Below are 1,024,763 nucleotides of genomic sequence, written 5' to 3'. Positions count from 1 at the left end.
AGGCACAGAGTTCGCCGGCACGGCGGGCAGAGGTGATGGCCTCAAGAAAAGCGGTTTTCCAAGTCAGTAGTCTCAAGTCCGCTGTGGCCATTGGCTCAAAGGGCCTGGATTGGAGAGCGGACAGTACCGCCTCCAAGCTCCAAGCCGGCGCCGGTACCGACACAAGTTGGCACATCCCTTAAGGAACCCCGTCACCAAGGGATCCCTAAAAAAGGAAGCCCTCCCCCCAAATTGGTACTCGGCACAAATGGCAGACAAATAGCACTTGATGGATGCGAGGCACAGCCCCTCATCCAAAAGCGCCATCAGAAACTCCAGCACCACTGGAGTGGACACCTGAGCAGGAGACAAGCCCTTTCGATCAAGGAAGAGGCTAAACCTCCTCCATTTCAGGGCGTAGGACCGCTGGGTGGAAGGTTTCCTCGCAGCCAGGATCACCGTCCTCACCGCCTCCGGCAGGGCAGTTAGGGCTGTATCCTCCAGGCCACCAGCGGCAGGCTCTCGATGTCCGGGTGGAGAATCCGTCCGTCCTGGATCGACAGCAGGTCTGGGCGGGGATCGAGGCGGAGGAAGCATCTCCTGGAGAGATGGAGGAGGGATGCGAACCAAGGCTGTCTCGGCCACCACGGGGTGATCAGGATCGCATGCGAATGGTCCGTTGTCATCTTGGACACTACCCTGATGATGAGAGGGAACGGAGGGAAGGCGTAGAGGAGCTCTCCCGTCCAAAGGAAGGCGAAGGCGTCTCTGAGGGATCTGTCCATTCGCTTCCTGGAGCAGAACTGGGGACAGTGGCTGTTCCATGTGGTCGCGAAGAGGTCGATCCGGGGAGTTCCCCACCGGTCGAAGAGGTCGCTGACCATCTCGGGATGGAGCCTCCACTCGTGGCACACCGACGGAGATCTGCTGAGGCGATCTGCCAACTCGTTGTCCTCTCCGGGAAGATGAATCGCCTGGAGGAGGACCTGTCGCTGGATGCACCAATCCCAGATGCGGAGAGTGAGGTCGAGCAGGGTCCTGGATCTGGTGCCTTCCTGTTTGTTGATGTAGTACATCACGGTGGTGTTGTCCGTCCTCAGGAGGACCACCTTGCCTGCGACAGCGGATTCGAATGTGTTGATGTGGAGAAGCTTGTCCTGGGCAGACCACTTGTCCTTGATGACCAGGTCGAGCAGGTGGGCGCCCCATCCCTCCAGGGAAGCATCTGTTGTCAGAGTCAGTTGGGGCTGCGGTTGATGAAAGGGCATCCCCGTGCACATGTTGCGACAGTCCAGCCACCATCTCAGGGAAGCCGCTACCGGTCTCGGTACCGTGAGCCACTTGGACGGGGGGTCCTCCATCGGGGAGAAAACTGAGAGGAACCAGGACTGCAGAGGTCGAAGACGAAGCCTTGACCATGGCGTCACAAACGTCATCGATGCCATGTGGCCCAGGGCGACTTGGACATCTCTGGCCCTCACCCTTCTGTGGGAGATGCAGGGCTTGATCGATGTCACCAGTGCCTGGAAACGGTCTGGAGGGAGAAAGGCGGAGCATGTTTCAGAGTCGAGGATGGCTCCGATGAACTTGACCTGCCTGGACGGCATGAAGTGGGATTTCTCTCGGTTGATGACCAGTCCGAGAGAGTCCAAAAGGTGCAAGGCGAATGAGACTGCTTCCTGCAACTCTACCTGCGATTCGGCGGCAAACAACGAGTCGTCCAGATAAGGGAAGACCATGAAACCTTTCTGATGGAGGTATGCCACCACCGGTGCCATGCACTTCGTAAAGACCCTTGGAGCCGTGGCAAGGCCAAAGGGGAGCACGTTGTAGTGGTACGAGGCAGCGCCCACGGCGAAGGCGAGGAATCTCCGGTGGGACTCCCGGATCCCGATGTGGAAATAAGTGTCCTTCAGGTTGACGGTTGCAAACCACAGGCCCTGGTGGAGCAGAGGCAGAATGGAGGCCAAGGTTACCATTCGGAAGCGACGGTATTCGAGGAACAAGTTAAGTTGTCTCAAGTCCAGGATGGGCCTGATGCCACCATCCGCCTTCGGTACCGTAAAGTACCTGGAGAAAAAGGCCCTAGAACATTGGTCGGGCGGTAAAGGGGAGATTGCCCCCTTTTCAAGCAGGGTGCGCACTTTGTCGAGAGGGGTGTCCGAGGGGAGGGTGGACATAAAGGCTCCGGTCGTAGGGAGCTCTTGGAACTTGAGGGCATATCCCCTACGGATGATGTTGAGAACCCACGAGTCCGATGTTATTGAGGCCCAGGTGTTAACAAAAGGCCTCAAGATGTCCAAAAAGAAGAGGGGCGAAGGAGAGATGAAGCGAGCTGCGTCCCTTCAGGCTCTCTTCTTCCCCTGGTCGGTATCCTGCCGACGGGACTTGCGGTACCGAGGTGGGAAGTTGCGACGGCCAGACGAGGAGGAGGAAGACTGTGAGGGGTAACGGCGCCTCTGGGAGCCCTGCTGCTGAGGCTGCTGGTCTTGTGGGAAAGAGCCCTGGGACTGACCTTGCGGTGGCCAAGGACAATTCCTCCTTCTGAAGGGTGAGATGGAAGTCGACGACATCCCGTGTTTTTTCGCCGCCGCCTTCATTCTGAACTTGCGGTTCAGACGCTCGTCGGTGTCGGCGTGGAAGAGGCCGGTACCGTCCAGGGGCATGTCCTCGATCGCCGATTTGATGTTGGCATTGAGGTCCGACCCCCTCAGCCAAGCATGCCGGCACAGAGCCATCGATGCTGCCATGGCTCGTCCCACACAGTCGGCGACATTCCTGGATGCGGTGATGAGCCAGCTTCCAATCGAGTGGGCCTCATCGCGGATCTCAACCAGGCGGCGTTGGACCTCGTCTGGGACATCGGGGACGATGGGCGAGATCCCTTCCATCAAGGCCTGGATGTAAGCCCCCATACAGGCGTTGTAGTTTATGGCCTTAACGATGAGGGCAGCTGAAGAGTAGGCCTTTTTAGCGAGGCCATCGATCTTTTTGGCCTCTCGATCCGCTGGGGAAGTCGCCTGCTTCGGTACGAAGGTCTGTTGGGCCCCCTCGACAATCGCCGAGTTTTCCTTGGGTTGGTCGGTCAGCCATGGGCAACTCGGCAGGGAGATCCGGTACAGCATCTCGACCTTCCGGGAGGACGCGGTGAGCGAAGCTGGAGCATCCCATGACCTCTGGACAATGGATTGCAGAGATGGCAGCATAGGGATGCAGGGTGGCGTAGGGACTCGACCGAGGACTCGGCGCTCCACAGGATCACGAGCCTCCTCCTCGGGAGGGGAAAGCTCGATGTCCAAGGTTCGGCACATCTTAATGATGTGCTCGCTGAAGGAGCGGACATCATCAGTCGGAGATGAAGGGCCCGGATGATGCATCCCCTGAGGTGAAGGCGGGTCGGATGGGTCCTCATCCTTGTCCGACGGTTCCCGCGATGGCTGCAAGGGATCCCGGTCGGAGTCAGAAGTCACGGGGATGTCTGGGACCTTGGCTCGGGATGGAGAGCGAGCTGGAATCCGAGGGACCACTGGCTCCAAAGGCTGGCGACGGGGCTCTGAAGGCGTGCGACAAGGTACAGAAGTCGAAGCCACTGCATGGGAGGAAGAGGGTTTGTCTCCCTGGAAAGCCACCGGGCGCAGGTTCAGCCTCGTGAACTCCCTGAAGGCCGTCTCCTTTGGGACCGACATGTAGTACCTTTGGGTTTCGGTATCAAAGAACATGTCAGTGTCCGGCTCCTGCGGCTCGTCCATGTCAGAACCAGGCTCAACCTCCTCAACATCAGAGTGGAAGGAGAGAGGGGACGGCTCCCTCCGGGGAGAAGCTGGAGCGTTATCACCGATGGCAGAGGGGTCTTGTGCCGGCGGTAGTGGTGTGACCAGCACGGCGGCCGCGTGCGAAGAGGCAGAGGTCTCCGGGTGCGAGGGGGCTGACCCCGAGGCCTTCTTAGAAGGGGAGCATTGCTTATGTGGGGCACGCTCCTTTGCCTTGGGCTGGCGCTCTGACCCGGTGTGGTCCTTGGTGGACTTGGACCTCTTGGGTGCGGGAGCATCGGCTGCCTCCTTATGACGCCTCTTCTTGGAAGATCTCGGCGTCTCAGCCCGTTCTTCGGGGGGGAAGAAGGGGTTGTCCGGCAGGTCATGCAGGACAGCAGCTGACTTGGAGTGGGCCTTGGCCGGCTTAACCTTCTCCGTTGGTGCGGCCTTCCCAGAAGAAGATGCCTCCGTCTCGGGCAACTTGGATGCGTGCCGGGATGCCTTCGATGCCGCCTTGGAGGATGGAGGCGAAGCAAGCCGGACCTCCGCCTCCACGCGCTCCTTTGCGCGCGAGCCCTCCGGGGATGGCTTCCTCCCGGATCTATCCTTGGGCTCGGAACCCTCAGTCCCCGGGGTCCTCTGGGGGCGCTTGGAGGGTTCGTCGGTGACACTGGGTCTCGGGGGACCACGGGTCACATCGGAGGTGGTGGGAGATCGTGTCCCGGCCGGGACAGACACCACACTCGAAACACTAGCCCGGGATGACGACGCAGGTGGCGCGATCGGAGGAACCGACGACGAGCGGGGATGTCCCTCTTGAACCTTGCCCAAGGCAATAGCCGAAGTCAACCGGGACTCACGGTTTTTCCTGGCCTGGGAAGACAGAGACTTGCAGAGAGGGCAGGCTCTGGCATCGTGGTCCTTGCATCCTTCCAAAGTCGACACGTTGAGGGGAGAATCCACAAGCGAAGTCAAACAAGCCGAGAAGTCCGAAGTTACCGGGGCGGGAGAAAGAGAATGGTCAAACACAGTCAGAGGTCAAAAACGAAAGTGATTCCAAGCAAGCAAGAGCAAGCGAAAGTTCCTTGAAGCAGCTAGCGCGGTGGAAAAAAGGAACTGGGGAAAAGAGCGGGAAGGCAGGGGCCTTATAACGGGTGGGCGGAGTTACCGCCAAAAAGTTTCTATATGTTGCAAAGTAAACTTTGCCCAGTGATTCCAGAAGGTTCTGAGCAGCACTGCGCAGGCGCAGTAAAACCCATTTGTATGATTCGCAGAGACCACGAAGAAGAATAATAATTTATTATTATCTTGCCACAGCCCCACCCGCACGGGGCACATGAGAATGACGCGCAGGCATCTGTGCACCCAAACAGCCCTCGCCGGAAGCGGCGGCTTCTTTTTAGGGAGAGTGTTGGTGCTGTGTGGTGTGGTTGGTACAGTGCCGACGAGGAGTAAAGACAGGTGACATGGAGCCGCCCGTCTGTATCCCCCCATTGTCTGTTTTCTACTCACTGTCAATGGAGTTTATGGATATATCCCAGGTCTGCCGTTTCTCTTTCCAGTCTCCCTTTCAGTTTGCTTCTATTTTATTTTTTGTTCTTTTATTTTTTGTTCAGGGCTTGCTGTTCTGAAGTTCAGGATGGAATATCCAGGAAGGCTGGAATGTTCTAAAACTGATGATTGTGAATTCTTTCTTAATTTCTGATTTATCTCCATTATGACATTTACATTAAATTGCTATTTAAATTAAGTTAAATGACTTCACTAAAAGCCTTGGCAGAATGAAGCTGAAAAAATGTCATCCATATTGTTCCCACCCCATATTCTTGTTCTGAGCTTGGGAAAGAAGGAAACAGCTACATTATTTTTTGAAAGCCCTATTTCTCATCCACACAAATAAAACCACTTCTGTTGCTTCTCCTATCATCTCTTATAATCTCATCTCTTCCCCCTCCTATGTTTAAATTACTGGTTTTTGCATGGATTCCAGCAAAGGTCTCAGGTTGAAGAGCTTCAAAATTGAGTTTCTGAGGCAGATAAGGGTGTCGGAAGTACTATCTGGATATACCTTTCTGTGGACCATGTTAATTTGAATAACACCTGCACTTGATGACCATCATCTCTGATGTCACTTCCCATGACTCAGGACTGGTGGATAAATGGCTTGTCATCATGGCTGACAGTGACCCCTTGTTGTCCATTTACTATTTAAATACCACATTGTGCATTTTCTCAGGACTCAATATCCCAACAGTGCCTTTAGTAGCAATTGATATAAAATCTTCTAATCTTGATATTAACTAAATTACTACACCCAAGTAATGAACTAAAGTCTTGTGACCTAAACATTGTAATTCCTCAGCTCTAAGGGACTAACAAAAAGTAAGAAGTAGTTTTGCAAAAATCTTACAGATCTAGGATTTGAATAATGAAACAGTTGGGAAACATAACTTTAATTGTATCTTTACTATTTTTTCTCATTTAATAATTAATTTATTAGTAATGTACTTCTGGAATCAGTAAGATTAATGCTGAAATTACAAAATGCTGAAATTACAAAAGTTAACTCTAGTATAAAAATTAAATTGCCCCTTTCCATTAGAACATTTCCAAATAAATTTATAATTTAACTGATATATCTGTAACATTTTGTGGGCATATCCCTCATGTCAAGTGTTATCCAAAAAGTTTGGGATCCCAGTAGGGCACCCACAAATTAATATAATTTATGGGAATTTTAATAGCTCAAATAAAAGTACAGCTTGGCTGGGGCAACATTCAGCTTGGGATCTTTCCCTTTGTGTATCAGTTCCAAACCACACAAAACTCCAGAGGCAATTCCAAATAAAGTTTCTAAGTTTTATTAGAGAAGTAATCAAAACTCACACACAATCTGACACACGCACACAAGAACTAACGAAACAAAGGTGGGAGAAGGTGAAAAGTGAAGGCCTTACTAAGGGTAATACTGTACCAATCCTGAAGCATAGCTGCAACTGAGAGGTGTCCGGAATGGAGATGGCTAAATAGCTGTGATGATAAGTGGGGTGGCTGGCTTATTGAAGAATCTAGCAGAAGTCAAACAGGTTCTGTCCTGCTTCAGACTAGACCAAATTGCTATACTCAAAATCACATTTCGGGGCAAAATTCTTGAGATAAATGGATTACCTCAATGATAAATGATTTTCCTGGAAGAGAAGAATAGGGTGATATACCTTAATGACTGAACAATTGGTGTAAATGTTCTCAGACAAAAAGAATTTAATTCCCAAGAGGAAACTCTCTTTCCCTGGGAACTACAAGCAATCTCCCAGTCCAGCTCACTATCACCTTCTCCATATTCTAGGGATTATGCTGATTCTGATCTTCAGAGATCCCATTATGGGTGAGTGCCTTTAGGCTTCTCCCAGTCTCTACTATCCAGTTCGACCTGGCATAGCTGGTTTCCTGTGCTGGGGAGCTGCTGCTCGGGCCACTTGCCTAAAACATCCCTTATGATATTAAATTGATATCAGGATAACAGGGAGGTGAAGGGGAACTGGTTCTTGGGTTACAAAAGAATAATCTAATGTTCATTTTCAAATCCTTCTCTAATAATTTCAAGCATCAAATTAGGCTTTTTCACTACTGGAGCTGATGAGCTGTATACTATGATCTTTCCTCTTTCCTAGATAGTTTCAAAAGTATGTATTTCCATTCATTGTATATTGGGCATGTGGCATTTTGTGTCTAAATGTGTATTGCTGTGTCATGGCCAATCCAATACTCTCCTCATCACCTGTCAGGGCCCAAAATATCCAGTACTGTATTTTGGCACTGTAAGCAGGAAATCACATAGTTCCTCTATCTGTTCCTGGTAACAAACATGCAACAAGAACAGATTAAAGAAGAAACCATTTCTTCCCTGTCATCACTCCCACCTGAGGCAAATGCCTCACTCTATTTATTGGTAGGCATACCTGGACTTTTTATTTACTCCCATTCTGTATAGCCCCTCATTCTCTAGACATTCCACTGGAGCTCATCAGAATCTGTTGTAGAGTTTGAGCCCTGATTGATGTTACTTGCCAATGTCTAAACTTGATTGCATCACTATTCACTTCCAGCTGTGCTGTTCAGATCTACTTGTCAGCCTCTACCCTATTTCCTTCCAATTCAGGGGATCTTCTCCCCCCCCCCCACCTCCTATTCAGGTGTTATTCAAATTAAAAAAAAGAATGCAGAATGGAGCATGGGAAGATAGTCGTTGTATGCTTTCAAGTTGTTCCCAACTTATGACTACCCTAAGGCCATGGAATTTTCTTGGCAAGATTTGTTCAAGTTTGTCATTGCCTTCCTTTGAAGCTGAGAGAGTATGACTTGCCCAAGGTCATTTAGTCAGTTTCGTGACTGAACTGGAAATCAAACCCTAGTCTCCAGGATCATAACACGAAAACCACTATGCCACGCTGGCTCTTGTGGGAAGATAACAACCACTTCTGAAATAGAGGTGATACCTGTTAATGAGGCTGTTTTATCTGAAATGAAATACTGGAGTTATATTAGCTCAGTCCTGTGACCAGACACAGCCTTATCTATGGCTTCTATGTATTATGAAAGGGTGGAAAAGTGCGGCCTGCCAACCACTGTTGGGTTGCAGTTCCCATAAGTCTTTTCTAGAATGGTGAATGATGCTTTTAGTTATATTCCAGTAACCCTGACTGGAATTCTCCATCTTTCATCAGAACATTGATTCCTGTGTACAATTTCTTATATTTTACTTTATCATTTTTCTTTGAAAAAACTACTTTGTTCAATAAAAGCTTCATCACGAAAATTAGTTATGTTTAAAGTTTCACCTATTTCTTCCTTGGGAAAGGAAAGGGTAGTGGAATCTATATATCTGGAATTTTGCATCTGGTTATAACAACAGTTTGACTATCATTTTTAAAGTAACCAATAAGGGTTTGCCTTCCGTGAGTACTTATGTGCTTATCTTTGGAGAGTAGAAAGAAAATTAACTAAGGATGCAGTAAGATCACCCGTACCCTAACTGAGTACAGTATATGTAACTGAAACAATGGCATCAATAGGGTTGGTGCAGTAAATCATGGTGTCACCTCCTCCTCCCATTTCACACCATACAGAATTTTTAGTATTGCTTTTTTGCACTAATGTTACTCCTAAATTGAATGTAATGCTAATAGTTGTGACATATACAACTAGCAAAATTAAAATTATACCTTCAAATTACAATATCATATGCACAACCTAAATGTATTTACACATGCATAGTGAAGATTTGGTTAAAATATAATGTTTTAAAAGAAAATGTAAAAAGAATTAAAAAATTAATTTAAAAAATTAAAAATTTTGAAATTTGAAATTTTAATTTTAAAAAATTCTGGGGCCTCTCCTTTCTCCTCCCACTGAGCTTCACCCCAGTCCCACCATATCTTAAAAATTTGAAAGGGAAGCAGACACAGCCTGTTTCTGCCAAAAGACAGATGTTTGAGAACAGTGGTGTCACCCCCCCCCCTTTTAGGATGTCATCTGGTGCAGACTGCACACACACACACACACACACACACACACACACACACACAGTGATGCCACTGGCCTGAAATAAGAGTCTCTCAGCAACCATTGCATCACAATTAATGCCTGATCTATCTTTATCCTTAATTTCCTAGTTAAACATTTAATTTGCAAATGATCAATCTTCTTAATCTACTATATGGCAATGAGGGAAAAGCTCTGAGGTTTTTGTTTTGTATTCTTAGCTGATAAGTGGGAAATTCCCACCATTGCTTGACTAGTCACTTTCTCTTAGGTGAGAATCTTCCATTCACTTGTGGTGCTCCCTGTGTTGTGGGAATGACATAATTGTGAATATAAGAGAAAATGAAAATTATTCTTAAATTTGAGCAAGATAAAAAGGAGTGAACTCATAAAACCACTATTGCCAGCATGCATGTTTAAGCTTACGAAATTAATTTTCAAAGGGATCTTGTAGCACCTTTGAGACTAACTGAGCAAAATAAAGGAGCTGGTAGCATAAGCTTTCATAGGCTTAAATCTAGCTTCTCAGATACAAGAAATTGGTTGCAATGCTCTCTCATTAATTTTATTCAGTGAAATGTCAGCATCAGGAGTTACATTTATTGTATAGTTATCAATTATATCTGGACTTTCTGGGTAGAGGGAGTTGTAAACGTTACAGGGAATAGAGGTTTAATCCTTCCCTTCAAGGCATAATCCTGATTTAAAAAACAACTCCCCTGCCATTTTCTGTGGCACTAGGGTCTAAGGGGAAGAAAAAGACCTCAATGCCCTCGGTTTTGTAAATCCCAGCTTGGAGGAAAGAGAAGGTATAAATAAAATGATGGACTGCTGGGTTTGCTGCATTGAAAACATTTTGGGAGAGGTACTGTATATACTGAAGGGAGGATTCAGCCCTGGCGTTATTATTTTTTCTGCCAGTATGAGTTTTAAACAATAAAAGAATCAATTATTTGATTTGTTCCTGTTTTCCTTTATATCAGTGGTTCCCAAACTTTGGTCATCCAGGTGTTTTGGACTTCAACTCCCAGAAGCCCCAGCCAGCTTGACCAACTGTCTGGAATTCTGGGAGCCGGAGTCCAAAACATCGGTAGAACCTAAGTGTTGGAATCATTATTTTACATCAGGGGTCGGCAACCTCCGGCCCGTGGGCCAGATGCGGCCCGCGGGCGCCTTTCTGCCGGCCCCCGGTCCCTCCTGCCACCAAAATCGCCGCCGATTTCGGCCTCTCCGGCCGCCATTTTGCCCTTCAAAATGGCAGCGAAGTCTCGCGCGACCGCCGCCGTTTTGAAGGGCAAAATGGCGGCGCCCATTAGGAGGCCCGATGCGGCCTCCGGAGCCCTGAAACGGGGCTCCAGCAGCAGCACCGGGCCTCTGGGAGGTCCGATGCGGCCTCCAGAGCCCTGAAACGGGGCTCCAGCAGCAGCACCGGGCCTCTGGAAGGCCTGATGCGGCCTCCGGAGCCCTGAATCGGGGCTCCAGGAGCCGCACCGGGCCTTCAAATGGGCGCTGCCCACCTCCCTCCTGGCTCCCTCCTTCCTCCTATAAATGGAGGGGCGGGGGGAAGGAGGAGGAGGCAGAGAGAGAGAGAGGGAGGGAGAGGGAGGGGAGGAGAGAGAGAGAAAGGGTGGGAGGGAGAGGAAAGAGGGTTGGAGGGGAGGAGAGAGAGAGAAAGGGTGGGAGGGAGAGGAAAGAGGGAGGGAGGGGAGGAGAGAGAGAGAGAGAGAAAGGGTGGGAGGGAGAGGAGAGGGAGGGAGGAAGGGAGAGAAAGAAAGTGGTTTGAGACAGTGGCATGCGTTTTTTGCTGTTTTGTGGCCTTGCCTAGTCGCTTCCATTCTTGCAAATATTGCTATTATTGTTGTTGTTGTTATCCTTTGGTATTCTCTTTGCAAAATCCCCCCACATGGACTTGCTTGCTCTTTTCTGGGTTGAGACAGTGGCATGCGTTTTTTGCTGTTTTGTGGCCTTGCCTAGTCGCTTCCATTCTTGCAAATATTGCTATTATTATTGTTGTTGTTATCCTTTGGTATTCTCTTTGCAAAATCCCCCCACATGGACTTGCTTGCTCTTTTCTGGGTTGAGACAGTGTGCATGCATTTTTCCTGTGTTACGGCATTGCCGGCCCTAGTAGCTTCTAGCAAATATTATTATTATTATGTGGCTCCGCCCCGGAGGGTGGAAACTCCACCCCTGACATGTGGCTCCTCCCCCAGATAGTGGAAGCTCCGCCCTGGCATGTGGCTCCGCCCCAGATGGTGGAAGCTCCACCCCCATGTGTGGCTCCACCCCCGGAGGGTGGAAGCTCCACCCCCCGGCTTTGGCCCCCCAGTTGTCCGAGGGACAGCAACCCGGCCCCCGGCTCAAAAAGGTTGCCTACCCTTGCTTTACATGGTACCCCTGTTCAACATATGCTTATGTGGAGATACAGGATATACAATATATAGTGATGGAACTGGTGTATTGTAGTGCTTGCTGTTTTTTGTGACAGCCCAAAGATGAGGTGCTATTTAAATGCTTTTTTAAAAAGGGTGTTTAAAATTTTTATCCAGTATATTTGGAGAAAGGTAAGAGCAGGTAATTCTTAAGTCATTATTTAGTTTTCCATCTGTTACCATTGTAAAGCTGGATCTGAACACATGGAACAAAATCAGTTTCCAGCCTGTTGTATAGCTACCCCAGTCTTTGATACATCTACCATGCAATATACTCTTTGGCTCAGGAGGTTAAAAGTTATTAACTGAAAATCAATTGAAATATTAAAAAAGTGGAGGGAGGAAAAAAAGGCTATTTGCCGCAGTATACAGTTCACTCCTTAGAAATAGCTTCTCCCTGCACTGCAGGAAAATATACCTGCAACATTTGAAGAAAACCAGATGAATAAAAAAAATGTAATACAATTTGTAAATGCCCTAGAAGCCTGTAAATATGTTCAGATGATAAGAATTCATGTAGCTAAACACTCTAGTTACAGAAGATTAGAGTTACCAAGCAGATATACTGAATGGCATTACATGAAGCTGGGTAAATGTGTAGGTAACTGAGAACAACTAGTAAGGAAGATCAAGGAAGAAATAAAAAGGCAGGTTTACTGTTGAACATAAAGAAAAAAATAAGGACCACAGAGAATCTACATAAATTCAACCTAGACGATATAAAAATAGAAATAGTAAAAGAATTCTCATACCTAGGATCAACCACTGATAGGTATGGGGACTACAACCAAGAAATCAGAAGATGACTAGGAATGTGAAGGGCAGCTATGAAGGAACTAGAAAAAAATCCTAAAATGCAAAGGTATACAACTGAGCACAAAAATTAGAATCATGCAAACCATTGTATTCCCTGTTACTATGTATGGATGTGAGAGCTTGACAGCTAAGAAAGAAGATAGGAAGATAATTAATTTGAGATGTGGTGCTGGAGGAGAGTGCTGAGGATCATGTGGATAGCCAAAAAGACAAACTAATGGATCCTAGAGCAAACTAAGCCAGAAATCTCCCTCAAAGCCAAGATGACAAAACTGAGGCTGTCATACTTGGGACGCATCATGAGAAGGCCCAACTCATTGGGAAAAACCAATAATGCTAGGAAAGGTGGAGGGAAATAGAAAGAGAGGAAGACCTCATGCTAGATGGATGGACTCTATTAAGGAGGTCATGACTTTGCATGAACTATGAGTAGTGGAGCACAGGGAGTCTTGGAGATGTCTCATCTATGAGTACATCATGGGTCAAGATCAACTAAAGGATGGTTAACAACAAAAAACTGATAATTTTATCATATGGGGCTGCCAAAGCGGAATTACGGCAGCATTGTTAAATCTATAGCCACACCCTATGACAGGACACCATGTCTGTCCAGTAGCTGCTTCATCTTCAATTCATTCTTGAGTATTCCTTTTCATTGGTGGGCAAAACCTGTCAATGCCTCCCAGTCATACCTCTTTTCCACTATTGATTCACATGTGATAAGTCCCTGCAGTTCAGATATGCAGGCAGTCATGTGGTAAGAGTGGGCATTATTATGCTCCTCTCCTCTGTTATTCCCAAACAGGGTGTTTTTCTTTTTCTTTTTAAATTCTTTTTACTCAAATGCTGTGACTGCAATTGGAAAAAGAAAATACAGTCTGAAAGGCATGCTGGGAAAGGCATAGGACAGGAAGATGGGGTCATGAAAGCCAGTGTGCAGAAGACCAAGTCTAAGACAATAGCAACACCATGACATGTTTGAAGAGCTGTGTGAAAAAGACTGTCCCTAAACCAGTATGTTTGTGTTTCTTCCACTAACATGATTGTGGCATCTTAGGACCCTTGCACGATAAAGTCCTGAAGCTGAGATGATGGAGATTTATAGGATTAAAAAAGAAAACCCAAGTAAACTAGGGAATAGTGGCTGGAACCCAACTGCTTTCTTGGTCATTGTGTAAGGAGGCATCCAGTGCCTATTCATATGTCACTCCCCACAACAGCGAGATAGCACTAGAGTGTAGTTCCACCTGTGACCAAAATAGCAATGGACTTGCCACAGAGGGCACTAGGAGACTTGATTGTCATTGCTTTCCCCCATTATAGTACGCCATGCCATTGCCCATACCCTGCTCCCTCCACAACTGCACTGGTGGAGGTTGGCAATAGTGACCATAGATCTTGACCATAGTGATCACATATAATTACAATCAAAATTTTGAAATAAAATGGCTAAAAGGTTTTATACTATGTAATGAAATTGTCATAACGGTCTCCTTTTCTTTCTCCTCACTTAACATTTTTAAGTCAGTTTTTCAGTCAGAAGGCTCTTAGGCCATCTTACAAATTCATAAATGTTTGTCTACAGTCTTATAGGTTAATGAAAGATGAACACAAAGGAGAGGGATGAGGGGAAAAATAAACTTAGATACCAAATTCTTAAAGGGTAATTTTGGTTTCATGTTGTAACTGGTTCAAATAGAAACAATTTATGATGCATAATCATAGAATTGTAGAGTCCTACAGTTGCAAGGAACCATAAGGACCATCTAGCTCAGCCCCCTGCCATGCAGGAATACACAACTAAAACACAACTGAAAGATTGCCATCTGACCTCTGTTAAAGACCTCTGAAGATTCCACCACCATCTGAGGCAGTCCATTCCATGGTGGAACAACTGTTACACTAAAGATATTCTTCCTAATGTTTAGGGGGATGATGAAAGTGACATTTCAACAGAGAATGGTTCCAATTCTTGCCCCAAACACAGTCTAGGCCAGCAGCTAATGAGCAAACTCAGCCACAGAGGAGGTTGCAGTTCAGTACTTACTTTAATCTAGCAAATACAAGCCTTAAGTCCCAGACATTGTTCAGCAATGTCCTACTCAGGTAAACAGTATCCAGAGTCAACAAGTCAAGCACAGAGTTCAGGAACACAGCAGAGAGCTAGGTAGGTCAAATAATCTCAATTTTTCCTGTTAGGCAGGGCTGGGAGTATATAGATCAGCAACTCTATGCAGCTGCTGTTTGATTAATTGCTGCTTCCTATAAATCCTCTGAGACCTCCAGAAGCTCTCTTTTTGTTGTTTCCACTCAGTAATGTTAGGTAAGGGTAAGTGGACTTATCTATTTGAATGGACAAGACTCTTTCCTAGAGCTGCTACTGCCCTTTGGTCTGTTTCTGCGATGTGTGGCTCTGGAAACTCTTACTGCTCTGGTTGAGCAGCATGTCTTAGCAGTTCTACTGCTTCAGTCTCTGAGTCAGAGTCCATATCCGTGTTCTGGAAGCAGCAGGGATGTAGCCAGGATTTTGGGAAAGGGGGGGGGGGTTTCCAGATTAAGTGCCACCATTATAATGGGGTTTGGGCGTGGCGGCACAGCAGCCACACCATTCATTACATCTAACGGAAGGGGGGGTCCAGACCCCATGGACCCCCCCTCCTTTGGCTACGTCCCTCGAAGCAGGGCATGGCACCTCTCTTTTCTCTCTCATGCAATCTGGTGGAAGTACTCAACATTACTGTGCACTGGGGAGAACATCAAGGCAAGGACTTATTTTTACCAAATTGTGGAAGGAATGGTTATTTTTCCTGCTTTCAGAATAAATGAATGTTTTCTCTGAAATGTGCCTGAGCACATGCCAATCCTACCATTAGGCAGAGTGAGGTAGCTGCCTCAGGTAGAAGGTTATCAGTTGCTACTGTGTTTTTACTGCCAGTGCTTTGTTGGTGTTGCATTTTTATGGAGAAGAAAGGTTGGTGTGCTTTTCTGACTCATCAAATGAAACAATTTGGCCAGTTTGGGGTACTATGCATGTTGGATGATTTAGAGATGCCCTTTGCTGGTCCAAGGTGGCCACAAACATATATTTGACCTTCCTTGCCTGAGAAACATGCTGCAGCTGCCTTACGTGGTGAATCCTTAAGCTTTAGTCCTATTTTACTTTTCAGATACAAGATGCCCTTTCCACTTGTTTCCACAATATCTCACAGAGTGTACTGCATTTTTTTCACAGACAGGTTTATATTTAAACAGCTGCCTGTGTAGAGAGAAGGGCAGCTTGTAAAATGACTCACAAGCCACTAGATGGCAGCAGATTAACTCTTCAGATGCCATAGGATGATTTATTTATTGAAAACTTCCTAACAGATGGGATGGGGATCCCACTGAAAATTTGTTGATGAGCCTGAAAGGAGCTCCTCCCAGTTACATTTGATATGTGCTGGTAGCTACACGGGACACATTAAAACAAGTAAAAAGGGGGCCCTGACAGGCATGTTGTGAAGTATGCTTGGTGGTTTCCCTTCCCAGCAATCAAAGTCCACTCTTCTAACAACTGTGATTTTTCATTTACTCTTTGAATTGTCAATCATATTGTCAGCAGATTATATATGTGTTGTTAAAATTAACATCTATATAGAAGCCCTGTTTATTTATATAAAACTGAAAGATATAGCCGTGTTAGACTGTAGAATCAGTATGTAGAGAGATCTTGTAGCACCTTTGAGACTCACTGAAATAAAGAAAACATGCAGGGGGAGCTGTGTTGGCCATTTAACAAATCCAAGCAAAAATCCATTAGTGATACCTTTATTGGCCAACCAATTTGCACAATATACCTGTTGCAAGCTTTCAAAGCTCCATGGGCTTCTTTATCAGGCAAGATGTTACAAACCGAACAGGAGGAAAAAACCATTGGAGATGTTAGATGCCTGCATGTTGTTTCAGACCTTAGTAAAGATGGTATTCTGGGGAGGATATTTTTCATAGGCAGGCTCCTCCTCCTGCTGGCCAGGGGGCAATAGGGAGATTTTCAAAGTCTAGGAAATTTAAAATCTATTTGAATTTCAGCAGGGACCCATCTTTTGCAATCCAATATGTATTGAATTGCAAAAGAGAGGTCCCTGTTGAGATGCAAATGGATTTAAATTTCTTGAATTTTGAAAAACTAAGGACTTGGATTAGATTGTTATAATTTTCCAGAAGTTCATCAGAGGACTCAGTTGATATCAGGTTATTCTAAAGACTTGAAGGCAGTTTGAGGCCAATATCTCACTTACTGGGCCTGAACAGACAGGCCAAAATAATGCTGCTTCAGGTCACTTTGGAGATATGCTATTTAAATGATGCATGTGTCTTAAGAGGCTGGAAGCCACGCCAAAGCCACATTCCAGTCCTAAGGACTGGAGCACAGATTTGTCACAGCTTCTAGCCTCTTAAGATGCATGTGTCATTTAAACAGCATACCTCCAAATTGACCCAAAGCGGCTTTATTTTGGCCTGTTCAAGCCCAAAAAGTGAGATAAGTGTCTGTTCAGGCCCATTGTTTGGTTTAACTGGGGGGTCCATTTGGCTTGCCGATAGGTCCTTCCTGATGGCATTAAAGAGAGTTGTGAGCAGTCCTTGGTGTGTATCTCATGATGAGTGAAGTTGCTTAATTGTAGCTGAATTGCGAAATGATCACTTTCAAACCAAGGCATGACTTCTAGTTCCTTAGCATAGGGGTGAAGATCCTTAGAAATGATTATGTAGTCAATAGCGCTCATTCTGGACCCAGAGAGATAAATGAATTCATCTGGACAGTCATTTTTCAGAGTACCATTTAGGATACAAAGGTTTATTCTAAAGATTGATTGAGCCAAGCATAGGCCTGCAAAATTTGATTTCTTGTCTTTTAGGCATCAGATGAGGTGGGTTTATATGTTTTAACATGAAAAAGGCATAGGACACTGCCCTTCCAATGCTTGGGCTACAGCAGGCCTTGTGGTCTCTTGGCTTCCTTAATATAGTGCTAGTCTACACGTAAGTGTATTATACAAATTGCTGCAGATTTTCACATATTCATTTTGACACTTAATTGTCTTCAATTTTACATCTATTTGACCTCTCTCTGCCAAAGATGTGCATCAAGTGAATCTGTGCAAAGTGAGCAGGCAGCCACACATAATGGGCATCCTCACAGATACTTAGGCGCTGGATAGATGGGTGTTTGAGGCACCCTCGTCATGTGCAAGGGCTGCCTGGTGGGTGGAGCACCCTCACATGTGACAAGGGCGCCACAGCTGTAGCATGCCTGCCAGATGCGGTGCATTACGGTTATGTCACAGCTGCGCAGCCTCCAAACAGAGCTGTGCAGCTGCCTGTACTGCAGCCATTCACTCATAAACCACAAGGTTGTGAGTGTAACACCAGCCAGGGGGCTAGGGTCGACTCAGTCTTGCATCCTTCCGTAGGTGGCTAAAATGAGTACCCAGCTTGATGGGGGCAATTGGCTTACACATTGTAAACTGCTTAGGGAGTGCTTAAGTGCACTGATAAGTGGTATAAAAATGTACTTGCTATTGCTATAATAAGAGATGATTTCATAATAGAAAAAACAATTTTACAGGACACTTTCACTGCTTCTTCCATATTTCTCTGCTGCTTCTTTCTACACTTTTTTTTTACAACAGGAAATCTACTGAAAAGGGGGGAGACAGAATAGCTAGCTCCATGTTCTGTTTGTTTGGTAGTGCTAGGACCCATCTGCCTGGAATTACTGGAAAGAAAATTGGAAGAAAATTTCATAGGTTATCAGTAGTTTTCACAAAAAAATAAAAATAAAAAAAATAAAAATAAAAAAAAATAGATGATGCAAATGAAGGAGTCATTGAGTGACCAATTATTAATCTTAGAGCTTTCCAGATGTCAGTTTGTTTCTCTCATCACAACTACCTTCTAATATTTATTGTCATCCAGTGATGGAGTGAAAGTGCAGTTAAAAATCCTTGAAATTAACATACCTTTTATGGAGAGTGGAGATCTAATCCTATGATCCCTAGGTAGGATTGCCAAGTCTCAGGGCCCAGCCTGGCCCTAGGTTTCAAGGGCTGGTCCCCTTCCCGTAGACCTCAGTGGGAGGGAGAGGAATCTCAGAGTGAGAGTGCTGCCTTGAATCGTGTGTTGATATACTCTTTCCTCATTTGTTGGGAGGAAAATGGATATCCACAGACTTGGTGTGTTTTATCAGAATGGTGTAATCTGTGCAAGTATGGTTGATAGTTAAGTTATCATCACCAAGGCCCATACCCTGAAACATCATGAAGGGTTGTATCTAGAGTTCAGGTTTTGGCCCTGATAGCTCAGGGAATGGGATAGTTATGACTGGGAATAACTCTATTTCTGGAATAGTGTCTATGGAGCAGTTGGTCATGTTGAAATTCCCTCTTTACTCCACCTGTAGAGCGGATGTTTCATGGGCAAAGATAGTCCACCATCAGGAACTCATTCTATGTGACACTGTGAGAGTTGTTCCTCTCCCTTCCTAACTCTCATGGTGGAAAAATTAAGAATTAAAAAGGAGGTATATGGCATTTTTGTTAGGACTTTAGATTTCCCTTAGAACTGATGTGGGAGCAAAGGGATGGAGAAACTGAAAGCATCTACTCTTTTTGACTTGGCTGTTCAGGCAAAAGAAGTGGTGATCATGGACTTTCTCTGCCCTTTTTTTAAAAAATAAATTTATTTCATCAGAATGTTGGCATTAACAGTTTTTCCCATGATTGTTCCAAATGACTTGCATTAATACATACAGTCTGGTAGTAATAGTGATGCTTAACGGACATCACAGTCTGGCAATTAACAGCCAGCCCTAACATTAGAAAAAAACAAAGTGGCTCTCATCAGAAGGCACCAACCTGTTATGTATTTTATTTGGAATTGTATTTTGCTAGTGGTGGGATGTAGAGGTATTGGTGGGATTTTCAGTCTTCTGTATTAAAATGACATGTCTTTCTTAGGAGACTAATGTGTCTTGACCTAAATGAGTGTGGATGTTAGTTGGTGGCACTACAAAATGACTTCGGCCAGCCTTGCACTAACTGATAGTTGTCTCTCCTGATGTTATTCTGGGGAAAAGATAGGGAAGCTGAAGGAGGGTATGTTTACCAGGTTAGACTACTAGAGATATCATAGTAAAATCTACTATGAAAACAAACACACAGAAAGTATTATGAATTCGTAATCGTATTCTGTTTGATTTCAAATTATCATCACATTTGAAAACTTGGCAAAGCAGTTATTAAACCTTTCCTCATTAATTCGGAGCTCACATTTATAATTTTGTAAGCCATGGATGGTAACCAATGAATATGAATTAAATAATTTGCAAGTCATATATTATGAGATTTCATTTTAGTTTTTTTTATAATTCATTACAATAATTGTAGGCACGATTGTATGAGTTGCTGAGCTGGCAAATGAGTGTTTAAATGGGGTGGTACAGCTGGGGGTCCAGTACAAGGTTTTAGTCTTTATTATTGGGGAAGGCTCCAAAACATCTGGAACCTTTCCCAACCTCCAGATGCTTTGGACTTCCCTTTGCATTGACCCCATCCATCATGGCCAATGGTCAGGAATTTTTGGAGTTGTTGTCCAAAACATCTGGAAGTCACAAGTGTGAAGAAGCTGTTCTGGTATCTCAGACCAATGTAAATAATTTAATAATAATTTGTTTTATTTATATACCGCTATTCCAAAGATCATAGCAGTAAAAAGCAAATAAGCTAATTAGCAAGTAAGCTAATTTGCCCCCAACAGTCTGGGTACTCATTTTAGCGACCTCGGAAGGATGCAAGCCTGAGTCGAGCTTGGGCCCTTTTGCTGGTCTTGAACTCGCAACCTTGTGGTTTTGAGTGAATGGCTGCAGTACAGGCATTTAACCACTGCGCCACCATGTCTAGACTTCAGTATCTTCTGTCAGTACCGTGCTATCCCAAGCCACCCATACCTGAGATCTGATGTGCTGTCACAAGCTATTCTGCACACAAAGGTACAGAATAAGTATTCAGGGGTTTGAACAACATCTTCCACTTAGACATCTCTTCCTTCTTTCTAAGGCTGTGTTTGTTGGATGGAAAAGTTGTTCCTAGAATGAGGGGAGCTATGCCTTAAAAATTGGTGCTGAGGGTAGAATATACATAGTTCATACACTTTTCATTTAGTAGCTCCACACTCATTCCCAGGCACTTCCATTTAAAATGGCATGAGATAGTATGTGAGAGGAAAGACCCCAGAATCAAAGCACATGATCCTGGGCTGGGCAGACAAAATAAGTCTGTGATATAAGGCAGTTTCCGACGTGGTTACATCAAGATTGGGATGGGATTTGACCCAGGCTGATGGAGCTTAGAATAGTTATCCATGTGTGCGTGTGTATTCTGGTAGTCCAAAAAAGTAACTCTTGTAAGTTGTACTCAGCACACTAAGGTCATTTTTGGCAGTGATGGAGCTTTATGCAATTACATTGAGAAGCAAATTATTATAATGTTTATTAATCAGTCAACCAATCACTTTCCTTCTATCCCACATTTTCACCAAGAGTAAGACTCATACATTTGATATAACTTATTAGCTGAGTCAGTATTGTATGGGACAAAGTATAAAACTGCCAGCTTCACCTTAATGTGTAGGCTTTGAGTAAATATGATTCTTTTTCTGTGCAGAAAAAGCCATGGAGGACAAAAAAATTGGCTCGATAGATATTTCTTGCCAGCTGGCATTCTGTACTAGTATTTTCCCTCAGGTTGCAAAATATCCTATATAGAGAATTAGGAAGCACATTGATAGGTCAAGAAGTCAAGGTCAGCACTGATGGTTATAGACATTGCTGCTTTATAATGGTAATATGATAGCATAGCAGCTAAGGAGCTACCTATGCACAAATATATCCAGATTTCTGCAGTTCCAAAATATTAGATATGTTACTGAGAGATGGGATAGGATTCTGATCTAAAGACAATTTAGCGTTAGTAGAAAAACATAGTGCTTTGTTGCTTTTCCACTTGCAGGGGCAATAGAAAGTCCTGCTGCTGTCCACTTATTCTTCTGGTGATGGTGTCTAGAATACACAACCAATGGTGCAATCATTTGTACAACAGGTTGTGCAGCTAACAAATGCATTGGATTCATGCTTGTGCTTTGTCTGGAGCTAGGTATTTATAAAAGCATCATTATTTGCACTCACAGAATAACACAATTGAATAATGGATTTTGTTGGACTGGATGGCCCTTCTGGTCTCTTCCAACTCTATGATTCTATGATTTACTGTCTCATTGGTTTCATATGTTGAAATAATTACATATCCCCTCAACCGTCCTGATTAATCCTCTGTTGGCCCACTTTTCCAGCTGCTTTTAAACTGTTCCTCTCTCCTCCTCCTCCTGCTTTCTCTCATTGTCCTTGGCTTATTTCAGTTATTGCAAACTGAATTCAAAGTACAAAAGTAGTCTGCACTCAGTAAAGAGAAAAGGAGGGAGATGAGGTCTTGCTCTTCCCAGTAGGCTTAGGCAAAAGTAAAGTTCTCCTACCTTGTGTGTTCTTCATTTATAACTTTTGACATCTTGACAACACTCTGATGTTGCTTTGCCATATGTGTGCCAGTTAGAGATGTGAAGCCCCATGGAAAAATTAGGGGAATTTTTTTTTGTCTGTGTTTTTTCTGAATCATGCTAAAATAAAATATTCCATAAATTATTTTCTTCCTTTTTTCATTTTTTCTTGTTTTTTCCACTTTCTTTTTTTCTTTTTTCCCCCCAGAAAAAAAATGGGGAAAATGGAACAAACCTGAAAAAAGGACGAAAATCAATTATGGAATAGTTTTTTTTGTGGGTGTTTCAGGCTATGTTCTGTGTCTGTGGGTTTTTCAGGCCGTGTTCTGGAATGGTTTGTTCCTGATGTTTCACCAGCATCTGTGGCTGGCATCTTCAGGAAGCTTTTGACTTCATAATTATGGAATACTTTATTTTAGCATGATTCAGGAAAAACATGGACAAAATTGGGATTTCCCCTAATTTTTCCACAGGCCTTTACATCTCTAGTCCCAGGTTTAGGTAATTATTGATCCATGTTCAGTTTCCCTTCCCCAGGCATGGTGCTGTTATGTGGGGTAGTGTTTCAGGCAGTCCTAGAAGAAACTGATTGTCTTGATTCATCTCACATTGGAATCTGGTATGCTGTTCGTATAGAAACCTTCCTGGTCTCTCTGAATGATCTACAAGTAGATTCCACATGGAGACACAAGCAGTCAGAATCTGATCCTGATGAGTTTCCTAGGCCACCCCATGGGTGGATCTCAGCCAGAATAATGTTTTGGGTTGTCTTAAAGCAGGCATGGGCAACCACCTGAGGCCAGGGGACCCAGCACAGCCCTCAGACACTGGAGGTCTACACACTATACTGCCTGTGTCATCCCTTTTTTAATCTTTTTTTAAAAAAGTTACCTAATTTTTAACACTCAAAATATCTACATGTCTTCTAGGGGTATAAGGAGCAACCATGTCTTTGCTGCTGAGGCTGTTTTAGTCTTAGAAGAGGCCTTTTTTAAAAGCAGCAAGTAACCCAGATGTGACTTCTAGTTTATTTCTATCCATTTTTAGGATAGGAGAGGCTTCTGCTGGGTCCAAAACATGGGGGGGGGGCAAATTCCACCTAGAAGGTTACAGGGGTATTTTGACAATTCCCCCCAAAAAAACTCAGATGGAGATTTCATGGAGGAACCACAAAAACAGACTTTTGAGGAGCCCACTTGTGGCCAGTGGACCCATTTCCCACCCCATTGACACCCTGGTTTACAGAAATGGGGCTGGTAACCTTATGTGGTAGTGCTTGTAGTCCATCTAGGAGAAGCTAAGACCTCAGAAGTGGAGTTGAGAGACACTTCTTCCACCACATGACCATATTGTCTGTGGGGAGTCCCTCTGTTCTGATCTGGTCTATCCAGAGGTGGCTGTCTTTCTCTGCATAATTTCTGTCTTTCTGTTGTTACCTCTGTATTCTTCAGGATCTCCCTGTGTAAAGTAGGAGTATTTATTAGAACTCATTTACATTTCCCTAGATCCCACTAGAAAATTGACTATGTTCTCACCTTTCCTGATTCCAAAGTGCAAGAGAAACATTTGAAGGAACTATAGTGCAACCTTATTGCTGTTGTTTTTCTTATGAAATATTTGGATCTCTGAAGGTTTGATTAAAAGCTCTTCCAGAGTGCTTATGACAACAAAATCTCTTCCTTTTCCAGATTTCTTGTTGTGTACTAATGGAGCAACAAACATTCTGTACCCAGAGCAACATATGGTTATTGTTTGTCTTGAAGATGTAAAAACCCATTACTCCATAGCATGTGACCCCTCAAAAAACTAGTATATAATAGCAATAGTGCTTAACTTTATTTAATTTATTTTTTAAAAGGAGGATTGCTCTACTTTGCAAAATTGTGCTCTTTCTTCCGTGTTTCTTCTAAAAACCAACGTGTGGTTTCAGTGGCTTCTGCTGTAATAGGCTGAAATGGTTTGCATGTGATATTACTTAGTTTGGAAATCTGGATTCAATTTGGGTTGTATTTTGTGCAATGACTCTTTAGTCACAAAACACTGACACGTTCTTGTAAGTATGCCATCTTTCCCATTGTTTATATGCAAGTGCTGAGACTACAATGATTTATTTATATTTTAATTAAAAGTTGGTGAATAGACCAGTGGATTTTTCTTCCTCTTTTCCTCTTTTTTTTAAAGCATGCCAATTCTAATTTGTGGCCTCTATGGGGGGGAAATCAATAACCTGATACCATTTATATTTTTATAGTTACCTCAGGCATTTACAATGCAGACCTGCCATTCACCTGCATTCTGACTTGGAGAATAGCTACCCACTCAGTATAAATCTTAAAAGGAGGGAAAGAGGTTCTATATTTCTGAGTCACTTCAATCTAGTTTGAGTAGAGAAAGATGTAACACCTCCCCTCCTCTTGTCAAGGTATATGAGTAAAATTAATATAGCAAGTAAATTGATGTACTGTAAGTTTTACAACACCTGACTGAACCCTTAACAGATGCCTAGAATTTTAATAATTTAAGCTCATTGATTCCCTCCTTCTCCCCTAGTGATTATTTGACATATAGTATGCTGCTCCAAAAATGTAACCCATGGAGTCTTTAGGAGGGGAAACATGCCAAATGCTAAGATTTTACAGGGAAGGAATGTATTTCATTCAGTGAAGGTCATAAATTATAAGTACAAATACTGGGGTGGTGTCAGTATATTTAATTGTATCCTGGTTAAGTAATCATCACGTCATACAACCCCCCCTTCTTAATATGAAAAAGAAATGAGTAGTGAGCGTGTAAATGAATGTTCAGATACTCACTGTGGTAAACCATGACCTGATGCATTTGCAGGGTGGGAGTGCCTTGAACATGAAAATGATGATTTAGAACTGTTGAGAACTAGTTTTTACTAACTTCTTAAAAAGCCTCTCAGTTTGATGAACTAAGGCATGGGCATCTGCTAGGGAAACAGCATGTTCTTGAAGAAGTGTTGGCAGAACGGGAAGAGAAAGGGAAGCCTGTTTGGCATTTGAATGAGATGCCTGTTGTTGTGCCTATTAGTGGTCATAGATATTGCTCCAGTGCTTCTCAAAAGGATAGTTTTAATTCTTCCTCTTCAAATCATTTATTGCTGTTCTGCCTACTTCCCTCCACAGTTTAATGCTGGCCTCACTAGAATGTAATCAAATAATCTTATCCTTTTCATGGTCCTAAATCAAAGCAAAATGATTTGAGGTAAGTGTACAGAGTCTCTTTCCCTCAACACTTACTGAGTGAAAGAGTACCATGGAAACTATATGTGATTATTTTGAAAAAGGGCTGTGGGGGGGGGGGGGGTCAGAGAATCTGAAAACTGGAATTTAAGGCAGGCTAGAACCTAGGACTCAGTGGCTAAGACACCCGTTCTGATGACTGTAAGGTCAAAAGGTTGGTACTATGAGGCCTATGTGCCGCATTATGGGGTGAGCTCTCATCACTAGTTCCAGCTTCTGTTAGCTAGTAGTTTAAAAGCATGCAAATGCAAGTAGATAATAGATACCACTTTGGTGGGAAGGTAACAGCATTTGGTGCATTCATGCTGGCTACATGACCACTGGAGTCATCTTTGGCTTAGTAACAGAGAGGAGCACCTCCCCCTACAGTCGGTTATGACTAGACATTCATGTCAAGGGAAAACCTTTACCTTTAGAACCCAGGGCAAACCCAAGATATTTTATTGCAGGATATTCCCCAGATGAGCCTGCCTGAATCTTATGATCATGTTCTTTCAGATGGACTACCTTCACAGGCTTGTCTGTGGCCTTCTCAGAGGCTGCTCCCAGGCTATGGAGCTCTCTTCCAATGGAGGCTCAGTCAGTTGCCTCTTTGCTCTCTTTCCCCGGAAGGCAAAGGCTTCAGCTTTTAATTGGTGGGGCAGAAGGAATTTTTGATGCCATGCAGTCGCTCAAGTGCTTAAGACACTATTGATTTCAAGATGGGCAGGTTTGAGGCCTGGATGCTGCTTGATGGGGTGAGCTCCCATCACTAGTCCCAGCTTCTGCCAACCTGGGAGTTCGAAAACATGCAAATACAAGTAGATAAATAGGTACCACTTCAGTGGGAAGATAAACAGTGTTCTGTGAAATCATGCTGGCCACATGGTCACAAAGTAGTGTTTGACAATACTGGCGTTTTGGCTTAGTAACGGAGATGAGCACCGCCCCACTTGACAACCTTGTCCACGAGGAATACCTTTACCTTTTTATTCCTGTTATAGATTGAGTCTCCTTTATACAGAGTTCCAATTTTGTGTTTTGATGTATGTCTATACATCATGTATATGCAAATACAAGTATTCCAAAATCCAAATAAATAAATAAATAAATCTGAAATCCACAACACTTCTGATTCCAGGCATTTTGGAAAAGTGAGACTCAAACTGTATTATGCTTTGAATGTGTTTTTAGCTGTTTTAAATTAGTAGTTTATAACTGGATCATTTGTTTAACTGTTTTTTAAAGAAAACTTCTGTGTTATATATTGTTTTAGCTTTGTTTTGTTTTAAGCCACCTTGGGTCCCATATCTGAATAAAACTGAGATATAAATGAAATGAAATGAAATGAAATGACCAAATGGTTTCCCTCTTCCAAATTGAAAGGGTACAGTGCCCAAAACTAGTCAAATGACTTTGATACCTGAAATACATCCTCCTTTCCCCGATAGTAAAAATAACCATTCACACATCATTGTGTAAATCAGATTTCATTAAAAGTACTTTCCACATTAGGAAGCAAACAGCCAAATGCCCACCTGAACAAAAAGGCAGAATGGCAATAGGGAAAGGGACCAATTGGCCTACCTTAGAGGCTGCATCCTAGTTGCAGCTACCAGGAAAGCCCTTTCTCACATTCCCATCAAATGTGCCTCTGAGGTTTGATGTATTCAAAGAAGAGCCTCCTATGAAGATATCAATGCCCAAGCAAGCCTTTATGAGAGCATATTGTCCTTTATTTCTATTGTAACATATCTTGTGATGGCTTGCACTAAAAGGCTAGGAAAAGGAGGAGGCATTGGAAGGTATGATTCTATGATTCTATGGTACAAGAAGAACAGTGATAGCAGGCATTACCCCAGTTTCCCCACAACCAAAAATTCACTGATGTCTCCATATCGCATTGTGCTGTGTAAGCAATATCCAAATACCAAAATCCTTGGGCAATCATTTACATGAAAGGACCACTGCTCTCAGTGGATTGTACATTTTGTCTCTCCTGAAAATGTATATGCATATGTACTGACACAAGCAAAGAACACACACAGAGAACAATGAATAAATCTGCTAACAGGACAATGCAAAGGGGCTGTACAAACCACCCTGAAAGAGCGGTCTGCAGCTGCCCATTTAGGCCGCACCAACCAAATGGCGCGGCCTCCAGGAGGCATTGTCACCCCCGTGTGCGCTCATGACGTATGCACAGTGTGGCATCATTTGGAGGCTGCACCGCATGTATGTCACCATGGCATTCCCTGTGTAGATGGGAGTGAGCCATGATGACACCAGGGGTGTGCGGTAGGACTCAGGAGCATGTGGACGCTCCGCATTCCCAAGCCCTAAAATTGGCCCCATGACACTTTTTGCCCGTTTGTATCGGCCCAAAGTAACTTAAGTTGCAAACATCCATTGCAGTGAGTAGAGCTCAGTCCTGGAGTGAAGTGGAGGCAGGTTACCTCTGGCCATCTTCAGCTCACATCTGGGTATCTCTATCTGATTCTGGGCCCCTGAGCAACTTCCCATGTTGCCATGTATTTCTTCTAACCAGCAGCTCAATTTATCAAGAAATACATAAGCAAATTTCCCTAAACCCAAGCATTTAAATTCCCAGGGTTTGGTGAAGTAGGGAGTCTGCTTCTGAGTTGGAAGATTCTTCTACTATTATATCTCACCGATGATCAGTGAAAGAAGATGAGTCTTTTGAAAGGTCAGGGAGTTGTTCTGCTTTGTAGCTTTTGCACGGAGGCTTTCATCTCAGCAGAAGTACATAAAATTGAGCTTTGCTTTGCGTGCTTGGTGGGAAAATGATCTAATTAGTAAGGTTTACAACTGGTTTAACCCAATGCAATTTGGCTTTAGGCCTTCCCTCTTGCTGCAATATGGTCCCTAGGACCTTTCCCAAATAAAAATGCAGACCACAAGCTGAAAACCACAGAAAGTCTATTCCCTGGTGGTGGTGGTGATGGTGGCAGCAACAGCAATGGCAGTGAATACATAATTCTTCTCGGCCACAATTGTGTCTGCACAGTGTTGTCCAGCAGGCTTGTCTCAAGTGCCAGGCCCTTTCCCACATGAGCATCATGCAAACCACTCAGCAGCCCACTGTGAAGAGTTTGCATGACATTTTACAGATAAAATTGCTTGGATCTGCTCCAACATGGATACTGTAGTTGATACCAGTCCAGTTGATGTAAGCCAGTTATGTCCAAACTCTGGCCCTCTAGGTGTTTTGGACTTCAGCTCCCAGCACCCAGACCATTGGCCAAGATGGCTGAGGCTTCTGGGAGCTGAAGTCTAAAACACCTGCAGGACCAGAGTTTGGACATTGCTGATGTAAGCTAACTTCTGCTTGCCTCATGTTAATGGATATGTTTCAGTTTGTGTAGCTTGAGGATGTGGACAGGATCCTTGGAGAGTTGAGAGCCACTACATGTGCCCTGGAGCCTTGCCCTTCTTGGTTTACAAAAGCAGCCAGAGGGGGACAGGCTGAGTGGGTAACAGGAGTAATGACTGCCTCGTTGCAGGAAGCCTGCCTAAAAGGCAGGAGTTCCATCTTGCCTAAAAGAAGCTGTGGTGAAGGCCCCAGAACCCAACTATATTGGATAACTCTCCCTGAATCTGACTACATTGGATTATTACTGGGCTCTGTTCAATATTTCATTTTGGGTAAGGGTCTGGAGCATGTGGTGGTCTCCTAGCTTCAGAGGTTCTTAGATGAAATGGATTAGGTATATGCATTTCAGTCTAGTTTCAGGTCTGGCTATGGAACAAAGACAGCCTTGGTCACCTTGGCTGATGATCTATGCAGAGAGCTAGACAGGGGGAGGGTGTGTCTGTTGGTTCTGCTGGACCTGTCGGCAGTTTTTGATCATGATATCTTTCTGAGCTTCCTCTCAGGGATGGTGCATGGGGACACTGTTCTGCAATGGTCCAGTTCTTCTTGGAGGGGGAAACTAAGGAATTCCTGTCCATCCCAATGGCCATTGGCCCGTGGGGTCCCAAGGTTTTGTCTCCCATGCTATTTAAAATCTGCACGAAACTTCTGGGAGAGTTTATTGTCCAAACACAGTCTGGGCAGCCAACCAAAGGCTTGTTGCTACACAACTGATAGCAGAGATGTGGCACCAGCTAATGAAGAAGCAATGTAACACTTTGTTCAGTTCAGAAATTACTGTCCTTAGCAAACAAAAGCCTTAAGTCCCAAACAAAGCTCATTCACAAGTTTCAGGCCTGGTAAGACAGTTCAGCAATATTCAAGTCAGGTAATTGGGGCGGGGGGGGGGTGTTGTTGGGATTTCATACTTACTTACTCTATGTATTGGGAGCATACTGGGTAAGTCTGACCAGGGTAACAGAAGAGCATACATAGAATTGGGTTCTAATATTGCAGAGCAAAGTACAGTTGGCCCTTGGTATCCACTGGGGGTTGGTTCCAGAATCCCTTGGATACCAAAATCCATGGATGCTCAAGTCCCATTAAATACAATGGATAGTAAAATGGAGTCCCTTATATAAAATGGTAATACAGTCAGCTCTCGCCTTACGCGGGGATCCGTTCCGGATCCCTCCGCGTAAGGCGAATTCCGCCTATGCTCAAGCCCCATTGGAAACAATGGGGCTCGTGTGCGGCGGCGCGGGGGGCGCAACGGGAGCGTGCGCCCATTCAATTAAATGGGACGCTCCGCCCCACACGCGCCCCGCAGCTTGAGCGTGTAAGCTCAGGTCCGCGTAAAGTACACCCGCGTATGACGCGGGTGTGCTGTATCAAGGCTTGTTTTTTAGAATGTATATATATTTTTGAATATTTTAAAACTATGGATGCTTGAATCCATGGATAAAGAGGGCCGACTATAGGTGGAGGAGCTTCATGGAAAGGCCAGTTTGGATTGGTGGAGACTATTACTTGGCCCTGAAAAAGTCCTCAAAGTATAACTATCATATTGTGTCTGGGGATGGGCCCATGGGTAGGTCAAGGATTCTGACTGAGAGGACAGTTCCTAGTGTACATGGGCTTTGGTTTAAAACAGCTATGTTGAATGATCCATCAGCTTATCGCTTCCTCCAGAGGCAACAGACAAAGCTACCATTTTCTATAGTACCACACAGCAGAACAGGGATGTGCAGGGCCTGCTCTGCCATTAGGCAGAGTGAGGCAGCTGTCCGAGGAAGCAGATGATGTGGGAAGGACAGCAGCTCTGTGGCATTTCTCCTGAGTTGCTATTCTATACATAAAGTGTCCAAGGGTGGGACATTATTTTGTGCTTTGTCTCAATCAGAAAAATATCTTGGACTGGTCCAGGTCTATGTGAATAAAACCCAATAAACTAATCCTAACCCAAATAATGCTATAAAACAATCCAAAAGAAGTAATTTTAGGACTAGGCAATATTAGTTTAGTCAGGAACTGAACACTAGTTAAACCCCACAGCAATAATTCCCAGGGTTTCTTAGGGATGGGTTGGGATGAAGGAGAGTGTTAAACCAACATGAGTCTGCAATTCAGGCATGCCTGGAGTTGCACAAGGAATGCAAAACACCTCTAAATAATCAGGAAATCCACATAGGATAACCATTGACTATATACTGTGATGTGAGACTTTGAAGGGGAAGTAAGTTCCTGAAATAACATTCTCATGACCTTGAAGAGCTAAGGCTTCAACCCTTGTGTAGTCCTTGATCATTAAGTCCCTTTTGTAGTGGTTTATTTTCCACATGCCATGAGATATGTTAGCTGAAGAGGCTTGTCACATGCATCCCAAACCTCCATTTGTATTGCAAAAGTTTCTTCAGATGATTTATAACTCTGTCACAATGATGATCCCACAGAGTAGGGAGGTGAGCATTCCTTTTCACATAAAGTAAAAGATTGAGATAGGGTTCTCTGATAAGCCGTCCTTCCCCTTCAAAATATAACAGCTGGAGTAAGTCTTTATTTAAAATATTCAGTACAATATAAAGGAGACATGGAACTATGCTTTTAAAAACAAAGTATCTGCCAAAATGACTCAAAAGCTCTGCTTTGTCCAGTTAGCTGTGGAAGTTGCACCTTGTAGTCTAAAATACCAGCATTTGTTATAGCATGGGGGCACTGCATCAGATGCATCACAAACTGGGATATTTTGTAGGAATGAGTGAAACTGTCAGTTTCACTTTCACTCACCTTTGAATTTTGTGAATTTTGAGAAACTCAGGGGAAAAACCCCAAGTGAAATTAAATCGCCACCCATACCTAACATTTTCTTTACCAGTCTCCATCTATGCAGTTTATTTTCTTGCTTGGTTTTCTCTATTGTAGTTCAGGCATGGACAGAATGTAGTCCTGGGGCTGCATGTGGTCTCCAGGTCTCTTTTTGTGTATGCCCTTTCACCCCTTCAAATATCTTGGACCAACCTTTTCCCAGGCCGAAAGAAAAAGGATGAATGCTGGATGGCTCCAGAAGATGCAAGCCATCTTTTAAATAGATTGCTGACCCCTTCTCAATCATCATCATCATCATCATCATCATCATCATCATCATCATCATGCCTGGGAGAATGTTGCCATGGATTTTGATGATGATGATATTATTATTATTATTATTATTATTATTATTATTATTATTTCTTATATTCCCCCTTTCTCCCAACATAGGAACTCAAAGCATTGTAAGTTCTCTCTCTCTCTCTTGAGACCCAGTGTGGAGACCAGGGTTCGATTCCTAGCTCAGCCATAAAACCGACTGGGTGACCTTGGGCAAGTCACATGCTCTCAGCCTGAGGGGAGGTCAATGGCAAACATCCTCTTAACAAATCTTGCCATGAAACTGCATGATAGGTTTGCCTTAGGGTTGCCGTAAGTCAGAAACAACTTCAAGGCACACAACACCCACACACATCAATGACTTTTTGTTATTTGGGACTATTTTCTAGCAATTCCCAACAACAGCTTTAACATTTAATTCCCATCTTCTGATTTTTTAAAAAAATATGAGACATGTTGTGACATCCCAAGGAGCACATGTCTATCTACTGGCATGGTTCATACTGGGTTTCCCCCCAGCTATTTTCAGTGATGTGTATTGTGAAGTGGGCAGTAAAGTTTGCATGTCAGATGAGTTAAAGATGGGTGGGGAAGGTAAAGGCAATCCCCCTCCCATTCCTTTTCTTTCCTCTTTTCTCCTTTTATAGTTCAGATCTTTGTGGATCTCTGAAATAGTGCAATAGCATTTTTGTACAGACATGCTGTTTCACTGATGTACTAAGAAAAATCTATTTGGAAAAATGCATTTTGAAACTATAGCAATACACGCTAACCTTGGCAAACCATGGCTCTAGTTTAAACAGCCTTTTAGTGAGGAACCAATAACAGCAACAAAAATAGCCCTACCCTCAATAATAGAAAAAGAGTCAACTGACAGGGAAGGAGTGGACAAGGAGGTGGAGGTGACAATAGCTGGCAATATATCGTGAAAATGAAGGATTTATATGGCATGTATGTATGGGTATGTAGGGAAAAAACTGCTGGGAGGAGGAGAAGTATGTTAGATTTGGCCCAGCACCATAAGTGTTGTCCTTTCATGAAGTGTGGTTTTCTGAAGAGGAGAACCTCCAACTTTCATTAAAGTTATCCATGTGGCTCAGAATGCTGAATCAAGGTTCTGGATTGTGTGAAGAGACTTCATGAATAGAAAAAGCTGTCCTACTCCAATAAAGGTAACATTTCTCATGAGCAGAGTGGTGGTAGCAGGCCTGGGTCAAGTCTTTATTTTCTCACATTAATAATACTTGAATGGGCCATTAGTGACTCTCCATAGTATCACAAAGCTGGATTATTAATAGCAGGTTGGTCAACGTTCTTTCATGCAGAGTAGCATCTCCCCAGATCCTGCTCGAGAGCAGAACTACTCACATTACTTCTTTTAGGGGAAATATACATGAGCTGATTGACACAATTTTCAATCTTCACACCTTTTTAATGGCTACTAGGGGATGTGTGGGGGAGGGGATGGCAGTTTCATTGCATGTCTTCCAAATGGCTGTGTCCATGCATCTGTTTCATATTTCAGAATTCTAAGAATCGAAACTGACTCTTGACCTATGAAGCTCACATTCATGAGGCAAAGGAAGCAAGAATGTTTTCTTCCTTGCTATTCTGTAGGTGAACAAAAAAGACTAAATATGTGTGCATGCACTTGTATACACACACACACACATTAAAATCCACATAGTTCATAGCTACATTTTTTATAGTTCCAGAAGTGCACCAGAAAGTGAGAAAGCAATTGGTGGTAGAGGGCAAATTGCCATCGCTTTGAGAACAGCCTCTTCTCTTGTACAGTCCATAAACATATGATTCCATCCATTTCCTCAAGCATGAAAATACATGGTCTGATGGATATGGAGATCACCATGCTGTTAGCAATGTAATGGCTGCCTTGAGTCTCTGACAACCACTTTTAATAAATTAAAACAAATAACTGAATGTCAAATTGTGCTGTGTATTGCAATGCAAGTTCAGTACTGTGCTCCACATTTCCCCCTTTCATGGCTCAGAGAGAAACCCTTGATATCTTATGTAAATGTATATTAATTAAAGCACTTTGGCAATGCAGAATATTGACCTAATAGGCTATAATGGCTCTGTTGAAGCAATTACTATCTATCACAGAGATATACATTTACTGAGTTATTTTTCTGGAATACTCATTATTGGCTTGAGGGAGCTTAACAGTTTCTTCAGAGCTTTTCTTCCTGTGCAGAGCCTTCTTGTCTCCTAGATCAGTGACATAACTTAATGAAACAACTTTAATATGAAGTGGCCATCAGATCAACTTTGATTTGAAGGGCAAATTTTCTGTACTGCCCTCTGGTTGCTCTATAGTATATAGATCTCATTCGATAAATTCTGCATTTAGGCAACAAAACTAAATGCACAGGTAGGTGACCCAGTGGGTGACGCTGCAGCAAAGAAGGCAAATAATATTTTAGCCTGAATTAATAGAAGCATAGTTTCCAAGTCAAGTGAGGTAATAGTCCCAGTATATTCTGCACTAGTCAGCCCTCATCTGGGGTACTATATTCACTTCTGAGTGCTGCATTTTAAGATAGACATAGACAAGATGGAGTGGATTTACATAAGTGCAATAAGGATGGTAAGAAGTGTGGAGGACAACACATATGAAGAAAGGTTGAAGAAGCTGGGCATGTTCAGTTTGGTGAAGACTGAAGGGTGACAAGATTTTACTTTTTAAATATTTAATATCTAAAGGGCTGCCACAGTGACTAGAGTACAGGTTTGTTACATGATACCCCAGGCTAGAACCAGGTCTAATGGTTTTACATTACAAGAGGGTTGATTTTGATTGAACACTAGATGAAATTTCTTGATGGTAGTAGTAGTTCAGCAATGAAATGTATTGCATAAAGAGGTGGTGGGTTTCGTTCACCGAATTTCTTCAAAAAGAGGTTGGACAGCTACTTGCTGGAGATGTTCTAGCTGGAGTTCTTGCATTGAGCAGAAAGTTGGACTTCATGATCTCTGAGGCCCCTTCCAACTGTATTATTCTATTATAATGACTGTAACTTTTATTCATATGGAATACTTTATTAAGCCAGGATCCAGGAGACGAGATCAACCTAGAATTGCTGTGTGTGAAAAAACCTACATTTTATTGTAGACCATCTACACTGTGAGTTCAGTACCAGCAAAAGGACTCAAACTTGACTCAGGCTTGCATCCTTCCGTAGGTGGCTAAAATGAGTGCTCAGCTTGTTGGGGGCAGTTAGCTTACAATTTGTAAACTGTTTGGGAGTGCTTAAGTACACTGATAAGCGGTATAGAAATGTACTTGCTATTGCTCTTGCTATCTAGAGCATCTGTGAAAGGCTAGTGAGCTGCATTAACTCACTCAAGAGATTTCAGAGGACTGCAACCCCCACTGCACTCACTCTTGCAAAAACAATAAATCAATATTTCCCCCCAGATGGTCTCTATGGGATATGGGGGCATTCTCCCCATGTTTTGGGGCCTTCCTTGGCTTCTAAAGGGCATTTAGGTCATTTTTGAAGGGAGAAAAAAATTGCAAAATTTTGGGGCATTTTGAAAAACTATTTTGCAAAAATAAATTAACTGCTGGGAGGGAGTCATGGAGCTACAAAAACAACTCTGGGGGGCCTATTTAAATTCTATTTCAGCCCTGGGGGGCAGCATGTAGCCCACGGACTGTACTTTGCCCACCTCTGATCTAGATGGTCTGATATTCAACACCCCTGAGGAGAACTCCTTCATGGGCAAATATCCTAGGTTTTACTCCTGACATACTTAATCCCTTTATTTACCGTTGGCCAGCAGGACTAAACTGGCAAGCCATTTTGCAGTTAAAATGAAGAACGATTAGAAAAAGTGGGACCAGCCTCTAAATAAATCTTAAATAAATTTTTCTAGGATATCTGTACTACATATATCTGATGAACGCCCCTTGCCATTGGTCCAAATGACAATCCAGGTCTGTGCAGTATATAGCTTTTATTGCTAGCTTACTGCAAATGCCCATAGATCTCTGAGCAACCTTTCTTGTTCTTTGTTTTATTGGATCCTCCCAAACAGTTCACCAAAGATGTTCTATATTTTCTAAATGCTGGGTTTACAAAGCAATGGGACATTACAAGGCCCTCCAGATGTTGAACTGCAGGTCCCAGCAGCCAATAGCCAACATAGCAAATGAAAATGGTGGGAGCTCTGTGTCAACAAAATCTGGAGGGCTGTACAATTCCTGTCCCTAGTCCAGAGGAACAGGGTGTTGCATTAAGTTTTGATAGCCCTAAATCCTATTTACTTTATGTAGTTAATATGGTTATAATTGTTGTTGTGTGATTTCAAGTCCTTTCTGATTTGTGGCAACCCTAAGGCAAAGTTTACCTTATAACAGGGTTTTCTTGACAATATTTGTTCAGAGGTGGTTTGCCTTTGGCTTCATCTGAGGCTAAGAGAATGTGACATGCCCAAAGTCACCCAGTGAGTTTCCATGGCGGAGCAGGGATTTAAACGCTGCTCTCCAGAGACATAGTCCAACACTCAAGCCACTACACTAACTTTTAAATGTGGAATACATGTATATTCAGGACATATTTTAATTTTTTTTAAAAGCCCTTATGTTGCATTTATGTAACTTTATTCCCGTCACAGTAATTTAGTATTGTTTAACTAATCATAACACTCAGCTTTTCATTGTTTAGAAAAAAAAATGCCTTTTAACATTTGAGAAATAATCAATAATACAAAATGGCTTAATCACAAAAAAGGCACCCCATCCCCATTTTTGGGGAGTAGGATGGCAGCCTGCTTCTGTTTATATCCTCCCACCAGCAAAAATAGTTCAAAGATACAGTTGGCATTGTCCGTTGGTGTATTTCAGAAACTCTCACAAAGAGCATTGCCTAGTGTTCTGTTAGCTCCTCTCCCTGCAACTCATTCCTGTAAAATTTCCTATGCATACGAGAAGGCCAAGATGATTTAGACCAGAGATTTTCACCATTAGGTCTCTATATGCCCTTTGAATCTATAACTTCCACAATCCCTGAGTATTAGCCATACTGAGTAGAGATTCTGGAAGTTGCAATCCAACATCTGAAGTCCCATGGTTGGGAAATTCTGGTTTAAACAAGAGTCCCCAGGGCCATAGGGCTTTTCAATTAGAGTTGTCAAAAGCCTGCTTTTTCTACAGTCTTGTTAATGATCCAAAGACCTTGCTTCCTCAATGTGATTAACAGAGGCAGAGTTGTGAAAAGACAGGTATGAAATCAACAGAAGAGGCTGGATGACCATCTGCTGGGGGTGCTTTGACGGTATATTCATGCATCGCAGGGGTTGGACTGGATGGCCCTCATGGTCTCTTACAATTCTATGATTCTTGATTCTAGGAAAGGAATTTCAGTGTGATAATGGACAATGTTTCTGCTACTTATGGGTGATGGATGGGTAATAGAAGATACAACAGATCCTAAATATACTTGTAGATGTAAAGCTTAAAGATCTCAGGTGACAGCACTTTCTGGATGTAATAAATCATTATATAATTAACATGATGAAGGAAAACTACAGCATAAAGTCAACACATAATTGAGGTTGTCAGCTGATTTCCAGTTATTTCCATGAGACTGAATTGACTGAATGAGTTTATGGATCGAGGACTGTTAATTAGCATCTGAAATAACAAAATTCACAAACATAATATGATTCAGGTTTTCACTGTAACAGATGAATGCCCTGATTCATCTAATGAATTTCAAATAGTTCATACTATGATCTTCCCCCTTTAACTTTTGTCCTGTTTCAAGAACCAGTGATCTGTTAGTTTCTCTTCATTTTAGTTTTTGATTTTATTCTGGCTCTACTCCAGTTTAGCACTTAAGCAAGTGATTAAATTTAGGCACTTGAGTAGCTGCAGTGGCTTCAGTGGGTTGTTCACACATTTAAAAAAGTTAATCGAGTATAGGAACCTACCTAGTCAAACCAAATTCAAGGCTTGGACAATGGCAATCATTATAGTTTCCTTCTATTTAAGTTCATATACCAAATTTTGTTGTGTGCCTCCAAGTCATATTTGACTTATGGCGACCCTAAAGCAAACCTATCACAGTGTTTTCTTGGTATTTGCCATCATCTGAGACTGAGAGTATGTGACTCGTGCAAGGTCACCCAGTGGGTTTTTATGCTCAAGCGGGCATTTGAACTCTGGTCTCTACTTGCATTTAAAAATGTATTTGTTATTCTGATTATTTATGGACTTGGTAGTTTAGGTGACTCAAAATTGAACTCTTTCAATTGTAATGAGAGAACATGTATATTGCTGTATATTTCTAAAATTATATATCAAGATAATAATTTACTGTAAATTCAGCCCCATTCAAGTACCATATGCGATCATACTTCAAGAAGAGACATTGCTAATATCTTAAACCCGACTGTAGCATTCATGATGTCATTGAATTAAAAAGTAAAATAAAATCTGTAACCACCAAATGAGCTCCATCAGTTGGAACTTGTCATTCATACAATGTGAATTAGGAATGCCTTTCAGGAAAAAAAAGTTTCCTTATCACTTAGGAAGATAAATATGAACTGTACGAAGAGGTAAGAATAGATGTTATGCCAAATACAAAACCTAGACGATTGGTTGGGTCTCAATGAATTGGGCCAATTGAAAAAATAATGGCATTTACCAGACAAATGGTCTATCCATGGAGAAGCTTCATGTGGAAGGTATAATAGTTAAAATAAATGCATGCAAATTATGGATATCTAGATTTTGTTGGACTGTAACATTCACTCAATCAGACTTGGATCTGGGGAGGCTTGCAATGGTAACCTTGGCCATTTGAGACAAACCACATGTGTGACAGAATCTAAGTATTTAGGAATTCACCTATATATTGAAAAATCCTTGCATTTGCAGTGGCAGCCAAGAATGTTAATGTATTCCTCAGTTAACAGAGTAGATATGCTCCTGGACATAAGTTCTTGGTCAGAAAATTTGGTACCAGATGTAGAAATAAGTTGCAAAGATTAGGGATAGGCTCCTATATCACACAAAAGGAAAAAAAAAGAGGGAAAAAGAAGAAGAGCAGTTCAATATGTTTTGTTTGTGTATTGGCCATATCCCTAAGTAAGAGCTTTATGAAGTTCTTTAATGTAAGGGCCCGAACAGATAGGCCAAAATAAAGCTGCTTCAAGTCACTTTGGAGGTATGCTGTTTAAATGGCACACACATCTTAAGAGGCCATAAGCTGCACCAAAGCTGCGTTCTGGTCCTTAGGACTGGAGCATGGCTTTGGCATGGCTTCCAGCCTCTTAGGATGCATGCATCATTTAAACAGCATACCTCCAAAGTGACCCGAAACACCTTTATTTTGGCCTGTCTGTATGGGCCCTCTGATAGGTCTCTGGAGCCAGCCCATTTAAGAATGAATCTGGTGTTTGGTGAAGTAGGATTGGCCCATGCTTGCATCTGAGTTTTCCCCTCTGTGACATATTATGTAATCCGAGGCTGCTGCCATGCTGCAGAATTAATACAGTTTGATACCACTTTGAGCACCAAGACTGAGTGCTATGGAATCCTGGGATTTGTAGTTTGTTCTGGCATTTTCTGACAGAGAAGGCTGAATGTCTCACAAAACTACAAATTCTTGAATTCCATAGCATTGAGATATGGCATGTAAAGCAAACTGCATTAATTCTACAGTGTGTAGATGTTGAATATATAGTTAAACATTGATATTAATTGTCCTGCTGAGACTTAAATAGGTGAAACTTTAGCTATATTGCACCAATGATCTGGAAAACCCTCCAGAATTTTGCTCATCTTTCATTTTTAATTCCTTACTTTATGTTTTTGAAAAGGGTTATTATTTTCTGTGATTACTCCTGGGCCAGACCACTGCTTCCCCAAAATATTTTTTGAACTGCAGCTTCCATTTTCTCTCACCACTGCTTTTCTGGGTAGGGCTGCTGGAAGGTGAGGTTAAACAACATCTGTATTCTACCCCTGGGCTAGTGGCTTCAGTCTGATACATATATTATAGCCAGAGTATTCTACCCCTGGGTGTGTGTGTGTGTGTGTGTGTGTGTGAGAGAGAGAGAGAGAGAGAGATATGGTATAAGGTATAATGAACTGCAATAAAATCTGAAGACACCAATTTTTCTAAAAGGATGCTGCAAGATATACCATGCAAATGTGATGAGATTATGTGCAGAAGATTAATAGATCACATTCTATGGCATGAAGAACACTTAGCTATTAATGGAAACCCCTCCCTATTGTTTAATTCTAAAATATTTATAAAGCTTTTTGGTTTATATACAAAAATTCCCACCCATCCCAACCCTAAACTAAATGATTTCAGATTCTGGGGTGATGGTTCTCCAAGAGGCAACATGCAGGGATGAGAGAAGGATAAATATCACTATAAGACATTAGAAAACAGAATTTACTCAAGCTGCAAATTCCCATACAAAGAGGGTAAGATAGGAAACAAATATTGTAGGATTCCTCATGAGATCTGAAACTCTGTCGGAGCAGGAGAAGAATATGACAGAGGAGCTGATGTACCTTGGTTATTATTCATGATCAATGAATCATGGGATAACAATCGCAACTACAACCTGAAAAAGTCAAGGGCATGTAACTTACTTATGTCCCAGGGCTGCTATAACTCCTCCACCCCATTTCAATTATTACTGCTGAATGTGTGTTATTTATGCATTCTTCCAGGCCTGCACTTTTTCATTATACTTTACGCCTTTGTGGCATATAGCTGCTTTGCATGCAGTCACAAATGCATGCTGTGTAACAGAATGCCAGAGTCAAAAGTCTGAGATCAAAGGTATACCCATATTTAACCATCTCCTTAGCAATAAATCACCAGGCAAAAGATGAATCTACCACTTTGACCACAGCGAGGGTTTAAAAAAAAAAAAAAAGGGGGGGGGAGCTAAAGCTAAACATGTACCAAATTTAGGCATTTAAAGTCCTGTTTATTTTAATAAGAAAATATATACACATTTTCTTAACTTTCCTATTAAAATCCATTGGGGTTAAAAAGTGCTTAACTGTGGCTGGATTATTCCTGAAATTATTAATTCTTGAAGTGTACCCCACAATGGGTATGTAATAACTTAGGCCCAAAAGCAGATGAAAGGCTCTGCCTCCATCCTGGAGCATCACTTGGGGGTGCGGACCATACCAGGTGACAATCGAAGGGGGGTTGACACCACTGCTCCCCAAACATCTGCCATTGGGCAGAAATGGGCTGTGGCATTTGCCTATGTCCTTTTAAAATGCTGAAGCAATGGTGTGTGTGGGACAAGACTCTGTTTGAGGAGAAAGGAAAGGGCCCAGGTTTTTGTTTTAAAAAGTTTAAAAATAAAATTATTATAATTCTTTAAACATTTTCTTTAAAAACATCACATCTTATCAAATTCTAACTTTACTCACATGAAACAATCAACATGTAAATAAATTTAGGCTGTACACATAATATTGTAATTTAAAGGTAGTATTTTAATCATGCTAGTCTTTATGTCACAACTACTGCCATTAACATTCAGCTATATATGGAAACTACAATGTATGAGTAACATGAGTAGAAAAAACTTGACTTAAGGAATGTGTATGGTGCCAAATGGTCCCCAGTTGGCAAAGGGGTCAGACAAGACTGCATCCTTTCACCCTATCTGTTCAACATGTATGCAAAATATATTATAAGAAAAGCAGGCTTGGACAGAGAAGAAGGAGGAAGGAATATCAACAATCTAAGATATGCAGATGACACCACAGTACTAGCAGAAAAGCTCAAAGAGCTGGAACACCTACTAAGAAAGATCAAGGAAGAAAGTGAAAAGGCAAGCTTAATGTTGAACATAAAAAACAAAACAAAAATAATGACCACTGAGGACCTTCACAAGTTCAACCTAGACAATGAAGAAATAGAGGCCTGTTACAGACTGCCAAAATAAAGCTGCTTCAGGTCTCTTTGGAGGTATGCTATTTAAATGATGCATGCATCCTAAGAATCCGGAAGCTGCACCAAAGCTGCACTCTAGTGCTTAGGAATGGAGTGTGGCTTTGGCACGACCTCCGGACTCTTAGGACCCATGCATCACTTAAATAGCATACCTCCAAAGAGACCTGAAGCAGCTTTATTTTGGCAGTCTGTAACAGACCAGAAATAGTAAAAGAACTTCTATACCTGAGATCAAACATTGATAGAAATAGGGACTGCAGTCAAGAAATCAGAAGAAGATTAAGAATTGGGAGGGTGGCTATGAAAGAACTAGAAAAGATTCTAAAACCACCTGTTATCTAGTAATTATTTAGCACAGGTCTTCATGATCTCTCTTTTGTCCAAAAGGTCTGAAGGAAGAGGCACCTCAGTACCAAACAGAGACAAATCAAAGAGGACACGATGTTCAGAGTTGAAATGCCTGTCCACTGGTTGTTCTACCTTCCTAGTTAGAACAGCAGACTTATTGTTTCTTAAGCATGTATACAGGCCTGTGGTTGTTTGGCCCATGCACTTCAGATGACATCCTGTATGCCTGTATACAATCACATAAATAAGATTGCAGGAGCTGCTGGTGATGTTTAATATGTGATATTTAATATGGTCCTGCCACTCACTGTGCTCCTAAAAGTGGCTACCCACTTAAGGCATTCACATGTGATGTAGTGCTTTTAATCACAAGGATGTGATCCTGGATTGATGACTTTCAGGATTTCTTTTACCAGCAATCACCTTAGATTTGGTGGCTGGTGGAAAGCTATAATTGGAGATTTGCTGATGGCTCTAACAAGATACTCAGAATTTGTTTGCAATGGATAACTTTCTCTAATTGCCAATCCGACAGGTATGGCTGCATATGGCCCTATACTGTATGCCCTGAAGAACAAGCTAGCCATGACAATTAATGCTCTAATACCTCCCTGATTAGACTACTGTAATGGATACTTTTCAGGATAGCTTTTCAAGAGTGTCTGGAACCTATAACTAGTACAGAAAGTGGCAGCCAAGGTTCTGACAAGGACAGGCGGTTTGGAACATATGATTGCAATTGGTTAACAACCACATTGGCTGTAAATTGTTTCCAGACCCAATTTAAAATTGTAGTTTTAGGCTTTAAATCCTTAAATGATCTGGGTCAGGGATACTAGAAGAAGTGCTTTTTTCTTGTGTGAGGCAGTGGGAAAACTTTTATTTATTTATTTTTTGAAGGCTTCATTTCTCCTTCAATATGCAATTGCTCTGCATTCAGCGGTGCCCAGTGTTATAGCTATAAATTGGTAGGCCACCTCATTTCTCTCTCTTTCTCTCCCTCCCTCTCTCTCACACACTGATATATATAAACACACTTGCAAAATGATGCAACCTCTTGTATATATTAGAATGTTTTCCTTATGGCAGACACCTTGTTGCTGTTGTTGTGTGCCTTCAATTTGTTTCCAACTTCTGGCAATCCTAATAGGAACCTATCATGGGGGTTTCTTAGAAAGATTTGTTCAGAGGAGCTTTGCTATTGCCTTCTCCTGAGGCTGAGAGAGAGTGACTTTTCCAAGGTCACCCAGTGGGTTTTATGGGCAAGCGGGGTATCAAACACTTACTTGCAAATCACTGTACAGTTCTTTTTCTTCAATTTGCATATGCATCAGTAGTTACTGTATATATACTTTCCTCAGTCAGTGCATGTCATGAAGCAAACCCTGATCCATGAAGGTTTATACCCAATTTCTACTCCCATGTATGTTGACATCAGAGAGCTAGCATAGTGTAGTGGTTTGAATGTTAGACTATGGCTCTGGAGAACAAAGTTCAAATCTCTGCTTGGCCACTGGGTGACATTGGGCAAGCCACACTCTCTCAGCCTCAGGGGAAAGCAAAGGACCCCCCCCCCCCCCGAGCAAATCTTGCCAAGAAAACCTTGTGATAGGTTTATGTTTGGGTCACCATAAGTCAGAAACAAATTGAAGGCACATAACAATATCTTGGAGTCTGTCCATGTGACTGCAGGGCCTCTCTTGCTCATAGCCAGAGTCTTTGCATTCACTTAGGAATTCAGTAGTCAGTAAAAGAGACAAAATAACCATTAAGGCCAGGTTTTCTCATCTTAATATCCTCAACCTGCGTGGTCTCTGCAGCCATGGTTCAGCTGAGTACAAAATTTGGGATGGTTCCTTTTGATGCTTTTGTCCTCCCTCCTGAAAGCAGCCCACCAAGGAAGGAGTGGACTAGAGCTAGGAAAAATAACTTTTTTTTAGAATACAGACATGCTGACCAGGTAATTTGGGAAGATCATTTATTTATTTATTTATTTATTTATTTATTTATTTATTTATATACTGTCTTTCTCCTGAAATGGGACCCAATTACATATTAAAACCCTGCTTAAATAAACAGGACTTTGCCTGCAGGGAAGGAAATGCAGGACGTCAGTGACGTCACAAGAGTTGGCATCATCTGATGGGGTAACTCATGGTGTCACCCACCCATTGAGCTCCTCCCGTAACACACCATCCTTAGTAATGCTTTTGTACTAATTTTGTACTCATAAATCATAATTCTCATATCACTTAATGTAATGGCAATAGTTGTGACAGAAACAGTTAGCAAAATTAAAATGACACCTTTAAATTACAATATGGTATGCACAGCCTAAATGTATCTACATGTATATAGCTTCATGTGCTTAAAGTGAAAAATTGGCAAGTTTTGATATTTTTCAAAGAAACATTTAAAATATTTTTTAATTTTAATTTTTAACGTTTTTTTTTTAAAAGTGGGACCTCTTATTTCTTCTCCCACTAAGCCTCACCGATCTCACACCATCTCTTCCACTGAATTCTAGCATTTTAAAAATATGCAGGTGAATGCCTCAGTCCATTTCTGCTAGAAGGCAGCTGTTTGGGAAGCAGTGGTGTCACCCCCTCTTAGGGTGTCACCTGGTGTGGCCCAAACCCCCTGCACTCTGCTAATGATACTCCTTCAGGGAGGAGACCAGCCTAGCCTCCTGTGGAAGGGAGTTCCAGTGGATGGGAGCAGCCATTGAGAAGGTTGTCTCTCATTTCCTCACCAAGCGAGCCTGTGATGGTGGCAAAACTGAGAGAAAACCTTGCTTTGTAGATGTTAGAATTCTGGTAGGTTCTTATGGGGAGATATGGTATTTCAGATAGCCTGGGCTTAAAGCAAAGGGCTTGATAACTAGCACATATTAAAGCACTGATCTCATATACAGCAAATAAGATTCCGACAATGAGATTGAACTACTTTTTCTCAGATTAATAGGTATATTTGAAAGTATGCCTCAAATCACATTACAAGTTGCCTCTTTAATAAGTACTTATTTAAAAAAAACCTGTAACAGAAGCACACTATTCATTACTTTAACATGCTGAATTAATTTCTGTCTTGGACTTCATTTAAATAGTTAAATGTGGGGCACAGATCCAGAAATTTCACAGTAATCCAGGTAAGTTTTTTATTTGGTGTGTTTCTCCTCGCATAAGAAATTTCTGTTCACAGTTCTACCTATTCAGTTTCTCTCGACCTGGTCTTTGGTTTCTCCTCCTGACATACACCTTTGCCTTCTCACATGAAATCAGCACTCCACATCCACCAAGCATACTCAGGCCTCATTTGGCTGTTTCTGGGATGTATTTTTTTACCTTACAAAACTTGGTGTTCTCCCAAATGTGCTGCCTCTTGGGCATGAGTGCTGCTCTTTTGGCTACATAAGCACTGGCACACACAGCCTGAACACTTCAAATAGAGGAAATTACTGCCTTGGAATATGGAGTTTCCATTTAGCTGTCACCATTGATGTATCTGTCCTCCATGAATTTGTCTAAACCTATTTTAAAGCTATGCAAGCCTGTACCCATCACAAAATCTTGCAGCAGCACATTTCATCTATTAGTTATGCAATTATGAAGAACTACTTTCTTTTCTCTGTGCTAAATCTACTTTGAATCATATTCACTGAGTAATCCCAGGTTTCTAGTGCTGTGACAATAAGTGTGTAACTATGTAGATCTGAGGAACTCTCAGAAACTGCTGTTGCGGGAGGTTAAAAAAAGGTTGCTAACAGTCACATCATTATATTGCATATTTTTGGCCATCTTAATATTTAACTGCAGAAGAAATAGTCTGCTAAAGAATTTGTCATATATATATATATATATATATAGGTATAGGTATAGATATATATACATGTGCAATTATATATAACACATGAATGATACTGGTTGAAGAACTAGAAAACCAGCTTTTATTGATGCAATTTTTTTTAGTGAGGCATATCCAGCATTAAACATTGACACTAGGATGATTTAAATCATGTCAGAAACAACACTGACACCTTACAAAGAAAGCTTTTGTCCCTTATGAATTACAGCACCAAGTTTAATTTGCTACCTAAATCAAGCAGTATATTAATCCTCAATAGAAAACATGTTTCAGTTGCACAAACAATATTTAAATGCTATGATAGAGACATCTTTTATAAATACTTGCAACAAGTTCTGCAGAAAGGTGTAGGACTATAATTAATAGAAATGCCAAGTGCCAGCTAAAGCAGAAAAACTCAAACATCATAAATCTGTCCTTAGCTTTCTCACATATACTGATGGATGGTTACTCTATGCTTAAACATTTCACAATCAATAATTCAAATGCAGCTCCTACCCTATTAAATTTGTCATCTTTATAAATAAATACAATATTTAGCTGACTTTCACATAAAAAACTCATATACTTCATTCAGCTACCAAAAATACACATTTTTGAAAGAGATTTCTCTCTGGAAAACAAGGAGTACCATACTTAGCATTCTGGGAGAATAATCACACAAATCAAGGCTGTCTATTGAAAATATTTCATATCATTTTCTTCCATATAGCTGACATGCAAATCTACCCCAAACCAATCTCTTTTAATGTACAGTAAGCACACTTAAGGCTAAAGATACCTAGAGTTTATCAAAACCAGATTGGCAGCTGGGCAGATGAAATCGAACACAATATTGAATGAATCTGTGAATTATTTACACAGGGTTCTGTAGCACTTTGTGCCACTCAGCAAGATCACGTCTCTCATTGTTATTCAAGCCCTTTTCTTCCCTAAGAGACAACAAGTACATGGAAGCTATCCCTGGCTACTGGCCTTTGGAAGCCTCCATTTTTGGTGTTTCATTACGCATTAAGAATATTACTATTGGAATTTAACCATTTTAATTAAATACACATACAAAGGAAAGCAATAATAGTGAACTGTGATTGATTCCTTCTACTTAATTGTTCAACCTATGTTTCTATCTTCATCTTTGGGTTATCTAACTCTGTAAAAATGTAAAAAAAGATCATCAAACTTGGCCACTTGTTCCTAGCCCTCAATGGAGTGACCGCTGAAAAAGTCTTTTACTTGATACTTTCTTTCAAGCTGAATGTGACGTTTGTTAGTGAATGAAGATGATCACTGTGATCAGTTGCCCTTTCATAATTTTATTTTCAAACTGACACAATGGAGTCATCTATAACTGACTAGTGGTAGAATGGTATTATTTGACACCCAGAACATCATCCTAGCACTGCTCAGTTATAGGTAGCTTGAGTACGACATTCTTTTCATTCTTCTTAAAAGTACATTTCCAGTCTGTGGTGTCTGTAATGTTTTGCTGTCTTACTCTGTACGATTTCTTTACAAGACTATTTACATGGATAGTTAGCACCTGCTTCACTTGTGAATAAACAGATGTTTTTGGTTGTTTGCTTCATGAATATATTCACTCTGAACTATAGAACTCTGTGTGTGTGTGTGTGTGTGTGTGTGTGTGTGTGTGGTACGTGTACATACACTAAAAATAGCTGTATATGTGTTAGCAGTTAACTGCATCAGAGGATATCACATGAGGCCAAAAGCTTACATTGCATGTGTGTGGCATTAAATTTATACTTGTATTGCACTACCTTTCTTCTGAATACTGATGTTTCACAACCAACTGCTGATATCCAAAGTGCTTGCTCCTTGTTGCACAGCGGGAATGCACAATAGCTATCTTTGCAATGTCAGTGAATCAGGGAGTGAAGGCATTGGCAAATAGTTTTGCACAAACTATGCCACTGGATCTGCAACAGTTATGCTTGTGGAACTCTGCTTTATGAAGCTATTAATTGAATACAACCATTGTGCAATAGTAAAAAAAAGTACAACCACATGTTTAAAGCTACTGACACCTGCCCATGACACCAACAGGATTCCAGCCAAGATCTTTTTAGACTATTAGTAAAAATGTTTTAGAATATACCCCATGCAATCTTTGGCTGATATTTGCATGAAGAGAATCTCAGTTCACACCATGTACTATGAACAACCACCTCTGTGATCAATTTCCTGGTTTTTTTTAATGTAAATTTGAGATACTCTGTAAAGAGGGAAGTTTTTTTCTAGTTAATACACGGAGGATCCCAGCTGTTGTCTCTTTTTGGTCTTCACCTCATCCTTCTCCACTCCATTCCTTACACAATTTTGAGGAGTCTGCATCATTGCTCAGGGACATCTGTCCTGCCTGTGTTTAATTGTTGCTGAAGAATCAGGTTTGGGCTATCTGTGCTAGCTGAATTTAGAAGCAGCAACAGAACCATAGCCTTCATTCATGCCCAGCCATAGTAGGCTAGCACAGACATCTCTAGCAGCTATGAGGAGTAAACAAAATTTATCATAATAAACGGTCCTAAAACACATTGCTGTTGGCATTTTGACTTTTAGTAAATCTAAGAAAAATTATGGCTTAGCTGTGAACCTTTCTCCTATAAGCTTTTGCCTCACTCCATTCCACCAGAAATGCTAGCACCAAGTACGAACACCAGGACATGTTTACCATTACTTTTTCTCTCTCTCAATCTCATGCACACACTATAATATACTGACTATCCTGGTTTGGCAAGGACAGTCTCATTTAGTATTCCCACTTTTTCAGTTGCTTAAAAAAATGGCCCAGTTTCTCTCTTCTCCTCCCATTTCCCACTTTCTCATCAGCTTACTTCAATTTTTGCAAACTCAGGCGAAAGTGCAAAAATACTTTGTGCACAATTAACTCAGGAAAGGGAAGAGGAGGGGGCAGAATCTTGTCCTTTCTTGCAGGGACAAGCAAAAGCAAACTGCTGCAGACCCTCATAGCTTGTGTATTCTTCCTCACTGATAACATACCCTGGGACAGTCCCACTTAATCCTCTGTTATTCCACGTCACATCTGCTTTTAAAATGTTCCAATTTCTCTCTTTTCCCACCTTCCCCTTTTGTCCTTGGCTTACTCCAGTTGCTGCAAAGTGAGCTCTAAGTACAAAAATAGTTTGCATTTTATTTATTTATTGTATTTCTCACATGCATTTCTCTTAGTGTGGGATCCAAGACAGCATGCAGTCATTAGCTCAGCAGGGGGGACAGGAATTGTGGGCCCAAAATCTTGCCTTTCCCAGTTGGCTCAGGCAAAAACAAAGTGCTGTAGCCTTGCCTAGCTTGTGTGCTCTTCCTCTTGTATAACATTTACTGTATTGGTCACATTCTACTGTTTCTTGGCTACACACATCATGGTTTTCATTTGTGAAATTCTGGATGGTATTAATGCCTTTTGTCACATGGACCACACTCTGAGATTGTTTATTTCCTGGTTTTTATGAGTTAAATGCCCCACTTTAATAGCTGAGGCCACTTCCTATGGCATCCTAGGATTTGCAGTTCAGGGAGGAGCATTTAGATTCTCAGACGGAATCTAGATTCAAAATTTAGATTCTCCTCTAACGCATTGATAAACTAAAACCCAGGATTCCATAGAATGCAGCCAAAATAGTTAAAATCTATAACTGTGTTGTATGAAAGGGCCCTTAGAGGAACCCTCCCTTTTTTTGTGAAGCAGACCTAAAACCCTTTAAATATTTGGAAACAAACAAACAAACCCACAGCTTACTTCATGGGGAATTAAGCAGGAGAAACTAAGGCCTTCTTCAGACTTCTGGTTCACTCCTGAGCAGTGAGTCTGTTACAGTCTTAGAAGAAGCTGAGAACACAGCTGTTCAAGAGAAATGTAATCTTCTATACTTAGCACCTTATTAAGAGACTGAACACCTGATACCACCATAATTTTACCACACCTGGTACAAAACCTAGGCAACAGAAATCGTGTTTAGTATTAGTGTTTGATTCATACATTGTTTTCCTGTCCATCCTGTAGGGAGTTCTGAGTACCCTAGACAAACTTTCTGGGCCTCTTTCTTGTAAAGTCATAACTAAGTTCATTACAAGAGAGTTAGCTTTCTCAGCCCCTATTCCCTCTTACATTTAAACTGGTTTGCAATTTGCCTTCACTTCGTGTTGGTGAATAGATTCCACTATGAAAGCGGATCTTTTCATTGTCCCCTTGTAATTGCACGATTGTTGTCCCCACTAGTTTGCGCCACTTCAAAATACATGTCAATCATCTGTGTGTCATTGGTGACATAAGCGACAGCCCAGCTTGGGAACTATATTTTTAAAAAAAAATTGGTAGAAGATTCTATTCTTTGATTTTGCAACTACTTGCCTCACTGAGCTACTGTCGGCCCAATCGCCCGGCTTGCCACCCGAGTAATTGCAAGTAGTTGCAAAATCAATGAATCAAATCTTCTGTCATTTTTTAAAAATAAATCATTCATTCATAGGTCACATCACAAACACAAAGGCAGTGCTGGGGGGGGGGGGTAATTGTGGATCTTCCAAAAACTGAGGAGGGATTGTAAACACCCCCCTGCCATTAGTCCTTCCCCTTCAAATGATGCAATTCAGATCTGTTGTTTCCACTTGTTGAACACACTTTGAAATCGATTTTTTTTCAAAAGAACCACCAAAGAACTAGTGTCAGGAAAGAGCGGGATTTTGCGTTTGCCTCACTTCATTGTGTTTGAAACCGATCACAGTAGGATTGTAACCGGTTTCAAATGGGAACGACAGTCATATAACCCGATCAGTAATTCGCTTTAATTCATAGTGGGGACACGGCCTCAGACACTTTTAAAGCTACCCTGCATCTTCACTGCTAAAGTAAATGGATGCTTGCCTGCCTCACACTTTCTTATCTGTTCTTTATGTTGTCTAGGGGGTGAGGGCAAATAATGCATCTTCAAACGCAAAACGTACTCTGCTTGGTTAGCAAGGAGAACTATATAGTTTCTGTAACTGCCTATGTGTAACTGAAGTTAGTGCTGTTATGGAGGAACAAGCTAGAGAAGGGGAGCAGGGAATGGTGGAAAAGTTAGTGCTCAGGGTTAAGCCTAGTGTGAAAGAATCCTTTAAAATATGGCCTTTGTTCTAAGTAAGTGAGAAGGAAGATTATACTGAAGTTATCACAGAGCCTCATCTTAGTGCGCCTACGGAGTAGAATTTGAGTTATGATTACATAAATCTCCATTTCAAATTTATTGCCATAATTTATCAGCTCATGTTGCTCAATGGCCAAGTAGTTAATTTTAAAATGAAGTGGTGCTATTTTCATTAATACCCTTGTGCTAACTACCTATCAAAACACTCAGAGGCAATTAATACCGTGTTGCTGAAGTACTGAACCAATAAATATCTCCAGCACTGGCTTGACTTTGGCAGATAAAACGCATTAAACTAACCCACTCTTTTAATAATGCTTTCCCATTGCCTTTCTCCCCATATCATCAGAAACATTTACACTTTGAGGAAGAGATTAAATAGCCCAATAAGCTCATAACATGAATTTAAAAGGCTGTTTCTTTTAAAATTCTTAATGACATCCATGAGATCCCTCAGGATATCATTTCAAATCAATAAGCTTGAAAGATGATGCAAAATTTTGAAGCTCATATATCACGAACACATGAAATGTAGCTCAGACAAGGGACCTTGTATTATCTTTAATAGTATGGCAGTCAGTGTAAATGTTCCTTTTTGTTAATTGACTACAAACAAAAATATACTGTGGGGGTTTTATTAAAGAAATGAAGATGTCTCCTTTCTATATCACACTGGAGCTCTTTCACAGTTTTTTTTTTTTAAAAATGAGGAGTAGTTTCTTGAGGTGGTCCTATGTTTTGAGGAGCAAAATGTATTGAAGGGCAAATCTTCCTCTGATTTTTCTTTTTTAAAAAACTTAGCATTATAGTTTTGCACTGCAGAAGTGTCTTTAAATGATTCAGTGTTGCACTCTACTACTATAAATCTAAGGAAAACATTAAAAAGGAGAAGAGAAAGATCCCCCATGTGTCAAAGTCAAAAAGAAACTCACTCAATGGTGACATAAAATGTTTCAGCTGGTATTGGCATATGCCCAAATATAGCCCAAGACAACAGAAATGTTGTTCAAATATATATGTGTGTGTGTGTCAAATCTCCTACTGCCAGAATTCCAAAATCTAAGATATTCCAAAACCCAAAACTTTTTTCAAACATGGCTGAGATAGTGACACCTTTGCTTTCTGATGGTTCAGTTTACCCAAATTTGTTTCAAGCACAATATTATTAAAAATATTGTATAAAGTTACCTTCAGGCTGGATGTGGTGGCTTAGTGGTTGAGACGCCAATTTTGATGACTGTAAGATCAGAAGGTTGGCAGTTCAAGGCCCGAGTTCTGCATGATGGGGTGAGCTCCTGTCGCTAGTTCCAACTTCTGCTAACCTAGCAGTTCAAAAGCATGCAAGTGCAAGTAGATGAATAGGTACCACTTTGGTGGGAAGGTAACAGCATTCAGTGCAGTCATACTAGCCACATAACCACTGGAGTCATCTTCGGACAACGCTGGCTCTTCGGCTTAGTAACGGAGATGAGCACCGCACCCTACAGTTGGCTATGACTAGACATTCATGTCAAAGGTCTGTCTTTATCTTTTTGCCTACCTTCAGGCTATGTTTATAAGATGTATATGAAACATAAATTAATTTAATGTTTAGTCCTGGGTCTCATCTTCAAGATATCTCATTATGTATATATATATACAAATACAGGTATTCCAAAATCCAAAACACTTCTGGTCTCAAGCATTTTGGTTAAGGGTGACTCAAAGTGTACAGTATGATGCTTTGGAATATGTTTTTAGTTGTTTTGATTAGTATTTTTTAATTGGATTGTTTGTTTAATTGGTTTTTTTTAAAAAAAAACTTTTGTGTTAAGATATTGTTTTTGATTTATTTTGTTTTAAGCCACCTTAGGTCCCATATTGGAAGAAAGTATATGCAAATACAGGCCTTTCAAAATCCAAAAAATTGTGAAAGTCGAAACACCTCTGGTCCCAAGCATTTTGGATAAGAGAGGAAGGGAGAGAGAACTAAGGCAACAATGCTGTAAACTCTTGAAATATTTGCCCTGCCTGAAAGCACCCAGGGACAATCACAATAAAACTGATGGCCAGGAGAAAGAAAGTAAGACCTGTGTTAGCACCCAGAACCAACAGCATTGGAGAATCTGACCAGAGGCTGCAACTGGAGTCTTGGTGTGGCTCCAGGAAAGAAATGTTTAGATTTTTCTCTAAGAGGGAAAAAAAACACCATGTAAAAGAAGAAACAGTTGCTACATTAATGCTGAAAATTTGGGGAAAATCTATTCCAGAGCCTGGATGGAGAAAATATTTTATGCTGAAAAAGTCAATCTGGGATCACTTGAGTTCTCTCAATAGATCAGAGTACCAGATAGTTCCCACCCATGGACTGTAATAGCTTTTCACTGTGATCCGTATTGGTTTCATGTACACGGGACGGAATGGCACAACAATGAATTACCCATTGTTGGGAAGCAACAGAACTTGAAAAAATGTGTCTCTTTTTGGACCACGATTCTCTAAAACACTCAGGTACCAAGACCATACTGGCTAGGGTGAGGCATTCTGGGGAGCTGAATTTTTAAAAAAGTAACTTTTTTAAGCTCTGGAAAGAGGCAGCTCCAGGTCTACAGATAACAGGGACAATTGAAGTGATCACAAACATACATTCCAGGAGTTCATGGATGGGACAATCCTTAGTTCTGGGCAGGCTCATAGAGAAAAATCACTAAGGCTTTTAGGGGAAAATGCTAAGGTCTTTAAAGGAGATATGTCAAGACCCTTAAAGGAAATATGCTAAGGCCCTTAGATATCTGCCTATCCAGAATCTATTTCAGCTTTCCAGTAAAAACACAACATATTATCCATCACACAGGATAAATGTGGGCAGTTGAGTCAGTGGAAAATATCATGAGTGTCTCAAACTGGCGCTCTACTACAAGGTACTTTTTTTGAAAAAAAGGAAAGCTGAGGAGCAAATCTAGTCCTATCAAACACTCACCCTCAGGACTCCCTGGGTTTATGACTATAGCATTTCCTAACACTCTGAAGAAATGGACAGAACAGTTCTTTGACACTGCTGGAAATCTCTTCTACAGTAACCTTTTGTCAGACTGCTGTCAAATTCAAAGTTGCTTACGTTTCTGGGCTTGTTTCTGATTTTCATAGATGCATGAAAAGGAAATCTAGTCATAGAAGGTGGTGGTGGTGGGGGACTGCCGGCCAATCTCCTTGAGAAGCTATTTGTACACAAAAATCCAGCAAAAATAATTATTCTGTTTAAAAGAGACGGGGCGGAGAAGCAAAAACAGAAACAGCACTACTGCTGGTAGTATTCTTGAGCCGGAGGGAATTATTTGGATATGATGTATTTGAGTGTAAATGCTTGGTGGGTATTTGTTTCTGTCTATTACAGTTGGCCCTCTACACTTGTGGTTTTGATTTTTGTGGATTTGATTATTTGCAGATTAGATTAATTTGTTCTGTCTAGGAACGTCTAAGTCTTCCAGCATGACTCTGTGGCCAACTTTCACTGGACCTTATGCTGGAAGACCTAGAGATGCCTAGAAAGAACGCTTCTCTAGGCACTCATTAGTCATCTAGCACAGTTCTATGGTGGCCTTTGGCTGATGTTGACGAAGTGTTGTGCTGGAGGACCTAGAGATTCCTAGAGAGAAGTCCGCTCAGGTTCTTTATTTTTTGGTTTTTCTGCTATCATGGGTGCCTTGCATCCCTAACCCCAGTGAATGTGGAGAGCCCACTTTATATCTAAAGTAAGTGAAATGTTCCTAAGGGTGTTGGGGATGATTCCAGCAAGTAGCTTATCCCCCAGACATCACAGCCACAGATGAGTCTCAATTTGCATTACTCCTACTTATAACATTTCAAAGTTATAACACTTCTCCAGAAATACAAATAAATATATTTTATTTATTTATTTGTATTTCTGGAGAATTGTTATAACTTTGAAATGTTGTAAGTGGGGGTAATGCCAAGATTAGTCTTACCCACAATTTGTAGCTTTCTCCGACCATTGGCACAGTTGAGAAAGGTGGGCGTATTCACACTACAGGATTAAAGCACTTTTGACACCACTTGAACTGCCATGACTATGGTACAGAAACTTGTGATCTGTAGTTTGGTGAGGATTTCAGCCTGGTCTGTCAGAGCACTCTGGTGCCTCAACAAACTACAGATTCCAGGATTTTGTAAGATAGAAGCATGTCAATTAAAATGGTGTCAAACTAACTTAATTCTGCAGTGTGGATACACCTCTTGTAGCACTTTAGAGCCTGCTCATCATCGAGGACTGAGTGGGATGAGAATGGGCATTTTGTGCAAGAACTGCTTTTCCTTTTTAGTGCAGCTGGCTACTGTAAAAGAGATATGCTGCCTTTCCTTCTGTTGTGCTGTCTGCTTGTGCTGAAGACAACCCAACACGGTCTATTGCAGCATTTCACCTAGAACATGAGTAATTCGTCTAGCACTGGGGAATGCTATCACCCATTCCCATTGTGTTCCTAGGCCAAATGTTTGCCTTCAATGGGTGCTAGAATCCTGCTGCCTGCTACCTGGGCAATGCCAACTTGGGAGCTGAGGAGATGCTTCTTTTGGTGTCATTGGGGCTCAATAGACAGTCCCTAACGGGCGTCTCCATGCTGCCCCTTTCCTTGACAAATTGGGGCCATGGCAACCGCACTCCACAGGCCCAATCTGGCCTTTCCCTGGTGCTAAAAGGCACGGCAAAATGCTGCTTCTTTTTGTGCCGGGGAAAAGGCACCTTTGCCAATGTGACAGCACTTTTCATCTGGATGCAGCACCAAAGGAGCACCGTGACACCACCTGCTGTGTGGTAAGGCGCACAGTGTGCAGCGACATCAGAGCAGTGTTGGGGTGTGTGTCATGCAGATGCCATTCCTCCACTCTGCCCTGAGGCCTGCCTTTAAAGCCAGTATATTCGGCCTCATTGTTGACTGACACATGTGTCAGCCAAAAGGAAGTTTGGTTTTTTAAAAAATACACTCTCTCTCTCTCTCTCTCTCTCTCTCTCTCTATATATATATATATATATATATATATATATATATAATATCTTTTGTCTCTTGGGGCTATTGGAACAGCCTTCTCTGGCCTGGATGCCTGATGATGCAATCGACTGTAACTCAAATTAGCACAGGCAGAATAGGGCCAATGGTCAAGGAAACAGGAGATATATTCCAAAATATCTGGAGGGATATCTTGTAGGTTTGAAAAGCATAAAGAGTACTGGACAACAGAACAGAGAAGGATGAATGGTTCTGAGGATGAGAGTTTGAAATCCATCTCAATATCAGGATCCCGTAACTTCAGACTATCTTGATTTGGCAGTGACAGTCTCAGTTCATCCTCTATTGTCCTATTTTCCCAGCTTCTTTTAAATTATTAGTGTTTTGCTCTTTTCTGCCTACTGTTCCCTCTTGTCCTCAGCTCAAACAGAATTCATTGTTGCAAACTCATTTAGCTCAGCAAGGGGGAGAGGAGAAAAAGAGGCAGAATCTTGCTCATCCCATTAGAAGCAGGCAAACTGCTACTACCTCTCCTAGCCTGCTCATCCCTCGTTTATAACTGTTGCCATATTGACCACACTTTGATGTTGCTTGGCCACACATATCCCAGTTTTCATCTATGATCTGTTGGACAGTATGCAGTTTCAAGCCTCTTGATTTCATTTATTTTATTTACAGCATATAGCAAGTTACATTCCAACCTTCTAGTTTTTAACCTGTCACATCCAAACAATTTCCACAGACTCAAGAACTTCACTTTCTCTCTTTAAATAAACAAAACAAAACAATAATTTTGCATGGGATTGTATGGGCTCACTCTTGCACATCACAAATAACTGGCAATTTTAGTGGCTCAGGACCTATACTTTCAGTGTAAGCAGGCTAGGAAGAGGCATGGTTGGATGCTGTTGGGTGAAAAGAAGTACACAGGGAATAGAGGACACTAGCTCAGTGGTCACAGCCAAAGTTGGGCAGTAAGGTCTGCTGGTACATCTCTTTCTTAGCTTAATAGATTCTTATTACCTTTTACTGTACTCTTGGATGAGATGCCCTTCCTTTCCTTGTCCTCCACCACTACCAGTTTTTTCCCTGGAAAATCTACCAAGTTCTACTGGAGAAGATGGGGAAAAGAGACTATACAGTGCTTTTTCTTCTTTTCTTGGAAAATATGAAGTTGACTGTATTCTTAGCTCTCATGTTGCTTGAGAGTGCTGAATGAGGGAGAAAATATTCCACCCTCATCTTCTTACAGATGGCAAATAAGAAAGCCAAAGCTTAACTGTTAACCATGTTAGGGGCATACCAAGATGGAAGCTTTGGCTCTAGGCTCATCACCTTCTGATTTTACTATGTATAGCCTACTATGTATAACCTTCTGATATTTGTATGTACGTACAGCCATTTCTACAGGTATGAAGCATTTATTGCATGCTATTTGTACATCCAAATAATTTTTTTGTATAATAATTTGTATAACCCAAACAATTTAATGTGTCTGTTTATCTGTCCCTTCGTCCATTTATCTGCATGTGTGTGTCTGCACACAAGTATATGAAGCGGCCCCTAATCTATTATAATTCCTTAAATCCATGAGTACAGTCTTAAGTCTGCTTACTCACCACAGTGATTCCTGGCAGTTTTGCTCACACAAAGTAGCCAAGTGTCTGGGTTATTATATACAAAAGCAGTCGTGTTCTGTAGTTCTGAAGGAAGCTGCTTCCAATGAGTAGCCAATGTGACACCTGTTACCATATTTTCCAGAGATATGGTATTGAATGAAGCTACCTGATAGGACAGAGATGAAAATGCACAGCTTCTTCTGTGTTTCAGCCAGGCTCATTCATCATAGAGCAAAATGCTGAGCAAGTTCCTGGTTTTAATCTTATCTGGCTGGAGCATTGCAATTTGAGGCCATGGTTGTCTGGAGTGGATGGGTATGATTTGTTCTTGACTGTAAATAGAAATAAAATGGGAACTTAAATCTTTCAGTGTTTTGCAGCTACAAGTCTGCAAAAGGTGTACATGGGGAAATCATTTAAACCATGTATTCAATATTGTATCTAGATATCTAAAAATAACCCCTGAGATTTCTTGTGTTGGAAGAAAGGTGTACAATATTTGTTTGTGCTCTGCAGTATGGCAATATCTTAACATAGAAAAGCATACTACTACAATAAAAAGTAGGCTATCTCAGCTCAGTGGTGCCAATGGTAGAACATGGAAGGTACTCAAGATACCGAGCAAGCATGGTACAGTGGTTTGAGAGATGGACTAGGACTTGGGGAGACCAAGGTTTGTATCCTTGCTTAACCATGGAAATCCACTGGGTTATCTTGGGAAAGTTACAATCTCACAAGGAGTCAATAACAAACCTACTCTGAATAAATATTGCCAAGGAAACCTATGATAGAGATGCCATAGGTCAGAGTAAATTTGAAGGCACATAACCACATCAGCTACTCCAATATTGGTTAAGAATAAAAACAGAAGCCTTACGATCATTCTTCTTTATCTTAGATACATAGCTGTCTTGTCTACATTCTGTGTTCGGGATTTTTTTAAATATGTGGCAAGATTAGAGATGTAAAATAGGAGGAGAGCAACTGTAAGACTTATGTGGAATCTCAAGGCAAGTTACAGCTCATATTCCCACCAACAGGGACTTCAGTCTTTAGTAGTGCTCCTGTTAATAGAAAATGTGACCAATACATTTGCTCTCACTTTCCACACATTATAGAAGACAGACAGAATCTCTTTGAACATAGAGATCTATTCCTTCCATGAGGGATAGCACTTCTATCAAGGAACTCTGAATCACAAGCAAATATAAGTCTTAAATAAAATGGAAATTTAGTATTCAAGGATGTCAAACACTATTTTAAGATAAAGCATTTGCATCTGCAAATAAATAGGGAAGTCATGATTAATTTTACAAAAGAAGATCTTCAATAGACTGAGTTATGCAGGCATTTGATAAGGGAAAATGTAATACTATGTGTTCTCTTATCAAGGTAAGCCTAACCTGGCTGTGCATATACACAACTGGGCGCAAATTTTTGTTGATGAGGGAGGCTTCTTGAGAAATAATTCACCTGGTTGATCCTGTTATGACCTAAACCTGGGCTCTGAGGAGCCCTTAGGGCTTTGCATGTATTTCCCAGGTGATCCGCCAATGCTCCAGGAAAATGAAAGAAATAAAAATTGAATGAAATGAAAGAATAAAATATATTCTTTAAACACCATTAACTTGTAAGACATAGGGTAGGCCTCTTAGGGGATCCGCCACAGAAGGGCTTTGTGAGTCAAAAAGGTTGGGAACCCCTGACCTAAAGAATTTCCCTTCCTTTGCATAGATTCCTACAGGCTAGAGTGGCAACCCACGGTTAGCTTGGAACAAAAATACTTTGAGACGATACTTCCTCCATACCAAACTGTTTGTGCTCTATGATCTATTTTTTGCATTATTCTGAGAATGCTTCTCAGGAGACCTTTATTATGTGGCAACAAGGCAAGAACATTTTTGCAGTGGTGGCTAAACTAAATTCTTATAGGTTTCTCCAAACTGTATCAGACACTGAAATACATTTCCCAGGCTTTTGCCTACTGTAGCTTATGCCATGCTATCTTAGCTTTGACAGAATCTACTGGTAGTGGTAAGGATGGTACAATGAGATGGTAGTATGTCACATTCCCAGTGCTTAAGCATTTGTTTGTCAGCCATAGTAAGCAGATTCTAGTTGTAGCCTGTACACTGGGTGATATAAGCATGGTGAATTGAGCGTTCAAATCTCTCTGTGTGTGTGTTTGTGTCCCCTGCTGCATTCTGTTTTGGTGGTAGCAAAATTGTAATACTATAGGTACAATCTGTGTACCTGGCAATCTTCCTCTAGACTGAAACCTCAGGTAGAATATATGCCACTAAAAATTCACACTATCTCTGAAATGCAACATATTTGCACTGTTATTTTGGTTTGCGAAGTCAGTCTTACCACTACAGTACCCTTACTAAGTCGTTTCTCATGACAATATTTCTGTAGTGCTCCTACTAATAGAAAATATGTGATTAGGCTGTTGTTTCAACAGTTCCATAAAAACATGAAGGTATTTGTGTACGCAGAGCCAGCATGGTGTAGTGGTTTGAGTGCTTGACTAGTACAGCGGGAGACCAAGTTTGAATCCCTATTTGGCATGGAGTCAAACTCTCTCAGTCTCAAAGGAAGGCAATGGCAAATCTCCTCTGAACAAATCTTGCCATGAAAATCTCATGATAGGTTTGCCTTAGAGCTGCCGTAAATGAAGAACAACCTGAAAGCAAGCAACAGCTTGTATAAAAATTGTAGACTAAAGAAAAACAAAACTTGTTAGCATTAGCAATTTTTTATTTTCCTTTTTTGTTGCATAGGAAATGCAGTACTTGCTTCCAGTAATCGTATTGTAATGTGAGAGGGTGGTAGCACTAATGGTTGAATACAAGTGTTAAACTAATCCACACCAGCTCAAAAAACCTGCAGAGATTTAGTTTAAAAAAAAGAAAAGAATGGATGCCCACAGTGATTCTCAACCAATTGCAAATTTTTACAGAACATAGTAAAACTAAAATGGTAACTATGAGTCAATACAAGGATTCTAGAGGCACAAGGGACCCGATTCATAAAAAATGGAGACATAGGGGTATTAACACAAGGGTTAAGTGATTTTGTAGCAGATCTTTCCCATACCTATTGGAAACGCTTTTGTTTCACCAAATTGAAAAATGTAATGAAGATTATCTGATAGAACTGAGGAAGTGAGCCAGTAAATCCCTAATTGTGCAAAGAAGCCATCAGTATGTATATTGTGGACTTTCTCACAATATCATATTTTACAATTCTGCAAAATAACTGCAAAACTACAATTTCCCGCCTTCTTATAGCAGCAAGAAAAGTGAGGTACAGGTGAGAGACTGTCCTCTTAGCCACATTGTTTAATGCTTGTGCTCTCTAAGATCACACTGAGATGAAATGATTCCTCTACACTGAATTGTCAAACTTCTCACTCCCCAGGTTTTCCACATATGCTCTTTTCATCTAGACCAGATTTCTCCCTTTCTATTTGGGAAAAAAAATAGTTCACTGATCTGAGGCTTGCCACTCAATGATTGAGTGGCATGATTGAATAAGGAAATATCTAGTGAATACTGACTTGTAAATGTTTTCTCTCACACTGCTTTGCACTAGGGAAGGTCATAAAAAGTAGTGTAAACCCCTCAACAAAATCTAGTAGATTTTGCTATGGCCAAGAGAATGATATTTTGCTTAGCAAGAGAGTAAAACTCTTATATCTGTGCAGAGTGCAGAATTAAGGAAGCTCTTGGCAAATCAGTACTACCACAGGAATTTCTTCCCTTCATATCAAGTAATGCACATAAGTGAAGATGGCCACAAATTCTTGTTCTGCCTCCTTGTAGTGCTCGGGTGGACATGAAAATCAGTGAAATACTGGTAACAACAATGTGCTGAAGTTATATTTGCCTTCGATAGAAATAAAAAGTTCTCAAATTTGGATAAAAATTATACACCAAAACTCTATGTTAATGCCTAGTGACCATTCATGAATCGGGCCCAAAGTGTATACAGTTTTGAAGGAAAAAAAATGCAACAGTGCATGAAACTAAACAGCCATATGAGGTTGGGTTTTTAAAGGTTCTTAAACAGTTTGTTTTAATGTAAGGAGGTCTGGTATGAAGAAGGGCAAAGCATGGGTACCTGGTTTGAATATTGTCCGTTAAGAAACCACTTTCAAGGTCAGTTCCAAGTTTGAGAATTGTCCCTTACTTTGAAACGTGATGTCTTGTTTTTCTTCTGAGATTGAGCTCTTAAGAGTTCTTATGGATGCTTTAAGCAAACAAAACAAAACAAAAAAAAACCCCACCAGGCAGAGATTTTTTTTAAAAATCCAAACCCCATGCCTGCCCTCAAGAACAAAGAATGCCCCCCACAAATAATACTGAATTTTAAGTTAAATGTATATCTCCAAAATACTGAAAACACCCCAAATCAAGAAAAAAACAGAAATTGTGTTCTCAGTGAAATATCTTTAAACCTATCTGACAAGAACCAAGTCAGGAAAAAAAAGACTAACATAACTTTGAGTAATATTCATACAGCTCACTAAGCATTATGGAATAGCATGCATTAATATTGTACGGTTATTTTACATCACCTATATCAGAAGGTTCTGACAGACAGCGAAGGCTACTGGTGTAGAAAAATCTTACTTCAGAAGAGCAATATAATACAGATTTCACAGGCACTACATTTTTAATATATCAGGTATTATGCTGGTTTTCTTATATTTTCTTTCTGTCCTAAAGCTGGCATTTATAATAATGACCAAAAAGGCAAGGATTGTAGTAAACGGAAACTAGATACCAAAGTTGATATATTTCTTTCTTTTTTTCAGATTTATATTAGTGCATAGTTCTCATGCAGATAAACACTGCTATGCATTTACATTGTTGGAAAGCAGAGTGAATTGAGCCCAAGTTGTCACATTTTTGTAAATCATTTTGCCAGCCTGTAATAGCACCATGTAATGGATTTGCATTAAACATTAAATTGATTTCAGAATTGGTGACACAGTATTCACTACAGTTAAGTGCTATGGAATAGCTTCAATGTTACCTGCTATATATCAAAGCAATTTTCATCCCACTGCTTTTTTATTGGAAAAAATAAAAGGAAAATGTACTCGATACTAATTAGACTATTGCACAGCCTTGGACTTGATGGTGGCATAGCCGGGTTTTACTGTCAAACAGTAATACATGCATTGACTTCAAGACAAAATTGGCTTTGTAAGCTTGATTTAATGGAAACCTTGCCTGGTAGGCAGAGTTCACTTCATGAGATCTCCCCCAATAGATCTCATGAAAGATGTATTACTTTTAGGTGCCATTGAAGCTCTCCTTCCATTTTCATGCTGGTTGTGGTTTGCAGTGTTTGTTCTATGGAGGCCTTCTACCAAAGTAAAAAAGAAGATATTTCTAGAGACACAATGCAAAGTATAATATAAGTGACATTATTATAAAAAAATACAATGGGGGAAAAAGCAGTTTTATGTTATGTATCTGGGGTTTTTGTTGTTTGTGTACGGTGAATGTTAACACTGTTACTACAAAGCTGCAAAATATATGGAACAAAAAGGATATAGTGAAAGAAAACTAGGTAGAGGGATTTGCATATTCCTGTGGGCTGACTGAATACTGTGGAGCAGAAAAAGGTTCTATTCCTTTATAACTTTATAAAGAGAAGGAGAGTTCACAATACAGACAAGGTATACTCATGGGTGATATTGGCCTATCATTTTAAATATATATATATAATAAGATGAATGCTTACAATGTTGCAGGGGTGTGCAGAATAAGAAAAAGCTAGAGTCCTATTTTGAAAAGGGTCAAGAGAATAACAAAATCATTTCTAGTAGTGTCAATTCCAAGTGGGGTACTGTTTTTATTTTGTGTGAGGTGGAAGACGGGAGCAGAAGTGGGTGTTGTGCGTCTGTTGGTTTTCAAAGAAAAGATCAGAAAGAAAAGTTGTTTGCCCAAAGGATGAAATGCAATTTTGAAATGGGCAGTGTGCATGTGAATCTGATTGCTAAGTGTGACCCAGGATTATTTCTCTATTGTAGACTGTACACCCCATGCAGTTGTCTCCCCTCAGATCTCCATTCTCTGCTCTACTTTGAGGAATAAAACTCTGTTTGTTCTCCACACCTGAACAGATCTGAACTGCTGTGTTTCTGCATGATAATAACGGGAACCAAGATTTAATTTAGTGTCTTTAATACTTTACAACCCCTGTTGGTAAACACCCTTGACCGCCTACCTAACATTTAAAGCCTTTAAAACAATTCGTTTTCTGCAATTCCATCCAGAATTCCCTAACTTTACCATCTTCAAACTTAATATGATAAAACACCTTCAAAAATACAGCATATCTGTAATGTCCATTTACAATGGTTCTTCAGTAGCCTATACTTCTCAAGCATAGGAATATGCTATACTATTGAGAGAAGAAAAAAAATAACTGTATTTAAATACATACAAAAAGGAAACAGGAAAGTTTTAAACTTAAATCCAGTTCCCAAAGGGGAAAAAAAGCAATTCTATGAATGCTGCCTTTATAACGAACAATCAGAAATTCCACTAAGCTAATTTGACAGAAATTTTTCCTCATTTAAACAACATTACAAAAGTCCTGCATTATAAAATAGGGTAGAATAAATCAGTGTAATCAATAAAACTATACAACATACAAATTACATCGCTTCTGAGTGGGCAGCTTCGATTCTCTCTCTTTGCGGTCATGACTACGACATGCTTACTAAAAACAACTATCTGCCCAAACTATTGCTTAGTTTGCTTTGTTTGTATTTTTTAAAAAAGGGTGCAATTTTGTTGTATATACAACCAATTCACTGGTAATACCTTGGCTTATAGCAAGGTTCTGACAAAATGTTTGTCTAGGCTTTTTTTCCCCTTCACTGTGAAGCACTGAAAGCTGCTAATTTTTTTTTATTTTTATTATTATTTTTTTTAGTGCACATATGTCTTAATAAGGTAATGCCCTGCTAAGTGCTATAGGGAAGGCAAAAGATGCTGGCTAGTGGATGTGATACCATAATACTAACAATCACACAATACAACAGAGCAAATGACTACTCAACCACTTATTTGACATATATGAAAATCCAAAACATTTTTTCTTTAAATAGAGAATAACCAGTAAACAATTTTCAGAACTTGGAAGTTTAAAAACGTGCATATAAAAATGGGCATTATATACTTTTTATTGAATGTGGATTGATTGCAATCTGCTAATAAAAATGGGTGTGGGATCTGAAGAAAAAGGGATTTTTTTTAAGGCTTGCTTGTGAAAGGAACAGTTGTAAAACAAAAATTGCTTGAAGCAGGGTTCAGCTTAGTGCTTCACAGTTTGACTGCTTCTCTAAGAAGAGCCCTTCCTGCGTGTGCATTCAAAAAATCACAACAACAAAAAAAGTACAAAGACAAACACCTAAAACACACTGCGTCAATTGCAGCACCGACTTTGGTCAAATAAAAAAAAAAAGTCAAAGAAAAATTAAGAATTGCTAAGCTTTTCTTCTACATGATATAAGCAGGTATTGCATATTTTCATATATCTGGGAAAAAATTAAAAACAAAACAAAAGGAAGACTCCAAATAAGATGCAAAATGCAGCAACATCAAAAATACTGATAATCTAGCATCTACAGATCTTAGAATAGCACTGCCACTGACCGTACAGGACAAGAAAACACTACCCCTATCTGTGGAACGACTAACATACTACTCAGTTCTAAAATGCTGAAACTGACAATGGCTGACATAAAAGTCACATTTACAAAAAAGTGTCTCCAAATGCTTGACTAGGGAAAAAAAACCCTTTCAATATAGGAACATGTGCAACAATTCCACAAATAATCGCTATCCAGGGCAAGGCACATTGATATGGAATTTTTTTTTTGTTTCGTGCAAATCAAGAAAACAAAACAAAAAAAAATTAGTTTTAGGGAAAAGATGAGGAGCAAAGTGTCTTCCCAAGAAATTCAGTTTACTTGATTGTATAGGACAGTAGTAGAAACCCTTCTGAAGGGCTGAACAAACATAGTTTAAAGGCAAGTGCCTGGATTAGGGATTACAATATTGTGTCTTAATGCACTCTACTTTACCCTACATTAACTATATAAAAATTAGTTACTAACACTAGAACATGCAGAGACTTTCTCTGATTAGCTAGACTTGCCAACCAGAACGTATATATATGTATAATATAGGAAACCTTCTTAAAGTTGCATGGGAAGCAAAGGGGTGCTCCGCTGTCTGATAGAAAAAAAAATCACTTGCATTTTTTTGCTATTTTTTTCCTTTTCCTTTTTTTCTTTTTTGTACATAAGATACAGGACATTTGGGGTCCACACTCTTCTTTTTTTTTTAAGCAAGCGTCCTTGCCTTGAACTGGCACAAGATGTATAATCAGCATTTTGCTTCTGTATTGCTGCCTTTGCAGTCCAGGGGAAAAAAAAGGCCAATTCAGGGACACAAAGGTGTTCTACTTTCTGGACAGCTCTCTTGTATTATTTCAAGGGCCACAATCCAATCCAGGTAAGGCATGCTTAAAGTCACTTGTTTCAACAGGTTTAAGCATACCTACTTCTGGGTTGTGTCCAAGGTTTTTTGAGAAGTGATATACCCTATATTGCCGGAAACACATATGATTTGTCAGAATTGGCATAATTTATTATAGTGACTTTTAGCTTATAAAATTAACAGATATTATGATTTAATTTTAATTATGTGCTTTGATAACAGAAAATGATTAATTAGCATTTAATGTAGATAACATATTGTGGTAAAAGCACCATTAAATTCTGTTTTTTTTTAAAATTTCCTTCAGTTTTTAAAGGGATACATGTTCAACAATAAAAAACATAAAAAGCAAAAATAGCTCCCCCCTTTTTTTCTTGCAAGGCTGTTTTTTACCCCAATAATTTAGAGTCCTGGGGTGATAGGACTTGGAAAACAAAAATAGAATTTTCAACAATCTCTATCTTACAAAGATATTTAGCTATCCAATGAAATTGCACTTTTCTCAATTCAAAATTTGATTGTTTTGATTGACTTCTGTCAGTTTCTATCAAAACAGACCAACTTCCCCATCTCCATGTGAATTTTATGTCATTGTTGAAAATCGTCAAAAATGCTTTTATGTAAGTGCAGCATTTAAACCTTTTTTTTCTATTTCACGTGAACAGCGGTAGGTTGATCTTTCATATTTCTCTGCAACTTGGGTGGAAATCAACCTGTTGATAATGCTCTTATGATTCATGTCACATATCTAACTAACTTCTGACTGTAATTTTTTTTTAAAAAAAATTGATATGTTACAGAAAAAGAAAACAAAAAACAAAACCCAAGCCCCAGGTCTGTCCTGTAAATTCTATATTGCAGAATTCAGCTACTACAAAAGTTATCTTTTATGTGTGTTCCTTGTGATTTCTCAAGAAGTTCTCACACCTGTATGGGGAAAAATCAGTGAAAATACTGTAAAACAGTTAGGCGCCATATGGAAAGTGTTATAACAGCAAGTCAGTAAGCAGCCAGAAGGCTAGCTCTACTACCCAGTGTCCCTAATGCTTACACTACCAATTGAACACTTCAAAAAGTATGAAGCCCAAACTTTTCCAGCACCATACGAGAAATTACACCGGTCACTAAGGTGTTCTTCTTTTTTTTAAAAAAAATTCCCCTCCTCCCCATGCCCCCGAACAATGTTATGGCCTTTGTTGATCAACCATAACGTTTGCCATTTTTGAATATAAGCAGTTGTTTGCTGTCAGTATCTGTTCATCTTCCCTTCCACAGAGGTGAAGTAACTGCACTGCACTGCGGCTGCTTCCGTGTTACAGAGTTGGGAAGGGGTCAGGTGGTCGGTCTGGCGGATGGTGGGAAGCTGTGAGTTTTATCCCAGGTACCAGGACTGCAAGGGAAAAAGAAAAAGAGAAAGCCAAGAATGTTTAGTATGTGTGGCAATTTATGGCTATATCCACATGGCAAAACTGTAGCAGTTTGATACCACCTGAAGTGTCATGATTCCATACTATGGAAACCCAGGATTTGTAGTTTGATGAGTTTCCCTGCCCTGAACTATACCAATAGGAGCTCTCAGGCAGAGGATTCTGAGTACCTCTCATTAATCTACAAATCCCAGAGTTCAACAGGATGGCACATAAGGTGATAGTACAGCATTGTAGTTTTGTACAACTCAGAGTTTGGAAAAGTTAGCATGTTTCAGACTATAAACTCCCCAAATCCCTCATTGGCACACTCTATGGTGGAGGAAGACTCTGGAAGTTTTAGTCAAAAAGAGGTCCTTTTCCATTCCATGCAAACACTCTCACACATATGTGAAGCTGAAAGAAATCTGCTTAGTTATATTTCTATCCCAGTTTTCCTCCAATTAGTTTGTGGGGGCAAACAGCGCTCTTCTCCATTTTATCTTCAGAAGAACTCTGTGAGGTAGGCCTGGCTGGAAGAGAGTGATTATCCCAAGATATACCAGTAGCTCATTGGGGACTAGAATCCCCCAAGTCCCAGTCCAACATGTTAACCAGTAAACCCACTAGCTCCAATTTTAAGAAGTCATTAAGAGCCATCTCCCTGTCTCTTGTGCCAATTCACTACATAACCAATGAAGTCATACCACACTGTGCCTCCTCTCCCATCATATACAGATGACTGAAAACTAAACAAGAGATTTATACATCATTATATAGTCACACAGCTGGTCATAAGCACTGCACAGTCCATGAACTTCCATTAAATAACAGCACAAGAAATTTCAAGGAGACATGTAGGCAACTAAGAAGAAAAGGTCAATCAGCAGCAGTAGCAGAAACTGTGTGCTGAATGCTTCTCTCCCCATATGAAGATTTCAGAAGCTGTTTGGAATTTCAGGAAAGGCAGGCAAATCTTGCAATATCTCTGAAAATCTTCAGCAATCTGAAGACTACAGCCAAATTTTGATGTTGTCGTATGCCTTCAAGTTGTTTCTGACTTATGGTGACCCTACAGAGAACCTATCATGGTGTTTTCTTGGCAAGATTTATTTGGAGGAGGCTTGCCATTGCCTTCCCCTGGGGCTGAGAGCATATGACTTGCCAAGGTCACCCAGTGGGCTTCATGGCTGAGCTGAGAATTGAATCCAGATCTCCAGAGTCATAGTTCAACACTCAAATCACAATGCCATGCTAGCTCCATATACAGTGCAGTCGCATCATACATGGCTTTCAGCTTATGCTGAAAGCCATGTGCTGGAAGAGGCAATGGCATGCGCATGTGTGCACAAGCCCCATTGTTTTCAATGGGGCTCAAGCATATGTGGTATTTCCCTTATGTGGGGGGTCCGGAACGGTTCCCCCACATAAGGGAAGGGTGCACTGTACAATTTACCTATAATATTTAGAACAAATAAGCTATACTCCTAATGCCATTCACATATGTTCAGACTACAGGTTAGTGGGATGGTGAATTTGTTTGGAATGCTTGTCCACTTATTAAAGGCGCTAACAAGGGTGCTGAACCTATTTTAACATCCAAAACCTTGGATAGCTCCTTTCAAATTCAGACTAAAATCTGAAGCAGATTCACTATCCTATGGCTGCCACTGATCTGAACATAGCTTGATTTTCCTGAGTGCTTTAAGAAGACTTGGGCAGGGATGCACGTTTTATTTTAAGCACAAGTTTCCCACCAATTTTGTCTTCCTCCTTCCTTAATATTACCAGAAGCTCAGATTGTTAAAGCAGCAAAACTCAAAGTTTTGTTCCCTGTGTTAAAAGTGTTACACCAAGGGTACCTAAAATAGCCTCCACGTGTTGGTTGTTCTCTACTGTGGTTGTACATTCTAGAACAGATAGCCAACATCACACAAGATGTTTCTGTGCCACTGGGAAAGGTATGATGATGGGAAAGGTATGATGATTATTAGCAGAGGTGGAGCTATCTGACACATCCTTTCTCACGTGCACGCTCAATGTATGAGACAGAGTATTCATGTGAACTGTCTTTCTGGTTAGAATATAGCAGTCAAGTCCTAAATCAGGAACCAACTTTTGTACTAAAATTTAATATACATTAAATTGATTTGTCTCTTTTTCACTAAGCCAATGCTTGTAATTACAGTCAGCCCTACTTATCCACGGATTTTTTATCCATGGATTCAAGCATCCACAGCTTGAAAATATTCCAAAATACATAAATCTCAATAAGCAAGTCTTCATTTTGCCACTTTATGTAAAGGGCAGCATTTTACAATGCATTGTATTTAATGGGACTTGAGAATCCACAGATTTTGGTATCCACAGAGGTTCCTGGAACCAAACCCCAGTGGATATCAAGGGTCCACTGTATATCCTCTTGGTGACATATGCTGGCATAATTAGAGCATGCATTTTTCAGATGTTGAGGAGGGAGAGGAGCTATCCTTTATCTTCTTTTGAAACACACCTTGTCCTGATGCAGCTGGGGAGACTCCAAAGTGCAGCTCTGCTCCCCAGACACTAACTGCCTGGGGTGTGTGTGCTATGGGGACTTTCCCACTGCCCATGTGCACCCAAAGAAGCAGTTTGTGTATTCTGTGGGAGCTGTGCCCTTAAGTCCTCTAACTTGTGTTGCATATCTGAAAAAGAAGTGAAAGTCAGAAGCAACCTCCTCCCTCAACTTGTCTCTGTCTTGCCTGACACACCATAAAAATCTAATGCAATGATTTTGGATGTCTATCAAAACACTTTCAGATGCTCCTTTGAAAGATGTGAATTCTTTTATTCCCAAAAAGTTCAGAATACATTTCATTCCCAGTGGGTTCAGAATAAGGGCTGCTGGTTTATCTCAGAAACCAAGAAGCCACTGAATCCATCAATGTGGGAGCAGTTTGCAGAATCAATTCTGCACCTAAAAGAGACCCCAGCGATCTAATTTCAAGTGGTGACAAGAGCTTCGATAATTATATTTTTAAAATTAGAAGTCTAAGAAGAATGTCATCGCTTGAGATACTGGGGACTGTAGTTCAAACTCTGGTTTCAGGCTCTGGTTTCCTGAGTGTAAAATGCCAAGGATAAAGCCTCCTTGCTTTGTAGAGCATGAGTAATACAATGGCAAATACCATTTAAAAAAAAGTTGACAGTATCTTTACATCAGCTGTCAAATATCAAGATTCAAATAGGTCCCTTGTTTATACAAAGGCTGCCAAAATTCTAATATATGGATAGCATGTTTGCCATTTACATTTTAATTTATTGATTTGCTTTGCCATTTAAAAATTTGTTTATTGATTTGATTTTATATCCCCACCTTTCTCCTCAGAGAAAAGTTGGTTTCCAATTGAACAGTTTCCAATAAAAACACAATAAATTATACATAGTAACCTATACATTAAATTAATTATACTATTAAAATGTCAATCAAAAAATTAAAAATACTGCACAAATAATAAATAAGTAGTGAAATATTTAAAGGTTCAACATCTCTGCCAGTTACATCTCTGATGGTAACACACACAGGCTTTCAGTAGTCAGTTGCTGAAGGCTTGTGCCAACAGGGTGCAGGGCCTGACCGAAGGGTCTTCATAAAATCACTAACAAATGTATAAATATTTATTTGTATCATGTAAGTCAATTTGTAAAATACAATTATGTAAGCAGTGTACGAGATCAAGTTGAAAATAAATGAAAACAGTAAAAAAAAAAATAGAATGGACCATAAAATCTCTCTTTTTAGATATCAGCCCAAATTGTTTCAGTTTATGGAACCAGGACAAACTATGCAGAGCCTCTGGGTGCCAACAGTATTGGTGTGGAGATACCATTACCATTGGTGTGGAGATGGGCTGTTTTTTGCAGTCCACATGATTTTGTTCCCCACATCTTCCCCTGGGAATGGATGTAACACTCAAACACACATTTGGATTATGCTGTTTATTATGTGACCATTATTTTTTAAGTCTTGTATTCAGTATTGGAATTATGAGGCCATAACCTAGAATTATGGCTCTGTAACTGGTCTGGATGGTTCAAAATTATGTAGTTATTTTAAAATTTAGAAAACCCTACATAAATGCTATAAATGCCACTCAATCCACCTTAAGAACCAGCCACCAGTGATGGAGGTCCATTCAGCTTCTGATCAGGAAACAAGGAAGAGGATCCCACCCATTAAACCTGCAACAATCAGAACCAGGACTCCTGGAGCAGGCTTGCTCTTTGATGGAAGAAGAAGGGTAAATAGAAAACGTCATCTTCCTTGTGCTCTTGAAAATGAACAGACCTCCTTTGCTCATCAGCTGCCTCTTAAGATGGGTGGCTGGGCCGGGAGATGTTATTTAATTACACAGGATTCTAGGATTTTGACACACGTTGGTATGTTTCAGTATGTCTTCAGTCCTCCAGGACTTTGGTTCACAAAGGGTCTTCTCATTTTATTATTAAAACAACGCTGTGAGGTAAGTTTTGCTGTGAACTGTCCAAAATCTAATATCATACTTGCTTTACTTTCACACTCTCCAGCAATCTAGCTTTGACATATTTTACCAGTAACTAATATTGTCAGTTTTTTCTTCTATTTTTTTTGAACAATGGAAAATGCTGCCTATTGATCACGATGATGAAAATTGGTGCTAATATCCCCAATACAAAATAGGCAAACTCGATTCAATACGTGCCTCTCGAGTTGTTACGGTATATATTGCTGATTCAATGTGGTTATGAATGTAAAATGACCATGATTTTTGAAGCCTTAAATAACAATGCAATTTAATTTTTTAAAAAGGTTTTCACAAAACTCATACAAGGATTTGACTCAGCCGGCCTGGAGGCCAGGATGCTCTCATGCCCCTTAGGGATGCGGGGTTAAAAAGTTTCAAACTAGAGGAGCAGATGAACTCCGTCCAGACATTTTGGTAAGTCGGCACACATTTTGGACACCAGGGGGTGCACTTTCCCATGCCACCTGGTCCAGCTCCCTCATTTTATTTTATTTTATTTATTTATTTCCCCCCCAAAAAATCTGCAGTGGTTCTGCACTTCTTTCAGAAATGGGGGAGGGGGAGGAGGAGGAGGAGGAAGTTTCTTTAGCCATCTTACTATTCAGTGTGTGCCTTGCAGACAAGGTTACCCCAGAGCAGCTCTGTAATCCTTCACTGAAATAGGCTTTATTGATTGCTCTGGTCTATTGTTCCCTTTTCAAGTCCCCCAAGTTCAAGTTCATCCTGGTGTTACATCATGTCTGGTTGCTAGGAGCAACCAGACAGACCCAGACGTGACTATCATTAGCAAGACACACTCTCCTCTCCTCCCGCCCACCGTCCAGGGGCTCTGACGTAGCAGGGCCCACTGCAAACACATTGAAGTATTTATTCAGCCTAATTTATGACCTACCCAGCCAGCAGACCCCCACTCCAAAACCCAAGGCTCTTGTATATTTAATTAATCAGCCTCTCTCTGGCACTTGGGAAAGTTAGACAAAGGGCTAATTATTGTGTTGTTGCACCCCCCACTCTTTTCGTCTTCTTTTTAACATACTTTGGGGGGGGGGTTGCTTGAGGTGGTGGGGCAAAATAAAAAAAGCGTTGAATGTTTGCATGGGAAAAAAAACTTACAAGGCTCAGGCCAGTCCCACCCTCTCCCCATAAACACCTTTCTCCCACTCGCCTGCCCTCCTGACATTTTGTGAAATACTTGAGCTGCTTAAGGGAATTAGAAAAAAGAAAAAGAAGGGGGGAAAAGAAATCTGATGTGAATGTAACTCCTTCAGAGTTGGTATTCAGTAACACAAATCAACTCATGACATGTTTAAATTTAAATGCTAACCACACACTCTGAGAGTTACTTTAAAGGTTAGTTTTTAATCAATAGAAGTTGCTGACTCTGGCGTTTTTTGAGCTGCGCACTGCAGCTCTTGTGCCTTTGTCTAAGCCTTAAGGCTTTCAAACTTTTTTTCTTTCCTCCCCCCCCCCCTTTTTTTTTTAAAGATGATTTTAGCAATGATTTGCAGACAGAGTGCTATTGTGTTCTTGGTGAGCAACATGTCAATAAAGGAGTAGAATTACCCTGCACTGGGGGTGTCAATATGACTCCTGCAGGCACCAATCATGCTGGACACAATGGGAAACTCTGTTAACCCTTTCCCAGTCCAACAACTTTTCAGAAGTTGCTGGAATGTACAGATTTAACTGGCTCCAAAGTTTTTTTTTTTTTTCAAACCAAGGGATCTCCAAACAGCCTTTTATAAACATTACAATACTCATAGACGTTCCCAGTGGCCCCACCATAAAACCCCCACATACCTATGCACTTACCCACAAATCACATTTTTGCAACAAGAGTGTGTTTATGTCTATGTGTGTGTATGGGGACGGGAGGATGGGACAATAATGCACACTGAATTTAACGTGCTTATTTTAAGACTCCCTCTCTCCAATTCCATACAACCCTTTCATATTTTTTTTTAGCCAAATGCTTTGGCTTCTGCTTGAATGGCAGTCAAACTGTCCTTTTGATGAACTTGCAGTTACTACTACAAGGCAATTTAAGCCTCAAAATATGTGGCTCATAAATTACCATTAAGTACAACAAGTATCTGCTGCTTAAAGGGTTTTTTTTTTTTGGGGGGGGGGATACTAGCTATTTGCAAGCAGAGAGGGTTTTTTGGGGTGCATGCAGGAACATTATTTCACACATCTTGTTCTTAATGGAATATCCTACAAGAAACTGTGCCTATACCTGCCCATTCTCAAAAATTCTGCAGTGTCATATGGTCCCAGTCCACTCCCGGGCCAGCAAGGAGACATTTTGTTTGCTTGCACCCTGGGCTATTACAATTCTGTATTGTCCTATAATGGCACTGTCCTTTCTCCAGAGCTCAAGGTGAAACATCAAAAAGAATTCTGCAGTCCACTACAAGATCTTTGCCTTCCTTTCTCCAGTCAAATGAAGAAGTAATCTCATCAGGTTGAAAACTGCTGACTAAGGATTTAATAAAGTGCCTGCAGATGTGTGTCATCTCTAAGGTATTCAACTCATGTAATGCAAAACAGTTCCACACTGAATGTGCTTATAAAATTCCATTTAACCATTGCTGAGCTCTGTTTTAATGTTCTCGAAGGAGTATTATCACACTCCCCCCTCCCTAATTTACAGCACAATGAAAGTTGAGACTCTATAACGCCAGTATCCTAAAATCCTCACAGTAGTAAGGTTTTATGAACCATAAACAATATCTACTTGACTGAATTCTAAACAGGAAATCTGAAATGGCAATTACATTACATTGAGAATGTCAATCTATACCTAATGCTTGCTGGGGGGGAAATGGGGGGAAGCTTTAAAAAAATGCACCCACCTAATTCTGCCTTTGGTATTCAAATAACTTTTTTTAAAAGCACCAATTCTAGAATTCAGAACATTTCAAAGAGTGTGGAAATATTTGTCCATACCTACAAGTTCTGAATATGCTTAGCAGGACAGAAACAGGCCAAATGTTTGCTGAAAACCATTCTGAATATTTTTATACTTATAGCTGTCTCTGAAACATTAAACCTGCAAACCCAAATGCACTCAGTTCAAAAGATTTCTATTTCTCTATCCCCCTAAATAATATCACGTTAGACAAAACAAACAAATGTGGTTACTTTAAGATATAAGAAACCGTTTCCCCCCCAAAGCACCAAAAGTTAAATAGATTCCTCAAGGGCAAAGTTTAATATTGAGGAAGAAGGTTGTTAATGTGGAATCCAGAACTGAGTGTGACGAGTTAGCTTGCTTCTCAAAGCAAAATGGGTTATTTAAGGACATTCATACATTTACACTGGCCTCTGACAAACTGCATAGATGATGCTTAATTAATGACTAAGGTGTTTTTTTAATCAGTTTACTAAATTTATATCCAATTCTCCCCCCAAAGAGTTTGAATGGCATATACAGTCACCCCTTCTAATGAATATTGAATATATGCAAAGGGGCGACCTCTTCTATTTGCAATGGCGTGTGCACACCATTGCCACATGCATTCAAGCCTATGGGGCTTGAATAAGTGCGAGCCTCCATTGGGGGGGGGGGGGAGGGCCAACTGTCATTTACCACTTTCTCCTAGTGATGGAAAGAATAATTGACAGTATTCGAAATGATGGTTGAAAAATACCTCTAGTGCTGGGAAACCATGATGAAGAGAATCTTGGACTGACAAGATGGGACTTACTCTGCACAAAATTGAATGGAGGAGATTTCTTCTTGTCTCTATGGGGCTGATGCAGGATATTCTGTGGAAGGGGTGTATGTGTGTGTAATAGAGGCAGTTCTAAGGGAGAAGAAAGGAACTCAGGAGAGCATTGGAAGACTGTGTAAAAAAAAATTAATAGAGATGAGGAGAAGGAATAACCTCAACACAGCAGTCATCCATCAGGAGCTTGGGGATCCAGACAGTGGCAAGATATGCTCAGGATGAACATCATTCCAGGCCAAGGTTCTGCAGTAGCAATAGGCCAGAGAACCTATGTGGGAGATCTGGTTTATCCATCCCAGCCTGTTCTGATTCTTCTCTTGTCCAGTTATCTTAGAGTGTTCATGCATTTTATTCAACAATAATACAGCCCTACTCTCTTTAAAATTTTGGGACTCATGGTTCAAAAAGGTAACTTTTCTAAGTTCTCAGGATGTCTAAGAATCCTACAGTATGTCCTCCCAAAAACCTAAGGTCAAGAATCACATAGGTCCCTCTGGTCTTGCTCTTACTGATAATTGGCACTTTGAGGCAATTTGGTGAGTGGGAATATTGTTGTTTATGTGTGGTTGAGATGTCACAAGCATTCCTGCTAGGAAGGAAGACTGAGCACAGGATTATACTGCTCTTATCCCAGTTGCAAAGACCAAGACCTTTGTTTATATGGACAAAGCAGCAGAGGCCAAAACTTGACCATTTTCTTGGTAGGAAAAATGATGATAATAACATCTATATTGGGAAAAGACCTTACACCCACCACAGTTTATACTTTCATTAGATCCAAGGTAAATTCTTGACCTTGACTGAAGATAAATTATCAAGTAAAGGAAACTGTTCAGATCAAATTTTGAGATGCTTATAATTCATAATATCAGAACAAAAAGTTAATGTTTTGGATCACAACTCCCAGCATTCTGCTGGCTGGAGATTCTGGCTGAAATCCATTGAATTGTGGCTTTACACTGGTATAAATATAATTACATAAGTCGTTCTACTTTTTCAGAGTTTGCACAATGGTAGTATCCTAGTTAGGGCAGCACAACCCCTGTTACTCTAAACTGTTGAACCAGCAGTTGCACAGTTTTGTAAGTGTGATGCTTAGCTTTGGGTGTGGAGCTAGATCACTGTTGTGCAACAAAGAAGTGTAGGGCCATATTAGCTGTTGTATGGTCTGCTCCACAGTACTATAACCCAGTGCAGTTATGCTGGCATAATTTTACACTATGTAATTTATGAACAGACTTTCAGAGCCTCAGCCCCTGAAATGTAGTTCAAAAAGTAACATTTTCCAGGACAAAAGATATGTTAATGCAAAGTGAAGATGTTCATAAATGTAAATGTATATATATATATCTGTATACAAATTACAGCATAATACAAGTTGAGTATCCCTTATCTGGAATTCTGAAATCTGAAATACTCCAAAATCCAATATTGTCCACATGGGTGGCTGTGATAGCAACACCTTTGTATTCTAATGGTTCAGTGTACACACACTTTCCTTCATGCACAAAATTATAAAAAAGTATTATGGATAAAATTACTTTCAGGCTATGTGTATAAAGTGCACATGAATCATAAATAAATTCCATGTTTAGACTTGGGTCCCCTCTCCAAGATATATCATTATGTATATGCAAATTGTACAATAAATAAATAAATAAATAAATAAATAAATAAATATCCAAAATGCTTCTGGCCCCAAGAATTTCAGGTAAGGGAGAATTAGGCCTGAAACAGATGGGTCAAATGATGCTATTTCCAGCGTTTAGATGACACATGCCCTGAATGTGGGCAGAAACCCAAAGAGCCAGGTCAAAAAAGAGCAGAAAAAATTCACTCCTTTTTGGCAGCCTGGTTCAGGACAGCAGTGGCAGCCCACACTGGGTCTGGGCGAGAGCGGTTGCCACGGTGCCTGCACAAACAGCACCACAGTGGTCTGGCCACCATACTTTTGGCCCATCTGTTTCAGGCCTTTAACTGTATTATGCTTTGAATGTACCTGCACCTCATTACTTAGACCTGGCTGGTTATCAATGGATGATTCTTATGATATACAGGAAAGAAAGGACATAGTATTACTACATCAAAGGAATGCTGCAATGATTCTCATTTACACACTGTTACCATAGTCAGATATTTTGTAGATATCTTGTTGTTGTGTGCTTCCAAGTTGTTTCCCACATTGCGACCCTAAGGTGAACCTATCATGTGGTTTTCTTGGCAAGTCCTGCACAACTTTGTCAGTGCCTCAACAGCCACAAGACAACATGAGAATAACAATTATACTGTAAAAGGATTGATGTTGTCCCTCATTAAGTTACAGTTGCAAAGTTATGTACCCATACTTTTGTTATGGAAACTTAAATAAAAGTAATTTATTTTATTTCAATTACTTACAGAATTGAAAGTAATTGAAAAATGTCAAAAATTCAAAATCCTTTGAATTTCCAGTATTTTGATGTTTTACAATCTGAAATTGAATTATGAATAATGGAATTGGCATTGTTATCACTTGTTGTACCACCTCTGAAAGTGCAAAATAATTTTATTGTGGTACAAAAATTAAGTAAACAAAAACAAACTAGCACTTGTCGCTTGCGTAAGTATTCCCAGGCTGGTTTGCTGAAGCAATGGAAATCCTAAGAAATCACAGCCACATAACATCTGAGCAGCAGACTATGACTCTGCAGGCTAGGATTCAATTCCTGCTTGGCCATGATACCCACTAGGTAACCTTGGGCATGTCACATGGTCTCAGCCTCAGGGGAATGTGATGGCAAACCTCCACTGAACAAATCTTGCAAGAAAATCCTAGGATAGGGTGCCTTAGGGTCACTGTAAGTCAGAAATGACTTGAAGGAACATAACACACACACACACACACACACACCAATTTTACAATTTTACTTTTAATTTACAAAAGATCAGATGTCATCTGTAGATGACATTGGATATCTCTCCCCAATTAAGGCTGATGGAAGTTTAGCAGATGCTGCTGCCAAAGATTTTGAAGATGTATCAGACTCTTCATCAGAACTGCTGGAGTCAATATCACAGGAGAGTGAACATGCTCAATGGCTATGGACCTTTTCAGCAGCACCAATGGTAGCTTTTGAAACCAAGAGATGGAATACAATATCAAGCTGGAGACCTGGTAAAGACAGCTGAGCATTTGTTCTTGGCTGGAGAGAGTTGTTCAGATGATTCTTGTTCTCATAATGGAAGAGACAGTTGACCTCTTGATTCCTGCTGCGGTGAATGTGGTGGGATTGATACTGTGACTGATGGAACTGACTTCTCTGTGTTGGTATCAGTGATGATAAACATGTTCCCATTTGTTACAGTCACAACCATGATAATGATGGAACAATTTTGGAGACCACTCAGCATTAAAATGCACCAGTACTGCTTTATAGTGGCCATGTCTTCTCCATACCTCATAATAGAGAACATCACAACAATAACCTGGGGAGGAATAGTCCTTGTGTCTCAATGAATATTCCTGTTAATGTCGTGGAGTATACTTACAACAATCATACTGAGGGCTTCTAAATCTGGTTTTTCACGAACCTAAAGAAGATGATCAAGATAGGATCAAAATTTATGCCTCTTACACATCCTTTTGACATGAGATGGAGAGCAGGAATAATGTCTCTTGCACTCTTTTTCAATACATAGAGTCAATATGTGGTTGAGATCAAGGTTTTGAAACTACTGTTGAAGCCAGCTGTGTCAAAGGAGATGGCCTTTCAGAAACCACAGCTGCAACCTGAACATCTACAGAGATAGGAAAAACTAGCAATATCTCCATAGTTGAGAGTTGTGGTAAAATTGGAGAATCCATAATTGCATCCTCCACTCCAGTCTCCAATATTTGTGGAGTAACAGCCCACTCCTGAGAGTGGTTAGGAGACCTTTCGCACTCAACAGAGTGAGCAGACCCCAGCAAAATAAGGGAGGCTTCTGTCTCCAATGGTGGAATCAGTACCTCCTCAGTCTGTAACTGTTCTGGAGCAGTCAAAAGGAGTTGTAGAGGAGTATGAGCTCAATGGTCTTCAGCCCTTTTCTTTCCTTTTTTTTTTTGGTGGCATCTATGAGTGGTCTAAGATGATGCTACCAATGTAAAACTTTTGGTATCAAGGGACTGACCTGGGGTTGGGTGACTTGCTGAAAACTCCAAAACCAGTCTTTCTGGAATTGGCTTTTTCTTCAATGGTGAACAAAAGGAGATCCCACAAGAGAACTTTTCAGGGCCAAACATACTGATGAAGTTGAAGTTGGAGCAGAAATGGACAAGACGCTGAAGTTGTATGAAGAGATTCATTTCTGCTCTGTACACTCAGGTACTCTGGGGGATATTTAATCCAATCAGCCAGGACTAAGTTGGTAACTGTCACCCTGAAGACTTTTTCTTCAGCTGCCCCTAGATGTGGAACAACCTGTCGCAAGAGTTTTGACAGCTGGCCTGCCTTTCTGTCCCTCTGAGGCTGGATGATGGTGGATAGAGGGAGGGCCATCTTCTTTTAAAAGTGTGAAGTGCCTGCTGGACACCATGTTGTGTTTTTCCTCCAAACAAAGGAAGTATTTTGAGTATCCATCCTTTTCAGGAGTCTTCCCAGAATACTCCACAAACTTTTAAAAAGTGCCTACTGAGGCAATAAATGAAGAATTATTACGACATGCATGAAGCAAACATGTTGTCAGGTAAACCCAATGTCAAAATACCAATCAGATAAAAGTAGACTTGCCCAAACGTTGAGAAAAATGTAGTCTGTGTAACTAATTCTATGTTGATGTACCGAAATATCTGACCAAAAGTAGTGAAAATGCTTGAATAGGTTCCTATGGCACTGCTGCTGTGGTGGACTAAAAGCAATTGGCATCTGCTCGGTGCATGGGAGAGGATAGGACTACTTCCAAAATGCATGCATGACAGTGCTAGGAGGTTCTGAATTATGCACTGTGCAGGCGCAGATAACCCATTTTTGTATGAGTCACAGAGACCATGAAGAATAATAAATGCTTCTACAAAAAGGGGTATGCTGAATGGATTAAGAATGCATGATGTGCCACCAACAGATGAGTCAACATTTCAAGTTTCAGAGAGAAAAAAACAGAACAAAATGTAAATGGCTGCTCTTGAATTTATCAAAGGTTTACAGTGCAATCCTATGCATGCTTACTACAGAAGAATCCCATTTACTTCAATGAATCTTACTCCTATGAAGTTGTAGGATTTTGGTCTAAATTGCCAAACATGAAAAATGTTGAAATCTTCCTGACCATTCACTGTACTGTCTTTTAAGCAGTGATATATCAACCATATCAAGTTGAATTACAAGTTACATGTCATAGCTTAAAAAAGGGCTTCTGCTTGCTGACTGTTCAGGTTGAAATCACACCTAATTTAAAAAGAGAGTGCATTACACTGGGACTGCCTGACCTCTGTTTTTATATTAATGTCTGGTTTTGCCACACCAGGGAACCTTCTACTACTGTGTCAGTCATTCCTCTCCCTGCTTTGTTGTCCAACCAGTTGTTAATACTCCATTTTTTCCCTCATCTTCTGGAGAAGAAATAAAGCATGCCAGAGATGGAAGACACATTAACCTCCTTCTGTTAGAAGTACCCACTGTTGGAATGCTTTGTTTCCCAGTCAAGAACAGAGCAGGTGCAAGTGAACAGGTAAGCAAACATGGAGGGACAAGGAAGAAGTACTGGCAGTCTAAAGAATGGTATGTTAGAAACAGAGAGTTCAGCTCACAGTACATTTTATGTGAAATGCACTTCTGTTTTATGTTGACTTATTTATACCATTCCATCGCTGGGACTAACAAACATGTTCCTCTTCTAAGCTATTTGGACTGAATTTCATGACTGTAGCCCCATCAAGATTTTCCTTTCTCACTCATTATTTCCATTCTTTATACTCAATGAAAGCCCATCAAAAACCTTACACAAAATTTTTCATGCAGTCGCTCTTTCTGCTAGTTCCATACTTTTGAACATGAAGAACATCTATCTATTAATCCAGGAAGTTTCCTGTGTACTGGGCATAATTCCAAAGGACCTCTTGTGTTTGAAATGTGAAGAAAAAGTTTTAAAGGTTGATTGAACAGTAACTTAGTCCCATGTAGTCTGAAAATAATATAGTACAGAATCATCACTGCAAAATCCTTGAAATATTATCTGAGTAAGCAAGACAGATGTCACTTTGAATATGATGTATAGATAATGAGTAGGAATATAAGATCTAAATAAGAGCTATAAAAAGAAAACTTTCACTTTCCTTTAGACCACAAAGAAAATAATCTGACAATATATATTTTTAAGAGAGATGTTAAGATTCTTGTTTTTGTCTTAGGGGAAAGTCATGCTTTTGAAGAAGGCATTTCCTTGTTTTATTTTATTACCAAGTTTACTTTAAATGCACATCCTAAACTTTCATGTCACAGACTCAAAGACTGCTCCAGTAATAGTAAACTTCAGATTTTCCTAGTAGAGAGGAGGGAGGAAAGGAAGGGAAAGAAATGAAAGAGTAGTCAGGCAAACAAGAGAAAGAAACAATCCCATTCTGGTTTTGTTATACGAGGGCATACTACATAGATCAGAGGCTTTTAAAAAATACAAACCCCCACTGTACACAAAGCACAGGAAAATGAGTGGGGGGGGGGGAGGAAAATCTAAAAGCAGCTTAGGATGTGTTAACTCTGCCATTCTGTCAGCTTAAAGAGTATTTTATGCTTGATCAACAGCTCCCTTTTATTATGCTTTCCTTTCATTCATTCAAGACATCAAAGAAGTGAACCACCAGTGTACCTGATCTACTCGAAGAACTAGTAAGGGTGTTCTAAAGAAATGGGGATATTGGGAGCCAGACACCCCTGCGGACAAGCAAGTTCAAAGGGAATATTTCAACAATGATTACATTTTGTAAATCTTTTTTTCCCTCCACGAAAGACAGCTTATTTCCTGCTTTTTCATGAAAAATAGATTGTACCCATTAAAGTAAGCCTGCAGAATGGAAGTTACTTGAGAACCGAAGTACAGCAAGGGGATTAAGTGGAAAGCAAGATGAAATCTTTCAGAGACTTCCAAAGTGTTGCTTGCTATTTTGTTGTTAGACATCAAGGTTTTCTTACTGGAATACAAATGCTGTCTCTACCTACTTACTGGCTACTCTAAAGCATACATAAAAAGTAGGTTCCACCCTCCCTGATATACTGCATAGTAGAGATTAGAGTACTAAAAATTTACTTGATATCCTTAAAGTGCCAGACAGTATTTTTAAAAATATCTGCAGTGTTTCTTCCTCCTTCCCCCTGTTATTATTAGTTGAAAGTTTTCTGAGGTTTTGTTTAAGAGTAAAAGAATTCCTTCCTCCTTCCCGCCCAATTATAATATTGATGCTATCAGATATATAATGAAAAGCCTACAGTGCCACTTGTGATGATACTCTCATGTCAGACATGGATTAAGTTCTGGATCTTACACTTTAAACCATTTGCGGTTATTACTTTCACATCTACTAGTTTGCCCATAGTGGAATTATACTTTTAAAAAAAACTATGGAGAAAAAAGAATCAAAATAAAATGGAAACTTTAAAAATACAGGAAAGTAAGAGAAGATAAACGAAAACAAGGCAAGGCCTTGATCATGCAGAGGGATGGGTAGGCATGAATCTTACACAAACCAGTCTGCATATTCCCAAAAACTTCTGCCAGAACTGAGCCAGTTTGGGTCCTTTCCTGGGACAAAGGTGGCATATAAATATAAAGAAATAAAGAAGTAAGAAATAACTTTTGAAATTTATCAGGGACATAGCAGATGGCACAATGAGATGGGGTAGGTGGCGTAAATTGCTAGAGTTTTGTTGATCCATATGTTGGGAACTTAATGACAAATTCCTGTTTGTCGAAGAGCTGGATGTATAGCATTAATAAGAAAGAGAGGAGTCCCACTTTAAAATAAAAGACACTTCTATGTATACCACTGGAATCACCTCTGCCTTTCTGAGAGTTTTGGCCACTCTATACAGAAGGAAAGCCAACAAACTCTGGTGATAATGACTGGGACTATTCAATATGGAGGACATGCTATGCATTTAAGAAATAATGACCTGCATGATGTCTGTCATCGATCTGTCACATGTAACTCAGCCTAAAATTGCATTTTGTTTTCAATAATATATATTTATGAGCAATGTAGGCATGATCTGAATTAAACAGAAACACTGCAGGTTAATACATGTACAGCACAGAACACATTCCTCCATACTTATGAGCTGTCATGTTTTATGTGACAGTTTTGTTTTGCTATCTATACATGTATACAAGTGTGAAGGAGAAATATGTTCCAGACATGCTTTGGATATATGCCAGGAAATCCTGGCCAAACACAGCTCCCCTGACATATGTCCGTCACCTGCTTCTGAAAGCTGGAAATGTGTCTTCCCTTCACACTTTGTAAAAGTCTGGGATATAAAACTACCTCTTCCCCCTCTCCCTCCCTCCTCTTTTAACTCTACTTTTTTGCAACAGGACTGTACACAGAACAAAATGGTTTCCTGCTGTACCCAGCAAAGCTTTATGTCCAGTCCCATTGGAATGCATTTAAAAGTTCAAGTTCAGATATAAACCAAATAAAATGCTCCTTGGGAGCCTAGAGCCAGCCTTCATTTACATGTGATCTCTCTGAACTTCTCTTGTGCTAGCTTGCTCTGTTTCCAGGGCCCAGCAAAGGAATGTTCTGCAGTTACAGCCTGCAGTGCTTTCTCAGGCATTTGAGACCCAGAGGCACAAGTTTCAAGCTGTAGTTATTAAAAGTTTCCACTTAACTAAGGCAGAGAGAAAAGGAGGGTACAAAGTACAACAATATATTCCTAATTATTTACATATAGCATTACACTTAAAGTATTATTATTATTATTATTATTATTATTATTATTATTATTATTATTATTTCTTTAAAGGCACATAATTTCTTCCAACAGTCCCAGTATTCTAACTAGTACAGACTTTCACCACCTCTTTGTTCTTCTTAGCACTTTCTCCTATTGTTGCTTTTGCAAAAATCCTTTTGTTAGTTAGTTCTCAAGACTGCACTTGCACTTTTATTCAGTTTAAACCACAGCCTGGGTTTCTGAAGCGACTTATCTACAACAGACCTTCTTACAAGGCATCTTAAAAGGATGACAAGGAAAAATTATTTAAATATATAAAATATAGCTATTGTTCTTTTCTTGGAATCAGTAGTTTTGTATAGTTGCAGATTAAAGAGTTATTACTTTCCCTGGAGGAAAGAGATGGTGTTATTTCCAAAATCATAGTGACATGAAATAATGTTGATTTAATTGCAAGCAATAGTAAATACACTTGTCCCTCCATATTCGATAGGGTTAGGGGCACAAGGCCCTCGTGAATATGGAAAAACCGCAAATAACAAAAACACCATGTTTTTTACCTGAGAGGACACCTCTCTAGGAATCTCTAGGTCCTCCACTGCAACTCTGGTCAACATCAGACAGACACTGACTATAGAACTGCGCTGGAGGAGCTACAAATGCCTAGTAAAGTATTCTCTCTAGGAATCTCTAGGTCTTTCAGTGAAACTTTTAGTTAAAGTTGACCACAGAGTTCCACTGGAGGACCTAGATATTTCTAGAGAGAACATATTAATCAAATCCGCAAATAATCAAATCTGCAAATATCAAAGCTGCAAATATGGAGGGATGAGTGTACACACATGCCACATTCAAACAGTCTGAGGGTGTCTGAGGCGTGTTGTTGTTGTTAGCTTCCGAGTTGGTTCCAACTCATTGCAATCGTCTGGATGAGACATCTCCAAGAATCCCTTACTGCCTTACCCAGATACTGCAATCCCTTGCTCATAATCCCCCCTGATTGAGTCTATCCATCTGGTTTGTGATCTTCCTCTCTTTCTTTTACCCTCTACCTGTCCTAGCATTATTATTTTTTCTAGTGATCTATGCCTTCTCATTATGTGGCCAAAGTACTACTATTCTGCTATTATTGAGAATGACTTCAGTGAATACTTTGAGAACTAGTCTGAACTGTTTCTAATTATATATTTTCTATTATAAGATGATCATGGTGAAAATACAAGAGTCTACAGTGTTCAGTGTCAAAAAGCAAAAGTCTGAATGATACAGAGCTGCTTCATAAAATTAATTTTTGTTTTAGTCCAAAAATTAAAAGAGGTGAATGTTTTTTTTAAATATCTCCTGTTATTCTTCTCAGGGAAATACAACTATCTCACTGAGCAGGTCTTTTGTAAATGGGTATTAATTGATTATTTGAAACTAGGCCACCACAAAATTCTTTGCATTACAACAGGAACAACTCACAAATATACAGTGTTGCTGGAAAAATCAATTTCTTCCCAGCTACCATAAGGATTGCAGCTACACTTAAGATAGCATCCCAAAATACAACAACTGATAACGATATTCCACTGCATGTAAACTGAGGGGTGGCAGATGCTGCCCTTTCCCCTGCTAATCCACATGACCTAGCACTCCATCTGAGTAAGATGTGGTTCTGCTAAACTTCAGTGATACTACCTATTCGAAAAATCTACAATCTGGGATCTTTTGGAATTATGCAAAGGTTAAAGATACACTCAGTCAGGAGCTAGAATCAAAGTGATTTCCCTTGGTAGCTGTAAAAAAAAAGTTTCCCTTCCCCCTCTTAGAATCATACAGTTGGAAGAGACCACAAGGGTCATGCAGTCCAACCCCCTGCCATGCAAAAATACAAAATCAAAGCACTCCTAACAAATGTCCACACAGCCTCTGTTCGAAAACGCCAGTGAAGGGCACTCCACCACATTATGTGGCAGGGCATTTTTGAATTGCTCTTACCATCAAGCAGTGGCATCACCGGGGGTGGGGGGGGGGCAGTGTGCACCAGGGGAAATCTCAGAGGAGGGGTGACACCTAGTTGTGCTCTCCTCCCGCTGCAAGGTGAAAAGAGGTGAGCGCATCAGGAGGAGGCTGCTGCCTTGGTGAGAAAGAATGGCAAGTGTGTCCCTCCCAGTTACACTATGGTGGTGCCTTCCTAACTAGGAAGGAGGCCATCACAGTGATGAAGCACAAGGGAAAACACACCCCTTGAGGCTTCACTACAGTGGCAGTTCCCTCCTCAGGAGGAGGCTGCCACCGCAATGAATAAGAAAAAAATGTGCCCTTTTGGCTGCAAGGATTGGTGCCATCAAGAAAGTTCTTTCTAATGTTTAGGTGGAATCTCTTTTCCTGTAATTTGACTCCATTGTTTTGTGTCCTATCTTTGGAGCTGCACAAAACAAATGTGCTCCTTCTTCCATATGGCATCCTGTCAAATATTTAAACATAGTTATCAAGTCACCTGTTAACCTTCTTTTCACCAGGCTAAACACAACCAGCTCCCTATGCCAAGTGGTGTCACTAGGGCTTGAGGTGGTGTGGACTGCACTGGGTGACACCTCAGAGAGAGGTGTCACCCAGTGGGGCAGTACACCTGGGAGGGGAGGCGGATAGCTGCCTTCTGGGTCCCACATGGCCATGGCCATGCAGAAAGCCAGGGAGAAGAGGCTGCCTTCTAGGTCTTGCACAACCATGGCCATGTGGGACTCAGAAGACTGGGGATGGGGGGCGGGGGGCTGCTGACAGGGCCGAGTGTGAAATCCAGAAGACATTAATACAATTTGCCCGCTCAGACTACAAGACTCAAAGTAGCCATCAGATGAAGTGTTAAAAACAACCACACTCAGAACTAGGGAATATGTGGTCCTCCTTGTGTTGTTGTCTATGCACTGCCCATCAGAACCAGCTAACCTAGCTAGAGGTGATGTATGATGGGAGTATTTACTAATCAACACTTGTATAGCCCTACACATTGTTGACAACAATATTTTATTTGTTGACTTAGTACATCCTTTGCTTTGTGAGGATTGTACAGTTTTGAAAGGCATTATATAAAATATGCTATATAATAAAATCAGTAATAACACATCTGTACAAAATATACAGACTCTAAGAAAAGGATTAATCAGCCAAATTTCAAGGAGGTAAGTTTGGGTGTGTGTGTTAGGCCCCTATGAACTGTGCTGTTTTTCAAATAGGAGTAGGGCTGGACACAACATTGTTCACCCCACTGCTCTACAGCAATTTAGAAATGATTGGGAAGGGGTCTCATGGCTTAAAAGGAGGGTTTGTGGGCTGTAGGTACAAGATCTATACTTCCTAATGAATGATCCTCAGCTGCCTTTTAGGCATCCAAAGTAAATATAAGTAAAGTATTTGAAAATGAATCACAGTGTGTCATTCTCTGAGATGCTAGCATTTGGGGGATAGAAGGAAAACATTATTTGTGGGAAGGAATTGCTATGTGGAGTGCAATGCCTTCATTTTTCCTGTTCCTCCAATACCTATATCCTAGAACTTTCCCATTTCTACATAGGGGAAAAGGAAATAAATCAAGCTTTTTGCCACATCTCTGATTTTGGACAGAAGTGTTTTTGTTTCATTAAGGAACAAACTTGTTGTTAAATGATCTTGAACATATACCCCAAAGGGTGAAATAACATATAATTCCCTTTGACCCAAACATGAACTTTCTTTCATTGCTTCTAGCTGAATCTAGTCCATGCAATTAATCCAATCTTATACAATTTCTGGGTCCAACATTCCTGACTCCCCCAGGTTTGCCTAGACAGCAACAATATGCAGAGCTTTCAGAGATGAACGAAGCCAAGTCTCACATTTCACTGCAGTGACCCTCTGGCCTAGATAGAAAAATGGCTTGAGGAGCCCACCACAGCTGTCCTTGGTTAACAGAGGACATTGAATTGAATGTCCTGGAACACAATGAAAAACGTAGACAGTATTGAGGGGCAGGCTCTGGAGCGTCATCCATGAAGGACAACTAAAGTCAAGGACAATTTGCAAAAAACAAACTTTGACTGAAGAAATGAAAAATAAAGGTGACTGTTATTTATAGTTTAAACGACCATATAATTAAAGAAGAACTCTTAGAAAATTTAAATAGTCAACCTTCATACAACAACAACAACAAGTTTATTGATTAGTCAACTGACCTTCATACAATTAATGATTATTTCAGCAGATCTGCATGTTTGTAAAAAAAAAAAGTTTGGGAAAATGGTATAAATATCACTGCTTTTAAATGATATGTGCATGTATCACAACATGGACAAGTTTAGGAAAACTGTTGTATCTTGCAGGAACCACCAGAAGGAAAGCCCCTCCCCAAGAAGGAGAATAGAAGTTTTTCCACCTAAAATGCAGCAGTTTATGAAAACTACTTTACTGAAAATAATTTACAGTTCTAATAAATGGGTTGATGAATTTATCAGGGAGTACTGAGTACAGTCATAAGCATTCCTTTTTGAAGTTTTTAACATTCTTGCTATTTTAGTATTGGGTTTGAGGTGCTAATTGTTATTGTTAGTCTTTATTAGAAGAATGTTTTCCTGGCTGTATTTTATGGCTCATTGCTATTATCTTAGGTATTATTGCATTTGATCTTGTTCAGCTTGATCTGTAAGGGGAGCTCATTTGCACCATTACCCCTTCCCCAGTCCCACTACTCAAAGCATGCAATGTAGCAGGTGTGTTCTCAAAGTATGTAACATAGCCATGTGAATAGATTAATAGATGCAGTAATGATAGCAAAAAATAATAATTACTTCTTTTAATTGGGCCCTTTGAAAAGACTAAAAATGGGGACCTCATTTTTGTGTTTATTTATCTTCAAATCTCAACATTTTGAAACACAGCTCATTATTTCACACGCTTAAATAAAATGTTAGAAATGTCAGACCTTGTGGGCACTTCAGCAGGCACAAAATGACCTGCTAACATCTGGGATTCATTACAATCCTACAAATAGACTGGACTTGAGCCATATTTATTAGATGGGGCTTGTGCACAGAAGAGAGTGACTGCAGCACTCTAGGGTTGCAACACAAACAATATTCACATATTTGCTTGTCCACAACAAGGAAGATGGTCTTGGTTGGCTTAGACATCCCATTGAGAAAATGGAAACTGCCCCAAGATTTTTTTGAAGGGAGAAAGGGAACATGTTTGCTAAATGTTTGTGCAAAACACACCTTTTTGCACAAAAATGGATTTTTTGGTGCAAAAAAAGTTTTTACTCCCAAATCCCAATATATGAGAAATAATAAAAATGCACAAAAAGTCTTGTAATTTCACCCACCAGGGAGAAATTATTTGTTTCTGCATGTGAGAAAATGAACCAAGATTTACATCTCTAACTATAAGCACTGGCATTAGTCAGATAAATTAGAGTTAATCTATGTTCCACTAAAGTCAGCTATACTGTATTGAATGTTGACATGAAAATTTCATCTAGGTTGCATTGATAAACTTAATCTCAGCAAAGAGATAATCATTTGACTGACTAGAAGTTTCCAAAGTAATTTTTAGGCCTAATATAATTGCCAGAATTAGAAAAGGAGAGCCATTCATGTTACTTATTAACAGAGAAAAAGTGCATTGGAATCCTTGAAAAATAATGAATATGGTGTGCCACAGTATTATTTTTACAAGGATGGTTTTTAGACTATAACTACACTTACAGCCTGCAAGGAAAATGGATATTTTGACCTTTGTCCTCTCTTTACTGTGAAAGATGAAAGTTGCTCCATTTCTTCTGCACATATGTTTTCAAACAGAATATAAGCAGTGATTTAAAAAAAAAAATAAAGAGGAAAAGTATTTATTGCAAATATCAGCTAACTGAAGTTATAGATGTTAATAGCACTACAGAATTCAGAGGAACCTGAATTCTGTAGCCGTTTTCATCTCTTAAAGTCACCAGAAATCTTAGTAAATTTATATAAAATATGGGCCATATTAACAAATTTTAAAATTATTCAAAGATACATTTTTTTAAAAAAACGACATATCCTGTATATTCATAACCTATAATTAATTAATCTGGTTTACTTTACCTCTTACAGTAGATGTTATCTAACTTTAGGCATCTTTGTTCAGTTTGTCAATACTACTGTATTCTACTGTATTATATATAGGAATTGATAGCATGAGATAGATTTTCCTCAGGATCAATTAAAATCTTTCAGGCCTGTTACAGACAGCCAAAATAAAGCTGCTTCGAGTCACAGTGGAGGTAGTGTGTTTCAATGATGCATGCGTCCTAAGAGTCCAGAAGCCACACCAAAGCCACGTTCCAGTCCTTAGGGCTGGAGCGTGGCTTTGGTGCGACTTCTGGACTCTTAGGATGCATGCATCATTGAAACACCATACCTCCACTGTGACTCAAAGTAGCTTTATTTTGGCTGTCTGTAACAGGCCTCAGTTTGTTCAAATTGTCCTTTGGTGACAGAAGTATGTAGCTTGCAGTTGGTGAGTCTCATATATAAAAGCCTAACATTCCTTTTCCAAGTGCACAGGCAACTCACTCCTCAGGCTATGCAACTCACTCCTCAGGCCATGCACCTGACAAAATAACAGACTAAAATAGCTGTCAGTGGTAACATCTGAACTTTCCTGAAAGTTCTTTGAAATGGAGGCTTGATTTCCTTTCTATTTGCTCACAGTTCTTCAGTTTTTAATCCATCATCTAAGGAGTTTATCATATAGCTATCTTTGCCCTATCTGGGCATGGGACAGGATCGGGATTGAACGGGGAAAAATGGGTGTTATCACACACAAAAATGCGGACTTTGTCACAGAGTGACCACAAGCCATCCTCCAGCCGTGCTCCAGCCAGCAGATTTTGTGGGACAGAATCGAGCAAAAATGGCTGTGTGATAAACTCCTAACTCATGCTATAACAAGAGTGCATGTATTTTAATAATGTTGCCTGGAATCCTTATCAGCGTATACTTAACTAGCTGAAATACATCAGACCCTGTGTTTATGAAGGTAGCAATAAATAATTTCAGCATTTTCTGTGCAAAGCAACCATATGGAAATTTTGCACAGCATAAGCCCAGAACTGGGAAGATTCTCGTCAGTCCATGATTTTTCTCATCAGGGTTTCTCAACAATTGAAAAACATGTCTTTCAACCATTTTAGAATATTAGTTCCAACCCTATGCTTCCCCAATACTCTGAACAACATCCTTGGGGCCTCTAGTTTTCTTGCCCCTTCCTTTTTTAACCATAGGAATTTTTCTAGCAGTAACCCAAAGAGCCTCTCCAACCTTCCCACCCACTCTTTAACCTTCAAAAATCTTAGTAGTAATGACTTACAATCCCCTCTCCTGTTTTCTAGCAAATTTTAGCTCAGCCATATAGCTAATATACCCCCCAAAAAGTTCATTAGTCTTCCCATCCCCCCCCTTTTACTGGAGGACATTTTATCCAAGAGTCGTGTGTGCGTGTGCGTGCGTGTGAGTGAGAGAAAGTTCAGGAACCTGAGCAGGTGTGCTTCAGCCCTCTCTTGTTTTTCTCGCTTTCCCCCACTGCATCAGGAATCTCAGTGGTAGGGCATCAGGTAGCTATCAAGTGTTTCCTAGTCCTTTAAAAATATTTTCCAATTATTTATAGCAGGTTCACACTTTTGCTTTTAGCATCCTGTCCCACACTTTGAAATTTTAAATTCATGTTCTCTTCTGCAATTTGAATGACAACAAAAACACTTTGACAAATTTTGAGATAGCAATAAAAATTTCCTGATGTTGAGATAGCAATCAAAATTTCCTTATGAATCCAAATTTCCTGATGTTATCACAGTCCCCTGTTTTGCTTATAGTGAGCCCACCAGTGAGAACCTTGCTTTGAAACTCAGCAGTAAAATTTGTACAACTAAAATACTGGTTGCCACCCTGTTAGTAAATTATGATGTTCTAAGTCAGACTTGCACCATCACAACTCCATTATATAGTCATTGCATGGTTTGCAATTCTGTGCTGACTAGGCAATAACCAAAATTCTTCTCTGAAATGGAGGAGGTGGGAACAGAGGACAAGGCAACCTACAGCAGCACACTCCCACTCCCCCCCCCCCGAGGGTGGCTGGGTGGAAAAGAGAAAAGCGAATTGAACTCTCCTGTGGCTGCTGGTGGGCTGGCAGTGGGCTGGTAGTGTTGGGGTGCAGACTCATCCCCATCCATCATCATTTCTCTTTCCTGGTCCAGCCAGCAGCTTTGCCAGACTTGGAAGAAGATGTCAGGTGGCAGCAGAACTCCAACCCTATCAGTGGCTATACCAGGTGGATAGGGTGTGGGTGAGGTGTGTGCCAGGCAGCTTGGTCAAATCAGAAAGGGTGGCAAGGCAGTCAGGAAGATGAGGGTGAATGGCAAGCACTAATGCATGCCTGCTGAAACTTAGGATGATCTTAAAATCATAGAATCATAGAGTTGGAAGAGACCACAAGGGCCATCCAGTCCAACCCCCTGCCATGCAGGAAATCCAAATCAAAGCATCCCCGACAGATGGCCATCCAGCCTCCATTTGAAGACCTCAAAGGAGGGAGACTCCACCACACTCCGAGGAAGTGTGTTCCACTGTCGAACAGCCCTTAATGTCAGGAAGTTCCTCCTAATGTTGAGGTGGAATCTCTTTTCCTGCTGCTTGGATCCATTGTTCCTGGTCCTGTTCTCTGGAGCAGCAGAAAACAAGCTTGCTCCCTCCTCAATATGACATCCCTTCAAATATTTAAACAGGGCTATCATATCACCTCTTATTATCCTAGTAGTTTACCCTGATGACTGTAACAAGGCTCTAATTTTCTTGGAGTTCACAATTTCCCCTCACCAAGCCTGATCATATAGATAACCTAACATCAATCAAAGAAAACCACCATAAAAGAATGGCAGGATCAAATAATATAATATAATATAATATAATATAATAATTAAAAATATATTAAAATTTTAACATTTAGGGGATGCAAATCCACCCCAGTAGGGTTAAGTTGATGTCAATGATAGGTTTGTCACCAAGTAGCACCTTAACTGACACAATTAATAATGTAGGAAGGAGCTGATTATCTTAAGTGAAGTCCTCTCTGTTACATAAACACACCAAGATCTATAGAATAAGGAAAAGGAAGAAGGTAAGGAAAGAATGAAATGCCGTTTTTTTTCCCACGGACATGCTCTTGCTTTCCATTCTGCTCTTGTAACAATTACTGTACTAGCCTCTCTGACAGAGTCAATAAATCGATCAGGATCTGGTGCAGCTGCAAGGCAGGCTAATCAAATACACCATTATCTGCAGTGGAGGTTGGTGAGGGAGATGAAAGTGGAGAGCAGGAAATCAGAAAAGAAGAAAAAAGCTAGCAAAAATACATAATAAGTCTGTTTAGGGCTGTCATGTACATTTGGCATTGCTATGGAGGCATATGCTTGAAGGAAATGAGCTTCACGTGAGAAGATTTTAATCTGGAACTGGATATATGTAGAACTCTGTAGTACTTTAGTCCATTATAGCAATCTGCAGTTCAAGATGGATCACTGGGCCCATAAATCTTGAAACCTGCATGACTGACAAAACCAAAAACTCTGTAAAGTTTAGAACCTGTTTCATATACAGTGCTAAAAATATTAGACCTTTTGATCTTCTGATTTTTTAAAAAAGAACATCACTTGCTTAGAAATACATCAATATTTCTACCAATCCAAAGATATGTAATAGTTCACCAAAGCTTCCACTCATAATGAATGAAAATGTATAGGACAACTTCACATAAATTTAGTAATCCCAATTTGGGAACTTCCCAATGACAATTACTTCCACGGGCATCAAAGTGTCATTTCTGTACGTGAGCCGATGATTCCAAATTATTTGTGACAAAAAAGAAGGAGGTAATGCAGAACTGCTATAAAATAATTATTTATTAAAGGAATCGTATTGAATTACTTAGAACTTAAATCTCTATAAACGCTCATCTTCTTTGTTAGCTTTCTTAGCCAAGCGGATATTGAAGGGTCTGTCGAAATTGGAGGGGGGGGGGAGGAAAGAGTATCATAGAAGCAAGAGTCCTTTAAAAAAAAAATTAAAATATATAGCAGACTGACCATTATATACTACATAACACTTTAACTACAGTGCTATCTAGTGGATTCCAGCCAGAACCTTACTCCCAGCTCATTTACTGGTAAGCAGCAACTAGGATCACTGGGGGAGGGGAGGGGGTGTCAGGGGTTAAGGTCAGCACACTGGGAAATGCTTGGATGTGTGTGTGTGTCTGACCATGAGCATCCAGCACTGGAAGGACAAGGCTGATCAAGCACAGCTGATGCTCATAGCCTCAAGGACACTCTGGTGCCTGCATGCACTAAGCCTGGATGATTGATTGAAATTTTATTTCTATACCGCCGTTCCTACGATCACGGCGGTTTACAAGCAATAAAAATATAATACAATACAGATTAAAAACAAACATCCCAATAAAACACCCCGATTAAAACCAGCATAACTATTAAAATCCATATAGAATCAATCAACATTACTAGAGAGTTAAAAAATCCAATGCAATACAATGCAACAATACAACAATACTACACACAATACATGGGGGAAACAGTCAGGACATGTGGGAGAAAGCTTGACGGAATAAATGAGTCTTCAGGTTCTTCTTGAACGACTCCAGGGAGGGGGCTGAGCAGAGCTCTTCAGGGAGGGCGTTCCAAGATTGCGGGGCTGCCACAGAAAATGCCCTTTGCGCCGTTAGTACATATTTTGTCTTGGGAACACTCAAAAGATTTTTCCCCCCTGACCTGAGTGTGCGGGGAGGATTGTATGGGGAGACGCGGTCCTCCAAGTACTCTGGGCCCAAGCCATTTAGGGCTTTATAGGTAACGACCAACACCTTGTATTGGGCCCGGAAGCGAATTGGCAGCCAATGCAGATCTTTCAATATCGGTGTTATGTGGCTGGCCCTGGAGCTACCAGTGACCAGCCTAGCAGCCATATTTTGAACCAACTGCAGCTTCCGAGCTTGGTACAAGGGTTGCCCCATGTAGAGCGCATTGCAGAAATCAAGTCGAGAGGTTACCAGTGCATGCACCACTGTTTCAAGGTCCCCCCAGTCGAGGTAGGGACGCAGCTGGCGTATCAGCCGAAGCTGATAACAGGTGCTCCTAACTGTCGCATCCACCTGAGAAGTCAGGTGAAGCGACGAGTCAAGGAGCACCCCCAAACTGCGAACTGAGTCCTTTACGGGGAGCATGACCCCGTTCAGGACTGGTGGACAAACCTCCTTCCCAGGACCAGGAGAACCTATCACAAGTACTTCCGTTTTCTCTGGATTCAGGCTGAGTCTGTTTTCCCTCATCCAGTCCATTACCGACTCCAGACAGGCATTGAGCGGAGAGATGCCATCCCTAGTCACTGCATCAGTCGGAGATACAGAGAAGACTATTTGGGTGTCATCAGCGTACTGATAACACCGCGCCCCGTATCTCCGGATGATCTCTCCCAGCGGCTTCATGTAAATGTTAAATAGCATAGGGGACAAGATCGCTCCCTGAGGGACCCCAGATGTAAGGGCCCTCTTATCGGAGCGACAGTCCCCCAGCTCCACCATCTGGAATCTACCCGAGAGGTAGGAACGGAACCACTGCAGAGCAGTGCCCCCGATACCCAACTTTCCCAGGCGATCCAGAAGGATACCATGGTCGATGGTATCGAAGGCCGCGGAGATGTCCAAGAGCACTAACAGGGACACGCTAATGATGAAACATCTAGCTTGATTGCACAGGGGGACACTTTAGAATGTAACACAGGAAGTCACTGGTTTAGGAGACCACATGGTCTGAAGGCTATATAAACTCAGGAGCTGCCAGTGATTGCTTTGTGGGTTGTAGTAGGAGAGCTGGCATTCGTGTGTGATCTATATTATAGCACTGTAAATAAAGCACTTCGGGAGACTTGGCTTGTCTGGTCATTTATCAGCTGAAGCCTGGCATCGGTTGCTGAGAGTCCCCGGAGGTTCCTGCATTCTTCAGTTCCTGGAAGACATCCAGTTGCTGTTATCTCAACTGAGGACTGAGAACCACGTTTCTGAATTTGCCAGTTTACTCTGCTGTATGCCAACATTGGCTATAGGGCTCAGATGAGTTGCTGTCGGGGGGGGGTCCCTTCTCCTGTTGATTGAGAAGTGACTGCCTGATATTCCCACCCCTCCTATTAGCAACCTCTGGCACGACAGGCAGGGGGAAAAAGACCTTAGCTGCAAATCTGCATAGCAGGCAAAACCTGATAAAATTTCCTCTTCTACACAACTATTAAAAGGGCAGGAGCCCTGAGCATTATTTCACCTGGCAACTCTAATCCAGGACCTAGATGATAAACTGTTCTGGAAAAGGTCCTGCATGGACAAGTGTAAAATATGGATCGGAAAGATTAAGCCCAGACCAATGGAAATAAAGGTGGTCTTAGCCACTCCTTATCAATTACAAAAATATGAAAATAAAAACATCCTATGCAAATATAGTAGGAATTAAATCCCAAGAAGTCAATATAACTTCTTTCTTTGCAAATAGAAGGGAGTCGGTGGGCACTTCTAAGAAAGTATGCATAAGATTGTTGAAATGTGTAACTGAGCACAGTTTGTCTTAAACTATCTCTTTATGATAATATTTGAGGCTACTATAGGAATATTACAGTTGTAATGTAAAAGTGTTTTTAAAAAATCTTTCACATCTGTTAAATGGGAAGTATTTCAATGGAAATTATATTGTGGAAAAGCAGGCATACACATTGCGTTCTCCTGCTTAACCAATAGAAGCAGACCCAGAAGAGTTAAAATATTCTCTGAGCCGCTGGTGTACTTTCTGTGACCTTGTTCAATGCAGAAATCCAACACAGTTTAACCAGTTCTATCTATGTTTCTATAAAGGAGAGCCTTTGCCAAAGAGTGCAAATGGAGACGTCAGCAAGAAAGCAGAGAATGCTCTCACAGTCTGAGTCTTGAAAAATATTGATTTCATTACTGAGGGTAAGTTCACACAATTTTTGAACATGCTACAACTTTCAGTTTTCTGTGAGATGAACTGCAGCTACTCTGTGACTGCCTTCTTGCTTGCTTGTGAAAAGCCATTTCTCAATTTGACCATTCTTATTTATCACATATAAAGAAGTCTATGGCAATAGCTTGGTAACAACACCTTTATACAAACAAGCTATCCCTGAATGGCTACTGTTTATAACATGAAATATGGTTGGCCTCCAATCAGGGTCACCATATTGACTAGTTGTTTGGATTTTAGCTAGAATCTAGGCACACTGCCCAGTGTCCATTTCCACCTTTAGCTGGCCCAGATTCCATTCCATTCCATGTTTTAAAACTAAATTTCTAGCCTTTTTGGAATCCAAGATATAAGATGGTTTTTGTTTTGTTTTTCAGGCAGCAAACCTATCACTACTTCCATTGTTTAGCCAGTAAGTGAAGCCTCATGGTTTCATAGAGAATTAAATCCTAGATTGATCCATTTCCAATTCTCTGGATAAATGGTGCAATTTTGGAGGAAAGCCTCCTGTCTGAAGAGAGTTGAAGTCTGCTTTTACAAAGCTGTCTGCAACAACCCATAAAAATAATGTAACCAAACCATATAATGCCACAATATAGGGTTGCCATATGTCCTCTTTTCCATCTTTTTAAAGAAGCAATATCTCTGTTCAGGCTAATTTTTGGAACTATCCAGGTTTTCTTACCTTAAAGTTTAAGGTGCAAATTAAAGCTTTTCAGGAAGAAAGATTGGAAAGTGGGAGTCACTTTCCACCCCCCTGGTTCTATAAGCAGAGCTTTCAATCTCCCAGAGAGGAAGGAAAGGTGAGAATATGAGAATAAGCTAGATGGGGGCAACTGCCTGCCTCAGGGGCTTTCCTGAGGGATATGGAAGGACTGGTGACAGGAGTCATGGACAGCAAATAATGCAATGCCATAATGGAGAGGAGATGGAAAACAGAATTTCTTCCTGCTGGAAAGGCAGGAAATACACACTGTGGGTGGTGGGAAAAGACCCAGCCATGATATTCTTGGAATGCAGGGGAAGGGTCCCTTGAGTCAGGGATGTAGCCAGGATTTTGAGAAGGGGTGTCCAGACTAAGTGCCACCATTATAATGGGGCTTGAGCATGGTGGCATGCACCATTCATTGTATCTAACAGAGGGGGGGACCCCACCGACCCCCCATTGGCTACGTCTCTGCTTGAGCTTCCTTGAGATCAAGAGACTGCACAGAAGCTGAGCAACCTGCTTGAAGAACTGAATGGTAGAAGATGATTCCCGCTCTCTATTCTTTCTTCCTGAAAACCTTGAGGGGGAAGAGAAGAAGCTGGATGGAGGAAGAGGAAGTGGCACCGTATGTGTGCATATTTTTATATTTACTACCATTTCACCCCTTTCCCTTCCAAAATGTGACCCATAGCAGCTATGGGGTAGATGGAGTGTACAAGAGATTTATGTTATAGAGAAGTGGAATAAAGAAATGGGAGGAAAAGCAGGTCTGCCACATGGGTTTCTTTACAAAGGAATCAAGTCTGCTTTGTAAGTTACATTTTTCTTCCACAAAGGAACACCTTTCAGATTTTCCTGGAAACTAGCCATGTTAGTCCAGTGCAATACTATATGAGTGAATAGGAAATTGACAGGCAAATGAACACAGAAGCAAGGTAGGGTGGGGTATGAAAGGAGTTAATTGAAGCAGCAGTAGTGGGAACCTCTAGTGGAGAAAGCAGTGCTGTTCACTAGTCCAGGCATCCTGCTGCCTGAGGCAGTCATCACATTTTACCTAATAGTAAGCCATAGCTTTTCATGGACTGCAATCCACCCCAAACGTATGGAGTGTTTCTTCAGTTGGCACATACGTATGGGTGAGAGACTGTAATCAGTGAGGAAGAGGGAACTGAAATGTAAAATGTACAAATGCTGATAGTTACCTTTACTGTAGTCATTAACACACAGTAATTAGGGGATATCACAGCCTTCCTAGGATAGATGAGGCAAATAACTTGTTTATTGTGATGAAAAAAAAACCAAATAGGGCTAGGCAAACTATAATATTTTCTTGTTAAATTAAAATCTGTCTTTTAGATCTTTGGCGAAAGTAAAAACAACCCACACCTTCCTTCTCCCCTGCAATTTTTGCTCTTTTATCTCACCTTGGTTTTTATTGTCTCACTTCATTCTGCATTTTCTCCCAAGATGACAGGGTGTTACTTGCAGGCCTTCATGTGGTATTCTCATAGACGTGTAAGTTACTGGCATCAGTTATAAAAATGACAGGAAAATACTAGCACCAGAAACTCCCATATAACAAAATGTTCCTATGATGATGCTCACTAGAATCTGCACCATGTACATGGCTGCTCTACATTCTTCCTCTTTCCCAGTTTTCCCCACAAAAACATTCTACTGCAGATTCTGCTGAGAGGTTGTGACTGGTCCAGGATCACCTAGATCTGATTTGTACTGGAGAAATAAGATTGTTTGACACTGCTTTAACTGCTCTGGCTCCATCCTATGGAATCCTGAGATTTGGAGTTTGTTGTGGCACCAGAGCTTTCTGACAGAGAAGGTTAAATATCTCACAAAATTACAAATCCCAGAAGTCCATAGCACTGAGCCATGGGACTTAAAGCGGTGTGAAACTGCATTATTTCTGCAGCAAGCATTCAGACTTTGGTCTCCCTGTTCCCAAGCACTCTAACTCTTACAGAGACTACCTCTCATTTTACAATTATTATTATTATTACTGTATTTTTTAAAAAACCCAATGCAATATTTGTGCTTAATGTGCCTAACACAAAAATTTGCCTAACGCGCTGGCTCTGCATATTTCACAAATTTCCATAATATGCAATTTAGGATACTCGTGCTTGGGGAACTGTGATGTGACATCCTACCATGGATGGATCTGTGAACACACTATAAGGTTCACTATTAGGCCCAATTCCTGCAGGGAAAGAGTGACAGGTGCCCACTTCAGATACACATGTAAAGGTGTTGGTTCATGCTGTAGTTTGTTATTGTGAAAGAATTTCCATGCACCAGGAAAGAGTTGAAGATAACCCTTGTTAAGTTACAATCGTAATATAATGTTATCATGGTTAAAGAGGGACTTAACAGCAAGAAACTAGTTATTTGTAACTATTTGTAATTGCTTCCAAACTCTGTACACAGCAGTTTATGTGACAGTGTCAACAACGCCAGTGCATACACTTTCTCGTTCTATTTCTACCCATTGTTCAAGTGTATGAAGAAACAAATGCCTGACCAGGACTATATAGTGGTTATTGGATGCATGCAACTAGCAACACAATAAGGATGTTGTTCACTTTGCATCATATCCTTCTAGTATGTGACATCTGTGTGCTGTTTGGTCCATGCTCCATGTTGTTCCAATTTTATGGAGGAGGAACACAATTAAATCCCATCTTAAGTTTTCATGCTAAATTAGTATTTTGAAATTATAATTGCCAAATGAAACCAAATGATAATGGTTCTTGTTCTTGACCTTTAAAACACTGTGCTGTAACCATGAAAACATGCTAAATAAATGCTATAGTTGTTCAAAACACAAGTTTCTCTTGTTAATTCTTCCCTTCCTCATGATGATAGGAAATTAAGCACAGCCTTAATATTTTTCAACATCTGGTTCAAATTAGCTGCTAACAAAACTGCCAACAACTATTTTCTTAACTGACATTTGGAATTTAAAATGGCCTGGAAGAAGCACATTCAAAAAGTATCCTAGTCTAAGGAGAAAAAGTGTTTTGGTCAAGCTTCTGATTCAACTATTTAAAAAGTTGTCTGTATGGGGCAGAGTTATCCCAACATCAGTGAGGTCAAATTTGTGTTGGTCGAATACAGGATGATTTTAGAGGGTTTTTTTTCCTTTTCATTTTTGTGTTCCATCTGACACTAGAAACCAAGGGCACATTCAGTCTAATCAAGAATCTCTAAAAATAAAACCAGAAAGTACAGGAACAAAATCTGGGATTTCCTGGCCTTCTTCAAAATCTTATTTTGGAAATCCATACACATTTTGCGTATCCCAGAATATTTTCTGTCAACTCCCAGTACAATCAAAAACTTTTTACACCAACTTCCCAGGTTAATTTATTTTACCCCACTATAATATCAGGAAGTAGAAGAACAAGATTTAGGACTTTTCATTCGTCTGGATATAGTCTAAATTTTTATAAAGGCATTTCTTTAATTTTCACAATATGACTGAGACAATGTTGTGTTCTCTTGGCCAAACAGAGATAATGCTTCTACTTTATAAACTAAGGAGATGCATTCCAACATTTTTCCATTCAGTTCCCAATCATTTTTCCTCAGCATGTCTGAATCACTTAGTCTTCTGTATATATTAATGCGTTATTAGAAATAGTATCATGAACAAGAAATGAACATTCAAAATGGTGTTTAGTTCAAAGGAGTTTCAGAGTATGGTAAGATAACTTTTTGTCATTATGCGTAATATAGTGTTGGCAGGCCAAACTGGGACCACAGCAAGGAGAAAAGCTTAAAAACTCTCTTTATCCCAATATAGATGGTTCCCTCATGTAACTTCCTTTTAAATCCTGTGCACTAGGGACATGTAGTCTGGTCTTACTCCATCACCAAAAAACAAAAAAACCCAAAAAACAAACAAACAAACAAACCAAAAAAAAAACAAAGTTATGGAACAACTGGAAATAGTGTTCTTATAATACATTGGTAATAGTTTCCATCATAAAAGCAACACAATTTCAAAAAAAAAGCAAATAGAGAGGAAATAGACACACTTATACAAATCAATGGTGTATCCATGGCTTGAATATTGCATACAGTTCTGTTTGAAAGTACAGTGGGCTCTTGGTATCCATTGAGGTTTGGTTCCAGGACCCCCTGTGAATACAGATTTTGTATTCACAGGGGGTCCTGGAACCAAACCTCAATGGATGCTCAAGTCCCATTAAATACAAAGGCATAGCCAGATGATGTCCCTATATGAAGTGGCAAAATCAACGTTTTCAGTTTGGATTTTTTAAAAAAATATTTTCAAGTTGTTGATGCTTGAATCCATGGATAAAAAATATGTGAATATGGAGGGCTGATGGTGCAGTGTAAGCAGAGAAAATGCTGAATATTATGGCGGGCACAGAACAATTATACTTCTGAAGCTAAGCAAGTCTGTATGTTTCTAAGCAGGTCGATGGGACTTGTAATGGAAGCTGTTCAGTACTCATACTGAGAGTTTCAGGGAGAAATCCATGGCATATCAAGCATATACTTTGAAAATATTAATCATATCATGTCTACTGAAAAGTAGGTCCATCTGAATTATTAGGGACATATTCCCCGATAAGTACCTGTAGGATTATAGCATCAGATGCTTTAGTTCCAAAAATAAATTGGTACAGGAAATATGATAAAAATAAATAATTGGATTGCTCACAGCATTCAGAATCTTTAGCCCTGTGTAAATTTTTTTTACGCCTTCTAGTATACTCCCTCCATCTGGGGTGGGATTAATGTGGCCTTGCAGGTGTTACTGGACTACAACTTCCAGCATTCCTACTTAGCCTAGCCAATTGTGAGGAATGCTGGATGTTGAGGTCCAGTAACATCTGGAGGGACACACGATTCCCAGCCTTCCTCCTACATGAACTAAATATTAGCAGAGGAAGCCAGTTATATAAATAGATCTGCCAAGCTAGCTTGCTGAACACAAACTAGAAAGAAAGTTGCATATGAAATCCTAGCTGATTAAATAGGCATATTGGTGTGTTTAAGTGTGTTATAATGTATTTTTCCCAGATTCCATACAGAAGTTAAATATGACTTTTGCATGGGGAAATATTAGAAAATATCAGCGACCACTTTTTAGGTGTATATACAAGGAGCTGTTTGTGATATGTTGTTTTTTTTTATTACTGTACAAGTGTCACAGCAGCTGCAATAGAGATGTTTGGTCTGATGATTTATGGTTTCTCCGCATAAGCAAACAATGTAACATGAACTTCTGCCCCACCCTAGTTACGTTGCTTTATTTCCTCTAATGCATTCTTGTTCTACTTGGGTAGAAATTTCCAAGGCTGAATGAGGGGTTATCCCAGCTCCACTGTATAGCATCCTGCCTTGGTTTACCTCTTTACTGCCACACATAACTGTTTTGATCCAAACATAAATCAGTTTGAAAAGCCAAATGGGATCCCCACCATACAAAGGAGTGCTTCTACTGTGTATATGTACTCTCATATTGGTTTATGTTCAGTCACAGCAGTGGCTGCAGGGTTGTTTTTTGTTTGTTTGTTGCTACAATGTGTACAAATATCAGCATCATCAAACAGCCTTTTTCTGATTCTCATTTTCTCAGTTTAATTCCCAGGAAAGTAAGTGTAAGACTGATGGCACACGACACAAGGTCTACTTGATGGAAGTCCTCCTAAATTCAATAGTGCTTGCTCCCAGGAAAGTATTTTATAGTGCTGCCCAATGAGTCACTTTATTGAAAAGGACATTTAAAGGCAAGCAAATAATCAAAAATCAAAGATCCAAAGCTTCAGATGTTTGGAATGCAAAGGAGGAAAGAAGAAAAACAAAATGGTGTTGAGCCTTCTAGCCCTTCATAGGTGAGCAAGAGCCTAGGAGACACGTCTCTGTACTGTCCAGACTGCCCACCCACTAGCCTGTCATCACCCACCAAACTTCCCCTCTCCCCCACCACTGCTGACTGGAAATATGTGAAGCAGGTAGAGAAGAGGGCGGAGAAGTGCTGATCAGCAAATATGTGAACGCAAACATCAAATTAAAAAGAGGCAATACCACCTTTTCTGGATGCCAATAAAAACAAGGGAACAATCAAGTGACCATGTGATATAGATGCCTACCCATCAAACTGGCCTTCCCCTCACCCACTTCCACCACGATCCCACTTCCAGGAGTGAAACCACACATTTTAAAAACTTGGTTCTTCCCAAAACCAGGGGAACAAAATGGAGGTGTGTATGTGTGTTTAATAACATCCCCTTGAAGCCTCTAGGCATCAAAAATAAATGTTTTCACATTAGAAGGAGAACACTGTGTGTTCCAATAGGACTAAGGGGTGGAACAGACTGCCTCAAAGGGGCGGCTTGAACGAATTTTTTTTTTTGGGGGGGCGGGGTAGAATTCTTATTTGAAAGACAATGCCTTCATTTTCCCTTTTCCTATCTCTGAGTAAAACCATGTGACAGTGTACAGAATGAGACTTTAAAAAAATGCAAGTGCTGATAATAACAATTTGCAAAGGAAGACTTTAAAAAGGTCTCACTTGGGCCAAACAGAACCACTGGGGTGTGAGGGGAGAACGAAACAAGGCATAAGTACCCACACAAGCTCTTGAGGTCTTGGGGGCATTGTGTTCCAAAAGCTGTTCCAAAACAAATCTAAAAATGGAGGGTAGTGATCACAATGTGACTTTAGGGCCCCACAGCGGACCAATGTGGCTCCCCAACTTCCTACTATGCAGGTAATAATTGCAGGTATTTGAAGAACAGGAGCAAAAGTATTGATTTTTTTTCAGATACAAAGAACAAAAAGCATTGTTGTCACAAGAACATCCCCAAACAAATACAAACAGATACTGACATTCCACTGTTGATACTTAGACCATGAGAATGAGCTGACTGGTGGAGAGACAAAAGTCACTTGCCAAAGCAACGTGAAAGTACACCAGAGAGTTAACAAACAGCACGGCAAACAGAGCAGTAGTTGAAAGCTTCCCACCTGTGTCTGTTGAGGGATATTTACAAAGCTTGGATCCCGTGGTCCAACACTGACGAATCGGTTTGCAGGGGAGGTGCTGGGTGTCGAGTAGGCTGTGAAGGGAAGGGATACATGCGTTCAGGAAGCAGCACTAGATCACAGACAAATAACACCAAAAACAACAAAGCCACCTAAACAGATACTGATGCTGAAACATACAATGAAGTCATGTTGTCAGGATAAAGGATCTGACTTGAAAAAACTAGATTTAAAATGATGGAGATAATCAAGGTGGACATAATTAGGCAAGAGGAAACATTTTCTCTTTTCAACACAAACTGAAATTATGTCATACATCTGGAATAAAGCATGTCAAGTTCAATGAAACAAACTACACTTATCTGTGGGACAGGCAATTTATGGCAATAAACCATTACACTCATTCACAGAAACAAAGATGCTTTGAACTGATTTACATGCATTATATGGCAATCAGTTCTTTATTCCAGATCAGAATTCAATCTCCAAGTCTAGGTCTGAACAAATCCCAAGTCATTTTTATTTTGGATTTGTTCTGGTTAAAACGATCAACAATCAGAACATAATGGGGTGTACTGAATTTGGTAGGTGAAAATTATAGAAATAAGTTGGCATTTATATAAAGGCATTGGCCATGATCAAGTGGCTCCTGTGTTTCTGAGCAACATGTTCCATCAGTTCCATTTGTTCTAGCTGGAGATCTGGAGTGCCACCATAAAATGCTATGTAAGAAACTAAACTAGAATCTTTCAAAATCTAATTAATTGCTTTGGGAAGAGCAATACTGTGTGGCATATGGGCTTATGCAGGTTAGGCTGGGCAGCAGGTCAGGCAGATGTATTTTTTTCTTGTCAGCAATTTAATTTTTGTTTTATGTCATCCCCCCCCCCCCCCCAATTCATTTCAATGGAAGGCAAAATACCTCTGTTAGCTCCAAGTTTGTGTTGCTGAATGGCCTGATTCAAGGGAATGAATGGGAATGGGATCCAGAGATCCAGGTGGCTGCCTCTAACCTGGAACCTGGAAGATCTCCTATTGGCAAAAACACCACTATAGCTATGCCCTTAGAGCTTTCTGTGGGTATAGCAATATAGCAGAGGCTTCCTCTTTGCCAAGGATACTTTTGCCCACTCTAAACCACTTCAGTTTGTGGATTTGGAAATTAGGATTGTTTTGAAACTAATTTTAGTTTTGACGCAAAATTTCTTCACTGCTATTTTTTCAGACCTTCAATATGCTTAAAATTCAAGTGTCCAGTATGTTTCTAAGTAGAAATATATGGAATATTTTCCACATACTTCAGTCCACTGAGCAAGGAGAGCCTGATGAGAACTATGTTTCTTATAGCAGTTACAAACTATAATGGAATTTACAAGAAAAACAAATGTCTCTTTGAAAGAAATATAAATGAGTTTAAAAGAAGAAAAACTCTCCAGTCAATGAGGATGAGGACTTTGCTTGTTATGCCATTTTCTTACTAACAGAATTATTGACATCAGTAAAATGATCATCAAACCAATGGACAAATATCACCAAAATCTAGCTTTAAAAAGATACCCCAAAAAACAATTTAGTTAAATTACTGAGATACCGTAACTGTGGAATGGGAATCAATTTGTATGAGATATTAAACAAAATATTAATGGGGAAATGGTCAGCTATTCATTTTCCATTTAACAATAAATTCCAGTTATACATGAGAACCATGAAAATTGAGACACAGAGAACAGGTATTGCATTTTTCCAAGGTCAGACAATGGTGGTGAGGGAAGGCAGACAAAATTGCCAGCCTATTCCTCCAATGCCCCACTTCCTTTTCTGCCTCTATACTCACAGATATAATCTCCTAGACTAGTGTAGTTATACTGGGGTAGTACATCAACAGGGTTAAAAGATTCTGCTTAGGACCATCATGATCCACCACTTTGTTACAGATAGATAAACCAACAGATGTATAAAGTAGCTTCCTCTGTTCCTACATGGACATGCAAGCAGGATTTTGAGCATCAGAAAAACAATCATCCTTGTCATAATTGTTTCAGAGACCAACAGAGCCAAATTCTCCTTAGACAACATCTGACTTTTGAACCCCAATGACTATTGTTAAAACTGAACTTGTTAAAACTGAACTAAAAGGGGGAGGGGAGGGGGAGGTAAAGCTAAAATAACTGATGTGATTGGATGATTGTAACACTATTTTTTTATCTTATCTGGTTTTTTATTAATATGCAAATATGTTAATAAATAATATATATATATAAAAAAAAAACTGAACTTGTCTCATCTCCATACTCACAAGTTTTGCATTTCCACTGCTACACTTACACACAGCCTACTTATACAGGTATGTCCATGGACCCTCCACTCCAAACCTATGCATCTGAAGAAGTAGACTCAAGTCTATGAAAGCTCAATTACCAGCTTGTTTCTTTCAGTTAGTCTTAAAGGTGTTACAAGCTCCCTTTGCATACTGTGTTCAAGCCTTAGGCCCAGTACAGTCAGGCCTGAAAGTGTGGGCTGGGGCTGCCTTTTGTTGCTGTGCAGCAAAAAAAAAGGAGCGCTAAAAAGAGGCTCCTTTTTGTGCCACTGCAAGCAGTCTGTGGCGGTGTGGCGGTGCGGCAGTGCGAACAAATTGCTGCTGCACCATTTGGACACAGCACAGCAGTGACATTATCGCTGCACACACCATCTATATGGCGCTGCGCAGCAATGATGCCCTAGTCATGTGCTAGGGTTGCGGGGCATGTGGGTGCTCTGCCCAGAGGCAACCCTAGCACATGACGAGGGTGTCATTCAGGGCCCATCTGTACTGGGCCTTAATTAAGAAAAAGTAAACAGCAAACTATTTCAGAAAATCCATTTCTAATACAGTGAGCTGGTTATCAGCAGTGCTGCTTTAGTACATCTAATCATCTGCTTTAGTATATCTGCTTTAGTACACCTGAACTGACAATGCCCTCAAAATTGCACCTAGAGAGCACAATAAACATTTCTTTGTCACCACAGAAGTATAACAGAAAGGCCCAACTAGCTCATCGAGATTACTACAAAAGAAAAAGAGCAGATAGAAGAACAAGAAATTTTGGTATGCTACTCCAGTCTAAATCTTGTGGCAGGTTCTCTCTGCCACAGTGGTTCCTACACCATTCATGTAATATATAAATCATAATTATCTATTTATATATTAACCTCAGAGCTTTTTTACTCTAGTTCCACTGTCATGCTGGTTGGGTAACTCTGGTAGTTGTAGACGTAAAAAAAAAACCGTTAAGATCTTGAACTAGAAGATTCATAGCTGCAGAGAAACAACTATGTTCCATAGCTACATTTCCCAATACTACCCCCTCAGTCTAAACTGCACATTCATCCAAACACAACTATTTCTGAGGGTGAGTGATGATGTGTCCAGCCCTCCTCCTGTAGCAGGGCAGATGGCTAAAACTGTAGGTTTTGGGAGGACTTTTAGTCATTGTGATAGAGCAAAACCTTAAAAGTGCATAATTTCATAAATCAGACCTATGACACTGTTATTGCTGAACAGGATGCCAGTCAACATTTCTAATCTCTTCTGTATGTGCATGCACATGCATGGTTATGTAATTGGTGATTTCAGAGTAGTCCTGATAAAGTCAACAATACTGAAAGGATTTATTTTTTCAAAAAACCACAGGGCGTTTTGAATCCACATTATCATTTCTCTTTTGAGGTAGATGAAATCCTCAGATAGTCACCAAGAGCACCACTATGATGCAACAGAACTATATCAGTTCTCTGTTTATATGTGCTATGTTCTACATGACCCAACTTTCCTCTATCTGAGTATCAGAGAGAAGCCAGTGGAAAAGCATCTGTTTTGTACATATATTGTCTGACATGGAATTGATGGCTTCTCCAGTTAAAAATGATTCCACCTAGCAGATTCAGGTAGGTGCTTCCTCTGAGGCTTTCTAGAGTTCTTATTTACTAGAGTTGATAGTACTTAACTAGAACATACCACAGCATACTGTGATAAGTTACAACACAAGCAACTTTATCAAAATGAATATTCATTTTAATTTTCTATAGTTTGAAGAGTAGTTTTATTCAACCCTAAAAGAAAGGTGGGGTATAAATCAAATAAATACATAAGATTATATTCTGAAAGAATTATTACTCAAAGAAATGTAGAATCAACAAGAATGACTGCTGGCAAAGCAGAATTCTGGGCAGAAATCATCTAAAAGAGTGCTGTTTCTTCTTTGCAAGAATGAAGATATGTGCAAATGCATGATATGAATAACTATTCTGACATGACTGGCAGTAACGTTTAATCCTCTCCAAATGCTTTTACTAAGATGCAAACAAGAGAACCTGACAGAACACATCTGAAAGACAGTAATTTTGAAGGGTAGCAACACCTTCTGCCATAAAGCATGCTGCAAACATTAGAAAATGGGCTTGTGCCAGCAAAGTGCTTTCAGAACCAAAGTGTACATAAAGGAAATGAAAGCTCAGCAGTATTTTACAGATATAGAAGCAAACCATATTGCTCTAAGAGACAAGCATGTCTGTGGGAAAAAAGTCTGGTCTTAGAATCTGCCACCAAAGCTGGTAGATCAATCAGCTCACCTGATTGTTTTATTTTCCTATCTGACATGAAACTTCTACTGCTATGGCACACAATGCACTTTGGCCCTGGACAGACGGTCCCTTTGTGGCATCATGGCGACGTGCTAGGGTTGGCTCGGGTGGTGTGTGCATACGCCCCGCAACCCTAGCACGTGACGAGAATATTGCAGCTGCGTAGCACCATCTACCCAGTGTGCATAGCTATGATGTCACAGCAGCGCAGCCTCCAAACAGCGCTGTGCAGCTGCGATGCCATCACATCATCTCTGGTGGTTTGCGGTGGTGCAACTGCACCGCAAAAAGGAGCCGCTTCCAGGCGCTCCTTTTTTGCTGTGCAGCAACATCACGCAATTTGGTTGCTATGGCGCTGTTGCAGAGCAAGGAGAGGTGCCTTCCCAGTGCCTCTTTTTGGCGCTCTGTACCATGCCTAAGTTGAGTATTAATTTCCTACTAGTTCATTGCTATAGAAAGTTCCCACCTGCAGCTTCCAAGAAGCTCCTTGGGAGACAAATGTAGAGCTACTTGTACTCTTTGCATCTGATTCTATACTCAAGTATGGCATTTGCTATGGGCTGCAGCAAGGCTGGAAACTGTATGACCGTTGACACGTGCAGGGACTTCTCTTGTCACCCCTCCAGTTAATTTTCTCTTAAACCTAATTTTTAAACTAATATTAGTGTGTCTAAATGAACACCTGGTTGTAGCTTTTGGACACCCATTGGACATATAATTTAATCAGAAATTCAGACTAGACATTAAACTGATTAATGCTAGGATATACATAACACATGTAAAGGTAGTGGCAAATGTGCATTTATTTCCTTTTTTCACCTCAATCCTAATATCAGGATTTTATGTAGCAAGCAAACTTCCACTCATGAGCCATTTGAATGAGAAAATGGATACTAAGTAACAATGTCTTTGACAGTATATGCATTACATCCACTTAGGTAGAAAAATAAAGAGTAAATGTGCATTATCTAATAAACAAATTAAAGAGATAGTGTAGCACGGTGTGCAAAACACCAGGCTCCAAAAGACTATACTGCAGTTCATATCTTTACTTGGTGATGAGCTCGTTGGTTGGCTTTTGGCAATTCACTGGTTCTTGATTAAAGCCCTTTAGCTCTTACTGAAATGTTGATTTTGCACAAATGAGCTGGAGGTGAGAAATAACTACAGGTCTACACAGCACCTAATAAAGTATGTCATCTTAATTGCAATCTCATAATGCTCCATATATCCAAAACAAGGCGAAAATAGATGACCATCACAAGAGTTTGGAAACATTAGGTAACATTATGTTGTCCACACCAGCTGGGATTTCTGGCAGCTTTTGTAGTACAAAAAATGGTAAGATGTCCAAGCTCTTAATTACTGAGATATAATAAGAGATGTGAAGTATCTTGATTCAGAACTAAACTGGCATGAAGCTGTGGGGGAAGGAGAAAATGAGGGATCTGCATCCTTAAATAAAAATTCTACCACCCAAATGCAGTGACATCACTGGGGGTGATGGCAGCAGTTCACAGTGGGTGACATCCCAGAAGAGGGGTGACACCCAGTTAGGTCCTCCTCCTGCTGTGGGGTGAGAAGGGGTGAATGCACCTCTTCCATCTTTGCTGTGGTGGCAGCTGTCTCTTCAGGAGGAGGCCACCATTGCTGCAGTAAAGGACAAGGGATGAGTAAGACTCTCCCAATTTCACCATGGTGGCGGCAGTGTTCTCAGGAGGAGGCCTCCACTGGTACTGTGAAGGAGAAGGGATGACCTTTACGCCTCCTTGGTAGCCCCCTCTAGCCCACATAAGGAGACACCAGTGCCCAAATGGAATTTTCTTTCAGTCTTCAAACTTCCAGCATTGTAGAAAGTGAGACTCTGTAAATTTTTTGCAACTAGAACCTTTACATTTTCTGTGCACACATTCCCTTGGTAACCTACCATGCTTCTTCTCTTCAAATTCCTAAACTCTAGTTCCAAGTGCTCAAGAGAATTTTTTTATTACTACAATGCTAGACATTTGGATATTAAAAGACAATTTCAAGGGGAAGTGGGAGTTCTAGAATAATGTCTTAATTTTTGCCCCCTTCCAGGTAGCTACATTCCAGACCTAAGTCATATTCTGGGTTTTTCTAAAGACTCTTTCTGCATTATAGCTTTGAAGATTTGCTATTTTTCAGTAGCTTCAGCTTTTCTGCAACACTGTTTAAGCTGCTTGTTAATTACTTCACTCTTGCTCCAAATTCCAAGCTCATTACATGTATTCCTAGCTGCAAATATGACATTTCCAAGTCAGTGATGATGAACCTTTTAGAGACTGAGTGCCCAAACCCAAAGGCATTCCTGCACCGGGTGTTACCCAGTGTTGGGGGCCAGGACTTCCAGGGATTTGGAAACTTCTGGGGGGCAGGACTTCTGCCTTCTGGGGGCGGGACTTTCTCTAGCTGAAGGCTCGGGGGAGGGGGGGAAGAAGAGGAACAGGCACATGCCTGTTCCTCTTCTTCCCCTGTCCTTCCGGGCCTTTAGCTATCTCTGGAGAGGCAGCTAAAGGCATGGGAGGGTGTGGGAAGAGGAGGAACAGGCATGCCCCTGTTTCCCTCCAATCTCTCCATATGCCCTCTGAAATGGCTTCATGTGCCAGAGAGAGCACACGTGCCATAGGTTTGCCACCACAGTTCTAGGCCTTAATTTCTAAAGAAGCTGATCTTCCCAAATGAATGTTAAGGGGCAAGAGTCAGGAACCAATCACTGGCAAGAGCTCACACCCCGTTCCTACTTTTGCTTCCTTGGAGGCAGGGAGCCAGCCAGGAGGTGAAGAAGGTGGCTGTACCAGAAGTGAATGGCTTGGGTGGTGTAGAAACCAGTAAAGGTCATGGTAGGCAGTGTGGGATGGGGGAGAAGGGAAGACTAGGCATTTTGTAAATATCTTGTGCTTTATGCCCAAAGCAGAACAGATTTTAATAAAAAGAACTAGGGAAGAAAATTTCAGCCATCAGAAGCAAAAACCTCTGATGAGAATTTTGTTTGTTTTTAGCATATCAGTATATTATTTAAGTATTTCATAGTGTTGTGTTCACATTGTTTATGTTCTAATGAACTGTCCTTTGGTGAAAGGGGTGTTTTAAATAAACACTATTATTATCCCAACTACCAGCAGTGGGAACAATACACTATTTGAGGACATGGAAGAGAATTTACTATCCTCTGGTGCCTCAGCAATGTAGGCCTGATTGGTGCTGACACTGTCTTCATTCCAGCATCAAGTTAAAAAAACAAAAGTTTTGGGGGTCTAAAGAATTCTGGCAAATTGATTTCAACCAAATATGTGCATGTGCATGGTTTTAACATGGTAAATTTTTATAGAGGGTTTAAATTATTCCTTACTGCTTTGCATTCATAAACTGTTTTAATTTGTTTTTATTTATATGCCACCTTGAGATCTTGTCATATATTTTAATAAAACAAAACAACATTAAACAAATTGCCTCTAGATGACTATTTGTTGCTGCTGCTAAAAGGAATGTTTTAAATGTAGACAAACAGAGGCTGGATGGCCATCTGTCAGGGATGCTTTGATTGAGAGTTCCTGCATGGCAGGGGGGTTGGACTGGATGGCCCTTGCGGTCTCTTCCAACTCTATGATTCTTTGATTCTATGACTCTTTCTCTGTCTTTCCCTGCAGGATGATAATGAAACTAGTCAGTGTAGGAGCACAATACCAGCTCATTGCATTGCCTATGCTGCAGAACTCCAGTATTTTACTGTGGTTGAAACCCCATTTCAGGGTTTCATAGTATAAACCACTGCATATAAGTACTATTCATTCCTTATACTGAATGCCACTGCTGCAAAAAGAAATATACAGTAGAATGTGCTATAAGATGCACAAATGAAAGAGTAATGTTGCCAGTTTAGCAGGGATAGAGAGATACCTATTACCCAAGAGTACACACCTACATGTCCACAACTCTGTTTCTATGACCTTGAACTGAATGCAAATGTTGCTGGTATACGGGTACTACGGAAGATCTCCGGGCAAGGAAGCGGGTACTGCAACGGCTAGAGCGCGCCTGGCGGAGACACCAGCGCTTATCCGACAAGGCTCTCCTAGACCGCTTTTTGGAGGACTATGGAGAGGCGATAGATGCAACAAAGAATTCGTTCTATGGTGCACGTATCGCGTCCGCGGAGTCACGTCCAGCAGAGCTGTTCAGGGTCGTGAGGGAGCTAACTCAACTCCCTCCGGCTCTGAACCCTATTCTGGAACCATCCAAGGCCTGCTGTGACCAGTTTAACAACTTCTTCGCGGATAAAACCTCTCGGATAAGGGAAGGTCTTGACGCCAGTCTTAGAGCAGAAACCAGAGTAGAGGTATCCAGAGCTTCCGTGGACTCGATTGTACTGGATCAATTTCAGTCTGTAAGTACCGAGGATGCGGACAAGATCCTTAGAAGCGTTAGGAAGACAACTTGCTCTCTCGATCCCTGTCCCTCGTGGCTAGCGGCTCAGGGGGGACCGGTAGTAACTTCATTGTTACACCGGATTATTAATACATCCTTGAGGGATGGGCAATTTCCATCTAGTTTAAAATTGGCTATAGTTAAACCTTTGTTAAAAAAGCCCTCCCTCGACCCCTTGATACATAACAATTACCGGCCAGTCTCGCTGCTGCCATTTTTGGGGAAGGTGATCGAGAGGGCGGTTGCAATCCAGCTTCAATCGATCTTGGATGAAACGGATTATCTAGACCCATTTCAAACCGGCTTTCGGGCAGGTTACGGGGTTGAGACTGCTATGGTCGCCTTGGTCGATGATCTCCATCTGGGCATGGACAGGGGTAGCGTGTCCCTGTTAGTGCTCTTAGACATCTCAGCGGCTTTCGATACCATAGACCATAGTATCCTTCTGGAGCGCCTGGTAGAGTTGGTAGGCACTGCGCTCCAGTGGTTCCGATCCTACCTCTCTGGGAGGTTCCAGATGGTGCAGCTGGGGGACGTGTGCTCCGATAAGAGGGCCCTTAAATCTGGGGTCCCTCAAGGAGCCATTCTGTCTCCCATGCTCTTTAACATTTACATGAAACCGCTGGGAGAGATCATCCGGAGACATGGGGCGCGGGGTTATCAGTACGCTGATGACACCCAAATAGTTTTCTCTCTGTCTCCGACTGATGCAGTGACCAAGGATGGCATCTCTCCTCTCGTGGCCTGTCTGGAGTCGGTAATGGGCTAGATGAGGGAAAACAGACTCAGCCTGAATCCAGAGAAAACGGAAGTACTTGTGATAGGTTCCCCTGGCCCAGGGATGGCGGTGGTTCCACCTGTCCCGAATGGGATCACGCTTCCCGTGAAGGACTCAGTACGCAGTTTGGGGGTGCTCCTTGACTCGTCGCTCCACCTTACATCTCAGGTGGATGCGACAGTCAAGAGCTCCTGTTATCAGCTTTGGCTGATATGCCAGCTGCGTCCCTACCTGGGCCGGAGAGACCTTGAAACTGTAGTACATGCTCTGGTAACCTCTCGCTTGGATTTCTGCAATGCGCTCTACATGGGGCAGCCCTTGTATCACACCCGGAAGCTGCAATTAGTGCAGAATATGGCAGCATGACTGGTCACTGGTACATCCAGGGCCAGTCATATAACACCGGTCCTTAAAGACCTACACTGGTTGCCTATTCGCTTCCAGGTGCAATACAAAGTGTTGGTTATTACCTATAAAGCCCTAAATGGCTTGGGCCCAGGGTACTTAGAGGACCGCCTTTCTCCATACAATCCGCCCCGCACACTCAGATCATCTGGGCAGCAACTGTTAAGAGCTCCAGAGGTTCGATTAGTTACCACCACCAGGAGGGCCTTTACCACCTCGGCCCCCAACCTCTGGAACTCGCTGCCTGTTGAGCTCCACTCAGCCACCTCCCTTGTCCAATTTAAGAAGGGCTGAAGACCTATCTTATCAAGCAGGCCTACCCCTGACTCCCGCCCCGGGATACTCTCTCCCTACCTCCTTTGTCAGCACTGTCTAGCTGGCATGAGTTTGGTAATTGGGTTGTTGTTTTTATTGTATGTTTTAACTGTTTTGGATTTTATTGTATGTATTTTTTGCTGTAAACCGCCTTGATTTCTTTAGAAAGGCGGTATAGAAATAAAATTATTATTATTGCTAATGACAATAATGCCCAACCACTTTCATAGGGAAACTGATACATGTGAAAGACACCAGCAGGATCCCAGCCTATCTGTGGCGGGGTACAGACCGCCGCTTTGCGGCGGTCTGCCGCCGCCGCCAGTAGGTCCGCGGGGGAGCCGGAGCCTTCAGATGGCCCGACTCCCGCGCGGACCGAAAAAGAAGCTCCAAAATGGAGCTTCTTTTACCGTCACGTTTGCGACGTAGCGAGGCGCCAGGGGCGCGCTCGCTACGTCACAAGCGGCGCGACGCGTACGGACGCTCAGCGTCCGATACGCAAAGATGGCGGCGCCCATGTGGAAGGGGCGCCGCCATCTTGTACGTACAGAATACGTACTAGGGTTAGGGAGGTGCGGAAGCACTGCCCCTTCCTAACCCTAGTACGTATTCTATACGTACTAAATGGCGGTATGTATCCCGCCTCTGTATTACATGCATAAATGATGGAAGCAGGCTACATCTCCAACCTGGATAGTTTCTGGATCTTTTATGGCAAGGTTAACCCTCGCTTGGAGCTATGGCTGCTGAATGAGTAGTCTCTTTCAATTTGTGGAGAGAAAAAGAACCTCATTGCAGTGACAGCTGAAGGGAAAGAAAGTTGGGCAGCAGATAACTGAAGGAGCCAGTAGCTGAATATGCTATTGTTAAAGAATGTTATTGGCTTTGCTTTTTTCATGCCACCAGAAAGGCTCAAACACCTTGGGGGGTCCATGTGTTGATATCAGCTGCTCAAACTGATTTTTAAAAAAATATTTTTTTGACAAGGTTTCGGTGGATAATTTCTATGTCTAGATCTCCACCACCAGAGAACTATAAAATACTTAATTCAGAAAACAAATTTAGTAACCTAACCATACACTATTAACAAGGAATCAATTCTAGATTTATGGCTGGTTTACAGCTCTGAAGGGCAAAGGAAATCAGCTTTTTAGAATGGCCATTACATTATTGTTCTACTTCACCGAGGTATTGACAAAGCTGCAAATAATAATCATAAGTCCCACAGTTTCTTCTTTCTAGTTGTACTTACTTGGTGAAGTAGGAGAGGCAGCACCCCCTTCTGTTGACGTAGTTGGAGGTTTTGTGTCTGGCACTGGCAGAGGCACAGGCCTGGCCATGGGTGGCGGAGGTGGTGGCGGCAACATTGGGGTAGGAAGGAATGGATTGTGCACCTTGCCTTGGCTGCTACCATTGGGCTGCCAAATATATAAGAGAAAAAAAGATTAGCTGCCTCTAATAACAAAATAGCAGCATAAACACTTATAGTAGAAACTTACTATTGCTTGGTGCTAAAGGAAAATGCTGGAAACCCACAACAGAAATGGCTTGGATTGATAAAATTTAATATATACACATGGACACATTGGACCCAAATTTCTTTCTGTGTATGCCTCCCCCTTTCCCCTGCAGCTCCCTGAGAATGTGCTCTTGAGGCACTGACTGAATGAAAACGAGAAGGTATATATTCAGGGCTTGTGATGATAGCTGCAGATGAAGGAGAGACAGTGTAAATCACTCCTTTTGATACCTTGAATGGAGAAGCAACTTAGGAATCAAGTCATATTGTTTTATTTATGGCAGGAAATTATTTCTGTATTTATTTCAAACCTGCTGTTCTCACAAGGGGTTAAATGTAACAGTCACTTCTGTCATATCTATTTAATTCATTCAAGAAGTTTTGTTGACCAAGGTGACAAATGGATTTGCAAGTCTGTGGTACTACTCAGAAGTAACACATAAGTAGTAGTAAGTCAAAGGCTCCACCAGCTTTTGTGGTGTCAGATGCTTAAACAAATGATAGGGCCAACATCACACAAGACCACGTTCCATCCACTGGACAAAATTTCTTTTTAACATTGGCTAATCAAATCACAGTTGTCTGATTTTTAGAATATAGCACTAATCCTGATTAAGAGCATTTTAATATGTATGTATGTATGTATGTATGTATGAGAAGGAAGGAAACCAGATGATTTTGGGGTTTGCTCTTTTGTTAAACATACCCTTTATGAAAGTTATGAATCACTATGGGTACTTTGGTCAAAAAACAGAATGTACATCAACTAAAGAAATGCCTCAATATTGGGGGGGGGGGGGTTAACTTGAAAAGAATCATCTATGATCTTGTTCATTCACTACAACACATCATTTTCATCAGTCTATGCATCAATTTTCCTCTTTCTCAGTTTAAGACAGAGCACATAATTTGGGATAACTTAAACAAATGACTATTCAATATTCAAGGGAAAATCCCTTTTAAAGTTTATATAATCATTTTTAAAAGCATGATTTGGATATTATTTAAAAGTAATGGCTGGAGTATATAGAGTCATGTTGGATCAGTTCTAAAGGCTGTTTTACACATTGCACTGGGGTGTGGTGTGAGAACAGGGAAATTAGCCATATAATCCTAAATATATTCAAAATTTAAGCTCCACTAAATTAAATTTCATAAGTGTCCAAACAAATGCCAAACATGTTGCCTTGCTCATAGTACATCTTGTGCAAATTAATGAAATGTAGAAACCTGAGAATTGCTATGGAAAATAGTTCTAGTAGCATTGCAGGCATTCTTTTAAACAATGTAGTGTTAGTGGCTATGTTCCTCATTCTTGTGGTTGTTTAATATCAGCTGCAGAGTTTGGATCTAAAGTGTTGGTAACAGTGTCAGATATAGTTTTATCAGACATAGGTAACAAATTGGGTGCTAAAAGCAGCCATTTATATTTTCAGAAATGATGCATATCAGACACATAAAGAGTAAAAACAACAACAGCAATCATTATTCTTGCGTTAAGTGCCTTACTATTTGCAAGACATCCAAGCATTTCTTTTTAGATAAGGCTGTACACAGAGTTAATCATTTCTGCCTACAAATGGAATGCTATTCCAAACTCATGAAGATAATTATTAAAGTTTATTTGAGAAAAGCAACAACCTGAGATTGCTCAACCAACATCTTGGAAGACTGTTTAATTTTTCAGAGAGATAAGGAAAAAGATAACAGCTTTTAGGAATAACGAACCATAAGAAACTGTACTTTTATCTCCTCGAGTTCAAGTTCTGGTCAACTTAATCTAAAGTGCTATAGGAAAGTTATTTAAAAAAAAAAGTGAATGTGGCTGATCTGAAACAGCTGTTTCTTACTTTCCTGTCTGAAGAAATAATTAATAAAAATTGCTAGGTCATCATGTTTTAAGTTTTATGTCAGAAAGCATGAAGCTGAATACCTTTGGGATTGTGGCAGGTGAAAGGATGAACTAAGAGGTTCATGTTGCACATACATTGGATGTGGTACTGTCATTATATTGTCAATTTATCAATGGACAGCCTATGGTTTTATCAGATATTCCACAAAGTAAACAATGACTATGGGGATGAGGTCCCTTAGTCTCTAGTCTTGAAAAACTTAGGTGATTTATATATGTGTACTCCTTATTTAGGATCAAGAACTCACTACCCTGCAAGTTGGATAACTTCTAGCATCTTCCACCAGCCATGTAGAATAAACTACCTGACTACCACTCCCTTCTCCTTCTGTGTCGTGTCTTTTTAGATTGTAAGCCTGAGGGCAGGGAACCGTCCAATTAAAAAGATTGTATGTACAGCACTGTGTAAATTTACAGCGCTTTATAAATAAAGGTTAATAATAATAATAAATAGCTTTCCTTCCTGGATACATGCTGACCTCCTGATAAGTCATGAGATGACAATATTCAGAAGAAAACCTAAATCTAAGTATACAAGTATTAATCACAGTGGCATATATCACAACAGCCCAGAAGTCGGTGTCTTTTTCATTAGTTGCTCTAAAGTCAGTGAGCACTGAATGTACTCTGGATTTTAGTTCAAATTTTAAAGACAGTGCTGAACTTATTCTGGGGAGAGGATAGCTCCTTTAAAATTCTAGCAGAACCTCACAATGGATTTATCACCCCACTGATGCTGGAAAAGCCACCAGCAGCTGCTGCTTTTCTTTTACTGTGGACAAGAAAGGACTTCAAAAGAGACATCCATATGATATACAAGACTAATTTGAATGTAAATATGATTTAGTATGATTGATGCTCTGCCCTGTATGCAACTCCTTCTCATTTAGTATTAGAAGAAGACTGTTAGTATCCATTTTAATGAATTAGAGTTATGTTGAATGTTTATGGAAACAAACCATCTTTTCATACAACAGTTAAGGCCAGGTTTGGACATAATTTTAAACATAGGAACAAATTTATTAGCTCTTTTTTGGGACTTTAGTGAAAGAACACCAGTACTCTAGATAAGTCATTTTTGTAAATACAGGCTGAATCTTCCTTCTCCAGAATTCTGAATTCTGAAATATTCCAAAATCCAAAATTTTCTACACGGGTGACTGAGATAGTGACACTTTTTCTTTCTGTACACAAACTTTGTTTCATGCACAAAATCATTACAAATATTGTGTATAAAATCACATTCAGGCTATTGAGTTTATTACATGGGGGCAAACTGCAAAACTCCTGTGCAGAAATGGAATTTAAAAACCAGAAAAAACTTGCAAAAGCAGAGGTAATGTGACATTAACCCAAAAAGGAAGTAGACAAAACCTGCCCCTTTTTACTTTTGAGATTTTCCGAAAGTAAAATGGAGTGGGTTTTGCCTAGTTTCTGTTTGGTTAATGTCACGTTAATTCTCATTAATGCTAACGTCGTCTACCTCTCCTCCTCTTTTGCGGGTCTTTTCTACTTTCTGTTCGGGTTAACCCTGAATATCGTCTGAAAAACTAACCACATTTGCGGGTTTTCTTTCCCCAGTTTAAATCCAGTTTCTGCATGGGATCCATCCCATGTGATAAACTTCAAAGTGTATAAAGTGTATACAAAAGAGAAATGAATTTCATGTTTAGACTTCAGTCTCACTATCTAAATACAAATTTTTCAAAATCTGAAAAACTCCAAAATCCAGAACACTTCTGGTCCCAAGAATTTCAGATAACCTGTAGTATTATTCTGTTTGTAGTGAGTCTACTAAGAAACAAATGCTTTCTTCATCTGGCTAATATTTAATAATACTTTAATAATATTTACCAATATTTGACTGGTACAAGTTTCAACAGACCAACTGACCAAACTTTTTAACTGGCTAAATAGCAACTGTAAACAAGACAGGACCCAGGAGAAAGTCCAGGGATTCCACATTGTTTCATCATAACGGCCCCATACAGACAAGCCAAAATAAAGCTGCTTCGAGTCACTTTGGAGGTATGCTGTTTAAGACTCTCTTGGAGGCACCAATCAGACTCATAATTTGTTCACTCTTTGGAGTGAAACAGACCACCCCTGACAAAGTCGGATTGGATCCATGGCAACCACATACCACAGCCCCAACTGTCTTTTTGTGGGCCAAAAAAGAAGTGGCAAACGGCTGCTCCTTTTTGCGTCAACAAAAAGCCAGCTTTTCCACCCCACCACAGCAGGAAGCTGGCTTTAAGACACTCCAGTGGTGTGTGTTGTGTAAATGCTGCCCTGGAGCATCTGGAAACCAGCCCCCATGTAAATGGCCAGGTGGCTTGAAGCTGGCGGTCGTCTGCATGCCATACCCCAAGCTGGCTGGAAGCTGGCTTTTTACGCTGGTCTGTTCTGACCCTTTGTTGAGAGGGCACAAGTTCCTTAGGAATATTTGCACAAGATGCTTAGCAGAAGACCATATTAATGTTTAACCTAAATGTAGGTGATGAAGTGTATATAAAATAACTTTGAGTGCTGGACAACATGGTCCTGCAGCTGATAGTGGAGTAGATCTATATGAAGTGGCATCATGGATCTCTGGTAGAGTTCTGTATATGGCAAGTAAAATTGTGCTTAGGAAACTACTGTTCAACTAATCACTGACAAGGCACTGCACCTGTTTTTACATCTGTCTGAGAATTAACTATATTTTAGCAAGTAAAAAGAATGTATGATGGGCACAAGCTAGCCAAAATTAACTATATGCAAATCTCATCAATGTAACTCCAGTCACAATCAGTAGGACTCAGACCTTTTAAACATTGGGCTATTCATGTCCCAAAATCATTTTTTCCTTATAGTAGTAAAGTAAGCAACTGTTCATAGAGGTATTTGACTCCCTCCCACATCTGTTGACATGATTATTTGACATTGTAACAAATCATCTGGGGGAAAAAAAAGAGAGAAATGGCTTCCTTACATTTAGGAACCCCACCTGTCCAGCCTGCTGACCAGCGTCGGGGCAGACAAGTTGGACAAACTCTTTCAGAGTCTCCTGAGGATGATAGCGGATTGCTGGGTGTGAGAAGTATGGCCCAGGCTGTTGAATAATGGGTGATGTTGGAAAATGAAGAGTCGATGGTGTTGCATGTGGACTTGCTATAGGGAAGAAAACAAAAGACATTATAAGAGATTTTTGGTTTTGGATAAACATATTTAAAATTCATTGCACTTCTAATTATTTTAATACATCTCCATTAAGGAAGCCCTTTTTCAAATTTATATATCTTAAAATATGGTGCTCATGTTCACTGTACTGATCTTCAGAGTACATCAGGTCATATTTAATTCTATAGCACTTCAAGTATAAAGGCAGAGCTTAAATGCAGCCAGATTTTAAAATGTCTTTTCTGCATTTTTAGTGGTCATCATTTATAAAGGAGCCAGCAGTTCTTGGTAAAAGTGACGAGTATTCATTACCTTAAGAGCCTTTCTAATGAAACCAGCAATAAAAAATGAATTTGGGAGATTACAGTTGATTTAATTGACATTCTGCATAATTCTGGTTTGCACATGGGGACCATTTTATTTTGGACTATAAATGGGCAGTAACATAATGATGATGCTCTTTCAGGTTTTGTTTATGTCACTTTTTCTGTACAGTGGAGGAATATTATTTTAAGTAATAAGCTTTCATATAAAGCAGCATCCACACTCTATCTTTTATATGTGAGAAGTGAAACTTTCAAAATGTTCCCAAGAAAATTTTCATATTAGTCCAAGAAGTGTAAGGTAGGGACTTCACATGCCAATGACTCACAGATGAAATCTGCAATAGGAAAGGCAATGATGTTATTGCTGTTAAGTGCTCTTGCCTTTAGATATCCCAAGGCAATGAATGAGACAGCAAAGTATTTTGATGTGTTTCAATGATGTCATCTATTTGTGTGTGCAAACTATTAAGTATTTTTAAATCTTAGTACTTCAATGACTGGGATAATAATAAAAGTTAGTAGTCATAGTACAGTTTACCAATGTGGAAGATTTGTCTTACATAAATTATCCAAGTTAAAGCATACAAGTTAATTTCACTGCGTAAAAGCAGAAATAGTCCTTTCATGAAAACAATCACTATGGTCTTTTTCACACCATATACCTTTAAAGCCAATTTAACTACCATGATTGTATCCTCAGAATCCTGGGACCTGTAGGTTTGCGTGGTATTATTGCTCTGTAGCAGAAAATTCTAGACACCTCATGAAATTACAAATCCCAAAATATTCTATAAGAGGGATCCATGGCAGTTAGTTAAAGTAGTATTAAAGTGCTATAACTGTGCTGTGTGAAAGAGATCTATGCTGCCATCATAACTGACAGCATGATTTATGATGTTGAATTTCCTTGCAGTATGGAGGATTTCTACATAAGGAACATCTATTATTGCTGACAGGTAGAAATGCAAAGCAAGATATGTAAGAATGATACATCAGACTACCACTTGTGATGGCCAGTGTGAGGAAGCCATTCTGTAGTCTGTATTTTCAGGTCTTGAGACTAAGCAGGGCTTGAGACTAAGAGATAGTGGCATGTCTAAGGCCATTCAGTGTCTGTCAGATGGTGGTTCTGATGTCAGAGGAAAGATGAATCCACTCCAGAGTTTAGCCTGAACTTTTTAAAAAGCCCCACAACTTCCCCTCCTTTTCCAACCTAAAGCCTAGAGTAGATTTACCATCCCAGTGACCTGTGAGCCACTACCTTGTTTTTGTTCAAGCTAAACAACAATGATCTATACACCTCTTTCACCATCTTTTCTAAAAGACCTGAATAACAACAGTAATAACAAAATGCATGGACACTGAGTGTCATTTGTATAAATAATGTGATAGAAGAAAATGTATTACAAAGTCATCAATATTTATTTTCACTGGTATTGTGGGGTAATTTAGCACTGAGGTACAGATAAAATTTGAACTAGCCTTTGTCAGTTTTATAGAAGAATTGTATACTCTGTTACCTTCATCTTTTCTTGGGTACTATCTAATTTTCCCCTGCTGAACCAAAACAAAACTATATCCAGGGTAGTATTCCAACTCTTAGTAGCACTATTTCCTAGAAAAATAAAATGTTTTTCCCTGCAAAAATAAATTACTTTCTGAATTCTAGTTAAATATTATATATTCAAAATGAAAGCAATCCATAGGCAAAGTTGTCTGAATTCTATATAAAAAATTCACCACTGTCATACAGTAAGCTGGTTGTGTCTAGAAAGTGTCTATATTTTGGTCATTTTCTTTTATTTGAGCACACTGTAACACAGAAGAGTACTGGATTTATACAAAATAGTTCATCTCATATTACAGTTTATTTCTGACCAAAGTATACAGTCATCCTTTCCTGCCCAACCCTATTAAACTTTTATAGCTATCTACACCCATACACTGCATTTGTAAACCACAAAGAACTGCTTCGATAAAAGTTATGAAAGTCACTCTGTGTACAGGGAAATATATTGCATTAGCCCTGAAGTATGCTTAATATACTGGAGATACAGCAGGTATAGACAGTTTGGCAATGCACAACTTGGCAGTACACAGCAAAGTTGAATGAAGATTGTAAGCCAATATCAAAGAAGAGCTAAAAATATGAATGGTGTCTCACTGACACTATAGAAGAAGCTTAATGAAAGAAATGCAAAAGTCCTCTTATTTGCCCTTTGTTCTGTGCTAGCTGGACTATGAATAAAACTCCATTAATAAATAGCTCATCATAAAACACATGGACAACATAGCCAGTAGTTCTGAATACTGTTGAAGTAGATCTTGACCTATGCTCCATCCAAAATCCCCAAGGTGCTACCAAGCCCCTGGGGGTGATGTAGTCATTCATTGGCCTTTTTTGACCAAAAAATGGCTCATCCTGGCTGCAACTAGAGTTGCAGAATGCCCTCAATTTTCTTCCACTCAAAGCTGAGACAGAAAAATTCTGGGCCACAAGTCACCTTCTCCCTTTCCCACCAATGAATGGCTACAGCAGTTCTCCCTCCATCCTGAGGGCGATAGCTAGGAGAGGGGAGAGATGCATAGGTGTGCATGTGGAGTGTTACACTTGTGCAGTACAGAGTCATGAGGATAATTGATCTCCACAGTCACATATTATTGCATCACATAAAATCAGGTCATTAAGCTCAATGGATCAGGAGGCCAAATACCTCACAAAGCATATAGCCAGGGAATTATACACATTTTAAAAACCAAAACATATAGTGGCCCCTTGTTATCTGCTGTGTTTTGGTTCCTGGACCCTTAGTGAATACCTAAATGTGTGGCTGCTCAAGTCTCATTATATAGAGTGGTGTATTAAAATAGTGTTCCTCCTATAAAATGGCAAAAATTTGCTTTTGGGGATTTTTTGGGGGGAGGGAATATTTTCAAATCATGAATGGTTGAATCCATGGATGAAGAGTTCATGAAGAGGGCCATGTATTCCCCCTGTATTTTCATGAGGAAAAGGGATGTAGCAATAAAAAGTATGGTAATACTATCTGTCCTGATACTACATCCTTTTACATTTTGTCTCATGATGGCTGGTAGATCTGACTATCTGACTATAAGAGTGGCAAATCTATTCTGGATCTTACTGTCACCCTTCCTGTAGATGCTGTGAGCTCAACTGGACCTCTGGTGGTTCTGGACTCTGACAGAGCTAATTTGCAACTTGCAGAATAATATCTGTATATGGAGCAGTAGAAAAATACTGAATTGCTGCCCCTGGGGCACATAATTCACCAGCCAACCCTGCCTTCACAGACATTATCTTTGCACCCAATATTGCACATATCAGTTTACCTTCACATATGAGCACCACAGTGGAGCTCCCCATTTCACCACTTTCCTGCATGCCATGGCTTGTTTGCTAAACCCTTCCTTATTGCAAAAGTAAGCTGGGATGCAGCGATAGAGAAGCAGCTTTCTGTTTACTGCTCCACATGCCCTGAAAGCATTTCCATTCTATTCCTGAAGGAGATGGTCATAAAAGTGTGCCTCTTGCCATGCTGGAAAAATCCAATTGGCAAAAGGCATGTTTTATGACTGTCTTCCTCCAGAGGGGGAAAGAAAGGGCTATGGCATCATGCAGTCAAGCGGTAAGTCTCTTCCATCTCTCTGTCTTGTCTTACTTTTTTAAGGTGATAAGGCTTACCGTAGTGTCTTTGTGTAAAGAGATCTACAAGCCAGGTTACCTTTTATCTTGCCCAAATATGGGAGGTTTCAAAATCTGGCAAATTTTATAATTTCTCCACTCTTTGATAAGAACACTGTTTATTTAAGTAGATTAGGAAGAAAGGTGTACTAGCCTTTAGCAGGTCAGTCTTTGTCACTCTACTAACACTATAATTCCTAGCAATTGTTTAGAAACATGTGTGCATTGTAATGGTGATAGGTGCTGGAGTATGCATCTCAACTCTCCACACAAATAAGATCCAGTCCTGTCACTAAAGAACAATTATATTTTGAAACTCTATGATATTTGATATGTATATTATCCCTGTAAACTTTACAACAACTCAGCAAGGTAGGTAAATTTTGTTTTCTATAAGCTCCACGTTGCAGACTGAGTTTAAAAGCGGAACTAGCAGTTTTGCAAAATCACAATCAGGTGTGATAGTGGAGTTTATCACAAGTGAAGAATTTCTCTTAATTTTGAATGAAAAGAAAGTGGGGCCAGAACACATTCATGTAAAGTCGCTAGTTTAGCGAAATTATGTGAATAATCATTGCATTCAAACTGGCTCCCCAATGCCCCAAAATAGCATGCCATTGCCCAAATTTGCGTGTGGCAGTCTATCAGGCAGTAACGTGAAACCCCATGATTGTGCTCGGACTACATAATAATTCTGAAAGCAATAGTCACAATTTCAGTCACACACAGATTGATGGTGTGTTCTGAAGACCTTGATGCTAATCTACCAAGCTTCTGCAGTTCCTAAGTTCCAATCAATTGACTTCATAGAAATTTTTAAGGTAAACTCAGAGGGATTTTTGCCAGTTCCTTCCTCTGAAATAGAACCCAAATTTGTGTGTGGCAGTCTATCAGGCAATAACGTGAAAGCCCATGATTGCGCTCGGACTGACTTCCTATTGCCTGAATTTGCATGCAGTGGGTTATCACGCAATAACGTTAAACCTCATGATTGCATTCAGATTGCCATTGGATTATACTTCCAATTTCTCGTCTGATAAACTCCAGTGGCAAACCTGCCTGGATCTCACTCATTCACACAGGATAAAATCCAATGAGGTTCTGCTATAGGATCTCCATTAGTAGAACCATGACATGAATGATCTCCTCAGAGCATCCTATGTACCTTCAGAACCAGTCTTTGATGGGAGTCCTAAATGGCTGAAGAACTCTCTGGAGCCAACTTTCTGGCATTGTGGACAGCTGAAGGGGAAGGGAAGGGGAGCCGACTAGAGTCCAAAACGCATTGCAAGAAATAATCCAGTTTGATACCACTTTAACTGCCCTGGCTGAGTGTTAGGAATCCTGGGATCTGTAGTTTATTGTGGTGTCAGAGCTTTCTGAAAGATAAGGCTAAATTTGTCACAAAACTACAGCTCCCAGAATTCCCTGGCATTAAGCCAGGGCAGTTAAAGCAGTTTTGGACCAATGACACAGAGTAATGGATTCAAGTTACAGCAAATGAGATTCCACCTAAACTTTAGGAAGAACATCTTGATGGAAAGAGCTGTTCAACAGTGGAACATGTTGCTTGGAAGTGTGGTGGAGTCTCTTTCTTTGGAATTTTTTAAAAAGAGGCTTGTGTGGTCATTTGTCAAGAGTGCTTTTACTGTGAATTCCTGCATGACGTGGGGTTGGACCCAATGGCCCTTATGGTCTTTTCCAACTCAATGATTCTATGATTCTAAGAAAGCTCCACTGCATTGGTGGTTGAGCAGCAGTACGCCATTGCTTTTAGGCTAGTTATAAAAGAGGAAATATCTCTGTGTCCAGTTTTAACAATAAAATGAATACATAAGTGAGAACTGCAGAATCCTTCCCACTTGAAGCATATTTCTTACTCCTTAAGCATTTGATCCCCATAAGATTAGCTCACTTCTGAATCAAAGCTTCACTGAGAAGAATAGCCCAAGAGGAGAGACAATTTAGGTGACAAGACAATTTAGCATCCACAGGCAACATACTCTTTCCAATTGAATATTGCACCCTCTTCTCTCTACCAGCGTGTGAAAATATACATTTAAACATATAGAATTGCTGCTCTTCTGGTTAATTCAGCCCTTAGGCTATCTGGTGAAATCCTGGTAGAAGTGATATGTGAACCAAGAACTTCTCATACTTCTCTTCCTATTAATAATTATTATAAACCATGCCAAGTCTCACACTGCAAGAGTCAAATCACAGATTCTTAAGGAACAATCTTTGTTCTGAAATATGTCTAAGATGGGAATCCTGTTATGCCTTTATACTAGTGTAATAGATGTTATGCAAGTGACTGAATATTCCTGGATGCTCGAAAAAGGAAAAATCCTTTTCAAGATCGCATAAGCACTGTGATGTTGACTTAAGCCAACACTACCCAAGCACAGCATATGAGGTTACTGTTAATATATTGAAGATGAAAATGTTCAGATGTGGCAATGGCTGCAGAAGCCTAAACTGGCTACAGCTGGAGTCCAGAGCAGCAGCTGGATGCTCAAGGTCAACTGAGCAGGACTAAGTGTAAATATGCTATGTCTTCAGTCTGAAGAGGGATTGGTGTCTATGGTGCATAGCAACTTGTATAGGAAGAGGCTGGACTTAGTGGTCGCCTCATGGTAATTCTGTATATAAGCAAAAATGCTGTGCTGTGGGATTGTGGGAGTTTGAGATAGTGTGGTGTGTCGGTTGGTAAGAGTTTTTGTTTAGTGGTGATCAGCTCATGTTATTTGAAACAAAGTAATAAAGCCCTCTTAGGAGTGTACTGCTGGAGAGTGATTCTTTGATCTAGCAGCTGTTTCTCCAGGCACTCTTCCAAGCAAGCCAAAAGCTTCTGTTTGGAGCTTCGTTCTGTTCCTGTGTTGGAGAGATAGCCAACGTCTTCATCCATTTGCTGCTGAACCAGAATCACAGGCAAGGTTCATCACCCAAATATCAACAGTTACACTCTTTAGGAGGTTCCGTAAGTGTGATCCTCAGCAGTGGAGAGTTGGGTCAATAAATTACACAGGTACATGAGCAGTTGTACAATGTCATGATACAATACTGTGGTGTTGCTGTGCCTGAATAATCTTATGCTATTCAAGCAATAAACAGCATCTTGGACCTAAATTTACTAACAATTTCATAAAACGTGCATTGGTTGCCCTATAAATAGTAACAGTTTAGTCACAATGAATCAAGAGCTCTATCAGCTCTATTTTTTAATATATAAAAAGACCTAATTGGTCTCATTACAATGTAGAAGGTATTTGTTAAAAGGCATTTAAGTGGAAACATTGTTGTAGTTCATTCTACAGAGGCTTCCCTTTCAATCTTTTTGAAATGTTTTAGCTCACTGTGATCTGCAATTTCACTCATAACATTAAAGCAATAGAAATGCCAGTTCAAATTATGCAAGCTATATCCCACACTTTGTACCCCCTCCATACTTCTCTTTTAAAAAAAATGACCATATTAAAGTACTAATTGAATAAGCTGCCATGCTGGCTGATGTGGGATGCCTTCAAATGCTACACAACAGCTGTGTTGATCAGAAATAAAAAGAGTGACTTTTTAATAAGGAAAGCTGGCAACATGCCAGGATGTTTGAAGGAAACTTGAACTCATATGTAATGTAATTCAAGATGTGGAGAACAGAACTCTGAATGAGCAACACACAAAATTACTGATTTGGAGTGTAATTCTATTAAAACCCCTGGGAATCTTCCCCTTGAATGCCATGGGAGGTGGATCTCAACTTGCATGGAAAAGCAGGGTCCCCACTGGACCTTTTACCAGTGCAAATTTGAAACAACCAGTCAACAGCAATAAAGCATCAATGAGCTAAAATTTGAAAGATGGTTCTAAGTAGCCTATAATGCCTGCTCAAAGGAATTTGAGGAGAACTTTCACATCTCTTTCAGAAGTTTAAAAAAAACTACTGCAGTGTGTCTTCACATCGCTATGGGTTTATAGCAACCCTAAGGCAAATCTATCACAGTTCACCCCACAACCTGATATAAAACTTTGACTAAACGATGCAGCAACTTTACTGACGGTCCAAATCTGGTGAAGCACCTTGATGGAAGGCTGTATGGGAGTCCACTAGCCCATGTATTATACCCACAGCTCTTGCAGGAAGGGTAAGATCAAAATGTAGCAAGGATTTCAAGATGGAAACTATTATTGAAAAAAGAAAAGAGGGTGCAACAGATTCTGATAGGTGAGCTCAATGGACTCTTGGCAACCTCTTGAGCGAAAACAGTGTGTGTGTACTTTCAAATTACCTGTCAATTTATGGTAAGCCCGTGAATTTAATTGAAGATTTTCTTAGGTAAGGATTACTCTGAGGTGGTTTTGCCAGTTCCTTTTTTTAAAAGATAGCCCATAGCACCTGTCATCTGTTGGCAGTCTCCCATCCAAGTACTAACCAGAGCTGACTCTGCTTAGCTTCCAAGATCAGGTGGGATCTGTTGCTTTTAAGATATTTAGGCCCTGACCCCAAATTAGCAGCTTTAAAACTGTTATGACAGAGTAAGGCCTTCCTATGTCAAAATTACTTAATTTGCTTCATAGAAAAAGCATATCTTTTCATTTGCTACCTTACGTATGGCAGATTCATTAAAGAAAACAGGTTTTTGTTTTGATATTACATTAAGTGTCATAGAAGTGTTATATACCTAATAGAAGTTCATGGTTTCAACAAGAATAAGATTATTCCCACAATTAAGCAGAGATTATGTATCTGGAATAGATATATAAGATTTCCCCCCTTTTTATTGTGTACAAAAGAATTGTACTTCTGACAGAATTCTGCTTTAATAAAAAAAAGGATGTCAATGGGATCTAGAGTTATATATTGCCACTAAATTATTAGGACTCTACATTCATATTTCAAATATCAGTGTCCCTTCTCATTTCCATTCTGTAGATAGTAAACTGATATTACATAAACATTATTAAAAGTGTGGTACAATAACTCACTTAACTTTAATGTGATTTATGAGAGGTTGGAAATCTCAGTTTGGGAGGTTGGAAATCCTGAACTCTGATGCTTAAACATGGTTTCTGGACTTAAACATAATAATGTACTTTGGTATGTGAATGTCTGCGGAGGACAGAAAATTTAGCCTAAAAGGAAATGTACTATTAAAACATTACAGTTCAATATCCTGTTTGAAGCATATAGTTTAACTCCATGAATACATCAAAGAAAAGCAATGAAACTGAAAATGTAATCAGCAATAGAACAGACTAAATATCATGGTCTCAGAGTATTCAATTTTTATTTTATTATTTTAGATATGCATGAAATCCTATTAGTGTGTTCAAAATGTCTCTCCCACTCTTCCTGTCCTGAATTTTTACATACACACACGCACACTAATATAGGCTGAATCAAGCCTCTTTTGTTAGGGTAATTTTAAATCTCGGTCCACTTTATTAATCACCCCCATTCTTCTGTCTGGCGCTTCTCCCCCAGGGCTTTTTTTTTTTTTTTGCCTCTTTAAGAGATTAAGTGTCCAAGTCATCTTGTTGCTTTAACATGTCCTCAGTGGAACAACATATTAACACAATGCCACACTAAAAAGCCCCCTCTCTAGAAGTTTGCAGCAGGAATGACAAATTAACCCAGCATGGTGTCCCACACATCTATCTTTGTGCAAATTATTAGTGTAATAGAGCTTTTAGTTATGCATTTATCTAGAGTTATTGAACAGTTGCACAGAACGAAGCTGAGCAATCAGGATCCTTTACGAGGCAAACTCAGTGGGTGGCCTTATAGTTAATTTAGGCTAGTAGTCCTCTAAGCTGTTCACTCACATACAAATTAGCTAAATAAGCTATTCCGTTAAATATTTCCTATGTCACAGGGTAACTCTTTAAAATCCAATAAAGGTAGAATTTTAATTACATGGTTCCTGACTTTTGATTAGTTCTAGTTTTAACTAATTGCCACATTCTTGTTTAGAGGGTAGGATACAAGAGTGGGAATACTATATGTTTCAACCAAGCTCTGTAGTCATGGGTTCAAAGTAATTATGTTACTCATCATATATTATTTTCTTTTGAATAACAGTAGGGCAACACTTTTATTTTTTAATGTTCTCATGCAGGCTGGACAACTATGGTGGGTCTGAAAGGTGATTTTCTGCCCCCAACACCCACGGGGGTCACATAGACTGCCAAAAATCCTCCTCAAAGGAAATCTACTGAAAATCTATGCTTAGTTTTGAAGGATGTCTCATCCTTTTTCTGATGTTGTAGTATGGGGAGGGGCAACCTACTACTTATCTCAAAGGTGAAGTGCTTGCTGCACTTGGAGGTTTCCATAGGAGGCAATTTACCCCCTTTTTCACTGGTAAAAGGGAGAGCCAGGAAGAGGTCAAAAGCCACAAAAACAGAATTGAAAGCCCTATAAAGTCTCAGGGCTGTGCTTTGCTCACTTCTGTTCTAATGAAACAACTGAAGGGGTGCAAAAGTTTGGCATAACAAATCACTGATTCAAAGTCCTGGTGATGAGCTATAAAGCCCTAATTGGCTCAGGTCCAGGCTATTTGGCAGACCGTATCTCCCTATCTGAGCCAGCCAGGGCTCTGAGATCCTCAGGGGATTATTATTATTATTATTATTATTAACCTTTATTTATGAAGCGCTGTAAATTTACACAGTGCTGTACATGCAATCTTTTTAGCTAGACGGATCCCTGCCCTCGGGCTTACAATCTAAAAAGACATGACATGGAAGGAGAAGGGAGTGGTGGAGGGAAAGGGTAAGAGGTCCAGCAGTTCCTCTCTACCTCCGAGGCCTGGACCAAGGCAGATGGACTGGAGGGAGGGCTTGGTTTCATAATGGATGGTTAATCTTCCAGGGAAAATACATACTCTCAAGTAGGATAATGCATATACAGTACATAGCAATACAGGAAATGGTTTGATAAACAGGCACCAAAAGAACATCAAATAGTAAGCAACAATTATGCAATGCCTGGGAAGGCTTCTCTGAACAGGATGGTTTTCAACTCCGTTTTGAAGCTGGTTAAAGAAGTGATGGCTCTTGCTTGTGGGGGAAGAAGGTTCCAGGAGTGAGGGGCAGCAAGTGAAAAGGGGCGAATCCGGGATGGGGCAGAGGAAATCCTGGGCTGGGACAGCAGACCTTGACTACCAGAACGGAGGGCCCTGGTGGGAAGGTGAGGAGAAAGAAGGTCTGATAAGTAAGGAGGGGCCAGTCCATGGAGGGCTTTAAATGTCAACAGCAGGAGCTTATACTGAATGCGGAAAGGGAGGGGGAGCCAGTGAAGGGATGCCAACACAGGAGAGATGTGGTCAGCGCGGTGGGTGGAAGTGATAATGCGTGCAGCTGAATGCTGAACAGAGATTAAAGGACGGAGGTGAGAAAGAGGAAGCCCAGCCAGGAGGACGTTACAGTAATCAAGTCGTGAGATCACTAGGGCATGGACCAGGATCTTGGCAGTAGAGGAGGATCCCACCACCATCACAAGTACAGTTGGTGGGGACATGAGAAAGGGTCTTTTCTGTGGCTGCCCCTAGACTCTGGAACTCCCTGTCCATCAGGCCAGCCTTAAATTATGGAGGCCCTCAATAAAAAGCCTTCACTGCCCCCCCCCCCACACACACATTTTAGTGACCTTCTTCCATTACATTATGGTGGGCATAGAAATCTCACCAAATGCCCTGGAGTAATGCTATATATTTCATTTATAATTAAAATGGTGAGTTGGAGCCAGTTTATGGATGGACTAGCAGAGGGGACAGTGCTGGGGGTGGGGGAACTGCAGGGATGTTGCACCCCAGCAGCTCCCTGAGCTTGCAAAGTACCCCTGACAACTTAGGACCTTTCATTCTTGCATGAATGAATGATTAATTTCAAATGTTTTCTACCTCCTGGGTGAGATTAGGAAAGTCTTTGCATTCTTTATTACTTTTTCCCTAACTCAGGTACTTATAGAAGGCAGTATTTGTGTACAGATAACAGTGAAAAGCACTTTTTGGGTTAAAGAAAGTCAGAAAAATGTTAAAGTTCTTGTTTCAGTGGATCAATGTCTCAGTGCAGTGTCTCAATGTACCAAGACACCCTTTCTCACTGAGAATGAGAAGTTCTTCTTCGTGGTCTCTGCGAATCATACAAATGGGTTTCACTGCGCCTGCGCAGTGCTGCTCGGAACCTACTGGAATCACTGGGCAAAGTTTACTTTGCAACATATAGAAACTTTCTGGCAGTAACTCCGCCCACCCGTTATAAGGCCCCTGCCTTCCCGCTCTTTCCCCAGTTCCTTTTTTCCGCCGCGCTAGCTGCTTGAAGGAACTTCGCTCGCTTCACTAGCTCTTTGGAATCACTTAGACCTCGGACCATTTTTGACCACTCTTTGTCTCCCGCCCCTGGTAACTTCGGACTCGGACTGTTGACCTCGCTTTGTATTCTCCTCTGGCTCGTCGACTTCGGAAATGCCTGCACCTTTCAAGAAGTGCGACGTTTGTGGGGGCAAGGTGCCCGTCCAGGATCCGCACTCCTCTTGCCTGTTGTGCCTCAGCAAGGACCATGATGCCAAGGCTTGCCTGCTTTACAAGTCCCTCTCGGCGCAAGCCCGGAAAAATCGTGAGTCCCGGCTCACTTCGGCCATCGCCCTGGGCAAGGTACAGGAGGGAGGTCCCCGCTCGTCATCCCTTCCCCCTTCTGCGCCGCCCGCTTCATCCTCCAGGGCCAGCGTGTCCAGTGTGACGTCTGTCAGGGCCAGCGTGTCCAGCGTGGTGTCTGTCCCGGCCGGGACAGTGGCTCCCACCACCTCCGATGTGGCCCGTGGCTCCAAACCGCCCAGTGCCACCGACGAACCCTCCAAGCGCCCCCATAAGTCATCGGGGACTGAGGGTCTCGAGCCGAAACCGAAGTCCGGGAGGAAACCGGACGGCTCGCACGCGAGGGAACGGACTGAGGTGGAGGTCCGGCTCGCTTTGCCTTCATCCTCCAACGCGTGCAAGGCATCCCGACACGCCTCCAAGCTGAGGGAGCCGGCTTCGTCCTCGGGACCGACGGCTGATAGGGCTAGGTCTCCAAAGCCCTCCTCGTCGGGTCCTGCCGTCCTCTTGGACCTTCTGAGAACCCCTTCTTCCCACCGGAAGAGACCCCGAGATCGGGAAAGAAGAGGCACCACAAGGAAGCTGATCGGGACCCTGCGCCCAAGAAGTCCAAGCGGCCTAAGGAACATGCTGGGTCGGACTTGCTCCCCGAGCCTAGAGACAAGAAGCGCTCCTCCTCGAAAAAGGCCCGCGCCCCTGCAGTTCTTCCCGGTCCGGAATCTGCTCCTGAGATACAACCGGTCCCGGTGCTGGACACGCCAGCTCAACCCACCATGGACTTCATCCACGAGGTGGAAGGCGCCGCTCCCTCCTCCCCTCCTGGGGAACTGCCCCCGTTGTTCCCCCACTCCGAGGATGAGGAAGACGGAGACGATGTCCGTACTTACGAAGCCCCGGACCTGTTCTTCGACTCCAAGACGGGCCGGTACTTTATGTCCATCCCGAGGGATGTGGCCTTCAAGGAGTTTACAAGGCTCAACCCTCGTCCTGCTGATCCACGGGAGGGCACGTCTGCCCGGTCGATCCCGAGTGTCTCGGTTATGGAGAAGCCTCCATCGTCACCCCGCCGGCGCTCTCAGTCCTCGGCAGGCCCCATCCCGATTCGGCCAAGATCCCAGGTTAGGGTTCCGGACATTCCTCTCACCTCTGACACGGATTCTGAGGACGAGCTTCTGCCTCCATCCGACGTTCCCTCGGATGAGGACGACCTCTCGGCGTCTGCTTCCCCGCAGAGGATGCACCACCCAGAACCGTCTTCACCTTCGGATGACGTGCGCTCCTTCAGTGAGCACGTTGTGAAGATGGCCAGGGCTCTCGACATCGAGCTCTCCTTCCCGGAAGATGATGCCCGCGACCCGGTGGAGCGTCGAGTGCACGGACGGGTGCCCACACCACCTTGCATTCCCTTGCTTCCATCCTTGGAGACCATAGTCCGGAGGTCCTGGGACTCCCCGGCCTCCCTGTCCGGCTCCTCCCGCAAGCTTGAATCCCTCTACAGGGTCGCCCCGGCAAGCTGCACCTGGTTGGCCGATCACTCCAAGCCGAACTCGGCAATTGTGCAAGGAGCCCAGCACAGCTTCGTCCCGAAGCAGGCGACCTCCCCCGTAGACCGGGAGGCTAAGAAGGTGGATGGCCTGGCCAAGAAGGCCTACTCTGCAGCGGCCCTTGCGGTGAAGGCCATCAACTATAATGCCTGCATGGGGGCCTATATACAGACTCTTATGGAGCGGATCTCCCCCCTCATACCATTGGGAGTTGGCTCATCACTGCCTCCAGGAATATGGCTGACTGTGCGGGGAGGGCCATGTCGGCTTCGATGGCACTCCGACGACACGCCTGGTTAAGGGCCTCGGACCTTAACCCTAGCGTCAAGGCGGCCATCGAGGACATGCCGCTCGACGGGACCGGGCTCTTCCATGCCGAAACCGACGACCGCCTGAACAGGAAGTTCAGGATGAATGCGGCGGCGAAGAAGCATGGGATGTCCTCCGCATCCGTCTCGCCATTTCGGAAGCGGCAGCGCCCATGGCAGCAACAAGGTCAGTCCCAGGGGACCTTCCCTCAGGATCGGCAGTCTCAACAACAGGGCTCTCAGAGACGTCGCTACCCCTCACAGTCTTCCTCCTCCTCTGGCCGTCGCAACTTCCCGCCTCGGTACCGAAAGTCCCGCCGGCAGGACACCGACCAGGGGAAGAAGAGAACCTGAAGGGACGCAGCGCGCTTCGTCTCTCCTCCTCACCTCTTCTTTTTGGACATTTTGAGGCCCTTTGTTAACACCTGGGCCTCGATAACATCGGACTCGTGGGTTCTCAACATCGTCCGTAGGGGATATGCCCTCGAGTTCCAAGAGCTCCCTCCAACCGGAGCCTTCATGTCCACCCTCCCCTCGGACACCCTTCTCGACGAAGTGCGCACCTTGCTTGAAAAGGGGGCAATCTCCCCTTTACTGCCCGGCCAATATTCCAGGGCCTTTTTCTCCAGGTACTTCACGGTACCGAAAGCGGATGGTGGCATCAGGCCCATCCTGGACTTGAGACAATTGAATTTGTTCCTTGAATACCATCGCTTCCGAATGGTAACCTTGGCTTCCATTCTGCCTTTGCTTCACCAGGGCCTGTGGTTCGCGACCGTCAACCTAAAAGACGCCTACTTTCACATTGGGATCCAGGAGTCCCACCGAAGATTCCTCGCCTTCGCCGTCGGCTTCACCTCGTACCACTACAACGTGCTCCCTTTCGGTTTGGCCACGGCACCGAGAGTCTTCACGAAGTGCATGGCACCGGTGGTGGCATACCTTCATCAGAAAGGCTTCATGGTCTTCCCACATCTGGACGACTGGCTGTTTGCCGCCGAATCCCGACACGAACTGCAGGAGGCAGTCTCTTTCGCCTTGCACCTCTTGGACTCCCTTGGTCTGGTCATCAACCGGGAAAAGTCTCACTTCACACCGACCAGGCAGGTCAAGTTCATCGGGGCCATCCTCGACTCCAAAAGATGCTCTGCCTTTCTCCCTCCAGACCGTTTCCAAGCCTTGACGGCGTCGCTCAGGCCTTGCATCTCCCACAGAAGGGTGAGGGCCAGAGATGTCCAAGACGGGCAAAAAGGGGTGTGTTCATGACGTCATGAAGGTAGAGCCTTCAGACGGCCCTTACCTGAATGCCGCCATGAACATGCCACCCGCACGCCCCAAGCGGGAAGAAGCGGCATTAAAAAGGTGCTGCTTTTCCCCGCTTCTTTTCTGTATGCTGCGCAGCTGCGCAGCTCCGTCTGTAAGCTGCTGCACTGGTACGCCAGAATTGTTACGCTGCTAATTTAAGTTGCCCATTTAAAAGCTCCGTGTCTGCTGCGTCACATAATGAGTTGGGGTCCTGGAACATGCACAGTTTGCAATCAGGCTTTAATTGCAGCGTCAGCTGCCATGCAGGTGTGGAAGCTGCAGCACAGCTGCAGTGCATTTTAAGACTCGTAACCCTAACCCTAACCCTAACCCTAACCCTAGAGCAACATGTACGCATGCGCTGCTAGAATCGGGGAAAGTTTGGAATTTAAAGTGAACCCCTACACACATTCCTGTGCCATTTTCACCTAACAATAAAAACCCCTAAAACTTTAAATATTTACATATGTACAAGGGAGGTGATGGGGGACAGCAGGGGGACAGCGGTGGCAGCAGCGACAGCTGTGGCTGTGCATTGCAGATTCAGCAAGAGCGCGGGGACCAAAGGAGAGGAGGCATCCATGATGCTGGTGACATTGGCAACGTGCAAGCGGACAAGGATGCCAACACCAGCTGATCACCAGCTGGCAGGAGACCACTATTGTTCTTGGGCAGGGCGAGGAAAAAAGTTTTAAAGGGGCTTGGGCGCTTTAAATGTGCACATAAGCTTTCTGCCGCCGCTGCTGAGCGCCGCAGCTGCGCAGCTGCGCATCCGCCAGCCGGCAAAAGAAAAAAAAGCCCCGTTTTTGGCCGCCCGTGAGGAAGCTGCCTCTCTCTTTGCAGCGTCCTCTGAGGCGGCAGTTTGGAAACTGCGGGTCAGAAACGGCCCCAGGTGAGGCGTCTTCACTGCCCCCCATGTGGAAGCCCCATCACCTGAGCCACGCCCCCGGGGCGGGCGGTCTGGAGGCTCCGTATTCAGCAGAATACACCTCCAAGACATCTTCCCCTGCCCATCTGTATCCCGCCATAGATTTCCCCACTGGGCCTATCCTATCCTGTAGGTGAAATATTTTCCTTAAACTGTTTGCTCTTCTCTATGTCTTCCAGTCCTGTTTTATATCTTCCCTTGCATTTTTATCCCTTTCTTTTCCCATATTGTTAATACACCCACACAGGACTTTAAAAAAAGATCAATCATCATGTTTTTTTTTTCCTATTTAGGTCTTTCCAATTTGGGCTTTAGGGAACCCACTTATTGAAGAGCAATGCCCTAATGTACAGGTGGACCACCTGTGTTTTGTAAATAGCTCTCCTGGGGTCTCATGTACAACTTGCTGATGCCCCAGTCTCCCTTACTGGACAAGTCACATTCAGAGACTGCCCTGCTTTCTGTTTCCATATTAAAAAGTTTGGCCAAGAAGATAATTTATCTGTCCAATGTTCATGAAGTTTTTGTTTTCCAAAACAGAAGACTATCTGGATATTCCTGGCTTACGATGCTTTCTTGCCTCCAAGCTCAAAGAGCAGAGTACACCAAATAAAGTGTCTCTTCATTGATGTACAGTGTATGGTGGGGCACTGCTGGCAACTAACACAACTCATGAAATTTTGGGTTGTCTTTGTTTTCCCCACCCCCATTTTATGCCACCCATGTCTGAGAAAAAGTTCTGAAGAACTTTAAAACTTTGATACTTTTATGCTGTGGAATTTTAGTTAGTCCTAATGAAAGTATTAAAGTATTGCCCATTGATGGATTTTAACTTAAGTTTAACAGTTCTCTTAATTGTGAGAAGCCAATTCTTTGGAGCAACAACAACAACAAAAAAAAGAGCGGGGGGAGGAATAGCAGAAAAAAAAGTTATTGCTATGGTCTGGTTCATCTTAGGTTGGTGGGACAAAAGGAAAAATTAGGAATTTATTTAATATTACTCTTTGCTCAATGCTTTCTTTTTTTTTCTTTTCGTAGTGTGAGTGGCATATGGCATCCAACCTTTATCCATTACTAAAAGTGGCCCCCAAAGATGTCCATCTCTGTCCCAATAGCAACTTTGTGATAGACATGATAATCATTCATTGTACATTTTCTACAGATCTTCTTAAAGATTTTATTTTGTTCTTGTTGTCCTTCAAGCTCACTCCAGCTTATAGTGACACTATCCTTGGGTTTTCTTGGCATGTTTTGTCAGATATGGTTGTTGATTGTCTTCCTCCAAGACTGAGAGAGCATGGCATCCTAAAGTCACACAGTGGGCTTCCACTGCTGAGTGGTGATTCAAAGCCTACCATTTCAAAATTCTAGTCCAATGCTGAAATCATTACACTACACAATAATTGTGAAAGCAGTAGTCACAATTTCAGTCACACACAGATTGATGGTGTGTTCTGAAGACCTTGATGCTAATCTACCAAGCTTCTGCAGTTCCTAAGTTCCAATCAACTGACTTCATAGAACTTTTAAGGTAAACTCAGAGGGATTTTTGCCAGTTCCTTCCTCTGAAATAGAACCTACAACACCTGGTATTCATTGGCAGTCACTCATCCATGTACTAAATAAGGCTGACCTTGCTTAGCTCCCAAGATCAGATGTGATCTGGTACCTTTAGGGTATATAGGTCCTATTGATAAAATGTAAGCATAACAAAAGCTCTCTTTCCAAGGAAATGATCAGCCAGTGTACACCAACCAAAACCAAAAAAAATCTGACTTAATGAATGAATGGATCAGATATTTTAGCTGTGCAAGCAGAAAAAGACCCACTTCATCCTTACATCCTGCTGCGGGAGACTTTGAAGATCTCTGTACATTATTCAGATATTCTTCTGAGCCTAGCTTGACATCATAAATTCAATCCACAGCCTGAATATCAATGTTGGAGTAGAATTCCAGAATGATTTAAATCTTAACCAGAGCTGGGTTACTCAAGATCAGGCCTATGTCAAATCATATGAGACTGATCTACAGCAGGAAACGTCTAAAACACACATATACTAAGCACATTAAAAAGGTAAAACAGACAAAAGCAGTTTATCTGCAGGGGGTGATATGGAGCCTTATGAAATCTGAATAGGTGAACCAGAATTTCAGAAGTATGTAGGCATTAAGTTGTACTAAAACTGCTGCTGGAGATCAAAATATGGTTTCAACTCATCTCTCTTGAACAATAACTTGCTTTTACTTGCTGAACAAGATTTTTCTGAGTACAGCACAAGTAAATAGAAGTCTTTACTAATAGAACAGAAGGGACAGAAAGGAATAGATGCAGCTATATTAAACTTACAGAGGCTTAAGGTTGGCAAATACAAGTGCATTTGAAATAAAAAGCCCCCCTACCCATGGTTCTAGAGAACCAGAGCAATTTTTCCAGATTTATCTTTTCAAGATCTTCCTTGATCTGGGTAAAAAAAAAAAGTAGTAAAATATGTAGTCCTGGTACTTGGAGGGCCAGAGCAGATGGGTGCAAAGAATGGCCTGAGTCTGCTCTGGCCACAAGAGGGTCGGGACACTACTAACCACAGGACCAGCTCCCAAAGTGGGCTGCAGACACAGGGCCCAACCTGTGCAGGTAGCTGTCCAGCCTCCTTTTTGAAGACATACAGAGAAAGAGGACCCACCCTCCCCCCCTAGCTAATTGGTTCAATTGCTAAACCACTCTTTCCATCAAGTTCCTTCTAATGTTAAATCAAAATCTCCTCTCATGTAACTTCACACCATTAGACCTGGTCCTAACTGGCAGCAGAGAACAAGCCTGTCCTCTACTTTTTCTGACAGCCCTTGAGCCATTTAAAGATTGCAGCCCTCAAACTTCTCTTCACCAAGCTAAACATGACCAGCATCTTCAACCTCTCCTCATTTGTTTCATTCTCCACACCTCTTACCATCCTTGTTGCCATCCTCTGAACCTGCTTGTCTGTAGCCTTCTTAAAATGAGGCACCCAGAACATACTGTGTTCACTGTATAATACTACCATGAAGCTTATTATGCAGCAATAATGTTATTGTTATTATTATAAGTAGTAGTGTTAATATTATTAGTATGTATTTATATCCTGCCTTTTTCCCAATTCAGGATTCAAGCTTGCTTACAAAAGATTAAAAAATAGTTAAAAATTCACAAAATATAATAGTTAAGGAGTGGTTGAACTATCAAAAAAATTAAAACCAATTAACAACATCAACCATAAAGACACAACAACACAATAAAAAGAAAATACAGCAAATTTTACAAGGCCCATCCTGCCTAAACAATCAGTGCTCAAAGGCCTGACAAAACAGAAAGTCTTCACATGTTTATGGAAAGAAAATAAGGAGGATGCCAGTCTTAACTCTTTGGGAAGGGAGTTCCAGAGCCTGGGGGCAGCCACTGAGAAGGCCCTCTCATGTGTTCCCAATATAAGTAAAGAGTTCAAATGGCAGAAGGAAAGAACAAGATTAACTTGAATATACTATTGAATAGGAGAGTGTCAACCAAGCACTCACCATTGTGAGACTGAAAGACAAAATGTCTGTAACAACCCAGTTCTAGGTTTTGCTTCAGTGGTCAAATATTAGACTGCCTTAGGGGTAGCTTGCCCCCTTGTTTCAATTTGTTAGTGTTTAAGATGTCTCAAAACTCTGCTGGCTTTGTTGCAACAAACTGACACAGCTTTCTGGAAAGAGGCAGATTGCAGGATTGAGCATAGTTGGACAACCCTTATTACGCTTAGTCTGAATGTGATACCACTTCAGCTATGGCAATGCATTCCTCTGGTGGGGATGTGACAAGCAAAGACAGAGATAGGACTAGGCTGCTCTTATGTTTCAGGAAAAACTTCAGAGTCAGCTGGCGTACAGCTGAATATACTGCTAATGTAGCTTTGATGCTATGAATACCTTGCTATTATCACCAATTATCAGGACTGTTTTTAAAATGCATACATGCCTCCCAGCAACTGTCCACATGATTAGCAAAAAATAATTCCACCCCTGCTCTCCAACTGAATAATGTGTCTGTAATTTTATTCTGAAAGCTATGCAGGACACTAAGCAAAATTTCACTGTAGTGTGATCCTGTGCATTGATTCAGTTGTTGGATTTTAAGTTTATGTTAGGATAATTTATTTAGAGCACAATAAGATTTTAGGGCTGTAATTCTACATCTGTTTGCCTGGAAGGAAGTCCCATTGAACTCTATGGGATTTTCCTCTGAGTAAACAGGTATAGAATTGAACTGTAAAAAAATTCCTTTTTTCAGATATGAATTTCTAACATTCTTTATAGCGTAACCAATTAGGATGTGCTGTAAATCAAATTGCTACAAGAAGAAATATAATTTTGCTCCAGCAATTCATTTTGTTTTATACTTTTTTGGATAAAGTTTTTAAAAGAATGAAATTTTTTTATGCATGCTCCCATGTGGGGAAAAATTAATATTTAAACTATTTATAATTATAATGTAGAGACCTCAAATATTATAAGAATCCAAATTCATGATACTTTTCTGGTTATTTTCTAAGTAGACATATGCTTCTTGCAAGACTGCCTTTCATAAATTAACTACATAGTATTTTTATTTTTCTAAAACAATCTGAAAATCTATGTCCAACCAATTATTCACCAAAGATATCAAGTGCTTTGTTTCAAATCACCCATAAAAACACTGATGAAAACCAATTAGACTAGTAAAAGTCATCAAAAACTTCAAAGAGAGGATGTGAATGAGGGTAGTGCTCTGGTACTATGAATCTTAAAACTGAATGTAAAAATGACTCACAATGCAAAAGCAGGATTGTTGAAGGATTAAAGTCATGCAGCAATAGAATGGAGGGCTCCTGGCCTATCTGATCACAAGCAATCTTACCAATACATATTTACACCAAAAATATTGAAATCTCATTGCTTTTGACTTCAAATATAGAACTTCTCCTTCCCAAGATTGTTCCCAGGCAATGAAACCATCAGTACAATATCCAGTCGCAGAGAAGCAAATGTTTGCCTGCTCTGTGTCTCAGGCAAGTACTTGAAACAGCAACTCCCTCATAGACTGCAAGGGGCACCATGGTTCAAGTTCAAATCCATTGGTGCGCTTTGCTGAGGCCTCACCTCTGGGTCCTGTAATGACAGGTCGATGATGCTGTGTGAATGCCGTTCCAAGGGAGGAGGTCTGCGAAGGCGAGGGACTGCTGAAACCAGACTTCTCTGACTTCTTTAATGTAGTTGGCGATGGCATTCCTGGCAAGAATGATTGATAAGTGCAATTTAATAATGCTAGGTCATGGAAAAACAGCCTATGCATTGTGAAAGTGGGTGCAAAAGCAGATAGATAAACTTAAAGGACAAATTAAATTGCATAGAACAGCAAGCTTGAAAGCTCACTTTTATTTATGATTTTCTTTGGGGGCAAAGGGTTGGCCATCACTGGTGTAAAAAAAATCTATTACAATGCAGCCAACTTTTAAAATTTCTGAGAAGGACTCACTGAAATGTTATTAGTTATCAATCTTATTAAGCTCTGTATTTTACATTCTAATGGCCTACAACAGATGCATTATTTTCTTTTAAAAAAGAAGGATATTTAAAAATTTGTTCTTGAACCTCCCACTTTCTGTAGTTTATATCTAACAGAACGAACAGAGTTCTGAAATCCCAGAGGGTGGACTAGAAGAAATCTTTCCTGAGATTTCTGCATCTGTCAAATGTCTCTGAATGAGAATGAGGAACAGCACACAAAAATGCAGATGGAGGTGGCTGGAAAGTTCTGGGGATATGCAAAAAGTTGAACAAATTGTTTTTGGGAACTAGGTGGGTGGACTGAATAAATGTCTTGAAGTGTTCCAGATGTTTCTGCAGTAATAAATGTTTCCCTGAATTGGGTTTTATATCAATGTATATCCCTCCTTTTAATTCTTTGCTCTTACTTGTTATTTTTTTAAAATAATATTAACAGAGATTTCAGTTGAGGACTAGAGAGTAAGGAGTCTCTGTTAGGTCCTAGAATCTTTTGTAAACTGAAGGAAGCCTTCTTTTGTTAAATTGAACAATATGGGTCTAGCCCATGGTGTATTTTTTTAAAAATTCATAGTTTAGACAATGGCACAAATCTGGATATCTCCATACACATTATAAGGTTCAATGAAGTTTAGGATAGAAATGAGCAGGCTGGGACAGAGACAAAGTCACCATTGCCAAGACAAAGCCAGTGGACCACTGACTTCATGTGTTAAGGGAAACTATCAGTACTGACTAGACAAGCCTTCTTTTCTGAGTCAGGCTATTTAAAAAGCTACCTGAACCCAACAAAGTTTCTGAATAGAAATACTGTCTAAAATTTTGCACTATACCAATGTAATTCTTTTTTTAAAAATTTTTTGGAAATAAGTATCCTAAGTATACTTAGGATTTCATTTTAGATGTGGTCATATGAATGAAATAAAATTCAATGTCTTCAGTTTGAAATCAGATGACATGGATAGCCATGAGATTGCAACAGATGGATTATATTGTAAATGGTGATTATCTGGTGTGGAATAATGGCTTCAATCTTATGTATATGTACCACAGTGTGACTTGCCTATGAGAAAATATGCATAGTCTTGCTCAAGGGAGGGAGGAAGGGGAGATATAAGAACTGGCCTGCTTTGTTGTGATTGGGTGTTTGCCCGGCCACTGAAATCTGACTCTACCTTTTGATGCTGTATTGCAGCACACAGACCTTTGAATTTTTTGCTCTTTTTCTGGTCCAGGTTCTCATTTTGAGCATGTACAGGTAGAGACAGATTATATAGATGTATGTATATTAGTTTTATTAAGTCTTAATATAAAGAAAACAATTAAAGAGATACTCAAAATGTCAGCGCTGAGCTGATGGAGGATGGATAAGGTATTATTTAACAAATTGCTCTAGCACTGTTCTATATGTATAATTTATGTCTGGTTTTTTGTGTAAAGAGGTCTCAGATTCAGCACTTCTCCACAATATGAGTCTTCTAATTGTAGCTTGTTTTAGAGGGCTCTTGTATGAAATAATGAGAAAATATATGTAAATAACTACAGAAACAAGCACAAATATTGATCATTAATTTGTTACTTGTACTATTGAATTCTAAGAAGTTTAAACATGACATTTCCTGAATTTTGCCACAGAGTGTTGTTATCAAAATAATTTGAAGGATCTCATATATATATATATATATATATATATATATATATATACACACACACACGTGTGTGTATTAATGGCCAAATAAAAATTTAGAGCCCCAACACATTTAAGGAGCTTCGGAGTAGATAGACATAGGTTTTCACTGTTAATGGATAATTTGTTGGAGACAGATAAACTTTACAAGAATTGTATTTAAATTTTATTTACATTTATTTATTTACATCCTAAATGACAGAGCTTTAAAATTGTATGTGTGTATTTGTGTGTGTGTGTGTGTGTGTGTGTGTATATATATATATACACATGCACACATACAAATTTGCAACTGTCACTTGTGCAGTAACTAAAAAGAAGTGTATGAATCCATTAGATCAAAATCCACTTCATTCTAAAGAATTTGAAGATTGAGTTCCCTTAAATATGTTTGTGGGATTTTAACTAAATTAGAACTGCACATTTCTAGAAGTATATTTAGGGTCAAGCAACAGTATTAGGAGTATTCTGTCCTCTTATTAAACTTGAGCTAAAATGGTGGGGACTTAATTCTTCTAGACAGCAGTGCTATTAGCAGTAACAACAGTAATAAGAAATATATTTTGTCCTTTAAGAGGGAAAAGATATGGTGGACAGATTAGACCAGGGGTAGGCAACCTTTTTGAGCCGGGGGCCGGGTTGCTGTCCCTCAGACAACTGGGGGGCTGAAGCCAAAAAATAAATAATTAAATATATATATTTTTTAAATTTAAATAAATAAATAAACCGGGACAAATGTAGGACAACATTTTCAAATGGTGGACACTTTTTTTAAAAAAGTGGAGGACACACAAAAAAATTGCTGATTTTTAAAAAAATGTTAATATAAATGCATGTTTCTGAGGTGTCTATAGACAATTGCCCCCCTTGCCCCTGCGCGCAAGAGGCCAAAGGCCCCGGCGGCAATTGGTGGCAGTACCAGTCTGGGGCCGGTCCCAAGGCCTCGCCGGGCCGCATCCAGCCCGCGGGCCGCAGGTTGCCTACCCCTGGATTAGACAGTGCAAAGCAAATAGCATCATTCACATTTTATGGTGCATTAGCATGGTGCTCTAAGCAACAAAACTGAAACATTCTCTGAATGGGTTAATAAAAAGAGGAATACAACCCGCATGCAAGAATGAAAAATTCTAAGCAGCAGCCAAAATAAAATATATGTAGTTTTTCTAAAATCATTAGCTGGATGATATTGTCTTTAATACTACAAAGCCAGTCAGTATTGCTAGGTATTTTTAGAAGAACTACCACACAGTTTTAAAACTGAAATTCTTATTTAGTACCACATGTTTTGTTAATGTTCTTGATACATCCTACATATTTCTCAGCATATTCTCGTTCATTATTCATATTGGCAATTTGTAACTGCACCTGATTTGCTATCCCTAAACTACATCAAATCATGCAACCATTGATGTCGAGGACAAATAATGCAGCGGCAACTACTGGACACAGAAGTCACAAAAAAGGATTAGCATTTTGAGTATTTGGCTGACAATCAGGCTATTTGAAAATCTAGCACTTTCAAAATGCTGCCACAGCACAAGCGCAATTACCCAAGCTGGTAGGATGCTTGGAAAATCAAATCTAAATAACTAATAAACCATGCTGCATGGCTGTCCATGAAGCACGGTATTAAGCTAACCCCTTAGGGACCCTAGTCCTGATGTAGGGAGATACTTTGTCTCCTTTTCCTGGTTAACAGAAGCAACTCTGTGATCCAAACAGAGTTTGGATTTCTAAGAGACATCTAAAATCTGAATGGGATGGGGAAAAAAGCCCAAGGCAACCATTGCTGAATTTTAAGGACTGTCAAATATTCTAAATACTGCTTCCATTCCACTCCCCTATATATTGGGGGGAGAGGGGAGGGTTACTTTGAACATGTTCAGAACAAACCATATAGACCTGCTATGTTGCTTTTGCCCTTCAACAGATGCAGACCTTGGGGTGGCTTCTGTAGATTTAGAATCTTAAGTATTCCTTCTTTCTACTCATACTGTTCTCTCTCACTCATCATAGAGAGCAGAAGCAAATTAATAATCCTTAGGCTCAGTGTTTATTAACATAAATGATTTAAGGACATAAAACTATTTTGTCTTCCCGCTTTAAATGTTTGGGCTTCACAGGATTAATGTTCAAGAGCATATACTCTCATAATCCCTTTACAGGCCCAATCAGAGTAACTGAAGGCCAGAGATTAGAAATATTTTAGTGATAGGTATTATTGTTCTATAGGCTATTCTCAACTAATAATATAGAATACCGTGTGTATATACCCTAATCAAAGAGGTGTATCTTAGACTTGTGCCATTCCCTCAGCTATTCACTGTTGGTCTGCAGCAACTCCCCAGAAAGAAAAGAACCACTATATCAAATGGGGACAAATATGATGCCCTTGGTACACTGGGGAAAAAATTGCAGGCCCTCTACATACTGCTTGAGAAGCATTGCCTTTGTCTTACAATTCTTTTTTTAAAGGTCTGCTAATGGAGTGTTGTGATATGTATAAGCTACATTATGGCTTTAAAAATATTCACAGGAAGGTAATTCAGTGAAACAGAATACATTTGGAAGAACCACAATGAGACTCCCATGCATTTTCATCTAGTTCCAGAGCATATGCAGGTCCACATGTGAACAAAGGATGCCTTTGTAAAGTAAACTCTATAGTCTATGGTTGTAGTACTAGGGTGGAGAGCATGCAGTTCTCCCAAATGATGCTGGAAAACGTCCCATCAGCCCTAGCTGGCACAGCCAATGGGGAGGAATTCTTGGAGCTACAGTCTAATAACATCTGGAGGTCTGCATTATTCCCACCACAGCTGCAGTACTTTAAAAAACAATACATACAAATAGTATAACATTTTAAGCCACTTTGACAAGAAAAGAAAAGGGGAGGGGGACTCCAGATGTTCATCTACCTAGAATTAGGGATGCAAAGAATACTTGCAAATGTTATTGCCTTTGACCAGAAAAGGTGCCTTGATACATCAAGACATCCCACTGAACTGATGGCCTGCCATCATGATATTTCTTTATGCTTTTTGGTGCGTGTGTGTGTGAAGATATCATATACACAAATTTTTGTTATTTTCTTTTTAAAAATCTGTACAGACAAGATTTGGGAGATAAATCCCATAATGAAAAGAAAATGCACAAAAACTCTCAAATGTTTATCCAACACAGACGAAAAGACAAAAAACTTTTTTTTTTGTTCTTGCATAAAAGAATGAAATAAGCGAATATTTATATCCTTTGTTCAGTGGAGCAGAAATGCTGGATGTCAAAACTGGGTTCAGGAAAGGAAGAGGTACTAGGGATCATGCACTGGATAATAGAGAGCATAAAAGAATGTCAGAAAAAAACCAGCCTGTGCATTATAAATTAAGCAAAGCCTTTGATTGTGTAGATCAGGAAAAACTATGGATTGCTCTTAAGGAAATGGGTGTTTCACAACATTTGATTGTCTTGATCAATCAGCTCAGGACAAGAGGTTACCATCAGGACAGAATACTGAGAAATGCAATGGTATCCAGTTAGCAAGGGGATCAGACAAGATTTTTTGTGGATTTGTGGGCTATGTGGCCATGTTCTAGAAAATTTTCTTCCTGATGTTTCGCCAGCATCTGTGGCTGGCATCTTCAGAGAATGCTTTGCCTGGAAAAAGTTGGGTGTATATATACTGTGTGAGCCTGGGAATGCAGGAGTGATTTGCATGTGTATGTTCAGTGCTGATGGCCGGCCTCAGGCTGGGAGGCTAATGCAAAAGAGGATTAATGTCTGCTAATTGGTGATCAATTATCTGCTGGGAAAGCCCCTGACTCTGAATGGTTTCCCATTTGCATTTTCTGAGTCCTTATTTTGCTATTCCTCAGGACTGGTAGCCAAATTTTGTTCACTTTAAGGTTTCTTCTTTCCAGTTGAAATTATCCAGATGTTTGTGGATTACAATGGCTTCCCTGTGCGTCCTGACATGGCAGTGATTGGCATGGTCCAGAATTTCAGTGTTTTCAAACAGTATTTTATGCCCAGGATGGTTTGTGGCATGTTCTGCTACTGCTGATTTTTCTGGCTGGCCCAGTCTGCAGTTTCCTTTGTGTTCCTTGATTCTTGTTTGCACGCTGCATTTGGTGGTCCCTATGTAGACTTGTCCGCAGCTGCATGGTATGTGGTAAACTCCTGCGGCTGTGAGCGGGTCTCTCTGGTCCTTGGCTGAGCGAAGCATTTACTGGATTTTCTTTGTCGGTTTGTAAACCATTTGCAGGTTATGCTTCCTCACCACTTTGCCTATTCTGTCTGTGACTCCTCTGATGTATGGTAAAAATACCTTCCCTTTTGGTGGCTGCTTGTCTTCACTTCTCTGGGTTTTCCTGGGCCTGACAGCCCTTCTGATGTCTGAGCTGGAAAAACTATTAGCCTGTAGAGCTCGGTCCAAGTGCTTCAGTTCATCTTCCAATAAGTGGGGTTTGCAGATGTGTTTTGCTTGGTCTACCAGTGCTTTGATTGTGCTTCTTTTTTGTCCTGGGTGATGGTTGGAGTTCTTGTGCAGGTATCAGTCTGTATATGTGGGTTTTCTGTATACTGTGTGACCCAAACGTTGGTTCGGTTTGCGGATGACTAGGACATCCAAGAATGGCAGTGTTCCTTCCTTTTCTTTTTCCATAGTGAATTGGATGTTGGGGTGGATGTTGTTCAGATGGTTCAGGAACACAGCCAGATCTTTTTCTTCATGGCTCCAAACGGTGAAAGTGTCATCCATGTATCGGAACCAAGTTGTGGGTTTTTTTGGTGCTGTTTCCAGGGCTTGCTTTTCAAAGTGTTCCATGTAAACGTTTGCTATCACAGGGCTTAGAGGGCTTCCCATCGCTACCCCATCTCTCTGTTCGTAGAATCCATTGTCCCACTGGATCAGGCAAGGCTGCATTTTATCATCCTGTCTATTTAACTTGCATGTTGAATGTACCATTCTTAAAACAGTATTAGTCTGGGGAAGGAAGTGTGAACACTGGGAGGAAGGAACATCAACAATTTGATATGCAGATGACACCATACTACAAGCACAAAATAGTGAAGACTTAGAAAGATTACTGAAAAAAGTGAAGATTAGGACATGGAAGGGCAGCTATGAAGGGACTCGATAAAATTCTGAAGTGTAAAGATATATAATTGAATATTAAAGTTGGGATTGTCCATGGTATCATATTTCCAGTTTCTATGTATGGTTGTGAAAGCTTGACAGTGAAGAAAATTGAAATGTACAAAATCAACTCATTTGAATTGTGGTGCTGGAGAAGAGTTCTATGGTTGCCATGGACTGCTAAAAAGACAAGTAAATTGGTCCCCTAGAGCAAATCAAGTCTAAACTCTCTCTCATAAGTGAACATGATTAAACTGATACTATTATACTTTGGACATACCATGAGAATACATAACTGACTAGAAAAGACAACAATGATTGGTAAGGTAGAAGCCAGTAGGATAAGAGGAAAACTACATTCCAAATTGAGAGACTCAATCAAGGAAATCACAGCACTGCATCTGCAAGAGCTCTATTTGCAGTTAATAGAGAAATCCAGGCAGTAGTGATCTTGAAAACTGTGCACAAATCAATTTTATCTTATAATAAATGTGGGCATCCTCCTGCAATTAAAACTAACTGAATTGTCATGTGTTCATTATTTTCTCAAATATAAAGCTATCCTGTACCTTCCAAATAATGCATAAAATCCATCTGCTCAATATACAAACACAAATATAAATGGAATCTTCAGTCTTTGGATGCCCCTGGTCAGTGGAATCATGGTACAGATGGTGAAGTCTCCCAGGAAGGCATCCCAAAACACTGCCATTCACAAAGCTCTAAACCAAATTAATGTTTGTTTGGTAACTTCAAATTCATCATCTTCTATGGATCAATGGAGCAGTGTATTGGTTTAGAATCCTGGAGTTTGTAGTCTGCTATTTAAGAAAATCACTAGTCAAGAAATATCTTTTCTATTGCATAGGCAAAACCACTTAGCATTAGTACTTGCCAATGAAGCTGTATCACTTCTCTCCATAGTATTTGTCTGCCCACTTGATAATATTTAATATAATGCCACAAATTGAAAAACAGATTTTTAAGTGTAAATTATCCACAGCTATCCTGGAAACCAACAGTGATAGTGTTTCTTTCTAGGTGTAAATGTAGGAGGGAAACAACCAAATTTCATTCCTTTTACTCTTGTGTAATCCTAGGTAGCTCTCAGTCTTACATCACAAACCCAGTATCCATTTCTTATCTTCCTGTTACAACACAGTTCCATGTTTGTCCTATGAATGAAAGTTAGTGATGGCTAATGTCAACATAAATATGAACACAGCACTGATTGGTATGTCTTTCAACAGGAGGAATGCACTCAAAGGAAAACAGGATGGTAAATCATTGTAAGGAATACGCTTTTAAATAATTCATAAGAAAACATATTTGCACCAGAAAAAAAAAATACAGTTGAAAGAGAAAGGAAGAGGATATTTTTTAGAAACATGGTAGCTTGCCAAAGTAAAGCTGTTTTAATTATTGCTTTGGCAAGATATCTCAGTTATCAGATGGGCCTTAATACCCTCTGTTGGTGTGTAATGCAGCTGCAGTTCTTTCTAACACATATGTAATATAAAGTTGGGGTGGAGAGTTGTTTTGAATTATGCATACAGTCCTATTTTTGGCTGCATTCTTAGGCTCTTAGAATATCATTATCACTATTATCTACCAAGTTAAGATTATAAAAATTAAAAAAATGCCCATTTTGCAATGCAAATCAACTATATCATTATAGAGTATATTGCACCATTTCCAGTGCAATCCTATGCTTGCTTCCTCAGAGGTAAAATTAACTGTATTCAACAAGACTTATTTCCTGGTTAGTGTGCATAGAATTATAGCCATGCTGATTTATTCGGCAGCAAGAATGCTGAATAAACTTTTATTTCTCAATATTTCCTCTATCTGTCCAGGCTCTTACACTGGTTAACAACTATCATCACGCCCAACTGAGTTCAATAAAAAAGAAGATGCAGGAACAGAAGCATAATAATTCTTCTAAAAATGATTGTGAATCATTTGAATACATACAATGCACATATATTATGAATATCTGATACTTCAAGAAAAACAAATATTGGATTTTTTTCTTAGACTGTTTAGGACATTTCCTCGGTTCCTTGCAAATGAAATTGGTAGATATTAGTAGCTCTATTTTGGAACTGCCACAGACCTGTGCAAGGCTTCTGAGCATTCTTATTAGCTCCTCTCTACTGTGGTCCCTGTGTATTGCTGAATGGCATGGAAAGTCTTTCATTCATCAAAGGCTGGGGTTCTTTCAATTTAAAACTATCTTGCTGCCTTTTTATTGAACATACAAGTTTGGCTTAACATCATTTTCTTTTACACATCATGCATCCCACATGTAATTTTATTTTTTAACAGTGTTTGATTTCTTAAGATGCTGGAGTACTTTAAAACCCTATGTCATTATACATGAGTGCTCCTTTTCTTGACATGCTTTAGTCTTAAATTTCCGGGTATCTCACAAAGCTATTTTTGCAACTGATATTGTACTCTGCTGGGTAGATTAGATGCAGCAGTAGGAACAAATCATAGCTATTCAGAATACACTGTTTTATGGAGGCTTTGCAGATGGGGAAAATCATGACAGGCAAAAGATACAATCATAAATTCAAATACCATTTACAAAACTTTTACTTATTATTGCAGCTCAGGCACAAAACTTTTTGCAAGTCAATGATCAAAGACAGATTTGCACTATCTTCACACGAAGCAAATGGATCATAAATTGCATGTGAATGAAGGAATGGTGAACATGATTCTGTTGCCTGTTATTTCAAACATTTACCTTTATAGATTGAAAACTATCACTGCAATTTGTATTACACTCACACACACACACACACTAATACAGACTGATAAAACAAGCAAATCTTAAGGTTATTTGGGCCTACAACATTTGTTACAGCAACATTTTAAACACACTCTCAGTATAAAAAGAATAAGTACTCTATAAATCTTTTTGGAATTATTTCTCATGAGGAGCTATTAGTTATATGTTTTGATTAATAAATGGATTATACTTCAACATACATCATAATTGTTCAAAACTAATCTAATTGGCACAGAATTAATGTCAATTTCATGTGGTATGGATTACCTATACTTAGGAATTCTTAGGAACAGAAACAGAGGAACCAGAAGAAAGAGCAAATTATTGTACCAGCCCATGAACCAACCAAGGTGGCTGAGTTCTTTTTGTATCTCCATCAAATTTAGTTATGTTATTACGAGTTTCTAGTTATGTTTCAGTGCAATACCTCTGTTTTTACACCCCATCAAATAGGGGTTTGAACCAAGGATATGACTTAAGAGGTCTCAAACAGCTGTTCCATTGCACCACATGGCCCAAAACATTTGGCACCCCATCTTCCAAAAGCAAGGTGCATCGTACCCAAAGTATTTTGGTAGCTTAGGATGAAGTAACTGCCTTTTCCTCTCCCTAATAATAATAATAATAATAGCATTTTTCGTTATCCTGCAAATCAGCTGCCTGAGGCATCTGCCTCACTGAATCTAATGATAGGGCTGATCCTGCTTTGCCCATACTCTCCTTAGCCACTTCTTGGATCTGTAACTCCTTCATTGAAACAATGCTATATTGCTGGATTTTCTGGGAACCAAAAGATTCAAGACTATAGGCTATGCAGCCATGTTCTATAAGAGTTTATTCCTGACGTTCCGCCAGCATCTGTGGCTGGCAAAAAGATGCCAGCCACAGATGCTGGTGAAACATCGGGAATAAACTCTTATAGAACATGGCCACATAGCCTGAAAACCCCTCAAAAAACTATGGATGTCGGCCATGAAAGCCTTCGAATTCAATACTATATTTGTTGGGATATAGAGTCACAAGGAAAATGTACAATGTGGGTTTTAATAGTAACCAGGCATAAAAGGGTTACTGTGAGCCATAATGATTAAGCATTTAAACAGGCAGTGACATAAAAAGATAGTCAACAAGTGCTGTAAAGTACTGTAGGATGCTACACTCTGAAAAAGTCCCTCAGGAGGGTGGCTGGATCCTTTGTGGCACCAAAGGGAGAGGCAAAGCCTAGTAGCCTCACGGAGCTCTTGCTAGAGAAGTGAGGAGCATTTTACTCAGAGTGGTTTGCTACTAGTGTACTTGGTGTCGATGTACATAGTATTGTACACAGTGGATCTTCTTCTAAGAATAAAAGCCTCATCTGAGAGAGGTTTACAGTGTCTCTTTGCTCAGTGAAAAAGGGAGAGGTGTTTCTCCAGCTCACAAGTTGCTGACTACAGTCACGAAGGTGGTAAATCTGGTGCCAAATGTTGACGTGTTGCCTCATGCACTGTGTAACATCAGAAGCGTTTTAACAATATTACCATCCTCTCTGACATTAAAGCTTATGTCATTTTCTAAAGGAGACACTCAAATCTGTTGTAAAGAAAGCCCAACAGGAAACTACCAGATCCTTTAGCTATTTTCTTATCTGTTATCCTCTCCTTTTCTTTCCATCTACCTTAGAAATCACTGTATTCTTACTTGTTTCTGACTGGAATTAGGCAATATTGTCTGCTCTGCTTTTTCTGTAACTTTCTTTTATTTTTGTGGGGCAATGGATCTTTGCAGTCACCTTCCTTCACTGAAGGAATGTTGTTCGGTGTCCTCTAGTATTTTATTTTAGGGTGCTGGCATTATGTGATTGTGTGGAGAAAGGTTATTTTTCAAGAGGTAGCAGGGTTATGGTACAATGTAACAATCCGTGAAAATGTATTTACAGTCCCACTCAAGTTGAGAATGTAGCTTTGGAAATGGCATGTGATGGAAAGACCTAAAATTACAGGTTACAAAAAGCTGTTTAAGTACATACTGTATACTACGCTGTACATATCATGCAAAATTTTTGTCAGTATCTCATTGGTTTTGTGTGTCATTACACAGAAAGGAGGGGGAAAGCCAAGTATCTTTCATAGCTTTTTACTGTAAACATTCTGGGAATCACAATAAATGTCCAAATGATCATTTTTAACCTACATATCTTTGGATTTTTATGCAGAAGTGTTCAAAAATGTACTAACATAACAAAGCTGAGAAGCTCCATACATCTCTCTTACTGTTGAGTGGTCCATGAAAAAGCAGACACCTGAAGAGGAGAATTTAAAGCAGAATGTGACCACCATTTTGAAGACCCAACAAAACTTGTAAAGCAAATGACTTTTTCATACAGCTGCAATGATTTCATATAGACTAACAAAAAAGGCCGAAATCAAACATCAGATCTCTGGTCTCTTTACAGTTAAGCCAACTGCAGTTATGTTTTAGAACCATGGCATGAGGTAAAAGAATTTCAGTGTTTTCCCCCTACATCATCTTCCAGATGAAAACAAAACAAAACCATCCTCTTCGGTTGCCCGCAGTTCTCATCAGGAAAATGACAGTAAACCCTCCTCTTCCAGCACTATATTTTTGATCTCAATTGTCACAGATCTTCATTGTTTTGCCTAGTTGGGCTGTAAGAAAAAAATTTCTTCTAATCATCCTGGTATTTATAAAGCCTGTGCCAGTTCTAGCAATGGGGAGCCCAGATCATAATGTTCTAGCAATAGGGAGGCCAGAAGTGAAAGTTTAAATAGGTTAGTCTTCTAGACCTCCACCCGCAACTAGTGTATCCTTTTTGACAAATTTCAATATTTTCAGTTGTGAAAGAAATCCATTCTCTTACTTCTAATAAGCTTTCTTACATCTGAGGGGTCTGGTGTTTGAAACATAGTGGTTTTGCAGGGTATTGTAGGCTATAGATAGATTTTAGATATTTGGAAAATTAAAATAATTAATCTGAACATGCATACCCACAGGGTCTCCTCAGCATCTACGCCAAGTTTCAGGTATCTAGATTTGTTGGCGCTATGGCAGATACAGACAGATATTCCTTCATTATTATAGAAATGGTTTAAAAATGCCTTGAAGCATTGAAAATTTGCCTTTTAAGAAGGCTTAATGCATGGTTGCTTCATTGTGTATTAGTGTCTGGTGGCAAGGACTTTTGTACCTTGAGCTTCCTTTCACACCTTGTGCTTCCAATGCTCAGGTAGTTTCAAAAGCACTTGCTCTTATCCATTTCCATGACTGCCATGGTTTTGCATCTGTATAATTTGCTCTTCCTGCTTGCACTCTCACTACTTCAGGCCTCAAAAAGTTACTTTTAACAAATAAACAGGTACTATCATAGCTCTAAGCAGATAGTATGGATACAGGTGAACTTTAAAAAAATAATTAAAGGCAGGGTACAGACTGCCAAAAAGAGGCAGCCAGGAGCCGCCTCTCTTTTCCGCATAGCCGCGCGGCAGCAACCAAATTGTGCGAAAAATAAAGGAGCACTGAAAAGTGGCTCCTTTTAGCACTGCCACAAACTGCTTGCAGTGGCACGAGCAAGTCGCTGCTGCGCGCGCTCATCTGGATGGTGCACAGCAGTGACATCATTGCTATGAGCGCTGTGTATACAGCGCTGCGCAACAATGATGTCCTGGTGATGTCCTAGGGTTGAGGGGCATCTGGAAACGGCACCCCGAGGCAACCTTAGCATGTCGCCAGGACGTGCTAAAGGGCCCATCTGTCCAGGGCCAAAGTAACTCTTTACTTTCCAATTTCTCAAAAGTTACAAATATGGTTCTTAGCCTCCAAAGTAGTTAGTTAGTTATATTATGTTTAAATCTTTAAAAGCAACTTTTTAATTTTTTCAAAAGTCTCTAAAACTGTCTGAATGCTACAAACCATATTATCCTGTCATTCATCTCACTAACATCACAGAAGCCAAGAACAGTGTGTCGCAGTAGCATCCGGTACAGCATAAGCCAACAATTGGTCCATGTAATATGTAATATTCCTTCTTCACCATTTAGGAAGACACCACTTGAGCCATCACTAGTTAGTTACTTCCAGCTTATGTATAGTTTTGGATCTGACCCACAATGGACTTTATTGACTATATCAGCATTGTTGGGAGGACATACTATATGATTCCCTGCTTCTGCTTCAGCTCATCTGTGCTTGATCCATTTTATCCAATTTGCTCATATGGATTTTTATTGACTCCAGTGCCTCTCTTGAACAGTGTTATTCAAACCTCTGGTACTTTGACTTATTTTTCTTTTTTCATAGCACTTTAGCAGTTCTTTTACAGCACACAAGTGTGTACATTGATGAACCATTTCAGTCCCCCTGTATCTTGCACACTCTGCATACTTTGCCTGTTGCATGTCCCCCTAGAGGCCAACTTCAGCAAAGGGATCCAGCCAGGGTATATAATATTGTGACAAAGGAATGGTAGTATTGCTTAAAAGTGACTGAAATAATTCAATAAAAGTGATATTGTTACACTGGAAGAAAATGAAAAGAAACCATGCAGTGTTCTAATACCTGGCCGGTTTCTTGTACAATAATGATGCTATATTGATTTTAGGGAAAGCTTAAACATGCAACTGTATGTCACAGCTGATCCCAACAATTTTATTTAAAGCAAAAATTAGAAGGTGATCAAAATGTTTTATAGAGGAGAACAAGAATATAATGTTTAAGCCTCATAAAATTGCCTGAACTGTGAAATCAAGTAATGAACACTAGAAAAGGTTCTGTCAGGTGGAATCAAAGCTTAGGCAAGTCAGCAGTTTCACCTAAACTCTTATTACAGTGAGGCATTTGATTTTTCATCTCTGCATTCCATTCTGCCCAGCAAATAAACCAACCTGACCTCTACCTGTTCTGTGATGAAGTCTGCATGCCATCTTTTAACTCAAGTCTTTCTTTTCGAAACCTTCTAAACCATTGTAAGGGAGATGTCAAACTAGTTGAGACTTTAATTGTGTGGTTTTAGAATGTGAAAATCTGCTTGATCTTACACTTCCTTTACAAAATGCAGCTGCTGGGGTGGGTGGGGCTGATATGGAACATGCATTGTAGCAACAGGGCAGGAGGGATTAGCCCTCTCTGTTACCATACTTCCAACTGAAATGTACAACTATTTGTGACTGTTGGCGCAAGGTTTTAAAATTATGACTTGCATTCAAGGTAGCCCTTCAGTAAGTAGTTCTCCCAGGGTGTACCAGGGGGGTGGGGGCAAATAAAGGCATTATCTCAAAATAAGAATTCTACTCCCCTCAATAAAAAAAATTTGATCCCCAAAATTCTAGCAAGATACAACAAAGCCCAAAATTCAAAATGCAGTAATACATGTATTGGGCCAACTCCAATGCATAAAATACATCACACAATTTCTAACATTGCAGCAATTTAAAACTTTGGTTGACGTTAAGGCATCCAAAGAAAAGGGGCAGGCAAAATTACCAAGGGAATGCAACTATAACAAATGTAAAAGTTCTAAGTGTGCATGGTTTTCAAAGTCTAACTCTCTGTGATTCCAGAAATCTGGGGAATGAAGTAAAATTTCATAGGGGGCAGAATTCTTATTTAATAGCTGCATATAAGAATTTGTAGATACACTCTTGTAGCCCTTTCAGATCCAATGTATTGCCTCCTTCTGTGGTGTTCTAAAGGGTCCTCCAATCCTGTGGAATACATTTACAAAACGTGGAGGCAAAGAAGTCTATACAGCATGGTGGAAATTGGCCAAACTAATGTCTCCACTCTCCCATGAGCATGTTTCTCAGCTTGAGGGAGAGAGACTTTTACATTGGGAAATTGCTCCAAGAAGAAAGGGTTCCCCCTCTTCCCCCTCCACGGCCCTAACTCCATTTTTTAAAGAGGCATCTACTAGCATAAAAATGAGGATGCAATACATACTATATTGCATTTAATTCTGCATATGTATCAATACATCCCATGAAACATAGCCAAATTTAGTTGATTTCTTTAAAACAGCAACAACACAACAGCTGTAACACCATATAGCCAAATATTAAAGCAAAAAATATGAAAATCAAGAATTCTTTTCACAAAGCAACTGATGAACTTCATCAGGCAAACCCATAAAACTGTAGCTGTCAATTACTTCAAGTATGATATCGTCACAAAAGAAGTGTAAGAAGCTTTCTAACATAAAGGCATATCAGGGAAAGCTCTTTTCTGTAAAGTTGGACTTTTCCTACTGATTAATGCTACATTAAACAAAAGAGACAGTGTCTGCTTAATTACGTTAAATACTTATCTTCAGAGGATTAGCAGGGTGTTTCTGCTCAATGTCATTCTTCCTGACAACCTAATGATAGATCTGTTTACTTAAGAGAGCAATTAGTATTTTTAAAAACTGTTTTCTTAACTGCTTCCATATCATGAAAATATTTGATTAACACACTCTAGCTTATCTTATAGTGGGAACAGCACATTCCGCATATTTTTGCTCTTTCTTCAAAGAAGTTTGACTGCAGCTTGCAGTTATCTTCCAGCAACCTCACATTCCACCTTAATAAAGGCCAAGAAATAGATGCTATAACAGAACAGTATTTCAACATTATTGCTCACCTCCACAAAACTATGAACTGAAAGGTAAAAGGTAAAGAACTGCAAACAGAAAACCAGAAGAAATTAAAGAAGGAATTCTGACTGTTCTAAGGAGTTTATCACATGGGATGGATCCCAGACAGAAATTGAATTTAAACTGGAAAAAACCCCACAAAAGTGGGTAGATTTTCAGATGACATCAGGTTAACCTGAACAGAAAGTGGACAAAACCTGCTCCTTTTTAAAAATAAAAAAACGTTTATTTATATCCTGCCTCTTTGTTCATGACAATTGAGGCAGCTTACAGATTAAAAGTACATACAAATCCCAGCAGTTCCCACCCTCCCTTAAAACATCAAGTTAAACAATTAACTATTAAAAACATACATTAAAAATAAACCAATGAGTAGGGCTACAGCATATTCAAGCAACTATTCAGTGGGTTGGTGGCCGGGTAAGCTATTCAGGAAAGGCCTGCTGGAAGAGATCCATTTTGACAGCCCTTTTAAAGCTGTCTAAGGTGGTAATATGATGGATCTCCTCTGGCAGGCCATTCCATAATCTGGGAGCGATTGAAGAAAAGGTCCTCTGGGTGGTTGCAGTCAGGCGAGTTTTTATAGGCTGCAGCAGATTCCTCCCAGAGGATCTGAGTGTGCGGGGTGGACTGTACGGAAGGAGGCGGTCCTGAAGATAGGTTGGAACCAAGCCAAAATCCCAAAAGTCAAAGGAGTGAGCTTTGTTGACTTTCTGTTCAGGTTAATGTCACGTTATTGCTTATTAACTGTGACATTTCTGAAAATCAACCTACTTTTGTGGGTTTTTTTTCTAGATTTTTAAATCCCATTTCTGCACGGGATCCATTCCGTGTGACAAACTCCTAATTGTCAAATGACAAAAGGATGTCCGCATCCATCAGTCAATAAAAGAAGTCTCCAAACTTTCAAACCACATTTCTCCACTCCCCAGGCATAGAATCAAGAACAGAGAAACATCATCCATCTATAAAAGGATGGATAAGGTTTTAAAGGAGACATGGTCTTGCTCATAATTTTGCTTGGTGCAAAGTTAGAGAATGCTAACATGCCTGCTAGTGATGCTCTTGGGCTTTGGTGTCTTTGTTAACATTCTGAAATGCATACCATACACTGATTATTTCACTTTTGTATTGTGGGGCATGATATATTAATAAGATGTTATATTATTAAGGTATTGTTTAATTTTCATATTTCTGATTGTTAGCTGTCTTGATAACAGAATCATAAAATCTTTAGAGTTGAAAAAGTCCAACTCTCTGCCATGCAGGAACACACAACTAAAGCACTTCTGAAGGATGCCCAACCAACCTCTATTTAAAGACCCCCAAAGATGGAGAGTCTATGACCATCAAGGAAAACTACTCCACTTTCAAATTGTTCTTACAGTTAAAAAAGTTGTTCCTAATGTTTAAGTAGAATCTCTTTTCTTGTCATTTGAGCCCACTGGGTTCATGTTTCTGGAACTGGAGAAAACAACCTTACATCCCTTCAGATTTTTAAAAATAGCTATCATGTCACCTCTCAGAGTCTGCAGGCTCAAGATGATGCGGTAAAATGTTTCAACACACATACAAATATCATAAGCAACTGCCAAAACATCTTCTGATGAAACATAAATTTAGACATAGGAGATATGCATTGTCCTAACTTTATAATAATGTGATCTTACATGTGGAAACAACAGCAAGTTGATTTGTATAGCCAAATCATTGGTGTGTTTCCCTCCTGCCTCATGTTGTTTTAGTGCCAATTCAGAGCGAATTTTATTTACCAACAAAAAATTACTAACATCTTTAAAACCTGAAAACTCAGTAACAAATGGCACATGTATGCGGGAGAGAATATTGACTGTTAACCTGAACTTTGGGAATGTAGCAAAGGACAAGCAAGAAACTATTTCAGGCATTAGATAAATTCGTCTTCAGGAATTTACTATCTTAATATAAGGAGGTACTTAAATACAGCTATGCCCATAAGATTTTCAAATGGTTTTCAAGGGTAGCTGCATTGCAGCATTCTAGTGTGGAGCCCACAAGGGCAGCGGTGACTGTGACACAAAACTGCATCAGCAAAAAGGGTCATAGGCATTCAGCTAAATTTGTACTTACACAGTGGAGGTTTAGACACCAACAATAACTTTTCCTGTCTCTTTCATATTCTGAGTTTGAATAGGTTACAGAACTGGCATCCCTTTGGCCCAGCCATAAAGGCTGCTGTAGGTTAAAATGTTTATGAAAAGAGGACACCTCAGTGTTATGTTCCATGGAGAGAATTTTGAAATGAGAAAGGTGGCAATAGAACTCAAAAGTGTCAAGAACAATTAGAATCAGAAAGGAAAGTATAGTATATGCCAGGTAACACACAGACATACAGATTTTAAAAAGGCAAAACAAGCATGCAAGAATTCACACAACCAGATATACTGTGTGCACATGTCAAGAAACTGAATAATCAAGTTACATAAAACATTAGTAACACTGATTATAAACTGCCTCATAAAAACGTTTTCAAAAATGTCTTGTAAATGTTTTTGTAAATGTTTTTGCGAATGGTCACAAAACAAATATAGTGGGGGGAGTTTTAACCATTGTCCTATCATCCCTCCACTGTTGTTGTCGTCATTGTTGTATGCCTTTAAGTCCTTTCCTATTCATGGCAATCCAAAGGTGAATCTATCACAGGTTTCTTGGCAAGATTTGTTCAGAGGGAGTTTGCCTTTATCTTCGTCTGTGTGACTTGCCCAAGGTCTCCCAGTGCGTTCCATGGCTGAGTGGGATTCAAATACTGGTCTCCAGAGTTGTAGTTCAATGCTGAAACCACTACACAATGCTGACTCTGTTCTTCCACTAATAGAATCATTTTCTTTTTCTACTGCATTGAGACCATTGAAACTGTACATTTAATTCCCTTCCCCTTATTTCTGCTTTCTGCTGTTCCATTATCCTGAAATCCAGATTATTAATGATTCCTCCCTTACCAAGTCCCTTCCTTCCCTGCAAGGATATTTTTACAGCACACTATATCTGTAGCACTTTTCCAGTTGCCAGCTTTGGCTTCCAATTTTTTCTAGAAGTCAACCTCATTTAGCATTTAGCAAAACGTAAACTAACAAAACAATGGTAAAAATACTATCAAAATTAAATTTTGGCAGCCCCCTGTACACTATTTATGGAAATCATTTGGCTTTCCAGATGTTGTTAGATTACAGGTTCCACCATTTCTCACCACTGGCTATACTGTCCAAGGGTGCTGGAACTTGCAATCTAACAACATCTGGATGCCACATGATTTCCACCCCTGTTATACTCCAGGGAAGTTCTAAAACTGTTAGTGCTGAAGATAATCCTTTGGTTTTCCTGCATGCATGCAAAGGTGAGGCCTGGAAGATTAAAATGCAGGCATGAGAGACCTGTTCCAGCCTGAGAACCACATTCAATTTCAGAAATGTTCCTGGGGCCAAAGCCTACGGGGAGGGACAAGACATACCAACATACGTTGGCTTAAGGTTCTTAGTGCAAGAACATAGGCAGATAGCTTTAGAAGAGGCATTTCTATTTACTAAAATATGGGGGGGGGGGGAGATCTTTACAAAAGCTAGGAAATCCTCAAGTGGTGGGTTCATGTGGCGTGGTGTATGGCCTTCTGGGAGATTCCCAGAGGACTGGCTTGGGACTCTAAGAGGGCCTGAAATTCTCTATCCCTGACAGAAATTAAGTTTTTGCAGCACTTACCTAAGAAGCTACTTCATCCTTCACTCCAAGGTGTTTGGGCAGGCTATGGTATTGTATGGTAGGAAGAAGCTAATGTTAGCTTATGGACTGAGCAGCAAGGGCCACTCCCTTTGCTCAGATCACTCAGTAGACAAAAAGAAACCACTGCATAGACTTTATCTACATGACTTGGAATTGTCAGGGAGGATACATGCTATAAAAGAAACCCCCACACTGTTAAGATAGTACTAGGAGAACCCACAGACTGAGGAAAACCTATGAAGGTATTTTATATTGGCCAAGCAGGAAAAGATACAATTCTCTGAAATTCTGCCCATCTATAACCTGAATGGCTGTAAATTAAGAGTGCCAATGAAACAGATTATTGTCACAGACAACGGTCACCAGCTGTTCCATAAATTGCTGAAGAAAGAGACACATATTGATCCAATGGTAACTTTCTGCCATTGTGTCTATGCCTATTAGTGCAAATGAAGGCCATTTAATTATTTTACTTAATGGCTACAATGGAAAACTTGTGACTGTGTTCTAAGGACTATTGACCTGCTACATTTTGGGTAGTATCATATTCATTAATAGATTTTTTTTGTTGGCTAAAGCTAAATGGACATTACAAAAGTTTTGTTGTATAAAATTTAACAATATATAAAAGGAAGTACATAGCAACACTGCACCTTAATAGTGACCCTATCATTTCTAAGTAAAGCCAGTCTAACTAATACTTTTAGCATCTCCCACCAGAACACAAAAGCAAACAAAAAAAGCTATCACAAGGCAGAATATGCCTTTTAAATCTGGAATATGTGGTGCATAAGAAATTCATGCAAACAAGAATGGAGCTTGGAAAGCTCTAACCAACTGCTACAAATCTTCTAACTTATTACTGCTGAATTTGCAAAATTTGTTACTGTTGCCATTTCAAGCAGAACTAATCAGAGTTACTTTTTGGACTATGCTTCCCAAAATCTCCCAGCCAGCCTGAGGGATTTGTGGAGTTATAGTCTAAAAATGTCTTTTACAAACACTATTTCCAAGGTCCCTGCTATCGTTACAATTGAATGTAACTGTTTTCTTATTATTCTGTTAACTATAATATCTTCTATTTATTAACGACTAACTGATTAACTACTTTATTAAAAACAGTAATACCAGTGTGACTTTGAAACCTTGCAGCATGTAATTATGCATTTTGGCTGGCCCAATAAAGGTATCATTATTTGGATGTTATTGGATTTGCCATATTTTAATATGAGTATGTTGTTTTCTTGCCATGCTATAGAGATTACCAGGCCTTGACTTCTAAAGCAGGGATGGACAACCTCCAGCTACTGTTGACCTCCAGTTCCCATAATTCTCAGACTATTCAGTAACTGGAAGGCCCCATGTTTCTCAGCCCTATTTTAAAGGACTATGGACCTGTGCAGACCAGCACTTTGAGTCGGCCTGGGAGCAGAGTCGAGGCATAGCATCTACATGATGCACCCCCAGGCTCTGCCCCCAGGGCACTGTGACGCTACATGCCACACCACACGGCACATGGCATCATGGTGCTCCTCTGGTGCTGTGTACACATGACACAGCACCATGGCTATCATATGTTCTCCAGGACACAAAAAAGAGCTGCTTTTTGTGATTCCTTTTCACGCCATGGAAAGGCCAGATCCAGGTGGCAGTGGCTGAAAAAGGGGCGGCTGTTTGCACAGCCCCTATGTGACCAGGTACAATCTTAGCTCTATGCTCACTGCACACAAAAAGAGAATAACTGACTGTCATCAAAACAGGATTCCTTTATTCCACCCAACTGGGGGCTCAGATGACTTGAGAAGAACAGAGTTTTGGAAAAATTATTATTATATTATATTATTATATTATTGTACACCGCTTTGATTGTTGTACACCGCTTTGATCACCGGAAAAGTGGTATATAAATAAAGATGATGATGATGATGATGATGATTATTATTATTATTATTATTATTTTCTTATATATTGCTTTTCTTCCAACATAGGGATTCAAGGTCAGCTGTGATTACCTCTTTCCAAACAGTCAAAAAATACAGAATATTCCCCATATGTAATATTACTAGTAATGGTTTTAACAGACTCTTAACAATAGCAAACAGGCAAGTGTGGAGGTGGCTCTCTCTCCGAATTAAGGGTAGTGTATGTGCACATGACCTTCTGTAAGTTGGTGGAGCACTCCAACATTATGACTGTTTCTACTTATGACTTCTCTATACACTTTCCACCAATACAATAATAGTAATAAAACTCTTATTTTTATCCCACTTCTCCATAATAAAACAATCAATGCAGCTAACAACAAGTTAAAACATCCATATACAATATTATATCTCAACACCCCCCCTTAAAAAGAATTAAACAATCCAGTTAAAATTAAAATATTAAAATATCTATTAATAGTGAACATAACATGAACAGTGTGGCACATGGAGTGAGGGGGCAATCATTCTATGGCCAAGTGGTTTTTATTTAGGAAAGGCCTGCTGGAAGAGATCCATCTTGACAGCTTTTTAAAAGCTGTCTAAGCTGGTAATTTGACAGATCTCATCTGGAAGGTTGTTCCATAGTCTGGGAGCAATTGCAGAAAAGGCCCTCGAGGAGGTAGCAGTCAATCTGGTCTTTAAAGGCTGCAATAAATTCATCTGCTTTGTCATATGAAGTGATGGATCTAGGAGCACCCCCAGACTGTGAACACAGTCCTTTGAGGAGAGTGTGACCCCATCTAGGACTGGAGGTTGCAACCTGATACCTGGTGTGGGCTCCCCGACTGTAAGTACCTCTATTTTGTCTGGATTCAACCTGAGTTTGTTTTTCCTCGTCCAGTCCATTATCACCTCAAGACACTGATTATGGCTAGTTTAAAAATCTGATTATTCTGATCACAAAAATCAAAGATCTTATTGTGACAAACCGCACAGAGAAAATATAAGCTGGGGAGTTGCTGTTTCAACATGCTGTGTACTTTTATTTTTGCTTGATACCTACTTCTTTAAATTAAAAAAGAAGCAAAAAGGTTTGTGCTGTCCTCATGACATACCCAATAGCAGTGGCATGTTTTAAGGGAAAGTTTAGATAAGAAGCCAATCACTTGAGAGTGTAAAAAAAGGGAACTGCAATGTACTAACACAGTCATCCTCTTTTATATAGCAACAGCTGAGGCTAATGTATTGTGATCCCAAGGTCCTATGGGCTTCCTCTTGGAAAGGTACTAGAATTTTAGCAACAACAAAATCTCCACACTGCCAGTGCCAATGAACAAGAAAGTGACTCATTCTTATTTGTTAATAATTTTTCTGAATGTATTGCAAGGTCACCTCTGATTCTGATTTTTATCAAGTCAGGGTGAGCAAATGTGGTATTTCAGTTGCTGTACTACTGTCCTGGTTCACCAAACACCCACACAGGCTGGCTGGGAGGGAACCTCCAACTGATAATGCAGGCAGAGGCAGCTAATCACAAGCAGATAGAAAGCATCCTTGCCTGTGAGAGTCTGTTAAGAGAAAAGCAATGGCCAAGCAGTCCGAGTCCAGGGAGGCAACTGTAATCAAGATCAACACGGTCCAAGGGTCAAGAAAATCCAGAATAGGAAATGCAAGAGTCAGGGTACAGGTAACCGGAATGCTGGCCAAGAAACAGATGAGTTCTTTCTAGCAACTCCTTAAAGCAAACTCAGCTCTTCAATAGTTTGACACCAGCTGGTTCTGATCAGAGCTACCTTAGCCTGGCTGAGCATCTTAACCCTATCTTTTGTTGGTTCCTTTTGTTCCTCCTCCTTGTTTGAGGGTTTAAGACCCCACCTGTGTCCTCTGTCTCATCAGCAGGTGAGTCTTATGCTTGTCCTGCTGGCTGAGCATCTTAGCTTTATCTTTTGTTGGCTCTTTTTGTTCCTCCTGCTTGATTGAGGATTTAAGACCCCATCTGTGTCTTCTATCTCATCAGCAGGTGAGTCTTGTCTGAAGCTCTTCAGCAGGGAGGGCTGGCTGCCCTGCAACAGGAAGAGCTGCAGTCTGTTCTATGTCTGGAAGACCTGCGCCCCTTTATCAGCCTCCTGATCGGACTTTTCTTCCAGGTCCCAATCCTGCAGCTCTTGGCCCATGACAACTACAACTGTCATTAGTTGTATCCAGCATAGCCAATAGTGAGGGACTATAGGGATTACAGTCCAACACCATTTGCCCACCCATGGTTGTGGCAATCTAGAGCTACTGTGAATTTGGGTTGCTTGCTATAGACCTGGGCCTGATAAACCAACATTCATATTGCTTAATAATTCTAAACCAGTGCTTCCTAGACTTGGGTCCCTGGATGCTACTGGACAACATCTCCCAGGGGTCCTCATGGCTGATTATGCTAATAAGAATGGCTAGAAGTTGTTATACAAAAATATCTCAGGACCCACATTTGGGAACCAATGTTGTATATGATCCTCTGATGAAGATTGGCTCTGGGTTGGCTCTTGGGCTGGAATTCTGAAGGCTACAGTCCAAAAGAGGAACACAGGAGGCTGCTGAAAGTTTCCATCTGGCATACCTAGAACTGGGAATGTAGCCTTGGGAAAGAACACAAATAATTGCTTGGGGGAAAGGCTGCAGGAGTAGTTGTTTCCATCCACTTGTGATCTGCTTGCATATTTGAAAATGAAGTACACTTTAAAGACTAAAGTCTCCAGTGTGTTTTCACCGAAAGGAAAAATAAGCTCCATAGTCTAAGTCTTGGACCTACGTAGAGTTAGTGGATGTAAGGATGTGTAACAATACTTATGGAATTATCACAAGACATTTGAGGATTAGAATCAGTGAACACAAAAGTACAATCAGAAATGGAAATCTAGACACCCTGTTAATAGAGCATTGATCACAATTGGGTCATTCTCTGGATTCTTTAAATTTTTTTGCTATTGAGTCTGTTAATTTTGGTCCCTTGTATAGTGGATCAATACAAAGTAAATTTCTGCAAAGGGAGGCATTTTGGATTCACAAATTAGCCTCAAGTAAACCTGTGGGTTTGAATGAACCTCTTGACTTATCTGGGTTTTGTTGTAAAATAACGTATCATATATTTATAATACGGGGCATTGATGCACTGTTGTTGCTTTAGAGGCAGGAAGTATAAATTCATAATATAGGATACCAATAGAATTTTGGTTGTTTATGAGTCTGTAATTTTATATAAATATCAATTGTAACACTGGTTCTTTTCACATTACTTTACATTCCTATTTGTATATGCAATGAACAACTATAATGTAATTCAGCCTGTGCTTAGGTCTTACATCTTGAGAGATTTAGGTTTTTTTACAATATATTCATGTTCCTTTAAAAAATCCAATGTATGAATCAGCCACCTGCAGGATATTTAGCAGTAAGTGTATATCAGCACTACCAGTTACCATTAGTCTGCAATCATGGATTTTTTTTTACTTGTAAGCTGAATATGGCCTAAAAATATGGGTAAGTAACGTATATCATAGAATCATATATTTGGTGATTTTGCTTTGTGATAATTGTATATATTTTTGCTAATGTGTGTTAATTTTACAATAGTTATGGAAGAAGAAATGTCTTAGAGTGGAAATCTGATTGGGGAATCACACTGGTGGGTCTCAGCAGTACATTGAAACCCCCAGATTTGATAATTATATGGTATGGTAGTCAGCTATGAATATTTTAAGTCTCGATACTGTAGTCCATTGATTGTCTGCCTTTTGGAGGGGGAGGATAGTTAATGTTTCTGTAGAAATCTGAACCACCATTTTCAGTATTCATGCCTGCTGTGTATCTTGAGCTGGTGAAATAAATTAATTATCTATGCTCAGAATACAGGCTGTGCAGTGATATCCAAGAAGGGAAGTTCAGGGATCCTGGCTATACCTGGGAAGAAGCCTCTTTACTGCAATGGGTCACAGTGGGTCATGTCCTAAACCCTGACTTCTATAAAGGCTTATTCAGTGTTTTGAACCACATGGTGAAAACAGTGCAGTTATTGATTGACTTGTTCCCTGTTCCCTTGGCCTTATCATTAACATAACAAACAGTTTTCTGTCTTACATGTTACTCTTCTATGCATTTTATGCGATAATTCACCTATTAATACCCATACTTGGTTTGCAAAAAGATCATAGTGGAAACTAAAGGGAAAGGGATTCATACTTCATGAAGAATATAAAGCAATCTAATCAAAGAGGAATGGGGAGGGCACACTAATGTTCACAGTGACCCTAATAATACATAACATATAATATGAAATATTGTGAATATATATGACACAAATGTTATTTGACAAGCATTTCATACATCTGAATCTGAATCCTTTCATGTATCTGAATCCTACCTGTCATCAGTAACTTAGTTCCAGGAGTCAAGCCCATGAGCCAAAGTTTGTTATGGAACCCTGTGATTAGAGCCAACAGGGCTTAAAACTATTTTTCTTCCAGCAGTTAAAAAGGTTGACCCCTCCTGCATGCCAAGATGTTTAAGTCTGTCGATATTAAAGAGCTTTTTATGTATATATAGCAAGTGTAAGGAAACTTTAGCTTCAAGATACTTTTGGAGTCCTGTATTTCCTTACCTACTGCTCAGGCTGTACTGAGCCAATGAAAGCAGCACCCCAAAACACTGAGAGCATCAAAGGGCCTCTTACCCATAATAGCATTCTGTTGGATTATCAAGTAATGAATAATACTACGGATACTTAGATTTTAAAAATACAGTGGGTCCTTAGTGTCCACTGGGGTTTGGTTCCAGGACCCCCCCACCCCTGGTTACCAAGATCTGCAGAAACTCACATCCTATGAAATACGAAGGCATAATAAAATGGTGTCCCTTATATAAAATGGCAAAATCAAGGTTTCCTTTTTGGAATTTGTATTTTTTTCTGAATATGTTCAGGACATCAATGCTTGAATCTATGGATAAAGAATCCATTAATATGGAGGGAAGACTGTAATTGTAATCACCACTATAAGACACTGGTTTGTGTGTTTAAAGGCATATAATGATACTGATGGCTAGTGGAAAATTGTTACAGGATCCTGTTAATTTTAAGGTAAAATATGTATCAATTTTATCATCTCTCTCCTTTCTCCTCAATCTTCTCTTCCCCCTCTGACTCTCTAATATAAGGACAAGAAGATAGTACCCAAGTATATGTCACCCTTTAAAAAGCCTTCAAAATCTGAATTAATGCATGTAAGAGAGAGAGAGGGAGACTGAGAGAGAGAACAGAAACGGTTTATATTATTTGGCTTCACAGAATACATCTCAGTACCAAAGATTAAAATAAAACAAAATCTTAAGTCAAGCTTTTAGGTGTACTTATGGCTGTGTAACAGTTCATACTAATTTAAAAATGAATCCAAAACAGAATTGCATCAGAGTGGAAACTCAAGTCTGATGCCACTTGATTTTTCTTAACAAGTATCCTAATTATCTCATTTTGCCTTCTTTCCCCGTTAGCAAGAGTTATGCCATAAAAATGCTGAGATAAAGCAATAGTAAGGAGGATACCGCAAGAGGTATTTGGAAAGTAGGAATAATTTACTACGTCTCTGCTTTGTTTTACTTCCCTGGGTCTTCCCGTGGTGAAAGGGAATTCATCTTTTCTGGTAGTCCAAAAAAGGTAACTTTCTAAACTCTGTATATTAATAACAGCCATAGAGTGAAATTCTTCCTTATGTGCAATTGTCTGGAATTTTACTTTAGCTAGGGCGAAATGTATGGATAAAATGGGTATGAATCAAAATATACAGAATACAGAAATAAAAAATACACAATTCTACTAATAGTAGTGTATCATAAAATTTGTTAGGATATCCTAAATTTTTTAGCAGATACAGTCTTACAACTTAGAGCAACTCTGTGCAGAGGCACTGATTAACTAAGAATCAATGGAATTTCTGGTTTCCATTATATGAGATACTGGGAAAGAAGTTAAGTTCATTAAATGTTCAGTGTGATTCTGCTAAAAGTAACCAGGGCACCCCCCACCCCCACCGCACATACCTACTGACTTTCAAGAAGCAATGTTACATTAGACAAACAAAAGAAACGAAAATGCTGGTCAGTTTGGCAAACTGGGAAAGAAGCCTATTGGTGTGTCTACACTGGCTGTAAAATCCACCTTGCCCTTGGGTTATCCCAATCTGCAGTGACCACGGGCTTCTCTACAGACACTGAGGTTCTCTTGTTTGAACACATCCTGGTGTTCAATAGATTTTAGTATGCATGTCCATATGGCCATGGCCACCCCATGGAAACTGGGAAACTGGGCATTGCTGAAATTCATTTTTTAAGTTTTGGACCAGTTTCCTAACCTTTTAAGGTAATTTGCAATCTTGAGCCTTTCCTCTGGAATATTAGCTATCCCTCCTAATTTAGCATTATCTGCAAATTTAATAAGCATGCCTCTACTCCAACACCCAAGTCATGGATAATGATACTGAATAACACTGAGCCCAGGATGAAACCCTGTAGCACACTAATCACTTCTCTCCAGAGGAGGAACCATTACTGAGTACCCTTTGGGTTTGGTCAGCTAACCAATAATAAGTCCATGTAAACATCATTTTCTCTAGCCTACATTCTTTTAGCTTTTTTGCAATGACACAATGGGGGACCTTGATATGAAAGGCCTTACTGAAATCAAGATAAGCTACATCTACAGTATTCCCATCATTTACCAAGCTTGAGATTCTATTTAAAAAGAGAGGTAAGATTAGTCTGACATGACTTATTTTTGAGAAACCCATCCTGACCCTTAGTATTATTATTATTAGCCTTTATTTATAAAGCACTGTAAATTTAATCATAGCATCCCTTTCTAAATGCTTACATGCTGTCTGTTTAATTATCTGCTCAAGAATCTTTCCTACTATTATTGTCAGGCTGACTAGGCAGTATTATTTGGGTCTTCTTTCCTCCCCTTTTTTTAAGATAGGGACAACATTTGCCCTCCTCCAGTCTTCTGGGACCTCTCCTGTAATTCTCAAAGATTATTGCCAGTGGTTCTGAGATTACTTCTGACAGTTCTTTTAATACTCTTGGATATAGTTCTCTTAATACTCTTGCATCTGGCCCTGAAGACTTGGGACCTGAACAGACAGACCAAATTAAAGCTGCTTCGGGTCACTTTGGAGGTATGCTGTTTAAATTACACTTGCATATTAAGAGGCCAGAAGCTGTGCCAAAGCTGTACTCCAGTCCTTAGGACTGGAGCATGACTTTGGCATGACTTTCAGCCTCTTAGGACGCATGCAGCATTTAAATGGCACACTGCCAAATTGGCCAAAAGCAGCTTTATTTTGGCTTGTCTGTTCAGGCCCCTGAATTCATTTAAAGTAGCCAAGTATTACTGTACTACATCTTTACCTATTTTGTTCTGTATTTCCTGTCCTGCCATATTTGCAGTTGCACTATTTATTTTTGCCCAGGTTGAGCACTGTTCTCCTTTTCAGAGAAGACTGAGGCAAAGGTGTTGAATAGTTCTGCTTTTTCTCTATTACCTGTTAGCATTTCACCATCTTCTCCATACAGTGGCCCTACCAGTTCCTTGTTTTTCCTTTTGCAATGGACATAACAAAAGGTTTTTAACCTTTATAGCAATCCTGAGCTTGCTAAAGCATTTTGTGCTTTAGCTTTTCTTTCTATATGAGCTGGCTATTTCTTTGAATTCTTTGGTGATTTCCTCCCTTTTCCATTACTTGTATATGTCCATTTTGAGTCCTAGTTCTCTTAAAAGTTCCTTAGATATCCATCCTGGTTTCTCTAGACACCTCCCATTTTTTCTCTTCATTGGAACTGTTTGAAATTGTGCCTTCAATATCTCACTTTTAAGAAACTTCCATTCTTTATGAACCCCCTTCTCTGTTAGTATTCTTGACCATGGGATTACTGCCAGCATTTCCCTATCTTTACTGCAATCAGCTTTCTTAAAATCTAGAATGCATGTCTGACTATGCTCGGCTTTCCCTTTCCACAGTATAACAAATCCCAGGAGAACATGGTCACTTGCACCTAAGTAATCTGCCATTGGGAGAGTGCAGAGGAACACCCAGCTCTGCACTTGTTGCCCAGCTCTGTTACTGTCATCAAACACACCTTTGTCCCATTTTTAAATTAACAAAAATTTAAATTTAAAGCCATATACTCACACATCAATGAAAAGAAGGACATTATCAGATACATCAGTAAGATTACATAAATATTACATTTATTATTAGAAAAGTGGCTATGAATCACACAAGCCATTTACACTTATAGGAATAGTTGTCCTCAATGCTTGCTCACAAGCCTATATTGTAGTGTCTAAGTTCCAGAATGTATATTCCAGAACTTTGAGGTCACCACTAAGAAAGTTATATCTCTCATGTTCTTCTACTTGACTGTTTTGGCCAAAGTATGATATCTGAAGCAGACTTTAACCAGGAGAAAGGGTTCTTGATATAACTTATCCACACATTGGTCCCCAAATGTCCTCTTGAGTTGGTAGAAGACACTTCTGGCTCCTTCCATTACTCATGTCTTTGCAGAGCTCAGGAACTAAAATCAAGATGCACAGCTGGTTCTTCCATGGGAGCAGAACTTTAGTGAACTTCAAAATTCCATTCACACTTGCCAACTTACCAGTCCACAAAACCCCCACCTTATATAGATTAATTTTCACCTTGTTCTCTACTTCCTCTGCTCCAATACTTCATCCAGAAACCTGCTCAGGTGTTCCCCAGCCTCCATGAGTTTTGTAGTTAGAAAAGAAAGGAGGAACTGCATCTTATATGCATAGTGGTAACTTAGCAGCACAAACTTCCTGATGACTTTTCCCAGCTGCTTCATACGGCAAGGGGGGAAAGCTTGAAACTTGAGACCAAAGGTAGAAGAAATATCACCTGGTAATGACTTACAAAACCTTTAGACACCACATAAGCAGAACTTGGAAATGTTTCTTATTTGGAGTACAAATCCCACCATCATGGAAACAGATCTCATTCTGGGAATTACAGTCCAAAATTGGGACTTGTAGTCCACAGAAGCAACTTTTACTAAGCTCTGGAGATATTTATGTGCAGATCATATACCAGTGATATAAATCAATAAAGAGACATCAAAAGACAAAGAGCTTAGAATGAACTAATTAATCCAGCAGCAGCACAACAATATCATGACAGACGGGAAGATTTCATTCAACCGTTTCAAAATTTTAAATGGACAAAGCAACCTTTGCTACAATGCCATTAAGAAGCCATTGCAGGAAAAAAAATTCAAGTTAACAATAGCTTAAATAATTTTCTCTCCCGCCCCCTTTAGGGGAATCCAACTACTGTCATTTTACAATATAATATAATTGAAGTGTGCAATCCTTTTGAGGGCAAGCCAAACTAATTCAGAATAATATTTTGGGATAAGGAAGCCTTGACAGGCCAGGAAGACATTATTCAACACTACAAATGCATTCTTATAGAGAAATGAATACAGTGGTACCCCGGGTTACGAAATTAATTCGTTCCGCCGCCGCTTTCGTAACCCGGAAACTTTCGCTAGCCGAAATGCCCTTAGGCGCTAATAGCGAAAGCCGCGATTCCGTGTGAAATCGCGCCGAAAAGCACCAAATTTTTTTTCGTAACCCGAAATAACCTTCATAACCCGGAAAAATGTTTTTAAATGGATTTTTTTCGTAACCCGGAAATTTCGTAAGGCGGCGCATTCGTATCCCGGGGTACCACTGTAGTACCAATACATTTGCAGCTTAGCAGACTCATTCAGCTTCTACAGACTTTCATACGCTAGTTCAGAAATAACACCTATCTCTCACTGGTCTTAAAGTAAATAAACTCAGCATTGCCTAGGACTCCTATAGAGTCACCTGGGTGACCCTACTTACCTGGCTCCACTTCATGCCATCCACTTGACTGGCTGCCACTTCCTGGAGACCGCCCTTGGCTTGTATAAAATGGCTCTTCACCCGGACTGTCCATTTCATCCTCTACAGATTTGAGGCGCTTTGTAGAGCTAGAATTGAAAGACAGATACATTATTAAATCACCTGGAGTGAGAACACAAGTCATAGACTAATAGACTCACAGACCTGAAAGAGACCACGATGATCATCCAAGCCCCTGCCATGCAGGAATACATAATCAAAGCACTCCCAACAGAGGGCTATCCAACCTCTGTTTAAAAACTTCCAAAGAAGGAGATTCTGCCACACTTCAAGGCAGCATAATCCAATGCTGAACAACTCTTACTGTCACAAAGGTCTTCTTAATGTTTAGGCAGAATCCCCTTTCTTGAAGTTTGAATCCATTGCTCCATGTCCTAGTCTCTGGAGCCATAAAACAAGCATCCTCCACTTTCAAATATTTAAAAATGGACATGCTTCAGGTTGGTCATGTGGTCTCCCAGCTATCATGTCACCTCCTAACCTTCTCTTCTCCAGGCTAAACACACTCAGCCTTCTAAGCTATTCCTCAAAGGGCATGAATTCCAGACCTTTTACCATTTTGTCCCCTTCCTCTGGACATGTTACAGCTTGGTCAATATTCTTCTTGTATTGGTGCACAGAACTGAACACAAAATTCCAGGTGAGGTCTGACCAAAGCAAAATACAGTAGGACTATTACTTTCCTTTCTCTTTCCAGACACTTTACTCCTTCTGATGCAGCCTACAATTGCACTGGCTTTTTTAGCTGCTGTATCACACTGTTTACCCCTGTTCAGTTTGTGGTCTACTAAAACTATTAGATCCCTTTCACATCTAGGTGTCATCCTTATTATATCTATGCAGTTCATGTTTTTCTGCCTAAGCGTACATTTCTCCCTATTGAAATTCATTTTTGGCCTAGCTGTCTAATCATTTATGGTCATTTTGAATTTTGATCCTGTCCTCTGGGATATTGACTACCCCTCCTAATAAAGTGTCATCTGCAAACATGACAAGCATGCCCTCTAGTCCATCATCCAAGTCATTGATAAAGATATTGAGTAACACTGGGTCCAGGATAGAACCCTGTGGCACCTCACTAATTACTTGTCTCTTTGGATGAAGAGGAGCCATTGCTGAGCACCCCTTGGGATCAATCAATTGCAAATCCACCCTAACAGTAACATTGTCTAGCCCACATTTTATTAGCTAGTTTGCAAGAATATCATCTTGATCTACTACATTCAAGGTGTTTCCTTCATCTGCCATGCTTGTAACTCTTATCAAAAAAGGAGACAAGATTAGTCTGGCATGTTAAGAGTACCACTGAAGCCTGCCCAGACTGGCAACCTGTTGGCTTTGTGGGCGAGGTGATACAGTTACTGTACCCTCTGTTCTAGCACCTTTGACCCCCTTCCTTCTCCTTCCTTGTTGCTACTATGGGGTAAAAATCAAATACTGTTTCCTAGACCAGGGATACATCCACACTGCAGAAATAGTTTTTTGTGGGTTTTTAGGACTATGTGGCCATGTTCTAGAAGAGTTTCTTCCTGATGTTTTGCCAGCATCTGTTGTTGAAGATGCCAGCCACAGATGCTGGTGAAATATCAGGAAGAAACTCTTCTAGAACATGGCCACATAGTCCTAAAAACCCACAAAAAAACTATGGATGTCGGCCATGAAAGTCTTCAACTTCACATGGCAGAAATAATCCAGTTTGATATAATTTTGGAAGACATTTGGCCTTCTCAGTCAGATAGGTCTGGTGCCACAATAAACTACAATTCTCAGAATTCCATAGCATTGAGCCATGGCAGTTAATGTGGTGTCAAGTAGGATTCTTTCTGCAGTGTGGATGTAGGACAGGCCTGGCATGTACAAAGCAGGCCTGTTGAGGTAGAGAATGGAAGGTATGATGAGGGTTACAGATTGTTGTTGTTTTTTACATGTTTTCAATTATTGTTGCTTTTAAATAACAAACATCAGCTCTGATACAAGACCTCATAATCCCTTTATAATCTGGGCAACTATTTATCAGATTTCTGTGAATGCTATAAATTCACTAAGTTTTGAAAGCCATGATAGGAAAAAACCTGGATACTCAAAGTGAGAACTACAGGAAATAAGGAGAAGGGAAGAACTGAGATCTAACATAAAACTGTTGCCTTAGGAGCCAATGATGCACTTGTAGAATATTTCTAATAGAAGTCAAGGAAACTTGGGATCACACAGCTCCCTTTTTTGGAATACTCCACTGGCTGCCCCCTTTTCTGTTTAATCATTGTGAACCACTTTGAGTCCCAATTTGGAAAAAAGGTGGGATAGAAATTAACAGCAACAGCATCCTCATCATCATCATCAATAGTATTACTAATAATATCAGAGAATGATCCCTTGAAGATTTAAAGGAAGGAGGAGGAAGAGGAGGAATCACAAAATTCTGATCTTGAAACCCAAAATACTTTTTTGGAACATAAACATTTTAAAGGCAAAACATAGTGTTACTTATCACTTTTTGTTATACATTCCTCCCTCATGTAACATCCAGACAAGGACTTAAAGGAAAAAATCACCCTTAAGCTGAGCTTTGAAGGTCAGTCAACTTGGACTCTGGCAGGGTAATATGGGGAATTGCCGAGCCAGGAGCTCTCAGCTTCTTGAGCTACAGTAAGAGGAACTGACTGCATTGAGGAGGGGAAGATGTCCTATTGAATTCACTTTCCAAGGCAGGGTCAGCAAATACTACATCTATTGTCAGCTTTAAGTAGTCTATTGCACATTTCAATGTACAAAGGCAGCAGAAACTCACAAGGGTAAGCTGCCTGGCAAAATGTCCTATTGAGCGAGGTAAAGACAACTATTTTTCTGTATCAGAAATCTAATGCACATGGGTAAAAATAATAATTGACACCCATAATTCACCTCACACCTATATCTTTATAGAGATCATTTACACCTGAAATTTTGCCATAACAAAGAGTTTGTTCTTTGGTATTTGAAGTTAGATCTTCTGAGAGCTGGGAAAAGGGTGTTGTTGTTTTTTGCATTAAAATTAACAGAATCCCAGCCAGCAGTGCTCCCCTAAAGATTACTTTTCCAGTCCTTGGATCTTGGCACAAAAATATACTAAGACGTGGATCACTAGTGCACCAGGAATGGGGAAAAATTATATTCCCCATTATATCCTCTTTGTTTTAGCCATTTTACTTTCTCACACTAATATCAATCCAAGTATTTCATGTTGATGAGAAAATGTAAATACACTATGTTACATGGACATTCACTATTACTGTGAATACAAATAGACCTTGTTTAACCTTTTGCTCTCATATTTCTAGATGTATTTCCATCTCATGAGGACTAGACACTTATTTTTCAGACAAATACATTTCAGCTGTAGAGTAATCATAGACTAGGAATACTGGCATGTTGGAATGCCAAAGCTTTAACTATGTTTTTGAGGCATATTAAATGTCAAGAAGAGAGATTTTTTTTGCATACAGTACAATCACTGCCTTGATAATTCTGCTCAGCTCCAAACCTAAGTAAATGTTAGTAAAATCAATAAAAACATACTTCCAAGTAAATATGTTTAGGAGTGAGATATAAGCCTTTAATTTAAGGACTTTTTTTGTCTAACAAGGAAGTAATGTAATGTTAGGAAAAAACAAACATATTTCAGTTATTAACTACTGATGCTGTTTATAATTAGCTTCTTATCTGTATCACTTATTTGTAGACGCATACAAGAGTGACATCTGAGCTTTTACGTAGCATCAATTATCTGTCTCTTTTAGCAGTTCTGGAATGGATGCAACATAGCATGAGAGTAAGGGGAAAAACAGACTGCCCCTTTGCGCTGTTGTCCGGGCAGCTTCAGAGTGTGGCATTTTGACACATCATACTCTGAAGCTGCCCAGAAGCCAGCTTCATGCTGCCTGGCTGCCCACAAATGGGCTGGCTTCCAGGTGCTCCAGTGGCACAGCATTTACATGCCACCCCCCACTGGAGTGCCTGAAAGCCAGTTTTCCTCCACAGCAGGGTGGAAAAACTGGCTTTTTGCCAGTGCAAAACGGAGCAGTGGTTTGCCACTTCTTTTTGGGCTGGCAAAAAGGCATTGAGGCTGTGGCGTGCAGTTCCCATGATCCCAATCCAGATTTCTCAGGGGTAGTCAGTTTTGCCCCTAAGTAATTAATGACAGTTGTTTGTATAGTATTCAGTGTACTCTCTCTCTCTCTCTCTCTCTCTCACTCACACACACACACACACACATGGCCAAAGAACAAATATCCTGATTAGTGGTACATCTAATGATTGGTATATTTGTCAAATATCAGCATGTTGACTGAGCACTGTCTGTGTCAGCACAGCTACCAGCTAAACATATAACAGGCCAGTGCATTTATGCAATGTAAGGGTGGACTCTTCATATTTATTAAATGATTCAGTGGCCAGCATCCTGCAATACACCACAGCAAAAGTACGATGGCGTAGTCTGTAGTAGTAGAAGGGAAAAAAATGCAGGGACAGTGGCCATGAAACAAGCATGGCATTGGAGAAGATGGCTGCCTGGAGGTGGCAGATTGTGTCTGCCTATCCTGGCCACCAGTCTGTAACCCAGGGAAAGTGCAACTTCTAGCATAGCGCACCAAAACCACCATATTTAAAAACTCCACAGGTCAGTTTTCAGAACCAGAAGTAACACAAAAGGCATTATGTGAAGGGATTTCCCCCACTAATATTAAACTATTTTCTTCTTGTTGTTTTTTAAATGCCATATCCACCCCTTGGATAATGTGTAATGTAACAATTACTGTGGGGCAAGAGGTACATACCTACACATGTGGTTGGAGTGCCCAATTGTCCAACAATTCTGGACACAGATTGTTCAATTGATGTCAGACATCACTAAGCAAAAGGTTCAACACACCCCAGAATTGCGTCTCTTGTCAATATTTCAATTTTACAATAATTTTCTCCATCATAAAGAAAATTATATTCTTTACAGTTGCTATAGCTAGATTAATCATTGCCAGAAACTGGAGAACAGGTCATCTGTCCATGGATCAATGGTGGATGAATTTCTGGGAAGGATGGTTAATGGAGAAGCTTGCAGACAATGTCAGGAGAACCTCTGAGGCAAGGAACTGCAACCAGTTCAAGGAAAAGTGATTACCTCTTATAGATTATGTTAACTCCAATTCTCATGCTTATGTTCCACCACAGCACCACAGGAGATTCTGGTTTGGACTTTTGAATGAGATTTACAATTCTGTAAATCTGTATTTTAGCTCATGTATTTAAAGTAGAATGGTGATGTAATTGTGTTTTACCTTTTGTAAACAATAAAATATATATTTTTAAAAAAAACAATTATTGTATGGAAACACCTACCAACAGATTTTATTGGAAATAATCTAAACTGCAATAAGTTATGGTACTTGAGGGGTTGGATACGCTGCATTACTGATTGAATTTAAAAAGTATATTTCCAAGCTTAATGCAGAAATAGGAAGACTTCATGTTACATTTTCTTACATATCACTGCCATATAGGAATAATGGTGTATTCTGTCTGTTTTGCTGAGTGCACCCACAACAGGAAGTCACAAGTAATCAGAATGTGATTACTTACATTAACTCAGCTATATATACATGTGTATATTTCTCATGGTGTAGTTTACACATGCTAGACACATTTTATTTTATATTGAAGTGATACTTCTGTAGGAAAAACATTACTTGTGAAACAGCCCTATGGTCAATAATAATATGAGCTACATGTGAAATTGGTATGTGTTGTCCAGAGCTGAGGAGGAGTAGTGATTTTAGGGTTACTCCTTGTCCTACTCTGGAGTAAGATATTTTTCTTAATGTTACTCCTACATTAAAAGCCTCTTTCTCCTTTACTCCTGACCCCTACTCCTCAGCCCTAGGGAAAAGCCCAGGTTGCTTTGCAAGGGGTATGTGTGTGTGTGTGCGCGCGCGCACACGCCTCTCTTTGCCCCAGTCACTTCCCCAGTGCAATATAATAAAATTATTTTTGGTGTTTGCATGTACAATATAATAACAGAAATAAGGAGTAACAAATACTCCTTACTCTTACTCCCCAGCCCTGGTCTTGTCATGTGATTGAAATATCTGATGCAATTCAAAGGAGAGAAAAAGAATAAATTTGGATCATTGACATGATTCAAAATGACTACAGACTTTGAGCTTGCTTAAACATCCATGAGATTGGATTTATAAAGGAAAGGCCATGGCATAATATAAATAATATCCTTGTCTTCAAATGGGCATCTAAGCTACAAAATGAAGACTCCTTGGAACCCACATCAAAAATTCACCTGTGCTAAGTCACTAAGTTCCTAAAACTTTATTTTTCAGTCTATTTCCAAAGGGCAGTTCTTCACATTTACATTAGTGTCTCAAGCTAATGCCCTTACAGGTGGTACATACTGATTTATTTGAAGCCTATTGCTATCACTCCTTTCCTGCAATATGACAAAGGCTATTATACAGATACGTTAATATTTACTTTAACAATTCCTCGTCACTAGTCACGCTGGGTGGACTGATGGCAATTCCTGGACAAAACAACTGGAGAGCCAAATGTTCCCCTTGTCAAGTTCAAGCAAACCAGAATTCACTGGAATCTAGACATGTCAGAGAATTTGTATTTGGAAACATTCACAACTCCTTTTAAACAATCTATTCCTTGCAGCTGTGAAAGAATAGATGAAAGGGGGATGTGCAGCATTATTCACAGAGAAGGAAATCACAGGTAAAAGTTATGAAAGGCCTTCAGCTGGGATCCTAGAAAGCTATAGTACTTGTCCATGTGTTCCAGTATTGGTTATGCTAAATGTTCATGGTTTTTGGGGATCGGAAGTTGACATCATTTGCTAATCAATCTTAGCAATCAGGAATGCCAAGGATTAAATCTGTAAACCTCTACATCAACAGTGATCAATGCATTTGGCCATTTTTTTCCATCCCCAACTGGGCCACTGAAATTCAGGGCTTATCTGTACTACTGTTGCTGGTGATACAAAAATGATCTATGGTCCTATCCTGAAAATAAGATGATCTTAAACAGACTATAATGACCCTTGTCTTCTGAAAGGTCCTCTTGTTGAAATGCTACCAGATTTAGAGAAATTAACATTATACTATGATGTAATGTAACAAAGTCCTTAATAGATTGGCTGCTGCAGTGGCAGACTGCATGCTGCTGTTGCATATTTTGCCATTCAAGGGGACAACATATAGCCAAACCATTTATGTGCACTGGAAGTACCAGCCTTCCGTTTGGTACTCTATTTGATTCTTCTTTGTCTAGCCTTGATACAGCCCAATAGATTCTTCTAATAGGCTTACTGTTTGTGAACCATTACAGCTGAACGGCTGACTGCTATTCATCTGTGTGGCCTGTTCAGATCCCCAGACATGTTTGCACCTTCCTGGCCACCTGAGCAGCTGCATAAATTGAAAATTCCTGGATTAGACCCAATTTAATTTAGATGTGCAAATGGCACTGTGATTACTGCTTGAAACACAATGGTGTGGAGGCAGTTCCATGTGGCCAGCCATTTGTGTGAACCAGCTTCCTGCATTATTACAGCACTTTCAGCCATGCCAGTATGGACTCTGCACTTTATATGCACTGGGTCTTTGTCATTATATTGCCAATTTTCTTTGTTGACATTGGTTTACCTCCTTCCTTCTGGTCTTTAAAAATATTCACTGTGTTTTTAATTACTTCTGTTCTAGTGACCTATATGACATTTATTTACATCAGCTTTCAGTTGGAGAGGAATACATTTCTTCTATAGTTTCACAGAACTGCAAAGAATAAATAGGGTTTGGAGTGGCTAGTTAATTTGGATGTTCCACTTTATTCATAGAAAGCTTCAGTGTCTCAGAGTACATCAGGCAGCATAAGTACAGAGTACACCAGAGAGCACAAAATGATAGCATTACTAATTCTAAAACATACAAGGGGATGTGCGGGAGAGGTTCAACCATACCTGAAAAGCATGCATAAATCTAATTACCTGGTAGAGGAAGTGCTTGGTAACGATCTCCTCATTGCTCCTGGACTCATGCTATAGTATGAGGAACTTTCCAGATCTGAGAGTGAGAAATTAGGGCCTGTTCCTGTAGTTATTGGTGCTAAGAAAACAAAGAGGGAGAAGAAGGAAAAGTCAGTAAGTCATGTGGAAAAGGAATTATTACATTTCAAATATTCACTTTCACCTTAATGACTTTACCCAGCATGGAGGTAGAAAGGTATGAGATAATTGGCACTGTAATCAGCAAGATTAAAAGATCATTATGCAACTTTATGATTAAGGTCTTTTTCGAACGTCTTTTTTCTGGTGGCTATATCTTATTTTGTACCAATATATTTCAGTAGTTTCTTTCTTATAAACTGTAATTCTCAGAAGATGCCAGCCACAGATGCTGGCAAAATGTCAGGAATAAACTCTTCTAGAACATGGCAACATAGCCTGAAAAACCCACAAAAAACTATGGATGCTGGCCATTATAGCCTTTAAAACAATAACATTGTTTCTTTTTTAGACTGTTTTCCCATGAATGGTTCTAGTGGATTTTTTAGAACTGTTCTCCTGACTAGTGCTCACTATTTGTGGTCTGTTGTATTTGATATGATCTTCTTTTTCTTCTTTCTTGACAGTTACAACTGTGTGTAATGATTTTTTAAACAAGCAGATTACTAATTCCTTTTCCTTTTGTATAGAAACAGAAGATCATTAATCTGCCATGTCTGGCACCATTCACATAAGAAGTCAGTAAAAGTCTTTCTACAAAACCATTTTATTACACAATAAACACACAGTTGTTATGGGGATCCAAAGGCCCCTCATCAACAAGTTATTAAAAAAAAACTGTTCTGAATATGAAAACTGTTTTTTTTATATTAAATGGTGGACACTTTCCCGGTCTCTGCAACAGAGGTAACAATGAGGCTTAATAAGGGTTGGGACACTGAAAACCTTGAGAAAGTTTTTTCAAGGACTAGAACAATCCTAAAATGTCTTTTGGAAGATGACAACAAACAGTGTTTTCAGAGGTTTCCTCCATAGATAACTGAGAAAAGTTGGATGTCTCCTTCCAACTGTCATTTAGCATAGTGCTACTCAGACTGGTGATCCATGGACCAGGGCTGGTCCATATGCTAATGGCTTCTGGAGAGTTTCCAGGAAAGAAAGAAACAAGCATAGCCAAGAGGCACAAATAAGCTGCTAATCCCTGGCAAACTGGGAAGAGATAATTGCTGGTCTCTCACCTCTTCTGGTTGGGAAGCAAGGCTTTGGTGAACTGCCACTTAAGTGGTTTTGCATCTGCTACTGTTTAAGTAGTGATATATGAACATACCAGTCTGCCTTGTAACACATCAGACCATTGACCCATCTTATCCACTTTTCCCTACCCTGATAGGTCTCTGGGGTTTCATTCAAAGGTTCTTTTATATGAAATCCTATCCAGACAGGTAGCGAAGGGCTGAAGCCAGGGTCTGCATTCAAGGTACACTGCAAGTTCTTCTATTAATGTCAGACAGCTAAAAGCTACTATATGCTAAATATTCAGGCAACTGAAGCTGAAGTACAAGAGTAATGTTCAATACAAAGAACAATATCCTCATTCAACACTGCATATATAGTTGTCTCACATAATCTTTGGAATATTATAAGTAGTGGTTTAAGACAACCAGTGAATTGATATTCACTGATAGCAATGCATTTTAAAAGCACAGGATGTGAAGTAGAACACAATAATATTAAAATGGGAGCCAGTCTGTAATGATCTTTAAAAGGAATTAACTTGGAAAATAATTTACAAGAACACTCTAAACTCATTTGCTATCTTACTTTAACTACAATATGCGTCCTGTGCAATGAGTGAATGAAACTTTAAAAAGAAAGCATTGTAAAATTAACTCATTTTATCAATTTGTGCTGTCTGCTAGAGTTTCCTGACAGCAGAGACAAGGGGCTGTAAAACTGATGAATTTGCATGGAAAAAGAAACCAGTGTAAGTAATTTGTGTAAAAGGTAACACGGACATGGACTGCTATAATTCAAGACACCCTGCAGATAGCAAACTGCTGCAGTGTGAGCAGTTATGGGTTAGAAAAATGACCACACTGCAGTCAGTCTGACTTGAATGGAAATCAATCATAAAGGTACACTCTGCAGCATCCACTCCACAATTTTAGCAACTTCTTGGCCAAATGTATTTGCACTTCAAAAAGCTTTTGCTTGATAAATTTTCTTCATACTATACCTGCAGAAGGCCTAGGTGAAAGGTTAACAATGTGTTTTCTAAGTAGAAACACAGTGATTTCACTTCCTAACTATTATAATATTTATTAAACAGATGTATTTGAGACAGAAAGTTTGCGGACAAAAATACTTCTGAAGCCGTTTCATTCTATGCATGCATTATTGGGAAGTTAAATTCACTGGTAGGCTGGCATGGAACTGCAGCCTTTCACCATCAGCAACCCTCTCCCTGGTTAATCCTGATCTGAAAACACAACATTTACTCAATGACACAGCCTTTGTAGCAGTAGCAATATCTACTGTGGGATATAATGAGCAACTAGGTGTAAGACAAATAGGACATGCAAGGGAAAAAAATATTGCAGTTTGGCATTCAGTGCTCTACTCCAGGACACTCCACTCCATTCCCCTTACTACTCAGCATCTCATGGCCAAAGACTATTATCACTCTTCAATTGACTTTTTTCAGTCACTTTTTTTTAAGTACAGTAGGCCCTTCGTGTCTGCTAGTTGGTTTCCAGGACTCCTCATGGATACCAAATTCCATAGATGCTCAAGTGCCATTAAATACAACAGAGTAGTGAAATGCTGCCTCTTATATAAATGGCAAAATCAAGGTTTGCTTTTTGGAATTTATATATTTTTAAAATATTTTCAAGCTGTGGATGCTTGAATCATGGATAAAAAAGTCTGTGGATACAGAGTGCTAACTGTAGATTTTGCCTCCTTCTGCAAACTCTGGAGTTCACACAACTTTGGGGATGCCACCTTTTTATAGGTGAATGTACTACATAACCATTGACACTTCTGCCTGAATGCTCTAAACAGGGGGAAAGGATGAACTCAAGATACCAATTGATCATGCAGGAATTACACCCATCACAGCCAAGTCCTTTGATTTAACCACATCTGCTCAGACCCACAAGAGAGATCAAAAATATAAAATCATGGAACACACTTAGTGTTCACCTATAATCCTCAACTAAGACTATTCAAACACATTATCAGAGAGCTACAACTAATTCTAGAGAATAACACAGCTTTCTTACAAACTCTGAGAGGCAGGTGTTTATTGGCCTACAGACAGTCTCCAAACTTTAAACAACACCTCACTTACAACAGAATACATAATATGGATGGTAATACAGGGACAAGACCCTGCAACAACATCAGAGATTGACACAAATATGACATTATCAATGCAACTTGGTATTACATCTGAAGAAGTGGGTTTATAGCCATGAAAGCCCTTGCTAAAATAAAAACCAGTTTGTCTTAGTGGTGCTGTCACATTTCTTTTTTCCCCTCCCCTCCTTCCTTTTTACCCATCATTAATGACACTCATCAAAGGGAGAACTTTGGAATCATCACAGAAATTAGATACATCCATCAAGGAATTCTTTATTTTATTATATTTTAAAACAATGTGTTTTTCTCTGTGTGCCTTGTCACTTTAAATATGTGGCAAAACATAAAATCAGTGTCCAGGAAAAGCTCCAGCAGGTGGTTGAGATGTTTGTGACCTGCAGAACTTTGCTCATGGCTACTTGAGTCAAAGTATTTAGTGGCCATTGTCTAATAATAGAGAGCAGTGAAGAAGCTGGTTTTATGTTTAGTGATGGTCCTATCATAAAGGACAAAAGCCTTGCAATTCTGCTTTAGAAATCTATATTGGGAAGCCAATGTATGAAAAATCATATACTAACACCGATAAAAATTCTGGCATTGATTCCAACACAATGTATTGCTCACCTGTTCAAGGATCTAATTTGAAACAGTTATCTAGATTGAAATGAATACACAGTAAACTATTTATTCAGTGAAAAACTAGCTTCTTCTTCAACCTCTCCTCAGACTCATGTGTGCTTGTCTAACTTGAACTAATTCTGGTTTAGAATCCAGTTTCAGCTGACTGGGTGGTCTGGTCACAAACTTCACAAAAGATAAATTTCAGTCACTCAGAGTGCAGGATAAATTTTCCAGAAAGAGTCACCCATGATAACCAATTAAAAGTATACCAGGACTTGTCCACATCTACCTTATGTCACTTGGAAAAAAGTCCTTGTTTCTCAAGAAAAAAATGATGACATTACAAAAATGCTTCAATTTTATTTGTGATGTGTGGTGCAGCATTTAGAGCAGGCATAGCCAATGTCTGGGATTCAAGGGACACTGAATTGGTACCTGCTCCAAGCCTTGTGACAGATACTACACACCTTTGTTGCAGGTGTGAACAAATCAAAACCTTTGATCAAAACCTTTATCCCTGTTGGAGGAAAAACATGGAGAGAGCCCTCAGCATAAGAACAGATTCCTAAGGGAATAACTCCTACAGATTATTTACCTAAACAGTGAAACTACTCTAAATCCATAATATGTTTTTCTGTTTTTATGTTATTGTTATCTATTCCTATTCTCTTATTTTTCTATTCTTATTCACATACAACTACACTCACATTACTCATAAACAGTATTCATACACTCTACTTACACTACTATGATTTAGGGTTGTAAAAATATTTATATATTTATTCAGGCCTGCAGCTGGGCTGGGGCAACTGGAGCACTGTCCTGGGGTCCCCAGTCAAAGGGAGCCCCAAATGGCAGTGCGCCAACATGGCGCTCACAGCGCGCAGTAGGACTCGGGACCGTGTGAACGCTCCACTATGCCGAGCCCTACATTCTGCCCCAGGGGCCCTAAAAACCTAGCTACGGGAGTGTATTTATTTGACTTATATCTCCCAGAGTCAATGGTCCTCCAGATATTCTTGCCTTCTAATTCTCAGCAAACCTTATCACCATGAATAGAAATGGAGGATGATGGGACTAGTCATTCATCAGTAACTAGAGGGCCAGCGAAATGCTGTCCTTGCTCTGTTGGCAAACATGTCAACAGGTGCTTCTGTTGTTCTGATTTTTTTTTTCATCCCCATCAGCACCCAACACAATATGTCTTCACAGTGACAATTTTAAGACAATTTTAAAACACTTTGACTAATTAGAATAATGTGAGAGACAACACAGTGTAGTGCAGTGGTTCCCAACCTTTGTTGGGCCGTGGCCCCCCTGATAGGTTGGGAGGCCAGGAAGGGGCAGGATTTTCGGCTGCATACAAGCCCCAGCAGGCTTTGCGGCTGGAAGTCCCGCCCCTTCCCAGCCTCCCAACCAATTAGGGAGGCCACCAGGGGAGAAGGGGCGGGACTTCTGGCCGCAAAGGCCTCTGGGGCTTGTAGTCCTGTCCCCTTCTCCCCATGGTTGCTTGGCAGCCGCGGGGAGAAGAGGAGGAGGCAGCCCCCACTGTCCCTTCCTCCCCGCAGCTGTCTGGCAGCCGCGGGAAGGAAGAGAAGGAGGAGGAGGGACCCCCGCCCCTTCACTGACTCCCCGTGGGTGCCTGCACTCGCGGGAAGGCAGGGAGAGGAGGAGGAGGCCTCGCCTCTATTCCCTTCCTCCTTGCGGGTGCCTGTGCCAGCGCGGGCACTTGCAGGGAGAAGGGACAGGAGGGAGCCCCTTCCCCTCGCACGATGCCTGCTCCAGCACCGGCACCCGCGAGGAGGTGGGGGGAATTCCCAACCTGGCGACCCCCCAACGGGTTGCGACCCCCAGGTTGGGAACCCCTGGTGTAGTGGCTTGAGTGCAGGACTAGGACACTGAGAGATCAGGGTTTGCATCCTCACTTGGCCATGGTAACTCAAAGAGGCAAGTCACACACTCTGGGCCTCAGAGAAAGGCAATGGGAAATCCCTCTGAATAAATCTTGCCTAGGGTCACCATAAGTTGGAAATGACTTTAAGGCACACAACAACGACAATAACAAGCGGAGGAACATTTCATAAATGTTCCATTACACTTCATAAACCATGTCAGTAGTTTGTTTAAATTAAATGAAGCCAGAACTTTAACAATAAGTTTAGCTTGTATTTACAACTTTGTGTGTCTGTGGTTTTTTTTAATGTGTTGCATTTATCTGATATTATGGAAAGTTGGCAAACCTCCACCATCCCTCCAAATCTCTCCCCAAATCTACATGCTTTGTGCTTTAATTAGATACTTTGCTAATCTAACTATAATACCCCCCCCCCCCCCATACGAGTATCCAAAGCAGGATTTGACCTCACCAATAGATAAACAGGTATTTGGCTCAGTACAGCAGCAAAGGGATGATGTCTCTAGGGTTAAAGGGAGTAAATAGAAATTTCCTTTAACTAGCAGGTCTTTTCAACAACAAAGTAATAAGCTGAGGATGGAAGCGGGAGTTACGTTGCAAATGTGACTGAAATCAGTGTCTCAGCTTTTTTTTCTCAAACAAATGGCAGCTTACGTAAGAGAGCTTTGTTGAAAAATCACAGATATGAAATGTGTGCTGTTCATTTTGACATTACCAGTACAACATGTTATTGAGCATCTAATTATGTTGGATTCCATTTATAAACATAGCTAACCACTAGGTTTATGGAGACTTTTTGTGTATGTGCTGTTTTAATAGGATATTGATTGAGAGCAAGGTTTGAGTGTGCTGCCATTGAATTGTGTAATGGCATACAAAAGGCAAGGTCACTGCAACAGTCATTCAGCGCCCACAGTTTATTTTATATTACAGTTCTTTCTTCTTCCTTTGCTTCTGTCTTTTCATAACCAAACATAAATTGTAGACTTTGGACACCTATCCTTTGCTTTTGAAGATGAAGTTAGCTACTTTAGTGTTTATTTTTCATGCCGCCTATTTTTCACTACCTCTCTTAGAATATTGATTAGTATAACAGAAAGCTCACAGGCTTCTACATGGAGAAATGGCATAGGTCCTGTTCCTACTATGATTTAAAGTGATTTGCTGAATGGATTATATGTGCGTCGTTCACACTTGAAACAGTTTCAGAACCAACTGTGCTCGGTTTGACCTGCTGCGAAGTGAGGCAAATGCAGAAAAATTGCTTTTTTTTTGAAGACGGATTAAAAAATTGTTCTTTTGAAAAGTATCTATTAGCAAGCATGTTCAACAAGTGGGAACGATGGACCTGAATCACACTGCACTGGAGGTGAGGGACTAATGGCAGAGGGCTGGCAGAGGGTGTAACCCATCTCGCCCCAGGTTTTTGGGAAATCTGCCATTTTTTCCCTTCTCCTTTCCCAGGACCTGTCCTACAGTCCAAACTTATCTCCAGGAGGAATTCCAAAATGTCCTCCATTCTGAGCATGAATAGGAAGCATTAATTTATATGCTGTGTTTTAGCTTGTGTGTGTGTATATGTGTGTGTGTGATATTTCCCATTTTTGCTGGCAAGTCCTTCATTTGGTGATGCCATGTCCTCCTTTGCGGTGAGGGCATCCGTTCACCCTGGCCCTGGGCTCTGGAGCCGCTTGGAGGTCACCACCGTCCTCAACCCAGGCCTATCAAACCCACGCAGAGGCCAGGCCAGCAAAGAACCCTTAATTAGGGATACCCCCTCCGTGAGCTCAGAGTTTCTATACTATACTATACTATATATATATATATATATATATATATATATATATGGGGCTTGGATCCAGCTTACTTGAAGGAACGCCTCCTCCCATATAATCCTTCCCGCACACTCGGGTCCTCTGGGAGGAACTTCCCAGAGGGCCTTTTCAGCTGCCGCTCCAAAAATCTGGAATGACCTGCTGGAGGAGGTCTGTCAGATCACATCTCTTGATGCTTTTAAAAAGGCGATAAAAATGATCCTCTTCCGGCAAGCCTTTCCAGACTAACCTCTCCTAAACCAGAATCAACCGCCCATGTTAATCAGCCCCCCTCATTATTGCCCATTATTGTCATAGTGCTGTTACTTTTTGCCAAGTTGTTTTAACTGATGTTGTTCCAGTTAATTTTTTTTATTGTTATTATTTTGTACTGATGAGAGGGAGGGTAGAAGGGTGGGGGTTTTGGGAGACTGTTTCCTTATTTTTCCCCCTGTGATTTTGTATTTGAAATTTTCCTTGCTGTTACTCGCCTCAATCCTCAAATGGGAAAGGCGGGATACAATTATTATTATTATTATTATTATTATTATTATTATTATTATTATTATGTGCCATTGCAATAGGGAGATTTACATCTGAGTAGAGAGCCAGTAAAGGAGCCAGGGTTCAAATCCCCAATTACTTAGGGAAACCCCCTCTGTGAGCTCTGGATTCCCATATAATATGTGCCATTGCAATAGGGGGATTTACATCTGAGTAGAGAGCCAGGCTGCTGTAGTGTCTTGAGCGTTGGACTAGGAGACCAGGGTTTGAAACCCTATTAAGCCATGGAAACCCACTGGGTGACCTTGGGCAAGTCCCACTCTTTCAGGCTCAGAGGACTGCAATGGCACATTCTCCTTTGAAGAAACTGGCCAAGAAAACTCAGCAATAGGGTTGCCTTAGGGTTGTACTCCTTTCCCAGGACCCTTCCTACCTTCTAACCTTCTCTCCAAGAGGAATATCAAAACGTCCTCCATTCTGAATATGACTAGGAAGCATGAATTTATAAGCGTGTTTTCAGCTTTTGGCTGTGTGTGTGTGTGTGTGTGTGGGGGGGGGGGTGATGTCCTTCATTTTTACTGGCAGGTCCTCCATTTGAGTTGAAGGTTTGGCTGGGCAAAGAAACCCACTATCTCTCTCTCTGTGTCTTTCTCTCTGTGTGTTGTCTCTCTTCTCTCTTTCTCCCTCCTCCCTCGGTGGTTCCTCAGTGATCCAAATCCCTTGCTATTGGGCTCCCAGTGACTTCATGCAATGCCAATCTTAAATGTGAGTGCAGGGGCTCCAGCGCTAAAAGCTAAAATATAAATGTCCTGCTCCAAATGGGGACCCTTTGTAATTCCTCCTGGACAGAGACTGCAGATGGAGGATGTGCCCTGGGATAGGAGGATAACCTTTGGTCAACCTGACCTGGAGTCATTTCCTCAGTCTTTCCGATTAAAAGATGGTTGTGAGAGTGAAGCTCCAAACTTTTTAACTTGGGTCCCACTCCATAACCAGGGTGACCCAATGTCCTCACCAACAAGGAGGACAAGGCTCCCCTTTCTCTGGATATGTCTCACTCTTCTTGTTGTTGAGAGTGTCTGGGTAGTGAGGACAATGGCGAAGGCAGAGGAGGAAGAGGAGGACCCCTGTCACCACTGGATCTGCTCCCTCTGACCACCAAGGAGGAGGAGAGGAGCAGCATTGCCCCCTCGGAGGCATCCACGAGTGCCATGGAGACCTCCTTCTCTGCATCGATGAGACAGTGCAAATCAGGTGGGAATGACAATCATGTTAAAAAAAAGACACAAATTCATGGAATAATGAAATAATATGCTTCCATAGTGGGAACTACGCATCAGCCTGAATCAGTTCAGAGACCCAGTGTCAATGCGACTCACAATGTGATTTAAATGCAAGTGGGAATGGCCTCAAAGATATAGTTCAATAGAACTGAGGAAGTAACAAGCACCTGAAAATATATCATCTATGGATGGGTCAGTCATTTTTCATTCACCACACTTTGACCAGAACAAAATCAGTTTCCCATCTGGAACTGTATTTGGATGAAAAATGCTGAACACCACTAAGCTGCTTAAAAATCTAAACGGGGGTACTAGAATTTGGACAATAATAGCCTAAGTAAGAAAATATTTTGAGCCAGCCCATTCCCCATTACATCTTAAATGTCAAGCTTCAAATGAGAAATGATGAGTTTTTTGGACTGTTGGACATCATGATTCACTTCATCATGTAAAACACAGAAAGCATATACAACCCAGGAACTGTGCAAGTTACCATCCTGTGTCCTGACCATTGTGGCCAAATGCCATAATGAGATAGGAGGGTAAACAGGAGCAGCCAAAAATGGCAATGGCAGCTCAATATCTCATCACTGAATCCATTACTTCTTTCATGCATCCCCTTGTTCTTTTTATTGTATCTTCTACTTTAGTTCTGGAGTCCTAAAAAACCTCAACTGAAGCTGCTCTCACACCCTTGCCTTTCAAACATCGTCAGGTCAGAAAGTCATCAAAGAGGTGGCTTAACCTGCTGAAGTGATTGTGTCGAGGTGACTGTACACAAGAGATCACTATTTTCTTCCTTCTTTTAAGCAACAATGATTTTCTGCTGTTCAGCAGAAAAATTATTGCAAATTTCAAACACTAGGGTGCCACCTTATGCCAATCTAAGACTTACATTTCATTCTGCTTTATCATTGCAAGAGAACACACATACAATATACCTGTTTATGTAATGATGACAATATATTACTATCATCTGTTTTAGCTGAAGCATTTAACCACAGACCAGTCCAATCAACCCAATGCCAGCATTAAAAGACTGATACATTTCTGCATTTTTCAGATATTATAGAAGTACACTTGTAAAGTGAAAGACTGAATATAAGTTTAATATCTGCAGCAAATAATAATTCATGTGTGTCTGTGTGTGTACTGAAGGGGGACTTCACAGACAATATTTTAAAAATATTGCATCTATTTGGATATCTAAATGTGATTAGATGGTCCAAGAAGTTAGTGCAACAGTGCTTAGGCACATGAGAGAAACCCATTCCTTTTAATGAAGCATTGATATATATGTCTAAAGATGCATGAAGATGCAGAGAAAGCACCTTCCATTGAAGTGAAAGGGAAAGTTGTTCTTAGTATGTACTGGAATAAAAGCACATGGTCAACTGCTGCCTTTCCCCAGTAACGAACATCAATTACATAATCTGGAAAAGGCAGTAGCATTACTTACTGGAGCAAGATCAACATTTCAACTTAGTTTTTCACTATAGATGAATATCACAATAGCACAAACTTCTCAGGCTCTGGTTTAGCTGTCATCAGAGCAGAGGCACAGCAATGAGACAATAATGACCATGTCTCCTTGGACTGTCTGGATTATGTCATAGTAAAATACAATCAAAGGACCTTTGATCAATGGAACAGGGTGGTGACAGGTACTCCTAATTCACTGTTGTTAGTGAATATTGACAAACTGGTAATGATCATACTGCAGCATGTCATTCAGACAAAGGGCATTAGCATTCTTTAAAGGTCAAAAGCAATGACTTTAAAAAGGCAGGATCCCATTCTATTTAGGCCTCAGAAAGCTGAAATTGTGTATACAAATGTGTGAGAGCCATAAGATCACAAATATAGGACATTACTGCATTTGTGTATAAGTATTTGCAGGTTCATAAAACCTGTGGCTGTAAAGAAATGATCAGTGCTGCATAATGCAGATGTAAAACATACATTTAGACAGGGGATATAAATACAAAGCATTTGCCATCATACATAAAGAGATTTTTTTAGTATTTGTACATCATTTGACATTACAATATGTCAAAGTGGTTCATATTTTAAAGCATTATAAAATAAAATTAAAAAGTATAAAGCATTATAAAAATAACTTTAAAACACATTCATGACTTTTTTAAAAATTCTGATGTTCTGTGATTGAAAACACAGGAATTTCTAAAAGCGACTACCTGACATTCTGAAACTGCTGGGAAATACGATGCTGCAGACCGGGGTAAACGGCGAGGTGTATTAATGCAGACCAATAATGCTGTTACTGAACCCTCCAGAAGAATTCTCAGCAAAGACAGAATGCATCTCCATCTTGTCTCAGATCCAAGTCACATTCCCCCAAACTGGAAGTGACCTTTACAGTACAGTGACCTGAGCCAGTTTCAAAATGAAGAGTCTATGGGTGCAGCTAAACAATTTTCATACCCAATGATATATGGGACAACTGGGGCCACATCCAGTCTTTTTCACTGCCTCAGGGATTCAAGGCGGGTGTGTGTGTGTGTGTGTGTGTGTGGAGAATTTTCCCAATTTTGAACTGAAAATCTGATATTTCCATGTGTGTGTGGATTGCATATCTTCTCCATTGACGCCCCCTTGTCGTGGGGGAGAGGCTTGCGTACCCTAATGAAATTGTGAGCTATGCTGGCGGTGGTATAATAGCTGCCGGTAGGGCCTCCCATGTCAGATAGGTCACAACCGAAGGGTCTGACCAAGAGCGCCAAAGGGCAGGATGGGCTCTCTAGCCTTAGGCAACCATCCTAGGAGAAGGAAAACTCTAATCCCAAACCTGGGCAGATGGTGCTTGTCTAACCCTGTAAGGTCAACCATCTAAGAGAAGGAAACTCTAATCAAACCTATGGCCCGAGGACCTCGCTGCCACCGTCCATGCTTGTCAAGGCCTAAGCAGACGAACCTCTGGTTTAAAGGGTGAGGCTAGTTCTGTGCACGTTGCCCTCCACCAGAAAAATCCATTGCACAGGCTCAAAGGATACATCCAACTTCCGAAAAAGCCCTGTAACGATAGGCAAGGGATGAAATGGCAGGTGTAAAGATGCACTGGAAGCCACAGACCCAACACTACATGCAGGTGGTTCAGGACTTTGGTCGCTTGAGACTGACTCGGGGATGACAGTCTTGTTCAGAAGCATCCTGAATGACCAAGCAGCCTTTTTTAAGCAGAGCACTGCTTGCTCCATATGGAGAGGGGCCTAGAAAAGGTGGCCTAACAAAAGTTTATCCCCATCTACCTGGTTGGCTAGTTGCGGCCAACGGGCATCTTCTGATGTGGTCAAACAAAGACAAAGAAACAAAGGCACACACCAGCCTCCAAAGGTGCAAATAGACTAACACTTGCATGCTGGAACATCAGAACCATGCAAGATTCTGCAGGTAGTGGACGTCCTGAGTGTCGTTCTGCTCTAATAGCCCATGAACTGTCACGACTTAACATTGACATCGCTGCTCTTAGTGAAGTTCGTCTCCACGAGGAAGGCAGCCTTAAAGAACACGGTGCCGGCTACACACTCTACTGGTCTGGCAAATCGAAAACTGAAAAACATCTTTCAGGTGCAGGCTTTATGATCAAAAACTCCATTGCCTCCAAACTCGAAACCTTGCCAACAGGACACTCTGATCGCATTATCTTCTTACGCCTCCCACATGTTGTTCTCTTCAGTATATATACCCCAACTATGCAACCCTGTGGAGAAAGACAAATTCTACTCAGACCTACGCCACCTTATACAAAAAGTCCCTGCAGAAAACAAAATCATTATCCTTGCTGACTTCAATGCCAGAGTAGGAAAGAACTTTGAAGCCTGGAAAGGTGTTTTAGGCAAGCATGGTGTTGGAAATTGTAATGATAACGGACACCTTATGCTAGAGTTTTGTGCAGAACAGCAGCTGACTATTACAAACACCATCTTTCAGCAGAAAGATAGCTTGAAGACAACCTGGATGCATCCCTGATCGAAACACTGGCACCTCACTGACTATATCCTAGTGCGCCAGAGAAATATTCGCGATGTCCGTCATATCCGAGTGATATCCAGTGCAGAATGTCAAACAGACCATTGCCTCATAAGATGTAAACTAAATCTTCATTTTACGTTTAAACCTAAGAGGGGTGGCATCCTAAAGAGGAGACTCCAAGTCAACAATCTTCAACAAGCTGCCGTGAGAGACAACTTCCAGGCAAATTTGCAAACAAAACTCTTCTCCTACAGCGCTTTGGCAACATATCAAAAACAGCATCCTGCAATCTGCGGAAGAATTTAGGATTCTCCCTCAAGAAAAATCAAGACTGGTTTGATGAAAACAACCAAGAGATCCAGGAACTGTTGGCAAAGAAGAGAACTTCCCACCAGGCACACCTCACCCAGCCATCCTGCCATGTAAAATTGTAGCCTTTCGCCTCACATGTAGTCAGCTCCAACAAAAGCTCTGAGACCTTTAGAACAAGTGGTGGATCAACTTAGCAGAAAAGACACAATGTTGTGCAGATCTGGGTGATTCCAGAGGATTTTATGAAGCTCTCAAAGCAGTGTTTGTACCTACATATCGGGTCCAAAGCTCCCTATACAGTACAGATGGCCAAACACTAATCACAGATAAAGCTTCAATTCTGAACTGATGGGCTGAACATTTCCAAAGCCTCCTTAGTGCCAATCGAGTAGTCCAAGACTCAGCTATTCAACATATGACACAACAACCGATGAAAAATGAATTGGACATAGCTCCTGTTTTGGAAGAGACCCTTAAGGCCATACAACAGATGAAAAATGGAAAGGCAGCTGGGATTGATGGAATTCCACCTGAAGCTTGGAAACACAGAGGTCATGTACTCCATGCTAAACTCCACGAGCTCCTTGTGAGTTACTGGGAAAAAGGTGAACTGCCATCAGATCTCCAAGATGCAGTCATCATCACCCTGTATAAGAAAAAAGGAGCAAAATCCAACTGCTCAAACTATCGAGGTATAACACTGCTCTCCATCACTGGAAAAATCCTTGCAAGGATACTCCTGAACAGATTAGTTCCTGCTATTGCAGAAGAACTTCTCCATGAAAGCCAATGCTGCTTTAGATCTAATAGGAGCACTACAGATATGATATTTGCTCTTAGACAACTGCAAGAGAAATGTAGAGAGCAGAACAAAGGACTCTATGTAACATTTGTCGACCTCACCAAAGCCTTCAACACTGTGAGTAGAAAAGGTCTGTGGCAGATCCTGGAATGACTAGGATGCCTACCCAAATTCCTCAAAATGATTATCCTGCTACATGAAGGCCAGCAGGCAACACTCTCTTGGAGCCCTTTCTAATAACTAATGATGTGAAACAAGGTTGTGTTCTCACTCCAACTCTACTTATAGTCTTCTTCAGCATGATGCTCCAAAGGGCTATGGCAGATCTCTAAGAAGAAGATGGCATTTATATATGCTACCGTACTGATGGTAGTGTGTTTAACTTAAGGCGTCTGAGGGCTCTCACTAAGACTCTAAACTATCTAGTCCGTGAGCTGCTTTTTGCTGACGATGCTGCCCTCATTGCCCATACGGAAGCAGCTCTGCAGCACCTAACATCTTGCTTTGCTACAGCTGCAGAGCTCTTTGGGTTGGAAGTCAGCCTGAAGAAAACGGAAGTTCTCTACCAGCCGGCACCTCAGGAAGAACACTACCATCCCCACATCACTGTAGGCACATCTGTGCTTAAGTCCATCCAGCAGTTCACCTACCTGGGAAGCATAATCTCTTCAGATGCCAAGATTGATAAAGAGATTGATCACAGATTAGCAAAGGCATATAGTGCATTCGGAAGGCTTCACAAAAGAGTCTGGAGTAATAAACACCTGAGGCGAAGCACAAAAATCAGTGTGTATAGAGCCATTGTACTGTCTATTCTCCTTTATGGGTCTGAAACATGGGTCACCTATCGCCAACACCTACGACTCCTCGGACGCTTTCATCAGCGCTGTTTATGCAGAATTCTAAATATACACTGGACTGACTATGTGACAAATGTTGCTGTTCTTGAGCAAGCAGGGACCACCAGCATTGAGGCCATGCTATTGAGGATGCAGCTGCACTGGCCAGGACGCATTTCTAGGATGAAGGACCATCGCCTCCCCAAAATAGTATTTTACGGTGAACTCGCCATGGGTCAGCGTAAGAGGGGCACTCCAAAGAAGAGATACAAGGACTCCCTAAAACAACATCTCAGGCTCGGCCAAATTGATCACCAACAATGGTCTGCCCTGGCCTCGCATCAGGAGGCATGGAGACGCACTATCCACGATGCTGCATCCTTTTTCGAAAACTCACACCGAACGAGTCTTGAAGAAAAATGACAATGCAGAAAGAACCACAACCCAGAAACATCACCCAAGGAGACTTTCTGCTGTGCTTTCTGCAACCGGACTTGTTTATCTCGGATTGGCCTTTTTAGTCATCAACGCGCTTGTAGGAAACGCGGGATGAGTCCTTCCTGAATCTTAGTTCGCGAAGTAAAGCCAGATGGGGGATTGCATAGTGACATCAGTGTGAAGGCAGGAGGAATAATTTAGAAATATGTAGATTCACACATAGGAGGTGGAGAAAAAAATCCAGAGTAACCATGACCATGCTTATTACTTTAATATAAAGTACATTACATGATATTTATTTTCTTGATATAATGCGTAATACAACACAATTTACTAAGCAAGTGTCAAAGCACAGTATGAATGTACTAATTTACAAAACCTCTTATGTAGTAATTATACAAGGGTGAAAAAAAATCAAAGGAAGAACTGAAATTTAAAATTGTTTACTATAATGAGAAATTATACTTACTTTGTGAGACCCTTACTAGTTCAGTCACACTGAAAACACCTGATGTGACAAAACTGTCTTGGAAGCCCAAATGTCCTAAAAAAACACAAGAAAATTAGAGATGTGATTAATGTTAAGTACTTAATGACTGTATTCTCAAATACCTTTGTAACTGTTTAATGCAGAAGAAATTAAATATTTAATTTCCCACTTATCACTAATTGCTGCTTAGGTAGGCAGATATATGGGCAGAGTTTAGGGAAGTTAACATGACACATTAACAGGCTGTATACATTAAAGCATCTAAATCGGAAATCTGAAACAAAAGAAGCTCATTTTAATAAACAGTTACCTTAGATGACCTTAACAACTCAATGATTGAAATTAAAATACTGTACCTAAGAATCAGACGGGATAGATAAGTTCTATAATCGTTTTAAACATTATTCTCCAAAGAAACATCTGATCAGGATTATCTACTCCTTCAGTCAACCAAAACAAGATTTAAAGATGCACTCTTAATTTTCTGAGGTTACATTAGGGAGATCTTGAACTAGCAGCTGTTTTTAAAAAAAATCTTGAAACAGAATGCCTTTCAAAAAAGAAGAGAACAAGATTTTTTTTTAAAAAAAAGAAAAACTCTTTAAAATGAGCTTTTCAAAAGGGAAACCAAATCTTTGCATAAGAAAGCTTTAACTCTAATCCTCTGAATTTCTTTAAGAGACAGGGCATATGGTGGCTTGCTGATTTCATTTGTGTAAAGGATATTTTAAATCAAAATGTTATTACACTTTCCATAACAAGGAGTTCCCCTTTTCTGTAAAACATGCCTATCACCAAATGTTAATTTAATTTTCTGGGTATAATCAATTACAAAACAAGACGCTCTCAAAGTGCATGATGGGTACAAGGAATTCTGCTGAACCACACAGATTGCTTCATACGGTACCTATCCAAACTTCAATTAGAGGTCCATAGCTGATAGGCTAGCACGACCTATTGCTTTTGAAGCAGGGTCAAAGTAAACTGAAGATAAAGGGATTATTAAAAGAACTTTAAAGTCATTCTTGTCCGTAGGATAAGTGGCCTACCTTTTAAGGTTATACTAATTAAGGTTAATGATTCTAATATGTGTGCACACACACCCATGTTACTTAATGTAACATAAGGCTCCATGTGCTTAGGCACAATTTTGATTTCCCTGATCTACTGAACATTTCTTATCCATTTAATTAAGTTCTTGCATCTTTCACACACATATACATACAATCTTTATTTATTTGGTGAGTACAAAGATTCATTGAATTCTCCCAGAATGATTTATTAAATTATCCAAAATTTAAAATTACTGCAAATTTTTTTTAGCATTGACAGGATTATTAGGAACCACCTCTGAAGTGCCTTCATTCAGGCAACATATTCACATTGATTTCCCAAAACTGACATAATTCCACAAGCATGTTTTGCAATCCAGAGACACCAGCTAGGATTCTGGATCTGCCAGTGTTCTTCCACCAATTATCAGCCAGGACTGCAGAATTTGTAACCAACACTAAAAGCTACATGAAAGATTTGGGCCTGACCAGACTATTAGCTAATGCTTCCCCTGGACAGCTACTCAGTTAAGTTGAAGGTCAAAGCTGCAAGTTTTTGAATAAATTCACCATACAATACTTATCCCCAGAAATCAATGCAGACTTTAGAACTGTGAACTGCATCTTCAAGTAATAAATTATCCCAGAATATATCTCCTGTGTGCTTATAATCTTGGAAAAGGATTCCTTTCCCAGGTATTAGTGAATGTAAGCCTTTTATATATTCTAGTCAATTGAGTACAACTTGAGACTGTAAATTAAACACATTCACTATAATCCTTTGTCCGTGGTCTTCAGTTTGTTTAATTTATGTATTCACAGTGAACTTTATAGTCTGCTTTCCCCATTGGAACATGCAGTATGGAGTAGTGGTTAAGGCAGGGGTGAACAGCTACAGCAGGTCAAGAGGTGGTGGTCCTCTTGGGTCTTTATAGACTACCAAAAATGCGCCACCCCAAAGTGATCAGCAGTCCATTTCTGGTTTTGAAAAACAGGTGTTTATGTTAAACAGCACAGTGCCTGCAACCACTTTAAAAGCTGAATTGCTACTCCTGACTTCAGAAGAAGCAAATCAACTTTTTTTCCTAGAAAAAAGTGGCAGCCCAAGGAGTCTGGAGGGCTGAAGGCCACATGAATGAAGGGCACAGAGCTTTGTCTATTTCTCGGTTAGAGTTTTGGACTGGGATTTAGAAGATTCCAGTTCAGGTCAAATTCCCACACATAGTCCCCAGGGTCCCTTTCACAGCAAATTTATAGCTCTACAATTCCACTTTAACTGCCATGGCAACATCCTATGGCATCCTGGGATTCACAATTTAGGGGAGAGCATTCAGAATTTCCAGCCAGATGGCTCCTCTACTGCCTCCCCAAACTATAAACTCGGGGTTTTCATAGGAATCACAGCACTATATCTGTGTTTGTAACAGGGCCCCAGGTGATCTCGGCCAGTCACTCTCCCTCAGACTGATCTACCACACTAGGTTATTATCTTAAGAATGACATGGGAAGAAGAGCCATAGATGGCACATTGTTAACTGGAAGAAAGTTGCAATATAATTTTAACTTAACTTATACACCTAGTGTGATAGAAGTGCACCCTTGAGATAAGATGCAGCCACTATAGCCAGTTTTGCAGGTCTCAATCTATCAGACTGTCCAGACTGTCTTTTTTTTCTGGCCAAAAAATTATAGGAAATTTGGCTGTGTGAATCTTGCCCATGTAGAGTATGGCCTGCTTCCAAGACTGATAATTCATAGTTTAAATTCAGGGCTCCTCTGCACTGTTTCACATCAAAAAACAAAAAGTGGACTTTCACCCACTTCTGGGGTTGTAGGGCTTTTGTTTTGGCTTGTATAGCAGTCTGCATGGCCCACTGTAGGGAGCAAACATAGTGTAGTGGTTTTAGTATTGGACTAGAACTCTTTAATACCAGGGTTGGAATCCCTGCTCAGCCATGGAAATCCATGGGTGACCTTGTGCAAATCACATTCTCTCAGTCTCAAAGGAAGGCAAAGGCAACCCCCCTATGAATAAATCTCACCAAGAAAATGACATGATAGGATTTAGGGTCAGTGTACATCAGAAATGACTTGGAGGCACACAGCAACAATGGTCCCTATGGGTGTCAGAAGCAGAAAACTGTCCCCCAGACCTACAAAAGTTGACTAACTCAGAAATAAAATAAAGGAAGAAATAAGAGGCTAATGAAACATATAAAACAACAAGAATCTAACTAATAAGCCTTAATGTATAATAATAACCACTTCAATATGACCCTCCACATAATTTAAAAATCAAGTGAATACATGCATTCTTCTAGTTATGCACGTTTTTACATTACCAACCACAATATTGATGAATAAATGGCTATAAAATGCATGTTTAATATTTATTATACAACCTGTAAATGCTACTTTTTCAAATCACTGAGTAATACCAATAAGGAAAAGCCTTATAAAGTATCTCAATATACATAGACCTCTTGAAACCTTAAAATAGTCATGATCAATTAGAACCTCAAGCCTATTATCTTAACCAAATGCCTGATTAGAAAGAAAAGCCTTCCATACTCTAACTGCAACTTGATTCCTCTTGGTTTTATCCCCTACTTAGAATTATCTTCTGTTTCACAAACAATGTCAAGCAAGTAACTTCTAATACTTATGGAATACATACTTATACTACTGGTTACAGAAACATCTTTGGAAAACCACTGAAAAGATTTTCTGATCTACCTAAGAGGTTGTTATCCATATCCTTTGATGTGGCAGTAAAGCCTGAGTAGATTTCAAATGCACTAGGCACATTGGATTCATTAATTTAATTTGGATTGTCAAGTACTTTAGTGTCTGAAACCTTTACAAAATCAGTAGCAGTTACACATTCTAATGTACTCCACATCTTGGACCTTTACTACAACTATTGTGGGCATTTGCTATTGGTTGAAAACACTGGCTGGCATTCTGTTAAGCGGTTACAAATGCATAAGCTAGACTTATGCATTTGTTCACATTTATAGTAGTGGCACTATTGCCATGATCACAAATGCTGCCTAAAACCTACCTTCTGCAGAAGCAGGATGTTTAAGGGGAGATCCCCACACTGAAGATCTCTGGCAGGAAGGGGCTGGAAATGTCATCCTGTTATAGCCTGATCATCAGAACAAATTTCTGTGGTTTGGTGAGGCCACTGACTGTTAAGGGCAGTTTCTGGTGTCATGTCAGAGGATGGTGTGTAGTTAACACAATCGTAACTATGGGCCCAAACAGACAGGCCACAATAAAGCTGCTTCAGGTCTCTTTGGAGATATGCTATTTAAATGCATGTGTCCTAAGAGACTGGACGCCGCACCAAAACCATGCTCCAGTTCTAAGGAATGGAGTGTAGCTTTCGTACAGCTTCTGGCCGCTTAAGATGCATGTGTCATTTAAACAGCATATCTCCAAAGTGACCTGAAGCAGCTTTATTTTGGCCTGTCTGTTCGGGACCTATGTCTGTGATGTAGGATATTGTCCACTGTTTTTCAGGTGTATCACCTAATATGAATTGTAGTATCAGTCTTATGGATGAGACAATGAGGAAATTCAACAATGGCTCCTTTTTATCCTGGAGAGAAGTGACCAGTGGGGTCCCACAGGGCTCTGTCCTGGGCCCAGTGCTATTCAACATCTTTATCAATGACTTGGAGCACAAAATTGGGGGCATACTTATCAAATTTGCAGATGACACCGAATTAGGAGGAGTAGCAAATACCCCAGAGGACAGGATCAAGATTCAAAGTGACCTGAACGGACTGGAAAGCTGGGCCAAGGCTAACAAAATGAAATTCAATACGGAGAAATGTAAGGTACTGCACTTAGGGCGGAAAAATGAAAATACACAGATATAGGATGGGGGACACCTGGCTGAATGAAACTATGTGTGAAAGGGATTTAGGAGTCCAAGTAGACCACTGTGGAATGGCCTGCCGGAAGAGATCCATCTTATTACCACCTTGGACACTTTTAAGAAGGCAGTCAAGACAGAGCTCTTCCAGCGGGCCTATCCATTTGAACCTGTTTAGGATATTCACCCATTAACCTTCGAGGATGATTATGTGTAAAACTGCTGTATAACGATAAGTTATTTTAAGTGATATCACTATTGCTGACATGATGTATTTATTGGAAATTGCTGTATTTTATTGATTGTATTGTATGTTTTTATTGGGTTGTAACCCCACCTCAACCCATAGGGAGAGGCGGGGCAATATAAATATTTTTTAATTTTTTTATTAATGTAGTTTTCAGTCATAAACAAGAGTCTACCATTTTCAAAAGCAAGTTTGTTTTTTTAAAAAGTTCTGTGTGGTTCTTGTTTTTCATACAAGTCTCCTTTCCCCACCCAGAAAAAGAAATAGACAAACACTAACTTTCCACTGTGGAAACATAGACCATAAGTTGAACATGAGTCAACAGTGTGATGCGGCAGCTAACAAGGCCAATGCAATGTTAGGCTGCATCAACAGAAGTATAGTGTCAAGGGAAGTAATAGTGCTACTCTATTCTGCTTTGGTCAGGCCTCACCTGGAATACTGTGTCCAGTTCTGGGCACCACAATTCAAAAAGGATGTGGAGAAACTGGAGCGTGTCCAAAGGAGGGCAACTAAAATGGTGAAGAGTCTGGAAACCATGCCCTATGAGGAACAACTTAGGGAGCTAGGGATGTTTAGCCTGGAGAAGAGACGGTTAAGAGGTGATATGATAGACCTGTTTAAATATTTGAAGGGATGTCATATTGAGGAGGGAGCTAGCTCTGCTCTGCTCCAGAGACTTGAACACGGAACAATGGAGGCAAACTGCAGGAAAAGAGATTCCAGCTCAACATTAGGAGGAACTTCCTGACAGTAAGGGCTGTTCACCAGTGGAACAAACTCTCTCGGAGTGTACTGAAGTCTCCTTCCTTAGAGGTCTTCAAACGGAGGCTGGATGGCCATCTGTCAGGGATGCTTCGATTTAGATTTCCTGCATGGCAGGGGGTTGGACTGGATGGCCCTTGTGGTCTCGTCCAACTCTATGATTCTATGTGGTTTGAGAGTTGGACTATGGCTCTGGAAATTACAGTTTGAATCCCTGTTCAGCCTGATGCAAGGTACAACATCATGTATTGATTTTAAAAAATTGTTAAAGTTGCAGTGTCTAATTATTAGGTTCCAGCTCAAGAGAGCTTTTTGTCCATGTTCAGCTGAATGTGGTTATAAGGCCATCTTCAGGTGTTTGCACTCAATGCAACATTAGTAAATTATTGCCAGGTGCTTGAAAACATTATTGGTGGGGCTTATTTGCCACCCCCATCCCCAGCCTTAGCCCTACATGAAAAGTGCTTTAAAAGAAACAAATGTTGGGAAACTGGGATTCTTGCTATTCACATGTATACTCTTTTGTGAGGTTGGCAACCAGCATTATGTGAAGGTGTCCATTAGTGCATTATAATTTACTTTGGTTCTGTTACTTCAGGGGTAGCTAACCTGCGGCCCGCGGGCCGGATGCGGCCTGGCAAGGCCTAGGGACCGGCCCCCGCCCGGTCCTGCTGCCGATTGCCGCCGGAGCCTTTGGCCTGTTGCGTGAGGGCATGGGGCCTTTGGCCTATCAGGAGGAGGCAGGCAAGTGGTGGGCAAGGGGGGGCAATTGTCTATAGAAGCCTCCGAAACATGCATTTATATTAACATTTTTTTTAAAATCAGCAATTTTTTGCGTGTCCTCCATTTTTTAAAAAAAAAAAAAAGTCCTCCATTTGAAAATGTTGTCCTACATTTGTCCCGGTTTATTTATCTAATTAATTTTTTTTTAAATTATTTAATTATTTAATTTTTGGCTTCGCCCCCCCCAGTTGTCTGAGGGACAGCAACCCGGCCCCTGGCTCAAAAAGCTTGCCTACCCCTGTGTTACTTTGTTGAAAAAAAAATCCTACGTTTTGTATATTTGTTGTGCTTTTCTTTCTTTCCTTTAAAAAAAAAAGGGAGGGGGAAGAAATTTATCAATTCTATGTCCAGATCCCTGGGCACAAGTCATAATAAAACCAGAAAGACTTTGTTTGGGGTATACATGTACAAGATTGCGTTCTGTTGACTGAAAAATATTTAACGTTTGATTAAGACTTTTTTTTTAAAAAAAAGTGTGTTCGTATTCCATTTATTAAAATGGAATTGCTAAATTGCTGGTTAAAAGGTAACATTCTCTGTTATTTTATCTATTGCTTTTAATAAATATCCTTTGCTAATAGTTATTTGTCATTTCAGCATAGCAACACATCAGCCATTGTGGTCATTTTATTAGCCATTCAAATGGTGGATTTGGTTCAAAATAACCACTAGGCCACTAATCCAATACTGTTGTGCCAATATTATGAGAAGCTTGCTTGCATATGCAGTTTTAGAATGGTTTTCAAGAACCACTAGATGATTCTTTGAGGAAGAAAATATATATAGAGAGAGAGAGAGAAGGAGAGAGACTATCTCAGCTAAATAATGCTAGTACAATGGAGGGATACCTTAAAGACTTAGAAATCGTGTAATACAACCCTAGTCTAGATCTTATTTGTTGAAAAAAGCAGAATACAAGTGGCTAAAAGAGAAAAGAGCCAATATTTGACAACACAAATCAGCATAACCTTTTAACTGCAGCAGTCATGGATGACTGCCCTTTGACCTGAAGAGATTATGTGGGATTTCAATGACAACAGCTGGAAGTGAGCATGTGTGAATAGAGAACACAGGATCTTAGGCCTAACACAAAAGCCTGTCTAGATCAGAGCATTGATTAGAAATTGCTTCCTGGTCCCAGCTTAATAGAGTGTAATAATGAATGTTTTGTTAACTCTTCACAGCATCCAAAATTAGAAGGAACTTCATCCTTTGTAGTTTTTTAAAATAAATTTCACAAATCCATTCCTAATGAAGATATTTTCAGAGTAAAGGCCAATATGGAAACTTGTCTAGAGTAGAATGCAAAATGTGCATGATTTAGTTCAGACTGATCATAAACATGCCTATTTATCTAAACAGCACATACACACAAAATTGTGTGTGTGTGTGTGTGTTGTGGGGGGAGTCCAATATGAGACTACAAAGCTGTCTTACCATAAATCAGGCTGTTGGTGCATTTAAGCCCAATACAGAGCTTCATAAAATTTCCAAAATTCTCCCCTCCCCTCTGGCAAGCTTTGGTATAAGCTCTATTCAAGCAGTTTTTTCCTCCAGTGCTAGTCATCTTGGAATATACATATTAGCCATATAGCTCCTTTCCCCATGTTCTCCATGTATTGTGGACAATCTGAAGGGAGAAAGCCTGCCAGCATATTTAGCCTATTCCCATGCACTGCAATCCTCAACTCTTCTGTCTCTCCAAGCAAAACTATCTGCCCAGAGAGAACCAATCTGAACAGGACTCTGCTTTCCAACATTCCAGGAAAGTTTATTCCACCCAGCTACCTGAGATCCCACCCTGCTACCCTGAACACATCTGGCCTGCAGATGTTATTGGTTGTCAGTTTCCATCAACATCATCCAACAGGAGTTATAGTGATGCATGATAGGAGCTGTAGCCCAACAACAACAAGAGGCTGGTGGCATCTCAACCTGCTTTAATGGGAGATGGCACAACCCTGTAACTGAGAACTTCTGTGCAAAAGGATTTATTCCAACAATGTATTATGGGCTTCCAAAACAGGGCAAAAACTGAAGGTCACAAGCAATGTGTCAGTCAAGCAAGGCTTGGTGGATTGAAGGCTGAATACCTGGGACATCAGACTGGATAATGATACCTACAAAAATAACAGGAAACAGGGAGATGGAAACTGATGTTTAGAAGTAATACTGCATGGAGTAACACAAGACCATATGCATATGCTATTCCATCTCCTTCCTGTCCTGCCCCATTTTATTCATTCATTGTTGGCGGTATGAAGGGATAAAGGGTACTCAAAAGTTTAACCACTCTGTATGAATTGCAGAGCCCAAAGGCTAATGTGCATGAGGAAGGGGATCTGGGGGGGGGGGGGAGAAGTGATGGCCTGCCTCTTCCTCCCCTCCCACTACTTGCCCCTCATGGTTTCATTGCTAGGATGGCTCTCTTCCCAGACAGCCAGGCCATGATGAAGCCACAAGGGGCATGCTTGCGCCTCTGCCACTGCCTTGGCTCCCTACTGAGGGTGACAGCCAGTAATGAAGACACAAGGGCTGCCCTTGTCCCTCTGCTGCCCTCTCTGCTGTCTTAGCTCCCTCCTGGGGTGAGAGCCGGGCCAGCAGGGAAGATATGACAGGTATGCTTGCCCATCCACCTAAATAGGAGAAAGGCCCCACTGAGTGTCACCCAGCCAGTGACACAACTGCATAGCCCTTTTCATAAAAAAGGCCAACATTTTAGGGTTAGTTTTCAAACTAATACCAAAGCTATGTGAAAATGCTTTGGGTCAGTGCCTGAAAAAGAAGAAAGGTTTTATGGCTCTGAATGATGCTATTACATTAAAAGTCCATCAGCAATTTTTGGTGAAATAAAAATAAATAATCTTTTCATTAGAAAAATCACCAGCATAGTAACTGTTTAGGGATCTACATTTCTGAAAGGAACAGATGTCTCAAGTTAGCATTTTTCACATTTCTAACCCAAAAGGTAGTATTTAAAGGAAACATCATTACAAATAGTCATATTCATCTGACAGATTAGATGGTAACATATTTTTCAAATCTCCTTCATACTAAATGAGATGGAATGTACAGAAGGTTAATAATTTTGGAATATTTATGGCCTTTGAAAAGATGGTAATAAAAAGAAAAGTCACCCTAAAAATAATGAAAAGGAGCCATTTATCTTTTCCTTCTAATCATTGCTGCCATAATTTCTTTTGATGGTTGCAACAAAAATCACAACTATCATCTTTGAAAAAATTGTAGTGATTCATTTTTTAAAGCCCCTTTGTTTAAAATCTTCACAATAGCTGAATGGGAAAATTAATGAATCTATGAAAAGTAAGGATTATATTGATATGCTGAGTACACTGACTGTTTTGTGGTGGATTTAATTTAGACCCAACAAGAAAACAATTGTTTATCATTATGTGAACAAGTCAGGGCAAATCTGGGGATGGTGCACTTCTCCCACTCTCCCCAAATCCAGTGGGGCTGTGGGGAGATTAAAAGTGTTTGTTTCTGTCATTAACTAAGCATATTTCACTGTTATATCTCCACACAGATAAACAATAGTTGACGATTGTTAAAGAAGCCAACTCTAAACTTTGGCTTATGATGCAAGTTTTTGGCAATGGGCAACAAGTAAGAATAACCAGTGTTTAGGATTTAGATGTAGCACTAAACTGTAGGCTTACATCCTTCCAAGGTCACTAAAATGACCTTGATTGTTGGGGGCAATTAGCTTACACTTTGTAAACTGCTTAGGGAGTGCTTAAGTGCACTGATAAGTGGTATAGAAATGTACTGGCTATGTACCGGCTGTATAGTTAATTGAAAACAGAAATGAAACCTCTTCATGTCCATAGCACAAAAGGAGGGAAGAATGCATAACCCAATACTACATCAGTCACAATCTTGTAATGGTATCCAATAATTTATCTTTCTGTCAGAATGATTTTTTTGTCTCTCAGCAAACCTGGGTTTGTAACTGAGTGATAACTTACCAGAGAATTGCAACATGACATGGTTCTCTCAAGAATACAATAGTACAAAATATATGTTCGTGTTCATTTATCGTTTACACTCATTTAATACTGCATTTTAGGTGTGTACTTTAACAAAGCCTAAATATCCTAAAGGCACCAGATCATGTCTGAAGAGGGTCAGTCCTGGTTAGTACTTGGATGGGAAACTGCCAGCGAATGCCAGGAGCTGTAGGCTATATTGCATAGGAAGGAACTGGCAAAACGACCTTTGAGTATTCCTTGCCTAAGAAAACCCTATAAAATTTATAAGGTTGCCATAAGTCTACAAGCAACTTGAAAGCATGCACACTCATACACACGTGCTAACAAAAATGCATCTTAGTTTATAATCTACAACTCTTTTCACATTTTAAAATCCCTTTAAAATTGGCAGTAAATAAACCAATTTTGGTAGCTTAGTAAGTAAGTTAATATATTTTTAACTTAAATGTAAACTTTTGTCCATTACAGTGTTCCATCATTACTTGCAGTTTAGTATTATTTTCATAAAGACAGCTCGATCTCTTTCAGTAACAATGTTGTGCCTACAAGCCGATTAAAAAACTGTGCAGATGTTGCATAGAAACAACTATTCAAGACTTAATGGATACAAATCCAGAGTATCCCACTGTTCTAAAGTCTAGTCAGAATCTGGAGCTACTTCTTATTTCTACATGAAGCCTTAAGATGAAGTGGCTTTTCCATTTCTCGGATAAAAATAAATTTAAAGTGGTTTTATAGTTTTGAACTATTTACACACCCAAGCCAATCAAGAGCTGGAATTATCACATTTGTTTCATGCCTGGTTTATTGGTGCCCAGTCTTTCCTTCTCCTAAATCCCTTTTGCCATAGAGATGTTTATTGAATACCCATCATTTCCCCAGCAGTTTGTGCCTAGAACCAGTCTTACTGAAACTCCTTCTGTTTCCCATTCTCTAAGGGCGTTCCTTAGATCAGCTGTCCCCCATGTCCAATATTCTGAGAGCTATATATTTCAATGTTGTAGTCGACATTCTAAACAGAAGTGGCACCTGATTCACGCAGTTGAACATAGTCTTGAAGGTGTGTGTGTGTGTGTGTGTGTGTGTGTGTCAGTGTCAGTCACATGATGTCACGTTTCTCACTATGTGTAAATTGTCAACCTGATTTGAAATTAAAATTTTTGATTAACATGAATATTTCAGAGCCACCCACTAACAGCAGCTTGGTTACTGAAAAATGACATGATTTGTGACATGCACGCAATACAGAGAGCCACATGCTAGTAACAGAAAGGCCCATTTTATTTTGGCTTTAAAAGTACACTTGGGCTTGTGTACGATTGGTGGCAGAAAGAGAATACAGAACACAAACTTTTCCTATTTTCACCAACAAAAACAAATATTTGAATCGTAACCATTTTATGTTCCTGAGAGTACTGAAAAAATGTGTGTGTTGTTGTGTGTGCTTTAGGAGGCCAGTGGGACAAACTCTTTAAATGAAAAGGAATACTGCTTCATTTGTGAATTAGATTTACAGAATTACTTCAGAAGTAAAAGAACCATTTCCTGTGTGTCTGCTGTTCAGTCTGTTGTCCAGGTGCTCAATATGGATGGGCAACTGGAAGGCCCTTGTTCTTCTTAAGGTTCTTTAAATCAGGCTTGACCTGAACAGCCCTTCAAAGAGATGACACTTTCAAACAAAGACTCTCCTCTGCCAGCCCTTCAAGTACAGGACAGCCCTCTGTGAAACAGGGCATGTGGCCATTCTACTACTGCTGGTAATACCATGGAGTGTATTTGAAGAATATATTATTTGTTTCTCTTTTCTTTTAAAAATACACCTTGTAAGAACAAAACAAAACAAAATTCCTATTCCATCACTTATTGTAACACAGGAATTTATAGCTTTCCTTGACCTGCGATTATTTATAACAATAATACCTGAACCATTGGGATAGCCAAAGTAACCCTAGGTGCTCCTGAAAATATTCCACACATGGAATAAAACTGCAGTAAAGTAGTGACCCCTTGCCCTCCCTGAATTGTCTGCTTAAATTGATTTTATCTATACAGTGCCCTGAGATTTAATGATACACAGTGGACTACTCTCTCTCTCTCTCTCTCTCATGCGCGCGCACACACACACACACACACACCCCTTAACATGGTATTTTAGAGATGAAAAGCTGTAAAAGCCAGTCTAAATGTTTATGTTTAATTTTCTGCCCCACCCCACCCCACTCCCTTCCTGAACTCTAGTTCCCTTCTGACAAAGAAGGAAAAATTGTCCTTGCCCATTACAGACTGCTGTCTTCATCGTGCCTTAAGTGCTAATTTGAATTTTTACCTTTATTCCTGGCACACAGTTTTAACCTAAGACATAAAAGGTTGTAAAAGTCATGTACTGTACTGCCAGGCTACCCTTGTGTCCCTGTCCATCATCCTGTTCAGACATGGAAAAGGCTAATGATCTGTCAACTAGGTAAATTCATTACCCAGGAGAGAATACTGTGCCTGTTTCTGCTGCCCATTTACAGCCAGGATTTCTTTCAGTATGATGCTGCATCTTCTCTTCTCATGGGAACAGTTTATGGTTGGGAGGATAGCACTAATAACAACAATTTACATTTATGTGGTTCAGGGAATGTTCTATATTTCTGCTCCTTGATTGTTCACACTCTCCCTGCAGATTCATCAATCAGCATCATGGTGCACCAGGAGAGTGCTGCTGTACTTTCAGGAAAAGGTGACCAGTATGCTTGATTCAAGAAGGTTGCTTGATGCGACATGAAGAAAATAGGGAGTGTGATGACAAACTCTTGGTCTGAGAAGGGAATCTTATGAGAACCATTTCCTAGGTAATATTTTTTGTCTATATTCATCCCTAGCTGAAAGAATGCACATTAAATACATGTGCTGCATTCAGGAGTACCCTAATCCAGTTTAGTACTAGTCTATATATAAGAGTTTTATGTGAATGCCTGCAGATTTTTGCACATTCTCATTGATGCTTAATTGTCTTCACTTTCTCTTGTACATCTATTTGCCCTCCCTCTGCCGAAAATGCACAGCCATGTGAATCCATGCAACACGTATGAATGGCCACACATTTGATAATGTGCATCTTCGTGTATACTCACAGATATTCTGGTAAAAACTGCAAATCCTTTTTCAGGAGAATTCATGGAGTTCCTCCTCCCCGCCCCCAACACCCCCCCCCCTCCTCAAAAAGCCTGAATTCCTCTGAATTATGTGTGCCTGGATCATAGTCTATTCAACTGGAATAGGGATTATTTTAATTGTGTAGACACGCCTCCAGTTAGGAAGTATTTCAGATCACATAGAGAAGAGTCCATTTGTGTAAGAATTGTTTTTATAATTATGATACAAAATTCACAGATTTTATTCAAATGCTTCAGCCACTCAAAAGCATAGATTCAAGTCAGTTATCATTACTAAGCTTTATATTATTTATATATTTTCAATATTTTTTACGAATAACATGGTCTATTTAGTATACAGGTTAACTGCAGTAGCACCTTCCATTTTCCTTTATTATTTATCTCTAACAAAATGGATCTTTGTCACAGAGTGATGTGGCTCTTTTTAAATCCTGAATACAATCATTTTTGTCATTTATGAAAAAGTGGTTATATATTTTATATAAAGAAAAATAGAAACAAAGAAATTCTGTTCTGCAGCTCACACCCCAAATTTCATTCTGTTTCAAGAGTTTTTCTATCTATATTGTGTGCATGTATGTGAATATGTACTATCTAAGTGACCCAACGATACCCATCAATGTTACATTATATAAATTTTGTTGGTGTGAGACTTTGTTTACTCTTAAAAGTGTTTATTATTAATTTGTGTCACTGACTTATTATTTCTCATACTTTGACATATCAAATTATGAGCAACTTTTCCTATCATCTCCATATGTCACAATGTTGTAGCCTCTGATCATCCTATGACATTGATTCAAGAGAGAAAAAATAAAGAAACTTCACACATAACAAGGCAAAGCAAAGCAAAACAAAAGGAAAAGAGACAGAATTGCTAGGATCCTGGTGGGGCATTATGCTAGTGGTTACAATTATTTTCCCCCAAGGTTGTGCAGCAGTGGCAAGGGAAGACTGACAAAATCTGTTCTTCTGAGCAGCCTATTTCTCCAGGACTTTACTTACTCCATCGCCACTGTTTCTGCTGCCACCAACAGGTTTCTAGCCAATGAATTACATATTTGAAGAACAAGAAAGCTGATGATAGATATGCCCATTTCTACAATGTACCGTATTCTTCTAGTTGTACTGTTTCCTTTATCATAAAACACAAATCGGGAACAAATGTTTCCTCTGCACATCTGCCATTACCTAATAGTAGGGAAATAAGTCACTGGTGAAACAGTGAGATCAGCAACTTGCAAACAGAAAATGCAGTGTCAAGGTTTGGAGCATTAAAACAAAAAGAAAATGATCTGCAGCTACATTCAGTGCCTCTTTATTATAAATGACTTAAGATTTGCCCAACAAGTCACAGGAGGATTTTTCCTTTTCAAGTTCCTCCTCCTCTATTGCTCTTTTCAGAGAAACACAGGCACTATTACAACTGTGCTTCCCATCTACTTTTAAGACTCCTCACTGCACTGCTTGGAGGCAATAGAATGAACTACTTCAAGAATGCTAAGACATTTTATAAATCACTACATAGATGAGATGCAGAGGAGGAGAAGGAGATGCTTTACTTGACATCACATATTCAACAAAAAACGAAAATCAAAACAAACACCCTCTCATTAATCAAACTTCAGCATTTCCTTGGAAAACTATAGCAAGCAACACGGAGACAGACACAGTAAATGTGGTGGATATGATAAACAGCATATCAGCAGCTTGAGTCTACGGTTTTCAGTGTGGCTGCAGCAACACAGGAAGGGACCTGTGTCACAGCAACTGAAGTGATCTATTAGGTCATGTGTCTGTGTCTTGTGCTTCATCTGACAACTTTATACTTCCTCTTACTAATATGATAGGACACTGAAGTAAGCCCAGGGAAACCAAGTGCTCCTTTCCTATTTTCTCTCTTTAGAAAACCCCCATAGAGCACAACACAGCAGCACAGAGGCTTGGTGGAAATGACAGCACAGTTGGACCAGTGGTTCTAGGAGGAGCATGGCTTTTGTTCTGGAAGTAGAGCATGCACCACCTCTCTTCATAAGAAGTGGAACATTAAGTTACAGTGTGTCAAACTCGATGTTAATCTTGCTTTTAAACTCATAAATGGCCTTTGAATCCAGAACAATACAGTGCATAGACCTTTGCAGTGTGTAGGGAGGAGGTCTTTAATTCACTTCCTAGCCATAACCTCATCATGAAAAATTTCCCCAACATAGCAACAGGCTCCCACTGGTGCCTGTGGGAGCTTCTAAAAGAATCAGTTAACTGGAAGGAGATTTTCACTACAGTCCAGTGCTTACTTTTGAGTGCCCCAGACCACGCAACAGATAAATATACATTGCAACTGAGATCCTGGGGACCAACTGACAGCATAAAATTTCACAAACATGGCTGTGCTGAAGTACTAGACTCTGCTATGGTGCAACAGCTGGCATAGTTATGACTTCTGTCACTGTGGAATAGTCCCTCCCAATCCCTAAGGGCCAGACTTATCAAAGCTCTTGGGTTTGCAGCAATGTCATGGGATGTGCATAACCCTGAACAGGATATCACCCTTGTGCAAATTCCAAGAGAGTGCAACACAGTGAAGTTCTGGCATCCTCATTTAACATATTGCCCATGTTGAACCTGTGATCGTTTTTTGACATTTTGTACCACTGACATTTATCAGAAAATTTATTTTTTAGATTATTGTTCCCCGAATCTCCCAGACAAGATGGAGCTTCTGGGAACAGTAGTCCCCAAAAGTAATTTTTCCATTTATTTCCCCCCCCCTCCCTATTTGTTGCTTGAAAAATATACAGCTTAATTACATTTTATTCCATACAGAGTTTTCTTCAAACTGTATTCTTACTTTCCCTTTTATATATTTTCATATAAATCATATATAAATGAATGAATAATAAGTATCTAAATAACTATCTGTATGCTACTCTGAGAGCCTTTAGGCCTGAAGAACAGGGTATAAATACCACAAATAAATAAATAAATAAATAAATATACAATTTAGTGTTACTGATTTGCCCTTTTGTGTTACTACTTATTCTAGACCCAGATTACATTGAATTTTTCCCATTTCTTTTTATATTGCTGATCTCTTTTTCCATTAACAAGCATTGTCAGTTTGTCCATTACTGCAAGCTCATTTAATTTTATTACCCATTCCTCAATTAGTGGACTATTCTTTTCCTTCTAGTATTTTGCATACACTATACTTGCTGCCATGATCATATCTAATAATACATTTGTTTCTTCTTAAGTTTATCTTTTGGTTCATCTGTTATGTTTAACAGAAGTAGTTCAGGGCTCATTCTAAATTAAATTGGAAGAATTTCAATATCTCTATGAATTTCCCCCCAGTATTTCCTTGATTTTTTGCAATTCCACCACATATGGTAGAGCGTTCCATTTGGATGTTTATATTTCCAGCAATTTTTCTTGTTGTTGTTATAGATTTTTGCTAATTTTGATGGTGTCATATGCCATCTATAAAATAGCTTATAGTAGTTTTCTTTAAGATAACTGCTTTTGGTGAATTTTACATTGTTATTCCAAACTCTTTCCCAGTTTGTTAATGGGATTTGGTGACCTATCTCTTGTATCCATTTTATTATGTTCTTTTCTCCAAGCTTTAAAGGGCTGTTCATTTATTATGATGGGGACTGTCTGGAACAAGAATGCCATTTTCGGCAGTATATTCATTTGTATAGATGTTATTCTTCCCAAAAGCAATAGTTGTAATGTCTTCCATTTTTAAGATCTTTTCTTCCATGTTTTGACATAGTTGTTTTCATATAGATCAGCATTTCTTTTTGTGATTATTACTCCTAGATATCTCATTCTGTTAACTGTTTCAATTTCTATTTTCACTCTTAGATTTTCTTATTTTTTTCTAAGATTTTTCGTGAGTATACCACTTTTATGTTTATTAGGTTCAAATCCTGCCATAACGCTAAATTGTTCTAGAACATCTGTTAATTTTGAAATACTGTTTATTGGATTGTCTAGAAAGACTGCTAGCTCATCAGTGAAAACGCAAAGTTTGAAGTTGTGATTTTGTATCTGTAAACCTAGAATTTGATGATCTTATTTTTTTCACTAATACCTCCATCACCATAATAAATAGGAGGGGGGAGAGAGCGCCCCCTTACCAGGTGCCCTTGATAATGTTACATTTTTCGGACTTTTCTCCATTTGATTATTTGAGCATATTGCATAGTATAGACTATTTTAACCCACTTCTGGAATCTTTCTCCTATTCGACTTTGTTCTAATACTGTCTTCATCAAAGCCCAGCTTACATTGTTGAAAGCTTTTTCAAGATTGAGGAAGACCATTTCTAATCTTTTATCTTTGTAATGTTCATAATGTTCTATTAAATCAATTATTGTTCATATGTTACTTTTGAGTTGTCTACCTGGTAAAAAACCTGTTTGGTCTTTATAGATCTAATGGTTCAATGCTTTTTAAAATCTTTCTGATAGGATGCATAAATCTTATAATCAAGGGTCAACAAAAAATTGGCCGGTAATTCTCTATTAATTCTGGATCTAGTATTTTTTCCATTTATGACCAATGCAGAAAAATAAGTGGGCTGTACAATAAAACAGCATGGCACATACTTGAGCCATGCCATGGTCTGTTTATTCAAGGGACATTCACACAACCCCTTCATTGTGCACAGGGGTTCTCAGGCCACATGGACTAGATTCATCCACTGTTAGAATTATAAGCTGCTCTCTTCTCCTCTGACAAATGTTCATTTTCATGAGAATGAGTTTTTACATGCACTGTTTTCATGGGAAGTTCCTACTCTTAAAGAGGAATTCTAATTGGAGATGTGTATACTGTGGGAATACTTCTCAATTTTTCTAATGTGAGGAGTGAGGTGGGTCACAGTTGTGGCAGTGAGCATGGAGTGGACTCTGTGCATTCCTTCAATATGCTGCAGGTGTTATGTGAATCTTTGTGCAATGATGCCACAAAGTGCCTTTCCAATGGGAATTCGGTTACAATAATTTCATTCAGATTGGAGAGGAATTGTTTCTCAGCAGTTTGAACATGGGCCTATTGAGGGCTATGATTTCAGCTTGAAGGCTTCCAGGAACACAAAGGGAAACCAAGTACATGGATGCACCACAACAATATTATTATACTGTAGATGCCTACTGCATACACATAGTAAGATCTAGTAGTGATAATAGGTGGGATTTTGAATACTACCATGGGCTCCAGGATCCAGAATATGTATCAGGCTAATGGGAATTGGAAAAAAGTGTCTCACTTAAATAAGACATTTGAAACAGTAATTCTACTCATCACTGCCTCTTCTGAATCTCCCAACTGAGCGTTTTATTCATGAAATTCATGTTTCAGTTCATTTTTAGAATTGTTTTAAGAATTTCCTCACTTGACTATTTGCTGCAGGAAAAGCCAAGGCAATGTTAACTCCTACATCATTTAGTATGTGCCAAGATGGTTATTAAGTACAATCTGGCATACCCTGGACTTGCTTTTGGCATGCCCTCACTGACCCACATTTAGGGCAATTTGTAAAAGAGTGCCAAAACCTTAACCCAACCACTTGGCACAGGCTGAAGCACCATCAGTTAGATTTTTATCCTGTGACTGCTGCTTGCTAAAATGAGCATGAGATTTTACACCATGCTGCCAGTGTGTTTCTTTCCTTGTTTCTTTCTCCAATCCAAAATTCATGCATAGATGTATCTGAGAAAGAAATTAGAGCAACTAATGTAAAACTGCTTGCAAGCTGACATCCATGTTTATGAGACAATCACATTTCTCCAGTCAATGGCCAGGCTTTTTATAAGAGGAAGTATAAAACTTGACAAGGAAGAAGAAACCTATAAAAACGTACACAAACTCCTGCTTCAGAATGCTTCCTAAGCTGCAAACAAGTAAGGAATGTTTCTATTAAGTACTGTTTTTTGAGAATGTACTTTTATCTATGGGTGTTACCTATACTTATATGGCAATTCCTCTTGATTAATAGTTGAAACAGGAATTAAACTGCTAATTACTGTATTTCACTGTTAAGCCACAGGTCTTTCATGTGGGTTGTTACATGAAAGCGTTCAGTAATGGAACTTTTACTGACACTTCAAAGGAACACCAGTAAAGAGATTGACCACATTGTCACCAAACCGCAGTGAACTGGTGGATAATGGAGAGACGATGGAAAAGGAGGAGAAAGTGGCATTCTTCTAGTGGACATCTATGAATGCAATATTGTGTTTGACTGCTATTAATCTATAGTACAGTTTTCAAAGAACAAGTTCTTTGGAGTACCTGGCTGTGGAGTTCTATTGCTCTAGAATTAGTTATAGACTGAGGTAATCTAAACCCTCAGCACTATAACAGTTTCATGCTTTTGCTCAATAATTTTAACTATAGACATTGTAAATATATATTTTATATACTCTTGATCTACACATGCTCTGTTCTATATGTGCTTTAAAATTGTCCCTGAACAGGTACTAATTTTCTGATGAAACTTAAGCTTACCTTCTCTTTTCTATGCCTATAACCTTTCCTACTTGCAACTACTTACCACTTGACTACTACTGTGTTTTATACCTTGCCTTTTGATTAGTGTCTTCAAAATAGTACACAAATGTAATAAATACTAAATCAAATGAGAACATCAAAACTTGTAAAAAAATTACAAACTCAGTGAGATAAAAAGAACAACTAAGGAGATTATCAGGTGGACTTTAAAACCACCTCCAGCCTCTCAGGCTGGAGCCAGGATGCGGGATGGAGGCAGGGATTATCACATACTAAATCGCCACCTAATCTCCACCCTCTATCAGCCTGGGTCCCAGCCGTGTTCTGCCAGCACTTTTTAGAAGCCAGAAAGCTTCCGACTTCTAAAAAGTGCTGGCGGAGCACAGCTGGGACCCAGCTTGGACCTGGGCTGATGGCGGGCAGTGATTAGGCTGCAATTTAGCATGCAATAATTTCCGCCTCCATCTCACATCTTGGCTCCAGCCTGGGTGGCTGGAACCGGTTTTAAAGTCCATCTGATAAGCTCCTTTAAACTATGAGAAGCAATCACTAACAAAGCTCAGGAGAACATAACCTACTTTGCCTGGCACCTGAAAGGTCGAAAGTGTAGATTCTAGAGTTTGAACCACAGACTCCTCTCCATCCACCTAAAGGCACTAGATCCTATCAGATCTTGGAAGCTAGGGAGGGTCAGCCTTGGTTAGCACTTGGATCGGGGATCACCAATGAATCCCAGGTGATGCAGGCTGTAATTCATAGGAAGAAACTTTCAAAACCACTTTGTTCAAAAAATGCTTATGAAATTAATGGGGTCACCATAAGCTGACAGACAGCTTGAAGACACAAAACCACACACTTCCACACCAAATGTCCCCTGGCAATCAGTCAACTACCATCCAAAAGTTTAGTGAAAGAATTGCTCCGAAGGTGATCTCAGCTGACAGATAGGCTTACAGAGGACAAGGAAGTGCTTTTAATGCCCCAATCCCACTCCATTTCAAATAAAACTGGCATTTTGTACTAGGCTCTGAAATAATCTGGAAGCTAGTGCATGGCTACATACGCTGTATATTATGATTTCAGCAAAGTATTTGAAATGATATCCTTTCCAATAAGATGGGAAAATATGGGCCAGATCGGTCTCTCTGAACCAGTGGAGCACACCACTGAGACTCAAGATTTTCATTACAATTACTGTACTACAAATTCTCTTTCCAAATCTCCAAATTGCCATACCTTTCTGGAATGTGCCATCTCCGATTAGTTTACCTAATATGGATTAGCCATCTGGGACATTTTGGCTTGCTATTAGTAGATTTCAAAGCCAGTGTGGTGTAGACGTTTGAGGACTGGACTATGACCTTGCAGACCAAGGTTCAAATCCCTGCTCAGTTATGAAAAAACACTAGGTGATATTCAGCAAGTCACAGTCTTAGCCTCAGAGGAAGACAAATACAAGCCCTCTCTGAACAAATCTCCAAAAAAAAAACCAACCTGTGATAGGGTTGCCTTAAGATCGCCACAACCTGAAGGCAGATACAAAATAATAAATATGGTCTCTCAGGTCCAAAATACACTGCAGAAATAATCCAGTTTGAGGCTGCTTTAAGTCCCCTGGCTCAGTGCTAGGAAATCATAATTGATTGTAGCACAAGAGCGCTCTTACAGAGAAGGCTAAATGCTTCATAAAACCACAGTTCCCAGAATTCCCTAGCACTGAGCCAGGGCAGGTAAAGTGGTCTCAAACTGGATTATTTCTGCAGTGTGTTTTAGACGTCAGTGTTTCTTCTGATTTCTCATCCTTCCTGACTACCAACCTACCATAAAGGATAAACACAGTATCTGTAAACCAATTTGGCCTTTTGTTTTTATCATGGTAGGAGTACGTTCTTTGACACAAGTGATTCACAAGAAATAAGATATTAAAGAACAGACTAGACATTATCACTGTATTCAAAGTTAACTGAGCAGTCAAACTTTACAAATGCTAATGAAGGGGTCAGCATCCTGTTGCAAGGATGACTTGAGGAGACAGGATTCTGTCCTACAGTTCCTGAAATTTTATAAATAATATGGATAAGGGTGTAGAATGGTTGTTCATCAAATCCCAGCTTTAAGGGAAAGAGAGGGTATAAATGTAATGCAATGGAATCTATATATCACATTGTTTGGGGAATAGCCAACCGCTAAAACAGTGAGCAGAAACTAATAAAATGAGACTGAGTGGAGGTAAATGTAAAGTAATGCATTTAGATACAGAAAAATAAATAAATAAAGCATTGCATTATTTTTATTTGCTTTTTTTTTTTTTAAAGAAGACAAAAGTATAGCATGAGATAGAGCTGGCTCAGAATGTGAAAAGAACCTAGATATCTTAACGAGTAAGTTGAATATAAGACAACAGTGAAACATTACAGCCAGAAACAGCTAATGCACTTTTGCTGCATTAACAATAGTATAATGTTCAGGTTCCAGGAAATGATGGTTCTGTTTTATTCTCAGTTATGTCCAGTTCTGGGTGCCACCTATATCACAACCATGGAGGCTTCATAGGAAACAGCAATGACTAACTGGACTAAGGCTATAGTACTGCAACTATTTACATGGGAATTTGACTTATTGAACTCTATGGAATTTACATGTCATTAGATATGAACTGGATTGAACTGTAAAGCCACAATCCTGTGCATACATAAATGGGAATGACTGCAAATGAAATCAGTGGGAACATTTCAGAGTAATTCTGAAAAGAATTAGAATTGAACCTGTAAATGATCTCTCCTCCTCAAACTAATATAAGGTAAACTATATTTAACTCTGGATGGATAAAGCAAAAAAAAAGGTGTCAAAGGATCTCAGATATGAAAGTATTTTTGTGGTTATGGGGAAAAGATAGCCCCCTGACCACTAATACATTCATGACAAAACTTTATGCATACTAGTAGGATTATATATTCTCTTCACAAGACTCAGCATTTTGTATCAGCTGAAACTGAATGGAAAGAGATGGAGAAATGCATTTTGAAGAGTAAGAGGACTGTGTTTGTATGCAACTCTAAACCATATTATAGCATTAGAAGAATCAGCCTAGTTAACCCACACACACTCAGCACTGGAAACCTCAATTCATCTCCCAGTGGCAGAATAAGACGTTCCCCTCCATGCGCAGATCATGGGCAATAAGTTCATCACAGTCTGGTATGACTGCATGGAAGAGTTTTGAAACTTCAGTTTCCATTTTAGATAAACCATAGTTTAGATCTAGGAGTCCAAGTAGACCACAAGTTGAACATGAGTCAACAGTGCAATGCAGCAGCTAACAAGGCCAATGTGATTTTAGGCTGCATCAATAGAAGTATAGTGTCTAGATCAAGGGAAGTAATAGTGCCACTATATTCTGCTCTGGTCAGGCCCCACCTGGAATATTGTGTCCAGTTCTGGGCACCACAATTCAAAAAGGACATTGAGAAACTGGAACATGTCCAAAGGAGGGTGACTAAAATGGTGAAAGGTCTGGAACGACTTGCCCTATGAGGAACGACTCAGAGAGCTGGGGATGTTTAGCCTGGAGAAGAGAAGGTTAAGAGGTGATATGATAGCCCTATTTAAATACTTGAAGGGATGTCATATTGAGGAGGGAGCAAGCTTGTTTTCTGCTGCTCCAGAGACTAGGACCCGGAGCAATGGATGCAAGCTGCAGGAAAAGAGATTCCAGCTCAACATTAGGAGGAATTTCCTGACATTAAGGGCTGTTCGACAGTGGAACACACTCCTTCCTCGGAGTGTAGTGGAGTCTCCCTCCTTGGAGGTATTCAAACGGAGGCTGGATGGCCATCTGTCGGGGATGCTTTGATCTGGATTTCCTGCATGGCAGGGGGTTGGACTGGATGGCTCTTGCGGTCTCTTCCAACTCTATGATTCTATGATTGATTAAGTTTACTACTGAGAGGTGCATATATAAGACTGAATACATCCTAAAAGTGCTTGGCAAGTAAGAGCACACATTTTTTTTTAATTAAAAAAGAAGTAAGACTTAATATGGAGCATCTAGGAGTAGCCGTGTTGGCCATATAACAGATCCAATAACATCTATCAATGATACCTTTCTTGGGCCAATCATTGTGCATTTTGGTTGTTCTAATAAAGGTATCATTGTTTGGTTGTTATTAGATTTAATATGAAGCAGTGTCAGTATGTCCATATGTATACAGTCATCCATTCTGATTTATGGAGGAATCCATTGCAGACCCCTCCCCCGTGAATTGGGAAAATCACCAATATTGGAGCCCCATTGATTACAATGGTGGTGCACTCTGCCGTGTGCACCGTTATGTCCCTTCTGGCTTGCCATCAGAGAGAGACCAAAGGACGTGAATGGCAAGACTGCGAATCAGGAGGGACGACTGTATTTTAAAATACAGAATATGGTATAATATGTTAATACAATTAATGGTTCATTAGATATAAATATATTACATTTCCAACTCAGTTAATATGAAAACACAAATTATTGCTAGACTGGGGAAGAAAAAAAATGGTTTCTCAGATTTGGAATACCTTCCTATGTAACCATCGCCTCTATTTCTTCTATTTTTGTAACTTCAAGAAATAGGATTCACACCTTCAGCATACAGTGACAAGGTGGGAATGGCCCTCCCAAGAAGCAGAATGATGTTACTGTCACAGGAGAGCGACAGTAGGGGACAGCCCAACCATTCCAACTGAGCTAGGTCCCCCTTCTAATCATTCCCTTCCCTTGGAGGAAAGCTCTATGTGTCCCACATGGCTTCCCTTCATCCTCTCATGGCTTGATGGTCTTGGGTGTGCTGGAGGAGGCCATGCCAGTGTCAGTGACAAGTAAAGTGCATCTGCCAGCCCAGTTGGTTTCTGCACATAAAATGAAGGAGGCCATATTCTACTCCTTTGACATGGGTGGCAAAGTGCCTTGGGATGATCCTGTGTCAAGATTAAAAGAAAAGAATACAGAGTTCCCATATTTTAGACAGATGTTTAAGGGGGGGAGGGTCAGTAGGTTAGAATTGCCATGAAAGATTGGGGCCTTGTCTGCATGAGGCAAAAGACCAATTTCACCCCCTCTTTTGGCGTCATCCTATTCAGATTGCACACTCTCCAAATACTAGTTCTGGTGTGGGTAGTCCAAATCCCATCCAGCAAATTCCTGCACCAGAATCGAGGCATTACAAGTTTAACACAAATAAATATAACTGATGGTCACATGTCACTGGGTGCCTCATTCTGACCTCAGAAGGGAGCAAGCCACTGCATCAGTGGATACATGAGGCAGCTTGGTGGGACCAATGTGCATAAAGCCGCCACAGCGTGGAAAAGGAGGTGAGGTAAGGCAGGTTGGGCAGCTGCAGAGCCAGGATACTCTGGGCTGCCTCTGAAATATCTTACCCAGTGCAGACATGGCCAAGCCTGCTGAAATTACTTCTTCTATATATCTATTAATGGAGCAAGAAACTGCAAAATGGTTTCATGGAAAAGCAGTATGTGGCAAGAAAAGAGAGGCAATGAGTCTGAGGCTTACAGTGACAATTCTCAACCATTTCTCTGCACTGCTTCATCCTGAAGAGAACCCACTGCATTTGTCCACCTAAAATTTCCCTTTCAAATGATATCATAAACCAAACCATCCTTCTTTGAACATGAAACCCTCTTTGTGCATTTTCTAGAAGAAAGATACTATGATGAGAATCCTTAAGAATGTTCACAATATGACACAGAACACTTTTTAACTGCATTACTTATCATTTCAACATGCATTCAATTGAATTATAGCAAAGTAGTATGAGATTGGGTTCAACATGCAAATGCCAAGAGAGTCACTCTCTGATTTCATCAAAGACTCTTTGGAATATTGATCTATGTTTGACAATAAAGAGGGGAGGATATTACAGTTGTGCATACCAGTGACTATATTTGAAGGTTAGGGCTAATCTGCACATGATGTGACATTGACACGAAGTGCACAGGAAGACAAGCAATTGAATTTTGGGGGATATCTTGCCAGAACAGTATCCTATTTTCTACCTAGTAAAGCAAAGTTGGTAGGAATGGGGACACTAGCTAGATTGAGTGAGGCAACCCAGCTAGATAGAGATCCCTCCTCTTTTGCAGCCTACAAAGGGCACTATTCCACGAGGGCAGCTCTAGCTGGCTAAGTATAATAGGAATTCTCCAGGTTTATCTGATCTGTGAGCATTTTCAGTCAGGCTAAAAGTGCATTTAGAGGAAGGAAGGAATGCTACTATTTCAGTTGCAATGGTGAGGGAAAGATATGGTAATGGAGGTAAAACCCATCAAGGAGTAAGGGACATCTTGTGGTTATTATTCCTTTTTTCAGTTTACCAACCAATCAACAGATCCCTGGCTGATTTAGTGGAACCCCATTGAAAAGTTATCCTGTTTAATGCCAAGCCAGTGAACAGAAAGAACTGCATGATCTAAGACTTCCTCATGGAAAGCTCCCTTTTCACATATAACTGCGACCTGGTTGACAAGAGGGTGGGAGTTTGTGCTCGCAAAGTTTCTAAGTACAGTAGCAAGTAAGAGCCAATAGAAGGGGAGGTAAGAGTTGTAGTAAGATATCATGAGTCCATACCCTAATGAGATGCATTTTCCAAAAATCTCCAAAGCAGTTAGAAGGGCAAAGAAGCTTGATGAAAAGCCTTCCATTTTAACTGCTACCACCCTGCCCTCAGAGGGAGGCAAGCACAGTTCCACCATGCCTAGACCCAGAGGGAGATGAAGGACTCTCTCTCCACTCCAGCTGCCACCCTGGCCCTGGACAGAATCTATTGGACTTGATTCACTTGCCCAATGCCATTTCCTTCTCCATTTATGTCATGTCTTTCTAGACTGCAATCCTGAGGGTGGGAAACTGTCAGATTAGCAATCTATAAACTGCTTTGAGAGTATTTGTGGCTGAAGAGTGAGTATAAATACTCTAAATAAATAAATGATTAAATAAATAAGATTGGGATTCCATTAGTATATTGTCAAACCATTGCCCAACCTCAGCACTGCCCAACCATCTCCCTGGTAGAGGTGGTCTTGGAGGTGACATTGATCTCCTCCCCTAAAAAAAAAACAATACAACCCATTGTGTTGCGGGATTTTAACTTGCATGCTGGAGCATCTCTACAGGATCACTTCAGGATTTCATGGTTTCCATGGCTACTTCAGTTAATTTCTGGCTCAACTTATATAGCAGGCCACAGCATTGATCTGGTTTTTGGCCACCAGGACAAGGGGGGTTCTGGCGGATCCACAAGAATTTCTTTGTCATGGAGAGATCACTATCTAATAGCGATTATATTTTCTGAGACTCGTAACCTCTGCAGGAATGGGAACCATTTTAAAATGGTCCACCCTCAGAGACTAATGAAACCAGAATGAGCCCTGAATGGTCTTGGAGATTTTCCACTTGCCAGAACTGGTGATTCTGTTAATGCCCTAACTGAACTGTAGAACAGGGAAATGCTCTGTGGAACAGGCTGACTGACCCAATGGATGGCATCCTGTTGTGTGGGTCTCAACTAGAATGGACCTATTCAATCAGTTGTTGAATGGTGAATCAACATTTTGATTCAATAGGTCTACTTTATGTAGAATTAACAATAGGGTTTAGGTTAATATCTCCTAAGCAACTTTTATTTGGGTGCAGAGATTAATTTCTCGGTTAATTGGCTTTAAACAGTGAAAGATTGGCAGAGATCACAAAATGACTGAGCAGAATAATGTAATAGCTTGGAAAAAATACTTTTTGGACTACAACTCCCAGAATTATTTGGTCAGTATGGTCAATTTATGAAGATAGCTTGCTTTTACTAAACTTAATCAAGATTAGCTAAACTTTAGGATTTAGATAACAATCTAAACTATGGTTTATCTAAAATGGAAACTGAAGTTTCAAAACTCTTCCATGCAATCATACCAGACTGTGATGAATTTATTGCCCATGATCTGAGCATGGAGGGGAACTTCTAATTCTGCCACTGGAAGATGAAGTGAGGTTTCCAATGCTGAGTGTGTGTGGATTAACTAGGCTTATTCCTCTAATGCTATAACATGTTTTAGAGTTGCATACAAATACAGTCCTCTTACTCTTCAAAATGCATTTCTCTATCTCTTTCCATTCAGTTTCAGTTGATACAAAATGCTGAGTCTTATGAAGAGAATATATAATCCTGCCTGTATGCATAAAGCCAAGCAAGTTCCGTCATGAATGTATTAGTGGTCAGGGGCTATCTTTTCCCCATAACCACAAAAATATTTCCATATCTGAGATCCTTTGACACTTTTGTTTTTGCTTTATCCATCCAGAGTTAAATATAGTTTCAGTTACATTAGTCTGAGGAGGCAAGACAGAGAGACAGTGAAATAAATTACATCCCATTGATTTAAACTTGCTTAAATCTGGCTGGAGCCCATCTTTTGCTTTTTAAAAACATTCTTTTGAATCATCAAGCTAATGTGAGCCCAAACCATCTAGATATTGTGTGCCCAACCCTATCTAATTTTTTTAAAAAAGTGAATGAATGAATGAATGTATTCTTAGGTTACATTTGCAAGCTCAGTGTAATTTACCATGAGGGTTGACAAACTAGTTCTGTGTCATTGTTTAGTATTTTTTACTGTTAGGAAGAACAAGGTGCCTTTTATACCTGAGATATAGTCAAGTACTGCATCCATCTCAAAGCACACAGAATGCATCAAAATATCAAATATGTTTGATTTGGTTATAAAGATCATTTTTTAGAACCTCACCCACTGCCAAATCGCTACTTTTACAATGAGCAACTACTTCAGGGCGCACTAGAGAACAGCTGAACTAATGAATACTGTCCTATTTGCACTGATATTTAAATGTAACCAATTCTTTAAGTGAAAAAAGAAGCTCTTGTAAATTTACAATTAAAACTCATGTAGTATCAAATTAGAATGATCAAATCACAGTAATATGTAATCATTGAGAATATATCTGGCCTTTAACTCACAGAATCATAGAGTTGGAAGAGACCACAAGTGCTATTCAGTCCAATCCCCTGCTATGCAGGAATACATAAATCACTCTTGATAGCTGGCCATCCAGCCTTTGTTTAAAAACCTCCAAAGGAGACTCTACTACACTCAAAGCAGTGCATTTCACTGCAGAACAACTTTTACTGTCAGGAATTGCTTCCTAATATTTAGATGGAATGCCTTTTCCTGTCATTTGAATCTACTGCTTCACGTCCTAGTCTCTGGAGCAGCAGAAAACAAACTTGCTCCATCCTATATGGCCAACACAGCTACCCCTAGATGATTTTTGGATTTCAAGTTACCGCATTTTAGCTGTCACAGGGGAAGAGAGAGCCAGTGCACTGAGACTTTGCCATCTGAGGCTTCTACCTCCAACAAAAGTAAAACAATGTTATCTAATATTGGCACTGATTGGCATGCTTTACCGCTACACCACCTAAAGTTTTCCTGACATGAAGACTTCTTGAGAAATTCAATGTTCTCTGCCTACATAGGAGCCTGTGGCTTCACAAAGGAAGGAGACATGCTGGATTCCAAGGAAACATCTTCTTTGAATTGCAAGTGGACATTACATTTCCTTGAATTTGAAAATCTCCCAGTGACCACATGGCCAAAGGGGGAGGTGCCAGTCTGCAGATAGCCCTCCCTACTATCTGAACTCAGAAACAGAAAATACAGGCCTATGCCTCCATCCTCAGTTTATAACATCCCTTCAAAAATTTAAGCATCACTATCATGTCACCTTTATGAGAGATACTGTTACTTTCCTCAATCTGGACACTACGCTCCTATTGATGCAACCTAGGCTTGTATTGGCTTTTTTTAGCTGGAACATCACATTGTTGACTCATATTCAGCCTGTGAACATGACCTCCAGATCCGTTTTGTATGTACTATTGTCAAGCCAGGTGTCACCCATCCTATATATTTTTCTGACTAAGTGTAGTACTTTACATTTTCCCCCTTTGAAATTCATTTTCACCCCCCACCCCTTTCTAATCCCATCTCTAATCTTTGCACATTTCTGGAAATACAGTCATCCTCTTCCTGAAAGACAACTGTGAGCTTAGCTATTTCTCTTTTTTTTAAAATGCTGAATTTGTAAACTCATACCAAAAGATCTTTTCAATAGACAATGCCACTTGCACCCAATCTTACAAAATGGCAACATGGAAGTTCAACCATCCTCCACTCCTAGTAGCAAATCTTTTAAGCAGATCCCAAGATGACCATGCGAAGTAGTGGAGCTTATTCTTAACCCCCTAGTTGAAATCCACTGGGGAAAGTAGTGCCATCACTACTTAGGTAGCTCCACTGATTTTGAGATCACTTACATATTTAAATCAAATATTTAAGAAATCTCCATGGGGTTTTCTAGCATTCCCTTGTAACAGTTAAACAAACCTATTTATTCCAGACTCTTTCATTTACTTGCCAGTTCTTCCCTTTCACCAAGAAAAACAAAACAAAACAAACCTTACCTTTCTATCTTGCCAACAGAGGCTAAAGGGTACTAACCATTTGTGAAAATCCTGTATTATAGATTAGTGGTGGGCAACTGTGGGAGGCTAAATGGCCACCCTCCCTACAGCATGCAAAAAAACTGAATCCCCTCCAAACACCCTTTAGGGGATGTGGGGATTTTTTATGATTTTTTTTTGGGGGGGGGGGCATTTTATACTCTGCAGAAACCATTTTACAATACGGAGGGAGCCTTATTAATTCTTTATATATTTATTTAATTTATATTCTGCCTTTCCCTGGCACAGGACCCAAGGTGGCTTCCTGTTTATTTTTTGTTTATATAAAAAAGGCCTCTCCAGGCTATAAAATTATGACACTGGGGGAGGGGAATGCCCCTCACATATCCAGAAGGCTTCTGGAAGCAATTTGTGGCACCTTGTTTTGCAAGAAAGCTTTTTTTTCTTTTTCTTTTTTACATTTGTTTTATACATTACTGCCCATGGGAGGTCAGAAAACAGTCCCAAAGGTCCACATACAGACCTTGGACAGCATTTTGCTCATCCTTGATGTAGATAGATGTATCATTTTGTACCTGGTGTTTGTGGATGTTTGCAAGCCCTCCTGATCTGCATTTGCAAATGATTGCCAGCTTAATCCAGTCTAACTCGTTTCCTGCTTCGGGAATACTGTATTTTTTAAAGTTGTCCTAGGACCTAAGATTAAAATTTGAAGTGAAAAATATTAAAATAAATACAGATGGATATAGACTCACCATTTTCTGGCTGGTCCTTAATATCAGCTTCACTTGGCTGGCTTGGACTTTCAGACTGACTTGAATCTAAAAAACATAAAGACGCCCCAAAATTATAGGAATCAACTGCAGACTGGTAACAAATGTTCAGAACTTCAGAGTTCAAATGAAATATATTAAAATCTACATTTTTCTTCAACTAATAAGACGGAAAGCAGGTAAACTAATATCTCCCCACTTTTTAAAAACATGGAATTATAGCACTGAAGTCATGACATGACCTCTTACTTCTCAATCCTTGTATAAGAAATTATTTTTTGAAAAAACTTCAGAAGATATTCATCTGAAATACAAATTACTGATTTGGTCAGATTTATTAAAACTGTGCAGCCAGCCAGAGAGTTTGGTTTTGTAGTCCACTGTTGTGCTAGTGAACATAGTAGTCCCTAATACTGTAATATTGTCATGATTATTCAGTATGCTAGCAGTTTGCTGTTAAGACATTAACCTTTTCATGTTCACATTATTAAGTACTTTTGGCAGAATGAAAGCACAGACTTAACAAGGTACTATATATAGTTCACGGAATATTATGAATGAATTTCATCCTGAACAAAAGGGGTCTGAATGTCAGCATTTTCTCCGTCCAAAAACTCTATTCACCCAAAACAAATACATCAGTTTTTGGCAATGTACAATGCATATGAGCACCACAGCAGGTGGCAAACAGGTAAATCTCTCAGTCCCTACACTACAGTTGTGATCCACACTATGGCTTCTCCGCTTATTTTGGGATGAAAAGCTCACAATTTGACTGGGGGAAGCATAGCTGATAGCCACATCTTTAAAAATAGGATTGTCCAACACTGTTTTTTAAACCATAAAACAATAAATAGACCAGTCCAAACAAGTTCTAGCGATTATAAGACAGCAACAAAAATTCAGAAATTCAAAAATTCGGCCTGAGAGGGAGTTCACCAGGTAGGTCCATCTCCATCAGGACTAGCCTGGAAGAAGGAAGAGCCCTCCCTCCAATCCATCTGCCTTGGTCCAGGCCTCAGAGGGAGAGAAGAACCACTGGACCTCATCCCCTTTCCCTCCACCATTCCCTTCTCCTTTTGTTTCGTGTCTTTTAGATTGTAAGCCTGAGGGCAGGGAACTGTCCGATTAAAAATAATAATTGTAAGTCGCCCTGAGAGCCATTAGGGCTGAAGGGCGGGATATAAATACCTAAATAAATAAATAAATAAACAAAAATTCAGAGTAAAATGAGCATCTAAAGCTGAAATCATAAGTACATTTAGATGGATGTAAGCAGGGTAAATAGAGGTAAGGAATTTTTTAAAAAGATGCACATGGCCATGTAATTCCTGATAGTTATTTGACACCATCCTCAAGTATATATGCCCCAGTCAACTGATGATAACAATTCAAAGTGGGTTTTAGTCCATTAAAATTTATGCCACACACTTGTGCAGTGCCAAAGGACTTCCTTCCTTCCTTCCTTCCTTCCTTCCTCTTTCTTTCTTCCTTTCCTTCATTCTTCTATTACTTTACATGTAATATTTTGAGGTATTTTTAAAAGTTCAGAAAAAAAATTAGGTTGTTTCTTAATGTTTCAAAAGCTACCCTCTACCACACAGAGACATAAAAACATACAGTGAGGAAAAAACATTTCCCCACACAATTGCCTTACTTCAAAGATATATAAAATGGAACACAGAAGAGTTTGGGAAACCAAAGGGAATCAATATGTAACACAAAACAAAATAACCCCATCCACTCTCATACAATAACTTTGAATTAATAATGGATTGCCATCCTGTTTTCCTTTCCATCCCCTCACTCCCCCTTGCACTTGGTTGTATTTACCAAGTTGAGATCTGCAAACAGAAAAATGTCAGTGTGAACCTGAAGAAATGTAATAAAGATTCTAAGCGTGGGGCACTGGGTATCATACTTTATATACAGTAATTTATATCTGTAAAGAAAGCCTTTAGATTTGGTGCTCAAACCAGGATACAGTGGATTGCAAAGGACAGATTTAGTAACTGGGCCTCTGTGGAGATGTCTTCCAAATGTCAACCTAGGTAAATTCCTAATTGTTAAAAAGTATCTTCTTTCTGTAAAGTTAACCACAGCTTCATGGTACTTTTCTTTTCAAGACACAGTTTCATCCGATGATGTGTGATTACCTATCCCAAGAATTCTATGCACTTTGGTTGAACTTGAATCCTGAATCATGTGGAAGTTAGCATTTTCTCCTGGTCTTTCCCATTAGTTTATCTGATTGATTTACATCTCATCTATTGGGATGTCATCAATAAAGACAATGACTTCTTTAATACCCCTATGAAGATTCTGTCATCTTCCTTTTAAAGGTTTTAGAACCTGTTGTAATTCCAAATTTCAAGTTCTGAAAACAAAACAAAAAGCTCAAAGGTTGTGATAAATTTCATTAGCTTAGCACTCTGGTTTTCAGTTTGATGTCATATTGTGAAGAAGTTCTTTAATGTTGGAAAAAACATATTTTATCTGACTTTCATCAAACTCCCCCATCTATTCTTAATACATATATTTCCTCACTTTTCTTGATGACTGGATCCACTGGTATTTATCATAGAATCATAGAGTTGGAAGAGACCTCAAGGGCCATCCAGTCCAACCCCCTGCCATGCAGGAAATCTAAATCGAAGCATTCCCCCACAGATGGCCATCCAGCCTCTGTTTAAAGACCTCCAAGTAAGGAAACTCCACCACTCTCAAAGAGAATGTGTTCCACTATATGTTACCTGGAAACTGAAGGGGTAGACACCAAACCTGAACAGAGCTTCCAATGACAAAAGCAGTTGTGTCAGCAGAGCCACCGTACTGGATAGTTGCCCATGGGTTTAGAGAAAGAAGGTGCCCAAATGTTTCCAAATATTCTGTGTCCTTGATCAAACTCAGACACTGAAAATCAAATCTGAATCATAAGAGTTCCTCACTGCTATAATATGTATCATATAATTTGTAAGTGATAAAAATGAAAGAATTTTCATCTACACTTAAATTTAATCAACACTCAATACATATTCTGGTTAGCAATTAATTTAATTTTCTTCTTCCTGTATCATAGAATCATAGAGTTGGAAGAGACATCAAGGGTCATCCAAGTCCAACCCCCTGCCATGCAGGAACACAGAATCAAAGCACTCCCGACCGATGGCCATCCAGCCTCTGTTTTAAACTGCCCACAAAAGGAGACTCCACCACATTCTGAGGGAATATGTTCCACTGTCAAACAGCTTTTATTATCAGAAAGCTCCTCCTAATGTTTAGGTGGAATCTCTTTATGTGTAGTTTGCATCCATTGCTCCGTGTTCTAGACTCTGGAGCAGCAGAAAAAAAGCTTACTCCTTCTTCAGTATGACACCCCTTCAAGGCCTATCATATCATTTCTTAACCTTCTCTTCTCCTGGTTAAACATATGCAGCTCCCTAAGTCTCTCTTCATAGGGCATGGTTTCCAGACCCTTTACCATTTTGGTTGCCCTTCTCTGAACACACTCCAGTGTCTACATCCTTTTTGAATTGTGGTGTCCAGAACTAGACACAGTATTCCAGGTGAAGTTTGAGAAAAGGAGAATAGAATGGCACTATTACTTCCTTTGATCTAGACACTATATTTCTATTGATGCAGCCTAGAATCTCATTGGCCTTTTTAGCTGCTGCATCACACTGTTGACCCAGGTTCAACTTGTGGTCTACTAGGACTCCTAGATCCCTTTCATATATAGTCTTGTTAAGACAGGTGTCTCCCATCTTATATCTATGCATTTCATTTTTTCTGCCTAAGTACTTTACATTTCTTCCTGTTGAAACTGTTATCTTTAGCTCAGCTTTTGAATCTATTAAAGTCATTTTGAACCTGTCCTCTGGGAATTAGCTACTCCTCCTAATTTGGTATCATCTAAAAATTTGATAAGCCTGTCCTCTATTTCTTCATCCAAGTCATTAATAAAGATGTTGAAAAGCACTGGTCCCATTTCAGAACCTTGTGGCACCCAACTAGTCACTTTTCTTCAAGTTGGGGAGGAGCTATTGCTGAGTACCCTTTGGGTTTGGCTGTTCATCTAATTACAAATCCACCCAACAGTTGCATTGTCTAACCCACATTTTACTAGCTTGTTTGCCAGAATATCATGGGGGCCTTTGATGAAGGCCTTACTGAAATCAAGATATGCTACATCTACAACATTCCCTTTATCTACCAACCTGCTAGTCTAGCACAAAATGGTACACATAGGCCTGTTACAGACTGCATGCCTCTTTGGAGGTATGCTATTTAAATGATGCATGGGTCCTAAGAGTCCGGAGGTCGTGCCAAAGCCACACTCCATTCCTAAGCACCGGAGTGCAGCTTTTGGTGCAGCTTCCGGATTCTTAGGATGCATGCATCATTTAAATAGCATATCTCCAAAGAGACCCAAAGCAGCTTTATTTTGACAGTGTGTAACAGGCCAAAGAGATAAAGGACTTTATCACAACACCAAGTTGTCTTGCAGCAATTGCATTTTTTAAAGAAACAGAAACATACTTGGATGGGAACAATTATCATCACCTTTCTCTGCGATTGTGCTACGTTACTGTTCTGGTGATATACAGTAGTGGTATCACTATTCTGCACTACCTCACTTATTATGCTGGTGTTGCTTTTGTTATTCTTATTTATTATTCATTTTTTAAAACTGAGTGTTTACTGTGGCAGATTTATTATTTAGATTTCAAACCCCCCTTCTCTTTTCCACCCATCTTTGTTGCTACTACTTCTCCTCCTCTACATCATGTCTTAGAATGGGGCCGGGGGGCGGGGGGAGAACTTGCCACCTACCATCTCCACCCACAATGCCTGAATCAATAATAATAATAATAATGATAGTTTATTTTTACCCCACTTTTCCAATGTGATCAAAGCGGCATACAGAATATCAATAAAATACATTACAATACATAAAACCATTACACAGGATTAAAAAGAACAATACTCAGCCAGCTGAGTGGGGGAATCCAAAAACATTACAAGAGTTGTGCCAGGTGGAGGGCGAAAACCATATGATCAACAGTCATGGGGGGAAAGCTTGGGAAAAGAAGGAGGTCTTAAGATTCTTCTTAAAAAGATCCAAAGAAGTGGTGGAGAGGAGCTCGTCAGGGAGATTGTTCCATATTCTTGGGGCCAAGATGGAGAAGGCCCATTGTGAGGTCCTCACATAACGTGCATTTGGGACCTCCATCAAATTTTTCCCTGCTGACCTGAGTGTGCGGGGCGGATTATATGGGGAGAGGCGGTCCTCCAAGTACCCTGGGCCCAAGCCATTTAGGGCTTTATAGGTAATAACCAACACCTTGTATTGAGCCCGGAAGCAAACAGGCAGCCAATGAAGATCTTTCAAGACTTGAATCAAGACTTCAATACAAGCTTCCCTCCCTTCCTCACTCTCTGGTAGAGTAGCTGGTAGTCCCCCTTCCATAACCCTTCCCAAGATGATTATACTGTATGGTGGTGGTGGTGGTGGAAACCTGTGAAAGAAACTTTTGCAAAAAGTCACACAGTCAAAAATGAAGTAGATAGACGAACAGGTGAGAAATAAATTACTTCACCATCCCCAAAGATTTAAGGAAAATGGGAGGGCACAAATCAGGAGGAAACATTTGGATATCATTGCATGTGAAAGCCCCATTTTCTGGGAAAGAACCTCTATATAAAAGAGTCACAAGGCTGGATACACAGCAGAAAAAAGCAAAAAGCAAAAAGAAGAGGAGGAGGAGGAAGAGGAGATGATGACGATGACAGTGGCACTGTCTATGGTGAATAATTCATTTTTCAACCATTTATATCCAGGCATAAGAAAAAGCACCTCGGATCAGTGAAGGCAGAGAGAGAGAGAGAGAGAGAGAGAGAGAGAGAAGAAAACCACACAACTTCACAACTGCAGCAGAACACGATTACACCACAAACAATAGTTCAACAGCAGTGATTCTGCATCCAAGCAATTGACAGATTTTCCCTATAAATGACAAGATGCATTCCACCAACAATTGAAATGCAAAGCAGCAACAGGAGAGACACAATGCTGTGTGATAAATATCAGCCAAAGATGCTACTATCCTGCTGTAATTCTGAATTAGAGCCTTGTATGATAAAGTCCAAAGAATCAGGGAAAGCTATACTCTACTATCTATAAAAATTAAGGTTCTGATGGAACTATATAATAGTATTCTAAATTGGAGTCTGCCTCTAGCCAAATTTTACTGCAAAAAGGGTAGATAAAAACATAAATAATTACAAAATTGTTACAAAAAGAACACAGACACAATATAATAATTTTAAAATCTCCTTAATTTCATTTGAAGAAAGTTAAGCACCTACATAATTCTCCCATCAAAACAACTGGGATTTAAAGCGGATTATGCAGAGTGATATTAAAAAGAGACGTTAATTTACTACAGATGGAGCTAGAGGCATTATATTGAAGAAAAATTTAGAGTTGGAGAGATATTTTAGTCCAATAATTTATTTTCAGGAAACTTTTGCTGGTAAGTTTCATCAAAACTTAAATGTCAAAGAGCTTTGCATTGCTTTGCTTTCCTTTATTTTGGGGAGTGAGAAGGAGTAAGAAATCTATAGAAAGGGATACAAATTAGCTGCAGTTCTATAGCAATGCTCCTCAGAGATTGCAGTGTGGGATTGCATTGGGGCTACTAAAATATATAATTGTTGAAATAATTCCCTAATTTGATTAATATACTGGGAGAAAAACGGGGACAGAGAATCCAAACCTTTTGATAGAGCATCTGATTTCATGCTCAGGTTTTCAGAGACTTTTTAGCCCTTAGCCAGGATTTCTTGCCTTTCACAGGCACAGTAATACTATATCAAAATCCTAACTCTGATCCTGAAACTTTATCAGTCTCTAAAAACCGCAAAAAGCTGTAGGTTTTTCTCTCTCACTAAAATGGAAACCTTTTGACCTTTTTAAAAGAATCCAAAGAATGCTACTGTCTAGTTTTTCACAGAAGTCTTGGGGATATGTGGGTAGAAAACTCATAAATCTGTTCAAATAACTGCAGTTGGGAAAAGGGATCCTGGGGAATGAAAATTATAAATAAAGAGTTACAGCACACCATAACTGGAATATTAACACAGAAGAGCCATAGTGGTTATTTTAGTCATAGGAATAAATTATTTTATCATTGAATACAGTGTATGAAATGTCTCCACTGAAATTATTAGAGGAAGGACGAGATGTGAGATGTTCACATTCCATATTAACTTTTATCTGCAGCCTTTAACTACCATTGGCTCTTTCATGGGTGAAAGTTATCCAGTGTTGTTTTTGAGTGACTACAATCATACAGAATCTGAGTGTGAGGAAAACTCCTCAGTGAACCCAGAGGGAACTAAATAAACTTTTTAAGGGCTGGGGCATACACACTGCAGAAGAAATGGAAAAAACCTGGAGAAAATATCAGGGTAGCACATTGTTTAATGAGCGCACTCGGAGGCAGTATCTTTTGTGAACCTATCACTATCATCATCATCATCATCAATGTCATCATCAATATCCCACCTTTCTTCCAATGAGTTCAAGGTGGTATACACAACTGCTTCAGGGCCACTCAGGGGCTGTACAGACAGCCTGTAAGAGGCGGCTATATGCCGCCCCTGAAAGCACTGGGTTGTGGATGCGGCAACCACATGCCACACCTGCTGCAAAAAGAACCTGCAAACGGTGGGTACTTTTTCCACCCTGGAAAGGGCATCATAGGCACTGCACTGCGGCGTTATGATGCCCCTTTGGTGCTGCATCATGGTGTACACCATGTGAATGGGCACATGCAAAAATGCCTTTGAAGACTACTTGGAAGTTTCAGCAAGTATAAAATAGGCTCGAAAGACTATTAGCAGGACCAATTGTGGGAATGTATCTCACAGTTTTTCAAATATTTCCACTGGTTACCAATCCATTCCCATGCTTATTTCCAAGCTTCCCTTGGATACCTGTCATGGCTTTAGATTACACTACTCTCATTACCTCCAAACATCTTTGAAAATGGTGAGAGGAAGTGACATGGCATCATTTCTAGTCACCATTCTGAGATAGAATGCAGAGAAAAATACAGAGCTTGCTGTAAGAATGGCCTGCAGGGGGACTTGTCCATGCAGTGTGCAATCCTGAATTATTTGTTATTAGTCCAGAGACCCAAAAGAGATGAAAGCTCTCAGGCGAACATAAATTCTTCCAATCCGGGATGAGGCACAGCTTTCCCAGGAAAACATCAGAAAAGCAGAATGCCTGAGGATACTCCAGAGCTACTTTCTAACAGACCTCATTAAAGATACCAAGTTCTCTCAAGCCTTTGGTCTCATGGGAAATGACAACAAGTTCTGGGAGTTGAACTTCAACAGCCACAGTTCTGGAGCAACAGCTTGAGATGGGCATTTGGAAATGTTAGGTGGAAAAATATTTCTCTTTCTTCCCTACCTATTAACTTGATCAGGTTTCTATCAATAGTGTAGATACTGATTTACCTGATTTTTTTCCTTTCAAAATCCTTAGCTTCCCTGCCACAACACTTCTCAGGCCTGAATCCAATTGCTAATTCCATCTAGTGTAGTGCTACTGAATTAACTGCTAAATGTAGGCAACTACACCTGAAGCTATAATACACCATAGTGAGAACACTTATATAAATCCTATTGATTTAATGTATCTACTCTAGTTGGAACTATTAGGAGGATTCAGGCCCTAGTCCTTTCTTTTTTAGCAATTATTTTGTATCCTATCAACTCCTGAGAAAAGGGTTCTACATTGTGGTAAAATCGCAGCAACCCAGACTCATTTTTCTGAGAGGGCTCCTAATTCCCATACACTGGGAAAGAGATTATCGTTGATAATGGAAATGTAAATTAAAGCTTGCTGTTGTTTATTCCAGACAGACATTTGTGTGTTAAGTCTGTTTATCAGGCAACACTCTGTCTAAGCCAGGAAGCAGTCAGCCTTTGTGAGAAGATGTATGCAAATATATTTCCCAAGAGTCCTTGCAGCAAACTTTTGTAGCCAATCTATCCCAACCTCCCACTCCTTGTTACTTTACCAGTAAAATTGTATTAAGCCAGCCCAAAAGCAAATGAGCAAAAACAACTAGCTAGACTATTCTGATGAGCATGAATAAAACCAAAACATGTGCGCACAGTCTGCTGCCCTTTATTCTAAGCAGACTTTGTGTATTACATCTGTTTAGCAAGCAATACTTTGTCTGAGTTGTCAGGCTTTGTAAAAAGAGGTTCCCAGAAACTTCAAGGTAAATGTTATGCACAAAAGATCCTCATTACAATCTATAACACACAAATCTATATAGAATATTATTGGGATTATTAACAGGACTCTCAATAACTGTATAAAGTTGAGCTTCACTTTAATTTATTCTAATTTCTGCATGAAGAATGTACTGGTACTGACAGGCTACATTTTTGGAGAGAAAATGTTGCCAACTTTTGACATACTTTAAAATGTTTGCTTTCAAAACGTTTGTTCACTTAGTTTCATCGCTAGACCACATTTCTTTTGTAGCTTCATACATAAATTTTTGACTTGATTGAAACTGTCATTAAAAATTTCTTCTAAAAAGTATTCTTAAATGTTACTCTGTTCTGCTTTTTAAGAGTGAAAAAAATTCAACGGCAAAGGAGAACAAAAAATCTGTTACCCAGAGGAATTAAAACCCAGGTTTTCTGGTCTACCCTCCCACTAACCAAAAATAAACATTTTAGGACTTCACTTGTTTGTATTCTCTTCACTGGGCTTGTATGCATCAGCAGCTAAAAACAAAGAAACTTTTAGCTGCTCAGACAAAATGCAGAAGCTCTCCAAACGACAAAGCAAGGGGAGGGGGCTGGGAAGCATTCAGAAAGTCTGACAGTCCATTCAATATACGGATGATGGCCATAATGCATCCAGGGTCCCCTTGCTAATTAAATATGCATTGGCACAGTTTTGATCGATGCGAGCCATGGATCCGATGACACACCTGCAAAATCGTGAGCCCAGCGCTCCCAGGGAAAAAAAGGGGGGAAAATACAGCCTGTCTCCTTATCTTTGTTTTCAAAGGCTCTCAATTTCTGTGCTTAGATATCTAATTTAATTCTCTCACCCCTCAGCAAACTGGATTAGGAAAGTCAATACTGCCTTTGTGCATCGACAGGAACACACAGCTTTCCTTTTATTCAATTTAGCCATGACCTTTAGACAAAGATAATGACAACTGTCTAAAAGAAAGGTACAGCTTCAAGGAAGGAGCTCTTGAGGGGGCCCCCCTTCAGTCTCCTGCAGTTCCACCACTCTGGTCTGTCTACAAGCTAAGCTTTCGCACAAGGAACCAACACTGAGCTGGTGCCTGAAAGCACTTAATATTGCCACAGGCAACTTTGTTGTTCAACACCCAACTTCTGGACTTGGACTCACTTTCTAACTCGTTGCCAAGAAAAAGTAGTAGCTACTTGGACAGGATGTTGTTTTAGTGGCTAGGGTTTTAAAAAAGAGATGGCAGTTGGCTGATAGGCTTTATAAAAACAAGACAAAGCAAATGCCAGGACATGTTGGCTGTCGGGAAGGTAAGAACACCCAAACCATTGCATCACTGGGTGAATTATAAGGAAAGATTCTGCCCAAAATATGCCATGAAAGCACTTCAACTCTGAGAAGAGATCCACCTCTTTTTTATTGTAACAATCACTAGTACTTCAAAAGGATCAAAATTAGACACATTTACACAGGCTATTCAACCACTGTTAGGTAATAAAGTTCAGTAGTAGCCTTACTTTCCTCCTTTCCTGGGTCATAATAATTGGCCTATTTATTTTTGAAATGGTAGTTATAATTTAATAGTAATAACAGCCACCAAGTTACCACCAAAATTTTTATTTAGAACCCCAGATATGTTTTTCCTTGATGATAATCTATGGCTAGTTATGTCATATGAATTATGGTGTATTATGGTGAAGGGGGAAAATACATCCCATACAACTATATTTATATATCTATGTAGAGATATATCTGTATTTATGTGAAAAAATAGATTCACAATGTGAAAAAAATTAAAAAGGAGTGGTGGGATAAACCATATGGATCAAGAAAGTTGCACATTTCATCATCATAAACTGATTTACACACAGAGAGAGTCTATGTCCTCTTAGCCATATTTTAGCCTTCCCTCACAACTGATTTCCATTATTCACTACTATGAATTCTAACGTGATTTAAATTTATTGGGTCATTTAAAATTTTAGAGAGCTTCCAATTGGATCTATATGGCTTTCTAGACATATGCAGAGCTCAGTTATTTAAAATTAATAGCAGTACAATAATTTTAAATTACTTTACACTGTACTAATCTCAAGTGCTTTGAAATATCTGAACTGCTCTATTTAGAAGCCATCAAAACTCTGCTGCATATGGGCGCCACAGATCAATTTAAAATACTGAATGGACTTCTAATGATTTATGCCAACAAGCAAACAATCACAGTAACCTTGTCAAGACATAGTATCCAGAATGTAGGTATGAATGTAGATTGTTTCATGTCCCAGACCTTTGCCTTCAATTAATAATTTCTGTGTAATCTGAAAAGTGGCTGCAAAATAGTTGTAAAGGTAAAATTATTATGATTAAGATGCTTAAGAGGTAAAAGAGTGGGCCAATGTGAGAAAGCAAGGCAACTGGATTCTTACCTGTGACATTTCTTCTTGAATCATCTTTACTGCTATTCTAAGAGTATAGATGATTCTCCACAAATCAAGATAGAGAGCAGACAAGTATCAAGGAAATACTGTCTTAAACACTGACCTACATCTTCCTGTAGTTTCCCAATTGATAATTTCCAAAGCAGCAAGGAAGAAAGATAATGTTATCAACCAAAGTCAGATATGATAGACTCATTTTCATTAAAGATACCAAGTTCTCTCAAGGCAACATATAGTTCTCTAAGAACCACAGCTCCAAATTTCCAACTTTGTAATTTTTGTAGTATACATTATCCGTCCTAAATGGGGAGCTAGAGTGACAGCAGAGATAATTCAAAATGAACAACATATAGGAAAGAACCCACTTAGCCATTTTCTCAGTTATCTCTGATACCAGTTCAGATATATAGGACATCCTAAAGTAATACCCAACCTAGAATGAAGACAGTAAGACATGAGAAAACAGAGGAGGAGGAAGAAAGAGAACACTAAATTCTCACATTAAGAACAGAAACAGGATATCCAGAAGTACTCTATTCCCTCCAAAATAGCTTTTGTTACCAAAGTATGTATAAGGAAGTCCAAGTATCTTTCCTATATTCTTCCCAGGATGATGGATATCCTGCAGGGACAAGTGGCTGTTAAGTGAACTGTGACCCATGGGGTGAAATAGATGGGTAACATAAAGCAATTTCCAGCCACCTTGAAGGCAGGGTATTTAGATGACACATGCCTCAATAGAGTCTGGAAACCAGACCAAGGCCGTGCTTCGGGGCTGAAAACTGGAACAAAAAGAAGCCGGGGATAGTGTGGCTCAAGGCAAAAATTGTGTATCTTTGCACCTAAATATACATACCCTAATGTGAGTGAGAGGCTGAAGCAAAGCTAAGAAATGAAAGTGTGACACTCCAATTGATGTAATTACAACATTTAAAAACCAGGCAGTCCAACAGGGGGGCATGGAGTGAAGAAGGGGGAGTGAAAGTGGCATCTATGGGGGGCCTCCATGATTGTTCTTTGCCAAGGTATCATTCACACACTGATGCACCAAAGCCCTGTACTGGCGAAGTATTGCACATGCAACTATGTGGCCAATCAAATGGGCAGCCATGCAATGGGATGGCATCTGGGCAAATGTGGGAGGTAGTTGGAAGTCACAGGTTTCTGTTAAAGTGCACATATATGATGGGGAGACAACAAAAAAAAGTACCTAGCAGCATGGCTGTGCAGTCGGGGCAATGCATGTGCAGCTGTGCTGTGCAGTCGGGCAATGCATATTCAGCCTGCCTTCGGAATGAGCTGTGTAGGCAGTGGGCAGTGGGGTTTCGATCGAGCTGCTTTTCCCTGCCCATCTAATTTGGGATGGCACCCCAACTTTTTAATACTTTTCTAAAATTTTCAGGCCCTGACCTATACTGATATGGTATACTCTTACATCTATTATCTGTACCCCAACATTCCTCAGTAGAACAGAATGCCTACCTTTTCAAAGAGTATATAGGAATACATAAGTTGGAACAATAGCAATTCTTGAAAAATGGAAGAAATGTGCAGTGAAGAAATGTTTAGTTGCCATCCAACTAGTGCATCCTTTGCTTTAAAAGCATAACTTCCTACCTTCCACTTCATATTTGTTGAATATCTGTTTATGTGTGAATAAACAAATGTATCTGCATATTTTGCCCTGCATACTTTGGTACAGAAGGCCTAAATACCCCAAAGGATCCTAGAATCACAAACCACAAGCACTACCAAGACCAATCCCCTGATATGCAGGAATACACAAAGTATCCCCAACAGATGGCCCTCCACTTTTTATTGGATGCTTAATGAACTAAAGGGAATGTATTATTGTTGTATTGTCTATTTGTTCCTTTTGCACACACAACACCTTGCCCATACTTACAATTCCACAACGTTCTTGACATGTGAGGATATAAAGCAGTGGTTCCCAAACTTGGGTCTTCCAGATGTTCTGGACATCATCTCCCAGAATTCCTGACTATTGGCTAGGGCTTCTGAGAGTTGAGGCCCAAAACACCTGGAAGACCAAAGTTTAGGAATCACTGATATAAAGAATGCCCTGTCCAGCATGGACTGAGAGCATGTCATCTGAAGCTCCTTATCTATATGGTACTTTCAATCAGATAACTTTCCATACACCATGAAGAAGCCTCAAGACAGAGATCTGAAGTGCTGGATCTGAGTTTTTGATCAGGATTTACACTTACGCTGCTCCAAATTACATCCCATAATGTTGGAAAGGTACCAAAATGTTCTAAGTGTCCTTATTCAAAAATAAAATAACTGAAGATAGTATGCAATGTAATGTGTTTGTGTCTCATCATTCCACTGTTGTCACATTAGGGGTGCTAAACAGAGGGGTGCCAAAATGGTTAGAGAAGTTTTGTAGACAAATCATGTTTACAACATAGGTAAGATGTGGGCAGAAGAAGTGGCTGGAGCATTTTCAAATGCCATCTTAAATTCACTTTCCTGGAGAAGTACTAGATGGAACATTGATAACTCTTTATGCTTCATGGTCAAGATCAATGGGAATACTTTTATATTTAGAATACACCAGTAAAACTATCACAACTATGTTCAGACTAAAGCATTTCCATCATTTTATATACCAGGTATATTTTAAATATCTATTTTTTCTCTCACCAGATCCCTACTGGCAGTTTTTTGTCTTATTATTATTATTATTATTATTATTATGCTTTATTTATATACGCTGTAGATTTATACAGCACTGTACATACAAACAATAAAACAGATAAAGTAAACCTGCCCAGGGCATACAATCAAAGAGCTGTTTTAATGAGGGAGGATGGGAGTATGGGGATCAATAAAAGTTCCTCCTAACCTTTAAACTGGTAAAGGCTACCACTCTCTCGGTGTTTTCAATCGCTTCTTCACTAATAACACTGAGGGCCAGATTTAACACAAAACTATAGATGCTGAGTCTGCTCTGTACTCAGTCAGAATACAAAGAGACATACTAATTCAGAGCCTGATATGCAGCTGTGTTTGCTAATAGATACTGTAGCTAAACTGGCATCCTGTCCAGCAGCTTGAATTCACATATTACTGCAATCACTAGACAGAGCAACTAGGGGATTCTAGAGTTACAAACATGACTAGATCCCTTCTTCCCCCACTAATGCTAGAGCTATATACATGTTCACACAATATATGCTTCCAGTGGAAATGGTAAGGGACCACAATAAGGATACAATTAAATGTCTGGAACCATGTCCAATGACTTGCTACTTTAAACCAACACTGGCAACTGTACAGAATATTTTCCTACCCTGTTAGGAAGTGGTCTTAGGAAAAGGTCTTTCCTAGCCTTGCTTCTTGAAATATTTTTAATACTGTACTGGGCTATCACCATATGGGTTGGACATGGCTAATACAACATATCAGAACTCTTAAAATACATTCCATTTACTCCTGTATCTGTTTCCTGGACAAATAATTGGCTTATGCAGCTGCAATTCCTAAACCTCTTGATATCAGTGGGATCCACTATACATTCCCCAATTTAACATCATATCTGAACGTAATTAAAATGCTATATATGAAAGGCTATATAATTTAAAAATTATGCTTAGCTGAAACATCATTGTTCTAACTTCATGCTTATCATTTTTGTTAAGTGTATATAACAGCCACATTAACCACAAAAGCAAAAATGAAAAAATGCACAAAATTCTACACTATTTTTTTTGAAATTTTTCAAAATAATTCTGCCAGATTACCATACTTGTTCAAGCATAATCCTATACCTATATCTATTCAGACGTAAATCCCACTGTGTAAATCACTCTTACACAAAAAGGTAAGTGGTTATAAGAATACAACCTTAAATATATAACTATATCTCTAATTCTATCTATCTATACCTATATTTATATCTATATGTATATTATACTTTATACAAGCAAAGTCGCAGCAAAAAGCTAGTGCTGCATAATGGTTTGAGTATTGCACTATAAATCTAGAGACCAGGGTTCAAATCTCCACTTAGCTGTGCAAACCCAGCAGATGATCTTGGGCAAATCACACACTCTCAGTCTCAGAGGATGGCAATGGTGACCTGTTTTTGATGAAAGTAGCTGAGAAAATCTCATGATAGGCTTGCCTTAAAGTTGCCATAAATCAGAAACAACTTGATGGAACACATCACACACAACTGCAACGAAGGGGGTTAGTTATTCATCAAATAATAAACATCATAATAAATTTTAAAAATGATATCATGCCATATTGCATAATATTGTTTTTTTTTAAAAAATATTTGTCAGCATTTTATCAATTTAGCAATGATAGTAAAAGTTACACTGTAGTGAAGGTTTTACTTTTTTAAACATATTTGTTAAGTCGGCGAATTACTTTGTTTATATCAGAGTACTGTATGTACCTGGCACTTTTTTATACAGCTCTTACTTCAACTCTGTTAAATTCCTATTAGGTGGTAGTTGCCAAGAGCCTTCAACCTCACACAAGCAGCTTCCCATTCCTTGTTTTTGGTTTCAAACAATATGAATATTTCCATTTTAAATTTCCATTTTAAGTGAAAATTGGTGTAATTTTTCTATTTAAAATAGGCTTACTGAGTAAAATATTTTAAAAGCCTATTAAACAATAAATATTTCTACACTATTTCTGAGCTCTTAATTTTGCCACTTTTGTCAGTTGCACGTTATATCATACCAGCTTCTCTCAAACTGCTGTCCACCTGTTATTTTGGATTATAATTCCTATCATCTCCAGTTAGAACTGATAGTAGTCTAGCTGACTGGAGATGTTGTAAGCTTCAAACTTTGAAGGACACGCACTACACTCCATCTTTTACCTAATTTCTGTAAGGCTATATACAAGCCAGTAAGTGTCACCAACTAAATCCCTAGTACTTTTGCATTCATAGATCTGCTTTAAAACTGCAGGCAAACGAACACACCAGATATTCATACAGTGTTCTTACATGTGCACATTTCCCCTGCTACATCTTTGCACATCCATGTGTTCAAAAGCCAAATATAAAAGCCCACAGAAAACAAATGATTTTATTTCACAATATTGCAGAAAGTTGTTTACAAGAGAATTTAATTTAACAAGAGAAATTAAGAAAATCTACCTGTTTAGAGATTATGTCTTTCTTTTTCTCCAGCTATGGAGTGAAACAGATGGGCAAAATAAAGCAGCTTCCAGCCACATTTAAGGCAGGGTGTTTATATGATGCACACCCCCAAAGCAGGTGGAAACTGAAGCAAAGCTGCATTCTAGGGCTAAAAACTGGATCAAAAGATGCCGAGATATTCTGGTTTATCTTGGAAAATGTGCATCTTTGCACCTGCATACAAACAGACCGGCACCAGTGCAGGGCTGCGGCAACAAAAAAAATGAAATTGAGACAACTCCAATGGATGTAATTACAACATCCACAAACCAGACAGTTCAACAGGGGCACATGGGTTGAATGAGGCATCTATGGGAGGGCCTCCATGATTGTGCTTTGCCAATGTATCACTTGCACACTGATGCGCCAATGCCTTGTACAGGCAGAGAATCACATGCGCAACTGTGTGGCCAATCAAAGGGGCAGCCATGCAATGGGATGGCATCTGGGCAGATGTGGGAGGTACTTGGAGGTCACAGGTGGTGTGTTTGTGCAACATGTACATGTATGATATGGAAGCAACCAAAAAGGGAGGGGTGCCATGAGTATTCAGCTCCCCTTGGCAGAGGGCCATCTGGACAGCTTAGTTTCAACCCACTTCTTGAAAAAGCAGGATTGAGCTGCTTTTTCTTGCCTGTCTGCTCCGGCCCTATATCATCCTTTTTTGAGAGAGAAAGTGAGACAATCAGTCCTGAGATTTTTTTTAATTGCCTGCCAGTAAGTTGCTCATGAAGAAGTTAGAGTTGAAAACTGGAAAGAAAATAGTATCCCACAGATTCAATATGTCATGGTAGTTTGTGCCAAAGCTCAAAGTACTGGGTTATATGTGAAGAAACACACCATTTTAAAAATAACTGCTCACCAAAATGTAGCTGACACAAGGCTGGCAACATGTGTATGGAAGCGAAAACTATGTTACTTTCCTTTTAATTTAGTACATATGAAAAAAGAAATAATTGTGAGATGTTGTACTCAAATCCTTGGTATAATATTCAGCAGTTGTAATCTGGAAGGGAAAATACAGCTATTAAATCATTAAGCCACTGGTTCTCAAAGGGCCTCAAAGGGGATGTCACGACTTGGAGACTCTGATTCCTTCTCCTCCTCTTTCTTCTTCACTTCCCAAACCTTTTTATGTGTAAAAATATTTTATGTGTAAAATATACACATATATTGAGTTAAACACTGAATTTATTTAAATAAAACTGTTCTAATTTGAACAGCCATTTCCTTATAAAATATTAAAATATGAATATACATTAATGTGCAGGTGAAAATACACACAGTAAATAAACAAAATATTTTTTATTAATATACTATGTGAAGTGGTGGGGGTGGCATCTGAATGTAGATGTAAACGGGGGTCCCAGGGGTAAAAAGTGTGAGTATCACTGCTTTAAGTGGCTAACATAAAGACTGGTCAAGGTACTAATAGCAGAATGTACTTTCTTTTCTATTTCAGGATGAAAAACATCGTCTACACAAACATCTGTCAGATCGGACATACATCAGCCAACAGCTTTTACAATGATGTGTGGCATGATGACAAAAGGCTACTCACTTATATATTAATAAAAAAAAATATTGCACTGCCTTTTGGAAAATTAAATTGTTTCAAAATCAGTTTGTTTCTTGATCTTCAAGATTATAGCAGTTTTGTATGTTTTATTTTCTAACTCTAATGCTCCTAACAATAATCTGAGTATTAAATAAAAGGAACCAAAAGAAACTAAATTTATTCTTTTCATTTCCCCAGAAATTACATTAAGAATAAACACGGGTGAAAGAGACACTCCTGCAACAGTGATCTGACAAATATATTGAATACAAGCTAATGAATGATAAGCTTGTATTACTGTTAGATAAACAACAACTTGTCAGGGGCAAAAGAAATCTTGGTGTCACATGATAAATAGTATAGCTGCATCAATATACTGTATACACAGGGATGGTGGGTCAAGGGAAATATAGTTATATTAGTCTGTTTCAATATAAAAAGAAGGGGGTAGCAAACAGACAGTAGTCTTGTGACATATTTAAATCCAAGTGTTATTTCACCACAAATGTTTATGGATAACAAATGACTACCTTAGATAGATTAATAGGCACAGTATTTAGGCTTGGTCTGGTCTCACCACCACCACAACAATATCATTGGGCATATATCTCTGAGGACCGAATACAAGAATCCATCAGTGCATCTGAGGAAGTCAATTGTAATTCGTGAAATCTCATGCAAGAATAAATCTTAAAGTCTTAAAGATACCACCCAAACATCTCTCCATTTTTTTTACCCCCTTTTCGGTCCAAACCTAATAGTCAGGGTACGTTGGGAGAACATATGCTTGTCCCATGTGTGAAGGTCAATGCATACAAAGTTTATGCCTTCCTAGTGACTGTCTATTATTTCTTTCACTTTGGTTTCTGCATGCACAGAAAATCAACAAGGCAAGCCCTGATGAAAAACATAACAGGAGTGTCCAGTGTGCAGAATGGAACAACAATATTTTTAGACGTATAATAAATAAGTATTGGCCTAACAATGCTGTTGATAAAAGGATTAGTAGAGATGCACTGAATTTGTTGGTTACCAATAAAGAAAACTATGTCTTTAAGAGAGATTATCTTGGAACAATAGAACAAGTATGTTGTGTCAGGACTGTGGTCAACCTAAGTATATTATCTTTAATTCATGGGAAGGTCACATGTGAGACAAGCAAATCTAGTTTGTATTTGACTCCACATATAAGAGCTAAGAAATCCATCATTTCTAGATAGCCTGATAGCCACCAATAACCTATGTTCCACAAAGTGATGCAAGCCTTTACAGAAGACACTATCATGATACAGATATTCCCTAGAAATATATGGGATTTAGTGTAAAACAGACCTTTTTGTTCAAGTTACATTTGCTGCCCTTCATTTTGACACATTTCTTCTTTTTTAATTATTCTGTTCTTGAAAAATCTCTAACCATGAAGCACAGTGTAGTTCATGTTTTAAAAGAATACCATACAAATCCTTGTGGAATTCAATGTTTAACACTGAAACAATGACACAACATCAAAGCTACCAGTCTGTACATGTGATATCTTTTCCAATGCTATTCAACATTTACATGAAGCTGCTGGGTGAGATCATCCGGAGACATGGGGCGGGGTGTTATCAGTACGCTGATGACACCCAAATTTGTTTCTCCATGTCTTGGACTGCTTCAGTGACCCAGAAGGCATCTCCCCTCTGAATGACTGCCTGAAATCAGTAATGGATTGGATGAGGGAAAATAGACTTAAATTGAGTCCTAATAAAATGGAGGTACTCGATATAGGCAATCCCAATCTGGGTATGGTGATAAGCTCTCCAGTTCTGGATGGGGTCACACTTCCCCTAAAGGACTGTGTTTGTAGCTTGGGGGTGCTCCTGGACTGGTTGCTTCAGCTGTCATCCCAGGTGGATGTGACAGCCAAGAGCGCATTATCAGCTTCGGCTGATTCGCCAGCTACGACCCTTCCTGGAATGGGAAAACCTAAAAACGGTTGTACATTCACTGGTAAACCCTTGTCTCGATTTCTGCAATGCGCTCTACATGGGGAAATCCACATTTGGAAGCTGCTGTTGGTCCAAAATATGGCAGCCAGATTGGTGACAGTGAGTTCCAAATTTGATTCTATTACACCTATTTTAAAATCCCTACACTGGCTGTCCATTAGCTTCCGAGCACAGTATAAACTGTTGGTTATTACCTATAAAGCCCTGCATGGCTTGGCCCAGCTTACCTGAAGGAACGCCTCCTCCCATACAATCCTTCCCGCACTCTCAGCTCTTCTGGGAAGAACCTACTGCAGTTAGGGAGAAGTGGACTGAAGACGACTTCCCAGAGGACATTCTCTGTTGCTGTTCCAAAAATCTGGAATGACCTGCCGGATGAGATCCACCATCTAATATCTTTGGAGGCCTTTAAGAGGGCAATAAAAACGGTTCTCTTCCGGCAGGCCTTCCCAAACTGATCTCCTCAGAATTTTCACTCTCCACTTGTTTAGCTGTACCCACCGGACTTTGATTTCAATCTATTTTATTAACCATTTTATTGGGAATTGTTTTTAATGGTATTTTAGGGTGGGAGGGAGTTTGGGGAACTAGGATCTAATATGTCCTGTTATGCTTTTATCTACTGATATTCATGTTTGATTTTATTGTTTTTGTTTGTTGTTACCTGCATCGATCCAATACAGGGAGAGGCAGAATACAAATAAATAAATAAATTATTATTATTATTATTATTATTATTATTATTTCCAACAACTTCCTAAGTGTAACTAATAATATGCTTACCAGCCAACGGCCTTTCTGAAAAATCAGGAATATCACATTTTCTAGAACAGCCCACCTGGATAAGCCCTTCTCAGCACTCTCCAAAAATCCACATCTTTCCTTTGCAGAAGTTGTACAAACATTTGTACTGACAAATTCAACTATTTGTTGAGGAACTAATCCTTACAATCCAATTCTACTTACAGTATATACTCAACTATAAGTCAACTTCATGTACAGTCGGACCTCCTTATCCACAGATTCTTTATCCATGGATTCAAGCATCCACGGCTTGAAAATATTCCAAAATTATAAATTCCAAATAGCAAATCTTGATTTTCCATGTTATATAAGGGGCACCATTTTCCTCTGCCATTATATTTAATGTGACTTGAGCATCCACGGATTTTATTATCCATGGGGGAATTCTGGAACCAACCCCCAGTGGATAACAAGGTCCTACTGTATATGTTGAGGGCAGGTTTTAGGACTAAAATTATGGATTTTGACATGACCTATGGATAAATTGAGGGTAAAACTTAGAGGCATGAACAAAGGATGTAAAAGATGAAGCAATGGAAAACAATGTCAAAAAACGTACAAAATTCCACCAGGCATGTTTCTGCTCATACTAAAGGCTGGATGGATGAGAGAACAGAGGGGTGGGTGGGTGTCAGTTATTCCAGGAGGTTATGCTCTTTCATTCTGCCAGGTGAAGATTCCTTTTTAAAATAAGAGTTGAAGTGCAAGCCTTACATTGACTTGTGGGTAAGTTGACTCATTTTTTTTGGGGGGGGGGGGGCGGTGTCAAATTTTTGACTAAAATTTCTAGACTTATTATTATTATTAACCTTTATTTATAAAGCGCTGTAAATTTACACAGCGCTGTACATACAATCTTTTAGTCAGACAGTTCCCTGCCCTCAGGCTTACAATCTAAGAAGGCACGACACAAAAGGAGAAGGGAGTGGTGGTGGGGAATGGGATCAGGTCCAGCAGTTCTCCACCTCCGAGGCCTGGACCAAGGCAGATGGACTGGAGGAAGTGCTTGGCTTCTTAATTAATGGTTAAAAGGAGGCTTCCTGGGTCAGAGAGGGGCTAGCCTGTGGGAATGCTTCTCTAAACAATATAGTCTTTAACTCAGTTTTGAAACTGGGTAGAGAAGTGATGAGGTGTGCATGTGGGGGAAGAAGGTTCCAGGAGTAAGGGGCAGCAAGCGAGAAGGGACAAATTCGGGAGGGGGCAGTGGTAGTCCTACACTGTGACAGGAGACCTTGACTACCAGAGCGGAGGGTGCGAGTAGGAATGTAAGGAGAAAGAAGGTCAGATAAGTAAGGAGGGGCCAATCCATGGAGGGCTTTGAAAGTCAATAATAAAAGCTTTTACTGGATGCGGAAGGGGGAGGGAGTATATACAGTAAAATTAATTCACGATGAATTTGTCAGTTTTTACTCTTATGTTAGTGGGCATAAACTAGAGTAATAATAATATTGGAGTAATAATATTCAATAATGGTTTTGAAAGCCAGCATGGTGTAGTCGTTTGAACATTAAAATAGGACTCTGGAGACAAGGGTTCAAATACCAGCTCAGCCATGGAAACCTACTGCGTGAGCTTGTGCAAGTCACACTCTCTCAGCCTCAGAGGATGTCAGTGCCAAATCCCCTCTGGATCAACTTGCAACCACCCCCCCCCCCAAAAAAAAAAAAAAAACCCATGGTTGGCCTTAGGGTCACCATAAGTTGGAAACAACTTGAAGGCACACAACAACAATGCTTTCCACTGACATACCCAAGGAGCTTATTCCATTAGCAAATAAACCAGCTTACTTCTTTCGGCTTGAATTCAGGATCCAGGATGTGCCTAGATGTTATCAAACCTAAATTGCCACCTATCTAGCTGGAATGCTGCTTCTGGATGCATCCTGGGTCAAAGCCTTGCTCAGCCAGCCAATTTTTGAAGTCGGAAGCTCCTTGACTTTGAAGAACTGCTGGCTGAGTGAGGCTTCAACTTGGGATGCATTGGGGCAGTGGCATCCTGGCTAGATAAGTGATGATTTAGGTATGATAACATCCGGGGACATCTCGGATCCTGAATTCAAGCCAGAAGAGGTAAGTCGGCTTATTTGTTAATGAGATAAGCTCCTAAAACAAACCTCTGGTAGACTTATTGGTTCTTTGCTCACACACTCAGAGTAACATGAAGACAAATGTTTTTTTGTTTTTTTGTTTTTTTTTAATTTATATACCGCTATTCCAAAGATCATAGCGGTGAACAGCAAGTAAGCTAATTAGCAAGTAAGCAAATGCAGAAGGATTGCTTTTTAAAAAAATCTATTTTTAAAAACTTGGATTTGTTCTGTATTTTTTGTTTTGTTTAGCTATTTGTTCTTTTCTCTGAATATGACAAAATAAATACTGCACTATATTTTCCTCCCCCACATAGTTGGTTATTTGTTGGCTTAATGGCATGTTCATTTTCATTAGTTCATTTTCCCCATGGTTGTTTTTTAAATACATATTATATAGGACATTTATGTTCCAAGCAAAGATAAGGCTAAATCCCTCTTTTGAGCTATGTACTTTATAATCCTCAGAGGCTTTGTACCACAGGAACTGCTGGACAGTGGGGGTGGGGGAAGCACTTGAAGTCCCTTGAAAGTTCAACTTCTCCTTTGCAAATAATGCAAAGCATAAGATTCAAGACATATTGCTGACACAGCAACATCACTGCCTCAAAGAAACTGTGGGAAATGTCAGATTTATGGTCCTATGGGCAATGGGTGGAAGATTGCTCCCCCTCCTCCTTTCAACAAGCCTCTGTCAGAAACAGAGCTTCTAGAAAGTTTTTGGCTATATCCCAGCAAAGCAGAAGGAAGCTGTATTCCACACTTCCCTTGGGACCCAATGAAATATACAGCCTCTGGGCTTCTTTCAATTTGGTCTTTCAGACTGCTAAACCAGTGAAAGAAGGATCCTAGCTGTTAGGGACATCACATGTTTGGGGTCACCTGCTGCTCAGGGGTACTCATGCCAGTTGTTGATATAATAAGCACCCCTTATACTTTAATTACCATTCACAGTGTGAAAACTTTGCAATCTGTTTTTATGGCCAACTGTTGTTGTTGTTTTTAAACAAAAACACTGGACTTCACTTACTTTTAGATGATAAATGGGGTAACAAAACATTCTGAAATCCCATATAACGTTTATTGATAACTAAGCACCTCTGAATTCAGTTTGACTTGCTCACAGGGAAGTGAGCACAGGATTGCATCCTAAATGCATTAAACTTATTTGGGCTCCTGAGAAAAAGAAAGCAATATCTAATTTGTACTGGTGCAATTGCATTGTCTGTCTGTAATAATACAGAACCTGAACTGAAACCAGGGACCTTATCACATTGCCTTTTAACCGCAGCCGGACGTAGCATGGAGGTGGGGATTATCTCATTGTAAGTCGCTGCTGAATTGCCAGGCGCCAGCATCCCATGTCTCAGCCATGCTCAGCCAGCCCCTTTTTGAAAATGAAAGCTCCCTGAGTTTTAAAATGAGCTGTCTGAGCACAGCTGGGACATGGGATGCTGGCGGCCGGCAATTCGGCAATGACTTACAGTGCAATAATCCCTACCTCCATGCCGCGTCCCAGCTGCAGCCCATTAGGTTGCTACCAGATTCAAAGGTAATGTAATAAGGTCCCAGATCACCATCGCAAGTCTTCTAACTTATTAGGCAGCATCAGGTGAGTGAAAGGGTTTTTATTTGGTGGATGCCTGTGATGACTGACATTTTCAAGAAAACTCAAGACTTCCTCCTTTCAAAACTCAAAATAATTACAGCTTTATTTCTCTCACTGCATATTTGTGTGTTCATGAGACCAAAACAGATAGTGACTTTTGGAATATTGCTACTGTATGAAACAGTGGCCCAAATCTGTAGCAGAGCTTGGGAAAGTTACTTTTTTCAACTGCAGCTCCCAGAACAACAAGTATTGCACACGTGTGTGTGTGTGTGTGTGTTTGTCGGGAGCTATAGTCCAAAAAATAACTTTTGCAACTCTGGCCTGTAGTATAGATATTGCCAGTAAAAGCTGTTCAAATCACCTTTTCTCATGACCAGTTCTTTGCCTCAGCCCCTTGGCTATTTTTCTGAGGCCTCCCAATGTCTTAAGAGAGTCTATCAACTCATGATAAAACTTGTGGCCTCCTTTTCCTCAGCTGGCATTTCCCCAGTTTTATCTGGTTCCTTTCAGCTTCTGCTATTGCACAGAATCCATTTACTGTCTCCTAAGAGCCAACTGTCCCTATGGTTTCATGGTCAAGGGCCTTTAGTTGGTGTCTCAGTTTTAACTTTATCAGATCTTATAAGAAAGGGATTAAATCAGAGCAAGGAGTCAGGAAACAAGGAAGGCCACCCATCTTCTATAGGGTGAGCTCACTACCACCATTCTGTCCCATTTTTAAAAAGAAAATTGACATTTCCTAGCACATTTTCAGTATTTTCTCTATTTGTTAAAGCAAAGCCAAGCAGAATAGTCCTTGGCAACAGAAAAAGACTGGGGGAATCAAATATAGCAGCCCTGTCTCCTCATGCCTCCTAAGTGGGAAGTGTGCTAGACTCAGCAATTTTGTAATATCCAAGCCATAATCTCCAAACAAATCAGCAAAAAGTTGTCTGAACTCTCTTGATGTAAGTGAAATAGGGACACCACGACAACTATAACAAATGCATGCACCACATACTGCCAGCCTTCATCTGGTGGCAATGCCAAGTACAGAGATGTGATAGCTGAATGATTCTGGGAGCTGAAGTCTGAAATAGTAGTATTTCTCAGCTCTGTCAGTTGGGTAACAGTTATGAGGACTATTTGGATGAATAACTGTAAAAAAGGCAGCATTCAATGTTACTGTTGCTATTATGACTGATACAGATTAGCACAGTTCTGTGACTTTTTTCTTAAAGAATTCCTTTGTTTCATTGTGTAAAAGCATTGGATTGCTGGGCTAAACATGAAACAAATAGAACAATGAGAAAGTACAAAGTGTTCTGAGAATAAAAGTTGTGGCCTATTTGTCAAAGCAAGTGTATCCATATAATAGTACCTTACCCTTGACCTCCTCTCACCATTCTGAAGAGTTGTTTTCTGTAATCAGTCACATTCTGCAACAGGAATAATTTTGGCAGAGGCTTAAGCGGTGTTAACCCTGAGACTGGCATCCTGTTGGTTAGTCCCAACTAGAGTAGACCCATCCAATCAATTATGGCATAGTGAGTCAAAACATAGATAAATCCCATTGGTCCGGTGGGTCTGTTCCAGTCAGGATTAACAATTTAGTCCATCGTAAGTCAAAAAGCTAATGCCAGGAGTCCTCTGCATTCCAGTATGGCCCAATCATAAAACTGCTGTATTTGCAGGGGCAGGGAGAAGATGATTTCCAATTTTGCTCTCTTCTTTTGTTGGCAGGGCTGGCAAATATGCATCCTCCAAAAATACTGTATTTGTATGGCAGTGATTTGATCCTGAACTAGTCCAGCACAATCTTACTGAGTGCAGAAACAGAAGTGGACAGCCCTTGAGATGTCACAGCATGACTAATCCTCAGTCCTGAAAGACTAATCATAGAAACATACAATGGTCTAAGTAGACTTGGGAAAGTGAAGACATATTTTAAGTTACAAGTATTCCACACTTTACCACTGTAATTCCCCTGTAGCCCTACATACACATCAGATCTGCTCTAGATGGTCCCCTAACCTCCTACAGCCAATTTGCAAGGGTGAGGCATGATAACAAGGAATATAGAGTCATGGTTACATGTCATGAAGTCCCTCATGATTCATGTAAGAACTTTAATATTGCTATTGGGTGGCCTGTGTGTAGGCCTCACAATATAGCTTAGTGCTTCTCCCTTCTATAAACTCAAGATAATAAGTAGGGATGTGTGTATGTGTATGTGCATTCAATTTGCCCATGGCAAATTGTCCTATTTTGGTCTCAGTGTAAGACCAGACCATCAGAAAGGGAATGCAGAAGTATGAAGCCCAAGAGAAACACGGGGAGAAGCTGAGCATTTTAGATATAAATGCTTGCAGTGTTTCCACCCCTCGTTCTCTCAACATTGCTCTGGTGGGGTAGATACTGGTAGGTCTGTGTCTCCATCTATATTTGTGTCCATAACAGAAGGTTGTGGCTGCTGGAAAGATGCTCTGTCTCAGGCCTTGGCATGTCTCCTTGTTGCTCTGTCTCTCTGTCCAAATACTCATGTCTGTGTTAGAGTCTGCACCAGGGTCCTAGAGGCATGACAAACCCAATAGATTTCATAGGGTTTTCTTAGGCAAGGAAGGCGTTTTATAGATCGCCCAAAAGGACGGTCTGCTGCCGCCCGTGTTTGCTGTGTGAGGGAACTGCAGTGGAAAACCACACAGTTCCCCAGCGCAGCAAAAAGAAGCCTCAAAAATTGGCTTCTTTTTCTGGCGTCGTTGTGATGCCGCAAGGGACCAATGGCACCCTTGTGGCGTCACAAGGGCGCCGAGACGTGCAGACCCTAGGCGTCCATCATGTCAAAATGGCGACACCAATCTGTATAGGGCGCTGCCATTTTGATGCCCTTGTTACGTGCAAGGGGCAAGGCGTGTCAGGAAGCACCGCCCCTTGTGTGTAACGATGACGCCCGATTGGGGCCATCTGGAACACACCAAAGACTCAGAGGTGGTTTTCCAGTTCCTTGCTATGAAATATAGCCTACAGCACCTATTTGTTGGCAATCCAAGTACTAACTAGGGATGACCCTGCTTAGCTTTCAAGATCAGACAGGATCTGGTGCCTTTGGGACATTTAGACAAAGAACTAGGTGTAGATATCCAAATACATAGGGACAGGAAACTATATCTGTTCAACTTTAATAACAAAAATCTCATATGCAAAACAGGATTAGACTCAGAAGAAAGGGGTGTGAAAATCAGAGGAAGGAACATTGACAATTTGAAATATACAGACACTATACTACTAGCAGAAAATAGCAAGGACCTGGAATGATTATGGAGAAAAATTGAGGAAAGGGCTAAAGAGGGTTTAGTTCTGAACATAACAAAAACAAAAATAATGACCATGTATGTGGGCGCCTTTTATGCAGCTTTCAGCTTATGCATACATGCTTTTTTGCCTTACGCGGAGGGGCCCAGAACGGCACACTGTATGTCAGTTTAATGTAGATGTTGAAGAAATAGAAAGAGTAAAGGATTTTCCACACCTTAGATCAGTCATTGTTCAGAATGGAGATTTCAGTCAAGAAATCAGAAGATAGGTCTTTGAACTAGACAAGACCTTTAAGTGAAAAGATATTTCACTGAATTGTTAGAACTGTCCATGCTATTGTATTTTCCATCACCATGTATGGATGCGAGAGCTAGACAGTGAGGAAATAGGAAGAAAATCACCACATTTGATATGTGGTGCTGGCGAAGCATTCCACGAATACCACAGACAAATCAATGGGTCCTAGAGCAAATGAAGCCTTAATTCTCCCTAGAAGCCAAAATAACTGAACTGGGGCTGTAGTATTTTGGTTATATAAGAAGGCATGGCTCACTAGAAAATACATTAATGATTGGTAAGGCAGAAGGTAGTAGAAAAAGAAGAAGACTACCTTACAGATGGATAGACTCAGTCAAGGAAGACACAGCTCTGAGTTTGCAGGACCTGAGCAGGACTTGTTGACGATAAGGTGACTTGGAGGCCTCTCATTCATAGGATTGCCATAAGTCAATGTTGATGGCAGTTAACAACAAACATGTCCTAATGTGTACTTCACATAGTAAGGCACATTATCAGTGCAAACATTCTATTTTTAAGCCGTCATATTCACGAAAACTTCATATCTGTGCAGGACCATTTGTGTGTAGTGTTAGTATATTAATGCACACCTGCCTGGTCCATCAATCACTAACATGTCAGCTTGATACAGAAATAGACCAATGCATTGGGATAACTACATGGCTATAGACAGTGTAACTGGGGCCTGCATTATGCCTTTTTCTGTTCTAAAAGGTGCCAAAAAAGCAGTGTTTAACATGGCTCAGAGAGAATATTTCATGGAATATTCTGACATAGTGTTTTTTTAAAAAAAACTGTTTTGAAAACTTAATGACAGCAGGCTGTATAAGCAAAAAGAACACAAACTCACTGTTACATATAAACTCTCTGCCTCTCTGTCACTGTTAGTGGGGGTGTACAGTACACAGCGTGTTTGGTTAAAACCATTTCATGTTCAAAAGGAAATGAAACCAAAGAATAAGTTATTAAAAGGAGTCTTTGAAGCCAAATGCAGTGATGTGTGAAAAGCATAACCAGAAGAGTTTATTTAAACACAGAGCTGAGAAAACAGGGGGAAACAGGAATTAGGAAATCAGAGGCACAGTCATCATGGCACCCAGCAGCCCTTGCTTGGTAGCAGAAATTCTTGTATCTATGAATATTTTATCCAGATTCCAACTACCTTTTTCAAGTTCTCATATCAACATCCCAGACTCCTTCTTCAATAAATTTAGAAATGTGTCTCCCAAATTTATCAGTCCTAGTGGCTGATGCATAATTAGTTGTATATGGCCATGACAAGTAAAGCTTCAGAAAGTATTCTGCCCTTCTGTTTTCATGCATTCCCCTTCAAACCATTCAATAAGAGAGCAATAATAAAATCTGCAATGGATGGGGTTCACTTTTATTTCACAAAAATGAAGGGAAAAAAGGAAACTAAAATGAAAGTAAAGAAGAAAATGTAACAGTTTTGTTTCATTTCTATCCTATGAATTTTAAGCTTTGATATTCTTTGCCTCAAAAATCTGAAAACATGCCTGTTACCTAGAATGTACCAATATATGAAAAGTAAGAAAGAAAAGAATAATTGATATGCAGCTTATGTTCATCCTATATAAAATTGCTTTCAAGTCAACTTCAACCTGTGGCAACCCTATGAATAAAGCATCTCCAAGCCCTTCTGTTCTCAACCACTCAGCTCAGGTCTTGCAGGCTCAGGGTCATGGTCTCCTTGACTAACCATCTGGTGTGCAGTCTTCCTCTCTTCCTAACTACACCCTATCATTCCAAGCATTGCCACATTGCCATCTTTTCTAGTGAGTCATGTCTTCTCATGATGTGGTCAAAGTATAACACCCTCATACTGGCTCAGGACTCATTATAGCCAATCCTAATGGTACACATGACCATACGGTAAAAGGAGCAGAGTACGCCAGTTTCTACTGCTGCTATATTCTGAATATCTAGCGATAACCTATCAATGCTGTCTAAAACACATTTGTTACATTAATATATAACCAGTATACAAAGGGACTCTGTGGAATCTCTGAGACTAACAGAAATAGAAATTACAGCATGAGCTTTTGTAGTCTGGAACAGATGAGCAGGAAAAAGCAGCTTGATCTTGCATTTTCCAAAGGTGGGTTGAAACCCTACTGTCCTTACAGCCCACTCCCAGAGCGGGCCAGACACCTAATGGTAGTCTACAAGGCATAGTATCAAGCTGCACTGTATGTTGTTTTTTTTGTTGTTGTTACCTCCCCACCATGTATGCGCACTGTCACACAAACACACCACCTGTAACCTCAAATTACCTCCTATGTCCTGCCCAGTTGCCATTCCATTGAGTGGCTGCCCCTTTGATTGGCTGCACAGTCACATGTGTGATGCATTGCCAATACAGAGCATTGGTGCACCAAGTGAAAAATTGGCAAAGCACAATCATGGAGGCCCTTCCTACATGTCCTCTTCACTTCATACCTCCCTGTTGGACTGTCTGGCTTGTGGATGTTGTAGCTACATCCATTGGAGTTGTCACACTTTCATTTTTTTGCTTTGTCACAGCCCCACACTGGCAATGGGCTATTTATATCCAGGTGTGAAGATGCACATTTTCCATGTTAAGTCAGAGTATCAGGGTTTCTTTTTGTTCCGAAGTGTGGCTTCATACCCCTTTCCACCTACTTTCGCCTCATTCATCGTCAAAATTCCCCACCTTCAAAGCTGCTTTATTTTGTTTCACCCCAAGGTCTACCTCAGATGCACAGAGTGAACTGATGCCCAAGAAGGACCTATATAATCAGACTGCATGAATAGCCATAGTTAATATACACCATGATGCTTGTGGGATTTATGTCAGAATTTCTTCTGTGATTTAATTCCTCCCATGTCTTCTTTGGGTGCAAAGATGGCTCCAATTCATGCAATTATCCACCATAAAATTACACAGTTTGCTCAATTAAACATGTTCACATGTCTGCAGCAACACGTTTCACCCCCCCAAGAGCCACACTACTCAGGCATAGCTTTAACCTTTAGTGTTCAAACTAGACTATTTTTTATTACAACACAATGATTCTAATGAGCTTTAGAAGTCTGGCAATTTAAGGGTATTAACCCGCACAGTAAATGTTAACCCATGTGGGCTCAGAACTAAGATCCACGGAGTCTCACAGGCCTAACTGTAATCCTATTCATGTTTACCTAAGAGTAAGACCTACTGAACTCAACTGGGCTTATTTCTGAGTACCCGCATATAAGAATGTACAGTGAATCTGTCACTTTCTCTTTTCTTTTGCAATTAGGTACTAAAGGCTTCAGTGGGATTTGTCTCAGAGGGGAGCCACTGCTAAGAGGACTAGAAAAACAGACATGAGACCCACAAGATTTCTATGTGCAAAAAGCAGCAAAGGGAGAGAGAAAAGATACCCTCAGAAAGCTTTAATGGGCCATGCTTTAGAGACAGAAAAAGAGCTTTTAAAAATATTTTCTAATTAATCAATTGCATGATCATGATGAAATTTTCTTTCCTTTCTTAAATTATTCCCTTTATGTATTATGCTCTTCTCTGAGATTTTATTGTAAAATTATTTTATTATTTGTTATGCAGTTAAAATATATTTGTGAATAGCTGTATTATCTGGATAATCTGCCTTTTGGTGAACAGAAAGAAACTTTATGAGCAGCCATTCACTGAGTCTGTTGTGTTCTCTTTTTATTCTATGGTTTGGAACACACAGAGAAAACTCTATATTTTTCTTTAGTGTTTCTATTTTCAATAGTTCTTCCCACACCCCCAATGATGCTTCTACTGTATTTCTGTCGACATCAAATGAATGAGAGAAACCTCTAACAAATGCAATTCTTTTTTAAAAGGAGAATTCTTATGGAATTTTGCTTTTAATAAAACGATTCAACATTCCGAAATTTCTTTCACAAAAATATTATCGATGGTCCAATTAAATGAAGAATTGACTGAAATGATGAATACAGCATAAGAACAGCTTATTCCACTTTTATCAAAACTATTCTCAATTGAATTGTTTTGGTGAAAAGGCTCAGTAATAAATAAGCAACTTTTATACTCAAAGTGGTGGTCCCTGGACCACTGCCAATCACTGAACCATTGGCTGCCAGTCCTTGACAAGTTTCCAGGGGAAAAAGTAGAACAGCTGCACCCCGGGGGCACAAATATGCCAGTCACAGGCATGTTGGAACAAAAAATATCTGATAACCTGAGAAGCACTGTGTTATAATACATTAGTGCTTCCTTGCCCTTTTTCTATGTGAGGTGGGGCAGGAAGGATGTCAGTGAGGTATCTGCTGACTCTCCATCAAAAAAGGGGGAAGGAAAAAAAGACCTAGACCAAAACCACAGTGAAAAAATATGCCAGTGTAATTTTCATGATCCTAACAGTTGCAAAACTGTGCAACAAGTACCAAGGTCTTGAGCTCACCTGTTGCACAAGAGTCTATTCACTCCACACCCTTTAAGTCAAAATTGAGAGGGAGGGACTGTGGGTGTCCATGGGGAATGATTGGCTGCACTACGGACCACACGTCCTCCCTGAAAGCCACAAAAAAACAGGAAGACTGGTGGAGACTGTTGGTGGTGGGTAGGAGGTGTGTTCACATTACATGTATAAAACGTATGTGTATATGTAGGTGTACACATTGTGTTGGGGCTGGCTCACAATCTTACTTAAAACATACAGAGGCAGTTCTGCATGCCATCCTGCTTTTTGTAAACCCTCAGTTCCAGGAATATCTCAAATCCCATTAAATTCATCAAACCATCTGCAGAATATACATTCCAGTCACCAGCTGAAGTTATATGCAGCAGTACACCATCCAGTTCATATGTAAGTGTGGGAGAGAGAGAAACAGAGAGAGTGAGTCTATTGTGTATTCAAGTGAGACTAAGAAAAGTTTGAAAGTCTTTTATCTTGCAGCCCAAAGATGATAAATTGAGGTGTAACGCCTTGAAGCAGTGTCCTTAAGCCAGGTGGGAGGTGGGGGCAGAAGTGTCACTTTTTTCTGGATATACTTCAGGTCTTCCATTTCATTTTTAAAAGTTAACCCGCAAGCCTCTCTTTTCACAAGTTAGCATACACGTTTGTCACAGTACACCAAAAGGTGCCAATTTTGCTCTTTTACTAACCAGGTAACATGACACTTTTGAAGTTGTTTCACATAACTTTAAGAAATTGCTAATTAAAAATTAGTGATCTGCTGGATTAAATTATTTGCTTGTGAGGAAGCACAATGGTTAAAAACCACTACTTAAGCAGTGGTATTTAGAGAGTTCATTGCACTCTCTCACCTATGCTGGCGAACACATAGCTCTGGCTGTGAAGAAAACCACAATGTGGGAAGGAAAGCCTACAAAAGAATGAAAACAGAAAGTGTCTCAGGCCTTGGCAGAAGGACACTAAATAAAATAGAGAGTGGTGACTCATTCTGGCAGGGAATCCACCTCAACCCCTTCAAAGGTTTTGGCAAGAGTCCTCGGAGGAGACCCTCAGCTTTTGCCAAGCCACAAAACACCACAATTATTATCGCAGCAGTCATCAACAAAACAGATTTTGTAAACTGACTTGCTGGCACATAGATTAAAGAAGCTATAAAAAGGAATAACAGCTGTTTGGGTTACCCTGCACTGAAACTCACTCTAAAGAAACCATGTCATGCATGTGACATCTGCCTACACGTATGTTCATGCACTAAGTTTATATACTCCAAATATGTGTATTTCCAAAACTGAACCAATTTAAAACTAAAAAGGAAGTGGCTTTGGAAAGCACAGAGACTGTGCTAACTGCTGCTACCATTTCTCGATGTTTCAGTTACATCAAAGACAAAGTAACTGTCAGATACAATTTGTCATTCCCATGGGGGCTGGGGTGGAGTGGGGTGGGAGTTGTACTTCAGAGCTTAAAAAGTTACAATTAAGAATAAGTAATTACAATTTTGGTTAGGAGGCCCCCAATTGGTTAGTTACCATTAGCTCTAATTTTATGAAGTAACCTTTTACTTTCCCTGTTCTTACAAAATGAAATAAAATAGCTGTTTGTGAACAGCTTTAACAAGCCACAGCAATCCCTGAATGCTACAAGCTGCTAGAGCTGTTCTGTAAAGACACACACAAACACACACCCCGCACCATGCCAACCTACAAGACAGCACAGGGCAGAACACTGACATTCCTCCCCTGTAAAGCCACACCTTGCAAGTATAAGATAATACAAGGTTACTGTTACACCACAAAAGGAGTGAGGTCATCCCTTTTGCCAAGATTGAGTCATAATGCAATGTAGTTATATACTAGTAAATGCAAAAATGAACCAGTGCCTTAACTTGACATAACTAAAAGATGACTCATAATGAAATAAAGTGCAGCTTCCACAAAAAGTAGACAGCAACAACCTGAGAAAGTCTGGGAAAATCCAATTTTTAGGAGAGAGACAACTCTGATTTGTTTTATGTTGATAAAAGAAAAAGTGGAGCTTGTAGGCTCCCAGTGGGATTTCCTCCCCAAAAAGGCATTCTAGCACTGCCCAGTTAAAATAAGCATTTCTCAATAAGTCATCCAAAAATTTGTAAATACAACTTGTGCTTTACTAAATATTCTTCCACGAAGAGATGTATTTAAAACTTGATTTAATACAGACAAGCATTTAGACAGCTATGTATAGGATTTAAATATATTTAAGCTTTTTGCTGTTCTTAGAGAGTAATAGTCTGCTTTATTTTATTCTTTCTCTTCTTTCTTTACAACTACCCAGGAACCACACAGCATATTATTCAGCTACATAATTAACCATCACACTAGCAAAAGCAGCAAAGATCCACCTCTCCAAGCATTTAAAAGCATTCAAGTACACACTATCTTCTCTATAGCTCAGAAATCCCTGTTGAACCTTTGCCAAGTCCCTGAAAAGTTGGACACAACATTCGGTATTTACACTAAGCTAAAATTCTAATCAGCATTAACAGCAGTGTGTTTTAATTCAACCTTATGATTTTATTTCAATCTGCTAAGCAACTCTACCGCCAGAATGCAACTTGCTATAAATGTAAGTAAACAAATGCAGCAACTAAAATACATTTGAAGCTTGCAGTATCTACTAAAGTTTGCATTTGTTTAGAGATGCATGCCACAAAAAGAAAATAGTCTGAAATATCCTTGATAGCTGCTTACTTCAGAGTTCTTTGAAAATAATATATCCTTCCAGTTCATGTTTGGGATACTGCAGCCAGGGAAAGAAAACTCCTAGCATTATTTTACACTACTTAGTTCACCTCATGTCATCCCTTAAAGAGGTTTCTGCCAAGTACTGTGAAACAAGAACACAGTTACTACTCAGATCTCTGGATGACTCTATAAAACGTAGTGCCAAGAGACTGGTGCCAAGTTCAGCATCTTCCTTGCTTTGAGGGGGATAAAATGCCAGCAAAATTTTGTAAAGTTGGTCACCATTTTGGACCTGTTCTATCTATTCATACCTTGGCAGCCATCTTATGGCTTGGCAACCATTTTGAGAATTTGTCTGGCACGCACTCAGAAGTGTCTGACACTGTTTAAACAGAATGGTGGTTAAATATATTCCAAATTAAACACTATGATGTGATACCAGGTAAAACAGTTCTTCATAAATTTATCCAACAAGAGAGCTTATAAGTATTTCAAATAACAATAAGTAAGGACTATCTGAAACAAATCATTCTGATTTTGTAGAGTAGCATCTATTTTATGAAGGAAGCTGCATGAAGCCTAACAATTTGGAAGGTGTTTTGCTAGAATACAAAGAAAATGAAAACATGATGGCTGGCCACCCTTTCGCATAAGCTACCAGTCACAGCTATAGTGAGTAGGGACTATTACGACATACATAAAGTAATGTAGCCATTAGGGATCCACAATTAAGACGTGACAGATCAAGAATTACAAAGAGCAGAATGCACTTTCCCTTTTGTTAATGTTTAATGAGACCACTGAAACTCTAGCTGGAGTCAAAGTACCGGTTCACTCTTCTATTTTTTTGGGATAAAGTTCATACAGAAAGAAAAAGAAAGAAAGAGAGAAGGGAAAGATCTTAACTGGTGTATTTTCTTTAAAGAGAAACTTAGCTTTTATATAGGATGTATGTTCTTCAAAAAATAAATTGTTTCAGGTTTTTCCAGAACCATTTCATACACTGTCCCATAAAAGAAAAATGGAAAGGGAAATATTTCCATCAATTAATTACTTTAAATAGCATCTTAATCACTGAACAATTCTAATGAAGAATTGTTGCTGCAGTGACTAAGGATGACATCTCCCCTCTGAATGCCTGCCTTGAGTTGGTAATGGGCTGGATGAGGGAAAACAAACTCAGGCTGAATCCAGAGAAAACGGAGGTACTAGCAATAGGAACCCTAGGACCAGGGAAGGAAATTTGTCAACCAGTCCTGGACGGGGTCACACGTCCCCTAAAGGACAAAGTTCGCAGCTTGGGAGTACTCCTGGACTCGTCATTACAGTTGTCATCTCAAGTTGATGTAACAGCCAGGAGTGCTTGCTATCAACTTTGGATGATACGCCAGCTGTGTGCCAGCCTGGACCGAAGGGACCTTGAAGCTGTGTACATGCACTGGTAACCTCTAGTCTTGATTTCTGTAATGTGCTCTACATAGGGCTACCCTTGTGCCAAGTTTGGAAGCTTCAACTGGTTCAAAATATGGCAGCTAGACTGGTCACCGGTACTTCCAGATTTGACTATATAATACCTGTATTAAAATCACTTCACTGGCTGCCGATTAGCTTCCAGGCGCATTACAAGGTGTTGGTTATTACCTTTAAAGCCCTACATGGCTTGGGCCCGAGTTACTTGCGGGAATGCCTCTCCCTACACAATCTGCTCCGCACTCTGAGAACATCTGGGAAGAATTTATTGGAAGCGCAAACAACTAGATTGGTTTCGACTTTCCAAAGAACCTTTACTTCCACTACCCCTAAACTGTGGAATGGCCTGCCGGAAGAGATCCATCTTATTACCACCTTGGACACTTTTAAGAAGGCAGTCAAGACAGAGCTCTTCCAGCGGGCCTATCCATTTGAACCTGTTTAGGATATTCACCCATTAACCTTCGAGGATGATTACGTGTAAAACTGCTGTATAACGATAAGTTATTTTAAGTGATATCACTATTGCTGACATGATGTATTTATTGGAAATTGCTGTATTTTATTGATTGTATTGTATGTTTTTATTGGGTTGTAACCCCACCTCAACCCATAGGGAGAGGCGGGGCAATATAAATATTTTTTTTATTTTTTTATTAATGTAGTTTTCAGTCATAAACAAGAGTCTACCATTTTCAAAAGCAAGTTTGTTTTTTAAAGAAGTTCTGTGTGGTTCTTGTTTTTCATACAAGTCTCCTTTCCCCACCCAGAAAAAGAAATAGACAAACACTAACTTTCCACTGTGGAAACATAGACCATAAGTTGAACATGAGTCAACAGTGCGATGTGGCAGCTAACAAGGCCAATGCAATGTTAGGCTGCATCAACAGAAGTATAGTGTCAAGGGAAGTAATAGTGCTACTCTATTCTGCTTTGGTCAGGCCCCACCTGGAATACTGTGTCCAGTTCTGGGCACCACAATTTAAAAAGGATGTGGAGAAACTGGAGCGTGTCCAAAGGAGGGCAACTAAAATGGTGAAAGGTCTGGAAACCATGCCCTATGAAGAACGACTTAGGGAGCTGGGGATGTTTAGCCTGGAGAAGAGAAGGTTAAGAGGGGATATGATAGCCTTGTTTAAATATTTGAAGGGATGTCATATTGATGAGGGAACAAGCTTGTTTTCTGCTGCTCCAGAGACTAGGACCCGGAGCAATGGATGCAAGCTCCAGAAAAGAGATTTCACCTCAACATTAAGAGGAACTTCCTGACAGTAAGGGCTGTTCAACAGTGGAACACACTCCCTCAGAGTGTAGTGGAGTCTCCTTCCTTAGAGGTCTTCAAACAGAGGCTGGATGGCCATCTGTCGGGGATGCTTTGATTGTGATTTCCTGCATGGCAGGGGGTTGGACTGGATGGCCCTTGCGGTCTCTTCCAACTCTACGATTCTATTCTATGCAACTTCAGCGGATCCAAAGGCTAATCTTCTGCTACTACAGTCCTCAAAGGGGTCAAACAGAGTGCTGATAAAATGAAATGATTAAACCAACCAACCAACCAGCTAGTAGAGGATGCAACAAAGCTGCTTTTGGATTGTTAAAATAGTATTGGGGTACTAACAATTTAAAGGAGGATCACTGTGCCCTTGTTTGTGAATCAATTCTGTATTTGTGTACAGATCTTGTTTTATTAGGTTCCCATGCTGGAACAGAGATGGGAAAATGCTTGGGGAACAAGGGCCAGTATTTCCTGGTGACTGTAAGAGACCATTACAGTTTGAAAGGAACTGAAGAAGAAAACAGGTATTTGTTCTGAGGTGCTTGTGGGGTTGGGATAATCATATTTATGGATAGTTTTTGTGAGTTTTTTGGGCTATGTGGCCATAATCTAGAAAAGTTTATTTTTGATGTTTCACCTGCATCTGTGGCTGGCATCTTCATAGAATTTATCTGAAGATGCCAGCCACAGATGCAGGCAAAACATCAGGAATAAACTCTTCTAGAACATGGCCACATAGCCTGAAAAACCCACAAAAAACTATGGATGCTGGCCACGAAAGCCTTCAACTTCGTATTTATGGATGTTTTTGGAGGGTCGTTGTTGTGCATGACTTTGGGGCACAAATCCCCTGGAAACTGTGACAGTTTTAAGAAAAAATGGGGGGAGCCTGGAGGGCTCAGGGGGAATGGGGGCAATTCAGGGGCCAAAAAATGGGGTCTAGGAGCTGTATGCAGTCCGTGGGTTGCACTATATCTACCCCTGTTCTAGAAATCTTTTACTTAAGACTCAGGTCCAAGAAAATGCCAAGAGAAGCCCTTTTCAGAGCCTCTTACCCAACATGTTCCCAAATCAAGGTGCATACTGCATGACCTGCACCGCAATACAGAGTATATACTCTGTTGAAGTTGAATGTCAAAAGAAAACTACTTTTCAAGATTTCTGGTTCCTACATATTATTTCTTTTTATTCTTTCCCCTTATCAACATAAAACAACTGCCAGGATTGCAGTGATGCTGTCAATGAGCAACAGCATATGATCCCAATCCACAGCAGTATTCAGTAGCAATAAAAACAGGAAGGTCCCTATGTTTGGAAACTCCCGATCAAGACAATGAGATGAGTTACTTGTTTGTTTGTTTATAAAACCCCCTCCAACCTTGCATACAAAATTGACTATAATAATCATCTTCACAGCCCTTTATGGCTCAGTGATGAAAAGGCACTTGGACTGTTGAACACGCTGTTCACTGATCAACGCTCAGAGGGTGGGAGTTCAGTTGCATGTAGATACATTTTATTTTAATATTTTGAAACAGAAATGAAGAAGCCAAACAGATCTTAGCACAGGAGTCATATAATAATTAAGCAAAGAGGCAATTAAATCTACAAGTAACTTTAGAGGTGCCAAGTTTCAAAGTGTTGGACAAAACTTCAGAGAATTCCTGTTCTCCTCCAGGTCTCCAGACAGAGCTAATTTCAAGGTGGATGACAATGGAAGAGAAGGAAGGTTGGTGACCATTGGGAGGTGGCCTGGATACTAATTCTCAGCTGAGGTCAGGACTCTCTGGCTCAAGTGTTGGTGTTGTGTTTGTGTGACACTGATGCACCAAAAAGCCAGGAATGATGGGAGGAAAATAGAGAGAAGGGTGGTTAATGGATGCATTTGGACCCATTGTACAATTTGGAGCAAGCTGCAGATTGGAGTGCCAGAGATGTGATTCATAAGCCTTCTTATTGTATAAGCCTTAGCAGAAGTGATTCAAGCTTTCAGAGGAAAAAAAACCTCCCCGAGATTTGGCAGCAGGCCTCCCAAAAACCCCAGTAGGATAGACAAATTTCCCATGTACCATTTGTATGATAGGTAAGATCACATGGGGCATGGGTCCTAAGGGAATGGTAGCAACTCCTACACTTACCAAGCACATTTTGCTGCCTTTCTAGTGATTTAGAAATGCTTGGGATTTTCCACCAACACCAGGCTGTATCATTACCTGCTCAGTTGAGTTGCCCAATTTCTGGTCCAATTGTCCTGCTGTCCCTTTCCACAATCAAATGTCCTAAAGGCAGTTCTGACCTCCTGCCTCTGTGACACAAAAAGGTCCTATCTAAAAGGCTGATTCTTATGATACTGCAGGACCCCACTCCTTGATCTCATGTTTTAGTTCTGAAATCTGAGGGAATGAGACTTGTTAACTTGACAACCATAGAAATCATATGCTATAAATGCCAAAGGTAAACATAGGGGTGAAGCAGACTGTCTGTTTGCGCTGCTGTCCAGGTGGCTTCAGAACATGGCCTTTTGAAACTGCACACTCTGAAGCCACTCAGAAGCTGGCTTCATGCTTTCTGGCTGCCTACACATGGGCCGGCTTCTGGGTGCACTGGTGTTGCATCATTTAGTCGCCACATACTGCCAGAGCACTATAAAGCTGACTTCTGGCTGCAGCAAGGCTGAAAAGCCATTTTTTTGCCGTCGCAAAAGGGAGCAGCAGTGTGGGGTTGCTGTGGCCCCAATCTGGCTTATCAGGATGGCTTCAAACCACCCCTTCAGGGTAGTCTGTTTTGCCCCATAATCAATAATGTTTATTTTACTGCATCCTATTCTAGTTTTAATACTGCAATATCAATCAGGATAAATGATCTCTAAAAGACTGGTATTTAAAGTATATATTTCCCTTTTTTCTACTACAGCCAATTAGCACAAAAACATATGTACAGATTGTACTTAAATACAATGTTTTCTAAAATATGGAGATAAAGTTTGATGCGGTAATTATGTTGTTGTGTAATGTATGTGGAAGACTAATTCTGCTAGAACTATTCTATGTTCTAGCTTGCATTCACAAACCAAAGTATGAACACATGTTATATGCATGCCCATGGACCTTTCACATCTTTCTTGCCAGCTTGTTGAAATTAACCTTGGAGTCTTGAGTTAACCATTGCTGTGTTCCTGTGTGACTTCCAGCCATTTCTGCAACCTCATCACTGAGTATTCTTGGTGAGATTAGTTCAGAGAGGGTTTGCCTTTGTCTCCCTTTATGGCACAGAGAATGTGACTTAACCAAGATCACACAGTGGATTTCCATTGCCGAACAGAGAGAGATTCAGTCTCCAGCATTACAGTCAAACGTCTACACTACACTGGCTCCCCATAGTTTCTTAGAAGTTCTGCACATAAGTTCAAAACAAGCCAGAATCTTTGGACTTTATTGAAAAGTGGAATTAGAGCAGGATAAGGTACCATACCTTATCATATGAAACTGTCTGTCCAATACAATGATTATGATCCCCCCCTTCCCACTTGCAATTTCCAAGCAGGCTATTTTTCTTTCTATTTTTTAAAAAATCTTTTCTTTAATTTCTTTTCTTTTATCTAATGGATTGCCATGCTTGCACAATTGTGCTAAAAATAAAATAAATAAAAATAAGGACCAAAAAGCATGCTGACAAGGTGGCTAGGGCTGGGAAGCCAGGCTATGGAGGCCAGCATGTGGGAGAGAAAGAGGCTTGGACTGAAGCAGCACCACTGCTCTTTTGAAAAGGTGTTAAATAATTATTGTCTCCAATGCAATATGTTTGTGTTTGGTAGACTAATGGGATTGTGGTGCCTTACAAGCCTGGTGTGATCCAGTCCTTCTACCAATCTGAAAACATACTTTAAACATTGTGAGCCCTTCTAAACCTGATAACCATACCTGTGATGTAAAAGCATGTGAGAAGCAGGAGCGGGAAAAGGGCAGTACAAGAACGCATGCAGGCAGAAGGCTTGTGCTTATCTCAGCTTATTAAGAGAAGAAAGGATTGCTCCTCCTTCTTTCTCATTCTTATGTACATTTTGAGATGTGGGGTTTTTTTTGGGGGGGGGGACACTGAATAGACAATACAGTGATAAATAATTTCACTAGGATGAGCTAAGGCTTGCTAGACACAGCTATAATTCTCAGCTATCGTGCCCCCTTCCGAGACCCCCAGTCTGGTGTATGACACAAACCGGGTGCTCTGAGGACCCAGGGGCAGAATAGAGAGCTGTGTCCATACAGGAGACAAACAGGGGTATCCCCTAGCAGCAGCAAGACACAGATACAAACCAGATTATATCTACCACTAGTGAACACAAATCAAGAAAGAGAAGGCTTGCGTCAGTCAGAGAGTATTTATAGAAAATGCCCTGCAATTAGGTAACAGCTGTGGGATTCTACTAAAACCTAAATATCCTAGCCTCAACTCCAAAAGCTGTTGCTAACAACTGACTTTTCTGGAGACTGCAACTCATTTTATTCTTTCCTCTCCACTCATGTGATTCCAACATCTCTGAACCCTGCTTTGTAGACTGACTTTGCTACTGATACCCCTTTGGATTTCATGCCCTGACTGACTGTTTTCCTCTACTGACTTGGACTGGCTTGACTCTGAGAACTCTAAACATTGAACTGAAAGATCTGGTAGGACAGCTTTATAACCCAGGGGATTCCTCATTTCTCATTCCTAAACCAACAACACACAAAAGACTCATCATTGTAAGAAATGGAATTGTGGGTCTGAAGATAAAAAGCATGGAAAGGATATCTGACTTCCATTTCTGATATATAAGCCAAGTTTTGATGCTACCAGAGCATAAAGTTTCACTTGCAGAAGGTCTGGAAGGTAGATAGCTGCCAACTAGGTGAATGAATGAGAGGCATGTCCCACTTCACACACACACACACACACACACACACACAGAGTCCAGGCCAATCAATGGACATTTGGGTCAGGGATAGAGATATTTTCTTGAGCTATTAGGCAGTTGTGCAACTAGAATGAAAACATTGTATAATGAGGAGCGGGATACCTCCCTGTGAAATGTCAAAAGTACTTACTCGGGCATAAGCCCCAAAAGGATTCTGACAGCATTTGATCCTGAATGAAAAGTTAGGATACACTCCTAATCCCAGTGATGTTAATAACAAAATTCCCAACAACTGCAATAGGTGACAACACAAAATTTGGGATACTGGGTCTTTTAATAAGTTGGAAACCTGCCAGAATTGGCATTTTAACTCTCTTCTCTTAACATTAAAAATAAACTTTAGAAATCTGAAAATAAACTGGTTAATTAAGTAAAATTCCACAGTGAATGGTAATTACATTGCATGAGAATATATTAAAGTGAAATAGATAGGAATAACATCCGGACTGCTGGATATTTATAGATTGAGGGATAGTATCTGCAATTGCATGACGTCAACTGTGCTATACAAGTTTGGAATGCATTGATAAATTGCTTCATCGATTCTGTTCTGCTTCACTTACCATAATTATAGCACAGTAATGGATGGCATGAGTGATATATTCTTACTTTAGAGGAAAGCCAAGAGTTTCCTGTTTCTTTACGAGATTAGACCAAATCCTTTCAATTAATACAGCATGACTGATACCTGAAAGTGTACTGAGTTCAGATACTTTCTTTAAGTGGAGTATTTTGGAGCTTGTTGGTATAAGTATTCTCCTGCTGATGTACAAGACTCAAAATATTTTAAAAAGTGATACTTTTTCATTGTCCTTCTGAATTTAAATTCAAAACCTGATTTTTCAATTGTCACCCTTTTGGCAAAGCTAATGATTGTCATCTTTTTTGCACAGCTAAGCATACCATGAGAAGCTCTTAGATTTGAAATAGCCCCTCCGCTGTGACCTGAACTATTCTTTAGGTTGAACTTCACTAAAATGAAGTCATTTGATATCGATATTATGCATTTTCTATTTACTTTGTGAACATCCATTCATAAAATAGGATAGAAGCAGGTACAGTAAATGGTTATCTGCAATCCACTAGTGGACCACCAAGTGTTCACTGGTTGCTGGAATACTTACAAAGATTGCCAAAAGCTTGCTGGAATCAAGCACAGCCCTTCTTATGTTCTAAAGGAAAAGGTTATATTCAAGACCACTTAACAGAAATGAGCTATGCTTTAACTGCTAAGAAAACTTCAGTGTGCACTCTTAAAAACAGATTGTTGGACCACAGGAATTCTAGTAAAAAAACCATTTAAAAAAAACTGAAGTTAGGTACTCTTGAGTTTGGTTAATATGTTTTAACTATTTGCATGCAACCCAAAATATTTTGTTTCAAATTTCACATTGTAAAAGCTGGATACACAGAAATTACAAAAGTCTCGAATAACCTTCATTACTTATCTAGAAATCCCAAATGCTTAGATTCACAATGAGTTGGATTCAAATTTAGTAATGCTTACAGAAGATCCACTGAAATCAATGAGAGCTAGGTTCATCATCAACTGATTGATTTTAAAAGGCAGGTGTGTTGCAAGCATGTTCCTTAATGGAGTAGAGATAAGTGGGAAAGAAATCACCTGCCAACAGATAGATGATTCATTATATCAGCTGCTTCTGTTGTACAGTTTCAAAGGACCAGACAAATAACAGAGGAAACCTATGGAAAGAGCAGAATCAGGGAGCACAGGCCCCCTTCAAGAGCAGCACACCTTGGGCTTTTTCTCCAGAAGAGTGACAGAGACTGAAAGGCTCAGAAGAATGGAGGTGGAGACTGGGGTTGCATCTACACTGTGGAAATAATGCAGTTTGACATAGAATCATAGGTTTGGAAGAGACCACAAGGGTCATCCAGTCCAACCCCCTACCATGCAGGAATCCCCAATCAAATCATTCTTGAAAGACTTAAAGTGTTGCAGCTCCATCTTATGGAATTCTGGGATTTGTAGTTTTACAAGGTCTTTAACCTTCCCTGCCAAAGAGTGCTGGTTCCTTACAAAAATACAAATCCCAGGATTCTGTAGGATGGAGTCATTGTTTTGAATTTTATTGAAATTCTTAAATGTTTTTTATCTGTGAGCTGCTTTGGTCCCTCCTGGGAGAAAGGAGGCATACAAGTGAAACAAACAAATAAATTACAGTTAAAGTGGTGTAAAACTGCAATATTTCTACAGTGTAGATGAACCCTATGTGGCAAAGCTAGCTCAGAAAGTGTTCAGTCTACTTGTCCAGGCCTTATGGAGGACAGCATAAAGTCCACAGGATACTTGCATTTCTTTTTCATTTTAAGGCCTCTGTTGCTGTTACCATCAGTTACACTGCTGAATGAAGTGTGCCATGTATACAAGCAGATTTGTGCTTCTAGGAATATGAATCTAATTGTAAACAAGGAATATGGAAAACAGTCAACACTTTCTTTCATCAAAACACATTATTCTAGAACTACACATAGCATTTTGTTCTGGGTTTCCATACATGGCTAGCTATCTATCTAGCTAACTAGCTAGCTAGCTAGCTCTGAATATAATAATGAGTATTCCTCTCCAACAGAACTTAATATATAGTTACACTATGTCAATGTAATACAACTGTTAATAAGGAAAGTGCAGGACTATTTGTTTATCCACATGTTACTTTTATAACATATCAGTACTGACTGTTTGGAAGAGAATGAGGAAAATTGTTAAAATTAACTTATGTTGTCTGAAAAGGAACAATACCCTCTTTGATTTGATGGTATCTTCAAGTATTTGAACAACACTCTTCTCTCAAAAATTCTATTCCTCAACTATTTCAACAGTCAAATTGATCTGGACTTAGAAATGTTGGGTTTCTTCCCTTCTCACTTTACAAAGTCTGTCACTGGAAATAAAATGCAACTTGGGAAGACTGTAGCAGCTATCAGACCTCCTTTGACACATTATAATGTCTGATACCCAGACACTCATGGTTTACATCTGAAAAACTTCAGCATGTAGCGAACAACTCAAAACCAACTATCGATCACATATATTGATTTCTGCATGGGAAACCAAGAAGGAAAAGGCCCCAGAAAAGATAAGATTTCTTTCCCCTGCTCTTGTCTCTAACTTACTGGCTCCCAAACTCGGGTCTTCTAAGGCTAAAGCCATCAGACGTTTATGTTGCAGCCCGCCAGAATGTCTGCACAAGATAATTCAAGCTGAAGGTAGATATTCTGTAGGAGGGCTGATTAGCCATTGAAATCTGTTGTGGAGAGTGGAGGTCCCGTGAGAAGCTTCTTTACAGTAAAAGATAGTGAGGTTTCAAAGCAATACAAATAAACTTCTTTGTGTTTCAGACATCTTTGAATGCATCTGACTCTTCTATATTAGCACAAACTGCTGTTTCCAAAAGGCAAACTAACCCAAATTTTCAGGAAGAATTTAGATTTAAATCAAATTGTTGACACATTTTTAATGTGTTAAGATGGACTTGGAGAGTTAAGCAGTGATGCCACAACACAAAGGACTATCAATCAGACCAATCCTCTGAGATTTTTAGTAAGACTGGATGCTAGACTTACTGTATTGGAAAATGGTGGGGGAGGGTGTTATCAAATTGCTTTTGTGCTGGGACGTTGTCCAGCTTCAAGACTAACACAGCAATGACTACCAGGTAGGACTACAAACAGTAATGAAGAATCCCACTATAGTCTATGCTGCTATGGGAATATAAGACTTGTACGCCAAATATAAAGCCTTACATGGCTTAGGTCCAGATTACCTGCTAGAGTACTAAGATCTTCTGGGGAAGGCTTTCTCTTGGTCCCACCACCATCACAGGCTCTCCTGGTGAGTACATGAGAGAGAGCCTTCTTGGTGACTGCTCCTGCCCTCTGGAATGCCCTTCCATGAAAAGCAAGGCTGGTCCCCTCCCTGCTTGCCTTTTGGCAGCAAGCAAAAGAGCTTTATTGAGGCAGGCTTTTAATGTATAATTATGGGGTGGCTTGGGTGTTTGTTATATAGGGTGGGTATCATGGTTTTAGTGTGGTTTTAATGGCTGTAATTTTATATTGTTTTTAGATGATATTTTTAATTGTTTTATTGTAATATGTTTCTAGAAATGTTTATTGATTAGCCCTTAGGCCATTTCAAAACAACACAAAATAATGCTAAAACAAGTAAAACACACTATAAAATCCTATAGAAATTCTAAAGCAAATAGAAAAGAACTAAAATGTAATAACATGGACTCTAAAATGTATATAGTAATATGTTTTTAGCATTTTTATTTGTGAGCTACCTTGAGCCCCTTTCCGGGGGAAAGGCAGGATAGAAATGAAATGAAATAAATAAAACCTAACTTTTCCAATCTCTGGGTAGCAGCAATCCCAGCAACCCTCTGTGAGGGTAAATAATGATATGGTCCATTGATATAGCCATTTCCCCCCTACCTCCTACTTTTAATAAAAATTAGTGAGAAGGTTTTTAATAAAAAAAACCAGCAGGGTTAATAGTTATATCCTGGCATTTATGAAAAGGGAAGTAAGGCCTCCTATCCAAAAGATCAAAGATCTAATGAAAAAGAAAATGATGCTGATCTTCATTTCCTTATCATTTAAGAACAAATAGAAATACATTCCCAGCATAACATTTTGAGATCTGATATTGAAATAACCTGGCCAATGTCTAAAATCCAGGAAAGGATCTGAGTTCCATATTTCATCACTAAATAAACACAGTTTTTCTATTTATAAGAGTATGGTTAGGGTGCAAATCCTTTACCATTTTAAACACTGTAGCAGACATTTTAAGGAAACCTGAATAGGGAGGTGTGTGTGTGTGTTTTAAAAAGCAGATTTGTCTCATGTTAAATAATCTCTGTAACAAAATTGTGTTCAGGCACAATTAATATTAAAACAATTAACTTACTGCAGTTTGTGTTTGAATAAAGCCTGAGTCATGGTATTATTTTAGTAAACAAAAATATTCCAAACCATTTGCTTTGCAGTCTTTTATGTTTTTACTTTATGTTAATTCTTTCTAAAGCTGCCCTATATAATCTCTTCTTCATCTTTTGGGTACTTACTACTTTAATTTTTAGCTTTATGCTTATCATATGTTGGGGGGAGCTTTATTTTTAACACAATACCTTACTACTTACTACCTAATGTTTCTAGAGTGGCCCATGATTTTATGCTTGAATAGCACACATAGATATGTACTGTGCTTGAAGTGTGTTCTTGAAGTGGGACGCAATGTAGAAGTGGATGGCTTTGCCTAGTTTCGGAGGATGCTATTTTGCCTTTCATTCATGAAGGAGCTTTGTGCCCACCAAAATGGAGAAATACAGGCATGCATTCAAAAACACAAACATGGAACCTGAGATAAGAAAAGCAACTCTGGCAGTGATTCGAAGAAAAACTGGATATTGGAAGGGTTATGCAGCCTTTCCCCATTCCTGAAACTTCAGTTTCTGCTAAAAAGCTGCCATTGGATTTTAATTACATTCTGTACTTCAAGTTCAAATTACAAATTTTCTGAATACCTTCAAAGATATCTAAGGCAAACTTAGATATTGTGATTAGCACATTATCTAATGTTAAAATCCTGAAAAACCACTTATCAAGACCCAGTAACCTGATTCACAGCTGGAGAGGTACATATAAAACTGAAATCTAAATAGCCCATAACACAAATGAAACTGTTCCTGAAAATCATATCTAAATATAATCTATAAACTATATTAAAATTACTTTTAAATATTAATTATATATTAATATTTAACAATACACAAATATGACAATCCAAGGCTAAAGACCAAAACCTGGGATTTAAAACATCTCTGGAAAAATAAATCCTTGTCATAGGATTTTTTGTGTGAATTCATACTCACTGATGAATTCACATAAAAATAAGAGATCAGTTTTTAAAAATCTCAATCAGTTTTATTTCAAGTACGTTTGGAGCACAACTAGCCACCTCCATCTTCAGAAGTACCCTGATGAACAACCTGAAAATTGCACCTGTTCAAACACACACACACACGCTTATGGTAAGTTTAGCGATATGTCCCCGTTGCTAGTGGTTTAAAAAAAAGGCAAGAAGGAACCTCTCTTGTTTCTGCTTAAACTAGGAAAGACTCACATTATCAATCATTTTGACAGAGACAATTGGTGGGACTCTGCATGAAATAGGTTCTTGGTCCACCACTCACCACCTAGAATAAAAATAGACATTGGCTGGAAAATGTCCACTTCACAGTAAATCCAATTGGTGTGGGATGGGGGGATGTTTCATGGTGTGTAAATAAAGATTTTATTTCTCAAAATAGCTCAACACATTTTGGCAAAAAATAAATAAATAATCGGATGGCCTTCTTCAGGAGCTGTTAAAAGAAAACTGGTGGGGGAGACATATGTAACAACATTAGAGAAGGCACGAACTGGAGAAGAATACACATACCACAGAGAGAGAGAGCTAATATTAAATTGTATATAAAATATATCAATTAAGAAATGTTATATTAAATTAATAAACTAATAGGTAAATGCTAAACAATTTGAAAATTGATTTGGGTGCTTGGACCCCCCCCCCCCCCACCAAGGATAACAAAACCTTGTTGAGAAAGGAAACAGATGGATACTGAGAGTATTCCAGCCCCTCATGGACTAAATGGAAGCCCGCAGTTTAGCCATCTACTTCAAAGTTTAGATTTTCATGGTTTCCCCTCCTTTTGTTTCATCAACCTCTGAAAAAGGCCACACTAATATTTTTCAGCTGAAATACTTTGGGCTTTTCTGAGAAATAAACTCTTTTACACATCCTGAGACTTTCATCTCTCTATTTTAAATTGGATTTGTTGTGTATTTCCAGTCCCTTCTGTTTTTATTTTACAGTGAGCCAAGCAAAATTATTTAAATAAATAGACAGACAGACAGTTAGTGCAAGCAGAAGAGAATTTAAAAAAAGCCTTTCCCAACCTTAGGTCTCCAAATGGCCATGCTGACAGTAGGGTCTGTAATTTAACTTGTTCAGCAAAAAGAAGATAAGTAAAAGAATCAACTTGAAAAATGTGGCAACATTGTTTTACCCTGGTATGATTGCAGGAGCAAAATCCTGAGGCAGGCATTAGTGGGAGTTTGATGAGTTATTCTGGGACAAAGAAAATGCAAGCAGGGTTTTCATTTTAGAGCAAAAACATGTAACCATTCAGTAACCACCTATGTTCCTTTAACACATCCACAAATATTAGTTAGTGATAATATTCATCTCCTTGATGTGAAACCCTTCACTCTTTAGATATCAGGTGGTTCTTAAAAGGCATGAAATCAGTTCAGCCCTAGTTTTTGTAGTCAGTTGCTGAATTTAAAATTCAGTACCTAACAAACAAGCAAAAGCAAGTATAATCATGTTATAGACAATCCCAATCTGCGAATGTGGGAAAATCACAAATATAAATAAAAATAAATACATTATTTTTTGAAATACCTCTCTGGGAAGCTGAACACAGAATTGCACTGGAGAATCCTTGTTCTCTCTAGGAATCTCTAGGTCTTTCCAACATATCTCTATTCTGCCAGAGGTTGATTGCAGACTTGTGCTGGAAGACCCAGAGATTCCTAGAAAGAACAGATTCAGAGATTCCTAGAGGGAACCTATTAATAAAATCCACAAACCATCATAGCTGTGTAAGGGAAACCAGTGAATGTGGGGGGTCTGACTGTATTGTGTAAAACCATATTTCTGTTTATTCTGCAACAAAGGCCCATAAACCAAGCCACCAAGAAAAAGAAAATTCCTCCATCCAAGCAGAGCTATCAATAGACTAACTCACCATACAGATGTATGCTTACCAGCTCCCATTTCCTATCAATAAAATAGAAGAAGAAATGCTGCCTTTATTCCAGGGCATTGCTGCCTGGGTAAAAGAGAAAAGGACTGCAAAAGCATTTTGTGGCATATAGCCTTTTACAAAAATGACAAACTATCATTCTCACTTGTTTCAGCAAACAACTGCTGGTGTATTTTATCAAATACTTGCTGAACTGAATTTTTGTTCCAATTCCTGGCTTTGTCTTCAAAAACAACTCACACAGTAAATTAAGATTAAACTGGATTTTAAAGAAATCAGTATCATTGAGGCCTCCATATGGTATTAATGCTGAAGTTTCATTTCAGGACCTTGCCACTTCCAGAGTGTGCAAGCAAATAGTCCATAATGTAAGAGAGAGAAAAATGGTAGCAGTTACTTACAAAATACTGTCTTTACAGCACTGGGTATAGAACAGTGGCTTGTCAGTCAATGTGTCTAACTGCAGCATATGGGTAAAGGTTTCAGTCTGCTATCTCCAGACTCATGTAATGGCCCTAGTTCAACACGACTGAACTGCACTCCAGACAAAAGAAACACATTCAGAATGGGTGCTGAGAGCTGTCTGGCCAGTACAAACTACAGAGTCTGTCTGAATGTGCACAAACTACTGGCAGTGGCAACATGGGATGTAGTGTGGAGAGGTCTTTAGAGTTTTCTAAAAGCTAAAAAAAAGAAGAAGAAAGAAAAGAAAAGAAAAGAAAAGAAAAGAAAAGAGAAAAAAAGCTGCCTGAAGGTTAAAGCTGGCTAGTCAGAATGGCATACTTGGCTGCGTATATAGCCAGGTGGCTTAGGCATATTGGCAAATTGCCCGATACATATGGCTTGGATTGTTTTGCTGTTCCCAGGAAGCTTTTCCTAGACTCTTGAGCAGGCATTTAATTCAGAGTAATAGGCATACAGGTTTTAAAAGAAATGTTCCCCCTGAAATGTACAGGGGTTCTCTCTTTTATTCCTCTACCAAAAAGAAAATGTTAAAACATGTTCCCACCCACCCACCCTCCTTCTCTCTTTTTAAAATTGTGTTTTGATCATAGCATTGCTCGCTGGTTGACCACCCCACTCTTTCATTTCCCCTCTTTATTAGTATTCAGCACCTTCAACTCTGAAGCTGAAGTCCTATGTTAAAGCCAAAACAACCAAAACAATGACACTCCTGATGACACTACCAACAACAACAACATGCTTTTTAATATTTATTTCATTAGGGAATTTAGTATCTACGTTTTAATTAAAAATTCTCAAAGGTGACAACAACAAAACAGAACAAGAAAGGAACAAGAACAACAGAACTCTGGCAAGAAACCTTCCACATGAAAAATGAAAAAGCACACTCACAGATTAAAAGCCTTCCTCTTTAAAAGCCCCCACAAAATACCGTTACAAAATGGACTAAACGCTTTGATCTCATGACTCTCAGGTGGGCAAGGATTCCAGAAAAATTGAATGAAACTGAAGAAACTCATGTTAACCAGGTGGTGACAATCCTGCCTTTGTACAGTGGTGGCATCTGTAACAGGACTGATATAGGATCTCAGCACCTAAAGGAGCACATGTGGTATCACTCACTCAGGTAGCCCAAATAGCCATCTACAAAGCTTCAGAACAGTCCTTCCCAAGTTAAATCCCTAGAGTCATTTCCAACTGTAACTGCCATGAGTTTCTTGTTAACTATATTGGTTTCTAAATAAGGTTCTAGGATCTGAGGAACTGGACCCTTTTCTTTAGTTCTTAGGGTGAGAGGGAAGAAGCTCAGGATCAGAGTACCTTCTTTAAAACTGTAATTGATGATTAATTTATAATGCTTAATGACATAACCAGAGGTTGCCTTTTGTAACATCACCCTCTTAGCACATCAGGCCCATCATCTCTTGTGATATCACAAGGGGTCATCAGGTGTCAGGTGTTGACCCTGAAATCTCAGGGCCTGGGATATGCCTGGCTTAGAATCCTTATTTCCAAATACTTGTTTATGATAATGTATATGCTATCTTGCCCATTACTACTAGCTTTCATTCTGCCATTAAGTTATTTAGGATCTATAAATTTCTGCAGTTTTAATTTGAAGTAGTTCCCTTAAGAAGGCCTAAAGGACATTCATAGGCCAAAACAAATCAGGCTTTTAAGAACATAATGAACATCTTCTTAGTATCCCAAGACATTTCCCCCCACTTTTCTATGCGCATGTCACTGGGTGTCCTCCAGGTTTTGCTTTTTTGGTCATTACTGCTTAAGGCAGCTTACAGCAGTATGAAAATATAGAATCAAAACAATATCAAACTAAAGACAATGCAAATGATAATGCATGATTTTATAAGCAGATATAAGCAATCCAACAAAAAACAGAACAGGAGTAAAGTATCAACAGCAAGATGATCAGGTAAGAGAGAATAGGTAAACAGGCAAAGTATTGCATCCAGAAATTATCACAAGGGCTTAATCCGAGAAGGGACCGGGGGGGGGGGGGGCAAAAAGATGGGAATTTCTTTGACAGCATTTCTCCCTATGAAGAGCTAGAGAATACTCTTTTGGAATGATTGAAACACTTGTTCAGATGACATGGATTAACTCCATCAAAATTTACAGTATGGTTGGTGTGTGTGTGGGGGGGAGGGGGGGAGATGGAGGCCAAAATATTTGGGGTGTCAAAATAGGACAACTGCTGTTCTACTGTATTTTTTTCTTCCAGATTAGTCAAGTTGAAGGAAATTCTTTCCCAGTGCAGTAAAATAAACTCTACACAGCACAATGTTGTACTTTTTTTTTTTCCATCGAGGGGGTCTGTAGCTAAAACTTTCATCATCCAAAGAAGTTTGAGAACCACCAATTTAGGACTTCATATATCATTATTATCACATTCAATTGTGTTCAAAAATATGATGCAATTCAAAGTGAACTTTTTAATTACTTTCATAGGTACATGAAGTACATAGGTACTTAGGAGCTCTCCAGAACAACCCAAAGCGACGGGTTGGAGGTGCCCAGTTTCCCTCCAGAGGGACGTCACAGCAGCCAAACTGCACGACGTTCCTTTGAATCAAAAAGAACCTGGAAAAACTGGGTTCTTTTTGGTGCACAGGGACGACATCATCAGTGTGCCATTGGCAAACTCTGACACAGCCATGACATAAGCACAGTGCCCGGAGGTGTGGACGCGGCGCTGCACTTGCGTTGTGCACATGCGCCATGTATGGATGGCACCACGTAAAGATAGCGTCATCCATACATGTTACGGTTTCGAAGTGTGCGGTTGCTGCACACTTCCGAACCCTAATTTTGGCCCAAGGATAGCGCTTCCCGCCCATCTATCTCGGGCCTTTGTTGCCTTTATATACTTTTTGATTTAACTTCATTGAGACCACTGAATTATGAAGTGATTCAAACCCACCACATCTGCTGCAATAGAAAATAGATAAAGAGTGGGATAGCTGACTTATTCCAAAATTCCAAAGCATCTCTCCTAGTGGTTTCATGTGGATGCTAGAAGGCATGGGAAAAAGGATGAATCCATACAGGATTCTACAAGGGAATGTCCAAAACACCATCTCAAGAGCACTATCTATTGGAATCTTCAGGTGAGATTGAGAGCAGAAAATGTCAGAGCACCATCCACTCATTCCTAGTAACTGGGTTTGATTCCAGGACCCTCCGTGGATACCAATCCATGGATGCTCAAGTCTCATTAAATACAATGGCATAGTAAAATGGTATCCCTTATATAAAATAGCAAAATCAAGGTTTGCTTTTGGGAATTTATATCTTTTTGTAATATTTTCAGACTGTGGATGCTTGAATCCACTGATAAAAAAATCTATGGATCCAGATGTCTGACTGCACCATTAATTATTTTTTATAATTGGTAACACCATTAATTATTATTTTGAAATCTGCTGATACATCTAGCATAAACAATAGTGGGTAAACCAGGGCTATCAAAGCAATTTCAGCCCTAAACCACATCTAGACTGAAAGAGATCAGTACTGTGTTGTCCACAGTATGTTTTACTTCTGCTTCTCTGTGTCAATAGGTTCTCTGTGTTATAACCTCTATAGCAAAGCAGTTCTTCTATGTGTGTTAATGCGCCAGTTGAATGATGGGTGGGTTGACATTCCAGATCTCTCCTAATTCTTAGATGTGAGTTAATGCCCCAATCAAATGACGGCATGAGTTGACTTAGGCCCTGTGCAGACCTGCCATTACGGCTGGCCTGGGGGCGGAGTCAGGGAATAGCATCTACATGATGCATGCTTTGTCCCCAGGGCACCGTGATGCTGTGCACCACACTGCACAGTGCATGGCGTCATGGTGCTCCTCTGGCGCCACATTTGCATGACGCAGAGCCAAAGGAGTGCCTTCAAGCTGTGGCACCGCAGCTATCGCACCTGTTCCAGGGCGCAAAAAGGAGCCACTTTTTGCAGCTCTTTTTTTCACCCTGGAAAGACCGGATTGGGGCCACAGTGTGCACTTGCCACAGCCCTGATCCAGGGCACCTGAAGACGACTTCAGGCCACTCCTTAAGGGTGGTCTGCACAACTCCTTACTGGTCAACCTGCTGGCCAGACTCTCACCTATCAATGGATCCAACAGGTAAGTAGCTTCTGTTCTAGTCAATGACAGTGGTAAAACAAGGTAGTACACTGACTTTTGGCCTTTGTCTCACTCTCAAGCAAGCTACATATATACTGGGAAAGATTCCTGAGGACCTTTTAAAAAAATGATCAGAGCTATCACAGCCTTTTTCATTAAAGAAAATACGGTTTTCATGCCAAAAGCAGAATATCTGAACATTCTGATCTAAGCTAAACCTATAAAATTAATTTCCTTTGGACAGGCTTGATTTGCTATTGCTTAAATTAATGTGCACTCCAAAAATGGCAAAGCAGTTTCTGCCAAATAACACATTTTTAAAAAGCTCAGTGCAATTTTACCACACCAAACATAAAACCTGTTTACCCAGATGCAAATCCAATTGGTATACAGTATATACTGACAAACATACTAAAAACTACAGCTTCTACCTGCTTAAACCTCTAACCTATAGGTTTTTTCCAAAATAAAATTTGGCAGTATGGATAGAGATGTGAGCAGTCTATATCAGTATTCTACAACTATGGATGAATGAAGGAGGGGACAGGATTGATGAGTACCTCACTTCCTGAATGGTGCTGTACATACATTCCCCATATGTGCATACAACTGTACCCCTTTCAAAACAACACCTGTAAAAGATTAAGTTACCAAGGGAAGAGTAAGGCCCCTTTCTGACTGACCCATCCTTCATCTCCTCATTTTGTGTATTTTTGTGATTTGAGGCACAACCACACTCTCTACTCCCTTGTTGTTGTATGCCTTCAAGTTGTTTCCAGCTTATGGTGATGCTAAGATTTGGCAAACAGATGGGGTTTGCCTTTGCTTTCCTCTGAGACTATGACTTCCCCTATGTCACCCAGTGGGTTGCCATGCTTGAGAGGGAATTTGAACCCTTTTCTCCAGAATCATAGTCCAATGCTGAAACAATTACATCATGCTGCTCCCTACTTGGGAGCACTTGGGCTGCATCTACACTGCAGAATTAATGAAGTTTGACAACAACTGCCATGGCTGAATACTATGGAATTCTGGGATCTGGAGTTTTGTGACTTATTTAGCCTTCTCTGTCAGAGAATTCTGATTCCACAACAAACCACACATCCCAGAATTCCAGAAAATGGGGCCATAGCAGATAATCAGGTGTCAAACTGCCTTACTTCTCTGCAAGTGCCAGCAGCATTTATCATTAATACCTTACGCAATATTACACTGTATTCTTCCTGATAGTGCATTCAGAAGATATTCCTCATTTCCAACAGGATACTGTTGCTACTTAGGTATCCCTCCTCTTCAGTGTTGTCAATTTGTACAACTTGTGACACAGCAACACATGTAGAGCAGCCTGTCACATACTTCATGATCTATTTTTGTTGTCCTGCGAAAGTGGCAAAAACATACTGAAAGGGTGGACAATGTGCTGGAAAGTATTTCTCAATGCACAGTTCTTAATGTATGATTTCTTACGAATTGTGCATTGTTTAGACCTGATCTGACCCATTCATAGAGCAGGTGTTGCTTTTGTAAAAAAAAAATGCTTTTGGTGATGTTGAATCATTAAATACAATAATTCAAGATAGAGCATGATGAATTTGATGCTTCCCACTTTATGTGCTGCTGGACAACCTGAGCACATGTCATGCCACATTTATACCAGCATAAATCCATAATCTTTTTTAAAAAAACATGTTTATATGAATGTGTTCATTATTAAGATAAAATATTTTGTCATCTAAGAAAGTGAGCTCAATGGGTACAGAAATATGAACCATTCACATACAAAATGAATATTACCACAGCCTTAGTTGCCATTTAAAAATATGTTCAAATGAGGGATGAGGAAAATAGCCTTTACTTTTTTAAAAAAGGTATTTGTGTTTACATTATGGATTTATGCAGTATGAATAAATTATATCTTCTCAAAAGAACTGCACTCAGGAATGCAATTTCCATTGTTTTTGTGGGGTATAAAAGCACTCAGAAAAGAAAAATTGGATCTGGTATTGTTTATGCTATTGGACACAGCAAAATAAATTAAAAGTTGTGTGAGCAAGCACAAACTATGTACTGAGCTTGAAGAGAAAATTGTTATTATAAAATCAATCCCAATGAATTAAATCCAGGGAAGATAAAGGAATGGCTGTCTCATTTTTTTTAAATGTTGGGCTTTTATCTATTTTCTAAACAGAGAAAGAGTTCTCTGAGGCAAGTCAAGAAATGATTATCTGGACCAGGCCTTCACTAACCTAATTCTAATTGATACCAAGTTATTTTTTGTTACCAATTTTTTTAGAGAAAAAGTCTGTATCTGCTAACTTTTCAGCATTGGCTCTGAGCTCAAGTAATGCTGAAGGAGCCAAGACTCTAGATTCTTGGTAACATTCCTGCACATATGTGAAGCTATGAAACTGTATGTAACAGATGTTGAAAGGAAGAAAGAAAGAAAGAAAGAAAGAAAGAAAGAAAGAAAGAAAGAAAGTTCACTAAGGAAGAACAAGGGCAATTGTCTATAACCCAGCTGCAGAGTTCTTTACAATATGCATGATGTCCTCAGGGACACATACAAATATGACTACATTTCTTCAATACTGCATAATATTTACCACTTCATACTCACTATTTTATTCTTTTCAATATATTTTTCACTTTATACTTAACATTATAGACCATAAGTAACACTTTTTAAAATCTGTTTCTTCTAGCTCCTAAATGAAGAAAAAGAATTGCATGGTATGGAGGAAGCAGTAATTTTGCATTATGAAGTGCAGTGTTTGAAGATCACAATCATCACAAGGAAAAAAAAGTGAAATCAAAGAGACCAGATCCAGATATATATGCACACTTTTTCTTGGTACAAGTCTCTGAAAAAACGTTGTCTGTCTTTATATTTAAACTTTTGAGAGCAAAAATGTTTCTGTGTAAGTTTTACAAGTTCCTGAAAACCAAAGACCAACTGTTCAGGTTTTCAAACCAACAATGTCTGTTCATTTTGTTCCAGTCTTTCCAGCTTAAATATTCACAATGTGCCATTATTATGGAATCATTATCTGCCTTTAGCTCTGACAACAGCATCATATGGGCTATGAAAGGCTTCTTTCTTCTCATGATTAGTCTCTAAAACATTTCCTCATCTTACAGTGCTTTTTGGCTTCCCAGAATGCATTGCTCAATTACAGTGCTGAAATTAACTGTATGCCACTCTTATTTATCGATAAAAGAATAATCAAATGCCCCAACCCATATCCTGCTTTAGCCATAATTTCTGTATCAGATTCCAAGTAATGCATTTAACTCTTTCCAAGTCTAAAACTTGCCAATATTTACTGCAGTGACACTGGAATGTTCACATGTCACAGTCCTTCATATAGTTCTCATGTATATTGAGGACTTTTAATATATGATGATGATGATGATGGTGATGGTGATGATGACGCTAAATTTTATTTCATTCCTGCCTCAAGGCTTCAGGCAGGGTACAATATGTTAAAATACAAAACACAATTAAAAAAGAAAATGCATAAAACCAACAGGTAAAATACAATACTATATACTGATATATAGCTGTGAAACCCAAAGACACCACCCCTATCCTTTTCAAACATGTAGAAGGTCCCTTCCAAAGCTTAAAAACATAAAGAGTAGAAAGGTTCTGCCAAAGGGTATTTGGTAACTATGGGGAGGAACAGATGGACAAGAAAAAGGCAAGTCAAATTAGCACAGGCTGACCATATGGCAAGGGGTCAAACCACATAACTAGGTAATTTTTTTTGTTATGTTCCCACCATACATGTGAACTGTCACATAAACACACCGCCTGTGACCAAGTACCTTCCACATCCATCCAGATGCCATCACATTGCATGGCTGCCCCTTTGATCAGCCACACCTTCACACATCAACCACACGTTCTGGTTTATTTATGTTGTCATTACATCTGTTGTGCTGTCGCACTAAGGCAGCAGAGCATTGTCCAAGAACATGGTACAATTGAAATCCTCACCTCTTCCAATAACCTTCTTCCTGTGGCATAACAAATGGTGCCAGAGCTGACTTTAATCCTCCCATCTTTCTTGAAGCTTCCAGGAGTTGCATGGTTGTTTCTCATGCTACACGTGGCTCCTAACTCAATATGGATAATTAAATAAGTACAAAATATATCCCTTCTTAGACAAGACATGAGCTAATTAATTGGTGGTTCATTTATTCTTCTGTTGATGCTACCTCCATTTATTCTGAATGGATGTGAAATGTGCCTATTTCTAACTGGGACATTTTTATCCATGGCATAAAACATGCATTTACACATCTACCATTCATTTTGTGACTAAAATGTCTAATATCTAAAGTTTACAATTTCAATCACAGTATGTGCCTTAGCCATCACAAGACTGAAAATAGAAAACATTCTTTAAACCTCAATGATAGTTGCTAACCCATGCCTACATTAATCATTTATACCACATGATTATTGTTCAGCATTTGTGAAATAACAAAGGGGAGGGGGCAGGGGTTACTGTGGGTTTTAGGAAACCACATTCTTTTTAGGCAAAGCCAACTATTAAACAAAGGCCAAACTTGCCAAACCAAGATAAATGGTTGCCATTATTATGATGACATAAAAGCCACCATTCTCAGCATTACATTTTCTCTTTTAATCCACACTATTATAATTAAATGAATGCATATGTTTACAGTTTGTCTGGAATGGTAAAATGATTTAACAATGATGGTGTCTCTAATTCCTTTTAACTGTACCACTGGCATACTTCACAACTGGTGGTATAAAATACCACATTGCCACAATAAATTGGTTAATTATCTAGTAAAGTCAGCATCACTCTTAAATATACCATGATATAAAAGCAAGCCCCTATTTAGCATGGGCTGCAATATACACACACACACACACAAATTTTAGTAAAGACTACAAAATCTTAAAATACAATAAAAAGTTTAAAATTGCAAAAGTATGATTAGGTGTTGAATTTCCCCTCAGAATTATCACTTTAACATTCTAAAAACAAGGATAGAGATAAAACTCTGACTGAAGGAAAAATTGGTATATTATCCGTAGTGGTAGCTCTGGTGCCACTCAGGTGATTCACAAGAAACAGTCCACTGCAGAATTAATTGTATATAAAGAGAAGAAAAAATGGCAGTAAATTCTAATTGTGTTATAGCATATGCATATGGTTTGTAAGGAAGTAGAGTAGTTGCTGTTTCGGAAGCTTCCCTTTCTCCAGAATTTGGAAAAGTTAGCATTTTTTTGCAGCCAAACTTCCCCTTTCACTTAGATAGCTGAGACCATGATAGCTGGGGAATTCTAAGCATTGTGGTTCAAAAATAACTTTCCCAAACTCTATGTTTCCTATCTCCATAATGTATAATCAGAAAAAGTTATCAGCTTGCACTTGTGATTTGCAACAGGCTGAAACTTTTCATTTTGTCCAAAAATAGCAAACTCTGTTTTACATAAAGCATAGTTCATTGTCAGAGCAAGGTATCAAATCAGTGCTAAAGCTTGCTCATGCGCATAACAACAAACCATGATTTGGTATTATGTCATCATCAAGGCCTAATTTCACTAGTCTAATGACAATGAAACAATTTAATAGCAATGGAATTTTATTTTTGATAGATTTGACAGTGTTGACAAACACATCCCTAGTATGTGATATTGATAAACAAAACATAACAAATCCTCATTATAATATAGTATCAAACAACCATAATAGATGGAAATTAACAGCAAGCTCACAGTCCAAATTCAAAAGGAAGTAATTTCACTGATGACCAGTCTAAAATACCCCCTTTTATTCATAATCTTTAATGATGTCAGAAGAGGGGGGGGGGGAACAGTTGACCTGAAAATCAAAATATACTCTATGCTGGTTAAAATACTGTATGTGCTTCTTTGCAAATTAGATGATTGTACTTGCTTACTTGTGACTACTGCCAATGGGAAAACAGTATTACTTCACCTAGATTGCCCATGCTGCTGTTTGGAAAGTTTTCTAAGACAGTACTTTTGTAATTTCATTTGAATTTAGTAAAACAAAAATTTACCAGGTTGCCTTATTGGGCCATATGGCTATAGGGCATTAGACTAGAATTTATGTATGCTAAGTATCAAATATGTATTTCCAATTAGCAGTCCCCCCCATAATCATGGCGTTCTACAGACGGGTGCCATGGGGCGCCGTCGTTACGTGCAAGGGGCAGCGCTTCCAGACGCCCCTCGCTCCTCGCATGTGACGAGGGCGTCAAAATGGCAGCGTCCTGTACAGATGGGCATCGCCATTTTGACGTGACGGCTGCTTCGCATCTGCACGTCGCGGTGCAATTATGACACCGCGAGTGCGCCACTGGCACACTGTGATGTTGTAATTGCACCGCAATAAGAACCTACTTTTTGCAGGTTCTTTTTGCTGCACAAGAGAGCCGCACGGTTTGTCCACTGCAGCTCCTTCGCACAGCAAAACGAGGCGTCAGCAAACTGCCCTTTCTAAAATAATCTATGTGGAAATAAAGATTGGTTATTTATAAACATATGTGACACTAACTATTTCAGAAGGACTCTCCATCATACCCGTTTGATAAGTTCTGTTTATGCTATGCCTAAATACCCCCAAAGGATTAGATCCTATCTGATCTTGGAAGCTAGGTAGGACCTGCTCTGGTTAGTACTTGAATGGGTATATTTCAGAGGAAGGAACAGGTAAACCACCTCTAAGTATTCCTTGCCTAAGAAAAAACTTTGAAATTGATGGGCAACTTGAAGCCCCCCCCCCCCCACGTCCTGTCTATAAATTAAAATTGATATTTTAAGTCATGATAAATATAAAGTACACTGTTCATGAGCATTCTAAACATTTGCCTATGTTCCACTTACCCCTTTCAGGCAGAACCCTCTCAGAGAAAGGAAAATGGTGAAATAGGACTTGGAAACTAATGGATAATGATTTACGAGCAAATTAGGAGTGAAAAACATCTATAATTTCTATTATTTTCCCAATTTCCCAAGAGGTCTTACTGTAGATACGGGTTTGATTCCCAGAGCAGCCATTAAACCCACTGGGTGACCTTGGGCAAGTCATGTGCTCCTAGCCTAGGAGGAGCTAATGTCAAACCTCCTCTGAAAAATGTTTGCCAAGAAAACCCCATGGTAGATTCGCCTTAGGGTCGCCATAAATTGTAATGATGGGGCTCGACAGATGGGGAGAAAGAGGCAGTGTCTCACTCCCAACAGAGGCCACAGCAACCAAAAGGTACAGCCTCCATGAGGCATAAAAAGAACCTGCTCCTGGCAGGTTCTTTTCAGGGCATGTGCAGGGCGCCATTGGAACCCTCCTGCGCACCGATGATGTACTGGTGGTGCTGTTTGGATGCTGTGCCGCACTTACATAATCATGGCAGTCCCCCCGCGTGGACGGGGGCCAGCCATGATGGTGCCTAGATAGTGCGGTAGGGCTCAGGAGCATACGGACACTCCGCTCTCCTGAGCCCTAAAACTGGCCCTAGGCCGGCACATAATGCCAGTCTGTACTGGGCCGATGTGAAGGAACACACAACACACACACTTAATGAAGGACCCAGATTCTGACTTTGTGCCTACATGTTACAGTGAAATTTTTTGTAATTTATCAAACTAGCCTGAAAGACTTGGAAACACTTTGTAAAGATGAAAAAGATGAAAAAGCACACCGTGAGTTATACAATATGAAGGATATTTTCAACAAATCAGTTTCAGAGTTATCAGATGCCATGCATAGGAACAGGTCAGTGTTTTGCTACAGACCAAATCAAGAAGCTTTAGGGATATTGCCTGGGAATGACATAGGGATTATCAGTGGCGTCCAACACTGTGGTGTCACCTGGTGTGGGGGATGGAGCTTTGAGGGCGGTTCTTCAGGAGGCGGAGCCAAAAGGGACCACCCCCTGCCCAATACAGCTTTACACTCGAGTAAATCTTTGGCATGCAGGGAGGAAGGGGTGCCCCAGGCCTCTCTTTTTCCGCCTGGTGCAGCTTTACATGTGAATAAAGCTGTGCCAGGCAGGGAGGTAGGGGAGGTGTGGGTGGAGCATCAGCCAGGTGTCAATCCTCTTCTGGGGTGTCACCCAATGCAGTCTACACCCCCCGCATCCCCCTAGTGATGCCACTGTGGGTTATTGAGACAGTGAAAATAATCTGGGTTGAATCTGGCTTGAATCTTTGCTGTTCAAATTCATTTCAAATGCATCTGATTAAATTTTGGGGGGACTGCCAAAAAAACTCACTTAACCCAGTGTAATTGATATTGAGCTTTTCCCTGAGGTTGTTTTTTAAGACCTACATTGTTGGCAGTGTGAATAACTGATGTGAATAGACTCGGGATAAACTGGGATAAAACTCTGCATGCCTTGAATGTGTTTCAAATACATTCACACAGTTGCCTCCATCTTTATTTGAGTGCTGACACATGTGACACCTGAACTTGCAGAGATGTGCATAGATGCGTTTCCAAAGTGTGAATAACATACCTGAAATGTGAGATAATTCACATAGTTGTGATTTAAAAAAACCCCGACATTGGAATTACCCTATAGATAGAAAAGGTCAACTCTTTCCCCCCAGCACTGTGGTCCCAATCAGATCCCCTCTGCCTCTCCATATGTTCTCCTTCAAAAATAATAACAACAGGAAATCCATTCCATGTTTCAGATGTGTGCAACAATAAAGCAAGAACGCAATTTATTCAATTGTGAGGGAAATGTGTGTGAGCAAAGCAAATGCTGGGAAAATGCACACAAATATGCACAGATCTCCCCCCCCCCCCCCAAAAAAAAAATGCTTAGCTTCCAAGATCAGGTGGGATCTCTTGCCTCTGTAAACTGTCTAAACATAGAGGGACATATCTTCTCATTCATACACATGCAACCTACTAATGGGCATAAAAGCACCATATCCAGTCTGATCTTGAAAGCTAACTTATAGGCTGAATTTCTAAGAAACTATGGAGACCCAGCATAGTGTAATGTTTTGAGGGTTGGATTATGACTCTGGAGACTGGGTTCAAATCCTTTTTCAGCAACAGTAACATCCTGTGTGGCCTTGGGTAAGTCATACTCTCTCAGACTCACAGTTAGGGAAAGGCAAACCCTCTCTGAATAAATATTGCCAAGAAAACCCCATGATATGATCACCTAAAGGTTGCCATATAAGTCAGAAATGACTTGAAGCCGCACAAAAACTACAACAATAAAGAAGCATGTGTAAATATGATATCAGTATCTGAAAATAATACTGGAATTACATAAGGTCACAGCTGGTCTCTCTTTCTAGTCCTGACAGCTCCAGATAGAGATGAGACAACTTTACAACAAGCAGTGTTTGATTCCTGAAGCAATCCTATTAATTTTAATGGCATCACATAGAATGTAAAAGTTACTCATCAATGAGGCAAGCAGATACTTGTGTGTGGTAAAATGGCATTGTTAATGAAATTGCATAGAATTATAACAGCTGAGAATTTTCCTTTCTATAATGACAGACAGCATAACAGAGCCCCACCCGCAGGCAATAACTCTTATCCTACATGTGGGAGATTATTCTTTCCGCTATAAAGATGATCAGAATTAAGGCTCGAAGTACCTCTGGCAGGCAAGGCATACCAGGTAAGGCTGTTTAGATGTAACATTATCAAAGCCTGCATCACACTCCACTTTCATGTATACTTGTACCTAAAAACAGCATGTGTTACATCTTCCTTTCTTCACACCATCCTTATTCAGGCCCTTCCTCTTTTCAGACCTTGAGTGTCAATGCCTGCCATTCCTGCATCCTTTAAGCAAGGTTCACAGAGTTATACAACAACAGACACAAAACAGTTCCAAAATCAGTACCAAACGTCTGTATCTCATAGTCTGCCTTTCTGGAAGTACACATCTAGGGTAACCATCTGCATTCACAGAACTTTAACCTGCATTCAGTGAGCCCAAACTAGGTAATATTTTAAATGTGTGTATGCTCATTTAATCTGTCTTGTTTTTACATTGAAAGTAATATTCATGAGAAGCCTACCCAGGACTGGGATTGTAGTGTGTGAAATGTAATCCTTTTTGCTCTGCCACACTCTGCAAAGTGATGTTTGGAAGGGAAGCTGTAGTTTGATCTAAAAAAAATATATCACTATTCCCTCCAACATCCTCTAAATGCAAGGAAACAAAATACCAGTTGGTTTTTTAAAAAACAAACAAAAAACCCCACATATACGAATTGTATGGTCAGAACTGTCTGTGTTTTGTAAACAGTGTGCATTAAATCTTTCTTTAAACCCTTCTTTAAATGGGTCTGATCGCAGGGTTCTAACCTTCAATAAACTATGCACTTTTATTATTATTTTCCCTGAATATGCTTTGTTTGGGCAACACAAATGAAGATTTAGTATTTGTATGATGTTCAGAATGTCGTTTTCAGATATTAATATCCAGGTGTTTCACTATTAATTTTAGGGTCTCAAGCGAATGCACAAGCATAAATCAAATTGTTAGTTACAGCTGGAGTAAACAAACTAAATCAGTAGGGTCTGCATAACTGTTGAATTACTATCCAGAAATAGAGTCAATGGATCTAATTGGGACTGGAAGTTGGAGCTAGACATTGGATTTAGGCCACAAGGATCCCCATGCCAGCTTCCTGTGAGAATGAACAAGATAAGTAACATAAAGGAATGCACAGGCTGGGGATCCATCAGCACTGCAGAAATAATGGAGTCTGATAACTGCCATGGCTCAATGCTATGGAATTCCTGGGTTGGTAGTTTTGTGAGATATTTACTCTTTTCTGCCAGAGAGCAGGTGCCACAATGAACTACAATCCCAGAATTCCATAACATTAAGCTGTGGTAAGTGCAGCAACTATGGTACTTAAACTGCAGCAGCTATAGGGCAATAGTACTGATCTCCCATGCAAGCAAAATCATGCTCAAAATCCTGCAATAGAGTCCAATCACACATGGAGAAAGAAATCCATTCAGTAAACTATGTGGGATTCAGGAAAGGTAGAGGCACTAAGGACTACATTGCAAATATAAGATGGCTAATGGAGCTCACCAGGGAATCCCAAAAGAAAATTAGACTATACCAATGCCTTTGATGGTGAAAAGCTATGAAATGCCCTTAAAGGCATGGAGTGCTAACACTCAGGATAAGAGGCTACTGTCAGAACAGAACATGGAGAAACAGAATGGTTCCCAATTAGCAAAGGGGTTAGACAAGGCTGCATCCTTTCACCCTATCTGTTCAACTTGTATGCAGAACATATTATAAGAAAAGCAGACTTGGACATAGAAGAAGGAGGAGTGAAAATAGGAGGAAGGAATATCAACAATCTAAGATATGCAGATGACATCATAATACTAGTAGAAAATCTCACAGACCTGGAACACCTACTAAGGAAGATCGAAGACGAAAGTGCAAAGGCAGGCTTAATGTTGAAAATAAAGAAAACAAAAATAATGCCCACTGAAGATCTTCACAATTTCCACCTAGACAATGAAGAAATAGAAATAGTAAAAGAATTCCCATACCTGCGATCAAACATTGATCGAAATGGGAACTGCAGTCAAGAAATCAGAAGAAGATTAAGAACGGGGAGGGTGGCTATGAAAGAATTAGAAAAGATTCTAAAATGTAAAGACATACAACGGAGCACAAAAGTTAGAATCATACAAGCCATTGTATTCCCTATTACCATGTGTGGATGTGAGAGCTTGATATTTAAGAAAGAAAGCAGGAAGAAAATCCATTCATTTGAAATGTGATGCTGGAGAAGAGTGCTAAGGATTCCATGGACAGCCAAAAAGACAAACAAATGAATCCTAGAGCAGATCAAGCCAGAAACCTCCTGGAAGCCAAAATGACTAAACCAAGGCTGTCGTACTTCGGTCAAATCATGAGAAGGAAGGACTCATTGGAAAAGTCAATAATGCTGGGAAAGGTGGAGAGCAGTAGGAAGAGAGGAAGGCAACGTGCTAGATGGGTGGACTCTATTACGGAGGTCACGGGTATGGGGTTGCAGGCATTAAGCAGAGCAGTGGAGGACAGAGGGTCTTGGAAATGTCTCATCCATAGAGTAACCATGAGTCGAGATCGACTCAAGAGCAGTTACCAACAGCTAAACTTAAAGTGTTGTCAAACTGCATCATTTCTGCAGTGCAGGTGCAGACTAGGTGAGAAACATATGTACCAAAAAATATGCAACAAACTAATTAGAATTTCTGTAACGAAGTGATGTTAGTTTCCTTCAATAAGGATGAGAACTAGATAACTTTGATTGTTTCCACTAATACAAAAATATATCAGTACTCAATTGGCTGTGCCTTGCCCGTAAGAGTAGCTGCTGCTTATCTGTTGAGTTTCAGTTCTTTTATGAGCTGTGGCTTCCTACTCTGCTGTTCCAAGTAAAAGGGAAATCCCGGTGGCACTCAGCCACTGTCTCTCTGGCTAGAGAGCACAAGACGTTTAGGCCAGGAGGAAGATCCCACTGCCCTGGCATTCCTGGCCTGATAGAACAGTCCCTTGAGGCTACTGGCAGGCAGAGGATATTAGGTCAGCCACTCTGTCTGACTGTACTGAAAAGTGAGTTTTGCAGCTTTCTGCTCAGCAAGCAAAAAATATCTCTCTCTCAATCTCTCTCTCTGGTTTTGTTTTGTTTTGTTTTTGGTGGCTTTCCAAAATAAAAGGGAGTAAAAAACTACATATGAAATCAAAAGAAAGGCAGTGTGGTACACAGATGCATTCCATAAATGCTATTTTTAAAAGAATTCAACTCACAGCAGCCCTCAGCCAACAACGGGAATTCTGGGAGTTGTAGTCAAACAAAAGTAAACATTTCCAGGTTCTGTGGTTTAGTCATGAAGTGGTAAAAATCATAATGGTGGGAAAGAACTATAAATAACAACTAGCCAAACTATTTCAAGAATGCAGCTCATCTTTTGCTGGAAGCTAGAGATGCATGACTGAAAATGGATTACTTCAATATTTCCACTGTCAGGCTAAATACCAGGTGTAACATGAAATGGAATATTAGGACTGGATGGACAAACACTTTTATTTAATTAAAGTTATAAAGTTCTGAAATAACTGCCAAACAAATTTTCAGTAGGTGAAAAAGATGGAAGAAACATCATTTTTAAATGGATATTGTGATTTGTGGCATCCCACTATCACGCACATTTAAGAGAAACTGTCACAGCTCAGTAGAGAAATACCTGAAATACTTACAGATCTGTGTGCAAACCTGTGTACCAGTGCACATCTGCATGCTAAGGCAATACTTTACAAACTTTAGAATATATGTTATTTTTTCATTGCTTGGAGTGTATTAGGCATAACTATGATTTCTCTATACTCTGCTCGGCCAAGGAAATCCACTGGGTGGCCTTGGGTGAGTCACATACTCTCAGCCCCAAACAACTTTATGATAGGGTTTCCCTAGGGTCGCCAAATGTCACAAATGACTTGAAAGCACACAACAATAACAACAATATTTCCAAGCGTGGGACAAGAAAACCAAAGTCTTCTTACGTCTAAAAGCAACAAGGCTGTTTCTTTGGTACTGCTTCCTTATTCCCACTAGTACTCTGAAACTTCAACTACCAATTTATCTTTTCCTCCTCTTTTTTTCCACTCTGTTAGCATAGCATTTATTTTCAGGAATGTTGAAGAAATGACAGTGTTCTTGATTCTTTGCCATATCTATTTTTTAAAATACGTTTTGTACAAAGGCTAACCATTCATCAGTGAAACAAGGCTCATTGTCTCAAATTATGTGTAGTTCCCAGAAAATAGTTCAAACCCATAGATGAAACACTCTTAAAAGCATTATGCGATTACAAGTCACTGACTAGTGGGCTTTACAGATAACAGATGAACAATTTCTTAACATCTGTTCTTAACAACACTTTGTCAATTGTCTTGGAAGAGTCACAGATGTACAGAGGACAAAGGGCAGAATGAGCCATTATGAGAACAGATAAAACTTGCTGTTGGAAGTGTGAACACTTCCCAGACCAAAACCACATACAGTAATGTTGCTGTTTGTACAGTATAGACTGACAGTTCATATAAGGTCAAATCAAACCACCCCTTGTAGCTGACAGCCCTATCTGACAGTTAAAGATAGACAGCAATAATTCTGTTTGTGGCAACTGAAAACAAGGGAGGCTTATGTGTATTTGTCTTGTCTGATCCCAGAATACCTGTGGACTGTTCTGCTGCCTATATGTGCAACTGCAGGGTGAAGAAGCAGTACTGAGTCGATTCAAGAAAATGAAGGTTCTTCAATGTGGTGCTAATTGTTGTTGTTAACTGCTGCTGAATCAACTTTGACTCATGGCAACCCTGTGGATGAGATCTCTTTAAGGACTTTATCACATGGGGAAAAACTGTGCAAAAACAGGGGTTTAAATTGGAAAAAACCCGCAAAAGACATGACGTCACTGTTAAACTAATGTTAACCCAAACAAAAAGTGGAGGAAAAGTAGACAAAAGCCGCTCCTTTTTGCTTTCAGAAAATCCCGAAAGTAAAAAGGAGCAGCTTATATTTACTTTCCATTCGGGTTTACACAAGTTTAACAATGACGTGTATGAAAATCAACCTACTTTTCAATAAAATAAAAATAAAATAAAATAAAATAAAATCAACCTATTTTTGTGGGTTTTTTTCTATCTTTTAAATCTTGTTTTTGCATGAGATTTCCCCAGTGTGATAAACTCCTAAGACCTCCTGTCTTCAACCTCAAGCTCAAGTCCTGCAGGCACAGGCCCATGTCCTTCCTGATTGAGTCTAGCCGTCTGGCATGTGGTCTTCTTTTCCTTCTACTGCCTTCCACCTTTCCTAGCATAATTGTCTTTACTAATGATTCATTTCCCTCCCTCATGATATGGCCAAAGTACAATAGCCTTAACTTAGTCATTTTGGCTTCCAGAGAGTTCATGCTTCATCACTTCTAGAACCCATTTATCTTCTTGGATGTCCATGGTATTCTCAGTACTTTTCTCTAGCACCACATCTCAAATGAGTTGATTTTCTTCCTATCAGTCCCCCCCCACACACACACACTATCTGGCTCTCACACCCATACATAGATGCCCTTCCCAAGCCTAGTCTTTCCTCTGGTCAATTGTTGAACCAAGGTATAGGAACTCTTTCACAAGTTCAATTTTCTCATTGTCTAGGGTAAATTCTTATAGATTTTCCATGATCATTATTTGTGCTTCTTTGATGTCCCAGCATTAATCCAGCCTTGGCACTTTCTTCCTTGACCTTGTTTAGTAATTGTTCCAGATCTTTGTTTCTGCTAGTAGTATTGTGTTGTCTGCATTTCTTAGGTTGTTAAAAGTGCTAAATACTGAGTGCTAAAAAACTGGGCTTGGGCTTCAGCTCAGAATCTCCCACATAGTAGGACACAAGAGGAAATTCTTTCTACAGGCTTTTGGAAGATGCCCCTCACTGAAGTTCTTCCTTCTTCTAAAATAGAAGGTCAGGAGATCAACTGAAACACAGTTTAACTTTTTTTTTTCTTATTTCAGTTTCTTCTCATAGAAACGGCATGTGAAGAACCTCAGGACCTAGCCACTTCCCTTGCCTTTGTGGTGAAAACCCCCACACAACAAAGTCACCGCCTTGACCAAAGTATTGGCTAGGTCTCCAGCCAATACCTTTGCCGGGCACTGGATGATGTCTGAAGAAGTGGTGATATCCCACAGAGGATTCAAATGGGAAATTTGTCTCCCTCACCCAAAAATGTTCTTTTCCTAAATAAGTCCTTGATTTATAGCCATATTTTTCATTTCCTTAAGTTATAATTCATACAGAGTGTCCTAGGCAACAACTAAACATGACCCCCTCCCCCCAAAAAACCCTACCTCTTAAGCCACACAACAGCCCAGCTAAAAAGTTTCTGAGCTGCTGCATATAAGGCCCTGGGAAATGAGGCCTGTAGTGCTCTCCTGGTCATGGGATGCATTTAGACAAGCAGCTATGGCAGGACCTCTAGGAAGTCTCCCCAGCTTTCTGTCTCAATGTACCCCCCAAGTGGGAGAGCACTGAAGTTATCATTTCCCAGTGCTCCAACCCACAATGCCTCATAAATTCTTCAGCTAGGGTACTGCCTGTTTTAAGAAGTAGATTTTTGAGACGTAGTATTCACCAAAGTAACTACAGGGATGGTCCTCCCTCATCATAGCTATGTCTGATGATGCAGGATCTCAGCCAGGAGGTTTATTCTACAACCTTCATTTTGTAGTCAGTGAATGTTCATGTACCATACTGAACCCACTTAAGGTATCCCATTTAAGAATATGTGATGACTGACTTTTTTAAAAAACCATTATGGTTAGCTACATATGAGATTTTTATAGACTGGCCTGAGGATTAACCACTTCAAGATATGCAGCTGCTATTCAGCATAAAATAATGCAGCCTTCCCCTACCTTCTACCTTTTAAAGCCTATAGAGATTATTTTACAATTAGCACAGTGCTGGACCAGGCCACAGATCTGAAGGATAGCATATATAACTTTACTATATAATTTAGTGCGGGGGGGGGGGGTCCCCAGGAGCTAGTCATATTGTTTTATCCATTTGCGTGACAGGATGTCTAGGAAGCAGCTGAAAGAATTATTTGCAGTGAACTCAGAACACACTGTGAAAGAAATATGCACACACACAAAACCTTGTTAAGCAAATAATAGGGTATCTGTTCCCTGGCTGGCTTTTAGAATTTAACCCCTTCAGGTTATATACTGGATGCTATCTGTGAATTACTGCACTGCCCTTGTCTCCCTGCCATAGAGGGCATTGGATTCCATCAGGCCTGAAAGTTATCTTGAAGTGAAGATGGTCTCCCATTAAGCTGAAAAGGAATGGTTGGCTGAAGTGCAAGAAAGCAGAAGACCCTTCCTTTGCATCCTTTCCAGAGAAATCTTCCAGAACTAAAATCTATGTACTAACATTTCCCAGATAAGCCTAATGATCTTTCTTCTTCAAGGAAATACTGACTGAGCGCACAAATATACTAGATGCAGGGCACAGGGGGAAAAACTTTTATGTAACTTTTATATAACTGTGTCGATTAGATATACAATCAAAGGAATACTAGAAACTGAAAATAATTACATTACTAGACTATCAACAGAAAAAACAAAATATTAGTCAGCAAGAACATTTTTAAAAGGTAGCTATACAAAAGAAATTATACAGATTACAGGTCAAAATTGTTGCATTTATAAATTACCTCATAACAGCAAAATGTAAAAAAAAAAATGGGAAGGAAAGAGCACATTGGACAAAGTGTACGGAGCAAAGGTAGAGGTACAAATATGCACACAAATAGTACTGCTCAGCTAAATTTACCAAAAGTTCATCAGTTGCCAAGCCAGCCAGACTTGGGAAATACTTCTCTGAGCCATAGTGAAACATGTTTCAAGTGAAACATAAGAATTTGAGCTTCCAGCTGAACTTATCATGATGGATTTATGCTACAACTTGTTGAGTGTAGTTTTCCATCAATGAATTTCTAGTAATCATATTGAATGCTGGGTTGCTGAAGTCTTTGTCTAAGTAAAAAAAGCACTTGCCTCTATGCTCGCTAAAGAGCCTGTGTTTCTTCAGTGGTGGTCTAGGACCACTGTGCCACATGGTGGGTTTTTTTCCAAAACTTGAGGAACATCCAAAAGGATCTGCAATCTGCATAAAACTCAGTGTCTGAACAAAAAGAAAGAATAGGATGAAAAATCCCAGTAGCCATCTCCAAATATTTGCACATGGTTAAAGAATTGATACATCCCTTTCTGGGGCTAGAAAAGTCCCAGAATCCCCCGCAAACATGGCCAGCCTTTGCTTGACGTACCATGATAAAGTAAGATCTCAAAGAACAAGAAGCTACTTTACCACTGACCTTGCTAACCAGCAGATTTAGCACTTAGTATTTAAAAAGGTAAATTTTTCAAGCTTTGGTCAGTGTCCACATAATACTCATCTGACTCAGTATAAGGCAGCTTCCAATGTTCTTATGAAAATAATCCCAGAAACAATAGAATGAACTGTTCCTTAATTTCTTATTCTCACTTTAAATATTTTCCCCAAAGGTTTAAGAAAACTTTATATGGCAGAACTGCCAGAGCATAGTGAACTTTCTAAGCAGAAGTTTAATGGGGTTCACACACTAGGAGTTATCTATTTATTTATTTTCTTCCTGTTTGTTATTAATAGCTGTTCTACAATGCAGCTCATTGGATATCACTGGTCATCTGTGACAAGGTTTTTAATATTGCAGGTCAGATCAATACCAATGCAAATAAAATAATGTTGTGTCAGGTCTGATTTCTCTGGGTAGCCAATGAGGCCATGTCCATTTTTGACATTCAAACATTAGCTGTAGAATATAATTCATATAAAAGGCTTTGTATCACCACTGGTTTTTAATGGAAGCACTCTAGATTCACCTAGCAGCCCCCAGTGCCAGAAAGTATATCGTCACTCTCTGGGAATCAGAATTACAAGCCTGCCAATTTTTATTGTGGACCTAAAAAAATTTCATTATTGAAATTAACATTAATCTAATGGTTTCATTTGTTGTATGTGTGTTTGTGTAGAGTGAATAAAGGAGATGACTGTTTTTGATCCACTTCCTTATTTGCTTGAAGCTGCCTGTAATTTTTCTTTCACACCTCAAGCTATGTGCTAAATGATAAAATACTGCCTGTACTAAAGATAATGGGAGCACATCCATTGATTTCAGTGGAGCCAGGATTCCAGCCACAGAAACCCAATAGACCTCTCTAAAAGTGCAGGTTAAGAGAAAGGTTACTCTGTATTGGAGTAAGGACATAAATCTTTTATACAACTGTATTAAGCATACAGAATTGTGGCCTGTTTTATTATTAGGTCTGCTCAAATATCATAATACCAGCATGCACAATAAAAGTAGGGTGTATTAGCATTGAACTCTTTAGCACTATTTGGGTGTTTTTCCTTGCTCCATGATTACTATTATTTAAGGGGAAGTGCACGGATGATCTCACCAGCCCTACCAATGTCTGCATGCTTGCATGTGTATTATTTGCTATCAAATCAGCAAATCCAGGAGCCCTTGTTGTCAACAGCTCAAGTCTAAAGGCCATGGTCTCCTTGACTGAATCGAGCCAACTGCAATGTGGTCTTCCCTGTTTTCCATTTTGCCAAGCATTATCATCTTTTTCAATAAGTCATTTATTCTGGAGTGAGTTGCTGTGGGACCCATTTGTTTGTCTTTTGACAGTCCATCTCTGTCCTAACTTCTGCAAACATTCTTCATCCCATGATGAGGTCTAAGGGCCGTGCTTCTAAAGCAGGGAGTTTTTCCTACTGTGGTAACTGATTTAAACCCCTAATCTTCCAGGATTCTAAACTGTGTAAAGAATCAACACAATTTGAATTCATATATTTTGGGAATATTTTCATATCATGGATGGTTGAATCCATGGATAAAGAATCTGTGGATATGGAGGGATAATTGTAGTATTATATAAAGCTTCTTGGGAGTGATTATAGCCAGGCTGTGCCTTATTTCCAGACAGGAAATAACCAGAAGGCTTTCTTGTTTGCAAAAAACCAAACCAAAACAAAACAAAAAACAACTCTCACTCAGGCCTTTAAAGTGTGAGGGCGAGCACAAGGGGGACACAAAAACAGATTTGTGTGGTAAAGTAACTTGCTTTGGCTTCTACCTTCTGAAACTAAATTTGTAAGTCCAGAAAATGTGCTGCAACATATTCATAAGGACTGTTTCACTTCCAATTCAGAGAACTGAATGTTTGTCCAGTGGCAGGTACTGCAAGATGTACACACGAAGTAGTCTTCCCTGCCTTTGCTTAATCCCAAATTAGGTTCCTGTTTGAAAAGGCTATTGCAATTTAACCATGAAATTGTATCTATAATATTATAGAAGGTGATTTTGATTATTTTAGCTAAGATACCCACTGTGGAAATATTGATTTAGGTAGCAAAGTTGTATTTATTTACTTGCTCTATTTGTATTTATCTTGAGCATTGCTGCGGCCTGTTCACTAAAGCAAGTAATTAAGAGGAAGATGAAAAACCAATCCTTATAGCTCGCTCGCTCTCTCTCTCTCTCTCTCTCTCTCTCTCTCTCTCTCTCTCTCTGTGTGTGTGTGTGTGTGTGTGTGTGTGTGTGTGTGTGTGTTTAAAGAAGAGCAGTTCAACTGGCCATGCAAGAGAACAGGGGGAAAGAAAAGCCTGTATTCCTTTCCTGATCAGGAACTCAGAAGAATTACTACCACACTGTCAAATTTGCTAATGAAAAATAAACTATTTTCCCCCTGTCAGCAACATCAAGGTCAACAGCAGCCTGACAATGGTTTTGAAATGGAAAGCTTGCTAAAAACTTTGCCGCAGTGACTATAATAATACTCTCAATTATATTACTCTAGCAAGATCATGTCTATAAAGAATGAAGCAGGCTGTCAATGGAGAGCTTTCTTGCTGCACAATGGCAACACAAGATCGGTTTGTGTGGATGGCAGAATGTCTGTGGTTAATTTTTTTTTCTAATGCAGGATGGCATATGCTACTGACATATGGCAATGCATTGCCATCTGGGTTCAGAAGCAGACCTGGGTTCCCAAGCTGTTGCTGGCCAAAGCCAAGAACATCACTAGGTGCTAGGTCAGACTGGCTAGGGACAGTTCTGCCAAAACAAAACAAAATTCCCTTGGATGCTTTATTGCCTTCATTAAAAGGCTGCCTGCCTGCCTGCTTGCCTTCAGAGGTGAGGGTCTCTGCAAGACAAAAGAAACAGTGTGGAGCAAGATCAAAAAGCAGTTAAGCTGAAACAACCAATTATTTCCAGGTTTTGGTCTTTAAGGATAGATAAATCAGTTATATTAATGATAAAGCAACAACTTATGGGGAGGGGGGGGGTGAAGAAAAACAAAGCTTCTTCCACTGACATGCTGGTTACTTACCCCTTCCTGTCTAAGGCTTCCATCACCAACCAGCCCACCAGAAGAGAAAGGGAAAACAAGCTCATTTTTGTCACTCTGCTTTGATCAACTTACACCATATATTTGTTAGGCACTGTGGGATGTCCCAGCAAAAAACTAGTGGAAAATAAAGCTTAGGTTCATAACAAAAGAGACCTGTGAGAGTGCTTTCCAAAACTGGTTTCCCAAACCAATTTCTGTATCTTGGCATTTAACCATGTCTCTGCCACTTACGTTAAATTCCTAATTTGCTTTAATAAGGAAAAAAAATACCTCTCAGGAAAGTAATATGCAAAGCAGTGGCAACGACCACACTGTCACAGGCAATGAAATTATCACAGTAATACATTTCTCTGAAACACAGGTCTACTTAATTGCTGTAACATTTCCCAATTTGTACTTGTACTTCTGGAACCAAGCAGCTATTTACAGATTTACACCTAAACCTGAAGGCTCCATCAATGAGGATGGACTGATTATGATGTTTCTCCCCCACTGTGACATAAAAATACATTTGTTGTTGTTGTCCTTATTGTTTGTTGTTTTCCAACTGCCCCTGAGTCACCCCAACTAATAGCTACCTGTGGATGACACATCTCCAAGCTCCCCTATCCTCTGCAGCTCTGCTTAAGTCCTGTAGATTCATGCCTGTGACCTCCCTGACTGAGACATCTATCTGGCATGCAATGTTCCTCTCTTTCTACTGCCCTCCACTTTTCCAACCATTAATGTCTTTTCAACTGAGTCATGCCTTCTTATATGTGGCCAAAAGTATGACAACCTCAATTTTGTCATCTTGACAAAAAAATACAGTACAACTCCTATATCCATGGGACCAGTACTTCAATTTCACTTGCCCATGTCCAAAAAAATGTTCTCTCTAGGCATTTTCTAGGTCCTCCACTGGGATTCTATGATATGCTTCTGTTGGAAATTGATCATAGGGTCTCACTGGAAGACCTAGAAATGTCTAGAAAGGATTCACTATTATCTGTGGTTTCACGTTTTATGGTAAATCCATGAGAATACAGGGGTCGTACTGTATTCAGAGTGCTTGTCTCTAATTCCATCATATTTACTTGTTCTGGAACAGACTGGTCAAAACAATGCATATTGGGACATTTTGGGTTACCCACAGCTGGAAGGAAAGTTAAACTAGTTTCCCTAAACAGAAAACAAAAGTATATAAGAAATATTTTTCTCTTATTAAAAAAGAAGATTTTTTGGTTGACTGTCCATAATTTTCCACCCAAGGAGACAGATTCTAATAACTTAACTTGTAATTGTTTCTTTGGTGAAAAATTCTGTTTTACTGAGGTTCTTTCCTCTATAAACTCTGTCTAAAGCAGCCTTTTCCAATGTTTTTACTCTGGAAGAACCTGAAATAATTTTTCAGGTGTCAGGAAATTCTTGTCTAAAAATTGTTTTATTTACAGCTCAAAAAATGTTTATTGTTTGTCAAGCATGATCTCTCCTGGAACCCCTGGCAATTTCTTGCACAACTCTATGGTTCCAAGAAAACCTCAATTAAGAAACCCTGGTCTAATGATAAACAAAAGTCTGGAAAAGCTGCTCTGTTTGTAAATTTTCCAGAGGAGTCTGCTAGGATTCTCTCCTCTGTATATTTCTGCCAACTCTGGAGAAGAATTAGAAGAGGTCCTTTGCTGACATTTTTATTGTATCACGTTTGGCGCAAGGAAAAAAGGGGCAGTGAGTTTAAGTGCCCTATACATTTTCAGGTCCTTTCAGGGATCTAAATTCCAGAGCCTTTGCTCATTGTCAATCGGACCAATTAATCAGATGCAAAATCTTAATCTGCTGTTAAAGCTTCAGTTGATTAATTGCATTGATTAAAACTTGCAGGCCTATTTAAAATGTTTTTAAATATTCTACAGCCAGTTCAAGAGGATAAGATGAAATTACAACAACCACCAAAGTGGGAAAGTCTGAGACCAAAAATACAATTAAGAGATGATATATTTGAATGTTCATCCTCTCATATCAGGAACCTTGTTCAGTTTTTTAAGTTGCATTGAACAGCTTACTATATAGAGTAGATTTAGCCTATTGCTTTCTAGTACACAAAATGAATGGATTTGTATCACATTTTATTTTGCTTCAAGTTAATTTTTGGAAAGCCACAAAACAAACAGAAGATTAACATCAGATATCTCAGACTTCAGAAACTCTGCTGCAAGCTGGGGAATGTAGATATTACAGTTTTATACTCAATAGTTGTAAAGCCATTAGCTGAGGTGGATAGCAAACTCATATTTGGTGCATAAACTCCCTAAATGAACTATCCATTATATGTATGCCTAAAAAAACCCAAGCGAATACATCCCTATTAGATATTAATTTAAATGAGACAGTGAGCACTGTTTCCAGTAATATATGAAAATAAACAAGCAGTTCAATTATATCTATACAAATATTTAATTAAAAACACCCCAAACATTTATTTATGTTCATGTAACATAATATGAAATTGAACCTATGCCTTTGACAGATATCATAAAGATTTTCATTAATTCATTCTGCATCACTAAGAGAACCTGAAATAAATACATATATTTATCATGTAAAGGTCATACTAAAGCTACAAGTACATTATTGCCAGTTTACATTATTGCCCACCCACCCCAGGAATAACAATAACAAGACAAGACAATGGAAAGTGGGTTCAAACAGGGACATTTATTAAATTGGCCTAGTTATTAATTTCTTAACAGAACTGCAACCAGGTGGGGAAATAGCCAAGGATGGGAGGAGCTGCAGCTGGGACCACTTCTGCAGCACCTGAGCCCCCACGGTAACCCAAAAGCTAGGTTATCATCAGTAAGACTAACGTGAAAGTCCCTCTCCCAATGCCCAAGAATTAAAGAGATGGGGTTATCCTCCATGCAGTCCCAAGAGGTATCTCTTTCCCCACCTCCCAGGTCACAAGGCTCAAAAAGATGATTCTGTAGACCACCTTTCCACCCAAACGGTGTCTTAGGTGCTCACTGAAATGAAAATTTCTTTCAAATCATGCCAAATCAACCTATTTAGATGCCACCCAAGCCTATGAGGTATGTGCAAAAGCCCTTGAAAAGGGGGGGGGGGTCCTACCTGGCTCTGAAGCAACCAAGTTAACAGCATACTGTAACAGCAGCAGAAGGGTGGGTCAACTGCAAAATTTAAGTTAAGACTGGAGGAAGCAGACCATAAAATGGCTCTGGCCACACTCCCAAAATCTTCCAGCATCAGCAAAACTGCCAAGGCAACTTTAAAATCTTGTCTCCCTGTGGGCATGGACAAACTATGCATCCCATCCCATCCCTTTGTGTGGGAGTGGGATGCAAATTCTCGTATCTTATTTTACATTCTTGCTCTGTTTGTTTTCGTTGTGTACCTTCAAGTTACTTCTGATTTATGAGGACTCTATGGTGGCTTTGCCATGTGGTCTTCCTGGCAAGATTTGTTCAAAAAGGGGTTGCAACTGCCTTCCTCTGAGGCTGAGAGTGACTTACTCAAGCTCATCAAGTGCATTTCTGTGGTCAAATTACCCTGATTTCCTGAACTCCTACTCCAGCACTGAAGCCACTATGCTACAATGGATGTTAGTCCATATAAAATATGCATGTGTGAAACAGTTACCCATTATTTCAGAATTATTCAGTTCCAATCCTGGGTTTTGAGTAACCGGAGTAATAACTGTGTATAGAGATATCTTGTAGAACCTTTGAGACCAATTGAAAGAAAAAAGTTGGCAGCATGAGTACACTTAAGTTTACTTACTCAGATGCATTTGGTAGACATGTCTATGAAAGCTCATGCTGCCAACTTCTTTCTTTCAGTTAGTCTCAAAGATGTTGAAAGATCTCTCTACATACTGATTTTACAGACTAGCACAGCTATATCTTTGGAGTAATAACTGTTTGCCTCAACTTTAATCACAAGATTAGAAAATCCAGCTGCGGTGCAGGTTGTGTCTTAGAAACAGTGCGCATTTGATTAGCAGATATGAGTACATTTTGGGAACCTTCAAGTTTATAGACACTGATAATATCCTAGGCCATTCTTCCTATTTTGCTCTTCATAAAATATGACTGTGAATCAATATATTGGGGACACCAGAGCCTTGTGAATCACATTACTCCACTGTTTATCACACAGGCCACAGAAACCTGGTTATTTTAGTCACATTGACCCACTGGGCCTGAAATAACAAAGAGTAGCTGATATTTTATAAAAACATTTATCTCATAGCAGGTGGTTTAAAGAAATAAAAGAATCCTCTCAAAACCCTATTATTATTCCCCAGGAGCCTCCAACAAATACAATAAAAGCCCATAACTATCACTTACTAAAACACAGACAAATCACCTCTCTCCCTTGATATTCAGCGTTTCTTATCCACTTCTCTTTCCTAACCTGCTGTCTACCTTTCTATCACCTTCCCTCTTTTCTTTTTCTTTTCCCCTCTCCAACATTCCTCTTTCCTCCCTCCTACAGCTATTACTTAACCTTCAGGTACTCATTTAAGCAACCCACCAACCAGCAATAATGATCACATATAGTTACTAGATTGCTATGTAATCACCTTGCCTGCTGTGTTAATGTCAGTTGTCTTTTGCTTATGTACATGACATTTCTTTATCCTTCCCGTATGTTAAACGTGAATTACTGTTTGTTTGGTATCAGCTATTCTTAACTGCACCTGGGCTCATTTTCAATTCTTAAAATAAAACAAAATTACCAAGGCACATTAACATTTATTTAAAAAAAACCTGGAGAAATAATAAAAGGTCTGCTCTCATCCTTCCATCACAGCACTCCAAGCTACAAGGTTATAACACATATACAAACCTATCCTACACCCCCAACAAATAGAAAATAGTCTCATTATCCTTACAGTTATTTCTGTTTTAAAATTTTATTTTCACTAAGTGAGCTGTAAACTCAAAAGACTTTTCCTAAAAATCTTTATACCTCCTGGATTTTTAAAGATGCTGCTGCTGTTGTATAACCATCAATGAGAGAGATTGTGGGCTAGCATTCTTCAGTTAGACAATGCAGTTTAAAAGATAAGCTGATAAAAGGGAATAACAAACCCAGATTATAGGATCAAGGGACATTGCTGGAAGATAGAAGGGTCAGAGATGGGAGATGGCTAAAGAACTATCAGAATTATATAGGGATGAACCTATCCAATAACTAATGATTCTGCAGTACCGCTATATTTCAGAAATCAGAAAAGTCACTGTTTCAAACTCCAGCTCCCTGATTCCAAAAAAGTCACTGGCTATTCTGGGAGTTGTATCCCATAAGGTATCTTTCCCAGGCTCTGGCATAAGCTTTTGTGGATTCTAGTTAGTCTTTGCTGATTTTTCTGGCAACAGCCTAAAGACTATTCCCCTATAAGGTATTTTTGTAATTCTAGCAGGATCAAAGAGAAACTTTATGAACTGTTATGAACTACTTGGCTACAGCCAAAAATAAAAAATTAAAATTAAAATCATCTACAAGTTACCATTTAGTAGAATAAACTACAGTTAAACATTATTAACAGACATCACCTCTACATACCATCACTTTTGGGGATTCCTCAGATATAGCTTTTATTGAGACTGTTTAAAAAATGTCAGAGAGGAGGAGTCCATTTAAAGCTTAAGCATGTCAGAATATACATACATTTAATGCACCAAATATCATATGCAAACTGAAATTTAGGATTTATTTCCTCTTTTTCCACATACAGACAAAAGAAAGTTCTCTTCATTCTTTTAAAGTCACCCAAGCTTTCATTGCCAAAATCTTCCAGAAGACCATGGTTACATGACAATAATAAAGATGAAGCAGTCCTCTCTCACCCTCACTCCTGCCCCTTACTATTCAAGAATAGAAAGATGTTCAGTTTTGTTGTCACTGTTATTCAAAGGTAGAAATGGAAGTTCATCTTTGGCCCTGCTTTGTTCCAATTTCTTCTTGATAAAACCAGCCCAATTGAGTGCAGCACAGGGATATAAATACTTCAAATGTTTTAAAACCTCCACTTCTTTCTTTATCCATATAAAACTCTGCCACAAATATGTGTAAAAGCCCTTCGACAGGGTCACATTTTATTTGATTCTCAATTAAAACCATTTTAAAACAGCATCAGATACTGTAGGCATGACTTCCTATCTAAGCAACCCACGTTTGATTCATTTCTATCTGTCTCAAGATAGTGTTTTCAAAATTATTCCTATAATGACGAGAAACAGCTTGTTGTTGGTTCCGGAACTATTAATAGGGAACTGTGAGCTGTAATGCTAGGATTATGCCCTCAAAATCATGTAGCTATGATGCACATGCTTCTTCTACTTGAGCTAGCCTTGTCCCTTGTGCTATATTTTATATTTAATCATGGTGTCAGACTTTCTCTCTCGCTCTCTCTCAGAAACTGACACTAAAATTAACCTTAAGAAGGAAAATGTGTACAGCTATTAAAACTGGAAAACCTCACTTTAAGAAATCCCTGAAGGACTCTAGTTCCAGAATACTGTAGAACTTGTAATGAGGAGGGGAAATGAGAAACAGTATGAAAAGTCAAGCCACAATTAATATAGTATTTTACATTACTGTACTACCTACCATGACAGCTGCAAACTCTTAACAGTTCTATTTTACTATTTAAAATAAGGGGAGAGGCTATTAGGGCATCATTACAGAAGATTAATTATTAGAGTAACACAATTGTGCCTGCAAGCTAAGATGTATATACATACTAAACTTGCTAGGAAAGGGATTGCTATGAACAAAGACTGTATCTTCCAAAATGGCAGTTTTCAAAGAGACAGTCGGCTATAGCATTAAAAAAAGGGGCAGAGAATTTAAGACTAGCTGTTTTATTTTAACATGAACTTTTATGAATAGCAGTCTACTGCTTTAGATGAAATGATATCAAAGCCACAAGTTTTTAAGCATAGGTATACAGTTATGTGAGTGGGACAGAACACAACAGGATACAGAAAAATGCAAAACCTATCCTATTACTTTTTCTCCTACTCCCACAACTCTGTAACTATACTTTTAGTTTGCCACTGTGTTTTCCAGACATGAGCAGGTCTGTTGATGGGATGACCTGGGCTCATGGAGATCTCCTTAAGTCCATCATTGCTTTCCTAATGTGGAAAGTGACAGGTTAAACAAGACAGAAATTCCTGTTCACATAGAACACTGGATCCAGGTCTTACAACAAATGCCTGCTTGCTCTGCTCAATGTACCAAACCTCTGGTTCTGTTAAGAAAGTACTGGGCCTAAAAACTGGATCAACTCTTTGTCCCAACAACAGTAGGCGCAATAGGAAGCAATGGAAACTTGGGAAGTCAATGCTTAGGCAAGTTCCACTACTTAGTTGCACCAACTTGCACTAACAACTGATATAGGCTGTGATTGATTTGCAGTAGTATCATCTGAAGCATAGTGCTTGGTGTTTAGCTATAAAGGTGCTTATAGGATGATGCTTACATGTACTGTACTTGGAGATTTGGAGAATACTAACTTACTTAAAATTTTATTCGGTCATTGACCAGCAATATAGTACAGAGTGCAATTGCAGCAATACAAAAACAGAATGTAATTGTATTATTTGTACATTGCTACTTGTATAATAAAACGTTAAAAACAGAATTAAGAATAAAAAATAAAAAATGAATGAGTATACATGCAGCTAAAGCAGCGAAGGTTAAGTAACACAATATGTTTCTAGCTCTGATAATTTCCAGATTTTGGCCTGTGTGAGTAACACTTTCTATTAGCCTTCGAGGTTTTATCTCGTCATGAGGGGGCGTATTTTATATACGATGTGGCAAAATTTAGCCACTGTATATACAACACTAGGCGACTGACTGTTCAAGAGATTACAAACAAGTACAGTGTCTGAGCTTCCTGGGAATTTTTCTAAAAGTGGGATGATCAGTTGAGACCGGATATCTTTAAAGAATATGCAATACAGGAAAGTATGTTCAAGGGTTTCAATATCACAGTTATTGCAAGGGCAAAGCCGTGCTTTGAAAGGAGTTTTCTTGTATCTTCCTTCTAGAACCGCTGAAGGGAGGGCGTTAAAGCGGGCTAAAGAGAAAGCTCTTCTAAATTTAGGTAATGTAATTTGGAACAAGTATGAAGCAGGTGTCAGCATAGAAATTGATCTGTTGATTAGAATGCGCCCCGGAAAGGCAGCAGTCTCTATCTGTCCTTCTATATCGAGTAATCTCTGCTTTATGGACAGTTTGGCCTGATCGAGATTTAATTCTAGAATAAACTCTTTTGATAGGCCTATAGATAATAGTTTCTTATTTATGGCCGATTCCCAGTAAGATTTATAGGTATCGGTCAAGATATATTTTGTTAGTCCATCTGAGGTTTTATTTAGTTTGAGCCAATAGAATAAAACATAAATCCACAAACTTGTTTCAATTTTACTAACTCCAGCCTCTCTTCTCAATACCACGTTGGGAACACAGCTACCAACTTGAAAGATTTTCCTTAAAAAATTTGTTTGCACCCGTTCAAGGGGCATAAGATCGTTATAAGGGTCCAATTGAGCGCCATATAAGAGTTGTGGTCTGGCCTTAGCCTGGAAGAGTTTAATTGCTGCTGGAATAAATTGGGCTCCCTTAGAAAAAAAGTATTGTTGGATTGCATTAGCTGTTTTTTGTGCATTTTTTGAAACATATTCCAAGTGTGCAGTTCTATTACCCGTGGCCTGAAGCACAATTCCCAAATATCTGAATGTCTTAACTTGTTCAATAGTTTCTTTTCCCAGTTTCCAATTTCTTTTTCTGGGTTGCTTGGAGAAGGTAATGATTTTAGTTTTAGAACAATTTATTGTTAATCTTTCTTCACTACAATAAGTGGTTAGCGACCTCAGAGCTCTTCTTAATCCGATGGGAGTCAGAGATAATATGACAACATCATCGGCATAAAGAAGTAGATTTACATGTCTATTTGTTATTTTGGGAGGGTGGAAGGAGATCTTATTCAAGTGGGGAACTAAGGAATTTATATAATAATTGAACAGAATAGGGGCTAGAACACATCCTTGTCTAACTCCGATCTTAACTTGGATTTCTTTGGACATATGGCCTGCTGAACTACATCTCACTTTCAGCCGATTATCCTCATGCAATTTAATAAGCAGGAGAAGAAGCCGTTTGTCGATTGAACTATTCATAAGTTTTTCCCACAATCTAGATCTGGGAACAGTATCAAAGGCAGCTTTAAAGTCTACGAAAGCTGCATGAAGCGAGATGCCCATTTTGGAATATTTTTCTATCAGATGTTGTAACAATAATACATGATCAATCGTTGATCGTCCTGCTCTAAATCCTGCTTGTTCTTCGTTCAAGATGTTCTTTGACTCAAGCCAATCCATTAATTTAGTTTGTAGGTGTTTAGCATACATTTTGCTAATTTGGCTCAGCAAGCTGATTGGTCTAAAATTTGATGGATCACTCCTTTTACCTTTTTTGTATACAGGGATTATTATAGCAAGTCCCCACAGAGGAGGAATCATGGCCGTCCTGTCTATGGCCGTAAAAAGCGTGGAGAGCACTGGCAGCCACCAGTCTAAATCATTTTTTAGTATTTCACTGGTGATAAGGTCCACACCAGGGGCCCTTGAAGGTTTAAGTTGGTTAATTAGAGTTTTAACCTCCGAGTGTGAAACAGGTGGCCATGTCGGTAGGGTGGACACGTTCAATCGGGGATCGCTAAAAGGCTTTGCATGATTCCCATATAATTGAGTGAAATGGTTTTCCCAAGTTTCGGCTGGAATTTGGAATAGAGAGTTACTTATATGTCTTGGGAAGGATGGATTTATCACCTTCCAAAATATGGCAGGGTTGTTTGCACTAGCCGCGTTAATTACTTTTTCCCATGAAGCTTGTATGGCAGTTCTTTTTTTAGATCTAATCAGTTGTTTGTATGCTTTCTTTAAGTTCATAAGCTCAGCTACATTATGGTCCAGGGAATTGGCTTTGTATTGTTTAAACTTTTGCTTTAAGAGGGACCAAATTGCCCTACATTCTGAGTCAAACCAATAATGTTGTTCCTTTTGTCCTAGCATATTGATATTATTTTTATTTTTAGGAGCAATTAGCAAAGGTTGAATGTTATTAATTAGATTATTAAAACTAGTTAGTATATCGTCATCTTTTTTACTATTGACAATGTTGTTATGAAGGTTAGTGTTAGCTTCATTGTTAAGAGACTTGGTGAGAGTCTCAGCAATTAATGGGGTCCATTTGACCCGTGTGGGTCCAATTTCAAAAGCCAAATTCTGACTTTGGTTTACTGGCAAAAACAACTGGTCAAAAGAGCCAAGGCTTAACATTAGTGGAAAGTGATCACTTTCCAGACGATTGACTATAGTGAATTTTTGAACGTAAGGGATTAGACCAACAGTGATTCCTATGTAGTCTAATATTGAAGGTCTAGTGCCTGACCAGTGAGTGTATTCAGCTGGATAATCATCATTTGTGGAACCGTTCAGGATCACCAAATTTAATCCTACAAAAGTTCTTAACATACATAAGCCCCTATAGTCACAGCATATGTCCTTGGATTGACGCATCAGTAATGGCGATAGCGGAGTACCTGTAGGTAGATAGCAATTAAATTTAGAGCAAATAACAGTGTCATTGGCCCCTGTTCTTGCATTTAGATCTCCTGCTACAATGATATGCATTGTCAAATCAATAGCCATAATGTCCTTAATGAACTTATTCAATTTTTCCCACACTAATTTTATCTTAGTCTGACCCTGTAAAGGTGGAATATAGACATTAATTAAACATAATAGACTATTTCTAAACTGGAGCAAAATTGCTAGAGCAATTTGTTCTAAAGCAAATAGTTTAATAATTTTTGTTTGTAAGGATGTAGATAGTAAAGTAACTAATCCCCCACAAAGCCTTCCTTTGCCTTTACCAGGAGTTGCATCTAACACTATTGCCTTAAACCCATCTATATACAAATCTTCGGCTACCCAGGTTTCTTGGAATAGAACTACATCATATTGAGTGATGAAAGACATAAAAGATGGATCCTTGCATCTAACTTTCCATCCGGCTATGTTCCAGGAGATGATAGATAGAGAAGGTGGAGACCTTGTTGGTGATTGTCAATCATTGAAATCCAATAAGGATGTGGGAGGATTTTCCTCCTTATAATCATTGGTATTTCTGGCCTCATTCCGTTTGATATTCTTGGCATCTATACTTGATTCTCCTGTATAGGCAATCCCCCTGCCTAGTAAGCTATTGCTTTGTTTGTTCGGGGACAAGGGTAGTGTCATAGGACTAGAGCGTCTCCTTTTTTTGTTCAGGTGTCGAGATGGGATGGGAGATGTTGGTAATGGTACTAGGGGTTGATGTAGCCCCCCTTCCTTGCAACTTGGAGATAGTTGGATTAGAGGTGGTACAGTATTATTGAGTTCCTTGTAAAAATTGTTAGAGGTCATGGACCTAAGAGAGGTCTTAATAGGCTCTGTTTTGGCTGTTTGACAGCTTGATAGTTCCTTAGAGGGGGATGAGATGTCAATTAGTGAACAGGTAGATGGTAGCAGTTCTTGAATAGTTTTAGTGGATCTAGTAACAAATTGGAGTTTCCCTTTAACATTTTCCAGTTTGCATAGTATTTGTTTTTGTTCATCTGGAGCGAGTGTATTAAATAACTGGACAAGTTCATCTTCATCTTCAGGTAGATTATTGAACTGTTGGGTTAACTCGTCTGCAGGTTTGAGGCTCTTGATATTAATATACTTTTTATTTCTAATGATCATTAGCGGTTGAATTTTAGTATTGCACAGTACTCGCGTTGGGGTAATTTCAAATCTTTTTAGCCTCCATCTGTTATTAAAGATAAGATCTGGGATACTTGAATCTTTAAAGCTCAAAGCAATTCTCATTATTCTATTTCTTGTAGGGAGCCAAAAAACATCAGTGATATCACTGGTTAGCAATTTCCTTTTTAAGAGAAGGGAAAGTGACTGGGAGATCATTCTTTTTTTGTGCCATTTCCCAATGTTTTGGTGATTTATTGCTATTTGGAGCACAATCCTGTTTTTAGAGGGAATTAATTTGTCTTTTACAGGAGGCTTTTGTGTTGAATTAATCATAGCATCTTTAGGGCATGGAGGTTCTTGTTTAGGATGGTCACTTGTAGCTAGAGTTTTTTCTTTTTTTGCTATAGATTTGGGCATTTCCATAAGGGTCCTTATCCTATCTATTTTTTGATTGATACTCTCCAACTGCTCAAAAATTGCTATTACCGTTTTTGCTGTTAAAAGGCAGTTCTTAGCAACCAAATCTAAATCAGTCTTTTCGTTATTCAAGGTTTTGAATGTAAAATTCGATTTAAGGTCATTATTGTCCATTGGGATGATATTTTCCTCTTCATCGGAGGAAAGATCAGAGGAGCCTATGCATAAATTGGGTACAAGATTATTTGAGCTCTTTACCAGCTCATTAGATTGTAGTAGGTCTTCTATTTTTAGTTGTTTTAGAGTTGAAGCAGCCCTAAGTAGCTCTGAATTATCAGTGGTTTTACAGGAATGTTTCCTTGCACTTTTACATCTCTTATTATTAGCAGGGGCATTACCTTTGGGAGATTTTCTTTTCCTTTTATAGATGTTCTTTGTCACCATTTCAAGTATAGTAGACACGTGGCTAGTCAGATGGTTAACTCAGAATTGATTGAAAACCTTAATACCTTCCTCTCAGCTAGTATGCAAAGAGACTAAGTCTCAATTAGGCCTTCGGGTCTCGGGGTCTTAATTCTCCTCAGTTCGCCGTCGCCAAGGAGCAAGGGATGGTGGGGGCTTTTGGGCCCCAGCTGGTCTCCTCCTCCCTGCTCTCGCTGCTACTGCTGCGCCGCTGCCGAGGAGCAAGGGATGGTGGGGGCTTTTGGGCCCCAGCTGGTCTCCTCCTCCCTGCTCTCGCTGCTACTGCTGCGCCGCTGCCGAGGAGCAAGGGATGGTGGGGGCTTTTGGGCCCCAGCTGGTCTCCTCCTCCCTGCTCTCGCTGCTACTGCTGCGCCGCTGCCGAGGAGCAAGGGATGGTGGGGGCTTTTGGGCCCCAGCTGGTCTCCTCCTCCCTGCTCTCGCTGCTACTCGAATACTAACCTTCTCTTTCAAGGCAAAGCATCTGCTTTGCTACTGATGAGCAGAGGCCAATTAAACTAGTATAGCTTCTTCCCACTGATTTGGGCTGGAGAAGGTATAGAATCTGGTTGTATCTGCAAGACTCCGGTGAAGCCCGTAGCACTGGCTTACCTGCATAGGATGTTTCATTGTTGCACATCCAGTTGCAGGATTAGAGTTTAGTGGCTGCATCTGGAGTCCTGATGCAGAGTGCCTCTTAGGCTTAGGGTTTTAAGAAATAATTAACATGTATGCCTTCTCTAGTTTCTTGTGATACCTAGATCCCTACTGTTTCTATAAAGTGCTGTTTCACATAGCTTGGGAATAGCTGGCTGGCAAAAAAGGGTTATATTCCAAAAATCTAAGTCTTCTGTCCTTTCATGAGCATTCCTATCATTGAAGTCCCTAACTCTGTATTCTAGTTTCCCTATAAACAGGAGCAGAGCAACGTCAAATCATGCCATGTCCCAAATGGTATGACGTGTGTTTCCAGGCTAAAGGGTGTTACTGAGGGTGAACTGTGGTTCTGTACAATCCTATCTATTATGACCATACAGCCAGCATGATATAGTGATGTGAACATTGGAGTAGGGCTCTGAAGATCACAGCTTAATTCCCCACTCAGCCATGGAAAACCACTTGGTGACCTTGGGTGAGTCACACACTCTCAGACCCAGAAAACCTTGTGATAAGTTTGCTTTAGACTGTGTTCTTTAAGGAATTTTGGACTTCAGCTCTCAGAATCTCAGGATATTGTCCAACATGGCTGAGGCTTCTGGGAGCTGAAGCCCAAAATCTCTTAAAGAACACAGTTTAGGGATCACTGCTTTCAAGTCAAGTCAAAAATGACTTGAAGGCACACAACAATGAATTATAACCATGGAAGTAGGGATGAGAGTTTTCTGGGGCTCTCTACTGATTTCAATGACAATGTGTTAATTCACTACTATTTCTAGACATATAAGCATACTCTCAGTGGGGCAGTACTGACCTCTCAGGAAAAAGCCCATCCATTTTTGCAAACCACCAGTCCACAGCCAAAGTAACTATTATACCTGGGTAACCACAGTCCAATGTCAATATATTATGGTATATTATTATGTTCTTCCAGTGTACAGAATTTTGTGTATATCATATACTTGTCCAATGTGCCTAATGTCAGGGATGTTTTCAGTTAATATATCAAGGATATAACAATGTAACTATTTTGGTTTCCCATTTTAACTTTTTATGGAGGCAACTCTATTTTTGAAAGAATATAATTTTAATTTTTAGCACTGCTGCTAAATTAAATGTAGAACATAAGCAAAGAAGAGCTTGACTGGAAATATTTCAATATACGTTTAGCACTTTGAAGCAGAATGCATGGGGTTAAAAAGAACAGCACAGAGCAAATCTGGAGAAGGAGAAAAAACTTCACAAAAGTAATTTCAATTCCACTCTTCCTTCCTTCCTTCCTCCCTCCCTCTCCCTTTTCCTCCTGCTTTATGTTCTAAACTGTATGATTTTATTCATTCTGCACATCACAGTTATATTTCATCCCTTGTTCCTCTGAAATAACATTTTAAAAGTGCCAGTTCAAGCTTCTGCTATAAAATAAGAAAGAACCACTGGCGTTCAGTTCCTGCGAGCTTTGCTCACTTTGAGTACTGTTCCTATTACACAATAATGTGTTATTTTGTTGAATTCTGGCATCTATCTCACTTGTCTGGTCAGGAGCCAAAAAATTAGAGTGTGTCAGTCCACCAGTTCCTCTGCAGAGAAGCTCTCTTCTCGCCCAGCGAGTGTTCTGTGCTCTTGGATTGAGGCCAGGAGGGGAAATCCATTTTACATAAAGAATGCACACAGCTCAAGTGCTCGGAGACTTTTTACCTACTAAAATAACTTTGTGGACAAACGCCAGCCTGCTAGACACGTTCAGCGAAGAACATTTGGCATCAAAAACAAGGTAAAGTAATCTGTAGAGGTAACAAAGTTTTTAGAAACAAGGAAATGACTGTAAGTGCATTCGTGGCATGTCACATGATTTGGCACAGACTGTTCGATTGGCCGGAATTGAAGTAAATACAGCCGCCATGTAAGGAGTCTGAAAGCTTCGCCCTTTGCTGAATTCTTAAAATGGCGGACTCACTGCGCTCCATGAGAAGCAAAACGAGAGCCAGTCTCAGATTTTTCTCCCCCTCTTTCTGCCTCTCTGCTGAAGTTTTTATAAACCTTACAGATTTGAGTAGAAACAGATTTCTCACAACTTGCTCTGCTTCTCAGTTTCACAGTTCAGCATACACTCAGGCTCTGTCAAACGCTTGACAGCATTCCAGGGAAAATATTAACTGTAAACTTTCCAACAGGAATTAAAGGAACAGAGCTCACATCAAGATGCCCCCTTTTAAATCTCTCTCTCTCTCTCTCTCTCTGTGCCTAATGTTTATACAAATTTGTGAAGTTTATGCTACAAAATATACAGTTAACACTGAAATAGACTCAAATGTGGTTCCACTTCACTGTGTCATGAATACAATTAAAAAACACACACATCCTCCTTCGTGTTGGTTTTTTTAAAACAGTTCTCCTCCCCCATACTTGCAGGCCTGACCAGTTGAACACTGCATACTCTGATGTATAAATATTTGCCTCTGGCTAAAGTTCAAGCAGCCCAGTGTAGCTGCCAGACACAACAGAAAACCAACTTCCAAGGGAAAGTGTTTACTGCAACACTGGCCAAAGAAGCCACTGCCAGCAAACAATCAGGTCTGATTGGCCCAGTCCTACAAGCGCTTATCATAAAATACCTGGACAGCTGCCACCGTTGGACTCCCACCCCTTTTCCTTAATGGTTGATTTATCTAACACGGCTTCTCCACAGTTAATATGTTTACAACTAATGTCAATCCATTTACAAGTCTTGTCAGTTCTGGAAGGTAGAAAGTGAGTCATATTAAAACATCTGTCCCACCTCCTCAGCTTTGGTACCCTTTTTGAACTTAACCCTTTGTTTATGCAAATAAAAATAATAATAATCCCTTTCAGTTCAGCCACAAATAGTTCTTCTGCAAATGAGCATCATGAAGTTAACAGAAGACGAATCATACTGGCAGTACCAATAATGATAGCAATTTGTTCTGGGGACATTTTTACACAATTACTTGTAAGCAAGATAATCCTGTTAACAGCTAATCTAAATTTGAGAAAGGGGGAAAGAGGGCAAACAGAGGCTGGAAAACTGATCCATTTCTCATGTCTACATAGGGACATAAGTTACTGACAATTCACATGGCACTACAAACACAACACTATGATCAGTAATGCATGGAAGTGGCAGACAAAAGTCAGAATAGCTTAAAACCTCTATATGAGTGGAGAAAATAAAGAAAATGATGAGCAATTGTTCGAAATCAACCTTTCCATTGTATTTCCTGGGTACAAGACAGAGGAAGTGAACCTAGGTCCACTGCAATCAATGCTCTGGATCCAAACAAGCACAAGTGGGAGAAATTATGTCTAGAGAGCTGTTCTGCAAGCAACAGCAAAAGGCTTTATGCAACACATACTAAGCACAACATTCTTTTTTCAAACATTTTCCAGAGAGTGTGCAACAAATTGTGCTAGCGAAAGCACACCAATGACATTCAGCTCTCATTTCATTTTGCACAAGTATTTTGTCCTAAGTTAGAAATAGATCCAATCCTATATGACTTGAGGCACTTGGCTAAATGTTTTCAGTAAACTACATATAATCCACTGAATCATCATACTACAACAGAGGTAAGACAGAAATCAGAGACAATCCATATGGGATACTGAGAGGATAACATCATCAGGCTCCTTGTGTCCTATCACTGTTGCTCAAGAGCAACCCTTCAATCAGAACACAGCAGAGGGAGAGCAGGAATATAGGACGAATCGGACCCATATGGCTCCTCCAATCAGATGTCATCCACCAGTGGTCTTTCCACCAGCCGCAACACAAAGAGCTACTCCATCCAATTAGATAAGAGGCCAGTTCAGTTTGACTTCCCTTCTCCTTGATCTGTCCCTGTACATTCTTTTTGTCATAAGAGTTCAGTAACACTTTAAATTGGTCTATTGATCATTTTCATTATTTCATCACTGAAATGTGATTTTAACAGCATGGAAAGTCCATTAGATTTTTGGATAACCCACCCATTCATATATACTTATATGATCTATAGTTTGCAGAGTATGTGTGTGGGGGGGATTAATATGCCATTTGTTTGCATAGAGGCAGAAGTCTATTTAAATGTAAGGCATGCTTACCTTCTTGGGATTGTGTCTTCCCTCATGAATCCTGCTTCTTCTAACTCCATGATCATTTAAAACAGAGGGAAAACATGTCTCATGTCTCAAAAGAGCTGTTAAATATACACATATAGGACAGCTTCACTTTCCTGAACATGTAAAAAATTCAGATAATCTGATACCTTGTTCTGTCAAATATATATGTGTCTGAACTCACCACGTATTTCAGAAAATCAAGGCTAAGCCAGTGTTTTTTCCATTCTGTTTCAGCATGTATTCCCTTCACTAATAACATAATCCTTCAATAAATAATACAGCACTCATTTTCCTTTTTCCTTCTTTCTTATACATTGGTATGCATCAGTACTATTTCAGTCAATGAAGTAAATAACTGTTTGTTGGGCACTGACATATCTTTTGCTTTGTTTGTCCAGACCACTCCTCTCTTGCAACTCTTCCTGGAAGCCACATTCTTAACTTTTTAAAAATTTCTGCTCCTATTGGCTTTTAAACTCAAAGATGGAAGGTGGTATTGTATTAGTTACATTCTTGTCCTTCGCAACAGAATTGAAAAGACTGAAACTTGAAGTAAGTCTCTTCAGTGGGTCCCATGTTATTGCAATCTGAAATCTGCAAATAAATCCTTGATCCTGATTCCATTAATCACAGATGCTATACTGTCCTCAATAAGGAATAGGACTTTTATGTGATGGTTTCCTTGTTGCTGTTTCTTAATTTGGTGGGATTTGGGGGGGGGGGGGGGGAATCCTCTCTGAGCAAAGATTCAACAAGAACATTTACTTTTTTATTTACCATAAATGCATTTCTACCACCCTATAAGGCAAAGTATCCTCAAGCTTGTTTACAAGATGAATTCTTACAGCGATACAATCTAAGTCCCAACAACCTAAAGAAACAGAAGATAACATTTTAAAAAGTCACAACAGTTTGGCCTAAATCACCCAACTCTTAGTTTCAATTAGAATAGAGTCATGGAATCAATGGAACTTAAGTGCTGATTTACAAAATTTAATTGTTTTAATAAGCTTACTCTCATTGGGACTAACAACTGGATTGTTGCTGTTCTGTGTTTTGGGTAATTTCTGACTTATGGTGAACCTAAAGTGAAACTGTCACATGGATTTCTACTTGCCTACAGAATAAAAATTGGCATCTATTCATTTAAAAGCAGTCCAGAACATCCAGGTCTTTTATTTTATGTGGCACACCTATAAAGAGACAGGGAGGGACACACACACACATGTCCCATGGAGAAACAAAGATCTGGCAAACAGAATTTTATTCTCCTTTTTGGTAGTGAAACCACTTTTAAACTGTGCTTTCAGCAGTTAGATGAAACAACTTTATTGCTGTTTTCCTTGTTCTAGTGGTGTATACTAATTATTCCACTATTGAGGTTGCTTTTTCCTTTTGGTTCCTAGACTTATTTTTAGACTGTGGGTTGTTTTCATTTGTTTTTAGTGTAAATGGCATTGGCAGCCATTTAACACATAAATATGGCAAATAAATAAATAAATCTGCAATATTATGCTCCATTTTTCTCACTAGAAATAGTAGCAGAGATAAGTGCACTAAAAGAAAGGAAAGTAGGTTCAAAAGCAAAAGGAAGAATGGGAAGTTGTTGTGGTAGTCATGGCAACTGGCTGTAGGAACAAGTGGTAGTAGTAGTAGTAACAATAATACTTGTAGTAGTAACAATAGTGATAATGGGAAAGAGAGGACACTAAAGGGCAGGGTGCTGTCCTAGAGGTGTTTTGATTCACGTCACACAAATATAGATAGAAAATAATCAGAGACGTAAAAAAAGTTATTTCAGGAATGATTGATTTAAAGCTGACACCAGCATTCCTCCCTGTTTGTCTATATTGTCTTGTTCACAATTAGGGTCATTCTTAGTTCACTGTGTGCATGCAGCATTTTTAAAAAATAAACTGCATCATTGCATTGACATGGTAATAAGTGTTTTATTAGCCGATGAGACAAGGTAGTCCAAGATGAAGCAAGAGAAAGACATGAGCTCTTAATAATCCACTGGATCAGAGATGGCCTGGTCTGCTTCACAGTTGTTAAAATAAGTAATTGTTAGGCCTAAAAAAAAGAGTCTAAACTGTTGTATGAAACTGGGGGGAGTCCAACAGAAGACTGCAGTGTTGATAGGCAGAATAAGTGTAAACAGTAGAGAAATTCAAGGAAAAAATCAATCACATCCTACAGTCTTGCAAAAATGTATTTGCATTCCCTTACTGCCAGCTGAAGCATTCATCCCAATACAACAACACCCACAGTATTCCATCACAGTGAAACAGAAACTGCAGGTCTAGGTTTGTTCACTTTGTGACTGGAATAGATTCCATTAGTTTAATAAGATTTTTTTTTAAAAAAAAATTCCAATGTTTGTCAGAAAGGCAAAAAAAATATGCTAGCTATAGGCATGCCAAAGTATGATGGAATTGTTTTAATAAAGTCTGTACATACTGTCACATTGCTAACTCTTTTATGTACTTTCATTAATTAATTTGTACCAATAGGCCAGTACAGAATTTCCACCATTAGGATACTGAAATAAAGTTGTGAGTTCTGATACTGAAATCTTTTGTTCCTTGCTGAAGGTCGAGCTTAAACCATTTCAGATTCACTATAAAGTGTGCAAATGCTCTGCTATCTAATCTTATTTTCTACTCTGCTTCCTTAATATGAGTCTTAACAACTTCACTTGCCTGGACCAATCTGTCTCTAAACCACAAATGGTCTATGATGTCACTACTGTCGATCTACTTTAGACCTAAGTATCCCTGCACTAATAGTATCAACAGTGGCTTGCAGGAGGCCTGAGTGAATCATGTGAAAGAGGATCACAGAGGAATGTTCTGTTCCCACTGAGAACAAGACAGAATTAACTCTGAGAGATGCTTCCTTCTGTTGCTCTGTTTGTCAGAAAGGTCAAGATGATTAGCTCTTGTATACTCAGTGACAGGCATCAAAACAAAATATAGGTAAAACCCTAATCTATTTTAAACAGACTAGGGTTACACACAGGGAAAGGTAACTTGTATTATATGTATGAAAGGGTAACTTATAGTCAAATAACTCTATTTGGTAAGAGTTCAAGATGGAAAAGACATTCAGCTTTCACAACACCAGAATAAAAAGGAAAATATTCCCTTGTGCAGATTATGTACCTCACCTCATAAAACATAGCTCTTTTGGATAAAAGGAAAATCTGTGTCTTATTCTTTATTGGCAATCCTAAGCAGTGCAATCCTAAGAAAAAGTATTCAGATGTAATCAGTTAAAGCCCTATTGCATGTCCCAACACCATTTGAGGCTAGGTTGTTGTGTTCTGTGGCAGCACTCAGGCTATGCTGCCCAAGGGAGGTTAGGCTAGTTCCATCTGTTCTGTGCTTCCAGCAGGTGGTTAAAATGATTGTTCCACCTGGTCTTTGGTGTTCGAAACAGTTCTGTTTAATTGTTTTCTTAAACATCATTTAAAGAATGATTTCAGATTGCTTTTTAAAGTTCTTAAATACTGTTTTAACTTGCTTTTAAAGTTTTTTATTTTTGTATTATTTTAAATGGGTGGTTTTTTTACCTTTTGTGCATTGCCTCAGGAGTCCTAGTAGGCTGGAGGCAACATAAAACTATGTGAAAAAGATAAACCTTATTACATTCCAAATGCGCTAAAAAGCATATTTAAAATTACAGCCTTAAGGGTTACAGATTTTGTTCAAGGAATAAATAGAGGGTTTACATCCACACTAAAAGAAATAATCCAAAGAATCCAAAGAAATTATCTAATAATAACCAGTAAAGCAATTCCCAAATCTAAATTGTGAGAGGGGAAAAACATTTAAAATCTTTAAGTGTCAACCTCAGATGCTCTAGGTTCGAAGGCAACAAGGTGAATAGGAATGTTCCAGCCCAACATTCAACTACATGTATTATAATTATTAGTGTGTGTGTGTGTGTGTATAAAATATAAAGTTTTTCAGCAATCATAGGCCTCCACAATTAAAGAGAAGCAAGTTTGGCTATAACAGTGTTTATCCTGAAGATTAAACACCATTGTGATGTCACATCCCTTACTTTCCATAAAAAGCTATTACAGCAAGGAGAAGAACAGCCTGGCCTCAGAGTAGGTTATGAATTTGCTTTCCCTTTCCTTAATAGAAAGAACATTCTGGTCCAACTGTTGAGTGTCGTGCAACAGCAGTTCTGCATGGGAGGCACTCTGTGCTTCCATTCATCAGCAAGAGGGCTAAGAGGCTATGACTTGTGTTTTGTTTTTTTTCCTTTGTTCATTTGTATCAGTTTGTGGTAGGATTTTGTATTACCGTATTTTCCGGCGTATAAGATGACTAGGGGTATAAGACAACCCCCAACTTTTCCAGTTAAAATATAGAGTTTGGGATATACTTGCCGTGTAAGACTACCCCTCTTCCAATGCACACCAAATAAAAATAAAAAAACCATCAGATTTGATTTCAGTATGGTAATTTTAATTCAAATGCTTATGACATGCAGGTACTTAGCAGGAAAACCTGTTGTATACAAAGCCTGCTTGGATTGGATTGTATACAAAGCCTGCAGATGCTCCAATCTGGCTCGGTAGTTTCAGCACTCACCCTTTAAGACGAAACCCGACGTATAAGACGACCCCTGACTTTTGAGAAAATTTTCCTGGGTTAAAAAGTAGTCTTATACGTCAGAAAATACAGTATTTCAATTTGTTTTACCCCACTCGGAACCTTGTCCAATCAAACCCTTAAATAAATAAATAAATAAATAAATAAATAAATAAATAAATAAAGTGTGTGTCTGTGTGCGAATTAGCAAAAATTTGGAAAACTTCTCAGAAGCAATACTTTGAATACTTTGTGGATTGAACCCAATGAGCCCATCTATCCAGACACTGAGACATTTCAGTGTACAGTGGGCCCTTGGTATCCAATAGGATTTTGTTCCAGGACTTCCTGTGGATGCAAAAATTCATGGCGGCTCAAGTCCCATTGTATACAATAGTGCAGTAAAATAGTGTCCATTATACAAAATGGCAAAGAAGGTTTGCTTTTGGGATTTGTATGTGTATGTGTGTGTAATATTTTCAAGCCATGGTTGGATGAATCAGCTGATAAAGAACCCAAGGATATAGTGGGCTGACTGTATAAGCAGTGTTCCTAAAGTGCAAGGGGTTCCCATTCACTACTATATTAGGTACCACATGGTGCAAAAAGATCATACACCCAAAAGGTATTAGTGAGCTGCATTGAAAACCATTCACATGTGCAGGTATGCCCTATTCCTGAACCCACATGAATTACATGGATTTGAACTTTTATATTTTCTTAATTACTGAGTCTGCATATGGACCGAATGGGTATGAAATGCTATACTCCATAAAATCCTGTAACATGTGCATCTACAGTGTACTTGGAAATGTTCAAACAATAATCAAATAAAACTAACAGCATCAATATTCCATCCAATTGTGTTTTTCTTCATTGTACAATAGTGTAAATATAGACCAAAGTAATCAAAATGCCAGAAATATAAATATTCCCTTTAATGCCACTGAATCCATCATTTTACTAGGAAAAGGCTTAACTATGTTATTTGCAATTCCCTCACTGCACAACAATGTACATTACTGTCTGTAAGCTCTAATTTGGCATAGCGCATCATTAATGACCTGAATGGTGGCTGTTTCACACATACATATTTAATTACAACAGCTGAACAAATTACATATTTATGCTTTATAAAGGGGATTGCCAGTCTAATTCATTTGCTATGCATGCAGGTACAGGGCTCCATCTGCAACAGCATCTGCACAACAAGAGCTAACAATTATCCATTGTACAGTGAGTATATCTGGTGAAACCTGTAAGAGATGCAATCGCATTAACCACTTCACTACATTCATGCCATTATTTTTCTCAATGGCCTCAAATATTTTAAATAATGAATTCTTAACCATAACGATGCCTTGCATGTCTCTCATCACATTCCCCAAAGCATTTTATGAACAACAGTGAACAAAACCTTGGGAAATGCCCTTTGGAAATACAAACTCAATAGTGCTCGTTCTTATGGGCAAAGAAACAGCACACAGGATAAATAATACCAAGGTGGAACAACAATAGAAACGGCAATGAAACAAACCTTCCAACACTGTCCTGTTTCATACTGTTTGGATGTTCATTCATTGAAAGAAAAAACAATAGTGCATTGTGGCACCTTAAAAACTAACAGATGTATTTACACTGAAGTTATTGGGGGCTGAAATCCACCTTAGTTATGTCAATGGTGGGAGCAGAGCTTTTTGTTGTTGTGTACCTTCAAGCGATTTCTGACTTATGATGACCCTCTAGCATGCTGAACCTATTATTATTATTATTATTATTATTATTATTATTATTATGCTTTATTTATATAGCGCTGTAAATTTACACAGCACTGTACATAAAATCATTTAATTAGACGGTTCCCTGCCTTCATGCTTACAATCTAAGACACGACACAGAAGGAGAAGGGAATGGTTGAGGGGAAGGGGATCAGGTCCAGCATTCTTCTCTCCCTCTGAGTCCTGGACCAAGGCAGATGGACAGATGGAGGGATCTGTATCTTAAGGATACCTATCATAGGGTTTTCTTGGCAGAATTTGTTCCAAGGCAGTTTGCCTTTGCCTGCCTCTGAGGATGAGTAAGAGTGATTTGACTGAGAAGACCCAATAGGTTTTCATGACTGAGTGGGAGTTCGAACCCTGGCCTCCAGAGTCATAGTCCAATGCTCAAACCACTACACCACACTGGCTCTTGGAACGTTACTAGGGAAAGTAAAGAACTGTGATGCTCATTACTGCCACTGTAAACCAAATTATTGCCAACAGGGTCCATGTAATGCACTATTAACATGTTGTTTTTGTCTTATATTATTAATATTTCTAGTTTATGGGAAAATTGGTTTTTTTCTCTTGTTTTTTTAAACAACAATTTTTCTCTTGTATTTTTAAAATAATGTACATGCTCAAAAGAGTCCCACTCATTCAGCGGCCAAATCTGCCACCATCCACCAAAACCTAGAATTTCTCAGTATTCTTTCTTAAACCATGCAAGCAGTGCACCACCCAGAAACTAGATGGAAGCAATTATAAGGCACATGAATCCCATGTTTACACTTGTATTGGTGTTTCCGGTACCAAAGGCTTCCTGAAGTGCTAATAAAAGCCCCCAAGCATCTGGTATTGTTTTTTAAGAAAGAAAAATAAAATAAAATATGGGGGGAATGTTTTTGAAAAATAGAAAAATAGGTGGCAGATTTGGCAGCAGAGGCAAAGGGAACTTTGAAGTTATAAACAATTTAAAAAACAAATCACAAAAGACAAGTATGCATCCAACTAGTCAAAAATCCACCTGACAGGATTTGTTTTAGATAACAAATAAACCTGTCTAGTACTGCCTATAGGCCCTCCTTGGGGTCAAACTCTGAAAGCCATTCAGAGGGTGACTTCCTACAGCAATAGCAGCATGTACCTCTGGACTCTAGCCTTCCACCTTATCCCCATGTTTGGCATACATATGCAGTAGCTAGTGGGAGTCTCACCCTAAGCTCAAATGACTGAAAGAGGGATGTAGTACTGATGTCTTTGCAGCTTCAGGCCTTCTCTCCATGTATGGCAGGGGTCCCCTCATACCCCAACAGCACCTTATCAAAAACCATCCCTACAGAGGAATTCCCCCACTACCAATTTTTAATGCTATATTTTCTGTGGAAAATATTCTACACTCTATGCATGTATATGCAAGCGCACATACACATGGACACAGTGTGCAGCTGAAGAAGTAGACCAAGTCTATTAATGTCTATGCTACAACTTTTTCTGCACTGTCTTAAAGGTGCTACAAGATCCCTTTGCACAGTGTATTCCAGATTAACACGGCTATGTCTCTAATTCTATACATGCATACATTTAACCACAGTCATCTGCACTGTCATCTAGAATCAATTCTGCTAGGTGGACTAAATATGGAATACAGCATGCCCATATTATAGGCGAGCACACCATACATGGCTTCCAGCTGGAAGCTGCACTGGAAAAACTCCTCTGGAAGAAGTAATGGGGCGCACCACATGCATGAGTCCTGTTACTTCTAATGGGACTTGAGCATACACGTTTTTTCCCTTATGCAGGGGGCGGGGGTCTGGAACGGATCCCCATGTAAGGGAAGGGTGCACTGTATTAAGTTATTGTTATTCTGCTCAGGAGACAAACATTGACAAACCCTATTGGTCACAGAAATAGAATAAAAAAGAAAATGCATGCATTTCAAAACCTGTTTCTGGCGGGTTATAGACCGCCGCTTTGAGGCGGTCTGCCGCTGCCGCCGCTTGCTCCGTGCAGGAGCCGCAGCAGCCACACCGCGCGGCTCCCGCACGGACCGAAAAAGAAACTCCAAAATGGAGCTTCTTCTTGCAGCGCCTCTGTGACATTGCGAGGCGCCAGGGGCGCATTCGCGACGTCACAGATGCCGCGACACGTTCGGACGCACAGCGTCCGATACGTAAAGATGGCGCCGGCCGTGTGGAACGGCCGGCACCATATTGTACGGACAGAGTCCGTATTAGAGCCAGGGGCGTCTAGAAGAGACGCCCCTTTTTTAAAATGGGACGTCCTGCGGACGTCCCAAGTGCCGGTCTGTAACCGGCCTCTGTTTCACAAAACCTTTTGCTTCATAACTAGTGTTTGTGAAAACACAAATAGGCATGGCAAAACCTAATACGTTATGGGCCACAGACTTATATCACTACTTTAATGAAACAGAATGTTCAATTAGTTGTAATAATTCAGATTTTTCTCAGTTTGAAATGGAACTGATAACTTGTACATAGAGTGAATGATTGGAGCTGAAGATACTACAGTTATATCTCAACAAAAGAAAAGTTAAAACTGTTTAAGATGTATCAGGTAGAGCTCTCTTCATGAATAAGTCTTAAAACAGTATTCTTACAGGTGTAAATTTTCAGGGAAGTATATGTTATTCTCTTTACCTTATTACAACTATTTCAAGAAAATAATTTCTACATAAAGATATGGATATGCCTGAATGTAACATTTAAGCCAAATATGGTAAATCAGGTGACATTAATCAGGGCATGCAAAATTTTCTGAATATTTTTTCAGCTTTACTTTTTTGCATAAAATTCATATCACGATTAGTTTATAAGAATTAATGTTTCTTTGTTTAATGTCAGGAGACCTGATCTGGACAACTGAGCAACAGCATTTATATACCACTTCATACCACACTGAGCAGTCTCTAAGCAGTTTACAACTGTAAGCTAATTGCCTCCATCAAGCTGGGTACTCATTTTAGCCAGAAGGATGCAAGGCTGAGTTGAACCTGAGCCCCTGGTTGGGATTGAACTCACAATCTTGTAGTTTGTGAGTGAGTGGCTGCAGTACTGGCATTTAACCACTGCACCATGTGAATGGCCTTGCTTCCAGTGCTGTTTCTTATGACATATAATCACCACCAAGAGCCACCTGACATATTATTTCTTCCTTCTTAAGATGTATGCTTGTGTTTACAAAGACTAGGATGTTTTATGATTTAGACTGTCAAACAGGAACCTTCAACTATGCAATGTGGCCTGTCAGGTGCCTGACAAATCTTCATTCTCCACAGGTAAAGAAAATAGATTTAACAGGAGTACTAGTGGACCACAAGGCATAGCTGCTGCACCGAGTTACAATTAAACTGATCTTAGACCTACTTGCTATCTTTATCATTTATATTTGACTGAGACGTCTATAAACCATGAAATCCTACTTATTCTCATCAGTAGAATAGATAGCATAACCTAACAGACTACATTATGTTCATTCAGGAGAACAAATAATAGAATGATAATTTGTCTTGAAACCATGAAGTACTCTGCCAATATAAGATTAAGGCTGCAATCCTAAATTCACTTTCCTGAAAGCAAGCTTTGTTGAATTCAGTGGGACTGAGCCATATTGTCAGGGTATGATTAGACCATTAGCCACTCAAATAGCTTTGAAGATTTGGGAAGTAGTATCACTAAATCTAGACTACTATTCTTTATCAGTTACTTAGTTAATTATGTTCAACTACGTATACTTAAGTAAGAAACCTCTCCTGGCCTGAGCCCCCACAAATTTGGCAGAAATATCATTCACTCATGCTCTGATCACCAGCAGAATGGGCCTCCATCTCGCCATGCAGCTGATGCCAGGCAGCTTACGTCTCCATAACTATTACATATTCATGCTCACTACTTTGGAGTTTATCACATGGGGAAAATATATACCTCCATCCCAATAATTATTAAAACATCTGCATCCTGCAAGATGCACAAATGATTATCACACTCAGAACACAGTAAAGCGTTAGAGGCTCATTACTAAAGCAAGAAAGAGGTTACAATGCACATTTGGTTTTTACACGTGTGTGTAAATCCCACTGATGGTTTGGGAATTGCATTGTTGCACGTGCGCACAGAAGAACTGCATCACCAGAAGTCACCAGAGCACATGTGGCAGCAAACAAAATCACCCAGAGAAATAAACAATTTTATTTACACAATTTTCTTTATAAAAATATACTGTTCTGTCCCTTACTTTCTCAAAAATGCTATCCACTCTAAGTAAAAAGAAAAAAAAAATACCCAAAAGATAGGAAAGTTTTTTTAAAAAAAAAAGGCATAAAAGGTTGCTTTCCTCTTGGGCAGCTGGACACGACAAAGCAGCATTGGAAGTAAACTCACCCCAAAGAACCATGGGAAATCTGTCAACAAGTAGAAAAAGTGGGAGAATCCTGTAAATAAATCACAAATAGCTTTCACACTAGAGTAACTGCACAAAAAAAGTTATATTTTCCTTAAAATTACTAATTGCTGGTTCATGCCTCTTTCTGGTCAGATTCTTAGCAGTTTGCGCACAACATCATGTGAAAACCAATCTCACAATTGTACATAATACACTGGATAATCACGAGTTCTTACCCTTTTAAACTTCCAGTTTTCCCCATGTGATAAACTCCTTTGTCACAATTGTGACACTATGGCCACAATCATAATCCCCCCTCACCACCACCACCACCTACTTTACATGTCATCAGCTGCACAAGGAGAAGGGGGTGCATTTTGCTGGTGATGAGAACACAGATGAATGACATTTCTATCAGAATTTGAAAGTGGGGTTAGGCAAGAAGAGGTTATATAGTTATGTATACTTAACTAAGTATACATAACAGCTGATACACAACACTGGCTGTAATCATTATGTTTCAATGCCTAATAATAAATTAGTGGTATCAGGTTTCTAACCATTAGAAGAGTAAAGATACAAAATGAACTTCCAAAGATACATGCAAAGAATTCATTTCAAAACTAATAACTATTATGACCTGTGCAGGTTCTTCACAGGTAATTGGAGAGGCAAGAGCTGGAAAGAAAGGCCATGCTATCACCATCTTCTGCTGATAAATTTACCACTATTCTGCTACCTAAACTGACCCTATATTCTGGTAAGCAATAAAAAACTCCACAGGCTTAAAAGGCATAACCCAGAATACAACCACAATAGCTGGAAACATAAAGGCCAACTCATAACGCTTGTGGTAAAAATCTCCCTCATTTCAGTACCTCAAACAGTCCTATAAAACTTAGCTGGCCTTATGTTCCATCCCACACACTTAGCAAAGCTAGAGTCAGTCCTTCCGGTATTATTCCAAAGAATGCAAGGTCCCACCAAAAACCCAAAGTTGAGCACTTTGTCTTGTCCATCTCTACTACTAAAGATTCCCAAATCATCTAGATCTGAACAGGAAAGGGTGGAGGAAAACATGCTCGTACTGGTGAAAGATAGTTCCCAATACATCTACCATTGTCATTGCCAATTACGCTCCCTTTTAGTCCAATACTTATGCTTCCAAAGAATTTTGGGTTCTAATGTGATTCTTCAGTATTTAAAGGTTTACTTCCAAAAGCTAATGTACTAGTACAGTCCTCTGAAACAGTGATTCCCAATCTTTTGATTTCTAGGTTTCTAACTACTTAGAGAGTGCTTAGCACTATAAAGCAGTATAGAAATGTAAGTGTTAAGTGCTGTAGGTATTTTGGACTTCAGCTACCAGAAATCCCAGCCAGCTTGGCCAACAGTCAGGTATTCTAGAAGCTGAAATCCAAAACATCTGGAGAACCACAGCTTTGGAACCACTGTCTGAAGAAAAAGTTTTATTCAACTGGTATATAACTTGTGTGTGCATATTTTATTTTGATGGGCACACCCTTCTTGCCAATACGTCTATGGCTATTTCATATTACAGTAGGAGTACATGTAGTCTTAGGGATGTGGTGGCTTAGTGGTTAAGACGCCAATCCTAACAATTGGAAGATCAGAAGGTTGGTAGTTCGAGGCCCAAGTACTGCATGATGGGATGAGTTCCTATCACTAGTCCCAGCTTCTGCCAACCTAGCAGTTTGAAAGCATGCAAATATAAATAGATAGATAAGTACCACTTTGGTGGGAAGGTAACAGCATCCGGTGCAGTCATACTGGCCACATGACCACTGGAGCAGTCCTCAGACAATGCTGGCTCTTTGGCTTAGTATCGGAGATGAGCACCGCCTCCTACAGTCGGTTATGACTAAACATTTATGTCAAAAGACTACCTTTACCTGACTTTTTTATGTGGTTTTATCCATGAAGGATCCAGTCCATCATGTCCAGTATGGACAACATCACAAGTCAGCCAGCTGAATATTGGAAAAGTCAAGGAAGTGTATTTGAAAGAGTGAAGTCCTATCTCTCCTCCTACACTCCAGCATCCCAATTAACTCCATGAATGAAGAACAGAAACTTTGTCTTGGCACTCAACTGTGTAGCCTTGAGTGAAACCACATACACAGAGGCTGGGAAAGATATCAGGTGGAAGGAATGTTGGGGAGGGGAGAAGATACTTAAAATTCAAAAAAAAAAAAAAAATACAAATGAGATTTATGCAAGATGATAGAACAACTACATTGTGTCTAAAGTTTGAGTTGTATGCAAAAACCCTAAGTAAATCTCAAAGCAGAAAGAATGAAGAGCAGAAAGACCAAAATTTGATTCATTTTCAAAAGCGTTTTTCTTGAAAATAATAGGATGTTATGGGCTCTCCACAAGAGTCTCTTAGAATGGCCTGAGATGAGGCCTCCTCTCATGATGAGTTCCCCCTCACAGATTCCCCCTGAAGACAGAGAAGACCCTGTATGTATCTGACCCTAGGAAACAAAATCCACTTCTCAGAGAGGGATGGGTATGCCCAGTAAAAGCCTAAAGCAATTTCTGCTCTATCCTAGTACATATCCCAGAATCTGTTCATGCAAAAAGCACACTCAGCTACATTAGAATAAGTTCCTAAGAAAAGTCACCTGTTCTACAAAATGCACCTGTTTACTTCATGGAGGGCATTTAGTTCTTTCTGCCAGAGTATCTAGTGATCTATCAAGAATCAAGACACTCACTATGGCCTCCTGAAAATTTCCTGATCTTTCAGTTAAGACTCACTGTTATAGCCCATTACATAAAGTATCAAAGAACAACCACCCAACTAATTAGGGGACTAGAGAAATGGATTAAATTATGAACACTTCAAAGAGCTAAACGTTCACAGTTTGATTATGCAATAACATCAGTAAAGACACTAAATATTTAATAGTATAAACATTACGAAGAGTAATACAGGATGATAAAAATAAGAACTAAGTGATTAAATTAAGAAAAGAAAAATTATTATGGAGATTAAGAAAACTGTCCTTGTGACAAGATAGACTGGTCTGCTAAAGAATCTTTCAGGGGAAGAGGAGAGAAACAAAGATGGACAGAGTAAATGTACTTCAGGGAGCAATTATATAATAGCAGAACACAATGACCTATTAGATCTTTTCCATCTCTAATTTCCATAGCTGCATGAGAATAATAAAGAACTTTCACATAGTCCATTTAATACATTCAATGTGCAGAATAAGCAATGTATTATAGAATACAAGAATATAAAAAGGAAATGGGCAGCAAATTAATCAATCAAGATGCTTCCCATTATCAATTAAAGGAAGTCTTTGGACGCAAATGGGTTTAAATAGGTCTCTCTGTTAGAGGTGGCTGTAGGTCAAGATTTTGCCATCATCCAGGATGGCATGCCTTGAATACATGTGGACTTATTAATTACAGTGAATTTGAAACCGTCACACAGTCTTGCTCTTATGGCCATTCAGAAAAAGTATAAACCTTTTTCTTTAGGATTCAATGAGACTGATGCTTCTAAGAATCCACTCTGGGAAATGTGTTGTGCTTTACAGAACAAAAGGTCATCTGCCCTTAAAAGGAAGTTTCATGTGTGAAAGCTATTCTATGAAATCAATGTCATTGATGCTAAGGGGCCATATCATTTGTAATGCCAGCAGGATAAAGCATTCTCTGCTCTTCACTCTTGCAGCCCTCCACAGTACCAAGAACTTGCTCCCAAGGTTTCCCAGCTTTTCATAGATTTTTAAGGAACTATGCTGCTTCCATTCACAGAATCCTTTTCCACCACCAGAAATGCACTGTTGGATGCTCCCCTCAGTATGTTACCTTTAGTATATGAGTATCTATATACTACAGTCTTCTCCAATTTGGTTATGATCCTACATACATAATAGACATCCACTGTACATTTAATCTATGATTTTCCACTTCATCATGCTGGGTTTGTAGAAATCAAAAATACCTGGAAGGCACCAGTTTACTGAAGAATGCAATAGTGTTGGTTTTTTAAAAATATTTGTGCTGAGGATAAATGAGTTAAACGAAGTGCAATCTGGGTACAGGCTCCTGATAATATTGCACACTTTAAAAGATACTATGGCCTGGAACAGATGGGACAAATGAAATGGCTTCCAAATACTTTGGAGGCATGGTGTTCAAACAACGCTCACCTCCAAAGTGGCTGGAAGTTGTGCTGAAGTCGCACTCTGGTCCTTTGGACTGGACCAAAAAGGAGCCAGGATAATCCAGTTCCTGGAAGCCTGGCTTGGGCCCTGTATCTGTGGCCCACTTTTAGAGTGGACCATGTGGTTGGTGGGGTTTGGACTCACTTCCAGCTGGAGGGGACTTGGATCATTCTTTCACACCCATCTACTCCAGCTCCATAATACTTGTACTCTATTTTTTTAAAAAGAAAAGAAAAGAATGAAAGATAGCTTTCTGGGAAGCAAAAAAAAAAAAAAAAAATCTTAGCCAGTGTCAGGTAACTGTATTTACCTGAATACAAGTAAATACACAGCATTTAATGTTCACCCTGAATACAGTCCACAATAGCACACACTGCAATTTTATTTCCCACTGTTTGCCACAAAGCGTCACCATTCATTTATGGAGGTACTGAAATGCTTACATTATCTGAATTTAAATTTGTAGCTGTTGTTAACAGAAAAAAGTGAGGCACTGAAACGTAAATGTTCAATGTTTCTGTCTTAGAAAATCAAAAGGAATTTCGGCACCACGAACCAGGTTAACACTCCATAAGATCAGCTACTTTTACCTACATGCCCTGTTTCAGTACCTCACGTAACCTTCTCAACTCTCTAACCATCCTCTTAAGAAAAGCGAGTGCATTCTACAGCTGTTGAACAGAGACAGGGAGGATTGCTAGTTAAGTGTATAAGAATAATTAAATTAGCCTCTTACGTTGTCTTATATAAAGGACTTTGAGAAATCCGAAAGAACTGACAAGTGAACCCTTGTCAAAGAATAGCACATCTCAAGATAAGGTCATCTGCAAATTGGGATTAAGAAGGAATATTAACAAAACTAGCTGAGAAGCTAACAGGAGGTCAATATCTTTTTATGTCTGTTTGTCTAACTCTGATTTTGATGTATTCTTCAGAATGACTTTTTTTCTTTTAACTAAATAGGGAACCATCTATGGCATATATTTTTAAAGAAAGTTTTTAATTTTTTTGTGTAAAACAGGGACTCAGAGTTGAAGATATTCACAGACCAGCAGACTACGGAGTGATTGTGCTCATGGAAGCAGTTTGCACAAGTGGAAGTAGAAGGAAGGCAATCCCAACTGGCCTAGAAAACTGATCCAGAGGGCTGGGAAACTCTCCACAGCAGATTTTTGGCACCAGAGAGAGTTGCAAGGGGGTGGAGGTGGGAAAACAAATATGCTGACACTACCTCAAGTGTCTCAGTGGATTTAGGCTACAGTGTGGATATGAACTAATTTCACTGAGGGTCTAAATGAAATCCTAAATCAGAAGTACAGTATATTATATATCTACAATACACCCATGTGTGATGGGCTGCTGAGTATTTTTTAAGAAGTGTTCCTTATGCTTTACTGTATCAGGCGATGAGCTGATTTAGGATTCACTTTTACAGTGTATAAGATTTATAAATACCCATTTATCCACTTTGGAATATTCTAAAAACTCCTTCTATTTATAGAATTAATTCTATCTACTGAACATTTCTTCTTTTGTATCCTTATGAAATTGCTAAGAACATCTGCATAACAAAAACTAGAAAATGGAAGACAATGTTAAATACCCAGGTGTTCCAGATTTTACATACAGAAAGTATTTCATAGTTAAATTTGAATATTTTGAAACAAAATGAAAAATGAAATAAAAATGCTGACATGTGTACTTGGACTCCAAAACAAAAACAAAAAACCCTAACATATCTACCTCATTTTCCAAACTCAGCATAATTTATTCATCAAATATATCACAATGAGCTTTATCACACTAGTGAGATCCTGTGGGAAAAGAGGAATTAAACGTGATTAAAAGTACATTCAAATTTAAACAAAACTTGCAAATTCGGGGAGTTTATCACCATAGGGACTGCCCAAGTGAAATAACGTGAAGTTAATCCGAATTCAAAGCAGAGAAAAACAACAGCTTTTTTACTTTCAGATTGTTCCAAAAGTAAAAAGCTGCTGGTTTTCTCTGCTTTGCGTTTGGATTAACTTCATGTTATTTCACATTAACTGCGATGTCGTGTGATAAACTTTGGGCATTTCCGGGTTTTCTTTGCTTTAAATCTCATTTAACTCCTTTTTTTCTGTGGAATCTCGCTAGTGTGATAAACTCCAATGAGATCATAACCAACAACTTGATTTCCAGGAATTCTGAGTATTTATCTGTAACTCTATATCTGTAATTTTGGCAATATGGAAAAATCACACTTTATGTTGCCAGTGAAGAAAAGGGGTAAGGGAGCAAATAAATGAGTCTTGCACCATCATTTGGAATAACTGGTTTAGTTCAGCAGGAGCTTTTATGGATTTGAATCTCCTTTTTCAGATGCACTGACAGGGCTGGAAGGATAGGAACAGATCTAGGGAGTACAGTACAAGGTAATATGGGTGAGGTTAGGGTTAGAAAGATGTAAAGTATAATTAAAAGATGTAAGGCTATAGAGGGGGTTAAGATTCTGTACAAGCTTGTTTGGTCAGCAGAAATCCATTTCTGTGGACAGTAATTCTCTTCTGCCAGCAGAAGGATTCCATATGATATAGTCCTGCCTTATATGCTATTCCATGAATCCCTTTCAGCATTCTTGCAATGAGCTGAACATAAACTAGAATCTTTTAGAAAACTGACAGTAACTCTAAAGAGGATACAAAGTGAGCCTGGAACAAACCACTATGGAAAACATGACCTAAAGATATAGGAAGAATCAGTGCTAACATCTTTCAGTGTCATGAATAATTTGCTTCAAATCACAAGGTTCTTTATTCAAACTCTTTTGCATATTCCTGATCAAGCATTAAAACAAAACAACTATTAAGCCAAGAACTATTATGCAGAAATAAGTTTATTTAAAGAGATATGTATATTTATTTTTCTAAGTTTCTTATCTTTTCAGATAAAAGTATGACGGTCAAAAAGTCATAACATTATGAAATGATTGATAAGCAAATTTAATGCACTGTTGCACTATGCCTATCCATAGATGCTTCCTGTGAACTTTGTAAATTATACTATGAATATAGTTAAACATTTGAAAAACATGGATTCCATAATGGTCCTCATGTTTTTACCAAAAGTATTATTTTTTAATTAAAATAAATTTTATTATCAAATCAGGGTTTGAACAGACAGGCCAAAATAAAGCTGCTTTGGGTCACTTTGGAGGTATGCTTTTAAATGACACACACAACTTAAGAGGTCAGAAGCTACGTCAAAGCTGTGCTCTAATTCTTAAATGTATCATTTAAACAGCATACTTCCAAAGTGACACGAAGCAGCTTTATTTTGGCCTGCCTGTTTGGGCTCAGTTTACAAAAAAGCCAGACAAATATAACATTTATAGTTTATAAAATGTATAAAACATATAAAATAAACAAAATGAAAATGGCTACAAATATAATGAAAACAGATACAGTGGGGCCTCAGCATCAGCGGATGGCAAGCCACCAGTTGTCCCCAATGGCAGTGTGGGCACACTGCAACTCTCATGCCAAAATAGAATACAGAAAAAAGGTAAAATTTTATGAAATGTGAAAGAACTGACACTGGCTCACTGGTTCACTGAAATCAGTAATGTTAAGCGGCAGTAACTTCTAAAGTATCTTCAACATAAATATCCTCCAGTCATCACTGTTACTCCCTGCTTATCCCTGGTTTCTCTAATAATAATAATAATAATAATAATAATAATAATAATGTTTATTTATATACTGCTTTTCCAAATTAGATCAAATTAGATCAAAGAACTGAAGGTGGCATGTTATATTTCAAAAACAGGTGCCATATCTTGAAGTGCAGAAAAGGTGTGTAACAATGATTTGGAACTTTTTTTGTACATTCAAACAATAAGTTACTTTCATCAGCCCTCCATATCCATGGATTCTTTATCCATGAATTCAACTTTCCAAGGCTTGAAAAAATTCCAAAAATATAAAAATTCCTAAAAGCAAATTTTTCTACTTTATGTATTGGAAACCATTTTACTATGACACTGTATATAACAGGGCTTAAGCATCCATAGATTGTGATATCCACAGGGGATCCTGGAACCAAAGCCCAGTGAATACCAAGAGCCTACTCTATACATCATTGAGAATCCGTTCTAAAAAAAGACAAACTATGGCCCCGTACAGAGAGGCCAAACTAAAGCTGCTTCGGGTCACTTTGGCAGTATGCTGTTTAAATGCTGTGTGCATCCTAAGAGGCCAGAAGCCACGCCAAAGTCACACTCCAGTACTAAAGACTAGAACATGGCTTTGGCACAGCTTCTGGACTCTTAGGACACATGCATCATTTAAACAGCATACCTCCAAAGTGACCTGAAGCAGCTTTATTTTGGCTTGTCTGTACAGGCCCTGTAACTATCAAATAATATGCAAAGGGATCTTGTAGCATCTTTGAGAATAATTGAGTGATTGAAGTTGTGCAATTAGCTTTCATAGAGTTAGGCCCTGTCTGCACAGGCCAAATAAATCAGCCTCCCTTTGTCATCTCAATAGGGGTTCCAGATGACACACACCCCACGGCCTGGTTCTCGTGGGAATTGGTTGGATAACATCTGGCCTGTTCAGCACCAGAACCAGGGTATATCCCTGTTAATATGCATTAAAAATCCTCCGTTTCCACCAGATCTTACCAGAAGATCTGGAGCCCTCTGTTCTGACATCAGGCTATCGGCACCTCAGGTCTCTCACTCTAAGTTCAGAATGAAGCACCCAGCCATGTGATCATCATTGGGTGACTAGTTCTAACCTCAGAGTGAAGCAGTGTGGCACACCAGTGGATATGCCAAGCAGTGGACGTGGAAGGTGGCACAGTGGGGCCCGCATAAGGACATTAACCCACCATTAGACCGAATGGTCTGAGGTAACAAGGGGAGATCAGGGCCACTTTAGGGAATCGGATACTCTGGGCTGCCCCTGGAGTATCCTGGCCAATGCAGACAGGACCCTAGTCTACGAAAGTCTATGAAAGCTATTGCTATAACATCTTTCACTCAGGCATACAAGATCCTTTTGCATATTGATATTCTAAACTAACACAGGTATGTCTCTGAATTCTAACATTTAACATAATATCTCTAATGAAATAACGTCTTTGACAATACACACACAGATATCTGCTTCAGTCCCGGACAGAAAGGGAAAGAGAATTGCCTCACCTGTGGACCCCTTTTCTCTCCTGTGTTTGATCTCAATTTGCCTGGGAAGAGAACAGAAGTATTCCTTCTCAGCCTTCATTCTGCTGGGATTTTCACCCTAGAAGTTGGATTGTTCCTTTCCAGTTTTAGATCTTCTACATGCATTTGGGCAAATGACTAAAAAGAGCTTAGATAATACTGACAAAAATAATCCACTAAGGAAAAATATTATGCCCAGCTCTAGCCTATAAACCCTGGCTCTTATGCATGTAGACCATGGGCTGTTTCACACTACACAAACATAGTGTTATGATTCCATTCCATTTTAACTGCCATAGCTGCATCCTATGGAATCTTGAGATTTACAATTAAGGAATGCGTATTTAGTCTCCTCAGCCAGAGAACTCTCCCAGTGCCTCACCAAACCACAAACCCAAGGATCCCATAGGACACAGCCATGGCAGTTAAAGAAGACTCAGCACTACAATTATGTAATGTGAAAGGGCCTTGTATTTGGACATTCCATTCTATTTGTGCATGAGTAATCATGGTGGGTCAAGAAGCTAAATGAGCCAGGACCTAAGGCACACCCTGACTCCTGCCACATGATAGACTGGTTGGATTTCACCTACTCTGAACCTCTGCAGTTTATCCATTGTCTATCCATTTTCAAGACTGGCTTTCAGAATGGCCACTGGGAAAGCCTTTGTTGAAAATGTGCATTTTAATGAACTTCAGTTTTTGATGTTTTAATAAAATTAAAATATTACACAGTGTGCATTTGGATCCCCCCCCCAACATGTTATATGACAGATATAATAGCCATACTGAATGTATTTTGATTGACGGATAGTAATAAATATTCTTACTGTAGTAGGAATCATATTGTTAGAGAGCAACTTTTATGGCTCTGCTATTTGCGGAGAGGATGCCCACTGTATCTTTGGTGCCTTTTATTACTGTGAAAACAATCTAAATAGAAATCATCTTGCTTTCCCTCAAACTATGGTCTTTTGTAAAAGATTCATTCATAGATACTTTAAAAAACTTGATGCATCAATGACATGGGCTCATACCTGAGCAATACATTAATAAAATCTGATTTTCAATAGAATTCTGAACATGTAATTAATAAACAGATATGCTTGGTAAAAGACCAATGTCCAAACACATCAACAGAACAGCTTTCATTTAAAAAAAAAAAAAAAGATTTATCCATATTGTAAAATCTGACCTGAAAAAGTGTTTTTGCTACTGCTGTTACTCCAGCTTTAGATTTGTTCACATCTGAATGCTTCATTTCCCCACCCCACGCTAAACAATATGATAACTGAGACATTGTTTTTAAATAAATAGACAGCTCCCCATCAGCAAGCCAGCCATGCAAAAGGAAAGCACTGATAAGTGACTGTAGAGGAAAGATTCTGGACTACCGGCCACAATTAACATCTCTTTTAATGAACCGAAAATGCACACACAAAGGAGATACTGCTGCCGCAGATGCCACCAGACCTTCTGGTATATTGTTGCCTACAGTTAACTTGGTTAACCAGGCTTCTTCTAATCTATCTAAGCAATATGTTGTGCCTGAGATTTCTATACTTCTGGGCAAGGGCTACAACTGAAGAGAGAGCCTCCAATAAGGTTCTCCTAATACTCTGCGGTACCACTGATAACAGTAAAGGGTTGTCTTTTCCTTCACTAAAGCTTAGCCTGCAGGCTTTGCCACTGCTGGTTATCTCTTTTTCTGAAGCTTTACTCCTGTTACTTAAAATGGATGAAAAAATACTCAGCAAGAGTTACACTGATTATCTTAGACACTGTGATGCAGTCATTCCTTCTCTGTTTTGTCTGTTTAGCACATATGTGAGTGAAAAAATGTGTGAGTAAAGGAGAATAACCACATTTATACTTTTTTTGTAAGAAGCTGCAATTTTATTCCACAAGGTAATACTGAGAGCTAGTTTAATTCATGTCAACAGGGCTCTAATATCTGAGTTCAAACGTTAACTGGCAAAACATGAACCAGTTTTCTGTCTGGTCTTCATGCCCTGCAGATTTGAAGATGAAATTGAAGAAGTCCTGAGTTGTCATCTTAACCTATATGGTTCTTGAGGAAGCCCTAGATACAAATATTGACATATTACTATGACTCACTATGATACTCACTAGGAGTTGAGAAATCAAAATGCCAAAGGAAGAGGCTTCCAAGAAGCAAAAAGGGGGGCTGCCGTAATTCATTGTGATATCATGTTAGACACTTTAAAATCTTACAGTGTTGTGTACGTTTCCTCCCATTTCCCAAGCTCCAGTGATTGAATTCAAGATAACATTCTAAATGGGAGGTTCTCTAGAAGCAAAAGGAGGAGTCACTGTATCTCACTTCAGTTTTTGTAAGGGACAGAAAACAAATGCTATCTGAGAGACACTGCTGATAAAATCCCCAAGGTTCAAATATGGGGAGAAAAAACTGGAGATGGTTCTCTGAGGTACTGCTAGTTATATTTCTGAAATTCTAAAGGAGAAACAAGAAAATCAATTGATTCCTTTTGTAACATTAGATATGACACTGTCTAATATTAGTGCTTGCCTGTGGTACACTTCAGCTAGTACAAAAGTGAAGTATATAATCGTTGCCCATCTTAAGCAAAACTAACAGAAGCTGGCCCAAGAGCTACCAGAGCCCCATTTGGACCTAGCTTAGCATCCTTCCCCCTGTCAACCGTAAATATTACACTGTCAGATATCAAATTGGATTTCATTATTTATACATGCAGAATTTGCCTGTGAACTGCAAGCCTTCTTTTACTGAAAGCAAGTGTCTTCCATCCTTTTTCCCCCCTGGCTCACCAGCTAAATAACTGATATGAAATGCTAGATCAATAACTAATAAAAATTTACAATGTGGAATAATGCATGGTATGGATTCCATCAAAAACTTATGGACAATGAACTACGGACAAAGAGAAACCTAGATAAATGAATTATATTCTTACACAGAATTAAAGGAAGGGATGGATAATATGCATTCAAAAAGATTTGGATTATAGAGATGCTTTCTGCTTTAAGCCCATACCACTTTTACACTGCTTAAGAAGAATGCATTTATCAATTCCTTTCAATGATATTTTCTTTGTAAGGAACCTTTATTCTGAAGGTCTGCTTAATAATTTTCTGTCTGGAACATTCTGCTTGAGACTAAACTGTAAATCAGGAAATCACTGGTTCAAACACATCTCAGCTGTAAAATCTCCACATGATAATATGTCATTATCCTTTGAGCCTCAGTTACTTCATTTGTATTATTAGAATGATGTTACTGACCTTTCTTATGTGGCTTTAAATATGGTGTACATCCATTGCTTTTTATAAATTTCCAGTCAAAAACAACACCTATGTGAGACAGTACTATGAAGCTTCCACAATGTATGGAAAGTTGTATAATTGTTCAGTAGTTCTATATATCTATACCTATAATCATAGTCTATTTGTTTCTGACAACATCTGGTTTAATACAGTATCTTATCAAGTTTGGTGAATATATGTATGTGGGTATGTTTTCCCATGATAACCAGTATGGTGTAGTGGTTTGCGCATGTTGGATGAGAACTCTGGAGACCAGGGCACAAAGCCCTGCTTGGCCATGGATGACCTTTGGCAAGTCAATTCTCTCAGCCTCAAAAGAAGGGAAGAGCAAACCCTCTCTCTAAACAAATCTTGCCAGGAATACCCTCCCCCCAAAGGTTCAGCTCTGGGTTGCCATTACGACTTGAGGGCACATAAGAAAAATGTTCTTCTACAAAGATGCAAGGGGACCTAGTTTACACTTCCTCTCTCCTCTCATCTTCTATCATTCTCCTGAGCTCTGCCTTGATTTACTAGTATTTATTGGCATATAATGGTTTTAAGCTATTTAAAAAAACATACAAAAGTTGTAAGAAATAAATACCTTAAAAATGGTGGCTGGCAATTATTAAACAGGAAATGTTTGTTCGGAAAAAAAGTTCTTTAAAAAGAAGTTGGAAAGAGAAAAGTGTGAGTACATGCCTAAACTCAGCTTGAAATGTATTCAATAGGATGGGTGCTAATAGATCCTACTCTTTGTAGAATCCATGTGGATGCACAGAAAGTGATCCCTGCTAAGACCTGAGTAATATGAGAGAAGGCATATCCTCAGGTATGATGTTTTCTCATATAGGGCTTTGTAGACTATCGTCAAATCCTTGAATCTGGACCAGAAGCAAAAAAGCAGCCTTCAGGAAAGATGTTACTTGCTTGTATTTGATGCCACTTAACAATTATCAGCAGCACCCTAAACAGAAGCACCAGATCTGGGCCCTTACATAGTGGCTGTGAGCAAGCAATTCAGGACCATCTTGATCCAAGACCTCTGAACCTGACAGTGCCAAGCCAGCCCTTGAGATGATTAAGCCAATGCCACAGTTAACATTCTCCTCTGCCTCCACCAGCACCACCAGGGTTTGACACAGTGGTAACTGGTGATTTCCATGTTGTATATCCATTCCAGGTTTTACTCCCATTTTTAAAAGAGCTGTCTATGATGATGAACCTGTTTTGCAGACAGAGCTTGGAGTTTTTAAATTTGGGCCTAAAGTTAAGTATGGATTCAACACCGTGGAAGGCACCAGCTGCTATTGGCCTGACATATAGCACCACCACTACACCAGCCTCAGAGGCTTTCCTTACCCACTCATCCAATAATGAAGTCAAACTCTTTTAAGGTAGGTGTTGGAAGCTCAGACCTCTTGGTGACTGAGCCAAAGGCCTGGACTGCCTGTCCTTTTAGAGTATTTTGCATTTCCTCAGTTTTTGGTGTTTTAAGTTTCTTATTCTTTTTCAGCAGGTTTTTAAATTTTCTGCTTTTAAAGTTTTAACATATTTTGTTTTGAATCTGCAACACTGTCATACTGCTATCTTTATGTGTTTTCTTGAAATTGTTTTAATTATAATTTTACAGTATATTTGATGCTTTTCACTTTGTGCAGTGCTGTGGAAAGGCAACAAGTAAATAAGGGTTGAAAATGAAGCCTTTGTGCATTCATGGAACCTGCTTCTATACAGAGGATAATGGGATTGAACTTGTACAAAACAACACCATGTAGAAACAAAGCAAAACTCTAAAACAAGACCTTGCAATCATCACCTAATGAATTGGATGGAACAGGCTAAAGTACATAACTTTTTCTTATGCCGTGGATTGAAGTGAGGAATGTTGCTACTAATTTAACTCAGCACACATTTCAGTAAGGTGACAGTATGCTATTTTGTGTCTATAATGATTCCATATGTTGCCAGGACAGACAGTACAGATGCAGAGCAGATGTGTCATGCAAATTAATGCAGCTGAAGCTGCTCAAATAAAAGTTACAGCTATCTCAAATCAGAGCTGACCTGCAGCAGACAACTAGGACATTCCTGCTCTTAAAGGAAGCATGGTATAAAGGATGGAGATAATGGGTAAATCAGCTAAATATGTAGACAACTGTATAAAACATTATTCAATCCATTCTACCCCTCCTTCCTCCCCATTACAGATGGGAAGAAAGAGTAAGCCCCCAGTACTTTTTAAAGGCAGTCAGAGAGCCAAAGCTTTGCTGCTTCTATCTACTAAAATCACTTTCAAGCTGGTTTTCCTAATGAATATAACAAATATTGATTTTAAACCTATGTACATTCTCAGGGACAATACAGACAGACTTAATTATAATCAATAAAATTTACAGACAGTGATGCAGCCTAGCAGAAATGTTCCTATCCAAACGTACAACAAACATCTTGCTCCACATGTGGACTCTCCCCCCCAGCCCATTGCACTACAGTTCTATGACCTTAATAAATATTTTATGGTATAGAGTGAATAACCAAATATCAAGATGGCAGACTTTAATGGCTGGGAAATAATAGCCTGAAAGAGTTTACTAAAGAAAACTCTGCTAATGTTCATGCCGCAGTTCCTGAGTACATTCTAATATGCTACCAAGTTTGCAGAGGAGCAATGAAGTTTTGAACTTCTTCATTCTGCCCAGTTGTCTCCCCAAATGCTTCTGCATCCCATATGGTAAGACCACAAAGTCATACTGCACACTGAAGAACAGATTTTACCTCTGATTTAAGAGACAGTTGACCATATGAACCCTGAGAGGAAAAGTCACCTTGCAGTAACTTTTCCATCTCTTAAGTGGTCATGTGAATCAGTCCTAATGAACCCAAAGCAATTTGTTAAAGAAACTAAAGCAAAAGCTATGTATCACAGCATCCATTATTATTCCAATAATAATAATAATAATAATAATAATAATAATAATAATAATAATATCTGTTTTCATTAAAAACACCCTTTTTATCTCTATAGTCCTACAGAATTTTTACTAGATATGAGAGAATGTTTTCCCCTTGCACAACCATAAAGGAAATAATCTGGACTGGTTTTAATTGCCTTGATTATTGTTCTTGGTAATTCTATCAAAGTCAAATGGACTAATGTACAGAACCCTATAAAGTGAAAGCTCAGAGAAGATTTATTATTTTTTAAAAGGACAGTGATCAATGGATTCAATTTGTTATAGTATAATTCTTCAACAGTGAAAAAAGATCAAGATGCAATGGAGGTCTTCCAGGGCAGAAAACATAAATTAACAGAAAGCTCTTCCTCATTTCTATTTCCTTTGCTTCAATACTAAATCACAATTTAAAAAAATGAACAAGCAATCACCAGATTATCTGGAAATACCATATAAAGAGGAAACTATTCCACAGGTGGAGACATTTACGTATTCTTTAATTAACTATGAACATAATATTCCAGTATCACTTCAAGAAATAGGTAGCATTATATGTTTAGGAAAATATTCTAATAGCAACTTAGGAAATGTTCACATGTCATGTTGAACTAGGAACTATCTTTGCTATCTCTACCAAATAGACAAATGGTTTTGATTTATAAACAGTTATGACACTATCCCAGTTCTTTCAGAATGTGTGTGGTGATTTGTACTAAATATTTGGAGTGGTTGTGACTGTTACCACATGACTACTTTGATACAAATACATACTGTGGTTCTGGGGTTCATACAGTAATGATCAAACTGGACTTTATCTAAAAAGTACCTCACTGAGCCCTCAGTGTATTTGTAAAGCTAAAAACATTTACAATTCTGGTTGAGCAAAGTTATAAGCCTGTGTCCCAATGACCATAAGGGGGGAAAACATGAGGCACTATCAGGAAGACATGGCTTACTTCATCTCTGTATATTACATTTATAGTATAGTTAGAATTCTTCACTAGAGAGCTCTTAGGCACTGAATTATGGCACTAGATTTCTCTGGTAGAGAATGCTGTTTCATACCCCCAAACTCTGGAACGACCTGCCAGATGAGATCTGTCAGTTGACATCATTAGACAGCTTTAAAAAAGCTGTCAAGACGGATCTCTTCCGGCAGGCCTTTCCAGATTAACCATCCCGGCCCAGGTTCCCTGATTCCCTCATTCCTCCCGTGGCCCCATCTTAGTGATGGTTGAGGATCAACAGAGGGATATCAGGGGTTTTAGATTTTAATTGTTGTTTTTATGCTTTGATATTGTGTTTTTAATATGTTATACTGTTTAATACTGTCTTAAAGGGGGGGGGGGAGGGATAAAGTGTTTTTAATTGTTGTATTTTATATTTTACTGTTGTCAACCGCCCGGATTGGTTTCCCATAGGGCGGTATACAAATTATTATTATTATTATTATTATTATTATTATTATTATTATACCACATTACAAATCCCAGGATTCCATAAGGTAAAGAAGCATAGCAGTTAAAGTGGAATCAAACTGCTACAAGTATATCCTAAAGGGAGCCTAGGCTTGTACCTTAAGGCATTCTCCCCCAACACACAGAAGACAGTGGATTCAAGCTACCTGGGACACAGCAGACCCACTCTCCCCTTCATACAACTGGAACAGCTGGAAGAGTAGGGGATTAACATTGGACTACAGTGATCATGTTAATCTTTTTTAAACCATAGTATTAATACTGTCCTTGGAGTAAAGATTTAGCACAGTTGCATAAATCAGTAATTGATAATTTTCCTTCTTACTGCATCATAAAAATCAGATCCCTTCATAATACTTAGTTGTGTATTATCCAGGCAACGACCAAATAGCACATAAGAACATCAGTTCATTAGGTTACTAATATGCAAATCAGCAGGAATATTTAATACAATGAAATATACAGCAGCAACATATGAACATAATATGTACATAATGTCAGGTTACCTTGCAGCATAGAAATATCTAACAAAAATATAAAAGCATATATCCTGTACTTTAAAAAAGAGCAAAGAATATGAAAAATTGGACAAATGACCTAACAGATTCAAGAATTCAATTAAACAATTGAGTCCAATAATCTTAATCTCATTATTTGCATAGAATAAAAGGCTCTAATGTATTAAGAGCTGGTTTTGCCAGTTTCATTAAGCATAGCTGTAGTTATCAGCCAGTCAAAATCTGCCAAATGCCTAGAGTGTTCAAGGCATACTTTTATGTTTCCTATCCCTCCAGCAAGTAGCACAAAGCTATTAGTGGTTTGCCCTGCTAAAAGCTCAGCAGTGGGCGTAAACCAATTTAAGATGCAATTTAGAAAAGCCTGGAACACAACGTAATGCAAACTTGAGCTTGTTTCAAGATGTCTCAACCCTGACCACACCGTCAATCTGGCAAAAGGCAGAAGGGGGGGAGGGATCCATATAAAAAGTTCTCACACCCTGTTGGCTTAAGAGACAGTGGGTATTAATCCTAGCCTTGCCATGCCTAGCTTCCTTTTTGTGGTCAGTTGAGAAGCTGTGCGGTTGGTCTGAATGAGTCCAGCCTTTTCCCTTTCTGTGTGCTAAAACAAGAGAAAGCTGGTCTGTTACACAGCAAAAGAGAAACCACAGCCATCCCTCTCCGCTGTTGCTCTCCCTGAAAACGTGGCCTGCAGCTATTCTACTTTCCAAAAAATTTTAATTTAAACCATACACTCCACTATGAGCTGCCACGTTTCCAAACTGCACATTCTTTCTTAATCTGTGTTCTTCAAAACATAACAGACTCAGTTTCCACTGATAGTAAGACAAAATGCAATGGCCAGTATTCAAAGAACTGTAGAACCAGGGCCTGGTCCTACTGAATCAATGAATCTGTATGAGGATGGAAAAGTTTGGACTGCAGTTGGGGACTTCTTTGTACACACATACACACCCAAGCATCTCTCTACACACAGAAAAAAAATATTCTGTCTGGAGCAGAGCTTGGAAAAATTACTGTTTGGACTACAACTCTGAGAATCTCCCAGCTGGCGTGGCCTGTGTCTATGCTGGGTAGAGATGCCAAAAGTCCCCAAAGGCACCTTTTCCAAGCTCTACTCCAGATATAGTATTTTCCCATCTCTGGTCTGAAAGAAGGACTAGACTAAAAGTCTTTCCCCTGAAATCTAGTAAACTGCTTTTGAAACCAAGAGAATGCTGTAAAAGTGCTTTAGGGAAAGTTATGGGAATTTGTTGCTCACCATGCACACATACACAAGGAGACAAGCACTCCAGTGGACTAGGAAGAAGCTAACTGTATGAAATTAAACTGTGTTTTTGGATTCCAGCCAGTGACTAAATTAATGTGTTAATAAACTGTTTGGGTTCAATAATAAAAGAATAATATCCAACTTTTCACTAGAGATTATATGGCAGTGTGTGAGCGTGTGCAGAGTTGGGACCAGAAATATTATATCTAGCAAACAAATCTTACAGATTAATTTCTAACAGAAGCAAAAATTTGAACAAACCAGCAGGCCACCATTTCCTTTGCTTGCTGGCCTACAAATGCTTACAGACAGGTACATGGCTCTTTAACCCATGTTCTTCCAGCAGGAATAGCAAAGGAGCTTCTCACAGAGACCTTGTATTTTGTTACCTTACCAGGTTACTTTCATTTGCCTGTAACCTGTCTTTAATCTGCATTTTATAATTGTGTTTTTTAGTTCTAAATAGGGGAATAAAAGGATTATGTAAATTTTACATATGTATGTATTTTGTATTTTATGGTGTATTTTTGTGTTATAACCCACCTCAATCCTTTTGGGAGAAACGCGATATAAATTATTGTTGTTGTTGTTTCACACAATGATAGAAAATTAGCTTGGCTGGAGATGGTAAAAATGGCCTTCTGATTCTGTCTCAACTTTGGGAAAAGGGAATGGGGTGGTTAAAAGTATGATGGGTTGTAGAAGTGGGGCAGAGACACTTGATGAAAATTTTCTGGTGACCTAATGTAACACACACACAAACAGAGATGCATGCAATGTTGTTCTCTCATGTATGATAGCACTGCCAAAAAAAAAAAAAAAAAAATGAAGAGAAAACCAAGCATAAGAAATTGGCACAGCTGCCCCTTGGGTCCCCCTGTAGTGTTCCCCTCTGCTACTGAGATATATCTAGGGCAGCAAATTTTCACTTATTTCACTCTTGCCTGCAACAACAAAGTTCAAGAGCTTTCTCTCTCTGATACATTAGATCTTTTACACACTTCATCTAATGTATTTTTGAGGGGGAGGGGAGGGGTCTTTAAATAAGCATACTCTGCTAAAATCCCAATATCTTTGCAAGAGTCCTTTTCTCAGTCCTACTATGTCTTGATAGGATGTAAGACAGGACCTTCTTGGTGGCTCCTCCCAGACTCTCAAATCCTCACTCCAAGGCAGGCTGTGCTGGATGTTCTTTGCTATCCTTCCAGTGGAAAACAAAAACTTCTTCAATACAACTGATTTTTAGAAAATTATTGTTTTTGAATAAAGGACTTTTAATAGTGTGATGTACAACTTTTTAAACTACCTAATAGTTTTGAGAAGCTCTGAATTGATTTTGATATATAATGATCTATAATATTCTTGTGTGCCTCCAAGTCATTTTTGACTTATGATGACTCCAAGGTGAACCTATCATAGGGTCTTCTTGGCAATATTCTTCAGAAAGGGTTTGCCATTGCCATCCTCTGAGGCAGCGAGAGTGTGACTTGTCCAGTTGTTTTTTATGCTCAAGGGCAATTGAACCCTGATCTCCAGAGTCATAGTCCAACACTCAAACCACTACACTATGCTGGCGCTTACATGTTATAGGATGTAATCCTATTAGTAATCTATGTACCTGTTATGTGCATATATAGATATTTTTGGGGATGAGATGCAAGAAGCTATTTTCTAGCTTCCTCTATCTCACCCAAAACCACTCCCAGGCATTTGTTAAGTCCTGTGGGTGAAAAAGGATGTACAGAGTGTGGCAGCTAGGAAGTGGGGATACCTTCTTGACCCCCTGCAGTTTGCTGGGGAGAAAGACAGAGGACTGTCCGGTGAACTGGACGGCAAACAAAAAGTCCTCACTGCCCATTCACCTCCCTCCTTGAGTCTCAGTTCCAATAGAAAGTAAACAATAAATCAGTAATCGAAATAAACCACGATAAATCACTGTCAACCATCCTCAGGATGTATTAATTCCTCGCTCAACAGTTGCCTCAGGAATGATGAAAAGCTGAGTCTTCCTTTCATTCCAATACTACTTGGTGGGTCATTCAGCTTAGGTCAATTTTCCCTCCTTGCTCTCATTTTAGAAAGACGCAAACTCCTTTCCCAATGGCTAACTGGAGAAAGAGTTTCACTTGCAGTTGACCCCATATACATTCACAGATAATTGTAACATTATCACAATTGTATATACATTGCATATATGCATACTGTAGGTTAAGAGACTGTTTGCAACACTGCCCCTATTCATATGCTCATTTACAAAGTCTGTATGTGATAAGGAGCATAGAGATGTGCACACTGCCTCCTGCTTCTCTCCTCACCATTCATATTGCCTTCCACATATGGAGGTGACTATCTAAAAAGGAAAGGCCTTCCAGCCAGTGGTGGCTCTCCATATACTTTCAGCATCCTATTTTTCCAGGCTTCTAAAATCTCCTTTGCAGAAAATTGCTCTCCAAAAAATTTTTGCACATGTGTAAAAGCATATGGGGGAGTGCCCTAACAGAACTATTGATAACTTTTCCCTCTACTAACATACTATCACTCTAAATCCCTCTACATTGCTTCCCAGAAAGAAAAACTTCTCGTCGTTCTAAAAAAAAACATACAAGCATAATCACAGATTGACTCTACCAACACACTTCTAGATGGCATTTTGCTATGACATATCCAATGGGAGCACAGTAAAGACCATCACAATTTATTAATCTTTAATAATGCCCTACAAGTTTGTATGATAGGAACAAGTTAGAGTTTAGAATAGGATAACTGGCATCTTATAGCTGCAGTCAGAAGTTCAGACAAGTTGACATCTCTCAGTTGATCCTATTTATCATAATTTGTCCAACAGGTAGTTTTCATAATCTTTTAACATAGTAGACCCTTGTTATACACTGGGGTTTGGTTCCAAGATGCCCCATGTATAACAAAATCCGTGGATGCTCAAATCCTATTAAATATAATGACATCACAAAATGGTGTTCCTTATAAAAATGGAAAATCAAGGTTTGATATTTGAAATTTATACTTTTTTGGAACATTTTCAAACCGTGTATGCTTTAATCCATGTATAAAAAATCTGTGTATAAGAAGGGCCAACTGTACCTGAAAAAATTTAAGGTGCTACATTTAATTTATTTTTTGCTTTTCTGAGTGTTCTGGGAGAAGTAATGCTTTTAAAGTTGTTGCAGTTCCTTCTGAGCCAACTTACTGTCCTTTTCTAAGACATCCAAGGACATATTGGTGCATGATTCTGAGACTGGACACAATAAACTCTTCTCCTACACATGCTCATTTATATAAATAGGAAGTGTTTGTGAACAGTGGATATTGTTCTGTTCTTTTTAGAAGAGTGCTACATATTAAATTTCATTTTCTTTTAAAGACAGAAAATAATACACTATAAATACAGCAAGAAACTGAAGCCTACTTTTGTTAAGAGAGCTATAACTCTGATTGAATATAACTACAACAAGAAAAATGGAAAGTCTTCTGAAATACATGTTTGCACCATGGTTAAGAAACAATAACACCCCATGTGAAGTCGAAGGCTTTCTCTGAAGATGCCAGCCATAGAGGCTGGTGAAACATCAGGAATAAACTCTTCCAGAATATGGCCACACAGCACGAAAAATCCACAAACAGTAACACCCTACTAACTCTCTGACTTGAAAAAAATTATCAATACACTTTAGATTAGGGATAGACACTTCTGGGGATTAGGGATGGCATAGTGGCATTCCAACCCAAGTACAGTGTGCCCATGTTAGACGTGGGCGCGCCTTGCATGGACTTGAGCATACGTGCTCAAGCCGCGGGGAGCGCAGGGCACAAGGGGCGGTGCATCCCATTCAAATGAATGGGGCATGCGCCCGTGGCGCCCCACACACTCCTGCGCCGCTGCGCCACCGCGCACGAGCCCTATTCAAATGAATGGGGCTTGAGCATAGGCAGAATTCACCTTATGTGGGGGGGGGGGTCCATAACGGATCCCCACGTAAGGCAAGGGCCCACTGTATAGGAAAGCACACAAAATGTCTGGCATCACCAAAGTCATGGGGGAGGGGGCTAAATGGGAAAGGCATGTTGTAAAGCTTTTAGAATAAAGGTTTGCATCTGAAATATTATCATTTTCTTTTGTTGTGGTTGTTAGCTGCCCTTGAGTCAACCTTGACTTATGGCAACTCTGTGGATGAGAAATCTCCAAGGAGTTTATCACACAGGAGGAATTTCTCTTAATTTCAAATGAAAAGAAAGTGGGGCCAGAATGCATTCACGTGAATTTGCTAGTACAGCCAATTTACGTGAATTCGAATTGCATTCGAACTGACTTCCCATTGCCCAAAAATAGCTTCCCATTGCCCCAAATTGTGTGTGGTAGTCTGTCACGCAATAATGTTAAACCCCATGATTGCATTCCGATTGCCATTGGATTATACTTCCAATTTCCCTTGTCTGATAAACTCCCAAGCCTCCCTATCCTTTACATCTCTACTCAGGTTCTGCAGGCTCAGGCTGCTTGTTATGCTGATTTCTGCTGCCCTCCGCTTTTCCTAGTATAATTGTCTTTTCTAACGGGTCTTTCCTTCTCATGATGTGGGTAAAGTATGACAGTCTCAATTTTGTCACCCTGGTTTCCAGGGAGAATTTGGGATTTATCTGTTCTGGGACCCATTTGTTTGTCTTTCTGGCCATCCATAGCATCCTCAGCACTCTTCTCCAGCACCCACATCTCAACTTGGGAGATGAGTTCCTTAGGGTAGAAATAACACATTAAAAAAGATCTCTTTTTTCTCCCTGTATATACAGTAGACAGTCATCTTATAGGCAAAACGTACATTCTTATTGAAGATTTGTTGTTTTCTAGTGAGGAACTTTTTGAAAGGAAAAATTTATAGTATAGTGCATACTTTTACCTGCCTGTGTTAAAGCAGCATACTAACCAGAGGTTTTACTCTTCAAGTTTGTATAAAAGGCTGAAGTTCAATGTGGTGTAGTGCACCATTTCACAAGATCTGCCACCAATTTAGGCAAGTGATTAATCACATGATCAATGTGATTAGGCACTAAAAGCTGATAGGAGAGAGAACAAACAACAATAAAATTGCTTCAAACCTTTAATCTAAGAGTAACAGGTTAGTTAATAGACACCTAACGTCAGATCACCTAAAGTGCCCAAATAAGGAAGTCAACAGATACAAATATTTTTAAAGACTCTTTGAGGAGTACTAGGTTGCTGATAATAATGCAGAAAATAAAGTTAAATAAATAAATAAAGTGGAATCTCAGTGTTATAATTGCGTAACATGAAAGGGCCCCAGGCTACACATTCCAGGCTATACCACTCATTATTTCAGTGAAATAAGATCACCCTCATTTCAAGGGATTAGGACAAATATATATTTAGGAACAGCTCACAAAGTTCACAGCACAACCCAATTAATATTTCATCAGAAGTACTGTACTTAGTTCTATTTGATCTCTCACAAACAGGTTGTATCCAATAGTGCCCTAGGACAAGGTTTCTACTGTTTGCAGAAATTGCATTTCCACCCCTATGCAAGTGTAAAATCAAAAATGTTCAATCCAATGGAATAAGGAATTAAGCAAGGCATCCTGTTTCCGAAGGTAGTGCACAACTCATTACATCTTTATTCAGATAGGTGTTGCTTGAACCAGTGCCTCTTGTTCTGATAGCAGTTGCACACCTGTCAGCAAAACAATATATACTTGTTATAAGCAGCAAAACAATAGGAACACATGTAATTTTTCCTCTAAGTTCTAGTTGAGTTTTCCCCTCTACAGCTGTTTCCTTGTACAGCTGTTCTTATAGGTGAAATATTACGTGGAATTGGGTAGACTATTTCATTACTTCTTATATTACCAGGAGTTCTGCTGATGTTTTCAAGGGCATCAGAAACTCTTTCTTTTTTTTAATGAAGCTGGGGTGTTTGGAATAAAAGCTTGACTTCAGATAGTTATAAATCTAAGTCCTTCACTGATCTCCCCACACCTCATTCCCACTCTTCTTTTCTAAGGCTCTTCCATCCCTTTATAGTTGCTCCTTTTTTATTTAACAAAAATGGACTGAATGAAATTCAAACCAGGTTTACAGTAAATGCATTCTTTGTCTGGGAGCTGGCTAAAAAAGAAAAGGAGGCAAAGAGGGAGGGGGCTTGCCTTCCCGCACACCCTGCATAAAAGTAACACATCTTCCAACTCTGTCAGTGATCAAATCTAAACAAAAAGGTTTTCTTTTATTATTATAGTGAGATTCAAAAATCCATTAGTGAAAAATTACAGCACTAGGATTGTGTAAATCAGTATCTGCTCCAACTGTCCAGTTAACTAATGCTAGATCTTGCTATTCTTTGGCACAGGAAAGGAGTAAATACCCTTTTCATAAATCAAGGGAATGTAAAAGTGAGAATTTTAGGTCTGAAAACTTTTCATGCTAGAATCATTTATTTACTTATTTACTTCATGGCTGCTGTTCAGTAAAGAAGGAGAAAGAGAGGGTAACTTTCTTTAGAGGGCCTGTTCAAATTTTTATTGTATGAATTTCATCACCTGTCCACCACCTAACCATGCTGTGGGTTGCCCAGGTTCTGACACTTAAGAGTGGGTGTACATTTTAAGACCTGTATAGAATCAAACACTCTTCCAGGTATGGCTGTTCATGATTTTACCACTGTGGCAGGGAGAAAACCACAACATGATCGGCAGGAATGTACACTGTTCTCACGTCTATTTGGCTACTGTGGAAACAGAATATGGAAAAGGATAGGCCTATGACTTGATCCAGCAGCTCACTTCAGTGTATATTATTATTAAAGAAAACCTATACCTCAAATTTCTACCCCAAAGAGTGCTCAGTGTGGCTAAGAACAATACAATAAAAAATGAAATCATGATTTAAAACATAGCATAAAAATAAACTAAAAACACAATTGAGAACATAACACTAACAACAGAGCCAGCCCCCTATGAACTATAATCCCCTTCTATTACAGACCAGCCTACTTGTGAAAGGCCTGCCGGAAAAAAAAGACTGTGCCTGCTCATAGAAGGACAATAATGAAGGAATCAGCCTAGTCCTCTTCACTGTCAAGCAGCTACCTGTGGAAGCAACTTTCTGATATGAATGCACATACTACAATTCAAACCCATAAGCTTTTGGAATGCAGAGGAATGTCTTAACTGCATAGCTATCACTCCTGCCCCCTCCTTTACAGCCTTATCATGAGCTTTGGATATAACAAGAACAATATTTTGTGCTGTATATTTTTAGTACAGAACTCTCTGCACTGCACTTTCAGTGACCTCTGTAGCACAGACCTCCCTGGTAATGGTGTTAATTCCATCTTCCATACAAGTCACAGTAAATGGTGTGTCAAAGCTAGACAAATGGCATTAAGTTTGTGCACATTTAGACAAGAGTCACTTCAAACAAATCTGTAAGGTGACTACTTTGGGAGAAAGAAAGAAGCAGACTTGAATAGAAATGAAAAGTTTCTTGGCACTGATATAGAAGGAGAAGTCTAACAGGATTGCTGGGTGAGGGGAAATTTATCTTGCAGGAAGTTTGCTTCTTCCGTTAATATCCTACAAAAATTTACTTACAAAGTTTTTTTAGCAGCAGTGTGATCAGGTGTTTTTTTTTACCCTAACAACAACAACAGTGCTGTAGCAGCCCCCTGATGTGATGCTAACACAGAGGATAACCATTAAAAGCTATCATTGTTTCCTGTACAAAATGACTAGCCATCAGAAACCTCTTCACCAAATACATATTTTAAGTACTTGGCACATGTGAGTGGGATCAGCTTAGCTACAAAACAGAAATTGGTTCATAAACATCAAATGAAATTTATTTTGACTATCTGCCTGGCCCCATTCAGTGTTTGTTCAGTTATTTCTGCTGTAAATTCTGAGCCGTGACAAAGGTCTCAGTAACTATTTTCTAAACAAACAGCAATATAAAATTCCTCTTTATAACCAACACTTCAACACCCAATTAGCACTCTCCAATCTAACTCAAGCTGTCCCTGTTATTACAGCTGTCTCACTTATCAGGCCATTTGTGACTTGTTCAGAAGAGACATCTGACAAACCATATCGCCCCATATGAGCCTGCCCAAACTCTACAATCTTCGAGGAGACTCTTTTCTCAGTCCCTCTACTTTCACATGGATATTTGGTGGGGATGAAAGATAGGGCCTTCTTGGTGGCTGTTCCTACACTATGAAACTCCTTTCCTAAGAGTTAATTTCTGTTGTTCCATTGACAGGCAAAGTCTTTTTTATTCATACAGGCTTTTTAGAATTGAAAATTTTCAAACAAAGGGATTTTGATCAGGTTTTGTATATGTTTTAATTGCACTGCTCAAACTGTTTATTATTATTAATAATAATAATAACAACAATAATAATAATTTTATTTCTTACTCACCTCTCATGGCTTGAAGCAGGTTACAACATAGTTAAAACACAGTCATTACATAAACCACACATATTAAGTTGTATAAAATACACATATTAAGAGATGTATGCAATATTTATATTACAATACATAGAACAATAATTAAATATAAAATTCATATTTAAAACTCATAATTAAAAACTGCCTGGATAGCCCTGCCAGAAGAGATGGGTCTTCAAATGTGTGTTATATTCCAACAGTTTGTTTAGCTGTCAGATTCTTCCGGCTGGTCATTCCTCAGTCTTGGGATGGCCAATGAGAAGGTCCTCTGGGTAGCGGCTGCCAGTCGGGTTCTTGCAGGCTGCAGCAACTGCCCACAGAGGACCTCAGTGTTTGGGGCAGATTGTACGTTAGAGGGCAATCCTGTAGATAATCTGGACCCAAACTATGTAGGGCTTTAAAGGTGAAAACCAACACTTTGTACTTTGACTGGAAACTAATTAGCAGCCAATGGAGTGTCTTGAGTATGGGTGTAATATGTTCACTCCTGGATGTTCCTGTAACCAATCTGGCTGCCATATTTTGAACCAACTGAAGTTTCCAAACTTGGCACAAAGGTAGCCCAATGTAAAGTGCATTGCAGAAGTCCAACCTTGAGGTTTCCAGCATGTGCATCACTGTCTAGATCTAGAAAGGAGGGAAGCAGCCGAAGCTAATAGTAAGCACTCTTGACCGTCGCATCTACCTGGGCTGACATTTGGAGAGAGGGATCCAGGAGAACTCTCAAGCTGTGAACACAGTCCTTAAGGGGGAGTATAACCCCATTCAGAACTCATTGACACACCTCCATTCCCAAATTAGGACTCTTGATGGCAAGCACCTCTGTTTTGTATGGATTCAGTTTCAATTTGTTTTTCCTCATCCAGCCCATTACCTCCTGCAGGCATTCATTCAGAGGAGGCATGCTATCTTTAGCTGAGGCTATTTTGGAAGGCATGGAGAAATATATTTGGGTGTCATCAACGTATTGATAACACCCTGCCCCATGCTTCTGGATGATCTCTCCACACCGATTTCATGTAAATGTTAAAAAGCATTGGAGACAGAAAGGCACCTTGTGGGATGCCATGTAAGAGCTCCTGTTTTGAGGAGCTACTATCCCCAAGCACCACCATCTGGGACCTGCCTGAGAGGCATGACCGGAGCCACTGCAGCACACTGCCTCCAATTCCCAAACCCTCCAGGTGTTCCAGAAGTATACCATGATCAACGATATTGAAAGCTGCTGAGAGATCTAAAAGCACCAACAGGGACACATTCCCCCTGTCAGTGCTGAGAGGAAGATCATCCACTAAAGCAAACATAGCAGACTTAACTCCATATCCTGCCCTGAAGCCAGTTTGAAATGGGTCAAGGAAGTGTGTGCCATCCAAGACTGACTGGAGTTTCAATCATACATTTTACATATCTTTTAATATCATTGACAGATTAATAAAATTTTGTATTTACAGCCACCGCTCCTTTCTTTCAGACTTCAGGTCCATGGTCCTGGACATTTATGGAGGGGCGACGTCCATTATTATCAATGGGAGGTGGTTCTGTGGCGTGTGCCCTGCATGCGCTTGCAGGTACATGCACCATTCAAGCCTATGTGGCTTGAATATACGTGAGTCTCCGTTTTCATGGGGGGGGGATGGATCCCCCATGAAAATGGAGGGCCAACTGTATTTTAATTTGTAGAAAGCCTTGAATTCCAGGTTTGTAGGAAAACACTAAAACCAAATTAGTCTTGTTATTAGTCAGATCTACAAGATTTACACTAAGCCTTGCATTAGTTAGTGTGATGTACATGAGGTAAAAGAAGCCCCAGGTATATGTACTCTTACTCCCACTCCTTTGTAATCATGCTTTCTGAAGTGGACTTAATTAAACAAACCTTTGTTGATATTAACTCAGGCACGTTACAGACGCGCCGAAGGGGCATGCTAGGGTTAGGAAGGGGCGTATTAGGGTTACGAAGGGGCATCACTTCCTGACACCCCTAACCCTAGTATGGACTGAGTCTGTACAAAATAGCTGCACCCTATACACATGGGCGCCGCCACTGCTACATCACGACCACACCGCCTCCAAACGGGGTGGCGCAGAAGTGACGTAGTGGGGCCGCGTGAGGGCACCTGGGACGCCCTTTCCGCGGCCCCGGAAGGAGCTCCGTTTCGGAGCTCCTTCCACCCTTGCATCACTGGGTGCAGCCTTTGCATGGCTGCGCCAGCAACGCAAAGCAAAAAGGGGCCAAGCGGTCCCTTTCTCCTCCTCCCTGCCACCGCCGGGTGTCCTTGGGGCTTGAAGCCCCAAGGACACCCCTTTCTAGGCCACGGGGAAGCAGCCTTTTGCCGCTTCCCTGCGGCCTGGAAAGCGGAAGATCGGGGCCTCAGAGGCTGCTGCTGTGGCAGCTGAGGTCCCGATCCGGTGGGGAAAGGGCCAGTTACAGGCCGCCCCAAACGGGCGGTCTGTAACACACCTCAGTTTAGATAGCACAAGAAGCTATGTAGCAGAATAAATTAAGCTTTCCAAACTCTTTTTCTTGACTATGTGTGAAGAGGGAGAGGGAGACAGTTGGGAGAGGAATGTATTAGCTCAACATTTTACTGAAGTTTATTTCCCATGCACTTTTATATTAGTTTATATTTTGAAATGTTAAACCACAGTTCAGCACAACCTGGAACTAATACTGCATTTTAAAAGTGTTGTTGAAATTGGTATCCCTACACCATTCTGTGTTTTCACAAAAGACAGGTAATAGAAAGGAATGCTGGACTGGACTTGCAAGATCCACATTCAGGTCTCCAATTATCCATGAAACTTTGTGTGTGAGCTTGGCCCAGTCACTCTCAGCATTAACTTCCACATAGGGTAGTTGGGATAGTAAAAAGGGAAAGAAAGCAATGGATACTGTCTTAAACTCTCTGAAGTAAAGGTGGGATACAAATGTTCCAAATGAATAAAGAAGAGTCAACTACATCTTCCAAAGAGTATTCATATAGTTTATTGAATATACCGTAATTATAGGCAATGTCTTTTCACAGCTGCTGTGGTACATAGCTTCTTGTTATTATAGTGAAGGCACAAAAATCTCACATGATCTTCTAGAACAGTGACATTTATTTAATTAATATCTTTCTTTTCTTCCAACTCCAACTAACACAATAAGCCTGTATTCAAAGCAAGGCATGAATAATTCAGATTTAAAAACCTCATTATTACAAAGATGTCAAGTTCACACACTGTCAACACTAATAAACCTTCCAACCTTCTAAAATGTAGACCTCCCTCAACACTCTTTTAACCCCCTCAGAGACGTCAGGCAAACACAGGGCTGGATAGTCCTCACAGTGAGCCATGAATGATTGCAAACTCCGCATTGTGTAGGTCCAAGAGTGGATTGCTTTGTGAAGTTAAGACCTCCCACCTCTTACTCGAAGAAACAACCACTCTTGACCATAAAAAGGCTGTCAATTCAAGTGTTCCAGATGAATTTTATTAATAAACAAGAACAGCTGCATAGATCTCACGTAAATATAACTGCTTAATTTTGCTAATATTATGTCATGATATGATAGAATCCCAGAAGACCAATTAAATTTTCAGAAATTTAATTGTGGGAGGTGATGTTTTTGGATTATTACTATTATTACACAATAATGACTCAGAATGGTTTGGAAATCACCCAAAGATCTATGGCACAACCCTGACTTAGATGAATGAGCCTATCAAAGTTTGGTTACTTGCACTATCCTGCCTGAACAGTAATGTGTTACTACAAAATACACTGTACAGAGAGAAATGCTCCACAAGTGTTAGCCAGACTTGGTTGCTAGCAAAGGTCTGTCATTGCTATTTACCCAGACCTTACAATGAATCTATCATGACCTATATTATCCAGAACACATCTAGTCTCATCCTATTTCAGAAAGTAAAGTTGGGTCTGGTTAGTACTTGGATAGGAGATTGCCAGGGAATATCTCCATTTCCAGGCAGAACTGGAAAAGAACCCTGCCTTAAACACTGAGGTGCTGTTTCCAATCACACCTGGCCACAGAGCAATGATCTAACTCAGTATAATGCAGATTCCAGTATTCCTGTCTTCAAGAAGGCTCTTGAGAAGGCTTTGGAGACACTTGGAACTATTGAAGTTTTTTTTTTTAAATGCTCCTAAGTAGCTCCAATGTCTTCTGCAAATTCAGGACCAAGTTCCTAGTCTTTTCCTAAGGCGGGATACATACCGCCATTTAGTACGTATAGAATACGTACTAGGGTTAGGAAGGGGCGGTGCTTCCGCACCCCCCTAACCCTAGTACGTATCCTATACGTACAAGATGGCGGCGCCCCTTCCACATGGGCGCCGCCATCTTTGCGTATCGGACGCTGAGCGTCCGTACGCGTCGCGCCGCTTGTGACGTAGCGAGCGCGCCCCTGGCGCCTCGCTACGTCGCAAACGCAACGGTAAAAGAAGCTCCATTTTGGAGCTTCTTTTTCGGTCCGCGCGGGAGTCGGGCCGTCTGAAGGCTCTGGCTCCCCCGCGGACCTACTGGCGGCGGCGGCAGACCGCCGCAAAGCGGCGGTCTGTACCCCGCCTAAGTGTCCAGGTTTGAGAGATGGCAGCAGGGGGGTTAACCTCCGTGGCTTAGCCCTAAGCTCTATGATGCTCTGAAGCAATGAGACTTCTGGTGATATAATTCTGCTCACTTTTGGTACAAGTCATCCCACCCAGAAAGTGGCATCCTAATAAGTGGCAAGGTTACCTAATGGCTTCCACAGTGACATATTTTTCCCTGACTCCTTTTATCCACAATGGTTTAAAAATTATTGTTACTCTATATTAGTAGAATATTTTTTCCCTCCATGGCTATCTTTCAGAGGACATGATTAGGTGTGGGCTAGTAGACATTTTTTAATGAGCCAGTTAAACTCTTCAAGCATTCATGACTGGGTTAATAGTGTGTATCCTTTAACATGATGGCTTATAGGTCAGTCTTTTTAGCTTCAGGTGAAGGAAATAAAATAAATTAAAAATCAGCAGGGGATGAATCCTGATCCATCAAGATCTAAGTGCTTCTGAGGAAGATATAAACATTTGCAGCTCTCATTAAGGTTAATGAGAATATGTGTCCCCTTTTAGGATCAATTCCTATATAGTTTTGGACAGGAAGCTTCCCAAACCATTACCTAGTGAACACTGCCTTCCCCAGCAAATGACTAATAGCTATACAGTAGATATTAGGAGGAATTAGAGTTTGCAAAATAACTTTGCCAAGCCCTGGTAGGAACAATGAACAAGAACAAGCTATAAGGTACTGTAGTATAAACACTTTCTATGACACAGAAGTCTTGTACCATTTCAGAATGAATAACAATCAGGAAATTACAGCATTATTAAAAAGAAATAGTTTGGGAAATAATATTCAGTATTAGTGAAAGAAATTTTAGCAAGAAAATTGTAGGCATATGGCATCATACCAGCCCAAATATTAAATTAGGTAGCAGCGACTGTATGAAAAACATTAGGTTTCCTGATCTGGAGCATATGTCAGTTTCCAATAACTTCTAAGTTGTCTTATATGGAGCCCTGGTGGCATAGTGGTTAAATGCTTACTGCAGCCACTCACTCACAAACCACAAGGTTGTGAGTTCAACACCAGACAGGGGCTCAAGGTCAACTCAGCCTGGCATCCTTCCAAGGTCACTAAAATGAGTACCCAGCTTGTTGAGGGCAATTAGCTTACACACTGTAAACTGTTTAGGGAGTGCTTAAGTACACTGAAAAGCAGTATAGAAATGTACTTGCTATTGCTATTCTATTAGTTGGTCTCATTATTATTGATTTAAGTTATTAAATAGAACAATACTACCAATGTCAAAACTATCCAAAATTCATCCCTTACTGATAATACAGTGAAGTTTATAAATAACCTCACATAATCTATTTATCTCAGCCTCTTAAAAATAGCATCCCTCTCAAACCAATGGCTGAAGTGTTCACTATATCATTTGAGGAACTGTACTGATTTTTCATTTGTTTGGGGCACACAGTTGCTAGAATACAGCAAATCTAGTTAAATGTTTCATGTCTAGCTTGAACTAATCATCATATATCTTTGTATATACTACAGAGCATAGAAGAAAGAGGAAGTATGTCAATCGCCAATCCATAAATAGGCCAGTTGCCATCTAGAATTTCCATCTGGACAGGATAAGAAGAGATCAAGAGGGCAAAAGGTCATGGATCTAAACTTTAGCAAGCATCAGTTCATCTCCTTCTCTATCCACTTATATTGCTAATGAAGAATATGTCAAGCAGCATATATGTAACACAACCAAATCACAGTTGTACAAGTTGTAAAATGATAATTAAAATAAGTAAGAAATGCTGCCAGGTTCATATGAGGATTAAATCTATCACTATTAAGTATTTATTGAACAGGGATTACACAGGTATTAAATATAAACAGTACTACAGTCAGAAATGACTTGAACGCACATAACACACACATACATAATATGTTAATTGGGGAAAGGCTAAAGGCAAATAATGCCCACTGCAGGAATAAGATCCTGGATTCATTATCTGGCATAGTCAGATAAATTCACCTCACTGTATTTTGAAATTCTTTGTTTAATTTCCTATGCTAATCAAAGAATTTACAAGAGTAAATTAGGCAAATCATTGTTCCAAAATGGCAGTTCTTTTCCATTAATTCTTACACCATATTATAACTCATGTATTTTATATTTCTTCAATAAGAATTTCATATTGTTCTTCAATAAGAACTTCATACCGTTAATTTTGTGGTTCATGTAAGAAAATGTTAATCTTAGGTAAAATGGCATGGACTAAAATGAGAAATGATTACCAGTAAAAACTTGTGTGTATTTACTCAAAACTACACTTACCTATCTTCTGTAAATTCTACTCCTTGAGAAATGTGTTCAGGATTGGAGCCTGAATGAATGAAAGAAAAGCAATCTGCATCTCAAATATGCCTACAAGAGTTGCCAAATCAATTCAACTTTAGAGACCCAGGGATGCTTTGAAATTTCAGTGTGGATTATAGCATAAGCAATGCCGATTCGCCAGTGTCAGCAAGTAAGCAGCAGGCAATGTCAAGATTTTTATTACTGATGCTTCAACATATTGCCTATGGATCCCCAGAGGATCAATTTATCATTTCAGATTGTCAACACCCAACTACATGCTAAAAGTTTTTTTTTGTCCTCCTTTTAGACACAAATGATTCCAGGGGCATAGAGCCAAGGAAAGTGGCAGATAAAGGAGGAAGCTTTCAGCTGTGTGTAGAGGATAAACCTCAGAATTTGGTGGATGCAATCAAATGCAGCTGCTTCTATGGCAGCATATGGTTAAGTAAATCATGCCTGAGGGCAAGCTGGATGGTAAGCAGCCAAACCTCTTTAGAATGGGCACAGAGATTATTAAATCATCTTATTGCCAGGCAGACCACATGAAGAAGCTCATAGGGTTTCGTGAGACCCAGTGTGGTGGCCTCCTGTAAACTAAGCCTTGCCTAGACAGTACCGCAAAATTAAGACAAATTGTGTGGCTGGACAAGGCAAGAGCAGTGCCAATGGGCTTATCTGAAAGCTCTACTGCAGAATGACAGTAGTGTGTGTGTGTGTTTGGTATGGGAAACAATGCTTTGAAAGCAAGGCTGCCCATGCTCAATAGGCCAGCAGCTGTTGCCAGGGCACAATCTCTTATAAAGGAGAAAATGAAACCTTGGTAATATATATTTTTACTACATTTTGTCAAGATATGAAGAGCATGCACATATTTACAAAGATAGTAGAGCAGTGTGCTTTAAGTTCAGTTTGCTTCACTTAGTGATGGTATGCTTCATGTTAAAGAATATGTGGCATATTAATTTTGAAAATATGCCATTATTTTATCTGCTATAACATATGTATCATATAGAAGATAGACTAAAATGTTTTGAACAAAACCAACTGGGTGAAATTTTGTGAGGTTTTTTTAAAGAATAACTCTGTTCTGAACTATTTACAAGATAAACATTTTGTGGTGATTTAGACCATGTAATTAAATTCTCTTGCTAAGAAATTAAGGAATTATTGCCGTATTTCTTTACTTAAAATACTTCTAGGTCGTCTTACTCATAGATACCAGAGCTGTATAATATAGAATGCAACCTGGAAAAGTTATGGGACTACAGACCACAGAATGTTGGTTGAGAGATTCTAGGATCTGTAGCCTAAAAAGTAACTTTTTATAAACCCATGAACAGACATGAATAAAAGCAATCATACTAAATATAAATGCACTAAATCAATTAAAAAGAACATTAAGAAGAACTAAGCTACTTAAAAGTAATAAAACATAGCAAGTAACACAACTGTTACCACATATCATACTTCTCCTAGAAGGTGAACTGAAAGAAGGATCTCATATGAAGATCTTAAGATATAGGGAACTTGTAGTGTTTAAACAGTAAAAAAAAGTGCTGTAAACTGCAGTCAACTCTGTTGTAATATCCATAGATTTTTATGGCATTTACCCATTCATGGGTTTCCTTTCTGCTAATATGTATAACAAACCCAGAAAAAGAAAGACTGATAACAAGGAGAAAGGAAGCTTGGGGAGATATATAACGGGACATTACATTTTAGAATGATAGACCAGAATTAGTGTAGTGCAGTGGTTTACGTGTTGAACTAGGATTCTGGGAAATCAAAGTTCAAATGAGGGTTTAAAGGGACGTGGTGGCTTAGTGGTTAAATGCCAATTCTGATGATCAGAAGATCGGAAGTTGGCAAGTTGAGGCCCAAGTGCCACATGAGTGGACCAGGCAGTTCGAAAGTATGTGAATGCAAGTAGATAAATAGGTACCATTCCAGTGGGAAGATAAACAGTGTTCCATGAAATCATGCTGGCGACGTAACCATGGAGTTGTCTTCAGACAATGCTGACTCTTCGGCTTAGTAACAGAGATGAGCACCGCCCCCTGTAGCTGAGTACAGCTAGACATTCATGTCAAGGGAAACCTTTACCTTTACCTTTGGTTCAAATCCTTGTTCAGCCATAGACACCCACTTGGTAACCTTGGGAATGTCACACTCTCACAGCCTCAGAAGAACGAAATAGCAAACCTTATTTGAATAAATCTTACCAAGAAAGCCCTATGAATAGGATATAAATCAGAGTTTACTTGTAGGCGCACAACAACCACAACCACAACACAAGTGAGCTCTACAATTTTAATCTGATATCCTTGGCATCTGCAAGACCCAGATCATCCCATGAATGATGAAAAGCTATTATCTAAAAAAGAATAATTATCCAATTTTCCTTCTATAGCTGTCAGTTTCTCACTAAACATTTTGAAAAGATTCAAGGAACTTCTATTGTAAATTGATAAAATCTAAAGAAAGTCTCTTTGGAGCATCTGAAGATGGAATGTCTGAATTCTACCCTATTTCTTTTTCTTCCAGGGATAAATAATTTACATATAATACTATACTATGCAGAAGTCTGCAAGTCTGAAGCGCCACCTTGAAAGTGTGTGTGTGTTTTCTGCATGCTTTATTTATGTGGGAGCATGATCCCTTGATTCCAAAAAGAATTAGGGCCAAAGTGTTCTAGCACTTTGGCACAGCAACCTTTGTTCCCAGGGTATTTGCAATCAGCAGTCTTGATCCTGCAAGCATTGACACATATGCATAACTTGTGGTATGTGAGAAGTCCCACAGGCTTTGATGGAGAACATCAAAGTACTGAGATTAAAAAGCAACAGGCAAGAAGGGGCAGAAGAGTATAGCAATATATTTTCTGCACTTGGTTGACCTATAATCACATAGGTGATTTCCATCTCCTCTGCCTCTGCCATCTTTTTATGTTGCATTCTTTTCTTTGCATTCACAGTTACATTTATAGTTGATAGTGCCCTGGAAAATTTAAGACAAATCTAGGTATTTTAACCTTGTTTTAAGGGGAATCAGTGTTGGTAATTTGCAAATACAGTACAGATTGTAAGGGCAATGGCTTGTAGTTTAGCATGTTTACATACACACTGTGTCAGCAGAAACGATTCCTTAGTGCAGAAAGATGGTTGCATGTGCAAGAAATAAATAGCCTTTGACATGCCAGTTAATTACATCAGTTAGCTACTATCACACATGCATGAATGCTGTGCTAATGAAAATACTTCACGGTGGAAAATAGAATAGATCAAGATGTCTGCAAGTAGATTTGTACAGTCTAATTTAAAGCAAGGGGACCCAGTTAAATGTTAGGCAGTGAGTCCAACTGATTACATGGAGCAATAGCTGTGCTAATAGACATTATGTACAACAAAAATAAAAAGTAAAAGCAAATGAGGGTTAAAAGTATGAGGTCAGTAAATTTTAACTACTAGTCTGTGGGCCAGCAGAATGTCGATTAATCTGTAGCAAGTGGTACTGAATAAGATGGTCTTTACTATTCTTTCTCCGGTGGCAAATGAATCTCTGTCAGTATTTTTTTGTTGGGTACCTGTAGGGACACATCTGGCACCAGGAATTGCCACCTGAGAACACAAAGTGCAGGAAGTGGCGGTCGGAATAACCATGATTGGATGAACCACATCTTTTGGTGAGCATACATTTGAAAATAGAGTACATAGTGTCTGTTTTTCATGGACACAAACTAGAACAATTCTGGTCCAGAAGAGGACAACCAAAATGATGAAGGGTCTGGTAGCCATGCCCTATGAGGAGCAACTTAGGGAGCTAGATATGCTTAGCCTGGAGAAAAAAATTATATGAGAGAACTGGATTGAAGTCATTGAAGTGAAAGTATAATAATGGTTCTATTGGATTGAAATTGATGGATTGTCAGTACCAGAATGTGTGTGTGTGTGAGAGAGAGAGAGAGAGAGAGAGAGAGAACTCAATTCAGTATATTTGTTGGTGTGGTGTGTGTTCTTGTTGTTTTTTGTGTATGCATAAATGTCTCATAAAAATATTTTAAAAAGAAATTTATCAGAAGATAAATGGAGAAAAAGGCCAAAAAATATAATAATACTTCACTGAGCTCCCATAGAGGAGGATTTCATAACTAGGCCAGGGGAGGAGGGGACATAACTGAAAGGACTCTGTCACAGTGGTTTTTAAACTTTTTATTCTTGTGTCCCCCTTTACATCTACATTCAATGTTGAGCACCAACCCTGGCCTGGCATAGCATGTGAATAAAATATTTTGTTTAGTGTGCTTATTTTTGTTCACACTTTCCTGTATATTCGAATTTTAACATCTTATAAGGAAATAGCTCTCCTCCTCCTTCTCCTCTTTCAGGCAGATGAACCATGCATCCACCTTGGCTTTCTCTTCCCTTCCAGGACAGAAAGTGTTTGGGGAAAAGTATCAGGGTTTTTCACCCCCCCTTGAGCAACTCTTGTGCCCACCTGGGGGTCCCATCCCACCATTTGAAAACCTCTGGAGTAGCCTATTAACTCAGTCTTGACCAACCAGGCAGTAAGACCACTTAAGCCCTTATTAAGGCCCAGACAGCTTCATATGGGGGCAATCAGACTTTCAAATAACATCAACTAAAGTTTGTCTAAACTGGATTTCACACAAAACCATGTTTCTTTCAAAGAATGAAACAGAGAGGGAAACTATCTACTATCAGAAAAGCAAGGGAATATCCAAAACATGATTCTGATTTGGTTCTATGAGAAAGATACTCCCATATATATATATATATATATATGTAAAATAGCATATTCTCATTAATACTGTACTTTTGTATCTATTTACACACATTAAAGTGAGACAGAAATCTGTGTAGCTGGATAACAGGATTACTGTTTTGTAACTGAAACCACAAAGTGACTGAAACCACTGTACGAACTCTGAATCATGAACTTGACCATAGATGACCTCAAACACAAAGTGGTAACAAGCCACTCGGATCTGTTGAGAACTGACGAGAACTGCTGATCTCATTGCTACTTCCTTTCCACACACATAGAATACCACTGCAAATTTTCCTTCAATAATTTTAAATATAATTTTATTCTCTGTGATTTGTGATCATTTTCCCTTGGTAAGAATGTGAGAATCTTCCATTGCAACTGACATGGAATGAAGGGGAGGGAGACCTCATCTTCGCCCATACTCTCCAATGTCAAACAATAATGTTATGCACAGCAAAACCACAATGCTAATGTACTGACAGTTAAACTGCTTTTAACACTTCTATTTTTCATAAGGTTTTCATGCACAAATCCCCCTTAGTCATATCTAAACCAATAAAAAAACATGAATAACTAATGTAGTGGGTAACATTATAATGACACATGACCACGACTTATAATTGCTTCCATAACAAAATAGCACCTTTCTAACAAATTCAAAGCTTTTTGCAGCTGCTTGAATTAAACAAATTAAAGAAAACCTAACACCTAGATGACCAGTTTGGTTTTTTGTTTGTTTGTTTAAAAATACATTTCTTACTTTGTTCTTCTTTTACTTAGATAAAAAAAAATGGCACAGGCATTTGTTGAAAGAGAAAAACAGCACTCTCTTTCTGCTTTCCCCAAGTCCTGTTGAGCTCAGACTTCTTAAAGTTCAAAAGGTAAGAAAGAATAAAAACCGTGTGTTGGAAAAATAAAAGTTTTTAATTAAAATTGGCATTTCTGAGCTTGCTGTTAGTGGGTAGGCCTCTTGTTAAATAAATTACATCATTTCTGACCCTGACAGCACAGAAGCATAATGAAAGACTGCAAGCAAGTGTATGTTTGGTTTTGATGCTGCAAGAACAATCATAAAAAGAACATGAATGTTGACAAATTAAGAGCTTCGTAGTTGTGCCCTGGAGTCACACTCCTGCTTTCTGCTGGTGGAAGCTCCAGAAACTTATTTTGCTCAGAGCCAGTTCTTCAGCAACAAAATTTCTATTTTCTTCTGCTCTGAGAACATACCATACGAGCCACAGTTTGCAAGTAGCAGAGGCTACTTCTCAGTTCTCAGGAGAAAAAAAAATACTATCTCAGATCAATATGCCTCTATAAGAAATGGCCTTAAGTGAAACTTTCTTGATGAAGTTCAAAATACGTTGTACTCCACAACTTTCAGTGAACAAAGCAAGAGTGCACAACTAATTCAATAGGCATTAGCATCTTGCATTGGGCTCTTCAGCTTGAAAGTGATACTTCTTTGGTTTACAACACTCAAAATTATCCAGCCATGGTGAATGGGAGTATTCTGAGAACTGTACTCCCTAAAGGTGCCCAGCTCTGCTTTAGACAGAATTACTTCCATACAGTTCTCAATTTGTGACCATTACAAATCTCATCACATGTTCCTAACACAATTGGTTGCTTGAATTTCCATTAGTGTCCTGTTCAGAATGTGTCACTTGGATTGCACTCCCAGTGGCCCTTGATACAAAGACTACTTTCTAGCTGAAAAATGTAATGGATGAAAAACATTTTTGTGCACCTGAATAAATCATTTTAGGAAGCTGGGATGGGTCAGAAATTAGTTCTTTATTGTAGCTAGAAATAACTCATGTATTCCATATGAAGAAATACACTTGTAACTGACTGAGGCATACAAAAGCCTGCTTCTATGTTTCATATCTAGTTAAGCAATATCCATATATAAACTAAGCTCTGACTTTTGATAAATGCTGACATCCCCCCAGAGACATGCAGAGAAATATAGAAAGGAAAGTAGGCAAACAAAGCCTATTTATCATCACTTATCTTATCTATCCTGTAGTGGCTAACTGGCCTAGGAGGTGTGAGGGGGTTAATTGTAATTAACCACTAAAACAGAGCTAAGCAAAGGTTAACAAGGAGAAGTACAAGGTGGCTCTTCCTGCTTTTTTGTAGAGGTTGGCAATTCTCTATGTAGTGGTTTCACTTTGGTTGGCATCACATGGTGTGGTTACTCATCGTGTCACCCCCCACATACTACATCAGACAGAATCCCTAGTAACTTTTTTTGTACCAATGTTATTCATAAATCATAATTCTCATATATCACTGAATGTAATGGCAAAAGTTGTGACATAAACAAAATTAAAATTATAGCTTTAAATTACTATATCACCTGTACAGCCTAAATGTATTTACATGTACATTGTTTCAGATGGTTAAAATGCAGATGTGATCAGATGTGGTGTTTCTAAAGAAAATTTTAAAAGAAAACAATTTTAAAAAAAATTAAATTAATTTTTAATTAATTTTTAAACAACAACACACAAACCTGAGGTCTCTCCTTTCTCTTCCCAATGAGCCTTTCCCCAATCCCACTACATTTTCAGAGTTTTAAAGGGATGTAAGCTAATGACACAACCCATTTCTGTCCAAAGGCATATTTTTGGAGAGCAGTGGTGTCACCCCCCTTAAGATATCACTTGATCTGGTCTGCACCCCCTACACTCCTCTATTGATGCTCCTGTCTCTATGCATCTCTCTCCTGGACAATTTCAGATTAAACATCAGAGTTTTGTTTCCAAATGGCTTGGGTTGCACATAGCTACTTGCCTCCCTTGCCCTCTGTTTTATTTAAATTAAAATGGAATATACAGGCATATCTCTGACAGTGAAATTCCTTTTCCCAAAGTCTTATTATGTTCTTCAGCCCCCACTTTTCCTCCCTATCATTTCTGTTGTGTAAGTGAGGTTTCTTTATGCCCAGTCCTTGGCACTAGATCTCCTTCACTGTTTTCCCGATGAGCAAACCTCAGCACTGGGAAACTGGTGAAGGAGAGTTGGAAAAAAACAGAGATTTGGTGTAAGTTGCAGCAATGTGTCTACAGTAAACAATGCAAAAAGGCTCAAAATGATTTTATTTATGCAAGGCTTACCTGACTTGGTTGATGGATTTTTGAATAAAAGGTTTGGTGAAACATGTTGAACATCTTTTTTTGTGGTGGCAGAACCTATCCCTATTCTTATTTCTGCCTCTGATACCAAATTTTCTGTTAAGAAGTAATCTACTTCATTAAATGATGATACCTCTACCTGCTCTAATTTAAAACCATACATTTTGTTCCAATAAATGGTGTCTATTTTTCAACTAAAGTAACTTAAAATTCAGTCTGTTTCCTCGCTCAAGAAAGAATATCAGTCAAGACATAAGGACTAGCATTTCCTGGCCTGTGCTCAGCCATTCTGTCACTGCAGACATAAAATAACTTTCCAGAAGTGAACCCCTGCTGAATAATTCTGGTCTGTCTGTATGTCAGAAAAAGTGTTTATAAGAAATCTCTTTGGTTTAACTACTACCCTTATCACACACATAGTTTATTGTTGTCGTGTGCCAAGTCATTTTCAACTTATGGCAACCCTGAGGCGAACCTATCACAGGGCATGAACTTATCATGGGGTAGGGTTCAATTCCACACTCAACCCTAGAAACTGACTGGGTGGCCTTGGGCAAGTCACACTGTCTCACAGCCTCAGAGGAAGGCAAAGACAAACCCCATGATAGGGTCATCTAAGGGTCATCGTAAGTCAGAAACAACTTGAAGCTACATAACAACAAATAAGGAGCATTCTTTTCTTCCCATTAGGAGCAGCAATCCTGATGTTAATGTCAAAAAAGGGGAGTTGCACAAAACTGCACAAAAAACACTGTCATATTTTGTATAACCAATATGTTTGGTACTAAAACACAGACACACACACACACATACAAAACCCCTTAAATATTGAGTCTCAAAATGCAGGAAGTCATTAAGAAATGTGCAAAAGGTCTCATAATCTTACCCAATAGAGGTGAAACCTTTGAAATTCTTTATTCTTACCTACAAGAACTAAGTAATGGATATTATTTAGGAGCACCCCATTGGATCATTATGTCATTATGAATGCAACATATAACCAAGCTCTGGGATACATTTATTCACGTACCTGACTTTACCTAGGACTTTTCTCCCATGATTTTAGTTTAAGGATATTAGTTTTCATGAATGACGGTTTATTTTAAGAAGAAGAAAACTTATCACAAGTCATCCACAAGATGCCAGCCACAGATGCTGGCAAAACATCAGGAATAAACTCTTATATGATGGCCACATAACCCAAAAAACCCACAAAAAATATCATCCACTAGAGATTGTAAACTGGTTAGCACAATGTAGTGTAGGGACTGCTTTTTAGAATAACAGAATTTCAGAATCACTGCACTTTGACAATTTCCTATCTGGATGTCATTTTAATATATTTAGACTGCACGCATGCCAGTGGACTTGTGTTTATTTTTTTCCAAATATTTTTCCATATACTGTACATGGCATACTATGTATTATAATGTTTGCTTATGATACATAAGTCTGCATATGCATTTTCCAGCATGGAAGTATATTCATGTAAAGTTTCCAGAGTCTTTAATACCTGGGTATTAAAATATGTTTTAAAACCTGAGTCTCTCAGGACTGCTCTATTTAAAACAAGTTTGGTATTAAAGTATATCTACCTGCAGATCTAGCTTATTTTCATTTATCAGGCATGTAAATTAGAATGATAGTGGCAAAATCAAAACTGGCCAGTTGCAATTCTGCTGAAACCCACACGCTGGTGTATTCAGAAGAATAAGACCTGGTATTCCTTCACCACAACTTCTAAAGCAGAAGGATTTTGATCTGAGTAGATTCTATCAAAAACTATATAAACGCTCAGTGTCCTGGGCTTTTAAGGAAAAGTTTCCCTTTCAAGAGACTGGCCTTGGATGGATGTGGCAGATGAGAACCACAGTCCAACAACATATAGAAATTAAAAGGATTCCCACTCTTGCTATTATAGCTATGTGGCAAGGCAGAAATTCAGTGGGTGAAATTCCATGTGAGGAATGCTTCCCCTGCTGAATTCCAGCCTATGTTGTATAACTGAAGGCATAGGAACTCTGATAGGGTGACGGAATGTTGTAATGCTACCCTGTCCTTAAGGTAATTTAGTTTGTTCAGTACCTGCACATCAAATACACACTTGCAAGCAAGAACGTTTTCTTGAAATTAGTGGGGGGGAAATCAAACAAAGCAATTTTAGTGAAATATAGTTAATTAAAATGTACCGAGCAACTGCTTATCAAGGATATTCATCACAACCTGAGATCAAATTTTACCCTGTCACTGTTTCTATCTTTGGTCAGGCAATGAGATGCTTCCAACATGAACTAATCATCTGTTTACTTTCAACAGCCTTCAAGTTTATGAGAAAGCAGCCAAGACCCCCACTCTAGCCCTACAGGGAGGAAGCTTCGAGCCTCTGAATTATCTCTTGGTTTGAACTATACTGCATCCAGAGGCAATGTAATAAAAAACAGTGGATTATGTCCCGTCAGCAGCCCCATGGAAAAGAAAAAGAAACAAGGGGAAAAATGCACCACTCTCTGTTGGCTGTTTAGTTGAAAAGTCTAGTAACAGAAAAAGTGCTAATGAATGTAAGGAACATTGTCCAAATGGGACACTGCCTGACCACATTTTGTCTGCATTTCCTAGCATTTTGCCAAACCAGTGATAACATTTACTCCAAGGGTCCATTGCTTCCCCCCACTCCATTTACTCGTCCAAAGCAGTCCGTATTTCACAGAGCCTGCATGAGTCCGCATTAACTGAAGGCAAGGGCTGCACAGAATTAAAAAAACAACAAACTGAAAACAGAAACAACAGAAAACAGAAAACAACTTTTCCTTCACAACATATTTCAGAGTGATTTCTTTGCAGGTGACACAAACCTCAGAGGGCAAGGTGTTCACAGTAATTCTCATCTGCTCTGTAAGAATACAGTGCAATTATTATGCCAAATCAATACTGAGATTTATATTAGCTTTTATGTTTTGGGCCTTGTGTTAATTTCCCTTTTAGTGAAGGGTTTTGGATCCCCCCCCCCCTTCTGCCAACTCTCAATTAACCCTAACTTTGATTAGATTCCCAGGGCATCTATTGGGTTGCATATAATTTGTCTAATTAAATGTAAAGATGGGATGTTTTGTGGTGCACCACTTCGTCTCAAGCACACATACGCAAACACACACACACACACACACACACACACAACTTGTGCTTCATGCTGTGGACTTTAATGAGCTCTTAAAACACCAACTTAACCTGGCTTTAGTTTCAGCCCAGATGAGCTTTGCTTGTTAAGACTGTTTTTAACTTGTCAAAAAAGAAAAGGAGGAAAAAAAGCTTTATTAAGGTCATGAAACTCTGAAGGTTTAAGGCTAATCAAGGAAGAAAAGAATTGCAAATCAAGCAGCAATATTCATGTTCTTTTTCTAAAAAACTAATGATGTTGCTTTCAAGGCAGGGGGAAAATGGGCAGAAACAAGGTCTAGACTGGCACTGGTGTAACATTTTGCTTGTGCAATGTTTCACTTTGTTTCAACATAACACTTCTTCAGAATAAAATGAACTAGTTGCTCCTGATGATAATTATAATTATTTTAGAACTCAAGGCGGCATTATGAGATGTTCTCTTCTTTCTGGCCAAGTTAATCAATGCATTGGGGGAGTCAATCAATATGCCTGGTATCTGGATGTAAGCAAGTAGTAAGGCACATATTGTAACAAACACATATCATTCGCTTGTTAATCTGAAGGGGTCTTAAAATCTAAATAAAAACAGACTACTCAAAATATCACATTCCCGTCCAATTTAATCTCAAGCAAGTGGTATTCACACCATTTTACAGTGCCCTTTGGAGCCTTCCTCCTATATACTTTGAGAAACGTCATTGAGGAGTAATGAAAACTGAAGCATGGTACCAGGGCCAAGGGCATCTTTCAAGGAATAAACTGCAATTATCCAGCTATTTGTAATTATTATCTAGTGTTTCATTTGTGAATGTAGGCTGAATACAGGCAAAGCTGTGAAAGAGATATCTTGGTAGATAACTTGCAGAAATGAGGGGGGACTTCTATTTCCATATCTTTAAAAACACATAATTTACACACAAAGGAAACATTCATTGTGGGCTTTTCAGTCACCAGAAAGGCACAGCTATTAAACTAATATGCCCTAGTTTAACAGTACACTAGAGATGTACATTTCATTAGCATCCATAGGCAACATTTGAAGAGGCTTCTTAAAATTGAGAAACCAGCTAAAAATTGGAAGTTGTTATTTTAATAATCCTGTTGTTCACTATCTAATCTTACATAGGAAACCATTTCGGCATACTCTTAATTTGCAGCAGTACAGGCAGAGAAGTCAAGATAGGAAGGGTATGCAGCCAGATTACAAAGGTTGTGGTTTGAACTGAATTTTAAAGGCCAAACTGAGCAATGTTATTAAGCTAATTGATTTCACTGAGATTTTATGTTCTACAAGGGTTACAGTCAGAGTCCCATACTTAGTGATGCAAAACTTAGCAATCAGAGAAATTTTCTAGAGCCCAGGAAGGCTGAGAAATCTGCTTCTGACCTCTGCAGCCATCTGTCACCATTAAAAAGGGCATTCATATCTGCTGTGGCTAGATTTTTCCACACTTGCTCATGCTAGATAGCTGACTCCAAATCAACAAGCTGTAAACAGAATGTGTAATGTGAAAATAAAGGTGTGAGAGAAAACAAACTGAACATTACATTTAAATTCAGTGACAATCCTATATAAATGTACTGTATATACACAGAGGTAAGTCCCATTGTGTTCAATGGAACCTACTTATTCTACGTGAGTGTGTGAAGAATTGCAGCCTAACCCAAGTGTTGATTAAAAAAACCTGTGTGTCAATATAATAATATATATAATTTATTTATATTTCGCCTTTTCCTGAAGGAATCAAGGTAGATTAAAAAACAGGATCAATATAATACAAAACAAAATACAAACAATTATGCATTAGGCTATCCCCTTACACCCCGCCATCATTACATAATAGCAAAACAAAATCAATGAACTGTAGAAGCAGCCCTCAGTTGACTTAGTATAAAACTCCATCAGCTTCACAACATCCTATAATACATATTTTTGTTTGTGCATATGATGTGACATTTGGGGATTGTACACAGAACATTGGTTATTCTCTGTTTTCTTAGGAAGATTTGTTAAAAAGAAAAAGCTTTCTTTCTCAAAGGCTGAGAGAACGTAACTTGCCTAAAACCACAATATCGAAATGGAGGTTTGAGTGCTGCTCCCCTGGAGTCCCAGTTCAATACTCAAACCACTGCACTACAGTAGCTCTCTAAATACACAGAACATGATCTTGAGAGGGCTACTTTGCTTAAAAGATATCCATCTAGTCAGAGAGGGTAACTCCTCGGTTTTATTCATGAATATTCAAGGAGAGAAGAGGGAAAGATCACATGCTTTCCTTCATAAACTACTAGGCTTTCCTCTTTATGAGAGGTAGTGTGCTTGCATGAGGTTTTTCTGTATTTTCTGTGTTTCTTCGTTCTGTGAATGAGAAAGATTTGACTCTTTCTAGCTATTTGGAGGGAGAGGAACAGGAGCATCAGACAAGACCACAATGAAATCTTTGAAAAGATGGAAACAACACACAGAAGATCTACATAAAATTTCGAAAGAATGAATGACACAAGGGAAGAAGAAACTTACAAAGATAAAATTCTGGAAAGTGAAGTGAAAGCTGTACTCAAAGCAATTGGAAAGAACAAATCACCAGGAACAGATGACATACCAATAGAACTGCTACAATCCATTAAGACCTGGGTCCAAAAGACACTGCAGAAATAATCCAGTTTGACACCACTAACTGCCCTGGCTCAAAGCTAGGGAATTTTGGGAATTGTAGTTTATTGTGGCACCAGAGGTCTCTGACAGAGAAGGCTAAATGTCTCACAAATGTCTACAGTTCCCAGAATTCCCTAGCATTGAACCAGGGCAGTTAAAGCGGTCTCAAACTGCATGATTTCTGCAGTATGTTTTTGACCAGAGTCAAGCCTAGTTTTAACTAAAATCTCCCAACAAATGTGGAAAATAAAGCAGTGGCCTCCAGACAGGAAGTGATCAATATATATTCCCATCCATAGAAAAGGAGACATAAAAGATTATGATAAACGCAATACCATGCTGTGCAGGCAAAGTCATGCTCAAATTTCTGCAGCAAAGACTCCTACAATATCCCTGAGGTGCAAACTGGATTCAGGAAAGGAAGATGCATTAGGGAATCACATTGCAAACATATGTTGGATAATGCAGCACACCAGGGAATGCCAGAAGAAAATTTGCATGTACTTTATTGACTACACCAAAGCTTTTGACTGCATAGATTATGAAAATCTATGGCTTGTGCTTAGGGGAATGGGAGTGCCACAACATCTGAGTGTCCTGATGCATAACTTGTACTCAGAACAAGAGGCTCCCATCAGATCAGAATACGGAGAAACATCCTCGTTGGCAAACAGGTCAGGCAAGGTTGCATACTATCACTCTATTTATTCAACCTGTATGCAGAAAATATTTTTTATAATTATAAATCTATACTACAGTAACTCAGTGCCCCTTGTTATTCATGTAACATCTCAATGAAAGACTCTAGCCATTCAGATTCAAAGACATATATAGTTAAGAGGTAGGGAAATGAATCTGTGAACAATTTCAAAGTTTTCAGTATTTTCTTCATATCATGCAATTCTTTTGAAGATAGTTGTAATTTTGCATGCCATGGTGTCAATCTAAATCAAATACCTATGCCAGAAGCATGTTAAACAAGAAGAACAGTAAGATCATTCACATTTGCTTATGGAGATAAAATGGACTTCAAAAATAAAAGAATGCATTGTGTGTTATGGGTGAGGACTTTTAAGGTTAGCCTTCTAAAAAAGAAAAAGAAAAAAAAAAGGTCCCGGAACTTGAGGCATACATAAGGATATCCTGCTAGGGACTGTCAGTGAAAAATGTGTGTGTGTGTGTGTAAATACAGCCTAAACAAAAATAAATAAATAATTTTAAAATCCCTTGTTCTAGGTCTGTGCCTAGTGAAAGATAGGAAATTAACAACAGTAAGGCAGATGTTCTTGCCAAGACTGGCTGGCTCTGAAAGAAAAGTCCTTCTATTGTGTTGAGAGGCCTCATATCCATACCTTGAGCTATAGTTTAAAGTCCTAATAATTGTTTTATAGGCTTCATTATCTCATTGCACACTTAATGCTCCACGTTTATGTACATCTTATTGATAAGCATTGTGTAATTAAGTGATCATATTCAACTTCTGAATTATTTCATTAAGATAATCACTTTGCCTCAAAATCAATGTTCAATGTGTCTCATGGCATATTAAAAATAGAAAGAAGGGTTTCCAAGTGCCATCTGCCATTCTTGAGTAAGGTGATTGAGAGGGCTGTCGCTCTTCAGCTCCAAGTGGTCTTGGATGGATTTTCTAGATCCATTTCAAACTGGCTTCAGGATAGGATATGGGATTGAGACTGCCATGGTCGCCTTAACTGATGACCTTCGTCTAAGCATCGACAGAGGAAGCGTGACCCTGTTGGTGGTATTAGACCTCTCAGCGGCATTTGACACAATAGACCACAACATCCTCTTGGAATGCCTGAGAGAGCTAGGAATTGGAGGCACTGCTTTGCAGTGGTCCCGTTCCTTCCTCTCAGGTAGATTCCAGAGGGTGATGCTCAGGGACAGTTACTCTTCAAAAACAGAGCTTAATTGTGGCGTCCCTCAGGACGCCATCCTGTCCCCGATGTTATTCAACATCTATATGAAGCCTCTGGGAGAAATCATCCATAGACATGGAGCGGGGTGTTATCAGTATGCTGATGACACCCAAATATACTTCTCCATGTCTCGGTCATCAGCAATGATGACAGATGGTGTTTCTCCCCTCAATCAATGTCTTGCAGCAATAATGGACTGGAAAGGGAAAACAAGCTCAAGCTGAATCCAGACAAAACCAAAGTACTTATGGTAGGGGCCCTCAAACCAGGTATCGGGCCATAACCTCCAGTCCTAGAGGGGTTCACGCTCCCCTCAAAGGACTGTGTTCGCAGCTTAGGGGTGCTTCTTGACTCATCGCTTCAGATGAGAAATCAGGTGAATGCAACGGTCAAGAGTGCCTGTTATCAGCTCCGGCTGATATGTCAGCTGCGCCCTTTCCTGGAACAGGATGACCTTGAAACGGTAGTACATGCACTGGTAACCTCAAGACTTGATTTTTGCAATGCACTCTACATGGGGCTACCCTTGTGCCTAATCCGGAAACTTCAACTGGTGCAGAATATGGCAGCCAGATTGATTACAGGAACAACTAGGAGTGACCATATTACACCTATATTAAAATCACTCCACTGGCTGCCTATTCGGTTCCGGGCACAGTACAAGGTGTTGGTCATTACCTTTAAAGCCCTCCATGGCTTGGGCCCAACCTACTTAAGGGATCACCTCCTTCCATACAATCCGCCCAATACCCTCAGATCCTCTGGGAGGAATTTGTTGCAGTCCACAAAGACCGGATTGACAGCGACCTCCCAGAGGACTTTTTCCCTGATCACTCCCACTTTATGGAATGGCCTGCTGGATGAGATCCATCAAATTGCCAACCTTGAGAGCTTCAAGAAAGCTGTCAAGACAGATCTCTTCCAGCAGGCCTTCCCGGAATAGATCCCGACCATGTAATGCTCCCCTCACAGTCATATACAAGCGAAGACTCTGCCCACCATTATTTTATTATTGTAGTATTGTTTTTAGATTTTTATTGCCTGTAATTTTAATGGATGGAATAGTTTAATCCTTTTTTAAGGAGGGAGGAATTGTATATATTGTATTTTTTAAAGGTTGTACGCCCTTTTGGTTGTGGAAACAAAAAGCAGGATATAAATTAAATTTTTATTATAGTTTCACAGAATATAGAAATGGCATCTGGCATATTGGGGTTTCCCCCCCCCTTCAGGGCCTAAGCAGACAGGCCAGAAAAACAAATGCCAGACCTGTGCTTTCCTGGCCACAGTGCTCACCTGGATTGGTCACTGGGTTGATGCTGGGATGGGCAGGTATTCACACACCTATCCCCGCACTGACCCAGGACTGACATGCAACTTCTTACCTTGCCAGCCATCAGTCTGACTGAGAAGCTTCCCAGTTTCTGTGCCTGACTCAGAACTGGGGCATCTGGCTGCACCCAAGTGCCCCACTTCCACTTAAGACACAGCGACTGGGGGTTTCTCAGTCAGATCAACAGCCCGCAAGGTAAGTAGCAGAGAACCTCACAGAGCTGAAACAACTACAGTGAGCCTGCACTATACGCAGGCTTCCCTTCTGATGCTTTCAGCATACACTGAAGCCGTGGTACAATATAATGAATGGTGCATGTACCGTGCAGTGCCGCATGCATGCACTCCATTATTTTCAATGGTGCATGAGCATACGTGATTTTCCCCTTATGCAGGGGGGTTTGTAATGGAAATAGAAATAGTAAAAGAGTTCTCATATCTGGGAACAAACACTGATTAGAATGGGGACTGCAGCCAGGAAATCAAAAGAAGATTAAGAATGGGGAAGGCAGCTATGAAAGAACTAGAAAAGATCCTAAAATGCAAAGACATACAGCTCAGCACAAAAGTCAGAATCATACAAGCAAGTAGAAAGAGAGGAAGTCCACATTCTAAATAAATGGACTTTATCAAAGAGACCATTAATATGAGTTTATAGGAACTAGGCAGAGCAGTAGAGGACAAGGGGGCCTGGAGATGTCTCATCCATAGGGTCGCCATACGTCGAGATCGACATGAAGGCAGTTAACGAAAACAGTAACAAAAGGCTGTTTGCCCCAGGGTCAAACTGAATCCTTTGCATCCATGTCTGAACAGGAAGGATTGGGCCTGATCCTGCCCTGGTGTTTTTTGGCCTGCATCATCTAATCTAGATGAAGTGAGGCTGGGGGAAGTCGGGCCTTTTGCCTGTGCAGACAACCCCTCAGATGACCACAAAGAGAAAGAGCCTTAAACATTATCTGCATGAGCCAAAATATGTGTTTTCCCCTTATTCTGGTGTCGTCCTGTTTGGATGATGCGTAGCCCCAAACCTCAGTTCTGGTACAAACAATCCAGATAACATCTATCACATTTAGTACCAGAACCATGGTAAAGCAGACTTGACCCAAATTTCAAAAAATTCCACAAAGACCTGGACCCCTTTATTTCTATGCCACAGAGAATGTTTATATGGGCATCTTGCTGAGTCACCCATCACATCCACTGCTGTCACCAGTTCCTTGCTCTGATGTCAGAATGAAGCACAAAGTCATGCGATCATCACTGGGCACCTCATTCTGAGTTCAGAAGTGAGCGACCTGCAACGGAGGTGGACATGTCAGGCTGCTCAGTGGGACACTCATTCAGACAGCCATCCCCCCCAGGGAAGCAAAGAGCCAAATAAAAGGGGAAAGTCAGGATAGCTCAGGGGCCAGGATACTCTACACTGCCCCTCAAGTACCCTGGCCAAAACAGACAAGGACTAAGTCTACAAAAGTTCAGACTACAACTTCTTTCATTCAGTTAGTCTCAAAGGTGCCACAAGTTTTCTTTGCACCTAAAACAAGTTACAAATATATATCTGAATAGAAAGTAGTAAACATGTAGCTGAGAATAAAAAGCACTTCTGCCTGTCCCATACAGTTACTTAAAAAAAAAAAAAGAATATATTGCTGTTTTACATGAACCAGTTGTTATTTCATCCTTAAGAATCTTAATGTACAGTGGACTCTTGGTATCCTCTGGGATTTGGTTCCATGGATACCAAAATCCATGGATGAATAAATGCCATTAAATACACTGGTGTAGTGAAATGGTGTCCCTTATATAAATAGCAAAATCAAGGTTTGCTTTTTGGAATGTATATACAGCGGGGGAATTGTATGTATTGTATTTTTTAAAGGTTGTACACCGCTTTGATTGTGGAAACAAAAAGCGGGATATAAATTAAATTTTTATTTATTATTTATTTAAAATTAAAGTATATATTGAAATATTTTCAAAGCCATGGATGGTTGAATCCACGGATACAAAAGGCCAACTGTACAATACATGATTAAAGCAACCATCATTGATCTACTTTCCTGGGAACAAGTCACTAAGAAATCAATAGGACTTGATTTTGCATAGACATATTTATGATTTCTAGTAATCTAAATGGCCCTGCAAAGTGATTTATGCATGGGATCTTATCAATACTTCATTTTCACATACAAAACAAGGTCTTTACTGAGCCACATGGATATTGCTCAAGGGGTTTATTATTTAACTGGGAAATCTTACATTGATTATTCATGAGTAAATCAGAACTTACTCCCTTATATATGTTAGGAGCTTCAATTATTTCCATTACATATTTTCTTCAGGTGGTATATAAAAATGGTGTGTGTGTGTGTGTGTGTGTGTGTGTGTGTGTGTGTGTGTGTGTGTGTTCCCCAGGTACCAACATCACAGATGCAAAAACACTAAGAAAATGGATTCATTTTTTAAAAATAGAACTTGGATGTTTACTGTGGCTCTATAATAAGACATAACAGTCACAAGTATCACATGACAACCTGACAACAGCTATCACAAATTGTCTATCACTAACATGAAAGCATGGAAAGAGCACTACTAGCTGGCCACTCCAAATTCAACTCTTCTCTGTCCACTTTGCCACTAAAAAATTCCTACCTGTATATATTTCACATACTGTGGAAGCCACAAAAGTTCTCTTACACTCACTCCTCCCAAAACATCTTATGGTGAGGATATCTATTGCCTCTGATTCTGCTCACCCCTTTCCACCAGCACACTTTATGCAGTCCCTAGTGAGTTAGCAAGGAGTTACAAAGGAGCTTTGGATGGCAATGATGGGTATAGGGTTGTGGTGGCCAGGGCCTATAAGAGGGAGATTGAGTCTGTACATTGGTTCCAGGCCTGGAGAGCCAAGGCAGGACCTGTGAATTTCTGACATCCCCCTCTCTAAAACAAAACCACACACACACACAACAAAAACATCACAACTCCCTTTCATTGCATTCATTTTACAAAGGTTAGCAAAAATGTAGCTCTTCAAGTATTTTCTCGGCTTTTTACTGGGACCTGTCTATTTTTTCTATGAAATTAACAGATAAATTTAACTCTATGAAATGGAGTATATTCACTTAGACCTATGAATTCTTGTTGTTGACCATCACTCACATTGATATTATAACTATGAAGGCCACCATTTCATTATATAATATATATTTACTATGTCTTTCAGGTTTAAATCTGACAAGTTCTTTTTTTAAAAAAACCCACCCATTTAGAATGTATCTTCACAAATCAGGATGGCAGAAACAACAGGAAAGGGCTCTGTTCATATTTTATCATCACCATATTCTTCTATGAAGAAAGAAAACAACAACTTTAAAATCTAATGTTATACAATTATCTTTATTGAAAAGACTTAATAACAATCTCAGTTTTGAGAGGAGCTGCCACGACAACCTTGGCCCAAAAGCAGTCTTGTTCCACATTGCAAAATTTCTGACAGAGGCCCTGGTGATGGCTCATACAACTGAGCCATTAGACCTGTCCCCAAACACCCCAAAAACTAAATGTGGGAGGATACAGATGGACAGAATGGGGTGGCGTCTCTGCCCCAGATAGAGGCCACAGCAGACTGTGGCCTCCATGAGGCCTAAAAAGAACCCACTCCCAGTGGGTTCTTTTTAGGTCATGTGTGAGGCACGATTATCGCCCTGATGTGCAATGATGACATCCATGTGGTGCCATGCTCTTTGGGTGCTGCGCCATGTGGACATCATTGCACACCCATGTAAATGGCAGGGAACCAAGATGGCACCCACAGCTCATGGTAGGGCTCAGGAGCGTGTGGGCACTCTGCTCTCCTGAGCCCTACTTCTGGCCCCAGGCTGGCACAAGGTTCCGGTATGTACTGGGTCTAACTTACTTCTCACAAATAAAGAACAAATTGTCAGCTTTTTAAAAAACCTATACATATTATATGCATGTGTGTGTGTGTGTGTGTGGGTGGGTGGGTGGGTGGGTGGGTGATATATATTCTTTCTCTCTCATTCATATATATATATATATATATATTGATTTAAAATATATAGAATATATAGAAAATGTAAGATGAATCATGGGATATGAAGATACTGAGGACTGATACAACAAAATAATAATTGAATGTATATATATTCATTATTCTTATTATTATTTCTTGCCTTTCTCCCAATACAGGGACTCAATAGATATGAAAGACCCACACACACCCACACACACACACAGACACACACACACACACACACACACACACACACACACACACACACACACATATATATTGTAGAGCACCCAGAACTGATTGTGATTTAAGATTACAGTCCAGTGCTAAATTCTATCCTTTGGCAATCTAAAAAGTTGTGGGTAAGGAAAAGAAAAGAGAGCTAGTTGCTAAAGTATCAGCTGTGAAAGTTTTCTGGGAACATTCCAAAACTCTGTATCTGCTTGGCAACAGCTCCTATGGAGATACTGTTGCACTTTTAACTGTAACAGAGCTTTCCCAGGCTAGGGTATATGGTGAACAGCTTGCTCTGTTTTGCAGCACTGCAAAATATATACTATTCTCCTTCCCTGCAATGAACATCAGCCTCGTTTAAAATGGTGCAGGCTCAACAACCATTGTGTCACTTAAAGTACCAATTTCTGACAGCAAGTGATGGAGCCCTGGTGGCGCAGTGGGTAAATGCCTGTACTGCAGCCATTCACTCAAAACCACAAGGTTGCGAGTTCAAGACCAGCAAAAGGGCCCAAGCTCGACTCAGGCTTGCATCCTTCCGAGGTCGCTAAAATGAGTACCCAGACAGTTGGGGGCAAATTAGCTTACTTGCTAATTAGCTTACTTGCTGTTCACCGCTATGATCTTTGGAATAGCGGTATATAAATAAAACAAATTATTATTAAAAAAACAAATTAAAGATTAAGGCTGCATCCTTGCAGTTATTTACCTCAAAGGGACACCATTGAAGTTCATGGGACATGACATTATGCTTTGTTCCAAATCAGAGATAAAATACTGACACTTTTTGTAGCACTGCAGCTACACTTGTATATGTACTACTGACGTAACAGTGTGTCCTCTGCTCAGGTGTCAAACACTCCAAAATAGCCTGGTATATGTCATGAGGTCCTGAAAACCCCCAGTTTCTGCAAGTGTGTAGTTCCCATCTCCTGTTTGTAAACAGAGAAATTTGGTCCTCCTTCAAATATGCACTAAAGGCTTAAGGAAAGGTAACATTTTCTCCAGGGTAATTACCTTCTTCAATATACTCAGCTACTATATATATTCAACTATATGTCAACTTCATGTATACACTGAGGGAAGATTTTGGGAACAAAATTATGGATTTTGATATGACCCATGAATAAGAGTAAAACTTAGGGTTATGTAACAAAGGTTGTGACGGATGATTAAAACAATGGGAATTTTTTTAAAAATTCTGGCATCTTAACTGTTTGTGATCACACTAAAGGATAGATGAATGGATGGACGGATGGATAAGGGGGGGAGGTGGCCAGGCATGGGTCAGCCTAAGAAAATGCACACGTCAAAGAAAAAAAAAAAAGTGTCTATAGCAGGATACAGACCGCCCCTTTGGGAAGGCCTGCAGCTGCCCCTTTGCGCCACGTATTGGGGCCAGGGCAGCCACATTGGCAGCCCAAAGGCCCCAATCCGGTGCTTTTCAGGACCAGGGAGAAGCGGCAAACTGCCACTTCTCCCTGGTCCTGAAAAGGGGTGTCTTTGGGGCTTCATGCCCCAGGACACCCCGGGAGCCGCAGCCAAGGGAGAAAGGGGCCACTTGGCCCCTTTCCCCCAGCGCCATTCCTGCGGCAATCTAGTTGCCGTGAGCATGAGGTGCCCTCTGGGAAGGAGCTCCATTTTGGAGCTCCTTCTGGCACTGCTGTTAGGCTGCCACAAGTGGCCTGACAAGGTGCAAACATGCCATGCTTGCGCCGCACCATTTGGATGCGGCGCGCCCATGATGTCATAATGGTGGCACCCGTGTATACATAATGGTGCCGCCATTATGCCACCACAGCTACATGTTAAGGTTGCAAGGCGTCTGTAAAGGACGTCCCGAGGCAACCCTAGCACGCCTACCGGCCGGTGCAAAAAACTGGTCTGGATAGGGCCTACATTAGCAGTCATTATAGATTTTAGCTTTAATGTGATAGCTTTGCCTGATTTTATCCCAGAAAAACTGACAATCATACTCAAATGCCTTATTCAGGTCCTTCAAAGTCTTATTCTATTCAGCCTGCCTTTGAGGGGAAGCAAAAAAGAGCTGCCACCACCGCCATTTTCCCACGCAGTTATTCAAAAAGGTCAAAAGAGATGCCATGGTGGAGAGAGATACCCCTTGGGAGGACTAAGCTATCACCTTTTGCCACTCTACTCAGAAAAGGGGATAGTTCCTTTTTTGATAACAGTTAAATTACTGTACTTACATTGATCTGTGGATCAGTCAACCCAGGTTTTGGGGGTCCATTTTTTGACTAAAAATTCTAGACTTATACATGAGTATATACAGTACCTCCTGTGGATGTCTTGCTTTACTGGATGTAAATTTTCTGCAAATAAGTTGTAGTTTTTCTTCTAAAACACTGACAATTGCTTTATGATTTCCACTGTCTAGTCTTGTCAGGAGTTGCAATGCTTATCCTGCCATAAAATACTGGGAACATTATGTGATGGATTATATAGCAGAACAGCTATTGTAGAGACATCATGATTTCATCCATAGATAGTGAGATAACTGTAGGTGAGGCAGGCATGATTCAAATCTGTTCAAGAGAAGGGGCAGTATGGTAACAAAAGGGGCAAATGTATTAATTGTAATGAATGACAATTGAGTCTGCCATGAGTTTGAAATTGTGTGTAATTTAATTAGGCAATGTTAATGCTTGCTGATTAGTTCTGATAATGACCATCTCTGGTATGGAGCTATAGTGCTGAATAAAGGTTTGCTGAGTTTTAACTACTGAAGCCTGACTTTCTGAACTTGGTTAGCTGCCAGATTTGACAAATCTTGGTATTAGAGGGGAAAGTCTCATTTTTTCCCCAGTGTCAGGCTTTACTGATGGACAATGTGCAAATTTAACTTTAACTTTGCTCCTTTCTGTCCTTCCCATTATCTTTTTCAGTAGCCATGAGGTACACTGTGTAACACTGTGGGCATGCATGAAAAATGCATAGTTGGGAAATGAAAATTAAAGATCTTCTATCCCTCAGAAGGCAATGGCAGGCAATAGGATGGTTTCTTGTGAGTTCATTGGGAACAAAGAACAAAAATAAATAAATAAATAAATAAATAAAATAAAATAAAATAAAATAAAATAAAATAAAATAAAATAAAAAACTATGGGAAATAGCAGATATCCTGAACATCTACTCCAGGATTCACATGCTATGAGAAGAATCAGTCCCCCTTCTTTTTATGTTAAATCTTTAGTTACTGTGTTTTAATAATAATAATAATAATAATAATAATAATAATAATTTATTTCTAGCCCGCCCAATCACGAAGAATCCGGGCGGGTTACAACAGTAAAATACATCAAATTACAATAGAGTTTAAAAAAATAAAAATAAAACCCTAGACCTACCCACCCACGCCCCAATTCCCAGTACTAAAACAGAATTAAACAGTAATAGTATGAAAACATTAAACAAAAAATAGGCAGAAAGATAGGCAGGGAAGAATAGACAGATGAGGGGACAAATATCTCTATATCTGGGGAGGGTAACTACATTGGAAAGGCCTGCCGGAAGAGATCCATCTTAAGTGCTTTCTGAAAAGCTGTCAGAGTGGGAATGTGACGGATCTCCTCCGGCAGGTCGTTCCATAGTTTTGGAGCAGTAATAGAAAAGGCCCTCAAGGAAACTGATGTTAGCCTAGATTTTTTTGGCTGTAGTAGATTTCTTCCAGAGGACCTTAGTGTGCGGGACGGATAATAGGGAAAAAGGCGTTCCCTCAAGTACTCCAGGCCCAAGCCATGTAGGGCTTTAAAGGTAATCACCAACACCTTGTACTTTGCCCGGAAACTTAATAGGCAGCCAGTGCAGGGACTTCAAGACCGGTGTTATATGGTCATTCCTAGAAGTTCCCGTGATCAATCTGGCTGCCATATTTTGTACCAACTGAAGTTTCAAAACTTGGCACAAAGTTAGTCCCATGTAGAGCACATTGCAGAAGTCCAGTCGAAAGGTTACTAGTGCATGTACTACTGTTTCAAGGTCCCTCGGCTCCAAGAAAGGGTGCAGTTGGCATATCAGATGAAGCTGATAGCAGGTGCTCTTGACGGCTGCATCCACCTGAACTGTCAATTGGAGCGACAAGTCAAGGAGCACCCCCAAGCTGCGAACAGAATCCTTCAGGGGAAGTGTGACCCCATCCAGAACTGGCTGACACAACTCCATTCCTGGATTTGGGGTTCCTATAGCAAGAACCTCCATCTTACCTGGATTCAGCCTGAGTCGGTTTCCCCTCATCCAGAAGGCTATGGGAAACATGTAAATAGGTTTTGTAGCACCTTTAAGACTAACTGAAAGAAAGAAGTTGGAAGCATGAGCAAACTATGGGAAATATACTTTGACAAAAACCAAGGGAAGTCATCGTTGATGTATGTGGAGTACATTATGGGCTCTGCTACTATAATTCTAACTGTGTTCTCATCACATCTAAATTGGACAGACATGCAACTCACCAACCTGGGTGTTTCAAAATTATCACCATAATGAAATTGTCCCCACAGTCAAAGTGTTAAATATCCATATAGCATATCATTTTTACCATAAGCTGAAAAGGCCAGGTTTTAACCCTATGCACAGTTAATTCCTTTCCTTTGCAGCTTTATGAACCACTTGGTATCTACACCGTTTTTGGAACGTTTCAGCCATATTATAATAATAGGCTGTCTCTTTCACTACAGTGCTGGACTTCTGCTAAATGAACATAGTAACTTCCATCAGCATGCGACACAGACACACAAATTCCAACTTTGTATCACTTTGACAGCATAAAGATTTAAGCACTTTTTGTAAGTAAAAAAGACCTCCATAATCTGAGAAATACAAAACATCACCACCAAAATAGCTTCTATAGTCATTCACCACAAATAACACACCAAAAAATACATTTTAATTACAGAATTAATTTATCCTTCTTCCATACTGCTAATTAGCAAGATAACATCATTGTTATTTTAGAAGCATCAGAAGAATTTTGTTTATGTGGAGTTACTTCTTAAGGGAAAAAAAGAGGGCAGTTAGTGAAATTACAGATTGCTTCACTGTAAAATGAAATGAATTACTACAGTTGGGTGATTTTGTAATATTGCAATTAATACTCTAATGTTATTTGACTAGTAGATCTAGTATGTTATTGGAGTTTTCACTGTCATTGCCACACTGGGTACAAGAGAAGAAAAGGAAGAAAAGGAAGGCTATCTCTTTTGAGTTATTCTCTCTTTAATAAAAAGCAATAAAGAGGTTTTCAAGATGCCGCTACATCAAAGTAAAGGCTTGACTAGCAAGTCCAGGCATCTGGCTAAACTAAAAGGTTTTATATCTATTCAGACAACTTTAAGATCCTATCTTGCATGGTTCTAATTCATGCAGCTCCTGGCTGATGCCTAAAATGGACAACTGTAGCACCTATGACGGATTCTGGATGGTAAAAATGAGGCACATGAAGTAACCTGGATCAAAACTACCCATAACTTGATTTAACTTCCAAATGTTACTGTTATAATGAAAGTGGCACTAGCATGGACAACAAATTTTCAAATCCTTCTCCATTGTACTATACAATCATACCACTTCTTCCTTGGAGTGTAACACATAGTGGTGAGTCTCCATTGCATAGAATTCAATGATAGATAGCAGAAGAGTATCCCACTGCGTACTTTTTGAAACCAATAACCTTATTTTGTGCCTTCCTTCCAATGATATAATGCAAAGACCAAGGAAACACCAATCTCGTGTTCATTCCTCAAAACCCCAAACCCTTTGTCCATCAGGATTCTACCCAAACTGACACCAAACCACCATCCAGAATTAGATATCCAGCAACTAAGAAGATGCCCAAATGATGTAGAACCAGCAAAATAAAAATTAATTGCCCTTTCTCAATCCTACTTTTTTTCCAAAAGTCCTGGCCAGACTCTTTACTGCCTCCCTGCACCAAATTGTGTTCCCCAGGCCCTAAAAAAGAACAGGAAACTGCTTATGTAGCTCCTAGTCCTAATTCTCTTTTTATATCTCACAACTGGTTCTTTTGACAAGAAGAAACGTATAGCTTTGTCTCCAGATCACCCAAACCCTGCATGCTGTTCCATTTTACCCCACAAATGTTCTCTCAACAGTGCTACTCCATTAGGATCATTGGGACTGAGGCCTAGCTCTGAGATGATAATAAATCAGTCTTGTATATTTCAAAATTCACACAGGGTTTCATAGGATTTTATTTTCTTCTCCCTGAAATCTGGTGTGTGTGTATGTGGCAGGATGGTTTTGTACAGAGGAAGGCTAAAGCTTACAACACATAGTCCCCCTCTATAGTATGGAATGAATAAACAGGTATATCACATCAGTGAAAACTAACTAGTATAAATGTCCAGTTAGTTTTCTACATAGGAGTGTGGATTTCATTTTCTTTTATGGAATGATACAAGTTAGCATGAGGATATCAAGTCCAACTTCAGTCATCCAGACCTATAGATGTCCAAAGGCAAACAAGTGTTTCTATCACAACAAGCATTCTCGTGCTTTTTTTTTTCAGATATAGAAACAAAGAGAGATGTGAAGTTGGCATTTTAACTACACTAGGATGTGAATAGTTTTAGTCAGCGCTAGATTTTAAAGCAAATAAGATACAGTCAATCGCATCAAAAACTAGAAACCTTTGAACCCCTGTGAGCCAAAAGATCAGAACACATAATGGAGAAAGTTTAGGATGTTAAGACCAGGTGCATACTATACAAATGACATCTTTTGCCCCATTTCCTACTGGTTTTAGCAAACCAACCAGTTCAGATGTTCTAACAAGCAGGTATGACATCCCTTCCTGGAACTGTTGCATTTCAACATGCCTAGAAGGAGGTATTGTTCTTTACATCAATGCCTTCCTGTACATGGAAAAATTTCTTTGGCATACTGCCCCCCCCCCCCCCCAAATACAGTGATGCCATTATATAGACGAACTCATTTTCCTCATGCATACTGCAGTTGTAATGTATTTGCCTGAAGAACTGTTCCACACATCAACCTGAATATCAAAATTTGCTTGGACACACGGAAATTAGATGTTGTGATACAAAATTATATCTTTGCATCAGCAATTCAGACAATTCAGTGACTGAAACTGGGGTTAAGAATATGCATGTTTATTTGCTGTTTTACACTGGGGATTGCTCCTTCACCATGTAGCCAGGACTTGCATTTATCCAAATGGCATGGACCTATCCAGGTTGCATGATTTCTGAAGACTCTGTCATTTCAAAACAAAAACCAAAAAAGCATAAAGCAGTAGATCTGCACAGATGCTGACTCCACACATGGGTCTTCCAGCTGTAAAGAGACAACACACTCACCAAAGTGGGAACAAAATTGATGTAGTTCCCCTGAAGTCAGGCATATGCACCATGCAATCAGATAAGTCCAAATTTAGATGCTGTTTTACTGCAAGGCAAATGTTCTGTAAGCTGCAGGGATACCCTGCCGGCGCTGCCTAGTGTGACCCATTTCTAAAACGATTGCAGCTTGAGTCAGAAACCTGTTAAGACCCAATTAACAAAAATGTTATGCATCACTGGTGCATGTTTCATCTGGAACTTTAATTCCACAGTTTTCCCAAGTAAATTCTCTTTTATTTTCTAGTCATTAAGTCGCTTCTTCCCTGGGGTGCAAGGGAACGTCTCCTTCCCTACCCATGTTTTAAAAGGGGATAGTTATCCAAAAGGGGGGAAAGAGCAAATTTGGAACTTATTTTTTGTTTTATCATATTGAAACTAATGCAATTTTTTAAAAGAATATTCTTCTGAGCAGGCAGAACTGGAATGAAAGAAAAAATACTTATGAAATTTTCAAAGAAGAAAGAACTAATCAAAGTTTTATATTGAAGACGGGCCTGCTGAAAATCCAAAATGTCCATACAGAGCCAGAGCATGCTTGCTTAGCCCAGTCTCTAAAAAGAACACAATAGAAGTCAGTCAGTGGGATTTTATTTGGCAGATGGGTACAGCCACTGAGTTCCTGGCTGCCTGAGTGGGTAGCCTGTTATTTATTGTTTATGAATAAGTCAGTTTTAATTATTGTGAAGAGGCCAGATGCTCTGGCATCCAGCACCATAAACATTTAAGAGTTAAATAAATGAAATTATATTATATTATATATACTAATCTTCTAATGCCTGAGGCAGCTTGAAAGCCCCTCCAAATCCCCTTGTACATTTAGACTGCCTGTAAAAAGTAAATAGAAAAATTATTATGCCAGTAAAGGTGCAGATCTTAGAGGTTATACATCTATTTCTTACTGGAATTATTAAGCCATATTCGTTTTTCTTCTGAGTATCATTGTTAGCTTATTCTAGTGCATTTCAAAGAATAAATTGCACTGTTCCTTAAGTGTTTCCATATGACTCTGAATCCTACAGGTAACTTGAGTTTCTGCCATTCCTTCAGCAAAACTCAGTGTAAAATTTTCCACTATCTCAGCAAGTACTCTATGCACAGTCATTAAGGCAGACATGTACATATATTATGAACACAGTCATAATGATGTTTAGTGATTTCCAGAATAACATTTTTAATTAAGCCAATAATCAATACACCATTGCCTCTGAAAAAGTCCCATTTATATCAATGAAGTTATGTTTTATCGGATATTTATGGAGGACATGAATAAATCATTCATCTACTTGCATTCTGCTTTCTTCCTAAACAAACATGCACTTTCCTAAAACTATAATTGCAGGGTTGGAGGAAAACCGTAACATAAATACAGGTTCAATGTACCCAGCACAATAAAATAAATAAACAAACCAGCAAGCCTTTTAATAATAAAATTATGGTGACACTTCATACCCATAAATTGAAAAATCTGATTTTTAAAATTACAAATGGAGAACACATGACCCCTCAAATATGGTTGGACTGGAATTACCAGCAGCAGAGCAAGCGTTGAGAGACGATGGGCATTGAAGTCTGGAAAGCCACAAGTTCCCTCTCTCTCTGCTCTATACAATTCTCAGAGAATATATAGAACCAGAAACTTTAAATCCACTGGGGTGGGGGGCTTTACTTCTAGAAAATGAGAACACTGATTCTTCTTGGTTCCAGAGTTAATTTGGGCCAACTGAAACTTTAGAGTTAAATTTGGCTGGATTGAGTTAAACATTAATATGGTCAAACATTTCGCCCAATAGTTGTGTGTATATATGCACACATACATGTATATAAATAATACAACTATTGGATGAAATGTTTGTTCATATTAATGGTTAACCCAATCCAGCCAAATTTAAGCATAGATAGATAGATATAAAATAGAGAGAGAATAAAACTCCTTGTCTAAAAAAGACAATTCAGTATGGCACTTAACCTATGCTACAGCTGGCATTTAAAAAGCGCTACAAGTACCTGCCAGAGCCTCTAAATCTAGTTGACAGATCTTGTCTCCATTACTCCTTTAGGAATCATGAGAAAGATCCTAAACTGTAGTATTTATTAACAGGGCCATTTACTGTATATTGTATCAATTAAATAACTCTCTTGACAATGGTTTTCAAACATTACTGTTTTACTGGCTAATTTTTAACTTATCTAAAAATAATGGTAATCTTGGAAGTAAATTTATTTTATTTTAGCCATTCCACTAGTGTCACTGCAAAACCTGTACAATTTACCGGTGCATTTTGTAAATAATGGACTGATGTTAGTGGAAGTGTCTCTTTTTATTTTTTGTCTTTTTTGGAATCTCTCTCATTAAGAAGATGAAACATTTTTCCCACCTCAACTAACTGCCAGTTTGAAAACTATTAACTACGATTCTATCCTTCTATTCTTTTTATTCATGCAAACATAACCCCAAACAGTTTTAATTCTCTTATTTCTTTGATTTCCAGATGGAGTATCAGGTCTGCCAGCAACAGCTTGTGCATTATCATTTACAACAAAGATGATGGATTATCAGCAGAATTCTACATAAGTCTACTCAAAAGCAAGCCTCACTCAGTTCAATAAGGCTTAATCCCAGGTGTATGATGGCAAGAATTGAAGACTATCGTATGTAGCACTAGGAAATGGGTCAAGAAAATGTTCTTTAGCTGAAAGGCCTGGATAAGCAACATCTCTGTTCTTTAGAGGTTAACAAATATTGAGGGGGGGGGGGAGGAAGGACGCTGTACTTCTTGTTCTCTGAGGGGAAAGAATTTCTCCCTCTGAAATAAGAGTCTTTCCCAGCACTCGTGAACTGAGACTTGTGCTGATCAAGGCACTCTCTTTCTCTAAATTATACAGACTAACCAACAATTATGTCATTTCATTCAAACATTCATTCGCACGTCATGTGCCCAGATTAAACAGTAACACTTTGTTTTAAACATTCCGCTCAAATTAGCAAAGTAGCATTTCCGTCACCTATATTTAAGTGCTTGGTGAAGCATTGAAAGTTGCCTCACTTGAACTCGGACAAGTTCAGGCAAGAATTTGGAACTTTCTTTTAAAATATCAAACCAATAGATATCTGAAATTCTATTCTTTTTCTTTTCTTAACATATTGCATATTAGCTATGGTTGAACAGTATTCTCTATTTATTAGCGACAACAACATATTCACCATGAGTAAAATGTGTAGTTAGAATGGTATACGTTTTTTCAACCACAACAAAAAAAAGGAGGGGGAGACATCAAGTCAAAGAATGTCATCCTCAGATTTCCATTGTACAAGATCTCAAAATGCAACCCCTATGTTTTTAAAGAGCACATATCCAAGATATAGTTTCAAATATCATGTGGAATGCACCTTACTACTTCATTATGAAAAATGCATCAAACAGCAGAAAATGTTTGAAATCAGCAATAGTTTTTTCCACCCACCAAGTTTTATCTCAATCAACAGGAAAGGATGATATAAAATGATATAAAGAGAACCAGTGTGGTGTAGTGGTTTTAGTATTGAACAAGAACTCTGGAGACCAGGGTTTGAATGCCCACTTGGAAACCCACTTGGGCAAATTACACTCTTATCCTCAGAGGAAGCCAGGGTGGCATGACACCGCACACTGCACCGCACGGCATGCAGCATTATGGCGCTCTTCTGGTACAGTGTACATACACTGCCAAGCCACAGCAACGGAGCTATCACATCCCTTTGCAGGGTGTCAAAAGAAGCTGGTTTTGAGGATCCTTTTTGTGCCCTGCAAAGGCCAAATCAGGGCCGTGGCATGTGGCTGCCGTGGCCCTGATCTGGCTGTAACAAGAGTGGCTCCAGGCCATCCCTTTGGAGCTGTGTGTACAGCCCCGTGTGACCAAATAAACTACCAAGAAGGCTATGCATTTAATTAGCCACACATACTGTAGATCTACTACAACAAACTTTGAGATACATGTGAATGTCTAAAACTGTAAAATATGGGTCTTATGGCACAATGACTCCCAAACTCACAATTAATTCAGTATTATTGCCACTAAGCTTCATGTATGCTGCATATGGTTGACATTTTCCCTATAAGTTGAGTATTTTTTGCACATGTGGTTTTACAGCAGCAGAATGAGAAAGTATATGTGTAAACCAACAAACAAAAAGATAAGCTATAGAACAGAATGTTCTCATTTGCTAACTGGGGCAGGGTGAGGAATCTAGCCTCAACAGTATTCTGCACAAAGATGATCTACATAAACACAAATACACAGTGTGTGCAAACATCATATTCTCTACACAATATTTTTCTCCCCATACTAAAATAGTATGGATATAGAAAATTAAATCAAGACATGAAACAAAGCAGCACTGTTGCTACTTTTTCTCTATGGTGTTTATCACACTATGCTCTTAAAGAGGTACTATTCCAGTGTGACTCCTCTAGCTGCCTCCTGTTGCATGCTGGGATTGGCAGTTTTAAGGAGGGGTATTTAGAATTCTCAGGCAGAGAAGTTCAGCTCCTTAAAACTGCCAATCCCAGCATGCAACAGGAGGCTGCTAGAGGAGTCACACTGGAATAGTAGCTCTTTAAGAGCATAGTGTGATAAACATCTATGACAAAGAGACCAGCATAACTCCCTTTTTCCGTACCCATAATTTACTTACTTTTTCACATTAGGTTCATTCAGGTAAGGCATCTGAGACATCTGCTATACATATTGTCCAAAATCAGAATGTCTCCTATTCAGTATGATTCATTACACCTTCTGCTCACCCTTGAAAAAAGTCAAGTCAAGTTAAACATCCGAAAGTGTCCAAGAGTTTTGCAAACCTTCCAGTCAAACATTATTAAAGTACCTGCATCCAAGGCCACCTCTCTTCTCTTCTGCTGTCCTATGACCAGCCAGAAACTTGATTTCAGACAGTATGAGAGGCAAAAGTGACAGCAGAGACAATTTTAGGTTTTCTAGATCCTAGCTATTTGAATTACCAGGCCCTGTGGTCTTGAACTTCTAGCTCTCTCAATAAGATAACAGCTTTAAACATATTTTGTCTATTGTCAGCAGCAATTATATATACAGTATCATCTCTCTCTTCCCCCATCCCCATGGATGCTGGTGGGACACATACTCAAATTAAATCCTTGGTGGGAAAACACATCCTAAGGACCGAAGGAGCAGCCAAAATCAAGGTAAACATTTGGCAAGATCTCAAGGCTGAGAAATGAGGAAGAGCAATGGCAAATTTGGACATTTCAGTCCTGTTCTCAAGCATTTCATCAAGCACACTGAGTTTTGTTGCACACCTACAACACTCCTAATATGAATTACAGGATTAAAAAAAAACAGTCCTGGATCACTGCTTGATCACATGTCTGTTAAAGAAACAGACGAAATACTAGATATTTCAATAACGTATTGCGCATAATCTTATTTGCATTCTGTAGCAATTGATTCTGAGGTATTTTATACGTCTTTATGTATATGTCTCCTTATTAACCTTCGTTGTTGTTGTTGTTAACTGCCCTTGATTCAATCCCAACTCATGGTATCCCCATGGATGAGATATCTCCTAGCCTCTCCATCCTCCACTTCTCTGTTTAGGTCCTGTAGACTCAGGCCCCGTAGCCTACCTGACTGAGTTTATCCATCTGCATGTAGTCTTCCTCTCTTTTGGTCACCTCTGCCTTTACTAGCATTATTGTCTTTTTAAATGAGTCATGCCTCCTCATGATGTGGCCAAAGTATGACAGCCTCAGTTTGATGATCTTCCCCTCCAGGGAGATTTCAAGCTTAATCTGTTTGTCTTTGTGGCTGTCCACAGTATCCTCAGCAATCTTCTCCAGCACCACATCTCAAATGAGTTAATTTCCCTCCTTTCTTCACTGTTCACTTGTTAGCTATAATTTGGTTAATTTGGGCCCCATACAGACAGGCCAAAATAAAGCTGCTTCGGGTCACTTTGGAGGTATGCTGTTTAAATGGTGCATGTGTCCTAAGAGGCCAGAAGCTACGCCAAAGCCACAATCCAGTCATAAGGACTGGAGTGCAGCTTTGGCGCAACTTCCGGATTGTATGGGGCTTTGGTTAACATTATGTTTTTACTGCTAAAAATGGGGAGAGATGCTTGAGGGGTACTCTTTCTCCCTTACTAAACTAACATAAATGGCTTGGAGTGCTATGGAATTTAAATATGGTAAGGTAAACTATTTGCTTTTCTCCCTTAGTCGGAAGCCAGCCTTGGACAGACTGAAATAAAAACTGGCTTGAATTGTAACATATCAATTAGGGAAGAATTTAAAAAATAAAATACCCTTCTTCAGTCTGTCCTCCTAGAATCTCTGCCATAAGAATTGTGGAGAGCAAGTGACAAAATAAATTTATTTCTAGGGACTTCAATATATGGACTTCTCATGGTTTTAAGAGTTAGTCAACAAATATTGGGAGCCAGGAGAAATTAAATGGGTGCATGATGACAGGGATCACTTCTGGGAATACTAGATATGTCAAATTTACAACTAACCTCCATTCTTGAGGTATTTGTAACTCCAGTTATTATGCACCACTATAAACACTTACAAGCAGAGCTCTCTAAAACGAAATGAGGTAATAAAAATGTTCCTGTGTAGAGATATTTTCATGCATAATCAGGTCTAAAAAAATTGTAATGCTTCTGATAAAGCACTATGAGTCAGGATACTGAAGTTTGTTCCTTGGTGTTTTGGCTGAATGCAGGGTGCTTTTTTTAAACTTGTAATTAATTAAGTATCAGAAAGTGATATATTAGTTATAGTAATTACTTAAATTAACAAATGCAGTGCTACTCATGCCAAAGATGCAGTGCAGTGACAACTTATTTGATTAATATGATCGTAAGTTGTGTTTCTTTACAATTGCTTCTAAAGGACAAACAGAATTTATCTCCAAAACACCACTGTTTCACTTTACTTACTAATGTTTTTCCATGTTGTGTATGTACTTCATTCTGCTAAACAGCAACACCCACTATGTTTATTAACCAGTAATTAATTATAAACCCTAGTGGAAAAGTACCAGTGCTTTGTACTGCAATCCAGAGGAACCAATCTGAGTATTTAGGTCTGCTTGTAAACTGTGAATTTCTACATCAAGTTTGAGTAACTGGAAATTGAATAAAGAAGGAACACACCACAGTAAAACATTTTAGATTGCTTAAGTCATTGGGTCATAGGATTCACTTTGTGGTGCCAAAACGCAGCACATAGAGGGTGTGTTTGCATGACCCAATAAGCTAGGGATCTGCAGGCACTGGTGGTGCACACCATTCAGTTGCTCCCACTTACATCAGGAATAAGTAAACAAACCATGGAACTTTGCTCCACACTTGGTTGTTTGGGAGCAAACTGCTTCCCTTTTCTGGTTTGCTAAATGGCAACAAACTAGAAAAGGCAAGCTGCCCCTTGTCAAACTAGTGTACCAACAAGCTACAGGAAAAGAGATTCCACCTAAACATTAGGAGGAACTTCCTGAGAGTAAGGGCTGTTTGACAGTGGAACACACTCCCTCAGAGAGTGGTGGAGTCTCCCTCCTTGAAAGTCTTTAAACAAAGTCTGGATGGCCATCTATCGGGGATGCTTTGATTGAGGGTTCCTGCATAGCAGGGCGTTGGACTGGATGGCCTTTGTGGTCTCTTCCAGTTCTATGATTCCATGATTCTTTTCAACTCACAAATAGGCAAAATGTGGCCTTCCATTTTAGAGGTGGCAGAGATGCAATTCAGCTTACGTTTAAGAAGCATATTTTGCTTGAATCGAGGTATACTTAGATCTACCACATGGGAATGTTATTTGCTTTGAAATACACAAAGGAACACCTTTGAAACTTTCAAGAGAGACACCTGTATTAGCTTGTTATGCAAATATGATAGCTTTGTGATATCTTATAGTGTATAATATTTGGGGGGCTTTGCAATAAACTTATGTGGATAGCAGTGGCCTAAACATGTTTACTGCCTGAGGCTGCCTGAGGCTAAGTGATGTTGCTGCCCCTCCTTGGATGGTAGCATCACCTTATCCTTTAAAAGCATTATTCTATTCCTGACAGCTCTGGGCAGTAAATGCTTGTAAGGAAGAGTACCAGATGCCATGCAAGTGGCAGAAGGGAGATAGAGAGGGGACAGGTAGCCACTGCAGAAAGGAGGAGCAGCAGGAGCTCTTACTGTTGTACAAGTGAGCAAGAGGTTAAAAAGAGCAGGTGGGTGTGCTACAAGAAGTAGCTTCTACCACCACTGCTGTACAAGCAGGCAATATGAGCAGGAAGTGAGCATGGCAGCAAGGAACAACAGCATCCACAACCATGCAAGTGAGCCAGTAAGAAATGGAAAGGGCACGAGATGAAGGGGCAGGGGATGTTAGAAAGGCAACAGGAAGAGCAGCAAGGCAGAGGAAATCGCAGTAGCACTAGATGATCAAGCAGGAGACAGAGCCCTGGGAGACAAAGGCCTGGTGATGATAAAGTAAGGTGTGGTGAAAATAGAGTACTACAATCTGTTGAAGCAGCATACTAATGGGGGGAGGGGGATTCCCTGGTCCTGGCATTCTGCTGCTGAGGTACTATAGTCACTTTACTAGGTTTAATAATAGAGTCTGCAGGATGTATTAATGGATTATGGTCCTCTTCATCAAACGGCTGGATTCCACCTCAACATTAGGAAGAACTTCCTGACAGTAAGAGCTATTTGACAGTGAAACACACTCCCTCGGAGTGTAGTGGAGTTTCCTACTTTGGAGGTTTTTAAACAGAGGCTGGATGGCCATCAATCGGGGGTGCTTTGATCCTGTGTTCCTGCATGGCAGGGGGGTTGGCCCTTGTGGTCTCTTCCAACTCTATGATTCTATGATTCCCCCTGTGATTACTGTCTTTCTCTTACTTTATTTTGCCTTTCCCCCCTATGAATCAGATGTACCACCTATGGTGTTCTCATAAATATGAAAGAATTTTTTTTGCTATCAGTTTAAAAAAGCTGATGGTAAACATAAAATAAAATGATACAACTAGATACTCTTAAAAGTGAAAAATTACTTTAATCATCATTACTTTAATCATCATTACTTTAATCATCGACAGGGGAAGTGTGACCCTGCTGGTGTTCTTGAACATCTCAGCGGCATTCGATACCAGGCATAGACCATGGTGTCCTTCTGGAATGACTGAGGGAGTTAGGTATTGGGGGCACTGTGCTCCAGTGGTTCCATTCCTACCTCTCAGGCAGATTTCAGATGGTGATGCTGGGGGACAGCTGCTCTTCCAAGAGAGAGCTGACATCTGGCATCCCTCAACGTGCCATTCTGTCCCCCATGCTTTTCAACATTTACATGAAGCCGCTGGGAGAGATCATCCGGAGACATGGGGCGCGGTGTCATCAGTACGCTGATGACACCCAAATTTATTTCTCTATGTCCCTGATTGTTGCAGTGACTAGGGATTTCTCTCCTTTGGCTGCCTGTCTTGGATCGGTAATGGGCTGGATGAGGGGAAACAAACTCAGACTGAATCCAGAGAAAACGGAGGCACTCGCAATAGGTACCTCAAGTCCAGGGATAGAGTTCTGTCACCCAGTCCTGGATGGGGGGTCACACTTCCCCTAAAGGACGAGGTTTGCAGTTTGGGAGTACTCCTAGATCCGTCCTTACAATTGATGCGACAGCCAATCCCAAATAGATGCGACAGCCAGGAGTGCTTGGTATCAGCTTTGGTTGATATGCCAACTGCATCCCTACCTGGACTGAAAGGAACTTGAAGCAGTAGTACTTGCATTGGTAATCTCTCAGTTAGATTTCTGCAATGCGCTCTACTTGGGGCTACCCTTGTACCAAATTCAGAAGCTTCAATTGGTTCAAAATGCAGCAGCCAGATTGGTCACCGGAACATCTAGGTTTGACCAATACTGAAATCTCTTCACTGGCTGCCAATTAGCTTCCGAGTGCAATACAAGGTGTTGGCATCTGGGAAGTTCTTACCAGAATATTATAATACCAGGCTAATGACAACTTCACATAAGGCATTCACTGCTGCGTCCCCAAGATTATGGAATGACCTACCAGAAGAGATCCGTCTCATTACTACCTTACAGGCCTTTAAGGAGGCACTCAAAATGGATCTCTTCCAGTGGGATTATCCACTGAAATCCATATAAAAAGGTTATGACAACTGCTCTTCCTTGACTCTGATTGTTGGCTAATGGATGAATTGTAATTTTTAGAGAACTAATAGGAATTCTTGGTAAATTCAGTGTTAGTATTTTATTGTTGTAAGTATTGATTGTAAATTGTACTAAGGCCCATTACAGGCTTCCCTGTGCATCCTGACTTGAAAACACTGAAGTTCTGGACCATGCCAACCACTACCAAGTCAGGATGCACAGGGAAGCCATTGAGATCCACAAACATCTGGATAATTTCAACAGGAAAGAAGAAACCCTTAAAGTGAACAAAATTTGGCTACCAGTCCTGAGGAATAGCAAAATAAGGACTCAATAAATGCAAATAGGAAACCATTCAGTCAGAGGTTTTCCCAGCAGATAATGATCACCAATTAGCAGACATTAATCCTCATTTGCATTAGCCTCCCAGGCTGAGGCCAGCCATCAACACAGAACAATACACGTGCAAATTACTCCTGCATTCCCAGGCTCACACAGTATATATACACCCAATTTTTCCAGGCAAAGCATTCTCTGAAGATGCCAGCCACAGATGCTGGTGAAATGTCAAAAAGAAACTCTGCTAGAACATGGCCACACAGCCCGAAAAACCCACAAAAAACTATATTGTTGTTGTTGTTTTCCTCATCTGAACTACACCAGCAATGTTCATAACCAATGTACATATGGTTAATAATAATAAATAATAAAAGCTTTATTTTTAACCCGCCTTTCCTGGGATCAAGGCGGGTCACAACAGCCAAAAACACGATACAATCAATATACAAAAAATTAAAATACAAATAAAATACCACCATTTATCTTCACAAAAACCATGTAAACGAGGCTTGGGCCCATGAACATTACGCAATCATAGTCCTGTTATTCCACTTTAACTACAATGCTCTATGAAATCTTGGGGTATGTAGTTTGGAAGGGCATTGGAGTACTCTGGTTGGGAATTCTAAAAGATAATTCCTGAATTGCCAAACTCAAGATTCCATGGGAGGGAACCATGACAATTAAAGTGGAGTAACAGTGATGTAATTGGGTAGTGTGAGTGAGCCCCTTCTAAGGTTTGTTAATACATATGAATTTGAACTTGAAGATGACTCAGTGTTCCAAGTCTAACACTTTTACAGAATGCTGTCTCTCAGAGGGAGAGGACGTGGTGGCTCAGTGGTTAAAACGCTGACTCTGATGATTGCAAGATTGGCTAGTCATCAGTTTGAGGCCCAAGCACCATGTGATGAGGTGAACTCTTGTCACTAGTCCCAGCTTCGGCCAACCTAGCAGTTGAAAAGCTTGTGAAAGTGCCAGCAGATAAATAGGTACCACTTCAGTGGGAAGATAACAGTGTTCTGTGTGGTCATGCTGGCCACATGATCAGAGTTGTCTTTGACAACGCTGACTCTTCGGATTAGTACCGGAGATGTACACGTGACTTGACAAACTTGTCAAAGGGAAATATCTTAACACACCAATGCTTACTGTACAAATGGTAAAATACAATAATGTCCAAACTCCACAAAACAGCAGTACCTTTATTGGGCCAACCAAAAATTTACAAAATACATCATGCAAGCTTGTATGACACCACACAAATGGTGTCAAGGCTGAAAAACAGCTATAGAAAAATCAAAGTGCCAATTAATGTAATTAATCTACATATTAAGAAAATGTGCATAATTGGCATGATATGCAAAATTTCATAACATAGAGAGTACCAAGCTTTAAGGAACTGGATATGGCAACCATGTCAAAATGGTGGTTCTATTTAAATATAAATTCATGTATATCTAGCTATGTCAGAAACAAGATGGTGTGGCACCCAAATATCTGAAGACACATGCAAACACTATTATATATAGCAAATATTCTATCTAACAGAAATTTTAAATATTTATTTATATACGTACAACAGGATCAGTTCAGACTTCCATCTGTTTCAACGGTTGATGGAAACAGGAATTGCTGGGTCTCTAGCAGACTGTGTCTTTACTTTCTTTATCCACACATATTTACTAGTTTATGGCTCAGATATGTGATGAAGCAAAACATATAGCCACATCTTTTTAGTAAACGTTAATAATTTCTACACTCTCTTTTTGCATCTCTATAATCTCTTTCTCCAAATCACTCTAAGACTGCAGTCACCTGGTTTTATTACCATGCTTTGCCTTCTTCATTTGCCTTTTAATATGTTTATTCCCAGACTAGAGAACTGTTTTAGGTATTACCTTGCTGTGCAGGACAGGATGCAGACATTTCCTGTGTTTCTTCCTTATGTAGAACAATGTCACATCCCAAATATACCTCTCCTCACTTAGGAGAAAAGCAGGCCCCAATATACAGACAGTTTCTCCATCTCTTTGGCAAAGTCTGTATGTGAGACATGATAACACTGCATAAGATCAAGAAGTGCAGGGAATTTTTGAGTTGCCCTCCTGCACAGCAACACTCACAACCAAACAAATTCAAAGAAGTTCTCATCTTTGCTTATTTCAGTCAACACTGGACAATCTGGACATTTGTTTTCTTGCTTGGTTGCAAGCTCATATCCTAATTATAAGGTGGGGAGATTTCTAAAAATTTTAAAACAGATGTTTTAATGACCATCAGATGCACATATCAGATTAATCCATGATAAGCACTTGGTTTTAAAAGCACCTGGGACATGTAGGTACACTGATTCCATTAGCATTAAAAGGAACAAGACATATATGTTAATTTTTATCGCTACTTCAAAGAACTAGGGAGTTTAATCAAAATTCTTCTTTTAGCAATTTCTTTTTCAGTGGAAACATCTTGTCTTGTTTTCTGCTGCTCCAGAAATCAGGACATGGAGCAATGGATTCAAACTAGAGGAAAAGAAATTCCACCTAAACATTAGGAAGAAATTCCTGGTGGTAAGAGCTGTTTGGCAGTGGAACATGCTGCCTTGGAGTGTGGTGGAGTTTCCTTCTTTGGAGGTTTTTAAACACAGGCTGGATGGCCATCTGTTGGGATCACTTTGATTGTGTATTCCTGCATGGCAGGGGGTTCGACTGGATGGCCCTCGTGGTTTCTTCCATGATTCTATGATTGGGTTGTAATCCTATGTACACCCATTACGGATATGGAAAATGAGGGTCCAGTCTGATAAAAATATACATTTATTTCTGGGGGTATGCATCAACAGTAGGATCATTTCCATTCAGATTGTATAAGTTTTACTAAGTGAATAATGCTACAGTTTATAGTATAGGTGGGCAAATTCAGTGAATCCAACAGCACATTTTCTTAGCTTCATGCCACAATGAGTGCCAAAACTGCCAAGAAATGAGGTGGGGGAGAAGTAATTTGAAGTTCTCTCTTCTATTTTTTTTAAGTTAAAAAAATAACATAGCACAATGTGGAAACATGGCAACCTATTGTGTAAACCTGAATTACCATTCCTGGGAGTTTCTTGAAGAGACAATTTACTCTTTCTTTTGGACTGAGAGGGTATAGACAGGTCAGCGGCTGCAACAAATAGCCTTGAGTAGTCATGTGCAACCTCAGGACCACATACTTTGCCCACTGTGGACTATAGTGGTATGTGGGTGTGCACACACACAGGCCCTTTCAAGTCACTTGGCAACTTATCATGACCCCATGAATTTCATGTGAGGGGGGTTAAGGCAAGGAACAGCACCTGGTATTCATTGGCTGTCTTGCATCCAAGTACTAACCAAGGTTGGCCCTGCTGAGCTTCAAAATTCAAACAGGATCTGGTGCCTTTAGGTTATCTGACATAAAATAAAATAGCATTCCAAACTAAGACTCTGAATATATGCAGCCTATGAGAAAAAATTACAAATTTAAATGTAAAATAACAAATGAAACTATTTCCTCACTGTTCAGCCACTTCACAATTATCTATAATTAACTATAATGTTTGGTTTATTAAGCTTATGACTGAAATTTGAGTTAAAATACAAAGCACATGAATGATCTCCTATGGTCCTTAGAAATGACTGTCCAAGTGCAGGCACAAACAGTAGCTTAATTTTATTACATATCAATTAGTGAATTGGGGCTATGCTATTATACTGCAGTAGAACTTTATTCAAGTAGATTACAAATTCATTACAAATGAAATAATGAAGTTGTAACAAGTGCTGGACAAGTGTTCTGAGAATAGAGTGGACTACTAAAAGGACAAATGGATGTAACAAATCAGGCCTGAACTCTCCCCTAGCAGCAAAAAACGAATAAACTGAGGTTTTTGTGCTATGGCTATATTATGAGAAGAATGGACTGACTAGAAAAGACTATCCTGCTTGGTAAAGTTGTGGGCAATATGAAAAGAGGAAGATACCATTCTAGATGAATAGATTCAATCAGAGAAGGCATGAATCTGCAAAAGCTGAGCTGAGCAGTTGAGGACAGGGTGATTGGAGGTCTCTCGTTCATAAGGTTGCCAAAGATCAAAGTCAACTGTAAAGCAGTTAACAACAACAAGGTGATACAGGACTTAAAATGGTTAGTGCTATAGTAGCCCAAACTAACTATAACACTAACACCATTATCAGTGTACATCATGGATAGACCAACTTCCCCCAAAAAATGTTCCCTTGCTTACGTAATGAACATTCTGAATTTAAAATAATAATACTTCCTTGTAGATGGGAGCATTTTAAAAACAAGTCTTGTGAATGTATTTTTATTTTAACCTATTAAGGTCCCAATCCTTAATCCATCAATTTTAGTACCTAGAATGGAACAGATCAGTCTTAAAGTAGAATAAATATGATTACTGAACATACACATGCATATGCCCAGAAATTTTAGTTAAAAAGGTGACCCAAAAAATCTGGTCAACTTAAATGGACCAATGTAAGTACTGTATTTTAACTCTTTTTTTTTTTAAAAAAGAAACCATCCCCTTTTCTCAGTAGAGGGGCAAAAGGAGAGAGCTTAGTCTATCCTAAAAGAAGCACTGATCCTCTTTACTTCTGACAGGAAAATGATGGTACAGTAGTAGTTTTTTTCTTATCCATTCAGATTTTAGGGTGAGCACAAACATTTATGCTTGCTGGAACTTTGTAAGTTCTTTGGCACCATTTCCTTCCCTTCATCCTTTATAACCCTAGGAACATGCCCCTATGTTTTACCCTCAGCTTATCATATCAAAAATCATATCATAATACATAATTTTGCCCCCAAAACCTGCCCTTGATTTATACATGAGGTCAACTTATAGTCAAGTATATATAATAGATTATTCAGGCCAGTTTCCTGAATATTTGAGTATATATAGATGATTATTCAGGCCAGGTCCCTTGGTAATAAGAGGTTTTGTTTGTTTTTAAAGCTAACCAGGTCAGTGATTACAAAGAAACTACAATCAGTTAGGAAAATAATCAATATTTCACTTCTATATGGGTGGGAGAAACAGAGAGGAAGTAAGATGGCAAGTGCCTTATGCACACCATTCTATACTCTTAAGGAAAATGTTCAACACAAAGGAATGGACTGATTTCATCAGCTGGTGGACAAACTGATCACAAAATATTTTTTAGAATCACCATTTCCAAAGAGAGATTGTCTAAGGAAGAGCTAACAGATGGGAAATCACTATTCACTCTGCATTTAATCACTACAGAGGGCAAGAAAATAAGCTTCACATTCTAACTACACGTGATTGAGAACAGTATGGTTTTATTAATCATTTAACTGACGGGGTGACGATTTGTTCAGCTGCTTGCTTTTTCCTATGGCTATAGGACTTTGTCTTTGGACTTGGGTGGGCTGGTGTTTGGCCCAGTTCACACATATGTGAATCCATCAAAGCAATGGCTAGTTGTGACACATAGTGGGTCATTTGTGTGAAGTGTCTCTCCACATGGTTCAGGCAGTTTTAGCCATGTCATCCTTGCAATCCCTGAGGGTCTGTAATGCCTGAATGACATGGGGAACCACTTCACACAAGTACCATACCCATGTGGAGCTATGCCACAAGCAGCCATTCAAACAGATGCCTGCATGTGTGAATTAGGCCATTGTTTAGGCCTTAATCCTATGAGTCACTGTAACGGAGTGCTAATCTACCCTGTCTGTTAGAATGCCACATTAGATATGGCACTAGATATGGCACTACAAGTCACTGCTTTATCTCTACAAGGCAAGGTTGCTTGTTAGGTATAAGGGAACTTAAAGTGGGTGGTTGTTGTTTTCCTTCTTCCTATGCAGATAAAGCATTAGAAGTTGTGGTTTAGAATCAAATAAAGACATGCAGGAAACCCTATGATTGATTTTAGATTCTTCTAATTAAACTGTTATTAGAACCTAGACAATGTATACACTTCTAAGAGAGGTTTTCCACTTCTGAAATCTTTTATGATCAGTTTGTATACAGCGTAACACAGCTGTATCAATTGTGCTTGCTGAAACTGAAATATATGGGAACAACACAGATCTAAGTTTCATATAATATCAATACATCATTTTCATCTGTACTTATTTCTAATTGTATTCCTCGCGAATATCCTATTTCAGTCTGATAAATTTAAACAGGCATCTAGAAATTAATGTTTTGGCTCTAGAAAGGACAAACTATTTTATTTCTACAAACCAGATTCTCTGATCCTTTGCTTTTTTTGAAAAGCCTTTCTGAGTAAGGATACATGATAGGTGGGTTTGAAAATCTGCAACAACTTCTGAAAGTCTGAAAACATTTAGATAATCAAAAATGAACTATACCCCCACAGTAATATGAATATATAATTTTGAGCCAATACATCTTTTCAATCATTTTATTTTATTTATATCCCACCTCTTTACCACCATGGCATTCAAGGGATCTTACAATAAACCTTCTCCAGATTTCTTACATGACTGTTCTGGTTCAGTTATTTCAAATGACTGAAATTAAAATAGTCTTTTATACACAAAAGGGAAAGAAATCAAGGTCTGCTTTAACAACAAGTATCAGTGTGATGAGTTTAATTCTGAGTAAAGTTTTTAACAAGTATGACAGTTCTACATGTAATTAATTCTTGGGATTTAATGGCCACCAAATTTAACAGCTAATAAATGAAAACAGTATGCTCAAATTGAAATAAAAATATAAAATATATAAATTCATATTAAAATTGCATCTGAAACATTAAATGCACTTGCCCTTATTTTGCCAAACTGTGTTGAAGAAACACATTTCAATACCAGGGCACAGCTTCTTAGGCAATGCTTTGTTGCTTTGCTTTCAAGCATTTATGCAAATAAGATGTTAATTAGGGTAATTGTAATTTAAATTATGCTTGTGTAAACCTCTCCATTGGTAGGAAAGTGTGGGAATCTAGACAACTGGTATTTAAAGCAGCTGTACTAAATGTCCTAAAAAGTAAAACATAGCAAGATCACTTTCATGTCTTTACAATTTGTTTTTATGAGGTGTAACATTTTTCCAAATACCATCATTTTTGCTTTTTTATACTGTAAGTGACAATCTGACATTTTACAACTGGCTTATTAAGAACAAGAATGGAGCACTCTTGCTGTAACGGACATTAACTACTGAATAGAGATTGAGATGCTAATGAGATGAAAGAGGCTACAGAAAGTTTTGATAAGTGCTGTACACATCCTTAACTGCCGGTGAATATGGGTTAACAACCGCCATCTATACTTGTTCTGTAAAATGTAACCCTTTAAATTAATCATAGTAGCAGTATTTAAGAGAATGTAAAAAAATCTCCTTTCTGATGGTCTTAAAGCCCAAGAATTGCACCCCTTTGCATTTCAGTCTTACATTTCATCTCTAACACTGCTATTCGTGTTCATTCAAACTTGTACAAGTATTCAGAAAAAGAAGAGGTGGCACACTGATTACAGTAAAACTGCGAACTAGAAAAGGTGTTTTTAAAAATGTGTTCTTTATTTTACTATAAACCTCTCCATAGGTAGAAAAGTGTGTGAATTGTGAATTAGATTAATGGGGGGGGGGGGGGCAGTAGAGCCAGTTTAGTAAAGGAAAAATATCAAAAGGAAAGAAATGTTGAAAAATAATGGTTGTCCTGAAATAAATACTTTTTAGTTTCTCCTTTCTCTTTAACTGCTGTGGGCTCTTCTAGACAGGGCAGATGTGTGAAGTGGTTGCTAAAGATGGCAGTATTTAATGCTGTAATATATTCAAATGATCTTTTGTCATCTTGTACTCTTTTTCCAGTTCCTGGAAACAGCTATAATTTCTATCCCCACATTTTTTTTCAAATATATGAATTCAGGCACAAAACACTCCCAAGGTATTTTTGGACACTTCAATGTAATATCATCAGGGAAATGATGTGGGTGTAGCCATGCTGGTTGGTCTTCCATTTTTCTTACCTTTTTAAATTCTTTTCTCCTTCTCTTCTCCTTTCTCTTTTTAAAAGATATTTTAGAGTTATAGCACTATAGGGCATCAGATCATTAGTGAAACAGCATTTTTGCACTATTATACTGTAACTCTTAAGAAAAATTAAATTCAGAGTTGAAAAAGTTTGTCCTTCAAATGACAGTACTCAAGCTCAGCAAACTTTTAAATAAATAAATAAAAATCCTTGAGTGAACTCCTAGTACATGTCATAGAAATAGTTACATCCATTGACAAGCAACACGAAAAAATTGGAAAGGAGTATACTGACACAGAACAAATGGACAAGTGACAACAGTTGACAAAATCCAGTAAATAAGGCCAATCTGGAAAAGCCCTGCATTGCATTACTTTTGCTATGAAGCTACTGCCCAGTTCTAAAAATAGCTAACATGAAAATGTAATATAACTCTTAATCACATTCATATTGTGTGGGTACAACTGAGGAGTTTTTCACTCAGCAACTTTCCAAGGAGACAGGGCCAACAACACACGTTTTGGCTTTGTAATCTCCAGCTTCAGAGTAGGGAAGAGCCAAGTATTTCTTAAGTGCTATGTTGACTTTTCTTCCACTGCCCTATGTTTCAGACAATTAGTATTCACAATGAAATCAGACCAATGGATTCCAGGAACTGAAACGGTACGAAAGATCATCGCATTTCTTAAACCAATACAAAATACGACCCTGTTATTTCTTCCTGAAGTGTCAATCCCCAATATCCTCTTTGGTTTTAGCCAATTTTCATCTTGGCAAGATGTGTAAATCTGTGTGCTTGGAAACATTATAAGCTTACTGGCTGTCAGAATTTTCCTGGCCAATGGCTGAGTGATATCCATAGCATTTCAACAGGTTAGGAAACTCTTCATCCCGATATTCACCATGTCCTAAAATAGCACATCAGGCCAAAAACATCAGCCTACTATTTAAATATACTGTAAATTCATATTCCTCTACATTATGCAAACACCCACCTAGTCACACTCAGTTGTTGAATGCAACAGAACTTAGTTCCAGCAGGTTTACAGATTGGTTCAGATTCTTGTATAAATTAAACATTTATCAATTAATGATCAAAGGGGAAACAGCCTATGGGACCAGAAACCCTATGACTCCCTTTCACTGACTCCACACCTTTCAAGCTTAAATTTGTACACACTTTCAAGCTGATTCACCGCTCTCATATAATCCTCAGGGACTGATTATTTAAACTGATATCTTTGCCCTTCAGCAAACTTCTTTTTTTCCTTTCTTTTTCTTTTTTGGAAGCCGGGGCAGAATGTGTGCAGAAATCTAACTCACTCACTGACTCTCTCTCTCTCTCATTCTCATGCGCTCTCTCTCTCTCTCAAAAAAAGGAACAAGTGAAGAAATGTGTGCTGCAGTTTAGAAATAGCCATTTAGCCAAATTGCATACCTGTGCTGTGTCAGCTGTATAGTAGATTCATCTCATTCCATTGGTCTAATGGATGGCAATTGAATTTAATTAGCAAAACTACTTTGACTTAGTCTCATACTGTGCTGAATGTAATGAAATCTTCCCCCCTCTCTCCCTTTTTTGTTCAAGTAAAGAATGTCCTTAAACTGCATTCCTCTGTTAGAATATTAAATGCTATATAAGTTATGCTTAAAGACATAATGTTTCTTCTCCCTTTTAGGAGATTTAAATTTATTGTATCACAGTACAAAATATTTTTTAAAAGACTCTGATTGCTAAATGTGGTTTTAAAGCTAAAACTTTAGGCTCTAAGAAGTTTAGATTCAATTACCAACAGAGGCTCAATTACAAACACTTTTACAGTATGAATAAAATGAATATCCTTTTTGTGGATCAATACTTTAAATATAGTTCCATATTTCATCTTGAACAGGAAGTGAGGCTTAAAAATTGCTTTCACATAGTTCTCTGAAAATTGCTACATATGTGTTATGCCTGTGCATTGGTGTATGAAAGTAGCTAATACAGAATTACATTATACAGTTGCCCTATCCCCATTTACTGGTTTCCCTTTCACAGATTTTGTGACTTAACAATTTGATTATGCTACCTCTAAGAATCTCTAGGTCCTCCAGTACAAATCTATGGTTAACTTTCAATGGAAGTTGGCCAGAGTTACATTGGAGGACCTACGGATTCCTACAGAGAACACTTCTTTAGGAAACTATAGATCTATAGATCCTCCAGAGTAATTCTCCTAGAAGTTGACCCTAGAGTCACACTAGAGGACCTAGAAGTTTCAAGAGAAATATTATTTCTGGTAAAAAAATAGTGTTAATGATTTTTATTTTTATTTATTTATATTTGCATTTCTTTCACTTTATCCTGGGAGATGTGCCCTAACCCTCACAAATGTGGGGGGATGACTGTAGTTACTTTTAAACAGGTACATTCACACAACTTTTGAGTGGAGCTATATTTATTTATTTCAATTTTTTATTTCAAGGATTTATATCCCAACTTTCTCCCACAATGGTTCCTGCCAGATGAGATAATGATTGCAAACCTTCAAGATGTCACTACTTCAGAATTCATCAGAATCTCATTTGTTGGTCTAGGAAGAAATTATTATTGACATCATGAGGCCTAAAAGCCTATTTCCCCAGCCTCAGGAACACCTTCAAGCGGAGTCCAACTTTTCATGAAGGCTTTCAACATGATGTAATTGTGAAATTAACTTCCATTGCCCAACTGGAAAACCCTCAATGGAAGAGTGCAACTTGTCCAATTCTTGCAGGATAGCTGTTTCTCTGAGAGCTCAGCCTCCCTCTCTCTTCCCCTCACTGACAACTTGAAATGAAATTCAATTGAAGGACTTCCACAACCTGCCCTGGCAGCATCTAATTGTTGAAATATTTAGGAAGCTCATTTTCATTTGTAACCTAAATCTAACATACCTTTGACTCACAAATGTTGATTGCCTTTATACTGAGAGTGAACAATTATGTGTCAGAAAGTACAACCATGTAAGATCCGCATATAGTTCTTTTCTGTACCAGCTATTCAACTGCAGTGAAGAACTCTGTTTTGAAAAATGTGATTGGCCAAAATTCCTATATTAAACATTTGCCACTGTGGGTGTCGGTTTCATATGAAAATCATCCTATCCCTCTGTATCATTAAAATCCTTGCAAAACAAGGCTGCCATCACTGAAATGCTCCCCTCCCTCAGTAAAACACACATATGGCAAAGTCCATATATTCAAAATTACCTTTTGATTTCAAGAACTGGTATATACACTGCATTTGGTAGCCCACAATCATGCATACGTGTCACATTATTTTATTTAATTTATTTATTAAAAATGGCTGAACACTATGACTTTAAGGTGTTATGTTCTACAAATTTTCCTAATATTTGGAAAGAATATCCCTCCAAGATGTAGCTTTTGACTGGATTGGAGTCAAGTCTCTGCCATGAATTAAAGGGGGAAAGGCAGCTGATGGACATCCCCCTACACTATCTAAGGTACATGCACATCCTTTGGTCTATGATCTCCCATTCATTTGACCCACTCATTACCTTTATTCTCCCTCATAACTATGGGTTGGATTCCTTTTTCTCCTACCTACAGAACCATTCCCTGAACACTGCACTATCCAAGTTGCTCTGAAGAGCAAGAAGAAGGAAATTGATGTTTGTACTTTGTAGCCCCAGTGCAGCCTCCAGGGGAAGGAAGGAGGGGAATAAGCAGATAACATCTTCTTCTATTTCAACAGTAGAGAAGCTTTTCTGGATCAAAAGCCCTTGGGTGTATATGAAAGGCACCCTTCTATCTATACGGAAGAGAACTCTGGAACAAATCAATGCAGCAGAGACTTACTATTTGCTGTGTAGATAAAGGAAGCAGTAGAAAGAAACTAAGGAGACACCTATAATTAACCACTTAAGAACAGACTTAAACAAAATATTTAAAGGATCGGTTTTAAAAAAAAAAAAAAAAACCTTATGAATAGATTTCTGATTTTAATAGTTTCATTTTTGATAACTGTTGTCAGTTATCAAACTGGTGCCTGCATGGAGCAGCCCGTAGTATTCAGGCCCCAAAGCTGTCCTGATGTCCCCATTACCTGACAATCTGGAGGGACAGCAGGCATTGTTTGCACGTCAATCCTGCTGCACCACCAGCCACCAGAGTTGCTGCCTCTGAGGCCAAAAATGAGGTGCCTAGCATCACTCACATGGCTGGGTGCCTCATTCAGGGAGTGACCTGTGGTGGCAGTGGGTGGCACAGCAGGACACATTGTAAACAGTCACCTGCCATTGCTCCAGAGGGTTCTGGAAGAACTGGAGCAAAAAGTGAGTTTTTTAAATTCAGTGCAAGGTGTGTATGTATGTGGTAGTGTGATCTCTAACACTATCAGAAAGGCTAACATATGAAATGAGACTAGCAAGAGGAGACATTTTAAGAAATTTGGAGGCCCTTTATTACTTACATTAATCATGTGAACTCTGGATTTAAACCATCATCTGATTAAACTTTTTTTCTGGAAAAGTGCACTTTGAATGTTAAGACAATATAAAATCCATATGTTGGAACTCTGAAGATGAGTCAGATGTATGGTAATACACAGTGATATAGATTTAGGCTTATTAACTGAACTAACACTGAGGGTGGGAAGACAGAAGAGTGGGAAAGAGTAACTGAATGTTAAAATATATTTGTATGTTAAAGAAGGTTTGTAATAGAAAAATGTGATTACTTTTAAAAGAGAGAATTGATATGTACTGGGGGGGGGGAGGAGAATTATCAGGAGTGCAAAACATATTTACTTGGTATCTGGTTGGAAAATCATATAAAATTTAAGTATATATTTTAAAATCAGCCTGACAGGATCCCATATTCCAAAATGCTGACCAAAGCTGCTGAGAAATATTGTTTGGGGTGCCAAAACCTGCACAGACTTATGCATGTGATTTCTGTTGGGACATTTTTGTCTTTGCATAGCTGACTCAATGACATTATCACACAAACTAATTTTGAACTCTCCACAATTGTGACTTGGGGTGGTGTTGCTATTTAAGGAAAACAACTCTCAGTATTCATCAATGGGGCAGATCCGTACAAAAAATAATTGAGAGCAACAGTGTAGAACCTGCACTGCTCTCTTGTCAGAAGAACAGGGACAATCCTTGTGTGCACCTGTAATTAAACAATCTTACAAAGGTAGTATCCCTTCACATGCATAAAAAGAACCAGTTATATGTTCTGGTTAGTACTTAGAAATTTGAAGGCCAATACGTATTAAGTTACAAACTTAGCTCTCTGTTACAACCAAAATATAAAGCTCAAAGCACAAGAGGTGTGTGTGTGTGTGTGTGTGTGCGTGCGCATGCAACAAATTAATGAGGTAGAATGTGAAGGTGATAAAAAACTTATTCTACTACACAGTGGACCAAACCTAGGCTGGCTCAATTAAAAGATCCACAAAAAGAAACCATTACAACCTCAGTCCAGACTGAATATAAATGGCCAGAGTGGGAAAGTTTATGTTTCTTTCCACTGGATTTTTTTTTATCTGCTGAGTGTTACAATTCATTATCCAATTGATTACAATGAGAAATAAAAAATCAAAATAAGGTGAGGTCTAATGCTGGACCCCCACTGAGGAATGAAGGAGTTTGGGTAGATCAACAGTCATTCCCATTCGGTCCTGTCCTTACTAATTTACAGCCTTTTTGCACCTGCTGTTAGTGAGAAAGACACCTGCAATACTTTTATTCACACAGCCTATGGAGACCTTTATGCTGCTATTGTTAGAAAACTGATTATGGTTTTAATTATTTGTGGTTAAGAAAGTTTAGTAGTAGTAGCACCAACAGCAACAAGTGTGTACTTCACAGGTATTTGTTAAAAAAAACTACTGGATCTGAGCTTCTGGCTAATAATAATAAAAATAATAATAAATTTTATTTATGTTTCCCCGCCTCTCCCAGTGGATCAAAGCAGGGTTACAGACTAAGTAAAATCACAAAGTATGCATCTAAAAATTCAATTAAAAACAGCTAAAAACAATAAAAAATCAACGTCAGACAATAACAAGAGCATCAAAAGCAAGGTAGGGATCATACATAGACAAGAGCATATCATTCATATTTGCTTTTAGAAAGTTGTCATATTGTGATGCAAAGTAATTTACCACCAGTTGCTATGCATATTATTCTCCCAGCTTCCTTCACTTCTGTAATTCTAAAAAAATAATGGTAAGGGTTTTTTTTATCTGCATGAAACAAGATACTTGAACTTTATATAAAATGGTTTTAAGAATGGGGGCTCTCAATACATTAATAACCAGGGAGATATCCATTGTTTTCAACTAATAGCAAACCCAAATCAGTTCATGATTATCATTGTAGAACCTGAGTTTAACTTTTGGGGAAAGATGTGAATGCATTCAGATGTCACAGTAGCCTAGAAATCTTCAGAATTTTGGATACCATGAACAAGAAAAGGTCTTGGCATGCTGTGCAACTGCAATTGTGATGCTCATCTTTCTGCTACAATGGTCAAATACTGAAATCTGTTTTGTCTATTTCCCAACAAACCAGAGAAATAATCCAGAGCTTTTTCTTGGTTTATTTCTCTGACTTGCTGGAAGAAAGACAAGCCACAGAGTTTGGACATCACAATGGACAAATCACAGACTGTGTGTGGTTTGTTTAGCCAGGCAATGTTTACCAGCACAATGCCTCATTCATATTAAGCCAGTATTCTCAAGGCTTCCACTTTCCTATAAATATTTTTATTAGCGTATCACTTTGTGATATGCAAATCCAGCCAACAGTTTTTTTTATAAAAAATGTGTAAAGAAAGTTACATTTAATGTAAGAATCTCCTATGGACACATTATTCTTTAAGATTTCTGCGACTTTCCTTTGGCACAACTGGTACTGACTGCTTGGTAGAGAATGTACAGAGATCAGTACATATGCCAATTGCTTTTTTGCATTCTATTTTGATCCTATCAGCCAGACTGTTTTTTGGAAAGCTAATGTTAAAGTGCCACAGACCATCTTTTATCCTATGTACAAATTAAGATCATAGGAAATACAGAGTTAACAGCAACAGGTAAGCTACCAAAATTTAGCATCTTGCATCCAAACTTACATACTTAATTCCTATCTCTGACTTGAACTCAAAGTACCAGAGATCAGAATGTCAAAGCACTAAAGCTGATGCATTAGTATATTGAGCTGCCATGTTGGCAGGCAAAACTGTGCAGTTCTGGATAGATTCCAATCTAAAACAAAAGCAATCAATTTCCAGGTGTAAGGCAGGAGGCTGTTTTGTGAAGCAACACCCACCAAAACAAAACACAGGGAAGGAACAGAAGATGAAGAGGATGACATAACTGGAGGTCATAATGTGACTAGACAGTATGTTTGTTTGTAGAATTCTAGAAAAAGCTTTTATCTGCTGATCATATCTGAAAATAATGGATCAACAATGAAGGAAGGCAGTCTTCACTGATTTTGTTTGGAAAGTACTGGAACAAAACTGTCCTGCTTATCTAATTAAAAATAGTTACAATGAACACAAAGTTGGCCATGAATCAGTTCATAAAACACAAATGCTTCAGCCTGTACACTTCAATCCTGTACACAATTACTTGGAAGGTAATGCACACTGAAAATAGCAGGGACTTGATTCTAAGTAGATAGGCACAGGCTTGCACTGAACAAGACTTAAACTTCACTGCTTAACTTCATCAGTATAAGAAGACATCAAGAACAGGCCCCAATATTAATCTTTCTGTTACAGAAGTCTCACACAGTAATTGAATAATATATGCAGGTTTGGATTGATATGGTTTTACTGAAGTTCATGTCATTATCTGCCAGGAAGTCAGATTTAAATGATGGCAATCCTATGAATGAGATACCTCCAAGAGCCCTGATCAATAATTGCTCTGCACTCAGGTTTTGTAAACCCAGGACTCTGGTTTCCTTGACTGCATCATTCTATTTGCAGTAGAGCATTCCTCTTTTTTGACTGCCTTTACTGATCATTATCTTTTGTAATAAGTCAAATTGTCTCATGACATGTCCAAAGTATGACAGCCTCAGTTCATCTTGGCTTCTAGTGAAAGTTCAGGATTGATTTGTTCTACGACTCATTTATTTGTCTTTTTAGCCAACCATGGTATCTATAGAACTCTCTTTTACCACCACTTTTCAAATTAATTTATTTTCTTCCTGTCAGCTTTCTTTGCTATCCAGTTTTCACAAAGTTACAGAGTACAGTTGCCCCTCTTAACTTGCAGGTCTGAGATCCGCAACCTTGCATATCCACAGAGGGGCGACCTCCACTATTTTCAATGGTGCATGTGCGCGGGCCACGTGCATGTGGGTGCGCCCCATTCAAACCAATGGGGTTTGAATATGCATGAGTCTCCATTTTTATGGGGGGGGGTCCTGACTTTGACATTTAATGATATATCTGTAAAAATGTGGGATGCTAATGATATTGCTTTTAATTATTTCTAATGTCAACAACATTGGCAATTCACAAAGAAAGCAACACAGGAGAAAAAGACAGAAATGAAGACCTGATTCTCTAGTGTAACTGCAACTTAGAAACATTATTTTAAAACTAACATAGGCCCGTTACAAACGGGCCTTTAGGTACGGACTCAGTCTGTACTAGGGTTAGGAAGGGGCGGTGCTTCCTTCCCCCTAACCCTAGTACGGACTGAGTCCGTACAAAATGGTGGCGCCCCTTCCACGTGGGGGCCGCCATGATGACGTCACGACCGCGCCGCCTCTATATGGGGTGGTGCGGATGTGACGTTGTCGCTCCGTGCGAGAGCGCTTAATGCGCCCTTTGCACGGAGCAGGAAGGAGCTCCGTTTCGGAGCTCCTTCCTGGTTTGCGTCACTGGTTTGCGTCACTGGGCGCAGCTTTCAGGCGGCTGTGCCCAGCAACGCAAGGGAGAAAGGGGCCAAGCGGCCCCTTTCTCCTCCTCCCCGCCGCCACGGGGTGTCCTTGGGGCTTGAAGCCCCAAGGACACCCCCTGTCCAGGCTGCGGGGAAGCGGCCTTTTGCCGCTTCCCCACGGCCCAGAAATCGGCGTATCGGGGCCTCAGCGGCTGCCGTTCTGACCACTGAGGCCCCGATACACCGGGGAAAAGTGCACCTACAGGCCGCCCCAAAGGGGCGGTCTGTAACACGCCATACTTCACTTTGAACAAAAATAATATATTGACATTGTTAATTGTGCTGCATATAAAAAATGACATGTTTTTTTGCTCAGTTCTAATGTGGTACTAACATGCTGCTGATTATTTATTTATTTGTTTGTTTTAGAAAAATAAATTTGATTTTTTAAGTTGCCAAGACATCCACAATTAATCCACCGAAAGGAAAATTTCAAAGTAATGAGACCATTACTTTTTATATCAGAAAACACAATGTTGATATCACTGACACTGAACGTGATTAAAAGTAATACAATTGTCCATTGTTACTATTTTTGTAAAAGAAATGAGCAAAACCATTACTCTGAAACAATTACTCCACCATCCCACTGCTTCCGTTTAGATATATATGAGCTGTTGCTTTTTATATTAACTATATTAGGAATGCACAAATATTTTCCCCAATATGCATACTAAATGTGTGGATAAAGCAGATCCACTCCACACCTACTAGCCATGGGTTCCAAATTTGGTGCAAGCATGTTCCTAGCAGACACACATTATTGAGAAGGTGCTCTATGTTGTACAGACTATGAGCTACATGGAGCCCCCATGGCTATTTTTGTGAGCCTTAGGATTCCTGATGACAGGAACAGCCAAAAATGTGGCAAAATCGCTCCTCTGGGGGCAAACAAATTAATCTTTTTCCTAGAAGGTGTGGCAAAAGAAATAAAGCCAGCCACTATTGGGGGGGCAGCAATGTGGTCCCCAACCCTTGAGAGTTGCTCACTCCTCATTCACAGCTATAAACTGACATGACTCTTCTATCCAATATGCAAGTGTCATTGATCCAAAATTCCTACCTGCACAGAAGACACATAAGCTGCATGGCACCGGGCTCTTTCCACTAAATAGATTTTGTAAGCATCCACCATGGTAATCACCAGGATGCTCAAGTGCTGAGACAGAGTAAGCTTGGACAGTCCAATCCTAGCCTTACCTGTTTATGTAAGACAAGATGGGAAACTACAGTGTATACAAAGGCTAAGATGGGCTGCTCCACTTCTTTTGGTTAAACACCAGCCCAAAATAAAACCTGGGCATTTCCAGTAAGGGCCCAAACAGACAGGCCAAAATAAAGCTGATTCTGGTCACTTTGGAGGTATGCTGTTAAAATGACACATGCACCTTTAAGAGACCAAAAGCTGCGTTAGGACTGGAGCATGGATTTGGCGCAGCTTCCAGCCTCTTAGGATGCATCATTTAAACAGCACACTTCCAAAGAAATCCAAAGCAGCTTTATTTCGGCCTGTCTGTTCAGGCCCTTCATCTTCAGGCTGGGGGTGTGGGAACTGACAGAAGAGCTGTGATACTGGGAAGGGTAAAGTGCCCTCTAGGAACAGATGATTGTCTCTTTGGAGCTGTTTTGGGATGAGGTTTTATCCAAAAATGGTTTTTCCCCTTTATGGAGTTCAAGGCCCTACGGTAGGGAGAGGCTTAGCCACATTAAGGAGCACAAAAAGTTCTTAAGGGTCTACATGCAGTCTGCATGTCATACTTCCCCACTTCTAATGCAAACAGTTGGAATAGGACTGTCTCAGAAGAGGAAGGCACAAGCACTTCAGTCTACTATGTCGGAGCCATGACACTCTGCTATACTGTATACTTTGAAATACACTGTACACTTCTTTAAAATACTAAACTTGTCCTTAGGGAAGGGCTATCCAAAACTGCAGGGGGTGAAGACAGACCCATTGAATCTGCATTCCACTTGTTGATCTTTAGATACCAAAGGAAACTTGGGTTTGAAGCTATAGCAGAAGCTTCAGGGAGAGAGAGAGAGAGAGAGAGAGAGAGATCATTTTTCAGGATAGAGTTAGGCTGCACAGATTTCTATGCTGAGCTAAGGAAAAGAAAGTTCTGTTGCTATTGTCACATAATGTTGGATTAAACTCTCTCTGTGTACTAAGCTCTAGAGCCCTTTTGCATGCTGGAACAACTACAAAAATATGATGTATGAGTGAGTTGCATATACTCTTTTCAAGAGATGTGCAAGCATAGGGAGCAGACTTACATTTCATGTTTCCATGGTTGCTCTAATGTGTAGACATATCCTAAACTTGAACGTCTCCTGTTTGAAGTATTACACTGGATTAATGAAATTGTGTATTCCTTGACTAAGAAAAGCCTATGAAATTCATAGACTTGCCATATGTCAATAGGCGACTTGAAAGCACATCCGCACACATTTATGAATACATTCCTCCCAAGAGCTCTACAAGGGAAAGAACTATGTTTCTTCTTTGTGAAGAAGAAATGATGACATAGTATGGTGAATCTCAGGCATTGTACAGTCAGCCCTCCCCATACACAGGAGATCCGTTCTGCGCCCCCCCACCGCCCCGTGTATGGGGAAAACAGTGTATGCTCAAGCCCCATAGAAAATAATGGGGCGTATACTCGTGGCATGAGTAAGCACCCCATTATTTCCACCAGGGCTTGCCTTCCACGTAAGCTCAAAGCCACGGAAGCCAAGTCCGCCTATAAGGAGGACTGACAGTATTTGAACCTAGGCAACTCTCTTCCCCATTAGAAAACTTTTCTTTCATCCTTTCTCAGTTCCAAAATTGGCATTTATAGTACTATAAATATTTTCACACATAGCTAATCTTATCTCTGATAGAAAGCTGTGAAAAACAAATAAATATTGCACATTTCTACTATTTTTAAATGCCTACCCCACTTTTGCTTCTCCAAAATTCTGATACCACTGTGAGCCAAATCCAAGCTTAATTAATCTTCCTTTCCATTTCTGGCAAATACAAAACAACCTGATCCGTTTCACAAAAATCTCACATATGAACTGTGACTAATTGAGGCCCAGTTTTATTTGGAGTACTATGGACACCATTATGACAATCTCATGACATTCTGAACATGAAGAAAACCATATGGCTAATAATTACACAGCACATAATTTATTAAACATTTTCTTCATTTTGTAAATAAAATCAGAACCTGAAAAACACAACTGGAGCAGTTGGCTCCTTGGCCAAATAGCTCACAGGGAACTATTCTAAAGCACCCCAAATATATATTATTGACAAAGATCATCAACATAAAAAGCATATTCTCTTTTTCTCTTTTGGTATTTCATTTATCAGCCATGCAGTCATCGTTTTCCTCCGTATCACCATCTGTACATACTTTCCCAATAGACCATCACAGCTGTCCTGTTTTTCACACACACGGAACCTTTTATATGCTTTCCAACTGTTTTTAATAACTGTTCTGTGCCTAGCACTGTACTTCCTTTGTCTTCTTCTCAAATATGAAAAGATATTATCCCAACAAACAGGTTATCACAGCAGAAAGCTTTGTGTATTTAAGAGAGAGCTGAAAGGGGAGGGAGAGAAAAAGTTGTGAACATCACATGATTGATCCTTCCAAAGATGGTAAGACTTCCAAATATCTTAACATTCTAGCCTAAGCCTACTGGACAAAAAGTGTTAAGAAAACAGTTCCACATAGTCACTAAAACAATGTCAAAGTTACTACTTTGCTACTTTGGCAAACCATACCTATTATTATGTGCATTGTTCAAATATTGGATGACTGCTAAGAACCATTCCCCCCTCCTAAGAGGTGATTAATTGTGCTCATCTTGATATAATAAGACCCCTTAAAATGTTCCAACATGCATCTGGCTAGACACTCAGACCACATGGTTATTCCCATCAGTAGAAATGGAAACAACACATAAAAAATGAGACCCACCTGTGCAAGCCTGGCTGCAGGCGTTTCAATAATACTGGAGTAAAAAAATGTGTTCTATGTGGAGATCTGTCACTTTGGAACCAAAATCCTGAACGCATGGTCAGGATTCAGTACTTTGGAAGAGCCTATCAAAAGCCCTTATGCTCTAGAATAGGAGTGGCTTGGTCACACACCACCTCCCATCTTTTCCAAATTGAAATAGCACAATCCATCACTTGGTTACTCCTTGCTCCCACTATGAAGAAGCAAGGTTACCAGGCTGGTGTTCTGCCATGCATTAGAGGAACACCCCCCCCCCGCCCCAAATTAATACATTAATAGAAAGACCTTTTCTTCAGATCTCATTGCAGCACTCTGTAGTGTTCAGAATGGCAATGCATGTAGGGCACCTTGACTATACAATTATTAACATCTTAGGGGTGAAACAGATGGGCAGCTTCAGGCCGCTCCTGGCCTGATCACCCCAGGGCCACAGCAAACACATGCCACAGCCCCAAATGAACCATGGAAAGGCATGGGAAAGATCCACTCCTTCTGGGGCAATTTGGGGCTTTCTTAGGCTGCCCTAGCACAGCACCAGGGCATCTTCTGGGCACTTCGGGGTGTGCATCATCTAAACACCATGTTCCAGGAGCGGCCAGGAGCTGTCCCCGTCTGCCCATCTGTTTCCGGCTTTAGTTAAACAATCACTATCAGAATTGGAAAATGCTTTATCTAGAATCATGAACTTCAGGTACCAGTGATGTTGCCACAACCAGAAGACAGAATGTCCTTGTAAGGATCTCCTATTCCTTCTAGTGAGAATCTTAGTCCAGTATCTTGCCTTTCTCCCAAAACTAGGAGGCTGTGCCATTTCCCTCGCACAAAGGAATGACAGATGAATGCAGCATGGTTTCCTTAAAGAGTACACTAGTGGACCAACATGGACACTAGGAGGAGGAGCGAGTAGACCACTTCATCTTCAATATGACAAAATATCAAATCAGTTCCAGATCATACTAATTCTTCCTCTCATCCAATGAAAGAACTTGAAAGTGGTGCCATAATCTGTAATAGGGCCTTGTCCACAGAAGCGAAAAACCACAGGCTCACTCCAACAATGGTGCTGTCTATTCCATGATGCATAGTGCATGTTAATGAAATATCATTAACATTAATTTGTTCCAGATTAAGCAAAGTCATGGGAAGCTCTAGTGTTCCTCCCAAACTATGGGGTTAGGGCAAGGTTTTGTGCATGTGAACAGCAGGATTGGGCCCAATTTGGGCTGCCATGCTATTCACATGCCAGGCACTGCATCATCTCCCTTTCCTGCGCAGAGCATTGTGGATAAACGGGACGGCCTGTACCTGGAGCCACTGCTGCCATGTCTCATACCTACAGAAATTCTGTGGACAGGCTTTCTGGCATGCTGCTGCATCTTCAGAGGATGGCTGGGCCCATGCGACAAATAGGGAAATAAAGCAGAGGAACATCATAATCACATGGCGGGAGCCTCCAGATACCCTCACCCCATGATCGGGGGTCCCTCTGCCACATCCCATCATTGGTCACACAGGCAAGCCCACCCTTCAAAGAAGAGCTGGCAGGCCAAGCAGCCTCTCCATGTAGCTCCTGCCAGTAAAGGATGCAGCAGCAGCAGCTCCAGGAGCAGGGAGCCGACCAGACTTACTAATACAGTGTCAGCCCAGCAAGCCCATGCAAACAATGCTGCGCCCCCACACCAAGTTTGACCCTGTGCATGCAGCTGCCTCATGACCAATCTGGGGACAGTTCCAGAGCATAATTTTCTGGATTGGCCCAGACTTCCCAGCCAGTGCAAACAAAGCCCATGATGTGAGAGCTTACAAATCTGCTCCAAACTCAGTAGTTATAGAGGAATCTGGCCTGCATTGCAGAACAGATGCATCTGCTTTTTTCTCAATGGTTTTTTTCTGAAACTTCACATACAATGATTTCTAATATACACCTTGCTAAATGAGTTACATATTATTACACTGACTAAATGGGGCTTTAATAACTATAGTGCAATTGGGCAACTAGTAGCATCAAAATACTGAAGTTCAGATAAAATAAGCTGTATTATAGTGCTCTGTATGTCTCTTCAAATTTTGTTTGCAAAGTAAAATTGCTGTATTAGAATATATTTAGCAGTAAAATCACATAACATCAGTTCCTACAGTCAAAATTCCCAAGTATCCATATAAGTAAATTAGGCACCAATCCCAACCAACTATGATAAAATTTCCAAAACTAATGAATTCAGTGACAGATGCATGATGTGAAAGTAATGCTTGTGTGAGAGAACTTTCAAAACTGAAACCACAGCATCAAATAATATGGTCAATTACATTAATCAGTCAACAACTGCACCTTAACTCCATAGTGGTTTAGGAAGAAGCAAACAAGAAAATGGTCTGTCTTCTAAAACCAACACACCTCTGTTACTTGTTTTAACAGCTGAACTAAATGATTCTTTCTACTAAATGTTATAGAGATATAAACTATAATCCACATATGCTGTACTAAAGAATCTTCTTCAGTATTTACATGGTCATCCATGACTTCCCCAGAGTATATGGCTTGCAGATGAAGGATGCAGTGTCAGTCATGCCAAGAAATCCAAACATACTACACAAACTATAGTGTAAGGAAATCACAATGAAATCACCATCTGGAATGCAGTCCATCCACAGTTTTCTCAGTGTGTTGTATCCTGTGCAGCAAATGTATTTGAATCTGGAACCAGTGCAGCGGTCCCTGTGTTTACACTTGCAAGAAAATGCTATAGTACTAGTTTTAAATGTGCTCATACAAACAACTACAAATGGCCTTTTTGTGTTGCCATGCCAATCTGGGATGAGGCACGCATATAATATGTTAAAAATGGGGAAACTGTCTGCTTGATTCAAACTGGAGATTCCATGGACTCTTGAGACCTCAAGGCTAAACCAATAAGCCACTGTTATGTTGAGGAACAATGGTTTATTGTATTGCTAAAAACTTCCAGCAGAGAATCAGGTGTTGTTTTTCAAATGCCAGAAAATTGCAGCTTTCACTGAAAAAAATTGTGTTTCAGATGAAAGATTTGTTGAATATTCAATTTAGAACTACACATGTTTTAAATCAGAACTATGGTCTTGTCATACAATGATGTATATTATAAAATAGAACACAATTTATACAAGTATATTCTATGTACAAGCTTCCTACAACTTGAGGGAAATCATTTTCAGTTCAAAAGTCTATGTGAATTTGTGGGTCTTTACCTACAGTACACTAATAACCCTTCCTCCACTCTTTATTTTGCTGCTGAAATAGTTATTCTTAAAGCAGGGTAGATAAATAACCCAGGGCATGTCTAAATTGACAAGAAAATCCAGTTTACCTTTGGGTTAACCTGATCCTCAGCAACCACAGGCTTGTCCTCACAACCACCACGCACACCAACACAAGTTCAGGAGCACTAGTCACACACAGTTCTCCTTTTTAAACTAACCCAGTCTGATAAATCACAGTGTATGCAAAGTTGCAGCTGTAGCCACCTTGGGTCTTTTCCCTCTTCCCATGCATGTAAATGTATGTATTTCTGAACTACTCCCCAAGTCCCATAACGACATTGCTATGGAGCATAGTCTACATACACGCATACACACATACTTGTCTAGATTTTACTCTGAAAACTGGGATAAAACCCCAATTTATTTTTTTCGAGATTAATGCCCTGAGGTGATGAAAAGGCCCAGATTTGGTACCAGTTGTCCTGTACGTCATTTGATTAGCTTGCTGTGAAAACTAGGTAAGACCATTTTATTTGACCCATGTACATATGCCCCTTGAATGAGAAATAAGATCTCAAGTACATTCCATTACCAAGTGTAGGGAAGACATTTTTAATTTTTGCATCTATAGTTGAATATTCAATCTATCTATCTATCTATCTATCTATCTATCTATCTATCTATCTATCTATAATTTAGAGATTATGTAAATAACTTGTACAGTTCCACTTTCCTTTTATTTTAAAGGAATGTAGATATTTAGCTTCTAGTAATATAAAAAAATGTTATCACATGTAAAATAGTATGCCTCAATAATGGAACAAGAAAATATTTGAAAATAAGCTATTAGGAAGGAGTGGCTTAGAAAGCTGGACATATTCAGCAACTGCATCATTTCTTTGAAGACTGTTCCCTTAATAAGAGCCAGCGCCTGAGCATGGTACAGGAAAACCCAGCAGTGCCATTCTGCTAACTGAAATCAAAGGGAACACTAAGTTATTAAAAGTACTGTGAGCGACACTGAAACCGGACACACAGATTTTTTGCATTCTGATAGAGATTAAGGGGAGCTGAGCAATGCAGACAATAAAGGAACAGATAAGTATTACAGACAGATCTGTAACTGGACACTGGGAAATAGAAGCAGTGAGATCCAAGGCAGACTAACACATGGAACTCTAAAGATGCAAGTCTAGTAACCTAAAAGGTTATTTAAAAGAGGATTTTAACCATTGATTGTGCTGAGAGAGGCAGTCACACTCAGACACAACTCTGTCTGTGCTACACATTTTCAGGCAAGCATACATGCCTAATGATCATTCAGTATGCTAGGCTGACAATCTTAGCTTTCATTATTTCAGGGACAGGTGGGAAAAACCATGTCCATAAACCACACAGCCACACAGGTTTTTTGTTGTTGTTGAAAGTAGGGAATCAAAGATAGAGAGTCAAGTTAAGGCACTTTGTCACATAAATCCTCATGCCTATTCACCTTTCCATCTCAGAATTTATTGAATCAGGCTTTGCTTTCCATGCCAAAATATTCTGATAGCAAAATATCAGAGTTCCCAAACACAGGCAACAATGGAGAAGAGAGATGTTTGCAGAAAGAGGAAAAAACTTTTTTCCATACCTTCCAAGTCATTTATGACTTATGGTGACCCTAAGGTGAACCTACTGTATAATGGGTTTTCATCACAAGATTTGCCAGTTCCTTCCTCTGAGTCTGAGAGAGTATGACTTTCCATGGCCATGTAGAGATTTGAACTGTGGTGTCTAGAGTCCTAGTCCGATGCTTAAACTACTGGACTCCATGCCTTCCACAAGTGGAGCAATATCAATATTGGTAAGAAATACATCATGGGCTCATAGCTTGAGCTTCTCAAGTTACCAAAGCAATGCAAGAATATGACATTGATTGATTGATTGATTGAAAATTTATTTCTATACCGCCGTTCCTGCGATCACGGCGGTTTACAGACAGTACAAATATAATATAATACAGATTAAAAGAAACAATCATCCCAATAAAACACCCCGATTAAAACCAGCATAACTATTAAAATCCACATAGAATCAATCAAAATTACTAAAGAGTTAAAAATCCAAAGCAACACGAAACAGCAATACTACACAACAGTACACATAGGGGGAACAGTCAGGACATGTGGGAGAAAGCTTGACGGAATAACTGAGTCTTCAGGTTCTTCTTGAACGACTCCAGGGAGGGGGCTGAGCGGAGCTCTTCAGGGAGGGCGTTCCAAGATTGCGGGGCTACCACAGAAAATGCCCTTTGCGCAGTTGATACATATTTTGTCTTGGGGATGCTCAAAAGATTTTTACCCCCTGACCTGAGTGTGTGGGGCGGATTGTATGGGGAGACGCGGTTCTCCAAGTACTCTGGGCCCAAGCCATTTAGGGCTTTATAGGTAACGACCAACACCTTGTATTGGGCCCGGAAGCGAATTGGCAGCCAATGCAGATCTTTCAATATTGGTGTTATGTGGCTGGTCCTGGAGCTACCAGTGACCAGCCTAGCAGCCATATTTTGAACCAACTGCAGCTTCCGAGCTTGGTACAAGGGTTGCCCCATGTAGAGCGCGTTACAGAAATCAAGTCGACATACTTCAGCATCTCATGATTTTTATATAGTGTTTGATCTGTGCTGGTTTGTTCACACATTGAAATCATCACCTGATTCTGCAATTATTCTATGTTGCATACACTGAATCATCACTATCACAGTATGTTGCTATAGGCCATGAAAGCATTTTTCAACTACAATAACAATTTTCTACTATTCTTTCTTTTACAAGTATATTCTTTTCTGTTTAATAGAGGTACCTGGCAACTTTAAAATCATGTTCCACATTATCTAATAATCTTAATCAAGATTATCCAGAATTAAAATATTTCTAGTGATCACTCTGCAATTGTTGTGTCTGCATACAAACACATTCTTCTAAAGAAAACAAGAGAGGGACTGGATTTTGACCAGTTTGAAAAACATTCAAAACTTTTTTGTTTACTTTTATGTACAATACATATGTGTAAAGAAACATTGTTAATATGCATAGTTTTCCCCATTTCTTCCATTCTGTCAATCTGAACTGATCTTACCTTTGCAGTTCTATATCTCAAGAGTTATTAGTATCCCCCTTTAACTGTAAATGCCATAGGAGACCACTGACATAATGTATTCTTCAGATAATTGTTTTTGCTATAGGAACTATACAGAATGCACAATAATATTACAAAGGAGAAACAAGGGTTAATAACATTAGAATGTTTGGATAACAAATAAATGTGTTTGGCAGTATATCCTCAAATTTGCTATCTCTAAATATAATTACAAGGCTGTAGTCACATTTTAAAGGACTGTAGTCTACACATTATTCTTATCATATAAATATAAATTATTTTCAGAATAAAAACCACGTGTGCATACCTTTTAGTATTCTGACATGTTTTCAGACTGCATCCAAGGTACTAGGAATCACATTTAAAGCCCTAAATGCCTGGGACCTCAATACCTGAAGGAATGCCCCCACTTTCTATGTATGTACATCCATACATCCATACATCCATATCAGCTTAAGTACTGAGATCTACTGAAGTGCTCTCCTCTAGCTCCTACAAATGGGAGCAATATACTGTCTGAGGACATGGAAGATGTTTTTCGCTACTTTAGTACCTCAACCATGGAATGCCTTCCATTGGCCTCATCATGGCATCAAGTTGGCTTTTTATTAAAACCTTACAGGTCTAATTATTCTGATCAGCTCTATAGTGATATTTGGTTAGAAACTGCTTCAATTTAGTTTAAATAGTCTAATAGTATAATTTGCTTTTACTCACTGTTGGAATTATACTTCATTTTAAAACATTTTAACCAATTTCAAATTGTTTAAATTGATTTTATTTCAACAAATTACAGTGAGTCCTTCCCATCTCCCCTCACTGCGCAAATGGGGAAAAAATGTAGGAGCTCAAGACCATATAATCCAATGGGTAGTGTGGAGACAACAGGCAGATTAGAACCTTGACACTAGACAATGGGAGCGAAGCCAGGAAAAGGTGGGGACTGCTCCCAGGAGTGAATATATGAGGGAGGAGCAGGTTAGAAAGGTGTTGATGTTTAATGTGCCCTGAAGAGCCATTGAGATTAGGTTAGGCTGCTGTGAGGGGCAGTTAGAAAGGATTTTAAGTATCTCAGGGACTCTACAGACTGCCCCAAAGGAGCAATCCTGGCCAGATTGGGGTCGCGGCAACCTTATGCCATGGCCTCGATCCAGCCTTTTGGAGGGCACAAAAAGGAGCCTTCCAAAGGGCACCATAAGTGTGGCAGCACATCTGTATGATGCCCTGGGGTGGAGTCATGGCACGTGGCATCAAGACGCTGCGCCCCGACTCTACCCACAGGCCAGCCTTTCAGGTCGGTCTGTATAGGGCCAAAGAAAGGGAGGAAGAGTGTCCTTAATTATATTGTTGTAGTGTCCTGCAGGAGACATAGTGTTTGGTGACTAGTGAAGTCACAGTAAACCAGAAGGGTTATAAGATACAAAAAATTAATAAAGATTCTGTGAGAACTTAGTCTATAACGGAACATATATAAAGCTATAAAGGGACAATTACAAAAATAAGCTAAAGAAAATGTTAAGCTGTGTAACTAATACAGTATTTATACACCGTATCCATTGTGAACACCATCCACTAAAGCCTATACTGTATTCAACCTAAATTGTAAAATTTATTACTTTGTTTCAACAAGCAGCTGTCTGAAGTGATTTCAGAAACACATTAAAAATGCTACCAACATTGAGAAAAATCTTTTAGGTTTGGGACACATTAGATAGTGTGTGCGTGGGCATCAAAGAATAGTTGGTGCCAAGCTGGGGAAAAATTTGAAACCCAGAGGGCTGACATCTAAAGAGAGTTATAGTGCAGGAGACATTTAAGAGAGTCCTGAGTTCGTCTCACAGTGAAGAATTGGTGGGATAGTGGTCATCACCTTAACATAACTGCTGGCAGTAGTCGGATAAAAGATACATTGAGCTGCCACCAAAATAGTTGGGTGGGTGAGTCTCTCACCACCAGGTGGTGACATACACATGCCTGTGTCAGCATGCCCCTGGGTGCACGCCACCATTGACTAATATGAAGTGGGGTAATCTGGAGGAGCTCCAGTCCACAGATGGCTAACCCACTGATATGATGGGCTGCTGCATGTCAAATTTTCTCATATATGGCAAAAGTAAATATTTTAAATAAATAAAATATTCTAAGCATGTTTTTTTCCCAATACGAAACAACTGGATTGTTTTGCTTTAGGTAAGTGTGTGCTTTAGATTTTTTAAAAAAAAGCTTTTGTATGTTTTATGTTATTTTATGCTGTTTTTAGCAAGATTATTTTAATTTTTTAATTATTTTTATCATAATTTTTTTAAACGGATTTTATTTTGTAACCACCTCAGATCCCTTTCTGGGAGAAAGGAGGCACAGAAATGAAATGAATAAAATAAATAAATCAATGGAAAATTAAATCTATTAATTCTTACCATAATTTATAGTTGCCACATGGAAGAAACTAATTTTGAAGGGAAAAAAAACAGCTCATTGGCAAATCAGATGAGGCAGCATGACTTTAAATACTACATCTACAATCCATTTGACAAACTGTTACTGGACTGGACTGGACTGGACTGGCTCGTCCTTTTATTTGATTATGTTCTGTAAGGTATTACAAAGTGACTTCTAAATACTGGGGTTTTAGGCCTAAAGCAGCAACAAAACCCCATCAGTCTATACCATCAACTTGCAAAAGACTGAAGGAGTAATTGAAATAATAAAGGATTTGGGATGACATTCTGCTAGTTAGGTTACTTGAATACCACCCACTTGAACAAGGTTTAAGTGCCCTTAATTACCTGTAGGATTTATTAACTGATACTACCACAGTGCATCAGTAACCTGATATGTTTACCCAACAAGTTACCGATCTCTGAAAATATCAATAGTGAACAAATACACAAATACAACCACTTGGATTCAAGAAGGAAAGAGCCAGAAAAGGGACATAGCTGACCAGCAGGAAGACTTCTAAATGAAAGGATCCCAAGACAAGAAGCATTTGTCTTTATGTGGGAGGGATGGGGGAAAATATCTTTAAAACCATTGCCCCCAGATCACCTGCCAGCCTGGCCTCTGTGCTTTGTGCAAGCTTACATACCACCAAACACATTCTTGTTTGATTTCAAACAGGATCAGGTCTCAACAAATCCTGGATGGGAGATACTACCAGACATTTGTAGGAAGAGCTATGAAAGAATCATGTTTGAAACATTGGAGAGTCAACAACAGTTAAGAGTTGACAGTAGTGGACTACGTAGACCAATGGACAACCTCATGTTCCATTTTCTGGCACAAGCTCTTACAAGACTGTGCCAAGTTCTTTCAATACATTTTTATGGCTCATGAGAGGAAAAGTGGGAGGATGGAAAGGAAAGGGAGAGGAAAAGAGTCAAAACAGAGGAGGGGAACTTATGACCCACCTCCGGATGTTGAAAGACTGCAGTGGAGCACTGCTTCCTCATGCCACATGTTCAAGGCAAATGACTGCAGCAGAAGAACCTCTTCTACTTGACATCCACATGAAAAATGTGTTTATGGTCTCACATTCTCAACAGATGCTGCGACAGAAAAGGCTAAGGTGTCTATTTTAAACAAAAACAAAAAGGGAAATAGAGGGCAAAGACAGAAACTGGCCTACTCAAGCAACTAATAGCATGTGATGGGTAGTGGGATTACAGCTGAGGCAATGTGTAATTTAGGTAAAACATTGATTTCATCCCTCCAGTATGTAGGAATATGTAAGGGAAAAGGAAAAGGAAAGAGGATCTTCTCCCTTTTCTCACTATGTAACTGGCAGGCTTCTAAGGCTCATTACCACAAACCTCAGGGCTTTACTCTTGATGCACTTTACTCCTTGCACACACCTGAAATATGTTCTCTCTCTCCCCAGTTCTCCTTCTCCTGTGTCTCACATACACAGAAGCATGTGCATCAATTTAATATTTCTATTGATTATTTAATCCCTGAGTAGAAACACTTCTCAAAAAGCAAGGGAATGAATCACACAATCTTTCAGATATCATAATTATGCATTTTCCAACATTCCTCATCAATGGCTTCACTACCTAGGATCTCTAGGATTTGAAGTCCAACAATGTCTAAAGTGTCACATGATTACCATCCCTTCCCACTCTGTATTGTTAGTCTCACAAGTGTATTTATAATCTAAATAATTCACATATTTACCCACAGTGCTTATCATCCGAGTCTATACAAAGAAGCATATTTGGCATTAAGTGTCATTTCTGAACAACTTTCAAAGGCACCACCATGATTAGTACACATACTATTTAGTTACGTATGTATGGTATAGCATTGATTTGCTGCTGCTATCACTGCTACCAACACCACCATACATTTTCAAATTTCAAAGATGCTGACAGTGAAAAACACTACAACTTACAAAGGAAAATAAAACAATCACATAAGAAAACAAAAACTTATGGGATCAGTGGATACAAGAGAGCTAAAACAATCTACAGTGACATTAAGGGTCTTGAAAGATAGAAAAAAGCTTAGTAGAGCAACAATGACAACAACATGAGAACACTGAAAACATGGCAGCACAGGTGCCAAAAGAGCCCTCCAGAGATATGCATCCCAAAATGGGGTACCACTATCAGAAAGGTCCTACTGTGCTTCCCCACCCAGACAACTGAGAATGTGAAGACACTACAAGGAGAGACCACCTCTGTCAATATTTCAATTCTCAATCCTTTAAGTTTACATAGACAAGGATGATTATTGCACAAAAACAGTCACAGCTGGAATATTGACTGAAACTGATAAAAAGCATTTCTGTCCAAGACTTCCACCTGTGCCTCCAGGAACAAAGCCAGATCCAAGAGCACTCCTAAACTATAACCTGCCTTATTAGTGACAACAAAATCCCATTAGAACAGGCAGACTCCAGATCACATAGACTCTCCACCATTATCACATTCATTTTGTATGGACTTAGGTTCACTGTGTGTGACTTTAAATCATCTTTCTGGTTCAAGACCAAAGTAAATAAGATGAAAAATGAAATACAAAATTAGTAATCCATGTATGGATGACATCACAGTCCTAATCTATTCTCCCTTAAATTTATAGAGACATTACCAAGAAAGAGTAAACTATGGAAATGGTCCAGCAAATTCACACATGTACCACAATCTTATACAAACTGGCAATCACTTAACAGCCCAATAATTTATGATCGTATTGTTACCAATAAATGGTAAGAAAAGTCTTACTAACATAAGATTTAATATATATTAATAACAGAATTTATTCCAACAGAAAAAAAAGGAATGAGGGAGGACTTGAGTTAGAGGTCATGAATGTATGCAGGATCGGCTGTTCATTTCTAATTCCTATCCATAATAACATTTTCCCAAATTTATCCAACCTCTCTTTTGCAAATTTGTGTGAAATGACATAACAAATAACTCATATCAATATAGTTATCTCCCGCTCTCTTGAATGTATGGAAACAACCACTTTAGCCTGTCATTATTGTTTGTTTCCTCAGTGTCTGTTCAGCAAATTATTCAAAAAGAAGAATTATGTCAGGAGGTGCCATGTTTCCCGCCATTTATTTATTTATACATACATTTCTTCCAACATGGGACCCAATGTGGCTCACAACACTGATTAAAATACAATACAGCTTAAAATTAATCATAATGGTATAAAAGTTTTGTAAAACGTAAAATAAACTGTCCTATTAAAAAGGACACTAATTGAAAATAATAATTTAAAAGCATTTAAAATATAACAATGTGAATACAAGTATAGCTACCCTAGGAAGAACCTATCATAGGGTTTTCTTTGCAAATTTCTTCATCAGGGCGTTGCAATTGCCATCCTTTGAGGCTGAGAGAGTGTGACTTGCCCAAGGTCACCCAGTGGGTTTTTATGCTCAAGCAGGCAACTGAAGCCTGATCTATAGAATCATAGTCCAATACTCAAATCACTACACCACCTTACATTATAATTAATCTCTCTGCACAGAAGCACAAAACCTTAGACCTTAATGCCAAAGGAACAGCAAAGCAATTGCAACTGACATTGCAGCACCACTGATGTTTGAATGTTGCATGGCACTGCTTGAAGGACAGCCATGTAAAGCCTGTGCAGATCTCATCCACAGTATTCTGAGCCCTCTTCGCATGGACATGAACCAGAACACTGGATACCCAAGCTTCCTTGACTGAGCTGCTTTTGGGGAAAGCTAGATAGCTGCAATACTACTCTGACCAGTCAAAACAAGTGATTACTCTCCTGCAACACTGCACAGATCCACCCTGATTAACCCAATGGAACTTGTCATGGCCCATGCTTGGTATAAAATCCCTCGAAAACAATACCAATATAGATCTCATCAGCAAGACCCAATTTGGGTCTAATCCTACAAGTTGGTCAAAACAACAAAAAGGCCAGATGATGTCAGGGATATGTTGATCAGTGAGACAGGCTGCAAGGAACACATCACTCTTGGAGCAAAGGAAATCATCTGTAAAATGATGGCATCACTGCTTCAAATTACAGACTGGTTGTGTTAGTTTAATTTGGTGTAACTGTGGGCTCTATTATGCTGTAGGGATGGTTGGTTTTTGCAGAATTTGCATGGGTTAGTTTCTGTTGTCATTTTTGCACTTAAAATTAGAGTGAGGGCAATAAGCAGATATCACAATAATAGTAATTACTTACACTGTGAAGTACTAGAGTTTACCAGAGTCTTACAAAAGTCTTAGAAAAGGCTGACATGATGTTTTAAGTCTCCTAGACTCTACTTTCAGTCCTCAATCATGTGAAACTTCCAACCCTGCTGTGTACACCACTGACCACAACAAAGATTGTGGTTTCTCCCACACTTGCCTTAAATAGATTTAAATTAATGCTATTCATCATGAGTGGAAAAGAAGGGAAATATAAAAATACAGTAACCTAAGAGAAATCCAGGCCTTGTCTGAATTTGTTTTTAATGCTGCGGGCTTGTTTTTAATGCTGTTTTTAAATGTGTTTTAAATAGAAATTTCAGTTGTCTTTTAACTTTTTTATTAACAGGTTTTTTTTACTGTATTGTGTTTTTAAAATGTTATATGTTGCCTTGGATCCCATGTTGGGAGAAAAGCAGGCTATAAAGCAAATAAATAAATAGCCCACAGCACTGGCAATTTTTGAACTGGTGAGCTAGCCTTATGACTACAAATTCAGTGGGCTCCACTCAAAGAATTTCTTCCCACAATGTTTACACTAGGAACCTTCTTTTCTTACTGATTAAGTGCATCTGCTATTTCGGGATACAGGAAACAGTATTTAAACCATGCAATACTTTTTCCCCCTGAAAACACCTGGAAGTATTCTAAAAAAATATTAAAAGCCTACATGCTGCTCAGCTTTATTTGTTTCTGTTGTGGAGAAAGCTTAGCCACATGACTGAACTGGTGCCAACAGTTCATGATATAGCAAACACTCATAAGTTCCACTACCGTTAGGATTCAAATTAGCATGGATGCTTACCATCTCAATTACAGCAGCAGGAGGAATGAATGCAGTTGTCCCTATCTAAATCCTTCTTCTGTCAACTACAGTCTGCTACAGCTAGCCAAAGAAATTGTCCCCTCAACTTGCCAAAACAGAAAATCCTGATGAATACATATCCCTTTCTGCAGTGTACTGTAGAGCAATAATTCTAACATGGGAGTCCTGGAACCAGATCCTGGTTCTGGATACAGGATCTTCAACAGTTTGGACAGCAAATATTGCAGATTTAACACAAAAGTAACTTTTACAAGCTCTAGTTCTGATCATGTGTGAATGGAAGGGTCATTGGAATAATTTGCTACTGAGTTTTACAAATCCATGATTCCTAAACCTGACCCTCAGGAATGTGACTGGAGAGTTTTGGGTGCAAGTGTCTCAGGTATAAGACTGAGAAATTACACCCCAAAATTTAGAAAGGCAGATGGAGTAGATCTTGGGTTTTCGGATCTTAGTCTCTGCAGGAACAAGATAGGGTTTCAGATTGGGTTCTGCCGAGCCCAGAGTAGGAGGTAGATTTTAAGTGTTCCAGAGAGGGAACTGTGGTTAATGTGTAGAGTGAGGAACTTTAAACCACATAAATACTCCAAGTGAGGGAGTTATAAAAGTTAGCCTGAGTGGCGATACTATTAGTGTGTAGATTTAGGAGAATAAGCAGGAAAGGACAGTGTGTGTGAGTGTCATTGATAACCAGTAACATTGGAGTTTATCACAAAGGGCACTTACCGCTGCCAAAACATTGCCTAAGTGTTTCCCAAACGTTTCAGGAGGGTCGGAGGTGGGATCATTCATTGCACTACTGAAACATCATTGAAGGCTTCCCTTCTGTTAATAAAAATGGCTTTTCTGAGGCTTCCCCACAAATGCTTCCATGATGGAAGGGAAGCAGGAAACCTCCAATGTTGTTTCAGTAGCGCGATGGATGATCCCACCTCCGGCGCTCCTGAAACATTTGGGAAACACCTGGGCAACGTTTTGGCAGCGGTAAGTGACCTGTGTGATAAACTCCATTGAAACTCTGTGGAGAGTTGAGATTTTGTAACAAAGTTAACATTCAAAAAAACAATCTTACCAACTGTACTAAGAAATACTTGCTTATTTCAAAACTATTCAAGTAACATCTGTTGGAAACATTTGTTTAATAAAGTTTAGATTTTATCTTCATAAAAGCTTGTCTACAGTTTTAAATCACATCCATGTTACCATCATTATTGCATAGTAGTTTAAAACAGAAGCCTTTTAAAAGAGTCTGCTTCAGATTGGAGACTCACAATCACATAAGTATTTATTTTGGTGGCAGTGATAAGAGAGTGCGCATCACAAAAACATTCACATATCAGATCAAATATATTCTTCTGCTCTGACAGATACATATCTGGCATAATCCAGAAAAAGGTGGGCATGGTGTAACCCCACTGAAATCAGTAAGGTTTAAGCACATGATAATGCATAACCAGCTGTTTCAGGAATGTCTCACACATGTGAGGCCTCTGTGTGGTATAAACATCAATATCTACACTACCAAGCTGTCTCGTTCTCTTCAGTGGTAAGGAAGGCTCTATGCAGAGAATCCTATTTTATAAATGAAACACTCTGCAACTAGAAAGAGTGGGACAGCCTTTACTTTCATAGAACTCTACAAGGTAATTATAGCCCCATGAAGATTTCACTTTCTGTGGAGCATTCAAAATATTTAAATTATCACATCAAAATAAGAACTGTTCATAAAATGTCCACCGTTTTGCTGGAGAAACACAGTGAGGCTGGGTGATGAGGCTATCTGAATAATATAATATCAAGTTATGGAGGATCTACAGTGCAATCCTACATATGTCTAATCAACATGAATCCAATGTTACCTACTCCCAGGTAAGTGTGCATGGGAACACAGACTCAGTGTACAATCGGCCCTTCTTATACACAGATTTTTTTATACACGGATTCAAACATCCACGGTTTGAAAATGTTCAAAAAAAAAATAAATTTAAGATATCAAACCTTAATTTTCCATTTTTTATAAGGGACACCATTTTGCTATGTCATTATATTTAATGGGACTTGAGCATACACGGATTTTTTTATACACGGGGGATCTTGGAACCAAACCCCAGCGTATAACAAGGGTCCACTGTACTTAATATTTTGAAGGAGAGGCAGGAAACGTGTGGCTTTCCGGCTGCTGTTAGGAGTAAAGATCATGATTAAGGGGTTGTGCAGAGCAGCCATTAAGGCTGGCCTGGGAGGAGAGTCGGGGCGTGGTGTCCATATGATGCACACCCCGACTCCGCCCCCATGATGGCATGATGCTGTGTGCTTCTCCACATGTTGCGTGGTGTCATGGTGTTCCTCTGGCACTGTGTTTACACAACGCAGAACCAAAGGAGCACCTTAAAGCTTTTTGCAGCTCCTTTTTGGGTCCCAGAAAGTCCAGATCGGGGCTGTGGTGTGGCCCCAGTATGGGTAAGATGGAGGCTGCTGCACAGCCCCTAACTGTCAGAAATTATGAGACCTGGAGTTCCATAGCATCTGCAAGTTAATCAATGGAAGTTAAATTCAACACATCGTATGGTTCAGATGTTGGAAATCCAACATACCTCATGCTACAGATTACATTCAGAATCGAATAGCATCATGTTTGCAGTGAGCCTTCTTCTATTCAACTCAAACCATTTGAATAAATAAATAAATAAATTTGGGGCAGCATAAAAACCATTGTGACCCCACACCTGCTTTATAGCAGAGGGAGCAGGTTCTCAGTTTGTCTGCATGGCCATCCAGTTAAACAGCAAATCCTGGATAACTGTAGTATCATATGATAGAATCACAATGGCAGTTACAAACCAAGGATAACCTATTCTGTCTAAGAAAAGGTATTTGCTGTCCTTTGGTTTAAAGGAAATAGCAAACACTTGATCAGGGGAAAAAACTTTTTATAATGCTAAATCATTACAAAACAATGATACAATTATACAATTATGGAAATAATTTGATGAGATTAGAAATATTTTATATGGTTAAAACAGTGTCCTTTTCAAGAACAGTGAATATTGCACTATTTGTTACAACAGCTTTCACTTTACTTCTAAATATCAAATGGTCTGTAATTGTTATCATAATGATATACAACAATGATCATTTTTATTGCATACTTTTAGTGTCATTTAAGAGAACATGTCATATTCAAAACAAAGGGATGCAACCATAGACACTGCAAAGGCATCCAAGTATATATGTAAGGATTTATTTTATTTTATTGTTTTATACCTGGCCTTTATGCATAACAGTACTGTAATAAAATACACATTTTCAAAAACTTAGCCAAGCACTAAACTGGTTAGACTGCTTTCAGACATAGACTGATCTACAAGCAAAACATTTGCCTGAATAAAAATGGACAACAGGAAAGAAAATCTAATCTCCCTTGGCAGAGAGTTCCAGAGTCTAAGAACAGTCACCAAGAACTTATAATGCTGTGCTCATATAATGAAGGATGCTTCATTATTATGATTCATTGTGGTGAATATCTCATCTATTATAGAAGCAGTATTTGTATTAGCCTACAGGCCTAAATATATTGAAGGCACCAAAACCCATCTGATCTTGGAAGCTAAGCAGGATCAGGTCTAGTTAGTAGTTGGAGGGGAGAACACCAACAAATACCAGGTGCTATAGGCTGTATTTGAGAGGAAGGAACTTGCAAAACCACCTGGGCATTCCTCGCCAAAAAAACCTTATGAAATTCATGGGGTCACCATAAGTCAACAGGTGACTTGTATATTTATGTGTGTGCCTTCAATGGACATACCCACACACACACAGGCAAATATTATCCAGCTCTAAAATACAGTACTACAGAGTATTGGTTTATTTTTGGTTTAAGAAAAGATGTGTGTTCTACCACGAAGTAATTATCTCCAGAACTAAAGAGATTTTTACAGTTTACCAAAATTAAATTGGTCTTGGCACTACTTTGGACTCAGTTTTTAAAAGTAAAGAGCTATAGAAAACAGCCCACTCAAATAATATACCATAGTCAATTTTTAAAAAATCAATGTCATATCTCTAAATGTCCTTGTGCAGTTTTTTGTTTTTAAGATATTTTGTGCCAGCTTAAGACTGCAATCCTAAATACACCTACTATGGTGTAACAGCCATTGAAGACAGTGGGGCTTATTTCTGAGTAAACCCTTTTTCTTTTAAAATCACGGTCAAAAAAATATTAGTTGTCTGGCTGACAAAACACAAGCTAGTTTTGTCCATTAGAAAAGGCCTCCCACTCCGCACTGCCCTCACCAAAAAAAGGCAAGTAAAGAAAGAACCCAGAAAAATCTTTTAACCTTTCACAGAACCTAATACTTGAGCTTAGAATTCTTCTTTCTTTTTTTTTACAATGTGACTATGGAAGCTGGAGTTGTTCTGCTGCAGTAACAAACAAGGAAGTTCTCGCTTGAGTGCCTACTAATGAACAAAGGTTAACTTTATCTCAAAGGTCAAATGCCTGGTGGCGAAGGTTATGACCCTAACAACTTAAATGGTGACCTTGCCACGTGCCTAGTATATTGCAGATCCTGATACAGATCATCTGGTAGAGGACTGGTCATAAATTACTTTGATGTTACACTCCCACACGAGTTTTCCAACTAGTGATTTAATACATGGCCTGGAGAACTGAAAGAAGAAAAGCAACCCAAAATTTAGAATAACACAGCTCACCCTGTTGTTGTTTTTTTATGTTAAAATTTCAATCAAAAACACAAATTCAGTACACCTGAATTTAGCCACCTCCTTGCTTTGAAAATTGCGATATTCCTCATTTTCCTTCTATATACATATTTGTCAGCTAAAATTTAGACCCCCCCCCCCCCCGTTTCTTTGCCATTTTCTTATGAAAATAATTTATGTTTGTGATGTCAAAAGAAGTATTATTCCTCATCTTGCAACTATGTCACGCTCCTAGGTAGGAGGTAGGCAATAAATAAAAGGTCACAAAGCAATAGTTACAAATACGCATTTAAGGAGTAAAGGGGCATCTTATATCAGAAATCCCTGAGAATTAAAATATCTTGGATCAGTACAAAATAATGGAACATTGAGTGGAAAGCCACAACAGTTTGGCATGTATCTGAAAGCACATTTTGGAGTCAGAACCCCCTCCCCTGCCAATACTGGCAACTTTTCAAAACTTTTAAGTAGATAAAAACATTGCTCCTTGCATGTAGAGCTTTTGGGTTATAGCAAATGCTTTTCAACTCAGCTATATGTAAGCTGACCAACTGACCTATTTTTTATACAGTTATGCTGGCAAGTTGCTTGCCATATCTAAAAAGGCAGTAAATGTGTTACATAAAATCAGGAATAACTGAAAACAAAGGGCCTCCAAGACTTTGTTTCATCATGTTCTTGTTGCGCATACAGTATAAGTTGCCATTACTGCAGCTCTGCAAGAACCAATCACTATCAACTTGGCCTATGTTCAGTTGGGACAAAGAATTCTGGGTATAGCAGGGAGAAAAAGAAAGAAACCACAACCATTCTCTTGCATATACAAACAATGAGGGTTGCCTAATAATGTTTCATTACTGAAATGTTCTCTACAAGACACAGAACGGATGGGATGCGTGATACAGTAAAACTGTGGAAAAATAAGGAGTTAAAATATAAGCGTTTTACATTTTCAAATGAACAGCGCACAAAAATACCTTCCAAAATACTGCAAAATACTGTAATTAAATATATAATTATTTTTTTAGCTTTAAAAAAATCAAAATTTAAGATTATGATACAAGATTAGACGATGAAAGATGATCCCTATATATGTGTGTGTGTTTGTGTGTAAAACATTAATTATTAATAATTGTATAATTGTGTCTGTATGTGTGTGTGACAACTGATTATATCTTATTCTTTTCCCCAACAATATTATATTGCAGCCATAGTTTCGGTGAAGGTTTTATAATCAGCTGTTTTGATTAAAGGTATTGATTAAACATTTAATATTACTATAGCAGGGCTTTGTTAAGATGATACTTTGAACAATTTTAATAAATTCGATGGATTATTTGAAAAATCAACTTTAAACAATTGAGTCAACAGGTGTACAAAGATTAAAATATGCCATTTACTTTTTAGAGACTATAATTTTGTTTAATGTCTTGCACTAAACTTTTTACTGGATTATCACTTTTCCATGTTTAATTCCAATGTCATATGTAATTATTAAATGTCACATAAAATCCCTACAACAAAGATGAGACTCCAGCCTGTTGACACTTTTACTCAATTAATGAACACAGAAACAACATTTCTTTTTTTAAAAAAAACTAAACAAAAGCCCCACCTCATTAGAAAGGATCAAATCACCAATACTTTTCAATCTATTTATCAGAAGTACACTATGAAAATAATTACATCACATACTCTAAAGTGAAAGCACACAATCTCAATAGCATAAAGACCAAAGCTTCTCTTTATAATTATACATACCAACAATTCCAAAAACATCACTACACAACCAATTCTAAATAAGACCATCCAAGCTACTAGGGTACCTAGCACTTACAACTGTAGGTCATAAATGCAAGCTGATTCTCCTCTGTAATTCTCCACCAAACTGTTCTTCATATGAATGACCTACAGTAAGTCCAGTGGGTTGCCTTGAAAGGTCAAACTGTTGCCACTGTTAACCCTAATAACCTAAAAGCTCCAGAGCTGCCTAAAACAGTAAGGGCTATTAAATGTCTGTTGCAAACTATATAATTTTGCTCAGTAGCAGTATTTGTAGCTGCTTGTGTACTAATATACTAATACTTATAGAATTATGTATAGCTTTAGAATCAATGACATTCCATATGCAGGCAGCAACTGCTGAAATGGTAATTTTGTATTGTCCTCTCTCTTTCAGAAGGGCTTTTCTTTAATTGTGGCAATTAAAATCAATCATGTACCTAAGAGGATGCATCCATTTTTTTCTTCCATGGCCATGTTTTGCATACTCAGCCCCATGTAAGGACTGGGCTTACCACAGAAATACTGACAATTAATTATTTCCCTAAATGGCCAAATTTTAAAACTTCTAGATAATAAGTTCTATAGAACATACGTAAACATCCTGTTTTGCATTCTATAACCAGGCCATAAAATATTTTGCCAATATGTTTTACATATGCAGAAAAGACAATGGCCTTTATGAACAATGCTACACTTCACATGTAACTCTTTTCCACCACTGCGTACACATGAACCACAACCACAGCCATGCTGCCAACCAACACAGCATATCTATGTTAGACCAGCAGAAACTTTTGACCTAAGGTAATAAAGTCAAAACTGTATTCAGAGTTGAAGAACTTGGGATAAAGGCACTTACCTGCTGCGTGCACAAAGTATGCCAAATATAAATCGAGTTCCTTAACAGAAACTCCTATATGATGCGGCTGTACACACAGCCCTGGATTTGAGCACTGTGGGGACTTTACAAGGCGTTCGCCATCAGTACTTTCAAGCGGAATACCTTTAAATAAAATCACCATAACAAGGTCCAATCTCCAGACCTTATCTGCCTGGCGTAAGCAGTCAATTCTTCTCATCTTGCCCTTCTGGTCTGGATTGGAAAGAACACAACATGGAGGTTTTTTCCCTGTGACAGTTAGAACAAAATCCTCTCGGTATTCAGGCCTGATGTCTTTCCGTAGCTTTGCCAGAAGTCTGGATGCCCATTTTTGTTTGACCTCAGGTTTTTCGCTCAGCAATTCATCCTTCACAGCTCTTTCTTCCTCTTTTGACATACGCTTCTCGTGTTTTTTAAAGTATTTTCGCTTTCGAGCTTGTAGGTTGAACCATGTGTATGCAAACGCTCGGACATGGGGAAGAAGTGCTTCAATGAATGGATGGAATTCATCCTGGAAATAATTAAAATGAAGTATTAAAACAAAGTGCAACTAGCATTGTAAAAGATCTGTGATTTCCTTATTATCACCTTACAACTTATTTGCGCACAAGCAGTAACTTATACATAAGAGATTGAGAGTTATTAGAATGCAAGGAGGATGAAAACCCTGCAGTCTCTATCATAGGTTACAACCTAAGCATTTATATACCTTTGCTGAAGATGGGACACAATTTTCTGAAATGTATTACAGAAACAATTTTTCTGTAGACACTAGGCCTAATTTTTTAAAAATAGATAGATAGATAGATAGATAGATAGATAGATAGATAGATAGATAGATAGATAGAGAAACATAAGTGCTCAAAAAACCCTGGCACACCAGTCCTAATCATGTTCATTCAGAAATAATTCCTATTAAAATCCATGGCACAAACTTTTGATTAAATATACTTCGGCTAAGGATGTAGGGTTGTAAGCCTCAAACCACTGACTTTACAATAGTCCTATTTAAGTCAATAGGAAAATTCTAGAATCACTGATTTAAGTCTGCAAAAAGATTATTGTGACCTTAATCCAATTTCAAAGAAGGGGAACATTTATATGCTCTTTTCTTGACCATTCTATGACTGGAGAGGCCAGTATAGCACATATCTGCCAATGTGGCAAAACTCAAACATCTGGATGCCAGTCAGTATTGGTACATAAAAGCCTGATGTATAGTTTTAAAAAATCTTCCTTAACATGTAAGTACTATGTAAAAGAACTTCAATTACAACTGGATACATTTTAAAAAAAAACCTTAACATGTGTTCACTGTAATGGTATATACAGTAATACCTTTTGCCAGATTTTCCTAAACTTACACATTAAAGTATAAGCTTAGAAATTTATGTTTTAGCAGCAGAGGGAGAAGGCTGCGTTGATTGCTGTAGATGAAATAAAATTAGTGTACTACATACAATGAGGAGCTTGAATACACTGTTAGTTTTATTTCGTAAAAGAAAAAAGAAAAACAAAGCTAGAAACTTGGACATCACAAAATTTTGTCTGCTTTGGTACAATTTCCAAATGAATTATGGGAGAAAATAAATCACTATTATAGAAAATACTACCCAACTTTATACATAGCCCATTAATTTGTCCTTTTTTCAAAAATGGGGGGGGGGGGAATAAACATTTGTCCATTATCAGTGAACATATTACAAGAACATTCATAAAGTAAACTTTTAAATAACAACATGAATATTGTAAATTTGGGTCGCTAGAAATACAGTGGTTGTGAACAGGACCATCAGCATGCAATTAGTCACAAAAGTAGCTCTAGAAGAAAAGAGCGCACGTAAATGCCTGATTCTCCAAACACACAGCTGTGAAAGAGGTTATAATTTGCCCCAATGAATCCAACTTGTTCTTGTAGAGGGTGCTATCACTGTCTGCATATGTTTTTGCAAACCGAAAGAATACCATGCAGTCTTTCTCCTATGTACAGTCTTAATCCTGTACTCTTTTATATGTCTTCAGATAGGGAAGACGCTGGCAAGTTTCGTCTAGTTCAGCTGGATTCCTTGATTTATATACTGTAATCTCAAACTATAAGCATTATTAAAATAATTTCAGACTTTTTAATGGATATCCTTTCATTGTGCTTTTAAGGGTCTCTAAAGTTCATTACTTTGCTCCGGCAAATATAGAAGGGAAAGGAAAGGTAGTCAAACTATACTATATGAAAAACTTTCACAATTTGAACCTCATGTTATTTTCCTCTCTAGTCCTTAGTTAATTGCATACACTATATCTTTAAAAAATGATAGATGGAAGGGGGGAATCCTTATATAGTGAAAAAAGCCCTTTAAAACAATAGGAAACAAAACAAATTATTGCTAGATATTGAAGGCATGCAAGTTTAGATGGTTTTAATGTAGCAAATAAACATGTCACTAAAAGTGATTTCCACAAGTCACCTTAAACAGAAACCTGATATATACCTGAAGAAGTACAAAAAGGAAATGTTATGATAATGACAGTTTTAGTAAGTAGATGGGGCGAGGGTTGGGAGAAATGAGAAAAGACACATGTTCTGCTCTTTCAGAAACGAACTAAGCCACCGAAGCCTCTCTCTAAAAGAGGCTTCCACAAAGGGGAAATTAAACTCTTGCTTATGTTCAATATACTTTAGAGGCCTTTTAGATGCATACTGAGACAATTTGGACTAATGAAGAGCACTTTCTGAATGCCTATCTTGTTCAACACACAAAACAGTTGTTAGCACTTCATTCCAAGATAAATGACCCCGTCGAATCTTTTATGTTTTCTTAAACACAATTTGACTTTATATTACAAAGAATTTCTATCATTCCATATGCTCACAACTTAACCCTAAACCTGAGTTTTTTCTCCTCCAAACTATGGTTCCATTTCATGTAATGTTGAGTTGAGCCTATAGCTGAAAGGGGGTGGGTAAGCTACTTAAATGGTCTAGATAAACCTCAAAATCTAGTGCAAGGCCATCCAGTTATGATACAGTAACAGGTTGACTATTAATATAAGGGCTGCTATTCATATGGCATTTCTCAAAAAGGCATATGAGGGGTTAACTGCTTGCAAAGAACACTCTCAACCAACTTTCAAATATAGTCTCTTCCCCTCCTCACAAAAACACAAGCCTCCAAAGTGTTGCTGTGACTGGACTAGAAAGGAAGCCCAATAACATATACAGTACTCACAACTGAGACAAACTGAGGGTTAGGTATATCTATAGAATTACGAATAGAGACTAAAATTAGTAATCACTATAAATAAGGGGGGGCATGCTTTTATTTCCTAAATTCTAATTAAAATTAAAAGTTCTCCAAAAGTTTCATTCATACCCTTCTGAACAATGGAAAAATTGACTGAAATATCTCAACCGTCACCCAAATGTCTTCCAGCATTTGCGGAAAGGGGGAATAAACAACAGTGAGTTCGTGATCTTTTTTAAGGTTTGTGATATTATGCTCCATAGCTGTGCAGCTACATTTTGAATCACAAAAGAAAAGTTGTTGATATATACCTGTAAAATGCTGCTGCCAAAAAGGAGAGAGGAAAAAGGAGTACTACGCATCCTAGCCCTGACCACACTCTGTTCTGGAAAGCTTTGGTAACAATACATTTACACGGTTCTCACTGAAAACCAGTTTTATAAACTCTCAGGGTGCTGAAATTTTCTATAAACCATAAGCCTATGTATATTTGTCTGTCTGTCTACAATTATCTGTTAATGAAAAGCCAATACCATATGATATTTCGCAAACAGGTAAATCACCCATCATGGAAGGCACAGGGAGCACGATAACCCTATAACAGATACTTTGTCCCAGTCTTCCATTTCCATTAGCTGGATAAATGTGCTTTACGATCAATTCTCAAACCACACTGGACAAATTTAAAGGAGACATAAGCTCTGAAACGTTTACAACAACTTAAGCATTTCTTCACACTGGAACCTATAGGTCATCTGTAATATGGCTGTACATATTCCACTCTCCTGCTACGTTTTATAAAAGTGTCTTTGAATCCCTAAACACCATTTCCTAAATGTGCGAAGAGAACGCAAATCACTTTTACAGCATAATGACTCGAACATTAGTTATAGTAGATATAAAAAAAGAAATATATCTGAAATCTTCGTAGTGCATTGGCTGGGCCTGCTAAAAAAATATCAGAATGCCCTGTGCGTTATAGAGAATAGGAGGGAAAGTCGATTGTTTTGGCAGGGGATGTGTATTGTGAACAAAAATCATTTGATATTCTGGGTGAGTAAATCAACACAGGGTGACTCCTACCTTGAGTTCACCCAAGTCAGACAAAACTTTTCAGAACAGCATGCCTTTGAAAGGCAACAGTACAGAAGCTGAAAATGTGCTCCAAAGGCATCTTCTGTCTATAATCAACTTTAAGATTGTCCAACACTCAGTCAAAGTGGGTTATGTTGCAATTCTGGTTACAACTTCAAGCCCATCGATTATAGGTTGGGGAGGGGAGGCTGGGTCTGCTGCTGAGCACCACTAAACTATCCAAAAGTTATCCATGCAGTAACCCTTACCTTCTTCTATTCAGCCAAAGAGCAGCACCAAAAAACATACAAGGCAGAACCCCCCTCTTTTTTTTTCCAAAAGAGAGTCAACTATAATTGAAGAGGAATGAAATTATTCTGGAGACCCTGGGTCCCAAAGTGTTTCCTATCCAGACCCAGCATCACGTCCTCTGCACACCAGGCTTTGGCCCCTCAGACACAACAGTGAAATGGTGAAAAGCATGTGCCATACACTTTCAACAGAGTCCACGCTTGAAAAGTGGGAGGCCACAGAGTTCTGTATAGAAGAGATCCCTCGGAGTTACACAAAGGGGGATACAGTATACAATGTGGGGGAAAGATAGATGTATATGCTATCAAATGGAGGCAGTGTGCCCGAGAAAGAGCAGGGTGGGCAGGTTTGAAGAGCTAAAAAGGGCGCTGCATCTCCACTGGAGATATAACTCCTCTGCTCCGCTCTGGGCCCACAACAAACTCCAGCTCCCCGAATTCCATAGCCTTGAGCCAGTTAAAGCGGTGCCAAATCGGGTTATTTCTCCAGTGGAAGTTACCAAGCAAAGTTGCCTGGACTCTTTCAAGTCGCTGTTTCGCACTGCATGCGGAGATTTATTTATTTAAGCAGAAAGGGGGGGGGGGGGCTTAAAGAGATCTCTGGCGTCAGAGTAATGCAACCAGAAGACTGCATTACTCTTTGCATTGCAGGAGATGTGGGGTGTGTGTGTGTGTGGGGGGGGTGCATTTGCGAGGAGAGACTGCGCTGCGAGTCGAACAAAAGGGACCAAGCAACTTTCTGCAGGGAAAAAGGGGGCTTCTCTTTCTCTCTCTCTCTGCCCCCCCCCCCAAGTTCTCCCGCTTTCCTCCTCGCCTTCCTCCCGGACAGGACGTTTGCAAGCCCAACTTCCCAAAGGAAACAACCCCGGGCAAAATGTGACACCACCCGAGCAAGTGCCAAGGAGCCTTTGGCAGAGGAGGAGGAGGAGGAGGAGGAGGCGCCTTCTGGGCTGCGGATCCCGGCCTGGCCTTTCGGAGGGACTAACGGGCAGCAAAGTAATGCAGGAGCTGCTGCTGCTGCTGCTGCTGCTGCTGCTGCTGCTGGTGTTGCAACTGCGACTGCAACTGCAACCGCAGCGGCCCCGGCAGGCAGCAGGATCCCTTGGAGCTCCAGCTCTCCATCAAAAAGCTCGGCGCAATGGCCAGAAGGGCAAAGGATCGAGAGAGAAAAGGAGAGAGGTGCAATGCATCTCGCCACCAGCTCCACCTCTCCGCCAAAAAGCTCGAACCCAAAGGTTGCTGAACAACAACAACAACAACAACAACAACAACAACCCAAAGTGCTAAAGGAGTTTAGGAGAATAAAGCAATGCAGTCATCGAGGGGAGGGAGGGGAGGTGCATGCAGCAGGCGGTGTACTTTATGCCACACTTCCCCAAACAACAACAACAAGAACCCCTTGCAAAGCAGCGAAGGGGCTCTCTCTGTGTGTTGTGTTGTTCCCCTTCCATGCCTCCCGCCGCCTAGGAAGCACCAAACAGTGAGTATTGATTTCAGATGACCAAGCATGGAATGGGGCTGCAAAGGCTGCGAGACACGTGCGGGGAGTCCTAAAACACACACACACACACACACACACACACAGAGAGAGAGAGAGAGAGACTGTGTGTCTCTACGCAACCCCCCCCCAAAAAAAACTCAGGACCCCCCCCCCCAGAACCCCTGAATATGAATTAAGCAGCCCTTGATAGCCAGGCGCCAGGAGCCCTGTGTCGGGGGCGCAAAGGGCCGCGCAGAGCGCAGAGAGGAATGGAGCCGAAGGGGGACGAAGAAAAGTTACTTTCTCCTCCCGCTTCCCGCCCTCCTTCCTGCCCCGCATCGCAGCCTCCAATCCTCCGGCAAAGCATTCCACTCTCCCTCGCTCCCTCCCTCCCCGCCAAAAAAGAATGAACCCCAAGAGCTTCTTACCTGGGTGAGACAGAGAGGAGAATACATGCTTGCTGTGGGGGGTTTTGTGGCTTGGAGGTGTGTGAGGAGGGAAAGAGAGAGAGAGAGAGAGAGAGAGAGAAAGGGAGGGGAGGGAGAGGGAGGGGAGGGAGGGAGAGAGAGAGGGGAGAGAAGAGAGAGAAGAGAGAGAGAGAGAGGAAGGGAAAAAAAGAAAGAGGGGAGGGGAAAAGAGACCCGAGCCTGCTTCTTGCTTTCACATTTCCAACTCTGCCCAACTGCAGCCCGCGCGGATCAGCTCCATGAGCTGAACTTTAACCCCGCCTAGAGTTTCCCTACTACACTATCCCGCTAGGCATGGCTACTACTGGACCCAGGCGTTAAAGGCATAGTGCACGCTTCCTCCTCCGCCGCCGCCGCCGCCTCCTGCTCCTCCGCCGCCCCCTCTTCCTCCTCCTCCTCCTCCTCCTCCTCCCCTGCGCGCTCCCAGCCAAAGAAGCCCCGGGCTCCAGTTTCTCGCCGGGAACCTGCGCTGCCTCCAGCCTGCCTCTCTCTGCTCCGCTCTGCAACGCTCCACCAGAAGCAGGAGCAGGAGCAGGAGCAGGAGCAGCTAGCTCCCTGCCTGCCTGCCTGCCTGCCTGCCTTGCCCGGGGGAGGGAAGGAAGGGAAGGGAAGGGGGGCTGCGGTGCTAGAGCTCTCGGCCAGCCCTCCCGGACTGTCCCCGGTCCCTCTCTCAAGGCATGGCTGGAGCCCTTCGCAGGCAGGGAAAGGCCTCCCCGGCGGCTGTAGGCTGCGCGCAGGATGGGCTTAAGCAAACAAAACTACTTCGGTGTGTCCTCCACATTGCACTCCTTGGCTGGCCCCGCTTCCCCCCCTCCACACACACATCCATGGAGTTATGGGTGCTTTGGTTCTGTGTGCCTGCATGGCAGGGGAGTTGGACTGGGTGCCCCCTTTGGTCTCTTCCAGCTCTATAATATGGTTCTAGTAGGAGTCATTCACAGGGTCGCCCATGAGTCGAGGTCGACTGCGAGGCAGCTACACACACACACAGGAAATGTAGAGGCAGGCACATACACACTGTCCCCTCCTTTCTTCAAAAGACCTTCCAAGGGGATCCCCTGGAGGACTCCATCTTCAGTGAGGAAGGCCTTTCTCCTTGCTACAAGATTACTGAGACAGGAGTCTACAATGTGTTCACCTCCAGGCAGAAAAAGGGGGGAAAGTTTCTAGATCATAAACATATATTGCAAAGAAGGCCCTTGTGGTCTCTTCTAACTCTATGATTGTATACATTTGCCTTGACCAAACTCTGGCAAGGGGCTAATAGAGAAGGCACCATGCACTGGACATATTTGGGGAGAGAAAACTTAAAATAGGGTACTACCTCACCTCCAGAGATTATGCCCCTGAAGTCTTCTTCACCTAGGGTTATTTTATGTAAATATTAGAGCTAACAATGGGTCGGTATTTTCAGATAAACATAGGTATCATTTGTACGGACAGCTTCACAGGATTGCTAGTGAAGGACAGAGCCAAATACATTCCGTACAGACCATCTGAATGTCATTGTTGTGATGGTCTTCTTGTTGTTGTTGTTTACTTAGGATGCTTTATAGCCAAGGATGCTTATTTTACTGATAAGGCACAGCTCTATGACTGCAACCCTCAAGCAATAAAGTAGTTACGACTTAAAAGTGCTTCGACTTAGAACTGAGCCTTCTGTCCTTTATTTATCTCATAATGCATTGTTTTGGCACAAGCAAAGCGTTGGTTTTGGGGGTTTGGAAAGTTGCCAGTCAGCCAACTTTTCCTTTTATTGAGTCTTATATTTTCTCTCCTACGCCAGCCCTTTCTGATCTGCCTCCTATTTCCCAACAAGCTGCAGCCTCCAGACACTTAAACATCCACAGCCATTCACAAGATGGGGGCTGGGGGAAAGTTAGAAATCCAAACATGAAGAGGATACCACAAAACATACCACATACTGCATGCAAGTCTTCTTTTGTGGGGCAGAGATTTAGGTGTTTCAAAGTTAAGAATGTTTATGAGGCCTTTAAAAAGACTCTGAGGCCTTTTAGGAGAAAATACATGGCCCAGAGCTATCCAGGAAGGAGGCCTAAGTTGTTTTATTACTTTTATCTTTCTGCTTTGGAGGCCCTTCCTTTTCCGAAAGTTGAGCACTTCATTAAAATTATTATCATTTCTGGATCACAAATGGCTCATTTAAATGCAAAATGAGCCTGGCTTTCCATTCAGACATTAAAAAAAAACATGTGAAGAGAATAGCCCAATACCTGTCAGTGACATGGAAACACACCCAACTAAACATTTGCTGGGAGCTCTTGGCTTTCCAAAGTTTCCTCGACAGAATTTTCTGGCTGAGTGTCTCGCAAAGAACTCAAACACAGACGGAAAAACAACTGACAAACTACTGAAGTTTTTAAACCTTCACTTATTACGTTTGACTTTGCGCTGGTTTCTCAGCGCATTATACAATTTCCCTTTTCATCCCTACATCTCCAAGGATGGTTTGGGGCCCACTAAATACACTCACCCTTCTCACGTCTAGAGCTCGGAGGAGTTATTTTTTGGACTACAACTTCCCTAAATGTCCCTGATCCTAGGAGTCAGAGGTCCCCCCAGAAAACAGCATCTCTGAGCCCTGGTTTTGGATACAACTCCTACTTGCACCACAAGTTCAGTGCTATATATATATATATATATACACACACATACACATACATACACCCATTTTCAGTCCATCCTGAGCCAGCTGATGACTACAGTGGCCACCATTAGCAGGATTTGGCAAACATGACACTGCAACTGCCACAAGAGAGGTGTTTATGGGAAGCCCAACGCTGCACAAAAAGGCGCACAACTGGTTAGCCACAGGCTGACAGCTTGGCATGCTTTTCAAACACCCTCCTCATAGTGCCCTGGACGTTGTGTGAATAGTAAAACAAGTAGAAATGGGGTTTTAAAAGACCCAACAAGTTGTTGGAATATATTTTAGCAACAGAGTACGAAGGAGGTTTTAAAGTAAGCATGTATAATATTATATCTGAAACCAGTTAGCACAAATATTTTCCATGGTGGGCATCCATTTTGGTCATTCTCTTTCGTGTATAAAATACAATGCGGTGGCCCAATTTGCTACATATGTACGTGTGCGAGTACGTTTGTGTATTCTTATATGTGAAACCAGTTAATACAAATATTTTCCATTATGGGCATCTTTTAATTCTCCATGTATATAAGGAGGTTGTCCATTTTGCCACTTCTCTGACATTTAGATTAATCATATCTAAGAGAGTGTGTGTTATATGCGAAACTAGTTAACACAAATATTTTCCACTGTGGACACCCATTGTGCCCATTCTTTTTCCTGTATAAAATGAGATTCCTCGTTGTGCTAATTCTCTTCCATATATGTTAAACCTGTGTGTGTGTGTAATATTATATGTCAAACTAGTTAACGTGAATATTTTCCAGTGTGGACACCTATTTCACTAATTCTCTTTCATGTTAAAACATAATGAGGTTCTCCATTTTGCTAAGTGTATGTGTATGTGTGTGGTATTACTGTATATGTAGTTAACACAAATATTTTCCACTGTGGACACCCATTTTTGCTAATACTCTTTCACATATAAAATTCTCCTTCATATCTAAAACATAATGAGGTTCTCCATTTTGCTAATTCTCTTCCATATAGACTAAATATATGTAAGTGTGTGTGTGTGTGTGTGTGTGTGTGTGTGTGTGTGTGTGTAGTATTACATGTAAATCCATTCAACACAGATATTTTCTAGTGTGGACACCCATTTCGCTAATTCTCTTCCATGTTGAAACAGAATGAGGTTCTCCATTTTTACTCATTCTCTTCCACATAAACATGTGAAAGAGTGTGTGTGTGTGTGTGTGTGTGTTATACGTAAAACCAGTCAAGAGGAATATATATCCACTGTGGGCAGGCACCCCTTTTTGCTAATTCTCCTTCGTGTCTAAAACATATTGAGGTGGCCCAATAATTTTTGCTAGTTTGCTAATACACCAGAGTAGGTAAAGTATGAGTGTGTGTGTTTGTGTGTGTGAGTATTTTTCCCGCCCTTTCTGCTTTCCCTTCATCATGTTGTGTAGTAGAGGAAGCTGACCAGGGCAGACGGGGATTTGCTACATCAAGGCCAAATCGGGCCCTTGGCTGCGGCTCTCTCTGTCTCTTTGCTGCCAGGCGGCTTTGCTCTACTTCGGTTTCCAGCTCTTTGTGGTTTGCAATATTATCTTAAGTAACTTTTGGCGCCCTTCGCAACTAGACTTTTGGACGTGGGACGATGGTTTGCGCCCCCTAGGCAGCCTCTGCGTCCAAGTTCAGCACCGACCGACCGAGCCTCTCACATCCGCTCCCGCCTCTTTCTCCTCTCCTCCCTCGCCTTCCCCTCCTCCGCCCGGCCGCCAAAAAGACACAAAAGGCTGCCTCCACACTGGAGAAATAGCCCGGTTTGGCACCGCTTTAACTTTGTCCTGGCTCAAGGCTATGGGATTCCATGATAGGTGCGCCCTCATAAGTCAGAAACAACTCGAAGGTACACAATAACAACAACAACAACAACACGTAAATCTTGTTTCAAGTGCCCGAAAGTGTCTTTCCCGGAGCATTGGCGGAATATAAATCCCGAAAATATATAAAATAATAATAATAATAATGATGATGATGATAAAACATTCCAGCATAGAGCGTAAGGTCGGAAGAAAAGGGGACGGTTGCCACATATCCATACAAACTGAAAGTATATATGAAGCATGGAGTACAGAAAGACCGTGAGTGGTGCAGTGGTTTGAGTCAGGAGTGTAATGGTTTGAACTATATATCTCTGGAGAGTTATATAGGGCTCGAATCCCCCATTCAGTCATGGAAGCCCACTTTGGGAAGGTCACACTCTCTCAGCCTCAGAGGACGGCCATGACAAACCCACTGAAGAAAACTTTCCATGATAAATTTGCCTTAGGGTCGCCCATAGGTCGGAACCCTTGGAGGTCTTTGAACAGAGGCTGGATGGCCATCTGTCGGGGATGCTTTGACTGAGAGTTCCTGCATGGCAGAAAGGGGTTGGACTGGATGGCAATTGGGGTCTCTTCCAACTCTACGATTCTAGTACTTGAACAACAACAGCTACAAAGCCTAAAGAGGATATATATATATATATATATATATATATATATATATATCACAAAGGGCTCGAGACACCTTAAAGGAGCTGCCCAAAGTCTGCCCAAAAAGGGCCCTTGGAAAATGCTCTCTCTGTATGTGGAGAGAAGACTTTCTTTCTTCCTTCCTTTCTTCCTTTCTGCCATGCCTCCCTCCCTCCCTGCTCTCCCTCCTCCTGTCCATCTTCTCCCTGGCAGGCTGCCCGGCGTTGCATTTGCAACCTTCTTTCTTTCTTTCTTTTTTTCTTTGCAGGAACTTTTACCTCGCCAGCCTCCAGTGAAATCCTCTTTAAAGGATATATATAAATTACGTCGCGAAGGGTTCACTTATATTATACGGACCATCTTGAATATATTAGCGGGAGAGGACTTAACGGGAAATCGCATTAATATGATTTTAAAGAAGGGTTGGTTTTTTTTCCGGCTGGGGTTTGAGTTTGGCACCGCTTTAACTCTTTGTCTGGCTCTAGAGCTATGGAATTCTGGGAGTTGGAGTTTGTTGTGGGGTCCAGAGCGGAGCTCCGCTCTGGACCCCACAACAAACTCCAACTCCCATAATTCCATAGCTCTAGAGCCAGACAAAGAGTTAAAGCGGTGCCAAACCGGGTTATTTCTCCAGTTCAACACTGCTCCTCCCTTCCACTCCCTGAAGTAACTCCCTTGACTTCTTCAAATGCAAATATTTCATTCCCAAAAGGCAAACACGGTTCGTTTCCTTTCCAAGGGACTTGTGGGCTGGAAGTGTCACTTTCTTGGCACTTTCCTTCAAGTGAGATCCGACTACAAACCGAACGATCCCCCAAAGGATGTTTTGTGTTTTAAAAGACACTTCCCAAGGTGAGCAAACTGGCAGCCCTGGCCTAAAGCAGATCTACTCAGAAGGAAGCCCCGCAGGAGGCAGAGTGTGCAAAGTGTTTACCCGTGTACATAATATACGTGTGTATTTACAAGAGGTCAGGTTCCTCCGCAGGTTGTGTTGCGGTGTGCCTTCAAAGTCTTCAAAGTGGGAATGTTTATCCCTCCAAGGTCACCCAGTAGGTTTCCATGGGAGAACCGGGATTCCAACCCTGGCCTCCAGAGTCATAGGTTGCATCCTCGCCAAAAAAAATCCGGTTTGACACAAACTACAAATCCCAGAATTCCATAGCAGGGAGCCAAGCGGTGTCAAACCGGATTATTTCTACAGGGAGGATTCAGCTACAGTCCAACGCTCTCCGGGTTGTAGAAATAGTATCATAGAGTTGGAAGAGACCTCAAGGGCCATCCACTCCAACCCCATTCTGCCATGCAGGAACTCTCAATCAAAGCCCCCCCATCCAACCTCTGCTTAAAAACCTCCAAAGAAGGGGACTCCGCCACACTCCGAGGGAGTGTGTTCCACTGTCAAACAGCTAATCCAGTTTGACAGTACTTTAACTGCCAGGACTCAATGCTTTGGAATGCTGGGAACTGTAGTTTTGCGAGTCACTTTAGCCTTCTCTGTGAGAGACCTCTGGTGCCACAACAAACTATAGAGTCCCCCAAATTCCATAGCATTGATCTAAATTAAACTGGATTACTTCTGCAGTGCGGATACAGCCTTTGGCACCCATCCCGCGAGAGAGGGAGATTTCAAAGAAGACGAAAAGACCTCAGAACAAAAACAAAGGGGAAAAGGCTGCCAGAGGCTGGGTCTCCAAGGCCAGAGGGTTGTGGTGCACTTGGTCCCTCTCCCTCTCTCTCTCTCTCTCTCTAACTCTCTGCAGGGCATTTCCGATCCAGGGAAAAACCAGGGCCAGACTTTGCAAACAGCAAAGCGAGCGAGCAAGTCATTCCCTCCAGGAAGGAAACCGAGAGGAGGAAGAAGAAGAGAAGGAAGGAAGGAATGCAGCAGGCGGGGGCGCGCGGGGGAATGCGCTCTCTCGTCTCTCTCCAGGGAGCGCGCGGGGGCGCGCGCACAGGCACCAGCTTTAATCTTCCGCTCTCGGCCCCACAACAAACTCCAACTCCCAGAATTCCATAACTCTAGAGCCAGACAAAGAAATAAAGCGGTGCCAAACCGGGTTATTTTTCCAGTGTGAATGCAGAGTTCAGCAACTTTCCAGTCTCCATAGAAAGGGTTTTGGACGCTGCTACTCGAAATGAATTGACATTTTTATTTTATTATTATCATTTTTTAAAAAAAGTTTCCAATTGAGTCCCTATATTGGGAAAAAAGAAGGATATAAGAAAATAATAATAATAAAATTAATATTATTATTTATTAAAATTAAGTAATATTAAATATAATTAAATACAATTATTTAAATGTAATTAGATGTGATTCATTGCAAAGTGCATCCAAACTCCACACAAGTGTTATATAAACAATGTATTCTGTATTGGACTGAAATTTTTAGATATAATTAAATATAATTAATTATTATTATTATTATTAATTATTATTATTATTATTTTAGCTGGACACTGCTTTTCAGAGGCAAAGGAAGGGAAACGCCACACATGCGTCCCACAAATCACTACAGGCTCCACAATAATAATAATAATAATAATATATAAATAATAATAATAATAAAAAGTAACTGCTAAACAAGTTGAAAGGAATCCCTTTTCTAAAGCGAAATGAGGAAGAAACGAAGGGGGGAAATAAGAAAAAAAAATGAGGGAGAAAAATTGAGCGAAGAAGTCCCTTTGTTGTTGTTGTAGTTGTTGAACCTATCATGAAGTTTTCTTCGTAACTTCTTTCAGAGGGGGTTGGCCCTTGCCATCCTCTGAGGCTGAGAGAGTTTGACTTGCCCCAAGGTTACTGGGTGACCTTGGGGCAAGTCACACTCTCTCAGCCTCAGAGCCCTGCCCTCCCAAGGTCGTCGTCCAAGGCTCAAACCACAGATCTTTGCTCTGGGTCCCACAACAAACTCCAGCTCCCAGAATTCCATAGCCTTGAGCCAGACAAAGAGTTAAAGCGGTGCCAAACCTGGGTACTGCAGCCTAAAACTCTTTTCCCCACCCCTGGGAGTCCAACAGGCAACTTACTGCAGCGATGTGTAAGAGAGAGAGAGATTTGGAAATGGGGGGAGTTGCATATATATGTGCATACACACTGCAGCTATGCAACTCCCCCCCCTTTCCAAATCTCTCTCTCTCTCTTTTCCCATTTGGGTCAATGCCAAGATTACACCATCCTGCCTCTCCTCCTATTGGCCTGTGCTCTCGTCCATCATGTGCCTTTCCTGCATTGATTAGAGCAGGGGTTTGTCAATTAGAACAGCCCAAAGTCTAGACACTTCCTTTTGTGCTGGGATGCCTGTCGATCCCAGACGTCTTTCTCTCTCTCTCTTTTTATTTCCAGAGCTGAGCACGTACAATGAGATCGTGGGGGAGTAAATGCTATGAGAAAAAGGAGGAGGAGGAGGAGGGGGGGGGATTTTTCGTTGAGCTCAGCGGATTTCTCCAACGGAGGGGTGGGAGAAGAGGGAAGAGCCTGTATTGCACAGAGGGACCCATCCCCTCTGCTGCTGGTTTTCTGCAGAGAGATCCTCGAGGCTGAGACACCACTAAACAGTATTATTGCAGCAATGAGGCTACAGCAAAGCAAACAACTGCAATATAAGAGCCATCGATGAATATGCATTCATTTTTTTTTCTTTCTTTCTTTCCCAGAAACAGAGGACTGAAGCTGCACAATGCTGCATGGCAATGTATATAAAGACTACGTGAGAAACTTTAAGAGGCGTCCTGGGTGGATTGCCTTCACATGTATGTGGGATGCGCACACACAAGGTGTGTTTATGCGCATCTGCACTGCAGAAATAATCCGATTTGACACTAACTGCCATGGCTCAGTGCTGTGGGAAGGTTTTTTGTGGCATATACAAAAAAGTTGGTTTGACTGAAATCCCATAAGACATGTATGTAGCTAACTACCCATCTGGTTAGTACAAGTACATCCAAACTCCACACAACAGTGATATACATGATGTATTGTGTATTGGACTGATTTTTAGATGTATGCTGCTTTGATTGTTTGGCAACAGATATAAATTATTATTATTATTATTATTATTATTATTATTATTCCTTTATTGGGGCCAACCAAAATGCACAATATGCATGTTGCACGCTTTCGAAGCTCCACTAGCTACTTCAACAGGCAAAGGTGTTTAAAACCAGATGCAAATCTACAGCGCTATATAAATAAATAAATAAATAAATAAATAAATAAAATAGGAGAAAGCAGGGTGTGTGTATGTGGCAGTGTTAGTCCTCCTAGGCCTGCACTTTGTCAAGTTGTTGTGGTGGCTCAAATGGTTTGGAATTCAGATCAGATTGTATTCATTCAATGGAACAGTTCAGATGACATTCAGCTGGTTAAGGTTATTATTGAGAACCAGTGTGGTACAGTGGTTTGAATGTTGCAGTACTATATGACTCTGGAAATCAAGGTTCAAAACCCACTGGTGACCTTGGGCAAGTCGCACTCTCTCAGCCTCAGGATGGCCATGGCAAACCCCCTCTGAAGAAACTTGCCACCCCATTAGACTTTGCAGACGTTGCAATGGTTTCAACAGATGCAATCACTGCCATTTGTATAGGAACCACATACAGCCAAAGACGTACACACACACACAGAGGAGGTCCATTCTCATGGAAGCCAGGGCTGAGCTAATGGCAGCCGCAGGAATTAATGCCTCTCTAGGCACACTCCAGCTAGGTCTGCCAAGAGAGGAGAAAGATTTGAGTGCCTCTCCTTTTCTCCTTCCTTCCTTCCTGCTTTTGCTGTGTCCAAACACTGCAGTGACAGCAGGAAGGAAAGAAAAAAGGAGAGGCACTCAAATTTTCCTCTTGCTCCCTTTCTTGCCCTTTGTGCCCAGTGCCAGTCCTTTCTGCAGGATCACCTTGCAATGTCTGAAAGGAGAGGAGCTGGTGGGCTTTAACTAGGGCAGACATTCTCCTTTTCCAAGACTTGTCTTCCATTTCATGACCTTCTGTCCAGGAGGAATCCCACAATGTCCTCCATTTGGAGCAGGACTAAGGGTGGATTTACATTTCTAAGAGTTTTTTATTGTTTTTCTTATATATTTCTTGCCTGTCCTGCACTTTGTGGTGCCTTGTCCTCCTTGGCGGTTAGGACATTTGGTCACCCTGAACTGGGGAAGAGCAAAAAACTGCTGCAGGCCCTCTGCAGGATGGCTCATTTTTGCCCATTTTCCCTCTCCAGTTGTTGTGGTTGGGTGCCTTTGAGTTGGTTTTGACTTAATGGAGACCTTCAGGGGACCCTTGCTGTTATTGTGCCTTTAAGTCATTCCTGACCTACGAAGACCCGGCCTACGGCAATCCTATCATGGGGTTTTCTTGGAAAGGTTTGTTCCGAGATGGTTTGCCATTGCTTTTCCCTGAGGCTGAGAGCATGAGACTTGTTCATGTTTGCCCAGTGGATTTCATGACTGAATTGGACCCTGGTCTCTAGAGTTGCAGTCCAACATGTTAGCTCTTGCACAGGGTTTTCTTGGCAAGTTTCTTCAGAGTGGGTTTTGCCATTGATTGCGAGTCTCTGAGGATTAGAGACTGTGCACTTGCCCAAGATCACCCAGCAGGATCTCCAGAGTCATAGTCCAGTGCTCAAACCACTACACCACTCTGCCTTTCCTCCCTCTCTGATATTGTTGCTGTAGTGTGCCCTCAAGTTGTTTTGAGTCTTATGATGACCCTATTACAGGGTTTTCTTGACAAGTTTCTTCAGAGCAGGTTTGTCACTGCTATCCTCTGAGGCTGAGAGAGTGACTTGCCCAAGGTCAACCAGTGGTCAACCATTCTAACCCAGATCTCCATAGTCATGGTCCAATGCTCAAACTACTACACCACATCGTCCCTTCTCCATCTCCAACATCTTTATCTTTAGCTAAATAGAGGTCACACAAGGGCAATGCCAGTTGCGTCTACTTAGAAGTAAGTCCCACAGAGTTCAGGGGGAGTTCTCATGTAAACATGTGCAGTCTTGCACCTTTGAGGATCATTAGAGGCTTTCCACTGTCATGCCCAACATTCTCTGAATGCACAAATAATTGAATCCCACTCAGCTGACTACTACTGCACATTTTAAAAATGTACTTGGGAGTAAACACCATGAAAATGAAGGCGCATCAAAGCCAATTTGTGTTTGAACTGGAGAGGAGAGTACAATTGCACATCATCCTTGCTGGAAGGTCTTAATGCATGGAAATCAGAGTAATACCTTTGTTTGGGAGTTCTTAACAAAGTCATTAACTCAACATCAAAAATATTATCACCACCAGTACTATGGCTATTTTTTTTTTTTTTTTTACATTCCACCTTACCCTCAAAATTGCAACACAAGGGGACTTACAAAAATTTAAACAGATACAGATAAAATATATTAAGGCCCCATTCCCACTAGCCCATTTGCCCTGGATGGAACTGGGCAGATCCTCCCCCCTCCCAAATCTCTCCGGAAGCAAGTGCCCACTATCATTTACTTTAATCGGGGTAATTTACCCCTCCAAAGTTCACATTTGCGGTACCGGTTTAAAATGAAGGCTCCTTTGCTGTCAATCAAATTAATTTCCACTTTCATCAAAGGTGATGTTTCCTACAGCCATTGGCCAATGGAATGGGTGCTTTATCCACTCCTTTTTAAAAAAAAACTGGCGGCAGTGTGTGCATACTCAAATTTAAAAACCTCCAGGTGTGTGTGTGTGTTGTGTGTGGCAAAAGCATTTCCATATTGTATCAGTTTGCCAAATTGAAAGGGAAACATTTGTAACATTCGCATTGTAGCATTTGCATCTTATATAATAATAATAATAATAATAATAATAATAATGCCTCTTGCAAAGTGAGGTGCCCTGACGGGAGCAAGGAAATGAAAGGGAAATGTAGCACAAGCACACACACATTCTGTCTATATGTATCACCCTGTAGCAAAAAGCATTCACATAGTCTGTCAAAAATAAAAAATAAAAAGAGAGAGAGAAAGTTGCGTGCGAGAGGGAGGCATGTTCTGTTCTCTGCTCTCCCTCTGACCATCCCGCCCTTGAACTTGACCCTTTCTCCGGCTCCATCCTCCTTCTCCTTAGTCCCGATTCTGCCCTTGGCACCCTTTCTCCAGCTCCATCCTCCTCCTTAGCCCCGATTCTGCCCTTGGCACCCTTTCTCCGGCTCCTTCCTTCTCCTCCTCCAGCTCCTTTGCCTCAATGAAGGGGAGGCATGTTCCGCCCTCTGCCCTCTCTCTGACCCAAATCCCTCCCCTGAACTTGACCCAATCATGACCAGGGCGAAGTTCTTATTTGCTGGACCATTTTTTCTCAAAAGATACAGCTTTTACTCCACTTTCAAAAGACCCATGTCAAGGGGCATTTGCCCCTGAACGGGTGTGGAAGCCTCGATTTTGCTTGTGGAAGAATTGGGGCCAATTTGAACTTCCCATGGTTAATCTGGTTTCTGAACCAGGGTAAAAGGTAGTCTGAATGGCCCCTAAGTAAAGTATATTGGACGTTACTCTTACTGTGAAGTTAAATTATCTCGAAAATTAAAAAAAATTAAGGATGGGGTGGGGAACCCTGAAAAGGCAAAAGTTAAAACTAAGTAATACAGCACATTATTAAATGCCCAAGCAGTCAGTTCCTTAAAGCCTGTGAGAATAGAACAGTTATCACCTGCAAACGAAAGGAGAGAGCTTCCCTGGTCTCCAGAAGGAGGAGATTCCAAAACCTGGGAACAGTCACCAGGACGTCCCTTCCTTACATATCCTACACTCCCTCTAGCTGGAATATGGGGTTCATATTTTCATATTTTGATATCTAGCATCAGGCATATTTCAAGAGGTCATGATGACCTTTGAAACACTTGGAAGCTTTCACATGGGAAAGACAGGCTGGCCTGAAGACACATGGATTACCTTGTTGTTGTGTTCCTTCAACTCCTTTCCAATTTAGGGTTACCCTAAAGCGAACCTATTATGTAGTTTTCTTGGCAAGATATGTTCAGAGGAAGTTTGCAGTTGCCTTCCACTGAGGCTGAGAACATGTGATTTGTCCAAGGTAACCTAGTGGTTTTCTTGGTTGAGCTGGAAATAAAACCCTGGTCTGCAGAGCCATCATCCAACATTTAAACCACTTTACCATACTGACCCTTGTGGACAATCTAGATAACAATAAATAAAGTCTAAATGGGTTTGCCTATTACTCCATTCTCCACCCTCCAGCCTTCCTACATATCCTCTTGCAGTAGGGATTGAGTAAGTCCCATCACAGAGCAGTTCAGGACCAAATGTCCTTCTTACTCCAGTCTGTGTCCCTATTCACCTTTCCTATCCAACCATCCAGTAGTTGTTTCAAATCTTATCAGTTTTTTTTTACTGCAAAGTTAATGTCATGTCATTCCAAAATCCTATTGTCCTTTCCATGGGAAGACTGGACTATTCTGTGTCCCCCACCTCCTCTCATGCACTGTAGATGCTGGTTACTTTGGGAGGAGGGGAATGTTAACAGGGAATACATGACTTCCTTATTCCAACAGCACCACTGGCTTTGTTGTTGTTGTTGTTGTGTGCCTTCAAGTCACAGAGCAAGACAGCACCAAGTACCCCTAAGGCTAAGAAATCAGATATAAATATCAGCCCCAGCTTTAGCCTCCTGTATGTACAGAGGGCTCTCTCATTCACTGTTTCTTCTTCAGTCTCTGTCTGAGCCACTGTCTGCTTTCCATGGGAATCTCTCTTCCGTACTGGTAATTATCACCCCTCTAACTCCTGATTTCTGACTATCCAACCCTTCACACCTTTCCTTTTCTGTTAGCCTTGTGTAGTCCTTAGGTTACATTAGTTTTGTATGTTTGTGTGCATCTTCACATATTTTCTAAACAAAACTCCTTTATTCATTAAAACCTGGAATCGCTTAGTAGTTCATACAGCTATACATAGGTGGAAAGATCCCTGAAGTTACCCAACCTCTTGCTGGCTTCCTCTTTGAGCTAATACAGTGCACCCGTGTTATACGTGGGCATGCTATATGCGACTTTGAGCATACGTGTTCAAGCTGCGGGGAGCACACGGGGCACAAGGTGTGGCATGTCCCATTCGAATGAATGGGGCGTGCGACCATGGTGTGCGCTTGTCACCACGCCATCACGTCGCTGTGTGCACGAGCCCCATTCACTTGAATGGGCTCGAGCATAGGTGGAATTCGCCTTACGCGGGAACCATTGTAATTGTCATTGAGAGCCAGTGGGTGTAGTGGTTTGAGTATTGAACTAGTTACTAGGCCATCAGGAAACTGGGGTTCAAATTCTCTCTAAGCCATGGAAACCAACTGGATGATTTAAGGCAAGTCACACGCTTTCAGTTGCAGGGGCAGGCAGTGGCAAACCCCCTCTGGACAAATTCTGTCAAGAAAACCCCATGATAGGTTTGCCTTATGGTTGCCATAATGATTTGAAGGCACACAACAACAACAAAGCCAGTGGTGCTGTTGGAATAAGGAAGTCATGTATTCCCTGTTAACATTCCCCTCCTCCCAAAGTAACCAGCATCTACAGTGCATGAGAGGAGGTGGGGGACACAAAATAGTCCAGTGAAGGATGATCCTATTTCTGTAAAATAACATCTGTAATAATTTTTAAAAAATGTTCCTGTCATAACCTCTGTAATGGCTCAGTTTGGGCCTGCTAATATTAACAGGCCCAAACTGAGCCATTACAGAGATTATGACAGGACAAGAATATCCCTTGGTGGATGCTTTTGTTTATGTCTAGGATCTCATAGCCATATTTAAGGCTTGAGGTATTCACATCAGGGAAAAGAAGGCACATTACGCTGCTTTTAAAAATGCAAGGTAGTTTGTCTCTTCTGCAGAAGAAATCCATGTGATTCCATGGGAAAGAATATCTAAATACAGTTTTTTTGGTCAAATTGTTTTCCTAGCACTAAAATACCACACTCTGCCTTTTCAAATACTGTTTTTATAAGAAGATTCCTAGATCCTCCAATTTTATCTCTGGAGTAACACCTTACCTTTTTTTCTTTCTGTTTTTTAAACATAGACAGCTCTATAATTCAGTCTGTAGGATAGCAGAGTGGGAAAGCACACATTTTGCATGCAAATGTTTCAGCCCCTCTCATCTCCAATTGAAAGGAGAAGGTAGCACCAATGAGGAACCTCTTGCCGTCTAGATGTTGTTGGGCTTTAGCCAACTTCAGCAGGAGAAATCAGATCTGGCCATGGCAATGGATGCTTTGGTTACCTCCCATTTGGATTACTGTTATGTGCGCTACATGAAGTTGCTTTTGAAAAGTGCCCCGAAGCTTCGATTGGCCCAAAGAGCTGCAACCGGATTGTTGACTGGGCTGGCTACAGGGAGTTGCAACAGACACTCAGACATCACTAGGGAGATGCCTCATTATTTCCAGGCATCACTAGGTGGCTGTGGGGTGTGTGGACAACACCAGGTGACACCCTAAGAGAGGGCAACACTACTGCTTCTCAGACATTTTGCCTTTTGGCATAAACAGGCTGTGGTGTTCACCTGTATCCTTGTAAAAACACTGAGGCCACTGAAGTGGGCTGAGGCTCAGTGGGAAGAGAAAGGTGAGGCCCCATACTTTTTGAAATATTAATTTTTTAAAAAAAAAATCATTTTAAATTTTCTTTAAAAACATCACATCTTACCAAACTTTCACTTTAATCACATGAGCTTATGTCCATGCAAATGCATTTAGGCTGTGCATGTGATATTGTATCTAATAGGGTTTAGATTTGATGCATGGCTAATTTGAAATACAGTATTTTGGATTTCAGAGTTTTTTAGATTTTGGAATATTTGCATATATAATGAAATATCTTGGAGTTGGGACCCAACCTATAAAGTTTTTAAGGATGAGGAACATATGTTTTGTCTGAGGAGGTGAGCATGGTGCTTAGATGGGTAAGCGGAAGCCTAACACATGTTCCATAGTGCCATGCCTGTTTTGTTTTATAACAGCCACTAATGGAGAACTGACTACATGGGTGCTAGAATTTGTACACTATTCCTTCAAACAGACTTATATTCCACTAACAAAAATAAGAAGTCATAAGAAGTTCATTTAACATGTCTTCACTAGCTTCCACTACCCTAGATAAGTACTGGACAGCTTCAAAATACCTCTTGTTGATTTTTGGATTATAGAGTGGGTGAGAGCACTGTAACCTCTTTCTTGGATGAGAGCATCTTGATTCCTCTCAGTTTGCATTCAGGCCCAGTTGGGAACAGAAACAACCGTTGACATTTTGGTAGATGTCTTAGACTAGGATCTTGGCAGTTAGGATTTCACAGCTCTTTAAGCAAGAAGAAAGGCAAATGAGTACATTACAGGAGGTAAAAAAAAATTATTGAATTTATATCCAGCCTCTCTTCCACCATGATACCCAAGATGAAAAGGGGTAGGGAGTCTCTTTCATAGTACTAGAACCCAATGTCACCCACTGAAGCTAAGTCATAGCAGAATCAAAAATAAATAAACAAATAAAAGGCAGTGCTTCTTCATAGAATGAAAAGTTACATTTTGAAAATCACAGCTGCAAGGTGCAGTGACAGTTTCCAGTTTGAACCACTTTCAAAAGAAATTAGAGAGATTAATGGAGCAAAAGGCTAACAATGGATACTAGTCATGATGACTGTATATTTCCACCAATATGCCAGTTGTTTGGAAATATGGGGAGGAGGATTCTGGTGGACTCATACCGTGCCTGTGAGCTTGATTATTGTGAGATCAGAGTTCTGGATGGAATGGGCCTGTAGTCTCATCCAGCACAGCTATTATTTTGCTCTTATGGTATATTCCTAAGGGGATATATTCTTGGTTCTGATGTGTCTCTGAGGGCATTTGAAGTTATCACCCTTGCTATTGTTATAGGATGTTTGGTTGGTATAGGACTTTGGTTTCATTCTTGTTTTGCTGAGTCAAGAAAGAAAAGTCCCATGAAAAGTACCATGAATAAAAAGCAGCACTAGAATTTCTCTTTATTCATGAGATAATGACACGATTATTGTGATGTCATGAAACATTGTTTGAAAATCTTTGTCGAATTGCATGATAGTAACAGGAGCATCCTGCTATGCTTCCATCACTTTTCCCTGTGTCAAAATCTCCTATGTCAAGAGGAGACACAACATACACATAAAGGGGGTTGCGAGGTAAAGAGTTAAAGAGCCATTGCCCTAAAGGCACCAGATCCCATCTGATCCTGGAAGCTAGACACAGTCAGCCTGTTTAGTATTTGAATAGGAGATTGCCAAGGAATACCAGGTGTTGTAGGCTATAATCCAGAGGAAGGAACTGGCAACACCACTGAATCTTCCTTGTCTGAGAAAACCTTTTGAAAAGTTCATGTAGTTGCCGTGAGTTGATAGGCAACTTGAAAGTGTACACACACACACACACAACATTCCTTTTGAAATATCAGGTATGCAGCACGGGGGTGTTGAATAATCTACCACTGTTATCGAAAGTCAAGTGGTGGTGGTTTTCCTCCAGCTTTCGCTGTTGTGGCCTTGCTACCATGATGCAATCTTAATCACCTTTAGCTCAGTTTATTGTACAGTATCATACTCAGCATGGAGTCTCCCCTGAAAAGTGTTCAAAAAGTATCACTAGTGCAAAATGTGGTGGTGAAGAATTTCTAAAGACCATACAAGGACATGAACAAATTTCACTGGTTTTCAGTTTACCTCCAGGTGCATTTCAAGTTACTGATCTTATGTTTCAAAGCCCAGTTTTGAGCCAGAACATCAGAAAGATTGTCTCCTCCAATGTGAACCTACCCACAGTTTACAACAGAGATTATGTTGTATGTCCCATCACCTAGGGAGGTTAAGTTGTTCAGTACATTAAAAGGAATTTTTTTGTAGCAACAGCCCAATTATAGAAATTCAGCTGTAGAAAGGTTTAATTGGCTCACACTCTGTTATGATGTGGGTGAGAAGTGAAAAATGTCCAGTTCCATCTGCCTTTTAATGATTTGTGACATTGTTTTATATTACTTTTCTTCCACTTACAAGTTTTATTATAGTGAATGTTTTTACTCCAGTGTTCACTGTCTTTGATTATGTAGAAATATTTCCTTAGTTTTTGTTGTAATTTTACTCAATATCACCATAGATACCCAGTAGGCACAAGGTTCATAAATATATTAAATAAACAGAAAATAGTAACCACTGGCCCCATGCCCATGCAACACAATTACTCTTGGGCATCTTAAATGTCACCAGATTTTTTCCTCAAAAAGGTTGTAAATGTATGTAATGTCCAACTCTGGAGAAAACAAATTAATCACCCATGAAACTTTCTGTCAATGAAAAGTGTACCATATACTGACCACCAGCTGTCCCATTGGAGACATATAGTATTAAACCTGGGTGCTGCTATCTTTTTGAGATTTCTGTCGCCATTGGCCATCTGTTTCTGCTACTGTTATCTTCCTTAACACTGCTAGATTTTGTGATAGCAGTCATTCCACCTTTGTTCAGATACACATTTTGGCTAAGGCTAAATAAATGTGCCATTAAGCATCTCCCTGAACCTCAGCCATTTCCAGTTTAGACAGAGGCAAGGATGAAAAATTTGTGGTCCTTCTGATGTCATTAGACAAAAAATTGCCATGATATTTCATCATTGATCATACTGACTAGTGCTGAAGGGACTTCATCAATATCTGAGGTGCCACAGATTTCTCTTCCCAGAATAAAAGCACCAGTAGTTGAACAGGAGAAGGTGAAGGAAGGTATACCAGTACCAGCACATGTCAAGAGAACTGACATGGAAAGAAGCATATATAAATGAAGAGTAGATGTGAAATATTTTGTAGATCCACAACTGGAAGCAGGGACTGTTGGTTTGGGGCTGTTTTAGATGTCATAATTTCTGTGACCAACTGAAGAATGCAAGTCATTTTATTCCCCCCTCTTTTAAAAATATTTACAAATTCATATTATGTAGAGAGATCTTGTAGCACCTTTGAGATTAACTGAAAGAAAAAAGTTGGCAGCATGAGCTTTCATAGATTTCAACAAATGCATCCAAGGAAGTAGACTGAATTCTGCAAAAGCTCATGCTACCAACTACTTTTTCCCAATTAGTCTCAAAGGTGCTACAAGAGCTCTCTACATACTGATTCCACAGACTAACACGGCTATATCTTTAATTTCACATTATGTACGTGTGTGTGTGTGTGTGTGTGTGTGTGTGTATCCTTAAATAAAAAGGTTAAAACTTTTTTTAAAAAAAATAACTCCGAAGAGCAGTGATCAAGTTAGAAGATACAAAACAAGTTAATTGTATTGGACTAACTTAGATTAATTGAAAATGAACAGACGAGTAACAGAATATTAGATACTTAGAGAAAGCAAAAATTTCAACTGGAAAAAAATCCATTTTGATTACAGGCTATTTGCAAATCACGTAAATATATATTGTTTGATTGATATCTACGCCTAAGATTCCCTTGTCCTTCCATTTTTCCAGTTGAAAAACTCTATAAAATTCCAAATCTTGAAAAGTGACCTAAGTTGCACCAATAAAACATGTTAAGGAGCCCTGGTGGCACAGTACAGCCACCATACAGTTTAAATGCCTGTACTGCAGCCACTCACTCACAAACCACAAGGTTGTGAGTACAATACCAGCCAGGGGCTCAGGGTCAGCTCAGCCTGGAATCCTTCCAAGGTCGCTCAAATGAGTACCCAGCTTGTTGGGAGCAATTAGCTTACACATTGTAAACCATTTAGGGAGTGCTTAAGTGCAATAATAAACAGTATAGACATGTACTTGCTATTGCTATTGCTATATTACAAATATACCTTTTATCTGCTGGGGCTAAAGTAAGAAGTACTGCCTACTGACATAACCAAATCAACATAGCTGGCAACCATGAATCTTCCAGATAATATGCTCAACTTCTTTTTGTTAGTGTACTTTTCAGACTTGAGATGACAAGGATTGTGTCAGCTCACCACAATTCCAAGAACAGAATGTGTATCCTCCCATTTCTATGGGCTAGCATTCTGTTAGTCCTATGTAAACTAGATCCATTCAGTAATTGCTGTATGGCCAGTCAACACATAGGTTAATCCCATTAATTCAGTGGCTGTACTTTGTTTCACTAACAACTGGATCTGAAGATTAAAAAAAAAGAATCTTGCAAATTTCAATTCCTGCCCTCCTGAAACTGAAGTCTTTTGGTAGGGCACTGCTTCTCTCTGTAGTTGTGTATGACGTATAACATTTCAATTGAAGGCCATATTGTATTGCTGTCTTAACCACTGAAGACATACTCTCTATACAAGCCTGTTTTGTTTTGTTTGTATTGTTTCAAGCTTGGTCCCAGTAGTACATATATTTTATTCCTGAGCCAACTGAGGAAATCCAGAATCACGGTGGTTTTTTTCATTGTGTGCATTATTCATTATAAGTAATATCTCTGCACCTACTACTCTTAGGGGTAAATAATAATAATAACAACATAAATGTGCATGTAACAATTTCTATGTATTTAATAATTATAACAAAAACTATAATTAACAAAGTAAAAACATCAATTACATTTCACAGTAATTCTGTACAATGTAACAGTGGTGAAATCAGAAATGAGAAGGATTCTTGGAGGCTACTATCACAAAGGCTTAATAACCAGCTTCAGATGTGGCACAGAATATCTCCTAACATTGGCTGGCACAGATATTCAGCACAGAGAGGATTAAAAGCAAATCTCAAGTATGGCCAGGGCCCAAACCATTCACTGCCTTTATTATCAAGAATGTCATTGTAAATTCTGTCTGTCACTCTTTAGGGAGCCAATGGAAATAGTGCAAAGCTGGACTAATATGGCTGCTTCCTCTCAAGCTAATAAGCAGTCATGCTGCTGTGTTCTGTACAAATTGCAGACAATGGAAAGGCACTACTTTGTCTCAGTGCTGAAAAGAATGAAAATAAAATGGAAGTATTGTGGCATAACGGCATGGACTGCTGTGGCCAAGCACCTATCAAGCAAAATAAGGATGAGTGTAGTCAATGTACATTGAACAGTCAGAAAAAACCAACCCAACTCTGTTGCTTCATGCTTTATATGTAGTATTTTATAAAGGGTAAAAAGACTTGATTGGAAATAAGTTACATGGTTTTTCCAGCTTAACTCCAAATTTAACAATTAAAGGGATTTAGGGTTTATAGGGTGCTATCTCAATGTAAGTTCCCCAAGAAAGTGGAAAGAAGAAAAATAAAAAGTCAAAGAAGGGCTCTTTTATCATCTTACAAGACCACCCAAGATTTTCTGAAGGCTCATTTCTTTCCCTTTGCTCGTTCTCTCCTAAGAAGTGATTGATTGTGCATTGTTCTGCCTTCTTGTTACCTGCATTTTCAAAATTATTTCAAACTAAATCTCAGCATTTGAAAAGAAAAGATGGGCACTCCATAAAAACCAAACGTGTGCTTCATCTTTTGTATGTCACTTTTCTTCCCAATAATGTGTGATTTCATAGGAGCCCTCTGGGGTTGATAGGATTAGGCTGAGCAATACTGACGAGTCCAAGATGATCTGTTAACATCATGTTATACTGATACAGTATTTGGACCCAACACTTCCTGGTTCTAACTAATCCCATTACTAGTAGCTCCCAATGTTTGGTACCTTAAATTATTTGAACTTCAGCTCCCAGAGGTGTCAGCTACCATAACCAGCAATCAACTGGGAGTTGGTCCAAAACAAATGGACGATCAACTATTCTATACCATCTTGGCACGCCCAGCTGTTTGGCAGTATGCCTGTAACAGAGATAGGAACTGGGTGGCCCTCCAGATGTTGTTAGACTGCCACTCCCAGTAGCCCTAGCCAATGTAGCCAGTTGTGCAGACTGCTGGAAGTTGCAGTTCACTGACAGGATTCCCGCTCTTGATCTAGAATAGAGAATACATACAGGGCATTGAGTTACATCTCAAAAAGGAATTAAAAATGTATCACCCAATACATTTTGCTGCCTGTGGAGAAGGTCAAGATAAACCCTCATACCATTCCATGTACAGATACTGGCCACACAAGCATTTGACTCTAACAGAAACATAACAGGAACCATGCTGGATCAGAGGTAAGACTTATTTAGCTCAGCATTCCTATCACACAATGGCTAGCAAGATGCTTATGAGAAGCAGCTGGCATACAGGCATACTGCCTCTGACACAGAAGCAAATACATATCCATGACTCACAGATATTAATAGGCTTACCTACTATGAATTTGTTCAATCCTGTTTTAAAGCCAGTCATGTTGGCATCTATCATACAGCTTGTGGTAAATTCCACAGTTTATCTATTGTGTGAAGAAGTGCTTAATTTTATCTGTCCCAAATCTCCTACAGTTCAGCATTTTTCTTATCTACTTTCTCCACACCATGCATAATGTTATACCCTTCTACTATGTTTCTCCTTACATGCTTTATTTCTAACTTAAAATGCTTGAAACACTACAAATGTATGTGCCAGCCAAGTTGTTCCAAGCCCCTGATCATTCAGGCTGCCTTCTCCCTGCACCTATTCCAGATGTACAATTTCAGGTGTGATAAGCTAACCTGTGTAAAGTATTCTCACTGTAGTGGAACCACAGAGCTATATTAGAGCAAAAAAAATATTGGGAGTTTCATTCTGCATTCCATTTTTAACAATAGCTATCATCATCACCACCACCACCACCACCACCACCACCACCACCACCACCATCATAGCAGTCGCATGCTAGGCTAAGCTGATATTTTCATTGAGCTATCCATAACAATCTCAAGATGTCTTTCTTGGTGAGTCACTGCCAGTTCAGATCCCATTAATGTATAAGTGAAGTTTGGTTTTGTTGCTCCAACATGCATTACTTTATACTTGTTTACCATTCTTACATTTGAGAGAAATTACTTTGGAGCTGTTCACATTCTAATCATCCTAAATAACTTGGAAATGTTACTCTTCACATCTACAGCCAGATCAATAATGAGTTAGTGGTCTCTCACTGTATTCCCATTCTTTACTTACTACTAGAAAAATGTATCTGATCTTCAACTTTTGCAAAGAAGGCAGAATAATTAATCTTGCTTCTTGTTATCCTCTTTTAGTGGTCCTTTTGGTGGTACAACATACAATCTTGATATGTTTTATCAAGATAATACTATTGGTTTTATCACTATTAATAATATGCTCTTCAAAATCCCTTTGGTATCCTTTATAATCTACTTGCATTTTCTTTATATAGTTTTTTGTACTCCTCTTTCTACTCCCCATTGACCAAGATCTTGAAAAACCTCATTTGCCCTCTAATAGGGAAATACTGCTTGTTAACTATGGTGGTAACTTCTTGGACTACTGTATTTCTAGACTTGTAGCATATGTGCCAGCTGATCCCCATTACTGTAGTTTTGTGCAGCTCCCAAACATTTTGAATAGATATGATGTTGACTTTTCCTTTACTTCATTTTTATAGTTCTTTGTTTTAGAAGCTTCTTTTTCTCCCCAGTCAAATATATGTTGGAATTCCCTGACACATTCCCACTTATAGATAAGTCACACTTAATATCATGGTTTTCAGTCTTTCTAATTGCCACATCTCACTCTGTTTCTAGACAATGTCACTTGGAGTTAAGACGAAGACCTCTGCTTGGGTCTTGTGTCCTTTTTATTTTGATATCTAAATTGTATATTGAAGTTCTAAGTTGCTGCAATGCTAGACATTTGGGGACTTATGGAAAATTTCTTTGGAGTAGAAACCTTATAGGAAGTGAATACCCTCCAACTCTCCAGTTTTGTCTCTCAGGTTTCAAGAATTAGCATAGAAACATAGGCCAGAATCTTGTAAAGAGTCATACGCATGTGTACGTTCCCTTACACATGCATTTGTATTTTATTGACTGTTGTGCAATGGACATATTTATTTCATGTTTTCACATGTGGAGTTTCAGAGGTTGTAACCATTTCACATGGGCCTACATCCTATAGTTAGTCCAAACTAGAGTATAACCACTTAATAATTGGATGTATTTATGTGTTTACTCACTGTTCAACAAATGATTTAATGGGCAGATTCTAGTTTCAGCCATACAGCTGCACATTTTTGGATAGTGTGTGACTATGCATGAGTGCCTTCAGTGTACCATTTTACTCACTGAGATTGCAAAAACAGTCACAGTACATTCCTCATTACATTAGTGGGACGTGGGGTAATAGTAGATAAACAACTGGTTGCCTAATAAATAATCAGTTGGTACTCAGCATAAGTTTGTTGCACAATCACTGTGTAAATATGTGACTGGAAATTTACATGGTGCAAGCATGAGCTGGGATCTCAGTCATAGTGTTCCTCTCCAGATGTCTGGAGATACTTTCCATCTTGGTGTTTAAGTTTCTTTGACTGTCTATCATGTTTTACTGTATGACCAAAACATATTTGCACCCAGTTTCTGTTTCAGCAACCAGAAATATTTTCATCATAGTCTCTTACGATTTGAACAGTATGCATCCCAGTTTTTGCCAACATTTTCCCAGATTTTATTTTAAAAGCTGGTCTACTACCTTTTTTAATGTGAAGTACCAGCAGTCTGATTCCATTCTGTCCAGAATGATCCTATCCCTAGTGGCTAACAGATTTAAACCTCTCTTCTCTACACTACTGTCTCATCCACACACTGAGATTCCTCAACTTTGCATACATAGCCAGATCTGTGTGTAAAACAAATAAACTTTGAGAAAAAGCTACTTTGGATGTCCTGGGCCTCAACTTCCTATCCAGCAATGTAAAGCTGGCTTCTTAGACCCCATGACTACATATCTGCATGTTAGGTAATGCACAATATATATCACAAATACTGACTCTGCCTCAGCACTGTCTACCAGCCTATCTAGAAAATGTGTAATGTCTAGAGCCAGGCAGTCAATTCACTATGCAGTACACACACTCCTCACAAAACCAGCTGTTGACATATCTAATCAGTCACTGCCACAAGTTACCTACCACCTCCAGGAATATTCTCAGCACAAGAGGATTATCCACCCACAAAGGAATGGGTCCCTTCTAGGAGATCATTTTCTTCTTCTCAGTGTCTTGCCCTTCTTCTCTGTTATTCCCTGTGACACTCTGGGACAAGGATGCCACTATCATATTCTGGAAGATCTTGCACATGGACCTTTGTGCCTGAAAGCTTCCTCAATCAGCAATCCTGACTGAAGTCAACAACCCTAACTAAAATAATTTCTTCTCTGGAACTTCGACCTCATAGACCTAAGCACACACAGCTGCTGTTTTCAAACAGATATTATACATTTGACATTAAGTTCAATAAACTAGATTGCTTCCAACCTTCTGCTAGTTTTCTACCTGCACTGCTTCTAAAATTATTATATTTTAGTGTATTTTTCTGAAAAAGCAAGTTATTAACTAGCAAAAGGTAGGAAATGAAGTAGAACCCCACCTTTCTTGTTGCTAAATCCTCATGGGTGCTTTATTTCATTTTAGCTGATGTTTTGTCATTACATTTGATAAATAAATGGTGTATATCTGATATAGAAGGCCCTGTTCATGCCTGGAAAGCTGCAATACTAGCAGTAGTAAAAGATCTTTGACCACATCTGAGGACTGAAGGGCTGGGAGGGCAAACAAACACACCTTTGTCCTCCAATATCTTGTCACTGCTTTCCGACCCCTCTCCATCATCTGCCACTGGAGGCAGATGCCTGGCTCTGCCTAATGGTAGGGCCAGCCATGATTATTTCACACTTTGGCTAGGAGCATATTACACCACTCTGTCTAATGATAAGGCCACGTCTTACTATTTCATGTCTTGGAACCATCACTCATGCTTTTCTAGTGTGACTCAAATTAATTTTGGGTGCTGTTTTGGGTGCTGGTCAGGTTGTCTGTGGAGCTAAAGAAGCTGATATTTGTCCACAACCACATGTGACTGGAACCCTATAGGATTAGCAGGTGTCTCTTTCCCAGATAATATCAGATATCCCATTTTTTCCATTCTTATGACAACAGCATACAGTTTTTAACACACACACAAACACACACTCTTTCTCAAATTCATTTTCTTGGAGTTCCCCAAAGCTTTAACCTGATAATCTTCCAGCAGTCTTCTTACCTAGATATGGGCTTGGTAGATGAATTTAAGCATTTGGCAACAGTGCTTGCCTAATGAGGTATTTCTGCCAATAAAGGTTCATTTGTTCCTACCCTTAAATAACCAAGTTGAGGTAGGAATGAGAACAAGCCAGTATATCTCTGCAAGAGTAAGTGGTAAATATGTACATTTCTAACTTTACTTAACATCTACCTACCTAAAAGTAGGTATTGACAACTTTTGTGAGTTTTAGGTCAATTTATCTGCCCCCAGGACTATTGAGAGACTGCACCAATTGCCCAGATTATCCCATCCCATCAGAAGTATATGAAAACTCAGTTTTCTGTTTGTGTGTGTGCGTGCGCTATTTATGTGTATATACTCTGTGTGTGTGTGTGTGTGTATATATATTTCAATGAAGGGAAAAAAGGATGTATATTAAAACATTTGGGGGGAAACTAGTTTTTATGTTAAACATTGCTGCGGGGGGGGGGGACATATTTAGATGGTAAACCACCATTCATGAAGGCTTCCAAGAGAAGTCAATTTATCCACACATACCTTTTTTCATTACTGAGAATCTGGAGCCACAAAAACAGACTTGGGGTCCTAGGTTTACATTTTGTCCACACATTTACTATAAATAAATTTTGTCTTAGCTTTCCCGACCAAAAACTTAGCGTCTCCCATTCAGAGGTGTTCAGCCTTATGCACCATCTGAAAGAGAGTGTGAGTGGAAAAGTGGGAAACATTTCTTAAGAAAAAACTGGAGCCTAGTCAGACAGAAAATTCTTCAAGCAGCTGCACTAGATTAATATTGCTCATAGGCAGACTACATCTTACACTGCAGCCATATCTAAGGAAGCCCTTTGTTATTCCTTTGTTAGAGCGCAGCAGTGGATGCCCAGATAAATGGAATCTGAGGAGGAAGGGAACTACTTAACAGTTCCTTTGAAACTCTTGCTCTGCTCCAAATGCATACCATCCAACTATTCCAATTTGGGAAGGACAGCCCTGATTAATACTGTTATCCTACCTTTTCACCTACTTTTCAAGTATCAGTTTCTTTCTCCTCATCCCATTTTCCTCCTTTGTCCTGCCTTACTTCAATTGCTGCAAACTGGGTTCAGTGGGCAAATTTAGCTGGCACTCAATCAACTCAGAGTGGAGAAGAGAGAATGGAATCTCGTCCTTGCTGGTAGGTTCAGGGAAAAGCCTCACTTAAGCCTGCGTCTTCTTCCTCATGAATAACTTTGGCCATCTTGACCACACTCTGATGTTGCTTGGCCACACATATCCTAGTTTCCATCTATGAAATCGTTGAGGGTATGCAACCACCGTTCACCCAGTAGAGTTCCATGTGTGTGTTTACTTTAGAAACAACATTTCAAAGTTTACTTTAGAAACAAACATTTCAACATTTTCAAAATAACTGGATGAAGAAGTGTTAAGCACCTCCACGCTGTCATTACTTGTCCAATGCAAAACATGCCCTCTCAAGCTTTTGTTGCATGTGGCTGCATTCCAACTGCTGTTATTATTACCTGCCTTTGAGTCAACTTTGACTTATGGCAAATCTAGGATTAACCAGCAAGATTTATTCAGCGGAGGCTTCCCAGAGACAGTGTGACTTGCCTCATGTCACTCAGTGAATTTCCATGGCTAAATGGTGATTCAAACCCAGATCTCCTGGAGCACTAATAATACTCAAAGCACTGCACCACACTAGCTCTCTGAAATTAGCATCTAGCTTGAAAACTCTATACGCCAAGAATAACATCAAAGTAAAATAAAAAGAGGCCAGCTGAAAACTGATCAAAATTGTAACATATAGTGTAAATAACCATTATCCATTAAACTATGCACACAGGACATTACACCAAAGCCATCTTTCTTTGAAAATACATTTTTTATCAAAAGGGGAAAAAAATGGTCTGGATGTGTAGAATAAGTCATGCTTAGACTTCAGTCACTGAAATCAAGCAGGGCTCAAGTTAGTCATGACTAAATTAATTCTCATTAATTTCAATAGGTCTTGTCAAAGCACAATTTTATTTGGATGCAACGCACTGTGTATCAATGAATGAACATGCCCATCAAGAACTACACTAACACACCCACATCCACACAACTCTATCTTACCCATGCCTACGTTTACAATTTATTATTTATCTGCACTTAGAAATTTGTGTCCTTGTATTTTAGTACTACCAACAGGTTTGCTTTCCAGATCAATAATTTTGTATTGGGTCAAGTTATAAATAATTAGCACTAAAAGCTAATTATTAGTATGCTAAGAGCATTTATCAATGATTGGTACAAATAATCAATGAAACCTTTCATGGCACATTTTAAAATGTGGGTATTTAATCAGAGCTGTCCCTGTTAAGAGGAGATCAATGCTGATAGCATGGATATATATCTCTTGACTCCAGCAGTGGGTTTGATTATTGTCCAGAAAGAATTTGTCTGCTGTATTTCAGCAAGAAAAATTATATTCACAAGATAAAATTGTGTCTAAAAACTGTACTTTTAGAATAAATGTTGTATTTATGCATTAATTAGGTGAAAGCATATTAGAACTGATTGTTTGACAAGCAAGGGTTTGACAAAAGTTGTTTGACAGACTTAAAGATTGTACTGCAAACACAACAAGGCCTACTCTTTTGTGCACTTCATAGCCTTTTTGAATAAATAACCCAAGAAGAAAACTTTAGCCGAATGGGTGTGTGAAAAAATATACAGTTAATCAGTGTCCAAGAGGGTGTAATAACTATATATTAGATGCCAGATTCTGATACAGTACTTAATTTTCAGTAACAGAAAAAATAATTGGCTGTTTTTGCTTCTTCATTGTCAGTTGAAATTCAGTCAATGAGATTAAATATGTCTTCTAAAGAGTCCTCACCCTCAAGAGCAATCTGAAAGAGCAATATGGGTGTGTAAAAGGTACCTAGAAAGCTATCTCACAACTTTAACTGTGCTATTCCTGGCCAATAAACAAAAGAGTAACAAATCCAGCACATTTAACTTTTGTTGTCTGGCCACTTGCCCCCCCCCCCCCCCCCACACACACACAAATAGATGTTCTCTGTGATCTAATACATCCCTACTAAGAAGTAAGCCCTACTGAGTTCGACAGGATTGTAATCTAAAACATTCCCATCTGAAAAATGGCAACATGTATAAAAAGTTAGTACCATAACTTTTGAGTGGCAAATCTTTTCCCTTGCTGAACAAAGTAATTGTATTCTTTGAGACAGACAAGGGTTTCATTGTTTCAGCAGCAGTTTTATTATTATGGGGTGTGAATCACAGTCCCTGTTGCTAAATAGTTTATTTTTAAACAAAACAAAACAAAACCCTAGGCCTTTACTTCTTAAAATACTTCTCAGCATGAAAGAAGGCAGTACATAGTGTATGCAAGAGTTATTTTAAAAACAACAATATAGAATTGGGAGGAAGTATTATTTACAGTCATATGTTTCTGTGATATAGAACATGGTGTCCAGTATATAAATGGAAACCTCTGATGTGGATTTAACTTCATACAGAAAGTTTCCAAAACCATAGATGTTATGAATGTTAAAAGATATTGCCCTTGTTTAAAATTTATTTATTTATTTAAATGTTAATATCCTGCCCTATAGTTCAAGATTTCAGGCAGCTTACAATAACATTTGGGAATGGAACTTCACTGACTTCCATATCAATGGGCTTAGGATGGGGTAAACACATATAATAATGCAGTATATGGACTTTACAATGCACATACTAAGGAAGAAAAGAGAGAGAATGAATAGGAAATACATGATAAAGAATGCTTAATACTGTAAAAGTACACTATTAAAATAACACTATCAGTAACTCAGGATTTAATACTTCTGCCTTCACATGGCACATTGACAAAAAAGATCTAAATGAATACAGACAACCTATTCATTTTCAGGTGATTTTTAAATCTGTTTTAAATATAAATATAGATATGAACATCTTTTTGTTATACACTTCATTATATTTATTAAATTTATTATATGCTTGTTTTAGAATTTTATTGCACTTTTATGGTTGCTTTTAATCAATTGCTGAGTAATGCATAAGTAGTAGTGAAGATGGATCCAAAAATAAATAGCCCCCACAGTGTGGGCACAGCTCTGCCACAAAAAGAACAGTTGAGTTATATTATGCAAAATGTTGGATTTTGGCTGTTCCCAATGGATGATTCCTTGCACTACTAGACAAAAGTCACCTATTTTAGCATTCCTTCCTTCATGGGATTTTTTAGGTTAGAAAAAAAGGACGAAAGAAGAGGTGGGCAAAACACAGGAAGGTTACATATGAAAGGCAACATATTCAGGGGGAGTCATGTTGGCCATGCAGCAAAATACAACACAGTCCCAAATCTAGAAAACAGTGATACCTTTATTGGATACAGCTAAAATGCACAAAGTACGTTGCTCAAACTTTCAACGCTTTACTGCTTTTTAAGTGAAGGCAAAGATGTTACAATCATACAGGAGAAGAAAAGTGATGCTGTTAAAAATCACAGGCCTACATTTTATCTCAGATGTTAATGAAGGCAAAATTATTTGGATTCCCTGTCCCATAAAATTTACAAACAACACATGGAAATAGCACAACGAAACCTGCATCTGAAAGCACTCTGATGGACTATTCAGTGGTGTGTGTGTGTGTGTGTAATTAAGTAACTGCAAGGCCATCTGTGTTCTTCTGTACACTCATATCTAAAGACAGATAGTATTTCTGGTCTTCAGAAGCCAAACAGCCATAACTGGGGGTTAGCTTCCACTTGCAACATGATCGATCAGTGCAAATATTATTTAATAATGATTTTTAAAAAGTAATACAAATACATGAAACAGCAGGGATTCTGATTTTGCCCCTTGCACTGGTCTGCTGGAGTAATATGTCTGAACCACTGGCATCATACAATGACATCAGAGCTCTGGTGGTTCCTCTGCGCTCAAGGACTGCTGATGCAGCAGGTTTCAGGAACAGCAGTCAGGTCACCAAAGAGGGATAAACTGACTTGGTTTGAGCATTTCAATTGTATCTGATATACTGACACCAGTAGTGCATAGCAGCTTATCATTTATAAAACTGAGAATTAAATTACAGAAATCAAACAAAGCTCAGCTTTTGGTGCTGCATTTTATTTTTAATAAGCTTGAAATGGGAGTTCCTATTATCTTTTTTCTATGCAGTTCTTTGGAGGTGGACAGAATCTTAATATAAATAGTTTAAGAAGCATAACAAATGCAACAAGGACAGCTTTGGGGAGTCCCCCCCCCCCCAACAGTGTGAGTGTGCACCCGAGTGGACTCTTTGCAGGTCCACTTCCATGACTATCATTACCATCATTCATTAGATTTAGGCTGGTGCTCAAGGATGAAACTGTAAAAGCCTCACAAGCCTAGAGAAGGATAGGACTGGCAGATGCTCTGGTCCAATTTGTCCCTAGAGTGAAAACCTCTTAAAGCCAATACATATACATATACATATATAAAGAAAGGAACTAGATAGAAGAAGTCTAGGGGTGGACTTCAAAATTTTATGTGTGTGTGTGTGTGTGTGTGTGTGTAAACATCCTGGCATGGTGTGTGTTTGTGTACAATATATATAAGAAGTCAACAACAGGAGTGGACTTCAAATTGTGTGTGTGTGTATGTGTGTGTGTGTATACACACATTCATACACACACACACACACATGCCAGGATGCTATTTCTGAAAACCACCCTTAGCTCTTGCAGCTGGCAGTCCTGTAGCAGGGGTCTGCTTGGTCAGAGACCTGTGCCCTTCTCTTTGCAAATGGAAGACATTTTCCCATTGGTTTCTTTCAACAATCAGACTTTATTTGCCAGAGTGCTCTCCCTTCCCACTTAAAAACATGTCTCCAGCATCGCCCCTTTAGTCCACCTTCCTTACTTTCCAGAAAGCCCAGAGTGTTAAGAAAATGGCTGAATCATTAGTCTTTTACGGTTTTTTACGAAGGGGAAAAAGGTGTGTCTGGAGTAGAAATGGCTAGGCTCAGCATTACTAGCCATAATCTTTCCTCCTCCAAGTCACCAAGGGCAGACTGACCAGGGACTAGCATAGCTCAGGGGGTTGCTATTATTATTATTATTATTATTATTATTATTATTATTATTATTATTGCTTTACATATAATTTGCCTCACTGGGAAGGTCTGCCTGATCTTCTTTTTTTCCCCCAAGGGGGCAAGAAAGCGATCTAAAGAACCCCAAAATAGATAGATAGATAGATAGTTATTTTCACAGGCAAGAAGCGACACAGACAAACAGACAGACAGACAGACAGACAGAGACACAGACGGATGGCAAAACACACAGAGACGGCGCTTCGGGTACAGAACCGAATCCTCTCGTCTCGATCCAGCCGGTTTTGCTTCAGATTGGATCCGAAGTCACTCCGCTTTGCTTCTCCCTTCTTCTTCTTCCCAGCCAGCGGGTCCTGTCTGTGGCGGCGGCGGCGGCGGCGCAAAGGAGGCGGCTCCAGGATCCAGGGCTTGGCTTATTTATTAATTTACTTTTCCCCCTCCGCTCCCCCCTTTTTTGCCGCAGTCTCCATCTCATGAATTAGGAAAGATGATGATGATGATGATGATGATGGTAATGATATGGAAACCCACTCACTAGCATTCAGCTGGATAATGGAAGGTTGAAGATGAAGAAGGAGGAGGAGGAGGAGGAGGAGGAGGAAGAAGAAGCGAGGCCAAGGGAGTGTGGCTCCCTCCTCAGCCCTGGAAATGAAAGGGGAGGAATAAAAAAGGAGAGCTCACCTCTGGAGAGGGAGCTATAGGCCGAGAGGATTTGTGAGGAGGAGAGGAAGAAGGAGAAGAAGGAGAAGGAGAAGGTGGTCTCTTCCTTGGCTCTGAGGGGAGGGAGAAGGGATTCAAGGGAGGGGGAAACTGAGGGGAGGAAAACGAGGCGGGAAAAAACACCGACAACAACAACAACTCTCCTTCTCACGACGCCCTGGAAAGCAAGGGGCCGGGGGTGTCTTTTGGGGGGGGGGAAGAAAAGAAAGAGGCCCCTAAATCCCCACGTCTAGAGAGAGAGAGAAGGAAAGAAGGAAGAAGAAAAAGGATGGAAGGGACGAAAAAAGGAAGTGAGGGAAAAGGAAGGAAGGAAGGAAGTAAAAAATGAAGGAAGGAAGAAAAAAGGATGAAAAAGAAGGACGGAAGGAAGGCGAGGGAGAGCAGCAGTGAGGCGGCATCCTTGGCTGGGCTCCGAGCAGCGCTGGCTCTGCCTGCCCTCCTCCTGGGGAAAGGATGAAAGGCAAACCAAGCCAGAGGAGGACCCACCTTCCAGCAGAAGAATGGAGGACCTGGCCCAAGAGGAGAAGCTGCTACAAAAAAACCCTCCTCCTCCTCCTCCTCCTCCTCCTCTGGAAAGAGAAAGGCGTCAGGCGGGCTTCCCGAGTCAGGCTCCGGAGGGAGGACGGTTGGGGAGTCCTCGAGGAGGGGGGATGAAAGGGAGGACGGGTCCGGGAAAAGGAGGACCCCCTGCTCGGCCCAAAAGGGGTCCCCTCGTCCTCCTTCAGAAGAGAAGCCGCCGCTGTTGTTGTGCCCGTGGGTTGCCACCGCTTTAACTGTATTTGGCTCAAGGCTATGGAATTCTGGGAGTTGGAGTTTGTTGTGGGCCCAGAGCGGAGCAACAAACCCCAACTCCCAGAATTCCATAGCCTTGAGCCAAATACAGTTAAAGCGGTGCCAAACCGGGTTATCTCTCCAGTGTGGATGCAGCCTCTGTGCGTGTGAAGTAAAAGCCCAGGGCAAAACTGCGAGAGCAAGGTGCTGAGAGGCAACACTGTACTTTCTGAATATATCCAACCCCAGCCCAGATGTATTGAATGATACTACTGTCCTTTTCCAAATTATATTACTGCTTCTTGACGTTGTGTGCCTTCAAGCCGCTTCAGACTAAAGGCGAACCTATTATGGCAAGATTGGTTCAGAGATGGTCTGCCGTTGCCTTGCCCTGTGGCTGAGAGAGTGTGACTTGCCCTCAGTCACCCAGTGGGTTTACATGGCTTGATATTTGAGTCCTGACTGAAGACTCCAACCACTATGCCACACTGTCTCCTATTACTAGCACTGCATTATTACTGTCACCACCACCACCACCACCACCCTATTGTTATTATTGTTATTGTTACTGGCATTGCCCAGCAAGTTCAATACTCTGGAATGTCTATTGATTTCACAGGAAGGAGAGGTAAAGATGGAGCTCCAGTGACTCCAAGAGGTGAGCATTGGACGGGTCAAAAGTGGGTGAAAAGGCCACTAGAGGTGGGCCTGGTACATAGGACGTTATCAGACAAGGGAAATTGGAAGTATAATCCAATGGCAATCCGAACACAATCATGGGGTTTAATGTTATTGCGTGAGAGGTGATCACACGCAATTTCAGGCAATGGCACGCTATTCTGGGGCAATGGAAAGTCAGTTCAAACTCAATTCGAATTCACGTAAATTCGCTAAACTAGCAAATTCACGTGAATGTGTTCTGGCCCCACTTTCTTTTCATTCGAAATTAAGAGAAATTCCTCCCGTGTAATAAACTCATAAACCCAGTCTACAAAAGCTTATGCTACAATGTCTTTTTCTCAATAAGCCTCAAAGGTGCTACAAAGTCCCTTTGCATACTGACATTCCAGGGTAACATGGCTATGACTCATGATCTGCCAGCATTGCTGAAAAATGCCACTACACTGTCTGGCGTTAGCCACTGAAATTAAGATGTGTCCCTATCAGTAAATAGTTTATGATCTGTGCCGAACAAGGAATACAGCAAAGGGGATGGAGAGAATGCAAGGTATTAAAACATGGGAAATTAATTCCCATTAATGACACATTAAAATATGCCACATGTCGTCTTTATAGGACTCCTAAATCCCCTGAATATCTCGTTAAGTATTAATGTTATTAGTAACATTAGCTCCCTTGGTACGGCCTGGCACAGGACTATGAACGTTTCCAGTGCTCAGGGTGGACTAGCACATGGTGTGCTTTGAACAGGGCACCTGGCAAATTGCTGACTCAGAAGGAATTTATTACTTGTCCTGGCAAAGTGGGTAGGAGGAAATAGGGGGCCAATTAATTGCAAAGCTTTATTAATATCCGAGATCAACTTTTTTTCTGGGCAGTGTAAAAATGGTAGCATTGAGAGCACTTGATGCTAGTCATCAGAGAAGGTACATTATTCCCAGCACCATACCATTTGGGATGCAATGTTCCCATGAAGTGTTAGAATGGTACAGTGAACATAGTGGACTGAATCTTGGTTTTCAGTTCCTCCATAGCTGAATCTTTTTTTTACTCACCAAGGGGCTTCTCTACATTTAAAATAAAAATCTTTACTCACTCTGAATTGGAGGCAAACTGGACACACAACACTCTGAGCAATTTGTGGTGTGTGCTGAGTTTTTAGGCATCTGGGGGCTTATTTTACAGATAGTTCAGGGAGGGGAAGAAGAATTGTGGTTTTCTCTGGATTTTCCTAAACATTTGGATGTGTGATGAGTGTGGCCAGCCAGGGGCGTCATTATGAGGGTGCTGGGAGTGCGACACCACTGCTCCCCAAATATCTGTCTTTGTATTTTTGGGGGCAGAAACAGGCTGTAATGTTGGCCTGCATCCCTTTGAAATGCTGAAGAGATGGTGTGAATGGAGTGAAGTTCAGTGGAAAGAGAAAGGAAATGCCCCAAGCTTTAAAGTGTTTTAATTTTAATTTTTTTAATAACAATATATTTTTTAAAAAATATTCTTTTAAAACTTTGTTTAAAAAATCACATCTTATCAAATTTTCACCGTAAGTACATGAAACAAGGTGCATGTAAATACATTTAGGCTGTGCATGTGATATTGTAATTTAAAGGTATAAAGTTGAATTTTGCTAGTTGATGTCACAACTATTGCCATTTCATCCAGTGATATATGGGTATTATGATTTATAAGTGACATTAGTGCAAAAAACATTTAGGATTCTGTATGGTGCAGTATGGGAGGAGGTCAATGGGATGGTGACATGAGTTACCACACTGGGTGACATCAACTCTAGTGATGCCACGGTGGCTGGCGGATTTGCATGGACAGCAGTGGAGGAATCCAAGCTGTGTGGGCAGGATACCAGGACTGCTCCTGCCAGGTTTGCATCCCCAAGAGATAGTTAGAAGGTTTGAATGGTGCCATCACACAGATTTTACTGTATCATACAAACACCTCTAGACTAATCCTCTAGTTTGATGTAAGGGTAATATTGAATAATCCCAGGTATGCTTTTCCATATTTACTGGGATAAAGATGGGATACAGATTAGATATATGGACTGACAAACAGGTAGGTAGACATAGACAGACATGTTCTGAATAGGGAAAGTTACCCCAGAGGGGCATCTAGGCAGAAGTTATATGGAACTTACTTTTCTAGGCTAAATATGAAAAGGATTGTGTGCTGCATTCTTGGAGATTCATGCAACATGGGAATAGGCTTCACTCAGTTCATTGGGCTGTACTTCTGAGTGTACATTGTAGGATCAGAGTGAGGGCCTCCTCTGTTGTGACACCTTATAGATGCCTGATTGGCACTCAGATACAACAGCTCTTGGGGACTATTTGATTTATTCCAAAAATGGTTCAAGATTTAAGCTGTTTTAACTTGTTTGGCTTGCTTTTAGTTTGTTTAAATTATTTGCATTTTTAAAATTGTTTTAAACTATTTAGATGGATTTTAGAACCTTGCCCTGAAATTCCATGGTATAGTTGTGGGATGTAAATATTTTAATATATAAATAAAATAAAATATTGTTAAACTAGGGTTGGAGAATGTGTGGCCCTCCAGATTTTGTTGGACTCCCAGCATGCATCACCAAAGATTTTGAATCCAACATGTGGAGCACCAAAGGATCCCTGACCCTGAATTTAGCTGTTTGTTTGTTTGTGTTTATTTATTTATTTATTTATTTTATGTCTATGCTGCCTTTGTCCCAGAAAAAGACCCAAGGCAGCTCACCAATCTACTTAGCTGTAGATAAGACAATAGTCAATGTGATTTGTTCGTCTGCACCATTAAACTACTTAACAATCCCACCCATATACCAACTGTGCATTATCAGTTGTGTAATTGCTCTGATATTATGTTTCTAGCACCAGAATGCACAGGATTACCCAATCACAAATTTCAAGATACAGTCCCTTGGACCCAGGGTATTATTTCTGTATACAGTTGGACCTCTGTATCAGTGGGGGATCCGTTCCGGACCTCTCGTCCTGCAGATATCAAAATCCACCCATGCTCAAGTCCAGTTTTTCTTAATGGCAGTGTGGCACGCCCAATAGCACAGCCACATGCACATGCCACTATTAAGTAAAATGGGGGCTTGGCATCTGCAGGTGGTTAAATCGGCAGATGGACTTTTACACAGGCCATTATCTAGTAGGAATACAGAAATACACAGCAGTTGGGAAATAGTCACATTTTACTCCTGCCCTTATCTAGAGCTGATTTTTAAAAAGATAGGCCAAGATATGAAATTAGAGACAGAAAAATGGTGCTCCCCTGTTGAATCTGCATTGCAGTGAGGACTATTTCATGCTTTTTTATATGCATTATCTGAAATTGCTATCTTAAAAAAAAGCCCTGCAAAGGACAGCCTTGCCCCAACAGTATGCTGTATTTGTTTATGTGTGTTTGTGTGTCCCTGTTGTCTGAGATCCATAGTTTCCCCAGAAGCAGCCTCTCAGAGCAGCTCCATCTTCTTTGGTTTATAGTTTATACCAGAATAGCTATGTCAGCAGAAATCAGCCTAGAGGCTTGCTCTAGGAGTGAAGGGGAATATTATGCCTCCCTTCCTCCCCTATTTGGGGCTATTCAAAGAGAAGTGCTTGGATTGTGCTTTGAATTCTTAATCTATCCCAACACTGGTTGTCAGGATGGTCAATCCATGAAGATGGATATCATTTGCTTAAACATTCTGGAATGAATCCAGTGTGTCATGAACAAAGTAGCCTTGGGCCTTGGTTCTCTTCTCCCCAAACTTGGAATATTTACTTTTTAAAGTATTCCTCCAAGAATTGCCCAGCAAGCACATCTAGTGTCCGTGCAGTTTTGGGGATGTGGGGGTTGCAATCCAAAATCTTGTTCTCCCTTCTCTATTGAATCCCGGTATTCTCCCTTCCATCCAGCAAAAAATGCCATACTGGAAAGTTTGGGAAAGTGTCCCTTCTTGTGGTAGGTTAGCATGGAAGTAGTAAATGACAGGGACTGAATAGGGAACGAGTTAAAATGGCTTCTTCCCCCTTGTTTGTGGAAGACCCTTGCAGGAAGAAAACCTTTGCATTACAGGTATAGTTAATTCTTTTACACTCTTGCAGGTTTTTTTTGGAAGGAGTGTGTGCCATTTTCCTAGAGAGAATTTAAAATTATTTCACTGCTATATAGCATTTGGCAATATTCAAAATACGGCACACCCATTAGGGTGAAACCAGCCGCTAATTCCAGGTTAGACCCATAGAATTAGGGCTGGGCAAGTGTAGCCAGTATGGTGTAGTGGTATTGCACTAGGACTCCAGAAAGACAAGGGTTCAAATCCTTGCTCAACCATGGAAACTTAGGGGTTTCCATGATTCCATGAATAAATGATCGTGAGCAAATCAGATGTTCTCAGCCTCAGATGAATGCAATGACAAAGTCCCTCTAACCAAATCTTGCAGAGGAAACTGTGGTAGGTTCACTTTAGGGTCACCATAATTTGGAAGCAATTGGAAAGCATACAACAACAGCCCCTAGGGCTGTTTTTCAAGACACTCGACTGTATTGACTCCCAGACTACCCGTTTTCTGGCCCCTACAGGGTGAATTGTCTTTTTTTTTTTTAATGCTCCAGGATAGGCAACTCACCTTTGAAATAGGTTGCAAGAGCCCCTACACTATTTGGCAATTTCAAAAAATGCCCATGTTTCAAAAGCCAAAAGTGGACCATTTCCATTTCTGGCCTTCAGAAGGCAAAATATTGGCTTCTGATATGCACACCCCAGCATTACATGAATGTGATTTATTAAGACAACACTTATCTGATTTCCATTTAATTCAATGGGATAAAATTTGGAATTAGAGTGGTTTTTTTTCTCTCTTTACATTTAGCTGTCATACCAGGTTCATTTGAATGTCATGCTCAAAAGCGACACATGAAGTTTCACAGAAATTTCAGAGATGCGCAATATTGTATAGGCAGATTTCACTGCTTGAAAATCTGGCCCTAAACCAAAGATTTGATTATTACAAACTATCACAAACAATTGTTCAAAAACTGAGGGCAGATGGAAATAATTTCAGAAAGACAGAAATAAAGAAGCCTGTTCAGACTCATCAGCAGTAAGGCTCTTTTAGCTGGCTTCTCAACACTGCATGTATGTTGAGCATTATGAGGGAGCCCTTAGCTAGAACATATGTGAAGGCTTCATTCCAACCCCTCAAATGATATCAGCTATGCTTGCTAATCTCAATGCACATGTCAAGATTGGAGTACTTGTGGATGCAATTAAAAATACCAAGGTGGACTTCAAAACCAAAGCAAACAACATAGGAAAAAGGAACATTGAGACTAGGGAGCAAACAATATATATGCACCACACCACTCTACCCTTTGTTTCCTTCTATAAATGAAAAAAAAGCCATACATCTTTAGAGCAAAAGATAATCTTAGGTTGCACACTTGTATGCATCTCCCTAGGATGAGGTTTCTTTGAGCTTGAACTCAGTAGGATTTATTTCTAAGTAAGCATTAATAATTCTGTTGTTTGGAAGTATGAATACACATGCTGCTCTCTGGTGCAACCATTTTTTAATTATAAAATGTAAATTTCTACCCCAACATTGTAGACAGGTTTTATATACATGTGTGATGTATATTTCTCAGCCATGCATTGTGTGAATGTCTGTATATTTGCAGAAAGGGTGCCACTGGAAAAGTACAATGTTGTTGTAACAACCAACTTATACAACAATGCATATATCTATTGTTATAACAACAAACTCAAATAGAAATAATGCCAATTTCCTTTTCTATGATGGCTGAAAATCCTAGTATGTTTTTAAATTAACAGTACTAAGTCCAGTTTTGTCCATAAGTGAGTTTTATTGTGATACACAAGGAGACATTTTTTATCTAAAAAAAAACTCCATGGGAAATATGATGATGTTACTGTCTGCAGGGCTAACAGTGGATATTTTGTTTTTATGAATGGCGAATTAGCTAATGGATAGATTTTGTTTAAAAGAAGAGTCTATACACGTTAATAAAACCCCAATTCTAATAGGCAAATTTTGCTCCTTATTTTAGATAATACTTTCTGCCTATATGCTTTGCACTAACATATGGCCAGGTAGTCTTGTAAATATCAATAAATGTTCCATAAGAGCTGAACAATAAGGTTCTGACACAAATTCAGGGTGTAAACTATATATGTATGCACAAAATCATAAAGTCATTGCTATATTGCCTTTTGGCCCTTTAAAACATATCCAGGGAGCTTGCCATCATTAAAATATACATATACAACAAATTTCCAAACCATGATGATAGCAAACACAACAAACTAAATGGTGTAAAACATCACCAACCACCAGAGAAAAATGGAATCTGCTGTTCAAAGGAATAAAAAGGTTTTATTAAAAGTTCACCTAACCATCATATGAGAGGAGGCTAACCAGGCTTCTCTAGGGAAGTATGTTCAGTAGTTGTGGTGCCACAAGACTCCATGCAATTTGACTTCCATACAAAATGTGTTTAACGCTAGACCATTCTCTCTTTTCTTGGACATTTCTATTGAAATCTGCTTCACATATAATCACTACAGGGAATGTTCCAACCCTAGTAGGTTTCTTTTTTTCCAAGCAAGAACAAAACAGATATCCTACAAGGATGTAAGTTAAAATAAAACAATTGGGAGATGCTTTCGCTTAGCTATTCTCAATAGGAATGTGTTCTGGGCACAAGAATTGTAATGACTCTTCAGAATCGACCTTCCAGAATGGCTCCTCTTTTAATTTCAAGAGACATGAATCTCTCTCTCTCTCTCTCTCTCTACCTCTTTTCTCTCTCTCTCTCTCATGCACACTCATCTAAAACCACATACCTGAATGCCCACAAATGTCTTGATCAAAAGTGAAAGTGTTCAGATATATAGTACAATTTGTTACCAAAAAAAGCGTATTCTGATGTTTAATTGATGCTGTCCTTGAATTATATTGTCTTTCAAAACAACAACAACAACAATGCTGAATTAATGTGAATTGAACTAATAGATGCATCAAAACCTTGTAATAAAGAATTTAATTAATAATCATGCAATATTGTCATCTATGTTGGTTCTTGCAAATTTGAAATACACAGGTTTTTCTAGCCCAGTTTAACAACTTTAGGTACTATTATATATTGAGAAAGGAAGAAATGGGTGTTTTCATGAAAGTTCACATAGGTCACTATTAAAATATCTGTTGTCTCTTATTTTTATTTTATTTTCATTATTAATAGAAATGATAAAATATGTCTGCTAATATTTTAAATTGACTTCAAAGACTAATATTAAGTAAGGTTGTGTAGAAATAAAAGATCTAACATAGCTGATAAATTAACCTTGGTGATGGCATACTACAGATACAATTCTGTGATTTAAAGTTGTCTTACATTGTATGAAAATACATTTTAACTCTCCTTTAAACTACATGGAACTTATTTCTGTTATTTTCACATATTTTTTTTACAATCTTGTTGGTATAGGAAAGACCATCTTCCATTGGCATGTAATACAACACAATTAATATTTACTTAGAAGTAATTTCCATTGCGTTCAATGGATTTTATTCTCTAGTAAGTTTGTATTAGTTGTAAACTCAGTTGTATTATGTAAACAAGAAAAAAACGGAACAGCATATTTCTGTTGATTTTGTTGTTGTTGTCATTATAAAAACTGCTGTTGAAATACACAATTATATCCCCAGCGTACATCTTTTAACTGTCTTATTGACGAAGACACTATGAATGTTTGGTGGAGATTTCTTGTCAGAACAGGGACAACATATATTTCAAACATTTTAAAAAAGAGAATGCTAAATATTACAATTTTAGACTACATTTCCATTTTGGAGAACTGAAAGCTTTACTTTACATTTAATCTCTCATTTACTGAAAAGTTGCATATGTAACACACAGAATGAAATGCAAATTAATTGGATTCCATTAGATGGGCTTGTTCAATGAATTTAAAAGTAAATACAAATACCCATACAGAGAAGCATAAGCAGAATAAGCACAACAATTAAAGTTAGAAGAATAATTCTGGAGTTAGATTTCCAGCTTGTGCAAGAAATACGTATTGGCCTAAATTCTGTTGATAGTCCTGCTTAGTGCAGATCCACTGAATCAGTGGGATTTACCTATGTGTCAATTCACTATTGAACAATTGACTCAGTGGGTTTACTTTAATGGGGACTAGCTATAGAATGCCAGTCATTGTTTCTTTTACCTAGCTTTACAGAGACCTCTGCAACAATTAGCTGTTTCAGAGAAAACCAAAAGGACTACCTGCTTCCCAGTTAACTTCGGCACGGAGTAATATTGTTCACAGATCAGCTGAAAAGTTTTTAAGGAGATATCTGTCCTAGTGATCTTTGCCTGACTATGAATGATTATGTCAAAACTAGTATGAAACCATTAGGGATAAAATGTAACCATAGACTGAAAAGGTGTTTGTGTGTGTTTCTTTGGTGTGTGTTTATATCCACATTTGTTTGGACATTCTGAACTTTTCTGAAAAGCTTCCAAACTGTGCTGAAAATAAACTAAAAAGACCCACGACTGTGTATAAGCTTGAATGCAGACTCTTTAAAAAGTGGATTGCTGTGCATGTTCAGTGGAAGGTTAAAAAAGTTTTGCAAAAAGCCCCCACAGTCCTTTATGGAATAGCTGTCTATTATGTAGGGGATGGAGAGACACACATACAGAGAGAGAGAGAGAAAACTCTAGGATACCCAATGAAAGCCCCTAAGCACTAAAATATTATTTCTAATAGTATTTTACACAATCTTACAAGTGTTGCAGTAGAGGCACTATACATGGTGGAGGATTCAAGATCAAAACCCTGTGTCACTGGTCTGGACAGAGATCCCTCCCAGCACAACTCTAGTGAAATGAAGCTGGGATATTCACACGTTTGCTAGAGTTAATTCTTTTAGTTAATTCTAGTGCATACAAAGATGACTTCCAAAGCACAAGATCTTGTTCATTTGATTTCAGGCAATGTCTGGTCCCTCCGCCCCTTCCCCCTTCTAGCTCTAAGCAGGAAATCTGTCTGGGATGGTGAATGGTATGCAAAAGCTAGCTAGCTTGCATATTAATAGGGCTTTTAGTAGTCGGGGTGTCACTCCACTTTACAAATAAATGTGTTTTGAAGTGAAAACATTCTTCTTCGTCAAGATCAGCTCTAGCCCCAGAGGGCTGGGATGTATCTATATATTTAAACAACAAGAAGAACAACAACAAATCAATAATGGGAGCTAGGGGAAACAGTTAAGTATTTCTGGAGCCTTGTGTGCAGGGCAGTCAAAGGAATGCTTTGAGTTATTGAGTCAGAAAACTGAGGGAGGCGATTAGCCCGCCACCTAGAGGTGAACCCAAGGTAACACCACTGCAAAGGCTGCAGCACAGTTTTCCCACAGCGTTATCCAGAATCATTTCTGAGCAAATGTATTAAAACAGATGCATGGCCAATTGACTAGTGCATCAAAATGAAAGCAGTGCCATGTATCAAAATAACATCAGCGGGGAACACTGAAATGGAAGAAGTTGAACTGATTTCAAAAGTGAAACTTTAAAGTTACTAAAAATGTGGGCAGTTACAGACTTAGTGGATATGCTCTACAAGCAATCTGTTTTCGGGCATACCTCATCCCTGTAATAATATACAAACTTGACCAAACATTCCTCTATTCTGTATTTATGGAACACCATCCACTCATTCCCACTTCATCACGTCCACTCTAGTATAATCTCAAAAAGTTCCACCTGCATATACAAACACAATGCGGAAATATATGAGATCCTGTGGAGTCAAAGCTATCAGGCTGCTCTCTGTTTCATTTGTATAAACATGACTGAGGGGCTGGGTGGGGTTAGAGAACAGAATGTCCGTGTAATTTTAACTGCTACTTAAGCCTAATGGATGTGTGCTTTGGCCACAGCACATGGGTAAGTCCCACTCTTCCTCATTTTGCATAGTAACAGGGAAAGGGCACACAATGAAAGAAACCAAAAGACCTGGAAGACTAGTTTGCAGTGAAGATCTACCGGTTCCATATAAAGGATTTTTTAAAATCTCAAGCTAAACACATAAGTTAGTTGTGCTAGTAGTATATAGTATATAGAATGTGCACTGTGACCAGTCAGCAGGAATAACAGATGACCAGAGCTTGTAAAAATTATTTAACTACAGATGGCAGAATTTCCCAGCTAGCATGGTCACTGGAGGATTCTAGAAATTGAAGTGTGTCCAAGCTTTGCTGTAAACCACTTCTAAGTGGCATGTGTGAATTCTAAGGGAGTGAGACTAACCACTATATCCCACTGGCAATCATTTCTGGAAGTAGAAATCTGATTTAATCTACCTTTTTGGCAGCGTTACTGTGCTTTTCATGGCAGGCAAAATCTAAAATTGTGGCATTTCTACCGGCATGCTTTTAAGTTGCCTCTTACTTCTTCAACTGAATTTTAGAAAACAAAGATCTGTTCCTAGCAAATGAGAAGAATAAAAAATGGTTAGGGAAGCCATACCCCGCACACACACACACACACACACATCGACAATTTAGTTTTTCAAAGGAAACTAACCTGACTCTTGATTCATTGACATCATGATTTGTTAGTTTTTCAGTTTGAAATGGATTTATAAATGATAAGACATTACAAATTCCAGTTCATTTCAATGGAGACTACAGGGATTTTTGTCATTTTCTTGCAGGAATTGAAGAAAAATAAAAAGGTTAATAAAACAGGCAGTTGTTTTGACCTTACACAGGAAAGCAGAAACAAACCTGTCTGCACTGATTCCTTGATCTTCCTTTAAAAAATGCACAGAATATTAAATGAGGTTTCCAGTCTTTATTTATTTTTAGCTAATTTATATAATGGTTTTCCTCCAATCCGTTCAAGATGGGATACATGCCTCATTTTATTTTCACAACGATCCTGAAGAAAAGAGTGACTAGCACAAGGTCACTCAGAATGAATTTCAAGGCCCAGGTTGCTCAGATCCCAATCCAACATTTTAACCTCTACAACAGTGCTACTCAAAATGGTGGTCCATGAACCAGTGCCAGTCCATGAGCTGCCAGCCTGCCGCAAAGAAAAAACCAGTTATATTAGTCAGTGGGCACAAATACTGTATAGCACTGGTCCCTGGCATATTGGGGGATAAAAACTGGCCAGGCTTCCCCATCCTGTAATTTATGGATTATTGTTCTAGCCCATAGCAGCTGATCAGAGCTATTCCTGTTTTAACGTCAACAGTGTTGCAACATAGGTGCTCTAAGGCAACTTTTGTTGTTGCTGTGTGCCTACAAGTAGTTTCTTACTTGTGGCGATCCTAAAGCTTTTTAGATTTATCACTGGACTTTGTTGGCAAGTTTCTTTAAAGGGATTTTGCCATTGCCAACTTGTGTGGCTGAAAGAGTGTGACTTGCCCAGGGTCACCCAGTGGGCTTACCTGGCCAAGACAGTATTCAAACCCTGGTTTCCAGGATCCAGTGCTCAAACCACTACACCATACTGGCTCTCTAAGGCAATTTACTGGGCTGAAGAAACTCTATCACTTTTAATGCTGTCTGATATTGCTGTCAAACATAAGCCCTAACCTGAAGTCTTTACCCTGAAGGCTGGTCTTTATTCATGCAACAAGAAAGTGCAAAGTGAGTCTCTGCCCTAATACTTCTGTGTGAGACCTGTATTTGAAAACTACACAAAACATTAAAAAAAAACTTTCAGGCTTGACTTTGACCTATGTGTGGGAAAAACAGATAACAGATCTCTACTGGGGCTTCACTGATGCATGACTGTAGAAAAATATTTTATGTGTTTGCAAGCGTATCTGTCTGCCAATGCGAACATACTCAAATAATGAATCCCACAGAATTTCTGAGAAGAGCCAACATGCATAAGTTGTTAATGCACAGACTTCTAGTAATATTTTATTGATTCCTTTGAGAGCAGATTCTTCAGCCTCAGCAGAAACAAAAAGTATTTTTGGTTGGCCTCACGTAACATAATAATTTAAATATGTTTCATAGGAATATTACATGCCAGAGGAGTTGAATAAGCTGCGGAAAATCTTAACCTATTATAAATGACCACTTGCATGAACTTGATAGTCTCTGTGTGTCTCTCTCTCCTCACTTAATATAATGTGACAGTAGAGGGCACCCTTTTAATGTAATTCACTACCAGACATGTTCAGCCACAAATGCACAGAATGTAATTCTAATGCAGATGCTATCTAGGATGGTGATTGGAAACACACCTTCCTGGGATGCCTCTCCTCTGCTCCCCATGGGATATAGAGGATAATTCACTGGTCCAACCAATTGAGAGGGATTCCCTATGGGCCTAAAAGGAATTGAAGCAAAGGAAGTGAGGGAAGAGAATAAAACCACTTACAAATGTATTAGACTTTAGGAGTAGCCAAAGTTCCACATCTGTGTGCACAGGAAAGGTATACTTGCCTGGCATGTCTAATATATCATCTGATATAATATATATATCAGAGTGACATGATGTTCTAACCACAAAGGAAGACAAGGCACTGTAAAATGTAGAACATTCAAGGAAAATGTAGGACATTGCAAACTAAATGTTAAAAAACGGCAGTACAAATGCAAATTCATTCTTCTTAGTCACACTCAAAATGGAGGATATTTCGAAATTCCTCCTGGATAGAAAGTTGAAATATAGGTCATGTCTTGAAAAAGGAGGATGTCTGGTCACCCTGGGGATACTGAGAATGATGGGAGGCACACAGCAGGCCGTCTGTACAGCGACATGTGTGGCTGAAGGACACTTGACTGTGATGGCTTTCTAATAGATAGACAGAGGCCCAGGGAAGCTTCCCGCTGCAAATAACCTCTGCTCCAGCACCTATTTCCTTATCTTGAGCACCCTGTTTCTTTGAGCACGCTATTTCCTAATTCAAGTGGCAGATGGTTTTTTTCAGTGCACTCTTTGTTTGTATATCAGATTAAGATCAAGTCTGATAATTTATCCAAGCATGCACATGAGCCAGTGTGGTGTACTGGTTTGAATGTTGGACTAGGTTCAAATCTGGGCTCGGCCATGTAAACCCATTGGGTGGGTTTTGGCAAGTCACACTCTCTCACCTTTAGAGGATGGCAATAGTAAACCCCCTCTGACGAAACCTGCCAAGACAATCTCATGATAGGTTCACTTTAGGGTTGTCATAGGTCGGAAATGATTTGAAGGCAGACAACAACAACAACAACAATGCACAACTGATATAAAATTTAATTTTATTGACTGTGGTTTTCTTTAAAATGTCCCCCCCCCCATTCTTATTAATTTGAATATATTTTAACTGCATTGATTTAATATGGAAGGGTGGCTTGCAGAGACTTTAGTCTTGCAAAGTAACTATGAAAGGAGATAAATAAATAAATAGGAAACAGCAGCATAGATTATATATGATCTAATTCAGGCTACTTGTAGGATGTAGGAATGTGTACACACTTTGAGCATGAAGAACAACAGCAATAGGATTACCTGCTTGAGAGTAGCCCATATTGAAGAATATGGAAAAATAATAATGTGGCCTTATGTGTCCTAAATAGTGTCAACAAGATTGCTTAAAGTCTATTGATTTATAATTCATTTGCCATTGGTGTGTGTGGAGACTCCACTTGATCTCACAAATGCCAACACAATGGTCTTTCTGCCTCCAGTGCCTGGCACCAATTATATGTGACAGCAACCCCACCACAGCCACTAATTTACGTGACAGTGATCCCACTCACTAACTGAAGTGTCTTTATTAATACAGTCGGCCCTTCTTATACACGGATTTTGTTATACACGGGGGATCTTGGAACCAAACCCCAGCATGTAACAAGGGTCCACTGTAATTGTTCTTATTACTTTTGGTAGTATATTTGATGTTAACTGTAAATTATTTCAGGCCACTCCTTGTTGAACACAAAGATAAGAACTTTACATTCAGAACTTATGATTGTACCTTTCTTGGTGGATAGTTCTCAAGCTTGTAGTTACAGTATTCAAGTTACTTCAGTTGTTACAAATTTACTACTTTCCCTCACTGAATATATTTTTGTTGCTTCATTGACTTAGGGGCAATACAGACTGGCAGTTTGTGCTGGCCTGACTGCGTGCTAGGGCTGACCTAGGGCTAAGCATGCACACGCTCCCAGCCCTAGTTCCGCTGCTCAGCTGCTATCATGGTGTGCGCCCATCCACATGGGGAGCACCATGATGGTGTCTGTGGCACGCAGCACCCAAATGGCGCTGGCCAGAGGGGTGTCATCATGGTGCGCGAGCACCACTATGATGCCCCTTCTAGGAAGCTGCTCAGAGCAGCTTCGTTTTGCTCCTGAGAGGGAGTGGATAGTTGCCGTGGCATGTGGTTGATGCGGCAATGATCTGGGGCATACAGTGGCGGTGTTTAGCTGCCCATCTGAAAACCCTCTTAGTTCACACAGAACATATTCCCTTAACACCACTGGACTTCACTAGTCCTTTAAAAGTTCTTTTCATTGAACTGGGAGTACGGATCCCATCCAGCTAAATTTCTATTCCTAACTGCAGTTCCTGCAGTTTTAAAAATACCTTCCTGCTTCAGCAGGCTTAACATGCCCCCCCCCCTAGCTCTCTCAGCCCACCTCCATTCATATCTGCTCCTCGGGCCAGTCCCCGACTTTTTTTCCAGCCAGATCCTGATTGGCTATTTCAAACATTCTGTTTTGCCAGCGCTTCTCGACAGGGTGACCACATTATCGCACCACACTCTTATAGTGCTACTATTCCACTTTTACTACTCTGGCTGCCTCCTGTTCCATTTGGGGGGTTTGCAGTTCAGTGAGGCCTAAGAGCTCTCTGGCTGAGAATTCTAAAAGGCCCTCCTTAAACTGAAAATCCCAGAATGCAACAGGATACAGCCAAAGCAGTTAAAGTGGAATAGCAGCGCTTTAAGAGTGTAGTAATCGAGACTGAGGGGCTCAACAGACCACCCCTTTCCCCGCCAGATTGGGGTTGTGGCAACTACCCTGATCTGGCCATTCCATGGCACAAAGAGAAGCTACAAAAAGGGTGCCCTAGCTGTGGGGGCAGCAGCTTTTGGCCACTTCTTTGGTACAGCATATGTAAATGCTGCACCAAAGACATGGTGTGATACCATCCACTTTCTGGTCAGGTAGGCAGCACTGGGGTGGCATGGGGGCAGAGTCAGGGCAGCTGGCATGTGGTCGCCATGCCCCCATGCCAACTCTTTATGCCAGTTTGTAGAGAACCTAATACAGAAGAAATATGTTAAACTAAAAGCCCATTGTTTTAAATATTAAAATACATTGCACACCTTAAAGATCATTAAATGGGCAGTAGAAATTACAGAATTCTGCAAGTTCAAAAATGTCAGTTAATGTTTCTGGATTCAAGAGAGAGGTAGGAATGACTGAGAGTATGGGTTGCCACATTTTTCTCTGCCAGGGCATCTGCACTTCTAACAGCAGTGTCCACATATCATGGCAGAGTGATTTGTAGATTCAAGGTAACTCTGAGGTCTTCAGAAGCACATAAAGGATCCCTGGTGGCTCAGTGGTTAAATGCCTGTACTGCAGCCACAAGGTTGTGAGTTTGATCCAAGAGGAGGGCTCCAAGATCTACTCAGCATTCCATCCTTTCGTAGGTAGGTAAAATGAGTAGTCAGCTTGTTGGGGGCAAGTGACTTACACATTGTAATCCACTTAGGGCTTGCTAGTTCACTGATAACTGGTATAGAAATGCTATAAATAAATAAATAAATAAATGTATATTTTAGGGGGGAAAATCTCCCAAACAGGTCCATGAGACAGACCTCCTCAGCCCTAGTCATCACAGCAAAATGAGTATGATGATGGAAGTTGCAGTCCAGCAATATTTGGTGGGGGCTATCCCATCTCTGTCCCTGCTGTCGGAGCTACAATGGATTGAAATGAGAAACAGTAACAGAACAATTGATTGAAATGAAAAGACTAACAAGAAGAATAGAATGAAGTGCTGGAAAGTGGAGAGGAGGAGGAGGAGACACACAGATATACAAAAGGTAAATACATTTCTTTGCTAGGATTGGTCATTTCTTGGTTCACAATGAGAATCATTTACAAAATGTCCCGAAGGACAGAAAAGAGTACTTTCCCTGTACATGAATGAAGAAAATAAAGTTTTAAAAAATGTAAGAAGGACTGGGCATTGGATTACCCAACTCAGTGCCTAAAAGGATCCTAGAGGTAGCAGCAAAAAGAAGACTTAGGGGCTATACAGATGGGCGGCACGCAGCTGCCCCTTTTCGCCCCAGGTTGGTGCCGAGGGGACACTCAGACCTCACCTCGCCCACAGGCCGACACAAAATGCTGGTCTGTATAGACCCTTATTCTTCCAGCTCAGGGTTTCTTTTAGTGTGCAACAGTATTTGATAAAACCTGAGAATGTAATTCCTGAAATAGTACATTTCATTTATCATTTTGTAGGACTGAAGGAGTTATGGCAGGAATAGCTCATGAATAGCTCATGACAATCCTGCAATTTATTTGACACTGCGCACGTCAGGTTCCAAGTGATGTGTCACAACCCTCTAGTGTTGTCTGCCTGAATAGCAGTGTTGTCTGTTTGCATAAGTTGAACTGAAGCCAAAAGAGTACAACAACCCTGCAAAATTATCTATTGGTTTCATTTCCACATTTGAGGATGGACTGAAAAGTGGTAAATAATCCTGCCAAACAGTTCATGGTTATATTCCCTTTGCTGTTTGCTGAGAAACAGTCTAGTGTCCATTACAAGTATACCTTCTATTCTTGGACATTACTTCTTTAACTGAAGATTTGGTACCAGAGGCAGAAAGAACATGGAAAGACTAGGGATAGTTTCCTAGAACACAAAAAAAGAAGAGCAGTTCAACTTTTTCAGAAAATGTTTTAATTCAAAGCTAACAATATGTATATGTGAAATGAAACAATCAGGTCAGGGGAGCCTTCCATAGGTAAACAGAAATATTTAGAATCTACCAGAGAACCACTTGAAGGCTTCTTTCATAGTGTATCCAGGGCTGATGTTTTTTCTTTCTTCCCTATTGTTATGATTTCCATTTTGATGACCCAAGATTTATGCTTTTAGTACAGGTTGTGATAGCTAGTGAGGCAGTCTTATCTGGTTTTATTGGAGGAAGTAAATGATTGTTTGTGTGACACCATCAGTTATGGCACTAGGTGACACCAATACTACTGACGCCAGTCTGGTCTCCCTCTTTTTCTTTATTTTGTTGTTTAGATATGGCCAGTAAGGTATTCTGGTGGAAACTGCTGCTTACTTTGCTTATTGTAGGCACACATATCTAGTTATAGTAGGATCAGCTACAGTAGATTCTTCCCCAGATCAAGCATTATTGATTGAATGCTACAGACATGTTGATGCAACCCAACACTGAATGTATGTGTTTCTGCAGCTCTCTTTCACCATCCTCTCAATGGTGATGCTGCTAAAAAAGCCTTCTTGCTAGACAATGGACAAGGAAGAAAAGTAGGGGGTGGGCAGACATTAAAAGGCTTTGTAAAAAGCTTTTTCCCCATCAGAGGATTGTTTAAATGAGATATGTCTTTATGAATACTGCAGGTCAGAAGTGGTGCTGAGACTGGTTTGGATTCCCAATTAAAAATCCTCCTAAGTTGTAGGTTGCACTTCAGATCAATCTGCTTACATTACCCATTCAGATTTCTTCCTAAGCCCAATCAAACCTTGTGTGTCATGGATTTGTAGAGAGACTGGATGCACTTTTAAATATTCAAAAACCTAAATCAATTTTTGCTCATGAAATAAGACCCACGCAGAGCAGGATCACTTGTCTTTGATGTTAATGTTTGATTCTCTTCCTTGAGCTACAGACTCAGGTAACAAACAGACACCAGGGATATGCAGCAACATTTTGCTGCAGGCCTTTGCTTGTAGTATATAATTTCAAATGAAGCATTTCCCACCATGGAAATATAACTGGGTTAAAGTTCATTGTTGAATCATTTCATGCAGCTACTAAAAGTATAGGCCTCATCAAAGAATGAGATGGTGCAACTGTATTTAGATGCAAAAAGTGTTATAACAGTTTCTCAAATGGAACTAAAAAATGAATGACCCTGCTGAGCTGATTAATTTTGGAAGTATAGTTTCTAGATATTTACTCTTCACTACTCCTTGGAAAATTAATTGTATGAATCACTGAGCACCTGCCTCCCATTACTTTCCATGGGCCATGCCTGCTGCTGCTATCCACAAGCATAATATGACCATAAGTTAGAGAAGAAGGGAGCAAAAATTAAGCCATACAGCTGTCTTTCTGAAAACTGATGTTTCTTTAACATTTTTGTCACCAGCCTTTTGCTAATTTGCAAATTAGCAGTTGATTTCCCAACACTTATTCAGCATACCTTAAAAGTGATTTGAATAGAAAATGGGATGCGGGTGTTAGAAAATAAAATATATTCTACTAAAATGGTGCTTGATGATATGCACCTGCCATTAATGTATAGTACACAATGTCTCTACCTCATTATAGTGATGATTTGAGTGAGAACAGGAGTCATATAGACCGAATCGCTCCAACATGTGCCTGTTCATATGCATACATTCCTGTGTACCAGATGGCAAAATATAATGACATCTTAAACAGCTAATTACATAAACCTTGTAATGCAGATAATTGCTGAACCAAAGTACAAGTTAATAATTTCCCACTGTAATGCCTCGCTTGATATTAATCCTCAAGGAAAGTTGTGACAATCCTCATACGCTAAAGTTCACCGAGCGGTAATTAAAACTAGCACTCAAATCATTTGCCTTTCAAACCTTCAATTATGACTCGGCAAACTCACTTTTCAGAAATATAGACATGATAGTCAATGTTTTGGCACGTTCTCTTTTGACAAATAATCCAAGGTTCTTTATGCTGTTATTCAAAATAATGTAGAAGACTAGATGAAAGTACAGCAGAATACTGAGTATGAATAATATTTTGGACACAAAATGCCTTGTGAAAAATGTGATTAATCCCAATACATTTGTATTAGCCTTCTAATAAAGCAGGAGGGAGGAAAGAACAGTTTTCAAAAGCATTTCTTTTGTAGTGGCTACCTATGATTCTTGGGGGGGGGGGGGGATCTTATTAACTATTCAAATGCTCTTCAAATTAATCAAAATTCTTATTAGTAAGTCACATTCTACTTTTCTTCCCTAGGTTTGGTAGTGCCACATTCAGTCATCTACACTGTTGAAATAATGCCGTCTGGCACCATTTTAAATACTAGTAACAAACAGAAAGAGGACAGCAATAGTTGTAAATTGACAATGAAATGATCTGACAGAGACGTGTCTATTCATCAGAAAGTACCCATATGTATTGTCAACATGGTTATACATCCCAATCATTAGAGTAATCCTATTTACATATGTGGTACTATGATATAACTCTGTGGTTGTATTTGGTAATCAACATCCATATAATCAACTGCAGCAACCCAGTCTCCTCAGTCCCTTTGGGAAATATTTATCCTTGGTGCTTGCAGTAACAGAGCATGAAGATATGATGAGTAGTCTTCCCAGGTAGTACGGCTACCTCCGGAGTACTTTTAGGGCCGTTTTGACCTTAGTTGGTCTTCATCAGAAATCTTCATGGTTCATTGTCAGACTACCATTACAAAGATAACATAATTCTGGACATGCAAAGTGACAAAAATTAGTACAACCATTAGCAGAAGTAATAACTAGCATGATAGTATATAATATCAAAATGACCAAAATTAGCTTACCAACATCTCCAAACTGTTAAGCTTGACTGATAAGCAGCATAATAAGCAAAATGTTCAGTGAAATTACACAGCAAGTGTGTGTGGAAATATACTAAGCCTCTACAATAGGTTCCAGGTGCTGAGTCAAGACAATTGGATCCTTAAAGGTATATACAAGGATACTGTAGTCCTACAAGTCCCACAAAATAAGCCTGAAAAATGGTAATGGTAGTCTGACAATTTTTACAATTGTATGGTTCCCAGCTTTGGTCTATAATATGTATAGCTATACAGTAGCTTAGGGCCAGAACAGACGGCCCGTTAAAGCTTCTGTCTGGGAGGCTTGCAAGTGTGGCTTTTATACATCACATGCTCTGAAGCCGCCTGGAAGTTGGGCAGCCCCCCAAACATGGGCGGCTTCAAGACGCTCTGATGGTATGGCGTTTACATGCCGCATGCCACCGGAGCATTTTGAAGCAGGCTTCAGGCTTTGTTGGAGCCACAAAAGTTGGCCTTTTCCAGCCCAAAAAAGAGTAGACCTTTTCTGCTCCTTTTTGGGCCAGCTTCAAGGGAGACTGGGGCTGCGGCAAGTGGTGCTTAGTGTTAGATCGTATGCTTTGCATACAGAAGGTCCTATGTCATTCCCAGCCATTTCCTGGTAGGGTTAGTAAAGAAACCTACATAAAAACTTGGAGAGCTGATGTCAGTCAATTCGAACAATCCTGTACTACGTGGCCAATGATATGACCCATTATAGGGTAGTTTCTTGAGTCTGGATGTCCAGATCAATCTACTTATTTAAGAATTGGTTTTCCTCTCTTGAGGTCCCAAGGACCGCCAATATCATTTTGCTTTATTTTAAAGTCCACAAATCTAGTCACACCCAGCAGAACATTTTTGAGCAATACAAAAAGGAGGGTTTTTGGTGTTGCATGGTAGATTTACCTCACAGCATGAATGGCCATTCTGTGTTTTCACAAAACCCTTGGGACTGACTCCTAAGATGAATTTATGCTGGGTGTAATCGTCTCTTTTGTGGGGATGGGGGGGGGGGGAACACAGATGCTACATTAGTTGGGAGGATGGCATTTTGCCAATGACAGCAAAAACCCCATGAGGAGTCACCTCATTACTGCTGGTGAAACAGCAAGTGAAATGCAGCTATCTGGAGTGGTGAAAGTTGAAAATAACCACGAGGTATGGGGGTACATAAGTAATAATGGGGGGAAAGGTCTCACTGTTGGTGTTGCCTTAACACTAGGTGTATTCAGAGGGCACATAGTCTGCATAAAACCAACACTGTAGAACCACAGGTGTGAGAAGTGAATGAAACCCTGCAGAGAGCAAGCACCTCGCTGGTTTGAATCAATAACACCAACTGCATTCATGAAAACTTTATGTGTCTTTGTGGAATCAGGCTTCTAATTAGTTCCTGAGAGAACCTTATATATCACTCGCCACTGACCCTGTACACAGTCAAAGCTGTGTGTGCTCTGTGCTAAAGAAAAAGACAATAATTTACAAATAAATTTAAATTATTTATCTCGATAATTCCAATTCTTGGGTTCATATATTTAAGTGAAGCAAATCAAATATGCATATTTGCTTATTTTACATGTTTATTGTTTTTCTGGTTGTAAATGGGAATAACTAGGAGCCATGCAGAGCAGAAAAATTGTATCTGTTAAACATTGGCATTCTTTCACAGTTTAGCAGACCCTTGAGATTTTTCTTTACTTGTACCATTCTCAACCCTTGGTCCTCTAGATGCTTTGGACTTTGGCTCCAAGAAGTCCCAGACAGCATGGCCAGGGATTCTGTGGATTAAGTCAAAAACATCTGGAGAACCAGAGGCCTAGAACCATCAATTTGCATGTTTTCAAACTGAGTGCTGTTCTATTTTATTTCATTTTATAAAACATTCTGCCTTATATCATAACATCTCTGGGTGGCTTACAATAAAACTGCTTCAAACAATTTAAAATTTAAATCAATACAAATAATTTAGTGCCATAGGACTAGTGGTTGTTTTTAAAAAATGAAAATTGAGGTTCTCAAAATGTTAATTTTATATCTAACACTGAAATATGAGTTTGCACAGTGTGGTGATAGAATTGAAGACCACACGGAAAGAATTGTCTTGACAATCACCTTGGTTTGGTAGCTTAAATGATGTTCAATTAGTCCATTAAACTTCTCTTGCTCTATGGTAAAGAAGCTCAGAACTGCAGTTTCTTCCTCATGTATTCTAATCCCTACCCTCATCTTCAGGTTACGATAGTTTCCTATTCCCTCTGAAGTCCACACTCTATGGTTGATATCAATGCTGGCAGGGCTGGGTAATGTCTGAGTGGCTGTTCTGTGGGCTGTTTTAGGTCATGGGGACAGATCTGTGACTTTTCCCATGACTGGCCTTTATCATCATGCTGCAGGTGAATGTAGAAATGCTTGTGCAATGAGGTACAGGTTACTTCACATAAAAATACATTTTCCACCACTGGATTTATGAAGTGTACTGAAAGCAGTAGACTCACAGCACTGGAAATATCCCCAGGAGTAATCTAGTCCTTGTCAGTGCAGAAAATCCACAGCTGAAAAAATTCCCAAGATATAGTCATCCAATTTCTGTTTAAAAGCCTCTAAGGAAGGCAAACTCACCATGGTCTGAGGTAGTCTATTTCATGGTTGGACAGTTCTTTATATCAGAAAGTTTTTCCTAACATGTAGCAGGAATCTTATATGCTGCAATTTGAATCTATTGGTTCAGGTCCCAACCATTGGAGCAGCAAAGAACAAGTTTTCCCCTAAACTAAATTAGATAGATCTGTTTCAAATGGATTTGAAATTCTGGTTTGGAGATAGCTATGATTTGCTGTATATGTTGTTTGCCCAATTTATTGCAAATTATAGTTTTATTGTTCTTTTAAATTGTAAGCTGGGTTGAAGGAGATACAAATAAATAATAATTATTTCTTTGAAGATGCCAGCCACAGATGCTGGCAAAACGTCAGGAATAAACTCTTCTAGAACATGACCACATAGCCCAAAAAGCCCACAAAAAACTATGGATGCCAGCTATTATTATTATTATTATTATTATTGCAAATCAAAATAGGAGGAAGGAAATCAGAAAACATGAAGAGAGGAGAGCAGCATGGTCTTGGTAACTAAATCATAATTTGCCCATAAAATCTGAATCATGATACTATACAGACTCCAGGCATTTGAGCTCTGTACATTTGTGATTTTGCTGTTCGTATTAGTAGTTCCCATTGGTTTAATGGTAAGTATTAAGAAATAGTCACATGTAGCTGCTACCCGAATCCTAAATTTCTTCAAATTATTAGTTCCTTTTATGAAAAGATACTAAAATAATTCTGGCTGAGTTTTACTATGCCTTGGAAACTGTTAAAAATGAAGAATTGCCAAAGACATGATTATAAGTGGTGGATAGAATCAGGTACCTATTCACACACACACACACAGAGCTGATGAAAGTTGCTATAGCATGAATTGCATTAGCAGCTCTGCCAGCCATGAAATATGTAAAATGGCAACAGAGTATGCATAGGCAAAGCTTTGGTTAATCAAAGCAAATTTCCGAGTTTATTTTTATGTCTCAGACCATAATATGAGCCCAAATTAGCAATAACAGTTTAAAATCTTGTTTGGTTTATGCTTGGTTTGATTATGATGATAAAGATGATGATGACAATGGCAAGGACTTCTTTCCTATGGAAAGGGAGAGTAAACTGAATAACAAATTCTGATATTACTTTTTTTCCTTTCATACCTGATCACTAAAGACTTTATCACATGAAGCTGCTAAAGTAGAATTATAGTTCACTAGTAGCACGATATGTGTCTGTTCTGTAGTTGCTTCATCTTCCACCCATTGCTAGAATGCTCCTTTTCATTGATGGGCAAAACCCATTAATACCTCCCCCCCATCGTGCTGCTTTCCCACTACTGATTCACGTGTGATAAGTTCCTCCTGCTCCAGTTCCAATATGCAGGCAGTTGTGTGATGCAAGTGGGCATGATTATGCTTCTCTCCCCACTCCCCCTTGCTATTCCCCAAAAAGCTGTCTGTCTGTCTGTCTGTCTATCTATTTTACGAATTGATTGCTGTGACTGCACAATTGAAAAATAATGATAATAATAATAATAATAATAATAATAATAATAAATTAAAAACAGACCAAAAGACATGATGGGAAAGGCATAGAGAGGGAAAAAAGTTTTCTCAAGGCCATAATGCAGAAGACAGAGCCTGGGGCTATATCAGAACCATCGTACCCTTGAGGAGGTGTGAGAAAATTACTGTCCCCAAACCCATATGTTTGCATTTCCTCCACTAATGCGATGGTGTCATAGTAGCCTGATGTGATAAAGACCTAGAAGCAGGAAAGTCTCTGTTTCATCCCAACATTCCTTAACACTTGTATTAATCCTGGCCATTGAAATAGCCTCTCTATAGGCACTGGCTAGTTTATACAACTCCCTGAGGGACTATTCACTTCCCCATATGTGCAAGTCATTCCCATTAATGCCTGTCAATAGGAGTTAACACATGAATACTGACAAGAAAAGAGGCCCCTTACTGTGCTCTTGACGAAATGGCTATAATATGGATCCTGATCACTTATTCTCAGAATTCACAAAATTAAGAGAGGCTGTAATGTAATAGTTACAGACCTTTTAAGCAACAATAAGATAAACAGCAAGAAGATATATGCAATCCTATTACAACAGACAGATTTAGGTACAGAATGTTTTTGCACGCAGTAAGATAATAGGCACATATCAGCTTTGGTAATTGTACTCTGTGGAAAAAGGTGTGTTATATGTTGGGAAAGTATTTATTTGGACCACCGCTTTCAGTATCTTCCAACAAGCAGTGATAGTAGTCTTGCTGACTGAAGGATTCTGGAAATAACTTCTCCAAGTTTTGTGTATGTATACCTGAAGAAATTTTCCACAATAAATATGAATCATGTAACCATAATGGTTCACATGACTGTATTACTTACTCTTCATTTCACTCCACCAAACTGCTATTACCCCAGCTTCAAAGCAGTACAGTTACCAACAATATAAAAGAGAACATAATGGTATTTTGAATGTGATATAGTCATGTGGATAGCTGACTTCCCATGTGGCTTTGTTATAGTTACATATGTTACATAGCAGTGTTCAAGCAACATGGCCATCCATGCACAAATAAGATAAGAATGGCACTGCCAAGTTCAAGATGCTCTGAACTGTACATGGGGCAGCAAGAAGGTATAACTCTAAGGATAGCTATTAGTACGTACTGTGGCTGGAGCTGAACATGATCTCTTGTACTGCTGGCTCAGGGTTACTGTCTCCAGGCGCTAGCATTTCCTACTTTATAGGAAGACCTTCTTATAGATTTTCTCTGGATCTCATAGTAGCTACTACTTATTCATGAGCAGATCCAACACAGATGTGTATGCCTCTAAAAGACCCAACACTGTGTACGGACCCAATTGTCTTTCCCATACTATTCCCCCCACTCAGAACTGAATGTTGGAGTGCATGTTTGTGAAGGCAGATAGACATATATGATAGGCCTTGATAACTTGGGCAATTGGTAATTTGTGGTCAGCCTTAATCAGCATAGCCGGTAGAGAAGAATGATGGAAGTTTAAGTCTGCAATTGACTTAGAGTCATACCAGCCTGCTGTCCCACCACAATCATGCTAATTTAAGAATGGAAGCATACTGGTTTGACATATTTCTTATCACACTTTCTCCCACAATAATGCTTTGACAATCCATGGTGCTTTACACATTGCCAAACACTATCTTCCAGGAGGAAGGGTGAGAATGAGTAATCGCGGCTGCTGACCACCTCCCGAAGCCTGATGTTGTTGAGTGTGCACACAGCAGCCTACTGTGGGCTGCCACAATTGCTGTCTGGGGAGGGGGAGAGGAGCAGAATCATGCCCACTCACACTTTGTGACTGTCTGAGAAGCAGAACTACAGTAGAAAGGACTTATCACACAAAGGTAGTAATGGAACAGCAATGAGATTGACAGCCTGTTGATGGGCTTTACCCATCAATGAAAAGGTGCAGTAACAAATAGAATGCAAGGCAGCAGCAGGATACACACAGAGTTGTATAAGTACTGGCCAAAGATGCTGTTATGCTGTTAAAATTCTACTTTTCTCGTCTTGCGTGATAAAGTCCTTAGAGTTTCGAGGTGTGTAGGTCCTGCTCACAGATAAAAAAGGCCAATATGGTTCACAGAATGCTTAAAGGCTGCATTGAGAGATGATGGATGGATGGATGGATAGATAGATAGATAGATAGATAGATAGATAGATAGATAGATAGATAGATCTTTCCAACATGAAAGATAATTATGGAGCCTGATTGGACAAGCTACTCAGATTTTCTGGGCAGGAGTGATACTGTGTCTGAGGATGCCAGCTGTACTACGGAAACACCTGTTTCTTACACTCATTCCAGCCCACTCATGTGGGCACAAACAAGGCAGCCACCCAATGGGCACCCTATGTTTTATTTCTTTATTTTAAAATATTTCTCTATTGCCTGTTGTGTGCAACATAGCCAGGTTGTAGACAACAATAAAAGCTACATTATGTACATTTTCATTATAACTATAAAAGAGCTGACTATAGCATCAGTATTTTTTTCAGGTGCTACTGTCACCTAGTGAGAGCCGAAGATGCAGCATAGTGCACTACAATATGTGTTATAATTTTTTTTTTTAAAAAATGATACCAAAATATAAATGTCTGGGAAATTATTTTAAGTATTTGAGGGAAAAGAAAGTTTACCATAGATTAATCCCAGGATCTACTTAGTATAGCACCTGTGGTAAGAACATTGAACATATAGCCACAAAGAAATATAACAATATGCAGTTAGTTCACATAGTGGTGCATAAGCTAGAAGGACTGAAAAAACATGCACACACATAAAAAAAGAGATTTGTCATTTAGAAGTTCATAAGAATTGAGAGTGCATTTTGTTAAGATGCAGAACAATTAAAATTGTTTGTTGTAACACATGGTTTTAGGCACTTACCATCAGGCTGAGGTTGCAAATGCAGACATGCAAGTCTGTTCTGTCTACAGGGTTTATTTAAATAACTGCTATTGTTCACTGCCCCTGAAAATCACATGCCTGTTGCGGTCTTGTTTCAATCAAAGATGCTTAAATACTTCATTACCTATTTGTGCAGCTCTTCCTGTCTTCTCTGCCACCCCTCCTCACACTAATTGATCAATACTAATACTAATGATACCATTTGGATTTGATTGGTAAAGAGTACCTGAATTTAATTCTATAGGAATAGAGACTTCAGTTCATTCCATGACTAAAGGAAGTAATGGATATTTCCATACTTGAAAAGCTAGCAACTTTTTTTAAAGGATAATGGTGACCATAGCAATAGGTAAAGTTAGGTAGCAACCTAAGTAGCAGCATGGGAAGTGTCAGAAATGTACTTGTTGTTTACCTGGTTATTATTGTATTTTTATTCTCAGGAAAGGGGAATAATAGAATCAAAATTCTAGAGTTGGAAGGGACCACAAAGACCATCTAACCCAGTCTTCTGTCATTCAGGAATACACAACTACAGCACTCGCAAAATATACTCATTCAATCTCTGTTCAAAGACCTCTAAAGAAGAAGAGTCCATTTATATGCAGGAGGGACAACTTTTCTGCCTCTTGTGACAAAACAATTTGTCTGGTATGAATATTGTGCATCTTGGTGTGGGTGGTTAGGACAGGGTGTTATTTGTTGCCCCAACTAGGCAACAAAGGGGCTGTGCAGACCGGCCATTAAGGCTGGCCTGGGGGGGAGTTGGGGCATGGTACCCATACGACGCATGCCCTGACTCTACCCCATGGTGGTGTGACACCGTGCACCAGTCCACACAGTGCATGGTGTCATGGTACTCCTCTGGTGTTGTGTTTACACGATGCAGCATCAAAGGACCACCTTAAAGCTGTGGCGCTGTGACTATCATGCCCTTTCCAGGGTGCAAAAAGGAGCCACTTTTTGAGGCTCCTTTTTGTGCCCTGGAAAGGCTGGATCAGGACTGCAGCGTGCAGTTGCCACGGCCCTGATCCAGCACAGCTGGAGATGGCTGCAGGCTGCCCCTTATGGGTGGTCTGCACAGCCTCATAATGTCATGGATCAGTCCTGTTTAAGGCTGTGGATCTAGACTGTTGTTGTCTTTGAAGAGGAAAATATCACTGCAATGCAGAGAGGTAAAATGCTGAAGTGGCCAGATTATTTCACAGCTTGTTTTAAAGTCAGGGCTAAGCTTTTGCAGGACAGACTTTGTTCTTTCTATAAGAGTGATAAGGGAAGATGCTGATAATGGCCAAACACAATTCTTAGTTTAACTAGAGTAGATCTACTGAGTCAGTGGGCACTTGGTAAGTCAACACCTATGCAAGTTCCATTGATTCAGTGGATCTACTTTATTGGGACAAAATTGGATGTAGGCCAACAATAGCTGGCTGTTAACGTGTTGCCTACCCTTTAGTATTATCACAAATATTATTAAAATGATATTAAAAATATCAAAACAGGACAGTGGAAATATTATTCAAATAATTATATTGTTAAAGAGACTGTTCTGACTCTTCCCATCTGAAATGTCACCTCTAGATAGCCAATTCAGCAGGTACCATTATTCTGTGCACCTTGGGAAGTTTTTAAAAAATAGCTCTTAATTGGCACTATATGTTTTCAGAGATGGCTCCATTACAGAGTCAAAATTATTGTCAACATTACCTCATCTTTCTTTACAGCCCATAGCCCTTTCTAATCTGGGAACATCTAGATCTTAACTACAGTACATAGCAGGATGACATAAACTTTTGGATATGTACAAGTCTTTACTTTATAGGGACAATCTAGCTAATGCTCCGCTTTGTCTACAAAAGTCTCTGTGGATTTTGAACAGTTCAGAGAAAAGAGCAAGCAAAATCACAGATTGTTCCCTCTCAAATCATCATGGTTATATGTTATGACAGCAGAGGCCAAACTCATTGGAAGCAGTTTTATTTCTGTAATTAGCCATTCTTAATTGAGGAAGTTTGCACCAATGACTTCAAAATTGTAAGGTACCAAGAGAAACATCTCTTTATTTGATAAAGAGACCAGATGAACTACACCCAAGGGTATTAAAAGAGCTGGCAAACATAATATCGGAGCCATTGGCAATAATCTTTGAGAACTCCTGGAGAACAGGAGAAGTCCCAGCAGACTGGAGGAGGGCAAACGTCCCCATCTTCAAAAGGGGGAAGAAAGAGGATCCAAACAATTATCGGCCAGTTAGTCTGACATCGATACCAGGAAAGATTCTGGAGCAGATCATTAAAAAGAGAGTCTGTGAACATCTAGAAAGCAATTCCATAATCACAAAAAGCCAACATGGATTCCAGAGAAAGAAGTCATGCCAGACAAACCTTATCTCTTTCTTTGATAAAAGTACCAGCTTGGTAGATGAAGGGAATGCTGTGGATATAGTATATCTTGATTTCAGTAAGGCCTTTGACAAAGTTCCCCATGATATTCTTGCAAACAAGCTTGTAAAATGTGGGCTTGACAAAGTAACCGTTACATGGATTTGTAACTGGTTGACTGGCCGAACGCAAAGGGTGCTCAACAATGGCTCTTTTTCATCCTGGAGAGAAGTGACCAGTGAGGCTCCACACGGCTCTGTCCTGGGCCCAGTGCTATTCAACATCTTTATTAATGACTTGGAGGACAAAATTGGAGGCATACTTATCAAATTTGCAGATGACACCAAATTAGGAGGAATAGCTAATACCCCAGAGGACAGGATCAAGATTCAAAATGACCTGAACAGATTAGAAAACTGGGTCAAAGCTAACAAAATGAAATTCAACACGGAGGAATGTAAGGTACTGCACTTAGGGCGAAAAAATGAAATGCACAGATATAGGATGGGGGACACCTGGCTGAATGAAACTATGTGTGAAAGGGATCTTGGAGTTCAAGTAGACCATAAGTTGAATATGAGTCAACAGTGCGATGCGGCAGCTAACAAGGCCAATGCGATTTTAGGCTGCATCAATAGAAGTATAGTGTCTAGATCAAGGGAAGTAATAGTGCCACTCTATTCTGCTTTGATCAGGCCCCATCTGGAATACTGTGTCCAGTTCTGGGCATCACAATTAAAAAAGGACATTGAGAAACTGGAGCATGTCCAAAGGAGGGCAACTAAAATGGTGAAGGGTCTGGAAACCATGCCCTATGAGGAATGACTTAGGGAGTTGGGGATGTTTAGCCTGGAGAAGAGAAGGTTAAGAGGTGATATGATAGCCCTATTTAAATATTTGAAGGGATGTCATGTTGAGGAGGGAGCAAGCTTGTTTTCTGCTGCTCCAGAGACTAGAACACGGAACAATGGATGCAAGCTCCAGGAAAAGAGATTCCAGCTCAACATTAGGAGGAACTTCCTGACAGTAAGGGCTGTACAATAGTGGAACATACTCCCTTGGAGTGTAGTGGAGTCTCCTTCCTTAGAGGTCTTCAAACAGAGGCTGGATGGCCATCTGTCGGGGATGCTTTGATTGTGATTTCCTGCATGGCAGGGGGTTGGACTGGATGGCCCTTGTGGTCTCTTCCAACTCTACAATTCTATGATTCTATGAGAAATATTTATATATCAGTAAAATACAAAACTTTTACTTCTGACAGAAGTGCAGAACAAATCATAAAAATAATCTCCCAGAGAATGAAATTACAGCAGTTTTGGATACCTGTACATAGTTACACTATCACATTCTCCATGGAGTTTAATTCAGGCCAGGCTGCAACTACCATGTGTCCAAAAAGATAATGAATTAAAACAGTGCTTTGGCATATTCCCTTACTGAAATGTTAGCAGCCTTCTCAAGTGTTGTGAAAAATAGGCTTCAATAAAATGAGCAGGAAAATATATGCAGTTAAATTCAATCAATAGCTGTCCTTGACCAATGTCCAAATTTTAAAAACAGCTTCAAATGAATTATGAGGACTCCTACTCTGGTTTTAAGTGTATTAATTAAGTGATGTGTATGCAGGAAGTAATGTGCTATTTGAAAGCAATAGACCAAATTGCAAAGAACTTACATGCTTACATTTCCAAAGGTAAGAAGGCCTATTAGACCAACTAGAGTATAGATGAAGGTTAGATTTAAAAAAATACACCTAGTATCATGGGAAAGGATAAAAGATTAAATACAACAGATTAAATTAAAAGGATAACAAATTAAGCCATAACCATTTGGTGATAAATCCTGTTGTTCCCAAAACCTAGAAAAAATGAATTTGTGTAGATACCCGTACTTCCTTTATAATTTTTTTTGTTGGACCACCAAAATCCCACCTAAGGAATTTCTGCAAAGTCTACCCAGTTTAAACAAACAACTCATGGGTTTTAGGCAGTAGACACAAGATTAATAAGGGAATTTACTTAAGCAAGTTTCTGTGAGAGGACAGAAATTTGGACCTTCTGCAGAGTAGGCAAGGATTACCATTCACAGGACATTTTTCATCTTTTTAGATTCTGTCCCTGTGTTTATTGGTAGTCTATACTACCATCAAGAAGATAGCCTAAATTTACATATAGGATCCAGTTTGCTCCCACACTTTCCTAAGGAATGGTACTAGTGATAAACAGTGTTGCTACCTAATGCAATATTTAGCTGTGAACTCATATGATACACTTCTTTTATTCCTGTAGCAACAGAAGCTGGCACCTGAGATGTTTGTTTTCAGAAGCCACAGCTGAAAGTTTGAACATGCATCAGCTTTGCTCCATATTGGATCACACTGGGTGGCACAACCTCCTACTTTTTTCATACGGGAAAATGCAGGGAAAGATAGATACAACAGCTCTTCCGCATGTTGGAGGGACTGACACTTTGACCCTGTTCATTTCTATGATATTTGCTATTGACAGGTTTTTCCATCCTCTCTTTTACAAAGTTCATTTATGGAGTATTGTCCACTTGGTCTCTTAGCTGGAAAGTTGCCAGAAGATGGTAACAGCATGTACTACTTATATATGTGTGTGTGTATGGGGGGGATTTGGTTGTGTGTGGAATAACAAGGACTCTGTTATGACTGAGAACGTTTGCAGTACTATAAATAACTCTATCAATATTGTGATAATGGCACTTTAAAGAGGTCTGTTTTACAAGTGTTGAATGTAAGAGACTGCAGCTGTGCTCATTAATTCTGAAGTATGCTTCTCTCTATGTACAATTTGCAGGTGTAACAATAGGGGTGTTGATTCATGGGAAGTCTAGATTGTGACTAGAATTTATTCAGATCTTTTTTTGAAAAAAAAAGAAGAAAAAGATACGTTAACATTGTTAGTGCCTAATAAGTCTTTATTGTATTTGGCAAAAAGAAACCACATTCTAAGAGTTTAATTGAAAACCTTAAGAGGTAGACTAGAAGACTGTTAACACTAATTCAGTGAGACTGAAATGGATCCTTCCTATCAAAGAGCAAGTGTTATAATTGATAGAAATAGATTTTTTAAAAATAATTAATTGCAGTAAATTATCACTTGGCACAAAGATAGCATAATTCTAATTAATTTGCAACCTTTCATAGCATAGCATTTGATTGGAGATGGCACGGTTGTGTTTCCTCCTGCAAGCTAATATTGAGCTGAAGTATAAAATGGCAATGCATAGCTTTCATAAATATTCTTTATTCTGAATAAGTTTAATTTTCTGCTTCGTATTTCTGACTTCTTGGAAAACCATCTGAGGCTCCAGCATTTTTTGTTTAACTTGTTTAAGAATGGAAAGAAGAGATCGTGTTCAAAGTTCTGCTGCTTTGAACAGAGTACCTTTGAACAGAGTAGCTAGTTTAAGATGCCACTAAAGCTGAATGGTGATAGACTTAGGACAGGTAAGAGGAAATACAGTACTCCTTGACACAGCACATATGTCCAAAACACACTGCAGAAACAATCCAGTTTGAGACCACTTTAACTGTCCTGGCTCAGTGCTAGAGAATCCTGGGAATTGTAGTTTATTGTGGCACCAGAGCTCTCTGGCAGAGGTGGCTAATTATCTCGCAAAACTACAGTTCCCAGAATTCCCTAGCATTGAGCCAGGGCAGTTAAAGTTGTCTCAAATTGTATTATTTCTGCAGTGTGTTTTGGATCTTAGTGTCAGTTCCCTTCATTCCATTTGTGACAATATATACATATTTAGCCCTCTTCATTCTGCAACATACTTTGTGTTGGACTGGCTTTGGACAATTAAAATATTTTGGGTCATATAAAATGAGCTAGTGCACATTGTTTACTAGAGCTAGACATTCAGAACTCCAGTAGAAATTATTCCAGAAAGTCTAGTCTTTCTGAACATAAAACTTCTGCAGGGGTTGCTTGTTTCCAAGCCCAGTTCAAAGTACTGGTGTTGACCCATAAAGCTTTGCATGACTTGAAACCTCCATACATCGAAGACCAATTTCCATCATAGAAACCTATTTGGATAGTAAGATGGACATCTATGACTCTTTTCCCATGCCATCTGGGCCTTTTCTGTGCTAGCCTCTCAATTATTGGAACACTTTACCCAAGAACACCAACCTGACCCTGGTGTCACTAGGGTGTGTGTGTGTGTTCCATACCAGATGACACCCTAAAGGCGGGGGTGTGTGTGTGTGATACCACTGCTCCTCAACCATCTGTATTTTGGCAGAAACAGGTGGCAGAATTCATCTGTTTCCCTTAAAAATGCTTTAAGAGATGGTGGGAGGCGGGTGAAGCTCAGTGGGATGAGAAAGGAAAGGCCACCCAAATTTTTAAAATTAAAATTTCAAATTCTAAATGCTTTTTAAAAATTTCAAATTCTTTTTTTATTTTGTATTTTTAAAATTCTTTTTAGATTTTCTTTGTAAAAAATCCCACATTTTAACCAACTCTTCACTATGTATATGTAAATACGTTTAGGTTGTGCATATGATATTGTAGTTTGAAGGTATAATTTTAATTTTGCTAGTTGTCACAACTATTGGCATGACATTCAGTGGCATATGGGAATTACAATTTACAAGCAACATTAGTAGAGAAAAGCATTATTAAGGATTCAGTATGGTGTGAAACAGGAGGAGGTCACACAGGTATGTGTGTAACCCCATGAGTGACCTCACTGGGTGACACCAAACCTAGGGATGTCATTGCAACCTGGTGGTAAATTTATTATCTTTTAGGTAAGGCATTATTTTTCCCCCTAGGCTTTGAAATAACTTCAGTGGTCCAGCTGATGTCAATGTGTTAGTTGTTTACCCCTATGCTGAACACTACATTTGCATGTGTCCATTTTTTGGGGGAAGGAAGGGTATGGTTGTATCTGTTTGGGACAGATAGTTTTGTAAATGTGCATTCTTTAGTTCAATATGTTATCATGCACTTTACTGACCTGTAAGCCATTTCATGACTTATGCCTGTGTGAAGTGACATACAGATTTTATAAATGAACTAAACAACCAAAAAGTGGTGCATGCACTTTATATTTTTGTCACTGTTTCTGTACAGGAAAGTTCTGCAACCTAGTTCACATTTATTTTGGCAGATATATGCTTTGAGATCTCCAAGTAAAGCAGTTATATAAGAGAAACTATGATTGTGCATTAAGCCAAACCAGATGTCTAATGAGAAGAGAATATTCAGAATAAAATGGGATTGAATGGTTAACCTCCCTCAACTACATTGGCTTCTTCCCCTCCCCTGATTACTATTCGTCTTGACAATAATGATCTTACCAAAGATATAAGCAGCATAGCCCTTTCTGTGGTTTAATCTTGATCCCAACAGATCAGGGTTTGATTTAATTGCTCCACAATTAATTAGAAACAGAGACAAAATGTTAAAAAAAGAACATTTTCACATGTACCCAAGAAGTTGTTTACATGCTGTTGGAGCACATGTTAGACCAAATCATTAAAACTATAAAAGATTACATCTGGACAAGAATTAAAGCCAAGCAGATTCATTAACTCCAATGGTAGCCTACAGATTACTGACACGGTATTGCTGCTGTAGTGATCAAAGGATCAAGGGATACATGGCCAGATGACCCTAATTGAAACAGTCTCCTCTAAATTTTGTAAATGGAGAACTTGAAAGGATTAAGAAGATATTCACCAACTTCTGTCAACATAGAAAATAAATTGGTTCTTATAGCTTTGCTTTATAAATACTGTACAGTAATGAAAAAAGAAGAAAACAAGGATAATCACAATCTTTTCTGTAGAACACAGAACATTTTGTATTAAATTGCATAGCTTAGCTACGTATATTGTTCATAGCCATCTGTTTAAAAGTATGGAAGTGCTGGAATTTATAGCTGAAGATGTCTTATATATTATCCTGCCAATAATATCATACCTGACCTTTAAAAAGGCATTTCTCTGAGAAATGTTATTCAATCAGCCATTGACATATAAGGTCTTTTTACAGGAAAAAGAAAACACTCCACATATGCCAGTTGGGTTGAAATATATATGTATATCAGGCTGTGCTGCAGATACAGGCTTATTTGGTGATCTTATGCATGTCTATTCAGAAGAAATTCCCATGGAGAGCAACAAAACTGTTCAGAAGTGTGTTCCTTGTATCCTTAGGGTGAAAGCCAGTGTCACACAAGTGGAATTCCATCTAAGCAATGATACTTTCTTTCCATCTTCTTCCTGTACCTCCCTCATTCACTAAAGGGTCTTCTAACTATCTGGAAAAGATTTTTAAGTGGCACATGGAGCTACTATACATGTAGCAATCACTTCTCTTTCCTTTCTGCTGATGGAAGCCATTCCATTACAGCAAAAAATAGATCTCACCTTTTATATTCATGATATGAAATTACATACTAAATGTGCACTGCCATCAAGATGAATGTATCTTCCACTCAAGGGACCTAATGGGATGCCCTCATCAAGCAAAACTGGGCACTGATTTATCAGGCAAAATATCAAGGCTTGTATCTGATAAAAAGAAGCAATTAGTTCAGTTTTGCTATGTGAGCTAAACTCACCTATGACTAAGTAGAAAAATAGTTCATTTTAAGTAAAAAAAATGGAGCTTATCGCTTGGCTTACTAAATCGATTTACCTCTATCTGTCTTAAAGCTTAATTCGAGTGGAATCTTGATGTTATCAGAAGGTTTTTGCCACCAAATTTGCCACCCAAATACAGCCTGGGTGCACCCCCACTTCCAGGAGTGCTCCTTGCAACTCTTTTTGGATCCAGGAGTTTTCCGGCTGAAGAAAATGGCCGCCGGAGTGCTCTGGGAAGCGGGGATGCACCTGGGATGTATTTGGGTGGCAAATTCAGTTGCAAAAGCCTTCTGATAAGATCAGGATGCAGCCTGGATTGAAATTTAAACTGGGAGAGATAAGACAAATTAATAAGTCACATGATAAGCTTCAGTTTCAGCATGAATCTAACTCAATTTGTAAAAAGGAATGCTCTAATTTTCACACATTACTTCCCCTCCAAACTCTCTATGGTTGCATTGGGATGATGACTGAGAAATCTGATGCATTTCCCTAAACTGATTCCTGAGCAACCATTTTGGATGAGGATTCTATACGATGGGAGATTGGTAGATGGATTTACCTATTTTATAACTAGTGGTGAGCAAACTGATATGACTGATATGATATCAGAATTGGTTTTCTGATTTATTGATGTTTTTTGTATTCCAAACTTCCAAAATATGGCAGTAAAGTACCACATGCAAATCTTGAGAATATGGCAACTTTGTGAAATATTTTTTTAAAAATCTCTTGGTTATCATGATATCACATGTCACACAACAGTATTTTCTGATCAGTTGTAATCACATGGGTCTTGTTTACACTCTCATACAAAAGAGTTTACCGCATTGCTAAATAACCCGGCTTACCTTTCCTGTTTTGAATCTTAATTTGGGATGCTGCTGGGTATTATCATACTGAAAATGCCACAGATGCCACCGACTAACTGCAGCTTGGCTAACTTCCAGCTAGAAGCCACACTCAGCCAGTCTCTTTTCAAAACTGGGAAGCTCCCAGCTTTGCAAATCAGCCAGCTTCTAACTTCTAGCTGAAAGTTAGCTGGGCTGCACTCGGCTGGTGGCATTTGCAGCATTTTGAGTATGATAATACCTGCCAGCATGCCAAATTAAGATTCACACTGGGAAAGGTAAGGTTTACCGCCATAGCCCCCAAACTGTTGAACAGCTTACCGGAGGAGATCTGTCTTATTTCCACCTTAGATGCCTTTAAGAAGGCACTTAAGATGGATCTCTTCCGGCGAACCTACCCACCCGACCAGTTATAGGATTTTTGAGATAAAAGACTCCACTTCTGAGTACGACTGTATGTTTTTAGATATTCAGGCACTGACCTAGCTATTTTATGGAATTAGCAGTAATATTAATATTCTATTGTTTATATTTTTATTACTTTTATATATGTATCATATTTTTATTTATGTAATCCCACCTCGATCCGCAGGAAGAGGTGAGAAAAATAAATATTTATTATTATTATTATTATTATTATTATTATTATTATTTCCAGTATTGTGGTTGAATGCAGACAGGAGTTCTTGCAGAATATGCACTCTGTGTTTTGCTTTGGTATATCTCATAAGTTTGGAGATCAAGGTAAAGGTCAAGCACAGACTAAGAGGATAATATTAAATTCAAGCACAGTTACCAAACTCCCCAAAACAAACAAAAACCAAAACAACAACAATGAACCTAAGAAGACATCCAATCTTGATACCCATCTTAACAAAATGCCAGGTGGTGGCTGATTTAGGAGGTTGATTAAATATAACAATAATTCTGAAACAAGGTTCATATGTTAAAGTAAGAGAGAGAGAGAGAGAGAGAGAGAGAGAGAGAGAGAGTGTGTGTGTGTGTGTGTGTGTGTGTGTGTCATATAGAAATAATATGAATAGTTATCATGGTAAATACAGACACATTGATCTCAACTAATTTGGAGGTTTTTTTTAAAGTATAGTACAAGTAGTGCCTATCTTGGATGTCCCTCACAAGATATAGATTTGCGTCAGTACTGTCTTTTTGTTTAATTTTATGCCCAGTGCATTCAGTCTTCATCTTCATGAAGAAAGTAATTGATTGATTGCACTATGAATGTATAAAATGGAGTATATCACACGGAGATTTGGGGTGGTTTTGTAGCCCAGTTCCAGCTCACTTCCAAAGTGATTGCACTTCCAGCGATGCGGTTTCACCTCATAAAGGGACTGTTTTATCAGACACCATTGATTTCTATGGGAACCCCTTGTGAATTGCTTCAGCAGCGTTTCTGAAGTCACTCCTCATTTTGGTAAAAACGGAAAAAAAGTGGCTTCAGAGAATTTGCTTCCTGGCTGCCTTTGATTGCACTGCGATTTGGTCTGGTGTGGAAAAGCACTCCGATGCCACCCCCTTGGCCCCTGCGTCCTGCTCAGTCATTCCCCTCCTCCTCCTCCTTCATGCCATCTCCTCTTCTCTGTCAACCAGCCAATCCCATCATCCCCTGCATCCTCCTAGACCCTGATCTGCTCCCCTCCTTCACCCTGACACCTAACCCATCATCCTCTGACTGCTCCTGCATCCCCATCTCGCCCCCTCTCCACCTAACCCATCATCCCCTGACTGCTCGTGCATCCTGATCCTGGCCCCAGCAACCCCCAGCGACCTATCCCATCATCCCCTGCCTTCTCCTGCATCCTGATCCTGGTCCCAGCAACCCCCAGCAACCTATCCCATCATCCCCTGACTGCTCCTGCATCCTGATCCTGGCCCCAGCAACCCCCAGCGACCTATCCCATCATCCCCTGACTGCTCGTGCATCCTGATCCTGGCCCCAGCAACCCCCAGCGACCTATCCCATCATACCCTGACTGCTCCTGCATCCTGATCCTGGCCCCAGCAACCCCCAGCGACCTATCCCATCATCCCCTGACTGCTCCTGCATCCTGATCCTGGCCCCAGCAACCCCCAGCGACCTATCCCATCATCCCCTGACTGCTCCTGCATCCTGATCCTGGCCCCAGGGACCCCCAGTGAGCTATCCCATCATCCCCTGCCTTCTTCTAGACCCCGATGAAGGATGACAGCTAAGGAGGGGGCAGGGAAGAAGGACAGTGTCCAGAGCCCCACTGAACATGTGCAAGGGGGCAATTCGAATCGTTGAACCCTCAAAGTGTGCTCTGGTGTGGTAATACAATGTGCACTCACTCCCCTTTGCTTGAGTCAGCATCACGTGACTTGCTTGGAATCAAACTGACTTCACTTCCCCTTCACTTCGGAAGGACAACAGAAAGGCAACCAGGTGTGGAAAAACATCACATTTTAACCTCAATCCGAATTGCTAGAGAGGAGTGACTCTGGATCTGGTGCGGAAAAACATCACACTTTGCACTGCTAAAACAGGAGTGACTGCGGATCTGAGCTGCAACCCCCCCATGTGTGATAAGGTCCAATCATTTTAAAAGCCACTAATATTAATGGTTTTCACAATCACCTATGGCATGTGAGCCACAGGTTCTGAACATATTTATCTTGAACCTAACCTGAAGAACCAGACAAGAGCAACACATTTCTTTTTATGACTTCACATTGTCATTTGGGAGAATTTCTCTCCATAGTTGTTTTAGACCTCTGTAGATGCCACACAGGATGGCAATGGCAAACCACCTCTGAAAAAACTTACCAAGAAAACTCCATGATAGGCTTGCCTTAGGATCACCATAAGTTGGAAACAACGACAAAGGAGACTGAAGCAAGACATTTCAATCATCCTGAACATTTTTATGCTAGATTTTTTCCTCCCACTTAAAAGTGGAATTTCTCCTTTCCTCCCTTGTTAGTATATATTGTGCTATAATTAGTGTCTGATTGCTGTGTATGAGATTATTACTATTAGTATACTATCAGGTAATTTCCTTCCTGCCACTTTGTGAATTTAAGGGGAAACTACAGTATATTGTGGTATTCTGAGGGCACCAGGAGCCCAGGGTGCAAATCCTTGCTAAGTCATGGAAATCTACTGGGTGAACTTGGGTTCAGCCCTAGAGGAAACCAAAGGCAACTCTCCTCCCCAAACAAATCTTGCCAGGACATCTTCACAATAGGTTTGCCTTACAGTTATCATATATCAGAAATGATTTGAAGGCACACAAAAATATACTGTATGTACACACTTTTCTGGTTAGTCTTAGTAAGTACCTATTTTGTGGATCTCACAATGAGCATATGTTTATTTGTGTGTATATTCTGTTTTATTAATGTACTGCTTTATGAATGTACATCACTCTGTAATTATTGTATTTAAGCAATAAAGAAATAAAAATGAAAAAAATATACTGTATGTACACACTTTGGTTGATCCATCCAGACAGCAACAACAAATACATAACAGCAAGTTTTGAAGGGGAAAATATCATACTGAACTACAAGCAGTAGCTAATATAAATTAGCTTAATTTCCCAGGAAATTAAATCCCTTTAAATCATTCCCTATTATTTGGTATATGAACAAGTGGGCTTACATTTAAAATGACACCTGTATCAAATTTCTCAACTTTCTGTAGTATCTAGTCTTGGTGGAGGTAGTATGTAAATAAGAAGTGACATAATTTGTTTTGTTCTGCAAAGGAAGAAATTCTTTTAATTCCCCAAGACTAGAACAAGATTCCTCTAAATTTCTTATGATTTATTGGACTTGTTGTACAGATGTCCACTTCCTGAGCCAGCTGATGCTTGAGAATGACTTTAAGCTTAGACCTAACTGAAACATGTTGACAGAATAACATAACTAAGGCCAGACACACTGCATTTTACACTGGAAGCGGTATGGGGTGCCTATCGCACAAGATGTTTTACATAAACATACATTTGGTATGTGGATTGTTCAAAGAATGTTGGGGGAGGATGGAGAGAGAACCAGCTTTAGAGCAGTTGGGGAAGCTATAACAATTGTTCATTAAATGACCCCAGAGTTTGGTCATGCTTATTGAAAAAAAAGTGTGAGATGTCTAAAAGGTATCAAAAACAACCAGCTCTTTATAATACACAAGACAGGGTCCTCTACAAATTGTTTCAGAGGACATTGGTTCTCACATTTTTCTCTCCAAGCTCTATTTCAGCTAAGCAATAGTTTTCCCCTACAAAAATGAATAAGCAAAAATAAATCATAGAAAGGCTGCTGTCTAGTTGTCATGGACAAGGAGAGAACACAAGTGAAAGGATAATGTTTTATTTTGTGCTACAGCTACCAAGTCGTAAAAGATTTCCCCTTGTAATGATGAATGCCAATTTTATATGTGCGGCTTCCATGAGTCAGGAAAATCAGGATGCATTCTCTCCACCTCAACAAAGTTCCTTTTATCCTGAATGTTGTGAAAGCAATACAGCTGAGAGCTAGATATGCGGGGACAATTGGGGTCAACTGTAAGGTGATGAGAATTTTGATGTATAACTGATGTTCAATCTTTTGTTTTATGTACTATCATTTTAAAGCTGTATTTCCCCCCTCTCTATTTTACCCATTTTTGTATTTTGAATCTGGGGTTTGTACTTAAATTATATGGCATTCACATGGTATCTGTATGGTATTTTATTCATATTTTAGATTTATTATATTTAGCTTTTTCTAATTTCTATAGAACTTCTATAGAATATTTATAGCGTGTTTTATCTGGTTTTGTGTTATTTTGATATGGCCTAAGGGCTAATCAATAAACACTGACTGATTGAACTGAATGTTGTGAGTTCTAGAATGTTTTACCTATTCATAACTATGAAGACTGCAAGTCTTACCAATTATGTCTCATTTTTAAAATCTTTATTCTGGAGACCAGGCTTCAAATCCCCACTCATCCATGGAAACCTAATAAGTGACCTTGGGTAAATCACCTTCTCTCAGCTTCAGAGGAAGGCAAAGGCAAAGCCCCACTGAACTAATCTTGCCATGGAAACCCTGTGATAGGTTCACCTTAGGGTCACAAAAAAAATTATTTGAAGGCTACAAAAACATCATCATCATCAACAACAACGAGAATGCCCTAATAAGTTTCTAATAGATGACTCAATAGGATTTTTAACCCATTATTAATCTAGATAGATTAACCTATTATTATTAAACTATTCTTAATCTAGATAGGTTAATGATCTTGCAGAAGATCAGAGATTGGTCCCAAGCCTTTGATCACAACTCCACTAGGTAGGAAATGTTTAGATCAATGGTAAAGGATCTCTCTCTCTCTCTTTGATCTTAAATGATTTATCTCTTATTGTTTGTAATGGGAAGGAAATTGTAAAAATCAATGGTGACTCGTCTTTCATGTCAATGGGTTGGTAAATGCATTCTAGCTTTTACTCTGAACTTTGAAGACTTTATCCAATATATTTTGTAGGATAGAGTTCAGGATCTGGGATAGTTCTTTTAAAAATCTGTTGGAAACTCTGGTGCCATAGCAAACTACAGTTCCCAGAATTCCCTAACATTAAGCCAGGGCAGTGAAAGCAGTCTCAAATTGGATAGTTTCTGCAGTGTGTTTTGGACCAGTGTTTTTTTCTCTGAGTTCTCATGCAAGAAAACTGTCTCCATTTCATTGAGTTATAAATTGGGATTTGACCTACTCTAGAGGGGAGCTAAAAAATGGCACTCAGATGTGGCACATCACATCCTGGGCAGTATTAAGCCATTTGGAAAACCTTGTTTCCCAAACAAGTACAGTTTTAACCAATATTATCAATGAATTCCTGAGCTCATTTTAATATACTCTCCTGCTGATATTAGCTAGATGTTTACTGACTAAAACTCAGAAAATAAGATTATTATTTTTCTAGACTTCATGTATATTTCACTGTAACATTAATTGCTTGCTTATGTTTTCACCATCTCCTCTACAACTCAATATGCGCTTTCCCTTATCTCTTCCACTCTCATTATAGAATGGCCAAGATTTATTGATAATTGTATAAATGTTAGGTCACAAAGTGTCATTTATGTTCCACCCTGACCTTAACTGTGACCTCTGAGGATTACAGTAAGAAGGTAACATGTGAATGTGGTATTGCTAAAGGGTATAACACAATTCTACAGAATTTATAATAAAGCAAAGCTTCACATTTTAGTAACAAAAAATATATAATGGAGAAAAAGACTCTAAAGAACTGCTGGAGGAGCTGAGCTGATTAGTGTGCAATTGTGCTAAAACAGTGGTTTCACCATCGTTAGAAATATCCAGGGGCTTATAGATAAAATACAGTACTAAATACAAGGAATGGCATATATTGAGACACTTTAGCTTATATAAATATCTCCTAAGAAACCAAAATAGAAAAACAGAGTTTCAAAACTTTGAAATTTTGAAGCATGGATATAAATAGTTGTTGGACCTTCATGGCAACTGAGGTCTAAAAACCAATGAATAGATCGGCATCATCTTTTTTCATTGTAGCGTAATAATTCTGCAGTGTTCATATTAGCTGAAATAACTTGATACATGATCCAGTTTTCCTATACCACCAAGCAATATATCCATACATATATATTGTATTCCATGTACCTATGTCAATTCAGGTGAGTAACTGAGTAAAAGAAAGAGAGAGAATAATTGTAGTGGTGGCACCACATCTGTTGAATGCCTTCCCTTGAGATGCTCACCTGGGTCTGATGGAATGGTCTTTCTGTTGCCAGGTGAAATCCTGTTAATTTTCCTAGGCATTTTAACCACCATGGTAACTCCAAGATTAAAAAGTACTGGCTTACTTTTGTTGCTGGTTTTACTTCTTGGGTACAGTGTTTTTGCATCTTATTACATTTCCCCTATCATGGTTTTATTGTTGTTTTGCATGCTTGTTTAGCTGTCCTGTTCACTGCCTAAAGAAATATGAGTTCTGAGTAGTCTGGAAATGTGATACACACATACATACAAAGTATGTACCTACATGCATGTGTGTGTGTGTGCGCGCGCGCACACACACACACACACACACACACAATATCTAACACAAATCATTCTTACAGACTCCAGGCTCCAACTATGCCATAATCACAAAGCTGTTGCTGCTATTATTATTATTATTATTATTATTATTGCTGGAACTCCATATTTCAGTATCAAATTCATCATCTGCAGTTACAGATCTGTAATGGCTTCATGCTCACCTATGTGATGTATTCATGATTGTGGCACTATTGCCACAATAATAAATGTCCCCTGAATCCCACCTTAAATGCCAAAGAGCAGCTCTGAGTGATCTGTTCTGCTGGTGACTGAGGAGCTACAGGGTGATGTTTTCACTCTCTTCCTGCTGGCAAGCAAGGCGGTGACAATCTGAACCAAGGCCCTTTTTGCAGTTTCTCGTGGTGCTGTAGGTTGCTGGCAGAGGGTGCACCTCCCTTTCCCAACTAGGTCAGTAACCCTGCCAGATGCAGAAGGAGTTGCCAGGAAGCAGCACCCACTTCCACCTGTGGCTACAGCAGGTGGACATCAGAGATACCTTGGCTGGTGGAGAAAGTGGCTGGATGTGCCAGGCAGCCTGGGGGATGACAGGATGAGTTAGCACACTGGGGTGAGACCAGTCCTACTGATGACACTGCTTTAAATGTGTAGGAGAGAATGATGTGTTACATTTGCAAGTGTGTTAGCCGCTTAACGTCTCTCATAATGCCTGAAAATGTTCTTTGAGGTGAAGGAAACAATCTCTTTTTAAAGCCCTACATTGAATCTGCAGATTTCAAAGAAGGCTCAAACAAAGAAAGGGCAATCCTAGCATTTCAGAATGGAGCCTTCTTTTCTAGGAAGTAATGATGTGCTGCTCTGCTCAGCTAATTATACCCCACAGTCAACCCATTTCCTTAAGGCTCAGCTGAGTCCATCAAATTCTTTTCTGTCTCATCAAGCTTTTTCCTCATTCTTTTTCACTGATACTGATAAGTAATATTACTTATTAGATTACTACAATGCAGTGTACGTGGACCTGACCTTCAAGATGACTTGGAAAATGCAGGTAATGCAAGATGCAGCAGCTAGATTGCTGACTGGAACATCATACAAAAACCATATAACATTCATTTTAAAAGACTTGCATTGGCTGCCAATATGCTTCTGGTCTGAATTTAAGGTGCTGGTTATGGCATTTAAAGTCCTAATCAACTTGAGAGCTTGATATGTGAAAGAGTGCTTCATCTTACATATGCCTGCCTAAAATGTGAGATTTTCTGGGAGATCTATGTACTCAGAGCAATATGCTGAAGGAGGATGTGGGAGAGGGCCTTCTGCCCTGTGATACCCCAGTTCTGGAATACCACCCCCTACATTGTTGTTATTCTGGTACCAGTTGAAAAACTGGTTGCTTTTCGAGTCTTCTGGTTTCACACAGATCTACATACATGCATGCTGTTGCATTATTTTAAAGTATTTTAAGTTATTTTAACTTGTTGTCTTCTAACTTGCTAAAATGGTTCATAATGTTTGTAGCCTCTTAAAATCAATTTTATTGCTTATGCAGTTGAAAGTGATCATGTTGATTTTATTGTTTGGTATCCTGATATCTTTAGGGGATGGGATCAAAATATGTAAACATGCAAACATACAAACAAGCTAGAACTGTCTGATATCATTGTGTCCTCTTTTTCTTTTATACATATGCTGATTTTAAGCTGTATGTGAATATGAATGAAAGTGGCCAACTCTCAATAGTTCAGTCCAAGGCGAATCCACAGAAGGCAAGAGTGATTGTTGTTGTTTAGATAGTGCTGTATATAGTCTGTAGTAAATTCTGTAAATAGAACTTGGAGATTCTGAGTATTTCTTTAGCACCTTGTGCAGTTATAGGTGCTGGCAGCACTGCAGAGCTCAGAAGAGAAGGATCATGAGTAGTGTGTGGCTCCGACAACAACTTAAAACAAAAATAGATCAAATCCCTAAAGCAAGGGTAGGGCAACTGTGGTATTCATTGAACCTTTTTTGTTTTGTTTTGTTTTGTTTTTTTTGCCTGTGGGAGCCTATGAGATCTATAAATGAAAAAAAGAAAGAAAAAAAAAGGAAAAAATGTAAAAAAAAAACCAAGTTGGAAAAATGGATTTTTAAATGCTAAATGGGACAAGGCTGTGACCTATTTAAAAGTTGACTTGCCACTTCTAGAGAGGCAAAAAGGCAATTTGCCATTTTGGGGCCAGAAAAAAGGCAACTAGGGGAGTCTTGATGGACTGAGGGATGCAAAAGTAGACTTGGGGGCCACATGTGGCCTCACAGCAGTTTGTTGTTGACCCTTCCTGTAAACAAAGCAAAAGTAAAAAAAGAAAATTGAGCCCTCCTTGCAAATGGCTCCAACCAAGGACCCTGGTATTAGGACTCCCCTGTGGCTATAGATAAAAAGTGTTCAAACCTCACTTTGGCTAAAGCCTTTCCCAACCTCCTTGGATTACAATGCTCATCATTCTCTGTATCTATTGACCATGCTGGCAAGGGATGGTGGGAGCTGTAGTGCAATAATATCTGGGGAATGAAGCCTGGCAAAGGTATAAAGAAAAAAACAACAAAGGAAAGAACAGATAAGAAGTTATTTTCTTCAGGCACGTTACCACAAATACTAGAAATGCAAATATGCCTTTTTCAAAATATGGTTATCAGTGGATAAAAGATAACTTGGCTAGTCTGATAAATTGTCCCCTCCTATACTGTCAGTAGTGACCTACAATTTAATTTTATGATGGTAGTTCTCAATTAGTATGCTAATAAATGTTTATGAGATCACCCTGCATAAACTATAAATTTTTACATGTTATTAATTAACCTTATGCATGGGAAAGGGAATTCCAGAGGTATAGAATTTGCTGTAAATCTGGTTACATTGCTTTTGGTACAATTTAGTCTTTCATGATTTTTAAAGTGTGAACAGCCTAAATTCAGACATAGTCATCACTGCTAATTTGATCAGTTTGCATTTATATTTTATCAGGTTTCAGTACCTTTTGTTCAAGGTTGGCCAATAATAATGATTTACAGCATACACATGGCTCTCTGGATTCATATTTGTTTGGAGCAAAACTTTGCTAGCTGGTTGCTAGGGCAAAAGACATGGGAGGTAAATTCTACTGATTCCTGCTTCTCCCTGTATCGATTTGATAATCTGCTATAGAGAGCAGAGGGACCCTATAGAATGGCATAAGGGCAGGGATGTAGCCAAGGGGGGGGGTTCTTGGGGTCCGGACCCCCCCTTCCGTTAGAAAAATGAATGGTGCGTGCTGCTGCACCGCCGCACCCAAGCCCCAATATAATGGTGGCACTTAGTCTGGACCCCCCTTCCTAAAATCCTGGCTACGTCCCTGATAAAGGACCCTATAGAATGGCATAAAAGCCCACACTGCTTGCTAAAGTGGATAAAGGAAACTGATAACACTTATTTCCCAGCTTCCTCCAGTGTGAACTCCACTACCACCCAAGTTCCTCACCTTCGAAAAGAAGTAGGTTGGTGCTAGATTGGTGCTACCTATTGCTGAATACAGCTTACTACTTTGGTTCCCAGAATCAGGGCACATAATAATCAGTGGTGGGAAAATTTGCTTTCTATATACTTTTTGTGTGTGAGATGGAAGGAGAGGAGAAAAATAAATGTTTCTGAAGAAAATAATGCTTCATGTGCTGGTAAGTTCTTCTACCCAGTTAATTTTATTATAAATGCACAGACATATAATTTCTTAGTGGAAGAAATGGCAAAATTGGTGACCTACCTGTGCTCACTTGAATAATTCAGCCCCTATCATAATTTTTATAGTGAGAATATGATTTTTAGTTCATATATTTTAGGACTAAAAGAGATGCTATACTAAAATTAGAAAGCACATTTCATTTAATTTTGGGGCCTTAATCTTTTAAAGTTTTAAAGATATATATCTTATTTTTCTGCTTCATTGAATAATCTTGGGTTGAAGTAAGTGCAATATGAAGCAGTATATAAATGAAGCTGCTATAAGGAAAAGGATCTTATCCATCCATCCATACACCCTTTCTTAAAACTGCTTGGACTATGACAAGATTTTCATACACATCATGCTACCATGTATTGTAGGAGTCCTATGATCCACTTCCTGTCAATGTGGTATTTATCTTGTGCAGTTTTGATGATCTAATAGCGGTCTTCTCCATCTTGGTTTGTCAGATTGCCACTTCACAGATATTTTTGTTTTAGTCTCTGAAGTGGAAGACAGATGTTGTACAGGAGATAACATACATCACTATGGACAAGAGTGCTGTAAGAATGTATACAAAGTTATTAGCCTCTTATTAAAGATGGGGGCATTCATTGCTGAGAGAACTTGTGTATCTGTAACCATGATAGAGTTACAGCTCTTGTTATGACCTGTGTGGCTGTTCCACCTACCCTTCAACAGAGTTGTAGTTCAGCAGGTACAGGTATTCCATTTGGATGCCAGCAAAACCTGCTTCTACTGAATGTCTAACCTTGATGCATCTGTTAGACACATGGGCTTTACACAGAAAAAAAAGTGGCAGATATTGTCTTGGTACAAATAAGTACTATACACTGGTGTCTTTCAGTTTTAGATTTTCACACTCCATCATTATTGGTCAAGTTAACTGAAATTGATGGTAAGTGGAGCCCACAACCTCTGGAGTACATCAGATTGGAAGTATGTTGGGATGAAGGAGAAATTCACCCCATGAGTTTGAAAATATTGGAACATTTGGAACACAGTTTTATCTAAGAAAACACATTATTTTCTGGAGGCCCCAAAGCATTCAGTCAAGATGCTAGATCTATATGAACAGCAGACTTACACATCATATTTTCCAGAGGAAAATCAACACACCAGTCTTGTTTTAAAACAAAAAAGATAAATGATGACCTGACATACTGTAGATCTCAAACCTATGCAGTGAAGAGCAACCTAGACCAGCTTTCATTGTATGCTGTTCATTATAAATGCAAGGCTTTCAATGACCTTCTCTCCAAAATATTGAAGTTAATATTTTAATCAGTCAACTGCTATACAATCACCAACATGAAATTAGGGGAGACTCAAAGTTAGTCCCTGTTGGTTTTCTGCTCAGTGGATTGGTACAATCTTTGGGTATACCCAGTGTGGTGTAGTGGTTTGAGCATTGGACTACAAATCTGGAGAGCAGGGTTTGTTTCCCCGCTTGGTCATGAAAACCCACTGGATGACCTTGGGCAAGTGACACATTCTCAGCCCCTATACACTTAGGGTACCATAAGTTGGAAACAACTGGAAAAAACATAACAACAACAACTGCTCCAGGTGTAATGCTTTTAGTAGTGAAATAGTTCTACTACCACTATCCGCATTGTTGCGTGATTGTTGTAATGTATTTTTTTCACAGGTATATGAAAAAATATTGCTTGGCAAAGAGTTTCACAAGTTCCTGAAAATAACAGTGATGGCTGCTGGCTTCTAGCTCAGTGGGTGGTGAATCCACTCTGGATGTTAGTAGGAGTCAATTAAAGTTGCTGAATCTATTTTGTGGATTGGGTTCAACACCATGAATAGCTCTGGAGTGTATTCACTGCTCCACTAATATGGAGGCCATCAGTTGTCAATGACAAAACCCTGCTCCCTCAGTCCTTAAAATGTGTTTTCCCACTAGGGATTGGACTTGACCACAAGTCCCAGCATCCGTGTGTGTGTGTGTGTGTGTGTGTGTGTGTGTGTGTGAGAGAGATATTCAGATAATGTTAACATTTTGCATAAGATGGCAAACTAGGTTGCAGTATAGTCCTAACCTGTTTTTCTCTGATGCTTTAACTTTAGATGTTTAGACTTGTGAGGAAACAGGTAGCCTTTGTCCATTTATTTTCCCTAAAGCACTCTGAATGTTTGCAAGACACCTTCAGAAGGAAGGAAATGCACACACCTCTCTCACACACACACTTCCCTTTCTCCGAATACCTTGTAAATTGTAAAAAACTTGTAAAAAAAGTTAGAGATTTCTCATCAATGGAAGACAGCTGTTTTGCAAATAATAGAACACTTTAGGACAGGCAAAAAACCTTGATGTGTAAGTTTTCTTGAGAAATTTAATTTAAATACCATGAATGGAATACAGGTTTCCCGTTTGGTTCTCAAATTTCTTCTGTGTCCACAGTAAAATGTAAAAAGAAAAAAAAATCCTATTCTTCTGCATTTCATTATAGAAGAAAGCTGTGGTTAAGCTGTTTAGTTTAAAATATAATTGAATTGCTGGGGCACATTAAATGTTGAAATGTTTAAAGCAGGGATGGAGAAAATAATTTAATGATGTTCTCTTTATGATAGTTAATTAGCCTGCCATGTATGAAAGTGTAACAAGAACACCACCTACTGTAAAAGTGAATGTTCTACACTCAGGATGCTAATTTATTCATGTCTGCATAAAGAGGAGAGACCAACATTTTTAACCCGTTTATGGCAAATGCTTTTGGACTGTGCCTAATATGAATGCTATCCAAGACTCATGGAAGTGTATATTTAATACATCATGGTGACAATGTAGTAATCTACATAAATGTGTTGGGCTTAGGATGTGCTTAAATATAGTTTGGACTGATGTAGTTTGAACTGACAATTTACATTACGAATGAATCTTGTTTGATGTCTATCAACATGATAATCAAAGAAGGTAAAGGCACAGAAAAGAAAGATCCATATTTTTACCCCCATTAAGGTACCTTTTAATATTTTTATCCTATTAAGATACCTTTGTTAAAGAGCTAAAGCAACAATTAATTTTAAAAAATCATTTTAACCTTGTTATGCCTCCAGATTCTGGTTCAGGACATGCCAGATGTTGTCTGGTCTGCATGCAGGTTTGGTTTTTGTTTTTCTTTTAGATATTTTATTAAATCTAAAACAAAAACAAAACACCAAACCCCTTTTCGTGTCTGGAGGAAAACGATATCAATTGGAACCAAATTAAATTGTGAATTCACAAATAGGAAATTTAATCATGTTTTTATTTTGAAATGTAGCACCGAGGTCTTGTCTGCATGGACCAAAAGACCCATTCCCCCAACCCCTGTTCTGGTGTCATCCTGTTGGGACAATGCACGTCCCAAACTCCAGTTCTGGTGCAGGCAGTCCGGATGACATTTGGCATGTCCTGCACCAGAACCTAGGGGCATAACAAGGTTAATTTTAAAAACTTAACTGTTGCTTCAGCTTTTCCGGAAAGATTCAGAGCCCTCTGTTTCTGTGGAGAAGTGGCTGTCTGCATGGGCATCCTACTTAGCCACCTGATGCATCTACTGCCACCATAGGCCATTTGTTCTGAAGTCAGAACAAGCCACCCAACAAGTGACTGTCACTGGGTTCCTCATTCTGACCTCAGAAATGAACATCCCACAGTGGCAGCAGATGCGTTGGGCAGCCCAGTGGAACACCCATGCGGACAGCCATTGTGGCACAGAAACAGGGGCCAAGGTAAGGGCAGCTGTGTGGCCCTTGGAGTAACCTGTCTAGTGCAGACAAGACCTGAGTCAAGCTTAAACCTTGTTATGGACACATTAAAAGGTTAAATCCAGGGGCTCTTTCACACTACACAATAATAGCACTATGATTCCACGTTAACTGCCATGGCTGTATTCTACGGAATCCTGGGGTTTGTAGTTTGCAAAAGCACTAGAGCTTTCTGGCTAAGAATTCTAAAGGCCCCTCCCTAAACTGCAAATGAGCCAGACTGGCATAGTGTTTTAAGTATTGGACTATGGCTTTGGAGACCAGGGTGTGAATCCCTACTTATCCATGGAAACCCACTGGGTGATCCTAGACAAGTCACACTCACCCAGCCTCAGAGGGAGGCAATGGCAAACCTCCTGTGAACGGATCTTACTAAGAAAACACTATGACAGGTTTGCCTTAGGGTCATCATAAATTGGAAATGACTTGAAAGCACACAAGACCAACAATAAAATTGCAAATTCTAGGATGCTATGAGGCCAGGGTAGTTAAAATGAAATCACAGTACTTTCATTGTATAGTGTGAAAGATCCACTGGATCTGCTTTTCATGGACAGACTGTTTCCAGTTAGTAAAAGTGTTTCCACCTCAATGTGGATGAATCTTCTTTTGCTTCACAGCTGTCCATCCAGAGGTCTGCACAGCATTTGCAATCGGGTTGGAAGGATTCCATCAATATGAGAAGGTGAGGAGGTCTGCTTCTGCCAGCTGAACAGCATGTGCCTAATCTGGATTCAACCCAAAATGAAGAATTATTTTGCCAGTTTCCAATATTTTACACCCTGTATTTTAATTCCCACTGTTTTAGGGCCAAACTAGACACTGGCTTGAATTCAGTTGTTAATCCAACATAAAAGAGATTCATTGGATCAATAGTTGAGTAGTAAGTAGAGATGTAAGTAAGCCTTATTGATTCAACGGGTCTACTCTAGTTAGGGCTAGCAATGGGATTCAGGTCATTACATTATTCATGTAGTTAGTCATTGTGCCAATACTGTGCAAATATTTTTAACAGTAAACAACAGCTGTGGCATGATGGGTTGCTGATACAGACTGGGACTATTCCAGGGACGTGGTGTCTGTGTCTCTGTGTTTAACCTGCTATAGTCCTGACATTCTGAGCTCAAGGCTGACTGGATGCTCCCCTGCTGACAAACAGTAGCTGCAGGTGAGAGGGTTGTAGTCTGGACTGGGATTGTGGCATCTGAAAAGGGCAAAAGCTGTCCACCTATCATGTTATGATATAGATCTGGATCTGGATCTTTATCCCCATGCCTACTGCTTATTAAAAAGAAAAGCACGTATGCACACACACAAAATTGTGAGCAGAAATGGGAAAGCTGGGACAGTGGAGTTGGATCAGGACTGTGACACTTACTTGCAAAGGGCAAAAATCTGCCTATCATGTTATGATATTGATCTGGACCTGGATCCTGATATGGATCCAGATCCAGATTTAGATCCAGATCTCTCTCCCCCCCCCCCCCCCCCCCGCCTACTGCTTACTTTAAAAAGAAAACCACACGCACAAATGAAACTGTGAGCAGCAACAAGGAAAGCTGGGACAGTGGAGAGTCTGACTTTAATTTCTCACTATGTTCTTAGAATTATCTAATGGCTTTATATCTCCTCTTTCTCCCAATATGGGCTCCTAAGCAGCTTACCATATTAACTAAAACAAAATAGCTTAAACCATATGTGGTTAAAAAAAAGATTTAAAAGCATTAAGCAATCAGTCCAATTGAAAAAGTAATATAATACAATTAAAAACACATATTATATATTAAAACAGTGCATTGTGCATTCTTGTACCCCAACCAGGTAAAGGCTGGAGGACTGTTTGAACAATAATATCTTTGCCTGTTGGCAAGAAGAGAACAGTGAAGCAATGGTGTCCCCATCCAGGGCTTTCTATCACCCAGTGTGTGTGTGTGTGTGTGGGGCTGCCGGGGGGTGGGGGTGGGGAGCAGATACTTCAGCCCTCTCCTTCATTGCGCCTGAGGTCTTCTTGTGAAGAGGCTTCCCCTGCTGTGGTAAAGCTGGGAGAGGCAAGCTCAGGCCTCTTCTATGCCCTGGCAATGGAGGTCTCCTCATGAAAAGTCATCCCCCCCATGACAAAATGGGGAGAAGCGAGCTGGGACCTCTCCTTAGCAGTAGTGTTGGAGGGTCTCATCCGATGTGGCAAGCTAGGAGCGGCACACTTGGTGGGAGGAAGGACCACTGGTTGTGTCACCTGGTACGGGCTGCACTCCCTATCCCCTAGTGATGCCAGTGGAGAGAAGGGGGCGAACAGCGCTTCCTTTGGGACAGAGTTCAGTAGCTGCTACCAATAGGCTCTCTGCTGGGTTCTCACAAAAAGATCCTGTGAGGGTGGTGAGATGGAGAGAAAGCCTTCCTACAAAAATTGTACAGGCTGTCTCTCTCTTATCTGAAATGCTTGGGACCAGAAGTGTTTTGGATTTTTTAGATTTTGGAATATTTGCATATACATAATGAGATATCGTGATGATGGGACCCAGGTCTAAACACAAAAAACATTTATGATATTAATTCATTTATACACATAGCCTGATGGTAATTTTATACACAATATTTTAAATTATTTTGTGCATGAAACAAAGATTGTGTACAGTGAACCGTCAGAAAGCAAAGGTGTCACTATCTCAGCCACCTATGTGAACATTTTTGGATTTTGAAATATTTTGCAATTTGGACTTCTAGATAAGGAAGATTCAGCCTGTATAAATATAGGCAGGTTTACATGCAGAGATACAGACTTTGAGATAGTCTTGATTTAGGATGCAAAGGGCTTTGAATTATGCTCAGAAATGACTGGTACCAGTGAAGCAGCTTCAACAAGGGAGTTATATACCATCCGTAAACTACACCAGTCAGCAGTCTAGCTACAGGATTTTGTACTTGCTGAAGTTTCTGAACAGTTTTCAAAGGCAGCCCCACACAGAGTGTGTGACAGTAATCAAACAGGATTTAATCATGTATTACCATAGCCAGGTTTCATGTCTTGAGGAATGGTGCATCTGGCAGACTCGCTTTAATGGTGGAAATATAGTCCAGGCCATTGCTGAAACCTGAGCTTCCAGGTTCAGGACTGAGTCCAGGAGTATGCCCAGGTTTTGCAACTTCAGGGAGAGTGTGATCCCATCCAGTACGCATTGAATCCCTATTCCCTGATCTGCCTTCTGAGTGATCTATTTGTCTGGATTAAAGTGCAATTGGTTCTCCCTTCAGATGTCTTCATTGCCAAAAGGAATGCTGTAACCTGTAGTTTCAATTTCTCCCAGTTGAAAAGAATGAGCCATAAAGAATTAAAATTATTGATCACAAAATTTCTGGCTGTGATTATGTATCTACTTAGATGCTTCAATTATTTTGTAGCAAATGCTATCTGAAATCAAAAATTTAACTCCTTTATTCCTATATTTTTCTGTCCTTGATTGGATGATCGAACAGAGATGGTAGAGATTATATCTGCCTGATCTGCTGCCCAGGATAGTGGGTCTCCAAAATGTTTCACTACTGAGAACATTGCACTATATAAAGGTCTGGGTGAGGGTTTTCTCAGCTGTAGCACTCAGATTATGATTTCCCCTTTCCCTTTGGAGGCCTGACTAATATTGACATAACATTGTCCTTATTTTGTGTCAAGGGAAATCCTGGCAGTTGACTTAAGGATGTGGGGCCAAATGAGATCATGGCTTTATTTTATTCTATTCACATTGCACAATTGTTTGAATTGTTTAGGGTAATTTTATTAATTGCACCAAGCGCTGAGATTTGTTGATATAAGTTGGTTCAGAAATACTTTTAAATAAATGAAGAAAACTGTATCTTGTCTTGCTGGGTCATCTTTGTCCTTGTTCACATGTACAGAGTGGAACCATCTGCAGCAAAATTCTAGGAGCTCCTATAACAGTGATGGTGAACCTTTTTGGGGCTGAGTGCCCCAACTAAAAGTTTTTCCAGCACCAGTTGTTCCCCGGTGCCGGGAGCAGGACTTCCACCCTCCGAGGGTGGGACTTCTGCCCTCGCATCTTTTCCAGCCTCCAGCTGTCTCTCTCTCTCTCTCTCTTTTATATGTATATGTATATGTATATGTATATGGGTTTTATATCCCACCTTTCTCTCAAAATTGGATTCAAGTCAGCTAAAAATTTTGTAAAATTTGAAACTGGGAGAACATCCATCCATCCATTTGTCCACCCATCCCCAAACAATTTCAATTTAATAGAATTTCTGTGAATGTTTTTCCCCCAGTTTTAATCTAAAGTTTGTTCTGTAGTACTGAGAAATGAACTTTCATAAAGATGGAAATTTGCAGTCACAGCTTCTTCTGCCTTTCAAACACACTCAGTCATCCACTTTAGGCTGGAGGCAAGAAAATGTTAATGAAGCAACTATACCTTTACCAATCAAATTAGGAAACATTAATTCATCTGCTGTGTTATTAATTGGGTCTTATCCTTTACATGGGAAGAAGTTAATACAATTTCATATGTATTGTTTGTAATTTTATACTGTGTGCTGAGTGGGGTTAGGTGATTTGCACTTTTACCTTAATAAATCAATATGATGATCAGCAGTGTAACACAAATATAATTTATTTTTGTCATCAGAGGACAGACTGGGAATGAAATCAGTTAATTAAAACTACTCCTTCACCTCAACAGAATGTAGATTCTCCAGTGCAAAATATACAGTATACATTCCTCTCTATGATGAGTACAGTACTTGTATATATTGTCATTGGAAGACTTGAATCAGGTGTGAAATAAGCTGAAAAAGCATGTCATCTCCACAGGGGCAGACTTATGGCTTGGGGTGGAGTGCAATGGTGAGTACAATGGTAATCAGCCATTGCACAATGAGAATTAGAACTAAACCCAGATAATTAAGGAAATTCAGATTACAGTGCTCCATAATAACTGAAAACATGGGCACAATGATGGCTCCTTCCTGTTCTTTAAGTAAACGATAATTCCTTGGTAATTCTTAGTGAACAATAACAGTAAATCTTTCTCCTTTTACTATTATGGTTCACTAAGAAGATACCTAGGAATTGTAGTTTATTAGGTATGAACACATTTCCTATTAGGAATTACCACCTACTTTCACAGCATGACAATTTCCATGGTTCCCTGTAGGGAGAATCCCAGAATCCCCTAGCCAGAATGGCCAGTAGTAATAGTAGCCTGGAAAATTAACTTTTTCATCTGAGGACATGTTAAAACAATGTACATCTGTGACATAGTACAGTTGAAACAGAAAAAGAGAGGCACACAGGCAATGTGCTGGGTACTTTGAACACACATTTTTGTCCTAAAACAAATGACTCAGAATGTGTCAAAAGTGTACAGAAAGTATATCTCCTAAATTCATTGCTGCTTTAATCAGAGGTCACTTGCACACTATACAGTTATAGACTTTTGATACAACTTTACTGCTATAGGTCTATCCCATGGCATTCTGGGATTTGCAGTTTGAGGATGGGATATTTAGAATTCCCTGCCAGGAAACGCTAGTGACTCAGGATGCATATAACTGCAGAATGAATGCAGCTGTCATAGTTCAGTGCTTTGGATTACTGGGATTTGTAGTTTTGTGAAACATTTAGCCTTCTCCACCAGAGAGCTTTGGTACCGCAACAAGCTACAAATCCCAGGATTCCATAGGATGGAGCCATGACAGTTAAAGCAATGTCAAACTGCATTAATTCTGCATTGTGGCAGCAACTCCAGTTTAGCACAGGTTCTTTGCTGATGTTCACATCATCATATCATTATCATGTATCAACATGCATATATCTAAGGTCAGATATCCAGATAACTTGTACAACAGTGAAGTGGGTTTGCCATACATCAGACAAAGGTGAGCACCATGCTGTCCTTTACTTGCCTTTTTTGTGTGGCTTCTGCCACTGCTCAGGTCACCACCACTGAAATGTGGTTATGAGTTCTCTAGAAAGTGTGTGAACTGTTCTGGAAGCACAGTCTGAAAAAGTCTGGTGGTGCAGGAGAACACTATAGCATTATTCTGTACCACAGAAAGCTGCTGAAGTTACTGTCAGCAACTGTGGCACTGGCAAATTCAGCAGCTGAATGCCAAAAATGGTGATGTCGGTGGCAGAAAAATGGGCAATGATGCAGCCTCTGATTGGTTTGGGGGAGTCCAATATGGCCCCAGACTCTAGAATGTTGTTCTTTCTTACTTTGGACAATGCAAGACATTGACATATTTGTGTTATATTTCAAAATCTTCTTTCTTTATTTAACTTTCGGGATGTAGCATCTTACTCTATCCCTTGCCTGGTAAGATTAGCTCTGGAAATTGCTGTGAACAGTTGTGCGTCATCTCAACAGATGTTACCTCGGAGTAGCCTATCAATTTGGTGTGAATGCATGAGCTGTTAGGTAATCAGTAAATATTTGACCCAACTGCAACACGGAGTCAATTCCTTTTCAAAAAGGGAAGGGAGAGAACTCTAATTTGTCCCCACATTTACTTGGATGATCTCCTCCCCATCAGTGATGTTCCATGAATAAATTATTAACATTCACTAATTTATTTATTATGAGTACTTTATGCCACCCTTCAATTATATTATCAGAGCTGCTATTTCAAGTAAAATTTTTGCCAGTTTGGTATCCATTAGGAAATCACAATTGGCTCCAAAGGACTTTAATACACTCTGTGCTCCATGCTGCTAAGGTTATTAAAATATGTTCAAATGCAATTACAACTCTCATCAGTTAGAAAGAGAAATAAGCCAGGGGGGAAATACAGCAAAAGAGGAGGTATTTAAAAATTCTTTGTGCAAATCGGTGTTTTCTTCCCCTGTTTTTAAGGTGATGGCATTTTTTTACCTGCTGGTTTGAAGCCAGTTCTCTTGCTTTGCAAGGATGAGGTGGGACTGACAGGCACAGTAGCCTTCCTGATTGTACAAAGTCCCTAATAGAGAAGGTCTTTGGCTGTCAAGTGCACTTGCAATATTGCACAGGCGGCCAGCCGTACTTCAGCCATGATGATAGAGTGGGCAGCACTCTTGTCAGATCAATTATGTACAAGGCCCATCTTCTCTATGATTCCCCTAATTTTTCCTCCTGACAGTTCACCTTGGGCTCAACCTTCTGTTCTCACGGAGACAAACCTGTAGACAATAGCAAACCTAAAGCTGTTTCTCCCCTCTCTGGAATATGACACAAAGTAACCCTTTCATGTCCTATGTCTTGCTGCTTTTCAGACAACTGTGATTGTTAAGTGATTTGTGAAAAGGTTTGAAGGGTATTGTAAGAAAAAAAAATGGCAACTGCATTATTCCTCCCACACTTGCACATATGTGCAGAGGTTCCTTATTGTTATGAGTTTTCAAGTCATCTCTGACTTATGGACACTGTTATAGAGTTTTCTTGGCAAGACCTATTTAGAGGTGGTCCTTCATTGCCTACCTCTGAAAATGAGAGAGTATGACCTGCCCAAGGTCACCCAGTGGGTTTCCATGCTGGGCGTGGATTTGAATTCTTGTCTCCCAGTGTCCTAGTCCAATGCTCAAACTACTACAGTATGCTGGCTCCTTCTGTAAAGATACACACAATATATCTGCACTGCTATATGGGTTTTGTAACAGTTTAACTCACCATCCTTTGGCCTCCTGGAATCTGTACTTTGGAGAGACCTTTTGCAGGTCCTAGATTCTCTGGCAAAGAATTGTAAGTACTTCACCAAACTGCAAATCCCAAGGTTCCATGGGATGAAATGACATTCATTTAAAATTGTATAAAACTGCTGTAACTGTGTAGTGTAGATGAACCCACTAAATTGGTGTGTCAGCTGAAAGCAAGTTGGGCAGTCTCAAACTTTTGCATGCATTTCCTGTATTCCATGTCTATAAGAGATATTTAGCTATGTTCTCCCCTATACAACACACACACACACACACCATTCTTCAGTTCAGAATTTCCAGAGTAGCATGCAATAACTAGATTAGCTTGTTCCAGAATCCACATTGATTACCCATTAGAATGGGGAACCAAATGGCGAAAAATATGATGCAATCATAGAGGTAGATCTAACTGCATTCAGTATGTCCCACTCAAAGGAGAATATCACATTAGCTTCACGGCTGGGATAGACCCAGGATGTAACTTTCTTAAGGCGGATTTTAATGCATTCAGTATGTGATTGGGCAGTATGCAGCCCATATGTAACCCAGGCTTGTCTTACAGCCTTTCAAACATTACACTGTTAATAATTCCAGTTACTAACATCATGTTAATAAGGAGAAAGTGGTGACAGAATGGAATGCTCAAACTGAAATCTGTGTACCACTCAGGAGATACATGCACTGTATATTTTTTTTGAAAAAAACAAAGTTAACAATCATTCCTCTTTTGTGCGAGATAGTTATGTGTTGATGATGATGAAGGCAGGGTATCCTTATCTTAGCTTTGCTGTCTACTCGCTTAATCAGTCTAAGGTATTAGCTTTCTCTTTTGCTCCTATACCCATGCTCCTTAATAGTTTATCTTTCCCCAAATCTTAACACCACATGAAAAAGTGTATGACAAAGGAAGAATAATAAATATGTCCACTTTTCTACTTGTTCTTGGTAAAACAGAGGCCAAAAGGTGATCAGCCCCATGAATAAAGCTAGAAGGATCATGGAACAAACCTTCCTGGATGTTGAAGTCTTCCATCACCTCTACTGGACTGATAATCCAGAGGTCCTCAGAGAGAAGACCATATCCACCAAGTTAGTTTGGGACACTCAAAATGTGATAACAAATATCAGTTATGTTTCTTTCCTTTCTGGACACCCAAATCTGATGTCTGATGTGGCAATTTTGATATTCCTAATGGTAAGGCCAACCCTCGGTTAAAATATTCCCTATTTGAGCTTAGCTGAGTTGAATACCAAGTGTGAGACAGCGGCTCTGTATTATTATAGACTAAAGAGACATCCCCTGCTCAACTTTTTAGTATATGTGGGTGCTCTGTGAGTAGAACTGGAACAGAATAAATCCTTCAAGCTCATGCAGTCAGGTTTCTGCCATATACACTGAGTCAGTGTTCTGTCAGGTGGCTGATGTTTTATCTTGCACTGACCAGACATTTATAGTTAAGGTAATCAAAAGAAATACACATTACAGCTCACCTCCTTATCATCCTTTGCCTCTTATATACTGCTCTCCTTCTTTGATAGGGTAACATCCTGTTCATTAAAGCAAATAAGCAACAAAATAAAAGGAAGCATATCCAGAAAGACAATAATACCAAAACAGAGCTCCAGGAACACTGCAGGTTAAAAGGTTTTTGAACTGTCTTCCAAAGCTTTCCAAGCTGCAAGGGCATTGTTTGATGAAGCAGGTAAGCAACTAAAACAACGAAATCACTCTTTGTTGCTTTAATTCTCATACTGTAATTGATGCTATTGAGTGAAACAATGACTGGTTTAGCTTTATTTCCCTATATCTCCCCCGGCAACACTGTTATGGCCAAACTTTGGGGGCAGATTTTAGGATTTCTTTCATTCAAAGTATCTAATACAGTGGCCAGGTGAGTGCAGTGTAAAATGTTCAGATACCAGCCACATGGCACATCTGTCTTTGGCTGACATTGCAACATGCTTGCTGGCCATCTTGGAAAATGTTGTGAATAACAACAGTGTCCTTCAAGTACAGCCTAGTCAGCAGGGAATGGGGAGGGAAAGTTCAATAAGTCTCAAGTAGATTTAGGGCCCATACAGACAGGCCAAAATAAAGCTTTGGAGGTATGTTGTTTAAATGACACGTGCATCTTAAGAGGCCAGAAGTTGTGCCAAAGCTGCGTTCAAGTCCTTAGGACTGGAGTGTGACTTCGGCGTGGCTTCCGGACTCTTAGTACACATGCATAATTTAAACATCATACCTCCAAAGTGACCCAAAGCAGCTTTATTTTGGCCTGTCTGTATGCGGCCAATGTACTGTAGTATAGATTAGGGATGTAAGTCCTTGCTTATTTTGTTTTTCCCCCCCTCACATTTGTGTGAGGTTGGGAGACTTTTCATTCTTATTTTTTTACACTGCAGATATTTATTTGCAAACAAAACAAAAAACGGTACAACAACCCTAGCTTTTGGACCCCCCAAAAGATCATTTTTTTGCTCAAGCCTCCTCACACCCAGGTTTTGCACAGGAAAAAAAAGCCCTTTGGGCAAAATACATTGTTTTCCATATAGAAATATATTTGCACAGAACCCACATTTTCCACACAAGAAGTCTTAAAATGCAAAACAAACAAACAAACAAAGAAACAAAAACCCACATGGCAGTGGATCATTTTTATGATACACTGAGATATCCTTTCACATAAAGGATAAGAAATACTGCAAGTAGTTTTTCCTTCCCTCATGCAGATACAGTTTCAGAATACCTTTCAATCTGTCTAACCCCATTGTTTCATTAGTTTGATACCATTTTGATTCTCATGGCTCCTTCCTATGGAATTCTGCTATGTGTCATAAACATCTCTGCTTGTGAGTTTTCCCACATTCCCTTGATTTAATATTCAGCCCCCTTTTGAAATGAGAACTGTGACAGCCTACTAGGAGATGAGACCAGCAGTACCTAGTAGAATAAAGTGGCATATTTTTCCTGGTGCTTTTTCTGATAACCACATTTCTGAGGGATTCTTTTAAAATGCTATGGAATGATAAGATTATGTTTCCTTTGCATGACACAGCTTGAATGATCACAACATACTCCTTTTATTTTATCTAAAAAAAGTGTCAGCGTATCAAGATTCTTCAGCTTTACAATGACACCTACTGGAGTGGTGGTCATATAATTACAGGAAAAATGCAAAGAAGCATTCAGCAGAAAGCAGAAAGACAGAGAAAGAAAGAGGTGAGGTTAGATTTCATTTTGCTAGTACCTGTACATTTAGCTAGTATATTGTTTCAGGAGTTCATTTCTGAAAGACTTTGTAGAATTGGAATTAAACCCTCTTTGGATATGGAACAATGTATCTAAGACTCAGGGGAGGCTGTATAAGATATAGCTAATATAAGTATAATGATCAAGGATGCCAAAAGAGTGAGGCTGTAATAATTAGAAATATACACGATTGTAATAGCAACTGAGTCCATATCAGATTGTGTTAAAGAGTAGATTTTATAATAATTTTTTTCTTGAAGGGAACAATGAGTTACTATAACAGTGTTCTTTCCATTGTGAGAAAATCTCTGAAAACTGCTGTTTTTGAAGACTATTTGCAATTTAGGACTTACTCTATGCAAAATTTGCATGTAGTTATTTTGTACAGAAACCAACATACTCTGCACAGAAAACACCATTTTCTGCTCAAAAATAATATTTCTATTCAGATTTTTTGGTCCAGAAAATGATTTTTCTTGTGCAGAAACTGTTGTGCTGACCACCCAAAACTTACCTTAGAAGCCAGGCAGCTGCATCCACTGAAGAGGTTTTTCCCACATCACAAGAAAGTGCAGAATATATAATCTTTCAGTGCTCTGTGCTCCAGCACCTTGGAATGCCTTTGGTTGATGTAAGTCTGGATTCTAGGGTGCATTTTGGGGGGCATTTGTGTTATTTCAGTGGTGCTAGAATTGTAAATGTGAGTAGCAATATTTATGATGTTGTAAGTCTGTCTTATGATATAAATACTGAAGAGGATGGCAGGCTATGTGCTTTTCTTTACAATCTTTCCTGTCAAAGCAAGTCCAGTTCATGCCATTCTGGAGAGTTTATTGAAAATCAACCCTGACGATCAATGGGGTGACAGATGTCGCAGCCAGATCGCCCTCACATCAAATAAAATAAAATAAAATAAAATAAAATAAAAGCATAAACTAAATAAGGCCAAAGAGTATTTATTTATTTGAAAAAATAAGCAGTCCACCCTTTCGTTTCAAAACTATTTGGGTGAGACACAGACTTGTACAATCATTTACAATAAGAGAGTATTAGAAAAAAACCCAGAAAGACTAAATATGACACATTATAAACAGCCATAGATTGCAAACTAGCCTATACTTTAAATACAACACACTGTAAATAAAAGGCCTTTCTAATTATTCTTGACATGAGATTTTGATAAGGAAGGATCACCAGTACCAACTCTGTTAGGTAGTATGAAGCAGTAACTTCAGGTAGAACATGCTGAGGTACAGCAGTATTTCCTCCTTCACCCATCTGTGCCTCCTGAACCCTCCAGGTATTTCCCTTTGATTCCACATTCTGAGATTCAGTGGAGGACAGGAATCACTGTTGAAGTAAGTTTTAATTACCAATCCAGTTTCTGGATCTTAGCGCACAGCAATATAAACCGACTTACCACTCACGATTTTAAGCCAAATTTGGGCTGCCCCGTGGTTTTACCTCTTGGCTTTTGCCTCCAAAACCACCATCCGGCTACAGCCTGGCTCCAATACTGGTCCCTGAACTCGCTTCGGTGGCCATTTTTCAAAGTTGGGAGCTTTCCAACTTTGAAAAATTGTCATTGCAGCGAGTTCAGGGACCAGTATTGGAGCTGGGCTGTAGCCGGATGGTGGTTTTGGGGGCAAAAATCATGCGATAAAACCAAGGGGCAGCCCGAATTTGGCTTCAAATCACTTTATATTGCTGTGCACTAAGCTCCTCCTTCTGTCCAAGGATATATTTTTTTTGGTGTTTGCGTATGTGGCAACATATTTGTCTCTCAGAAAGGACTGCCCCTGAATATCATACAGCAGCCTGAATATTCAGATCTGCGGATGGCGAGCCCATGGATACCAAGGTCCCACTGTATTCCCAATTGACTTGTAAAGTGAATTTCTTCACAAGCCCCATAGATCATGGAAGGTGTGTCAAGGGTCAGACACTCCTCCATGGGAGGCCTCCTATCACCTCCATCCTTACCAGAAGCCCCTACAAAGGCTATTACCAGTAGGAGACTTAGGATGGATCTACACTGGCCCAGCAGTGGTGGCACTAGTGGGACGCCCAGCATTGCTCTGGAGTACTCTGAATTTTCCATGCAGGAGAGATTTTCTTGGAAAATCTGGAGCAAACATTACATTTTAAAAATTCAATTTAAGGGAGGCATTACCTAGATTTAGTGCAGAATTGCCCTTCCCATGTGAGGACAGTCCATGCTCAAATCTGGGCATTGGCCCTACCTAGTGTGAATAGGGTGACATGAGGGTGAGGGGAAGCTGGTGTAAATGACCCTTAGGTAATAGCACTTCCAAGAGAATTCCCATATTTTTTTCTGGTGGGGAAAAAGGAGGGAATCCTCATCATACTGACAGCCAGGGCTTGGTCTCAGGCCAGTTTGCAGTGGATCACCCCTATTCTCATTCTCCTTTTGAGAAAATGAATAATAAAGGAGAGTGATCTTGCATCCTGTCACACAGAACTGCAAGATTTTTTTTCCTGGGCAGGGAGGGGGAATGAGGGAACAAAAAAAGAATATGGTTAGCTGCTAATTCCAGGCACTTCAGCTGAGTGTGTTTCACTCTCATCCAGGGAGAATGGGACCGCCTAATTTCAAGCTGAAATACTGGATAAAAAGCTTGTATGGGAACTGTGGCCTCGGTCACAGGACTGACATCATCTGCAGGAGTGTAGCTGAGGGCAGGGCAAAATGATGGCATTGGAGCATCCAAAAAGAACTCTGTACCCAATGAAATTTTCCTTCAGCCCTCGAACTGGGGGAGGGGGAGATAAATTCTTACCTGGGGGCAATTGTCTCCTTTTGCCCACCTCACTGGCGTCCCACAGCCAATGGAAAGCAAAGGGTGGATGAATCTATTCTTTAGCCCACTCCATTTTCCTTGCTTCCTACCATCTTGTTCCTACCACAGATAGCAACTCATGTCACCTTTAGCAACTGGAATTTTGAAAAGCAGAACCAGTTGTTACAGGAATCCACTTCAATCAATGCACTTCTTTTTGCTCCAGCTATCTTTCCCTCTCATCTGGTGCCCACCAGTGCAGCTGGCCAAAGGCAAGATCCAAGCCTTTCTGCAACTATAGTCCAAGGAATGCCAAATTAGCTTACTTTCTAATTAGCTTACTTGCTGTTCACCGCTATGTTTAATTAAACAAATTAATTAAATTAAGTGGTGAGGCAACTCAGTGGGCCCTCCTTATCCACGGACTTGTCACCCACGGATTTGAACATCTGCAGATGGCAAGCACTGCCAGTGGGGACAAAAGTCCCCCATGCCCCCTCCTTCCCTCCCCCATCCCCCTCTCTCCTTCCTTACCATCTTCCTTTCTTTCTCTTTGCCCCGGCTTGTGTTTGGGGGTGCAGTCAGTCAGCTGGGGCCCAAGGCCAGGTTTGTGTTTAGGAGCCCCATTTCCCAGGCCTAGCACCCTCTGGGCTATGAAACTCAAACTCCAGCCCTGGCGCTAGCTTCTGCTGGCCAATGCAGCTCTGAATCAAGCCCCAGAGCAGCACTGGCTGGAGGGAGTCAGTGCCTGCTATCAAAAGGAATAAAGAAACAGTTGTAAAATATAGAATGGCAGTGTTGTATTTTCACATGGTCATCTGGTCCCTTGCTCAACTCCTCTTAAGACAATTAAAATCAGAGTCTAAAATGATCTAACAGTGCTAATATAACTTAAATAAGTTCAGACAACCTACATCTATAAGATTTTTCATCTTTCTCCCATGAACAAACAGGAGAAAACGTCTAGGTCTAAGATAATTTTACATTTCAATGGAATGTACTCCCTTTGCACAACAGACACATATGGCAGAATAAAAGACAGAACTTAAAATACATAATGAAACTAAAAACAATGGCATCAGTCCAAGTATGGGTGGCATGTTATTATCCATTCTCATTTGCATCAAACATACATCTAGCCACTATGGATGCATTCCAGGAAATGTTAGGCAGATCTAAAGTTTTGGAAGAAGTAATGTTTATTAAGGACAATGTTCTGCTTGTGCATCTACCATAGGCACTTGTGCGGAACAGAATGCTACACTGTATAGTGTTTTGGATTTCTTTTATTATTATGAATTAAAAATGTTGTAAGTTCTTTGAAAGTCTGTGGAGCAAATATACTGAAGTGGAGACTGAATGCAAATTCATATCAGTGAGAGAGAGCACAAAAAGAGTGGTAGAATGGAGTTTATAATTTCCTATAAGCTGAATGTTTTTATATTCCACTCACTATTTCCTGAACTATGTCTCCAATTACTGTTTCACCAGAAAGTCCAGCCATGTCCAAAAGCATCTATAGAGACAAGTTTGGAAAAGTTTGTGGTAGCTTTCCTGAAACATCAGGAATAAACTCTTCTAGAACATGGCTATATAGCCCGAAAAACCCACAAAAAACTATGGATGCCGGCCATGAAAGCCTTCGACTTCACGCTTGCGGTAGCCTTTTTTTCTGGAATTTCTACCCTTTCTTTGTTTACTTTTTATTTTTGTGGACAATCCATAAGACTTCATTGTTGCATTCCAGGCCCCCCCCCCCCCCCCACTGCCTAACCTATGCTTTTCCAGTTAATATATAAAAAACAATTATACGAATTGATATATAATGCACCTTAAGAACTTAAGACAGGATGGGCAACTGCAGATCTAGAGGCCAATTCCTGGGACGTGGAGGCCTTTCACACTGCACAAATACAGTGTTATGATTCCACTTTAACTGCCATGGTTCCACCCTATGGAATCCTGGGATCTACAGGTTAGGAAGAGGTATTTAGAATTGTCAGTGGGAGGAAGAGAGAAAAACTGGCACATTTCAAAAGCAGCTGAATAGGTTGGATGAAAGAGGATTAATCAGGCTGTCCCTGCCAATTGGGTCAATTGGAAGGTATGCAGCTCTTTACGTTGTTTCTAAACCTCTTTTATATATTTCTTTTTTTCCTGTTATAATGAGAATGGTATAATGGGGAAAGCGTGTGTTACATAAGATCCTATAAGCATCCTCTATGGTCTTTAGTGTTTCCCCAGACATCCTCACAAGTCCCCAAATGCAAACATTTTAAATAACTGCGCTATTTAATTTTGTTCCGAGATCATGAAAACGTATGTAACAAACAACAACAACAAATTGTCAAAAAGGCACTATTCTAATCTCCCAAACCTGTATCCCCTAGAAGACTCTGATATTGTTGGCCCACACATATCTCCATTTTAGTTCTCTTATAAGACCCCCCCCCCCCCCCCGAGACAAAGTGAATGTCTTCTCTTTGCTTCTTAGGCATACTGATATCTAAGCAAAACATCTAACCATAAGCCATGATGCTTTCTCTCCTTCCAAAAGCTTTCTACTCTCTTCATTTGAAGAAATAAAAAACAAATCTGAGTGTGCCTGAGACTTTCCAATGAAAAAGAGAGGTGGAGAGTGAGAGAACATCCATAAAATAGAGTATTTTTCAGTACTTACAGACATTTGATAGTCAAGCACCAAGTGTGGGGGGATAAAGATGAAAATATGGAAGCAAAATAATACTTTTCATTAACTATTTCAACCGGCAACATGGATTTGCTGCTAAGGCCTACTTTTCTAGCATTTGTCCGCTATCTCCATATTGGAACAAGAGGCACAGTGGCCCATGACTGGATAGGTCAGCATTTTTTATTTCCTTTCAGCTCTCCCTAATGAAAAGCACATGTGTCTAGTAAATCTTGCCTTACTTCTTATTAAACTAGTCAGTGTTCATTACTGAGGTCTGGGCCTAGCTGGGTGGGAATCAATAAGATGATTCTTTTAATCACTTTGCTAATCAACAGCCTATTTTTTATTTCACTTTCTCTGCAGTAGTCACCAAAATAAAAAGATTTATCTGCCTCTATGTACATATAAATTACACAGATTTGTACTCACAAACATGTGTGCAGAGGCAAGCATAGAGAGATCTGTTCACCTAGGATAAGTTCATAATGCACTCAAGGTATTCAGAAAATGAAATGTGAAGTCTTCTTTCTCCTTGTCATGTAAGCAATGGTGTGATCTTACACATCCCTCATCACTGATTAGGCTGTCTAGGGAGCTTATCACATACACTTTTGTCTCCATTCTGTGCATGGGCAGGGGACATGCATCACTGAGTGAAAACAGAGTTTACTGCATGCTAAACTGTTATCAAGGTGTCCCCATGCCATTGCTAACCCTAGCCCATCCCCAAGCTGGGCAAGGTGCGTGAATTTTGTTCAGCCGGAAAGATTCTGTCTGAGCATGAAAGCTTTCCAGCTGAGCAAAATTCATGCACCTCAGCCTGGTTTGGGGACAAGTTAGGGGATGGGGACACCTTGAAGACAGTTTAGCATGTGATAAACACTGTATTCACTCAGTCACGTGCATTCCCTGTCTGTGTCCAGAACGGAGACAAAAGTGTGTGTGATAAGCTCCTATGGCTGATGTAGACCAACAATATCTGGACAACCAGTCCAACTCTGATGCAAAAGAACACACACATTCCCCCCTTTAACACTTTGGATTGGTCATATATAGAGTAGGTTCATTAGGAACAATGGGACCTAAAAGTAGCAAGGACATTTGGCATGGATCACTGGAAGAGTTCACAGAAGGATCTGGAGACAGAACAGAAGAAAAGTGGGAAGTGCAAGTTCGTGTCAGTATGAACAGCAGGCAGAAGTGGAGTCAAACACAGTTCTTAAGATGAAAGCCACACAAATTTAGATATTATGGACACCCACTTCTCTTTCTGTTTGTCCATCTATCTGAGTCAAACATTTGATGGGATTTGGCAGCTATGGTTTCCAAGTCAAAAGTTGTATCTTTGTGGAGAGGTGAATGCCACTGCAACTAGCAAAAGTTAATAAATTATCCATACTATTATATGTAAATACTGTATGTAGTAGCATATAGAGCCAGAGTGATGTGAGAGGTAGTGTGGTATAGTTGTTTGAGCTTTGGATTATGACTCATTTCATTTCATTTGAATCTGGCTTGGTCATGTAAACCCAATACAAGGAAAACACCTCTATTTTTTTATTTTTAATGTTTTATGTTTTATGTTTAATGATTGTATTTTAGTAAAGGGATGAGGGATGGAAATTTAGTTTGTATAGGTTATGTATTATTATGCATTTGCTTATGTAAATTATTTATGTATTTTATGTACTTGTTAACGTTTTTTTTCCTCCCTAGGGTAGAGTTGATTATTGTTAGTTGATTAAATGTTATTATGCCTTGTACTGTATTTTGTATTATTCATATTGTTTTCTTTTCTTTTTTATCTTGGTAGTATGTTATGTTCATAATTTGAATTTATTTAATACTGCTTTGTTTGTGTAATTTTGTTTAATGTTTAATGATGGGTGTATTTTAGTTAAGGGATGAGCGATGGGATTTTAGTTTGTATACATTATGTACTGTTTAGGTATTTTATGTATTTGCTTATGTAAATCGTTTATGTATTATGCATTTTTATGTAATTTTGTAAATAGCTTTGATCTTTTTGGAAAGGTGGTATATTTTTTTATTATTATTAGCTTTGGCCAATTCACACTCTCTCAGCCTCAGAGGAAGGCAAAGACAAAGGCTCTCTGAACAAATCTTGCCAAGAAAACCCTATGATAGGTTCACCTTAAGGTCTCCATAAGTAAGAAATGATTTCAAGGAACACATCAATAACAACAACAATAAAATATTGTATACTACTAGAAGTACATTTCTATTTTAGATAGAAACTTAGCTCCAGGTGTGGGTAGATCTGTTATTCCAAAGCTATTAGTGGCCTTATTTCTATTTAAGTACAAATATATTGAAAAGGAGTTGGCAATGGCCCTGAAATTTTACAAAGGACTTTCCTTTACCTCTAATTAATTATAACTAGCTTTCAACACCTGAGCTTCAAAGCAGGGATTCCCAGGACCTAGAATGGCATGAAACATATTTGGGGCTAGAACAAATGAAATATAACAGCATACAAATGGCTTCTAGGAGCAGCTGAGATCACAGCCATCCCCAAACAAGGCAATTCAGTGGTGAGGGAAAAGGCAGAATGGCACCTTTGTCAATTCAGAAGCGGAGTAGACTACCAGTTCAATTTTACTTCAGCGTACAGGCAATGGGATAAGGTTTTCCACTATACTTGCAGGCAGCAGATTATTCCAGGGAGTGAGAGTCTGTATCCTAAAACAAAGAGGAATGGCTAAATTGATCCACTCTACTTAATGATGGAGCCAGCTCTGGATGAAACCCTTTAGGGCTCCAGAAAATACCTGGAGGATGGATAACACTACCTCTGTTGATACCAGCAATAGATTTAAACAAGCTTAAATTGAATACTGAAACAGAAATGTTTAGTCTCCCTGCCTTCCTTCTTCTACATATAAGAAATATTCAGAAAGAGGAAGCAAAAGGAAATGAGCACATGAAGTGTGGCTATAACACTTCATAAACTGAAAGGGAATAGTTTTAATAATTTCAGTGTGATACATGCTTGAATAAGAATTACTCACATGAGTGAGAATTGTAGGTTTAAATGCAGGTAGGGTTGCCATAATTGTCCACTTTTACCAGGGACAAAATGTGGAACAAATTCAAGACCAAACTGTAGGACAACTGCAGGACAAAACTCAGCCCAAAATGTAGGACATTGAAGAAAAATGGTGGACCTTAAATGTCCTACATTTTGAGCTGAGTTTTGTCCTGCAGTTGCCCTACAGTTTGGTCTTGAATTTGTCCTACATTTTGTCCCTGGTAAAAGTGGACAATTATGGCAGCCCTAAATGCAGGTGCTGAACTCATTCATCCTATTGAACATTATATTATGAATGACTAAATTCTACTTTATTCTGAAGGAAAGTTAGGTTTGCTAAGCACTTCTGACTGAATGCTGAATGATCCAATTTACACCCCTCCCCCTGCTTTGGTCGTAATACAGACAAAAGATGAAAAAGTTTAAATTTGCAGTGCATCATTCTTTGAACATCTTTCATCTGTGCCTCTTGTTATGTAATAGTGAGATGTGTTTACTCAGGCCTGCAACCTGACACCAGCCATTCTTTCCTTAACAGAGGTTTTTCTCATAAAATCCACTCAGTCCCTTCTTCTCAAGTTCTTCATACACTTTTCACAAGAAAAAAGAAATCATTCATATCCAACAAAGAGAGTCTTGGATTCTTTAGATATTTTTCATTATAAGCTTTTGGCACCATTATGAGCTTCAGCTCAGGTTACGTTCCTGATCCCCCTTCTTTCATCTGGTAAAAATGGATTATTTCATTATTAGCCTGGAACTGTTACTGTTCACAGAGATCAGGTCTGTGTATGAACAATTCTTTCCCCGGTGTATTGCTGCAAATCCCAGGGTTGCTATAAACTTTGCCCCAGACACTAAAACTCTTGCTGGTGAGATCAGCAAAGCAGCTAACTTTCCCAAATGGCTCTTTTAACTAGCAACTGCCCCCTCCTAATACCACTATTCAGTACAAGTGATATGGTATACAGAAATGATCACTTCCTATATTTATTTCTATATTTATAAAACCTCTGAAATCCAAACGTTAAAACATATACATGTGTTTGACATAATTCTGAGAGGGGTATATGATGATGAGAATGATGATGGATATGGCAGAGATGGGATTTTTCAACCATGTAGCTAATAAGGAAGGAACCTCATGTGGCAAATGAGATGCTTTTGAAAAGTGGTATAAAGGTGAAACTGTGTGAAAATAAAGACAGAGATAACCGCTTGGGGTGTAGCACTGAAGGTTAAATTCAAGGAGAATGAGTTTTCAATATTAGACATACAGATGCCTTTGACTAGTTATTTATTAAAAAGTCTTGGAAGACAGAAATTGTGTCTTAAATGGATAGGGCCAGGATTGTCTTGGCCTTTGCAAGTCTGCTAAGAGCTGGCACTGGACATGAGGTGAGATTCTCAATTGGGTTCTCCTCCTTAAATTTACCAATAAACTCTAATATTCTCAGCAAGGTTTGGGTTCCCCCCCCCCCCACTTTCCATGTTCCCTCTAGGGATTTTGGCTCCCCCAGACATAGGAAGATGTGATGCAGAACATAACTGCTTCTAGTAGGTTCCGCTACCCTCCCAACTAAAAACATACCTTCTATATGTCTCAGTCTTCTCAGCTGCCAACCATCTCAGTTCGCCTCTTTAAGAGGCAGTATATAACAAGTAAATCTTACAGACAGGTAAACATGCGTTTCAGGCAGAGGGAATCTAGCCTTTTCTGTTCCAAGGCCAAGCAGAAGAAGGAAATAAATTGTCCAATTCAAAAGCCAAAGTTGTTTAGCTGTGAAATTTTAAGGATCCATAGGATCAGTGGAGAAATGATCTGCATCCTACAAAGAAACTGAAAGTAAGGTTTAAAGGGGAACCCCAAAGACTCCAATTCTAGTGGCTGGAAACTGGAAACTATTTCTTATTGCAATGTGTATTCTGATAATTCACAAACAGTGTTAATTTATGGTAGTTTATAAAGTATTTTGAACATGTGAGAAAACCTACCTGGGATTTCCAATGAGGCAGTCATCTTAATATGATGCAGCAAAAGCAAAAAGCACAGGAAAGAATCCTCTCAGTGGCATACAATCTTGTATCATCCTTATGTATGGCAGTATGAAGCGGTATATAAATGAAGCTTGTTTGTATGAAGATAATTAGGACTTCTATCCACAACAATTCCTCTGCCCATACAACCCCCTGTCTGCCAACTGGGCATCTCCCATGTCCATTCAGTGACCATAGTGAGGAAGGTTGTGGTCTGGCAGCATCTGATTAAATGTTCCTGTACCAAAAACATGAAAAAAAAAATGAATCCAACTGGATCTGCTTGAGATCTCCTGGAGCTCCTGCAGGATGAAGTTGGCTTCATGCAGGCTGCAGAAGCATAGTCAGATGCAGCCTTCCTGCACCTTCCCTTCCCCAGCTACTAAATGGCTGGGGGGAGTTGCCTATGACTCCCTACAGCAAAAGTAAGTTGTATGCATGGAGAGGGTGGAGGGTATGAGGCTTCATCTGGCAGATCTTCATGCTCTACCAGCTTCATGCAGGATCATGACCTTAATCCTCACAGGTGGAAGGAACTCACATGTGGGAAAAAAGTCATTCTTAGGTGAAAGATTTTTTGGGACAACATTGGAAAAAGCCTGACACCATTATTCACTCAACAATACCTGGCATACAAGTTGATATTCATAGGAAACTGGACTATCAACAGTGTTAGCCCTCTCATTCTGTAGGTTGAGTGACTACCTTAAAGCAGCATTTGTTTGCCTTTTGGTGTTGTGAGTATGCTTATAATTCATATTTATTAGCTTCTGTGATTTTTTTTTACAGTAGGTATAAAGAGATGTTTTTGTGTGGTTCTCTCAATGTAAATATATACTGTACAAATATGTGGTGCAGTTACTTGATTGTTGGATAACAACTCTGGAGACCAGGGCTCACATCCCTGCTTGGCCATGAAAACCTGCAGGGTGGCTTTGGGCAAATCACATTCAACCTTAGAAGAAAGCAATGGCAAACCCCCTCTGAACAAATCTTGCCAAGAAAATCTCACGACAGTATAGTCATAAGTAAAAATAAAAATAAAAATGACCACCGCGTTTTTGCACACAGCAACACCAAACTATATAAATTGGGTACTATGCAAATTGAAATAGTTAAGGATTTTCAATATCTTGGATCAAACATTGATCAGAATGAGGACTGTAGTCAACAAATCGGAAGATTAGGATTGGGAAGGGCAGCTATGACATAACTAGACAAGACCGTAAAGTCTAAAGATATAAAACAAAACACAAAAAGTAGGATCGTCCAAACCATGGTGTTCTAGAAAAGATCAACCCCGAACTCTCCCTGTCATACTTCTGATACACCACCAAAAAAGCACTACTCACTAGAAAAGGCAATAATGGCCCTGAACAGACAGGCCAAAATAAAGCTGCTTCGGGTCACTTTGGAGGTATGCTGTTTAAATGATGCATGCATCCTAAGAGGTCGGAAACTGCACCAAAACCATGCTCCATTCCTAAGGATTGCAGTGCAGCTTTGGTGCCGCTTCTGGCCTCTTAATATATGTGTGTCATTTAAACAGCATGCCTACAAAGTGACCCGAAGGAGCTTTATTTTGGCCTGTCTGTTTGGGCCCAATGCTAGGAAAGGTGGAGGGAGGTAGAAAAGAGGAAGACTACAGACTAGACAGATAGATTCAATCAAGAAGGCCATGGCCCTGAGCCTGCAGGACCTGAGCAGAGCAGTTAAGGGGATTGGAGGTGTAACATTCATGAGGTCGCCATGAGTTGAAGTCCACTCAAAGGCAGTAACAACAAGAACAAACTGTGCAGCCTAACCTGGGATATATACATACTGTTTTATGTTCTACTTTAGGGATCAGAATGGCTTGGGCTGGGCTGGTCCCCAAATAGCGTCCAGATTCTACTTGCAATAATGCTCTGGCATCTACATTCTACATGTCAAAATGAAAATATTGGAAGATAATTCTTTGACACTGGTGAACATATAGTCATCATATTAGCTCTGTTAAGTCCAGTGTTCTCCCTAATTAAACTCAAATTACAGATATGCTCAATGGAATAAAAGAAAACCACATTAAGGAAATAAGAACATTTCACTTGGGTAAGCTCACAAATTTGCCACTTTCCTCCGTCATCCCACTTCAATTAACTCTGAGATAACCCCTAGCAATGGGTACCACTAATTCAATATGTAATTAAACATGAATTCTTCTATTATTACACTGAATTATAGTTTAGATAAATGAATAACATCTAAGGAGAAGTAGCTTTTCCAGATCCCTTTTCTGCCATCATGAAGTGCTCCCAAATCACACCAAAGTGCTCCCAAAAGGGCAAGGACTATTTAAGCTTTATAAATGCTGCCCTCTTAAAAAAAACACACCCTTCATCCACATAAATGTTTCATGTCTCTCCTTGGTGATGCACAGGCCCCAAACATTTAGCTGTGAGGGTGTTTATATTTGTGGAACTCTCTTGAACATTTGCTGTGGATTTCAAACAGCTGCTACACTGAAGCACTGGGAATAGTAAAATCATGAATATTCAGGTGTAGCGACTGGAATGAACAGCCGTTAATAGAATAAATGCCTAAACAGTTGTGTAAGGCTTATTAAGACCTATTGGGGCTGAGATAATAAATTCCCAGCCTGACATGTTGCAACAAAATGTAGTTGAAACATTTTGGACCATCTCTTCAGAAATGAAGGGGAGAAAAAAAATATTAGTTCTGTATGATAATACAATGGAACACCTGGAAATCTTGGCACTAGCTTTAGATTTTGCAGATACGCTTTTTTTCCTTTCGTTTTTTACACACTAACTCATCCCCACTTTAAAATGATGGCTTTGCCTATTCTCTAAATTGCAAGAGATGTCTGGTTTCTGTAAAGTCTCAAATGGACACTGCTATTCACATGGGCTCATTTGCCCAATCCTATTATACCTTCCATGTGTCATGCATGAAAGTACATCCAACAGCAGAGAAACATCACAGATTATTGTCTAGATATTTTGAGCAGTTGGTGGGAAAATCACATGAGAGAAGCTGAAGTTATCTCAGAAATATGGGTGCCCCATTAGACAGTAATATGTTCATAATTTCATAGAATCATAGAATCATAGAGTTGGAAGAGACCACAAAGGCCATCCAGTCCAACCCCCTGCCATGCAGGAAATCCAAATCAAAGCATCCCCAACAGATGGCCATCTAGCCTCTGCTTAAAGACCTCCAAGGAAGGAGACTCCACTACACTCTGAGGGAGTGTGTTCCACTGTCAAACAGCCCTTACTGTCAGGAAGTTCCTCCTAATGTTGAGGTGGAATCTCTTTTCCTGTAGCTTGCATCCATTAATAGTTAAATGGCTGGTTTTTTTAAATATATGGCTGCATTTACAAGCTTAAGCTTTGAGATGCATTTGAGAAAAGCCATGCCTTTCTGCAATGAGAAAATAGATGGAGATTATCGCACACAGAAAAACTGACGGGAACTGGATTTGGCTACAGGGCTCAAATGAGTTGCTGACAAAATGGGTCTTATTGCATTTACTCATGCCCTGGCTGTAGGCAGCCTGTATCCACCTGGGGAGCTTGTCTACAATGCAGACTTCTTCCACCACTTTTTCAAGAATGGGAGGCAGGGGTAAATGTGGTAAGACCCCTTTTTGTCTTTTAGATCCCATGTCTCTCCTGCCAGTTTTTCTGTGTGCGATAATCTCCCGTGTCATAGACATCTCCTGTCTCTCTTTGTTCATGCACACACAAGAGGATGGAGTCAAACATTCTCTAGTTTTGGTTTGGGGAACAAAACAGTCTGATTATTTTAAAAGGATAGAAATATTCAAAAGGTAGACACATTTTTTGAACCATGCCTCCTTTTCATACTTGTTTATTGGCACTGTTTACCTTGACTGCTACTGAAAAATTCTCCTTCCTTGATTAGTTGGGTAATAATAATAATAATAATAATAATAATAGGATTTATTTATATGCCACGCAATCACTGGGAGTTGGGGTGGCTTACAACAGAGGGAATAATAGACGGTTCCCTGCCCTCAGGCTTACAATCTAAAAAGACACGACACAAAATTTTTCCACCTGTCCTAAATGGGGTCACGCTCCCTGTGAAGGACTCTGTTCGCAGTTTGGGGGTCCTTCTGGACTCGTCGCTTCACCTTACTGCTCAGGTGGATGCGGCGGTCAGGAGCACCTGTTATCAGCTTCGGCTGATACGCCAACTGCGACCCTTCCTTGGCCGGGGGGACCTTGAAACCGTTGTACATGCTCTGGTAACCTCTCGATTAGATTTCTGTAATGCGCTTTACATGGGGCAACCCTTGTACCAAACCCGGAAGCTTCAATTAGTGCAGAATATGGCTGCTCAGCTGGTTACTGGATGTTCCAGGGCCAGCCATATAACACCAGTCCTAAAAGATCTCCATTGGCTGCCTATTCGCTTCCGGGCCGAATACAAGGTGTTGGTTATCACCTATAAAGCCCTAAATGGCTTGGGCCCAGGGTACTTGGAGGACTGCCTCTCCCCATACAATCTGCCCCGCACTCTCAGGTCGGGTGAAAGACATCTTTTAAGAGTTCCAGACGCTCGATATGTATCAGCTCAGAGGGCTTTCTCTATTTCAGCCCCTCAGCTCTGGAACTCCCTCCCCAATGAGCTCCGTACTTCCACCTCCCTCAATGCTTTCAAGAAGAACTTGAAGACTTTTTTGTTCCGCCAGGCTTTCCCCCCGTGAGCCTTGTGGTCATTCTCTTCCCCTTGGCAATGTTTTTGTGTATTCCATTCTACACAGCCACTTGTATAGGGTGTTGTTGGTTTTTACTGTTCTTAATTGTTAACTTTGTATTATTGTCATGCTGATGTTTTAATTGTCTTACTCTTTGATGTACACCACTGTGATCGCTGGAATAGCGGTATAAAAATAAAATTTTATTATTTATTATTATTATTAAAAGGAGAAGGGAATGGTGTGGGGTGGGAATCAGGTCCAGCATTTTTCTCTCCCTCTGAGGCCTGGACCAAGGCAGATGGACTGGAGGGAGGGCTCTTCTTCTTCAGGCTAGCCCTGGTGGAGCTGGGCCTGCCTGGTCAACTCCCTCATAGGTTGGAAGATGACGGTTATGGAGGGAAGGAGTCTCTTCTTCCAGGCTAGCCCTGATGGAGATGGGCCTGCCTGGTCAACACCCTCATAGGCCGGAAGATGACAGTTATGGAGGGAAGAGTCTCTTCTTCTAGGCTAGCCCTGATGGAGCTGGGTCTGCCTGGTCAACTCCCTTGCATAACTTGAATAGGTGACCCAAGCCATTCAGAGAACATGGATGAAAGTGACATAATGATGCTATGGAGCCCAGGGGTGGGCTGTGGTCAGTCCTGAAGTCTTTGTGTGTGTCCTCAACATATATCTACAAAATCTAGGTGAGAGTCAATTGCCAGTGCTGAAGGGCTCTGAGAGTGATAGGTTAATTAGAAATACCCTCTAACATTTTCCCACTCTCCACCACTGAAACTGTAACCAGATATACAGTAGATATCTAAATTTCAGCCCATTTTTGGTCTTTGGTTGATTCTTGGCCAATATTGGATCAGGAAAATGAACTTCTGCACCTGCCTACTGTTGATGTAACTGGTGAGATTTGAATGATGGAATGAATGTAAAATGACAGTAATTACAGTGCTGGTTGGATCGGTGACATAGGTGAGCCTATCCAGTCAGGGTCCACATACCTAACAGGATGGTACCACAGTGCTCTATAACTAATTGGATTTGGCTATATTAGTTAACAATGTTGGGCCAAATCATTTGAAACTGAGAGTAAAATGCTAGTGTCGTGTGTGTGTGTGTGTTACAGAAAACTGTATTCTGTATTTATTTTATATCAACACGTCTGTACAACACATTGCCTCCTGCTAAAGTAGTAGCTAGAATAGTGTATAGGATAATAAAACAATATTTTAAATCTTTTAATCACAATTACAAAATCAGTTTTACAACCATAGCATTTCTCTAAAAACAAAAGGATATATAACCATTCAAAGCAATCAACAAAAAATAAAAACTATTTTTATAATGTTAATCATAGCTGTAAATTTTACCAGCATGTGTGTACTTGTCATAACCTAGGGAGGATCTATTTCCAATCACTCTTCTTAGGTTACTGCCTTCTCTGGTTTTCTACACTTTATGTTGATGTTATCCATAGACCTTTGAATGATCTTGAATGTAATTGGTTTTGCAGATCAGGAAGAGACTATTTAGTTAAGACTGTCTGGTTAGAATGGTTCCTGCTTCAGATGTCTTTTTAACTAGCTTCAGTGGAATTGTACACAAAGATTGTATCAAATAACAGACCAGTTTAAATAAACCTTGTTTCTACACATTTAACAGATTAAAATTAGGCTGTGGCTTAGTTTTAAAGATTCCTTAAAGTGATTTGGACAGTGATGCTATGCTATGCAAGGTGGCTAATTGATGGAAGACAACTAGTTTTCTCTGTCATATTTCATTATGCTCTGGCCACATTATTTGGTTCAGTCATACAGCATCACACAGCAATAAAATATCATATAATTAAAACAACCCCTACATTTCAAATCTAAAGGCAAGCTCAAAAATATAATATAATATGATACTACTCAGGTACTGGCTCTCAGGTTTGATGAACAGTATCTAAACCTAAACTGACAACCTTCTCTCTTCCTGATCTGCAAAACAAATTACATTTACGATCATTCAAAGCATCAAATTCATGTTGCTTAGTATTGTGAAACACAGAGAAATCTCCATAATCATGGTCAATTTACAGTACAAGTTTTACAAGTTTTATGGTATGATTTACAGATATTAGGAACAGCACTATTTTTAATGTGGTTCAGTTAGGGCAATGTGAAACTAATGAAGTAGCATGTAACTTTAGGATGCTTTATAAAGTAGTAGTGCTTCAGTATTAGGATAAAGTAGTATGGAATGATGTGCAGTCTGAAAGCTGTACTTCAGAACTTCTGAAGGAACTAGGGACATATGTTGACATCTGTGAGGTATGCCTCCTTGGGTTGGTATACTATTTTGGTCAATCTATCTGTAATTTATTTAATGTAACCTGTGCTGCAGCCTAATGCAAAAAATCTCTGGTTGCAGATCTGATGGTGGGTGAGCTGTAGCTGCTCTTTGCTTTTTATGAACACTGCAGTAACTGGATTTACATCAGCTGGAGTACAATAGGATAAAGATCAAGATCAGAAAAGTGAAAGAGAATTTAAGAGCAAATTGCATGAATTATGAATTAATACCTTCCTTATTTGTCAGAGGGCAAGGGCACCATTTTGTATATTACTGCTTTGCCTATGTTGAGAGGAATTAGAGTAGTATGCAGGACTTTAGCTTCAGTTTATGAACATATAAGATGACCCATTAGTTGTAAGAGTCACCTCTCATAGACATAATCTCCCCCTTCAAACAAGGACAGTTATATGGCCAGCTCCTTGAAAAGGTGATACAATTCTTGATATTATTTCTGCTTTGAACTGATACTTGTCTTCATGACCTATTTTTGACCACTAAAGGAAGCAGGATACTGGATTAGATATAGATTTTAGGACAGGTGAGGAAAGCATCTTTGGGCCCATTCCCACTTACCTAAAAATCCATTTCCCGAAACCAGTTCTGAAAAAACGTAGTTCCCACTATGTTTGTGCCGGTTTCAGGAATTGGTTCAGGAATCAGCAAGTAGTGGGGGGACAGCTTGTTGGCCCATCCCATCTCTGGCCTCTCCTGGCCCCCAAATCCCTGTCCCAGCCACCTTACCGGCTTCTTTGGCCGCTGACCAGCTTCCCTGCGCCTTTTAAAAAATTTCCTGTGCAAAAACCCAGCGTCTTTTTGACATGGGTTAAATGGGCAAAAAAGGGCAGAAAGCATGCCCCCCTTTCTGAATCGATTTCTAAAATTGGATTCAGCGGGAACCATGCCCCTTCAACCCAGACCCCGATTTAAACGTAGTGGGAACAAGGCCTTTAAAAACCCCAAGTCTCTTGGTTTTTGTACTTTCCACTTTTCTACTATTCCATTTTCTTACCCCTGCCCCACTGCAGTCTAGAAGTATATTAATACATGTTTAATAAATTATATTCTTTTTTGAGATTAACCCTTAGCTCTACTGAACAGTAAAATATCTACACTCACCATTTATGACAATTTAAGACATTTCCCAAAAGTTCCCATGCAGTTTTTCAATAACCAAATGTTTTTTGTTTTTGTTTTCTCTTAAACATGTTTAGAAATGCATATCTATATGTAAAGTTTCAGCTGGATCCTAGACCATGCAAACTAATGAGGAAATGGGGTGGAATGGATTTATGAGTGAAACATGTGGAAATGACATGAAAAATAGACTGGACCTGATCTGGACTGGAATTTGTCTATTTGCATTCTGAGATCAAAGCTAATCTTCATGGTTCAATGTATAACTAGGGTATGGGTTACAAACCATGATGTTACTTCTGGCATAACTGATATCTATTCTATGAATAAGGAGATCAAATGTCTGAAATGCTATGGGATAAATATGGTGCTGGAAACAATTATAGAATTTCTCCTATTGTATATCTCACTCTTTCTCCAATGATTTCAGAGGATATCAGTACATTCAGCCATATCATTTTATTTGGATATTTTGGCTTGGCTAACAGCTTGTGCCTTGTTCATTTTAATCCAGTGGCTTTTGTAGCTGAATGGGAATTTGATCCTAGATTTCCTCAGCTGAAGTTGAATACTCTAGGTCCATTATTTCATATTAGCTCTTGGGAAAAACTAAAATACAGATAAAGATATTGTTCTTACAGTGATGTAAAGTAGTAGTCAAATGGATACAAACACTCCATGTGTTTTATAATGGACTGTCATCACCATGGGACAAACAATGATGTCAGAAACCATGTTGGGGGTTTGCTGAAGGTTAGACATTCATTTTAACCTAAAACATAAATCTTATGGCTGATGCAAAACAAAAATATAATAATTTTAATCAGCACTATATATTTTAAACCTCTTCTCAGGACATACCAGATTTCCCTGCTTTTTAAAAGTTGCATGAATTATGCCAGACAAATGGACTGCTTTAATCTATTTACCATACCATAGATATCAGCACTCTGGATTAAAGCCATTCAGAATGAAAATAATTACCCACTTTTCCCTTTTCATTCTCTCCTTCTCTCCCTCCCTCCATACTTTTTCATTCATCTATGACCTGGTTATCAATATAAGAACCAAATCTGCTTCGGAAATTTCTGTGTTATGGTTATACTGGTGGAAGAAAGAACAGATGGAATAAATTAATTAGTCAAAGCCTGTTTGAAAAGGAAAGACATTTCTTTGCCCAAGCTGCCAGAGGGTAGAGGAGAACATACAAAGAAGTTAATAGACGTCTTGTTAACTTAGCAGAACTTGTTAATGTATTGGAACTGTACACTACCTTCCCAACAACCCAAGGAGGGTTTGCATGTCAAAAGGGAAGTCAGGAAGTGTTTAATTAGGAGATGGACATTTTGGATTACTCTACTTTCCGAAGTTGAGAAAGGTACAACAATGTTTGCATGAGCCTACAGAGAGATAGCAATGTTAGTGACAGACAATAGTGGTGGACCTCTGGATGTTCCACTTATGTCTTGCCTGATCTGTCTTCTTTTTACCTACAGACTAATATTCTGAGGAAATGATTTCACTTCCATCCCATTTAGAACCTGCTTCTCCATCTGCCATAACTGTGGCTTAGCAGTAGTATCTCATCTCTAGATGGAATTCTCATAATAAAGTTTATTATCATTATTATTTCTCTTTAAATAATTGGTTAACAACAACAAAACAATATTTGTTGCTACACTTAAATTCTTCACATATCCTACATATTTAGATTAAATATTTATTTAAATTTGTCATGTTACTCCAATTTATGGCAACCCTATCACAGGGGTTTCTTGGCAAGATTTGTTCAGAGGAGGTTTTCTTTGCCTTCCTCTAAGACTGTGAGAGTGTGTTCAAGGATTTAATGGTTGAGAAGGGATTTGAAACCTGTTCTTTCACACTCAAATCAGTACAATTTTAGATCCATATTATTTAAATTATTTGTACCAGATTTTCTTGTCACAAAGAGCACATTGACATGGCACATAGTTATGGTCCTATCTCAGAACTGTCCTCTTCAATGGAACCTAGAAAACACTTTCAGAAAAGTGAGTTCCCTGATAGGATACTCCAACAATTAAGCAAGAAGGGAAGCACCAAAGTGAAATAATAAAAAGAGCTAGCAGGTATATAGGAATGTGTGTGTGTGTGTGTGTGTGTGTGTGTGTGTGTGTGTGTGTGTGTATATATATATATATATGAAAGTGTCCAACTTCATTATCAAAAGTACTGAGAAAAAGTTCCTTAAATACTTTCCGGTATACTTCAAACTTTGAAATACTTTGATATACTTTGAAAGAACTAGACAAAATCCTAAAGAGTAAAGATAAACAACTGAGCACTAAAGTTAGACTTGTCCAAGCCATTGTATTCTGCATCATTATGTACAGTTATGAGAGCTGGACAGTGAAAAAAGCAATTAAGAAGAAAATCAACTAATTCAAGGTGTGGTGCTGGATAACGTGGTCAGCCAAAAAGATAAGCAAATGGGTCCTTGAACAGATCAACCCTGAACTTTCCCTGGAAGCCAAGATGATCAAATTGTGGCTGTTGTACTTTGGCCACATCATGAGGAGGCAAGACTCACTAGAAAAGACAATAATGCTAAGAAAAGTAGAGGGTAGTTGAAAGAGAGGAAGACCACACATCAGATGGATAGACTCAATGAGGGAGGCCACAGGCCTGAATTTGCAGGACCTAAGCAGAGCAATGGAGGGCCGGGGGTCTTCGAGATGTTTCATTCACAGGAGCGTCATGAGGGCAGTTATCATCATCAACAACAGGAACAACAGCAACAACAGAATACCCCAAGGGACAGCTTGTTTCATCGGCATGTGGACTATAAAACATACAACAGTGTTTTTCAGTATTGAAAGCTAAATGCCACTATTTTAAATTGTACTGAAATCTAAAATATGCACAATGATATATAACTGAAAAAATAAGGTGCTAAAATCAACTTGCCAATAAAACTGAACTGCAATCAAATGATGCAGGATGTTTCCAGATGAAACTTTTATTGTGTTCCCATCTCAACCATTTTAACAACTGAGGGAAGGGTTTTTTATTATCTGTCTGTAACTCTTCTGTGTTTTCCCATCACCTCTTCCATGGTTTTTCTTACCATACAAAGACTCTGGAGGTGGCAATGGTGGTAGGGGAGAGAAGAGCTGCCTTTTGAAGAGCTCTCCATCTGGGAACACTTATAGACATAAAATTCTTAAACTGAGACCCTTATCACATGATAATCGTTCTGGCATAATAATAATAATAATAATAATAATAATAATAATTCATTTATTTATGTCCTGCCTCTCCTCACAGCTTGAGGAGGGGTACAACATGTTAAAATACAAAACACAATTAAAAGAAAAAAGAAGAAATAAAAAACACATAAAACCAACAGTTAAAATACAATACTATAAAACCATTATTTCCTTGCTGTACACCGCTGTGATCTTTGGAACAGCGGTATAGAAATAAAAATTTATTATTATTATATTATTATTATTTAAAATATATAAATTAAAAAGTCATGATGTAAAATTGACTGGATAGGCCTGCCAGAAGAGTTGTGCCTTTAATGTTGTTTTAAATGATATCGGTGTTTTCTGCTGCCATATCTGTTCTGGCTGGTCATTCTACAGTCTTGGGCAGCAGAAGAAAAGGTCCTCTGGAAAACTGTTGCCAGTCTGGTCTTCTCACTGTAGCACCTGAGAGTGCTATATAAAGCTATAGAGCACTATAATGAATGCTGCTGGAAAATGAGAATGAGTGGTTGGGCAGTGAACAATGTAGCTTGTCCAACAAGCCCCCCTTGGAGGGCGGAAGTGATAATTTTTCTGTAAAGGCAGGGGGAGTATAAATTTTAGGAAGCTGCTGCATCCTCTCCTGCTTCTCTGTTCTTCCTCTTGCCTAACTTTTGTCATCTTGACCACACTCTGATGTTGATTCACTGCACGTGTCCTGATTATTATCTCTGTTATATTGGAGAAGGCACCAGGATTTTGCATTGTTGTCTTTTCATGATGGAAGCAGGATTGCAGAAGAGTTTCCATTGGCAGACCAACTTGAAATTCCTGCCCTTTCTCTTTATCACTTGATCATTGGAGGTGAACCAGTGTTTTCCCACATACAGCACACCCACCTACTAGCACTGACCACTGTAAACCACCATACAAGCACTACTGAATATTCACATGGGAAATCATAGCATAACAGAAGCAGGAAAGGGGGTCAATAATGGATTTTTTTGTGATCGTGAAAAGGAGCATGTTTTAAATGAGAGAGAATGGGAGAAGGACAGAGCAATGATGATGTAATGTGGTAACACCCTTCTGGGTGTGTTATTATCCAATTATAATTACACTTTAGTTGCGCATGTGATAAGGCCCTGAGAACATTGCCCCATCTGTACAGGTACTGAGTCAAATGTCATTGTCTGCCACAGGAGGCCAGCATGTGGCAGAACAATTTGCAACAAGTCCACTGACAGTTCATAAGGGAATCTGGCCAATCATCTTGGACTTCACTATTATCTTTCGCCCTGTTCTCCATCAGCTGCCTCTTTCAGGAGAAGATGACCAGGTTGTCTTGTTATAGAATTGTCCTTTTCTACATCCCATTTCACACTGTACACTCTCATATGCATGTTGTATATATCTACCTGAATCTTAATTACTGTATTCCATGCATCTGTAGGGATGGAGTATAATTATAAAAGCTCTTATTAAAATATCTCTAGTCTTAACTGTGTAAAAAGACTTGTTTTGTTGTTCTCAAGAGATTAATAATTGTAAGGCTGTCTACCATTACTGATCGTTTTGCTGACGAATGCCTTGTAAATGTCCAAGGTACCCCTGGATTTCCCAGAACACTCTTGGAAAGCTGCTGTGTAAATGTACAGGAAACTTCGACATGGTAATGACTGCTGACTGAGAGGAGAAAAATAGGTGCTGTACTATATCAAGCTTTTTTTAAAATAAAAATATTATTATTCCCCTCTCCCCTCCTAAGTATAACAGGAGAGGAAACATAGGTAAACTGGATTGGTTGTCTTTGGTATTAGCACCTAAGGCTGGCTCAGAGAGCACATGCTATCAAGCTGAGAAGGAAACGGCTTCATTAGCCTCTAGCTAGAGGAAATGTGCTGGAACTGCAGCCAAGCGGAGTAGAAGGAGGAAAGAGAATACGGCTTGGAGCGAATGCAGCTGTTTGTCTTTATTGCTGACTGTGGAGCAACAAAGCTAGAAATGACCACCAAAGATTAGGCTGTGATTTGTGTTTTATGTTCTCTCTGAAGAGGTCAGGACTGCCAGACAGGCACCAACATATTCTTATTTTTATTTCATCATTTCAATGTGTTTTATGAATGAGGGAATTGCATCAGAAGAAGAAAGTAAGTGATATATATTACATCACGTTAATAATAATAAAATACGTAACCCTTCTTTAATCATACTACTTTTTTGCTTCTAGAAATGCTTGCACGTTTGTGAGCTAGAAAATACTAGAGCCTCACCAAGCTGTGAGGATGATAGAGCTCATACTTTTGCCATGAGGGGCCTCCACACTCATTCATAGTACTTTGAAGTAAAGCCTAACTTTAGCCAGTTTTGATTTTGCTCTCTGAAGAACATGGACCTGGAGATTAGGAGCAGAGGAGCATGTTGTTCTACCAGCATGTTGTTGTGATTTGCTTTCAAGTTGATTACAACTTATGGTAAGCTTATCAAAGTGTTTTCTTAGCAAGATTTATTCAGAAGAGGTTTTCCACTGCCTTGCTCTAAGACTGAGAGTGTGTGACTTGCCCAAGTGGGTTTCTATAGCTGATCAAAGATATGAATCCTGGTCCCCTAGAATCTGGCCCAGTATTTGAACCACAAACCATACTGACTTTTTATATTCTGGCATGTGACACCCACTCTTTTTCTCTAGCTATGACAAACAAAAAAGATACCACTCTTGTATTGGCATAGTAAACACAGCCACAGAATGAAGCCTGCACCAAAAGTGAGCCTTTGACTCCTGAAGAGAGAATGTCTGACAGTTTAATTAATCATTAGAAAGGATTCATAGGGGAAAGTCTCTTTTTAGCCTTCCCATCTGGACCTGGTGCTGTCTAGATGTGTTGGTCTACATACAACCTTCATTATCCACAATCTGCATAGTCCAGATGACACGAGTTGATCAGGGCTGTAGTCGATCTTGTGAACACCAGCCTGGGGGAAATTGAGGAAGACCAATCTGCCACAGATGACTTATGTGCTAAGCTATGATTATGAGTATATATCAGGGGTAGGAATTACATGCCCCTCCAAATGTTGTTGGACTGTAACAACATTTGCAGGGCTACATATTCCTCACCTTTAGCATAGTGAGAACCTGTGGTTTGTATATTTCAGAAATGGGAATTGTGTGGGCTTCCAAATGTTGTTGTGTGCCTTCAAATCTTTTCCTGCTTGTGACAACCCTAAAGCAAGCCAATTATAAGGCTTTCTTGGCAATAATGTTTCAGAGGGGGTTTTTTTTGCCAGTGCTTCCCTCTGAGCCTGAGAAAGTGTGACTTGCCTAAGATCAGCCACTGATTGAGCAGGGATTCAAACCCTGGTGTTCACAGTCATAGTCCAACACTCAAGCCACTACATCACACTGGCAGGCAATATTATTGGATCGTAACACCATCATCCCTAGCCTATAGAGCCAGTAGGAGAATTCTGGAAGTTGTAGGTTAGCAGCATTTGAAGGGCCACATTATTTCTACCCCTTGTATACTTGGTGGTCCAAATTGATAAGAATTACATCTGGCCTTCTCCATTTTACTTTGACTCCATCTCATGGTCTTAATTGTACCTATTGCTCAAATGTAGGCCCAGGATCCTTTCAAATTGGAATCCAGCCCCTGGTTGTTGCTGTTGTGGGCCTTCAAGTCGTTTCAGACTTACGCTGACCATAAGGTGAACTTATAAAGTTTTTAGGGGGGCTGTGAGTATGTGACTCATCCAAAGGCCTGTTACAGACTGCCAAAATAAAGCTGCCTCGGGTCTCTTTGGAGGTATGCTGTTTAAATGATGCATGGGTCCTAAGAGTCTGGAGGTCGCGCCAAAGCCACACTCCATTCCTAAGCACTGGAGTGCAGCTTTGGTGCAGCTTCCGGATTCTTACATCATTTAAACAGCATACCTCCAAAGAGACCTGAAGCAGCTTTATTTTGGCAGTCTGTAACAGGCCAAAGTCACCCAAATGGGTTTCCATGGTTGAGTGGGGAACTGAATCCTCATTTCCAGGGTCATGGTCCATGTCCCCAGGTATAATAAATTTCTTCACCCTTGCTTTAAATTTTCAAACTAGCATTTTAAATGCAAACAGACTGGAAGAAGTGAACCTAACACAACAAAAGTATAAAACTGTATGATCAAACCACACAGTCCCAGTGAAATAATCTTGTTGCTCTATTTGGGAATAAATGACAATTTCTGAAACATCTTTAAAGGTAGCTCCACGTATTGCAATAGTCTAAACAGGAGGTTATTGAAATTACTTTAACTGATGTGCTTATTTAAAAATGCCAATGTCTTTTTTGACAGACACCCTTGGGTTCTTCTCTAACCAAGAAAGAGAAAAATAAGGAGTTGTGGCTTCATGGCTACATTTAGACATATAAAAGGCTTTGGAAAACGAGCACATGCTTAATTTGTATTCCGGCTGCATCTTGGGTTCCCATCTTTCAGCAATACTTGAATAGACTGTAGCATATACAAACTTGGCAGGAAGTCCAAACAAGAGTGGGTGAGTACAAGGGAAGCACTTTTTCATTCTTCTGTTCACCTTTTCCCCCTAATATCTCCAATGGAATGTACTGTATTTGTTGGTTTGTTTATTATTTCCCCTATCATCTATTTTGACATTTGGAGGGAATCGCTGAAGACCAGGCAAAAAACTGTTTGTTTGATATTAGCTTGATATTTAGCAGGCATCTATGAATTTATTGCTCCTAGTGCATTCATTTTAAGTACTAGCTTCCATCAGACAACCAACCCAGTCCCTACAGCCAAAGAAGTAATTGAGTCAGCAAAAATTTGGAAGAAGCACAAACCCCTTGTGACAGCATTCTGCTGCTATTAATTTTTCACTTCAGAACATTATGTCCTTTGTCTATTTTCAGAAGGTAGTTCCAGGGATGTGCATGAAATATATGATGCTATATTGCCTGCCCACTTTCTTTAGATTGTAATTTAAAGGATATATAAAATACATGAGGGAATGCAACAAGGTAAATAGATTTGAAGACATAGCTCTATCACACAGTGTTCAACTTTCTTTATGTATTAGCCCCAATTCAGATTGATAAAATATTATGTTAACATTGAATTCTTGGAAAGTTTCTGACACCATGGGAATTCCAATGTACTTTGGGGAATAAAAATACCTCAGACTAACAGAAATGTTTGTAGGTGTAGAACAAAGAATAGTCCACATTACCCAAAAACTCTGAGCCAGAAAACACATGCTGAATATTTGTTTTGTGTAACTGAGAGACTTCCTTTTCTACAAAACAAAAACAAAATAGATAATTTCCTTTTCCTAAAACTGCTGTCTCTGTTGGTTCCAAATAAAAATGAAACAATAATAATAATAAAAAAACCTTGTTGTGAATTCCCCAGATGAGGAAAGAGACATAAAGCCTGAATGAAAAAAGTTTTTATTTACTTGCAGAAAGACTTAGCACAATGAGATGTCATGGGGTAATTTTCTATGCCAATAACAAAAGAAGCTCTGTTGTCCTCTAGTGAAGAACTATTTAGGTGCACCCAGACTAATTAAAAACACCAGACAATGCCAGAGTTTGTTGCTGTTCTTTCTCTTTCTAGTTTGGACATCCATACACATTTTGTTTATCCCAGAATATTTTCTGTCATGATCAAAGATGTTTTATACTAGCTCCCCAGCTCAGTTTATTTTAACCTGGTATAAAACTGTGGTGTAGTGATTTGATCATTGGACAAAGACTCATGGAGATCAGGTTTTGATTCCCTGATCAGCTGTGGAAATCTACTGGGTGACCTTGGGTGAGTCACACATTCTCAGCCCCAGCAAATTTTTGATAGATTTGCCTTAGATTCACCATAAGTCAGAAATGACTTGAAGGCACAAAACACTAGCAGATAGGAAAGAACAGGAACAAAAACTGGGACTTTTCAATCAGTCTGGATATGTCTTTATTTGCACAAGCCACTTTGTCATACAACCACAGTATTGTCACCTGGATGCAAGTATGTTACAAACAGGTTGTACACCAACTACTGGTTGTATTATTTGCTTCCCTACAAAGTAAGGGAGAGGGGATGGCTTTTCTGTAGAATGGCGCCAAATTACATTAGGCCTTGTTTAGCACCAACCACATTTTATATAGTGTGGAAATATGGTTTAACTTGTGTTGTTGCTACTGTAACCAAGCTGGGCTGCCTGCCCAAATAATTATCTGATTTGAGAAGATGATGCCTTAACAACAGAGCAATATCACTTGTTCTGTGTTGTTGAACCTTGGGTATCGTGTGAGTTCACAATATTACTTAGGACTCATTGGTGCTCTGAAATAACATTATTTTGAAACCAGATGCCACAGCCTACGCTGCCTGTGATAAGCCCAGCTAAGGACTTTTTCATACAGGGAAAATTGGAAGGTTAAACAGGTCACAATGCAGGGCCATCCAGGGTATTAGGGACAATTTCGCAATTGCTTTTCAGATGATGCTGCATACAAACTGGTCAGACTCCAGACAGAAAGTGACGTGAATCAGGGAATAAGCATTTTCACAAAAATACCATATTTTCATGTCTTTATGTAATTGCAGCAGTCTGAAAACCATGTCCCCGATTCTCCCTGTTCCCAGATTTCCCAGGGTTCCTTGCTGTGCTGAGGAGAGGGAGAAAATCTTGTTTTTAAAGGGATACACACACACACACACACACACACACACACACCCCTCTTTCCCTCGTGGGGCTGGTCTCCTTCCTCCTGCAGCAGGGATTGGCTGGTGGGAGAGCGAGAGAGATGATGTTTTGGAATTCCTCCTGTATAGGAGGGAGAAATGGAGGATATGTCCTGGAAAAAGAGGGCATCTGGGAGTTTCAGCCTTTGCTGAAACCAGGCAAATTTATGGCCCTTCCCTTTCTCTCGTGTGTGTGTGTGTGTGTGTGTGTGTGTGTGTGTGTGTGGTTTTATGGAGTTTGCAAAGGGAACCCTCAGCCTGCCTTCCTCTGAAACAGCTTCTGGGGCAAAGAGGATTTTCCTTCCCGTTTCCCTTCCCTCTCTGGAGCATGCACAAAAAAGATATTTCCAAGCTAGCAAGGGGATTTGTCCTCATCCGTCTGAAACCCAAATTCGCTTTCGACCCACTTTCTTGCCTAAGTAATGTGCTTTTAACCCCTTGTTGTGCTCAGTGTGTGATAAGCATTAGCGAATTTGCTTGCTTTTCTGGTATAAAAAAAGTTGATGCCAACACTTTAACCATTTTTGGGATGGAAGCACATAAATCCCCATGTGAAAAAGTTCTAAGAGCAGTAGACCAATGCATGATCAACTCGGGGCGTCTGTGCATTTACAGCATTGGGATTCTTTTCATTCCATAACTGAATACATTGCCAGGCCTTTCTAGTTGCTTCATGGATTAAGTGATACAGATTTTTTTCTATGATGAACAGTATCCTTCTTTGACCATGGTTGTTCCCAGATGATGATTTGGTTACTGTCTTCACTTGATGGTCAGGTGAGCATCTTTGAGAATGAGTAGAGGCTATTTTTCATCAGAGCAATCACACCAGCTTCTTTGAATCATAATTCAGCTCCAAAATGGAAAGGGACATATTTTTGTTCATATTTATTTATGTATTTATTTGATTTACATCCCACTTTTCTCTCAAGGTTACAAGGTAGTTTCTACAATAATTTTAAAAAGGAAATGATACAAATACTGTAAAATCTACATGTTAAAATACAAATCAAATGACTTATACTATTAAAACATCAATTAAAACTACATAAAACACCACTAATAATCACATTGTATGGGACAAACACATATACCAAAGTCAAATGCAATAAATTTCCTGGAATGATTTTTGTATCATATGGGGTTGGGGTTTTATTTGGTCTGAAAACAACAACTACTGTGCATGGCAAGTGGCTGAAACTTGGAGAAATTGTTTTAAACCCTCGAGGTGACCATGTCATAAAATGTCTACTTTGTAGGTCTAGTTCTGTGTAAATTCTGCCACAAAATGTGACTTTGGTCCTGTCAAACCATCTTAATAATAATAAAAATGAACTCATTCATGGTGGTAGTGTCCCTTACCCACTTAGGACTCTAAAATCTGTTTTCAGTTTCAAAACAAAACAAAGGGTACATTTTGTATGAAACATAGTTAAATTATACAACTGTATGATATAGGGGGGGAAATCAATGTATGTAAAGCAGGCTAATCATGATCCTAAATTGAATTTTCAAACCTTTAATTGATCCCATCCCACAGGTAACATTCTATTTTAATTGCCAGGCCGAGATGGTTGCAATTAAGTAAATTAAAAACTCCACTCAGTGGAAACTGGGAAAGGCATCTAATTGAACAGATGATAGCCAGGTTTTCTAACAGTTGATTGCAAAAGGATGTAACTACTTTGCTCATATTTCCTATTCTGGTTACATCCATCTGCATTTGCATCCAGTTTATACCGAGACCACCGTCACAAGAAATGAATGGAACATAATACCATACAGGTTTTTAGAAATCCAAAATCAAACTTTCAGCCAAAGATAACATGTTTTAAAGTTCACATATAGACCAGATAATCTAGTCCAGTAGTTCTTATCTTTGAATCATCTAATTAAGGGAGACCATCAATGGAATTTTGATATCATTCTGGACCTCCGTGCCATGTTTAATCCTTTGACACATAGGAATCCCCTGATGGGATACCACAGTACATCAGTGTTTGTATGCCAGTGACTACTCTTGTCACAAGAGAGGTCAATCAGCTGCAGTTTGAAGTTATCATGGAAAAAGATAGAATCAAAGCATAGCGGGGATTATATTAAGAACAGCTGTCTAATCCATTGTCCTAAAATCATATTAGTTACTTATGACATTAAGGGCTGATCAACTTGTTCTCTTACCTCTGTGACAGGAAGTTTCCATATGATGTATCTCCTGTGCCAGTCTGGCCCTATCATTAGGCAGAGTGATGCAGTCACAATAGGAAGCAGATTTTTGCTGTGAAAGGGCTGCAAATTGTTAGCTACTTCGTTTATTATTCCTGCATTTTTGTTTTACTGTCCAGCATTATATATCTTATAGCAGGTGAGGGGAGGAAGTTATTTGCTTCTGTGTTTCAGATAACAAGCTTTCTTTGGTCTCCCTGCTTAAGTTTTTTGAGTGATTCTTTCATAGAATCATAGAGTTGGAAGAGACCTCAAGGGCCATTCAGTCCAACCCCATGCAGGAAATCACAATCAAAGCATTCTCTGACATATGGCCACCCAGCCTCTGTTTGAAGACCTCTAAGGAAGGAGACTCCACTACACTCCAAGGGAGTTTGTTCCACTGTCGAACAGCCCTTACTGTCAGGAAGTTCCTCCTAATGTTGAGCTGGAATTTTTTCCCCTGGAGCTTGCATCCATTGCTCCAGGTCCTAGTCTCTGGAGCAGCAGAAGACAAGCTTGCTCCCTCCTTAATATGACATTCCTTCAAATATTTAAACAGGGCTATCATATCACCTCTTAACCTTCTCTTCTCCAGGCTAAACATCCCCAGCTCCCTAAGTCGTTCCTCATAGGGCATGATTTCCAGACCGTTCACCATTTTAGTTGCCCTCCTTTGGACACGCTCCAGTCTTTCTACAGGCTGGCATGGAAACTGGCCACAATGTCTTATAAAGTTATCTGTTATAATGTTTTCAAGATCAGTGTGGCTACTTGTCTTATTTAAAACAGAGGATAAGAATTAGGAATTACAGTCTTACAGAGCGAGCATAAAGAATGGCAAACAATTTATCAGTAAGACTGAATAGTCTGAGCCAGCAGAAATGCTGTTGATCAATATGTACAGTATTTTAAAAATATTTTATATTTTATTTATAATAAAATCCATGCATTATGGTGATGCATTTTTGTGATTGTTTTATTTTAAAAGGGTGAAAAATTGTTCTGAATTTTGACAGAAAAGGGAGGAAGAAGCTGTGTTGGCCTGGATTTGGTTCTGTGCTATATGTTGTCCTGTGATACTTTACTTTGCTTAATATTGGTTGACAGCTTTGACTTAAGGCCAAGTCAAAACTGAATGTTTGAAAGAAACACCCCTCATGCAGAGACAGGATGCTGAGCCTTCTCCTGCTTATCAAGGACAGAAATTGGTACACATTCTTCTCTCCCAGAGAGATAAAGATTTTGAGTTAGCATAGAAAAGTGCAGCCTAAATTTGGTTGCTAGTGAAGAAAAATAATTGGTTCAGAACAAGATGGGAGTTTGTTCAGGCTAGGCTGTAAGGCTGAGCTTGTATTAGGGGTTATGGGTCAGAGAAGATAAAGTTTATAAACTGACCTAAATTTATTGAATTTGAATTTACTGAAGATACTATCATAGGAGCTTATCGCTATAGAAGTCGGAAGCTTTCTGGCTTCTAAAAAGTGCTGGTGAAGTACAGCTGGTTTGGTGGTGATTTAGTGAGTGATAATGCTTGCCTGTGTCCCAGCTCCAGCCTGGGAGACTTGAACTGGATTAAAAAGGTGAGTGATAAACTCCTTCCTAAGGGAGCTAAGATGCTGACTCTGACAATCCTAAGGTTGGCAGTTTGAGATCCAAGTGCCACATGACAGAGTGAGCTGCTATCACTAGTCCCAGCTTCTGCAAACCTAGCAGTTTGAAAACATGTAAAAGTGCAAGTAGATAAATAGATACCACTTTGGTGGGAAGGTGGCAGCATTCAATGAACTCATGTTGGCCACATGACCACCTGAGATGCCTTTGACAATGCTGGCTCCCTCGGCTTAATAACAGAGATGAGCACTGCCCCCCACAGTCTGACATGAGTACACAAACTTGTCATAGGGCAAACCTTGACTTTTAACCTTTTTACTATTTTATTAACACCATACCACCCTCAACACACTGTTTTGATTTTGGAAGCTTCAAATGTAAGCATTTTTAGAAAACAGATGGAATACCACCAGAATATCAAGATGCTGCCTTAAACCCTGAAATAATTCTGCCAGTCATACTTGACAATACATAGCTAGAAGGACCAATGATCTAACTCATCATACCCAAGTTTTTGTATTTCTGAAGACCTGTTTTAATTCTTCTGTAACAGAAATGAGAAGGGGGAAAGGGCTCCATAACAAGTGTTTTCAGTGCTTCAGCCAGAATTCAGTTTAGTCTCAGGAACAGTAGATCCATGGAATGAACTGTTGACGGATGAGTCAACACATAGATAAATTCAGTAGATTGAATGGGTCTACTCTATAGATGATTAAAAAAAGATTAAGGCCCTTGTTTACATTTAAGTCTTTGTTTTTTCCCCAGCTACAATGCTGGCTTGTAATCAAAATAGATAGTGAGAATCATAATGCATTATTTTAAAGTACAATACAAGTTATGGAAATGCTATGAAGTCAAGGCCTTCAAAATGGTTCCAAACAAATGTTTTGTTTTGAGTTGATTTTTCTGGGAAGGAGACAAGTTAACAGACCCAGATTCAAGGGGCTTTCCATCCTGAAATCCTAATTTCTGGTGCTTGGTCTCAAGTTAAATATGGAATGAAAACAACAATAGTAAGTCATTTTGGGGAAAATCATCTTTAGGTCAGCAAATTATGTAGCTAGCTGTTTCCATGGCTATTTCCCATTTCTACTATTGATTGACTTTACATTCAATTAATTATATAATGCTTACCTACATTGTAAACATGAATGAGCCAAACACTGCCATCTTTAAATATGTTTTCTTTTCTTTTGGAAAAACTCTTGACATATATTCAAAATTCTGAATGTTGTGGGTGGGAATTCACTTATATTTTAGTCTTAGGTACTCACTCTGATTAACTCTGAAATGTGATTCCATTTTCTGGACTTGATCACACCATCTCTGGTGCCTGATTTATCTCTTCTGAATTGGGCTCAAATTCGGAGGTTACACTGATTTTATCACATGGACTTTTCCCTCAAAACTGCTTCCCATTGTTTCTAGTATTGAATTCAGTTCCTGTAAGTCACCTTGGCAGCCATTTGTTCAAATTCTGAAGCTTCCAATTTAGAAAAAGTGGTCACTGAAGTGACCTATGGGGCCCAAATTCAACACTGGAGGCAATGGGAAACCATTTTGAGGGGAAAGTCCATGTGATAAAATCAGCATAACTGCCGAATTCGAGCCCAATTTGGAAAAGGTAAGTCGGGCACCAGAGGCAGTGTGATAAAGTCCTCGTATGCCCTTGGTTATAAGTCACAAGCAGCAAGCCTATGACAAAAACAATCTCACTTATATTTTTGTATATGAACAAGACTGACTGCTGATGTTTTTGTGCTTCATTAAGGCTCACTGGTTTTGTAAATAGATAAAAGTTAGAATTCCAGGATGAAGTAAAGACATTTGTTAAGAAAGAAAGATTCTTTAGATATTATTTGGTTTCATTATGGTCAGTATAGACAAAGCATGGGCACCTCTAACAAAACATTACTTAATGATATTGTGTGACAAACAAAACTTACGCAGAAATGTGGCTCATTTTCAGAACCCATTTTCAAATGTCCTTTCTGTGTAGGCCTGCCATACAGAAATCCTGTATGAACAGTACTCCATTTCATTCAGATGTCTGAGCACTAAAGGAATGGATATCCCAGGTCATTCAAATGAATGAAGCAATTGTATATTATTTGCTTTTGTTGCAAGATTCACTGGGTTGCTTGCCAATATGCCATTCCTTTGCAGCCTTGGCCTTGTCTTCAGGAATGGAAGAAATCACAAGTGGATAAAGTAGCACACAGCCCCATTTACACAAGCTAAACTTGTTTACAAAATGTCATTGCAAATAGGCACACTGCCTTCATTTCCATTTGCTGATGGAAAAGTGATATTTCAGAATACACTGTTGGCTAATATCTACTAGCCGCTACATACCTACTTATTGTTATCGCCATGACCATTCCTACGAGGTATAACAGCAGACACCTGTTAATTTCTCATTCCAGCAAGCACCCTTCTCTCCTGAATTTCTGCAACTGCACTGAAGAAACTCCCTTTCCCTAGCATAGGCATGTTAGTCAAGATTAGTATGCAAAGAGGTCTTGTACCACTTTTTAAACTAAATGAGAGAAAGAAGCTTTTATAGATTGCTTTGGCCCCATACAGACAGGCCAAAATAAAGCTGCTTCAGGTCACTTTGGAGGTATGCTGTTTAAATGATGCATGCGTACTAAGAGTCTGGAAGCCCCACCAAAGCCACAACCTAGTCCTAAGAACTGGAGCGCAGCTTTGGTGCAGCTTCCGGACTCTTAGGTCGCATGCATAATTTAAATAGCATACCTACAAAGTGACCTGAAGCAGCTTCATTTTGGCCTGTCTGTATGGGGCCATTGTTACATCTGATGAAGTAGACTATCATTGCCTTGACACTGCAAAATTTATGCAGTTTGACACTGCTTTAACTTCCATTGTTCAATGCTATGGAATTCTGGGATTTGTAGTTTTGTGAGATACAAACTACAAATCCCAGGATTCCCTAGGAACTGTGACAGTTAAGGTGGTGTCAACCTCCATAAATTATGCAATGTGGCAGCAGCCTTCAGCTTTGTCTGTGCTGATGGGAAAACCTGGTTTACCATTGGGATTTCCGGATCTGCAGGGAATATGAGCTGCCTGCACAACCGGCACCCACAACAGGATGATACTGGCAGCACTATCCCCAGGTCAATGGGTTACCCAGCCCCAGAGTACCTCCTCCTGACCTCTTCTACCCACCCACCAGTGCTCATCCTCTCATCTCTGCACCAGTGTGCAGTCCGCACATCAAGGGAGTTATCTGGAGTTTCTGGCCTGATTTGCAAACAGGGACTTTTTCGTCTTTGGAGAATTGCCCTTGAGCACAAATTGGATCCATGTTCTGCCTGTTTTGACCCCGGGTGTCATCAAAACAAGTCAGTGTGGCAGCGGGGTGGGTGTTTTTCTTTTCCTCTGTGTGGACATGGCCTTAATCTATGAAAGCTTATGCTATCAACTTCTTCCTCTCAGTCTCAAAGGTGCTACAAGATCCCTTTCCATTTCTTTCCCTAAACTTTTTTGTCCCACTATTTGCAGTCAAGGATATCTATCTGGTCCAACAGCCCTAAAATTAGCATATTTGCAGTTTGTTAAAGTGGGTGCCTCATTCTGACCTTAGAATGAATGACCCATATGGCAGCAGATGTATCTGATGGCCCAGTGGGACAACCATGCAGAGAGCTGTCATGACATGGAAATGGTAGGCTCCAAATCTTCCCGAAAGACTGGAGCACCAGATAAATTTTTAAAATTCATATTAAGGCTGATAACCCCTGGTTCTGGTGTGGAACCTGTCAGATGTCATCCAGACTGCCCCGCCAGAACCAGGGTTTGTGGCATGTGTTGTCTGAATAGGATGCCACCAGAAAGTTGGGGAATGGGCCTTGTGGACGATGCAGAGAGAGGAGATTATCGCACTGCGTTCTGAGACCGTTCTCATCACGTGATGAGAACGGAACGCATTTGAGTATACCGCACGTATGTGTTCCAATCGGGTTCTCAGAACGTTTAAATGTGTTCCAAATGTGTTCCAGGAGGGTACAGATATGAATGTGTTCCCAGAGAGCTGAAACGTGATGAGAACGTTCCAACAGAGGTGTGTGCGATATTCTTATCTGTTCTCAAATCCGTTCTCTCATTCCTCCGTCTCCTGATTGGCTGAAAGAATGACAGGCAGGGAGGGAGGGAGGCAGGCAGGCGAGCGACTGCAGTGAGGGAAGGTGTGTGTGTGTGAGGGGGGAAAGAAGGAGGGAGGGAAGGGAGGAAAGTTGGGACAAGTGAGAGAAGAGGAAAGAAGGGAAAGAGAGAGAAAGAGAGAGGGAAACAGGGGGGCCAGAGCAGAGAGCAAGAGGGAGAGGGTCTGGCTGCTTCTGCGGGGGCCTCTAGTGTCATGTCCAGCGGGGCTCCTGTGATGGCAGCCTGCAGGAGGCAAGGATGGCAGGGATGCCCAGGACCTTCTCCTCCTTCCCTCCAGGAAGGAACCCACAAAAGCTCCTCTGTTTGGAGCAACACACAAAAGCAAGCAAACAACTCCCAGAATTCCATAGCAAAGAGCCAGACAAGAATTAAAGCGGGGAGGGAAGCTCACAGGCCCCACCTGGAATATTGTGTCCAGTTCTGGGCACCACAATTCAAAAAGGAGCATGTCCAAAGGAGGGCGACTAAAATGGTGAAAGGTCTGGAAACCATGCCCTACAAGGAACGACTTAAGGAGCTGGGGATGTTTAGCCTGGAGAAGAGAAGATTAAGAGGTGATATGATAGCCCTGTTTAAATATTTGAAGGGATGTCACATTGATGAGGGAGCAAGCTTGTTTTCTGCTGCTCCAGAGACTAGGACCCGGAGCAATGGATGCAAGCTCCAGGAAAAGAGATCCCACTTCAATATTAGGAGGAACTTCCTGAGAGTAAGGGCTGTTCGACAGTGGAACACACTGTTTCCTCAGAGTGTAGTGGAGTCTCCTTCCTTGGAGGTCTTTAAGCAGAGGCTGGATGGCCATCTGTTGGGGATGCTTTGATTGTGATTTCCTGCATGGCAGAATGGGGTTGGACTGGATGGCCCTTGTGGTCTCTTCCAACTCTATGATTCTATGAAGGCACACATTACATGCGCACACACACAGGAGGCAAAAGGCTGACAAGCAGCCAAAATGGGGAATTGGGATGACAGCAGAGGACTCTTCTTTTCTAACCGGTTTAAAGAGCTGCTATGGCTGCCGGGGCTCTGCCCTTGGCCCAGTCCCCTCCCTGGCAACTTGCTTTTCTTCGGCTTGAAGAGACCTGCATGGAGCTCCTCCTTCTTCCCAGCCTTGCAAGGGAGGTTTGGGATGTAACTTGCAAGGCTCATCTCTCCCCATTTCTCTTTCTCCCTGCCTTCCTCCCGATCCCTCCTTCTTCCCTCCCTTCCCTCCCTCCTCCTTTCCCCCCTCTCTCTCACACACACACCCCTTCCCTCACTGCAGTCGCTCGCCTGCCTGCTTCACTGCCTCCCTGCCTGTCATTCTTTCAGCCAATCAGGAGACGGAGGCGGCCTTGGTGGAATATGTTCTCGGAACGGTTTCAGGAATCGCTGTGCGGTAAAATGCAGTTCTGATCACGTTCTGATCACGTTCTAGTTTACTAATGCAGTAATATCTGTTCCAGGAACGTTCTCATCACGTGATGATAGGAACGTTCTCAGAACACAGTGCGATAATCTCCAAAGTCAGACTGGAGTCAGATGTAATAGATTCAGATGAATCAGAGACAGGCTGAAGCTCTGAATATAGTTCAGGGATTTCTTGTTTAACTCGTATATACAGTACACACACACACACACACACACACACACACGTACGTTCATTTTCTACAACTAGGTCTGACGGTTCCATTTAAGAACTGATAGAGAGATAGGATCTTCAGGATGAAGGAGCAAATGAGTGAGTGACTGGAGCCCAAGGGTTGGAACTGCAGAGCCAGCTGGGATTGGGTTTTCTTCACAGAGGACCTCTTAAAATATACTCTTGCTATATGTCCACAATATAATATTAATGACAAAGAAAAAATGTAACACCATGAATATTCAGCTATGGGACAACCCTATAATATTTTCTAACCCTTTGTACTGTACCTCATGTTTAAATAAGCTAGTTTAAGGGCACCACCTTCCTTATGGGGAAAGATGAACTTTTAATTACTGATTTACACATGTTGGTATGGTCGCTCAATGACCTATAACACAATGACTGGAACACATCAGATATCTGTGCTGGATATACAGATTGATGTTTGAGGTGCTGAGGTTCTATCTGTCATATTAGATCTATAATAGCTGTTTTACTTTTGCAAGTTGTCACTTTTTATTGCACTCATAATGCACTTGTATGGGATAAGTATGTTTTCATAGTCATGAAGTTAATTAATGTTAAGGTTAGATCTGTAGTTAACTTGGATATTCAGTAAGGTTATATGGGATGTTGTCAGAATAAATGGAAACAGAAAATAACTAGATTCATTTGAAGGGTCAAACCTCATCTTTTAAGAAGTTGTCAAAAGTGATGGTGGCACAACTGTGTCTTTAAATGCTGTCCTTTCCTAGTCACATATAAAAATGTGGATAGGAAACTCTAATTTAAGAGCAAAGGGTGTGTGTGGAGGAGGAGTACTATGTCTTATGCCTCCCCACTATATGTGCTATAATGCTACTTTTCTCTTACCTTGGTTCTGATTGTTGTTGTTGTTGTTGTTGTATGCCTTCAAGTTGTTTCCAAATTATGGCAACCCTAAAGTGACTCTATCATAGGTTTTTCTTGCAAGATTTCTTCATAGGGGTTTTCCCTTTGCTCTCCTCTGAGGCTGAGAGAATGTGACTCGCCCAAAGTCACCCAATGGGTTTCCATGGTCAAGTGAGGATTCAAACCTTGGTCTTTAGAATCACAATCTAACTACAAACTACTACACCATGTTGGATCTTATGGGAGGAAAGACCAGCTGGGAGAAAAACTCCAAGGGAGGAGCTTGTAGGGAGATTACTGTTTGTATGTAAGAGTTCATCATCCCTTTCTTGCATTTGCTTTTTCCTTTTAAAATGACACTTTTCCCTTGCTTCCCACTTTATATATGTTTGGGACAGACACAGATTTAAAGAAGCTGTTATAGCTTGGAACTTCACTTTTAAAAACTAGTTTTCTTGCTCATAGTGATGTTAATCTTTCTAAATTTCACTCTCAGTAGGGGGAAAAAAGAAATAAACTGCACATCTTTCAGGGACTGCTTGCAGTTCAGGATCTGCAAAAAATTCAAGCTTTTTTAAATTTAAAAACCCCTGAAAATAGCATTCTCTGTGCAGAAATGAGTTTTCTGAAAAGAATATCATGTTGTCACAGAGAATGTTATTGCCTGCACAGTATGTATGCGTGTGTATTTTGTGCAGAATAAAACTAAACTCTGAAATTTCATGTACATCCAGGATTCTTCTCATCTGGGTTTCTTACTCATTGGTAATCCCTTTTAAAACTTGGGATTTGAATATTTATTAATGTTCTTTCCATTCCTACTCATTATAAGTCTCCTGGAACAACCTACAGTGTTTATGTTCCTGGGAGTGGGTTGGATTTAAAAGGCATGCATTCTGTTCTTTCATTATAACAAGGTTTAAATTCCTCATTTGATGGTTTGTCTTGCTTACTGTAATAGGAGAAGGGGGCTGAAGAGGTTTCCCTATATTTAAAATTTCATCACCCTGCCCGAGGTCCCACTTTAGATCAGCAGTGAAACTTGTGTTCTGCCATCTGCACCACAATATAAGTCTAGACTAGTACAAAAGCAATGACAAACCTCCTCTGAACAAATCTTGCCAAGGAAACCCCATGATAGGTTGTCCGTAGGGTCACCCTAGGTCTGAAATGACTTGAAGACACACAGCAGCGACAACAACAGTACAATGATGCTCTAGCTACTATAGCAATGTCATTGGTAAGCTAATGGCTATGTCCCACTGCTCTAGTTTAGTGACTGTAGTAACTCTACAGAGTGAATTACTGTAAAACTACACCCTATAAACTGGGGCATTCCAATTTAGAGTGCTACTGCATCCTACAGGTCAGAACTATCTGATGTTACAGCCACTACAGGATGTTTCATTTTTAGTGACATTTCCTGCAATGGGTAGAACACCTCATTCTGTGATTGAGCAGCCAGCATAAAAGGCCCAGTGCTGTTCTGAGTTAAAAAGAGGGAATGAGGAAAGCATTCCAGATATTTTATGCTAGTAATACTCTCCCTCAACCAAACAATTAATGCCAGTTAAATTAATCGCTTACCCTGGGAAAGGAACTTTGTTCCATTACACTGAGAAAGAAACAGTGTTCTTCCTGGTAACTCCCCTGCCCCCCAAATGACTGTGTATATGTACCTTCCAGTTACCTGTCGACTTATGGGGACTCCATGAATTCCATAGGATTTGCTTAGGCAAGCAATACTCACAGGTGGTTTTGCCAGTTCCTTCCAATAAAATATAGCCTACAGCACCTGGTAATTGTTCACAGTCTCTCATCCAAGTACTAACCAGGTCTGCTTCCAAGTTTCCAAGATTAGGCAGAATCTGGTGCCTTTAGAATACTGCAGCAGCAAAATAACTAGCTACTAATAATTTAATTATGTACAAGTAGTTAATTTCAAGCTCTCGTTCTACTGCCATCATGCCCGGTTTGGTGTTCGTTTATACAAATGAGCATCATATTCTTAGGACGTGAGTTTAGAATTTTATTTTATTTTATTTTATTCCTGTTCCATTAACTTGATTAGGGTGACTCCAAAGTAGGTATTTTACTTTTCAGTGCAACGTGCTCAAAGCAACCTGTTAAAACTACCAAGTAGTCACATGACTACCAAGTTGTTATATGATGTACAGAAATTGCATTGTGTAAATGGCACTGTTAATGTGCAATTGAATTAGTCTTACCTACATCAAACCAAATCTCTTTCATGATGAAAAATCTCATGGCAACAGCTTTTAGCCATGCCCCTGTTGTAATCATTAGGCCGAAGTTGTGTTTTAATTGATGAAATGTGCTATACAGTATGACAAAATGAGAGGGAAGAAAACCCCTAACAAACCTTTTGTTACCCTTCTGAAATGTGATGGAAGTGCCAGAAGTAAAAACTCTCAGGACTGAAATGAAATAACAGAAGCTCTCTATCTTTTCTCAAAGACACTCGTTAGATTTCACTTCTCACATTCTGTTTCCATGGATGTGATCCAAAAATAATGGACGGAAAGTTATTAAGCAAGTGATAGTTTCAAAACTCTAAGTGTCATCACTCATTGAAGAAACATGGTTACTTGGGCCGGGAAAGTCTTTATTATCAGCAGCTTTATAAATACTGTCATTTCCACAAGGGAGAGGGAGATAGAGTTACCTTATAAATGAAAGCTTGAAAGATGCAAGACATGATTTTGACTTGGTACGCAAATATATCAGGAATGTTTGAATGTTCCCTCAGTTATGTGTGTCAGTATTCACAAGAAAAAGGAAAGAGAGTATATCAAGATGCAGGGTGACAGGAAGAAGTGAATTCTAGGTTTCAGCCTTATGATGAAGCAATATGAAATAGTGACTTTGAGTAGCAGATTCTGGAGAGAGTGCCATTTTTACTTTGTTTCATCTGTCACACCCACACACTCATATACAGACCCATATCTATACCTAATCTAGTTATCTATATATATCTAAAACCAACATGGGAAAATATAGAGTGATTTCTGCTTGTTTTGTGCACAAAGGTTTTTTAAAAAAAAAAAGAAAAGAAAAAAGAACACTGCCTTGATCAATGTATGATAATATTTATTTATTTAGAGTATTTATACCCTGCTCTTCAGCCACAAAGTCTGTTAACAATTAAGAAGTTGTTAATTTGACAGTTCCCTGCAGAAGAACAGAAAACATGTTCATGTATAGCTCCACTGAAGCTCTAAGATAGTGAAACAAGACATATGAAACCTAGCATGGATAATAAGTAGATTCTAGAGGTATCTACCTTGAGGTTGGTTTGCTTTGAAAACGGTATAATGAATTTTAGTTAAATAAAATTTAGGTAAGTAAAATGTTTGTAACCTGTAGTGCCATCTTCTTTCACTGGATCACAAATCACAGAGTTGGAAGTGAAGAGAAAATGGAAAAAGGAAAAGCATTGGGGTGGCCACTGGGCCTGGACACTTACAAATGAAATGACCTTCCCAAGAATCCCAGAGCTGGGTACTTCTGGTAGTTCACTATAACACTGGCATCACTAGAGGGGTGCAGGAGTGCGGATCACACCAGGTGGCACCTTAATGGGGGTGCGAAACCACTGCTTCCCAAACACCTGCATTTTGGCAGAAACAAGCTATGGCATTTGCCTGTATCTCTTTAAAATACTGAAGAGATGGTGTGAGTGGGCTGAGGCTCAGTAGGAAGAAAAAGGAGAGGCCCTAGGATTTTTTTTTAAAAAAATAAAAAAATTCAAATTTTAATTTCTAATTTTTTAAATTAAAAAATATTTTAAAACATCACATTTTTACCAAATTTCACTTTAACCTCATGACATTATGTATATGTAAACACATTTATTCTGTGTATATGATTCTGCAATTTAAAGGTATAACTTTAATTTTGCTAATTTTTATGTCACATAAACAATTGGTTCTGGTGGGAGTGGTAGCCTCTCAGATCCAGGGGTTTGTGGATAAAATGGGGACAAAGTTCTGGAGTGAGTGGTGGCCTCCCAGGTCCAGGGTTTCTGGATGAAACAAATTATCTAGATCCATTTCAATGTAGCTTCAGATTAGGCTATGGGAAGGAGACTGCTTTGTTTGCTTTTGTAGATGATCTATGCAGAGAACTGGACAGGGATCATGTGTCCCTGTTGGTTCTGCTTGACCTCACAACAGCTTTGGATATGATTGACCATGGTATCCTTGGAGGCTTGGGAGCACTATTGTACAGTGGCTCTGGTCTTTCTTGAAGGGGTGAACTCAAAAGATGCTGTTGGGGGACTCCTGTTGGACTCTGTAGCTGTAGGCCTATGGGGTTCCTCAGGGTTCTGTTCTGTTTTCCATGTTATTTAATATCTACATGAAACCACTGGGAGAGATCATCCAGAGTTTTGAGGTGCAGTGTCACCAGTATGTAGATGACACCCAACTCTCTCTCTCCTTTCTATCTGATTCCAAGAACTGAACCAGTGTCTGTTGTCAGTGATGGACTGGATGAGGACAAACAAATTAAAACTCAATCCAGACAAGACAGAGGTGGCCCTGGTCAGTCAGAAGGCAGATCAGGGAATAGGGACTTTGCTTGTGCTGGATGGGGTTACACTCCCCCTGAAATCTTAGGCTCACAGCTTGTGTGTGCTCCTGGAATTTACTCTGAGCCTGGATGCCCAGGTATCAGCTATGGCTAGGAGTGCATTTGCACAGTTAAAACTAGTGTGCCAGCTGTGCCCATTCATCAGATCTGGCTATGGTGACACATGCCTTGATTACATCCCATTTGAACTACTGTAACACAATCTACGTGGGGCTGCCTTTAGAAATGGTTCAGAAACTTCAATGGGTTCAGCATGCTGTGGCCAGAATGCTGACCAGGGACAGTTATAGGGAGCATATAACTCTCTTGTTGAAACACCTTCCTTATTACAGGTTTGTTTTCAGGCACAATTAAAAGTGCTGATCATGACCTATAAAGCCTATATGGCTTAGGTCCAGATTATTTGAGATTATATCTCCCCATATGAACCTGCTAGAACCCTAAGATCTTCAGTGGAAGGCATCCTCTGGGTCCTGCCACCATCGCAGGCTCACTTGGTGAGGAAACAAGAGAGAGCCTTCTCGGTGGCTGCTCCCATTCTCAGGAATGCTCTTTTACAGAAAGTTAGTCTGGTACCCTCCTTGCTTGCCTTTCGACGGCAAGCAAAAATCTATATATTAAAAAAACTTTTAATATATAATCATGCAATGGCTTTTATAAGGGGTGTTTGTTATATGGGGTGGATATTGTAGTTTTTAATGCATGTAATTTTATATTGTTTTTATTTGATGTTTTTAATTGTTTTTAGTAAAATATGTTTTAAAATGTTTTTATTTCTGAGCAGCCTTGGGTCCCTTTTGGGAAGAAAGATGATGTAAAAATGAAATAAATAAATAAATTTCCATTGCATTCAGTGATATGTGGTAATTACCATTTATGAGTAAATTGGTACAAAAATATATTAAGGATTCTGTATGGGTGTTTTATGGGAGGAGGTCAGTGGGGGTGGTGGGTTGAGTTACCGCAACAGCTGACACCAACCCCAGTGACACCACCTTTATATATCTCTATGACTCTTAACAACTACATTTCATTTAGTGGTGGAAATAAAGAGAAGTATTTTCACTTGTGAGCCTTTCATGTTTGTAACTACTGTAGATATAACTAAATTTCATGCATTTTACAATATTTCCCATTTTGAACCCACAGTTTGGAAACTAGAGTTGTGCTGATAGAAGATAAGTCAGTGTCTCAGGCTAAAAACAAATGAGCCCTCCATGAGAATCATTCTGTTCTTGTAGCCTAACATTAATAATACTTATATTGAGGCCTGACTTGAAGGGCATCCTGGTGAAGAAAATGGAATCTGATGATCATGGTACCTCTCTCTTAAATACATTACAATGCTTACGCTAGTGCTGTTCCAAAGATTTTGATCGACATATTTGGGTGGAATTAATTTTTCTCAGTTTATCTGTGAAGCACAACAGTCTGGCTTCTTTCTCCAGAATCATGCCATCTTGCAAATGTATGGGTAGATAGTCATTCTTCTTTACCTCACTTGTCCAAAACGCACCAGTATTTCTTTCTGTATCTATTACTACAAGAATGAAGATATCCTTTTCTTTCCCTGAAATGGGATACATAATCCAATTCAAACACTGAAATAACAGACATACTTGTTTAAATTATTGGATTTAGAAGTCCAATATGCCAAATGTTGTTGTTGTGTGTCTTCAGGTTGTTTCCAACCTATGGACACCCTAGCATGGGTTTTTTTTAAGCAAGATTTGTTTAGAAGGGGTTTGTCTTTAGCAATAGCAATAACCATGGCATTTACATTTCTATACTGCTTAATAGTGAACTGAGCACTCAAGTCATTTCCAGTCTGCAAGCCAATTGCCCTCCAACAAGCTGGGTACTCATTTTACTGACCTACAAAAGGATGGAAGGCTGAGTCAACTTTGGAGCCCTGGGATCGAACTCACAACATTGTGGCTGCAGTACTGGCATATAACCATGGTACCACCAGGGCTCCATTTGTCTTTGCCTTCTTTTGAGGGTGAGAGAGTATGACTTGCCCAAGATCACTCACTGGGTTTCCATGGCTGAGCTGGGGTCTGAACCTTTGTCTCCGGAGTCATAGTCCAATGCAAGTATGCTATCATGCTGACTCTCTGTCAAATATGAAAAATAGAATATTAAATCTGAAAGAGTAGAGTGCTAGGATGTTAAAGTACAGATTGCTAAGATCTTAAAAATGCAGAGTGCCAAAAAAAACCTTTTACAAAACAGAATGGGAGACTGAAGGTAAATGATCACTAATACGTGGATTGTAAAACTGTACTCTCTTACTTGATTAATTACACCTCAATTTGTCTTAGGCCCGGTACATACGGGCCCTCAGTGATGCCCCCGTCACATACTAGGGTTGCCTTGGGGCGGGGTGCCCACACACCAGCAACCCTAGCATGTGACAAGGGCGTAATAATGGTGGCGCCCTGTATACATGGGTGCCGCCATTGTTACGTAAGCGCTGCATGGCATCTGCATGGTGCTGCGCAGCACTTACGTAATGAGTGCACCAGAGGCGCACTTACCCTTGTGGAATAAAAAGAACCCACTTTTTGTGGATTCTTTTTCTGCCGGAGGGAAGCCACGTGGTTTGGCAGCTGCGGCTTTCCTATGGCAGACAAACAGGCACCGGGACGGCTGTCGTTTTTCAACGGTCTGTACCACACCTTAGTTAACACAACTGGCATGATATAGCATCAGGTGACATGATTATGTGATGCCACCTAACCACAATGCATATAATAATGCAGTTGTGTATGTCTGTGTGCATCTTTCTGTTTCTATGGCATTAATTCACCATTGTCTAAAAGGTACTCATTTATTAGAATTAAAAGGAAACTACAAAGCAGAGCAATATGTTGGGACCAAGTTTTTCAAACTTATCAAACTTTATTAACACAAGTAATGTTATATAATCTTTACTTTTCTCACATATATGATATGTCCTATAAAGTTAGGTGCCAGAATTCTATGTCACCTTTTCTTTAATGTAAAGTTAACTACTTTTAGTTAAGTAGCAGAGAAACCTTGTTTGTGAATTGTGAAGATATGTACTGGGACACAAGCAAGAGTGCCCCATGCACACTATTTCTGATATGCTTTGAGTACTTTGCTGGCTCTGCTACTATGTAATGCAGCAGCCCTCTACTGGATACAGAGATTACAAAATTGACCAATTCTAATTCCTGCAGATATAAGTCTACCTACAAAGACATAAATTCCATACAGGATTTTGGCCAGGGACTCAGAGGCATTATGCAAAAGCACTGTTTATGTGAAATATCCAGTGTAATTACTAGAGGTATTTACTTACTGCATTATAATAAAACATTTCATTAAACATTTTATGTATTCACTGTACAAATAATTTTATTTTGAACCACTGACTTAATAAAATCAATAATTAGTGGCTAACGATAGTTAGTTTGATTTTCTTTGCTCATATTCAAAAAGCATGTACACACAAATAAGGAATTTTAGGCTAAACCTAAAATTTAAAGCAAGGAATTGAAAGATTATAAAAAGAATTAATCAGTGTTAAAGGAGACTGGACATCACATTGCATAGTCACATGCTACCTTTGCTTTTTCACATATTGGAAATATTTTCCACACCCCAAGTCTTCCAGTTTTACATAGTTCCATGAGGTACAAGTTATGCATAATAATAATAATAATAATAATAATAATAATAATAATACTTCTTCTCAATGCCCCAGAGACATTTTGGGCACTGTGGTGGTGAATCCTCTTTGGGCTTTAGTCTTAACTTTACCATGTCTCCTCACCATCCCCATGGTGAGTAGTCTGGATGATGCTGGGCCCAATCCCTGGTTCTGGGGCAAACTGTCTGGATAACATCTGGCCATTTCAGTACCAGACCTGCAGTATACCTTCCGTGGGCTCTTAATGCAGTGTGGTGTTGATTATTAAGTTGTTTTTTAAGGATCTGTATATACTTTTTGTGGGTTCTGGAACATGGCTACATAGCCCAGAAAACCAATAAATAACTATGGATGCCGGCCATGAAAGCCTTCAACTTCAGATCTGTATATAGTTTTATTTTTATTGTTTTAATGTATTTTAGTATTTTTATTTATTTTAATATGTACTGTTTTTAAGCATGTTTATTTTTTAAACTGTATTTTATTATGTTAATGAGTGATGTGTTTTTATACTGTGCTAGTTTAATTCTATTTTAATGGTCCCATTTGAATGTTTTAGATTGTATTGTTCTTTTAATTTGCAAGGCACTTTGTGTCCCAATTTCAGGGGAAAAGTGCGATGATGATGATGATGATGATGATGATCATCATCGTCATCATCTGTTTTGCTCACCTTTTGCTCCAGTTCTGCCAGAGCACTTTGAAGCAACGTCAGGTGGCTATTTACAGTGTTTCTCACTGTGCTGCCCAACACCACAACTGTGAGTCACTCCCTCTAAGATCAGATCAAGGCACTCAACCATATTATTAATGCTGGGTGCCTCATTTTTGGCCTCAGAGGGAATGACCCACAGAGGCAGTGGTAGTGGCAGGTGTCACAGGAGTACCCGGTAATGGGGGGACCTTAGGCCCAGAATAATCCCAGGTGCTCCTGGCATATTCCGGTTTGTGCAGACAACACCTGAGAGTCTCTTTTGCTGGCAGTGCTTGGCTCTGCTCATGCAGAGGCACAGATGTAACTAGATTTCAGCTGCTAGTTGCTAAAGGATGTGAAAAAAATCCCCCTTCCCCATGTAAAAATGCAACAGGAACAAGAACAGTGGCATAGCCACACAGTGTTTTATTCAAGATGTCGTGATTAATGTAACTACAAGTTTAATTTTTAACTGTATAGATTTATTTCCCACCTTTTGTCCTCCAGACTGAGCTCCATGAATCTGTCATTATTGGCCATGCTGGTGGAGGCTGCTGAGAGTTGAAGTACCAGACAGCTGGAGGATCAAAGGCTGAGAACCCCTGTTACAGAATAATGTAATTACTTTTCTTTGGTAGCAACAAATCATACTTTTGGCCTAAATACTTAATAACAATTATGTTAACAATGTTTCCCATCAATTCTTACTATGGGAAGGCATTCATTATGCATCAAAAATATTTGGACATCCTTTAGTTGGCTTTTAATTAAAAAGAAAAAGAAACTCCTAAGCACCTTTGCACTTGAGCTCGTATTTGTGTATATATCCAAAAAGATATACATGTATCAAAACATGGACAAAGTTAAACAGATCTTTGTAAAATGTGATTCTATTTGAGGCTATCTTGATAAGCAAGTACAATTGGAAATTTTTTACTAATTTATTTATATAATTTATTAAGTTTCTAGCATAACCCAAGGAATGGAAAGGTGGTCACTTCTAAAGATTTGTCCTCACAAATGATGATTAATAAATTTCATCACAATAGATGCTTATGTAGTTCCAGGTTCGATATTTTATAAACACAGCCTAAGCTCCAGTTATCTATTAGTATATTCACTACTGCCTACACATGCACAGTCTGATGGCAAGCTCCTTACTTTCTAGCAGACAAGAATGTTTTGGACACTTAATCTTTATTAACCCCTCCTAGCAGATTTTAAGACATCTCTGTGGATTTGACATATTTATGTGTGTGTGTGTGTGTGTGTGTGTGTGTGTGTATCTGCACTTGCAAACACACACATCCCACACATGATTCCTGTCATGTCAACACTTTCATGAAAAAATGTATTTCCACATTAAATATTTTCCCCCTTTGGCTAATAAAAACAGACCGCAGTCCAAGTGAAAACAAGAAACATAATGATGTCTGGAGTCTGTTTTTAACCAGTAAAATATAGGAAATTTACAATGGCTCCTTTTCATCCTGGAAAGAAGTGACCAGTGGGGTCCCACAGGATTCTGTCCTGGGCCGAGTGCTATTCAACATCTTTATCAATGACTTGGATGACAGAATTAGGGGCATACTCATCAGATTTGCAGATGACACCAAATTAGGAGGAATAGCTAATACCCCAGAGGACAGGACCAAGATTCAAAATGACCTTGATAGATTGGAAAGCTGGAGCAAGGATAACAAAATGAATTTAAACACGGAGAAATGTAAGGTACGGCACTTAGGGTGGAAAAATGAAATGTACAGACATAGGATGGGTGTCACCTGGCTGAATGAAACTATGTGTGAAAGGGATCTGGGAGTCCAAGTAGACCACAAATTGAACATGAGTCAACAGTGTGATGCGGCAGCTAACAAGGCCAATGCAATTTTGGGCTGTATCAATAGAGGTATAGTCTCTAGATCAAGGGAAGTAATAGTGCCACTATATTCTGCTTTGGTCAGGCTCCACCTGGAATATTGTGTCCAGTTCTGGGCACCACAATTTAAAAAGGATGTTGAGAAACTGGAGTGTGTCCAAAGGAGGGCAATTAAAATGGTGAAGGGTCTGGAAACCATGCCCTATGAGGAATAACTTAGGGAGCTGTGGATGCTTAGCCTGGAGAAGAGAAGGTTAAGAGGTGATATGATAGCCCTGTTTAGATACTTGAAGGGATGTCATATTGAGGAGGGAGCAAGCTTGTTTTCTGATGCACCAGAGACTAGGACCCGGAGCAATGGATGCACGCTCCAGGAAAAGAGATTCCACCATTAAGAAGAACTTCCTGACAGTAAGGGCTGTTCGACAGTGGAACAAATTCCCTCAGAGTGTAGTGGAGTCTCCTTCCTTAGAGGTCTTTAAACAGAGGCTGGATGGCCATCTGTCAGGGATGCTTTGATTTAAATTTCCTGCATGGCAGGAGGTGGGACTGGATGGCCCTTGCAGTCTCTTCCAACTCTATGATTCTATGAACACATAACCTATGAACACTTAACCTTCTCTTTTCCAAGTTAAACATACCCAGCTTCCTAAGTCTCTCCTCATAAGGCATGGTTTCCAGACCCTTCACCATTTTAGTCACCCTCCTCTGGACACACTCCAACTTGTTAACATCCTTCTTGAATTGTGGTGCCAAGAGAACTGGGCACGGTATTCCAGGTAGGCCTGACCAAAGCAGAATAGAGATGCACTATTACTTACCTTGATCTAGACACTATATTTCTATTGAAGCAGCCTAGAATCAGTAGTCTTGTTAAGCCAGGTGTTTCCCATCCTATATCTATGAACTTCATTTTTTCTGCCTAAGTGTAATACCTTATATTCCTCTTACCTTTTTGTGTTTTTCTAGTAGGTTTTAGTGGTATGTGGAATACCTAGTATGTCTACAAGCCTCTTTTGTTTGCCACTTTTAGCCAAATAATGCCTACAGTGTAGGCTTCTGAAAACATTACCATGGAAAGCATAGAGTCACTCATGCTACACTATTAGAGCAATTTGATACCACTTTAGCTGCCATGGCTCTATCATATATCACTCTTTCCTATTGAATCCTAGGATTTGTTCTTTGTTGAAGTATTTGGAATTCTCTGCCAGAGAGCAGATATGTCCACAGTGTTACCAAACTACAAATCCCAGCATTTGGTAGTATGAAGCTATTGTAGTTAAAGTAGTGTCAAAGTGTTATATCTGTGCAGTGTAGAAATGCATGTTGCTTCCTATCCAGCCACTGAAAAATGCTACCAGTTCTGGGTTGCCATTTTACCAGGTTATCTGGCTATATCTGCATTCTGAGGCCAATCATGCAGTTCACCATCATCTCTATTTCCAGAATCCACTGACTCAAATGCAGTTTGGCCCTTTTCTCAGTTTTTGCCTTTCCTGTCTCTGTAACAATGCAAAGCCCATTCCTGTGGCATTTTGGAGATTTTCACACCGGTGCTTACCATGGGTTAAGCGCTGGTAAAGTGCCAGTAAAATGTCCCTAAAGCATGAGGGCATTAATTCAGCAATGTGGCAGCAACCTAAGTGACAGAAATCATCACGTTCCTCTGTAAAATGTCTGCAGTTTTTGATGAGTGCTAGCTTGCTGAAACCCCTTTCATGATTCCACAATCATTGATAGCATGCAGAAAACTATAGGGCCATGCACAATTTATTGAGAAATACATTTCCCAATAAAGTGTATTTCTCAAATTGGCTCTCCCAACCCTGAGAATGCCAATATATGGATCACAGCTGTTGGATGAAGGATGGGTGTCATGTTCCAGGTGCTGGGGCTAATTCATTTTCCCAGAAGGTCACAGGCTCTGGTAAAGACTGTGAAGGCCAGCCAAGATGGTTAGCTGGCAGGGACTGGGGCTTGTATGCACATGAAGGCTTCACTCAGGTCCAAGCCCAGCCAGTATATGCTGCTTTCTTACTATATCAACAGTCTCAGTGTTTAGTTTTTTTAAAATATAGTCAGCTCTCTGTACATACAGATTCTTTATCCATGGATTCAAGTATCCATGGCTTCAAAATATGTTTTAAAAATATAAATTTCAAAAAGCAAAGCTTAATTTTGTTATTTTATATAAGGGAAACAATTTTGTTATCCTATCGTATATAATGAGATTTTAGCATCCATGGATTTTGGTATCCATGAGGTCTTGGAACCAAACCCCAGCAGATACCAGGGGCCTACTGTAGATTTGGTGGGGTTTTTGTTGTTGTTTGTTTGTTTGTTTGTTAGAAGTGTCATGCCACTGATTGTCACAACTTTGGGCAGATTTGTCAAGGGGAACAGATCCATTTTGGGAGTAGATGGGTGCCATGTGCCTCTCATTCTTCATATGGGTGTTCCCTTAAGGAACCATGAGAGTTTAGGCAACCAGCTTGAGGGCAGAAGGCTCTGCCTCACTCCTAGGTGGCAGAGAAACTCAAGGTAGCTTCTGCCTGAGTGGATTTTTGCACCTGTTATTCCAGTACTACTCACTGGTCACCAGGCAGTTGAATCAATGAATAGATTGAAATCCCTTTAAATCTCAGGGCTCTTCTAGACTGATCTAAAAAAGAATGAATTCTCATATCTCCTTGGATTTTTCTGAGTTTGCCAGTTGTTTTTGCCCTCATGTCCACTTTTTCCATTCTTTTTGGAGACTGTTCATCTTGGTTTCTTGAATCTGTAATAGAGGTCGCCCTATGGCTTGAATGGTAAATATTCCTCCTCTCTCAAATGTTATTTTTAAATTACTTTTTATTATTTTATTATTTTAGCATTAGAATAGTAGTGGAAAAGTGCCATTGCATGCATGTAGTATAGTATGGTAACTTTAATTTTTTTTTAAAAAATGAAAAAGATAAAGGAATGTATTTTTTTCATATGTCTTGTAATTAAAAGGAAAACCACATGTGGGTGGGAATTGAATGTTGCTGCTGCAAGTCTTCCCGGCAGAACCCAGGATATGGCAACGCTAGGTACAGGGTACAGAACACACATTGCATGTTTATCAGGTATAAAAGAACAGGTGGCAAAAACAAACAAGCAAAAAACTAAACACTAAAACCCTCAATACAACTGTATTCAGTTGGTAGCTCCTTTTTCAAATCCTGAGATTATAATTATATTAAAGAGTTGATTCTTTCCCCTTTTAGGTAAGGCTATGTATTTCAACTGAACTGCCTGGAGAAAATATGTTATCTTTTCCCACTTTTTCATGTGGGACTCACCTATGGTTTATCTCAGGATAACTTCATAATTCTAGTCCTTAACATGAATGTGTGGAATTGATGTTACTAGTCCTGCCTGGTGACTGATGTCATCAATTTGGCACCCTTCATCATGGCAAATTGGTAGAAAATAAGATACAACAAACTATGACAAACCTCCACAAAGTATAAGTTTGAAGGACTCACTTCAGAATCATTCATGTTCATAAACAGAAAGGTCATAGCCGGTTTTAACAGCATGCATTCATTAGCAGAGATCTCTGCAGCACCTCAAGCATCTTGCTGTTTGAGGTGAGGCCAAATATGATCTTAATCCCCATGCCATGTAACAAAGACAAATCAAACATCCTAGCTCAGCAAATTAAATAGCTACTAGCTTTGATGGATCGTGCCAACAGGATCAGTCATTTTGCTAATTGGCTAATTCTCCTTAAAAGAGCAACAACTGGAAGATAGGCGGGTTACAGACCGCTCGTTTGAGGCGGCCTGCACCCGCCCCTTTCCCCACTATATCAGGGCCTCAGCTGTCAGAACGGCAGCCTCCGAGGCCCCGATCCGCCACTTTCCAGGTGTGGGGAAGTGGCAAAAGTCCGCTTCCCTGTGGCCTGGAAAGGGGTGTCCTTGGGGCTTCAAGCCCCAAGGACATCCGGTGATGGCAGGGAGGACGAGAAAGGGGCCACTTAGCCCCTTTCTCCCTTGTGTCGCTGGTGCAGCCATCTGAAGGCTGCGCCAGTAACACAAACAGCAAAAGGAGCTCCGTTTCAGAGCTCCTTTTCACGCTGCGGAAAGGGCGCTCTATGCGCCCTCGCGAGGCGCGATGACGTCACGTCCATGCCGCCTCGTTTGGAGGCGGCGCATTTGTGACATCATGGCGGCTCCCATGTGGAATGGGAGCCGCCATTTTGTACATGCTGAGCACGTACTAGGGTTGGGGGCGTCCGGAAGGGACGCCCCTTTCAATCCCTAGTACGTGCTGAGCACGTACTTTTATGCCTGTCTGTAACGGGCCTTAGTTGGTCATTTTGAAACTACCATGTCTTTGCAGGAATTTATTCGTTATCTTTTTCAGGGGCAATCCCATTGTAATTATCAGATTCCAATCAAAGTATGATGTTGCTAATGACTTGTCATTCAGGATCTCTAGTTTTCAAAGCTCTCACATGTACCTGTAAGAGAATGTGAGCATGTTACAGGAAGCTATCACATGGCTATTCTGGATCTAACATCTCTTCAATACAGATGACTTATATATGACAGGACTTTAAACACTGTCTTGAACTCTATGGTATGATTTGAAGCTTGAACTCTTCCACACTCCTTCTTTTACTTCAGATGCTTAGTGTTCTAACTAGTGTGATCAAGATACACAAGAAAAATAGGCATGAATCTTTTTGTTACCACACACATATTTTAGATTTTCTGCTTTGCTCTGTTACTAAGGCAACAAATACAAGGTGGGTGACTATGAAGATGTCAGGTTACTAGGAATCATTTGTTGTTAACTGCACTCAGGTTGACTTCGAACTCTGGCAACTGTAAATGTGGCATCTCTAAGACACCCTATCCTCATGGGCCTCAATCAGTTCCTGTAGACTTAAGGATGTATCTTATTTGACTGAGTCCATCTGTAGTCTTCCTCTGGTCCTACTGCTTTCTATCCTTCATAGCATTATCATTTTTTCTAATGAGTCATGTCTTCTCATGCTGTGCCCAAAATATGCCAGCTTCAATTTATTCATCCTGACTTCCAGGGAGAGTTCTGATTGGTTTCAGGACCCATTTATTCGACTTTCTAGCCATCCCTGCTACCCCAAAACTCTTCTCCAGCACCAGGTCTCAAATGAGTTCATTTTCTTTTTATCAGCTTTCTTCACCATCCAGTTCTCACACCTATGCCTGGTGATGGGAAATACAGTGCTTTAACAATCCTCACTTTAGTTTCAGCTGTATATCTTTGCACTCTAGGATCTTGTCTAGTTCTTTCATAGCTGCCTTTCCCAGTCTTGTCTTATACTGTTTTCTTGACTGAAATTTCCATTGAGCCAAGGTATGGGAAGTTTTTAATTATTTCAATTTCCTCACTGTCTGTATTGAATTTGTGTAGCTTCTCCATGGTCAATCATATAATACCAGCTATTTGCTGGACAGCATAAATATCCCTCTTAGTCAGCTGACTGGCATATTAAGTAATATTTTAATAAACCTATACATATACAGTTATTGCAGGAGTATCTGGGAAATAATCAGTTGTATAGCATTACCTGAGAAAGCAGTCTCTCTCCCTGCTAGCAATATACATATGGAAGCCTATCTGAACCATTAAGAGATCTCTGAAATCTACACTTGGGCCACATATGATCAATCACAAACCAAATCCATTATTAAGTGTAGATTCAACATAAATTCATCAAACTGGAACCACAAACCATAGTTAAAATTCATACAGTTGACTGGTGTTTTGGCTTCAGTTCAGTTAATGAATTGTGCTAAAAGGAGAGCCTGCCTCAACATTTCAGTCAATTTGGGATGAGTCTCAGTTCAAATCTCAGTACTTAGAAAAAGAGAGGTTTTGTTTTTGTCTCTGACAATGAAATAAAAACAGATATGTGATTGCATGTTTATAACTGTCCACTATTATCTTTGAGTCAAGTAAGTCAGTCTACATGTAGGTTCATAACAAAGAGAGCAACTATAAGACATAATATTTGCACTTGTTTTGTTAATACAGGAAAACTGAGAATTCAGATTCTGAAGGAAGAGATTTTCACATGCAAAGACCAGGTATCTGATTTTGTTGCTGCTATTATGTGACCAAGTGTCTGATTACAAGCTGGAAAACATGTCACCCTATATTTTAAGCAACAGCTGTCTGTCAGGAGCCAATGATTAGCCATTAAAAGATTCCTAAATGTTGGCGTGTACAAATTTTCCATTTGAAAACTTATGATCTGATTTCTTATTGCCACCAACTTTTTATTTATATGCTGCTTTTTTACAGGTTAGTGCCCAAGGTGACTTAAAACACACAGAAAACAAGACTTACCCATCTGTAATAGTTTACAAATCTATTATTAATTTTGTAGGTATCTGTATTTTGAGCAAAAGTGCAGTTTTGGGCCATTTCATGTTAATTATGGTCTCTTTCAAACTACGCAATTATAGCACTTTGATATCTGGCACTTCTTAAATTTCATGAGATTCCTTGGCATTCACGGCCCCACCAGAAAAAGTAAAAGAATAAAGCTTCACTTCTGAAAGAAATCCCCCAACTTGTGTGTGTGTGTGTGTATGTGTGCATGGACATGCACACACACACACATACTCACAAAATGATAAATTTTCTACTCTTGCTCTACAAATACAGTGCTCCTCTCTTTCTTGGGTACATATTGAGGAGTAGATGCAGTTATTGGTAGAGATATCGATCTGAACTGAAGCAGACAGAGCTGACAACATGGCTTTTGATCTCACCACCAACTTCAGAAAAGAAATGAAATTGACTTTCTAACCCAAGCCCCATGGCACATGCTGACAGGTTACTTTTTTTTTTTTGGGGGGGGGGAGGGCAGAGAACATAATGTAAGAAAAATGTTAAAGAGAAAAGAATAGCCTCGAGCATATAACAAATAGATATATAGGGCTTCATTGCATATGCATAGTTACTTCTTTCTTTGAAACTGAAGCATTAGTTGGAAAGCCAGTATGGTGTTGTGATTTGCCAGACCAATGTTTGAATCTCCAGTCAGTTATAGAAATTCACTGGATGACCTTGGGCTCTCTCAGCCACTGAGGAAGGCAAAGGCAAACTTCCTCTGAACATATCTCAGAGGGGAAGAGAGGCAGGCCAGCTCCATTGGGCCTAGCCCAAGTAAGATGAAGAGCCCTCCCATGGCCCCAGAGGGGAGAGAAGAACTTCCCCACTACCATCCCCTTCTCCTTTTGTGTCATGTCTTTTTAGATTGTAAGCCTGAAGGTGTTTCCAATAGTTCTGATCAGGAAATTTTAGTTGCTTAAGTTGCATGTCTCTATTTCAAACAAACAAAAACTTCTCAATTAGACTACTGTAATATGCTTTGCATTGGGCTGCCCTGGAAAAGTGTTTCAGAAATTGCAGTGACTGCAAAACGCAGAAGCCATACAAGTGTCAGATGTGCATATGACACTGGTCTTGTAAGAACTACACTGATTGACAGTTTGCTTCAGACCAAAATTCAAGCTGTTTGTTTTAACCTGTTGTTGTTGTTAACTTCCCTCGAGTCGACCCCAACTCATAGTGGATGGGAATCGCCAAAACCCGTTGTCCTTCACTGCTCTGCTTAGATCCTGCAAGTTCAGACCCATGACCTCCCTGACTGAGTCATTCCATTTGGCATGCGATCTTCTCTCTTTCTGCTGCCTTCTAACTACAAAGTCCTAACTGGCTTGGAGCCATAATATCTGAAAGACAGGCACTGTCCATATAAGCCTGCCAGAAATTTGAGATCTTCAGTGAACGATGCATGTCCCAACACTTTGTGGGTTGATGGGTACACCTAGCAGGGCTTTCTCTGTAGCAGTGTCTCGGCTGTGTAACTCTCTACCCAAGGAAATTAGGCTGGTCCCATCTCTTTTAAGCTTCCAGAGGGCAGCCAAAACAGTACTGCATCTCATGGCTTTTAATGCTCAGGACTATTTTGTTTTAACTGTTTTTAAACTGTATTCATTATTTGTTCTTAGACAGCTTTTAGAAGCTGTGTTCTTAAAATATTTTTTATCTTTGTACTGTTTTGTTTGTTTTTTATTTGTTCATCAGCTCAGGAGCACTTGTAGCTTTAAAAATAACACAGAAATATAATACATACATACATACATACACCAACCACCAACATTAAGCAAAAGGATTCTGGAAGAGATGGATTGAATTTAAAGACAACACAGAAATAACATAAATACCTACCTACCTACCTACCTACCTACCTACCTACCTACCACCAACATTAAGTAAAAGAGTTCTGGAAGAGATAGATTGAATTTAAAAATAAGGGAGGGAATTAAAAAGAGAGTCTGCCCATAACTATTGGCCTCTGTGAGGATGATAATGTACTTCTCAGGGGAAGGTAAGATTCCCAACCTGATAGAAGCTTGAATGCTGTGCCAATGCTGTCTTTACAACCTAGTCCACCTCTGCTGGCAAGCTTCAGGCAGCTGCAATATGAGTAGAGCTGTACATTTGAGTTATGCTGGGTGGGGGGTACAGAATACAGGACACAATTTTTTCTCTCTATAAACAAAGCCAGGTATTCACAGAAGTCATCATTCTTTGGCAAATGAACAGCAATACACATTTCAGAATCAAAAGGTGAGTCAAAGAAGAAATATGTCCAAAGAAGCAAAGCTGCCCAGATTGTTTTTTTTCCAGAGCCAAAACATGTGACACATCCACAAGCAACTCCAAAGCAACCCAACCAACTGCCTGTTGAGTCTCTGCCAAGTAGCCAGATGCTGCTGTTTTAAAAATATCTTCCACAGCTGAGTATCTGTACGATCTGACTGCCATCAAAATGAGGAACAGGAATTCGGGTACAGAATGGCAGAGAGTTTATTATTGCTTTTTATTTTCAGTTCAAAGCACTCGACAGTGAATATGGAGGAAGGGAAGGAGGGATATAGGCCTTATTCAGTTGAATGACCATCTTGTTTCATGGTGACTTTTTGAAACATCTATAGGAATCACATGTAGGTGTACATAAGCATGGAAATCTTACTTACCCACTCTTATCTACAGTGCTTAGCAAGTCTATGCAGTAACATCACCAAAGGTAGGCAATGAATTCTACCTGATTGTTTTGTGAAGTGGATTTTGCAGTGTTGGGAAGACTGGATGATATTTTTGGCATGAAAATTCCATTCTCATCTTTCTTGCACAGAATCTGCTTGCACTTTACATCTCTTGGAAACACAGTATATTCCTTCATACTTTGGATATATCTCTTACTAATATTTAATAAAAGATTTTTAAAAGCAAAATTAAAATATTTCTAAATGGGAAATGAATGTGGTGAAAATTTTAATGATGAATATTAAACTAAAATAATTGATTTTGCTGGTTTCAAGGTTGCAATTTGAAGGAATTTGATAGTAAACCCTAAAATATTTGTAAGCTACACTTAGAAAATACTGCAAAGTATGTAACTGTTTGCAAGGCAAAGACAAGCTTGGGAAGGTTGATTTTCATGCCAACTAAACTGGCAGGTTTGACTTAACACAAAACTACTGCATTCCTTAATATAACACTAGTAAATCCAATATGGCATAACAACGATTGATGTAGCAAAACAAATCAATGTAGACTTTATTATTATTATTTAACAAACGACAGATCCATATATAAAGTAATACTTCCCATATAGGTCACTATGAAGACAAAAATGCTAGATGTTTCATTTTTTAATTTCTTCTTTCTATAATTCTTACTTGGAATTAAAGAGACTCTCTCTCTCTCTCTCTCTCTCTCTCTCTCTCTCTCACACACACACACACACACACACACACACAAAGATGTCAAAGAATGAAATATCAGGAACTAGGTCATATATATATATATATATATATATATATATATATATATAAAAATTAACATCAGCTATAAGTCAATGTATTGCAATGATCACCCAATTTATTTTTATGACTGGACTGACGAAAAATATGCTTTCATTGCATATAATTGTTAGAAAACATCTAGTATGTCTTTAAAGTATTCAAAACTATCATGTTTGAGTGATAAGAGGTTCTGATGGAGTGAATCTTGTAACTTAAGCTTAAACTTACTGACATGGAAGCAAATACAAGAGGTTACAATGGAACTTAAGTATGCTTCATGTATTCACATACATCATTAGAGGTGGCCTAGGTTATACAATCATGCAGGCAAGGGAATGGAGGTGGACACATGGATAGAATTATCATGGCTGCCCCATCATATTGTCATGGGTTATAACTTGGGCAGCATCAGAGGATTTAGATGCAGAGTGGAAAGAATCAGTCTAAGGAGCTTAGCGCACAATAAAATAAAATGACTTCCTGCTCCCGTATTCAAGCCAAATTTGGGCTTCCCACTGGTTTTATCGCATGCATTCCCGCCCAAAACCACCATCTGGTTGCAACCTGGTTCCAATACTGGTTCCTGAACTCACCGCAGCAGCCATTTTTCAAAGTTAGAAAGCCCCAACTTTGAAAAATGACTGCTGAAGTGAGTTCAGGAACCAGTATTGGAGCCGGGCTGTACCCTTGCCTGCATGATTATGTGTCCTCATGCCACATAACTGCCATTAGTTTTTACTGCTGTGGAAGGGACCTATTGCACCCGGGTGACTAATGGAATAAGAGTGATATTAGGAGCCTACTGATGGGCTGTCCCTGTCAATAAAAATAAACAAAAAATGCTACAGAAACAAAGGAAATGCAAAGCATCAACTATATAGAAACATCATCATGTGATCAGTACTGGCCAAACGTGTTATTATCTTGTTTTAATTCTAATTTACTGCCTCATGTAACAAAGTACCCAGAGAGAGAGTGGTTCTTGCCAGTTTAGATTCTGCCGTGGAAAAGGAAGAGGAGAGAAGATAGTTTTCAAACTACAGAAAGATCTATTCCACAGAATGCTTATTTTAAAATACAGAACCCAGATGTTAATTTTGTGTAAATCATGACTCATATCCTTTAGATGGTATAAATCTGCACAATCATATTGGAGTCAATGAGGTAAATTTTAGTCAGATGTCATTCCCTATAGTGCTTTCTTTTGACCTCGGATTTTTATTTGCAAAATCCACAGGAGATTCTAGTTTATGCACCAGATGTGCTATGCTTTTAGTATGGTGTAAACATACTGCAATGTATTCCACATAGCTCAATGAATCATGAAATGGGCATCACAGTCTTCAAGGCACCTGTTGACTACACTCATCAAGTCAAAAGTGTGAGAAGGTTCTTTGGTGTGTTAGTAGAATGGCTGACTATGCTAGAGATCACACTTTGCAACCTCTGTAAAAGCACAACTATACAGTGAATTATTATTATTTTTTACTTCAACATAGTGTCTGAGTAGGATTCCAGCTTTGGAGGGGATTTGCACTACCCACTCATTGCAATTTAAATGCTTTGCCTCTATTTTCCAGCATTCTCGTAGATATAGTTTGGTGTGATGATTTGAATTCTCTGTTAGAGGGCTCTAGTGCACTTCCTTGAACTGCATAATTAGAGCTCTGTGACAGAGAACTCCAAATACCTCACCAAATGCTCAAGATTCCATAAGACAGAACAATAATGGTTAATGTGATACCAAACTGCTGTATCTGGGTAGTTTACATGAATTCTGCAATTTCTAAATCAGAATGGGAATCGTGGCACTCCAGATGTTGCCAGATTGTAAATTCCAGCATCCTTAGTCAGCATGGCCAATGTTGATGAATGCTGGAAGTTACATTCAGCAACATCTGGAAGACAATAGAATGTCTACCTCTGGTCCAAATGAAACCAGAGAAACAGCACAATAGGTATGTGTTTCTAATTTGTCAAGGTATCTCAGAACCATATTTCATGAATTGTTTGCTAAATGTAGTGTGTTAAGGAAAGAAGAAAATACAGTACTAAAAATGTAGACTCTGAAGCGTTGCTTGGGTCCACATAAAGGCTAGCCTAATGTAGAATATTTTAATTTTTTCCTTTGAATAGGTGGGCCCTATCTCATAGCACAGACTCCCATTAAAACCTGCTTTGGGTTTCAATAAGTTCTTCATGAGGTACTGGGGGATAGATTTGAGTTTCAGAAACAAGCTCCCTAGCAAATCTAATGGCTCCCTAGCCTCACAGAAGTAGTTTCACAGTGCTCTAGATCTTGGCCACAGACAGCATCAAATAAACACAGTTTGGAATGGTCACAGATGACCTTCACAATATGGACTTTGCAATTTGGGGTGGATTAGAAGAAACCAATAATGGCTTTTAAATGAACGTTTGGATAAAGCTTGTAAAAATCTAATCATTGCAAATCCACTTCTTACGGGGACTATTCCATTATGCACTCTGCAGCTTTAAAAGCAGACGTGTCTTATTTTCCTCTCTTATCTTAACAAGCTGATTCTTCCCTTTATTCTCTTCAACTTACAGCAGCTCGGTAGTTCAATTTCTCCTTCTTCCCTCCTCCTTCTCCATTTGAAGGAGCTTGCCCATTTTGCAAACATGATGATGTCCTGAGAATGTCTCTTGTATTCAGTTTAGGACTCATAGAGTTAATAGGCTTGAGAAGGAAAAATACCCACTTGCCTGAAGCCTGTCACCTTTTCTTGGCAATTACACTGCTAATGGCTGGGTCCCAAGCAAAGTGGCAAAGAATATCTCTTCTCACGTTCCCAACTCACAGTGCATTCCCAAATACCAGATGGTGTTTTTGGAATCCATTTCACTATGTTTGATATGACAATGCTTCTGTACAACGTTAAATTATATATAACAATTTCAAGTATCTGATACCAGAACAAGTAGGGAAACGGAATATCGGGAACAAATGGAAGAAGACAGAATGGAAAGACTTGGGTTTTTCACCTCCTTTGTTGTGTCACATCTTTCTAAGATTTTACTGTAATTTGTGAAAAGGGAAAAGCAGGATCAGCAACGGTTCATCTCTTGTACTATATAGTCGCTGTCTCTTTCCATTTAAAAGTTGCCATGTAGTTCAAGAATCTTGTTCTCTATGAAGAAAGACTATGAAAAAGAACAAATAGGAATGTGTGTAGGTTGCAATGCAATTAAAAAAAAAGAAATCTAGACATTTTCTTTGTCTTTTTGTTCTCTAAGTTAATGTTCCCATCATACAAAGCAGTTAGAAAATAGATTCATATAATCTCTGCCTATTTGATGTACTTCACTGATTGGTAGAGACATCCCCCAATCAGGAATAATGAAGATTTGCCCCAATACACCTATGAAAATTTACATGTTTTAAAGAACTACCCCAGGAATGCCTACCACAGTACTTGATATACAAAATCTGTGATTACCTTAACTAAAATAGCCATCTGAAAGAGAGTAAATTAATGCCATTTCTACTACTCAAAAATTGCAACCAGAATCCAGAACAATGGGTTTTAACCAAATTATTGATTTTGGTGGAGGGAAAAATAACAATTCTTCTAACTTTAGTTCCAAGTTCAAAGACAATTTTATTGGCTTTGCATAAAAGCATCATGCATGTAGGCAGCACATGCTATCTATCTGAGGAAAGCAACTGTGTCTCCACAATGGAGGGTCACAGTAGCTGAGATAGTACTTTCATAAGATTCAAACATCTATGGAAATGAGAAAGAAGGGAAAGCATGTTGAATAGGACAACAAAAACATTGCAGACATTTATCTTGATAGGATAATGATCTCCATCTTAAAGTTCATTTTTCTTGATAGCTAGGCAAGTTACCTTACTATGATTATGATTATGATTAGAAACAGAAGATTCATAACCCGTTCTTTTAATTGTTGTCCACCCCTTTGTTTTAAAGAAACTTGACCCAAGGTCTTATTTTTAGTGTCTCTTAGATGAGAACCTGCCTGTGTGCAAACCTCCTGTTAAGTGTAATTACTGACTGTGGTCACTGTGGCAGATAATCTGGAAAAAGGGGTTGTTTCACTCCTGGGAATGCTTCAATAAATCAATATTAGCACTATCTGTATATTGTATATGTCTGCATGGTATAAATATACACATGCATGTGTGTGTGTGTGTGTGTGTGCGCATATATAGAGAGAGTTTCACATTTATAAACACTGATTCTGATTCCTTATTGTTTCAATTGCTATGTTACACATTGCAAGGATTACTTTGCCCCCAGAACAGATCACACAGATCCAGTAACTACCTTATAATTAACAAGAACTTGTAGTCATGCTATTTAAGTGTCCTTTTAATGAGCTTAGATGGTAGGGTGTATATAGCCCATATTTCTTTGTCACCCTTCACATCAGGTCCCATGTGAAGCTGCTGGTTGCTGAGTGATGCTTTGTAGTCTGTACCAGATAGCTGCACAGTACCAGCTGCATTGGCGGGTAGCCGAAGTGCAAGAAGATAGCTGCCAAACTATGCTATAGAGAAGAAACAGTGCCAGAGAGAAAAGGTCTTTTGCATAAAATGATCTTTGACCCTTCCACCAGCATGGATCCCATATTCATCACTTCCAGACAATTGCATCTTTCATTCCACCACAAACTATGATCAGAAAGGAGCCATTTGTTCTAGCAGTTGTTAGTTTACAGTTCCCAGAGCTTGGATTATTTAGTCTTTTGTTTTGGTAGTGGCAATATTTCCACAGATGATTATTTATTTACAGCAATCAGTTGCATATCATCAATCATTATCATCATCATCCTATATATTTGGAGAATGTTAGAGGAAAAAGAACAATCATAGTCTTAAAACATAAGATATTAAGTCATTTTATGTGACTTGTTATTGACAGTAAAAAACCCACTCTATTATATGGTATCTGTATCCAAAAATAAATGAATTTTAAAAGGGAACTATTTGAATTGTCTTGCATTATGCAGTTTTTAACAGCAAAGCATTTACTTTAGTAACCAATGCCTTATGTATTGCTCTCAGATGAAACTTTACTTTTTAATTTAATTTTTATCATGAATAATTTTACACACACAAACTATAAAGAAGCAGTATTAACCCCAAATTCAACAGATGAATCTTACAATAAAATTATTCTGTGGGTAGGATCTAGTTTGAATATGGTAGCAGAAAGGGGGGCAAGAGAGTGTGTCTGTGGCAATGTTAAGGAGAAATAATACACCAGAGATTCAAAGTAATAGAAAAGGATTAAACTATTGACTCTGAAAGAACTTTTGCAATTTATTTCAAACTTACTCAGATACATAGCCTCAACAGGGATCAAGAGGGATACCTATGAATAACACTGAATAAAGAATTTGGCTGTGAAATGTGAATATTCAAGAACAAAATTTCAATTGTTCCATGCCAGTGCATATAAATAGGAGCACTAGTATGGTACTGACATCTGTCTGTCTGTCTGTCTGTCTGTCTGTCTGTCTGTCTGTCTGTCTCTCTCTCTCTCTCTCTCTCTCTCTCTCTCACTCACTGAAAATTGAAATCCCATCTGGCATCTGCTTCTCAGTATAGAAGGAAAAATGGGTGCCTGTGTCCCCATGAAAAGGATATTTGGATGAAAACTGAGATTAACTTGATAGTGGAAGTGTAGAGGTGTCTTAAAATTCCTACAGATGTTTTGGTGGAAATTCTCCCTCTGTTGCTTCCCTCTCTCTCCTCCCTTTCCCAGATGTCCATCTGATCTTTTCCTTCTTATCTTAAAGAATGTTCCTCTGAGGGATGTGAGATGGGGGGGGGGGGGGGGAGACAGGAGGGAAACTTATACCTGAAGGCCAGCTTCATTGTACTGCACCTGATGTCTGGCTTGCATGTGAGACCGTCTGTTCTTGATTTTCACTCTGTATGAAGCTAATGGAATTTGCAGTTGATTAACCTCAGATCTTGAATAATGATCCAGACTGGGATTGCAGCTGGCAGAGCCAAAGTGACTTGTACTTCTTAACTGAGAAAGACAGCAACAAGTACAACGGTGCAAAGGTAAATATCTAAGATGGATCTAAATGTCAAAGGTATATAATGGCAGTCAGCAACATGAAAAACAGAGAAGACAGAGAGAGGAAATAATAACAATGAAAATATGTGTATATAGCTAGGAAAGAGATATTTCTCTCTCTCTCTCTCTCTCTCTCTGTGTGTGTGTGTGTGTGCGTGTGTGTGCAAGTGCATCTTTGCCCTAGCAATATACACTTGCTTGTTCTATATTTAAACATGGCAAATTCACAGTTGGAAAAAATATTTAATATAACATCAAGAACTTATCTCATTTTTCCTGACATCAACAATTGAAAGTACATGGGCACTGAGTGATTCAATTGGTAAATATTCCACATAAGGACCTGTTGTGAACTTCACTGGCTTCTCAATTCTTTTCAGTGTACTTTTAATGCTGTATATAACCTGTGTTCAGGATATATGATGGAGTGGGTTCTCCAAAATAAACTTGATGGGCATGGTCTAATTCAACTGCTTGTCTCAATTAAAATAGACCCACTGAATAAATGGTACTTACATTACTGTGGACTTACTAAGTTTCCATTTACTTAATGAATCTACTAAGTATATTTGGACAAAAAAAATTGATTGAAAAGTCCCAGGATAAGCATGGCTGGGGTCTGGGCTGCATCTGGGTTGCACTCACCTGGCTGCTGACACGTGTGATAGATAACACCTGGTTTTGAGTTTTCAATCCTGCATCTATATTGGGATACTTCTCCATGTGATCATATCCTTAGACATTTTTCTAATACACAATTGGAAGGATAGTCTGGTGTGGCTCAAATTAAAATGGACATCTGAACATGACTCAGAACATACATCCATATCATTCAACCTGAGCTCTCTTCCTCAAGCTTTCCCTCCTATATAACCCCAGAATGTAACAACACGCCAGAATTACAAAAACGGTTATGTTTTAGCAGGGATAAAGATGACTATTGGCTGGTATATCCCCACACATGCACAGTGTCATTTTCAAGCTCTCCCCATATACACAATTTTGCAACTCAAACACAGCAGTATAGTACAGTTTGTTGTTGTTGTTAACTACCCTTGAGCCAGCCCCAACTCATGGAAACCCTATGGATGGGATGCCTCCAAGCCGCCCCTGCCCCTCACTACTCTACTTAGGTCTTACAAATTCATGCATGTGGCCTCCCTGGTTGATTCTATCCATCTGGCATGTGGTCTTCCTCTCTTTCTCTTACTCTCTACCTTTCCTAACATTTATTGTCTTTTCTAATGATCCATGCATCTTATTTTGGGGCAAACTTATGACAGCCTCAGTTTGCCAGTTGCAGGAGAAGTGATATTAAAACCAAGAATTGATAACTGCTTCCACGGTAACAGATCCACAGCCCACCCAGATCAAGTCATTGTCTTTATGTGTAACTGGTTAATTCCTTCTGACAACCATAATTCCACATAATAGCTCCCTACCCTATGTTAAGTACAGTATACCTTGCCTAATTTGTCAGCAGGCATTTTGAAGAGACAATTCTGAAGCCTGATCTGTAATCGTGACACTTCTTAGAAAGCATGCATATTTCCAGTGGCTAAATACTTTAGTACTACAATTGCCTCTTTTACGATGAAAAATAGAAGGGAAACTTTGAAAAATATATCATTGTCACATGTACATAAGTATGCATAGACAAGTAGGTTGCCTATCTTCCAGTAGAGTAACATTCTTATTTTGTTTGCACCATAATGGCTCATCAGGATTAAGACTGAAGTCATAGAGATATTTATCTGGGAGTATATTCAATTAATCTCATTTGACTAATTTATGTGCAGACGTTTATAGCTTTCCCAGCACCTCATCCAGCAGAACTAATGAGGAACATTGCAAGCTGCAGTTGAAGAACATGTGGAAGATGACATAATTCAGTCTCATAGACTAGAACCCAGATCTCCCAGCTGGACACACTAGTATAGTCGCTCTATGTTCTAATCTTCAAGTAGCCAACTCAGTGAATTTCTTAAAACTTATTCAAGAAACCTGGGCACAACATTCCTCAGCTGAATCTACTTGATTCTTCCCATACGTTACCCTCTTTATTTTGTTAAACAGAAACATTAAAAACAAACAAGTCACTTGATCTGTCTTATTTAGATATGAAACAACAGTGTGACACTGTGAAGTACAAGTGAGAAGGAAAATTATAAGTGAATCATTGTGTTGGATGTTCTTTCAAATATAATTGCTATGGGCCATTTCCCCCCTGCCCACCATGTGCCAATATTGCCCTTGTATTACACCATGGATGGGAATAAGGAGACCCTCCAGATGTTGTTGGACTACAGTTCCCAACATTTCCCACAATTGCTTATGCCAGCTAAGGCTGTTGGGAATTAGAGTTCAGCAACATCAGGAGGCTGCATGATTCCCACTCTTGTGTCAGGCTGACATTCTTATTGCTTTCAATTACAAAGTCAACATACAACTTTCAACAGGTGTCTCATATGTCTCTTCATTCCCTGTAGTCCAAGGGCTGGAGCTAAACCGCCTGTAGATTGGGATCATAGCAGCAGACATTTTGATTTTCACTCTAGATGTAGTCATTCATTTCCAGTGGCCCACAGGTCTTTCAGAAAGACCACTGAGGCAAAGCAGAGGTGAAGCTGGTCCCATTGATCAACCAGAAAACATTGATTTGGTAAACTCTTCAAAAACAAACTGATATACAATTATAACCCAACTACACTTGACAAATTCCATGGTAGATATCACCAGCATGGAGATGGAGATATTATTCCTGTCTACCAAATAGCAGGAGCGTCTTAAAATAAAAATGGATGGCATGGACATCTGTCACTTATTGGCAGATATTTGGCATACCTGTACAGTATTGTAGCTACACTGGAGTTATACAGGACAATACATTATACTCACCTATTTCATAATGGTTTGTTTACTCCTTAAATGAACCACCAAGTGAAATGGAGCAATCTTGCAACTTCCTAGAAAGTGCAATGCTTACACCAATGTAACACCACTTGCATAACTCAGATTAGGATGCCACGTTTGCTCATTATCAAAGAAGGTGCAACCACTGACACAATATTTACCTCAGCATGAGCCCTTAGCACAACTCTGATCACAGTTTCCACCATATCTATTTTTTTTAATTTTCAATTTTTTCCATTGTATATGTGATAAAATTCTACAAATTTTGGAAAAGTTATACAAGAACAAATTGAAATTAAATTCTTTCCCATCCCTAGGACATGCACTCTCTCATTACTGATCGTTGTAAATCACTATTGAGGCTTGTTTCATTTCATGAATGAGTGAACATGCTTCAACACCAGTGGCAACAACAACAACAACAACAACCCAAACCAGCACAGGCATTCTTGGGCAGCTGCTTGTCAAAGCCCTGGAACCATGGCAGGACCCACAACTGATGCTTAAACAGGTACCTCATACTCTGACAAGAATTAAGTTATGAAACACTTAAATTTACTAAGTAATGCTTGCCTAGCATTACTCCAGGAAACTGTAGAAAATTTAATTGGTTATCTCCTGTGGCTACTGCCTCCAGGCAGGTCCTATAGGGGGCCCACATTAGATATTTTTATGCAGGTATTTCTTCCCAGAGGTCCCTCTGTTGCGCTGGATTACAGTAATCCCATACCACATCCCATGCCTTTCTGGAGGGTCCCAGACCTCTAGAACAGATTTTCAGGGGGTTGGGGGAATAGATATTTTAAAATATCTTGTTCTGAATGCAGTCTTGATCACAAAGCCCTGGATCAAATCTTATTTGTATGTTCCACTAAAATGCTATTCAGGCATTATCTAGACTGGTGAGTGGGCAAGGAGCCACGTCAAATAGTCCCCCAGAGTGTTATGTGTACTCTTGGGTACCTGCCCTTGGCATCTATTTGTACAGCACAAGTATCTTAATGGAGACCCCCATATGCCAAGGAAATTGGCCTAATGAACACACACAACATTGTGGATAGACTTAACTGGTGTAGCCCAGTCTCCAATTGTGTGCTGTTTTCACATATTTAGATAATACCGAAGTATACATTGTGTGCCTATACTTTGAATGTAGAATTGGTTAAAAGATATATTTGAGTTTAAGGCATCACTCTTTTTTTTTTTTTTTTTTTTGCTTTTAAACCTACGTTAATTACATTCACTCATACAACGGAATAAGCACAAGGGAGTCAGCCTCACAGGCACATGTTAAATTGGTTAATGAAGAGTATGATCACATGTCTACATCCTTAAACTGTACATCATCACTACACTTCAGAGAGATTTCTATTTTTGAAAAGCCTGCTGAAAAAAAAATCCTCATCACTGAATGTGAATATGTGGGCAGAAGAGACTATAAACCTGGAAGAAACATGCTGAACAAAGGTCTACCAAAGATACTGATGTATGTTCTAAGCAGAAAGTGCAAAACCCCAGGTCTACTGTTTCACTATGAAACAAAAAACAGAAGGGGAAAGTAAGAGAGACTGTACTAAAGTACAAGGAAGATTTCTGGGAACTTGTCACACCAAAACTATTGTGCCTTCTCACACCACAACTATTGCATGATGTATGCTGATTGTTTCATTGCAGCACAGACTCAAAGCTATAAAACAGTTTGGTTCTAGGAGTCACACATTGCTTTGCCACCATCTTGAGATAACAGTATTAGCAATTGCTCTCTAAAATAAGAGTCCACTAATTCATAAATAATCACCCACTGGTTCAGAAAAGAAAATGCTTTGTAGTTATTTCAAGCCCTCTAAAATCTTGCCAGAATGATCTGGTACAGTTGGCATGAGATATTGTGTCTATAGCAACAAAATATAATGGCTCATCCGATTTGGTTTTCTTTACATCTGGAAGAATTCAGAGACTGAGTTTTGTTAGTCTGAAATATCAATATGCAAAGGGAACTTGTTGCACCTTTGAGACTAACTGTGCCAAAGAAGTTGTACCATAAGCCTTCATTGATTTGGTCTACTTCTTCAGATTCATGGAAGATGTCGACCAAGTTTACAAAAGCTTATGCTACAACTTAAAGGTGCTACAAGATCCCTTTGCATATATATCTGGAAGGAAAGACAAACTTGTAATTTGTATAAAACAGTAATAAAGGCATATTATAGAAGTCCTATAGAAGTTCTTACAGAATGCAATAGACTCAGCCTCAATCCAACATTGTGCTGTATTACCAGTGTTAAAGAAATCTGCCCTTGACCTAGCCTTATTTTGTTAATTTTGAATGTTTTCTCTTGTCACATGTGAAACTTTTTACATTTTCAATGACATTTTCCCTCCCTTTGCGGGGAAAAATGTCATTTTTTGTACTAAAAAGCATTGTGTGTACGTATAACCTCCCATCACTTTTATGCAAAACAATGGGAGGTTTGCGTAAACCTTTTTCTTGGGGGGGAGGCTATTGCTGCTGCTGAAGGGGAAAAAACCCTCACCATTGGTCGACTCAGCCTCACACACAGATGAAAAATGCCATAGCAGTCGACAATTGTTTTCATAGTGAGACATGCTTTTTAATCATGGGTGAATATTCTTTATCTCCCAGCACCAGAGTAGAATTAGGTGTTTCTGAGTATTGCATTAGGAAAATGGAAACTCTTCTCCCATTTCTGCTAGATTCTGCACTACATCTTACCTTCTATTTCTATTGTCAATTTCTACCTTTGTGGGGGTTTTTCCTTGAAGTGATATTTGCCCCATTATCACAACAGAATAGTGACTTGGCCCCATTTTTCCCGAATTGCGGTTAAATGCTCAAATCAAATTGTGTAGTTAATGTGGACTGAGCATAGTACAGGAGCCTTTGAAAGCAAGTGTGCTGCAGTTTGGGAAGTAAAAATCTATGAAGTATGTGGTGTCTGCATTATACCATTTCATGACATGACATGATGGTGGTTAAGTTTATTCTGAGCAGTCCCCTGGAAAATCTATGTTTACATGCAGCAAATGGTTTGAATTCAGCTTCATTAGTTAATATATCTGTTTTGTCTCTTCAAGGAATGCATAGATTACCCATAACCATGTCTCAGCAATCTGGTATATGGGAAACAATCCAGAGCTTTGATTATAGTAGCCATAAATCCAAAGCTCTTTGGGACAGACACTATTATTTCCAATATGTTAACACTCCTAAACCTTGTGCCTGGTTGGTCGTTAAGCAGTTTTGAGATAGATTTTAATCATTAATCATAAACAACTTCTTAGTTGCTGATCCCTCTTTCTTTATTGTGTCTGTTCAATACAATGAAATGCTATTCAATTAGCATATAATTTTAATATGTAGAACACATAAAGAAAATCAGATTTCTTTTCCTTTCTACTCCAAAGTATCTCACTGCCAATGTAATATGTCATAAGTGTTTTTAAATGATTTCAACTTCTGTTTCCACCTGTTCTTTTCTACACAGCTAGAATGATGAATATTTTTCTGTCTATTGAGTTATTCTCTCAATCCCATTAGAGAAATGATCTAGAATTCTGTCAATGACTTATTGCTGACTACAGATTCAGACACAAATTGATGCATTTTCTATAGTGATGGCCTAGCTGGAGTCATATGCAATGGATTCTCAGTCATGCCTACTGCCTGAGTGTTACATCTGAAATAGCAAAGAAAGGCATAAGCTTCAGCATGCAGTTATCAGACTGGCATTCAAATAATGTTAACAGCCTGAACAAACCTCCCCAATATTGCATCCTTCTAATTGCAAGCCGTAGTAAATAGTGGTAGCTAGAAGTAAAGAAAACATAAAGATCTGCTAGAAAAGTCAGAGGAGGGAGAGAATTTTGCACTACCTGCAGTTGGGAATTTTATCCTCTGTGTCTTCTCCAGCCACTAGGTACAGCTACCCAGTTTTCTTTCTATTGATTTTTAAAAAATATTATTCTGTCTATAAAATATATTAATATAGAGATTGTGTGGTTCTTCTCTGTTTACTACCAATAAAGGGGCAAATGTAATTCACCAGGATGGAGCCGTATATAGTGCTATATTTTGTGTTTTCAAAAACAGAGGATCATCCCACTCCATTTCTTAACATGTTCATGGATCATTCCAATTGAAAACCATCAATTCACCCAATGGAACTTTCATTCAGTTTTAAGCAAGTTCTTCCTATTTTTGCCATCTTACGACACCATGAGAACCAAATTATTTCAAAATTAAGTGTAGAGTTCTTTTCCTGTGTGATTTTTGTAATATCTTGCCTGATTTGGAAATCCCAAAACATGCACACATCTTTATTTAGGGAGAGGTCTAGATCTTGAAACCAATCTGCTTTACCCAATTATTGCTGGATAGCATAATAATGCCTATTGATAACTACTGTAAATAATTGCTATTAAAATATTAATAGTAAAACAAAAATACTGGGCCTATGGTTGCCAGTAACCTTCATTGCTAGTATATCAGCAGCATCATATCTGAGACCTTTTGGTACCACTGTTTACATAGATATCTTTGTATGCCATATTTTCCCTGGCATTCAGAGGAGAGTTAAAGTATTATCAGAAAACCAAAACGTAGAACAATGGTAGCAATAACATTCTACAGGGGGAAAAAAATCTAATGATATCTGAACTGAAATCCCACCTAAGGCTCTCCTGTCATTATCTTATTTCTAACTATTAGACATTAGCATATTATAAATAAGTTCTTACAAACTTGAGGGGTTTATAAGGCCTTGAGGGGATGAGGTACATTAGCTTCTCCAAGTCTTTGAACCATTTCCTTGTATGGTTTACATCTTTTGGGAGACTTCCTTCTCTACTTCAATGCCTTAGTAGTAAAAGGAGTGTCAAGCTCTTCTGTGCCTCCCAAAAAGAATCAGTTAAATGTTGATGTGGGCTTGAACAGTTCTGGTTTAACTGTGAAAAAGAAATGTTTCTTAACTGTTCTTCACACCCTTCCTTCTTGCTATGGGGTAACTTGAAAAAAGCAAATTGCTTTTTCCTACCTAAGTATGACCTGGAACACCCATCTCTGATGTTTTTGTAAGGCACGCTGGTAATCTTGCTATTCCTCCATCATGTTACATGGCTTTACTATGGTATTACAAAAGATTCTGAATGTTTCAGAGGAGGAAAGGTTTTAATAAGGATTACCGTGAGGCATTTTCCTCTTACCAAATAATGCAATTTCCCTCATAAAGTTCTGCATTATCTGATACTTGGTTCAATGTCAATTGTTTATATGTTCAAATACATTGGGCACACACACTTTCAAACAAATCTTGAAACAAAAAGATGAACAGATCTTTGTAATGTCCATAATGATTCACATCTCTTTTAGCAAATGCTGCAAACAACTGAACTTGGCTCAGAGTCACAAACTGCCTGACGTCCAGATTTTCTAAAGAAAGAAAAATTAAGCAGAACATGGAAAATAACATTGTAACTGTTGTTGAGTTTATAATCTAGTATAAGGTACTGAGTGCTGATAAGTAAAGGAAGTTCAACCAGACAGTTTAATCCTCCAATTTCCTGTCTTCTAATCAGCCACTGGCTCTTTCGTTTTTAAATTAGAAACATTCCTAACAATATTCAGGACAGGTGAAGGAAGAGGGTAGAAATGAAATGGAGGTAGAATGTATATCTGAAAAACTAACTGGGAACGGTACAACAAAAAACAAGATATTTGTTGTGCAATCCTATACATGCCTGCTTCAAATGGAGGCCCATTAGGGTCAAGCGGAAGAATATAGGATTGCAACCTCAATGGTATGGAAAGTAAGCACCCTAGAAAAATGCCATAAACAATAAAATTGTTGTTAGTCTGTTTTGTGCATTTGTGTGTGTGTACGGGCGATAAATATTATTAAAAGATTCAGATTTTCTTTTCATAGGTAGTATACAGTTTTGGAAGTATACCATTCTTTTATCATGAATGTAAATAAAATTTCAGTATAATATCATATTTTAGTATTTTTCTAAAGACTGGCAAAGCTATGAATGGACACATGAAAAATTCTAAGGGATTTAGTATACTTCTTTTAAAAAGGAAATTTGGGTACACCTTGCCACTGCTTTCAAAGAGATGTACATCAAAACAAGACATTCTGGTATAGGATCTTTAAATCAAGAGTTGGCTATTTTTTTCATATTGGTGCGTTTTAGGTACTTCAGAGATTTGCTGGACAATTTTGATCACTTTTACTGACAACACAGAATGCCAATATGGTAGAAGGAAATGTAAAATACACATATAACACCCCCTTCAGATTTTAAAATAGTAGTTAGTAGTTAAATGAAACAGGGCATCATAAAAATAAGGATTATGAAGCTTAATGAAACACTAGTCGCTTTGGTCTCTGAATTACTATTGTAAGCAGGTAAAAACAAATACAATGAAATAGGTTTCCCTGTCACAAAGTTTTGATATTATAAAGAATATGTTTTGACAAATAAATGCATGTTTATATGTTTCTTCTTGGAAGTGGATACTCTTCCCTTCTCAAACATTGTGTTTATTATTAAAGGAGCAAGTTCATAATCATGCAATGTACATGTCTGTAAGAAATACTGATTTTGATTTCAGCCATATCCACCTATCATTGAGATTCATTCTTTTTACTTTTGTTCAGGAACTCATCTTTACATCAGTTTGGCACCTGAACTGGTTCTAGAAGTGGTATTGATAAATGGGGAACAAATATTGATGAATCAGGCTTAGTCGATTTGCTATAGTACACAACTTTTGAAAACTTATTTCAACATGTTAAATACTTGTTGGTATATTACACTGTTCAACTAAACAAAATTTCTTAAGAGTTTCCAACTTTACAGTTTGTGAATTTTGGGTGTGCCAATTTATTTCATGTTGCACTTCTACATATCCCAAACTTTTAAAACCAAAGCTGTCATGTGAGTGCTAGCCTAAATTAATATCTGTTTCAAGAATGACATGATTAAAGCATGAGGGAGAGAGGGTTAGATTTCAAAAGATTTCTTGTAAGTTGTTATAACAAATGTAATTATTGTTAAAACGTGCGCAGGTACTGACTCTTGCTTACAGTCCTATCAAGTGATTGATGTTACTGAACCTATGGCTTGGTAGTAAGACCCACTGAAATAATAAAATAGCAGTCAATTAATATTTGATTTAAATGTGAAAGTTTTTCATTACATTGTACAAGATACTGACAAGGCAAACTACTCTTGTCAGGTGAAGGTAAGAAGAAGACCATAGATGGGAATGGACATAAGATGGAGTAAAAAGTCTACACGATAAAACCATTTTTTAAAAAAAGTGCATACATGCACACAGACAAATCCACACACCCATAGGCCATTTATTCTAAAGGTACTAGAGAGTTTTCATTTTTACTAGACAGCCAACCAAGCAACTATCTTGCTACAAACACACTCTAGACTGGACTGAAATCATGCCAGAGAGAGTGTAAGGGGGGAGAGAGTGAGAGCGTGAGTGTGTCCGAGCCTAAGAGATTACTATGCCCACCCTTTCATACAGCCATTTCTTTCATTATAATAGGTCTTTTCATCAAAATGACACAGAACCTTTAAATTTGGACAGCGTACTCGCATACAGTAGAGACGGCAGCCATTTCAAATCAATTCCAAACCTGCTTCTCAGAAATAAAACAAACTTGCTTCATTGGCACACATAAATTGTTTACGACTCATTAAAAAACAAAATTGCATATCACACAGTTGGCAGCTGAGTCCATGCGGGTGGAAAGGGGCATTCACTCATCTCTTTGTATGCTGGCAGTACCCAACTGAAGTTTAGCAGTAGGCAGTAGCCGAGATTTTTTGTGAAGCCAGACGATGCATGAGGTAACTTTCAAAGCTTCCTTTTTGTCTTTGTATGTTAAAATCCATTGTGTAGCTGAGTTTTGATTAAAAGAACTTAGCAGATGTGATGAAGTTTCAGGGGGTTAAAATATGCTTTGTATTAAAGTGCGTGCATCAAAATTGCTTACTTTTGTACCAATAATTGAATCCTTGTCTGAAAACGGACAAGTCTATTGTACAAAATCTTGCATGTTTCATTTCAAACTATATATAGTTTTAGTTCACTAACTTTTAGCAATGTGATTTTTGAGTATATATTTTTAGAAAATAAATTATGTAGCATGTTAGAGGTTTAATAAGAACTTCCCATCACATTTCATCTAAACAATAGCCTGTGTAGTAATGAAGCTTATTTATTTTCTTGTCAAGTGCATTGCTAAATGTTTCCAGAATTATATGATATAATTATATGTATGTATGTATTATTCAGAATAGTAAGACATCTGCATAATAACTGTTTTTTTAAAACAACAACAACAGCCTTCTGATATACTTCTAAAGAGGGAGATGATATATAAAGTCTATTGCTTCACATTTATAGAAACAAAACAATTCAAACAGGAATATTAGAAGAGTTTAAAATCACAGTATGGCATCAAATGTTATGTACTAAAGAAGTGCAAACAGCTTCAAATCAATAATAGTCACATTTCAATATTTAACAAATTAATCAGACATACAAATAGTGAGTCAGTTTCAGAGCATCCCACACCATCCTTTCTGTATTTGCTTCTGAAAGAAAGTCTAATTGGAAAATTGGTAGTATGAATAAAGCGGTTAGGCTTCCTCTATTTTAGTTAACCAGAATCGGCATGTAATATTTAGCCGACAACCACCAGTTAAACCTTTCTAATGAATAAAAGTTCCAACTAACACCTTTTGATTCAAGCAACCAATACCGCCAAGTTGCAGAATGAAATCCTTCCATATTTCACTTTCCCATGTCTTCCAAGTCTGCAGGCATCTTAAACTTCTCCGGATGACACCAAAAATTGATCTGAGTGATGTTTCTTCTCTGTGTGTATATGGGTGCATGTGTATGTATGAAGATCTCTCTGCTCCCACTTACTTCTTTGAGCATATCATGCAAAATAACAGCATGATCAGTGTCATTGTAATTCCACTCACCAGTCTCTTTAAAAACAAAAAACAAAAACAAAAATGAACCGTAATATCTATGTGAACTGAATGGAGAGGTTCACGGTCCAGTTAGAAGCAGATAATACGTTCATTGTCCCAGCAGCAAAATTTCTCTTCTTCAAAAACATTTTAAAAAAATTCACGCTTTGCCACAAGAATTATAATTACAGAAAATTGGAAGGGGAAAAAAAAGGAAAGGAAGAAAAGAAGAAAAGAAGCAGCCCTGCTAACAAATTAAGCTCTAACGGACAGCAGACTAACAAGGGCAGTAATGATTTGAAGGCTCTCTCTGACACAACAGGGTTTGCATCTTCTGCCACAATGGGCTATTGTGCATCCTCCTAACTCACTGTACCTCTGATAGATTCAAGATGTCAAAGGTTGTCTGGCCCGAGTGACCATGACATGCAAGTTAACTCATTCTGAGAGTGCCTGTCGGAACTTTATTAAAACTTTTAATTGAACCCAAAAGACATTCAAGTGGGATCTGTAACACCCAGCTCCAGATCATCACCAAATAGGAATCTATTCTAATGTAAACAATGAAGGGAAAAGTTAGACTAGGTCGTTTGATGAGACATTCACACGTCATGGATTCAATTCTAAAAATACTATTAGAGAATTTTACTGGAATTGTACATTCTGAAAATGTCTCAAACTTCATTTCTCTTTTACTTGTGGTCCTTGCCTGGCAAAATATTATTTATGGGCACATTTTATATTTATATCACACATACAACGATATGACCACAGAAAGACAACAAGAACCTGCTGTGCCACATTGCAACATATAACACCAATAAGGACTCCCAAATAGAGGAAAAGTTGCTTTTTTGAAAAGAAAGCTTTTGAAGCTACTTGTCCACATACTTTTATAAAGCAAACTAAAAGAGAAAGAAAGAGGTGCAGGGGGAAGCTGCCAGTGTCTTAACTGTAGGGCATATGAACAGTCTCCTGTTACAGAGGAAAAATACACAAGTGGGACAAGTAGAGGGCTGCTCCACTGAAGAGTGTGAAAAAAAATCAAATGTTAATTTGATAAATGTGAGGACTGGGACATTTTCTCAAAGAGGGAGGGAAAGTAGAAAAAGGAAGGGAGGGAAAAAAAAGCAGCCGTGCTGCCAACTCACCATCCACCAAGTTCTGGCCGAGATGTCATAGCAGAGCTGCCATTTGATGGATCCGTCGGAGGTTTTCCCTGCCATTATGCTGTCAGCAAGCTTCATCTGATGCTAACTCACGGGAGATAAGACACCTAATTGAGAAAACATTTGCACTGGCATGTTGGGCAACATGTAGCCCGGTCCATACCATATGGAATCATGGGTAAAAAAAAGTCTCCTTGACAGTGAACCAATCTCTCACAAACCCAGTGGCAAGGTGAAGTGGGGATGAAAAGTCATCTGCTCCTAGCACTGTCTTCTCCTCTCTCTCTCTCTCCCTCCCTCCCCCCTTTTAAAGTAAGAAGCCACCGCTTAACATCAAAGAGAGGAGGATAAAATTAAGGCTTCATCATTCAGATGATTTTAGTCTGCAAGATTTTCCCCTTTCCTTTTTCCCTCTCTTCCCCCCTCAACTAGCTTTTTAAAAAAATGAATAGAGACTTAGTAGGACAAAGGCAGGTAGTGGACTGCAGAGGGAGATTGCCACAGGCTATTAGCCTAAAATTTCTGCTTGACAGATGGAACTGCTTAGAGACTATCATGCAATGTTTTGGGTTTGTTTCTCTCCACCCCCCCTCCTGAAAAAGAGAATTTCCAGTCTGATTCAGTATCTGTTTATCACAGCTACTTTTCCCATGAATGCGATCAAGGGAAAAAACCTACACACTGTAATGAAGGTTCCATTTTTAAAAAATCTATATCTGTATCTATGTGTATGTGTGTGTATTTGCACACATTCATTTTAAGGAAGAAAAGCACAATATAGTTTTAAATAGCTTAAGGGTTTTGTTTTTCTTCAGTGATTTATCTTTTGTAGAAATAATAATGCATTTGTGTAAAAATAACATCTAAAATTTCTCTCCATCCTGCTGAACTTTTATTTTTATTTTATATAACAGAGCATGCCTTTAAAAGAGTTTGTTGGCACACAAATAGTTACTCGGACAATGGACCTCTGAATAAGAACCACCTCCATTTCCTGTATGGTTTTAATGTAATCTACTAGAGTCCTGTTTTCCAAAGCCTGACAAACCAAAACACCAAGTTATCCAAATTCACCACATGCCTCCAAATATCTGCACACCAGGAGATGCCACACAAAACTAGCACACCATTGACCCAAATTTATGAACATCAGTTTTCTTCCTGCTGTCCCAGTACAGAACAGCCTATTGTATTTGACATTACTTTTTGGTCATGTCTGGTGGCCTTGCCAAGTGCTTTTCACTCATATTTGCAGCAGGTTCCATTGTTACACACCCCCTGGTTTACACATGATGTAATATGCATGATGTAATATACACACAGAGAGATACATGTGTGTAAAGGGACAATTCTGCAGTTTTATGCACCAAGTGACATCTTTTATGGGATGTCTTTGGAAAAAAATAGTCAGCCATATAACTTGTATCCTTTGTCTTTTTAGTTGAGTGCATTAATGGTTACTTGGAAATAGGTTCATCTAGCTTCAGTGGCATTTAGTCCCTGCAGCTATATGATGTTATCTGTAGGCTAATAGGTAGGTATTAACCAAAATAAATTTTACCTTTTAGTCCCACTTTTTTGGAATATGTAGTTCCATTAACTCCACCCAGTAACTTATTTTCATTCAACAATATGTGAAGGAACTTTTAAATACGTCCTTCCGCTTTACCCAAAGAGAAAGTGTTTCATTTTGGTGGATTATGGGAAATAGGAGATCATAAAAATACCTTATTTTCAGGGAAACTGGCAGTCCCATTTTAGATGTTAAAGCCCACTTTTCTTACTTGAAAAGGAAGGATACAACTGAGAACTTTTGATGTGATGCACAGATATTTTGTGTAATAATATGAGTTTCATACGTTAGCTTTCTAAAAATATGCTTCCCAACTGCAAAATTGTGAGTAGTATAAATAAGAATATAAACAAATTTAACAATTCTCATTAATAAGAATTGCACCTTACCTTCTTGAAAAATATGTTTCCTTCTAACTGTCCCAACCCATAAAGAATGACTGTTATTTGAGTGGAACTACATTTTATACAATTCTGACGGTACAGAGGAATTTTGTTTTATCATTTCAAACTGGGTTGTGTTAATTTCCAAAGTAACCTTATTCTTATTTCTTGTGACATGATTCTAAGAATTGTATGTGGACAGAACTATATTTGTGAATTAGACTTTAAAATTCTTTCTGCATGATGCCTGCACTTGTTTGCATATGATTCTTCAGAGCATAAACAGACATTAATGTGCACGTGTATGTTATAAAGTCAGCATGTTGATATTGCAGATGTATGACAACTCATTGTGAGTTGCATGTTTAGTAGCAACTCCATTTAGACATCTAACTCAGTCTAGCACAAGTAATGAATAGTTGTATCCTGAATCCAAGAAGAAAATGATGTTATCAGCAGTAGTGCTTTTGATGAATGACTATCCATCACCACTTCATCGAAAGTACCTGTTATTTGTCCTGTAGGATGCTTGATGATTTTAATGACAGCTGCATAAAATATAAAGTAAAATGATTAACCAACAACCAGCATCTAACCAATATCAGATTGGAGTTCATCCTTCCTGGCTTCTCATTCTTTCATAGGAAACAACTAGTCAGCATGTGTGATTATTAATTGAAGAGTATTAAGAGAACATTGCTGTTGCCTCTTATTAACTATTTTAAAAACTGGGACTGTTGGAGTGATAACTCATGGAAAATAAGCAATTACTAACTCATGGTGTGCATTTAATGTCTACTGGATGTAGGCTACTAGCTATAGGCTCCCTTTGAATAAAGGCTCACATCTTTCCTGGCTCTTCCTACTTGTCTGCAAGTTGACATATTCTTGTATGAGTCTATATTGACTGATATGTTTCTCAGGTATTTCTTTGTTTTCTGTTCTGTTGAACATTCATAGGCCTTCAGAGTTCAAGATTACTGCTATTGAGACTATCTTTAAATTAACCATGAAAAACATATCAAAGACTTGTAGTGATTACTTGGGAAGACTATGGATTTCAGTTTACCAGCAAAAGGAGCATGAAATCACTTTATTCTGGACAATACAGTAGTCTGATAAAAAGTAAAGAATCAATGTGGAATAACTGTGTTTTCGATCCAGAACAATTAGGGTGCAGTTAACTTTACCATTTTTCCTTATGATGTGGGTGGTAGTGGGTCTTTTTTCTTGTTGACCAACTACTTCTTTTCTAAGTGAGCTGTTACTAATAGCCTTGAAAGAAGATTAAATGCAACATGTTAAATATTACAATTATTGTGGAAAACAAAATTATTTAGTGAACATAATGGGGAGCAAATCAAGCATTTAACATGATCCAGGAAATGCTACTCTAAACAATTGCATTTGTTTTATGCAATTTTTCCTCCTTTGATTGCTGACAGATGCCGTTTTGGAAACAAACATCTAAACAGTTTTCCTTCAATCACAGAAAAGGGAAAAGGGAAATAATAAGTCCCACACACCAGAAAATGACTACATGTTTTGAATTTAACTCTTGTCAATCACTGTTCTGCAAAACATGACATGTGAATGGCATCCATGCAAAAATAATACCATTATAATCCTAATAAACCAAAGAGGCTCATTACCTCAATTTAAAAAAAATAGGCAAGGAAATATGTTCAGAAGCTATATTTTGTGAGCACAGTCTGTGAGCCCAAAATGATGTGAGAGAAGCCCACATACCCAGGGATTTCTTGTCCCTTTTTCCTGGATTATATTAGAGATGTACCTGTGTGAGTTACACCACACATTTACTCAGGCAGAGGCAGGGTGAAAATTAATATGCATTTAACAAAATGGAAAAATAATTATTGGTAATCACTTCCTCCAGAAGGCATAAAGTGTCCCATATGGAAGAAGAGTAGTGCATCAATTCAGTATTTCTTTTACCAAACCATAACAGAAAAAGCAAATGATAGCTTCTGCAATGCGCAAGTTGGCTTTCCCACATTTACATTTTGCTTTAAATGTACATTTTTTACCACCTTGTTCTATAAAGCTCTGTTTTGTGAGATTGTTTAGCTTGTAAGCCATGTGGTCAGAGAGTGTGTCACCCACATATTTTAAATAAAAAATAAGCTGCTATCCTCTATCCCTTACCTGAGGGTAACTCTCATTGAGCTCAGTGAGGCTTTCCTCTGAGTCAACATGAATACAATGTTAGGTTTACTGTTGTTAAACAATTACACAGCATGAGCGGTAATGCATTATGTTCCTATGGTATTTCATTTCAATTACTTCAAAATATTCAAACCTATAATGAATAAAGGCAGCTCCACAGCAAACAGAAGAGTTTTACTAGATAAGACCAAATTCCCTTCAAGTCCAGCATTTTGTTTCCTACAGTATAACCAAGACAGATGGACAGCACACTTTTCATCTAGTATGTAGAAGCACACTGCCTCTGACTAACCTTGGAGGCAGGACATAGACATGATGACTAGTTGCCATTCAGTTTTCTCTATGATTTAGTAATTGTTTATGCCCCGTAGATTTACCAGAATCCTTCCAGCCACCCCTGGGTGTTTTTTTTATTTATTAAAGATTATAGCCCTGGTAAACTACTGTCCTTATTTTGTTCAGTTGTTGTGTAACTGCAAATCATTTGTGACTTAAAGCAACCATAAGGCAAAGCAATTGCAGGGTTTTCTGGGGATCAGAATGTGTAACTCACTCAAGGTTACCCAGTAGGTTTCCATGGCTGAGCAGGGAATTGAAACCTTGTCTCTAGAGCCCTAATCTAATACTGAAACCACTACACCATGCTGGCTTTCACATTTGGGCCAACAGAGAATTGTTGTTTTATTTTTATTTTTATTTTAAAAAGTCAAGTTCCTAGCATTGTTTTTCTGATTCTGGGCTCTCCTTTGAGTTTATAGAAATTAAATTTGGAGGGGAGGGGGAGTGGATGCACAATTTCTTGTGTCAATACTTTCAAATAAACACTAAGAAACAATTGCATGTAGACTGTGAATCAATGGGATCAACCTGGCCTTGCTTGCCCTGTTCCCAGTTCTTAAGCCAGCTATGCCTCCCCTACTGCTTTCTATCTATCATGTTCCTTGGTATGTTCCCTGGTGGTCCTGATACAATCCTTCCTTTCCATAACTATTGTGCAGAATAAATGAATGTAGCAGAGTGAGAGTATGAGAAGTTGGACAGAAAAAGTGGCCCAAAATGCTTGGGCCAAATAATGCAGTTTCTGACCACTTTGTTGTGTGGTGTTTACATGACACATGCCTCCAAAGTGGCCAGAAACCACTCCAAGGCTCTGCCAAGTCAGGAAAAGCTGGTCCAAGAAGGAGCGGATTTAATCTGCTCCTATTAGTGGGCCATTTGGGATTGTGGCAGCAGCCTATTTTATAAATGGGCTGTGCAGTCGCCGTGGTCTTGGTGTGATCAGGACTGGAGCAGCCAGAGGCTGCTCCTTCTGGGACATCTGCTTTGGCCCTGTGATCCACTGTAGATTTCTGGCAAGACTTTCCAATTCCCAGTTGCTTTACAATAGCAACAAACAGGTTTTCTCTTCTTCTCCCATACTATTAATTCAGCAGTATGCCAGATTTAGATTTGTACTTGTATAAGCTCAGTCTATGTCTTAATATCTGCAGTAGGAATCAGCTTCACTCCTTGAGACACTTTGCCTTCTGGTTTGATTCTCACCTACCATTTCACACCTGGTTCTGGTTGGTGAATATTTTAATAAAAAGCTATGTAGATTCTCTAGGTTTGAAGTCTATCCTTACCTTGAAGTCAGTTATCTTGTGTATGTGAAGGATGGGAATAAGATGTGGGCTTAAGAGGGATCCTTGGTATGGGAATTAAGTCTGATCCTGTTTCTGTCAGTGAAACACTGCTAATTGTAACAGGAGGAATGAATAGGGGAGGGAAGGAAAGAATTCGGCCCACATTTTGTTTTTTAAAAATGCTCCACTGAACACTAGCATGGTCATTTTACTTAAATTATTCAAACTTTTACAGCATTGTTTTATGGATATTAGTGATATGATAATTAAACAGTGGATTGCTTTTGTCGATTAATAAGACAAGCCTTTTAAAAATTCTGGGTGGGTTATTTGTTGGCTTGTTTGTTAAAGTAGAAAAATTTATGTAAAAACAGAAAATAGCCTCCAAACCATGGCCCAGTCAATACTCCTTATAATTTGATGTATACATACCTCAACAAAAAAGCTTACTGATTTTGGTTCATTTGAAAGAACAGAGCTGAATAAATATTTGAATATATATTTTAAATTATAAAAACAAGAAAAAGGGGTCTGCTCTATAAGGTATAACATGTAACAGTGAAACATACCAAATCTAGTAGATGCATACAAATGCATGTAACCTCCTCTCCCTCTTCATTACAGCAAATAAAGTTGAAATGTATGCCTTAACATTGTATGTGATATGCATGTTACTGACTGATTTGACTGTTGAACTTCTTATAAATCATAATCTAATATTGTTCTTTGTAGTACTGAACTTGAGTGGTTGGGTTTTGAAGTCAAATGTAGACGTCCAGAAATAAGTTGTTTTATGCACCTGGAACATTATCTAAATAGGCAGAAATATACAAATATGTAAATATAAAAGAGAAACCATTTTTACATATTCCACATGACACAACAAACACATGGCTAACAGTTTCTGCTTCCTGATTTCTTCTACTTCAGTTACCCCCTGTTTGCTTGGGTTGTTGACATTTGTGAGTTGTTTGTAAAGTAGATCTTAATCCAGAAAGGCCTTTAATTATGATCTTCTTCATTGTTGTTAAAGAGCAGTAACCACAACTGGGAACAACAGCCATGAGAAACTGTACATGTTAAGGGACAGATAAAAGACATGTGCGATAGTTTCAGATTTAGCTGTAGCTTTTCTGTATCACCTTTAGGGGCTGAACCACAATTAGATCCATTAACTACAAAGGACAGTAACATCCTCACTGACTCTTAAAAAACAGGTTTTCCAACTCTTTCACTCCTGAAAACTATTGCATGCTGTTAACTTGTATGCATTCAAGGCTTCACCCACTTTTTGGGTAGCAAGTTGAACAGTAGCTGTATCAGTTATCTTGCAGCACTTATAAACATCCCTAAACTAGTTACAACATTGTGTGCCATTTTGAATTCTCAAAATCCTAGGAATATTTTCATATTTAGTTTTGAGCTTCTTAGAGCATCTTTTGTATGTACCAACTTTTAGTAGTGTTATCACAAATGAAATATTCTCTTTTTCATTTTACTAAGTAGTTGTACTACCAGTAGTATTTTTCACATAGGGGCCATAGTTCCAGTGAGGGCGAGGGCTTATTTTGTTTTCTCTTACAGCTTTCTTCATGGCATAGTTGCTGCCATCTACTGTGCTCCTGTGGGTAGTGCTCCCAAGCAAGAGAGGTTCCAGTGTTTAAATATCACTGTAAGTAAAGCAGAACATAACATTCATTTGTGTGTTTGGGGAAATGTCCATGTCCAGTGAAAAGCTGTCAAAGAATAGGGTGGGACAAAATTTTAATGAAGATGAGGAAGGACATAGGAAAAACGGAAAGTTCTATGTTTCCATGCAAGATAGCAAGCATGAAGGTTTTGCTTTATTTCTGTGCCTTTAACAGCATCTGGTACACAGACATTAGATGCATAAAACGTTTCCCACTTTACTATTTTTATGCCAGTATTTGGCCTCCTTGTACCAGGGTCCTGTTAAAGTGGGAGTGGTCATGACACATTTTCCAGATGTTTTCCCTTGGTCTTGCCAACTAGGGCTGAGGGCAGAAGCAGTTCAACAATATCTGGTGGGCCATAAGTAATCCATCCCTGTATTAAAGTACTGGAAGCAGAGCTCATGACATGCAGATCATGGTATCCATATAATCCAGAGAAAGGATGATGCATGACATCATCTGCATAATAGTGTGAAGTTGAACAAGTCAATCCCCCTCCCCTGGGGTTACAGTGATGAGAACATGTTTGCCTACTAATTTCTTCCTTACATGCAGCCATTAAAGGAGAAAGATAGATCACCTTCCAGATGTTGTTGGAGTGCAGTTTCTATCAGCCCCAGCTGGCATAGCCAATGGTAAGGACTGAGTGGTGGGAAACCTGCAACCTTCCAGATTTCGTTGGACTATATCTCCCATTCATTCATGACAACTGGCTGGTGATAACAGGAGTTGGGAGTCATTAACATATGGAGTGTGATACATTGCCCACCTCTGCTACAGAGGAAAAAGCTCTGCTGTGCCAACTTTTTAAAAAGTCCACTCATCACTGCACACGCTGGCTGAATAATCTTTGAGAACAAGCTAAGAGAATGTAAGAAGAAAACAAGTGATTTTTTTTTCAAACTGAGGGAACAGAAATGATGAAAAACTGATTGCATTTGGGGGGAAATCCCATAGAGCAGTAGCCACTGCGGTTCCTTCAAGTAGCAATTATCTTGCAAGTAAAGTATTTTACTTACACTTTTAACAGAAGTCTGACATGTATGTTTTCTTTTTCTGGTGTGGACCCAAAGTGATAGGAAAAGTTCCACCTGCTTAATCTTTGTGTGTCAGGTTGCAATTAAGGGATGGGCATAGTGCCAATATGAGGGAGAGAAAACAGAATGGCTAACTCTGCCTACAAGCTACAGCAATTGCAAATTGTTTTGTGCCACATGAATTCTTGCTTAAAATGCTTCCCAAAAGAGCCTCAAATGCTTCCTAGATTGGCCTGGCTGTACGAGACCAAAGAATTACTTACACTGGTATAGTAGCCTTGCCTTTAGTGCAAAAGGGCATTTAATTATATCTCCCCCTCTCTAATTAAGTGACCTGTTCTTTAGCATTTATTTCTATCCTATTATTTCTCTTCCCTTTCCTTACTCCATCTCAGTAGGGTCCCAATTCACCAAAGTATATATGTGATTACCTACAAGCAAATACTTGATTATAATAGTATTTTGGGAAGAACTTTCAGTTATCAAAAAGTGTAAATGACAGCCAACTCAATTACAAGTAAAGTGCTACTTCTGATGCCTTAGGGCCCAGTCTTTTGCAGGCATAATGTGAGTAGCTCCTTTCATCAGTTTGAATACTGAGTGTAGCCTGCATTAAATCAACTACATGGCATGTGCCAGCAAAATCAAACCCTAAATGAATGATGTATTGGGGTATAATTAAGAGAGATTCAAGCCTAAAATGTATATAACTTTGGACTGCCTTGAGCTGGAGTCTTGTTCTAAATTCAGATAGTCAATATGCATACTGAGGCATATTGAACAACTGTACCCTTCAAGGAATGCTAATGTAGTGATTGGTTAATCTCCATTGGTGGAGTGTCAGCCTGTCTCTTAATAATACAGGACCTCTGCAGATAAAAATTCCAAAATCAAACCAACCAGAATAGGAACATTTCTTCAGTAAATGCCATATTTTATGATATCAGTGTCCCCAGTTCACAGCTTAGCCATTTTATCTATGTCAATACTACCTTATATATAATCAACAGGGCCTGCTGTTTATTAGTACAAATCATATTATTTCCAAATATATGCTGATAGAAATGTTACCCTTTAAGTTGACATGATCTAGTGCATGTCAATAAGCATAGCTGAATATGAGAAAAACCCAAACATTGCGACAGGAAGGAGAGCAAAAAAACAAAAACAAAAAAGCAAAGGAAAAAACAAAAGGAAAAACAAAAGCAAAACAGTGAAATGAGTACAAGATCAAGGGATGTGAAAAAAGTAAATGAGCTATATAAACATATAACAGGCATGCTCATGTAGTGCCAAGTTGTCATTATAATACATGTACATGGAATTTTTCCAAGTCTGGGTGTCCAGATTGCACAGAGATCCTACACATTTAATAGATGGGTAGGAAAGCCTTCATGACAAGCTAGTCCTGCCAAAGTCCTTCTTTTGTACAGTTATTGAATATACTGTTAAAGAGCCCTTTGACATCTGGCCACCATGTTCTCAGTACAGAAGTATCTGGAAGACATTCTTCAAGAACACTGGATAATCCTTAGGCAGATATCCACTAGGCCACAGGCTGCTTTTTGAAGTAATATAGAAGCAAGTGGAAAGGAATGTAGACTTCCTGAATCTATGCATGATCTAGAAGACAGGTATATACCTACAGTGAAACTTTTCTGAATTTAGTGTGCAATAATATTTATTTATTTCATTTATATTCTGCGCTTCCCTTGGCATGAGACCTGAAAGTGGCAAAGTATGAAAAATGTTTGCAAAAATGTGTTCATCAGGGGAAAGTATATACAAAAAATGTTTTATTTCAGGAGAAACTACTTACAAAAAGGCCTGCTGGAAAAATTGTGTACCAAGAGCATTTTACTTTTTGGAAAATGAAGATTTGGGATTATTTACTAGAAAAGAAGAAAACTATATTTGTACTCTACTGGAAAACTGATTGTATCTGAGAGGGTTTATTTTGAAAATAATCTGTTTTATCATATGGCGAAAAATGTGTGTGTGTGTGTGTGTGTGTGTGTGCATTGTATGCGTTGATATTGCAAGCAAACAGGTACATAGTATTTTTTTTTAAGTACAGCATAGAGGGTACAAATTCACACAGAAGTACTTCTGAGAATTCAGGCTTACTCACAATGCCTTTTCTCAGGATTCTCCAAGAGGAGGTAGAAACTTTTTCAGGAACAGTCTCTTATTGCTCCAACTACCAATCGTTTGGTTGTGGTCTCCTTATGGCTATATTTCATGTCAATCTGGGAACATTTGGCGCTAAGACTCATGAAGAATGTGTAAAGCATGTAGACAATATATATACCAGGGACGGGCAACTATGATGTCTAGATGTTTTGCACCTACAGCTAGGGATGTAAATCCTCACTCATCTCATTTTTACCAAAGTTTTTGCACATTTCTGAAGAAGCATTTGCAAGACATTTATTTGCACAAATTTCACGAATGATTGTTATACAGACTAGAGTTTTGGTTTGTTGCATGGACTTTTGAAAAGGAGATATATTAAGTGGGTTGTTGTGTCTTTTTGATCACTACACCTTTCCTTTTATGCTTGTGGTCAATCTAACAAAAGGAAAAGAGATTACTTCTGTGCAGAGAATTTCCCAACAAGTAGATGTGTAGTGTTGCTGGGAAGGTGCCTCCCGATCTTCTGGGTTGTATGAGAGCTCTCCTGGGGCCCTTTCACATTAAGCAATTATAGTGTTGAGATCATAGCAACATCCTATGGACTCTAGAATTTGTAGTTTCAGGAGGGGTATTTAGGATTCTCAAATGAGGACTTCTACAGCTTCACCAAACTACATACTCTAGGATGTCATGGGATGGAGCCATGGCAGCCGAAGTGGAATCACATCGCTACAGTTTCATAATGTAAAAAGGTCTCTAGTGTAAAATCTCTGTCTGGAATAGGGTCCAGCCCTTGAATGGTTCTCATACAACCTGCAGCAGCTGCGAGAAAAACAACCATAAAACCAAGAGTGGTTCATTGCTTTTTCACAAAGGATTCATCAGCTGCCCTGACAAAAGTTTCAGCACAAATTGCAAAATTCTCAAAAAGATGAAGAAAGTGCTTGTTCTTCACCTGACGTTTTACATCTGTCAAGATACTTTTTTGTTACTGAACACCATCTTCATCATTATCTGTTGAATATTTAATATATTCCTACCTTAAACTCCCATCAGTCCTAGCCAGAATAGTCGAGGTTGAGGTATTATGTGATCTGTAGTCAAAGCATTCTGGTGGATTCACACTTGCCAACTCCTCATGTACTTGGATTCTCACCTACACAGCCACACACACACACACACACACACACTGCTCTGAAGTATTTATAGTGGTGGTTCCCTGCATGCGATTCCATCCTTTGGACATTTCCTAAGTGGCATGGGATCCAGCTACAGGGAAGCATAAACTATGCCACTCTGAGAGTGCATGAACTGGGCATGGGATCAAGGCTTCATCATGGGCAAGGCTTGAATTCCAGAAAGAACAGCCAAGCTGAGGCAACTCGCCAGTAAGAGCTAGCAAGTTGTGGTCTGAAAGCCTGGCCAGAGCAAGCACAGAACATGCCCTTAGTCAATCAAAACAAAGCTTTCTATATGTGATAGAAATAACTTTCAAAAAATGAATTGACACCAAGGCTATGATCCTATACAAACATATCTGGATGTAAATCCCCTTACTCACTTCTAAGTATAGAACTAAATTATAAATTTACAAAATAAAAATAAAAACAAATAATTACTTATCACTTACTGTTCAGTTTTCTGACCAGGTAAAAATATTAGGTAGGGGTTGATATTGGCTGCCATAGATTATGTCATAGGTTAGGACAGGAATTCCAAACTCAGTATCTCACTTCCCTGAGCACATTATTTTATGAAAAGTTCAGGGGGAAGTTGGAGATTTCCCCCTATCTCACATTGCCCCATGCTAGCTTCGCAAAGCCTTTCCTCAGCTTCCAAAACTCTTTGTAAACATAGCTTCGTAATTTCGTAAGAGAAGTGCTTAAGAAAACTAAAAGGTTAATATATTCTAACTAGATGTTGGGGATAGAATGTCAGATCTGTCAAACCACATTAGAGTGTGCTGCTCAATGAAAAAGATTTGATTTCTTCTGCCACTGTCCTACTATGTTCAAGTCACACAGTGCCAGCAGCAACCAGCCAGCAACCGTGGGCTGGCACTGAGTGGACCCGAGTGGGAAGCCAGCCGCAAGGACCATCTGTTTCCGATTTCTAACTGAGCCAAGATGTGCAGTGAAGTGCATGCCATTCGCAGAGCCAGCCTTTGCCATGCTCAAGTTATTAGGGTTACAAGTGAAATTATCTTTTCCAAACAGCAGGGGAGCTATAATCCTTATGGAAAGAGACTTAAAAGATTCAGATCTCTTTTTGTTAAAGTTGCAGGGAAAGGCAGCTAGCTTACATGTTCAATTATAATTTCAAGGGTTTTATGATGTAAAATATATGTTTTATTAAGCAGCATAACCTTTGAGGTGGGGAAGGTAGATGTTAGCTCATCCGGCTTAGTTGAATCAATTGATCAAGTACATTTTGTACTGGCTCTTTAAATTTTCAAAGGAAAAGAAGGTGATGGAACTCCTGTGCATTTCCTGGCTGAAAAAAGCATTGCAAAAATATGTGAATGTGAATCCTCAAATCCATGAAAATTAACTATACCCTGTTCATATCTGGGTGTTATTTAAATCTCTGGGTAGCCTTTGATTTAAAGGGAGTGTGTTTTATTTTATATCATCTGATTTAGATCTTGGCAATGTGAAAGTATTTTTAAGAATTAAAAAAAGTAAAAGTAAAAAGAAATGGAAAGCTTAACTCAACAAGTCCCCCCCCATCTAAAAAAAACCTTAATCCTTTGATACTGTTCCATTCGTGTGATTTTACCTCCAGTATATTGTATAATTATTGATGTGGTAACTGTCACTGTGTTAGATAAACACTGGCAAAGTTGTTGGACAGTTGCTCTCTTTACACTTATTGCACAGGAACCAGCAGCCACAGAAATAGCCTTGCATTGTATGTCGGCCCATTATGAATTAGGTTACTCAGACTGCAGCTCCTTTCTTTGATTTTCTAGTTCTATGTATTAGTAAAAAGCTAGTTTATGATTGGCTGAGATACCAATGGATAAATTCTAAGACTTGTTATTGTGGCACAAAAGTTCTTAGAATCAAAATGCCTCAATGCAATGCTATAAATATAATATTATATGGGCAATCTAGCTATGTATCATGAGCAAATGCACTTCAAGATTTTCTAATTAATTCACAGGAAATATGCAGTGTTTTCCAATTATCTAATATTTATAAAAATATTTAGGACATAAACCACTGAACAAACAGCAAACAGCTTTCCTATGTAGTAATAAATCTTAGGCATATGTTATAGAAAAGCAGGGTGAGTTTGTTTTAAAATGACTATTAGTCCAATAACTCATTATGGAACTGAACAGGCTGCCCCCTTCAGTGCTGGATCGGGGCCTTGGCAGCTACATGCTGCAGCCCTGACCTGGCCTTTCTGTGGTGCAAAAAGGAGCTGCAAAAAACGGCTCTTTTCTGCACTGTGGAAAGCGCACCATAGCTGCTGGCACCACAGCTTTTCAGCACACCTTTGGTGCGGCATCATCTAGATGCAGGGCCTCAGGAGTGCCGTGATGCCACCTGCTGTGTGGTGGGGTGTGCAGCATCACGCCATCATGGGGAAGGAGTTGGGGCATGCATCATGCAGACACCACGCCCCCACTCCGCCCTGGCGCTGACCTTTATGTCTGGTCTTTCAAGGCCCTGAGTTCACAAAGTTCTACTGTTATTTTGTACCAAATCTCAAAGTGTATCACCTAGACAGCATCTGCACTGTACAAATAACCAGTTTCACACCACTTTAACAACCATGTCTCAATGCTATGGAATTCTGGGAAATGTAGTTTGTGGCACCAGAGCTCTCTGATGGAGAAGGCTAAATGTCTCACAAAACTACAGTTCTCAGAATGCCATAGCATTGAGCCATGGCAGTTAAAGTGATGTGAACCTGGATTATAAGCCTGAGGGCAGGGAACCGTCCAATTAAAAAGATTGTATGTACAGCGCTGTGTAAATTTACAGTGCTTTATAAATAAAGGTTAATAATAATAATAATAATAATAATAATAATAATAATAATTTCGGCAGTGTGGATGCAGCCCTTGTGCTGCAAAATGGCAACTGCCACCCTGACACTTTCAAGACGTAGCATGCCCTATTGTAACTAAACCTAAGCACATGACACAACTGACTTTATGTTGCTTCTAGTTTGTTTGTTCATTTCATATGCCGCCTTTGTTCCAGAGTGGGACCCAAGGCAGTGCATAGCAAAAACCACTTAAAACCAGACAATACCATTTAAAACAATTAAAATAATCTCATTTAAAACAGTATACATTTATTTTTAAATGATACAAAAATTAACACACTCCAATATGAGATATCCCTTAATATGATTACATATTAAAAGCCTACTTAAACAAAAAGGTCTTTGCCTGCTGGTGAAAGGAAAGCAGGGATGAAGCCAGTCTAGCCTCCCATGAGGTAAGGTTAGGGTCCACTTACATTCTGTAAAGTGAAATACACAGTGATAGTACTAGGAAAGTCATAGGCCTGTTACAGACAGCCAAAATAAAGCTGCTTCGAGTCACAGTGGAGGTATGGTGTTTCAATGATGCATGCGTCCTAAGAGTCCAGAAGTCGCACCAAAGCCATGCTCCAGCCCTAAGGACTGGAGCGTGGCTTTGGTATGGCTTCTGGACTCTTAGGACGCATGCATCATTGAAACACCATACCTCCACTGTGACTCGAAGCAGCTTTATTTTGGCTGTCTGTAACAGGCCATAGATGTTTTTTAAAAAACTGTTTTTAAAATTGGGAGTTGGTCTGTCTTTAAGGAGTGTTTCTGCTTGTTTGTAAGTTGTTCTTATTTACTGTGTAAGAAATAAGCAACTATTTTACTAAAATAAAATAAATAATGGTGACAATGAAAACTAGGAATAAGTCTTATGTAATCTGAGCCCAGTCTTGTGAAGATGGTGAGTGCTGCAAGTGTTACCAAAAGCAAGGGAGGGATTCATGAAAACATGAATTACTTCACTCAGCAGAAACTCAGGAAAACATTAGCAACATTTTCTGAGCAAGCATATAATGTGAATAATGCAAACAGAAATAGTAACACCATCACAAAAGTTTATAGCAAACTGACTACCTCCTCCAACAATGGTGGTATCCTCAGAGATCCTTGGTGCTCTCATGATGGAAGAGCTTGCCTGGAAGCCTTGTGTATCTCCATGATACCCAAATTGCACAGCACAAACCTGCAAAAGATTCTGAGGAAGGGAACTCTGATCAGAAATCTGGACCTAACAAGACCACCAATTTGCTCACTAGTTAAGATACAGGTTTCTGAGGGCAGTAGCTCTAGAGTAGAAGTCATCCCCTCAGGAGCCCTCCAGTTCATTGTTGAGTAGTGGCAATCAGATTGTCACCTACTTTATCATTCAAAAAATATTAACCTGAATGCTAATTGTTGATGGAGACGTACCAGCACTTCTAAGTAAATGTGGTAGAACCAATTGCGTAACTTCTAGAGATCTAGTGGCAGCATCTGATCATTCATGACTCTCTCTCTCTCTCTCTGTGTGTCTGATTTCTGCTTCAGAATTACTATCTATCATTACTAGCTATAACAGCTGATTTCTTTGGCTGTTTCAGGAACAGGGGGCAGATTTTTTTTAATAATTGGAAGTGAGCATGACTAAAACAACCAAAATAGCTCAGGAACTGAAATGTGGTGAAATGGTTAATTGCACCCATTGCATGGCACTGTGCTGTCTACCATCTGCCTTCTCAACCTGGTACCTGCTGCTTATTGCTCCCAGTTCTTTGCCTTGGGTGATATATAACATCTATGAGTAACCCTGAGACTTCTCCAATAGCACAACACAGATAAAGTATCAGTCATCATACAGCAATGCCACAGCTGTATCTAAACACTCCTCTTTCTTTCCATAACCACAGTGAGAGCAAATTGCATCTTTACCCTATATGGAGCTATGAGACATAATGCAGCAGACCAATGGTTAGAAGATTAGATAGGAGTGAACACTTGAACAGAAATTTAAATCCTGAAGTTGCCAAATGTGATCTCTTCCTCACATTGGTTCAAAACCTTGTTATAGTTGAAATGTTCCACACATATCAAAAGTTATTAACATCAAACCAGGGGTGATTATCATGTAGGATACAAGATGCTGTTGGACTGCAGAGGCCCAGCTACATAGCCAATTGTGAGGGATTATGGTACAAAAACATCTGGAGAGCCACTTGTTGTCAACCAGTACATTGAACAATAGTTCTGAATATTTCTTCCATTACTCTATTTTGGAACTATGCATCTCTGCATTTCAGCTCTTCAGTAATTTGGATGATTTAGATGAAAATGGCCAAAGCTTAATTAAAACTAAATGAATCTATTTACTTTAAATGTCCTCCAAAAACTAGCAAAGTTGGCTTGCCTAAATAAAGTAAGGTTGTTTTAGGCTAAACAAAGGATTGAAACTGTGCCGCTCCTGAAAAGCTGCTGTTCTGTAGCTTCTGGTATTTCTTGCTAGGGCTGCTGATGACAACAACATCAAGAAAGATTCATGCAGTTTCTAGCCCTGGACTAGACTCAAAGGGGAGCCTGCATTGGAAATTACCCAAGATCTGATATAGTCAAAGTACTAGAAAAACAAGCAATGCACTTTGAAACATTATAACCAGCTGTCTGAAGATGGCCTCGATGGACGGAGGGTGCCTCTATAGTATTAGAGGGTGCCATGCAGGCATAAGTAAAAAACCTCCTGTCCTGGGATATGGCTATCTAACATCTCTTTTAAAAACTTTCAATGAAAGACAGCCCACCACTTGCTGACACATTCTATTGCAGTGTCAACCAGCTCTTACCATCAGGAAGTTCTTTCTAAGATTTAGGTGGAATTTCTTTTCTTGTAGTTTAAAGCCATTGGATCATCTCCTAATTTCAGAACAGGGGCGGTGGTGGTGGTGGTGGTGGTGGGGGAAGATAGTGTTTTCCTCTGTAATGGATTTATTTCCATAGGAAAGATGAAGAAAAACCACCAACCAAGGAAGTGACTGTTGCACTGCAAAAGAATGATGTAATACTCCATCAGGTTATAATCATGTACATCAGTTATATCTTTGTAAATTGAGATATTAATTAACTACAAGTAACTAATTATTTGTAACTTATTACACTGAGAGCAAGTGCAATGTCTGTTGCTCTTCAACCTTTTGAGTGGTGTCTAGGATGCATTCTTAATCTGCCCCCCAAGTTCCATAGGACCTTTGCCAGCAGCAACTGCTGGGTTTATGTTCTCCCCAGTAGCTAGGATCATTGCTTCCAGTCTACCCACTACAGAGTCTTTTTTTCAAAGACCATCCTGTTGTTTTACAGGCCCATTGCCTTAAAGAAAGCAATGGCCCCTTTTGCACTCAGTTGCTCAGCCCTCTTTTTACTGTGTCTGTTTAGTGACCCCTAGAGAGAATCTAGGTCCTACTCTTTTTATCTTTTGGAGAGCAATGATGTAAAGTGACCTGGCCTCTGTGGCTGGGATTAGATGTTCTCTGTGCTGAAAATGGTCCTGAAATCATTCCCGGTGGGCTTTGAAGCTTGTATTGTAGGAATGGCTGGAATGTATATATCTAGGTTACCAGCAGGCTGCTTTGATGCCACTAGAGAAAATGTAAGCTGAGTAGCAGCAGTTGACAATGTTTCTTAAAAAAATAATAATAACCAAGCCAGTATTATTTTAGCATGACATTGTAAAGACATTTTTAAGCACCCTCCCCTATTTTGAATCTGGGCAGACAAATTGGAACACTGAGGTTTCCAATTAACAGTGTTAATTAGAACTATCTTTGGTCTTGATATACAGCAGAGTGTACCTCAGAGTGAAAAACTGTGTACAGATTGCTTCATAAGTAAATAAAGATCCAAACAAACTGTGTCTTAGTTTTTCAAATGAGTGAGGTGTGTGTGTGTGGGGGGGGGGGGACAAAAAGGATGGTGTAATTTCTCATAAAACTTCAATGAGAATGTGCAGGAATCTTTTTCATAGTATATCCATATCTGTAAAAAGAACAACAACAACAAAAGCAATTTTTCAAGATGGTTGAAAGCTTTGGTCTCAAATACAAAGACAGCCTGATTTTTGCCATCAGTTCTATCCCACCTGACAAACATGCACTGTATGTAATTATACACTAGATCATGAAGAGAAGAGGAAGTATTAGGACAAGGCATGGACAACTTTGGATTTAATCAGAAAAAAGTGCATGGTTTCAACCTTGACTCCCCTAAAATAATTTGTTGCTTGAGGATTTTTTGAGGAGGAAGCCCACAGTCCTGTTTCAGTGATTACTAAAGACCTTGCAGTATGGACACTGAGGGAACTGCTGCAGTCACCTGCAACACTTGTGGGATGTTTGTCTTCTTGCCTACAGAAGTGGAAAACTTTACATGCACCAAGTACAAGTTGGTAGCACTCTTGGAGGAGAAAGTCCAGAAACTGGAGTCCAAAGTAGCTACATTTCAGCATATTAGGGAGCAAGAGGATTTCCTGGACAGAATGGAACCAACGGACTTGGACAGTGACCACACAGAGGAAGTTGCTGGGGTGGAGGAGGTCACTTCACATACACAGGAGGCAGATAGCTGGAGGAATGTCACACAGAGAAGTAGGCCAAGAAGGGATTGTTCTGGGAGCTTGCAGCTAGAGAATCGATTCAAAGCTCTTTCCCTTATCAAGGAGGATGAGGACGAGCAGCATGGACAGACTTCAGGGACAGAGCAGGGGAGCCTGAGAGTTCCACCAGCGGGAACAGTCACTGCTAAGCCTCAGAGAAGGCATGTGGTCGTAGTGGGGGACTCTGAGGGGTACAGATGTCTTGAGAGGTGCATTGTCTCCCCTGGGCAAAGATCCGTGATGTGACAGAAAGGCTGCAAGACTGGTCAAGCCTACTGACCAATACCCCTTCCTTTTGATCCATGTGGGAACCAGTGATACTGCAAGACAGAGCCTTCAGAACATCAGAAGGGATTACGAGGCTCTTGGTAGAAAGCTGAAAGAAATGGACGCACAGTTCTCATCTCATCTCTTCTGACAGTTAAAGGGCACAACTGGCTCCGCAGATGGTGCCACCAAGAATGATTTGGATTCTTCGATCATGATTCCATGAGGAGGGACTTCTTGTAACGGATGGGTTGCATCTCACGCCAGTTGAAAGAAATGTTTTTGCCAACAGTCTCAAGAATTTGTTCAGGAGAGCTTTAAACTGAGTTTCGTAGGGGAGAGAGACAATATTAAGGAAGGCAAAAGGGCTGGGAAAAATTGTCAAACTGACATAGAGGAAACAAGACAAATAGTGCAAGGACCCAACAGTGGGAGGCAAAAAACTTGCACAGGCAGCAAGTAACGGGGACCCATGGTCTGCAATGTCTCTACACTAATGCACAGAGCATGGGAAATAAGCAAGATGAACTTAAACTCCTACTACAACAAAGCAAATATGATATAATAGGCATCACTGAAACCTGGTGGGATGAGTCTCATAATTGGAATGTAGAAATAGAGGGGTATAACCTTTTAAAGAGAAATATGCCAAACAGAAAAGAGGAGGAATAGCACTATATGTCAGAGATCTACACCAGTGAAGAGATCCAGGACATCAATACTGGCAGCCAGGTGGAGATCATCTGGATAAAAATTAAAGGGGAGGGAAACAACAAGGATGTTATTGTGGGAGTCTATTACAGATCCCCCCCAGTCAGATGGAGGAATGGGATGACGCCTTTCTAGAACAGATGACAACACACTCAGAAAGGAGAAATGTAGCAGTGATGGGTGACTTCAGCTATCCTGATATTTGCTGGAATTCAAACTCAGCCAAATCTCAAGGTCTAGCAAATTCCTCAATTCATTGTCCAAAAGGTGGAAGAGGCAACAAGGGGGTCAGCTATTTTAGATCTGATCCTAACCAGTAAGGATGACTTGGTTAATGGGGTGCAAGTGGTGGGATCATTAGGTGGAAGTGATCATGTTCTCCTGGAGTTTGTTATACAATGGAAAGGAGAAGCCAGACATAGTCAGACACACATCCTAGACTTTAGAAGAGCGGATTTCAGTAAACTTAGAGAAGTATTGAGGGTGATCCCGTGGTCAGAAATACTAAAAGATAAGGGAGTTCAGGATGGATTGGACTTTCTCAAAAGGGAGATACTGAAGGCACAATTTCAAACAGTTCCAGTGAGAAAGAAAAACGGGAGGTGTCTCAAGAAACCAGGATGGATGACTAAGGAACTTTCAACTGAGCTAAGTTTTAAATGGAATATGTATAAGAACTGGAAAAAGGGGGAAATCACGAAAAAGGATTTCAAAGAAATAGCAGGCATGTGTAGGGGTAAAGTCAGAAAAGCTAAAGCGCAGAATGAACTCAAGCTTGCTAGAGAGGTTAAAAACAATAAAAAGGGTTTTTTTTGGGATATGTCAACAGCAAAAGGAAGAAAAAGGAGATGGTAGGGCCACTGAATGGAGAAGATGGCAAAATGCTAACAGAGGACAAAGAAAAGGCAGAATTACTCAACACCTTCTTTGCCTCAGTGTTCTCAGAAAAGCAAAAGGGTGCTCAAACTGAGGATAATGGAGCAGAGGACAGAATAGGGGAATTTCAGCACAGAATAAGTAAGGAGATAGTACAGGAATACCTGGTTAATCTAAATGAATTTAAGTCTCCAGGAGCACACATGCCTGTGTGCGCGCACATGTGATGGAGTCACTGGGCAGACTTGGTGTCATGACAGCCAATCATGGTTTGGGCTGACTGTGAAGGAGGGGCTGCAGGGGATAGAGTAGATATAAAAGGCAAGAGTGAGTGATTGTGAATTCAGTCGATGAGGAGTTTAAGAGAGTTGCAAGGAATTGAAGAGAACTGAGTTGAGAGAAGGTTTGAATTCAGGGGAAGTTCTTGAAAGAGAGTTCTAGAGAGAGGGTCAGATAGGGAATCTGACTGGGCCTAGACAAAATCAAGAGAAATATTCTGACAAGACAGTAGAGTAACTGGAGAAAGAGACAAAGAGCTCAATAGGGTCAGAGAATGATAACTGACTTGGAGAGAAAGTGTACTGGAGATTGTAAAGGGGAATCTGAGAAATGCCTGTAACTGTTATATTAATGTAACCATACCATGTGAAGTCAAAGGCTTTTACGGCTGGCATCCATAGTTTTTTGTGGGTCTTTAGGGCTACGAGGCTGTGTTCTAGAAGAGTTTATTCCTGACGTATCACCAACAGCTGTGGCTGGCATCTTCAGAGAATGCTGGAATGGAAGAGAGTAGGGTATATATACTGCTGGTTGAGAGGAGATGATTTGCATGTTAATCTGTGTATTGTTCTGTTGTTGAATGGTAAGGCCTACAGTATATATACCTCACTCTTCCATGCCACCATTCTCTGAAGGAAAGCACACCTTATGTAATGTGTAAAGAAAAAAGCACTACAAGACAATGGAAGCTATCAGTGTTTCTAATAGAATTTGTAGGAACCTCATCAAAGGTCTAATTCATGCAAAATCACAGGTTTGATGCACATTTGGAGAATATAATCTGAGCCTTAGAGTCCAAAGCAATTGATAAAATTTATTTTACATTCTGTTCACCCCTAAACTATTTGACACCTCTGTATAAGTCATTGCAGATGGGATTTCGGCTGCTGGAGTCCTGTTGCCAAAGTCTTTGCAGGACCAGGCATGTACTGCCAGAGTCCTGGAAGGATCAGGGCCAGCCAACAGGCATCACCAGCTCTACTCATGCATGGCAGCTGGAGCTACAGCCATTTAAGGAGTGCACTGGTCTCTCCACACTTACCACAGCAACACAGTTTTTGGTGTTGTCTATAGCTGCTCTGTTTGTATTTTGCCTTGTTAGATTTGCTGTGTTTAGACCTTGTCTGCCTCTTGACTCTGTGTCCTTACTTTGGCCCCTTGGACTCCTGGAATGCTGCCTTGCCATGATTAGACCTGCCCTGCTCCTTGACTCTGCCTCTTGCCTTTGACCCATTGTACTCTTGGAACTTAGGCTTGCTGTGTTTATACCTGGGCAGTTTCCTGACTTACCTTCTGCCTCTGACCCATTAAAGTTTCCAAAGCTCATGATCCACAGCCCTGGTCCCTGCAGCCCATCTTGGAATCCAGGCCGCCTATGCCTTGGACCCTGACAACACCAGAACTTGGAGGCCTAATAAAAGTTTCTTTTTTTCTCTCTTCTTTATTTTTAATAAATTTTATTTCTTACCAAAAAAGGTAGAAAACAATAACAAAAACAAACAAAAACAAGCTAAAAATACAAATCCTAAAAAACCATCTTCAAAGATTCAAGACCACATGGGATATCAAAGGCCAACATTACATAAAAACAGGGATGGACTCAGAGATACCGTCTGGTTCACAAATATAATGCAGATCTAGACTTTTCTTTGTGAAATATCATACCTGATATTTTTTAAAGTTTACATTTGAAAATATGAATGACCCCCACTTATATTATTAATATAATATGATAATATATTAAATGAGGTTTACAAGAAACAACTGAAACTAATATTCAGTGATAGCCTTATGGACCTTTACACACATTCAGTGTATACTGAAATAGTTTTAGCAAAATAGTACTCATCACAAACTAGGCATTCTGGAAATGGTTAAGAATGGTTAAGCTGATAAACTATTTCACCTACAAACGAAATTCACATTAGATGTCAAATTTATGACCATGTGTGCTGAAAAGCACACAAAAAAGCATTAAAATTAATAGAGTTAATGTTTGCAGGCAAGTTGTTCTAATGGTAGGGAAAAGAAGACATTGATGAAATGATCACTTTATTAATGATCAAAAAATTACAAAATAGAACACAACTGTAAGATTATCAGATTGAGTGTTACTGTTAAACAAAGTTCTCAAAAATGGGTATTTATTTTAAAATGCCTAATATGTAAAAATAAATTCAGAATTAAATAACCTCTTTTTCCGTAACTTATTAAACTGCATTCTATGGGGAATGGGGAAACAAGCCTGTCTTGCAAGTTGTTTTGGGCATCCCAAATTATGCTTATGGCCCTGCTAACCAAGTGTGAAAGTTTTATTTAATATGGCTTCCAGAATTCTAATTATTGTGTCCTGTTAACTTATATTACACTAGTTTTAAAATATCTTAATTGCCTCTCTGTTTGCAGTTTATACCTTTATGCTCCAAACAGCTTAGCATACAAATACTTGCTCATTGCCTTATCAACCAATTGTTCTTTATATCACATGCTCACGTGTTCCAAAATATATCTTTTCCCTCAGAGGGATGAAGATTAGGTACCAGAAAGAGATGTTCATGATATTGGTACCCCAATTATGGATTGCCCCCCTCCAAAGACTCCCACACTGCTTTCATTTAGCTGCCACACAGAAACATTTTTAATCTTACCAACCATTTCCATCAATCTTGCTGATTTAGTTAAGTAACTTTTAGTTTGTTTCTTCTTTTATAAAACAGGTTTTAGTTAGTCACTCTAGCGCTTATATTGGTTGCACAGCAGGTGGATTATTATAGCAGAAAGCACTGGGTTATCTGTATGTATAGCAGCCTCTCCACTCCATTCCATACCGATACAATCTAGAAACATTTTGAAAGACATAGTTTCTATTTCTCTATTTTGCATAGTTTTTTTCTGCCTTAAAAACAATGGACATTTTGGGAGGTATATTTGATATTTTCCCTGCTGACAGCCAGAGATACATTTTAGATGAAAGTGATTTTGGACATCTGTTGATGAATATGTGGACATTTTCTCAATGAAATTGTTATGGCTGGTTGTCACTAAATATATGTAAGTTCTGTCTGTGGTGGACTGTGATGTTACAGCTAAGAGATTATGAACAAGCATGTGTGAACCTGCCTAAAATTATGAAATTGATGGAAATTCAGATTTTAGCAAGGACTACAGACAAATGTAGGAAATGCAAGCCAGCTCACTGTTTACTGATCCAAAGGGTGATAAACTCCAGAGCTTGGAAAAGTTGGTTGTTTGGGCTACAATTGCCAGAATCCTTCAGCCAGAACTCTGAAATCCAAAGAAGTAACTTTTCCAAACTCTATTTGACAGGTACTTGGTGCGTTCTGTGACTATGAACCCAGTCTATACTTCAGATTTGTTTGGCTCAAAGCACAAATTATTCTGTTGCAAATTCATATGGCAACAGCCTTATGTTAATCAGCTTTTTTGCATTTTTAACACCAGATTGACTGAGAACTTTTCCATTTTTACTTTTGTTAGAATAGTTATTCAAACTATTCCTTGCTATACTGCGAATTAAAAAAACAATAAAGCACTTCCAGAAAAACTTTCACCAGGAAGTTGGGCTAGTTTGAGAGAAGGGCTTATCTCAACATTGATCAGGGCAACCCACCCGCATCATTTTCACTGCAGCAACAAAGTGCCTATTCTTGATGACCTGACCAAAGGAAGCAAAAGCAGAGTGACTCCTAGCTAAGCACATCTGTGGGGTGTATTTCACAGGAAGCAACTCAGTTCCTCTGAAGATAGGTTTCACTAAGGAACAAAGAATTATTTTGTTTGGGAGCTCTGGAATGATGCAGTGACCGATCGCAGCCTTTTTCTTTTCTTTCTTTTCCTGAAAGTAAAGCTCAGAAAATGAAAACTATTTTTCTCTCCTCCTCCACCTTAGGCTAAGCACTTTTCCAATTAGCATCCTCCCACATGAAGAAAGCTTTTAGAAATGCATTGGTCTTTTCTACTCTAGAAATAAACATATTGGACACAGGCAAAAATAAAAATAAAGAAATCCTACAACAATGGCAAATTTAATTATAGAAGATATATCCTAAACTTTCTTAAGTAGCAACATATATTTATGGCTGAAAACAAGACAAGAAAAATAATAGATGAACAGAGCAAGCTTTTATAGGTTTAGATATGTTTGCTTTTTTAAAATGTATATTACCATTTCTGATGTTTCACCAGTAACAGGCTTTCTGGGAGGTCAATATTTAGCCACAGATTTGCATCTGCATGTTACACAGACTGTATTTATTTGACAGTCTGATGCGCTTGGGAAGCAGAAATATAGTCACAGTAAAAGAAAATAGTAAGGGAGAAATTACCTCTCTTTCACTGTCATACTTTTTTCTGCAAGTACAGCATTTTGTGACTGGTACTGAAAACATACTGTGTCAGGTACTACTTTATAGTTTCATTTTCTTTCCTCAACCCCATAGTTTGCAATGCCCTTGCCTTTTAGAGTCTGAAAAATAAAATTCCTTCTCAACCAGTTTGGTCCTCTGCTCTTCAGATGGAAAAGTGAATACAATACAGGAGCCCTGGTGGCGCAGTGGTTAAATGCCTGTACTGCAGCCATTCACTCAAGACCACAAGGTTGCGAGTTCAAGACCAGCAAAAGGGCCCAAGCTCGACTCAGGCTTGCATCCTTCCGAGGTCGCTAAAATGAGTACCCAGACTGTTGGGGGCTAATTAGCTTACTTGCAAATTAGCTTACTTGCTGTTCACCGCTATGATCTCTGGAATAGCGGTATATAAATAAAATAAATTATTATTAATTATTAAAATAAATTAACTGCCCTTTCCATAAGAGTGCCTAGCAGGTTTCTATGTACTTTTAAAGAAAGAAGTTAGAAGCAGTCATATTGATAAATTACACTAACTTATAAAATTAAATTCAGTTTCTTTGGAATTAGTACAGCTCTACTGCAATCCATGCAAGCACAGGGTTGTTGTTATTTTTTAAAAGCTCAAGATTTATATAACTTCAGATGTTTCATTGAGCTATTTTCCCACACCTTTAATACACCATGGTCTCCCACTCATAATTCCAACTTCACAGCAAGCTAGCATGGGGATATGGGCATGGCTAGCTACTAGCCCCACTACAGCCCACAATCAATCTACTTGGAAGTGGTGAGGAGGCAGTGCATGGGAATCCAACATACTAACTCCTACATTTCCTCCAGCAGTATGAAATGCTGGAAAGAGCAATTAGTAACAGCCAACAACAAGGGCAGTTTTAATTTCAAGACAAGATAATATGGCAGTGAGGATGGAAAAAGCTGTGAGGCTGTATCTGCACTCCAGAAATAATCCAGTTTGACACCACTTTAACTGCCGTGGCTCAAGGCCGTGGAATTCTAGGATTTGTAGTTTGGTGAGATATTTAGCTTTCTCTGTCAGAGTTTCAGTGCCAGAAGAAACTACAAAGCCCAGGAGTTCATAGCATTAAGACATGAAAGTTAAACTGGATTATTTCTGGAGTGCAGAGGCAGCCCAAGACAAAAGTGGACAACCTCAGAATAGAAAATGGCCTGAGACCAGCTGAATTCAAGGTTGCAGTGATGAACCACATTTCAAAAGGGGAAAAATGAATCCTACAAGGGTTGCCTGTTAGAAAGAGGGATAACAGAAGTGAAAGGGCTATGTCTTGGAGTCAAGAGTTTGTCAAAATAGCTGCAGGAAAGTCTCAGGATTGAGCTGGACTACTTAAGTAAGAATGAGAGTCATGAGCTTTCATGATTTTACTATTGAGGAAAAGCCTTCTTTTCCTCCACCCACCAAGAAGAAATCTGACAGCCAGATTTACAGATTTGTACTACACATTGTTAAGGATAGGCACTTTTTTCATCAAAATGCTGTCTACAAAAATGTTGGCTGTGTAGTTTCTTTCTCCTTCAGCTTCTCACTTTCCCATCCTTCCTCTTTCTTCATATCATGCAAGTGTAGTTTTCCCTTTATTCAATGATGAAATGGAAACCCAGACCAGATTGTAAGGTAAGGGGCGGGGGGGGAAGAGACCACCAGCTTGCCATCATCAATCCCATGTGGGCTGGATACCACTAGTGCAAAGCTGGGCAAGGTGTAGCTCTCCAGATGTTGCTAGAGGTCCTGGCAGATGATGCCATAATTCTGTGACTGGTTATAGGAATGGAGCCAGATACTTCTCGAACATCCTCTGCTCTTCATCATCTTCTGTGGAGTGAGGGCTGCAGCAGCTAAAATGGTTGTGCCGGGGAGATTTTAGCCACTGCACAAGGTCAGTAGAGAATTCCCACCAAATGGCCTCTAAAAGAGACTTACAATGGTGCAAGTTCAACATATGCCTCCCTAATTCACCATTGGGATGCTAGCTGATATTTCAAACTAAAAATGTGCATGGGAGGACTCTCTTATTCCTGATTATCGAATATCACATATGGACTTGTCTTCAGAAGCTGACAGAATAATGATAGAAATATTTTGTATGAATGAAGATATGGGGGTGGGTTGGCTGACACCTTGCCAGATCTCTTAGAATAACTATTAAGAGAAGAGATCTCTCATTCTACAGAAACAGTTCCATGACCAGATTTGAGCATCTTTAGGTTTCAGACTTGCCTTGTAGATTATTTTAGACCAGAGGTGGGAATTGTGTGGCATGTGTATAGATCTATGTTAGTCCAGTGTAGCCCTTAGGATTGCCATTGACCCCCCAAGTCCCAACTCTTCACAAATATTTTTCAAATAACTTACCTAAATAAGACTGCTCATCCCCACCTCCTAGTCCTCAAATGTTAGTAAGAATACACCATGGAAAGCTCAGGCTGGGGTTTGAGGGCAACACAGAACATACACAGGGGTCAGCCTGGAACAACCATATGTGTACGGTATGTGCAGATGTGAGTGCTGGAAGCAAATATTTGAAACAAATATTTATACCTGATAACTGGTCTCTGGGGGTGTGCTATCCATAAGGTAACAAATGTTCTTTCCTAGAAATTGACAGTGGGATTCAGGACTGGTTGATGACTTTAGTATTAAGGAGATAAAAACAGTGATTGGATCAGGACAACCCTAGGGTGAGAGCAAGATGAGGTGACTGGCAGGGGGCAGGCAGAGATATTGGCATACTGCTTTGGGTGCAAGGAGATCCTTTGTTTCAAGGTGCAATAGGAAATGCAAGTGACTTGGGGGAAGGAAGGAGCAATTAGTAGCTATGGTTTCTCATGGGAACCTGTCCTAATGTTTTTAAAGTTCATCATGACCTCTCAAGAACATGCTTGTGTACTTTCAGGAGTGCCTTGTTACTTACTTCCCATCCCACTTATCTTGATCTGTAGGGAAATCATGGTTATGGTCATGGTTCTGACTTTTACAGAAATGAGATCCACAACAGCATAGACTTGTGCCATTTCTTGGGTGGTGACATGGACTGGCTTCCACTGTAGGCTTACAACTCTATTCCCTTATTGCTTTTCAGGCTGCATCAGCAGTGCAGAATTAATGCAGGTTGGCACAGTTTTAATTGCCATGGCTCAATGCTATGGAATTCTGGGCTCTGTAGTTTTATGAGATACTTTGCTTGCTCTCTTAGAGAGCTCTGTACCACAACAAACGACATATCTCAAGATTCCATAGGATGGAGCCATGACAGTTAAAGAGGTCTAAAATTGTATTAATTCTGCAGTGTGGCAGCAGATTTGATGGCATGTAACATCTCAATGGCTCAGGATAGTTTTTAATCATTGACCGATAGAATTTTTTGTAACTGTGCAACTTTTAGGATTCCTTTGGAATGTGCTTTTTTAAAATGATTGAGATTTTTTTTCATTTGTTGCAAAACAATTAATAAATAAAGTATAATAATACATTTATTGTGTTTGTTTTTCTACTACACAGCTTATACTGTGGTTAACAGTGCTTTACAGATTTTTCTTTTGAATGAGCAGTGCACATTGCAAATTATATGGTTTGCTTGATGTAGCAATTGGAGCTCAGAAAGGAAAACGAGAATCTGCCTGTCGTGTCAGAAATTGCAAACCACAATGAGTGCATGTGGTTACACTGACATAACCAATATTGGGCACACAGGAAAACTGTGTTTACACTAGCCAAGAAATTAAATGCTGGAAACTGTGGTAGTGACTGCTAGATGGAGATAAAAGGGTAATTGTGTTTTATCAGCTTTTGAATGGGATCATACTGAAGAGCCAACTAAGGACACAAGCACAGATTCAATTAGACCGTGTTTTGGTTATATCAGTGAAGTGACACACGTTAAGGTATGATGTGGTCACCATATAACCTTGACTTCTTCATCCTAGTTAATGAATCACCTATCCATTTGGCACTGAATATAATACAGCCAGCAGTTTGATATGACTCCAGGCTTTCTTCCATGTATGTGTGCATGTTTTGCAAATGTAGATAGCAGCTAATTATATGTTTTAAAATACCATATAGATAACTGCCATATCTTTCAAAAATATCACAATCCTCTTTTTTTAAACAGTAAATGTAAAGATACAATGAATTCTTGTGGCCAGCTTCATCCCACGGCTTTGCTTTGTGATGTGGGATATAGAAATGACACCTTTGCAGAATTAAGATGGGAAATAAATACCCTAAAAGCACCAGATCTCTTTGGTCTTGGAAGCCAAACAGGGTCAGCTCTGATTAGTACTTGGATGGGAGGCTGCCAATAAAAAACAGCTGCTGTAGGCTATATTTTAGAGGCAGGAACTAGCAAAACCATCTTTGAATTCAGTGGGCCCTTGGTATTTGCTGGGATTTGGTCCCAAGGGCCCTCCTAGATACTAAAATCCATGGATGCTTTAGTCCCATTATATACAATGGTGTAGTAAAATGGTGTCCCTTATATAAAATGGCAAAAACAAGGTTTGCTTTTTTGGAACTGTTAAAACAAAAATTTAAAGCCATGGATGGTTGAATCCATGAATAGATACAGAGGGACAATTGTGTATTCCTTGCCTAACAAAACAATATGAAATTCATGGAGTCACCATAAGTTTACAGGTAACCTGAATGCACAACAATTAACATGCAGGTAAAATCCATAGAATCAATCAGCTGGGGAATTTGAGGCATTCTCAATGGTCATCTTTGTTTTCAACAGTCATAATTTAAATGTATCTTTCTATTATTTAATATTATAGTACAAAACTTTTCATAACTGGCTGTTTTAATTTTAAATTGCATTTGAGCTTGCATTTTGGGACTTACTAGTATATACTATGAATATTACTTAAACTAGTATATACTATGAATATTACTTAAAAATAAGAACTCACTAATGCAGAACACTGACATTGTTTTCCCCCCCGCTGTTATGTTGAACACAGCAGAAGATCTTTTCTGACAAAAGTTAAGTTTCCTCCTTGGAGCAATGAATCCATTTTGTGACATATTAGACCTGAGAAAGGAAGACATGCTGAGTCCTCGGTTTTCTTGTCTTCACATACTGTAATTTGTTTCTAAAGAAATTCTCTGGAGTCAGAAGAAGAGATTTCCAGATGACATCTTTTTATATGTTCCCTCAATAAGAGAGGTGCGGCCAACAAAGAGAGGAACATTTCTATTTCTGGGTCCCCTTATCTGGGAATACCATCACAAGGGAACTGTGATTGGCATCAACATGAACTCCTTTCAAACCCAGGGCCAAAAGGTTTTATTTTTCCAAATATTTTAAACTGATGGTTTTCTTTTAACTTGGCTAAATATTTTTGTTTATTGCTTCTCCATTTCATTGTGATTGTGTTACATTGATTTAATATTGTATTAATAACCAGGATTTTAAAATATACCATCTTTGAATTCACTTTGTAATTAAATATCCAGTTTAGAAAAATATAAAAAGAACAAGAAAGAAAAGAAATGAATAAGATAGAAGGGACCTCTTCCTTATACAAAAAAAACAAAAAAACAAAAACAAAAACAAAAAAACCCACCAATTAAAGAGTAAAAGCTAGCTAGAATGGTGCATGCCACAATGCGCCCTTTGAAGACCAAGCATTTGTCTGACTGGCTTATGCTCAGAGCTTGGAAAAGGTGCTTTTTGGATTACAATTCTGCAGCCAACACGACCACATTTTGAACTTCACTGGCAATGCTGAGAGCTAAAATCATACAAAAGCACAGTTAGGGTTAATTTGGTGGCAATATAAAGAATGAACTGTTGTCTAATAATAAACAGCCATGTTCTTTTGTTATAGTAAGCATTTGGGTCAACAGATGCTTTTTCCTTATAACAGTGAGAAAGCCTGTTCTGTTCCATCAGCTTTCCCATATTTAAATTAGGAGGCACATGCAAATCTCTCTCTGTCTTTCACACACACCACACTCCTTGGCAATTGCAGGCTATGTAGGACATTTGTGCTAATCAGTTATCCATGGTCTCTGAGTTTTCAGTCAAAAACCAAAGCTAGAATAATGTACAAAATGCCATCTTATTCTAACTGAAAGAAAAAATGTATTGATAACAATTTACCACGTCTGTGGTGATGTTCTAACTGTATGGAGGGAATCTAAATGCCTTAAAAAGTGGGAGCCTGTTCATGTGTTCATAAAACTAGTTAGTACCCCCCCTTATTCCAATTAGTGTCTGCTCAGACCACATGTAGCTTCATAGGTATGGGTGTGTATGTCTCTGCATGTGTGTGGTTTGTACTGCCTTATGATCAGTTCACCCATGCCATCACACCAAAATAGAAATGAGGAAACAGTGAGATTTATGGTAAATTCAATATTAGCCCTTAGTTCCTGTGTTCCTTCATCTCCTTCTAACATCCCAAAGGTGTGCATTGATCTAATGGAACCAATTTTTGCTAGCACATTTCATTACTCAGGTATATTTGGTGATGGAAAGTTTGATATGGCTTTTCATTTCTTGAACATTATTGTATGTAGCCTGTATTTGTACTCAAGGTGGAATTTCATAAAGAGTATTAGCAAGATCCACACATATTTTAATTGCATTGGTAAACCATGAATAACTTAGGAGTTGTTGATATAAAAACACTTTCCCTCAATGATCTCAAGTCAAACACTTCTTGATTTCATCTATAGACATCATAAACTATATCTATAGACCATGACTTCATCTATAAACACCATATATTCAGGGACTTAATTTGGAGGGTTGTATATAAAAATTGTCACCTTAATTCTTTTGGGTTCATGAGTGGCATTCATATCATCTTTACACAAATTGTACTGTGTTCTATTTGAAATGAAATTATATTTTATATTGCATTCAGATCAGGACAGAAATATAGATATGGATAAAATGTGCTATTTGTTGGTAGCAGTCTTGTTTGTTTCGTGCCCATACACCCAATTGATTAGGTTTTGTATAACTATGTGAAAACACAATCTGACTATACCTATAACAACACAAATACCAGCATTGTAAAAATACCATCCAAAATGAGGGGCTAAAATATTAGCCAGTGATCTGAGGATCATAAACCACCATAGTTCCAAAGGAATTAAAATGGCATGGATTTTAAGATCTCTCACATGGGAGAACATAAACGACTTAACTGGACTCTGGTGCAGTACATACCGCCATAAAGCAGCATACTAGCACCGGTTCTAGAGTTAGGGATTGTGTGGCAACTGCACAGTCCCTAACCCTAGAATGTACGGAAGGCATAACATGTGTACATGGGCACCGCCATTGTTATGTAAGCACCGTGTGGTGTGTGCACGTTACCGTGTGGCGCTTACGTAACAAGTGCACTAGTAGCGGACTTGTTACACCATTCCTGTGGCTTAAAAAGAACCCGCTTTTTGGGGTTCTTTTTCCTCTGCAGGGAAGCCACATGGTTTGGTGGCTGCGGCTTCCTTCCGGAGGAAAAAAAGGCTGCCGGCAGGCCACCCTTTTCGGGCGGCCTGTCCCAGGCCAATGAAAAGAAAACCATATTGGTGTGAGGAGAGCTTCCCATGGGCAGGGAATCCCCACTAAAAAGGTCCTACATTTAGGAGCTTATTGCTCACACTTTTAAGCCGGTGGAAGCCTCACGGGCTGGAGATGGAACACGGGATGAAGGCAGGGATTATAGCTCACTAAATCCTTGCTGAACCACCGGCCACCATCAGCCTGAGTCCAAGCCAGGTCCCAGCCACCCTCTGCCAGCACTTTTTAGAAGCTGGAAAGCTTCCAACTTCTAAAAAGTGCTGGCAGAGTCCGGCTGGGACCTGGCTTGGACCTGGGCTGATGGTGGCTGGTAGTTTGGTGGGGATTTAGTGAGCAATAATCCCTACCTTCATCCTGCATCCCGGCTCCAGCCCAGAAGGCTTGAACCAGTTTTAAAAGGTGAGAGATAAACTCTTTAATAGCTACCCTATGAAATTCAGACTGATGGGACACTCAGGGGAGGGTTGCTGTAGATGACTCTAAGGAAAAGGTAGACACATGTGGTGTTTGGTATCAGAGCTTTATAAGTCAAATTCACCATTTTTGATTTGGGTTCTGAGCAGGCCTGCAAAGGCAAAGCTTGGAAGTGATGAGTTACAACTAACATAACTGCCTGAATAAGCGTACAGTTATCTACACTGTAGAAATAATGTAGTTTGACACCACGTTAATTGCTGTAGCTCCATCCTATGGCATTCTAGGATCTGTAACTTCACAAAGTCTTTAGTCTTTTCTGCTTAAGAGTGGAGGAACTTCACAAAACTACAAATCCAGGATTCTCTGGGATGGAGCCATGGCAGTTAAAGTGGTGTTAAATTGCATTATTTCTACAGTGTAGACACACCCTTAGACAGGGTAGCAGTTTTGTGTGTGTGTGGTTTGTAAGAATTTCCCAAAAATTTAAAAAAGAAACTCTTCATAAACAAGTTTTCACATACCAGGCTAGCCTTTAGCTTTCACAGAGATTCTTTTTCTCTTAAGCTGAACATGTTTAAAATCTTCTCTGAGATCAGCCAAATGGTCCTGTTCAACCATAAGAAGCATTCTTTGCATGTTCACCTCCATGGTGAGAGTAGAAGCAGCACATTCAGTGATGTTGGTTGACCTTGCTTCTTTTTCACAGGTACAGCTTAATAACACCTAGATAGGACTTGTGTTTGTGTTGAATGATGACATCTAATAATATTTTTCTCCTTTGGAGAAGACAGCAGATAAAAATAAAATAAGGAATAAGACCATAAAATAGTGAAAGCAACTTCTTTTTAACTTCTACACAGGAATGATACTGGTCTGCTACTATCCACACTCAGGCAGGTATTTAAAAGGGTAAGATCATTATTACAGTTTTAAACTTTCCAGGTTTCCCTTTCCTCCAAGTTAACATTTCCAGGTTTGACAGGAACATTGAATTGGTAATGTTTGTATGAACTTAATTCTTGTCTTAGTGGCACTGGGAGTAGAATTTCGTTTTCAAAGCTCACTTTCCTTTGAAATAACTACAAATGGATTTGTCCTGGGATTCTGTTGAGCAGAATTTGGACCCATAAATCTTTTTTTATTTTTTACTTCCCAGGTGTTAATTAATCTTTCCCTAAGAAGTGTCTCATTAATTTCATATGGCCAAAAATAGAAATGCAAAACACTCGGAAGTCTTGCCTTTTCTTTCCTTTTAGGCTGGTTGACTATATGTTTATCTTCTGTTCCACTATACTGTTCCTTTAAATTGTTGGCATGGCTTCTATAGCGTTGGCAGCTGGAGTCAGTTTTCTTCAATAATGTTAACAAAGGGAGCAAGGAAGAAGGAGCTGCCTGAATATAAATAAGCATCTGTATGAACAACATTGTACTGACTTCATGGAGCAATGCTGACAATTCATTTGTTACTTGCACCCAGGCCGATTTTGCTTCAGAAGCATTCAATGGTGCAGTGTAATCACCCAAGCTTTGCAAAAAACAAAATCCCAAACCAAAAACCTGTTCTATTAGTTCAATTCAGCTCCAGCATACAAGAGCAAAAAACTAATCACAAGACCCAAACAAGGTTGTCAAGGTGTTCTTGGCTGAAGCACAATTGAATCTGTGCTGCCACCGCACAAACAGTTCTGCTGCCATTGCGAAGACTGTGTCAGCATTTCTGCCATGAGTTCTTATTTCTAGGCATAAGAGATTAATTTGGTGATAGAAATTCAGTTGTGGCGGAGACTTGGCAATTGGGTTTCCACTAAAAAGGCTAGTTAGTTAGTGTACAGTACATACAATCTGGCAGGACCTCTTTGCATCCTGTGGTTCAACAATTTTGTTTTTTTTTTCCAGAGGCTGATATGCATTCTTTCCTTGACTTTTAAGCAGAAGACTCCTCACAGTGTAATGTATAAATTGTCTAGGAGTATCATGAGAAATGTAGGCCTAAGCAGTTCATTGTCACTGACCGTAGCATGTGCTGGGAAGGTGAAGGCATCTGTCTTAAAATTGTTTTGATGTTTCTTAGTACCTATTGTGTTTTTTTGTGCAATATGAAAAATGGGAGAAAATACTAGGAGTAAAATCTTCCATTTGACATTTTGACTATATAATATATAGTTACAGAAATATGAAATTTCTGTACCTTCTCAGTACTATTTTTGTTTCTCTGGCCAGTTACAAATGGGCATAATAGTATGGACTGGGTCTGTACTAGGGTTAGAAAGGGGTGTCACTTCTTGACACCCCTAACCCTAGTACGGACCCAGTCCGTACAAAATGGCGGTGCCCTATACATATGGGCGCAGCCATGACTACATCACCACTGCGCCGCCTCCAAACGAGGCGGTGCGGTTGTGATGTTGTCGTGCCACGTGAGGGCGCCTAGAGCGCCCTTTCCACGGCGTGAGAAGGAGCTCTGAAATGGAGCTCCTTCTGCGGTTTGCATCGCTGGTGCAGCCTTTAGACGGCTGCACCAGCGACGCAATGGAGAAAGGGGCCGAGTGGCCCCTTTCTCCTCCTCCCCGCCACCGTCGGGTATCCTTGGGGCATGAAACCCCAAGGACACCCCTTTCCAGGCTGCGGGGAAGTGGCCTTTTGCTGCTTCCCCGCGGCCTGGAAAGCGGTGGATCAGGGCCTCAGAGGCTGCCATTCTGGAAGCTGAGGCCCCGATCCGGCGAGGAAAGGGCCGGTTACAGGCCGCCCCAAACGGGCGGTCTGTAACCCACCTCTCAAAGCTTGGTTAAACCTATTTACAGAACGTGTTACAAATTATGATTAAAATTAATGAAATCCTTTTTCCAATAGCAAAGGAAAAAGAAAGTTACTGACCTTTTATAATGGTCAACAAAATAATAATCAATAGCAACAGAATAGGGATTTCATTGGTGTATTGCCCGCCCAGCTGTTCAACAGTTTCTTATCTTGTGGATGAATTGGTCTCAGTGGTGGTGTTGGAGTCCCTCAGCTTGTTGTACTGGGGAACTTAAAGAACCATGAGGAGACTGCTCTGTCATTCCCACTTACTGTATAATCCGATTCCCGATTTGCTCCGCTTCCCTCTGTTAATCAATTCCAAAAGGTCCCTCATTCCTGCTATAAATTGGGATCTTTTTTGGAATCACTTTTTTCTTGGCACGACTGCATCCCCATTTGGCACTGATTCAAAATAAATGTCATTCATTGTTGTCAATCATCAAGGCAAGCCCAAGGAATGGAGCTTGGAGGCCAAGGGAAGGAACAATGCCAGGTCAGAAATGGAGTGTGGAGGCCAGGGAGGAGAGCACAGAAGAGGAGGAGGAGGATGGAGGAAAGGCTGGGAATGGAGCTTGGAGGCCAGGTAAAGGAACAATGCCAGGCTGGAAATGGAGCTCGGCAGCTGGGGGGGGGGGAGCGGAGAAGAGAATTAGGATGATGGAGGCAAGGCCAGGAATGGAGCTTAGAGGCCAGGGGAAGGAACAATGCCAGGCTGGGAATGAAGTTCAGAGGCCGGGGGAGGGGAGCGGAGAAGAGGTGGAGGACAACGGAGGCAAGGCCAGGAACGGCGCTTGGAGGCCAGAGGAAGGAACAATGCCAGGCTGGGAACGAAGCATGGAGGCTGGGGGAGGGAGTGGAGAAGAGGAGGAGGATGCTGGCGGCAAGGCCGGGAATGGAGCATGGAGGCCAGGGAAGCAAGCAAGGTGGGGGACACATTTTTTAATTTTTTTTTTATAAAATTAATAGAAAAATCGATAGAGTGGTTTAGCAACTACTTGCCTTTGTGGTAGTTGCTTCACCATTCTATCAATTTTTCCATTACTTTTATTATCTTTAAAAAAAAAGAACCAAAAAAGGCAGCACTGGGTGTGTATGTGACAACTGTGGGTAAGGATGGTACCCACCCCTCTGCCATTTGTTCCTTCCCTCAGAAAGAATCAATTCTGATCTGGCATTCCCACTTATTGGAAATGCTTCAGAATCGATTCTTCTCAAAAGAACCTCTTTCAAACTACTGTCAGGAAAACCCTGCACATCTTTGCTCCACTTCATTCCAACTGGAATCGATCAAATCAGGATCAGAAGCGGTTTCAAGTGGGAACAAAGGTCATATACTTCGAATCGTGGTTCACTTCACACTGTAGTGGGAATGACCCCCATATCTGCCATGACAACCATGGGACTGTCTCAAGAAGTATCTTGTACTACCCATGTTTCAGAACATTCAGTGCAAATGAAAACCACCCAGGCTGAGGGGGGTTTGCCAGCAGACAATGGATCATTGATTAAATAGACACTCTGAGGCCTTGCCATTCAACAACAGAAAAATACACAGATTGACATGTAAATCACTTCCTTTTAATGAACTGTATATATACCCCACTCTCTTCCATGCCAGCATTCTCTGAAGATGCCAGCGACAGCTGCTGGCGAAACGTCAGGAATAAACACTTCCATAACATGGCCCTATAGCCCCCAAAACCCACAAAAAACTATGGATGCTGGCTACAAAAGCCTTTGATTTCACAATGCTAATTAACTTTGCATTTGTGATTTCAGAGAACACACTGACACATTTTTTTTTTAAAAAAATACCCATAATTTTCTTTGCTCCCTGTTTATAATATAAAGAATTCAAGGCCTCCAGTGCATCCCTCCTCCCCCTCACTCCTCTTCGTTTTGCACATTTGGAAGCCTGAAGAAAGTTTCTTTCCCCCCCAAAATGGAAGTTGCGTCCAGACATTAACTAGTTTAGAAAAGAGCTCTTTTTGTTGACCTTAAATGAGTCAGAGAGGGGGAAATTGCCCTGTACATCCCAGAAAGAGTATGGGATATTTGTTCAGACTTCCAAAATATATTTTGAGGTTTTTGGAGGGCAAAAGCAAAATAAGGAAGTAGACATGGGGTCAGGTATGGCCCTCTCCCTGGCGACTACCTCTGGACCAAAGCAGAGCTGCATACAAAATTATTGAAATTATCAATTTTGTCCACATAGTGTTTTCTATACCTGAAGAGTCCAAACTCTTATCTTAAATAAGACAGTTAGGCCAACTGTTTATAAGTTAACCTAACTCATACATCATTATAGTTGTTTCATCCATAAGGCTCATATTTTATACACACACACACTGAGAAAGAGATTTCATCTGTAAAAAGATCCCTGTATAGTTCCTTATACATGCATTCTTTTAGGGGTTTAAAATACATCAAGTTATATCGTTATATGATATGAAAAATATGAAATGGTAAAGGAGACCAATATCTCCGTTTTTTTAAAAAATCCCTTGTTTCTGTTTTGTTTAACAGTACATCGAATTACAGTTTTACAGTTTTCAGACTGAACTCAGCACAGCCTTTTTTCAGCCAATTGGGTATAAAATTGATTCAGTTATTAAATTCTTTTTTATTCTAGCATGACTCGTAAAGTTATGTGTAGTCCTATGGACCGCATAGATGCTGGGCAGCCTTTACTTTTATGGGACCTTGTCTAATGTTCTTGAAAGCCCTTCTGATTCTCTCTTTGTGTGCTCACACATGTCTGTAGCTCAGGGACGGGCTGCTATAGTGAACAGTGTGTCAGACAACTTGAGATGGCCTGCATCTGCATTGCAGAAATAAACCTGGTTGACACCACTTTAAACATGATTCAATGTTATGGAGTTTTGGAAACAGTAGTTTCATGAAAAACCTAGCCTGTGCAAAACAAACTACAAATCCCAGGATTCCATACCATAGAGCCATGGCAGTTAATGTGATGTCAACCTGAATTATTTCTGTAATGTGGATGCAGCCATAGAGCGCTTCTCATCGTATGTAGTTGTGGGGGAAATGGCACTACTGGCCACCATCTTTGGGCAGCTCTGCTTAGAGAGTCCACTGCATTTAGTGGACCTTACTCCCTGGTAAAACTGTATAGCAGAGTGGGACTCATACTGCCCTTCAGGTCTTGTTGGACTTCAGCTTCATGCAGTTCTAGGCAGCATAGCCAATGATGAAGAATGCTGACAGCTGCATTCCAACACATCTAGAAAACCACATAAGTCCCATTCTTGGTGTATAGACTATTGTAGTCATGTTCTAGAGTGCTAGTCTTTTAACTCTAGGACATCTATTGAATTGTGTGCAATCTTTTGTAAATAAGTAATATTCCACACCACACATTTGGATTCTTTTATACATTCAGTCTGTTGTTGAGTTGGCCAAACTCATAAGTTTATTGCATGGGGCTTGGGGAACGGAATGAGGCAGAATGGAAGGGAATGGAAACAGGGCAGAACTGGGGGGAAATACATATTATTGCACAGGAAAATGCTGCCATTCTTCCATCCGATAATATGCATTTTTCCCCATTCTGCCCTTTTTCCATTCCCTTCCGTTCCGCCTCGTTTCCATTCCCCAAGCCCCATGCGATAAGCTTATCAAAGTGATGTGAATGTACCAAAAACTATATAGAAAGCACAGAATTAGTCATTTTCAGGCATACTTTTGTAGTTCTGAAAACTATTTGGATAAAATGCAGTTAAGTGCTCAGTTACACATTTCTCAACCCAAGAAGAAAATTATCAAAGAATTAGTGGTTGGAGTCCTTGGAAAATGACGCCATGGTGACTTTTTCATATAGAATGATTGGTAAATTGCTGCCCACAATAAATATCAACCAAACGTAGAACTGTATGAAAATAGCATTATTTTTGTTAAAAGGTAAGGACATGGAAATGTTGAACAAAGGCGCCTAAAATTCTTCTCTATAGTCCTTCCATGTAAATAAAAATGGCTTCTTTTTTCTTGTATGTGTTTAAAAATCCTGTGATTAAAGGATGAAATTGATAGTCTTCTTGATGTATTTCTAATGAGTAAAGCTAATAAGGGAAAATGCTTTTGTCCTAGAATAGTCTCATTGTTTGCATCTAAGTGAATGACTGCTAGTGAGGCAGTTCCTTGACTAAATCACCTGTAAGATTACTCCTTGTCTTTGAAAACTGGTTTGAAGTATCTCCTCTCTGAGTCGGAGAATGTAGTTACTTTGATGTGGTCAAGTAATTTCCCACAATCACATAACAGATTATACTTCATTTATAATATGTGAGATTATTGGAAGTGTACAGCGGCCTCAGTTCAAGAGAGGTAGAAAGAGCCATTTGTCCCCCAAAATTGGTCCACAGGGATAGAAACCCCTATTAGTTCTCTAAATGAGTAATGTTTAAATTAAAATAGTGTAAAAATCACATTTTTCCACTATATATTTAAAATATGGCTCAGCTTCATAGTTAATACATTTATATAGTTAAAAATTGACTTTTACTAAGAGTTCAACATGATGCTGTTCTTAAATATTGGGGGCAATATCTTTATTATAGCCCCAGGCACCACCAGATAGGAAACTAGGAATATTAGCAAAGGTAAAGAATTAGAGATGCCAGTAAAACTTGTCAGGCTTGTGCATAAACACAAGCTTTGAATACTTGTAATGTTATTCTCAAAGAATGCGTGCATTACAGGATCCATCAGTGACAAATTTGAGCATAGAGAGAAAGGTCCCAAACCATCAGTCACTGGCCTGTTACAGACAGCCAAAATAAAGCTGCTTTGAGTCACAGTGGAGGTATGGTGTTTCAATGATGCATGTGTCCTAAGAGTCCAGAAGTCGCACCAAAGCCACACTTCAGCCCTAAGGACTGGAGCATGGCTTTGGTGCGACTTCTGGACTCTTAGGACGCATGCATCATTGAAACACCAAACCTCCACTGTGACTCAAAGCAGCTTTATTTTGGCTGTTTGTAACAGGCCACTGTTTCAACTGGTAATTTTTAGGGAGGAGGAAACTAAACTGAGGAACCTTTCTACTTTTGAACAGTTTGTCTAGAGGAATGTCTGAGCAATTAGCACTCAGAGCTGAAGGACAAAATGACTTTGACAAAGTTAGGCCCATGGGCTAGTGAGTGACATGTGCAGTGACGGAGATTTTCAGCGTATGCCTAAAACTGACAGTGATTCAATGTAGGAGGATGTATAGTTTCAGATTGGCATGTGTGATTATCTTCACTTTTTTGGCACTGTAATAGGCTGTCTCTTAACCTAATTTAAAGAGCTGTCCACACTAAGACAAAATCCCTACCATTTGGAACATCAAGTTGGAATCAAGATTGTTGTGACAGATGATGGCTGACATGTCCCAACCAAATCTTACCTGTTTGTAAATACTGATGACCTTAATATTAGTTTTGAACATTTTGAACTGGGTTTGTGAAATTTACCAGTGCCACTTCTTCACTTATTCCTTTTGACATGGCAGCAGCATGTTAAAGAGGAAGGAATACAAGAACGTGCTTCATACTGAGTCAGACCACTCACTACCTTACCACGGTCAACTCTTACTGGAAGCAATGGCTTTCAGAGGTTTCAGGCAGGATTCTTTCCTAGCCATATTTGGAAATCATGAGTGTTCCCTTCTGGTTTCCCCACTCCCCAAGTACCATCCAGGTCCGATCTTGCTTAACTTCTGAAATCAGATGAGGTCAGGTATGTTTGGGGTGTATGGTGTCATTAGGGGAATTCAAATTCAAAGGTAATGCACACAGGGGTGTAGCTGAGTTGTGGCAAAATGAAGGTATTGCCCCCAAAAGGAATTCTACTGCTCCATGAAATTTTCCTTTAGTCCCCAAATTTCTAACATTGCAGTAATTGAAAACTTCAGTCGAACATTTAGAAATATATTTTATGCCCCACTCCAGAGGAACAAAGTTACCAAGGGACTATGAATACAGCAAATACATAACAACTAGGTGTGACTACGGAGTTTATCGCATTATTAAAAACCCTGGCTTATCCTTGCTGTGTTCAAGTCTATTACGGGATACAGTCGGGTATTATCACATGAAAAATGCTGCCACTGCCCGTGCCCGATTGCATCCCTTCTAAATCCTACCTACAAGCCGTGCTCACTTGGCTGATTTGCAAAGTTGGGAGGTTCCTGACTTTGCAAATCAGCCAGCTGAGTGTGACTTGTAGGCCGGTTTTAGGTGGGATGCAATCGGGCAATGGCATCAGAGGCATTTTATATGTGATAATACCTATTTGCATCCTGTAATGGACTTGAACACGTCAGGGGTAAGTTGAGTTTTTTTGTAATGCAATAAAGTCCTACTTTTCAATGTCTCATTTTATACAATGCTAGAATTTTGGGGACTAATGAAAATTTCATTGGGGAGACAGAATTCTTATTTTGGGGCCAGTGCCCTCATACCCTTGCCCATAGCTCCAGTCCTGAGTAGAGATTGTACTCCAGATTTCAGTGCAAATTTTGTATTAGTTTTTAGTTGTAAAACAGCACTGAAAACACTATTAGAGCCAAATCATTTTTCATGCAGAAACATTTTTAAAGAACAAAAACGGTATTTTGGAAAATCAGTTTTGGCTATGAATGAAGGGGAGGGGAAAGGAAAGGAGATTTCCTGCTGGAGATCTCCCTATCCTACCTCTTCTTTCTTCCAGCAGATGACTGCCTTGAACACTGTGTGTGTGGGGGGGGGGGGGGAGGGGGGTAGAATCGTATGGAGTGGCTTTAGGGATAAATTCTTTTAGAGAAACAAACAACTGACAAATAAAAGGTAAAATACATCCACTCGCCACCCACATATGCACCCACAAAAACATACTTCCTTGCTGTAATTATAATTTCATGAAGATGATTTTCCATAAACAAAGTGGTCATCAGCATTTAAAAACATATGTTTGGATGTCATGTTTTACCCAGTAGATACAGAGCTGTCATGAATTTTGGTGTGAAATTATTATTATTTTTTAAAAATAGTAAATTATTTCCAATAATTTGAGTTTCACCGCCAACTGTTGATTTAAGAGAAATCATTTTATCTGTAAAATAATTTGTGTGGCAGTTCCATATTTAATGTTTGTTCTGTGCTGGCCAAATGGCCGTAATAAAGTTATTATTATTAAATGTTTGTTTGATTAAAATAGTTTTTTAAAAAAAGAAAATTCACAGTTGGCTGATATACTTATTGACTGAAACAAAATGCCATAAATGTCTGAATGTTTTCCAGTTCTCCAAAACCCTTTTTTAGCCCCAGTGGTAGAGAAAGTAGGCGAAGGGGTAAGAATAAGAAAGGTCCAACAATTAGGTTAGATGTTGCGGCCACAAGGTCCATACTTGCAGTCAGATGCAAGAGGGAGGTTTCAAATGAAAGAAGCACTGGTAGGTGTGTAGGTTAGGTATGAGGTTACACCTAGTAGTGCATAGTCACCCTATAAAAACAGAACGTGTTCAGGTAATTCAGCTAAAAAAAAGTGTTATAACCCACCCGAAGTCTTAGGTCCAAAACACACTGCAGAAATAATCCAGTCTGAGGCCGCTTTATCTTCCCTGATTCAATGCTAGGGAATTCTGTAGTTTTGTGAGACATTTACTCTGTCAAAAAGTTCTATGAACTACAGTTCCCTGGATTCCCTAGCACTAAGCCAGGGCATTTAAAGTGGTCTCAAACTGAATTATTTCCGCAGTGTGTTTTGAACCCTAGTTTTTGGTAAAGACCAACTTTTTCCACTGATGCATTATCGACTTTTTACAGTATCTGGCCACAGCACACTAGGGTATAGTTTATATTAGCTGTGACTTGATACTTTAACCATAATTGTCTAAGTTCATGTGTAGTGACAAATCATGGTGTGAACATGCCAAAGTTCATAAGCCAACAATACACTATGGCTTTTAACTGCAATTTACAATTGACTAACAAGCCATGGGTTGTTTCTGGGAGCATGGGTGGACACAAAAATTACTCAGAATTCAACAGACTACAGTTTGGCTTACTATTATAATATGCAAATCCCACTGCTGAGTCGTACTCTTATGGTCTACTAATTTATTTGTTCATGTTTGTTTATATTTCAGAAGCCCCCCCCCCCCCCAACATTCACATTAGTTTAGTGAGAACAGGGGTGTTGTTTTCAGAAATGTGTCTACAAAAGATTTGACAAGAAGGAAGGCAGGAAGGAAGAGAGAAGGAGAAAGAAAGAAAGAAAGAAAGAAAGAAAGAAAGAAAGAAAGCTTTTAGGAAATGATATGTATATGGCCAGCAGTTAACAGAAAGCACACTTCTTTCCAGACTGGAGACTGTGTTTCTCTTTATGTTCTTGTACAGTTCTTTGGGGAGTAAAGTTAAAACTCTTGGCCGCCAATACTCTATAACATGTGTCATACAGCATATGGTCTCTTGTCCCATTTCAGTGCCAGCAAACTGAATCGCAGCCAGTGTAAATGAAACAATGCATCAGCCAGACCATTAACCTTTGCTCGTACATACTCGGCTCTGAAGTGGATATTATTTATCAAGCGGTGTGCAGGGAAGCATCCTTAGCAGACCTGATTAATATGTCCAATGGCACTACACTAAGTAGGTGAGTTGTACCATATATAACATACTAAAGAATTTTCAACTGACTAAGCCAGCTAATACTGTCTGCTTGAAATCTTAAATCATATATATCAGTAGAACAGCAATAGCAATTCCAGACTCACTAAATTATATTCTAAATTGTGTGCATGTATATGTGTATGTGTGTAAAGCTCAACTTCCCCTCCCCCCATCCCAGGATACAAAGTTATGCCACTTCTGCGAACACCTTTTCCCCCCGTATCCCTTACTGTCACATTGTGCACCAGAGTCTTGAAAAATTAACTTTTCATTCCTCAAAGTACTCCATGGCAGCTTCTGAGCTTTACAGTCAGCTAAATTCATCAAAGTTGTTCTTGCTGTTATTTCTATTCTATCTTTTCCCCAGATCAAGACTCAAAGCAGCTTATAACAATTAAAAATGACATAGTTAAAAATCTACAAAAAATAAAAGTTAAATCAAGATACACACACTAGCACACCAATTAGCAATATCCAGCACATTGTGTAAGTCAGGTCTTACGTAGTCACTCATTAAATTCCTAAAATAATAAGAAAAAAATCTTTACTTGTTTGCAAAAAGAAAATATGGAGGATGGCAATCTAATTTCTCTGGGAATTGGAAGGGAACACCCCTTCTAACTAAAGTACATTTGATGCTTGATACACTTGAACCTTTTTGAGCTGATGATACCGACTCAAAACCTGCTGCAAACAGCAAACATCTGGGCACAGTGCCTGTAAGCTATAACTTAGTGTGCCATGTTGTTTCTAATGATCTCTTAGGTCTGCATACAGAGCTTGGAAAAGTTAGATTTTTGGACTGTAGCTCCCAGAATTTCAAAGCAAGCATGGCCAAACAATATGGTACCCTCTGGGATGCCCTTCCCCGGGAGGCTAGGTTAGCCCCCTCCCTGTTAGCCTGTTGCCACCAAGTAAAAATATTTTTATGCCGGCAGGCTTTCTGTACTTAATGCATAGCAGGGTGGTTTTGTGGGTTTTTAGTCTGTTTTTGATATGAGTATATTTTGTCTGATTTTATATTATATTTTATATTGTGTATTTTATGTGATTTTATATCTAGATATTTTAATTGTTTGAATTTTATAATAATTTTAAAGCTTTTATCTGTGAGCCACCTTGGGTCCCTCTGGGGAGAAAGACAGGATATAAATGAAATAAATAAGTAAAATAAATAAATTATAGGAAAAGGAGTTTGGTCAGGGAATTAGAGTGGCTGTCCTTTCATGGAGGAGCTGTATGCACATAGATACACACAAATGAATGTGTGTATGTAATCTTTACCCACACATTCTGTACATGTGTTGAATCAAGAGGCAAAGAGGGGAGCATGTTAGTTGTCTCTCTCCACCTCCTGTTCTCTTCACCTACATGTGCACATTCTCTACATAATTAGGGAGAAAGAAAAGGAGGAGGGCTCTGATCACATGGAAACTATCCATTCATACATAGGGACACTTTCCTGTAGATTCTCTAAATGAGAGAAGTGGTGAAACTGGAGATAAAAGGGCATGACGGGGCATGGCTATACAGAGTGACTTCACAAGCCTTTCACGAGCTCTTTTAGTAGAGCTTGAGTATACCATTCTCAAACAAATACATAACTTGGTACTCACATTGCTAAGATCAGGTGTTCACATTACTCATGCAATGAGGGAGAGGAAGAATTGACATAGTAGTTCCACCCCTTCCATCACTTACCTCCTTGCCCTTCATACGGCTATGGCAATTGTTATCAAAGGAAGCCTTTTCTAGTAGTGTATGTTCCCTGTGAGTGATTGTATAAGCATAATTTGAATGCCATAAACAGAAATATTGATATTTCACTGTTCTTTTAATTTTGATTGAGATAGGAGATATTGAGCAGATTGACTCTATAGAAAAATTCATACTGTTTTGCTGTTGTAATGCAACTGCTGTAATTCCAAGAATCTTGGCTAAAACATGTCTTGTCCACAATTTTCATTGTGAAAGAAGAGCTTGAAAATCTACACACTGAAGTGCTGCACAAAATGGAAAATGGTCTCTTGTACATCTCAGAATATTTGATTCTGAGGACTTCCTGCTGCCCTTACATCTCATCCCTTTTCACATTCTAATGTTTGTTATGGAAAGTTCTTGTCTCTCCTCCTATGTTAATTTGGAACTTATTCATCTTACTACAGTGCATAATTCTTCCCTTTATATATAACATTGTAGAATATACAGTATTTGTGTATATCTGCTTTTCATCCATTTCATAGTGAATCACATTATTCAGCCATTTTTCAAAGGATTCAGCTCATTATGTTTGAATAACTAAATGGCAAAGAATCAACCTAGTTCTTTATTTAGCCAAACTAATTAATAATCTTCTTGTGCCCCATGTGGAATTTGGCTATAACTGCAGGAACCATTGAATCATTGTAAAGATTGGCAAAGGCCTGACTGAATGAGGGCAATCATTCTCCATTAGATGAATGGATGAAACCATACTTTGGTTTCTCTTCAGATCGTATAAATCTCTATTAGATGATAACATTTTTTTATTATATATAGATGGCAACACCATAAAGGAGACCAAGAGTTGTGTGTACATTGTAAAAAGTATAACTGAGAACAGTATGATTAAATTCGAGGATGATTGAGGTCATATGTTTTTATTCTTTTAGCTGAATTTATTATGCTGTCATATAGGAAATTAAAGTTTAGGATACATCCTTATTCCAACCAGCAGCAACTTCCTTAGAACTGGTTGACTGATTTCCTTTGAACTGGAGAAACCACAGATGGTCCATGGATCTTCTGAATGTACAGCATATGATCTGCTACAGAGACAGCTCCTCCCTCCCTCCTTCCCTCCCTCATTGCCTGCCTGCATTCCATAGTCTGAGAAGTTTATTGCATTGGCTTTGCTCCTGCAATAGATGTGGGGTGTAACTTTAAGAAAACAAATCTTATCGCATTTCCCCTTTGCTATGGAGCACACATCCCATTTGTAACCTGGGCTTTTCTGGGCTCCTCTACATCTTTTCAAGAACAGGATTTTCCCATTCTTGAAAAGATGCAGCAGAAGCCTGGGTTGCAAACAGGCTGAATACTCCCTGGCAACAGGAAAATGTGATAAGATCCACCTTCTTAAAGTTACATCCCACATCTATCACGGGAGCAAAGCCAATATGATAAACTCAGCGACATTTGACACTATAGATCATGACATCCTCTTGAATCGTCTGAGAAGGTTAGGAATAGGAAGCACTGCACTTCAGTGGTTCCGTTCCTTCCTCTCGGGCAGATTCCAGGGGGTGGTGCTTGGGGACAGTTGCTCAGCAAGGGAGGAGCTTAATTGTGGCATCCCACAAGGTGCCATCCTGTCCCCGATGCTTTTCAATATTTACATGAAGCCGCTGGGAGAGATCATACAGAGGCATGGGGCGGGGTGTTAGCAGTACGCTGATGACACCAGATATATTTCTCCATGTCTCGGTCTTCAGCTTTGACTTCAGATGGTGTCTTGTCTCTCAATGATTGTCTTAAAGTGGTATTGGATTGGATGAGGGAAAACAAACTGAAGTTGAATCCAGACAAAACGGAGGACGCCAGCAGCAGCCCCAGAGCCTCCAGGAGAGCCCCAGTCCACTGGGCAAGCAGCTCCAGGGGAGCCCCAGTCTACCAGGCAAGCAGCTCCAGGGGAGCCCCAGTCCACCGGGCAAGCAGCTCCAGGGGAGCCCCAGTCCACTGGGCAAGCAGCTTCACTTGCGGAGCAGGACTGTTTCCGCCGCCGCTGCGGCTTTTTCCAGGGGGGAGGGGCCGGTGGGAGCGGCCCCTCTGAAAAGCCGGCTTCCCGGCACCCTGAGCCGATGCCAGCAGCAGCCCCAGAGCTTAGCTTTTTTTTTCTTCTCTTCTGGGCGAAGAATTGGCGTACTCCTCGTAAGGAGGAACAGGAATTATTAGCTTGCCCAATTTGTTTTAAGGCTAGAGCAGGGGTTTGTGGTTGGGTTAGTTATCATTCTATAAGGGAATGACGTTTCCTTTTGTCTCCCTTTGTTTCGGGGTTTTGTTGTTATTGATGAGTATGGGGGTGGATATGGGATGTGGGATGTCAGTTGATGAGGTGGATGCTTGTGTAATGGGAGCTCCTATTGAGGTTGTGCAGGGCAAGGGGAGGTATGGCGATAGGAGAGTGGGATTGTGTCAGAATGGAAGGCTAGATTGATGCGTAATATCTATCTCTCCTTCCTTCCACTCTCCTAACCAAAGAGACCTGAGGGTCAGTCCAGTCGTACCACAAACCCTGATTCTGCTCCTGTGCAACGCCAGGTCCGTAAAAAATAAGACCCACATTATTTACGACCTTTTGCAGGATAAAAACTGCGACTTGGCGTGCATTACTGAGACCTGGCTTGGGCCTGAGAGCGAGGCTGTGTGGGCCCAGACCCTCCCAGCTGGGTACTCAGTTCTGGACCAGATCAGGTTAGGCGGTGTTGCCTTGGTCCATAAAAACACCCTTTCCTTAACCAGGATCCCAGTCCGGAAAATGGATTACATCGAGTGTATTTACCTGACCCTGAAGGCCAGAGAGAGTCTGGGGATTCTGTTGGTCTACCGGCCACCCCGTGCGCTAACAGACTCCCTGGCCAAGCTGACGCAACTGGTCTCGGAATTGATGTTGGAATCCCCAAGGTTTCTTGTCCTTGGGGACCTCAACATCCCTTTCGAGGCCAGTGATATTCCAACAGGTGCAGCTCGGGAGTTCATGACTACCATGGCTGCCATGGGCCTGTCCCAATTAGTCTCAGGGCCAACGCATAGCGCTGGTAATACCCTCGATCTGATCTTCAGTACGGACATGGAGGCTCCGTGGGCAGAGATCTCTACTATCTCTCCCCTGTCATGGACGGATCATTTCTTGGTTGAGGCTCGAATCAAGGCTTCTACCTTAAGCCCCCCCGGGGGTGGCGGACCTATTAGGATGGTCCACCCTCGAAGGCTGATGGAACCCAAAAGGTTCCAAGAAGCCTTAGAGGGGTATATGGCTGGTGCTGACGGCGATTCTGTTGATGCCCTGACTAACATCTGGGATACAGATCTCTCCAGGGCTATACACAGTATTGCTCCCAAGCGTCCTTTCCGGCCTGCTTCCAATAAACAGTCCTTGTATACTGAAGATCTCAGGGAACGGAAGCGGGCTGTGCAATGACTAGAGCGTAACTGGCGAAGACATCAGCGCTTAGCCGACAAGACACTCCTGGGCTCTCATTTGAGAGCCTACGGAGTGGCAATAGATGCAGCAAAGAATTCGTTCTTTGCTGCACGTACTGCGTCCGCAGAGTCGCGTCCAGCAGAGCTGTTCAGGGTTGTGAGGGAGCTAACTCAACTCCCCCACTCCCTGAGCCCTATTTTGGAACTATCCAAAGCCTGCTGTGACGAATTTAACAACTTCTTTGCGGATAAAATCTCTCGGATAAGGGCTGATCTCGACGCCAGTATTCATGCAGATCCTATAAGAGAGGCATCCAGAGCGTCCGTGATCCCTGTTATACTGGATCATTTTGAGTTTGTTAGTACTGAGGAAGTGGACAAGATCCTTCGAAGTGTTAGGAGAACGACATGCTCCCTTGATCCCTGTCCCTCATGGCTGGCAGCTCAGGGGGGAGATGCAGTGTTAACACTCTTACACCACATTGTTAATAATTCTCTAAGAGAGGGTCAGTTTCCATCTAAATTAAAATTAGCTGTGGTCAAACCCCTGCTAAAAAAGCCCTCCTTAGACCCCCTGATCCACAATAACTATCGGCCTATATCGCTGCTGCCTTTTTGGGGAAGGTGATCGAGAGAGCAGTCGCTTTCCAGCTTCAATCGATCTTGGATGACACCGATTTTCTGGACCCATTTCAAACTGGCTTCCAGGCGGGCTATGGAGTTCAGACTGCCATGGTCGCCTTAGTTGATGATCTCCGTCTGAGCATGGACAGGGAAAGCGTGTCCCTGTTAGTGCTCTTGGACATCTCAGCAGCTTTCGATACCATCGACCATGGTATCCTTCTGGACCGCCTGAGGGAGTTGGGTATCGGGGGCACTGCCTTGCAGTGGTTCCATTCCTACCTCTCGGGCAGGTTCCAGATGGTGGTGCTGGGGGACTGTCGCTCCGATAAAAGGGCCCTTACATCTGGTGTCCCTCAGGGAGCAATTTTGTCCCCTATGCTTTTCAACATTTACATGAAACCGCTGGGAGAGATCATCCGGAGACACAGGGCGCGGTGTTATCAGTATGCTGATGACACCCAAATAGTCTTCTCTGTGTCTCTGACTGATGCAGTAACTAAGGGAGGCATCTCTCCTCTAGATGCCTGCTTGGAGTCGGTAATAGGCTGGATGAGGGAGAACAAATTCAGTGTGAATCCAGGGAAAACGGAAGTACTGGTGATAGGTTCCCCGGTTCCGGGTGGCGAGATCTGTCATCTGGTCCTGAACGGGGTCACGCTCCCCTTGAAGGACTCGGTGCGCAGCTTGGGAGTGCTCCTTGATTCGTCGCTCCAGCTAACATCTCAGGTGGATGCGACAGTCAGGAGTGCTTGTCATCAGCTCCGGCTGATACGCCAGCTGCGTCCCTACCTGGACCGTAGGGACCTTGAAACTGTTGTACATGCTTTGGTAACCTCTCGATTGGATTTCTGCAACACGCTCTACATGGGGCAACCCTTGTACCAAACCCGGAAGCTGCAATTGGTGCAGAACATGGCAGCAATATTGGTCACTGGTAGCTCGAAGTTGGACCATATAACACCTATCTTGAAAGACCTCCACTGGCTGCCTATTCGCTTCCAAGCTCAATACAAGGTGTTGGTATTGACCTATAAAGCCCTAAATGGCTTGGGCTCAGGGTACTTGGAGGACTGTCTCTCCCCATACAATCCGCCCCACACACTCAGAACATCTGGAACAAAACTGTTAGAGGTCCCTAAGTCACATTTTGTGAGGACCTCACAGAGGGCTTTTGCCATCGTCGCCCCCTCCCTTTGGAACAGGCTCCCTGTAGAGCTCCGCTCCTCCGCGTCGTTAGTTTCTTTTAAAAAGAATTTAAAAACGTATTTATTTCGGCTAGCCTTCCCACCTTAGATAATTATTCTTTTTCTCTGCCCCTTTGTTTATGACCTCAGACTATTGTAATTCGACCTTCCCATCTCCTGCCCCTGATATATGTAATTGTATTGATTCCTGTTCCTTTGTAGGGATGTTTTTAACTCTGTACTGTGATGTTTTTAATCTTTTGTAAGCCGCCTTGATCATATTTATGGAAAGGCAGGGTATAAATAAAAATTATTATTATTATGATTATTATTACTTATGGTATCAGCTCCGAACCCAGGCATCAGGATACAACCTCTTGTCCTGGAAGGGGTCACACTCTCCTCAAAGCACTGTGTTCGCAGTCTGGGGGTGCTCCTAGATTCATTGCTTCATGTGACAAATCAGGTGAATGCCTGTTATCAGCTTCAACTGATACGCCAGCTGTGCCCTTTCCTGGAAGTCAGGGACCTTGAGACTGTAGTACATGCACTGATAACCTCAAGCCTTGTTTTCTGCAATGCACTCTACATGGGGCTACCCTCGTTCTTGGTCCAGAAATTTCAATTACTTCAGAACATGGCAGCCAGACTGGTCTCTGGTACACCCAGAAGAGACCATATAACACTGATCCTAAGATCACTCCACTGGCTGCCCATCAGCTTCTGGGCCCAGTACAAGGTGTTGGTTATTACCTTTAAAGCCCTAAATGGCTTGGGTCCAACCTATCTTCAGGACCACCTCCTTCAATATAATCCTCCCCGCACGCTTAGATCCTCGGGGGAAAACTTGTTACAGCCTTGTAAAACAAGGCTGTTCAGAGGACCTTTTCAGCTATTGCCCCCAGATTGTGGAATGGCTTGCTGGATGAGATCCGTCATATTACCACCCTAAATAGCTTTAAAAAAAACTATAAAGATGGATCTCTTTCGGCAGGCCTTTCCTGAATAGTCCCTTGGCCATCAGAAGGAAATTCAAATTGCTGACCTCTGACCTCACCACAGTTTATTGAATTGTTTTTAAAGTATGTTTTATGTTTTAAATTCCTCATTGTTTTATTGTATTTTAAGGGTGAGTGGGTTGGGGCTTTGGACTGTATATTTTAACCTGGTAAGCCGCCCCGATTGCATTTTGTAGAGAGGTGGGATATAAATAAATTTTAATATTATTATTATTAGTAGTAATTAATTATTTAAAGAAAGGTATTCTCTGCTGTTTTATATAGTTCCCTAGGGGTATGAATATGACCACTGGTAGAAAAAGAAGCGCATGATGCAGCTGTAGGAACAGTGATTTCCCGTGTATTCCTGAGGTCCAACATTAGCTCTCTTTGGTACAGTTTTAACAATGCAGCATAAAAACGGAAGAGTTACTGAGAAACTCAGCCATGGTAGCTTTTATATATGCATTTTATGTGTGCACCACCATAACAGGTTCATGAATTTGCTTTAGGTTCTGCAGTGCTATTGGTGGTATCTAGGAATGAAAGGACCCTGATGATAGTATGTTAGCTGCCCACTTTTATTATTCATGAACTCTGTGTCCTCCAGCACAAAATGTGAACAGTAAAACAATGTGATGTGGGAAGATAAACAACAAGAACACTGGATAAATAGAAATTACTTCCTGACTCCCAGGTCATCCATGAGATAATCTACAAATTTAATTGGACAACCTAAAACATGATAAGAAAAAACATGGCCCAGTCTTGATGTGTTTTCGTCCCAGCAGTGATAAACAGTTTAAGTCCCAGGTGTCTCTTCTGGGAACTTCTGTCTGTGTATCCAATTGAAGTATAGGTCAGCAAGTCCAAATTTAAGCAAGAAACCAGGTGGCTAAAGGAAAAATTCTGTTCTTTCTAGGATCCAAGCTATTCAATTGTTTGCTGAAAAGACTCATACCCTAAAATTGGCTTTGTTGTGTCCCTTTTTGAAAGGATGTGTGCTGGTGAATTGTCTTAAGAATATCCAGCATTTACCTACCATGTTCCCTCTTCTTGTAATCTGCCTTTAACATTATGAATGAGTCCACATTCCCAAGACCTTTGCTATTTTACTTGCATTACATTGCTTCTATGGATGGCCAGATAAGGTATAATCCCTGAATATCTCCCATGGCTGTACTTAGATGATCGGTGGCTCTTGTGTCAGTGGCCTGGCAAATCCAGGCCAGTTGAGTTTTAATCCAACCTTTAAAGAAGTTATCCAAAGTGTTGAACCTATTGTGTGCATACATTGGACAACTCTTTTAAGTCACTAAACATGACACTATTTAGTCAATGTCCATTCGAGTGTTGCCTAGCCATCCTTTTTCACAGCAAAACCAACTGAAAAGGGAGTGGAAAAAAATTACTGTTCCCTGGCATATATGCGTGCACTCTTCTCACACAATGTGAGTTGGAAGGGCTGAAGGAGAGGGAAAGGGATCTGCTACACGGTGATGGTGGTGAGCTGGTGAGGAGATCTCTCTCTCTCTCTCTCTCTCTCTCTCTCTCTCTCTCTCACACACACACACTCTCACACCCTCCCCCTCCTCCTCTGCCTGGCGGTCTCAGCAAAATGGGAGGGCCGTGGGACACAGCAGCTCCACCAAGCCTGACAGCCCAAACCACCCTGCCTGGCCATGCCAAATGTTTAGTTTTACCTGGTTGGGATGTGCAACCCTATGGAGAGAGTGGAAAGTGAGAGGGCACCTGAAGGAGAAGTGTCAGCAAGTGTCCTGTCCTCACACTGCATTAGCTGGCAGGGTGCCAGGAGTCCAGAAGCCAAAGAAATAAGCAGCATCCAATGTCAATCAGTCCAAAGGTCAGGAACCATAAATTTTATGCACAGTTCACAGAAAACAAGGTCATGGAACAGTCCAGGGTTGCAAATCATAGAGTCAGGTCTCCCTGTAAACACAGGCTTCAGAAAGAAATGCAGTTGTTTCCAACAACTGGGAGGGGGAAAGCCCATGTCTTTTAAAGCACGTTGATCCTGTCTCACCCTCCTTGCAGCCCCTATTGTGTGTGTGTGTGTGAGTGAGGGGGCACTTCTCTGCTGTATCTATGAAGCCTCTCACTTCACCTACAGGGGAAGAGCTGAGTCTGATCTAGATGCTGATGCTTTATCCTTCCTTGAAGTGTTATCTCTTCTAACTCCTTCTCCTCTGGATCACGTAGGTGGCTATCAGACTGAATTGGAGGAGGGCCCACTCAGTTGTGGTATGTCAGTTTCACCTACAGAGTCTGATTTTTTGGGGCTTCTGGGTGGATCTGCTTCATCTTCACAAGCCAAATTCTCAAATCCTCCTGTCTTATCCCAGCTGACAGGCACACTGCTGCCCTTACTTTCCTCCCACTGCCCTACTCTGCAGTTTCTTCTGCACAAGAAGAGGAGTTTGGAGTTCTGCCACTTCTGTCATCATGGTGGCATCTCAATTTCGTAGTCTGGCCAGCAGCCTGGCCAGACCTGGAAAGGGCTGCAACAGAAGAATGGAACAGGTGCACAGCTGCTGACCCCGCTCCTCCCTGCATTGGAGTAGCCACATGACAAGCAATGCAGTCCCTGCCAACCTTTCCCTTGGTTCCTATCATGTGGGAACTCTGCTGCAGGAATGAGCCAAGCTGAGAAGCCTTCAAGCTTTCATGGACCCTTTATCGATCTATAGGGAGAGGCAAGATAATAATAATAATAATAATAATAATAATAATAATAATAATAATAATTAATGGGGATATTGCAGTTCCCTGGGGGTCCATGGACCACAGCATAGGAATTGCTGTCTTAGACTGCTGTTCATTTCCTATTGCTATCTTTTGTAGACTTTGTCCACATTGGAAGCAAAGCTTCTGATCATGCTCAGACTCAACCAGTTCTGTTTCCCATAACTTTGTGCTTAGCTCTACAAGCTTTCCCTTGCCACTTCTCCAGCATATTCTCACCCCCTTACTGAAAAGTCCAGACTCCTGCCTGTTTTCTGTCATTCTGTCACTGTCATTAGGAATAGTCTTCTCCACTTCTAGGGTTGAAATGCTGATTATCATTTCCTTCCTGTAAATGTTCTGTAAAAGGTTTATGGTATTTCATGTGTTTCAAGCTTAATCTTTGTTAGCTTTCTTGAGCTTCTTTGAACTACCATACTGCATATCCGTTTCTGGGTGTTCTTTGCTGCTGCCCATCATCCTTGCATTTCCATGTCTGTTGACTATACATCTACAAATGTGTACAGATAAACAGTCATGTGAGATTCAGGATCCAAAGTAACAGAAGACAACTGCATGTAGACACTGTAAGAAACAAGTTTTTAAAAATTAGTTTCAAATTTGTTCACCTATTTAAAAGTCTATTAGCACAGATTCCATCCATCTTTGAATATTTTCTTTGTGTTGGCTCTTGTTTCCTTTTCAGTTACACGTTTGAATGTGTCATGAAACTTATGTTCAGTATTTTTCACACCTCAGTCCTACTCTTGGGTTTAATTAGTGTGTCTTTCCCTTTTTTTGAAAAAAACAAACCCTAGCCTACTGGCTTATGTCCAGACAGCAGGCTTCTCCTTTTAAAATGTACTATGTGACTGAGAATGATGAATTGGAGGAAAGTAGGGGGTGGGGGAGGAAATGAAACCATGCCGTGTTTATTATTTTGTAGAAACACTTCTATTTGACTCTTCATCATATGAGATCTGGTTGACATCTTGCCATAGTTATGGATATTTCCATTGGCTGTCTTCTAAAGTGTAATTGTTTAGTATAAACCAATACATTGAATTATACCACAAACCTCCACAACAAGCTGTATGAACACCATCTATGAGGAATGAAAAGAAAGTATGAAAAACAGTGAGCATGTAAGATACACATTCTTGGGCTATGAGTGAAGTGACCCTCTATTTCCTATTGACCTAAATTCATGTTCTGCCTGTTGTGTTGCTGTGTCATACAATGCTTATATTATCTAAATAGATCGTGCTTCTCATCATCCAAGTTGGCTCCGTGGTTCAGTATGGAACTGAATACTTCCTGCTGGGAACCTTTATTTGACACGATGGAAAGCTAGATGAACCCTTTGGCCCAGCTGACCAAATTCTGTCCTTTGACCATAGGAGTCACAGCATACACTTAGCCTTCAGTAAAGCTAACTAAAGAGATAAAATTTCTAAAAATCTAGAAGCCATGAAAATGCCATTTTTTCCTAAAACTTTATTTTCCAGAAAAAATGGAAACTTTTGAAAAAACTGAAGAAAAAACCCCTTATATTATTACCTTTATGTGAGATCCAGTCTGATGTAGTGGTTTGAGTATTGGACTATGACTCTGGAGAGCAGGGTTCAAATCCCTGCTCATCTGTGGAAACCCACTGGGTGACTTTGGGCAAATCACACTCTCTCAGCTTCAGAAGAAAATAAAGGCAACCCCCCTCTGAATAAATCTTGCCAAGGAAACTCTGTGATAGGGTCACCTTAGGGTTCCCATTGGTTGGAAATCACTTGAAGGCACACCACAACAACCTTACCTTGTACAGAATGAAGTCACTTTGTTACTTCAGAAAATAAAGTAGTTTCTGTATAACTTGTGTTTGTTATAAAATCATTATGCCTGATGTAGTAACAGTATAGTTTACAATGTTTATTCAGAATATAATTATTACTTGAACTTATTTTTAAAAATTTTGACTGGCATCCTGTTGGGTAATCCAAACTAGAGCAGACCCATTCAATCAATTCTTCAGTGGTGAATTGCTATGGAGGTAAAATCCATCGATTAAAAGGATCTTCTTTAATCTGGACTAACAACAGGATTTAGGCTTTTTTTGTTTTTGTTACAATGGAACTACAAGGTCAAGAAGTGTATGGGATCTCTTTGATTTTGCCAGTTTGAAGATAAGGCAATTCCCCACTCCCAACCCTGCAATAAAAAGAGAAGAAACTAAGAAAGCAAATTATATTTTATCCATTGGTTCTCCACAGTTTCAAAGATTCATAATATACTCATTTCCCTAAAAGAAATGAGAAAAAGCAATCAAGACCAGGAATTGTAATGATCTGATACTATATCTAGCTTTACTTAAAAGTCTTCTTTTTACTTAGTTTTTACAAATGATTTTGAGGCAGTAAATATGTGAACATCTTGTCTTAAACATTATAGCCATCATTGATCATTCTAAAAGAAAATATTGCAAGTCACCCCCCCCCCCCCCCCAATTTTCAGGGAGGAAACGATGCAGGACAAATAAATTCCCCATTTTTTTCCAGGCCTCCACATCTCTACATATTAAGTAGGATCAAAATCCTTTCATTATTTTTACCTGTTGAAAACCACACTACCTTCATTTGCATGTGACACCTTTCCAATGATGGTATTTGCATGTATGTATCACATGCTGAGCTGAGATCTCAGCCACACTTCGCCTCCAACATTGTGCACTTTCAAAAATTCACATTATGTAAATAGGTTTTAAAATGACATAAAACTGCTGGATCAAAAATCAGCAGTAATACTTAGTGAAACTTCTTTGAAGAGGTTCCAGTTTCAGTGACAAAAGTAATCCAGAAGTCTATATTTGCACACTAGCTCCCCATATGTTGTGATTCTTAGACTCAAGTCCATACGGATAACAGAAATCAGTTTCAGCAGGAGCCAGAGGGAACAAGGCACGAGGTTCTGATTTGTAAATATCACTGGATCACTCTGAAGTAGTCTCATTCCTAGCTTTGCCTCAAGGACTATTTGAAGGGCTAATTCTGTTCTACTCCTCTCCATTTTCAGCTTTTTAGCATAATTAATTTGATCAGTCCAGTGAAAAGAAGGCTTCTTTCCTTAATGGTGAAGCAATCTGATTTCTTTGGCCCTAATTTCTAAGCTACTGAAATGTCCAGTTTCACAAGGGTTAACCACCCATCTTTTCCTTACCCTATTCCACCCCTCTTTTTTTCTTCTCCCAACTTTGAGTAAATTTCTTTCTGTATAGTCTTTTTCTTCCTACACCATGGTGCTTATTCTCCTCTGTTCACTCTCGTCCCACTTACCATGGAGCAAACCCCTCCCACCCCCCGCCTTTAACTTTCTATACTGGTGCAGAGAGAAATACCATATGGTATAACCCATACATTCTCTGGAAATCTGAATATATCTGTCCTATCTGCAAGTACATCTCAAAAGAAGATTAGCACTCTTCCTCTCTCCACCTACTCCTTCTCTTCTCTCCCCCCTTCTTTTTTTCCTCATCAGTCTTTCCATCTCAATAGCCCAGTACTCATTCAGCTTTCCCTCCAGTTCATTGTCATCTCCACTTTCTCACAAAGCAACAGGACATATTGTTTCTTCTTCTCTAAAGGTTCAAAAAGTTTAGATTACATGGAGCTCAGTAGGGGCCCTTTGGAGAAATGAATTTGCCAGCCTGCTGGGATACCCTGATTTTTAATACCATCATCCATTTAGTGAGTAAAGATGGTACTGCAGGCCACAGAACAATTTGAATTTACTAAAATAAATCCATCCATTGCAAAGGGAACCCCAAGACACACACCATTAGCATCCAGTTAGCATCCATACCAAATTTTAAGTGTCCAGATTTCATGGCCTTGAAGCTATGATGCAGATGGACACATTATCTTAAAAGTAGAGCTTTTTATAAAAGCCTGCCTGTACAGTGATGATGCTGTGGTACTCGTGCTTGAAATCAAGATTTTACCTATGTGATGGGCTAATGACCCATCAGTTTGATTAGTTTTCCTTTATCCAATCAATACCTTTGCTTCATTGTATTAGATAACAATTAATGTGTATATAGAAATGCACATTTACTGAAAAGCATAACACCTCAATCATTTTCCACATCATGTCACAAATCCATTTCCCAGTTTTCTCTTCAGTTATTTTCATCTTCAGAAGCTGTAGGAGAAAATTCTCACAATCATTTTTTAATGCCACTCTCATTTCTTTGGCTAATGACTAATTTTCATCTTTTCTTACAGCATGTTGTTACTTGTCTGAAATAAATATATTGCTATAATAATTTCAAAAACTCTCTGGTGAATCTTGACTGTTCATGAGCCTTCAACAAATGTCTCAAATTTCACCCTACTTTCTGTCATCAACTGGTAATTGTGAATGACTGCATTCTTATACTGGGTCTACTACATTTTATAGAAGGAGACGTTTGGAGTTGTTTGAGAAGGTGCATTTTCAGTTTATGTAATACATTTGGCCATAAATGAAAATAGTCATTAATGCTGTGGTAAAATAAAAGAAATATTTATTACCTACAAAGTTAATGAAGCACTCAGTGGGCACAATTTAAACAAAAACAAATTCCTCTAAGCCAATGGTAATTGTCCAAGGCCCATGAGATGCCTAGAAATGTGTTTAACTGCTTTGCAAATGCTGCATCACACAGTAAAATGTGTTGCAAGGTGTTCATAGGTACCATTTATTATTTAGTCTAAGTACTTAGTCCTGGCATTTATCTACAGATTACCACATTCTGCATTCAGCATCCTTCTCAATGTCTATTTAGATGCATATGGCAGAAATTAATGCAAATATGCTTACTGAATATATCAGGTATATAACTACACATATCTCCTGTTCTGGTTTCACTGATATGAGCAATGGCTTGTACTCATAACTTCTACCAGAACATAGCTTTTGAGAATTAAAAGATTTAATATTTCATAGAATTGTAAAGTTGAAAGAGACCACAAGGGCCATCCAGTCCAACATCCCTGACAGATGACTTGTCCTGTTTTGGCATCATTTCAAAAATAAACCCAACTTGATTTAGCAGATTTTAAAATATTTGTTGTTCTTTATTTGGTCATATCTACCTCAACTGTCTTTTAAAATGTTATTTCAGTTTTCTGTTAAAAGTGTTTTACAAACTTACTGAAATACTTCAAAATTATTAGCATTATATTGATGTAGACAACAACCATATAATAAGAGCAGCTTTTTTTTTAAAAAAAGGCAAAACAGGAAGATGGAAGAACTAAACTACATTAAAAGCTGGTGAAATAATAGTAATAAATAGGCCTTCACAGCATGTCTCAAACATAAAAAGAGAAATCTAGGCACATTAAGAGAAAAGGCCTTTTTGTACCTCTCAGCCACCCATGTTTGTGAAAGTGTTGAGATGCATAGCAGGCCACTGAATTTGAAAACATCCATTTTCAAGTAGGGTAGTTCTTTGTGTACACTCAGCTCTTGGTATTTGCTGAGGTTTGGATCCAGGATCCCCCATGGATATCAAAATCCATGATGTTCAAGTCCCATTATATGCAATGACATAGTAAAATGGCGTCCCTTATATAAAATAGCAAAATCAATGTTTGTTTGGGAATGTATATATTTGTGAAATATTTTCAAGCTGTGGATAGTTAAATCCACGAATAAACAAACTGTGGATATGAAGGGCTGACTGTACTTTTATTCAAAATTGTTTAAAGCTTGACATGTTTGTGAGAGTTAGTGGCTTCCATTTTACTTGGAAAGTTTCACTGCTCTGGATTTTAGTCTGAACTTGAAATAGCTAACCAATTGGTTTAAAAAAACTCTTGGATGGTTCCTTTAAAGATTGGGCTAAAACCTAGAATGCATGTACCACATGCGCAAATGGTAGCCACCATGTGGTATGATATATGGTATGTCCAGGCTGCCTGGGGGAGAGGGTTTAGTTCTGGAAATCCAGTCCAAAATATAACTTTTATCAGCTCAAACCCACACTTTAAATTGCACTCATAATGGGTTAGTAACAAATAAAAAATGACAAAAATTAATAGTATAACCTGTAATATAAGCTCCAGAAGACAATCTGGTCACTGTGTTTTACACCAGGTGTAGTTTTTGAAGGCTTTCCAAAAGGAGCTATATGTAGAATCCATTACAATAAATCAATATGAATGTGACCAAATCATGTGTGAAAATGTCAAGGAATGTATAAGTAGCTGAAGAAATGCCACAGCCATCATGAGAATCCAGGTCAAGTCTAGAAGTACCTATGGTTTAAAATCCAGTCTTTTATAGTGCAGCCTTATCACATAAAGAAAAGAATGTATCTCCACTCCGAGTTCATCTCACCAGCTGACAGCAATACTGTCAGCACTACTGTCCATTCTGGAATAAGCCCCAGTTCATAGGCAATGAAGATATTTCCAAATAGACATTAACATATGGACTCTTTGACACAGAGGCACTTACTGTTCCTAAAATGCCAGCAAAATGTTCCTGAAGGGTTTCTGAAGCATGAAAGTGGGATAGCCAGTTGCGCTTCTTAATTGTCATTGAGGCATCCCGCTTCTCTCCCGTTGTCAAATTGTTCATGGAGCAGCCATTTCTTGAATAACGGGAATGCTTTGACAATGGGTGAGAAGTGGGACACCTCGATGACAATTAAGAAGCTCAACCGGCTATCCCACCTTTGTGCTTTAGGAATGCTTCAGGAACTTTTGTTGATGGTAATCCTCCATGTGATAAGGGCCTATGTGAGAAATGTGGGCATATAGATTGAATTATTTGTGAGGCTGGCCACCTTGTAAGGTGGGTTTCAGGTACATTTATGGTCATGGCAATAGTGCCAGAATCATAAATGTGAACAGCATAATTTATGAGGTGGTAAGTCTAGCTTATGACATTGTAAAAACTGAATAGGATGCCACCCAAAATCTTGATAAGAATCAATTAATGCTAATGGAACGAACTATGAGACTATTACTGCTGATTTAAAAAAAATTAACCTCCCACTTTCTAACGATCAAATGAATTAATTTTCAAGCTTATAACTTTGTTATAAGCACTGCTAATGCAAATGAATACATGTGTAGGGATGGAAAGAATATATATTTTAAAAAACATTGAAAATTTGTGGAGAAATGTGCTTCTTAAGTGTATGGAGCTGTTGACAAGGAGGAGACTGGACTGGTGAAAATTTTTACTTAGGAACATATTCTGCATGAAATTTGCATGTGGCTTTTTTTGCACAGAAAACTGTGTTTTCTGTTTAGGAAATAATATTTCTGCACAGAATTATTATTTTGGCTCATAAACTGACATATAAATATGTTTTAATTAGTTCTATACTTCTTTTATAAAATGCTTTATCTGCTTTGATTTTTTTAAACTTTGTATTGTATTGATATTTTATTGTATAACATTTGATACAATAATTTCTGTTAGGCACCTTGAGCACCATCTGGCAAGCTGGGGTTCAAATGTAGCTAATAAAGAAATAAAAACTCACCATTGTTTCATCACAGAATGGTTTGACATAGCACATAGTACATTACCCACTTGTTTTTATTGCTAATTGAAATAAGCAATGCATCCTCCACAAAATACCAGCATGGAGAATGTGGCATTAAATTTATAGAGAAAGGGAAAGAATGGCTTAGCTGCCTTTAGGGGAAATCTGAGGCCGACAGTAGGAACTGAACATCATGTTCAAATTACAGCATTTAAATATAATTGCGGATTCTGTTAATTTGTGCCAGGATGGGCATCCTTCTATTATGTTCATGGAAGCTTCTCCTGTAATTCTGTGAGTTCTATGAATTTGGTATGGTCTCCTGAAGAAAGAAGTTCAGTTTCCAGATCTTAATGTATTTTCTAATTCTGCATGTCAGTTATGCTCCAGCCAAGAGTTCAAATAAAGTTCTGAGGATCTAGAGGATGAAGCTATCTATATTAAAGCATATTTACTTTATGTATGTAGATGGGTCAGGAGAGGTTGGCAATTTGGTCTTATTATTTTTATGAGCCCCCTGTTATTAGATAATTTTGATGTGCGATGGAATCCTGTTCAGTAAGGAAACTGCAAAGTCCTTTTTAAAATAAATAATAAAAGCCAGCTTTTTGGAGTGAGTTCTTTTCATTTCTACACCCTAGATTCATTTGCATGCCTTTAGCAATAGCCCTGTTTATCTTACCAGTAGCCTCTCAGTCCTATGTATCTCAGGCAATTTCACTTGGGGTACTTCAACACTACACAATTATGGAGCTGTATTCTACTTTAACTGCCATGGCAACATCTTTTGGGATTCTGGGTTTGTAGATTGGTGAGGCACTAGAGCAGCTTTCTCACCGAGAACTCTAATGTCCTTCTATAAACCACAAATCTTAGGTTTCACACAATATTGCCATTGCGGTTAAAGTAGAATATAGCACTGCAAATGTGTACTGTGAAAGAGTCCCTGGAAGCATTTAAGCACAAAACGCATTGTACAAAAGCCCAACCACATCATATTTCCAAGCTCGACTCAGGCTTGTATCCTTCCGAGGTCACTAAAATGAGTACCCAGACTGTTGGGGGCAAATTAGCTTACTTGCTAATTAGCTTACTTGCTGTTCACCACTATGATCTTTGGAATAGCGGTATATAAATAAAACAAATTATTATTATTATTATTATTATTATTATTATTATTATTAATATTTTTCCTTGGCTCATATTGTGTGTGTGTGTGTGTTCTGGCGCAAGTCAATCCTATATTCCTTATACACACGAAGTGTCAGTGAAAAGATTACAAGCTTGTGACCAGTAGTATAGTAAACCTGGAGGTATCAGAGCAAAATCTTATCATTTCATCCTAGCAAGAAGATATTCTCTCCAAATATCTTACACACTCTTTATTTTATTATTATATTTGTGGCTTCCCACATTTCTGAGAAGTAACTGGGTGAAGAAAGTTTGTTCCAAGCCTGAATGAGGTGAGAAGGAGATCACTCCACAAACATTTTAAGGTAATGATTGAGATCTACAGGGAGAAGGTTTTCCTTTTTTTTTTTTTAATAATATACAGTTTCCAGGAATGACTGTGATCTAGTGTCTGCATTTCCCAAGAACTGATTGTAGATGGTAAAGAATTTACATATGTCATTAGACACTAACTAATCTATACTAACCACTCCCAATGTGGAGATATTAAACTAGTGCCTTCCAGCTTAGTCCTCTTATACAATCAAAAGTAATTTGCAATATTGTTATTACTTTCTATCTAGCTATATATGCAGTAGCACAATCATCTCAGTAAAACTTTATAATTTTATAGGATATAATAGAGATGACTTAACTATAGCTATGCATCTTGGAGCCATTCCCCCTCCCCCAAATTTTACCAGACATTGTCTGGTTTAATTTATTTTTATGGCTGGTTCCTTAGCTTCTGGCAAGGCAAGTATTTTTTAAAAAATGAACATATGTTGCATAAAACGACAATGCATTTAAATTAGGCGAGAGTTACTTAGTTTTGACATTTGTTGCCTGCATTATTTTTTTTCCTGCAGAAAAAAAAGGTTATTTCTTACATCTTAGTTATGTTATCTACCAGATTTTGTTTAAAGTTATATATTGGTGGGGAAAAAAAACCTCTCATGTATTGGTTCCATGCACTTCAATTGTATATGCAATTCTAATGAGGTTAGGCATGAACACCAACATCATTTCTATAGCACACACAGCTAAACTTTATGTAAAAAGTATTTTAAAACACACAGGAGACTTGACCTGACAATTTAGAACCTCAAAATGGAATACAATAGACAGAAAGTCCCAGGGAAAAAATTAAGATGGCTATAGATGAGGAAAGGGGAGTGGTGGCTTAGTGGTTAAGATGCTGACCCCAATAACTGTAACATTGGAAGATGGGCAGTTCGGGATTCCTCATTATGGACTGAACTCCCATCACTAGTCCCAGCTTCTGCCAACCTAGCAATTTGAAAGCAAGCAAAAAGTGTAAGTAAAAATATAGGTAATTTAGGTGGAAAGGTAACAGCATTCCATGCAGTCCTGCTGCCTCATGATCGTAGAGTCGTCTTTGATAGCGCTAGTTCTCTTGGCTCACTAATGGAGATGAGCACTGCCCCTTACAGTCAGATACAACTAAACAATCATGCCACATGGGAAACCTTTACCTTTATTGATACAGAAACAATTTTGTTCAACTACTATGTTTGAACACAATAGCTGTCTTCAGCTTATTTGAGAACATGAACACCTACCTTATACAGAATTAAACCCATTAATTTAATATTGTGGGCACCTGCCTTCCACAATCCGATGCTATACAGTTGTGCTGGATTAGAACTCTCACTTGGAAGAGGACTCATTTGGAAAGCCCCAGGCTATGGTCGATTGGTGGAATCAGTGGCATGTAGTTCTTCAGTGTCTGAGGTGAGACTTTCCTATCCCTTCTTAGAGATGACAAGGATTGATTCTAGTATCTTCTTTGTGAAAAGTGTTGAATGCTTTGTCACTGAGTTACAGATACACTGTGTGGCCAAGTGACACCTTCAGTTACTGAATGTATTATTTTGTTTAGATACAGATTATCATTGTACTGGTTTTACAAATGATTTAGAAATGTTACCAGTTCAGCCATATAAACCTACTGGGTGACCTTGGGCAAGTCACACTCTCTCAGCCTCAAAGAATGGCAATGGCAACACCCCTGCAATATTGAAAGAAAACTCCATGATAGGTCCCCCTTAGGGTTGCCATAAGTCAGAAATGACTTGAAGGTACACAACAACAGCAGCAGCAGCAGCAACAACAACATGCTACAGTGGTATGGTGTACAAGTAAGCCAAAGATTCATTTTGAATATACATATATATTTTGTTGTTCCATGCCTTCAAATAATTTCCAGATTATTTGTTCAGAGCCTTTATCTTCCTCTAAGGCTGAGTGTGACTTGTCCACTGTCACCCAGTGTGTCTCCAGAGTCATAGCCCAACACTCAAACATTGACATCAAATTCATTTACAAGCAATTTGGGACCATTAATATTAATAATAATATTGAGAAAGAATTATTTTTACTGCATTCAGTTAAACATAAAGGTACAAAATAACTGGCTAAACTGAGAGACCAAGATACCTCCATATATGACATGTTGCCTACACAGAATTCACAGTCTTGACCCTACTAAACATAACTGTCTTCCTTTATGGATACCTTCATTAGGCTGTTGCAGCAGAAACAATAGAGAGCAGAGAGTAGAGAGAATAGAGAGTAACTCAAAGACTAATAAATGTATCCTGGCACATTTGAGCTTAATGTAGCTATGAATATATGTTTGGGGAAGTTGCAGTTAGAAGTTAAAGAAAGGTTGCTCTCTGAAAAAAAAATAACAATTCTTTGGACACCTAAGGAAACTGGAATATTGTATGGAAGTACTGAAATGTATCCATCCAAACAGTATGTTGGTCAAGAATAATCAGACTGAAATACGTATTGTTGAAACTTCCATATTGATAGTCATATCTTATGACTGTGATTTTGTAAACGAGTTAAATGGCAGAACCAGAGTAAGAACTTAAATAAAGGACAGAGCAGAGAACATAAACTATGGAGATTATTGCACAGGATATTTGTGCTTGGACAGAGGCAGGTTGTAACTGTCTGGAACAGATCTTATCATATGACTGAAAGCCAGGGCAGTAGGCAACCCGTATTGAACCTGGGCTTCTCGGGCAGCTTTTCAAGAATGGGAAAATCCCATTCATTAAAAGCTGCTAGAGAAGCCTGGGTTGGATAGGGGCTGCCTAAGGTCTGGGCTCCTGGCTGTGCAATAAGATCTGTTCCTGATGGTTACAACTCACATCTATTCCAGCGTGGATTTCCTGTGCAATAATCTTCTTTAGGAGAACATAAACGACAGATGCAACACCGAGAAAAGCAGCTAATAGAGGACATGGGTTGTTGTTGTTGTTGTTATTGTTGTGTGCCTTAAGGTTGTTTCTGACTTATGGTGAACCTAAAGCTACCTTAAGGCAAAATTTGCTCAGTAGGGGGTTGTCTTTACCTCCTTCTGAGGCTGAGAGAATATGATTTTCCTAAGGTTACCCAGTAGGTTTCCATAGCTGAGCAGAGATTCAAACTTTAGTCTCTGAAATTAACTGCTACACCACAATGGCTAGCATGCCTTAGCCATATATTTTTTAAAAAATCATTTGTCATGATGGAACAGGATTTTATATGAGGCTGGCATAAGCCCAAAGTGAAATCAGCATAGAAAATGGCAACTCTGTCCAGTGATCAGAGAAAAGAATAGATAGACAGACACTTGTACTCTTTGTCAGTAGAACAATCAGCATTCTAGGAATTTTAGAAATTTGGAGTTTAGTAATAGATGGGCAATAGTCTTTCCTGAAGCCTACATGATCACAAATGGTGCATTTACTCTGTATAAATAATGTAGTTTGACACAGTGTTAAATACCATAGTCCTCTCCTACAGAATCCTGCAATTTTTAGTGTTGTGATGCAGCAGAACATACACAGAGTGAGAGAGTGTATGCTGGCTGTTTGCACAGACGTTAGGTTTCGGAACCATATTTATTCCTTAAAACTAGTCCCAAGTGATGGGTTATTTGGTCAGAATAACAAAAGCTGAATGCCTTTTACCAGGAATTGACAATGGGATACTAGACTGGTTAATGGCTTTAATTTTAGAGTGACAAAACAGTGACTGGATCAGGATATCCTTGAGATGGTTGGATAGGGAAGTTTGGCTGGGGACACAACAGGGAGTAGGCAGAGAGATTGGGTTACTCTTTGGGTGGGAGGAGGTCCTTTGTCTCAAGTTGAGAGAGGAAATGCAGATTACTTGAGGGAAGGAAGGAGCACTTAATTCACACGTTTAGATTTTATAGTCTTTTTTACCAGGATGCCCAAGGATGCCTCCACATGTCTCGAGACATATTCCTTTTTTTCCTGCGAACTTGTCCAAGTGTTCCTGAAAGGTCATCTATTTTTCTGAAGCAAACTATCTCCAGATATGAAAAATGAAAATATGAGGACCCCAAAATACAGTGCAGGGTATACGGGGATGTTACACAAAGAAACAGTGGAAGGAGAAAAGTGGCCTATGTTTCGTATTTATTTTTCTTTTAACATAATTTAAGAAAACATATTACTATTATTTATGAATGGCAACTTTTCAGAAAATTCACCATCTTACATTTCTTACCCTCTTAGAATGCTTGAACTATATTTTGATTAAATGAGGCTGCTTTAGATTACAGAAAAAGTTGTTAATAGCTAGATTCAGCACAGTGAACCCATGGGAAATACTAAGCTCTGCTGAAATGCTGCAGTTACATTGCATAGTGTCTGGACTCACTAGTTTAAGCAGTTCCCCATGATGTTATACAGCCAGTCATGTCAAACGGCTTGTAAAATAAATTGTGAAACAAGATTTCTTTAATTCTGGTAATGAAGTTGTTTACTGATTCAGTTGGCCAAATGTCTCATGTTCACATAATAGTGCAAGATGTCAGAATGCTTTATAAGAATCTGCAAATGTGTTTTGATAGCTTTGGTACTTGTCAGTTATAAACAATTAATTGCATTGCATTCCATGCAAAATATCAGTCTGAATCGCTGTGCTGCAAACATTGCCAAACATTTAAGAAGACAAAGAACAAAGCATATATAATTAGCAAGGTATTAACTGTAAATTTGCTTCCAAGGTATTATTTTGGTGAAAAGTGGGGTGAGAAGAGAAATTAGTAAAATAAAGGGAGAGATCAATTAATTAATATACTTTAAACATAGCTCAGCAGTTACCTTGATAGAATAGTGATAGCTAATTTTTACATATATTTTATTGCAGCTGTAACAGCTGAAATATCTAAAGGGACACCACTCTATATATACTGCATACCTGTTCAAGGACAGAAATCTTCAGGAATCCTGCCCAATGATGGAATACTCTCCCCGTGGACTGTCACTTTGGTTTCTTTTTGGCACTAAGGAAAAAAAAGGCATTTTGTTGAACACTTTGGAGCTTAATTTACCTGAATGTTGCATTTTAAAACATCGTAGCCTTTTAAGCTGTTTTAATTTGTTCTACTCAGTCTTTTTTCCCCCTGTTCTGGATATTTTATTAGTTTCATTTGGAATTGTTTTAAAATGTTATTGTTTTATCTATATGCTACCCTAAAATCCCATGATCAAGAGCAGGATATAAATATTTTAGTAAATAAATAAATGAATTCTTTTCATGTGAACTATACAATGTGACCGTAACAAAATAAAATACCCAAAGAATATTACAAACTGGATCACAACAGTTTGGAGAACTGTTTTTATTAATTTTATAGAAATTTTACAGAAATAACAAATGTGTACCAAATGTCTGAAAAATAAACTTATCTATTTTCTTCTCTGGAAAGACCAATCTGATTTTCTCAAACATTTAGCAGCCTGTAACTTCAAGTAATAATTAGATGAAATCTTTATGGAGGAAGTTCTCATTTTTGTCAACAAATAAAAACAGCTATAGTAACACACCACAATATTTTATTAACTGATTTGTTATTCACTTTAATGAAGGCAATGTTTCTGTTTGCTCCAGACCTTGAACCAACATAGCACCATATGTATTAAGGGTCTCATTTCTACATAGCTTCCTCAGCTCATGAGTGACAAGGATCTATCTATATGTGAAAATGTGACAGTCTTAATGGCCTTTCCACATAATTGCTCAGGAAATGATTCAAAGGGTGGAATACTCACAGCAGATTTCAGTGGAAGTCAGAAACATGTAGATCAAACTTAGTAATGGCTTTTAAACTTTGTAATGTTGTTGTTGTTGTTGTTGTTGTTGTTGTTGTTGTTGTTGTGAGTCTTCAAGTCATTTCTGATTTATGGTGACCCTAAGGCTAACCTGCACCCTAGGAGTTGTTGCTGTGTACAAGTTGTTTCTTACTCATGGCAACCCTAAGGTGCAGCTATCACATGTTTTTCTGGAGCTGAGAAGGTGTGATTCACTCAAGGTCACCCAGTGGCTTTCCATGGTTGTGTGGGGAACTGAACTCTGGTTTCCAGAGTCATAGTTCATTGCTTAAACCACTACACCACTAGACACTGTACTAGGGGACCACACTGGGCTATGGAAATCCAATGGGTGAGCCTGGGTGAATCACATTCTCTCAGCATCAGAAAAGGCAAATAGAAAATTCCCTCTGAACAAATCTTATCATGAAAATCATGTGATAGGATTGCCTCAGGGTCTTTATGGCCCTGTATAGACTGGCCTTTAAGTATGTCCTGGCGACGTACTAGGGTTGCCTCGGGGCATTGCTTATATACACTCCGCAACCCTAGTACATTGCCAGGACGTCAAAATGGTGGTGCCCTGTATACATGGGCACCACCATTTTGACGTAACAGCCGCATCATGTCCAAACGGCGGGGCACGGCCGTTACGTCTTGGCGCAGCTGCAGGGCGCTTGTGGTGCCCTTTCAGCGGCACTGGAAGGAGCTCCAAAACGGAGCTCCTTCCGCCATTTGTGTCACTGGCACAGCCTTTATGCGGTGTTTTGCCGCTTCCCTGCGGCCTGGAAAAGTGACGGATCAGGGCCTCCGGGGCTGCTGCTGTGGCAGCTCAGGCCCCCTTCCATCGGGGAAAGGGGCGAGTGTAGGCCACCCCAAAAGGGCGGTCTGTATACCACCTATAAGTCAAAAATGAGTTGAAGACCTGCAACAACAACAGTTGCTATATACGAGTCCTCTTATTCTAGGGATATCCCACTCTACTCTGCACACTGAGATGCTTCATCTGCATGGCAAATTGGAGAAGACCAAGAAGGACCCAGTGCCAATATCTTTGTCCATACCTTTCAGCTGTTTTATTTCAAAAGTTTCAACCTACTTTTGGCCTTTATAACTCTTAAGAGAAAGCTGCTATGTTACTGGCTGCATGTAGTTCTGACTGCCTTTGAAATCCCAGCTAGAGACAACAGTAAGATAATCAATCAAATGTAGCAATTTCTTATGAGTGTCTGCAGGCTATCCTGTGTAATTCCAAGTTGTGTGTTTTTACGAAAGAAAAGAGTAGCTTAAATTCAAATATGTACCCACCACCTCCTGATGTCATATATTTGTGGTTTTATTGCCTAGTAGATTATCAGAAGGCATCTATAAAGATCTAATCCATATGTAAAGATATAAATCTAGAAAATCAGACTACTATTTTTGCCATTAAAATTTATACCTGTGTTACTATTACTAATAAATATTCATGTAATGTGTGCCTCTTTGCAAGGCTGGACGTCTGCCTTCTCATGTTGCATCATATATTTCTATTTTCAGATAAGTTTCCCCTGTGGGCAAATCCATTCTGAATTGCAATCCAAAATATGTTAATGTACAAGAAAATCTCATTTGGTTCCATGGAACCTCCACTTTCATTACAAGCTTACAGAAAAATCCAGTTTACAGATCATGGCCACTGGGTGGGACTAGAATTACTACCCAACGTCTGGTAGAATACAAAGATCAAAACCAACAATTAAGTCAGGATATGTAATATCATATGACTGAACATATGAAAGGAACAAAGCCACTATGCATTTAGGTATGACAACTCTCTTCCAAAGTTAAAAGCAAACAACTTGATGCCTCTCTAAAGCAAGTAACCCTTCTCACTGCCCTGGTAGATCAGTTTTGGGAGTTCAGGGAAAGCTGAAGAGTACACACAGCCCTACTACATACTTCTGGTTCCAAGCATTTCAGATAAGGGAGACTGAACTGGTATTTATATAAGGGGTGAAGACATGCTCAACACAAGTTCTTCCTGAAATGGAAAAGAAGAATTATTCAGTTTTGGGAGTTTTTCTTTTTGTGACCAAAAAGAAAAAGAAAGACCCCCCCCCTCCCCCAAATCCCCACAGATTTTGTTTAACTATTATCTTCTCACTTCTCTAACTGGGAACACAAGCTGTGTTTTTAATTGCATCATTTTTTTAAAAAAAATTATGGTGTGTGCCACATTGGTCCCCAGTACTGGGAGAAAGGGAGAATATAAATATAAATATAAACAACAACCACTACCACCACCACCTCCTCTTTCCCTCTGACCTCTGGAAAAAAAGAAGTGGTGGCTAATTGTCCCTTTCCTCAGTCCTTGTTTTAAAAGGCCAAACCTGACAGTTACCAACCACTAGATTAAAGTTTTTCAAGCTTGTAAGATATCATATTTGAGGATACTTAGCACAATATAAGTATTCCCACAAACCATTTCATTTTTAATTGATATTTGGACACAAACTAAAATGCTAAGTATCTTCTTACATTCCTTTCTTTTTGCTTCCCTCCTACCTGCTTAAATCTTCTTAAAAATAAAAAAAGATCAGACCAATATCCTGACATTGGGGCACCATTTAACACTCATCCTACATAAAATAATTCCAACACCTGTTCCTTTGTCATGTTCCACAAAGCTAGCTGACTAATAACATGATGGAGCTGATTGCAAAATCATCTTGTTTGCTATTTGAACATATTTGATTGATGGACTTAGGGACATGTTGTACTTTTGTGGCAGCATGAAATGATGGTGAAATCATTGAAAAGCGGGGGGAGGGGGGACCCATGTGTTATACGCTTGCAACATAGTGAAAGCAAAATAAATTCTATGTTTCCAGGACATAATTTTGTTAGCATGAGTTTAAACAGTTGCTTTTGTTCACAGCCAGTGTGATGTAGTGGCTCTGGCATTAGACTCTGGAGATCAGAGTTCAATTCCCTGCTCAAGCATAAAAAGCTCACTGGGTGACCTTGGCCAATTCTCTCAGCCTCAGTGGAAGGCAATAGCAAACCCCCTCTGAAAAAAACGTGCCCCATGATAGGTTTGCTGTAGGATTACCATGAGTCAAAAATGACTTGGAGGCATACATCAACAACAGCACAAGTTATGCTTATACTTTTGTGATAGATGTATTGATTTTTCTACATGATCTATTGATTATTTTAATATGTGTTTGCATTAGCTCAATGATGGAAGGAAGACCTTTACTTGTTCTACTACCACAGGTGCAACTGTTTGGGAACACTGAAGAGGGCCTTTTTAGTGACTGCTGTCAGGTTCTGAGGCGCCGTCTTTAGGGATGTTGGGATTGCTCCTCCTTGCTGTCCTTCCACCATTGAGTGGAACTTTTTTTTTATTCCAGTAGGGGTTTAAGAGCTGATTGCACAGTATTTTAATACTGTGCTGTTTTATTGAATTTATCTTTTGTCTTTTAAAGGATTTGTTTTAGATTATTTTAATTTTATGGATAGCATAATTAGATTTTAACCAATTTTTCTGGTATGTTTGTACTTCATCACTGTATGTACTTCTACCTGTATCTGTTTTCATTTTTGCAAGACACATTGAACCCCCATTTTGTGGAAAAATCAGGCTGTATTTTTATTATTATTTATTATAATTTCTTTTCAAGATCCAGTATGTATGTTAATGTTTCTCACATGTTCACCTTAGATTGAAAATAAACACAGTGACCAGGGACTCCCAAGTGTCTGCTCCCAACATGACATACATGACATCCTCCACCTGCAGGTATCAGCAGATACACAATCCTGTGAGTTGGGGCTTTTGCATGTACAGTATGTGATCCAGAACTCTAGCAGATCACGCAGGGTTGTGATCAGAGTACTGAAACATTAATTTAAACTAACTATGGCGCAGCACAAACCGCCCTTTTGTGCTGTGCTGGCGCCAATTCTAGGGTTAGAGACTGCGCACCAACCACACGGTCCCTAACCCTAGCATGGTGCGGCAGTGTAGCAATAGTGGCATCCCGTGTGCACAGGTGCCATCATTTTAATGTAAGTTCTGCACACATCTGCATGGCGCCGAGCATCGCTTATGTCGCAAGTGCGCCATTGGCACACTCGTGACATTGGACCTGCGGCACAAAAAGAACCTGATTTTTCCGGGTTCTTCTTCCTCCAGAAGGAAGCTACGTGGTTTGGTGGCTGTGCTTTCCCTCCAGAGGGAATTAGCCTGCCAGCAAGCCACCCTTTTTGGACGCTCTGTCTCGCGCCTATATAAACATTAGGGTTTCTTTATATCACTGGTTCTCAACCTTGGCTCTTCAGAGTTAGCTAGCGTAGTCAGTTATTAGATTTTGGCAGCTGATATCCAAAATTGCTTGAGAGCCAAAACTTGAGAATCACAACTTTAAAGAGAAAAATTGTTTGGTGGGGGTGGGGGGGGGAGTGCATTTGTTCCATGGCCACTAGGTATGCTGGTTCATGAAACAGTAATAACAGATAATGATATAATGTTTGGATTGATAGTGACATGGCCTGCCTTGAAATTTGATAAACAACTATGAAGTATTTCTCTTTGAATTCTTAATGTAAAGTTTTACTGTGAAGCATTTCTAATTACTGGAAGACACTCTAGGGCTCAGATAATCAAATAATTTACACCTAGATGCTTTGACAGCACTCGGCCTTTGGCCTTGTGCCTAATACCACAATAAAGCATAAATCATTGCAGGGTGATTCACACACTGTCATGTCTTATTGCTTAATTAATTTGTCTCAAATCACTTTCTCTAATAAGTCAAAGCAAATGGGATGTGTCGTGTGAATTTCCTTAACAAAAGGACAGAAATTTTGCTCCCCACCCCCACTGCCATGACAAATGAAAGAATCTCATTCCAGTTTATCAGTATTTCAGAAGTCAAAGGAGTAGGGTTCTACCTTTCCTTAAATCTATACAAATAGTTAGTGTCACACTGTGCCACTTTGAACAGTGTGGCTACCATAATATTCATTACAGGTAGATGAGGTCAAGGGATCTGCACTGTATTCAAATCAGTTTAAAGACAGCTCGGTTATCACAAGTGTTTGCAACTGTGCAGGTCAAGTTGGTAATGATCATTTTGAGGGCCAAAACAGAGGCTGGTTTAAAGTGTAACTAGCAACCCTGTCTAGGTTTTTAAAGCATTTAACATCCCATGTGAGAACACTCAATTTTCAACTGGTGCCAAATAAAACTCCCCCCCCATGCTAATTGCTATGAAGGAGCATTTTGGGGGATCATAGAAGGAAACTTCTTTAGGCATCTATATATCTGATGGCCAGAATCCTGTTGGTCAGTTCCAACTGTATAACCTGGATTTACATATGAGGTTTTTGTATTCATGATCCCTATATAGGGTTCGCAGCTCACCTGGCCTAAGGCACCTGCTCCTGACTACATCTCTTGGCCACTGGGCCCCTTCCTGTCTCCACACCAGTGTGCACTCCACATGCTGGTGTGACAGTTTGTATCTTCCAGCTTGAACTGAACATTGTACTTTCTGGCTTGAACTGAAACAACCTAGGGTTTATTTTGCTCCAGTGTTTAGACCCAGAGTCAGTTTCCTCCTGTTTTGGCCATGTCCATAATTTTTTAAACAGGTAAGTTTCAAAATGGGGTGGAACCACTTCTCTTTGCTCAGCTTTAAAAGATTTGTGCCTCATCCTTTTGAGATGTAAATTGTCTTCTAACTTACTGCCCACAATTCAGGTTTAAGGTTCTGTAAAGCAGTGATATACAAGACTGGCATCCCCCCCACCCCCGGCCAAATGTGCTAGGAAATGGCAACAGATTTGTGCCCATTGTATACAATTGTTTCATTATTCCTGGAAAATCAGTAGAGACCAGCAGACCATGGCTGAGGGAGTAACACTAGTAAGCCTTTTTGAGTAGCATACTTTGTGAAGGACCATCCCTAAAACCCTAAGATGGTGAAGTGGGAGGACAGCAGAGATGTGACACTGGTGAGTGGTCACTGATGAAAATGAGATGGGGGGTGGTGAAAGAGTTTCAAAGCCTTTTAGACTGCAACAGTTTAGAAAGTATCCTTGTAATTCACTTGACGGATCAAGTGCACCTCAAACTGGCAGGTATGCTTGGTTTTTTTTTTAATCTCAAAATGAACTGAAGGATGGCTGCTAATTTGATCAAAGAAGTGATAGGGAGTTAAGGAAGACTTAACTTTTCACTCCATGCTGACTTTCCTCAGTAGTATCAAACAGTGCCAGGTTTTATTAGCCTAGTTAAAGGAAATACTGTATATATGCATGTATGTATGCAGGCCTTCCCACCCAATCTGTTATAAGAGATTGAAAAAATGCTCCCCCTCTGTTTGTAATTATATGTATTTTAGATGATGATTTAGTTAATGTATCACATTAATAGTAATGTCACTGTTTTACTGAACGTACTTTATATGACATTGTAGTTTTTATTGCTGTAATGTTGTTTTATTGTTGTAATCCCACCTCAATCTACAGGGAGAGGCAGGAAATATAAATTAAAAAAATAAAAATAATTATTATAAGTCTAAAAATTATAGTTAAAAAATTGACCCATCAAACCTGGGGTGTCTTATTCATGGGTTGATGTAAGTACTCTGCTTTAACTCTTCTCAAAAAGGATCTCTCTCTTTCTCTGAGTACAGTGACAAAAGGCAAGAGCTTAGTCTGTCCCAGGAGAACATAAAAGAAGCACAAGCCACCTCTACTCTCTCTGCCACTTCTGACGATTTTGAATACCTGGGCAAGAAAGTGGCAGTGGCAGCAGCTCTTTGGTGCTTCCCACTGTGCTACAATGTTCTGCTCTGTGAAGAAAATACTAATCCTCCTGCCCTCCAATACTCCAACCAAACATCTGTATTAGTAAAACAGATTTCAAAGGAAAGCCATGGGGAATCATGCTTTGAAGGATATGAATACATTTTCCAGCTTTTCTGTGTTAAAATAAAGCAAAGTTATAATATTCAATTAAAGTTATTACATCACTGTTAATGTAGTGTCCATTTGCTTTGCTGTGCTTTTTTTTTTTTTTTGGACATGTATGCATTTTCTTAGCTCTGCCTGTGTCTGGCTGTCACTTTTGGTAACTTTTTACCATACTTTCTTCCTCATCCATCCAGCCTTTAGAGTGAGAACAAACAGTTATGTCTGCCAGAATTTTTCTTTGGCATCATTTTCCTTTGCTTTGTCCTTTACATCCTTTGCCCCTAAGTTTTACCCTCAGCTTATCCACCGGTCATATCAAAATCCATAATTTTGACCCCCAAACCTGCCCTCAATTTATATATAAGGTCAATTTATAGACAAATATATATGATAAGTGTTCCACTGTGCTACAATGTTCTTCTCTGTGAAGAAAATACTAATCTCCCTGCCCTCCAATCCTCCAACCAAATATCTATATTAGTAAAACAGATTCCAGAACAACAGGGTACAAGTCATAAATCTCTATGTGCAATGTGCAGTTTGGGCCTCAGGAATTAGGATTTTAGGTTGCCTTTTTTACATAATGATGGTGATTATATATTTAAACTCATTTAAAGGAAGGTTGACAGGGAGCAGGAGGATTTCATGTGAGGCAGCTGCCAAAATAACAGCAAGCTGATGTCATACAGAACAGCAAATAATCATCAGATGTGAAGATCTCTCAGTGATTATCTCCCTGGGATGAATTTAAACCAGGGATCTGGAACTGGGATACTTTTATCTCACAATCAGTCCAGACTCCTTGTTGTTTTTATTCATAGCATTATAAATCCAAACAACGTTTTGGGAGTAAGAATAAAAGGACACTACCGTGCTTTAAGTTTTCAAGTATCTCATTTCTATCAAGCATCTACTTTCTTCCTCTAAAAGAATGCACAACATAGGTCAGAGGTACTGAGCTCATATTTAAAAATAAACACCTAGAAAATGTGAACGTCTGTCTCTTCTTGTCCCTCTATTCACATGTCATCTTAAATTTGGACATCTGGTAATGGTAACCCAGGACATGGTAGCCAAGGTTTTGATTATTTTTCTAGCAAAATGCAATTTGTTTCCTTAAAGACAGTTCCAAAGAGCAAATATTTTATTTAAAAGTTATTTGTTTGATAACCTGTTTTCAATATAAAAATAAAAGTGTATGAGATCTTTTAATTAATGGATTATAAGGAAGTAAAGACCCATTTTCTTTACCATGAGTAATATAACTTCAGTTTGGCATGTTGTTCCAGCATCCTATTACCCAAATACACAGGGTATGTTGTTAGGCAAACAATATAACTCTTACAGTTCAATGTGGTTCATCCCTGACAGTTTCATGCAATATCAATGTAATATCATTGTGAAGTATGTTAAAAAAAAAATCAAACTTTGAAGCCATCATGAGGTTCAACTACTTGTTTTAAAAGTAAAACTTGACATTGCAGTGGGCAAGAAACAAGAAGCAAACATCAGTAGTGTAATGCATATGGTCTTAGTCTTTATTTGGAAAATATTAACAAAAAATATTTTACAGAAAACCCCACCTCAAATGCAAATAGCCAAGGGGATCTCCTCTTCCTGCTATAGTTCCTAATCTCATGAGATCATGGAAGTCTTGCAAGATCCATACTCTCATGAAACTTCAGGAAGCTTTGTATGGGTACTCTCACTGGTCTCGGCCTTTTTCATTGGCTGAACACTAGACTCTCACCCATCTACTGCTATTTGAACTTCCCAGGCAATTGCTAGTCACCCCCATGGTTGGGAAGAGGGTTTGTTTTTTTTTCATGTCATTGTGGCATATTTTTGCCTTTTCTGGGAATGTTCCATTGGTTAGGTTGTTGGCTATTTATGGTTCTACTGCTAAACTGATTTATTATTTGTCAAAATTGCATGTCATTCTGGATGGCTTATTCAGTTCTGCAAACATTGCTTAAACATAAGCATCAGACCAAGATCAATGTGTTTGTCACATCTAATTGACATCTAATTCAGGTGAGTGAGGTGAACCCCAGATACAAAAAAGGGGCAGAGAAAATGGCATTTGAGGTGGAAAGGACAGCCCTAGATGTGCCACCTTGCAGACTGAGTAATTGCCTGAGTTGGTGCTTTACTCCCTGTCTCATCCATGAGGATATAGTCAGGTACCTGATAGTTCGGGTGCAAGCCAGGAAAAACAGAAACATTATTTCAAAGGTCACAAGATCTCTTACAGAAGTGTATACTCAGAATTGTATTTGAGTTCATGTATATGCTCTGGGACTGGGGGCATATTTGGTAACAACTGTTGCAATTATAGAGAGATAATTTGGATTTGGAGACTTCCTTTCTCCTCCTCAGTGTACTGATAAAAGAAAAACACAATTCCAGCAAAATTTTGTCGTTCTTTTATCATATATTCCTGGTGCTCTAAAAAGTGTAGATTGTCGTTTTCAACAGAAATGTATCCCCTGTTTAAACAACACACACCTACTGAATATATGTAGTTCCCCTTTATCTGTCCTTACCTGTCTTTATCCATCATCCCTTCAAAGCTCATTTAATATTACAAGAATAGAGTTCAGGACAAAAACAATCCCCAAAAGAAACAGCTTATATTCACTAGTGCTATAAACTGTCGAGGGCAAGGGTGTTTGGCTCATGATACGTGCATTATATCCTGCAATAACTGTCACTGTCTTTATGGTTCGGTTGTTCAAATATATATATATATATATATATATATATATATATGAGAGAGAGAAAGAGAGAATGAGATGCCATGTTAAGTTTACAGTGCCATAAGAAACATAAAGGAGGAAAAACAGCATTCCTCTAGCAATTGATCATGCTTGCAAATATTTTACTCTATGTCATTGTTGCATATAATTTAACATTTGGTTTTATTTGATTCCTGTCCTGAAATTCTTGTAAGATGCTGCAGAATGTACAACAACTCATGATTTCTTCCCCCACTCCTACCCACCGAACGTGGAACCATCTGGGTGCTGGCCCCGGTGCATTGAGCCCTAGGGTGCCTTTAGCCAGTTCACTTGAAATGTAGAGTCTGTCCCATCCTATCACCCAGCAGCGATAGAACATTTGTTCCCTGAAGGCCCGGCATGCTGCCAGCAGCAGGTGTTAGGTTGTCCTCTGGGAAGAAGGCAGCAGGCACAAGCATTGATGTGTGCCTGTGACAAGATGTTGCAAATCTGCTTTGGTAGCGACAGTGACAGCATCTGGGAAAAGGACTTTGGAGTCATTTATCTGTAACCATTAAAAACCAGTTGCCTTCTCCTTTTAAAGTAAGAAAATTAAAGTCACACTCCTCAATTGTGCTTATTTAAAGTGAGGAGGGTGTGGAAATGTGTGTGTGTGTGTGCATACATGCACATGTAAGAAAGAATGTATGCTATTAACCACACAGTCTAATGAAAGAAAGCCACTGGATAATAAGCTAACTGCGAGGGTGTTTGTAGCAACAGTATGGTTGTTGGGTGGACTATTATGTCAAGGCAGTGTATGAAATACTTCATCCACGGAAAAGGCTCTCCATAGAAATGGACAATAAAAAGAACACCAATTTTGGCCTCAATTCTAGGCAGCCAATGCACAGACAGGAACTGCATGCATAAACTGAAGTATACTGAAAGATGTCTTTTTAAAAATTCTTCAGCCAATCACTTAGCAAGTGAGTTGTAAGTACAAAAGCAGCTTGCTCCTTTCATTGGGTGACTGGTTGCAAGAAATTTGTTTTAAATACCTCTGGCTGCATGAGCATATAGCTGCTTGGAATCATGGATCTTGACAATTTCTTGATACATAAACATTTTTTATACATGAAATTAATTCTATATTTTCTCATGCATAGGAGGGCATCCTACGTACAGCACTGTATAATGCTCATTATCATAGACAGGTATTACATGGTCCCTCCATGCTTGGAGTTGCTGTGTCTACAGAATTTGCCTTGTAGAAATGGTGATGAATTTCCACCATCAAAACATTTGCAAAACAATTCCAAAACATTCAAATCATATATTCAGTGCAGTGGCATCACTAGAGGGATGTGGGGGATGCAGAACGCACCAGGTGGCACCCTAATGGGGGGGGGGGGTTACAGCACTTCTCAAACACCTCCCTTTTGGCAGAATCGGGCTGTGGCATTCATCTGTTTTCCTTTAAAATGCTTTAAGAGATGATGAGAGTGGGATGAAGCTCAGTGGGAGAAGAAAGGAGAGGTCCCAGAAATTTTAAAAGTAAAATTTCAAATTTGAAATTTTTAAATTTTCTTTTAAAAATAAAAAAAATCTTTTAATTTTTTTAAAAAAACATCACATTTTAACCAAATCTTCACTGTGTATATGTAAATACATTTAGGATGTACACATCATATTGTAAATTGAAGGTATAATTTTAATTTTGCACGTTTTTATATCACAACTAATTTGTATATCACAACTATTAACTTTACATTTAGTGGTATATGGGAATTACAATTTATGTGTAACATTAGTTCAGAAAAGCATTACTAAGGATTCTATATGGTGTAAACTGGGAGGAGGTCAATGGAGAGGGTGACACCATGAGTTACTGCACCAGTTGACACCCATCCTAGTGATTCCACTGTTTCAGTCTGAGAAGAGTATGTCATTTTAAAAAAAGAAATCAGTGCAGGAGAAAGCAAAAATTATTACCTGCATGATCTTTTAAGAATAGCTTTGAATACTTTGTGTGATCCAAATATTTGTTTGCAGTATTTCCAGCATCAGTTGGTTGCCTTATTCTGGATGCTAGAAATAGACTTGACATTGATCTGGGCCAGTGAATGCACACAGATGAACCTTTCTCCCTATCACTTTATGTTAGAAAAAATGAAATAACTTATAATTATGTCCAGGAAACATCTTATGATTCCCATGAAACAGATTATTCCTCTCTCTTTTTTAACTACATGGTTAAGGTGGTATGCAAAACTTTCCCAGGCTGCACCTACACTGTGGAATTAATGCAGTTGAATACAGCTTTAACTGCCATGGCTCAGTTTTGTTTTTACTTGTTCCTCTGTTTTATTTCTGACAGTTGTTAACTACAAGGTTAAGGTGGTGTGCAAAAACTTTCCCAGGCTGTGCCTTCGCTGTCACAGAGCTCTGATGCCACAACAAACTACAAATCCCAGGATTCGATAGGATGGAGCCATGACAATTAAAGCAGTGCCAAACTTTTTTAATTCTGTGGTGTGACAATAGCCCCACATTGCCACAACAACAATTAATCATAGCATTTGTCTGTAAATGTATACTTCTATTCCACATCTTCCTTCATTCGACTGTGATGTGACACCTGTGTCACTTACATGACTGAACTCAAACTGAACACTACACCACACCACAAATGAATTGACCTGTTGCTGTTGCATTCAGATCATAACTATTGGATAATTGTTAAGCCATTTTTCTGTTTTAAATTCCAGTTTTTTTAAAAAATAAAAAATACCCAGAGGAGAGTGATAGGCAGAGGGCTGAGTGATTTAGTGACTACTTTTACAAACCACCAGAGTATCTGTTTAATGTAGCAGCTATAGAACTACACTTTAAAAACAATCTCTGCTATAAATCTTGAGGCTCTGGAATGGAAATCAGAAAAAGAATTAAACAAAAATATTACTCAAAACACAAACAGATCTCGGTAGGTTCCTTCTGAAAACATCTGCACTGTACCATGGCATGTTTGCCTGGCATGTTCTATTTTAAACAAAATGAAGGAAGTTTATAACTGTCATTGATATCATGGTTTAGTTAACTTACTTGTAGTGTGTCATTCAAAATATGTTCTATTTGATAACAGGATGACTTCTGGGGGGGAAATCAGAGGAGAAGAAAGCTCCTGTGAAATGTTCATAGGTTGCATGTGGGATTCTTGTACTTAGCTACAAGGAGTGTGTGTGTGTGTGTGTGTGTGTGTGTGTACCCTGCTTTACATTATATAATCATTATCTCTTGGTGGTCTGTAATGTTCCTGGCTTTCTGAGCTTCAGTTAAAGTCAGAAGAAGATCTAGTGAAGTAAATCCTCCCTTGGAGCCTTTTTGAATCAGAAAATGCAAGCTACGAACGAAGCTGCAGAGCATCAAAGAGATGTGGGGCAGAAAGGGGAGAAATCAGAAAACATCCCATCCTGCACAGAAACCTATGCACCATTCAGGAAACAAAACTATTTCATCTCTAAGATTTCCACTATTCACTCTGAGATAATAATAAATAATAAAATATTTATTTATAGCCCGCCTTTCCGTAGGTCAAGGTGGGTTACAACAATACAGTTACAGAATAAAAAACACAGTACACAATAACAGCAATTATACATTAAAATCACAATAGCAATATCCAACTAGCATAAGATGTTTACAACAAAGATAATAACGGTGAGGGGGAGGAAGGAGGCTACAAAGGGAGACAATTAGGGGAAAGCTGTTTGGAATAGGAAGGTTTTTAATTCCTTCCTGAACCGCTCAAGGGAGGTGGCCGAGCAGAGCTCACTGGGAAGCGCGTTCCAGAGCAAAGGAGCCGAGATAGAATAGGCTCTACGTGGTGTTGTGGCGTATTTAGAATCTGGGACTGTCAACAAGTGCTTCCCAGCTGATCTGAGTGTGCGGGGCGGATTATATGGGGAGAGGCGGTTCTCCAAGTACCCTGGGCCCAAGCCATTAAGGGCTTTATAGGTAATAACCAACACCTTGTATTGCTCTCAGAAGCGAATGGGCAGCCAATGGAGATCTTTTATTACCAGTGTTATATGGGTGGCCCTGGAAAATCCAGTGACCACTCTAGCTGCTATATTTTGAACCAACTGTAGCTTCCGAGTATGGTACAAGGGTTGCCCCATGTAGAGCGCATTACAGAAATCCAAACGAGAGGTTACCAGAGCGTGTACCACCGTTTCAAGGTCCCTCCGGCCCAGGAAGGGTCGCAGCTGGCGTATCAACCGAAGTTGAAAACAGGTGCTCCTGACCGTCGCATCCACCTGAGATGTAAGGTGGAGTGACGAGTCCAGGAGCACCCCCAGACTGCGAACAGAGTACTTCAAGGGGAGCGTGACCCCGTTCAGGACAGGTGGACAAACCTGCAATCCCGGACTGGGGGAACCTATCACGAGCACTTCCGTTTTCTCTGGATTCAGTCTGAGTCTGTTTTCCCTCATCCAGCCCATTACCGAGTCTAGACAGGCATCAAGAGCAGAGATGCCATCCCTGGTCACTGCATCAGTCGGAGACACAGAGAAGACTATTTGGGTGTCATCAGCGTGCTGATAACACCGCGCCCCGTGTCTCCGGATGATCTCTCCCAGCGGTTTCATGTAAATGTTAAATAGCATGGGGGACAGAATAGCTCCCTGAGGGACACCAGATGTAAGCGCCCTCTTGTCGGAGCACTCGTCCCCCAGCTGCACCATCTGGAATCTGCCCAAGAGGTAGGAACGGAACCACTGGAGCGCAGTGCCCCTGATTCCTAGCTCTCTCAGGCGTTCCAGAAGGATACCATGGTCAATGGTATCGAAAGCCGCTGAGATGTCCAAGAGCACTAACAGGGACATGCTACCCCTGTCCATGCCCAGACGGAGATCATCGACCAGGGCGACCATGGCAGTCTCAACTCCATAGCCCGCCCGGAACCCGGTTTGAAATGGGTCTAGATAATCAGTATCATCCAAGATCGATTGAAGCTGGATTGCAACTGCCCTCTCAATCACCTTCCCCAAGAAAGGCAATAGCGTAACTGGCCGGTAATTATTATGCATCGGGGTCTAGGGAGGGCTTTTTTAACAGCGGTTTTACAATGGCCAATTTTAAGCTGGATGGAAATTGCCCTTCCCTAAGAGATGTATTAGTTATGCAGTGTAACAAGGTTGTTACAACCGATCCCCCCTGAGCCACTAGCCACGAGGGACAGGAATCGAGAGAGCAAGTTGTCTTCCTAACACTTCTAAGGATCAGGAGATAGTCCCTCCTGATTCTTCTTCTGCTCATAATCTTCTATTGCCCTCGCCTAACAAATTTTCTGTGTTTCCTCCTGCCTCTTTGGATGAACTCTCTACACTTCTGAACTCTTCCAAACCTGCAACCTGTTCTCTTGATCCAATTCCTACTTGTCTTCTAATTTCTATAGCTCCCTCCTTTCTGCCTCTCCATATCTTCAATCTCTCTCTCTCTACAGGCTCCTTCCCGTCGGACTTCAAACATGCTCTCATTTCCCCAATTCTGAAAAAACCTTCTCTTGACCCCTCCTCTTTGTCTAGCTATCGTCCGATTTCTCTTCTCCCCTTTCTTTCTAAGGTTTTGGAACGGGTTGTTTATCCACGCTGTCTTGAGTTTCTTGAAGCCAATTCCATCCTTGATCCCTTTCAGTGTAGTTTCCGCCCAAGGCATTCTACTGAGACAGCTCTCACTAAGATTTTGAATGACCTTTTACAGGCCAAGGCTAATGGCCTGTACTCTGTTCTCATCCTTCTCGATTTGTCTGCAGCCTTTGACACCGTTGATCACTTTCTCCTAATTGACATACTCTCTGACCTTGGGTTCTCAGACTCTGTTCTTGACTGGTTTAGATCTTACTTGTCTGGCAGATCTTTTGCAGTAGTTGCAGGGGGCCAGACTTCTTCTCCTGTTCCCTTATCTGTTGGAGTTCCCCAGGGCTCTGTTCTGGGTATCCTTCTGTTTTCTCTCTACACACTGTCCTTAGGAAAACTCATTAGCTCTTTTGGCTTTTCCTACCATCTGTATGCCGATGACACCCAGCTGTATCTTTCCGCCCCTGACCTTTCTCCAAGGCTTGAACAGCAATTTTCGTCTTGCCTCACAGCTGTCTCGCAGTGGATGGAGCCCTGGTGACGCAGTGGTTAAATGCCTGTACTGCAGCCATTCACTCAAAACCACAAGGTTGCAAGTTCAAGACAAGCAAAAGGGCCCAAACTCGACTCAGGCTTGCATCCTTCCAAGGTCGCTAAAATGAGTACCCAGACTGTTGGGGGCAAATTAGCTTACTTGCTAATTAGCTTACTTGCTGTTCACCGCTATGATCTTTGGAATAGTGGTATATAAATAAAACAAATTATTATTATTATTATTATTATTATTATTATTGGCGTTTGAAGCTCAACATGTCCAAGACAGAGCTTCTTGTCTTTCCTCATAAGCCCACCCTTCAACACTCCTTTTCTGTCTCTGTGGACAACATTTCTATTCAACCAGTCTTTTTAGATTGTAAGCCCGAGAGCAGGGAACCGTCTAACTAAAAAGATTGCATGTACAGCGCTGTGTAAATTTACAGCGCTTCATAAATAAAGGTTAATAATAATAATAATAATAATAATAATAATAATAATACTCCTGGACAATTGGAGGGCAGGTTACAGCAGAATACTAGTTCTTGCATACCAGCAAAAATCAATGAATTTTAGATCAATATCTATTAATATCATAGCACTGACCACAACATTGAGATTAAGAAACCATACTGAGAAACCATTAAAGCACTGATGGTTCAGAGAGAGAGAGAGAGAGAGAGAGAGAGACTGGTACATCTAGTCCTGCATCTTGTTGCCTGAAGCATGCCTCTGGACATCCTACAAGGAGAACCTGAGCAAGATAGTACCACTGTCTTGGGGTTTCTTAGCCAATGCCAACTAGAGGCTTGTTTCATATGATCCTGAAGGCTTGAACAAGAACCCTTGTATCTTTGAAGCAAGTATTTGGCCAGTTAATATGTGTTTGGGTTGTAGCGTCAACTTAGATGTAGAAGGGATATGCAATATATGTACTTATAATCAGTAGGCAAGCCTAGTATATGTAATAAAACTAAGATTGTTTCTAGAGTACATCTAGTCAACAAAGCAGTCCTTTTTTCCTCCCAACTGTTTGATCTCATTCCTTTTCTCAGTCTGGAGACCCTGACTGCCCAATGAATTAGTCCTGAGAAATGACCAGCATCATCTTAAGACTGACTTTTAACTTAGAGTGACATGGATGCCACCAGCAATCTGTTCTTTCATAATTGGGTCTCGTGCTACACCATAATTTAGGAATGTTTATTTCATAGAAGTAGATTATAATTGTCAAAATCCACTATATTGGGGGGGGGGGGGGATTCTGGTTGGAGAATTCTAGAACTTTCATTTAAAACTAACTGGAAAGTGAATTCTGTGAATTAGAGAAGTACTTTGATGTTATCCAAGCCTTGTAACTAACTTTTAGTGCAGTATCACAGACTCATAGCTATTATGGTTGGGTAGTGGTACTGATTCTGACAGCAATCTTCTCACATAGGGTAGATTTCCTTGGGTTAGGAATAGTGTGTGTACCATAAATTGAGATTGCAACAGTTCCTTTTTTTTTTTTTTTTTGAAAGAGTCCCATAGTCAGTAGTAATGTAATTTTTCCAAGCTTATGGCCATGATTTTTGTATAGAACATATTAGGCAAAAAGCAATTATTTGAAAAAGAGGCTACTCTAACCATCTTGACCTTCTTTAGAGAAGGCCTGTGTTGAAGGCCAGTGCATAATAAAAACAGGTACAGGAGTTGAACTCAGAGGTTGTAAGTTTTTCGGAATAGCCAGAGGCAGGTAAAAGTCAGTAAAAGGCCTGAAGTAGTTTTGAATGGACTGACTAAGAGTGACCCCTGCTGGGTGAAGGAAGCTATCTTGACTCACAGCCAAGACCAATGCAGTGTGCTTATTTTGCTGCTGTGTGGAAAATTGCAGAGGTTTGATTTTTGGCAGTGAAAAATGAAAGGCAAAAAGGGGAGGGGGGAGGGAGAAACCAAAAAGAAGGAAAAGAGATGGAAAGTGTAAATAAACAACAGGAACTAGTATTAGTTTATTGCCTGTATTGTAAACTTGAAAAAGATTTTCTTTAAAAAAAACTTTTTAAAGTCAATAAAAAGTTTCTCAAGGGGCAACTATACAATTGATAGGCTCACACTGTGTATGGTATTTAAGCAATGATTTCATTTTAGGGGAATTAATAGGGGAGAAACTTCAGTCTTCACCTTGTTTTTAAGTAGATAAAGTTTGCTATTTTCCTTAATATGATCCTTGACATTATAAAAGGAAAAAAGAGTAGTGATTTAAAAAGAAAGCATACACACAATCATATTTAAAGTCATATATATGATCTGAAGAAAGAAAGAAGAATTAATTTATCACTAGACTACCATACTCACAAGTAATGTCAATTTGTAAAATGGGTTAAACATTTAAAATGTTCAGTAAATATTTACATTTAATGCGTGTAAATATCAGTACAATCCTATGCATGTCTATCCAGAAGTAAGTTGTACTGACTATGATTTCAACAGAAGATGGAAATAACACATTATAAATAACATTGGCTGGCATCCTGTTAGTAATACTGCCATTTTTGGTTATTGTGGAGAGAAGAATTCATTGTCGCCTTCACACAATGGCACCCAGTTCCTTCAAAACCTACCATGGTCTTGTCTGAAAGACCAAAATGCCCCCCCCCCCCCCCCGGTTCTAGCATCGTCCTGTTCAGACAATACATGTCTCAAACCCTGGTTCTTTCAGACAATGCATGTCCCAAACCCCAGTTCTTTCAGATGATGCACGTCCCAAACTCAGGTTCTGGAGTGGGCAGTCTGGATGATGTTCAACACATTCCACACCAGAACCATGGTTTAACAGCCTTAATATGCATTTTAAAAGCTTACCTGTTACTATAGATCTTCTGGGAAGCTCCATAGTCCTCTGTTTCTGCACTGCAGCAGCTGTCTGCAAGGGGATCCCACCAAGCCTTCTGGAAAGCCCACTACTGATGCAGGTCACTAATTCTGAGGTCAAAACAAGATGCAAAGCTTCATCACTGGGCACCTCATTCTGACCTCAGAAGCCTATAACCCAGAGTGTCAGTGACTACACCAGTTGACTTGGTGGACAGCGCAGAAGCAGAAGCCAAGGTTACTGGGGAAGCCATGTGGCCAGGATACTCTGGGTTGCCCCTAGAACATCCTGGCCTTTGCAGACAAGAACCATGCTTGGGTCTGTTGACACAACCATTAGGGGCCAGTGAAGAGCAGAGGCTGAAAGAACATCTGGCTATTTCTCTGTGATGTGTTTAAAGAAAGTTTTAAAAGAATATATATATTTTTTAAAAAATTAATTTTTAATTTAAAAATTAATTTAAAAAAAAAAAGGTACCTCTGTGGCCTTTGCTTTCTCCTCCCACTGAGCCTCACCCTGCTTACCATCTCTTCAGCATTTTAAAGGGATGGAGGCAAACATCACAGCCTGTTTGGAGAGCAGTGGTGTCACACACCTTTGAAAAACTGCATGAAAAACCTGGAGAAGGCATGGATTGCATGCGGGTTGCATACTGCCCCGCTATGGGACAGTGCAGTAAAATCTGTCTTTGACTATTAAATCTGCATCTATCCCATGGGCTGCTCTATATTGCTGTCCAAAAAAAAAAAAAAAATCCTGGCAATCCTAGTTGGGTTGTTGTTTCACTTGGATCTAAACTGACTCTCAGTGGCCCTTATTTCTTATTTACTGAATTTTATTTTGTGTGTCTGTGTGGTTTTAAAATATTGTTTGAACTACTTTGTAAACTGAAAAGAATGATAATTACATAATGTTCATATGTATTTTAAAACCCAAGAAAACAGTACAGTGCTACTTCGGGTTACGAATTTAATTCGTTCCGCGGCGCCATTCGTAACCCGATACATTTCGCAACCCGAAAAGGCGCTGGAAAGCCGCTAGCCGCGGCTTCCGATTTGAATTTCGCGCCGAAATTAATTTCGTAACCCGAAAAATCTTTTGTAACCCGGAACAGTTTTTTCCAATGTAACTTTTTCGTACCCCGGAAATTTTGTAACGCGGTGAATTCGTATCCCGGGGTACCACTGTACATTAACAATAAAAGTTGGAATATTGGCTTTTTTGTACATAGTTCCCTTTAACTTAACTTTTTACCCTTTCCGCAAATGCCAGGATAAGAACTATGTGTTAAAGGAAAGGTTAAAGCTGTTTTTCTCAAGTTGTCTTCTAATGCCTTCTCACTTAAGCTATAGGAACACTTATTTATCAGAGGAGTGTCAAGTAAGGTTGCTAGTTTCTCATTCTGAGATGCCACTTGTTCCTTTAACACCTTCAGGGCAGTGATATATATTTGAGAACAGGGGCTTCCAATCAAGTGAACTCATGCCTTGCTTGCTGTGTGGAAGGCAGAGGAATAGACCATCCTAGTGGGAGTTGGGGTATCATAGAGCAGCAGGTAAGGCTTTCAGACCAAGAATGAGTTAGTTCTTCAGCTAAATGGGATCATAGGATATTGCCTTACTTTGAATTGGACCCTTGGGCCATTTAGTTTGGTGCTGACAGCAGTTTTTCATGATGCCATTCAGCAGTCTTTCCCTGCTCTGCTTTGAAGTGGCCTATACAGCACACTATGTAACTGTGCTGTATTTCTAAGCAATGACAAATATGCAAACTGATGATGCAACATAAATAGCCACATTGTTGCTCTGCATAATATACTCTGCAATAAAGTAGCTGAAGAGGCAACATCAAATTATGACTAGTATAGGCTTCAAGGTGGGGGTATGGAAAAGGAAGACCTTTAAAACACTGCTACTTTGTTGTGTTCTGTCTCTCTCCCCACTCCATCTTTACCTTCATTTCTTTGCTCTGAATTTGATTTTTGGTAGTGTTGGTATTTCTATCTCTTTAAGGGTTTGTTTGTTTTCAGAAGGAAGGAAGGAAGGTAGGTAGGTAAGTAGGGAGGTAGGCAGGTGAGCCAGCCACAAATCCAAGGAGTTTGTACATGTAGGTAGTATTCATAATTAATTTTACAGTAGCATCTAAATCAAATTACAACTCATGTAGGGAGGAGACCAAAAAATCATGCACTTTAGGGATGGAGGAGAAATTCACATGTCAAGTGTTGTCTTACAGATTACCCACTTTGCACCTCCTTGACCTAAATGTGGAGCTCAGTGGAATTTGAAGTCAGAGATCAATACAGTTCTGAGCTTGCTGCACATTCCACAGAAGAAAGGAAAAAGAAAAAGTGCTCCATGATATGCACATTGGAAAGCTATACAAAGAAAGTGAACAGTTCTAAAATGTGCATGAACCACATTTTCCTTAGTACATAACTCAATATACTGCACACACATACACCAATGAGTAGTCTAATTTAGGCTGCTTTCTCCCTCCAGAGTCAAGTGCATCTTTCTTAGCTTTTTAGATTATGACAGGTTTTTTCTTCATGGTTTCTATCAGAGTGAATTCGTGAAACACTTGACATGCAGCTTATGGTGTTGCTCCTTCCTCTTCTCTCATACACTCTTTAGCTGCGGACATCTTGTTTGCCACTTATTTCTTCAGTCCCTTGATTGGCTGGAGGAATTGACCGTTGCTCATATATAGGATTCAAGCATTTCTCTGCACCTGGTGAACTGCTTGGTGCCTAAGCTTTTGCCTACTAAGATAAATAACATAGAACTGAGAATCCCTTGGCAGAAGAAGACAGGAACTGAGTATATCTGCCAGGTGTAATCACAAAAAGTTTTTCAGCTACAATTAATGTTGAAGAATAGCATATTTGAAAACACTTATCACAGGATGGCATCTCTGTCTCATTGCTGCTGTGCCTGTGAAGTGTTGTTTCATTGAAAGAGAAAACCAGTCAATAAGCTCCCAATTTTACTGCTTTTCATTTACCCCACAGGTGTGAAATGGCAGTTCCATTATTGGCAGTCACATGGTGTCAGTGACTTTTCCTTTCTCCTGTCCCCCTTCCATCACTATTTCTAAGCAGGCTGCCCCTCCATTTCTTTTTTCTTTTAAAATTTAAATCACATGAGCATAACTTAATTGTGTAAAAAATAAAAATGAAAAACCCGAAAGGCACACTGGGTAGGGCATAGGGCAGGAAGGCTGGGTAAGGAGGAGTGCAGAAGACAGCATAAGGGACTGTCAATGGCAAAGACAGCACCTTTGTGCTATTGCAGAAACGTGTGAGAATGAATGCTCCTAAACCAATATGTTTATATTTTGTTTTACTAATGTGATTGCACAAAGATCAAGGCTCATAGGATAATATTGGTGGCTGTTCCCACCCTCTGGAATATCCTTCCACAGGAGGCTAGGCTGGCCCTGGCCCTGCTTGCCTTTCACCAACAGCAAAAAGGTTTTTATTTAGGCAGGCTTTTTAATATATAAATCTGACAGCGTGGTTTTATATGGTTTTTTAAATTACATTTTTAATTTCTGTATGTTTTTGTGTTACTTTAAATACTGCTTTATTTAGATGATTTAAAACATTTTTAAAAATTTACTGTGAAATCTTTTAAAATGTTTTTATTTTGTGAACCCCCTTGGGTCCCTTTCTGGGAGAAAGGCGGCATAGAAATGAAATAAATAATAATAAATAATATTAATTATTAATTGTCCTTAGTCAATTAATTGCTGCCTTAGGAAAAGAGAGAGTGTGGTGGCAGTTCCCTACTCCTGCCCATTAAGAGAAATTTCTTCCTTTACTAAACAAAGTGCTTCAGCTTCTTTATAGGGTGACAGCCATTTTTCTTTCAGGAATAATGATGGTACTATATATACTTCATAATACCGGATTGGTGTTTTTGCCTGTTTTTGATGTTGTGTGCCTTCAAGTCATTTCCAACTTATGGTGACCCTAAGGCAAACCTATCACCCTGGCAATTTCTTCACAGGGTGTTTATCATTACCATCCTTTGAGGGTGAGGAGATTATCAGATAGGAGGTGTCCTTGTTCCATCATTTTCCCATTCTTGTCCTGTCCTTCCTGCACAATTGTGGGAAGGACTTTCAGAAGATGTCATGCTGATCTGGTGATTGTCCTGTCCAGGAAGCACAAATGACCGCGATCATGTGAAAGAGTATCAAACGATGTCGTGCTGATCCTGTCATTTCCCCATCATTAAAGTGGAATTGTTCCATCCTTGCACTTCATTTTGCATTAATGGAAGAAACCATTCATGCAATTCCACTTCACTGAAAGTTTAATAACAGGATCAGTGTGAATGTCTTTCGCGCGATCTCTGTCACAGAAGGGATAAGGACAGGCTTTACTCCCGTCCCCCGTCTGATAATCTCCCCTGACAGTGTGACTTGTCCAAGGTCACCCAGTGAGTTTCCATGGTTGAGCTGGTATTCAAATCCTGATCTCTAGAGACATAGTCCAATGCCTAAACCACTACACTACACTTGGTCCCTGCTCCTCGTAGGTTTTAAAACAAGCTCAGGTTGCCAGTTACTTTGGGACCCCCTGTTTGCTCCATGGAGAATGTAGGAGGTTGGGTACATCTTTGAACCATGCAGTGCCTCCCTTCATATCTGTATTGCTATGTAGCATGCTGGGAAGCCAAGGTAGCAAATCAATATCTATTTGGTGGTTGGGATTGGGACTTGCAGAAAGAGATATGGAACTGAGTGTTTTCAGCCCATTTCACTACTGAAGATTAAACTGGGCCACCACCCACCCCTGAGTCTTATTCTGTTGCCTGGCTTCCCCAAATGTCCTATCTCCTTGATGGGGCAGATGCTCATCAATTAAATACCTGGAAAGGTATTTTACACTACAGCCTGAACTTCTTGCTCTTGAGGTTTTCACCTCCCTTGTGACAAACAGCCTGCTCTTTGTTTTGCATAACGGTGACACTTGGTGTTTTTCTCTTGTCACAGCTTTATGGTGTGAAGCATTACTGGTGGGTGCCAGAATCTGCTACCAAAGAAGGCGTCCTCATAATACCCTGACCCTAACATCCCAAGCTGGTTTCCCCAGCAGGCAGGGTAGAGGTGCATCAGCTAACAGATGGGTTGGCTGATGTCCAGATCCATGCCCTCTGCTGTGCCAAATCCTACAAAGTGTGCCCATTTCATTTTATCCCTAAATTTCATCCTATCCCACATGCTTTGCTGCTCCTGATTTCTTAAATCAGGAACTATTAATTGAAGTCACACAGTGCTTACGTACACACATTTACTTTATTGAAAGATTTCCTTGCATTAATTGTTATTGAATAAAGACACAATTGCACCCATAAATCATTTCTAAAAGGACAAAGCCAGGCCAGAACAAATGGCCATGCCATCTGCTTGTGATAAAGTACAGAAGAATAGATATATCTACTGGAAAGAGTTTACCCTGTGTGTTGCTGAGTAGATGAAATTTATATCCAACAACTTACTGGAGTCTGGGCTTAATTCAGCATATTACAAAACATCCTATGGACCATGCCTTACTGACAACGTGTTGTGTCTGTCAGTAAGTTGTTGGTTCTGAAACATTTTGCTTAACAATCAACTGGTTGTGTCATAGACAGTGGACTCAGAAGCTATCAGGCTGATATTCTTTGGAAACATATAAAAGAAAGAATATTCTAAAGTTTTGATTTCTCCAAAAGCTTTTAAATAAAAAAAATCAGAATACTGTTGAAAATAATGATCCCGCGTATACCTTTCTAAGAGCCCTCCCCCTGACCACCATCTTGAGGGGGAGAGACGAGGCCTGGCCTGGAAAGACTAAGAGCCCTCCCTCCGATCACCATCTTGAGGGGAGAGACGAGGCCTGGCCTGGAAAGTCTAAAAGCCCTCCTCCTGACCACCATCTTGAGGGGGAGAGACGAGGCCTGGCCTGGAAAGTCTAAGAGCCCTCCCCCCGACCACCATCTTGGGGGGGAGAGACGAGGCCTGGCCTGGAAAGACTAAGAGCCCTCCCCCCGACCACCATCTTGAGGGGGAGAGACGAGGCCTAGCCTGGAAAGACTAAGAGCCCTCCCCCCGACCACCATCTTGAGGGGGAGAGATGAGGCCTGGCCTGGAAAGTCTAAGAGCCCTCCCCCCGACCACCATCTTGAGGGGGAGAGACGAGGCCTGGCCTGGAAAGACTAAGAGCCCTCCCCCCGACCACCATCTTGAGGGGGAGAGACGAGGCCTGGCCTGGAAAGACTAAGAGCCCTCCCCCCGACCACCATCTTGAGGGGGAGAGACGAGGCCTGGCCTGGAAAGACTAAGAGCCCTCCTCCCGACCACCATCTTGAGGGGGAGAGACGAGGCCTGGCCTGGAAAGTCTAAGAGCCCTCCCCCCGACCACCATCTTGAGGGGGAGAGACGAGGCTTGGCCTGGAAAGACTAAGAGCCCTCCTCCCGACCACCATCTTGAGGGGGAGAGAGGCCTTGCAATTTTTTGTATTGTATTGCAATTTTTATTGTACACCGCTATGATCATTGCGGAATAGCGGTCTATAAATAAAACATATTATTATTATTATTATTATTATTATTATTATTATTATTATCATTATTATTATAGTGATCCAGCTCAAGGTATTGCATCTCTCTCTCTTTCTCTCATTCTGCTGCTGAATTTTTGACTCAGTTATCCTTCTAGATTTCAAACAAGGCATTTCATTTGTAGTGAGGTATCTGAACTCAAGCAGAAAAAGAAAACGAAGGCCCGGGACAGATGGGCCCAAAGCGGCGTGTGGCTGCCAATACTAGGGTTCTGAAGCACACAGCATCCGCATGCTCCAGAACCCTAGCATATATCGGTGGTGGTGTCATGACGGCCTCATCCATACGGGGGCTGCCATGATGCCACTGCTGCCATACAGTGACCAGACATTACTGGCAGGAAGGTGCGTCATGGCAATGCCCCTTCCTGCTTCTAGAGTCGCAAAAAAGAAGCCACTCTAGGCGGCTTTTTTTGGTGGCACGTCTGTGCTGCAGCATGGGGATGATGCAGCACAGACACGAGGCTTACAGGGGCAGCACAGAGCCTCCCATCTGTACTGCCCCTTAGAAATAATCCCTGGAAAGAAGACTGGTGAGAGCAGCAGCTAAAGAGAACATGAGAAATGTGAAAATATTTATTTTTATGGCCAACAGGGACACAGATTATGTTCTTTGATGTTTAAATTCTAGTTGTTTTTACACCATTATATGTCCTGGTTCTCTTTGTGTCAAGTAGCATTCTAGTCTTAATGCCATACTGTCAGACATTAATAGGATATTCAAATCAATTACCGAGTTTATTTCTTACATGGATAGTGAATTTAGATGAAATTTCTAACTCTTGTTTCTCGATTGTTTTTTTTTTTAATCTGAACATCTTCCCCAATATAAAAAGTTGTTGATGTTAGCTATGCATCTTCTCATGCTGATGGGGCAATTCGTTCAACAAATAATTTTTGCCTTTGCTTTTTTTTAAAAAATGCAATCAATTACTGTAATTCATTAAGGAAAAATCCAAAGGAGTTTAATGAAGTAGAAAAATAAGCTATTGATCTGATTTTCCATTATTCCATTATAGTGTTATCATAGGTGACAAATGTTGCAAGTTTTATGATTAAAACAAAACACATGTGTGTTTTATATATCATTGTCCAAAATCCTATAATGGTTGTTAATAGAAATATCTGCCTTTTGTAGTTCATTTAAACCTTTTCTTGGGCTGCATCAAAGCTACACTATTATAGCAGCCTGATACTAGTTTAACAGCCATGGTTTTATCCTATGATTATCCTGATATCTGCAGAGTGTTGACAGTCTTACAATTCTCCATTGGAGAGTTGTAATGCATGACTACAGGGAATGTTAAGTTCCTTTCCATAAAATTACAAATCCCAGGATTCCCTAGGATAATGCCTTGGCAGTTAGAGTAATAGCAACATGGGATAATGGAACAGTACATATACCCTGCAGCCCAGACAATTTCCCAGGCTTTGAAATAATTAATAATGATCTTCCAAAATTTGTGGTATTTGCTGTTTCAGATATTGATCTCCTGCTTTCCAGCAAATAGATTCTATTAGTGTGTGTGTGTGTGTGTGTGTGTGTGTGTGTGTGTGAGAGAGAGAGAGAGAGAGAGAGAGAGACAGAGAGATAGACAGACAGACAGACAGACAGAATGTAGATGGGAGTAAAATGACAATGACATAGAATAAACAAAACAGACAAAATGATTACAGCAATATGAAAATATGTGAGCTAGCTGGACACTGGATATTCTTTTTTTAAAAAGCCTTTTATTACCCAGGATGTGATCATTTTACAAGTATTGCAAAATGCATGAAGAGAAATTATCAATCATATCTATCTTTATTAGAAAAGTTTTGGACGAGAGCACCCATAACTCCATATCACTAACCATTCACAGTTGAGCTGATCGAGCTTGTGACCAAAATATCTGGAGGGCCAAGCATTCCTCTTGGTGATCCATTTGCTCCTTCAGGTGGGGAAAATATGTCGGGAAATTGCAGTATTTGTTTTTGTAGTTTATGTAGGGTTTTTTTTTAAATCCAAACAACAATTCTGGATTATATCCTGGTGCCATGTACAATATCTTATTCCCAACCTTGAGTTGATTTATTCTTAATTCTAATTAATTTTAATTGAATTCTTTCTGTACAACCCCACCCCCCAAAACAACTTTTTCTCCTTTCTCTTAATTATTTTTAGAATTATAGTGTATCAGTTAAAGGGCACTTTTGTACAATAGCTCTATTTTTAAAAAAAATCAGCAGAAAGAAACAGCCTTTGAAACCATACAGCCACTTCAGCAAATCACTTCCTAGTTTGTTTTTTTTAGAAGAAACCTTTTGATGAGACTTAGTGTAGAAATTCTGTATGTTACATGAAACATGTGAAAATCCACCTAAGCATTAGGAAAAATATTCCACCCAAAGGGATTCCATGCTTAAACAATAGGAAGAACTTCTTGATGGTAAGAACTGTTTGACAGTGGAATACACTGCCTTGGCGAGCTGTGGAGTCTCCTTCCTTAGAGGTCTTTAAACAGAGGCTGGATGGCCATCTGTCGGGGATGCTTTGATTTAGATTTCCCGCATGGCAGGGGGTTGGACTGGATGGCCCTTGCGGTCTCTTCCAACTCTATGATTCTCTGTAGCTAGAAGCAGTTGGTATCTTTTATGTCACCCAAAATAAATTTAGCACTTGGATGAAGTTTAGCATTTGGATGAAGTTCAGACTAAACCCCAAAGCACATTCCATGTCACTACTGATGTCATTTACTATTTCATACAGTTATGCAGTCTGAATACACATACCTGTTTTCAACACCAATCACTTCTATTTAGTTAGATGACTGTTAAGGAATTGTATTGTATTGTACATTTGTTGCAAGGGAAGAGTAAGGGGACAAAATCAGAATTAGTTGATTCTATCTACTGCAGCTTTGGTTTCCCACCCAGCCCTTTCAATTTCAGTGAGCATTAGCTGCTACTGAACAGAAGCAAGGCTGTTGGAATATTATCTTCATAAGGTTAGCAAAATTCTGCTGATCAGCACTGGAATTAAAAGAGAGATGAGAGAAACCCATGTCATATAGTTTGTAAGCCACACAGTGGTTTTCTAATATAAATTAAGCAATTTATTAATTTCAGCAGCTGGCCTTCTCTTAATGCCAAATACAGGATTTTAACAGATTATGCCCCCTTCCCCCTTTTGCTTTATTTAGAGCAAGGGATGCTTATTACTCTGCAGCTTTCACACTCCACATGCCTCTAGTCTACAGACAGTTTGGTGCAACAAGTGTGTTCTTGTTAGAATAGCAACTACTTCTGCTTTATTGCATGGAGGATGAGTGACACAACCATTACAGAACCCATGTGGTGCAGTAGTGTTGAAATGTTCTGTTGAGACATGAAATGCAGTATACATATACATAATTTTCTTCCAACCCACTTTACCCTCACAACGTAAAGCCCAAAATCACCCCAGAGATTTATGTGGTTCAGGTTCCCACCTTGCCATGTAAAATCTCTGAGTGACTTTGGGCTAGTCATTCCCACTCTCTATACTTCAGACAGACATTTTCTCATGTTGTTGTTAATTTTATTTTATTACACATACACACACACACAGCAATATAAGAACATTTCTGTCTAAATTACATTTCAGTAACTATGAGCTCAGAAACAACAAACTGATATTAATTACATTATTTACCTCTTTAAAAAAAAGCTTAAATCTAAAAAGCTTAAGGTATCCCTCCACCCTCTTTATTTAAGGAACTCTGATGTAATAATATAAAATATAGCATTTAACTTATTTCCTTAGCAATTAGTCAGATGACAGAACATCCATGTTCACATATGGTTATAAGTAAGGTGAAGACCAGCAATGATAAATTTCTGCTCATGCATATTAACCACAGAAAATGTATATATGAGCCACTTAAATTCCAGCCATAATATTGTCTTGTTTTTCTGCATTTGCCTTTTTTATTTGTTGGACTGGTAGTTTGGGCTCTTACTTGTATAGCTCACTCCACCTTCAAAAATCATTCTCACTGGCAACTGTGTAAAAGCTCCTCTTTCATATGTAAGTTTGAGCTGCAAATAAGCCAATCTTTACTGCACGCAGAATTAAAATGTGTCTCTGTCTGGTCAGTTCATTTCTATGTGTGGTCATTCTATCACAGGACTTTCCTGGCAATGGCTGCATCTACACTGCAGAAATAATATAGTTTGACACCACTTTAACTGACATGGCACTATCCTATAGAATCCTGGGATTTGGAGTTTTGTGAGGCATTAGTACTCTTTGACAGAGAAGGCTAAAGCCTGTGTAAAACTACCCCAGGATTCCATAGGATGGAGCTACAACACCTAGAGTGGCATCAAACTGCATTATTTCTACAGTGTAGATGCACCCAATATTTTATTCAGAGAGGGTTTGCCATTGCTTTCCTGAGACTGAGAGGGTGTGACCTGCTCAAGGTCACACTTTAGGTTTCTGTAGCCAAACAGGGACCTGTTTCCAGATCTTAGTCCAACAAACAAACTGCTACTCCACACTGGCTCTAATAGCAAACTACCTTCACTGATTTCTAAAATGTACATTATATGGCAAGATCCCTCTCCACTACTCCCCAATCAGTCAGATTGTGTATACAGGTTCAGTCATGGTAGCTACTATCTTAAAAATGAAATATTGAAGGCTTATTTATCTCTGACAGGTTACAGGAATACTGATGCAGATGGGCATTATCAAGGAAGTCATAGCTTAGAATACACCAAGTAAATATGAAAGTTATTCATGTATTGCTTTGTCATTAGAAGGTTTCTACTCTTCAAAGCCAAAGTGGACCAATGAGGAACTACTTCTCTATTCATGGAGAAAACTCAAAGACGAAAAAGGTTTTCTCATAGACAGATACTGTCGTGACTTTGTCATGACTTAAGATATCTGAAGGAATCTCTTCTCCTATGTCACTCTGCCTATGTATTGAATTGGTTTCATGAATCACTCTCTAAGGCCTGTTACAGACTGCCAAAATAAAGCTGCTTCGGGTCTCTTTGGAGGTATGCTGTTTAAATGATGCATGCACCCTAAGAATCCAGAAGCTGCACCAAAGCTGCACTCCAGTGCTTAGGAATGGAGTGTGGCTTTGGCGCGACCTCCGGACTCTTAGGACCCATGCATCATTTAAATAGCATACCTCCAAAGAGACCCGAAGCAGCTTTATTTTGGCAGTCTGTAACAGGCCTAAGGAAGGTTATCAGACACTTGCTTTGTTGCTCTTTGGGTACCATGGAAATACTTTTAAAAGAAATCCTTTCAGGCTCATATTGATGAGTATCTTATGTATTTTTACAATTATCAATCTTGCCCTCTATATCTTGCATAATATATTTACTGTTTTCCCTTGTTTTGGTTGTAAACCTATTGGGAATCAATTGAAACATCCAATAAACCAACAAATAAAATTATAATTTATATCATGTCTGACCATTGCAAACATGTCAGAATGCCTCTCCTTTTTGTGAAGTCGAAGACTTTCATGGCCGGCATCCATAGTTTTTTATCAGTTTTTCAGGCTATGTGGCCATGTTTCACAATTTAATATGGTATGGCAATGCATATTTTTCAATTGTATGCATTTTGAAAATATATGTGTGATTTTGCACATATTTTATTGCTCTGAAATTCACTGCAAATCTTGGAAATGGGTGAACTTCTAAGGCAAAGGAGCACTTTGCCTCAGGAGATAGAAAATAAATAATATCAGTGAGGATCTCAAAACCATAGAAATTATTTTCACCCATAGCATTAACTCTCATATTTAAAGGGTATTTATAGCTTATTGGTAGTGTCAGGAACATAATTTCCTAATTGAAGTGGTTCCTTGCATGCACAGAAGCCATGATACACATGTGGAATTTCCCACAATATGGACAAGAGATGCTATACACACATTGTGCAGGGAGTATGTCTTGTGTTTTAATACACGCTGAGATACAAAAGCTAATCCCTGTTTGTGATAGAGCTGTATGTGTCATGCATCAGTAGAGCTGTGGATTGGAGTCCTGAGGGTACAAGAACTGGAATTATTCCAGTCCCTTCCCTGGATTTGATTGTACTCTGTTTCTTTTCATCCACCCGCTTTTTCATCACTCTGAATCTCAGTGTGATTTTAAGCCTAGGCATGAGCTGCCTATTACCATGTTCAATTGCATTTCTTTCCACAAAGGGATCCCAATCACAGTTGGGATATCAGGGTTTTTCTTTTATTTTGGTTCCCCCCCCCCCCCCAAGCTGCTACCACATACAAACACAGACTAATAACAGTCATTGGGATATTGATGGAAAGAGAAATAGGAGGGATGTTTTCCTTATTACGCCTGGTGTTGTCCCATTTCCTTTTCTCAGAAAGCATACAGTCCTGATTAATGAAAAATTTTCTGGCTTCCATTCAGTGTCTGGCTTCAGAACATTTGCTATTTGATATCTGAGATACGTACAGCATGTTCACAGCAAATTCTCCAACTGAAAACAGCAGAGTTCAAACCAAGTCAATTAATTCACAGAGTGAATGGATTCGAGCCCAGAATCTCATGCCTTGTGGAGGCCTCTTTGATGCTCCTGCCAAAAGATATCTGTTTATAAATGCAGTAAATGTAACTATTTGATACTTATAGCTCTTACGGTCTTATGTGATTCCCCCCCCCCCCTTGTTATGGCTGATCTCTGATAATTGAGTTACATTTTGCAGACATTTCAAGCATTTTTTTCTTTCCCTCTGTAGTCTTCCCCCCTCTTGTACTATAACCCAGCCAGTACCTTCAATGGTTTCACATTTCCTCCCCTGCCCCCATTCCCGTTGCCTTGGATATTCTGCTGAAGTCAAGCATAATAAAGCTCTATCCAATATCCATAAATGCAGCCAGCCTCCTTCTTGAACCTGTTTTGTTGCTTTGGAAGTGGAGAGAGCCTTTCCAATCTAGGAAAGGAGGACCATTGAGGCACATGACCTCAATGAAAACTATCACAGCAAATACTCTTAAGCACTCATCAACTTTCATTTACATGGTACATATTTATACAATTTATAGTCTGCAGAGGAGCTGCCACTGTAATTCAGCCACCTCTTTGGCAAGAGGGATCAGATGTTCCAGAATGGAGATTAATGTTTAAAACCTCCCAATGGCAGCTGTTCTAAATCTGGAGCAAAAGGACACACACTTATTATGCCTGAAAGCATAGTAAGGAAGGCAGTGCCAGTGTTATAAGACTGGGAAACAAAATGAAATGGGGTAATGTAATGCTGTGGTATGTTATGATGTCCCAAGGTATAGTGGCTGGTGATAACCAGGATTGCTGGAATGGGGTCAAGCAAGGCAGAGCCAAGAGGTTACCAAACAATGATGATATTATTCTCAAAGTCACATAGAGAAGCAAAAGGGAAGCCTTTTCAGCCGGTGGTCATTTTACTGTAGTGCTGACCTTCCAGGGTGTGTAATGTGCATACCAGCAATGGACAAGCAAATAGGATCACTGATGCACATCCACATGCAGAACATGCCCACACATACAACACATGCCACATCCCATACAGTGCACCCTCTCTTATATTCATTTCCCATGGACCCACTGCAGTGTTGACTTGAGTCTCTGATTTTCCTTATATTCAATCAGTTTCTTTGGATTTGGACATCAAAAAAATACTGTTCGGGAAAGGGGTTGGAGCATGATAAACTGAGTTTCCTAATCACCTCTAATGCTTGCTAAGCATCCTGAAAATTCACAAGTGCTTTTAAAGTGTCAAAGTGATTCTGAAGGTTTCCTTTTTGTCCTTCTGATTTAATGGCTCTGATATTGCCCAAACAGGAGACTTCCTCATACTTCACAGGAAAGAATTTAAACTATGTGATGAAAGATATGTGAGATGGGCATCACAGAGGTTCTGTATGTGACATGCTTTGACTTCTGGTTTTCAACAAAGATGAAGTATACAAAGAATGGACAGAGGGGTGGATATGGACAGGTGAGAAATTAAACCATGCAGAAGGCTTGTGATCTGGCAATTTCAAGGGCTGGATAGAAACCCAGGGTAAATCAAATCTGCCAGACAATTATTCAGACTTTTATTTTTTTATTTATTTAATTTATTTCACACATTTTTCCTGAATGGGATTAAAGGTGGCTCATGCATGAAGCAAAACAATGCACATGAATTAAAAATTAGTAATAAAAAGTTTTTAAAAACCTACAATTACACATGCTAACATATTAAAATATCACTATTCTTGGCTCTCCATATCCACACATTCTTTATCCAAAATTCAACTATCCATAGTTTGGAAATAATGAAAGGAAAATACATTCCAAAAAGCAAACCTTGACTTTGCCATTTTATATAAGGGCTAGCATTTTACTATGTCATTGTATTTAATAAGTCTTGAGCATCCATGGGGGATGGGTGGGCAGGGCATGGAACCAAACTCTGACAAATACCAACGACCCACTGTACTTTAAAATGGTATAAAAACTATAAAAAATGTAAAACTATGAAAAATTGTAGCACATGCACTCCATTTAAGACCATTCCACAAATTTTTTTTTGTCACCAAATGCTTGTTCAAATAAAAAGATCTTTATTTGCCCACGGAAGGAGAGCAGATATGAGGCCAGCTTCATATCCCATAGCAGAGGTCTATAGATTGGAAATAGCTACTGAGAAGGCTCTCATCTGTGACCTCACCAATATGCCTGAGAAGATGGAGGGGCCAAAAGGAAACCCTTCCCTGAGGATCTTAAAACTCTGGTAGCCACAATATGGTGAGATATCAGTCTTTCAGATGGTCTGGATTTAAGATACATAGGTCTTTATAGGACATGCCTAACACTTTGAATTGTGTCCAGAAATGAAGTGGCAGATATATTTCAACAAGGGTGTGCTTCCTGTGACCAGACATGGTCAGTACTCTGGCCATAACATTTTGAGCCCACTGTTCCAGTTTCCAGAGGCAGCCCCATGTAGAGTCATTATAATAATCCAAACAGCTATAGTTTAACCATTGCTAATTTAACTTTTTCTTTTCTAATTTAAAATCACCACCTGTAATGATCCGCAAAGTGGATGGTACATCCATGCTTGGGGGCTGGAAAGATCTGGGGGTTGTGAGGGAAAAAGGGTAGGCCTTCAGTCAAAGCATTGGTGCCGTGCACAAAAAAACCAAAGGGAAACAGCAGCCTTTAGGATGGCCAGTATCGCTCCAGAGTGCTCCAGAGAAGGATCCAGAGAAAAGGGGAATTTTTTTTTATTCTGATGCATTGCAGGGATGGCCCAGATTTGCTGTGGAACTGGCCTTCTGTCATGAAGATAGTCAACAGTTGAATCAGGCCTTTAGTGACAGGGCGACATCAAGGTGTTGGAAAACTAGTTTTAATGGCCCATGTAGACATGCCCTTAGTCTGAATCTAACTGAATTCATATCATGCTGGGTGAGGCTTCTGTAGTTGTAGTCTCTAGTTACTTTTATAGGGTTTGAATTAAACTCATAACAATTTACATTGCAGAAGACAAGTGATGGGGTGGGGTAGCCATTCACTCCTAGATGATTGTCCATGATTAAGCAATTGAAAATGTTTTATCTGCACCAACTCTTAGGGTTACCATCATTCTTAGACTGCCTAATGGAAGCCATGGCTCATAAACAGGATGCAGTTCCAACAATGCTATAGATTGTTTCATGGTAGCTGTGGAAGTCCCAGAATCTCAGTTCCAAAGTTAAAGGGCTTGCTTTGAGGAAATAAAGCTTAATTTCATTATCATAAGTATGATTATATGCAGCTTTGAACTGCACTGCTTCCTGTTTATCTTACTCATGGCCTTGATCTAAGCAACATTTACTATTTAGATATAATTACTTATTTTTATTTTTTTATTTTTTCACAGTTAAGTGGAGCATTTTAGCACAGCTGAATTGCTGTGAGCCTTAGTGGAACAAATCTATTAGCGGTATGGCTTGAAACAATACACAAAAGAGCCCTGTGTGTGGTCTGTTCGACATGCTTTTCACTTCCTTATGTTAAACAATAAATCTCTGAGTCAGCTAGAACTTGGGAGCTTAGCATCCAAGGAGAGCTGCATTTTATCTTTTATTCATTGGCAGGAGCATAGCTGTAGGAGGTATTCAAATCACACTTTTATTTAAACAAACACAGCTGGATCACATCCTCTTAATATAGCAATTCTCTAATGAAAAATAACAACATAGCAGTTATCTCTTTTCTTTTGTATAGCTCTCAATTTGCTAAAATTAGGCAGGCTTCAATCCTGTATAAAAATTGGAATGTTTTCATGACCAGAGCTCATAGCAAGAAATTGCAAAATTATAATGGGGATGCAATTATAGCAAGGTATGTGAAACATGCATCCTTTTGCTGCTGTACAAGTTTATACACTTATGTTATAATAACAGCTTGCTCTCTAGAACTTCTTTCTCAGCCAGCTCATTCTATTTACTTAACATTGAGCTATTCTTATATGCTATGATGGCTTAACATTAACATGCTACAAATATGGAGTTCCCCCATTCCCTCCCATTGAAACATTCCCTTGCGTGTGGATGCGAAAATGTGTTGGTTTTGTTTCTCAATGCATTTCTTTGAATCAGACCAAAATTCTCATCCCATCCAAGTTCTCTATCATGCAGCAAGCCTCCCTTCACATGCCTGTATTGAAAACTGTGTATATTTTAGTACATGCATTTTTTTCATAAGGCACTCTTTATGCCTTTCCTCACTGACTAAAAGGTATTTGTATGCATTTTTCAAATTTATATATGTTTATTTGTGCATAGTTTCTTGCATGTAGTTAGGAGAAGCTCATGATGAGCTTCCCTAGAACAGAAAACCAAAGGATATAGATATCCTTTAATTAATAATTTCACAGAACCCACATTAGAAAAAAAATGCTACAATGACAATTAAAATAAAGATAATGGACTTTTCCCCATCCCTAGCCTAGGTCTCCTCCGTTAGGTTTCTTTATAGTTGGCCTTTTTCTTGCTTCCTTTACATAGGATTTGATTCAAACTTTAGTGACAAATTGCATAATACCACAAGTAAAGATTAGAGTTCACACATCTCAGGGCCTGGATCCTATTCTCCAGTCCTAAAAGTATGGGAAAAGAATCTTAGGGTAAGTGCACTGCCTTGAAAAATTTGGATATGTATCTACCTATATCTATATATGCCTCAATACTTACCAGTGTAGAAATGGGATTTAAAACAGGGAAACTTCACTGAAGGCATTGAACATTAATGCAAAAATGAACTGTGCAGAAAGTGGACAAAATCAGCTGCATTTTACTTTTGGAAAAGTAAAAATTGGGCAATTTTTTGTACTTTCTTTGTGCTTTACTTTCGCATCAATACTCAATGCCTCTCATGAGTGTGAAAATGATCCCACTTTTGTGGGATTTTTACTGGATTTAAAACCCGTTTTTGCATGGGATTTAGGCACTTAGCCTTCTGCGTTATAAACTCTTTAAGTTTAAGAGTCAATGTGATGTTGTGGTCTGGATGCTGGAGTAGGACTCTGGTGAACAGGATTTGAATCCCTGTTTATCAGTGGAAAACCACTAGTTGACCTTGGGCAAGTCACACTCTCTCAGCCTCAGGGGAATGTAAAGGCAACCCCCCCCCCGAACAAAACTTGCCAAGAAAATTCTGTGATAGGGTTGCTTTAGGATCTCCTTAACTCAAAAATGACTTGAAGGCACACAACAACAAAACTTGATATTTTTTATTTGAATGGCATACTCTGTGCAGCTGTGGTTGATGCTTACTTGATCACACTGAATGAAATCACCAGAAGCTGCCTCTTGTAACATTGCCCATGTAACATCACCAAGGCCCACCTCCTGTGACATCACAAGGTTTTGGCCCTGAAATCTCTGAACCTGGGATAGTCCTGACATGAAAGTAGATAAGCTAGACTAATCAATGTCTGTCTACCACGATGATATTTTAAAAGGCTAAGTAGAAAATGGTCTCTCAAATGCATGAGTGTGTGCACATGCAGTGAGAGACAATAAGAGTACATCAAGGCAAGCTATTTTGGTTTTAAAACAGAAAATCTAACAAATATTTCCTCTTCCTTGACATCATTGATGATGATGATGATGATGATGATGATGATGATGATGATGATGATTGTGATGCAAGCAAATAACAATTTGCTGCCTTTTTATGATATCCCAAACCTGTTGCCTGGGATGGCCACCTCACTCTGTCCAATGGTATGCCAGCCCTTGTCATAGACCACATTCCTGCTGAAATACTACAGTGGTGTACCAGAAGGGGAAGAAGAAAAAAGGTCCCAGATGCAGCAGTCATGAAGGAAGTAAGGCATGGAAGGAATGGACTTCTTAGAGTCATCCTAATTTCAGCTGCATTGGCTCTCCACCACTATCCAATCCTGGGACAATACAACAGCTAGCTTACTACAGCAGTAGAATCCTGACCATAATCTAAAGAGGATGTAGGCTGCTTGTCAGCTTTCTGATCTAGTGTTCAGGTCTACTGAGGGTGTGTGTTTTGAAGAGGTTTGACCAAACAGACATTTAGCAGGACAGTTTTATTTGGCACAGTCAATAGAAAATAGCAATGCTTTCATTCATTATCACTGTGCTTGCCTAGGAAAAGTTCTTGATAGATTTGTCTTTGAGCTTTGTGTTTAAGGGTGTTTTGTGGATGGGCAGGTCAAGTTAGATCATCCATTGAGGTCCTTGTTTTTATCTCTAGCTTCTGTGCTCATCTCCTCTAAATGCCACATTTACGTATCAGTTCAGCGCATAGCAAATATTACATTTGTGTTGTAATACAGGTCCTGTTTGCCTGGTTAGTGAGAAGTCCAGGGTCAGAGTTCCTCTGCATGACAGATAGAGACCATCAAAGCCTTATTATATTTGAAATATCTGCTTTTTTTGCAATTAATTAAGCAGAGCATATACAGAGCAAAGAAACTCCTTAAAACAGCAAAACTGCACATCATATTTCCAAAGAAGACCTGCACCCATAGATGCTTTAACTATGCTGTAGTGTAACTTCAAGCAGTTTCTGACTTATGGCAACCCTCAAAAAACCTATCACAGAATTTTCTTGGCAAGATTTGCTCAGAAGAGGGTAACCTTTGCCTTCCACTGAGGCTGAGGGTGTGTGACTTGCTCAAGGTTACCCAGTGGGTTTCCATGGCCAAGTGGAGATTTGAACTGTATCTCCCATAGTCCTAGTTCAATACTCAGTCCACTACACCATGCTGACTCTTCAGTTTTAACTAACTTTAATTAAAGCTTTCACCTCTGTCCTACCACCTATATGAATAGTGTCACTCCTCAAAGATTAGGAGTTAGATTTGCAAACATCAAACATCAGTTTTGTTGCAAAGATAGCAAAGAATCTTGTGGCTCCTTTATTGAAAGCTTTATTTAAACTCTACTATATTTACAGTATGCTTTGGTTAAACTCCAGCCCATGCCATCAGATTGATTTATTGTCAATCTGATAATGGTTACCAATCAGTTCCTCAGAGCTTTGATCATTTATAATATTCAAGATGGCAATACTCATTTAAAATAGTAATGAAAACTGGCAAAATGGGAGTGGGGCTTATAATTCTAAGCATATTAAATTTATTTAGTGTAGGTTTTTGGGAAGTATAGATTCTGAATGGAAACCGTTTATGGTAATACATAATAAAACAGTTTTAGCCATATTATTTGATCAAGTCTCACCTTCTGAACAGCTGGGCTAGGATTACCATCTTTTCTATAATGTGCCACATTTGAATCCATGTGTTGCCCAATTCTACAATATGCATGTTTGCTTTATAAAGAATTAAGGACTGGGCCATACATGCCCATTGGCAAGACATAGAGAGGGACATATCTGTCCTGATACAGAGAATAATTTGAACTCAAGAAGCAGTCTAGAAAGGGCAGATAATCTCAGTGTGTCCCAGAGGCAACATATTAAAGGACAGGAATGTAAAGGGTGGCACCATGCACAAGTTATTTGGCAAAGAAGGCAACTCTTCTAGCGACTGTCCACCCACAACTGAGGGCGCAAAAACAAATAAAGTAACCTTGGCATTGACCTTGAGGAATGAAGCCCAGTCAAAATAATTTCCTTAGTATGACAAGTAATATGTCTGGGCACAGTGACAACTTGTAGATTTGTAGAGTCTATTGATGTGCATCTTCTTTGGAGACAACATTCATGTCTGCCAGTATAGCCTGTCAAATCTGTGTCTAACATTAACATGATTCCTTCCAGTGGCATAGAAACAAAGTGGAAATGATCCAACTGTAGATAAGCACCCCAAAATCCCCACATTTAAACTGTTCCACTATCTTTTGGTTTAATTCTTTCAAAGTTTATAATTAGATAATGCATTTTGAATCTTACGTATCTCAACAATAATCCCCTGAAGAAGTTGTTATTGGTTTCTATGCTGTGGATGAGCACTAAAAATGTAGAGATCATGACTAGTCACAATTCACACAATAAGATCAGTGAAGCGCTTTGACTTGAATCAAGATCTTCTGAAGCTTCTTCAAGAGATTTTGATGGGCTTATTAAAGAAACACAGTCATGCAATTTTTCTTATGCAAAGAGCAAACTTTCCACAAATATATCTGGAATGGCAGGAACTGGGAAATTTTCAAGAAATTGAAAGGTTGTGGTCTGTAGTAAAAGAGAATTCTATTTTGAATTAAATATACACTTAATGGAATAGTATTTTGCTTCATGTCACAATAAAGATGTACAATATGAATCTTCATTACACTGATAAAAACTAAAAGGAATTATACAAACTGATGTTTCATGTTTCATGTTACATGTTATTATATGCAGCCAAGGGCCTATAAACCCAGATAGGACCCATTGTAGGGAATCTCATGGGTAAAGCACTGGACTTCAGGCTGTGCAACATGCCTGCCCTTACAGATAGGCTGCAAACAAAGTCAGATGCAAAAATGAGTGGCTTTTGACTGATCGAATTAGGGCTAACATATAGGTCAATGATAAAAATGGCATAGCTTTGATTAGGTTTTATAATAAAATATTTAAGAAACATTGCATTGATAAAAAATTCTTTAAAAGTTCATAGGGCATTATTACGTGACAGTCAGAATTTCTGCAAGTGTTCTATAAGTGTGGATGGCCATGATAATTCTTGAGAAAGTAACCTAAGGTCTTTATTTATGTGAGGGGAGCCAAACACTAGACACACCAATGGCTTGTTAAACCCACTGGCAGGCTAGGGTTGTCTTGGCTGGTCTGCCTTCCAATGTCAGGCAAGAAGGAAAAGCAATTGGCATCACTTCTGCTGCAGTAAACACTCGGTGGAGCTTTGCCTGTAGATTTAGGTCACACTTCACCAACTTCAAAACTGCTGGAAGAATTTTTCATCTTGTTTTGCTGTGTGCATCTGAGAAATTGGATGTAAACAGAAATATTACTGTTTCCTCCCTGTTTTGATTTTAATCTATCTCATTGGTAAAACATAGAGGTGTGTGCAGCCCTTTGGAGTTGTTCATTGGCAGAGGTGTTCATGGCACTGGTTTTTTTTTTTACGTACTACAATAAAAGGTCTTAAAGGACTTCTGTTACAGCCATGGACAGAGAAAGGATCATATGCCAAATTATAGCATTCTATTTTCTTAAGATGCTCAGCCTAGGATAAGTGGGACTATACATTTTAAACTTTATGAAATCCCAGTTTGATTTAATGTTGTCTAAAAATTGTCCAGTTTCATCCTATTCATATGCACAAATCTGTTTTCTTTATCATGTCTATTTTTTATGCATACGTAGCAGTACTAGATTCTGTTATTTTGAGTATTATGTGAATACATTTTTTTCCATAGGATTTTGGCCAGATTTGTGCATGCTTCAGATATCCTAACATCCACTGGGAAGTGATCATAGTATTTAAACAACATAATCAGCAAATTTCACTTAATTGTGAAATCATGACCCCAGCTGTAACAAATGGGAGCATTCTCTCAGGTTTCTGAAATGCTTTAGTTTCAGTAAGGGCACATCCATAGCCAATGTATAATTAGGACACAGATCTTCTTATCTTTTGTTCTCCAATCTATACTTCAAAGCAATGGTTCCAAAATCTTTGTGCTTCAGAGGTTTTGAACTTCCTAACCATTGGCCAAGCTGGCTGAACTTCTGGGAGCTGAAATCCATAACATCTAGAAGACCGAAGTGTGGGGACCACTGTTCAAAATAACTGTTGTTGTTGTACCTGAAAAGGTGTATCTCAAAAAGTGCATCAAGCTTCCTTACAAAGTCCAATCGAATCTAAATGTGAAAGGCCAAAATCCTGTAGTAGCTTATACTTAACTAAGTATGTAACTAAGCAACTTCTCCTGGCCTGATCCCCTGTCCATACCTGACAGAAACTTCATTCCACCAGGCTCTGATCACTGACAGAATGGCCCTTCTTGTCCTGTGTAAATGATGATCAGTAAATTAGGTTGGTGAGGAGAATTCTGATCATGGCAATAGTAACAAAACTGTGACTAAATAGTGGCGGGATACAGACGGGCAAAAAGGGGTGTGTTCATGACGTCATGAAGGTAGAGCCTTCAGACGGCCCTTACCTGAATGCCGCCATGAACACGCCACCCGCACACCCCAAGCGGGAAGAAGCGGCATTAAAAAGGTGCTGCTTTTCCCCGCTTCTTTTCTATATACTGCGCAATTGCACAGCTCCGTCTATAAGCTGCTGCACCGGTACGCCAGAATTGTTACACCGCTAATTTAAGTTGCCCATTTAAAAGCTCCGTGTCTGCTGCGTCACATAATGAGTCGGGGTCCTGGAACATGCGCAGTTTGCAGTCAGGCTTTAATTGCAGCATCAGCTGCCATGCAGGTGTGGAAGCTGCAGCACAGCTGCGGCGCATTTTAAGACTCGTAACCCTAACCCTAACCCTAACCCTAACCCTAACCCTAACCCTAACCCTAACCCTAGAGCAACATGTACGCATGCGCTGCTAGAATCGGGGAAAGTTTGGAATTTAAAGTGAACCCCTACACACATTCCTGTGCCATTTTCACCTAACAGTAAAAACCCCTAAAACTTTAAATATTTACATATGTACAAGGGCAGTGATGGGGGATGGCAGGGGGACAGCGGTGGCAGCGGCGACAGCTGTGGCTGTGCATTGCAGATTCAGCAAGAGCGCGGGGACCAAAGGAGAGGAGGCATCCATGATGCTGGTGACATTGGCAACGTGCAAGCGGACAAGGATGCCAACACCAGCTGATCACCAGCTGGCAGGAAACCACTATTGTTCTTGGGCAGGGCGAGGGAAAAAGTTTTAAAGGGGCTTGGGCGCTTTAAATGTGCACATAAGCTTTCTGCCACCGCTGCTGAGCGCCGCAGCTGCGTAGCTGCTCATCCGCCAGCCGGCAAAAGAAAAAAAAAAGCCCTGTTTTTGGCCGCCCGTGAGGAAGCTGCCTCTCTCTTTGCAGCGTCCTCTGAGGCGGCGGTTTGGAAACTGCGGGTCAGAAACAGCCCCAGGTGAGGCGTCTTCACTGCCCCCCATGTGGAAGCCCCATCACCTGAGCCACGCCCCCGGGGCGGGCGGTCTGAAAGCTCCGTATTCAGCAGAATACACCTCCAAGACGTCTTCCCCTGCCCGTCTGTATCCCGCCAGTGATTGCAAATATGGTTTGTATTCATGATCACTACATAGTCAAGTAGTCAAAATTTACACATTATTGCCACAATCTTAACTACCCCCACCCCAAAATACTTTACTGGGCAGTAGCTGTATGAGCAGGAGGGGGAGGGTCATTCTATCAATGATAAGAAGATGGTCAAATCCATCAAGTTTATGTGGGTGGGTAGGCCCAGAGAAGTTACTTACTTAATTATTTAGTTGAATATAAGCTGATACAGGATTTCCAGTCAATGTCTTTAAACAGATCAAGAGCATCCAGTGGTATCACAAACCTATCATTTCATAAAGCTACAGTTGGAGGGGGCGCATGTGAACTTTTATTTCTTCAGATGTTTCAGTAAAGGGAATCGCTTTTAAAATCAATATCATTTCATCAGCAGCTTGTGGTTCAAATAGAAAAGGCACATCACCCTGCCATTTGACTTGAATCCCTTTCTCTCCATGCTCAAATGTTGATCTTCCCACTGTGCAGGGGAAAGAGAGTGACATTAACTGGCTTTCCTTCTTGACCTCAGTCATCTTGGAGCCCAATAAAATTGCTCCCTAGAGACAGAACTAGAGCCAGTGTGATGTAGTGGTTTGAGTGTTGATCTAAGATGCTGGAGACCAGGGTTGAAGTTCCCACACAGACAAGGAAACCTACAGGGCGGCCTTGGGCAAGTCACACACTCTCAGCTTCAAGGTCTCTCTGAACAAATCTTTCCAAGAAAACCCCATGGTAGGTTGACCTCAGTGTTGCTAGAAGCTGGACATGACATGAAGCACATAACAACAACAACAACCTAGCAAGCAGTATAAATAAAAAGCACCAAATAACAGGGTAAAATAGGGTTTCCAAATATCCCTATGATGAGTACTATAGCTAATAAAAGGAAACCAAATTTCTGTAAAGTTATCTGTCTCTCCATTCAGTTCTAGATCACTTTCAAAACATACATTTTTTATACTAACTCCAATAGATTATTAATATGATAGAATATGAAAGTGGGGCACTGTTTAAACTGTAGTTAAACATTATTTAAACTATAGAGGGTTTCTTACAGCATTTGTACAGGAATAACTACATGTAAAGCAAATTCATAATCTAGTTTCACAATATATATGTATTTTAAAAAACAATGAGGGGCTAAAATTTCATCAGAGGAATGGGCATTGGAGAGGGTTGTTTAACCCATTCTAGGTTTTGAGCGGGTGGATTTAGATCAAAGAAAAGGATTAATGGGGAAGTGTCAACAATGTGTCTGCCGACATGGCTGTTCCAGTTAAATTCAGCACTTGTTTTAACATTTTTAGAAAACTACACATGCACACATCAAGAGATCCAACCACAAGCCACCTGCACCATGTTTGGTTTGGTCTTCAGTCAGGCTACCATTCTCATTCAGCTTCAATCAAGCATTCCCCTTCTGTTTCAGGGTTACATGTGTTACATTGTTGCATTGTGGGTTTTTTTTTTTAGGGCTGCCAATCTAATATTTTGTCATAATTGAATAATATTTGCAATTTTGTTAAACACTCTGCTTATTCTTTTTTTGATACGCTTTCAAAATTAATAGTCACTTCAGTCTGGGACATGATAAATGCCCATGTCAAAGAGTAATCACATCTAGGTTTTGTTCCAACATAGTCCAGAGAATATTTCCCCCCTCTCAAGCCTATGCATTTTTAAAAACTCAGAATAAAAAGCATTGGCTCTCATCCAGGCCCCAGAATGATATTCATTTGATGAATATTTTTACAACTATCATGGTAGTTGCTGCTCCTGTTATTCTACAGCTTCTTTGTTTCTTCTTTGTGGGGATATTTAGCCATACGCAAGCCCCACAGATGTCAGTGGGGCAATACTTTACTCCCATTGATACCAGTGCGAGCTAATTATCTTATTTTTACCAAATTGGAATGATCATGGTTTTGAATGACTTCACTCATTTCAGTTTAGAAATAATCTCTTTAAGGACACATCATTCTTCATTCAAAACTTTCACATAACGATGGATGGCTGTCCCGAGCAGAGAAAGGATATTCATAAATGTGTATCTTACAAACTGCTTTCACTTGATGTTATACAATTTTTAATGTTTTTTACCCTTAATGGGAGGAATGATGGTAAACCTTAATCTTTATGAATTCTGATATGCAGTTAGGTCATCCACTTCTTTAGGAAGTGAATTTCATAACTTGTGAGGATTGGAACTTAGTTACTCATTAGCTTTGACCATTCCAGAATGTTTTGATACAGTTCTTTGTTGTTGTTGTTTTAAAAATTAACATGCATGCATGTTGATAAAATGCATTTTCAGAAATCTGTGTTTTGAAACACTAGGTTTATATATACATATAATGATACATTTCCTAGTGAATAGTAGTTTGCTTAAGAAGAGAAGAAATTAAGATGGAAATAGGATGTGAGTAAAAAAGAGTGAACACATGCAAGATTGACAAGTACTGGAAATAGACCAATTTGTCCATCCCTGTTTAATTGTTGCTTCAGTGCTAACAATGAACCACAGTGGAGGTCTGTGGGCCAGGGTCTGTCTTCAACATTCTTCTTGCCAGCTGGCTAGTTGTCTTATAGTTGGATGTACAGAAGACAGGAGTAGAAGACAGAAATAGGATTCATGATGGAGACCTAGCTTGACAGTGATAGATGTAAAAAGGATCTAGGGGATATATTAATCCCAAAGTTTAGGGTAAAAAAATTTAGACCCCTCACTCCCAGAATCCCCCAAATTAAAAAAAAAGTCACTTATTCCAAGTGCTAACTAAATCCAAGCTAAGTAGATGCCAAGAATGGGGACCAGTAGCTAAGAAGGCTAACCCAATTCTAGGCGTTGACAATATATATAGTATGTACAGGTCATAAGAAGCAGTGGCACCACTCCAGCCTGTTCATCCAGTTTCACCTAGAATATTGCATTTAGTTCAGTGTAAAGTCCAGAATACTGATAAAATGCAACATATCCAGAGGAGGGTGACAAAGAGAGTGAGAAGGCTGGTGACTGTGAGGAAAATCTGAAGACATTGGGTAGGTTTACCTTGAAGGAGAGCTGATGAAGAGGCAATGTGATCACCATCCTGAAGCAAGAGGGACCTTGTTTCCTGCCCCCCCTTTTCTTCCACCTCTATGTGTGTGAACGTACATATTTCTGAACTTCTCCCCCTGGATTCACACTGACGTCAGTATAGAGTGCACTCCACACATATGTACAAATACTTGGATTTTCTACTCAAAACTGGGATAATTCTCCATGTTTTCCCCCTTCTGGATTAAAACCTAGAGGCAATGAAAAGGCCTAGATTCAGCTGCAATGATCCCATACGTCATTTGGGCAGGTTGCTGTGAATGGTAAATGAGACTGCGGTCTTTGGCTCGTGTAGACATGCCCTAAGATTCTGTCATTCTGTCATTCTGTGAAAAAAGTTCAACTCTCAGATAGTGCCAATTTTTATTTTATTTTATTTTCTGATATAGGTACGGATAGTGACCCTATTGAAATTATTTTGTTGCCTACAAAATACTATTTTGTAGCAACTTGTCTTTATAGTGTTATATTTTCTGCATTTTAATTACATAGAATAATCACATCCTTTAATACTTTGTCACTGACACTGTTAAAAAAAAACCCAGTGAGCTGTAACTTTAGAAAAACAAACACCAGGTACCAGTACATTATTCCATGCTTTTTTTTTCTGGCATCCTAACCCTATATTTTAGTCATTAGTGACAGGTAGAGGGCAAATTTGCATAATGTACTGTTTAAATATTCAGTTTTATTAGGCTTCAAGGCACTATTTGTTCTCGGCCTCTTCAATAGTTAGTGACCCTATTGAAATCAACATCATTTGTCAAATCAAATTAGGCTTGTTGTTAATTTCAGACAGTGATGTTCATCTTTTTGATGCTTTCAAACAAGTCTTTGGTAAATTCATGCGACATCATCCTACTTAAATATGCTAAATGAGTCACTCATTCAATGCTGCAATTGTCAGAAAAATATGAAACTTTGCTCTAAGGTAAATATTGTTGGGTCACTTGAAATATATGCAAATTTGACATTTCTTAACTGATTAGCATATCCACACATCAAAGATTTCTATATATCGCATCAGATATTTTTGATTCAGGAGACTTAAGGTCAGTGGCACTTGGCACACTCATTCTGTTCCATCAGGCAAGATATGAAATGAAAAGGCATTTTGAAGGAATTATTAGGAATAGATTTATCATGTTTTGGAAGAGAACATTTTCTTCCAAGGAACAATTGCATGGTTTTTAGCACTTGGTTTGGGAAAAGGATCATTGTTGGACTTTGGGTTTTTTAAACTGTTCACACTTAAAAAGAGTGATGTTGCCTTTTTCCAGAGGGGGGGGGGGAACATGCAGAACAATCCTAGGGTTCTATTATCCAAGGCCAAATATTGGTGTATCACCACCACTATCTGATTGAAGGTTCAACAGTACAATGGTTGTACTGTAAACAGAAAGCTAATAGTCTGTTTCACATAATCTCTGGACCCTTTGCCTCACCACCAGTCATGAAATGCAATTATATCTCAACACCCCCATATTAGCAATAAAAAGTCTCATATAGTAATAGCTGTAACCATATGATGATGTCACACTACTCTCCTAGTGCATTTCTTACAATAAATGCATAAGGAGGCTGCCAAGGAGACCAGATATACCCTGCTTCTCAAAGATCACTTATAGACTAGTGTTCAGCAAAATATGGGCCAAAAGCATCAACACACTGAAGGCCAAGCATAACGAACAACTATCTGCAAGCAGTCATCCCTTTGACAGGAATGAGGATTAGATCTTATGGGGAAGAAGAATGATTTTACCATGAAATCAGAAATTTCATATCCTACTTACTACTAAGGATATTATTCTCCCTTCCCCTTCATGCATCTCCAAAGTAGTAGGCACTGCACACCATATACCTCTATGAAAAAGCCATACAAATGGGACAAATAGATATGAATCCAGGATTGTATAAGGGCAGATATGCCGACTCCACAGGGCAATGTCTATTATTGGGATGTCCTAGTGGTAGCAGTAATTTCAGATGGAAAGGTACTAGGACTAGACATACACCAGTGACACTACCGCAGCTATGCAGCCAAAAGAGAAATCAGAACAAAGACAAATGATAATGCTTTCTAGAGTTTCATGCAAAATTGGAATAACCAAAGTTTTTCCTATGGGTCCATATATAAGCTAATTCAAGTACTGGTAGTCCACAGCCAAAATATAGGCTTGAGGGATCTTTTAGGTTCAGTCATTGTGAAATGGTCCAGGAAAAAGGAAAGAATAATATGTACACACCTGAGTCAGTTTAGCACTACAGCCAAACAGAGTGGCTGGTTCCAAAACCACAAATATCATTTTCCACAGAATTACACCACAGCTCTACCTACAGGATTATTTCCACTTTCCTGTATCATTTCATAATATTTAGTGACACCTCCCCCCTGTTCTTTCAGACAACTGCAAAAGTCTGCTGGTGCTCTCCTTCACTGGAGAGGGTATAGAAGACCAAGAGGATAGTGAACTGTTAATATCTCTCTCCTCCCTTTTGTCAATGTTGTGCTCTCTCTCTTCTTTTGTACCAGAGCAAAGGCTTATGGCATCTTCATGGTTATGATGGGAAGGTTTTCTTTCTGATAGTAAAAAAAGAAAAAGAGAAAAAAGGGGAAAAAAGAAAGAAAGAAAGAAAGAAAGAAAGAAAGAAAAAAGTTACCTTGGACTAGATCGTTGGGAATGTGGTCATGGAAAGCAACAGAGAGGAATAGAATTGTCCATGCTTTTCTTTTGTTCATATAAAACAGCCCTATCCAAGAAAGCTGCATGCCAGACACAGGACAGGCACATGTTCATGAGAGACATATGTCCACTACTGCTCTACTCTTCATATCGCTATATTCAGAGCTCTGACTCTATCTGTTTTTCATGAGCAAAGTTCATCTCAGGCTGTATACAACTCCCCAAGGAGGTTTTGGTGGCCTCAGAACTTCCAGAAACCCAGCCAATCTTTTTCTGGCCAAAAAAGATTTGTAGAACTGCTCCCGGCAAAATTTTCTTTTCAGACATGTCTCAAGGCCTCCCTGTTCTGTTTAATATAAAAAATACCCATCTTTGAGAATCAAAAATGGACTTTTTCAGTAGTTGATGTAGTCTCCAGGGAACACTGGAGTGTGAAAGTGGCCCCTGGACCTGTCATGATTGCCCAACCATATTGTGAAGGCACAGGAGTCTAGGGTGAACAAATTTGAAAATTTATTGGGATGAACAGTTAGCTTCCTACTGTTCAATACTGCTCTTTCTGTGGATTTCACTTCTAGTGTGCATGACACTGTGGTAGAAATGGACATTTACCTTTGCATTGGGTGGCTGCCTGGTTGTATATGCAGATGCATAGAAAACAGAAGGATATCAGTGAATTGTGGATAGAAGCCTCCTACTCCAGGTGCTTATTAGAAGCTGGCAGGTGCCTGTGAAAGGCAAAATGGCCCACTCTTACTCTCCACTGATGATGATGATGATCATCATTTATTTATAGAGTGCTGTAAAGTTTGTACAGAGCTTTACATAGGAAGGGCCATATAAAATAAGAAGAAAAAGAATAAAAACCTGCCAAGGGGTGTACAGTCTAAAACAGCAACATTACATGATTACAATATCTCTAAACTAATATTAACTAGTATACAATAAAGACAAAGTAAGCAGCAGATTAACTTGTGCTCTCCTCCACTTCACCCATTACTAATGACATACTTTTAAAACCTCACCTGAAGGAAAGAACAATAGAGCCACTGTGATAATATTTACCTACCTATTATAGGGCATTGCACCTGAGTTTTCTCTATGGGTTGTGCTTCAATGAATGTTGTAACAGGAGTTATAACAGGTCAGGTAGAATGTGAAGCAGTTACCAACAGGTGAGGTGATTCTCATTGCAAACTCTGGCAGATAGTAACTCCTCAGTTATATTGGACAGATTATTACAAATAGGGATCTGGTATCATACTGACCCTGTTCTAGGGATATTGCTACCAACTTTCTGTGAGGGACAGTTGTTTGGGCACTGCACAGTTGCCTCTCTTTGTGTATAGGTGTGATGAAGAGTGCTTGAAGCTGGAAGCAGAGCGGTTTGAGAACCTCCGAGAAATTGGAAATCTCCTTCATCCTTCTGTGCCAATAAGCAATGATGAGGTAGGGAGAGAAATGAGACATTCTGACCCCCAGGATGTTTGCTTTCTCCACTCAGCTCCTACTTTTCTCTTCAAGTAGTAGATAGAAAAGGCAGAGGTCTTCTTACCACCTTCCCTTCATTCTCCTTTGCTAAGTTGTGTATGTGCGCTTATCTTGAAACATCACTTACCATTTGTTCTTGTTATGTACTGTCAAGTTGACTTTGACTTCTGGCAACCATATCATAGAGTTTTCCTGGAAAGATATATTCAGAAGGGGCTTGCCACTGCTTTCCTCTGTGGCTGAAAGAGTATGACTAGCCCAAGGTTTTCCACGGCTGAGCTGATACTGGAACCCTAGTCTCCTGAAGTCCTACCATTAGCAGTTAAAAATCCTTGTGGACATTTGTATTTTGAATTCTGTACTAGCATAAATAACTATTCTCAGGCAAATGTAATTCATCCTTACATCTTTTATATTTGTTTCTTTTCCAAATATTGAAAGCTTCTTTTATATGGCACATTTACCAAAACACTGACTTGTTTGTGCACAGGCCCACAGAAATGGAGGCAGGTTATTATAGATTCATACTATACGTCATTTATTATGTATTATTCATTAATTAATATATTTATAAATCCTATATCAAAATAGCTCAGGGTTGTTTTTATTATAGCATTAAAACAGGTTAAACAGGCTAAAGACAGTAACACAGTTTAAACACACTAAAAACATATTAAACAATATAGTGAGTTAAAAAATGATAGGATGGTTTTGCCATCTTTGGTGGCAAATGAATTCTTAAGGACTCCTGGCTGTATCATTTCTTCATATACTGTATGATACATCTTCATATATGAGATCTGTGTTCAGTTGCTTATATCCCCCATGGTTTCATTGTTCCATTTGGCTCTCAAATTGTAATTCTACTATATTGCTAATGGCTGGGGGTGGAAGAAGGAAATAGTAGAAAGAGATCATCTGGGGTGCCCCATTTACACCAGTGGAAATATTTTAGGGAGGAGCAAATTCCTCACTAAGTATAAGATTCTAATATATATCTCTCTCCTCTCCCCCAATTCTGCCTCTATTTTTTTTTCTTTGCTGCTGTTAGGCCAGTGGCACAAAGTGGTTTAAAAGAACAGTTGCATTAGTATACACCAAGGAAAAGAACTGTGCTGTTAAACATTTAATTCTGAGATGAAGAAAAACTGCACCGTAGCAAGTATGCACACTCTTACTTTCCAATAGCATGTATCTATTGGGACATTTATCTGTCCCTTACAGTAGGATGCAAATTATTTAGGATAGTTGTTGTTGTGACTACCTAGTGTTGCCAAACCTCCTCTGAGCAAATCCTGCCAAGAAAACCCTGTGATAGCTTTATCTTAGGGTTGGTATAATTCAGAAACAACTTGAAGGCAATGTGAAGTCGAAGGCTTTCATGGTTAGCATCCATAATTTTTTGTGGGCTTTTTGGGCTATGTGGCCATGTTCCTGAAGAGTTTAATCCTGCCGTTTCACCAGCATCTGTGGCTGGCATCTTCAGAGAATGCTGGAATGGAAGAGAGTGGGGTATATATATCCTAATGGTTGAGAGGAGGTGCCCAAGACCTGGCTACAACTAGCTGAACCAGCTGGTGCAGTATTTAGTGAAAATCAAATGCTCTCATGCGTTAGAAATCATCCTATACTGGGTCAGTTCAGTTAGATGGTTAAATGCCTTAAGAAATGCTTTAGATATGTAAGATTATGAGAGACAGGTCACAGTCACAAAGGTGTTTTATCGGAGAAAATTGAAATGTCACAGGAAAAAATAGTTATGACTATTTTAGATTATGTTTCTGTAACTTCTCAGTCCAGCCAAAAATTTTACTGGTCTTTTTGTCCTAATATGCTCCTCACTAAAAGGATATTGTGGTGCTGAAATAAACTCTGCTCTGTTGCATAAAATAGTTTATTTCCTACAGAGGACAGGGGAAGAGAAAAAGGCAAATCATTTATTATTTTAAAAATGCTCTGATTGCTTCAATCACACTACATCACAGTAACAACACACCCAGCAATGCCAGTACCAAAATCACTGAATGATGCATTCAGAGGGGGTGAATCCAATCAAAATGAAATGTAGATGTCATATTTTAACCAGGGATTAATTTATGAATCAATTAATATAGTGGTTGATCTTATTAATGTTTTAAAATCATTTTTTCTAGGTGAAATAACTTAGTTTTGCCTTTTTATTTTGAAACTGGGAGTGGGGAGAGAGGAAGGAGCCTTACTACACACTCCAAATGTCAATATTTTTTTTTGTTTAAAAAATATACATACACACACACACAGACACACACACACATTTTTTAGAAATTATTGGAGCAGAAAGAGTGTCAGATACCACTAACATATGTTTATTTCTCCTCCTGTAACTGAAATATAGAGAAACCTTTTCTGTATCCATTCTGCTCCCTCTCCCCCCTCCATTCCCATCTACATTTTATATAGATACATTTACTCATAGCCTGTGACCTCACATTCTAAGTTCCAGGACAGATTGAACGGTTGACTTACTAGACCTCAGAAAATTAAGAACAAGAATGCTGATGGATCTGTTTTTACTGCAGGGCAAACAGAACCACTATAATAAATTAGCTGTTGATATTTGACAATAAATCAATAACCACTTTTATCTTCCAAGTAAAATATATTTTATGTTACCTCCTCTGTCTTCCATCTTTGGGTGCCGTGCAAAATAAAGATACTGAAGGCACATTCTGAAGGCAAGATTTCCAAATGACATCAGCACAAAATCCACATTTGCAAGCTGCCCATGCTTTTCCCATATTGGCAATGAGTTTGACAAATGAAAAAAGTCACTAATATTTTGACACCTTCTTTGCCCAAGCATGATACCAGCTGGCTGTGAATTCTGGTATTCATTGTTCTGCTCTATTTTAAAGACTGGTCTACAGCCAATGTACTGGACCAGCTCCATTCATTAATTTTCAAGAGTGAGGTTTCAGCTAACTGTAATGGCCTTTAAAAAAACACACACAAATTTGGAAACTAGTTCAGATTTAACAGCATCATTCAGATTACTGGAACTCAAGTGTGTGTTCCGACTCAAAGCCACTTCTTTTACAGGGAAATATTATTTTTCCACCCAATATATCACTAGCTGAAGGATTTATGAACATAGAGTTATTTAGGTCACTATTTGAAACATTCTGTTCAATAAACACAAGAAATAAATACTAGTTCTTTATGTTGATTAGTTGCTTGTCATGCGAAATCAGTCTGCCTCTTAGTTTTCTTTTTTTCTTTTACTTTATAGACAGTTAAAAAGGGTTATGCAAATAAACAAAACATATATTACACATGTGGCTTCAGGAAAATAAGTGTAGGTTTAAACGGGAGGTTGAATAGCCATCAATTCACATTGCAGTTCAGTTGGAACAAATTCATTTTCAGAACTGTGCTTTTCTACTTACCATGTGTTGAAGAAAGGTGAAAGCTCTCCACTAAAGGAATTTTTGTGAAACTCTTTCCAAAAATTAAAAGAGAATTATGCTTACCTTGCAAAGTCTTCCTTTATTGTGCCTGCAACGAGTTTTATATAATATTTTTCCAAAGTCAATAACCATATTTAAACCCTCTGGCTTGTAAACTCACTGATTAAAAAACAGATTGCCAGCAGTCATCTGGTATTGTCTGGCTTCTTACATTCTGTTTCTGGTTTAATTTACTTGATTGTCCCATACACTATTCATGAGTTCTATAATATTCCAAACTTTAATTTCAACAGATTAATTCTTGCTAATTATTCAACATATGAACCTGCACATGAGAATTCTACTGTATGTACCATCCTGAGGCACAGGCTGCAATGTCGAATCGTTTTCTGATTTCAAGTGGAAAACAAACTAATTATGTGGAAATATGATAATATATTGTGCTGCAGGGACCAGCCCTTTGTCTGTTTAGAATGCTTGCTTATGATCAGCTCCCTGTGTTATTTCTTCCAGGAGGAGATGCCCTTTCTTAATGCATAAACATTATTGACTGGTCCATGATTCTTTACTTCATGTAAAGTTGATTTACATAATTTTATATTACTTCCATCTGATGGAAGCAAACAAGACATCTAAGAAATCTAATAGTTGAGCTAGCCCCAAGCAATGAAGTACAAAGATAAGAATAAGGCCAGTTTGCTACTAAATCTGATATTTTTCTTCTTCCTGCTTTATGCATGTTTCTTCCTTTTATGTGAGTTTTCTAAGTAGCAAATTACAGCCTTTCATCACAAGTCTCTGTACATCAACTACAAAAAAATGAATTGATCCTAATTTGTAATACATTGGTCACAATCACTTACTGAAATAAAACACTGACTGCTGGTACAGACCGGCAAAAAGACCTGGCTTCCTGGCAGCTTGGAAGTATGGCATATGCATGACACATGTTCCCAAGATGCTGGGAACATGCTATTAAGCTTCCCCAAGCAACCATACAGCGGTGGCATTGCGGCGTTTTGGCAGCACAGCATTTAGATGCCACATGCTGCCAAAATGGGGAGAAAGTGCCGCCACCATGGGAAAGGTGCCCTTTTCTTGATGCAAAAAGCAGGAGCTTTCTGCCACTTCTTTTTGCAATGGGAAAATACCAGATCAGGGCCATGGTGTGTGGTTGCTGTGGCTCCAACACTCAAAGGGGCAGCCAGAAGCTGCTCCTTCAGGGTGATCTGTTGCACCCCTCAGTTGGATTTATAGGGCAAAACAAACAGAGGCCTGTTACAGACTGCCAAAATAAAGCTGCTTCGGATCTCTTTGGAGGTATGCTGTTTAAATGATGCATTCATCCTAAGAATCCAGAAGCTGCACCAAAGCTGCACTCCAGTGCTTAGGAATGGAGTGTGGCTTTGGCGCGACCTCCGGACTCTTAGGACCCATGCATCATTTAAACAGCATACCTCCAAAGAGACCCGAAGCAGCTTTATTTGGACAGTCTGTAACAGGCCAAAGTGATGGTGATAGAACCTTGTTAGTTGACACCATCTGAATTTTGAATACCTTCAGAGTACATACTTTGATGCTGTGAACAGTACTGGTGTTGTGTGCCTTCAAGTCATTTCTGACTTATGGCAACCCTAAGGCAACCCTATCATGATTTGTTCAGAGGGCTTTTGCTTTTGTTGTTCTCTGCAGCTGAGGGAGGGTGACTGGTCTAAGGTTTCTATAGAAGTGAGTTTGCATGGCTGGGTGGAGACTTGAACCCTGGTCACCAGAGTTGTAGACCAACTTTGAAACCACTATACCATAGTGGCATCTGCTATGAATTGTGGGTATATAATAAACAAATTCTGGAAAGGCACTTGAGTCATGAAATAATTGTTGTTGTTGTTAACTGCCCTCGTGTTGACCTCAACTCATGGTGATTCTATAGATGAGAATATAATGTGGATAAGAAATAACACTATATTAAATATTATATTATAGCATTATATTGCTATATTAAAATTTAACAGTTTAACAAGGCATAGAAAAGATTGGCAGCTGATACTCACAAGAACTGGTGCTTTGGATGACAACTAATGATAGGCAAGGGCTAGTGGTCAAAATATGAAGAGTTAATATAAGAGTGTACCACAGTGCACAACTACAGCAATTTTGTAGCTGGGATGTTTAGTCTGGTGAAGTACTAAGAATTCTCTGCTGCATTCTCTTAGAGCTCTCTCACACATATTTGTAATCTACCACACTGAACTACAAATCTTATATGCCATAGAATGCTATAGGATGAGGGTATGGCAGTTAAAGTGGCATCAAAATGATAGTATAATTGTGTGATGTGGCTGTATCCTAGATTTCACAAAAATATAGCCTTTTGAATGTATATTTTCCTGCTTTGCAGTCAAAAACCATTGTACAGAAGGTTTCAATAATTCCACTGGAATAGTATATCCCAGGGATGGCAAACCTTTTAAAGACCAAGTGCCCAAACTCAAAGCTATTCCAGCACTGGGTAATACCCGGTGCTGTGGGTGGAACTTCCGGGGGGAGCAGGACTTGCAGGGGGTGGCACTTCTGGGGGTAGGAGTTTCCCAGAGACGGCTAAAGGCCTGGGAGGGTGGGGGGAGAGGGAAAACAGGCACACGCCTGTTCCCCTTCTCCTCCCTCCCTCCCGGGCCTTTAGCTATTTCTGGAAAGGCAGTTAAAGGCCTGGGAGGGTGAGGGTGAAGAGGAGGAACAGGCATGCACCTGTTCCTCTTCTTCCCCCATACCCTCCTGGGTCTCTCACTCTCTTTGGAGAGGCAGCTAAAGGGACAGGAGAGCAGGCGAAGGGGTGGAACAGATGCACATCTGTTCCTTCTCTTCTCTTGTCCTCCTGTTTCTCCGCATGCCCTCAAAAATGGCTTTGCATAACAGAGAAGGCATGCATGCTATAGGTTTACCATATATGGTTTACCATATATGCTCTAATGCCATTATTTGTTGTAAAAACAACTTACAGTGCAGCCGCTCCTTACGCGGGCGCGCCATACACGGCTTCTGGTTTACACGGAGGCCACACTATAATACATTGAATATTGTGTGTGGCTGCTGTGCGTGCTCACTCAAGAATAGGTGGAATTCGCCTTACGGGGTGTGTGTGGTCCAGAATGGATCCCCTGCGTAAGGTGAGATTCCACTGTATTTTTATGACTATATCTGCAATTTCTATTCACCCTTTAAAAAGAATACTAGTATGTTTTCTCTTGATGATTTACAACAGTGATTCATTTTTGTTGTTGTTGTTAGTTGCCTTTGAGTTGACTTCGACCCATGGCAACCCTATGTATGAGACCGCCAAGTCACACTATCTTCATCTGCCCTGCTCGGCTCCTGCAGACTCATGGCTCTGACTTTTCTTATTGAATGGAATGCAGTCTTCCACTTATCCTATTACCCTCCACCTTACCAAGCATTACCTTGCTTGCATGAGAAATCAGTGCAATGGTTCTGTTATTATTGCAGTTCTTTGTATCTTATTTCTTGGGGTTTGGAACATATACTGAGCATGTCCAGTCTGTAGGCCATTGTTTTGTTTTCCCAAAATGTTGACATATCTTAGTTAAAACTACAGTAGATTCTACCTCTGGAACTTAGAGCATCTCTATTTGTATGCCATCAGTTTCCGGTGATTTTTTTTAAAAAGTGTGCTCTGAGTGCAGCTCTCACTTCACTTTTTAAAATTTGAGGTCCATCCTCATATGGTTCTTCTTTTAATGAATCTGTCATCAATTTGTCCCTTTTATACAGTTATTCTATCTGTTTTTTCCATCCTCTTTTTATTCCTCTTGTTCATGTAATATGTTTCCCTGCTGGTCATATAGCATCACCATTCACGCTTTAAAATTTCCCATGATTTCTCAGATCTTGCTGAAGATGTCTCTTGTTCTCCCTTTTTTGCTGTCTATTCCACTGCATTGCTTATTATAGTAGTTTTCCTTATTCGTGAGCATAAGTCATTGTACATATACATTCTGGGTCCTGGTCCTTTTTCTGTCACCATTATTTTTTACTTCTTTTCTGTCCAAGACTGCTTGTAGGGTTTTGTTTGTCACCTACTGTGGTTTTTCTGTTCTTTTTTCTTTTTGGCTATGGACAGTGTGTTTCTACCTTCCTCTCTAACAATGTCATTGGTTTCAGTTCAGAGTTCTTCTGGCTCCTGCTCAATTAGGCATAATATTGCAAATCTCTTTTTCATTTTGTCTTTACATTCTTCATTGATGTTTTCCAGGTTGTATTTTGGCATGATGGCTGCTTTTCTATTCTTCTTTAGCTTTACTCTGACTTTGCTTTAAGTAGTTCTTGGCCTGTGCTACAGTCTGCTCCTGGCCTTGTTTTTGTGGAAAGAATGGCGTTTCTTCATATTCTGCTTCCAGTTATGTAGTCTGATTTCTATATTGGCCATCAGGTGATGTCCATGTATAAACTTCCTTCTTGTGTTGCTTGAAGCATGTGAAGAAATTGTTGGTCTCATAGAACTCAATCAGTCTAGTTCCTGCTTTGTTTCTTGAGCCCAGGCCAAATTTTCCTACAATCTTTAATTCTGCTCTGTTTCCTATTTTTGTGTTCAAGTCACCTGTGATTAGCAGGAAGTCTTGTTTTGACTGCGATCAAATTCTTGCACTCTCACATAGAATCTCACATTTCCTCACTTTTGCCTTCATGGTTGGAACATATGCTTGGATTATGGTTTATATGATATATATAGGCTTACTTTAAAACTAATCTATTTTGATGTGTGGAAAGAAAAAAAATGGGTTTGCTGCAGTGGTGCCCTCACACACCTTATATATTGATGTAATATAATTTTGTTGTTATGTGGTTTCAAGTCAACTCTAACTTATAACGAACCTCTCACAGGGTTGTTTTTTTTTTTACTCAGAGGAAATTTGTCATTGTCTTCTTCCAAGGATGAGAGAGTGTGCATTGCCCAAGGTCATCCACTGGGTTTTCCTGGCCAAGCAGGTATTCAAATCCTTGCTTCTTAGAGTCCTAGTCCCAAACTCAAACCACTATGTCATAGATGTCTCGTATATAAATTATATAGAATCATAGAATCATAGAATAATAGAGTTGGAAGAGACCGCAAGGGCCATCTAATCCAACCCCCTGCCATGCAGGAATCCAAATCAAATCATCTCCGACAGATGGCCATCCAGCCTCTGTTTAAAGACCTCCAAGGAAGGAGACTCCACTACACTCCGAGGGAGTTTGTTCCACTGTCAGACAGCCCTTACTGTCAGGAAGTTCTTCCTAATGTTGAGGTGGAATCTCTTTTCTTGTAGCTTGCATCCATTGCTCCGGGTCCTAGACTCTGGAGCAAGTGAAAACAAGTCAGCTCCCTCCTCAGTATGGCATCCCTATGCCTCATCTTTTATTAGACAGCAGCCACTAGTAAAACAGGTGGTTTTACTCTAGCTGCCCAACAGACATATATGATGCCAGGAACAGATGGAAGGAAAAAGCTGGGTTACAGCTGGGATTTCCCGATTCACAGGGATAACCCACTGACCACAAAACCAGCTCCCACAATGGCCTAGCAACTGATATTTTCTTACAGTGGCATGAAACAATACTGTCCTATGCTTAAACAAGATGGGGCACTGAGAATTAGAACAACCCAATAACAGTTCATTTAAAACAATCTCCTCTTGTGCAAAAAGGTAAACATATCAGCTCAGTCCATGCATTTACTTTTGAACTTAAGATAGCCAGCTATTTAGAAATATTTTGGACACTCCAAAAGTGGGCTTGGATTGTCAAGGAAGCATTTGAACTCTGTCTTGGAGTCTCAATGTCCAGGATTTAAAAAGCAATTGCAACTCAAAAAAGTATTACCAATTCTGGAATTTTTATTGAATGGTGAGGCCTAAACATTTCAAATAAATAAATAAATATGCAAAGAAACAGACAAACAGACGGATCAATTAATAATGCATAAGTGTATTATTACAGGATGGGCTTTAGTGTATATCTGAAATGTTTATGTCAAAAAGGCTAGTGAACCAGAAGAGGTAGACAGTATCACACAGAGAAGACTGGCTAAAAATATGCAGCAAACCTAGAAGAAGGTATTTTTTTAACCAGTAAAACTATGTTATATGATCACTATAGGTGGAATGCATGCCTTTGTGATTAAACACCCCCAGATATTTGGACTTCTTAAATAATCAGTAACTGTAGGGATTCTGCAATACTACATCCAGTCTCTTTAAAATACTGTTTCAAAAGCACTTATGTAGTTCCATAGCCTTCTGCTAAGTGTTCAAGATGTATGCAATGTGGTGTGTGTATGTGCATGTGTGTGCATTTAAGTTTGTTGTTGTTTTAAAATATAGCTGTTTAAATGCAAGATTCGTACTGTTTTTGTAAAACTCTCTATAGTATTTAAATAATTGAGGTTTAAAATACCACTTGAACTTAAGGAACTTTTTTTCCCTTTGCTGCACCAGTGGTTATCATGTTTAGAAATGCTCTAAAAATCACAGAGCAAAGAAACCATGTTTGTAGTCCCAGGACACTCAACTGATTCTGCTATGGCCTAAAGCCATACTATTCACTGAATGCTGAGATGTCTTCTGATCTTAATCTTAATTCTGATCTTAATTAATTAATTAATTAATTAATTAATTCTGATCTTAATCTTATTGTTGCATAAGATCAGACTTGAATAGGAGATGTTTGTGGAAAATTTGGATGTTACAGGATATGGGCAGTGGATATGAACAAAATGCTATCCATTCATGACCACAAATACATAGAGGGTTGACCTGCTTAAACATTATTGACATCCTAATTACTGTATGTAGTCCTACGACTTGGAAGTACATTTCACCACAGTAAATGGGGCTGACCCTAAGGTAAGTGTGTATAGCCAGAGTCTTTAGATTACAAAGTCAGAATGCTGCATAACATCTGTAGACATTCTCTGCTTAATTTCTATAAGAGAAAATGAGTAGTACATTGTTAAATATTGTTCAGTGTTCATCTTGTGAACCATTGAGATTTCTTGATATGACATCATATGTAAATGAAAAGATAAATTCTTAATGTCATGACAATATATGAACATTCTACAGGGAGTATCATATTAGAGCCAGGCTGGTAGGATTAAAACTCAGGCAGAGGCAGGAACAATGACATTATCTGCCACCCTGCTCAGAGAGATTTATCCTTTCTCTATGAACTTAGCTGCAAACCTTGGAAGTAGCTCTGAAACCCATCCTTGTTGCAACAAAAAACTATTCTCAGATCTTGGGACATTAAAACCATAAGCTTTACAAAAGATCTGCTCCTGATAGAAATGGAAACTGTAAGACTTGCTTTCTTGATTTTGAAATAAATTGTTTTCTCCCTGGTAATGTAGGAGACAAAAACTCAAAAGTATTGAGCAGGTAACCTTTATAACACTGCAGAGGATTTAAAGCATCAATACCTAAACAATACCTGATTCTAAACAACAAAAATAAACAAATCACACTTTAAGGTGGAATAGAATTTAATGCTATGTTATATAGTGGCTAATGTATTTTATATTACTATTTTATGTTTTTGAATATGTTTTTGAACTTTGTGTAAGTCCCACAGAGTTCAGAAAAGCTTACAAGGTCTAAGACTGTAGTCTAAGGTTGTGCTCCTGCCTAGATGTAAGCGATATCAAGTACAGTGGAGACTCAAGATGAGGCACATCTGTCAGAAACTAACCCCTTCCAGCAATCAACACAGGCTTTAGGATTATGAAATATATAGTTAAAATGCATTGTGTGACATGTTCTTATAAAAGTTCATATTTTGCTGGATTTCTGACACTGACAGCCATATCATAATATTCAGAGAAACCTGAACTTTGTGGATAGCTGAGTTCTCAAATATATAATAAACAAACAAACAAACAAACAAACAAACTTTATTCTTATACCCTGCCTTTCTACTGCAGCAATCATATGTTGGTTTATGTAGCACTTCAAATAATTTCAAAAGAAAATCATACTGTGCTTTATAGATTACAGCAAGGTCTTTGACTGAGCAGATCATTAAAAATTATGGATCTCTCAAAAAGAAATGGGAGTGTCACAACATTTCACTGTCCTGATGTGTAGCCTATACTTTCCTCAAGAGGCTACTGCCAGGATAGAATATGGAGAAGAGAATGGGTTTTTTTAGTTGGGAAGGGGATCAGACAGGGGTGCACTGTATCATCCTATCTGCTTAATTTATATGCATAATATATTATATGGAAAGCAGGATAAGATCTGGAGGGATGAGGTAAGATAACCAGTGGAATAATCACCAATAATTTAAGATACGTATTTATAATTTAAGATACGTAACGGTATGTATCATAATTCTAGCAGAAAATAGCAAAGGCTTGGAACAATTATTGATGAAAGTTAAGAAAGGAAGTACAAAAGTAGGATTACAGCTCAATATTAAGTAAACAAAGATAATGACTACAAAAGATTAATATAACTTCAAAGTGGTTGATAAAATTATTGATGATTTTCTATATTCTGGCTCAATTATCAATCAAACTGGGCACTGCAGTCAAGAAATCAGAAGACTAAGACTTAGAAGGGTAGCAATGAAAAAACTAGATAAAATCTTCAAGTCTGAAGAAAAACCATTGAACACTAAAGTCAGGATCATCCATGTTTGCTATAGTATTTGAATCAGTATATATGGACGGTGTTACGACAAATTACAGTTCCCAGAATGTCACAGCACTGAGCCATGGCAGTTAAAGTAGTGTCTGCAGTGTGGATGCAGCTTCAGACTCTGGGGCAAAAGACAGTAACAGGTGTCTATAACTAGCTTTTAAAGGACACCTCCCCCCCCCCCCAAAAAAAAACCCAAACAAAAAGAAAAACTCAACCTTTAAATATATTATACACCGGGAAAGGTTTTTCTCAAAACCCTTCTGAGGTCAATGAAAAACGTCCAATATACTTGCCAGAAAGATGCCAGAAGGACTTGATCCAAGCAATTTAGATGACCCACTTTTTATTTTTATTTTTTGCATTGCATTGCATAAACTAGTAACTACTTGTTGTGGATTGTGTCTAGTATCTAGTGACACTTAATGAATCTCCTCACAAATACCTCAAGTAGTATTTGTAGATAGCCAGTTATTTGTCCTTTGACAGATGTAATGAAATGAATTCTAGAAATGGGGTTTGGAAAGGAGAAAAACAGAGCACTGATACATTATACCCATGCAGAAGGAATCTGAAATGAAAATACATTAAAAATTGAGTAGGCTAAGGGAAAAGTACTTGTTCTTGTGACAGAGAGAGGTAAGAAAAAAATACCTTATTTTAATATGCACTAGACAAAAGCTGCTCAATGTCACATCAGAGAACCAAACTCCAGTTTTGGCTCAAAACAATGTTTGGTTATATGTTTTCTTTCTTTGAATAAATATCCTGGTTAAAATTAGAAAAGGAAAACCAAAATAGATATATTTAGAGTCAGTGGGCATGTGTAATGATAGTATAAAGCTATTGTTCATGCTCTCAGTTTATTTAGCTAGCTGAAACAAAACAAAAACATCGGTAGATGAAAGACCACAAAAAGGTTTATGTGGAAATATTGGACAAAGATGTTTTATTCATGGGGAAATCCTGTTAGCATACTCAGCATACCCACACTGTATTTGGGGTTTCCATATTTTTTTTATTTTCATATCTCAAGACAGGCATGTTCTTAAGAAAGTGCAATGATCTTTGGAACACCAGAAGACTATCCCATGGCAAGGATATGTGAAGGGCCCAGGTAATACCAAGATAAATGCTAAATGGCTTATATTGTCTTATTCACCTCAGTGCAATGAGACGGCCTTTGTTTCTAGTGCGAGAGAATATGAGGAGAGCCTGGAGGGAGGGCACAGTGATCAGCACACCCATTTAGCTTAAAACTCAGTTTTTCAGTACACAAACAAGGCAGCTTAATCATCATCACTTTTCTGAAGGAATTATAGGCTGCAGCCCAACAACCCTATCTTCTGCTGACTTTCCACTCTAGAATCAATGAAGAGCATCAAGATGAAACTGAAAAAAGGACCATACCTCAAAGGGAATTGGCAGAAGTAAATTTTTGTGCAGGATACACACACTCTGTACAACCTCATGCAGCACATACATATTCTGTACAACACTTGCCATTTTGCCTGTCCACAACCAGTGAGTTAGGTCAATGGCGGTGGAGCAGTGAGTATTTCTTACCTGTTTTTAATGAATCTCATTGTAGACAAATCAGCAAAACACATTCAATAAAGTCTGACTCACCAATTACAGTGTAGGGCCAGCTCTGGTTATTAGTGTGCCACAAAACACGTTAGAATTCTGTTTCTTTTGTGTACTGATAGTGCATTTCAATTTTAACGTGTCTCTGCATTGTATTGCTTTCTTTTACCTGTCCCATGGCTCATAATCATAGTAATCCCTATAGTGAATTATAGAAGTCTCTTCATCCCAATCTCTTAACTCCTTCTACAACTGAGAGTGGATTAAGCCAGCTGACATTCTTAATATGGCTTTTCCTGTTAACACCTGTTATGCAATCTAGGGATGTGTAATTGTAATAGATATTGTTGCATGTGCATACAAATCTGAAATGCAGATTCAGTTCTGGGATATAAAAGTATCTCTTGCATGTACAACAAACACAGTAATCTCATTTTCCTCATGGAAGGTATGCAAGGTAGCGAGTCCCATCAAAGAGATCTATTTCCATGGGGTTTTGTGCACCTGTTCTCTAAGCAATAACAAATGCTTACCACAGTGGAAGCTGCATCACACGGTACATATGCTGCTTCTGACATATATAACACCTCTTTAAGGAAACACATGGCCCCATATGTCCTGGGAACTTGTTTGCATTCTGCAATCCTGGAAGAGGAAATATGTTTTGTGATAAATGTTTTCCTACTTTTTGTGTGAGGGGAAATGAGGCTGTTTCTCTTTACTGTCAATATTTCATCCTAGAGTGATTCTTATAGGTAGATTTAGAGTGGGGAGGTGTAAATGGGACAGGAAAAAACATCAGGAGGGCAAAAAGAAAAAAGAAAAAAGAAAAAAGGATATTAAATAAGATCAAGAATCCTAGATCAAAGTGTCACAAATAAATTTAGATCTCATTGTGATACAAAGAGGCATGTCTTTAAGATTTCATGCCCTTCTGAAAGGCTAGGCTGTGTGCTTCAGATGCTATTGGAATAAATTTGGGGGGTTAAATCTGAATCTTGACTCTGAAGATAGACTTTCCATGAGCTGAGCTACATGAATATGCATAGCCCCAGTTCAACCCACATATCAAAAAACTATATTATAATTCACAAACACAATGGTTATATGGGTGGTGCAGAGGGGCAGTAGATTTGTTGGGCTCTAAAGCAACATTCTACATCAGTTTGATATACATTAAACCAACTTCTTTCAAAACAAAAATATTAAGAGTGCTTTATATCCACAGCTGCACTGAAACCACATCTGGCGACAGATGTAGATAATTGCTTGTTCAACAACTGCCTGGCTTGTTTAATGTGAACAAAAATATAAAAGTACTTTTTTTAAAAAAAATGTTTTCTTATCAGATTCTTCCAAGTGCTTTCCAAGAAAAAAAAGTTTCATTGTTGCCTGAAACATATTAATACCAAAGCCAAACAATTGGCTCATTTTTCATAGTTCTTTTCCCCTTCATTGTTATTGTTGTTGGGTAATATTTTGAAAATGGTTGCTCATTCATTTACATTTTCTTCAGTGACACTGTATGAGTTTCTGATTTCTCAAAAATGAGAGAAGTAGAAAGAGAGAGAGATAATGAAGGAGAGAGAAAAGGGGCAAGCCAAGAAGCTGAATCCACTAGCATTTCCACCATTTGGGAAAATAAATGATGTCAAACAAATTGAAAAATATGAATCTATTCAACAATGTAGATTCCCCCCTTACAAAACCCAACACACCAAAAACCTCCTATTCTACTCAAACTACTCGTTATTATCTGAAAAACTATTTTACTCAGCAATACACTTCTCTGTGAATAATAAAAAAACTTTTAAAACTGTAATTTTTTGGAGAGGGAATAGCAATAGCAATAGCAAGTACATTTCTATACTGCTTATCAGTGCACTGAAGCACTCCCTGAGTGGTTTACAAAAAACAACTGGGATCCTATTGCAGCACTGCACTAACACAATGGTCCGTTACACTAGTGATGTCACTTTCCTTGCACTTTCAAAAGGAAGAAAGCAACATTAGGGGATGGCTGCCATCTCTGTGCAACCTGTTTTTCAAAGGCAGCCTCCATGGGTCCATTTAAGTAGTATAGGAATACTGGCTTGCACTATTGCCTGTCCCATGGCAAAGACAAATGTCCAAGCCAATCCTTTCATACCACCTTTTCTTCGTGGATCCACCTGTAAGCCAGGAATTTAGGAAACAAGTACCTTCTCTTCCTTCCACCTTCACTTCTGCCCTACCCCACTGCTCCTGTTACCACCATTCAATTTCCCAGTATAGTTACCCTACTTGTGGAGCCTACAGGATCCAATGAGCCAAAGAGCCTCAAGGAAAAGATTTCAGCTTTATACATGATCCCCCCCCCCCCCCGCCAGCAATGTGAAAAAAAAACCCAGAAAAGAAATATAAATATATTGTATACTCAGATAATGTCTTGGTATAGGCTCTTTTTATCCTTGCCCCACCTCAATACTATGTATTGAAAAGACCTAGCCCCAGGGAACAATTCTTTAAATAAAACATATGAGAAAAACAGAGTTCTCACATCTCATTTAGAGTTGTGATTCATGAGCAGACATCTTTTAGTTTAACCATACACTTGACACGATTGTATTATTCATTAAGGGTCTATGAATTGAGTCCATTATGTCTTACTTTATTGTCAGTGGGACAAATATTTTATTACATAATAGAGTAGTGTCTTGGTTGCTATTTGGTTTCCTTTGAAAACTGGGTGAAATTCTCAGTGCCTTCAACTACAAAAGGAAAACAATGTCTCTTTGTGTGTGAGAGAGGAGGAGGGGTGGGAGAAACAAAAAAAAATCATCCTCCAGGTGTCCTTTAAAATAGTATTTCTTGTCAGTATATCGTGTCTATGAAATGTACTACTGAAAAGTAAAATGAAGTCACATATTAATTTCCTCTATAAACTGTATAAACAAAGCTAATGGTAGATTACTTAGCTGCCACTTTGAACAGAAAGGTTTATTATGAATGGGAGAATAGCATAATTTGGACCTAACAACCAAAGTCTGTCTCCATAAGATCTCCAGCTTTGCCAAAGCAACATTCATTGTTTCATCAGTCTGAAGCCAGGTTTGTTTGAGCGATGATTTTTTAAAGTGAAAAAATCAGAAACAATATGGAAAACACATAAATACCTGCCAACAGATGTAGATAATTGCTTGACCAGCAACAACTGGATCGGTTGTATAATTTGAACATAAATATAAAAGTATTTTTAAATAAAATCTGTTTTGTTATCAGATGTTTCCAAGTGCATTTCAATAAAAAATATTTCAATGTTGCCTCAAATGTGTTAATACCAAAGCCAACAAAATTTCTGAAAATGGTTTTTGTGATGGTTGTTCAGTGAGATCATCCCCTCCTCTTTTTTTGGTCTGATGAAATACAGATGCAAAGACTAAACACAGTGGTCCCAGTGGTCCTATTTTCCAGCTATTTCCCCCTCACAGTGGACTTAGCAGCAATAGCAAACTGCAGTGAGCCAATTCTTGGGGGGTGGGAACTGGGGGTGGAAAGAACCCCTTCTAAAAATCTTCCTGTCCCAAACAATTTTAAAAGAAAGCAAAGCAAAACAAAACAAAAAAACTGGCCATACTTCATTTTAAAAGCCCAGTTTCAGCCACCATGCAGGCATCATCTGGGTCTTAAGTGAGGCAACAGACTTGCGGAACGATTGTCAGCGTATTTGCCAGTGTCAGTTCACAGACCAGATGGTAAAAGTGCCTGCTTTTAATAGGGCTAAGAGAAGGGTTCTCTTGTGCTCAAAAGAAAGGAGGTAGCACCCTCTAGCACTGGGACTTTGCTACCACTCTGGTGACAGCAACTGTCAAGTACAACTCAGTAAAATCCCCTTCTGAAGGAGGTTTGGGTTGTTGCTTTTTGTTTTGTTTTTTTAATATAAAGACCTCCCTTTCCCCAATGCTGAAAAGGCAACCTTCCCCAGTTCTTAATTCAATCACACATCCAACTGGCAATCTTACATATCAAAGTAGGAATCTGGGGAAGCTGCTCAAGTATGCAGATCAACAGAAGCTAATTAGCATTTAGTCACAGCCACCCTTAACTGATTGGCAGAACAGCTGTGGGACCAAACCAAACACGCTGAGTTGCATATTTGTAAGGCCACCTGCCACTTGGCAGAAGCCAAAATAGGGTAAACTACCATTTCATAATAACTCCGCGCCGACCTGAGTTTTGAAGCAATTCTGAACAGACGTATTTGGCTAAGTGTATAATTAGTACTTGTTTCACCTGACACGCAGTTCAGCAATAGACCGGAGTGCCTGCCGTACCTGTTAGCGTGACAAGCTGATGTCTTAATTGAGACTGACAACTTGCTAAAGTGGCACTTTATCAGGACAGGCAGAATCAGCCCTTTCCGACACAATGCACTTCCCTATCACTATATCCTATACTATATACACACACATATATAAATCATGCAGCCATTCAGGGTTAAGCAACTATATGTTCATGGATTCCTTTTGAAGGAGAGGGAGGGAGGAAAAAAAACCCTCTTCTCAGAAAATATTTTGCAGGGCCGTGCGTAATTGGTTAGCAATCCAGAAAAAATTAAAAAATGTCAAGAACCCATGACTGAAAATAACTAATGAGCATATAGGAGAACAGTAGATGGAATGATTATCACCATTTTGGAGCCTATAGTCATAGGGCTTGCAGAAATTTAATAGAAACCATAAGAATGATATACAGAGAGCTACTCAGATGAGAATGGTACAGCTGAAGGCAGATAAGATACGTCTGCATTCTAAATCTCCAATTCAGAGACCTGATTCATCCATGTGTAGAAATGATATAACTTGGTAAGAACGAAGAAAAAGAGAGGGAGCAAATGCACGGATAATCTAAAATGCTATGACACTTTGATTGCTATTGTTCTCTAAAAGTGACAAAACTCCAATAAATCCAGTTGAAGCTGCTCATTGTCTAATTCCGGCAAGCGTGATAAATTCAATTCAAGATTAATTTTCATTAATTACCAAGTATGAGAAGAGCATGCCATTTTTCTTCACCTGTTCTAATAACTGTATTTTAAAATTTTATCTATTTATTGAATTTAAACCTTGCTTTCCTCTGAGATTCCCATCCAAGGCAGTTTTTTCTTCTGTGCAGTAGTCCAGCTTTAGTAAACTTGAACAACCCCACTTTATGTTACTCACATGAAAGGGCAAAATGGGCTGCTGGAGGCAGCATTCATGCCCTTACAACATGTTTCTCCTCCTGACCCTAGACCTGCTGTCCATACATTCTTGTGGACATCTCTCAGTTAGTAAGCCTGTTTGTACACCAAGGGTATTGCTATGAGGAGGGGTTAAATGAGGGTATTGATACCTAAATAAGTGTTATACCCTACTATAACATTTTCTTTCAGTTCTCAAATTTCTAGCATTCCCATAATGTGAAGTTTCAAATGAGCATTTAGGAATATAATTTAGACACTCAAAGGGGCAAGCAAAGTTGCTACAGGAATATGACCAGAGCAAATAGATTCCATTGCTTGTAGAAACTTTCCACTGCTTGTAGAAACTGGGGGATTGAAGGAAGCTTTCATGGGGAGCAGAATTCTTATCTGGAGAGGCAACACCCACTTTTTTGCCCTCCCATAGCTGTACTTTGGTGCTCACAACTCTATGTATGTAGTCTCAGATAGGTCCTGAAACTCTGATTAAGTCAACTTCACATCTGATTAAGTCTGTTTCCAAGAGCCAGTGAAGTCTGTTGTCATATAGACTATTCAAACTTCTATAGCTGAAGACCTCAGACATCCATGCAAAGGCATGGAGGATGGGAATGAAGCAGGAGGGGCTTTCTTTTGAATTATGACATCCTGAGTCTGTGCATGGGTGCTCTCTCAATCTTTTTTTCTCACACACACAGATTTGCACCACCTCTCATTTTCCTAAAATAGGATCAATAGTGTGAAGTTGGAAGGCTTTCATGGCCGGCATACATGAAGATGCCAGCCACAGATGCTGGTGAAACATCAGGAATAAACTCTTATAGAACATGGCCACATAGCCTGAAAAACCCACAAAAAACTAAGGATCAATATTGCAGAGAAGCATTTCTGATTTAAAAATATTCTTTTCTTCTCCCTTCAGTTCTGATTTTTGTTTCTTTTTTGAGATAGTTTAAGGCTTAGTTTTACTGTTTTTCTTCTCTCCTCCTCCTTTGTTTTGATTTTCTAATGCACTGTGTGCGTATATGTGTGTGCCAGTGCTAAACAGTGCCATAGCAAAGTGTGTGGTATAACAGTGAGGGAGAGTTGGTTGTCTATTACTCTGAAAGAGCCCCCCCCCCCCCCCCGCAAAGCAATATTCTATTTACATTAAAAATATAATCATACACAAATCTGCCCAGGCGAAAACCCCATTGAGTTCAGTGATATTTACTCCTAGGTATCTATGTAAATATATATGATATTATAAAATGGCATTGCAGTGTGTGTGTGTGTGTGTGTGTAACAATCATATTTTTCCAGCTATATATTTCTTAATTAGTTACATTTCATTTACATTCTTAGAGTTAAAAATACAGTGGGCCCTGCCTATAGGCAGGGATGCATTCCAGACCACCACCACCACCCCACCCCCACATATGGAAAAATCACCTATGCTGGAACCCTATGGTGGCATGTTTCCGTGCGTGGCAGCGCCTGCAACCTTTTGTCTGTGAGGGCTTGCCCGTGGATGGCATGGGCAGACTGTATTATACATTGTCCCCCCTCCCACACACACACCATTTTTATCCTTAAAATGTTGGAATCAAAGAGGAATCAAAGCTTGTATAAAGTGATTAATGATAGAGGGAGTCTAAATAGCATCTGGTCTTTGTTTCACCTCTTTTTGGTTGATGTATTGAAAGCTTTTGCTTCCTCCTTACCTGCAAAAGTCACTTCCCACTTCTCATAGTATCATAGAATCATGTGTTGGAAGGGGCTCCCTGGGCCATGTACTCCAACCCTTTACTCCCTACATGGTATCCAGTTAAAGCATCCCCAGAGGCAGCAGCATCACTGTGGGTTGTGGATTGCACCAGGTTACAACATAGAAGGGGGGTGATACCAGGCCGGCTCTCCGCCCCCACGTGGGGGCTTTTTAGACAGCCTAGATTGTGGCATTTTCATCAACCAGTCCCAGATTAATGGCTGGAGATGGGGCTGGAGACCCTAAAGATCACAAATCCTCCAGTGAAACATATTCTTCTATGGAGGAGAAGCAGTTAGCTGAACACGCAAGAAACAAGATGCTGTACCACTTTCATCATCTGAAGCAGAATATACCAATTATTAGAGGAATGTGGAATAACTGAACCAAAGCCTATAGAGCTTCTATAAGAGAGAAGACAATTATCTGGCTCTTAATCTGGTCTTTTATACAATAACCATGGAAGATATGTGTGTGTGTGTGTGTGGGGGGGGGTAATGGATGTTTATACTACCTTTAGAGGTAAACGGTTTCTTCATGTGGCTTACCTTACCAAATAAAAAACTTTAAAACAATTATATAGTATTCGTGTCAGGCAAAACAGCAGCATTGAATTCCAAATCAAATTTTAAAAAAGCAAAGCAAAGCAACTGCCAAACCTATAAATACAGAAGATAATGACTAAATCCAAACTGAATCACAACTAGAGTTGATGTTAATTGCCATCAAGCAGATTTAGACTTATGGTGATCCTGTGATTGAGAGATCTCTAAGACCTGGTACAGACAGGCACAAACTGCTGGCCTGTGGGCAGAGTCATGGTGGAGCATCTGCATGCTTGATGCTGTGACTCCACCCCCTCGCACCATGATGCCACACACCGTTTTAGATGGTACTCGGCATCATGGCGCAACCCTGGCACTGCATCAAGATGATGCAGCACCAAAAGGGCATTGCAAAGCTGCTCCACCTTTTAGAGAGCGCACCTTTTAGAGGGTGCAAAAAGGAGCTGCATTTTTCAGCTCCTTTTTCCACCCTCCAGAGGCCATGCGGTGGCCGCAGCCCAGTTCTGGCCAGTAAAGGGGCAGCTGCATGGTGCCCCTTAGAAGCTATACAAACAGCCCCTAAGTCACCCTGTTATCAACAACCATTTTGAGGTCTTCCTTATTCAGTACTGTGGCTTCCTTGATTGAGTCTATCTACTTCTAATACAGTCTTTGGGCCAGAACAGACCAGCCAGAAGTGGCAGCTTGAACCTGCCCCCACCAAAAATGCCTTGGGACAGTGAATGGGTGTGATTTTGCTTCTTTCCTTCCCCATTCCTCCCCCCATTCCCAAGAAGGCTGTTTTTCTCTCTCCCCTCCAATTTCTTTTTTTGCTTTTACTTAATCAATTGTTGTGATTTCACAACTGGTGTGATAACACCATCAATCAAAACTAATCAAAGTTGCCTACATATATACATATAGAGACAGGCCAATTATGGCCATATTACCCATGAAATTTGGAGCTGCTCCAGATAAGGTAACTTTTGTCACTTCAATACCACTTTCTTCATGGGCAAGGAGACTATGATATCCTGCAGTGCAGTGGACACCATGCTGATAGAACCTCCATTCCATTTCAAATTCCCAAACTCAGATAATAATAACTAGTTTCCTCCTTCGTTGTTTGGAATTATGTGTCAAGAATTTTTTTGTCTTTCCGTTTTAAGTGCACAGCAGGATTGTTATAACTTCCAGTATAGGAAACTGAGCCAGTGTTGTAGACCCAGCATGGTGTGGTGGTCTGAGAGTTGGGCTAGTGTTCAAATCTTGGCTCGGCCATGGAAACCCACTGGGTAAGTCACACTCTCTCACAGCCTTAGAGAGAGTGATCCTGCCTCGGAGCAGCCTGGGTCAGTGCAAAGATATGTAAGTGAACACCCACCTGTTCTCGCACCAACCGAGGGACTAACCCAGGTGAGCAGTGGCAGCAGGATAGCATGGGTTCAGCCTATGCTGACCTGTCCCATCTGCTCAAGACAAGGTGTCACGAGTGTGCTTCAATACTCAACTCTATTACTGATTTCCACCTAATTCCAAGGAAGCTGTTTCTGTGTTAACTGTTGTGTAGCATCAGCAATGTCCTGTGTGAGGGTGAATAAACTGAAACTTAATCCTGAAATGGCAGAAGTGTTCCTGGTCAGTTTAAAAGCAGACCTGGCAGTAGGGATTTTGTCTGTCTGTCTGCTTGCCTGTTCAGGTTATGTTTCCTCTGAAGCTTCAGGTTCTCCACTTGGGTGGGTGCCTGAATTCAGCCATGAGCCTAGAAGCTCAGTTTCCAGTGGTGACCAGGAATGTGTTTGCAGTTTAAACTAGTACACCAGGTGCAGTATTTCTGGGAGATGTCTGATTTGTCTGTGGTAGCACATGTCTTGGTTATATCCCATTTGAATTATGTAATGCTGTATTTTAGAGGAAGGAATTGGCAAAAACCACCTCTGAATATTTCTTGCCTAAGAAAACCCTATCAAATTTATGGGGTAGCCACAAGTTGACATACACACATAATGGGACTGCCTTTGAAAAATGCTCAAAAACTCTAAGTTGACCCAGAGAGTGGCAGTCAGATTGTTGACTGAGGTTGGATACAAGCATACAACATCATTGCTAAGACATCTCCATGGCTGCAGGCTTGTTCCTGGGAAAATACAAAGTACCAGTCATGACCTATAGAGACCCATACAACTCAGGGCCAGAATATTTGAAGGATGGCATATTGAACTTTGCTGGAGTACAGATCTTCAGGACTGTAGCTTTAAAAAAAATCATTGGGTTACATTTAATATCAAGTGATATTCAATTATCTTCTGAAGTCCTCATTGATGAGCTTTTCCAGTATATTCCCAAATTTGCAAACCTCTGGAGCAGATTTAAGAAGGTGCTGGTGGCTCCAGGAAAGAGGGCAAATCTGTTCCATCAGCACTTTCTGTTCTACTGAAAGATGTCCACCACTGGAGAGTGACCAAACACTGTGAATTACTCCAACTTCAAGGATTTAAAAAATATACTTGTGTGTGAACCAAAACATTCACATAGATCAGTGGAGATTCTATTACTGGCACATATTTTGGCACATATTTATTTATTCTATGTACTGTATTAATACGGTAGTTTAAAAATTCATCCTCCTATAAGTAGTTTCTTCATTATGATTCAGTCTGGTCTTTCCTGATGCTTTCAATTGACAGGGTAATTGTTCAGCTGGACAGGAAGATATTGTGGCAATCTACCTAAGTGGGACCACCCTAATGAATTTTATTTAACTACTTTGAGAGCACTGGTCTTATTTTTCTAGTGTGCGGAATGAAAAGACCAATCTTTGGAACGCTCTTAATGAATGTAAACCCAGTTATTAGCAGCAGTAAACAAGAATCCATTTACTCATAACTTGTCATATCAGTGCAATAAATTAGCCAGGAACACATTACTGTTTGACAGTTTAAACAATGCAGAAGAACAGAAAAAGCAAATCTCTCAGGGACCATGTGAAGCCTGTTGGCAGTTTAACAGGCATTTGGAGATGGAAACACATAGATCATAGACCTCTCTGAATACAGTCTCGGTAACTCTTTTTCTAGCATGAGCCAAAAGACTCATAGCCCAAAGACTAATGAGTTCCAGATTTGTTTATTTTTGGTGGCTCAGGCAGATTCACAAGCCCCCTGACCCACTTACAGAGGTTATGTGATATTAGTGTAAAACAGCAGAGGCAGCAGCTTATCTCTTAAGTTGATGATTGAACACATTAAGGTTTTAAATAAAGTGTCCAGGGGCCTGCAACCACTGTTTTGGCCAGTCATTTCCAAAGTATCCAATCTTTCCCAACCGCCATCTATCTAATAAGTAGATGGTTAAAAAAAAAAATCCTTTTGTCTCGTGTGTCCCCTATGCAGACATTTCTATTTGCTATAACATTTTCTCTCCCTTCCTCTCCTTGTACTATCTCTCTTGGATGCTCCATTTGTATCTTACTCTTACCCATGTCCTCCCACTCTGGTGACTGGTGATGCCCCACAAACACAGTGACTAAAACCTCCCTTCTTACTGACCCATGGGTCTAGCACCAGCTTTAGTCCAAGTTTCTCCTGTCTTCTCACACCCAGACCCCCAAACTACAAATGAATACCTTTAGCTTAAAACAAAGAATATTTCTCACCTTGAACAAGAAGATCACACAAATGAGCAGCAGTCCAGGAGAGATTTTAAAACTGCAACAGACTGATAACATTTGAAAAGCTGTGGTTATGTGGCAACTTGTTAAATTCAGCAAGCAAAGCGTTATGGCACCATGATTTCAGTTTCAATGTGAGAGTCCTTTCAATTTCTGATCAAATTCCAATCAAATACAGCTTCATATTTGTTCAATCATTGTGCATGTGATTTATGTATGCTGTGTAATTGATATATCCAATCTTTCAATAGATCACGAGTTTCTTTTTAGAACATTTGACTCTGACTGTCCCACAATATCATCCACAATACAGCTGTGACCTTACTTATTATTCCTTTTGTGATCTTAGAGTATTGGTATATAGGTACTGATATTCTTGCTGATCTTTTAATTTCAATTTCATAGGGGAAAGGAAGGATAGGTATCTTATACCATTGAGTTACAAGGCATCAAGTGATTTTGCATGAGGAATAACTGTGGCATCCTAATTCAGCCTTCACAGAAGGTCACATTTAATTACCCCGCATGTTGATGAGCAGTATAATACCCACTACCCCTAAGCCAAGTTCCTTGTGATGCAGGCACAAACAATGGAAATAAACAGACAGAGTGACTAAACCTGCATTTTGGAATCTGTGAAGAAAAAAGAGGACCTTGTGAAGGTTGTGCAGAATGCCCTTTCCTACTTGGCTATGTAGCATTATCATGTTCCCACATTCTTCATATTAAGTGAAGAAGTTTTTCGGAGCGTTGGCATAACTCCCAGTCCCAGGCAACCTACCCATCTCACGTCTCCTTTTAGAAAATAATCACTGCCCTCATGCTTGAAGAAAGCAAGTATTTTTAAAAGATGGTTAACAGCCATTTCAAAATGGCAATGCTTTGTTTGAAATCCCTGTCTATTCCTTTTAAATGACTGTGATCAAGGAAACATAGTGGAGGACTGAATTTTCTACACTTCCCTCCTACTTTAAAAGAAAAGTGTTTCATAAAGGTTTAAGTGTAATTGTATGCATGCTTACCTGGGAGTATGCTTTCGTGAACACAAAATGGCTTACTTCTGACTAAACACAAATAGAAGTAGACTGCAGAAAGCAAATTCCAAGCTGTCATGCTTATGATTCCTCAGTTTGACTCTTGTTTCTGAACCATATACAGGTACAGAGAGACTCAAACCCTATTGTTCATATTGACTCTTTACAGACAAAACTGTGATGAAAAATGTGGACATGTGAGGAAGAGACACATGACTTCTGCCCTCAGTTTCCAAAGGGTGCTCAACAATTGTCCCTTTTCATCCTGGAGAGAAGTGACCAGTGGAGTGCCACAGGATTCTGTCCTGGGCCCAGTGCTTTTCATCTTTATCAATGACTTGGATGAAGGAATAGAGGGCATATTTATCAAATTTGCAGATGACACCAAATTAGGAGGGGTATCTAATATCCCAGATGACCGGATCAAAATTCAAAATGACCTTAATAGATTAGAAAGCTGGGCCAAAACTAACAAAATGAACTTCAATAGGGAGAATTGTAAGGTACTGGACTTAGGGCAGAAAAATGAAATGGACAGATATAGGATGGGGGACACCTGGCTTAAGGAGACTACACGTGAAAGGGATCTAGAAGTCCTAGTAGACCACAAGTTGAACATGAGTCAACAGTGTGATGCGGTAGCTAAAAAGACCAATGCTATTTTAGGCTGCATCAATAGAAGTATAGTGTCTAGATCAAGGGAAGTAATAGTGCAACTCTCTTCTGCCTTGGTCAGGCCTCACCTGGAATACTGTGTCCATTTCTGGCCACCACAATTCAAAAAGGATGTTGACAAATTGGGGCATGTCCAAACGAGGGCCACCAAAATGGTGAAGCGCCTGGAAACCATGCCTTATGAGGAAAGACTTAGGCTTGTTACAGACAGCCAAAGGACTGGAATGTGGTTTGGTGCAGCTTCTGGACTCTTAGGACGCATGCATCATTGAAACACCATACCTCCTCTGTGACTTGAAGAAGCTTTATTTTGGCTGCCTGTAACAGGCCTATGAGAGCTGGCTATGTTTAGCCTGGAAAAAAGATGGTTAAGAGGTGATATGATAGCCCTGTTTAAGTATTTGAAGGGGGTGTCACATTGAGGCTGGAGCAAGCTTATTTTCTGCTGCCCCTGAGACTAGAACATGGAACAATGGATGAAAGCTACACGAAAAGAGATTCCACCTTAACATTAGGAGAAACTTCGTGACAGTAAGAGCTGTTTGACAATGGAACACACTCTCTTGACATGTAGTGAAGTCTCCTTCTTTGGAGGTCTTTAAGCAGAGACTGGATGGCCATCTGTCAGGGATGCTTTGATTGTGAGTTCCTGCATGGCAGGGGTTGGACTGGATGGCCCTTGTGGTCTCTTCCAACTATATGATTCTTTAAAATTAATCACACTTTCTCTCTTGAAATGAAAAATTTTCCAAATTCATTGCTACCTTCCCAAAGTTATTTCTACTTTGCCACCTCTCAGGCCTTAATTGCCCTTTTTTGACAAGGCCCTCCTCATTAATTGCTCTCCTTTTTAATATCACAACAGTCAGAATTAATTGCTGTTTTTCCATCTCCCAATTAATTATCTGAAACCCCCTTAAATGTTTCTTCTCTTCAGTTGTTAAATTAATGTTAATTATCCCACTCCTCCCTCTCTCTGTCTGACTCTCCAACTCCCTCACTGTCTCTCATGCTGTTGCTATCCCTTTTCAAACAATCACTCATTTATTATATAAGGTTGTAATAATTTTGCCCAAATATTGTAGCAGGGTAAGATAAGGTAGAACAGCCAGCAATTCAGATAGTTCTCATTTGTGCAGGTGGATACTTGTGGCCATGGTGGATACCTGTGACCACAACATCTCCCAATCTTCCAGTGTTGTCTCCAAATGTTATGGTAGTTGCCATGGATGTTGATTGATTGACTGAGCACCACATTACAGTTTTGCATTTTGCATTTTGTATTTATATCTTTATATATACTTTTATCTGTTTTTGTTTTCATTGCATTAGGTTATAGCCAGATATCGATATCAGAATACAACAGGCCACAACAATGTTATTATTAGTGACAAACTTAACAAGATTAGATATCATTATCATCATCATCTATAAGCAACCTCTCTCTTGGAGTGAGACCTAAGGTCGCACACAAAAATAAAAATAAAATTTCATCACATTATATCGTGAAATTATCACATTAAAGCAGTATAAAATCATTAAAGGCATTAAAAGATTTTTTAAAAAAGCACCCCTATAAGAATCCTCCAATTCCACATTAAAAGCTTCTTAAATAAAAACATCTTCACCAGCCAGTGAAAGAAAGGAGGGAGTAGGAAAAAAAATTCATTCAGGGGGGTTTGTCATCGCTGTCCTCTGAGTCTGAGATAGTGGACTTGCCCAAGGTCCACAAAACACAGAGTGCCAAAAATACAGTAGTCAAAAAGTAGTGTCAAATAACAAACAGTCTGAAGTCAGAAGCCATAAATCAAAGCAGAGTCCACATAGGAATGACAAGATATTGAAGTCAAGATACGGTCCAGGGTTGTAAATTACAGGGTCATACCTTAGAGTAGATGCGGGTGCTGAAATAAACCAGCTAACCAAATGGGGAAAGGCGTCTGACTTATAAAGCCTGCATACTCAACCACATCCAATGTATTACATGAGGGATTTCCCAGCCATGTAGGCATAGCCTTTCACTTCATCTGCAGGGGACGAACTGGGTTTGTGCCAAATTATAAAAGCCTTCACCTTTCTCAAGGACTCGAAGCTTTGTCTCCTACCTCCTCCAGAGAATTCAGGTGGTTGTCAGACTGAGCTGGAGGAGGGCTTGGTTGCAGCAGGTCTGTTTATGTTTCTGAAGCCAAACTCTTTGGGGGGGGGGGGATGACAGTGGGTTTCCATGGACAAGTAAGGATTCAAATAATGGTTTCCAGAGTCACAGTCCAATGCTCAAATCACCTTAATACACACCAGTTGTGACAGAAAAGTATCAACAATGAACTAATGGCTCAGTAAAATACAAATACAGTATTCATTCAGGTTATGCATCCATAGGTGGTATTTTTGTTGTTGTTGTTGTTGTTGTGTGCCTTCAAGTAATTTCCAACTTAGGGCAGCCTTAAAGTAAACATACTATGGGGTTTTCTTTGCAAGATTTGTTTAGATCAAGCAGTGGGTTTCATGGTTGAGCTGGGAACCTAACTATGGTCTCCAGAGTTGTAGTCCAACACTCAAACCACTATGCCACACTGGCTCTATAGAGAGGCATAATGACATCGAAATTATTCTTCCTGGCCCCATAAGGTGACCAGCATATTTCTGCATGCCAGAAAGGGTGGGTATTTGGATGCTTGGTGTCTCCACCAAAAGAGGATGGATCACATATCTTAGGCCTACCAGAGTCCTACCAGAACTCTTGTGAGAAGAGAGCCTCCACACAAATGTCCACAATTTCATGAGATACATCTTCCCCCACAAACTTGTGATAACTACCTATCTAGGCATTGTGAGAAAAGGCATCTCATTTTGAAGCATGTCCCACTTAACTAGGCATGTTTGGGAGAGACATTTTTTAAGTTGCTTTGAGAACTTGTTTTTTGGGGGGGAGATGTTGTAATATACATAAATTATTAACACTTCCCCTACTTTTCCAAGTTCTGGTTTTGGAATTTTTCATTTGTATTCTTCTAAAATAAACAATGGATTTCACCTCTCCTTCACAGTTGGAAGCCCTGACAAAGAAGCAGCCATTTTATCCTAACCATGAGATTAGTCAATAGATTAGAATTTCTTTCTCTACCACTTCAGGCCAGGTCCATACTATTTTAAAAAGTGATTGAAAGGAATTATGTCGTTAAAAGCATCTTAATTTTGGCTACACCTTTCATGTATTCCTTGCTCATGGCACTTTCACACACACTAGTCAAACACTCTCTGTTAATGTGAAATACACTGGTGGGAAGAGGGGTTGTTTTGTTTTAAAACACCCTTGGTTACTACTCCTAAATTTAACGAAGCTATTTATGAAAACAGACTGGTGTTTTCTTTAACAGCCTTCATGAATCCTATGCAGTTGAATGTCTTTCCTGTGTTGCATTGACTTGGTGGAGACTGATGATTTATATTCAGCATTGCCCCAGTTCTACAACTGTGTTCCTTTGCCTCCTTATTGCTTCAACAAAGCCCCCTTTATAAAAGTTAATCACTTTCTGTTTGAGTAGTTCCCACTAGTTGGTATTCTGTTGTTAATGGGGAGCGATGTTCTGAAAGCAGGTATCCATTGCAACAGCAGGTGTTAAGACAGAAGAGCCGGAAACAAAAGCATTTACTTCATGAAAAAGCCTAATAATAGACAATCTATTCACCTGGCTCAGACTGCATTTGCATTTGAGATGAGTGCATTGTTATTTGAAAATCAGCTTATTGTGAATCCCAGAGGAAGTACATGAAAAATCCAAGTTGTGGCAATGAGGTTTTGCTGATATTAGAGTTACATTATATGGGACAGAAGTGAAAGGCTCCATTCCAGATTAGCTACTTGGTTCTCTGGGGAAAGTTACATTGGCTTTAAAAGAGGGTTTCAGATTCATCCATAGGCTTTAAAAAAGGTAGTGATATTCTAAGGTTCTGCTTAAGGGAATAATCAGTGAAAATACCATACTGCCATATCTTGCAAGAATGTGCACAAAGTACATCTGAGATCTAATTTCAGACTTTGGAAAGCTCTCCAGTGTAGTTTTGCACCAATCAGCAAAGTATAAGTTAGTTAAGTATGGGATGATTAGCCTAGCAAACTCTCAATAAAAAGCAAAAGAAATCAGTGTTTTCTAAATAGAATCATTCATCATCGTGGTTCATATAGGTAGCTCATTTCTAAGTGTGGGGAATATAGTGGGACTGTCATTACCACATTTTGATTAGCTCAGTTTACTTTTAGAATGTGTATTTCTTTCAAAGCTTGCTAATCAGATCTAATCAGCATACCACCAATTCTCAGTTCAAATAAGAATCACCAGTAGAAGGTCAAATATGGCATTGCCTTTGAAAACTGTGAAACCATTAGAGGATCATATAGGAAATGGACTGTTCAGTGGGACTGGCATTTTAATCAAACAATGAAACTGTTACTCCAGAAGCACTGGCTCTCAAGCTGCATCTGCACTGCCGAATTAATGCAATTTGTCACTGCTTTAACTGCTGTGGCTCAGTGCTATGGAATTCTGCGATTTATAGTTTAGTATTTAGCCTTCTCTTTCAGAGATCTCTGATGCCACATCCCGTGCCTAGCTCAGGAATAAAAGCTTATGTGATAATCTCCTTTGAAAGCTTTTGACATGTATTTTGTGCATTTTGGTTGACTCAATAAATGTAACACTGTTTTGTGCATTTGGGATGCTATTGTACTTTGCAGTATGGCAAACAGGCTACTCCCGGATATGTTACAAGGAAAGAGAGCTTGATGGTGCTACAATCACAGATTGCTCTGCAAACACAAGGTCTGCAGATGCTTCTTACAGTACCAAACAAATAACATTTAAAATTTTACCAGGAATTTTAAACTTCAATTCGGGGCTGTACAGACCGCCCGTTAGTGCCAGACCTGGGCCACAGCAATGGCCCCTATCTCACCTTTCCATGGCGCAAAAAGGAGTTGATAAAAGCGTCTCCTTTTTGCAACCCAGAAAGGGTGCCATAGCTTCTGGCCCTGCAGCTTTTTGGCATTCCTTTGGTGCTGCATCATGTAGACACAGTGCCAGAGGAGCGCCGTGATGCCGTGCACCATGTGGTGTGGTACACAGCATCACGCTAGCCTGGGGTTGGAGTTGTACAGACACCCTGCCTCAACTCTGCCCCCAGGCCAGCCTTAATGGCCAGTCTGTACACCCCACTGATGTTGTTATGACATTATCCTGATCCAAAGCATTGTTTTTATCTGAGTCTTAAGGTCATGCTGTTTGGATTCTCCATGCAGTTTCTAATGGTAATGCTGTAACATAGAAAATTTGATAAATGAACAAACAAACAAATAAATAAAATGAATTAACTTAAAATGCTAGGTTCAGTGAAAGTGGGTTTACTTGTAAAGGACATTTGCTCTTTTGAGGATTTCCTTATTTATATTGAAAAGTATATTCAGGTGAACATCTCCAAAGCAGTTTGCATAAAATAACAAGCCATCTAAAATATAAAGAAAAATGTTGTGATTGTGCATCTTCAAGTCACTGCTGACTCACAGTGACTTCAAGATGTACCTATTATGTTCTCCTGGCAAGATTTCTTGGGGGTGGGATGGGGATTTATTGCTGTCTTCAGAGCTTGAGAGAGTATGAACTGCTCAAGATCATCCACTGGGTTTCCATAGCTGAGCAGGGATTTGAACCCTAGTCTCCCAGAGTGGTAACCCAGCAATCAAACCACTCCACTATGTTAGTTGGATATAAAATACAAGGATTAAAAATTAAGAACCAGGACTGAGGGGGAAAACCCCCCAGCTATACAGCCAACTAAACTACTGCTGGGAAAGAGCCAGCTTCAATGAATTCCTCACCTTCACCACTCTTGGATTTCATTTGTTTATTCATTCCACTATGGCCTCAATTAACGGATTCTCAACCCACAGTTCTTTCCCTAGAACAAATTTACTGTAAGACAAAATATTAGCATATCAACAATATTGCTATTTCCCCAGTTTTGGACAATCTTCTCTCATGGTTTGATTTACACAGTATTGGAGGGAGGACAGATTGAAAAGATTTTTGTGATATCTCTGTCCTAAGCATTTGCTGTCTTTCTCCCAGACATTGACCTGATGATACGACATCCATGTAAGGTATTACTAATACAAAAGGGAAAATATTCCAAACTGCTGGGATTCTTAGTTGTTACGACATGCTCCAGATCCAAAGCATTTCTGAGGTTTATAACAGATATCCAAGGAGGAAACGTATGTATGCAAAAATAATATAAAACCAGCAATTGTAAGACAAATACAATGGCAATCAATGCCATAATTTGTTCCTTTTGTCCCTATTTCATTTTCTCTATTTCATGGTTAAAAAATCTTAGAAATAAAAAATATTTGCGGATTAATGACAAATTTCCTGAATCACCTTCACTGCTGAATTGGTCAAAAATATATACTATAATTGTATCCTGAGGCAAATAATTCTTGAGATAAATATTGTGCAAGCAGGAGAACCAACATTTATCATGCATTGCTCCCATCCTGCTGTGTAACCTCCACACCCCACAGTCTGCTGTCTGAAACCCTGCTGTATTGAACCTGGTTTAGTATTAGTGTTACGCGATAGCTTTCCAATAATTTACTTGCTCTTGCAAGTAGAATTTGTGAAGTTACCAGAGAGAATACATATACAGATATGCTGAAGCCATTAATAACTGATGAGTCATAGGATGATGTTCTGAATCACAAAACATCATCCTGCCACTGTTCAGTTAGAGATGGCTTTGTCTGTCTTTATATTTATTTGTCTTAATTTTATTGCAGTTTTCTGCTTGTAACAGCCTTTGGCAAGGAGTATTTAGAATTCAGAGCCATTGTATTTGAATCAGTTTTCATTCATTTATTACGGCACACAGCCAGCACAGCGATAAAATACAATACAATAATACAATAGTCATAAAAACTCTAACATGTGTCAACTTGCAGGGTGTTTTAAAAGGTTATAAAAATGAATCAGTTTTTTTAAAAATTTAAAACCTAGATGGTCAGATTTCCAGATTTCCCTTGATACCTCTGTGTTGTTGTGTGCTTTCAAGTCATTTTTCTAATTTATAGTGACCCTAAGGTGAACCTATCAGAGATTTTTCTATGTGATATTTTATTTATTTAATTAATTTGTATGTCGCCTTTCTCCTAGATGGGATTCAAGGCAGCTCACAGATAAAACATTAATAATAATAATAATAATAATAATAATAATAATAATAATCTAAAACAGTGCAAAATTACATTAAAATATACAAAAGTTAAAAGCGTAATTAAAACACACCTATCCCATAATACTAACCCAATATGATTATATATCAAATGCCTGCGTAAATAAAAACATCTTGGCCTGCCAACAAAAGCAAGCAGGGAGGGGGCCAGCCTAGCCTCTTGTGGAATGGAGTTCCAGAGCGGTGGGAGCAGCTACCCAGAAGACTCTCTCGTGTCCTCACCAAACAAGCCTGGTATGGTGGTGAAAGTGAGAGAAAGCCTTCCCTCAAACATCTTAGTGTTCTGGCAAGTTATTATGGGGAAATATGGTTCTTCAAATAGTCTGGACTTAAGCTATAGAGGGCTTTATAGGTCATGACCAAAGTTTGTTTAGAGGGAGTTTGCCACTGCGACTTCCTCTAAACTCCCTCCCTTAGCCTCTTTGAGGCTAAGTGAGTGGTAATTGACCAAGGTTTGCATGGTGGGTTTTTAAGGCTGGGCAGGGATTTGAACCTTTGTCTCCAGAGCTGTAATCCAACAGTCAAACCACTACACCCCACTCTCTCCCTCCATTCACATCTAGGTTCACAAAATGCATTACAACTTTTAAAATGCTAATGATAATGCTTAACTACCTGAATATGTTTTTTGTTTACGATGACAGGAAGGTCATTCATTATCATTATCAACAAATTTATTTTTATTCCATCCCAAAACGTCTAGAAAAGAAGAAGCTGATTTGCACTGCCAGTATTATTTCTTAAAGAAACTTCTGTAAAAGTCATTTCTATTTTTTGAAATCTTTGAAATCCATGAAGGATCAGCTTTCAAACAATACATTCTAAGCCCTTTGGGTTCTTACCTTTGAAACATAATATTGGAATTCTCACAATCCCTCAGTTTTTAGCCTTTCTCTCACCATGTACAGAAATGAATTCCCATTAATCAAAAGAAAAGCTGAGTAAAGTGGTGCAAGCGGAAATTTTATTCAAGCAAATTAAAAGGCAGGATCCTTATTAAACAGCAGTTCTCCTAAACGTCTTCTGATGAAAGGAGTAATGGGACACACTACACAAGGCTGGGTGACTTTGCCAAAAATGTGATGCTGAGCGACACAATAAATGAATGCATAAATAGTTATTGTTCAGAAGAGGTAGTCATAAATCACCAAGCCAGTCACAGAGCATTTCTGTTTTCTCTTTACGATCAGGCTTGAAAAGTGATCAACCTTCAGTAATACTATTAGTTTTTTTAAAAAAACAACACCCCTTTTGCTTGCATTAAGAAAGAGGCAGAAAAGGAGAAAGTGCCTCTCTAACCCCATCCCAGACTATAAAATGTACACAACCTGAAACTCAGCAGTTGGAGCAGATAGCAATTTTTTTTGGAGCAGATAGCAAAATCCTGCAGAGAGAATATTTCATATTTTGTTGTTCTTAGATGCTATTAATCATGAAAAACTTAGGAATCTGTGAAATGGCTTGCTAAGGAATCAGCAAATCATGATAATAAATAGGTTGTGTATGGACAGAATAAGGTGTTTAGGTCTTGCCTGCCCTCCCAAATGCCACTACTGTGGCTTCAGAGGGAGCGAAGAAGAGGCATGTATCGGTCCATCATACCTCAGACCCAATAGAGGATGAAAAGTCTTCCCCTCTATTCCAGCTACCACTGCTGTGGGTCTCAAAGCAAGAGGAGAAGAGACAGGTGCACCTCCATTATACCATGGCTGAGCAATAGAGGAAAGGCACTACTCCTCCGTTGCAACTGCCACTCCATTCTCTCCCTTGGAGGGAGAGAAGAAGAGGTAAGCACAGCTCCATTGTGCCTAGGTTCAACAGATGAAAGACCCTGCCATCGCTTTTATCTGCCAGTGCTGTGTATCATGATGCCTCAGACCAACAGAAGATGAAAGATTCTCCCCTCTATTCCAGCTATCACTGTTGTGGACCTCAAAGCATGAGAAGAAGAGGCAAGCACACCTGCATCATGCCTTGTTTGAGCAATAGAGTAAAGGCACTACTACTCCATTCCAACTGCCATTGCCGTGGCCTGGAAGGAGAGTAGAAGAGGCAGGTACAGGTCCATCATGCCTATAGCAGCTTCATTTATATACTGCTTCATACCGCACTGAGCAGTCTCTAAGTGGTTTACAACTGTAAACTAATTGCTCCATCAAGATGGGTATTCATTTTAGCAACCTCAAAAGGATGCAAGGCTGAGTTGACCCTGAGCCCCTGGCTAGGATTGAACACACAACCTTGTGGTTTGATGGTGATGGAGGGTTGTACACCAACAGATGCCCGGTCCCCTAGAGATAACATCAACTTTCTAGTTCCAAGGACAGTTCAATAATTTGTGTGAGGTGTGATAACAAGGGTCAGAGCCAAAGGAAAGTGGATGAAAAGCACTGCTTTTCATTACAACTACTGCTGCTGTGGGCTCTGAGAGAGAGAAGGGGCAAGCACAACTCCATTTTGCCTAGACCCAGCAGCGGATGAAAGAATAGAAATACCTGCCAGACTTAATTCTCCCCCTATACCTTTTCCTTATGTGTCCAAGGGCAGCGAACTATCAGATCAGCAATTTGTAAGTCACTCTGGGAGTCTTTTTTGCTGATGGCCAGGATATAAATACTCTGAAGAAATAATAATAAATGGAATAATGAACTTCTTTACATTTTTGTAGAAAGCCCTTTACATCTATGGTACATTTTCTTGTTAAGGTGTAGTTCAGGCTAACATACGCAGGCAGAATTCTTCACAACATTGTGGTAGCCCAACTCCAAGTATTTCTAGATAAAACTGATTATGGGATCGTTTTGTCATAGACTCCTGTCCTGTTTGGACAGGAAACTGTCTTGAGATTGTGGTTGATAGTTTCAAGGGTTCCATAATAACTAGAATATGTCCCTCTGCACACACTCACAGACTCAAAGCAAGGGACTGGCAAACCTTGCCAAGAAAACCCAAATGATAGGTTTGCCTTAGGGTTACAGCAGTCTACTACCACTACCACAACCAGTGCCATGGCTCCATCCTGTTGAATGGAATGTATAATGTGGGGAAGTACTTCGAATTCTCTGCACTCCCCATAACTACAGCAATAGTTCTCTAGCAAAGTAGCCTGCAGAACTATAAATCCCAGGATTCCATAAGACAATTTGACAGTTTAAACTATGACAGTTAAAAGAAATATCAACATGCTATAGTTATCCTGTTCAAAAAATAAAATGGGAAAACCTCATATGTGTTTCCTTAAGCTCTTTACAGCAGTGGTGGGATACAAATAGGATAAATTAAACTGAAGACTTCTAGCTAGGACTTCCAAAGAGGTTTGAGAATATTATTCATATGATATTAAGGATATTCAAAGCTTCCTACCAGTTGAGAAACACTTTCCAATGCTATTCAGCATATATGATAAAAACTGCTCTGTCCAGCTTGACTTGCCTCAGTCTGACTTCTGAATTCTTGTTAATTAATAGGATTCACCGCAATTATTTTGGCAGCTGCTGCTTACTGAGAATTCAGACTCTCGCCTTTGTGTAGTTCTTTCAGAGAGGGACTGTTTAATCCTTCAGACATGGATTCACTCCACTACATCAACAGATGAAAGAGTAATTCTGCTTTCACAAAAAGCCATTGCCTTGGAGCTCAAGGAACCAAAGTTGACTGCTTTTGTTAGAGGGCAAGGACAAGAAACCACCTGAAAAAAAGCAGGGGGTACACTTTTCTTTGTTCTTAGAGATGTTTTAAGGAAATGACATTTTCCTTAGCATAGCACTGTAATTTCTTTTTCAAGGGTATATTTTGTCTCTGAGTATACAATTTAGTTACTTTATATTTATATTTAATATTTAACAATTACATATGCACTTTGTTTTCTAATGTAGCTTTGATTTTAAAAAGTGTGTCGGTGTGTGATTTATATGCATAATCCAGACAATGTTAAGAATTCTCTGTTCCACTCGTTCACTGGAAAAGTTAAGCAGATGCTAAACTTTGGATTCAAAATAATTTCACCTGGGCTATGATTTCTTCAGGACTAAATACTCTGCTGAGAATTGGATTTGAAAGTGAGCTGAAGCATTATAGTGTTTTATTGTTGATTGCTTAAGGCTTTATTTCTATGCTGCTTCTGTGTGATGAAGGCTGTTGCCATACTGCATAGATACTGCATAAATACAGTAGTTTAACACCACTTTTACTGCCATGCTTCAATACTATGGAATTCTGGGATTTGTAGTTTGTTTTGACACCAGAGCTCTCAGGCAGAGAAGGCTAAATATCTCACAGAACTACAAACCCTAGAATTTCATAGGGTTGAGCCATGTAGTTAAAGCAGTGTCAAACTGCTTTATTTATGTAGTGCAGATGCAGCCTAAGGCCGGTTACAGACTGGCACTTGGGACGTCTGCAGGACGTCCCATTTTAAAAAAGGGGCGTCTCTTCTAGACGCCCCTGGCTCTAATACGGACTCTGTCCGTACAATATGGTGCCGGCTGTTCCACACGGCCGGCGCCAGCTTTATGTATCGGACGCTGTGCGTCCGAACGTGTCGCGGTGCTAATGACGTCGCGAGTGCGCCAGTGGCGCCTTGCGACATCATTAGGGTGCTGCAGAAAGAAGCTCCATTTTGGAGCTTCTTTTTTGCTCCGCAAGGGAGCCGCGCGGTGTGGCTGCGATGGCTCCCTTACGGAGCAAATGGCGGCGGTGGCAGACCACCTCAAAGCGGTGGTCTATAACCTGCCCAAGTCTCATTTGACCTTTCTCTCTGCCTCTCCATGCTCACAGATACACCTAAGGGGAAAGGAAGAGGGCTTTTTCATTGCTTGCTTCTAGGATCTGGAATGCCCTTCCTTGGAAGTCTAGGCTGGTGACTACCTTCTTATCATTCTGTAGGCAGAAGAAGACTTTTTGGGTGCAATAAGGACCAGATTAGACGCTGGAGATTCTGAACATTAGGTGAAACATGAACCTTTCATGGCCAACCAGGGCAAGAACTTGTGAAACCAAAGTAAGAGAAATGGAAAGCAGCAGATTAATAATAAATTATATTATAATGCAAAACCATCAGTCTTATATCACCAAAGAGAATATATACCATCTGGAAAGAAATGTTCCCATACTCTAATGTAATAGTGTAGCAATAATGTGTCCAAAGACAAGATCCAAAAGAAACTGTTTTCAAATATAGTGCCTGAAGAATTGCAAAAAAGGAATCAATGGAAACTTCTAACTTGGAACTGAAAGTATCTGGATCACTAATGGAAAACCCAGCTAGTACTGGAAATGTGGGAAATGAAGGATGTTGAAAGACAATTTAGAAAGAAAAGAAATATGGATTCTTACTGACTAATAAAATATATTACAGGGGGGTGGGGGGATGTAGAAATGAATAACACTCAAAAATGAAAGAGCTACCAAGCTTAAAATTTGAACCAAACAAAGAACTGAAACACATTATTGAATAATTAAACATGGCAGTTCTAACAATTACAATAGTTTCCCTTCATGATAGAAACCAATTATTGTGTAGCGCAGCAGCAACAGTTACAAGAGAACTAGGACATGATATTGATAAGTTGAATAAAATAATATAACATGAAACTTGGCAATATAAAATTTGATAATATTTTTAAAAAAATTGATGACAGTACCTTAAAATCTTTAAGGACTGAAAACTGAAACATGAAGAAATAAAATGAAACTAAAAGGAAAATATCAGTTGGAAAGAAAACCAATTCCAGAAGTTAGGAGATGCTAAAACAACATATACCTGGAATGTCAAAAAAGATATCTCAGGTTGCATCCACACAGCAGAAATTATCCATCTTGATACCTCTTTAACCATGGCTCAATGCTCTGGAATTCTGGGAATTGCAATTTGTTGTGGTACCAGAGCTCTCTGACAGAGAAGGCTAAATGTCTCACAAAACTACAGTTTCCAGAATTCCAGAGCATTGAGCCATGGCAGTTAAAGTGGTGTCAAACTGCAGTGTGGATGCAGCCTCAGTATGATATCTGTATAACTCAGTATAAGCAGAAAATGTAAATTCAATGTAAAGGAAAGTAGCACGAAAATCACCTTTCCCAATAAGGATGATACAGTTTAGAAGGAGTTGTGGGATAAAACAAAACAAAACACAAATGTAGCCTGGATTAAAAATCTGGAAGTAGAATTAAAATCAAGAGATATGGAAGATACTGTAATTGCAACAAAAATTGCTGTAAAAGCAAAGAAAGTCAAGGATAGGGCAACCACTGGAAGATTATAACATTGATGGATTCTGGTGGAAAAATCAAAACAACTCCATTCAAGGTTAGCACAGCAGGTTGATGCCTTAATGAAAACAACAGTTTTTGAAGAATGGATGACAATATTAAATGTAAAAAAATATATGGGAAAGGGGCTATCCCAGCAAATTACCACCCAATTACCTGTTTGCCAACTAAATTTAAAAATATTAACAGGAATAATAGTTAGCTTCGTCTCCCCCTATTAAAAAATTAAATCAAGAATGTAAACAGCAAATGGAAATTTATGATAACTTTTTTATGTATTAATGATAATTTTTTTACAAGATACAGAAATACTGGCTATTGAACCGTAAAGGAGGCTTAAATGTTATATGTTATGTCTATTTTGTGTATGTATTCCATTTCACCTGTAGCTGTAGTTTGTTTTGTGATTTTTTTCTTTTTTCTTTCCCCCCCCTCTTCCCTTTAGATAATATCATTTATGTATTGTATGCTATGTATAATTTTAATCAATAAAAATATATTTAAAAAAATAAAAATAATAAAAAATTATTTGTCCAAAGGAATAGAAAGGTAATTAACACAATTCCCATAGAACAAAAATGACAAAAAACTAAAAAAAAAACTGACAAAATCAGGACACAAAAGGATTTTGTAGCACCTTTTTCATGCATCTGAGGAAATGGCTCAAGTCTATGAAAGTTCATGCTACCAACCTCTTTCTTACAGTTAGTCTCAAAGATCCCTTTGCATACTGATTTTCCAGACCAACACAACTATGTCTTTGAATTCTAATTCATAAAATGATATTGATAAACTTCAAAAGACTGAAGTCAAATTTACTCTTGATTGCAAAAAAGCATCTGATTGATTGCCACATACATAGACTGACAAATTCCCTGAATTTTTAGGAATCAGCAAAAACATTAGAAAATTGCTCTCCAATGAAATCATGTTAACCGTAGACGAAGCAGACCTTGGTAGAATTATTTTTAGGTATAAAACTTTTCTCCTTTACTATTTGCACTGCAATGATGCTGCTTTCAACAATATTAAGGAAAACAAATCAGGAATATTAAAAAAAATCAAAGTAAGCTAGAGAAATAAATCATTTATTCTATGTGGATGATTTAAAATTATACGAAAAATCATAATCAGAAACTAAATCCTTGTTGAATACTTTAAGACTATTTAGTGAGGCATCTCATTGTTATTCAGACTTGATAAATGTACCACACTATCAATAAATAAGGATGCTATTTATTTATTTATTTATTTAGGGTATTTGTACTCCACTCTTCAGCCACAAAGGCTCTCAGAGCAACTTAAATTCTTAATTAGATATTTCTTTGCTCTCAGGCTTACAGTCTAAAAAGACATGACACAAAAGGAGAAGGGAACGGCAGTGGGGAAGGGGATCAAGTCCAGCAGAACTTCTCTCCCTCTGAGGCCTGGACCATGGCAGGTGGACTGAAGGGAAGACATTCTTCTTACTCTGGCTAAAAAAACTGTTGGAACAGCTTCAGGTTATTGGTTCATTTCCAGGCACAATTCAAAGTGATGGTCATGATGTATAAAGCCCTATACAGTTTAGGTCCAGAACACTAAGATTGTCGGTGGAAGGCGTTCCCTTGGTTCCACCACCATTGCAGGCTCGCCTGGTGAAGACACAAGAGAGAGCCTTCTTGGTGGCTGCTCCCACCCTCTGGAACTCCTTTCCACAGGAGGCTAGACTGGCCCTCTCCCTGCTTGCCTTTTTATGGCAGGCTAAGATGTTTTTATTTAAGGAAGCATTTACAACATAATCATGCCATGATGGTTTTTATACTGAGCATGTGTATTTCATATTGAGGAGGGAACAAGCTTGTTTTCTGTTGCTCCAGAGACTAGGGAGATTATCGCATATCGTTCTCAGAACGTTCTGCATCGTAACGTGATGAGAACGTTCCTGGAACAGATATTACCGCATTGAGTAAACTGGAACGTGATCAGAACGTGATTGGAATGCATTTTACCGCACAGCGCTTCCTTTTTCTTGAAACCGTTCCCAGAACATTTTCCACAGAGCTGAGAGAAATCCATTCTCTCATTCCTCTGTCTCCTGATTGGCTGAAAGAATGACAGTCAGGGAGGCAGGCAGGCGAGCAACTGAAGTGAGGGATGGTGTGTGTGTGTGTGTGTGTGTGTGAGGGGGGAAAGAAGGAGGGAGGGAAGGGAGGGAAGTTGGGACAAGGGAGAGAAGAGGAAAGGAGGGAAAGAGAGAGAAAGAGAGAGGGAAAGCGGGGACCAGGGCAAAGAGCAAGAGGGAGAGGGTCTGGCTCTTTGCTATGGAATTCTGGGAGTTTGCTTGCTTTTGTGTGGTGCTCCAAACAGAGGAGCTTTTGTGGGTTCCCTCTTTGAGGGAAGGAGGAGAAGGTCCTCCTGCAGGCTGCCAGCACAGGAGCCCCGCTGGACATGACACCAGAGGCCCCTCTGCAGAAGCAGCCAGACCCTCTCCCTCTTGCTCTCTGCAAAAAGAATGACAGGCAGGGAGGCAGGGAGGCGAGGGACTGCAGTGAGGGAAGGTGTGTGTGTGTGAGAGAGAGAGAGAGGGAGGAAAGAAGGAGGGAGGGAAGGGAGGAAAGTTGGGACAAGGGAGAGAAGACGAAAGGAGGGTAAGAGAGAGAAAGAGAGAGGGAAAGAGGGGGCCAGGACAGAGAGCAAGAGGAAGAGGGTCTGGCTGCTTCTGCAGGGGGGCCTCTGGTGTCATGTCCAGTGGGGCTCCTGTGCTGGCAGCCTGCAGGAGGCAGGGATGGCAGGGATGCCCAGGACCTTCTCCTCCTTCCCTCAAAGAGGGAACCCACAAAAGCTCCTCTGTTTGGAGCACCACACAAAAGCAAGCAAACTCCCAGAATTCCATAGCAAAGAGCCAGACCCTCTCCCTCTTGCTCTCTGCCCTGGTCCCCGCTTTCCCTCTCTCTTTCTCTCTCTTTCCCTCCTTTCCTCTTCTCTCCCTTGTCCCAACTTTCCTCCCTTCCCTCCCTCCTTCTTCCGCCCCCCCCCCCCACACACCCCTTCCCTCACTGCAGTCCCTCGCCTGCCTGCCTCCCTGCCTGCCTGCCTGTCATTCTTTCAGCTAATCAGGAGACGGAGGAATGAGAGAACGGATTTGAGAACAGATAAGAATATCGCACAGACCTCTGTTGGAACGTTCTCAGAACGTTACAGCTCTCTGGGAACACATTTAATCCGTCCCCTCCTGGAACACATGTAGAACACATTTAGAACATTCTGAGAACCCGATTGGAACACAGACGTGCGGTATTCTTAAATGTGTTCCGTTCTCATCGGGTTCTCAGAATGTTCTGAGAACGCAGTGCGGTATTCTCCTAGGACCCGGAACAATGGATGCAAGCTATAGGAGAAGAGATTCCACCTCAACATTAGGAAGAACTTCCTGACAGTAAGGGCTGTTCGACAGTGGAACACACTCCCTCAGAGTGTGTTGGAGGTCTTTAAGCAGAGGCTGGATGGCCATCTGTCGAGGATGCTTTGACTGAGAGTTCCTGCATAGCAGGGGGCTGACTGGATAGCCCTTGCAGTCTTTTCCAACTCTACAATTCTATGATTTGTCGTGCCTTTAAGCTTTTGTATATTTTTAATGTAACTCTATATTGTTTTTATTTTAACTGTTTTAAATTTTATTGTTATTTTTTTAAAATCTGCAAGTCGTCTTGGGTCCCTTTGGAGAGAAAGGTGGCATATAAATGAAATAAATAAATAAATACTCCCCCACTCCTTAATGTTCATCTGTAAACCTGCCGTCATCAAATCCTCCTCCAACAGTTGCAGAGGAGGGGGGCGAAAGAAAACTGTCAGAAATGAATGGGAAATGGAATGGGATATCCTCCAAAGGGGCAGGTTGCCTTGCTGGAAATCTGTAGAACACTCCAAGTTGCAATATTTTATTGCAAATCTCACATGTGTGTGTGCTATTCGCACAAACCACATTCATGAATATTGTCTGTAGCAAATGTTTAATAGAATAGTCAGGTGGCAATTTGAAAAAGTGACTTATATCTTTGATGACAGCCTCCGAGGTATCTATGTTTCTGTCTCCAGCCACAATATTGAGAAGCAGTGAAGGGAGAAGGAGCCTAACCAAGAGGATTACAAGGTCTGGTTCATCTCATTCAGGCCTCCTGCAGGGCCTTTTGGACAGTTCTTGAAAACCAAACTTGTGGACCAGGGATTAGACATTTGCAGAATTAGGCCCTGATCCATATTGACCTCAGCACTCACAACAGGGCTGCGTGAAGCAACTTTTGCCTGACAAGTTAACTCCAAAATGAACTTCAGAATTGTCATCCTACAAGCAGAAACTGTTGCTAGCAAAGGAAAAAAAATCCATGAATGTTGTCACACTGAGAGCAGATTCTGAAGGACTCTTTACATCAAGCCAGTAATAAGCAACAACAGGACATTTTTTGTGGATTTTTCGGGCTATGTGGCCATGTTCTAGAAGAGTTTATTCCTGAAGTTTCACCAATGTCTATGGCTGGAATCTTCAGAGAATGCTGGCATGGAAGAGATGCCAGCCACAGAGGCTGGCAAAACGTCAGGAATAATCGCTTCTAGAACATGGCCACATAGCCTGAAAAACCCACAAAAAAACTATGGATGCTGGCCATGAAAGCCTTTGACTTAACAATGGGAAGTTCAATCTCTCCTATACAATTCTCTTGTGGAAGAAGAGGAACAAAGACAAAAAAAATTGTTTTCTTATTGGCTCAATGCCTATTAAACGTTTAAAACATTCTATCACATTTTACCCACATTCTGCTTCTAAAACAAGCATTTCTGTGGTGTGATTTTAAGCATATTTACTCAAAAGGAAATCCAGCTAGGTTTAACAGTGCTCTATCAGCCTTAACTTCTTGCATCCTTTTTGCAAGAGATCAGTTCCTCCTTGTCACTCTTGCTTAATTACCATGGAACCTCTAATCCAGGCCACAAATTCCTCACTACCCATTCTTTCTCTATCTTTTTTTTAAACTTCAGAATGCGTATCTAATAGCAACCAATGACTTTTCTTATTTTCTCACTTGGAATCTGTTTTGGGGCTTTGGAATTGCTATCTCACTTGAATCAGTAACATCTGTGAGTGCAGGGCCAGCTTGAGTTAGACAGATTTCCTGCATTTTAAAGCTCTCTCTTTTTTCCCCCTCTGAAGAGATTGCTCTGGGACAATTACATTTAATGCCTCTTATTTCTTTTCCCTTTCTTTGAGTAGCTTGGCTTGAAGGATTTTTTAAAGGGACTTTACCACCATTTTGAAAAGTTCCACTTTCAAAACACATGAAAAGAAAAGTTTGAGGGGGATTCCTAAAGCTGTATTGCAGCTTGCAGGTATGGCTTTGATTTTCCTTTCTTGGCAGACTTGTTAGTTTCCATTCCCTTTCTGAAACATTGCTGGGTGCCTAAACAACAGTACTTTAAAAAAAAAAAACTTTTACCAGAGAACAGAGAGCAGTGATGCTACAAATGCATACACAGATTAAACTGGCACGTTTAATTAAATACTCACTAGAAAATAGTACTTCAGTATGAATAACATAACCTTATTTTTATAGCACTGCAACATAACTGCATTTTAAAGTATATACTGCATGGGGCATTTACAAAATGTATTGGAAAACAAGGACATTTTTAAAATAATATTTCAAATGCAATCTCCTCCCTATGCTGGAGGAATGTCTTGTATTATAAGAAGATACGGCTTTGTAAAAGGAGATAATTGTGTCTGGGTTGATTAATGAAGGACATGTTTGTGCTGTCAAAACTGCTGCTTTTATATTGTGTAAACTTTTTTTTGGTCCTGGCAAGTGATCTCGTTGCTGGTTCAGCAGACAACAAAAGTGTCACTCTCCCACTCTAGATGGCTGTTGATAAATTATTCATGCCACTAACTAAGGAATCTGGATTTTCATGTGAATTGCAATGGTGTTGTGTCATGGTGGGTTGTTTTTTTTTTAAAGACTCCCCCCATTTAAGTAGATGGTTCTTACACACCTGCATGCTTCAGGCAATCAGGTGTTCAAAATCACAGATGGGCTGTTTTGCTCAGCCGCATCCACTCAAGTGAGTCGCTTATCAAAGGTGCCCCATGAATACTTTTGTCTTTTTATTCATACTTGCCTGTGAATTCTCCCCTCCTTCCAACTAATTAGCATGAGGGGAGAGAGGGATCTAATGGGATTCTTCTAATTAGCATCAGGGAATCCAATAACTTGGCTTATTAATTTTAAACTTAAAAGATGCAGGTGCACTTTCATCCTGGCTTTACAGATTGAGCGTGAATGTTGAGACTATTTCCTATCTCGCTTCCACCACCATCCTGCAATAACAGTGTTTTTTTACGAAGTCTGTCAGCAAATTGTCTAGTAAAAGGAACTGCTAATGGAACTGAGAACTCTGTACAATGAAAGGGTTGATTATGTTCATCCTGCCATCGTGTTTTCATGTGGAGAGGAAAAAATGTGAGCCCTGTAGCTAGTAACTAAAGAAGGGTTACCCAAAGCCTTGGCTTCTTTGAGTTCTGAAGGAAATGTGTATTTTGGATAAAAGAAGGACTTCGTTATCCACATTTGTGAATATAGCTGTGTGCAGAAGGAAAGACAATAGTGGAGGCTACAAAATGAGAAGGGAGAACCAAGTTACTATGTATGTCAATGGAGCAAAACTACATCGAATTAAAGATAATATACCAAGATATTCTACAACAGCTGAACTGTACAACTATTTGATATATAAAGATCAACAGGGAGTCTCAGGGCATAGAATAAATGAATAAGGATTATCTGACTAAGTTTTTACTCAAACAGGAAGTGCAAGAGAGTTGATTTTCCTGTTTCTGTACAGCTTCTGTAATGTTTGGAAAGAAGAGTTGCATTGTGTACTCCATGTGAAGATGCATATTCTGCCTTCATGTGGAAGACATAAAGATTAATTTTTTGACATTACAGAAGTAGCAGGGAAACATATTAATTACTTTTTATTTCAGCACTTACAGAAAATGTGGGCTCACATGTTTACTCTGAACTACTATTTTATTCCATGGACCATAACTCAGAGTAAAGGGCATAGATGCCAACAAACAGAGCAATCCTATATGTATCTATTTAGAAGTAAGTCCCATTGTGTTCAACTGGGTTTACTCCCTGGTCTTTGCTGATGTACTGTACTTTTAGATTTCCCATACTTTGTTCTCTGTCTCTAAGATATCCACAGAAAAATCTAAGATAGCATCACAAATTCAAATTCCAGTGTATATATCTTTGTCTTTGATTCCACCCGCCATTCCCACAGCAATCTGTTTGCTTGAAGCCCCATCCTCCACATGTCTTGGCATGAGTCTCTAGACACCCTTTTGTTTACAACATCCTTTTGAGCTCCATCCATCTCTAAAAATAGCACCAGTCAGTCTGTTTCCCAGACATGTGTCATTAACATCAATAAACATTATCAAGATCTACTGTTCTTCATCTGTTCCAAACTATCAGTCATGGTGTAGTTTTCTCTGTCCATCAAGTCTATTCTCCTTACCTCTTCTTTCAAGCCTTTTGCAATTGTACCTTAATTCTCTTTTGGGATTACAGTCAGTGTCTGATCAGATGGCTCACTATAATGAAAACTCTAGAATGGAGCCTGCTGCCTATTCTTTTATTAGACCTTGAAATTAATTAATTTATTTATTATTTAAGATATTTGTTTATTGTTTTCAATCCACCGGGGCTTCCAGGATTATGTAAAATGAACAAAAGCATTTAAAATATTAAATATATTGTAATTGAAAAGAAACTTAAGCTCTTCTTTTTAAAATAGCTGTGAAACCACAGACAATTCAGAAAGCAGTTAAAACAGATAAAAAGCACCTGAGCAACCACCCCTAAGGTTAACAACCAAAGGATGGAACCAGCCAGGCCTCCTTTGGGAGGAAATTCTCTAACTAATGTCTATCTAAATACTAAACAAATAAAACTTTAATTTATATCCCACTTTTTGTTTCCACAATCAAAGTGGCGTACAACTTTTAAAAAAATACAATATATACAATTCCCCCCCTTAAAAAGGGATTAAACAATTCCATCCATTAAAATTACAGACGATAAAAATATAAATACAATACTACAATAATAAAATAACGGTGGGCAGAGTCTTTGCTTGTATATGACTGTGGGGGAGTGTTACATGGCCGGGATCTATTCCGGGAACCCCTAGATCCAGGGGGTGCTGAGACATGTAATTTGGTTTCTGGTGAAGATCTTAGATTTTGGGCCGGAGGGAGGAGGTGATCTATATGGGAGAAGCTATCATGGCCCCAAGCTGTTTTTGAGGGTGAGCCCAAATAGAATACATCACACTGTTCTAAATGGTAGATAATTAAGACATGGGTCCTATGGTACCCCAAATGGTGGCAGAGAAGTATTGTTTCTTCACTGCCACCATCACAATGAAGTAGGTCTTCCAGTGAATATTTAAGTTTTCCATTCCATTTTCCAGTATCTGTCATCAGTAATGGACTGGATGAGGGCAAACAAGTTGAAACTTAATCCAGATAAGACAGAGGTGCTCCTGGTCAGTCAGAAGGCAAATCAGGGAATAGGGATCTAGCCTGGTTAGATGGGGTTGAATTCCCCCTGAGGATTCAGGTTCGCAGTTTGGGGGTACTCCTGGACTCAACTTTGAACCTGGAGGCCCAGGTCTCTGCAGTGACCAGGAGTGCTTTTGCACATTTAAAACCTGTGCGCCAACTACACCCGTTCCTTGAGATGCCAGATCTGGCCTCAGTGATACATGCTTTGGTTACATCCTATTTGGACTACTGTAATGCACTCTACTTGTGGCTGCCTTTGAAGAATGTTTGGAAACTTCAGCTGGTCCAAAGAGCTGCAGCAAGGCTGCTAGCAGGGGCAGATTACAAAGAGCACACAACGCCCCTGTTGAAGTGGCTCCACTGGCTGCTAGTTTGTTTCCAAGCACAATTTAAAGTGCTGGTGATGACCTATAAAGCCCTATATGACTCAGGTCCAGGCTATTTGGCAGACCATGGCCTGTTCCAGACTGCCAAAATAAAGCTGCTTTGGGTCTCTTTGGAGGTTTGCTGTTTAAATGATGCATGGGTCCTAAGAGTCCAGAGGTCGCGCCAAAGCCACACTCTGTTCCTAAGCACTGGAGTGCAGCTTTGGTGCAGCTTCCGGATTCTTAGGATGCATGCAGCATTTAAACAGCATACCTCCAAAGAGACCCGAAGCAGCTTTATTTTGGCAGTCTGGAACAGGCCCATATCTCTTTATATGAGCTGGCCCAAGCTCTGAGATCCTTACGGGAGGCCCTTCCCTCCATCCCACTACCATCACAAGCATAATTCGTGGGGACATGAGAGAGGGCCTTTTCCAGGGCTGCCCGATACTCTGCATCTCCCTGCACAGGGAGACCAGAATGGCTCCTTCCTTGATGGCCTTCCGCCGACAGACAAAAACCTTCCTTTTCAGATAGGCATCCAAAACAGAAAGCATTTAAGGAATGGCCTGAGGTGCTATATTGTTTTAATGTATTCTAAACATTTTTATATTTTTAAAGCTTTTTATATTTTAGCATGTAATCCATTTTAATTATTGTACTAATTTAAATCTCTTTTAATGTACTATTTTTGTATGTTTTAAATTGTATTGTGTGTTTTTTTTAATGTTGTAAGCTGCCCAGAGTCTAAGTCCTGGGAGAAGGGTGGGATATAAATATGATGATGATGGCAAATAAGACTGTTTCTGCTCCACCCCTAAACCCAGACTGCAATGGATCCAGGTATTCAGTTTCATTCCTGACCCCCTGAAGTCGTGTGGCTACTATATACTGAAGACATTACTTAAAAGGAGATGATTTGAACTGGCTGATAATTATCTAGGAGCAAAAGTCCCATAAAGTACTCATCACAATGCTTGTATAGTTGCTGATTTTAGAGAGCTGGAATGCAGTCCACTTTCAAAAGAGCATTTACAACCTTTGCCACCCAATTGTCCAGTCCTCTTCTGGCAGCTATAATCAGACAGGGGAAAGATAGATCTAACAGACAAGTGATTGGTGTCACTGCTCCAAGCAGCTTCCTCGCATCATCACATAGAGCTAATTGAAACATATCAATCAAAGCCAGACAAATACTCATGTCTCAGTTACCTCCACAAATTCTACCTTCAATGTGGAGTTCAGATCAGGATGGATCTAAGCAATTTTCTCTGCTAAAGGTTTTGCCAAATTTATGATACTGTATTTCTGAAGGTTCCTACTCAGCAGTCTGAGATCTACAATGTAATAGCCCCTTAACTACATGAAATAACTATACTTGACAAGATTATGCCAATGTGATACTGAGCAGGCTGTAAAACTGGTTCCAGTGCAGTCAGAGTCTTTCTCCACCTTTGCCCTATTCAGGTGTCCAAGCACTTTATTATTCTAAGCGCCTCAGAAAGCCAAGGAGCCTATAAAGAACACTTAGGGGCCATTCAGATTACCTTTTACCCTGGATCAGAACCCAGATTAACCTCGGGAAGTTCATATTGGCCCCGATCCTTCCACAAGTGAAAACGAGGCTTTCACACCCGTTCAGGCGCAAATGCCCCTTGGTGCGGGTCTTTTGAAAGCGAAGTTTAAGCTGTATCTTTTGAGAAAAACTGGGTCCGGCAAATATGAACTTGTCCTTGATCATGATTGGGTCAAGTTCAGGGGAGGGATTTAGGTCAGAGGGAGGGTGGAGGGCCGAACATGCCTCCCCTTCATCGGGGCGAAGGAGGAGGAGGAGGAGGAAGAAGGAGCTGAGGGAAAGAAGGGGGCCATGAAGGGCAGAATCAGGAGAAGGAGGAGGAGGAGGAGGAAGGACCCAGGGGAAAGAAGGGGACCATGAAGGGCAGAATCGTGAAGGAGGAGGAAGAAGGAGCAGAGTGAAGGGCCAAGTTCAGGGGAGGGAATTAGGTCAGAAGGAGGGCAGGGAACGGAACATGCCTTCACTCTCGCAGGCAGCTTTCTCTCTCTCTCTTTTTTTGTATTTTTATGACAGACTATGTGAATACTTTTTATACAGGTAGATACATATATAGATAGAATGTGTGTGCTTGTGCTACATTTCCCTTTCATTAGCTTGCTCCCAGCACAGCACCTCACTTTGCAAGAGGCTTTTTTTCTAAATTATTTTTTATATGCAAATGCTACAGTGCAAATGTTACAAATGTTTCTTTTTCAATTTGGCAAATTGATACAGAATGCTTTTGCTACTGTATGTGTCTGTAAAGAATTCTGGGGTAGCTGAGGGAAAGCAAAGGATGCAGAGATGGCATTCCGAAGTGAGGAATTTATTATTGTTGTTGTTGTTGTTGTTGTATGTGTATGAGGCATTCTGGGGTTGCAAGGAGGGAGGATGCAGAGATGACATTAGATTGCATTTTGGGGTTGAAAACGGAGGCAGAGGAAGATCCATAATCTATAATGACCAAATAAACACAGCACACACACACACACACCTGGAGGTTTTTAAATTTGACAGAATATGCGCACACTGCCGCCAGTTTTTTAAAAAACAGGAGGGGCGAAGCACCCATCCGGTTGCCCAATTGCTGTAGGAAACGTCACCTTTCACGACAGCGGAATTGAATTTGATTGACAGCAAAGGAGCCTTCTTTTAAACCAGTACCTGCCAATGCGAACTCTCTGCAAAGAGCTGCAATGGCATTCAGGGTTAAATTTCCCCGATTAAGGTAAATTATAGTGGGCACTTGCTTCCGGAGAGATTCGGGAGGAGGGACCCAGATCTTCCCAGTTCCATCCAGGGTAAATGGGCCAGTGGGAATGGGGCCTTAGAAATAACCAAGACATCAACAGACTCACCAGTGCTATCAGCTGGATAATCACCAAAACATTCAGGAATCCCTCTGTATCCATTAGGTGAGGTGTGGACAATTATGTGTGGCTAGGGGAGCGTATTAGACCTCAGGATACTTGGAGGATTGAACCCACCACCACAGGCCATCCATCTCTGCATTAGACTGAGGATGAAGCATTTTAGTGGGTTCCGCCATCCCTGCAGATGTTAGAAGTCTCAGAAAATCTAAATCTTGATCTCTCCACAATAGAAATCTTTTGAACACTTCTACCTACAGATCATCCTTAGTCTGGCTGGTAGAAAATAGATCACGAGTGTAGCCTGCCACTTGAGTAGGGCCATATGTTAAGTGAGACATGTGCATGGTTGACGTGGTAGCTGTGAATCCTGAACTGAATCTTGAATCCAAGAGGGGACCTTAACTTTAATGTTGAAATCTCTCAACATAATAAGTTTGGAAAGAGAGCAATACTCTGGCAGGGAGACAGTTGGATGGTGGGGAGAATGGTGCACCTTGTCTTGTTTACCGATTACCAGGCATAGACACTCAGAACCTGGTGACAGTTGGACAGAATACCTCAATGGGGGGATGGTCTCACAATAAATGACTGAAACTTGTCTGCTTCTGCACCTAGAATCCTAATAGGTACTGTACATCTGGTAAACACATTTGTAAAGGTGCTACCTGCCACTTTACTTTTTTTACATTTTCAAAAACAAAAGTGTAAAGGGAACCAAAAAAACCCCCACTGAATTACACAATAAGTTACATTATTTCTGTTTCATTGACAGTAACAAATTAATTTTGTGCTTTATAAAGTCACATTTTAAAAAGTATCTTACCAGGCTCTGCCCCATTATCTCCTGAATACATTTTCAATAACCTCAAATATATTTTCTGTGTTCCCCCCCCCCCCACTTACACATGTGGTATCCTATTACATATTAAAACGTGAACTTTTTGAATACACACTGTTTCTCAGGAACACCTGCAAGCCTGCAAAATCGACTCTCAGACTCCATCCCTACTGAGAAAAAAAATGGATTCAAAAAGGAGAAATTATTCTTTTAGAATTTAGCAGGAATAGCCATTCTCTTGCAAAGCACGACCTTTTAGCCTTACATATGTTTTGGAGCAAAGCTCCTACAATCCCTTGTCATTGCCCATATTGGATGAGATTGATGGGAGTTATAGACAAAAAATTCTACCTGGATGGTCAAAAGGTATCACACACCTATCTATACTAGAGCATTCTGTAAAATGGTTCTGGTGTGAGGGAAAAATGAAAGGTGATTGTTGCTGCTGTGTGCCTTCAAGTCATTTCTTACTTATGGTTACTCTAAGGTGAAACTATAATGGGGTTTTCTTGGCAATATTTGTTCAAAGAGGTTTTTCTTTTGCCTTTCTTTCAGGTTGAGAGTGTTTGACTTGCCCAAGGCAACCAGGTAGATTTCTATGGCTGGTCTGTGAGGTTGTAGTCCAGTAGTCAAACCACTATACCACACTGAAAGGGCTAACCACAATTCTAGCATGGATTTCTAAAAAGACATGCTGGACTTTTCTTTTAAAAAGGCTCATGAACCATCTTCAGGTTCTTGTTGTTCACATATAAAATTCCCAATAAATCTGGATGTTTAAAGGAGTAAGTCCCTAGGGGCTTTAAGGCCCCCAGGGAGATCTTTCCCATGATATCATGTCTGGTAGACTACCGTTTGGCAGTGACCCAGAAGCAAATTTGTCTGTCACGGTGCTTGTACTTTGGAATGCTCCCCCCCCCATCACAGTTATATAAAAGGCATATGTTATGTATTTTAAACACCCCCAGAAGTTGCATTCATCTGTCTTGGCTCCCCCTCCCCCCAGACTTACCTTCTTCTTCTTCTTCTTCTTCTTCTTCTTCTTCTTATTATTATTATTATTATTATTATTAACCTTTATTTATAAAGCGCTGTAAATTTACACAGCGCTGTACATACAATCTTTTTAATTGGACGGTTCCCTGCCCTCAGGCTTACAATCTAAAAAGACACGACACAGAAGGAGAAGGGAGTGGTGGTGAGGAAGGGGCCTGTCTAGTAAGATAATACATATAAAATACATAGCAATACAGGAAATGATTCAATAAAACAGACAACAAAAGAACATCAAATAGCAAGTGACAATTATGCAATGCCTGTTTTGTTTGCTATCATATCATTTTGAGAGCGTGTTGGGCATTCATTGGCCTGGATTTTTCAAATTGCTGTACGTAACGTGGCATTGTTTTATGATAAACAGTCAAAAGACCATTCTTAGCACCAATGAAACAATAGGGAGTGTCACTGGAGCTGACCATACATGCCACTAGGCAGAGGGAAGCAGGTTTTTTTAAAAAAAAAAACAGTGGAGGTCTCTTGCTGCCTGGCTTGCTGCTGCTACTACTGTGTGTGTGTTGCATCTGTCAGTCAACTTGGCTACCCATGAAACTTTGTGACTGCATCCCCTCCATCTGCTGCTGTGCATTGCTCATCTTTCCACTCTGCAAAGACCCCTTTCCTCCAAGCCACTGGCTTGTCTTTACACAGAGCTAGTGCCTGCCATGATCACACTTATACTTTTTTATTCCCTTTTCTTTTTAGCATAGAAGATCAGACCGGGTGGGTGGTAGAAGGCTAGCTGTACACACAAGGAGATGTTTTGGGGGGTGGGCAATAATGGCACTTCTGGCAGTGAGTGTAGACTGAACTGTCTCTTTGAGATAAGAACAGAATTGGTGGACAGAATAGACTGGCATGTGGCTGTACTAGGAGAGGAAATGAAGGAAGAGGAAACACAGGTTTCATTCTAGCACTAAGGTAGCTTTTCAGATAAAGCAGCAAAACACTTTAAACAACTTGATTCCTTTTCATTCAGATAACTAAAATATTTTTTCATTTATTACTGAATGGCACTGCCATATATAATCAGGATAGGATGAGTTTGGAACAGCTCCATCTTCTATCTCTGCCTCTGAAATATACCTGTCACTTTTACCACTTTTCTGGTAAATCGTGATTTGTGTCTGTAGTACGTGCTGAAGATGGCCAATTTTGCATTGGTCATTGGTTTTCTGCAACCATAGGCATGCTCTACCACACGTACTTCTGGGGTAGTTAAGCTGTATAAGAGGGTTTTAGATTCAGCACAACCAAGGCTCAATAGTGCTATTACGTTAGTTTGCTGTGTACCTGAAATCAGTTACCTAATGAATCGTGACATATTTCCAACACTTACAGATCATAAAGAAACAAAACAACAACAAGAGCAGCAACAAAGAAATACAGCCGTGCCTTCTAATTCTTGGGGGATCTGTCTCCCCCCATCGAATCGTAAAAATTGCCAATATTTGGGTCCCATTGATTTCAATGGCTGCATTTCTGCGTGTGGCCCTGTGCGTGCTCCATTTTGTTCCCTCCCCACTTGCTGTCCATGAGTAATCAAGACTGCATATCCCAAGTCCAGGAACAGGGAGGGATGACTGTAGATTCAAAAAGGATTTTCTTTGACATGTGTTAATTGGGATAGTTTTGCAAATTAGTTATTTAATTGAACTACAAAGTAGTTACAGTTTAAATATCTATTACTATTAAGTCTTACCAAATAAACAACCAGTCTGCATTTTATTTATTCTGAGAAAAAAATAAACATCAGAGAAAATAATCTCTTATGCTATCCCATAAATGATGACAGCAGGCAGTATTTCAAATATTATATAAGTATGTTCTGTAGTTTATTTCTGACAAGCAAGAAAGGTTTGTGGAACATAAAATGACCTAAGAAGTTAAGAAGAGACCTGCTATGTCAGCATCATTCTTCCTTATTAACAAAAGCCATTATAATGTTTTGTTTGTTTTGTTTTTTAAAAGAGCTACTTCCCATACAGTGGCACTCTTGGCTTCATGAGCAACTTTAGCCATACAATAGCCAAAGACTTGATTAACATTTCAGTTCTTGCCTGCATTTTCTAATGAACACTTTTTCAACCTGATAATTTCAAGACACAGAATTATAGAATCTTACAGATGGAAGAGACCACAGGGGCTATCTGCATGCAGGAATATAAAACCAAACCATTACTGAGAGATGAGCATCCATTCTGATGTTGAACAGCTCTTACAGTTCAGAAATTCTTCCTAATGTTTGCTGTATATACTCATGTATAAATCTAGAAATTTTGGTCAAAAAATTGACCCCCCAAAAATTGAGTCGACTTATCCACAAGTCATTGTAAGTACAGTACTTTAACTCTTTTTTTCAAGGAACCATCCCTAGTGAAAGGCAAGAGTGCAATCTGTCCTAGTAGCACTGAGCCCCCCCCCCCCTTCTTATCCATCCAGCCTTTAGGGTGAGCACAGACAGTTAAGCCTGATGCAATTTTGTACGTTCTTGGGCATAATTTTCTTTTGCTTCATCCTTTACATTCTTTGTTACATGACCCTAAATTTTACCCTCGACTTATCCACGGGTCATATCAAAATCCATAATTTAGGGTCCAAAACCTGCCCTTGACTTATACATGAGGTCGACTTATAGTTCAGTATATATGGTGGAATCTCTTATTTTTAAACACCCTGCTTTATATTCTCCACTGTTTCCAGCCAGCATTGCCAATGTGGAAGGCTTTTCTTACTTTCTGTTTTAATTTCACTGAGTTTCTCCAAATCCTGCCTGCCCATATTTTCTTCCCATCATTTTAACTATTAAGTGACAAGACTGTATATTTTCATCCTACTCTGAACGTTGCACACTTAACAAAATTTCCCATGATTAACTTGTGCATTTATTTGACTGAAGAATGTTTCTGCATATTTTTCAATTATGCACATTTTATCCTATTAAATATTAAAAATATGCACTTAAAAAAAATACCCTATAAGCCTACAAATTCTCAATGCAGTTTTTGGCAAATCTCAGAAAGTGTGAACATTCATCAAAACTGCCAGTTCTGTCCATTTCTAGTTCTTATTTTCTACCCCACCTTTTGTAAATTAACACTAAATAGAGTACTTGGCTGAAATCCTTTTCAGTGTTTTTAAATTCCTTGCCTAAAAATCCCCCTCTAAAATCCATATGGTCACCCTAAGTGACAGGCAACTTCCCCGGATGAAGCTTATCCATCACACTCTGGGTGTGCTGACCCCTGCAGTTTCCCCAAATGCGGAAAACCCGACTGCATAATTTGTGGTAGTCTTGACCAGGATGGTCTTATCTCCAGTGGGACATTCTCAGTAAGGAATGCTCCTGTGTTTCCACAGCTTCAGATAGCTTTGTCGTTGCATGACAGAGGAACAAAACCATTCTTAATCGTCAGACTTTGGAGTTTATCACACACGAGGAATTTCTCTTAATTTCGAATGAAAAGAAAGTGGGGCCAGAACGCATTCATGTGAATTTGCTAGTTCAGCAAATTCATGAATTCGAATTGCGTTCGAACTGACTTCCCATTGCCCAAAAATAGCTTGCCATTGCTCACCTCTCACACAATAATGTGAAACCCCATGATTGCATTCGGACTGACTTCCCATTGCTCGAAATTGCGTGTGGTAGTCTATCATGCAGTAACGTTAAACCCATTGGATTATACTTCCAATTTCCCTTGTCTGATAATGTCCAGTGTAACTCTCTGCCATTTTGTATCCAGTTAGCAAGCCCCCCCCCCTCTTTCTCTCACACACACACAATCAAGAGTTTCAACCAAGCTTCTTGGAAAGCTCCAAAAATAGAAAATATTCTATAAAAGTGTATCAAATTATAGAGAGGAGGAGTTTTGTAGGATTTTGGTCTACACATAAAATAACCATAAAGTGTGTCCAAGAGAGAAGATAGGAATGTCTTGTGAAGCAGGTTATGTCAGTTATGATTCAGCTGCATTCCAGCCCAGGCTGGAAACTTTGGTTGACAACTTGCTTATTTCAGGTTGTTGCCAGTCCCACTCTTGCTGAATGTGGACAAATACTTAAAGGGCATTTAACTCTAATTGCTGGTTTAAAAACTGATCTGCAAGTATTTGATTTATTATGAATATAATTTAGTTAATATTAGCACATAGCTTCCAAAATAATCTAGAAACTGCACTGTTTGAATTGTCCTGTCTGCAGCTGCTGTCCAATAACCTCCTCTACCTATTCTTTTTTATTACATATTGTCCACTGAATCAGAAGCCTCTTATGGTTGCAATGCAGGGGGCCTTTCAAAATGAGTTCAGAAATACATTTTACAAATGCAATGGTTGTACTGCATTCATTCCATATTTTTCTAATTAGTTCATTTGCATTTGGATTTCCCAGAAAACAGCAAGTTTTTGGTTGATGGGAGAGACCCAACAATATGGAACATGAGCTCCTGCAGATGTTGCTGGACTGCTGTTCCCATCCAGCCATAGCCATAATAGCCAGTGATAAATGGAAATGGCAGCCCAACATCTAGAGGAAGCTGCAGTTGATCCATACTGATCAGGTATAGTTTTAAAAACCTAGTTTATAAAACTTTCTTTTTAAGGAAATACTACCTTTCTTTATCCCATTGAAGATGGCATTATTGTCGTACCATTTCGTAGGTTTTATCTTTTCTTTTCCATCCTCTCCTATATATTTCATTATACAGTATTGTATGTGTTCTTCCCTCCAGCATGTTGTTGGCTATGTGGCGCTGGCTTGCTGGGTTTGGTTTGCTGATAGTCCCCAAATAAAATCCTCATTGTCTATAATCATTATGAAATAGAGTGGGGAGAAGACCCTGAGAAGAGATTGCAAATTGAAAGAAAAGGAAGCAGTGAGAGGTAACTTACCAATTAGACCAAAGAGTAATTATGTATACTGTGCAGCCAGCATATTTCAAAACTACTTCTTAACAACATAAGTTGCTATTTTTCATTTGTCTCTTTCCCCCTCTCCATACAGGTAAATTCTGATTGCTTTCAATGATACTGGAACATCTGCTCTCTGCTGAATATTGCTGAGAAAAGAAAAGGATCTTGACCCATTTATTATTTTCAGCATCATGTGTAAATCCCTCAGTTGTGATTTGTAAGAGCTGAACTTCTGTAGGAAACAAAAAACACATTACAATTATGTAACTGTGTTTTGAGTTAGAAAATAAAAATGAGTCAAAGCATATTTAAATAACAGTGAAACAAAGTTCCATATTTTGAACATTTGTTTTTAATGACTGAAAGAAAATAGAAGGACCGAGAAGATGGAAACTGTGAACGTATTCCTGGCTTTGACTGTTCTTATTCTCTTGGGGAATCTTGAACCTCTAATAGTAGCCAAACTTGTCCTGGTGAATAAAGGGATTAGCCTTGAAAGAGGACGAGCTGCATATATAACTGAAAACGAGCTACAGTTCAACATTTCTAAAGAGAGAGATTCTTGCAAAGTAGAGGTGGTTTTAAATGAGCCAGTGACGCAAAGAGTTGGGAAACTGACACCTCAGGTAAGTACTATTATTTTAGTTTCTCCTTTAAAAAATCTGATTAGAGATGAAATTAAAATTAGTTTGAATGAAACCTATGGCCCCATACAGACAGGCCAAAATAAAGCTACTTCTAGTCACTTTGGAGGTATGCTGTTTCAATGAAGAGTTTGGAAGCTGTGCCAAAACCATGATCCAGTCCTAAGGACTGGAGTGCAGCTTTGGCTCAGCTTCTGGACTCTTAGGACGCATACATAATTGAAACAGCATACCTCCAAAGTGACCTGAAGCAGCTTTATTTTGGCCTATCTGTATGGGGCCATAGTTAGTCATGGTTTTGATACAGTACGTTCACTCACGTCACATTCTGGGATAATTCTAACCATGTTTTTATATGCTACTTGCATTCACACACCATCAAACTGGCTTCACAAAGTGTTGTTATGAGCAAGCTATGAAAAGCAAAGTATAAGCATTAGAAGATAGCTTAAAAGCCACAGATGGATGGGCCAATTGATTGATTAAAAATGAGACAAATTCTTTAAGTGAAGGAAATAATTTGGCTTATTTTCCAAGTCAGTTAATCATGTATAGATAATCTGTACATTTACCCAGCCACCCTCATTTCTGCCAGCTTCCCTTCCAGCACAACTTATCCAGATGGGGCAGTATAGCAGTTCTCTAGATATGGTAATAGGCATCCCCTCACTTGGCTGTATGGTGTGCTCAGTTGTGAGTTCTAAGAATAAAAGTACCTGTTGTCCTTGAGCATATGCACATCCAGCCTTAACACAAGACAAATTAAAGCACTAACCTTCATTTACAGCCTGCTTGTTCCCTGCTCTTTCTGACTGCTCCCTCCACTTCTTGGCTACTACCACTAGTTATGTAAACCATTCACTTTTGCCATCTCACAGTAGCCACCAACACAAGGGGAAGGCAATGTCTTCCAACTGTGAAGATACTACCTTGCCTTGTATCAGGGATTTGTGTGAGATGTGGTGTGACATTTTCATTCCAAGGAAAAGAAGTCCAGCCCCTGGTATTCCAGAATAGCTACTTGCCTGAGTGGTTTAGCTAAAATGGATTGAAGCTCCATCATCTTTAGGGAAAGCAACCAACCATTCAGCAATTAAGTTACTTCTCTTTGGCTGTAAGAGTCAAAAGGTACCCTTTGCTGACTTCTTACTGCATGTGGGCAAAGGGGTGAGAAGGAGAAGGGGAGGACTGAGGGGCTCCACAGACCGCCCTTAAGGGGGGGCTACAGCCACCCCTTTTCGCAGCCTTCGGAGGGTGCAAAAAGGAGCCGCAAAATGCGGCTGTATGACGCAGCACAGGAGGTGTGTCATGATGTTGCGCACCATCTAGAGCGGTTCACGGCATCAGGGCACCCTGGTGGGGTGGAGTCGGGCATGTGTCGTCAAGACGCTGCACATTGACTCTGCCCCCAGGCTGGCCTTTCAGGCTGGTCTGTAAAGGGCCTGAGTAACAGCTGGAACTATATCATAAGAAGATAACAAGGACAAGAAGGCAGAGCAACAGCAGGAGGGGGTTGCAAATAACATTTGTAAATATTTTAATCCATGACAAGAAAGGGAATCACAACACATTGAGACATGTTGTCAGAAAAAAAGATCAGCCATTGAAAGATTTTCCCATTAATGGGGAAGGTTTCAAAGACAAGATCCTTTGTTTTCCTTGTTGTTATTGTTGTTACAGCTGCTGTTGTTTTTGGCGGCTTTTGCACATAAGTCTATTTTACAGAAACATTTGATCGGTCTTGTGCAAACGTGTTTTTTTCAAATGCATTGTAACATATGAGAAATCATTGCAGTTGCACAAAACTGTTGTACTCTTGTACAGTGAAATTTATGGGGGGAAATATTAGAATTTTGAAAATGTGCTAGAATGAAGCAAAAATATTTTTCTAGATTGGGAAGGAAACAAGGAAAAACTGTGAAGAATGCTTCCAGCTGTTTGAGAATTGATCTGGTGTAGTCTTAAGAGCTGGGTTCATGTAAGCAGGATTGCTTTTAATGAGACAGAAAAATCAAGAAAAGTTCTGGGACAAGGTGACAAAAGTACCTTTAACTGAAATCAATGGCAGTTTATCTCTTCTGCCACTGATTTTGCCATTGTACCTGAAGCAAAGCAAATTGCAAATTTGTTGACAATTGATTTTACTATGCCTTTCATAGGTGCTATTATTGGGCATATATCTCTTGGTTTTCTACTCCCTCATTTCCCATGGGAGCAGAAACAGCTTGACACTTGGTAGCATCACTCCTCTTTTCCCAGTAATATTTGGCTTGAAGAAAGTGATGGGGTGAGATGAAGGTGAACATGACTGTGTGGAGAAGACTGGTAGGCAAGCTAACCTGAGAGAATCTGAAGTAGAAAATAAAAGGAGCCTAAGAACTGCACACGAAAGGGCATCAGTTTGTTGTTGTTATAACTGAATGAGAGACCACTAGGTCACCCTATCAACAGCCCTGCTCAGGAATTGCAGACTTGGGGCTGTGGCTTCCTTGATCCATCCATCTGTAATGTGGTCTTCTTTTTCCTACTGTCTTCTGCCTTACCTTGTTATATTTTCTAGTGAGTCATGTCTTCTCATGATATGTCTAAAGTATGATATTTAGTTCTCCCTAGAAACCAAGATAATTGAATTGACACTGTCATACTTTGGCTTCTAGGGAAAGTTCAGTCTTGATTTGTTTTAGTACCCACAAACTTTTTTAAAAAACTGTCCAGGTATCCATAGAACTCTTCTCCAGCACTATATTTCAAATGAGTTGATTTTCTTCACTGTCCAGCATTCACAACCATACATAGAAACTGGAAATACAATGGATGCCCACCTCTCTGTCATTTGTTTAGTTGTTTTAATTAATCTAGATGTTATTTTATTATTGTTTCTGTGAATTATAGGCTGTTGGTTGGAGGGAGGGATAATGGGCTTTATTTTAAATTGCTGTATTCTACTGTATTTTACTTCATTGTTGTATTTTACTGTTATATTTTATTGTATTGTAAGCTGCCTTGATCCTGCTGAAGAAGCAGGGTAGAAATAACATTTCTATACTATAATTGTTTTATTAAATAAGTTCATTTTGTTAATTATTTTTCTCTGTTTTCCTTATCAGGTATTTGATTGCCACTTTCTACCCAATGAAGTGAAATACGTTCATAATGGATGCCCACTCCTTAAAGAAGACACTGTGATGCTGAGGGTATACAGGTATGTTCACAGTTTTTAATAAACTTTTACTATATTTAATTTTTTCCTTTTTTTTTTTACTATAGCAAGCATCATGTGGTCTAAACATTAGACTATGACTCTGGAGATCAGGATTTGCCTCTGAAGAAGGCAAATCCCTGCTGAGCAAATCTTTCCAAGAAAACCTGAGATAGGCAAGTTCCATGCAGCAAAAAAAAAAAAAAAAAAAGCTGCAAAAAGCAGCTTCTTTTTGTGGTGTGGTAATGACGCCGCAAGGCGCCAATGGTGCACTTACGACGTCATTACTGTGCCGTGACGTGCAGACGCTAAGCATCCGCTACGTCAAGATGGCGGCGCCCATGTAGAATGGACGCTGCCATTTTGTACATGCTCATAATGTACTAGGGTTGGGGGCCCATGCGGAACGGGGCATTGGTTCACTTTATGGTCCCCATAAGTTGATAATGACTTGAAGGGACACAAGAACAAGAACATGGTTTTACACAAATACAGATTTACAACAATACATAATTTGTTGATAGTCTGTTGCTCTGAAATAAGGTGGTGTTTATTGTTAATGTCATTTTTTATTATAAATGGATGAAGGTATATAACTTATTGTTGATTTTTCACCTCAAGTAGTGGAGAAGCATTTCTGTTTAAATCCTCTCTGCTGTGTGCCAGTTATTCTTTTAAAGGAGTGGCAGCTAGAACTAGAATTTTATCCCAAAGGCAAGATGAGAAGATTTCTAAAACATGAATCTGCTGGATGTTGGAAAATGCTGCAGATAGCGAGAATATGCTGCCTAAAACCCCAAAATTCTATCCAAGAGTTCTGACTCTCTTCCAAGATCTGTTGATCACTTGCTGACAGGGCACTATGGCCCTGATTAAGAACCAATGGCTTATACACTATTTTGTTTTATGAGAAACCACATCATTCTTCTAATTGTTCAAAATGAATTGACACTGAAGTCTGAATAATGTGATTGCTCTATTTAAATTCAGTCAGAAGAAAGCTTTTGATAAACATTAGTCAAATTATATTCAAGTATAATTCACCAATTGGTTTTCTCTCTGAAAATCAAAAAGTATATAACATATGCAAAACAATGTAAACTCAAAGAAAAATAACTTTTTCATTTGTCAGGTTTACACCACTGGAGACTATGGTAGAGAGGTTTGTTCTTAATATAAAGATCAGAAGCCCAACATCAAGTCTTGCTGAATTTGGACAAGTTCATCTAGAAGTTCCACATTTCTTTGGGATTTCTCAGCCCATTGACAGAAACATTTTGAGTTTTAAATATAATGGGTTTGGTAAAGCTTGCACTGTAAGGATCGTGTCATCTGAATCCCAGTTTCCTGCTGTTGGTCAACTAATTGCTGAGGACCATAAAACAGATAAAAGTGAAGATGGACGAGTGCTCACTAAACTAAAGAAAGGTTATTTTCTTCTCCTTTTTATCTTATATTTTCATATGGAAATTCCTTTTTTCTTACTATTTTTTAATGTATGTATGTAAACTCCTTTATCCACGTTCTAGTCATTTAGATTTCCACCGATGAGAGACAAGAGGAAGACCTTATGTGGGTTGAGAACTTAGGGTGAAAGGGAACAGGTTCATTCTAGAAAAGAAGGGAAGTAGTCTTAAAAAACAGAAAAAAAATCTTCATATCAACTAGAAGATTTAGAGTATGGTAGATAAGTTTATCTTGTGTGTCTAGTTCAGGGATGGAGAAATTGTGCCAAACTTTTGAAGATTCTGAAGGCTTCCTGATGACTTCCTCAAGATCCTCCCCATCCAATACTGCTTAAAAGAAAAATCATTTGCATAGATCTGTTTAGTGATCTTTTGCTCCTAAACTGCCCAAAGCAGTACAAAATGCAACATTTACTCTGAACCACTAAAACACTTTTTTGAAATGGCTGAAAGTTGGCAACAATGATAATTAAATATTACATTTCTTCCAATGCAGCCTGTGGGGAGACATGGGACTGGGAGAGTGAGAGAGAGAGAGAAGCTAGTCATACAGTGCCAATACCTTTATGGCGTAAGGGTCATGATTAATATTTAGATATTTTGAAAACCTTTCAGAAATAAGAAGAGATCTAGGAAGTGATGAACTGTGATTTCAGTACACCAGGGTACTTATAAACCATCGAATCCCTTCATATATACCCATACTTATTAATATATTCAGACTTACAGTGTGTTAGAATTGCCAAGTGAATTGACGCTGAGGTGAAGTCTGCACTGTGTACTATATAATCTTGGTAGTGAGATTGTACAAATTTAAATTACTAGTTCTTTCAAAATCTGGTTTATTTATTATTTAAAATGTGTAGATTTCTGTAAAATTAATTTTGCTTCAAAGAGGGCAGATCTTTTAAGAAGCTATGACTATTTGCATTGTAAAGGCCATTTTCCTCCCTGTTTTGGAGCAGATGGAGAATCCAAATTACCTTGTCCCAACAATGCGGCCTGTCATTCAGGATTGAAAGAAATACGTGATCTAAAGATGAGTTGTGAAGACTTCCTGGAGATGGGTCTTAGGTACAAACACCTCAGCCCTCCATCACCTGATAAGGATTATATCTCAATTCAAGTAGAAATCAGAGAAAAAAAGAGCAGATTTCAGTTACAGGTGAGAATTGCACCATGAAAATCTAATTAATCATATTTTCCATATGGCTTTCTACTTTCCCCCTCTGTTATTCTCACATATTCTTTCATAAGATCAAGATAATTTCACACTGATGTAATGGCAAAATGGCCACCTTGTTGAACATTAGAACAAATGTATATTGCTACATATATGCATATTTCTACATTAAATACTGGAATATTTTTGTTCCATGTCTAATTTGGCAAGGGGACAGATCTCATGAGTGGAACCTAAAATCTTTTGAATTCCGTAAAATATGCAACTGCTATCTTGAGCTACCAAATATTGTATCAGGGACACCCCCCCCCCCCCCCCCCGAATAGTCAGGTTGTTAAAAGAAATCTGGAAATAAATAAATACTGCCTTAGAAGCAAGTCCAGTGATGATGCCATATGCTCATCAAAACAATTCTGTAAAGGCTGCCCAGTGACCATTTGTCAACTGAATTTCCAACAGTTCTCTTTGATGTGTGTTGAGTGATAATACCAGAGAGAGAAAAAGGAATTTTTCAGGATTGAGGATAATGGCTATTTTCAAAATTACAGCCCATGCGGCTTATCTTCATTGCTGTAAGGTCTGCCTGGTTTTGTGATTATGAACATATCCTGCATGTGTATGCTTAATATAAATAAGTAGTGTAAATATATTCAGGGCTAGCTGTGCTGGCCATGCACCAGAACAAAGCAAAATACCCCAAAGAATGATACTTTTATTGGCCAACCAAAATGCACAGAACACATGATCAAAGTTTTAGAAAAATATTAGTTCAAAAAATAAAGAAAGAAAAGTATCAGTGTTGGAGTCACAAGCCTACAAGACTTCTTTATTTTTCTCTCTTTATTTTTTAAATGTCTTTTGCCTGATGAAGAAGCCAGTAGAGCTTGAAAAGCTTGCATCACATGTTTCATGCATTTTGGTTGGCCAATAAAGGTATTGCTATTTTGTGGATTTTGAATTTGTTAAATAAATAGTAGGATTATTCATTGGTTGATTTACTCTTGAATCCTGTTGTTACTGTCAACTAGACTTAGACTTATCAAATCATTGGGATTTATCTCTGTGTTGACTGGGTCTGCTTCTACTTGTAGCTCATTCTTCTCTGCCAGGTGAATAACAATCAAGTGAGGAGTGGATGGATTACCTAGACATGCGGAGCAATTCTTCCAAATGTTACTTTGAAACACAGCCTATTGGTTATCTTCTTATTTGAATCCCAGGCTGTTGAATTTAATAATTGCCAACAATTCAGACAAGATGTGCATTTCTGCTCTGGCAAGGGATGGAGGAGATGATCCTTGGGGCTCTTTCCAACTCTATGATTTTATGCCTGATAGATATTTCAACACTTTTCACAATTCAGAGAGAGAGAAAGAGAGACTTCAGCTCCTGTTGAGAAATAATGTATATTTGTCCCTTCTGTGGTGACTATGAATTATTTTCCTTTGTAGGCAGAAAATGTATGGATTCCTGTAAAGATAAAAGGTGCTATTCCAAATGGAAAACCTCAGGCTGCATTCATGGCCATGTTCATCTTGGAAATAGATGAGTTTATTCTTACTCCTCTTACAACAGTGACTTTGGATGCTGTAGATGAAGAGACCCAAAGAGAAAGACTGGTGTTCAACATTACTAAGCCTCCTCCTCAGGGATACATTACTCATCTGGAAGATCAGTCAAAAAGCATAACTTCCTTTACCTGGCAGGATTTGTATGATATGAAAATTGCTTTCCAACCCTCCAGTATTTCTCATTCTGAAAGACAGAACTATGAGGTGAGAGATGAAAATTGAGTATTTTTCACACTGTACATGCTCTCAAGCTACTCTGTGCCTTCAGCACAACAGTCACAAATGTGCTGAATTAATCTTGTTTTCCTAGGTTGAATTTCAAGCAATTGATAGTTTCTTCATGAGCAGCTTGCCTATCGTGGTTCATTTTTCAGTACGAAGCGCTGTAACAAATGCTCCTAGAGTTGCATGGAACATGGGTAAGGGAAATTCCATTTATGAAGGCCCTATCTGAATGGTGTTTACATATGAGGGCTCTTGATATATTCACTATGAAGGGTCTGTGAAAAGGTAGACATAATTCACATGCTATAAATAGATTTTTTTTTCCTGAGAGGAAAGCCTGTTGAGGCATTTTTTTCATAGAAAACATGTGCTGTTTTATTTTCTTCATCTTTCTATTAAAGCAGAATTCTGTCTCTTTCTTTAGAGCCATCATGTTGTTTTAAGTGGATTCTTAAGCATTCAATGAACACATACATCTGAATGGTTTGGGTTCTCCTTAAATGGGTACCTTGAGTGGTTTAGGTGTTTTGTTAATTGGATATCAATTAAATTCCCCACAATTACATGGATATCAATTAAAATTTCCCCACATACGCTGGTTTGTTGTCATTTGCCATTAAGTCAGCTTCTACTTAATGGCAACATGAACTGGAGACATCCAAGAGCCCTGGTAATCAACAGCCTTGCTCTGGTCTTGCAAATGTAAAGGCCTTGCTTCCTTTCTTGAGTTAATCCAGCTGTAATGTGGTCTTCCTCTTTTTCTACTGCATTTCAATTTATTGAGAATTATCACTTTATCCAATGAGTTATGTCATCTTATGATGTGTCCAAAATATAATAGTCTCAGTTTAATTCTTTTTGACCTCGGGTTAAGAGTTTAGGATTGATTTGCCCTAGGATCAATTTATTTATCTTTTTAGCAGTCCAAGCTATTTGTAGAACTGTCCTCTTGTAGCACATTCATATGAATTGATTTTCCTTCTGTCAGATTTCTACATTATTTATTTTATTAATTTAATTTATATCCTGCCTATGGGACTCAAGGCAGTTCACAGTGGCCTGTTTAGATATCACAAACATACACAGAAATCCTCCTCCTCCTGCTGCTGCTGATCATCCTGCCTTTTCCCTGTCTGAGACTCAAAGTGGCTTACAACAATCAAAACAAACATAGCTTAAAAAAAACAAGCCATGACATGTACAATTCTGATATTCAATGATATATCTTAATGAGTGAGTAGCTTACCATAAACTGATTTCTTGACTGTGGGTTCCATTTTGATTTAAAACTGAGTCAAAGTAATAATATGAATAATCTGTGGTTATTCTTTTTATTTCCTTAATATTAAACTATAACCCTGCTTTTGACCTTTCTTCCTTAACGTTCATCAATAGTCATTCAACATTTTACTGGTTTCTGCTGGTAATACAGGTTTATTTGAAAACTTCCATAAAAAATAAGTTCTAAAGCCAATTGTCAGTCCTAACAAAAGTAGATCCACTGTATTAGTGGTACTTACATAAGTACTGATTGACCACTGATTCAGTGGGCTTTTTCTAGTTGGGTCTAACAGTTTGATTGAGGTCTAAGTCCAAAGTGTCTTTACTTACTTGTTCCATAGTTTTTACTATGAACCATGTCACTCCATTGTGTTTAAAATGCCTGTTTATAGGACTTGACTTGTTAGAAGGACAGTCTCATCCAATTACCTGGGAATCGCTTCAGATTGTAGATAATGACAATCTTCATGGTGTTCAGCTACTTGTGGTGGAAGGCTTAAATCATGGTTGGCTCACAGTCCAAGGTATGTTGCTTCCTACAGTTGAAATAACCATTTAGACATTTGGGTCATTAAAAGTTAAATGTTACCATTCAGTTTTCCTTCCCAGTAAGATGAGTACAAAACCAAACCAGAGCTTTTCAAAGAATAATCAGCCTTTCCTTGAGGAGAATAAATTATTTGTATAGGGCACATCTAGGCCTTTTCATATAGGGCACATGTAGGCATTTTCCTAGATGTGGAAAAAAATAAACATGAAAGGTACTGATCAAACTGCCTGATTATTTTCAGTTATGCTTATAGTTATGTACCACAATCTAGCTTCACTAAAGCTACAATTCTTATTCCTAAATGGCAAAAGAAATATACTATCTTCATCTATGAGAATGCTTAGTCTAGCTACTGAAGAAACAAGTCACTGGGATAATAAGGAGAAAAGAAAAGGGAAAGAGACGGAAGTGGTATGTGATTTTTGTAAAATTTTATATTAGAATGTAAGGTATATCCTTCCCCACAGGAATCTGGCCATAAATCAACTATACACAGAGAACTTGTATTTAATCATCTATAGTTAAATTACCAAGTACAGTGGTCCCTCCCTATCAACAGACATATGATCTGCAAATCTGACCGCCCACAGATTGCTATGACCCATATTATTCAATGACAGCAACATGAATGTGCCCATGCTGAAGCATCTGTGTTTATGTTGCCAACATTGAATAATATGGGGTGGAGTTATCCACATTTTTAGCATCTGTGAGAATTGCACCCATTCGCTCCAAGACTGCACCCATCCACTCTAAGGTTGGATTCATCTTTTGCTTTTCTTTCCCTAAGGGTGTCTCTCTTAATGGGTCACAAGTTATTGGTGGCTGGTAAATCAAAGGCTGTATCATTCCAGCATTGATTTGTGCAGCAAAATTGGTGGATTACGATAGTAAGAATTGATGCATTAGCTGACACAATGTATTAATAGCAGCAATGATAACATATTGTGAAAATTAGATTTTTACAACCTGCTGAATCAAGATCACATTTGATGCACATTATAATTTTTATATAAGAAGAACTTCAAGAAATTGTGCCAAAAATCGCTCAGGATATCAAACAATAAGGCAATTCAGGAAAATAAACCAGCCAGCATTATAATCTAAAAAAATATGTCTACTTGAAAGCCCCACAGACCTCAATGCCCCCCCCCCCCCCCCAGCTAAGCTGGTGTAGAATTGCTAGCTAATAAAAGTTGTGTGTATGTGCCTTCAAGTTGCCTGTCAATTTATGGCAATCCCATGAATTTCATAGGGTTTCCACTATAAAGTGCTCCACTATATTGGCTGGGAATTAGGTTCTTCCCCTAATGTTTCCTTGTTGGTCTGTTGTTGGGCACCTTCAATTCTTTCTGACATTGTTGTCCATTACCATCATAATAAAAGTGACCCTAAGGTGAACCTGCCATGGGGTTTTCTTGACAGTATTTGTTCAGAGAGGGTTTGCCTTTTCCTTTTTCTCAAGGTGAGAGAGTGTGACTTGCTCAAATCACCCAGTTCATTTCTATGAGTGAAGATTAAACCTCTGGTCTCTAGTCATGGTCTATGGCTCAAGCTACTACCCCAGCTCTTTCTCTGTATAATGGTCTACCCCATTAAATATTAAATATTAAATAATATGTGAAAAGAGCTGTTGTCTTTATTTGGTTTGGCTTAGGAGAAAAAAGCTTCAAGTTTGGAGTTAAACAACTCAGGGATGGAGTTGTCCGCTACCATCATGATAACAGTGACACAACCAAGGATGACATTGTCTTCAAAATCTCTGATGGAAAGCACAGTGTAAGGCACAAGTTTCCTATTAACATTCTTCCAAAAGATGACAGCCCACCATTCTTGGTAAACAACCTTGTCCTTGAGCTGAAAGAAGGGGACACTGTCCTTATTGATAATCACCTGCTTATGGCTGCTGATTTTGACTCGAGTGATGATTATATCCTCTACAAAATATTCAAACCACCTAGTGCTGGAGAACTTATAAAGCAACAATCCCCAGATGGATCAGGTAGAGCAATGTATGATGTTCATTAAAAGAAAGCTAGACATGAAATTATTATTCAACAACTTGTTTAGTAACATCTTAAGCCAGATATCTATACTCTATGGAAGACCAGGGGAAAATGAAATAGAATCATTCTGTAACATTTATAAAGTGAGATTAGAAAGATGGAGCAGATTTAGCTTTGTGCGCTTAGTATGCAAAAATAATATTTAAATAATAAAAAAGATCTCTGTTGAAAGGATATTTGCCTCAGACATGGGAGAACTCCCCCAGTCAAACTAGATAACATTAGGTTATATGGATCAGTGATCTGATTCCAGTATGAGGCACCCTATAATAAATTAGGTTTTTGTGCACTTTTGAATTCCCAAGGTACCTCTGTGTCCGGCTTCTTCCAAAGAGATCTCTTCCAAAGACTTATTTATTATCATCATTTTGGAAATGAAATTTTTCAAGACTCATTTGAATTTATCTTAGCCGACAGCCAGGAACCACCTAACCTTTCAGATCCTCAGGTAAATATTTATTTTTTAAATATAAAATTGCAGAAGAAGAGGGTCCCAAAGGTAACTGTGCATATTGATATGCTAGATGATGTGATATTAAGGATGGAAAGACTATTCAAAATTATTGGGGAAAATGATCAAAATGTATTTCTCAATTGTCAGAAAACCCTAACCCTGAGATTGACAAGGTTTTTCACAGTTCAAGACTCACTCTGTATGAAATTACCTCGTGCCCCAACATTTCACAGATGAAAATTGGGACAAATGTGGCCAAGCAACATCAGAGTGTAGTCAAGATGGTAATTGTTATTAATGAGGAGGAACAAAAAAACAACAACTAGGACACCCTGCAGCAGTTTTCTTTTGCCTGAGACTGTTGGGAAAGGCAAGATTCTGTCCCTCCCTCTACTCTCTTCCTTGCTGTGTTAAGTGAGTGCAGACTACCTATGCACCATGCACTCAGTTTGTAGCAGTTAAAATAAGCTGAGGGCAATAGGGGAGAAGAGGGTGGATGAGAGAGAAACTGGGACATTTTAAAAGTAGCTGAAAAAGTGGGATAACAGAAGACTGTCCGTGCCAAATTAGGACAGTTGCAGGGCATGAAATCAACACATTTTTTAAAATGCAAAAAGCAGCATTTTCTGTGCAGTCATTTGTATACAGAAAATAAGATTTCTGAATAGATTTCTTCTGCACAAAAAAAAAAAAAAAAATCTGTTTCCTGTGCAGAAAATGCTGCTTTCTGTACAACCCCCCCCCCCCCCCAACTCTTGAAAATTATATTTCAGTGGGAAGAAAACTGATAAAGTTTCTCAGGCCTCTCTTTGAGAATAATATTAGTGAAGAATTGCATCTACTGATGTTGGATGTCACTACCAGAAAATGTTATCCTGCAAATGTGTGTATGAAGTGTATATCTATAATACAGAATAACAAGTGCCTTCCTTTTTCACATGTGGCATTTATTCCATCCTGCCATATCCCTGGAGGGAAAGCAGCAGAAATGGTCTCTTTCCCTCTCCACTGCCCATAAGCTACAGAGCTGCAGGCAATGTGGTTGATGCCAGCTGCAGAGACTCTGCTCCCGCTTCTTGTCCCTCCTGTTTAATCTATATACCATCTGTGTGATCCAGAAGTCTGTCTGGTACTCCCCAACTATTTTAGTTGCAGGTTTAAACAAAGGTGTAGTCTTCCCTTTACAGGGTCACATGTGTGTACTATGGATATCTGTGGAATCAGACTTGCAAATGAAGCACCCAAAGAAGATCTCAGTGAGAAATATCTGAATTTGAAGTAATGTTATGAATCATACTAATTCTCCTCTTATATTACTTCCTGAATTATTAATAAAAACAATTCAGAACAGCAAAGAAAGATGAATGATTATTGAGTAAGGATCTCCATGTTGGAAAAACTGCAAAATTAATGTTACTTGAGTACATGATTTTTCTTGTATCAGGTACTTCAGTGCATGCTTTGCTTTTAAAAGCAAGAGAATGTATCAGTACTAGATGATGTGATATTTTGGAACACACACATATACACAGTCTTGCCAATTGTCTTATAGATTGTGATGATCCACATTATGCCAGTGAAAGATCATTTGCCAGAAGAAGTCCCTGGGACGATAAAGCATCTTGTTGTCAAAGAAACAGAGATTGCACACATCACAAAGGACAATCTCCATTTTACAGATGCTGAATCACCTGACAACCAACTTATATATACGGTTACAAAAGCCTGTTTCTCACCCACCTCGCCTAGGTATGTGGCTCTTTTACAATCATAAAGAAAGAAAGAACTTTCAAAGAATCAGATGCTGGCAAATTGCAGTCCTGGGGCTTCATATGGTCTCTATTGTGTATTATTTTTGTGTCCCTTGTCCCCTCCATGTGGCCCAGAATGCAGTATCAAACAGAAAAGAGAGAGAGAGAGAGAGAGAGAGAGAGAGAGAGAGAATTGTGTCATTTTAAAGTATCCATGAGTGACAATTCACCGTTTAAACATGTTATAGCCTCCATCCAAAATGTTTAAAACACACACACACAATAAAAACCAAAAGTCCCCCACCCATTTTTGTTAGTCTTTGCATCTCCCAGAGGATTCTAGGTGCAGAAAAGCCATTCTCAGGCCTGCTACAGTTCCTAGTGCATGTGTGCCCATAGACACACACAATCTTTTGTAGGTCTGCATTCCTAGCTGAATGCTAACTGTAAAACTGAATATTTTTTTGTGGAAGAGATTCTGAAGCAAGGGAAACATTTACCCTTTTGTTTGAACCAATACAACTGCCAGTTTCTTGTTCTCTTGGAAAAGAACAATCTCACACCTGCTACCAGTGAATGGAAAACTGGTTCTTCCTTGTAACTAGAGTTCCTGGCAGAAGTTACTGCTTGGGGAATGTCAAGTGCTCATCCTTCCTCTCTTGATAGCTGTTCTTCTGTGCCAGTGCTGTTTCTCAGTAATGGAAATACAAAACAAAGTCAATTTCACCTCCTTTTTTGCCTTGAAATGATAGTGAGACTGGCTGCAGAAATGAATGAAGGAAAAGGAATTTCAACTCCACTTTTAACAATGAACATAATGTCTGTGAGCTATACACTCCAAATGTTACTGTTTTTTTTTTCCTTTTCAAATAAACTGAATGCCCCCACAACTGGTCTTTAATAGTAGTCTAGCTAAAGTTCAAGATAAATGATGTGAAACTGGTACAACTTATTTTAAGTTTCATTTTTGGCTGTATCCATGCTTAGGAACATAGCAATTGTCCATTTCCTCAGATCATACTTCATAATCAGGTGAAATGGAATATAGCCCACAAAATCGTATGTGTGATGACTGTGTTAATCCTCAAGTACCATAAGACATTTTTGGTTGTTTTAAAGTATTTTGTTTCATTTTTATATAACAAACTATCATGTCTACTGTTTTATTTTTAAAAAACCATTTAGCACCATTTCTCACACTTCCCTCCCTAGGCTATATGATGCAGGAAAGCTAATTTTCACAGATAATGTGAAAAGTTACATGAAAATTTCTCCTTCCCCTGCATTATCATCTTTCACACAGGTAAGTGGCTATAACAATAACAGTTGTGCTCTTTCCTTTGACAGAACCTCCAGACTTGGTGTTTGGTGGATTAGCAGGTCAGAAGAGTGTTATATTTTACAACAAAGCCTCTGGATAATTGTATTTTCTTTTACTAATTTCATAGTAGCTGGGATGGGTGATTTTTTTTTTATCAAGACATATTTCTTGTTTATTATACTTTCTTAAATCTTTAACATGCTGGCTTTTTTAATGCATTGAGTGTGCTGTTGCTTAGTTCCTGACCTCATGAAATTCCAGTGCATTGAGGGATGAGACCCAATACATACTACAGTAAAACCTTATGAGATCTTCTTTCACATTACATTGTAAAGGATCAATATATGATTGATAGGCCAAATGATTGAGTAGTGGCAGTAGGGCTTTATCTTGCAATATTTGCAAAGTAGACAGTTGAATTCATGGGATTCATGCAATACTCTGACTTTCATTTCCTTCTACTAGCATGCTGTAACCCATATGAAAGTGGCATACATGCCCCCGTTAATGGAGATGGGCCCTGACCTGTTGTTTGTACAGTTTGAATTCTCTGTCAGTGACCAGCAGGGAGGAACGAGGACCGGTCTCTTTTTTAACATCACAGTGATGCCCGTGGATGATGAAGCACCTGAGGTATTTATTAAGAAAATTAATGGATGGTGTTTGAATGATTTTATGCTGTAGAGTTTTCAGCATAGGAACCAATATTGTGTTAGCTGAACATTAGGATAGAAGAAGTTCAGATACATTTGAGCATATATGGTAAAACAGTACCATGCCATGCCTTATGAAAGGAAAGGAAATACCTGTATATTTGCCTTGTTTCCCTTTGCGCTTCTTGGCACAGGTGGGGGAAAATGCTGAGTGCAGGAATAAAAATGTGTCATGGAAATGATGAGGAATAGAAGTTTCCTGCCTATTAGAAGGAAAGCCTAACCCACTCCTTCAATTTAACTTTGTTTCTTGATTGCTTGGCGTCACCAGTGGATTCTACCTTTCCCACATGTCATCAGATTTACCAAGCTGTGTGGGAAGTAGAAGAGGGGAAACAGTGACTGAAGGCTCATATAAGCTGTTCTTGTACTAGCAGTGTGAACTTTATTTTTCATTTTTAAATACTTCCTGACCCATCAGTAAGATTTATGCCCTCTATGTATCTGAGATGAGGACTATTCCAAATTGTTCTTTTATTTCCTGAATATGTATAGATTTCTGAATATACTCAGAGTCTGCTTTGTTGTTTCTGATAAATGTTGTTGTTTAATTCTTCCTGGCACAGAAAAAGGTTTCAGTCTACAGCAAAGACAAAGGAACACAAGAAAAGCTTTAGTCAGACTCTCAGCTCCCCTTTCCCTTGCTCTTACTCCAAAACTAGGAAAGTATGGGTGGGTCAGCAAAATGACCACCAATACAGAGGAATCTTCCTAAGCCTGATTCATTCTGGCTTTAGAGAATTCTCAGGGAAAACCAATATGTTTCTCTGAATTATATTTTTATATATATTTTAAAAAGGGGATTCAGAGAATGGTACTCATTGAACTGAGAGGGGCAGGTTTCATTCATTTCTTTGAGATCCTGTCTCTTTATTTTTAGCCATTTAATCAATTACTGCTGTTGTTACTGTTGTTGTGTGCCTTCAAGTCGTTTCTGCTTTCTGGTGACCATAAGGTGAACCTATTGCACGGTTTTCTGAGACTGAGTGTGTGACTTACCCAAGGTCACCTACTAGGTTTCCATGGCTGAGTGGGGAATTGAACTCTGATCTCCAGTCATAGTCCAGCGCTTAGTCATTTAATCAGCTACTCACTTGCAAACCTTTCATTATCACTGCCTTAAGAGCTAGAAACTTGGTTTTGTTTTTAAATTAAAATTCAGTACCACTACATTAAATGCTTGTGTAAAATTGTGGGATACAAGCCCTTATTTATAGCTGGGTCCTCAGGAAAAAGAATGAAAGCAGAGAATCTAGTATACTTACAGACAAGTCTTTCATTGTACATTCATCTGGCCTTATTCATGGACATTTATGGGACTCCAGATCACATAATCTTCCACATATAGCTTCTGAATTTCCAGACAAAATATCTGTGAGTAGGAATAGTAGGAACAGTAAGTAGGAACTGCACTTTGCATAATGGTTTTGGTAATTTTAAACAAAAAATCTAATAGGAAAAATGGAATAACTGTGCAGTGACTTTTAACTGCTAGCACTAAGAGATGTCCATCAGAAATCAAACCTGGTTCACAAGAAATGCTTCTTTTTTCAACCACATTTACAGCCCTACTAAAATCATATTGGAAGATTAAAATCTTAAAGGAGAAAAGGCTTCCCAGTATAAAGATATTTTGCTGTTCTTAGTTGATGTAGATTCAGTGATCATTGTTATGTGCCATGGCTGCAGGTGCAGGGCAGACTTTTGCTGTGCAGAATCAGATATTAGTCGCATTGGTATTGTGGATGCATATATGTGGATACAGCATGCATATAGTTGTACTATTGTTTGGAACATGCAGTTATTCCTGTGATAATAATGAAAAAAGAGCAAAGATGGAATTACATCAGGTTCCTCATGGATGCTAAAGTTCAAATTGTTTGCTTTTTTAAAAAAAGTCATCCCACATGGACTCTATAGTATGGCTGCCCCATTTTCATGTCTTAGCCAGTCTGTTTTGCTATTATACACAACCCTGTCCTTCCCCATCTTCTAGACATACTGATTGGTGCTGTCACTGCATTATTTATTATTCTTGCTCACAGATATTTAATCTGGAAATATAGAAACAGAGAAAGAACCAAAGTTCATTCGGTTACATGTTGTGATTTCTTCATGAAGTCACAGCAAGTGGAAAGATTTATATTGTTAAATTATTGATGCTATTCCCCAAATAACAGTTAAGAGTTTCTTCAAATGAAAAATGAACTTTCCTCCTTTTTTTCTTTTTTTTAAAAAAACTTATAAAATGTTCAAGTACTTCTGGAGTCATTCTGTGACTTGATCCCCTCAAAGTCATACTTCTAACTGTACCCTTCTAGGCTTTAGTTACAAAAACTGTTCCTTATAGTAGGTAAGCTTATTTCCCCAAATCCGCAAGCTTTAACTTCAAAAACTACCACATGGGTAGAGAGTGTTTCACATGAATTAGAAAAGCTTCTTTTTTGGAATATAAGGGCACAATTTTGAGCAGCTTAAATTCAAGAAGTCTGGACCAAAGCATTTGCTTATTTTCTTTTCTGAAGTTCTTGGAAGGTAATTATCTTTCTTACTCTCTTTCAAGGATAAGGCACTTTTGTATATAATCTTCCTTGTACCTCAGTAGGTAGCCTGTTTTGTTTCTTTTGCCTTCTCGCTGTCACTATAATTATTAAGAGATGAAAATGAAAGAACAGAATGATTCCAAATGTTCTGGGACCAGTACAAACTGATCAAATTGGAGGCCAGGAGAAGGGGAACCATCAGGATAAGAGGTTGCTCTCTGAAAATGGTATTTCATGAGCATCATAATGAAAACAAGCACATCATGCTGGTTTTCTACCCACTGTTTGATTAATGATTCAAGCTCATATTATGGTTCAGCTGCTAGTACTAAATGCCTCCCCCAAAATGACTGACCTCCTGAGTGGGCTAGCATCTTTATAGTATAGGTTTTCCACCTACTAGCCAGAGGTAATACTTAAATTTGCCAGCTGATTTTTGGAAAGTACTGTAGAGATCCAGGAGATGGATGTATTGCTCTCTTAAAGCACATACAAACTATAAACTTGAAAGCCTTCTTGAACAATGCTTACTACTCAGTAGCTCAGACCTTCCTGGAATTGCGGCAACCCTTAGAGATCAGTTTGCGTTAATTAATTTAACTATAATAATCATCTCGAATCCTTCCCCATGAATTCACATCATAGCTAAGGACCTATTACACACATCCATTTTGCAGGGCCTTCTGTGTTTAACATGGGAGCACTACTGAGTTTCACATGGGAGCATACCTCAATAATAAGGCATATTCTTTGACAGGTACATCTGCAGATTCGTCTGTCAGCCATTCCTACTAAAATTCTAGCATAATATCTAGGGACTCCTGAAAACCTAACCCTCTTAATTTCCACTGACAGTTGGAATAGTCTACTGTGTTCTAGGTGGACAAGCAGTCTAACCTAGAATAAAGGAGTCCTTTGTTTATTGCTGTATAAATATGCTGTTAATATGTTGTATTCCATGTATATTGTCATACTGTTCGTAACAGTGCTACAGTGAATTTTTGAGCTTATAACTGTTTTAGATTTTCACGAATCATCTAAAAACAGAAGAAGGTGCCAGTGAATTCATCACTGCAGAACATCTAATGGTTACAGACTTGGACACCAAGACCAGTGATATACAGATTGAACTGAAGAAATCACCTTTACATGGATACATTAAACTACATGGAGATATTATGCTGGAGGGGGAGAAATTTACCCTATGGGATTTGCACTCTTCCAGTGTTTGGTAATTTTTCTAACACCTTGCAAATAATGCCTCAAGTAGTAAGATGACCCAGCATTTTTAAAAAAGAAAAAACTTATGTCATTTTGTTGTTCTTTTAGAATCATTACAATTATTTAACATTAGTCTCAAATGTGTGTAACCACACTGCCCAGAGTGTAGGATTTCAACATGGGAAATCCTGGTTCAAATCTTCCTTTGGCTATACATTTTATAGGTGGCCTTGAGTATATTGAGTATATGTTTTGATGCAGCCAGTTCACACTAATTCACATGAACCGGTTGTTAACATTTGTTGGCTACACCAAACCATTTGTTAGGGGACAGGAAACAAACATTTTGTTGAGCCCCTGTCCAGAAGGCTGTCCAGAAGACAGCTAATGTCACTGATTAGTTCAGAGTTTTCAAATCCTCTCTGTTCTCCTAATTTGTTGTATGGCTTACATGTCCATACATGTCAAAGTAAGCTAACAACTGGTACTTTTCTCTTTGTGAATCATGTTAAAGAACAAAAATGCATTGTGGTTACTATCACTAGCTGATGATACTCATTTAGTGCCAGTGAATCCTACTAGAACTAAGCAGGTTCTCTCAAGTAGAGATGTAGCCAAGATCCAAATAAATTAAGACTATGAGTTCATAATTAGGCAATTGATAGACATTGTTCTTGCCCAGCTTGCTTGTTCAAACCTATAATTAATGAATGCCCAACTTTTCTGTAATTATGTTTAAAAGGTATCAGCATGACAGTTCAGAAACCCTTGAAGACAGAGTTATATTTTCAGCAACAGATGGATTTAATACTGCAGATGGAACGTTAAGAGTACAGGTAATAACAATTTAGAAATACATCTCATCAAAATTTAATTGGACCATATTAATCTCATACTGGTTTATGCAACTTCACTAAGCAGGTTTTTAATTGCTATCCATGTTGACCTTGGATTTCCACAAAGATATCTGTTTGGATTAGTAATAACTAATCTCTTTGAAATATTTTGGAGATAGATCCAGATTAACAAGTAAGGGCCTAACTAGTCATGATGACATTACAGTTGTATATTACATTCAGTTCTGTTGCCCATAATTTAAAGTGGGAGGCTGGAATCATGACATTTACCATATATACTTAACTATAAGTCAACCTTAATTTGAGGACAGGTTTTGCGGCCAAAAATTATGGATCTCGATATGACCTGTGGATAAGTCAAGGGTAAAATTTAGGGGCATGTAACAAAGGATGAAGCAAAGGAAAACAATGTAAAAGAAGTCACAAAATTACAACAGGCATAACTGTTTGTGCTCACACTACTAAAGGCTTGGTGGATGAGAGAATAGAGGAGGGTCAGTGCTTCTAAAACAGATTCTTGCCTTTCAGCAGGGGGTGGTTCCCTTCTCTCTCTTTTTAAAAATAAGAATTAAAGTTCAGTACTTATATTTACCCATGGGTAAGTCAACTTTTTTCTGTCAATTTTTTGACTAAAATATCTAGACTTATACGTGAATATATACAGTATTCATTCGGTGTTCTTTTGTCTTGTAACTGTTGAATCCCAGATTGTTTCTCTCAATATGGACCCCATACTTGAACACTGTACTCCTGGTATTGAAATGAAAAATACATGCTCACAGAGGCATTAGCACAGTTGAGTGCTTGCCTGAAGATGCAATGTCATTAGAATTTGGTCCAGTTTTTGCATGCACTGATGCTGTAAAACAGATAGCAATGAAAGAGTACATGAATGGTGCTAATAGAACTAGTTTTAGAATTTGAGATAGATAGGACCTTTTAAATGGTTTTTATTTTTGGTTTCAATAGTTTTCTGTATGGTTTATGATTTTAATGACTTTACTGGGCTTTATCTAATTTGTTTCCACCTTGTTTTTTAGCCACATTGAATGCTATTTTAGTGGAAAGAAGAGATTAAAATGTGGTGTGGGGTGTGTGTGTGTGTGTGTGTAAAGGGAGAGTGTGTGTGTATGTGTGCGTTTTTCTCAGTCTTTATTGGGGCTCTCAAAGCTATGAAAGATTACCCATAACAAAATGTAAGAGACCAATCCACTTGTTAATACAATAATATAATACTATGTTATTCAAACTATCCTTGATATGAAATGATCCTTGGGATTGTAGACTGCTTCAAACTTTATGCTTGGCATAAAAAGCAAGAAAAGTTCAGCTGTCAGATTCTAACCAAGTAGATTTCCCTACTGTATCCAACTGTACTGAACTGCTTTGTCTTCTTCTGTCAAGTTATGTACGTGGAAACAAGACAGAAGCAAACCATGGCCAGTAAAATACTTGGTTAGTTTCTATGGAATGCACTAAAGGTCTGACAGATAGCTGATTACTCATAACAAAATACTTATGCTGATCCAAGTACGATCCAAGATCCACTTGGCCAACATTCATAATTCCTCTGGCCAGTGAAAACAAAAGCATTTGATTCATTGCAGTTTTGCAAGCCACAGGTATAGAATTAACTATACTGTCTTAAATGAGGTTCAAAATACATGAATAAACTTCTGGACTTCCTTCTAGTCATTAATGATATCACGTTATTTAATTCAAGATTATTCCAGTTAATGATGAGCCACCAGAACTACAGCCTGGATTGAAATCAAGTTTGGAGTGCCTGGAAGGAGGACAAATTCTCATCACTGCTGAATATCTCTATGCAACAGATGCTGATAGTGATGATGCCAGACTCACTTATATGATTGTGGGGACTCCAAAGCATGGTGTGATTCAAAAGGAGAACTTCATGGTGGATAGGTTCTCTCAAAATGATGTTACTCAAGGTGCCATCTCCTATGTTCACACTGGTAACTAGCTGTTCCTTCTAACAATTTATTCTAAGTTCCCAAGCATTGTTCTAAATATCCCTCATGATATTCCTCAAAAAGTGCATTTTTGTTACTTACAAACCCCAAATTTTTGATTATATACATTGATAATTTTGTGTGAAACCAGCTTCTTAAGAACATAGTGTCATGTTCCCTTCACGTTAGCAGAAGTATTATATCATCCATAAAATTCATTCTTCACAACCTTAATAAATGGGCTGCAAGTGAAATGAATCTAGTTATCTCTCATTGTCTTTAACTCTTCTGGGCTTTTTAGATTTAAGCATTTGAACATTTTTTTCCAAGTGGCTGCATGGCAGTAAGGTTATTTTATAATATAATAGATAGCATATTAGTTGTAAAATAACATGCCTATGAAAGTGCCTAGTTTCTTGTAAGTCTTGAAAATCAGGCGGTCAGCATCTTTAGCTACTGATGAACCTTTCATTAAAATATTATGTGCACACAATTGCCAGAGTTAAGCATTTTAAATCCCATTAACTTTAGTTTCAAATTTTAAGTACATATCCTTAAACCTTTCCCAGCAAAATCAGTGGGGCTTAAAAGAATCCTTACAATGACTGCATTCCTTCTTATACCTATCTGCAGTGTAAGGTACATTGTGATCAGCGAGAAGACCTGTGTTTTAACAGATGAGCACATGCCAGCCCTCCCTTCCTTTAAAAAGAAAATCATATATATGTATATATAATCTGTCCTATACCTGAAGATCTCAGTTTACAATAAAATCAGTTTAAAATTGCTATGTATTTTATGTGTATTATCCTATTATTTCTTAGATTGTACACCATAGGCAGGTTTACTCTTTTATATTTATTGTGTTTATGTACAGCACTGTGCAAATCTACGTTATATAAATAATAATAATAATAATAATAATAATTTAAAATAAATAATAATATTAATAATATTTTTTTAAAAACCTAAAGATATATTAAATCACATGTCAGTTAAAACCAGACAATTTAAGACCAGTTAAAGGAAATTAAAATAATGTGAATAATAAAACATGAATTAGGCCCCAATGGGTTTAAGAAAAAGCTGTGCTTTGACTTGGCACTATAATAGCACCAGCTTTGGTGCCAACTGGACATACAAAGGGAGGGTTTGCTTCTTATGTGCCACTGCAGAGAATGCCCTCTCCCATGTCCTCCTACAATGTATTGCCTTACCACTGGGACACAGAGAAGAACTCCTCCAATAGCAAAAATCAAGGTTTGCTATTTGGAATTTATACTTTTTTAAAAAAAGATTTTCAAGCAGTGGATGCTTGAATCTGTGGATAAAAAATCAGTGGATAAGGAAGATCAGCTCTATGAAGAACATGAATAAAAAGTAAAATGTAAATGTTCTTTTAAAAACAATCAATTTGTATGTTTGAAACTATTAAACCCAAAACCATTAAAAACATATGAGACCCAACAAAACAGCACAGAAAACCATTAAAAGCTCATCCCTGTCAGTTTGCTGGCAGGAGAGCAAAAGCCATCCTAGCCTCCTTAGGGAGGGAGTTTCAAAGTCTGGGAGCAACTCCCTGAGAAGGCTCTGGTTTTGACCTATAAGCCCTATATGGATTGGATCCAGGTTATTTGAAAGGACATCGTATCTCCCTTTACAAGTCTATAAAGGATACTAAGCTCATCAGGAGAGGCCCCATCTCACGGGCTCATTTGGTGGGAACAAGTGTTAACAGAAGTTTTTGATGAGAACAGGTGTTACCCACTCACCCCTTATATTTTATATCAAACATATTAAAACAGGCACTATATTTAACCCCTGTGGACCCTCTGAGTTGGAGACTTGTAAAGCAAAGTTGCAGGCTAGAAGAGCTAGCAGGTGGAGTAGGGCACCATTTGATGAAATCATTGAAAATTCCAGCACAGTTCTTTTGTGCTTGGAGAAGCATGAGATGATTATGGCCAGGAAGGTATTCCTGTACTGAAGGAAGAGTTTGAGAGCCAGTGGGCTAATTCCTTTTTTTCCTCAGGTATGTGCACCCCTCACCCATTGCATTCAGCCCAGTTTCAACCCTTTATTTCCACACTTGGGAAACCAGTCACAGACCATCTAAAACCCATCTAAGGCGACCTAACCCATTCTACTTTGGGTTTCTGGCTCCCCTTCAAATCCTTTTCAGGGTATAAATGAAACCTGATGGCACAGTGGTTAAATGCCTGTATTGCAGCCACTCACTCACTAACCGCAAGGTTGCAAGTTCAGTACCAGCCAAGGGCTCAAGCTCGACTCAGCCTGGCATCTTTCCAAGGTCACTAAAATGAGTACCCAGATTGTTGGGAGCAATTAGCTTACACATTGTAAACTGCTTAGGGAGTGCTTAAGTGCACTGATAAGCAGTATAGAAATGTAATTGCTATTGCTAAAGATTGGGGGCAGGCATGCTACTGGTTTGATCAAGCTAAGCCTCTTGATGTGTCTGCTGTTCTGCTACCCCTCCTTTCTGCTGCAGCCTCATTCCAGACTCTTCTTCAAATGGACTCAAGATTGGTAAAGTATCACCCCCTTAGCAAAGCCTCATGTCTATTCATTTCTCACTTTAATTTCTTTAGCCCTTGTGTGTGTGAGTAAAAGCTTGTGTGTGTTGCTTATTTCCTCTCAATAAAGTTTTATTTCTTATTTGAAAACCTGCCTCTGGAACTCTGTGTGATTACGGACCCTGAAAGCTGGGTTGGATCCCTAAGGCCGTGTTAACCCAGCCATACTATAGCTCTCTTTGAGCTAATTACGAATTCCCCTACATTGGTTTTGGGGTGTCCTACCTGGGCCCCTGCATTTAGGGTAACACAAGGGAGAGGGTCTTCTTAGTGGCTGCTCTCAGACTCTGGAGCTCCCTCCCTAGAGAGGCCAGGATGGCCCCATCCCTGCTCTCCTTTCAGCAACAGGTAAAGACATTCTTGTGCTGTCAGTCTTTTCCAAAGGGTTGGGCTTTTTAAATGCTGTGTAATTCAGATTTTAAGGTTTGCATAGAGTTATTAATATATTTCAATTTTAAGATGTAATGTTTTTACTTTGTAAAATTGTTTTTTAACTTTGTATCTACATTTTAATGCTTTTATATTATTTTAAACTTGTACCATTTTAAATTTGTTGATAGCCATCTTGAATCCCTATATTGGGAGAAAGGCATGACAGAAGATAACAACAATAACTATTTATACGGTGGAGGATGCTTGTGTGAGGCTAAAACTAGTAGCATTCTGCCATAAAAGATGACCACCAGTTTTGTTATGAGTGTAAGCAACCATTTGTTGGGACTGGCTGAGAAAATGGTTCTATTTCTTAAGTGCTAATATTTTCCACCATGCCTTGTCCTCTAATTGGAAGTATGTTCAATATCTCTTATATGGAAGCATATTAAGTTCTTTATTTTTGTGTGTACTGGTTCTCTAGGAGGAGAAATAGGGCACAGGTATATCACGGACAGCATAACTTTTGTTATCTCAGATGGAGAAGCTGGAACAGCAGATGGTTGTTGCATTGATAAAAAAATCCTACCACCTATTCCCCTTCATTCCAGTTTAGCAGTGCATGATCTGAGCATCAGAGTATTGCCTGTTAACAACCAGTGGCCCTCAATTCGAACCGGTATGTATTTGTTGAACTAATCCTATTGTTCTAAGTCTTAAGGCTAAGGCTAAGTCCTGAATTTTATAATTTGGTAAATCTCACTGAATATTCTGTGCCTTGCTGGGTGAGACAGAGTTGTTATAATTATCAGAGGTATCGCAATAGAATTTGAGGGGATGCATAGTTCAACAAGAGGATTTTCTATTTAGAATTGTAGAAGTTGGACAGAAATGGTAGCCATCTGCCATGGGCAACTTGCAGGCAGATCAAGATTTTACCAGCCTCTCAAGTCTGTATGTCAGTTTTTTTATTCTAATTTTTAAAACAACAATAAAGATATGGGCAAATACATTAGTGATGGAAATAATATTTTCATATTTTCATCTCTGTGATGAGAATGTGTCACTGCCTGCCAAAACTGAGTTTTGCATTTTAAAAATGAAATGTAATGATGCCACATTAGTTAAATGAGAGAAACTGGGTAAATACAATATTGGCTCATTACAGTTTCAATTATTATAGATTGCTAATAGTACAGTCTAATCTAGTGCCTTGGCTTTCATTTCAAAAGTAGAAAGATAAGGCAAGTTTTCTTGCTCTCTATTGCTTTCACATATGTTTTTAAATATGTATGCTTCATCATGTTTCCACATTTAATCTGCATTTTTAAAATTTGAACTTTCCCCTCAAAACATGTTTTAAACATATTTTTCCCCAATTTTTTGAGCCAAGAACTGTGTTGAAACCTTAAGAGAAGTGCAAAATCTGATGGACAGCGACATACTAATTACATATCAAGTCATTTTGTATCAGAATTCTCTAAGATCCGATTCCTCTTGTATCGTAATGTGAAAAATCTTAATGTCACCAGGTCCGTTTGCTACACAAATGTTTGCTTGTTTCCCAAGAAAAGAAAGTAAATGCTGAAAAAATAATGGTGGGTGGGAATGGTTAAACAGGCAGCTTTTGATATGAGAAGGCAATTCCAATCATTGTAATTCTAACTCTGGCTGTAGCATGAGACAGAATGAGGTGTTTTCTTCTAATAGCAGATGCTAGAGCAGTAGTCCCCATACTGTGGCCTTTAAGAGATTTTGAACTTCAGCTCCCAGAAGCCTCAGCCATGTTGGCCAATCCCTTAAAGAGCACAGTTTGGGGACCACTGTCTTAGAAGATGAACAGAATCTATCTTGTACCCCATTAGCTACTCTCTAACCCTCAGATGTAACAAGGACAGCCATCACTGAAATAACTTTCAAATGTCATCCTCACTCATGTCTGTATTTGAAATGTGAGGGGAGTTCCATCATATACTTTGCTTCAGATAGCAAAATGGTTTGGGGCATCTGTCTTTCCAGTGATGCTGCTTTCTCCAAATTATTGTCACCACAGGAAAGTGTTTATAACTTCCTGAACTGTTATACCTACCCATGGCTTTCAGTTGTTTTTATCACAGAGGTCAAATGATTCATTTAACTGATCCAACACATATTGGCAATCAATCCCTAAGCCAGTTCTCAGGAGTCCTAGACCATGCATTTCCCTTATTTTATCTCCTGTAACCCTTTTGCTAGATTTCAAACCCAGGTTTCATACACACACACACACACACACACCCCTATCTAGGCCAAAATGTAGCAATGCCTTTGAATTTTCTTTCTGAACTCCACACAGGCATGGAGCAATAAGAGTGTGGAAAGTCCATAGCTCCAATAGAAGAAGAGAAGTTGGAAAAACTCAACTGGTGCGGAAGAATAAGCAAGGTCGCTGGTGACATAGCTCCATTCCATCTGTGCAGGCACTCTCTTAGTAGAAGGAATTCTGCATCATGGTTTTCAGTAGCTTTTCTTTTACTGTCTCGTTGCTCTCCAGTCCTGTAGTTATTATTAAATTTTTTTTGGTTATTTGCTTGCACTTAGTAATGAAACAAAGATGTCCCTTTTGTTACTAATTAAATACAGCTCACTTATTTTATAGTGAAATTAAATACAATCCTCCCTTTCAACCTAGGAGATTTGCTCTCATGTCTGTCTCCAGAGAGAATGGGTCATTGTCTCACTGCCTAAAGCAGGAGAATTTAGTGATACTTGGAATATCTCAAAATCCCTCACCTCCTAGTGGTTATGTATCCACGTAGAAGTTTATGAAATTAAATTTGTTTGGAATCCAGTTACAGTGAGCCAGTTGGTTTGTATAGGAAAGACTAGAAATGGAAAGCTGTCTTTAGTGAGTGTGAAGATATATATTAGAGATGCCAATATTTACATACTTCATCCTCACTTGGAAGGATGAAAAGTCTCTATAGTTTTCTCCTTGTGGCAGGAGCAAATGAAGATTTCTGTCCAGTTCTCAGGAGGTATTCACACTTTGTGAAGTCTCTTGGGGATGTATGCTGTGCAGGAATAAATAGTTTTTCTACACCACACTAACACACATCCCTATCTTTTTGCGTAGAAAATGTATTTTGTGCACAAAATATTTTGATTCCTCTCCAGGAAATATATTTCCTGTGCAAGACCTACATTTTCTGTGGCAAAAACATGGGGGTTTTTTGCAGAAAAAGTTTGCATTTCTGATGCACAAAATAATTCCCTAAGCGACTTTACAAAATATCTATATATAGTCCACTGCACTACTCTTCTCCACCGAGATTCTCACGTGGCTGGAAATCAATTATTCTGCTCTGAACAAATAATGACAAATATGTTTCCATTCCTAATATATACAGTGGCAGCTGGGGTTTTGCTCTGGATTTTTGTCAGAACTTTAAAAGAACTCTCCAGGGTATTTTGAGGATATGATATGGCACCACTCATAGGTTTATTGAAGTCTGGACCAAATCCACCACTTCACTGATATGGAAGCCACCATAGTTAATGGACCCTTTCACACTACACAGTTGTAGTGCTATGATTTCACATTAATCGCTGTGTTTGCTCCAGGACCCTTGATGGATACCAAAATCCATGGATGCCCCTTACATAAGATGGCAAATGATTTGCTTTTTGGAATTTATGTATTTTAAAAATATTTTCAAGCCATGGATGCTTGAATCTATGTATAAAAATATCCATGGATATGGAAGGACGACTGTAGTTTGAAAGGGCTTGTATCTTCTGCGAGGCTTCTGGAAATGCCTTTCTTAGATGGCTTTGATTTTGACCTTTTGCAGCTTCCTTCTCTCAAGAATCCCTATTGCCTTTCAAGCTCCTTTTTATTGTGGCCCATATTATGCATATTGGTTTTCATGATTGGTCCATGGCCTGTTTGTGCCTATTTTGCTGCACATTCGTGCATTACGTATGAAAAACAACAACATTGTGAGCTCCTTCTATGGAAAATTGAGATGGAATGCTGCCAGGTCCTGTTATGCCTGTTTAGCTCGCTGTGATCACTTCAGGAAAACAGAAACATTGTCTTGTCCCCCCTGCCTTGTAGTGCAACAGTGTTTTACAAAGAGAGATTTCTAAGCACTTTAGCAACCTCAGTGATTTCATGCATTTTGAATCCAAAGATATGAGTTTCATACAAATAGTTTTGGAATGGCTAGGCAAGATTAGAGGAAAGTCATTTGAATTTTGCAGCTATCAGCTCTAAACTGAAGCCATACTTTATAATTTTACATACCGTTCAGGCACTTTAAGAAAGACTACTTCATTTACACCAGTAACTGTAGACAGAGATATGCACCATCCCAGTAGTGCTGAGTAAGATATCTTAAACTGAATCAAAGTGTCACTAGTGCTTTTCTCAGCAGCTACTGCCCAAATCAATAGCTGATTACATTGAGCAGCCAGGCAGACAGGGTGTGAAGACTTAGCTTCCTCCTGGTTGCAAATAAATAGAGTCTTTAATCTGGAACAGTGTAAATAATATTTGTGTTCTGCCTTACCTCAAGGAGAGATGTTTGTAGTGGAAGAAGGCTCTTCAGCATGTATCACTTTAAAATACCTGGATGCATCAGATGAAGATTCAAAACCTGAGGAGCTAACTTTCTTCTTGGAGACAAATCCTGTGTATGGTTACCTGGAGAACATTCTTCCTACACCTGGATATGAGAAAAGCAATGCTGGGTTGAACATAAGTGAGTTGCAAATTTGTTGCCCTACTCTCTACTCTCAATTTCTCCTTTCCAAAGAACCACAATTGTATACATTATGTGTGTGTTCCTCTGTGATGGTGGAACAGAAAAAATAATAAACTAGACACACAAATGCCAGACATTAATGTCTGGACTGTTTTGAGGGCATTATTTTGGATTATTTACTATCCTCATAAATACCATCCAAGCTAGTTAGGTTGTTTGGAAATAATTTTCCACTCTGCTTTCTCTGCATTAAAAAAAAAACCCACCTCAGTATAGAAGCAGGAGCTGGGCCAAAAGGCCAATTTTTCCCCTCTCCCCATTCTGACATCATCCTATTTGGATGATGCACAGCCCAACTTCTGGTTCTGGTGCAGGCAGTCAGGATGATGTCCAGCATGTCCTGCACCAGAACCAGGGCATTAAAAGGTTAAAATTAATTAAAATAACCTACTGATGCTCCATATCTTTTGGGAAGATTTGGAGCCCTCCATTTCCACACCACAGTGGCTGTCTATACAGGCATTATGTTGGGAGACCTGGTGGCAGAACACTTGTTCTGAGATCAGAATGAGGTATCCAGCCTGTGACCATCACTGTAAGCCTTGTTCTGACCTTAGAAGTGAGTGACTTCTGTGACAGTGACGAATGTGCTGCTTGGCCCAGTAGGACACCTGGGTGCAGACAGCTGCTGTGGCACAGAACCTGAAGTTGAACTAACAGGGGCAAGTCAGGGCAACTGTGGGGACAGGGTACTCCAGGCTGTCCCAGGAGTATCCTGGCCAATTCAGACAAGGTCTACAACATGGAGGGGGAAAGGGAGCCAGAGAGAAACACCTTTACATGATGTATTTGTAGGTGTATATACCCAAGATAATTCTCAGATACTCTTGAAAAATGTAAATTATGGAGTCAAGCAGACTGACAGTTTAGAACTGCCTCTAGCTGTTACAGCCCCAGTCGCTCCCTGTTCAGCACAGGACCACAGTGACCAGACACTGTGGTCCCAAGGCCGGCTGTTGCCATGGTCCCCAACAGGCTGCCAACAAGGAGCACTCTTTTTGCGCTTCTCTTGCCAGCAGTCCTGGGCTGCCTTAGGTGGCCATTTTATGGCTTCGTCCTGTTCCGGGGGCATGCATTATCTGTACGCCAGGCCCCCGGGATCAGTCCAAAGCTGGCCATGTATTTTGGGCCTATGAGTCCGAGACTTAATGTATTCTCAGTCATGCTTGCCAAGTAGTCAGTCAAGAAGTTAGCTATCACATTTTTTGAATATGGTTCAGAATTAAGTGTGAAAAGTAATGGAATAATTAATTATCTGTTTTTAACACTCTGACTCTCTCCAAAAAGGTGTCTTCAGATTTCAGAATCTCCAAGATGGTTATATCAACTATGTTCAGGCTAAGCATGAGCATTCAGAACCCACCTCTGATGGCTTCATGGTATCAATCAGTGATGGTCTTCATAAATCCATAGCAATACCTTTCTACATTGTCATTTTTCCAGTTAATGATGAAATTCCACAGCTGAAACTCAGAAACATAACAGTAAGTCAGATAAATTCTGCCACTGATATTCCTTGCTTTTTATAAAGAATTTGAATATGATGAGGACAAGATATAAAAACAGAAATTTCATAAGCTGGTATATAATATAATAATAATAAGAGGTCTTTTGTCATTAGTGGAGAATATATTTTCTGTAAACTAGAGGAAACACTGTATGAGGCATATCTTTGCAGTTCAAGATCCCATAGAAAGTAGTAAAAGATCCTCAGCACCTTTAGTTCCATACCCTTAAACTGTCCCAATTTGCAGGGACAATCCCAATAAATCTTCTGTCATCACATGTTTAAAGCTGCTTTCAAAATGTCCTGGTTACTTTCTGCTCCTCACACTTTCCCCTTTGTTCTCAGCTGACTTCAGTTGCTGCAAATTGAGTTCAAAATGTAAAAGCAATTACTCAATTAACTGAATGCTGACAGAGAGAAAGAGAATGAGAAAGGAGTTGGGGTGTGTAGGCTACTGACAAAGCAAATTATCGCACAGCCCTTTTTCATCCTCCCCTCCTGACCTAGGCGGAAACCTTTTAAGCATGGATTTTATTGCATGCCTCCATACCCAGGTTGGAGGCATTTCACACCCAATCATGGCATCCCATACCCAATCTGGACTTCTTCAACACTTTCCCATTCTTTGCAAAGTATGGGAGAAGTCCAGATTGGTATGGGATGCCATGATTGTTACAGGATGCCTCTGTCTTGGGCACAGAGATGGGCAATAAAATCCATGCTGAACAGGTTTCAGCGTGTGGCTAGGTCAGGAGGGAAAGATGGAAAAGGGCAGTGCAATAATCTCCAAAGATGTCTCAAAATGTTGGGGAATTGAGTGATGAGGGCATCATGACAGTGTTGTGGGAGAAGGTTCCAAGACTTCACAGAAAGGAAATATCTGGAAATGTGAGAAATCTTGAGCTCAAAAACAACTATTAAATATTTTAAATGCCTGTTTTCAATGCCTGTTTTTACATACAAGTAAAACATTGCAATTAAAATCAGATTATCAAAATAGCACATTACATATTTATTATATTTTCAATCAGAGAGAACAGTAATTTTAATTCATTGTGCATGGTATTCTTTTTAACATTTGTACTCATGGGACCAAACAAATTGAGAAACTGAACATTGTAAAGCTTTGAAAACAGACATGAGAGGGAACTGGGCTGTGAGAATCAGTGGGGCAGTTTACCCTTGAACCAGAACATTTTTCTAATTTAAATAATTCCTTCATCTTGCTATGTACCCTCATTGGAGATCATACCACTTTAGGGCCAACTTGCATATTGAAGTAAAATATTTAGACACATTGCTGTTTCACTGATGAGAGATTGATGACTGGGAAGGATAATGAAAGATAGATGATCAGGAAGGCATGGGTGAAGTTTTTTTTTTTTTTTTTAAATAATTTTTCTTGCACCATCTTCAACCTCCAAGCAGTGAACCTATCTTGCTAGGCTGGTAAAATATGCAGTCATATTAGCCAGAACAGAAATGGCCCTTAAATTTAGGCAAATAGTACAGGGAGGGAGTTCTACTACAAGGCACATAATCATAGCTCTGTAACACTCTAGTTGGGACTTTCTTAAAGTAATGTGAAATGGCACTGTGAGTTTTGAGAATAAAGTATCACTCTGTGTAAAAGACAGAAACTATGGGAAGAAATGGACAGATTAGGCAAAAAAATTGAATTATTTGGTACAGGTTCTTAGTGCCTTCATCTCCAGGATCTATGTTCCGAAGTGAGAAATTTTATTTTCTTCAGTTATAAATATAGTACTGATGGATCTGTGTGCTGATCGAGACAAATAAAGCAATAAGGAGGAGGAGGAGGAAATGAGAAGCTAAGTAGAATTTATTTTAATGCAACTGTAGATGTGACATCAGAATCTATGCTTCTAGTAAGCAAAGAGACTACCACAAACACACCATAGTCAAAGTGTGTGGAAGGTATTTCTTGTCAGCTTTCATGGCACAAAATGAAAGCTTTGTAAATCTGAGTCTCCATATGTGGTTCTCAGCTGGTGTAAGTCCCTGAATGAGAAACATGTGAAGAGCTAAATGAATGCTATATATATGGTGGCTGAACTTGAAAGCAACAGAAATTGCACCTGAGAATATCCTACACTGGATTGTGGAATGTTTGAAGATGAATGAAAGCTGAAGCCCTTCTTAATGTATTGCATCACTGGTGGTCCAAGGGCTATGTGTGAGGAACTGAAAATACGTGTGCTTAAGGTGAGAAAAAGAGAGTGGTTGCATTTATTAACAGCAGAATATTCTTTATTTTTTTTTAAAAAAAACTCTAAGTACATTCTTATTAAAAACTTGGAATGAAAATAGCTAAACAGCTTCTCCTGCATTAAGTAGTCTGAGCTTGGAAATAATGGTTTGGGGTAAGGAGGGTGTAACAAAGCCTCATTTCAAAAACAACATTAGAGGAAAAATTACTTTTCTGGTGCAATAGGTAATGTTTTTTTCTTTTTCTCAAAAATGTAATGTACAAATAACAACAACAACAATAATAATAGATATTATTATTTATAATCCATCTTTTCCCCAGATTGGTACACAAAGTTGCTAATAGCAATTAAAAACATTTAAAATGTTGTGGATTAAAAATCCACAAAATACAAAAGTTAACACACAATTAAACAATCAGAAAAAATTAAAAGCAGGCTAAAGCAAATAATAAAACACACACACTATTATTATTATTATTATTATTATTATTATTATACTTTATTTATATAGCGCTGTAGATTTACACAGCACTGTACATACAATCAACAAAAATGATAGAAATAAAACCTGCCAATGGCGTACATTTTACAGACAGACGGAGGTGAGAGAGAGGAAGCTCTTGCCAGGAAGAGGTTACAATAATCCAAATGCGACACCACCAGGGTGTGGACCAAAGCCTTGGCAGTAGAGGCTGAGAGAAATGGACAGATTTTAGCAATATTGTAGAGAAAAAATTGACAGGCCTTGGCTGTGGCCTGGATCTGGGGGATACATGACAGAGAAGAATAAAAAATGAAACCAAGACTGCAGGCTTCCTGGACCCATCAAAGAGAGATGTCATCAACAGAAACAGAAAAGTAATATTGAAGGGTGGACTTAGGTGGAAAGACAAGAAGCTCCATCTTAGACACGGTGAGCTTCAAGCACCGATGCCACATCCACTGAGAGATAGCTATAAGACAAGATAAAACTTGCTGTTGAAGCCCCGGAGAAAGGTCAGGGGTGGAAAGATACAGCTGAGTGTCATCGGCGTACAAATGATAGGAAAAACCAAAAGAACTAACAAGTTTTCCTAGGGACAATGTGTAAAGAGAGAACACTAGGAGGCCCAAAACAGAGCCCTGGGGAACTCCAACAGATAAGGGAACAGAGGATAAAGTCTGACCAACCATGGCCACAGCAAAAGATCTATCTGACAAATAAGATTTAAACCAATCAAGAACAGAGTCCTGAAAACAGAACTAGGAAGAGTGAAAATAGGAGGAAGGAATATAATCTGCATACCTTAGATTGTTGATATTTCTTCCTCCTATTTTCACTCCTCCTAGTTCTGTTTTCAACCTGTTTTTTGTATAATATGTCCTGCATACAAGTTGAACAGATAGGTTGAAAGAATGCAGCCTTGCCTCTGACCCCTTTGCCAACTGGAAACCATTCTGTTTCTCCCTGTTCTATTCTGACAGTAGCATCTTATCCTAAGTGCAGATTTCCCATCAGCAGCATCAGATGCATTGGCAGTCCCATGGCTTTAAGGGCATTCTATAGCCTTGCATGACCAGTCAAAGGCATTGCTATAGTCTATAAAGCACATGCTGATTTTCGTTTGGAATTCCTTGGTGGGTGCACTCCATTAGCCACAGTATGTTTGCTATGTGGTCCCTAGTGCCTCTTCCTTCCCCAACCCCCCTTGGACCTCTGGGATTTCTTTCTCCATGTATAGTTGGAGTCTGTATTGCAGAATTTTGAGCATAATTTTGCTTGCAAGGGAGATTAGTGCTATGGTTTTATAGTTGCTGCAGTCTTCTGTGTCTCATCTTTTGGGGATGGGGCTGTATATTGGTCGTTTTCAATCTGTTGGCCATCATTTTGTTTTCTATATCTGTTGACGTATGTTGGTTGCCACTTTTGTTGATTCTGTCAGTGTGGATTGAAGCAGTTTGATTCGAATATTATCTGTTCTTGGTGATTTATTTTTTCCCATTTCTCTAATTGCAGTTTCCACCTTTCTTTTTAGAATCTGGGCTTTAGGATATGGATCATAGTCCATATAGTTGGCTCAAAAAGCCAGTATTGGTTAGAACTACCAAGTTCCAGTTTCCAACATTTCCTCAATTGTAGAGTGCATTTAATCTGTATGTAGTTATTGTAGACTATTCAAATAGTAGCTGAAAAATGAAGCTTCCATGAAGCCTCTTATACTGCTGGCCTAAGGCTAACTTTCTCCAGTTTCTACAGAAAGTGGTCAGTGTTGAGACAGTTACAAGACTCCTGGGACATGGCAGTAATATATATTTCATTACAGCATGTCAGAAGAATCTGTGAACTAAACATAAATAAAATGCATTTTTGAATCAGTGTATGTGGACTGCAGTCTTAATTTCATTGCAAACAAAAGTGTATTCCACCCCCACCCCCTTATTCCATATTGGGCTGCATGAAACTGCATTTCCCCCTTTTCACTCTAAAATTTGTGCAACTGTTTAACCTAATGTACATTTATTTGCGAAATTTATCTAATTTATGTTAAATGTATCCACTACCATGGCTTTCTGCATGTTCCCCCCCTCCCCATTATATGCATTGTACCAGTTCACATTTTAAAAATATGTGCTGTGGTTTTCCATACATTTTACTTCTTGGAAACACCATGAGACCTTTGCAAATATGTAAACATTTGGGGTGGGGGACAAGTTTTCTTGCAACAAGTGTTCATAGGTGCACAGATACTATTTTCTTTGCAGCTGTGGCATTCTGTGAACTGCATAGTGGGATTATGAGAAGGATTGCAGTAGCAAATCCAGAGACAAGAAAAGTACACATCTACTATAGTCGGGCCTTGTCTGATACATTTGAATTTGACTGGTTTGAAACTGGTTTCGGATCATCAGTACGTGCTCCTTTTTCCAATTTGCGTTGTTACAAGAGAAAAAAAAACACCCTCTGCTTTCTAATGGAATCGAACCAACATACCAGATGAGCCATGTAACTAGGTATCTGAATTGTTTAGACACATTGGTTTGCTTCTTCATGACATGAAAGTAAACAATCTACAAATAGAGAAAAGAGACAGCTCCACACTCTGTATTATATGTTAGATGAAGTGCAAAAAAACGTGGTGGGACATATGCAGTATGGCTTCTTTTTAAATAAATATGTGTGCATATGTTGGGGAGCAGGCAAGGTAATGCTTTGCCAGGAGTTTTCTTATTTATCATACAACTCTCTTGATGAAAGCAGAACAAGTATAAACTAATTGGGATGTTACTATAGAGCTGCCCAGTTGCATTATGGAAAAGAAATAGAGCTGAAATGGATTTGAGATAGTGAGAAAGGGGCTAGCTTAAGGATTTTTTTTCCTAACATTAATTTGTTTGCAAATATCCATTATTATTTCCAGCTCAGTACACTATTTAGATGTAGATATTATAGAAAATAATAGTATGTTAGGGTTGCTTAGTTGGTTGATCTTTGAAAAATGATTAAGGAATCATACAATATAGTTATCTAATCAAATTCAAGGTGATTTCAAGCATAGAGATTCAACTAAAATTTCAAAAACAAAATTTGAATTAATTTCACATGAAATACAAGCATTGATACGATATTGTATTTCAAAATCTGAATGGCATTTTCCTTTCATGTCTAAAACAAATCTGAACATGGACATTTATTTCTCAATACCTCTTGAATTGCAGTGAAATTGTCGACCTGTAAGTTTGCCAGTTAGCACATTTGGATGCTTGAGTTTTTCCTTGTGTCTTACGTCCACCTTCTTCCTACATGGAAACTACACTGTAGTGAACCTTGAAAAATATTTCTAAAGTATGGGGACACACTGAGTGCAGTCTCTGCTGATGCAGCAACAAGCAAAATATTAAGGTTTTTGTGAAAAGGGATTTTAATACAACAGGAAAAGCAAGACATTGTCAAGAGTTAGAAAGGAAAGAAAAGCTGATGTCTGCTAAAGGCTCTTTAAAAAGGAAGGAGGTTCTCCACAGCTTTGTGGAAGACAAGGACTAGACTAGTAAAGGACCATCAAAGATAACCATGCAGAAATTAGAAAACCTATTTTCCAAAAGTATATAATTCTGAATTGTTATATTTGTATAGCCTTTGTAATATATTCACCCAGTTTTGAGAATTCAACATAAAGTTTTGAAGAGTTTTTGAAAGAAGATTTGTATTTTTCTTTCAACATAATTTTAAAAATTTCACTGCTCTTTGTAAAATTAATCTTTTCCATCAGGTAATGGAAGGCAACATTGGGACAATAGGACCAGTCACCATTAATGTTGAAGATTTTGATGTCCCTCAAGATCTGTTGAGATTCTACATTGTTACTCCACCTCATCATGGGATAATACTAAATGGAATTTATGGAGGAGAAACTGAACATTATAGGAAATTAAGCCCAATGGTACTTCATCAAGATTTAGAGATTCACAGCTTTACTTTGGAGGAGTTCAAACAAGGTTGGGAAATTATCTTGTTTTCTTTCTTTGGAGCTAGTACAAAGTGCATTATCATGTTATACATTCTCTCTCTATCTCTTTCTTATCTCTCTCTCTCTCTGTTTGAGAGAGAGAAATTTGAAAAAGATTTTGTGGTGTTTAGTACATTTTTGTGAATTGTGTTCATAGAAACATATTATAAAAACCACACAGACACTCTCTTAGTTGAAACTAGACATAGTTTCAGGTTGAAGACAAGATCTGCTCAAGCAAAATTATATTCCTCAGCATTGCTCAACCTTTCCCCAAAAGAGCAAATGGCAGTCAGTCACTTATGTTGCATTTGTTTATTTATTAATTAAATTAATACCCCACCTTTTCCCTAGGATCCAAAGTGGTTTACAGTAATTTTGAATAAGATTAAGTTAAAATCTTATTTTACAAGAGTGAAAAATATTAATAGCAGTACTATTTTTAAGCAAGTGGATAAACTAATTAAAACACACTTGAAACATATTTACTAATAAAAAGTAAGACATAGAGTACAGCCCACCACTACACACACACTACCATTACCTAATTTAAATAGCAAAAGCCTGCTTGAATACAAAGTTCTTCACTAGGAATGGAAATAATATTTTAAACAATATTTAAAGAATGATTAAAAAACATTTTTGACTATTGAGAAACTCTAATGAGAAGAATCCTGTACTATCCAGTATCTTTGTAGTTTGTGGCTTACATTTGGTTGGTTTGCACAGAAAATACTACTTTGAAAATAGGTTGATTTGCACAGAAAACTGCACTGTACTCAGTTCTTTATACACACAATATTTTCACACAGAAACATTATTTTATTTACTGAAAAAGCTCTTCATTGTACAGAAAGTACTGTTTTTTTGCACATAGTAACCACATGTGAATTTTGTACAGAATAAGTCCTGAAGTACGGATAAGGTCCAAAAACTGTGTGTTTTGTTTTGAAGTCATTGTTTTGAAGTCATTCTCACAGTGGGAAGTAAATTCCTAAAATTAATCATCCCTTCCCTCATAAAAAAATAGTGACAAATTACTTGCCAGTGGAAATAGAACATATTATATATGAAGATTTAACCTCAACAATTGTCTTTGTTCATGTACAATGTGACATGCCATATGCATACAAAGATCAGACTGCATCTTAGTAAGATGATTTTTATGGTGTCTTGTAAAGCCAAAGTAAACAAATACTTCTTTCCTTCCCTTTTTTGGTTTTAATAGCACTGAGTACAATCTCTTCATATAAAACCAAGTTTTCTAAGCTTTGGTACATGTAGTAGACATTCAGTAAGTCTAGTTTCCAACTCAAGTGAAGCCCTGAGCACAGGAAGCTAATTGAGTCCCTAATCAATTCCAGAGTTGAGTCTGTCAAATAATAATCACATATGGATGGTCTTAATTTTTACATTCTACACCAGAGTTAGGAAGGGATCAATTACTGTTCAACATTTGATTCCTAGCATATTGTAAGTTAGGAGAGAGCCAGTGTAGCATAGGGATTTGAACACTGGACTCCGGAAAACATGTTTTGAATCCTGGCTTGGCCATGTAAATCCACTTGGTGACCTTGGGCAAGTCACATTCTCTCAACCTTAAAGGATGGCAATGACATACCTACTCTGAAGAGATTTGCCAAGAAATACCCATGATAGGTTTGCCTTAGGGCCACCATAAGTTGGAAAGGACTTGAAGGCACACAACAACAAACAACCGTTAGGAGACCTTGTAGAAGATTAGGCTCCAAAAGACCAAAGTGACTGCTGATGTATGAGTCATACCCTTGATTTTCACTCTGGTGGGAATCTGAGTATGGTATTACTACCTCTCTTTTTCTTTTGGGACACAAGAGACACTAAAATTCTCTTTAGCCAACCCCATGGACCTATGCCCATTTAGTTTTTAGTGTCTTTCAGAAGGAAGATAAAAGGTGTAGGGTTTAGCAGAGGTCTTTCTTTGTGCAATTTGCATGCCACTATATGGCACACAGAGTTCTCAAGTTGGCCTACTGAACTATAATGAACATTAACACATCAAATATGATAAAACCAGCAGCAAGACATGCACACTCCAGATAATTAATTGTTTAGGAAGCACATGTTATTCCACATGGGAGTGATGAATATCTGTGATGGACCAAATGACACCTTGGCCCTTCAGTCCAGGTTGTAGTTTGTAGTCAAAATCTTGCTAAATGTTTCATTAGTCCTGGTGGATCAGGGAATCCAAACTGTTCAGGAATGCCATAGTAGGTTTTGTTTGTGCTTACAGATGACTGTAAATAGACCAGGGTTGGGAGAAAAGGATATAGCAGAGGGAGTTTTATCAGCAGATTTTTATTTTATCAGCAGATTTTATAGGAGTCATTCAACACAGGATTACAGAGGCAAGGCAAGACATTGTAGTGTAGATCTGTTTTCTGTTAACCCATGCATTGTCAGAAATACTTTCTTCTGATTTTCATGACCACTGGCAATTTACACCATTTGCGTAATCACCTACTCTCTTAGAGTGTGGCTCTTGTTATGGATTGGCTGGTCTATGTTTGTAACCACCCCATCTTAAGGAATGTCTCTTTTGTGATGTGGTAGAAAGATCACTTCCTCTCAGTTTAAGGTTCCAGTTGCCCCCTATATCACCTAGCAGCAGATCAGAAAGAAGTAATTCATTCTCTATCCCACCATGCCTAATACCTCCTGCTTTTCCATCTGTTTCATAAATGGATGAAAAGACAGTGGAGCAGATAACTTGTGTGTGCTAAATAGCTTCCTTGTGGCTTGTGATAAGCCACTCCTCCAGCTTGAATTTTGCTTAAAACAAGATTACAATAGCCATACCCCCTTCTAACTGAGAGCTCAAACCTCTGCTTGGGAGCCCAGACCTTTCATGATCGGAGAGATGACACTGAAGTCTAGAGTACAACTATTGAGAATGTCTGTCATACTAGATAAATGGGGCCTATGGGCTTAGAAACCATATTCATTTTAATACCTACTGCTAGAATGCCCAGCTTTGGGATTTTTTTTTAAAGCATAAGGTTAACCATGGTTGAAAATATGACAGTTAGATGGACCTAGAATGGAACAGAGCTTGCCTTATGCGCTGTTAAATCTGGTGGAAGATAACTCTGGAAGTTTTGAGCATTCCTTAAAAAAAATTAAAAATCCAGCACTAAAGAGCACTATATGTGGGGTTTGTAGGATTTAGTAAAAGCACATCCGAAGAGTAACAGCTGGGAGCAATGAGGCTTTAAAATGCAACATCTCCATTTTCTTACTGACTGTGGCTCCCTACTTTATCATTTATTTATTGTTGCTGGGATACTACAGCTTTGTCAGGTACAGTTGGAGTTACTCATTGTAATTGTTCATGCAGATAGAACAAAGTGAGTTTCTTGCAAACAAATAAAAAATAGCTAAATCGGCAAATCCATCAGCCTGAAATGGGAGGGGTAGCATTTACCTAGAGTAAATGAAGAAAAACCTTTGGAGTGAGATATGGGGGAGGGAGGGCATACATTTCTCATGTGCTAGGTAGACATGAATGGGATTTGTAAAGTTTTGAGAAGGAAGGAAATAAAATCATTGGTTCTGAATGTTTTACAATTCCCAGTTATCACCTTCTTGGCTTGCTTCTGTAACAAAATAGATTTATGTTGTGTGAGTAGCGGATGTCCTCTACTGGAAACCACAGTTCATTGCAGCAAAGTGTTCTCAAGAAAGCAGATAAAAATGTTTATCCCATCTGTTCCTCTGTAAAAAGAAAGAAAGAAAGAACTCAGACAAGGATGCCCATTTTTTAAAAAGCAAAAAGTGACATTCAGCCAGACTCTTACCTTGGCAAGGATTGTTACAAGATCTGAATTGTGATATTTCCTCATCATTCTTCCTTTCTCCTTCTTGGTTATTTTAATTCTGCACAGGTTTCTGTACAGATTATGCATGGTAAATTCACAAAACAACTCTTGTCCTTTTGTGATGTAATATATAGTCCATTCTCAAATTTTAAAAGCAGGTATAAGAAGCAGGAGTTATAGTGGAGATCCTATTGTGTAACCATACTATGGTACAGCCAGAGGCACTTATGTTGCTAACCCAACTGGTCACAGAATCTGCTTAGGAACCAGAAATAGCAGATCACATATCTTTTGTAGCTTGGCATCTGTGCCTTGAGCTTGCCAAGTAGGGCAAAGGAGCAGTATGCAGCGGATGAGCAGAATAGACCTAGAGGCAATCTGGCACTACAGCAAACCCCAAAATGATTTTGGTGTTATATTAAGCTGTTCTCTGTGTAATGTTTGGGGTGGGCTGAAGATGTGAAGGATCTATGTTATACATTACAACTATGTTCATTTTTAAAGAAGGGCTGACCCAAGACATTTATTTGCCTGAGGCAGAACAATACATTCCACTCTCCCCTAAAGTCAAGCATACATCCAAGGCTCATCAAATTATTTTGGAACCTGAGGCACAAAATCTCTCCCTCCCTAGCAGTAAAAAACAAAACAAAAAAATCTCCAATAATAAATATCTACCAAATTGCTACTCTTCCATGACACTCGAAATGTGCTGTCTGAGGCAGCTGCTTAACTCAAAAAAGGATTGCCTGTGACAATCTTCTAGGAAGTATTTGCATAATATTTTTGTTACTATTATTATTATTATTATTATTATTATTATTATTATTTTACTTCATTCTCTGCCACATAAATGGCACCAAAAGAGAAAAACAGAATAGCAAAAAGGATATAAAGCAATTAGGATTTTTTTTCAACACTAATTATAAAGTATAAATAAAATGTATTAATAAATACAGGCTCTCCATGAATAGGTGTTCTAACAACATTGACAAATAATTAAATATCTTACCAGGTCTGGGTGCCTTTCCTACCACTAAAGCCTTTAGAAAGTCAATATGATACAAATAGTATAAAAGAGTACAGTGTGGGTGCCATTTAAAAAGGCATGGTTTGCTACCCTCAACACTTGTCCTCTATGCCTATATGAAGAACACTTACTGTAGTTGACAGCACTAAGATAGCCGGCCACAAGCCATGGTTACTAGCATTACCTGAATGTTTCATTTTAAGTTGCAAGCAGTATGGCAGTTGGATTTCCACACTACTAGGAGTGTTGTGTTTTTCTATGTGTTACATTATATTGCAGTCACATTAGTGGGTGCTACTTTGTGATTGCAATTGTTATTTTTAAATTAGTACTGAAACATTAATACTGGCTTTTATTTAATAAAAGTTATCATAGCACCATAATAGCACTGTGTGTGCTTTTGAGGCAGAGAATATATATGGCTATAAGCAGGGATGTAAAATTTTGATCATTTTGTTCTCAAAGAAAACAACAAATAATTTTAGCAATTTTCTTCCCACTGCAAGAAAATAATTGAAAACTGTGCTGTTTTTGAAAATTGTTTATAGTTTGGAACTTATTAGAGAAAAGAATCAATGTGGAATTTTTGGGTGTGGGTTGCACAGAAAACAGTGCTTTCTGCACAGAAACCTTAAAATTAAATGGGGTCTCTTGTGCAACAAAACCCTCCAAAATTCTCACTGTGTGGAAAATTCTCCACATTGGGGGTTTCCTGGCACTTGGGAAACACCTGTTTTGATTATTTGTTAAATATTTTAAAATATTTTTTCAATTCCTAATTATAAAATTGTAAGAAAGGGCTGGAGAATCTGTAGCCTTCCTAATGTTGATAATGCTGCTCTTATCAGTCCTCAGCATTGGTCATGCTTTCATGGGAAGAACCATGGCAAAAATACAGGATGGGAATGATTGGATGATGGCCTCATCTGGAGGCTGTGTAAGCTGTGAGTGAGGCAAACACTCCTAAATCCTCTTGCTGAAACATCCTGTTTCAGTAATTACCAGCACTTCAGATGGGGACCTGAAACACACAGGCAGTCAATTCAACAAAGACAAATAGGGATAATATGTTCCTTGTGTCCCGTAATGAACTGCACTCTTCAGCATTCTTGTAAAACAATAAGACCTCCTCCAACAATTCTTTAACCACATTTGGCAGAAAGTATGTTTCTTCTTAGTACAACAGTATTATAACAAATGGGGGGAAGTGTGGAACTAAGAGAGACAAATGCTGACTGTAACAAAGATGTGAACTGGACATCCCAGTCTTAGAAATATGGACACCAATAAATGGAACATTACTTTTTATTATTATTGAAAGAGGTAGTGGATCTCTTGACCTGTGCTTGTAGACCTGCTCATGCAAATTGGGATTTAAAACTAACTTGTTATTCTAAAGACGTGGCACCCTGGTTCCTGGTTGCTTGCTAACTTTCAGTCCCTTTTTCAGTAGTCAGTTGTCATTTGAAATGCACAGTCTAAAGAGTGATACAGTACAAAACCATAACAGGTACTTTCTCATAAGATAACTTGGTATCTTTCTGAGAATGATTACTAAGCTGAACTGTTATTTTTATGAATATGGTTTCCCCCATAAAATTGCTGTTTCTACACTTAAATCCCAAATGTGAAATGTTGCTAGGATACTGCAGTGTCAGCAGGAATAAGACTGAGTTGCTGCAGTCTGGTAATCCAGCATGATGATTCCAGCTGAGAATGTCCAGACACTGAGACTGTTAAAATACTTAGAAGTCTAAGGATGCTTCTAAAATCTACTTTCTGCCATAAACATCAAAGGCTTCGGCCTTAATAAATTTCAGTAAGAGATGTGAGTCCACCATGCCACCATACACTTCACAGACTCGTTATTCTATGGTCTTCTATTTTTCATGTCCAGTACATGTGGGTTCTGTATTATTGGTAGTAATATGCCACAGTATATGGATGTGAGTTAATCCCCTTTATGCTCACTTCAGAGTTCAAAATCCTATAAGCAAAAAGCAGAGCATGTATGGCCTTCCAGAACTTCTATCATCCCAGGAGTGTAGTCCCAGAACCAAAATGAGGATTTTACCTCCCAAAATAAAAATACTGCCCCTGATGAAATCGTTCAATCCCCAAATTTCTAGCATTGCAGTAAAGTTCACTGAGCATTTATATCTACAGTTCAGGTGTCCAAAGAAAAGGGGCAGGAAAGGCTACCAAGAGCACACAAACACAGCAAATGTAGGGGTTCTAGATGTGAGCACTTTTCAGTCTTCATCAATAAACACCCAGACAATTTCAACAGGAAAGAAGAAACCCTTGAAGTAAACAAAGTTTGGCTACCAGTGCTGAAAAACAGCAGAATCAAGACCCAACAAATGCAAATGAAAACCAGCCAGGGTAAGGGGGGTTTCCCAGCAGAACAATGGATCATTAATTCAATAGATATCCTGAGGCCTTGCCATTCAGCCACAGAACAATACACAGATTAACATGCAAATCGCTTCCTCTCAACCAACAGTATATATACCCCACTCCCTTCCATGCCAGCATTCTCTGAAAATGCCAGCCACAGCTGATGATGAAATGTCAGGAATAAACTCTTCTAGAACACATAGCCTGAAAAACCCACGAAAAACCTATAGTTTTCAGTGTCTTTGCAATGCTAGAAATTTGGGTAATGCAGAAAGATTTTATGGGGGAAATAATTCTTATTGAGGAGTATTACCCCAATTCTTTGCTTGTAATTACAGTCCAGCATCCCTGCACCATTGGCAATGGTTAATGGATTAATATTCACAATATCCTCAATGTACATGGTCCAGTGTACATGGACCACATGTTTCCCACTCCTGGATGCTCTGAAACCTGCTCAAAAGAAACATCTTTGTATCTACCCAATTTACTATTTTCAAGAAGATCAATTGACTACTATTATTGTTCATACTATTATTTTTATTTTTCAATACTCATTCTGGGTTCCAGTGTCAGTTCCAGTGGGGTGGGAAGATACATATCAGCACATGGAAATTTAGTCTCATGCTCTCTGTGATAATCAGGCAGGTCACTTTAGATTTTCTAATCTAAACATATCAAAAAATCATGATCATGTAAATTAACTGTTGCTCTTCCACCCCTAGGGAAATATAATTTAGCATAGGACATGGGTAAAAACAACTGTCCAAAATAGTGTGTTTAGGAAATTTTTATTGTTCTTATTGAAGAAATGTAGGCTTGTAAGACTCAGATGTTTTATATCCAAGGACCCAAATTTAGGTATGTCTCATTCAAGGACTGTAGATGAATTATCCCTGCTGTATGTACACCCTATTAATACCTCAGAAAAATCATTAAATGCTCTAAACAACGGGATAAGAGGATCAAAATTTTCAGGTGTATGACCTTCCTGTTTGTTCCAGGCAGTGTGTGTAGGAGGTTTGCCAGCAAGCCATCTGTGCTTAATTTGTTTAAATGAACAAGAACAATTGGAGCCTATAGTGAGTGTCTTCTGCTATCTCATGCAAGATTTCAAGATGGTCAGAATGAAATGGGAACCATTCGTCTCTCAAGCATAACATCTTCTTTGGAGACATTAATAACAGATTAATTCCTCCTTGCACTTTTCAATTCTTTTATCTCCTTGAGCAACTATGTTCTCAGAAGGAATTATCTATGGAGGCCAGGGTTTAATGATGCTGTAAAAATAGTTACATAATCATGCTCTGGTCTAATAAGCATCAGAAAGCTCCAAAAATATAGGTAGCTCGTTGTTTCCTATCATGGGTATACATTTACTTCTTGAATCAGTAAGTGCCAACAGATCTGTTTTATGATTCCTGCTGCAGAAATCCAAATGGAGTTCAAAAGCAGGGGCAAATAGAGTCTAACCATAATACTTGGGCATCCATTTGAAAAGACAGTGGGGAAGGGAAAGAGTCAGTTAATACAAATTTACCAGAATGTATAAATTTCCCTATATTTAAAAAGGAGAGAACATAGCAACTGAACGTGGAAGGAACCAAACCTGGTGGATCTGTTTATCTATGTACACAGATTTTAGTATTTAATAAAAGTTTGGGTTCAAATTCTGTGTAATCAGTCATGGTAGCACTGAATTGGGCAAAGCATAAAAGTAACTGTTTGCAAACGAAGGCAGTATTGTATTCTTTATGACAATACCTTAATCAGGAATAACGTCACTCATTTTACAGTTTAACTGTAATGTTCCCTTTAGCGGTTTGGTGGCACTAAATGTAACATAATTCAAATGCTCTCTTTGCTGTGCTTCATGCTGCTTTTTCATGCTCTTGTACAGTGAGGTGGATCAGAGGATCATGTATTGTATGCCACTAACCATTAGGTCAAGAGCCAGCATGGTGCAGTGGTTTGAATTTTGGACTAGGAGACTGGGGTTTGAATCCCCATTGAGCCATAGGAATCCACTGGCTGACCTTGTGCAAGTCACACTCTCTCAACCTAAGTTGAAGGCAATGGCAAACCCCTTCTGCAAAAACAAACAAACAAACAAAAATCACCACACACACCTGCCTTTAACTACACACACAAACACACACACACAGGGAAAAGATGCATACAAAAATGTACCAGTGTATATTATTGAAAATATTGTATAAAACTTCATCCTAATATATATATATATATATATATATGAATAAAGAAATATGCATACAAAATTTTAAACAAATTATTTATTGCAGCCCAGTGTAGAAGTGATATAGAGCAAACTGAAGAAACATGAGGAGCAGAAAGAAATCAAAAAGGACAGATTTGTCCATCACCAACTAATAAAAATGATCTAGCCACTTTTAACTGGCTTTTGAGAAGCCTTCTAATGGGACAGATTTCTGTAGTTTAGATATTCCTGCTGAGAAGAATTTAGTTTGAGATGTCAAATGTATTACAAACAAAATTTGGAAACTGAGCAAAGAGTGGCACATATTACCACATACAGTTTTTTATTAGGTTTTTTTTTTTTTTTGGTAAGAGTGTTTTTATTGATAATGTTTATATAACTTTGAGATATTTTGGTCAAAGACCGTAAATAAATTACAATTATTACCACATATAGGCACACCATTTTTTTCCTAACAAGAATTCCATGGATCCAGTGGATTGGTTGAAAGAGACAAAAAGTTACTGGCCCAAATTCATCCAGCAAGTATAGCTCAACAAAGATTTGAACATGATTTGACCATGACCCAAACCTGGCTTTGGGCTGAAACAGACAGGCCAAATGGTCCGCCTTCCGGCTGCACTGGGGGTGTGCATTTAGATGACACATGCCCTGAACACAGCCCATAGCCACCCAAACACTGCCCCAACCAGGAAGAGCTAGCTTGAAAAGCAGTGGAGAAAAAACGTTCCTTTTCAGAAGCTGGTTTAAAACACTGGCAAAGGGCCAGATTGGGCCATAGGTGTGTGGTTGCCAGTGCTCCAAGGTGAACGACATTGGGGCAGCCCCCATCTACCCTTTTTAGGCAGTCTGCTTCATATTGTGTTTTATATTCTATTGGCTTTCTACCCCATAGTACGCTAGTTCTCATCTTGACTCATGGAAGCAACATTGGATGTGAACTCGGTCTCATTGATAGGATTACTTCATGGCATCTGTATTTGAAATGCCCTTTTACAGTCCAATGGTAAATGACAGTACTAAACAGTCTTTTCCCCACACTTTCTTGGTGTTACTTTGACAGTCTTCTGTGAGGAGTGAAAGCATTAAAATGTTTTAGTTCTGCATATAGAATAACAGTTATTCAGTTGACTTGATTGCTCCTAAAATATCTATATTTCAATACTCTTCTTTCAAATTTTACATTATTTGCAAACACTGAACATCTGTTCATACACTGAAGTTCCTTTGAAGTCACCCACAGGCCTATTGGATCCATGGCTTAATATAAATGCTGTCCTTTCCCGGAAAATGATTGGTTTCGCTTTCCATATATGCCCAATCTCACCCCACTGGCAAAGAGTAGTTGAAATAGTAATATACCCTTCAAAAGAAACAAATACACCCCCATAAGCTCATTTTCCTTCAGACTGGCTGAGAACCTTGACCCATGCCAAATGAATCATAGCTTTGCAGTTCATAGGCCATCCATTATGACTTGGTAATTCATTATAGTGATGTTTATATAATGAATGAATAAGATATGCACAGTGCATATATTTAAAGACATTTAAATATTCATTTCTTTTAAAAAAAACACCTATACAACAGTGCTGAATGAAGTGACAATATGTAACCAGTCTGATAATTGCACACTAGCAATTTGGCAGAAAAGAGGTTTGCAAAATCAGACTGCTGCCATTCTAAATAATTATATACCATAAATATTTGGACATATTAATAATGCTACCATATTTGTTAAAATAATCAGACTTTTCAAACAGCTTTAATCCTCTAATATAGCTAAGAGGATCTGATGTGTGACCTGAAAAAAAAAGACAATTTGAACCTTATGTACTAATTGCACATGTTATTGGAATAGGCATGAAGTAGAAAGATGGAAGTCATAAAATGTACTGTCACACCTCAGGTTCCTTTTGACAAATGCCATTTTTTTTCATACCTGCCTTGATTCTTGAAAGGGAGAGGTGGGATACAAATAAATATTTTATATTTATTTATTTATGTTCCTGTACATTTAAAAAAAAGAAAGAAGGCTGGGTTTGTTTTGCTTTTTAAAAAAGAAATTGAAAGAAGGGGGGTAGTAATGGAGAGAGGGGAAGAAATACATTATGGTCTTACTTTACCACCCTCCCACTCGTTGTACTCCTTGCCACTTGTGCAGACCAGACCCCAGGTTACCTTCAGGGTCTGGAAGGAATTTTTCCATGTTACTGTAGGATAGGTTGGTTGGTTGTCCCTCTGTGTGTGAGTGTGTTATCTTCACTGGGATTTCACTGATTTTATGCAAGGTTTGTTCTTCCTGTCTATTCAGTTATTTGATTATTGCTTGTGGTCATACTTCCGTGTATGCCTTGCTGCTGTCACAACTGCAGGATATGTCACAACTATAGGATATGAAAGGTGGGGGGCATCCTTATTATATTATGGAGGAGTCCAGCAGCAGCAGAGAAAGCGTTCTGGCATTTGGCCCTGGGCACGCCTGAGCTCTCCTCCCAGTCCTCAGAGCTAGAGGCAGCGTGGGTCCTCCAAACTCAGCCTGAGACTACAAAAACCCTCCACCACACCTGCTCTGAGAGGAGTCCATCAGCAGCAGAGAAAGAGTTCTGGCGTTTGGCCCTGGGCATGCCTGAGCTCTCCTCCTCCTCATCCCAGCCCTTGGAGACAGAGGCTTTTTTTTTTTTTTGCTTTGCTTTTTCCCCTCCCCCCTATGGAAATTATTTTAACTCTTTTAAGTCATTTATGCTTTTAGCAAGGTTATTGTATAAAGGGTATTATATGATTATTGTTGTTGGACCTACTTGATCATATTTAAATCCTTTTTAACTTTTAACTTATAAAATCATTTTTACTGTATACTTTTTTTTACGAAACCTAAATTGATAGGACACACTAGATATAATAGTCTTATGTGTACACTGTTGAATACCTGATGTTAAGCTTACATAAACTTATGACCACCTAAAGCCAGTTTCAGACAGCTCTGAGAAAAATTGACCATAAGCGGGGCCCTAACAATATTGCCACTGTTAATAAGAAAAGACAAACATGAATAGTGAAGATATGATAACCTTGGAACATCCTTCATCCTCAAACTGCCTCCTAAAAGAGAAAGTTGTGCAATCAAAAATAATTCAATACTTTACTAATTGCAGATGCAAATCCCCCCATGGATGCTCTCAATTTAATGTAGAAGCAAATCCTATAGGAAGTAAGGGAATAACTTCATCACCCGTAGCACCTATTCTGGATTGGTCTTTAGATAGAATAGGCTCTTTAAAGCCTCTAAACAGAAGTTTCTCTGCACCAAACCTTGAAATTGAAATGGCTTTTGCTGAGAGAAAAGTAACACCTGAACATATTATAAGTGAAAAGTTATATGGGACTAAAATGGAAATAGATCCAAGAGAGGATGTGTTAAGATCTGACAGAGCTCTTAGTTTACCACTCGGATTCTATAATCCTAAAAAGGATATGGAAAATCCTAAATGGATTTCCACTCTCTTTGAGGAATTGTCATCTGTTAAAAAATTCCTTACCGAGTGTAATACTCTCCTTACCACTTTAGTAGATTTACACCTTCAAACGATCTGTACTAACTCAAAAGAGCAAAAATTAAACAAGGAAAATGGCAAAGATAAATCCTCTTTGATAACAACAACTATCTCGAAAAGTGACAGGGATATTATGTACAGATCTGTAATAAGCTCAAAGAAGGGTCGCAAAAGGAAAAACTCAAAGGTGGAAGCGTCTGGAGCTCCAAAAAAGCTTTGTAAAATAGGGAGAAATATAACATCAGAAAATGGTAGGAGATCTGATGGGGAAATTAATCATGAAGAATCTAATACAGCTCAAACATCTGAATTAATACAAATTACATTAGATACTGAAAAGTCCAATCCCAAAACTAATAAACACTTAGAGAACCACACTGTTAACCAACTGACTGACAATCCTCCTCAAAATCTCAAGCCTTTCAACAGACCAACTAGTAGAAATGGATCTACCACCTATAAAACACCCTATAAATAAACTATCTTATGCAACAAAAGATACAAACTTAAAAGGAAAAAAAGGAACATCAGTATATCCTTAGTCAGTACCAAATTGTTTTGTCAAATTTCCCTAAACCCTTTGGTATACTATCACAGGCTAGACACAAACACCATTTACTAACAGTCTTGGAAAAAATATGCCCAAATCAAATTACTGTCAATAACATCCTACAGGTTATTATATTATTATTCAGTTGGGATGATGGATACTTGGGGACAGCTGGTAGCAAAGGGTTCGGCTGCATGTTTGAGCATCTGCAGATTGAATCACCTCTTGCAGGCTGTTTGGTTCACCCCACAGATTGGCACGTCATGGCAAGCTTTGCTGGCGTTTTCACTGACTCTAGCTGCTTCCTGCCCTGTTTAGGCAGGTATTGGTCTGGAATACACCATGCTCCGTGCCCTCTCCCCCCTTTCCTGCCATTGGTTATGGTTAGTGATGTTTTCTTATGTAATAAAGTTGTAGCCAAGACATAAACCCACAATGCAGTATCTTGTTTCAAAAAACATACTTGGCCCTGACACGTGTAGAATACACATTTATGTATGATAATAGCAGTAAGATCCTTCTGATGGTTAAGCAGTGGGTGTTTGCCTTCTTTGCCTGGAAGTATGAGTCTCTCAGCTACAGTAAGAACACATGAAAGCCAAACATGTTGGCTCTCAATTAAGTTTCAAATTGCAATACATGTGCATCTACAAATATGAATTATTTTTCTAATTTGTATGTGTACACTCACACTGAGAGCCAGCACATCTACACATCTGCATTGAGAGCCAGCATGGCATGGTGGGTTGAACATTGGACTATGATCCTGGATACCAGAGTTCAATTCCTCTCTCAGCCATGGAAATCTACTGGGTGACCTAGGGCGACTCACATACTCTCAGCCCCAGAAAATCCTGTGATAGGTTCACCTTAGGATCACCATTGGTCAGAAGCAACTTAAAGGCACAACAACAGTATACATCCAGCCAGAAAGGGATGTCTGCATTATATGCCACAAAGAAGCATTAGCAGTATTAGAGATGTACATCTTCACTTATTTCTTATGTGGAAAAATGAATAATTTCAGAAGTTTTCTCTCTACTGAATGAGGTTACAAGAGTTTTGTGGGGTTTTTTGATCATTTATTTCACATCAAGACTTCTCTTGTGAAAAATTGTTTGTGCACTTCCCTTTTTATGTTGAGACTTGCTTTTTAAATTCAAATCCCAAAGTTTTCCCATAGAAAACTGTGTATTTTGTGCAAAACTGTTGGTATGGTTGTATTTGTCATTCTGAAGATGGAACTATTTTATTTTCTGAAACTCCAGAGAATAGGACCTGGAGCAATAGATTCAAACTACAGGAGAACAGTTTACATTTCAACACTAGGAAAAACGTTCTGAAAGTAAGAGCTGTGGAATATGCTGTCTCAGAGTGTGATGGAATCTCCTCCTTCGGAGGTTCTTAAACAGAGGCTGGATGGCCATCTAGTGGAGGTGCTTTGATTGTGAGTTCCTGCATGGCAGGGAGTTGAACTGGATGGCCCTTGAGGTCTTTTCCAACTCTATGATTCTAAACATGTTCAGCTCCTTAAGTCATTTCCTATAAACCTTGGTTTCCAGACCTTTGATCATTTGGGCCATCCTACTCCACACACATACCACCTAATCAATTATTATATTATTATTATATTTACAGTATTTATCTCCTGCCCTTTTTACAACACTGGGACCCAGAGTGGCTTACAAGATTAAAAACAGTACAATTAAAAACATAGAAAAGTGTTACATTAAAACAGAATTAAATTATCACAATATTAAAAGAGATTGCATATGAAAGAATAAAACATAGTTTAAAATATAAACTTGTTTAAAATACATTTAAAAGAATACAACATCCAGACCCATTCTTATCCATATCCTTCTTGAATGATAGTGCCCTGTCCAAACACATTTTTCAGATACATTTCATCAATATTAGTACAATTCCTGGTGCTCAGTGTCTATCTTTAACATAACCACGGCTACCTAACCTGGTTAGAATTGTGCTAGCAAAAAGCTATATCTTACTTCCAGGAGGAGCTTAGACAGGTAGTGACATCCCAACCATGGCATGGTAAACTTACATGGTTCCTTCTTTGTGGACTTTTTGACAGCAGATAAAGATGTATTTATTCACCCTTTTTCTATTTGCTACCTTTGGAGGTGCTGATTGACTTTTATTCTTCCTCCACCATAGTAGGGAGTGCACAACAAATCTAGAAATTATATAAACAATTACAGATAAGCTTTCAACTACCATAGCTTCTTATCAAAGCCAACATAGAAATGTAGACTTGTTTGGTTCATTAGAAAATCTCCTAAAATTGGTTTCCCAAAGTTTCTGCCTTTAATTTGCTGTTTGTTTAAAGAGCGAGGGAGGGACGGAGGGAGGGAGGGAAGAAGGGAGACACAGAGAGACCATACCATCAAAAAGCATGTTGTAAATCCCATCTGCACATTAGATGCTCATGTCAGACATCTTAAGATGGTGATTCAGGATCAGTCTGCAGACTAATTAGTTTACACTGAAATAGGTAGACAAGCACTCCAATTATTTTTCTAGGTTCTATCCTCCTTAGAATCTGTATTGCCCCTGCTAACTGGTACCAAAGAGATTAATGGCAAATACATTGGCTTATTACCTCAGAAATGCTATCTGATGAAAATGAATAAATGAAGCTCCTCAGTCACTCAACCTGTTCTTAGACATGATGTGGTTTTGATAGCCTAAATTGACACTGTCTTTAGAATTTCTGGGTTTTGCTGCTGAATTCAGAGTACTCAGTTGTCTGTGGCTCTTTCTCCAATAGGACTGATGCTTATGTACATGCATGATGACACAGAAAGCCTAGAGGATAGTTTCACCGTTCAGCTGACAGATGGCAAGCACACAGTCCAAGGGACACTTTACATCTACATCATGTCAGTCAATGATGAAACCCCTCATCTTTCCAGGTTAGCTGCTGAAGTGACATTCTATGCAAAGTGACTCTAGGAGAGATGGAGGAAAGCATTTTATTCTTCTTTAATTGTTAACATATTTGCAGAATTGGTCATTGGCACCAGAGAATTCAGTTTCTCAAAGATCCATTCATATCCATCACATAGTCTACCTCATGCAGAACCTAATCTCTTCCTAATGGTGGACCCAGCTATGGTCTAAGAGCAGAGCATATAATATTGCAACTTCTCATACTATTAATAACAATACATAACTGCAAACAATGGATGAAGGGCTTATCCAGTTTATCTGAATGCAGATTATTGCTATAAAAATATGCTATGGTAATACTGAAGATCCATCAATGAATAAATGAATGCTTTCCCTACTGACAATTCATTGATGAACTGACAAATCATTAATAATGACTTTGAACTGTATCACAAGAGCAACCCAATGAAGAAATAAGCCAAAGCAGGAACTTAGGAAGCAAATGATTATGCAAACTTTCCCCCATTCCTTCTAGCCATACTCTCTGACTCAGTTCAGCACTGGATTTATTCAGGATTGTCCTGGGCCTACAATTCAGACCCTGTATGAAACAGAGGGACATCTCTGCATTTTCTATAAGTATGCCACAAAAACTCAGTTAAGGATTTCAATCCTGAGCAAAGGAGAAAGAATTTGTGTTTCTAATAGAGATAGAAAGCTGGGGACTAACCCAAGTTACATTTGTCACCTTAAGGAGTGAGTGTGTGTGTGTGTGTCCAGAGGAGATAAAGAGCAAGGGAGAAATTTTTTGTACATCCAGAGTGAAGGGAGTACTATATGTGAAATAAAAATGACACTTATACTGTGTTTCAAAGCTGATGATTAATTCTGAATTGCTGTGCTTTTCTCCTCCCCACTTTCATGGACATATCCCTTTCTGACATACCAGGAACACAGGTGTAGAAGTTGAAGCCGGGGGCAGTAAAGTTATTTCCAGTGTGTCATTAGAAGTAGAAGACAAAGATTCTCCAAGGAATCAACTTCAGTATGTCATCAACAACAAGCCAAAATGGGGACACCTAAAATTAAAGGTAGCAATGATTTTCAGTATTCTGCTCCCTCCTTCCCCCCATCATCATGTGGCATTCTGTCTCTGCTACTAAAGAAAATGCACATACTTGAATTATTTCCAATTTCTGTGTGACCTACTCACTAACACATAGTCATGAAATGTATACTAACTTGTATTTCTGGACAGAAAAGCCCTAATTCTGGAACTGGGGGCAGGGGACTGAGGAAATGCAGGTGCTGTATTCCCCGTGGAACTTATCATATGGGGTAAGGAGGGATCACACATGCACACTTTGTCCTTGATTTTCATTTTTAATTTATGGTATTTAGTGGAAGCCATTTTTATATACAGCTGTATACCCTCCAATATTTCACAGAAGAAAACTGGGTCATGTCTTGCCAAGCAACATCAGTGTATGGTCAAAATGGTGAAAAGTTATTAATGACTAAGAACACACAAACTAGGAAAGGCTGCAACAGTTTGCTTTAGCCTGCGTCTACTGAAAAGCTTCTCTTCTTCTCCCTGAAGGATTAACTGAGTGCAAACTACTTTTGTACTTTGAACTCAATTTGCAGCTGTTGAAGTAAGCTAAGGACAAAAGGAGAAAGTGGGAACAAAGAGCGAGAAACTGTAGTATTTTAAATACATCTGAAAAGTAAGAGAAACTGTGATATTTTAAATGCTGCTCCAGAGGAGGGCTATGGCAAACCTGTTCTGAACAAATCTTGGCAAGAAAACCCAATGATAGATTTGCCATGGGTTCGTCATACGTAAGAAATAATGTGAAAGCACACAACAACAGTTGTTACACATATGAGTAGAATGGTTAACTTTCCCCTCTCTAACACTGAAGATTTCCATACCTGACTCCATCGCTGGTCAAATGTGGCTCAAACATCCTTAAAAGATGGAGGAAGCACATGTATCTGGAAGCCAGACATGCTTCCTCAATTGTCAGGGACTTGTTGCTCCCTCCTTAGCGCTCCTGAATTGTTCCTGGGGAGTGGATTTCCTATGAATGCAAAGTTTGTGTCCATAGGAGATCTGCTCCCCTTGCAACGATTCAGGGACGCAAAGGAGGGAGCGATGTTTCCTTGACAATAGAGGAAGCATGCCAGGCTTTAAGACACGCACACTTCCATCACCTTTGAGCGACATTTCAGGGAAATTTTAGCAGTGATGCAGGCAGGTATGGAAATCTTCAATGTGCTCACCTTCCCAAATCCCCTCCCCATGTCACTAATGCTTTGAGGAAGACTCCCACTGCTAAATGGGAGCTCCCCTGCTCAAATTATTATTGTTGTGAGTTCTTGACAGGATGACCAGATGTCCTCCTTTTTCAGAACATATCCTACATGTCAACCTTCTGTCCAGGAGGAATTTAAAAATGTCCTCCATTTTGAGCATGATAAAAAAGCATGAGTTTACATTTATATCATGATTTTTAGCTTTTATTTGGTAACAGCCTACATTTTGTAGTGCCTTGTCCTTTGCAGTTGTGACATCTAGTCATGCTGATGCTGGACCAAGGAAGAAAGGCACTTCGGAAGGGAAGAGAGAGGAAGGAAGAAGAAGAAAGAGAGGGGAAAGAGGAGAGGAGAGACAAAATTGAAGGGATAGATGGATGAATGTGTGAGTGGATGTCTGACAGAGAATGAATGGGTAGTCTGTGTCCTTCTCAAACCAATCCATCCCTATTTAACCCTATACAAAAAGTTCCTATACTTTGATGTCTAACTCTGTGGCTCTTTGAGTCAGCTTTCTTTGCAACTATACCAAAACATCTTAACTGACTTTTATATTGGTTTGCTAAAACACTATGCTATAATCTTTCTTTTATAATTAAGTAACCTGAGAAATCTGTTGGGATCTATAAATTTTGAGAACTCTTACATAAAACAGAATATAAAGTGGATAGTCTTGCCATCAGAAGCCCATAAAAGTCAATGGCTTTATATGACACCTCTACAAATGGCATTATGTCATTGCATAATATTAGTAGGAAACTAAGATTTTTGTGCAAAACCATAAAATGTAATGAGTTTCACATAATCTACTCATATAAATGGAGCAAGAAAAAGAGAGGGAGAGAGACTTTTTAAAGTGGACTTCCAGCTTTTTGGCATCCTTAGAACATAATGAAATTTGGAAACTAGCTCAAAAATAATGAAACATTTCAGTGGCTACACCATGTGGTTGTTTCCTTTTGGTTGGTGGGAACATACACCTCAACTTCTTAAACTGTTCAACTGGTGGTCTTAATGGGGGAGGAGGTAATAGCCAATGATCTGAAAATGGAAAAATCTTAGGGAGCCAAAAATATTTGATTTTAGCTGAGCTAATATGTTCTATGTTACTTGTTATACTTGCCGTGAGACCTAATATATGAAGTTAGAATGTCCTCATTGATTCGGTGGCAATTATTTTCAGTTCTTCTTCTTCTTATTATTATGCTTTATTTATATAGCACTGTTTTGCTTCTTTAAAATGTATAAAACTTAAAATGGCCCGCCAGAAAAAATCTTATCAAGGTGAAATTTAGTTAGGCAAAGGAAATGATCATCACAGTGAGGGGTGTTTATACTTCTGAATCTCTTAACTATGTGAGAGTTAAATATGATCTGTGAAACTGAAGGAAATACATTCACAGCTTTTCTGTCATTGCAGCTTGTGTACATAAACAAATACGGGTATGATCAAGTGAAGGAAGAAGGGTTTCCCATGAATCGAGTTTATATAGCTCTGAAGGGTGTTCTCATATACATTCAAGGGAATGAAGACCAGAGTCTGGAACTGTGTTTGAAAATAATGAGATAGAGTTAAATGTTAGAAATGGGGAATTTAATTTGTTGCCAGTTAACACTAACAATTGATATCATGTAATTAGTTGGATCATAATTGACTGACTATTATTTACAATGTCAGTTCTGAAAACAGATAATGGATTTTGAAGCAAATGATGGAAAGGTTTTCACCTTTGATCCCTAAAGGCACCATTTGATACTGACTTATTTAAAACTGGGAGTTTTGTTGTTGTTGTTGTTGTTGTTGTTGTTTTAAAGTTGCCTTTACTCAACATGGATCTTTCCCCATGATGCAATTATTGATTGGTAATGGTAGAAGTATGCAACTTTTTGCTACCTATTCAGATAAGTTTTGTTACTGATCTGCCTCTCTTGGATCTTCTTTTTATCCCCCCCCCCCAATACTAATTAACATGTGTTTTTCAGATATCTTTTTTGTTAAGGGTTAATAAGGAGAGATGGTAGGTTAGTAAGCATTATGTGTTTATTTCAGCTAAAGGATACTGATTCACTGTAAATGCAGTGATACGTAGCTGGTTACAAAGATCAGCCAGTGAATCAAGGGTGTTATTAATCAAAATATTTTTTATTTCTCTGAGCATATGCAGAATATTTTTTCTGTATAACTAAATCCCCACATCCTCTCTGTTTCCCTACTTCCAATCAAGAAGAGCAATCTGCAGAAATCAGTGGCAAGTACATGTTTTGCATACAGAAGCCAGAGATCCCAGGTTCACCCACTGGCAGCTCCAGTGTAAAATATAATGTATCTAAAAACCCATTATTATTATTATTATTATTATTATTATTATTATTATTATTATTATTTACTTGTTGGATTTTTACATGATACCATAGGCTATGGAATAAGGGGAGTAAGGTGTCAAATATTCTGTAAGATTAGGCAAGGATGGGCTGACCTTTTCCCAAAAAACTATCAAATAGGATTGGACCACTAAAATTCTTGTGTAGTTGAGTCCCTTCAGGAATTGTTAACCAGACATGCATTAAATGGTCAAGCACCATATGACTGAGATAGCTATTACAGTTGAGCCCTCACAGGAGTAACTCAGGATGCACACATTCTGCCTTAGGTATATTTACTTGGGAAAACAGTAAGCAAAAGGGAAGATTGCATTCCAGATGGATAGACTCAGTCAAGGAAACCAAGGTCCTGAGTTTGCAAGAGCTGACCAGGGCTGTTGATGACAGTGTAACTTGGAGGTCTCCATTCATGGAACTGCCATAAGTTGAAGCTGACTTGACAACAGCTAAATGCTGCAATGAACATATGGAGGGGACTCCCAAATAGAAAGTGTACAGTTAAAGAGTATTCACAGTCAAGATGAAGAATGACTGAATGGCAATGGAACAAGAAATAGGGATCTGGGAGTCCAAGTAGACCACAAATTGAACATGAGTCAACAGTGCAACACGGCAGCTAACAAGGCCAATGCAATTTTAGGCTGTATCAATAAAAGTATAGTGTCTAGATCAAGGGAAGTAATGGTGCCACTCTATTCTGCTGGACCTGATCCCATCCACCCCTCACCATTCCCTTCTCCTTTTGTGTCATGTCTTGTCTTTTAGATTGTAAGCCTGAGGGCAGGGAACCCTCTATTATCCCCTCTGTTGTAAGCTGCCCGGATTCCCAGTGATTGGGCAGCATATAAATAAATCCTATTATTATTGTTGTTGTTGTTGTTATTATTATTATTATTATTATTATTATTATTATTCTGCTCTGGTCAGGCCCCACCTGGAATATTGTGTCCAGTTCTGGGCACCACAATTTAAAAAGGATGTGGAGAAACTGGAGCACGTCCAGAGGAGAGCGACTAAAATGGTGAAGGGTCTGGAAAACAAGCCCTATGAGGAACGACTTAAGGAGCTGGGGATGTTTAGCCTGGAGAAGAGAAGATTAAGAGGTGATGTGATAGCCCTGTTTAAATATTTGAAGGGTGTCATAAATTGAGGAAGGAACAAGCTTGTTTTCTGCTGCTCCAGAGACTAGAACCCAGAACAATGGATGCAAGCTCCAGGAAAAGAGATTCCACCTCAACATTAGGAAGAACTTCCTGACAGTAAGGGCTGTTCGACAGTGGAACACACTCCCTCAGAGTGTAGTGGAGTCTCCTTCCTTAGAGGTCTTTAAACAAAAGCTGGATGGCCATATGTCAAGGATGCTTTGATTGAGATTTCTTGGTGAGAGGGTTGGACTGGATGGCCTTTGTGATCTCTTCCAACTCTATTATTCTATGATTCTATAATTTGCCTTGTCTGCAGCAAAGGTTCAGAAAGCAATAAATGCAGCCCAGGGACTGATATCAATGATCACTAAAACAGTCTGAGATCTACTCTGAAAGCTTCCCTTGATGGGTAAGAAAAATGAGCATAACAACTACAACTAAAGCTCTCAGAGCATTTGAACTGCTCATGCAGGAGTGGGTGGAAGGAAAGAGAGAGGCCAAGAGATGAGGAAATGGAGAGAGGTTTGAGGAAAATATTTCATTTAATTATCCATGCCTAGCACCATGCAAGAATAAACATACTAAAACAGCAGAAAGGCATTCAATGCAGTTCACTATACATAGATGTATATGTACAGTACTATATATTATATAATAATAGGTAATAGAAAACATAACCTATAGAGGAGAAGTGATGAAGAGACAAAACATCCTCACTTTCTTTTTAAAAATCCTCCCATCCATATAGGATGGGAGGAGACAACACCAGTCTTTCATGTCTAAACATCCTGACAACCTGAGGGCTTTCTAATGAGCAAACAACTCACCTCTCCTCTAAAACCACATTCAGTCACTTTATTCCAACCAGGATCTCATCTTTTTCTTGTTAGAGGTAGCAGACAGAACAAAGCAGCCAACATGGAGCCATGTGATGAATTTAGTTGAATCAAAATCCTTCTCCTGAGGCCTTCCTGATTTACTGAACCTGGCAGAAAGAGAGTTGCTGCCTAACAAACTGAAATGGTTAAAAACCTATTGTACCATAAAAGTATAGAATTAATGTCACCATTATCCAGTAATGTAGTGAGTTAAGCTACTTTGGGAAAATTTAATGAATTCATAATTTGGCAATTTATTAACTAGTTGTTTCCAGACTTGCACAGAAAGTGGCATGCAACTGCCCAGAGTAATTACTAGCCCAATAGCATGGTTGAACTGTAACAGGAAATCTTGAATGAGCCTGGTTCATAAAGATCCCTGGGGAAGACTGAAAAATCTATTTTCAATTTTACATTAGCCATAGTTCCTTGAAACATCTAAACTTACTGAATATTACAGACAGCCTTCTGTATCCATGGATTCTGCATCCACAGATTCAACCATCATGGCCTGAAAATACTCACGCCCCCATAAAATCCAAAAAACAAACCTTAGTTTTGCCATCTTATATATAAGGGATATCATTTCACTATGCCACTGTACATAATATGACTTGAGGATCCATGGATTTTTGTATCTGTGTGGGATCCTAGAACCAAACCCCAGTGGAGACCAAAGGCCCACTGTAGTATGTTAAACTATGGTTTGAGAACAAGCCATTATCTGAAACCACAGTATGGATCATAGGGGCAACACAGGCCACCCCTTTCTACTGCAATCTAGGTGGCTTCGGAGCACAGTGTTTTGACACTGCATGCTTTGAAGCTGCCCAGTAGTTTAAAACTAATAATGAAGATATATTTGCTTTGTGGGATAGGCTCATCTATTGAACTCAAACTTGTTCATGTACTCATTTTCTTCAGAGCTAAACTCATTCTAACCCAATTCTAAATATATATTTTCCTCTACAGGAATTTGTACATATTTTTGTTTACATTTCTCAACAAGTGTACACTCATGTATGCTTACAATTAGCTTACAGTTGGAAACTGCTTAGACACTGTTAGTTTGTATGAAGCGGTATATAAATGAAGCTGTTTGTATGCATTTTTCAACTGTATGAATTTCCCAAGCATACAGTTCCCCCCTCCCCCCCCAAAAAAATGCAGACGTTTTCAAAAACATTTGTGAAGGGAGGAGCTGGGCAAACCTGCTTAGTACCACTCAACCACAGCTAAAGGAATGCTGTGGAAGGAAGCTTGTGGGGAAGAAAGGATACAAAACTGAGGCTTTTCTCTCACAGGGGAGATATAGGAAAAAGAAAGCCTACTGATAGAGAAAAACTGTAATAGAGATAGGAGAGTGAGCCATGGGGAAGAACTGAATAGAGTTTGGGGAGCTGTACATGATTAAATAGTTGATGATGTTGATTTTCTTTTCTGCCTCTCCTCATGGATTGAGGCAGGAAACAACAAATTAACAAATACACAACATCAATTAAAAACAGAACCAGCTAAAACACACATCAATCTAAAAGAACAAACAAGACACATGCATATTAAAGGAAATCACATTTAAAAAGTCATCATTTAAAATTCACAGTTTAAAAATAATCTGTCCAGAAACTAGTCTTTAACACTTTTAAATTCGAACAGTATATTCAGCTGTTGAATCTGAATACCAGTTAATGTGTGATCTGATTATGTCTTAATAAACTTCTGCTTGCACAACTGTGTGGCTGTTCCTGTTCAGTTTTAATGAACAGTCTGAACACATTGAATGCACAGAATACCACACTTAATTGTCCATATAGAGATCACCTTGTGGCCTAAATGCACAATCCAGAGAGGAATCTTGAGGAGGCCAGCGGGGAAGCTGAATGACAGAAACCCAAGGGTTTGGACTGCAAGTCCAGCCTGGAGACGGGAACCATCACAACATTTTTCTCTAATTTTCAAAATAGACTGCAAGTTCAGAAATGAGTAAATTTCCACCACAATCTCCATTTAGGTCCATATTCAGTTCTGTTCATAGAGGTCTGAGGTACAAACTGGGTAATACCAAATTAAATTTTGAATCCAACAGTTTACTTACTTATCCTTATTTCTGCCAACAAGAAGAAGATAGAGCAGAGAGGGAATAGGAAAGCTAAAAAATTATGCAGACTTGTTCACATAATGGGCATCTGTGTTTTCCAGTTATATTTGAGCCAAGCCAGTGTGTAGCACAGATTGAAGACCTGAAATTTTACTTTATTTTTGTTGTTTTGCAAAAGAGACTTTCCAGTTCTCAAGAAAAGCTATACTATATCATAAATCTTAAATCTGCTTGCTGTTACTGGAGTGGCTCTTCTTCTTTTCTATAAACACTCTACAATGAAGCCCATTTGGCAAAGGTTAAGAGATTATATAAATATCTCTGAAGAACAAGGATTTTGTGAGGGACAAATGTGTTTTGAAAATGAAACTCTCCAAATGCTGCTGCACTAAAGAATCTCAGATTATTTTGTTTAAATAACTCAGCTTCTCAGAATATCTACTTTGAGCATTTTATGTTTACCACAAGAAGCACAATACAACTTCCAAACTTTTTCAAAGCACAGTTGCTTTTCAGTTTTTTTGTATGCTTACAAGCACATCATACTTGGCATTGTATAGCCGAATTACTAATAGTTATAGAAGTAAGACAGAGAGAAAAACAAAGAGAGAATAACAAACCTGAAGCCAAAGGCTTTCATGGCCAGCATCCATAGTTTTTTGTGGGTTTTTCAGGCTATGTGGCTATGTTGTAGAAGAGTTTATTCCTGATGTTTCACCAGCATCTGTGGCTGGCATCTTCAGAGAATGCTGGCATGGAAGAGAGTTGGATATATGTATACTTGTGACTCTGGGTAGGGAGAAGTGATTTCCATGTTAATCTGTGTATTGTTTTGTTGTTGGTGGCAGGGCCTCAGGGTGGGAGGATATGCAAAGAGGATTAGTGTCTGCTAATTGGTGATCATTATCTGCTATGAAAGCCCCTGACCCTGGGTGGTTTCTCATTTGCATTTGCTGAGTCCTGGCTTTGCTATTTTTCAGGACTTGTAGTCAAACCTTGTTCACTTTAAGGGTTTCTTCTTTTCGGTTGAAATTATCCAGATGTTTGTGGATTTCAATGGCTTCCCTGTGCATCCTGACATGGTACTTGTTGACATGGTCAATAATTTCAGTGTTTTCAAACAGCTTTTTATGCCCAGGATGGTTTATAATGTGTTCTCCTAGTGCTGATTTTTCTGGCTGACTCAGTCTGCAGTGTCTCTCGTGTTCCTTGATTCGTGTTTGTACACTGTGTTTGGCGGTCCCTATGTAAACTTGTCTGCAGCTGCATGGTATGCAGTAAACTCCTGCAGCTGTGAGAGGGTCTCTCTTGTTCTTTGCTGAGCGCAGCATTTGCTGGATTTTCTTGGTTGGTTTGTAAACCATTTGGAGGTTGTATTTTCTCACCAGTTTCCCTTTTCTGTCTGGGACTCCTTTGATGTATGGTAAAAATACCTTCCCTTTGGATGTTTGCTTGTCTTCACTCCTCTGGGTTTTCCTGGGTCTGGCAACCCTTCTGATGTCTGAGCAGGAATAACCATTAGCTTGTAGAGCCCGGTCTAGGTGCTTCAATTCATCTTCCAAGAAGTGGGGTTTACAGATCCGTTTTGCCCGGTCTACCAGTGTTTTTATTGTACTTCTTTTTTTGTCCTATGTGATGGTTGGAGTTCTTGTGCAAGTATCTGTCTGTGCGTGTAGGTTTTCTGTACACTGTGTAGCCCAAACATTAGTTCGGCTTGCGGATGACTAGGACATCCAAGAATGGTAGTGTTCCTTCCTTTTCTTTTTCCATAGTGAAATGGATGTTGGGGTGGATGTTGTTCAGATGGTTCAAAAACACAGCCAGATCTTCCGCATGGCTCCAAATGGTGAAAGTGTCATCCACATATCGGAACCATGTTGTGGGCTTTTTTGGTGCTGTTTCCAGGGCTTGCTTTTCAAAGTGTTCCATATAAAAATTTGCTATCACAGGGCTTACAGGGCTTTCCATTGCTACCCCATCTCTCTTCTTGTAGAATCCATTGTCCCACTGGAAATAACTCATGGTGAGACAATGTTCAAACAGGACTGTAATGTCTTCCAGAAAAATTTGTCGAATGAGTACCATGGTGTCCATTATGGGGACTTTGATGAGCTGGGAGACCACATCAAAGCTGATTAGTGTGTCTCCAGGTTTAAGTTCAAGGTTGTTGATTTTTCCTATGAAATGAGCTGAATCCGTGATGTACGTTTGCCCTATATCAGTTTGTAATTGTGTGGCCAGAAACTTGGCCAAGTCATATGTTGGTGATCCAATAGCATTAACTATGGGTCAGAATGGAATGGAATCCTTGTGGATCTTGGGAAGTCCTTTAGAGTCTTGGTGGGAGAGCCTCAGATTTGCACAAACTTTGTCTTGTTGTTGGCTGAATTGAGGAGTTTTTGATCAGGGTGTTCGTTTTCCTGGTGATTGTGTTGGTTGGGTCTTGTTTCAGTTTTTTGTATGTTGGAGGATCCAGGAGTTCCTTGATTTTTCGTTTGTATTGTTCTGTTTCCATGATTACTATGGCATTGCCTTTGTCCGCTGGGAGAATGATGATTTCTGGGTCCAAATTGAGGTCCTTGATGGCTTTTCTTTCTTTTTAGGTTATGTTGCTGGAGGTAGTTTTGCCTTGTGCAGAATCCTGGCTGTTTCTCCTCTTATCTCTTCCACTTCCTCCTCTGGGAGATGGTGGAGGGCGGATTCAACCTGGGCAATGATGCCTTCAACTGGGATTCTGGTGGCGGTTAATGCAAAGTTGCCACCTTTGGCCAGGATGGCTATTTCCTCTTTTGAAAGTTGCCACTGTGTGAGATTGATGATAGTTCATGATATATCTAGTGAGGGTTTCAGCTGGTGCTTAAGCCATTTGTTGAATTTTTGTTTTGGTGTTTTGGTGTGGTCTGCCATATCTTTTTCCATTTCCCTGTAGGTGAGGCTGTGAGTTTTGTCCCAGTCTTGGGTGTTCATCTTCTGACTGATGCTGAGGTGGAGTGATAGCAGTTCCTTGTCTATGTTGGCCACTTCTTTGCGGTTGGTGTGTATTCTCTCCCATTCCATCCTGTTGTAGATAAGATTGGCCTGTGGGGATTTGAAGGTCCTTTTTGCTGTGAGAAAGTGTGATATGGTATCTGTGTCTCGGCAGTGTAGCAGGAAAATTAGCGAGCAGAGTAGGTGTGCTTTCCTGGTCCGGAGTTTTTCCAGTCTCTGGGTGTTTTGGAACAGTTTCTCCCAGTAGAAATTTCCAATGTGAAGTTGAAGGCTTTCATGGCCGGGATCCATAGTTTTTTGTGGGTTTTTTGGGCTATGTGGCCATGTTCTAGAGGAGTTTATTCCTGATGTTTCAGCAGCAGGAATAAACTCTTCTAGAACATGGCCACATAGCCCAAAAAACCCACAAAAACTATATAATAACGAAGCTGTTTTTGGACTTAGTATTGTTCATGTGGAAGCAGTATTTTGAAAATGAATGAGAAATGTGTGGACTGCAGTTCCCATATAATTTCATTGTTGACTCTGCTGGCTAGGGCTGATGGGAGTTTGCAGCCCAATAGCAACAGATATAAGGCCATACATTCTCCACTCCTGACACTGAAGATGGGCTCAATGAGCCAACTTCTGACTCATCCCCACGTTCTGTGTTGTGTGGGATTCTACACATGTTTTTGAAGCCCTGCTTTCCAGAGACATCCCATGACCTGACTGCAATACAGTCTAACCCTGGTATCAGTGGGATTGGTTTCTGTGGTTTCATTAATCTGTGTCCAGGAAAAAAATGTCTCTCTAGACAACTGAAAATCAATTGGGCTTCATAGAAATTTGTCAGTTGCATTGCTTCCCAGTGCAATTCTGTGGTCAGCTTCCAGCAGAAATATAGCATTCATCATTATCTGGGGTTCTCACTACATGTAGTAAGTTTGGAAAGGTATCCCCAATAGATATGGGGGTTGGACTGTACTGAAACCATGCTGCTGCAGTATTGACATGTTTCACCCAAAGGAGGCCTCCAAGGATGAAGAAGGGGGAAAGAAGAGCCAGAATGATGGGCCCCAGTAGGAGCAGGAGGGTAACAATCCTGTAATGGTATAGGCAGAGGCAGAATTCAGATCACCCCAGACAGCTATTGCAATCTGGTGGAGGCAGCCAAGAGACATTTCATCCTCTTGAACAACATAAATTAAAGTGCAGCTAGCAAAAGGTCAGGCAATGCCCTGCTCCATTTTAAATTCAGGATGCTGAATTTAATGAGGTCAGCTGGACTGCTGGCTATAAATTAGCTCAGCCCAGGCCATTCTGTTGCTGTAGAATAATAGGTCCCAAACCTCTGGGATACCCTGTCTTATATCTATGGCTTCTTGGCCCTCCATATACTTCTGGAGTAATCTTTCTAGCAATTTCTCTCTTGACTTTGAACTCTGTCAAGACTGCTTTCTCTCATTGAACTTTGGACTGTCTGGACCATGCTCCTGTTTGTCACTCTGTTTATGCCTTGGGATTTGCTTGGCATTCCTGTGCCAGTTTTGGACTCAACATGTGCTCACTGAGAACTCATTTGTTATAAGCAGGTCAGATATAAGACTTCAAGGTTCTCATATTGGAACTAAGTAGCAATGGGACAGGCCAGTACTTGGATGGCATGCTAAAGCTTATGAGATGGAATTCTGCTTAAATTCTGTCCTGCAAAGAAATTGGGACAGAAGTGTAATAAAGTAGAAATACAGTCTGCCTTCCTTATTGGTGGACTTGCCATCCATGGATTTAACCATCCGTGGATGGCAAGCCTCTGTTTGATTAATGGTGGTGCATATGTGCTTTAATGGAACTTGAGCATGCATGGATTTTTGTATCCGCGGTGTGTGTCTGTGTGTCCTGAATGGATCCTTTGTAAATACAGCTGTCTGGCTGTGTATGCTTTCTGTAGGGATAAAAAAGCTGTTGAGTATGATTTTTTTCAAGAGTTTGTTTTTCCATGACTAAACATTTCTATTTTTTCCCTTGGGAGAAATTTGTACATATTCTTGTTTCCATTCTCCCCCCCCCCCCCCCCATGTGTACTTTTGTGTATGTATTCGTCAGCTGTACCAACCTTCTCCTGCACTTTTTTCAAATGCAATCATGTTTTCAAACACATTTTTGTGTGGTTTTACAATATACATGTTAAGCATGGAAAATTTCCAATATAAACCACATTTAAATCCGTGTTCATTTTAGTATGGTTTGGTTCAGAGATGAAAACTGGGCAATTTGTTGTTATGTGGGGGCAAATCAGCTTCAACTTACAGTAACCCTTTGAATAAGAGATTTTGTTATCCTGTTATTGGTAGCCCTGCTTAGGTTTTGTAAACTCAGGGGTGTCACTTCTTTTTAATAAATGTTCTTTACAATGAAAGCCTTTTGGAAAAGGTTAAGGATGCAAAAGAGCAAATCAAAGATCAAATCTCAATCCTTGGCGTATTTCAAGGTGGACCCAAACATATTGTCCTTCTAGTGTCCTGTTGTATAAAAAATTGTTTTCTAAAGCCTGAGTAAAGGGACACAGGTATAAACAGTTATAAATTTAAGAAGAGCCCTAAGATTTCACCTTTGATTTGCTAGTAGACAAATTTTGGAACTAGATAGTGAAAACTGAAGAAAATGAATTAATTTGAAATGTGGTGCTGGAGAAGAGTTCTACGACTACCATGGGCTGTTAAAAGAGAAATGAATGGGTCCTAGACAAATCAGGCCTGAACTCTCACTAGAAGCCAAGATGATTAAACTGAGGCTATCATACTTTGGATACATCATAAGACAACACGAGCCATTGGAAAAGGCAATAATGCTCAGTAAAGTGGAAAACAGTAGGTGAAAGGATTCACTTTAAGAAGCCACAGCCCTAATTTTGCAAGACCTGAACTGGGTTGTTGATGATTGGCATGCTCACAGGTCTCTCATTTATAAGATGAAATCACCTTAATAAAATAAAAAAAATAAAATAAATAAATTTTTTTATTTATATACCGCCCTTCCACAGATCAGGGCGGTTTACAGCACTTTAAAAACAATACATTAAAAACATCAATATCATTACAATAAAAACAGAAAGCCCCGAGTTAGCCAGTCCCCTTGCCAGTGAAGAGGAAGGAGGTCCATAGGACATCTTAATCGGGGAATGCATTACCAAAAAGGAAGGTCTTCAAATCCCTTTTAAATTGGGCCAGGGAGGTGGCCGAGCGGAGCTCTATGGGCAGCGTGTTCCAAAGGGCCGGGGCGGTAATGGAAAATGTCTTCCTGGTAGTGGAGAGATAACAACAATAAAGTGAATAAATATGAAGATGAACTTGAAGACAACTTTAAATAGTATCATGGTTAGTGTGTTTTATATAGACAACCTAGTGGTAATAAACACTGAGCCAATAACCTAGCTTCAAGGAATGGAATGGAACAAGTAGGAACAATCATACTGAGTTGTTTTGTAGCATGTAATATTTTCATATTGCTTTATGTTATATGAGATAGCCACTGAAGTGAATATATAATGTATCATTCTGGTTTCCATGTTATGAGCATTTGGATTTTAATTGTTGCTGCTTGAAAATGGAATTTTCCATCTGAGAAGCTGTTTTCACAAAAAGGACAAATATGGTGAGGGCTATGTGAAGGTTGTGTCAGCTCGTATGGACAGTTGTATACAAAGACATCTGGCTGTTCCATTTTCAAATGGCAATCATATTACTTATCCAATGTGTGAAATGGGCCTCCTCTTATTCATCTTCTTTTTTTTTTTAATAAAATAGGCAACAATCTAGGTGGCCTTGATGAAAAGGGGAGGGGGTTGCTTTGATTTTTTTTAACATCACATTCATATTGCTCAGGTAAAATTGGAGCATAGCTTTGGCCTTGTGGTGCCTGATATTTCATAGGCTGTAGATGATCATGCCAAACAAGGTCATTTTATGAATTATGATGGGACTACATAGGATTTCAGTGAGAAGGACTGGTTGTGTGTAGACAGCCCCATATCAATGCCAACTCTTTGAGATGGTCACATTGCTGATTGTTAGCGTTAAAAAGACACCCTCTTGCTCCTATTATGATGGCATCTAATTATCTTGAATTGTGTCTTGGAATAAAACCAACTTATAGCGAACTAGCAAATGTACATTGAAACACCTGGGTATTGGCTATGAACATCAGGGTGTGCTACAATGGATCCATCTGCATCTCTTGGCATGTAACAGAGCTTTTTCTGTATCACTGGTTGGGAAGCAGGATCCAAAAGGAGACAGATTAGTGATGCTTGTATGAAAGGCATACAGGGAAAGAAACTGTTTTGAAAGACATGCCAGTAGGTTAGGTAAACCTGTCTGTGTTATCCCAACTGGTAATGGGTGGTAAATAAGTAATGGATAATTGTCAGCATAGTAATATTTCCAGCAGAAGAAAGAATAATATGCATATTGTTTTATTTATTTTCTCAGTGTGTTACGTTTTCAAAGGACTCAGTGAGCTAGTATAATGTAGTGGGACAGGATGCTAAACCTGAGCAGGAAAACCCAGTTCAAATCTCCATTTAGAGGAGAAGGTCCTCTTGGACCAATCAGTTCTCCCATTAATGGGAACAACCATGTATAAACCACATGGGAGAAAGTGCAGGATACAGCTATGATCAAATCTAAGCAAGTCATTAAAAAGTCAACCCAAAAGTACTTCAAAGATATGTAAGATGACTTTCTATGATAATGCTGACTTATTACAATAGAAGTGGTTGGCTTCAGATATTCAGTCATGAATGGAACATATGACAGATGAAAAAGCTGCTCTGTATTATTCCTCTTTTGCTATGCCCCTCACACTGACTTCTGCCACAGCATGGAGCTACTCATAGTGCAGCCAGTGGCTGGCTCACAATATTTTGCTCCTGAAGTTGGAGGAGTAGCAAATATGCCTCCCAGGTAAAGGGAGTACCTAAAACTCTAAAAGATGTTTTGGGATATGTGACAAAAAATGCCACAAATTATTTTCATGCTTTATAGAAGTAAAAATATAATAAGAACAAAGCAAATAACCAAAAGTTTGTTGCTCCTTCTATGACACTTAAAATTTCATGTCAGAGGTGGCAGCCAAAGCATGCTGTGGATAGGGAAGGACCATATGGATTTGCCCTGCTACTCCTTCCTTAATCTCTACTGTCCAAATTTGCAGGTTTGAGGGAGCAGTGGCATAAGGCATTTACCATCCCTGGGAACCTAGCTACTCATGTTCAGTATTTGTTAAAAAGTGACACACTGAACAGAGGTGAAGCTGAACATCCATTTTGTGTATGTGTATGCATATGCATGTTCATTTTTGTTTCCACAATCCTTTCCCCGCCCCCTCAGACTGCATCAGCTTGGAGCACGCTGCACCCTGGAATGAATTTCACTCAAGATGATGTGGACATGAACCGCCTCTGGTACTTCCATACTAACATCCTGATTCCAGAAAGTCATGACAGCTTCCGATTTTATGTGACAGATGGGCAGAACAGCTCTCCACCAGGAAGCTTCTATATGTTCATTAAAAGTATGGTCAAAGGTAGGAAATGAGGATAGTTATGTGGGTTATTCATATATCTTTTGGGAGACCAAACTGTTGCAGAATGAAAGGGGGGGTGGAAAACTTTACGTGGCACTGATGTATTTTTAAATGCATGGGTGAAGTTTGTACTGCAGCAATCTCTAAAGGATGCCATCTCTTTCCAGTGTTGTGATGAACAAGCTAATTAGAATCCAATCCATTATGCGCATAACTAATTGCATAAGTTTACAAATCTGTTGACTATTACGATTGCAGTCCCCTGTGTCTGTTCGTGACTACTGACCAAAAGGAAAAGTTCACATCTAAAACCTTCCGTGAAGAGATCCAGTATTATATCCCAACTGAGTGTCAAAGCTGTCATAAACCTAGCTAGCTCTTCAAAGTTCAAGGCTTAAAGACAAGTTATGAGATGTCCTTAGAAGATTTTAGGACCTTTTGCAGATGGGAAGAAGAGGGTGTTATGAACAAAATTGACTCCCCTCACTTTTCTAGCTGGGGTGGCAAGAGGGAGACGAAAACTGACAAAATCAGATGAGAATAACTGTGTGAGGCCTTTTCCAAGTATTGTTGTTTAATCCTTTTGGAAATGAATAGAAATCACAATGAGACACACAGGAGTCCCTGGAGTGTGAAATACTTCTAAATTTGTGCCAGGTGGCTGTAATTTATTGAACATAGGTTTTTGTGAAATAGTGCTCCTGTCATGAAGAAGATTGGCATAAGAGAAATGGAAGCAGCTAAATCTCTGGGGGTCTTCTTTGGCGAAAACCCTCTATTGAGTCCTCCTGTGACTTGTGCTCATAACTGCGGAGGAAAACAGGGATGCCATCTGTAAACTGTGATTCATAAACACACTGTCAATCTGCCACGTTACCCTGACATCATAAAATAACAAGGAGCAGTATTGTAATAAAGAGGGGAAGATTGCAATCAACCAATTAAATGCATTTAATTTATTTTCTGTTACAGCTGAGGCTTTATTTATTAGTAAACAGCTGCATTTATTACAGGGATTTAAAAAAGAAATCCAGGAGATCACCAACTGGCACTTTTTGATAATCTATTAATCCTGAACAATCATCTGGATATTCCATTTTAGGAAATATAAAACTATCCACAGTTAATGTGTGTGCAAGTAAGAGTGTGTTGTGTATGTGTGTTATAGTGACGTATGTTGCTTGAAATCTATAGAATTACCACTCCTATAGAAGCTCCTATCCTTTTTAGATACAGTTCACACCTTTGTGACAGTGATATGTAAAATCTTTAAACAGGACATGTTGTAGGATAGATTTTCCCAGTGGTGTGGCTCTTGTATAGTCTAGGCTACTTTGTCTTATTTTGGAAGTCAAATCATGTAGTGTTGGCCTCAGGTAGTGTGTGTTAGATCATTGTGCAAAAATTAAACCTTGGATTGGACATGATGTTCAGGCATTTCAAAGGGTCCATTACTTGAATCATGTGTGATTTGGGATCTCCTACATACCCAAATATTTGCTCATTGTTGGTTAACAAAGCAAGCATCAACTTTATACATAGATATCTTGCTACTTTCCTTTGCTCTTTCTTCATTCTCAAAAATTCAGACTTGGTCCCAGCAAAGCTTGAATCTCCTAACAAATGTTCATGCCTAACCTGCATGGTTTTGTATTTACTAAATTTATAAAGGTGCATTTACAAAAACAAAAATCAAATTTACAATTATAAATGAGGGGGGAGGGGAAAATCACAGTTCCTCATTCCATGTCTGCAACAACTGAGTATTGAGGTGGCAGGGATGAATCTGGATGGTTACATTTTACTCATCTTTACTTTCTGTGTTTGAGACAAGAATAATATATGAAAACTAAGGAAACCTTTGAGAAAGAGGGAGAAGGGTGAGAGTGGGGATAGCATGTTCATAATCCTTTATGGCTGAGATCACAAAGCTAATGCCAGGTCAAGAACTCTGCTTGTTAAGGATTCCCTTTAATGACTGACAAAGATCTTTCAAGATGAGTGTGTGTGTGTGCATGTGCGTACCTGCACGCCTGCTGATACATCAGGAAGTCACACATTCAAAATACATCACCCACTTTTAGCTAGATGACATGGAGGTCTGTTTCAGTTATTTGCCTTTCAGAATTGCCATTTTCTTCCAAACACCAAGAGTCAGTCTGTCATCTGTCTATCATCTGTCTTTCTATCTGATTTGTCCTTCCCTCTGATTGAACAATGCTACATGCATCTTAAAATATATTATAATAATAGCAATAGCGATAGAAAATACATTTCTATACCACTTATTATTGCACTTAAGCATTTCCTAAGTGATTTACAATGTGTAAGCTAATTGCCCCCAACTAGCTGGGTATGCATTTTAGTAATCTACGGAAGGATGCAAGGCTGAATCAACCCTGGAGCCCTTCAGGATCAAACTCACCAGCTTGTAGCTGTGAGAAGCCACACTATTGGTATTTAACCACTGCATCACCAGGGCTCCTACAACACACACTAACACCCAAAGCCATGCACTTCTTGTCATCTGGGATTTGAGTGGTGTCAACGTTTGTTTGATTTCAGCTCTGCAGACCCAGGGGAACTGATAGTTTAAACTGCATCCACACTGCAGAATAATCCAGTTTGACACCACTTTAACTGCCATGGCTCAGTGCTGGGAACTGTAGTTTGTTTAGGTACCAGAGTTCTCTGACAGGGAAGGATAAATGTCTCACAAAGCTACAATTCCTAGAATTCCATAGCATTGAGCCATGGAAGTTAAGATAGTGTTAGACTGGATTATTTCTACAGTGTGGATGCAGCCTCGGTGTTCTTCTGACAGGCATCGGTTAATGCAAGCCCTTGAATCTATTCCTTCTTTGGTTGATGGGTGAAGCAGGCTGGTGTGCTCTGATCATGGCAGTCTTCCCAGGAGGCAAGAAGTGCAACAGAAACTGAAGTCTCTCAGTCTATCTATTTGATTTGTATCCTGAGTTTTCCTCACAATTGAGAATTAAAGCAGTTCAAAGCAACATTAAGAGTGCATTCCTAATTAGCCAAGGTGGGCAAAGGCCATGAAAGCTACCAGTAGCCCAGCTGAAGCTCTGTTAAATATAGCCTGGGAAAGGAGTTTGAACTACTCTTGCACTGGCCTAACTTGTGCCAGTTTGTGACCATATCCCTGCTCTGGAGGAGGTCTGGGTCTGGTAAAACTTGACTCATCCTTTACCTTATCCTTTCTCTCTGCTCTTTTTGGTTGTTCTGCTGACAGATCTTAGCAATTTTTTCTGAGATCAGTTGGCAGAAGAGTTCTGCAAGCAGAAGAATATTCATGCTAACAGAAGAGGTTTGTGCCAGCAGCTGTACATCTTTGAGAGTAAGATTTAAGTGTAAAATGGATACAGATAGAAGATATGAAAGTAGATAAAACATGGGCAGAAGGAACGTCAAACTTCTGATAAAAACTGGTGTTACCCAAAATGCTGGTGGTACCAGGAGGGCACTGACAAATTAATATGGTTTAGGGGAATTTTACTAGCTCAAATAAAGTATCTTGGCCAAGGCAACAGTTGGCTGTGGGAACTTAATCCTGTTTATACTGGTTCTAAATCACACTGAACTCCAGAGGCAAATCCAAATAGGTTTTGTATTTTTATTAAGGAAATAATCAACTCATACACAAGAACACACTCATGTATGCACACAAGAACTAACAAAGCAAAGGTGGGAAATGATGAAGAGTGCAGGCTTTGCTAGTGGTATCAGAGATAGAAATGGCATGCAAAGAATAGGAATAGGGGCATCACAGCGCCACTCCAGATGCCTTGGCAGCAGTGGAGAAAGAAGAAAGGAGCTGTGTTACAGGGCTCCTTTCTGGAGTGGATCATTACTGCACCATGCAGTTGCTGCGACAATGATCCAGTGGACAAAGGGGCGGCCTCTGTCCACCCCTTTCTCCCAAACTGTATAGGCCCTTAAACTTTTGCAACATGCCAGGGGAGCTGGTGAAGCAGGCTAATCTGTTTTTCCCTTTTCTTTCTGATTTGCACTTCACACATGTTCTATAAGTGCTTCTGGAGGCATCCAGAGGGGGTGATTTACCCACCCCCATTCAGTTTTCAAGTCCAGAACCACCTAGCAAGGTGTGAGGAATGGGAAGTGGAACTTCAGAGCAACTTACCCTGTCTGATGTATATAAGTACACAACCCTACAGTAGGATCACCTAAAGTAGTATCTCATTCTTTCTCAGGTCAAGCTTTATTGCCTTGTTTCCTGCAGGCACACTGTTGCAAGCCAGAAGAATGAAATAAGCAAATAAGGAACGATTCAACGACATATGCAAAAACTTTTTATTTTGTGTCTTCTCTGCATAGAGATCCATCCCTATTCATCAGGATTCTGTCATTCCAGAACCCTTTAAAAATCCTAATTTAAAGCCTCAACTAGACTTGAGCCTTGTTAACACATCCTTTTGTTTTACCTACAACGTGGGGGATTGGAAGGATCTTACTTGAATAAGAACTGTCAGGCCTCAGTGGTGAACAACAACCATGTGTCAGGCTGTTGCCTCAAGCACTTTTCTCTCTACCTGTCGTAGACGCTGGAAATGAGCCAGGATTGAGAGAACTGCCCTGGGGAAAGAGAATGAAATGGGCTAAAACATGAGAGGTGGAGTTTCAGAACCACTCTCCACCTGCTCCTTCTTAAAGTGTTATATCTAATCATCCACACTTTATATTCATAAGATGCATAAACAAGGGAAAAGGAAACTCATGCCAGCCACTGTCCTATTTAATAGGATCTCAGTTTGGCCTCTGAAGTCAGGAGCCCTTTCTCACTTAAATTTGGCAACATGGGATAGGGCTTCAGGCATGAACTGTATGCATACCTTCCAACATTTTACAGACGACAACTGGGACACATGTGGGCAAGTAACATCAGAGTGGGGTCAAGATGGCAAAAGTTACCAATGAGGAAGAACACAAGCGCTAAGAAAGATGGCAGCAGTTTACTTTTGTCCGAATCTCCCCGGAGGGGCAAGACTCCTCCTTTCCCCCCTGTTAAGTTAATTGAGCGCAAACTACTTTTGCATTTGGAACTCAATTTGCAGCAATTGAAGAAAGTTGGGGACAAAGGTGTTGGGGAATAGGGAGTAAGGAGAGAAACTGAGACTTTTAAGAGCAGGTCAAAAAGTATGATGATAGGATTAACTGAAACGCTCCTTACCAAATTGGGACAGCTGGCATGTACATTGCTAAATAAGGCATGAGTAGTCAGAGATTCTTCACACCACACAATTACAGTATTATTATTCCACTTTAATTCCCATGGAGACATCTATGAAATCCTGGGAGTTACAGTTTGGTGCTGCACTAGAGGAGATCTCTGGCTGAGAATTCTAAACATCCCTAACCTCCCAGGATTTCATAGGATGTAGACACAGCAGCTAAAATTGAATTGTGGTGCTATAATTGTGTAGTGTATAGAATGAAAGGGGTGCGAGTTGAGAAAGGCAACTTTTGTTAGAAGAATTTACCATTCTTGGTACATAATACAAGTTGAGTTTCACTTCTCCAAAAGTATTTTGAATTTTGGAATATTTGCACATATATATAATGAGATATCTTAAAGATGATATGCAAGTCTAAACATGATATGCATTTGTTTCATATACAATTTATATACATAGCTTGAAAATAATTTTATGCACAATATTTTTAATAATTTTGTGCATGAAACTAAGTTTGTGTACACTGAATGATTAAAAAAAAGTGTCACTATCTCAGCCACCCATGTAGATAATTTTGGATTTTGGAATAGTTCACATTTTGAAATTCCGGGTAAGAGGTACTTGGCCTGTACAGTCGTCCCTTCTCTTACATGGGGATCTGTTCCTTACACACACACACACACCCCCCACGTAAGGGAAAAAACATGGATGCTCAATCCCCATTCAAGTGAATGGGGTTCGTGCTTGTGGTGGTGCGCAGTGTGTGGGCACATGCACCATTGTCTCTTCTGGTGCATGGCGCTGCAACTTCTGGTGCAGCTTCCAGTGTATGCTGGATGATGTTAAACCATTGGTCACAATATGATTTAACATTACACAGGTTGAGTACCTTTTATCTGGAATAAATAAATTGACACTAGAGAAGGTGAGAAGGAAGGAGAGGAACCACATGAGATTATGGCCCATTCTGGATCTGTCCACCATCAGTATGTCTGCCAATTTCTTGTGTACCTTTTTTTAAAAAGGATGTTAAAAGGGAATGGGTGACTGAGGCAAATCCAGTAACAGAAGAATCACCCTTGGCAAGGTTACAGCTTCACATAACACCATCAGCTTAAAGAGCCGTGCTGTGCGTGCTTAGTGCATTTTGTCTGTCAGTCCACGTGGGACTATTAACTTAATTGTTCTTTATATACAAGTGGGTCACTTTCAACAAAGAGCCATTTTAAAATAAATCATCGGGGTGGGGTGGGAGCAGAGAATGTGTGGTCAAATTATGCCTATACCAACACATTTATTTTAACATAGAGAAAAACAGACACATCTTCCCCATGCATGTGTAGTTGTATATATTGCCAAGCATACTCATATGGGTATATACATTTACTTGATTCAACACCAAGTCTTCAAGGAGGAATATCCTTTACAAAGATATGGGCAAACTCAAACAGCTCATGTGTGGGGAGTGGGGAGATTTGGTTCAATATATATTTAATTGTAGATGTGTCAATAATTTTAGTAGACTCAGAATGCTTTTAAAAGCTAGCAGGTACCAAAGGAATCTTTCTTCAGGCTGCTTTGACAACCATCGCTTTTGTTAATCCCTATGACATGCCTCACCACTGTATCTCCCAATCATGGCTTTTCTCCCCCCGCCCAGTGTCTGGTTCTTTTCCACACAGTTGGACTGATTTTTTGTATATTTCCCCATCCCAACCTGGTTTTCTCTATGGAATATTAAAGAACTTAACTCTCTCTCACATGTGCCCACACATTCACACCCTTTGATTTTCTTCTCCCTGTGTGTAATTTTCTTTCTTTCTCTTCCCTTTTTATTTTAGGTGACATTGTTCTATTCACCAAACCTGTAACTTTAACAGAGGGTGACAGGGTGACCTTGACGACAGATGTTCTTATGGCAACAGATGGCTCTGGTAAACCCGAGAAGCTGCTGTATGCCATTTCTGTGCCACCTGTGCATGGTCAGATTGAGTACATCAATTATCCCGGCGTGCCCATTTCTCGCTACAGCCAGTTGGATGTTGTGGCCCAGAAGGTCTGCTACATTCATGACAATAGCCACGAGGCTAGTAAGGATTCATTCAGGTGAGAAGGCCTACCTATATATATATATATATATATATATATATAATCTTTCCCACCCCCGTGCTTTCAATGTGAAAAAAAATATTCAGAAAGCTAAGTGTTAACACAGCTGTTGTATGGCATTCAGGGAACAGTGATTGCAATGTTAAGATGACTGGCATGAAAATACAAAAGGAAATGAAATATCCCATCATCAAATACCAGCCAATGGTTGATGGTAATTTTTCAGGCCTTTCAGCCAGAAACTGTGGGAGAGGAGCATACTTTGTATGGCAATGTATTTTTACTGACTTTCTAATTAATTAGCATATCAAGGGGGAGCTATACATTGCAACAGAAGCCTGCCTTTCCTCCCCTCCTCAGGCATACATTGAAGTTATCAAGTGTCAGTGAAGGTACACTGCTAATTCTGTAACTGTTATTCTCCATCTGAAATGGTAGTTGCTCTCTGGGGTAGTTTTTTTTCCAGTCAGCAGGAAAAAAAGCTCCACAATATTGTCTGAAATCATTGGTAGAAGTTAATCCAGATGGTGGTGTCATTTGTAAAGAAAAGCATATGTTGGCTATTATGGTACTTAAATGTAATGGTTTTATATACCTCAAGTGGGCAGAACAGGGGGAAAATACAGCAGATTTTTTTTTTTTTTTTTGGTACTCTGTGTATCTCTCCCAAGTACAGCAAAAATAGATCTCATCTTCTCTTCTTACTGAATTTCCCAACAGATGTGGCAATTTTCATCCATTAGAAACCTATTAATGTCATCCATCTCTAAGAAAGAAGCACCCATACTGCTTAAACCAGTAACAGGATAAATATTATCCCCTCTTAGGTATTTTGCTCTTTTTCTCATACACAAGGGCTATGAATCCACTACTCGTAACTATTAGGGCCCCGACACCATCTTATTATTGCTACAGAAGCAGCTTAGGAAGAGTATGATAAAGAGCAAAGAAGCAGGAGCCTAAATCTTGTCTTGCCTTGCCAAGCATAGCACTGAAACCCTGAAGATGGGAAAGCTGCTTAGGAAATGATAGGCAGGGAAAAGTTTCCTTCTCTCCCCACTGTTATTTTTGCTCTTTCAATCCCCACCTCCTGTAGTTGTTTTTCTAATAATAAAAATGATGTTGGACCCCTGAACTTGTTTCTTCCTTCCATTTTCAAACTGAAAGTTATTTACACTCCGGTTGCCACGAAATAGACACCCCATCTAATTTTATTCATGCAGTGATTAAGTGTGAACGGTTTGCTAAGAAATGGGTTAAATTAACAAGAGGAAGAAGAAATCAGTAAATCATGCAAACTGCTTCTTTCTAAGTGAGGTTAAGACCATAGTTAAATAAATCATTGATCCTAAATCTTTGCCCATTTTTATTTGGTATGTGGAAAATATTTTCTTGATTCAAGGCCATGCTATCTAATCTTGTCTAATTAGGGGTGGGAAAGAACTTGATTGTGTTTAAGAATTTTGTTTAAGGTATCTATTTCACATCTCCTTGGACTCATTGCTTTGGAAATTCTCACAGTTGCGATACTTTCAGTGTATTCTGGAGAAATGAAATACCCACAAACGCATTTTCTTTGGTAGGAAACTGTGATTGGAAATGTGCATTTTTGAAAATGGGTGCAAAGATGTGTACAGTTTTATAAAAAAGATTTATGGAAAATGTGACATTGCCTTTTGAGAAGGAAAATGAAGTTTTCCAATCTGATATGAAACATGGATAGTGAGAATAGAAGAAATGCAGTGAAATAGACTGATAATTTTACACATCCTGATTTGTGAGATACCCTAAAAAGGGGTTGAGTCTAGATGTCCTTCTTTACCCACTTCTCCCCTTCTCCGTTTTAAGCTCTCTATTCCACTTCCTTTCCTGCTAATCAGCCTATCTTCTCTTCCATTTCTCTCTTTGCAAGATTGGAGCAACAAAAACAAAACAAAATGCAACAGGACATAAAACCTGTTCCATCTCTTAACCATGAGGGCAGAATAACAAGGCCTTGTTTTCTGTCCCTTTGGTCATTCAGCTGGAGTTCTCTGCCTATCTTTTATCACATGTAAGGTAGACAGTGTAAGCTGACGCAGGACTAAGGGAGATGAACTGACTTAGTGACAACAGTAACATCTTTCCTTCAAGGGAGAGGGCTGCAAAGCATAATCTTTCTCCCACTTTCCCTGGCTACAGGAGTTCATTCTGGATACGTGAATACAAAGTATTTATTTCTTCAGTGAAGAACATATCCAGCTTTCAAGGTGCTGGTTATTACCTATAAAGCCCTACATGGCTCAGGTCCACACTTAGGCAGACCATTTCTCTTGGTATGAACCGGCCCAGACTCTGAGATCCTCTGGAGAAGCCCTTCTCTCCATCCCAACACCATCACAAACACAGTTGGTGGGGACATGAGAGAGGGCCTTCTCGGTGGCTGCCCCTAGACAGGGAGACCACAACGGCCCCCTCCTTGTTGGCCTTCCACTGGCAGGTAAAGACCTACCTGTTCAGGAATTGCTATAAGGACAGGCTGGGATGTTGGACCATTTTAAAAATTTGATAGTTTTTTTCTATATATAGTTTTATCTTTTTCAAATATGTTTTATTCTTTTAATAACTACCTGTTTTAATACTGTAATAATTTAATTCCTTTTTAATGTATTTTTTAAAAAAATTTTTTTATTAATTGTACTCTTTTTAATGCTGTGAAGCTGCTCTGAGTCCCAGTCCTGGGAAAAGAGTGGGATACAAATAAATAAATAAATAAATAAATAAATAATATCCCTGTGCCAATCACAGGTGTAAAACACTTCGCATGAAAAAAAACAGATGTTTCCAAAAGAAATATGCAGAACCTCCACCTTATCATACTTGCAGCAAAGAGTTGAAGAAGGGGACTTTTATTTTGTGGGAACCCATGGGATATTGTTCCAGTTGCTCTCTCTCTGGATAGTCCTAGTGATAGTCACAAAGGACTGCCCTAGTGTCTGTGGAGCTGCTATACTATCTGCTCATGGCCTTCACCACCAACACCTCTTCAGTGGTGTATGGGGAAAATCTAAGCCTTGAAATATAGACCACAGTTAGAGAGGAATTGAGAAGAGCATTGTTCTTTCTCACTTCCTCTCTCAACTCTAAGGAATTTTCAAAGCTGAAAATGGCATGCTAACCAGAAGGTGAAGCAGTGAAGAAGAAAAACCTTGGAGGGGGTGGGGGGGTTTAAAGCGAAAGAAGGAGTTCTAAACCCTCCCCCCCCCCCCACACACACACACTAAATTGGTGATAGTAGAGGAAGAATGGAGTATTTCAGTGGAAGGAACAAAGAGAACATGGTGGCTCAGTAGTTAAGATGCTAACTCAGATGATTTCAAGACCAGCAGGTCGGCAGTTCAAGGCCCAAGTGGCATGTGACAGAGTGAGGTCCCACCACTAGTCCCAGCTTCTGTCAACATAGCAATTTGAAAGCATGTAAAAGTACAAGTAAATAAATTGGTACCACTTCAGTAGGAAGGTAACAGCATTCTGTGCAGTCATGCTGGCCACATGATCACAGAATTTTCTTTGACAACACTGGCTCTTTGGCTTAGTAACAGAGATGAGCATTGCCCCCTGCAGTCGAACACAACTTGCCAATCTTGTCAAAGGGGAAAACTTTGGGGCAAAACAGACTGTCCGAAAAGAAAAACTAATTGCCACTCCTTTTTGGGCCAGCAAAAAGCTGACTTTTCCTGCCCTGCTGTGGCTTTACAATGCTCCTGTAAACAGTAAACACCACACCACCAGAGCACCTGGAAGTCAACCCAGGTCTGGGCAGCTGAGTGGCTTCTGGGCAACTTGAGGAAAGCCAGCATTTACAGCCGGTCTGTTTTGCCCCATTATCTTTTTTGCCTTCTGTGAGCTTCCCACTTTACATATGTTTCATTTGAGAAAGTGATTCAAGCTTATTGAAGACTCAGGTTCACAGTTTGCATGAACTCAATGACCCTGGATGTCTAGATTTTACTAATGTCTTAGTGTGGTTTTCCTTAAAACTTGTGTACCAACTGCACTCATTATTGGAGGTGTCTGACTTGCACATGGTGCTGCATGCTTTAGTTGTCTCCCATTTGGATTGCAGTAACAAGCTAGTCCAAAGTGCTGCAGTCATACTGTTGATTGGGTGTGGTTGCACAGAGTTCTATAATTCCCCTGTTCTCTGGAATTAGGTTCCAGTGAATCTAATTCCAGGTTGACTGGAAACTGGTCCATTCCCAAGCAAAATTTGAAGTGCAGGTTATGACCTATAACACCTGATATGATAGGTTATCTGACAGACTGTATTCTTCTATATGAATCTTCAAAGCTTTGATATTTTTTAGGCAACATTTTGGTCCTTTCTCTTGCAAATCTAGTGTGGCTATAAGAATGGGATTTCTCACTGGAACACTCTGGACTTTGGAACTCTTTATCCTGCAGATAAAGAACTTTTTATTATTATTATTCTGGAAGGTCTTTGGTAGCTGGCCTTATTTGTTGTGGAAGGGGCTTTTCTTTTTCTTTTAATGTTGTGTTTTTAAATTGTACTTTAACGTTTTCATGCTTTTATCCTGCCTATTCTGAGAATAGGCAAGATGCCAAGGAAGCCATTTTATGAGAGTATCCAGATTTCTCCAGCCCCCTCAGCATAGTCCTAACATGATTTGGCATTTCTGTATATTTCTTAATCGTAACAGGACATGAAGGAGTTCACATTTTATTTTATTTTTAAAATATTTTTCAGGGCATAGCACTAGTAGTGAATGCTATTTGTAAGGTTTACCTCTGTTGCAAAGTAAATCTATTCAGATGTCCTCCCAACCGTTCAAAAAGTTAGGATCTTACTGACATTGGATTATACAGAGGACACCCATGGAATTCAGACAGTCATGAGATATGGATAATGGTGTTTCAATTAACTGGAGTTTTTTCCTGCATATAGTGACACATCTGTTTAGCATAAAACTTACATTCTCTCCCATTTTAAGATTTAAAATTCCTAACTGATCTCTGTTGGTAGCCTGGAACCAGCTGCTGGCATAATATTGTCAGTTTTCAACCACATAACTGGATGCAATATCCTTGCCTGAAATGGAAGCTGAGACTCCAAGGAAGCTGAGAAATTGCATGGTAGGAGAGGATACTATCTGTATGTTCTTTCCATTGGATGGTTTATACCAGGTACATTGGGAAGTTAGTATGGGATGAGGGGAGGATGTAGAAATATGTTTCCAGTTTTAGAAGGGTTAAAAGGAAGGGGATTAAAATATTTTCTGTTCCCCCCTCTAAATATGCACTTTAAATTAATTTCTACTGGTAATCCAGATCGGGTTAAATAACTCCTCATTATTCTGCTACACAGCTGAGGCTTCTCAAAATGTTTATCTTGTTTTGTAACTGGTACCTTCTGGCATATTCCAGTGCCAACTCTTGTAGCTCCTGCTATATTTCATTCTCACTATTTTTGGAATGGAGCTGCTGGTTCCAGGTGATTTAATAAATTGCTTTTTTTTTTCTTTTTTGGTGTGTTCCTTTTAACTTACCCATCTGCGCAACACATGCGTAACTTGCAATCTGTTGGCAGTTTGCAGAAAGACAAACTGTCAGAGCTCCATGCATTTGACAACTTTGTTCCCAATTAGATTAGTGGTAATTTTAACAGATTTCAGGCCAGTCGGGAGAGGAGGAGGGGGAAAAAGAATGACACGTTATTAAAGCATCAATTTTGACAGACCTTGAGCACATTGAGCATCAGTGTAAATTATATTAAATGCTTTAATTAAAGCTATGAAAGATTTACCCTTTAAGCAGTAAGTGATTGCACTGCAAATATAAAGGGAAAGTGGATAACAGTTTCCTAAATGGCTTCTGCTGTTTGAGATGGTGCACCAGTCACTTCCTCCACCATAATCTATGAGTGTAATGTTGGAAGCATTGTTAATTATTCATAGCCACATCTATGGCAGCAGATGTGATTAAAAACGTGAAGAGTACCAGTCAAAGATGAAGCACTGCCTATATTTTTTTTTTAAAAAAAAGAGGGGAAAAAGGGAAAGAAATCATGGTTCAAGTACCCTTTCAACACAGTGCTGCTTAAAAGCTGCCAGAGAATATTAAATACTGTGGTTAGAAGTCTCTGGTTTTGTGTCTATGTATATGTTATGGATTGGAAGAATTTTTGAAAACATTTGAAAAATGTGTGTGTCAAGTGTTGTGAGCCCAAGAAGAAAAAAGCTGGGCTGACAAAAATCTTCACACTTCAGTATTTATCCCATGCAAAATTCGTACAGGGCCTTTTTCAATGTGTACAAATGTATTTTGCACAGGTGCTGGATTTATCCCATGTGAAATTTGCATGTGTACAAAAATATTATATGAGAATTTTATGAAAAATAAGTCCTGGACTGGACATACTCTGAAAACAGCACAGTTTCCAATGGCTCTCTTGCCATATGAAGAAAAGTTCCCAAATTCCTCATTATTATTATTTTTTAGAATGAAATTAGTGAAGAATTACATCCCTAGTATACATGCATACACACATGCTTGCACACATAACAAAAAGACACTATTGTCCTAGTACTTTTCATTCATTTTCTTATGGAGCTCCAGAGTTCTGCAGATTGCCAGGAATTATTTAGGAGAATATCGCATTAGCTTTGCTGCTGGGATAGACTCTGGATGTAATTTTCTTAAGGCAGATCTTATCGCTTTCACCCGTAGCCAGGCAGTGTGCAGCCCATATCCAACCCAGGCTTCTCTTGGCTCGTCCCACATCTTTTCAAGAATGGGAGCATCCCGTTCTTGAAAAGATGTGATAGAAGCCTGAGTTGCAAAAAGGTTCCAGTTGTTTATTGGAGTGCACTGGACTCCATGGAATTCTGGATTCGGGCATACAGGTTTGAAAAAATTCTGAACCTTGCCATTCTCTGCATTCACATGTACAAATGTAGAAGGTAGAGGATGCTTTCAGTGTGTAACAAGATATTTCTAGAACACTGCATTTGGAAAATATTGGAAAGTATGAGTTGTCCACAGGTATTTTGACATGATGTATATATGGAGCCTGGTTTCTAAACACCCAAAATTATACACAATATTTTTTAGTCTGTTCAATAAAATTCAATAAAATTCAAGTGTTTATGTGCATTTAAAGAAGAAGCATTGTTAATTAACTGGGGGGAACAGAATAAATTTATTAATGTAGCTGCCAACAATTGTTTATTTCATCATTCTTTTACCTCCTGGGTCTCTCTGCCCCCATCTTTATCCCTACCCAGTATCTTACCTGTCTGTCTACCTATTTTTACATGTACAGTCCCCCAAAATACAAGCTTACACCCCCATTCACAACTTTTCCCTGGCCCTCTTCCAGCTTCTTCCCTGATGCCTGTCTGCAATGTCCATTTCCTGCCAGCAGCACTTCTTCACATCTCTTATCCCTGTTTAAACAGATCTTTTTAATTCTCACACAGTGAAGTGCTCTGTTTAATTCTCAGTATTCTTTTATTGAAGCTTCCCCCTTCATTTGAAAGAGTATTCACAAACATTTGTGACAGCACTGCAGTTCAGCCTATTAGCAGGAGTAGGATGAGGACCTAGCAGACAAATGACTGTCAGTTCGTGGTCTATGAGATACATCCATGACAAATGCTGCCTATAGAAAGCTGAGGGGTCAGGAATAATTGCTAGGGTGCTCACATATCTTTACTGGATGCATCTCAGCAAAAGATAGGCTAAGCTGGAGTGGGCACTGGGGTCAGAGAGCCAATTTTTGACACTCCTTATTCCCATCCATGCACCCCTACACTGTGAATCACTGTGGCTAACATTTCCTCCCTCAAACAGAAGTGATCTTCTCATCATTTTCAGACCAGATCTTTTTTAATGCTTGTTATGTGGTTGTGTGATAAGCAGCATCTACTGAAATTTGTTCTTCCGCACAACCATTAGAGAGAGAGCAACTCTAGTTTTCAGTGATGGCAACGCTAGGATGCAGGGTTACCCCAGGATGCATTATCTGGATACAGGGTTACCCCAGGCTTATGTTGGTCACTCAACTCTTGCTTTTTCTTTCATTTTTCCTACTAACACACCAGAATGAAAACAGAGTTAGCATATTTTTCTTCTTCCTTGGCATATTGTCTTAGATGTATATTTTTACATTTGTATGCAAAGTTATCTGGTCACACCTTTGAGGCTAACTGTCTGAAAGAAGTTGTAGCATAAGCTGTTGTAGACCTGGTCTACTTCCAAGTCTACAAAAGCGTATGCTACAATTTCTTTCACACAGTTACTCTCAAAGGTGCTACAACATCCCTTTGCATACTGATATTCCAGACTGAGAGGGCTATGTCTCCGACTTTACATTTGAGTTTGTAACAGTTTCATTGTAACAACTTTACAGATTTGGAGTGAACCTGAGGACACAAAATTAAGGATTTAAAACTGCAGAAATGGGAATGACTCTGTAGGCTGTGAATTGCTCAGCCGATTTTTGATAACTGCAGGGTGAGTGAACCATGGAAAATTAAATGATCCTATTTAAATGTGGCAACAATGGAAAGGGGTTCAGGCATGAGCTAGATGTACAGGGTACTAAGCAAGAGATGGGTAAGCAGGGCCTCTTTCACCCTACACAATCATAGCACTATGTTTATAGCATACGTTGATTGTCATGGCTGAATCTTATGGAATCCTGGGGCTTATAGTTTGGTGAGGCAATAGAGTTCTCTGGCTTACAATTATAAGTACCTTTCCTTAAACTACAGATTCCAGGATTCCATAGGATAGAAACATGGCAGTTGATAAGGAATCATAATGCTATATATTTGTAGAATCAAAAGACCCCAGGCCAGGCCACCAGAGGGGCTAGACAATGAGATCATTGGCCTTCAAGTTCTCGTCTCTTTTTAACCTTATTTTTCATGCATGTAGTTATAGCAAGATTTTAACCCAACAAGACCAGTGTGTGGCCTTTGTCCATAAAGATTTTCCTTCTCATGTAACTTTAATTTTTATTTTCAGTGAATGGCAGCTTGTTCTGAGTACACAATCAACTCCCATCATTTCTTTATTGCAGCTTCTGGAAGTTGTGTGTGTAGTGTAGTGTAGTGTAGTGTAGTAAGTTAGCACTGGTAGCACACTTGTCTTAACTATTATTATTATTATTATTATTATTATTATTATTATTATTATTATTAACCTTTATTTATAAAGCACTGTAAATTTACACAGCGCTGTACATGCAATCTTTTTAATTGGACGGTTCCCTGCCCTCAGGCTTACAATCTAGAAAGACACGACACAAAAGGAAAAGGGAGTGGTGGTGGGGAAGGGGCCTTTCTAGTATGATAATACATATAAAATACATAGCAATACAGGAAATGATTCAATAAACAGACAAAAACTAGTGTTAATGTGTGAGAAATACCTGGAGAAACTGTAGAGTTTGACATACAGAAAAGCCTGAAAGCATCTAAAGCTAAATTAACCACTGTGCCTAATGATATGAAGTCTCCAAAGCTTTGTGTACAGATACATTCTTGGGTATTTTCTGAAAACCCATGGAAAAATATTAAACAGTGGTTCTGGTGGGATGGGGAAGGCAAGTGAGATGCACAGTGACCCTGTGAATCTGAATGGGAATATCCATGGACAAAACTCTATATTAAAATGCTGTCCTATGGAGATATTTCTGATCTTGATATGTTACATACAAACAATTGATAACATTTAATATTCAGTATTTGTCAGTGCAGTGATAGCATGTCTTCTTAGAAGAATGTTTCACTAAGGTCAGTGAGCCTCTTAAGTAATGCAGAAATAAAGCAGTTTAACACCACTTCCAAGGCTCAATGCTGTGGAACTCTGGCGTTTGTTGTGGAACCAGAGCTCTCCAACAGAGAAGGCTAATTGTCTCACAAAACTACAAATCCCAGAATTCCATAGCATTGAGTCATGGCAGTAAAGTGGTATCAAATGGCTTTATTTCTGCAGTGTGGCAGAAGCCCCTATCTCTTAACAGAATAATCTGTAAATATGACAGAATAATCACTAAAACTCTGTAAAGTTCCAAATGGTGAGCTGAGATGGAAGAATATTAATAACTAGCTATGGCCACCTAATGAATTCATGGCAGAAGGGAGATTTGGGCTTGGAAGTTGTGGGTTTACAGTTTAGATCCCAGGAGCTCATCCCTCCTCTCCAGCTCTAGAGTCAAGTAAAGGAATCTTGAATAGTGTGTGTGCCTATATGCATATTTTTCAATTTGTTGTTGTTTTATTTGAATTACATACTTGAATGTTTAATGTATCATGCTTAATAAGCTTGCTTCTTTTAATGTCACCAGGACTCATTTTCTCTGGCATCAAAAGGGAGCATTGCTAGATCCCAGGCTTTGAAACTGAAGTCTTGTAGTCTGTAATAGAACTGATCTGACAAACCTAATTGTGGCTAATTTTTTTGAAACAATTCATGCGGTTTCGGAATGCTAGTTATGACCTAGAAAGCCATATATGGCTCAGATTTAGGTTATGTGAAGGACTGTATTACCTACACGAGCTTGGCTATGTTTCAAGATAATTTATGATTACCTTTTCTGTGTTTCACTACCCCCACACCTTGACCTGGTAGGAACACAGGACAGGGTTTTCTCCATGTCTGCTCCAGATTCTGGAATTCTGTTTCCAGAGAGGATAGACTGGCATCTCTTACTCTCTTTTCTCAGACAGGCAAAAATTTTTTGTTCCAGCTGGCCTTTGAGATTTTTTTTTTTTTAAGGCAGAATTGGGCCTGCATAATCTGCTAGATATTTTAAAATTTTCAGTGGTTTATTATTTTAACTGATTTTTGTTCATAGTTAATGTTTTTAAGCTTTGTATGTTATTAATTTTTATCTGTTTTATCTGTGGTAAGCCACCTTGAATCCCAGACATCATCATCATCACATCATCATCCTGAAATATTAACTTGCTTCCCTGAAATGTCTTTGCCTCCACGGATATTTTTGGCATTGTTTCCTTTGTCGACTTCAGTATTTGCTATACAAATAAGAGTTCCTGCTGCAGTCTGTTCATGGTTCTCCCTTATACCCTGATTCTTGATTTTCTCAAGAGATTACACTACGAGAAGACTCCAGGCTCTTTAATGCTGAATGCTTCTTCTGTCACTGCTTCTGCTTTTTCTCTTTGGCTCCTACTTCTGTAAACACTGTCATGTGTACTCTAGCAGCCATTCATGTGCAATGCTCAACAGAATGGCACATAGTAGAGGGGTGAGATCATTGCTGAATGCTGAGTGTGTTTTGCAACCTGCTAAAAACATCAGCAGAGAGAACAAAATGTGGTTTGAAAATTAGTTGTGGTCCTAGTATGGAAGGAAAGTGAGAAGGAACAAGTGTTACATTGACTCAGCTTGAAAATGTTGTGTATTGAGACATGCTATGAACTCCCCAACAAACTGCAGGGCATTTTATATCCAGGGAGACTGCATGACTAGGCTGGTGGGGAAGGGGCGGAACATGCCTGTCCATGTGATGAATTAGTTATTAATGCCTACCTCACAAGCAGTGGAAGTGGTTGTCGCTCTTGGGTCACTTGTGGACAACTCCCCCCCAACCTCTTCTCTAATTCTGTACACCATAGACCCCAGGGTCCTATGACAGGCTAATATGGCCCCCAACTCCTGTCAGGTGCCTACTCCTGTATTAGAGATTGGCATTCCTGGTATGCTAAGAGCCAGATACCATAAATGGCCCACTGCTGATCTATAGAGACCCCCTCATAACTGACCCTAATGCTACTTTTTCTAGTGTCCTTTCATATTATACAATAACACTATGATTTCTCTTTAACTGCCATGGATCAATGCTATGGAATTCTGGGATTTGTAGTTTGTTGTGGCACCATAGCTACTGACAGAAAAGGCTACCTATCTCAAATTTAGCCTTCTCTGTCAGAGAGCTCTGGTGCAATAACAAACTACAAAGAGACTCCTCCCTCCATAACTGTCATCCTCTGGCCTGTGAGGGAGTTGACCAGGCAGGCCCAGCTCCATCAAGGCTAGCCTAAAGGAAAAGACTCCTCCCTCCATAACTCTCATCTTCTGGCCTGCGAGGGAATTGACCAGGCAGGCCCAGTTCCATCAGGGCTAGCCAAGGAAGAGACTCCTCCCTCCATAACTGTCATCCTCCGGCCTGCGAGGGAGTTGACCAGGCAGGCCCAGCTCCACCAGGGCTAGCCTGAAGGAAGAGACTCCTCCCTCCATAACTGTCATCCTCCGGCCTGAGAGGGAGTTGACCAGGCAGGCCCAGTTCCACCAGGGCTAGCCTGAAGAAGAAGAGCCCTCCCTCCAGTCCATCTGCCTTGGTCCAGGCCTCAGAGGGAGAGAAGAATGCTGGACCTGATTCCCTCCCCTCCTCACCATTCTCCTTTTGTGTCGTGTCTTTTAGACTGTAAACCTGAGGGCAGGGAACCGTCTATTATCCCCTCTGTTGTAAGCCGCCCGGATTCCCAGTGATTGGGCAGCATATAAATAAATCCTATTATTATTATTATTATTATTATTACAAATCCTAAGATTCCATCGCATTGAGGCATGGCAAGTGGTGTCAATCTATATTAATTTTGTAGTGTGGCAGCAAACACAGTGGTGACAATGTAAAGCAGATGAAATCTGCTTGCTCTCAGCAGCCCATTTGTATTTCATGACCTTCATGATGCCTCCATCCTAAACTTTTCCCCCTTTTCCTGCCACCACCTATGACACACCAACAGGATTCCAGCCAATGAGTGATGGAAAGATGCAGAAGCAAAATGACAAGTGTCCTTAGTCATGGAGTGAGGGTTACACATAGGGAGTCTATCTTGCTTGTTGTTGTTGTGTGTCTCCAAGTCATTTTTTACTTCTGCCAACCATAAGGCGAACCTATTATAGGGTTTTCTTGGCATGTTTATTCAGAGGGGGTTTGCCATTACCATCCTCTGAGTCTGAGAGTGTGACTTGTCCAAGGTCACGCAGTGGGTTTTTATGCTCAAGTGAGGAATTGAGCCCAGAGATCTCTAGAGTTGAAATCTCTGGCTCATTTCTGTCTTACTACTAAAACCTAAAAGCTGGTCTACTCATCTTTGTATATTGATACATGTAACAATGATATTGCATAAGTCATAATAATTAATTATCTTCTTGTTCTCTCCCCCACCCCCAACAGTTTTATCATCAGTAATGATCATATGGAGAAAAAAGGCCAGCTAGAATTAAATATTGAGCGCACTGACCGGATTCCACCTACTTTACTTTATAACAAAGGTCTCCATATTGTGGAGGGTAGCAAAGGATTCTTAACTTCAGATATTCTTCAGCTTACAGATGTAGACAGTCCAGTAAAAAACCTCACCTATATTATCACCCAGCACCCACAATATGGACATTTATACTTGAAAGAAATGGTCATACACTGGGACCAATTTACACAAATGGATGTGGATAATACAGAAGTGTACTACAAACATAATGGAGGAGCTGGGCAAATTGATAAGTTCTCATTTATAGCTACAGACAAGGTCAATCATGGAGTTTTGGTGAATGGGCAATTGAGAGATGACCCCATTGAATTTATAATACAGGTATGTATGGATATGAAATGTATTTCCTTTTCTTTATATGGTAGATATTTCTTACAAGTTAAAGTATACTAGCTGGTACTGTAAATATATTGTATATGTAACATTCCCCCAAAAGGCTCCATAGGACCTCTATGCTCTATTTCTTACCTTTGAAATCTTATTTATTCATCTCAGTGAGTCTTCTCCTATTGTGCGGCACCTTTTTAAATGCCAAGACTCAGCCTCACTGCCTTAGGGTATGTTTACATGGGCCAAATAAAACACTCTCCATTTTAACAGCAGACTGTCCAAACAGCATATGGAATGATTGGGGCCTAATCTAGACTTTTCATTGTCTCAGGACTTTAATCTGAAGGGGGAATGAGGATTTATTCCAAATTTGAGTGGAAAATCCAGATATTTGCATGTGAATGTGGACTGCACTCTATAGAGATGTTGATGTGAGGCTGGGGGGAGTTGTTCAGAAATATGTACATTTGCATAAATGAGGGAAAGGGAAAAAACCTGGAGCAGCCATGGTCATGCATACTCTAATTTATTGGGCTGGGATGAGTTTGAAAGGAAGAACTGTGTGTGGACAATTCTCCTGAACTGACCTCGGAGAGTGCATACAAGCATGTGGTTGCTGTGGATTGGGGTAATCTGAAGCTAGATTTTCCTATTGGGGTATACGAACCATTTGTCTTCTTTTTTTCTAGCTGTTTTCAATTATTAATTTCTGATAGCTAATGGCAAGTCCGTCATTTGTGCTTCTAAGAAGCCCAGTTTGGAATTTTGACTTGAAATTGGCCATTGCAATTTCAGCTGGCAAATAGTCTGTTAAATCTTGAAGTGTCTGTACAATATTGTGATAGTTGTGTCACAACTTCCATTCTTGTGTCTGTGAAGTCCTGCTCCCTTTGGCATTTTGACTCAATACTGGCAACCTGGACAAAAATAAAAAACCTCTTTTAAATATTGAGGCTTCTTCTGAGAAGTCCAGTGAGTTTTGGCTGACACATTTGGAGTGGTGCTCTTTTATTATTATAGATGAATGAATCAACTATGAGATTACAGTTGGCATTTATTACTGGAGAGGGAAAGTTGGGAAGAAACAGGCCACCTAATGTGATAAATAGAGCTTGGAAAAGTTAATTTTTGAACAATAATTCAGAATCCCCCAGCCACTGTGTCCATGCTGACTAAACTGCTGTTCTAAAAACTAGGTCTTCCAAGCATACTTACTTAGCAGTGCCTAGCTAATAAGTAATACAGGTTGTGTTTCCCTTATCCAGAATTCGAAAATCTGAAAGACTCTAAAATCCAAAATTGTCCATATAGGTAGCTGTGATAGTGGCACCTTTGCTTTCTGATGTTTCAGAATATACAAACTTTGTTTCATGCACAAAATTATTTAAAAATATGATGTATATAATTATCTTTGAGATACTATATATGAAACATAAATTAATATCATGTTTAGACTTAGGAGCTTATCGCTTTGCACTCTTAAAATGGGGCTAGGCCGTTTTAAATGCTGTGCCTGCCTCCTGTTGCATAAAATAGGGATTTGGAATGTGAGAAGCATGAGCCAAGGGAAGCTAGACATAGTAAAAATGGAAATAGAATGTATGAACATAGCAGTACGGGAGGTGTGTGTGTGAGTGAATTAAAATAGACAGGGATGGGCCACTTTGAATCAGATAACTACACAGTCTTCTACTCAAGGAATTTAAAGACAAGAAGAAACGGGGTGGCTTTCATACTAAGAAAAGATACAGCGAAAGCAGTAATAGAATACAATGCAAAATCAGACTGAATCATCTCAATAAGGCTACATGGGAAACCAATGAATATCACCACAATTCAAGTATATGCCCCAACCACAGATGCGGAACAAGAAGAAATTGATATATTCTACGAAGGAGTACAGGAAGAAATTGACAACCCACCAGCACAGGATGTCAAGCTGATTGTTGGAGATTTGAATACCAAAGTCGGAAGCAAAAAGGATCTGAAAACAGTAGGCAAATTCAGATTAGGCATAAGAAATGAAGCAGGTGAGCATCTGGTAGATTTTTTTAAATCCAACAACCTATTCATTGCTAACACATTTTTCATCCAACCAGAAAGAAGGTTATACACATGGACATCACCAGATGGCCAACACAAAAACCAAATAGATTATATAATTGGAAGCAAAAGATGGCAAAACTCCATAATGGTGGCCAAGACAAGACCAGATGCCAACTGCGGTACAGATCACAAATTACTATAAGACTGAAGAGGAAAACAAAACCAGTCATCATTCCAAAATACGATCTAAACAACATCTCCACCAAATTCTTCGGCAGTATAGGGCACAGATTTGCACTACTAAGCATAATAGACTGAGAACCAGAAGGGCTTTGGTCTGAAGCCAAGGACATAATAAAAAAAGAATGCATACAGACACTTTCAATGGACAAAAAGAAGGAGAAGAAACCATGGATAAAATGTTACAAGCAATAAAGGAAAGAAGTGAAGCAAAACAAAAAGGAGATAGGAACAAGCTAAGAACAATGAATGTAACAGTACAACAGCTAGTGCTTAAAGATAAAGAAAACTACTATAATGAACAGTGCAGAGAAATAGAAGACAACAACAAAAAGGAGAGAACAAAAGACCTATTGTACAAGATCAGGGAAATCAAAGGAAAGTTCAAACCAAGGACTAGGATGCTCTATGACAATAAAAATAACACAATTGAAGAACAGGAAGGAATAAAAAGAGGATGCATGCAATACACAGAAGAGCTATATAACAAGATGACAGAATTAAGGACACATGGAACAAAGAGCCATATGAAGATGAAACCCAAATTCTAAAAACTGAGGTGAAAGCTGCAGTAAGAGAAATGGCAAAAAAAAAAAAAAAAAAAAAAAAAAAAAAAAAAAAAAAAGGCACAAGAAACAGATGATATTCCAATTGAACTGCTGCAATCCACATTGACAGAGTCCCCTATAGTGCTAACTAACATAGGTCAACAGGTATGGAAAACAAAACCATGGCTGACAGACTGGAAATGATCAATACACATCTCCATCCACAAAAAAGGAGACACCAAAGATTGCAGCAACTATAGAACCATAGCACTAATATCCCATGCAAGCAAAATTATATTCAAAATTCTACAACATACTCCAACCATACATGGAGAGAGAAATCCCAGAGGTCCAAGCAGGGTTCAGGAAAGGAAGAGGCACAAGGGAACATATTGCAAACATATGATGGATAATGGAATGCACCGGGGAATTTCAAAAGAAAATCAGCATGTGCTTTATAGACTACAGCAAAGCCTTTGACTGCATAGATCATGAAAGGCTATGGAATGCCCTTAAAGACATGGGAGTGCCAACTCATCTGATAGTATCAATGAGAAATCTGTAATCAGGAGAAGAGGCTACCGTCAGAACAGAATATGGGGAAACAGAATTGTTCCCAATTGGCAAAGAAGTCAGACAAGGCTACATCTTATCACCCTACTTGTTCAACTTATATGCAGAAAATATTGTAAGAAAAGCGGGCTTGGACACAGTAGTAGGAGAAAGGAATATCAACAATCTGTGATACGCAGATGACACCATAATACTAGCAGAAAACCTCAAAGACCTGGAACAGTTACTAAGGAAGATCAAGGAAGAAAGTGCAAAGGCTGTTGTTGAACATAAAGAAAACAAAAATAATGACCACAGAGAACCTACATAAATTTGAATTAGACAATGAAGAAATAGAAATAGTAAAATAATTTTCACACCTGGGATCAAATATAGATAGAAATGGTGACTGCAGCCAAGAAATCAGAAGAAGGTTAAGAATGGAAAGGACAGCTATGAAGGAACTAGAGAAGATCCTAAAATGCAAGGATATACAACTGAGCACAAAAGTTAGAATCATACAAGCAACTATATTCCCTATTGCCATGTATGGATGTGAGAGCTAGACTGTTAAGAAGGAGGATAGGAGGAAAATCAATTTATTTGAAATGTGGTGTTGGGGATGAGTGCTGATTTTGCACTGTACGCTCTGACAGCACTTTTCTCCAGCACTACAGCACCACTGGGTTTATAGGAGTGCATACCACCTCACCTGCCCTTTTATGTGCGTGTGTTTGTAACTATGAATACTCAATTTGTCTTGGCTCCTCCTGCAGCTCTCTTTGTGCTTGCTCTCCTGCTTTCATTTCAGATGGGCACCAGGTACCACAGATGGAGATGGCTATCTGAGTTCTGTGGCTAGGTCCAAAGCAGGCATTAAAAATGGATAGGGTTCATGTATTGTATAGAAGTAAGAATTTTGGTGGGATCTCTTTTGTTTATTCAAAATTCAGACAATCTTTTTGATCCAAGCAGAATCCAGATCCATGGAATGCTGAGGAATTCTTTCAAAATAAGTGATACATTCAAATATATCTGAGGAATGGATTAAAATTAAAGGTGGATTAGAAGATCAGAAGAAACTTCCCATTCAGCTTTCATGACTTAGTCCTGGAGCCCACTGATTTCCATGGAATGAACATCACAATTCTGTTTTGAAGTGTTGTAATTCACCTGTGAAATTTAGCTCTGTGCCTTTAAACCTATTTTCAATGTTAGGAACACATTTAACTGCTTATTCAGGACTGAGAGGCTTAACATGTCTGGTAAATCATCCTCAGTGGCCACTAGAGAGAGGCACCTCTGGCAAAAGTTCAGAAATCAGTGTTTCGGAAAGATTGGTTTGACCAGCTCTCATGTGAGTGCATGTTCCTGACCAAATGCAGTCAAATTCTAAATGACATTTAACTGCTCCCTTGCTACTCCTAACTATGGTCAAAACCCTCCTGAACCTCACAGGATACTCAGGAGGAGCTTATTTAGAACTCCACTTATTGTGCCTTTGTGTTCCTATTTAATATGTGGAAGCTGTATTTTGAATAACCTGTTTTGTCGTGATTTATTGAGGAGTCTTGGGAGACGCTTGCATTTTAAAATATGCTTCTACTTGTTAAGTTGTTTAAATGGGGATTTCTGTTTATTGTCAACAGCTTTGACACATACAGACAAAAGCAATGCATTTTTACTCAGACGTAAGTCCCACTGAGATCAATGGAACTTACTGCCAAGTAAACACGCTCTTTCTAAGTTGCAGATGACCATTATACAAATGGTCACTGTGTGAGCCTGCCTCCATCCCTTATCGTTAAAACTGACTGTGCTGTTTTTGAAGGGTTGTAGATTTTAGAACATAAGGGGTTAATGGGCAGTAGCTTCTAAACTGCATGTATCTTAAAACTCATGGCCTAGTTTACTAATCAGTTGTCATAAGATGTCAGATAGGGAACCATCACTTAAGGATTGCAGAATGCAGTCAGTCAAGCAGCTAATTGGTTGGACAGTGGCATGAAGGTGTATATCCCAGAGGAGGGTGAATTAGCAGAACAGGTGAAGAAAGTTTGGATAGATGAGCATCTCAGTGGTATAAAACTCAACACTTGGCTGAATTACATTGATGTCAACCAGGAGGGCAGCTTTGTTCCTTCTTTGGGGAGTGCTCATCATCACAGTGGGCTGAAAGACCATAATTTCCCTTCTCTGGTCTAATTTCAGAATGAAACTGCTAGTCAGCTGAATGCTTGAAAGAGCACAACCCAAGTTGAAAGAGACAGGAGCACTGTGACAGCTTCTTTCTGTCTTAAATGCTGAAAAGCATATGCTTTCTACTGTGTTTACCTTTGAAACCTATCTTTCTTTTCACATATCCCAGCAAACTGGTCTGGCAGTGCTTCATAATACAACTTGTGGCTCTCTCTCCTGTTACCTAAAAATATCATCCTTGAAAAATCTGACAAAGTGCCCAGTGAAAAACATCAAGAGTTTTCACCACTTCCCTTTTGTCTTGTTATTCAGAATTCTTTCCAAAGACAGCAGCTATGAATCCCTCCCTTCTTTTGCTGCCCGATAATCACTGTACTCACCATTGTAAATGGGTGACATACCTTCATTAGAGATAGATACATTGATTGAGCAAAATAGATATATGCTGTTGTTGTGCACTTTCAAGAAGTTTTTGACTCATGGTTAACTTATTACAGAGTTTCTTAGCAAAATTTCTTCAGAGGGTTTTTGCTATTGCCTTCCTCTGAGGCTGAGAGAATGTGACTTGCCCAAGGCAACCCAATGGATTTACATGGCTGAGCAGGGATTTGAACCCTGGTCTCCAGAGCCATAGGGGTTGTCTACACAGGTGAAAAAATGTACTCCATTTTCAGTTCTGTGGCAATACATGACGTATGAAGAGTTTCACAGTAAAAGTACTTCTTTTAGGTATTAATATGAATTTTAAAAATACAATTTTTACTCCACAGTTTTAGGGAAAATCTGGTTTTTTATCTGTGTGTTTGGTGGGCTAATTGGAAGATGGAAGTGTTAAGGAAAATGCAACATGGGATATACAGTGACTGAAATAAAACATGTATGTGAGAGTCAGGATGACTCAGCAAAAGCAATTAGGAGCCACACAGGTGTAAGTGGTAATGTAATTAGCAAGTCCTAAATGCCAAGGACAGAAATGCAAAGTGGATAATTGAACACACCTGAGAATTGTTAAAGTGGACAAGGTGAGATGATGAAATCATTAATTGTGGGATGAACCAAGAGAACCAATGAAATGGTTGTACACGCCCACTGGGTGGAAACTGACAAGAGTGGGTGGTGTTTTCCAAGGGCTATAATAATTGCTATGAATCCCAATGTATTTTGTGGGTAGTAGTGAGGAGTATTATTGGAGTATTGGAGTTGTGTTGGATAGTTTTGGAGCTGTATATAGTAGAATAAAGTAGATCTTTTATATAAGACTACTGAGTTGTCTGGTGTCTTGAGACAAGAGCCAGCTGGATCCTGAAGAAGTGAGAAGACTTCTGTGGAAGCAAGAGTGAGAAGGCTTGGAGAGTTCGTCAGGGTCTTCAGCCTATTCTCTGTAACTCTGCTGCTCTAGAGCAAAGCTTTAACCACTGGCCAAAACTGGTCAGCGCCGGTGCGTAACAAGGTGGTGAGTTCGAGCCAGAGGTGAAGAGCTACAACTCCCATCATCCCTGACAGGAAGTAGTTTGGCACCCTTGGTGTCACCATTTTCCCCTCACATTCACAGCATAGTAACTGAAGGTTAGCAGGACTTCTGAAATGGAAGTGTATTTAGTGTTTTATAAACTTTTTAAATATGCAACCATCCTTCTGTATTTGCAGAAGTTGGGGGCCTAGGCTTCATTGATGGTCCCTCATTCATTTGATCATTCTCTAGTTTGCTCTCTTGAGCAGGGGAAGGAAGAGGGATGGAGTAGCCAGAACTACCATTAGCTCTATCAACTCCAATGCATCATGGAGAATACAGCTTCCCATCTCCTTCACTGTGTTTGTCAGCATGGAGAACTTTGCTGAGTTGCTGCCACCCCTTTCACAGTAGAGTCCAGCCATGAGATCAACGGTGAGGGGTAGATGGGGCTACCTTCTCACTAATGCTTGACTTTGGAGCAACTTCTCCAGCAGGGTTGTAGTTGGGAGGGACGGAAGCAACTAGGTGAAATGTTCAATTGCTGGCAATCACAGTGAAGGAGGTAGGCAGCCTTCATCCTGTGTGTGTGCATCAGGAGACATTAAAAATACATTTTAATAAACAAACAAACAAACAAACAAACAGATAGTGGGAGGAGAATGTGCCATTTTTCCTACCCTCCCTTACTCATGATCATTCAATGGGATGCAAAGGGGGGGTTTGGATGAGGGAGGCATGAGAATACAAGCTGGCAAGATTGACAGGTAAACAATAAGGCTATTGGTTGATGGTTTTTTGGCACGAGAAGAAAAAAAATGTACTCCCATTTGTACCAGTTTGAATCTAGGCACAGGAAATTTGTGGCAGCCAGTATAGTTTCAGTTAGTTTATTTTGAGTAGGTGACTCACTGGGTCACTACGGTGTCACAATAGACCAAGAAAATGTGGGATAAAGCTGGCTTTTATTTTTGTTTTTTGTCATTGTAGGCAACCCCATAGCCAGTGTTCAAACCACTGCACCATATTAGCTCTCTAGTCAGTTTTTATTTTACAAGAAACATCAGAATCCAGATTCACTTTGAAGCCACAGTCCTGGGTACATGAGTAAGAGCTTGTGCAAAACCTCAGACTGAACACATCTACTGCCACCATACACAGGGAAAGGAAATAATATATTTAAATGTATAGAATTGATATCACTTATTCCATGTTACCTCCATGTTTCTAACAGAGCTTGAGACATATTTTTAAAAGTAACAAGTTACATTTATAGTCCAGAAACCCAAATGTAGTTGTCATGATGTTACAATTTTTAAAATTCTTACTGGTTTCTCAATGATACCTCAAAGAGTTCTATTAGTTATTGCATGGGGGGGGAATCAGAATGCTACAAGCTATTGGCCTATGCTATAGGATACACTCTTCACCCATCCAATTGTTGTTGCTTCATTACTGACAACAGAGCAAATCAATAGCACAAGACAAGCATTTGGCATTTGAACCATGTAATATTCCTTCTCCGTCATAACTATAAATATAAAAAATAATATCACAGTTATACCACAAAATAAGTGACACTACCCCTTGAGGAGTTACAATTTTATACCTTCCTTACTGGAGAAAAAGAATGAATTAAGAGCAATGAGTCATTTGTAACTTGTGGCTTTCTAACTCTGGTCTCCAAGTTGTAAGTAAGCAGATGATAGCAAAAAAAAAAAAAAAAAAAAAAAAGTTCACAAGTAAGAGAATCTGCATTTCCATGCAGTTGAATCAGTTATTTAGAAATAGAAAATGCACATTTGTATCTAATATTTAATGTTCACATTGAATACATTGTTTAGAAGAACACTATAAAATTGTTTCTCCCTCATTTTGCCAACAGGTAGAATGCCAAGACAAAATGGTTCCAAAACTCTTAGTAAAAGTGAGCCCAAGCACCATACAAAACCTGAAAGATGGGAGATTGGCTATACCTATCACAGTTCACAACCTGAAAGTTACAGACGATGATAGCAAAGATGAAGATCTCATCTTTAGTGTTCGGCGGCAGCCTTTCTTTGGGTATCTTGAAAATCCAAGAGCAGGTATTTACCGCCTTTTCAACAAGGTGATGAAATGCCAACAAATAAATTTAATTGCTTATAGAATCTTGCAAGATAGTAAGGTAGATTTGGCCTGTAAAACTCAATCTACTGTTATTGTATAAAAATATAAACCATGAGCGTGTGGCATGCACATTTAAGATAAATGCATAAAAGACTTCGTTATTTCCTGTAAGCTTCTTTTCTAGTGTGCTTTTCTAGTCACTGATTATATGACTCACTGTTTATCTGATAATGTAATTAACATTTGCCAGCCTCTGCTGACTCGAATCCTGTCTCAAAACATTTGTTTGAAAAGTTGCCTTGTCTCTGAGCTGTCATTTTTAACATGATAGAAATAATTATCCTGAATCAGGCTGAACAGCTTAAAATAATTTGAGTTTCAAAGAGTCTGGAAGACAAGGCCATTTTCAAAAAATGAACATTGATCATTCTGCATAGAAAAATGTATGTTTTCTTTATAATATTATATTCATTCCCTCTTTTTTTCTTGGAGGTGGTCTACTGAAAAATTCTTTTACTCAAGATGATTTAAACCAGCATAATATTCGGTACATTATAAATCCCACCACTGAAGTTACTTCTGATAGCTTTGAATTTGAAGTCTTGGATTCAGCTGGCAATGTAATAGTTCCAGAGATGTAAGTGACAAGAGTAGACCCATTTCATGGGGAAATTCTTCTAATACTGTATTATGATATGTGGAGTTCTAGACACCTGTCTTTTAAAGTATTTCATTCATCATAGATTTTCTGAGTGTAGGCATTTAATGAGATTCAGCCTGGTTTAGTGGCTTTGAGTATTGATTTGGATGCTAGGAGACTGGAGTTCAAATCCCCATCCAGCTATGGAAACCCACTGGGTGACCTTGGGAAAGTCACATTCTCTCAGACTCAGAGGAAGAAAAAGCAAACCCCCTCTGAACAAATTTTGCCAAGAAAACCCTGTGATAAATTCACCTTAGGGTTGCCATAAGTCAAAAATGACTTCAAGACACACAATGGGAAACTTTGCAACAAGCTAGTAGAATGAGCAGGTGGATTGTGAAAAGCATACTACATTATGAAGGCTTGTGCTTTTTGTGAATGGCCAAGGAGATCCTATATACCATAAATCAGATAATATTGGGAAATGTCATGAAATATTCTTTTGTCCTCCATCTTTGTTCCACTGAGAGGCTTGACTATTGTGAAGTGTTGCCCATACTTGCTTTTTAGTGAGGAAAAGGAAATGGAGGTATGGAGCAACAACCAGTCTAATGTATCCAAGAAGTGAGCTGGTAAAAGAACAGTTTTCCTAGCAGACAAAACCCAGCAGCCTCCATTAAATATTCTATTGATTTAATTTGGAGACATGGTTTGAGAATCTTATTTGGTTGTGCCAGTGGTATGCTTTGGTATCCAATAACAGCAGAACTTGCTCCAAGAGGTTTCCCAACCCTCTGGAAAAGGTTTTTAGGGTGCACAAAGGAGTGCAGGAGGGAAGGTGTGCTGATTCTGGTGGAAGCAGTGGGATCCTGTGGAAGGACTGCATTGAAACCTGGCTGCAGTCAATAGTGATCAATATCAGAACTATTTTTCTCATTAGAATCAATGAATCTTAAAGTTGGAGGAAGGGGCCTCATGGACCATCAGGTCCAACTCATTGCTCAATGCAGGATCTCTAGCTAGAGCATCAACAGCAGGTAGATGTCCAATTTCTTTTTGAAGACATGCAGAGAAGGAGACAGCAGCAATTTTCTGTGCAGTTGTTTCCATTGCCAAACTGCTCTTACTGTCAAGAAATTCCTTCTAATGTTCAGTTGAAATCTCCTCTCCTGTAACTTAAATCCATTAGACCTAGTTCTACCTTCTGGGGAAGCAGAGAACAAGCCCCCACCTTCCTCTTTCCTGTCATCCATTGAATTATTTAAGGAGTGCAATCATGTCACACCTCAGTCTTATTTTCACAAAATTGAACATGCCTAGCTTTTAAAATCTTCCCTCATATGTTTTGTTCTCCATTTTTCTTATCCTCGTTGTCACTCCAAATTGTATATATGCTTCTTAAAATGAGGCACCCAGAACTGAATGCATTACTCCAGATGAGGCCTAACCAGTTCAGGATACAGGGGGACTGTCACTTCCTTCAACTTGGATATATGCTTCTACTAATGCAGGCTAAAATAGCATTTGCCTCCTTAGAGGGATTTGTATAAGCTGAAGTTTCTTCTACTTCCATATCATATATCCCCATGATATCCAGCTGGACAATACACTATTTAGGCATGTATAGAGTCAGTGTGATGTAGTGGTTTAAGTGTTGGACAAGGATTCTGGGGTGCTAGGATTCACATCTTGCTCATCCATGGAGACCCACTGAGTGACCTGGGGAAAGTGTCTCTCACCCTAAGAAGAAGACAATTGCAGATCTCCTCTGAAGAAATCTTGCCTAGGATAGTGTCACCATAGTTTAGAGTCAACTAAAAGGCACATAGCAACAAATGTAAGGTATAATGGCAAATATATCCTTGATCAAGGAGGTCATAGTACAAGAATTGTCTCTAATGTAATATCGACATAAATTAATTTAAGTCTAAGTTGCAGTCATTGCATAAAGACAGCAATTATTCATGCTATCTCCCGTTTCCTCTACTTTTCTATGCATCTGATAGGGAATAGGAAAAAGGCACATTGTAAGACAGGTGCCTGAGCTGTTCTTATATAAATAAGCAAAAATCCCCCATTCTCAGTTTCATTGAATTTCTCAAAACCCCATATGTATTTTGTTCCTGTGTTTCACATCAGATTGTGAGGGGTCTTTCCTGCACGGTTAGCACTATTTTTGGATTCCCCCCCCCCCCTATATAAACATTGATCTGTGTAATTTATTTCATTTATACAACTTTCCCCCATTAACTAAAGCCTTTTTGTGTGTATTTTTTCCAATTATGCATACACTCAGCCCTATGTATCCATGAGTTCTTCATCCACATATGCAACAATCCATGGCTTGAAAATATTTTTTTAAAAAAATCCAAAAAACAAAACTTGATTTTACTATTTTATATAAGGGACAGGATTACTACCCCATTGTATATAATGGGACTTGAGCATCCATGGATGTTGGTATTGACAGGGAGGGGGGATCCTGGAACCAAACCCCTCTGGCTACCAGGGCCCACTGTATTTTGATTGTTCTCATTCTAAAATATGTGCATTTCTCAGAAATCCCTTATAAGTCTCACAAGTGTGGGATTGTTCAACATGAAGAATGCTTTTTTCTCTCGAGTTTTGTGAACCATGAAAATGCTACTTTCAATAAGACTGTACAGTACAATAAAAATTTCCTTCTATTTCTTTCTCTGTCTGTTCAAACCAGCATAAATATAATGTAATCACCTTTTCTGGAGATTGCCTGCAGCCAAGCAGCCCTGTATCTTCTGGCATGGTCTATTAAGAGACCATCCTCATCAGTGCAGTCAACTGATAGGCCCTGTTGTCTTCTCTCTCTTTTGATAGACCTCACAAAGCTTTGTTTGTGTTATCTCACCCAACCAGTGCAATGGATTTTCCTTATCAGCCATTAACACAGTGGACTATAAGAGAGTCCACTAAGACACCCCCACTAAATTTACAGCTTCGCTCTCTACCTTTACTCAAGCTACATCATGGGATTTCTTTCTATGCCTTCATGGACTCAGCTCTCTGTTCTCTCTATGGATAACATTTCCCCATTTCTCATCCCATATATTCTAATATGCCTGCTGCAAAAGAAAACAACAATTTTAAATCCTGCTAAGATATAGCTTTATTGCCCCTAAAACAACTAAAAAATTGCTGATATGCTGTATTCTAAGTGTGGGACATGAGGAGATTATCACATAGGGTAAAGAGGGATGGCTTCCATCCTTACCCTGTCCTAAAGTCGTCTTTATCACGTCCAGTCTTATCCTGTCCTTCTTCCATCAGTGGCACCCATCATTGTATTAGCAGGAGTTTCTATTAATACAAAGTGACAGGGCCATGGCCCTTCAGTGATGGGGAAACGCTGGGATATGCATGATGTTGTCTGAAAATGTTACTGCAATTGTGCAATAACAATGATTTCAGGACGATATAATGGCAGATGTTATCTGAAAATCTTCATGCGATCGCGCCATAAGGATGGGAGCATTCTGTCCTTTACCCCATGTGATAATCTCCACAGTTTGCATATGAAAATAGAGCCTGGAAGCCAACTCACAGCTTTTCTGTTGCGTCTTCTTGTTATTTGATTAATGGGGCTTCCCAACTCACTCAGGCCAGCCCAGATGATGGTGGGGGAGGAAGCTGGTCGGCCCACAGAGACTTCCCTGCCCTGGTCAGATTCCCAGGTCAGAACCCCTGTCATAGACACATCCCTACCAGAGCTACTGGTCATGATGCCTTGGTTATTCAAATCCCCAAAAGTAACTTTTACAAGTGCTGGTTATTGCAAGTATTAAATTCTTTATATTATGGTGGAACTCCTTTTAATGATAGCCATAGAAGATCTTAATATTTGCCTTGTAACATTTCAAAATTTTTGTTTCACTTTCAGTCTTGAAATAAAATGGTCTCGTATAGAACTGGCTGAAACATGTTATCGCATTTGTGAAAACATTGGGTCTCTTCCTATCAAAATTCTAAGGAATGGAGGGAGTGCTGAGCCAACATTTGTTGGAATAAAGGTAAGATATACTTCAAATATGTCCAAATTTCTATTAATTTCTGCTCAACAAGAAGCCAAGACATATAGTCTATATTTTTCTGCTGATTAATAGTTTGTTGTTGTTTTTAAGGTCCAAGAAGGGTCAGCTAGAAATGGCTTGGACTTCAAACATAGTACTGCAAAACTGATACAGTTTGATCCCGGTAAGCCAACTTGTTTTATAGCTTTACAAACAAATTTACCCTACATTACCATTTGTTGTTTGATGCTGATGAATTTGCTCACAATTTGCATGGCAAATGGAGTAGTGCTAGCACCTACAGTTCCTAAAATTTCTTTGAGGCCACATTTCATGCAAATTAAACAAAGCACTAGCAATTTTCTGAAAGTTTGCTGATCAGTCTTGGACTTGCACAAAAATACCAAGTTTGTTTAAAGTTTATTCAGAACATGGTTCAGCAGAATAAAATAAAAATACAGAAATCCAAAGTGTATAGATTTTGTTGATATGCTTGATCCAAAACTGTCATCATTTGGGTCCATTAGATAATACACCATGTTGGAGAGTATGGCCTTGTCTGCACGGGTCTGTATCCTGGTCCCACAGCTGTCCTGACCTGCCCCCATTACCTGGCCCTCCGTCCATGTCCCACTGCAACTGTGCACAGACATCCCACTGAACCACCCAGCACATCCACTGCAGGTTGCTCACTTCTGATATCTGGATGAGACGCCCAGCAACAGTCACATGGGAGGGTGTGTTGTTTTGGCCTGAGAGTAAGCAACCCACAGTAGCAATGGATGTGCTGGGTGGCTTAGTGGGACACCTGTGTAGACAGCTGCTGCAGCATGGAAATAGAGGGCTCTGGATATTCCTGGGAGATCTACAGTGACAGAAATATTTTAATGGAGTTATTCCCCAGTTCTGATGCAGAACATGTTGGATGTCATCCAGATTCACTCCACAAGGACTGAGGTTTGGGACATGTGCCATCCAAACAGAACAATTCCCGGATGGCAGAGAAATGGGCCCTTTGGTCTGTGCAGACAAGGCCTATGTTATCAAGCACATCCATTTGTATATCATAACAGACAGACAAACAGTTCAAATTATAATACAAATGATATTATTTGTGGCTATTTCATTTTAGTTATATATTTTTTTAATGTACTAGATATCTCACAATGATACATAGGCTTTTTAGTTGTCAGCCGAGTTATAATGACCAGTTTCAAATTAAAATTGTAAATAAGGTGGCTCACAGAAGTTAAAAACTAGAGCTACCATAACTCATTGAGTAAGATTGTTGTTGGTTTTTAAGGGCTAGAAAAGGGGAGAAGTTTCTGTGAACACTGCTATTTAGATTCCTGAGATTTAAAATGAAGCAATGCTGGCAAGATACTTGAAGTTTTTAAAAAGTAGGCTGGAGAAAACAGGATGTTCCATGGAATCTTTTTGGAACATTAATATGACCTGAGCTGTGCTAAATATATATCAGCTAGTCTATTATAATAAAAAAGAACATCTGTATACCTTATCAGGACATCATGCTAGATCTCTCAAAATTTGACAGTATGATTTTGGTTATTGTCCAAGTTGCAGTGACAAGTCTGTGACAAGTGACAATTCCAAATGGGGAACTCACTAGAAGTAAAAATATGGAGGCAGCAATAGCTCAATGGAAAATGATGGTAGATGCCTTAAAATTCTGACAGGATGTTTTCAATTGTCATCCAACTTGTGGTGCAGGAAAAAAACACGGATTCTTTTGCAAGTATTAAGTATGGAACCATGCCAGTGACTGTTCCATTAAGCTAGAAAATAAATAAATAAAATTATTTAAGCTTGTTCAAGTTGCTTTTGGTTTTTGTGGTAAGTTTTCCATAGGTAAATTTATAGAGATAAAAAAAATTAAAAATTATCTCAGTTTATAAAACTTCTTGGTCTGGACTGACCAAGTGATTCAAATAACAAGTCCTAAATTTAATTTCTTTTTTTCATAAAAATAAAAAAGTATTAGATTATCCCATAGGGTTAGTTTAGCATGACCATATAGCTCAAATTGTGATTTACAAGATATTATACACCATACCACCCTGTCAGTAGAAATTTAAGGGGGCACAGCTTTTCCCCCCTTACATAAACAGAACCTAAGGTGGCCCATTGAAATGGAGGTTCTAAGGAAGTTGTTTCTAAAATTGCCCAAGGAAGTGTATCTGAATTAGGCAATATTTTCCAGTTATTACTACAAGTTTGGCAATGTGCCTTATGATAAGAAATTCAAATCTGGAAAATTAAATTCACTTTCTAAAAATGACTGTTGCATCTTTTTGAATGGAAAAAATGGGATGGTAAAGGCCCCCATATAAATTTTCTCATGACAATATTGATTTTATGAAAGTAAACCTGATGATATATACAAATAAATATCTAAGAAAACATACTATATTCAGAGTAAAGCATCCATCTTATTACTGTATATCAATATTACCCTAAATACTTAATTTTAGTGATGTCCACTATGTAAATCCAGAGATATTTGAGTAGCAATGTAGACAAACTCATTTTAAAATTTTTGCTAAGGGATGGTACAGACAGCGCTAAAGGGGTGGTTTGATGCCTCCCCTTTAATTGCTGGATCGAGGCCACAGCAACCACCCACCGTGACCCCAATCTGGCATTTTTCTGGTCCCAAAAGAGGCAGCAAAATGCCATTCCTTTTGGGGGAAGAAAAAAAGTAGCCCTTTCCATCACCACAGAGAACTTCTCTGACTGAGAATTCTAAATACCCCTCCTTAAACTGCAAATCCCAGAATGCAACAGGAGGCAGCTAGAGCAGTCAAAGTGGAATAGTAGCACTTTAAGAGTATAGTGTGATAAACATCTATATCAGCATACCTTAATTTCACCATAATGCAACATTTGTGCATAAATGACAATGGGAGCTCTTGGCTCCCATATGATTGGAGTAGAGAGTCTGTTGCATGTGCTTTTGCTTTCAGTCTGAACTTTAAATTAGCTACACAAGGTGTTTTAGGGATGTGTTTCAACACCTTCAACAGCTTCTTGGGAGTTTCAACTAAAACCCAAAACAGATTCCTCACCCCACTACCAAAGGAATTGTCAGCCATCAAGGATAATGAATATATTTAACCAGACTACTTTCTACTGGTAAACTAGTACCAAGCCATCAAACTGATAAGAGGGTTCATATATGAACTCTACCTGCACCTTCTTTTAGATCCCAGAACCATTTTTGAGAAACCAGAAACAGTTAGTGAAGCTCAAAGGGGTGCTAGAACGGTGGAATATATCGCCAGACCTCCAAGATTGTCCTATCATAGATTAATTAGCACTTTAAATTTCAGTTTGTATTGTGGTTTGATTTGTAGTGAAAGAAGGCATGCAGAGACATCACTAGGGGGTTGCAGACTACACTGGGTGACACCCCAGAGGGAGGTTTATGAGTCAGTGGAGCAGTACACCCGAAGGGACTCATGCAGCTGCCAGGTGAATGAGAAATGGTGTTGACTCTCTTTCTCACTTGGCCAGCAGCCACACCAGACCCTGAAGTGCCCTCTCAAGACCACAGGGTCACCTCGCTCAGCAGTAATGTGGCCAGCCTCTCATGGGGAGCAGATGAGCAAGGCAGTGAAAGGGAGGGTGAAGCAGTCCCCCCTGAATATCTTTACAGGCATCTTTATCAGGTGATACCAAAGGGAGTAATGCCACTGAAGAAATGCAACCAGTTGAAAAGCTCTGTCTGCTTTTCAAGTTTAGCTATTAAGGTTCTTAGTCTACTGCAGATATAGCAATAACCCCATGTAAAAGACCATTAACTTCATATAATAGCAACTACACTGGTGTAACTTTTTTCTTATTTACAGCAAAATCAAAAATTTTCCATGAAAGTAGCTGACTATCACTTAACTGAAGAAGTGTGCAGTTAGTAATTGTACACTTACAGCCTGGATCTCAGAGGGCATTATTTTTCTGTTGCTAATAAAGTTGAAATTTTATTACCTGTATTTTAATGCCCTGGTCCCTGGTCCCACATGGCCAAGAAGAGGAATGCATTGGGAGCCCTTCATAACTAATGAACTACAACAGAAATTATATCTGATAGAAGATATAGACTTGTGACTCTCTCCAATCATCACAATTTTTCTTTTTGTGTGATTTTTAACATGTTTTGTGTGATAAAGAGTGGAGTGGAGCTTTGAAAACTTGCACAATGTATTTTGTGCATTTTGGTTGGCCAATAAAGGTATCACTATTTTGTGGGTTTTGGATTTTGTTACACTTACTAGTGTTACTATTGCCAAGTTAGCACTTGACAATTATGCAATTTCTTGACACCATCCTACTAAAGATGGTTTAATGGGGCTCATCCTTCCATTATTAATTGATCTTAACTTATTTACTTTGCTGGCACAGTCTGCTCAGAAGACAGGTGTGTATTTCTGTCTATTTCATCAATGATAATTCTAGCTTAAAGCACTGGGCTTCAGCGGTGTTAATTAAATTGCCATTTCAAAAAGGAAGATTTTCCTTCCAGTATCATTAACACTTCAGTCTAGTCTTTGGCCATGATCCACAAGTGCTCAAACAGAAGAAACCCATAGTATTTTATTTCCTTGAAAATTTAAGAAATTGTTCAGCGTGTGGAATTGCTAAAGTATAACTGCAGAGGAGAGCATGGACATTTCCCCCATGTCTTATGGCTATTGTGCCCATTAGCTGGAAAGAAGATGACTTCTGAAACACACAGTCAATTTGCCCATGCAGTGCTTTGATGTCACCCTACAGAAATCTGTGTAACATTTTGTAGTGTTCCCAAGAAAGAAAGAAATTCATCAATTCAACAGAGATAAGTGTGAGGTTTTGGATGGGGTCAATCCTACAGGTAGAAGATAACAAAGTTAAACTGGGTTTGGCAGAAAAACATGCAAAAACCATCTTGGCTTTACAGGTATTACAAGCTAAAGAGTAGACAACAGTATGATGTGGATGCAGAACAGGTTAATACATTTATGTATTAATGGAACCACCCTGATTCTACATGACAGGAAATCTATGACCAGCTGTCCCCATTTCTGGTCTGTTTAATAAAGCTATGCTGGCCTCCAAATTTGATCAGAACAGTGAAATGGATGGATAAACTATTTTGCTCTTTTCCCATGCTACCATCTCCATGTAAACTATCCTGTCCCAAACACTGCTGTTTGCTCTGTGGAGAAAAAAGTTGTGGTAGCTGTATTAAAGCAGATCCAACTGTAGATCTATCATGTAATGCATAGTCTGGCTTAAAAGTGCAGGTAAACAGCTTTGTTTTTCTATTGCATAGTGTTTCTCACTTAAAATAAATTTCTCTTCTCCAAAATGGGCAGGAAAAACTATTACTGTACCTTCTGTCTTTTCCACTATGCTTGGAAAATGAGGATTTAGCAATGCAATCCCCTTTCCTGCCAAATATATGTGTTCCAAAAATAAGGGAGGAAGGACAAAAGAGGGCTGGATGGCTTCTTCCTCTTAGAGTTCTTTCTTGCAGGGTTGTAAAATGTTTATTTTTTCCAATCAATGTGCAACATAAAAATACTGAAAACCTTTTAAAACGAGTTTGCTTTTCAATATGATTTCATTGTCATTGGAGGGATTTTGTGGGTCCCTCTTTATTTACTGTAAGTAAAGAAATATATATGCAGTGCTTGATGCTACAAAATCCTGATAGGACTTAAGCATGTGGTTAAGTACTTTGTTGAACTGGAGCCCAGGATGGGAATAAAACTTCATCTGGATCCTACAATCCTAAAATTGTTCCCAAAGTGCTTGCCTGTTTCTATTCACTGGAACTGATGCCAACATTGTGCTTTGAAAATTAGACTATAAGAATCCTTCATGACAATGGCATATTATAGAGCTTGGGTTTACGAATATCACAAAATCATTTGCTGGGTTGTTGTTTCACAGAATGTAATGGGCTTTTGTTCAAAAGGTTTGGGGCTCCAGGTGCAGTGAAGTTCTTCCATGAATGAAAAGCAAGACTGGAAAGACAGTTTTTAAGATTCGGACATGTGTGCCCTTTAGAAAGCTAGTATTACAATTGAGATTTTTAAAAGTTACTAATGAAACTTTCCTCAGAGGTTTCCCACTGCATAATTCCATGCTCAATACATCTTTCTTACAAAATAAAGTATTATGGTGGTTGGGGGGGGGGGGGGATCTGGTTGGTAAAGTGTTGATTTAATAAATTTAAATATGAAACAAAAAAGCTAGGAAGCCTGCTAGTACAATATTCATGTGGGGCATGGAATGGGGGTTCCTGAAAACCTGAATGGTCCTTCAGATAACAGCATATAATTATTCACTAGAATGTCAGCCATGTGTTTTTGTTCTAGTTTTATTAAACAGTGAATTGGCATCATGGAGTAGATGACTTTTGGATGGTAAAGAGTTAATATATGATGATAAACTGAGACTTATAGCATTAGTAAGCCAGCATTGTATAAACAAAGACACTTAAAGTTATTTGGTGGAAAGTTCTGGATGCATTCTACTTCTTTTGAGGTTTTATAACTGTATATTCACAGTTATCATTCATGGTAACTGCATGTGTAAAAAGGAAATATATTCACCCTAACTGAAGTGTTTCACAGAATTGCAGTTGTAAAATGTGGCTGTTCTCATGTTCTTATCTTAGAGAAGTAAGAAAAGTATTTCAAAATGTTATGTAGGACTCATATCTACATATTATACCTTTGACAGGTGCTTCTACCAAGTTCTGGAATATCTTCCTTCAGGATGATGGCCTTGAAGAAAATAATGAAGTATTTAAAGTAATACTGAACAAGCCTAAAAATGCTGTACTGGGACACAAGAGGGAAGCAACTGTTCAAATTCTAGACGCCAGGGCGGGTAAGACAAGTCATTCTAAACATTTACCTTCAGACCTTACCTTCAGATCCAGACACATACCACATCCATTGTCATGGACTTTTTTGGTCCAAACACATACCACATCCAGTGTCATGGGATCTCATTGGTATTCTGATTATAAATTGTGGTTGTTATATATGACTGCCAATGGCTGCCTAGCAGCATTTTATGAACAAGACTATAGTTGTGATCATACTTCACTGCAAGTAAGACCTGATGAAGTCAAGGGAATTAGGATCTATATAGACATCTATAGAATAATCAAAATAGTGTCCAGACCACAACAGAGCCAGATCTTTTGACACAGTAAATTCAGCAATGTGTGACCACAGTCACTTAGGAAATCTGAAGCATCCAACTGCACAAGGATTGCTGTACTTTTATAATAATTGGGAAATATGACATAAAAGGCAGGGCACTGTGAGTTTATAGTTGGCCATTATGGGCCAAATTATGCATATATCTCAGAATTTTTTAAAAATGGAAGCACGGAAACACTGACAGAGCAAATGCTTTATTTGCAGACGCTTCCAAATTCCACCGTGGCATCTTTCCTTAAAAGTTATCAGTTGCAGGTAGTGGAAAAAATCTCTGTCTGAAATACTAGAGAGCCAGTCTGTTTAAAGCCCGCAATACTAATAAGATGGTCTGGTTATGAGGAAGTTTTCTCTGTGCCTTTGCATCAGATGTTGAATAATACATAATATGAATAGATTTTTAAAAATATAATAATTGAATAATGTTTTACCTATCTCCCTGTTCAAGTGAGGCTGCAGTTGTAACCCTATAATACAACTATAAGACCTACGGAGAAATGGTTGCTTGTTTTGGGAAGACAATAATTAACTATTTTTGGCCTGTTACAGACTGCCAAAATAAAGCTGTTTCGTGTCTCTTTGGAGGTATGCTATTTCAATGACGCATGGGTCCTAAGAATCCGGAAGTCGTGCCAAAGCCACACTCCAGTCCTAAGCACCGGAGTCCAGCTTTTGGTGCAGCTTCTGGATTCTTCGGATGCATGCATCATTTAAACAGCATACCTCCAAAGAGACCCGAAGCAGCTTTATTTTGGCAGTCTGTAACAGACCTGTGTCATTAAAAGTAAATCAGATAATGTCATTATTTTTTTAATGATTTAAAATGATTTATCTGTTTAGTGTTTTTATTTTAATTTTTCAAAGTAAAAAGCCAACAGTGGAAAAATAGTTTTGATGGATACAAAGCAGTAGTATCTGTGTTTAAAAATCTTTAGAAAACAAAATGGATAATAGTGACTGTATTGGTTCTCTTTCTGAACACCAGACACTGGCCTTTCTCTGGATCACAATGGAATGCAGAGTGTTCTAATTAAATGATGCAATAAAATCATTGTATCTTACTTGTTTGTTTTATATCCTGCTTTTCTCCCAAATGGGATTCTTACAGCACAAGTATAAATTAAAACAGAGCAGTTAAAACAGTATGGAATATACAAGTTTAAATAGTACCGCTAACAGTATGGAATATACAAATTTAAATAGTACCATCAATTAAAAGATTATTTTTAAACATTAAATTTTCAAACAATTAAAACACTTTAAACTCACAATGCATACTAAAACAGCACACCCAGTTAGACATCACTTTCGCCCTGATCAGCCGAGGCTGAAGGCCTGTTTAAACAAGATGGGTTTTGCCTGTTGGAGAATAGACAACATAAAGGGGCAGATCAAACCTCCCTTGGATGGCAGTTCCAAAGAATAGGACTCAGGCTACTACCACACTGGAGAATTAATTTGGTTTGACAGTGCTTTAACTGTCATGGCTCCATCCTATGGGTTTGTAATTTGTTTTGGCACTAGAGCTCTCTGACAGAGAAGGCTAAATGATTTACAAAACTACAAATCCCAGAGTTCCACAAGCATTGAGCTCTGGTAGTTAAAGCAGTATTAAAGTGCAGTATTTCTGCAGTGCAGATCAGATCTGAGAATGCTCTCTCCTGTGCAACCAAGCCTCAGATGGTGGTGGGATGGAGAGAAAGCCCTCCCTGAAAGAGTTAAAAGGCTCATACAGGGAGATGCAGGCTTTCAGGTAGTCTGGACCTAAGCTCTATAGGGCTTATAGGCAAATACAAGCACTTTGAAATGTGCCTGGAAACAGACCCATTACCAGTGAAGCTGTTTCAGCAAGGGAGATGTATGCTTCTTTGCTGAAAAAGCTTCACTGGTTACTGGTCTGTATATTTTAAGCCACAACATACTTAATAAAAGAACAGATTTCTTACCACAGTTGACCCTTAAAATCAAATTGGATTTCTTTTCCAAGACAGAATATACTGTGGTTCCTACAGCACTCTGTTAGGTTCCCAAATGCACTGCCACAACCCCCCAAAAAGAAGTCTACTCTTCAACAAGTTGCCTGAGTAATCTGATTGTAATACAGTTAGAGAGGAAAGAGAACTCTGTAACTGAATAAAAAAGCATTTTCTTCCCAAATTTTGTATGTTTCTGATGCTGCCCAATGTCTTTATATAGCTGTGATAGAATTTCAGAAGTTGAAGTATAATTTTGTGTTTTCTCTTGCACCTGCTCTTTTGTTGAATCAATTGGATCTAAACAATCATTTTTCCCTTTTTTTTCTTACTAGAAGTACTCTTCACATTAAATTGCAACCTGGATTTTTTCTCCTTTAGAGTTAAACCACCCAAGTTAGGGTAACTTTCTCTTTCCCTATTCCTTAGGATTCCAGAAGTTACTTATGTCTAAAGTTTGTTAAAGTCTGCCAACCTGTATTTCTATTAATATAGGTCACTTTTAACTGAGTCAAGAAGAAAGTACAGTAGTACCAAAATACTGACTGTCAAGACATTGAAGGTCAAATTGTGTTCAGGAACAAAATGTGTCTTTCTTTTTAAAAGATCTGTCTTTTTAGATCTTCAGCTTTTTGGTTGCCTTTATCTTTAACAGAATTTTAGTGCCCAGTTACATACAGAGTGCAGACTGACAAGTAGCAGGCAACATGTCTTGTATTTGGATATCCAAATTGTTAAGCTGAAATGAACCACCTCATATTTTACTATAGGAGACCCAGAGCGCCTGTTAATTTTCATGCTAAACCATTTTTCTTGATGCCCTAGACAATGACATAGATTGACCCAAATTTGGGTCAAGAGTGACACCCTGTGGCCAAGTGATTCTGTGATTGTTCCCTCTTTCTCACACTATACTTTCCCCCCTAGAAGTCTTCCAGCTTTTAAAGATTATACATATATTCCATGTTTGTTTTCTAAAAAGGTGGGAGAGGAGGGCAAAGATCCTTTGGCAGTCGGTTTGCTGCACAACCAGCAATTCTGTTCTCATCTTCAGCAACCTCCTTTTTCTGCCCTTGCAGTTTCTGAAGTGGAAACTGTAACCTGAGCTATCACTGCAGTGGCAAATTTGAAAGCAAGACACCATCCTGGCACAAACAGCAGCACTGTTGTTTTGGGCTTTTGTCTGCAGCATCTGGCTCTGAGCCCTTTCAGAAATGAGTTCTCTGAAGATTAAGCTGAGATTGCAAAATTAATCTCATTTGTGATTTATTTTAGATTTGACCTTGGATTGAAAATATTACAGACCACCGTGCAGCAAGTCTCTCCTGGAGTGTTGGGAATTATCAGCAGCACTCCAGAATCAAAATGCCTCAGTTTTCCACTCTTAAAATATCTTATAAAAAGAGGCATGAAAGCAAAAAGATTTACTTCAGAGGCTGGAGTGTCTTTCATTTTCTACATAGCTCATTTCTGTTGTGCTCAAACCACGTTTGTTATTACATTCACTCACTTGTGTTTCAAAACATTGTGTTTATGTTTCCTGCTTAATGATCAGGTGGCTGTCCTTCCACAACCTCCCAAGATGATGACACTCAAGAAATACAAGAAAGGACCAGCAACAGTTCACAAGGCATATTGCATGCTGATCATTCTTGTATACCAAGTAGAAGAGGAAATGTCCTTCAGGATGAACAGTACTTGAATAAGGAGAATTCTCATCCTGATTCTTCCCCTAAAGGAGAAGTTCCTCAGATAGAACACTGGCTTGATCATGTAAGCCTGAAATTCAATTTTTGCGGGGGTATGTTAAATTTAAGACAGAGTGGAAGTATTAAGCCCTCCTGATATTGTTGGACTATAATTACCAGCAGCCTTAGTCAGAATAGCCATAGGTGAGGCACACTAGGAGCTTTAGTTCCACAATATCTGGAGATTCAGATAATTCCTTACCATGAATTAAGAGTCTCAAACAGCTGTACACTGATGGTATATATACAAATTATATTTATTTATATGCCAAGAACTGCAACAATATAAGAAATACAAGTCAAGTGACCTGGCCCTGGAAAAGCCAGGTCAAATGAAGTGGCTTGTGGCCGCTTTGGAGGCATGTTGTTCAAGGGATGCACACCTCCAAAGTGGCTCGAAGCTGCACTCCGGTACTTTTCTGGGCCCTCTGGTTGCATTTGCCTACCTGTCTGCTCCATCCCCTAGTTATCAAAATTCTATTTAGATGTTACCTGAATCCTTTAATATTTATTTTTGTAGCCTATGGATTCTTTTCAATTTACTTCACAAAATATGAAAAACATGATAATAGGTCCTTGTTGCATGTAAAATAATGTAGCCCCACTGACTTGTATTTACACCAGCTTACAATAGCACCAAATGCATTTTCATCATGGGGGGGGGGAGTGAAACTGCCAGAGTAATGTTCCATCAGTAGAAAGAAATGTTATTAAATAGCCTTCCTTGCTACATGAGGGCAAGGAAGGAAAAGATATCCTATTAATAACACTCCATTTTCCTGCTGATGTTGCAAAATAAAGCATGTTAATGCTTTTCTGGGTGAATTAACTACTTAGAAAAGTTGTAATGGGGAAAATGAAATATTTGCTAATGAAAGAAAGTAATGGAAACAATGTAATCGGTCTCATTCATTTCATGTACCTGCCAAAGGGAAGCCTCACTGCCAATATATAGTGCCATAATGAGGAAGTTAGTTTATTTTGATATTACTATTAATTCATGGAATCATGGCCCCATGGGCCATTGGGTCTAACGTCTTGCTCTGTGTAGGATCTCCAGCTAAAGAATCCCCCAGTCTTTCTAGGCAATTGGTCCCATTGCAGAACCACATTCTTCCTTCTAATGTTCAGTTGAAATCTATCCTCCTGAAACTTAAAACCATTAGACCTGTTGCAGGCTGTGCACACTGGTCATTAAGGCTGGCCTGGGGGCAGAGTCAGGGCATGGCGTCCATACAACGCATGCTCTGACTCTGCCCCCATGGCAGTGTGATGTCGTGCACTGCACCACACGGCGGGCAGCATCACGACGCTCCTCTGGCAGTGCATTTAGATGTTGCAACACCAAAGGAGCGCCATAAAGGTGTGCCGCTGCCAGTTACAGCTCCCTTTCTAGGGCGCAAAAAAGTTGCTTTTTGCGGCTCTTTTTTGTGTTGCGGAAGGCCAGATCAGGGCCTCAGTGTGCGGTTGCTGCAACCCCGATCTGGCAAAGATGGAGGCACAGCCCCTATGTAGTCAACCTGTGAATGTGTTATGAAGCCAATTCAGTGTGAAAGCAGTGCTTTCTTCATTGTGAACTGATTTCATGGCAAAGCAGGACTGAAGAGGTAGTTCAGCTACCTACCATATTGCAAATATAGTTCATTCCCAATACCAACTGTAATGTGTTAACACACTCTGTATACTCCATGTTATTTTGGGGTACAAATATTTTGTTATAGTTTGTTATAATAGCAGTTCTATAGAGGCCAAATAGCATGATCCTGGAAACCTCATGATGACCTTATGTGTGGTCACATAAGATCTGAGGGCCTGTCAATAGGACCCATGTAACTTAATGGGTATTGCTTCTTCCCAAGCCCCCGCCATATGCATTTCCTCTTGAAGGTCAAAGGCAAAAAAGTCTATCAGCCTAAAGCAGTAAGCCAATCTCCTTGCTAGCCTCCATTGTATTTCCCAACCCCGCATCCTGTCTCAAGCTCCCTGGGGTTGTCCTTATTTTATCACTGCTTGATTAAATCAACCAAAAATATTCGTTTTTTATCTCTGAAGTTAAAACCATCAATTCAAATTTTGTTTGATGCATTTTAAAAAACAAACAAAAACAAAACAAAGGTGGAAATATATGTTAAAAACTTGAGAACTAATATATGAATTTAGGTCTTTTACTAAAGTATTTTTACTTAACTAAATCTACAAGTGTTGTTCAGAAGATGTTGTGAAATTATACAATTAATTAAGTTTATGCTGGAAGTAGGCAAAAATATAAGTAAGGAGATAAATTATCTATAAGATTATAAAATGAAGGAAATAACGGAGCTCAGGAAGATTTATGTTAGTCTAAGATATGTGACTATATATATGTGCGTATGTATGTCTATTTGTATGTATGTTTTCTATACATATGTTTTTTAAATATAATAAACGTTAATTAAATAAAAACAAAACTTTTTACTGCTTTAATTGGATTATTTTAATTGTTTTAGAGTGTTGTTTTAATGTGTATGTATATATAAACACTTTAAAACAATACTTTCAAAACAATTAAAATACTCCTATTAAAACAGTAAAAAGGTTTTTTTGTTTTTTAAAAAAAATACATCATACAAAATTTGAATTGATTTTCCAGGAATATATATGTTGTGAGCTGCCTTGGGTCCCAGCTTGGGAGGAAGGCAGGAAAATAAATAAATAAATAAATAAATAAATAAATAAATAAATAAATAAATAAAATTGCCCCAAGACACAGTTCAACCCATAAATATGCCCATTTGGGCACTCCCACTTTGGGTCCAGTTTGGGTCAGGCAGAAATCCTGTCAGATTCAAGCTAGAACTCTCAGTACTTCTAGCTGCACCACAAAGCAGACTACTGAGTCCTATTCAACTTCCAGCTTTCTCCAGATTGGACCCTAGCTTCTGGACCTGGTAACATTTTATATCTTAGTTCTTGTATATGTGTGTAAGTGTGTGTGTGAGTGACAGAGAGATAGAGCTTTGTGTGTGTGATCATTCCCCTTTTTATAAATAAACTAATTTGGAACCTGCCTCTGGAGTTCTTTGGATTCAAAACTGATATACGTAGGCTGAAACTCCTGGCTTTAAGTTACCGAAACTCTGCTGCTGCTCCCTATTGAGCTAAATTAATATCCCCATTGAAGTAACTCATGGATGCCCTCCCAGGACCCTAGGTTTTGGGATAACAAGTGGGATGGCTTTTTAAAATGATGAAGATGTTTGGTCCTCTCCTTTCATTGCATCTTGTCCTTGGACAGAGCATCTGTGTCTCTTTTAAAATTAAACTCTTCTCAAAACTAAAGGCTGATCTTTATAAACAGCACAACCCAATCTATGTGAGCTCAGTTATTGCTTAAAATAGTCCAGTCTTTGCCTCTCCTTCAAACAATGGTGGTTAGTAGACAAAAATACCAGTTGCCTCTACCCAAATATTAATGGGGAGGCGCCCCCAGGCCTGGCCTATAATCTGTTTGTGCCTCTACAACTACTGGTTAAATGATTAGATTTTGCCCTTAGAATGACAGGATGTGGTAGCTGTATATAGAAACGAATGGGTTTTGAACACTAAAAAAAAGAAAAGGAGAAGAAGTGTATTTTAACAGGATCATAGAGAGATGAAGGTACTAGGCCAAATTTGCCAAGCTACCTAGCAGCTGAGTCAACAACCCATCCAATATACACCATGGCAGACGGTGCTAAATATTTAACACAACTGGTTGCAAAAATGCTGATCTATATATTCAGCAGTAAATAACTGTTGTTGTTGTATGCCTTTGCCATTTCAATCAGACTAGGGGAGGTAATTGCATGAAGGACAAGACTAAAGGCCTCGACAAACCGACACTAACCGCTGGCCTTGGGGCAGAGTGGGGGCGTGGCATCTGCACGACACACAGCTTGATGCTGTCCTGATGCTGGCATCATGCTGTGTGCCCTACCACACGTCGGGCAGCATCATGATGTTCCTTTGGCACTGCGTCCAGATGACGCATGTCGAAAGGAGTGCTGAAAAGCCATGGCACTGGCAGCTATGGCGCCCTTTTTGCGCAGTGGAAAGCCAGATCAGGGTGCAGCATGCAGTTGCTGCAGCCCCGATCTGGCTAGGAAAGAGGTGGCATCCCACCGCCCCTTAAGCACTGTCTGTACAGCCCTTAATTTCCTTCAGGACCCTTCATGTGCTGCATCCCCCTTTTCCAGCATGCCAAAATGCCTCCAATTTTATTTCAAATTTCTCTGAAAATGGTGACTGGAAGTGACATCCTGTAACTTTCTGTTGATATTTTGAGAGAGACACAGATGAAAACAAATGTATGTGTTGGACACATTATGGGGATTATGAGGTGGAAAGACGGTTTCTTTTTTGCACTTTGTGTGAGCCTGTTGGGCAAAAATGACTTAAAACATGTGCAAATATAAAATTGGCAGAGGCTTTAGTGGCCACAAAAGTGGGCTCCCTAGACCTTGTGCAGCCTATATGCTGCACTTTTCCTCCTCTGCTATTGCCCTGTAGCTGTTAAAGTAATCCAGTGTTAACCTGCAAAAGGAGTGAACCTAACCCTTGTTATCTTGAAATCATAATGTAATTGAATTATATTTTGATAATTGGAAAAGGGAATTAATCACAAGTTAGTGCAATCTAAATTCAGAGGATTAAACCATGTGTTATGTGTAACTAGTTGCTTCCAAGAGCTATGTCTTTAGTATCTTCCACATCCTTATCCCTAGCACATCCATAGTATATCCAAGTAAAGTACTGCACTTTTTCCTCATTTGTTATGTTTCAATGCTTTTAAGCTGTTTGTAATTTCATCCTGTTTTACAGTTATGTTTTGTGTTATTTAAATGTAATAATGTGTAATGAGGGCCTGATACAGACAGGCCAAAATAAAGCTGATTCGAGTCACTTTGCAGGTATGCTGTTTCAATGATGCATGTGTCCTAAGAGTCCAGAAGCCACACCAAAGCCACGCTCCAGTCCTAAGGACTGGAATGCAGCTTTGGTATAGCTTCCAGACTCTTTGGACACATGCATCATTGAAACACCATACCTCCAAAGTGACCTGAAGCAGCTTTATTTTGGCCTGTCTGTATAGGGCCTATGAGCACATTTTTTGAAAAAAATATTATTGAATTTATCTCTATTCTGTTTTATCTTGTATACTGCCTTGGGTGGAAGGCTGTGAAGAGTTGAATAGCCATTCCTCCAGTTTGCATGTTAGCTTTTCATGTATCATGTTTCATGTTCTAGACCTATATCTCAAGAAACATATAATATGAGAAGTATAATCAGAGAAGCCATATGGGTTACTTGATACTCCTTATCTTTAAAAGAAATACAATGGGGGGTTGTAGTGGAAAAGAAACAAAAAGTTAATCAGAGATGTGTTATCTTGCTGTGTTTACATATTTTCTTTCCTTCATAGAAAACTAAATCTAGGAAATGCCCTTCCAGCTGGACACACAGAGGCAAATATTGCTACATTTTGAGTTCTGCGAGTAATGTAACATGGGATAGTGCTGAAAGATCCTGCAGGAAATGGTATGGGAAGGCTAGACATACTTTACTGTGGGTTGTCACAGTATACCTCAGTTAATGAACTATATACTTTCCTGGACATTACTTCTCTAAAAGAAAATATGGTACGAGAGACAGAAATAACATGAGAAGAATAGGGATATGTTTCTATCCCACAGAAAGTGGAGGTGGGGGGCATGTTTAAACAGACTTTTTATCCAAAACTGACAAAATATTAAATGAAACAACCAGGTCAGGTGAGCCTTGCATAAGTAAACAAAAACATGTTGAACCTTTTAGAGGCCAGTACATAGAGAGATCTTGTGGCACCTTTGAGACTAACTGAAAGAAAGAAATTGGCAGCATGAGCTTTCATGGACCTCAGTCTACGTCTTTAGATGCATTTGGTGGAGTGGAAGCCAGGTACAGACATATATATGCTTCTGATATGTGAGGATGTTACTTCAAATTACAAATCCAGACAGCCTCTGAACCTCAAACAGGTACTGACCTACAGGATGACACACGACACAGATGGCGACACTGGTACTAAGCCTTGCCACAAACCAAGATGCCAACTCTGCCCACACATTTATCCAGGATATGTCATCACAAGACCTAATGGTGTCACCCATAATATTAGGAAGGCCTCCACATTCTCATCCTACAATGTGATCTATGCTATACTGTATCAGCAATGCCCTTCAGCACTCTACATTGAGCAAACAGGCCAGTCCTTGTGCTAGAGGATACATGGACATAAATCAGAATGGGAATACACAAAAACTGGTGGCAGAACATTTCAATCTTCCAGGGCATTCCATCTCAGACCTCAGAACAGCGGTCACTGAACAAAAGAACTACAAAGGTAGATCCACAAACTACAGTCTAATTGTCCCTCATAAACTCCCCCCCCCCCCCCCGCCCAACATACTACATCATAGGAGTCAGAAATATCAACAGTCTCTATGGATGCTTCAATACTTCTAATTGCATTGCAGAATTTTTCTTGCTTTGTTGCATCTCTTCTCCCTCATTCAAATAGCACCCTTGGTTTTTGTGCAAAAAGCTGTGAAAATAAGACTTCAGCTGGACATCATTCCAAAAACTAAACTTTCCTGAAAAGGCATAACATCTGACACTGAAAGAGAATTTGTCACAAAAATTGATCATAGGTGTGAGACTTCATTGATTGGAGAAACACAATCGGTGGCAGTGGCAAGTTTTCAGGCAAAATAGTTGGGCAGAATAGTGGCTTCACATTTGCCCCATAACTCCATTTCTGCAAGGACTGCAGACTTGGATTTTTTAAAAAAATAAAAACTTGGAATATAGGTCAGATTGTGTTCTGAGCAGACACCAGGTAATGTGTCATTTCCTACAAAACTGGGTGAAACCTGATCACCTGGATCAGATGCAGTCTTCTTCTCAGTTAGTAGACACATAAGTAATGGAAAGGGAAGTGGAAATATAAACGATGAAGAAGTAAAGAAAAACCTGTGAGATCATAAGAAAATTTTGTAAGAAAATGTTGTTGTGTTCCTTCAAATTAACTCCAACTTAGATGACCATATCATAGGGTTTTCTTGGCAAGATTTCTTCATAGGTTTATCATTGCCTTCCTCTATAGCTGACAGAGTGGGGTTTACTCAAGGTCCCCCAGAGGGTTGCCATGGCTGAGCAGAAATGCAAATCTTAGTCTCCTAGTGGCCTAGTCAAACTACTACAACATGCTGGCTCTCAGAAAGTGCCATGAGAAGTGAATTACAGCATATTAGCCTGCAGACCAGATTGATTGATTACTGAAGGCTAGCAAAAGTCCCTATTTAAATGACTTTAAAAAACAGTATCTTGAAAAGCCTGAACTTTTTACCTTTTGCTTGGCATCCAAATAGTCCCTGAATCTAGTTAAAATTCCTGCAAATCTTTTTAGTTTTTATGTTTGGTGCTGACAAATTGGAAACCAAAGTAGACAACAGCGGAATGATTTAGTCATATGTGTTAATAAACTCCCAATCCTAGTGTAAAGCTGTGCTGACCTTGCATCAAAAGCCTTAGAAAATTATATTGAAAATAGTCTTACTAAACGGCAACAAAATATTTTGGAAAATGTGTCACCTGGATAGAACTGGAAGCAAAAGAAGGCCCAAAACTATATATTTCTTCCGTTAGTACTACTTAAAGTACCTCACAAGAATTGCAGAACACTTTGTTTTTGTTTATTTCAAGTATTTCTCATAATATTAAATATTGGGGCAGCTTTAACCATTTTTATTAGTGTCAAACAGGAAAGGGAGAAGGATGTGGGTTTTCATTAAAATAAAAATAACACATTGCTTTATTCTATTTCTTTTAAAGATGCCGTTTTAAAAAAAAAGTTTTGAAAAGGAGATCAAATTTTAAAAATGTATAGTGCAGCAAAGGCATAATTGCTCAGGGATAAGTTAAAGCAATATCATTTAGAGGAAAATGAAAAATAGCCAACTGTTTTTGTTAGGCAACACATATAATATAGAAATTGGAGATGGTTGAGGATATTTTTTCCCCAGTCTCTGTTTGGAAGCAAACTGTTCTAATGCACACTTCCCAAAATAATGTGTGGACTAGAAGATGATTCTCTGAATTTTGTGGCAAGAGTTTTGAACCCCCAAATTAAATCAGAATACATATAAAATACATGTTTTATAATATGTATAAAAATAAATATTTTATAATAAAATGTGTATTAGAACACAGCATTTTCCATTAAAATTTTCCATGGCTGACTTTCATTGCCATATGTTATTGTCTGGCATACAGGTCCAGTGGTCATCTAGCTAGTGTGCATTCCCCAAAGGAGATGGCATGGCTCTGGAACTTTGCCAATAAGCAGCCATTTTGGATTGGTAAGTAGAAATTATTCAGTATACCACAGCATATGCCCTAGGCTGTACTTGCTTAGCTGCTACTAATAACAGTAATAATATAAATATATGTAACTTTGTTTTTCACCTAGTAAACAGTAGTACTACATGTACAATTCAGCCCTTGTAATCTGTTGTCATAGTCTGCTACTACAAATAACTTGATTATGTAGAGTGTGGGAACGTTATGTGGCTAAAGGATTCTGGAAGTTGTGGACAAAAAAAGTAACTCAAACTCTAAATATATTGGGTTCAGTGATTTCTTCATAGATCTTTTGTTTAGAATGATGCTGGTTGGCTATCATAAATAATATGATAGCCCACCCAACCATAATCTTTCACTTAATTGTATTTCAATTAGGGAACTGTCCAGTTTATTTTGGTGACCTATAAAGACCTATATGGCTCAGTTCCAGGCTATTTGGCAGACCATATCTCCCTATATGAGCCAGCCCAGGTTCTGATATCCTCAGGGAAGGCCCTTCTCTTCATCCCACCACCATTACAAAGAGGGCCTTTTCTGTGGCTGCCCCTAGATTCTGGAACTCCCTGCCCAGAATGGCCCCTTCCTTGTAATCCTTCCGCTGGCAGCTAATACCTACTTGTTTAGACATGCTTTTAGAACAGAAGATTTTTAAGGCATGTGATGAAGTGTTGTTATATTGTTTTAATATATTTTAAGCATTTTAATCTTTTTAAAGTACTTGATTTTAGCATGGAATTTAATTTAATTATTGTAGAAATTTAATTTAATTTTAATTTACTATTTTTGTACTTTTTAACTGTATGGTGTTTTTTAATGTTCTAAGCTGCCCTGAGTCCCAGCCCTGGGAGTAGGGTGGGATACAAATATGATAATAATAATAATAATAATAATAATAATAATATGAAAGTTATCCAAGTGTTGTCTGAGTTGGATTTATACCCAGATCCATCGTGCATAGGATTTCCCCAAAGATTCCATAGCTCAGTAAGCTGAAATGGGGGTGACATGCAAAACTATACTTCTTCTTTATGCCATTCATATATATATATTTACCGTGAATCTGATCAATGTTCTATGTGGTCTGCTATTGAACCAGTGATTCTACATATAACATGTACAATGTCACTGCTATTGAACCAGTGATTCTACATATAACATATGTACAATGTCACTGAACTATGGTATTTTTTTCTTACCCAACATAAGGGTAAACATTATTTTGAAGTATGGATTTACTAGAAACAGGTTGGTCATTTGTATCTCACTCTTATATAAAGTACTTATGAAATTATGATGGATGAATTATGATGAATTACATTTAAGAACACAAGTGTAAGTCCTGTTATCATTCTATAGGATTGTTCTACAGAATAGCTTAACAATTTTAGTGTCTCCAATTTCAGGATTAAAAGAAGATAAAATGGGCAGCTGGGTATGGACTAATGGCCGGCCAGTCACCTTCCATCATATCATAGAAGGAAAGGAAAGACCACGTAGGACCACTGAAGAAAGATGTGCATTTGTCCAAATGCAGAAGCAATGGGCTGCAAGAATATGTAGACAGAGGCTGAATGGAAGATATGTTTGTTCTATCTCTTCAGCAGCTTCTACTTCCCCCAAAATGCAAACATTAATTAGTCGGAATGTGACGTTGGCAAGGAGATTTCATAAAATATTACCATGAGAAGCAAAGTTACAACAAATTTTAGAAGAATAGCTGTGAAGTTACATAAAACATTGATTGTAAAACTGCTTCATAAACATCTTGATGAAGGCCAAACGCATTGTCCTTGATAATATATCTGTTTTGGTCAACCTGCTAGGTCTTGTGTTGTCAGATAGTTCTTGTGTTATCAGATTCAGGTGTTTACGTAATAAAGTCTAGAGAGCAAAAATCTGCAATTGACTGTTTTAGAAGATTTTTGGGAAACCATCAGCAACACATCAGTGCAGGCCCACTTACCTTCACTTCTAGAATAAAAGTGGTCCAAAAGACAAGACTAATATCTGTATCTCATTGTGACTTGAAGAGAACAGTCTTCTGATATTGATAGTTGACTGGCATAGGAAGGCAGGAAGCAAAGAAAAAATAAGTAATGCTATTCAAATATATAATTTTTAGTACCAACAGAACCATTTCAGATTATTGTTCATTTGGGGGCTTACAAAGGATTTTTTTTATGAGCACAGATGGGGAGCAGAGTTTTGACCATGCTGGTCCCACCTTTACCCCAATATTTGTCATAAGCTGTCAAAGAGCTTCCATGTGTGCCTTCCATGACCTTCCCCTTTCAAAAGTATATAATCCCACACAGAGAGCTTATGTATGTGTACTTTCTATGAGTATTCAATGGCTCTTTCCATGTTGCCCCAAATATGAATAATACATAGGAATTAGGCAAGGAGGAAGAATCCCATACACACCCCAAAATAATTCTGTTTTACCATATAAAGATTTCTATACAGCTAAACAGAAAGGTATGAGGCCTTCCTTTTGAAATTCCAGAAGAAGACTGGATCAAGTGGGGGTAGGGAAACAACAACCTGTAAGCTGCATTTGTCCCCAACTTCTTTTTTGTACTACTTGAAGCCTTTCCTGATGTCCCCAAATCCCCCAACCCCACCAAAAAATAAAAAATCCAGAATTGTGGTAGAGGTTTTTAAAAAGCTTAAAGGGGTCATGTTTTTTCCCTTGGGGTCCTCCAGGAATGGTAAGTTTTGTGATTCAACCCACCTCATGTCCAAGAAACCCTCTGAAAGAGAGGAAAATGGAAACTTTAAGTGACTCACGGTCATATTGTGATTGGGTTCTCACAGGCCCTTCAGCCTGTTTTATGGGGGTAAAATTCATTATTTCATTGGTCAGGATCTTCAAAACCTCTGCTCAACATAAAATGATTTGTTTATGTAAACAGATCTTTCATATTAATATAGTACCTAATAAACCTTAGAAACCCTATTATGGTAGAGAAGGTATTTAATAAAGAATTAGTCAAGAATTCCATTAGGTTTTCTAAGACCTTCTAAGGGTCATGTAAAAATTAATAGACAAAACCCGATATCTTTTGTTTCCTATTACTATGAAATCTCTGTTGAATAAGATCATTGCATCCTTTCAGCTTTAGAGAGCATACAGTTAATGCACTGAGGCTCCATCATTCCCTGGCCATGAAGTTAATGGTGCTGTTCATATAAACCTTGGCCTCATGTATGATTTGGAACCCCGCAAGCTGTTGAGTTATGGCAATAGTATGTTTCTTAGGTTTACACATTCTGTTTATCAATATGAATGCCAGTGACATTTTGGGAGAATGAAAAGTAAACAAAGAGAAGTCACACAAATTCAAATTACATATGACTTTTGTCAGATGGTGCTTTTATAACTGGTTGAAACATAAATCAATAGCAAGGAAATAATTTATACTGAGACTGTAACTTAGGAAGAGCAAAGCTTTCACCCCATCAAGTTAGGCCTTTACTCAATGTAGGAATGAAAGTTAAATTTATATTGTCCTTCCAGTTTTCAGTTCCCAATCTTTGCTATATATGTTGAGTTTCTGTAGTTCTATACTTAGTAAATTGACATTTTAATTCCTTTCCTAAATTCATTAAATAGTATACGTGGATATTATTATATGAGGATGTGTCATTTTTTAAATATCGGTTTGTGTTTATGCATTAAATATGTATGATATACACAGTAACAGGGACAGAAGCCTTCACCCATAATCTCTTGAAGGAGTCAGTCCTGAAATCTGCCACAGAATCTTTTTGTAGACTTTTATGATACTTTTAAAAATTCCACATGAGACTGGGGTCTGGTACTATTTTCTTTCACTAAAGTAGTACAAATCATTGCAGGAAAGCAATGACATTCTTTATACAATTTATTTTTTCATTTTTTACCAAGAGCCATCGTTAATACAAAAATGATTTGTCTTCTGGTTAAATTGAAACAGTAAAAGAGCTCTGCATTTTAAGCCTAAACCAATTATCAGGATTTGTCAATATACTTTCATATTGGATTGAATAAAACTCAAGGACAACACAAAGGTCTCAGACAAGAGCTCAGATGTCAGGCTGTGCCTTGTTGAAGGTGAAATCCCAGGCCTGACCTTAAAATAAATAAATAAACCAACCAACTAATTCAAAAATAAATAGTGAGGACTGGCATCCAGATGCAATTTTCATGACAAATTCTGACATATCTGTACTGTTGTCTTTGTCATAAAGACCATTTTCAAAACAACAGGAAAGAGAAATGGAAGGAAAATTGATTTTTGCATACAATTTATGGATTCTAAAGGCCTTTGAGAGCCAGCATGGTGTAGTGCTTTGAGTGTTGGATTAGGATCCTGAAAGACCAGGGTGTGAATCCCAAAACAGCTCTGGAAATTTCACTAGATGAGTATGAGAGGGTACAGACTCTTTGCCTTAGAAGAAGGCAATGGCAGAGCTCTGAAAAATAAATCTTTCCAACAGAATCCTATGACAGGGTCATCACAAGTAAGAGTGAACTTGAAGGCACATAATAACAACAAATCCCATTATGGGCCCCTTAGTCAGTCAATAGAGCAAAACTGAAGAACCCTAGACATCTCAGACACTGGGGATACCATGAACAGGCTGCAAATTCAAATCTAATCATCATGGTACCCCCACCTCACCCGTGGTTATTTACAAAAATATAATTAAAGATGAATGCAAGAAAACACTAACAGTGACCAATAAGAAAGATAAGAAACAATGGATGACAGATGTAACACTTCATGCAATAAAAGAAAGAAGAAAATCAAAATCAAAGGGAGATAGGAACAAAGCCAGAAGTATAAACACAACTGCCCAACGTCTGACATACAGGGATAAGGAGAAATATTACAATGACCAATGAAGAAAAATAGAAGAAAACAACAAAAAGAGAAGAACAAGAGACCTCTATCAAAAATCTGAGAAATTAAAGCCAAGTTCAAACTGAGGGCAAGGATGCTCTATGGATTAAAAAAGATTATACAGGAACAAGAAGAAATAAAAAGACGCTGGAGGCAATATACAGAAGAGTTATACAAAGGAAATGAGGGAATGAATGATATTTGGAATGAGGATGAACTCCAAATTCTAAGAAATGAAGTGGAATCTGCAATAAAGAAAATGGGAAAAAATGAATCACTGGGGACAGGTGATATCCCAATTGAACTAATACAGTGCCTACAGACAGATGCAACTTTAGTGCTAACTGAAATATGCCAAGAAATATGTAAAACAAAGCGGTGGCCAACAGGCTGGAAACACTCAACACAGTGGGCCCTTCCAGATCCCCCCGCATAAGGAGAGTTCTGCGTATGCTCAAAAGAATAGGGCTTGTGCCTGTGATGCTGCATGGCATGTGCGACACGGGCATGCCCACCATTACCCCTCCCAGGGCGTGCTGAGCATTCTCCTGGTGTGGCTTTCAGCACTGTATATATACTAATCCACAAGAAAGGAGATACAAAAGACTGCAGCAACTATAGGATAATAGCACTAATCTCATATGTAAGCAAAATAATGCTTAAAATTCTGCAGCATAGACTTCAACCATACATGGAGAGAAATCCCAGAAGTGCAAGCAGGATTCAGAAAAGGAAGGGGCACTAGGGACCACATTGCAAACATGTGATGGCTAATGAAGTGCACCAAAGAATTCCAAAAAAGAATCAGCATGTGTTTTATAGACTACAGCAAAGCATTTGATTGTATAGATCATGAAAAGCTATGAAATGCACTCAAAGACATGGGGGTGCCACTACATCTGATAGTCCCAATGAGGAATCTGTACCAAGGACAAGAGGCCACCATCAGAGCAGAAGTTAGGGAAACAGAGATGTTTATCACACTATACTCTTAAAGTGCTACTTTTCCACTTTGACTCCTCTAGCTGCCTCCTGTTGCATTCTGGGATTTGCAGTTTTAAGGAGGGGTATTTAGAATTCTCAGGCAGAGAACTTCTCTCCCTGAGAATTCTAAATACCCCTCCTTAAAACTGCCAATACCAGAATCCAACAGGAGGCAGCTAGAGGAGTCAAAGTGGAATAGTAGCACTTTAAGAGTATAGTGTGATAAACATCATTGTGTTTCCCAATAGGCAAAGGGGTCAGGCAAGGCTGCATCCTATCACCTTACTTGTTTAATGTATATGCTGAAAACATTGTAAGAAAAGCAGAATTAGAATCATAAAAAGGAGGAGTGGAGATACTGTAGGACGAAGCAATATTAACAACCTAATATGCAGATGGCACCATAATATTAGCAGAAGTCATTCAGGAACTGCAACAGTTAATAAGGAAAATCAAAGATGAAAGTGCAAAGGCAGGTCTGATGCTGAACATAAAGAAAACAAAAATAATGACCACAGAAGAAATACACAAATTCAATCTAGATAATGAGAAAATTGAAATAGTTAAACAATCCTCATGTCTAGCCTCAAACATTAACCAGAATGGAGACTGCAGTCAAGAAATAAGGAGAAGACTAGGAATGTAAAGGGCAGCTATGAAAGAACCAGAAAAGCTACTGAAGAGCAAAGACATACAACTGAGCACTTAAGTCAGAATCGTTCAGGCCATTGTATTCCCAATGACCATGTATGAATGTGAGGACTGGATAGTGAAGCAGACAAAAAGAAAATCAACTCTTTTGAAATGTGGTGTTGGAGAACAGTACTTAGGATACCATGGGCAGCGAAGAAGACAAATAAAATGGGTTCTTGAACAGATCAAATCAGGGCTCTCCTTGAAATCAAAGGTGATCAAGTTGAGACTATTGTACTTTGGCCACATAATGAGAAGGCATGGATCACTAGAAAAAAACAATAATGCTAGGAAAGGTGGAGGTGGAAGAAAGAGAGGAAGACCACAAACCAAATGGATAGACTCAGTCAGGGGGGTTATGGGCAGGGGGTTGCAGGATCTGGTTAAGGCAGTGGAGGATAAGGTTTCATGGAGATGCGTGCCTGAATCGTTCCTGGGCAGAGATATTCTTCTGAACGCTAAGTTTGTGTTAAGAGGAAATCTGTTTCCCTTGCGATGATTCAGGCACGCAAAGGAAGGAGGCACATTTCCATGGTGATTCAGGAGCATTCCAGGCTTTCAGACACAGAGGCTTCTTTCCCTTTTAGCTCAGTTTGGAGGATGTTTTAGCAGCACCGGAGCCAGGTGTGAAAATCTTCATAGTCGTCATGAGTCAGAACTGACTTGAGGGCATCTAACAACAACAAAATGCCACAGTTCATCCTATGGAATAAGGAGATAACTGAAGAAGGTGTTACTGTGGAGACAAAATTTCCCATCTGCCTGTGACACTGAATGATAACCCATCCCTTACTAAAAGGAGAACAAAGGCACAAAAATATAGCTTTTAGGATTCTGTGGTGAATACCAAGCATCACTACAATATACTTTTCTTTCTTCCTGCACCCCCATTCCCAAAATGTACCATACTTGTCACGTTGGCAGATATTGTTCAGTCAGATTGTAAACAGTGGGACAGTAATCCCCCAAACTCACATTCCAAGTTGGTTCTGGACTGTAAATCCCAGAAATCCTAGTCTGCATGGCCAGTGCTTAGATGAGCATCTTTCAGGAGTTCTTTAGTCGTATATTCCTACATGGCTGAACTATATGTCACTTTTGGTGACTTCCAGTTCTATGGTTCTATTTATTATTAAGCATAGGGTTGAAAGCCTGAAAACATGGGGTGGCATCCTGTATTGCAGTTACAGATTCATAATCTAGATTTATAGATCTCCATGTTCATCTACTCTACATTTTAATGAACATGGCATTGTTGTCACAATGGTAAATGCACACCTCTCCCCCTGTCCTCTAAATTCCACCTTAAACTTATAAGAGCTGTTTAAGTGTTTGAGCTATGTTCTACTGGTGATCAAGGTGACCAGGATGCCCCCATTCCCCTCCCTCCAGTGATTGAGGCTGCAAAAACCAGAAGGGGCCCTGTTGCAGTTCCTTGAATACCAGACATTGTCAGAGGGAGGGGGCTGGAAATATCATTCTGCTATGCCCTGATCACCAGCAGAACAGGCCTCCATTGCTGAGAATGGATGCTGGCAGTTAAAGTCAGTTGATGGGGAGTTAGGCCAGGAGATAATACTTACACATTCTGAGCAAAGCTGGCAATATAGGATCGTGGCCATGGTTTGCAACATCTAATATTGGGAGAATAACCTGTTCTCAAATTATACTGATACCACTGGTAAGTAATACTGACTTCTTTGCCTATAGAGAGGTACAATATAATTATACTATAATGAAATCTAAAAACCTATTATAAATTCACACTTACAGTTGGCCAGTACACTTATAGATGCAACTTCACAGCTTTGAAATGTGAAGAAAATTAATGCAGTTAAGGCCTTGGTTTTACCCTGTCTTTTATCCAACATGTTGTACACATACCAAAAGACAGATGTGGTGTCAGTTTTATATTTACCAGCAGATGTGCTGTTAACTACCTATCCTGTTAATAATATCTATAGAATAAATGGCTTTTTTCTCCCCAAATAAAATTCTCTCTTTGAGTCCATTCCTAGAGGGAAAAAACATCAGGAGAAAATTAGTATATTCCCTCATTCTCCTATTGTGTGTGCCTGTGTATTTACCATCAAGTCATCTGTTGCCTTATATGGCAACCCTTTGAATTTCATAGGGGTTTCTTAGGAAGGAATACTCAAAAGTGGTTTGCCAACTCCTTCCTCAGAAATTTAGTCTACAGCACCTGATATTAATTGGTGGTCTGCCATCCAAATATAGTCTGCCCATCCCATATGTGGGCATGAGCTCACACAGACAGCAAGTCTGGGAGGACAAAATGGTGTGCGTGCCTTTAGGATACTTAGGCCTCATTTCCTATTATATGGGACATACTAAAAAAAGGAAACTATCATATGGGGCATTTTCCTTCCTATTTAAAAGCTCAAAATGTCCAAAGCTTGCTTAAGGATATTTGTCCCATCAATGCCATATCAATGATTTTATTGGCTTATACTGGGATGAAAACTGCATAGAATGCTCTTTGTAAGTCAAAATGTTAATTGCTGGCAGCCAAGGTGGTTTTCAACACAGACATTCCTTTTCCATGGCATCTGAAGCCTTCTGTTGTCAAGATGAGTGAATCTGCTCTAAGTTTTACTCCAGAATTTAAAGGCACCATTCAAGTTGCTGAAGCCTACCTCTAAATATTACGTCTGAGGTCAGAGTACTGAGTGCCTCAGAATGAGCAATCCATGGCGGCAGTGCACATGCTGGGTGGTCTAGGCCAGACAGATGCTGTGGCATGGGGAAACAGAGGTCTCTGGCTATTCTTGGAAGTTGTGGAGCAACAGATAACTTATTTTAGTTTATAATAACCTTGTTGTGCCCCAGTTCTGGTGTATAACAAGTTAGATATATTCTGCACTGCCCACACCAGAATCAGGGTTTGGGCTGTGTGTCGTCCAAACAGGACAACACCAGAACAAGACGAAATAGACCTTTTGGCTCATGCAAACAAGACCTCAGTGTAAATCCAGCCTATGTTTTAGCATGTTTATCTCTGAAGAATTGTGGTTCTTGTCTATCTGTACAAGTATATCCTCTAATGGTGAATTCATTGCTGGGAAAGAAAGGTTTACAGATTTCTGAGTCCCCAAGGTATATCAGCTTATTTGTCATAACATATTGCCTGATGCCTCTATAAAGCACATAGGCTGCCATTCTGTTGGTGATATATGCAGGCATAACTGAAAATTATGTCTGCATATGTAACTTTTTTGGTCATATGAGAATTCAGTATCTTCATCTGCTATGACTCCCTCCCCAGGCCATGTATCTTTTTTCTACCTGGTTGTCCTCCCCACAGCCAGGGGAAGATGGGGGAAGGGTGAGGAACAGCCTCACAGTCAACCACCTCCATTTCTGCAGTTGCCCACAGGAAGAACAAAAATCTTCCTTCTGGATTTTCCAGGGTGCTCCAGTTATCCAGAAGGATGACACCATCTTTTTGCAAGGGGTTTCAAGAATGGAGCTGGGTGACTATCATTTGACCTCCCCTAATCCTCCCATAGCCACTGAAAGGTAGGAGTGGGGCATCCAGGCAAAAGAAAAGCTAATTTTGAAGGAGGAGATGTAACTAACCTCGTGGGCCTTTATGATCTACATATGTGATGGAGCATCTTGGCCACAATACTGAATTCAGACTCCTGTCTACAATGAAATAACACTTGCCTGAAATACACTTCATTATGGTTGATTCCCATGAGAAATACGAATTGCTGGATCAGACCCATGGTTCATCTAGCTCAATATTCTGTTCCCGTGGTGGTCAGCCAAGTGTTTCTAGGCAGATTTCAGATAATGTATGAAGCTGACATTCTCCTTCTGTTTGTTCTGAACATCTGGCATTTAGAGGAATATTTCCTCCAAGTATGAAGGTTCCACTTAGCCACCATAGCAAATAGCTGTTGATGGACTCCAGTGATTTTTCAAATCCTTAAGGATTCTTCATGATACTAAGAACCAGGGTTTTGTGCATCATGGTGTGCATCTAACAAAATACATTATACCTTCAAGGCCAGGTCAACCTTCTGGATGTTCTTTATTTGCTCCCAGTGGCAACAATACCATAAAGCTGGTATGTGGGCTTCTAAATTCATCACCATTAGAAATGAGTCATTGGTATCCAATATTCATAATCACACAAATGGATGATGCTCATAAGAAACATGGATTATTAATGAAGTATTTCAAATGTGTCTTGGGAGAGGAATTCATTTTTGACTTACAGTCATGAAACTAAGGATTCATATTCCTTCACAGATTCAATTTGGTAGAATGATCTTGGTGTTATAGCCCTGAGCAAAAATTCTACTACAACAAATTTTGGCTATTAGGTTTTAATCACCTTTGCTACCTTTCATTCACTTTTATCCTTTTCCCTCACCACCACTAATGAAATGGAAGTTTTCTTGTGCTTCTTTCTTTTTCTTTCATTAGTGAAATCATAAAAGAATAATAATACCTTGCACTTAACATCTATCAGCAGTGCCTGTCATCTTGATATATGCATATTCCTTTTCCACACAGAAATGACCAGTCAGTAAAGTTTCCGAATACTGAAAAGGTCAAAGTACTACAAGGCTTCTATTACTATCACTCAGAACTATATGAGGCACAAAAACTGTAATGGTAGGAAAGAGGTAAAAAGTAACTTGATCCCCTGACAACTCTCACATTGCTACCAGAGGGCTTGCAGGGTTTTGTTTTTTTTCCATCCTTCAATCTTTTTTTGTCTATTTAAGAGTTCATATTTTAATGTAATTACAATTATATATGAATGTAGACATCAATAATGTTAAAACAGCCACTGTGCATAGAAGTAATAAAATGAGAGAAAACACAACTTATTGCTTATTAGAGAAATAATGTAATGGAATAAAGAATGGAACACAGAGAAAATCATTATAGTCATTAAGCATTCTTTAAGCTAGCTGGGATACAGGCTGTTGGTAGTGATATCAATATAGATGGAGAATAGAGTTGCCAGAATGAAATTATATCACTGAAGAATCTTCTGGTATACCAACAGAAATCTCTATGGGAAGTTTTATTGAATGTGGGGAACTATCAACAAAAAAGCTAGAAAAGGCTTTCTGGGAGAAACTTGTGAAATTATTTGGATCCACAAGACCTAAATTCCTTTGGTTTTCTCAATACACATGCAAAATTGGAGAGATGACCTACTGTGTTCAATCAGAAATGGCTATTAGTTAGAAGGGAGGGGATAACAAGAAAAAACTTACCTACATATTTCACCCTGCCCAAAGTAAGCTTGGTAGGACATGGAAAGTGAAAATTCATGCAGGATTTGGCTGTCCTCTATGAGTGCTATTGATCTTTAAAATGCTCTAGAAAGTCTGAAATGTACTTCATTGATGGATGTTCAATGACACTTCTGTCCCATAACATTGAAGAAGATTAGCTAGATGAAGGAGATACATACTGTTTACTCAGCATCTTCATTGTTCTGCACAATGGCAGGTATCAATGATAGCTAGTAGCTATTGGAACAAAATGTCTCTCCTCAACCTCCTAAAGTTATCCAGCACACCACTGCATCATATGAGAAGAGGTACAGCCAAACCTGATACAGTAGTGTGCTGTAAAACTTTAATATACTTATTATATAATATTTGCTGTTGCTGCTGTGTCCATTCAAGTCCATTCTGACATATGGCAACCCTAAGGCAAACCTATTGTGGGGTTTTCTTCGCACTTTTTTTTCAGAGCGGATTTGCCATTGTCATCCTCTGAAGCTGAGAGAGTGTGACTTGCCCAACATCACCCTGTGGTTGAGCCAGAATTTGAACCCTGGTCTCCAGAATCAAAGTCTAACACTCAAACAACTACATCATGCTGGCTTTTTATATAATATAATATAATATAATATAAATTGCATAATTGTGATTATATAATATACATATAGATATTTTATGTGGCTATATTTCAATGCCCCAGATCTGAGATTATGTAGTGTTGCTTTCTGTTCTGCTTCCACAACATAGCATGTTTTGTTTTTGTGGTGCAGAAGCCTTAGAAGCCAGTTAAAAAAGCCATCATAATTTCTTCCATTGCTTTGACACGCCTCTGATTTATTTTTATGGAGAAGAATTTTCTATCTTAACCAAAAACATTTTCTTATGTAAATCCATTAGTACTGGAGCCATTTGCAACATTAATTAGTTGACTTATACCATGAACTTTTAAAAAAGTAATTAGAAGAAATATAAAGAAATGATGGCATTCTCAGGATTTTTTTTAAATGCTGTGTCCTTAAGTGGCTCTCTTTATTAATATAATATGACAAAAGTTTGCTTCTGTTTATTAAATCACATGAAAGGTTAATTATGCTAAGTGACTACGAGTAGAAAACTATGGAAGAGGCTTTTTCAACAACAGGTTGGCAGCTTGCAGGAGCCATCTGTTTCTCACAAATGTTAAGGTACAGTCTCAAACTCGTGAGGTTAAAAATTACAGATTGCACAGTAGTTTCAGAGAAGGAAAATCCATGCTGCGATGATATGAAAGTTCTGATTCTCCTTGACGTGATGCCTGGCAAAATTGCCAAGTTCCCTAAAGATGGTGGTTGGTACTAATATAACCATGCAAATTACTGGGGAACAAAGCAGTAAGAGCTGAGCCCCTGTCCTCTGCTGCAGTTCTGATAAAAGGGGGTTGGCAGACTTCAGCAATGACATTTTGTCCATTGCAAAACCCTGTTTTTACATTTGGTGTTCTGAGATTTACATTTCACAAAATCATAGAACTGCAAGGGTTCCCAATGACCATCTAGTTCAACATGCTGGCAATGAAGGAATACTCCACTACAGTACCCTGGGGATATCCATCTAACCTTTGTTTTAGTACCTTCAGCAAAAAGAGAGTCTTCCATCTTCTGAACTAATCTGTGACATTGTTGAGCAGCCATTTATTTGTGTTATTATTTATTTAATTTATTTATTTCCCTCCTTTGACCCATTATAGAATCCAGGGTGGCATCCATCCTAATGTTTAATCAGAATCTCCCTTCTTGAACCCATTGATTCAAGTCCTGTCCTCTAGAACAACAGAAAGCAAGTTTGTTCCATTATTCACATGACAACCCATCAGATATTTAAGGATAGCAGTCATATCCTAGGCCATGGCTAAACATCCCCAGCTATTTCAAATGCTTCTTACTTTTACCAATTTTTCAATGACCTTGTTAAGATATGGTGCCAATAACTGGCCAAAGAATTGGGGAAGGGGGGAGGTATGATGAAAGCAAAATAATTTGGCTCTATTTTATCTATTATAGATATACATTGTATCTATTATATTATCTATGAGCTATAATTCAGCCCAGAATTGAATTTGCTGCTGTCTAAAATTTGCATTTGTCTCTTTAGCAGATTAATAATCTAGGAAGTCCATATCTGGGTTCATATCTTAGAGTTTCAGTTTTTTAAAAGATGCTCAACTTAATTGTTGTTGTGTCAGCCATTTCCTTTGGGCTACCGTCCTAAGAATTCACAGTGGATCTCTGTGTAGTAACACTATTCATTCTCTCACAACATAATCAAGCTTACCGAACTATGAGGATACAATTTGGAGTTTGGGGTGATAACTCTGTTGTTGTCACATTGCCTTATGTGACCCTTAAAAACTCGTTTTAGACTGAACTGCTGTGGCTCAAGGCTATGGAATTCTAGGAATTCCCAGAATTCTATAACCTTAAACCATGGCATTCAAGTGGTATCAAACCAGATTATTTCTGCAGTGCAGATGCAACTTTTGAAGCTAGGCATTCCCACAAAATAGGGATTTCCAACATAAGGATTTCTGGGAAGAGGGCCAGTGAGTGAAAAAGAGTCTTCTCCTTATAACATGGCAATTTGCAACAGTCAGCAGGGACTTGCAGCTGCCTGTCAAACAGTCTTGCTGTTGGAAGAGGACTAGATTCCTGTTAATCCATTGTTTCCCTTCCCAGCACCTCAGATAACCCTTTGATGGTGGGACCGCCTGGCTTCTAAGGTAGATTTTTGGAAGCAAGGTGAATTGTAGATGGAGAACAAATAAATATGAATTCAAAAATTTACAATGTCATAAATCTAATTTACAACATTGTAAATATTGATGAGGTTGCCAGCCATATTTTTTAAAAAAATCACCTCTTCATTGATATCCATATTTCAGCCTATCAGTGGGTTACTTTAGAGTGTACCATTTTGCACTATGCTGCACTTTTTAATTTCTACAAAGCACAAACTTAATTTCTAATATGAAACACTCCAGCCATTATCAAATGCAATACCACTAACCCCTAATGATATATTTACCAAACAGTAAATAATTTTTGTTCCTCAATATAAAGAGGGCAGTCATGCTCTATAGCCCAATTTTTTATCTTCACAATCTTTGTTGCTCCTCTAAAAATAATTGGCCATGATGCTGAGGTCACTTTGGTAAACTTTTACTGAATCTCTTGAGAGCAAACAAGTTATCTCTCTCATCACATATCTCTTCTAAACTCTTCTTAATCCTTCTGAACTGCTGTGCACTATATATACAAATTTGGATTAGCTCTGTTATCTCTATGTCGTTATTCTAAATGTCTGCAGCTTGTTAGTCATGCTGATTTTGGTTACCACCACTTGAGCAAGTGAATCCATCTGACCCCTGAGAATTCCCTGCTGTACAAACCAGAAAAAATGTCTGCCAACTAAACTGTTTCCAAGCTAACACATCCCTCCTGCTGCACTGATTGTGGAGTGACATGTTCTGCCCAGCCTGGCAACAGGACTGCGTCCTTAGTGACAGATTCCTGGCTGCAGTGAATCTGAAAAGCAACTGGCTAGTTTGGGTGGTGGCAATTGCAGCAGCAACTGGAAACCTTTGGTCTTTTCATTTGAAGAAAGGTGAGACTGCACAGAGAACAAGACTGAAGTGGGTGCTCTCAGTCCCTGATATTCTTTCCTTCTGTGATATTTCAGGGTCAGCTCCATCATTAGGCAGACTAGGGCAACTGTCCTAGACAGATGATTTTATGTGTTGTAAAAGGACAGCACAGTGGTGGTGGAGATTATGGTGGTGGTGGTGATGCTATTTTTACTTTTACAGAGGGGATATGAGTTCTTTCAATCTCATTTATCAAAATAACTTGGCTGGGTTTGGGTACTATGTACCTTAAACTGTGTAGTGACAGAGGAGTTACTGCTCTGCCTCAATCAGCAAAATGACTGGGAGTTGCCCAAGTGAACTTGTAAATACAGTACAAGTAACAGTCACCAGCTGAAGCTCTTCTGACACTTAGGACAAGTTAAAGGTTAAATGTTCTACTGTGCTTGCCTTTCTCAAATCCAGTACTTGCTACTTGTGTTAAAGTGCAATTTCCATCTTCCCTCTGGCAAGAGATCGTGGGAGCTCGAGTCTGCATCTGAAGGAGACCAGTTATGGAAGCTTGTACCAATGGTACAATCTGATTCGCTGCAGTAGAAACTGGCTGGTTGCTTCAGACAACAATGATACTCTAATAGAGACATACATCTTTACTTATTTAATTCCTGCATGTATAATGTCAACGGTTTTCTCCCTCGAGTGAGATTAGGAAACTTTTCAAAATGTTTTTATTAAATTTCTTGCATGTTTACACTGTTTTGCAATATATCTATATATATGTGCTTATAAAATCCCGATAACCCTCCTGATGCAACCACTGCAAAACATATATTTTCAGTGCAAATACATCTATCTATTTTGCTGTACCTGCACTAGAGCAGGTACCACTGGGGAAGTTCTGGGGTATAATGTTAGCATTGGAGATACAGTTGAAGGAAAACAGCTAGACATATTTCTGTGTTCCTGATCTCTCTACCACATGGAAGTGACTATCTTGAGATGGTGCCTTTGTCATGTGGATGGGGGGGGGGTGTATTTGTTGGTTGCACCATTGAAACAGAAAAAATGGGCTTCCATGGCATGTGTTGGATTAGCAATTGTAACTCAATAATGGAATACTAGCCAGTGTCTTTTGTGTAAAATATACTGTTTCTGCAAAAAAGAAAAAAAAGTAAGAAATTCCAGTGTGGTTGAGCATTTTCTCTATTCTGTGTCTCAGTGTCTAAAAGTAATTTTTCTGACTGAGGCAGAGCAACAAGTAACACCTTTCCTGTCAACACACAATTCAAGGTAGACTGTACCCAAACACAGCCAAGTTGTTTTGACACATCAGACAGGTATTCTTCCTTGTTGAAGACAGCAGAAATCTATGAGTATTATTTATATCTGTCATCTCTGGTAGTTTATGAAACTGTCTAGGACCAGCACCAAGAATGTAGTATCTAGATCAGGGGTAGGCAACCTTTTTGAGCCGGGGGCCGGGTTGCTGTCCCTCAGACAACTGGGGGGCCGAAGACAAAAAATAATTAATTAATTTTTTAAAAAAAATTAAATAAATAAATAAACCGGGACAAATGTAGGACAAAAATTTCAAATGGAGGACACTTTTTTAAAAAAAAAAATGGGGGACACACAAAAAAAATTTGCTGATTTTTTAAAAAATGTTAATATAAATGCATGTTTTGGAGGCTTCTATAGACAATTGCCCCCCTTGCCCGCCGCTTGCCCCCCCTTGCCCGCCTCCTCCTGATAAGCCAAAGGCCCCACGCCCTCACACGAGAGGCCAAAGGCTCCAGTGGCAATCGGTGGCAGGACCGGGCTGGGGCCGGTCCCAAGGCCTTGCCGGGCCGCAGGTTGCCTACCCCTGATCTAGATGACCGGTACATTGAGCACAAAGAGTCCCATTCCCCATTGCCATTCCCTTCTCCTTTTGTGTCTTGTCTTTTTAGATTGTAAGCCTGAGGGCAGGGAAATTTCTAATTTAAAAAAATGTAAGCCACTCTGATAGCCTTTGGGCTGAAAAGCGGGGTATAAATTATTATTATTATTATTATTATTATTATTATTATTATTAGGCAAAAGATATCCAGTGGAATCCTGTATGATCATTACATGCTACATAACACTGCAACTAATTTGTTATGCCATGGATTTCAGCGAGGCCCCTCCCCCGCCCAAAACAAACCTCACTTACAGATAAGCAACAACTGGGATCAACAGTTGACCATTTCCCTGTCAATCCATAAATGGCTGCCTGGTGTTCCCACTCACTCCCACAAGCAATTTCTGGTGTAAGAAGCAGAAAAGGGACCTCTGTCACAAATCCACCTCATGCCACAGAGAGTGCTCACATGAGGGGTGGGACATCATGCAGTGTTCTTCAATGGACCCCCATATATCCCAGTGATGGCTTAACAGTAAGTCTGGTTCAGGAGACTTTCATGGTCCCTATTTAGGTAGTAAACTGGGAACTATGTAGGTATCATGAATATATAGCCATTATGAATGCCATCTTCTTTTCTACTGGACATATATTACAGTACATATCTAACAGAAAAGTCCTGTACTGCAGCCACTCACTCACAAACCATAAGGTTGTCAGTTCAGTACCAGCTCGGGCTCAAGCTTGACTCAGGATTGCATCCTTCCGAGGTCACTAAAATGAGTACCCAGATTGTTGGGGGCAAATTAGTTTACACTTTGTAAACCACTTAGGGACTGGGGTGCTTAAGTACACTGATAAGCGGTATGGAAATGTACTTGCTATTACTATTGCTATTGACTTTGTTCAGTGCAAACTTTTATAGGACTAACTGTAGATTTGGATGTTCAAAGGAATAAGGAAACATCATGCCCCACATTTAAAGAAAAAGTATTTACTCTTCACACCAATTATGGTGTGAAAAAGCTTAGATAATTCATGATGGGTAACACCTGAAAATATTTGGGAGATTTGCGTCATTTACCCAAAAAAATACCATTTAGTCTGTAAAGCAGAATGAAAAAGTTAAAAAGTTGTTATCGATTTAAAAGTCATTATGAGTAAGCTATGAACTATATTCATGTAATAATATCTAATGAGAATGAACCTGACCAAAACAAAAACAGTTTGGCTCATTCCTACTTCTAAAAATAGTTCCTTAGCTGATCCCATAGATGTAGCTATGGGGAGGAGGAACATTGCCTCCATCTGTTTTATCGTACCATTTCCTGTATTCCTATGTATTTTATATGTATTATCCTATAATAATAATAATAATAATTTGTTTTATTTATATACCACTATTCCAAAGCTCATAGCGGTGAACAGCAAGTAAGCTAATTAGCAAGTAAGCTAATTTGCCCCCAACAGTCTGGGTACTCATTTTAGTGACCTTGGAAGGATGCAAGCTTGAGTCGAGCTTGGGCCCTTTTGCTGGTCTTGAACTCGCAACCTTGTGGTTTCGAGTGAATGGCTGCAGTACAGGCATTTAATCACTGCGCCACCAGGGCTCCTTATTTCTTAGATTGTACACCATAGGCAGGTTTACTCTTTTATATTTATTGTTTTTATGTACAGCACTGTGCAAATCTACAGTGCTATATAAATAAAGAATAATAATAATAATATGAATTCTGCTCTCCTAAATGAGTTTTTCTTTCAGTCCTCAGATTTAGAAATCTCACTGCAGAGAATGAGGCATTAAAAACTGTTCATATGTAGAACTTTTATATTTGCAATGTTCTCATTTGTATCATTGTCTGCTCCCATTTCTTTAGATGCCTAAACTGTTGTTGGCATTCTGCTTAGTACTTTACAAAGTTTTGTTTTTAAGAGAATAAAAATGGAAAATGCTTTTGAAAGGAATCTCTAAAATGATACTTCTTGATACTGTATTACAGGGAAGTGGCATTTTGTCAAAAAATCTCAGGAATGGCTTCAGTCAGGAACATCCCTTATGGGTTTAATGCAAATTATGAGACTGTCACAAAGATCATTGGGAGCAAATATGTCCGATGCTTTGTAGAAAAAAAAGATGGGTAAGTATGATCTCAGGAATAAATATATTTTCAAATACATCGCAGGGGCAAAACAGACAACCAGTTTGAGTGGCCAAAGGCCACTGCAGCCTCAATCAATTCCTGTTCAGCATGGGACCGTGGCAACCTGATGACATGGAACTTTACTGCACAGACCCAGGAACGGGCCCATTGTGTTGCAAAAAGGATGTGTTCTGGGAACATGATGGTCTTTACTGCATGCAGGAACGCTGCAGCTACTGCCGGGCATTCCTATCACTTCCCCAATCCATTCCAGGGGGCACAATTTCCGAGAATGCTTTTGAACAGTTCTGGGAAATCGCGCTCCTGGAATAGATTGGGGACGTGATTGGAATGCCCAGCAGCAGCTGCAGCATTCCTGCGTGCGGTAAACTGCATTCTGGGAACCATCACATTCCCAGAACACACCCTTTTTGGAATGCAACGGGCCCTTTCCTGGGCCCGTGCAGTAAAGCTCAGGGTCTCAAAGCCGGCTGCAGGCCACCAGCAAGGAGTGCTTTTTGTGCTCCTTTTTCTGGCTGCCCTGGGCCTTGATCCAAAATTAATACATCTGCCAGTAGGGCCCATTCAGTGTAGAATTGTTTCTATGGATGTTAGCTATGGATTACCTCCTTATAGGTAATTAACAGACTGATTAACAGATAATTTTGGTGTGTGGTTTTCTTGTTGTTATTCTTGTTGTTGGAATGCAAGTATTTCCCTGAGGTAAGTTGCCCTGAGTTTAGTTGTTTTGTACAATCTGTATGTACTGTAATCTTATTTCTCCCAATAAAGACCACTTATATTTGGGGAGGGGGGGGGGGCTATAAATGACAGAATCCTGTTGTTTGCATCATTAAAGGCCATGCTACTTTGGCATTCTTGGAGCTGTAGTACAAAAAAGTAATTTTTCCAAGCTCTGTTTATACCACTACTGGTAGGACTAAAGGATAATAAAATATGGTTTCAGAGATTTTGTTAAACCAATATACAGTGCTTCCCATTTTAGGAATTAACTAGATAATTGAAATACTTTCTCGCTCCTTTAATTTAAATGTATTCATCACCTGAAGCAACTTTGTACTTTAAATTCACTAATAAACTCTCATTTAAAAATACAAGTGAGAAAAATTCTAGTGCTGATATTATTTCTTCCATTAACAACCTGACAGTGGATTTACAAAAGCAAAATTACAGAGGAAAATGTTGTTGTTGTTATTGTTGTTTTGCACAATTAAAATAGCCCAAATAAGTATGAACATTGTGACAAGTATAAATATGAATTGCTGCCAGTCTTTTCTCTACTTGATAATATATCAAATAAATTAATTGGATGGGATGGTTTTATGCATGTAAGAGAATAACATGAATAACAGCCAGGATCCAAAGAGCTACTTAAGGAATGGTCAAGAGATTCAATATGCTTAGTGGAACATTTATTCTAGAGATGTAATTCTTCACTAATTTTGTTCTTGAAGAAAGCAACAGGTAATTTTAGCAATTTTCTACCTGCCATAAGAAAGTTGTCAAAGACTGTACCATTTTTGAAGACCATTCACAGTTCAGGGTTTACTCTTTGCAAATTTTGTACATGGTAGGGGGAAGCAAGCAGAATTTTCTGCACAGGAAACACACAGAAACAGCATTTCTAGGGAAAAGGCTGTTTCCTGTGCAGAAAATGCTGTTGTGAATTAATAAATCCCAAACAGCAAAGTATCTCTTCAGTCCAGGATTCTCATCATCAGGGTCTTCTGACACTGACCACACAAAATTTTGGACTATGTTCTAAATATTTCTGATAATCTTTGCAGTTATAATTTATTCTTCCCTCCTCCTCCTCCTATTTAGTGATGCCATAATTTACTTTTAAAATTCCTCCTAGCTTCCAGAAATATTTCTTATGCAGCATAAAGAAGCCCTATTACACAGCATAGAGAAGTATTCTTTCACACACGATTGCTGGCGAGTAATGGTGCCTGAAATAGTGAGGCCATCCTGACTGGAGACTGTAATCCAAAAAAGTAACTTTCCCAAGCTATAGCTAGAAGAACATTGTCAACCTTCTCTTGCTCAATGAGGTTGCCATGAGAGTCAGGCCTTTCACATGAAGACCTGATCAAGTGGAAGTCTGTTTTCAGTAGTTTCAAACCATTCTCCCTCCCCCTTGCATTTCAAGTGGAAGAAAACACAACCTAGCCATGTTTCAGAATAGATATTTCTGAGAAAATGTCTAGAGATTTCCTTTCTCTCCCCCCCCCCCCCCTGCCCCGGTCCTCCTTGCAAAAGAAGCCCACTTTGCAGGATTTTCTACAACTGTTCTGCATCATTTATTATGACTTGATATGTGTGGAGTGGATGACACCCCCATGTTCTGGAATTCATAAAGTCTGACTAATAGTGGCTGAAAAAAGTGATAGGAACAGCAGAAACCACCATTAAAAAAAGAACCACAAGGAAGAAAGAAGGAAGGTGTACAATTGCCTGCTAATGGAAAGCTCCATCTCTGAGAAACTATTGGTGAAGCTTTATCCCTCTGCAGAAATGTGGCGAATTCTCTGTCTACAAATTGGGTAGAGGGTTTCTAGATTTGGACCCAGTTGTAAAGAAGAGCATGGAAAGTTACTTTTAAGAAGAATCAATATATAATGATCCTTGGCATCTGCTGAGTTTTGGTTCCCGAACCCCCATGGATACCAAAACCTATGGATTCTCAAGTCCCATTATATATAATGCATAGTAAAAATAGTGTTCCTTATATAAAATGGCAAAATCAAGGTTTGCTTTTTGGATGAGGGAGTATTTTTAAACCATGGATGCTTGAATTCATGGATGCAGAATACATGGATACAGAGAGCTGACTGTAATGGCACCCTGAGCAGAGGTGGGGTGACGCTTTGAGTTCCAGAACATAGCCATACAGCTGCTCAGCATGCTGTTATATTAATTCCTCTTAAGAGTAAATTTCCAAGTTCTGCTTTGTCCCTGGGCACTGCCCTATCTTCTGGACAATTTTTTATAGAAGAATCTGTGGTGGAAGAGGATGGGATTTGTTCAGTTTCTCCATATTGTTAGTTTGGCCCTACCTTGTTGGAACAAATGAGCCAACACTGAATTTATTTTGTATCATGTTTCTTGGCTTGACTCCTACTGATATTAGCAAGTCTTCTGAAAACCTCTCTTATTAATGCCAATTTGGGATATTTTTTTAAGGCATATACCCATTTTCCCATGCAGTCTGAAGAAGATCTTATCCACAACATGTGAAACCTATAAGCTGGTAACTAGAGTAAACATAGTGACTCAATGATGTCTGCACAAGTGTTGAGTTACTAAATTGCCAATGATAAAGCGGGCCTACTTTAGTTCTTACTTACAATTTAATTTAGGCCATAGAAGGTAACCTCTCAACAAAATAAACAGAATTGCATTATTATTATTATTATTATTATTATTATTATTATTATTATGGAAGTTGCTGTGCTTAGAATTACATGTACTGTTACTACAGTGATTAAAGACAGTCCCTAGATTTAGACTTTACACTTTACTAATACAATACTTATTTCTACCCAGCTAACAAATGCTTCAAGAAGCGTGTACTGTTATGTAATGTGAATGGTTACAGAATATGATTTGCCTACGTATCAATAGATATATTGTATGCCTGTTTCCTGACAGCAAAGCAAAGGAGGGTGTGAAAGCTGAGACACAAACCATGCTCCAAACATTAGCCCCATGTAATACAAGGCAGACACGTGGAAACGCTCCAAGCCTCAATAAACCTCCTTGTCAACAAATCAATTATGTTCTCAATGATGAACAACAGAACAAAGGTGAAAAGGAAGAACATAAGTCTAAACAAGCAGAAACGAGTGATAGCAGATCTGTGGGCAGCAAAGTAAGTTGCTCTAACAGTCATGATTGCTGTTTCTCATGGATTTCTCATAGGGATGCAGGAGAAATATGCCCCATTGCCACTTTAATACTAATCAGTCTAATGTGACACATCCATACTAATACCCAAAGCAGAAATGACATAATTTCTTCTGTTTTCACACTTCTCTGAATCTTCCTATGCAGTTTTCTAATTTAAAAAAATTAAGCATCAAAAGAAACACATACTAAAATGCATACATAACTGACAATTTCATGTAAAAAGCAAAATATTAGGGGGAAGATGTTTTTTAAGCTATGTATATTAGGGTCATCTGTGAACAAAACTGTGTTTGAGTTTTAGTGTGGATTTTAAAAAAAAGGATTTCCACAAAATGATTCAAAAACTTGTGCTTGATAAAATGTTTATGTTACAGAAACGTACAGTGTGCCCCTGTTATACGCGGGCAAGTTTTATGCAGCTTCCAGCATATGCTAGAAGGAAGGGAGGTGCGTGCCGGAAGAAAACAATGGTGCACACTCCCGTGGCATGCGCCCCACGTGCTGCTGCCACACCGCTGTGGGAACGAGCCCCATTCATGTTGAATGCGGCTTGAGCATCTGCATTTTTTCCCTTACACGGGGGTATGTATGTCCAGAATGGATCCCCCACGTAAGGGAAGGGAGGACTGTATCTGTAGTTTCTACTCAGTTCTATCCTATTTCAGATTTTACTTTTTATAGGCAGATAGGTTAAATAAAAAATGAATAGCATTAACTCTCGGTCTCCAGCAAAAAAGAATACAGTACTCTACTATACATGGTGGAATCATATGATCATACAGATATTGTTGGATGCAGCTCCCAGCATTCTTTACCATTGGCTATACTGCCTGGCATGGTAGAAAATGTAGTCCAGCAACTTTTGGAAGGCCCTATGATTTCCATTCTTGCTCTGTTGTGGCTAAATAAAGAAAACACCTCTGTGTCAAAATACAATATTCACCTTGCCAAAAGCACTTTACTTTAGAAATTGTTTGCTCCTTTTGCTTCCTTTTCATAGCTTGGTTACATCCTGATGTTCATTAGACTTTACTCCTTTCCCCTATTTTTTAGAAATATTTTTTCATTCTTCAATGTTTTTGTTGTTTCATACAGACTCTAAGCATGAGACTTTTGTTCATTCTATAGTTTAGTAACCCAATGCTTTATAAAGGTAAACATGATGGTTATATAGAATCTCATTTACTTTAGACCAAAGACTATATATGATTCAATCAACCCAGATAACAAACCTCCTCATAAATGATTACAGTCTGACCAGAACAAGTTCTCACTTTTCTCTGGCATCTCAATATGTGTGTGAATGTGTTATACACAGGGTTTAAGATATGGCCTAAGAGGTTTTCTAAAATCATCCTTCCATCATATATCTTATGCTGTGATGGGGATGATAATGCCATCAATTCTCACCTTCAAAGACTGAATTATATTGACAAGTTGGTAATTGACAAGTTGGCTCCCACAAAAAATTCTGGCAACTGAATGGCTGTTTGAAAAAATACCTATCTCTTACATAATCCAAAATCATGACCAGTTAGATTATAAACATGGCCAGTATAATGCCTTGTCATATATTAGCAAGAATGATTTGAGAAATACCCTGAGCCATGAAGTACAGAATGCAACCCTTTATCAGATGTTTGCGCTCAGCTTAGATTAATTTGTAGAGGCATGCAAAATGGGGTGAAGATGTAGACCTTGCATGCTTGGGTGGACAGGGAATTAAATGTGTCAACAAGTGGCTTCCATATTGGCAGGGTAGTGAACCTTCTTTGGTTTCACCTCAAACCTTAATGGAGATATCCCCCCAAAGGGGTTTAGCACTTCTTTTAAAGTTCACAGTAAACCCAGAGCAGATTAGCATCCCTGATACACATAATTTACCACTGAATGGGCTATTAATTTCACCTGTTATATGGACACAAACCATATAAAGGTTTGTTCAGGTAATGAGAATGAACTTGACTGAGTCTCAGATGCAAACAGTTTCCTTGACCTTATTTTACTCATTTGACTGAAGGCAAAAATGAGGAAGAGCTAGGAAACATAGGGCCTATACAGACAGGCCCAAATAAAACTGCTTCGGGACACTTTGGAGGTATGCTGTTTAAATGATGCATGCGTCCTAAGAGGCCAAAAGCTGTGCCGAAGCTGTGGTCCAGTCCTTAGGACTGGAGCATGGCTTTGGCATGGCTTCTGGCCTCTTGGGGCACATGCATAATTTAAACAGCATACCTCCAAAGTGACCCGAAGCAGCTTTATTTTGGCCTGTCTGTACGGGCCCATATTTCTGGTTTAAATTCACTGCAATTCATCATAGCATGGCGTAGTAGTTTGAATGTTGGATTGATTCTGGGGACCAGGGTTCAATTCCCGGCTCAGCCACGTAAAACTAGTGGGTGCCTTTGCGCAAGTCAACTCCCTCAGAATTAGCAAACCCTCTCTGAAGGAACTTGCCAAGAAAACCCCATGGTATTGCCTTAGGGTTGCCATAAATCAGAAGTGACTTGAAGTCACAGAACAACAACAATAACCGCTACACTACAAGCTACAACTTCCGGCCTCCTCTTGTTTCAATGGAACATACTTTAGACTGACTATAGTTCCTACTTTTGATATAAAACAAAATGCCCTTGTTTAAACCAGGAATGGATGCTTCTACTCTTTTGCTTGCAGAAGTGTCCTCATGCCCCAGACTCAAATAAACTTGTTCCAGTAATGTGTAATCCTAAACCATAGTTTAGAGAGTGATTGCTGGTGAGATACAATTGTGAGTGAAATACAACTTTGCAACTGCCTACAATAAATAACATAATTAATGTTAATGTTTATTCATTTTATGTATTTATTTATTTATATCACATTTGTATCTTACCTTTCTCCAGGAAGTTATGGACACTTTATATAAAGTTTTCTCATTGTATTAATGTAACATTCCTGAAATTAAGCTGAGTGATAGTAACTGAGGAGTTTATCACACTAGTGAGATCCCACGGGAAAATGGGATTTAAACGAGAGTTAAATTAGAGAAAAACCTGGAAATGCCCAAAGTTTATCACACAAAAACACTGTTAACATAAAATAACATGAAGTTAAACCGAAGTTAAACCAGAGAAAAATGGCAGCTTTTTACTTTGGGGAAATGCCAAAAGTAAAAAGGTGGTGTTTTTCTCCGCTTTAACTTCGGTTTAACTTCGTGTCATTTTACTTTAGCAGCAATTTGGTTTGATAAACTTCCTGACTTTGCAGGTTGTGTTTCAATTCAAATTTAATTTAATTCTCATTTAAATCCCATTTTCCCATGGAATCGCACTAGTGTGATAAAGCTCTGAGACTGGTTAACATCTGGAAAGGTATTTTATTATTAGAATTCTGCAGAGAAAGCATAAGCCTAGTTGGCTTATAAATTATAGACTATTTCATACATTACAATTTTTCTTATTCAAAGTGTTTTAGTAGGTGCACTTATTTTACACAATAAATGTTTTTCCTTGATTGCATCCCTTCTAACTATTCATTATTTTAGGGTCTGAAACCAGTAAATATGCATTGTGTCACTGCTCCTTCTGGAGACAAGTCTTTGTCTTACATTCATACTCTCAAAAAGCCATCTGTTGGACCACAAACTTCAGGACAACATGAAAGACAAGAGGTAAATAAATATGAGTAACCATGACTTTCTGGCTAGTGGTTGTAATATACATTTTTAGGGTGCTTATGCTCAAAGTGCATACTTTGGGTGTACAGAATTTGCTGCTTATCATTTTTTCTTAATAATCCAGTTATTATTTGTGAGCAAACATGTATATATATATATATTGGGGGGGGGGGGAACTGTACTACTTTATGATGTTATTTTTTAAGTTGACACACAAAGATTGGTAATTTGAAGGATAATGCTCTCTTGAGATGTTTGTATGCTCTCGGAACTTGCTACTAGCTCTCGTGTGTGTGTGTGTGTGTGTGTACCTTCAAGTTGTCTGTTGACTTATGACAACCCCGTGAATTTTATAGGGCTATTTTGGGCAAAGAATATTCAGAAGTGGTTTTGCCAGGTCCTTCCTCTGAAATAAAACCTACATCACCTTGTATTCATTGGTCGTCTCTATCCAAGTACTGACCAGGGCTGACCCTGCTTAGCTCCTAAGATCAGACAAGATCTGGTGCCTTTATGGTATTTAGGCATGTCCTTAGAATTCCTGTCCTTCTTACTTCTGTATGGATTTCTACTGGAGTGTGTGTTTGAAGTTAGCATCTAAAACATCTCTTGCCTTTTTGCACATGAAAATGGAAACAGCCATTTTACTCTTTGCCTAATAGACTATGGAGTATTTTTTTAAAGAATCTTGAAAGAGTTTTTATATTTGCAAGAACAAAACACTTGCCTGACATCTATGGTCTGGATGCAGTGCCTTTTGAGATATTAGATTTACCATATATACTCAACTGTAAGTCGAGAAATTTATGCCCAAATATTGACCCTAAAATCTGGGGTTGAATTATACAAGGGTCAATACAGTTACCATGGCTTGAGATTGACTGGAGGACAGTTAACAACAACAATAACAAACAATAATAATGCTCATAAAGCTCCTTTAAAAAGTAGCCCTGATGTCCCACTCTCCATGCCTCAGCAGCACTTGCTGAAAGAGCTACGAGGCACCAGTGTGAGTGTGCATGTAGTGATTCCCTTCTCAATCCTATCTCCAAATTTTTCTTTCTCCTCTTTGCATTTCCCCATTTTCCCTCTGTTTGCAAGCTGATCTCCAAACCTTGCCTCTTCTTTGCATTTCCCCATTTTCCCTCCATTTGCAAGCTGATCTCCAAACCTTGCCTCTTCTTTGCATTTCCCCATTTTCCCTCCGTTTGCAAGCTGATCTCCAAACCTTGCCTCCTCTTTGCATTTCCCCATTTTCCCTCCATTTGCAAGCTGATCTCCAAACCTTGCCTCCTCTTTGCATTTCCCCATTTTCCCTCCGTTTGCAAGCTGATCTCCAAACCTTGCCCCTTCTTTGTATTTCATCATTTTCCCTCGGCTTGGAAGCTGATCTCCAAACCTTTGCTTCTCCTCCTTCTCCTCTTCCTCCTCCTCCTCCTTGCATTTCCTCTGAAAACAAAGCTTCTCTTCCCCCCCCCCTCCATTTCCACTTTGAAGCCAACCTTAAAATCTGACTCCTAAATTCTGCCCTCGACTTATCCACGGGGCATGTCAAAATCCAAGATTTTGATCCTAAAACCTTCCCTCAACTTATACATGAGGTTGACTTGTACACGAGTATATATGGCATCTTCTGCTTCTAATTTTGTGGAATTTTTAATTTTTAAAATTTGTTCCAATAAGTAAAAATTATTATTTATCGGTGACTTTCTCAGTGGCTTTCCCTTGGCTGTGAAACCAGGTGCTGAAGAGGGTACATTTTACCAGGAATGATAATATTTTCTGTACTGATGTGTTTTAAAATTGTCTCTTTAATGTAGTTCTGTTTTAATACTTGCATTTGTTGTTGTTTTTTTAAATTAAAAAAAATCAGAATATCATGGAAGACTCAAGAGAAATGCATGAGGAAAATGATTCCCTTCTGGCTGTCCTCAAAAAAGAACTTGAGCTTTATTCTTTGAGCTTGGCTGTATTAGACAAGCTGAATGAAGAATGCAGTATTTTGGACCCCAAAGTTTCAGAATTTCTATCTCAGGCACAGCTGAGCCACTTGCTCCTGAAGCATGAAGTCCCACTAAAGTTACCAACAGTCAAACTACTTTTCAATAAATTTTTAAATGCAAATGATCCAGAATTGGTAAGTTAATGCAATATTTTTCATTGTGGCCAAAATGCTTGTAATTTGGACATAATGGGTGTACGTTAAAAAAAATGCTTGCGTTTTAGTAATACAGATTATATTTCGTAAATATTTGTAAATATTATTCACTGCCATCAAGTCAACTTCAACTCATGCTGACTTTATAAATGAGAGACTTCCAAGTCATTCCAACTCGTGATGACCTTATGGATGAGAGATCCATCATCAACAGCCCTACTTAGGCCTTGCAAACTCAGGGCTGTTGCATCTTGAATAAGTCTTTCTTTTTTTCCTACTGCCTTTCATATTGCCAAGCATTATTGTATTTTCTAGTTATGTCTTCGTATGGTATGTCCAAAGTATGACAATCTTCATTTAGTCAACTTGGCTTCCAGGTAGAGCTCAGGCTCTAGGACTCATTTATTTGTGCTTTTGGCAGTCCAGGCTATCTGCAGAACTATCCTCCAACACCACATTTCAAATGAGTTGATTCTCCTCCTATGCACCTTCTTCACTGTCCAACTTTCATAGACGTGATAAATACAATGGCATGGACAATCTTGACTTTATTATCCAATTATAAGACTTTACACTTCAGGATTTCATCTAGTTCCTCCATAGCTGCCCTTCCAAATCCTAGTGTTCTTCTGATGTATTGACTGCAGTCTCCATTCTGATTAATGACTGAATCAAGGTATGGAAAAATCTTGAAAGCTTTCAGTGTCTTCATCCTTTACCTTAAAGTTATGGAAATAATCTGTGATCATTTTGTTGTTGTTGTTGTTTTCTTAATGTTCAACTGGAAACCTGTCTTTGCACTTTTTGACTCCAGGTAATGTCTTTTTACTTTCCTCCCTGACAGTGTCCCTGGTTTCAGTCTAGCATTCTTCTGGCTCCCAGTCAATTCAGCTTGATAGTGCAAATCTATTTTTATGTTATCTTTAAATTCTGCATAGATGTTCTTCAAGTTGTATTTTGGCACAATTATTTGGTGTTCTTTAGCTTTAGTCAAATTTTTATATTAGCAGTTCATGGTCTGTGTCACAATCTGTTCCTGGTCTTGTTTTTGCAAAGAGAATGGAGCTTCTCTATTTTCTATTTCTAATTATGTAATCGATTTGATTTCTATATTGGCCATCAGGTAATGTCCATGTATATAGTCACTTTTTTGGTTGCCTGAATAATGTGTTGGCCTCATAAAATTCACTCAGTCACTCTCTTGCTTCATTTCTTGATCCTAGGCCAAATTCTCCTACCATGTTTGATTCTGCCCCCCCCCCCCCCTTTAATTTAATTTAATTTCCATTCCAGTCTCTTTTCATTACTGGGATATCCTGTTTTGGTGTATGAACAATTCTTCTTGGACTCCAACATAGAGCAGTTAGTTCCTCTTCTGCCTCTGTGGCTGGAGCATAAATTTGGATTATGGTAATATTGATGGATGTGCCCTGAAGTCATATTGATATTATTCTATCAGACTTTGCATTATATCAATTGATTGTTCTTGCTACATCTCTCTTTGCTATAATTGTCACTCCATTTATTCTTAGATTCTGTGTAAAGCACTGTGTAGTTATCTGACTGAAAATGTCCCATTCCTGTCCATTTTAGCTCACTCACCCAAATATTGAAACATTTATACATTTCATTTCTTGTTTTATAATGCCAAGCTTCCCCTGATTCATGTTTCTCACATTCCATGTTTCTATAATATGTGTTGTGCAGGTTCAGACTTTCCTTTCACCTCTGAGCAATGAACAGCTGAACATCCTTTTCAACTAGAATCCAGTTGCATCATTAGCTACAGTACTATTCCCGTAGTTATCTCTTGTTTCATTTTGGACTGTATCATCATAGGGTTTTCATAGTATATGCCTTCAGGATTAGTATACCATTGCCTTCTTCTGCATAGTATTAACTAGCATTAGCTATTGTGCCAATGTCATTCTCTCTGAGAGATCCTCTACCAGTATCACCTTTCACTGCTGCTGCTGCTGCTGCCCAGTATCTGTTTTGCACATTTAGTTTGGCTTCTCAGGAAAAGCCTGTCTAACATAGGAAACTGTACCAGCAGCACTGCTACCAGCAGCGTAGCCTCTTGCATCAGAAGGGCAAGCAGTCTCACCACCATAGAAAGGTTGTACCATAGTGGATCTTCTGTTGCTATCACAATCTATTTAGGAGGCACAGATAACTGCAACAAATAAATAAATAAATAAATAAATAAATAAATAACATTTTATGTTTCAATTATGAGAAAAGCAGCAACACTGTTTAGATGTACAGCATTGTGCATAGTTAAACTGTAGGATTTATTATCACAAAATGTGGTGATGGCCACCAACAAGGATGGCTTTAAAGTAGACTTAGGCCCTGTGCACATCAGCATCTTTGGCTGGATTGGGGACGGAGTTGGGGCATAGTATCTACACAACACATGCCCCGGCTCCACCCTCAGGATGGTGTGAAGCTGTGCACTGCACCATATAGCACACAGTGTCATGGTGCTCTCCTGGCACTGCATCCACATGATGTAGCACCAAAGGACAGCTGTAAAGCCACGGTGATGAGGGCTATTGTGCCCTTTGCAGGGCACAAAAAGAACCTCTTTTTATGGCTCCCTTTTGCGCCCTGCAGAGGCCATATCAGGGCCACGGCATGTGGTTGCTGCGGCCCCAATCTGGCTCTAAAAGGGGCAGCCTGCACAGCCTGTTAGACCAATTCATAGAAGATAAGGCTGTCAGTGGGAAGGATGGCTACATGCTGTCTCCAGTATCAGAGGTAGTATGCATCTGCATATCAATTGCTGGAGGTAAGATTAGCATGAGATACCTATTGCCTTCATGTGCTACTAACAGACCTCCCATAGCCGCCTGGGCTGGACACTGGAAAGCAGGATCCTGGACAAAGGGTAGCCAAGAGTGGGAATTTTGCAGCCCATATTGCTCCTGAGACTGGTTTTACAGCCTTTCAACTCTGCCTGGAACTTCTTCCAGTGGCTGCTGGTGGTTCTCATGGTAGTGGGACATAGGGCCTATTCTGGGCTTTAGTCTGAATGTGGGATTGTGCGACTTGAATAGCTCCTTTAGAGGCCAAGGTAGATTTAGCACCCCATTGATCTGTTGCCATTGCCCTCCTGCCAGACAACAAAGGTTTAAAAATGTCCCAAGCCCCACCAAAATAGTTAGTTGCCAGTACTGCCACCACTTCAAAAGTATTTCTCATTTCTTCAAAGTAACAAGGTAGTTGCTTGTAGTTATGGGGAAAAAACAACCCTCAGTGTGTTTCATTCAACAGCATGAGATGCAGCATTAGCCAGCACCTGAACCATGTAATATTCCACCTCCATCACTAATAAAGCACATAATTGTTATAATATCATAAGAAGTTGTATTTAAAGCACAAATCAGTGAAATTATCCTTTGTTACAAAAGTGATGTTACAAAAGTAATGCATATGCTAATTTTATAGTGGGAAGAGGAATTAATTACAAATAACATTTATCTGTAATAATTACTTACATAGCATTGTTACAGATAAGCACAAACAAACTCATCCTAGCATAATTGTAAGGGTTAATTATTTTATTTGTTTCAGTAACAAGTGTGTTACATTTCCATGAAGTCAATTCATCCAATGACAGAAGCATTTTCCTATACTGTTGGGTGTTGGTGTTTTGAACTACCTTTCAAAATTAAACTTCCTTGCCTCTCTTGTAGGTAAATTATAAAAAGTTGTTCCGGTTTTTAAGACTAGTGGCAGAAAGTCCAATGCAGCAAACACATTCCCTTCCGGAGAAGACACAGCATGTAAAGAAACAGAGGACAAGGTTCTGTTTTAATTTTCAGCATACTTTTTACTGTCAATAAATGAGCAATGTATCTTACAGGGGGGGGGGGGGGATCCTCCTCTTAGTCTCCATCTGGTAAATATCTAATAGGGGCTGTTATTATAAGCCACTCAGAAGGATTCCAAATGAAAAATTGGCTCACTTATCCACAGAAAATAATTTTATGTAGTCCTTAAGAGGACAGATTTTTCTCTCCCAGCCGTCCAAAATCCCTGCTAAGGAAACATGTTCTGAGTCTATGAACACCTACTCTGTAGACTGCTGGGATGTATCTGTGGAGATTAGGCAGACTTCCTGTTAATTAACCTTGGCAGGGAACACTAGCAAGGAGACATATGCCTTTATGATATATATATATATATATATATATATATATATATATATATGCGCGCACACACACACACACACACACACACACACACACAGAGATGCATGCACACAATATAAGTGCTATTTTCATAGCTGAGAAGTTTAAGACTTCACATTGACCCTCTTTCTTGAAATAAACTTCATTGAACTCAATGGGATTTCCTTCTGAATGGATTATGAGATCATACTGTGTCATTTAACACAGAAAAGGTGTAGCTGGAATACCAGTCAAAACATGTGGGTGTATATGCATGTCTATCCCAAACCTGCATTCATCATCTGGCTGTACAAGAAATTAGCGCTACACTTACTGTATGAATTTATGAAAATCACATACTGTTCTTCCCTCTGCTCAAGCCGTCATGTATATTACACGTTGGCATTATAAAACTACCATTTTTCTAGATGCTTTACAAAGGCTGCGTAGTGCAGGTGATGGATTTTATAAGATTAACATCACAACTCTGTGAATGTGTATTCAGAAGAATGTCCCACAGTAACCAATGGCTTACAGTGTAGGGAGTTTATCACACAATGACCAATTCAGCAATAATTGTGGCGATGAAAATAAAAGGCAACAATAGTTCCATTTTGTCTTGATGGTTTCACACAGTCACACAATTGTGCAATTAAAAATAATACCACAATGGCGTTTCACACACATCCTTAAATGAATTGTTAGCATATCACAATTGATTGCTTTGTGCATGTGCGGTTTCGCAAATCCTGTTCCCAGCTGCACAGAAAAAAGACTGAAAAATAAAATTTATTACTTCAACACAGTGTTTTACTCCAGTGTTAACTAAATGCTGCCCCATAGCTTGAGAAAAGACTGAAATCCACTACAAAACTGATCCTGACAATGAGAATGGATTGTGGTTACCACAATGCGTTCTGGGTGTCCCTAGTTGCTTGTGAAATAGTGGTAATGAAGCGCAATTGACTTTCGCACTATCACAATTGTGCCTCACCCCTGCTATTGTGAATGCATTCACCGGAGTTCCCTGTGAATGGTTTGTTACGAGAGCATTGTGGGTTATTCACAGGAGAACGTCCAATTGCATCCAACATTGTGTGAAAATCTTCCTTGCAATCACATAGTTCAGCCAGGATTATGCCTTTTTCTCCCCTCTTTTCCCTCCATGTGATAAAATCCTAGGTTAATTATATTAAGGGCTATAGCGTTAGAGATGTTGTTATGTGCCTTCATGTCATTTCTGGCTTGTGGTGACCCTATGGTGAACCTATCATGGGGTTTCATTGGCAAGATTTGTTCAGAAAGGTTTGCCATTCCCTTGAGGCTGAGAGCATGTGATTTGCCTAAGGTAACCCAGAAAGTATTCTAAATTGGTATGAATAGAAGTGATATGAAATTGTCCCTACAACTCCTATAGGGTAGTTGGAGGCTTTTTCTGTCAATATGCAAAGCTATAGAGATTGGGTCTGTTGATCATGCTACATTGGGTCCTTGGTATCCACTGGGGTTTGGTTCCAGGACTCCGCATGGATTGCTTCTCCCCGACCATTTGGGCTGGGGAGGAGATTTTGCTGGCCTCTCATTAGAGACCAGCATGTTAAAGGAAAACAGCATGCTCTGCTGGCTGTTGGGAGAGGAGGGGGCGGGGTTTAGCTTGCCAGGGGCTTCCCGGCCCAAACTCCTGTCACTTGGCTTCAAACGCTGGCCCACCCTCCCACCTCGACATCAGTGTGAAAATTAATTCTGGTCGCCTCGGGGCTGGGTAGGAATTTTCTCCCCTTTCCAAGGGTTTTTTCGCCTACCCCACACTGTTGGTTGAGGACTTTGACAATTGGCATGGGTGTGGTCATAAATAGGTTCCACGCATAGGTGGGGGGAGATAGATGTTTCGGTGAACACCTCGGCACCCTCCTAAAGGGTGAAGCTAGGTCTCTGGAAATCCCGTTTAGGTCTTGCAAGTAAACGTGAAGGGAAAGAGACTTGCCTTGGGGCTGGCTTGAGATTTAAACCCTCACTTAAGTCTGGCGAGTTAAGTGGGGGAGTCTTGGGTTGGCCTTCCGGATGCCGGCCGGGGAGCAACCCAAAGTATGGATTGCCCTTGGGGCACAGGTGTTTTCGCCCTTTGGAAGCTGGGGAATTGGTCTTGGAGCAGACCATCTGCCAGCTGTTCCTACACAAGGTTCTCCCCCCTGGTTTTTTGCAGTTCTCGAAGAAATAAGTTTAAATAAGTTGAGTTAAATAAAGTTGCCCATTTTATAACCCAGTTCTCTGTGTCTGGTCTCATTATTAATGAGTTGGTCAGCAAACCAAAATCCATGGATGTTCAAGTCCTGTTATATACAGTGCCATAGTAAGTTGTCCCTCATGAAAATGATAAAATCAAGGTTTGCTTTTTAGAATTTATATTTTCTTTTAATATTTTCAAGCCATGGATGGTTGAATCCATGGATAAAAAAATTCTGGATACGAAGGGCTGACTGTATCTATTTTTTAAAAAATAATATGCTGAGTGGATGAATCTTCAAACAAATATATATCTGTGCTTCATTTTAAGGAGTACCGCTTGGGATGATATTCCTTTCATCCTTCTGAAGCACAGAGACTGCATGACTTATTGAAAAGCCCCTAAAGCCACCATGTACAGCCATTTCATGCTTTACAATGAGCAGGATTGGAGAAGCACCTGGCTATATCCCTATAGCCAGATGCAAAATGACCACATTGGCCCTAAAATGCTATACAGAAGAAAATGGATTAATTTGGATTAATAAAATGACTGTTGAAAAAGATTTTTTTTGATTCTCAATCTGTCTGTTTATACAGACTTCTGAATGATTAGGTGTTTTGTGAAATAGTGACCATTTTGTTACTGTAGCCAAAATGATCACTATTTAACTAGAAGCCTAATCTTTCAGAAGTCTGTGTAAATAGACAGACTGCAAATCAAAGATGGATACTTGCCCTACTTTGTTGTTTCAGGCATCTAAGATTTTTGTATCTTTGACTGTACATTTGTCACTTCTGTTCTTTTGAGTTTTGATTATAACATTTTGATTGCAATGTCGAACCGTGCATTATTTGATACATTTTTTAAAATTCCATCTTAGAATTCACAGCTTTCCTTTCCAGACACCTGTAGAGGACTTTTTTCTTCCTGTTTTGTAGTTTGTGGGATGCTTCTGTCTTTTGTGTGGCTTTTATCTAAACCTCTAAAGTTGTATAGGGACCTATTTAAAGAGGTGCTAAATGAAGAAGTCATGTTGATGTATTGTCTGTCTTGTGTTGGGTCAGCACCAAACCATCAAGTGTACAAGGATTTAAATTGCCATAGGTTTAGACACCTCTTGTCTCAGTGTGACATCTAGTTATGTTATTAAAAAAAGTCCAAAACTTTTCCTTTAAAGTGTAACAGTTTAAAACAATGTTCATCTGACAAAAAGTTATCTAAAGGTACAAAAAACTGAACACAAGAAAAGCTCCCATTTACATTACTACTATATTTTTCTCTTTTTAATAAGAAATCTAATTCTTCTTTGAAGGATTTTTAAAAGCACCATGTAAATATAAAAGAATAAAGAAGAACACAAGATCAACAATTTCAATACAGTGCACCCTTATTTTACGTGGGGGATCCGTTCCGGACTCCCCCGCATACAACAAAAAACTCCTATGCTCGAGCCCCATTTAAATGAATGGGGTTCGTGCCTGCGGCATCGCGGTGGCACATGGGTGTGCGCCCCATTCATCCCTATGGGATGTATCACCTCTTCCTCCCCGCATGGCTTTCAGCGTATGCTGAAAGCGGCGTATAACACAGGCACACTGTAATGATATAAGTTAAAGCATTTGCTACACAGAGAGAGCCAGTGTCGTGTAGCAATTTGAGCATCAGACTATGACTTTGGAGATCAGAGTTCGATTCCCTGCTCACCCATGCAAACCCACTGGGTTACCCTACATGAGTCACACACTCTCAGCTCCAGAAACCCCCATGATAGGTTCGCCTTAGGGTCCCCATAAGTCATAAACAACTTGAAGGCACACAACAACAACATTTATGCAGTATGCAGTTGCATATTGTGGTATATTTCAGCATACCAAAATATCAGACATAAGCACGAGATTTTTACTACCCCATCCTAAACACATCTGATTTTGAAGAAACATTATTGTACATGTGGCACAAAAGCATCAACATAGGCTGAGGTTCCGGGATGGTAAGCCCCAGCAGTAGGGCTGCCAGAATAGAAACTAGAGAAGGTTTCTGTGTTATCAATGGTTGTGTGGAAGACAGAATTTCAGCAGGTGTTGCTTGTTATATGGTTGTATGACAAGCAACACTTGGTGAAATTCCCTCTTCTACATAACCATTAAAGGTATCTTGGCAACCTTACATAATGGGGTGAAAACCATTTTCAAAAACTGGCCAAAAGTAAGAAGGGAGCAAATCTAGATGGGTGCAGTACCTGCACCCTGCTAAGGAATCATAGCCAGCTATGTCACCGAAGTAGAAGCCTCAGTAAGTTGTTATGTGCCTTCAAGATAACTGTGACATATGGTGACCTTATCTTAGGGTTTTCTCAGCAACATTTATTCAGAGGAGATTTGCCATTGCCTTCCTCTAAGGCTGAGAGAACATGACTTTCTCAATAGGTTTCCATGTCTGAGCAGGGAATTCAATTCTAGTCTCCTGGAGTTCTAGCAGTCAAACCACTATACCATACTGGCTTTCAATAAATCATTCATCATCATCATCATCATCATCATCATTTTTAAAATTTATATATTTCATTTTTTCCTAGAAAGCTGGCTCACAAATAAAAACATTTTAGAAGATTTTACAGTAAATTTTTTTAAAACAATTAAAAACATCAAATGAAAACAGTATAAAGTTGTTATAGGCTTAGAACTACAGTGCATCCTCAACATTTGCTGGGATTAGGGACACAGGACTCTTGTGAAAGTGGGAAAACCACAAATAAAAAAATGCTACATTTTTTACCTGACAGAACACTTCTCTAGGAATCTCTAGGTCCTGCAGCACAACTCTATGGTCAACATCCACCAGAAGTTGACCACTGAATTGTACTGGAGAACCTACAAATGCCTAGAGAAGTGTTCTCTCTAGGAATCTCTATGTCCTCTAGTCCAACTTCTGGTGAAAGTTGGCCACAGAGTCGCACTGGAGGACCTAGAAATTCCTAGAGATGACATATTAATCAATCCGTAAATAATGAAATCTGCAAAAGTCAGAGTCGCAAATATGGATGGTTGACTGTGGCAGCACCAACCAGACTTATCCCTTCTCTGTCATATGGAACCTGCTGTAACTTAATGTGACTTGAATCCAGTTTAGAAGTCTGGAGTTTTTAGTTTCATTTCTTTTAGACTTCTTTTCAGTTTCAACATGTTAATTCAGATTATTATGTATTATTTACTGTGTAATCAGCTCCACAATTTGCTTTGTAACTGGAGTCATGGTTCGGTTGTTTTTCAAGTGGTTTCGAGTAGATTTTGGGAGGGGTTGGAAATCATCTGGATTTTTTGTATATTTCAGAAGGAAACTGTAAGGGCAATGGTGAACTGCTTCCAAAATTACCACTCTCTTGTATGCATTATCATTCCATAGGTCCTGGACTCAGGAAGATGCATTCCAAACCCTGAAGCAAATCTTGGAAGATCATAAAGGAGAAATGAATTTAGGAAAACTAAGCCTGAGTTTTCAACAACAAGACAAAACTAGCTCAGGCCTTCTTTCATTCTCTGAGGTAAAAAATAGCCATCATAATCTCCTAGCCAAACTGTATCTTCATGAAACACTTTCTATATATAGGCCAGGGCTGGCAGCCTGTGACTTTTCAGATGTTATTAGACTGCAGTTACCATTATTCCTCATCACTGTTGGTCAGAAATGATGGTCATCACAGTCAAACAGATCTATCAAAATATAATGAAATCTCAGTTACAAAATAGTAATTCAGATTATTTTTCTGTCCAAATTCTTGCTATTAACAAACATAGCTAAGCCTGAGTTTTGGTGCTAAGGGACAAAATATGATTTTCAGTGAGTCCATTTGGTTGGTACCATACACTGAAAATATCAAATTTACATAATACAACATTACATAATTTAATTTATGAGTTTATCACACATTTATCTATAATAATATATATAAAACAAAATTTCCAGATTAAGGAAGAGTTCTGAAAAACTCAAGAGATTGCAAACTACTTTGTGGCCTCTTTTGTCTCTTAGAATCATAGAATCATAGATGTTGATGTTGTTTCTCCTCCTCCCCCTCGTTCTGTCTTAATAAATGTATTACTGTAATTGGGGGTTTTAGTGCATTTATTTAAGATGCATCTGCACTGTAAAATAATTCAGTTTGACACCACTTTAACTGCCATGGCTCCATGCTATGGAATTTTGGAAAGTGTAGTTTGTTGTGGCACCAGAGCATCACTCTTCACAACAAACTACATTTCCCAGAATTCCATAGCATGGAACCATGGCAGTGAAAGTGGTATCAAACCAGATTATTTCTACAGTGTGGATGCAGCCTAAAACTATGTAACTGATTTTAATATTTTATTTGAAGAAAGCTTGAAACTGCATGGCAGGAAAGCATGGAGAAAAATTATTATTACCTTATGCCTTACTCTTATATTTTTATTCCCAGGGAGTGGTGTCTCTCAGAAAATCTCCCTGCTTTCTCCCTTTTGTCTTCAGCTTACTTAAATAGATGCAAACTGAGTTCAATTTTTTTTTTTGGGGGGGGGGGGATCTTGCCCTTCCCAATAGTCTGAGGCAAAAGTATATTGCTACAGCCTTTACTAGCTTCTGCCAACTTGACCACATTCTGATAGTGATGAGTGGGTTGCACGTGGTCCTGTTTTCGTCTCTGGAATGTTGGGAGGAATGTAGAGGACTCATGTAGGGATCTCTAGGTAAAGCTGCTAAAGATCTCTGGTATGAAAAACTAAAGAGGTCCTGACTGTTATTGTAGAGCCTCCTGGAGTTTGAATCCAACTCTACCAATGCTCATGGGCTGGTCCTCTGGATCACATGGGACATTCATGTGGAGCTTTTGGAGTGCCCTCCATCCAATACTAAACTGTAGAGCTGATATTTTTGGTCCCACTATGTTCCCTTTGATTCACCTACCAGAGAAATGCAGCTTCTGGGAGCTTCTCTAACACTGAATTCAGTTCTCTGGATTAGATAGTTAAAAAAAAAAAAAAAACAACCTCAAGTTGGAATCACTACTTTTGCCGATCCCAAGGCTCTTTTTGCTGGTTTCAGTATAAAGTGAGGTATAGTTCCCATTCAAAAATGCCAACAGCTGTTCCTCCTTTATTTTTGAATTAGTCATGACTAGTATAATAGCCCAATAGTCTCGAGCACTGTTATGGGTTTGATATTGGACTATGACTCTGGAGACCAGGGTTCAGATCTCTGCTTAACCATGGAAATCTACTGGGTGACCTTGGGCAAGTCATACTCTTTCAACTTCAGAGGATGGCGATGGCAAAAACATCTCTGAAATAATCATGCCAAGAAAACCCAATGCTAGGGTGGCCATAAGCCAGAAATGACTTCAAGGCATACAACAACAGTAGCCATTTGTTTCTATATGAAAAAGTGGGGTTCAGGAGCAGCATACAACCCACAGGCCATATTTGCCCATCCCTGCTCTAAAAATTTGGATATTAGTCAGTTTAATACATAATAAATAGGTAAAAATTATCCTGATTTCTGTCAGGCTCTGTGCCTTACATGAACCAGCCTCCAGACTATTCGGTTCAAATAAAAGTTTCTTGATAAAAGTAGTCTCCTTCTTCCAGAATATATTTTGTTCAACCTTTCAATGTTTTGTACTTTTAAAAAAACAAGATTTTAGGTACATCACACCCACACACAGAGTACGCTGGCTTGTTGTTGTTTTTTAAAATTATGTTAAATTTCAACACATTCAAAAATGTCATTGTTGACTGACATGTTCCTAATTAAGCTTTCTACTGACATTTTTGTAATAAATCATGGAAAGCTAACTGGCAGCACGTGCACCACAAAAGGATAGGGTAAGAAGCAGAAGTTGGAAATGTTACTTTTTGGACTATCACTCCCAGGATCCTCGGTGGCCATGCTGTCAAAGTTATAGTCGAAAAAATAACTTTCTTAAGCTCTAGTAAGGAGCATAGCAAGAGGCTCTTCCACACTATATAATTATAGCACTATGACTCCCCATTTAAACTACCATGGCTGCATCCTATGGAATCCTGGGATGGGGCATTAACGCTATCTGGCTGAGAATTCTAATTACTTCTCCCTAAATTGCAAATCTCATGGGATAGAACTATGGCAACTAAAGTAGAATGTTAGTACTATAATTGTGTAGTGTATAATTGTGTCTAGAGAGCCAGCATGGCATAGAGGTTTGAGTGTTGGACTATGACTCTGGAGACCAGGGTTCGATTCCGAGGTCAGTCATGACATCCCTGGGTGATCTTGGGCAAATCACATGCTCTCAGCCTCAGGTGAAGCGAAGGGCAAACCCCTGTGAACAAGTCCTGACAAGAAAACCTCATGATAGGTTTGCCTTAGGGTTGCCATAAGTTGGAAATTACTTGAAGGCATACAGCAGCAGCAGCAGCAGCAGCAACAACAACAATTATGCCCACTACATAAATTGTGTAAAAGGGTCCAAGATCTGCTAAACTAGGTAGCACTTCTCTTCTCAGGTTCATGATATTTTTGTAATGAATTGCTGCTTTTATTTTTCAGTGTGCTAGCTCTTGAGTCAACATGCTCTGTTTCAAAATGCCAGGATCTTTTTTAATTATGTAACAGAAATGACAATGTCAGTTGCCTCGGATTTCCATGTTCCATTGCGACTTAACCGCAGTCTTCACAGTATCTTGCCAGGGCTGGTGGTGGTTCCACCAATAGTATGTTATTATGAGCTAAACCTGTTCTGGGATACTGAACCTTCTGTTGTCCCTTGGTCTCAAATGTATAATCCAAACCCCAAATCTCTGACTATTCCTTGGCTAAGAAAACCCTATAAAAGTTGACAAGTGACCTCAACACACACACACACACACACACACACAATCTCACCTGCTACTGTTACAGAAGGGAATGCTGCAATTGGATGGTTGGTAGGGATCAACACAGCTGTCACCTTTTTGGACTCTCCTTGGGGGCATGATAATAGTGCATTTCATGATTATTTGCCATTATACAATTGTAGACTGCTCATGTTTATAAACATAGCGTATAATTATTTGCAGATAGAGATGATTTGCCAAAAGCATGGACTACCTCTATATCCTGGGATGTTGGAAACATTAGCGACCACCTATGATTTGAGCAAAAGTGGCAGAATACTGTGAGTTTTAAGGAGATGTTTCCTCTCTTTCTGCACTTTACATTTGCTTCTTGACCCTCTTGACCAGCTCAGAATGTGGTACTACAGGTAGGGACTTGTGCTGCAGGAAACCAAGCCAATCTCTGTGGAGCTGATTGGTTTTATCCAAATTCCCCTAGTTTCCAGATAACTAGGACCCGGTACAGACGGGCAGGAAGAGACGGCAAGATGCCCCGGATCCTTGCCGCAGCAACCATACGGGAGCAGCAATGATCCACTCCAAAGAGGAGCTGTGAAAAGCAGCTCCTTTCCATGCCGCTGCCAAGGCACCATTAGTGCCCTGGAGCAGTGCAGTGACATCTCTTGTGCACCGCCCTATTTGGATGCAGTGCACAAGGCACATCATGAGCACGTGTGGAGTGTGTGGATGCTCCACTCTCCCGAGCCCTAATTTTGACCCCAGCCCACCATAAATGGGCAGTCTGTACCAGGCCTAGCATTCCTTTCTTTGCTATTTCAAAAGATCAGTGTAAAACTGGCATCTGCAGGCCAAAGGGAAACAATGCCATATGAAGGCTAGGAAAAGAAGAAAATGATTTCATCTTGTTTTTATTATGTCTACACACTGGTCCTTAGATAGCACAACTGTACAATGCTTAGCATAAGGATGTGATTTGTTGCTAAGCAACAAGTAATTTGTTTTCTTCCCACTGTAAAAAATTATTTGATAACTTCAGTGTTTGGGACTTGTCCTGTACATAATTTTCATGCTGTACTTTTGCACAGAACACAGCATTTTCTGTACAGGAACCAGCATTTTCTACAAAGAAAATCTGCACAACAATATTTTTGCTGTTTTCTGCACAAAAAAGCCATATACAAGTTTTGCCCAGAATTAGTCTTGAAATGCAAAAATTCTTATCAATCCAGAATTCTCCTTGGGAGTGTTTCCAAATAACCAAGGAACATATTTCTGATCACTGAAAAAAATATTTTGGGTGTTCTTTCCATTCCTACTCTGTGGATATAGATAATGTTTGAAAAATGTCTTCTCCCTGGCACATACATACACAGATGAACACAAGCACATAATGTCTTGAGTTTACTTTCATTAATCGGCTAGATTTAGACTAAGTTACAGTCCTCCAGTCAGCTCTCAACTTTAATGGGGGTTAGGGGTGCAAACCCCACCTCCAGCAAAAGTGGGATAATGTGCATATAGTCTCACTATTTTTTTCACTGAGAGAACAATTTTCTAGGCATCTATAGATCCTCCACTGCAATTCTGTTGTTAATGTCCAGCTCAACCTGACCATAGACCCACACTGGAAGATCTACAAATGCCTAGAGAGTGTTCTCTCTAGGCATCTGTAGGTCTTCCAGCAAAACTCAATGGCCAACCTCCAGCAGAGGTTACTGGCTTCAAATCATATCTGCGAATGCTTAACCTGCAAACATGGAGGGATAACTGTATACTAACATACCGTGGAAATCTTTGTGTCTTTTTGGTCCTGCTTACTGCAGTGCTTTAATCTCAGCATACCACTATGGCATCTATGATCTTCATTGTAAAACTGTACATACAACTGATAAATGCATGTTACCATGGCCATGTCAGGAACAAATATAAGAAACATTTAGCAAAGTCTAAACATACATAGAATTATGTCTTTAATATGTTTTCCCCTTAAAATCTGATGCAAACGTGTGTGTGTGAGTACCAGTCAGTAACATTCCTTTAGTTATGCATCATGTGTTCTAATCGAAACTCCCACTGTGAGTGAAACTCCTAAGTAATTAGCCAGGTTTCTGCTCAGAGCCACTTTGTGATTAAATGTGCTTAAGATCAATAAAACTTCATGAGTGATTGCCTCCATGCAAGATTAATCCCATTGCACAAGGTAGTGCCCTCTCTTTACCCTGCCAAAGATATGGAATAGGACATAGCAAGATAAATGGAAGAAGAGAAAGCCCATACATTTCTTTACCAAATTTTATCACATAAAAACAAGACAGTCTGGATTATCAGGGTGTTTTTTAAAAAAAAAAAAGAAAAGAAAAATTAGAATTATTTTTTTAAGAAAATGCTATATAATCTGTCCTCCATTCTACATAGTAAGCTATATCATCTGCTCTCCGTTCTACATAGATCCACTAATAAAGATCCTAGCTCAGCTGTAACAAAAAAGTTTATAGTACCTTAAAGACTTATAATTAAAGGCCAATATCCTGTTTTATATCTGTATATGTCCCTCTTGGAATAGGTGCCACAAGCCATTCTCTAGAGTCTTGTGTCCTAGGTAGATATACACCTGGCTAACAGCCATCCCTGTGGGCCCACCGCTATGGGAGTGAGGAGTAGGAGAGAGTGGGAACAGGGAGAGAAAGAAGGAGAGGGGGCAGATGAATATCATTACTGTGCCTCTCCTTCTCTCTTTCTCTCTATTAAATAAGAGGGAGATGAGAGGGATTTACCACTACCCATTCATCTCCTTCCCTCCTTAACTGTTTAATGGTTGGAGAAGTGGTCCCATGGTCTTTGGCTTATTCTCTGTGTCAGCCATCTAGATCCCATACAGACATAATCAGATGTTTCCTCACCTCCCTACCCACATATAAGTAGTACAACATACCCAGCTTGGCCATTTCCATGTTCTCCCAGAGTGGAAGGGATCAGCAGGGAGGCATCCAGGTGTTTCCATGTAACTGTACAGCAACAGCAATAGCAAGTACACTTCTATACTGCTTATCAGTGAACTAGCACTCCCTAAGCAGTTTACAAGGTGTAAGCCAATTGCCCCCAATAAGCTGGATACTCAATTTACCAACCTATGAAAGGATGGAAGGCTGAGTTGATCTTGGAGCCCTCCAAGACTGAATTTACAATGTTGAGGCTGCAGGACTGGCATTTAACCACTATGTCACCAGGGCTCCAATGGATGTGTTGAAAAGAAACCAACTGCCCGTACTTTCCCAAAGCCTGCCTGCCTGCCTCTCTCTCTCTCTCTCTCTCTCTCTCTCTCTATATATATATATATATATATATATATATATATATATATATGTCCTGATGCTGAATCTCAGCCACTGTATTCAATTTTTCAATTTCCTTATGTAGGTGGAACTCATTTGTGGAATTTCTGAGGAAAGTCCAGGCTGGGATAGCCTCTACATCACTTCTTTTTACAAGTAAGCTACACAATCTCCACTTCTGGTCATGTGCCTGCCCATAACAATCTGGAAACAGCATTTTTGTATTCATGTACAGCTGTTGGAATACCTCATACACCTAGATAATAAGTTAACAATTGTTACATTTGCAGTATCCCTTACCTTTTCAGAATAACAAGGAAAGTGGTATTCTCAGTTTCAAGCAATGTTAATCTTGTATGTGATTACTGAAGCAATTCTTAAGCGGGGTAATATCAGTTTCTGTGTATTTGGATTGGACATATGGAAAAGTATAAATAAGTTATGAGAGTATGGCTGAACATTCATTTTAGGCAGAAAGATTTTCACATAGTGCGAGAATTTTTTTTTTAAACAAAACCTACTGTATGTGTCTCCTTACTTGCCTGTTTGCTTGCTTGCTTGCCTGTCTGCTTGCTTGCTTTAGCACCATCAATTTTCATAATGCAAAGGGACCTTGTAGCACCTTTGAGACTAACTGTGAAAAAGATGTTGTAGCATAAGGTTTCATAGACTTGGTCTACTTTCTCAGATTTATTAATTTTATTTATTCATAGTATTTATACCCCACTCTTCAACCACAAAGGCTCTCAGAGAGCCTTACAGTTGTTAATTTGTCAGTTCCCTACCCTCAGGTTTACAATCTAAAAAGACATGACATAAAAGGAGACAGAAATAACAATGGGAAAAGAGATCAAGTCCAGCAGATACTGATGGTTCTTCTCTACCTCCAAGGCCAGGGCAGTAGTAGTTGGAATGGAGGATCGCCTTTAATCTTCCTCTGGGGCTGGGCATGGTGGAGCTGTGCCTGCCTCTCCTCTCCCTCCAAGGCCAGGATCCATGGAGTGAACTGGTGTCCAAGAATTTACATAATGATGACAACACAGTTATAGGTAAAAAAACTGGAAAAAGGTGGTTTACCTTCCAAAAACTGAGATTACTCTAAACATTGGAGCCTGAACCAGCATTAATGACATATCTAATTTTTTTCTTTTTCACTTGTTTGCAAGTAATTCTTATAACCTCTGTTCTACAGACCATACATATATGATATATTACTTTAAAGAAAATCCTATAGTAGTGATGAAGTCTCCCATTTAACTATGAATGATACACAGAGTCACAACTTGTCTTGCCAACAGGACATCCACAATGACTTTTGAGTACCAAGTCCCATTTGTATATAACAAGTTATGGAGATGAAAAATGACCAGTCTTTACCATCAGCTATATTAGCAATCACATTTTACACTGTGGATTAAACCAGCTCAGTCTTCCTAATATTCAACATTTCCTTGACCTGAAATCAGAAATTAGTAACAACTCTGATAAACAATTGACTTCATAGCACAACATCTGAAGTGAGTAAAATTCATAGATCTACAGTCTGGCTTATCCTTAAAGTCAGTGGAACTCAATTCAGAAATTGGTCTTCCAGACCATAGTTTGCCCCAGACAATTAATTGCAAATTCTGGGGACTTCCTGTACAACCACCTCAGATAGGAATGTTACAATATGCCATTATGGACAGGGTCTTTGCTTGTATCTTAAGACAGGGGTGGACATGCACAGAGGTTTAGAGAGCCTATTTTGAGTCCTCCTGAATTCCATGCATACTGCATAGACCATGTTTCTGAAAAAAGCGGCCGCCTGGCTCGGAAGGCAGGCCGCTTTGCCGCTAGATGCGGCGCGAACTACAAGCCCCAGATGCCTCTGGGGCTTGCCCCGGCCCCCGATTGGTGTGTGGGGCGGAAGTATGCTGCTCCCGCCCCGCAGCGCTCTGGGGGCCGGGCTCTTTGGTCTGGGAGTTCCGGTCCTCCAGGGCAGCTCATTGGCTAGCTGCCCTGGAGGAGGAGTCTCCCAGATCGGGTGATCTGGGGGCGGAGCCGGGCCTATATAAGGCCGCGCGGCCGGCTCCGGCCCTCAGTCGGCGCTTGGCTCCAGCTGGGAAGGAGCCAAGCTGAAAGGGAGCAGACGGCTGTGTGCTTCTGCGCTGCCCTCTCTCCTTTTCTTCAGGCCGAGCCAGACCGGGGTAAGTGGGGCGGAGCAGGTGGGGGGCGGTTTGTTCTTCCCCCCATCCCCGTGCCACTAGGGCCATCTTTGCCCTGGTCCGCGGCCTTGCCGACGGCCCCCCCCCCTTGTTTTTTGGGGCTTTGTTTTAGGCCTTCTTGGGCTAGGTGGCTGCTCCTTCTGGGTGCGCCCGCCATTTTGTTTAGGTGGGAACCGCTCCTGGTTGCAGGCGGGAGCCGCCATCTTGTTTAGGAGGGAGCCGCCATTTTGTTTAGGCGGGAACCGCCATTTTGTTTGGGTGGGAACCGCCATCTTGTGAGCTGATTGGCCACCCCCCCCCCCCTTTTCTCTGCTGGCCATTCATCGTTTTTGTGGCAGCCTCCAATTACACCTTTTCAGTTGTTCTCTTAGCAGCCCCCACCTTTTTTCCTTTTGGGCTGGTTGCTTTTTTCTTATAGTGAACTCTGTGGCTGTATTTTGCTGGAATTTTTTGATTGGACAATTTGTCTTTTGTGCCTCTCTTTGACTACTGAGTCACTGGGGGCCAATAAATTGTTTTTTGCTTCATCATGCCTTCCAAAAGGCCCAAGAAGACTAGGGGTGATAAGGTTTCTCCTGCCCCTGAGCCTGTGGGGTCGGCTGCCAGTGCCAGCGATGAGTCTTCATGTCCTGGTGGGTCAGTTGGTTTCAGTGGGGGCTCATCTCAGGACCAGAGACATTCTGCTTTGCCGGTAACTATTGAGGCTTCCTCTCAACATAGTGTGTCTGGTGGGCTGTCTCCTGAGGCCTTGGATGCTCTGTCCAGATCTATTGCAGAGCTGATTCAGCAAGCAACTATGTCTAGTCGGTCTACTGTTGAAGCTTCGCCTGCCCCTCCCTCTGGTCAGCCATGTAGACGCCATGTGGCCAGCTCGTCTGTTCCTGTGTCTCAGTTGTCGCAGAGTCAAGCTGCCAGCGTCGTGTCACCATCCCAACCAGTTGTGGGTTGTGTGTCCAGCTCGTCCAGTTCTTCTTCATCGAGCTCGTCTACTTCGTCTTCCGATGATGACGATGATGGGGGACCATCTTCTGCGTCTGTGCGGTGAAAGGAAAAGAAGCGGAAATGCAAGGCCAAGAAAAGGAGGCGCAGATCCCATGGTGACGGGGCGCGGCTGCCGGCGTCTGAAGGTGGCGATCATCCTTCTGTGCCAATCGGGAGGGAGGGTTTTTGGGTTGAGCACGCTTTGGTGCCAGGTTTGCCTCGCTGGGACATTAAAAAGAGGGCTTGGCGTCCTGGACTTCAGGGTGTGTGGGTTGATACTACTGCAGCTGATTACCCCATCTGCTCTCCGGGTGAGCGCCCACCTGGGGCACACTTGCCTAGGAAGGTCCGCAAGAATATCCTGCGGGGGTGTTATGTTGATGTCTTTTCCCTTCTCCAGCCGAAGGGTCAAGAGGCAGTTGCAGTGACTTCGACGAAGAAGTCCAAGCACGAGTCTAAGGTTGCTCCTGCAGATCATACCTTTGCTAACTGGTTGGAAGGTTTCACGGTCTTTAAGGCCGTTGTTTCTATGGCCTTCCTGGAACGTGCTTGGCACCTGGACAGTCATCTATTGAATGTTCTTCGGGCAAAAGCCTTTGCGGGCGATGCGGCGGCCATCGCTTACAACGTTGCATTCCAGCAGCATGCATCGCAAAACTCGCGGGAGCGATGGGACTTGCTACATAATGAGATCTGGCTGCTAGAAGTGGGCACGCAAGCCAGATTTAAGGGCTCCCAAAAGGACAATGCTAAAAAGAGTTCTCGTATTTTGCCATGCTGGGACTTTAATGCTGGGCGTTGTACGCGTGTTCAGTGTAAATATGACCATTGTTGTATGAATTGTAAAGGGCCCCATGCTAAGTCCTCTTGTGCCCGGCCTAATCAGGTGTCTCAGCCCTTTCGGGGTGGGCGCCCTGCTTCAGCAACTGCCGGCAGAAAGGAAGGATCAGGAGGTTCAGAGGCCGGAATTGCAGGGGGCCATAAATGATTCAGTTGCCTTTTCTTCATCATCTGTTTTTTCTAGGGCCTTTTCACCTATAAAACCTGAGGCTCTTATTAAGTTGCTGGCTAGCTATCCCAATCGGGAGGCTGCTGCTTACCTTTCCAATGGTTTTTCTGTTGGTTTTACAATCCCGGTTTCAGCTCCCCTGGCCCATAATTTTCCAAAAAATTTACAGTCTGCCAGGTCCATGCCTGAGGTTCTTAGGACAAAAATCCAAAAAGAGATCGCGGCTGGACGCGTTGCTGGCCCCTTTTCAGAATTACCGTTGCCTAACTTGCATATTTCTCCGCTGGGTGTCGTCCCTAAGAAGGCGCCTGGTGAATTTCGGATTATTCATCACCTTTCCTATCCGCCTGGGTCCTCTGTCAATGACGCCATTCCTGAGGAGCTGTGTTCTGTTAAATACGCCTCCTTTGACCATGCGGTCAGGCTTGTTAAGGCGGTGGAAAGGGTGCTGTCATGGCAAAGTGCGACATTCAGTCTGCCTTTAGGTTGCTACCAGTTCATCCTGACGATTTCCATCTATTGGGTTTCCAGTTTGAGGGTAACTGGTATTTTGATAAGGCCATGCCGATGGGCTGTTCAATCAGCTGTGCGGCCTTTGAGTCTTTTAGCACTTTCCTAGAGTGGGAGTTAAAAAAAAGGGCTTCCTCGCCTTTGGTGACCCATTATCTGGACGATTTCTTTTTTGTTGGCCTGCCAATTCTCCCAGGTGTGCTCAGCTGTTGGACACTTTTAAAGTGATGGCTCAAGAAATTGGGGTGCCTTTGGCGGCTAATAAGACCGAAGGTCCTTCCACGTCCATGTCCTTTTTAGGCATTCAATTGGACTCCCTAAAAGGTTTATCTGCTTTGCCTTTGGACAAAATTGCTAATCTGTGTGAGTTAATTCAACATGCTTTGAGTTCTGTTAAGCTCCGACTTAAACAGGTTCAATCTTTGCTGGGTCATCTCAACTTTGCCTGCAAAGTTGTTACGCCAGGCAGGGCATTTTGTGCTAGGCTTGCCAGGTCATTGGCTGGCCCTAAGTTGCTGCATCATCATGTTAGGGTTACCAGACCCATTAAGTTGGATCTTCAAATCTGGCTCCAATTCCTAAAAAGTTTTAATGGTGTCGCCATCTGGCAAAGGGTGTGGTGCCTCGGTGACAAGTTGCAGGTTTTTTCTGATGCAGCAAGGGGCATCGGATTTGGAATTTATTTCCAGGGCCACTGGTGTGCTCAGAGATGGCCTGAGTCTTGGCATGGAACTGGTGTTCTACGGGACATGACGTTCCTTGAACTTTTTCCTATTGTGGTGGCCATTCACATTTGGTGCTCTGAGTTTAAAGATAAGTGGGTTTGTTTCTGGTGTGATAACCAGGCTGTGGTTGCTGTCATAAACAAACAATCCTCTAAATCTGAGAGAGTTATGGCTCTGGTTCATAAATTTGTTTTATGCTGTCTCATCAATAACATTTCCTTCACAGCCCGCCATATTCCTGGAGTACAAAATAACATTGCAGACGCCATTTCTCGTTTCCAGGAACAGCGATTTCGACAGTTGGCTCCGGAGGCCGACCTGTGCCCCACCCAGTTTCCTGTTGCCATGTGGGAGGTTGGATGTCTGAAGTGATGGAGGGAGTGATTTCTTCTATTGCACCGTCCACCCTTAAGACATATAAGCATGCCATCATAAAATTGTTTGAATTTTATGCTGCAGTGGGTATGCAGCCTCTTTGGCCGGTGCATACTGATGTGGTTTTACGCTTCTTGGTATGGCTCAGACATTCCAACGTTGCTCCCAAGACTATGTCAATTCACCTTGCTAGGATCACTTTCTTTTCAAAGGCGGGCGGATTTGTTGATCCTTGCTCATCATTTTTGGTCAAAAGGGCTGTTGAGGGCTGGAAATGGATTTATGCTGCGGCCAAAGATGTTCGCAGGCCGATTTGTTATCAACTGTTATCCAAGCTCTGTTTGCAATTGCCTGTTATTTGTTCTTCCAATTTTGAATGTAAACTGTTTTATGCTGTTTATACTGTTGCATTTTTTGGGGCATTCAGATTGGGAGAGCTGGTGGCTGGGTCCAAGAGCGATATGTCAGGAAGGGCATTTTGTGCCTCTGACATTTCATTCACGAGACATGGTGTATATTTAACGGTGCGCAGGTCCAAGTGCGACCAGCTGGGGGCTGGACAGACAGTTGAGTTGCGTCGTTTGCATGGTTCTCCTGTCTGTGCTGTTAAAGCCTTGCGGGATTATTGGAAAATTCGGCCTCCGGTCGACAGGTTTTTGTTTGTTCAAATGGATGGTACTCCTTTGACTAGGTACCAATTCGTTGCTGTGTTAAAGAAATCTTTACATGCTTTGGGGCTCCCAGCGATGCTTTTGGGGGACATTCATTCCGCATTGGTGCGGCCACTGCTGCCTCCCGCGTGGGTATGCAGGTGCGTGATATAAAGCGCATTGGGAGATGGAAGTCTAAGGCTTATTCGGTTTATGTTCGTCCGCACTTGGACTTCTGCGGCGAGCACTGAATTCGCTCTTGGCAGGGTTGGCGGTAGCCGTTGTGGTAACGGCTTTTGTGGCGGCAGCATAGGCCAGGATCTGCACGGTGTGGTACCAGGGCTACGGAGCTCTGGTTTGGGAGTCAGTAGGGACCCGGGGGCAAATTGGGCAAGCGTATGGCCATTGCGGGGGCCATAACGCAAGGACGCCTCCCGGTGACCAGGGGCTTAGAGAATATGTGAACACACGGCAGTGGTGCGGTCAAGCGGTGTTCATTAGCCCCTAGGTCATCCCAATGCCTGGTGGGTACCAGGTTTTGCTATCAGACAAACATGGGGTTGTCAGATATTTTCAGATCCTGACCTTATGCTTTATGCCAACCCTTCCAATGGTTTGCTTAATAAAGTTGTGGCCTTTCTTCCAATTTGGTCTCCTGTGGTTTTTTGAGCAAGCTTCTGAGGCAAACAGAAGTGATGTTCCTGTCATTTCTGCTTACTTTGTTTGAGATGTTTCTGGGTAGCCTCCACAAAACAGTCAAAATGTGCAAAACCACATCTTCTGCAGTATTTTGCAGCTGAAAATTGTTTTTTCCCTCTAGCCTATGTTAAAGGGCCATGGAGAGACAAATGTCAACCAGAGCCCCACAAGTCTCTTGCCTGCTCCTCTCCATCCCCATGCTGGGGAGTTTCAATGAAGGTTCCACCTGCAATTCACACTAGTTAAAGAGGCAGTTCTTTCCTCTAAACTGGGGCCATTCAACATCTGAATTCAAATCCACATGGAATATACACTGAAAGAACTGAGCTGCCAGCAAAGTAAGACACAAGGGAGCAGTTTTAAGTGGAACAATGGTGGTTTTATGTGACATTTTAATAATAAGTCTTCACTGCATGTATAATAGATGAAAAGATTATGCAAGTTACCCTGTGATGAATACTAAGGAGAAGAGAAGGCTCTCACATGAGCATCACAGTCATCCAGTAAACCTAAAAATGGCCTATTACTGCATTTCATGAGACACCCAGGGAACTTTGTTTTCAATGGGATGGTCTATAAATAATGCTGTTAATGATAATACAACTGAGAAAAATCTTATAGCAAGCTAATGCTCTACTACCTGAACTGGAGATTTGAAGTTACTCCACTTGGATATTATTGTGGAGCTAAGCTGTGTGAAAGCTTCATCCATCCTTGTACTCTTACTGAGCTACAGAAGATCTATGAAGTAACCACTGTGATACTACCCTGATCTTTGTTGGATCCTGGAGGCATTACAATACATCTGTCAAAAACAGTCAGAGCTGTTGGCCCCATGATTTATAGCAGGGGTAGGCAACTTTTTTGAGCCGGGGGCCGGGTTGCTGTCCCTCAGACAACTGGGGGGCCGAAGCCAAAAAGTAAATAATCAAATAATTTTTTTAAAAATATTAAATAAATAAATAAACCGGGACAAATGTAGGACAAAATTTTCAAATGGAGATCATTTTTTTTAAAATGGAGGACACGTGAAAAAATTTACTGATTTTTTAAAAAATGTTAATATAAATGCATGTTTCTGAGGCTTCTATAGACAATTGCCCCCCTTGCCCGCCTCCTCCTGATAGGCCAAAGGCCCCACACCCTCACGCGAAAGGCCAAAGGCTCCGGCGGCAGGACCGGGCTGGGGCCGGTCCCAAGGCCTTGCCGGGCCGCATCCGGCCCACGGGCCGCAGGTTGCCTACCCCTGATTTATAGTGTGCTATCTGGGGTTTTTTTAAAATAAAATAAAAACTGTGAAAGGAATAATGGACATGAGATATTCATATAGTGCATTAATCTAATTATCTTTAGAAAGCTTGCTGGGATATTTAATATTCAGGAGGTAACTCAACATGATAGTGAGCCAATTGCAATCATTGTTACAGAGACTGATCAGGACGCAACAGTTGGCCTTGAACTTTAACCATCTGGCTGCAGGCAAACCAGCTGTCTTTCCAGCTAGAAATGTTATTCATTCCTGGTACTGAATTCATCTTTCTTACCATTTAATTTTATGCCTCACAATCTGGCCAGTCATCCATAATTTAGTACTATGTCCAAGCATTGTGGATGGCAAATTACAGGACTCTGATGAAGGGTCAAACTCCCAGGGCTTAGCATATACAAAACTAAAGCTGGGAGAATACAGGAATGGGTTTCACCTGACAGAGGTGAAAGAGACAAATATTTCTGAAGCTGACATTGTAAGAAAAAAAATCTTCCTTTCTGAAAGTCATTAAGGCAATCTGCTTTTTGGAAGACTGTGAAGATGAAAAATTGCCAGCTGCATTGTACACAGCACCTTAGAGAGATCAGCCTTCTCATCTTCTTCCCTTCTGTCTTCTAAAAAAAACTATCAGTGTCCAGTGGCACTGGTGGCTTCCACGTCAATAGTCAGCTCCTTGGATAGCTCCTTTAAATTTGGGGATAAAACTTGGACTGGATCTTCCACCAGTGTTGCTGCCACCAGGGTTGGCTTCTCCCTCCTTTAGTAGGCGGGCTTTATAAACAAGAGCACTCACCTATATACACTGGAAATAAATGGGATGATAGCTTAAATGCAGCTTCTTGTTTACACCCTGAGTATTATATTTTATGACATACAATATAACTTGCAAGTGAAAAGCTATTTAATTATTCCAAACATTTATATATTGTCCTTTGCCTAAAGGTCTCAGGGCAGTGTATAATAAAATCTACCTGGTCAGTTTAAAATGATGTCAACAACCAAATGATTGTAAAAGGCTAACAACATATCCAATAATTTAACATGTTAACAGAATAGAGATTCAATCAATTTTAAATGCTTTAAAACAAATCAAAACCATACATGATTGGTGGCTCTGTATAAAACCGGTTAGGCTCCAAAGGCTTTTGTAAAGAACAATGTAAAGAACACAGCCGCGCTTATCCAGCAACTTTTCAAAAAACGCAAGCTCCAATTTCTGAAAAAACATCTGAATAAATGTGGCTGGGGTCCAGGCTGCAGATGGGTTGCACTCACCCTGCCTTGGTTTGTGCGATAACACCGTGTGACTTTTCTATCCTGCGTTTATCCCAGCAGGATTTGCAGGTGTGATAATCTCCCTAGAGATAGAATTAAGCATTATGCATTAATTACCAATCACAGTTTCTCACAGTTTGTCATTCACACACATACACAGAGAGAGAGAGAGAAAGAGAGAACATATATCCTTGTTTGGAAATTAAAACAGTAGTCTTAGTTAAAGGACCTATTCCAGATCAAATTGAAACGAGGGGATTATTCCTTTTCACTTCAAGGCTGTACAGACTGGCAGGACAGGCCAGCCTGGGGATGGAGTCAAGTTGTGGCATCCACATGACTCATGCCCTGGCTCTGCACCGAGGCTGGCATGATGCCACACAAAGCACCACAAGGCACATAGATGTTTTTCACACTATACTCTTAAAGTGCTACTATTCCACTTTGACTCCTCTAGCTGTCTCCTGTTGCATTCTGGGATTGGCAGTTTTAAGGAGGGGTATTTAGACAGACAACTTCTCTGCCTGAGAATTCTAAATACCCCTCCTTAAAACTGCCAATCCCAGAATGCAACAGGAGGCAGCTAGAGGAGTCAAAGTGGAATAGTAGCACTTTAAGAGTATAGTGTGATAAACATCATGGTGTCACAGCACTCTTCTAGTGTCGCATTTAGATGACACAGCATCAAAGGAGTGTCATAAAGCTGTGGCGCCAGCAGCTACAGCGCTCTTTCCAGGGTGCAAAAAGGAGCCGCTTTTTGCAACTCCTTTTTGCGCTACAGAAAGGCCAGATCAGGGCTGCTGCATGCAGCTGCTGTGGCCTTGACCGGGCAAAGATGGAGGCAGCTGCAGGCCACCCCTTCAGAGGCGGCTTGTACAGCCCCTTATGTCAGAAAATGGGACAATGAATATTTAACCCATTTTACTTGCTTACAGCCAGAAGATAGATGCAGAGCAGAGCAGAAGGTGAATCCTGGTGCCATTAAGATTTGGAGGAAAGAAAAAAGTTAAATAAATAAATACATAGGCCCCCTAGAGAGTCTTTGAAGTTGAGCAAGAAACCAATTAAGCCTTGAAAAATTATAGCAAGCTACTGCTGTACTAGCTGAGCTGGAGATTTGTACACAGCCATTCCTTCTTATCCTGGGTGAAGTCTGGCAAAACTGGAGAATCTGCATTCTCATCTTCCACCTGGAGATGAAAACTGGAGACATAGGCTAGGCTCAGAGATCTGGTGACCCTGTCTGAGAGCATATTGCCCTGATTGATATAACACAGAAGAAGGCTCCTGCAGCAGACCTCAGATCTTGGGTATGTAAAGAGAGGCGCTCCTTCATTGTAGCCACCTGTAATGATTTACATCTGTATCCAGGCTGCTTGACTGAGGTCTTCTAATTCTGTGTTTGGGTTTCATATTATCTTTGCAATAAATCATTTGTGTTTGAAAGAACAAGTGAATATTCACCTCCTTCATTATGTCATACCTAGGAGTAGCCCATTCCAGGGAGATGGGAACTGTATTCTTTCAACTTAATAAACAAATTGCTCACAGTTGTTTTCATCTTAGGAGGAAACAAGGAGAAAGGTGAAGATGATTTTCAGGTATTGTCAAAATTATACTGATACATCCTCAGATCTTTAATAAAATCATGGTTTGTGGAAAGATTGCTTGCCAGTGTTAATACTGCAAATAATATTATGTAGCCAGATTATGTGGATGTTCTCACCACTTTCATTTTACTACCTACCATCCTTAGTATCAAAAGACTGATATAGACTGTCTTGTTCAGACATTGAAATAATTTTTTAAGAGTACATCACCAAGACTCTCCCAGCCAGCATGGCCAATGGTCATGCTGATAGGACGATTCTGGGAACTTTAGTCCAAAAAGCAACTTTTGCAAGTTCTCGTCTGTCCTGTTTCTCTCAAATGGGATAGAAAGTTGTCCAGATGTTAACCTTTTGATGATGTCATTTGTTTCTTTTGAAGAGGGGCAATGAACAGCACAAAGATCTTGCTGCTAAGACCTGGGAGCAAATGAATCCTAAGTCATCTGATTCTGGTGATTTTGAGGAACAAGAAGCCTGGATAAACCGCTTCAGAAAACTGGAAAAAGCCCTTTATTTGTCTGATGTCAAAAAGACAGGTAGGAATGGACACAGCTTAACAGTAAGCTAATACAATAAACATTTTCCTTTGTAGATTTTGTATTTTGTTTTTAGCTTGTATTGGGGCCAACGGCATATTCATTTGTAACTACCCAGAAAAATTTTTAGGCAGCACAAAATTATTGGAACTTATGGACATTACTGTTGGTGTCAGTTTACCCCTAATTCTGCAACATGATTTATATCTAGAGCAGGGGTAGGCAACCTTTTTGAGCCGGGGGCCGGGTTGTTGTCCCTCAGACAACTGGGGGGCCGAAGCCAAAAAATAAATAAGTAAATAATTTTTTAAAAAATTAAATAAATTAATAAACCGGGACAAATGTAGGACAAAATTTTCAAATAGTGGACACTTTTTTTAAAAAAGTGGAGGACATGTGAAAAAATTTGCTAATTTAAAAAAAATGTTAATATAAATGCATGTTTCTGAGGCTTCTATAGATAATTGTCCCTGAGTGCGAGAGGCCAAAGGCCCCGGAGGCAATTGGTGGCAGGACCGGGCTGGGGCTGGTCCCAAGGCCTCGCCGGGCTGCATCCGGCCCGCGGGCCGCAGGTTGCCTACCCCCGATCTAGAGGAATAATGAGCTTAGAGTTTTCATACTGCTTTTGGCATCATCACCCAGGGCCAGTTCATTCATATAGGCAAACTGGTCAGCTGCCTAGGGCAGCAAAATTTAGGGGCGGTGTGGTGGCTTTTTTTTTTTTTTTGTATATATTTTTTGCATCAAAAGCACTATTTTCCTGTGCTTCTGTGGGTTTTTTTTTTATTACTTTATTAAAAAAGTAAAAAAGTCTTTAACCTGTAAAAACCTAATTGGCTTTTTGACTAATTCTCAGTACTATGACAAGAGATTGGAATCTAAGTTTTATGTCATATTTAGCTTTAACAAACGAAACAGCAGAAATCAAGGGGTGAAAATAATTATGAGGGATGACAGGGGATGCCAAAATATCTCTTGCCTAGGGTGGCCAAATACCAAGAGCCAGCCCTGTCATCACCACTCTATCTATGCATTTAAAAAATAAATAAAAAGATTTTTATGGCAAAAACCTGTTAAACACATATGCACTGTCCTTGTGAGCAGGAATCCAGAAACTGCAAGGCTGAAGGAATATAAAGGCCAACAACATGCCCTGCTGTCTACCTCCCAGAAGTTATGTTGTGACTAATAACACCAGAGGAGTTTTTAAGAGGGTTGCCACAAACCAGGAGATAACAATTAAAAACTTCCAAGGGAAAAGGAAAGGTGCATTATCATTGAGATTGTTCCTGTATCAACAAACTGTGCTTTGGAATAAAGTGTGAATCAGAGCTTGGAAAAGCTACTTTTGGGGAATACAGAATACAGCATGGCTGTGATATATTTTATGAATGTTCAACTTTGTTTTTAAGTGTGTAAACAAACTCTCTTTTAAAATAAAAACACCAATGCAGGCAAGTTGGAAAAAGAGAAAGCCAAGCGCATGATCCATAACTACAATCAAATTTTTGACCTGTGTCTTAGCCCACTGAAAATTGATAAAGCATTTCGACTGTTCCGTCCTGGACAAGACATACCACTGGAACCTCTGCTACATTACTTGAAGGAACTCTAAAAATCTGTAAGACTAATACGGTGTTCATGAGTGCACTTGTCTTCACTTCATGTTCTTCACCCACTGGCATTCTTACTAATTCAATATACACACATTTCTACTTGCCATTAAGTCTTTATTTTCAAACGAGAGGAAACAAAACATATACATGTAACACAGTCGCTGAGATTCTGTTAGGGAAGTACATGTACATAAGTGTCCTTTCTACATGCAGATGCCCTTTCTCAGATGCTGCAGGGGTTAGTATATCCTTCCTCCTGCTGTAGTGCCCAAACCTCCCCCAACTTAACTGAAATGCTCCTGAAACTGTCTGTACAAGCATTCTGTACTTTATGGTGAGCAGGCAGGAGCAGAGAAGTATCTGGCTACTTCTCCATAGCCAGGTGTGAAATAATGACATCAACATTGGGATTTACTGGGGTCCTCTGGGGATCTCAATCTGCTGCTCTGATCATTGTGTGTCTGACTATGATGAGGTAACCAGAAGGCTTCTCTGCTCCTGCCTACATGAAGTAGGGAATGGTTGTGTGGTTGGCTTCGGGGTATACCGAAGGTATGTGGCTAGAGTAGCATAGATCTGCATGTGGATATTTACACTGCGCTGAGGGAGATGTTAGCTTGAGGCTCATGGCTGACATCCTGTTAGTGACATAACAGGCATAAGCACACTTTCTGCTTGTGTATGTCTTGTGTGCAGTCACTGTGGCAGTTAGTATTCTCTTCTAACCTCTTCAGTGACAAAAGCCCTCTCACTCAACTTATTGCTGAGCCATTGGAATCCCTGACTGCCCATTCCCTCTCTTTCCCAGTGTTGTATTGAACCTCTCTTATAGTGTCCATGAGTGCAACAGCAACATATAAACACTTTTAAAGCAAAGGGTCTAAATTACCAGAAAAAATGGTTGTTGTGCCTTCTGACGACCTATGGAGAACGTAAGGTAAAGCAGATTAAATGACTATTCACATCTTAACTTACTCCCAGCTGTTCTCAATCCATGTGCTGTTACATGTATTGAGGCAAAGGAGAGAACTGGTTGGGCACAGCCCAAACAGGGTGATAGGAAAGGGGAGAGACCTTCCATCCTAAGGAACAGGCCTCCACTGAGATAACTTTTATCTCAGTTTACATGTATGTTAGCATTTGTTGAGAGGACACAGCCTTCTTGATAGCTACTTCCAGGTGGTAGAACTCCCTCCCATGGTAGTTTTGTTTGGTCCCTCACCTTTTCTTCCACTAGCAAGCAAAGACCTTTATAGTCAGGCAGGCCTTTGCCATATAATTCATGTGACAGATAAGTCTTTTAATAGAGTTGTGTTATGTTTTAATAGGATTTCATATTGTTTTAACTTTGTGTTTTTAACCAATCTGTTGAACTGGTTTTTTAACTTATGTACAGATGTTATTTTGTTTAGCTGTACTTTGTTTTTAATTGTTTGCAAGTCACCTTGGATCTTGTACAAGGAGACAGGTTGGATATACATAAATAAATACATAAATACATGCATACAGAGTTGGTGGTGCCTACATTGTACAGCAGTGAGGTGGAGAGGTGGTGGATGGTAGGCAATTATTTACTTGAAAAGGTGGAAATTGGGCAATGAACATGTGGCATATATTTTTCCTACATGATATGAGAAACAAATATGGCTGAAATCCTCTTTACTAAGCCAAACCAGTGAAGACCCGTTGAATCAATTGCTGAATGGCAAGTCAGCACATTGTTGTGTTCCTTCAAGTCATTTCTGATTTATGGCAATCCTAAGGCATTCTCTGAAACTGCCAGCCACAGATACTGGTGAAACGTCAGGAAGAAACTCTTCCAGAACATGGCCACATAGCCTGAAAACCCCACAAAAAAACATGGATGCCAACCATGAAAGCCTTCAACTCCACTAAGGAAAATGTATCACAAAATTTTCTTGGCACGGTTTGTTCAGAGGGGGGTTGTCTTTGCCTTCCTTTGAGGCTGAGAAAGTGTAACTTTCCCAAAGTTACCCACCAGGTTTCCATGGCCAAGCAGGGATTCAAACCCTAGTTTGCCTGTGTCCTAATCCAATACCCAAACCACTATACCACACTGGCTCTCAGTCAACACATAGGCCAATCCAATTGATTCAATTGTTCTACTATACTTAGAATAAACAAAAGGAACTGAGGACCACATCTGCCTCAAACACTTATTTTGTGACACTTGTTCTATATGACCTACTTAGCTGGCTCTGTCTCCTGTTCTTGAGTCTATCCCAAAGTCTATCTGGCTGCCACCACCCATTAATTTACCCCTCATAACTCAGTAACACAGGGGCAATACAGACTGGCACTTTGTGCTGGCCCATGGGCAGAGCTAGGGTGCAGCATCCACATGCTGGATGCCCTAACCCTGCCCCCAGGGTGCAATTTTGACTCACACCCATCTACAAGGCGTGCACCATTATGGCATCCCTCTGGAGCTGTATCCAAATAGTGCAGCACCAAACAGGTGTCATAAACTCAAACTCCAAGCAGTCTTGGAAGAAACGGATTTTCTAGATCCATTTCAAAACGAATTTAGGATGGGTTACGGAGTAGAGACCACCATGGTCACCTTAGTCAATGATCTCTGTCTGGGCATCGACAGGGGAAGTGTGACCCTGCTGGTGCTCTTGGACCTCTCAGCAGCCTTTGATACCATTGACCATAGTATCCTTCTGGACGCCTGGGAGAGTTGGGTATTGGGGGCACTGCTTTGCAATGGTTACAGTCCTACCTCTAGGGCAGATTCCAGATGGTGTCTCTTGGGGACAGTTGTTCGGCCAAGAGGGAACTGAAGTTGGTCATCCCTCAAGGAGCGATTCTGTCCCCAGTGCTGTTCAACATTTATATGAAGCCGCTGGGTGAGATCATCCAGAGACACGGGGCAGGGTGTTATCAGTACGTTGATGACAAACAAAACAAACAACCAAAACAAACAACTCAATTTATATACTGCTTCATACTGAACTAACAGTGTCCAAGCGATTTACAACTGTAAGTTAATTACCCCCAACAATCTAGGTACTTATTTTAGTGACCTCGGGAGGATGCAAGCCTCAGTCGAGCTTGAGCCCTTTTTGCTGGTATTGAACTTGCAACCTTATGGTTTTGAGTGAGTGGCATGACAGCCAAATATATTTCTCTATGTCTCAGACTGATGCAGTGACTAAGGATGGCGTCTCTCCTCTGAATGCCTGTCTTAATGCGGAAATGTACTGGATGAGGGAAAACAAACTAAAATTGAATCCAGGTAAAGCTGAGGTACTTGTAATAGGGACCCCTAATCCGGGAATGGAGTTATGCCAGCCAGTTCTGAATGGGGTCACACTTCCCCTGAAGGACTCTGTCTGCAGCTTGGGGGTGCTCCTGGACTCATCGCTTCAACTGACAGCTCAGGTGGATGTGACGGTCAGGAGCACTTGCTATCAGTCCCTTCCTGGAGCAAGGAGGCCTTAGTAGTACATGCACTGGTAACCTCTCGACTTGACTTCTGCAACGTGCTCTACATGGGGCTACTTCTGCCAAGTTCGGAAACTTAAATTGGGACAAAATATGGCAGCCAGGCTGGTCACAGGCACATCCAGAACTGCCTATATTACACTGGTTCTAAAATTTCTCCACTGGCTGCCTATCAGTTTCTGGGCAAGGTACAAGGTGTTGGTTCTAACCTTTAAAGCTCTACATGGTCCTGACTACTTGCAGGAGCGCCTACTTCCATATAATCCTCCCCGCACATTTCGGTCCTCTGGGAAGAATCTGCTACAACCCAAGAAGACCAGACTATCAGCAGTGACCCAGAGGACTTTCTCATCAGCCGCTCCCAGGCTCTGGAACAACCTGCCAGACAAGATCCACCATATTACTACCTTGGAAGCCTTTATAAAGGCTATTAAGACACATCTCTTCCGGCAGGCCTTTCCAGGCTAGGTTAGATCATTAGATCCATTAGACTTGCTTCCCCCCTCTATTGATATTTCTATTGATACTGAAATCAAAACTGATTAATACCATTGCCCTCGTCCCCCCCTCCTCTAGAGAAAGACCCATTTCTTGCACAAATCTGCATGAAATTTCAGTGTATTTCTACTGAGCAGTTTTAATTTTTTTGATGTTTAATCTCTTTTTATGGGGCGATCACTGTTTTTATGATGGGGGGAGGGTTTGGGGTTTTTGAATTGTAATTTTTAATTGTTTGATGTTTTATTTATACTGTTGGAATCTGCTTTGATTCCTTTGTGAAAAAGCATAATACAAATAAATAATAATAATAATAATAATAATAATAATAAGGCTATGCCACCATGGCTATGGCACCCCCTGGAGGGCACAAAAAAGAACCACTTTTTGTGGCTCCTTTTTATGCTCTCTGGAGGCCACATCAGGACCATGCCATGAGGTTACTGGAGCCCCAATCCAGCCAGTAATGGGCCGGCTGCATGCCACCCATCCGTAGAGCCCATAATGGGAAGTTACTGAGGTGTTTAACTTAAGCTTTTCACCACCTCTGACTCTGCAGAGACTTTGTCTTTCCTTCCTGTGGCAGATGTGAATCCTATATATACTGTATACATGCACACACTCCAAGCAAAGGCACTTGAAGTAAGCATGAAAAAGATATTTTCAAATAAAAGCTTTTATTCTAAGCAAGCAATCTTTCATTAGCAAAAGAGTATCTTGTACATGAAGGCACCTTCATTCAGATATTACTTACAAGTAATTACAAAAAGTACAAAAACAACCTGAATCAGCTGAAGTTAAAGGAAACAAAATCAAAATCAGCTGAAGTTAAAGGAAACATAATCCTTAACATGACTAGTTGAACATTTTTATTCTACTCATGAGACAGATGATGTTCTAGGCGTTGGATGTTCATGAGAAGCTGGGAGTCTGGATTCTTTTGTCCAACCTAAGAACAAGCTTCCTTAATGACAGTGAGGCAAGGAGCACCCTCTTACATCTTCATCAGTCTCAAAACCTTTCAGTCAGTCCCTGTGTCAGTCAGTATTCATCAGTTGCTATTGGTCAGTCTTTTCCCATGGCTCGTGGCAGCCTATTTTTATCAGCTCTCATTTGGAAGCATCTTGAAGTGTGCACATTTCTCCCCAACCTGGTCATCCTCACCACTCACCTACTCATCACTGTTCCTCCTCCATGCTGCTGGCCCCCAATAAATATAATTTAAAGCCATCATATCATTAACCCTTTGTTTACCTGGAGGAGAGACTTTATTCCTCCACTATGTTGCCCAGATAATAGAAGATCCCATTATCACATCACCTTAGTTATGTAGTTAAGTAGCATCTCCAAGCCCACTCACCCCCATCCTTTTAGCAGCAGCCACTATGTGCAATGGAGGTCTCTTCCATTGTCAGTTGGGAAGCAGCTGATTGACATTTTCACATTTTCCCATGAACACTCTTAGATGTGACAGTCAGAAGCAGAAACTCTGTCACAGTTCTCCCCTGCTCAAGAGAATATTTATGGGATGTGGCTGAATTGTCAATCAGTTGTTTCTCAGTCAACAGTAGGACAGACATCTATTGCTTGGTACAGCTGCTGCACAGTAAGTGAGGATTCGGAGGCTTTCACAGTCCTGACATATTCCCTAAAGTAGTAAATATGTAGGGATATGTCACTCCAGCTTATGCATTTGTAACTGACTTAATGTATTCCAGCCATGGACTGCTATTCTGTATAGCTTTGTTACACATTTTGAATCCTATAGATCCTCAACAATGAAATACTTATTCAAAATAGCTTAGATTTTACATATCAATCTCTCTTCCATCCAAACCCATTTTTGGAAATGAAGTTTTTTCCATCTGTTTGTTTTGCTTTCCCATCTGTTGCTGAAGTCTTACAGTTTTGATCAATATGTTTACAAGTGCTGATTTTTTAAAAGGAATTCTAATGTTGTAATGGTTTGCTTGTTCAAAGATGGATGGATGGATGGATGGATGGATGGAATTCTAAATGAAAAGTGGTTCCAAATTGTGAACCAGAGAGGTGGTAAAATTGGGCACAGAAAAAAGATGGATGTAGATAACAGTGCAGCACCAGAGAAACAAAGGAAGACAGAGGCATGAATATGTTTTTAAAAAATATTAACTTTAATCAGTGAAACACAGATAACAAAAACTTTGTAAGTTCTGCTCACTCTCTCTACTGAATTCTGCACCGTATAATAAAATAATTCTCCACCCCCATCAATAGAACCATGGGAACTATTCTGTGAATGAATTAAGCAGGATAGTATCTTTAGAGATGATATTATTATTATTATTATTATTATTATCATTATCATTATTATTATTATTATTATTTCTATTTATATCCTGCCTTTCTCTTGTATAGGGACTCAAGGCGGCTAACAAAATTAAAAATAGTACAAGTTAAAAACAATACAAAACATTAAAATGTAAATACAACATTGTAAATACAACTTTTTAATCAATTTTAAAAAGTTAAAAACATTACAAAATAAAATTTAATATATATATTTAAAACTATACAAAACTCTATACAAACCTTGCACAATAATTAAAGTTCAGCTCTTATCAGTTTGAGAAAGCCTGGTGGCATAAGAAGGTAAAGAGAGCAGGGACGGGACCACCCTGGCCTCTCTAGCGAGGGATTTCCAGAACCTTATTATTATTATTATTAACCTTTATTTATGAAGCGCTGTAAATTTACTCAGCGCTGTACATACGATCTTTTTAGTTAGACGGTTCCCTGCCCTCGGGCTTACAATCTAAAGAGACATGACACAGAAGGAGAAGGGAGTGGTGGAGGGAAAGGGTAAGAGGCCCAGCAGTTCCTCTCTACCTCCAAGGCCTGGACCAAGGCAGATGGACTGGAGGGAGGGCTTGGCTTCATAATGGATGGTTAATCATTTTCCAGGGAAAATACATACTCTCAAGTAGGATAATGCATATACAGTACATAGCAATACAGGAAATGGTTTGATAAACAGGCACCAAAAGAACATCAAATAGTAAGCGACAATTATGCAATGCCTGGGAAGGCTTCTCTGAACAGGATGGTTTTCAACTCCGTTTTGAAGCTGGTTGAAGAAGTGATGGCTCTTGCTTGTGGGGGAAGGAGGTTCCAGGAGTGAGGGGCAGCAAGTGAAAAGGGGCAAATCTGGGATGGGGCAGAGGAAATCCTGGGCTGAGACAGCAGACCTTGACTACCAGAATGGAGGGCCCTAGTGGGAAGGTGAGGAGAAAGAAGGTCTGATAAGTAAGGAGGGGCCAGTCCATGGAGGGCTTTAAATGTCGACAGCAGGAGCTTATACTGAATGCGGAAAGGGAGGGGGAGCCAGTGAAGGGATGCCAACAAAGGAGAGATATGGTCAGAGCGGTGGGCAGATGTGATAATGCGTGCAGCTGAATGCTGGACAGAGATTAAAGGACGGAGGTGAGAAAGAGGAAGCCCAGCCAGGAGGACATTACAGCAATGAAGTCGTGAGATCACAAGGGCATGGACCAGGATCTTGGCAGTAGAGGCGGAGAGATATGGTCGGATTTTGGCATTATTGTACAAGAAGAATCTGAGAAGACTCTCTTATTCCCACCAAACAAACCAGAGAGGGTGGTGAGACAGAGAAAAGGGCCTGTTCTGATGATTTCATTGCTACAGTGGGCTTGTAAAGAGATAAGTAGTTCTCAATGGTCCTCAGAAGGGAACCATTATAGTTAAACTATTATTTTAAAAAGGTTACTAATGGTACACTGTATTGTTTAGATCAGTACTGTTTACAAGTGGTAGTCCATACAGCACTGCCAGTTCATAAACTATTGGTTGCCAATCTGTGGGAAAGAAGGAAATAGTTGTAGTCAATGAGCACAAATATGGTGCAAGTCCCTAGCACATTGGAAAGAAATCTCTACAAGTCCTGCACCTTTAAATAGTTTGAAAAGTTTGCTTTAGACTGCAATTATACTTTCTATTTGTCATCTCATCAGTCCTGTTCCTGCTTCTGCCTGAGCAGGAGTGGCACCTCCCAAGGTCATCTAAAATGCTACCTCCTGTTACCCTGGGAGGGTAACTCCTCCCATATTTGATATCAATTTAATCAATTTAATATTAAAAAGGACGCTATGGTGGGTAGCCTAAGAGGCACCCCTATTGTGGAAACCTAGCCAGGCCATATTTGGAAAACCAGTTGGCTTTAGCAAGGAGGAAGAAAGAGCACCCACCATGGAACTGGAGCGACACTTCAAGAAAGGTGTAGTATCCCTCTTAGCAATCCCCAAAGTAACTATTCCTCCAACCTTTGCTTCATTAGGTCTTGTGTGTGCATGTGAGACTGTGTTTGCATGTGCATTAATTCTTCACTTATAAAACTAAAAAGATCTTATTCAGAATTGCCTTTGGAGTTCTGTATGGTTTGGAACCATTATACAAAATGTAAGATCCCAGGCTGAATGTTGTCCCAGCCAAGGTATAATTCTAATTGAGCTATATTAATTCCCCTATTAAATATTATTTGTTTGTGCCCTTCTGGCACCCCAGCTTTTGGGATAATACTCCCTCTGATTTTACCCCTCTTTTCTCCAGTAATTCAGGGGGGAATTACTAAGAGTTAAACCTGCACTTTCCATCTGTGACTCTGCAGAGACTAAGAGGCTGTACAGACTGCCCCTGAAGGGTGGCCTGCAGCTGCCTCCATCATCGCCAGATCAGGGCTGCAGCAATCACATGCTGCGGCCCCAATCTGGCCTTTCCCCAGTGCAAAAAGAAGGTGTAAAAAGCAGTTCCTTTTTGGGCTACGGAAGGGGTGCCGATGTGGTGTGGCCCATGGCATTATCCTGCCATGGGGGCGGAGTTGGGGTGTGGTTGTGTGGATGCCACGCCACAACTCTGCCCTCAGGCCTGCCTTAATGGCTGGTCTGTACAGGCTGTCTCTCCCCCATCCCACCTCTGTGGGGAAATGAAACTGACCAAAGGTACATGAAAACTATGGGAAGAAGGAAGCTTTATTTGAAGCAAGACTTCTATGTTAGCAAAATATATCTCTGTTCATGAAAGCCACTGTACCTTCAAGCACAGTTGCTGCTTTATCACACTAGGGGGCAAACAGGATTTTAAACATCAGGCATTTCCTTTTTAACTCTTGTTCAAATCCTGTTTGTCCTCTAGTGTGATAAAGCAGCAAGTTACAGAATAGTCCAGATCATTTCAACCAAGATCAGAAAATAAAAATAAGCCCTGATGTGACTAAACACATTCCCCTATTCTACTCACAATTAAATGGGATTTGAAGATCTAGGTGTTCATGAGGATAGCTAGGAATTGGGAGCTTCCTCTGAGGTGGGATTGAACACTCAATCCCAAAATATCTCCTTTTTTTCCTGTTAAGGTTAGCCTTCATAGTCCTCTGAGGCTTTATGATTGAATAATTGATTGATTGAAATGCTTGGATGCACCTTGAACTACTGGTCAATTGACTACCCGATTGGGCAACTGTCTCTCATGAACTGCAACTCCTTGTGACACTCACCCCCAATATAAACCCAACATCTCATTAATCCTTTGCTATCTGGAGGAAAGAGTCTACTCCTCAGCTGTGTTGCCTAGATAGTGGGAGAAGCTCATTATCACAGTATTTAATATATACCTTTAAATAGTTAAGGTCTACAGTATTCACTCTTGCCTTTTAATAAGATGGTAGCCCATCCATGGCAAAATGTTCCTTTCTTCTGATACAATCATACAGTTGGAAGAGACCACAAGTTCCTCTGCCGTGCAGGAACTCACAATCATAACACCCACAACAGATGGCCCAGCCTCTGTTTAAAAACTTCCAAAGAAGGAGACTCCACCATACTCTCAGGGTGTTCCACTGCTGAATAGCCCTTACTGTCAGGACGTTCTTCATAAGACTGAGGTGGAATCTCTTTTCCTGTAGCTTGCATCCGTTGTTCCAGGTCCTATTCTCTAGAGCAGCAAAAAACAAGCTTGCTCCATCCTGAATAACACATCCATTTAAATACTTAAACACGGCTATCATATCACCTTTTATCTCTTCTCCACGCTAAATATATCCAGTGCCCTAAGTCTTTCCTCATAGGGCATGGTTTCCAGATCTTTCACCATTTTTGTCGCCCTCTTCTGGATACACTCCAGCTTGTCAACATCCTTTTTTAATTGTGGTGCTCAGAAGTTGGCACAGTATTCCAGGTGGGGCCTGACTAAAGCAGAATATAATTCCTTTGATCTAGACACTATATTTCTATTGATACAGCCTAGAATTTCATTAGCCTTTTTAGCTGCTGCACCACACTATTGACTCATGTTTAACATGAGAATCAGTAATATTCAGGCTTACACATCTAGGATTAGAGGAGAAAGTTCTGCAGACCAAAAGTCAGTCTTGAATCTGATCAACTTGTTCTAAATTGGTTATTACTTTTTTAATTGTCTGAAGTGCTTATGTTTAGTCAGGAACCACTTAAGTAATTGCTATTAGTCTATAAAAGTTTGAAATAACCCAGCCTTGTAAATAAATCCTTTTCTTCATTATGAAACTTCACAAAAAGTTATTAGTCTGCTGGTGGCTGGCAGGGATCCACTTGAGGAGTTTTGCTAAACACTACAGAAATCTGCAAAAACTGTTCTCATTGTTTGGATCCTATGTTGCTTTGGACAATACTGTAGAGGGTCTGTGTGTAGAGACTAAGGGCAATATTTGTGGTCTTTGTGCCAATGCAACTGAATATTCTACTCCATGTTTTGAATTATAATTCATGTTGTTTATACAGGCCAAACATCTGTTCCAGCTCTTCAGAATTCCTCGGCAGCAGTCACACTCTAATACGTCATCAACACCAGGATTTAGAATAACTACAGTGCCAAAAACACCCCTTCCAAAACCTGTGAAAAATCCAGTTGTTTTTCAAGCTTTTTTTCAGGCCCCACAGATGCCAGCATATTAACAAATCCACTTACTCTCATTTTACAATTCAAAGGCAGCTCTAAAACATGCTGTTACAAGGGGGGGAAAGCCACCAATCCCCCCCCCCTTTTTTAACGCATATTATTCATTAGCAGCCTAGTATGGGTTTCAGACTGCACTGTGTCTTTCTGCCAGAAGGGCACATGTGCTTGGCCATGTGCTTGAGACAGATAAGTACATAAACAGCATATTGGCACCAGACAGGCATCTGCGCCTGAAAAAAAAAATGCTTGTGATATATACATGAATGACATTTTATCTTTAATTAAATCCACACAGCACTGTAAAGAAGGCTTGACTGTTTCCTTCCTCTAAATAATCAGGGACATGTTTTATGGTTGTTGTTGTTTTGCAATATGCGTGCTGTGTTTTAATGTCTCTGTCATAATATAACCTCTGATGCTGCAGTATTTCAGAATTTGGAAAGTTTACCTTTAACAATAGTTACACTTACTGTTCCAAGACTCAAAAGTATCTATCTATCATTATAGTTACAACTACAACTTCATTTTTCATCCACACCTAAAATGGAACAGGAGGACAAGCCAATATTTGAACCATGTGGTATTAGTCCTCCTCCAGTTAGTGAGACCATATACCCAAAGTATGCAAATAGAAGTTATAGCTACTCATTGTCTGTTTAACCACAAAATTAACAGAAAGTTTTTTGTCAAACCACAAAAGCAGTGAAGCTACCAATCCAAATATATTGTGATTACAACTTCATTATGGGAGAGAGGAATTAATCGCAACTTGGGGTAAACAGTGCTCCCTAAGCACTATTTACATAGTACCCAAATGCAATCATGTTATTTTGCCAGATATGACCCAAATTTCATTAAAAAAAATTCTCTCCAGGTCTGGTAGTAAAAATGCAATAGCAAAGTGACTAAGGCCCAAAAGAAGCAAAAAGCACCGCCTTTGGGCCAACCCAGGGGCTTGGAATGCAGATGATGCATGTCCCGGATCAGCTAGAAGCCACACAAAGGCCACCTAACATGGCCCAAAGCTGGCCACAAATGGAGCAGAGAAAAACCACTTCTTGCTGGCAGTCCATTCTGGACTGCAGCATCCAATCACCATGGTCCCATGCCGCTTCAAGCTGCTGGTCTGTTTAACCCCCTAACACACACACACTCACTCACTCACTTTCTCTCTCTCTCTCTCTTTTAAACCATTTTATGAAACCTGGAATCAGCTGCCTTAGCCAGCTGCTTCATCTACCTTGCTCCAGCTTTTAGTACAGGGTTTTCTATAACTATAGCTCTGGAGCACTCCAGATATTCTACTGTTAGTACTTTTGGGAATCCTCTCTGAGACCTCACTTACAAAAAATGATAGACGTTACTTTTGTTGTTTTGAGCCTTTAAGTCATTTGAAACATATAGCAATCCTAAGGTGAACCTGTTCTTGTGGGCAAAATAAAGGGTTTCCAGCTGCTTTGAAGGCAAGGCATTTGGATGACACACACTTCAAAAGTGGCTGGAAACCAGACCAAAGCCATGCTCTGCAGCTAAAAACTGGATCAAAAAGTAGCCAGGATAGTCCTATTCAAGGCAGAATATGTGCATTTTTGTATCTGCATATATATGCCCCAATGTGAGTACGGGGCTGTGGCAAAAGAAAGAAATGAAAGTGCAGTGGATGTAATTACAACATCCACAAGCCAGACAGTCCAACAGGGAGGCATGGGGTGAAGGTGGGGTGGACATGTAGGTACAACCACCATGGTTGTGCTTTTCCAATGTATCACTAGCACACCAATGCCCTGTATGTGCAGAGCATCACATGTGCAACTGTGCAGCCGAACAAATGGGTGGCCATGCAAATAGACAGCACCTGGATGGATGTGGGAGGCACCTGAAGGCCACAGGTGGTGTGTTTGTGCAACAGTTCGCATACATTTTGGGGAGGCAACAAAAAAAAATTACCCATGTAGTCAGTCCATGCTTATTTGACCCACTTTGAGAGTGGGCTATAGAGGCAGCAAGGTTTCGACCTACTTTTGGAAAAAGCAGGATCAGGCCACTTTCCCCTGCCTGTTTGTTCCAGCCCTTAGAAATATTCCTTCATAGTGGGGTTTGCCATTGCCTTTCTCTGAGAGTATAATTTGTCCATAGTCACACAAAGAGGACCTTACTGTACTGCCCCCAGGGAGTGGAGTGAGAACAGAATGGGTCCAATCACCCATTTTACTGCACACCTGAAAATCACCTCCTATAGGACAGATCACGAATGCAATGGGAACTTCTGGCAGCAGCAGCAGCAGCGGTGTTCCAGTATGCAGTAAAATGGGTGATAGCACCCATTCTGTTCTCAACCCACACCCTTTCATCACACCCCCATCATGTCCCCGGGGGCAGTGTGTGGTAAGGTCCTGAGTGTCCACAGCTGAGTAGGGATTCAAACCCTAGTGTCTAGGAGTCCTGGACCAACACTTGAACCACTACTCTACACTGGCTCTAATAGTCATGATTAAAGGCATGTCTAAACAGTCAAAATTAACTGTTTCCCCCTTGCCCTCACTGGGATCTGTAATCACAATGCAGTGTCAAAGTCCTGATTCGACCACAGACTATCTTCATGATGTGAAGCCAGTTCCAAATTGAATCTGGGTCATCCCTGCCTTAAAACAGTTTTAAAAGTCTTGCAATTTCCTCTGGATTATCCAGGAAAATTCAGAGCAATGCCTGGTAGCTCTTTACATGCCACCACTGGTGTGAGTCGCCCCCTCTTAGGTTACAATGGGGCACCTAGCCATCTGATTGATGCTAGGTATCTCATTTTCAACCTCAGAGGGAGTGACTAGCAAGAGTGGTGGCAGCATTGGCCATTACAGTGGGACATGTGTGTAAATAGCTGCCATGCATCACCCCAGAATGTAGTGGTAACAGGAGGAATTAGGGGCAGCTTCGTGACCAGAATACTCCAGGAGGAGCCTAGCATATTTGGGCTGGTGTACGTAGACACACCCCAAGAGTGCTTAATGCACTTGAAACCCATTAAAATGAATGTAATTGAGCTTGCAGCTCTGTATTGGATGGTACACAATGGTTTTTCTTAGGCTCTATCATTTTTCAAAATATTTTATCACTATTTTATACACATAACAGATGGCAAGAAGGAACTGACTCAGTAATGCTCATATTATGGCCTTGAAAATAATAAAATAGATACTACAGTTGCATGTTTAAACCACAAGAGAGCATACTTTCCCCATGATACTGTTAACATTTTTATGACATGGGAATAGCAAGTACATTTGTATTCTGCTTACCTATGTACTAAGCAGTTTATGAAGTGTAAGCTGATTGTCTCCAACAAGCTGGGTACTCATTTTAGTGGCCTATGGAAGGATGCCAGGCTGAGTCGAACCAGAGCCCTTCTGGCTGGTATTGAACTCACAACCTTATGGTTTGTGAATGAGTGGCTGCAGTACAGGGATTTAGCCACTGCACCACCAGGAATTAAAACCTGAGACTGAAATCTTACATAGCTCCCATTGAATGTAGTGATCCTGAGCAGGCATGCATAAGGAGCTTATCACATGAACTTTAAAATCAAATCAAGCCTCCTGGGCTGCAGCCAGGATGAGGGATGGAGTCAGGGATTATCGCATGCTAAATCATCGCCTAATCACCAGCTGCCATCAGCCCAGGTCCAAGCTGGGTCCCAGGCGCGCTCCACCAGCACTTTTCTGAAGTCGGAAGGTTTCTGGCTTCTAAAAAGCACTGGCGGAGTGCAGCTGGGACCCAGTCTGATGGTGGCTGGCAATTAGGCAGAGATTTAGCATGCAATAATCCCCACTTCCATCCTGCATCACGGCTGCAGCTCAGGAGGCTTGAGCTGGTTTTAAAGTTCATGCGATAAGGTCCTAAGATTGCTGTGCAATTTTCTCAGTTTTCTCAATTTAATCAATGGTGTTTTACTTTTCAAAATGATTTAAAATAAAAGTACTCAATAGTCCTAAAAGTAAAGGTAGTCCCTTGACATGAACATAAGGGCAATGCTCATCTCCATTTCTAAGCCAAAGAGCCAGTCCTAGCAGGTTAAAAAAATACATTTTAGTAGTAGTGCTGGCCTTACAGAATACGTAAACATTACACAAAGCTGCCATTCAAACAGAATAAGAGAACGTCACAATTTTCAGGAAGATACAGATTCAGATAACTTATAGCTGCAAATATGAAACATCATTCTAATTGAAAAGAACCAGATTTTCCCCCACCCATGACCTGTCTTGTTAATTTAGAGCATATTTTTCATGGACAAGAGCGAAGGGAGCACAGCTCAAAAAAGACAGACCCCTTCCCATAATTTTTAAACAAATCTCTAAAAACTGTGAGCAGCTGTACTTTGGGGACTCTGGGTTTGTAAGTCTCTGAGAATGTGAGTCAGATGAATGCTTGGTCTGAACCTGTATCAGTTGCAGTGCTTTTATATAATCAAAAGCAGACATCTTGGCAAGCAGGATGTTTATTCTCAATATGAAACAGGATATCATCACCAGTAGCAGATGCAAAATCTCACAGAGAACATGTTCCCACAGCTATGACTATCAACCATTTAGCAACAAACATTTTAAGTTCTGATCCTATTCTCTGGAGTATTAGCTACCCACACAACCCCAAATCTACAAGTATAATAAATATGCCTTCTCTTCCATAATCTAAATCATTTATAAAGATGTTGAAGAACACCATCCCCAGGATAAAACAGTGAGGCACCCTACCAGTTATTACCCTTAAGCAGTTAATCCTTTTTAAAAGGTCAAACAGCATTTTTTTTCATTTGAAAATAGTCTCTTGTGCAGTAATAATAATAAAAATAATAATAACATTTATTTATGTTTCCCCTGCTCTCCCGGTGGATTGAAGCGGGGTTACAGACTAAATAAAAGCACAAAGTGTTTATATCAAAATTCAGTTAAAAGCAGCTAAAAACAATAAAATATCCAACATCAGACAATAACAATAGCATCGACAAGCAAGGCAGGGATCATACACAGACAGGGCATGTCATTCATATCAGGGGGGTATTCATATCAGGTAGGGTATGCTCGGCTAAAAAGCTCGGTTTTAACTGCTTTTCTAAATGTTTCTAACGAGGCCGTCAAGCAGATCTCTTCAGGAAGACTATTCCAAAGTCTCGGAGCTGTTGATGAGAATGCTCTTTGCAAAGTAGCAACAAATTTAAAGGTTGCTATTTCCAATAGGTTCTTACCCGATGTTCTAAGAGAGCGGGGCAGATTATATGAGGAGATGCATTCCCGTAAGTAACTCGGGCCCAAGCCATGTAGGGCTTTATAGGTAATAACCAACACCTTGTACTGTGCCCGGAAGCAAACAGGGAGCCAGTGAAGATAGGTGTAATATGGTTGAACCTTGATGAACTGGTGACCAATCTGGCTGCCATTTTTTGCACTAACTGAAGCTTCCGAACTTGGTACAAGGGTAGCCCCATGTAAAGTGCATTACAGAAATCTAGATGAGAGGTTACCAGAGCATGTACCACCGTTTCAAGGTCCCTTCGGTCTAGGTAGGGTCGCAGTTGGTGTATCAACCGAAGTTGATAGCAAGCACTTCTGACCATCGCATCTACATGAGATGTCAATTGCAGAGACGAGTCCAGAAGTACTCCTAAACTGCAAATTTCATCCTTCAGGGGAAGTGTGACCCCGTCCAGGACAGGTTGGCAAATTTCCTTCCTTAGACCCGAGGAACCTCTGGATTCAGTCTGAGTTTGTTTTCCCTCATCCAGCCCATTACTGACTCCAGGCAGGCATTCAGAGGAGAGATGCCATCCTTAGTCCCTGTATGAGTCGGAGACATAGAGAAACATATTTGGGTGTCATTAGCGTACTGATAACACCATGCCTCATGTCGCCGGATGATCTCTCCCAGCAGTTTCATGTAAATGTTGAACAGCATGGGAGACAGAATAGCTCCTTGAGGGACACCAGATGTCAGTTCCCTCTTAGAGGAGCAAGTGTCCCCCAGCTTCACCATCTGGAATCTGCCTGAGAGGTAGGATCGGAACCACTGGAAAGCAGTGCCCCCGATACTCAGCTCCCTCAGGCGCTCCAGAAGGATACTGTGGTCAAGGGTATCGAAAGCCGCTGAGATGTCCAATAGCACCAACAAGGCCACACTTCCCCTGTTGATGCCCAGATGGAGATCATCGACTAAGGCGACCATGGGTATCTCAACTCCATATCCCGCCCTGAAGCTGGATTGAAATGGGTCCAGATAATCAGTTTCATCCAAGACAGCTTGAAGGTGGAAGGTGAAGTACAGTTTGGGCCACGAATGCTGTTTCAGGGGGATCTGTAAAATCAGGGGGATCTGTTTTAAAAATCTGTAAAATCAGCAATTTTCTTGTACACTGGTGCCTCGGGATACGAAATGATCGGGTTACGAAATTTTCGGGATACGAAAAACGTGGATTGGAAAAAACTGTTTCGGGTTACGAAATGTTTTTCGGGTTACGAAATTCATTTCGGCGCGAAATTCAAATGATGCAAAGTGCAGCTACAGGCTTTCCAGGGATTTCCAGGGCTAACGGAAACCTAAGGGGGCTGGGTTAGGGGTTAGCTTTGGCGCGAATTTTGAATTTCGTTAGCAGCAGTGATTGGCTTGCGAAATCAAGCTGATCAACTGTATTGGCTAACGAAATTGGGGGGGTGGCCTGGCTTGAGATACAAAAGCCGGCTTCCATTGATCTGCTCCTTTGTCTGGCCCTGTGGACTGTGTGAGGAAGAGTTGATATTCTGAGCTCTGACTCTTTGGTTCCACTTGAGGTTCGGACTTTTCCTGGCCTTTGGACTTTTTCTGCCTTTGCCAGGTGTATCTTCGGATCAAGACCGGCCATCAGGAATTTCTCTACAGGTAGGTTGATGGATTTTTACCTTCTTCTTGTGGGGTGGGGTGGGGTGAGACAGTGTGACCATGCTTTTGCTGTGGGGTGCTGGTTTTTTTTTTTTTTTTTTTTTTTTTTGTGTTTTCAAAGTGTGGATTGTGGGTTTTGCTACTGGCATGTTCAGATGTGTGGATTATGGGCTTGGGGTGCTAGCTTGCCTTTTTTGGCTTTTTTTCCTTTTAGGGTGGCATGTTCAGATGTGTGGATTATGGGCTTGACGTGCTGGCTTGCCTTTTTTGGCTTTTTTTCCTTTTAGGGTGGCATGTTCAGATGTGTGGATTATGGGCTTGACATGCTGGCTTGCCTTTTTTGGCTTTTTTTCCTTTTAGGGTGGCATGTTCAGATGTGTGGATTATGGGCTTGACATGCTGGCTTGCCTTTTTTGGCTTTTTTTCCTTTTAGGGTGGCATGTTCAGATGTGTGGATTATGGGCTTGGGGTGCTGGCTTGCCTTTTTTGGCTTTTTTTCCTTTTAGGGTGGCATGTTCAGATGTGTGGATTATGGGCGTGACATGCTGGCTTGCCTTTTTTGGCTTTTTTTCCTTTTAGGGTGGCATGTTCAGATGTGTGGATTATGGGCTTGACATGCTGGCTTGCCTTTTTTGGCTTTTTTTCCTTTTAGGGTGGCATGTTCAGATGTGTGGATTATGGGCTTGGGGTGCTGGCTTGCCTTTTTTGGCTTTTTTTCCTTTTAGGGTGGCATGTTCAGATGTGTGGATTATGGGCTTGACATGCTGGCTTGCCTTTTTTGGCTTTTTTTCCTTTTAGGGTGGCATGTTCAGATGTGTGGATTATGGGCTTGGGGTGCTGGCTTGCCTTTTTTGGCTTTTTTTCCTTTTAGGGTGGCATGTTCAGATGTGTGGATTATGGGCTTGACATGCTGGCTTGCCTTTTTTGGCTTTTTTTCCTTTTAGGGTGGCATGTTCAGATGTGTGGATTATGGGCTTGGGGTGCTGGCTTGCCTTTTTTGGCTTTTTTTCCTTTTAGGGTGGCATGTTCAGATGTGTGGATTATGGGCTTGGGGTGCTGGCTTGCCTTTTTTGGCTTTTTTTCCTTTTAGGGTGGCATGTTCAGATGTGTGGATTATGGGCGTGACATGCTGGCTTGCCTTTTTTGGCTTTTTTTCCTTTTAGGGTGGCATGTTCAGATGTGTGGATTATGGGCTTGACATGCTGGCTTGCCTTTTTTGGCTTTTTTTCCTTTTAGGGTGGCATGTTCAGATGTGTGGATTATGGGCTTGGGGTGCTGGCTTGCCTTTTTTGGCTTTTTTTCCTTTTAGGGTGGCATGTTCAGATGTGTGGATTATGGGCTTGGGGTGCTGGCTTGCCTTTTTTGGCTTTTTTTCCTTTTAGGGTGGCATGTTCAGATGTGTGGATTATGGGCTTGACATGCTGGCTTGCCTTTTTTGGCTTTTTTTCCTTTTAGGGTGGCATGTTCAGATGTGTGGATTATGGGCTTGGGGTGCTGGCTTGCCTTTTTTGGCTTTTTTTCCTTTTAGGGTGGCATGTTCAGATGTGTGGATTATGGGCTTGACGTGCTGGCTTGCCTTTTTTGGCTTTTTTTCCTTTTAGGGTGGCATGTTCAGATGTGTGGATTATGGGCTTGACGTGCTGGCTTGCCTTTTTTGGCTTTTTTTCCTTTTAGGGTGGCATGTTCAGATGTGTGGATTATGGGCTTGACATGCTGGCTTGCCTTTTTTGGCTTTTTTTCCTTTTAGGGTGGCATGTTCAGATGTGTGGATTATGGGCTTGACGTGCTGGCTTGCCTTTTTTGGCTTTTTTTCCTTTTAGGGTGGCATGTTCAGATGTGTGGATTATGGGCTTGACATGCTGGCTTGCCTTTTTTGGCTTTTTTTCCTTTTAGGGTGGCATGTTCAGATGTGTGGATTATGGGCTTGACGTGCTGGCTTGCCTTTTTTGGCTTTTTTTCCTTTTAGGGTGGCATGTTCAGATGTGTGGATTATGGGCGTGACATGCTGGCTTGCCTTTTTTGGCTTTTTTTCCTTTTAGGGTGGCATGTTCAGATGTGTGGATTATGGGCTTGACATGCTGGCTTGCCTTTTTTGGCTTTTTTTCCTTTTAGGGTGGCATGTTCAGATGTGTGGATTATGGGCTTGACATGCTGGCTTGCCTTTTTTGGCTTTTTTTCCTTTTAGGGTGGCATGTTCAGATGTGTGGATTATGGGCTTGACATGCTGGCTTGCCTTTTTTGGCTTTTTTTCCTTTTAGGGTGGCATGTTCAGATGTGTGGATTATGGGCTTGACGTGCTGGCTTGCCTTTTTTGGCTTTTTTTCCTTTTAGGGTGGCATGTTCAGATGTGTGGATTATGGGCTTGGGGTGCTGGCTTGCCTTTTTTGGCTTTTTTTCCTTTTAGGGTGGCATGTTCAGATGTGTGGATTATGGGCTTGACGTGCTGGCTTGCCTTTTTTGGCTTTTTTTCCTTTTAGGGTGGCATGTTCAGATGTGTGGATTATGGGCTTGACATGCTGGCTTGCCTTTTTTGGCTTTTTTTCCTTTTAGGGTGGCATGTTCAGATGTGTGGATTATGGGCTTGACATGCTGGCTTGCCTTTTTTGGCTTTTTTTCCTTTTAGGGTGGCATGTTCAGATGTGTGGATTATGGGCTTGACATGCTGGCTTGCCTTTTTTGGCTTTTTTTCCTTTTAGGGTGGCATGTTCAGATGTGTGGATTATGGGCTTGACATGCTGGCTTGCCTTTTTTGGCTTTTTTTCCTTTTAGGGTGGCATGTTCAGATGTGTGGATTATGGGCTTGACATGCTGGCTTGCCTTTTTTGGCTTTTTTTCCTTTTAGGGTGGCATGTTCAGATGTGTGGATTATGGGCTTGACATGCTGGGTTTTTTTTTTCTGTTTTCAAAGTGTGGAGTGTGGGTTTTGAAACTTTGGCCATGGTCCCATGTGGGCCAGAGAGTCCCACCATAGGGTGGCATTTTCAGATTTTGGGTTTCTGGCCTATGGGCTTGTGTTCTTGTGTGCTTTGGCCATGGCTGTGATGATTTGAGAGTGTGGGGTGGGACTTTTGCAAGTTTGGGCCAGAGAGTGTGACCATGGGGGTGGGGGTGGTTTCCAATTGTGGCTTTTGCTCAGTGCCTGTGCCTTTTGTCCTTTTTAGGCTTGAGCTATGGCTCCCAAGCCAAGCGGTGAGAAAAAGAAGAGGGCTCCCTTGTCCTTGGAGGACAAGAAGGACATCATCGCCAAGCACGAGAGGGGCGTGCGCTTGGTGGACATTGCCAAGGAGTATGGACGAAACCCTTCGACAATTGGCACTGTCCTCAAGCAGAAGGAGGCCATCAGAGCTGTTGTGGCTCCAGCGAAAGGCGTGACGACGATTGCCAAGCAGAGGACACCGAAGCACGAGGAGATGGAGCGCCTGCTTCTCCTCTGGATCAAGGAAAAGGAGCGAGTCGGGGACACTGTGACCACCTCGGTCATCTGCGAGAAGGCCATCACCATTTTCGAAGACCTGGCC

At 39.6% G+C, this 1,024,763-nt stretch overlaps 3 protein-coding genes across 14 annotated transcripts; 2 read left to right on the top strand and 1 right to left on the bottom strand.

The window, feature by feature from the left end:
• Positions 1-64,032: 64,032 nt before the first annotated feature.
• NFIA (nuclear factor I A) lies at positions 64,033-637,458 on the bottom strand. 8 transcript variants are annotated; one of them, XM_089515283.1, is made up of 11 exons: positions 636,969-637,453; positions 454,285-454,816; positions 233,292-233,357; positions 201,558-201,632; positions 185,187-185,304; positions 177,092-177,219; positions 144,817-144,945; positions 122,771-122,949; positions 117,618-117,783; positions 105,784-105,875; positions 64,033-67,767 (listed from the first exon to the last, which is right to left on the bottom strand). In XM_089515283.1, exons 1-11 carry the CDS (start codon positions 637,062-637,064, stop codon positions 67,750-67,752), a joined length of 1,599 nt encoding a protein of 532 aa, XP_089371409.1. In that variant the 5' UTR covers positions 637,065-637,453; the 3' UTR covers positions 64,033-67,749. The 8 variants fall into 8 exon arrangements, with proteins under 8 accessions (XP_089371409.1, XP_089371412.1, XP_089371410.1 ...); XM_089515286.1 differs by lacking the exon at positions 636,969-637,453 and adding an exon at positions 460,838-461,196; XM_089515284.1 differs by lacking the exon at positions 105,784-105,875 and having other exon boundaries at positions 636,969-637,458.
• Positions 637,459-817,281: 179,823 nt separating this feature from the next.
• Positions 817,282-947,646, top strand: LOC149316364 (FRAS1-related extracellular matrix protein 1-like). The gene is made up of 33 exons (XM_089515282.1): positions 817,282-817,627; positions 820,753-820,847; positions 821,977-822,272; positions 823,276-823,475; positions 824,945-825,268; positions 825,375-825,483; positions 826,963-827,094; positions 828,778-829,122; positions 829,492-829,634; positions 831,193-831,389; positions 832,604-832,694; positions 833,178-833,345; positions 836,991-837,199; positions 837,932-838,025; positions 839,770-840,022; positions 843,473-843,667; positions 847,548-847,733; positions 849,084-849,280; positions 855,782-856,007; positions 872,443-872,587; positions 873,514-873,655; positions 889,744-889,939; positions 896,994-897,258; positions 910,475-910,889; positions 919,819-920,020; positions 920,535-920,679; positions 924,599-924,728; positions 924,840-924,912; positions 931,476-931,625; positions 935,492-935,709; positions 941,125-941,240; positions 944,016-944,101; positions 945,509-947,646. Exons 1-33 carry the CDS (start codon positions 817,388-817,390, stop codon positions 945,787-945,789), a joined length of 6,264 nt encoding a protein of 2,087 aa, XP_089371408.1. The 5' UTR covers positions 817,282-817,387; the 3' UTR covers positions 945,790-947,646.
• A 4,392-nt stretch (positions 947,647-952,038) lies between these two features.
• Positions 952,039-1,004,849, top strand: CUNH1orf87 (chromosome unknown C1orf87 homolog). 5 transcript variants are annotated; one of them, XM_089515277.1, is made up of 12 exons: positions 952,039-952,352; positions 963,452-963,589; positions 967,268-967,487; positions 971,052-971,177; positions 973,057-973,320; positions 977,043-977,152; positions 983,149-983,287; positions 986,814-986,911; positions 990,009-990,079; positions 1,001,191-1,001,225; positions 1,001,614-1,001,770; positions 1,003,225-1,004,849. In XM_089515277.1, exons 2-12 carry the CDS (start codon positions 963,483-963,485, stop codon positions 1,003,383-1,003,385), a joined length of 1,488 nt encoding a protein of 495 aa, XP_089371403.1. In that variant the 5' UTR covers positions 952,039-952,352; positions 963,452-963,482; the 3' UTR covers positions 1,003,386-1,004,849. The 5 variants fall into 5 exon arrangements, with proteins under 5 accessions (XP_089371403.1, XP_089371406.1, XP_089371407.1 ...); XM_089515278.1 differs by lacking the exon at positions 952,039-952,352 and adding an exon at positions 959,511-959,589; XM_089515279.1 differs by lacking the exon at positions 952,039-952,352 and adding an exon at positions 961,843-961,986.
• Positions 1,004,850-1,024,763: the final 19,914 nt, after the last annotated feature.

The sequence above is a fragment of the Sceloporus occidentalis genome, unplaced genomic scaffold (assembly GCF_023333645.1).
Source record: "Sceloporus occidentalis isolate IW3139 unplaced genomic scaffold, rSceOcc1.0.p SCAF_3, whole genome shotgun sequence".
In the NCBI taxonomy this organism is placed as follows: Eukaryota; Metazoa; Chordata; class Lepidosauria; order Squamata; family Phrynosomatidae; genus Sceloporus; species Sceloporus occidentalis.
This window is presented reverse-complemented; position numbering and strand designations above follow the sequence as displayed.

Bases quoted from the DNA above. Each gene is read 5' to 3' on its own strand.
- NFIA (XM_089515283.1), bottom strand. From the start codon at position 637,064: ATGAAGCTTGCTGACAGCATAATGGCAGGGAAAACCTCCGACGGATCC. The intron at 144,946-177,091 runs GTAAGTAGGGTC...CATTCTTGCCAG, and splicing joins ATGGCATGAAGTGGAGCCAG to GAATGCCATCGCCAACTACA. The intron at 122,950-144,816 runs GTGAGGCCTCAG...TCTTCCCTATAG, and splicing joins TGTCATTACAGGACCCAGAG to CAAGTCCACATGCAACACCA.
- LOC149316364 (XM_089515282.1), top strand. From the start codon at position 817,388: ATGGAAACTGTGAACGTATTCCTGGCTTTGACTGTTCTTATTCTCTTG. The intron at 843,668-847,547 runs GTATGTATTTGT...CCTTACCTCAAG, and splicing joins GTGGCCCTCAATTCGAACCG to GAGAGATGTTTGTAGTGGAA. The intron at 944,102-945,508 runs GTAAGTAGAAAT...CTCCAATTTCAG, and splicing joins TAAGCAGCCATTTTGGATTG to GATTAAAAGAAGATAAAATG.
- CUNH1orf87 (XM_089515277.1), top strand. From the start codon at position 963,483: ATGGCTTCAGTCAGGAACATCCCTTATGGGTTTAATGCAAATTATGAG. The intron at 971,178-973,056 runs GTAAATAAATAT...AAAAAAAATCAG, and splicing joins GACAACATGAAAGACAAGAG to AATATCATGGAAGACTCAAG. The intron at 986,912-990,008 runs GTGAGTTTTAAG...TTCCTTATGTAG, and splicing joins AGCAAAAGTGGCAGAATACT to GTGGAACTCATTTGTGGAAT.